Below are 1147722 nucleotides of genomic sequence, written 5' to 3'. Positions count from 1 at the left end.
AGCACTACAGTCAGGGGCGGCTGTAGCTGTTTTGCTGCCCCAAGCACGGAAGTCAGGCTGCCTTCAGCAGCGTGCCTGTGGGAGGTCTCCGGTTCTGTGGCTTCAGCGTACCCACCGCCGAATCTGCAGGACCAGCAGACCTCCCGCAGGCAAGCCGCCAAAGGCAGCCTGACTGCTGCCCTCACAGTGACCGGCAGGGTGCTCCCTGCAGCTTGCCGTCCCAGGCATGAGCTTGCAGCGCTAGAGCCTGGAGCCGCCCCTGACTACAGTCATGCAGCTGTGTTGCAGTAGCATTTTTAAGTGTAGGCATAGTCTGTGGAAAAAGAACATGAAGGTTACAAGTAACAGTGCTCTTTGTTGATGGCTGTCAGAATGGTATGATTGTATTAATGACACAGCTTGGGACTGTTGGCGTAACACAGAGGAAGTGAGCTCTCTTCTGCCCTTTCCCCACCAGCTCTGTAGTAGAACTGAAGAAGTTATTTGTGAATAATTCACTAATTCTGGTTTTGACCATGTTTGGGCCCCTATTTTTGACAACATTCACATGAGCTAAATTCTGCTTCTTTGAATGTTTTTGGGAACACTAATTTCAAACCTGTAGCTGAAACATTTAATTTTGTGATTAAATGATGGACACTAGTAGTTTAGATTATCCAGTCAGGGACTGGAAACAATACTATGTGGTTTAGATAACAAAACATGCAGCTTAAATAATAAATACTCACACTTGCACAAAATGGAGTCAGAAATTCACAGACTGCAGTTTGTTTGCAGAAAAGTTTCCAATAATTACAAAGAGCAAATAAATTCATAAGTCAATGACCTTGTGTATAGGTGGTAAATTGTATAAATTCATTTCCAGTTGTGGATTCAGTTCTAGTCTGTGGATCCTGTTGCACAGTCAAAGGAATATCCCTTGCATACCAGAAAATTCCTATATCAATGGAGATGAAGTGAGTGCAAAGTGATTCTGCTACTTACTACCCACAAGAAAGGGTCTAGTTATATGTGTGAACCTCTCAGTGCAAGCTCTCCTGGCCTGCAGGGCAGGCAGATATTGATCCTGGCAACTGCTTTCCACTCACTGAACAAGAATGGACCCATGTGCCTGGCTATTTTATGCATTTGCAGAGCTCCTATCACTGCAGTAGGTAGGCACCATTCCAGGACTGGAGGCCGAGAGGCTGCTTTTTGTGTAACCGCTGAGTTGTTCAAGCAAAGTAAACAATCACATAGATTACTGGCAATCACGCAACCCATAACTGAGAGTGCAAAAAGGCCCAGGAACAATCTTAGAGCTTGTCTTCACTGCAGAGCTCACTCAGCTCCAGTGAGCGGGCCACATAGCAAAATAACCCTCAAACAGCACAGAGTGTTTGTGTTAGCAGCACAATGTAGCTGTGTCTCCATTGCATTATTAGACCCAGCAGCACTTGAGCTTCTACCCACACCCTCGATGGGCCAGCTAATTTGAGTTTGAAGCACCAGTTAACCTGAGCTAGAGATTTTTTGTACATGTTAGGGGCAACATTCAAATTATCTTGAGCTAATGCTGCAGTGAAGACAAGCCCTTTTGTAGTTCTGCATCTTATTTAATCTCTATAATGTGCCTTGTACTATTTTTCTACAATGTCATTCCACTGTACCAGCTGTACAATGAAAAGCCAGATGGTAACTGATGTTTGTATGTTTTGGTTTTTGAGTGATTGTCAAATGTATAATTAAAATAAATGAGAACTTCTAGCCATTTGTATCTGTCATCTGTCCTTCCTACTTAGACCAAGAAATCTATTCAAGTGCTTAAAGCAGAAGAATGGGGATCAGAAAATCTGTTCAAAGAGTGACTCTAGAACTAACCTTAGAGCTGCTTGGACCGTGTTCTCTCCTTCCCCCTGGAAAATTTTAACTTTTCGTCAAAATGAGAAAAATCAGGGAGTTGGTCAGAATTTTTCAATTTTCAAATGGAAAAATTGAAATTTTTCAAGGAAAGCAGACACTGAGACCCAGATCCCCAAATATTTCCCCATTACTCGTATTGAGGTGCCAAATTCCCAATGAAATCAATACTTTTGAGGACAAGGGCCTTGCTTTTGCTTAAAATGCAATCTCCATCAAGAAATAATTTTGATAGAGAATTACAGGACCTTAATCAAGTCACTTTACAAATCCCTCTGTCTCAGTTTCCCTCACTGTATGTCAAATGAGATAATGATACTTTTCCTCTGGTTGTAAACTGCTTTGAGCTTCTAAGTGACAACAGAGGTAAATAGTACTATGATGTGCTTATTAATTGGGTCTTGTTTTAAAATGAACTCTTTGCTTTTTCCATATGTGAGAGAAGAAGATACTAAATGACTGACTTTTCATTAGAAATACAAAAATACATAGTGTAAGAAGAGGAGAATATAGCTGCTGTTTGCGTACGTGCTCAGTGGGAATGGCTGGTAGGGTATGAAGCAAACACTAGCTAAAGGCTCAGGATCTAATCTCAGCTGGCCTGACCCTCCATTACCCAATCCCACTCCGCACAGGACTTGGGACTATGCACCTCCTGCCCATCCCACTCATCTGACCCTTGTTGTGAAATAGCCAATGTGGAGCCAAGCATGACCTCTGACCCGCTTGCTATCTCTATATTAACTTTGTGTAAGTGCTTGTGTTTCCAGCACACTTCTACCCCTGCCTCTGCCAGTGGGAGAGAGAGTGAGGTAAGAGCAACATTCCATCTGCCGTTTCCAGCTGTGCGAACCTTGTAGCTGATTAGTGTCTATATAGAATGTACGGGAGGGAGTAGAAAGGGGAGGCTGTTTCTATCTAATTTCTTCTTACAGACTGAGGGCTGGATTCACCCAGGTTGGTAGCCCACCACCCCAAGGCAGTAATGCTCCCTGGAATGGGGGTGCATTGGCAAAAACCATCTGCAATCCCTGCTCCCACTAGGGACCTGGAGTCAGCTGGCACATTTCCAAAAGCGGGGTAGGGCCAGTGCAGGAAGAGGTGTGCTGATCCAGTGCTTTTCCCAAGCAGCCTCCACCAGCAGAGCTCCAGGCTTTAAAGAGGAGAGATTCCCTACCCCTTCATGACCACATGGATGCATATTATACCTTTGGTCCATAGAGGTGAATGTGGCTCCAGGATTAACAGAGAGGAAGCTACCTACGCAATAACTGTCACTTTGACAGTTAGTAACCAGCAGCTGTCTGGTTGCCATCTGCAGCATGGTTTCTAATATGGACTAGGAAGGTGCTGTAGAGAGGAACAGCCTTAAGTATGTAGGCTAACGGTGAGAATCCCCTGGTAGCCACCCGGTGTTAGGTTAGCAAAACCCTCAGGCTTGGCAGCCCAGCAGCCTTCCCTGCCATGGGAAGTCCTAGCACTGAAATGATTTGATTTGACTAGAGGTGTTGTACCTTAACTCGAAAGTTAACATGCTTCGATTTAAATTATCTTCCAGCATGTGCCCTTTGAAATCTACTGTGTTTTAAAAGCTTATTTAATTTTACCCCCATGGCTTGGCCTCGTATTAGCTTTTCACTTGACCAAGCAGAAAATAATGTCCAGAGAGAGAAGCTTGGATGAGAACAAAGCAGGATTTGTGCTTAGAGTGTTAACTGCATAAACAATGTTTTTGCTCTTAATTATCCCCAGCATGAACATGCCAAGAGAAACTCTTTTGGACTCCCAGGCAGGTCATTTCTCAACCATAGAAATACAAACAAGAGATCAGTTCAGGCCATCTGGTTCAGTATCCTATGGCCAACAGTAGCCGGAACCAGATGTTTTAGAGAAAGGTGCAAGAATATAGTGTACAATTTAAGAAGCTACCTGCCCAGGGGGGAAGTGTCTTTCTGACCCCTGTGTTAGGTTAGTGCAGGGGTCGGCAACCTCTGGCACGCAGCTCACCAGGGTAAGCACCCTAGCAGGCCAGGCCAGTTTGTTTACCTGCTGCATCTGCAGGTTTGGCCAATCGCGGCTTCCACTGGCCGTGGTTTGCCACTCCAGGCCAATGGGGGCAGCGGGAAGCTGCAGCCAGCACATCCCTTGGCCCACGCTGCTTCCCGCAGCCCCCGTTGGCCTGGAGCAGTGAACCGCAGCCAGCGGGAGCCACAGTCAGCCAAACCTGTGGACACAGCAGGTAAACAAACTGGCCCGGCCCACCAGGGTGCTTACCCTGGCGAGCTGCGTGCCAGAGGTTGCCGACCCCTGGGTTAGTGGTTGGTTTTACCCTGAAGCACGTAAATATAACTCTTATGTAGGATAAAGCATTTTTGCTTTAACATATCTAATGTACGCTTGGATGTTCTTGCTAATTATGCATATTCATGGTACCAGATAGGTGAAATAACACTATTAGCTTTTTGCAGTGAATGTCCTCATCTTTTAAGGAGGTAAAGGATATAATGCAAGAATGATCTTGATGTCTCTCTTTGCCTTGTTGCCTGTTGTTAATTCGGGATATACTGTTCTTCTCTATTCAGTATCAAGGGTTTAATTGTCCCTCCAGCTGGTTTCTGAGGGTATTGCATTGAGCTTGTGCTGCAAACCATGCTTCTGTCCAAGGCTTTGGCGGTGACTCTGATTCTGCTTCTCAGCACCAGTCTCTCTGGTAAGTCTTAAAACCCTTCAGGCTGGTGGGGATATTCCTCAGCTTTATATGCACTTAAACTGCTTTGCACAAGTCTATCCCAGCCATGAACTAGGATTAATGCCTGGTGGTAGAGGGTAGAGTGCATGAATTTTCATTGTGACTGGGAGTGTGAAGCCAGTTACTAGTGCATCCTCCAACACACATGGCTTAGTAGGGAGCATCTTAGCACTGTGTTCTGCTGTCTAATTCCCACTGCATGCCCAGGTATGAGAACGCTGGCTGTGCTGTTCATGTTTCCGCTACATGTAGAGAATGAAGGTTTGTAGCCTAGAACCAGTGTTCTAGAGCAGGCGCGGGCAAACTTTTTGGCCTGAGGGCCGCATCAGGTTTCAGAAATTGTATGGAGGGCTGGTTAAGGGAGGGGGTCCTGGCCCAGCCTCCACCTCCTATCTGCCCCCCTCGGGACTCCTGCCCCATCCAACCCCACCCCATTCCCTGATGGCCCCTCTGGGACCCCTGCCCCATCCAACCACCCCTTCTCCCTGTCCCCTGACTGCCCTCGGAACCGCTGCCCCTGACTGCCTCCTGCTGTCCCATCAACCCCCCCTCCTTCCTGACTGCCCCCCGGGTCCCCTGCCCCATTCAGCCTCCTGTTCCACCCGACCCCTGTTCACACCCCCGCCCCCTGCCCACCACCCTGAACTCCCCTGATCTCTATCCAACCCACCCTGCTCTGTGCCCTCTTACCGTGCTGCCTGGAGCACTGGTGGCTGGTGGCACTACTGCCACGCCACCCAGCTGGGGATGGGCCATGCCACCACCACACATCTCAGAGCACTGAGTCAGGCTGGGCTCTGCAGCTGCGCTGCCCCAGGAGCTCACAGCCCTGCTGCGCAGAGCATTGTGCCTGCGCCAGAGCCAGCAAGTTGAGGCTGCAGGGGAGGGGAAACAGCAGAGGGAAGGGCCAGGGGCTAGCCTCCTGGACCCAAGAGCTCAGGGGCTGGGCAAGACGTAGTTTGTGTACCTCTGTTCTAGTGTGTGGATCCTACACTTGGACACTGGCCTTTGAATTCTGGGGAGACTTTGAGTCCTGTTACAGTCTTCCAGCTGATCTCTTTCCACTGCACTTCATGGGAGAGCTCAGTGCTATTATGGAAAATGGTCATTAAAGATGGTTAATATTCTCTTCCTCCTCCTCCCCAGAAGTGGGTGCTAAGGCAATCTCAAAGAGACATGTCCGTCGTGACTGGCTGATCATACCAGATTCAATTGCATTTTACATATATGAATCTGTGAACAAAGTGTCCCCGAAAGCTGGTCAGTTCTTGGCAGAAGCTGCTCAGACTCCAGTAATCCTTGAGGTCAGGTATGAAAAGGTTTCCTCTATTCCTGAGGTGGCTTGTGAGGGAATGGGGAGGATAAACTACATTTCCATACAGAGAGATCTTTGGGACAACAAAAAGAACCATCCATCATAGAGTAAACATTATGAAACCCGTATACCAAAGCATATTTCTACTCATCCTCCACTCCCCCCTCACCCTGTTGCATATATATGTTTATTGATTGATCAGCTTCATTGGATATGTCTGGATGCAGATGACCTGGTACTGTCTATTTATGATGGTCTGAGAACTGTGATGCTGGAAGGAAATCCCAGAGTGTAAATCAGGCTAGAGATTTTTGCACGTGTGTGGGAGTCAAGTTAGGGGCAACATTCAAATTATCTTGAGCTAATGCTGCTGTGAAGACAAGCCCTTTTGTAGTTCTGCATCTTATTTAATCTCTATAATGTGCCTTGTACTATTTTTCTACAATGTCATTCCACTGTACCAGCTGTACAATGAAAAGCCAGATGGTAACTGATGTTTGTATGTTCTGGTTTTTGAATGATTGTCAAATGTATAAGTAAAATAAATGAGAACTTCTAGCCATTTGTATCTGTGATCTGGCCTTCCTACTTAGACCAAGAAATGTAATCAAGCGCTTAAAGCAGAAGAATGGGAATCAGAAAATCTCTGTTCTAAGAGTGACTCTAGAACTAACCTTAGAGCTGCTTGGACCATGTTCTCTCCTTCCCCCAGCCCCTGAGTTCCTAGCCTGGGAGGCTAGCCCCCGGCCCCTCCCCTACTGTCTCCCCTTCCCCACAGCTTCAGCTCACTCGCTCTGCTGCCAGCGCAATGCTCTGGGCAGCAGGGCGGTGAGCTCCTGGGGCAGCACAGCTACAGAGCCCGGCCTGACCCAGTGCTCTGAGCTGCGTGGTGGTGGCAGTGGCGGCGTGGCACATCTCAAGCTGGGCGGCGTGGCTGTAGTGCCGCCAGCCACCATTGCTCCAGGCAGCGCGGTAAAGGGGCAGGGAGCAGGGGAGGTTGGATAGAGGGCAGGGGAGTTCAGGGTGGTGGTCAGGGGTCAGGAGTGTGGATAGGGGTCAGGGGGGCAGGGGTTCTGGGGGTAGTCATGGGACAGGAAGAAGGGGTGGTTGGATGGGATAAGGGTCCCAGGGGCAGGGGCAGGAATGAGAGGACTAGTTGGATTGGGCAGGGGTCTGGGGGCAGTCAGGGGACAGGGAGTGGGGGTGTGTGGATGGGGCAGGGTCGGGGGGGCATCAGGGAACAGGAGGTGCTGGATGGGGCAGGAGTCCCAGGGGGCAGATAGGAGGTGGGAGCCGGGCATGACCCCCTCCCCTAACCAGCCCTCCATACAATTTCCGAAACCTAATGCAGCCTTCAGGCCAAAAAGTTTGCTTGCCCCTGCTCTAGAACTAACCATATCATTAGAGCTGCTTGGACCACGTTATCTCTCCTGTCAAAATGAGAAGAATCGGGAGGGGGGGGGAGTTGGGCAGAATTTTTCAGTTTTCAAATGAAAAATTTTAAATTTTTTTCAAGGAAAGCAGGGGTGTTTCAGGAGGTAAATATCTGTTCCCTAGGTAACAGTTGATGGCAGGCAGAAACAAGAAGTGTGCCCACCTGGGGGATACACAGTTCCATGTTGCTACTCACAGCCACACACTTAGTTTGCCTCCTGCGTTGAATCCCTACAGGGCAGTTCAAGAGACCCACAGCCATATTAATGGACTAATTTGCCAGGACTAATTTGTCCCACAGGCAAATATGAGAGAGTGGCAGCCCTCTGAATATAGAAAGAGCAGGTACCCCACCCAGACACATACCTTACTGATGTGTTACTGTCTCCTACAGGAACTTCCTAGTGAAGGAGACCTCTAAAATCAGTGTGCTGGCAGAACAGCTGATGGAAAAATTAAGAGGTCTGTGGAAGAAGAAAGAGGAAGCGTCATCCCAGCAGTAGAACTGAGATAAGTCACAAGGCCACTTGACATGAGTAATTAGAATGTGCAGCGTCCCTTCTCCTCATGAAGTGAGATCAGCTACTAACATAGAATTGTCCCTGATGATGTTGCTAGAAGGGGTGAGAATACCAGCTTCAAAGAGCAGAGAACCTGTCTCCCGGGGGGGATGCACTATCAAAGTAGCTGCTGGATGTGAGAAAGGGAATAGAAGGAAGACCGATTCTGCAGTTGAATCTTGAAAGCTAATTTCTCCTTCAACAATTTGTTGACCTTCCACCTCACCCCAATAAAGTTTTGGATGTGTTTATAGTTTAGTTGTTTCCTCCTTTGCATTCAATGTTTAAGTGGATGGTGATTTAATAACATCTTGTTCTGCTGCTGTGAGAGCCGATATGATGTAAGGGAAGTGATAAGACTCAACTGATATCAGTGATACTAAGCATCATCCAGACAAGTGTAACCAAAATCAGACACTTCCCCTCACCACCTTCCTCGTAGGAGGTCACCTGACCTGTGGTGTAGTCTTTTGGGGGCACTTGATAGCAAGCCAGCTGTAACAGTCCAAAGACAGTCCTGTAATGCTTCAAACACTGTCAGATAGGTTCCAGCACCAGAAACTACTCACACACACATCAATGGATAAATACTACACTTTAGCACACTAAAGCTCCTTCTATCTACAAATACCAAATCACTTTGAAAACAGTAATTTATCTCAGCCTCAACACATGCCTTCATGTGGGTGGGGAAGCATATCTTCAATTTACAGGTCAGTAAACTGAGATCAGAGAGGGTAAGTGACTTGTCCAAGGCAGTTTGTGGCAGAAATTGGAATAGAACACAGGTAGTCTGGTTTTTAATTCTCTTATCATTCCAGCAGGCAGGCAGGATGGCCTAGTGGTTAGGAGCTCCTTCCTAAGAAGGACAAAAAGCTTTTATTAAAAATGAGATGTTAACCTTCCAAATATGAAGCAGATGTAAATCAATGGAATGATGTCTTCCCAAGTCCGTTTACAGCACTGATTCTGGGATGTGTTAATGGGGACTGGGGCATTCACTTCATTGGGGTGTTAAATGTAAAGCCCAATGTTACTTTAATGTCAGCATGAACTATGTCATTGTTGATCATTTTAGCAGAAGGAATCGGGAAGGGGATGGAAGCCCATGGGGAGGAATTGGGAGTTGCTACATGGAATGGAGTGAAAAGGGAAGGAAAAAAGGAGATGCAAAGATGGAAAATGGGGAGAAACAGAAAAGAGAATGGAGAAGGAAGAGAAGCAAAGGGCAAAAAATACAGTGGTCCTATAAGTTGAGTGGTTTCCCTTTTGAGGGATGCTAACAGTGATAATGAACAAATGACAACAAGCAAGTTTAGCTACCTACCAACGAACATATTCTACCCTTGATAGCTGTGCAAACCTCCGATTCATGTCAGCATGAGAATTGCTGTGGATCAATGGTAGTACAATAACTCCTTGCTTAATGTTGCATTTTTCAGGAACATTACTACTTTAAGCAAAATGATGTTAAGTGAATCTAATTTCCCTATAAGAATTAATGTAAAGAGGGAGGGTTAGGTTCCAGGGAATTTTTTTCACCAGACAAAAGACCATATTTTATAGTGTGTGTGTATATCTAGATAGATCTAGATATAGATATACACACAAGGTTTTAAACAAACAATTTAATACTGTACACAGCAATGATGATTGTGAAGCTTGGTTGAGAAGTAAGAGGGTGGGATATTTCCCAGGGAATGCCTTACTGCTAAATAATGAACTAGCAATAGGCTGAGCCCTCAAGGGTTAACACGTTGTTAATGTAGCTCTGGTGGATAGAGGCTTTGACCTCACCTTCAGGACTGCTGATGACCCTGGCCTGTCCCTCATAAAATATGGAGAATTTCTGTATGACAATTTGATTATTTTCTCCCCATCTGTAGAAGGTAAGAGATTCTTTTGCATAAAGGAAAAGACTCAGAAATTAAGTTGTGTAATACTCTGAGGCCCTTGGAGAAGAGACACTAGATCTGTAAAGTGCCTTGCAGATATTCGCTAACCTTCATAATACCCCTTTTGAGGGTGGTCTTTTACTATTCCAGTTTTCCAGATGGGGAGGCAAGAGATTTACCCAGGGTGAAACAATGAGAGGTGGCAGAGCTAAGACTTGTCCTGACTCCCAGTCTCCTGCTCAACCATGAGATTGCTTTTCCTAGGTTTGATAAAACTGATCAAAGTATTCTTTGGACTTGCTTCATTTTGACCTTGAGGAGGCTTTTGGGGCCTGTCCCTGGGATGTGGAATTACAGGTGTTATCTTCATTCATCATTGGGCAAACTGTGGCAGGAACTGTATGCATTTTAAGCAGTTAAATAAATGGTCATCAGGCTGCTTCTAAAAAGGAGGGAGGGGGGCAGAAGCCTGTAGAACAAAGAATAAGCACAAAAATTTGGCTGATTGCTTTGGACGTGCAATCACTGTTGGGTATCTATTTTCTGTAAACACCATTTCATTACCATATAGTTACTGTTATGTCTGTTGTTAATTCTCAGATCACTTTATAATCCCGGTGGTGCATCTAGAATTATGGTACTGTGATTCAGTTAAAAAAAAAGTATTGAATATGTGAGAAGTCTGAAGGAATGTCTAATATAGTGAATGCTTACGGGAAGAGGGTAGGTTTAGAAGATAAAATAAAAAAAGAGCAAGTAAAAAATCACTTAGAAAAGTTAGATGCCTGCAAGTCACCAGGGCCTGATGAAATGCATCCTAGAATACTCAAGGAGTTAATAGAGGAGGTATCTGAGCTTCTAGCTATTATCTTGGGGAAATCATGGGAGACGGGGGAGATTCCAGAAGACTGGAAAAGGGCAAATATAGTGCCCATCTATAAAAAGGGAAATAAAAACAACCCAGGAAACTACAGACCAGTTAGTTTAACTTCTGTGCCAGGGAAGATAATGGAGCAAGTAATTAAAGAAATCATCTGCAAACACTTGGAAGGTGGTAAGGTGATAGGGAATAGCCAGCATGGATTTGTAAAGAACAAATCATGTCAAACTAATCTGATAGCATTCTTTGATAGGATAACGAGCCTTGTGGATAAGGGAGAAGCGGTGGATGTGATATACCTAGACTTTAGTAAGGCATTTGATACGGTCTCGCATGATATTCTTACAGATAAACTAGGAAAGTACAATTTAGATGGGGCTACTATAAGGTGGGTGCATAACTGGCTGGATAACCGTACTCAGAGTAGTTATTAATGGCTCCCAATCCTGCTGGAAAGGTATAACAAGTGGGGTTCCGCAGGGGTCTGTTTTGGGACTGGCTCTGTTCAATATCTTCATCAACGATTTAGATGTTGGCATAGAAAGTACGCTTATTAAGTTTGCGGACGATACCAAACTGGGAGGGATTGCAACTGCTTTGGAGGACAGGGTCAAAATTCAAAATGATCTGGACAAATTGGAGAAATGGTCTGAGGTAAACAGGATGAAGTTCAATAAAGATAAATGCAAAGTGCTCCACTTAGGAAGGAACAATCAGTTTCACACATACAGAATGGGAAGAGACTGTCTAGGAAGGAGTATGGCAGAAAGAGATCTAGGGGTCATAGTGGACCACAAGCTTAATATGAGTCAACAGTGTGATACTGTTGCAAAAAAAGCAAACGTGATTCTGGGATGCATTAACAGGTGTGTTGTAAACAAGACACAAGAAGTCATTCTTCTGCTTTACTCTGCGCTGGCTAGGCCTCAACAGGAGTATTGTGTCCAGTTCTGGGCACTGCATTTCAAGAAAGATGTGGAGAAATTGGAGAGGGTCCAGAGAAGAGCAACGAGAATGATTAAAGGTCTTGAGAACATGACCTATGAAGGAAGGCTGAAGGAATTGGGTTTGTTTAGTTTGGAAAAGAGAAGACTGAGAGGGGACATGATAGCAGTTTTCAGGTATCTAAAAGGGTGTCATCAGGAGGAGGGAGAAAACTTGTTCACCTTAGCCTCCAATGATAGAACAAGAAGCAATGGGCTTAAACTGCAGCAAGGGAGATTTAGGTTGGACATTAGGAAAAAGTTCCTAACTGTCAGGGTAGTTAAACACTGGAATAGATTGCCTAGGGAAGTTGTGGAATCTCCATCTCTGGAGATATTTAAGAGTAGGTTAGAGAAATGTCTATTAGGGATGGTCTAGACAGTATTTGGTCCTGCCATGAGGGCAGGGGACTGGACTCGATGACCTCTCGAGGTCCCTTCCAGTCCTAGCGTCTATGAGTCTATGAAGGGAGGGGAGACAGCATGGCAGAGAGAGACAGACACACACCTCCTGTGAGAGATGCACGTTGTCCCTTGAAGGTCGTTGACCCCACTCTAAGTACATTGCCTTTTTAAGTAAATCAGCAAGTTGAGACTGCAGCTGCTGCCAGGAAGCTCCCTCTTTCCTGAGTCTTGTGTGTTTCTACCTCCCCTCCCCCCGTTCTGTGGAGATGGAGTAAAGGAGTGGGGGGCAGGAGTGGGGAGGAAGGAGACACCCTGACATTAGCACCCCTCTTGTCCGCCCCCTTGCACAGCAAGCAGGAGGCTCCTGGGAGCAGCTCCAAGGCAGAGGGCAGGAGCAGCACATGGCACTGGGGGGAGGGACAGCTGAACTGCCCAGCAATTGCTGCCTGCTGGGCAGCTGCCACTCAGGGAACTTAGGGGAGCAGGGAGCTAATGGGGGGCAGCCGGTCCACGCTGGTTCCATGCCCCCACCAGCTCACTCCAACAGGCTGCTCTTTCTGTAAGCAGTGGACAAAGCTGGCTGCTGCCAAACAACATTGTAAGGGAGCATTGCGCATCTTTAAATGAGCATGTTCTCTGATAGATCAACAACAAAACAACATTAAGCGGGATGACTTTGTGAGGAGTTACTCTATATAGTCCTAAAACTTGTAGCCTGACCCATAGACAATAATTAATAATGGTATTTGGCCCGCTCAACAGAATGAGTTTGACACCCTTGATCTATGGTATCTCTATCACCTTAGAAGCATTAAAAAAAAGAAGTGTCCTGTTCTAACATAATGGTACTAACTCTTGATATTCCTCTGTGTATCCAGGAGCCTGAAAGAGTCTGTGATCCTTTTCTCCTCTTTCTTCTTCTTCCCTTTCTCAATGTTGTGTTTAAACACCACAGGCAAGATGGGCTTCCCTGAAACAGTGTCTGATACTTCCAACCCTCCCTCAGTGGCCTCTCACAAAAACTGTGCCCCTGAAAATGGGCTCCCTCCAGCAGCTTTGTTCTCACGGAGCAACTTGGAGGGTTGCAGAGGATATGGTGGGTGCTCTCTGGGGAAATAACACCCCCACCCTGTAATAACCTTAGTCCCAGTTTTGGACCTTAGCGTCCAAAATATGGGGGTTAGCATGAAAACCTCCAAGCTTAGCCACCAGCCTGGACCTGGTACCTGCTGCCACCACCCAAAAAATTAGAGTGTTTTGGGGCACTCTGGTCCCCCTGAAAAACCTTCCCTGGGGACCCCAAGACCCAAATCCCTTGAGTCTCACAACAAAGGGAAATAATCCTTTTTCCCTTCCCCCCTCCAGGTGCTCCTGGAGAGATACACAGACACAAGCTCTGTGAATCCAAACAGAGTGAATCTCCCTCTCTGTTCCCAATCCTGGAAACAAAAAGTACTTTCCTCTTCACCCAGAGGGAATGCAAAATCAGGCTAGCCACTTCAACACACACAGATCTCCCCTGATTTCTTCCTCCCACCAATTCCCTGGTGAGTACAGACTCAATTTCCCTACAGTAAAGAAAAACTCCAACAGGTCTTAAAAGAAAGCTTTATATAAAAAAGAAAGAAAAAATACAAATGTTCTCTCTGTATAAAGATGATACAACACAGGGTCAATTGCTTAAAAGAATATTGAATAAACAGCCTTATTCAAAAAGAATACAAATCAAAGCACTCCAGCACTTATATTCATGCAAATACCAAAGAAAAGAAACCATAGAACTTACTATCTGATCTCTTTGTCCTTACACTTAGAAACAGAAGACTAGAAAGTAGAGCTACTTCTCCAAAGCTCAGAGAAGGCAGGCAGCCAGAAACAAAGACCTCAGACACACAATTCCCTCCACCCAAAGTTGAAAAAATCCGGTTTCCTGATTGGTCCTCTGGTCAGGTGCTCCAGGTGAAAGAGACATTAACCCTTAGCTATCTGTTTATGACACGCCCCCCCAAATTGCAGACAGTGGGGAAGCTCACTGGTGGCGATTTCCTTCTAGAACTTGAAAATAAACAGATTAATACAACACATAGACCTTTACATATACTCCTAAGTATATAACTAACAGACTTCTACATTTTAAGAACACTTTTTAACTACTGAATTCTGGGAAACTCTCACGGGAGAGTGCATCAGCTACTTTGTTAGAAGCTCCTGTGATGTGTTGAATTTCAAAATCAAAATCTTGGAGAGCTAAACTCCAACGAAGAAGTTTCTTGTTGTTCCCCTTGGCAGTATGAAGCCACTTTAGTGCAGCATGGTCAGTTTGTAGTTGGAACCGCCGTCCCCAAACATATGGGCGTAGCTTTTCCAGGGCGTACACAATGGCATAGCATTCCTTTTCACTGACTGACCAGTGACTTTCCCTCTCAGACAGTTTCTTGCTGAGAAACACGACAGGATGGAAGTTGTGATCTGTTGCTTCCTGCATGAGCACTGCTCCTATACCACGCTCAGATGCATCCGTGGTTACTAGGAATGGCTTGTCAAAGTCCGGGGCCCTGAGCACAGGGTCAGACATGAGCATCGCCTTAAGCTGGGTAAAGGCCTTTTGACACTCATCAGTCCACTTAACTGCATTTGGCTGGGTCTTTTTGGTCAGGTCGGTCAGTGGGGCAGCGATTTGGCTGTAGTGTGGTACAAATCGCCTGTAGTATCCGGCCAAGCCTAAGAAGGATTGGACCTGCTTCTTGGACCGTGGGACAGGCCACTTTTGGATAGCATCCACCTTGGCCTGTAGGGGGTTAATGGTTCCTCGACCCACCTGGTGCCCCAGGTAAGTCACTCTGTTTTGGCCTATTTGACACTTTTTGGCCTTAACAGTTAGTCCTGCCTGCCTGATGCGCTCAAAGACCTTTTCCAGGTGTAGTAGGTGTTCGGGCCAGGAGTCTGAAAAAATGGCCACATCATCGAGGTAGGCAACTGCAAATTCTCCCAGTCCAGCTAGTAGACCATCTACCAGCCTCTGGAAGGTGGCGGGTGCATTTCGAAGGCCGAAAGGAAGGACATTGAATTCATACACCCCCGCATGGGTGACGAATGCTGACCTCTCCTTGGCAGGTTCATCTAGTGGTACTTGCCAGTACCCCTTGGTTAAGTCTATTGTAGAGATGAACTGGGCACGTCCCAACTTTTCCAATAGCTCATCGGTACGTGGCATTGGATAGTTGTCCGGACGAGTTACAGCATTTAGCTTACGGTAGTCCACGCAAAAGCGTATTTCCCCATCTGGTTTGGGTACCAGAACCACTGGAGATGCCCATGCACTGGTAGATGAGCGGATTATACCCATCTGTAGCATGTTCTGGATCTCCCGTTCTATAGCAGCTTGGGCATGAGGAAACACTCGGTAGGGTGGGGTTCTGATTGGGTGAGCATTACCTGTATCAATGGAGTGGTATGCCCGTTCAGTCCGTCCTGGGGTGGCTGAGAACAATGGGGCGAAGCTAGTGCACAGCTCCTTGATTTGTTGCCGCTGCAGACGTTCCAGGGTGGTTGAGAGGTTCACCTCTTCCACGCCACCGTCTTTTTTCCCGTCGTAGTAGACACCGTCAGGCCACTCAGCATCCTCTCCCTGGACTGTAAACTGACAAACCTGTAAGTCTCTGGAATAGAAAGGCTTGAGAGAATTAACATGGTACACTTTAGGCTTTAGTGAGGAATTGGGAAATGCTATGAGGTAGTTTACAGCTCCCAGGCGCTCTTGGACCGTGAAGGGCCCTTCCCATGATGCTTCCATCTTATGGGCCTGTTGCGCCTTCAAGACCATAACCTGGTCTCCTACCTTGAAGGACCGATCTCTGGCATGTCTGTCATACCAGGCCTTTTGCTCTTCTTGAGCATCCTTTAGGTTCTCTTTAGCAAGGGCTAAAGAGTGTCGGAGGGTGTTTTGTAGGTTGCTTACAAAGTCCAGCATGTTAGTTCCTGGAGAAGGCGTAAACCCCTCCCATTGCTGCTTCACCAACTGTAATGGCCCCTTAACCTCGTGACCATACACAAGTTCAAATGGTGAAAACCCTAAACTGGGATGTGGTACAGCCCTGTAGGCAAACAGCAACTGCTGCAACACTAGGTCCCAATTATTGGAGAATTTGTTGATGAATTTTCGTATCATGGCCCCCAAAGTTTCATTGAACCTTTCCACCAGGCCATTGGTTTGATGGTGGTATGGGGTGGCAACCAAGTGATTCACCCCATGAGTTTCCCACAGTTTTTCCATGGTCCCTGCCAGGAAATTAGACCCTGAATCTGTAAGGATGTTGGAGGGCCAACCTACCCTGGCAAAGATGTCTGTTAGGGCCAGGCACACAGTGTTAGCCCTGGTGTTGCCTAGAGCTACTGCTTCTGGCCATCGGGTAGCAAAGTCCACTAAAGTCAGTACGTACTGCTTTCCTCTGGGCGTCTTTTTTGGGAAAGGGCCCAGAATATCCACAGCTACTCGCTGAAATGGGACCTCAATTATGGGGAGTGGCTGGAGAGGGGCCTTGACCTGGTCTTGAGGCTTTCCCACTCTTTGGCATACCTCACAAGACCGGACATACTTGGCAACGTCCTTGCCCATCCCCTCCCAGTGGAAGGACTTCCCCAACCGGTCCTTGGTTCTGTTCACCCCAGCATGGCCACTGGGATGATCATGGGCTAAGCTTAAGAGCTTCCCCTGGTACTTAGTTGGAACCACCAACTGTTTTTGCGGCTGCCATTCTTCCCGGTGTCCACCAGAAAGAATTTCCTTGTACAAAAGTCCTTGGTCTATAACAAACCGGGATCGATTAGAAGAGCTGAGAGGCGGTGGGGTGCTCCGTGCCGCTGCCCAAGCTTTCTGAAGGCTGTCATCCGCTTCCTGCTCAGCCTGGAACTGTTCCCTTGAGGCTGGGGTCACCAGTTCTTCCTCAGACTGTGGACTTGGGCTTGGTCCCTCTGGAAGCGATGTAGGTGATGGGGTTGTTTCCGTTGCTGGTGAACCGCTCTCCGCTGGTGCACCTGAGGGTATTTCAGGCTCTGGCTGAGCCTTTTGGGTATGGCTGTCTGTTGCTTCTGCCAGTTTTGGCTCGCTGGCGCCCTCTGGCGTTGAGTTTGAAGATGTAGTTGCACTTGCTGGTGCTGGTTGCTGTTCCAGTTCCGGGCCTGGGACTGGAGATGCTGTGGCTGTTTCAGTGGTAGGCATGGAATCTGGGTCCACTACCTCTGTCTGGGTCTCTGGTAACACAGACGGGGCCTCTGTGGACGGTTCAGGAACAGGAATGGGTCTGGAAGCTTGCCTGGTTTGGCTACGTGTAACCATTCCCACTCTCTTGGCCCGCCTCACCTGGTTGGCCAAGTCTTCCCCCAGTAGCATGGGGATAGGATAATTGTCATAGACTGCAAAAGTCCACATTCCTGACCAGCCTTTGTACTGGACAGGCAGTTGAGCTGTAGGCAAGTCTACAGCTTGTGACATGAAGAGGTAAATTGTAACTTTGGCCTTTGGGTTGATGAATTTGGGGTCAACGAAGGATTGGTGGATAGCTGACACTTGTGCCCCCGTGTCTCTCCACGCAGTAACCTTCTTTCCGCCCACTCTCAAATTTTCCCTTCGCTCCAAGGGTATTTGAGAGGCATCCGGGCCTGGGGATCTTTGGTGTGATGGTGGTGTAATGAATTGCACTCGCATGGTGTTCTTGGGACACTTGGCCTTGATATGTCCCAGTTCATTACACTTAAAGCATCTTCCATCTGATGGGTCACTGGGCCGAGGTGAGTTACTGGAGACTGGTGAGGTTGAAGGGTAGGGTATCTGTGGCTTTACTTGGGTGGTATGTGGGGTCTTTGGCTGTCCTCGGTGGTAGGGTTTATGGTCTGTGTGCCCCCTGGGGTAATCGTTCCCCTTGACAGTAGCTTTTTTGCTTTCTGCCAGTTCCATCCATTTGGCTCCAATCTCCCCCGCCTCAGCGATATTCTTGGGGTTTCCATCTTGTATGTACCGCGTGATGTCTTCAGGAACACCATCCAAGAACTGCTCCATTTGTATGAGGAGGTTCAGTTCTTCCAAGGTTTGAATGTTGTTTCCTGTTAGCCAGGCCTCATAGTTTTTTGCAATGTAGTAGGCGTGTTTGGGAAATGACTCCTCTGGTTTCCACTTTTGGCTTCTGAAACGCCGACGGGCATGATCTGGGGTTATCCCCATCCTGTATCTGGCCTTGGTTTGAAAAAGTTTATAGTCATTCATTTGGTGCTTAGGCATTTCAGCTGCCACCTCTGCTAAAGGTCCACTGAGCTGTGACCTCAATTCTACCATGTACTGGTCTTCGGGAATGCTGTACCCAAGACAGGCTCTTTCAAAATTTTCCAAGAAGGCCTCGGTGTCATCACCTGCCTTGTAGGTGGGAAATTTCCTGTGCTGTGGAGCAATAATGGGCGCCGGGTTGTTAGGGTTGGCTGGCACATGCAGCCCAGCTTTTGCCAACTCCAGTTCATGTTTTCTCTGTTTTTCCTTCTCTTCATTCTCTTTTTGTTGTTTTTCCATTTCTTTTTGTTGTTTTTCCATTTCTTTTTGGTGCTTTTCCATTTCTTTTTGGTGCTTTTCCATTTCTCGGCGGTGGGCCACCTCTTCTTCTTCTAGTTTTCTTTTGTGTGCTGCCTCTTGGGCTGCCTGTTCTCTTTGGAAGGCTGCCTCTTTGATCTGTTCTTCTCTTTCTTTCATCTCCATCTCTTTTTGTTTTATTTCCAGTTGTCGCCTGTGTTCAGCTTCTTTGATTTGCTCTTCGGCGTCAATTTTTGCCTTAGAAGTCATGATTCCTGTTTTCTTGTGTTGGGGTGCCCTCCGGTGTTTATCTTCTGCACTGCAGGTTCTCTGTTGCCTCCTGAAGTCTGCCTAGCAACAGTGCCTTTAGCTAATTTTCCTTTTCTCTCTCTAGCTAATGTTCAATGAAGGGAAACCAGAAAAACCACTTTATTTGCATGCCTATAAGTGCTGGTACTTGACTCCTAATGGGAGGGCTATTGCATGACAAAAGACCCTTAACATGCAAGCCACAAACTGCGAGAGAGAGCAGAAAAAAAAATTCTCTCTGGTTCCCTTTTAAAACCAACTGTTTCTCTCTGCTAAAAAGCCCTTAGCAGAGAAAAGAAAAATATAATATTTCTACTGGCTTCTGGATTCTGTCTATCTCCCACCAGCTGCCACTCATGTAATAACCTTAGTCCCAGTTTTGGACCTTAGCGTCCAAAATATGGGGGTTAGCATGAAAACCTCCAAGCTTAGCCACCAGCCTGGACCTGGTACCTGCTGCCACCACCCAAAAAATTAGAGTGTTTTGGGGCACTCTGGTCCCCCTGAAAAACCTTCCCTGGGGACCCCAAGACCCAAATCCCTTGAGTCTCACAACAAAGGGAAATAATCCTTTTTCCCTTCCCCCCTCCAGGTGCTCCTGGAGAGATACACAGACACAAGCTCTGTGAATCCAAACAGAGTGAATCTCCCTCTCTGTTCCCAATCCTGGAAACAAAAAGTACTTTCCTCTTCACCCAGAGGGAATGCAAAATCAGGCTAGCCACTTCAACACACACAGATCTCCCCTGATTTCTTCCTCCCACCAATTCCCTGGTGAGTACAGACTCAATTTCCCTACAGTAAAGAAAAACTCCAACAGGTCTTAAAAGAAAGCTTTATATAAAAAAGAAAGAAAAAATACAAATGTTCTCTCTGTATAAAGATGATACAACACAGGGTCAATTGCTTAAAAGAATATTGAATAAACAGCCTTATTCAAAAAGAATACAAATCAAAGCACTCCAGCACTTATATTCATGCAAATACCAAAGAAAAGAAACCATAGAACTTACTATCTGATCTCTTTGTCCTTACACTTAGAAACAGAAGACTAGAAAGTAGAGCTACTTCTCCAAAGCTCAGAGAAGGCAGGCAGCCAGAAACAAAGACCTCAGACACACAATTCCCTCCACCCAAAGTTGAAAAAATCCGGTTTCCTGATTGGTCCTCTGGTCAGGTGCTCCAGGTGAAAGAGACATTAACCCTTAGCTATCTGTTTATGACACACCCATTCAGAACTGTAATTTCTGAAGTACCAAAAGGACAACCTACCAAAACTAGCCCCTTATTCAGCTGATCATTTGTCTGGGGTAATAAAACTCACTCCACCTTCCTCAGATTACAGCAGGCTGATAAAGGCTATGGTCAGCAGCTTGAAACCAATTTTGCAGATCCTTAAAGAAGTACCTGTGGATTCATTCTCTCTACAGCACAGCCATAAACTGTGCTGTGCACTTCACTGCCTTAGTTCTGATTTCACTGCTACTCTTTTGAAGACCTTTTTTTGTGGATTTCTTTGTGGCTGTCATTTGGTCAAGCAGGAAAGTGCACAAACACGTACGTATATGAAAATATACTGGTACGTACGGGAAGATGTAACAGCGTTCAGTTTTTACCACAGGGTTCGGTTTTTGTTGGAGTTTACCACATGAAAAAGTCAGAAACTTCATCTATTTTCATTATGAAAACACACACCCTATTTGTGTGTGACACCTCACCCTGTTTCTTCTCCTTCTCCCTCGCTCCGCTTTCACTAGTTTTTATAAATTCAGTAGTCTAAAACCATTCTTGGCCCATTGGGTCTTTAAAGGACCAGGGGATTTCTCTCTGGGTTGTGCTTACCTGTTGTCCTGCATAAAAGAAGAAGTAGCTCTTTCTTCTAGAGCTAGGAATCCAGGGTCTGCAGGAAAGAGCCTGAATCCACCCGTAAAGCTTGGTGTCCAGCAATGCTGGCTGATCTATGTTTCAAATATGTATCTTGTTTGTTTAGCAAATTGTTCAGGAATGAATCCTGATTTCTTTTGAATATATTTTTACATATTTGACAAATGGGTAGACAAACAGTTTTTGGACTAAAAGTTATTCATCCATTTCAGTTAGAGACTATTTGTTGTGTCATGAGATTTAAGATACCTACGCATCATAGTATTATTTTTCCTCTCTTTCACTGGATAAGAACATAAGAACGGCCATACTGGGACAGACCAAAGATCCATCTAGCCCAGTATCCTGTCTTCCAACAGTGGCCAATGCCAGGTGCTCTGAGGGAATGAACAGAGCAGGCAATCATCAAGTGATCCATCTCCTGTCGCCCAATCCCAGCTTCTGGCAAACAGAGGCTAGGGACAGCATCCCTGCCCAGCCTGGCTAATAGCCATTGATGGACCTATCCTCCATGAACTTATCTAGTTCTTTTTTGAACCCTGTTATAGTCTTGGCCTTCACAACATCCTCTGGCAAAGAGTTCCACAGGTTGATTGTGTGTTGTGTGAAGAAACGCTGGATGACTGAAGCAGGCAAATCACATGCTTCCAGTATGAATTTTCAGGTGAATAATCTGTGAAGTTTTTGATGTTCACAAACATCCTTAGTGGCAGCCCTCCAATTCCTCTCAAGTAATAAGTCCCCCCCTTCCCACATACATACACAGAAATCTTACGGCTAGGCCATGTCTACACTAGAGACCTTACAGCAGCACAGCTGTACCGCTGCAGCTGCACTGCTGTAAGGTCTCCTGTGTAGCCATTCTGTTAAACCACCCACAATGACCAGAAGAAGCTATGTTGGTGGGAGAGCATCTCCCCCAGATATAGCACCAGAGTAGACAGCGCTTAGGTTGCTGTAACTTGTGCCACTCGGTAGCTTGCTTTTTCACACCCCTGAATGACATAAGTTATATCAACATAAACGATAGCATAGACCTGCCCACAGTGAGTAAATGTTCATCAGCTATTTCTGCTATTTAACTGATTCAATATATGGGTAAATCTGAATAAGCCCAAAGATCTGTGTGTTTGTATTTGAGTTACCTGGTCATTCTTCCATTTGTGTGCACGTTTGTGTGTGTAAAAAGCAGTGGGTTGCAGCTCCATTAGCCTGCTAATCTTGAATGGTCTGCAAGAAGCAAGGCTGTGGATGCCTCTTGCCTCCATGCTTCTGACCAGCCCCACTTGCTCAGATCATCTGTTGATATAGCTAAAAAGCTGGAGAGATGGATAAGAGAGCAGTCAGTCAGGGACAGGGGAAGGAGAAAATTCTCTTCCCAAGCTGAAACAGTAACTCATGCTCTATTAGTAAAAAACACCGAACCGGAATCCTATATTTTATTTCCACCGACTCATCACACAACTCTGAGCAAGTCACTTGATGTCTTTGTGACTCAATTTCTGTCTGTAAAATGGAGATGAAAACACTTTCCTGACTCAACTACTAATTTCCATTAAAGTTGATGAAGTTCATTGAGATCCTTGGATAGAAAGTGCTGTAAAAACAAAGCATTATTACCTCACATTTAGCAGCTTTGGGAAAGTTTTTGAGGTAGAGTTGGTTCAACAGTATTTGTGAAACTCAAATTTCAACACATTTGCATGGGGGAAACGGAGTGGTGGGTTGGATGGATGAATTGGTCCTGATTTCTGCCAATACACCTTTTATTTCAAAGTATCTACCCAAAATAATGATGAATAATTTTCAGAATAATTTGTTCGTGAACTGTTCATGAGCTGCTGAATTTGAACTATTGATGGCATATGCTTGCTCACAGGGTATACTTCTTGGGCTCTGATTGTATGACTGAAATCTTGGGGAGGATGAAGATTGACTGACTAATAATGAATAAATTTCCAGTCTGCATGAGTTGGGGTTGCTGAGTGTTTTTGTGACTAATGGAAGCTATGCATGTTCACAGATAATGGCTGATACCGTGAATACCAGCACACTGAAAGTAATTTATTTGCAAAAAAGAGATGTCCAAATTATGGAAAAACACTATTGTGAAAAACTGCAACATTTTGAAGTTATTTTTGGTTCATTGTGTTAAAAGCAGACCTGTTTGGCTGAGTTTTTGGTGACATTTTTAATAGAAAATATCAACATTTGTGTTAAAATCATTATCAAAAGTTTTCACTTACTGAAAACCCAGTTTTTGGTAAATGAAAATGGTCTGTAATGATTTCAATACCATTTTAATTAAAAACGTTTACCAAAATAATCGCAGGAAAATTAAAAATGTTTTTGAAAACAAGGCCACTTGTGATCAAAGCTTTTCATATGAAAAATGTCAAGCAGATCTATTTAGAACCACGGCATGCAGCTGTTTTTATTCTTCGGCTAGCTGTAAGTGTCCTGCAGACTGATTTCTAGGAGACGTCTGTGTCCCACTCCTGGGCCCAGCTGGGCGGGGGTGGGGCCCTCTAGCTTTCAGCACCCCCACTGTACAAAATGTTTCAGCGCCACTGTCCTCTCTATCGGCTGCACTGAGATGCCTGCAGTCACTGGATTCCTGCAGCCCCCTCTGCTGCCCCTCAAACACCGACCCAGCGGGAGTTGTAGATTCGCGGTACCTCGCTCACAGGGCCGGTAGAGAGGGGAAATGTTGCAGGTGTTTAGATTTACTTCAAAGCTAGAGATCAAATACCAATGCTCATTCCCACGCGATCTGATTCTTGTCCTGCAGCTTTTAACTCGCTCTCTCTTTTTCTTTTTGCCGTCACGTTTTTTTCCGTTTTCTTTTCATCTCCCTGCCTCGCCCCGGCCTCCCCGTGTGCATTGCTTTTTTTTTCCCCCCTCCCCTCCTTGCACGCTTTTCTTTCATCTCTCTCACGATCCCTCTGCAGCGGTTAGCTGTCTTTCATATTTGCATTTCTCTTTCTTTGCCTTGCTGCTCTCACTTCCCAACTGCTCTGCTGCAGCCTACCTGACCGGCTAGGAATCTGAACTGAAACGGAGAGAGACTCTCCTTTGGTTTCTTCCTGGAGCACAGAACCTTTGCGTGCAAAGGCGCGGGGAGAGAGATCAGTCAGCACCAGTCCTTTCCGTCTCAGATTTCACCGATTCTCTCTCAGGGGGTGAGAATTGACTCAGCTCCAGCACGACAGGCCTTAGGGCTCTTCAAAGTTTGCACGCGATGCTAACCCACTGAGCAGCGAGCCACGGGGGAAACCCATCAATCTTTCCTTTTGTGTGTCCTAAGCAGCAATTTCTCTCCCCCTCACCATCTCAGCCTAACCATAGACTATTTCATTGTGTCATTAAGCACTGCAGGAGATGGCTGTTCTGTACCTTCACCCTTCAGGTAGGATTTGAGACTAGCCAGAGTTTTTGCAATGGGGGGCTGAGGTGTTGGTTGGTTCTCACAGGCACCTTTCCTTGATTGCTTCTCTCCAGGTGGTTGTGTTTCACAGGTGTGGATGCAGGTTGTAACACTTTAAAAAACAACCTCCAGTTCAATTCCTTTATTCATATCTCGGGTCTGAGATGTGTGATTTTGGTTGCTATTTTCAATTCATCCATTTTCTGAAGCTTTCACCTGTGGGGCTGAGATTCTCCAGGCCTGGCCTCTGCTTGGTGTTGTGTTGTGTTCTGGAAAGGTTGAACAAATGGAGGTGGGAGAGACAGGAGTAGCAACTTTTTCTTGTTATTAAAAAAGAAAAAAAGGCTGTGAATTTCTGTTTACGTACCTCCAGCACCAAAACAGCTGTAGATAGTACTAGAGCGGAAGAGACTTTCTACTGAACCCACTCTGCTAGCAGATATTGAAATTCTGCTGGGAGGCCAAGGGGGGTCCCAGCTGACTCAAGTGTGGTTTGTTAATTCTAACCTGGCTATAAGGAGCATGGAAAGGGAAAGCAGAAGTGGCTCTCTGGGTAGAGGAATGTAAGATCTGGTGCAGAGAAGGATCAGAAGTAAAGTTACTCCAAAAAAATAACTCCATGTGTGGACTCTTTTATTCTGAAAGAGGAGTATCTTGTTCCCATTTAGCTTAATCTACTTTGTACATGGATTGAGCTAAATAGGAACAAGGCACTCCTTACAGAAAAAGAAGCATCTTCACATGGAGTTATTTAGGAATAGTTATTCATTAAATTCACACCCTGCTTTAATCCAAACACTTGCACTAGCCACTCCAGCAGAGAAAGGTCGGGCAGGAGGTGGATATGTTCTTACTAGTTTGTTAATAAAGGCAAACCCTAGGACAGGGATACAATTGACCCCATACAGTGAGCACAGAATTTGTTTGTAGCAGAATAGGTAAATTACAGTTGTAATAGTCTACTCCAGGGAGATGTCCCATTCCAGGCTCTGAGGGAAATTGCTTTGGATTTGACTGAGTTATAATAGTTTGAAAATCAGAACTAGTGAATAGTCCTTGAGACCGAAGTTTATTGGTAGCATAAGCAAGAAAAGGTTGCCTTGCACGTATGTAGGTGTCTAACGTAGCTGCACAGTTGCTAAGGTATGGCTTGAATGATGAAGGGTATCCTATAATTTAGGTGCATAGGGAATATGACGGTGCTCTGCAGAACTGAGTGAAGATGCACATTGCAATGAACAGGGCATTCCAGGGATGTCAAGCTGAGTGGCCCCACGTGATGGAATTCTTCTTTCTTCATTCTTCTGGGGGGAGGGAAGATTCCTAGGAAATTCCATTAGAAAAAGTTACCTCAGTAGGATATTAAGCTTTCGCCACTGTAAGCTTCCAAAAGTGAGGGAATGCTGAAGTTTAAGGTTGCATGTGCAAATTTAAACTCATCACCATGAAGGTATGCCTTATACAGTCTTAATTATGTGATCACATACTATTTCCCAGATGACCTAGTATGCAATGTTTCCCATGACATTCGTTATCTATGCATAGCATCTTGTAGTAGAAAGCAATAATCTGGACATCCCTGGCAGAGTGTCCATGAAAATCATTTATACCAAAAGTACCCAGCAAACTGTACTTACACCATCTACTAAAGATTTTAACAATGCAAAGGCACAGGGCAAGTGTGCTACGGGAACCAGATAGCAAGTGTGAAAAATTGGGATGGGGGTGGTGGGTAATAGGTGCCGATATAAGAAAAAGCCCCATGAACTAGGACCATCCCTATAAAATCGGGACATCTGGTCACCGTAAAGTTATAGGTCACCTAAAAAGGCAGAGAAAAAAGTGGGTTGAGACCCTGTTTTAATGGAGTTGCCAAGGCTGTCTTAGATTTGCTGGGGCCTAAGGCCAAAGCCAAAGCTGAAGGACTTGGGTTACAGGCCCCCGGCCTGGGGCTGAAGCTCTTGGGCTTTGGCTTTGGCCCCCAGGCCTGGGGCAGTGGGGCTTTGGCTTTGCCCCTCCCCCCCCGGATAGCGGGGCTTGGGTGGGCTCAGGCTTCGGTCCCCCCTCCTGGGGTCCTGTAGTAATTTTTGGTGTCAGAAGGGGGTCATGGTGCAATGAAGTTTGGGAAGCCCTAAATTAGATTAATAGTTAACTGTTCATTCACAGAGCTGCACCTAAAGAGAGCAGTTGGTTGAAAAGAAAATGCGTAAGACATGGATGTTAAGAAAACTTTTGAAACAAATGTCTGGAGAGCAGAGAAAAGAAATTATCATATTTAAATCAAAACAAAACAAGAAAAAATTCAAGGCTAGGTCATCCTTGGCACTTGTGCAATGTGAGAATTAATCAATTTTCTACTAATGGTGACATATGTTTCCTATTTTAATATTGCATGAACTAGATCTTCCCAAACAACCCAGACCACAGGGACAAGAGTTTGGAATTTTGAGTGGTGTTCCTTCTCTTTTGAAGTTTAAGGCCTTCTGATGATGCCAAGTGCTATGGTATACTTAACATAGGGCATAAGAACAGTCATCCATCTGATCTACCTAGAGCCAGGAATAATCTGTTCTGCATTCAGCATAACTATGAAGAGGGCTGGTGCTGGGGGTAGCAAGCAGGGCAATTGCCAGGGAGCCCCACAAAGCTGTTACATCATATCTACAGAGTCCCTGTGGTAAACGTAATGTGGGTCTTACAGTAATTTAATCTCTAAAAGTGGAAATAAATCACACTAACGCAGAGGTTTTCAAACTGTGGGGTGTGCCCCCCGGGGGGTCTGGAGGAACATTTGGGGGAGTAAGCAGCAACAGCAGGCAGCTCAGGCTTCAGGTTGCTTCATTTCTGCCCTGGGCCCCAGCGAGTCTAACACCAGCCCTGACTCTGAAGATATTCTTAAAAAGCAAAAATCCTTTTAATAATATTGAACCAAATCCTGAGGTTCCTTCTCAATTGTACTCATTCTTTTGTCAGGCAAACTGCCACTGGAGTCACTGAGTACGTTATCTTTCTCAGGCCAGGTCTACACTATGGACTTCTGCTGGCACAACTATGTCAGTCATGAGTGTGAAGAGTTGCGATCTCTGACAGACATAGCTGTGCCAGCAGAAGCCTCTACTATAGATGCAACTATACGGGCAAAGCTGTTTCGTAATTTTTTTAAACCAATATACATTATTTTCCTTAATGGGGTTTTGTTTTACTGTATTAGTACAAAGGGTAGCTTTGCCGCCATAGCTCAGTGTCCACACTAGAAGTGCTCTACTGGTATCGTATGCCTGTATTCCTATACTGCTAGAGTACTCCTTGTGTAGACATGGCCTTAAGGGTAGGTACTGCCACCTATCACCATAGTATCTGAGCAGCTTTTACATAAAACAATAGAAATAGTGAAGTTCTTAGTGGACTTCATGGAGCCTCTGTAGGGTGACCAGACAGCAAATGTGAAAAATTGGGATGGGGGGGGTTAATAGGAGCCTATATAGGAAAAAGATCCCAAAATCGGGACTGTCCCTATAAAATCAGGACATCTGGCCAGCCTAAACCTCCGGCATGTCTTCTTTTTGGGGTCAAAACTCTGTCTGGAGGCAGAGATTTTGGTTTTGATTTTTTTTCTTTTTTAAAAGATTTTATTAATTACCTTTGTTATTGTTGGTAGGGGTTTAGGGTTAGAAGGGGTATCAGAGTTGTGCTAACGAGTAAGGATATTGGTCCAGTAAAAGGCAAAATCTAATTTTACAAGATACAATTAGCAGATCTTCTTGAATGCTGAGATCAATCATTCTATCATCAGGTTATTTTTTTTCAAACTGAAAGAATTTTTAGGATACCACAAAAAGCCAGTGCCCTAATTATCTAGCTAGCTAGCTAGCTAAGCTAATCCAGTATCTAATGCATTTTGCATGAAGAGTTGTTTCTAAACTATATGGTACAGTGACCAACTGTGCCTTCAAACAATTACAAATAGCTTGACTCTTCAACAATTATTATAAGTCTAATGGGACATCAGAATATACTCGTGCTTTGCTTTTAGCTACTGTGCCAGATTTTCTGCTAGGAAAAAGCCAGTGTTGTAAAGAGAATATAAAAGGTCAGCTTCTAACTGTGGGAAGAGATCTGGGTGTCATAGTGAATCACAAGCTAAATAGGAGTCAACAGTGTAACACTATTGCCAAAAAAAAAAAAAAAAGCAATCATCATTCTGGACTCTGTTAGCAGGAGTGTTGTAAGCAAGACACGAGAAGTAATTCTTCTGCTCTACTCCATGCTGATTAGGCCTCAACTGGAGTATTGTGTCCAGTTCTGGGCACCACATTTCAGGAAAGATGTGGACAAATTGGAGAAAGTCCAGAGAAGAACAAAAAAAAATGATTAAAAGGCGATAAAACATGAGCTATGAGGGAAGATTGAAAAAACTGTGTTTGTTTAGTTTGAAGAAGAGAAGTCTTAAGGGGAGACCTGATAACAGTTTTCAAGTACATAAAGGTTGTTACAAGGAGGAGGGAGAAAAAAAATGTTCTCTTTAACCTCTGAGGATAGGGTTTAAATTGCAGAAAAGCCCATTTAGGTTGGACATTAGGAAAAACTTCCTAACCGTCAGGGTGGTTAAGCACTGGAATAAATTGCCTAGGGAGGTTGTGAAATCTCCATCATTGGGGATTTTTAAGAGCTGATTAGACAAACAAACACCTGTCAGGGATGGTCTAGATCAGGGATCAGCAACCTTTGGCACGCGGCCCATTAGGGAAAGCCACTGGCGGGCCAGGACAGTTTGTTTACCTGTAGCATCAACAGGTTCAGCCAATCGCCGTCCCAGGCCAATGGGGGCTGCGGAAAGCAGTGGCCAGCACATCCCTCAGCCCGTGCCACTTACCGCAGCCCCCATTAGCCTGGAGCGGTGAACCGCGGCCAGTGGGAGCTGCGATCAGCTGAACCTGCAGACGCTGGAGGTAAACAAACTGGCCTGGCCCACTAGCGGCTTTCCTTGATGGCCGTGTGCCGAAGGTTGCCAATCCCTGGTCTAGGTAATACTTAGTCCTGCCTTGAGTGCAGGAGACTGGAGTAGAAGACCTCTTGAGGTCCCTTCCAGTCCTACGAGTCTGTGATTCTTTATTCATAAAAAGATCTTCTTTTTCCTGCTTAAATTCTATGTTTTTCTTTTCATGATTTATGGTAAGTGGGCAGATTTAAAATCTTTACTTCAGCCCTCAACTCCTTTAGCACTTCCAGTTAACCATTTATTATTGCTTAAGAGTAAGTTTAGACTACAGGGGGCTTTTCTCCTGCTTTCACTTGTTTATTGATATTGGTATTTACTAACGCCAGCTAATTGGCTGTTGGTTAACTCAAGTTAGCTAACACTCCACAAACACTTATTACAGGACACACACATTTGTGGTTTGGTGGTTGTATGTCCTGGCTCTAGCCCAGCTTTTAGAAACCTCAGCTAATTTGAGTTAATTGACCATGTGTTGCCAATTATCATGATTTTATTGTTATTCTCCCTGTATTTGTTGTTTTCCTTAAAGCCCAGCTCCTGGAGGCAAGCGATTGCATGAGAATCTCATTTTACTTTTTTATTATTTTATTATTATTAAAGTTTCTAGCCTTCATGGTTGCAGAGCAAAGCTTAAAAAAGTGACCCAATCATAACTTAATGGCTCAAAGACCAGAAAGCAAATAAAAAGACCTCCGCACTTTTTTTTAATCTCACGATTATTTGGTGGCTGGCACTATGTTTGAATGATTGGCCCGACAATCTGTGAGTTAAACAGGAACAAATACTCTAGTCTTGATGTAATAAGATGTAAAGGAAAAACATAATAAATGTCATACTTTGTCTCCTTTTACCTTGGACAAGGTTCTGTCAACACTGGTGACTTCCAGTACCTTTAGTTTCAAGCAGCACACCGCACCACCATCGTGTTTACCAGGTGCATTCAGCGAAGTGCATCACCCTCTTATTTTTCTCCTCCACCTTTTCTGCATTTCACACAATAACTGATACTATATTAACCTTGCGAGAGAATCCTTGTTGTCGTGCTCTTAACCATAGCAGCATGGCCACTTCCTGCTATGTTTGAGTCCAGCTCATAACAAATGACATCTGCTTTTAGTTTAGTGATAAGACGGAACGCATCGACTTTAGCATGTGCTCTGTAGAGGAGATCCTGTTTCCATTCTAATCTCCCCTTTTCAGTGCCTCGGAACCAAATCAGAGAACTTGATTTGTGTCTGAGATTTTCAGGCCAGGCTCTTAGCCCAAAGATGGGTTTTTATTTTTGAAAGTCTGAGCAAAATTTGTCTCTTTCAGCTACGTCAACAGGAACAAATAGGTTGTCCCCACTGACAGTTTCTGCCTGATTGTTCTGTGAGGCAGAGGAAGGGAGGGTTGGTCCCTGTTCCCTGTAATTGGTAGGGGCTCCGACCTTCCAAACCTGTGAAATTCCTGTGATTCACAAGGCTGTTTTGCCATGAAGAAGGCCCTGTTCTTTGAGCGTATCAGCCTCAGGGAGAATACCGTGGCATCACGGGCTGCCTTACTGACCAATTACTGTATTTGTTTTTTAAACTGATGATGGGAGGGAATATTAATAGACCCATTAAATCTCCCCTTTCCCCAACTGAGCATGCTCTTCTCAAGAGGAAAAGTTATAGTGCTGCAGGGCATGCCATGCCAGAGGTGGTTGCAGGGCCGGTGCAAGGATGTTTCGTGCCCTAGGCGAAACTTCCACCTTGCGCCCTCCCCCGTCCCGAGCCCCTGCCCCGAGGTGCCCCTCCCACAGCAGCTCCCCCCCTCCGTCCTGAGGCGCCCCCCCGTGGCAGCTCCTCACCTCCCATCCTGAGGCACCCCCCCCACCCCAGCTCACCCTTGCCTCACCTCCTCCCCGAGCACTCCGTCACTGCTTCACTTCTCCCGCCTCCCAGGCTTGTGGAGCCAATCAGCTTAGGCGCCACAAGCCTGGGAGGCGGGAGAAGTGACGCAGCCACGTCGTGCTCAGGGAGGAGGCGGGGTAGGGGTGAGCTGGGGCGAGGAGTTCCCTTGTGTCCCTCCCCCCTTACTTGCTGCAGACGGCCCTCCCTGTGCTCCCCTCCCCCAGCTCCCTCCACCTAGATGCCGGCGGCAACCGCGGCGGCCGAAGATAATGGCACCCCCCAAATCCTAGTGCCCTAGGCAACTGCCTAGGTCGCCTAAATGGTTGCGCCGGTCTTGGGTGGTTGCATTTCAGTGATAGGGGAAGTGATCCAAATTCTGTCCGTTATGCATTTTTGGGGATCTTTTTGAATTAAGGGCAATACCCAAATGTTAGAGTAAGGTGGTTGCTATATTTCCCCTCCTGCTGCAGTCTGCAGCAAGAATCTCTGCTGGAATTTTCAGCCTACTGCTGAGTGTCCTGGTTCGTGGTTCCCTCAGATCCTGAAAATTGATTTCTCATAGATGTTTTCGATACTTTGAGTACAGTATCTGTGGTGTGATGTTCGAATGTGTTGGTGAGTCATTCCTTTACCACGGCAGTATCTTAGTAGAGAGAAAAGAGACTATGAACCAAGCAACCACAAGTCACCAAAAAGAGAACAAATCAGGGACCTGATTCAGCACTTGTCAGGAGAATCCAAAGCTCTCTGAGCGCTCCTGTGAGGATGAAAGGGACTTCCAAAGCAGGCAGGTACCAAGAGAGAACATCAGTAACCTTCAGTCATTACACGAGGTGTTGTGTGTGTTTCCCATGCCCCTCTTTTATGTGAGGGCAGCACTCAGTTAGCTAACAACAGCCAAGTAAACTGTGGGAGCCAAATCCTCAGGTCTGGAGTGTAGGCTGGGATCCACATATTAAGGGGGCCCTCCTAATGTGGATTTCCCCTTGCTGGTGCTGAAGGCACCCCATGGCACAATCTCACCTTCGTAGCAATCATCAGAAGGCACCTTCCCCCCTTCTAGTGAGTGCTGCATGCAGGAAGGGCTCTGCAACAAACTGGAGACTGAGAGAGGAGCTGTCACGCTCCATTCCCACTAATCCCATGGATGTGGGAGTCAATGCTCACTGAGCACTGTGAAGTCCCCTGACTCCTGCCCTACAGTTGCCATTGCCAGCAAGGATCCTGATGCAGTGGAGCCAGGAGCAGTCAGCAGTCCATGTGAACAGCTCCTCTTTTTACAGATAAGGGTGGGGGCATGCAGGTGTGCAAATTTTACGAGGCTCCAATTCCCTCCTCATTGAGAGGAATGGTTAGTAGGAAGCTCTGCATGGGGACTCCATGGACTTTTCCATCTCTTCATGCCTGGCCTATAGGTTTGTCCACCAGAGGGTGAATGATCTGGGGCTTAGATTTTCAGTCCTTACTTCAGCCCAACTGCCATTGATCCTGTTAAAATTAATAGTATAAAACTCCCATTGATTGCAATGGGACCAGGATTTTGCCTGTTGACTTCAATTGGTGTTTTCCAAAGCAAAAACAGGGGTGAGGAGATGGGAGTGTAATTTATCATTCTTACCCTAATTATATGAGTATAGCAGCATGAACAGCATGGTGGCTTTCTACAGCTCCTTTTGTAGGCATCCAGGTATGCTAGAGAAGTCAGGCAGAAACAAAATGGATATGGAGTGCATAGTGACTCAGCAAATGAGGCAGCCACCCTGAGCTAGGTAATTACTCTCACAGAACTGGGCATTAGAAACTATTTTATGGTGAGAGAAAGGTTTTTCTAGGACAGGGGTCGGCAACCTTTGAGAAGTGGTGTGCCATGTCTTCATTAATTGAAGGTTTCATGTGCCAGTAAAAGGTTTCGCATGCCAGACAAGCAGTGCGGGCATCAGACGGAACCCCAGACCAGCAGTGGGCTGAGCCACTCATTTCGCTGCCAGTCTGGGGTTCTATCCGCCAGATCCTGCCAGCCAGGGTCTCGGCTGCCAGCCCCGCTCAGCCTGCTGCCGGCCCGTGTTTCCATTCGCCGGCGCTGCTCAGCCTGCTGCTGGCCTAAGTTCCGTCCATCCAGGCCAGCAGCGGGCTGAGCAGGGCCGGCGGCCGGGACCCCGGCTGGCAAGGGGCTGGTGGCTGGAGCCCCAGGCTGGCAGCAGGATGAGCGGCTCATCCCGCTGCTGGTCTGGAGTTCCGTAATCCAGGCCAGCAGTGGACTGAGCGGGGTTGGCAGCTGAGACCCTGGCTGGCAGCAGCGTGCCATTAAAAATCAGCCCGCATGCCGCCTTTGGCACATGTGCTGCAGATTGCCGACCACTGATCTAGGACACTGCTCATCCCTTACTGGTGTCAAAAGGTTCCAGGCTAGGCCTGTCCATCTCTCTTCTCAGTGGCTGTGCCCTGTTACATCTCACACACACACACACAGTGCCAGTTGAATTCACTGTTAGATGTTATGTGTTAATATTCTGAGTCTGTCTTTCAAAACCTGTTCCACTGTGTGCATGAAAAAGCTGCATCTCCAAAACTCCCTCCTTGTTTTGTTAGCTCGTTTACTTATTATCAATTCTTCTGTCATGATGTTACCTAGGGATTCCAAATTATATAGCACTTAGATTCCAGAGGTAGTGAGAAGCAGTGTTGGCCAGTGGACTGGGAGTCCAGGAAATTTGAGTTTTGTTCTTGGCTTTGCCACTGGTTTGCTATGTGACCTTGGGCAAATCATTCCACCTCGCTGTGCCTTTGTTTCTCCCCTCTCCCTTTGTCTTTCTTTCTGTGAACTCTTTGGGGACAGGAACTGTATCTTATGCTGCATGTGTACAGTACCTAGCATAATGAGGCCATGTGCTAAGATGAACAATATTACGCACAAACAACTATGTTAACCATTATTCAGGTTTCAAAATCAAGCACTCAATCTAGGAAGTGCCAGAGTTAAGGTTACTTGTGCCAATTGCTGTGCTTGGCCAATCAGTCCTCACCTCCACATCAGGGCTCACGGCCCAAGTCCCAGTCTCTCTATCTCCCCACACCAGTCCATTTCCTTGTGTAGCCAGTCCTGGTCTTCTCCATCCTCTCACCTTCTCATCCTATTTCAGTATTCCCCCCCACCCCAAGCCAAGTGACACCCAATGCCCACCCCAGTTTCCCTCACTGGCTCCTAGTCTCCTTGCTCAACCAGTCCCTGTCTTCCCTCTCCCACAGCTCCAAGTCCCAGTCTCCTCTTTCCAACTCCTAATAATAGTTTCTATCCGCTCCCACCCAGTCCCAGTCTCACCAGACTCCTTATTCCAGTCTACTCCTTTCCCTTCCTCCTGGTCCAGCTTTTGTCCCCTCTGCATTCAGATAAGATGGGTTCCTGCTCCACACAGCCAAGCATGGGGGGGGAGGTCACTGGCAGCACAAGCTGCCTGCTCTCCAGTCCACTGTCCACCCCAGTCCAGACCAACCTTTACAAGAAAGGTCCCTCTGAGCCCCTCTGTAGCCCTGGGCTGCAGCATGCTTGGTGGCTGTGTGGGGAAAGCACTTGCATAGTCCTGTCACATGTACGAGCTGTGATGTGATGGAGGCTTTGGAGCAGGCTCAGGGAGGATGGAATCTTCAGAGATTTTGGCTGCTAAATTCTAGCAACTCTTATTGTTATGTGCAAAATGTGATTTTTTTTTCCCAAAAAATTAGAGCTGGTCAAATTTGGGTGGATTTTTACAGGGATGGCAAAAGGTAAATCACTGACACAAAGGCCAACCCCTGGCCATATTTGAAGTCCCTGCCCCAAAGCATGGGGGTGCGAGAGCATATCAAAGAAAAGGTTCTCAGAATTTTGTAACATGGGCAAAACAATATCTTGTTCCTTAGGCGCATTCTAAGAAATGGCTGCACCATTTTGGCTGAAATTTTTTTTAAAAAAATATCAGTCTGAGACAGACACTTGGCAGGGAAAATTTCAGTCCCAGAGGTCAAAGTTTTGCAAAGGTCTAAGCAATTGAAAACAGGGTCTGATGATGGGAAGCGTCGAGCATGCTTAATTTGTCACCCTTAAGTGAGGTCTGTCCTTAATATCCCATTTTCTATAATTGGTTATAATTATGAAGAAAGGTTAGACAAATATGTTTATGCTAGGACTCTGAGTCCTCTGTGCTCTCATCTCCAACCCTCTTTTTTCTCTCATACATTATTTTTGTCCTTACTTCTACCTGCAAAGTTGTCAAACCATATTGCCCAGAGTATACATATATATTTTCCCCATGATTTGAGATTTTTTCTGTGTTTGTAAGGGCGTGGGTAGATGTTTGTGTGGTTCTGTCAGGGAGGGGTGGTGTGGGTGAGAGGAAGTAGGTGTTGATGGATGAGCTTGTGGTTGTTGTGCAGCTGTTTAGTCAGTGCCACGGGGGGTGGGGGAGAGAGATGTGTGTGAGAGGGTCAAGCAGGTGTGTATGCTAATATATAGGGCAAATGTGCGTTGTGTTTATTTGTAGACAGTGTCCTCATTAGAAATATTGCTCTTGCTTTTCACGACCCGCTTTCCAGACCAAATGATCTAGTTTGGGGGCAAACTCAAGGTTTGAACTGAGTTTGAAACCACTGACCGAGTTTCATTCTCTAACTCACAAATGTGCCACACAGGTTCTCCAACTGGTTTTCCTGTGCTTCAGGTAGTGGGTAAAAGAAAGGCCATTCCTTATGTAATCTCAGATCTTATATTGTTAATATGAACGAACTAGCTACCAGGTTTCAAAGATTCAGCAACAAAAGTCTTACATTTTCAAATGTAGTGGTTGCTCAGCACTTTCTTAAAATCAGTCATCTCTAAGGCCTGGTCTGCACTGGGGGCAGAGGGGTGTCGATCTAAGATACGCAACTTCATCTACAAGAGTAGCGCAGCTGAAGTCAATGTATCTTAGATCTAATTAAAATTACTTCACATCCTCGCGGCGCACCGCAGTTCCCCCATCAACTTTGCTTCCGCCTCTCGCCAAGCTGGAGTTCAGCAGTTGACGGGAGAGCGATTGGGGATTGATTTATCGCATCTACACTACATGCGATAAATCGATCCCCGATAGATTGATCTCTACCCACTGATCCGGCAGGTAGTGTAGACGTACCCTAAGGCATCACAAGTTGGGCTCTCAGAAATTGAGGCATCCCAAATCACTAGTCATTTTTGAGTATCTTAGCTTAGGACCCCACATATAAAAGCAGCAATTCCAGTTTTAAATGAGAGAAACGTTCTCCACTAGTTGTTGGCTTGCTTGTCACACAATCCCACATGCTTTAGGAAATGTGTTAACAATAAAAGAACCTTGTCTAATAATTTGTACTATCAAGAGTAGTGATGGGAGCTGTTGATTCAGATTCTTCTCTGTAAGTCAGAGAGAAAGTTTTTGGAATTTGAGGAAGTTGGGGGTAAAATTGTTCTGCGCTATTATGTTACTGTAAGGCCTACAATAATCTGTGTGCTCTTTAAATATATAAGAAGGTGCAGTCACTGCCCTCAGAGCACTTGCAATCAAAGACAAGTGGCATATGAAAGGTGAGGGAGAAGGATAAAACCTACAGTCGATATTTTAAAAATAAATATCAGCTCTCCCCACTGGCTCTCTGCCTGGCCATTGCTAGCTGGCAGTTTCTTGTAGGCATCACAGGAGAAGTAGGATCCTCTTTTAGGTAATTTCCTCTAGCAATCAATACTTCTTGAAGTTCTGGGTTTCTCACACCCCTTGCTTTTTTGTGCGCTTCTACAATCTTATTTCTTGTTCATTTTTATTGTAAATCCCTACTTTATACCTGGGATTTTCAAAGGAGCCTGAGTTTGGTGCCCAAATCCCATTGACTTTCACTGGGAGTTGGACAGCTAATTCCCTTACGGCTGTCTGAAAATTGAGGTGTGCATGCTGATCTGAGCATCTAGCACTGGATTATGGCTGTCCTGTTGAGGTGCCCACTTTTGAAAATTGGACAGTTAGTTGCTGTTGAACCTTAAATGGCAATTATGATGCAGTAACTGGAGACTTGTATGGTAATGATTATATTATTACTGGGGATGATAAAGGATAGCTCCTGTTTTTTTTCAAGTTAGATTCCAGGTAACATGGTAATTACTTTTGAATCCACTAAGGGAAATATCAAGAATTGGCAAAGTTTTTAATTGTGTTTAATATGCATTGTGAATTTAGCCCTTTTTTCTGTTCACAAACCAATCCCAATTTCTTTAAATGGCTGTGTTACTCCTAGGTATTCAGTAAATAGTTTATGTGAATGAATTTCACACTGTAGACAAGCTGTTTATTTGGACTATGTGCTCTGCGATATTTGCAATGTCACGTGGAGTTGTTCCCTGCTGGATGACAGAAACATTTTACATAGGAGAGTAACAAACTCATTTTCCTATAGGAATTTTTGGATGTGTAATAATTTGTGCTTAAATTCCTGTTTAACTTTCAAGATTTGCAAACATTTCAATGGATATCTGCTGGGCTTCTGAATACTCATGAATAACACGATCCTACAAATTATTATTTATTATTTGTATTATGATAGAGCAGGGGTGGGCAAACTTTTTGGCCCATGGGCCACATCTGGGTATGGAAATTGTATGGTGGGCCATGAATGATCACAAAATTGGGGCTGGGGTGTGGGGGCAGGGGGGGGAGGGCTCCGGCTGGGGTGCAGGCTTTGGGGTAGGGCTGGGGATGAAAGGTTGGGGTACAGGAGGGTGCTCCAGGCTAGGACCGAGGGATTCAGATGGCGGGAGGGGGATCAGGGCTAGGGCAGGGGGTTGGGGTGCAGGAGGAGGTCATGGGTGCTGGCTCTCAGCGGCGCTTGCCTCAAGCAGCTCCTAGAAGCAGTGGCATGTCCCTACTACAGCTCCTACGCAGAGGTGCGGCCAGGTGGCTCTACGCGCTACCCTGTCTTCAGGTGCTGCCCCTGCACTCCCATTGGCCATGGTTCCCAGCCAATGGGAGCTGCGGGGGTGGCGCTTGGGGGAGACAGTGTGCGGAGCCCCCTGGCTGCCCCTATGCATAGGAGCATGAGGGGGGGACATGCTGCTGCTTCCAGGAGCCGTGTAGAGCGGGGCAAGCCCCAGACCCTGCTCCCTGACTGGAGTGCTGGAGCAGGGCAAGCTCTGGACCCCACTCCCCAGTAGGAGCTTGAGGACCGGATTAAAACTTCTGGAAGGCTGGATGCGGCCCCCGGGCCGCAGTTTTCCCACCCCTGTGATAGAGCCTACTGGTATTTCTACATTGCAATAAAAAAACTCATGGCTGCACAGACACACTGAGTGGCTTGCTGCCCAGTGAGTTTGTTACAGAGTGGGACTAGAAGCATGGGGTGAGATCCTGACCCTATTAAAGCCAACAGAAGTTTTGCTGTAGACTTCAGTGGAGTCAGTATTTCACCTCCAGTCTCATAAGTGCCAGCCAATATCTTAAACACCAGATCTTCCTTCCTTACTCAAATAATAGCAAACTAACCTCCTCACTTCTGCTTCTGAAAACAATCTTCCGTCACCATTTGTATTTTTCAACCAGTGCTATAATCGGCTGGAAACTTAATTACTATTCAGTTGCTGCATATTTTCCAAAATTAAGTTGCCCTAAAATGAAACAGTAGTCACACAAGATCTTTGGCCATGTAACTGAAAATACTTCCCATTTGTTTTGTTTAGTTTTAATTAAAAAAAAGAAAAAGTTGGGTTTAAAAAAAAATTCCCAGTCTTACCAGGTCCGCTTGCATGGTTTCCTGTTTCTTTATTTCAAAATTATACAAATGAAAAACAAGCAATAAAAATTACTTTTAAAAGTTGTGGCTGGGGCTCACATCGCAATTACATCATTTCCAAACCACCTTGTAATCACTTCTCTCTCATAACAAAGATCAAATACATTACTCGTCATTGCTGGCTAAATGACATTTGAAATCACTATCATTTATACATCACTATAGGTTTACTTGGCTCTATGAAAACTAATAAGAAATCGACAGCTCCCTACCTACAGATCCTTACACTTACGATTAGAAATAACATATAAGCAAAATTGCCATTGCCATGACTTAAGGTAAATATTGTTTTAGTGGAAAAAACATAATCAACTTCACACACTGTCTGAGTGAAATAAGCATGCTCAAAATGTATTGTTATAACATGATGGCTTGTGCCCAATAAAAATACAAGTGTAAAGTGTTTTGTTTTGTTGGACTAGTTTTTTTCCCTTTTCCCTTTTATATTCCTCTAAACTAAGCTTTCACTGTGGCTTTTGTGAAGACCCTGCTCAATTTTTGTAATGTTTTGGGAGCTCATTCAGTTGTGTTAGAGACAAATGCTGCATTCACTGGGGAGACAGCCATGGTAAGATTTTGTAGGTAGACATTTTTTTAAAGCTTTCAAGAGGAAAAAAATAATAACCTAAAGATTAAAACTATTAGAGTCGTTCTTAGTCTAATTTTATTCCAGAGAGATTGCTATGCTTCATGTGGGTAAAGAGGCTAAGGGAAATAATTGGTATTGTAGGGATCTGAGATAAAGAATTACCTGTACTGATATTTTTAAGGCAATCCTCCTTTAAAACATCACCCACACTTCTTGTGGAATATAAATAATGAATAGACTTCCTGGTCTAGAGATTTCATCCCCTCTTTTTTTAAATAACAAATTACATCATTTAATGAGTTGATAAAAGCAGGGGTATTGTTGAGAAATCTGGACTGGTCTGCTGTTTTCATGTTTCTACATTTGTTCCTTGTCTTGGGAGGGTCGTGCAGTGAGGTAGAAGGCTTATTTAGATAAGAGATATGGTGCCCTCAAGGAATTACTGATGTGCCAGGATTAGAATCCGAAGGGAAGCTTTGCCTGATTTCAGCCGTTGTAGGTTTGAAAATAGAGAATAATAGGGTTCATACTCGTTCTGTGTGAGTCTGAAAAAGGGAGGAAGGGGGAAAAAATCAAATGCAAAGAATAGGATGCAAAATGAAGCAATTGTGGGGAGGGGAAGGACACAGAGAAAGGGAGAATGTATGTGGTAGGGAGGTCAGAAAGAGGGGAAGAAGAGAGAGAGAGATTTTAATAGAAAAAGAAGTTAATTCAGTTGTTGATATTTTTCAAAGCTGTCTAGGGGCTTTAGCCACACATCTTTCTCTTAAAATTAATAGAAGATATATGGCTTAATCCCTCAGGCAACTAGAGCACACTTTTGTACTGGCTTAATTTTTGGCATGCTTTTCCATCCCAGTATTTAGCATAAATTTCCCCTTTTAGGGATGAGAAAACTATTTCAAAAAAACCCCAAAAAATAACTGAATGACTGCTACCCCATTAATTACAACCGCTTGCAGCATAGCAGAGGAATAGCATAGAAACTTTTGTTGTTTTTAAACATGTCGTGCGGGTGATTTCCTCCCGTAGCAGAGCTGCATCTCTTCACCTTAAATAGCTACAAATATCTGTAAGATCTCTTTACCTATATTGAAAATCATGAATTGCAACATGTTCATTTTATCATATGGTGATGATTATCAAATGATTTCTGCCCTCTAAACCCTATTGTAGGTTTTGCAATAACTAGTTTTGGATCTAGAAAGGCTAAATGCAAAAGAAAAAAACAGGAATAAAGAAAGATAAAATTGTAAAAACTCAGGAAATTCAAAAGGGAATTTCTAATCTTTCAAATGGCAATCTCTAAACATTGCAAATCCTGGATGCTTTATGGTATAGATTTATTGTTTTTATGACAAGCAATAGTAGATTAAGCTACATGTTTAACAAGTAAAACAGGAGTATGGGACATGTTGCAACACAACTGAGTTAACATTTCTGGTAGAACCTTAGTTCTCAGCGTTTTAACTGTATAAACCTAACATTGGGCTAGCTTTTAGGGGTGAGTATTTACATGACTGGGCTTTTAAAATTGAAAAAGGGGGAGAAAATGAAAAAACATGAGTTGGCTTTACAGAATTTATAGTCCCAATCTGTGGAATTTACATGCTCCTCCAGTTTTGCCCATGGTGATAAAAACCATCCCATTTGCCGTCAGAGCTGGCACTATTTGGACAATTGGTGTGTTTGCTACAGCATATCAAATGTACAGTTCTATGGCATAGGCATTTCTAAAAGATCACTAGTGGTTTAACCACCAGCAAAAATGAGAACCCTGCAATTGCTGCAAACCTGTTTTGTGTGAATATTCTCTCACCTTTTTAACAAACTAACACTTTCCCCCTTTTGTGTTCCCTTCTGTGAACATTCATGTGACTGAATCTTGCTACCATGAATGCTCACAGAAAACAAATTCCAAACTCAAGCATTCAAATACTTGGGGGGGACACACATTTTAATTTTGCTTTCCACAAACATCTGCACCAGAAACCTGACTGCAGGAGCTGCACTCCTCCGATATGGGAACTGTAACAATACCAGGTGACTGAAATTATTAACTGCGGTAAGCAACACAAGCTGAATTTTGGATTTCGAACAATACAGCATTGACAACATGAGTCAAGCCCCAAAATATCATGGTTGTCTTAACAATCAATATTTTATGAAAATAATAAATGTTGGATTCTTTTTATTTGCCATTTAGCTTTGAGCCTCCAAGTTACACTTGGGTCACGTTTTCCAGCTTTTCTCTGCAACTGTGAGGGCTAGAAACTTATTTTAAAGGACATTTAGGATTCTCCCATAATTCCATTTTTCCAGAAACTGAGGCTCTAAGAAAGACATCAAATATTGTGAGAATCATAATAAAACTGTGAGAGCTGACACCACTAGAATGAATAAACAAAATGCACAAAATCAAAAACCTCAACAAATTTTGAGTAACAAATACATGTTGAGAAAATCATGACTGCTTGATGGGTTTTCCACATTCGAAAAAGAAGGTAAACTCAATAAACTCAATAAACTCATTATTCTTTCTGCATTATGTGCTTCACTCTAATGAGAACTTGCGCATTTCCGCTCACAGGCTTCCTGAGTGTGACAGGCTAGTTCTGAATCTGGTGAGTTGCTCTACAGTTTGTAGTTATTTGTGCAGAGCATTGGGATTTTGATTTTAAGCATTTGTGTATATTTCTCTGTAGACTAGTTTTAGATCTGCTCAATGTAATTACACAGTAATCTGCAGAACCCTGTAGTTACCCTATAGTTACAGTGTTATATTCCAATTATAATTATATAATTAAAGGTTTCAGAGTAGAAGCCATGTTAATCTGTATCCGCAAAAAGAACAGGAGTACTTGTGGCACCTTAGAGACTAACACATTTATCTGAGCATAAGCTGTCATGGGCTACAGCCCACTTCTTTGGATAATGCATCCTTATCCGATGAAGTGGGGCTGTAGCCTATGAAAGCTTATGCTCTAATACCTTTGTTAGTCTCTAAGGTGCCACAAATACTCCTGTTCTTTTTATATAATTAAAGGAAATTAACATGATATTTTCCTCTGTAACTAGAAGTGCTACCATATTGCACTCTCTCACTCATTCTCTCTATCCCTTTCACTCTCACGCTCTTTTTCTTTTTTTGCCTTCATGCTTTTTTCGGTGGACCTTTCTTTCCCCATCATCTCTCCATTGGAAGAAATGTCTCCTTCCAAAGTCCCCGCTCCTCTCAGAATGACAGAGAGCGTCTCCGTTTCCTAATTGCATGCTCCCCATGAATAAAAGTGGACAAAGAGTAGCTGATGCGAGTGTCCAAGGTGTCGGAACTGCTCCCAGCTCTCTGGCCCTTCACCCATGGACACAGGCACTGCGAGATGTTCCTGCGGATATAGCCATCGAAGCAGTAGTAGATGAAAGGGTTGGCACAGCTGTTGGCAAATGCAAAGGGGCTGCTCACTTCCATGCCTGCCTGGGCAAGGACATAAGGAAGGCAGAAAGGTGGCTTCAGGTCCTGGAGCCCAGAGATGATAGCCAGAAGCTTGAAAACGTTGTAGGGAATCCAGGAGAAAACAAAGGCAGCCACTACGATGAAGACAATCTTGATAGATTTCCTCAGCTTTTTGTCATGTTTCCCAGATTTCTGGTAATGTATGCAGAGCTTCTTGGTGATGGAGCAGTAGAAGGTCAAGATGCTCAGCAAGGGGAAAAAGAAGGCCAGAATTAACGTTACCAGTGACACAATCCGTTTAGCAGGTGTGAGCGCCACATCTGTGCAGTAAGCCTGGCCGTTATATTGCCTGAGTTCTCTGGACAGAAGGGTGGGAAGCCCTAGGAGGCAGGAGAGAAGCCAGACACAGATGCAAAGTCCATTAGTGTAGAATCTTGTTCTGACTTTCCTGGCTACAGAGGGGTACATGATGGCCAGGTACCGGTCAGCACTCATGCAAGTGAGGAGGAAGATACTGCAATACATGTTGACTGAGATGATGTAGGAACTGCCCTTGCAGAGAAAGGAGCCTGACCTCCAGACCCCCTGCCAGATCTCCTTGTGGACCCAGAGTGGCAATGTGAGGAGGAAAACAAAGTCAGAGGCAGCTAAGTTGAGGATAAAGATGTCAATCAGCCTGCGGACTCCAACTTTGAAGACCAGGGCTCCCATCAAGATGGAATTGCCGACGATTCCCACCAGGAACATAGTGGCATACAGAATAGGACGGAAAATGCCCATATATGGCATGTCCAGAGCTTGGCAGTACTCTTCAGGATTCTCAGTGGGAAAGGAATATTCATAGCTATCGTTATAGCTCAAATTTATCTCAGACATCTTAACGAAAAAAAATGATCAAGCTCCGTCTCTGAACGAGCTGACACCACCCTTACTATTATCATCAGAGATAGCAGGGCTGATCTTTCTTCTTTTTTTCGAAAGATCTTAAGAAACGTCTTTTAAAAAAAAACCACACCCCAACACACTTTGATATTCACAGTTCTGCATCCCTCTCAGCCAATCATATAAAGACAAGCAAAAGGAGGGTCTGATTAGTCAAACCCACTCAAGTCAGATGTTCTGTAGGAGTCGATTGGGTTGAGTTGGATTTTTTTGTCTAACTGATTTTTATCTGCATTTTGCATTTGACCATGATGGCTTTTAAGGTTTGTTGTTGTTGTTTGTTGTTGTTTTTTAAGGTTTTGAACTGTTTGGGTAAGGGTTTTTTTCCTTTCTTTCTCTTTAAGCGGGATATTATTATAGGTGAGAAGGTTTGAGGTGATGGAGAGAAACCAGGAAGTGGTTAATGCAGCATTATGTTCTTTTTTTCCCTCTATCTCTTGACTAAATTGTTGTTAATCTGTTTATATATTTTTCTAAGACTTGGAGGTTTATACCTTGGCTTATTTTGTCAACTGATTTTCTGGTTACAGTGACTATCACCTATATAAATGTGACTAAGGAAAAGCTGTTTAAAATCCTGCCTTCTCCATTCTAACCAGTAGCAGCAAATGCTGCTATTCCAGTCCTTGGATCTGCACACAGAGCTTTGCCGATGCATATCAGCCTTGACTTGCAGCTAGGGCCGGCTCCAGGCCCCAGCGTGCCAAGCGTGTGCTTGGGGCAGCATGCCGCGGGGGGGCGCTCTGCCAGTTGTCAGGAGGACGGCAGGCGGCTCCCATGGACTTACCGCAGGCACGCTTGCGGGAGGTCCACCGGAGCCGCGGGACCGGCGAGCAGCAGAGCGCCCCCTGTGGTGTGCCGCCGTGCTTGGGGCGACGAAATGGCTAGAGCCGGTCCTGCTTGCAGCACTACCTGCTATTCCATTTCTGGATTCCTCTCTGTGTGGCTAAGAGTGAGAAAGGGTCCTTGTTTCCATTTTCTGCTGCAATCTCAAGTCTAAAATTGCTCTTCCTTCCCCATCGCCAGCTCTGCCTAACTACCTCACTCTTGACCTCCAAAATGCCTGTTTATTCCAGTCTTGCCTCCCCTTGGCACTACAAATTCCATGCAGTTCTGGTATGTAGCTTCTATGATATTCTCTCCTGCTGTTGTACTGAAAGCTTTGCTAATTCATTTAATCTCTGATCTGCAACATCTGCTGCTATTCCAATTCCAAGCTACCCCACGCACAGCCCTGTCAGCATTGCTTAGTCTGGATTTAAAAATCTCTGTTTTAAAGTCCTTGATTCCAGTACAGCTTTGCCAATGCCAATATTCCTAAACAGCAACACATCTGATTATTCTATAACTGATCTTCACCCTTTCCAGCCAATAAATCTCAGTTCTGATTTCCAGCCGCTCTCCCCCGTCTTCTTCCAACATTCTCCTCCACTCAGCCCTGCAGCTTTAGATCGGCAAACTCCACAGCTTTTCCAGCCTTACTCCACCACTCAACTCTGCCAATGCACCTCAGGCCTGATGAGCAGCATCCTCAAACCTGCACCAGCCCTATAGATTCTGAAACCGTCTTTCAAGAGAAATGGGCTAAGCCTCATAGCTTAGAACATTTAAAATTATAGTGCACAAACTCCACAAAGTATAGTTACTGTGTAGTGCCTGTCCTTCCCAGGCACAAGGATAGATGATTTATGAATCATCAGTGATCCTGGGAACTTTCCCATTGGTCCACTAAATGAAAGATGTAGAGAGCCAGCTGGTTTGGTGTTTGGTGTTTTTTGGATATGAGATCATCTGTGAAAAGATCCCTGTTATGAAGTGATCATAGAACAGAAAGGTTTGAGACCCCTTGGACTGAACAAGATAAAAGAACTTTCCCATCTCTTATTTCTGTGATTGTGTGGCACAGTGATTAGAGATGACTGAAAAATAAGAATAATTTTTGCAAAACTTTGTCCCCATGTTTCTTTTAAAAATGTTTAAATTCAGAAGTTTTCGACCAGCTCTAATAGTAAGTTGAGAACTGGGCCAATTTCATTCATTTCTATTCAAAGAGACTTTTTCCTTCAAAAATCACTTGCAAAATTGTATACCCAGATGAGATGGTATGGGCATTCCTTTCCCTTCAGTCACTGTGTCAGGAAATATGCTAAATTAAAATTAGCTCCACAGTAATTCCAGCACACTAGCAAATACATATGTGTGTTTAGAACTAGATTCAGGGAATGCTCATAAATGTGTGCAGGGCTCTCTCTGTATCTCTCATCATTAACCATTTAATAGCAATTTCTCCTTAAGATTAACTTTTTCCACAATGCTCACAAGAAGTGAATCAGTCATAAATATTTAAAAAGACCTTAACTGAGTCATCAAGATATGCATGTGCCCAAACTGAAAAACTACATAGTTTATAGTTTCACACTCTATCCCTTCCCTACGGTTTGTTAAGCTCATTTGTTTAGTTAAAAATTATAGTGTACGCTGTTTGCAACAGGGCTCATTTCTATTTGTTCTGTAGAGTATCTAGCATGCTTTCTGGGTGCTGTAGTGAGTTACCATATTACTAACAATTATTTTAGAAATAATTCAGAACGTTTACAAGTCCAACGTGAAGCATTATCATAAATAATTAAAAAGTGATCTATAATTGTCAAAAAGGCAGCAAAAAAAGTATTTTAAATGTATTAGCCTTGCTTTTGTATTGTGTTGATTCAGTAAGGACTCTTATTCATGTAGGGCCAGATTTTCTGGCACCCACAGCTACAACCAGGTTTTCAATAGAACTTAGTTCTCCTTTATGCACCTAAATTAGGACCAGATTTTTCAAATGTTCTCATTACTTCTCAGCCACCATTGTAACCAGATCTGTGGCCAGATTTTCAAAACGCTCAGCTAAGATCGTTTGAAAATGCAGCCACTTGGGAGCTGAAGTCTTCTGAAATCTAGCCCTAAATTCAGTCATTTCTAAGCACTAGTTTGAATGAGCACCGCTCTCCTTTAATGGTTATATTTTTGCGGTGTTCAAAAAGGCATCTTGGGACAATTTTACATACGTTTGTCATGCTTAAAATGTACTAATTGCCTTAGATATAGAATATAAGAACGGCCATACTGGGTCAGAACAAAGGTCCATCTAGTCCAGTATCCTGCCTACCGACAGTGGCCAATGCCAGGTGTCCCAGAGGGAGTGAACCTAACAGGTAATGATCAAGTGATCTGTCTCCTGCCATCCATCTCCACCCTCTGACAAACAGAGGCTAGGGACACCATTCCTTACCCATCCTGGCTAATAGCCATAGATATAGAACTAATATTACCTCAATATTTGCAGTATTCCCAGTCTTCCCTATGGGAAAAACCAAGGAAATTTAAGGCAAATTTACGACGCTCTTAATCATGATGGCTGTAAGTTGAAGTGTAATGTGTTTCCCCTAAATCTGCAGCAGCTTTGCAGAAAATAGCACTCATATCAGATGATTTTCTTGTTCTCGGTGGTAAAAGGCTGTTAGTACCTTTGTGATACTAGCCTTCTGATTCTGTGATAAACTCAGAAATGAGATACGTGGCCACACTATCAGCATAGGAAGTCTAAGGCAATATTGATTTTAATTTCTTGAATGTAAATAACATTTTCTGTAATCTTAGATTCATGATTCAGCATTTCCAGCATCAAGATTTTTAATCGGCTGATAGTCTCTCTTTTTTTATATTTACTTATTAAATGTGCTTTTCTTGTAAATTTACATGTGCCTCAAGCTTTTTGTCCCAGGGTGTTTATATAAAATGAAATAATAAATACATCAAATAAAAAGTGACAGTAATAAACAGTGAGATAATATGAGGGGAACAGAGGTAAATTTGGATATAAAACAGAATGCAATAACTCATAACTGTTAAGAACTCATAAGTTCAGAACCCTGCACTAAGGGGAAAAACAGCAGGATCTGCCCACCCGTTAAAGAGGAAACAATTTATAGTCTTGCCAACACTGACTATGGCAAGTTTGCAGGCACCCAGCTGATACAGATTCCAGCCTGGGATCTCTTTAACACTTGCCATTGTAACAGCAAGAGGCATGCCAGCTGAGAGGGGTCATTTTCTATTTGTTACCAATTTAGGATACCTAAAATGCTGTTTATGCCAGATGTAGGACATGTTGTCCTCCGTAGGGTCTTGCAACGCTGGGAAGCTGTAACACTAGTTGGGGTAAGAACTGCAGGCACTGACTGAGTCAATATATAGGCAAGGGGGTGGGCGGTAGTTTTGTAGATGGAAGGTGGATGGAGGTGCCAACCGAAGCTATTCTTCAGGATGGTTGTGCAGATGTAGGGCACGTTCTTCTCCACTGGGTTTCTCTCCTAGTGGAAATTACAGTTGGCAACTAGGGTTTGGAAAGACAGAATCGATCAGTTGGTTGGCTGGATCCTGGGCCACTGATAAAAAAAAAAAAATGAAGAGGACAGAAGAAACCAACAGTGAGCAGTAAAAACCAAGAGACTATTGAAAAATTCTAATGGAGTCTACTGGTGTTTCTACTGCAGTTTAGGGAGATTTGAAATAATGGTCATTAGAGTGGGTTACAATTTTTTAACCAACATTTTTTAATTAAAAATGCTCTTTTTACATAGATTTTTTTTAAAAAATCTATTTTTGCTATTTTTATAAAACTGTTATATGGAAAGATAATGAAGGCTAATACAAGTATTAACAAATCTTATTCAGAACCTGTATTGAGCTTTAAAAGACCAATTTATGCAAAACTTTTAATCAATATTTATTATTAAAAATATTTTTTTACTATTTTAAAAATAGCAAATTTTCCAAAACAAATTTTTATTTTTAAATACATTTAAAAAAATCTTGCTATGTGGCTAAAATGACGAATTAAATATTATACAGAGAGTAAAGAGGAAAATAAGCAAAAATTAAAAACTGAGAAGAAAAAATTTTTTATCAGCATCCATATAATTTTTATGTCATCTTAATCATATGGTGGGATTTGAAAAAAAGTTTCAAAATTTAAAATAAATCCTTTTTAAAAAAATTCATTTAAAAAATGACCAATGCAAAATGAAAATGTTTGAAAATAATTGTTAAAATATTGAAACAAATGTGTACAAAAACTTTTGTAAAAAATAAAATTCTGCTTCAAATATTATTTTGAAACGAATCTCTCTCTCCCTCTCCCCTTCCCCCCCACCCCCACCAGCTTTCTAGGTCATGTGGACTGTGGAAGGCTTTCCAGCTGGTCAAGAGGTAGACTCTCCTATGAAAAGCACTAGAGATGTGGAGAACCAGAATGAAGGACAGGAAGGACATGCACTTGTTGATTGGGCGGGGGTAAGAATTTAAAGATTCTGGTGATATTCAGTGGGGTTCAGGGCAGGGCCTATAAACCCTGGCAGAAATCCTGGGGCCATCTGACCTCATGTGCCACCCCTCCTCCCTATCGCACACGGCATCTCTGATGGAGCTTCTGTTTTAGTTTTGCACGATTTTGTTGGTCAGCTTTTGGTTTTGTAAAACCACAGCAGGGAGTGGTTAGACTCTAGGTTTCTAACCAAAACACTCTTAACATGAATTCCTTTGCCCATTATAGGACCCTCATTTAACCCCTGCAGGATGTGTGGGAGGCGTGGGGATTTTATTAAATGGATTGGGGAGGTAATTGTTTCTCAAAACTCGTCAATTATTACTGGTCTCACACACTCTGTTGTTTTCCTTGAAGCCCCAATTCATGCAGCCAGGGCAGCGTGTGAGAATCAGCTTCCGTTTGAATGGGACAGGGAACATCTGGGAGATGTGACATCATCTAACAAATGTTAATAATTTTTTAATTATGATTTTAACCATGCGGGCCTCTGACTGGTGAGTTGCAGGTGCCCAGCCACACTCGGCGATTGCAGAGGATTTGCTCTCTTTCCTCAGAGATGAGGAGAAGAGCCAACCAGATGCATGTGAGGAGACCCTAACTCTGCTTTGCCCAGGCACAAATGTAGCTTTTGTGACCCTGGACCCATTGCTTCTCCCTATCCCATCAGCGCCTAGGGGGCGTGCTGCCCAAGCAGTGACTGACTACAACTCCCAGGATGCCGAGCGCCGTGCAGACTACAACTCCCAGGGTGCGTTGCGAACAACCCTCCATGTGAACGACAAGGCCCAGGGTACCCCGCCCCGCGCCCTCCGCGAGCGCCGAGGAGCCAACGGGGAACTACATGTCCCAGGATGCCCGGCGGCAGGGGGACGGGTGAGCGTCTCCGGGCTGATCCCACTCCCCGCGTGGTGCGGGGGTGGGAGACGGAAACGGCGCCGCGGAGTCGGAAGGGGGTATGAGGCTGTGGACGGTGAGTGCGGAGAGGGCCCGGCGAGGGGGTAACGGGGGAGTGCGCTGGGGGGGTACATCGAGGCAGGTGGGGGAGTACAGACGGGGGGCAGGGCACTGAGGTGGGGGCTGACAAAGGGAAAGTACCGAGGGGGGCTGGGAGGGGGGAGAGGAGACAGAGGGAGGTGGGGGCAGGGCACTGCGGGAGGGTAATGGGTTTTTCCCCCTCATCTGAGGATTTTCTGCCTATTGATTTTTATTCCCTTTTATTTATTTATTTTTCACTTTGAGTCACACTCCTCCTCAAATCCCCATAATCTCCTCCTGGTGCCTGTCATGTCCCTTGTCCCCTTCAGGACAATTAAATATAATGAAATACCCTTCAACTGTGTGAAATAAAGGACTCTCTCAGGTTAAAAGTCGTATTCTCTCCTTTCGTTAACTTTCATAACATTCCTTACTAGCATCACTGATTATCTGAGAAATCGTCACAAAGGACAGAATTTGAGGAGCTTAACTATTCACCCGCTCTTTGATGGTTCATGTATCTTGGTCAGTGAAACTGGCCTGGCTCCTTTAACCTCCTGCTTCCTGGGTGTGAGCATAGTGGTGCAATAGTAGGACTACACACAGGAATTTTTGCATTCAAGCAAAGGTTTTCATTGACTTTTTTAAAATTAACAGTTTTGTAAGGGTAGTTATTTAAAATAGAAGTTAAATGGTAAGCTTAAACTACCTCATTTATGTCTCTCTAAATAGATCATCATTTGTGAAATGATGGTGTATAAGAGAAAACTGAATGAATGGAGCCGTTAGGGCAGATGGGAAATTTGCACTTCATTTTTCTGCTTGCTACAAAAAACAAACGAAAGGCTTGGTACCTTCGATAAATAAGTTGCTCCATGGTGAACTCACCACCAGTGATCCCAGAGCAGTTCAGGGGCAGAATTTTAAGTTAGTTTTGAATAACCTCCCTTCCTCTCTGGGTCTTAAAAACAGTGCCCTGTTTTTATCCTTATACAGAGGGAGGATCACCATACTGTAAGACTTCTGAGGAAAGTGAAAAAGGGTAAATAGGGTATTCTGGGATTTTCCGCTTTCATTTCCAAAAAGAAGCACATTTTATGCAATGTGAAAGAGGCATGCTGATTTAAGTGCAATAGAGGAAACGGGAGAAAGTTAATTGGAGGGTAGGGGAGAGGGGTCAATGCTAATTTGAGTTCTTTCATTATCTGCCTTGAGTTAAATTCTCTGAGTTCTTTTTTCCTGGATATTGGTCCCATGAGATTCAGTGCAGTCTGTCTCAAACTCACAGGTCATGTCCACTCTTGGCCTGTACGATCCCTGGAGGGAACCCCCTTCAGTGTGACAGCCCTTCTTGGGGTCCACTCTCTCTCCCATCACCTCATTAAACCACTAACACCCAGGGAAACTGAGTCGCACCCCCTGGGGGAATTCTGCATCAAAAAATTAAAAAATTCACACAATATTTTACAATTCTGCATATTTTATTAAAATAACACAGTATAATCATGCCAGTTTCAGTTATTTTGGTAATTTATTTGTGACTTCCCCCTTTTTTCAGCTCTCTGTGATGACTTTCCCTTTTTTTCCTATATGAAATGTAAGCTGCTGCTTGCTGAAAGCTTTCACTCCGTGCTTTACTTTATCACCTCATCCCCAATTTCATCACTTGCTGCTGTGAAAATAGCTTTTTTTTGCTTGTGTGCGCTTTGTCCTTCACCTACCCCATGCTTTGGGCATTCTCAATCCTCATTGTAATCAATGTACATCAATCTCCCTCCCTTACCTACTTTAATAAAAACACATTAAAAACAAAAAAAAAAATTGACAGAGCATTCATACTTCAGGGTCCGTATGCTGCTGTGTTGTTGTGCTTTGTGTCCATCATCCCTTTTTAGACTCTAAGCTTGCTTATTACTTGTTTGCTGCTACACCAATTGAATAGAACCAAGAACACTGACAGATTCAGTGCTTTTAAATATACCCTCTGAAAAGCAATTTTAGATCCTTGTGGACAAAAGAGAAAAGTGAGAGACATCACTACCAAGCTTTATAAATCTTAATAATTCCCTCCACTCTCACAGTCACTGAGGGTATATCTACACTGCAGTTGTACACCCACAGCTGGCCCGTGCCAGCTCCTTCAGGCTCACAGGGCTTGGACTAAGGGGCTGTTTGATTGCAGTGTAGATATTTGGGCTTGGGCTGCAGCCTTAGCTCTGGGACCCTCCCAGTTCACAGGGTTCTAGAGCCCTGACTCCAGTCCAAGCCTGAACACCACCACAATTACACAGCTCCTTAGCCTGAGTCAGTTGGCATTGGCCAGCTGTGGGTGTCTAATTGCAGTGTAGACATATCCTTAGTCCCTTCCCACCTTTAAATCTCAATTTAAAGCACTTCCTATTGCTTTGGCACATAACTGACAATTTGTAAAGGATTTTATGGTATGACATAAATATTTAAAAGTGTGCATTGTATTACTCCTCATGTTCTTTCCCAAGCAGTTATTTTACTGTCTCTGCTTCTTACTCCTACTGAGGCTTGCCTGGGGCTAGAACAGGGGTAGGCAACCTATGGCACGAAGGCAGCACGCGAGCTGATTTTCAATGGCACTCACACTGCCCGGGTCCTGGCCACCGGTCCAGGGGGCTCTGCATTTTAATTTAATTTTAAATGAAGCTTCTTAAAAATTTTAAAAACCTTATTTACTTTGCATACAACAATAGTTTAGTTATATATTATAGACTTAGAGAGAGAGACCTTCTAAAAATGTTAAAATGTATTACTGGCACGTGAAACCTTTAATTAGAGTGAATAAATGAAGACTCGGCACACCACTTCTGAAAGGTTGCCGACCCCTGGGCTAGAAGCATGACAGTTTCTTTTCTGTAAATGAATACACGTGTGGTAATTGAGCATGAGTGGATGTCTGGTGCAAATGAAGTTGCAGTGGGTGTGTGCACTGTAATGGGCCGGACAGACAAGTGCAGTAGGATTACTGTGGTAGAAGGGACCTTGGTTAATATTTCATCTTAAATGTTCACTGAACACTTGAATCATTTATAATCAACTGAGGGTTCAGGATTTGAACGGAAACATTGCTCCTTCATTGCCACATGTTGAACAAGAAAAGAAAGACTTGTTGTTATGCATCCAGGGAGGGATTGGTCGAGGGATAAAGGGAGCAGTTTATCCCAGCAGGGTCAACCTTGTGCTTGGGCATGGGGGGGTTGCCATTATTATTAATTGAACCTCTTTGTTTCTCACCATTCTCTTCCTCCTCCTCCTTCCCCCGCAGTTGGGACACCATGATGGATAACCGCTTTGCTACAGCTCTAGTAATTGCCTGCGTGCTCTGCCTCATTTCCACCATTTATATGGTAGCCTCAATTGGTACAGATTTCTGGTATGAGTACCATAGCCCAGTCAGAAATGCCAGCGAACTTAGCAGCAGTATTTTGGAGGAATTCATCAGTATGGATGCAGATGAGAAGACTTATACAGATGCACTGTTCCGGTTCAATGGCACAGTTGGATTGTGGCGGAGATGTATCACTGTTCCCCAAAACTCGCACTGGTACAGCCCACCAGGTAAATTAGTTCATCCTCCAAATAGCATTTTCCTCCACCTTCCCTGTTCCTTACTGCCTTGAGCTGCAATTTAAGGGTTGGATATCAAACAGTATTTCCTCAGAATGGATCTATGTCACCTCTTTTTTCCAAAAAGCTTCTCTGGTTATTAAACAGGGCAAATATAACATTTTAAAGATGCAAAAGGAAAGCCTTATGCAGCTGCTAGTGAGTGTTTAGAGAACCAGGATTTGATATGTTAAGGTCTTGTCTACACTTCAGTGCAGCTGAGCCGCTATAGCTGTATGCTACCTGTGCCTACAGGAGAGCTTCTCTCATCAGTGTAGGTATTCCACCTCCCTCAGAGGCAGTAGCTATGTCAATGGGAGAATACCTCCTATCAGCATAGTGCTGTGTACAGCGGGGGATGTGGGTTTTCCTCACTCATGAGTGATGCAGTTATACTAACATAAGTGGTAGTGTAGACCAAGCCTCAGTTTCATCTTAAAGTGAGTCCAGTGTAATTTGTGTTTTTTCTGCACTTTGTTTTCCAACTGAGAGAGATATCATTTATTGTTTTCCCCACTTTTTTAGAGGAAACAGTGTGGTTGAAAAGGTGTGGGCATTTTCTCACAATTCCTAAATGAAAATTTTTGAATATGCTTAAATTCTATGTTCCTGAAATTTTTCATTTAGAGACTGTTTTTCTGAACAATGAAAAATTGTCACAACATTTTCCCATGGAATCATTTTCTGTGAAACCCCATTTTTAATGAAGGATCTTTTTGATGAAAATTTCAACCATCTCAACTCAAAAGCATCTTTTAGAACTTCAAAGTGGCAATGGACAAATTTTCAGTGGGAACAAATACTATGAAATGTTTAAAAACTTGTTTTAAAAATAACAGCAATAGAAGTGTTTAAAAAGTGTACTTGCCTTCCATGAAATGTTTAACAAGGCAGTGAGCTCTTCAAATGGAGCTAAACACAGCTGCTTTTTTTGGATGTCTAATTTAAAGAATGAAGAGCACTGACCATACAATATTTGGGTATCTCGCATCACACTTATTTCAATCTGTTGTATCAATAAGCGCTGGTGTAGACCTCTCTAGATTGCCTGGAGGTGCTGCATATTTTAATTTTATGTCACACATTGAAATAAATGCACAATACATTTATTTTAATGGAATATCAGTATAAAGAAAAAGTTATGGTTGCATAGTTAAGCACTCACTTTAATAATTTGGCAAGCACTCACGCATATTAGGTATTTTACTTTCAACTACCACAACAACCTTCCTGAGGTGTCATGTAAGGGATGAGGCAGCTGGCTGTGAAGCTAGCTTGACACAAAACTTGAGTGACCTATATATGCCAGCACAATTTTTCAATATTCCTCTCTGATGTAATACTTAATCTATAGTAAATGCAGCTTACTATTGTAACTCCTAGTAATGAAACTCATTAAAATGAGTCAGAGTGTGACAGAGTTGTTTATCCCTCTGACAAGAGGACATAGTGCTCTTAAATCAGGAAAGAAATGAGAGTGGTGAACTGTGAAGGAGTTACGGTATTTATTGCTTTGACTGTAAATGTGTGATGTGAATTGATCCAGGAAGCAGTGGGATAAGGGGGAGTGGCTAGTCTCTATAAAGATTAACTATTTTTAGGGTGAGAACAGTTCTCGGAAGTAAAGGGATTTCTCATATAAAAAGAACAGCAGATACTGGATGGGAGCAGGATTGTCAAATGAAAATAAGGAATAAAACTAATGGTGGTTGTTGCATTTCTTCCCCTGTCCTTCCCCCTCCAGAAACTGATATGGTCAGACACTGCGTCAGTTTTTCCCTCTCTGATCAATTTGCGGAGAAGTACGTGGAGCCTGGGAACCACAATAGTGGTAGTGACCTGAACCGGACCTGTAAGTGCCTTTCACCTTTGGCAGGTAGATGTGCGGGATAAAGGAGACTGGGAAGGAAAAGAAATGAAGACATTTTCACTTCCAGATTCAATCATTAGAATTACCTCTCTCCTTATTCTCTCACTATTTTGATCTGCCCACCTCAGCCAACGCTTCATATAATAACCCTGGATATTAGTTATGACTTTAAGGCAAGGGTAGGTAATTTGTTTGTTTGCTGTGGGAAAGGATTAATTCAGAGAACAGTGTTGTGTTAAAACTCAGTAAGTGAACACACTTTCAAGTTCCTCCCTCTCTTTTCACAGCAGGCAGTGGTCCTTCCTAGCTCAGGTTAAAAGTCCCTGATGGCATAGTGTATGGGAATGAACATAGATGGGCAGGGAGAATGTCGGACACTGGCATGTTTTTAACACACCTATGGATGGATGTCTGTCTCTCTCTCTCTCACACATATACACAGATCTTTGGCGTTTGCAGTTCCTCCTGCCTTTCGTCAGCCTAGGGCTAATGTGCTTTGGGGCTTTGATTGGCCTTTGTGCTTGTGCCTGTCGAAGCCTCTACCCTGCCATTGCCATAGGAGTCCTACATTTCCTTGCAGGTGGGTCCTGTTATGTGCTCCAGTCCTCTCCCTCTCCTAGCAGAGTAACTTCCCTGACTGTGTCAGCCAGGGCATCTGTACTGTGAGCTGATTGTCCTTTACTGTTTATTCCCTAGGTCTGTGTACGCTGGGCTCAGTCAGCTGCTACGTAGCTGGGATTGAGTTGCTCCACAAGAAGCTGCACCCACCTGATGATGTGCAGAGTGAATTTGGATGGTCCTTCTGCCTGGCTTGTGTATCTGCTCCTTTACAGTTTATGGCAGCTGCTCTCTTCATCTGGGCAGCCCGCACCAACAGGAAGGAATTCACCCTCTTGAAAACATACCGTGTAGCATAAATAGGACACTTCATTCATGGCCAGTTGCTGCTTCACAGTATTTTGTTTCAATATTATAGGCCTTTTCCCACTTGTACGCCATCCTTCTTTTGGTCAGGTATCTGATCCGTGCACTGCATGCTTCTTGCCAGTTGAGTTTCAGTGGTCTGCAGGTTTTGAAGACAAAGGCCTCTGGGCCAAATTATCAAACTTGAACAGCTTTCTCTTGCCAGAAGTCTGCAGAATTTTAACAGACTTTTATTATATAATTTAAAAAAAACCAACAATTGTTTGTGGAATAGTCTTAAGAGCTCATCCTCCTTTCTAATTATACTACCCTAACTGGACACTCACATCTAAATCTGATCTGAAAAAACAGGCGAGGCATTGTGGAGCAGAGGATGAACAGGGGAAGAAAAGAGGGAGAAGAATGAGAGAACTGCAGAGTGTGAATAATATAGAATTGGGCACTACATGTTATGAGATCCCAGCAGGTGATGCACCCTAAGAGCACCAAGTAGACATGGATGTGCAGAATTGTGTGTAGAAATGTTATAGCTACATCTATGTTGTCACCTAGTTTGTTTCTTTCTCTTACTCTCATTAGTTTTTCCTCTCAGCCTCTTCTGATCAGGCTGATGTAATTGGGGCAGTCAGCTGTAGCTTTTGCGCCTGCTGTAAAATAGGGCCCCTCCCTTCCTGTGTTGAAGAGACAGGCCTAATGCAAGGTTTGGATTTAATTTGGTTAACGTGTTTGTATGTGTGTATATATAAATAAATCTAACTTTTTTTTTTAAAGCTTGCTTATTTATCAATGTAGCATACAACAGGTTTTTTAAAAATGTGCTGCTTGTTTCCCACCTTGCCCCACACCTGTTTAAAATACAGAATTGTTGAGCCTTTATTCTGGTTTAGTTATCAGAGTTGTTGTGAATTTGATTGAAAAAGGAAATGGCCTGAGCCAGATTAATACAGTCTTGTCTGGTCACTGTTGTTCATAGTGCTCAAGTATGGGAGAGAGTTGACCAGTTTTTATACAAAGCCTTTTTCTCTTTGAGGAAAGAGAGTGGAGTTTGGTGGGGGTTTTTTTAAATCACTTAATTTTAAGGGTGCATGTTCATCTTCACATCCTTTGAGTTAGAGGTGGAAAAATCTTAGTTTCCAGTTAGCTCATCCTGTATAGAAATCTGCCCTTCAGCTGCTCAGAGTCTGTCCAGCCTTTATTGTACGGCTTGGGGGAAAACAAACCCAATATTCAGAGAGTAAATAATTCTGTTCCCAGTTGGTTAACAAGTTTTAACTCCCCTTCCTTGCTTGCTGCTGGTTTGATAAAAGAAACATCTGATTGAAAGTGAATTGAGTTGTAATAACTTTCTGAACAAGGGTACCCATCAGGATTGCATTTGCCGACTCAGCGAACCACACCAAACCTGATTCTCCTCTCTCACCTGTGTAAATCTACAGTAATTCCATTTCAGTCGAGTTGCTTTGAATTTACACTGGTGTATCTGATAACAGCAGAATTTAGCTCCTGTCCCTTTGCTGGGCAGACAGAATCTTTCTATTACTCTGATAGCAACTGTCAGAGTATGAAGAGATGACGTTATTTTGTGTTCTTTAGAAGAAAGCACTTCAGCAGAAGAAAGTGTAGTAGTATTTAAACATGCTTACACTGATACATCCTGCTGCTTAAAACTGGCATGTGCTGAGTATCCGTGTGTGTCAGCTAAACATTGCAGTGCCTCTCCACCCTTTTGGAATTAATCATTTGAAAGATTTTACACAGTTGTCTCTACTCAAACCAAATTACTGGGTAAAGGGATAAATTTTTTAAAAATGACAGTTTGAAGGATATGCTGATCATATGCAATACCTTATTATCCTGTGGTGCACCAATATCAAACCAACTGCTAAGGAGTGCCTGTATATAATTGTGTGTACTTCGGCATCTGTACTTCTATCCAGGGATACCATACACCCAGCATCAGTGTTCACCATAGAGTTGAGAAATGGACAGAGCAGACTTTGGAATTCTAAGCTAAGGATAGTATCAATTTCCAAAGCCTTTTGCAGTAATGATGTTAACACATAGTACTCACAGTGCTTCATGGGTGCTAACAGAACAGCCATTATGGGATATTGAACTAAAAATCTGTGATATAGTCACTGTTAGTGAGGTGTTGTAAAGTTGGTGCTCTGATCCTAGTGCCTGTGGGGGTGATTATTTATCATCAGTGCAGGGATCTTTACAAAATGAAAGGAGGTAGATCTGTCTGTGATACCAGAAAGCCACAATCAACCTGAAGCCAATGGCTGAAATGTCAGCTGCTGCATAAAAGAGTTTAGCACTATGTTATTTGGTAGTTCCTTTCCCTCTGTTCCTAAAAGGTCTAGAATGGGGATGCCTCCTTCCTTCCCCAAAATGTCCCAACAGAGCCAATATCTGCTCCAAGAGAGCACTGCATTCTTCTGTGCAGAACTAAGAGTAACCAGAGAGCTTCTAGTTGCTATTTCATGACCTGATCTGTTCCCCCCTGCCCCAACATGTTAGTTCCCTTGGTGGGAACTTTTCTCAGATTGTTTCCTTCCCCTTTCCTCTTAAGAGCTAAAGCATTTGAACCCTCAGTGGGACATTTGTCTGCTTAGGTCGGAAGGAAGGAGGTGCTGCTATTGTCGCCCTTTGAAAAGGCAGAGAAACTGCTGTTGCTTAGATGTCTCTGCCAAGTTCTTTCTATGTTATTACTTAATAAATGGATGGTGCTGTAGCTCTCAGCTTTCCTGCATCAGTTCTGGGGCAGTGCAGTTTACAGGCAAGCTATCTTTTTTGTTTCAGCCAGATGATTGTCAAGGTTCTGGCTCCTTGATCCTTTTCAACCTAAACCATAGGACCTCTCTCTCTCTTTGGAGCCAGATGCCTTTTTCCCCCCCAAAGTGTAAATCTGTAGATGTTTCTCAAATGCTGAAGCACTCTTTTTGGACACTCTAATGGGGGATGTTCACCCTGCATGAGACTTGAATGGGTAAATTAAGCCAATTAACCTATAAGCTGGACCTGGAGGAAAGCCAAGGAGTGCTAAGGCCTAATTGGCTGAGGAAGTCCAGCTGTGGGAGGAGCTGGGCCAGATTTATAAAGCCAGGAATCTGGCAACAGAAAAGCGCTGCAGGGAAGTAGTCTGCAGTCACTCCCTGGGAGAAGGGAGGTGTGGTTGGGGTTACAGAGGCAGGTAACCTGTGGTTACTCCGTGGGAGATAGGAGTTTGGGCTGCAAACCCAGAGGAGTGGGGTTAGCCAGAAGGTATAGAAACAGCTCAGGCAAGGGCAGCAAGGTTCAGGAGGGAACAGATGACTGCTGATTAGAGTGTTCCTGACCTGGAGCCCTGAGGAGAGGGCGGGCCTGGATTCTGCTACCAGCCACTGACGGAGTGGCACCTGGGGCAGTGAATGGTAAGGTTGCCTGAGATTGCTGGCAAGAACAGACTTTAACTCACCCCTGGAAAGGGAAACAACATAGCAACCTGACAGGAGGCCTGAGTTATAAAGAGGAGGCTGCAGTTCCTGGGACTAGAGAGGAGAAGAGGTAGAGTGCCGGATGGGCTGCTGGCCTGGCAGAGCTAATCCCCAGAACCACCACAAGGCAGTGCCATCCACCAATCAGTAGAGCCCTCCGTCACACACTCATTACTAGGGCCCTACCAAATTCACGGACCATTTTGCTCAATTTCAGTCATAGCATTTTAAAAATTGTAAATTTTGTTATTTCAGCTATTTAAATCTGAAATTTCAGTGTTATAATTTTAGGGGTCCTGACCCAAAAAGGTGTTATGGGGGGGTTGCTGCCACCTTTACTTCTGCACTGCCGCTAGTGGTGGCGCTGCCTTCAGAGTTGAGCAGCTGGAGAGTGGCAGCTGCTGGCTGGGAGCCCAGCTCTGAAAGCAGAGCCACCACCACCAGCAGCACAGAAGTAAGGATGGCATGAGATGGTATTGCCACCCTTACTTCTGCGCCGCTACCTGGAAAGCTGGGCCTTCAGTCAGGAGCCGCCACTGTCCAGCCACTGTGAAGATAGCAGCGGAGAATTAAGGGTGGCATGGTATGCTATTGCCACCCTTACTTCTGCACCGCTACTGGCAGGGCACCGCCTTCAGAGCTGGGTGTCAGGCCAACAGCCACCTGTCTCTGGCCGCCCCGCTCTAAAGTCAGTGCAGAAGTAAGAGTGGCAATGCCATGATCCCCCAAAATAACTTTGTGACCCCCTGCCTCCCCTGCAGCTCCTTTTTGGGTCAGGACCCCTAATTTGAGAAACGCTGATCTCCTCTGTGAAATCTATATAGTATAGGGTTAAAAGCACACAAGACCAGATTTCATGGTCCATGATGCGTTTTTCATGGCTGTGAAGTTGGTAGGGCCTGTCATAACATTTTTCCCAGATCTGGACCTTAGCGTCCAAAATATGGGTGTTAGCATGAAAACCTCCAAGCTTAGTTACCAGCTTGGACCTGGTAAAGCTGCCACCAGCTAGGAATCTATACAGTGCCTGGCGCACTGTGGTCTCCCCAAAACCTTCCCTGGGGGACCCACAGACTCAGATTCCTTGAGTCTCACAACGGAATAAACCATTTCCCTTCCCCCCTCCAGGTGTTCCTTCCCTGGGTTCCTGGAGAGATATACAGAAGCAAGCTCCGTGAATCTAAACAGAGGGACTGCACCCTCCCTGTTTCCAGTCCTGGAAAACACAAGTACTTCCCCCCCTCACCCAGAGGGTATGCAAAGTCAGGCTTAGTAAAACTAACACAAAGAGATTTTCCCCCCGACTTTTCCTCCCACCAATTCCCTGGTGAGCTGCAGACTTAATTCCCTGGAGTCCCCACTAAAGAAAAAACTCCAACAAGTCTTAAGAAGAAGGCTTTATATAAAAAAGAAAAGCACATAAAAATGGTCTCTCTGTATTAAGGTGACAAATACAGGGTCATTTGCTTAAAAGAAAAAAATGAATAAACAGCCTTATCCAAAAAGAATACAATTTAACACATTCCAGCAACTACACCCATGTAAATACAAAAGAAAACAATATAAACCTATGGTCTTCCTATCTTTGTATTTACAACTTGGAAACAGAAGATTAGAAAGCCAGGAGACAGAAAGATCACTCTCAGAGCCGAGAGGGTCAGACACAAGACAAAGAACTTACACCCAAAACTTCCCTCCACCCAGATTTGAAAAAGTCTTGTTTCCTGATTGATCCTCTGGTAAGGTGTTTCAGGTTACTCCTTTCCAGGTGAAAGAGACATTAACCCTTAGCTATCTGTTTATGACAGGGCCCTACTCATTACAGTATATAAAAAGAGTCCTAAAACCCTGATTTTTTTATATCCACATAGAACTCGGTGCTTTTTTAAAAAATCAAAAAAACAAAAAACAAACCACCTGAACAATGAAATTAGTAAATCCTGAAAAACAGAAGCTCTAATTCTGTTGCAGGCTCAGAGCCTAAATAAGTAACACACAGACGCTGAAAGGTGAAAAAGAGATTATATAACTGGAGGAAAAGATAATGTGGGTGTGTAAAAAGGCAGGCTCTAAAATATCTCGGGGCCTGATCACATGGGATGTGGAGCATGCTTGATTCCTGTTGACTTCACATTAGCACCTCACATGATAGAACCTAGAGCAGGGGTCAGCAACCTTTCAGAAGTGCTGTGCCAAATCTTCATTTATTCACTCTGATTTAAGGTTTCGCGTGCCAGTAGTACATCTTAGCATTTTTAGAAGGTCTCTTCTATAAGTCTATAATATATAACTAAACTATTATTGTCTGTAAAGTAGATAAGGCTTTTAAAATGTTTAAGAAGATTCATTTAAAATTAAATTAAAATGCAGAGCCCCCCCCCGGACCAATGGCCAGGACCCAGGCAATGTGAGTGCCACTGAAAATCAGCTTGCGTGCTGCCTTTGGCACCTGTGCCATAGGTTGCCTACCCCTGATCTAGAGAGAGGTGAAAAAGATAGAAGCTGTGGAATGGGGGAGAAACTGCTTAATTATATCACTAAAGCACAGGCCAAGAGGAGTGGAATTCTGATGATACTTTAAGATATCTGGAGACATTTAAGCAGCATGAAGGCAAAGGAGAGAAAGTAGCCCTGAGGTATTCAGCTGTATGTTCAGAGACCAAGTGTGTTTGATTACAGGAATCCTAGTGTTTATTTGAGACCAAGCTGACTATGAGTACTCCAACCCTTAGCATAGTGGGTAGCTAACTTACTTATTAAATTCAGTCACAAGTACCTTGCAGAGTTCCATACCCGCAGTGTTTTTCTGTTACAAAATATCTTCTTCTCAATTGCTAACTCTTTGAACACTTGGCTTCTTTTCCTGTCAGCACAGGGAAACCATTAGGAATACAGAATTGCAAGGAGTTAGCAGATACCTGCACAGAGCAGGGAAGTGGTTAAAATAGACAGCAGCATTTAAAAGCAATGTTTCCCTTTCAGTGAAATAAACATAAGGAGGAACACTCAGTGCTGCAGGTGAGAATTAATCTTTATTAATGCAGTCATGCAGAAATTCCCCATCAGTGTTATAGGAGAGTGCCAAAAACACCCAGCACAGAAGAATCTGTAGATCGCAGATCATTCACAAAAATCTAGAGACCAAGAACATAAAAATCTTGAGAACAAACTCTATTCCAGTCTCTGATTCTTCTCTACCATGTCTTCATTATTTATCTTTGGAAATAATGGAGAGAAACCAAATGTATTTATGATTCAGTAAAGAATAGTGGAACTATTCCTTGGGAAAATCTATGGGAATTACCAGCTGAATGTCAGCTTCCAAGCACACGCTTACAGTCTTTTGTTGTCAGTGTAAAGAAATCATTCTTAAAAGGGAAGCTCATCTTCTAATCTACCACTGAAAGTTTTAATCATATGACCAAATTGGAAAAAATAAGGCACTGCACCTTAATTGGTAATATTAGATTAATCAGTGTAGATATGATCATTCATACCCTTTTAAGAAAATAGTATTAGAACAGGGGTAGGCAACCTATGGCACGTGTGCCGAAGGTGGCACGTGAGCTGATTTTCAGTGACACTCACACTGCCCGGGTCTTGACCACCGGTCCGGGGGGCTCTGCATTTTAATTTAATTTTAAATGAAGCTTCTTAAACATTTTACAAACCTTATTTACTTTACATACAACAATAGTTTAATTATATATTATAGACTTAGAAAGATACCTTCTAAAATGTATTACTGGCACGCAAAACCTTAAATTAGAGTGAATAAATGAATAAATGAAGACTCAGCACACCACTTCTGAAAGGTTGCCGACCCCTGTATTAGAATATGGAGGAGCGCTCTGGATCATCAGGTCCCTTATCTCTCCCAAGGTTTCCCACAGATCATTTTCTTGTGTTTTGTACCATCTAAGTGTAGTTGTCCCAGAGGCATTCACCTTTAGCTTTCCATTTCTGAATTTCATCCCATTATCTTTAGATTTTAAAGACGATACAATCTCAGTGTGAGACCAGCAATGGCCATTTCCCTCCTCATCAGTTTTTATATACTATATTTATCTGGCACTTCTAACACCAAGTTATGCATTGACTCACAATCTGTTTTACCATGCTCAGGGCAGGTCTACATTAGAAGTGCTACATCGGCGCAGCAGCACTGCTGAGGCGCATCTGGTGAAGATGCTCTATGCCAACGGAAGAGCGTCTTCCATCGACATAGCACTGGTGTGTACAGTGCTTAGGTCACTAACTTGCATTGCTCAGAGGGTGTCTTTTTCACACCCCCTGAGTGACAAAAATTATATTGAATTAAGTGGTAGTGTAGACCTGCCCTTGGTCAATTCTATGATTTAGAACAATGAGTGTTGAAAACGAGCGTCCTTTAGTATTATGTGAACACATCAGACACCTGTTATTTATCGTGACAATCTGAAATGAACATCTATGATTTATTGTCTTTACATTTCAGATTCTCTATTGCCCTAGATGTGTGTTCCCTGCTAGTGTGATTTGTGGATTTCAGCAGATAAAGATAACGTTCCCTTTCTTTAATCTACTCATTCTTTTCTCTATTGAAATAACTACACCGTAGAGTAACGTTTGCTCTTATTATTATTTGCATTACTGTGGAACCTAGGAGCCCTAGTCATGGACCAGTACTCCATTGTGCTAGGTGCTGTACAAACAGAACAAAAAAGGTGGTCCCTTCCTCAAGGAGCTTACAATAAGACGAGAGCTCTTGAGTTTTTACAGCAAGGCACCCAATAGGGAGTGAGGGAAACTAGGATCAGAAGTTGTTCTATGAGGTAGTGTTACAAAACCCTCCCTTACTGCAAAAATGTTACTTCTTCCTCTATTTTTGAACTGGAGCTTTCAAAACCCCCAACGTACATTTCTGCAGCAGTACTAACCTTGGTGGGAAATCAACTCTGTAATTATATAGCTGTACAGACACCACATATGTGGCAGTGGGAGCCACATGATAAACTGCAGAGCCATGTGATAAATTGTACTTATCAGGGAAATGTTTTTTACCAACTTTCTTTCTTCCTTCCTTCTCTCCTGTTTAAATGTTGTGTTATATTAAATGGATGTAGAATATTGCCTCGTGTATCTTACTGTTTGCAAAAAAGATAAACTCACTGTATTTTGTATCATTTTATTTACGAAGGAAAAAAAACCCTTAATATATTTTCTAACAAACCAATCTCTACAAATCCATGACTTTAAAATGATAAACATATTTTAAAAGTATTTGAAATAGTCACCTAAAGAACAAGATTGATTGTCGTATATTCTTTCAGAATCCTTAAATGGCTGGGAATTGCCACAGCATCTGTGGTGTTGGGTATTGTGCACATCTTCTTGCTGTACAGCGCATTGGAACCAGACACAATAAATCTGAACTCTTGCAAGCACCCAAAGCACTGAGTGACACTGAAAATCACATCAGTCAAGGAGCCTTTCTGTGCCTCTTATCTCCCACAACTGTCTGTATCCTTAATATTTACACTCTTCACTGTTAGCAATATCTTATATATTTGAAATAGAACTTCTTGTTGTGTGATGGGCAGAAAATTCATGATATAGTAACATGAATCCCAGCCTGGGACCATGCACCAGCAGTTATGATTTTACCTTTACCATCTCTGGGCTTAAAGGGTTAAACCACAGAGCTGCTAAACCTTCTCCTTTCTAGAGAGAATCAGAAAGCCCTGGCTTAGGGAAGGAGAGAGTGGATGTCATGCTGGAGGGAGCTTCCTGTGCCTACCCAGCTGCCAGTCCCCTGGAACCTGGTGTCTGAACCTTAGGCTATCTACACTAGCTCAAGCAGGTGTGATTTACCACGAGTGCTGGTGGCAGCTGGTGTCCACGAGGGGATGGATCCCTGTCTCTGATGGAAACAGCCTGGTGTGGACAGACCACAAGGGACTCACTGTATCCACTCCGCGTTGTGCTGACAGTAGGAGCGGTGAGTCTGGGTGAGGCGCTTCCACAGGATGTGGAGCAAAAGGAGAAGGGAAACAATCCAGTAGCCAGGCGGGGGGAACCTCTGTCAGCTTCAGCCACATCTGGGGTAGCACAGGGGGAGGAGTGATGTGTCTCAGCTGCAGCTCAGCAGGGAGCACTTCCCTCCAAACAGCACATGGAGGGGTCTGTGTAGCTACAGACCCCTACTAGCCAGCCAGCACAGAGACAGTTTGCGGAGAGATAGGGGTAATCCATGGCTTGTGTAGCAGAGGAAGCTGTGGGTCAAGGCTGAGATGCCATGACAGAGCTGTGAGGGGAACCAGGCCAGCTTCTCTAGCCTCCAACCCAAGAAGCAGGGTGTTCCCTTCCAAACCTAATGCTCTCCTTGCTGTAATGAGCACCAAAAGGTAAACTAAGACAGTCAAGCAGGGAAACAGTGTAGGCCTGCTACATGCTACAGAATTTCCCCCCCTTTTGAAGCCAGTTGTGAACAGTCACAATAGCTCACCAGTCAATGTAGACTAGGACCAATCACACTGAGCATTACATCAGTTAACCATAATTAAGGCCATATCAAATTGCATTCTTCATCTTGCAGCTGACCATGATTAAACTACAGGTCGAAGCCCAGTTAGCAGATGTTGTGCTGGACACCGTTTTTCTTGTTCCGCACAGATCACATAGTCGTGTTCAGACTAGTGCTAGCTAAGTTGTTTTTTCCCATGCATTTTCAAACACAGTAACATTTAGTAGTGAAGACAAGCCCTGGGAGGGCATTTTCTACATTGACTGGGTACAGGCGGCTGGCCTTACAGGCTTGGAGGAATGTGTAGATGAGTTGCAGTGGGACCTTTCTGTACTGACTGGGTTTCCTTGTTAATCCTCTGAGAGTCATTTCTTGCTCCACGAAGTTTACTTGTACAAATAAAAATGCAAGTTTACACTGATCTTGATTTAGTCATTAATTTAATCTGCAATGTAATTATTGAGAAGACTTTACATTTATTATAGAGACCTGACTGGATGATACTGGGGGGGCTGTCTGGCTGGTAGGAGTGTGGACAGTGAGGCATGAGTTGCTCACCAGTGCTCAGCTGGTGCTGCATATCGGCTGTTTGCTGTTTAGCTTCAGGGAGGCATCATTTCAAGAGGCTGCAGAACCATCTCCTCAGCCCTTGAAATGGTGTTTTTTACCTCTTGGAGCTGAGCACTGCATGGTTCGGGGGCTGTACAGAGAACTCCCTTAAACCTACAGTTCCCTGGTTAATGGACTTCTTCTCTGGCCTGCTGTTGGAATCACTGTCATTTATTACCCAGATTAACTTTAGTGTTGGTGTGGACAATGACTCTACCAGTGAGATGGTTTGGGCTGTGTTTCTATCAGTATCTGGGTAAAACTCAGCTCCATTATCCCAGAACTGGAGGGCAAAGTTTCTGCTTTCCACGTTGTGACGGGTTGGATAACAGAAACCCCTTTAGGACTGCCATCTGATGTGCCCAGACTACCTCTCAGCCTGTTTTCCCTGCCAGGCTGGGACTTCAGTACCTTGCCTTGTTTGAGCCAGACACGCTTGCCTGCTGCCAATACAGATCCAAGTCTGACCCATGTCCTCTACAAGCTGCAGGCTTAATTGAAAACAGGCTCAAGAAGTGTTCCTGTCTCCAGCACTCAGATACCCAGCTCCCAATGGGATCCAAACCCCAAATAAATCCATTTTACTCTGTATAAAGCTTATACAGGGTAAACTCATAAATTATTCGCCCTCTAGAACACTGATAGAGAGGTATGAACAGCTGTTTGCTCCCCCAAGTAGTAATACATACTCTGGGTTAATTAATAAGTAAAAAGTGATTTTATTAAATATAAAAAGTAGGATTTAAGTGGTTCCAAGTGGTAACAGACAGAACAGAGTGAATTACCAAGCAAAATAAAGTAAAACACGCAAGTCTAAGCCTAATACAGTAAGAAAACTGAATACAGATAAAATCTCACCCTCAGAGATGTTTCAATAAGCTTCTATTACAGACTGGACACCTTTCTAGTCTGGGCCCGGTCCTTTCCCTTGGTACAGCCCTTGTTCCAGCTCAGGTGGTAGCTGGGGCATTTCTCATGACTGCAGCCCCCTTTGTTCTGTTCTACCCTGTAACGTTCGTGGCAGGCTACGGCCCTACCCAGAGTGCTCTGCAAGAACGAGGCCCACACACACTGTGAGTTATTGGCTTTAATGAAGGTAAAGTGACACACCCGCAACGGGGACTCCTGGCGTTGCTGTCACGGAGGCGGGGAACCCAGCGCACCGAAGCTTGGGCCTGGTATGGAATCCAAGGGCGGGACCGGGAGCATACAGCTATATGTACACAATACAAAAGCAACTCATACATATGCAAAAAGGGACTTCCCACAGGCTATGTCTGCCCCTTGGCCAAAGGCCAGGGACTTTCTACGGGCGTGTATGCTCTTTGGCTGAAGGCCATGCAAACTGGTTTTAACCAGTTAGGAGTGGTTATAACTGGCGTGCCGTGTCCTACAGTGACTGGCTGCCGAGAAAGCGAAAATACCCTAGCTAGGCCATGACACAGTCTTCCGCAGTCCCCTACACACTCCTTTATATATCTATTGCGTAAGGTGGGAATCCATTGTCCCTCTCTGGGTTCCCACCCCCTCCTAAATGGAAAACACCAGGTTAAAGATGGATTCCAGTTCAGGGTGACATGATCACATGTCACTGTAAGACTTCATTACCCATTTACCAGCACACAGGTGTACAGGAAGATTTACAAGTAAAGAGCCATTTACAACCAATTGTCCTGGTTAGAACATAAGAATATAACATAAGAATATAGGAACGGCCGTTCTGGGTCAGACCAAAGGTCCATCTAGCCCAGTATCCTGTCTACTGACCGTGGCCAATGCCAGGTGCCCCAGAGGGAGTGAACCCAACATGTAATGATCAAGTGATCTCTCTCCTGCCATGCATCTCCACCCTCTGAAAAACAGAGGCTAGGGACACCATTCCTTACCCATCATAGCTAATAGCCGTTAATGGACTTAACCTCCATGAATTTATCCAGTTATCTTTTAAACGCTGTTTTAGTCCTAGCCTTCACAACCTCCTCAGGTAAGGAGTTCCACAAGTTGACTGTGCGTTGTGTGAAGAAGAACTTCCTTTTATTTGTTTTAAACCTGCTGCCTATTAATTTCATTTGGTGACCCCTAGTTCTTGTATTATGGGAATAAGTAAATAACTTTTCCTTATCTACTTTCTCCACATCACTCATAATTTTATATACCTCTATCATATCCCCCTTTAGTCTCCTCTTTTCCAAGCTGAAAAGTACTAGCCTCTTTAATCTCTCCTCATAGGGGACCCTCTCCAAACCCCTAATCATTTTAGTTGCCCTTCTCTGAACCTTTTCTAGTGCCAGTATATCTTTTTTGAGATGAGGCGACCACATCTGAATGCAATATTCAAGATGTGGGCGTACCATCAATTTATATAAGGGCAATAATATATTCTCTGTCTTATTCTCTATCCCCTTTTTAATGATTCCTAACATCCTGTTTGCTTTTTTGACTGCCTCTGCACACTGTGTGGACATCTTCAGAGAACTATCCACGATGACTCCAAGATCTTTTTTCTGATTTGTTGTAGTTAAATTAGCCCCCAGCATATTGCATGTATAGTTGGGGTTATTTTTTCTGATGTGCATTACTTTACATTTATCCACATTATATTTCATTTGCCATTTTGTTGCCCAATCACTTAGTTTTGTCAGATCTTTTTGAAGTTCTTCACAGTCTGCTTTGATTTTAACTATCTTGAACAGTTTAATATCATCTGCAAACTTTGCCACCACACTTTGTACCCCTTTCTCCAGATAATTTATGAATAAGTTGAATAGGATTGGTTCTAGGACTGACCCTTGGGGAACACCACTAGTTATCCCTCTCCATTCTGAGAATTTACCATTAATTCCAACCCTTTGTTCCCTGTCTTTTAACCAGTTCTCAATCCATGAAAGGACCTTCCCTTTTAACCCATGACAACTTAATTTATGTAAGAGCCTTTGGTGAGGGACCTTTTCAAAGGCTTTCTGGAAATCTATGAGCACTATGTCCACCGGATCTCCCTTGTCCACATGTTTGTTGACCCCTTCAAAGAACTCTAATAGATTAGTAAGACACAATTTCCCTTTAGAGAAACCATGTTGACTTTTGCCCAACAATTTATGTTCTTCTACGTGTCTGACAATTTTATTCTTTACTATTGCTTCAACTAATTTGCCCGGTACCGACATTAGACTTATGGGTCTGTAGTTGCTGGGATCACCTCTAGAGCCCTTTTTAAATATTGGTGTTACATTAGCTATCTTCCAGTCATTGGGTACAGAAGCTGATTTAAAGGACAGGTTACAAACCCTAGTTAATAGTTCCGCAATTTCACATTTGAGTTTTTTCAGAACTCTTGGGTGAATGCCATCAGGTCCCGGTGACTTGTTAATGTTGAGTTTATCAATTAATTCCAAAACCTCCTCTAGTGACACTTCAATCTGTGACAGTTCCTTGAATTTGTCACCTACAAAAACCAGCTCAGGTTTGGGAATCTCCCTAACATCCTCAGCCATGAACACTGAAGCAAAGAATTCATTTAGTTTCTCCGCAATGACTTTACTGTCTTTAAGTGCTCCTTTCCTATCTCTGTCATCGAAGGGCCCCACTGGTTGTTTAGCAGGCTTCCTGCTTCTGATGTACTTAAACATTTTTTTATTACCTTTGGAGTTTTTGGCTAGCCGTTCTTCAAACTCCTCTTTGGCTTTTCTTATTACATTTTTACACTTCATTTGGTAGTGTTTATGCTCCTTTCTATTTACCTAGCTAGGATTTGACTTCCACTTTTTAAAGGAAGTCTTTTTATCTCTCACAGCTTCTTTTACATGGTTGTTGAGCCACTGTGGCTCTTTTTTAGTTCTTCTACTGTGTTTCTTAATTTGGGGTATACCTTTAAGTTCGGCCTCTATTGTGGTGTCTTTAAAAAGTGCCCATGCAGCTTGCAGGGATTTCACTTTAGTCACTTTACCTTTCTGTTTAACTAACCCCCTCATTTTTGCATAGTTCCCCTTTTAGAAATTAAATGCCACAGTGTTGAGATGTTCTTCCCACTACAGGGATGTCAAATATTATTATATTATGGTCACTATTTCCAAGTGGTCCTATTATAGTTACCTTTTGGACCAGCTCCTGTGCTCCACTCAGGACTAAATCGAGAGTTGACTCTCCCCTTGTGGGTTCCTGTACCAGCTGCTCCATGAAGCAGTCATTTAAAGCATCGAGAAATTTTGTCTCTGCATTTCGTCCTGAGGTGACGTTCCCAGTCAATATGGGGATAATTGAATTCCCCCACTGTTATTGAGTCGTTAATTTTGATAGCCTCTCTAACTTCCTTTAGCATTTCATCATCACTATCACTGTCCTGGTCAGGTGGTCGATAATAGATCCCTAATGTTATATTCTTATTAGAGCATGAAAGTACTATCCATAGAGATTCTATGGAACATGTGGATTTGCTTAAGATTTTTACTTCATTTGATTCTACATTTTCTTTCACATACAGTGCCCCTCCCCCCCCGCACGACCTATTCTGTCCTTCCGATATATTTTGTACCCCAGAACGATTGTGTCCCATTGATTGTCCTCAGTCCACCAGGTTTCTGTGATGCTTATTATATCAATATCCTCCTTTATCACAAAGCACTCTAGTTCACCCATCTTATTATTTAGACTTCTAGCATTTGTGTACAAGCACTTTAAAAACTTGTCACTGTTTAATTGTCTGCCCTTTTTTGATGTGTCAGATTCCTTTTTATGTGAATATTTCTTGTCTGGTCTGCCCCTTTCATTATCCTCTTCCATCCTCTGTTCCTGACTATAACCTAGAGAATCTCTATCAATAGACTCTCCCCTAAGAGAAGGCTCTGTCCAATTCACATGCTCCTCTGCAGCAGTCGGCTTTCCCCTGTCTCCTAGTTTAAAAACTGTTCTACAACTTTTTTAATGTTAAATACCAGCAGTCTGGTTCCACTCTGATTTAGGTGGAGCCCATCTCTCCTGTATAGGCTCCCCGCCATCCCAGAAGTTTCCCCAGTTCCTAATGAATCTAAACCCTTCTTCTCTACACCATCGTCTCATCCACGCACTGAGACTCTGAAGCTCTGCCTGCCTACCTGGCTCTGCGCGTGGAACTGGGAGCATTTCTGAGAATGCCACCATAGAGGTCCTGGATTTCAGTCTCTTCTCTAGCAGCCTAAATGGTTAATGGGAGCCATCAAGATTCCAAGCCACCTTTAATGGCCCACACTTTGCATAATTACAATAGGCTCTCAGAGTTATATTTCATATTTCTAGTTTCAGATACAAGAATGATACATTTATACAAATAGGATGACCACACTCAGTAGATTATAAGCTTTGTAATGATACCTTACAAGAGAACTTTTGCATGAAGCATATTCCAGTTACATTACATTCACACTCATTAGCATATTTTCATAACATCATATGTAGTGCACCGTCACACATGTATCTTTCCAGGGTTGTGGCACTAGCTTCTTTTTGCAAGCAATGAGCTTAGTTATATTTTGATGTGTTTTTTTTAATCCATATTTATGTGCACGAAAGGGGTTGTGATAGATGCACTGAAAAATAAATTCATCCAATAAATAAGTGTCTGGTTTGTGTAAAGGTTTTCAGTCTCTGAAATGTCACTCACAGGTCCATAAATGATCAGGACATCCCAGATGGAATCAGCTGCAGGATATGACTGGAAGTGTTGACCCAACTATGGGACACTAAGGTATAAATCCAGAGGTTTGGACCAGTGCTGTTCAATATATTAATAAATGATCTGGAAAAAGGGATAAACAGTGAGGTGGCAAAGTTTGCAGACAATACAAAATTACTCAAGATAGTTAAGTCCAAAGCAGACTGCAAAGAGTTACAAAGGGAGTTTACAAAACTGGGTGACTGGGCAACAAAATGGCAGATGAAATTCAGTGTCGCAAAGTAATGCACATTGGAAAACATAATCCCAACTATGCATATATAATAAAGGGGTCTAAATTAGCTGTTACCACTCCAGAAAGATCTTGGAGTCACTATGGATAGTTCTTTGAAAACAACGGCTCAAGGTGCTGTGACAGTCGAAAAAGGCAACAGAATATTAGGAACCATTAAGAAAGGGATAGATAATAAGACCGGAAATATCATAATGCCACTATATAAATCCATGGTATGCAAACACCTTGAATACTATGTGCAGTTCTGGTTGTCTCAGCTCAAAAGAGATATATTAGAATTGGAAAAGGAACAGAGAAGGATAACAAAAATGATTAGGAATATGGAACAGATTCCATATGAAGAGAGATTAAAAGGATTGAGACTGTTCAGCTTGGAGAAGAGATGACGAAGGGGGGATATGGAGGTCTATAAAATCATAAATGGTGTGGAGCAGGTGAATAAGGAAGTGTTATTTACCCCTTCACATAACAGAAGAACTAGGGGTTACCCAATTAAATTAATAGGCAGCAGGTTTAAAACAAACAAAATGAAATTCTGCTTCACACAATGCATAGTCAACCTGTGGAATGCATTGCCAGGGGATGTTGTGAAAGCCAAAAGTACAACTGGGATCAAAAAAGAATTAGATAAGTTCATGGAGGATCGGTCCATCAATGGCTATTAGCCAAGATGGTCAGGGATACAGCCCCATGCGCTGGGTGTCCCTAAGCTTCTGACTGCCAGAAGCTGGGACTGGATGATGGGATGGATCACTTGATAATTGTCCTGTTCTATTCATTCCCTCCGAAGCATCTAGGACTGACCGCAATCAGAAGACAGAATACTGGGTTAGATGGACCATTGGTTAGATCCAGTATGACTGTTTTATTATTCTGGTATTCTTATTCTCCACCTGACTGAGGTATGGAGAGGTGATGACGAGAACACAGACTGAAGCTCGAATAAGGCAATCTCCCAGAAAATGATAGCGGCCACAAAGCATGAACTGAGCTTCCAGCCACAGGCTCTGCCAGAGCAGATGGGACAACCTAAAATAAATGTGGAGGAGCAAGGTGAGGTAGACTCTCGCCCAAGAGAGGAATGGAAGCGAAAAGGAAAAGCCTACTCCCCCCCCTCCTCCCCTCGCACTCCATTCTGGGATACTCAGGGAATTACTGAGATGACAGCATGTCCAGAATGAGCAGCAGCAGCAGGGGAAAATAGCACAGCATCAGTGGCAGACCCAAAGGAGCCCTCCTCAAGCTGTACCAGCATTGGCATCCTCACCTGCCTGGGAAAACTGAAAGCTGTTTACGATAACAACAGAGGGTGATAGTCAGGCCTATCTCACCTCCTTCAAATGAGTGGCTGAAGCCTGCCACTGGCCTAGAGGACAATGGACAGTCCCACTCGTGCCATAAATAAATGGAAAAGCCCAACAGGCCTATAGCAGCCGGGATGACAGGGAGGCAGATTACTATGATAAGGGGAAGGAAGCTAATCCTCCAGTAGTACAGCATCAGCACAGAGACATACTGCTGGCACCATAGGCAATTCTGCTATCAGGAGGTCAAAGGACCCACAGAGGTTTACAGCCGACTCCAGGAACTTTCCCATCGGTGGCTGAAGGCAGAGATCCACACAAAGAAGCAGCTCCTGACCATTCTGCCTGAGCAAATGCAGCTCTGGGTCCAGGAACAACATCCAGGGAACAGCAGCAAGGCGGCAGTCCTGGTGGAAGATTTTCAGCTAGTCCATCAAGAATCCAAGGGACACAGGCAACAGATAAAAAACCATTAACCCTGATCATTCAAATGAGGATGATGAGGAGGATTTGTGAGACAGGATCATACTCTGTGGAAATTGTGGAGAGATGAGGGTACAGTGCCCATTTTTGTGTTGTTATGTTGGTTAACACATACTTCATAAACTGATAGGCTGCCATATTCTGGCCAACTGAACTGTTTCTTCCCCTTGCAATCAGGCAGAGTGCCCTTCCCTTTCTCTGCCTCTCCATTTCCTTTCCTCAGCTGCTTTTCTCTGTCCTCTCCCTTACCCTATGCCCTAAAACCTATCTCTTCCATCTGTTCTCCTGCATTTTTTCTTTCCCTCTCACCCTTAGCTTCCACCTGTAAAACAAACCCACAAGTCTCTGGAAGCACCATGTGCCTTTGGAGCATTGGGAATATTATTCATGTGGCCCAGATACTGCTGTCTCTTTCCCTTGCCTCCCCAGCCTGTAATGAAGTGAGTGGCTCAGCCCTGGAGCAGCAGTTACTAAGTTGGGGATGCTTGTTGTTTCAGGGAGTGCTGACATTCGACAAGGTGGCTGGACATTTCTCAGAGGAAAAGGGGGCTCATTTGGATGAGTGGCCCAGGAACCTCTATGGTGACATCAAGCAAGAGAATTTTGAGAGTCTGGTCTCTGTAGATAAAGATGATCCCCTCATTTTTAGCAGCAGGTGATGGTCTCTGAAATACCTGAGTGTATTCTGTTCAGCGTCCTTCCATTGTCTCCAATAATTCTAAGAAGATCAGCCAGTAGAATTCCCAGAACCTGCATGGGAGGCCATCACCCCCATACATCCTCATACTTGAAAGGAGATTTTCAGCAGAGAGATGGTGGCTGGGGTTTTCAAAAACTCCTAGAGAAGTTATGAAGATTCCTGTGGCACCTTGTGGACTAACAGACGTATTGATTCTTTGTCACTTTTTATAGATCCAGACTAACACAGCTACCCCTCTGATAGAGAAGTTAGACACCCAAACCAAATTCCATTGAAATTGGGTATGAATTGTCCCAACCCAATGCCCAAGTCTTTTTCACATAGGGAGAATGGTTGTGTTTAGGTGTCCATCTTACATGCACGCAGACATGGAATCATTTTCTTCCCACTTTCCCCACCCATGGCCCAGGGTCATTGTCCCTGGCAGTGGCTCTGGTCTCTCTGCATTTTAGAAATGGGTGAGTGACCTGAGCCAAACATTTTTCATACCCATGGAGTTTTAACGAACCTTTCCCCATCCATTTGGATTATACCTCCTCCAGCAAAAAGAAAGACATGAATTTAAAAATACTCCTTGCAGCAAATATTCTGTGAATTATTTAACCCATGATATCACCTACTTTCTTTCCTGTGAGCAGGATTTCTGACTCCTGAAACTAATGTGATCTCCTGGGCAGAGCAAGGGGAAGAATCACATGTTGCTGATCCCCAGGGCCCCAAGGAAAGGAAGCTACTGAGAGGTACCTACAGTGGTGAGGAATAAGTTGAACCAGTTGAGACACCAACCCTGCGGATTTAAGAAGATAGATTTCCAACAAAGCTTAATGTTTTTCCTCAATTGACTATGGAGAGAGGCTAGCCTCTTCACAGCAAAGGGTGTAGTTAGCTTTACATTAGAAGCCTGATTATCTCCCTCAAATCTTCACCAGAAGAAAACCCATCTGTGTAACGTTTCACATACTTCATCTCATGATAGGGTAGAATTTGTCAGGCAAGCCTGTGACAATGTGCTTATGAGATACAAGTGTTAAAAAAGGGGGGGTGGGAGGGGGAAGACCTCAACTTGTGTAAGTCACCGTAGCTCTACTGATGTCAGTGAAGCTGCAACAATTTACACCAGCCAAGTATCTGGCCCAATGTGTGTTTTATTTATGTAGACTTTCCTAATGTTTTTGGTTTATCATATCTCAACAGTTTGAGGTGTTTTGTTGTGTTGGCATCAGTGAGGCCTGGCAACCTTGACTACCTTTGAAATAGGAGTATTCTTGATTAGTTTCTTGGGCCCAGATTCTCAAAGGTATTTATTTAGACTCCACTGAATTTCAATGGGAGTTAGATGCCTAAGTACCTTTGAGGACCCGGGCCTTAGCACTTGCCTGCTCCTACTGAAGTGAATGGCAAAAGTTTCATTGACTTCAACGGGTGTGGAACTAGGTCTTTCATTATTAAAAGTTATCTGTGGGGGAACACAAGGGGAGGGTGTCACGTGGAGAAATGGAGTTGGCCGTCAGGATGAGAAACAGCAGAGATAATCCCTGTGAAATGTAAAAATCCCTGCACAGCTTGCAGACTCCAAAGGGACTCCTGTCACTGATCAATTCATCAACATTTTTTATAAATGGAAGGAAACTCCCAATGTGCTTTAAAGTGGAGTTAAGGTTGAAGATAAGTAACAGTAATTTAAGGAACAGTAGTGAGATTCACATAGCTATGATGTATCCAGGGTTGCATGTAGAATGGATCTCCATCTTGAACGGTCCCTGGCAAGTCTTCTTTCTTCAGCAAGAGTCAGTGTGGGAGGATTTGGGCTTTTTAAATTCCTCAATATTGCATCTTCCAACATCTTTCATGGTCAGCCTCGTGCCTTACTTCCTTCAACCTCAGCGCTATAAATCTTCTGTAAAAGCATACCTTCTCCTGTATGTTGGACGTGACCCCACCACTGCAGCTGTCTTGTTCTCAAGTGGTGCAAGTTGCTGGGATCATCTAAGTATCTCCTTGTTGGTGACACAATCAAACTGACAGGTGTTAAGAATACACCATAACTTCAGACACGGAGTACTGTTTAGTTCCCTCTTCTCAGCTCTTTTTTAACAGCCATGTTTCTGATCCATACAACAGGGTTGTCATCAATACCATACAGAATACTTTTATCTCAGTTATCACACAGACATCTTGCCACCCAAACAGGTCTTTGAAGATGCTGAAATATCACTGATGCAAGACTGATCTGATGTGTGAGTTCTTTGGTTATAGAACCTCCTGCTGCAACTGATTTCCCAGATAGATAAAACTATTGACTCATTCAGTGTGATTGGCACCCACATGCAGCATTGGTCGGTCATTCATTACCATCTATCTTCAGCATCAGCGGGTCATTTGTTCCTGTTTTATAGGAAGCATGCACAGCTTTGGCTTTATCACCATTGATCTTAAATCCCATAGATTCTGCTTTTTTTCCCCACAGTTCTTCCAGTATTAGCTGTAGTTGGTCAGTAGTGTCTCCAGGTAAGGCATATTATACATATACTTGACATCCTCTAAGGCTGAATCTTTAAAGCTCACACCTCCTTCTTTGGCCTCATCAGCTTTGTCGTCCATTTGTCCATTAGAACATTAAATAACATAGATGAGAGAATGTGTCCCTGGTGGACCCCTGATTCTCTTGAAAACCAGTGTGTAATACGACCATTGACCCTCATACAGTTAAATATACCATGGCATGGTTCCTCCACTAGGCACACTAAGTTCTCAGGCACCCCAGACAAGCATCACAGTATCCAAAGTGCTGATTCATGCACTGAGTTAAAAGCAGCTTCAAAGTCTATAAATGCCGTGTTAACTTTCTATTCTCTAGGAGTTTTTCGGTAACATTCCGCAGACCAAATATAGAATGGGTTGCAGAATGAACGGTCTGGAAACCACATTGGTTGTCTCTCATTTTTGGGTTGAGACAGTATTTTAGTTAGTTCAGTAATAAGTATTGTAAACACCTTCCCTGGAACCGACAGCAGCATTATTCACCTATAATTTGAGCAAGTAATACAAGTATGTGTTGGGAGGTGAGTGTGAAAGAGACAGAGTGTGTGTGTGTGAGAGAGAGAGACACACACACACAGTGTGTGTGTGTGTGTGTGTGTGTGTGTGTGTGTGTGTGTGTGTGTGTGTGTGTGTGTGTGTGTGTGTGTGTGTGTGTGTGACATAGAGACAGTGTGTGTGTTGGCTTCTGGGGAAGTTTCTGAGAGACGCTGTGTGCTGTCTCTTTAAGGCACTCACTGAAAGCTCTCCTGCTTTGTCCTGATCCCTGTCTTCCCTGCCCCGGCTTTGCAAAAATGGGGTATGAGGGCAGGGGGAGAGAGAGAGAGTGTGTATGTGTGTGTGTGTGTGTGTGTGTGTGTGTGAGAGAGAGAGAGAGAGAGAGAGTGCGTGACCTGGCTGCTGGGGAAGTCTCAGAGACAGTGCACTGTCTCTTTAAGAAAGGCACTCACTCACTGCCCAGAGGCTGGAGTCTTCAGACCTCAGAGCACAGCAGCTCCAAGTCCTGAGCCAGGCTGTCTCTTCTGCCCTACTCTGCAGAGATGGGGGACAGGGGTGGGGAAAGGGGGACACCCTGACATCATCATACTCCCACATCAGCAGCAGGCTCTGCACAGCCAGCAGGAGGGTCCCAGGAGTAGCTGCAGGAGCAACGTGGCTGCAAAGCAGCCTGGGGAGGGGTACCTGAACACAGGCTGCTGGATGTGCACGCTCTGCTAATCAGCTGCATGGCACTTGAATCTCTTCTGGGTGGCTGCCTAACCGTGCAGCTTACAGGGAACACAGAAGCAGATCTCTGATGGGGTGGACTACATCTGGAGGCCCCCTGCTGGAGGCCTCGTGGCCTTGCCTCACCCTACTCCAAAAAAGAGCAGAGGAGAAGTCCTCCAGGCAGCTCAGAGTGACTGCTGGGGAAGCAGCCAATCAGAGGGGCTGCTGGAGTGGCCAGTCAGGATCAGGAGGGCCATAATAAAAGGAGCAATAGGAACAGAGCAGTCAGTTGCTGCCTGGAGCTGAAAGAGGAAATACCAGGTTCATGGCTGAGTAGAAGAGCATGAGGACTATGGACAGCTCAGTGTGAGCAAGACTAAGTCCAGGGAGGCTGTCAAAGACGGGGGGAGCTAAGAAGAAGCACCTTGCTGGCTGCAGGGATCAAGCAAGAGCCAGAGCCTAGTCAGACCAAATGAAGGTCCTGTGATGGGCCCTGCTGATCTAGTTAAAGACTGAGCCCAGGACGGGCTGCCAAAAGGAACACACCAAATCAGGGTGCCATGGTGGGCCCCTGTTGGACTGTTATAGAAGACACAGTGTCTCCAGGGAGGAAGTCTTGGCAGTACAGCCCCATGCTAGAGCCGTGGGGGACAAAAAGACCATATACCCCAGAAGGTATAGACAGTGTGTGTGACTCAGCCAGAGGACTGAGTCACTGAAGATCTGCCAAAGAAACCATCTGCTAGGGGTGCACTCATGAGAGGTGGGTACCACCCCATTCCAAAGCAGAGATTGTAGACACATCATTGGCCAAAGGGGGGGGCCGCTCATGAGAGGTGAGTGCTCACCCCGTTACAAGATCTTAGAGAAAACATCATTTGTAGGAGGAAGAAAACACTATTTCTCAGAGGTAACATCATCATCATGTGGTAGAGCATTAAACAAGTTGCCAGACAGGAGTTCACTCAACTAGAGAAAAATATCATCAAAGGTGAAAAAAGCATAGTAAAATCTGTTGCCTTCTAAAATATTAGTTAAAACATTAAGTTTTATTAAATGACAAAATAAAAGATTTCAGATCTTTAAAACCAGCTGTGATTGCTCTGTGCTGCAGAGAGTGACATTCCCCAAACACTCAGTGGAAAACATCTCGGCTCATCCACACTTCAGCAGTTGCTTGTTATTGACAAAGAGGGTTAGTGACTGGTGCAGCTGAACCCATGTTAAGCACAGTCAGTATAGATTAGGACAATGTGTTCAGCCCCATTTAGTCACTGTGGTTTGAGGGCGCACATCACGTAGACCTCATCTACATTAGGGCCCTCAATCGATGGTGCTTCATTTGGGCGCATTGCCCAAGCATGGCACTACTGATTGAATGCATCCAAGCTACACACTTTAAATCAGTGCAAGGTTTGCACTTGTGTCCACATAAGGCTACCTTATATTGATGCAGTGATACCTTCTTCAGACACGCTACACATTGCTTAGAGCCCAATTTCTTGTCAGCACCCAGCATTTTAGGGATCCAAACCAAACTGCAGTGGCACAGTCCTACCAAAAACCACAGCAGCTCTAATACACACGACCAATTGGGTTCGATTTGTAGGGTTAAACATTAACTAGGAACTGCTAAAAGTAAGGTAAAAATTTATTTTTAAAATTTTGGGATGGAATTGCTGGGAGAGAAGTTATGGTTCTCCTGACCGACAGATTGCATTTGAGGACAGATGGAGCTTAGACTACAGAAAAGGGCCATTCAGACAATTTTTGGTTCTGCATAAAGGACATGTGCCCCACTGATTACTGCTTTGGAATGAAGTTTCCCAGTGTGTCATAAATGGATAGTTAAGAGTTAATAGAACAGAAGTACTTCATGTCTCTTTTGCCTGTAAAGGGTTAACAAGATCAGTGAGCCTGGCTGTCACCTGACCAGAGGACCAATCAGGGGACAGGATACTTTCAAATCCTAAGGGAGGGAAGTTTTTGTGTGTGCTGTTAGTTTTTGGTTGTTGTTCTCTCTGAGTTCTGAGAGTGACCAGATGTGCAACCAGGTTTCTCTCCAATTTCCCTGATACAGGTTCTTATAGATTCAAAATAGTAAGTACTAGGTGATAAGGCAAGTTAGGCTTATGTTTGTTTTCTTTATTTGCAAATGTGTATTTGGCTGGGAGGAGTTCAAATGTGTATTTGGCTGGAAGGAGTTCAAATTTGTATTTTGCTGAAAGGATTTTAATTTGTACTTGTATACTTAGGCTGGGAGGGTATTCCCAGTGTCTATAGCTGAAAGACCCTGTAATATATTCCATCTTAAATTTACAAAGATAATTTTTACGGTTTTTTCTTTCTTTAATTAAAAGCTTTTCTTGTTTAAGAACCTGATTGTTTTTTTTATTCTGTTGAGACCCCAGGGGACTGGGTCTGGATTCACCAGGGAATTGGTGGGGAGAAAGGAGGGAAGGGGGAGAGAAAGGTTAATTTTCTCTCTGTGTCAGGATCACTTTCTCTCTTAGGGAGAGTCTGAGAGGGGGAGAGAGAAGGAGGGGGGAAGGTGAATTTTCCTCTCTGTTTTAAGATTCAAGGAGTTTGAATCACAGTGATCTTCCAGGGTAACCCAGGGAGGGGAAGCCTGGGAGAGGCAATGGTGAGGGAAAGGGTTTACTTTCCTTGTGTTAAGATCCAGAGGGACTGGGTCTTGGGGGTCCCCGGGCAAGGTTTTGGGGGGACCAGAGTGTACCAGGCACTGGAATTCATGGTTGGTGGCAGCGCTACAAGTACTAAGCTGGTAATTGAGCTTAGAGGAATTCATGCTGGTACCCTATCTTTTGAACGCTAAGGTTCAGAGTGGGGAATTATACCATGACACAGTGGTTACTGTTTTACAGAAAAACATAAGAACAGCCATGCTGGGTCACACCAGTGGTCCATCTAGCCCAATATCCTGTCTTCTGAAAGTGGCTAATACCAGATGCTTTAGAGGGAATGAACAGAAAAAGACAATCATCAAGTGATCCATCACCTGTCGTCCAATCCCACATTCTGGCAGTGAGAGGCTAGGGATACCTACAGCATGGGGTTGCATCCCTGACCATCTTGGCCAATCACCATTGCTTGAGAGAGACAGAGTAGTTACAACATCTTGATTACACACACACACTCTCCCAAGAATGTAGAATTTCAGCTGCCATTAATAAAATCTATTTTAACCAACTCTGTTGGCTGATTGCCTCCATAGCAATAAAAAAGCCTGTTACGTACAGTTCCACACAGACCTACGCAGCAAAAAATATTTATACTTCAGAGCAGCCTGTTCTCAGTTAAAGGCAGCACTCTGATGGCTCAGTGACCTTTGCTTTGACTACAGTTAGCAAGCAAATATTTTGAAACAATCAAACAGGGTGGTACTGGTTTACGTAAGAAACTTTTCTTAGGGTGCTGCTGAAATCTGCCTGCATTATGAAAAGTAAGGACGATTCTAGTTGACCCATGCAGGCGCATGCAAGGAGCCTTCTGATTCTCCCTGCCCTCCAAATGTTTGCACCCCATACTGGGGCTAACCACAATTGTAGTGCCTGCGCTTCACTGCCTGGACCTCCACCTGAAAAGTAGGTGATGATCATACCACAATGGGGAGATGTTTACTATGCCCCTAGTGTCCTTTCAAAAGGCAAAGGTTAGGTCCAGGATGCATCTAGCTGTGTGAGACCACTTGGGATAATCCTCATGGTCACCAGGGTGGACAAGAGATCTTGAGCAAGCACGCTGGAAATGGCCTCCCTGCAGATACTGAAGTCCCCCAAGGCTATGGATGCACGGTATCCACTTACCCAATGTTGTGACAATTGGGCATCTATTTTTTTGCCCACTTGAGAATTAACTGTGAAAAGTAGGTCAAGTTATCTTCAGTAAAGAATGCTGTAAACAGTGCAGGCAACCCAGACAGAGAGAGTGAACTAGTCCCAACGAAAACGCCTAGTGATATAACTCAAGGACTGAGTTAAGATCTTAGTCAACAAGAAGATGTGGATCTGGAACTTCATGGTGGATATGAGGCTTAATTGGTGGACAAAATAATGAAGGAGTGAATTATGCTGCCCACTTTACCTTCCCTTGATTTTTAGGGTTCTTAAGAGAAGACTTTGAAACAGCATCATGGCTTCATTTCCTAGCTTGGCTCATCTCAATCCAGCTCATCTCATCTTCCCAATCCCAAGACTGTAGGCACAGACTAGATACAAGGACTTTCTTCCTGAGAAGCTATGGCTTGTTCTTGTGGATGAAGGGCAAATATGGATAGCACTGAAGAAATAAGCTAACTAGTTAGAGCAGTTTAGAACAAATGGGCTGGGTATATATTTTGCTGCGACATGGCCCAGAATAAACTTAGTTGGTTTATATTTAGACACTTGCCTTTAATGATATTTCAATCAGATTTTATAGTTTTATAATTTTTTTACATGAAAAAATGTCCAATGTTAAACAAAAAGGAATTATCTGCAAGGAAAAGCCCCCCCCCCACACACACACACACCACAGCTATCAAAATCTGAAAGTTCAGGTCACAGCAGCCAGGACTCCGACATCCCCTATGAAGTAGCTAGGAGGTTAATTGAGGTCTGTAGGCAAACAGCTTAGAGAAGGAGCACAAGCTTAGAGAATTGTCTGCAAGAAACTGTGCCAGTCTAATTCCCTTCCAGCAGCCCCTCCCTACAGGAATGATATGCAAACAGAGGCACAGAGCCCTGCTGGCAGAAAAAGGGGAAAGGACCGTGCAGCAGGCTCAGTGCACAGGGCACTTGGGATTCCAGAGGAGAGTGTCTTACTTTGTGTGTGTGTGTGTGTGTGTGTGTGTGTACATAAAACTTTGGAGCAGATATGGGAGCAGCAGCCTAGGAAGAGCGTTATACACATCCATGCCTTGGTTCACCTGGTATACCAGCTGAGAGCAGCTCTGCCGGGAGACCCCAGCCGCTCAGGCTGAGTGTAGGAGAGAGTGTTAGAAAGGGAGAAGCATACTGAGCGCTGACAACCCTCTAACTTCCTAATGGGGCTCTGGCTGCTAGGGCTGCTGGTGCTTCAGGCAGGTGAGTACAAATTCTGTACAGCTGCGGTTGCTGGACTCCTGGGAGCAACTTTATCTCTGCCACCCTCTTGCTTCTCCCACTCTGTGTGTAGGGCAGCTTCCCCCTTCACTTTGGCAGCCCGTGTACTCTGTTAGCCTTGCCTAGTTCTACTTGCCCAAGGCAAATCATTGGCATTTGGACCAGTGACATAGGGTGACCAGATGTCCCGATTTTATAGGGACGGACCTGATTTTTGGGTCTTTTTCTTATCTAGGCTCCTATTACCTCCCACCCCCGTCCCGATTTTTTACATTTGCTGTCTGGTCACCGTACCAGTGAGTTAATTATCATTCATTTTCTCATTATCACAGTAAAGGAAGTCTGAGTATATTTTGTGCCTGGGCTGATTCATTTCCATGGTAATTCTGTAAGACTGTAACTGTAGGAACATGTTTTATTTTCTCTTTTAATTTAGAAAGTTTCCAGTTTTATTCTGAAAAGCCTCGTGTGTTGACTTTCTTCTCTGAAATATTGTTTTCAGTTTCACCCCTTTTCTTTATACCAGTGATTCTTGAGCAAATTGTTTCCAATTCATCTAACATTCAAGAAAAAAAAGGAGTTAAAAATGCAAATCTCTTTATAAAAACACAGTTGTATTCTATAGCCCGTAAACACTGAGGTAGCATTAAGGTTTGTGATCATTAGTGCAGTACAATTCGATTAAGTGCAAAATCCTGTATTAATGCATCATAAAGGCTGACAATTTAAACACTAGAAATAACAAGAAAGTTTAAGTTGTCAGATCCATTTTAACTCAGCCTGATTTCATTAACAAGACAGATGAAAGTGCACAGTTGGTAGTTATTGAAAGTGCTCCATATGCGCCATTTGGCTAAATTCAGATTGCTGTGGGGTTTCTCCAACTTCTTCAAGGATCTTACAGCAGTGTTGACTCATTGACACATAAAGAGTCAATTCAATTACTATTTAGGTAGCTAACTGTGCAACTGAATGTAGAGTGTGCTTGCAAGGCAAGCAAGTTAGAGCTGACTTCAGAATCATAAAAGTTTACTAATGTCAAATTGAAATCTAATCAGTTTTCCAAATAAATAAATAAATAAATAAAAAAGAAATAGTAGCATCAGACACTATACTGGCCCCTGCTTTGTTTTAAACGCAGGGGGAGTGCAGATTCTAAGGCTCATTCAGGCTCAGTTCACTGGGGTTCTTTTTGTCCCCTAGGAATAACTGTGATGTTGTTATAGTTCATAGTTTCTCAGGGATTTTCTTCTGGGACTAGATGCATATTTCTGAGAAAGAAACAGCCTCCCTCCTGTACATCCTGGATATGATCTAGATATAGGTTATCTGGGTGCAAATCCAGAGGAATGTTGCTAATTCCAGTGAAATTACTCTGGATATACCCCAAGGTCACTGAGAGGAGAATCTGTCTCTTACCCCCATTCACCTGGCACTTGTAGCAGGGAAATAGGGTCTTCTCTATGGTTTCTAATAACGGAGCTGTTGTTTGCTTTTACCATTTTAAAAAAAAATGAATACTCAGGGTAGTATTTAGTAAAGGGAAGTTGTTTCTTTTTCAGGAATGTGTATTTAATCCCAGAGGGAATGGCATGAGAAACAATAAGAAGCCTGTGTAAAACACTGTAACATCAGTGTGCAGAATTCCTCCTGAAAAAGGCTGCTACAGTCACCTAAAATGCTGGAGAAGATTCAGTGTGTTGTCTTTTCCTTGATTGTGCTTATGCTGCTCTTTCACTTTTGTCAGAGGGTTCTTGATCATTTTAATGCTTAATATTCTGTTACTTCTGTTTTTTCCTCTGAAGAAATGAACCTCTGACTTTTCATGACTGGGGAAAGAGTCCCATTGACTTCAATGGGTTTTTTGAATCGAGCACTTAGAGAAAGCTATGGCATATGATACACTCAGGGAAGAAGAATTAGAACAGCAGGTTTTAAAAGGAAAGCAATGGTCTTAATAATAGCATCTAGTCCCTATTTCACCTGGATGGTTTAGGGGATTAGCCAATTTTTGCACAGCACTTTGAAGATGTCGATTGTATTCAAACAGCAGGGAACAAGTGGCCAGGCAACTTCAATCTGGGCTTCTTGGTTCTGAAATATGATCTCACTCTTGAGTCAAGAATGTTGAAAAATCCATCAGTTTATGGTTATGAATGTATGGAGAGAGAGAGGTGAAAACTGAAGAACAGAGGAGCTGGGTAGAAAGTATGGGGAGGGGCTAATACTAACTATTAGTCTGATACACTCAGACCAATGAATAGGTGCACTGATGCATCCCAATAAGTGAAAATAGTACTAATTGCTGCTATTGTTATCATCATGTTAGGCACCAAAATCCATATTTAATCATCCAGATAAAAGGCTTGATTTTCAGAGGTGAGTCCTCTGAGCTCTCATTGCAGTCTATGAGAGGAGCAACTTTGAATAGGAGGGATACAAGATAGAAATAAGTGTTTCAAATCAGGGTATTGTTTAAAGGCCTGCAACTGAAAAAAATAGTTTAAGGAGATTGCTTCAAACTATGCAGGCACATTCTCCTTTGCCTTCAGAATAAATCCGAATTTTTTAAGGCCAAAATTATTGAGGTGGCCATAAAATAAGGCTTTATAATGGAAGGTGGATATAACCTTTAATATTACCTTAATAAAGCGGCCACCTCTTCAAAAACGAGAATGGAATGTATTGTATGTACTCAGTGACTGTTAAATGACGCAGGCCTTCCATTGCTGATAAAGGTGTAACTTTACAGTCTATGTGGCTTGTAGATATTACTCTGATACAACAATAACCTAAATATGAGTCAGCAGTGTGATGCTATTGCAAAAAAAGCAAGCGTGATTCTGGGATGCATCAACAGGTGTGTTGTGAGCAAGACACAAGAAGTCATTCTTCTGCTCTACTCTGCGCTGGTCAGGCCTCAGCTGGAGTATTGTGTCAAGTTCTGGGCACCATATTTCAAAAAAGATGTGGAGAAATTGGAGAGGGTCCAGAGCAGAGCAACAAGAATGATTAAAGGTCTAGAGAACATGACCTATGAAGGAAGGCTGAAAGAACTGGGTTTGTTTAATCTGGAAAAGAGAAGACTGAGAGGGGATATGATAGCAGTTTTCAGGTATCTAAAAGGGTGTCATAAGGAGGAGGGAGAAAACTTGTTCATCTTAGCCTCTAAGGATAGAACAAGAGCAATGGGCTTAAACTGCAACAAAGGAGGTTTAGGCTGGACATTAGGAAAAAGTTTCTAACTGTCAGGGTGGTTAAACACTGGAATAAACTGCCTAGGGAGGTTGTGGAATCTCCATCCCTGGAGATATTTAAGAGTAGGTTAGATAAATGTCTATCAGGGATGGTCTAGACAGTATTTGGTCCTGCCATAAGGGCAGGGGACTGGACTCGATGACCTCTTGAGGTCCCTTCCAGTCCTAGAGTCTATGAATCTATGAATAATAAGGAATAATAAGGAAAGTGGCAGTGTGCTTGTGCACTGGGCCCAAATGCACAATAAGGCCTAAAATCTGCAGTGGGAATTTGAAAGAAATCAGCAATGAAAATCCTTAAAGGTGTTGTGCAAACCCTGTGTGAAACAACATCTTCTCTTTGCAGTTTGGAAAGGCGCGCTGGGGAAAACCCATTCTTTGCATACAAGAGGACTCATTGAATTAGCAGGAGCCATATCCTGTGGCACAGGACGCAATGCTTTGGCATATCTAGGTTACGGATGCTACTGTGGTCTGGGAGGACGAGGTTGGCCTAAAGATAAAGTAGACTGGTAAGAACTTAATTTATATGCCCATGTATACTTCTGGTCTCTCCTCTTGCAGATGACAAATTCTTCCCTCAGTTACATCCATGTATAGGGCTGCCAGGTGTCCAGTTTCAACCGGAAAACCTGGTCAAAAAGGGACCCAGGTGGCTCCAATCAGCACTGCTATCTGGGCCATTAAAAGTCTGGTTGGTGGCACAGTGGGGCTGACAGGCTTCCTACCTGGCTCCACGCAGCTCCCAGAAGTGGAAACATGTCTCTCGGCTCCTAGGTGGAGGGACAGCCATGAGGCCTCCTTGCGTTGACGCTACCCCACCCTGAGCTCCAGCTGTGCAGCTCCCATTGGCCAGGAACCACGGCCAATGGGAGCTCAGGGGCGGCACTTGTGGGTGGAGGCAGTGTACAGAGCCACCTGGCCGCACCTCTCCCTAGGGACATGTTGATGCTTGTGGGGAGCTGCCCAGAGCCTGCACCCCAAAATCCCTCCCACACCTTAACCCCCTACCCCAGCCCTGAGCCCCCTCCCTCACCCAAACTGCCTCCCAGATCCCGCATCCCAAATGCAGTCCTGCATCCCAACCCCCTGCCTCGAGCCTGCACCCTGAGCCTCCTCCTGTGCCTCAACCCCATGCTCTAGCTCAGAACCCCCTACTGCACTCTAAACCCTTCAATTACAGCCCCAGCCCAGAGGCCACGCCCCCAGTTTGAACCCTCACCCCCCCTACACCCCAACCCCATTCCCCAGCCCGGATCCCCCTCCCACACCCTGAACCCCTAATTTCTGGCCCCACCCTGGAGCCCGCATCCCCAGACCAGAGCCCATACCCCCTCCCACACTCCAGCCCCCTGCCTCAGCCGGAGTGCCCCACACACACGTTCCAAACCCTTCAGCCCCAGCCCAGAGCTCCCTCCTGCACCCCTAATGCCTCATCCCCAGACAACGCCCTCACCCTCTCCCGCACCCCAACCCCCTGCTCCAGCCCAGTGAAAATGAGAGAGTGAGGGAGGGTGGGGGAGAGCGAGCGACAGAGGGAAGGGGAATGGAGTAAGCAGGGGTGGAGCCTCAGAGAAGGGGAGGAGCCTTAGAGAAGGGGCAGGGCCTCAGGGAAGAGGGGGGAAGGGGCGGGGCAAGGGTGTGTGGTTTTGTGCAATTAGAAAGTTGGCAACCCTATAAAACCCTATTGAACCCTTTGCCAAGTGCAAACCAAGAGAAAATTAGGCCTGGTTTGGGACCAGAAACTTAATTTAAAATGTGGTAACACTGTGGTGTTTAGATATACTTGTAATTATTAAAACTGGGAGCACTGGCTGTTGGGAGTCTGAAAGGACAGGAAACAGGAAGGAGGGTGGAGGAGTTGAGGAGGCTGAGTGAGAGTTACAGAGGGTGCAGCAGCCTGTACAGAGGTTTCCACTGTAAAAATAAAGTCCTGTTGAAGTTGTTAGTAACTTGCCTGGCTGATACAACATTTTGGCGATGAGGATTGATCTTCTGCCTCTGAACCCACCTGCACCCTTTCTGCAAAGCCCAGGTGAGCCTCCAATTGTTTTTACTGCCTGGATCCATATGTTTGAAACTTATCTGCTTGCAATCAGTGCTACAGAGATTTCTGAAGTAAAAAAGCATGCTCTGCTAATCCACTGCCTTGGAGCAGAAGGGCAGTGTATATTTTACACTTTTCCCCTTGCAGATGATAAATATGAGACTGCACTCACTGCATTAAAGAACTTTTTTGTGCCAAAAGTGAATGTAGTAACTAATCGCTACAGATTTTGCCAGCGTGAGCAGAAACCAGGGGAAACTATAATGCAGTATATTGCCTGAGGAGTCTGATTGTAACTTGTGACTTTGGGAATATGGCAGATGAGATGATTAGAGACCAGCTCATTGAGATAACCACCATGCTTTGTCTAAGAGAATGCTTACTTCTAGAACCACAACTTACATTAGAAAAAGCAATAACCATTGCTACTCAGATTGAGTCAGCTACAGCTGAAGCCAAAATAATGAGCTGGGATATAGGAGGCACAGTCCAGGCTGTGACTCCTTTGCAGAAAAGTTCACTGTCGCTGCAAACAATTGCAAGAGGAAAACTAATAAAAAGCCAATGCAAAATACAGTAAAAACATGCTTTCGCTGTGGATCACCACAACATCTTGCAAGCTACACGGGATGTCCAGCAAAGGTAGCTCAGTGCAGTCATTGCAAAAAGATTGGGCATTTTGCTAAAGTATGCTGCAGCAGCCAGTTCAATCAACAGGTGCATGCAGTTACAATACCAGATGTTACTGTGCTGACAAAATCACTACTGCACATATTCCAGAACAGAGAAAGTGCACTGTAAATGTTTCCGCCATACCCTCAGGCAAATCACACTGTATTCAGCTAATGTTGGACACTGGCTCAGCAGTATCTATACTACCTGATTCCATTTATTTGCATTACTTTAAAGATGTGCCTCCTACTGAACCCAAATTTCAGTTGGTGTGCGATTTGAAAAACCATATCCCAGTACATGGCTGCCTGCCAGCAATAGTTACTTTTGGTGATTGCTGTGTAACTGCAGAGTTTCACATTGTCCACAAAGGCACTACCATCCTTGGCAGAGATTTATTGGCTGCTTTAAATCTCAGGTAGTTAATGGACAAATTGATCTTTCTCAGCAAAGCACTCTTGCAGTACACACACCAGTTTCAGCTGGGACCCAACCCAGGTTGAGGAGAAACTCGGCTGTGCTTATGGGTTTCTGCATAAAGTTAAAATGCAGAATAATGTGATGTCTGTATGACAGAAATTACGACGCTTACCATTTTCAGTCAGGGAAGCTGTTTCAGAGGAACTTAGAAAACTTGTTCAAAATGACTGCAGAGTTTCACATTGTCCACAAAGGCACTACCATCCTTGGCAGAGATTTATTGGCTGCTTTAAATCTCAGGTAGTTAATGGACAAATTGATCTTTCTCAGCAAAGCACTCTTGCAGTACACACACCAGTTTCAGCTGGGACCCAACCCAGGTTGAGGAGAAACTCGGCTGTGCTTATGGGTTTCTGCATAAAGTTAAAATGCAGAATAATGTGATGTCTGTATGACAGAAATTACGACGCTTACCATTTTCAGTCAGGGAAGCTGTTTCAGAGGAACTTAGAAAACTTGTTCAAAATGACATTATTGAAGAGATTAACTCCTCGGAATGGATTTCACCTATAGTGGTGACGCAGAAGAGGGTGGAGGCATTTGCCTTTGTGTGGACTTAAGGGAGCCAAATAAAGCTATTGTGATTGACAGCCATCCTCTTCCTCACACAGAAGAAGTATTTGCAGAACTCCATGGAGCAAAGATGTTTTCTACTCTTGATTTGCAGAGCGCATACCATCAGGTTATGTTGCATGAAGACAGCAGAGACCTCACAGCATTTGTGACACATGAGGGACTATTTCATTTTAAACGTGTTCAATATGGTCTCACATCAGCCCCAAGTGCCTTCCAAAAAATGTCATTGATTCTGAAGAATCAACATGGAGTTCAGTGCTATTTGGATGATATTATCGTGTTTGGAAATACTACTGAGGAGCATGACAATAACCTGCAGTTTGTACTAAAAAGCTGTACTCAGAAAGCAGACCTCAAGCTCAATAGGTCCAAATGCAAATTTAGACAAACTGAACTCTCCTTTCTGGGGCATAAAATTTCACAGGCTGGACAAAAACCTGATCCAGATCATATCCTGGCAATTTCAAATGCTCCTCCTCCAACAGATTTGCAAACCTTACGTTCCTTCTTGGGTCTTACCCCCTGGGATGCAAAATTCATTCCCAATTATGCTTCTGTCATTGAACCATTACAAGAATTACTACGGAGAAGTTCAACCTTAGTGTGGACAACGGATGTACAAGCTAGTTTTGAAACAGTGAAAGACTGTCCAGTACTTGCACTATTCAGTCCCACATTGTCAACAATTGTAACTCCTGATGCTTCTGATTATGGACTTTGTGTTGTCCTCATGAAGTTGTGTGAGGACAGCCCCAAGAGGACTGTTGCATTTGCTTCAGGGACACTGAGTAATGCTGAGAGAAAATATTCTACAGTCGAAAAAGAAGCACTTGCTTGTGTCTGGGCTACTGAAAAATGGAGAACTTACCTGTGGGGCCCCATGTTCAAGTTGCGCACAGACCACAGCCCTTTGACGACGTTGCTCACCACGAAAGGACTGGGAAGAGCAGGATATCATATTGCTAGATGGTCTGCAAGGCTACTCTCTTTCAATTATGGCCTGGAATATAAGCCTGGAAACAAAAATGTGGTAGCTGATTGCCTTTCTCACCTGCCTTTGCCTTCACCAGATGGTCCACCAGAGGATGAGGATGTAGTAGTTGCGTTTATTACAAGCACTCTTACTGCAGTTACAAGAGAACAATTTCAAGCTGCTTGCTCAGCATGTCCAATTCAACAAAAACTATGGGAATTTCCGACAAAGAGATGGCCTAGTAACCCTAAAAACCTTGACCCAGTTTTGCTGCCTTATTTTAGAATTTGAGATGAACTTTCTTTGCTCAATGGCTGTGTGCTATGAAGTACACACTGGCTACTTGTGCCAGAAGAGTTACAGTCAAAACTCATACACTTGGCACACGATACTCAACAAGGAATTATCAGAACCAAACAACGACTATGGGATCTGTATTGGTGGCTAGGAATGGACTCTCAGACTGAAACACTCATAAAATCCTGTGTCACTTGCCAAATGCATGATAAGACAGCAGTGACATGTACCTCTCCATTACAGCCTGTTCCTCTTCCTGAATCTGCTTGGGAAAAAGTGGCGACTGACATTGTACGACCCTTTGATACTGTTCCAATTGACTGTCGTTATGCCATCACTTTAATAGACTATTTCAGTAAATGGCCTGAGGTAGCATTTACATCGCAAATCTCTTCTGCTACAGTAATTAAGTTCCTCTCTTCAGTTTTTAGCAGGAAAGGTAACCCCAAAGAACTGGTTTCCGATAATGGTAGTAAATTTACTTCCCTGGAGTTTGAAACCTTTCTAGCAGAGAGGAACATTTTACACAGAAGGTCATCCCTATATTACCCTCAAGCCAATGGGGAAATTGAATGGTTTAACAGAAGTTTGAAAGAGTTTGCAAACAGCTAAACTGGAAGGGCGATTGTGGAAACCGTTCACTACTAATTTCTTGCAAGCATACTGGGCTACACGACATGCCACAATGCAAAGATCACCTGCAGAGTTACTGCATGGGAAACAGATGAATATTAAACTGAACATTGCTGGATTGTCAAAGGCACGACTTGATGCCCCAGACAAGGATGATGTGTTGAATAGAACCAAGCAAAGTATAAGGCTTCCACAGACAAGCGGTGGGGTGCTAAGGAACCAAAGTTTGAGTGTGGTTCCTTCGTTAGAATACGAAAACCTGGAATTTTACACAAAGGGGACCATAAATTCACAGCTCCTCTTAAAATCATAGAGAAGAAGGGACCTTACACCTATCAACTTTCTGATGGGCGAGTATGGAATGCTTATTATCTTGCACCTGCCTATGCACCAAGAGGAGATATGCCAACACCCAGTCTGCATTAGATGACTTCACCATAGAACCAACACAACAAGACATTGCACTGGAACTAGGGCTTGAGAGGTGGCCTGTCAGACCCACACGACCACCTGTCTGGACTAAAGACTGTGTTATGTAGTATCTACAGTGTTTCCAGTGTAATATTTCTGCCAATAGTATAGTGTCTTGTTTCCTATTTGTTCCTGTGGTTAGAACAACAATGTTTGTTTATTTTAATTGGGAGAGTTTCTTAAGAGAGGAGGGAATGTGGTGTTTAGATGTGCTTGTAATTATTAGAACTGGGAGCACTAGCTATTGGGAGTCTGAAAGGACAGGAAACAGGAAGGAGGGTGGAGGAGTTGAGGAGGCTGAATGAGAATTACAGAGGGTGCAGCAGCAGCTTGGTACAGAGGTTTCCACAGTAAAAATAAAGTCCTGTTGAAGTTGTTAGTAACTTGCCTGGCTGATACAACAAACACAGGCACCATTGTAAGTGTATGTCACACAAATATTGACAGCGGTATTGCCCAGCATATTCATGAGGACTTTTAACCTCTGGTGAATGGTGGCAGAGTTCCCTGGAGACAAGGACTCCACTAGGGGACCAGACTGTGGCCACCCAAAACTGGTGCAACTTCACTTACTGGGGTAACTAGTATAGTGGGTGGTGCTGACTGAAAAGGGGTCACACCCAAGGTGAGTGGATGCTTGGCAACACAGGGAAGGGCAGCAGTGGAAACACTACTTTTCCTCTCTAGGAGAGAATCCCATATTGGTGCAGGAGCGATTCAATCTCTTTGCCTTCACCCCACGTCTGTTTATTATATTAAACCAACAGATGATTTTGGCGGAACAGTATATTGTAATGGGGTAATACTCACTCTCTCCCTTCTCTGGCTTTTGTATTTGTTGAGAAGATGTTGAGCTATTTATTTTCAAAACAGGATGCAATGCTCCTATTCCACTGCAATACTTTTACTTCTCTTACACACACTGATTGGCGTATATTTAATTATTTTGTCTGATAGGCTTTGATCCATCTGAATGACTGTGAGCTCTGATCCTTTTGCTATAGAAAACTTTTACCCATGTTGCAGTTTATCGCTGCACCTTCAAGATAAACAAATGGAATTGTGTGGCTATCTAAAATTAATAAGCAGGGTGGCTCTTACACTTAGCATTTCCTTTCTTTAGGAAAGAAGGCAGGTGATATCAGCCCATTTAGTAAATAGCTTACTGTGCTTTACCAACATATCCTGCTGTTGCAGACACTTGCGATTTTTCTATACAGCCTGGCCACGTGGAAATCAATGGGAGTTTTGACATTGACTTCAGTGGGGCCAGAATTTCACCCTAAGTGGCTCAAATCAAGGACCCAACAAGTGGAGGCACCCAAAATTAGTGGCCACTTTTGCAAATTTAAATTTAACCCTGTAACTACAGATATTAATACTCCTTGACTGCTTTGCTTGGTTACAGAAAATTATTTTTAGGCCCCCAGAAATTCTGGGTCAGTTCCTCAGCTGATATAAACCAGCTCCATAGCGCCACTGGATCTGGCCCTAAACATTTTCCTTCTCATATTTGTTGGAGGAATCTTCTGGGTTCCTCTCCCTGATGAAATCAACACATCATGCTGTGTTAGTGACGATGAACACGGCTTTTGCAGTATTTCCCATTGTAAGTATAATGAATACCACGAGTACTATGGTAAATCCAACTTCCTTGAGCAGTAAATGTTTAAAATGACTCATCCTTTAAACATTTCTGCTTTTGCTACTGATACCATTATAAAAGTGTAATTTTCTTTTCCTTATATCAGTCATCTCTGTCTAAATATTAAAGTAGGTCTAAATATAGACTTTTTTATTCTATAAAAAGGCATATCTTGGGGCAACTCATTTAAAAATGTTGGTTTCAAACACTGGCTTTGATGTGGTATTCTAGTCTTTACATTTCCCCCCTCCTCCTTCCATCCTCTCTGTTCTTACAGTGAAATGAACAAATAGTGCTCATCTCCTGTCCCTAAAGGTCAATAGACTTCCTTCCCCTATCCCACTTTGCGGGATGTTTTGTGAATTTCCCAGAACTTCAGATATTGCTGTTTAAGCTCAATGAGCAGACAGAGGACTCAAGTCACAGTCACCTAACTAAGGGCCTGATTCTGTGAGATACTGATTGAAAATCAATGGAAGTTAGGAGCCTAAACCCCTTTGAGGATCTGGGCCTATGTGAGTGAGCCATCTAGCCGTCTGTAAAACACAAAGAATTAAACAAAAAAGACAGAACAGATGATGGTGTCTATTCCCCTAATATTGCAAACAGAACCTATTGCCACAGTGACATTCGCTCATTGCACTGTTCTCCTAATCTCTGGTTGTCCTGGGCAAGGAGTTAGCCAGTCAGAGCTGCTTATCTCCTTAAGTGCAGGTTTTCTAGCACATACTTTATGAATAAGCAGTTTCCAGCTAGTAGAGGTTTGTATTCATCTTTCTTTCCTGTTGCCCAGTGCTCAGCCAGCCTGTAATCTCGCTGGCTGACGCTGATTGCATTTGGTACCATTAAGCATTAACAGGTGGAAAGGAAGGGCATTTCTTGACAGTAAGTGACCAGCTGAAGTTGTTAAGGGGAAGCCTGGGTGCTTATCCTCTTCTCTCCAAGGTGCTACTTCGGGGGCATCTGGAGGTGATTTTGCAAACTCTGAGCCTGAGCCTCCTCTCACTTTACACTGGTGTAAATCAGGAGTAAATTACTTGACTGAAGCTATTGGGGTTATATCAGTGTAAGGCTGGTGTCACTGGAAGCAGAATCAGGCCCAAAAGGTTGCAGCCCTTCTAGAGCGATGCAATCCTTCCATTTTTTACAAAGCCAGTTTAGGAGCAGCCACTCCCCATAGCCAGTTGGTTCTTCTCATTAGCCCTTGCATTGCTGTCTCTGTCTGTTTCTCCAACTCAGCCTACTCTCCTCTTCCCTGTGCTATGCTCCTTCCTCTCCCTCTGTGCCACTGTTCTAGCTCCTTCCTTTTCTCTGGCTCCCCACTACTACTCCTTTTCTCTTGTCCTCTGGCTCCTTACTCCCCCTCCTCCTCCCTTTGCCTGCCTCTCTCCTGTCACTCAGGTCAGGCCCTCCACCAATGGGCTGCTCCTCCTATACTCACTGCTCCTGAATTACCACTCCCCCTTTCACTTCCACCCACATGGCCAGCACCTCTCACCCACCTGCCAGCTGCTGCTAATTCTTCCCTCCTTCTGATCATGGCCTCTGAACTTTCAGAAAGAAAACCAGGAACAAGGTGATCTGAAAGTAGGGAATAATTAACCCATGACTCATCATCACTACTGTAAACCCAATAGAACCTTCTTTCTCTGTGTGTTGCATGATGGGCAGCATAAATTGTTTTGCTTAGTCATTAGAAAGTGCTACAGTATCCAATGGGAAAACGACCTCAGTCTGAACGTTCTGTTACTATTATAATGTAATCGGTGACCGGTTGCATTTTAATGTCCTTTAGGTGTTGGGTTGCTGCTTTTAAATTACGTTTCTAGAATTCTGAATGTAGCGAATAATCTTGTGGTCATCATTGCTGATGTCATACAGGCAAGCTCAGAATAAAACCTGGCATTTATCTGGCAGACAAATCTGTGGGATGACATTGCTGCTTTAGTAAATTGGGAGTGCAGATGGAAGGAAAGCACGCTGGGCTAAATTCAGCCCTTGTATAGTCACAGGAGGTAAACGAAGGTTGAGTTTGACCCAATGGGCCTGATTCTCTTCTTGTTTTCACAAGATTTACCTGAGTCTAGCTCCACTGACTTCACTGACCTTATTCCAGAGTTACGCCGCTGTGGGACCCAAATCAGACATGTTATCTTTGCTTCTGATCACTTATGAACATAGATGTGATGTGTGGCTAGGGCTAGAGGGGGCTCAGCCACCCCAAATCTATCTTGGCCTGCCCAGCTCAGCAGGCAAAGGCCTGTGGCTGGTGGCACCAGGGCCAGGAAGGGGACGAGATGTTGTAGAGGAGGAGCCCTACCTGTCTGGGGACACATGCATCATGTGACGTGGTGAGTGCCTACGAATTCTGCATGTGGCGAGAGCCAACAGATGGGCATGGAGAGCAAGGCCCAGCCCTTTGGGACAGGAGCCACCACTGCAGGGCGAGTGTGGAGTGAGCTTGCCCTCCAACCCACCCTCTAGTCATCCCTTCCACACCAGGCTAGAATAGAGACTAGGATAGAGACTAGAACCTACATACACACCAGAGAGCAGGGCTTGATACACACACACATCCCACCCCCAGAGAGCACAGTAGTTATTAAGTTTTGCTCATCCCTCCAAATAATATTTTTACCAGCTGTCTATGCTTATGGATTATCCCCATGTCAAGAAACCCAGCCTTCTGGGCAATCTCTTTTCAAATGACATGTTAGTACTCATGGCCATAAAGCAGTTTTCGCTATATAAAATATGATTAATTGTTTGTTTACTTGGTAGATACGGAACTAGTTTTGAGAACCAAATAATCAAAGGGAGAGATCTTTTTTCTATCTCCAGAATATAGCTAGGTGTAAGGTCAGAACATGCATAATTTTGTGACTACTTACTGGATCTCGTCCTGGAATTCTGGGCAGGAATTGAACTTCCCATCCCATTGCTCCGAACTGGGATCACAGCAATTCTGAAATCCACCAGAGAAACCATATGAGCGGCAGAAAGGGTAGATTAGATCTAGTCTAGTCTAGAGATTCTTATGCCACTCTCATTACTGTAGTGTCTGAGCACCTTCCAGTACTACATTACGCAAAATGCGACTAACATCTGCCACATGATGTTGTTCTGGCACTCTCTTGCTAGAGGGAAAATTGTGCCTGTGGGGTATTTTGATTTGATTTTTTTTTTAAATGAGAGAGGGAGAGAGATGTTGCTCTGTATTTATGCTACAGAGGGCAGAGTCAAAGAAATCACCTTGCAGTTAGAGCAGAAGGTGGTGAAGTTTGTGATGGCCCTTAATTCTTGGGCGAGTTCATTCCACAGTCTCAGACTGGCCCCTGAGAAAATTCTGTGTCCTGCACAGGCTTTACTCTTATTATACAAGTTCCATTGTACCAGAGGAGTGAAGCTATAAATCATGGTCTTCATCTCAGAGCAATAATTGATCTTTTAGATGCCCTGGGCTCAAGCCATTGAGGACCTTGAAGATAAGGACCAAGACTTGAACTTGACTGAATGTTCTATGGGAAGCCAGTGTACAGAGCGGAAGATAGGTCTGATGTAGTAACCCATGGTGCTGAGTAGATGTGCTGGAGCATTCTGTATTAGCTGGTATTTCCTACGTGCTGAAGGCTTCATGCCCTGATATATTGCACTGATGTAATCTAGCTAAGAAGTGACAAAGGCATGAAGTAGAAAATTTCTACCAAACGTGAAGTGAGTGGAACAAGAGGGTCCTGACCTGTTACACTCTGAAATAGAGAGGTTCATCACAGATGGCTTCCAATTCTTTTTTTTAACCATTTTGTTGTGGGGGAACAACACCCCAGAGATAAAACCAGCATTAGTGATCTCCCCTAGAAGCTGATATCTGTCCCCTAGATGACTCCCCAGTCAACTACAAAGTAAGAAGGTAACAACTCTAGATGAGGAAAGGGGAAGAAGGAGACATGAACCTCTGTCAGATCCCTCACCCGTCTAAGCAGATAAATAATACGTAATACACACATTTTGTGTGAAATCTCTCTTCTGAAATGTCTGGATCTAAAAGTAATTACATGGCAGAGTGAAAAATGGCAGATGCACTCGAAATGTCATATAGAGATCTATACTGTTGCTTGGTGAGTACTTACTGTGACGGGTTGGATCACACAGACCCCCTTGCGACTGCCACATGATGTGCTGAGACTACCTCTGAACCGTTTTCCCTGGCAGCTTGAGACTTCAGTACCTGTCTTGTTGAGCTAGACATGCTAGCGTGCTACAAACACAGACCCAGATCTGAACCACGTCCCTCAAAAGCTGCAGACTTAATTGAAAATGGCTTAAGAAGTGCTCCTGTCACTCTCACCCAGATACCCAGTTCCCAATAGGATCCAAACCTCAAATAAATCCATTTTATTCTGTATAAAGCTTATGCAGGGTAAACTGATAAATTGTTCGCCCTCTATAACACTGATAGAGAGAGATGCACAGCTGTTTGCTCCTCCAGAGATTAATTACTTGTTCTTGGTTAATTAATAAGCAAAAAGTGATTTTATTAAATATAAGTATCAGAGGGGTAGTCGTGTTACTCTGGATCTGTAAAAGCAGCAAAGAGTCCTGTGGCTCCTTATAGACTAACAGACGTATTGGAGCATGAGCTTTCATGGGTAAATGAGATGCATCCAACGAAGTGGGTATTCACCCACGAAAGCTCATGCTCCAATACGTCTGTTAGACTATAAGGTGCCACAGGACTCTTTGTTGCTATTAAATATAAGATATAGGATTTAGGTGGTTCCAAGTAATAACAGACAGTTAAGTTACCAAGCAAAATAAAATAAAACATGCAAGTCTAAGCCTAATAGAGTAAGAAACTAAATGCAAGTAAATCTCACCCTCAGAGATGTTCCAATAAGCTTCTTTCATAAAATAGACTCCTTCCTAGTCTGGGTCCAGCAATCACTCACACGCCCACAGTTACTGTCCTTTGTTCCAATTTCTTTCAGGTGTCTCTTTGCGATGGAGAGGCTATCTTTTAAGCCAGTGGAAGACAAAATGGAGGTGTTTCCAGGGCCTTATATAGTCTTTCTCTGGTGGGTGGAAACCACTTTGTTCTTCAGTGTAAAATTCTCTGAACAAGATGGAGTTTACAGTAACATGGGCAAGTCACATGTCTATGAATGATTCAGCTTTTTGCAGGCCGATGCCATTGTTTACATGTTAGTTTGAACATTCCCAGGAAAGCTCAGGTGTGGATTGGTGTCTCCCAAAGTCCATAGTGAGTTATGTGTTTCTTGACTGGGCACTTACTGAGAATAGCCTTTTCTCAAGAAGTTGACAAAATGCTTCACGGAGGCTACTTAGAATCAAACAAATATATAGCCAATATTCATAACTTCAAATACAAAAATGATACACCCATACAAACAGCATAATCATAACCAGCAAACTTCAACCTTCCCATAGACACCAACTTGGCCTCCTCTGTATAAGACCTGCTGCAACCATAGGACCCTGGTTGCAACAATGATCTGTACGGTCACAGTTTATGTCAATAACGTCACACTTACAGTTGAGTTCTTCTCAGAGTCCTGATCTAGTTCCACATTCTGAGCAGCATTTGACAAAACGAGTGGAGGTAATTTCGTTCCTCTGTAAATATTTGTATTTATGACTCAGCGGCTGACGAAATGAGTGGAGGGAATCTATACCCATACGAGTGGAGTGGCTGACAACAAGTGATTTATCTATCCACAGCCCAAGTATGGCACAATGCAAACAGCTCCACTCTTAATTTTCTTTTCCATTGTTCAGATAAACCTCTCCAGCATTTCCTGGCATTAAATCATTCTTCCCTTTTATTTGTACTGAGTCAGCCATAACACCTCCCTGGACTAGTAAGGACTGCTGTGCTCTAGGTTAGGGCAGCTAACTTGCCCTGAGGAGAAGCCTTGCAATGTTTGTATCACTGATCTCCATTGGGGGTTATGTGAGGGAGGCAGCTGTTAGCTGTTGCATTAGAGAAGGGCTAGTAGAGGCTGTCACGGCCTTGCCTTGGTTACCATAGAATTAGCTCAATTCTATTTAACTCACCCTCCAAATTCACTGCTCTTAGCCCTGCCCCTCCTTCCTAGATCAGTAATACCCGATCCTGCACTTGCAGGTGCAGGAAATCCCGGGGGGGCGGGGGGGAAGGAGGGAGCATTTATTCTGGCTGCATCCAGCTCCTGTGCTCCATGGATCTCTCAACACCGAGGGCTTTCCCCTGTGAATTTGTTGCAGTGACCCTTGGCAGGCCCCTTTGCTTTCCGAGTTGAGCAGTTCTGTGGTAAATAGCCCATTGGCTGGCCCACCCAGCCCCTTCCCCCCTTTATCCCTGTTTTACCCTTACTGGGGAGACCTGGAGCTGAGCTGGGCTGGGCTGTGATCTCACTGGGTCATCACAATGTCTGGGCCTATCCCTGTCCCTCTGACCCTGTATTTTCCCTTTCTCCTTCCCTGCCAGCACCTCAGAGTCTCGTGGACACATTCCCCTCTGCTAAAGCAGCAGCCTCTTGGAGGGGTTCACACAGAGGCCTTCACAGCGCCCCTCGGGAGCTGTTTTAAGGGTTGTGTGTCCCTCATTTCCCCATGATGTCAGCCTACACCAGCTCCACTCATTGATTAAACAATTGCTCCTTTGTGCCATTAGCTTCGCCAGCTCCTTCTGGGTGCAGCCATTGGACTGGCCAGTGCCATTTCATCTCTGGCTGCAGAGGCTGCAGCTCTACTCACTGTAGCAACGTCCCTGTGTCACTGGCAATGAAGACTAAATATTAAAACACCTCACGCTAGAACCCAACAAATTTTATTGCAAATTGTCAGCATAAAATCCCAAACCAAGCCAATTAGCCTGCAAAATGTGGAGTCCTCAGGAGACTAAACTGTCCTTAGCCACAGCCAGAAAACAGGCAGGACCAAGGTGCCACCAGAGCCTGAGACCCTGTCGCGAGAGGAAGCTGGTGTTTGTGCGATAGACCCAGGTGATCCTAGCAGATGAACCCACTCGATGTTGCAGAGGAAGGCGAAAAACCTACAAGGTTTGTGCCAATCTAACCTGGAGGAAAAGTTCTTCAGACCCCAAATCTGGCCATCAGTTTAATGCTGAGCCTGTGAACAAAGATCACACACCTAATCCACATCTGGGCTCAGAAGGATTGTAGTTATTGTCTCAGACCATTGGTCCATTTGGGCTTGTGTCCTGCTTCCAGCTGTGACTAGGATCTGACGCTTCAGAGGAAAGAGGGAAAAAACCCAGATAGTTCATTCAGTCAGTTGTGAATTGGGAGGGGTTGAAATCCTTCCTGACCCCAGCAGAAAATCAACTGAGGCCCTGAAGCATGAAACTAGATTCCCCTAATTATCTTACCAATGTGGATACAAATGTGAACATTGTGTGGAGAAAAATAAGGTGTAGACATGGGGGATAGAGGAAGGAGAGGGATGGGGGAAGATTGTATTGTCTCTGGGGAATGTTTGAGGGTTTGTCCTATTTACTCTGCGTATTCCTAAGGGCAGAGAATTGGGTTATCCATGTTCTGTGAACTGCAATGCTGGTAAAAATACTGTATCTAGTTTTGTAAATATGCATTGTATTTGTACTTTAGAGAACCCAGATAAATCAAGTCCCTGCCACAAAAAACTCACAATACCAAATAGCACAAGATAAACACTCTGACTTCCTGCTCCTCTGTGAGCTGTGGATGCTGGGCAGGCTTTTCAAACTGCTCTGAGAGACTTTGGGACCTTTGCTAATGGTCTTTTGCTGCAGCACTCTGCCTTCCCTCCCCCTCTGTCTCTCTGTAGGTTAGCAACGCTTGCGTGTTGCGAGACCTATGGAGAGAAGTTGCATTATTACTGGAGCCGTGCTATGTTCCGTGTGATTGTGCAACTACAACCTTGACTGTAGAATGTGATTGTGATGTGCTCCCCCTGGTGTGCCACCTGGAACTGGGGGCACCACTAAGCTCTCTGATCTGCCAGCCTGGGCTCCTTCCCATACTGTGCTGCTGCAACAAGCTGCAAAGCCCTCCAAGCTTGTACTTTCACCAGCACAGGTAGGGGGACACCCAGCTGCAGTTACATGCTGGCTCTAACCACCAGCCTAGGACCCCAGAGCAGTACCGCCTTGCCCTGGTCAAATCTGGCCAGTATATGGGTTTAACACCTGGTCCGCGTCTCCCTCACTATGAAGATGACCATGCACACTTGTGGTAACCAAGCTGAGATTTTCCCCAGACATGCTCGCTGGTTTGGATTAAAACATAAAATAAATTTATTAACTACAAAAGGATAGATTAGGTGATTATAAGTGGTAGCAAACAGATCAAAGCAGATTACTTAGTAACTAAACAAAACCGCAAACTGAGCCTAATATACTGGATAGGTAGGATATGAATTAGCAAATTCTCACTCTGAGTGCTAAATAGGCTGGCAGATTCTTAAGGCACAAGCTGCCTTGGCTTTGCATCTTGGGTTTCCCAGGTTTTCGTACACAGGCTAGAAATCCCTCTAGCCTGGGACCATCACTTCCCCCCGTTCAGTCTTTGTTCCTCTGGTGTTTCCAGGTGTGTTGTTACAGGGAAGTGAGGTCCTCCCATGATGTAATTTCCCTGCCTTTTGTATCTTCTTCCCCCTTGCTGGAAAGCTCTTTTGCTATGTCCTGGGTCAAACAGTTCCCATTGTGTAGTACTATCTCTGAAAGGTTTCTATTGTACACACTTCCTAGGGTAATCCTTGTGCTTGTGTGCATTTCCTCAGTGAGCCATTAACTTTGTTTGGCCTTTTTACTGTTGTACCTGCAAGGTTGCTTGTGGGTGTTTTCAACCTCACATGTTTCAGTAACACATGTAGCCAAACTTCATAGACAAATAGCACATACAATCCAATGAGATTTTTCACCTTCCTCTAAAGTGTGGGGCATGGGTCACTTGCTGATGGATTCTCTGCACCTTGAAGTCTTTAAACCACAATTTGAGGACTTCAGTAGCTCAGACATAGGTGAGGAGTTTGATACAGGAGTGGGTGGATGAGATTCTGTGGCCTGCGTTGTGCAGGAAGTCAAGACTACTTGATCATAATGGTCCCTTCTGACCTTAAAGTCTATGATTCTATGATTACTGTCTAGCAGATCAAGACTTTTAGAATGATACCTCACAAGGCATACTTTGTACAAAACATATCCTAATTACATGACAGTTGTGAATATTGGGGTGCCAGGGTGTCACAGTGACATTTTGCCTAAATTTCACCAAGTTCAGTGGTGCTACTGCAGAGGGCCTGTGTCACCTTTGTACAGTAGCCAGGGGTACAACATTGCATTTTCTGTCTGTGCTCTGTAGCTGGCCATTGCTTTCCCCACATGAGAGTTAGTGGGATTATGGTGCTTACTCCCTGCTCTGTTCCAGGGAGCTAGGCAGCAGGAGGTATGGGAGACACAGAGGGAGTCCAACTTGCAGCCAGGGAATGAGGAATGGGGGGTAGGCTGTGGGAGAAGAATGCCTGGACAACAGTCACGCAGCCAAGACAAAGGAACCAGAGAGATGAGCCGCAAAATCCCTCTCCCTTTCTGAGCCAGGTCACTTGGAAACTATAGCAATAGCCAGATCCAGGACAAGTGGAATAGTGCCCCTGGAGAACATGGCAAGAGACAGATGCAGGGATGGGGCTGGGCCCCTGGAGGTCATGGGGACCCTGTTCATTACTGAAGATATTCATGGATGAAGTTTACAACCAGGAGTATTTTTTGACCCTGACGCTGAAAATACTCATGGACCAAAGGTCCCTCAGTGTATATTTCTTGCAGTGATTATTTCTGACACTGGATTTCTTTGCTCTGTTCTCACAGCTGCCAAGTTCCTCTCCCTGACTTCACAGATCTTGTCTGGTGCCTCTCTTGCTGGTTTATTCCAACTATTCTCAATATTAGTACATTCCCCCCATGTCTCAGCTAAGTGTTTGTCTCATTAGCTTCAAGACATTGCTCCTGATTCTGCCATCATGCAAGGCTGTGAGAAATCCCCATTCTCAATTATACGGTTCCCTGGAAGACAATTACAAGCAATGTCGTGTCCCCTCACACCCTTAGGACCCAATCCAAAATGCACCAGAGTCAACAGAAATACTTCCATTGACCTCAGTGAGCTTTGGATCAGACCCTTAGTTCCCAAACCAGTCTCATTTTCTCCCAAGCAGCATCATTTCAGCCAGTATAGGCTGAAGGGGGCCTGGAGCAAATTCCTGGATCTAAAGACCCCCAAGCTCTGTAGAGGTTTGGAATCTGAGCCAGGATCTGGCTTGGAATATCAGAGCTCTTCCTCCTCACAACCCATCCCCTGTAACAGATCAAACCCAAACCTGAGATCCAGACACTGGGGTCTTTGAAATCTAGATCTGAATTTAGCACCTCAGCCCTGTCTCTGTTTATTTTATTACAGATACGTCAGTCAGTGACAGCTCAGGGAGACCTGGGAGCCTCCTCTTTCTGCCTTACACAAACAGGCAGAAGTAGTGAGCACAGAACAGTTAATAGGCAGCAGGTTTAAAACAAATACAAGGAAGTTCTTCTTCACACAGCGCACCGTCAACTTGCGGAACTCCTTACCTAAGGAGGTTGTGAAGGCTAGAACTATAACAGCATTTAAAAGAGAACTGGATAAATTCATGGTGGTTAAATCCATTAATGGCTATTAGCCAGGATGGGTAAGGAATGGTGTCCCTAGCCTGTTTGTCAGAGCATGGAGATGGATGGCAGGAGAGAGTTCACTTGATCATTACCTGTTAGGTTCACTCCCTCTGGGGCACCTGGCATTGGCCACTGTCGGTAGGCAGTTACTGGGCTAGATGGACATTTGGTCTGACCCGGTACGGCTGTTCTTACGTTCTAACAATTGGGAATGGGCAGCCATCCCCATTAACCCATGCTAAGTACCATCCTGAGACTCGTTGCACTTACTTATTGGAAGATCAGGTTCTTTGCTGACAGCCCGAACCACCTTGCTCTGTTGTTATCACTGTATCAACTAGAGATAGGCCTGAACCAAAGTTTGGAACCCAGCACCCCCATTCTTTGGGGTCAAAGTCTTGGTTGGGATCCAAATCTTTTTGCTCAGGCCCATCTCTATCAGTGACAGAACCCGGCTGGGAATGCCCTGGTAGAATTGAGAGAACTGACGCTGAGGGGCAAGGACTGGCTCTGACAGAACATAGTGGAGAGATGAAGTCATCAGCATTGTGACTCCCATAATGATCTCACCCACTCTGATCTGCTGCTGACCAATGAGACCACTGTATTTCAACTGATCTCACAATCAGGATGTAGAGTTGTCAAGATTCCCTCCCCACTCTGAACTTTAGGGTACAGATGTGGGGACCTGCATGAAAGACCTCCTAAGCTTATTTACCAGCTGAGGTTAACAGTAGGCTGCCACCACCAGGCATGTTCCAAATCTTAGGGGAGAGCCACTTGGAACTCTGCCTTTCCCCAAATATTTCCCAAGTCTCTAAACCCCACTTTCCTGGGCTGATTTGAGACTAATTTCTCTCCCCCTAAATCCTTACACCCTTTTCCTGGGTAGACTTGAGAGTATACCCTCACCAATTAGTCCTTGTGAACACAGATCCAAAACCTTGGATCTTAAAACAATGAAAAATCAATCAGGTTCTTAAAAGAAGAATTTTAATTAAGGAAAAAGGTGAAAGGAATACCTCTGCGAGATTAGAATGCAAGATAATCTCACAGACAAACAGATTCAAAACACGGAGGGTTTCCCTCTGGGCAAAATTTCAAAGTTATACAAAGAGCCCAATTTCATCCTCCCTCTATTTTGCAACAGAAATCACAAATAGAAAATAAAAGTAATCTAATACATTCCTTCTCTAAATACTCACTACCCTAGAGGAGTGGGATGGCTCCTTCTTTCTCTGTGTCCTGCAAAAAGCACACACCCCGCACAGACAAAAGACTTTTTTCTCCTTCCAGATTTTAAAGTATCTTGTCCCCTTATTGGTCCTTCTGGTCAGGTGTCAGCTAGATTATGTGAGCAATTAACCCTTAACGGTATGTTTATGACAAGAGTAGTAGGAGGAAATGAAGCAGTTCCCTTCCCTTCTTCTCCACTCCCTCTCCCTCTCCCAGGCTTGAGAGGCCCAGCTCCTCCTCATTGTCAAGTGGTGAAGTGAGAAATCACCAGGCAGGGACATGGGAAGAGGGAGCAGCAGGAGGAGCTGGTGTCTGGCTAGGGAGACCTTGGGGCTCCCAGCGTTTTCTGCCAGTGGGTGGAACAGGAACAGCGGCAGATGGGGTAGAAGAGATGCCCAGCTGGGAGTCCTATTACCTCCTCTCCTCACTCAGCTGGCTCCCCAAACGCTATTGGGAAGAGGGGGAAAGGGACAGACTCCTGACTGCCTTCCCTGCCCTGCAGGGGAGAGGGGATGAAGTAGAGCAGATCAATAATCTGTGACTGATAGAGACTCTGCTGAAATGTCCTGGTCTAAAATACAAGCACTGTAATGGAAGGTGTCACATTTCACCTGGTAGTATTCTGGCCCTGACTAATGTCCTGCTTGGCCATTGCAGTAAGATAGAGCAGCTCTTGGGCTGAGAATACTTGGTGCCTATAGTGCTCTGGCCCTACTCTGCTTTCCCATTTCCTGCAATATGCCTCCTAAACCAGGAATGCAAAGGAGTCTGGCCTAGGGTGATTCCGCCAGCTCCATACCGACTAGGAAAGCTTCTTACACTGGAGATGTTCCCCAAGCAGGGACAGCTCTAGTTTTTTTGCGACCCCAAGTTCGACAGTCAGGCAGCCTTTGGAGGCTTGCTTGCAGGAGGTCTGCCGGTCCCCTTCCGCAGGCAAGCCGCCAGATCGGTGGACCTCCTGCATGCAAGCCGCTGAAGGCTGCCTGACTGGCACCCTCACAGGGACCAGCAGGGTGCCCCCCGCAGCTTACTGCCCCAGGCACGCGCTTGGAGCGCTGGTGCCTGGAGCCACCGCTGCCCCCAAGGTGGGAGTGTCATAAACAGATAGTTAAGGGTTAATGTCTCTTTTTTACCTGTAAAGGGTTACAAGCAGTGAACCTGGACCACCTGACCAGAGGACCAATCAGAAGACAAGATACTTTCAAATCTCGGTGGAAGGAAGTCTTTGTTTTGTGTTGTTTGTTTGTCTGTTGTTCTCTCTGGGTTCTGAGAGTAACCGGACATACCTACAGGCTCTCTAATTTTCTATTCAAATAGTAAGTACCAGGAGAAGGCGGTTTAGTCTTTTTGATTGTTTTCTTTATTTGCAAATGTGTATTTTGCTGGAATGACTTTAATGTGTATTTGTGCTGGGGGGAAGGCTCCTCTCTAGTGTCTATAAGCTGAAAGACCCTGTAACATTTACCATCTAAATTACAGAGACAACTTTTACTTTTTTTCTTTCTTTTATTAAAAGTTTTTTCTTTTTAAGACCTGATTGATTTTTTCCCCTTGTTGAGGCTCAAGGGAATTGAGTCTGTACTCACCAGGGAATTGGTGGGAGACAGGGAGAGAGAAGGGAGGGGGGGAAGGTGGAATCCCTCTGTTTTAGATTCACGGAGCTTGAATCTGTATTACCTCTTGGGGAGGGGAAAGGAGGAAGGGTAAAGGTGCATTCCTCTCTGTTTTAAGATTCAAGGAGTTTGAATCACAGTGATCTTCCAGGGTAACCCAGGGAGGGAAAGCCTGGGAGAGGCAATGGTGGGGGAAAGGGTTTACTTTCCTTGTGTAAACCAAGGGGTCTGGGTCTTGGGGTCCTCTGAGAAGGTTTTGGGGGGACCAGAGTGTACCAGGCACTGCAAGTCCTGGTTGGTGGCAGCACTACAAGATCTAAGCTGGTAATTAAGCTTAGGGGGATTCATGCTGGTACCCCATCTTTTGGACGCTAAGGTTCAGAGTGGGGGTTATACCATGACATGGTGGCAGCAGCGTGTGGGATAGATAGAATCCAAAAGCCAGTAGGATTATTATTTTTTCTTCTTTTTCTTCTTTTCTTTTCTTCTTTTTCTTTTCTCTCCGCTAGCTGTTTATAAGCAAGAGAAGAGGGGTTTTTAAAAAAGCAAGTCTGCAGGGTTTTTTTCCTCTCTTCCTTCTGAGTACTCTGAAGGCAGACATTAAGTTTAACGAGGGTCTTTTGTTAAACAAAGCAGGCTTAAGCTGTGAACAGCAGAGACCAGCAAAACATATTTGCAAATCAGAGTTTCTTTTTTTTTACTCTATCAGGAAAGGCTAGTTCAAAAGTGTTAAAAAAGACACTGTTGCTAAGCAACCCTAGGAAGGCAACAAAGAAGCAGCATTTCAGGCAGTAAACACCAGAGGGCGCCCCAACACAAGAAACCAGGAACCATGGCTACCAAGGACACTGAAACAGGAACGGGAAAGATTAGATGCAGAGGAACAAATTAAAGATGCAGACCACAAGCGAGACATGGAAAAGAAACTACAAGAACTAGAAATAAAACAAAAAGAGATGGAACTGAGAAAAAAAGAAATGGAGCTGAGAGAAAGAGAGAGGCTGCCCTCAGGAGAGAGCTGGAGATAAAAGAAAGAGAGAGGGAAGAGAGAGAAAAAGACAGAGGCAGCCCACAGAAGACAGATAGAACTCCAGAGGGAGGCCCACCAGCAGACCCTGGAATTAGAACAGGCTAAGCAGAAAAACACAGCCGATCCTAGCAACCCTTCGCCAGTTATTGTTCTGCATCCCAAGAAATTTCCCACCTACAAGGCAGGTGATGAAACTGAGGCCTTCCTAGAAAATTTTGAAAGGACCTGCCATGGGTACAGCATCCCTGAAGACCAGTACGTGATAGAACTGAGGCCACAGCTCAGTGGACCCTTAGCAGAGGTGGCAGCTGACATGCCTAAGGAAAACATGAACAATTATAAACTTTTTCAAACCAAGGCCAGACTCAGAATGGGGCTAACACCTGAGCATGCCCGTCGGCGGTTCAGAGCCCTAAGATGGAAACCAGATGTGTCATTCCCCCAACATGTCTACCACGTTGGAAAGAATTATGAAGCCTGGATATCAGGAACCAAGGTTAACAATGTGGACAAGCTGCACCTCCTAATACAAATGGAGCAGTTCTTAGAGGGTGTCCCTGAGGAAATAGAAAGGTACATCCTAGATGGGAAACCCAAAACTGCAACCGAGGCAGGGGAGATTGGAGCCAAATGGGTGGAAGTAACAGAAAAGAAAAAAGCTACTGTCAAGGGGAGCGAATACCACAGGGGGCACACTGACAATAAACCCTACAACCGAGGACAACCCAAGACCCCACCTACAACCCAAGGAAAGCCACAGACTCCCTATTCTCCCACCTCACCAGTCTCCAGTAACCCACCTTGGCCCAGTGACCAGGCAGCTGGGCGATGCTTTAAGTGTAATGAACTAGGACATATAAAGGCCAACTGCCCCAAGAACCCCAACCGAGTGCAGTTCATTACACCGCCATCACACCAAAGATCCCCAGGCCCAGATGCCTCTCAAATACCCTTGGAGCGAAGGGAAATTTTGAGAGTGGGCGGAAAGAAAGTTATCGCATGGAGAGACATGGGGGCACAAGTGTCAGCTATCCACCAGTCCTTGGTGGACCCCAAATTCATCAATCCAAAGGCCCAAGTGACAATTTACCCCTTCATGTCACAAGCTGTAGACTTGCCTGCAGCTGAATTGCCTGTCCAGTACAAAGACTGGTCAGGAATGTGGACTTTTGCAGTCCATGACAATTATTCCATCCCCATGCTACTGGAGGAAGATTTGGCCAACCAGGTAAAGCAGGCCAAGAGGGTGGGAATGGTTACCCGCAGCCAAGCCAGGCAAGCTTCCAGACCCATCCCTGTTCCTGAGCCGTCCATAGGGGCCCCGTCTGTGTTGCCAGAGACCCAGACAGAGGTATTGGACCCGGATCCCCTACCAACGACTGAAACAGCCACAGTGCCTCCAGTCCCAAACCAGGAACTGGAAAAGCAACCAGCACCAGAACTATTGCCAGCACTGACGCCAGCGCTTGCAAACCCATCTTCGACCCCAACACCAGAGGGTGCCAGCGAGCTTGAACTGGCAGAAACAGCAAACAACCATACCCAAGAGGCTCAGCCAGAGCCTGAAATACCACCTGGTGCACCAGCGGAGAGCGGTTCACCAGCAACTAAAACAACCCCATCACCTACATCGCTTCCAGAGGGACCAAGCCCAAGTCCACAGTCTAAGGAAGAACTGGTGTCTCCAGCCTCAAGGGAACAGTTCCAGACTGAGCAGGAAGCAGATGACAGCCTTCAGAAAGCTTGGGCGGTGGCACGGAGCACCCCACCGCCTCTGAGCTCTTCTAACTGATCCCTGTTTGTTGTAGAAGAAGGACTTTTATACAAGGAGACTCTTTCTGGTGGACACCAGGAAGACTAGCATCCGCAAAAACAGTTGGTGGTTCCAACTAAGTACCGGGAAAAGCTCTTAAGCTTAGCCCATGATCATCCCAGTGGCCATGCTGGGGTGAACAGAACCAAAGACCGGTTGGGGAAGTCCTTCCACTGGGAGGGGATGGGCAAGGACGTTGCCAAGTATGTCCGGTCTTGTGAGGTGTGCCAAAGAGTGGGAAAGCCCCAAGACCAGGTCAAGGCCCCTCTCCAGCCACTCCCCATAATTGAGGTCCCATTTCAGCGAGTAGCTGTGGATATTCTGGGTCCTTTCCCAAAAAAGACCCCCAGAGGAAAGCAGTACATACTGACTTTCGTGGACTTTGCTACCCGATGGCCGAAAGCAGTAGCTCTAGGCAACACCAGGGCTAAAGCTGTGTGCCAGGCCCTAACAGACATTTTTGCCAGAGTAGGTTGGCCCTCCGACATCCTTACAGATTCAGGATCTAATTTCCTGGCAGGGACCATGAAAGAACTGTGGGAAACTCATGGGGTGAATCACTTGGTTGCCACCCCGTACCACCATCAAACCAATGGCCTGGTGGAGAGGTTAATGGAACTTTGGGGGCCATGATACGTAAATTCGTCAATGAACACTCCAGTGACTGGGACCTAGTGTTGCAGCAGTTGCTTTTTGCCTACAGGGCTGTACCACATCCCAGTTTAGGGTTTTCACCATTTGAACTTGTGTATGGCCACAAGGTTAAGGGGCCATTACAGTTGGTGAAGCAGCAATGGGAGGGGTTTACGCCTTCTCCAGGAACTAACATTCTAGACTTTGTAAGCAACCTACAAAACACCCTCCAACACTCTTTAGCCCTTGCTAAAGAAAACCTAAAGGATGCTCAGGAAGAGCAAAAGGCCTGGTATGATAGATATACCAGGGAGCATTCCTTCAAGGTAGGAGACCAGGTTATGGTCTTGAAGGCGCAACAGGCCCATAAGATGGAATCATCATGGGAAGGGCCATTCACGGTCCAGGAGTGCCTGGGAGCTGTTAACTACCTCATAGCATTTCCCAATTCCTCCCTAAAGCCCAGAGTGTACCATGTTAATTCTCTCAAGCCCTTTTATTCCAGAGACTTACAGGTTTGTCAGTTTACAGCCCAGGGAGGAGATGATGCTGAGTGGCCTGAAGGTGTCTACTATGAAGGAAGAAGTGATGAGGGCGTGGAAGAGGTGAACCTCTCCACAGCCCTGGAACGTCTGCAGAGACAACAGATCAAGGAGCTGTGCACTAGCTTTGCCCCATTGTTCTCAGCCACCCCAGGACGGACTAAACGGGCATAACACTCCATTGACACAGGTAATGCTCACCCAATTAGAACCCCACCCTACAGGGTGTCTCCTCATGCCCAAGCTGCTATAGAATGGGAGATCCAAAACATGCTACAGATTGGTATAATCCGCTCATCTACCAGTGCATGAGCATCTCCAGTGGTTCTGGTACCCAAACCAGATGGGGAAATACGCTTTTGCGTGGACTACCGTAAGCTAAATGCAGTAACTCATCCAGACAACTATCCAATGCCACGCCCCGATGAGCTATTGGAGAAGTTGGGACGTGCCCAATTCATATCTACAATAGACTTAACCAAGGGGTACTGACAAGTACCGCTAGATGAACCTGCCAAGGAGAGGTCAGCATTCATCACCCATGCGGGGGTGTATGAATTTAATGTGCTTCCTTTTGGGCTGCGAAATGCACCCGCCACCTTCCAAAGGCTGGTAGATGGTCTCCCAGCAGGATTGGGAGAATATGCAGTTGCCTACCTCGATGATGTGGCCATTTTTTTAGATTCATGGCCCGAAAACCTAGAATACCTGGAAAAAGTCTTTGAGTGCATCAGGCAGGCAGGACTAACTGTTAAGGCCAAAAAGTGTCAAATAGGCCAAAACAGAGTGACTTACCTGGGACAGCAGGTGGGTCGAGGAACCATAAGACCCCTAACAGGCCAAGGTGGATGCTATCCGAAAGTGACCTGTCCCAAAGTCAAAGAAACAGGTCCAATCCTTCTTAGGCTTGGCCGGGTATTACAGGCGATTTGTACCACACTACAGCCAAATTGCTGCCCCACTGACCGACCTGACCAAAAAGACCCAGCCGAATGCAGTTAAGTGGACTGATGAGTGTCAGAAGGCCTTTACCCAGCTTAAGGCGATGCTCATGTCTGACCCTGTGCTAAGGGCTCCCGGACTTTGACAAACCATTCCTAGTAACCACAGATGCATCTGAGCGTGGTGTAGGAGCAGTTCTCATGCAGGAAGGACCGGATCACAACTTCCATCCTGTCCTGTTTCTCAGCAAGAAACTGTCTGAGAGGGAAAGCCACTTGTCAATCGGTGAAAAGGAATGCTACGCCATTGTGTACGCCCTGGAAAAGATACGCCCATACGTTTGGGGACGGCAGTTCCAGCTACAAACCGACCATACTGCGCTAAAGTGGCTTCATACTGCCAAGGGAAACAACAAAAAACTGCTTCGACGGAGTTTAGCTCTCCAAGATTTTGATTTTAAAATTCAACACATTTCAGGAGCTTCTAACAAAGTGGCTAATGCACTCTCTCATGAAAGCTTCCCAGAATCCACTGGTTAAAAATTGTCCTTAAAATGTAGAAAGTCTTGTAGTTTACATACTTAGTAGTATATATAAAGGTGCATGTGTTGTATTAATCTGTTTATTCTAAAGTTCTAGGAAGAAATCACTGCCAGTGAGGTTCCCCACTGTCTGCAATTTGGGGGGCATGTCATAAACATATAGTTAAGGGTTAATGTCTCTTTTACCTGTAAATGGTTACAAGCAGTGAACCTGGACCATCTGACCAGAGGACCAATCAGAAGACAAGATACTTTCAAATCTCGGTGGAAGGAAGTCTTTGTTTTATGTTGTTTGTTTGTCTGTTGTTCTCTCTGGGTTCTGAGAGTAACCGGACATACCTACAGGCTCTCTAATTTTCTATTCAAATAGTAAGTACCAGGAGAAGGCGGTTTAGTCTTTTTGATTGTTTTCTTTATTTGCAAATGTGTATTTTGCTGGAATGATTTTAATGTGTATTTGTGCTGGGGGGAAGGCTCCTCTCTAGTGTCTATAAGCTGAAAGACCCTGTAACATTTACCATCTAAATTACAGAGACAACTTTTACTTTTTTTCTTTCTTTTATTAAAAGTTTTTTCTTTTTAAGACCTGATTGATTTTTTCCCCTTGTTGAGGCTCAAGGGAATTGAGTCTGTACTCACCAGGGAATTGGTGGGAGACAGGGAGAGAGAAGGGAGGGGGGGAAGGTGGAATCCCTCTGTTTTAGATTCACGGAGCTTGAATCTGTATTACCTCTTGGGGAGGGGAAAAGAGGAAGGGTAAAGGTGCATTCCTCTCTGTTTTAAGATTCAAGGAGTTTGAATCACAGTGATCTTCCAGGGTAACCCAGGGAGGGGAAGCCTGGGAGAGGCAATGGTGGGGGAAAGGGTTTACTTTCCTTGTGCAAGATCCAGGGGGTCTGGGTCTTGGGATCCTCAGAGAAGGTTTTGGGGGGACCAGAGTGTACCAGGCACTGCAAGTCCTGACTGATGGCAGCACTACAAGATCTAAGCTGGTAATTAAGCTTAGAAGGATTCATGCTGGTACCCCATCTTTTGGACGCTAAGGTTCAGAATGGGAGTTATACCATGACAGGGAGATCCACTGCCCTTGAGCAAAAGAGAATCAGGCCTACGTCCTGGACTAAGCAGTCGCAGAAAGAAGTCTTGATGACACACGTTCATAAGCACCTGCTGTAAGTGTACACCAGAAAGGGTAGCACAGCCTAGTGTCACTCCTGTTTGCTCCATTAGATCTGCAGAATATTAATAACAAACTCTGAAGCGTTGTTGTTTTTCACTGAAATGATCAAACACTTGTCTGAACAATAGAGAATTTCCCCTCCAGCCTAGGGAAATATCCGTACGAATAGTCATAAATAGTTTTGTGTGGCCACATGGTTCCACATGCTGCATACTGGGAAATACCCTGAGAAAAGCCCACAGAAAGTAACAGACAAAACTAGTACTCCTGTTCTTTTTGCGGATACAGACTATAAATATCTCCTGTCTGTGTGTTCCATTCTATGTATCCGAAGAAGTGAGCTGTAGCTCATGAAAGCTCACGCTGAAATAAATTTGTTAGTCTCTAAGGTGCCACAAGTACTCCTGTTCTTTTTGCGGATACAGACTAACATGACTGCTACTCTGAAACCAGACAAAACTCAATCTCTTTGTTGTGGAAAGGTGCTGCCACAAGCATGACTGCTGCTATGACAAGGCAGAACGGGAAGGCTGCAACCCCAAGATGCTGAGATACGAATGGACTTGTGAACACAGTGCTGTGGTGTGCGGTAAGGAAATGATTCCACTTTCCTTGTGTGTTTTAGATTTATTCCATTCCCTTTACTTTAGGGGCCACTTCTATTTAAATTTGTTTTGCTTGGGCCCTGCAAATGGAGCAGGAACATTTAAAAAATATCATGATTCTCTCTCCGTGACCTCGACTCCTTCCAAACTCCTTTAATCCCTTCCCTCCAGATCTTCACCTATGGAGGGACTATCTTGATGTAGCTAGTCAAGTTCAACCCCAAATGTAGGGGGTGGGGGTAGTAGCTACATCCATGCAGATAAAACTACCTGTGCCTTGTCTCAACTTTGATTTGACTTTGAGTTATCTATCTTAGTGTAAAAACACACCTATTTTTTGCTATGAAAGAATAGCCATAGTGTGGCTGTGAGGCACAGCCGGAAGTGCACTAAACACAGGTATGAATGTTGTGTGAGGATGCACTGATTCATGGTCCCTACAGTCACACCACAAACATGAGTTACATAGAACTGAGCTAACTCTATGGTAAACCAAGACAAGGCTGTGACAGCCTCCGCTAGCCCTTCTCTAATGCAGCAGCTAACAGCTGCCTCCCTCACATAACCTCCAATGGAGATTAGTGATGCAAACACTGCATGGCTTCTCCTTAGGGCAAGTCAGCTGCCCTAACCTAGAGCACAGCAGTCCTTACTAGTCCAGGGAGGTGTTATGGCTGACTCAATACAAATAAAAGGGAAGAATGATTTAATGCCAGGAAATGCTGGAGAGATTTAGCTGAATGCTGGAAATGGAAATTGAGAGAGAGAGAGAGAGAGAGTGCCAAGCCAAACTGCTCTAAGCACAATAAACTGAAGATGCTGGGCATGCTACAGAGAGAACTTGGGAGGGGAGGGCAAGGCAAAAATAGAAAATTCTGAGGTGGGGCTCCCTCAGTCACTTCTTTTGGTGTGGCACTCTGGATAACTGAGTCATTGGAACCCAAGAATGAGAGAACCCAAGCATGAGAACAACTCTGTAGCCTGGTGGGCTAAGCATTCACCCAGGATGCAGGAAACCTAGGCTTCCTATTCCAAGTACTCATTAAGTATTTATCTACAGTGGAAAAGTTTCAGCAGCAGAGACTGAGGGAACACCCACCTCTAACACAATAGTGCAGTAGTTAGAGCATTCATGTGAGAAGTTTCAAATCCCTTCGCCTCATCAGATGGAAGGGGGACATAAACTGAGGGTCTCCCACATCTCAGGTGGGTGCCCTAACCAGAGGGCTAAAAGCTATGAGGAAGCTGCTCCCCATCCCCACTTCTTGCAAAAAATGCCTTGTGTGTCCACCTCCAAAGAGGGTTCACAGCTGAGAGCGGCTGGCAGAGATAGATGTCGATCTACACGAGATGGGCTTAGACAGCTTGTGGATCACATTTTAGGGCACCTATTTCTCTACATCCGTTGTATTGGGAGCCTGGGTGCCTAACTCAGGCTTTGGAGATTGCAATGTGTTCCTGTGATTTTCTAGGTGCCTAAAAGTTTGGTGATATGAACTGGGTGTCACAGCACCTGCATACCTTTGTGATTCTAGGCCTAAGTTTTTACTGAGTTATATTCTGTACTCTGCAAAGCCAGGAGAGTCTGGAAGAGGAAGCAGGGTTCCACTCCTCCTTGAGCACCAACAGTGGAATTGCTTACTAAGTTCCAATCAGTTATGCCCATGCAAACCTGTCAAAAATAAAGGGCCTGTACAGGGGGCCACTGAAAGTCTAATTTGGCCTGCAGATCCTTTATGACCGGTGGGCTGCATCTGGCCCTTCAGACATTTTAATCTGGCCCTCAAGCTCCCGCCAGGGAGCGGGGTTGAGGGCTTACCCCACTCCATGTATGCTGTGGCTCTGTGCAGCTCCCGGAAGCAGCGGCATGTCCCCCCTCCAGCTCCTATGCATAGGGGCAGCCATGGGTGTCCAATGCTGCCCCCGCCCCAAGCGCCATGCCTGCAGCTCGCATTGGACAGGAACTGTGGCCAGTGGGAGCTGTAGGAGTGACACCTGCAGGTGGGGCAGCTCACAGAGCCGCCTGGCTGCGCCATCGCATAGGAGCAGATGGGGGACATGCTGCTGCTTCTGGGAGCTGCTTGAGGAAAGCACTGCCAGAAGCCTGCACCTCTGACCCCCTCCCATGCCCCAACCCCCTGCCCCAGCCCTGATCCCCCTCCTGCACCCCCAGCTCCTCACTTCCAGCCCCATCCCAAAGCCCACACCCCCATCCGGAGCCCTCACCCTCCATACACCAACCTCCAGCCCAGAGCCCACTCCTGTACCCTGAACTCCTGATTTCTGGCCCCATTCCACAGCCTGCACCCCAGCCCCCAATTTCATGAGCATTTATGGTCCGCCACACAATTTCCATACCCAGATGTGACCATTGGGCCAAAAAGTTTGCCCACCCCTGCTTTATAAATATCAGTTATGGTGTTTCTGAGAAGGAAAGAACTCAACTTGATTCTCAAATGCATGTTGAATTTCCAGGGCTGAGAGCTGAGAAGAGCACCTTCTTGTAAACGGAGTCACCTTTCAGAACAGAAGCAAAGTTTAATATATGCAGCTTTTTGAGAAGTGGTGGAAGAGGAGTAACCACATTACAGATGCTTATAATAAGTACAAAGTGAAAGGCTGGTTAAAAAAAGATTTAGGTGCACATTTTCAAAAAGAGTCACTGAATTTGGGTGAAAACTGAGGCACTCAACCATCATGACCACTTAGGAAGATGAGTGGAACATGTATTCAGTGGGTATCATATGGCGGGCACGGTTTTCTAGACACTGCCAATTTGCCGCTAGCTATTACTGTCTGATGCTCTTGGTCCAAATTGAACTGTTCATCCTCTGTTGTCATTTTCTTTTTCAGATACACTGACAGATAGATGCCAAAAAATGGTGTGCGAATGCGACCAAGAAGCAGCCAAATGTTGGGGCACAGCCTCTTATAACCCACAGTACGTCCTCTGGCCAGATTTTTTATGTGGACAGACTACTCCCACGTGTCATGTTAGTTAGATATTGGGGGACAAGACTAATCTTCTGGGGCCATTTTCCTAATTTCTAACATACTGTAATAAAATTGTTTATCTTTGATCAAAACTGATAGTGGTGCTAGAGAATTTCTGGCAGCCTGGGGATGGTGAGGAGGAGAAAAGAATTGGTTAGGCACCTCCTCGATCTTTGGAATTAAGGATCAACCGCTCCATACACCTCCTTAGTTGAAGAGGGTCAAAGACATCTAATAGCGCACCACAGCAACTCCACACTGCAGTTATAGATAGAAAGAAAAGGTGTCAACAGCAGCCACTGGCATGCTGTCCTTTCACATTGCCTTACATTGAGCACCCATACGTTTTGGAAAGCATGGGGCCAGGGGTGCTCTATTTGGCTGTCTTTAATTAATTCCCACTGATGGCTACGCTGTCTATCAAAGCCCCAAAATAGCCCATTCTGGAAGTGCAGAAGTCATACTTTATGTATGGGGGCTCCTGGAGATGGGTAGACAGGCATCCTCATTTTCTCTATCATGGAGGACAAGCTGCCAAAGGGCATGGTCACTTCTCTTTGTAAAGGAACCTGGACTTCTGGCAGGAGCCATGGTCAGGGCAAGAACTGAACATTTATCAGATTTTTGTCTCTCTAAAAGTCCTGACCAACAGTCTCTTTTTTTTTTTGTCATCTCACTTCACACAGCTGGGAACACCTCTGAGAAGAACCTCAGAGGTGGGAAGAGAGTCACGTTTTTCTTTTTCTGTTGTAGGGGCAGTAACCATTCATGTTTTCTACCCATAGGCTCATCAAATCCTGGACACATCTGAGTGTATAGCTCCACTGCTTCACTTTTTAGGCCCTGATCTGCTTCTGTCCTGTACAGATCTTAGCTTGTCCCACTTTCTCTGCTGTATATGATTGCCTTCAGAAATATTAAATCATGCAGCTGAGGTTATAGACAGCATTATTCATGTTAAAGCAATAAATTCCACCTCATGTAAAAGTTTCTCATTCTACTCTTAGTTGTATCCTTTATATTTTGGGTCTCTATCCCACTTTTGAGTCCTAGAATCAGAGGATGGACATGATGTCAGCTTAATCTCATCATCCAACATGAGGCTGGGTGGAACTGCAATGTGGTAGGTGGCTAGTCATGAAGGTTTTAGCACAGTGTGATAGCCTGCATACCACAAGAGAGACCCAGTTGTGTCACTGGAGCCTGCCCAGAGATGAGGGCCTGGGAATTTGTGCCTGAGGTGAAAATGTGGTCTCTTTATATGAGAGACCTCTAGGAGCATCAGGGTGCAGTGCATGTATAAAGGGTGAGACTTTCAAAAGTGCTCCACATGGGCCTAACTCTGCTTCCACTGAAGTCAATGATGAAATGCCCATTGACTTCAATAGGAGTGAAGTTAGGCCAATGTCCAGTGCTGTTTCCACACAGAATCCCTACTGTGCTCCAGGGAACTCACTTGACCTCAGAGGACCGACCTTAACATGGGAGATCTCCTGGAGCCTCTGAAAAGCCCTTGGCTGAATTACTCCCAGGCTTTGTTGAAGGTTCAAACTCTATCTGGAATGTTTCTGGATCACTGTAAGAGTGTTAATGTTGCTTTTAATTATTTTAGTTTGTTAGAGGCTTGAAATCCCTTTGTTTTCTGCCTAATAAATCCTCTGGATGTGTAAAATCAACCCTCGAGTACTTCAATTCCTTTGGCCAGGGTATTGCAAAATGGCTCTTCCTCTACCTCTACATTCCTTCATTACAAGAGCTCACCATGACAACCAAGTCAACAGAACAAGGTAAACTATACTGGGTGCTGCTGCTAGGTTAAAACATTGACTTTCCTTGATCCCCCAGAAGGAATGCATTCGGGACAAATAATATGAGGGTAGCAGTTAGCAATTGGTGAGATTAAGTATTTCGCTCATCCATCAGTCTCTATTGAAACAGGTGCCAGGTTTTGTGCAAGAATTTTGTAGCTGAAAATGCTAGGGCACTACCTTTTAAAACAAGAAACAATGCAAGGAAAGATCCAGGGTGACGTATAAGAAATACACCTATCCTTCCAAGATACATTGTCCAGTTAACCAGGACTGTAGCTAATAATAAGGTTAACCTCTTATAAAAGGCTGTTTTGGTCTATACCAGTGGTTCTCAACCAGGGCCCCGGGGCCCCCTGGGGGGCTGTGAGCAGGTTTCAGGGGGTCTGCCAAGCAGGGCAGCATTAGACTTGCTGGGGCCTAGGGCAGAAAGCTGAAGTCCCACTACAGGGGCTGAAGCCTGGGGCCCTGAGCCCTGCCACTTGGGACTGAAGCTGAAGCCTGAGCAATGTAGCTTTGTGGGGGCCCCTGTGGCATGGGGTCCCAGCCAATTGTCCTGCTTGCTACCCCCTAATGCCAGTCCTGGCTTTTATATGCAGAAAAACAGTTGCTGTGACACAGGTGGGCTGTGGAGTTGTTATAGCATGTTGGGGGAGGAAAAAGGTTGAGAACCCCTGGTGCATGCTGTATGAGGAAGCTGACCATACTACTGTGTATGTAAAGGCAACAGTAAAGAGTCAGCATGTCCTGAAAGCAGGCATTGTACTGAAACAAACATTTTTATTTCAGCTATAGACAGCACACATGGATAGCTCAAAAAACTGCCCCTTTTGGTTCACAGAATGTGACAAGTTACAACACACATGGAAGAAACTGTTTAGTCTTCTGGTATTTTCTGTAACCATGCCGCTCAAGTTATGCTGTGCAGGAAGGAAGAAAGAACAAGTGAGTGATGCGGATATAATACAACACAGCCAAGTATCCTACAACCACTAAACTGTCATAGGCCTCATAGAAACAAATGGGTTAGTGAAGTCTACCCATTCATGCAGTTTGGAATGCAAAATCTTGACGCAAAAGGGGCTACCACTTGGGGAGCTATTCCTAGAATCAGACAGAGGACTTAGGCCAGGGGTGGCCAACCTGTGGCTCTGGACCCACATGCGGCTCTTTAGAAGTTAATATGCAGTTCCTTCCATAGGCACCAACTCCGGGGCTGGAGCTACAGGCACCAACTTTCTAATGTGACGGAAGTGGGGGAGGGAGGGAAGCTCACTGCTCAACCTCTGGCTCTGCCACCAGCTTATCCCACTTTCTCACTGCTCAACCTCTGGCTCTGCCACCACCCCTGCCCCCACTCCACCCCTTCCCACCCCCTCCCCTCACCCTGCACTGCCCTTGCTCCTCTATCCCCCACCCCCAGCCTCCTGCATGCCAGGAAACAGCTGACCTGGAGGTGCCGTGAGGAGGGGGAGGTGCTGTTCCGTGGGGCTGCCGGTGGGCAAGAGGTGCTGGGAGCGGTGGGGTAGCTGATGGGGGGCTGCTGACGTATTACTGTGGCTCTTTGGCAATGTACGTTGGTAAATTCTGGCTCTTTCTCGGGCTCAGGTTGGCCACCCCTGACTTGGGCAGTCAAGGTGGTAATTAATATTCAACAGAGTGGAATGAAACAGAGCAGTGTGCTGACTGCGAGCCCTTTCTAGGACTGACCATAAGGTGGCAGCACCGCTTTAGAGGAAGAGGTGTGTATGTGTGTGCGCGGTTAGAGGAAGAGGTGTACAAGTGTGTGTGGGTGCACATCGCTTTGGGGGAAGAGGTGTGTGTGTGTGTGTGTGTGAGAGAGAGAGAGAGAGAGCATTGCTTTGAAGGCAAGTGTGTGTGAGTAGCCATGGCCAGATTTCTGAAGTGCTCAGAATCAACAATTGGCCAGATTTTCAAAAGAGCTCAGCTCCCATTTGGCCAAATAAATAAGGTTTTCAGAGGTGGTCAGCTCCTATTATGATACTTAGCTAAGCACTTTTGAAAAATCTGGCAACTTCTTTTGTCGCTTAAGCAGGAGTGAGCAGCTTTGAAAATTTGGCCCTCTGTACTGCTGTGATCTTTTGCAGTCACTGGGAGAAAATCCATGTAAGGTCTAGGGTGAGGGTAAGAACGGTAGTTCAGACTGAAGGGAGCAGGAGAAGGGATTGAAGACAACTCAGTATTTCTGAACATTCTGTGTCTATTCAACATGTACCTTTGTGTGGGAGTTTGTGGGCAAGCCAATCCTTCCAAGTTTTTTGTAGGTGAATGATGGTGCTGTGTCCACACAGACTGTTACATCCAGCGTAGGTTTGTCTGAAAACCAGACACAGACTTAGGGTATGGCTACACTTGAAATTTCAAAGCGCTGCGGCGGCAGTGCTGCAGGAGCGCTGCCGCGGCAGCGCTTTGAAGTGTGAGTATGGTCGGAGCGCCAGCGCTGGGAGCGAGCTCTCCCAGCGCTGCACGTAAACCACATCCCTTACAGGTGTAGCTTGCAGTGCTGGGAGCCGCGCTCCCAGCACTGCGGCACTGATTACACTGAGGCTTTACAGCGCTGTATCTTGCAGCGCTCAGGGGGGTGTTTTTTCACACCCCTGTCATAAACAGATAGCTAAGGGTTAATGTCTCTTTCACCTGAAGCACCTGACCAGAGGACCAATCAGGAAACCGGATTTTTTCAACTTTGGGTGGAGGGAAGGTTGTGTCTGAGTCTTTGTTGTCTGTCTGCCTGCTTTCTCTAAGCTTTGGAGAAGTAGTTTCTGCTTTCTAACCTTCTGTTTCTAAATGTAAGGACAAAGAAATCAGATAGTAAGTTATATGGTTTCTTTTCTTTGGTATTTGCATGAATATAAGTGCTGGAGTGCTTTGATTTGTATTCTTTTTGAATAAGGCTGTTTATTCATATTTCTTTTAAGCAATTAACCCTGTATTTTGTCACCTTAATACAGAGAGACCATTTGTATGTATTTTTCTTTCTTTTTTATATAAAGCTTTCTTTTTAAAACCTGTTAAAGTTTTCTTTACTGGGAAATTTCAGGGAAATTGAGTCTGTACTCACCAGGGAATTGGTGGGAGGAAGAAATCAGGGGGAGATCTGTGTGTGTTGGATTTGCTAGCCTGATTTTGCATTCCCTCTGTGTGAAGAGGAAAGTGCTTTTGTTTCCAGGACTGGGAAGGGAGAGGGGGAGTCACTCTGTTTGGATTCCCAGAGCTTGTATCTGTGTATCTCTCCAGGAGCACCTGGAGGGGGGAAGGGAAAAACGATTATTTCCCTTTGTTGTGAGACTCAAGGGATTTGGGTCTTGGGGTCCCCAGGGAAGGTTTTTCAGGGGGACCAGAGTGCCCCAAAACACTCTAATTTTTTGGGTGGTGGCAGCAAGTACCAGGTCCAAGCTGGTAACTAAGCTTGGAGGTTTTCATGCTAACCCCCATATTTTGGACGCTAAGGTCCAAATCTGGGACTAAAGGTATGATAACCCCTGAGCGCGAAAGTTGCAGCGCTGTAAAGTGCTCGTGTAGCCAAGGCCATATATCTGTCTTTGTCACTGGATTTCACCAGAACCGTCCAGCTATCCTGTTCCTTGCATGATCCCTGCCCAGTCTGTGACTGCTAAGTGGCTAAACCTGCAGGAGTTCTAAAGGTACTTTGGACACATGTAACATGTTATCTGTGTTTTATGAGAAGCTCATATTTTTATAGTAACTGATCCGAGAATTCACTGTCTCCTCCATACCTTGGTGAGGTGCTTGTTTTATGCACAGGAGACACTTCCTCAACCGAGGAGTCACAACTATAATCAGAACCACCAAACCTCCTATACCGACTGCCACAACCCCAATGATTGTTCCAATGGATTCTTCTATGCCAAACAACCCTGGGGAAAGAGGCACAGTGACACAAGACATATTACACGGAGCTATATGCCCATGTAGGATAGTACACAGGCGAAGTTCCTGATTTCTACAGTATCTTGCTGAGGATGTTGCCTAGTGTGATACAGATTATATGGATTTCTTGTTGGGAAAGAAACTGCAGGTCTCTACAGGAGAGAGAGAGAGTATAGTCCACTGCAGATCATGTGGATTTATTTCAGCATAGGCAGGAAGCAGCAATACACTATGGGGACTGGAGACAGTATATTGCACACTGATTTCTTTCAGTGCAGGGCTGTAGGCTGTACTATGCTGTGAGGTGATAGTGAATTATGAATCAGGCTGCATTTATAGGGATCTCCCCTGTATTCTCCATGTACTCTTAAGGTATGAGCAAACAGTAAAGAATACCTTGCCATATTCTGAGTATTGTAACTTTTCTGCAACTTTCCAAAGGAGATAGCACCAAAGAGGGGTAAGATCTGAAGACATTTGTTTCTCACTGGGACCTGGGGGCAATCACCACCACTTGACTGGTAGGTAGAGATGTGACAGTTCCACATTCTTTGGGATCATTACATCTTGAGGTTCTGGTTCAGAATTCACTGGAACTGAGTATTGTTTGGGGACATAGAAGATCTCTGATCTGGGGAGGGTGGGAGAATGGAGAAACAGCAAGAGGAAGTGTGTCTTTAGGAAGACCCACTCATCTGTTTAAAATTAAGCATCCTTTGCAGAATAGTGATAGGGTTGCTCACCATGCTTTAAGATAAGCATCTGTTTGAATGCTTTGCTGAATCAGGGCCTACATGCAGAGGAGGCAGCTTATCAGCAGTGTCACTAGTTTAAAGGCCTTTGCAATGGACCTCTTTTACAACCATGTAAAACGGGACAGAAGGAAAGCAAAGTGCTGGAAGAATTTGTCTGAAAGGACAGTCAGAAGGGAATGGAGTAGAGGGAAAGGAATTGCTTAAGAGAGATACAAGAATAAAGGAATTAAAGCGAGTTAAGGCAAACATTAGGCAGAGCTTCAGGAAAAATGTCTTAACATGAAATCTATTACAATGTACAAAAACCTCCCATGAAAGATGAGGAAATGCGAAAACTATTGTGGGCATAGCCAAGAGAATATATTATGGGGAACCACCCTGTAGTTTGATACACAGTTTGTCCAAGAGGTGGACTAGTCAACCTAATAGATCTTTTCCATCTCTAAAGCTCTGATTTATTTAGATCAGTTTTAAGAGGAAGAAGTTTTGTGGTAAATTATGTCCATTGTGAGTTAGATTTCTCTCAGGGTATGTCTATGTTTCGCAGTGGATCGATGGGCAGCGATCAGTCCAGCGGGGGGTTGATTTATTGCATCTAGTCTAGATGCAATAAATCAATCGCTGAGCACTCTCCTGTCGACTTCGGTCCACCGGAGCGAGACACGTAGGCGGAGTTGACGGGTGAGGGTCAGCCATTGACTTACCACAGTGAAGACACTGCGGTAAGTAGGTCTAAGTACTTCAACTTCAGCTACATTATTCACAAAACTGAAGTTGCGTAACTTAGATCGATTCCCTCCCCTGCAGTGTAGACCAGGCCTCATTTTCTGGTCCCTTTCATTCAAGCATATTGCTAAACTGATGCATTCCACTGCCCCAGAAAGATGAAAAGGCAGCTACATTGGTCATAAAGCACATGTTGTGGGGATGATGTGTTAATGAAGCTATCAAAACAAACAATGTGAGATTTCACCAGACAAAGGCCAATATCTTGTGAGAGGCATACTCTATACTGTCACAGTTATTTTACCTATTAGTATCAGCTCCAGGCCTCCTCTTCCATCTACTAGTGCACAAACCAACTTCAAGGGGTGAAAAAAAAGAACTGAAATGAACACAAAACATTACCCAATGCTCTTCTGATCCTGAGCTTTGTACCACTCCCCATCACAACCTTCCCACTGGACAGTGTCACCTGGCAGAAATAAATGCCGTGATCGCTGGCTGTCACATTGAGGATAGTCAGGGAGGCATCTCCTTGGGATAAGTTCCCATGTATGAAAACCCTGGAGTAGTTTGTCAAGACAGTCACATTGTTCTCCAGTAGGTCCCTCTGCCCCTTTTCATCCACTTTGTACCACTTCACTGTCAGCTTGCTCAGGGATGGGCCCCAGGGACTGTGAAATTGGCAATTCAGGGCCACAGTTTCACCCTCTTTGGCTTTCTCCTTGGCTGGAATCTGAGCCACAAATGGATGCCACGGCTCAGGGGTGGTCACCACTAGGGGCAGCACCGCTGTGTGAGCCGTAGCAGGAGAGTTGAGGGTGATGGTTGCATTCTCTTTTTCTGCATCTTCTGCACAAATGAAGACAACTGCACAGAGAGAAAGATGAACAGTTTTGAGGTTAATAGTAGGGTTGCCAGGAACGCCCAGTCAAAAAGGGACCCTGGCATCTCTGGTCCAGTCGCAATGCAGTGGGGCTAAGGCAGGCTCCCTCCCTGCCCTGGCTCTGTGTGGCTCCTGGAAGCGGCCGACATGTCCCTATAGCCCCTAGCTGCAGGGACAGCCAGGGAGGGTCCGCATGCTGCCCCCGCCCCGAGTGCCAGCTCTACAGCTCCCATTGGCTGGGAACCGCAGCCAATGGGAGCTGCAGGGGTGACCCCTGCAGTGCAGGCAGCGCGCACCATGCAGAGGCACCTGCCTGCCCCTGTGCCTAGGATCCAGACATGTCAGCTGTTTCCGGGAGCCGTGCAGAGCCAGGGCAGGCAGGGAGCCTGCCTTAGCCCCACTCTGCTGCCAACCGGGAGCCGCCTGAGGTAAGCACCACCCAGCTGGAGCCCACACCCCAAAAACCCTGCCCCAGGTTGGAATTCTCTCCTCCACACTAACTCCCTCCCAGAGCCCACACCCCAACCCCCTACCCCAGCCCTGAGCCCCCTCCTGGAACCCACACCCCTCACCCCAACCCCCTCTCCCAGCCTGAGCCCCTCCCACATCCAAACTCTCTCCCAGAGCTTGCACTCCCTCTTGCACCCCAACCCTCTGCCCCAGCCCTGAGCCTGCTCCCGCACTGCGAACCCCTTGGCTCCAGCTCAGAGTCCCCTTCTGCACCCTGAACCCCTCATTTCTGGCCACACCCTGGAACCTGCACCCCAAGCTGAATCCTTCACCCCCTCCCACACCCCAACCCCCTGCCCAAGCCTGGAGCCTCTTCCCGCACCCTGAACTCCTCATTTCTGGCCCCACCCTGGACCCCGGACCCCCAGCTGGAGCCCTCATCCCCTCCTGTACCCCAACCCCCTGCCCTAGCCCAGTGAAAGTGATTGAGGGTGAGGGAGAAGTGAGCAAAAGAGGGGGAGGGGACTCAGGGAAGGGGCAAGGTAGAGGGCAGGGCAAGGGTGTTCGGTTTTGTGAGAGTAGGAAGTTGGCAACCCTAGTTAATAGTGGAGCAGTGGGAGCTGCTAGGTACTTAGCACAGCTGAAAAGCAGGTCACTTGCTTAGGTGCCTAGATATGGACTTAGGAGCCTAAGTTTAGGCAACCATTTTTTAAAATCTTGGCCCAATTGTGTGTGAACTGATGGAACCTCCAGCCCAAGTGTCTGTTCAAATGAGTTTAAGGGTGAATGTGAATATTTCCCACAACTCTCATATTTCCCTCTCATTAACTTTTAAATACATCATCTGCCCAATTTCTACCTGGGAGAACCTGCTTTTTATCCACACTGCCCTCAACTCTAAGTGCACCAGGCAAAGTAGAGGACTGGTCAGAGGTGAGAGGTGACAAAATGACTGAAGAGGAGAAATTAAAAGGGAGGGAAGAAGAGAGTTCAACCAGCCAAGAGAGCCTAACAAGGAAGGCTACCGAGCTAAATAATATTAGATAGCTCCTTTATGAGTCATGGCAGGAAGGACAAGGATGGGACCTGCTTTGATATTTGCTCAACAGAAAGGTGATTGATAATCAGCCCATTCACGGTCGCCTTCCTTCAACGGCATGAAGGTTGGAAGCCGACAGTGTCTGAGTGTCCCACACTGTTTTGACAGCTGGCATCTTGAAAGACAGAAGAGGTACTCAAGAACACTGCCAACAGACTTTTATCTGTTTATTAGCAAGTCTGTTGACAGTACCCAGGGTTATGTTCAAAACCAGAGAAGAGGCAGCACTATCCTGCTGCTATTTATATGTATAAATAGTAGAGATGCTATGCAGGGATTTCAAACCGCATTTCCCCGGGCTGCTGCTAATCATAGTATCAATCAGCCAGGAGCTCTGGGACAGCTGAGTGTGCCTCATTTCTGCAAACAAACCTCAGCGCACAAAACAAGAAGAATCTTTTCCCTCTGAAATGCCTAACTGGAACAACTGGATGGAGTGCCAAGCACGAAAACAAAACTGCAATAGAGGGTTTAGAATCCATATTTAAAATATTTTTTATTTTCTTAAAAAGACAGTTCCCATTCCCCCAAGAACCACCTACAGAATGTCATGGAATACAAGACATTACGTGGCGAGGGGCTGATTTTCCATTGCCTTGAAACTGTTGTTGCCATTTACAGAGTGCAGAGTTTGTTAAGAGGATGTCAAATGCTATCATTCTCCTTTGGCAGTATTTGATCCTCACGCTGCCCTCACTGGGCACAGCTGAACATGATGACCCAAGGTGCAAGGCAGAGTAGAATCAAATTTCTAGTCTCCAGGTTACGAGAGATCAATCAGAGGGCTTCTCCATACACACACACACACACACACACGCAAAATCTCTTTTGTGTTTATGTGATGCTGTATGATTGGATATGACCATGACTATTTATAAGAACATAAGAACATAAGAATGGCCGTACCGGGTCAGACCAAAGGTCCATCTAGCCCAGTATCTGTCTACCGACAGTGGCCATGCCAGGTGCCCCAGAGGGAGTGAACGTAACAGGCAATGATCAAGTGATCATTGATATTACCACTTTATACAGATGCAACGAATCTTGGAAAAAGTATGTCATGTAAGGTGTCAATGCAAAAGTTATGATTTGCTAAGTATGATTACCCTGTTTATATGCGTGTATTATCTTTGCATCTGAAGTTATGAATATGAGCTATGCACTGGTAGCTTACACATATGTTGTATTCATGGGTAACACCCACCAGATAAGATTTACATCAAGGCCAGACAGCTATGTGTTGATGGCCGACTAAGGACACTTCACTCTAACAATGGGCCATAGAAGAAACTCATCCCACCCAGTAAGCCTGCCTGTGGATTCCTCAGCAAGAATATAGGCAGTAGCTGCCACTGTGAGTAGCCAAGCATGCAAGGACATGTGATATGCTCATGTGGCCCTGGACTCCATCTTGAGCCAGTAACTTTCCACAAACTGGGCTGTGAGCTTTTTGGGTTTTTTATGAGACAGTAAATTTCCAGGTACCAGGCACGGGATATAAAAGTCCCCTGAGATATCTCCATTTTTCCTCTTTCCTGTCCTGATTCTCTGGATTTACAACTAAAAGGAGTATTTTGAACTATGTACCGAGGACCTTCCAATCTTTTGGAAGTTACCAGAGACTTTACAAGCTAGCAGTGTATATCATCATTGCTACAAACCTGATATAAGAACTTTGCAATTATTTGTATGTATATGATCTAGTAACTGTTACTAACTCTCTTCTTCTTTTATTACTAAACTTTTAGTTTTTAGTTACTAAAGGATTGGCATCGGTGTAGTTATTGGGTAAGATCTGAGTTATATATTGACCTGGCTAAGTGGCTGGTCTCTTAGGATTAGACGAACCCTATGTTTGAGTAAATTGGCTTTCAATAACCACTCATCATAGAGTCCAGCATCTGGGTGGTGAGACTAGGGCTGGAATGCCTAAGGAAACTGCATTTTTGACTTCCTGTTAACCAGTGTGGTGAGACAGACGTTTACTTTTGTTACTGGCTTGGTATAAACTAATGAGAGAACCACCACCAGTTTGGGCTGAGTCTGCCCAATTTCTCAGCAGTTTGTCCTGAATCTGGCATTCTCAGCTGTGACCCACTGAGGCACAATGACAGTTTCTAATTAGAAATATTAATATTAGAAATTAGAAATAATTATTTGTGTTATGATAGTGACTAGTGGGCCCAGTCATAGGCCCCCATTATGGCAGGTGCTATACAACAGAGAACAAAAAGACGATCCATGCCCTGCACCAAAAACCTTACAGCCTGTGTGTGAGGCAACAGATGGATACAAAGATGGGGAGAGTACAAAGTAGTTGTTTGTAAAAGATCCTAATTGGCTACAAAACCAATGTTAAACAATGTTAAACAGTTACATGGTGCTTACATTCTGAAATGCTTTACAAAAGCCAAAACAGTTGCCTGTGAGGTAGCAGTCCACATACTAGAGAACAGCATGGTAGTAGCACAGCATAGAATCATAGGGACCTCAGGAGGTCATCCAGTCCAACCCCCTGCTCAAAGCAGGACTAATCCCTAGATTTTTAGCCCAGTTCCCCAAATGGCCCCCTCAAGGATTGAACTCACAACCCTGGGTTTAGCAGGCCAATGCTCAAACCACTGAGAGTGTACCTATTTCCTAGAACTAGAAGGGACCCTGAAGGGTCATTGAGGCCAGCTCCTTACTTTCATTAGCAGGACCAAGTACTGATTTTGCCCCAGCTCCCTTAGTGGCCCCCCTCAAGGACTGAGCTCACAACCGTGGGTTTAGTAGGCCAATGCTTAAACCACTGAACTAGTGTCCCCTTGTGATATAGAAGAGGCAGGACTCAGTTGTAATGAATATAAAAGTGATTTTTTTTTTATTGAGGCAACGAGATATATACAGTAGCTGTGATTCTCTCAGGTTCTCTTGCTCCAGATTGGCTAACACAGTCTGTGCTGCCTCATGTCACCATGCAAGATGCCTGCTGTGTCACACCCCAGAGGTGGCTGCATTTCTGTAGTGAGTGAGTAATCACTGTACATGCAGTCTATAAAGCTCTTTAGAATGAAAGCGATTTCCGTTAGTAACAATATTCTTTACTTCCTATTCCTAACAGTGAGAGTTCTCTGTCAGACAGCTGCCCCATTCCACTCCAGAGCTCCATGTCAGTGCTGAGTTAGGCCATATTTTAAGGATTCCTATAAAGCACTTTGGAATTAAGAGGCATTTCAATGGGAAAGATATTCTCCTTCACTTCCTGCCCCAAACTGTTCTGTAATGTTGTTGTGTGTTGTTAAACAGCTGCCACATTCCACCCCAGAGGTGGCTGCATTTCAGTGGTGGATGAAAAAGATTAATATATAGTTAGGTAGGAAAGTTTGTAAAATGCTTAGCAATCTGAAAGGTGTTATGGAAACATAGAACAATGATTATAAATGCAAGTTATCTTCATAGTTTCTGCACATTTTCTGACCCTTGATATACATTTGCTCTGTCAGTATCATAACATCGTGAGGGATAGCAATGCCACATGCCAGTGAGTCAGCCACCTTTCCTTGCTTGTAAAAAGCTGCCTTGGGCCATAATCAGAATGCATTGTAATAGGAGGAGTGCCCTAAAATCTCTCAAAATGGTTGCATGTGGTTAAAGTCTGCTGTACCAAGAGTTTATCTCCCAGGATTTCAGAACTATAAATACAGGCATCATCATAGTTATACGTAGGGTCCCATTGTATCCCCACTTCTAGAAGGGGGAAGGAGGTGAAATATATGGTTATAGCTTGGGAAGGCACAGGGAACAGGGGCAAGATACAGCGCTGTAGCTTACACCCCACTTCCTCTCCATAAGCATTCCTCTGGGATCCAGCACCAAGTGTAGGGAGGGGAGCAGAAAAGGTTGGGAGGGATCAGGACAGGAAGCTGGTCATTCCACCCAGTATGCTCCTCCCTACCCATCTAGGGGCAGGGGGGGTCAACAGGAGCAAGTTACCACCCGCCAGGACTGGTTCAAGGGGCCCGTTATTGGGAGCGGGGATGACTGAATGGTGCTATTTAAAAATCAAACCACCTTCCAGGGCTAATTAGATCTGTGGAATATATTGGATTTTAAGATATTTTAAAAGTAAAATGTGTCTGTATTTTGCTGTGATTTATAATATAGATAAAGGATGAAGACTCTCCAATCGGCTGCAGTTCCACTGCTTAATATTGAATATCTTTGTGTATATTTTGGTCTTTCTGACAATAATTTGGGGCTCCTTGAAGATTGTGGTGGGGGGTACAAATATCCCCGTTGCCTCCCCAGTAGCACCAGGCCTGCTGCAAACAGAGTCTGCAGTAACCTGTGCAAGGGACTTGTGTATGAAGGTGGCTTGGGATTGTGAAGTTGGAGAGGGGACAGCTACAGTCTGGGAAGTGCTGAAGAGCAGGAGTTCCTGGAGCTCTCTCTACTATCTCGCTCTACTATCCCTGCCTGCCCACTTCCCCCGAAAAAACATATGATTGAGAGGGAACTCCCTAGGGGAGAAAGCAGCAGGTAGCCCAGCTGGTGAAAAGATACCCTTCAGTAGCTGAGGGGTCAGAGAGAAATGTAAAGAGCCTTGTACAATTAGGTCCTTCAGGGTGGGTCTACACTGCATCTAGATGTGAGCCTTCCAGTCCCACTCCACAGACTTTTTGTCCTATGACTACAGAGGTGTTAATTGACCCCTTCACCTTGAATGGTCCTTTAGAACATGTGCTAACTACATATGCTAAACTATCTGCTCCACCTTGTCCTTAGCTGTGACACTCTGGGTACCTTTCCCAGACCTGAGGAAGAGCTCTGGCCTTGGCTACACTGGCGCTTTACAGCGCTGCAACTTTCTTGCTCAGAGGTGTGAAAAAACACCCCCCTGAGCGCAGCAAGTTACAGCGCTGTAAAGCACCAGTGTAAACAGTGCCCCAGCTCTGGGAGCGCGGCTCCCAGCGCTGTAAGCTAATCCCCTCGGGGAGATGGAGTACCTGCAGAGCTGGGAGAGCTCTCTCTCAGTGCTGGTGCCACAACCACACTTGCACGTTGGAGTTTCGAGTGTAGCCAAGCCCTCTGTATAAACACAAAAGCTTGTCTCTCTCACCAAAAGAAGTTGGCCCAGTAAAAGATATAACTGCATCCGCCTTGTCTCACTAATGAACTGTTGCTTTAAGAGTGGTGAGCACTTCTGCATGCCGGCTTTCAGGAGACATCCGAATTGTTTTGTCATTAAATAGCCATTCTTTCTTCCTATCTATTTGGAGTATCCTACTCTTAGGCCACGTCCAGACTAGGAATTAAAATCGATTTTAGATACGCAACTTCAGCTACGTGAATAACGTAGCTGAAGTCGAATTTCTAAAATCGAGGTACTCACCAGTCTGGACGGCGCGGCATCGATGTCCGCGGCTCTCCGCGTCGATTCCGGAACTCCGTTCGGATTGATGGAGTTCCGGAATCGATGTAAGCGCGCTCGGGGATCGATACACCGCGTCCAGACTAGACGCGATATATCGATCCCCGAGCAATCGATTTTAACCCGCCGATGCCGCGGGTTAGTCTGGACGAGGGCTTAGGGCAAATCTACACATAAACCGATGCAGCTGCACCACTGTAGCACTTTGATGAGGATGCTCTAAGCCAACAGGAGAGCTCTCCCAAGAGGTGGCAGCTATGTCAGTAGGAGAAGCTCTCCCACTGAAATAGCGCTGTCTACACAGGGGGCTAGGTCAATATAATTATGTCGCTCAGGAGTGTGGATTTTTCACACCCCTGAGTGACATTGTTATACTGATATGGGTCTCAAGTGCAGACCAGACCTTATTTCATATGTCCATCTGCAGTATGATTACTGTCTATTTTCCATTTACGGAGTAAGAAGGTACTATTTTTACATTGGCACTTTTCTGATCATAACTGCACATTAATTGTGTTTTCTAACATCATCCCTGTTCACCATGACTTTTACTTCCACCTTGATATAACTGACCTTGTCATCTGTTGTGATCCTATATCTTTGTCTCAATATATATCACTGAGATTGCAATTAATCACTAAGAATCAGAACCCAAGAGAGTGGTCTGTGTCTTCTAGTGCCAGCTGTGTTTTGGATCGTCACTGTGAAGGTCACAGCACAGACTTTTTTTTTTCCATGTTGCGCAACTGGGAAGTGACTAGTTCATTGATATTTAAATAGACAATGCCCTTATGTTGGCATCCAGGAATATTTCTTGCCAAATGCTTTGTTGACTCTGCCACTAAGCTTTTTTTTGTTCCATTCTTTTCATTAGTATAGAGATGAGTATCTCCACCTGTCATGTGGAAGTCAGGTCTGATTCCCCGATGGGGACAAGCTCTGTGGTTTTTTGCTTTTAAGATACTTAAAATTAGGCTGACCAATGCACTGGGAAATATAGTGCAGGGGACAATCCTCTCGGGCCAGGAGTAATGCATTAGGGAACCTATAAGTAATTTTAATATAAAGCTGAGATTTTCGTATCTAGGGACGGGTCCTGAGGAGCACACAAGGCAGGTTAAAGGGGGTGGGGTGGCTCAAAGATGAAATAAAGTTTACTTTTGCGCTACCCCAAACTCTACTCCCTGGAGCAGTGGTCCCCAACCTTTTTGTGGCCAGTAGCACATTCATGTTTTCAGAAGAGTGTGGCGGGCACCAACAATGTTTCAAGGCTTATTTTGTATTTGTACATTAAATAATACGAAAAACATCATATTTAATATTCTGCCCATTCTGGGTTGAAATAATAGGGACGTCGTCTCTTATTTGAACCACTCATTTTGGGGCAAAATGTTAAAAAAATAATAAATTGCAAAGCACAAGAAAACAGCAGTATCAGTGCAGGAAGAATACTCACATACAGGGCTGGTTCCAGGCACCAGTGGGGCAAGCAGATGCCTGTGTCAGCACATGCTACAGGGCAGCATTCAGTCCATTCTGCAGAGGCAGAGCATTTTTGTTTGTTTGTTTGTTCTTTTTTGGCAGCAGTTCTGGGCAGTGCAGGGAGAAGCCTGAGAGAAGCTGCGCAGCCTGCAACCATGGAGTACTCTGTCCCTGGAAGGCAGGGGGCCCTGGCATCTCTCCTCTGCTGGGCACTAGGCGGGCCCCGCACCTGCCGGGGACAGAGAAAACCAGCACCTGCAGCCCTGGAGTTCTCTGTGCCTGGCAGGCGCGGGGCTGCGGCTTCTCTGCAGCCTCAGAGTTCTCTGTGCCCGGCAGGCGTGGGGCTGCGGCTTCTCTTCTTGAAGCTGGAAAGAAGCTGTAACCCCACGCCTGCCGAGGACAGAGAACACCGGCGCCCGCAGCCCTGGAGTTCTCTGTCCCCGGCAACCACAGGGCCATGGCTTCTTTCCTCTGCTGAGCACTAAGTAGGTGCACCTAAATGCTCTGGCGGGCGCCATCGTGCCCGCGGGCACCATGTTGGGGACCACTGCCCTGGAATAAATCCGAGCAGCCTATGGACGTCTTTAACTTACGCCAGATGCAAACAACCTCAAGGAACTAAAATGGTAGCTGGAGATTGGCACAGGGTATAGGTGTCCTGGTCATGTCCCCATTCCTTTGGCCATACCTACTAAGTGGACATTTGGGAGGGGAGTGGCAAAAACTCATTATGCCAGGTCTCCACCATCAGAGAATTCCCCTACACTACAGCAACTGGTTATGCTGACTTTACAGCTGGGATCTGCCAGCAATCCAGTGCAATACGGTCGCATCACATTCCAGGAACTGACCTCTAAATTCTATAATTAAGTGATAAATGACTGTATATATCTCTGCTTAATTTATGAGAATTTTTAGCTGAGGTTGGCTTTGGAAAATTAATATTCATGACTGTTCTGCGAACACACTGGATAGCTAATATGTCAGAAAAACAAACAAGTCATAAAGCTTATACTAATGAAGGTACATAGTCAGCCTTCTTGAGAACTAATGGAAATGGAAAGATACATTTCCTCTTTGGGATTAAACGCAAAAAAATGCCTATGAGGTAAATAGGAGTGGATCTATAAACAAGAATGTGTTTTTTTCAATGCAAAATCCAGTACTGAATTTGACCCCAAAGTTCCTTCTGTATCCTGAGAAGTCCTTAGGGGAGAATGGCTTAAAAAAAAAAAAAGCCTCACAAACCAAATTTCAGAAATAAGCCAAACTCATCCAGATTAAGGAAGATGTTTAAGCAGATCAGCACTTACCCATCCACAAGGAGAACAGGAGAAGAGGCACTGTGTAGACATAGAATTTCCCAGCTTGCTGTTTCATAGCTGTTGAAGTATATAGTCAATTTGCCCTAGCCTGTGTCTCAGATCGTATGGGCAAAAAAATATCTCTGCTGTTGCAACAGGAGTTCGCATTCTGACCAGTGAAAGTCACACTTTCTAAAGTTACCACAGCTTCAAGTTTGCAGCATGCTACCTGGATGACTGCCACATTTTAACTTGTTATAGTGGCTTCCATGCTGTCGAAATATGGGGGTGGGAGACACAACTATTATTCTCTTTATTGCTTTGGACTTGTGTACACCAGCACCGGAACCTGGAGCTGATGAGTGCTTATTCAGTAGAGAGTTTCTTATCTGTTGAGCCCCTAATGGATTTCTTGGCAGCTAGGCCTCCATAATTCCTATCGATTTTATTGGGAGTTGTGACTACTCAGTGCCTCTGAAAATCTGGCCATATGTGCTGCGCCTGTGATGAAAATATATCCCCCCAAAGTATTTATTTTCAGTGTAGTAGAAATCCTGATTAACCAAAGGTTGGTTAGTGTTAACTGTTGGTTAACTGAAGCTTGGTTATGGGTTATATCCCCTGAGAATGGGGAGGGGGGTTGAAAATAGCAGACCTGTCTGCAAAGCTGACTAGGGTACTGTCTTGTTGTTTGTGGAAAGTAAAGCCAGGCTTTCACACAGGAACTGGTCCAACACTATTTTATGGGAAGAACTCCAGTTAGGGTGACCAGATGTCCCGATTTTAAAGGGACAGTCCCGATTTCTGGGTCTTTTTCTTATATAGGCTCCTATTACCCCCCACCCCGTCCCGATTTTTCAAACTTGCTGTCTGGTCACCCTATCTCCAATAGCCAGCTCCACATTCTGCAACAGCTCACTCAGTACTCACTGATCCTGCTGGCAGTGTTACAGCTGCACGGTGGACACACCATGCCAGCTGCCTGGCTGGCATCTCTTCCCTGAGCTCTTGGATTGCGGACCCAGTGAGGCTTTCTTGAAGCCCACTGGCTATTTTTCCTATTTCTGCAATGATAGCTGAAGATTTTGGCTATTCCTCAATGTCCTTCACATGAATGGGAACGTACTGTTATGGCCTGGTGAAGATTCTGTTCCACATCCATTTAAAAGTTTCCAGTAAGGGAGCCTGAGTATTTTTTTTGTAGTAGAGGGGTGCAAAAAGATTGAGGAAGAAAGCTGTAGTGCTATTGAATTGTATTGCTATTATTATAGGCCTGTTTCTTAAACACTCCTGTTGACTATTCTAGTGGTATCATTTTTAAGACAATGACACCCAAACTCTCACATACTCATTCCCCTAACTCCACATCATATCCTAGTTCCTGGCTTCCCAAATCTGGTGACCCGATACTATGTAGGAGGTTACAGGTTTAAGAGTGATTGCTTACTTGCTTTAATTTTGGGCTGTGCTCATAGGTGCTGGAAGCAGGGGTGCTGGGGGTGCTACTGCACCCCCAGGTTTGAAGTGGTTCCCCTCATATACAGGGTGTAAAGTTTGGTTCAATGGCTCTTCCCTGCAAGTGTTTTCAAAGAGCTGAAAAAGGCAACATTTTCTTTCAGGATTTAAGCTTCTAAACATAATTGTGAAATCTTCATTTTGCAGCTTTGTTGTCAGTGCAGGGTCCATCCGGATATGTTCTTTTATCTCAGTGTTTCTCTGGGGAAACCCAAGAGCCCTGAGGAGGAATTACAGCACTGGATTGTCTAGTGTCCTAGAACTAGAGAGGACTGCAACTCTATAACACTGCCTATTGCTGTACAAGGGGGCCCTTAGGTTTCCAAGCACTGGTGCAGCACAGAAGAGTTGTCCCTTTTGACAAATAATCATTTGGAACTGGAAGGAGTGGAAGTCCACACTGACGTTTTAAAACTGGAGGCCTGTATTTCTGCAATGGGGCTCTGCATGATGCTGTATGATGAGCAAAAGGAAATATTGTCAGGGATCCTAGAAATGCATTTGCCACAGAAAAATGTGGAATTTACCTTTTACAGAGACGCTTTAATTTTTACATTTTGTGAAAAAATAAAAACGTATACAATAGAACCCCCATTTATCCAAGCCTCCAATATCCAGCTCTCCATATTAACTGAACCACCAGCCGCCTAGGACTGATAGCAGCAAGGGCTCGGATGGTCAGCCCCCACACGGTGAAGGCTTGGGCGGTCAGCTGGAGCCCAGCTGCTGTCAGACCTTGACAGTTGGTTGTTCGGTTAATATGTATAATGAAGGCTTGGAAAAATGTGGTTCTAATGTATATCAATAAAACTTTGTGTTCAACTGATACCTATATATATTGTGGTCAGGGAAACTAAAGTTCAGCATTTAATTTTAATCACAAAAAAACATGGATTTCTATGGTTTTTTATCAGAGATTTTTTTTTTTTTCCCACAGAAAACTAGGAATCCTGATGATCATATACAGGAGTTAAACGCCAAATTTGAGGAAGTGGTACTGAGACATAAAAACCTTGTGTGTGCCCTGAAGGAGTAGTCCATGCTGAATCATTATTGCACTGTTGTTGTTTATGCTTACCTTATCCTGTATTCATATTTTGTTTGTGCATCTCCCAATAAATTTGTTACTCCTGAGAAAAAAGATGTACCAGCAATTTCTAAACCTGAGAACAAGGAATTGATCAGCTGTTGCTAAATCTCATGATTTTATTGTGAGTCTTGTGATATTTGGTGTTTTTTTTTCTTAAAGCACCAGTGCCTGGAGTCATGGGATTAAGATATTTCAGCTTTCACGTAAAACATTTTTTTTCAGCCTGCTTGTTTGTGGAGAAAAGCTTGAAAACGTGAATGCTAGAGACTCAAAAGAATCCAGATTTTATTATTTTTAAACCAATCTCATGATTTTTGAACGCTTGATATTAGCAATACTGGCATTGGCTTGTCTGCTCCAGCAGTTGGGTGGGGACGCCAGTCACAGAGATCATTATCACCTTGAGTAATGTGACACTGGGTGACTGCCAGAGCACTGTAGTTTATGGCCCATAATGCTTCCCACAGCAAAGGCCTCAAATGGCCTCCCTGAAAAATAGCAAGAGAAGCAGATTTCTCTGGCTGGAACATATGTAGGCTTCACTGTCATAGGACAGGCAGCGCTGCCAGGTTGGGGAAGGAAAACGATGAAGAAACACAAGTTTGGGGGAGGAGGGCTCTGCTGGAAGAGGGGTTCCCAGGCTATGGGAGTGGGATCTGGTGGGGATCCTAGGGGGAGGGTGTCATAAACAGATAGCTAAGGGTTAATGTCTCTTTCACCTGAAGCACCTGACCAGAGGACCAATCAGGAAACCGGATTTTTTCAACTTTGGGTGGAGGGAATTTAGTGTCTGAGTCTTTTGTCTGTCTGCCTGCTTTCTCTGAGCTTTGGAGAAGTAGTTTCTACTTTCTAGTCTTCTGTTTCTAAGTGTAAGGACAAAGAAATCAGAGAGTAAGTTATATGGTTTCTTTTCTTTGGTATTTGCATGAATATAAGTGCTGAAGTGCTTTGATTTGTATTCTTTTTGAATAAGGCTGTTTATTCAATATTCTTTTAAGCAATCGACCCTGTATTGTATCATCTTAATACAGAGAGACCATTTGTATGTATTTTTCTTTCTTTTTATATAAAGCTTTCTTTTAAGACCTGTTGAAGTTTTTCTTTACTTCAGGGAAATTGAGTCTGTACTCACCAGGGAATTGGTGGGAGGAAGAAATCAGGGGAGATCTGTGTGTTGGATTTGCTAGCCTGATTTTGCATTCCCTCTGGGGGAATAGGAAAGTACTATTTGTTTCCAGGATTGGAAACAGAGAGGGGGAGTCCCTCTGTGTAGTTTCACAGAGCTTGTGTCTGTGTATCTCTTCAGGAGCACCTGGAGGGGGGAAGGGAAAAAGGATTATTTCCCTTTGTTGTGAGACTCAAGGGATTTGGGTCTTGGGGTCCCAGGGAAGGTTTTTCAGGGGGACCAGAGTGCCCCAAAACACTCTAATTTTTTGGGTGGTGGCAGCAGGTACCAGGTCCAAGCTGGTAACTAAGCTTGGAGGTTTTTCATGCTAACCCCCATATTTTGGACGCTAAGGTCCAAATCTGGGACTAAGGTTATGATATGGTGTAGCAGTGGTGGGATATAGACAGAATCCAGAAGCCAGTAGGAATACTATATTTTTCTTTTCTCTGCTAATGGCTTTTTAGCAGAGAGAAACAGTTGGTTTTAAAAGGGAACCAGAGAGAATTTTTTTTTTCTGCTCTCTCTGGCAGTTTGTGGCTTGCATGTTAAGCGAGAAGCCATTAAGAGACTGTTGAGGGTCTTTTGTCACACAATAGCACTCCCATTGAGAGTCATTACCAGCACTATATGAATGCAAATAAAGTGGTTTTTCAGGTTTACTTAACATTGAAAATTAGCTAAAGGCACTGTTGCTAGGCAGACTTCAGGAGGCAACAGAGAACCTGCAGTTCAGAAGATAAACACCGGAGGGCACCCCAACACAAGAAAACAGGAACCATGACTTCTAAGGCAAAAATTGAGGCCGAAGAACAAATCAAAGAAGCTGAACACAGGCGAGAGATGGAAAAACACAAACAGGAACTGGAAATAAAACAAAAAAAGATGGAGATGAAAGAAAAGGAAGAAAGCATGAAACTGGCAGCCTTCCAAAGAGAACAGGCAGCCCAAGAGGCAGCACACAAAAGAAAACTAGAAGAAGAAGAGGTAGCCTACCAAAGGAAACAAGCAGAAGAAGAGTTGGCCCACAGAAGGAAGCAAGAAGAAGAGGAGGCGGCCCACCACCGAGAAATGGAAAAACAACAAAAAGAGAATGAAGAGAAGGAAAAACAGAGAAAACATGAACTGGACTTGGCAAAAGCTGGGCTGCATGTGCCAGCCAACCCTAACAACCCGGCGCCCATTATTGCTCCACAGCACAGGAAATTTCCCACCTACAAGGCAGGTGATGACACCGAGGCCTTCTTGGAAAATTTTGAAAGAGCCTGTCTTGGGTACAACATCCCCGAAGACCAGTACATGGTAGAATTGAGGTCACAGCTCAGTGGCCCTTTAGCAGAGGTGGCAGCTGAAATGCCTAAGCTGCAAATGAATGACTATAAACTTTTTCAAACCAAGGCCAGATACAGAATGGGGATAACCCCAGATCATGCCCGTCGGCGCTTCAGAACCCAAAAGTGGAAACCAGAGGTGTCATTTCCCAAACACGCCTACTACATTGCAAAAAACTATGAGGCCTGGATAACAGGAAACAACGTTCAAACCTTGGAAGAACTGCACCTCCTCATACAAATGGAGCAGTTCTTGGATGGAGTTCCTGAAGACATCACACGGTACATACAAGATGGAAATCCCAAAGATATCGCTGAGGCGGGGGAAATTGGAGCCAAATGGATGAAACTGGCAGAAAGCAAGAAAGCTACTGTCAAGGGGAACGATTACCCCAGGGTGCACACAGACCATAAACCCTACAACCGAGGACAGCCAAAGACCCCACATACCACCCAAGTAAAGCCACAGATACCCTACCCTTCAACCTCACCAGTCTCCAGTAACTCACCTCGGCCCAGTGACCCATCAGATGGAAGATGCTTTAAGTGTAATGAACTGGGACATATCAAGGCCAACTGTCCCAAGAACACCATGCGAGTGCAATTCATTACACCACCATCACCCCAAAGATCCCCAGGCCCGGATGCCTCTCAAATACCCTTGGAGCGAAGGGAAAATTTGAGAGTGGGCGGAAAGAAGGTTACTGCGTGGAGAGACACGGGGGCACAAGTGTCAGCTATCCACCAATCCTTCGTTGACCCCAAATTCATCAACCCAAAGGCCAAAGTTACAATTTACCCCTTCATGTCACAAGCTGTAGACTTGCCTACAGCTCAACTGCCTGTCCAGTACAAAGGCTGGTCAGGAATGTGGACTTTTGCAGTCTATGACAATTATCCTATCCCCATGCTACTGGGGGAAGACTTGGCCAACCAGGTGAGGCGGGCCAAGAGAGTGGGAATGGTTACACGTAGCCAAACCAGGCAAGCTTCCAGACCCATTCCTGTTCCTGAACCGTCCACAGACGCCCCGTCTGGGTTACCAGAGACCCAGACAGAGGTAGTGGACCCGGATTCCATGCCAACCACTGAAACAGCCACAGCACCTCCAGTCCCAGGCCCGGAACTGGAACAGCAACCAGCACCAGCAAGTGCAACCCCATCTTCAAACTCAACGCCAGAGGGCGCCAGCGAGCCACAACTGGCAGAAGCAACAAACAGCCATACCCAAAAGGCTCAGCCAGAGCCTGAAATACCCTCAGGTGCACCAGCGGAGAGCGGTTCACCAGCAACGGAAACAACCCCATCACCTACATCGCTTCCAGAGGGACCAAGCCCAAGTCCACAGTCTGAGGAAGAACTGGTGACCCCAGCCTCAAGGGAACAGTTCCAGACTGAGCAGGAAGCAGATGACAGCCTTCAGAAAGCGTGGGCGGCGGCACGGAGCACCCCACCGCCTCTCAGCTCTTCTAATCGATCCCGGTTTGTTATAGACCAAGGACTTTTATACAAGGAAATTCTTTCTGGTGGACACCGGGAAGAATGGCAGCCGCAAAAACAGTTGGTGGTTCCAACTAAGTACCGGGGGAAGCTCTTAAGCTTAGCCCATGATCATCCCAGTGGCCATGCTGGGGTGAACAGAACCAAAGACCGGTTGGGGAAGTCCTTCCACTGGGAGGGGATGGGCAAGGACGTTGCCAAGTATGTCCGGTCTTGTGAGGTATGCCAAAGAGTGGGAAAGCCTCAAGACCAGGTCAAGGCCCCTCTCCAGCCACTCCCCATAATTGAGGTCCCATTTCAGCGAGTAGCTGTGGATATTCTGGGTCCTTTCCCAAAAAAGACGCCCAGAGGAAAGCAGTACGTACTGACTTTAGTGGACTTTGCTACCCGATGGCCAGAAGCAGTCGCTCTAGGCAACACCAGGGCTAACACTGTGTGCCTGGCCCTAACAGACATCTTTGCCAGGGTAGGTTGGCCCTCTGACATCCTTACAGATTCAGGGTCTAATTTCCTGGCAGGGACCATGGAAAAACTGTGGGAAACTCATGGGGTGAATCACTTGGTTGCCACCCCATACCACCATCAAACCAATGGCCTGGTGGAAAGGTTCAATGGAACTTTGGGGGCCATGATACGAAAATTCATCAACGAATTCTCCAATAATTGGGACCTAGTGTTGCAGCAGTTGCTGTTTGCCTACAGGGCTGTACCACATCCCAGTTTAGGGTTTTCACCATTTGAACTTGTGTATGGTCACGAGGTTAAGGGGCCATTACAGTTGGTGAAGCAGCAATGGGAGGGGTTTACGCCTTCTCCAGGAACTAACATTCTGGACTTTGTAAGCAACCTACAAAGCACCCTCCGACACTCTTTAGCCCTTGCTAGAGAGAACCTAAAGGATGCTCAAGAAGAGCAAAAGGCCTGGTATGACAGATATGCCAGAGAACGTTCCTTCAAGGTAGGAGACCAGGTTATGGTCTTGAAGGCGCAACAGGCCCATAAGATGTAAGCATCATGGGAAGGGCCCTTCACGGTCCAAGAGCGCCTGGGAGCTGTAAACTACCTCATAGCATTTCCCAGTTCCTCACTAAAGCCTAAAGTGTACCATGTTAATTCTCTCAAGCCTTTCTATTCCAGAGACTTACAGGTTTGTCAGTTTACAGTCCAGGGAGATGATGCTGAGTGGCCTGACGGTGTCTACTACGACGGGAAAAAAGACGGTGGCGTGGAAGAGGTGAACCTCTCAACCACCCTGGAACGTCTGCAGCGGCAACAAATCAAGGAGCTGTGCACTAGCTTCGCCCCATTGTTCTCAGCCACCCCAGGACGGACTGAACGGGCATACCACTCCATTGATACAGGTAATGCTCACCCAATCAGAACCCCACCCTACCGAGTGTCTCCTCATGCCCAAGCTGCTATAGAACGGGAGATCCAGAACATGCTACAGATGGGTATAATCCGCTCATCTACCAGTGCATGGGCATCTCCAGTGGTTCTGGTACCCAAATCAGATGGGGAAATACGCTTTTGCGTGGACTACCGTAAGCTAAATGCTGTAACTCGTCCGGACAACTATCCAATGCCACGTACCGATGAGCTATTGGAAAAGTTGGGACGTGCCCAGTTCATCTCTACAATAGACTTAACCAAGGGGTACTGGCAAGTACCGCTAGATGAACCTGCCAAGGAGAGGTCAGCATTCGTCACCCATGCGGGGGTGTATGAATTCAATGTCCTTCCTTTCGGCCTTCGAAATGCACCCGCCACCTTCCAGAGGCTGGTAGATGGTCTACTAGCTGGACTGGGAGAATTTGCAGTTGCCTACCTCGATGATGTGGCCATTTTTTCAGACTCCTGGCCCGAACACCTACTACACCTGGAAAAGGTCTTTGAGCGCATCAGGCAGGCAGGACTAACTGTTAAGGCCAAAAAGTGTCAAATAGGCCAAAACAGAGTGACTTACCTGGGGCACCAGGTGGGTCGAGGAACCATAAACCCCCTACAGGCCAAGGTGGATGCTATCCAAAAGTGGCCTGTCCCACGGTCCAAGAAGCAGGTCCAATCCTTCTTAGGCTTGGCCGGATACTACAGGCGATTTGTACCACATTACAGCCAAATCGCTGCCCCATTGACCGACCTGACCAAAAAGACCCAGCCAAATGCCGTTAAGTGGACTGATGAGTGTCAAAAGGCCTTTACCCAACTTAAGGCAACGCTCATGTCTCACCCTGTGCTCAGGGCCCCGGATTTTGACAAACCATTCCTGGTAACCACAGATGCATCTCAGCGTGGTATAGGAGCAGTGCTCATGCAGGAAGCAACACATCACAACTTCCATCCTGTTGTGTTTCTCAGCAAGAAACTGTCTGAGAGGGAAAGTCACTGGTCAGTCAGTAAAAAGGAATGCTATGCCATTGTGTACGCCCTGGAAAAGCTACGCCCATATGTTTGGGGACGGCGGTTCCAACTACAAACTGACCATGCTGCACTAAAGTGGCTTCATACTGCCAAGGGGAACAACAAGAAACTTCTTCGTTGGAGTTTAGCTCTCCAAGATTTTGATTTTCAAATTCAACACATCACAGGAGCTTCTAACAAAGTTGCTGATGCTCTCTCCCGTGACAGTTTCCCATAATTCAGTAGTTAAAAAGTGTTCTTAAAATGTAGAAGTCTGTTAGTTATATACTTAGTGGTATATGTAAAGGTGCATGTGTTGTATTAATCTGTTTATTTTCAAGTTCTAGAAGGAAATCGCCGCCAGTGAGCTTCCCCACTGTCTGCAATTTGGGGGGCGTGTCATAAACAGATAGCTAAGGGTTAATGTCTCTTTCACCTGAAGCACCTGACCAGAGGACCAATCAGGAAACCGGATTTTTTCAACTTTGGGTGGAGGGAATTTAGTGTCTGAGTCTTTTGTCTGTCTGCCTGCTTTCTCTGAGCTTTGGAGAAGTAGTTTCTACTTTCTAGTCTTCTGTTTCTAAGTGTAAGGACAAAGAAATCAGAGAGTAAGTTATATGGTTTCTTTTCTTTGGTATTTGCATGAATATAAGTGCTGAAGTGCTTTGATTTGTATTCTTTTTGAATAAGGCTGTTTATTCAATATTCTTTTAAGCAATCGACCCTGTATTGTATCATCTTAATACAGAGAGACCATTTGTATGTATTTTTCTTTCTTTTTATATAAAGCTTTCTTTTAAGACCTGTTGAAGTTTTTCTTTACTTCAGGGAAATTGAGTCTGTACTCACCAGGGAATTGGTGGGAGGAAGAAATCAGGGGAGATCTGTGTGTTGGATTTGCTAGCCTGATTTTGCATTCCCTCTGGGGGAATAGGAAAGTACTATTTGTTTCCAGGATTGGAAACAGAGAGGGGGAGTCCCTCTGTGTAGTTTCACAGAGCTTGTGTCTGTGTATCTCTTCAGGAGCACCTGGAGGGGGGAAGGGAAAAAGGATTATTTCCCTTTGTTGTGAGACTCAAGGGATTTGGGTCTTGGGGTCCCAGGGAAGGTTTTTCAGGGGGACCAGAGTGCCCCAAAACACTCTAATTTTTTGGGTGGTGGCAGCAGGTACCAGGTCCAAGCTGGTAACTAAGCTTGGAGGTTTTTCATGCTAACCCCCATATTTTGGACGCTAAGGTCCAAATCTGGGACTAAGGTTATGACAGAGGGAACAGAAAGGGTCAGGTTGTATCAGGAGAGGAGGTTCCTCGGACAGGGGCAAGAGGCTATATTGGATGGCTGCACCCCTCCTGGGCTGTGCCTTGGGGGTTGGGTGGGGAGAGGGGCTGTATTGGAAGGGTAAAGTCTGAGGGGGTTGTGCCCTGTGGGGGTGGGGTTAATTAAAGCGAGGCAAGCGCAAAGTACATGTGTAGCCCTTTTGCCACTACTTGCTTACACAAATAATCAAGGAAACAAAATGGCTGCCGAGCTTGGCTGGGCAGGGGAGGGCGGAACACGGAGTGGCTGCTAACGGCTGCTAGAGGGAACCACGCAGGTGCACCAGGTGTTTGTGGGGAGTTGGCAGGAGCAGCCCTGCTCATTGCCGAGAGACGGCACCTGCGTACAGGCTGTAGGTGGGAGACTTGTGTTCTGGCAGGACAGGCCTTTGGGCCCAAGATTGAAGCTAGAGGGAATGGAACCTGCCAAGACTCCTCTGAGCCCCCAACAGGTAACAGGGCTATTGCCTTCCATAGGCCAGGATGGGGGTTGTGGACCCTGGGGCAGAGAAGTCACAGAGGAGAAGACCCACAGTACTCGCCATGCATCTCCCTATCAAATCCCAGTCTCCCATACCCATTGTATCCCATTCTGCCCATAACCACACACCGGCCTCACCCTATGACCCACCGTATCCCACACCTCCCTCACCCACGGCATCTCAGTTCTTGACCACTGGCCACTGCAACTGGACATGCCTCTGACCTGAAACACCCAGGCCCCCTGCATGGTCTGCTGTGTTTCAAGCCCCCCTGATTCACCAGGTCCTGAATGACTACATGTCTGATACATTGCTCTCCATTGCCCACAATTTGAGGCATCTCTGCCCCCTGCAACTTCTCATTGACCCATTGGTCACTGAGGTGGAATTTTTCCTCTCTGCCACGCTGCTCAATTTGTGTTTATAATGTAGGGATTTAAAAGGCATGTATTTTCAAATGTGCCCATTAATGTTGGGTCCCTCTGTTTGTGGGCATCCAACTTGAACCTCTGCTGGCCTGATTTTCAGAGATGCTGAGCACTCCACGGTTCCAACAGAAATCAGTTGGAATTGTCTCCAGAGGGATCCCCAAAACTGACCGCCTGAAATTATGGAAATTTTGGGCTTTATTGATAAGAATACTGATTAGACACACCTATATTAAGAATATGCCTTACCTGAGTTAATACTAACACATTCAGCTGGAACTGAAAGTACTAAAAATCTAACCTACTTTTCATTATGCTGTTTGCGTTCTTTGTTTATTTTACTGACCTCAGATAGTGAAAAGAAGCTGGTTTTCTTTTTTTGCTATGTATTTACATATTTTATTACTTAACAATGAGTGAAGCGAACAATTAACTACAGTTTGTACAGCACCTAGCACAGTGGGGTCTCGGCCCCATGACAGGGGCTCCTAAGTGCTACTGCAATACACATAATATATAAAGACAATAATCAAGAGAAACAGCCACCTGATTCTAGAGGATATCTTCATGCATAAAGGAGAGAGAAGTGAGAGTGTTTCTCTACTTTCATAGTTAAAGTACATACATGTCAAATGTGTCTACTTGGGAGACACATCAAGTATGATAGTTGTGAATGGCTTTTTAAAGACATTTAAACAAGTCCATGCTGCTAAGGAATTTGCAACTTACAAGGCATAATTCTGCTCCCATTGAAGTCAGTAGCAAAATAATAATAATAATTAAAAACACCTAGCTCTTACATTGCATTTTTCATCAGTACATCTCGAAGTAGGTCAATATTATTATCCCTGTTTTACAGATGGGGAAGCTGAGGCACAGAGCGGCAAAGTGACTTGCTCAAGATGATCCAGTGGCCAAGCTAGGAATAGAAACCAGGTGCCCTGAGTCCCAGTCCAATACTCTTTCCGCTTGCCCATATCCCCTCCCAAAAGTTGACGTGATCACAACCTGCGGTGGCACAATGCCAAAACTCCCATTGCTTTCAGTGGGAGCAGGGTTTGGCCCTAAATTAGACCATGGTAAGAGATGACAGACAAAGGCTGGGGGACATGAGAAGGATGAGGGTTATAAAACAGTAAAACAGTATGAGATATGCTTTGTTATGCACAAGTCTTGGTTGCTTTACTGTTTCATTTATTTATTTTGGATATGCTATTAATATACTTAAAGCCTGAAGGAGTAAAATCTACCAGTCAGGCAGGAGTGGTGGAGAGAAATTACTCCTGGCCCAGCATCATTCAACCAATGAGCCCATGGCTTCAGGAGGCATTTAAAGAAGAATGTGATTGCATGGGGCCAGCTTTTCAAGTGAGCTCCGTAGCCATAGCCATTTTTTTCAAAAGAACTCAGCAGGTTGGGAGCAAGGCACATCCTGAGCTCTTTTGAAAATCTAACTGCAAGCATCACTCTGTGAGCTGCTGGGTGCTGAGCATGTCTGAACATTTGGCCCCATTTGTGAGCTTGTAATTCTGTTGAAAATCTCACCCAAAATGCCTAGGATCAAGAGGAATATTCCAGGAATAAAGGGCTGTGTGAGAAAGGACAGAGAGTTAGCCATGAGAGAAAGAGACCAGGGGAAGAATATGCATTAATCTGGCAGAGTGTAGGGTGCAACCAAAATCTGTCATAGATGTAACCAAAAGCTGGAGAGCATGAATGGTATATCAAAACACTTACCGAATAAAATAATTCATGATGATTGCTCCCTCAGAGAACACATCTTCAGCAAGCTCTTGTGTGTGCTTGAATCTAAAAACCATTAAGTCCAGCCATTACCCTTGTTTTTTATTTACTCTCATCCCCATCATAGGCGCCGACTCTGTGGCTGCTCCAGGGCTGGAACACCGACGGGGAAAAATTGGTGGGTGCTCTACACCCACCCGCAGCTCCCTGCCCCGCCCCCCCAGCTCACCTCCGCCTCCTCCCCTGAGCGCACCGCTGAATCCTGCATCTCCCCACTTCCTCCCAGCGCTTGTGCCGCGAAACAGTTGTTTGGCATGGCAAGTGGTGGGAGGGCGGGGGAGGAAGAGGAATGTGGCACGCTTGGGGAAGAGGTGGGGCTGGGGCAGGGATTTGGGAAGGGGTCCAATAGGGGCAGCGAGGGGGCGGAGTCGGGGCTGGACCGGGAGGGCGCAAGCACCCACCGGCGCCAAGGAAAGTTAGCGCCTGTGATCCCCACATACTAGATTATTTCACCTTCTTGTTCCCCTGCATTAGCAAAATTCTGTTTCTAACATACCAGGGCAACATTTAAATCCAGTTATGTTTTCACAGATTTTTGTTAATTTCATGAACATATTTCCATTTCTATTAGGTTTTATATCCCTTGTTTTTCTCCTAGAAACATGTTGGGGCTAGAATATTTTGAAACATTGTTCAGTTATATATGAAGTTTACGTTCTTCTCCTTGAAGGCAGGTTTTCACTCTTTCCCCTATAGGTGGCTCTGTGTAATTCATTTTACATTTAAACTAGGGGTAATCCATTTGTGTAATAGACCTGCAGGATCAATCGACGCTACACACGGCTCATACGGCACCTCATGGTCTCAGACACTATCCGATGGTCCAGGGACCACTACACCGAACACATCACCAGCCACCGACAATACCAGGAGGCGTGCGCCGGAGCGACATCATGCATCGACTACGAGAAAGGGACCGAGAGACTTTTTCCGTTGGACCATATGAACCAGAACCATTAGCTCACTGAACATTAAATCTCAGCAAATGAGGGTCAATCCATCCTCATCATCGTATCCGCTCATTATACTCCACACCCGAACATAGCCATTATATGAATAACATACCCTCATATCTCAATGTCTGTACTTTGACCTTTTACCCATAATCAGGGATATTGCAGATTATGTATTCCTTACGCCATCCGATCTTAAACCAAACTTTGCACCCTTTGATAATCCGTGTGTTATTCCCTTTTAACCGGAAACTCTTACGCTTAAACTCTGTACCGTTAACTTTTTTTTTTTTTTTTTTTTTTGGTAAACCTCATCCTAATAAATTTTTTAAATCAGATTCATGGACTACACGACATAAAATGCCTACTATCACTCCATATTTATACAGGACCTTTCATTCAGAAGAAGGTGCTTTTTAAATGGCTAGGGATCAGTTCATCACATACCACTAAAACAACACTAATAATAAAATAAAATAAATAATAACAACACCTAGCTCTTAATCACTACAGAAGTTGGATTTCTGAATTATTTTTATTAATTTTACTTTATTCAGGTTTAAATCTAATTACAGAGTTAACAGTGAAAGAAAACAGAAATGAAGGTGTGCTGGTAGAGCTACAGTCCAGAACACATTCTTCCTGTGAAACTATTTGTGGGGCTGGGGAGTGGGAAAAACCCAGTGAGGGTCCCCTCATGGAGATTTTCTTGGGTCATCCTTTTGGGGGCAAGGGCTGTGGTAATAGAGTCCCCTCCAGATTCCCAGGAGAGTAGGGCCTTCTGTGCTGGAAGCTTTGTGACCCTGCACCAGCTCTGGGATACCAAGTCTCCCTTCTGAAACTTTTGGAGACAGACTGTCATTGTCCAAGGGACACACTGCAGAGAGGGTAACAGAAGAGTTAAGGCTGTATTAGTGCTCTTCTTGCATCTCTTTGGGACTGGTGAGACATGCATCCCTCATGGTTCCCCCTCACAATACTTTCTTCCAGCTGCAGATCCCTCTCTCTGCAGAGTGGGCTTTGTGGAGTTAGAGGGGATGAGATGGGAAGAGTGCCAGGGAGGCAACCAACATCTTCCCTTTGTCGAGGAAGTGGGGACCATGCAAAGGAGCTATTCCACCAAACCACTCACTCATAGGATACAGGAGTCTGTAGGCAAAATGTGATTTATTTTTCAGGCTGTGAACAAAAATTTAGATGTTCCTGCATGCAATATTAAACATGCTAAGGAAGGTGCTAGCTGTAAGGGGAGCTCTATACCAGGCCCTGACCCTCAGGTGGCTAGCTTCATATGTCTTTTCATTAGCCAGCTTGTTCTCCATAGCACTTAGATATCAGCTAACTCTCTTAGTGTCAGGTTTACTCCTTTTATATATAGAAGCCTTTCTCCACACAGTCTTCTTATTGCCGCTGGCCCTTTAAATTGCAGATAAGGCAGCAGCTGCAGCCCTATAGTGCTCATTTTAGAGGCAATCAGCTTGCAGGTTGCATCTCTTTCTCCTCTCTATGGTAAGCATTTGATTCTTCTTTCTTAATGTTTGCTTCGTAGCTTTGCTAAGGGCCTGCTCCTTTTGGAGGTGGTTTTTAAGCCACTTGGCTTTTTAACCAGAGCTTTAATAGTCTCCTCAAACTCTGTGTATGTGAGACCAACGGCTCAACCAGTTTGTTTGCTTCATCTGAGTCCTGTAATGCCAGCTGCTGGGCTATTGTTCCCTTGCAAGCTAGCTACCCAATAACAGCTGCTAAAGCAACAAGCTGCCTAGATAGGGCCTATAACAGGGGTGGCCAAACTGTGGCTTATAAGCCACATGTGGCTTTTTTACTGTTAAAGTGTGGCTCGCAAGCCCCCCATGTGCCCCCCATTCTCTGCCTACTAGACTGGGTGGAGGAAGCTCAGGACAGGACCTCTGGGTGGGGTAAGAGCTTCTGTCTAGCAGGGAACGGGTTCTAGGGGCTTCAGCCCTGTGGGGTGTACCTGCCAGGGCTTGGAGTTTCAGCAGGAGTGGGGCTGAAGCCCTGAGCCCCGGCTCTCAAACTTCTGAAGATCATCGTGTGTGGCTCAGAGTGCCCGTAAGTTTGGCCACCCCTGGCCTACTGTGACTAAGAGGAGTGGTGTTGCTCGCAGCCCCTCATCTCTGCTATATGTGAGAGTTGATTGGCCTGGGGCTGTCCATCTTCACTCTGGGCTCTGCAGGGAAGGACTCCTTTGCTTGCTCCCTCATCATTCCTGTATTTATGAATGGGGACTGGGGATGAGGGGTTAGTAAGTCAGCTTGCTTTCTGCACTTCATCTCACAGATACAGCCAGTGTCTTCAGGGGAATGGGCTGCCTGCTTGTCCCACTCTTTGGCAGTAACACAAAACTTGAATTTGCCCTGTAGGGTGGGGACTCGCTCCCACAGCACTGTTCTGTTGGGATCCCTGGATCCTGGCAGTTATGATGTCTTTGCTTAAGCCTGTTAGCTGCTGTTTTCCTGAGGGTAGATTTTGTACAAATTTAGGACAGGAAATGGATGATGAATTCAAAATGAATATTCCACATCCCTTTTGCAGATTTCTGTACAATATGTGTGTTTAAAGTATTTTTAATGATACCTTTCACCAGCACAGCTATCTGAGGGAATGAAGCCTTGGAAGCTGTAATAAGCTATCTACAGAGCATACAGCACAGGCAATGGTGATGCCTGCTTCCCCACACTAATCTGATGCTTGGCCTCTGTTCTGCAGGGACTGTTTTAGGAGATGGCTGTCCTGCCTTTGCTGAGTCTGCCAGTTTTATGGTTTTCCGCCTGCCTACTAGAAACTGGCTGGCAACCTGCCTTCTCCTTTCTTATAGCCACCGAGCAGCCATCAGATGGTAACCACTTTTGGACACTAATGATATGGGCTGGGTTCTAAACCACAGCCTAGTGTTGATCTATCCTATGGCCTTTCTAAACTTCAGACTTCCCAAAATGAGATTATTTTAGCTAACAGTGTTGCAAGCTGTACTCTGAAAGACCCCACTATAATGAACACACACAAGGGAGCTGAGTTAAGATTGCTGTGGCGACCTCTTAATTATAATTGTACAAATGGTCAGGAAATTCAGGCTCCTCGTGTTGCACTAACAAGTTTTTGGGGGTGATATGTAGACAATAGCCATGGTGAATCCCAGCTGTTTAGAATTAAGGTTGCATGATGGGACATTTTGAGAAAACACACTTGTCTTCTCACCCACAGGTGCCTCTCATTATATCCCATCAGGGAGGTGAGAGCATCTCATCTTTCTCTCTCCTGTGGTGGAGAAGGTTGGCATCTATTGCTCTGTGACAGGTGTTCCTGTTACTGGAGAGCACACAGTAGCTGCCCTGGTGGCTGAGTGTTCCCCCATTCTGTCTCATTGCAAAGGGAGAGCTCCTGTGATTGTCACTTGGCCCTCTCTGCTAGAGCTCACAGCACTGAACATGAACAAAGCAGGCAGAGTAAGGAGTGCTCCTGTGATTGGTGCCATGCTCATCCTTGGGCAATCCCAGCAGAGAGAGTAGTATGGTGCTGATCAGTGGACTTACCCCACCCTCGCCCCCCGAGTGAGCTGATGAGCCGATCAAGGTGCCTTACTCATGGTGGCTCCGTTTGTTAAAAATGGTATAGTGCAGGGGTGACTATGATGTGGCTCTTTTACAGTTAAAGTGCAGATAATGGACCTTCCCTCCCATTCTCCACCTACCACACTTGTGTGGTGGGAAAACTGTGGGAGGGTAGTGGAGCTAGGGGCTTCTGTCAGAAACAACTGGTGCCTGCTGGGGATGGGGCACAATTTAAAGATTCGCCCCCTCCCAACAGCTTGAGACACGCCTCCTTAGGCATGCCCCCCTCTTACCCTCAGAGGCCCCTCCCTGCAGCTCCCAGGTATTAGTTCTGTGTGGACAGGCAGCAGCAAACAGCCAGGAGGTGCAGGGAGGGGCCGCTGCTTTAGCTCTGCAAGGAAAGGCAGCAACAAAAGCAGTTGTTGCTCCCTGCAGCTCCCAGCTGTTTGCCGCTGCCTCTCCCAGTGGCCGTAGCTCCCAGCTTGCTGGATCCAGCAGCTACCGCACAGGGCGGGGGCCCGGCAGCACCATGTGACCGAGTGGGGCCAACAAACCCTGGCTAAAATCTGGGAGGGTATGTGGCCCCCTCGGGTCGCCTCTGGCTTCTGCCCACTGGGGAGGAGGTTTTCTGGGCTTTAGCCCCACGGAGCAAGCCTGCCGGGGCTCTGGGCTTGGGCAGGAGCAAGGCTGAAGCCCTGAGCCTGTCAGGCATGCCCCACGGGGCTCTCAAATTTCTGAAGACTGTCATGTGCAGTTTGGAGGGTCAGTAAGTTTGGCCACCCTGTCATGGTGTCTTTTTTTTACAGGCATTATTGGATATTACAGGCAGTGTGGTTAAGTGGTTAGGGGCCTGGACTGGGACTCAAGAGACTTGTGTTTTATTCCTGGCTTTGCCACTGGTCTGCTGGGCAAGTGACTTTGCCTCTTTGTCTCAGTTTTCCCATCTGCGAATAGTGCTAATGCTATGGATCACCTTTGTAAAATACTGTGAGATCTACTGATGAAAAGCTCTATATATGAGTAAAGTAGTAATAATAATACAGTTTGACATTTCTGAAGTGCTGTGTTTATGTACATGTGTATGGGCAGTGAGTAATTAAGATTGGAATCAGTAAAACAAGATCTTCTCTCTCTCTCTCTCTCTCTCTCTCTCTCTCTCTCTCTGTTAAAAGGATTCCTTTGTAGTTTTTTTTTTAAATAATTTTCTTTGAGATTGTCAGGTTAATGGTGGGTAAAACAACATTTATGACTGCCTTTTGATTGTTTGCAAAACACTGATGTCCGGGTTGAGGGACATTTGGAAATAAACCCTTAATGTTTATAATATAATTGACATTGAAAAATGTCTGTCTTTAGTTAAGAATCAATAAGTGGGAAATATTTCCCCATCATGTATCCTGTTAAATGTATCCCTTTAAGGTTTTATTTATAAAGCCTGCAAACTGATTAACCACATTTTATTCCAACGCCTTTCCTCTCTATTATCAAACTACATGCTTTGCTTGCTTGCTTGGTTCACAGGAAATCCATGAAGTGGATCATGGTCTTATCCGCCAGTTGCTTGCAGATTCAGAGGAGACTCTTGGTGCATGTACTGAGAAAATGCAGGCCCCCGCTCCATATAACTGGAGTGCTGACTGGAGCTTTTGGGTAACTCATTTGTTTTTTCTCTTAATTCATTGTTTAAAATTCTAAGGCCAGAAGGGACTATTGTGATCATCTAGTCTGACCTCCTGTATAACGCACGCCATAAAACTTCCCCAAAGTAATTCCTAGAGCAGATCTTTTAGAAAAATATCCAGTCTAAAAATGGTCAGTGATGGAGAATCCACCAAGACCCTTGGTAAATTGTTCCAGTGGTGAATTCCCGTCACTGTTAAACATTTATGCCTTGTTTATATATAAACTTATTCATAGCCTTTAATTAATAAAGCGTCCCAACCCATTCTGGGAGGCAGGTAACTTATCATTATCACTTTACTGAAGGGTAAATGGAGACACAAGGAGGTGAGATTATTTAACCTATGCCGTGTATCAAGTCAGTGGCAGATCTGGATATAGAACCCAGGAGTCCTGACTCCCAGTTCGTTGATTGGGTCATTAGACAATATCTCCTGCCTGTTTTTTCCTTGTAGAAATTTATTGCTGCTACCTATTCCTCTGTAAAGGCAGAATTTCAATCGCTATGAGAATGTAGCATGATCTATTAATACTTTTATATTTCACCACAAAATGAATGTTATGCGCCTCCTTTTTGGAAAATGTGTCCAGGCTTGGTATGCTTCTGCATAAGAGAAAGAGCTACTGCAGACTCAGACTGTGTGTAGGCATCTATTTTGCCGTGCCTTTACAGATGACTTAACACTGAAAGGAGTGAAGGGCCATTGGTTCTAGAGTTTAAGCTCAGAAGGGATCACTGGACCATCTAGTCTGACCTCTTGTATATCACAGGCCACCAACACCACCCAGCCCATGCACACAAAACCCAACAACTGAAATAAGACTAATGTATTACAGCACATACGAGACTAGACTAGTATGTGCCACAGGCAAAGAATAGGAGGGACCAAGGTGCACCAGTGCCCAAGGCCCCACAGTGGCAGGCAAATGATTAAGAGAGAGTGCTTGGTGGGGGATTCCTGTTAACACACCAAGGAGTGGGGAACATGCACTGTGCCCATCCAGAGCTAGATTATGAGGAAAATATCTTGACCAAGGGGCTAAGGTTCTCACTCCAGAACTCAGTCATTGCAAAGTAACTCATGCTCCACCCCATGTGGCATTGGAGCCTGAGTGGTAAATAATCACAATACTGCAGCTATAGATTTGGGAGCATTAACAGTAACAGCTCTGGGGGCAGTCATGTGCGGTGAGTAAAGAGTATTAATCACATTTTTCAGATGAGAAGACTGAGTCAGAGAAGTTAAATAACTTACCTAAAGTCACACAGTGACTCAGTGAATCAGTGGAATAACCAGGAATGCAAGTCAGGAGTATGATTCCCAGTCCCGTGCTCATACCTCTAGCATATATCTTTCTTTTCCCACTCCCCACCTCTCTCTCCTCAAGGTGGAATGGGATGTTTTAAATAATCAAAGCATTGACTTAGAAATAAAAACCTCCTGGAAACTTAAACCTATTAGGGTTGACTCCGCCCTTCCATCTGCTGAAACAAACGGAACGTTATGGTTTGTACTGTGTATCTGATGAAACCTTGCAAAGTCACACTGCATCATAGAGTTCCATGTTTATCCTATCTATTACTCCAGATCAAATTTGTTCAGTTTAAAAGTAAACCTGTTTTTCTGCCAGCCCTGCAAACATACACTAGGATCTGAGATTGACATTTATTTATTTTCTTTTCACATATTCTCACCCATGTTAAAGATCCTGTAGGTAAATATTCTGCCTGCTCAGCTACATCTGTGTACCTGAATTAAGGGCTCATTGAGTTACGCAGATATAGTAGCTATCAGCTACATTTTGTTTAAGGGGCTAAATGAAGTTGCACATGTGCCATTGTGTAATTCAGCCTACACAACTACTGTTGTTGCTAATTCACAGAAACAAAAGAACCCAGTTTGACTCTCAGATCTCAGGGGCTGTTTGACAGTCTGGCACTTAGGAAAAAGACACCTGAGTTTTACTTGTAAGCTTGGCAAATCTGAGCTGAAGTCATTGAGTTACAAGTTTGTACAGCACCTAACACAATGGGATCCTGGCCCTTGACTTCCAGGTGCCATGGTAATACAATTAAAAATAAATACAGCGCCTCACCATGCCACTATCACAATCGCCTCTTCAGGCAGAATTGCACTTTTAGGATCCTGTGGCATTTTGCCTAAAGGTAGAAGCTAGGCCCAAATTTTCCCTGCTGCCCATTTTTGTCCAGCGTGTCATTCATCCATGGAGTGCTGCAGTCTGCCTCAGAAATGGTTACATTTCAGTGGTGCTGTCTGTGTGTAGTTTGTCATGTGTTTGGGATTTTTTGCTGTGATGAAGGATGCCGTATAGGTATTCTAATATATTATGTATCTCTGTATTATCCAGTGAACTAACATAACACTTTTTTGTGATTGCTATTTCCTGAACTCCTGGATGGATTTCAGCCTGTAATTCACATTTGCCTGTTTTATATAAGTATCTTCCTGTATTTAAAACAAGGGACTTGTAGACTAGTTTCATATACTTGGCCATTGAAAGGCACCGCTGTGCTCTGTAAAGCAATACTTATGCTGCGGAAGCCAGATGCTGTCATAGATTATCTCAAAAAAGCCTCCCAGTTATTTGCTGAAAGAAAAGAAAAACCCATAATTTAAAAATGGGAAGTAAATCGTTCACCTGCTCATTAGGGGCTGTGGTAATGAGACGTTTATTTTCCAAGTTTAAAGGTGACAGCATAATTAGTGGGGATGGAAGGAAGAAGCAGCAGGAGGCATGAAGAATGATGTCATCAGCCACGTCAGACAACAGCATTCCAGTACTAAAATGAAGTCATTAGACTCCCCTGCCATTAAAATAGTGTTATGTCATTTTCTGCCTCTCTCCCAGGGAATGCAAATCACGTGTTTCACTAATGTCTTGCCTGGTTGACTATCAGCTGTTGGATATAAACTGGTTCTTATAGCTCCCGGAAGCTATAATAGATGTGTAGGTGATAACATAGCAAACGATGTGTGCCATTACATAAAGCATCTGTCAGTAACATTCAGTCAAGGATGATAGCTTTCTATGGCAGGTATAGACTTTTAGTAGGGTCCTTCCCGCTCTTTTAGCCAATAGAAAAGCTGGGAAATTGCAACAAACACGGGGCTACTCCATAAATATTAACATGCACAAGACTGCACAGATGTCAGCTCTGCTAACTGGAATATTTGCTGAACAAACCTGTACTTTGCTGACTAGCCACTGACTTGTTCCAACGACTTTTCTACTTTTCTTCTCCAGGTAAGTACCAGGATTTCCTTGAAGATGAAAAACAGGCACTTCTCTGTAAAATTCTGATTGGTCTGATTTTCAAATCTGCAACTTCGATTGACTTGGGTTGGGGATACTCAGCACCTCTGAAAGTCAGGCCAGATGTGACTGCCATTTTTCAGAGACACAGTGATCTAGTGGAGTAAGCACAGGATTGGGAGTCAGGAACTCCTGGGTTCTGCTCCTTGCTCTGACACTGAGTGTTTCTGGGAAGGTCACTTCATGCCTCTGTACTGATTTCCCCCACTCCTCCCCTAGCCTCTGAAATGAGGATAAATGTTTACCAGCCCTACTTCACAGGGGTATGGGTGAGAATTAATTGTTTAGGGCCTGATCACCTTAGTAATGTAAAAAAAACAAGAGTACTTGTGGCACCTTAGGCCTGGTCCACACTACGCTGTTAAACCGATTTTAACAGCGTTAAATCGATTTAACGCAGTACCCGTCCACACTACAATGCACTTCAAATTGATTTCAAGGGCTCTTAAACTCGATTTCTGTGCTCCTCTCCAACAAGAGGAGTAACGCTAAAATCGATATTAACATATCGATTTAGGGTTAGTGTGGCCGCAAATCAAAGTTATTGGCCGGATATTTATAGTGATAGCTACCCACAGTGCAATGCTCCGGAAATCGATGCTAGCCTCGGACCATGGACGCACACCGCCGAATTAATGTGCCTAGTGTGGACGTGCGCAATCGACTTTATAATATGTTTAATAAAACCGGTTTAAGTTAATTCGAAATTATCCTGTAGTGTAGACGTACCCTTAGAGACTAACACATTTATTTCAGCATAAGCATAAGCTTTTGTGGGCTACAGCTCACTTCTTCGGATGCATCCGAAGAAGTGAGCTGTAGCCCACGAAAACTTATGCTGAAATAAATGTGTTAGTTTCTAAGGTGCCACAAGTACTCCTGTTCTTTTTGCGGATATAGACTAACATGGCTGCTACTCTGAAACCTGCTACTAATATAAGTCGTTCTCATGCACGTAGAGTTCTCACATATATAAAGGTTTTCAGGACTGAGTCCTTAATGTCTGTACTGCTCTTTGTGTAAATCATTTCTTAAATGCCTTTTATTATTTTATTGCTACAGAATTTTAATAGCAGCTTTTCAATTTACTCAAATGTGTTTTTACTAAAGATGGGGAAAAAGCAGGGGTGCTTTAGATTTGGAGATTGTAGAGTACCATTTTTATCAGAATTTCTAAAGCAGGGGTTGGCAACCTTTCAGACGTCGTGTACCGAGTCTTCGTTTTATTCACTCTAATTTAAGGTTTCACGTGCCAGGAATACATTTTAATGTTTTTAGAAGGTCTCTTTCTATAAGTCTATAATATGTAACTAAACTATTGTTGTATGTAAAATAAATAAGGTTTTTAAAATGTTCAAGAAGCTTCATTTAAAATTAAATTAAAATGCAGAGCCCCCCGGACTGGTGGCCAGGACCCAGGCAGTGTGAGTGCAACTGGGGGTTGAGACCCCTCAGGGGATCGCAAGGTTATTAGGTGGGGGGTCGTGAGCTGTCAGCCCCCACCCCAAACCCCATTTTGCCTCCAGCATTTATAATGGAGTTATACATTAAAAACAATAGGAGTACTTGTGGCACTTTAGAGACTAACAAATTTATTGTAGCATAAGCTTTCGTGGGCTACATCTTATGCTACAATAAATTTGTTAGTCTCTAAGGTGCCACAAGTATTCCTATTCTTTTTGCAGATACAGACTAACATGGCTACTACTCTAAAACCTACATTAAAAACACTTTTTTATATATTTAAGGAGGGTCACACTCAAAGGCTTGCTGTGTGAAAGGGGTCACCAGTATGAAAGCTTGAGACACTGTGCTATGGCAAGTAACATGTACATTGGAAATGAGGCGCGCTAAGAGCGAATTTGAAGAGCCAGTAGCCAAAGCCATTAAAACAATAATAAAAAAAAAACGCAAAATGTCAAGTATACAAATAGTTTAAAGAAGAGATAAGAAGGGACAGAACAGAGATATACAGAATAATGAATGGCACAGTGAATGTAAATTGTGTGCTTCTATTTACCCTTTCTCATGATATAAAAACAAGGGGATGGTCAGTGAAATCAAAGGGAATACATTTAAAGTTGATATATTTATCCAATGGAACTTATTGCCACAAGATATTAAGTAGACCAAGAGGAGAGCAGAATTAAAGGATTTGATATTTATATGGATAATGGGAGCACCCATAGTAACATTAGACAGGATTAATTTATTGAAGGGATATAGAATGTTATGCTTTGGGGCATGAGCCAACCATTAATTGACAGGGGTTAGGAAAAAACTTCCCCAGGAGCAGATTATTCTATAGTTGTCTTCTGTGGTGTTTCTTGCACCTTCCTGATACTGTTCACTGAGAGACTGCACTCAGTCTGATCTGGTATGGCAATCCCCATACAGGGAGCATGTAGCGTTATAGCCTGTTAACAGTTGCTTCCTCTTGCATGTTATTTACCCAGTATTTTATATTTTCCTAAGCATTTGCGGAGAGTTGAAAGGTAGAGATTTGCTTGGATTGTGTTCAGGTACCTCCATTAGTGTACTGATGGTTGGTTGTCATATTACAGCAAGTTATTTTAGCCTGAATTTTTTATTTTTAATTGTTTGTATGATATAATGTTTAAAAAAGGAAGTGGGGTGGGGTAGAGGACCACATGGATGGTATATGGATCCAGAGAGGTCAAATAAATATTGGCTGTGGTTCTTAATAAATAAATATGTATTATTTCCATGGGCATATTTTGTAACATAAAACCTCAGTATATGCTCTTGTTGCTTGTAGCGTGTATTGTAATTACAATTATTTGGAAGCAGTGTTTAGTTATCTTGGAAATAAGAATAATAGTGCTTTAACTACTGATACCTCAAGGAGCTCTCTGGTAGCAGGAACTGAAAAAGTAGAAATTGATTATTCCTTAGTTGGCCTAGAACATTCACCAAATGGGCTGTCTCTATGAGGGCCGGCTCCAGGCACCAGCTTAGCAAGCAAGTGCTTGGGGCTGCCACTTCAGAGAGGGGCAGCGTGTCCAGCTATTCCGTGGCAATTCGGCGAAGGGTTCCTCACTCCCGGTCGGAGCGAAGGACCTCCCGCTGAATTGCCGCAGATCGTGATCAAGGCTTTTTATTTATTTATTTATTTATTTGGCTGCTTGGGGCAGCAAAACCCCTGGAGCCGGCCCTGGTTTCTACATTACACTTTTCTGGGAAATCTGTCTGTTGTATTGCCGTGATGGTGCAGCTAGAATAGGTGTGGCTCTGGCATATGTACTTCGTTGTTGAACTCTGTTCAGAACAGGCTGAAACAGGACTGAGATAAAAATTTTGGTGCCCCATCTATCGCTATTATACTGTGCCAGTGGTAATGCAGCAGTAGGAGATTTTTAAAAATAAATCTAATGTAGACAAGGCTCTTGCGAGTGAGCCTTGAATCAGTTATCTGGTTTTGGTTGGTAGGAAATTTTTTCTTTAATTTTACGTTCAGAGCTTTGTTTTTCCTTTTCAGGTGTTGCCATAAGGAATAAAATTTCATTAAAAATACTTGAGTTATTGTGTAAGACCAACAGGAAGTTGTTTGTTTGAGCGTATTTATACCTAAGGCCAGATGTACACTACAAATGTCTGCTGGTATAGCTATGTCAATCAGGGATTTGATGGGATATGATCCCTGACACACACAGTTGTGCTGACAAAAACATTTAGTATAGATGCAGCTATACTGGGGGAAAATGCACTTTGTTTAGTGTATCTTATTTCGCTGAGGGGGTATAAGCTGCGTCCACACTACGAGCTCTTTGCAGGTAAGAACAGATTTAAAATTTTTATTAAGATGTAGGTCTTTTTTTAAAAAAGAGTGAACGGTACAGAGTTGAAGCGTAGAAGTTTCTGGTTATCAAGGAATAACATACAGATTATCAAGGGGTGCCAAGTTCGGTTTAAGATCGGATGGCGTAAGAAATACATAATCTGCAATATCCCTGATTGGGGGTAAAAGGTTAATGGGTCAAAGTACAGACATTGAGATAGGAGGGTATGTTGTTCATCATATAATGGCTATGTTCAGGTGTGGAGTATGAATGGATTCAATGATGAGGATGGATTGACCCTCATTTGCTGAGTTTTAATGTTCAGTGAACTTATGGTTCCGGTTCATATGGTCCAATGGAAAAAGTCTCTTGGTCCCTTTCTCATAGTCGATGCATGATGTCGCTCCGGCTCACGCCTCCTGGTACTGTCGGTGGCCAGTGATGTGTTCAGTGTAAATGTCTGTGGACCATCGGATGGTATCTGAGACCATGAGGAGCTGCATGAGCCATGCGTAGCATCGACCAATCCCATACTATACCAGCATAGCTATACTGGAAAAGCCTTCCAAGTGTAGACTTGGCCTTGGAGATAGGGGTCTCCAGAATGCACTTGAACTAGAACTTTAAAAGAAGACTTTCATTTTTTTCCTCTGATAGCTTTTTACATTTGTGGCTTGATTGCAACTTAAAGGTTAGTACTGTAAAGAAGCATCTGCAACATAGCTTCCCATGTTTTTCTTTAAAAAAATAAAATAGTCTGTTCCAGGTGAGTTGCTTATGTCCTTTTGGGAAAGCAGAGAACTGCAGCAGATGTATTTGTTTAGAGTCACTTCTCATATTATTGATCAGTCATTAGAAACGAGTGGGAGCAGAAAATCCTAAAATAGGTTAAAAAAAGTATTCAGGATTTTCTTGACCTGTATCTGTAGAAGATTTGGGGCATTTACATACTTTCTGATACAGTAAGAGTTTTCTGGAGAGACAGATAAATGACTGGGGCTTTTTTTGTAACTTGTTTTACCTTGGCCGGAACTGTTTAGGATATTCTTATATTCTCTGTGTAGCTTTAGTACATGATGATTTGCTTTGTCAAGATGTAAAATATTATGGATATTACTAAAAATTTCATTGGCAATAAGTTAAGTAAATCCAGGAATCCCAGTAATAAACCAAGTGCTTTTTTTTCTTATTGCAGTCAGACTCGCTGAGCTAGTGCAGTTCAAGACACGTAGGAACATTCCCCCAAAACTAAAAACTTAGGGCATGTCCTCTTGACAAAATTACATCAACCTAAGTTACAGCCACTGCAGTAAATCATCGAATTGCTTTTGTGTGTCCACAGTATGCTGCTTGTGTTGGCAGTGCGCGTCCTCACCTGGAGAGCTTGTAGTGATGGTACTGTCAGTGTGGGGCATTGCGGGATAGCTTCTGAAAGCCAGTAACGGTCAATATAAGCAACACCTTGTCTACTCTGACATTGCATCAACTGAACTTCATCAGCATTGACTCTACATTTTGTGGAGGTGGAGTTAAGTCAGGGTAACAGAGCAGTTATGTTGGCAGTACCAAAATTTTAGTGTAGACGCTTCTGTAGTTAGGTCAATGTAAAATGCCTTGAGTCGACATAACTCTGTAGTGTAGACCAGGCCTTAAAGTTAAGATTGCTAGACTGCCACATATCCCACCAATGCAAATCCTAAAAAAAGAGAGCGAGAAAATAAATTAGTAGTTAAGTCATTCAACGCCTAATTTACACTATCAATTTCCCATCTCATCCTCGGCTTCTTCCTGCATCCATTCCCCACAGCCCACATATCTCCACACTCATTCTGAACACAGACAGCCGACTTGGAACTCAGCCATGTTGTAGTTTTGCTTTGATGATTGATATCAGGTTTTTCATTGGTGTGTGTAAGTAGAGTGGAAAACACCAACACGGATTGTGCATTCACATTTTTTCTATGTTGACAGTAAGTTCTAAATTTAGCAGCAATTTTTATGTAGAAACTACAGAGCAAAAATTTGAAACATGGAGAAATGTCCAGTGAGAGATAATATATTTAGAGATGATATTAGGAAATAAAACGGATGAAGGTCCTGTTTCAGCAAGGTATATAAACACATGACTAACTTTAAACATGAGTTATCTCATTGATTTCTGTGGGACTACTTGTGTGTGTAAGTACCTTGCAGAACTGGAGCCTAAGTGAAAAGCATGGGAGATTATGGTTGATATAAATACAAAACCTTATTTAGCAACATTCTTAAAGGAAAACTTCATTGGTCCATTATGCCACCTGGGATTGCTAAATAAGAAAATCACAAATTTATATTTGTAAAATTTTAATTTTCAGCATGTCTCCATTTTCAAAGTATCTTTGTAACTGTGAATGTTCCTGGTGTCCCTCTCTAAGCCAGTATTTCACTGACATTTCCCAGCAGCCACTGGGGATTGGTGCTGAGTTCAAGCCACAGGGTGGGAGACTACCTGGTCCAATCCTGTGGTCAAGCTACAGATGGGAGTGTTGGGGACTCTAGTACTCATAGAATATCAGGGTTGGAAGGGACCTCAGGAGATCATCTAGTCCAACCCCCTGCTCAAGGCAGGACCAATCCTCAGACAGATTTTTGTCCCAGATCCCTAAATGGCCCCCTCAATGATTGAACTCACAACCCTGGGTTTAGGAGGCCAATGCTCCAACCACTGAGCTATCCCCACCCCCAGCTCATCTTAATTTTATTTGTTTGCCCTTGTATCTATACATGTATTATGTTTAAAACAAAATCCAAGATAATTTTGAGGGTCACAGCAGATGAAGAAAATTCAGGGGGGAAAGTGCAGTTTAAACAGTTTTTCTTATTTACACAGCCTAAGTGGAAGAGCTGGTGAAGGGAAATTAATCTGAATGGGACAGATGAATGTACAGATAATATTACCTAATATTTGCACACGTGTGGGATAGGAAGAAACATGAGTCAGCCAAAACAGATACTCAGAAAGGAATGTAGTTTTGTTCTGAAGTAAATTATCATCTTGGGCTGATCTGGAACATGAGGCAATGTCAAGTCAGTAGATTTTAGACTGCCGAAGCTTGAGAGTTATATCTACAGGGCTTACAGTTAAACTGCAGATACAGACACCTTGAGATATGTCAGATGGACTGAGCCAGCATCAAGAAGCAGACATCTTGGGCTTTGAGGACAAAAAAGGTTCTTTTCTGCTATGCAATGTAGGTAATGGTTCAATAATAATGGCATTCATCTATTCAAGTTAGTTTAGACTTTTGTTTCATGTTGTCGCTTTGTTCTAGGTTTCTGTGTAATTGCCAATAAAAGGTTATCTTAACTGGGCCTTGGTGCTGTTAGTTCAGGCATTTACTGATTTCCCCAAGACACAAAATGCGATCTGATCTTGGTGGAAACGGTAGTAGGTAACAGCTTGAATACATGGTCGCAGGCACAGCAGGGAATAGTGGTGAATAGTGCCACAGACAAGCTGGAGAAGGCCAGTGAAGACACAGGTAGAGCTGAATGACTTGAAAGGTGAGAAGTATATCATTTGTTTTGTTTAATATAGTCACATAATAAATTTACATATTCTTTTTTATGAGAGTTTCTGTTAAATGTGTTTGGAACAGTTATGTAATTCACATAGGACTAGAGCTAGTCAAAACTTAGAATTTCCAGTTTGCTGGAAATTTCAACAATTTGAAATTTCTTCGTTCACAAATATTTTTGAAATTTCCTGTGAATCAGAAATTTGGGCAAATGTTGTTTCAGGTTTCCACATTTTTGTTTTGGAATTGTGTAATTTCAAAATTTATTCCAGATTATTGTTTTGTACCCATGTTGGTCCCAAGGTATGAGCTGCAAGGTAGGTGAGCTAATATCTTTTATTGGGCCAACTTTTGCAGTTGTTACACTACATAGAGGAAGATGACAGAAATTGGTCCAGTGAAAGATATTAGCTCACTTAGCTTGTTTCTCACTTTATTGTATGATTTTTCATTTTTATATTTTATTGTGTGTCAGTAGTAACATAATACACAGTGCTTTGTGTCAGTATCAAATTTTCCTTAAAACAGAAATAGATGACAATTTGATTTAGAAGATAAGATTTTTAAATCAGTATTAAGTAGAAGCTGCCCTTAATGATTTAAAAATAGATAAAAACCAGGTTGTTTCAACTATTCTGTCATATTATGACATGAGTAGTAGTACATATTATGCAGTACTACTACTGATACCATGAAATAATGTATAGTAATAAATGTAATACAAAAATGAACAAACATAAAGTATAATGCAAAACAAAACTAAAGTTTTCTGAAACTGAACCTTTTTTGTTTCAAACATTTTTTTCTCATGGGCATTTTGATCAAAGTTGACACGTTTTTCAAAAAGCTTCAATTTGAACAGAAATGGGATTTTCTATCAAGAATGTTTTGATGAAAACTTTCTGACCGGCTCTACATAGAACTTGATAGTTCTGATGTTCTTAATAAGACAATCGAGCATTTACCCTCTCCCTCAGTGATGTATATTTGATCCAGGATACCGCTGAGGGATAGTTGTTGCTCCGTAATGGTTGGACAGTGGCCTCAGTCAGATTCCTGTGAGGCACTCAGATACCGCTGTGATGGATGCAGTAAAGACTCTGAATAGAGCTGTAAATACATGCCTGCAGAACCAGTCAGTTTTCTCTTTGTTCTCTGTGAATGAAAATCTTGGAATCTCTTCTCTGTCACTTCTCAATGATTCCCTTAATTCTTGTGACTTTCTAGGAGGATGTATTTCGGAAGACCTTAACATACAGTTTTCTGTGGTTCAGGAGAAGTCTTCCCCCATTGTTTTTTGAATATACTAGATCTGCACCAACCTATAATTTTACTAGCCAGAATTTCAATTTTACTAGCCAGGCTTTCAGGCTTAGCTAGAGCTTATTGCCATAGGGCCTGGAGACTGTTAACAACTTTAATAGTCTTTGTGTGTGTGTGTGTGTGCACGCGCGTGTGCATGGGGGAGGGTGGGGGTGTGGAAATCATGCATAGAAATGATCTCATATCCATTTATATGGAGCTCATCTCTGAAGAAACTGAACAGATTTTACATGGCTTGAATATGATCATTGTTCCAAAGAATAGCTGAAGAGGTAGTTTGCTTCCCTATGGCAAGGGGTTGGCAGCCTTTCAGAAGTGATGTGCCAAGTCTTCATTTATTCATTCTAATTTAAGGTTTCGCATGCCAGTAATACATTTTAACATTGTAGAAGGTCTCTTTCTATAAGTCTATAATATATAACTAAACTATTGTTGTATGTAAAGTAAATAAGATTTTTTTAAATGTTTAAGAAGCTTCATTTAAAATTAAATTAAAATGCAGAGCCCCCCCCAGACCGGTGGCCAGGACCTGGGCAGTCTGAGTGCCACTGAAAATCAGCTTGTGTGCCACCTTCGGCACGCGTGCCATAGGTTGCCTACCCCTGGCCTACATCTTTAAGGCCAAAGATGGAGAGGGACCTTGTCAATCAGTTAAGAGCTTAGGATTTCACAGTTCGGTTATTTGAAACCTAGGTAAAGAGATGCATCTCACAGTTCTTAATACGTATGGTCAGGCTTATGCTTGAATATATTTCCATCAGTGAATTCCAGAGGAGCAGACCTGGAGTTGAGAACGCCCTCTACCTCTCTCAAGCTTCACTCTTCTCCAGTATTCTCAACTAGCAGAGGTCAGATGGTATATAGGAGATGGCCTTTAAGGAAATCTGGGCCTAGGCCATTTACAAGCACTTGGAATTTCAACCAAAAATCATTTGGCAGTTAGCGTGGAGAGCTGAGCACAGGCGTAACATACCCTTGTTGGCCCACCCTGGTCAGAAGACAGGAGGCTATAATATGCTCTAACCAGGTTGGTTTCCATAGTTAGACAGAGATGTCATAGGGCAGAGGTCCCCAATATTTGGGGCATGCCCCCGTAGGGGTTGTGGAGGAACATTTTGAGAGGCACGGCTGGGGCCCTAGTCAGCCCCCATGGGGCGAGAGCATGTAGGGAGCACCACCCAGCTCCGCTCCTGGCCCTGGCCCTGGCTGCTGGCCCCGGCTGCCAGCCCTGTGCCCTGAGCCTCACTACCCATCCTGCACCCAGGGCCCTGGCTGCCAGCCTTAGCCTCCGACTGAGACTCAGCTCCCACCCCTAGCTATGGCCCTAACCTCAGCCACCTACCCCCCGACCCCCCAGAGCCACAGCCCTGCTCCTGGCTGGAGAGAGTGTGGCAGGCAGGCAGGCGTAAGGGGGGAACATGAGGTAAAAAGTTTGGGGACCACTGTCACATGGCATGGAGCCTGCACCCCTAACTTCCTTGTAAGTGATCTCTATACTATAAGTCAAGGTTGTGACAGGTTGACAAAGCAGGATGAGGAAGCATGTACCACTGCTGTCTGGGTAGAAACTGACTTCAGTGCTTTCAGTCAGGCATGTTTACCGAGTACCAAACCATCTGTAAAAGCAAAGACCGGTATCTTGGTACACTTGACTAGTGGTGGCTTTGTGTTAGCAAGAGTGAATAATTGTTCCTATAAATTCCAGAGAGGAGGAGTAAATGCTATTAACATATATTAATAGCACATGGTGCGAACAGGAAGTATTAGTTGGTTTTTATTATTGCACTTACCTCTGTCCTTTTTCCATGTTAGGGTGACCAGATGTCCCGATTTTATAGGGACAGTCCTGATTTTTGGGTCTTTTTCTTATGTAGGCTCCTATTACCTCCCACCCCTGTCCCAATTTTTCACACTTGCTGTCTGATCACTGTTATATCCTTGGGGGCAGCCGGTTTAGGAAGAAATCACTTGAGGTACAGAGCAGACAGCTAACAAAACTACCATTTATTTACAGACACAGAGCTCACCTAATCGGCCGAAACTGTCTGGGCTATCCCCTAATAATCTAACTCAGTTGCCATAAGAACAAAAACCATGACAACCAAATACGCAACAGTCACCCTATTCCATTTGTACAGTTTGTTCTGGAATTTGTAGCTCTGGGCTGTCAGTGTCTTGTCCAGTGTCTGTACTGGAGTGTATTCTGTGGGCAATATGCTTGTTAACCATCTCTGCTGTAGCTGGAAGACTGGATTAGTCTGTAAATGAACTTCTTATGATATCACCAAGAAATAATAGTGGGATAGCACAGCATCGTATGCAGCACTAATTTTAATTTGTTTAATAGTATACGAACACAGAATAAGACACATTCACTGTCCCAGAGAGTTTCCAGTCTAAGAGGCCTAATTCTTTATTATCTTAGTAATTAATGCTGGGGGAAAAAAAAAGTTTGGATGAAACTTTTCACCAAAAAATGCAGATTTGGGTTGACCAAACAGTTTGCAAATTCATGTTGATCTCAATAAATTGGTTTGGCTGAAATGAAAATAAAAAAGGAAATATCAAGACAAAACATCTCAAATTTGGGGGGCTAGATTCAAAGAGGTATTTTGTCATCAGGAAAAGGTGGAGGTGGTTCTCCCTCCCCCTTATACTTCATAGTATAGTGGTTGGGTCACTCACCTGGGATGTGAGAGTTGCAGGTCTGAATCTCCACTCTGCAGGAGGGACTGGAACCAAGAGTCTCTCTCCCGCTCCCAGGTGAATGCCCTAACCACCTGGCTACTCTAGGGTAAGAGTCTCAATCTCTTCCCTTGAAACTGTTCCACTTTGTATAAATAAGTTGTCTTTAGAGCAGGGACTGGAACCCAAGTGTCCCCCCTCCCAGGCGAGTGCCCTAACTACTGGGATATAGAGTCAGTCTCACTCTTTCTCTGGTCCAGTGACTATTCAAGTATGCTATACAAGGTGATTTATGTGGGGGTCACGAGCCCAGCCCTGTGCAGGCACTGTCAGCCCTGAGCTTCTGTTAAATTAAAATTACCCCCCCCCATTTTTAATTTACAAGAGGGGGTCACACTCAGAGACTTGCTGTGAGAAAGAGATTGCCAATACAAAAAGTTTTAGAACCACTGCAGTATAGCCTAGTGGTTTGGGCATTCCTTGGGACGGGGGATACCTTGGCTCCAGTCTCTGCTCCAGATTGGGGATATGAACCCGGGTCTTCCACATACCAGGTGAGTGCCATGATAACTGGGCTATGATTGGGGACATGGGTACCCTCTCCTCCATGGTTTTTGTTAATCTAGTCCTTCGTTTCCTGTGCTTTTACTAAAAATAGCCAAAGTGTTTCCGTTGAGCCAAAATTTTTTCCAACTTTTTTTGTTTTGCTGAAAATTTTTAAAAATGTTGGTTTTTGTTTGAGCCAAACCAAGTTTTTAATTTTATCAAAGCTGCCAGCAAACTGAAAAAATCAATAATTCGCACAGCTCTAATACCCAGGGTAATACTAATTTTCAACAGTAATCCTGCTATTTTCAATCCAACTACTTGCTGTAGTTAGCACTACCTTTGATAGGTCCCAAAACCAGCCTTCAGGTAAGAGTAAAAGTACGGCAAATGCCAGTATTTACTAGATATTGGTAAGCATGTGGTGACTTTATGGTTACTGATCAGCCAATGAGAGCTGATTTGATGACCCAACTCTGTTTGTCTCTTGTGCCTGAGCAGTTCTTCAGTATCCTGTTGGTGCAGAGCTGTGGTGTTGATGTTTCTTTGAATTGCCCCCACATTCATTAATGTTATTACTCCAAGCAATTCAAACTTCCTCAGACATTTCCATTTCTGCACTCCTCCTTGCCTTTAAAGTAACAGAAATTGGCAGGGTTTCTAGTTCCTTATTAAAAGAGCCTGTGTAAAGAAGATTTGGGGTTAGCTGGGAATCCCAAAGGAATCTGGGATATCATATCCTGTCTAACTGCCTGGGCATCCTTTCAAGAAGTGAGGGTATGCAGGGTAATACAGAAGTGCGTTTGCCTCAATCAACAAAGCACTGTATAGTTACTGATTCAGAGCTATGGAGATTCTTTTTCTTCCAGCAGTTTTGCAGCCCATTTGGGTCTTTTCATTTTTGTTCTTTCATTTAAAATTTGAATATGAATCTAAAATGTTCGTATACTAACTTGAGGCTGCTTCCTGGTAACTCTGTTGTTAACCAGCTTCTGGGCTAATAAATCCTCAGACTTTTTTTTGCCTTGGAGTTAATTCACTTTGAACATTTGAGTCTGGGAATTCAGCCAGCCCAGGAGGAGGAGGAGATGATGATGATCTCATGAACAGGAAGCACCCTCAAGTTGCAATTATAATACCTGTGCTCTTGGTATGTAGCCTAGAGTCTCGTGGTGTACCTGAGTCGTGCAGGCATCTTGGTATTGCCAGTTCTGTTCGCTGAGATCATTTTCACGTGCCTGATGTCTTCCTAAAAGGAAGACACAACCAGTGAATATTCACTGTAGTGTTATTGCAGGTCTCCGTCTCCCTGTATGCTAGTATACTAACCCTGTATGCTAATAACACCCTATGACTCCATGTTATGTATGCACGCTATGTATTCCAGGCAGGAAATGGTTACCTTGTTTATCTGGAAGAACGAGTTCCTGGGACTTATTTAGGTATTTGACACACACATATTGGCCAACTATATTGTCTCTACCCAGTTATATGTAAATAGGCATTTGGATAACAGTAAAATTAAATTATGGTCAATTGTCTGTAACTGTGGCCCCTTTTTATACAACATATCTGCTCCTTTCACACATTCAGAGTCACATCGATTGACTTCAGTGATTAAAATAAAATTTTCATACTATTCCTCTTTGTTAACCCTCCAGAACTATACAGCTCTGGGAGAGGGAGCTGTGTTCTTTTCTGCCTTGTGTCTTATTACAAATATTTTAGGGTAAGTTCCAGAAAAGGGCTTGATCACCACCCTTGTGTGCCCAAATGCCCAGGTGAATGAAGTGGATGTAACATGCAGAGCTTAAAAATTCTGCATGCTTCTCCTCATGGCAATTAAAACCTTTATATGTATGTATGCATTTATTTGCTTATATATGTTGTGGTAGCCTAGAGGCCATACTAATGAATCGGGGCCCAATTGTGCTAGTCAGCATACAAATGCATGAAAAAACAGGCCCTGTTCTGAAGAGCTTATAATCTAAATGTAAGAGAAGAGAATGGATGAGAGGGAGCATGAGACAACAATGAAGACAATATTTAAGATCTGCAGATGAGATCTGCTGGGGCTGGAACCTCCACATACTGTATTGGTGAGTGGGGGAGGAGCATGCATTTTCTCTTTACCTGACTGGGAACTGACCTCTCCAGGCAAGACAAATGTCTCCCTGGTGGTGGTGGATCCCTTCTCCTACCTGGGATTGGACATCCCGGTTTGGATGGACTTGATTATAAACTAGCCCACTCTGCCACTAAAAATGGACTTGGTTTGGCTCCCAAAATCAACTGATACAGGAGTGTTTTGTATGAGGATGGGGAGGAAGCATGGCACATACAAGTATATACCCTCCTTAGACTGCACATTGAAAGAGAGGTGTGTGTGCTCCCACCTGCACTGAAGCCTGAAGAGTACACCATCTTTGAAAACAGGCAAAAACTGGGATTGGCAGAATACTGCAAGGTCTGTTGGGTCTCATCAGAGCATACAGAGGGGAATTGTAGGGACCACTTTTCATGGAGCAGGGATTTCCAAAGTGGTCAGGATTTGCCAGGGATCTGTGTGGATAACAGCACAGGTCTGCAAGAAAAGTAACGCGGAGGGCATGTTCATTGTGCGGTTTTCACTGGCTTCTAAACTTGTGTGTTAACCAATTGTTTTTTAACTGAACAAAGTGTTCCTGAGTTCAAAGTACTTTCCAAGTTTGAAGTTCTATGTCCAAATTAGTTTTGAGTATTCAAAGCACAACAGTATCTGAATTTTTTTTTTTAATGCCAGACAACATTTTTCTGGAACTTTTTTTTTTTTAAATGAACTTACACTTCTGAGCTGAGAATAATAGTTTGCAGGGTGAGAGAGAGAATTACTCCTAAATCCAGGTTTGCATGAATGCCATCTCAGCTGTAACTGAAGCATCACTACCATGTTTCCAGCAGGGATAAGTACTTTTATGGTTATAAAGTGCATTTCCTCCTACATCTGGAGGACGAGGTACTTAATCAGGGTCTCTCCTGTATAAATAGGAAGGAGCTGAGGGAAGGCAATTAAATCCTGAACTACCATTCGTGTTAATGAATATAATTGTGTGCATAAATCTCACTTGCACTGAGTGGAGAATAAAACCCATTGTGGTTTACTGTACAGCTGGTCGGAGATACTTCGATGAAACCTTATTCCATGAGACTATGCAGTTACATCAAAATTAAAACACTTTGTGAAATTGGGTTGATTTTGTTGGAATTTTGTTTAGGTAGAAAATGGCAGGGGGGAGTTCAGACAATTTTGAAGTGTCCCACTTCTGCGTTTTTGGAATGGAACATTGAGATTTTTCATTTTGAAACAACTTTTTTGTTTCTAAGTTTTAAAATTATAATACAAAATAAAAGGTTAAAATCAAAACGAAATGTTTTGATTTTGTGAAAATGAAATGTATTAAATGACCTGAAAATATAAATAAATAAATAAATAAATATATATATATATATATATATATATATATATATATATATATATATATATATATATATATATATATATATATATAAAAATAATTTTTTGAATTTTTCTTTATGGAGAATTTTGAAATTTTTGGTTTTAATTTGGAACAAGCCAAATTTCAAAATCCTCTGCAAATCAGAGGATCCGCCACATAGCTCTAGTAAAATAGCTTGTTTTACTCCTGTGGGAATTCTGCATCAAAAAATTTAAAGTGCTGCACACAGTGTTTTAAAATTCTGGATATTTTATTTGTCAAAAGAACACAATATAATCATGACACTTTCAATCATTTGGCAATTTATTTCAAAATACCTGTCAGTAAAGTATGTCTGTAACAATACAGAAAACAAAAAAAAATTCAGGAAATGTTTTTAACAAAGAGATTCCTTAATAGGCATATTAATTCATTTAAACTTTGAGTAATAATTCATTTAAACGACAATGCAGAAACATATTTCCTGCACCTGTCAGAAGCAGGGCAGAGGCTTGTGGGGGGTGAGAGGGTCAGGGGTAACAGAGGAATTGAGGTAAAGGGAAGTAAATTGCTTGGAAGGAGCCTTGGCACGAACCTGGAGAGTTGTTGGGTGTGGGTGGGAGAAGTATGAAATGGGATTTTTGGGGGGAGGGAGGAGGGATTATTAGGGAGTTGGGGAGCCTTCCCCATGCAGACCCTGGCTGACTCCAGCCTCTCCCTTCAGTCAGGCACATCTGCCCCCATCCCCATGTGTCCCTGTATCCCTCACTTGGACACCACCATCCCCCTCTGCTCCTGCCCCAATCTGTCCCCCCTCTAGCCCGTCTGAATGCCAGTCTTTGTGACTTCCCTAGCAGCCCCATGTGCCCAGCTCTCTCTGCCCCCCACCCCCTTATATCCCGTGCCTCATCAACTGGCCCTGCAGACAGGGCGCTGTGAGGAACACAGCCTCTCCTCCTCCTTGCTGGCTGCTATGGATAGTGAGCTGGAGGCCCTCTGTTCTGGTGCCACATCAGCCTCTGGTGGGCAAAAGGTGCAACTGCAGCACCTCTGACATATTTTCTGTGGAGAAAAAAAATCTGCAGGAGACATGAATTCTGTGCATGTGCAGTGGTGCAGAATTCCTGCAGGACTAACATTGTTTTTAAACAACATGTACCTAGTCTTTTAAGCAACAGAATTATATTACTCTGGTAATCTGCACTATAAATGTGACTGTTCAAGAAATGTGCTTCAGTATGATAGTGCCCTGACCTGGTTATAACATAGTTTGATCTTGCCTATGTTGTTGCAACCATATTAAGAAACTGTGGTCTAGGCTCTAGTGAAGAACAGGGAGTTGATGAGATCTGTGTGGTGGGAGAAGCTGAGTGTGTGCAAAGAATTTACTTCTAAAGATAAGAGTGTCAATCCAATGGAGTCAGAAGATTAAATAAGTTTGGTGATGTGCTGTGCCTGTTTGTGAACTATTTGACTACAATATTCCAGTACCACCTTCAGCTTCTTTTCGGAAAAGTGTAATATGCTGCAGGTCAGGACTGAGGTGCCTTGGTCAAGGCCCAGGACTGAGATAGTTTGGGTTACTGTTGGTCAGGAAGGAGGCATATCAGCATAGAGCAGCATGTGGGGAATCCAGGACTGGGCTTTGTCATAAACAGATAGTAGGAGTTAATAGAACAGAAGTACTTTATATCTCTTTTGCCTGTAAAGGGTTAACAAAATCAGTGAGCCTGGCTGTCACCTGACCAGAGGACCAATCAGGAGACAGGATACTTTCAAATCTTGAGGGAGGGAAGTTTGTGTGTGTGCTGTTAGAATTTGGTTGTTGTTCACTCTGGGGGCTCAGAGGGATCAGATGTGCAACCAGGTTTCTCTCCAATACAGGCTCTTATAAGTTCAGAATAGCGAGTACTAGATAGATAAAGCGAGTTAGGCTTATGTTTGTTTTCTTTATTTGCAAATGTGTATTTGGCTGGGAGAAGTTGAAATGTGTATTTTGCTGAAAGGATTTTAATTTGTACTTGTATACTTAGGCTGGGAGGGTGTTCCCAGTGCTTATAGCTAAAAGATCCTGTACCTATTCCATTTTAAATTTACAAAGATAATTTTTACTGTTTTTCTCTTTTTATTAAAAGTTTCTTGTTTAAGAACTTGATTGTTTTTTTTTATTCTGGTGTGAGACCCCAGGGGAGAGGGTCTGGATTCACCAGGGAATTGGTGGGGAGAAAGGAGGGAAGGGGGAGAGAAAGTAATCCTAACACAGAGAGAAAATTAACCTTTCTCTCTCAGGGAGAGTCTAGGAGGGGGAAAGGTGGATTTTCCTCTCTGTTTTAAGATTCAAGGAGTTTGAATCACAGTGATCTTCCAGGGTAACCCAGGGAGGGGAAGCCTGGGAGAGGCAACAGTGAGGGAAAGGGTTTACTTTCCTTGTGTTAAGATCCAGAGGGTCTGGGTCTTGGGGGTCCCCGGGCAAGGTTTTGGGGGGACCAGAGTGTACCAGGCACTGGAATTCCTGGTTGGTGGCAGCGCTACAAGTACTAAGCTGGTAATTGAGCTTAGAGGAATTCATGCTGGTACCCCATCTCTTGGACGCTAAGGTTCAGAGTGGGGGTTTATACCATGACAGGCTACTATAAGAGTGCTATGCTCAACATGGAAGTGAGTTGGCAGGGCAGTGTAAGGGGCAGCTTGCATAGCATCTGATTGTACTACGCCTGGCTTTTAAAACTAGGGTGACCACATGTCTCGATTTTATAGGGACGGTTCCGATTTTGGGGGGGATTTTTCTTATATAGGCTTCTATTACCTCCACCCCCATCCCGATTTTTTACACTTGCTATCTGGTCACCCTATTTAAAACTAATGTTAGAGGGACAATGTGTGGGTAAGGTAATATCCTCTATTGGACTAACATCTATTGGGGAGAGAGAGAAGTTCTTCCTGAAGAAGAGCTCTGTGTAGCTCCAAAGCTTGTCTCTTTCACCAATAGAATTTGGTCCAATAGAAGATATTACATCACCCACCTTGTCTCTCTAATATCCTGGCTACAACTACACTTCAAAAAAAAAAACAAATGTCAGTGTCTCTTGAATGCCAAATCCACTCAATTTCATTGTGTTGGTTGTTTTTTTGTTTTTTAAATTATAAATGGACATCCAGTAGCTGAGAAGTGGTGCCAGAATATTTGATCTGAGAAAGTAATTTTATAAATGGACATTCACTTTTCAGACATGGTTTGGATTTATATGGGTATGTGTTGGGCTGTGTTGCCTCCAACGTGTGCGCCTGCACGGCTGCACAGAAGCCCATCAAGGGCTGCTCACTTAATTAGCAGAGCCATGCAGGCATGCACACTGCACAGAGAGGTGCAGCCACAAGTGGACCTGGAAGATAGCAGTGGGGTGAGGTGCAGGGTGGTGATGGAGAAGCTTGGGGCGTGCAGAGCTACAGCAGGGAGAGATGCAGCAGTCCCAGATCTGGGGGTGTCCCTTCAAATTCCCAAACCTATCGCTGCCAAACCCCTGGCTTCAGGATTTGTGAGGACCCTGTAGAGGTCAATGTATTTTAAGCATAAAGAAAGTGTATCAATTATTTTATTTCATGTATCAATAATAATGATAAAATATTTTGTTTCCTATGTCAAGAAAATGGATAATTTCCTTTTATGCCTCAAAGGAATAGATGCTTGTAAGATTTGAGAAAACTACTGAAAATTTTGCAGTGTTATTTTCTTTTTATTTGAGTTCATATTAAAGCAACATCTTAAGCAATGCACCTTGTTAGTTATCCCTTGTTTCAATATTCTTTCTTCTTCTATACCAATAATTTTAAAAATATATATATTATATGTAGGTTTTTTGTTTCTACTGGTGGTGCACATCCACACATTACCTCCATATTGGTGCTGCTCGTAACAAAATTCATTCTGTCCATGGATAGAAAAAAATAGAGGGAACATTGGTAGTGTTTCTTCACAAAATCTTCTCTACAGACATTTGCTATTTGGATTACTGTACTTATAGCATCTGTGGTAGCCACTAGTGCTTACACTTTCATTTAATGGTTTGGGACTCTTGGGGTATGTCTACACTACATACTTATGACAGCATGTGGAGTACATGTACCTAATGCCCCCTAGCATCGGTATAAATAGCAGTGATGTGGTGAGGCACTGCTCAGGTGAGTAATATGCCAGAACCTTAGGGTATGAACCCTATATGGCTCTCTGTACACCCAGGCAATGCATCCCCCATCTACACTATTGTTTTTAGCAGTGTAGTGTTATGCTGTCTCCCCTCTACCAGAGCTTTTTCCCGCTGCAGGGAAAGACTCCATTGGGGAAATGCTCTGCTCTGACACCTTTCTACAGCAGAGAGAGGCTCCAGCAGCAGCTAAGCAGTGAGACCTCATCTCTGTATTTCAGCTGGAATATTTAGTGCATGAGCATTCATCTTGTGTTTTGTATTTTAATGTCCCTTCTCTAGAGATTTTCTGTGTTGTGCTCCTAAAGCAGAAATGATGTTGCTGGAATGAAACCTTTTGTAATCCTACTGGAGAACATCTCACCTGACCCCAGGTCTGACTGAAGGAGTAAACTATTCCTCTTTCCATTCTGTCAGCACAGATAATCTGAAAACATTTTAAAATCTGTTTCTCCTTCAGCCTCTACAAATAGGAGGGGGGGCTGGGCCAGAGAAGGGGACATAATGACACTAGAACACAGACCTGTGCCTGCCAGTGGCCAGCTGGAAGAGTGTCCAGTGCTTAGGAGACTCTCCTCACCAGAGCAGCTCAGGGTGAATGAAAAGGATCTGAAAATGAATGTAAGTAAGACCGAGTCCTGACTCTTTAAACTTTTTCCTACAGTAGCTATGAATATGCTTCCATTGCCTTCATTGCCTGCAAATTTCTGGTAAACAGACTTCTACAGATCCTACAGCAACTGGGATGCCTCTTCCAGCATTATATTTATTTTCCCTCTTCTTATTGGTTAAGAAGTGCCTCGTGACCTGTTAAATGAAGCATAGTTGTTTGGAATATCTAGTAATAGGTGACTACAGATGCTCAGATGGCACCTTATTTTCAAAAAACAAAATGGTTGACAGCATGCACACACACCCTGTCCAGGAGGGTTTAAACCACCCACTATACATGCTAGAGAAAAAGAACAGTCTGGTGCATGGTTTGGAACAGGACAAAATTAATCTACAAGTTACCTGTATGAACATGTAGCCCATTTTGACAGTGATTGAAAGTTGTTACCATCATGCAGCTTTTTGGCTTATGTGAAACAAGCCTGTGGCCTCCATCTACCTCCTCTTGGTTAAACATTTACCAAAGTTAGACATTTTTAAATTGGCAGGGCCAAATAAACTCACATCCACAAGTTTTAAAAGAGATGGCCGAGGAGCTGTCTGAATAGTTAATATTGATTTTTAATACTACTTGGAAAATTAAAGAAGTTCCAGAGGGCTGGAAGAAAGTTAATGTTCCACCAATATTTTTCAAAGGGTAAACGGGATGACCCAAATAATTTTAGGCCTGTCAGTTTGACTTCAGTCCCAGGCAAAATAATGGAATGGCTGATCTGGAACTGGGTTACTAAAGAATTAAAGGGAGGTGATGTAATTAATGCCGATCAACATGGGTTTATGAAAAATAATCAATTCAGTTTAACAAAATCTATTTTTCAATGAAATTACAAATGGATTGATAAAGGCAATGTTGATGTGATATACTTGGGTATACTTCTGTAAAGCCTTGTACAGCATGACATGTTAAGGAATTAGAACAATACCAAATCAACAAGGCACACGTTAAATGGATTAAAAATTACTAAATGATAGATCTCAAAACGTAATTGTAAATGGGGAAACATCAGTGAGTGGGTGTGTTTCTAGTGGGATCCTGCGAGGATCAGTTCTTCGCATTACTTTGTTTAGCTTTTTTTTTAATATGTCTCTTGGAAGAAAACATAAAATAATTGCTAATAAAATGTGTGGATGACACAGAATAGGGAAGTGGTAAATAATGAAGAGTACAGATCACTGGTATGGAGCGATCTGGATCATTTGTTAAACTCGGCGCAAACAAGTAATATGTTCCAATATAACCAAATGAAAGGTCATACATATAGGAATCAAGAATGTAGGACATACTTACAGGATGAGGGGACTTTATCCTAGGAAGCTATGACTCTGGAAAAGACTTAGAGATAGATGTCTGATCCTAAAGAGGCTGAAGTAAGAGAAGTTCGAACAGGAAGAAATTCATTACTGAAATCCATGCTGATTCTAGCTAAGTTAGCTAAGTTTCAATATATATATTTGACAGAGCTAGTGTTGCTTTTGGAACCTTGATTCTGAATTTCCTGATTGATGCAGTTTTAAATAGGACAATCTGGAAAGCCTGTGGGTTGGCTGGGTGCTTCCTAAAGATACCATGTACTGAAGTAACTGTCTCTTCTGTAATACTTTAGTTCAGTGAATGCTGGATAGGCTTTGCTTAACTCCGCTGATATTTTTTCACAAATTGCATGGCATACATAAGTCCACTCTTAATTTTAGCCCTAGGAATGGGAACCAGTTGCCATACAAAGCAAGGAAAGGACAAGGTTAAGAAAGTTCAATGTCTAAATTCCTTCCAGTGGAACTGGACTGATTAGATAAGAATTCAGAGCAGGTTTTTCCTAGCTGTCTGAAAAGCTTACTGTGAAAATAAGCAGGATAATTTCTTCTTGTCCTCTGTTCAAATGATTGGAAATACAGACATGATTTCATATGCCAACAAAGGGCTCTCAGGTAAGGAACACAGAGATAACAGGTGTAATGCCCTAGAGATTCAGGTTACTTAATGTTTAGATTCTGGAGACTCTCTCTAGAGTTTTGATTCTCAGTGCTGTTGCCTGGGTTGTGTCAAGCATTAGGTTTCTACAGACACATTCACACGTTCTCCACTGCCTGATCCCCTTTTCTTAATATCTAGGTTTTGCAAAGCTCTTTTCTCTCACACACATTTTTTGGAGACATTACATCTCCTTCTCCTTGGAGAGATCGTTCCTTAAATTGGTGCTGAAGCCAGCATGAGAGAGCTTGTATATGATTATCTGCATCACATTTACTGTACTGGACTGTAAATACATTTGTTTGTGTGTACACTAATGCTCCATGATTACAAGCACAAATTGCAGTCATTAAGCATCAAGTTTGAAATCCCTGGACTCCCCAATACCACAGGAATCTCAGCAGGCTTGACTCAGCCCTCCAGGATTCGTAGGTAGACAAATTGAGTTCCTTGAAGTTTACTCTGAATCTTTTGGATAAGACCTTAAAAGGGCACTTTTCACAATGTAGCCTGTTTCAAACAGTGAGTTAAAAGCATGTGTGCTGTGGTACATGTGCCAAATTCTCAGGCAACAACCCCTGCACATTGTAACAGTGTTAATATTTACAATTTCCATGACATACCCAAATTATAAAGCCATTGACTTGTAGAACACGCTGGCCCTGATTAAATGTAGTTGCCTGCCAATTCCTTTCCAAATGCTATCCAGCCTTTGAATTCTCCTGCCAATTTTTTCATTTTTAAAAATGTTTTTTTCTCCCCTGTTGCTGTATGAAAGCCACTCATCAACCGGGGGTGCTGGCTATACCTAAAGTTCTGTTTCAGTAAAACAAACTGAAAAAATAAAGGTTTCAGAGTAGCAGCTGTGTTAGTCTGTATCCGCAAAAAGAACAGGAGTACTTGTGGCACCGTAGAGACTAACGAATTTATTTCAGCATGAGCTTTCGTGAGCTACAGAACACTTCTTTGGATGTGAGCTATAGCTCACGAAAGCTCATGCTGAAATAAATTTGTTAGTCTCTAAGGTGCCACAAGTACTTCTGTTCTTTTTGAAAAAATAAAAGAAAAATATTTTTAATCCCTTTTTATTTGGAGTCACCTTAAGTGGTATTTGTAACATTGCTGACTTTTTAAAAAAAAATACAGTTCAGTAAATGAAAAAAAGAGCGCTTGCTAATTTATGAGGACTATTCATTTCAACCCATTACCTCATAGTACCTATTTCCTTGTCATCCTGACTAAAGAACTTGAGTCTTGAGCATAGGCAGACAACCAGTGTTTGATTTACACAGGGTCATCAGTTCTGGCAGTATGGAGCAGAAGTCCCAGATGGGAATGTTAAAATCATAGAACTGAGGCTACACGAGGCTTCCTTCACTTCGGAAGGAAAAATCAAACTGCACAACTACAAAATGGGGAATAACTGGCTAGGCAGTAGTACTGCTGAAAAGGATCCTAAGGGATATAGTGAATCACAAATTGAATATTAGTCAGCAAAGTGGAGAGAGTCCAGAAAGCAACAAAAATGATAAAAGGCTTAGAAAACCTGACCTATAAGGAATTGTTAAAAAAACTGGGCATATTTAGTCTTGAGAAAAGAAGACTGAGGTGGGACCTGATAACTGTGTGTTCAAATAATGTGAAAGACTTCTATAAAGAGGATAGTGATTGATTGTTCTCCATGTCCTTTGAAAGTAGGACAAGAAGTACTGGGCTTAATTTGCAGCAAGGGATATTTAGGTTAGATATTGGGGAAAAAAATTGTGATTATAAGGGTAGTTAAGCTCTGGAACAGGCTTTCAGGGGAGGTTGTGGAATCCCCGTCACTGGAGTTTTTTTAAGAACAGGTTGGACAAACACCTGTCAGGGATGGCCCAGGTTTACCTGGCCCTGCCTCAGCAAAGGGGGCTGGACTTGAAGACCTCTTGAGGACCCATCCAGCCCTACATTTCTATGATTCTATGCCTAGAGCTAATGCATTTGGGCCATCACTATAATTCCTTTACTAAAAATAACTCCTAACTAAAGACTAATTTACTCTGGGGTGGAATTACTTTGAAAACTTAAAATTTACAGCTACAACTGGCTGTTAACTGATACAGTGCACATCATAATAGTGCATGGAAAATGGAGTAAGGGTTTATAAAGGAGTCTGGTCAAATGGCCCAAAGTGATTCATTTTATTTTCACTGAACTGCTTGATGTGATGGTACAGAAATGTGTATGTACAGGACATGTCAAACATCTGTTGACACCTTTATTATTCAGAAAGAGCAATGCCAATTGTTGCCTACATCTCTTAGTAAAAGTTTCTCACACACTAGATCTAATGAGGCTTTTATGCTATGTTTATATCTCATTGTTAGGACACTAGGGGGTGAGTTCTTCCTCTTTCAGTTGTAATGTTGCTAAAATGTGATGATTTGTACAGTAGCAATTTAGTTTATTGTAAATCACCTTACTATTGACAGGGAATAGATTAGAATTTCTTTTAACAATACCATTTTATACTGAAGGTATTTCAAAATTCTTGAAGTTTAGATCCACATTGCAAAAACAACCACCATGGTTAGTACCAATTGGCCCCTTTGGTGGCAGCCTCAGCAGAGAGGCTAAGGCAGGGGTCGGCAACCTTTCAGAAGTGCTCTGCCGAATCGTCATTTATTCACTCTGATTTAAGGTTTCGTGTGCCAGTAATACATTTTAAAGTTTTTAGAAGGTCTCTTTCTATAATGCTATAATATATAACTAAACTATTGTTGTATGTAAAGTAAATAAGGTTTTTAAAACGTTTAAGATTAAATTGAATTAAAATGCAGAGCCCCCCAGACCGGTGGGCAGGACCTGGGCAGTGTGAGTGCTACTGAAAATCAGCTCGCGTGCTGTCTTCTCCCATCAGCATAGCTAACGTCTTTGGGGGGTGGATTAACTCTTCCAATGGGAGAAGCTCTCCCTTCACTGTAGGTAGTGCCTTCATTAAGCACTGCAGTAGTACACACTGCAGTGCTGTAAGTGTAGACAAGCCCATAGTCTTAAAGGGGCCCTGGAGACCAAACTACCCTGTTACCCCTAAACGTGGTCTCTTTTTATTAAGGGGTGAATCATATAGGTAGAGCAGGATCAGGAATCTTGTGGTGCTGTGTCAAATATAAAGGGAAGGGTAACAACCTTTCTGTATACAGTACTATAAAATCCCTCCTGGCCAGAGGCACAAAATCCTTTTACCTGTAAAGGGCTAAGAAGCTCAGGTAACATAGCTGGCACCTGACCAATAATGGGACAAGATACTTTCAAATCTGTCGGGAGCTGGAAGGCTTTGTCTGTCTGTCCTGTGTGCTTGTCAGAGACTGATCAAGCAAGCAAGTGATCCAACTCCATTAGGATTAGTAAGTACTAGCAAGGGAATGCGTTAGCTTACTTTTATTTTGGCTTGGGATTTTCTCTGTGCTGAGAGGGAGGTGTATTCCTGCTTTTCTTTGGGCAAAACTTTACAGTTACAAAGAGGGAAATCCTATGTTTTGAATCTGACTGCCGTGTGAGATTATCTTCCATTCTAATTTTACAGAGGTGCTTCTTTTAACTTTTTTCTTTCTAATAAAGTTCTGTTTTTAGTTAGTTTTTTTTTTTTTAAATCTGATTGGGGGTTTTTTTAGTGGTCTAAAAAAACCCAAGGTTGGTTTGTGCTCATCTTGTTTATTCTCAAGCCTTCCCAGGAAAGGGGGTGTAAGGCTTGGGGGAATATTCGAGGAAAGTAGAAACTCCAAGTGGTCCTTTCCCTGAGTTTTGTCTTATCACTTGGTGGTGGCAGTGTTACCTAATCCAAGGTACAGGGGGGAATTTATGCCTTGGGGAGTCTTTAACCTAAGCTGGTAGAAATAAGCTTAGGGGGTCTTTCATGTGGGTCCCCACGTCTGTGCCCTAGAGTTCAGAGTGGGGAGGGAACCCTGACATGCTGGTACCTGCCTTGCACCTGTTGTATGGACTTCGATCTTTAGTGTCACCAGTCTACCAGTTTAATTACTGAAAGTGGCAAAAATCCTGTTGTGCAGCTGCATTTCTGAGACAATGCTGTATACAACAGATCTGATATTTCAATTTGGGATTGTAGTTTATAGCGGCATAGCATTGTATAACAGAGCATAATGACCGTGGTAAATACATTTAGATATTGTCTATTCTTTTCCAGTCTTCTGGTGTTTTTCTTTGCACTATATCCCTAGTTTCCTGCTAGTATGAAGATAGTCGGTAGCTGAAAATAAAGCTGTTTACTTTAACCTTTCACCTTTCATTGTTGCAGATCTCAAGTTCAACTTATAAATATAGGAGTGAGGAGTTTAAGAGACAGTTTTCACATCTGCCAGATTTGGAGAGGCTCATAGTAGGTAAGATGCGAACAAACCAACAAAACTCTATTATTGTTGATAATGCCAAAGTTGCAGCAGCTGGTGTTCGTAAGACAGACAACTTTAGCGATAGCACGGGAACCTGTTTCACTCATCCCTCCTACGTGGAGTAGCAGCAAACTGCTTTTCAAAGAAGAGTTTCCCAGCTCTTCTCCCTGTAACCCTGACCTTCTTAAAAAGTAGACTCCTATGCTGGAGGAATGCCTCCAACCCCTCTGGATGGTGGTCATGGGGTGTCTCTCAAGGTAACTTCTCCTACCCTTCCCATAGGTGGCAAAACACCTATTGGCCATGGTACTTATGTAAGTACCACCTGTCACAGGCAATCATGAGGGGAAAAGAGAGGCCAGGTCATCTTGAGAAGGATGTGCTGGGACAGCATTTTGAATAGATAGGCTCAGAAATGTTTGGATTATGACTGGCCTGGAGAGTGTGGGAAAAGAGCAGAGTTAGAATTATATCCTAGACATTTTTATTTGTGAACTGGACTCTTTTCTGGCATGGGCTATACATTTGGTGCATCTTCACATATTGCTGTTTCAGACACTTAACAGATGTTGAGTGAGAGGGAAGTGGGGGGGCAGTTTTTTAAAATGGTAACTAACAAAAGTTAACTAGGTTTAACAAAGGAGAGGGGGTTAATACAGAATCTAAACTCAAAGCTCTCTTGAAATGAGTCTCAACAAATGAAGCCTAAAAAAATAAAATAAATCATGTTTCTCATTAACGTGACATTGAGTTTAAGCGAAGTATCTTTAAAAATGTGTCCAAGTGCAACCATTTCTCAGGCTGTCAGGGAGCTGAGCACTGTGTTAGTGATGCCTATCAGTTCATCTGTCTGGCTTCTGCAGGAGATAACATCCCAGAAAGCATTGCTCATTGTTGTCATTGCATGAGTCCTGTTTCTGGCACTGCCAGTAGAGATTTTGCCACCCATGAAAAAGCAGCAGTGGCATAGAGGATAGTCGATGTTACCTTGACAGACAGACAAGCACACGTCCAGAGGGACTCCTGAAAGCTTTCTCCTTGCATAGGAGCCTGTTTTTAAGAAGAAGGTCAGGGTTGCAGGGAGAAGAATTGGTATGCTCTTCTTTCTGAAGCAATAGACAGCAGAGGGAGGACTGAAACGGACTTGCAGCACAGAACTGTCATTTCTTCCTGGTATGCTATTTCAAAGGACTGTATAAGGCAGAAGTCTAATATGAAGGCATTTTTTCTCGAAGGTGATATACCGTGGCACCTATGTCAGGTGTCTTATCAGGCAAATGGTTTGTGAAAAATTGATTTGTCAGGGGCGGCTCCTATGTCTCAATGGTGGCGTTTTTGTGGTGGTTGGGGAGAGGGAGTAAAGGGAAAACACCCTCTCCCCAAAGTCATGGCCTCTGAATTGTATTGCTAAACTCACCTTGCTTTGAGGCAAGGTAGTGAATGGGAAAGAACTATACCATCAGGTTTAGCAAAGACTATAGAAGAAATGAAGCACAGCAAGCAGTGTCTTTCTGAGGGATTAATGTGCCTCCTAAGGGGCATTCTCAGGTAAAAATCTTACCTATTTCTTGGGGTCCTGTGATGCTAGCCTAGTGCTAAGCAGAAAAGGGAAAAGATGCATATTTTAAATTCACCATGATACAGGCAGATAAGTTTGGATCTTTTTGGTAATCATGTCAGAATATTTTTGGGTATTAGACAGGTAGCAAGTATTTCTGAGGTGTCTTGAATAGCTATGTAAGTTACACTTACCATGAGCTCTGTCCCTGCTCCTTAATAATCAGCTCAGAACCTTAATGAGAGAGCAAGAACCTCACTAATAAGTGATCAGCAGAATTTAGGACCATTCCATGGAGTCTTTTCTTCAATCTAAAAAGAACTTTGGGTTTGTTGGGCTCAGAGAGAAAATACAATGATATTAGCTACCTCCAGCCCATTTGCCTCAATACTTATAAGAAATGCGTAGTGAAAATCACTCCAGATCTCACCGTAGTTATGGAAGGGAATTGGAAAATATGTAAACAACTCTACAATCTTAACTGGATGACTACTGCTAAAAAGGATAAAGCTTGCTGATCACCAGGGTGAACTGGAACCATGTATACTATCAAGAGGACATCAGTGGGACTGCAAGGACAGGATTACAGATCTGGAGAAAAAGAATGGTTTGATGAGAAGAAAAACAAGAAGTTAGTGAGAAAAGAACATCAACTGAAACACCTATTTTGAGCCCTGCCTTTCCGTTCTGCCAGTTGTTACCAAAATGGAGAACTTAAAACCCAGCAGACCCGCTATCTTCTTGCCTCTGTATCTGATGCTGATGGCATACCTCACCACTTAATAGGTCACTCAGCAGGCAAGCCTGACTGTACCACTGGAGACCCACTTAACAAATACATCAGAGATAAGTATTCTGATTCCAAAATAACATCATGGTTTTTCAGGGTTTATCTCTTGCAATAAAAAGGCAGCCTTTAATCCAGCAAGAAAGTCTTGCTAGATGCTTGGTGTTGTGGCTACAGCACTGTCTACCCAGAAACAGCAAAGTGCTTTTATAGAAGAGAAATTAGAACCTTCACCCACCTGGAAGCAAATTCTATTTAGCATATTTGCCATGAACAGACTACCTGGGATTTGAAGAATATACTTGCTGATGGAGTAATCCCAGCAATATAGCACCTCCTCAGTCAGAAGCAAACAAAGTCATTATTTTATGTAATTACTCTTTTACCCCAGGGGAGCAGCATTCATTTAAAAGGACCTTTTCTGACCTCTAGTCTTAAAACCATTCGTTTGCTTTGTATAGTGGATTTTTAACCCAAGCTGTATTAGTTATTATTCATCTACAAATATTTAACATAGTTATCACCTACTCACTGTTGTTAACAGAAATGTAACTACTGCTGTTCTTTATAATGTTTTTCTTTTTTTGTAGTTACTCTTGTACATTCTTATAATTATGAGAATTAGAGATAAAGATTATACAAAAATGACCCTGATTCCATACCTATCGTATAAACTAAGTGCCTTAGATTTTCGTAGTGTAAACACTTAAAAAAAATCTGATTGGAAGAGCACCAGTTCATTAAAAAGTTAATTTTTATCTTTAACATTTTATATCTGTTTTTACAATTCGGCTCGTAGGTTACTAGCACTGGGATTAACATTTAGTCTCAATTTTCGGTTTGCCTATTTTGTGCATTTTTGACATCCCATTGTGTATAGTCAGTTCCACTGTTTTGTTGCTGATCACTTGCATCACGCTCATGCTCTACTCTGGGGGGATCCCATGTGCATATTCTTCCCTGAGCTCTGCAAGGAAGCATGTTTACCAGTAGCAGCAAAGCTGACACCAAAGAGACAGCTGGTTGGTAGGTGTACAGAGAAGGGAGATAGGGTGGAGAAATGGCCCCAGTGTGTTTTGGTGGTGACGTTCTTATACCTGCCCAAAAGACCCTTATAAACACAGAAGGGCATAAAAAAATAAGAGTTAAGATGAAATTCTTTTAAAAGTTAGGACACAGTATTTAAAAGTTTCTCTATCAGAAGATTGATTTGGACAGTGTCTCTGTCAAGGTTTTTTCCCCCGCTTTGAACTTTAGAGTACAAATGTGGGGACCTGCATGAACACTTCTAAGCTTAATTACTAGCTTAGATCTGGTAACACGGCCACTACCCAGAAATTTCAGTGTCTGGGGCACTACTTGTCCCCCCAAAACTTTCCCCTCCCTGGGCTGCTTTGAGGGACTTCACCAATTCCCTGGGGAACACAGATCCAAACCCCTTGGATCTTAAAACAAGGAGAAATTAACCATTCCCCCTCCTTTCCTCCCACCAATTCCTGAGGAGTCCAGACCCAATGCCCTTGGGTCTTAAAACAAGGAAAAATCAATCAGGCTCTTAAAAAGAGAGCTTTTAATTAGACTCATAGACTCATAGGTCAGAAGGGACCAATATGATCATCCAGTCCGACCTCCTGCACAAGGCAGGCCACAGAACCCCACCCATCCAATTTTATAACAACCCCTAACCCAGGACTGAGTTATTGAAATCCTCAAAATTGGTTTGAAGACCTCAAGCTGCAGAGAATCCACCAGCAAGCGACCCGTGCCCCACGCTACAGGGGAAGGCGAAAAACCTCCAGGGCCCCTGCCAATCCGCCCTGGAGGACAATTCCTTCCCGACCCCAAATATGGCGATCAGCTAAACCCTGAGCATGTGGGCAAGACTCACCAGCCAGCACCCAAGAAGGAATTCTCTGCAGTAACTCAGTTCCCATCCCATCCAACATCTCCCCGCAGACCACTGAGCAGATCTATCTGGTGGTAATCCAAGATCAATTGCCCAAATTAACGATCCTATCATAACATCCCCTCCATATACTTATCAAGCTTTGTCTTAAAGCCAGAAAAGTCTTTTGCCCCTACTACTTCCCTCGGAAGGCTGTTCCAGAACTTCACTCCCCTAATGGTTAGAAACCTTCGTCTAATTTCAAGTCTAAACTTCCTAATATCCAGTTTATACCCATTCGTCCTCGTGCCTACATTAGTACTAAACTTAAATAATTCCTCTCCCTCCCTAACGTTAACCCCCCTGATATATTTATATAGAGCAAGCATATCCCCCCGCAGCCTTCTTTTGGCCAGGCTAAACAAGCCAAGCTCTTTGAGTCTCCTTTCATAAGGCAGTTTTTCCATTCCTCGGATCATCCTAGTAGCCCGTCTCTGAACCTGTTCCAGTTTGAATTCATCCTTCTTGAACATGGGACACCAGAACTGCACACAGTATTCCAGATGGGGTCTCACCAATGCCTTATATAACGGTACTAACACCTCCTTATCCTTGCTGGAAATACCCCGCCTGATGCATCCCAAAATCGCATTTGCTTTTTTAACAGCCGTATCACATTGGCGACTCATAGTCATCCTGCTATCAACCAGTACCCCAAGGTCCTTCTCCTCCTCCGTCGCTTCCAACTGATGCGCCCCCAACGTATATCTAAATTTCTTATTATTAATTCCTAAGTGCATGACCTTGCACTTTTCACTATTGTATTTCATCCTATTTCTATTACTCCAGTTTACAAGGTGGTTCAGATCTTCCTGAATAGTATTCCTGTCCTTCTCCGTGTTAGCAATACCCCCCAGCTTTGTGTCATCCGCAAACTTTATTAGCACATTCTCGCTCTTTGTGCCAAGGTCAGTAATAAAAAGGTTAAATAAGATCGGTCCCAAAACCGATCCTTGAGGGACTCCATTAGTGACCTCCTTCCAGCCTGACAGTTCACCTTTCAATACGACCCGCTGGAGTCTCCCCTTTAACCAGTTCCTTATCCACCTTATAACTTTCATATTCATCCCCATCTTTTACAATTTAACTAACAGTTCCCCATGCGGAACCGTGTCAAACGCCTTACTGAAATCTAGGTAAATTATATCTACCGCATTTCCTTTATCTAAGTAATCCGTCACCTTCTCAAAGAAGGAGATCAGATTGGTTTGACACGATCTACCTTTAGTAAATCCGTGTTGCAATTCGTCCCAATTACCATTGACCTCTATGTCCTTAACTACTTTCTCCCTTAAAATTTTTTCCAAGACCTTACATACTACAGACGGCCTATAATTACCCGGATCACTTTTATTCCCTTTCTTAAAAATAGGAACTACATTAGCAATCCTCCAGTCATACGGCACAACCCGTAGAAAGAAAGGTAAAAATTATCTCTGTAAAATCAGGATGGAGAATGCTTTACAGGGTACTCAGATTCATATAGCCCAGAGGAAACCCTCTCTAGTCTTAGGTTCAAAGTTACAGCAAACAGAGGTGAAAATCTTTCCAGCAAAAAGAAACATAAGACTAACACGCCTTGCCTGGCTAAATTACTTACAAGTTTGAAACATGAGAGACTGATTCAGAAAGATTTGGAGAGCCTGGATTGATGTCCCGTCCCTCTCAATCCTGAGAGTGAACAACGAAAAACACGAAAAGCACAAACAAAGACTTCCCTCCACCAAGATTTGAAAGTATCTTGTCCCTCTATTGGTCCTCTGGTCAGGTGTCAGCCAGGTTTACTGAGCTTCTTAACCCTTTACAGGTAAAAGAGACATTCACCTTTAACCATCTGTTTATGACAGTGTCTCTTAATTTTTGCTATGCTGCCTGTTAACTTGAATTTTTTTCAGCCTGTTCTAATTTGTTTCTTGTCAGTTCCACTTTCAGTTTCTCAGATATTGGGGTTGCAAATATTGCCGGGTAATTTAAATTTGTTAAAAACACTGTTTCCATTTGTATTTAGGGGGGAAAATTCAAGGAAATTTTTATTGGTCCTCAGTTTGTAAAAATTGATGTGTACTAAAGCTAAATTTTGGACCAAGTTTCACCTGACAATGTCCCCGTAACAGTCATGGTGGTTTCAGCCTCGTGCATGTAATACCTCAAATGTGTAAAACAGATCAACGTAGTATTTATATAGAATGTATATTCTTAGGGTGGGATTATCAAAAGGACTTAATGTTGTCCTAATGTTGCTTTCAGTGTAGTTAATAGGAGTCTTACCCTTTACTTCAGTGGGAGTAATGAAGCCAGTACTAGGCATTTACGAAAATCCTACACTTACTGCTTCAATGGTGAATCTTTCTGCTCTTTAAATCACAGTGACACCAGTATCGAGATGAATTAGCTCCTTGCTGTTGTTAATAGAGATCCATTTATGCAGGGGTTCTCAAACTGGGGGTCAGGACCCCTCAGGGGGTTGCAAGGTTGTTACGTGGTGGGTCACACGCTGTCAGCCTCCACCCCAAACCTTGCTTTGCATCCAGTATTTATTATAATGTTAAATATATTTAAAAGTGTTTTTAATTTATAAGTTGGGGGGGGTCACGCTCAAAGGCTTGCAGTGTGAAAGAGGTCACCAGTGCAAAAGTTTGAGAACCACTGCATTAATGGGGTGTTCAAGATACAGTCAGTTCCCAGCAGTGATATTTCAGCCAGAGGCCATTTCATATAGGTAATAAAAGTAAAAAGAAACCTTGACTGAAAAAGGCCTCTGACTGAAGTGTCCTGGCCAGAATGTGGATATCTACTGAGTATTGATTTTTTTAGCTCTTTGTGAGTTGTGATATGATAAGGAGTGTAAAATGATTCACCTTAGAAATGTACAATACATTATGTTGTGGTATATGTGACTGGTTGACTATGTATTCTGAATTAGTAGACAAAATATTGCCTTTGTATTCTGCTACTTCATTCAAGTGGCCTGGAGCTTAGCTTGTAGAGTGCAATTTCTATATTGTGCTTGGTTTTCTTTGCAAAACAGAAGTTCATTGACTGCCATGCCTTGCTGGATACTTGAAACCACAGGGTAATACACAATGGCCAGAGTTCTGCGTTCCCTGCTCACACAAATAATTCCATTGACTTTGGGGATGTACGGCATCAACAGGGTTCCTTGTCGTAAATAAAGTAAACTGGATTTAGCCTAATATGAGTTTAATTTTTATGGAGTTTTCCTTTGAGTAATGAAAGTTATTCCCCTAATTTTGAGTTCTAAATCAAAGAGAGTTGGATTTACGAAAAAAAATAAGGTTGGTCCTATTGGACTGTAATGAGTGAATAAGTTCATCTTGGTCTTTATGTATAGATTATGCCTGTGCCCTCCAGAAGGATATTCTGCTGCAGGGACGCCTGTACCTCTCTGAAAACTGGCTCTGTTTCCACAGCAACATCTTCCGATGGGAGACCACAGTAAGTTATTTTGTGTATTTGATTATTGGTTTGCTTAAAGGAAATCCCTTTTCCCTTTTTGTTTTGGGGGATCATATCTGAAGCTTTCTGGTTGAGGGATCCTTCTTGGTGATGGTAATCATGGAGGGCATCCCATTGGTGCTGGTCCTGCAAAAGGCAGCCGGCCGTCATGGCTGAAGTTACAAATCTGTATTATACAGTAAAATCAAAGAGCAGCCTAGAAGTCAGTGGAACACTAAGATCAGTCTGTTCAAAATTGTCTCTATCCCTATATTGGATAACTTGATCTGATATAATTTTTTGCAGGTTTTCCCCCTACATGTACTTGAGGTGCCCTTTCACTCTTTAACTTTTTTAATCCTCTGCCAAAAACAAAGATTCTTCATGAAGACACTTTGCCTTTTATGAAAGTATGGGTGTATTATATTATGTGTACTCAGATGGATCTCCGTGCCCTGATAGCTGGTCTCATCTGGTTTGTTTTGGCATTCCCTGTGTTGCATACTTGCAATTTGGTTTAGCTGCTGGTGTGGGCTTGCCTACACAAACATTTAATTCGCGGTAAGCGGGGATGTGAATGTACCCTGCACTAGCCCACCGTGGATTAACTGTCCATGTGGATTCCACTGACACAAATTAACAGTTTTAGAAATAAGACTAGTTTGGACCTACATCAGAACTGCCGCAGAATACAGATTCCCTGTAAGAGAAATGTTTTCTGTGAAATATCTTAGCTAAAGGTTCTGAAATTATGGTCAGTGTCTTTCCAGTGGTCTGAAGAAAGCTGGATGTCCACGTGGTGCTGGCTCCTTCTTATTTTCAGCTCCTAAAGTGCATTAAAAAGCAGCTAAAATTGTATTACTTTTTCATAAGAGCACTTGCTGTAGTTGCCACAGGGATGTTATGCAGTTGAGAATAGGGAAGGGAAGGGTAGTCTGCCCAATTGCTAGTGGAAGGGGATGGCAGCATTAACAATTTCTGAATTAAAATGTAGTCCACACTGTGAAAAAGTTTGAGATCTTTTGGATTAGACAGTACCAGTGCTTTTTGAAGAATGCAGGACAGGTGATAAATAGCCTGTTTATACATAAAATATAGAAAATCTGTTGAAATGTTTTATTCAAAATAATGGTCTAGATGGTCTATACCAAGAAGTCAAATTCATCCGCGGGGTTACTCCATTGACCTCAATGCTGGAGTTACACTGGGGATGGATGTGAGGTGAAGTGTTTAAAAGGAAATGCCAAAAGACCATGATGGGATTTTTCTATTTGGATCTTCAGCCTTGTGTGTATGAGCTATGCAAAGATGGCTTCCAGCCAGGGCTGGCTCTAGCCATTTCACCACCCCAAGCACGGCGGCACGCCGCAGGGAGCGCTCTGCCGCTCGCCAGTCCCGCAGCTCTGGTGGACCTCCCGCAGGCGTCCCTGCGGAGGGTCCGCTGGTCCCGCAGCTCCGGTGGACCTTCTGCAGGCATGCCTGCAGATGCTCCACCGGAGCCGTGGGACCAGCGGACCCTCCGCAGGGATGCCTGCGGGAGGTCCACTGGAGCCGCCTGCCGCCCTTCCGGCAACCGGCAGAGCACCCCCAGCGGCATGCCGCCCCAAGCACACGCTTGGCGCACTGGGGCCTGGAGCTGGTCCTGCTTCCAGCTGAAACAAGCATGCTATAACTCTTACTGACTGACCAGATGGAAGCTCTTTTTTGGATCACCTTGGGGAGCTGTTTATTAACATTCTAGATGGTTGCAGTTTAAGTGTCACCCGTACTAATGTGCAGAGCACATGCCTGCACCCCACATGTCATCTGGGAAGACCCCACAGCAGTGTTTATAGACTCATAGACTTTAAGGCCAGAAGGGATCATCATGATCATCTAGTCTGACTTCCTGCATATTGCAGGCCATGGAACCTCACCCACTCCAGTAATATACCCCTAACCTCTGCTGAGTTACTGAAGTCCTCAAATCATGGTTGAAAGACACCAAGATACGGAGACTCCACCATTTACACTAGTTTAAACCTGCAAGTGACCCATGCCCTCGGCTGCGCACCACTTGGCAAATGTACCTGCATGCACATCTGTCAGGCTGCTAGCAGAAATGAGACCTTACAGTAGAAAAAGGGAGTACAAATGTCTTCTCCAGTGTAGCAGCCAGGATTGACATTCAGATTTGTGGGGCTCAGCTTGCTGTCAGGATACGGTTTGTCTCATGAATCTTCTAGTCTTGCTGTGGGAATGGTAAGGGTGCAGTGAGTTGTGTGTTCATTATTTGGTCCTGGTGCACTTGGCTGGGCTGGGCAGGGCTGTGAATTACATAGCTTTGGTATGCTTGTGCTTAAGGCTGGTCCTAGTGTCCTGCACGCTACGTCTACTATGTTTTATTCAAGTAGCTTGGGTTAGTTTGATGTTGAGTTCCTCTTGCGTGTCTTGTGCCCTGTGGATTTCTGGGATTTAATAACTTTTCTATGTGTGTTTTTGTATCTATTTCTGTTCAGATTTCTATTGCCTTGAAGGATATAACCTTCATGACAAAGGAGAAGACTGCGCGGCTCATCCCAAATGCCATCCAAATTGTAACAGAAGGGGAGAAGGTGAAAAGCTAGTATTTCCTTTTTTTCATAATAATTCCTGGGGTGGAGCATTTGTTGATTCCTGTTGGTTAAGGCAGCTGTCCCAGTTGTATATTTAAACTGTAGTTATGATCAGAGAAGTGACTGTTTCTTTTAAAAAAAAAAATCTTACTCCACACATCTGCTCCCTGTGTGTGTCACAATCAGATCTGATAACTTTGACTACAACAAGTGTTTACTACTCTTTACTTGAGTTAGCACTGCAGTGTCAGCACAGCTGTGGGAGAGGATGTCAAAGTCTATTCTGTAATATCAACAGAATTGTCAGCTAAGTTTGAGTTGCAAAATCTTTATTGCTAGTGATGATGCCTGGGCCAGAAAGAACCCAGTGAGTCAGAGCTAGTAATGTAATATCATCTTTTTACTTGTTTGAGCACAGTTGCTGTGGAATCAGTGAACACAATAAACAGAGGGCCCCATGATGCCATTTTTAGGGATTTCCTTTTCAGAGTGGGTTTGCATTGGAATTTGATGATTTGCAACCTCTATAAATAAAACACATTCTGAAAGACAGTTGCTATATGCTAATAGGGCTGTTTTGTAATGGGTTTTGGTATAATTAGGAGCTTTTCCCTGCCTCCTGGGTGCTGTATTCTGCACTAGCTGTAGCTTCTGGGTGAATTTCAAAGGGATTCCAAAGAGCAGGTTGCAATAGGTTAGCCTGCCCAATCTGGATTGGGATGGGAGTTGGCCCATCACCAGTTTTTCAGTAACCTTTCCTCCCAGAAAAACAAAACTGTTAGGCCGGAAAAAGGGTGACAGGTGCCTAGTATGCGTCTGTTGATGTTTTTGAGGAAGGGTCTGGTCGGCTGCTTATTCAGTATAGCTGACACCGAAGGGAGACCCTTGCAGTTCCATAATGGGTCCCATGAGTCTTACTAGTTTTTACCTGCTGCGAAGGACGTGATTCTATCCCTGTGCTTAAGAAGTTACAAACTTTAAAAAAATAGAATGAATAACAGTGAATGACAAGGCAAAACACAAGAGAGCAGATTAGGTAAAGCAGAGATTCTCAAACTTTTGTATTGGTGACCCGTTTCACACAGCAAGCTTCCGAGTGCGACACCGCCTTATAAATTAAAAACACAGTTGTTTATATTAAACACTATTATACATGCTGGAGGTGAAGCGAGGCTTGAGGGTAGAAGCTGACAGCCTGTGACCACCATGTAATAACTTTGTGACCCCTCTAAGGGCTCACAAGCCCCAGTTTGAGCATCCCTGAGGTAAAGGATGATGTGCCAGGCCTTGGTGAGAAGATTAGCAAGAAAAAAATCATGCGAACAGTGGGTGTGAAGAAGGAGGGTGAGGGTACTGATAAGTGGAGACTGTTGCAAGCATAGAGGGATATATGAAGGTGCGAGTGGGAGAAAGGTTAAGGGAACAAATAAATGATATAGAGGACATTTTTTATACTGGAGTAAGTGCTTGCAAGTAGATGGCATAAAAAGCAACAAAAATGTTTTATATAATGTATAGACAGTGGGAATCTAGCCCTTGTACAGGCTTCAGTAACTGTCCTCAATAGCTGCATATCACACTGACTGCCTGGTTGTAGGTATTAATCCATTTTCCTGGGGCCATGATTTTGAGGGAATTCAATAAAGCAAGCTATCATCTTACCTTCCGTACAGCTTTTCTTCACATCCTTCAGTGCTAGAGATAGAAGCTACCTCAGTATCTTCCGCTTATGGCAGAATGCACTGCTGGACAAGGTAAGGGTTTTTGTTTTTTGGGGGGAAAGGGGAGTAATGTAGCTGATCAATACTAGTTTAAAAAAACCCCAAAAACTAAGGATTACTTTCTGTGGTGAGCACTAGACCTGCACTGGAGGTTAAATGATTTCAGAAACAGAGGTTTGGTTCTTCAAGTATTCCAATCAATAGTCGAAGTTGGAGTGGGGCAGAAGAAAGTATTAGTACTCTCCTAGGCTCCACTCACTTCAGATTCCAGAAAGAGACTCCAATCAAAGAAGATCTTCATAATATGATGATTCTTCTCTTTTCTTGCATTTACATTTAAAATGTCATTATCTGCAAAGTTAATACCTCCGTTGGGATGGCAGAGCAGCTCAGACCTCTTTTGGAGCTATTGTTTCAGGCTATCTGTAAACTCAGGCAGATATTGCTGGATTGATGAATATTTGGTTCACATTTTTAAGGTCATCTTTGTGACCATAAGAGAGAGAGACTTTTTTTTTTTTTTTTTTTATGATAAGCTTAGATTCTGGAAAACAAATTGGCATCATCTCAAGAAAAGTAAACTAGGTTGAACCCTCTGCCAACCAGCTCAATATGACCTCTGAGCTGAAAAGATACAACAAAGATGAAGGCTGAACTACATACAGGTGTGTTTTGGCAACTTCTGCTAGGTAGCTTGATTCATATGGCAACTTGTGTACACGTAATCTGATGCTTCTTCCTGAAAAATGCAATGACATGTTTGTTGCAAAGAGTCAATTCAAATAACATGCTTCTGTGGATCTCTTTCCTATAACTCACAGTTCTCATTGTTTTAATATTTCAAAACAGAGGCAGCTAAGCACCAAGATACATAAATATAACATTGAAGGAGAATCTCCCCCAGAGACTTAAATCTGATGCACTGTTTATATACATATCCTGCACATAATCTTAGCTAATTTAGAGTTAAGGTGGCTCAAATGTGTTTTAAAAGAAATACAAACACTAAAATTCAAGGAAAACACCATTTAAGGTAACATTTAACATCCCTTACAAACCGAACACACTGTCACACTCATAACTCCATGTCAAACTCTTTTTCAATTCCAGCATCCAGTATAGACAACTACAATGTATCCACCCAGTTCCTCGCTATCTCCTGTTCAAGTGTGCAACCTTCATTCCAACCCCATATTTTTCTTGTACTGTACACATTTTCTTGTAAATGTTACCACTATAGGAATGGGTGTGGTTACTGTATCTTAATCCAGCTCATTGTGGATTAAAAATTGATGTTAGTAATAATAAAAGGAGGCAGGGGCATGTGCAGGAATTTAAATTTCACTGTTTTTGGAGGGGCACATTCTGGGCCCCGCTCTGGGGCTGAAGGAGCTGTCAGCTCCCGCCCCGGGGCTGGAGGAGCTCTGTGCCCCAGCCAATTACTGGGGAGCCTGTGTCCCTCCTTGTCTCCTCTTGTGAATGCCCTGGGAGAGAGAAAAGTAATTTTCACTTTGTCATGGTGGCTAGGGGAGCTGAATGAGGGGGAACCCTATGGCATTAGAGAGCTATTGTGGCAATATTTAAAAAAATTATCTCCGTCATTAGTCCAAAAGGGAGAAAATTTCCTCATCAAGTTAGTCAATATTTTAAAAAGTGTATGCTGTCTTAATGTAGAGTCACTATTGACCTGTCCGTAATATTATACATTTCACAGACACTGAAATGTATATTAGTAGCTTCATCGGCACATAACTTTGTGTCCTATAATCCCTCGGTGTCATAAATGTCCATCTGCATTTTGTTGAGGGAGAATCAGCAAAGCAAAATCTAATTAGGCATGTCATTAAAACCCTGAACAAACATAACAAAAGTGCTCCTGATTTCTAAGGCCTTGGCTACACTGGCACTTTACAGCGCTGCAACTTTCTCGCTCAGGGGTGTGAAGAAAAACTCCCCTGAGCGCAGCAAGTTACAGCGCTGTAAAGCGCTAGTGTAAACAGTGCCCCAGCGCTGGGAATGTGGCTCCCAGCGCTGTAAGCTAATCCTCTCGGGGAGGTGGAGTACCTGCAGCGCTGGAAGGGCTCTCTCCCAGCGCTGGCACACACTCACACTTCAGAGCGCTGCCGCAGGAGCACTCCCAAGGCAGTGCTTTGGAGTTTCAAGCGTAGCCAAGCCCTAAGAGAACAAGTATAACTCGTAATCAGGTTTCAATTTCAACTCCTGCAAGTTTTCTTCGTAGCAGTTTTGGATTTATTTTCCACTCTGAATTTTAATTTAGTCAATTAACTATTTTGAGCTTTCATAGAATCACAGGGTTGGTGGAAGGGACCTCAGGAGGTCATCTAGTCCAACTCGCTGCTCAAAGCAGGGCCAATCCCCAGACAGATTTTTACCCCAGTTCCCTAAATGGCCCCCTCAAGGAGGGAACTCACAATCCTGGGGTTAGCAGGCCAACGCTCCAACCACTGAGCTATCCCTCCCCCTTTGCTGGGTACAGAAGTGCTCCTGGGTGCAAGTACATTGCAGGAGGCAGGAGAGAGCTTTGGGGTGTGGGATCAAGTAGCTAGAATTCCTCTTGATATTTCTGAGGCATACATACCAGAGCAATAGCTCTGCCACCCTTGCAGCCAGCCAACTGTCAGTGCTGATAGGAGTATGTGGGGGAGTCTTTTCTCCACTCCCTTTTGAGCAGCTAGTGCTGTTGCAGTCCCTGCTCCCAATTAGCTCTCTACATCCTTCCAGACTAATTCTAGCCATCTCTGTGCAGGGGCACAAGGGAGTATGGGAGGGAGGGGGAATTTGTTGTGCTTCTCCCTCCCTACTCCCCTGCACAACTGGCCAGAATCTATTAACTTTTATCTTGAAAGTCTGCAGAGATGCACAGAAAGAACTTCTGTTTAGCATCTCATCCAAACCCCTGTAATTGTGACAAATGCATTCCATGCTCACTCTGAAGTATTGTAGGGCAGTATCAAGAACTGCATGCTAGTGTTGGATTGTAACATGTGACTTCCTGGTCCCGAAGGAAGAACTATATTGTTTGAGCCATTCTTAAACATGTATTGTGTGAATATGATAGAGTCACGAGCAAATTGCATGCATTTGTGTTCTCTTGACCCTTCCACCTGTACTTTGCCCACTAGTTCATCTATACTTGAGATAACATCTAATGTTTCTGAGCTGCTTCAAACAGATCCTAAAAAACCACAAAGCTGCCTGCCCCAAAGATAATTTTCTCCTTCCCAAAACTGCACTATCCTGAATCCTAGGACAGGCAGGATTTGATATTGGACAAGTGACAGATTTAACATCCGTTATGAATTATCCAAGCTAGAAACAGAAGAGTTAAGAATTTCTTCTTTCCAGTGGTGTAAGACTTCTGTTTCTAGATTTAGTAGATTTTGCAATATCAGCCCTTTAATACTGCAATGTTATGAATACAAAAACTATTTTATGGAGACTTTTTAAAATGCATTAGATATTTTCTTCTCCCCCACCATGTGCAGTGGGACTTGTACTAAGTCTGATTTGTGAGGTAGAGGGATATGAAGAATAGTATGATTCATCTTTTAAACTGTCTAACATATTTGCAAGTTGGTCTTTTAGTAAATTGTCATAAAATAAATGATGATGTGGTATGATGTAAATATTTTATTAGCAGCAGAACTGGTTTCATCCCAGCTTTGAAATCTGTGGAAGAAAAATCCTGTATAGGATCAACATCTATATATATAAAATGCAAGATGGTATTGTTACTATATAAAGCACAAAAACTTGCCTGCTATTAAACTGTAATAGGCAAGTTAAGTAATTCAGCACTGAAAAGCTAAAGGTAGTAAGGACACTTTTTCTTTCAGTGTGGTTGGGCATAGTATGTCCTGCTTTTCCATTTAAAACTAATGCTGTGGCACATGCATGTACTGACAGCAGTGAAAAGGTTAAATGAAGAGGCCTGATAAGAGAGCTGTGCTAGAAATGCAGGAATGTCATTAAAAAAGAAGGTTCTCTCATTGCAGTAAACAGTGGCTTAACCTGCTTTAAATGGAGCTGTGATTAATAAAAGCTGCAGCTTCTGAAGCCACTCCCTTGAGAAGCAGTGTGTTCGATTCAAGGCATTCTCCAATGTCTTTAGCTATTTAAAATACTGATTGAATGGGCATTGTAAAACTCAAAATGAGTTTAAATAAGTCCGTCTCCAGCTGTCTCTTGCTGTAATGGAACTTTTAATTGCAGTTTAATGTGTCTGGAAGAGGAAAGGAAAACCAGACTGTGTCTTTAACAGACCCTGTTTACCTATGCTTCCTTAGTGGGAGCGGCCTAGGAACTTGTCCGGAATCTAGCACAACTTCCAGTTCTGCAGGCAGACCAACCCCCTTGTGAACAGGTCTGATACTGCCAAGCAGGAAGTTACAGAGAAACGGGTTTGAAAGAGCAGCACAGTCCATCTTCAGACAAGGCAAAGATGCAGCTTTATAAACAACAATGCAAGCAGCCTGCTTACCCCAGGAGTTTTGCTACTGTGTAGTGGAGTCGTCTTCGTGTTGACAGCTCAAGGCTCATTGGGTCTTGATTAGAGTCAAACTAGCGTGGCTGGGAATTGTTGTTCTGAGTTTTTGGACTTGCCTGTTAGCCATGCGGCCCACTGGGTTCATCTGCTTCACAGAAAACTCAGCCCTTTGGGGTGAAATTACGTGCTTCTGAATGCAGGAGAGTTCTACAGCCCCAGAAGCACAGGTTGCTGTCTTTTGGTGCGGTCCTGTTTCCTGAGCATCAGTATGAAGTTGGCTAAGTAGGTGAGGAGATTGAGAATTGAAAATGTAAAGTTCTCCCCACTTTCTGTTGAAAGGGACACAGAGCAAATGTGATTTAAGAACCATGCTTTCATAATCAGCAATCTGCAAGTAATCTTAATAAAGCAATAGTTGTTGAAGCCGAACATTTTAAATATAACTTCCAAATACATTCTGCATTTGTGGAAGCCTTAAGATATAATAGTAATATAAGAAAAATCAAGTGTGTGTGTGTATGTATGTATATATGGATAGCTATATATTTGTGCTTGTGTGTTTACCTTTTTTGTACCTTTAAATTGCTGTCACTCTTGCAAACCCCTGCAATTTGCGTAAGCAAGACAACGGTGTCTCTTTAAAATGTCTTTAATGCACAGATATTTAATGATGTTTCTTGTAAATTGTTCTTTATGTTGTTGTTGTTACTTCATTTCATAATGTTTGATTCCATTGATCCATATGGATCATGGCTGATACAGTTTCCAGCTTCTTTAGAGACCATTAATGACACTCTTCTTTCACATCCATGAACTCCTTATGCCTTCTTTCCCACTTTTTTTGAGTTCTTTTCAGCAAGGAAAATGGACTTTGAGACTGGTTGTTTATTTTATGGATATGGGTTTAAGTGTCAAGATCCTTTCTCTTTTTCTTACCCCTCTTGAGAATACCTGAGAGCACTTGAATAGGTCAAAGTGTGAATTTTATTGGTGGATGAGGAAATCTGGCTCAATTTCTCAACAATGAAATGAAAAACCTAGCACTGAACTTCTATAAAGGAGGTATCTGAGCACATTTCTGCGATTCCCCTCACCCTTCCTGAGAGTAATAGCTTTGTGTATTCATAAGAATAACCATACTGTCTCATATCAGTGGTCCGCCTAATCCAGTATCTTGTCTCTGGCAGCAGTCAGTACAAGATAATAGTAATTTACGATCTAGGTAGTTCTGTCCATCTGTAAAACTCAGTGTTTTACAAGTGTGCGTAAGCTTCATGGGGAAACTGAGGCACATCTTTTACACGACTTACCCAAGGTCATGAGAGAGTCACTGGCACAGCTGTGGAAAGAACCCAGATCTCCTAAGTTTTAGTCTAGTGCCCTATCCTTTAGATCTTGAGAGGGAAGCAGACATTTCTTCTGTTCTAAGAATGTCCAAGAAAACATTCATGGCAAGTGAAGAAACACTGAAGTGTGGCCATTACATTACATACATTAGCTGCATTTTAAACTGTTTAAATTATTTTTCAAAACGTTATGTGCATATGATTTATTTGTAGCTGAGGGCTAACGGTATATGGGGTCTTTACAGAGCATGGGGCAGACGGTACAATGTTTAAAAGTGCCTAAGTCACTTAAACCTAAATCAGACAATGATACTTCAGCTCCTAAATCCCTTTTTGACAAATGTGATGAGGATTTTGACTATACAGGCACACTGAGGAAAATTAGTCTGAGTTAACTGGAGGTGTGAATTAACGTGGATTAATTCAATTACATTAAACCTCTGTTCAGACACTTTTATTCAGAATTAGTGACCTTCATTGAGTTCAGTTTAAGTCACTTTGGAAATGAATGAAGCTACACCGAATTAAGATCATGGTAATTCTGAATGTCACTTAAGCATTTTTGAAAAAAAATTACCCAAGGTGCCCTTCTTGACCTGTGTTTGTATTGCAGTGTCACCTAGAGACCCACATCAGGCTCAGAGCCCTGTGGTGCTAGGTGCTGTACGAACATATTAAAGGGACAGTTCCTGCCCTAAAGAGCTTGTGATTAAATACAGTGTGATTGTTATCAATAGTTTGCACAAGTATTACTTTATCTGTGACTGATTACCAGCACTAGATGATGGGGCTCAGTACCCAGTGAATTGTGGATGCTACCAGAAATAAATACTTATAAACGATAGAGACTGAGAATGTACAGTAAATTGGCTATGAGGAGCTATTTGAAAGAGGAGGGATGTGTTTTATTGCACTGGGATAAGGAAGCATTTCAGCCATTTGAGGGCAACATGTTAGGAAGGCACAGGGATGAGTGAGAGTAAGGAAGTGGCTAGAGAGAGCCTTGGTCAGGGCCGGTGCAACAATATAGGCAACTTAGGCAGTCGCCTAGGGCACTGGCATTTGGGGGGTGCCATTTTCTTTGACAGCGACTGCGGTGGCCAGATCTTTGGCCTCCCCGGTTGCTGCCAGCATTTAGGCGGAGGGAGCTGGGGCAGGGGAGCACGGGGAGGGCTGCCTGCAGCAAGTAAGGATGGGGGGCGACACGCAGGGGAACTCCCCGCCCCAGTTCACCCCTGCCCCGCCTCCTCCCTAAGCACACAATGGCCGCTTCACTTCTCTCGCCTCCCAGGCTTGCAGCACCAATCAGCTTAGGAGAAATGAAGCGGCTACGGCGTGTTCTGGGTGCTCGTGGGCAGAGCAGGGGTGAGCGGGGGCATGCCTCAGGGTGGAGGGTGGGGGGTGCAGAGCTGTCGCAAGAGGGACACCTCAGGGTGGAGGGGGGGAGCTGCCGTGGGGGGAGGCGCCTCAGGGCAGGGGTGCGAGGAGGGGGAGGGCGCAATGTGGAAGTTTCGCCTGGGGCGCGAAACATCCTTGCACTGGCCCTGGCCTTGATATTTATGGTCAGACTTATTAAACCATTTTCTGCCACCACCTTTGTGTTTACAGTGATCACACCTCTATGCCCAGATGCAGTTGGGGATTTTCAAACCACTCCTTCAAACAAGCTTTTGGCTGTGCATCCTCAAACCTATTACTAGAAAGAAATAGCAGTAGTATTATTTAGTGCAGTGATAGTGTGCTGATCCAGCAAAGAGTCCAGTGGCACCTTATAGACTAACAGACGTATTGGAGCATGAGCTTTCGTGGGTGAATACCCACTTCGTCGGATGCGTATGTGACATGCTCCAATACATCTGTTAGTCCGTAAGGTGCCACAGGATTCTCTGCTGCTTTTACAGATCCAGACTAATACGGCTACCCTTCTGATACTTGTGCTGATCCATTGGATCTGCTACCCTAACATGTGCTAGTCTTTCATAAAGTGACACTTGCCTGATTTTGTTGTTGGCAATTTCTATTAGATTAGACTGTAAACTCTTTGAAGGGACTGTCTCCTATGCTGTGTTTCCACAGTGCCCCATAAAAGAAGGCTTAGATCCTGATTGGGATCCTGAGTACTTCCTAGAATGTAAGCAAATTAGGGAAGGCAGCTTGACTGCTTTATGTTCTTTAGAGTGTCCAGTTCGACATAGGTGGTCTAATAGAACTAATACAACTCTCTGTGTGTGTGTGTGTGTCCAAATAAGCTGTATGGTTTGTGTACCATGGTAAATTCTAGTGTATCATACACATTGACTGCTTACTCCTCGCATCTCCCCTGTGAGGTTGGTAAGTGTGATCATCCTCATTTTGCAGATGGGGAAATTGAGGCCTAGGGACAAGTGACTTGATAAAGGCCCCCAAGATAGTCTGTTTAGAGCTGGGATTTCAATGTAGAAGTCCCTTCTCCTTAATCACTGACTAGAACTAGACAATTCCACCTTTCAAGCTGCTGAACTGTCTTTTCTTGTGACTAAAGATCACACTGGTTATTCAGCAAAGAAGCCAGCTGAGCTGCAGGCAATTTGGCTTGGAGGGAATTTGAGATACCCCACTGTCATCAGTGGCAGCCTGAATGATGAGGCTCGAGTCAAGGGACTGTGACTTTATAGTTTTCACGAGCCCCAAAGGCCAGCTCTGGGCAGCTGTTTGGGGGATGGGGTGGAGGGGTGGAATGGAAATAACTCCTGTGATATTGAGTTAAAACTAGTCGCGAGTTTTCAGCTCTAGTGATCAGTTTATATTGGGTTATGTTATCAAACCTGTTTTGGCTAGAAGATTAGCTATTTTTAAATGGAAGCTGCGGGTCTCCTTTATATTTCTAAGGAGGGCTACCAAGTGCAGTGGGATCTAAAATGTGTGCTGTTTGTTAGGCAAGAAGACTTATTAGAAAATAACAGGGAGGGATCCAGATATATCTGGGGTCAAATAATCTGTTTGCGAACAGGTAGAAGAAGTAGCTCTTCACTGCATTTTTTTGACCAACAATGTGCTTTGTCTTTGCAGAGACTGACCAAACAGGAGTTCTGGCAACTGGTACAACAGAGCTATGGCTCTGAGCTGGGCCTGAACAGTGAGGAGATGGAGAGCTTTTACTCCTCCTCTGAAGACAATGGACAATCTAGGTAAGAAGATACTACATATACTTAACTTTTATGGAAATAGAAAACTGTTTCCGCAACTGTCTTAAAATCCTCCTTCAAAATTGCCTCCCTTCCTGGCACTAATCTGTACACATTTTAGCAGCCTTTAGCAAAGGGGCTAAAGTACTGACTAGGCATAGAGACTCGATTGCCTTCACTCTGTTGTAGGTTGAGCAGAACTGAGACCCCTTAGTGTGGAGAAGTATGAGGAAGCTCGTGTTTCCATAGCTTTTCCTGGTTCTGTTCAGGTAAAGGAATCTAGGAATTGTGTGTCATATTTTTAAAAAAGTCCCATACTTGTATTACTAATGCCACTTTTAGATTGGAGATTCTCAGTCTTTCCCCATGCTAGAATCTAGTCAAGCCCATCATCCTAGTAAGCAGTATGGATACTGCTGAGGGTTTATGACCCTTTGCTATCTTTTCATGAACCCCAGGTTGAGACCCTCTGTCTTAGATTATTAAAATTGAAACACTTAAAACTGCTTTATTTTTCACCATTTTACAGTTAATTATTATTGTTATTTTATTTTTGGCCTATGAAAGTGGATTTATCAGTATCTCTTTGTGATTCTGATACAATTTCTTTCACTCCTTCAAATGACCTTGAGTAAAATTATTAATTTTCAGCTTTACTCTTTAAACAATGTGGTTTTAATTTTCTACATGCCCTTAGATGGACAGGTCTTATAAAAATGAACAAAAATTAATGAATGCACTAACAGTTTTGAACACAAATGCTGAAGAAATGTGTATATCCCAAGAAAAGCCTCTGACTGTTTTTTTTAATATTTCATAGTATAATCTTCAAAATATTTTGACATAGGATGCTAGAGGGATGGGTGTAAGAAGAATGCCTATTGTAATAATAATTAAAAGGACAAAACTTTTCAATTTGAGGCCTAAGATACTTTTATCTCCCTGCCATCCACAACATTAACTTTCTCCCTTGGTTCACCATAATCTTGATTTATTAACTTTCCAGACACATTGCCAAGCCAGGGTTTTCTCACAGGCACTTGGGGACAGGGTAGTTTGATGGGTTAATGAAGTGGATGTGGGATGACTGAGCTGGCAGTCTTATGTGGCAATTCAATTAATGGTTTGTAGTGCATGTTTTAAATTCAATAAATCTCCAAAAGTATGAGTTTGGTGCCATAAATGCTAAGAAATTAAATTAACGCCATCTTTATTATCTTTTTGCTTTGGACAGATCCAGCATTTGTGATGATTCTGGAGACAGAGATGAAAAATTACCCAAAGCAATCCATGAAATTCATGAACCCATCATTCAGATAGTAGAGGCAGAGCAAGTCCATGGAAACACACTGCCAGGAGTAAGTATTTAGAAAGCCTCTCTTACTGTACTTAAATACAAATGTGTAAATCATACATCCTTAAGTGTGTGTGTGTGTGTGTATGTGTGTGAGAGAGGGAGAGAGGGGATACTCCTTCTCCTAACTATGAAGGATGTGAAGATGAGAACAGTTTAGAAGATTTTAGCATCTGGAGGTGAATGGGTTAAGGTCAGTTATTCGTCTTTCAGTGTTTTAAGACTTTTGCCCTGCTGGCTGCTAGCATTCACATGAAATGGATGGTTTGTAGTTCTGATCACTTTTGAATTTTTTACTTAAATAATACATTATTATTATTGGCAGTGTGATCAAGTGGATAGGGAACTGGGTCAGGAGTGAGGAGCTCCTGGCTTCCCGTTCCCTGTTCAGCCATTGACTCACCATGTGACTTCAGACAAGTCACTGCAACTCTTTGTGACTCCATTTCTCTAGCGGTATGAAGAGGATAATTATAGTTATCCATTTTTATAGAGCACTTTAAGATCTACAAATGAAAAGTGCTCCCTAAAACCTATTGTCTTTTTTCCATTTCTATGTTCAGACCCACTCACCTGATATTTTTGTTCCAGATTAGAATCTCCTCACGCTTCCCTATAATTGTTCTAGGTGTAAGGATTTGTTAAAAGAACTGAGCTTAGAGGGAGGATGGGACTGCTGGGGGAACAGGCTGACCTAGAGATTGGAGTGTGTGGGATAAGGTGGACCTACTTAGGTTTTAGGTAAGACTAGGTGTGTGTATAGGCTTTGTAGTTTTAGCCCTTTTCTCAGAATGCTGTTCCTATGGATAAGTAATACTTTGAAAGAAACTATTCTGAGTCACTGCATTGTACTGGTCACAGCTCACAAAGGGAAGTCTCTTACACTGCTAAATGCATTTGGGCCTGCTGAGGAATCATGTATGGTGAACAGGTGCTGTAGCCTAGGGTGGGAGAACCATGGAATTCTACCCTGAGAGAAGTGGAGGTGCAAGGCCTGTCATTTGAAAGCGTGTGCTCAATGGAGACCTAACAAGGGGGAAGTTATAGCTAACCCTGTAACAATGAAAGTGCCTTTGAAAATCTCAACCAGTAGAGCCATTTTGATGAATAGAGGCTCCAATCCTATGCACAGGCTCAGTTTGTTGAAGTATATTTCTTAGCATCCGAGCTCATGGAAGTTTTGAGAGAGATGAATCTGGAGTATTTGATTATTGCATAACTTACAAAGTGTATGACAGTTACATTTAGGTATACATTTTGTGTGGTATTTGCTAGAGTAGTTGAGTGACAGAATGCAGATGTTTCAGGATTACAGAAGGAATAGAGAGTTTCAGTAGCTATTAAAGTATTGCTGCCATAAATTGTCTGAGTAAATCCATGAAAACTCATTATGTAGTTTAGAGGTGACCTGCAAAAGGGGAAAAACTGACTCATTCCCTTTTTGCCGCTTTTTAATGTATAAAGGAGGACTGAACCTTTTTCCCAAAAGAAAATTAAAAAAATAAAGGGCTGAAGAATTCTTCTTGTTTTTCATATGAGAAATTCAGCTCTTGTCTGCTCCTGAAGAACCTATGGAGAGCTAGTAGGGTTTTGACATCATAGGAACTAATGTGATATGATATATGTATGGTGTGTATTTTAGCTCCTGTTACACATTTGAGTCATCCATGGAGATCTCAGAAAGCGGAGACACTGACAATCATGGTTGTTTTCATAGATGTTAAGAATAGAAGGGTCCTCTGTGATCATCAAGTCTGGCCTATAGCATAACCCAGACTGAAGAATTTCTCCCAGTTACCCCTGCACTGAGCCCAGTAACTTCCGGGAGGAGGAAAAATATTTCATACCTTATTTATTCTTTCTAAAGAAGAAAAACAAGGGAAAAGCACAGCTTTGCAGGCCACCTTTAATGCTGCCAGCCCTCCCTCCCCCCTTTGCAGGCCACCTTTAATGCTGTTTAAATACAGCAAATATTTGCCAGGTTGTGCTTTTGAATAGAGTGGTTTTGCTCCCATTATTCTTCAAAGTGGTATTTCCAGTTACGTTATTAAATCCATCCAGTGCATGTCTTCTGAACCTACATGCATCGTGCAGACAAGTCACAATGATGTGAGTTTACTCAGTAATAAATATTTCAGTAGCCATAAGGAAATAGGCCATCAGCATACAGCATGACGGCTCCTTGATCCTGACAGTGAGAGTGGTGTGGAAAGTATAGCCTGGTTCTAGTAAGCCCTGTGGCAAAAGATTCAAGGAAGAATGAAGAGTATTGCAACTTCATCACCATTTATGACAAATCCCACTTGAGTTTTTGGGGGGAGGGAGGGCGGGCAGTGTCAGACCCCTGCAAACAGGACTTGCCAGGGTCTTGAACAGCCATCTCTGCATTCAAGTCTGTCTTCAGTTTTACTATGATTAACCTTTAGTGATGCATTTTAACACTTTCATAGTTGATGTAATGTAATCTCAAGAACATTTCAAGGGCTTTTGTATCCCACAGTTAAAGTTTGTTTCTGCTTGACAAACTAGGAATTTGTTTTTATTAATTCTCTAATTTTTTAAAAAGAAAGTGTGCAGCTTTTGTGTGCACCATCAGTCATAGTTTTTATTTTAAAGCACAGTGCATCTAACAATATACACCAGTCTGTTGCCTAATTTTCCCTGCCGCCAGAAATTGGTGCACAGCCATCAAGACACATGGTGCTATTCTCCTTGACAAAAATTGCATGCGTTGATCCCCATTATTAGACTCTACTAGGCACTAGTAGCACCAAGAAAGTCTTAGGAAAAGGTTTGCCAAGCTTGGTGCCAAATTTGGGATTTCAGAGAGATGTATGACACCACCTCCCGTCACTGTACATTTTCAGCTCCTCTTGAGGACGCATGGAACCACTAGACTGTGTGAGCCTCCTACTGCTTTTTGATTTTAGTAGCAGGTTTTTTGGTGTTTTTTTTTTTTTTTTTTTTAGTTTAATATTTCTCTTTAGCCCTTGTCTTAGATGTGTTATGGCTGAAAGGTAAAAGAAATCTGGGTTTATAATGCCTATGTCATGCATGCATTAAAAAAATCTCTGATGGGCCAGTATGTCTTGGGAAGGGCTTTCTTCTCAGAATTGTCATGCTTACCCAATACTACTGCTTAGTTAGTTATTTCCCATCGTGTAGCTGTGTATTTTATTCCCCCTCCCCTTTCTAAGTGTAGTACCTTGCATTTTTCTTTATTGAATTTCATTAGGTGTGCAGTTGCTTGCCTGAATTTCTAGAATAGTCTGGCCCCACAAGTGTCATAGTTAGGGTTCAGACTTAAGTCATTATAAGTCAGTCCGTCAATAGGATTGATGGGGATAATTCACACCTCTGAGTGTCTCAAATGGTGCTGCATCGTTTCATTCTTGAAAGGTTACCTTCACAGCAGTAGTGGCTAGGAACTGATTTCAGCTGAAAGCTTCCCTTTGGCAGAATCTGCCTTGGAGCTATATCAATAGATGAGGGAGGCTGGATCCAGGGAAGGAATTTCACAGTCCAGTGTTAGAGGCACTACTTGCGCCAGGTAAGTGGTAAATAGAATTTGGACAGCTAGCTTGTTTACACTTGTCAATTGTAACTTTTTTTTTTAACTAAGGTTGTATATAAAGTGTTTATGAAGGTTATTACAGTCAATTATACCATTTGCTGATGGCTCTTCCGATAGGAGTCTGAGCAGGAGGAATCCCAAAATGAGAAGCAGAGCAAGAGGAGCCCTCTGTTGCCTTCAGAAAATAAACCAGTTAAGCTAGAGAGATGCAGGCTCCTAGCACAGTCCCTGGAGCCAATCGAGAATGAGAATCTTCTGGAGAAGAGCAGTGCCTCAGATACCGAGGAAGAAGGTAAATAGCTGCTCATTTAGAAATCCAACTGAGAGCTGTAACATGACTGTAATCTGGATCTCAAAGTACGCTACAGCCCCCCGGGAGACCATTACAGGTCAGAGCTGCTTGAACATTTTCTGTCAAAACTTGGTTTAATCAGAAAATGTAGCGTTTGACAAAACCGTATCTTTTTACAGCAATTCATCTTCCAAAATGTTTTACAAATGACAAATGGGGGGTGAGGGAGAGAGAACCACATAATTTTGAACGTTTTAAAGTTTTGAAATTGTGGGGATTTCCCCACTTTTTGGCTTTTCCCAACAAGAAAGTGTGTGGGAGGGAAAGCGTTTCCTCACATTTTTGAAACTTTTCCAGTGGGAATATTTTCACAAAGGGAGTTTTCTCTCCATTATTTTCACAGAGAACAATGCCTGTTTTCCATCCAATTCTAGTAATTATCCCAATTGTACGGATGGGGGCTGGGAAGGAGGCGGGGGAATTGAGTCAGAGAGTAGGGAGAGATTTGTCCACAATCACACAATGCATCTGTGACAGTGTCAGAAACGTAACCCAGATCACCCGAGTCCTAGTCCATTATTTTTACTATTAGACTATGTTTCCTCTGGAAGGCTTTTCATCTTCAAAGCACATAACAAGTATTTAAAAAAGAGATGGGAAAAAAGAGGAAAAACTTTACAAAATGTTTGACTGGGCTTTCTGTTTCAGAATAACAGATGAATGTTAAGTTTCAGAGTAGCAGTCATGTTTGTCTGTATCCACAAAAAGAACAGGAGTACTTGTGGCACCTTAGAGACTAACAAATTTATTTCAGCATCACTCCCCAAAAGATCATGTGCAGCACTATGAATTTACATTTGCATTACACATGAACAAATCTAACATGGTGCTGTGTAATAGCTTACCCCCTTTATAGTTTGTGTGCTGTATAAATAATTTACATGCATTTCTCCATCACAAATATATTTGCCTATAGCAGTGGAAAGTTGCAGGCTCTATCATTTTAGAGTTCTTCTGCAGTTTTCCTGTTTTGTCCTAGAGCCTTAGCTTTTTATAGTATCTCCTTTTTTTTTTTTTTTCCCATTTTGAAAACCTTTATAATGTAATCAATTGACCCTTTGTCCTATTCACCCAGCTGGACAGAAAATTTACCCAACATTAAAAGAGCAGCAACAAAGATAGGCTGTATCTTAATGGTAACTTTAAAGACTAGTTGAGACTATTTGACTTCTTCTAATGTTAAGCAAATAAAATCTGATAAACTCAAGTAGATTCAAGACCTTTTGTTCAAGAAAGAAAAACTCCTATTCATGCTTCTTGTTGTCCTGTTTTTCTAGGGTGAGCTCTTTGTTTGTTCTTGAAAGCAGGACTTTCTGGTCCCACTGCATAAACTAGAAAGAGATTAAGCTTTACTCTATTCATGCTTGGAATTTTTCCTCTGTTTCCCAGTCTGTCATCTAGCACAGTGTTTCCCAAACTTTTGAAAGCTGAGCCCTCCTCAGAAACCAATTGCAAACGCCCTTCAACGCCACCGTTTTAGGCTTACCCATTTTGATTTAGACCTCATCTATACCCTCTGGCTAGTCCTTTTTGCCCACTCATTCTGCGTGAGTTGTGCTTCACCCTTTGGGAAATGCAGTTCTAATAGGTGCAGTGGGGAATGATCACATGTCTGTCCTCCTCCAGCAGCTTCTGAATTGTACTTGTTACCACAGCATCAACTAAACCTGAGCTGCCAGGGTCTTACCCACACTAGGGGTCCGTTTGTTTAGTATACAAATGTCAAATGCTTATAGCTTGGAAGTTTTAAAAACTGTTTTAGTTATATAAAATTTTTAAAAATTGAAGCTTATTATTAGTGAGAAAACGAGGTTTTCCTTTCAATGTTGGCTCAGAAATCTCTCACACAATTTTAAATTAATATCACTTTTGAGATTAGATCAATCATGTGAGTTATCATCCCAACCATGACTAATATAACTGGTGCAATCCTAAAATGTGGCATGTCTGGCCTGCATAATTGTGCTCATTCCTTCTGTCACACTCCTGTCTGTGAAGAGGTTTCCATTATTTTGAATCCAGTTGTTCCAAGGGCTCTGTTCTCTCTGCCCAACGGTGGTGATATTTTTCCAGTGGAGTGGAAATCTGTTTGGTTCCTTATCTTTACCCCAGCTGTTTCTGGTTGCCAGGGCTCTCTATATACGGTATGGCTGATAAGTTTTTTCCATTGGACTGGAAATCAATTTCTCATTTGTTTGATATGCCCTGTTCTTGTCAGTTTGGCTTCTTCAGAGTTCATTGATTTGGCGTGTATTATTTTGAGTTTCTTGTTCTGCTGTTAGGAGTTAATGGGATTTGAGCTGAGGCATTGTTTGATGGGAGAGCAATTAGATTTTGAATGTCTTCCCAATTGTCTAGCTTGTAGATGAGGGATTAGGGTTTTTATTCTTTTTTTTTTAATTTATTTAATTTTGTGCAGCAAACCTTAAAGGAAACCTTATAGTGTAACGCGTCTGATTCCGCATTGTCCAGCACAGTCTGTTGTCATTTCCATTGGTGCAAAATGTTGCAAATGCTACCAAGTCCAAGTGGTAGCATTTTATATTCACTTTGCACTGGTGTGAATGACCACATAAAGTACAGGGTACCAGAGAATCAGGCATGCTGTCTCCAGCGTGAACCAGGACATTTGAGGTGATGGGATTACGCTAGGTTTTGGTTATACAATAACTTTTTCATGTAATCTGTTCAGGCCAAAATATGCATGTAATTGCACTCCACATACTTGCCTTACAGGCTTAAAAACTGAGGAGCTAGAATGAGGCATTAGGCTGGCAAACTAACTTTTCACTTGTAGAATCTTTATTTCCAAACCTGATCCAGGATGTTAGTAAAATGAGTTTGGTGTCCACATAGGGGGCATGTGCCTATGACATATTATCACTACATGATCCAGCACAGGACATGCCCAGGACTGGAAGAACAGGGACTTCTACAAGTGAATATGGGCAGAACTGCCTGGAGGATGTTTGCACGCATCTGCTTCCACTGTGACTAACTTGTAGCAGTTCTAACAGTAGCTGCTTTTCACAGGCATCCACTCCATATGAGCATTAACAAAAAATAAAGCTGTGGCAAAAAACGGCTGTAGCTGAGTTGAAGAGAAATGTGGTTTGAATCCTAACACAGAAAGTGACAGCTGCTTCATGTTCTATCAAGCCCTCAAATTAATAATGACACTTAATTTTTCAACACAGTAGCATTACTTGTAACACCAAGTGTTCCAAAGAGCACAGAGAGACTGTAAGTAAAAATATTTCTCTCCGTTTTTATAGCTGTTTACTTTGTGTCTTCATCAGTTTCACGTTTCCCTATACAGTCAATAAGTCTTCCAGGGTTTGTATAGGTCTATTCACACAGCAGTGGGGGAGAAACACTTGTACATGTGATTATACAAACCCAGTAAGTTAATCAGAGATTTGGGGGCAGAAACAGTACCTACAACTACATCTTACTCTTTATATACATTTATTAAAGGGACACTGTCAATGTAAAATGCTGGTTAGCGGTGATTAATTAAGGATGATATAGACCATTTGAGGATGAGGATTCCTAACCAGCATAAGTAATATGAGTTTTTATGCACCAACAAATTTTAGGTAGGGTTTTTTTTTTTCTTCTGGGAGATGTTAAAATAAAGTATCTGACTCCCTGTAGTGTCTGGCACCCGGTTGTTCAAAATGGGTGTTTATACCAAACTGTGTAAAGCTTGCTCTCTCTCTGTGAGGACGGTAAATCGGCAGTACAAAAGGCTCAAAGCGGGTTAGGGTTAGATGTTAAAGCTGTCAGAGCTAACATGATAAATGTAAAGCTCACCCAGAACCTGGGCTCTGATGGCATTTACGTGGAACTCTACCCAGAGTAAACATTGAAAATGTCACTGCGTAGGCTGTAAGCACTCCCCGACGTCCTGACTCCTTGTAATGTATTCCAGTGCAGAAAAATTCTTACCATACTGAGTAATCACTTTACAGAATTGGTTGGCTAAATAGGCATCTCTGTGAACATGGTCTTGATCATCTGGTCCACCCTGTAATTACAACTGGAAAAGCATATTTTGTAATCAGAACATATCACAGGAAGAGAAGTGCATATGTTTATGTAAACCTTATTTTAGTCTCCTGGTTGGGTGTAACTAGGGCATTCAACTTTGAATTCGAGACTCCAGAAGTGCAAATGGGATGGTATCACAAAGGTGATTTTTTTTTTGGGTCACTTGTCTGCGTATCACAACTGGAAGTTTTGAATGGGACAGATACAAGATGAGACTACTAGCTGGCTGAAAGCATTCTCAGGGGGAGGGCATGGGGAAGGGGAGGTAGAGAATAGATTATGAGCTGCCAAGGGCACCAGCCTCCTTTAAAAAGAACAACCCCCCTCCCCTGCTATCACATCTGAAACCTCAAAAGCTCATTCCTGCCTGGTAGCAGAGAGGATATACCTATCTCCTAGAACCGGAACGGACCTTGAAAGGTCATTGAGTCTACCCTCTGCCTTCACTAGCAGGACCAAGTACTGATTTTTGCCCCAAATTGCTAAGTAGCCCTCTCAAGAATTGCTAAACCCGGGGTTGTGAGTTCAAGCCAATGTGCAAACCACTGAGCTAGCAGAGGGTGAAGGCAAAAGGAAGTAGCCCAGCAGCTAAAGAATGAAACTCTGCAGTGAAGCAGCACTGGGGCTCCATAGAGACAACAGGACAGTGGATCCGGGATCAGGAGAAAGCATCTCCTCACAGCTCTGTGTTAATGGGGGATGAGGGTAGGGCAGGTACCAGTGCCCGACCCAGGATTACAGGGTGGGAGCATATCCCCTTCATACAGAGACACATGGTAGGCAAGGAAGGTATTTTTTGTTAGGGGCAATATATTTTTTTTCAAATTAAAAAAAAGCCAGTGAAATATGTTTTTACAAGTAGTCTCCTGCAGCCCTTACACAGCAAACATTGTAGCATCCTGCAAGAGTATGGCCAGCTGAGAACCATCTGGACTAGAAAACCACCCTGACTACATTGTCCAGATTGAGTGATGTATACAATGCAAACAGCTGGCCTAGAGTAAATAGTGACAAGTAAAGCAATAACATAGTATTCCTTCTATTCTAATCCCCTCAAGTGGGTCTTGGAGGGCTGGTAATGCATTTAAGAAAGACTTTTAACCTGACAGGGACCATGTTATTGAAGGAGTAAGTGATGCTATTGAAAGGGGCTGATTGTCATCAAATGAGGCTTTCTACCAAGAAAAGTACTGGTGAAAGTACAGTGGATGGGACTGGTTGAAAGACCAGCTCTGGGCTGTCTCATAATGGTAAATACTGTGCTGTTAGGTTTGTGGGAGTGGAAGAGAAGTGTGGATTAATATTTGGTTATTGGTTAAACCACAACAGAGGATCAAACACTAAAATGTCTTTTTTTTTTTTTTTTTTTTTTTTTTTTTTTTTTTTTTTTTTACTGTGGGCAGATGATGGGGCCCATCCATTTCCTTAACCAGTTCCTCTCCATTTCTTTATCAGCCAAGGAGACTGTCCCTGAGAATGACCTGCATGGGAGACTCTTTATTAACAGAGTTTTCAATATCAGCGCAGATAAGATGTTTGAAATGCTTTTCACCAATTCCCATTTCATGCAGAGATTTCTCAACGCCAGGAATATAGTAGGTAATATAGTTTCCTCTTTCAGTTCATGTAAAGATTTATGCTAGAAAAAATTACATTCTCGATCTTGGTGAGAGAAGTGTTAATGTAGTCAGAGATGAATAACCAAAACTCAACAGATTCTGCCCACAAAGGGGAAATTAAACCTGCTTTTGAAGATAAGGTTCTGCTTTGAAAATGACTACGTAAACCTGGCCCTTTCCTTCTCCCTGTGTGTGTTAAGACTCAAAGCTCTGACTGAGGTAATAAGTGTTTACACTTTTACTTTCTTTTTGCCAAGTCCAACTCTAGGACAATGAGCTGGAGTCTCTTCTGCCTAGTACATCAGCATCAGAATTGCTAGCTATGTCCCAGTGACAGGACTAATCAGTTACATCTACACTGCCTCACTGAGGACAACAGCTAGCACAAGTGGAACGGAGGGAGGAATGTGAAGGTAATAGGGTTGGCAGGAGTAATAATGGCAGGATCTTTTTTACAAAATCTTTCTTATTCAAAATGAAAAGAAATGTAACTGAACTACCAAGGTGCGTACAAGATTAGATTGATTAACCTCATGGATTTTATCGCTGTAACCTGTGTCTGTCCTCATCCCACACCCTCTTTATTGTTTTAACCCCACTCATTATGTCCTAGATAATATCAAATCTTAATTTCTTCAGAGCAAGGACCATATCTTTTTATCTGTGCTGCACTTTGTCTAGCGCATTTTGGTGCTGTAAAATAATAATGCTTTTACAAGAGTCTGAAAGAAATGAGCTTGACCTTTAGATATGAGGGTGAGTGTGCAGGACTGTCAGAAAAACAATTTTTATTTATAAAATGAGTTTACTTGTTCTGGTGTTATTGAGACAATGAACACAGAAACAATACCCTCTTTACGTTCACTTTTCAGAGTAGAACCTTCACAGTACACATTAATGTTACAACATTAAATAATTTAATATGTGATTGATTTTAAAGTCTCTGCTTTATTGATTAGGGTATTGGCTCAATAGTTTTTTTGTTTTGTTTTTTGGGTTTTTTTTAAATCATGTTATATTCAAGTAATAGTAAAGTCCATACAATTTGCACATAGAATAAATCATTGCACCCTCCTAAATAACACTCACAGGCTTTAATTTTCTGGGCAAGTAAATTTTATTTATTGAGATCACAGAAACAGAAGATAAAGTCAAAAGAGAGTAATATTTGTTCAGTGTCAGATTTTAAGGCAAATCAGCAAGACCTGTCTCTTTCACTAATGCTAATGAACCTTATAACTTCCATCCTAGGCAGATGGAACACAGTGTAGCTTATCATTTAAAGCCTTTCTTTATTTTTTTTCCCCTCGTCTGTTCTGCTCTTCTAGAATCTAGCAGACCTAAGAGTCCAATACTGGCCAGTGCTTCTCTCACTTTTTGCTATTCTTGTAAATTACCAACCATCTGGATTGGTTCCAGGCTGGCCTTTCCAGGGGAAAACTCCTATGTCCAAAAGCAAGAAGGGAGTTGCAAGGGGAAAGTGACAAGGCCGTGTATGTGGAGGTATTCCCTCCTCCTCCTCCAACACATTTCTGAATTCTGGCCTCTAAACACTCAGGCCCCGTTCTCCATTTCCTTATCTCTGTGTCCTTGTTTACACCTATTCAGAGTTGGTGTGAAATGGTCTCTAATCAGAGTGATGGTGTTTTGCAGTCACTGACATTTCACAGCTGTGAATGTTGACACAAGGTGTGCAAGGCAAGGGAGAATCAGGCTCTCTAGCATCCCTCAGTGAGTAACATGAACTGATTCTACAGTGTGTTAAATAGTAAACATACAGGAACTCATGAAGGAGAGGAGCAGACCTTTCACCTGTTCACTGTGAAACCACTTTCAACCAAGTTAAGGATTGAGACTGCTCCCTGTAAATTGTTGGACATTAATAATTATACATTTTGTGACTAGATGCTGTATCGACCCCTTGGAATATGGACGGCAGTGGCAATCAGTTGAGGACCCTCACCTACACTATAATGATTAACAATCCGCTCGTTGGGAAGTACACAACTGCAACAGAAAAGCAGGTACTGTGTGCATTCACAATGTGTGCCAAAATTCACAATGTGTAAACACTTATGTAGTGCCTTTCATCTTCACAGAGGTTCGTAAACCTCACTTCTTCCCCACAGTCCTTGTGGGAGTAAGCGTGAGCCTTATTTTATAGACAAGGAGACTAAGACACAGTAAAGTGAAATGACTATTCATAGGTCACACAGTGAGTTAGAGGCAGAGCCAGGACTAGAACTCAGGAGTTCCTGGTCCCTAGTCCCATGCTGAGAGTTCTAGACCAGTGGTTCTCCTCCTCTTTCATACCAAAACCATTCTGTCCTGCTGGGAGCTAACTAGGAGCCTTCTCCCATTTGGCAATGTGGGAAGGACAGTGGTTGCCAACCCCTGACTCCTATCTGTGACCACCATGAGTTCTCTACCTGTCTCATTTTCTCAGACTATTTCAGATTCTTTTCCTACTACCAGTAGCTTTTAGGTGGTAGTTTTGCTGGCATGATGAACCCAAAGACTGAAGGAAAGAGAACTGAGACTGTGTATTTAAAATGTCTTCCCCCCCCTTTTTTTTTATGGGTAGATCCTGAATAAACTGAGCCAGAAAGGTCAGTCATATCGGGTAGATGCAGAGGTGCTGACACATGATGTCCCATACCATGATTACTTCTACACTGTGAACAGATACTCCATCACCCGCACATCCAATCAGAAATGCAGATTACGGTGAGACAGAGTGGTGTGCAGCAGGTGGGGCGGGAGAGCCATGTTGTATGCACTGAGGTATGTTTACTAAAAGAGGTGCCTACAGCATGGGAAATTTGAATTTCTTTGCACAAATTTCTTCTCTTGAAGTGTGGTTCCATTGTGCAAAAGATGTAAAAATGGCCCCTTCTTATTCATTGTATGTGTTTCCTGCAAGTATTAGTCAGCTCTGGTGGCTTTTAACGACAAAAACAAGGTTTTACTCTTGTGCCCTGCACAGCCAACATAGCTTCAAGAGAATGAGCTGGGTTGTACTCCTCCTTGGGAATTCTACATAAAATTGTTTACCAAGTACCAACAAATTACACCTGTGCATGCTCCTGCACAGTTGTCATTGCCAAAGGCATAACTTGAAGCTATTAAATTGCCCAGGTGTAAGTGAAAGTGGAATTTGGCCTGTACCACCTCTACTAGTGGTGCTGGTGCTCAAGAGAAAGAGAACCCAGCTTGAATCTCAGATGCCAAGCTGACTTTGCAGACTAGGGAGTCATGAAAATCATCTTGTAAACTGAGCACATTTGATGATGAACATGAACCCCCCTAATACCATTTTTACAGTCACTTTTTGGAGCTGAAGCACACTGTGTAAGAGAATAGGTCTAGTAGCAGTTAATGCTCAACACTACTGTGTGGGAAACCTTGGGTTGATTTTAGGCTGGGATCTCTGGCACTGGGAGTACGAAGGGAAAGGGGTGAACTCTGTGCCTGGGGGAAACCAAATGCCTTGAGCAATCCTTCTAGCTGATGTAAGGGCTTGTCATCATGTACAGCGCTACAGCAGCTCAACTGCACCACTTTAGTGAAGACACTAATACACCAACAGGAGAGCTTCATCTGTTAGCCTAGTTAATTCACCACCCTGAGAGGCCGTAGCTATGTCTGGGAGAAGCTCGCCCATCAACATATGCTGTCTATACAAGGAGTTAGATATAACTACATCACTCAAGGGAGTGGATTTTTCCCACTCCTGAGCAATACAATTATATTGATATAGGTCTGTAGTGTAAACCTGGCCTGTGAAGCAGCATTGACTGGCTGTGAAGGGAGACTCCCTTGGTCCTTTTTATACAGATATATGGTGATCATAACATCTCAAGGGAGAGGGATATACAAGCAATGCATGTAGAGTATATGTGTTGGATGATAGCAAATACAGCATGTAATACCATTTATAACACTGAGCTATAATTAGAGCTGGTAGAAAAATTTCTGATAAAGTTTCTTCTGTTGGAAAATTCTGTTTCATCAAACCAGAAACTTCCCAAGGGAAAATGTTAATTTCAACAAAAGTCTGTTTAAAACAATTGGGAGAGAAAAAAGCATTTTGATAAGGTCAAAACCATTCCATTTTGACATTTTCAGAAAGGAACATTTTAACTTTTTTTTGTTTTGAAATTTATTTTAAATTATATATAAAAAAGTCAAAGTTGAAATGAAACATTACAAATTACCTAAAGAATTTTGTTTCAAAATTTGTATTGTGGGATATAGACATTCTTTTTCATTCCGATTGGGAACTAAAGCAAATTTTGAAATTGTGGAATGTCCTGTGAAATGGAAATTCCCACAGAGCTCTAGATGCAAGGCAGTTTATAATTTTTCTTTACCCATGTCTAATCCCTACTTTTTCAATGTGAGTGCTGCCAGCTGACAATGTCTTGCCTATTTATAATAGTGATTGTTTTGGATTATGGACAGCCACTAATTTTATCATTTATCACTCACTTTACCATTCCATTCTGTGTTGTTGCAGGCTTTCCACAGATGTGAAATACAAAAAGCAGCCATGGGGCCTCATCAAGTCTCTAATTGAGAAGAACACCTGGAGTGGGATAGAGGAGAATTTCAAACAACTAGGTGAGGATTTGCTTTTTGTAGTAACAGGGTGAAATCTTTTTTTGTGGATGGATCTGGTAAATTTTAGTGGTCATGAAACTGAATCTACTAGAAATAAATGTACAAAGTGTGAGATTCTCTTTGTGTCTCCTTCAAGCCAGAGGACCCCCTAGGTCCATATACTGCTTACTCTGGGGTGCCACTGTATTGTGCTTTCAGTATGTTATCAAAGGACTCCTACAAAAAATTTCCTCTTAGCAATCAATAGTCTTGTGTCCAGGGGATGGGGGTCAGCTCCCAAGAAGGAGATGTGAAGATAAAAAAAAAAAACCCATTAATTTGATTTCCCATTTAAATCAAGGTGCTTCCTTGGTTGTAGCTATGAGAGAAAGCAACAGTGCTCAGCAAATACATTAAGCTGTACTGTGCTGGAAAAGTATATATTTCATACCTGTAAAGTATCGAGTGTAATGTTAGTACAAGTCAATGGTACAGTTTAAGGAATCTCTTATGTATCATATATATTTTCTAGAAGAGAACAGCCTCTATTGATTTGTATGCCTTGCCCAGTATTGTCTATCATAGCAAGATAATGTGAACTTTCCATTTGAAAGCAAAGGGAAAAATAAATACTTATTTTCAACTGTAGAATCAGACCTGCTAATGGAAGAATATGCAATAAACCAGCCTATAGAAGATCCTGGGAAACTTATTGCCCTAAGAAGAAGACGACGGAATTTACACCGGAATGTGGCAGAGCTGCTTCCTAAGCGTTCTTCACAGCACTCTTCTGGGGATATTGGATTAGAGTCCCAGGGCAACATAGTTGGTGGGTATAGCAGCATCTTTTCTATTTCAGCTTCTTGTCCAAACGTGTGTTGGAGAGGGTGTTTGATTAGTAAAACGGAACAAATGTGATGCCACTATGTGTATTTGTTAGACCTAGTTGGGTAAAGAGAGCTGGATTAATAGTTAAGGTTTATTTTATATTACTAAAGCTTGGATATACAGGATCTGGAGCATGTCTGATCCTCTTTGCAGTGATAAGCATCTGCTGAACTCAAGTGCAATCTATAATCTATTCTGCTCCAAAGTAACTGTAAACCCAGCACAAAGCTTGCACAGGAAAAGCAATGCAACCTGATTTTAAGAACTTGCACAAAATCCCAAAGCATTTAATTTTTGGACTTTAACTACACAGGTAACTGAATGCAGTCCTTGAAACGGTTACTATTTTACAGTTGCACCCTGGACTCATCTTCCTAAATCTTCTTGTTGTTTTGTATTTTTAATTAAACTGACGTCTTTTTCAATCTCCTGGCTGCTTCAGTCGTTTCTGGGGCACCAAAGCTGATCTAGCACTGTTGCCCCTTCCTGCCACTAGGCGTGACAGATTGACTTGTAATCAGTCATGGCGTACAGTAACTACTTTTGAAAGAGAAGAGGAACATTTGTGCACTAATAAGTGCCAGAGAACTCTGACTTATATGAAACAACTTAAATTGTAACCACTGAACTGAGAACACAGACTTCAAACCAGGAAAAAAGTCCTTGAGAATACCAGAGTAATATGTAACCGTGTTAATTCCCACATTCCTAATCTACCACCACTGCTCCAGCTTTCCAGGCGAGTGCTTTTGTCTCTGTGCATGTTGCAGCCTTAATGTATGTCCCTTTATCAGGCCAGGAAATCTCAATGTTAGGAACTATCGTAGAAGATCAGATAATTTACACAATTCTAGGATAACCAATCGGTGGTGCTGGGTTACATATTTTCAGTTTGAGAGGAAATGTACACTTCATCCTGCACTATGCCAATATCCAGGGCTGGCTCCAAGTTTTTTGCTGCCCCAAGCAAAAAAAAATTTTCCCGTGCCCTGGCCCTGCCCCGACTCCACCCCTTCCCCAAATTCCTGGCCTCGCCTCCTCCCCTGGGTGCACCGCATTTCCCCTCCTACCCTTCCCTCCCTGCCAGGCAAGCCTGGGAGGGAGCGGGGAGAAGCGGAGCAGCAGCGCGCTCAGGGGAGCAGGCGGCAGCGGAGCAGAGCTGAGCTGGGGTGGAGCGGTTCCTCTGCCCCCAGGGTTACTTCCTGTGGCCCTCCCCGCGCCCCCCACCATCGCTCACCTCTGCTCAGGGCTGGCTCCCGGCTTTTTGCACCCTAAGCCAAAAAAAAAAAAAAAAAAAGAGTCGGAGTGCTGGTGCCTAGAGCTGGCCCTGCCAATATCAGATTCCCAAAGGTGTCCAACGGGAAGCAGTTTTGCACTCAGTTGAATTTAAAGTGTTTTCTGCGGGATGATAATTACTGAAACCAGGTTGATTTTTGGAGCGATAGACAAGAAAAGAAACTGGAATGGTTAATGGTATGCAGCACTGGCAATGTGATCAGGTAGGCATGTGGATGTGATAGGGTGACCAGACAGCAGGTGTGAAAAATCGGGAGGGGGGTGAGAGGTAATAGGAGCCTATATAAGAAAAAGACCCAAAAATCGGGACTGTCCCTGTAAAATCGAGACATCTGGTCACCCTAGGAAGTGTGTACCCACTGAGAGCTGCTTTGTCTAAGGCTATGGTACGTCTAGACTATGGGAAGCGATCGATTTCTCGGGGATCGATATATCACGTCTCATCTAGACGTGATATATCGATCTCTGAACGCGCTCCCGTTGACACCGGAACTCCAGCAGCGCAAACGGCGGTAGCGGAGTCGACAGGGGGAGCTGTGGATGTCGATCCTGCGCTGTGAGGACGAGAGGTAAATTGATCTAAGATACTTCGACCTCAGCTACGTTATTCGCGTATCTGAAGTTGCGTATCTTAGATGGATTTCTTCTCACACACCCCAGTGTAGACCAGCCCTGTGTCTACACAGCAGAGCTGCAGCTGTCCTGCTGTACAGTAGACATTTACTACAGCTACAGAAGGGGTTTTTCTGTCATTCTAGTCAATCCACCAACTCAAGAGGTAGTAACTAGGTCGATGGAAAAATTCTTGTGCCCACCTAGCTGTGTCTGCACCAAGGTTTAGTGTAGCTTAACTATGTTTCTGAGGTGCATGAATTTTTCACACTCCTGAACAACATAGCTAGGTCAATCTACGTTTTAAGTGTAGAACAGGCCTAACTCAGGAACATACTTCACAGCACTGCTTTGCATTAGCATAAGAGATGGACATGTAAACTTGGTACTCTGGCTGATTCCTCCATTGGGATGGATAGAGAAATAGTTTCTGTTATGTGCATAAATGGGCATCCCAAACTGCACACAGCTGGTGTGTCTGTCCATTGGGGCTGCCATCTAATCCACCACTTACTGTGCATTGTAGACTCCTATTTAGGAGAATTAATGTTGAGCATTTCTAACCTGATCTTTTCCATGCCCAGCAGGAAGGAAAAGGGATGTTGCAAGGAAGACCACAGCCATCATTGTGGTAATGAGCATCTTGTAAGTACTCACTGCTGTTAAACCACAATTTGACTACTGTCTGAGAGCTAATCTGATTTACACCTATGTGGAAGCAGGAAAAGACTATTCATGCAGTCCAGTGCTTCTCAAGCATGTGGTATATGGGCCACTAGTGGAGTCGTCTTTAGTGGTCTTCAGAGTAAAACCCTTTGTTGCTCATCATTCTTAGATTGTAAGGGGACTCTCTCCAGGGCCGCCCAAAGGATTCAGGGGGCCTGGGGCAAAGCAGGGGAGCTGCAGTGCTTGTACTCACCCAGTGGTGGTCGGGTCTTTGGCAGCATTTTGGCGCAGGGGGCCCTTCAGTGCTGCTGAAGACACGGAGTGACTGAAGGGCTCCTCTGCCATCAAAATGCCGCCAAAGACCCGAACTACTGCTGGGCTAGGGCTCGCGGGGCCCCAGGCCTGGGGCAAATTGCCTCTTCCTCCCCTGCCTCCCACCCAGCGGCTCTTACTCTCTCTTTCTTTGTGTTTACATGGGCTGAACTAGTCTGCTGCTGCTGCTATTCATGATTGTTCGTACGCTGCATTTTCTAGTATTCATCCACTCTAGTTTTAAAAATGTCAAAGGATGAGACTTCCACCACTTCCTTTGAAAGACTATTTCACAGCCTAATAGATCCCACTCAGATGCTCTTGTTACCTTAAATTCCTGCATGTTGCTTTCTCAGGTCCTTTCCTGAGGGTTTGTTCAGAGAGGATAGAATATTATTCCTTCTGGCCAGCATGGCCCTAGTAATGCTGCAGAAGCAAAATGATAGCAATGATTAAATCAGTCTGATTTTCTTTATACAGTTTGCTGCTCTTGGTTTTGCTGAATGTGACTCTCTTCCTTAAACTATCAAAGATAGAGCGTGCAGCTCAGTCATTTTACCGGGTCCACCTTCAGGATGAGAAGTCCTTAAAGTGAGTGAATTTCTGACTGAATTCTTCCTCGTCTTCATCCAGATATAAGAACCTGATAACTTGGACTGTACTCATAACCAGCAAATTTCAGGAGGCAAATCTTTAAATACTTTTGTGACCTGTAGCCATTGACACTGCTGTCCAGCAAATGGCTTCACATTGCACCACTGGCTTTCTCCCTCTCCAAGACATTTTAGGATTAGCCTGCCCCGTTCTGCACAGTCTACTCTGCTGTATTTCTCCATCTTGTCTCATGGAGATCTACAGAGAATTACAGCCTCCTCCTTTCTGCTGATCCCTGCAAAGTACAAATGTCTCAAGGTTCATGTCCTGCTCACTTTTTAAAAGGATGAAGTGCCCAGTTTTGGAGTGTGATGTAATCGAACACTTAGCAGTTCTGCTGTGCTTTACATCTTCAAACACTGTTCACATGTTATCCAATTAAATGCATTACAATGTTTGCAAACGGACTTGATATTCTCAAGAACCAGGTTTGTGGATCTGACTTGGAGGAGACAATTTGGGAACTGGTATCTCTGTATTTAAAGGATGTTATTGGGAGGGCTGGTATGTTCATAACTTTATGATGCCTTTGGCTACCCCTCTTCCATTTGTTTAATGCAGACCGTGACACCTGTCTTGCTTCACCTCTGTTGGACATAGCATTGAAAGACAGTTTCAAAATCTAACTTAATCTTTAGCAGGGACAGAGAATGACAATCCTTCTAAATTTGTGCTAGGACAGACCTTTGCAGTATAAGATTGGCAGAAGAACTAGATCACTTCAGCTTTCCTTCAGATGGAGGAATTTACTCCTGTTTAGAAGCCTGAGGAATTCAGTTTAATTACATGTATGTTCCCTCTTAGTGTCCAGTGTATACAAATGCACTAAGGCAACATCTCTAAGAAAGTGGTAACATAGTTTCAAATGTAACTGTACACAGTCTTAATGCGGTCCTGGCTTGGAAAGTGCTAATGAGTGCAGGTAGAGATCAGTGCTTGCTGGGTATGGATGTACAGAAACTTATTCCATGGTATTGATGTTTCTCATCATGTTCCCTTTTCAGCTTAGCCCCTGACATGGTGTCCAGAGAGGATATCCCTCAGCATGACAATGAACAGGTTCAGCAGGTGAAGGGAGTGCTGCAAGACTCCATTGCAATGCTTGAACAGGTAGGCTTCCTCCCCACACACGCTTTTGTTGCTTCTGAGGTAGCAGTGAGGAAACAAAACATAGAGGTCATTTTTCAAAAGTTTTAAAATCCCCTTTAAAAAGTGTCTTGCTCTGTGAAATAAATGAGCGGGTCTGTGGCCGCCTGCCTTCGGGAAGAATAAAGCTGCAGCAGGGTGTGTAAAGAAAGTGGCAACGTTTTCAGACCTTGCCCCTTTTCTTTTACCGGGCTTCATTTGTCTTTCTATACAAATTGCCTGTTTCCTGAGCACTCTGTATTTCTGTTTGGCTAGAGCACTGGCCAACCAGAAGAAGAAACAGGAAAAAAAAATTGATTTGATATATTCATTGCACTGTGAAGAATCATAAAAATTAGAAGCAGAGCACACTTATTAAATAATTTAGTCCCTCTTCCTGCCAGTGCTGGATTCTTCCCTAGAGAACGTGTCCCATTGGTTTGCTAAGTTCAGCTTCCTATGACTGGGCTTCAACACTATTCTTAGGAGACTGTTCCACAGCCTGGTAGATCTAACAAATGGCAAATTTTCATTGTCTAAATTTTCCTTACAATTTTTTTCCTCCCATAATGTATAGCTCTGCTCCCTTGGATCACCCTGTGCTAAGGCAGAAATCATATCTGCCAGCATACATAACTCCAGGAGTCCAGGAGCTTCAGGCATATCATACTGAAATGCTTAAAAAGGGAACGTAGGCTGGTAGATTTGAATTTGCTTCTATCCTAGTATGGCCTAGCGATAAAGTCGTGGCAGGAAGCATCATACAGCCACTGGATTTCAAGTTGTTTCCAAATGAAAGCTGTTTGTAAGAAGAGTGGACTTGGATACACAGTGGAAAATTTCATGTTGTGAGGGGTCATCTGCTTACCTCAAGATAATTGTATTCAGATTGTATTGGCTGCCTTTCCGAGAGCAATCAATGCAGGAATGGAGACAAACAAGAAGTCTTCTCAGGCTGAAACTCAGCCTGTTTTGGTCAGTGAAGCAGGGCCACCCAGAGGATTCAGGGGGCCTGGGGCAAAGCGGGGTAGCTGCAGTGCTTGTACTCACCCAGCAGTGGTCCGGGTCTTTGATGGCATTTCGGCGGCGGGGGGCTGTTCAGTCACTCCGTGTCTTCGGCAGCACTGAAGGGCCCCCTGCCGCCAACGACCGCCACCGGGCCAGGGCTCATGGGGCCCCTGTGGAACCCAGGACCTGGGGCAAATTGCCTCACTTGTCCCCCCCTCTGGGCAGCCCTGCAGTGAAGTTCTAGGATGCCCTGGGGCCTTTGAACTGCAAATCCTAGTGGAAGAATATTTGGTCCATTTGTTGGTGGGAGACCATCAGGCAGGAAAGGCACCAGCATCTTACAAACTGGTGATTTAGGCCGACACTTAAGAACCCTCCTCTTGATATCAATGACATCTGTGTTTCTAACTTTGCTCCCTTGTTTTGGTGAAAGTTGTGATGAGGCAGGTCTGGTGTTATCTGGAGACCACAGACTTCCTTCACTGTTGTCAGTTTCATTTTAAGATTGAATATAGTACAGAGACTGCATTGGTCTTGCTGGTAGATTATCATAAACAAGGCCGTTCGTTGTGAGTTTGTTTGGGAATGGTTTCAAACACGGTTACAAGCCACAGTGTGGACAGGACCTCAGATACAGTTGTGAAAAAGGCTACTATAAATCTGAGGTGTAGAAATAGGAGTTGTGTGTAAGACACAGGAGATAATTGTTCTGCTCTACTCAGCGCTGGTGAGGCCTCAGCTGGAGTACTGTGTCCAATTCTGGGTGCCACACTTTAAGAAAGATGTGGACAAATTGGAAAGAGTCTAGAGGAGAGCAACAAAAATGATAAAAAGTTTAGAACACGTGATCTACTAGGAAAAGTTAAATATGCTTAGTTTTTTAGTTGTAGTTTTTGTTTTTGATCTTGAAAAAAGAAACCCAAAGAGGGGACCTTATAACAGTCTTCAAATATGCTATGGGCTGTTATACAGAGGACAGGAATCAATTGTTCTCCATATCCACTGAAGGTTGAGCAAGAAGTAATGCAGCAAGGGAAATTTTGGTTAGATGTTGGGGCAAGCTTTCAAACTATAAAGGGTAGTTAAGCTCTATAGTAGGCTTCCAAGGGAAGTTATGGAATCCCCATCATTAGAGGTTTTAAGAATAGGTTGGACAAATACCTGTCAGTGATGGTCTAGGTTTACCTGGTCCTACCTCAGAGCAGAGGGATAGACTTGATGACTTCTCAAGGTCTCTTCCAGTCCTATGTTTCTACGACTCTGTGATCTCTCCTTTGCGATGGACAAAGATCAAGTGTTCGTGCTGATCCTTTATCTATCAAATACTTTTGATGTTGGTTATGAAGTGGCTTTGGTGCATTTGCGAACCCAGGAAAATTAAGATAGGATTGCTTTTGTATGGCTCCATTCTCTTATTTTTGAGAGCACCGGGCAATTGCTCAATTTATCTGAGGATTTTTTTTGTGCAGGGTGCCACAGGCTTTTACTTGGTCATCCCTCTTGCTCTATGTGTATGTAACAGGTGAAGATGAACTGGCTTCACCTGAAGTGGCATCAGTGTGCAGATATTTGGCTGTCTCCATTTCAATATTTATATTAAAAACTCCACATTTTTAAAATATCTGTTAGAGGGTGATTGAGGGAGAGCAGATATATTGTGGGATCATTCCTTTAGTCTTTCCTCCTTTCCAGGCTCCTCCAGTTGCTTAACGCTGTGGTTTTCAAACTTTTCCATACCATGACCCTATATTATAACAGGAAAAAGTTTGGGGACCTGCCCCACTTCCATCTAGCCATAAAAACAAGGAGGGTGCAGACCGCTGGATTGAGAAGCCATGGCTTAGCAAATGAAAGATTGCAAAATTGACTGATTTTATTTTTTTTTTTTACTTTTTAGCCTATTAACCTTTTAAACTTAATTATTTATAAATCATAGAAATAGGATAGAAGAGTTTGTTTGGGTAGAGAAACTGTGGAGGAGCTCCAAGCTACTCCTGCCTGTCAGCTGCTTAATCAACCTTGCCCCATGCTCCCAAGGAAAATCACAAGACAATGGTAGTTTTTGGTTTTCCTTGTTCACGGGTATACCCTGCCCATAAATTGCTGTTGATCTGATATTAACCACTTTTCGCACAGTTACAAAAGTATCTCTATCAATGAGTGATGGAAGTCTCAGAAAGTAGAAGCGGATTCCCCATATTTTTTTCCTTATCTTTCTGACTCTGATTCTCCTCTTTCCCAGCTTCCTACCATACTGACAGTAGTAAAGTCCAAATAGCTAAAATGGTATTTTTAAACATAGAAAATTAAATATTGAAATATATTGAGTGAGAATTTAACCACATTTCCTATCTTAAAAAAAATAATCACCTGCCACTTTTTCTCCTGTGCAAGTCGTGGTGCACTTTAAATTGCTATAATATTGTGCTCTTTCTGCATGCTGGCAGTTTTCTGCCTTCACCCTTGTGCCTCAAAACACACCGAAGGCGGCATGCCTCTATTACAGGGCACATCTTGTTGTGGTGTTCCTTTCAGTATTTGCCATGTGCAGCAACTATGTTAAAAATGACAATGTGATAGTTTCTTTCTTGCAATGTAGCCAATGCTACTGCAGCATCGTCTAACAGGGTAACAGAACTTAGGACAGCTCTGTAAGTACATAGACATGACAGTTTATACTGAGTATTGTGCTTGCCTAGCAGCTGTAATATAAATGATTTAGTGCAAACTACTGTTAATATGAAAGGGTGGGAGGGAATTATTCTGAATATAAAAAATAAAACATTTCTATCTTATCCTTGCAGCAGTGTAATTTATATTCTTTTGTGGGACTGGGGGTTATATCTCCACAGCTGAAGAGCTCCCTTTCTATGCTTCAGAGAAGCTTTGATCACCTGAACAAGAGCAAGAGTGATGAGACTGAGAGTTAACATTACCAACGCCCACAACTCAAGGTGTCATGAGAATGAAGATGCTGCATGTCTGTTTGGGGCTGGGAGTTTTGATATTCTGTTGTCTCAGGACTTTTTACTATTTTTTGCTCAGTAGCTGCTGGTGCAGCTAATAAAGACCTCTGGATAAAACAGGGCAGGTTCTGAGGTCCTGTAACTCTGAGAATCTCTCCCCACCACTCCCATACATGTGGTTTTTTTATGAACAAGCCAGAGGTGTAAATGAGCGAGAACATTGTACTGTACTCTGTAACTGTGATGTGCAAATTATGGAGAAGAGCAACCTCAGCACAGCAATGATTGTATCTAATGAAATCTGAACTCTTTTATATTGATTTGAAGAATCATTGGCACTAAACTACAGCAGGGGCAGGACGGGGGACATTCTGTGAAGAAATAACAGCAGGTAGTGGTTTTACATAGCAAGGGTATTCATATGCTCTTTCATAGATACACATACTCTGTAAAACAAGTCAGCAGTTTGAAATACCCATATTTATTTTTTTAAGACTATTTTTTGTTTCACAGTGAAAGAGCTCCATGTTTAATCTCTTATTAAATTGTTCTGCATACTGATGGGCTGTGGTAATTTCTCCCACCCTACCCCACCACATCTGTTCAGCTTGCCTAATGAAATTTCAGCACTCCAGAAGAAATTGTTCCTTCAGTCCTTGGTGTGATGCCCAGCAGTGAGGAAGCTATCTTGTCTCTGCTATCTCTAGCCTTTTCAAATGGTCTGACATAGTACACATTGGGAAAGGACTAGATTAGACATAAAAATTGAAGAGGCCCTTATATTGGTTGGGAAAGCTGTTAGCAACTTCCAGGGGCTGCTCTAGGCATTCTGCCGTCCCGAGCATGGCAGGCAGGCTGCCTTCGGCAGCTTGCCTGCGGAGGGTCCGCTGGTCCCGTGGCTTTGGCAGACTTCCCGCAGACCAGCGGACCCTCCGCAGGCATGCCGCTGAAGGCAGCCTGCCTGCCGCCCTCGCGGCGACTGGCAGAATGCCCCTCGCGGCTTGCCACCCCAAGCACACGCTTGGCGGTGCTGGTGCCTAGAGCCGCCCCTAGCAACTTCCTAAAAAACCTAAACCAGGGTTAACCTTGGCTGCTGCTACAACATTGCCAACTCTACACTACAGAAACTGGCATGTTTAATCATGCTTGAAAAACATGCTTGTACTCCAGCTTTATTATGATTTTCATGTCTTTGTGGACAGCAAAACAACACATTAAATATTTATTTTAACCCTCAAAGGTGGTTTCCTGATGTGACTGTGTCATGGGTTTTGTTTTATGTTCACACAAGCAAGACGAAACTATATTATAACATGGCTGGGTTACAAGTATGTGAAAGATGGCTGTTTTGTAGTGGAGGAAGGACCACGAATTCCCTGACCAGTGTATGCAGGTGTCACTGTGCTATAAACCCATTTATTGAGCAATATATATTGTATTTTGGAGTTCCTTTAAAACAGGACTATATCCTGTAGTGTAAACAGGACACTAGTTTTTACAACTATGAACTGTGTCAGGGACCTGGTTATAATTGTCCCTGACCCAGTCTATTTTCCAGTATAGATGGGATGCTGAATATTTTCTAAGCAGTCTAATATAGTTATGGTCTTGTCTGTGTTGCAAACTAGAGCTGTTCCAAAGGACCACAGTTGTTACCAGGTCCCCAATGCAGTTGTAGTGTGGATGGTGCTGCAGATCTATAGCACCATGTGGGAATGGAAGTGTGAGTTCAGTGCTTTGCTCTGTATCTACTCGCTGGAGACAATTATAGGGCATTATTTGCCCAGTCTTATGTATTGGCTGGGGGCCAGCTTGCCTTTCCTTGTGTAAGCATGGGGGTAAAGGCAACTAGTTATTAGCGGTTAGGATACAAGACTAGTGCTTGTCTACTACTGATTGAAATACTTTGGTTTGAGGTTGGGGTCAAAGGCTTTCCCCACCCCGACTACGCTGTCACTGTAAACGTCTAATGAAACCCAGAACTTCCCAGGACTGGGTATCGAGCAGGCAGGAGAGTTGTAGTTGCTCCCCCTGTTGCAGCTGCCGGTGAGCTGGATTCTCCGCTTGCCTTTGTCTACACGCTTCTGCTGAACACGTTTGAGGCTGCACGCTACCCTGGCAAGACGGTACCAGCAGGGACGTGCTCCGTCTTGCTTATCAGCTGCTGTTTTGTTAGGCAGCTCATTCCCCTTTGCGCCTTTCAAAAGTCACCAGCGGGCCGAGGACACAGCGACGTTAAACCGGGGCAAGCGTGCCTGGCGCCGACCCACCCTCGGAGTTGCACCGGGGGCCCGTACGCTGCTCAGTTACACCGATGCAACGTCTGGGGCGGGTTCTCGGGGCTGGGGGAGGGTGCAGGGCGCTGGCTCGCAGAGGAGTTCGCGGCTCCTCCCGCGGGACCCGGGCTCCCTGGGCGGCAGCGGAGCGCCCCAGCCTGGCCGCGCAAAGCTACAGCGGCGCGTGCGGCGCTGTCTGGATACGGGCAGGGAGCGCGCGCGCGCGCGCGCCCGGCTCTGTGACGTAGCGTCTGCACAGCGTTCTGTGCCAGGCTGCGACCCCCACCTGTCGCCACCCTCTCGTCCTTTAAGCAGGCGGACCTCTGCCGTGACGTCATGGCTGGCTCCGCCCCGCCCGTGTCGGGATTGGGCCGTCCGGCTGACGTACATGGGAGGCGAGGCTGTGCGGAAGCGGTAGGGCCCAGGGTGCTGCTGGCTGGCGGGAGGGGCAGCCGCGCGCCCTGCTCACGTGAGGTGAGTGACGGAGGTGAGAGCTTGCGGGGGGCGTAGCCAATCACAGCCGCTCTCCGGAGGGGGGGGAGCTGGGGTGTGCGGAGCGAGTGGCGGGCGGGGCCGGGGCAGGACGGGCTGAGCAGCTGGGACCCCACGTTCTCCCTCCGACGGGCTGGCCCGAGCCAGAGCAGCGGGGCCCCCGGGCTGCTGGGCTAAGCCGGGGGGCAGATGAGTTGCCCCTGAAGCCTCTTTTCAACTCGCATCTTGCTTCAGTGTCAGAACTAGCCGGCTGCTGACTTCGGCCGGACCCCAGCAAGCAGCGCTGGGCTAGCGGGGTCCCTGGGCCCTTCCCCGCTACAGTCACCGTCTCATGCTGGCCAGAGCAAGCGGGAGCCACGGTTGCCCGAGCAATCAGCAGCAGGAAACGTGGGAAAAGGAGGCAGAAGGTCGAAGGGTCTGAGATGGAGGAGCCGCTCTGCTGCTGCGAGTACATTGACCGGACGGGGGAAAAGAACCATCTAGTGGCCTGTTGCTGTGACTGCGAGGACCTCGATGAGGGCTGTGAAAGGTAAAGAGCCGGGCCTTTCATCTGCCTTCACATAGGGGGGCTCATACCATGCTCGTGACCATGGTATCTTGAGTGTCTTCCCCCCTTTAGCCAACTTCTTTAGAATGGGGCACTGTGTGGTCAGGCTCAGCTTTGGAAACCCAGTCTACACATAGCTGCTCCATTTGGCACTTTTAAACATCTCCCTGTCAGATAGGAGTGGTTGTCTGTGCCAGTTGACAAGTGTCTGGCCATATAGGAAATGTCAAAAGCCTTCTGCCCAGTTAGGATAAAGGCTGGGGCAATAGTGCTAGCTGGGAATTTTGCAGCAAAACGTGATTTCATCAGAAAATTCTCATTTGTCAAACCCAAAATGTTTTGTGGAAACATTCTGGGTTCAAAGAACTTTCACTGAACCACAGGCAGGGTTGCTGCCTGCCTGGTTTCCTGCCAGCTCGCATGCAGGGCTGCTAGAGACCCAGGACTTCCAGGGTCTGCAACATTAGAGTAAGTCCCACAGTGTGGGCTGCCCCAGAGCCAGAGAGCTGTGAACTCCCAGACCTGATTCTTGTCAGTTTCACAGCTGCTGTTCAGCTGGTTTCTGAATCAGGGATAGATTTTGTTGAAGTGGGTAGATGGAATCACAGAAATTAGAGAGCAAAAAGGCCTAATATTATTAATAGAATAACCTTGCATGGGTCTTTAGAGATTTCTTTAAAAAGGCACAGCTCCTGTCCCAGAAAGATTACAGGCTATATCACCTGGGCATAGACCAGGAAGAGGCTAAAGAAATGGGAGTGAGAGTCAATGTGATTGATGTGAAGTGATTGATTGTAAGGAGAGAATGAACGAAGAGGGGAGCAGACAGCACAGAAGTGTCTCATGTATGAGAGCAAAATCTGTGTTTTTCCCTAACAGGTGGCTGACGTTCAGATCTTTGCCCCCAGGGACTTTAGAGAGAATTGCAGACACCATCTTGGATCGCTTCCGCATCCCTTGGCTTAAGGGGGCCATAAAGATCAATATCACCCTGCTCCCGCCACTCATCCTGCTGCCAGTCTTCCTCCACGTAGCAGCTCTGCACTTCCTTTTGGCACTTGTTATCCTGACATCCCTTCCTGTGGTGGTGCTGTGGTACTACTACCTCACACACAGGCGGAAGGGACGGACTCTCTTCTTTTTGAGCCTGGGGCTGTTCTCTCTGGGGTACATGTATTATGTGTTCCTCCAGGAAGTGGTTCCGCGAGGCCATGTGGGGTACACTCAGGTGGTTATTCTCACCTGTGGGCTAATTCTCATGCTTGTGGCCCTCTCTCAAGCCAAGAGAGACCCTGGCTACCTTGCCAGGCAAATGAGCAATGACAAATCACCATGCCAAGGCAGCAATGGCTTGCCATACAGGAAAGTCCTGGGGAGCTCCAACGGGCTTCACGGAGCGGCTATGTCTGGCATTGCCAGCTGTCATGCTAAGAACGATGATGCCAAGGGCTATTCCAGGATGTTGGCTGAGGGACTAGACAGAGCAAAGGAGGACTGGTGCACCAAATGTCAGCTGATTAGGCCACCTCGGGCTGGACATTGCCGGTTGTGTGGCATATGTGTAAGGAGACTGGACCATCACTGTGTCTGGTAGGTGCCACAGACTTCTGAGGTTGTTGTTTAAGGTTAAAGAAGTTGCTTTTTGATCCAGATGCTACCAGTCAAATAGGGCTGCCACTTGGCTTTGGTGCCTTTCCTCTTGGTACAGAGAGCTGTCGCTTGTCCTAAGTAGGGTGACCTGATAACTAGAGCTATTTTTCAAGACCAGTTTTTGGTCTCTGGGCCCCTAGTCTGTCTGCAATGACAGTTTTAGGGAAATTTCCCACTGTGATTCTAGAATCAGTACAGTTCCACTGAGGGGAGTGCTAGTGATGTAAGAAAGGGCTCAGGTTTTTACCACCATGATGTTTAAACGTGCTCTAAGCAGGTATAAATGTTGTGATATGCTAGCACCCCTGCAATTGCTTCCACCACTGGAGCTGCACTGGTGCTACAGCAGCAGAGGGAGTCTCCCTAAAATTGCCAGTGTAAATGCAGCCCAAGATCCCAGGGATGGTGGTGTGCAGCCATGTCAAGCAAGGAGACATCAACTTTCTTAGGCTTTTAGGAAAGACCAAGAGCCTTCCAGCAGACAATCGACAGGATGTGGGAGGCTCTCCCAGAGCCATATTAATACTGGCAGCATCTGAATATGCTGTTTTTACATTTCCTTCATTATTGACCTAAACTACTAGCCTGTGCCCTTGAGTGGATTTTTGTGCACTCTGATAAGTGTATTATACAGACACACCTTGGAGCCAAATTCTCTGCCAGTCAAGGGAGAGATACTACTTTTTTTTTTTAAGTAAAGAAAAACGTTTTATAAAATGTTCTTTCCTTTGGAGGATTAACAGCTGCGTAGGGGAGCGGAACCACCGAGCCTTTATCCTTGCGCTGTCACTCTTCCTGCTTACCTCCGTTTATGGAATTACACTGACCCTGGACACCATCTGTAGGGGCCAAAATATGTTCATAGCGCTGTTCTACTGCCCAGGGACCTATGCAGACTACAGGTGAGAACTCTTCTCAGGGACAGGGCAAGGGGTGGGGACATGGGTCCTTCCTCAGAGGTTAGATCATGTAGCTCAGTTCGGACCTGTTACTTGCTTCCAGTTCCAGAGGCCCCAGTCCATCTCCTGTGGCCTGCGTCATGCCTGACAAACAATGAATTTATTTTCACAACTCCTGGGGGACTGAGAAGTGCTGTCCCCATTCTACAGCAAGGGATGCTGAGGCACAGAGTTAGTTTCTCAAGGTCCTAGTCAGTGGCAGAGTCAGAACTGGAACCTAGTTCTCCTAAGTCCCAGTCCTGTGCCTTAAACACAAGACTGTCCTACCCCTCAGTGTGTGTCCCTCCTCCTCTGTCCTTTCACCTCATCCTCAGTGTATGAGTCTTCCAAACTGTTGCTTCTTCATTTGACTCCCTCCACCAATCCCTGCTGTCTGAGTCCTCAGACTTCCCTTCTGACTCTTTGGCTTCCTCCAAAACCCCTCACCTGCTCCCTTCCGCTGCCTCTCCGGTGCTCAGGAGCCCTCATGTTGCCTGGCTGCATCCCACCACCCCTTCACCAGCTCCACAGACCCTCCTTCCATCCAGCTGCCTCTGTATTGTTCTATAGTTCCAATGTTTGTTTGTTTATTTATCCAGTAGCACCTAGAAACCCTCATTGGTATGGGGTCCCCTTTGGACTAGATCCTGTACGGCTTACACAGTAGCTGACAGCTATTGCTTTGAAGAGGTTACAGTCTAAATCAAGGGTGGGCAAACTATGGCCTATGGGTCGAATCCGGCCCATGGAATTGCCACCCCCATGGCACCGCGCGGCTAAGGCAGGCTCCCTGCCTGCCCTGGCCCCACACCTCCCCCAGAAGCAGCTGGCACCACGTCCCTGCAGCCCCTGGGAGAGTGTGGGGCAGAGGGCTCCATGCGCTGCCCTTGCCTGCAGGCACTGCCCCCCACAGCTCCCATTGGCCGGAAGTACCCGCAGGTGAGGGTAGTGCATGGAGCCCTCTGCACCCCTGCCCCGCCACCCCCCAGGCCGCAGGGATATGGTGCCGGCCGCTTCCGGGAGCAGTGCAGGGCCAGTGCAGGCAGGGAGTTTGCTTTAGCCCTGCTGCGCGCTGCTGCCACCCTGGAGCCACTCAAGGTAAGCTGGGCCAGAGCCCAAACCCCTCCTGCACTCCTGCCCTGAGCTCCCTGCTGCACTCCTCCTGTACCCCAGCCCCCTGCCTTGAGCCCCCTTGTACACCTCACACCTCTCCTGCACCCCAGCTCATTGCCCTGAGCTCCTTCCTGCACACCGCACCCCCTCCCACACCCTGTACTCCCTCATGGACCCCAACCCCCTGCCCTACATTCATGGCCCTGCATGCAATTTCCCCACCCAGATGTGGCCCTCGGACCAGAAAGTTTGCCCACCCCTGATCTAAATAGACAAGATCAGGGGTGGGCAGAAGAAATTCAGTATATAAGAAAGTGGTCAGGGAGGTTGGGAGATGAAATGCCAGGTCCAAGAGTTTGGGGGGGGGGGGCGAGTACTGGGGGGGCGTCGCTGGGAAGTGGCAGTGATGTAGGGAAGGAAAGAGGTTGAGTTGTAGGAAAGGAGGTGGGAGGGCAATGGAGAAGTTAGGTTTGTGACTGCAGCAGAGACCTAACCAGTCCAAGTTATGTGTCAGGACATCAAGTGGTTGCCGCCATGCGGAGGTTGGCCTTCGTAGTCTAGCGCTTTTTATAAGCTGCCCTGAAAGCTCACCCCCTTCTGCTCCCATGCAACTGGTGTGGGAGAGTGGAGGCTGTTAGTGTCTAGAGCATTTGAGTGGCCAGATCAGTGAACAGACAGGGAATGAGGGCTGGTGGGTCCCCGACTGCAGCTGCTATCTCCTGTGACTATAAGTTGAGCTCCCCTTAGAGTTTGATTGTAAACAGCGTGATCTAGTGGTTAGGGCAGAAGAATGTGAGTCAGGCCTCCTGGGTCCTTTATCCAGTGTCACAAAAGATTTGCTGGTGTGACTCTGAGCATGTCACTTCACATTTCTGTGCATGAGTTTGTCCAGCTATAAAAAGGTCTTAGTGATCGCCTCTCTCCCAGGCACAGTGACAAAAACATTAATGTTTATACAGTACTGACCTAGAGGCTAGAACACTGGACTGAGACTCAGGAGGCCTGGGTTCAAATCCTGGCTCTGGTGGTGACCTCAGTTTCCCCACCTGTACAATGGGGACATTGATACTGCCCTCCTGTGTAAAGCACTTTGGGATCTACTGATGAAAAGCACTAGATAAGAGCTTAGTTTTATTATGATGTTTATTAATCTCCAATCTGGGACTCATTTTCCCCAACTGTAAAAGGAGGATGATACTGACTTTTGTAAAACAGATGGCATTCTACTGGTGAAAAGCACTGTATAAGAGCTGGGTGGTATTATTACTGGAAATGCATATGGCTGTGTAAGTGCTAAGCATCATTATTAGGGATGTTGTGGGGCTTTAATGTCTGTAAAACCCTTTGGGATCATCTGATGAAAGGGGCTGTTGTAGCAGATGTGGAAAGGGACAGAAGGGAGATCTGTTAGCAGGGGAAATCTCTCTCTGAAGCTACAGATTAAAGCAGCCGTGCCTACATTAAATGGCTTCCTTCCCATCTCTTTCCCCACTGCCAGCTCTGCTCTGTCATTCACGTGTGTGTGGTACTGTGCGATTATAACGGCCGGGATGGGCTACATCCTCCTCATCCAGCTATTGAACATCAGCTATAACGTGACTGAGAGGGAAGCTCGGCTGGCTCTGCGAGAGGACACCGGGCGCAGGCTTCTGGGCGGGACTGTGGTAGACACGGGCAAGTATAACCGGGGCTTCCTGTATAACTGGGGCCAGTTCTTGACCCTGGGGTCACCCACTCCTCAGCGCTCTGCTGAAGACATTGTGTGAATCCCTTTTCCCACTGATCGCAGTGATGTTCTGTGGAAGTGAATGGCTCCTTCCACAGGGATCCCACTGCCATTCCTTACTGACTTGGAGGCTGGGCCCATCTCATCATTGGTGTCTTAAGAGGCATTAAAGTAGAGAGCTCTCGTACACCAGAGGTCAAAAGTAGGGTGCAGAATGAATTAAGCCATATGCACCAACCTGGAGAGACAAAGTCACACTCCTCCCCCACCTGCCTCCACACAGAGAAATTATGTATAATTCAGCAAGATTAACAACAGCACAAGACTTTGAGAATGTGGGTACTCCATGTCTGGATTTCAAAGCCAAGATAATCAAATGCCAGGCTTCAGGCCTCAGCTGGACGCTGCAGGGGTCAGGACAGACTCCCCTCTCTTACCCACATGCGGCATTTCACAAATGATGTGATGCCTTGTGCTGATGAGGCAAACTATGTGTACCAAGAGCAGGCCATTCCAAGAGACAGGATCGCAATCATAATGGACCAAGGGGAAGATATTTAAAAGGGACTTTGTCTCTGTGGTAGCTTCAAGAACCAACTAAGACCTCTCTTCTGTCTTGTGGGCATATTTTTCAATCTTTCATTCCATCCCATCCATAAAGCTGCCTCAGCTGTTAGTGCTTCTCTTAAGTGCCTTTGTGAGCAGTACATCTATAGGGCTGTTTGAGGTCCTGTCCTTGCTTAGCCCCCCCATCCCCCACCCAAAGGGACTATTCCATCTATGTGTGAGAGGGGAGGACTGGTCCCTCCTCTGTGTGCCAGTGATTTCTTCCCTTTGCTTCTCTGAGTTGATCCAAGGGCTTGACTCCCTTGAATATTTTTGTTCCATTAGCAATTGCTAGCACCACACAGCTGGTAAACATTTTCCAAGTAAGACAGATGTAAGTTCCCAAGTAGCTGTTACTCATTCTGGGGCAGTGGTCCAGGTGGGATGTAAATAGACCCTTGTCTGAGGCTGCTACTGGCTTGTGATTCCCCCTCCTTGTGATGAGAGAGGAATAATAATACTCCTGGGAGATGGCTCACAGCTGAAGTACAGCTGCCAGGATCCCCTTTCCCCCAGTCACTGAGAATGTGCTCTACCCCCAGTAGACATGTTTCTCAAAGGAACTGGAAAGGCAAGATTCAACTCAGAGGCCTGGGGATGAGGGGAAGGTTTGTAGGCCTCACAGAAGACTGCTGAATGAAAATGTTGGTTGCAGTGTTGTATAGTCAGGATATTAGAGACAAGGTGAGTTAGGTAATATCTTGTATTGGATCATCTCTTTGGTGAGAGAGACAAGCTTTCAAGCTCATGTGACCTGAAGAAGAGCTCTGTGTAAACTCAAAAAACCCACGTCTTTCACCAACAGAAGTTGATCCAATGAAAAATATTACCTCCCCTACTGCGTCTAGCTAATGAAACTGTTGGCGAGGGTTACAGTAGGGTTGCTAGAGGCCCGTGAGGACTGAGTGCACCTGCCTCTCAACCGCACGTATGTGGGCTCCACTTTTAGCTGAAATCACAAGTGATGTCATTTGGCAGATCGTATCCCAAGCCCTGGTTGTAAACACCACTGTAATTTAATATGCCTGGCTAGATAAGCCCTGGGCTCGGAGAGTGCTGGAGTATTGTAGATCCAGACTGAGATGCACAGGCAGAGCTGGGAGGAATCTCACTCTAATTATTATGTGTCCACTCCACAGAAACAACAGTCAGGGAGTAGCCCCTTTGGTGGCAGACAGACCAAGGACTGATTGGAGACTTGAACTCCCCTCTCCTTACTTAGAGGTCATCTCTTTGGGGCAGGCTTAATAAAGGGTGTGGGGGAGGAGAGCTAGCAGCAGGGCAAGCTTGCCCTCCCCATCTCTCTCTCTACATTCAGCCCCCAGTCTGCTGGTCTGGCATCTTTCACCATCACCATACCACTCATGATACAGTGCCCAAGTTCACGTTGATATGCCCCTCTTTGCACTGTTCTGTTGCTTGCTAAAGTGGTATATGCAACTTCTGTGCCCCAGAGCATAATTAATGAGCCTTAGGAAAGGCTGTGCTTGGAGCCTAGTAACATGGAAAGAGCTGGTGACTTGTGCAGTCCCCTCTTTGTGATCACTTTAAAAGGGAGAAACCTCTGTCTCCAGTCAGAGGGAAGGAAAGAAGAAAATCAAGAGATGTGGAGACCTCTGGCCCTTTATTATCCCCATTTCAATGAGAAAGCAGTCACATGGATCACAATAATCATGCCAGTGGACGAGCTTGATGATCTGAATTCTGTTGGGACTGGAGTTATGCTCATGTCAAGAGCTTGCTCAATGCTACTTAACTGCAGATGTGTCTGTAGCAGAAATACATTTAGAGGGGCTGTGGGAGCCTAGACAGAGGAGTTCTGCATCATGCAGTGAGCTCTCACAAACCTGTCCTGTTGGGAACTTGGAAAGGTTGAGATAATGTTGCCTTCTGGGCAGAAAAAAGCCACCAGAGGTGTAGAGCCCAGAACTAGGAACCAGGACCTTGGGCAAGTCACCTAACCTCTCCATGCTTCAGTTAACCACTCTGTGAAGTGGGAATAAAACTCAGAGAGAGAGAGAGAGTGTGTGTACGTGTGTACCAGTGCCATCTAGTGGGTGGAATTGGAGCTGCTCAACTGCAGGTTGGGCCCGACCAGAGCTTCAAGTGGTTAGAGGCTTGTGTTTTTGCAGCAGGAGGATCTGAATTCTAGTCCTACTGCATGGGAAGTTCTAAGTGGCTACAGAATGCACTCTGGTGGCAAATGCACTGTCTGAAATGGCCACCTTCTTGTTTACAGTCCTAGTCTTCCTCAGAGAGGATTACCTCATGAATGTCTTTGGAGAAGGAAAGCACAATGTTCACTTTTTGCTCTGTTTGTACAGTGCCTAGCACAATGGGGTTCTGGTCTAGGACTGGGGCTCCTAGACACTATAGTAATATAAATACTAATAGCGGGAAGTATTACCGTGAAAAGGACAGAACAGCATGAGCTTCAGATTTACTCTGATTTGGAGTTTCCTTTGAGTACCCACAGCGCAGCAGAAAGTCCAAGGGCAATGCCGCCTTTTTCATTTCTATTGAGCATGGATTCTCTCTCATTCTTTGCTTTAACCTGTCTCACTGAACTAGGGGTGGGCATTATTGCAGCAAAATGTTAAAATCCACCACAGTAGTGGACATGAAGAGAGTGTCTTGGGGCTGTGAAAAAGGGATAGAGATGCAGTTTGTGCAATAAAGCAAGGCAGGCTGGTGAGGGATTGTCATGTGAGTAATATGATAGATAGGGGAGCATGCTGCATTTGACTGATGAGCTGCACAGTGGGCACCCAGCTAGGTCCAACAGATGCTTAAATGTAAGCTCTTTGGGGCAGGGAGCAGTCACTTACTTGTCTGTAAATTGTCATGCATACACATAACAATGAAGAAATCATTACCATTCTGACCCTTTAAAGGCTCTCGTGAGCTGCAGAGGAGGAGTGTCTAGAGCTGGTAAAAGACTGGGGACTCTAGCAATTTTTTAAATTGTTTTTCTTGGGTTTCTGCCTCAACATTTTGAAATGTAAAAAGATGTATCCTGCTCTGGTAGCATCCTTCTTAGAGACTTTCAGTGCGATTCACTTTACAGACCAGGAAGAATTTTAAAGGGGTAGGACTGTCCTAATACAACTAGAATTGCACAGATACCAGTGTGCTCTTTGGTGAATTTAGTGAAGGCTGTTGCACAGTTAGATGCATGGTATGAGTGATAACTTGGCGCTCTGCCATAACTGCCTCTTCTCAATTTTGCATTCGTGCTCTGGTAGACAAGTGACTTTGTAAAGACCATTTCCTGTCTCTCACCTTTACCCAAATGACTCAAGTCACTGCTGCCCAAGAAATGCCAGAGATTCCAATGACATTTCAGACTCCATGTTGTAATGGTGCTTTTCCCTTCAAAATAGACTGCTTTCAAGTGTCTTAAAAAAGAATCATGTGCTCTAAAGTTTCTTCTCTAGCCAAGTGAATTCTGCCTACTGTCTTAATAATCACATGCTCTATGACCTCCTTCTCTTTATAAATGCATATTGCCTCATGGGGGGGGGAGTGTGTGTGTGTGTGAAAGAGAGAGTGAGAGAGAGATTATGGATGTATTTTCCCTATCTCTACTATGTTTTCAATGGAGGCATCTGCTCCCTAGGACTTTCTTCCACTGCAAGGATGTCTGTCAAGTGAAAACCCTGCAAGGGACAAGGTGAGATCCTTCCTGAAATCAGGAATCTGACTTCCCAAGAATTTACATCATTAGGGAAATGGTTTTAATAGTAAAATGAAAAATACAGGGTCTGAAAGAAGAATTGTTTCTAACTTGGATGGGTTTTTCCTACACGACAGGAGGAACCCTAAATAAATATGAAATGCTGTAGGTGTGAGCTTTATTAAAAGGATTGTGTTGAGTGGCCACTTTGTAACATGCCCAGTGTTTGCAGAGGGATGTAGTTATGAGTTCAAATAAAAACTATCTATAGAGTGGTCTTGGTTAATTTATACTATGTTACAGTGGAGATGAACTGAATGCTTCCAGCCAACTGTACTGGGTTTCAGAGACTGGCATTTCTATTCAAATCCAGCCAGTTAAAGCTACCACCAGTGGCTGGTGGGGTGGGGAGTCAGCCCACTTCCCAGTGAGTATGTAGCCATAGCACGACACCATCATCACATCTGGTATTGCCTGGTCCTATCACTCCTAGTCTCAGAGGGAAAAGGACTGAACTTCCCCAAGTGTTTCCTCATAATCTCAAGGACAAAGGTTTCTACCATTAAATTTTGCATCAATTCAAGCTTTAAAGCAGGAAGCAGACTTGAAAACAGTCACTAGCTGAGGCTGAATCTATTTTCTCATGCCAAATCTCCTACACTTCACCCCTTTGGCAGGAAGTGTTTGATGGGATAAAGCTTAAATTTGGAAAACCTTAACATCCACTCATAGTGTTTTACAGGTGTCCTGTACAACCTGCCAGTAGCCTTATCAGAAAGATCCTGGGCTCTGGCTGCTCTGTGAGATTATTTCAGCTAACTGTCTAAAATCAGCAGAGGGCAAGGTCTGATTCAGAAGAAAACTAGTGTTATGGTAAAGTTTCATCCCTGTGGACTTTAGTCCTGAGAGCTGCATTTCTAACCCATTTGCTAGCACTAAATTCATGAGAAACTGCACCTATTTACACTGTTAAATCCTGACTGTAAGGGACATAACTGCAGTAGTCCAGGCCTTCACAGGCATCTGAAAAAAAGCTAAGCAAATCCCAGTGACATGGTCTGTGGTGGAATCCTCCAAGGAAGTCTGCCAGACTATGGGTGGGTCTGCTAAACTAGTGGGAAGAAAAGGGAGGATGAGGATGCTCAGGAGTGCCTAGGGCCCATCTATCAGGCATGGCCACAGGTCTGAGGTGCCTCATGTTTTGTGTGCTATACCAAAGACGTGCTGAACACTAACTGAAGTTAGTAAGAGCTGTGTGCGCCCAGTTCAAACCCAAGGTATCACAAATCTAAGCATCCAAAAATTGAACCTACCTGTTTCAAGCCATAAGAGGGGTTGGTTCAGGAGAACCTTCCCCCAGGGACAGGTTACTCCAGAATCTTCCTTTGCCAGTGCCAGAGACAGGGTATGGGTGGATGATGGCCTGCTCCAGTATGGCAATTCCTGTGTTCCCACAACTGTCCCTAGAAAAGCCCTGAAGTGTCCTGGTGCCAACTGCCTGCAGCTCTATCTTGATGAGAAACCCAGTGTGACCCTGCCTTTGTCATCTCACTAACTGCACTTTTACCTATACCAAGAGCCCAGCCTTAGAGGGGGGAGTAGGCGAACATACCGTTCCCACATGGCAACTTCCTGACTGGTGCATGAATACAGCCGGATGACAGAGGATTAAAATGTTCTCTCTATAAAGAGGCCAGTAACCTAAGAACGGAAGGGCCAGCTCCAATGCATCCTAGTATGTAGAGACTGTACTGGCAAGATTTCAGTGAGGCCGGTATGCACCAACAGGCAGACACTGCTGCTACTGTTCTATCATCACACATTAGTGAGGAACGCACCAATGAGTGGAGGGGAGTCTGTAAATTGCATTGAGGAATTGAAGCTGGCTAGACTGGTCTTCTGCTCTTCCCCTCTACCCATGTCCCCTATCTGCTGAGCTTTCTTCTAAGGAGATCTTATCTGTTCTGCACTGCCCACCCTCTTCTCCCCTACGCAAGCCAAGCAATGCCCCAACCCCCTTCCAGCTGCTCTCTCACCACACAATCTGACTTTACAGCTGATCTCACACCACAGTCACCTATCCTCCATCCACACACTTTCAATTCCTTTCCACTGCTAGAGAAGTGCCCACATGACTTGACAGCAGTCAGGTCTGGAACCAAGATTTGGGCAACAGGCTTTTCTTGCATTCCTTAGCATTTGGGAAGTAGGCTGTGGGAGGAAAAATTAGGGAATGCTAGTCTTAACTTGTTAGGATAGAACTGAGAACCTGTCAGCCTGTCATGGTACAGGGTCTACTTTGTAACACACCCTGCTCTCCATCCAGTCCTTGCACCCAAGCAGGCAAAAGCCTGAGAAGAGAGGAGCCCTTGTTTCCAGCTCCACTAGTGAGAGGGAAGCAAATTCCAGTCTCCCAACTGCCTGTCTCCATTGCTCAGGTGTTCAGAGCCGAGGACTGTTAGCAAGAATGCCCCAGCAGATCTCAGCAGGCACAGCAATCAACTATCTAATATAGACAGGAGATTTTTTCTAAACAACTGTACTAACCAAATCCCCATGTGTAGGCTAGAGCAGTGTTTTTCAAACTTTGGGTTGTGACCCAGTACTAGGTCGCTCTGGTCAGCACTACTGACTGGGTTGTTAAAAGGCCTGTGCGTGGTGCTGCCCAGCTAAGGCAGGCTCGTGCCTACCTGCTCCAACACAGCGCTTTGCCCCGGAAGTGGCCAGCAGTGGGTCTGGCTTCTAGGCAGGGGCGCCACGGGGCTCTGTGTGCTGCCCCTGTCCCAAGCACCAGCTCTGCCCTCCCATTGGCCGAGAACCAGCTGACTGAAACGGGGGGGGGGTGCGGGGGGTGGCGGTGCCTGCAGGCGGGAGTCACGTGAAGCCGCTTTTGTGCCTCTGCCTAGAAGCCGGACCAGGCGGGAAGCCTGCTTTAGCACCCCTGCTGCGCCGGTGACTAGAGGTTGCCTGAGGTAAGCCCATGTCCAAACCCCACACCCCAATCCCCAGCCCTGAGCCCCCCCCACAAACCCAGAGCCTTTCCTGTGCCCTAAACCCCTCTTCTCTGGCCCCACCCCAGAGCCTGTACCCAGAGCCCTGACTCTCTCCCACACCCCAACCCCCTGCCCCAGCTCTGAGCCCCCTCAAAACTGGAGTCCCTCCTGCACCCCAAACCCCTCATTCCCTACCCGCCCCCAGAACCTGCACCCCCAGCCCAGAGCCCTGACTCCCTCCCACACCCCAACCCCAGCCCTGAGCTCCCTCAAACCCAGGGCCCTGCCTGCACCCCCAGCCCAGAGCCCTGACTCCCTCTCAAACCTCAACTTCCTGGCCCAGACCAGAGCCCCCTACCACACCCTGAACCCCTCATTCCGGGCCCTACCCCGCAGCCTTCAACCCCAAACCCCAACCCTCTGCCCCAGCCCTGAGCCCCTCCCACACCCCAAACCCCTCATGCCCAACTCCATTGGGTTGTAGGCATCAACAATTTTCTTCAACTGGGTCCTCAGAAAAAAAAGTTTGAAAACCACTGGGCTACAGCACTGTTTCTTAACTCAGCTGCAATACTGTAACATGTTAATGCCTAATCTTGACTAGGATATAAAGGGGTGATGGTAGCTCATGTTAGCTAGTGTCTAGCAAACACTTTCTAAACCTCTAATCAAGACAAGGGAAGTTGTACTTCAGCACGTGCTAAACTGGTAGAATTAAATTAACCTTCGGGGAGCCCAGGCTTCAACACCACCAGTTTAGCTTATGCTAAAGTTCAATTTGCCTTGTTCTGGACTAGAGTTTTAGAAGTTATCTGATCATGGTAACTAGCTTGATCTAACTAACAATACATCTTTAAATCCTAGTCTAGGCAAGGCCTATGTGTGAATACAAACAAAGGATCTGGCGGCACTAGGAACAGATTAGGAAAAATGGGGCTTTTTAAAAAATGGACCTAGTTGCCATGATTTGAAACACCACTCAGCACCACGCGTAGACAGTTTCATGCCTATACAGTTGAGTTAGCTGGTTGTGCTATAATTTAGACATGCTGCTAGGGTCAATCCTCAACCAACTAAAGGTTTTAACGGTGTTCAGGTGTCTACACAAAGTGCTATGTTTGTGTTTCAAATCCTGTTAGCTAACTCAATGGCAAAACACCTGCTTCTAAAGTTTAGCCTACCTTTCCTCCCCCCAATACAATGGTTTAGTAACAGTTCCTCATGTGGGCAAGGCTTTGTGTAATGCTCAGCAGGACATGAGTTGTTCAACGATGCAGCTCTTTTTGAGGGTAAAAGGACTCCATGTATTTGCAGATACAGCCACATTGTGTCAAACCACAAGAGGAGAGTACTGACAACAGAAAGGCATCCAGGGCTCTGCTCCAGCACAGAAAGGCACGTTTCAGTTCTGCGCTTCCTGTCCCTTAAGGGGGAAGTTCAGTGTCTCAATTCGACAGCCCTATGCTAAAGGCAGCAAAAATCCCTGGGGAGGTTTGGAAGCAAAGTTTGCATCTGGCCTGGAATTTATCCTGCCTTGATTCTCGTGCTCTAGCCCCACTCACTGCCCGTTGACAGGGTGTTGCCCTGGCATGTTCCCACTGTGGAAAAGCAGCCTGGTGGCTACAGCGTGACTCTAACAGTCCAGTTTTCACTGTCATCCTCAGGTTAGACTGAATGTTAGAAGTGGCACTTGAAACACAAGTGGCCATGGGCCCTAGAACACCCCCTTTGCCCCCACTGCACCAAACCAGGAAGAGTTCCTGTCATTCACAGGGGTGAGCTCACATCACTAGCTGAATCCTTCCACTTAGGTCCACTCTGCTCATCCAGGAGGGAGCGTTGCCCAGAGTCCTTCCTGTCATATTCGGAAGTCAGGGAGAATTTCAGCTACTCTCTTGCGTAGCTGCTCTCTCCTTGCCTCTTTCTCTCTTTCCTCCTTCATCAGTGCTGGGTACTGCCTCCAGGCCCTGAACATGGTCAGTGTTATTCTCCTTTAAAAAAGGGAGAGGGAAAGAGATGAATGGACAGTGCCATCACACACGGCCATTAAAAACCTCCGCTCTATTCTAGAGCAGCCAAAGACCCCCCAGGATTCACCCCCTCTATTGCTACAGTCAGGGCAGTGACAGGTTAAAAGTCTCCAGTGCAAGCAGTTTAATTACAGATGTCAGTCAACCCAGAATACTAACACTTTGCCCTTCTCTCTTGCCTTCCCTCCAGATTTCACTTCTCTCACTGGCAGGATTCATTAGTCAGTGTTTGCTGAGCACTCTGAAGAGAAAGGTGTTATATAAAGGCTAACGAGGGTCCTTGAGAAAGAGGAGGTGAAAGTGGCTTCTTCATGGGAGGCTCCCTCATGGAACGAGTGAGAGAGAAGAGCAGCCTCATTCAGTGCAATTCAGTTGCTTGCAGGCCCAGTCACTTCACTTCTAGTTTCTCCAGATTCTCCTCAAGTTCACTGTGCCTGTCACTGATAACCAGGTACATCTCAATCTTAGCCCTGTCAATCAGGTTCAGCATTAAACTATGAAGGAGTGTGAGCCAAACTTGCAAACTAAAACCAAAACCATGTTGATTTCATTGACTCTTCCCATGAGCCAGTGATGGAGCTTGTCTGAACCGATCCCACCTTTATTACACAGCTGAAATGCCATTATAGTCAGATGGGGGAATGGGATTTGACATCTCTGCTTCCTGCAGTGACTTTGAAACTTAACTCTTCATTGTACTGACTAGAACAAATGTCCTGTTAAACCTGCACTACAGCACAGCTATGGGAGAGTAAACTGGAATCTATTCAGCTTCATTCATCATCCACAAAACTGTCAGCTGAGTTCCCACTGCAGAATCGGGTAAGAGGTAGGAAGAACAACTGGGATTCTCAGATCCCAAGTGGCGTTTGCAGCTAATCAGTTTTGGATTCATAAACTGAGCCCATTCAATCTGCAAGGTCACCAAGAAGAACAGCTCTGAAAACCCTGCAGTGTTATTCCCATACGCTCACTTGACTCACTATCACTGTACTTAAAAGTTTTTTCTAAACTGGCTTTTTAACAGAAGCTGTGTGGCCAGGTCCACTGACTGACTCTGGAAGTCTTAGCCGTTCATCAGCTTCTCCCTGCCCCTCCTCCAGGGAATTCAGAATTGCTGAAAAGATTAAGAACCAAAAACTTCCTTTTCCAATCTGCATGGAGCCATCTTATCTCAGATGTTCTGCACCCACTGTCAGCCCCGTGCATATCATGAGACCAGAACATCACAAGCAAGAGCTGCCTTACACCTATAAGTGACAGCAGGGTTTTGTCTAAATATAGTGGGTTGAAGGGGAAAGGCCAGACACTCAAAAATGTCCCACAGGGTAGGTACATGCCAAGCAAGAACAACTCCCACTAGGGGAATATGTTTACCTATCACTGTGCTCAGCTGCAATCTTCTGCTTTTCCCATAATGCACTCTTCTCCTCGCTGAGCAGGTCAAACCATGCCCACAACAACTTCTTCTTGAGGGAGGCTGCATAAAGCCTGCTAGCTCTCTCTTCCAGAGCAGAGAGATAATCCTTGTACTGGAGAATGGACAGAGGGAAAGAGGTAAGCATGTTCTCCTGGCCTCCCCACTAAACTACCACAGAAGAGTATCAAGAAAACCTCTAGTGAAGGTAATGGGCATGGGAATGAGAAAGGCAGGCAGGGAAGAGCAACAGACTGTGGAGTAAAGGGGTAATGACTGAGGGGAGCAAGAGGACACTGTGATTGAAAGGGTGAGGAGATGAGCAACAGGAAGGGGGAGTGATAAGGGGAGGAAAGGAGCAGAGCAGAGTAAGGGGTGATGCGGACAGGAGAGAAGGGAGAAAGGGGGCTGAGGAGGCAAGTGACATATGTGAAAGGGAGTTCAGTGTAACATAGCAGGCAGCATGCAATGTCCATGTGATGCAAGGCTCACCTGGAGCCCGTGGGTACATGTGGTAGGCCCTGAAGTTGGGTTTGGAGTGTGAGAGCAGTTGGTCAAGTTAGTAACATCCCCTCCCCTTTCGTCTGGGCTCACCTTTAACCAGCTCCTGAAGCCCCTTCTGAGTAACATGCGGGAAGAGAATTCCTCAGCCCGAGCCATCTTCTCGGTGAGGCTCTCCTGGACGTGCCAGAGCCAGGCCAGCAAGTACTTTCTTTGCAATCCCGAGCAGTGGTGCTTTTGTGCCACCTGAGCAGAGTTAGGAGGGAGAGAAGTTACCTAAATAAATATGTTGTAGGGCCACAGCCATGGAAACCCCACTGCAAAACTACTTCAGCTTTAATGTAAAAGGTCCCATGACGCACCATGCCCAACTGTGCCACACTTTACACTGGCTTGACTATGTGACCAAGTGGCTGATCAGTTTATGGCCTGACGAGTGAGGACTGAAAGCCCCTCATGACTGAGAGTCATTTTTGTCTTTGTATAACTGCAGATGCCCACCTTACTCAGAATGTCACACTGATTCTTACCACACTATCAGCCTCAAATCACAGGAGCATCGCAGGTAACTGCATGCTAACCAGAAATTATTATTTGCTTTCATCAGCTTTGAATTTGCTCTTTATTTCACTGTGTGCCATTTTGCCTTGTACGCAGGGACATGGGAGTACCGAGCTGAGGTTTTGTTTGTCCTTCTTAATTTCATATACAACTACCATGTCTCCTCTTGCTTTTCTCCTTTCAAATTAAATAGTCCTAGAGTCAAATTTTCCACAGCACTAAGGCCCAGACCCTCACAGGTATTTAGGTACTTGAAATTAATTGGTGTTAGATACCTAAATACCTTTGAGGATCCACTGCTGTGTGAATTGAATATTGGAAACATCTTCTGTTAAGGAAGGGTGCAGTGCCCTGCTCTTGCAGGAGGAGGGACTCAGTCAGTCAATAGTTTTTTCCATCTCCTTCTGACTTCAGAGTCCATTACCCATTTCTCCCCCACAACCCATTTGGCTGCTGCTTCCTCCCTTTCTCTTCCCCACTCAAGAACCCACTTCCTCAATTTTGTCCTCTGTAAGTATTTTACCACCATGTTTTCCTTGGCTTGCTCCCTCAGCCTCTTCCAGGGCTCCAGCCCCCACTTTCTCAGCAGGACCTTCTTGTAATGGTCTCTGGCTTTTGCCAGCAGCTGGTGCTCATTCTCCAGCCTTCTCTGCTTCTCCAGTTCTTTCTGCAATTCAAAGAGCAGCAGCTTAACTAATCCGGGGTAAAATGGACAGTAAGGCACATAACCACAGACAGTAAGTAGATGGGAATCCTGACCTGGCCAGAAATAGGAATCTGCAGCTTGTCTAGCTACTACCACAGGGTGGCCAAACATCTCTGACACATACAAATGCATCTGCTGCCACTGGAATGAGCCAACCATGGCTGTGTGGAGCAAGGGGAACAGTCTCCCTCAAGAAATCATGAAGGTTTAAAACCATTATCGAAGAATGACCACAGTATTAGAGAAGGTCACCCCCAACTTGTATGCCAAAGGAATGGAGAATCTAGCACATGTATACATTGGTATGGCTCTGTCTCTCAGGGGTGTGGAAAAATTCACGCCCCTGAGAAATCCATCTATACCGACCAAACCCCCTGTGTAGCTAGTGCTATGTCAACAAAATAATTCTTCCATTGACTTAGCTACAGCCTCTCAGGGAGGTTAATTATCTACACTCTCGTTGGCGTAGGCAGTGCTACTGAAGTGCTACAGCAAGGTTTAGGTCACTGAATGGGAGAGTGAAAGCATATCTCTGGGATTTAAAAGCATCTTGCTACTTGGGCTATTGTCACAGCTCATGCCCAAGCACCAGCCTTAAGATGGCAGTTCCTGCCTGGCAGAAACTGCTGGTGTACCAGAGGAGATATTCCCATTCTTTAGGGGGAAGCTGCCACACTATAGAACTCTTTCTAGGGCTTATTTAGTTTAGGCTACATATTTGTTACTGGTGCAGCAGGGTATAGGGACATGAATGAAAGGAGCAACGCAGAACGAGGGGTGGATACAGCATAGCCAGCCACAGTGCAGGCTTCCCCGACACAGCCTCACTGATGCACCTCAAACCTGACAAAGCATCTGCAGGGACCAACAACTGGACAGTGAGTGCAGCGTCCACGGCCCATTCAATCCTCAGCCTGTGTTGAAACTGCCAGTATGGGAGCATCCAATAGTGATAGTGGGTTTTATTCTGTGGACACCAGTACACTACTGAGATCCCAACTCTTTTCATTCTGGCCACTGAACAGTTGCCAGAGGTAACGGCTTTTGCTCTCTACCATCGTGGTTGTGGGGCAGAGGCATGCAGTGTTCTGCGCACCAATTTCTGCTGTCTCCTCTCCTCCCGCCTCTTCTCCAGCTGGGCCTCTTTTTCAGCAGCCTCCTTCCTCTGACGCTCTTCCTCTTCAGCCTTCAGCTGCACCTTGGAAAGAAGGACATGGCTGGGATAAAACCATATTCATCACATTTGAATGTTCACAGGAACAAAGGATATTCAGACCAAAGACCAGCAAGGTGAGTGTCCTGCCTCTAGCGGTGACCAGCAACTGTTGTGCAATGATGTACATTAGGGTGGGGAAGAACATTGCTTCCTGCAAGTGATCGCTGTTCAGCCTGAAGCATTGCATTTGACAACCCTTCTCTGTGCCTGAATAACTTAACACATTACTGAAGGTTATCCAGCCCCCATTTCTCACTCAGCCCTGAGTGCCACAGGCTGCCTCTATGATCTGGGATGTTCTACTTTTACTCCCACACAAAACCATCATGAAGTTAGTGTTATGGTGGCTCAACTTGTATTTCCCTGATGTGCCACAAACACTAAAAATCATGCAAGTTGTTTCACTGAGGCAATATTCACACCCAGCCCAGCACCATTCTCCAAGCATTCGCCCTCTCCTGTCACAAACTTCCCACCTACCAACACCTTCTGTAGCACAATCACTTTCAATTCAACAACGTTGTCACCTTGAGCACACACATCAAAAGAACCAAAAACCACACTGCCTAACCCCTCGAGGCGTGTCAATCACAGATGGGCAAACCTATTTGGATACAAAGTGAAACAATCTGGCTCTTGGCCTGCCCACCAATTAACGTAACCAAACTCTATGGTTTGGTTAAGCCTCTTCTACCCACTTCCCTCCCACAGGAGGCAAAATATAATTTTCTGGGGGATCCTTATTCTGAACTTCCTGATTTCAGTGCAGATAACATCACAACCTCAGCATTACAGTAACGGTTGGTTGAATTTAAGAGGGTCCCTCTGTCAAAGGAACATCTATGACAGTTTCCAGCAGAGACTATAACCCACGAGAGCATCTGTGATAGAAGAACCATGGAGACTGGCTTGGCCTCCTTCCATTCCACCTGACTCAGGTCCTTGGTGAGATGCTGCTTCGTCTGAAAGCAGCTGGGCTCAGGATTTCAGGTGGATTACCTGATCTTCTGACTTTCAGGATTTATTTCCCTATAATAAGATAATTCACATCTAAACAACTCCCTTCCTGCCTCTAACCTTCCAGGCATTTGTTTGAAACTGCTGCCTGAGGATATACAGGTTGGAGATCCTGGAAAATACTTTCCATAGGGTAGAGTGGGGCTAGCCACATTAATTACACAGACACACACCTACATGGTAAATCATCCTTATTTGCTGGCAGACATTTGCTACTAAATAAAGAACTATAGGATTTGTTGTATTGGATCAGATCAAAGGTCCATCAAGCTCTGTGTCCTCCTGATGTTACAGAGGAAGGTAGAAAAAAAACCACATACTTGGCTGGATGTGCAATGGGTGGAGCAGTGGAAAAAAAAACCATCTGAGCCCTGTCTACGATAACAAAAAGCAGAAGTCCAACCATTTTCCTTACGTTTGAGGACCTTGTGGAGGAAGAGACGGATTGGCAGGTGAAGAGATGGTGACACTTAGGATGAGCCCAGGATTTTCAGGGACTCTCCCTGGATGCATAAGAGATTTCTTATTTCTAGGAGTGCTGAAGATGCAGCATGTTCATCCCAGCAGCAAGAGAAGCAGAGAGTCTAGTATTTCACATCACTCAATGGTGACCCATGTGGACCACTCAGTAATGGAACTGATGGGCTCTGAAGACAATCCCACCCCATCCTCCTTGGCTGGAAGATTAGTAGGCATGATGGAGGGGCTTGGAAGAGGGGCAGAAGTGGGGAAAAATTAGTGCCTTCAGCGCTCCAGCAGGGAGGTCAATCACTCACCAAGTTGTGTGGGTGGGGATGTCCTGCTGTGATAGGGTTTTTTATCCATTTTTGGGGTGTCTATCAGATACTTACCATTGGGCTCAAGTTCATCATGTAAATAAAGGAGGTGCTTTTCCCAGCATCTGACTGTGAGGGGCTTCCTTTAACAGCCACTCTCTCAGATGAGATGTCTGTTTAGCTCTCGGCTTTACTTACCAGTTTCTCCTCCTCTCTTTTTCTCTTGGACTCTTCCAGTTCCCTCCTCCGTTCTGCTCGGTGAATTGCTCTCTCTTCCATGGCTAGAGAATTAGGACCAAGGGGACATGAGGATTAGTATATGCGAGCTACAAGGCCACGGTAGCAGTTTGGGAACAGGATGAATGTGCAGTTCTGTCTCCAAACTCACACTCAACCTTGGCTTGGCACGGTCAGTGTTGAGGAGCTCGGGTCCTGCCAGCTCTTCAGTCTGGCAGTGCAGTGGAGGACTTGTGGGAAGAGTTGGGAGTGCCTGACTTTGGTTATGACTGATCCCCTGTGGCCACCTCTCAGAGCAACATTGATGGGCTCTGGTAGGAGCCATGTCCAGAGTTTCTGTAACACAGAACCTTTAAGAGAAGGAGGTAAATGCAGAGAATCTGTTCCTTTCCTCTTTCCATCCCTATGAGACACATGGTGGCCTCAGTAAGAAGCTATATATGTGGTCAGGGTATGCTAAGGCAGAGGATCTCTAACTGTGGTCCAAGCTCCATTCAGATGGTCCGCGGATAGTTCCCTATAAGGTGTACACCTGGGTGGCCGCACACAAGAAAATGAAAGGCCACCCACCACTGTAGGTGTGGCTCCACCAATTAGGTGCCTGGATGCTGGAGAAGATGCACATGTAAGGTGAGGTTGTGGCCTTGGGGGGAATAGTGGGTAGGTGGGAAGGGACAGTGGGGTGAGAAGAGGGGGTGGGGGGAATTTGGGACGTGCAGGGCTGCAGTGGCCAGAGAAAGAGGCAACTTTCTCCAGCTCCAGGACTGCGGCTGCTGGAGAGAGACCCCCCACCTCCTTCCCAGCATCAGCTCGGGGGTTGCCGCGATGGAGGAGAGAGGGCACATCCATCGCATTAGAAAGGTAAGACTATGGATATTAAAATATGAATTGTGTGCTTTTATTTGTAGAACAAAAAATCATTAATTATTATTAAGATTTTTTTTATAGAGCGCTTTTATCCAAAGCGTTTTACAATACTTAGCTAACGGTACAAACAACATTTGAAAAGATCATTAAGTGGTCCGCCAAGACCCTCAGCAATTTTCAAGTGGTCTGCGGGAAAAAAGTTTGAGAACCACTGTGCTAAGGATATTGAACAGATAGTACAAAGGTTTAATATAATGGTACAGGACATTCTACAAGCAGCCCTTCTCCCCCCCCTAGAAATGGCCAGTTTAGGTGTAGCAGAGTGTTCACACTGATTTTGCTTGAGAAGATAAGCAATGCTTCCTTGCAGTGCGTGGGGAATCATTCAGTGTGGTTATAAATTATTCCAGCACGCACAACAGTCTCATGTAGCTAGTCAGCAAAAATGACCCACACCTGGGGTAAGTAATACAAAAGGAGACTCAAACCCGCAGAAGGCCTCATGTCTTTGCAATTTTGTTTTTACTGAATGCACGTGCCTGTCCATTGAAGCCTCTGCCAGCAGAGAAGATATCTCACATTGGAAATGAACCATGCCTAGGTGGTCAGCTTCCACCCATCAGATCCAGGAGCACAAAAAGCCCTGGGGATTCACGTATTTGAGTGAACAACGGATTTGAGACCAGAGGTTAGTCCATGGCAGAGTGATTGGGCTGACTTTTGACCTCTACTTTTCAAAGTCACAGCTTATCACATAGTACTAGAGTTAAAACACCGAGAACTAAGAAAGAGGGCATAAGCTAAAAAGGCCTCGCAGCAAATGTATCATAGCAAAAGTCCTACCCAAGGCTATAAGATGGGCCTCTCATTGAGTGGAGAAAGCTGGGTTATGGGCATGATAGGAGAGGCCTTTGCTCTACACTCCTCAAAAGTGATGAGTTTTGTCCTAAGTACAAAAAGACAAAGTGTCCAAGGATGGGACTGAATAGATTCACTCTCCCTGTGGTAACTGAAAACGGACTTACAAGGCAGGGAGCAGAGATAGAGAGAGTTGCCAGCATGACAATGAAGAGACAATCGGGCATGGTCTCTAGGTTTTACTCTTCTATTTTCAGGCCATCCACATATAACATTCTTGTCATAGCGTGGCTGGCACTTTAAAAGGAGATGGGTCTCAGGCAGTGCTTAATTTGTGCCAGGTCTAGCCAGGGCTGAGCCCCAGCACCTCTAGGCTTCCCAGTTCATAGCCCCAGCACCTCAGGGCTTGCTGCATCAGTTATAAATGTAAAAAAATTGCTTGAGCCCCAGTACTTCTTTCATTATAAATTAAGCACTGGTCTCAGCCCTGTGACATGGCCAACTGCACTCCCCAGATGGGGACATGTGATTCAATCAAGGCCTCGGATAAATGAGGGAGAGGCCTGGATAGAGAGGTGACCCAGAGATAGCCAGGGAGAGAAACTTCATCAGTGGTCCAGCTGCTGAGAGCAGCTAGGCTCTTGCAGGGACCCTGAGAAACCAGGAAAGCAGCAGCGGAGGGGTTTGCCTGATGACCTCTTGGAGCCAGAGAATTGGACAAGGCTGGCAGAGGCTTGGGTAGGAAAAGCCTGGGAGTGGCTGCTTCAATTATTTTTGAGACCTTAAGGATGGTTTGAATTATTCTGAACTTTATGTTAATAAACCAGACCCCAAGACAGGCTGTTTTTATTGGACATGTGACAAGACTCCAGGAGTGGAAACTGGGGCACAGTGCCACAGAGCTGCCACAAGGGGATGCTTAGGAAGCAGCTCTTGTTGCAACCTTCAGGAGCCAGCCTCTCCATCCTACAATGGCTGGGGCCGTTACCTCCCTTACCAATAAAACTTGCATTACTCAGCAGTCAGACTTTGAGAACAGTCCCATGGAGAATTTTTTCTTTCCTGATCCTTCTGTTTGGGCGCAGAGGTGCAATGTAGCTGATTGAAGGGGAGTTGCAATGGGATCTGTCCAAGAGACCTGGACAGATTGACTGGTGAGAGAGTAAAAATCCCAAGGGTTCAGTCCTGGACATGTTACTCATGCAAGCAGCTTCCTTGGCTTACTCACAAGGACTTCAGGATGGAGCTCTTCATGTTATTCTGACTCTTGAGGTATGTGTACAGTTACTGAGATGCCACTGCTTCTCACGCGGCTTCTGTGAGATCAGTTGAAATGCAGCACTCTCATTGGTCAGCAGAGAGGGTGAAATCATCATCAAGGTGTCATAGTGCTCATGACCTCATCTCTCCTGTATGTTCTGTCAGAGCTAGTCTTTGTCCCTCAGTGTCAGAGTGAGGTAATGACAGGTGCAGTCAATAACCAAAGGCAGTTCAGTCTTTTTATCACAGTAAAGAAATTGCTTCCCCAATTCTGCCAGGGCTTTCCAAGCTAGGCTGTTTTGCTGTTAGAAATGGGCCCAAGTCAAATGGATCTGGATTTTGATCCCCTCCTTCAAAAACTTGAGAGGGGAGTGGGGGGTGCTGGGATCTAGGGTTTTGGTTCAGCCGCATCTCTAGTTGCAGAGCAAGGCAGTGGGAACCATCAGCAAAGCATCTCATCTTCCAATAGGTAAGTGCAATGAGTCACTGAACTGTACTTAGCAGGAGTTAGTAGGGATGGCAGCCCACTCCCCAGCTGTCCAGCGTTCACTCCCTCTGTGGGAGTGAGGAAGAGAAAGAAAAGGCTCACAGGTCTCCCTGAGATCTCACTAACTGATGTATCCATAATAAACACTAGAGATGGGACTGAGGTGCTAAATTCAGATCCAGATTTCAATCACCGCAGTGCCTGAATTCTGGGTTTGATTGGATTCATTATAAGGATTGGGGGATGAGGGTGAACAGCTCTGAAATTCTGGTCCAGATCCTGGTTCAGATTCCAAACCTCCCCAGAGTGTGGGAGTCCTTTGATCTGTGAATTTGGTTCAGGCCCCTCCCCAGTTAGTACAGCCTGATACTGGCTGAAATAAGGCAGCTTCAGAGAAAGTAAGAGATATGGGTAATGACCGAGGTGTTAAATCTATGCAACATAACAAAAAAAGGACCCTTGGGCTAAGGGGACTTGATGAGTGTCGATACATTTCTGCCAGGGAACAGCATGAAGAGTGAACAGGAACTATTCACGGCTTCACAAGGTAGTAGGAACAGTAGCGATGGCCAAAGCCAAAGAGGGGAAAACAGAGCTGAGACACTAGGGAAATATATTAATAGTGAGAGGGGCAGTTCCACCAGTGCAGAGATTCATGAACAGCTGAGGGTATGTCTACATCTACAGTTTTGCAGCGCTGGTTGTTACAGCTGTATTAGTACAGCTGTATAGGGCCAGCGCTGCAGAGTGGCCACACTTACAGCAACCAGCGCTGCAAGTGGTGTTAGATGTGGCCACACTGCAGCGCTGTTGGGTGGTTTGCAGGGGGGTTCGGGGAACGCGAGAGCAAACCGCGGGGAAGGAGACCTGCTTGCAGGAGGGTTTGGGGAACGCGAGAGCAAACCGCGGGGAAGCAGGTCTCCTTCCCCGCGGTGTGCTCTCGCATTCCCCGAACCCCCCTGCAAGCAGGTCTCCTTCCCCGCGGTTTGCAGGGAGGTTCGGGGAACGCGAGAGCAAACCGCGGGGAAGGAGACCTGCTTGCGGGGGGGTTCGGGGAACGCGAGAGCACACCGCGGGGAAGGAGACCTGCTTGCGGGGGGGTTCGGGGAACGCGAGAGCACACCGTGGGGAAGGAGACCTGCTTGATTACCAGAGAGGGTTCCTCAGGTATGCTGGGATACCTGCTTATTCCACAGAGGTCAAGAAAAACGCTGGTGAGTGTCTACACCTGATGACCAGCGCTGGATCACCAGCGCTGGATCCTCTACACCCGAGGTTCGACCGGGTGTACGGCCAGTGCTGCAAACAGGGAGTTGCAGCGCTGGTAATGCCCTGCAGGTGTGTACACCTCCTAAGTTGCAGCGCTGTAACCCCCTCACCAGCGCTGCAACTTTGTGGTGTAGACAAGGCCTGAGAAAAGGCTTTAGCACAAATGGCATTTGGGTGGGATTTTTAATAGTACCTAAGTGATGTAGGAGCATAATCAAAATCAATGGGACTTGTATCCCGGGGCACTTTTGCAGATCCCACCCATAGTCATTAAGCAGGCTTCAGACACGATGACCTGTTGTCCATAACTCTTTATCAATGTTTTTCTCAAGTATAGTTTTCTCTTTTTCATACAGTTCCTTTTCTATCTGTCTCTCCCTTCATGCCTGTCTTGAACTTTCTGGCTTAGTGGATCTTCTATTCTATATCCATTTGCCTCTTTTTAATAATTGCAAAGCATCTTGGTTAAGATTGATTTTTTTGGGGGGTAAATATTCAAGTACTGGCCTGAGGGTGTTTCCTGGCCCTACTATGCATGATCCTATGGACTCCGTTGCCTTGAATGGAACCAGAAAACTAGTTCTAAAAGGAAGAACAAGGATTCAGTTCTGGTGGAAGTTGGGTGGTTGAAATAGTGGACTGGGAGATAGAACAGTCAAAATGCAGCAACCCCATAGGGGAGCTGCAATTCCAAAGGGCTCTGTCAATGGGGATGTCACATTTCTATCACTGTCTTTCATGTCCCAGGCCCTTGGGGTCAGGCTGGGGGATAGGGAGGCAGAGCCAATGCCAAAGCTCAATTATACCATTTTGCAATACTAATTAAACTTCTCTGCACAGGTCTCACAGTGACAAGCATCTCCAACCTACAAAGACGGAGAAGCACAAAGTGCTGCAGCAAGAGACTGAGGCCCATAAGCAAAGCTGCCCAAGGGCAGCATCAGCACCCACACTTCAGAGAGAAGCCAGCATTCAACGGTGCGGGTACATTTGTCTTGTGCTTTTAGCCTGTGACTTCGGGACCTGCCTTATCTGGGTTCTGTAAAGCACAGTGCACATTGACTGAGCTATAAACGGCGCTTACCAGCACTTCACTTACAGAACATGGATAAGACCTATCCCTGTCCTGAATAGCTCACCGAGTAAATAGGACAAACACACAAAGGTCCCACATTTCTCCCTTCCATGCCATGGAGAGATGACAGCCTCTTCCCTTCCTGCATCCCCCACACCCACACCTCTGCTTTGTCCTCACTATGTTCACGCTGGTATCCATGTTGGTGAGATAATTAGAGGAATCTAGTCTCATGCTTCAGGTCTTCAGCTGATTTTCCGCTGAGGTCAGAAAGGACTCCCCCTTGCGCCCCCACACACACACTTCACAACTGGCTGAATCAATTATGTGGGTTTTTTCCTTCCTTTGAAGTATCTGATCCTAGTCGCAGCTGAAGGCAGGACACTGGCCCAGAGGGCCAATGGTCTGAGGCAGTAACAACAAATCCCATGAGGCCAGATGAGCATTAGCTGCGTGAGCCTTGCTTACACGCTCAGGTTAAACTGATCATGAGATTTGGGGTTAGGAAGGAATTTTCCTCCAGGTCAGATTGGCATAGGCCTTGGAGTTTTTTTGCCTTCCTCTGGAGCATCGAGTGGGTTCATCTGCTAGGATCACCTGGGCCTATCGCACAAACACCAGTCTCCTGCCATTGCAGGGGGCTTGCTTGTTGGGGCACCTTGGCCCTGCCTGTTTTCTGGCTACGGCTATGGACACTTCAGTTTCCTAGAGCCTCCACATTTTGCAGGATAATTGGCCCTGATTTGGGGTTTATACTGACTCAATACAATTTCACTTGGAGTGACTGTATCATGAGGGGTTTCTGTTACATAATTACCATTTCTGGAGAGCCATAGACTCGGCAGCCAGAGATGAAATGGTACCGGCCAATTCAGTTGTTGCCCCTGGAAGGTGCTGGTGAATCTAAAGGCCAATAGGGAATCATTTAATAAAGAGGTGGAGTTAGTGCAGGCTGCCACTGTGGGGAAATGAAGGATACAAAAGCCTTAAAGCAGCTCCCAAGGGACATTGTGAAGGCTTCTGTGTGAATCCCTTCAAGAGGCTGCCGTGCCAACAGAGGGGAACATGTCCACTGTACATAAGACCCTGAAGTGCTGGCAGGGAAGGAGGAGGGAGAATATATGGTCAGAGGGACAGGCCCAGACGCAGTGATGACTCAGTGAGGCCACAGTCCAGCCCAACTCCAGGTCACCTTGTAAGGGTAAAACAGAGATAAAGGGGGAAGGTGCTGGTAGGCTAGTCAATGGGCTATTTACCATAGAATTGCCCAACTCAGAGAGCAAACGGGCCAGCCAGGCCCAAGACGGGCTAGTGTCTCAAATGCACAGGGGAAAGCCCTTAAACCACTCCCCACAAAGAACCATCTCCCACTGATGCATGTTAAAGGGAATCAGGTGCCAGGACACTGGAAAATGGCTGCTGAGAGATCTATGGAGCATAGGAGCTGGATCTAGCCAAAACAAATGCTGCCTCTCCCCTAAGGGGATTTCCTGCATATACAAATGCAGGTTCAGGTATTACTCAGCTGGGAAGGAGGGGCAAGGCTGAGAGCAGGGGTCTGGAGGGTAACTTCCCATCTGGGGTGATCTTAGGGGATGGTCTGAGGAACAAACTAAGACGGCCTGTATTGTTAGAGATGGAATAACATTAGTCCCAAGTAGCCTAGAACAGCCTTGGAGCTCCTCAGGGCTAAACAGATGGCACCGGCTGATCCTTATTTGTGACCTTCGCAATGGATAGCATGTGGAACGAGATTTGGAGTCTGAGGAGAATCCAGCTGTAAGTACCCACCAAAATCTGTGGTTACTTCCTTTGTCCTATGGTGGTACTGCAATGGGGTGTCCACCTCACACAAGGCAGAGCAGATTATTAGGACAGTTAACCTGACAGGCTGCACCCAGGGGACAGCCAGGACTGAAAGACTAATTGATGATGAAGCCCAGGTGGGCAGGGGCAAGCTGAGTTTGTATACAGCCAGCAAGCTGAGACCAGTAGGGGGGGCTGCAGGGAAACAGTCTGCAGTTGTTCTCTGGGAGAAAGGTAAGTGTGTTTGGAGCTACCGAGTCTGGTGAGAAGTCAGAGGAGGAAATAGCCTCTAGTTACTCCCTGCAAGGAAGGAATAAGGGCTGGTAAACCAGAGAAGGGCAGGGGGGCAGAGTCTAGAGCAGGGAAGTAGGAAGGAGTCTAGGAAAATAGCAGCAGTGTCTGGGAGCAAGTAGACTGTAGTTGCTAGACACGAGGTCCCTGGACTAGAACCTGGAGTAGTGGGTGGGCCTGGGTTCCCCACCACCTGCTGGAAGAGTAGCACAGTACCTGCCCCTGGACTGGAAGACTGTCTAGAGCAGCATGAGAACAGCTGATCCAGTGATATTTTGATACTGTAGAAGGGGAGGACTGTACAGTGGCCTGGCCGGAAGGCTCAGCCATGAAGAGGAAGAGGGAGTTCTGGGAAGTGAGGAGGAGCGGGGTGTGAGCAACTGTGGGAAGTGGAGGCATCAGACCGGAATAGAGCTAATCCCCAGACATGGCCACCAGATATCCCCGTGGTGAGCAGCGAACCCTGTGACAGGTATCAAGTATCAGAGGGGTAGCCCTGTTAGTCTGGAGCTGTAAAAAGCGACAGAGTCCTGTGGCACCTTAGAGACTAATAGACATATTGGAGCATACGTCTGACGAAGTGGGTATTCACCCACAAAAGCTCATGCTCCGATAACGTCTGTTAGTCTATAAGATGCCACCGGACTCTATTGCTTGTGACAAGTATAGATTGCTCTATGTTGTCTGAAGAACATCTGCTATTTTACACTCTGCAATGGAAGAGGTCTGAGCAGCACCTGATCCTGCACTGTGTTCTCTTTATTATAATTTAGTCACTGGGATGTCTGTAGAGAAACACCCATTAATGCAGAAGTGCTTACCCGCCTAGAGCAGCCGAGAGTCTGAGTGACGCAAAGTGTGGGATATCTAGGCTCATGCACTAAAGATGCTGAAGACACGCTTGGACACTGAAAAGGTTGCAGCCAGGCAGGCACCACAGCCAAAAAACCATGTTACTGAATTTTTGTTATTCCTAGGTCTGTTTAAAATATTACTGTGGCCACACTTTGGGAAACCTTTCAAGCAGGCTAAGGCCTTACATAAGTTTATACAACGCTACAGGCCCTGGGAATGGTTAAAAAAACCTGATATTGCTTTAATAAATGCAACCTCCTCATCTCTGATGACATTTACACATCGCTCGATATAGACTGCAGGGGGGAAGGGTGTGAAATCATATGCGATGGCAAATGGGAAGGGAAGCCAGATAGCTTTTGTCTCTACAGCGTTAGCCTGCAGTGAAAGGGATAAAGCGTGAAGTGAACAAGATGCCAGCTCTATAATTTCTTGCGGAAAAATCGAGCATGGTCTTTGGGGACAACAACTCACTTTGATTTATTGACCACAAACCACAGAACTTGCAAGGACCCATATGTTCCAGATGCCTGACTTGGATATTAAAGGGCCAGACTCTGTAACAAGCTGCCAGTGCATGCTTAAGTAACCCATCCTGTTGTTGTTTAGTAGTGTTGATCCTGCTGGGAGGGGATTGAGTGGGTTTTGCTCATGCACTGTTGAACACCCATATGGAGGAGGGATGTGGACAGGAAAGAGATGCTATTCTCTGGGAAGAGGGCAGGAATGGCCTTTATTACCAAGCAGAACGATACCTTTCAGTATGGGATGAGCTGAGGTCAGTAGATTTGAGCTCCTCCTGCTTTGGGTCACTGTCTTTGTGCTCTCTGGCCCCAAAGGCACAGGTGAACTGTGAAGTGAAAGAGAAAAGAAACTAGTATCATCACCTTCCATAGCAAAGAGGCCTTGTGTATAAAAATCAAGGGTGAGAGTCGGGATTCATGGCTTCTATTCTCAGTTTTGCTGCAGTCTCATTGCGTGACCTTGGGGAAATCACTCAGCCTCTCTTGGTCCCAGTTTCCCCATCTGTAAAACAGGGTTAATAACATATTCCTACATCACAAGAGGGTTGTGAGACTCAAGTAATTAGCGCCTGTGAAGTGTTTTAAGATCCTTGGCTGAAGGATGTTACAGAAGCACAAAGTACTGATAGTGTTGTTGTACTAAATAAATCCACTTTGCTCCTATCTTTAACAATAGAGCATTTTGCATCCCAAGGTGCCTTACAAGTTTAACATGCCTTCGGGGCAATGCAAAGCAGTCAGAGCAGTATCAAGGATCTGGCCCAGCTAACACCAGGCTTGGCACTGGCTCAAAAGGAAGAGAGCAACGTCTAGTGCACCATTAACACCTCTGTGCAGCTGAGAGTGGTATTATGTGGAGGTCTACTATGCAAGTGCTGACCCAAATGACCTTATTCGGTTTGTGAGCAGGAGTAAGGTGCTCTGGATAGTACAGTCCACCCACACTATGGCTCAGTAAGGTGGCTGTACCTTAAAGATGACACACTCTTGCAGCTTGACGGATCCCGTCTCTTAAGCATTTTTTCCTTAGTTTTTGGGACTGGACTGTTGAGTTCCATGGTGACAGCTGTGGCTTGCTCTGCCTCTTGCTTAGCCCTCCTCAGCTGTTGGTTTCCCTGCAGTTCGAGGATCACCTCCCGCTGTTCTTGAAGCTGCCTCCTCTGCTCCTCAATCAGCTGCTGCTGGAAGGCATGGCGGTGCTCAAAGTGAACACTGAAGGCAGGGGCCACTTTTTTGCCAGGTGCCCCAAACCATTGTATGGGACTAACTGTTCGATTACTGAATTCGGCGTGATCCTGTGAATTCACAGCAGCATGTTGTAGGGTAACCTGCCAGGCATACTTGGGCTTCTTGCATGAACGAAGACTAGGGGTCTGACCAGCATCCCGACAACAGGGTTCTACAGGATTGATGGGCTCCTCCTGAAGAAGGGCCGTTTCAGTCACCTGCAAGGGAAGAATTCTGCACTGACTGAAGTCAAGACCTCTGCTGCCCTGGAAGAGCTAGGAGCATTTTTCTGAATGGAGCAACAGTGAAATCAGTCTGAGAGGCAGGGTAACCTCAGGTGTGTATTCTCGATACAATTCTTACCAATTGTAGTGCTGTCCTAGGGAGAGAGGAGGTACAGGAGCTACAAGGTTGCTCTACACCATCCAAGACTCCTGAACTGGCCAAGTCCATCTGGTTTATGGCTGGTATGTACCCGTGGGGCATCAGACAGGATTCTTATGGGGAGGCCCTGTGGCTCAGAATTTTTGTAATGCAGTTGATGACACGGGGGATATTAATTTAGTGAGTGGGTCTAAATCCAAACAACGTTAATGCAATCTTATTTGGACTGAAGTGTTCTGATTAGCCATTAAGGCTAAGATTAAAAGAAATGCAGCTGCAACAAGGTGGTCTACGTTTTCCTTAATTAGCCAGATTGGTCCTGTAAACGGGACTGATACTCCTGAAACTATGATACTCCTCTAGCTTTACACCACAAAGCTGCACTGAAATTAAAGTAGTTACACGGTCATAAAACTAGAGCATGGTGACAAACCAGGCCCAAACTTTAAGACATGTGGCCTCCCCTCTTAGGATTGTATGATTAGTGAATACTTGAGTCTCAGATCTACTTCTTAGGCCAAATTCTGCCCTCAATTACAAATATGACGCTCCCATTAGAATGGTGTATCTCAGTGAAGAAACTGTCCCACGGGGGTTGCAAGATGGAACTGGGGAATTTTGCTTTCACTTATCCCCATGCAACCCCACTGAGCTCAGAAGTTACACTGGTATAAGTGAAGGAAAAGTTTGGCCTGACGCGAGTATATATTTGTCTATATTATGGTAGCACCTAGAGGCCCCAATCAAGTATCAGGGCCCTATTATGCTAGGAACGATACACGCCTAAGGAAAATGGTCCTGCCTGACAGCTTACAATCCAATTGTGCACATACTTATTCTTTTCTTTGATGTGCATTACCTGGATACTTCCTGGGCCAAATTCAGCTCTCTCATTCTTTAAAGTCGAGAGGGTTGCACTCTGTTTAACCAAGGGCAGAATTTAGCACTTTATTCTAATACTCTGGTTTTAGTCAACATATATGGTTCTTTCGCATACTGAGTCATTTAAAAAAGAGAAAGTGACTTTAATCTCCCTTCAAAAGAGATCCTGAGGGTGCACGCCTCAATTTGGTAGACACTATATGGTGGGATTACACTTTGAAAGCACTAGAGGCAGATTTATTTTTGTAAAGTCTACTACCTTCCCATCCACCTCTGATCTTTAAAGACTTGTTTCTGGAGTGCCTGAACTACTGCTGAAATGTGCACGTGACATCGCAGGTACACGAAGCTGCACTAGGAGAGTGCCCATCCCTGTGTCATAAAACACCACAGAGGTTAACTTTTAGAGCTATGATTAATCACTGTGGGAGGGACTGGGATGAGGAAACATATGGGAAAGAACTTTACCCTCTCTTGCCTGACAGGTTGATCCGGGGTCACCTGTCTCATCCTGGTCCTGCCGACATCCCATGATCCGTCTGTGCCAAGTTTCCCCACTGATGCTGCCTCCAGCAGCTGCGCCATCTTCTTCCTAGTTTCCTCCTGTCTCAGTTGTAGCTCTCTCTTTTCAGCCTCGGCTCGGCTCCAGAGCTGCCACTCTATGAAGCAGCACCGTAAAACCTGTTTCCGGTTATGCTCAATAGCCAACTGTTTTTTCCTGGAAAATAAAGCACTTCCATTAACAACAGACATTGAACAGGCCTCTCTCCTAGCCTGCTTAAAATTAATATACCCCACTCTTATCTAGCACTTCTCATCAGTGGATCTCCAAGGGCTTTACAAAAAAACAATGTCATTATCCCCATTTTAAAGACGGGGAAATGGAGACACCAAGATCTGAAGTGACTTGCCCAAGGACACGCAGCAGGCTAGTGGCAGAGCTGGGCCTAAAACCCAAGTCTCCTAAGTCCCATCCCAGTGCTCTATCCATTAGGCCACACTGTCTCTCCAGGTGATGGCATTTACCAAATGGGTGGAACAATCCAGAAGACGTCATAAGATTTCATATTTTTCTGAGTTCTGCTTGATATCACTTGATTCTGGAAGACTCTGAAAACCATCTACTATTTAAATATAGTTCTTTAAATATATTTTCCTGCTTGTTTTACAGTCCCCAACCATTCTTATCTTTGTGCTATAAGAGTAAAAGGGATACACTGTTCCCCTCTCATCCATTCTTATCTTTGTGCTATAAGAGTAAAAGGGATACACTGTTCCCCTCTCCAGCTGTCTGGAGGTGAGGGATAGTCCCACTTGCAGAATATGTTGCTGTCTATGGAGAGTCCAACCAACAAGCTCCTTCTTGAAGGCATGAGGCCTAACTAATCGCTGATGTAATGACTGGATTAATCAGGGATGAATTTGGCTCTTCACGTGATTGGGGCCTGGAGGAAAGAGTGAGCCAATGAGGGAGGTTCCATGAAGGACACCCAAACAGAGAAATTGGAGGTTGTTGGAAAGAGGTGTTCAAGTCCCTGCTCAGATCCAGCTTCATTTCAGTCTATGCCATGGTGTCTCCAACTGCAGGTGACATGTAGATTTACTAGAAACAAGACTTTCCACACACACATAACAGACCATACCTCTACACAACCCTCCGCTTAGCACTAGACTCTGTTTGAAGGCTGCTAGCTTCTCTGTGAGAAGGAAGCATTCCATAGGCTAAGGGCCACTACCTGTTTTGATCCCTGAGATGAGTTTCCAACTGCTCAGTCTCTTGCTCCAACTTCTGGACCCATGTATAGTCCCTCCAGGCTCGCAGGGCCTTCAGCTGGCACTTCCAGTCAGCAAGGGCCCTGGCTTTCCCCATTTTAATCCTATGATCCAGAATGAATTTGTACCAAGCGGAGAAATGCTGCTGTAGGCACTGCAGTGAAAAGGTATATAGAGCCAGTGAGCAAGAACATTTCATCACACAAGTGCTGATCCTCACAATCCTTCCCTTGGCCTTTCCTTTTGAACAACCGTATATCTTCAAATCCCCAGCAAACACTTCTGGGGGGCAGAGAACTAATGTGAAGAGCACGATGCTTACTGTGCAGTTCTACTGTGAAAACTGACTGTAAAAATAGCATCACGGGACTCCATGTTTATTGTTTCACGGTGACTCCAAAGCAAAATGTGCTCAGTTTACAAGTAAAAAGGAATAAACCATGAGAGTGAAATATAAATTCTAGAATCAGGATTGTCCCTAAATCTAGAAAGCCTAAGATTATAGAGAAGATTGCCCTCTATGTAGAACTTTTTCAAACTGCTCCATAAACTATAAGCTGCTCTTTAAAGACCAAGCACAAACAAGACAATTCCCAGTGCTAAAATTTACAATGTGACCTAAACTCACCCTCCTTTCACTGGGAAAGTAAAGTTTTCTCCCAAGGAGTAATCATACTGGCTACCTCTAGCAGTGACTTATCTTGGACAGAAGAGCAATTTGCTATCTAATCTACCTCTTAATTCTAGCCCTGTCACCGGAGATGCTGTTCATTTTGATCCTCCAAGTGGGTCAGCTCATAACAATTCCTTAGCTGTTCCTCTTCTGTCATAATGTACTGTATTAATTGCATCAACATTCTCAGACATGGAAATCCAAACAGAGAATTATGAAGAGGACACAATGTCAACACACTAGCTACTTAAGTTAATAATGAAGGATTCATTATTGCTTATCTCTGCTCAGCTGCAGCTTCTGCCCTTGAAAATGTACAGCTCACATTATACCAGTCATATAGTCATATGAAACCCCTATAGTTTCATTTGGACTCTGCACCCTGTCTTAAATTGTAGTGTAGTGTTGCTGTGCACATTCCCTCCAGCAGCAGTGGCATTTGAGTTATAGACAAAGTGATCCTTCAGGATAGCTGGCTTCTCAATTTGAGTGCTATGGGTTTCTTCTGTTTTAAATGTGCTACAAGTATATATGATGTAAGTGATGATTACTTATATATTAATTAAAAATATATTATGGTGTCATTCATGCTGCCAACCAAGGAACCTTATTCCTTATAATGAGCTTACTCACTCTATAGGGTGTTCAGTACAAAAGGGTCTTTTCATTTCCAGATGTTTAATAAACCAAAATTTTTAGCACAGACTTTGTCTTGCTGTTTGAGACTTTCCCTGCCATTCTGCAAACTCTGTCTTGGACAATTAGCAGAAACGGCAAGGGAAATGTCTGGGGAAACATATAGAAGTTTCTGTGCCTACATCTGTGTTTCATGAGACAAACTGTAGCTGGTCACGGCATGCAAGTCTGTAACAGACTGTTTCCTATCGGCTGTTTTAACCAAGTTGCATCACCTAAAACTGTAACTTGACATTAAGAAGCGAGGAGACAGGTTTATGATGTGCCATTGCAGGAAACCTGCAACTTTGTGGCCAGTCAACATTTCTTTCCTGGGCTATTTTTCTGAATTATGAGGGGTGGGAGAAAGTACTCAGGGCATATGTCCAACAGCGAAAGTACTCAGGGCATATGTCCACGGCCACTGGGAGCTGCGGGGGACCGTAGCTGCAGATGGTCAACGTCAGCAAAATGTCTCATGGCCCGCAATCAGATTACCCGGATGGGCCACATGTGGCTCACGTGCTGCAGGTTGCCCACCACTGCTCTTGGGGCTTTCCCAAGGGGCCACAGTGCTTCATGGAATCTGCACAGCCCCACATGCTGTGGCCCCACCCCCTGGCCTGCTTTAGCCTACTCCCTCCCTTTCCTATGCCAAGGAATGAGGGAGTCCTCAAAGGGCAGCCTTATTCTGGCTCCACAGTGCTTATAGCAGAAGTGGGTCTTTTAAGGCCTCTTTATACCACTCCAGACCTTTTACTTGGTGCTGAAGGGCTGGACTTGGGGTGAGGATCTCATCATGAGTTTTTCAAGGCACCCTCTGTGTGTCTGCTTGATCTATCACACTGGGCTGCTCTCTGCCCACAACTGCTCCAAAAGCGAAGTTTTACCCATAACTCCCTTTCTCCCCACTGGAGAAACTGAGGCACAGAGACATTAAGTGACTTGCCCGTGGACACCCAGCAACAGAATAAGGATTAGGATTCAGGAGTCCCTTGCTCCCAGTTCCCTGTTCTAACCATTAGGAAACAGTTTCCCAAGCCATTCTCTACTTTCTCTCTCAATGGATCGTTTATCTTACTCTCCCTACACAGGACACTCAGGAGGAGGCAGAAGGCCTGGCAACCAGGCTTTTGACTTCAGTGAGAGTTGCGTAAGCACATAGCTGAGGGCAGACTTTGGCTCAGAGTGCTAAATACAGGAGGAGGATGCTCACTCTCTGGTTTTCACTGTAAATCTTGCTCAGCAGCTCTTGCAATCTCCTTTGTTTCTCCTCTTTTTCCTGCTTCAGGGGCTTTGGTGTAGTGTGAGACAGGCCCACCGCTGTCAGTTTCTGAGCTTGTTCTAATTCTTGCCTCTTCCTCTCTCTGAAAATAAGACAAACACCAAGAACCAAAGGTAGAGAGTTGTCATAAACAGATAAGTAAGAGTTAATAGAACAGAAGTACTTCATATCTCTTTTGCCTGTAAAGGGTTAACAAAATCAGTGAGCCTGGCTGTCACCTGACCAGAGGACCAATCAGGGGACAGGATACTTTCAAATCTTGAGGGAAGGAAGTTTTTGTGTTGTGCTGTTAGTGTTTGGTTGTTGTTCTCTCTGGGTTCTGAGAGTGACCAGACGTGCAACCAGGTTTATCTCCAATCTCCCTGATACAGGTTCTTATAGATTCAAAATAGTAAGTACTTAGGTGATAAGGCAAGTTAGGCTTATGTTTGTTTTCTTTATTTGCAAATGTGTATTTGGCTGGAAGGAGTTCAAATTTGTATTTTGCTGAAAGGATTTTAATTTGTACTTGCATACTTAGGCTGGGAGGGTATTCCCAGTGTCTATAGCTGAAAGACCCTGTAACATATTCCATCTTAAATTTACAAAGATAATTTTTACTGTTTTTCTTTCTTTAATTAAAAAATTTACTTGTTTAAGAACCTGATTGTTTTTTTATTCTGGTGAGACCCCAGGGGACTGGGTCTGGATCCACCAGGGAACTGGTGGGGAGAAAGGAGGGAAGGGGGAGAGAAAGGTAAATTTTCTCTCTGTGTTAGGATTACTTTCTCTCTCAGGGAGAGTCTGGGAGGGGGGGAGAGAAGGAGGGGGAAAGGTGAATTTTCCTCTCTGTTTAAGATTCAAGGAGTTTGAATCACAGTGATCTTCCAGGGTAACCCAGGGAGGGGAAGCCTGGGAGAGGCAACGGTGAGGGAAAGGGTTTACTTTCCTTGTGTTAAGATCCAGAGGGACTGGGTCTTGGGGGTCCCTGGGCAAGGTTTTGGGAGGGGACCAGAGTGTAACAGGCACTGGAATTCGTGGTTGGTGGCAGCGCTACAAGTACTAAGCTGGTAATTAAGCTTAGAGGAATTCATGCTGGTACTCCATCTTTTGGACGCTAAGGTTTAGAGTGGGGAATTATACCATGACAAGAGTAAATAAAGGGAATACTGCGGTATGGGTCTCACCTCTTTCTGAACCACTCCTGTGAGAATGACCTCTGTAGCTTTGACAGATGATAGCTACAGAAGCCCAGCCTTTATAGAGAACAGGGGTAGCTTTGGAATTTGGACGCCTGGTGCCCATGAGCTACACAAATTCAACACAGTCAGGAAGGGGTTCCAGTACACAGCAGTAAGAAGGAATTGGGATGTCAAGAAGGCACATATGGAGAACTAGGATCTCATAGATGCCTATGGAGATAAGTGGCCATCACAGGGCCTCGTGGGGGCCACAGCACTGTGGAAGGTATGAGCCCTATGGAGCTCCTAAGCTCAGCAGAAGCAAAGACTCTGCCTCTGCAGAGCTTTGAGCTCCATTGGACAGGCACGTTCTTTCCCCTCTCTAAAGAGAGGATGTCTCCAATTTTAAATGCCAGAGTTTTGATGGAGTACAAGTTGATAGAGGTCAGCATTTGATTCCTTCTTTCAATCTGTCAGCTTCTATGATGTAACTAGAGACAGTAATGATGCTGCCTCCAGGATTAGTCATTTAAAATATATATACATTATGAGAGGTCAGGGCCCCAGAAGGCAGTTTTCCTTTGAGACTACCATGTCTTCTATTTTTAGAGAGCTCACTGCAGCCAGAAGCAGATGACTGAAGAAATTCCCTATCATTTGGAGTTTATAGGCCCTGTAGCTCAAATGACTAGATGGAGCTTGAGTTCCACTCTCCCTCCCCACTCCATCTTACATTCTTCGTGCTTCTCCCAGGATGTGCCTCTTCTCTGCCATCTTCTTTCGCAGCTTCACCATCTCCCGCTGGATCTCCTCCTCCTCCTTCCTGGCCTTCAAAGCCTGTCTTTTGTTCTCCTCCTGCACTCGCTGCTTGGCCTCAGCCAGGGCTAGTTTTTTCAGGATCTTTTCTCGTCTCCGGAGCTCTACCTCCTTCTGCCGCCTTAAACAGTTTTCTTTAACCTGGGAAGGAAGAGCACAGCAATGAGTCAAGGCAGCGGTAGTGACAAGAGTTATATCATCTGAAGAAAGGCTTCTGGGAGTCTCTTTGAACTGACAGGGTGGATTTCAATCAGGTTGCCAATACACAGATGGCCACACCACACAAAATCTCATTCTTTCCTTGTACTCCCCCACTGATCTGTCTGTCTCCACCTGTTGTCTCTTGTCCTACACTTAGACTGTAAGGTCTGTGGGGCACAGACTGTCTTTTTGTTCATGTTTGTACAGTACCTAGCACATTGGGGTCCTGGTCCCTGGCTGCGGTTTCTGGGTGCGATGATGATAATAATTAATAAGAAGCTATCATCTCTATATTTGGCATTAACTGGATATGATTGTGTTCTTAGGCACACCAGTGGGGGGGTGGGATGGGGTATGTGAACCCCACACTGGCCAGGAAGGGGTTAACACAGAGGCGGGCAAACTTTTTGGCCTGAGGGCTGCATTGGGTTTCATAAATTGTATGGAGGGCCGGTTAGGGGCAGGGGTTGTGGCCCAGCCCCGACCTCCTATCTGCCCCCACCCCGACTCCTGCCCCATCCAACCTCCCCATTCCCCGACAGCCCCTCTGGGACTCCTGCCCCATCCACACACCCCTGCTCCCTGTCCTGACTGCCCCCAGACCTCTGCTGCCCCATCCAATCCCCCTCCGTTCCTGACTGCCCCCTGGAACCTCTGCCTCCATTCAACCCATTTCCCCCCGGACCACCATCGACACCCCTGACCACCACCCCGAACTCCCCTGCCCTCTATTCAACTTCCCCCTGCCCCCTTACCACACTGCCTGAAGCACAGTGGCTGGCAGTGCTACAGTTGCGCCACCTGCTGGAGCTGGGCCACGCTGCTGCCACTGCCGCCACTATGCAGCTGAGAGCACCAGGCCAGGCTGGGCTCTGCAGCTGCGCTGCCCCACGAGCTCACAGCCTCACGCCCAGAGCATTGTGCCAGTGGCGGAGCGAGCGAGCTGAGACTGCGGAGGAGGGGGATTACTCTCCCGGGCCTGGAGCTCGGGGACTGGGCAGGACGGCCCCACGGGCCGGATGTGGTCCACAAGCCATAGTTTGCCCACCCCTGGGTTAACAAGCTGCAGTGTCTGCAATGAACCCTGCCCTGCTATACTTGTTCTTGAGTCAGGCCTGGAAAGAGGAGTTAAAGAGGCAAGCAGAATGGCAGCTTCTGTATTGTGTGAGAAGCCTGGTTATATCCAGAAGCTGACTGGAGGCTATGGTCTGTTAGAGCTTCCCTGTGGGAAGGCAGGCCTGATGCTGACTGTGGTTTAATTTGTTACCAGGTACCCACTGGGGGGCATTAAAGCAAGCTGCTGCAGCTGGGGTCAGCCTGAAAGCAATGGGCGCTGATCTGCTTGATGCTTCATGCAGGGGAAATTTAAGCCATAAAACTGAGATCTCTAGTCCTAATCTGGTTTACCCTGAATATGAACATTAGACTATAACATGGGCTAATTCTGAAATAATTCTTTGCAACTACAAAGCTCACCATCTCTGCTATGAATCTGATCTCAGAACTGTACTCATGCTGTATGTATATTGATCTTTTAACCAATACTCTCTTCTTTTTTAATAAATTTTAGTTTAGTTAATAAGAATTGGCTGTAGTGTGTATTTGGGTAAAATCTGGAATATTCATTAACCTGGGAGGTAATACGTCCGACCTTTTGAGATTGGTAGAACCTTCTTATATGATGAATAAGATTTTCATTAATCCTCATCATATCTGACTTGGGTGTCTGGATGGAGGCCTGAGACTGGGTTGCTTTAAGGGAATGGAGTTGCTTGCTTCTGGGTAACCAGTAAGGTATTATAGAAGCCATTTTGTGCTGGTTTGGTAAATCTAAGTACACCCCTAACCGGATATAACGCTGTCCTCGAGAGCCAAAAAAATCTTACTGCGTTATAGGTGAAACCACGTTATATTGAACTTGCTTTGATCCACGGAGTACGCACCCCCACCCCCCGGAGCGCTGCTTTACCGCATTATATCTGAATTCGTGTTATATTGTGTCGCATTATATTGGAGTAGAGGTGTATTGGAATATCCACCCGCTTTGGGGATTGTCTGTCCCATTCTTTGCAGTTCATCCTAATTGAGTGACCTCAGCATGGCTCCCCTGGGATTCCACACACACTTGGTTCTTTAATATGGCCAATTTCAGAAAGCTGAAAACAATTATGAAACAAGTCAGCTGGGTGGAAGAATCTAAACAGAAAACAGTGAATAACAGGAACTGCCTAAGAGCACTCTACTAGATGCCCAAAAGCCTCATTTAAGAGGAGGCTATGCTTGTTTTAAAAAACAGCCTGTCCTTTGAGGGAAAGTGAAAGCAGAAATAAAAAGATACTACATGCAACAAATGGAAAAAAGAAGTTAACAGTAATGAATATAATACATTAGAGGCTAAGAACTGTAGAAAATTGGTAAGAGAAACAAAAGTACACACAGCTAAATCTATGGAAAGTTAACAGTTAAGGATAGTAAAGAACATTTTTTAAGTATATCAGAAACATAAGGAATCCTACCAATGGTATTGGTCCATTATTAGATGGAAATGGTAGAATTGTCAATAATAATGAAGAAAAAGCAGAAGCATTCAATAAATATTTCTGTTCTGTACTTGGGAAAATCCAGATGTGTTCATATCATATGAAGATGAAATATGTTCTATTCCAATGGTAACTAAGGAGGATGTTAAACAGCAGTTTTTAAAGTTACACATTTTTAAAGCAACAAGTTGAGATAACTTGCATCCAAGTTTGAGGAACTTTCTGGATCATTAATGTTGATTTTTAATAAGTCTTAGAAATCTGGAGTAGTTTAAGAGAACTGGAAGAAAGCTAATGTTGTGCCAACATTTAAAAAGGGTAAACAGAATGACCCGAGTAATTATAGGCCTGTCAACCAGACATCTATCGCAGGCAAAGTAGTGGAATGGTTGATATGGGATTCAATTAATAAAGTGTTAACAGAGTAATATCGTTCATGCCAATCAACATGGGTTTATGCAAAACAGATCTTGTCAAATTTACTTGATCACCCTGGAGGGTTACAAGTTTGGTTGATAAAGGTAGTAGTGTTGACAGGCAGAGTTTGTGGGGCCATACACTCAACTTGCTTGAGAGACACAAGGTGGGTGAGGTAATATTTTATTGAACCAACTTCTGTTGGTGAGAGAGGCAAGCTTTCGTGCTTACACAGAGCCAAGACCTGAAGAAGAGCTCTGTGTAAGCTCAAAAGCTTGTCTCTCTCACCAATAGAAGTTGGTCCAATAAATGATATTACCTCATCCACTGTGTCTCTAATATTCCAACACAGCCACAACACTGCACTCAACATAGTGACATTTCTGTGTGTGGGTATATGTAATGCAATAATGATCAATTCCAAAATTTATGCAAGTGTTCTAGGCATCAAAGGGCAGAACCCTACTGCTTCTGAGGAAAATCAGGAAAACCAAAAAGGGGAAAATGGAAGACATATGGAGCCCCTACCATCTCTTTAGCACAGCCACAGCTTCAAGCACTGCAACTGTTTACAGATCAAACAACAGCTACTCACATAATACCACCCCACCCCAACCCTGCCTGTCCTCCCAATAGAATTTAACATGCTGACATCTTGAGGAGAAATAATTGTTTATTATACTCGTTCATAAGCTGAATTTTTTTAGTAAAAAAGGGAAGCACCAGAGAAGGGGGTCGGCTTATGAACAGGTGTAGAGAGGGAGAGGTGCGACACAGTCCCTCCCCGCAACAGAGGGAGCAAGGAGAGGCAGCAAAGCCAGAAGGGAAGAGGTGGGGCCAGAGTCTCTCCACTTCTGGCCAGTTGCTCTCTCCCGCACCCCCGCCTCCGCAGCAGCAGCAGCTCCAGGGCTGGCAGGCTGCAGCTGTGCCGCTCAGCCCCACCCCCCAGAGCAGGCTGTGGCCATGCTGGAACATGCTGCAGCTGTGCCGTCTGGTCTGGCCTGCCAGAGCAGGCTGCAGCCGTGCTGCCCAGCCTGCCGGAGCAGCTCCAGCCAAGCCAGAGACATCCTCCCCGGCCCTCCCCAGATAAGGTGGGATGAGATGGGGGGAGTGAGGGGATCCCTGGCTAGGGGTGGGGTCATGTGGGGGGTGGTCACAGGGGTTACTCCCCTGACTCCCAGCTTTTCCCCTTCCCCCCCAAAAAAAATTTCCCCACCAGTTGCTGTCCCAGCCTGTCAGGATAAGCAGCTGGCATGCCGGGACACTTTGTTTACTGTGCCTGAGGATGCTCGAGGTAAACAAACCATCTCAGACCACCAGCGGCTTATCCTGATGGCCCGGGAGCCAAAGTTTGCTGATCCCTTATAAAAATTTTCCATTTTTACTTATCCATCGTGAGGGGGGTGTCACTTTATAAATGAACCGGCTTATGATGGAGTATATACGGTAGTCTCCCTGCTGAGAGCTATGGAATAGCTTTGGGATGGATGCTCAGCCTGAGGGAGAGGAAAGAAAAGGAGACTTCCTTCCGGCCTCCTCAAAGCCTGCTCCATGGTGTGGGGAAGACACCAGCTGTGCACCCATCCCTTCCATTCCGGGAGGAAGAAAGGTACTCTGGGGAGGAAAAAAAGGAGAGACATGGGGTATATTTTCACTGCAATTAGACATCCGGGGCTGGCCTGTGCCAGCTGACTTGGGCTCACAGGATGACTCAGGTTAAGGAGCTGTTTAATTGCAGTACAGATGTTCCAGCTAGGGCTGTAGCCCAGCATGTGGGACCCTGTGAGGGTGGGTGATGGATACTGTAGTATAGTGGATACTGTAGCTATCTGTGAATCTCTTGTACTAAGCCTACAGGACAACTGTATAAGTTCCATATGATCTCTAGGACCCTGACCCTACATCAGTGCTCCACAGTGCAAATGGAGGGCTAGATTAGAGGTAGGGTGATGTGAAAGCAGCATCCCATATGTAGAACAGAGCTGCATTCTATGCAGGCCTCTGTATGCATTGGCACAAAAGGGCCTGGTAAATGGCAGCACAGAGGGACACTTCAGCAAATAAGCTAAAATTGCCTCAGTAGAACAGCTACATAGCCATTTTGCAGCCTGGGTGAAGGATTCCTTCCTCCACCCATTTGCCCAGATATGTGAGATGAGTACTAACAGAATTATTAGACTTTAATGCTTAAGAGGTTGGTTAAAACATCTCCCTATTCAGTTAGCACTCTGCTTACTCCTGACTTGAGCAGGGAATCTAGCAAAGAACAGTCACTTGCTGCCGCTTCCTGGAGTGCACAGATCCATGTTGGAGATGGATATTACAGCCCTGAGCTAGTGCAAATACTATCCTCATTCACAGAAATGCCTAATCCTTTTGAGAACTATCCTAATCTATTTGCGTCAATTATATCATGTGGCATTGAGTTCCATGGGTTAATACATGTTACATAAAGAGTGTTTCCTCATATCAGTTTCAATGTACTGCCTTTTTCTCACCTGCTTGTGTCTTAGCTCCATAGTAATTCGTGGGTCCCTTGTTTTTTTCTTTTCCTTGATTTCTTCAATCCTGAGGTCTTCCAATATCCCACTATCTACCACTTCATTTTGCAGAAGATTCTGCAGAAAATCTTGAACTGTGGAACTTTCCATTTCTTGTTCCAGATAACCACACAAATCTGTAACAGAAAATCCAGATCACCTCACACTAGTTTGTAATTGACAAACCTCAGAGCCTAAAGCCATCAAGCATAAAGTGATTAAACAGAGAATTGCCCAGTTTGTGAATGTAATCCTGATGAAAGAAGCCATATTGATTGCACTCCATTTAGCCTCAAGAATCTAAAGCAGTCTCAAATTCAGTATGTTTAGATGATGATAATACTTTCCCAATCTTTACTGCCCTGCATCTGAGGATCTCAAACTGTTACACAAATCTTACAAACCTTATAGCCCTTCTCAGTTAGGGAAATATTATCTCCATGAAGCACAAAGAGTTTTAGGCTTATTTCTGCAGTGTCATACAGCAAATTAATGTCCGAGCTGGAAAAAACCAAAAGCTCTGCTGACCCTGGTTGTTCCTATGGAGACTATCATCTTGGTATGTACATGACTCCTGGCTTTCAAGCCTACAAACTAACCACTGTTATCCCCTTATCTTTAAAAATAAGTTAAGAAATATTTTGTTGTGCTCTCACCATCAAACTTCTCGTACTTCAGAAAGCCAGCAGGGGTCTCTTCAGCAGGAGTAGAATCAGCAGCAGCATCTCCAGCATTCTCTTCTTGGTCACTTTCTAGCTCCAGTCTCAGTTTGGAATTCATCCAATCATTGAGCAGCTCCTGGGCTATGGTGAGAAAGGGATCAAGGGTTTTACTAGGATTAGAAATATCATAGTAAGTGTAAGATGGCAAAACTCTGTCCTCTTAGGATTGTTACACAATGTGCTATGCAGTTTGTTTAAAAATGACTGAAGGGTGATCTGTAAAGGAAAAACTAATTGGGTTGGTGTTTCCACACCTCTCTATTCTTGATATGTGAATAAGCTTGAAAGTTGGAGGGTTTTTTATTTCTCTTTGTGTTATATGCATTAGAAATTGTCTAGTCTGTTTTTCCTGCAAGACTCTCTGGACAACAAGAGAACTGTAGTAAGAGGAGGCCCTGAGATATAAACCTTGGTATCAGAGGTCTGGTATGAGGCCTAAGGCCTGAATTAAAGTAATGGTCAAGATTTTGCTAACATAAAGCAAAGTGGAGCTGTGAGCCAGAGGCAGGCCCTGCTCACAGAAGCTAGCAAGGAAAGGGCTGATGCTGCAAGAAGATACGTACCTAAAAGGTACTGAACACTAGAGATCAGGACATTCACATACTTGCACATTCCACACAGATAACAAGGAACAGACTGACCTATCCCAATGACGGGGCAAAAGGGTAATATGATGGATAGAGTTGTTTTGTTCAGACCAACATGTACAAGGTGAGAGGCGGCACCTTACTATGTAGAGGGGTTGCACCTCAATACGTCAGGAGTGATGTGTAACTTGTTTGTACCTGTGTAGAAGAATGCATCCTTGGGGCGGTGTCTTTGTCCGGCCGAGGTGGAAAGTCCCACCACTGACTGAGCCGGGTCCATTGCCAAGAGGCACTTTCTCGTAGTATGCCCTGAATTAGGCTAAGAAACCTACAGGGAACTGCCATTGTGTCCGAGATCGCAATAAACCTAGCAGACGTGACTTTGCACCTTACTAGAGTCTGTGGTCATTGGGGGTTCTCGTCGGGTCTGCTGCATCAGTTATTTGCAGAGCTGGGGCAGCACACGGGGCGAGCACACGCATGCAGCCGAGTGATATCAACAAGGAGACAGCAGAGCACCACACCGGTAGCATCTGACAACACCTCTGACAACAAGAACTATTAAGATCATGACATCATAGAAACCTGAGTGATAGATCAAGTGATTTTTTTTTTAACTGACTCCTTAAAACGTTTGGTTTTTCATTCAGACCCCAATCCTGCAAATGCGTACAAATATCCTCAACAGGACTACATATGGGCATAAAATTAAAACCATATGTAAGTCTGTTTGTAGGAATGAGACAATTTTTGTTTGTTTGTGTTTTGTTTTGTTTTTTTGGCTAATACTTAGTTAACTCAAATGCCTGACAGCTGGAAGAAAAGCTTTTTAAAAAAAAATACAAAACCCTACTCCTTTAATTCAGAACTAAGAAAGCACTCACTCCAAGTCTCTCTGGTACTGCAACTAAGTTATACAATAAAAATGATGGAGGATATAATTTAGCATTGCAGATATTTCTAAGGAAAAATATAAGCAACCTTTTAAAAAAACAAAGACCACCACCACCAAAAATTTCCTTTTCAGGCTTCTTTAAAGAAGTGGTCTGGGATGGGATGTTAGATGGGATGGGATCTGAGTTACTACAGAGAATTCTTTCCTGGGTGCTGGCTGGTGAGTCTTGCCCACATGCTCAGGGTTTAACTGAACGCCATATTTGGGGTCGGGAAGGAATTTTCCTCCAGGGCAGATTAGCAGAGGCCCTGGAGGTTTTTCTCCTTCCTCTGCAGCATGGGGCACGGGTCACTTGCTAGAGAATTCTCTGCAGCTTGAGGTCTTCAAACCACAATCTGAGAACTTCAATAACTCAGACATAGGTTAGGGGGTTGTTATTGAAGTGGATGGGTGAGATTCTGTGGGCTGCATTGTGCAGGAGGTCAGACTAGATGATCATAATAGTCCCTTCTGACCTTAAAGTCTATGAGTCTATTCTAAAAAAGTTCAAAAAATCCCAAACAGACACATACTGAAGCTTTTTAATCCCGTTCAAGTCCTTGTATCCCAACTTTCAGTCTACAATTAGCCCAATTTAACAACGTTTATTCAATGAGAAAAACAGAAGTCAGTTTGTCCTGTAGAGGCTGTGTCATTCTTGGACAAGAGAGTGCAGACTCCTCATATTTGGAGTAAATGAGCTTTAACACTTTCTTTATCAATATGTCTCTTAACATGGTGGTGTGACTGCAGATAATCAATATTCTTATGTATTATAATTGTGGTGCAAAGACAAAAGGCTTATAGGCAGTTCTGGAACACTCAAACAGATTACTATATGTAAAAAGGAAAAAAAAACACACACAAAGACAGGGGAGGAAAAAAGAAGGCATCTTCCATATTTCAGACACTTGCAGAGAATTAGCTCCATCTGTGAGAGACATCTGACATTATATATAGAAATCAGAGAGTGTACCCAGATTTATTCATCCGTGCTATTAATAGTGCCTCATATTATTGCAAGTGAAAGAACTGACTCTGAATTTGTTAGAATGAGAACTCAGAGACCTTGTCTTTCTACTTGTTCTGTACTGTGCTTAGCATGTTTTTAGATGCTGCAAAATAAATATTTATAAAAATCCAATTTGCTTCCAGCTCTTTTTACTGTCAGTTTAGCTTTTGCATTTCCTTCGCTTTGGACAGCAGAAATAATTGAAGTTACTTTCCCTTTTGCTTATAGACATTTAAGTTTCAGATTTGTAGTTCTGCAGGGTTTGGGCTGCAACATTGCACAAGAAACATTTATTTATCTGGGGAGGGAAAAGCATCCATGGAAATGAAAAAGATCAAATACAATTATTCATAGATTTTAAGAGACCATTTAGGTCATCTAGTCCCACCTCCTGCATAACACAAAATTTCAATCTGTCACTCATATATGGATCTCAATAGCACGTGTTTGACTAAAGCATATCTTCCAAAAAGGCATCTGGTCTTGATTTGAAGACTTCAGGGAGAATCCACCACTTCCCTTGGTAGTTTGTTTCAATGGTTAATCAGCCTCACTGTCAAAAATGTGTATTTCTAATCTGAAATTGTCTGACTTCAGCTTCCAGCCATTGATTTTCATTAGGACTTCCTGCTCGAGATTAACAAGATCAAATCTAACCCATATTATGAAATATTTCTATTTGGTCTCAGGTGTTGAAAAAGATTGGCGATACACAAATCTACCTACTGGCCCAGTTGGATTTCATAGGGTCCCTTTAAGCAGCTCTGGACCGGTGCTATTCAAACTCACCTTCTGCATAAGCCTCATCATGATCCTGCAGCTGCTCTACTGTTTCCAGATCCATCGCAGGACCACGTGGCCTTTGACGATAAGCTGACTTTTTAAGGGAAAAAGCTTCAGAAACAGCAAACCTGGAGGCTTGTTCCACTCGCTTTAAAATAAATAAGAGAAGAAATATAATTCTTGTAACTTGCACATACTCAGTTTCAGATGCTACAGATTCCAGGTCCTGATCCTGTAAGATACTCTGGAGGAGTGTACTCCTGCATGTGTGCAGAGCATCATTGACTTCAGAGGGATCTGCATGAAATAAGGTTCATCCATATATATAGGACTGGGGCCCAAAGCATGGCTCATCTCATGGGCATGATGCTATTGATAAGGCTGAGATAGTGCTTATGTGATCAGATCCTGTCCTTAGGTGCTTATAACGTTCCAAAAAATGTTACCTCATGGAGTGGAAATTTCTGAGGTTTGTTTTCAGACCAGAGGCTGTGGTGGATTTGTTTGGGACAGAGGATAGATTTAGGCACATCCCATTTGGTTGTTTTTAAGATAAATAATGGGGGGGAAAAAGGATTACATAAAATCTTCTGATGCTTCTTTGTGTGTGCTCAGAGCACTGAAAATGAATAGTCAATCTTGAATCAGTATAGCACCTTTCACTCTGAAAAAGGATAAAGGGCTTTACAGATTGTATCTAAGGAACATTTCACTCTCTAGGGTTTGAGCTGGCCAGAGGCCCCCACTGACCCCAGCCTGCAGTCCCTTCTGTGTTAGAAGAGCTAAAACTGTAGCAGAAAAATTCAGCTTTTTTAACAAAAAATTGCATTTCTAGACCTCATGAAGATAGCACTGAAAATATAAATCAATCAATAGGATTGAGGAAACAAGCACAATGGGGTTTCACTTCTATAGCAGAAGGACCTAAACACACACACACATGCTTTTTATAACAAAGCATGTCCTAAGCAATCATGAAATCCCTCCCCCAAATTCTCAGGCTGACTGTTAGCATAGCAAGGTGATTAACAGGGAACAGAGATGCGTTATAAGTAGGGCTGGGGCAGACAGATCTCTGTTTCATAAGCCCATGCCAAAATGTTAAGGGGAGCTCTTATCATGCAACTGCTGTCACCTGCATGGAATGCGGCAGCTGTTTGACAGCCCACATTGATACTTCACAACAGTGCAGGATAGGATGTACAGAATACTGTAAGCAGGCTTAACTGCTGAGAAAATACAAGGAGGCAGAATGTAATTACCAAACTGGAATTTGGCCAGGATACTTGAGTTTAACATCCAGTCTTGCAAACGGTTTCACAGGATTTTTTAACAATCACTAGTAGTCTGGACCTCAAATTTACATTTCACACAAAAGAAGGAACCACCAGTAGCATAGAGACCTTGTGCATCTTGCCAGGCATTGGTATAGTATGGACTCTAAATGAACAGTACCATCTACTGAATCATGAAAACCACATCCTGCAGTTAGCTAATTTTTCCTGGAGGTATCTTATCCAAGTACTCACTGGTTCAACCAAGTACTAATAGGATCACAACAAAAGGGACTGCCACAAAAATTTGCTTTCTTTTGAAACTTCACATTCCTCATGGACTTATTACATTTGACACATCTGAAGATACTTGATTCATACATAACTAAGTTAGTCATTGGTATGTTCATGATTACCAGCTGTGGTGGTGGACAGCATATTGTAGACATAGGGAAACCATATACCCATCAATTTACTCCATAGAATCCATCAAGCAATTATCAGATGGTACCAACTTTTTGTCAGTCAACCTGAACTGGATGCAAACATAAGACTAAAAGGCTTTCTGTCCTACTTCCATCCCACTGAGCCTGCATGTTCCCTGACTCAATTACTTGTTTCACAAGTTCTTTTGCAAATAACCTTACCTTGATCCAGTGTTCCACATTATCAGAGTCAAAATTTGGCTGGAAACAAGATGCAAAATGTTAACTTCAAAATGCTTTTTTGCTCACTTTTAACTCTCATTTTAATGTTTCCAGGCCTAGAGCCAGTCACTTGAGTACCATGAAAAAGCCTGTGCTCTTTCGCCAGAAACATTACGCCCATCCTCAAATTTCCCACGTTTCTCATTCATTTCTGAGCAGCACTGACGGGGGTGGGGGGGGGAGCCCCCTGATTGGCCAGCGCTGGCCAGGGCGCCCCGCATGGGGCTGGCAGTGACCCAGGGAGCCCCCTGATTGGGCGCCGGTGACCCCGGGGTGGAACACGATTGGGCGCTGGTGACCGGGGGCGCCCCATGGGTTTGCTGGTGACCCCCGGGCAGCGGCGAGCCCCGGGCAGGCTCCGGGATTGGGCGCTGGGGACATGGAGCGGGGCGATACCGCCCCCTCCGTTACCTTGGGCCTGGCCGCGGTGGTGAGGCGCTGCCAGCGATAGAGCTGGGACCCGGGCGCTGGGAAGGCCATTGCCAAGGCTCGGACAGAAGCAGCATCCCCACCCCCACCCCGCCTCAGCCACACGAGGGGAGAGGAGCCTTGTGGGAAACGGAGTTCCCCATTGGACGGCGCGCACGGAAACTTGGACGAGAGCGAACTACAAGACCCAGAATGCAGCGCGCCAGGAGTGTCGCTTCTCTATGGCAACGGCGCAGCCGTCTTTACCCCCTACCACGCGACAAGGGTCTCCTACGTCTCTCGGTGATGACGTGTCGGATGCTGATTGGACCCAGGAAGAGACGCTTGTGCGACACAGGCGGCTGGCGCGAGCCAGGTAAAGGGGGGAGGGAACGGCTGGGTTGGTTCTTCCTGTTGGGGTCTCGGTGCCGCTCGCGCGCACTTGGCCCGGCCGCCCTCGGTCACCACGACGGGGCTGTCGAGGCCAGTTAACCCGAGCGGGGCTGTGACCCCGCCCCCTCCAGGTCCCAGCGCCCCAGGTCCCAGCGCTCCGCAACTCCCCCCGGCCCCGTCCAGTGCAGGGCCCGAGACCTGCCCGGCTCCTTCCCACCCCCGGGGTGAAATGAAGTAACGGGAAAGTGGGGAAAGGCCGCGAGGCCTCAGATCCTGGCGAGCGAGGCAGGGCCTGCTGGAAACTCCTTTCTCGAGGGCTAGAAAGAGACTTCTTAAAATGAACGTGTGAAGGGGGGAGGGATCTCTCAGTGGTTTGAGCACTGGCCTGCTAAACCCAGGCTTGTGAGTTCAAAGCTTTTGATACTGTCTCCCACAGTATTCTTGCCAGCAAGTTAAAGAAGTATGGGCTGGATGAATGGACTATAAGGTGGATAGAAAGCTGGCTAGATCGTCATCGGGCTCAACGGGTAGTGATCAACAGCTCCATATCTAGTTGGCAGCTGGTATCAAGTGGAGTTCCCCAGGGGTTGGTCCTGGGGCTGGTTTTGTTCAGTATCTTCATTAATGATCTGGAGGATGGCGTGGACTGCACTCTCAGCAAGTTTGCAGATGACACTAAACTAGGAGGATTGGTAGATATGCTGGAGGGTAGGAGTAGGATACAGAGGGATCTAGACAAATTAGAGGATTGGGCCAAAAGAAATCTGATGAGATTCAACAAGGACAAGTGCAGAGTCCTGCACTTAGGGCAAAAGAATTGCATGCACTGCTACAGACTAGAGACTGAGTGGCTAGGCAGCAGTTCTGCAGAAAAGGACCTAGGGGTTACAGTGGACAAGAAGCTGGATATGAGTCAACAGTGTGCCCTTGTTGCCAAAAAGGCTAACAGCATTTTGGGTTGTATAAGTAGGAGCACTGCCTGCAGATTGAGGGATGTGATCGTTCCCCTCTATTTGGCATTGTTGAGGCCTCATCTGGAGTCCTGTGTCCAGTTTTGGGCCCCGCACTACAAGAAGGATGTGGAAAAATTGGAAAGAGTCCAGCGGAGGGCAACAAAAATAATTAGGGGCCTGGAGCACATGACTTTTGATGAGAAGTTGAAGGAACTGGAATTGTTTAGTCTGCAGAAGAGATTTGATAGCTGCTTTCAACTACATGAAAGGGGATTCCAAAGATGATGGATCTAGACTGTTCTCAGTGGTACCAGATGATGGAACAAGCAGTAATGGTCTCAAGTTGCAGTGGAGAGATTTAGGTTGAATATTAGGAAAAACTTTTTCAGTAGGAGGGTGATGAAATACTGGAATGGGTTACCTAGGGAAGTGGTGGAATCTCCTTCCTTAGACATTTTTAAGGCCCAGCTTGACAAAGCCATGGCTGGGATGATTTAGTTGGTGTTGGCCATGCTTTGAGCAGGGGGTTGAACTAGATGACCTCCTGAGGTCCCTTCTAACCCTGATATTCTATGATTCAATCTTTGAGGGGGCCATTTAGGGAGCTGGTGTAAAAATCTGTCTGGGGATTGGTCCTACTTTGAGCAGGGGGTTGGACTAGATGACCTCCTGAGGTCCCTTCCAACCCTGATATTCTGTGAAAGTTGAGATTCTAAGAGTTTGCATAACTCCAGCTTTTTTTTATGATCAATATTGAATACTGGGGTACACATCAAATTGTGACACCTAAATATCACAAGTCAGCAACTCTGCCCGAGTTATCCTATTCCTTTATCGGTCAGTTTATTTGCCTTTTTAAACCACAGCTATGCATTGAACAGAGGTTTTTCTTGAACTGCCCAGATCTTTTATCCTGGTTGTTTACAGTTAATTTAGAATCTTCCCCTCCCTGCCACGATGTTTGTGAATAGTTCAGATTATTACTCCCAATGTACATAACCTTGCATTTATGGACACTAAATTTTATCTGCCATTGTACTATCTTGATTTAAGTTCCTCATAATCTTCCTTAGTCTTGACTAATCTAAGTATTAATAATAATTATTTGTATTGGCATCCAGAGGCCCTTGTAAAAACATGGGTCTCATTGCACTAACTGCTGTACAAATACACTGAGGGACAGTTCTTGTCCAGAAGAGTTTACCATCTATATAGACAAGACAGGCAAAGGGTGGGAGAAAAGATGGCACCCCTGGGAAATGAAGTGACTTACCCAAGGTCATACAGCGACAGAACTAGAAACAGATCAAGGTCTCCTGCAGGGTGGATTTGATTTAAATCATGATTTAAATCATTAGTCAGGAAGACTCGATTTAATCATGGATTTCTACATAAAAGTGCATTCTTGTTGGTTGTTATAACCTTAATACATATTCTTCACAACTCAGAGATAGATGAGACCCAAACTGGGTCTCTTTTATGGCCTGCTGCCATCATTGGTTTTCTCTTCTAGTGAGAGAATGGTATGATAGATCTCAAACGAATGAAGGCTACCCTCAGAAAGACCTCCAGACTTCTGGAATATGCTGCTCAAACAGTTTTGCTTTTGTTTCTACTGCCTGTCCCTCCCTTCTCACATTTATCTTCAGACTTCTTCTCCTTATGCAGATCTGTTCTGCCTCCAACAATCTTCTATTTATTGAACTTTTTGAAACTTTGCACCTTTTAGAGAGAGGTAAGGAATTGCCTCTGTATACGCAGATTTGCAGAGGGACGATAGGGTTAAGGTCTGTTATTTCTCACCTCACTTTATTTATTTATTTAAAACAGTTTTGCTGTTAACAAGCATGTTATCTCGAGAGACACATCCACAGTTTGAGAATTGCAAAACTAAGCGTCTCTGATGGTATCTTCTAGACTTAGCACTGAGTCCCATTAGGTAGATAGCAAGATTAATCTAAATAATCTGTACAGAAGCCCTTGGAACACAATAAAATTGGGTCCCTAATCCATGAACTATTGGCACTCATTTACAACACTTTTCTTAAACATTACATGACTATATTGTCTCATGCTATAAAATTAGAATTCATAATCCCTATTCGATGATGAGGTATCTTTGAGTTATAATATCTTTATCTTTAGATAGGTTTTTTCCTCAAAAATAATTTTATAAAAAAAATCTGATTTAAAAAAAAATCATTTTATCCACCCTTGTCTCCTGAGTGAAAGTTCATACCATAATAACTCTCATGTGAGCTACCTCTCCCCCCACTGCTACTAATGGATCTATTGCAGGTGTATTGGAATGCCAGGTAGCCTTAGAAATAAACAATTTACTTTTCCATTTCTGTCAATTACTAAGCTTTTACAGATACAAATATTAACCCAAAATCTTGATGGAGAAAGACCTACCTAAATAATCTATTTCTTTAAAGGACGCTGCCTACCAGTTAACCAGGATGAAGCTGAGTCTCTCCAGAGTGGTCAGTGGTTGTCGTCTTGGGACACTGACAAACCTTGGCAAGAATGGGGTTCAAACCATGGAGCTTCCAGGCTGCCTACTGTATACCAAAACAGGATCCCCACCACACCTCGCCCATGACACACTGCAGGCAGTTGAAGGGGTTCCCGCTGTTGTACAGCTCACACTTTCAACTCTGTGAGTATCAAGCCTAGCTGGGACACCGCTTTTGTGTTACCAGTTTCCCCATTGGAAACAAGAAACATACTTCCTTGCTTCGCCAGAATGGTTTGAGACTTACCTCCTTAAAGTTCATCAGGACAATGAGATTATAGAGAAACAGCTATTCCACCTCAGACCACATGATGTGAGACTGTTACTGCCCCAGATAGAGAGTATTGGCATTTTAGCTCAAGATATAGCCACTCATGATTTTTATCAGTGTAAGTCCCTGATTCAGTCCCTTTGGTGTTGGCCAAGATGTTGACCATCACGCTCTTTTCCTTATGGTTGGATTTCTTGGGAATGGATGGTTTGCTGCTGATTTGTTGTAGGTGAGAGCTAAGAGCAGATATATGTAAGGGGAAGCCTTTTTTGAAAAGTGAACAGGATGATGTAAATGGCCTTTCCCTGTTTCTTTATGACTTTTTGTAAAACTCTCTAATGAGAAACCTCTGATCACCCTAATCTAATTTCTAAAAGTTGTATTCTTAGGCTGCATGTACCTTGACAAAAATGGGAACTGTAACAACTTCTTTGTGCAGATCCGCTGTGGTACTAATGGTGGAAGTTGTAGCGTAGACAGGGTTTAGGTTTCTTTTCCATTATCTAGTCTAATCCAAATTTGGACAACACTTTAGTGAAGAAGCCTGAGTCTTATCTATATGACAGCTCCATCTTGCTGGTACAGGGGTAACAAGATCTTGTGAGATTTGGTGTAGTGACTGTGTCATTCCTCTATCTCCATTCTGACTCCATTCTGTTGCTGAAACTTCAAGGCTCTTTTTGCAAAGATTGGAGTGTGTCTTCTAACATACTGAGGAATTAGCTCATCCACAGTTCTCTCTGCAGGCTCATTCTCATTTTTTTTCTAATATGTATTCTTTTATGTTTGGACACAGGGTAGAACTTCACGAGGTCTTGGAGGAATATAAAGAAGGAATTGGGAAATTTATAGGTAAAATTGTGTATTTGTCTGTGTGTGTGTGTGTGTGTTTAGGTGCAGTCTGATCCCATCTAATGCATCCCCTACATTTCCATGTTGCTTGGTGCAATGAATTAGGGGACAAGCTGTCCATCCCTAGAAACTTGAGTGCAAATCTGTTGTAGATCCCAAGTGAGTTGTGTGAGAAGCTCCTTTTTTTTTCTATTCAAAGTGGATTTAATGGCAGTTGTAAACTGTTACACTCACTACAATAACTGAAGTTCTTATTCACAGTTACAGCTTCCCCTACAACACCCCAGCAATGGGCTTCAGCACTCACTTGGAGGGACCCAAGTCTGGGTTAAGAAGGGAGTTGAGTATCCCTGGACTTTTCAGTCCTTGACCTCTGTGCTGTTAGTGTTAATAAGTGCCATTTGTGATGATTTTTTTGGCGATGTGAACGCCTCTCCCACTAGAAACAATACAAAGAACAACTTTCTTCATGCAGTCCCCAGAAGGTAATAGCTTTCAGGTCCTTGCTGATCTGGGTTAGATTATTTCCCCCACAAAACAAAATCAGTTTAGTTTGATACAAAGCCCTCATTCAACCTCAGCAGTGCAGAGCAGCACAGATCAGTCAGTCTGACTTAGAAAAGTGGTGGGATCTCCTGACAGATATTCCTTCCCCTAGAGCAGATCTGTTAACTGGAGGAACTGTTTTGGGTGGCTACCTGGGGAAGGAACCATGTTACAGGCCCTCAGAAATCCCTGAAGGGCAAGCTTAAGGATGTGGACAAACTTATCTTGCCATCCTTTCAGACCAGTGGAGAGCTCACGTTTAGCTATCCCACCAAACTTCTCCTTGCTTTGCTCTCTTTGTTTTCGTCTTTTTTTGCTTTGCTCCGTGGTGGCTGTCTGGCTACAGGAATGCTCCTTTTGTTTCAGGAAGAAACATGCACTGGAGTTAAGACCAGTTATGCCCTTCACCCCCCAGTTAGCCAGGGAAAGAGAAGTAAGGGCTCCAGGGCCTTTCACCAAGGCACCACTTGTCTCTCTTAGACAAACAGACACTTCCTGTCTTCCTCTTTCCCCATTGCATCACAGTCATCTAGCAGCGCTGAACCAGTGTCATCCTCTGTGGTCCCCAGGACTCCTTAAAGGCATTGTTTGCACATGAAACCTTAATTGTGGCATTTCCTTGTTCTAGAATTCTTAATATTGCAACCTTGAGTTCTCCTGATGTAGTTTTTTTTATGGTATATACACAAATTTGTCATGTGCCCTGTGTTTGATTAGGGATATATTTATGTGAGTAAAGACCTGACTCTGCATTCCTTATGCACCCAAAACGCCTACTGGAGGGAGTTCTGAGTGCAGAGAATGTCCAGTTAGAAGATTTAGACAATTTTAATTAATTGTAGTGGAAGTTATGGTTGGAATTTTCAAAGGAGTTTAAGGACATTAGGTGAAATTCACTTCCCAGTGAATTTCATTGGCATTAGGGTACCTAACTCCTTGGGCTCCTTTGGAAGTCTCAGTCTTTGCATCAAATCCCCTAGATAAGGGGTTCTCAACCTTTTTCTTTCTGAGGCCCCCACAACATGCTATAAAAACTCCATGGCCCATCTGCGGCACAATAACTGGTTTTCCGCATATAAAAGTCAGGGGAAGCAAGGAGGGCAACTGCTTGGGACCCCATGCCCGCCTCCCCCCTTGACCCCTGGTTGAGAACTACTGCCCTAGATGGCTTTGACAAATCTCTACTTGTATCTATAAAACAGAGACCTTTATTGCATTCAATGCATCTAGCTTGTTCTGTTTCTTGTGAAATGATCATAAATCTCTCATTGCTACAGCTCATTCTACTGTCTTGGTGTATATATTGCCCTTCCTTTAAACTCCAGGTCTGAGACTGTTTATGTCACCCAGCCTAGATGATGTCAAGTGTCAGATGTCCCCAGAGCATTCATTCAGTGGACAAGTGAGTCAGCTGTCGTTGCGTCTGGTTTACTTTTGGCAATAGTAGCATTAATCAAGTAAACAGTCCAAAGGCTACACATAGTTTGTGGCATTAAATAATGCTACTCTTGTGGTTTACTTTGCCCCTCCTTGTAACTAGTAGAGTGTGGACAGAGCTGTCCAACTGAATGTGGTGTTGCTATGGAGATCAAACAAGCCATGTCTGTCTCTGAGAAAGATGTCAGGTGTATGTCAGGTCCTGGGTTACCCTTTTTGTAAATTAATAGCCATCTCTTAGCAAGTTGCCAGCATAGCTGTAATGGTCTACAAGATTACAGCTGACATTTATTTTTCTGTTGTGCCTCCAGGTATGCCAGAGTCAGTGCTGTACTGCTCTCTCCATGATCCCGGTACCCCCTGCCCACCTGGCTACAACAACAACAAGGTACGGTGAGTGTAAGAACTTATGAAACCTCACAAAACATTTGTCTCCTAGATGCCATTGTGTGTGCCCTGCTTAGCAGCTACAGAATGCCCTCTTTGGGGTTATAGGAAAGTGAACCAGTGTATACTAGGATACAATGTCCAGATTTTTCCCACCATCTTCCGTTGGGGTTTAAAGTGGAGGTATGGTCAGATAGAGGAACTTTTTTTATGCACCAGGCCTGATCCTGGGTGCTCTTGTCCTGTCTGCTGACTTTGTAGGCCCACACAAATATAGATGAGCAGACTGGATTCATGTGCAGTTTATTATATGTCAGTTAAAAAAATTGTGGCTTATAAGTTGAGCAAATTTTCTCCAGTGTCATTGGCAATAAACATGGAGCCCTAGGAGACCATGTAATATTTTGAGTCTCACTTGTACAGCCACACGTTCAGGAGGGCCACATGAAGGGAAACTTAGTGCTGGTGGAAGGTGCTGACATGAGTGCCCAAGCGTAGGAAGTCTTGTGTATATTCACAGATTATGTACAGAAGCAGTTCAGGCTCCTTGCACACACTTTGCTCTGCCCTTACGGTTTACTGTTGTGCCACAACCATAGGGAAGCCACCTCTGAGGGGCTGCGGGAAGGAGTTTAATTTTCATGAACCATTCAGTCTTGGAAGTATCTGGTGAAGGTGTCAACAAAAGGGAATAATTATTTTTTGTTTTTGTGGTGGTGGTTTTTGTGAAGAGGACGCCTGCGAACTGGGCTGAATCCCACCCTACTCATTTCACACAGGCTACAGTGCTGTCAAATGGCAACAACTTTTTGTCGCTACTCACATAAGGTTTTATCCTGCTGTCATTGAAGTCAGTGGCAGTTTTAACTTCAAAGGGAATAAGATCAGACCGTTAGGGCCTGATACTGTAACTGGATCTGCTCTGGCAGGTGCCCATCCTGGTATGAAGTTTCTTTAAAGTTACTGCGACTGTAGTCATAAAGATCTGCTTTGCAGAATCAGTGTCCCGGATTGGATTTGAACCTCTGGTGTGAGGCTCCATAGTCTTTCACCAGTCATCTGGGCCATCTCTTTCCCCATGGTTTGGTTTTATTAAATAAAATAGCCATTCTGGTAAAAAATCAAAACCGTGTTTACATTTTGCACATCAGCTTGAGAGGTGAAACAAATCTGATTAGTTTCACTTTATGGGTCTTGTGCACTAACACAGTGCTGATTATTATGGGTTTCCAATGCAGCAGAAGAGTGAATTTTATATTTAAATACAGAAAAGCTGTTCAGTGAACCAAAAAAGTAATAAAAAATAATGAAAACACGTATTCATGTTAGCTTTTGTAAAATCCTCTTTTTTTTAAATGTACGGGCCTACATTACTTGGATGTCTATTAAAAACCTAAGATCACAAGTGTAGCAAGAACAATAACAACACAGTTGGAGCAATTACCAGGCAGCCCACACAATGTAATTACATTATCCACAGATAGAGATGAAACACATTATGCCCATGGTGATGATGGCTTCAGTAGCTCTTCCTGAATTCTCGTTCAGGCCCGTGCATGACACTGAAGAAGGCTGGCACTTGAAGAGCAACGTCTTTGTTTGCTCAGAAGCTTGCATTCAAGAATGACAGTGTTGGGCCAGTGCTTTATATAATATAAAAAACGTATGTGACAGAAACCCCCCTGGGAGCGGCCAACTGGTGTGCCAAGGCTACCTCTGCTCCTGTTTTCCCTGCCAGCTTAGGACTTTAGCACCCTATCTTGCTGAGCCAGACACTCCAGTCTGCTCCAACAAAGACCAAGGGTCTGAATTACTTGCCCCAAAGCTGCAGGTTTACCTGAAAACAGCTCACAGAAGTGTGCTTGTCTTTAGCACTCAGATGCGCAACTCCCAATGGAGTCTAAACCCAAATAAATCCGTTTTACCCTGTATAAAGCTTATGCAAGGTAAACTCATAAATTTTTCACCCTCTATAACACTGATAGAGAGAGATGCACAGTTGTTTGCTCCCCCAGGTATTAATACATACTCTTGAGTTAATTAATAAGTAAAAAGTGATTTTATGAAATACAGAAAATAGGATTTAAGTGGTTCCAAGTAGTAACAGACAGAATAAAGTCACCAAGCAAAATAAAATAAAATGCGCAAATCTATGTCTGTTCAAACTGAATACAGATAAAATCCTCACCAGTTCCAGGATGCTCCCTTTTACAGACTAATTTCCTTTTAGTCTGAGTCCAACAATCACTCACACCCCTTTGTTCCCGTTTTTTTTCAAATATCCTGGGGGGTGGAGAGGCTCCCTCTTTAGCCAGCTGAAGACCAAATGAAGATGTCTCCCAGGAGTTTACATAGACTTTCTCTTGTGGGTGGAGACCCCTTCCTCTTTCCTATGCAAAGTTCAGCTCCAAGATGGAGGTCTGGAGTCACCTAGGCAAGTCACATGTCCACACATGACTCAGTCTTTACAGGCAGAAGCCGTTGTCCACATGGTGTCTTGTATGTCTTCAGGAAGACTTCTTTTGTGGTTTGGAGCATTTCAAAATGCCTTGTTCCCCAAGCGCTTCCTGATCGGGTACTTAACCTTGCGAATTTCTTCCTAAAGCTAACCAAATGCCTTACAAGCAAATACAGGCAATATTTTTAACCTCAAGTACAAAATGATATATGTATACAAATAGGATGAATAGATATAGTAGACCATAATTTTTACCAAGATATGTTACATGGCACAGGTAGTACAAAGCATATTTTAGTTATGTCCTATTCCCATAAAGCATTATGGGGTACAGCGTCACAGCCTACATGGGATAATATGAGAATAATAAAAATGGAAGATGAAGGCCTACACACACAGAAATACTAGGAAGAATGGGAAAACATGTGAGAGAACTTAATTTCAGGCCTCACATCTGACCACTTGGGAAATGATGGAATTACCCTCAGGAGTGTATATATGTATAAGTTCACTGTTGTGTAGGCACTGCAAAATCACCTGCGATTCCTTTTGTCATAGTTGGCAACTATTCATGGAGTAGAGCACAGGCTGGGAGTCAGGAGATCTAGGTGTTTTCTTGCTCTGCTACTGATTTGTTGGATGGCGATGGGGAAGTCACTTCAGCTCTCAAGCCTGTTTCCCAGCATCTCTGGGAGGTAGGTTAGTGTTGTCATCCCCATTGTAAAGATGGGGAATTGAGGCATTAGATGATGTGACTTGCCAAAGGTCTCACAGGGAGTTAATGTTAGAATCAGGAAGAAAACCCAGCACTCCTGACTCCCAGTCTCCTGCTCAAACCACTGGACCTTCATGCCTGATGTTAGAGGCAGTTGGTTTTCTGAGCTGTCCCCCTTTGAGAGCTTGTCCAGGGAATGTTATTGCAGTGGCAGGCATTTTACCAGGACCAATTGCTGGATGATGAGTCTTGCCCACATGCTCAGGGTTTAACTGATCGCCATATTTGGGGTCGGGAAGGAGTTTTCCTCCAAGGCAGATTAGCAGAGGCCCTGGAGGTTTTTTGCCTTCCTCTGCAGCGTGGGGCATGGATCACTTGCTGGAGGATTCTCTGCACCTTGAGGTCTTTAAACCACGATTTGAGAACTTCAATAACTCAGGCATAGGTTAGGGGTTTGTTACAGGAGTGGGTGGGTGAGATTCTGTGGCCTGCGTTGTGCAGGAGGTCAGACTAGATGATTATAATGGTCCCTTCTGACCTTAAAGTCTTTGAGTTCCCCTGAAAGTTCTCTTAACCTCTTCAATTAACATCCATTCCTGTGTTCCTTTTGTTTGCGTTTGACAGACAGTGTCCATATGGGGCTACGGAGGGCGAATGGAAATGACAGCTTCCAAGTTCATGAGCATGCAGCGTGCTCTCCAACCAGATTGGCTTCAGTGCCTCTCTGATGGAGACACTATTTCTGGTGAAACCTCCAGAAAGCGGGCCAAGAAGTCTGTGGACCGGTCGCTTTCCTTCCTTGACAAGTGCCTTCAGCTGCAGGAGAAATCGCCGGTAAGGTCCAAATGTATCGGGGGCAGCAGCACTGCAGCTGCTTTTCTGTGTGTGTTGAGCCTTGTGAAGGTCCCAGCGTGTGAGCAAAAGAACACCTAGTGCACACGGTGAGGTTAGACCTGAGTGATTTTAGGGCTGGAGTGGAAATGGAAGTCTTTAGGCTATCCACAGATCAGGCATAACAAGGGCAGCAGCCCAGCAAACTTCCCTCGTGCTGCCCTTGTGCTTCACCCTTGACCCAGATGGTCTAACCTCTGGGAGTGAGAAGGAGTTCAGCCTCCATGGCTTTTAATTCCTCTGTTTTCACAGAACAGTGGTCTCTTATCCTTTAGAGTCACTTTGTATTCCTGGGTAGAGCAAAGGGGTAGCATTTTCTCCTTGTTCAGAAATCAGAGAACCCACCTACCCTGCCTTTCATTTTATTTTTTTCCAACTTTAACCCTGTCAAGCCCTGTGTTGCAAGCACAGTCCGCCTAGCTGTGGGGAACTGAATAGGACTCGTCAGTATTACTCTTTAGCCCTTCCAGTGGGTTTGAGAGACTTCCCCTGTTCCTAGTGTTGAGGGGCATGCCTGGACCTGACTAGCGAGGAGACCAAGGGCCCAGTATGGGGCTGCCAGGAATTGATGCTAGAAATCCCTTGAAAGGCCACAAGATGTGTAGTGGTGGGTGAAAGCCATGGTAGCAGCAAGGCATGGGGGCAGGATTTCCCTAATGTATTCTGCATTGATACATGGCATTTCTGTAGTGCCTTTGCCTAAGAAACACAAGGCAGGTTGCCAAGGTGAGTCAGTCTTCTTATCTCTTTATGGGAGATGGGGCTAATGAGACCCAGAGATGAAACGAGTTGCTGGCAGAGTCAGAAACAGAACCTTCATATTCCCCTGTTCTAAACTCTAGACTACACTGCATCCTAATTGATACATCTGAGGAAGGTTCAACTACCACTGAACCCAACGGTGCCCAGGAAGCAAATGTAGAGTGCCAAGCATCCAGATTCTGTGCCAATGCACCAACTCTTGGGGGGTGGTGGGCTTTGCTGGAACAACTTTGTTTGGGGAAGTGCACTTCTCTTACATTTGCAACTTTCACCTGGGCCAGGAGCTGCAGGGCAGTGTGATGGTTGGAGTGATAGAAGGCGGGGACGTGTTGGAGGAGAGACTCAGATCGGCTAGAGAGACTGCCAAGCGACCTGTGAGTGGTTTTCTGCTGGATGGTTTTCAGGGACAAGCCATGGCCAAGGAGACCAAGCTGAAACTGATGGCCTCTGTCACAGCGGAGCTGCCGGAGGATAAACCAAGGTCAGATTTAAGGGGAGGATAGACCAAAATCCACTTGTTCTACTGTAGGTAGTTACCACAGGCCGCTTCCTGCCAGTGTCCAGGAAACCCATTTATTCTCTCAAAGATTCTTGTCTGAGCCAAATGCTGCGTCCTTTGCTATTGAAATGCTGACTTTGATGGCCCCAATTTTACTTTTAAGGCATAGTTGGCACAGGGCGAGAGATATGGAACAGCCCACAGTATGGCTGTGATCTCTTCCTTTGGGGAGGATTCAGGGTTTGGGTTCAAACCTATTTCTAGACAGAATCATGGGTGGGATTGGTATGAGCCCTTCACCTTTGGCCTCCATGGATCATGACTAACTTGGAACATAGCTAAAAACAATTTTCAGTCATTGCAATCTGGAGTGAATGGTTATCCACCTAGCAAAAACTCCTACCCAGTTTGTTGCAGCTGTCTCCTCTCAGAAGACTGGAATATCAGGGGGGCTGTAGGTCAGGAGTGAGGGGCATTGGGAGATGAGAGTGGGGAATGCTTGTACGTTGCCTACATGAACTGTGCCTGGATCCAGCCATTTGCAACAATATCCTAAATCTTATAAATGGTAGACACTCATTCACGATTCCCAGAAATGTTTATAAATATGCCAGAGGCTCCAGAAAACACAATTCAGTGCGTAAGAGTGCCAATATGGTACAGTTGGAGTCTTTTGGGAGGAAGGGGTAAAAACAGATGCCTCATTTATACCCTTCTGAGGCTCTTATGGAAATCATGTATCAACTCAATGAATGCTGTCTTTTCTAGCGTTTCATGAGGAGAATGATTGACGCTCTGCTACCTCCTGTAACTGAGCTTCCCTCTCAGGACCCCCTTGTCCTGGCCACCTTCTGAGACTTGAACCCTCAGTTTATGATGATCAAAGGGAAAGGAAATTCAGGTGCATGATTCTAGCCTTGCAGTTATCTCTTGCTCAGAGGTACCTGGTATCAGAGGGGTAGCTGTGTTAGTCTGGATCTGTAAAAGCAGCAAAGAATCCTGTGGCACCTTATAGACTAACAAATGTTTTGGAGCATGAGCTTTAGCGGGTGAATACCCACATCGTCGGATGCATGTAGTAGAAATTTCCAGGGGCAGGTATACATATGCAGGCCAGCTAGAGATAACAAGGTTAGTTCAGTCAGGGAGGATGAGGCCCTGTTCTAGCAGTTGAGGTGTGAAAACCAAGGGAGGAGAAACTGGTTTTGTAGTTGGCAAGCCATTCACAGTCTTTGTTTAATCCTGAGCTGATGGTGTCAAATTTGCAGATGAACTGAAGCTCAGCAGTTTCTCTTTGAAGTCTGGTCCTGAAGTTTTTTTGCTGCAGGATGGCCACCTTAAGATCTGCTATAGTGTGGCCAGGGAGGTTGAAGTGTTCTCCTGCAAGTTTTTGTATATTGCCATTCCTAATATCTGGTTTGTGTCCATTTATCCTTTTCCGTAGAGAAAATGCCCTTCTGCTATGTACATCGGCCAAACTGGACAGTCTCCACGGAAAAGGATAAATCGATACAAATCAGACATTAGGAATGGCAATATACAAAAACCTGCAGGAGAACACTTTAACCTCCTTGGCCACACTATAGCAGATCTTAAGGTGGCCATCCTGCAGCAAAAAAAAACTTTAGGACCAGACTTCAAGGAGAAACTGCTGAGCTTCAGTTCATCTGCAAATTTGACACCATCAGCTCAGGATTAAACAAAGACTGTGAATGGCTTGCCAACTACAAAACCAGTTTCTCCTCCCTTTGTTTTCACACCTCAACTGCTAGAACAGGGCCTCATCCTCCCTGACTGAACTTAACCTTGTTATCTCTAGCTGGCTTGCATATATATACCTGCCCTTGGAAATTTCTACTACATGCATCCGACGAAGTGGGTATTCACCCGCTAAAGCTCATGCTCCAAAACGTCTGTTACTCTATAAGGTGCCACAAGATTCTTTGCTGCTTTTCAGAGGTACCTGGAGTTTGGAGCTCTCGATAAGCTCATATTGCTGCCATCCAAGCTACCTTATATAAGTTCCCCAATGAGCTGTAGAGTCTTGTCAGTCCAGCTAACTTGAGTGACTGTACAAGTGCATCCACCTCATCTATCAAATAGTTTACTTCTCTCTTTCAGTCAAGTGATGATGACTGCTCTTTATAGCCCTGAGGGTCCTGTTTGAATTTCACTCAGTATTTAACATCCCACTTTCTTACATTTAGTTGTAGAAGCTATTTTACACACACACACATGCACATACGCATTACCCTATTAAAACTGTGTTGTGTAGTTGAAGAACAGCTGTTGTGTCCCACTCCAAAGATGGCTGTTTTTCTATGGTGAAGGAGTATATCCTATCTACATAGTCTCTAAAGCCCTTTGGGATCTTTTAGGATAAAAGATGCTGCCTAAACATATTGCTTAGAAGGTTTTGTCTTCTCATTTTAACCAGAGCATTCTTAGAAATCTCAGCATCTGCAAGAAAGGTTGTACCCTTGCCCTCTGTAAGAAACATTTCAGTCAGTCGGTCACATGTATAATAAGTACTGATTGTTTAATTCTTAAATAGCATTTTCTTCCTATCTGGAGCAGGGAATGTAACAAAATCATCTTGTAAGCTTTTCCCATCCATATTCTGTGCTCACACAGGGTCTTATGTAATTATGGTCAGAAAAATGACTAAAAATGGCACCTTATTACTGCACTTCTCAGTCTCTGTGTACTTTCCTAGTGATCTTGCTGCACATTAGCTTTTACTGTTGTCAGCACAGCCAGTGCACCTGGGGGAAAGCACGACTATTATACTCTCTTCTGCCTCACCCATCCTCGACAAAGCTGCCAGCTAAATTAGGACAGGAGCAGTATCTGTGTTACCACTGATGGCGTAAGAGGCAAGAAGAGCCCAGCTGGATTGCCAAGCCCTGTGGGAGTTGATAGTGCTGGCTGATGGGGGGGAAATTGCCTCTTAGGAAAATCAGCTAAAAGGAAATCCCCTTGTGTGAACTCGGCACATTTGAGCTGGACATGGGGAGGAGAGGAATGGGGAGGAAAACTGAGCCCTCCCACAGTGACTTGTCACATTAGTGCCTTTTCATGCAGACAGATCCCAAACACTTTATAAAGTAGATATGTGCTTTCCAAAAGGGGAATGCCTCCCCACTGCTGAGATGTATCATCCCCTAATACCCTTTGCACCTGTTGGAATCTACTCCCATGGCCTTCCAAATACCTTCTACTGAGGATCAGCTGTCGATTATCTCCCATGCACCATGATGGGACAGTAGGGTGAAATAAGTATGAATTCCTTTCTTTGCTCTGAGGACCCAATTCTGTAAACACAAGTAACATTATTTGCATGAATAGTCCCACTGTCTTAAGGAAGACTACACACAAGTCAAGTCACTCACATTACCTATGTGTTTGTGGGTTCCGGTTTTGGGAATCCAACTCCACCCACCATCTTGGGGGTGGATTTGTGACTTTGTTGCTGGATTTCAAAAGGACCCTCTAACACATGGAATGGTGCTTTGCTGGTTAGGAGTCCCATGTAGTAAATAAATCCCCAACCGATAATCATTTGCTACCCAGGGCATAGAATGTGCAACAAAGTATCTGATCCAGAATGTAAGATGTGAGATGGATCGTGAGATAGAATCATTGTACATGGGTGTTGAGGGAGCCAAATCACTTTGAACGCAATTTATAGTGTTTTGACATTATTCTTGAGTTAATGTGTGACTGGTGTAACCTTCTAAACAAAGGCAGAACAGTCGGCACTGGGAGGTAAGGGGAATTCAACTGCGCTGCTGTATACCAGACAGATGGGATGTGGGAGAAGCATGGTTTCATGACTGGTGATAGACCATGTGTCAACTTTCACCCTGTTTAATAACTGCAGGGCTCACATGTTACTGTTTTCATTGGCTAAAACACATTCCAGTGTATTCCACTCTTGGGGTTTCTTATACCTTTCCTGTAGCATCCGGTGCTGGTCACCGTGAGAGACAGGATGCTGGACTGGTTGGCTCTCAGGTCTAATCTGTTAAGTCAATTCCTGTGTACCTGTAGCCTTTCCTTGGAGAGAGACCACAGTGACCCAGTAAGTTCCATTCCGTACACTTTAGACCTATATTGTTTTATCTCTCTTAGACTCATTCATGGCATTGGCAAGCCGGACGAGGTACTCGAATGCATTGAAAGAGGAGTGGACGTGTTTGAGAGCTTTTTTCCCTACCAGGTGACAGAGCGGGGCTGTGCCCTATCCTTCCGCTACAATTACAATCCTGACCCTGAAGCTGCAGGTAGATTTTCATGATAACCTTGCCGTTGTGGTCGTAAGATGATGTAACAGTAGTATCATGCCCAACATAGTTCATGCTCCACAGTCATCTTCCATGTACCTCATTTGTCACGGGAAAAAGTATTGTAACCACTGACATCAGAGAAAAGCGGCTGAGTTCTGCTCGTTCCAGGGGAGAAATTACTTGGGATGAAGTTAAGCAAAGAGAACCTGAGACCTTAATTTAGGACCTGGGTTATCCAAATCCAGTTAACCAAAACATGGTTATACATCCTCTGAGGTTCATTGAACAGAAGCCTTTGTATGCCTGATCCTGTCGTGTGCTGAGTCCCTGGTTCTCCCTTTGGTCCTGCGCCCACTGGAGTCTATGGCAGAATTGCCCTTACCTTCAGCAGGACAGGATTGGGCCTATACATTTCAATGGGATTTGAATGCACCTGCCAGTGTCAAATTCAGTGTGTAATGTAGCTCTTCTCTCCCTCTCCAGCTGGGCAGTGGTGGGGAAGCCATTCTTCTTGGGCAGTTCTTTTTCCCTGCCTTCACCCAGTTTGCTCCTTTGATTAATATAAATGCTGCCAAAATAATGCAGGTTAGTCAAATCCCCATGACACAAGGTATCTGCTTAAATGAGTAAGTAAAGGCTTGGTATTACAACATGGTCTCACCAAATGTCTGAGCAATTGAGAGACTGTCATCCTTCTTATACACAAGTGTTTTAATACAAGTATCTAACAGTTCTCTTAATGGCTGGAATCTAGTTTTGTTTTTCATGCCTGGGTAGTTCAAACCAGTTGAATAGACTTTCAACACATTTGTTGTCTCATTGTTTCCTTGTGCTCCCTCCTCCAGCCATCTGCATCCTTGTGTCTTATACTTGGATTGTAAGTTCTTTGGGTGCAAGGACAACCTCTTTTCTGTGTTTGTTTAGTGCCTAGCACAGTGGGGTCTTGGTCCATGACACGGCCTCGTTGGCACTATCCCAATACAAATAATACATCATAGTAATAATTTCCCAGAAACATCCCCTCTGACTTGAGAGCAGGCCTGAGAAATTTCAGATGCCAAGGTAATGATTTGTGAAAGTTATGTGCTGCTGAAAATCCAGGTGCGGAACCTTCACCCATAACTGCATTATCGCTGCCACAACAGTCAAGACTTTCTGACTTAAATTGGCAAAAAAAAAAAGAAAAAAGCAAACTCAGCTACTGCGAAAACGTGGTTTGGATGCACATGAATCCATTGTCAACTCCAGCAGAATCTAAATCTAAACTGTGGTATGTAAATGTTTAAATCAGCCTCTGTAGCAGAAGACTGGTGGATAGCTAATGTAATGCTGATTTTTAAAAAAGGCTCCAGAGGTGATCTTGGCAATTAAGCCTAACTTCAGTTCCAGGCAAATTGCTTGAAACTATAGTGGACTATGGTAAAGAACAGAGTTATCATGCTCATCTGTATGTCTGATATGTTGGGGAAGAATCAACGCTGCATTTGTAAAGGGAAATCATGCCTCACCAATCTATTAGAATTCTTTGAGGGGGTGTGGACAAAGGTGATCTAGTTATATAGTATACTTGGACATTCTGAAAGTCTTTCACAAGGTTCTTCCCCAAAATTTCCTAAGCAAAGTAAGCTGTCATGGGGTAAGAAGGAAGGCGTCTTGTGGATCAATAATTTGGTTAAAAAACAAGAAACAGAGGGCAGGAATAAATTGGCAACTTTCACAATGGAGAGAGATAAATAGCAGGGTCTCCCAAGAATCTGTACTGGGACCAATGCTGTTCAACATATTAATAAATTATCTGGAAAAGGGGGTAAATTTGCAGACGATACAAAATTGCTCAAGATAGTTTAGTCAGAAGTGGACTGCAAAGACTACAAAGTGATCTCACAAAACTGGGTGACTGGGCAGCAAAATGGCAGGTGAAATTAATTGTTAAGTGCAAAGTGTAATATATGTAGGAAAACATAGTCCTAACTATACATACAAAATTATGGGGTCTAAATTAGCTGTTTCAATTCAAGGAAGAGATCTTTGAGTCATTGTGGATAGTTCTCTGAAAATATCAATTCAGTGTGCAGCGGCAGTCCAAAAAGCTAACCAAATTTTAGGAACCATTAGGAAAGGGACAGAAAAGATCATAATGCTGCTAAATAAATCCATTGTACACCCGCACCTTGAATATTGTGTTGTGTTCTGGTCATCCCATCTCAAAGAAGATATGTTAGAATTGTAGAAAGCACAGAAAAGGGCAGCAAAATTGATGAGGGGTATGTAACAGCTTCCATATGAGGAGAAATTAAAAATTCTGGTACTGTTCAGCTTAGAAGAGAGACAACTGAGGGGGATATGATAGAGATCTATCAAGTCATAAATGGTGTGAAAAAGTGAATAAGGAAGTGTTATTTGCCACTTCACATAACACAATAACCAAGAGTCACAATAACCAAGAGAAATTAATAGGCATCAGGTTTAAAACAAGAAAAAGGAAGTACTTCTTGATACTACACACAGTCAATCTGTGAAACTCATCACAATAGAATGTTGTGAAGGCTGAAAGTATAACTGGGTTCAAAAAAGAATTAAATAATTACCTGGCAGATGGGTCCATCAATGACTATTAGCCAAGATGGTCAGGGACACAACCTTACGTTCTGTAAACCTCTGACTGCCAAAAGCAGGGACTGGACAATGGGAGGGATCACTCAATAAATTGCCCTATTCTGTTCATTCCCTCTGAAGCATTTGGCACCAGCCACTGTCGGAAGACAGGATACTGGGCTAGACTGGCCATTGGTCTGACCCAGTGTGGCTGTTCTTATGTTCTTATTTTATGTTAAATAGATCCAGTAATCCAGGTGATCACACACTGTACAAAATGCAATTTAAACTGCAAGGATTTTTAATGACTTTAATAAAAGGAATTAAACTCGGATCAGCAAAAAACTGTGCAGCTATTTCAGTTCTGAATTTTTATCAGAATAGTTGAGTCCCTCCCACCTCACTCTTACAATTTATGTGGCTTACCTGTTGTTTGATAATTAAAGGAAGATAAAGGAGATGGAAGTTCAATCTGTAACAAGGGGCAGCTGAGATGCCTCGTCAGAATATTTTTCACCTTTACTTGTCTGCGTCTGCCTATTGATGAAGTGATATTGTTTTGTTACAGTCCTTGAACAAAATGGGATCCAGGATGCAGGGAAAAATGGCACTGAAAAAGACATAAATGAAACCTCAAAAGCTGACCCAGAAATAACTTCGTTCGAGATATTTTTGAAAGATAAAAGGTAAGTGGGTTTGTGTGTGGTGGCTTTTAAATAGTGTCTGTAGCCTTCACACTTTGAGCTGTGATTTCATCCTCCATCCAGGGTCACACCTGGACAGTCAATGGACAGGGAATGTCCACTGAACAGTTAGAGTGCTGCAGGAAATGTTGGTCACTAAATGAGTGGCCTTCTTCCCTCTGAGTTGGTATTGGACAAATGCCTCAGATTGATACTGGGGAGCAATGCACTGCTGAATCTGTCATCTTTCAAATGACTTATAACCAAGGTTCTGGCTATTTAGTTACTGTGAAAATTGCCATAGGATTTTTAGTATGTTTTGTCCAACTTGAGACTCATTGGAGGGTGCTGATTTTCAGCTGGTGCTGAGCCCCCTCCCATTGAAAATCAGGACCTCTAATGTGTCTCAGGTGAGACACCAAAATGGAGGCACCTACACTTCTGAACATATTGGCCTATACTCCTTCTCTCCCTCCCTCTACCCACCATAATATCAGCTATGTTACCACTACACAAATGGTGAACGTAGCGATGATCTAATCTACCATCCCAGAGAATCCTGCATTTCAGAGGTGGATGTAAAGGTCCCCCATGTGGAAAATTATTAAAATATCACTGGTGTGGCACCCTCAGAACACAGTTGCAACCGCTATTCTGTTCAGCTAGCGCAGGGGTTCTCAAACTGGGGGTCGGGACCCCTCGGGATCGTGAGGTTATTACGGGGGAGGGGGATCACAAGCTGTCAGCCTCCACCCCAAACCCCACTTTGCCTCCAGCATTTATAATGGTGTTAAATATATAAACAAATGTTTTTAATTTATAAGGGGTGTCGTACTCAGAGGCTTGCTATGTGAAAGGGGTCACTAGTACAAAAGTTTGAGAACCACTGAGCTAGGGCCTGAATCAAAAGCCATTGAAGTCAATGGAAAGACTCCCACTGATGTCAGTGGGCTTTGGGTCAGGCCCTTAATGTTTGCTCTCGCATTATATCCATGAATGAAACTGTATTTATTTCCCTTGTTCCCCCAGTCTGTTGGTTCATTTTAGTGTGTTGTGATGCAGTGGGGGTGTGACTTTAAAAGCATTAATTTGTTGATTTGTTAATACCATATAGTAATGCAGGCAAAGCTGTTATGACTTATTTCATGTGTGGCTATAAAATCACCGCTCATATAGCCTGTCAACTGGCATTAAAACAATGCTTTACTGCACTCAGTTCATGAACCTGCATGTAGTGCTCTTTGCAATGCTGTTAGTGTCAGAGGGGACCACATCAGACTCCACACCCCAAAGAGCTGGACTGAAACCCACAAACCTTTTGACTCAGGCCACCAAACAGCTGCTACGTGGTAACTATGGGTGCTCCCTACTACTTGCGATTAATTTTTTTTCCCATTGCCCTTTTACCCCCTCTACCTTCTTAGGTACCGGGATGATTTTGGTCCCTTGGTGCACGGATGCACCTGTTACTGCTGTCAGAACCATAGTCGAGCCTACGTCCATCACCTCCTGGTGACCAATGAGCTGTTGGCTGGTGTCCTGCTCATGATGCATAACTTTCAGCACTACTTCAGCTTCTTCCATTCCATCCGAGATGCACTGAGAGATGACAGGCTGGATCAGCTGAAGGAGCTCATCTTCAGGCAGGCACTCTGAGACCCAGGAAATGCATAGCCAGGCCAGTGAGTGTGGGGGGAAGAGGTGAGAGAGAACTAGTGAAGGGGGGAAGGCTCCAGGTTTTGTCACTTCCCAAGGAGATCATATTATCTGGAGTGCCTGCAGTGTATTCTGGATTTGTGAGGCTAGACAACAGGAAAGGAAGATTTTTCCCCTCACACCGGTTAAGTGGAGGAATTGGAAGGGAGACTAGCTGGAAAAGACCTTCTAGAGGCTTGCAGGACCAGTGCAACTACCTTTGTATTCAGTGATCAAACAGCATTTCTGGGGGTAACAGAACTCTCAGGCTTGGGGTGGGGAGAAAAGGAGACAGATGCATTATGGGAGACTCCCAGCTGCCATTTTGGGCTGTTGCTTCAACCTCAGTGAATGAAGCAGATGAATGTCAGTCTAATTAGGATTTGTATCTCTTTAAAGAAATCCTTGTGGGGGACAAAGGAAGGGATAGTCTTCACGTATTTGCTTGGAATGAGGTTCAGCCTCATCCTAACATCTCTCTTCTCAAGGCCACAGCCAACATTCCTCCTACTGATGTTGACTGCATGGGAGGCTTTCAAAGCTGTTCAATGCCAGCCCCTCTTCCTCCTCTCCTCCATGATGCCTTACAGTTCCAGTCCAGGGAGAGAAGGATAGTGTATAGCTTATAGCTATCTCCCATGTCGCAATTCAGAGCACTTGCCAATAAGCCAACACACCAATCCCCCTTGGTAGCTTGGGACCCTCCAAACTAGGTCTGGCCTTGCATGGTACTGCAGAGCATCAGCCACAGGGCTGGTCCCCATCCATGGCTCTTTGGGCATTTGATCTATAGCCTTTCTGGCTATATATTCTGCTACAGGGTCTTTTGAGTCTGCCATTCTGCCTTCATGAGCTAGAATCTCACTCCCAGACTGGCATGTGGATGGCACTGAACATGCTACAGTCACGTTGGCTGTATTTGGCTGCTGAGATCCTAGTGGATTACACAAACACTGATGTGAGATCAAGCCACATAAATGATTGAGACCCCACAGGACGAGGCATTGTTTTAAAACCATATGATTCCTTTTTTAATATTATTTTTCTCTGTTATAGTCCTCTTACTAGGTTTTTTATGTCCCTTATACTGGAATCATTGATGTATTTATCTCATTTTATGAAAACATCAATAAAACTATTTTTCACACTCTGAATTGCTTCCTAGTCTGACCAATCGACTATAGGCCATATGGTTTCCCTGTATTAATTCCTACTTCATTCTTACGGCCTTCAAATCTACATGGAAGTTGCAGCTGCACCTGTTTCTCCTTAAGAAAAGCTGCTCAGTATCACAGGGAAGTTTTCAAGTCTGTCTTCTGTCAACCCCACAAATACTACTACCTTCCCATGTCCTGACTTTATTAGGGCATGATGGATTTACATTCTTTTATACACCATGTTATGTGCCAGTCATTAATTTCCTGACTCTTTTGAGCTGTTGGCACATGCCATCATAGTGACAGGTTGTTTAGTTGCAGTTTTTTGATTTGGCAGTAGAGATGGATTCATTGATTATTTTTCTTTTTCACCAATTGGGAACTAGGATCAAAACCAAAGCTAACATGAATGTTTACATATGTCAGTTTAGGGCTAGATTCTGATTGCCCCTGCATGGATTTGCAAAGTGGAAGAAAGGTCACATGCTCCACACCTTGTGACCCAGAATTCTGGTGGTTGTGCTCCTTGAATACAATGTGCAGGTCAAAACAAACCCCAAGGGGGGTTGTGTGAGGTGGGGGCTACAGCACTGACTCTTCATGCCCCTGGTGCTCCCAGAAAAGGGTTGTGCATGCAGCATCTCAAAAAACATGTGAGAATTGCACCGCCCACACCCATCAAAGGCATTCTCCTGCGTGAAAATTCCCTAAGCCGAATGCTTGTGGGAACCTCTTCTGCTGTGGAGTACCTCCGCATCCATCCCCAATACCTGGCCTTAGATGTCTCGATTTGGTATGAATTGTCATACTGGAACAGAGCAATGGTCTAGCTTACATCCTGTAACAATGGCCAATCTCAAATGCCTCTGAGAAAACCCAGACCATAGACCAGGTTGTGCTATACATGGGGTGGGTTGAGGGTGTTCATTGACTCTGAAAAGAGTAAGCAGCTCTTTTCTTGATAACCTACGAACTTCTCAGATCTGCTTCCAACCAGATACCTAGTTTCATTTGTGGCCTATAATACCCTTCTCACTATAAGGCAATTTCCCCTCCCTATCTGTTTAGTTACTGAGATGCAAAAACTAGAAGGGATGGGAGTGGAGTGCTACCCTGTACAAAATGCCATCTCTGGAAGCTTTCTTGGTGGCTAACTCCCCAAAATTACTGGAGGCAAGGGGTAGAAGTGAGTGGGTAAGGCACAGAAGTGTAATGTTCTGCAATATCATTATCTCAGCTGCCCTGTTTAGCCCTGAGCAGCAGCTGTGGAATGTTGTTCTATTTACCACATGTGGTGATAGTTCACAGGGCCCTGTGATAAATCATATTTACCACGCTTCTCTGACTACTGTCCCTGCATTCTGCTCACTATTTCATTGCTCTCAGGGCTGCTTTAGCATTCCATCCTCTCAGCAGTTTCAAAGATCTGTTTATTTTTATAAATTCATATCAGTTTGTCAAAAAATATTTCCTCCTTTTCCCCCAGATGTGTGATTTCTCTTTCCCCTCCGATAAATTATCCAATCCTAATAGCCATCACAGGCCATGTTCACTCCTGCACCAGTGGCAGGTTTAAGGGCAGATATCATGTGACCCTGCAGGATAACAGAAGTTGTATCCCACTAGAAATGGGGGGTTTCCAGCTTTCCAACTGAATGGACAGTTTTCTTCTAAACCTGGCTGGTCCAGAGAGCTTTAAAATCATGACACTCTTCTGGATAGAAAATCAATGTTTGGTAAATTCTAGAGGTGCTTTAAATAGTAGCTATTGTCTTCTTTTTTTTTTTTTTTTTTTTAACTGAATCCTGCTCATTTTCAGTCATGACCTGGCCTTGCAGGCAGAGGGCTATAAAAACCATCTCCAATAAAAAATTTAACCCCCCTCTAAGTTGCGTCTGAAATAGTTTTCCTGTGGCTTTGTCTACACTACACAGCTTTTAGCAACATGGCTGTGTTGTCACAGCCATGCTGCTAAAAGTCACACACTGTACCTGCTGTTTGTTGGCTCTCCTGTTGACAAAAAAACTTCCACCCCCAACAAGTGGCATTTGCATTATCGGCAGGAGCACTCCTGCCGACAACACGCTGTTCACACTGGCGCTTGTCACGGCAAAACATTTGTCTTTTGGGTGGAGAGTAACCACTCTGAAAGACAAAAGTTTTGTTGTTCAATTGCCAGTGTGGACCGCCTAAGACATGGACAAGATGCATAGAATTGATAGTGCAGAGCAGTCCAAAGGATTAATTGGTGCTGCTTTGAGGTGACTCGCATAATTCACTAGTAGATTCGTCTCTCATCAGTAATGCAGCTAACCTGTGCACACACTGGAGAAGACTTTAGAGTGCATGTGCCATCCAGTCTGTACCTGTCGTAGGCATGGTAACAGCAATCCGACAAAGAGGGAGTGAAGTTAAAACCCTCTGATAACTTGGTTATAGACAGACCTGGCTCTGGAATAAAAGGGGAAAAAGAAGAGTTAACATCTACCATAGCAAAAGGCTTCTGCTCTTTCTGCTTTGGAGCTACAACTGTATAAAGGGCAGAGGGTACAAGATCATCTACCTCCATCTTCCCATTAGGGCATATCAGATGGGACATGCAGTGACTTCTGTGCTGTGAGGTGAGAGATGAAAGCTGGCTGCCCTGTTATTTCTACATCCATTCAGTCTAATTAAACAGATAAGGAATGAGAGCTGTGAAGGCAAGAGACAGACTGACACTGTCTAAGGCTTCTGTCAATTTCAATAGGTCTCTGTCTCACTACCTCTATCTCATTAAAAGTGCAGCAAAAAAAACCCTCCCCTCTTCCTTTGCTCATACCCCCACCCCTGCAGTTTTTTTATGCCTGTATGCATATGAATACTCCACAGAGCACTTTGTGACTGTAGTTTAGATGGAGGGGGCTCGCTGTGTTGTTGACCTGGCTTATTTAAACTTCAAGGCTGAGATTTCCAAAGCTGCTTCTGAATGACTTGGATGCTCAGTTAGTTCACACTAGGATTTGAGCATCTAGATCCATTAGACAGCTTTGAACATCTCAGTCTTAATATTTTCCACCATGCATAACGCATTCTAGCCAAAGGGATGGCATAGGAGTCTGAGTATCAAGTTTGAAGCATCCAAACGCTCTAATAGAACCTCAGATATGAAAGTCATCAGTTTTATCTTAGCCCATCAGCCTTCAAAGGTAGATACACAGCAGTTTTCATCACGTGGGTCCTTTAGAAAACAACTTAAATCCCAAGGTCCTATCTGCTGTGCTTAGACATTAGATCTCACTGATGTTTCATGTGGGAGGGGTTTGCTCCTAGATCCTTGGCCAGACTTTTCCCTGCTCCCTCTGTTCTGCTGTGCATCCGCTGACTGCTACCTTCCAACTCAGTGATGGCTGCATTTCAGTGGGGCTGTGTGTTGTGAAGCACTCCCTTGGGCTGAAGGTTGCTGTGTAATAATGCTTTGTACTTACGTGGACTTGCAATGCCCCCACAGGATAGAGCTCAGACTTATTCCTATTTTACAAGTGGGGAAAAAGGCATGGAAAAGTGAAGCGACTTCTCCAAGGTGTCTCAACAAGTCAGTGGCAGAGCTGAAATTCTTGATTCTTAACCATGTGCCTTAATATTGCCCTTTCTAGTTGTACTGCACTCTGCTGCACTGTGCTGTACTTGACATTTTGCAATGTGTAAGAACACTTTTGTGTGCTATATGTAAAAGGGGTGTCTTCAGGGCCGGTGCTACGATTTAGGCAGCCTAGGCAATCGCCTAGGGCGCCAGAATAATTGGTGGGCAGCATTTTGCCGGAGGAGGCGGCAGGCAGCTCCGGTGGAGCTGCCGCAGTGGTGCCTGCGGAGGGTCTGCTGGTCCGCGGCTCCGGTGGAGCTGCCACGGTGGTGCCTGCAGACGGTCGGCTCCTCGCGCGGCTCCGGTCAACCGCCCGCAGGCATGACTGCGGCAGCTCCACTGGAGCCACGGAGCACCGGACCCTCCGTAGGCACCACTGCGGCAGCTCCACCGGAGCCACTGGACCAGCGCACGGGGCAGCGAAATTGCCGTCTGCCTAGGGCCCTCAAACCCCTAGCGCCGGTCCTGGGTGTCTTCCTTATGTCTTAAGAAAGTTAGATGCTAAAATAGAGGAGGAGCAGGTGGGTTGGAACAGAATAGGGATTGGGATGGAGTAGGTGTCATGGAAGAGTTACAGATGGCTTTCACAGAGTGAATGAGGGAATGGAGATGAGGTGGGGAGATGGAGCAGAAGTTGAGATGGTTTGGACTTGGCAAGGCTTGCACAGAATGGAGTGGGAGCTGTTCCGAGTGCCCACAACAGGCATTGCCAAGACTGAAGTAAAGGTGTTACTGGGAACGAAGTTTCTAATTTCTTTTGTCTAGTTTCTCTTTTTTTTAAATAGTGGGAAGGAACTCTTTTGGTGTTGAGAAAATTCTAAATTAGGACTGTCAAGCGATATAAAGACATGAATTGCAATTAATCATGCTGTTCAACATAATAAATACCATTTATTTAAATATTTTTGGATGTTTTCTACATTTTCAAATATATTGATTTCAATTATAACACAAAATACAAAAAGAACAGGAGTACTTGTGGCACCTTAGAGACTAACAAATTTATTTTAGCATAAGCTTTCGTGAGCTACAGCCCACTTCATCGGATGCATAGAATGGAACACACAGACAGGAGATATTTATACATTGTGACAGACCCAAACCAGTGGGGTACAGGAGTCTAGTAGAGGGCAAATATACTGGTCCCTGGATGAGTAGTTTTCTGTTCCCTGAGTGACCAGGGCAGGGGCTGCACTAGAGTAATCAGGAACCTGCTAGAACCAATTAAGGCAGACAGGCTGATTAGATCACCTGCAGCCAATCAAGGCAGGCTAATCAGGGCACCTGGGTTTAAAAAGGAGCTCACTCCAGTCAGGTGGTGGGGGAGCCAGAGGAGAGGAAGTGTGTGTGAGGAGCTGGGAGCAAGAGGCACAAGGAGCTGAGAGTGAGAGGGTGTGCTGCTGGAGGACTAAGGAGTACAAGCATTATCAGACACCAGGAGGAAGATCCTGTGGTGAGGATAAAGAAGGTGTTTGGAGGAGGCCATGGGGAAGTAGCCCAGGGAGTTGTAGCTGTCATGCAGCTGTTACAGGAGGTACTATAGACAGCTGCAATCCACAGGGCCCTGGGCTGGAACCTGCAGTAGAGGGGGTGCCCGGGTTCCCCCCAAACCTCCCAACTCCTGATCAGATACAGGAGGAGTTGACCCAGACTGTGGTGAAGATCACTGGGGTGAGCAAATCTGCCAATAAGCACAGGACCCACCAAGGTAGAGGAGGAACTTTGTCACTACTGGTGTCAGGGATGGGATCTGGTGTGCACAGCACGGCTGAAGAAGGAGGTTGATTTTAAAAAAAAAAAGGTAGAGGGCTTATTGGTTTTTTTTTTCACCACAATAGATGACTTAGTACGGGCATTGATACAAGCTACAGTGGCCCAGCAGGAGGCTACCCGTGTCCAGGCAGCTGCCCAGCAGGAGGCAGTGTGACTGCAACAAGAGACTAATCGCCTGCTTATGGACCAGGCTTCTCAAGACCGGGCTATGTTGCAGGAACTGGTAAACCAGGTAAAGACTCTTACAGAGCTGAACCGCAGCCATGATGGGATGCAGATCATATGGGCCAGCCATTGGCTGCAGAAAATGACGCGGGAGGATGATGTAGAGGCATACCTTCTGGCCTTTGAGAGGACAGTCCTACGAGAGGCCTGGGCTCGAGATCAGTGGTCTGGCATCCTTGCCCCATTCCTGTGTGGGGAGGCCTAGAAGGCCTACTAAGATCTGCCTAAAGAGGCTGCAGCAGACTACCCCCAGCTGAAAGCAGAAATCCTGGCCAGATCTGGGGTAACGACCGCAGTGTGGGCCCAGCGGTATCATGAGTGGAGGTACCAGGAATACAAAACCCCGCTGTCCCAATTGTATGACCTCATCCATCTCGCACTAAAGTGGTTGCAAACGGAGTCCCGGAGTCCAGAAGAGATACTAGAGGTTCTGTTCATCGACCAATACATGAGGGAACTACCGTCAGACCTTCGTGCCTGGGTAAGCCAGAACGAACCCTCCACCTATGATGAGGTTGTTGCACTGGTAGAAAGGCGAAGGACGGCGAGGGAGCTGACCTGACCAGTTAAGGAAGAGGCATCCCGGGTTAAACTAGCAGCACCAAGCCCTAGAGCTCGGGTGACTGGGCCACCAGCAGGGCCAAGGTGGAAAAAGAGAGGGGCTGAAGACTCACCAGAAGCCACAAAGAGTGGGAGCACTGAGGGAGAAGAGGATCATGATGTTAGATTGCCCAAACCAAGAGACCAGGGAATGCCTAGGGCTCCATACAGATGTTATGCCTCTGGGGACATATAGCTGCACAGTGTCCCAATGCTGAGGAGCCGATGCAGTGTAACCTGGGGAACTGGGCAGACCCATGCTCCCTAATCCACCTTGTGGGGGGTCTCACTAACCCCACATATGTACACCAGACCAGTAAAGCTAAATGAGGTAGAGGCCACAGCACTTGTTGATTCAGGGAGTGCTATCACGCTTGTCTCGGGGAAGCTTGTGAAGTGTAGTCAGCTGCTGTGGGCTAAGCGTACAGGGATAACATGCGTCCATGGGACAGTTGGTTATTAACCCACCATCCCAGTAAAAATTGAGATTCAGGGGAACACTACTGAGGTAGCAGCAGGTGTAGTCCCTAAACTCCCATACCCGGTGCTCATAGGGAGGGACTTCCCAGGGTTTGGAGACTTACTCCCAGTAGGAGGATTGGAGGAAAAGGGGAACCCTGAAGTTAGTGAGGCATCCACAGTAGACTGTCAACCCCCAGTCTTCTTTGAAATATCCCCAGATTTATTTTCCATTCCCAGACAGAGTAGAAAGTTGAAAAGGGAAAAGAGGGCAGCTAAGGCCTTGGGAACCCGAACACTGACTCAAAGCCAGAGGGTCGCTCTTGTAGGTAGACGGACCCGAGCAGCTGAAAAGGAGACCACCCAGGAGGGAAAAGCACCCGAGTATGACCCCCACCCTAACGCTTCTGAACCAGTAGAGGCAACAGAGATGGCCCCTAGATCTTGGGCAGATTAGTCCCGGGACAGGAAATTTTGGATGGGACCAGGCCAAAGACCCAAGGTACGACAACATTAGGAAGGAGGTGACTGAAATAGATGGGGTTGCCGTGGAAGGGAAAACCCAGGGGCCAGGGCCCTACTTCATAATGAAGAAGAATCTCTTATACTGGGTTGTACCAGTACAGGGGCAGAAGGTACAGCAGATCCTAGTACCTCAAAAACACCAAAACGCTGTATTAAGTCTTGCTCATAGTCATCTTTTGGGGGGGCATTTGGGAGTAGAGACGACCCTGGCAAGAGTCCTACGACGGTTCTTGGCCCGGAGTACGCGAAGAAATGTGGAGGTCCTGCCTGGAGTGCCAGGTGCACAGTCCCCATCCCCACCTGAGGGTACCTTTAGTACCCCTTCCCATCATAGAGGTCCCCTCTGAGTGAATAGCCATGGACCTAGTGGGACCTCTGGAGAAGACGGCTCAGGGCCACCAATATATACTTGTTGTTTTGGACTATGCTACTCGCTACCCAGAAGCCATCCCCCTGTGGAACACAGCCTCTAAAACGATAGCCAAAGAGCTGGTGGGGATCTTTGCCCGAGTGGGGCTACCAGAGGAGATATTAACAGACCAAGGAACCCCATTTATGTCAAAGCTAATGAAGGACCCCTGTACGCTGTTACATGTGCATGCCCTGAGAACTTCAGTCTACCATCCGCAGACTGATGGGTTGGTAGAAAGGTTTAACTGAACCCTCAAGGCTATGATAAGGAAGGTGGTAAGTCAGGACGGGAAGGATTGGGACACCCTACTACCCTATCTTATGTTCGCTATCTGGGAGGTACCTCAGGCCTCAACTGGGTTTTCCCCCTTCGAGTTATTATATGGGCGTCACCCCCATGACATACTAGACATCGCCAAAGAGATCCGGGAAGAGGACCCAAAGAGGGGAGAAATATAATAGACCATGTAATACAGATGCGAGACCGGATAGCCAGTGTCACCTCTATTGTATGGGAACATTTGGAAAAGGCCCAGGAGGGCCAGAGAACCTATTACAATTGCCAGGCAAAAGTCCGACAGTTCCAACCAAGGGATCGGGTAATGTGTTGGTACCCACAGCAGAAAACAAGCCTTCCAAACAGGTGAGAGTGTCTCCCGATTTAACACCAGACCAGAAGAATGAGGTGTCTGAGATGATCTTCCGGAACCAAGATGTGTTCCTAACAAAACTCGGTCGAACAACCGAGACATATCACCATGTCGTCATGAACCCTGGGGCAGAATAACAATAAGGCCCTATCGGGTGCCAGCGGCCAAAAGGGAGGAAATAAAAGCAGAAGTTAAAAAAAATGCCGGAGTTGGGGATCATCGAAGAATCCCATAGTCGGTGGTCCAGCCCAATCGTGCTGGTGCCCAAACCTGATGGCACCACAAGGTTTTGCAACGAACTTCCGACGACTTAACGAAGTATCCCAGTTCGACGCGTACCCCATACCTCGCATAGATGAGCTAGTGGACCGTCTGAGTAATGCCCGGTATTTGACTACTCTAGACTTGACAAAGGGCTACTGGCAGATTTCCCTTGCGGAAGACGCAAAGGAAAAGACTGCATTCTCTACACCAGAGGGTCTTTTTCAATATACTGTCCTCCCTTTTGGACTACACAGGGCCCCAGCTACTTTCCAGGGCCTCATGGACAAGGTATTACACCCGCATAACAGCTATGCTGCTGCCTACTTGGATGATGTGGTCATTCATACCCTTGACTGGGAAACCCACCTAGAGAAGGTGGAGGCAGTCCTTGATACCTTCAGGCAAGCTGGCCTTACAGCAAACCCTGCCAAGTGCGCTGTAGGGTTTACAGAGGCCAAATATCTTGGCTACATTATGGGAAAAGGTCTGGTAAAACCCCAAGTGAACAAATTGTCCCTGACCACATCACAAGAAACAAGTCCGGGCATTCCTAGGTGTAGTGGGGTATTACCGACGATTTATGCCCCACTTTGCCACAAGGGCAAACCCCCTGACAGACCTAGTAAAAGCCTGTGGACCTGATCTGGTGAGATGGTCTGACATAGCAGAGGAGGCATTCACAGACCTAAGGACTGCCTTCTGCAGTAACCCTGTACTGATAGCCCCTGATTTCACCAAGGAATTTATCCTGCAGACAGATGAATCGGAATTAGGGTTGGGGGCCGTTCTATCCCAGATGGTCGGGGAGGAAGAACACCCAATTCTCTACCACAGTAGGAAACTCCTTCCGAGAGAACAAAAATATGCAGTGGTAGAGAGAGAGTGCCTCGCCATAAAATGGGCCATGGAAGCATTGCACTACTACCTGCTCGGGCGCAGATTTGTCCTCGTGACCGACGATGCCCCTTTTCATTGGATGCAGCGGAACAAGGAGAAGAAAACAAGGGTGACCAGGTGGTTCTTATCCCTCCAACCTTTCCAGTTCCATGTGCAACACAGAGCAGGGAGCCATCACAGCAATGCTGATGGCTTGTCACGTGTGCAGTGTCTGGCATATCACGTTGCCCAACCCCTTGGTGTTGAGCAGGGGGGAGAGATATGTGACAGACCCAAGCCAGTGGGGTACAGGAGTCTGGTAGAGGGCAAATATACTGGTCCCTGGATGAGTAGTTGTCTGTTCCCTGAGTGACCAGAGCAGGGGCTGCATTAGAGTAATCAGGAACCTGCTAGAACCAATTAAGGCAGACAGGCTGATCAGAACACCTACAGCCAATAAAGGCAGGCTAATCAGGGCACCTGGGTTTAAAAAGAAGCTCACTCCAGTCAGGCAAAGGAGAGCAAGTGCGTGTGAGGAGCTGGGAGTAAGAGACACAAGGAGCTGAGACTGAGAGGGTGTGCTGCTGGAGGACTAAGGAGTACAAGCGTTATCAGACACCAGGAGGAAGGTCCTGTGGTAAGGATAAAGAAGGTGTTTGGAGGAGGCCATGGGGAAGTAGCCCAGGGAAGTGTAGCTGTCATGCAGCTGTTACAGGAGGTACTATAGACAGCTGCAATCCACAGGGCCCTGGGCTGGAACCTGCAGTAGAGGGGGTGCCCGGGTTCCCCCCAAACCTCCCAACTCCTGATCAGATACAGGAGGAGTTGACCCAGACTGTGGTGAAGCTCACTGGGGTGAGCAAATCTGCCAATAAGCGCAGGACTCACCAAGATAGAGGAGGAACTTTGTCACAACATGCATATATCTCCTGTCTGTGTGTTCCATTCTAAGCATCCAGTGAAGTGGGCTGTAGCTCATGAAAGCTTATACTAAAATAAAATTGTTAGTCTCTAAGGTGCCACAAGTACTCCTGTTCTTTTTGCAGATACAGACTAACATGACTGCTACTCTGAAACCGGACAGAATACAAAGTCTACAGTGCTCACTTCATATTTATTTTTGATTACAAATATTTGTACTGTAAAAAACAGAGTATTTTTCAATTCACCTAATACAAGTACTGTAGTGCAATCTCTTTATCATGAAAGTTAAATTTACAAATGTAGAATTATGTAAAAACAACCACCCTGCATTCAAAAATAGAATAATGTAAAAGTTTAGAGCCTTCAAGCCATTCAGTCCTACTTCTTGTTTAGCCAGTCGCTCAGACAAACAAGTTTGTTTACATTTGCAGAAGTTAATGTTGCCTGCTTCTTGTTCAAAATATCACCTGAAAGTGAGAACAGGTGTTTACATGGCACTGTTGTAGCAAGATATTTACATGCCAGATGCGTTAAAGATTCATATGTCCCTTGATGCTTCAACCACCATTCTAGAAGCTAGGCGTCCATGCTGATGACAGGTTCTGCTTGATAACGATTCAAAGCAGTGTGGACTGGTGCATGTTCATTTTCGTCATCTGAGTCAGATGCCACCAGCAGAAAGTTGATTTTCTTTTTTGGTGGTTTGTGTTCTGTAGTTTCTTCAGCAGCATCAGAATGTTGCTCTTTTAAGACTTCTGAAAGCATGCTCCTCATGTCATCCCTCTCAGATTTTGGAAGGCACTTCAGATTCTTAAACATTGGGTCGAATGCTGTAGCTGTCTTTAGAAATTTCACGTTGGTGCCTTCTTTGCATTTTGTCAAATTTGCAGTGAAAGTGTTCTTAAAATGAACATGTGCTGGGTCATCATCCGAGACTGGTGTAACACGAAATATATGAAAGAAGGCAGGTAAAACAGAGCAGGAGACATACAATTCTCCCCTAAAGAGTTCAGTCACAAATTTAAGTAACACATTATTTTTTTAATGAACATCGTCAGCATGGAAGCATGTTCTCTGGAACAATGGCCAAAGCATGAAAAGGCATATGAATCTTTAGCGCATCTGGCATGTAAATATCTTGTGACTCCAGCTACGAAAGTGCCATGCAAATATCTGTTCTCACTTTGAGGTGACATTGTAATTAAGTGGGCAGCATTATCTCACATAAATACAAACAAAGTTGTTTCTCTTAGCAATTGGCTGAACAAGAAGTAGGACTGAGTGGACTTGTAGGCTCTGAAGTTTTACTTTGTTTTGGTTTTGGGTGCAGTTATGTAACAAAAAAACTACATTTGTAAGTTGCACTTTCAGGATAAAGAGATTGCACTACAGTATTTGTATGAAATGATTTGTTTACAAATATTTGTACTGTAGAAATGATAAAAATATAAAGTGATCACTGTACACTTTGTATTCTGTGTTGTAATTGAAATTGATATATTTGAAAATGTAGAAAAATATCCCAAAATATTTAATAAATTTCAATTGGTATTGTTTAACAGTGTGATTAATTGCAATTAATTTTTTTAATCGAGATTAATCACGTGAGCTAACTGCGATTAATGGACAACCCTATTCTAAACCAATGCTGCATGTCTGACTAGAAGGACAAAGGGCTAAAATGGAACTGATGAGCTTCAAGCCTGTGCTTCCAGAGAAGCTAGAAGCTGGATGCTCTTGCTTCACACCTGATACTCAGGCCCATTGTGCCATCCCCTCCCAACCCACAGACATCTACAAGACAATCAGCCACCCGCATTTACCCAGCTGGTTCACACACCACGGTTGGATAGAAAGGCTGTCATGTGACAGCCGATACAATGTGCCCGGTCACCCGAATCCACTTCCTCGTCATGTCCAGGCTCCTTCTTGCGGACACAGGCAGTGATGAGTTGCTGAGAAAACTGCAGGGTGAAATGGTGAGCTGTTCCTGCCTGATTGGAAATAGCCTTTGCTGTACTGTTCAGTTAGTCTCATTTGTGGCTATGGGATAAAGCTTATTAAAACTGACAATGATCCCTGGAGCAGGGAGCCAGAAAGGTCAGCCCCACTTGCTGATCAGACAGCAGCCTGGTTTTGCCTTTTAATGATATTTAAGTAATTATGCTGATATTAATTTTTAATTACATTAATTCTTTTGTTGCTTGTGAGGTTTTTTCCCCTGCCTCATATTCCTGGGGGGTCGGGAAGGTGAGAGATACAGCTTCTGCCTGGTGCTTGGCAGCAAGAAGATACTTAACTATATGTGACCAAATTCATAAGACAGTCTCTCATTGGCCTTCCTCACTCGCCCCCAGCACTGTCATGTGGTTAAAGCAGGGAGTGGAACTAGGAGTCAGAAATTGTAAGTTCTATTTGTGGCAGTCGGAGAGTTGCTGGGCCAAGGAAGGGCTGATATGGATGATGGCCAGGGAAGCACAGGCTGGAAGGGCTTTTGCCCTGCAGGGGGCTGGGAATGGCTAGTTTGGGAGTAACAGAGCTGGACTGAGTCAGTAGCATCTGACCGTGCAAGGACTCATTGAACAAAAGCTAGAAGATACCATGCTTAGGATTTGTCCAACCTCAGCCAGCCAGCGTGCAATTCTGTGTGATTGAATACGATCATTTATTTAATTGATATTACCATTTTATACAGTTGCAACAAATCTTGAACAAAGTATGTCATGTAAGGTGTCAATGGAAAAGTTATGATTTGCTAAGTATGATTATTCTGTTTATATGTATGTACTATCTTTGCATCTGAAGTTATGAATATTGACTATGCACTGGTAGCTTACACATGTGCTATATTCCTGGATAACACTCACCAGGTAAAATTTACATCAACGCCATATAGCTATGTGTTGATGGCCCACTAAGAACTCCTCACTCTAACAGTGGGACATAGAAGAAACTCATCTCACCCAGTAAGCCTGCCTGTGGCTGCCTCAGTAAGAATATGGGCAATGGCTGCTGCTGTGAGTATCAAAGCATGTAAGGACATGTGATATGCTCATGTGACCCTGGACTCCATCTAGAGCCAGTAACTTTCCACAAACTGGGTGGTGAGCTTTGTTGTGAAACAGTAAATTTCCAAGCAGATGGCAGAGGATGTAAAAGTCCCCTGAGATATCTCCATTTTGCCTCTTTCCTGCCCTGATTCTCTGGACTGTGGATTTACAACTAAAAGGAACATTTTGAACTATGGACTGAGGACCTACCAACCTCTTGGAAATTACCAGAGACTTTACAAGCTAGCAGTTTGTAACGTCACTGCTACAAACCTGACATAAGGACTTACAGTTGTTTGTATGTATATTATCTAGTAACCATAATTAACTCTCTTCTTCTATTTTTAAACCTTTAGCTCTTAGTTACTAAAGGATTGGCATCAGTGTGATTATTGGGTAAAATCTGAGCTACATATTGACTTGGCTAAGTGGCTCTTCTCTTGGGATTAGAAGAACCTTATGTTTGACATTGGTTTTCAGCAACCACTCATCATAGAGTCTAGTATCTGAGTGGTGAGACTAGGGCTGGAATGCCTAAGGAAACTGCATTTTTGACTTCCTGTTAACCAGTGTGGTGAGACAGAAATTTACTTTTGTTACTGGCTTGGTATAATCTAATGAGAGAATAACCACCAGTTTGGGCTGAGTCTGCCCAATTTCTCAGCAGTTTGTCCTCAATTTGGCATCCTCAGCTGTGACTCACTGAGGCACGATGACATAGAGACATGCAGTTACTGTATGGGAGTATCAGAACGAGCTGCTGGTAAGTGTCGAAACCCAACTACTTGCAATCATTTGGAACTATGATATTTTATCTTTCTTTGGTATAAAGGCAGAAGATCAGATGGGAAGCAATCAAAGAATGGCTAACTGCTCCCAAACTTATTCACTGTTACTCTTGAGAAGTAAAATGCTCAGTTAAAATGTTCACCCAGAGGGCAGTGTAGTTATTTAGACTGAGTGCCTGGATGATGTGTAAGATAAAACTGACATGACAGTTTTGTCTGAGAGATAAAGTTACTCACAGTGTCAGCATTTGCAACTCCCCTGGGGAAAAGAGCAGAGCTGAGCTGGGGGTGTTGTTATACTAGCATGTTAATAGCTGCTATCAAGGGATTCTTTGCTCTATAAACAATTATAGAGGTGATTGAAGCCACTTGGTCTGCTAACCAGATGCCAGGGACTCCATGCATCGCTCCTTTTCTCCTTCTGGTTTTCACCAACATCAACTGGATTCTGCTCATTGATGCATAGAACATTCCCTGAAGTTTTGGAAGTGATCAGATGCTGTGTTCCAAAGTTATCACATCACATGAGATACAAACAGATAATTGAGTGTTGGGCCTCACTTTGCTTGGCTAATGATCAATAAATACTCTGATTTGTGTTTAAGGCTGGTCCCAACTGGAAGAGCTGATTGGAGCTCATAACCCCTTGGCCCTGCATCCACACTAAATTGCAAGCAGAGAATGAGTTCCACTAGGCAAGATGGCAACTGTTCTTCCCTGAGCCTGTCCCAGGTAGGTTGTATATTCTTGTGGAGCTGCCTGTATGTAGTGATTGTCTAGCTGCAATTGTCTGAAGGGGCATTGCACACACCGAGTCTTATAACAGCATTCTACTGAATTCAATCTGTTAGATCAGCTGATCAAAACCATAAGGATTTTTGAGGAGGGAATTGACTGCCTAGTATGGTATCTTTGTTTTGTGTCTTTTTTTTTATGCTCCTGCTCCGTATTCCAGCAAGTTGCTTCGTTTTAAGTCTGGATGCAACAGGGTTTGGTAAATACACAGAGCTGCATAATCACGTCAAACCGAAGATGTAATTGAGTCAATCAGCCAAACAGATTCAGCAGCAGAATGACAGGGCCTAGACTTGTTGAAGAAACATGTCTCCTGCTCTATTTCCGTACCCTGGCTGCAGGCAGCTTCCCCTTCCTAAAGCTTGTTTTACCTTCTTCACAATTAGGTTTAGTTCTTTTCCACCTAAAGAGACATCACAGCCTAGACGATGTGGTTCCTTCCTGCAAGCGTAACCCCCAGGTGTGAGTCTGTGTTATAGGTTCCCTTCTGTGTCTGATCTGCAGACAATATGTCTGCAGCAAAGACCATTGCCATTACAGGGTCAGGGCTGTCCTTAGCCTTTGGCAGAATAGGCAATCGCCTAGGGCACCACTAGGTCTGGGGGCACCGCTCTGCTGGGAGCCCAAACAGACGGGAAGCAGTGGAGCATGAAAGAACAGGGCTGCTGGGTCCTAGAGAGAGCCGAATGCAGCACAGTCTGAGGGAGGAGATTGGCTACTGGGGTCTCTGGGAGGGCGTGGGGGATGGAAACTCACCTGTAGGGTGACCAGATGTCCCACTTTTATAGGGACAGTCCCAATTTTGGGGTCTTTTTCTTATATAGGCTTCTATTCCCCCCCACCCACTCCCTATTCTGATTTTTCACACTTGCTGTCTGGTCACCCTAGGTGGGTGTAATTGGTACCTATATAAGACAAAGCCCCAAATATCGGGACTGGCCCTATAAAATCAGGACATCTGGATCTGGTCACCCTAGCTGGGTGGCAGCGATCCATCTCTCCCCTGGGCTGGCAGCGATCCATCTCATCCAGGGGGAGCTGCACAGGGCATGATGAGCTGCTGTGGCTCCGTGGGTGCCCCATCCCTGAGATCAGATGCTATGCCAACTTCACCATGCTCTGTTGGGCTGGCGGTGGTGCCCATTGGCGTGTGATCGGACCTGAGGATTTTCTGCTGCTGTTGCCACTCTGCACCCAAAGAGGTGGATTTTGGGGTCCTGCAGTTTTCCACCTATCTCCTTCTCTACTGCAGCTGTTGGACCAGCAGGCTGGGTGGGTGAGCCAAGCATGAAAGCAGTACTGTGTTGCCATTTAGATTTGTCATTTAACAAATTTGTTCGCCAAAAATGCTTGCTAACAATCCTGAATTCAACTTCGATATTTTTTTAAAAAAATCAATATCTTGGCCAAAAACAGAAAATTAAGTTGTTGACAATTATTTGTGACAAGTTTGGTATGGGGAAGGGAGTGGGCCATTTTCATCAGAGAAACAAAAAAATGTTGACTGACTTTCCTATAACCCTGTTACTGCTAAATAGAGCCCTCCAACAGCTGCTGCCTCATTGCCACCCGGGGTCCCGGCCGCCGGCCCCACTCAGCACCCACTGCTGGCGTGGGGATCCCTAAGGAACCCCAGGCTGGCAGTGGGCTGAGCAGGCCGGCGGCTGATACCCTGGCTGATACCCGGCGGCTGATACCCACTCAATCCACTGTTTGCCTGGGGTTCCATTCACTCAGCTGGTAGGTGGGCTAAGCGGAACTAAATTCAACGAAATAGGAAAACAAGAGCAACTAATGACAAAGTGCAAGAACCTAGCAGTGGTCCCCAACCTTTTTCATCTGATGGGTGCCAGACGAAGGTCCATGGCGGTGGACAAGCATCTGCCAAAATGCTGCTGAAATTCGGTGGCATTTCAGCGGCAACGCCTCTGGATGACATAGCTTGTTGGCGGCAAGCGGCGTCATCCAGAGGTGTCGCCGCTAAAATGCCACCGAATTTCTGTGGCATTTCGGAGGATGCTCGTACGCAGGTGCACTGAGAGGCCCCTGCGGGCGCCATGGCACCTGCGGCCACCATGTTGGGGACCCCTGACCTAGAGAGCCTCCTGAAGCCTGGCAATCATTTTGATTTAAATGGACTTGAAATGTATGAAGAGTTGAGTACACTGTCATTAATGTTGCCACATGCAAAATTGATGATGGACATTGTACAGTTTATTCATACCAGCAAACTTGTTGACATATATCCTAATGTGTACATTGCCACTCATATTCTACTGACAATTCCTGTAACAGTAGCATCAGGAGAATGGAGTTTCTCAAAACTAAAGCTCATTTAAAAACTATCTCCACTCTACAAGGAGTCAGGAACACTTGACTGGTCTTGCTAGTCTTGCGATCAAACAAGACATCACTTTGTCTTTGTCATATGATGACATTATTACTGATTTTGCAGCCAAAAAACGCCAGAAAGATTGCTTTTAAATAAAAACAAATCCTTGTTTCAATACCTCGTCATATAAATTTCCAATAAAATGTTGACAAATTAAAAAAAATCATATTATTTGCATCATTCTGTCAAATCAGAATTTTTTCTATAGTGCTACTTCTTTAGTGCTAGTCCATCAGCATTACAGTGTGCTTAATTAAGTTAAACTGGTTTTAATAACATGCATGTGGCAAGTTTTCCAATAATGTAAGCTTATGTTTGTGTTGCTAAGAGCAAGACAGGCACAGGGGCACCAGTTTAATAATCCCACCTAGGGCACCATAAATCCTAAGGACGGCCCTGTACAGGGTCCCCTTGTTGGCAGAGGCCAAAGACTGAATGGCTCTGACCGTTGAAACTGAACTTCCCTCTCATCCCTAGAGACTGTCCTCCCAAGTCAGAGATGAGATACATGTGCTTGCATCTGATTTATGCAGCACAGGCAGATGGAGAGAGGATGTCAGTCTCCAGGACTGTCAAAATGGTGCATGGTGCATCTCCTGCCACAACATACACCTAAGGAAGGGCCAGTCTTTTCCTGATTTGGTGGGCTCCACCCACCGCCCCAGTTATCAAATAGACTGGTATCTCTCAACAGCCATAAAGGAGCCATCTGCTGGTGCTTGGTGCAGCTGGTGCTTATGCACACTAGCCAGCCTAGCTAAGGCACTCTTGCTGCCTGGCAGGTAAGCGGTGAAGGGGAAAGTACTATTACAACCCAGGCACACGCTACATAAACCTTCCCTGTTCCCTGCCATTTGTCCAGCCTCAATGGCAACATAGGTTCTTCCTCATCCCTGGCACTGGGAGCTGCATCACAGCACCCGGAGGCTGACCCCCATCCCTCCTGGCCTCCATGAGTGTATTTGTATACTCTATCTCCCCTAATGTGATTATCGGCATCTTACTGAAAAATCAATAGAACAGCCAAGGTGCAAAATGAGACAACTCAGGCTGGTTGGTGTCCATGAGCAGAGAACACAAAGTCATTGCTCATCTCTCGCCTCCTGTTATTTGATGTTAGAAAAAAACAAACCAAATAAACAGCAAGGACAAAAATAATGGGAACTGGAAGTTAAAATAGAAAACGTTTCAATTAAGAAACAATGGAAGGAATACAGTCCACTAGTCAGAGCAAAGGATCATGAAGCAGGGCTCGTGGGTTCTCACCCCAGCTTGACCACTGATGTGCTGAATGACCTTGGAACTCACTTTTCTGTGTCTCAGTTTCCCCACCATTCCTTTGAGGAATCATAGCATTACCATCCCCATTGTAAAACAAGGGCACAGCCCAGTGAAGTGACTCACCCAACGATGCAGTCTGGCAGAGCTGGTCAAAAGGGTATTTGCTTGTAAAGTGAGCTGTCTGAAATACTCTGCTGGAAAGGCACTAACTGTAGAGATGCAAAGCATTAGTTGGAGCCAAACTCTGCCTGTGTGACGGACTGGACCAGGGTGATTGGAATGCCTAAAAAAATCTTTACTTGTTAGGTAGGTAGCTTGTATTTGGAGAGATCAATGATTGTTTTAAGATCTGATATCCCCTAGCTCATTAACAACCAGGGACATAAACTAATACTAAACAGTACGCCAGTGGACAGCTAACAACCGCACAAAGTAAGATCTTTCCTACCCCTGGTGGTTCCCAAGAAATCTGACCTTAAAATCACATCATTCTGATTACAGCTTGGGCTTTTATTACTGCCCTCCGCATGCCTCCCTCAATTCTGAAATGACCTTAGAGGTTAGAGAACAGTTCGATCTTGAACCAATGGGGCACACGCCATCTGAGGGACTGTGTTCTCACTTTCTGGGGATATAGTTGCTGTTATTTGTATCACAGTATAGGAGCCCATTATGAACTAGGACCCCATTGTGTTAAGCGGTCTATGAACACAGAACAATTGAGGTTGGTGCCTCTAGGCACTATCGTAATGCAAATAATAAATAGTGGTTTCAGAGGGGCATCAAACTTCTTGGCTCAGAGCATTAGCAGCAAGACAAGGTAGAGCAGGGGTGGGCAAACTTTTTGGCCTGAGGGCCACATCTGGGTATGGAAATTGTATGATGGGCCATGAATGCTCACAAAATTGGGGGTTGGGGTGCAGGAGGGCTCTGGCTAGGGGCTCAGGTGGGGCTAGGAATGAGGGGTTGAGGGTGCAGGAGAGTGCTCTGGGCTGGGCTGGAGGGGTTCAGAGGGCAGAAGGAGGATCAGGCCTGGGGCAGAGGTTTGGGGCACAGGAGGGAGTCAGGGTGGCAGGCTCCAGGTGGCGCTTACCTCAAGCAGCTTCAAAGCAGCATGTTCCCCCTCTGGCTCCTATGTGGAGGCACAGCCAGGCGGCTCTGCGCAGTGCCTTGTTTGCAGGCGCTGCCCCCGCAGCTCCTGTTGACTGTGGTTCCCAGCCAATAGGAGCTGTGGGAGCGGCGCTTGGGGTGGGGGCAGCGTGCAGAGCCCCCTGGCTGCCTCTATGCATAGGAGCCAGAGAGAGTACATGCTGCTGCTTTCAGGAGCTGTGCGGAGAGGAGCAAGACCCCAACCTCAGCTGGAGCACTGGAGCGGGCAAGCCCCAGACCCCACTTCCCAGCAGGAGGTCAAGGGCTTGATTAAAACATCTGGAGAGCGATGTGGCCCCAGGGCCATAGTTTGCCCACCTCTGAGCTAGAGGCTAAATTCCTGCCCCACCCCCTAATGTTCCACTTATTGAAAACACTGTGTATGACAGTTTGTGTTGCCCTGAGACACAAGCCAGGTGAAAGGATGACACCATGGGCTTGTCTTGGCACAGATCAAAAACACGTCTGCCACATTTTTCAAAGTACAAATATTACTGTATGGTGTTTAGAGCACAGACTGATTTCCAGCTATGTCACTGTTCTACTGTGACACTGGGCAAATCTCTTCTTCTCTGTGCCTCATGTTCCCACTTTGTAAAAAGGGGGTAACAAAGCCAGTCTCACAGGGTGTTGGGAGGCCAGTCATCACTTACTATTTGTAAAGCATTTTGGGTACGGTGGATGAAGGGTGTTATAGAAGTGCCAGTACTATACCAAGCCACAACCAGTGGCTGCAAACTTGCTTTGCATCATTCTATTTGATTGATACCGTTTCCAGGGCACCTTCCCAAGCAAACAGTCCCAAGGACGCCAATTACTAGAATCCAAAAGGATATTAATAGATCTCAGCTATATAGAAGCTAAGGAGAATGTTTAGCCTTTAAACAAAGGAGCTGTGGCATAGGCAAGGGCGTGAACAGATCGACAGCTTCAGATGACAAGTGTGTGGGTAACAACACATTGAAGTCTGAGCTCAGGAGCAAGACAAGAGACTGAACTGTAGCCACTGATGTATCAGGCTTAATATTGTACAGTGAGAGAATCTGAAAGAAATGTCGTGAGATCAGCTGGGGAAGGGCTTCTTGTGAAAGGAGACAAGCTTTAGATGCCTTGGCTCTTGAGATGGGGCCCATGCCACACAGGACTGGTGTGATCAACCTATTCAGGAATTACAAGGGATGAATATCCGCCAATAAGGGATGGGATCATAAAGGGACAGTAGTTAGCAACTCATTCCATGATTGCGGACTCCAGGCCAGGACTTAGGGAGACCCTGTGTGGTGACACAAGGCAGCACAGGCCGTGTCAGTCGGGGAGTGAGAGAATCACAGAGTCCGCATGCATCCAGCAGCCTCAGTAAAAGAATCCTTACATAAGAACATAAGAACGGCCATACTGGATCAGACCAAAGGTCCATCTAGCCCAGTATCCTGTCTACTGACAGTGGGCAATGCGAGGTGCCCCAGAGGGAGTGAAACTAACAGGTAATGATCAAGTGATCTCTCTCCTGCCATCCATCTCCACCCTCTGACAAACAGAGGCTAGGGACATTATTCCTTACCCATCCTGGCTAATGGCCATTAATGGACTTAACCTCCATGAATTTATCCAGTTCTCTTTTAAACTCTGTTATAGTCTCAGCCTTCACAGCCTCTTCAGGCAAGGAGTTCCACCAGTTGACTGCGCTGTGTGAAGAAGAACGTCCTTTTATTTGTTTTAAACCTGCTGCCTATTAATTGCATTTGGTGGCCCCTAGTTCTTGTATTATGAGAATAAGTAAATAACTTTTCCTTATCTACTTTCTCCACATCACTCATGATTTTATATCTCTATCATATCCCCCCTTAGTCTCCTCTTTTCCAAGGTGAAAAGTCCTAGTCTTTAATCTCTCGTCATATGGGACCCATTCCAAACCCTAATCATTTTAGTTGCCCTTCTCTTAACCTTTCCTAGTGCCGGTATGTCTTTTTTTGAGATGAGGAGACCACATCTGAACGCAGTATTCAAGATGTGGGCATACCATGGATTTAGATAAGGGCAATAATATATTCTCAGTCTTGTTCTCTGTCCCCTTTTTAATGATTCCTAACATCTTGTTTGCTTTTTTGACTGTCTCTGCACACTGCGTGGACGTCTTCAGAGAACTATCCATGATGACTCCAAGATTTTTTTCCTGATTTGTTGTAGCTAAATTAGCCCCCATCCTATTGTATGTATAGTTGGGGTTATTTTTTCCAATGTGCATTACTTTACATTTATCCACATTAAATTTCATTTGCCATTTTGTTGCCCAATCACTTAGTTTTGTGATATCTTTTTGAAGTTCTTCACAGTCTGCTTTAGTCTTAACTATCTTGAGCAGTTTAGTATCATCTGCAAACTTTGTCACCTCACTTTTTACCACTTTCTCCAGGTCATTTATGAATAAGTTGAATAGGATTGATCCTGACCCTTGGGGAACACCTCTAGTTACCCCTCTCCATTCTGAGAATTTGCCATTTATTGCTACCCCTTTTTCTCTGTCTTTTAACCAGTTCTCAGTCCATGAAAGGACCTTCCTTTTTATCCCATGACAACTTAATTTACGTAAGAGCCTTTGGTGAGGGACCTTGTCAAAGGCTTTCTGGAAATCTAATTATACTATGTCCACATTTGTTGACCCCTTCAAAGAACTGTAATAGATTAGTAAGACACGATTTCCCTTTACAGAAACCATGTTGACTTTTGCTCAACAATATATGTTCTTCTATGTGTCTGACAATTTTATTCTTTATTATTGTTTCAACTAATTTGCCCGGTACTGACGTTAGACTTACCGGTCTGTAATTGCTGGGATCACCTCTAGAGCCCTTTTTAAATATTGGTGTTACATTAGCTGTATTCCAGTCATTGGGTACAGAAGCCGATTTAAAGGACAGGTTACAAACCATAGTTAATAGTTCCGCAACTTCACATTTGAGTTCTTTCAGAACTCTTGGGAGAATGCCATCTGGTCTCGGTGACTTGTTAATGTTAAGTTTATCAATTAATTCCAAAACCTCCTCTAGTGACACTTCCACCTGTGACAGTTCCTCAGATTTGTCACCTACAAAAGCTGGCTTAGGTTTGGGAATCTCGCTAACATCCTCAGCCATGAAGACTGAAGCAAAGAATCCATTTAATTTCTCCACAATGACTTGATCGTCTTTAAGCGCTCCTTTTGTATCTCGATCATCCAGGGACCCCACTGGTTGTTTAGGAGGCTTCCTGCTTCTAATGTACTTAAAAAAATTTTTAATACCTTCTGAGTTCTTGGCTAGCCGTTCTTCAAACTCCTCTTTGGCTTTTCTTATTACATTTTTACACTTAATTTGGCAATGTTTATGCTCCTTTCTATTTGCCTCACTAGGATTTGACTTCCACTTGTTAAAAGATGCCTTTTTATCTCCTACTGCTTCTTTTACATGGTTGTTAAGCCACGGTGGCTCTTTTTTAGTTCTTTTACTGTGTTTCTTAATTTGGGGTATACATTTAAGTTCAGCCTCTATTATGGTGTCTTTAAAAAAGCATCCATGCAGCTTGTAGGGATTTCACTTTAGTCACTATACCTTTTAATTTCTGTTTAACCCCCTAATTTTTGCATAGTTCTCCTTTTTAAAATTAAATGCCACAGTGTTGGTCTGTTGAGATGTTCTTCCCACCAGAGGGATGTTAAATAATATTATATTATGGTCACTGTTTCCAAGCGGTCCTGTTATAGTTACCTCTTGGACCAGCTCCGGCACTCCACTCAGGACTAAATCGAGAGTTGCCTCTCCCCTTGTGGGTTCCTTCTATTCTAGTCTTTACAATTGAGTCCCCGCTCTTCCCTACCACGAGGGACACTATGGGGCAATTGCCATAGCTGTGTGTACTTGAATATTATAACATCAGTAAAAACAAAGCTAAGCCCTTACTCAAGCTGTGTTCTTGTGAGGGACAGCAATGTGAATAGAGCAGTCAAATGGGTCAGGGACTAGTAGGATAAACTCTTCAGCAGTAGTCACCTCCCTCCACCTATGTCTCTTTCTAGCTATTGGTTCCTGTATACTAGCTAGGCAGCAAGAAGACCACTCATGGCAGAAGACAGAAATATGTGGCTGTCACCCATATTATAGTGGAATCCAAACCGATATCTCTTGTTTAATGGCCCTAAGAGATGACAGCATATACAGTAGATCATTAGTTGCCAATTTATTGCTGATCCTTGGAAGGCAACATTATACATATGGCAACCTGGTGAGCTGCTGCTGACACAATCTAATTTACTAATACAAATCTCACCAAGGGAACAATAACCCCTCCTGCATTATCAACACAACACAACAGACTCTGTATACAAGCTAGACTATGCTGGCATCATCAAAACTGATTCTAAAATTACTTAATTTTAGGCACAGTCTCATGAGTTTATATATAACAAACAACAAAAAGGTACCAGTAGCAAAGAGGCTGTGTGAAGTGAATGAGATCGCTGCTAGGAGTGAAAACAACGTAAGCTTTGAAACCTACAGGCAGATCTTAGGACCAGATCCTCAGCTGATGTAGATGGGCATAGTGCTAGTGACTTCAGTGGAGCTATGCTGATTTACACCAGCAGAGAGTCTGGCCCCTGAGCTGGTTTAATGGCTTATCCTATCCACTCTATCTAGGTTTTCATACTACACTGCTCTGTAATGTCTGAGTGCTTGCATTGTGGTCTTTTAACTACTAAAACTGAACTGATTGTAGAGGTCAACCCTTCGATGGAGACAACAGGGAAACACTGGTTCCTCTGTACATTATTTACTAGCTCACTTACTTAGTCTCATCAGTAGATTTGTGGGGAGCAATTTCTCTCTTGTTCTTATACACCCCAGTGGGCACATCCCTGACATCTCATCAAGAAGACAGTACAAACACACCCACTGTTAGCAATGTGCTCTCCACAGTGAGAGAAACCAGCAATGAAAGGATGAGTAAGTTCTTAACGCATATGCACAGAAGCTAAGGGTATGTCTACACTGCAGTCAGAGGTGTGAGTGCAGCACATGTAGACAGACCCAAATAAGCTTTAATCTAGTGTGATAGACCTAGGCCAGTTGGGAACAGCAGAGTAGCAGAAGGGAGATATACTGGCCACTGGATAAGCAGTTTTCTGTTCCCTGAGTGACCAGAGCAGGGGCTGCTCCAGGCTAATGAGAACACCTGGCTCCAATTTAACCTGAGGCTGTTAAGCACCTGACTCTAATTAAGGCCCCTCTGATGCTAATAAAGGGCTCACTCCAGTCAGGCCAAAGGGAGCCAGGGGAGAGGAGGTGCATGTGAGGAACTGGGAGCAAGAGGCATGCAAGAAGCTGAGGGTAAGTAGGCACTGCTGGAGGACTGAGAAGTACAAGTGTTATCAGACATCAGGAGGAAGGTCCTGTGGTGAGGATAAAGAAGGTGTTTGGAGGAGGCCATGGGGAAGTAGCCCAGGAAGTTGTAGCTATCGTGCAGCTGTTCCAGGAGGCACTCTAGACAGCTGCAGTCCACAGGGCCTTGGGCTGGAACCCAGAGTAGAGGTTGAGCCTGGGTTCCCCTCCAAACCTGGACTGTGACCCCTATCAGAGGGGAAGGTCTCTGGGCTGTTTCCTGACCCACAGGGTGAATCTGTGAGGTGAGCAAATCTGCCAATAAGAGCAGGACCCACCAAGGTAGGGGAGGAACTTTGTCACGCTAGCTAGCATCATACTAGCCACAGTAAGACCAGCTTCAGTGCAGGTTGTACAAGCCCACCCAGGACCCTGGGTATTTATTTGTGCAGCCAGTGCATACTTAGGTTCATATTGCCACAACTTCACTGCTATTGGTACTCATGTTAGCTAGGGGATCATCAACACAAACATTTTGTTCATGGCAAGCTGGGCTGTGAATCTACCTTGCGCTAGCCTGCTATGGACAAACCAACTGTGTGGGTCCTGCTGACATGCATTAATAGTTCAATAATATGCTTTGATCTAGTCCCGGCTCATCAGCAGGGTCCCCCTGTATAGTTAACCCATGGCAGGCTTGTGTGGGATAGTTGCACCCCAGCTATCTGCAAATGAGTGTGTGTGTGTGTGTGTAGATAAGCCCTAGATTAAAGCTAATTTGGGTATGTTTACACGTGCTGGAATCACACCTCCCATCACAGTGTAGACAGACCCTAAAGACTCCCATGTGGCTGCTATATTCCTAAAGGCTAGAGATGCCTGAGAACTCTTAATGAGGCTACACAGCTGCAATTAATGTTCCGGTGTGTGCTCGTGTTTGAATTAGAGAGCCACTGAGGTGTGTGCTGCTGCTTTGGCTCTCCACCTCCCCAGAACCTTTAGCTTGCTTTTGCGGAAACCTTAAGCATTTAAGGGAATCCAAGTGGGAGCTTTGTGATTCAGTGAATGAAGCCAGCCAAACTTGGCCCACTCCCATTTGTTTTGCACTAGGCAGTGTATGTGCTCTGCACTCCAGAGACTAGAGCGCCTGACCTGCTGAAGTGTGTGCTCTCATGCCAGGCTGCTCTCTAGTGGCTACAGCTTGCAGGGGATAGAAACCCTGATACAGCAACAGCCAGTGGAGATTCTTCTTTAGCTGAAGCGTTTGGGACTTGTGGGACAGAAGATCCCAAGCTTTCTCTCCGTTGATTGCTGAGAGTATCTATCCATGTGGCCTCTCACTATGGCACTGTCCCAGTAGGCTCCTGCCTGGCACACCCTCCTGGGTTTACTATTAAATCAAGCCTTTGTCCTTCCAGGCCCGCTGTCAGCAGCACAAGATCTTGAGGAAAGCTTTGCGGAACTCAGTGTTAAAGGTTGTGTAGATGATGGGGTTGAGAGCGCTGTTTACATAACCAAGCCATGTGGTGGCACTGTAGAGCTCCGGGGTTATGTGACAAGCCTGGCAGTGGGTGTTCAGGATATGGGTCATGAAGAATGGCAGCCAGCAGACTATGAATGTCCCTAGAGTTTAAAGGAGAGATGAGAGAACACACTGATTTTGGATTAATGCTGTTGCTCAGGGCTAAACTCTGCCCCCACTTATACCCATGCCAGACTGGCTTCTTCTGCCAGATGTGTGCCTAGGCAAGTCACTTCACCTCTCCATGTCTCATTTTCCCCTTTTGTAAAGTGAGGTTCACAACACCCACCACAGTTATGTTCCCTGTATGCACATGTTCACCAACGCAGGCTGGTTCCTGTTCTTTAAGACACATGTAACTCACTAAACTACAGAAACCAATAGAGAGGTGTGGTCTTATTTACAGAGAGAGAGAGGCAGGAACCACGGCCAATGGGAGGTGCAAGGGAGGTGCCTGCAGGTGGGGGCAGCGTGCGGAGACCCTCTGGCCTCCCTGCCTAGTAACCACTGCCAGAGGGATATGCCAGTAGCTTTCAGAAGCCACCCAAGATAAGTGCTGCCTAGCCGGAGCCTGCCCCCGATCCTTCTCCCCAGCCCTGAGCCCCCTCCCGCTCCCAAACTCCCTCCCAGAGCCCGCACCCCAGCCCTGAGTCCACACCCAAACTCCCTCCCAGAAACTGCACCCCAGCCTCGAGCCTGCACCCAAACTCCCTCCCAGAGCCCACACCTCACCCTTCCTGCACCTCCTCCTGCATTGCTGCACCCCCTCCTGCACCCAACCCCCCTGCTCCAGCCTGGTAAAAGTGAGTAAGGGTGTGGGAGAACAAGTTACTGGGGTGGGGGGAGATGGAGTGAGCAGGGTGTGGGGCCTGGAAGAAGGGGCAGGGCCGTGGCCTTGGGAAAGGGGTGGGGCAGGGAAAGAGTGTTTGGGTTTGTGTGATTAGACTGTTGGCAACCCTACCCAGTACTCCAGCTCTCTGAGAAGAGTAAGGAACATCAACCAGAGTGTCTGCCGTCAACTCAGCACAGTGTAGACACTGCAGTAAGTTAACCTAAGTTACGTTGACTTCAGCTATGTTATTCACATAGCTGGAGTAGCGTAACTTAGGTCGACTTACCCCGAGTGAAGACAAGCCCGAAGGGACTTTTCTTATTGACCTACACCGGGGGTGGTGGTGGTCAAAAATAAGTGATAAATCAAAACATTCACTGTCCAGAGAGACACCCAAAAGTTGAGATGATTATCAGAAATTTTAAGTCTCTCTTCCTTGTCCCTTAATGTTTCCTTCTGCGGAAGAAGAGATCTTTCTGAATTCAGTGGCACTGTAACAATTCACACCAGCTGGGGCCCTGAGTTACAAAAGTCCCTTATTACTTTATGCTGGTAATTTGCATTTCAGTTGCATCTTCCATGTGGAGATCTCAAAGCACTTTCCAAACACTTAGCCTCACAGAACCCTGCCCTGTGAGATGGTTAAGCAGAATGCTTCTCACTCACCCAGAACGATAGCCAGCATCTGTGTGGCCTTCCTCTCTCTCAGCTGTACTGTCCGGGGCTGCTGGTGCACTAGCTTCAAAGAGGTCAAGATTTTGCCATTGCTGAGTGTATGCACCTCCAAGCCCTGTTCCCTGCTTCTCCTCTTCTCTTTTAGCTCATTTTCATTGGTTCTGGCCCTGGGGAAGGAAGCTTGGTGGCAGAAGCTGCAGTACTGCTGCAGGTCACAGGGGGTCAGCAGCTTCTTTTCAGGGGAGAGCTCTTGGATTGGGGATTTTAGCTGCAGATGGGATGAGAGGGGGTCTTGGTGCCCATGGTGCAAAGTTTTCCTCTCTTTGTGCTCCTGAAATGGAGGAATCCACAGAAATGTCAGGAACTATGGGTGAACAATGCAGTTTGCCAGGCCATATGTAAAGTGGGACTCAGGGGAGCTCTTGTTCCCTTTTGGCAGCAAAGAGTAGGCCTGAATCAGTGCCCATGATGCAAATTCACCCAAACTTTGGGGAAGTTCCAGATCCATTCTTGGAGCTGGAGCTGAACTTTGCACCCTGTCTTACAGTGGGATGACCTAGACCTGTATCTCTACTTTGCACCGAGGCCCAGATCGTCAAAGGTGATCAGGCTCCTAACTGGTACTAATATCAATGGAAGTTAGGAGCCTAAATTAGGACCTGTGCCCTAGCTCTATCTTTAATTGGGTGAACAAGAGCCCTGGATTCCCAGCCACCCGACTTTGGAGTATATTTGTGCTTAGTGGTACTCCCTGCTCCCCTTATGCATATTTTCCAGTGTAGCATTATTGTGAGGAAACCTCACGCGTTAATGCAATATTGTGGCGCCACATATGGAGCAGAGCAAGCAGAATTCTGTAGCTGTTTGACCCTTTGAGTCTGCTAGGTGAGGAGAGCTTTAACAGTTTGCAATTCCTGATGTTCTGATAATTAAAATATCCATAAAAATGGGGGGGGGGGGGAGTGAGAATGCTGCAGGGTCATTCTGTCACAGCTCTGAAGAAACACCTATTTAGGCCTTGCCTTTCTCTGCTGTGATGGTCTTAGAGAGTGGAGATATGGATACAAGCTCCAGAACAGTATCCTCTTGTGTGAGGACTTGTCAAGGCTTTGGTTGGAGCCCCTATTCTAGGGGTGTTTCTGCTGAGCAACAGGAGGTATTTTTCTTCCTTCACGCCTAACACTGAATGCCTTGACTCCCAACCCCTCCCAGATTGGTCAGCAAGAGTCAAACCCGCGTTTCCTATGTAGTGATGGAAAGGACTAAGCAATAGGCTCCCCAGGCTCAGTTTAAAGGATGGGGATGGAGGCAGAGAATGCTCTGACATCTGGTGAGTTCAGACTGCTTTCATTTGGGTCTTACTTTCTGTGTGTAACAGGGTTTGATGCTGATGCTATGGTTGGCCTGCCTGGAGAGGCTTCGTTTCCTCTGTCTCTGCCTCAGCACAAAATAAATCCGGACATAAAGCAGCAAGGTGACCACGAAGGGAAGGTAGAAGGATACCACTGAGGAATAGATGACAAAATCAGGGTTGGATATGGAACAGACACTAGGGTCCCCTGGAGAGAGAGAGAGAGAGAGAGAGAGAGAGAGCGGGGAGTGGTTAGGCTGCTATGGACTTCAGGAACTACAAGGATGTTTTTGTGCACATCAAGGTGAACCACACTTTGGTTCATGTGGCCTGTGTTTAATGCAGCCTAAGGACTATGCCACAGAGGTGCATCTCGGCCTGTCTGTCTGTGTGAATGCCTCCACTTTCTGGGTAGAGTCTAGGCTGAGCTAATCAGGCACAGACCAATGCACTGAATGGCAGCAGGTGCCACAGTCCAATGTCAGACTGGAGAGTGCCCTAAAATATAGGGTCTCTTTGTGAATTGGACCCCTTCCCCTCTTTAGATGCAGGATTTGTAGTTCTCAGCAGCTGCCTCTGACGGTCAGACTTTGTAGGCCACATTTGGCCTTTGGGCCAACTTTGGGGACCCGCATTTCTAATCCTGCTCAGGCACTCCTACTCTGGAAATTGCTGTTACCTGTGGTATTGAAGCCAAACAGGAGGGGGCAGGAAACAGCAAACGCCAACATCCAGACCATCACGATCATAATGGAAACCCTCCTGCAGGAGTTCTTCCCTGTGCCATACTGATACTGAACTGGCATCACCACTGCTGTGTACCTGCAAAGGAACCAGCCCCAAAGAGAGAGGGAGGAGGAGGAAGAAAGGCGTGGAAAGGAGACAATGATCAAAATGAGAGAGAGAGAGAGAGAGAAAGGGCAACAGTTTGACAGGGAGGAGTGAAGGCAGCGTGAGAATGGGAGACAAGGAGTATGGTAGTGAAAGTAGTGGATATAAGAGAGAGCGAGAGAACCAGGAAATTGAATAATCAAAGCAAGGATTTACAATGGTGGCAAGCTGTCATAGCATTCTTTCTCAAATCTGAACCTTAAGAGTCCAGGAATGAGATACTAGCATGAGTTTCCCTAAGCTTAATTACCAGCTTAGGTCTGATATGCTGCCACCAATCAGGAATTTTCCAGGGCCTGATACCCTCTGGTCCCCTCCAAAACCTGCCCTGGGGACCCCAAGAACCCAGATCCCTTGGGTTCTTAAAACAAGGAGAAATAAGCCATTCCCCCACCTCTCCCCCTCCCAGAATTTCCCTCCCTGGGCTATTCTGAGAGATACTGATCCAACCTCTTAAATCACCATACAGAGAAGCACCTCCCTTCCGTCTCACAAAGAGGCAAACAGATTCAAGGCAAACAGAGAGAGATTCTATCTCTCCCTCCTCCCATCTCCCCCACCAGTCCTGGTGAGTTATCCCAATCCCCTGGGATAAAACAAGGGAAACAAGAAAAAAATCAATCAGGTTCTCTAAAAAAAATCTTTTAATAAAAGAAAGAAAAAGTAAAGAATTATCTCTGTAACTTCAAGATATAAATATACAGGGTCCTATAGCTTACAGATACCAGAGAGAGACTTTCCCCCCAGTACCAATACAAATCAAAATATTCCCAGCAACTACACATATAAAAGTTAACCAGCCAGATCCACAATTGAAAATAGAGTAAAACAATTAAAAAGCCTAAACTGCCTGGTTTTTATCTTCTATTTGAAAAGAAACTTAGAGAGCCTGTAGTAATGTCTGGTCTCTCTCAGACCCCCCGAGAGAAGAACAAAGAACTCACACCCAAACTTCCCTCCACCCGAATTTAAAAGTATCTTGTCTTCTGATTGGTCTTCTGGTCAGGTGTCCAGTTTCCTGCTTGTAACCCTTTACAGGTATAAGAGACACTAACCCTTAACACTCTGTTTATGACACAAGCAGAGTGGGAAAGGAAGCAAGAGAAACAACAGAGAAGCAGACGGTCACTTATCCCTAGGGTTTTAAGATTTTGATGAACAGCTGATATTGCCCCAGTGGTGAGGCAGAAGGCTAGAATGGAGGCTACCAGCTCTGGATGCCATGAGGTCTGGGGAAGATGACAGATAAGGCTGGAAACTCGGGGAATGAGCCAATTTATTGATCCTGTCATTGAAATCAGTGGAAAGGCTCCCACTAACTTCAGTTGGCTTTGGACCAGGCCCTCTGCAAGGTTTGCTTTGCACAGTTTCCTCTGAATCATGGCAGAAGGAGAATGGCAGGATGTGTTTTCCCAACTCCCAGGGACTTCAGCCCCCTAAAGCTGTGCCTCCTGAGGTCTGTGCTGAGTTTTGTGGCCAAATCTATCACCACCACCCACAGACATTCACTGGAAATTGATTTAAATACTAATCCCTTCAGTCCCACAATGTTACCAGTCATCTGCTCCACTTCAGGGTGTGTTAAAACTGTGGCAAGGCTGGAGAGCACACACAGATAGTTTTTCTCTCTTTTAAACTGTTTATTAAAACCTTACAGGCGAGACTTGCAAAGGCAAAGGGCAAATGGGAGTTAGATGCCTAATTCACTTTTGTACTTTTGAAAATCTTCCCCTCTATTATTGAGACATGGAAAACCACCCCATGAACACTTTCCTTGTATGATGTGCTTCTTTTCCCCCCAGTCTGTTTCCCTGCCTTTTTATAGCATAAGCTCTTTCCATCAGGAACTGTCATCTTCCATGTTTGTACAGCACCTAGCACATGGGAGGCACAACTGTAGCAACAACAATACTAGTCATAATGATGATGGTGGCCGGAGACTTTCAAGAAAGACTGGGTTCTCACAGATATCTGCTTTACCTTTGGCATTTAGACTAGGTATTTGTACCCAACCATTGTGCAAGCAGGCCCAGCCTGCTGTCCCTTCCATCCCCAGTCCCAAGACCTACTCCTAGCTTCATGCTAATCTCCTTGGCTCCTACCTGTCAATGCTGATAGCACAGAGGTTTAAAATGCTGGCTGTGCACATCATCACGTCCATAGTGACAAAGATGTCGCAGCAGACACGGCTGAAATTCCAGACTCCTCCAGTCACCTGAACATCAATTTCAAAATATTAGCCTTGCTTCATACTGGATACTAATGCATTGCACTTCTATTGGTCCTTCCATCTGAGGCTATCAAAAGGTCTGTATGAACATTAATGATGCATTATTATGCCTTTTTTACAGGGGGGAAACTGAGGCATGTAGTGTTTAAGCAATTTGCCCAAAGTCTCTCAGTGGTCGGTCAAGAATAGAACCCAGGAGTCCTGATTCCCATTCCACTGCTTTGTGTGTGCTGCAAGGGGATGAAAGTGAGAAAATTAGGAGAAAACGGCCCTACCCCAGTGTTTTAGCATGAAGACTGCCACAGAAATTGAATTACAGCTAATGTAATACACAGTTTCTCTGTTTTAAGAAAAATCACAGACAAAACAAACAAAAAATGAGTGGCTAAGAATGTTTCCCAGCTTGGCTTCTGGAATTATTCCAGAGCCAATGAACTGGGAAAGTGACTCTCTTGCCCAGGGATTTTGCATGTTCACATGACACACAGATCCTTCTCCAGAATTTTGTCTGAAATCTTATTTCACTTGTTCTAAAGGAGGGCCTGAGCAGCCAACCATGAATATTAGATCTGGATCCAAACTCTTCCAAAATTCACAGGGTCATGAAATTTGGGGGTTTGGTTTGCGCCCATTTCTAGTTTCCTTTATTTTACATTTAAAATATAACGTAAAATATATGGAATAATGTCATGGAGGTGGCCAGTGACAGATAAATCACATGCTCAGCCCAACTGTCAGATTTTAGTGAGGACTTTCAAATTCTGCATACGCTCGGATCAACACTGTGGCATGTAAATGCCCATGTTACCTAGCTAAGCACCGGTGTGGAGGCCCAGTTGCAGGATTGTAATGTCCTCATAAGTGCTAATGTTGGGAAGTTGAATCTACAGGAGATGCTTTGGGAATTCTGAACACACCAAGGTCAGATGTGAACACCTCCTAGATTATTAGTTACTGAAGAACCAGCCACAGCTCCTTGGACCGTTCATTTACCCTAGATTTCTAATGAAGATTCATGGTGCTGACTCACCTCTAATACAGATGCCAGGCTTGAATTCCACTGGCTAGGTTGTAAAGCACCAAGGATCATTAAGCTGTTCAGAGCCCTTGATGAACTGTCCATTACAGGACCTCTAATAAATCTGTTGCTAGTGCTGGTGAAAAGTATTCAAGTGACAACCACGGAGACGGAATGCTTGTTTTTTAATCCACAGAAAATCAAGGGCAGCAGAAAGGAAGGCTGCCCCCAATCTTTCCACCCCACAGAAACAGTGGAAGAAAAAGCTGCTTCGAATGAGGGAATTTGCCCTACTTTTTTACTCAGGATCACAGTTCATGGTTTCGATAGGCTCCTCACCTGCTTCAATGCAGTGGCATCAGAAATGACCAAGAGCACTTGGTCAGGCTGTTGCAACCTTTCCTTTCAGGTGTGGGTCTCACCACAGTGATCCCTGCCTTTGTTCCCTCCAGACAGGATCTTTCCAACGTGCTCTACACCTGAAAACCATTCGGACAGGTCAGCTAAGTGCAGAATATGGCCGCCAGCTTGTTGAATTGGGGCTTCTCGTAGAGACCGTATTACCCATGTGATCTGCCCTGGCTCCCAGTTCATTTCTGGGAGCAATTTGATGTGTTGGCTTTAAACACTTAATCCCTAAACGGGATGGGTGCAGGTTATTGCAGCAGCTGTCTCCCTTCCTGGGTGATACCACGGCAGCTGTGATCAGCAAAGGTGCTCAGACTTACTGTCCCCTCATTGACAAGGAAGGTGGGTGGTGGGGGGGGGGGAAGAGTGTTTCACTTCAGAAGTAATTTTCTGTGTTGTTCCACAGGAGCCTGAAATTGTTGACTTTCAGGTTATGGTGCAAAGCCCATCCAGTCTTCCAGGCTTTTCCTAGAGTGCAGAGCTGAGTGGGTGGTGGAGAATCTAAGTCTAGGTGTGATCAGGAGGCAGGGGCAGCTCCAGGTCCCAGCACGCCAAGCACCTGCTTGGGGCGGCAAGCTCCGGGGGGCACTCTGCTGGCACCGCGAGGGTGGCAGGCAGGCTGCCTTCAGCGGCTTGCCTGTGGAGGGTCCATTGGTCGAAGCCACGGGACCAGCAGACCCTCCGCAGGCAAGCCACCGAAGGCAGCCTGCCTGCCATGCTTGGGGCAGCAAAATGCCTAGAGCTGCCCTTGTCAGGAGGGTGTTAGATCTGGACATGTGGTTATATTTTTGTACCAATACCATTTTTAGATGATTGGAAAACAAATGAGTTTTGACCCTGGAGGGGCCAACTCCAGGGCTGAAAAGGTTGTTCAGTCTCCATTCAGTCCTTGGCCTGTGTGCTGAAACAGCCAGCAAGGAGGGGTTACTGTGATGTGGACACCAGGCCACTAAAAATCATACTGAATATAAATTGGATTTTTAAAGTCATTTGGACACTATTGACCGATTAATGACTTTTCTGATGTGTCTATCATTGTAGTAGTTATCTATTTGTCATTTGAACCAGCAACCTGGCACTTAAAGTCTCTGTAGCTACCAGGGTTGCCAACTTTCTAATTGCACAAAACTGAACATCTCTGCCCTGCTCCTTCCCTGTGGCCCAGCCCACACTTATTTCATCCTCTCTCCCTCCGTTGCTGTCTCTCCCACCCTCACTCACATTCACCGGGCTGGGGCAGAGGGTTGGGGTGTGAGAGGGGGAGGGGGTGAAGGGTTTGGGGTGTGGGAGAGGAGTCTAGGCTGGAGCAAGGAGTTGGGGTTCAGGGGGGTGAGGGCTCTGGCTGTGGGTATGGGCTCTGGGGTGGGGGGTGAAGGGTTTGGGGTGCAGGAGGGGGCTCCAGGCTCAGGCAGGAGGTTGGGGCAGGGGGCATGAGGGCTCTGGCTGGAGGTGTGAGCTCTGGGGTGGGGCTGGGGATGAGGAGTTTGGGGTGCAGGAAGGGGTAGGGTTAGATGGGTGTGGTGCAAGGTGGAAGTTTTGCCTAGGGCGCGAAACTTCCTTGCACCGGCCCTGAGGCTAGTGCTAGGAGACTGGTTTTCGACTGGAATACCCAGTGAACAAGGGACCCTGGTGGATCCGGTCAGCAGCACAGTGGGGGCCCAGGGCTAAGGGGTGTTGGGAGTGTGTGGGGTGCTGGCTCCCAGTTTGGGTGCAGGAGGGGACTCCAGATTGGGGCAGGGGGTTGGGATGCAAGAGAAGGTTTAGGGTGTGGGGTCCTGGCAGTGCTTACCGCCGCTCCCAGAAGCAGCTGCCAGGTGCCTGAAGCCCCTAGGCTCAGGGTGGCCATGGCAGTTCTGTGTGCTGCCCTTGCACCCTCAGGCACCACCCCCACATCTCCCATTGGTCGCAGTTACCGGCCAATGGGAGCTGGTAGTAGGTGCAGGGGCAGCGCGTGGAGCATCCCTGGCCACCCATGTGTCTAGGGGCTTCAGGGACCTAGTGGCTGCTTCCGGAAGTCACGTGGAGCTAGGGTAAGCAGGGAGCCTGCCTTAGCCCCGGGCCCCCACTGCGCTGCTGACCGGAGCCACCAGGGTCCCTTGTTCACCGGGTATTCCAGTCGAAAACCAGACTCCCTTCCCCCTCCCCCGGCAGCTAACCCTGCCTGGGGAGACCTCCTGCGGAAACTAAGCCTGCCTGAGTAGCCTGCCCCAGCTCACTTCGGCTCCATCTCCTCCACTGAGCACATCAGTGCTGCTCTAATTCTCCTCCCCGACCAGGCTTGCGGCGCTGATTGGAGGAGACTTGGAGCTGGGCTGTATGCTCAGCAAAAAAGGCAGAGCGGAGGTGAGCTGGGGCAGGGAGCGGTTCCCCTGTGTGCCCCCCCTCGTTATTGTGGGCAACCCTCTCTCCATGCTCCCCACCCAGCTCACCTCCACCTCCTTGCCTGAGGGGGTTTTTAGGCACCTCCAACCACTAGGCGCTCTAGGCGGCCGCTTAGTTTGCCTAAATGGTTGCACCAGCCCTGACTAGCCTCCCTGTTCTGGATATCAGGCTCAGAGGGGCAGGATCTCGCTCTCCCCTCCTCCCCCCAGTCTGCTAATTAATCTGGTCTCCTGAATGGTTGAAGACTCCAGCAGGCACTTTCTTAACACCTGTAGCAGGGCTGGGTCTCTGGCTGCTCAATACAGGTACATGGTTGTAGCTGTGTTTCTGGTCTTGATCGTGCCTATTCCTTGCTCTTCGTAGTTGGTTCCTGCTCCAGCCCTGGCTGTTACTCTAGTTCTGACTCTTGCCCCCTGCTTCCTGGCTCTGGCTTTTTCCCTGAACTTGGTAACTTGGCTCCTGGTCACTAGGCCTGATCACCCCTGTTCAGCCATTAGGCCAGCCTCCTGTCCTGGCCATTAGATAAGGTTGCCCACAGCGTGCTTCTTAACACACATGCCTCTCTCCATGCTGGCAAAGGGAGGGGAACTTTCAAAAAATAAAACCAAATTCATTTTTTGAAATGAAAATGTTACCTCTGGGAGCATGTTATATCTGTAACAAACACCTCTGTTTCCCAGCTATTGGGATGGCATGAGGTCTTGCTCCCAGCTCCTGCTGCCATAGTGATGTGTTTAGGAGGAGAGAAACCAGAAAGAAACCTCCCTTCTATCAACTAAGCATAATCAAAGGTGCAGAGTGAGTTAATGCCAGGGCCTAATTTTATCCTCCAGAGGGAAAACCTGTGGGGGGGGGGGAGTAAGGAGGAATCCAAATTTGTATTTCAGGAGGTTGGATTTGCCCTTCTTTTGCAGAAGAACTGGGGATTCAGCTTCCAAACTCTGCAGATATTTCTGGGATCCAAGTGGATCCTGGATATCAATGAGACATTTGCACTGGCTTCTTGCCAACCTATGCCAGTTTCCTGAGAGCATGGCTTCAAGGGCTCCTCAATAGACAGCTGCTTCCCCATAAGAGGATGCATCACAGCAGAGAGGCTCTGCAGGAAAACTAATGCAGTATGTGAATGTAATAATTTTCCTCCTCATTTCCTGTGGGGTAAGTGTGGAATGATGCACTCCCCCCTCTTATCCCCAATCTGCATCCAGCCTTCCTGGACCTACAGAAAGTGATGCACGACATCTGGAGCAAAGGATGATGGTGTCATGAAAGTGGCTTCCTACCACACCATGGGCAATCAAAGGTGTACAATTCCTCACCTCAGGAACACTCATGCAAGGTCAGTCAGTAAGTGGCACCATTATTAATATCAGCTTCTAAGGCAACAGGCAGTGTGGAAAGTGCAGAAAGCAAATGAGGAGGCAGCTCTCTGAAAAGAGACCACTCTGCTGCTTACGGATAGTTTTCAGTAATTAAAAACATGTGTTTGAGTGAATGAAGCATTCGGCATCTGTTCAGCTCCCCTTTATGGTCCTACTGCCCAGTATTTGAAATGCTCGTTGTTGTTCATTAGTTACTGTTTGTTTCATGCCGGCATTCACAGAGATGTGTAAGAAGGTTAGAAGCAGAGCTGTGCAAAATATGGTGATGTATTGTGCTATCTGGTGCTTTTCTTGACAGCTAAGATTCTCACCTAATCACGTGTCTCCTGGAGACACGTGATTAGGTGAGAATCTTACTTTTTTTTTTCTTTTTAATGAAATCTAGGTTTCTAGCCCTCATGGCTGTGGAGAAAAGCTTGAAAACCTGAACCATAAAGGCTATGACACTAGAAAACAAAGACCTTACAAGTTATTTTTATAAATCTAAATTTGTAAGTCCATGTCATGATATTTTGAGACTAAAGTCATGATTTTTTGGATGTGTGAAGTTGACAATACTGGAAACATTTGCAATAGAATCACTAAAAGGGGATCTGGCTTCATAGTTTGATGCAAACGCAAAACTCATTACAAGTTCGTCATAAGTTCTGTGGAGGTTCAAGAACCTTTCACCAGAAGTTGGAGTCAGGAGTTTGCATCAAAGCCAGGTGCACCTGACACAGCTCATATATGTCAAATGTGGTAGCTTCCAAAGTTCTGGGCTCATTAGCCCATTTAACTCTGGGAATATGAACCACTGGAAGTGAAACAGAAGAAAATCTTGGCAGAAAATGCTCTGAAGTGAAATCTCTCAGGGTTACACATTCAGACTAGACTGACTACATACTGAGTTTTAGCGTATAGAAAAGGGATGTTTGTCAGATCAAAATGATGGGTTGAAATCTGTTCTCATTTGCCCCAGTCAGCACTTCTAAATGTGGAGTAACTCCATTGAAGTCAGTGGAATTACTTAATATTTGTCCAGGGGTAGCTGAGATCAGAATTTGACGTAGATTATTACAGCTGAAAATTTGTATAGACCTAATTTGCTTTTTGCTATTTTTGATCTTTCTTTTCTTCTTCTATTCCACTTAGCTTTGTTAACTAAACTAGGACTTGCCAGTTTGCCTTTCTGGTTCTCATATTCTAGTGAGATACTTATGTGACCTTCCAAGTGCCTTTCATCTGAGGATCTCAAAGCATTTCATAACTATTAACTAAATTAATCCTCACAACCACCCTTGTGAATTAAGTGGATTTTAACTTGATTTCACACATGGTGAACCTGAGACACAGACAGATGAGGTGACAGGCTTCTGAGATCACAATGAGTCAGTGACATTGCTGGGAATACAGCCCATGGGTGAAATCCTGGCAAAACTCCTATTGACTTCAGATTTCTTGACTGCTAGTCCTGTGCTTTATCCACAAGACCAACATTATGTTTAGCTTTTCCAACACTGTTGGAAATGTTGCCAGTGAAAGGTATTCAACTGAGAGCCATGGAGACTCAAAAAAGGTAGAAATGATAAATGAAAAAAACATTAAAATGTGAATATCTCAAACACATCTTGAATAACGGGATTATATAGTCTTCATTCCAGTGAGCCCCTTTTAAAAATATACAAAACCAAATATGGCCATCTGCAGATTGTAAACGTCATATCTGGGCACTGATGCCATACCTAGGAGTCCAGGAGCAATGATGAACCATGTTAAAACATGAGGTTTAGAATCACTTTGATATTAGGGGGCAAACATGCTCCCTTAATTGAAAGCTATTGTTGACTTGACAGTCTACTTTATTGTGCTGCTAATTGTCCATCAGCATTGTCTCTCATTCAAATTTGGCTTCTGCCATCTGGTTTCCATTCAGATTTCAAACTCTGCCAGACACTGGTGATGGCTACCTTCTAGGTCTGAAGAATAGGTGCTGGGTATCATTCGCCTTCTGATGTTGTTGTAACCATGTTCTGCATTGGCTTTACAGAGATGTAAGGAAAGGAAGAACTAACTGCCATAGGACTCCACAACAGAGAGGCCACCAGGGGGACAAGCAGTTGTCCACCTCCCTCCTCTGAGATGTCAGACAATTCCATCCACCCCTGTGGAGATGGAATTTGCATCCACTCATGTCAACAGCAGCTCATGATCAATGGTATCAAAGATTTTTTTTTTGAAAGGTCCATGGTAGCAGTAGCCATAAAGGGGACTGGGCTTCACTTGCTTCCCTCAGCAAATCATCAATCTGTGTGATGAATGGGTGTCTTTATGCCAAGAAACCTGACTGGTTGGGCTCCATGAGTTTGAAGCTATCCGATGATGCTATGGTTGGCCTACTAGCACCATCTCAATGTTTCTCAGAAAGGGATGGCTATTGGCTGAATGACATTTGGCAAGGAAATTAGGGTCCAGAGTTCATTTCTTGGACAGGGTCCAGGCCAGACTGTAAAAATTTTGATAGGCAACCTTCACACAAAGTGCTTTGGGATAGCAAATGACTTGTAAATGTAAAACCTTCAATCACGTTTGCTCATACCATAAATTATGAGATGGATGGCAGCAGGCTTCAGATGTGTCTTGGCAAAAATGGACCCTGGAAATAACTATTTAACGTGATTTTTGATATTGGAGTGGATTTATTCCATCTTCCCTGGGAACGGTTGGTCACTGCACTATTAGACGAAACACAACAGACTCGCCATCATACTAAATAACGATGCTCACAGGTAAGAGACTGCAACCAATAGGTGGGATCACCTATTCTACAAACAATGGTAAAAATCCACCTTCTGTACTCTGAGTTTCTCACCTTTGTATTACTAGATGCATAGGAAGTGCTGTGTAATGGTCAGAGTAATGGGCTGGGAGTCAGGACTCCTGGGTTCTCTTCCTGGCTGTTCTTCTGATTCTCGGTCTTCCTTTGGATAAGGCACTTCACTTCTCCGTGTTTCAGGGGTGAAAAGGTTTTTGCTGCTACAAAGTGGACCACCTTCCTATTCTTAAGCTGTGGCCTCAAAGCTGCGTGGAGATGGAATTTGCACCACAGTGTGCCTCAGTTTTCTGGTCCATAAAATGTGGATAATAAGAGGATTGATGAACTCATTAATGCTTACAGAGCACTTTTCATCCTAGGATCTCAAGATACTGTAGATGCAAAGTGTTGTTGGTTTGAAATAAGGATAGTTTTCTAACAGCATTTCTCTTCCACTATTAAAATTTCATTCACTCCAGTCTCTCCTTTCTGAGTGTTTTTTATTTTCTTTATTCCTTGCCTTTTCTCATTGTGCCCCTCATTTTTTTTGCCTCATTTCCATCTTTGTTTGCTTTCTCTTCCTTGAGGTCATAGATCTAACACCTTAGTACTAGATATTCCTTACATTAGCTGTGGGATAGTTCTATATAGATTTTTCTGTATTTTGCTACTGACTTAATTAGGAATGTGATGTGGCATGCAATATGGTATTCTTTCATTTCTGATTGACTAAGATGTCATAAATAATCATCAGTGTCACTATTCATACCACCTGTGAATAGAGCAGGTCTTTCATTTCTCTTCAGAGTGATTCTGCAATGGATGTCAGCTGAGGAGAATGACCCAGACAACATAAAGGAAACATTAATGGAATAACAGTCCCCAAAGCCTTTGTAGGTTTAACCAGGCTTAATGACTATAATCAATGCACATTAGCTACAGTTGTTACATATCTCGGTGGGTTTCTCTGAACTTGTGCAAAAATAACTTTAAAAAGCCTCATGTAATAAACCTTCATTGATTTCCATCAATAAAAATGACTGAGTCAGGAGTGGCCCTACAGTTAGTGTTCTACATTGCTGTGTGGGGAAACTTGAATTTAGTGTCATATTCTCCATTACTCTGTACCACCTGTAGTCATTTACACCAGTGCAAAGTCAAAAGGTACAATTTTCTCCCAACTTAGCACTGGTGTATTTGACTGCATTGGATGCAGGGCAATGGAGAGTCAGGCTCCCTGTCCTTCTCTCTGCCTATGTCAACAGGCCTTGGAAATTATTGCTCAGGGCCGGCCTAACACTATCAGTGCTTTGGTACACTTTGTACTCCTGGGGGAATTCTGCACCAGAAATTTAAACATTCTGCACACAATATTTTTAAATTCTGCATATTTTGTTTGTCAAAATAACACTATATAATCACACCAGTTTCAATTATTTTGGTAATTTATTTCAAAATACCTATCAGCAACTATGTCTGTAACAGTACAGACACAAAAAAATTCCTCCAGGAGTAGAGAGTAAAGAAAACCCCTACAACAACCCAGTTCCTATTTCTCTGCCCTCTGCCCCCATAGCCTAGTGAGTGGGGCGGAGTGTCAGACACTTGCACTCCCTTCCCCACAGATCCCAGCTGCAGTGTTCCCCAGCCCAGACAGTTGCACCCCCTCCCCTCCAGAGCCCAGGGATCCAGAGGGAGAAACAGCCTGATGCTGGTCCCAGGGTTATGTGGAGTTTCCTGCATGCTGCCTCCTTCCTTCAGGGCAGCTGCAGTTCTCAGCATGCCAGGAAGCCTCTGCTCCCTTCCCCTCTTCCCAGCAGTGTCTTCTGCTTGCAAACTGTGCTCTGCTGGGTCCAGCAGCCCCTAGTGGCAGCCAACAGCTCTGCAGCCCATTTCTGTGGAGGAAAAGAATATTTTTTGCACAGAATTTCAACTTCTTCGCAAAGTCTGCATGTGGAGAGGTGCAGAATTCCCCCAGAAATAACTTTTTTAGGAGGCCTGGATTCAACTTCTTTCTCCTGGCCTTCTGCGTCTTAGACCAGCAGAAGGAGACACCAGTCTGGGCAGTAGGCTCAGCTTGTGGAAGTATAGCAATGGGGAATGCTCAACAGTGACACTGCTGGCTGATTCAGGAGTGGCCTTCATGTGCTCTGAATGAGTCTCATTCATGTATAAATGCCACAAGGCACTGTTGCTATTTAAACATGGCCTAAGATGTACTTACCTCCAAGTATACCACCCATGGCATCACCAGTGTGGCCACCAGCAAGTCTGCCACGGCCAGACTCACCACCAGGTAATTCGTTGTGGTTTGCAAGGTGCGTTCTCTTAGTACTGCTAGGCAGACCAGCACGTTCCCAAAGACGATGGCCAAAATCAGGGTGCAGTAGCAGAGGGCGTAGTAGGCATGGGAGTGTGTCAGTCCAGGCTCTGTTGAATTCTCTTGCCCATGTGTGACGGAGCTAGTAGTGTTGAAATAGCTGTTGACTCTAGTGAAGAGTGCCATTGAGAGGCAGGTGGAGAGCTGAAAATAGACATAGAGCAACTCTAGTAACCAATTTCTTCAGCTATGAACTACATCTTTTATCCAAATTATTGCACCACTCTCTACGGGTCATGAGCGAGATCCTGAAGCCTTTACTTAGGCAGAGTTCTTAAAGCTAATGGGAGTTTTGCCTGAGTACAAAGAGAATAAAGGATTCAGGACTTTAATCTATTTGTTTATCTAATGCACATTTTCTCTGCCAATGAAATGCAGCCATGTGGAGTTGAGCAGCTGTTTAGTAATGTACAACAACATTGCACAACTGTGTAAGAGAGTTAGTAGAAAACACCATCCAACTGAGAGAGCAGAGGAAATCCACGAGGGCAGAATTGTAGTTACCTGAACTAGAATTTGGGCAGAACCCTGAGACTAGCCTCTCTTCTTTTGCAAAAACTGCTATGGACTCCTTAATAACTGCATGTGATCAGGATTTTGGTTGTATAGTTTGGCCGAACAATGGCACTTCCAATATCAGGAGCACCATACAGTCATATTTGGCCTTAAGTTCAGTACTAACTCAGAAGGCAAGCTGAGAATTCAGCCCTCAACTCTGTTTCAGGTCTCAGTCTCTGAGCACTATGAGTTTCTATGATTCTGTTGAGTACAAATTATGCCTGCTGTAGTGAGTCACGATTACTGAATTGCCATTACCATTTTCTGCAGCACTTCTTTGCTGAAGAAGGTATCCCATCCAACTACTGATCAGGTCCAATTGCATTTGAGCTTGTAGGCTTATTACTTTTTATTGTGGCACTGATACTGTGCTTTGCCCTTTCTAAATGCAATAGAAGGCGCAGTCCTTGCACTAAAGAGCTCAGCTGATAGACTTATCACTCCAGATAGTAGGGTAGGAGCCAAATTCAAGGGGCTTCAAATTGCTCTCTTACAAGGCAGCTGCAATCATCCTCAAGAAACATACTTTTCTCCATTTACTTAGATGACTTATTTTAACTTTTTTTTTTTCAGATGTATTAAGGCTGCTGTCCCAGTGTCTCATTCTGTGACATTTAACATTTGCTTACTTTAATTATTTTGCTAATGCCCCCATCAGTGAAGCACCTGGGCACATGTTTATTAAAAGCAGGTATAGAACACTGCACAGGACTGTCCAGAAGGTGGTGCAAATATTAGCCCTGTTCCACCCAACCTGTCTAAATGAAACCTCACCTGTAATAATTGAGACTTGTGCAAATGCTTGACCAGAAACTCTGCCATGAACAATAAGTATAGTGGACAGATGGCCAGATTATGTGGATTTCTGTCCACTGGCAATTAAAACCAGCATTAACTGCCCCCCTTCTTGACAATCTCATCAGAGAGGCCAAGGGCTAGATGGGCCATGAAAGCTAGAGTCTTCTCTCTTCCTTAAATGTGGGTCCCCCAGGCAAGGGATGAGACCTATTAGCTATGGGGTGTGAAGGAAGCTTAGCCTGCTGCTGTCTTTGCTGCACCACCCTGTGGGGACGCATAGAGGTGCTCAGATACTTTAGTGTGGGCCCTGGAATAAGAATCATTATGGAATAGAATCCAGTTTCCAGTGCTGATGAGTCAGCATTTTCCACCAGCAAGAAATTGATATATTTTTAAAAAACAAAGCAATAAAAGTTAATGGAGCTTTTCCACATCTTGCACATGGTTGTGTGTGAGTTTATGCTGGTCCCGATTTAAAGCAGACCAGCTAGAGCTATGCCCAGCCACGATCCATTCTGTGATATCTCTTATGGCAGAGCACTTCTCGTACTATAAATGCTGTGCTGAACTCATATCAATCAATCAGCTTTTATTCTCTTAAGCCAGTGTTTCTCAAACTGGGGTCACTGCTTGTGTAGGGAAAGCTCCTGGCAGGCCAGGCTGGTTTGTTTACCTGCCGTGTCTGTAGGTCTGTCTGGTCGCAGCTCCCACTGGCTGTGGTTCACTGCTGCAGGCCAATGGGAGCTGCTGGAAGCGGCATGGGCCGAGGGACTTACTGGCCACCGCTTCCAGCAGCTCCCATTGGCCTGCAGCAGCAAACCAGGGCCAGTGGGAGCTATGATCGGCTGGACCTGCGGACAGGGCAGGTAAACAAACCAGCCCGGCCCGCCAGGGGCTTTCCCTACGCGAGCGGTGACCCTAGTTTGAGAAACACTGGCTTAAGCTATGTAATACTAACTCTTTCACCTAAAGAAGTGGCTGTGCTAAGGATTTGCACCTCTGATAAGCAAGCTCCATGTCTTAACTACATGGTTGGTGAACAAGCCAAAGGACTAACACAATTTTAATGAAAAGCTAAACAAAACTGTATTGGAAACCTGTTTTTCTCCTAGAGCTAAATTGCTATTCTAGTCTTGCTCCTTCCGGGTTTGCATGGCAATCCCAACTTGCTACCTCTGCCTGATATTTCAGTCCCAGGCCCCAGACAGCTTTGCCAGTGACCCTCAATCCTGTCCTGGAATCCCCCTGCCCCCACACTGCCCTGCTATTCCTGGACTTCCCATGCACAGCTCTAGCAATGCACCTCAGTCCTGACCTGTAGCACCCCTATGCTATTCTAGTCTTCGGCTCCTCATGCTGCTCTGATAGCACTCCTCACTCCTGATCTGCAGCTTTCCCTGTTATTCCAGTCCTGTGCCCTCCCCCCAGCTCTACTAAATGGATCTCCATCCTGACCTGCACCACTGCTTACTATTCCATCTCAGAGTTCATCTTGAGCACAGACTCCCTACTACAAATCATGCCAAATTACAGTATAGTTTGTAGCGCATAATATGGACAAATATCAACTAAGGACTCATTCTAGAGGATTAGTCTTTTTCTCCATGCACATGCATACAACTGCTCTGTATGCTAATGGAAGCTCACAAAGTGTGCATGCAAAAAGGACAGCTGTGCTATCTCCTGAAGGGAGATAGCACAGGTGGAGAGTGAACAGACCTCTCATGTCCAAGATCCAAAGCTACAAGAATGTGCAGAGAATTACATCAAATCAAGAAAGCAGCAAACCGTCTCCCAGAAACGGAGCTCCTATGTACACAGGAAATAAGGGCAAGCTGAGAATTCAGCCCTCAATTTTGTTTTAGCTGTTGCAGGTCTCAGCCTCTGAGCACTGTGTGTTTCTCTCATTCTGTTGAGTACAGATCATGCCTGCTGTAGTGAGAGTCTGGTTAAAGGGACAACTGATCAGAGCAGAGTTGATCCATTGCTAGTTTTGATCCTGTCCATTCTGTTCCCCATTGTGATCTTTTGGGATATTTCAGTCTGGAAGAGCAGCAACAACTTTGTCAATCTCTTTCCCTATAAGCTCCCCCTTTATCCCCATCTCTCTCCTTGCTCTCAGACCAGGTAGGCATTCCCCATGCACATTCAAGGACAAAAACACCAAGATGACCTGGAAGTGGCAGACTTTAGAAGCAGAGTCATAAAAATCCATAGCCCATCACAGACACTGGTAATATCAGACTCCATGTGCTGCAGGTACTGCTGGTGTGTGTGTGTGTGTGTGTGTGTGTGTTTTTAAATCAAATGCACACAGTGGAAGTAAAGCCTAACTGCTGTGAAAATTATGGTACTAAATAAAGTCAATATCCCACCTCATACATGTTTTTTAAAATAACATCAAAAAAGACAATGCATAAAATTCCCATTTAGATTAGCATTTCTTTGCTGGAGAATAATCTTTCCTGTATGGAAACCTGTCTCCTTTGAAATATATGGTGCTGTAAAAAGGAAAGTCTTTCTCTCTCAGAGATTTCTAAGTTGGCTCACTGCAGCATTAAAACGAAGGAATCTAAAGTAAAAGAGCCTCAAAATTACAGGAACCTAGGAGGGGAAAAAACATGAACTTACTTCTGATTCCAAGCTTCCTTTTTTCCAGTCCCTTTTTAATGCCTTGTCAGTGTGAAAGAGGTGAGTGAACCTCACAAAATCCAAGTGAATTTATTTGGGAAAAGAAAAATAGGAAGAAAAGGTCAGTGCCCCCCAAACACTCAGACACAAAGGAAAGGATTTTTTGCAAACAAGATTGTAGATTGAGAGCAATGTTTTTGGTACATTAATTCATTTTTCTTTTGGACTGAGTGTACTCTTAGAGCCTCGCAGAAACTGTAAGCCAGATCTTCACAGACACAATTAAGGAACAACAGAGAGAAATAATGACTTACCCTCACAATTTGATTGTGTTGCTGAAGAATGTTAAGCTGAACACCTAATCCCCTGTAACTGCTTGGAGCTGACAAGACATGCCCGAGGAAGGCAAACGTTGCCCTTCTCAGGGCACAGAAACAGAGCAAACAAAGGGAGAAACAAATTGCCCGTGTTCAACTCCAATGTGAAGTCTGTGCTGTGAATGTTCTTCAGGTGCCCCATCACATATTACTTTGTGCCTTGGAGCTGATTTTAGAGCCATATGTTCCCTTGATGATTATGGGAGGGTCTCTGAGGGCTAACAAGGACCAGCTGCTCCAAGTCTTCATCCTTGATGCTGACAAGATAAAATGTGGAAGGTTTGCTCTGTTCTTCTGTCCTCTTTTCCCTTCTCCCACTGTCTCTTCCCTTCAGTATAGACAGTTTCACAATTTTTCTGTCACACACATCTAATTCTACATCATCTCATTGGCTCTTTAATTTGATTTTATCATTTCTCTCTCTCTCTTTCACTCACACTCTCCCCTCCCTTCCTCTCTCTCTGGTATTGCTATGGCAGCTGGTCCATCTTTGTTGTCTTCTCCCCTTTTGTTGGGATGAGTTTTTGCAGTGCAAGTTGAGATGTGAGACAGATAAGGCTTTCTAGAAAAAAAAGCAGTTAAAAGGAGAGGACTTTAATAGACTAAGCCTCAGCTCAGACAGCTTGGAAACATAGGTTAAAATTCTAGGCTCAGGCTCAAATCCGGTCAGGCTTAATGTTGAGCAGGACCATATCCGCTCTTCATCCTTTTGAGTGTCAGTCAGTTTACTTTGTGTGACTTTTCCCACTGAGAACTCTCAAACTGAGGTCCTCTGCAGAAACTTTAAGGCCAACACTTTCAACCCCCCTGGGGGCTTAAAGCCAAGTTCCTAAATCCCTGTTCAAACACCTACATAGACGTGGCCTAATTTTCAGAGGCGCTGAGCAAGTCTGGCTTCTGCCGAAGTCAAGTGGAGCATCAGGATATCATCTAATGCAAATCAGGCCACTTCCATGTAGGTGCCTGAAACAGGGATTTAGGAGATTAACTTTAGATTGCCACATTTGAACTAGGGTTGCCAGGTGTCTGGTTTTTTACTGGAATGCCCGGTCGAGAAGGGACCCTGGCGGCTCCGTCAGTAGTGCTGACGGGGCCATTAAAAGTCTGGTTGGCGGTGCAGCAGGGCTAAGGCAGGCTCCCTGCCTGCCATGGCTCCACGTGGCTCCTGGAAGCAGCGGTATGATTCTTCTCTAGCTCCTAGGCATAGGGGCAGCCAGGAGGCTCCGCATTCTGCCCCAAGCACCAGCTCTTCATCTCCCATGGCTGAGAGAGCTGCAGGGGTGGCACCTGCAGACAGGGCAGTGCTCAGAGCTGCCTGGTTGTGCCTCCACATAGGAGTCGGAGGGAGGACATACCGTGGCTTCTGGGAGCTGCCTGAGGTAAGCACCACCCGAAGCCTGTACCCCTGCCCTCCTCCCATGCCCCAGCCCTGATTCCCCTCCTGCCTGCTGAACCCCTTGATCCCAGCCCAGAGCACCCTCCTGCACCCCTAACCCATCATCCCCAGTCCCCACAGAACCTGGACCCCCAGCCAGAGCATCACCCCCTCCACACCCCTGCCTCCTGCCTTCTGAGCCCCTCAGCCCCAGTGTGGAGCCCCCTCCTGCACCCCAAATCCCTCATTGATGGCCTCACACCAGAGCCCCCACCCCCAGCCAGAGCCTTTACTCACCCCTGCACCCAACCCCCCTGCCCCAGCTCAGAGCTGCCTCCTGCACCCTGAACCCCTCATTTCTGGTCCCACCACAGAACCCGCACCCCCAGCCCAGAGCCCATACCCCCTCCCACACCCTAACCCTCTGCCTCAGCCAGAGCCCCCTCCCATACCCATGAGAAGGCTTCACAGTGCGTTTGGGATTTGATCCCCTTTACCCAGGTGCCATTACTGTCTAGTACTGATTCTGTGGGGGGTCCTGTGTACTGTGATGCTATCTTAGCTGGCTCTCTTATTTTTGGCAGAGTTAGGCACATTTGCTTCTCCCATTTTCAGCTCCAGTGTGCCTAAATGTCATGTAACATGTTTCCATGCAGGTGAATAGAGTTTAAACTCATCCTTGATTTCTGCCTTACTCAAGGTATGTTTATTGACACAAACTCATGGGAAATTCAAGCCCTTGACTGACCAAAATGGAAAAGGATCTTGTGGCAGGGATCCTGGTATTTTGAGATCCAACAGGAAACAGAGAAACAGGAAAGGTGGAAAGAACATGCTGCAGCCTGATTCAACAATCCAGATCCATCCCTTCCATTGGGAAATGTGTGCCCCAATTGTGACAAGATCTGTGGATCCGAGATCGGTCTCATTAGCCACCTTTGGATCCACCAGTAATACCTGGCTATCGTTTTATGGAAGACAATCATCCTCAAACTCCGGGGGATCAACGACGACTCAAGGTGGGAGTGCTGCAGCAGGTGTCTGGTGGAACCAGCTTTCAGGAAGAAAGTGGTGTTCCCCCAACATACGAAAGTTAGTGACCTCAGGCCAGCTGACAGATAAAAGAGAAGGAGAGGAAATGTAATAGGTCATTTAGCTTACAAATGGCCTGTCTTGGCCAGGATACCTTGGGACTTTCACTGGCTGGGTTATGAAGCCACATTGGTAATGCCTAAGAGACCCTTGTCCTAGGAGAAAATGGGGCAGAGTTGCAGATATGAATCAAATGTATGTGAGAAGTTGGCGAATGCTTACATTGGACTGCTTGGCAGGAAAAGAGGAGGGGGGACAAAGTAAAGCAATTATGGAGGACTGGATGTTTGTGGAACAGAGCAATGAGTGCCTAAGTGAGGCACTCAAATCCAGCCCAGCTTGGGAGTGACACTTGTTACCATCTGAAGGCTAGTCAATGGCCTGTAATAGATGAACTTGGTGGGTCTCCATCCAGTTCTTAATAGACAGCTGTTCACATCCCGTAAACTGATGCCCTAATTGGCTCCTTGTTGGTGGACCCAGCAGACAGGCCAAAGTCTGAATGGTCCATGGAGACACAGCTAGCCTCTTACCCCCAGCGCTGCTCCTTCACTGTTGTGGCGCATCAGTGGGTTGAGACACAGAGTAACAGACGTTTTATTGCCTATGCTGTAATTGTTCTGTTGATTAACAGAGAACCAGAGCTGTCAGTCCTATCTTGCTCACCCACAGGGAATTCACTTTGAAACGATAGACGCAGTACTGGAAAAATATCTGAACAGAGGCACTTTAATACCTAACAGCAAATACACTGAGCTGGGAAACAGCCCAGTACACCTACATCTGGGTGCCAAAATCAAGGGGAGAAATAATTATCATTTCCACATATTCCTTCTGGGAGCAGATTCCAGGAGCACAGGAAAAATATTCCCAATCACCACTCAAATCAGTGATGTTTACCAAGGAGAAGTGCCACCTCATGAGCAGTGGGAAGCAGAGGGCTGGAGTTTTCAGGCAGACTGTTGTGGAGATGGATGTGAAATGCTGGAGGCCTTTCACTGGTTATTTGAAGAAAGGATGGCCCCTGCCAACAGCAAATTTTTACTTGACAGAACAAGTTCACCGCTTACTGTACCAGCGAGGTCAAGGCTAGAAAGTCAGGAAGGATGGTCCTATGGTTAAGGCAATGAACTGGGACTCAGGATACTGCCAGTCAGTTCCCAGCTCTGGAATGGATTTCTTTGGATAAGTCACTGAATCTCTCTGTACCTCAGTTACCCATCTGTAAATTGAGGGAAATTTCATCTCCACCCTTCATCTGTTTTGCCTATTACTGGCAGGGCTGTCTATAATTAAGGTTGCCTAATCTTTTCCATGATAAGACCTTGGTTCCAGTTGCTTATAACTTTGACAAACTTTAACCACTTAAGTTGAAATTTTCCATGCTGGGTGTCTGGTTTAAGTTGGTTTTGTTTTTTTTTATTTCAGCAAAAATCATTCAGCCATTTCCCAAAACAAGATAAGGGAAAATATTTTGTTTTTTTCCCATGGTTAAAAAATTCTTACAACTGTTTTGTAGAGAAGCTCTTGTGCCTTCAGACTTTGGAGCAGGGACATGAAATTTGGTGGGGGATCAGAGCAACTGGCCATCCTCCATTCCTTCACAGCTCCTTGTGCTGTGCTGGCCGGACTGCCCATGAACTATCTTCACCCAGCAACTGAGCACGCTCCATTCAGCCCAGGGCTTCAGGAGCTGAGCAGGACTTTCCCTGCATTTACTCCTTCTATCTGCTGGGAGGATGCCAGATGCAGGAACTGAGAATAGGGAGTCTCTCCTGTGCTCTCAGTGCTGCCCCTGCTGGCACCCAGGCAGCATGGAGGGGAAGGAGGAAGCAAATGACTGTAATGCGGAATGGTGAGGAGCTGGGTCTGGGGGCAGGTGACCAGTGGGGAGACTGGGATAAGGAGCTCAGGGTAAGGGACTGGGATGTGGCTCTGAGGATGAGGGGGAAACTGAGATGAACCAAAGGGAGGAGTCACTGGAAGGCAGAGCTGTGGAGAGTGGGACTGGGATGAGGTCCCAGGGAGGTGGAAGTGAACAACTGAGATATGGAGTTGAGTTGGGGATCTGGGACTGGGACTGGGATGTATTGCTGAGAGGCGATGGGGCTGGGACAAAGGCTGGGGGGTCCAAGACAAAGGTGCAGAGGTGGAGAGACTGGGACAAGGAGCCAGGGGTGTGTGTGAACTGGGATGAGGAGCTCACAAGGATCTGTAGGCAAGGAGCTGAGGGGGATCAGATAGGGAGATGGACAAGGAGCCAAGGTGCACTGAATGAGACAGGTTCTGGGGGATAAAATAATATGTGGTCATGTAATTAAGGACTGTATCATAATGGATATGCATAATTTGCACAGGCAACCTGAATAATGGCATTTCCTAGTTTTTGAGTGCTTGGCTTTGGCTTAATAATAATAGTTTAGATGCAATGCGTGTGTTGGTGACAAGGACTGTTTTCTAGCTTGTTGAAGCCTCTAGGAGGTGCCACTGTAGTATTTCTACTAATAATCCTATATATCTGGTATAGTGGAAAAGGGGGAATCAGTAGAAAGATGCAACGAGGAAGGTGACATGGACTGAGCTGAGGACAGAAAGGTTGTGATTTGCCAAATCTACTGCTTTAACCATAAGACCATCCTTCCTCTGGTTCAGGTCTGTATCCTTCAGATGCTTCACAATTGAAATCTTCCCTATTTATTTGCTTTTGTATGTTGTTATATCACTTCCCTCATCCCCTCCTCTCTACCAGAAATGCCAATCTCCATCATTTCTCTGCTTCTGTTAGAAGCCTTTTTACTTTATTCCCTTGTGCATGGAGCACCCTTCTTCTTCGAGTGCTTGCTCATGTCCATTCCACATTAGGTATGTGTGTTCACCACATGCACCAGTGCTGGAAGTTTTTCCCTCAGCAGTATCTGTAGGAGACTGGCTCTGGCGCCCCTTGGAGTGGCACCGACATGGCACAGTATAAGGGGTGCTGCCACCAGTGACTGTGCTGGAACTTCTGCTGCTTCAGCTAGCATTGTTTCGTTCTCAGTTCTTGCGAACTTTGAAAACCTATAATATAGTTGTATATAGTTAGAATTTCTTAGTTACCCTTAGTAGTAGTTCTCAACTCTTTGTTGGTCGTGAACGGGACTCAGCCAGGGGATGGTGCACGCCCCAGTTACCAGGCTTTAAGCCCTGCGATCACTGCAAGCAGCCTGTGCCAGTCAGCGATCCACATACCAGCTGCCTAAGGTGCTTAGGTGAAGGTCACATAAGTGACAAGTGCTGAATGTGCAAGTCCTTCACATCCATGATGAAGAAGGAGCGTGATATCCATCTGAAAGCGCTCCTGATGGAGTTGGCATTCACTCCAGGTGTGGAGCAGTGGCCCACCTCTGCACTGAGCCCTGTGGCCTCAGTGTGCAGTGCACCATCCTCGAGCCAACACCAATCCCACTCCACGGCTCTGGTGAAGAAGCTGAAAAGACTGAGGGGAAAGGAGAGGGTGGAGGGTGAGCCATGACGCGTGCTGGACAGCTCAATGCACCCACTGGGAACTCAGGTTGAGCAATCCAGCCCATCCCATACTTCACCTGTGACCCTAGATTGCGGTGCAGGCCCCAGCCAGCTTCAGGAGCTGTCGATGCACAAAGCCCTTCACCTTCAGGTAGCACAGGAGATCCTGACCCTCCTGATGCCGCCCACACCGGCTCCAGTCATACCCCAGTCTTGGGGAAAACCCAGGTTGGGACCTATACGTGTGTCCCCCACTCAGCGACACCATTCCCCATTGAGAGGGATGTCCTGCCATCGCTCGCCCACCCGAAGCTGTCATGCCTCAGGACTAGAGAGGCAGGATCAGCTGAGCCCTCTTTGGTCCCTGCCCCAGGGGCACTGACTGGGGACTCAAGATGTACCTTGCCGGTGGATTGGCACAGACCCTCTGGGGCATATGCCACCTGGCAAGAACTCCAGGACTGGCCCCAACTGTCTCCAAGGGCCTGGGACTGATCCCGGGGCCAGTCAGACACCAGAGACCGCCAATTGCCGGGACGTCATCGCCCATCTCCAAGAAGTAGATCGCCCTACTCAGGATGATCCTCCCAGCAACTGGCCTGTAATATCTCCTGGTCCCATTTGACGTCCCTGTACCGGTTGAGTAGCGTGAGGCGTGGATTGCTGGGTATCTGATGCAGCTCCGCCAAACGCATCAGTCCCCAAGAGCCTGACCAAGACAATCTCACTCGGACAGGTCAGCTTCGGGATGCAGCGACTGGCACCGGTTAAACAAGAGCCACTGCTCAGCCCAATCCTGGTTGCCACCGGTTTTGTTCTCGATAGGGTCTGAGCAAGGACTCCATCTCCAATGCCTTCGTCCTGTCATGGTCAGGAAACCTGATGTACGTGTTCCTTCCAATTCCACTCGTCAGCAGGGTCCTGCCAAAGATCAAGAGAGACTAGGTGCAGGTTATCATGATTGCCCTGACGTGGCCTTGCCAGGAGTGGTTCAGCACGCTCATGAGCCTGTCAGCAGCCCCTCCCTAGCCCCTGCCCAACCGACCGGACCTGCTGCCACAGGACCATGGTCAGCTCTTACACCCCAACCTTGTGTCCCTCTACCTCCTGGTATGGCTGCTGCATGACTGAACCTGGAGGAGCAGACCTGTTTGAAAGGAGTCCAACAGATCCTCCTGGGAAGTAGCCAGACTGACTTACCTGGCCAAGTGGGCGAGGTTTTCCTGCTGGGCATCTGACCGTGGCATCTCTCCCTCGTGTTCCTCCATACAGGCTGTCCTGGACTACTTGCTCCATTTGAGGAGTCAGGACCTGATATACTCTTCCATTAGAATACATCTTGCGGCCATCTCTGCACTTCACCCGCTGATCCAAGGACAGACAGTGTTCTCCCTTGACATGACAGTCAGATTCTTGAGAGGGCTGGAGAGACTCTTTTTTTCGCAGGTGCGGGTTCCCGTCCTGCAGTGGAATCTTAATTTGGTCCACTCTAGGCTTACTGGCCCGCCCTTTGAACTTCTGGGTTCCTGCTTCCTTTCCCGCCTGTCATGTTAGGCTGTGTTCCTGGTGGCAGTGACATCAGCGAGACAGGTCTCGGAAATTAAAGCCTCGACCCCAGAATTGCCGTACACTGTCTTCTACAAAGATAAGATTTGGTTGCAGCCCCACCTGGCCTTCCTGCCACAGATGGTCTCCACCTTCCATATGAACCAGGACATCTTCCTCATGGTGGTCTGTCCCAAACCGCACAAGACCAGTGAAGAGAGGCGTCTTCACGGCATGGACATCCGGAGGGCCTTGGCTTTTTACTTAGAATGTACCAAGACTTTCCGTAAATCGATTCAGCTTTTCATTGCTACAGTGGATAGGATGAAAGGTCAGTTTAAATGACAGTATAGGCCCTATGGGCCTTAACTCCAGTTCCATACAGCCCTGAAATTTGTGTTCTTTTTAACTTCCATCCCTTCTGGATTTACCCTAGTTGATTGCCTGTGTCACTGACATATAAACACTGGACAGCACTGGATTTTTCAGTGCTGTTTATGCTGCTGTGATTCATTTGGGCTATATATCATGTAGCTTCTTGCAACATAAAGGATTTTCTTGCATGTTCATTTTCAGTAATTATGCAAGTGACTTTAATTACAAATCTCGTGACATCCTATTCTCCCACTCAAGCCTGGCAACTTGGCACCCACAGGTTCTCAGCTCAAATTTCATTTTCTGCCATCTCTGTTCTACTCTCAGTTAAAATGTTTATTTTTATCACACTCCTATCAAAAGACTTAAATTATCTAGTTCCTCTCTTGCATGAGATAACGGTGTGTGTGTTTTCAGGTCTCCTGTGTCAAGGCGTGTTTGGGGCCCTTTCTCCTGTTTGCGGTTAACTTGGGTTGAATGAGCTGAGCAACTAGCTGGAGATGAGAGGCTATGGATCCTGATGAAAGCTGACTGTGAAAACCATCACTTTGGGTGAAATGCTGTTGCAACCTCTACATTTTTTACTAGGTAGCTAATTTGTGCGTGTGTAGTGCAGCTTTCTCTCCCTTAGAAGGTTGAGAAGTAGTTCTTGAAGAATCAGTTTTTAGGAAGTATGACTTTTCAGAAGCTTTACTTTCAAATCAAATTTTCTCAAATCTTCCAAAGCACTTCTTATATCTCCCTTCTAAATTTCAACTTTCTAGTCCCAGCCATACTGACTGTACTGCTGTGCAAAGAAAATGTCATTAGATACATTTTTATAAAGAGGAAAATTATATTTTCTCCCAATCTCCTCATTCTTCAAAGTGCCCTAACCATTTTTGCTCATACTCTCTTTGATCATTGGGCTGATGGGAGAACTGTGGAATTACAGCCCCGAAGGTGACAGTGCCAGAAAATTATGAGGAAATGAAGAAAGGGAGGTTGGAAAGGAAATGCTCTGGTAACGTTAACTATAGCTTTCAGTGGAGCTTCAACTATAACACACACACACAAAGCACATAATAAAATAATCTCAAGTGAAAATTGCTTCTGTGAACCTAAGGTGTATGCACTAGACAGGTTGCTCCCTGGGTGTGAACTTGAAATCTGTCTGTGTGCCCTCATTTTTCCAACCAAGGCACCTCTGATTCCTTTCCAACTCACATCTCAGTGACTGACTTGCTGACTCAAGCCCTCCCCGTGACTTTTCTAGCAAGCTCAGCACAATCTGCCTTGCTGCCTGTCTTAAAAATCTTTTAATACAAACTTTTGCCACGTTCTCTGTGGTTGGTGGGGGAAAAAAATAAGACATATAGCTGCCTCTCTGTGTCCCTACTTTGTACAGTCCCTGAAGTGCATCTAGAAGAGAACAACAAACAGTTTAACTCTCTCTGCTTATCTGCATTTGCCTTTTTAGTTGCCATTTACACGCTGCTCAGGTTTTAAAATCTTGGTTTAAGAGCTGTTCCCAAGGGACCTAATAGCAGCTTAATCAGAATCCATCTGCACAGCATTTGCATTTGTGAAATCTTAATACAGCTGGGGATTAATTAATTTATTTCCATAAAACCAGAGCTCTGTGAAAAGAACTGACTGGGATTCTGGGATATTAATGTACAGCCCTGCAATGATAATAGAGTTTGCTGGAGTTTTCTTTTAGCAATGTATAGATTAGTCAGAGCAGAGTGTATGAGAAGGAATGAGAACAATGGGGATGTCATGCTGTGAAGCTTTAATGGAGAAAGATACACTTGATAAGTTCTATAGCAGATCAAACTATTCAGAATTATTGTGACTGATGAAGTTAAGGGGGAGGAGGGGCTTTTAAGAGCACTGGAACAAAAACATATCCAAGACTCTGTCAAGGACAGTGTTGCCAGCCCCAAAGATCACGGGATTGGCTTAAATATCAGGAGAATTTTAAAAAAAATACTACATGTTGTTTTTTATTTGCCTTCTGGTTCCCTGGCTTTAGGGTTTGTGTTTTCAAAGTTTTCTCAGTAACCACAAAGGCTAGAAACTTTTTTCTTTTAAATGAAACCTGAAACTTCTCCCATAATCACGTTTCCAGGAGTTGAGGCTTTAAGAAAAACGCAAAATACGGTGAAACTCAAGAACGTTAGAACGGCCATACTGGGTCAGACCAACGGTGCATCCAGCACAGTATCCTGTCTACTGACAGTGGCCAATGCCAGGTACCCCAGAGGGAGTGAACCTAACAGGTAATGATCAAGTGATCTCTCTCCTGCCATCCATCTCCACCCTCTGACAAACAGAGGCTAGGGACACCATTTCTTACCCATCCTGGCTAATAGCCATTAATGGACTTAACCTCCATGAATTTATCCAGTTCTCTTTTAAACCCTGTTATAGTCCTAGCTTTCACAACCTCCTCAGGCAAGGAGTTCCACAGGTTGACTGTGCGCTGTGTGAAGAAGAACTTCCTTTTATTTGTTTTAAATCTGCTGCCCATTAATTTCAGTTGGTGACCCCTACTTCTTATATTATGGGAACAAGTACATAACTTTTCCTTATTCACTGTCTCCACATCACTCATGATTTTATATACCTCTATCATATCCCCCCTTAGTCTCGTCTTTTCCAAGCTGAAAAGTCCTAGCCTCTTTAATCTCTCCTCATTTGGGACCCGTTCCAAACCCCTAATCATTTTAGTTGCCCTTCTCTGAACCTTTTCTAGTGCCAATATGTCTTTTTTTGAGGTGAGGAGACCACATCTGTACACAGTATTGGAGATGTGGGTGTACCATGGATTTATATAAGGGCAATAATATATTCTCAGTCTCATTCTCTATCCTCTTTTTAATGATTCCTAACATCCTGTTTGCTTTCTTGACTGCCTCTGCACACTGTGTGGACATCTTCAGAGAACTATCCACGAAGACTCCAAGTTCTTTTTCCTGACTTCTTGTAGCTAAATTAGCCCCCATCATATTGTGTGTATAGTTGCCGTTATTTTTTCCAATGTGCATTACTTTACATTTATCCATATTAAATTTAATTTGCTATTTTGTTACCCACAAAGGACAGCTCAGGTTTGGGAATCTCCCTAACATCCTCAGGCATGAAGACTGAAGCAAAGAATTCATTTAGTTTCTCTGCAATGACTTTATCGTTTTTAAGTGCTCCTTTTGTATCTCGATCGTCTAGGGGCCCCACTGGTTGTTTAGCAGGCTTCCTGCTTCTGATGTACTTAAAAGAAATTTTGTTATTACCTTCTGAGGTTTTGGCTAGCTGTTCTTCAAACTCCTTTTTGGCTTTTCTTATTACATTTTTACACTTAATTTGGCAGTGTTTGTGCTCCTTTCTATTTACTTCACTAGGATTTGACTTCCACTTTTTAAAAGATGCTTTTTTATCGCTCACTGCTTCTTTTACATGGTTGTTAAGCCACAGTGGCTCTTTTTTAGTCCTTTTACTGTGTTTCTTAATTTGGGGTATACATTTAAGTTGGGCCTCTATTATGGTGTCTTTAAAAAGCGCCCATGCAGCTTGCAGGGATTTCACTCTCATCGCTGTACCTTTTAATTTCTGTTTAACTAACCTTCTCAGTTTTGCATAGTTCCCCTTTTTGAAATTAAATGCCACAGTGTTGGGCTGTTGAGGTGTTCTTCCCACTAGACGCATGTTAAATGTTGTTATATTATGGTCACTATTTCCAAGCGGTCCTGTTATTATTACCTCTTGGACCCGCTCCGGCGCTCCACTCAGGACTAAATTGAGAGTTGACTCTCCCCTTGTGGGTTCCTGCACCAGCTGCTCCAAGAAGCAGTCATTTAAAGTATCGAGAAATTTTGTCTCTGCATTTTGTCCTGAGGTGACATGTTCCCAGTCAATATGGGGATAATTGAAATCCCCCACTATTAATGAGTTCTTAATTTTGATAGCCTCTCTAATTTCCCTTAGCCATTTCATCATCACTATCACTGTCCTGGTCAGGTGGTCGATAATAGATCCCTACTCTTATTAGAGCGTTTAATTACTATCCATAAAGATTCTATGAAATATGTGGATTCATTTAAGATTTTTACTTCATTTGATTCTACATTTTCTTTCACATATAGTGTCACTTCCCCCTCCCCGCACAACCTGTTCTGTCCTCCCAATATATTTTGTACCCCAAAATGATTGTGTCCCATTGATTGTCCCCACTCCACCAAGTTTCTTTGATACCTATTATATCAATATCCTCCTTTAACACGAGGCACTCTAGTTCACTCATCTTATTATTTAGGCTTCTAGCATTTGTATACAAACAATTTAAAAACTTGTCACTGTTTATTTGTCTGCCCTTTTCTGATGTGTCAGATTCTTTCTTTATGTGAATGTTTCTCTTCTGATCTGGCCCATACTTTATCCTCTTCCATTCTCTCCTCCTGACTAGAACCTAGAGAATCTCTATCAATAGACTCTCCTCTAAGAGAAGTCTCTGTTCGATGCACATGCTCCACTGCAGCAATCAGCTTTCCCCCATCTCTTAGTTTAAAAACTGCTCTGTGACCTTTTTAATGTTTAGTGCCAGCAGTCTGGATCCACTTTGGTTTAGGTGGAGCCCATCCTTCCTGTATAGGTTCTCCCTATCCCAAAAGTTTCCCCAGTTCCTAATAAATCTAAACCCCTCCTCTGTACACCATTGTCTCATCCACGCATTGAGACTCTGAAGCTCTGCCTGCGTACCTAGCCCTGCGTGTGGAACTGGAAGCATTTCTGAGAATGCCACCATAGAGGTCCTGGATTCCAGTCTCTTTCCTAGCAGCCTAAATTAGGCATCCAGAATGCTTCTCTTACCCTTTCCTCTGTCATTGGTACTTACATGTACCACGACCACTGGCTCCTCCCCAGCACCACACATAAGTCTGTCTAGATGCCTTGAGAGATCCACAACCTTCACACCAGGCAGGAAAGTCACCCTACGATTCTCCCCGTCATCACAAACCCAACTATCTACGTTTCTAATGATCGAATCTCCCATTACTAACACCTGCCTTTTCCTAGCAACTGGAGTTCCCTCCCCCAGAGAGTCAACCTCAGTGCGAGAGGCAACGCCAGCACTATCTGGAAGGAAGGTCCCAACTATGGGAAGGTTTTCCTCTGCTCCCATTGACTGCTCTGCTTCCCTGGGCCTTTCATTCTCCTCAACAGCGCTGGGGCTGTCTGACCGGAGGTGGGACAAATCTACAGTGTCCCGGGAAGTGTCCTCATCAACATACCTTTCTGCCTCCCTTAGCTCCTCCAGTTCCACCATCCTGTCCTCCAAATCCCATACGCAGTCTCTGAGGGCCAGGAGCTCCTTGCACCAAATGCACACACATGCCACCCACCCACAGGGCAGGTAATCATACATGCTGCACTCGGCACAATAAACTGGATAGCCCCCACTCTGCTGATGAGGCTATCATGAGAGTTGGCAAGACTGAGATGATTCCCTGGTTCCTTCCTTTCTTCTTTCTTTCTCTGAATGCTAAAATTTAAGATGTAAGGCGTGGAGAAGTCATCACTTCAGTGACTGGCAAGATGTAAACTTGGGGGCAAATTTTCCACATGCTGATGATTGGCTTCCCTTTTTCACGGGAGAGACTCTGATCAATTGTACCTCCTAATTGTTTGATTTGCACCTGCAAAAGGGAGGGCCACCCTTTTGAACATACGGCCAGTCAGCCTTGGTGACAGATATCTAATTGACAACTCTGGAGACTGACGTTCCCTGCTTATTCCACAGAACAGATAGTGGCACAAGCTTGCCCAAAACCTCGGGCCAGCATGCTTCCCACCCTGACCAAGGGGGCCCACTCTAGCAGTGAAAAAGAGAGTTCAGTCTCTGCCTGTCATTCACTCCTTCACCTCTGTGCTGAGAATGGGGCCAATTGTGGCAATGTTTGTGGTGTGATTGCTTGATTGCTGAGCACTTGACTCAGAAAAGAAAAATCACAGACTACTGAACAGCCATCAGCTGGTAACAGCTTTAAGTTGCTACTAATGTGGGCTGGACATGAATCAGTGACCTATTAGTGAAAGGCACTATACGCCAGTACCAGTCACCAGTGCCATCCATTCCCTAAACTGGGGACTCTGTTATTCCCTCCAGGTTGTTTTGACTGAACACTGTACTCAGATGGAATGAAGGGTCTCCATCAACAAATGTACTGACTGATAAGTGCAAAAACACACCACTCCAGTGGGGCACATAATGAGTGAAGAACACACATTTTGGGTACTTGTATGGTTTCTTTACTCTGGGCAGAATCCCTCTGAGAGTAGGAAGGAGTGGTTATATTAAAAAAAGGTTTTACTAGAAGCAGAGGTAGTGAGGGTAGTAAATTGGCAGTTGTTTCAATATTATAGATAAGTAAGACACTTGTGCATCTGATTTCTATAATTCATTAAATAGATTGATAGCTCCTAGGTGCAGGGACTATGTCTCCTTCAAAATTCTATGCACTATGAAATACACTGATGTTAAGCAAACTAGAATATTGGATTTGTCATATTGGATTAGACCAACAGCCCATCTACTTCAGTATCTGACAGTACCTTTATTATAGGCAGTGCAGGTAATGTTGCTTTTAGTTACTTTCCATTATAAGACCTTGTTAGTTGCTTATAACTATGCCAAACTTTGCCCATTTGGGCTGAGATTTTCTATGCTAGATGCCTGCCTCAAGGTGATTTTTTTTTTTTTAAAGTTTCAGCTAAAACAGTTAAGCTCTTTCCAAGCACAAGTTTAGGGAAAAATACATTGTTTTGCCCTTGTTAACAAAGCTTTGGCAATCGTTTTGCTGAGGAATGCTAGCTCTAGTGTCCAGGATGTGCATTTTCCTGGTCCTGTGAAAATTTGCAAAAATTTGGCTAAGGTATGACCTTCTGAAAAATCTGTTTGCACATGCTCAGTGGAGACTTGTTACGAGATTGCAGCCAACTTCTCTGAAGATTCCATTTGCACTGGGCATGCTCCAGCCCCACACAGGCCTTATGAGCCAACAGGACTGTGTATGCACCATCTCCACAGAGTGACTGAGCATGCTGGGGAAAAAATATGTGATCATATAATTAAAGACTGTATCATAATGCGTACATAGGGGGGAGGATGGGGCAAATCAAGGTTGTACAGGCAATCTTAATTCTGAAATTCCCAACTTTTGAGTGCTTGACTTTGCATTCTTCATGTCTTTTTAAGGTAGTTTTTTTTTTCAGGTGTAATTATCTATATTAAAGCAACCCTTCCAAAGCCCCAACTGAGATCATGATCCCATTGTGCTAGGTACTGTACATATAGTAAGAGACGGTCCTTTCTCCAAAGACCTTAAACAGACAAGACATACTTCCTTTCAGATAATCTTTGTATTATCCTTCCAGTTTTATGAATGGTGGTAGAGCAATTAAGTGACATGTCCAAGGTTGCATAGAAAGTCTAGGGGGAAAATTGAACGCCATTCTCCTGAGTCCCAGTCAGTACCTTAACCACAAGGCTATACTTCCTCTGAATTGGGCCCACAGAGTGAAGCTGGGGCTATAGCAAGGGTGGCCAAACTTAGTGAGCCTGCAAGCCACATAAGACAATTTAAAGAAGTTCAAGAGCCAGGGTGCCCCTCCTGGGGCTCGGGGCTTCTGCCCCATGGGAGGTACCTGCTGGTGCTTTAGAGGAAGGAGTACAGCTGCTGTGATGGACAATTATGCAAGAACATTCCAATGTGGGATGTTTCTTCTGAATGTAGGCCAGTCAGTTTGGCTTGTGCCCTGAAGCATAAATCTTGATATCAATTATAAATGTTTATCCTAACTAGGATAACTGGGGATGGTGCACTTGTTCTGCCAATAAATATCTAATTCTTGCTTGAATCCTACTAAGCAGTTTGTCTGAAAAAATATCTGGAGGCTGTGAGTTCCACATATCAATTACATGTTTGTAAGCAAAGTTTCACTTTGTTAAAATTGTTGCCTTTTGGTTTCATTGAGTGTTGTCTTGTTCTTGTAAGATTATAATATCAGTAATGAAAACAATAGATTCGTACCCGGTGGGGAAGTGGGGCTGTTGATGGAATGAAGAGAAATCAAGCAGTTCAAGTTGCATTCACTGACAGGAGAGTTTTGCTAGGCCCACAATGTACTTATAACCCAAAGGTAAGTGAGAGAGAGAGAGAGAGTGTGTGTGTGTGTGTGTGTGTCTTCTTTTTTACAGGTCCCAATCTAGGTCTGACCTGCAGAGGATATGTGTATATTACAGTTGGCTCTTTAGTTGTAGCAACTCATGTTTTTGTCTCTTGAGGTCCCTGGTTGAATCCTCAGTGTGGAACCATAGGGTATTGAAAAATCTATAATCCTTAGCAGATCAGAATTTTATCCAAAGATGCAACAGAGAAAAAATGCAGAGAAGAGTGAAACAGGAGAGGTAGGTGAGGCTATTGTGTTGGTGAGAGGTGGCAGAGGGGCTATGGAAGAAGCTGCATGGGGCAGTGAGTCAGGTGGCACAGTGAAGTTGAGTGAGGCCGTATCAGGGCAGAGAAAGAATGAATTAACGTAAGTGTCAGGCAGAGAGAGTGGCAATAAAACATATTCTTAGTCTGAGTCGATCTAAGAGTTACCTGGAAGCTTTGTTGGTAATTGATGGGCCTCAAACAATAAGTTGAACCAGTTTGTTGGAAGTGAGAAGTCAGAGCCTCCTGGATAAGTGACTGTTGTCTGGAGTGAGAATGGGTGTAATTGGGCCTGGACATGTATTAGAAAGTGAGTTCTCACTTAATAAATTCATCATGGTATTTGACATTCCCTTGCTCCTCCTTCTCTCCTCTTAGTCTCATAGGTTTATTATTGCAGTGACAAATGCTGGAACTATCTCTGATAGTGGCTAAGGACATTTTAAAGATAAATTCTTGCTTTTTTGATGAGCTGCTTTCCTTTGAACAGCTTCTACCCACTGCTCCCTTGCACAGTGACACTGGGGACACCATGTGGCCATGGAGAGAACTGCAAAATGTGAAGTTCAGGTGCAGACAGATAAATAGAAGCATGATATGGACATTCACGTATGCAGATGCGCACGCACACACAGAGAGGCCAGTCTGTTGCTCCCCTAATCCATTTCACTCCCAGGCCGATTTACCACATGGTATGGTCATTAACAACCAAGCTCTACATCTGCCACTACCCACAGTAGAAGGAACTACATTGAAGTCACTATAGAAGTGCTTGCTAACACCAGGGATGAATTGGGCCCATAGAGTGAAGCTGGGGCTATAGCAAGGGTGACTAAACTTAGTGAGCCTGCAAGCCACATAAAACAATTTAAAGAAGTTCAAGAGCCAGGGTGCCTCTCCTGGGGCTCGGGGCTTCTGTCCCATGGGAGGTACCTGCTGGAGCTCGGGGCTTCAGCCTCGCTCCTGCTTGAAACCCTGAACCCCAGCAGGTGTGCCCCATGGGGCTGAAGCCTCAAGATCCTCCTCCCTGCTGGGCAGAAGCCCTCACCCTGCTACAAGGCAGAGATCCCAAGCTCCGCCCACCAAGTCTGGTAAGTGAAGAATGGAGCGGGGGTGGGCTCTGTGAGCTGCAGTTTAACTGTAAAAGAGCCGCATGTGACTCCGAGCCACAGTTTGGCCAAACCTGGCCTATAGAGTCACAGGCTTAGCCTCTCTTCCCATCCCAGTCCCAGAGCTCAGCTCTCTCAATGCAGAGAAGATGAGCTGCGTGTTGAGCTTGGTGAGAAACAAAAAATAGTGTTGCTCCAGGAATGTATTTAAATTCTACACAATAGCTCCCTGGAGTGAATTCCTGAGGAGGACAAGAAATACCTTAGGGTATGGCTACACTTGCAGCCGTACAGCGATGCCGCGGGAGCGCTCCCGCGGCAGCGCTTTGACGTACGAGTGTGGTCGCAGCACCAGCGCTGGGAGAGAGCTCTCCCAGCGCTGCAGGTACTCCACCTCCCTGTGGGGATTAGCTTGCAGCTCTGGGAGCCGTGCTTCCAGCGCCTGGGCACTGTTTACACTGTCGCTTTGCAGCACTATAACTTTCTGTGCTCAGGGGTGTGTTTTTTCACACCCTTGAGCGAGAAAGTTGCAGCGCTGTAAAGCGCCAGTGTAGCCAAGGCCTTAGTCTGTGTTCCTCCTATGAGACAATACTGCATCCGAGGACTTAAAAGCAGCTTGGTTAATGCTGGTGAAAATTGCTTCCCATTGCAAAACAATGAAACCTGGAGAACAGCACAGTTAAGGGCTGAAGCTGGCTAACAGGTTTCAGCATTTTACCGTGTGTGTTTATTTTTATGTGGCACGTTCACTTTGAACTTTCACTTTATTTAATAATTGAAACACTGTCTTAAGGCTTTTTCTCATTAATAGTTGATGGTACCTCTACTCAGCATTTAACTCCAGGTTAATGAAGGTTTTTTTGCCTGGTAATCTAGCACGAAGTTGGCTGCCTATGCTCAGCAGCAGACAAGGACTGGAGTGTACAAGGGTATGTCTACACTACGAAATTAGGTCGATTTTATAGAAGTCGATTTTTAGAAATCAATTTTATACAATCGACTGCGTATGTCCACACTAAGTCGGTGGAGTGCAACCTCACTACCGTGGCTAGCATCGACTGACGGAGCGGTGCACTGTGTGTAGCTATCCCACAGTTCCCGCAGTCTCCGCTGTCCATTATAATTCTGAGTTAAGCTCCCAGTGCCTGACGGGGCAAAAACATTGTCGCAGGTGGTTTTGAGTACATGTCGTCAGTCGCCCCTCTATCTGTGAAAGCAATGGCAGATAATCATTTTGCGCCTTTTTTCTGCGCAGACACCATACCACAGCAAGTGTGCAGTCCACTCAGCTCAGCTCACCAACACCGCCGCTGTTGTGTCCTGGGTGCTGCTGGCAGCAGACGGTGCAATAGTACTGCTGACCGTCGTCATACACTGCTTCCACTGCAACTCTGCTCTGCTGATATTGCCTTGACAGTGAATTTCTCCATGTTGTCTGTCATGGGCTTCCGGGTACTCGGGAAATGTGTGCCGTGCTAATCGTTGTCCTCCACCGCTTCCGCTGCAACTCTGGTCTCCTGGTGCCATGAATCCACCTCGCAGGTCCTCTCATCGTCTGGTATAAATATCTTTTCTCGTGGCATCTGTCATCATCCACCAATTCCGCTGCAGCTCTGATTTCCTGCTCTCCTTAAGACACCATACAACAGAAAGCATGGAGCCCACTAAGCTCACTGCTGCTGTTGTGAGCATTGTAAACACCTTGCGCATTATCCTGAAGTATGTGCAGAACCAGAACTTGCAAAAGCAGGCGAGGAGGCAACGGCAGCGCAGTCACGATAGTGATGAAGACATGGACATAGACTTCTCTCAAAGCACGGGCCCTGGCAATTTGGACATCATGGTGGTAATGGGGCAGGTTCATGCCGTGGAACGCCGATTCTGGGCCCAGGAAACAAGCACAGACTGGTGGGACCGCATAGTGTTTCAGGTCTGAGATGATTCCCTGTGGCTGCCAAACTTTCGCATGCGTAAGGGCACTTTCATGGAATTTTGTGACTTGCTTTCCCCTGCCCTGAAGTGCAAGAATACCAAGATGAGAGCAGCCCTCACAGTTGACAAGCGAGTGGCAATAGCCCTCTGGAAGCTTGCAATGCCAGACAGCTACCAGTCAGTCGATAATCAGTTTGAGGTGGGTAAATCTACTGTGGGGGCTGCTGTGATCCAAGTAGCCAATGCAATCGCTGAGCTGCTGCTATTAAGGGTAGTGACTCTGGGAAATGTGCAGCTCATAGTGGATGGCTTTGCTGCAATGGGATTCCCTAACTGTGATGAGGCAATAGACGGAACCCATATCCCTATCTTGGGACTGCAGCACCTTGGTAGCCAGTACATAAACCATAAGGGGTACTTTTCAATGGTGTTGCAAGCACCGGTGGATCACAAGGGACGTTTCACCAACATCAATGTGGGATGGCCAGGAAAGGTACATGATGCTCGCGTCTTCAGGAACTCTGGTCTGTTTGAACAGCTGCAGGAAGGGACTTACTTTCCAGACCAGAAAATAACTGTGGGGGATGTTGAAATGCCTATAGTTATCCTTGGGGACCCAGCCTACCCCTTAATGCCATGGCTCATGAAGCCATACACAGGTACCCTGGACAGCAGTAAGGCGCTGTTCAACTGAGCAAGTGCAGAATGGTGGTAGAATGTGCATTTGGATGTTTAAAAGCTCCCTGGTGCAGTTTACTGACTTGGATAGATCTCAGCGAAACCAATATTCCAATTGTTGTTATTGCCACTTGCTGCTCCACAATAGTAGGTGCATCTAAGTTGAGTGTGCTGTCCAGAGCAGTCACAATGGAGCACTCTGGGATAGCTCCCGGAGGCCAGTACTGTTGAACTGCATTCACACTACCCCAAATTCGACACAGCAATGTCGATTTCAGCGCTAATCTCCTCGTCGGGGAGGAGTACAGAAATCTATTTTAAGAGCTGTTTAAGTCGACAAAAATGGCTTCATCGTGTGGACGGGTGCAGGGTTAAATTGATCTAATGCTGCTAAATTTGACCTAAACTCGCAGTGTAGACCAGGGCCAAGAGCAAGAATAAGATGCATTCACATTGCTATGTATGGCCCTGCACTAGCATTGCAGAGGATACTGCAAGTCAGGCTTTATGGTTCACTGGCAGAGCTATGTGGGAGCTCAGGATTGCAAAAGCACGAAGTGTTGTAGGTCAGAATGAAGGTTCATTGACAAATCTGTGGGGAGCTCAGGACTGGAACACCTAGGTGTTCTGCAGGGCAGGAGAGAGGAGCATTGGCAGAGCTGTGTGGGGAGCCCAGGGCTGGAATAGCTCCTTTTGTATAATAGAGGGCCTGATCTTCAAGTAGATGCAACCATGTGTTCCATATGGGTGTGTGTGCACACCGGAGCCAGTACCTGTCGGGGCAGCGCTCACGCCATGCAGCCATAGCCCCTCCCCTGGTTGTATAAGGGTGGCACTGCTTTGACCCCTCTCATTTCCTTTTCATCACCTGTGGCTAGAGTCAGAGCTCGGTGTATTGTCTTCACCTCATGTTTTCACTCTCAGATTTTTGAGACCTCTTCTTGTATATACTAATAGTAGTACCTTAGGTGAGGCTTAAGTCTTAGTTTAGTGTTAGTAGAGTAGTTGGCTGCCCTTTGTGATGCCCTCACTGGGGTTCAAGTACTGCCCATCATGTAGGGGGGACCACCCCAACAGCGACCCCCACGTGAGGTGCTTGTCATGTCTTGGTGAGGGACACATTAAAGAGAGGTGCTCCATCTGCAAGTCATTCATCAAGAGGACTCAGGTGATGAGAGACTTGCAGCTGAAGTAGCACCTTCCGCAGAAGACAACCATAACGTTGCTCTGCAAGGACTCCCTTGCAAGTCCTGGTGTAGGGGCATGCTGGGGATGGGGCCACGGCGTACAGCATTGCAGAGATTGTAGGCCGTGCTGTGGCCCATAGGACAGCCTTAGGAAGGCTGCTGTGACTTGGATGGGCCCCGAGCCAATATCCCCTCTCCCTGGGCTGCAAATTCTCTGTTCTGATGTTTTGTCTAGTCCATTCTGAAGGCAAGCAATGTGTTCTTAAGAAGTATGCATATGACCCTCAAGGCATACATCTCATTCATAAATCCACCGTAGCCTGTGCTTGTATAGCATCCGAGCCTATGACCCAATCAATCATCACTTTGTCTGCATGTGGTGTGGAGCCCCAGGAAAAGCAATGTCCTGTGAATTTCCTCATAAACCCAGGCGAAAGGCCAACACTGATCATGTTTTTTGTTAATTTGGCAGAGCCAACTAATGCAGAAGCTAACAAAAATAGGTTGCTTGGTTCAGCTACAAGTGGAAACATGTTTTTCAGAAGTTACTACTTACAGTCTAAGTGGTCACCACAGGAAACCAGAACCCTGTTTAGATCACTTTGGTGGTTAGGTGATAAACCTATCTTTAAAGCTCTCGTGACAACGTGCAGAGACAGAAAATGAAAATTGAAGGTCACCAAATTCCTGAGCGTATTTAGAAGTTGCAGTGTCTGCTTCTTCCCTCTGAATGCTTCTGAGAAGCATTCAGGACATCCAGTGATGGAAACTGATAACAATGTGTTTACACACTGAAAAGGTCCGGCACTATTGAGCTCAGACAAGTTTTTCACTCCAGATAGGTGAGACCATTTCAGAAAAACTGTTTGGATCACACTAGTGGTCCAACTAGTCCACTATTGTGTGTTTTGACCAAAAAAACAAAATGTAGTAATGCCTATGTTCATAAAAACTACCCTGCTAAAACAAAACACTGCACTGCACACACAATTCTCCTCCTGAGGGAAGAGAACAAATCACATGTAACAGATATTAGTCATGTCACTTAATGCACTTCTGGACGGTGCTCATGTACTATGGTGAGCTACAGAGAATAGGCCTGTGCCTGTGCCAGAGAGGCTTCAGGAGAAAGCGCAAGAAACTTTGTATTGCAGAATTGTAGAATAATTTGCCCTTAGAGGAAGCTTCTTTCTAACCTGAGACAGTTAGTAGCTAGCTGGTGTCCTGATGCATGAGAATTTTTAATATCCCTTATACATAGTTTTTCCAGACTAATGTAACCATGTATGTTCTCATTATCCATATAAATGTCTAATCTTTTTTAGCTCCTGGCTGCAATGATACCTGGTGCCAGTGAGTTACACAGGATAATTACGTTTTATGTAAAAGAATGTTTGTTCCCTTTTTTTCAGTGTTAACTTGGTCACTTTTTGTCATCAAATCTCTATTAGAGAGAGGAGAAATAGGAGCGCACAACTTCTCTACACCAGTCATTATTTTGTATACTTCTTATTTATCTCCTGTGTTAGCTATGGGACCTGTACTTGCACCAATTAAAAGCAGTATTTGGCCAAATAGTGAGAGGTATTTTTCTGCCTCCTTAATGGATACCTCTGCATTGTGTGTATAGTTGTAAAAATGAGTTTGTATAGCTTTAAACCTTTTTGTTGTTGTTGTTGTACTAAGGACCACAGATCTGCTACAATGGGTACTTGAGCCTGCTTCCAGCTTGAGGGCAGAACCAGACCTGTCAATCACTGGAAACAGGGGAAGCCTAGCCCTGAAGGTCCCTCCAGTTTTCTCTGACTCCCCAGTGGTTGGTGGCTCAGCCAGGCCTCATAGACTTTAAAGTCAGAAGGGACCATCATGATTGTCTAGTCTGACCTCCTGTACATTGCAGGCCATAGAACTTCACCCCCCACTCCTTTAATAGACCCCTAACTTCTGGCTGAGTTACTGAAGTCCTCAAATCATGGTTTAAAGACTTCAAGTTACAGAGAATCCACCATTTACACTAGTTTAAACCTGCAAGTGACCCATGTCCCATGCTGCAGAAGAAGGCAAAAAAAACCCAGGGTCTCTGCTAATCTGACCCCGGGGGAAAATGCCTTCCTGACCACAAATATGGTAATCAATTAGACCCTGAGTATGTGAGTAAAACCCACTAGCCTGATACCCTTGCTCAGAGCTTTTTCTGAGGGAAATTCTAAACTTTTTTCAACTTTCTGACTATCAATTTGGTTCAATGATGTGTAAATCTAATTCTGAGCCATGCTCCAGGGCTTTCTTTGCCTGTCCCATCAGCTCTGCTTCCCCTCTGAGGCATCTGCAGTAGCTAGTGCCCCTCCAAGCTTCAGGGAGTGAGTTGGGCCAAGAAAAGGGAGAGCCAAAAGGGAGAGTCTTTGTCTCCTGCTGCCCCCGATCCAGTATTTCCAGCAATCCCCTTTGCATCTCGCCATCTTATCCCTTGGCAGAGACCTAGGTCCGATTGTATATTCTCTGCTCCCTTAGCTGGAGAATGTAGAAGATCAGATTTTTTTTGAAGGGAACTTCCCCATTCAGTTGAGGGAATGCATACCAGAAAGAAAGAGGACAGCATGTACCAGCTGGGGTACAGTGATTGGTTGAGGTCACAGAGCACTGTGCCATCCAAGAATCACCAATCTGTTCTGATGGTAACAATCAACACATCTGATGGGGTTTTCATAACTCACTAGGAAGAACATGATTGGCCCCACCCCATAAACAAATTTTCCTATCCGAGGCAGAGCAAAGTTTCCTATTGCTCTCTCTATTGCCCGCCAACGGGGTGATAAACACCAAGGCCAACGTGGCAATTTTGGATTAGCAGAGTGGCTCGGACATCCAGAAATCTCTCACTGATTGTAAATTCATTTGGTGGGACGTGAGGTAGTGAATGACCTCTTGCAGATCTGCGGAAAGTCCCTGCTATGTGTCTTCCTCCCTTTTCCGCTGCTCCCCAGACAATACAAGAGGTAGGAACAAGAGCCTCTGCATTTTAATTTAATTTTAAATGAAGCTTCTTAAACATTTTAAAAATCTTATTTACTTTACATACAACAATAGTTTAGTTATATATTATAGTCTTCTAGAAAGAGACCTTCTAAAAATGTTAAAATGTATTACTGGCACGCGAAACCTTAAATCAGAGTGAATAAATGAAGACTCGGCACACCACTTGTGTTGTAGTTCATGATTTATATTACAGTAGTTCCCAAGGCCCCAACAGGGAGCAGGTCCCCTTTGTGCTAGGCACTGTACAAACACAAAGTTGAAAAATAATCACTGCCTCCAAGAGCTTACAGTCTAAATAAGCAAGTCAAAGGATGGGAGGGGAAGGAAAGACAAAATGTGACTGGCCTAATGTCACAGATCAGTTCAGTGGTGGAACGGGGAATAAGATTACTGCTCGATGGCTTGCTGCTTCTCCTTTGGAGTCACACCCCAAAGTCACACCCACAAAAATTGGAGACTTTTTTTTTACTTAAAAAAAGATGTTAAAATTCAGGCCCTAAATGAGTTCTACTGAATCTTAAAGCCCTTAGCGGTGTTGGTTGAGGTCATAAGTAGAGACCTCTTCAAGGGTGAGTGTTTTACTATTGGCAACAGGCAACACTCCAGAAGTGGGATATGTTCTCATTCAGTTTGTCAGATCCTGTGTTTTTAGAGATTTATGTGCTGTAACATAGGAAAAGGAAGTTGTTTTAATCTTTGGAAGTCCCTGGCCAGTTTGTGCTGTCTTAGACTGTCAGGATTAAAATGCAGAGTCTGAGCTGTGCTAAGAGCTGGCTAGATCTGAGCTAGCAGCAGCGCTGCTTGTCAGCACTGAGGTGCATTGACAACATTTTGTTAGTGGCCGAGAACTGGAAGAGGAGGAGTGCTGTTGCTCATGTTGTGCAGGGAGCCCAAGATTGGAATGGCAGGGTGTGTGCTCTTGGTGAAGACTGAGGTGCATTGGCAGGGCTGCGTTTTATATGGTACTTTAGATTATAGACCCAGATTTCCTCTTGCAGTCTGGTCCTTGTACTCTGCTCTGGCAGCAAAAGAGGCTGGAAATTGGCCCCATCTTCCCAGCTGATATTCCCCCCAGTGTGGAGGAATCCTTAGCTTGCATGAAAGCAAGCCTGGTTGGCGCTTACACTCCACCACTCCTAGGCACAGTGTGGGGCTAAGAGCAAGAGGAGGTAAGGCCAATGCTGGTGCCTTCCAGCTATTCTCAGATAAACCCTTGTGGTCTGTTGCCAGCACTGGCCTGGGGTTAGCTTGAAGCTGACCTGAGAATCAGGAAGATGTAACTGGATCCTTGGAGGCCCTTCTTTCCCCTGTGCATTTCACAGAAAGTGGGCACAGAAGAGAGACAGGCACATAGTCTCTGCATACAAATGATCAGGCCCACTGAATCAATATGGAAGACTTCACTTTGTGAGAAACCACCTCTCCCATAGATTTTGTTGGTGGCCCATTTGCTCAATCCTCTATGTGGCTCTAATGGCTACTGGAAATCCAGGTGCTAGCAAGGAGACTACATGGCTGTTCCTAAGGATGGCCCACCAACAGCCAGCCCTCCAAGCCCTGCACGGTCTTCTAAACTGAGTCTAGCTCCTGAAAACCAGGTAAGCCAGCCAAATTGCTCCACACTCGATGGCTGCAGAAGCAAGTGTAGGAAGAGCAGCAGCACGATGATGAAATATAAAGAAGGGCTCATCATAGTGTGGTTGGAACATTTTCGATGTCAACAGCACATGCTTGTGTTGTCCTCTGAAATACAAAGAACATTCTGCTTCTACAGAATGATCAGCACACATGCTGCAAGAATATAAGTGTAGAGGGTTGTGGTTATGATACTAAATTTGAAACGATCTTTCCAGTATACCCTCCAATTTTCAATTGCGTGCAACTTCGCCACCCACGTCAAATTACTTTTTGGGCTAAAATTTCTCTCACACAATCTCAATTCGTAGGGGAACCTTTGTGTGGAGAAGTTTCATATGTTAGTTCATCTCTTTTTGAGTTTTCCAAATATGTGGAGGCGGGTGGAGGCTGATGGAGCAGGAATTGTGGAATTCAGGAAGGTATCCAATGATGTAGTTATCAAATGACAGTTTTTCCTTACTGAGAAAGAATTGTTTTTGGCTAGAAATTTAACCAGAAGTCTCTGCCTCTAAGAACAGCCGGGCTGCCTGTCTGCTGAACTAAGGGAGAAGCTGGTTTTCCCTGTCAGCCGTAGCTCTATTTGAGGTCTGTAAGCAAAAATGTGATTTGATGTCTGACCAGCTCCTTTTCCTTGGGAGGATGATCAGTGCTTGGTACATTCCAGGTCCTTTGCTTTGCTGTGTGTCCATTCTGGGCCTCTCCAGCCACCTGGCAGCATTGGGGGAGGGAGGCCACAGCCTCCACTGTGCCGCTAACCTTTTGTTGCCTACTTATCACCTACTCCTGGTGCTGCTGCCTCCAGGGTAAGCGTCTCTCTCAAAGATGCCAGCCAATAGATGTCTTCACTAATAGCCCCATTCAGGTAATTTTAAATAAAAAGAGGTTTTATTGGCAACTGTACAGAAATGGAGTCGGGGGGGGGGAAGATAGGGAGCTAGATTATCTGCTTCCTTTGTGCTGTTATGGGATAAAGCTGTGGTAATACAGTGATGAATCAGGTCTAGGATTGCCAACTGTCTAATCACACAAACCCAAACATCCTTGCCCCAAGGCCCCGCCCCTTCCCTGAGGCCCTGCCTCCACTCACTCCATCCTCCCACCCTCACTCACTTTCCCCGGGTTGGGGTAGGGGGTTGGGGTGGAGAGGTTCAGATTGTGGGAGGAGGCTCTGGGCTGAGCCTGGGGCAGAGGGTTGGGCTGCAGGAGGGGTTGTGGCTCTGTGAGGGGGCTCAGGTGCAGGAAGAGGCTCAGGGCTGGGTCACGGGCTTGGGGTTCAGGGTCCGGCCAGATGGTGCTGCCAGACTTTTAGCAGCCTAAATTCTCCTGGATTTGCTTAAATAGCTCCCGGGAGATTGAGCCTGATTCCAGAAGACTCCCAGCTAATCTGGGAGGGTGGCAAGCTTCATCAGGTCCTAAATCTCAAGGCATCGAAGCTGGTGTGATCTCCATGTCGAGGTGAGTCAGGTGTAAGGAGGTGTCAGTTACACCATCTTAAAGAAGATGTAAATTACACCAATTTAAATTCCCTCTGATTTCTTAGTTCACCACTGAATTCAGCCTGTTAAGCATGCTTTTATGAGCATGAAACCAGAGATGAGAATGGTTCTCCCCCAGCAGTGAAGAGACTCACCTTCCTTTCTTTTCAGTCTGTGAATACAGAAAGCAGCAAAATGAGAGAAGAGTGGGAAAATCTTCAGTTAAGGCCTGTGGCCTGAAAGCTTTCAGGACAGAACAACAAATCAGTCCTGCCACTGTCCTCTACCCTGAGAAGTGCTGGAGACGGGGAAGATCTAGAACTACCTGAGACACTGTGGGAGCTGACTTGTACTATCTCTCTCTCTGAAGCAGTCATAATTAACTGGCAAAGACATGAGGTGCTTGAATGGCAAAAGCACATCTAGACAAGCTGCCTGCATGGCCATGTCATTCAGCCATTCTGCACTACAGTAGAATACAGGCGAATGACATGGGCACGCAGACAGCAGACTACAGTTGAAACTCCTTGGCTGTTTTGTTGGTATCTAGAGTTGGAATATAATGGTGATAAACTTCAGAGAATGATGATCTGTCAGACTCAGGAGCCTTTATTCTACCAAGACTTCTAGCAGCTAGAAAATTGGGTCTGCAGATTATTTTATTTCTTAAAAAGTGGCCTGCATGGTGCCGAGGTGGAGTTGTCTTCCTCATTGCCACTGCTAAATTTGGCACTAAAATAGATCCCAAATAAAACTAACCAGGCACAGGTCAGCCACATGCTCTTTACAGTTATTTTAGAAAGAGACATGGCTGCTGCTATTCCATCTTGTTTGTTTGTTTGTTTGTTTTGTGGTGAGCCCTTCAAGGTGGACTATTCAGTCTTTTATGCAGGGGTTCTCAACTTTTTTTTTTTCGGAGGCCCCCCCCAACATGCTAGAAAGAGTCCATGGCCCATCTGTGTCACAACAACTATTTTTCTGCATATAAAAGCCAGGGCTGGCATTAGGGCTTAGCAAGCAGGGCAGTTGCCTAGGGCTCCATGCCACATGGGTCCCCACAAAGCTACATTGCTCAGACTTCAACTTCAGTCTCAGATGACTGAACTCAGAGCCCTGGGCTTCAACGCCATGTGATGAGGCTTCAGCTTTCTGCCCTGGGCCCCTGCTTTCCTGCTTGGCGGACCCCCTGAAACCCGCTTATGGCCCCTTAAGTGGCCCCAAGATCCCTGACTGAGAACCACTGTTCTGTGCAAAGCCCCAGTCAGATACCGGTACTTAACTGTACTGATAGCAATGCTATTGCTTGTAGGAGCAAGGATAGCCTTACAGAGTGTGTGGCCTCAAGCAGAGAAGATGTCAGATGGCCACCTCAAAACTCTAAGCCTCCATTCCCACTGTGCTATTTTCAGGGGGACATTGGATTGAGAGTTGCCTCCCCCTTCAGCCCAGCTGCAGCAGGGAAGAGGAAGAGGCTACATCTTCCTGAGTCTATGGGAGATGTTCCTGAAGGGCAGGGCAGTGACTTGCTGGCTTCAGTTTAAGATCAACCTTTCATGTGATAGGAATAACTGGAGCGAGGCAATAGCAATACAAATGATCTGTGTTAGCACTCAGTGCCTGAAGGAACTCATTGATTCCTTGTAAAGTGGAAACTTCTTGCTTGGTAGGTTAAGTTCCTGGTGACGTGGAACTTCATGGTGATCTTTCAAAAATAATTATTCATACAAGGGGATGAGGAAGGGGCTGTTGCTCAACTCAGTTATCACAGGATTCCCATAAGCCACTTATCAGAATTTGAGGTCAGGAAGCCTAAATAAGGGCACTTTTGTTAATGAGTAAAGTGGTGTTTGAGTCACCTGCAGTTACAAGTAACCACTGCCTGTTGTTGCTGTAAAGCATTCTCTGTGCTGTCTTTTCTGAAACACGCTCTCCATGGCTCTGTGGTTTGTGTTGCGTCAAGAATGAGTTGGCTCAGCCCACCTGCCCCAAAGCTCTTTCCCTTTCCCCCCAACTCGAGCTGCGGTGTTTTCACAGCTGCAGTTCTGCAGCCCTGCCAGTCTCCAGAGGAAGCAGATGCTTTTTTCGGGACTCTCCGGTAGCATGGGTTATCCTCTCCTTCTGGGACAGCTGCTGTGGCATATGGCTCCTCTCCTGTATGTTGCAGGTATAGTTCTAGGAGTTTGCTAGCTTATTATGATTTCTTATAAGTTACTGCAGAGACTTGTGAGTCAGGGATCCTGGGTTCTATTCTACCTTGCATTTGCTGCATGACATTGGGCAAGTGAATTTTGACCTCTCTGTGCTTCATTGGATGCTGGTGGCATCTGAAATTGAGTAAGGAAGACAGAATTAATCAGGAATAGCTATTCTGAAATAACTCCCATGTAGATAAACCTTGATTCACGTAGGTGCTTTGGAAAATTTTATCCACACTCCATAGAGCTGCGTTATCTGCAGTTTTGTTGGCAGTCGTACCATTTTCTTGGATTTGGGTCCCTCTTCTTTTTTTCCATCGTCAGCTTTCTTTTTAGTCTTGCTGATTATCGGAATCACATTAAAACTGTACAGCTACCTTGCTAGCTCTGTCCCAGCCATCTGGTAGTATAATTAATGGTATTCAACACAGGCTTATGGAAAATAGATCTTGTCAAACGAACTTGATATCTTTTTCTGATGAGATTACAAATGTGGTTGATAAAGCTAATAGTATTGATGTAATATACTTAAGACTGCTATAAGGCATTTGATTTGATACTGCATGACACTTTGGTTAAAAAACTAGAATGATGCAAAATCAACATGGCATACACTAAATGGATTAGAAACTGGGTAATGGAGAGACGTTAAGATGTAATTTTAGAAGGTGTGTGTTTGTTGTTTTTTTGTGGGGTCCTGCAGATATAGGTTCTTTGCTCTCTGCTATTTAACATTTTTATCAAAGATCTAAAATAAACATAAAATCATTACTGGTAAAGTTTGCAGATGACAGAGACTAGGGGAGTGGATTTAATGAAGAGGACAGGTCATTGATACAGAGCAATCTAGATTGTTTGGTAAACTGAACTCAAGCAAACAATATGCATTTCAGTAGAGCTGAATGCAGGTCATGCTTAACTTTTCTGTTGTTTATCAATAGTACCTTTCACCCAAAGATCTTAGAGCTGGATGATGAAAATTTTCATGCAAAACTCTTTTTTTGGGGGGGAGGGAGAGGATGTACGTTTAGGCTGACCAATACAATTGATGAATTCAGGTCAGTTTTGGACGATTATGTTGGTTTTAAAAAAATCAGGAATGCTTAAATGGTTCATTTTGGTATTTCCAAAACAAAATATCTTTCCAAAAGAAAAAGTCAAAATGTTTTTATTTTGGAATTTTGGAACACTTTTGTTTTGGGTTGACCCAAAGAGAATTTTTGTTTTTCAGACCTGCCCTTGAATTGAATATTTGTTGTACCAATTATATTAGACCAGTAAAAACGAGCAGGATCTTATTAAAGGGGACAAGACAAAGATGCCACATTTATTATAACAATTTATGACTAATAACTAATATCTTAATTCTTATACACACACATTATACCTATTACCTATACACACACACACACACACACACACACACACATTCACATTATACCTAATACCTATATACACACACATACACACATTCACACACACACACCTACATTCATCAGGTGTTCTGCAGCTGCTGCATAGTTACCAGTCCTGAAGATAGCTTAAGTTCATGGCTTGATTTTGCAGCTTGGGTTCGTAGCTTGTGGCAGCTAACTGGCCAGGAAAGCTGGGCACAAGGCTGAGCTGGATCTCTGTTGGGCGGGCACCGATGTTCTTCCATGTTGGCAGCAGAATGTTACCCAGAGTTTCTCATCTCACCCTTCTTTTTTATAGGCTTTTAGTTTGGATTCAAAGTCTATAGGTCTTGCTGTGTCACGCTGCCTCTGGGTTTAGATTGATCACCCATCAATTGCAGGCATGACTTTCAGCCTTGGACCTGGCTTTGATCTTCCTTCTGTTGTTCTGTTGTCCTTTTCTTTTTAGAGTGGATGCTTCTTACTTTGTTTAGGGCTGTTGTCTAGGTCTTCAGCCATTGGTATTTGAACTTTATCTCATCAGGACAGGCTGGGGCTGGAGGTTGATTCCATCATTCATACATACCTCATTCACACATCTAAACTAAACTAATAAGATTACAGCAGGGTTTGCAAAAATTAAGGTTGGAGGAAGCTTTTACAAAATTGAGTGAGTGTTTTAAAATGGGGTTTGAATTACACTATGGAACAGAAGTTACAGTATAGGCAAGTGTAGTGAATGGTGAACAGAAGTTACATTAATAAAGTGAACAATTGAAAACAATTTCATTTATCAGTTCTACATATTCAGTTATTTGGACATCTCTAGTGTCAAAGCACTTTACACACTGATGATCTAAACCTTGCAGTAACTCAGTTAGAGATGTATTACTATCCTTGGTTTACATATGGGGAAACTGAGGCATGAGGCAATGAAGTGATTTACCTGAAGCCAGACAGGGAGTCAGTAGTAGAGCTAGTAACGGAGTCCAGGAGCAATCACTTGGTTCTTTTGTTCTGGCCACAATACCTGCACCAATCTAAATGAATGAGTGACTGCACAACTAAATTTTGCATCTGTTTCCAGTTTTTAAGTCCAGTGAAATTGTGAAGACAGGAAGGGATTTTGGCCATGGGCGGGGTGGGGAGAGGAAGAGAGTTAGTACTGGGAACATAAACTAGTGGTATGAATGAACTGTTTTCTTATTTTTTAAAATCAAACTTACCTGTACACTCAAGAGACTTTCATCCCATAGAAGTTTCCGTAGCAGATCAAACTATGTGTCATCTAAGTCAGTATCATTTTCACCAGCAGGATTCTGTACATAGTGCTTCAAAGATAAGAGTAAACTGGCCACAATTTCCCCCCCAAAAAACAAAACAAAACAAAAAACAAAAAAACCTAGTCAACCTAATAAATAAACAAAAACCCAATTCTCCAAAAAACTTGTTGATATTTCCAAACCTGCTGAAACCAAATAATATTTCAAATCTGGCTTTTCCCAAATTCCAGGCCAAAGGAGGTTTGATAATTTAAATGAGTTTGAGATAAGTACCTGGACATTTGAGTGCTAATCTGAAATTTTTGGGATGCTTGTTTATGGCAGTTGCATACTGCTATATAAGCGTATCTCCATCTTCCCTGAGTGGAAGAAAATCCTTCCTCAGCAATTTGGTCTTCTATTATCACTCAATCCTGGGCTACCATACATTGCTCCACCAACAGATCTGAGCCCTCCTCTTCTGGGACCATCTTCCCTTAGGATAAGAGAAGAATGTGACGTTGCACTCCATACGTTTTATGGAAATATGCTTATGAGTGTAAATATGATGTAACTGGAATATGCTTTATGCAAAAGGTCTCTTGTAAGATATCATAACAAAGGTTATAAACTACTGAACATATTCCTCCTATTTGTATGCATGTATCATTCTCGTATCTGAAGCTAGAAATACGAAGTATAACTCTGAGGTCTATTGTAATTACGCAAAGTGTGGGCCATTAATGGTGGTTTAAAATCTTGACGGCTCCCATTGACTAGGACCAGGGGTAGGCAACCTATGGCATGGGTGCCGAAGGCGGCACGCGAGCTGATTTTCAGTGGCACTCTCAATGCCCGGGTCCTTGCCACTGGTCCAGGGGCCCCTGCATTTTAGTTTAATTTTAAATTAAGCTTCTTAAACATTTTAAAAACCTTATTTACTTTACATACAACAATAGTTTAGTTATATATTATAGACTTATAGAAAGAGACCTTCTAAAAACATTAAAATGTATTACTGGCACACAGAACCTTAAATTAGAGTGAATAAATGAAGACTCGGCACATCACTTCTGAAAGGTTGCTGACCCCTGGACTAGGACAATTGGTTGTAAATGGTTTATTTACTTGCAAGCCTTCTTGTGTGGGCCAACCAAGGAAGAATGGAGACTAGGGGTCTTACAGTGACATGACCATGTCACATGACACTGGAATCCATCTTAATCCTTGTACTTTTCCATTGATGAGGTGGGGGTGGGGACAAGCACAGACACAAGATTCCCGCCTTGTGCCAAAGCTATAAAAGGGGATGGCACAGGACAAAAAGGGCTGCCAGTCATGAGAAAACCCCTGCTTACCACCTGAGATGTCTGCTGGAACTAACAAGGACTGTACAGGGGAAAGGATTGGGCCCAGACTAGGAAGGCGTCTAGTCTGTGAAAGAAGTTTATTGGAACATCTCTGAGGGTGAGATTACCTGTAATCAGTTTCTTAATGTATTAGGCTTAGACTTGTGCGTTTTTGCTTTATTTTGTTTTGTGACTTACTTTGTTCTGGCTGTTATTACTTTAAACTACTTAAATCCTACTTTTATACTTAATAAAATCACTTTTGTTTGTTAATAAACCGAGAGTAAGTGATTAAAACCTGGGGGAAGCAAACAGCTGTGCATATCTCTCTATCAGTGATATAGAGGGCAAACAATTTATGAAGTTACCCTGTATAAGCTTTATACAGAGTAAAATTGATTTATTTGGGGTTCGGATCCCATCGGAAGTTGGGGGTCTGGGTGCTGGAGACAGGTAACCTGCTGAGCTGTTTTTAGTTAAAGTCTGCAGCTTTGGGGACGTGAGCCAGACCCTGGGTCTGTGTTGCAGCAAGCTAGCATGTCTGGCTCAACAAGCCAGAGTTCTGGAGTCCCAAGCTGGCAGGGAAAATGGGCTCAGAGGTAACTTCAGCATATCAGGTGACAATCCCAAGGGGATCTCTGTGACCGAACCCATCACAAAGAATTCCCTTCCTTCTCAGATATAGTTCTTTCCTGTTTGGTTATTGCTTGTTTTATCTGATTTCAATGACTGCAGTGGAGTGGGAATTTAGATAGTCAAACAAACTTTCTCTCTCACAAGCTGTGGGGGAACCCTACACTGCATCACTCTCATGACTACGCTTTGGTTTCCTGTCTTCCAGGGAACACAACTGAGAAAATTCTAACAGCTGGGAATGTTTCTGCAGTTGAAAACAGCAACATCACCCTGCGGTGTTCTCTCTCTTTGACCAATGCCATTGTGTCGCAGGTGAACTGGAACAGGTGTAACAAGGTCATGCTTGCAGTTTACCTAAGCAAAGATAAAGCCATGGTCCAGCCAGCATTCACTGAGAAGGTATCGCTGGCAGCAGAGTATGGGATAACAATCCACTTCTTAGGAGTCAATGACACGGGGAATTATTGCTGTGAATTTCACACCTTCCCTTTTGGGATATTTGAAGGGAGAACGTTCCTGGAACTGACAGGTGAGCCAACAAAACTACAGATAACTCAGATCTATGGAGTGCAGGTAAAATTTTCCAAAGCATCTAAGTGACTCAGGGTTTCTCTACATGGGAATTATTTCAGAATAGCTATTCCTGATTAACTTCATGTTAATCAAAGGGAATAAGGCACTTTTTGGAAGCGGATTAAGCTAATTCATAATAAAATACCCTTATTCCAGAATAAGGGCTACACTGGCAATGTTAAAGCACTGCCGCGGCAACGCTTTAACATGGCTTGTGTCGTCGTGGCACACCGCTGGGAGAGAGATCTCCCAGTGCTCTAAAAAACCATGAGGGGCGTAGCTCCCATGGCTGGGAGCGTGGCTCCCAGCGCTGTAGCACTGTCTACACTGGCACTTTGCAGCACTGAAACTTGCAGCACTCAGGGGTGTTTTTTCACACCCCTGAGTGAGAAAGTTGCAGCAGTGTAAAGTGCTAGTGTAGACAAGCCCTAATAGTTACACACATGGAGTTAATCAGGAATAGCAAAACTGCTTTAAATTCACACCCTATCTTATTCTGGATTAAATTTGTGTGTGTAGACAAGCCTGTAGGAAAAGAGCTGCATGAATAGCTGCTTTTTTCAGTTTGTGGGCTGTACTGAACTGCCCCCACCCTTCCCCCCCCCAAAAAAAATTTGATGAACCAAAAATTTGAAAATTAATTCATTTCAGGTTGAATGAAGCTTTTTGTTTGACTGAAAATGATTGTAAGGTTTGTTAACTTTTAAAAAAAAAATGAATAAAAAATTGAAACATTTTGGCTTGACATTTCAAAATGAATTTTTTTGATTGATACAATTTTTTAACTTGACTTCTTGAAATGTTTCAGTTGACTCAAATCTACATTTTTTGGTGAAAAAAAGTTCTAGCTGAAAAATGTCACCCTTTTCTATTTAGGAGCCTAAGAGTGGTGTTTTAGGCACTTTTGAAATTTACCCCTTTAGGCACCTTTGACAAGTTTATTTTTCAATTGAAGAATTAGCACCATCCAGAGCACCCTCTTCCTTTCCCTAGAGTAGATTCATTTTGTGGGTGACATGGCCAAAATTATTATTTTTAACATTTACCTTTTGCCTTTGTTACTAGTAAATTATATTATTAAAGCTGAAAGGTTTTAAGCGCTCATTTACTTTTCATCCCTTCTGTGGATTATGTACTGTTTGTTTACTTTTTGCACTTCTCACTTAGCTTGGACAATAAAGCTAGATTGGTCAATGTCACTTTCTGTTTATGGTCAATTTCACTTGCCATTTCTCCTTCCACTAGCCCAGTGCTCTGCCAGATCTGTTTACTTGAATTACAAAAGTAAGGATCATCTAGTAGTTGGTAGAGATGACTGCATTTAGAGGGGCAGAGAGAGGAAGTTTTCTGCCCTTGATTTGGTTTGGGGATTTGTCTCTAATAATACTCGCCTACCATACAGGAAGTGTGAAGGCTAATTGGAGCCAAATTCTGCCCTTAATACAAGGGTACAATTCTATCTGTAGGGGTCTGGTGCTGCTGGGGAGAAAGGAGAAAGCATACAGTAGCTGGTGGGGGTGTTACACAAGGTTTTCAGAACCCCCAGCAGTGGCAACATAACTATTTCACTCTAAGTGGGTCAGGAATAAATCAGTAGGAACAGAGCCATAGGTGCTGACTCGTGGGTGCTTGGGGGCTGGAGCACCCATGGAAAAATTTGGTGGGTGCTCAGCACCCACCGGCAGCTCCCCATGGCCCTGCCCCCTGCACTTGCCTCCGCCTCCTCCGCGAGCCCGCCACCGTGTCCTGCTTCTCCCCCCTCCTCTCTTTGTTGTATTATGCATGAAATAATTAAACAGGGTGGTCTCCATCGGGCAAATATCGTCACTAGGTTTTACCCCCAGCATTGTTTAAGATGAAACCAGTTGGCGGAAGATCCAGATTGTCCTGAGGAAGGAGGAGATAGAGTGCCCTCTCATCAGGGTTTCTTTGTCAAACCTGGACACGTGGGGCCTGATTCTGATTTCATTAAAACAACTGTAACTGAGAGGTAACTCTTCTGAAATCAATGGTGTTACACTAGTGTAAAATAAGTGTGAGATTAGCGTCAGGCCTGAGGATCACAGCTGTAGCCTTGTACCCCTTTCTGCATGCCTTTGGTGAATGTGTCCAAGTGTGATTTTAATGCCAAACTCACATTTCTCTTCACTTAATTTCAGGAACATCAGAGGAGACGACCCTTTGGAAGAACCTTCCATACATAATCATCAGCCTGATATTGGGAGTTCTGCTCCTAGTGTGTTTCGTACTCTGGATCCTCAGGAGAAAGGTAACTGGAAGTTAGTCCCGGTAAGGTCACCAGCTCCCCTTCCACTCATCCCGTTACTTTTCTTAGCTATTGAATCTTTAATTCATTGATTGGATTAAACATAAAGATGCAGAGTAACTTTGATGGGAAACATGGTGTCTAAGTGGACAGATCTCTGCTGTCCCCAACTCCAGCATTCACTTAGTTGCTCTCTGTGCTTCCTAGTGTATTGACCTCTGCTGCCCACAGCCTCAGGAACTCACTTGATTTGGCTGAATTTTGAGCATCTGCTGAAAAATCCCCACAGCATGGCCAAGAAATCATCTCAAGATTCTGTGCCTTAGTAACTCAGCACCCAGCTCAGAGTGAGGGCTTTGCTATGGCCCCTAATTCCCTCCCCAGTGAGCTCTGCTGACCACCCTAATACATCTGGGCTGAGTGTGAGGGAATTGCTCATATCACCCATCCTGTGGCTGACTATGATGGAATATCTGGGGTCCCTCCTCATTCCCCTAGCTGAGAGTGAAGGCACAGTTCATGTTTCCCCATCTGGGCTGAATGCATCTCAGCATCCCCACTTAGATGAGTGTGAGAGACCTTTTCAGAGTCAGCAGAGAACGGGGTATATATTTGGGCCCTCTTTCTTTCAGACTGCTTGCTGAGAGCATATTTCAGGTTCTCCTGAAGTGTGACGGTGTGTCTCAGTAATCGCCCTGCTTTCCTTTCACTAGCTACTATGTGGGTACCTCTCAACTCCTGCAGGAATGGTCTGAGTGTGAGGGGCCATTTCAGGCCCATGCCTATCCCACTGGCTAAGATTGGGGTCCCCAGCTAGGTGTGAGGACATGTCAGATAGGGGCCCTAATCTGTCAGCTGTCAAATGTGTGGGCACATCTCATGGGCCTGTACGTGCTTCACTAGACAAGGGGGCTGGTCGATGATGGGAGGCATTTTATTCCATATTGGCTGAGGGCTGGATTAATGGAGGACTCTACTCCACACCAGTCAAGGGTGAAGTTGCTTCTCCAGGGGGCCTCCACCAGTGTAAGGGCACATCTCAGGCCCCCTTCATACCCAACCTCCTCAACCCCTCCATAACCCACTCCTCTCTCTCTCCCCTCTTAAGAAAGAAGTGGAAGGATGGTGGGAATCTGAGCAGCTGTTTAAACGTAAGGATGAGCCTGATCTCAACCTGTAGACAGAAATCCTGTCCAGACTCTGGGAAAGTATGGATCTGAAGAATGGCCGTTGGGGCCATCTCTGGTTTAAAATGATTGGAGGAAAAAAACCTTGTGGCTTTGTTTTGTAGAAACAAACTCAGAAGATCCATGTGCCGCCCCATGTCCTGCAGAAGGCACCTTCCAGCAGCAGTGGGGAGGACTGCAGCTCACCAAACCCCATCACAGGCAGCTCAGCAGAGGCCAGCGTGGCATCTGCCAGCAGTGTGGGAGCTCAGGAGGAGTCCGATGATGGTCACGACTATTTCAACGTCTTGCAATACAAAAGTCACAGCAGCAGGAGCACTGTGGTACGAATGGGGTAGTTGGGTGGGGAGGAGGGAGTTTTGGCTGTGGGGAAGCATAGCGATCCTGCATCAGATCTTTTGTTGAAACCTTTTTGCTTCCTCCATCAAGTCTCGTAAAACGGTCTGGAGGTTGACTGGTCAAGAGAAAGGATATGTGTGGTGGTGATGGGAGGGAGAGGTGCACAGCATTGTTGTAGACAGGCTCAGGGTGTTTGCACTGGATGAATCAAGAGACTGGAAAGGGCCTTTACCTTCTGGGTTTTGTTCAAAATCCCATCCAGGCTGGTAGCGACAAGACGTTGTTACTAACTGAAGGGCTGCGTGGAGGTCTCAGGCCAGTTTCTTAGGGGTACCAGTGACCACGTCACAACTTGGGGAAGAAAACTGGTTCAGGAGAGAAGCAAGGTAATGACTGAGCCATGGACATTGCCTTCTCCTCTCATCTCTGGGGATGGTCTCTCAAGAGCAGGGCTGAGGAACACTAAGTGGGGGGCTATGTGTGGGAATGGTGCCAACCCACCTGTGGCTGCCTGGACTGTACCTGATCTGATGGATAGTGTCATAAACAGATAGTTAAGGGTTAATGCCTCTTTTACCTGTAAAGGGTTAAGAAGTTCACCTAGCCTAGCTGACACCTGATCAGAGGAACCAATGGGGGAACAAGATGCTTCAAACAGAAGGAGGGAAGTTTTCTTTGTTTAGAGTCGGTTTCAGTTTCAGCCGGAGTGGAAAAGATCAAGGAACCAGCCTCTTATCAGAGTAGTAAGTTTTAAAAGGAATAAATGGGTTTATGTTTATTTTCTTTTGTAACTTGTCTTTGTGCAATTAGGGAAATAATCAAATTTGGGTATTCTTGTGTGTACTAAGGTTTTTGCCCAGGGGGAACATCCTGTGTTTTAAATTTGTTGTCTGTGAGATCAGCTTGTATGCTGTCTGCCAGAGGTTTTTTTTCTTTTACCTTTCTTTTCTTTAATTAAAAGCCTTCTTTTTAAGAACCTAATTGATTTTTCCCCGTTTTTTAAATCCAAGGGAATTGGATCTGGACTCACCAGGGAATTGGTGGAAGAGTCTCTCAAGGGAGGAGAAGGTTTTGGGGGGAAGACTGAGTTTCCCAGATGACTCAGGTATCTGGATGGTGGCAGCAAAACCAGATCTAAGCTGGTAATTAAGCTTAGAAGTGTTCATCCGGGTCCCCACATCTGTACCCTAAAGTTCAGAGTGGGGGTGAAACCTATGACAGATGGATAGAGGACTTTAGTCTCCAGAGCTGCCAGTACAGCAACATTCACAAAATTTAGGCATGAAAATGGCTATAGGGCAGCCAATTGCCACTGACTTTGCATATGGGACCTGCTGAATAATGGGAAGCAACCTTTTGATCCCACAGGACCCTGCTGGTTAACAACATGCCTTGGGGTTGCAATCCTCAGGCTGAGAACTACTGGAATATGGCCTTGGATTGTTAATATGGCCTTGGGGGTGCAGATTTGGTGAGTTTACCTTGTTTTGAGAAGAGTGCCTCCTAGGATGAGAAAAACATTCTAGATTCCTCTTAAAATGCTCTTTCAACCCCTGCTATGGAAATGATTATCCAACGTGTTTCTATGTCCCTCATCTTTTAGCAATGATGTTGCTTTGCCAGGACTGTGGGGACGATTCTTATGCATCCCATTGGAGGAGGATCTCATTTTCAGGCTTATGACAAATGGAAGATATCTTGTCTTGAACTTTTAATCTTTTAGGGCAAAACCAACAGACTTGAGGAAGGAGGGTGGGGGTGTGTTTCCTAACTTTCAGAAGAGGACACCTAAAATAGGATACCTTGTTTATGCATTTGGACTCAATCCAAGGGCAGAACTGGGTGCCCTAAATTAAGCCTCCACATTTGAAAAGTGTGCTCCAGAGGTGAAACTGTGGTTCCATTGAGTCACTGGGCGTTTTGTTGTTAGTTTCAGTGGGACCAGGATTTGGCCCAGGATGTGAAAGAAAAATCAAAACTAGTAATTGAGTTTGGGGTGGAGGGGTGGGTTAGGATACGTAGGGCATCTACTCTCTCAACTCTTGCTTGGCCTTCCAGTGGCATCTCCAGCCTGGCAAGTCTTGTGCTCTGGCTTGAAATCCTGTAACTTCCAGTACCCATTGCTGCCTTTTTACCAATGGAGTCTTGGATTCAAGCTTGACTTAGGTCACCAATGAGAGAGTTTGGTGACCTTTGCCTTATCTTAAGAGTAGGTTTATGCAAATCACTGAACCAAGATATTGCACCTCAGGACTGAAATAGAGAAGCTGAATTGTACAGGGGATGTCTGTAGTAAAGATATTGCAGGTTAAGACTGAGCTGCACTAGCTGACCTGTAAGGGGTCCCAGGACAGGACTAGCAGGGAAACTGCAGATCAGGATGGAGAGGCACTGGCACAGCTGTGTGTGAGGAGCCAAGGACTGGAATAGCAAGGGAGAGATGCATGGCAGGTTACTTACAGTCTGCTGTTGTCATGGATTTTTAAAATATTATTTGACCAAAAAGTTTCTATTTGTAAGAAGTCTCCTTTTTGCCATATTTTCTGATATTATGCTTCCATTCAGTGAGTTCTCTGTGTTACAGGGTCCTTGGAGAAGTTTAGCCCCAGAGTCAAATGTTGCAATATAGTCATACAGTGAGTGCGCCAGTGTGGTTCTGTCCTGTCAACTGCAGGATTGTGTCTTTACATGCAACCTTGTATATTCTATGAGGAAAATGAACCCACAAAGACACCTACCAAGTTTTTTACTTTTTTTTTTTAATTATTCCTTCATATTCAAACTTCACAAACAGTGTGAACTTGTACAATACCTCAGAAAGTGAAACTTACAAAAAAAGTGCTGGTAACATTAAAAAAACCAAAAAACAAACAAACAAAAACAAAAACAAAAAAACAAACATCATTCTTAGCAACATCAATTACTCTTCCACACAAAACAGAAACCTTGTAAAATTTATTTCCGTATTTTTTAAGGCGTAATACTTCCGTATAAAGTATATGCAAGAGATAAAACTTCACAGTATTCCAAAATGTCACAATAATAATAATAATATAGTATAATGAAGCGCTAGTTAATTTTCTTTTTTTTTCTTTTTTTTTTTCTGTTTTAAATAACAAATACAAGTCACAGGTAAATATACGTGAGAAAAATACGAGGCTAATATTAAATGGCAGGTAAGGATACTCTCACTGTAAGAAAAAACTGGCAGGATGTGTGTATTTATTCTATATTTTAAAGCACTTGATAGAAAAGGCGTATGCAAGGGTTCTTTAAAACAATTTTCTGTTTGCTTGTTTAATAACTGACATACCATTTACAGAGTATAATAAAATAAACAAAAGGAACTCATAACCCCTCTAAACTTTTGACCTGCTCTTCATATCTTCACAAACTGTATCTCTAGAGATATCTGTGTAGCGGTATGTGTGAGTGTATAAAAACACACACAGCCACAACAATGCACATTGGTAGAGGCAAAGACCTGTCTCCTGAGAAGCAGCTTTGCCTGCTGGGGACCAAATCATGAAGTCTTTATTCTGGCATAACTGCCACTGAAAGCAGTGGGCGGGGAGACTGCCTGCCCAAAGACTGCAGGATTTAGGCCTGAATGCAGTTTCCCATTCACTCAGCTTTGAATGATTGTTGGGAATTTCTTTGTTCTCAATAAGGAAATGTCCCCTCCCTCAGCCATTTATGAATTTTTAACTTTGTCCGTCAAAAAGGGCAGAGACAGGTTAAGAAATTTCCCTCTAAATTCAAACCAATCCAACGAGGAACGGGAACATAGATGGAGCGTCTCTCACACACACACACAAAGATATCACGGCGGGGTGTGCGTGCATGTGGGTGCACATGTAGCATTTCACAGAAAGGCCTGTGTGCACTAGGTGCACACACAGAGCCATCCCTTCGCCTCTGCATACGTGTGTACATGTTAACAGCCAGCCATTCAGCCAACAGGTAACAAAAAGACAGCAGATAGCATAACACATCAATAAGGTGCTCAAAGAAAAAAAGGTGGCTACCACTCCTGGAATGGGAAGCCACATTAAGGTGCTTCAAAAAGTTTTTTTTTTCTATTTTTGTTTTGTTTCAGACATTAAAAAAGTACTGATTTTGCATGTGCTGATTGAGAGCAAGGCCAAAAGTTTGAGATCTGACATCTTCCATAAAAAGGGCTTTTTCAGGACAGGGTTTGTTTTTGTGGGAAGATCATCTGTTTTTGCAGATTTATGGTTTTAGTTAAAAAACAAAAAAAACCCAAACAACTAAGCTGAGAATTGGTGTAGCACTTTAATTGCACTATTGGACCGAGTGGGTTTTTGTCCAGTCATTCAGTTGCCTTCAGTTAGCACCGTTCCTTTTTATTCTGGTTACAACCCACAGCTACTGTAGTTATTGAACATACAGAAAGAACCAAAGTCACTTGGCAAATAGCTGTTTTCATTTTTTGTGATGTGTTTCAAGAGCCCAACCGTAATTCCTCTGCTGCCTTTGTGTTTGTGTAGCATCCGGTTTTGTGAGCTTAACTATAGACAGACTCTCTACTTAAGCTTTGTGTGTCTTGGGGTGTGTATATGGATATATGTGTGTGTGTGTGTGTGTGTGTATACATAAATGTCTATACATACACACACCACAGAGTATATTTTAACTGGAGATAAAGTGAACTGGGTTCAGACACTCATGCACTATCTTCCTCCTATGTATTTGAAACAGTCTGGAGCATTGATTTTTTTTTTAAAGTGCATTTAAAGCAAAATAAATGGCATTCACGTACCCCATGGAAAACACTTACAGTAGTTGAAAAAGCCTGACTCGTCTAAACCTCCTTGGATTTGACAATGCCAACAAATGGGGCCCTGCATGACAGGCCTCTGGTTGGGCAGCTATTCTTGGGCAAACTGGACTCCTGGCAGTATAGCAGCACCATTGGCGGGGAGCGGGGAGGAGAGGTGGAAGAAATATTGCTCAAATTTGGAATGTTTGAAATTGTCCAGATTTCAAGGTGATTGTATCAGTCCCACCACGGCTTCAGTTATTTTTGCGAATGACCTCTACCCTTCCTGTGTGTGACTCTGAGGTACACTTTGACTCTTCCCTCAGTCTGTGTTGTTTCTGAGGCTGAACTTGTGTGTGTATGGGAGAGGGGTTGTGTTTGAGTGCCAGCATCTATTAGGAATAAGGCACTGTAGAAGTCACAACTTTACAAAAGCTGGGGAGGGAGGGGAGACTACCCAGCCAGCCAACCAATGCATTTCCCACAATACTCTCCTCCCCTCAGCAAAATATTGCATGTGATACAGGTTATTCTTGTGTACATTAACTGTGTTAAATCCAGGTCTTGGAAAAGAGTTTTAACCCAGTCAGCACCAAAGACCTCTAGGAATGCACCCTTTGTCTCCCCACCCACCCACCCAATACATGCAATAATGTGGGGAATAAATTCCATCCCCCCAGAGCTTAACATTCAAGTAGAAATTTCAAGTCCTTGTCCAAGGTTAGCAACTATTTATATATATGATGTTCCAAATCATTTCATGATGAGAAATTTTTTGTATCTTTCTTTGTGTTATTTGCTATTGATTAGAACCTTGTGGGAAATTTGGGTTTAAAATCCCTCCCCTTTCTTGCCAAATTCACATTCCAGGTGCAAACTTGGTTGTTAGAGGTTTGCTAGAGGAAGGGGATTCTAGCAGTCATTCTTAAAAAAATCTCCTTACAATGCATCCGGCCCACTCCTCCCCCACTAAAAATGACCCTGCCTATATGCAACAAGATAATAGGTGTGGGAAAGTAGGTCAGCGTTTGGGGCTACTGCCTGACAGTTCCCTTTAAACAGTCTTTCTCTGAACAGTAGCAGTTATCTGGTTGTAGCTCAGTTTTAATTAAGCCAAAGAGCCATTTTACTTTTCATCTTTGGCCTGGGGACCGCACAGGTGTACTACAATGATTTGATGGGGTTTGTTGACCTAGGAATACTGCAGTCAGCCCATCAGAAGTTTCATTTGCTCTTATGCCCCTCTACCTCTAAAAGATCCAGAACTATATGAACTCCAAATCAGCCACCACGAACCTCCCATTGGGTCATCATAATACTCAAGTTGACTAGTAAAGCAGAGAATGCAGTGGAAAGGATGTGAGTAAAGCAAGCAGACAGCAGGGCTCTGGACTGGACTGACTTACAGTAAGGGAAGCATAAAACTAGAACGTCCAAATTTAATTGCTAGTCAGCCAGCTTAGCCTCCCATCATTATCATCACCCTCAGGAGGGACTGAGAGAAAAGGCCCTAAAGGCTGATTAAAAATGGGCACAAATGGGTTGGCCATTTTCAGGGTTAAATCATGGGTTAAAAATCATTTCCATAAGGCCACAAACCTTTTTTCTTCTTGTAACTAACTTTTTAAGGGGCGTGAACTCTGATCAAGAGAGAAATTGTTTCACTGTGCTAGGATGGGAACAGGAGTGAACTCTCCCCCCTCACCCAATTCCCATTAAGATTGGATTGTGGATAAGATGGGTGTGTGGGAAGGAGAGGAAGATGTTGCCCTGGGAAAATCTGTGTAAGTGTGTGAAGAGAAAAGATTTAATAAAATATTCCCCCTCATATTGTTTTGCTGGATGCCAGCAGACAAGAAGCACTTTTGACGGCTTCCTCTGTCTCTTATGTGTGTGAGCTGTGAGGAGGGGAGAAGGTGGCTGAATTACAAAAGGGGGAAAAGAAGGCACATGATTTTTAGTCAATCTTGACCGAACCCCATGTTTTGAAAGCAAGGGCTGTTTAGGTGGAGGGTGAAAAGTGCTTACTGGAACAGATGCCCACAAAGCAGTAGTTTCAGGGGAAAGCGGCAGAGAGGGGAGACTAAAAGGCAGGAGAACTGAAGGCCACTGTTCAGCTTTCTGTCTGTTTGACAATCTCAAGATTTGGCTCTTATTGTCCAGAACAGAAAAGATTCTGGTTGGCCTAGAATGCAGCCCAGTTACATATCTCCAGTTGTTTATTACAGCTGTTGGTGTCTCCTCTTTCCCTTCCCTCCAAACTAATGAGTTTTTAGATCTCAGCTTTACTCTTACTTTAGCCCTCTTCTTTCTTTTCTTCAAACACGGAGAAGCTATGTGGCAACCTACTGCCTTTATCCCTCCAATTTCATAGCTAGCCAGGGCTCCTCCTGATGGAAGGCAGGAACGCCAAGGAAGATGGACTTGGTGGCCGAAACTACAACCCATCTCAGAGCTCTAGTTTACAGAAAGCAATTGGAAACAAAGGTACAGAGCCCAGAGGTCTCAGCTGGGTTGGTTGGTCACAAAGATGCAGGTGCTCTTTCTTGGCGAGCTTGATGGGGCTTACAAGAGCAGGGGCATGGTTAGTGAGAAGCTGAGGTGTCATTTACAGACAGGGATATGAGCACCGCCATTCTCACTCAGACCCTTGTAAGCCTCTCTCCTCAGGCTGCTACAAGGAGGAGAAGTGAAGCTGGCTGATCACATCGTAGGCACGGTTCCACAATAAAATTTTGCCTTTGCTTTTTTCAGCCTCTGTGTTGAAGACTCATTTGTTTCTGCCTCCCGCCCCCATCAGGCTCTACCTTGTTAAGCCTCTGCCCCTGAAATTCACCTCATTCAGCAAGTCATAAGGCAGAGGAAGGGAAAATAGGGTCACCAACAGCTCTGTGAAGACACAAGGTGGTAAAATGCTTCCACACAAACTCACCATCCAGTGTTTGTGACATTTCATAAATAACTTTCTTAAAAAAAAATAAGAACAATCCCTTTACTTACTCATCTGAAACAATATTTAACAGCAGTGGATATAAACTTCTTCTTGTAACAATTACAAAAAAACCCAACAATACAATCCCCCAACTTTAACACGTCATGATTTTTTTAAAACCTCAGAACTGCAGCATATCCTTAAGGGCAAACTTTTCAATTCATTTTTTCTTTCTTTTCTTTTTTTTAAATAATGTCTTCACAAGAAAAAAAATCCACAAAAGTCTTGTACCAAGAAAATGCATTCAAAAATAGAAAATATTACACAACAAAAATATGTACCCCTCCTTTCCAAATAAATCTTCAAAAAAAATGTAGAGAAAACAAATCTGACATCTTTTTTTCCCTTTCCTAAACATTTATCTTTCAGCCTAGGGCACAATTATTTATTGATTTATAATGTATGTTTTTGCATAAAACATGGAAGATACAAACCAACTATTAGGACTGTGAAGTGACAAACAATGGATCCTGCCTTCTTCCCACCCACCTACCCTCCTTTTGAAAACAAACCAGAAGCAAGCAAACATTTTAACACGTGATTTCAAGCCAACATGCTAGGAAATATTGTGAGCTGATGGAGGGAAATCCAAAGACTATGGCATGAGGGGAAATCATCTGCCTTTTAAAATGTTGCATCTTTGTAGTTTATTTCAACAAGGATATCAGCTCTCTTGTATTCAAGTGACAGGAATCATGCTGAAGGGATATTGTTCAGGGCTGAATGAGCTATTCAGAGACCAGGATCGTGAGAGGTTGTTCTACTTATTTTACTTGCAAAGGAACTTTGAAGCCATTTTGAAAGACAGAGAGGACTTTCCCGTATGCCCTGAAAGTGCAAGCGAGTGGGGGACTGTTTTTGGATCAGACTATGGAAAAGTTTTACTGTTTTGAGTACTCGAAGTCAATTTTCCTGCAAGGGCAGGATCTCAGCACCAGTGTCTGATTGTATCAGTTATTACCAGTGGGGTGGATTACATTGGAAGGTTGACAGGCAAAACTTATGCAGAAATGGTGCACACTGAACCCATTTACTCAATAGGGAATGGGTTTTGCCTACTCCGAGCAACCTCCACTGGCTAGTATGCTATTAGGACACATCACCAAAAGACCATTCTGCCATCAATTAAAAAAATGGCTGTAGGGACTAGGGGGCCACAGGGAAGTCTTGCTGGAGATTGAACAAATATAGTCAAATCCATCCCTGGTGTACCTCACTTGACTTCACTGCAGTTAGAGCTGCTTACAGCTGGGATGAATTTGGCTCACGTGGGGCTGGATTTTATAACTGTTGCCCCATCCTGAAAACCTTCTGTGCCAAATACTCCCAGTTGCATTGCTGGGATCAACACCGCTGCTCTGGGCTGTTTGTTTGGGTTTGGTCTTTTTAGATTCTATGTACAGGGATCTTTTTTTAGAGGACACCCCTGAACTATGGGGGGGTGCGGGGGGAGGCTGGATTTTTCTTAGCCTGTTCCGTTAGGTGGGTGTGTGAATTCCTTTTAAGCAGCCAAATGTTTTCAATTTTACTTCCAGTGCATTTTTTTCTCAAAAATTCAAAATAAAAATGATTTTTTTTCCTGTCCTTCAAAAAGAAACCAACAGACTGATAAAAAAAATACAATACAATAAAAACCAGGCATTGTAAAAGACAACATTGTGTGCATCTGCAATAACAAACAAAAGGAATATATATATATATATATAGAGAGAGATGATACAAGCATGAATGAGCAGAGAAACCTATCTGGCCCCACTACTGCGTAACTAGTGAGCATTGGTTAAGAAATAGGTAAGGCTACACTTAGATTTCTAACTTAACACGATTAACCATTGCTTCTCGCTCACCTTCTCTTTTGAATTGTCACCTTTCACTCACTGGTCTTATATGTCTAGAAACTGATTTTTCTTTTCATTTTTTTTGGTCTGCAGAAGACTGACACATTAATAACAGCAAAATAAAAACCAACTTATCTTGAGAGGTTGGTAACACAGCCACGGCGCAGAAGAGAGAAGACACAATGGTTGGATTCCATTTTTAAAACATGGGTGCCAGCAGGGACTGAGCAAAACAATCTTGGCGAGGCAAGCAGCAGAGGCTATAGGCTTATATAACCTCCCAGCAAACTGAGCCTGGCCTCTAGATTTTGCTGCAGTCCTCAAGGACTTCAGCAAGCCAATCCCAACTCAGCATAGTAGCTTGTCATTTGGACCAAAAATTTATCTGTCATCCACTCATCACTAATCACACTGCTGCTTTGGTGGAAAAACCAAAAAGGGGGGGGGGGAGACGATACCAAGACATGTAGGCGGGGCCAAGTGTTTTGGTCTTCTTGATAGCCTTTAAAACCCATCAGGCCAGTGCAGCACTTGGACTGTCTAACGAGAATAAGGTTGGCCATAGAGGGAGAGACTGAAGTTCTGAATCCAAAGTAAGACTGCACCAGACAGTCTGAACATCTGAGATTTCTCAGCCTTCTCCTGAAAGTGGATGATTAATCTGAGGAAATGTGCACAGTCACCCTATGAACATAATCTGTCATTTTTGCAGAGACAGGGATGCATAACCTTTCTGCTGTTTTGAAAACAGCCTTTATGTAGTCAAGCATGACCAGCCACCAGAAACATGTTCCCTATAAGCTTAGCTATAGCGCTGTTATTATGGCTCTGTAATATTTTCTGAGTCTTTTCTGTTCTTCTGATACTTCTGAAAAGTGTCAGTTTCATTCCCCCCCCATCCCTCGCCACAGTTACAGTGTCATATTGCTGCTCACAGAGTTATAGTGCAAACACCATCAGCATCTTATTGACCCCTAGCTATGCCGCACAGTTCTGAAAAGCGTGCATCCATAGTGTTTCTCAATGACTAAGAGAAGATATATAAACAAGACGATGATTAATTAGTAAGGCGCAGTTCTGTTTTGGATCTAACCAACTGACCAATGCCATCTGGGCTTAAGAGGAAAGATGCATGCTGAAAAGTGGAGGATTGTGGAAAAATAGTGTTTCCCCAGCTGGAGCTAACACGGAACATTAAATTATGTGGCATCGCTAGTTGACAGTACTTGTTTTGGATTCTTAATATAAAACTCAAGTTAGCCTTAGTTTCTCACTCAAGCATTGTCGAGAGTGAGCTTTGGAACCATGCTGGAAAATTTTGTTTTGTATTTAATCTCAGGTCTAGTTAAACTGTGGCTTGGCTTAACATGTAGCTGGGAACAACCTATTTTAAAAACATTACAAATAAACAATCATGCTTAAGCCCACGGTGGGACCCGATGGAGCGGTGGCACTGTGAAAGAACCTAGGCTTGAATGTGGCTTTCGAAAGCAGTTTTAAACCAACCTGATCCTCATTTACAAGCACTAGCCAAATTTCGGGTGAAACTGGGTTGGCTGGAATCAAGTTTAACCTGAATTCAAACCTACTTTTTTGAGCATGGTTCAAAGGCCAGTGGGGACAGGGCCTTTAAGTCTCCAGTTTGCATTATTTGTTAGAATCTAGTGCAAAATGTCATCTTATCACAGCAGTGCAGGCACACAATGTTCTACCCCCTGCCAAAAGATGGCCAACATCCAGTCAAATCTCATGGAAGGAGTTTGCAGCAATCAGCCAGAAAAGCTCACATTAAAGAAGTTTGTTATTGTACCACAGCAAAAAAGGCACTCTGGACACAGCAGGCTCAGTCAACCCTCAACTTCAGTTTAGCCATGGGACTGCCACTGGCAACACATGCAGTTGGCTTCACTGCAGCAGAAGACATCCCTCATTATTCTCTCCCAACCTTTACTAGAAGGGGTGGGTTAAAGCTAACCAGTCATTGGCACTTTAGGGCCCCCTAAAGAGACACTTCCTTCAATCCAAACACTCCTCCCCAACTAGAGTTGTTTCTTCCTAGCTTCTGCGACAGATCTCCCCAACACTCCTAAGTCTGAGATCTTTTTCTCGACTGAGCAGCAACAATTAGCTGTGCACTCTGACATACCCTTCTAAATAAGGGGTGACCCCCTTCTCAGTGTAGGGTTCTGCTCCAATCCTTCCTTAATTCACAGCACGGTGCCTGTGAAGCCAGACGTTATTTCTCAGCCTAAAATCTGCTGTGAAATTTGTTGGCTTGTAGAGAACCATGGGAAGAATTTCAAGGGCACAGATGGACAGTTAGGCACAAAACTGGGTGCTCAACTCCCATTGTTCAGCTTTTGAAATCTTCATTCCCTGACCATTTTGTGCCAAGAGTTGACTCCTGCACTGCAGAACTGGAGCAGATGTGCTCATGTGCTTGCTCTCCTCCGTGAAGCGCAGAGTTTCCATACCTGGAGTAATCTAATTAATCTGTACCCTTTTGGCAGAAGTTATGTCCATGCTTTAATTTTATGACATTTGATCGATTCAACACAATCTTTTGTGAGGTTGTGGCCCACTGCAGTTACAGCAGGGGTGAATCTGGCTCCATATTACTAACCGTTCTTTTGTATTACGCTTGTTAAAATCAAGGTATAGACCAACCTACACCATGAGTACAAAGGTTCTGTTCAGCTCAAGGTTCTGTTTGGTTCCAGCCAGAAGACCCCATTAAGGTTGGCTATTCACCTGAGGGCCCCAAGAAAGAATCTTAGAACACTGATCCCTTCAGCAATCTCAACAGGAACTTATAAATGCCATTGAGGATGTTCTGTATAAGCAAGAATATTCTAATCTGGGGCAGTTTCATTCCATCTCTCCCCGGCCCCACCTCTCCCCCCAAAGGGTTGACCAGCACTTCTTAAAACATGTGTTCATAACGCTTGTTTATTGCACTGTTCCCTTAACAGCCCTCTAAAAGAAGTGCTTTTTCAATGACCTTCCACCCTTTGGTAGCCTTTTTCACCTTTTGGGCTGAGAGTTCATGCTTAGACTGAAGGAATACAAACTAGGGATACAGAGCAAAGAAGTGCTTTGCTAGGAGTTTATCTGACATTTGATGCTGTACTATAGATTAGAGACTTTGTGCTGAAGCCTAGAACAGGGATTTCAATTTCATATTGAACAGTTTTCCCAGATCTCCCTCAGTCTACATACAAATCTTGTTTTTCAGCTGAGGTTTCGAACACCTCGAAACCACTTGTCCTAGGAGGCCTGGTTGATTTCATTGGCAGCTCTATCTCTTTCTCCCATAACTGATGGACAGAAGACATTCAGTAGAGCTGTCTCAGTGTCTGATTAGTTGCCTGGAGTAAAGATAGCGCCAGCGTTATCCTGCCAGGTGAAGGTGGATCTGAAAAGATGTAGTGTTTTGCTGCTCCCTGTGCTCTGTCCCTCCCCCGTCTCTTCTCCCTCACTGGGCCCTTGCGTACCCTTCCAATCCCACCACATGGAAATACATTTCAGTAGTGCAATGCAGTGCAGTCATACTTAGTGCAAAAATAAAAAGTCTTATCCAGACCAAAAGCTCAAACCTCCCCCACGCCCAAATCAACTCTCATTAAAGTATACACATGCCCCCAAACAAAGTGGGATTTGCAGTCTCCCAACCATACTTTCACATGCCTCGTCTTCTCTCCGCCCGCTCAATGCAGAGTTGTCCTTAGCAGATGTAACCTTTGTTACTTGAAACAAAAAGGAACAATAAAAGTCGAATGGCTGAAAAGCAGAGGAGGCAGGTCATTGTGAAGGGGCAATACAAGGAAGAGAGAATTGAATTGAATGGATACAGCAAAAGGTCAGTAGTGGTTTTTACACAAAGATGATCAGATGGCTCCACCGTAAAGGTCCTGTGTAAGTGTAGAAAAGATATAAAGCTTCCCTGTTCCCAAAACACAGTCCTTACTTTAACAGTGCCCAGCTGAAGGTTCTGTAGTGCAATCAACTCTTTGAAGTGGCCTCTCTCAGCAGCCACCCTAAAACAGACAGACAAATCCTTTCCCTCTCACACGGACACACACACACACACACACAGATATTTTCTTAGGGCCTTTTTTTTGAGGGGGGGTAGAGGTGGAAATTATCAGCACAGATATGAACTGCTCAGTATTTAAAAACAAAAATGCCCAAGGAAAACAAAATAAAGCACATTTTGACCATGGACATGTGGGTTACTGAATCCAATCAGTGCTCACCTTCCCTTGTTGTTTTTATTAAAACAATAACCACCCAGGGCTTGCCACTTAGTTAATGGTCATTAGAAGATTATCTTGGAAAGCACAGGAAGGACCTGGGAGTACTCAATAGTTTGAAGATTATTTACACATCTGAGGGTCTTCAAGAGTCCCCCTTTAAACCTCACACAATCAGAAAGGAGTGTGAGGAAGCCGTTGAGAGTATGGAAACAGAACCGGCCCCATCGCAGAGCAATCAGCTAAAACATAAACACATGCAAAGCACTATACGGGAGGATGATTTTTCCACTGCTATTCAGCAGGACACAGAGTCCAGACAAACACCCCACCCTGAATCCTTGACCGATAGTGGAGGGGGAAAAGGAAAAAGACCTACTTTCTCTCCCTTAGCCTCCTCAGGAAGACAGGAGCACTCATCACACACTGTTCCACTTCAGCGCAGGAAAGATTTAACATGGTTTAAAATAATCAGAAGGAAGAAAGGAAGGAATCAGAGATTGCAAGGCCAGAAGGGATCACTGTGATCAGTGGTGGCCACCCCTAGAACTTCCCCAAAATAATTCCTAGAGCAGATCTTTCAGAAAACTATCCAATCTTGATTTAAAAAATGCTAGTGATGGAGAATCCACTACCCTCCCCCCACGGGGAAATTGTTCCAATGGTTAATTACCCTCACTGCTAAAAATGTACACCTTATTTCCACTCTGAATTTGTCTCACTTCAACTTCCAGCCACTGGATCATGTTACACCTTTCTCTGCTGGACTAAACAGCCCATTGTTAAAAACTTGTTCTTCATGAAGGTATATATAGACTGTAACAATCTCTTTGTTAAACTAACTAGACTGAGCTCCTTGAGTCTATCACTATAAGGCATGTTTTTCTTTAATCATTCTTGTGGCTCTTCTCTGAACTCTCTCCAATTTACCAACAACCTTCCAGAATTGTGGACACCAATGCCAACTACAGAGATAAAATAACCTCTTGGCTCCTACTTGAGATTCCATTATTTATGCACAGGATCGGATTAGCTCTTTTGGCCATAAGCGTCACACTGGGAGCTCATGTTTGCCGTAACCCCCAAAGCTTTTTCAGAGTCACTGCTTCCCGGGATAGAGTCCTCCATCCTGTAAGCATGGCCTGCATTCTTTGTTCCTAGATGTATCTAAGCAGGCAGAGTCCAAATAGGGATGTGGAGATCCTGGAAGTACATCGCAAATCTACCCTGTATACCTCAACTGCAGAAAAATGACAGTTGTAAGAACTAGTTTTGTTGCTTATTATCTATTTGAGAGCCCACTGTGAAAAGAGCTATATGGAATCAGAGTTGACAGAGATGGGAAAAGACATAATCATTCTTTGAAATCCTTCCCCAGAGCCTCCCCATGTCAGAGAATCTATAAACTATCAAACTGATACAACACTCACTAGCTCTTATGTAAAATATGTAACACCAGCCTACCCAATACAAAATATCATCAACAAAAGTCCTAGATACTCATCTGGCTGCACTTCAGGGCCATAATCTCTATTTGCTGAAATGTTGAGCTCATGCCACTTGGTAGTCACTCACATCCATTCTCCTTCACAAAACAGTGTGGTATCTTATGAAGAGAGGTTGCCTACAGACAACCTTGCATAGTGCAGTGTGATTCTAAACTTCAAAGATATTGGGGTGGTACTGGGGTGGCAGGTCTATTCTATTGCACAGAAGCAGGGTTGTCTCACCCACCTTGTTTTCATGAGATCAGTGATACGTAAATAGTTCTGCCTAAAGTAGCCTAATGGCTAAAATCAATTGACTCCAAGTAATACCTCTGGAAATTCACAGGGCCTGCTGCTCAGTTACACTAGGACCTCCTTTGCCCCACTCTGGCACTATAAAGGTGTCTCACGGTTGGTAGAGAGTAAAGGGATCTTCATGTAAATGATTGTGTCCATACTTTGGGCTCTCTTTTTCATTATTTTCTAGTTACGATAAAATTAAAGTACATGTTTAAAGGCCAACCAAAAATATGAACTTGTGGGAGGAAGAAAAGGTCCAGGCTAGTAACGAGGCTGACACAAACATCTTGTGCCTTGTTCTAAACAAAGCAGCTTCATCTCCATTCAGTTCTTTCAAATAGGAGAAGCATCAGCCTAGCAAAGTGGTAGGAAACTTTTAATCATCAAACCCTTGAATGAGGTGAAAGCTGCCTGGTGGGGGAAATCCAAACATTGAGTCAGGTTCACCTCTGGGCAGAAACAGGCCATGTTCAGGCAAGTCCTGTGACATGCTAAAGGGAGTAGGTGAAATTGATATTTAGGGTTTTATCATTCCATATGGCTTGGCTTGCATTGCCTTCCTGATGTGAGTGGGTGCATGGAAGCCCAGGAGAATGCTCACGTGAATAAGGCTTACAGGATGAGGCCCACTAAAGTAGTGCTCAGAGCAGCTTACAGTAGGAAGTAATGATCCCACTGAATCTGACTACGAATGCCCATCCTTTCTGTGCTGACTAGCTCCTACTGCCCAGTTTTCTAGGCTGAGTTATGGTTACATATGGAGTTACTGGGAAATTCAGTCCTTTCCCAAATTTTTATTTGAGACTTTGAACCTGAAGTTCTGAGCAAAACTTAAGGGGTGTGCACCCACACCACATCTGAAATCAGGAATAAACCAACAGGTTTGCAGATAATTAATTAAAAAGGAGATGAGGCAAACTTCAAGGCAGGGAAACGTGTTTAGGGCACTTATGAACAAGTGTAGCCCTGACTCAAGTGACTGCACCCCCACCATAAAACAGCATTCTGAGCTTTAAAAAAAAAATCCTTTTTAAAGGGGAACAGAAGCAGCAGCTGAAGCTTTACTCTTTTCCTGTACTGGGCATGAGTGAAGAGAAGTCCCTTGTGTGGAGTGTGCAAACCCTCCTTTTTCCTGGGAAGTCTCCCTTTCTTTGGTGCAATACCTCTCATTTTGGTACAAGGGCTCCAAAGGAGAAACTTTCCCTCCTTTATTATCTAACCTTACAGTGAAGAGCCTTAAAGAAAATCCCTTTCTAGCCATGTATAAGTAGCACAAACTATGTTCTGTTAGTATAAGTGCTCCCTCTAGTGGTGACAATGTTACTTAACCTGTTGTATTACTCACTGCTGTGTAAGAAGAAGAAGAAAAGGAACTTGAGATGGGTGCCTGCTGAATACAAGTGCTACACTCTATAGAAACATGAGATTGCAGCTTGCATTAGTCTACAAGGTCTAGTTAACCAGTTAAGGACTAGAAAGAGAAAGTTATAATGAATGATATACTGGAATAATAGCTTTCCTTGATGTCTATGTCAAGGTAGGTATCAAATCCAGGAGTCTATACGTTTTCAAAACCTGCTCAGTAAGAGAATGACAAAGCATGCTAGTTCAAAAATGGGTCCGTAGAACATCACAATCCTTCTGGTTTACATTTCTACAGAGAATACAAAAGAAAAGATAAGAATTCAAAATGCTGCCCAAATGCAAGATTTCTGGATAACAAATGACTGTCTTGATATGTTAAAGTAGTTTTCACCAGCTGGTTATTTTGTTAGTTTCACTTTCATTTAGGCGATTGTATCCTATACACACTACATTCTAAAAGTACAATCTCTAGTGTGGATAAACTACAGGTCTGTTACCATCCTGTTTGTCAGACCACTTTTAGCCTAAAAATACATACTGTAAACTGCATAGTTGTAAAATGAACCGAGGTTTTGCAAAAAAAAAAAAAAAAAAAAAGCATTGGGAAAAATAAAAGCAACAGGAAAGATAAATCAAGAGACACGATGGTAACTAATAATTTATCCTAAGTGAGTTACTGAAACTTACAAAGGATTAGCAGAGGAAAGTGTGGAATGGCTATGTAGTTGCTTAAATGATCAGGCATTCACACCAGGGAGAAAAGGCTCATTAGGAAAATAAACATATTTAGAAACTAACTGGAGGACAAGAAAAGGGCTGTGATGAGAAATCATGGACCTTTGGATCAGTGCTCTCTGTATCATGAGCTAAATGGAATTAACTTTATGAATATAGCAAGTAGTAATTTCTTGGACTAACTGGCCCAGAAGGTGCCTGTCGGGGGGGAAAAAAAAAGCCTCCCCTATCTCACAAAATGATACTATTTGTTACCTGTGCAATCGCTTTAGAGAGGCTGCTCCCTTCCCCCTCCTGTCTCAAAGAGTCAAAACAGTACACAGAGAACAAAGAAAGGTTGGATGTTGACCGCTGCTGGAAGACTGCCATGTTTACATGGCAAGTGCAAATGGGGAAAGGAAAGAAATGGGAAATTGTAGTAATCTGGTTTCCACTGAAGTGCATAGTTTAGATGATCGGACTAGAGTATGTAAAGAACGTCAATACTCGCTGATCTCCAAGTTGAAGTCCCTACTTCGTTATTGTACAAACAGAGTAAGAGCTAGTCTACACTTAACATGCTGCAGCTGTGCTGTCATGGTGGTTCAGTGAGGACGCTGCCTATGCCAATGGGAGTGCTTCTCCTGTTACCGTAGGTAATCCACCTCCCTGAGAAGTGGTAGCTATGGTGAGGTCCTGTTGACATAGCACTGTCTATTCTGGGAGTTAGGTTAGTATAACTGTGTGGCTCAGGGGTGTGGAAAATCCCCTGCATGACGTAGTTATACAAACATAATTTGCAAGTGTAGACCGAGCCTGAGGATAACATTTTCCCTCCAACACCAGTTCTAAGTAAACTGATTTATGGTGACACAGCTCTTCTCGTATCTGGAGAAGTACGGCTTCTATATGGACTATCGCTCATTCCCAGCAGCTCTGTACAGAGAATGAAGAAATTAGGTACAATAGATACTTTATCCCCATCCACTTAGCTTTAGCCATATTCAGTTAGAAGAGAAAGATAAATCTTACCCAAAGAGAGATGGGCCTGAAAGAGAATAACAGATCTAAATTCCCCCAAACTTGTATGTAGTTTAGATATGGGCTTGCAGCTTGGGCCCATCTGGTGTATCAATACTGATTCTCTCATGAAAAAATAAAGGGAAAGAAAAGTCACTCTGTAATTTCAATCAAGGGAGGCATGGCTGTTGCATTGACTCTAGAGATGGGTCTGCGCCATGAAGTTTGGTTCCGGGTCAAATCTTCCCTACAGTTCAGGAGCATTTGGATATAGGGTTTGGTTAAGCCTTTCTCCAGTTAAATCTTTTTAACAACTCTTTGGGGATAAGATAAATCTGTTCGGATAAAATAAGATCTGGCCCAGACTTCAAACCAACTAGGTATTTCTGGAGTGTTGCACAAAAATTAGAAAAGACAACATCCAATATGGAAACTAAAGCACGAAACCTCCTGAGCTGACACTCGTATCTACTGGAGGTTGATGAGATCTGAAAATGGGGAAAAGCAACAGAGTCCTGTGGCACCTTTAACAGACGTCTGTTAGTCTGTAAGGTGCCACAGGACTCTTTGTTGCTTTTTACAGATCCAGACTAACACGGCTACCCCTTTGAAAATGGGTAAGGCAAAGATGACACTTAAGGTGTGATCAGACATGTTTATGCCAACAGGTACAGATAATTCTTCTTCTGACTCATATCAAACTCCACTGGTCATATTCAAGATAGCAGCAGAGAATTTTGTTTCCATTACTGTAACATTAACTTGGTGGGGAATCTAAGGAACCTATAATCTCTCCTTTGAAAACTTTTGGAGAAACAGAATAGAGAAGAGTGAAGGGATCAAGATACTTCATGGCACCATTCTTCTCGGCCAGTAATGGAAGAAGGAAACCTGCCATGTGCTTTTCCAAAATGAAACGATGAAACTGAATATCCTTGAAGAGAGCTCACAGATGCCTTCATGTTTTTTGATTGCTTTTTCTTCTGATATAAAAGGGATACCAGGACACAATGGTAAAGTTTTTGTAGAGCCTAATACTGTTTTATGTTGGGATTGTTTACATTCACCTTCCTACATTTTGCTAAACAGATCGATTAAAAAAAATCTAGAAAAGAAAACTGGTTAAGACAATACACAAGCCAATAATATAAAAAGCAAACTAGATTTGTAATAATGATCATTAAATGCTTCAAAATAGCTGCAGCAGGTTGGTGGTGAATGATAAATGTAAGCGATCATTTTTCTATGATCATAGGCAGATGCAAAATTTAAAATGAATATATTATGTATATATAGAGATATAAAGTTGTTATATATATTGTGTACTGTATGTTCTAGTTTTCAGAAATACTGCATTGTAGTGTATTGTATTTAACTAAGCAGAACTAAATAGCAACTTCTCTTCTTCCACAAAGTCACTACTACTGTTAATAAAAATAACATATTTTTCCAATAAAAGAAATACCTTCAGTGACAATCACAGACATTTTAACTATAGAAAAATAATGAACATTTAACAAAACCAAAGAAAAGAAAAGAAAAAAGAAATTGTTGTCTAACTTAGAGGAGGAAGGAAAATGCCACCAATAATTGAAGATACACGAAGAGAAATAACATTTACTCAACTCTGTATGAGCAAAACTATATATATATATGTCACAACAGCAAAACTCCAATCTGGCAAATGAACTCCGGAGTGAAGAACTTGGTTATTATTATTTCAGGGCTATCATGCTTCCATTGTAGGTGACCAAAGCCAAACTTGCTCACTTAGCCCACTAAATAAACTAGCGTGACATGATTTTTGGCAGTCTGATGTATGCACGAACTACACCTAGAATACTCTTATAGCTCACTGAAATTTTCTTCCTCCTGATAGTCGATTGGTCTGCTAGACACAGTAAAAACACATACTCCTGGAAAGACTTTGGCAGAGGCCACCTTGGTTTCAGGAGACAGTTCATGAATTATTGTTAGTTGCTGCACAAGCAGACTGGATTAGTTATATGTGTACATGTATGCACAGGCCTATGCATAATATAGTACACGAGCTGCAGAAGGGGCCATTTGATATGGGGCTTTAGAGATTCGGGACCTTGAAAGTCCCAAGGCTAGTCCTCATTCTCATTAATGCAGCGTGCTGCTGACTTTTTGATGATTTGCTAATTCAGTTCCTATCCTTTTTTTAGGGCAATGGAGGTGTCAAACTACTCCATTACTGCTGCCGTGCTCAAGTCCCATAACTTATTTTTGTTCTTTTTAGCTCAAAGACATGACCACAGCAAATGGAAATAAGCAAGTGACCATGGGAGCAGAGAGTCTTCATGTGTGAACATTTCCGTTTCAGTGAGGAATGCAATGCTGGGCTATCTCGATAGCGCTGTAAGGCCACATGAGGTGCTGTGAGGCACACTTGGCCATCCCTGCAGTACTGGTATGTGTACACATGAAAATATGTTGGGCAAAATCCTGAGTCAATACTCAGTTTTTAACCAAGATCCTGTTTGGGCAAAGACTCACTTAATAGCATTTGGCCCACAGAGATGGGTGTTTTTCTAAAGCAGAGAGACATGCGTATATGCTGTATACATACATGTATGTCCATAATGTATTACAGAGTCATGCTAATGGCTCCATAGTTAAAGTTGCAAACACTCTTTCTTTCTAAGCTCTTTTTCTGATCATCTCTCTTTGTCCAACCCTCCCCACTCCAAAACAAAACACAGCCCGATATACAGAGAGCCAAACCTGGAGTCTTTAATCGGTTCTTATTCTATCAAAGATCTCATTGATGTCAATGAGAGTTTAGACTAAATGAAAACTGCCTAAGGACTTCACTGAAAGATCACAGGAAAAAGCTGCAATGGATTTTAGTTAAATTTACATTTGTGTGATTATGTCATAATTCCTCATGAACATGATATTCTTTTTCTATCTAATATTACATAGTCAGTATTTGGGTGATTTTTGAGACAACACAAGCATCAACGAATATTGATAGCATCAGTGCTGCAAACAAGAGGTGAGAACAGAAGCAAACCTAAATGGACAAGGCACCTAGTTAAAACTAGGAATCACAGCATATACCTGACTGTTACTAAGGAACATGGAGCTGCAGAACTGTGAAGCCCCAGTTTGGGGTCCACATTTAGTGAATGTCTAACCAAGTTATGAACACCTCTTGAGAGCACTTTTGAATACTGAGTAAGGTAGAAATCGCCAATAAGTCAACTGCATGAGATGTACACAATGCATATTGCTGCAATTCTTCTTTTAAGAGCATGTCAACACTAGGAAATTTCTTACTGCAGTTGCACTAGTGCTGCCAGTAGCATAAGGTCTAGAGGAGACGATGCACAGATGTTTTTGCCACAATGTCACCTGAGTCTGGCCAACCCTAGAGCTGATATCATTGGTAGCAGTGGTGCAGCTGCACCATTGCTGAAAAACAGGTATGGAACTTCTTAGTGTAAGCAAGGTTTCGCTGATAATGAAATTGCATTGCACCAGGAGAGAAAACACAAGCCTGTAGTTCATGGGATTAATCTGACAGAAGTGTCATGCATGTTGGGACCTCAGGGATACATCCACCGTAGTAGAAAGATTATGGGAGGACACTACGTTTTTCCTAGCAGAAGTCATCACTGAACACTACAAAGGGCCAATGTCTGCTGTCAATGACACCCTTACAATCCTGACAGCAAGGGGTTGCATTGGCGTAAACCAGTGTTTCTCAAACTGGGGCTGCAGCTTGTGTAGGGAAAGCCTCTAGTGGGCCAGGTCGGTTTGTTTACCTGCCCTGTCCACAGGTCTGGCCGATCACGGCTCTCACTGGCTGCGGTTCACTGCTCCAGGCCAATGGGGGCTGCTGGAAGCAGCGTGAGCCGAGGAATGTACTGGCCACCATTTCCCGCAGCCCCCATTGGCCTGCAGAGGCGAATTGCGGCCAGTAGGAGCCGCAATCGGCTGGACCTGCAGACGGGGCAGGTAAACAAACTGGACCAGCCCACCAGGGGCTTTCCCTACACAAGTGGCAGCCCCAGTTTCAGAAACACTGGCGTAAACTAGCAGAATTTAACATAAAGACTTGTAGGAAAGAAAGAGAAAGAAAGAAAATCTTCATTAAAGTAGGGACGTAACTTTTCAGTGGAGTCTCTCTCTCTCATCAGCTGTTGGGATTGGTGACTTTGAGTGAGTAGGCCAAATCTCAAAGCCTGTACTCAAGTTATTAACATCAAGGGAGTTCTGCCTGAGATCAAGACTTGTCCTGTAGTGGTTTATGAAGAGACAATGTGAAGAGCAAGAAAATGACAAGAGGACTATTTTAGATCCCAAACCTGCAGCCATCACTGAAATTAACAGACAGCTGAGAATGCAGTACAAATAGATTCCAGATACTTCTTAATTAGTGCTCATACTTTCCCACTGGTGGAGTTGTCACAGCTTGTCTCTCCCCTCCCATCCCAAGTGCTGCCACACATCTTGAAGAGGAAAACAAAATACTGCATTTCACACAAATAAATGTTTTAAAACAGATCTATTTATATAGCGAGACAAAAAATAATGACACTGCACCCTCGCCAGCGGGATTTCTGTTTTAAGGCAGCAATTCTACGTAAGGTTGCAATACATTTGCTTCCCCAAGAAACATTCCACTTGATCCTACTTTCTCTAGGTTTTGAATCAGAGTGCTAGGGTGGGTTTTATTTTATTTTATTTTTAGCACAAACATGTAATGCTGAGGGTTACAATCTAAATTAACAGTGTGCTTTGGAAGACATTCCTTCCTGACCCCACTCACACCGATTTCATACTCTCATTTCTCTCTGGCAGTTCTTATTCATGAGGAGACTGGATCCTTGTGTTCACTGCATGGCTGTATCTTGCTATGCACAGTCCAGTCCAAGACAAAGGGCTGTTCAGGGGCTATTGATAATCAGATCTCTGCTATGCTAAATTTGCATTAAAGAAACATTAGGTGCTTTCCTAGTATATGTCTTGTGCATACAAGCTCATTTCACTGAGTGCAGGGAAGGGAATGGCAATAGGGAACTAGATTTAATCTTAGGCTGTAGACATGGGATTGTATTTTTAACTTCAGAAACCATGAAGATGGATTCTCATGGTAATTGCACTCATTACATTATCAAAAGCCTCTGAAACGATGCAAGTTTGTCTCCTTTGTTGTTATTTTGGAGAGTTTTGGTAAAGGGAGAGTATTGTGAGATTAAAAACTACTGGCCAACTCCATCCCTGGTGTGACAACTAACTTCACTGCAGTTACGGTAGGGATGAGTTTGGCCCTCTCCTATTTTTAAAAAAACCCACACAAATATCCATACTTGAGTTACTAACATCTTAAGTTATTAGCCTGCAGGAATGTTACAATTCCAATTTACTTTTCCTCATTCTCTACTTAGTTTCACCTCATTCATGGCGGGGCAGTGACACCTGTCAGTCCCACCTTCTGCTTCTCATGCACTAGCACAGAGCTGTGATATGTGGAGAACAAACATTGCTGGAGACTGTTTAAATGCAACCAAAAAAATACTGTTTGACTCTGTTAAACAATAGCACGAGAACATTTCTATTTCTATTAGGTTTGTAAAACATTCTTTTGTTTTCTATTAAACTAGAGAACCTACGTTTTGGACCAAAAGTACTTGACAGTGTGGTCTTTAATAACTAGAAATATTAGTTTAGAGTTGGTAAGTTTTCATATATAAAATATTGGGTCTGATTCTCCTTTCAGTCACACCAGTTTCACATTGGTGTAGCTCCTTTGATGTCAGTTGAGTTACTGCTGATTTACACTGGTGAGAGGTCAGACTTAGTCCAATTGATTTACTAAAACTTCCTCCTCTTTGTAGAGACAGTATTCTGCTTGAACAGATATCAACATCAGGGCTAACCAGATTACAAAGCCCGGCCTCTTTCTCTCCCCCCGTCATCAGTTCCAGCCCCAGAACTCTCGGTTTCTGATGGTCTTATACTATTTAAATATTTCCCTCCACTGTCAATGCAAGCACAACGAAACAAACAGCCTTTTACTTTTAAAATAATATACGAGAGTGAGGCTGCCTCATTTTTAGACAGGTGCTTCTTAGCCTGGGTGAGTGTCATGGTGACGGAATATACCTGACAGTTCTATGCTAAAAGGAGTTTATGCTTTCCTTTGGCTTTTGCTCTGGGCTGAGCGAATCCATATGAATAAAATGCATCTTTCCTTCTTCAGCCCACATGGTTTTTCTTTGTTTTTACACTTTATTTCCACTCCACCTATGATGAAGTAAGTAGGGGGTGGGAAGGGAAGAAAGCTGCGATTGTTTTTGGCTGGATTAGAAACTGCTTCAGTTTGGCCCCCTGCTGAATTCACTTATATTGGGTTTATTTCAAGGGTTCACAGGAGCTGAAGACGGGGATAAGCTGATTAGATAATCAAGGATCTAGTTTCCCTTGATAGAGGACGTATCAGGTACTAAATTCTTAGAGAAAGAAATTGTTCCTAGACATCCTTTTGTTTAGGAATGTGGAGAGAGAGAATAGGTGATGGGCACTCTTGGAGTAAGTCAGCACACACATCTGTGTTGCTGTGGAAGGGTGAGAGTGGGCAAATTTGATTACGAGGCAGAAAAAACCAGCAGGATTTAGGCACTGCGGAGAAGCAAAGCAGGCGAGAAGGAGATCTGTTCCATCGCAGTGGCAATCCCTGCTGTTTAAGAAGCAGAAGGGACACGGTGAATAGGGACGCTCCCTGCTAACAGCTAAGATGGACAATGCTGCGATGTAGCCAGCGATGGGGAGAAGGAAGGGTTGGACAACTTACTGCTGGGCTGGTGGTGTGCCCTGCTGAGCAGGAGTCATTTTCAGCAGTGAGCGGGCAGATTGCATTAGGATGACAACAGACCTACGGCCTTGGACACTGAGGGTATGTTAATACAGCATTTGGGATCAAGTGAGGCTCACAGACTTGGGCTAACAGCACTCTAAAAATAGGCCACCTCCCTCCCCAGGCTTCAGATCCAGAGCTCCAGCCCAAGCCACAACTTCTAAGTGCTGTCTATACACTAGAATGCTAGTGAAGCCCAAGTCTATCACTGTGGGTCAGGAGGCTCAATCCTGCTCAGTACAAAATGCTGGGTAGACATTCCCTGAGGGGCTGTCCATGTCTGAAATGGTTTGGATGTTTCACAGTTCAGACTGGATTCAAGTATCTTGAAATGAGTCTCTTTTGTGTCTCATCCTTCACCGTTTTTGGTTTCGCCCATAAGAGAAGCAAGTCCCAGTGGAAAACACCCACTGAACACAAGAGGTTTGTTTCCTAAGCTTGCTGCTTGCAAAGTGAATGATCCAGCATTAAGTGGGCGTCTCAAACTCCACTGGAAGTTTGGGTATGCAAGAAATGAGGGACTGGGCTCATAGTGGTTATACTCGTGTCTCTGTTTTGGAATTAAAAAAAATGCAAACAACAAACAAAGAAAAATGGACTTTGCTTGGACACTGATCTTGGTGCAAATCTAATTCTCTGAGGGCGTCCATGGCAGCCTTAAGTGCTATTGTTGCCTTTCCAAAAACATCTCTCCTTCCAGTAGAAATTCATCACAAATTTGGGGTGAATCTGAGTGCAGCTAAAAGCATTGGCTAGAAGCAGGCATAATGGAGACAGCTGCTGTGCAAGCTATTTCAAGGCATCTCATGCAAAATATCCACATCTATTCCACTCCTCTACCTCCCCTTATAAGAGACTAGTAATTGTGCCAAACTGTGAGAGTTCTGTGACAGGGACAAACATTAGGACCTTGTGTGAAACTAATCCTATTCAAGTCTCCAGAAGTCCAGAGGCATAAAGCTGGTGTGTTCAGCCACTGTACTACCTGCTAGATAGTTCCCATGAACTACAAGTTGTGCCATCACCTCCTTGGCAAGAGAGAATTACAGTATGACCTCACTAATTCGACCCCCCCCCCGCAGAATTCACACCTACATACAAAACAGTTGTTCACTCCTTACTTCTCAACAAAGATATATGGCTTGGTTCTGCATTCCTTGAACATTCAAATCTCCCAGTGAGGCAGACTTCAACTGAATGGCAGAGAGCAGGTAAATCTGCTCCTCCTATTTACCCTTGCATATAATACAAGAATAAAGGGACAATGGCAATATATTTAATACTGGAAAGGAAATATTTTTTATGCAAATAACCACCTCTGGAACTCACAGCCACAATATATTATTGATGCCAAGTGCTTAGCAGGATTAAAAAAGAAAAGAACTAGATATTTATAGGAGAATGAGAATGTCGGCAGTTATATTAGCTAGAGTACAAAATTAAGGGACATGAACTATCAAGATTCAGGGCATAAACAGATATGTGACTAACAGGTACCTCCCTTACAGGCAAGTTAGTCCATTATTGTCTGTTACAGAGATTCTTGCTCTTTCCTCTGAAGGTGCTGGTACGGGCCACTGTCAGAGACAGGATACTGGGCTAGGGGTCTGACTGGTCAGATCTAAAATGATACAGTAATTCCTATTTGCTCAGCTGACTTCATTTGGTCTCCATGGGAGTTCTGGGTGCACAGGGGCCTAATTCTCATTTATCCAAAGCAGGGGCGGCTCCAGGCACCAGCACGCAAAGGGCGTGCCTGGGGCGGCATGCCACGGGGGTGCTTTGCCGGTCGCCGCAAGGGCGGCAGGCAGGTTGCCTTCAGCAGCCTGCCTGCGGAGGGTCCGCTGGTCCCGCAGCTTCGGCGGACCTCCCACAGGCTGCCGCCGAATCCGCGGGACTGGGGACCTCCCGTAGGCAAGCCGCTGAAGGCAGCCTGCCTACCGTGCTTGGGGCGGCAAAATACCAAGAGCCGCCCCTGATCCAAAGGCCAATTTTACAGCATTCTGACATTGTAAAAGGGCCTTACAGTGGGTGTAAATTACATTAAAAGGCGCCTCAGGGTAAATGAGAATCAGGCCCAAGGGATGCAGAATAAGGCCCTTTGTACTGATACATGCCAAGAACAGCAGACATTCTGGTAATTTCAGAACAGCGTGGGCCAGCCTGCTTCTCCACTGGCATGACCTTGCACACATGATGAAATAAATAAAACACAAGGCCTATATTTTCAAAGATGAGTGCCTAAAAGATAGGCTCCTGACTCCACAATGAGGCATTGAAATAAGTGGCCTGATTTTCAAATGCTGAGCATTTATCAGCTGCTACTAAAGCCAAGCAGCAGGGTGCTCAGTGCTTTAGAAAAACCAGGCCACTTATTACTGAACCTAACAACGTACTACAATCAGTTAAAATTTAAGGCAACCATTTTTGAAAATCATGGCCTGAACTGCTGGTCAAATCAGTTAAAGTTCATTTGGGGATGCATTACCCTTACCTCTTAATTATTTAAAATCTGTTTCCTTATTTATTCTCTAATTAGCACAGTTTAATCATTCATAATGGGTCTTTAATGCACTTGTGAGACTTGATGAGGTCCTGCTATAAATCTGTACTTTGAAGATGATGCTTGTTTGATTTAGGGAAGGCTGAAAATTGAAGCTGTCTAATCTGAACAGAATTGTTCTGTCTAAATTCAACATTCTGAGGATGTAAATCCTGATCTCATGCGCTCTGGTGTATCTCCTTTGACATCAGACTCACACTGCAACTATCCAATGTCTTTGCTTCTTCACAAAATGTCTCAATGGCAACTTAAACAGCTTTTCTCCAGGCCTCAGCTGCTGAATGGGCAGGCTACAACTATAAAGGTGTGGGAAATCTTTCATGAGACAAAGCTGTGTCTGATCATTTCATTTCATTTCACTTCCAAGGGACACCGTCAAATACTTTTGTATAATTTCCTCCCCTCATTGTTGTTGGAACATTTTTTCCTGTACAGATGTAGTGGGTTCTTTATTTGGCAGACATTAACTTTTGCTCTTTGTACCCTAGTCTGTCTCTCTTTCACGTCCTGGTTCATCATGACAGCATCAATATTATCAATATAGATGTGAGAATAATATTTGCTAATTAACTTGCAGTCCTTTCGTAGCCAAGTCAAAATATTGGAGAATGATACAAATATGTCACTTTTAAAAACAACTGGTAACAGAAGAATGTAAATTAAAAAAAATAGGGCCTGGTTCTTATTTACATTTAAGCCTGCTCTGAAGTCCCTTTACAGAATCTTATTGTAATTAAGAATCATGCCTTTCACATTTAGGATCTTGAGGGTATGTTATACAAAAATGCGAGCCTAAAGATTCTGACAGTATCCCCTTAAGTCAGTAATCGTATACATTTGACCCACAGCAACTAAGTCACCTGTGCTAAATTACAGACATCTGAAATAGAAGTTATAGGCTTAAGAAATACTCAGCATTTAGTGAGAAAACCTACTGATTCAATTTTTAGAAAGTTGTCTGGAAAGAATGACTTGGAAATTTTCAGGTTTTACAAGCAACGTTTTGTAAACCTAAGAAAGTTTAATTTAAATACAGACCCATTTAAGATCTAAAGAAATTTTCTTTCTTTCTTTTTCTTTCTTTCTTTCTTTGCATATTATTGTTAGGTGCTTCTTCTCTGCCTAAAATATAAAGTCCAGACTGCAGCAGGTGCTAATCCTAGATAAGGATTTCAAACAATACAAAGATAGTGTCAGACACTGTTCCAGCTGAATTAAAAACCCAAGTACTTTGAGAGTTTGCCTTGGGGGAATTCTCACAAAGGTCTTCATGGAGGGAGGTAAGGGAGAACGCCAGCTGAGAGACAACAGAACAAAATAAAGATACTGACATACATGCTGATCAGGAATCTTAAATGCTGATCCTGCATTCCTTGCACAGTTTTGGTTGCACAAAGAATGCAAGACACGTCCTTTGATTTGACATTGATTTGAGGGAAGGGCAGATTATTAGAAATTGTATGGAAAGAAAGTTATTTTGGCATCAATACAAATTAATGGGAGATCAGTTTTCCACACAGCTATGGAAGATCGGTAGTGAGCAAGATGGAAGTGTGACAGCAATACAGCAGATTAACTCTTCTCCAGTGACCACAAGGAAGGGAAATCCTAACCTCCGGATCTTACATACTTTTTGACTATAAATTCTATCATTCCAGAGGCAAAATGAACATTGCAAGAAAACCTGCTTCTCACAATGAACCTCCCTTCAACAGGAACAAAATCCAAGATGGAATACCAAAAAATAAACAAAAGGACCTTGATAAGAGCCAAAAGAGAACCAAATATCCAAACAAAGTAGCAGTTCAAATGCCAGACTATAGTAGATGACCTCACAGTGCCCTCACAGACCCAGGTAATTCTCAAAACAATAACCAACAAAGGAAAAAGACAATAATACTAGAATCGAAAATGAAGAAACATCCTTCCTCTTTTTAAAACAAATATCAGGATCACTCCCCCCACCCTCCCTCTATCTGGAAGCAGGTTAGTTAACCTTAACAGTCTCAATTTAAAAGTTTATATATATACACATATATATATACACACACACACACACATATATATATGTGTATATATATAATAAGAGAGAAGATATTAGTGGCAGTGTACGCAAAACGAAAAAGAAAACAAAGAAAAATTACTTTTAACAATCTCACTTTTTTTGTTTGTTTTTTTTTACACAAATACTGTTGTAAATATATTTAAAAAAATCAGCATTCTATCTGGTAAACGTCACTTTTGCCCCTCTATAAAATTTTCAATTAAAAAAGTCCCAAGAACTCTTATTTTTTTAATTAGCCCCTCCCACCCACCCTCTATTCCTCTTTCTTCCACAAGAATAAATCCTGATGTAACTTTTTTTTTTTTTTTTGCAAAGATTGTGGGAACGAATCCTTCTCTTGTACCTTGATTCGCAGGTTGCAAACCTCTATGTTTGTTTTTCCTCTGTGTTTCTGTTTGCCTTCCGTGAAAGTCCCTCTTGATTGTGCTGAGGCTCTGGGCTCAGCGAAGACACTGAATAAATTACAAAAGAAAGCCACCGTTGCTTGTTGTCTGAATCTTCCTGGTGTCTGCCGAAAGGTGGTGTTTGTGGTGAGGGGAAAGCGGGACGAGTGGGTGAGCTTAAGAGCATGGGATGGAGCAGAATCCAGGAGGAGAAAGTGTGATTCTTATTCCTGATCCTGAAGGGGCACCGCACCATCCAACCCAAACTCCCTTGCCCTCTCCTCAGCCCTTTTAGAGTGAGTGAGTGAGTGAGTGAGAGAGAGTGTGTGTGTGTGTGTGTGTGTGTGTGTGTGTGTGTGTGTGTGTGAGAGAGAGAGAGAGAGAAAGATAAAGCAGACAAATGGTGGAAACCAGCAGGGCCTTGTTTCGTCTGGTTGCTGTTCAACCAGTAGTGATATATTCCACAGTTCTAACTGGATACTGTGAAGTCCGAGAGCGGTCGGAATTGTGAATTACGTCCATTGAAACACTGCAAGCGGTGTACGTAAAACGACAGTAGGCCTTGTAGATTTCGTAATATACTCTTGTTTTGTTTTTTTGTAGTGCTCTTCACAAGTGAGAAAAAAAAATGATTTTTTTTTGTTATTTTTTTGTTTGTTTTTTTTTGTAGTAAAGAAGGGTTGTATTTAGAGGCCAGTAGCTAGAGATCCAACCAGTGGAGCTCCTGAAGCACTACCTGGCCTTAAGGCCACCATCCAAAGGAGGTCGGGAAAACTATTATTCACCCAGCCTCCGGAAATGTAATGTACCAGCAGGCAAAAAACAGTTCTTCATGTAGTACAAAAACAACAAAACTAAAAGTAAAGAAAAAAAGGAAGAAAGAAAAAGGTAAAAAGGAAACAAAAACATTTCTTAAATTCTAGTGCCATAGCTTTTTTGTTGTTGTTTCTATTTTTTTTTTGTTCATAACAAAGAGACAGAGATTCTACTTATCCGTCTGACACATGCATCCTCATGTGGTCGTTGAAATGCTCGATTTGGTCAAACTTAGCTGGACAGACAGAGCAGACGTATGTGGTCCCCTCCGTGCAGGCCACCACCCCGGCAGGGACAGGCCTGGTGCCGGTGCCTGCTGCGCCGGTGGTGCCGTTGGTGGCACTATGCAGAGCCACATGCCTCTCCAGAAGGGTCTTGTGGGAGAACTTCTTCTTGCAGATGTAGCACTCGTAGGACTTCTCCCCACGGTGGAGGCGCATGTGCACGTTGAGGGAGCTCTTCTGGGTGAAGCGCTTGTTGCAGATGCTGCACTGGTAGGCCCTCACGCCGGTGTGCGTCACCATGTGTTTGATTAGGTAATCCTTTAAGGAGAAGGAGCGCCAACAGATGCTGCATTGGTGGGGCTTCTCACCTGCCCAGTACCAGAGAGAGAGAGAAACATAAACAAATAAACAGACAATTTTTTTTTTTTTAACAAATTAAGCTCAGTTCAGTGAGGCTCTCTGGAATAGGCTAGTTCCAGGTCTGTCTGGAATCTCTGGAGACATGATCTGGGGGAGGAAGAATGGTTTTGTTAATAATAATACAAAACTTGGGACATAAACAATACTTTTCATCCATAGATCTCAAAATGCTTTACAAAGGGGATGATCATTATCCCCAATTAAACAGAGGGCGAAAGAGATTCAGCCCAGATTTTTAAAGGTATTTACGCACTGCTGTGCTCAACATTCCAAACTCTAACTGACTCAGAAGACTATATCTCATGTTCTGAAGTGAGTTAGGAATGTAGGCATCTAAATTCCATCAACTGTCAATGGGATTTTGGCTCCTAAGTGAGCCTAACTCCCTTTTGAAATGACATGCAGGCTCTTAAATCTGTTTGGCGTTGCATCACTGAGCACAGCAATGCCTAAATAACTTTTAAAATCTGGACCTTAATGACTTGTCCAAGGTCACACAGCAAGTCGCTGGAAGAGTCAGGAAGAGAACCCAACTCTCCCTTGCTCCCAGACACATGTTCTAACCACTCAGCTACAGTTGCTCTCTGAGCACAGGGCTGGGAACTAGAAAATGTGTTTCATTCTTGTTTTCTAGCACTCACCTCCTGGCTGGCCTTGGTCAAATCACTTCATCTCTCCGGGTCTCGGTCTCTCCACCTGGGGATAATGATACTGACCCACACCTCACATGGGAGCTGTGACCCTTAATACATTCAGGTTTGTAAAGTGCTTTGAGATTCTCAGATGGAAGGTGCTAGACAAGGGCCAAGGATTATTATTTCGTAAGAGAGGTTTAAATGTGTTTCTCCTTGTTCTGGTTAAACATGGCAGCTGAACAATTTGCAAGAATAACTACAAAGGCAATTTGAACACACAAAAATTTATGAGCCAGCTACACAAAGCAAAAGCTCATACAATGGCTACATCTCCCGCATGACAGACATGAGAATTAAACGGTGTGACTGCCATTTCAATCGAACACCAACAATCGTGGGAATTAGGGATGCGGCCCTCTATCCCAGTGTATTCTCCACCCCTGGCCAATCTAAGATCGTTCTCTACAGCGGGTCTAATCCTGCCCTCAGTTTGATCCAGGCAACCCAGTGACCAGAAGGGTGCAACTGAAGGCATCATTTAGTCCAGTATATGTGATAGATTTGTCCAGATTAGCTCCAATTGTCCCACAGGATGTTCCACTCCTTACTTTGGGAGACAATTCCCAGCCTTATACACTGTACTGTCAGGCAATGTTTTCATGATATTCACTCCACATTTTAGCATTCATCTAAATCCATAAATGCCACACCAAAACCCGTAACTCCTTAACTTTATTTCTTAAATCATATTCGGGGCATTCAAGTGTTTTAATTCATCATCCCAAGAACTTACTGCCACTCAGAAGGATTCTAACATTTAATTTAAAAAGATTGTAATGGCACTTTTTTTAATTTGCCCATTGGTCACTCCAATTTCCTAGCCCCTGGAGATGCTTCACTTTTTTGAAGAGACATTTCCACTTTCTCTTAAAGTATATGTGCTGGCTACTTTAAACTGTAATACGGCCTAGTCTCATATCAATGTGCAGAGACAAGAACATGTCATTGGCAACATTTAATTGCTTTGTTGTGCTGTGAGATTACAGTATATGGCTCAAACTCTATGTCAGAAGAGATAATTTAATTCTGACTGGGTGGGGAAGGGCTTATACTTTTATTATGAGCCTTTATTCCTCTCCAGCTACTTTGCAGTTGAATAGACAGGGACTGCATGGGGCCAAATCAGTGGCTAGCGTAAGTGGGTGCAACTCCATTGTCTTCAGGCATTGCATTTCCTTAAACCAGTGGTGAATCTGTCCCACAGCTTGTAAAATTATTGGCAAAAGCACTTCCTCTCTCCCCGTGTACGCCAATGTGGTACAAATTTACACCACTTGTTCTCATCTCTGCCTCTCCGAATAACAAATTCTTTCATCTAGGATTTAAGCAAAAGGTTTAACAACCCTTGCCAGTCATCAGGGTCGCAGGTTTTCAATAATCTGCATAGATAAACGCAGCTGAAGGGAGAGCTTCCTTCCCATCTAGTATCGTAAACAACTAGGGTTTTGATCCCTGAGGTCTTTGATGAGATTGGTCGAAAGAGAACTGCTGGGTGCGATGGCCACATTCCCCATTTTACTACCTCTTCAATGCAAGTGCATTAGTCTGGATGGTACAAATATACAAAACTAAGGACCTCTTCTCCACTATTGGTTTTTACTGAGGTTTTAAAAAGGTAATAGCAGGTAGTGTGACTGATTCAATGCAAAACACGGTAAACACGATTCCTAAACATGTAGGTTTCTAGCACATCTGTAACACAACTGTCAGGCTGTAATGGGGCTTTAGCATGGTGAGTTTGTTGCATAGATGGGATTATCTAACTGTGCCTGTAACTAGATTAATCAGATCGTCTGACCTATACCTCCTTAGAATGAGTCTTGCTCCCACTGAAGCAAATAAGTGTTTTGCCTATTGATATCAATGGGAGCAGAAGTCAACCCAGTACAATGCGTACTCCACACATTCAATAGTTTATCTTTGTCAACCAGGAAATTCCCCATTTCATATCCTTCTGAACTCCTGTTCCCTGGCTTCAGATGGTGAGTATTTTGCTAGCCAGGAAAATGTATCCTCCTGCCCTCCCTCCATATTTGCTACTGTTTGCATGATTATATCCTCATATATATATTGTGATACGGTATTTACCCCATCATTTGCTTCAAAATCTTTGTGTGGGGTCTTCTCTTCTAGGAATCTCACAAATAAATCAATATTTTTTCAGATGCAAATTTATTTCCTTACCAAACAATCCTTCTGTCACCTTTTCCTACTGAGAATTATTTGCATCAAAACAAGCAGAACCATGAAAAAATGGTTACTAACCTTTCTATAACTCTTGTTCTTTGAAATGTGTTGCACATGTCCATTCCAGTGTAGGTGTGTGCATGCCCCAAGCACAGTTGCTAGAATTCTTCCCCCTAGTGGTGTCCATTGGGTCAGCTCTGGTGCCCCCTGGTGCTGCATGCATATAGTGCCAGTACGTTGACCCTGTGCCCCCTCAATTCTTTCTTTAACAGCTGACTCTGACTAAAGAGGAATGCGGGCATGTCTTGGAATGGACATGTGCAACACATCTTGAAGAACAACAGTTACAGAAAGGTTAGCAAGCGCTTTTTCTTCTGCAAGTGCTTGCACATGTCCATTACAATGTAGGTGACTCCCAAGCAGTTGCATAAGAGGTGGATTCAGAGTTCATTAACATGCTGACTGCAATACTGCTCGGGCAAAGCTGGCATTGTCTCTGGCCTGCTGGGTGATGGCACAGTGAGTTGAGAATCCTCTACTACTATGAATAGCTGAGCAGATCTACGGAATGGCTTGGTCCTTTGTATACAGAATGTCAGGGCCAGTCTAACATATAAAGTGTAGAGGTTGCTCCTGCCTATTTGAATGCGGTTTTGTGAAGAACACAGAAGGAAGATTGCTTGACTGCAGTGAAATTGCAAAACCACTTTGGGAGGAAAGCTGGGTGTGGATGCATCTGCACCTTATTCTTAAAGAAAATCATATACTGGGGCTCTGACATGAGGACACGAATCTCTGAAATCCATCTGGCTGAGATGATGGCCACTAAAAGGGCTACTTTCCAGGAGAGGTGAACTAATGAGCACATTGCCAGTGGCTCAAATGGGGGACCTGTAAGCCTTGATAAGACAAGGTTTAGGTCGCAGGAAGAAATGGGATCCCTAACCTGGGGTACAACCTCTCTAGGCCTTCAAGGAAAAGAATAACCATCTCATGCAAGAAGACAGACTTCTTGTTGCCTGGGGGATGGAAGGCCGAAATCACTGTGAGGTGGACCTTAACTGAAGAAATAGCCACATTTTGTTATTTCAGATGTAATAGGTACACCAAAATAAGCTGCAAAGAGGAACACAAGGGCAGAACTCCGTGTTGGGAAGACCAGATGGAGAATTGCAAAGTAAGTGGTCCTGGTGGAGGGTTTCCTACTGCCCAGCAGGACCTCACAGACCTGCTCCAAGCATGCCTGCTCCTCTGGATTCAGCCATAGAACTTCCAAGCCATCAGATGGAGGGAGCTGAGGTTTGAATAGAGTAGCCGATTGTGGTTTTGGGAGAGCAGATCCAGATACAAAGGAAGCAGGAGAGGGGCCTCTACCGAGAGGCCTAACAAGGTGGCAACCCAATGTTTCCTTGGCCATGCTGGGGCTATGAGAATGACCTTCATCAAATCTCATGCACTAGTGGGATAAGATGAAAGGTGTAACACAGGTGATCTGTCCACGGTAGCAGGAAACTATCCATGAGAGACCCCAGGCTGTGACCTTGCAGTGAGCAGAAGTGGTTGTCATGGTATAATTCCCCAATCTGAACCTTAGAGTCCAAAAGATGGGGTACCAGCATGAATTCCTCTAAGCTTAATTACCAGCTTAGATCTGATAGGCTGCCACCACCCAAAAATATAGTGTTTGGGGCACTCTGGTCCCCCCAAAAAACTCCCCTCGGGACCTCAAGACCCAAATTCCTTGAGTCTCACAACAAAGGGGAATAAACCATTTCCCTTCCCCCTCCTTTCTTCCTCCCAGATCTTTCCCGCCCTGGGTACACTAGGAGATCACCGTGATTCAAACTCCTTGAATCACAACACAGAGAAATCAGGATTTTTCTCTCCCTTCTCTCCCCCTCCCAGGCTTTCCCTCCCTGGGCTATCCTGGAGAGATAGACAGATTCAAGCTCCGTGAATCTAAAACACAGAGGAAATTCACCTTTCCTCCCCCACTCCTCCTTCCCTTCTCCCACCAATTCCTGGTGAGTACAGACTTAGTTCCTTTGAGCACTAACAAGGGGAAAATCAATCAGGTCTTTTAAAAAGAAAACTTTTAATAAAAGAAAGAAAGAGTAAAGATCATCTGTGTAAATTCAAGATGGTATATTACAGGGCCTTTCAGCTTATAGACACCAGAGAGAAGCCTCCCCCTAGCAAAAATACAATTTAAAATACTTCCAGCAAAATACACATTTGCAAATGCAGAAAACAATCAAAAGACTAAACTCACCTTTTTCCTGGTACTTACTAAAATTAGAACAGAAGAGATTTTTTCAGAAAGATTGGAGGAATCTGCTTACATGTCTGGTCCCTCTCAGAACCCAGACAGAACACGGACAAAGAAAGAACACACAAACAAAGACTTCCCTCCACCGAGATTTGAAAGTAACTTGTCTCCCGATTGGTCCTCTGGTCAGGTGTTCCAGGTTTACTGTTTGTTAACCCTTTACAGGTGAAAGAGACATTAACCCTTAACTATCTGTTTATGACACTGGTGATATTTCCTGTTGATCTGGGTAGGTCTAATGGGGGAATTCCCCACAGCTGGAAAATGATCCTTGCAATGTCCGGCCAAAGGGACCGTTCATGGTGAGCAGAGAAGGACCTGCTGAGGCAATTCACCAGCTGGTTCTGTGCTCCCAGGAGGTGAGAAGCCTTGAGATGGATTGAAAGTGCTATGCAGAACTCCCTCAGATGAATTGCTTCCTGACACAGAGGGGAAGAGCATGCTCCACCTTGCCTGTTGAGGTAGAACATAGCTATCATGTTGTTTGTGAGAACCAAAATGACCTTGTTTACAATGTGAGGTAGGAATGCCTGGCAGGGTAGGCGGACCACCCTGAGCTCTCTGACGTTGAAATGGACAGAGATCTTTTCTGAGGACCAGAGTCCCTGAGTCCTGAGGGACTCCAAATGGGCTCCCCATCCCAATGATGATGCATTCGAGAGCAAAGACATCAAAAGTTGGCCCGCAAAAAGGGTACACCCATACAGACCATGCAGTGGTCCAGCCTCCGCTCCAGGGAGATGAGGACTTAAGAAGGTATGATGAGAACTGAGTCCAGATGCTGATGGGCAGGTGAATAAACCATGGCCAGCCACACTTAAAGAGAACTGAGACACAGCCTTGTGTGTTGCATGATATGTGATGACGTGGCCCAGAAGACTCAGACAGCTCTGTGTTGTCATAATCAAGTGGGCCTTGAGGGACCTTCTCAGGGTCACGAGCTCCCAAAACTGGTCTCCTGGGAGCAAGGCTTTGGCCTGAATGGAATCGAGAACTGCACCGATGAACTCTATCCTCAAATCAGGAAGAGAGTGGACTTTTGTGTGTTTATTAGCAGGTCTAGGGCCTGGAAGTATGACTGGATGATGAGGATATTGGATTCCATCTGAGTCCTGGACTGGCCTTTGACAACCCAGTCATTGAGATATGGGAAGATGTGTACTTTGCATTTGGTGAAGACTCACGGAGTAGCTGACAGGCTGAATGGATGCAAAGCGAACTGGTAACATACCTGGTTTATGATGAATCTCAGGAACCTTCTATGGCCTTGGAAAATTGATATGTGAAAGCATTCATCTTTTAAATCAAGGGTGGCATACCAATCCCCTAGATTCAGAGAGGGAATGATGGAAGCCAGGGAGACCGGGCAGAACTTTAAGTTCTTGAGGTAGCGGCAGAGGCGGCACAGGTCTAGAATAGGTCTGAGACCACCTTTGGCTTTCAGAATCAGGAAATAATGTGAGTAGGATCCCTTTCCTCTCAAGTTTTGTGGAACATTTTCTATGGCTTCCACCCAAAGGAGAGACTGGACTTCTTGTATTAATAGTTGCTTGTGAGAATGGTTCCTGAACAGAGATAGGGAGGGAGGGAGGGAAGGTGACGTATACAGAAACTGGAGGGTGTATCCCATTTTTGAGTTCAATACCCAGCGGTCCAAAGTGATGCAGGCCCAGGCACTGAAGAAATGGGAGACGCAGTCCAAAAACAGAGGGGTAACTGGATCCAGTATCACAGGGACTGGGATGTCAATCTCGAGCATCCTGACAAAAGGAGTGCTTTGAGTTTCCTGAGTGGCTGGGGGCAACTTGCATTGGACCTGAGGTGAAAGCTGGCAGAGGAGGCCTGTGCCTAACCCCCCTGTTCTTTCTTCTCTGTGGGTCCTCCCGGGCTGATGGGGCAAAGTATTGGCCAGCCTGCTGGGGCCTGTAATGTTTCCTAGAAGCCGCTGGGGTATACAATCCCAGGGATGTCAAGGTTGCCCTGGAATCCGTAGGAATTTAGCATCAAGTTTGCTCTGAGAAAAGCGAGATTCTTCAAAGGGGAGATGCTGAACCTTCTGAGGAAACCCAGATGACTGCAACCATGAGCTCCTATACATGGTTACAGGTAAGGCCATGGATCTGGCTGCAAAGTCAGAGCGTCCACGGCTGCCTGTAAGGAGGCCCTTGCTACTGTTTTTCCTTCATTGACCAGTGAAGAGAACTCCTTTCTGGCTTCTTGAGGCAGCCAGTCTTTAAACTTTTGCATGGCATCGCACATATTAAAGTCATAGCAGCCCAGTACTATCTGCTGCTTTGCTATGCGAAGTTGCAGCCCTCCCGTAGGATACACCTTTCTGTCAAACAAGTCTAGTTTTTTGAGGTCCTTCACTTTACGCATTGCTCCCGACTGCCCTTGGCAATCTCTTTCACTAGCAGTTGACATTACCAGGGATCCTGGAGGGGGGTGTGAGTGTAAGAACTCGTAACCCTCCTCTGGCATGAAATAATGCCGCTTCGTACACGTTGCCACATACACGGGAGGAAGGGATGTGGGGGTCTATCACAACACCTTAACTGGGTTCATGATGGCTTCATTGAGTGGCCCACAGCCATGTGCCTGGACGCTCAGATTTGAGGCCACTCGCTTTGAGGCCACCTGGGGAGCTTTGTGATTATCCTGGGGAGGAGACACACCAGCTGTCACCACAGCCTCATCCAGGGAGGAGTAGGCGGAAGCCAGCACCGACTGGGGAGCCTCCACCCCTCCCTCCATTTTTCCCCGGACCCATGGGGCCTCCTCTTGAAGTTCGGTACCAGGCTCAGTACCGGAGTTCAGATCAGGAGCCTCCTGGAAAGGCACTAGTGGTGCTCAGCTCTCAGAGCATCTTGAGAGAGAGCCCTGGGCTGGGGGGAACTCCCATGGATTCCGGAAGGGCCACTGCATGGGCACTGGCCCCCATGGATTTCAGAAGGGCAATGCACTTGGTGGCACCCCTGAATTTGGGGCCATAGAGGAGTACGAGTGCCTCAGGGAGTAGTGTGGGAGGCGGTAAGAGCAAAAAGAGTATGACCTCATTTCCAACTATGATGACGAGGAGTCTCAGTGATGCGACCAGGGCAGTGTGGACCCCGTTGGTGCCGGAGGTCAGTGCTGCAGCAGTGAAGCCAGTGATGAGGCTTCAAGGAGGGTTTTCCCCTGGAAAATAGTCCTGGTACCTAGGAGAAGACGGCTCTCTGCTGCTCAATGGCACTCGTAACGCTGACTCCTGCACTGCCAAAGATGGAGGCACTAGCAATGAAAGGAGGTCCTTAGCTGCTGCAAATGCTTCAGGAGTTGATGGCACCATAAACATGCTGGAGCCACGTTGCCTGCCTAAGGTTGGTTCCTCCAGAACCAGAGTCAGTGGAGATTGTGTAGGTGCTGGAACCAGGTGTTGAGGTAGAAGAGTAGCTTGGCATGGATCTCATTCTGTACTGGTCTCCATGTCTGGCCAGTTTTGGTGCTGGGGATTCATAGAATATCAGGGTTGGAAGGGACCTCAGGAGGTCATCTAGTCCAACCCCCTGCTCAAAGCAGGACCAATCCCCAGATTTTTGCCCCAAATCCCTAAATGGCCCCCTCAAGGATTGAACTCACAACCTTGGGTTTAGCAGGCCAATGCTCAAACCACTGAGCTTTCCCTCCCCAAGTTCTCTCCAGTTGCTTCTTCTTTTTTCTTAGGCACTGGAGCTGGGTACTGGTATCGAGACTTTCGCTTGGTGAGAGGAGCGCTCCGCACTGACGCTGAGTTACTCGGTATTGAGTCCAAGGAATTTAGCTCTGAAGCAGGTCTCAGAACGTCCTCCCCGAGAAGGACCTTCAATCTCGCTTCCTGGTGCTTTTTTGTGCAAGGTTTGAAGTTCTTACAGATCTGGCAGCAGTCCTTCCTATGAGTCTCTCCTAAGAACTTGAGAAAGCTTCAGTGCGGGTTGCTCAATAGCATCAACTTGCCACAGGAAGCATAAGGCTTGAAGCTCCGTGGCCGAGGCATGCCACCAGGGGACGGACGAACTTTGCTAACTGATCGGGGAAGGGTCCAACACTAATATAACTAAAAACTGACTAACTACAAGCAACTGATTAACTATTTACACTAGAAAGACAGTGAAAAACCACTGGGAAGTTTGCTGAAGCAACCAGAGGAGACCCAGCAACCGTCATGGGCGGAAAGAAGGAACTGAGAGGGTGCAAGGTCAGCAGGGCTCTTTATTCTGGTGCTATGAGTGCGCAGCACCAGGAGGCACCAGAGCTGACCTGATGGATATCACATTAGGGGAAAAAATTCCAGCAACTGTGTTTGGGGCAGGCGAATACTTGCATCGGAATGGAAATGTACAAGCACTCGAAGAAGAAACTAAGGTTACAGGAAACATTACTTTTCAGGACATGAACCCCATATCCATTTTAGCCATGTGCACTTCTAAAATGCATGCGTTCCTCATTTTGGGTCTTTCTCCCATATTTGAATCTCACTAAGGAGAGTGGCATGAAATACTGACCAAAAATGATCAAACCACGACATGAAGGAAAAGGAAGTGAGGCTTTAAAATGTGTAAGGAAGGTTTTCTAGAGCTTTAATTTCATAATACTGCACATCTTAGTTAAATAATTGCACAGTTGGATAGCTTAATGCCCGTCTACATGAGACAGAGTATTGATCCTGTGTGTGTGTGTGTGTGTGTGTGTGTGTGTGTACTACACCACCTATGTTGTATGCAAACCCCACCAACATTTAGTTTTTGGAAGCATGGAAGCTGGGCAGATATTTTATAGACTCCAGGTCTTTGAATTCTCATTTGGGCTCAAAGTCTCCTAAGGGTCTTGGGACTGCATTTCATACAGCAAGTCTAATCCACAGCCTGTGCATTTCATGGTTTCCCCACTTGTTCCCTGCTGCTCTGATGCCTTTCTAGAGCTTCTTCTCTGGGATTCTTTTCAGAGGCCTGAGCACTCTGACAATGAAGCCACTCCTCCAGCTGTCCAAGCAGTGGACACAGTTGGTATTCTATTCCCCTGGCTTCTGCTGTTTGGCCAAGGACTTAGTCAACTTTGCACAGTAAAGATTCCTTTCAGGTGTGCCTGGAATCTTCTCACCCATGTACTGGTTTTCAAGAGTATCCCAGAAGTCAGTTAGCTCCCAAATGGAAATGCAAGTCACTTGGGAAATATGTTAAGAGTTCCCCTTTGCCTCTTCGCCCACTGAAACACTTGTCACTGAAAGTATATGAATTTTGAATTCTCCAGTCCACAAAAGAGAATCTTTACTGACTCAGGACTGAGAACATCAAGAGTCAGTGGCAGCTCTAGGTCAAATATTTAGGCAGGGCCCTGTATGTTTCCTTAACTACTCCACATGTGCTATCCTTCTGCTGGCTTGAAGCTCCTATTACAACCTGCAGGACATATTCTTAGCTACTGGAACAGCTAACCCAAATGGATCTTTCATGGAAGAACCATTCTAGCTCTGAGAATTGGGATGAAACTCTGTGACTTGATTTTCTATTTTTTTTGAGTGAGGCAATGCCACCAATGCAGAGGCTTTAGCTACATATCCATGACTGAAAAGAGGGAGCTGAGATACGACCACACAAGGTACTCTTTGGACTCAGGACTGCTTCACCATTGATTTGCTTTATATTTGGCCTAAAAGTGAGAGGAAGTGAGATGTATATGGAAATGCTCCACTTGGGCCAAGCAAAGTGAATGTCATGTTGAATTGGTTCACCTGGGTGCATTTCTATGGTTGATCCTGGCTATTTCTCAACCACGAGACTAATGTTTTGCTAATTTACTGTAGGTATCAGCTCGTGATGGCAAGATATCCTGAGACACAAGTGTTGCATGTAGAGAAGGTTGGCAAGGGGCTGCTATGCCAGTTTTGCTGTGTCAACCCTGAACGCCACAATACTTTTATACATAACAGCCCCCTGCAGCCCAGTCCAACCTTGGGTGATCCTTAAAGTGATTCTACAGTGTGTATGAGTGGATCAAGGAAAGGGCTCTAATTCAGCCTGATGATTTTTAAGACTGCTTTCTATGCAAAGATTTCCTCAATGCTGATCATGTGATTTACCCAACGCAGCCTGCATAACTATCTCCTATAAGGTTTTACAAGGCAGAAGTCCTTATTGCTTCTGTAACAATTGCTGTTTATATAGCAAGAGTATATATCAATGCCACAGGACTTTTATATATGGTTTATAAAGCAATATAATATATAACCAATAATGTATATCTTACGTGTTTTAGAGCATGCTTCACAATAGCATCTAAGTGCTATTCATACATAAATATAAATAAAAATATGTACACACTATTTTATATATACATATATGCCAGGTGTGTGGAAGTGATATCTATGTGAGAAATTGGAGAGGCACGAGAGACATTTCTCTCTCTCTTGTGACTACCTCTCCTGCACTTTGCCCATTTCCCACCCCATCCATATTATTCTAACATTTCAGTGCTCACGCAGCTAGGTAAATATTTCTTCCTTCTCCTTCCAAATGTGAAATTTCCTCCCAGAATTATAAGTGCCTGACAGCCGGGATTCAGCCCTGAACCAAGGACAGCTTTTCCAAACAAGAAATGTCATTGCTTCAAAGTCTCAAGACTCTCCAAGGCTAGAAAAGGGAGCTTTATCCCAATGGGAAGTATAGATTCTCAGTTTCCCAGTGGGACACAAATCTTTTGCTTCTAACCCTAGAAGGTCCCAAGACACCAGCCTTTAATGCAGATACATTTTGAATGTATAGGAAAGCTGTTGTAGGTCATTTTTACAAGGTTGTCTTGGCACTTATTTAGGCTGACCTGCATAACTCAGACTTGGCTTCATCACTCATGAGTAATGCAATCAACTGAACCTCACACCACCACCAAGTATTCCATGCACACAGACGCACATAGCAGTGAATGACCCAATATTAATGACCCCTCCTCCAACAGACAAATTCTTTAATGGCTCTCAGTTAAAGATTCCTCATGTTGTTTCCAATAACATTTAGTTTCACCTTTAATCAAAGATCAACTTGTGCTAGGCAACATGTGTTAATTATTTCCTTGGATAGTCACTTAAGACACATTTCATTGTATAAAGGAAGAGTTACCTTTCCTGTATCCTTGACACCCTTAGATCCCTAAAGGGACCATCTATAGACTTAACCAGGAGCCTGTCCTGAGGCCCTTACTCATTCACTGACTTCAATAGGACTCCTCATGTGTGTAAAGGCTGATGGATCAGGCACCCAGTGTTTTCCCTTCCCATGTTGTGGTGAACTATATATTCTCATCACGGCAGTAACAGTGCCCAGAGATAACTGGAAGCCAGTAAGTATCTGAAGGCTGTCTCACGTCTGTGTTAGGGACTGGCACACCGGGAAATGGAATACCTGTTAAAATCAACTGCGTATTTATACAGGCTTGTCCTTGGGCTCACATATAAGCCAAGTGGCCATGCACTCACCTGTGTGTACAAACATGTGCTTGACGTAGTTCTGTTTGGCGGTGAAAGTCTTGTTGCAGAGAGTGCACTCATAAGGCTTTTTTTCACCCTGTCCACCTGCTGTGCTGTGGCCCGCAGATGGGGCCAAGGGCTGTGGGGCTGGCAGCTGGGCAGTAAAGGTTGACAGGCCAGGCTGGGTCACTGTCACAAACTGTGTCTGTTGGCCAGCTAAGGGCTGGGGCAGGCTGAAAAGGAAAGGTTTAGGTCCACTGCCAGCAGACTGTGTGGTAAAGAGGGCGGGCAGGTAGGTGTTGCCAGCTGTGCCAATGACCTGTGTGTTGCTGGTCAGGGTCAGCGGCATCCTCAGATTGCTGGTGAGGGTTTCTGTCTGGCGTAAGTAAAGCTGGGTGCTTGGCAATGGTTGGGCAACTGTTGTGTTGACAGAAGGCTGCAAGGCCCCCTTTTCGCTGTTGTTACTGACAGTGAGCACTTTGCTGTCCATTTCAATGTCATTGCTTCTGTCTGGCGAGGAAGTGTTGGCATCTAGGTGTTGCGGCTGGGTCTGTGTGCCTTCAGCAGGGACTTCATTTTGCTCTGCCTGGGAAGGTTCCTGCTGACCCTCTCGGCCCAAGTTAGCCATGAAGTGCTGCTCCATGGAATCTGGCTCAGTCCCAATGGAGGAACTGACTCCAGAGTCAAAACTCTCCCCCTTGGGCTCACTCTCAGTGCCTTCTGCTTGGTCAGTGTCCTCAGTGCATTCCTCAGACTCATTACGCTCCAGGATCTGCACCCTCTGCTGGCCATAGTAGTCATAGTCATCCTCCATCTCCTGTTTGATGTGGATGTTGCCCACCAGGGTCTGGATCCGGACTGGGCGTGGTTGCTTGCGGCAGTGTGTGGTCTCTGGAGTGGTGGAGAGGTACCGCTCCATCTGTTGTGAGCGCTCGTGGATCCGTGTAATCCAGCTGGGGTCTTCCATGTGATGGTCTCTGGGGAGCCCCAGGGCCGTTTCATGGTGGCTGACCACGGCTCCGCTGTAGAAGGAGCGCTCCCCACTGCCATTCTGCATGGAACAGGCATAAAGAGCTGAGTAGATCCTGTCCACGCTGTGCTGCGAGTGGCTCTGCAGGTAGCCAGACTCTGTGTCGCTGCTCTGCCCTGAGGTGCCCGATTCGGGGGTCCCCCTGGGCGTCTCCTGCCCAGAGTCCTGAATCACTGGGTAGACCTCCCCTACATTCTGCGAGACGATCCTTGTGCATTCATCAATCACAGTCTTGATCTGCAGGATGCTGGCAGCTGTGAGGATCTGCAGGGCCTCTGACTGTGAGACCCGCAGCACCCCACTGTACATGAAGTCAATGAGCTTTTGCACAGACTGGACTGACACCACTGAGGGGATCTCGATGTCGCTGTACCCCAGCAGCAGCTTGTCCTGGAAGAAGGGGCTGCCAGCTGCCAGCACGCAGCGGTGGGCGCGTAGCATGCTCCCGTGGATGCGGACCGTCACGTCACAGAAGTGGCCACGGTTGCGCTGCTCGTTGAGGGTCTCGAGCACAGAATTGCTGAAGTTGTGAAGGTTGATGCTGTGAATGCGCTCTGTCATCCCCTTGCAACTGATGTTACCTGTAGCAAAGGATGAGACAAAACAGAGGGACAGATCAGGGCTTGTCCTCTGCATGTCCACAGCTGAGATGCTGGCTAAAACACTTGCCCACTGCATATACGCCAGAGGGAACATCTTAGAGGTACCATAAAAGGGCACTGAGCACAAAGCATCACTTCTACGCATGGAGATTATCAACTTCCCAGAGAAAAGATTTAGCAGGATTTCTATGGGATGGATGAGCAGAGACCCACGCCTTGAATCTTCAAGCAAAACTAGACAAGACACTAATGGTCAGATTCTCACTTACAGTAAAGATTTTTACACCACATTGGTAATATGATGAGTCTGTAGTTTATAAATTTCTGGCCCTCTATCTAGATCTGGATTTTGAAATCCCCAAAGTTAGGGCATAGTTAGATCCTGGGTATTGTATGTAGTTCAGCCCTTAAAAAAGGTGGCAGCCATTTGCAAAATCCAAATCTGGACCATGGTTTGGATTTGAAACCTTTCCAAAATTCCAACTGTATGTGTGTCCAGGGTTTTGGTTTATGTCATTCATTACTAAAAAGTGAACTAACCCAGGGTCAAGAATCAAAGAAGATCCATTAACTTTCTCCCCTATTTTCACTGCACCTTGAGGTTTTTGACACTACACCGGCTAGGACTAGAACTGCTGCAATACCAAGACAAACGCTGTCTGAGGGTATTTATTGCCTGACTAGAAGTGGGAAGTAAAAGATACCTGGACAAAATGCCTGTTCTCAGGAGAACTTCATCAACTTGGTTTAACCAAGAAGTCTGGATAGTTTGGACAAGACCCGAATGTTGAGGTACAGATCTAACTGGTCCTCTTATTTACCTCTCACTGCTTCTACAGCTGGCTAAAAATAACTATCTTTTTAATCTTTCAGTCCACTTCTCTCTCTCGATTTAATATTGCTGCTTCTCTTCTCCCGCTCTTGTCCCGTTAGATCAGTTGTTCTCAACCAGGGGTACGTGTTACATTTGGGGGGTACACAGAGTTCTTCCGGGGGTACATCAACTCATCTAGATATTTGCCTAGTTTTACAACAGGCTACGTAAAGCACACTAGCAAAGTCAGTACAAACTCAAACTTCATACAGATCATGACTTGTTTATATTTCTCTATAAACTATACACTGAAATGTAAGCACAATATTTATATTCCAATTAGGGTGACCAGACAGCAAGTGTGAAAAATTGAGACAGCTGACGGGGCGGTAATAGGAGCCTATATAAGAAAAAGACCCAAAAATTGGGACTGTCTCTATAAAATTGGGACATCTGGTCACCCTAATTCCAATTGATTTATAATTATATGGTAAAAATGAGAAAATAAGTAATTTCTCAGTAACAGTGTGCTGTAACACTTTTGTATTTTTATGCCTGATTTTGCAAGCAAGTAATTTTTAAGTGAGATGAAACTTGGGGGTACGCAAGCCAAATCAGACACCTGAAAGGGGTACAGCAGTCTGGAAAGGTTGAGAGCCCCTGGTTTAGATAATAAGAAATTGGAGGCAAGTGTGTCTTCATATGTGCCTGTGAAGAACTTACCACACTCTGAAGGCTAAATAAATAATAGCCTTATTAATTTATCTGAGTGCTAAGATGTCACTGTTAGCATGTCTGTGAACATTCCATCAGAAACTTTCCCATCCCATGTCTGCAACCCACACTCACTGCAGTCATGCGCTAGTGCATGAGAAACTGAAAGTGAAACTGACTCTATAAAATCAGTACATCAACTAGCTTATTTTTATGGTTTAAGAAAAAACAAAGCAAATAAACAGCATCTAAGGCAATATTAATAACAAAGGTAAGAATGTTTACATTTCTGAATATATGATTTTTAGCTTGCCAGTGTTCTTCTAAGTCCAACATAAAGAACATTTGGTCATTACTATTATTCTCATCTTAGAGACAGGCAGCAAAACGCTACCAACTGCAATTTGCTGAACAATGCAGTCCCCTCTCACTCACGTCCTTTCCTCCTCATTTATCCATTCCTGCTATCTCAAGCACCCTCTCTTCTGGTGCTTCAAAGAGAAACCACATGGGACACAAGTGGTTATTTAAATTCTCTGATGATAAAAGGGGACCAAAAAGGTCAGGAGCTAGAAATTCTGATGGGGACAAGCTGCCTAAGGAGCCTGATGCCTGCAGAAGGAAACAGGCCAGTATTAGGGATTGCACTAATTTCTATATGGAAGTGGTCTCCTGGGTGATGCTCATATGGCAGCAATGCTTGGGAAATCACTAGTGGAATCATGGAGACTGTGAATTATATCTGTTCTGTTCACAAGCCTTGCCAGGACACATGACTGACGAGGGCACTGGAAAGGCCACTCCTAGATACTGCAGGTACCTCACAGGCGTTCACTCATAGATATTGCAGGTATCACACCAAGTAATGTGAGTGGGCCTTTTCGTCCTCCTACACCAAGACAACCACCTCCCAGAATCCTCCTGGCCAGCCATGGACACTTCCTTATGTGTCAGATCACAGGAGAATTCAAGATGAACTCAAGATAAAACACAAGGAATCTCCCTCCGAAAGACAGACAACTTGGAGGCACTATGGGGTTGGGGCCCCTGCAGAAGCAGGAGTGTGCTGTGGCTGACCGGTGAAGGGATGGCACCTCCTTTCTTCAAGGCCATCCCTGGACAAGGGCATGACGACGTCTAATTGAGCGGATACACACGACATGCTCTTTTTCCCAAGTTCTGTCAGATCAAAACATACCTATTGCAATCTGCTTTGATCATGAGGTACCCTTTTCATTCAAACTGATCTTTAAAACCAGTTCTCCCTGTAATTTTAATCCATTTTATAAAAATTTTTTTATTAAATAATAGCAAGACGTACAACAGCCTAGCTTACCAAATCAAAATGGTTACCGCTCACATCCAAAGAACACCGGAGGGAATACCCCAGAAGCAGCAGGCTGATTCTATAAACGTATGGTTTGATTTTCAGAGGTGCTGTGAGTCCCTTCTCCTTTCGATGAACCAGTTCAGCCCCCATTAATTTGGAAGTTGTACTTTTGCAAAAATGTTCATAGGAGAAGATACTTCAGTTCAACTTTATCTATTTCACTAGAATTTAGCTCTGGTGAAAGTTGCTGGACTGACAAGATTAAAGTCTACTGTTTATTCACAGGACAGGTACAACTTGAGCAGCATCAGGGCAAGCTTTGTTCATACATCCCTCTAGTATTCCCAAGCCCTAACCTGAAGAGAAAGGGGAATTCTGTATCTATGCTCCATTCAGTCCTTGGAATAGAAGGGTATAGCTCGTTCAGGAAGGATAGGCAGGACAAAAAGACAGAAGGTGTTGCACTACACATCAAAAATATATACACTTGTTCTGAGATCCAGAAGGAGGTCAGAAGCAGACTAGATGAAAGTTTCAGAGTACAGATAAAATGGGTAAAAAATAAGGATGATGTCATGGTAGAGGTCTACTACAGACGACCAAATCAGGAAGAGGAGGTGGATGAGGCATTTCTAGAACAAGCAATATAAATACACAAAACACAAGACTTGTTTGTAATGCGGGACATTAATGACCCAGACATCTGTTTGAAATGTAATACAGCAAAACACAACATTTCCCATAAGTTCTTGGAATGTATTGGGAACAACTTTTGTTTTAGAACGAGGAGGAAGTAAACAGGGAGGCAACCATTTTAAACTTGATTCTGCCAACAGGGTGGAACTGACAGAGAATCTGAAGGTCTAAGGCAATTTGGGTGATGTGATTTTGAAATGATGGATTTCATGATTGTAAGGAAAGAAAGTCATGAGAAAAGCAGAGTAAGGACAATGGACTTTAAAACAGCAGATTTCATCAAACCCAGAGAACTAGCAGGTAAGGTCCCATGGGAAGAAAACCTAAGGGAAAAAAGAAGTTCAGGAGATCTGGCCTAAAGGCACAACTGCAGACTATCCCAATGCAAATGAAAGATAGGAAGAACTGTAAGAGGCCAGTATGGCTCCATCACAAGCTCTTTAATGACCTGAAAATCAAAAAGGAATCATATAAAATCTGGAAACTGGAGCAAATTGCAAAGGAGGAATACAGAAGAATAGCACAAGTATGTAGGGACAAAACCAGAAAGGTGAGGGCACAAAATGAGTTATACTTAGCCAGGGACATAAAGGCAATAAGAAGTGGTTTTAAAAATACATTAGGAACAAGAGAAAGATAAAAAGGTCCTCTACTTAGTGGGGAATGAGGGTTAATAACTGAAGACCATCAAGAAAGCTGAGGTGTTTAATGTCTATTTTATTTCATTCTTCACTAAAAAGGTTAATGGTGATCAGATACTCAAAACAACAAGGGGGAAGGAACACAAGCCAAAACAGGAAAAGAAAAAGTTAAAGAATATTTAGATAAATTAGATGTATGAAAGTCAGCAGGGCTTGATGCAATTCATCCTTGGGTACTTAAGGAACTAGCTGAAGCAATCTCAGAACCATTAGCAATTACCTTGGAGAACGGCAAACATAGTACCTATCTTTAAAAAGTGGAAGAAAGAGGACCTGAGGAATTACAGTCCCATCATCCTAACTTCAATACCTAGAAAGATACTCAAACAAATCATTAAAGGCCTAGTGGTTAGAAGGAAGCAGTAGAGGCAATATATCTTGATTCAGATCCAGTTCCATATGACATTCTCATAAGCATACTAGGGAAAAGGGGTATAGATGAAATTACTGTAAAGTGGATGCATAACTGGTTGAAAGACCGTACTCAAAAAGTAGTTATCAGTGGTTCGCTGTCACACTGAAAGGGTGTATCTAGTGGGGTTCCACAGGGGTCAGTCCTGGCTCTGGTACTATTCAATATTTTCATTAATGCCTTGGATAATGGAGTGAAGAGTATCTGGGAGATGTTGCAAGCACTTTGGAGGACTGGATTAGAATTCAAAACCTCCTTGACAAATTGGGGAATTCGTCTGAAATCAAAAAGATGAAATTCAATAAAGGTAAGTACAAAGTATTTTACTCGGGAAGGAAAAAATCAAATGCAAAACTACAAAATGAGGAATAACTGGCGAGGTGGTAGTACAGCTGAATAAGATCTGGGGGGTTACAGTAGATCACAACTTGAATGTGATTGTGAAAAAGGCTAATGTCATTCTGGGGTGTAACAGGAGGTAACTGCCAGGCTCTGCTCGGCACTAGTCAGGCTTCAGCTGGAGTGCTGTGTCAGTTCTGGGTGCCACACTAAGAAAGATGTGGATGAATTGGAGAGAGTCCAGAAAGCAACAAAGATGATAAAAGGTTTAGAAAACCTGACCTCTGAGGAAAGGTTAAACAAACTGGGCATGTTTAGTCTTGAGAAAAGAAGACTGAGGGGGGACCTGATAACAGTCTTCAAAGATGTTAAGGGCTGCTATAAAAAGGACAGGGATCAATTGTTTGCCATGTCCACAGAAGGTAGGACAAGAAGTAATAGGCTTAACCTGCAGCCAGGGAGATTTAGGTTAGACATTAGGAAAAACTTTTTGACTATAAGGGTAGTTAAACTGTGGAACAGGCTTCAAATGAGGTTGTGGAATCCCCCTCACTGGAAGTTTTTAAGAACAGGTTGGACAAATATCAGTTAGGGATGGTTTAGGTTTACTTGGTCCTGCCTCAGCACAGAGGGCTGGACTTAATGACTTTATTTCTATGAATCTCTGCTGAAATGGCCAACCAGGGACCAGTCAGTACTGATTATGAGGGAATTTTTGATGTGATGTGGACAGTTGGGGCTAGATCCACAAAGGGAACTTAGACTTAGCGTTGCAGTGCCCTGTTGCCTAATGGAATCCATACCCCTGAGTTAGGACCCCAGGCTCCCTACAGAATGCATAGGGAACAGTAGGCTCCTAAGGCTGGGATTCACTGAAGCCAGCAAACTGAGTGAGGAACTGCCTCAGCTAGCCCACAGGAAATACTGAGGAGAGGCATGCAGGCTAAGCCCCACTCCTCAAAGAAATGTAGGTGCCTAATTCTGATCCTGAGGAAGGTGGTGTTGGTGCCCTTTTCCTTTCACACTAGAGCCCAGTGTTTAGAGCACTCACCCATGCTATGAGACACTCAGGTTCAATTGCCACTTTGCCTGAGATGAGCAGGGACCTGAACCCAGGTCTCTCACCTCCCAGGAGAGTGCGCTAATCACTGGGCTCTAGGAATTTTTTTTGGAGGGGAAGGGGAATGAACTCTCTCAGTCTCTCCTGTTGAAGGTTTTTCATTTTGTATAAACACTTAAAAATGCCTGCCCCACAACTAGCAGAGAGGGGATTGAACCTGGGTTGCCCACTTCCTTGGGTGAACAGGTAACACCCCCACTTTGTTTTGGATTGGGCCTAATCCAGTAGCACACTTATTGGATCAGGCCCAACAGGTGAGGTAAGTGGGGAAATGCTTAGTTTGAGAATCCTATTGGGGTGTAGGCATGTACTAGGCACCAGGCATCAGGATTTAGGCAGCTGGGTGCATGCCTATTGGCAGAAATTTAGGCACCTGTGGAATTAAGTGCCTACTGGGTTAGCTGGCAGCTGAGAAGGGGCTTTTGAGCCTCTAAATTTTGGATTTAGGACCTAAAGTGGCTGTGAAGTGCATAAATCCCTCAGTGAATCTAGCCTCTGTCCTTTAGGAACTGGACTGACACCCACTAGAGTTATTTCACATACAAGCAGACAGACAGTAATGGCTTTTGGTTACTAGCATCATGGCAAACTTTTTGCTTGAAAAATCCCTTGTTTAGTGACTTACTACAAAAGTTTCATTTATCGAATTCCTTCCTTCCTTCCTTCCTTCCTTCCTTCCTTCCAATCACCATACCCAGGTTCCAAGTCTACACACCTATTACAAATGTCAAAAGGAGCCCTGCCCCACTGTGTGAGAGTGAGGAGACCTGCAGCTGAAGTGCCCATACCTATGAGAGCCTCAGCTAGAGTACAAATAACTAGGACAAACAAGAAAGTCTTGGGGTGCGTAGGAGAAAGAGGGAGAGAGTGGGGGCAGAAAAGCATGGAAAGAATATGATGAAGTCCTTTCCGGGTCTCTGTCTGCCAGTTGTCACTAGATATAGCTGTAGCTATCCAAAATCAAGACAACCTCAGAAAGCTTGAAAACAGATTATTTGCCACATTGTCAAACATGCTAATACACGAAATCTAGTAGTACAAACATGCAGTAATGCCACTCAGGCAAGCACATAAACGATAAGGAATGGCCTGAATCAAGGCTCCAGGTCCAACAGCACCTCCTACACTCTAAGGAAGACTGAATTTAGACCCAACCTTTGTGTCTCTCCCTTACCTATACAATGTGCCAAACCAAAAGTCCAAAGTCAGACCCCCCCATAAAATGTGAGCTTTGCAGGTTGGGTCTGAATCTAAAATAGACATTACTTAGTTATATAGCATACAGAGAAGGGGAAACACTATATGGCAAGCAAGAATGTGTGTCAATATCTTGAAAGCCCAAGATATCAGAATGAAGTGTAATGAAAATATGCTTACGCCACGCCCCCAACAGTCACTGCACAGAATGTCTAGCAAAGGGGAAATGACTGTGGTCTTGGTCTAGTCCCAGGCCTTCCACTCTTTTTAGAGTTAAGACAGTGGGAAACCTTTCTGTGAAATTTCAAGCAGCCTTTGTTAAGTGCTCCCTTTCTTTTCACCCGGTGAACAGCAACATATAGATCTTGACGGACTCATTCTGAGAAGCTACTGTAGGAGGGTTTTGTCCCTGTTCTGTGAAAGCAACTTCTGATTGGAGGAGTATTCAGAAACTGGATAAGAAAGAAAGAGTGTGAAAATGCAAAAGCCATTAGATTGGCAATGAATAGGCATTTGGCTCATTAAGAAAGAAAGAAAGAAAGAAAGAAAGAAAGAAAGAAAGAAAGAAAGAAAGAAAGAAAGAAAGAAAGAAAAAGAAAATTCTTTTGCATAGATTATGCACATTGCAGGTCTCCTGGGATTGGGATATGAAGCTGCCATGGTATAATGGTGAAATGTATTACTGTGCATGTCAGAAAAATAATCAGTTTCCCCATTAGCAAATGTATTGACTAAACTGTCTGATTATTCACAGAAATATGAATGGAATTCATCCTGCACTTGTATAAAGGAGCACAACATGGATGGAAAAGGGGAAAGACATCTGTTGCATAACAAATGACCAAATGTTTAGTTTACTGCTTTCCTGAATCCAGCACTTCCTGCTGACCTTTTTGCTGCAGGTGTCCAAAAAGAAGTAGGGTTTTAACATTAGAATAAAAATGAGAAAGAGACATTGATGCACAGTACTGCATGGGAAAGGGGTGGCAGAAGGAAACAGCACGCAGCCTGCTAGATGTTACGGAAAATGTAGATGGTAGTGATGAGACGCTGAATTATGGAGCAGTTTTGAATGTGGATTTCTATGTGCAAAAATATTGCAGAGAGAGCTGCGCAAAGTTTGGCAGTTCTGGCCAATAAAGGTGACCATATGTTTAACATAAATGCAGAAAATGATCCCTGGAATCCTTCAGTAACAGTTCAGTTAGCAGGGGATCTAAGTGGTAGGGAAGACCGCTAAAGCTATCCATTAGTGTTAAGTACTTTAAAGCTTATTTACTGTAGTAAGTTTCTACTGTGCGGCCACAAGGTGTCCTCAACTGCAAAGTAAACACTAGATTCTTCAATGCTGACAGCTGACAAAAATCATAGAATTTGATTTCCTACAGTGTTCATCATAGTATCTCAAAGCTTATTACAATGTAATGACTATTGCATTGGTAGAGGTGCAGTGACTGGGCAACCACAGAAGCCATTATTGCGCAGCAGTATCTCTACAGACAGCCTTGTACTTTAAACCTCTTTGACTCAGAAAGGGAATGGTGGGCAGGACACCAGCATTCTCTCTCTCTCTCTCTCTCTCTCTTTTTTTTTTTTTTGGAAACATACGAAGGGATCTTTAATGTGGATAACCAGCAGAGCGGAGCAGAAGGGCCCTCTCCTTCACTTTCTCACCTGAAGGGCAAAAAGAAAGATGAGCCTATATCCTGGAAGCATTTTCTCTGCTGAAGTCAGGCTTTGCCTAAATTTTCCCCAGATGCAATGGAGAATTGTTTGGAAATCTGTCAAACTGATATTTATACAGTATTAACTAGACCTGGTTGATCATCACTAATAACCTTATACTCCTGAAAGACAGATGGGCCAAACCCAAAACCCTGCATCCAAACACCCTCAAACTTTGGCAGAGTCTGAAATCTGATTTTGGACTTAGATTCAAATTTTGTAAATGGGCACTTATTTTTAAATGGGCTTTTCTGGCTCCAAATATCCTTCAATTTGAGTTGCTCTAAATCAGGGGTAGGCAACCTATGGCACATGTGCCGAAGGCGGCACACAAGCTGATTTTCAGTGGCACTCACACTGCCCAGGTCCTGACCACCAGTCCAGGGGGCTCTGCATTTTAATTTAATTTTAAATGAAGCTTCTTAAATATTTAAAAAACCTTATTTACTTTACATACAACAATAGTTTAGTTATTCATTATAGACTTATAGAAAGAGACCTTCTAAAAACATTAAAATGCATTACCAGCAAGCGAAACCTTAAATCAGAGTGAATAAATGAAGACTCAGCACACCACTTCTGAAAGGCTGCCGAACCCTGCTCTAAATCAAGATCTGGAGGGTCAACGCTGCGTGCAAGAGCTGAGAGAGGCTGGGGAAGAATCCCCCCTATTCACTAGGGATATAGGGCCGATATAAATCCAGAACCTGGAGGATGCAAAGGTGGCATAAAGTCCTCCATGCCCCTGGGCTGTGTCTTCTTTGCTGTACCACTCAGTAGATGTAGCATAGAAGCTAGCCCTGGACTTTTGACTTGGATTCCTCTCTTTTCTGCAGAAATCAACTGTGAGCTTCTTCGCATGCATACCAAACGCTTGATCCTGATTGGTGCTGAGCAGCACCTGAATCGTGCGGAGGATCCTGAACTCCCACTGAAGTCATGATAGGATCCCAAGAGGAGTTTCCCACTTTACCCTTGGGATACATTCTAATATGCCTGTCACAATGCATGTCAGTGCTTCTCCTGAAATGTCACACTGGATAAACCTGGTTTTTCTGCTAATTTCTTTGAAAAAGCATATTTAACTCTCACACTCCTGTCAGTGCCCATCCATCATCAAAATGCCACTTCCTACTCAGAAGGGTGCAGAATCTGATTGGTAGGGCAGGAACCTGGGAGTTTGGAATCCTGGGTTCTCTTCTTGGTTCTGCCACTTACTCACTGTATGTCAGTGGCCCAGAGACTAGCTCCTATATGCCCCATCGCAGCAAACTAATATGACCTTCTTCTGCTACTGCAGCTCAGCTGGGTCTCAGCATACCCATTTGCTCCTCCTAGCCCACTATTGTTGCAACCCTCTGCTTCCCTACAAGCATCGTTGGAAACCTGTAATTTCTGGTTCTATAAAACTGCTCCACAAATGCTGGAGCTACACAATCTTCTGACTCTTCAAAGCAATTGTGGGAGGCCACTAATCCTGATTTCTGATTTACAGAGGGATGATTGTGCATCTGCTATTGCTGCTGCAGTTATTTCAAGCACTTTCTCTTTGCTGATTCAACAAGTCATCACTGTGCTTCTTCGGTGTTGCATTTAGAGCAGACAGGGGTGCAGCAGGTTGAGTACCACTTAGGACGCTTTGCTTGATTCATTTCAGCACTCCTGCTTTCACTCAGAAGACAGTGGCACATTATACCTGCAGTCCTGATGTTCTAAAATCTAGACTGAAATACACTGGAGATTTAGTGAATGTTTCCTATCATTTTTCCCCAAATTAACCTTCTGAGATGGGAACCACATTCTCACTAGGACTGCGCGAAATAGCCATAGAAATCCTCAAGATCTGAAGATTTCTTCATTTTATATTAAAAAAATTGTCTAATGCTGCCCCCCCCCCTGGAAATTTTATAGGTTTTCATTAAAAAGCAAACCCACTTCTGAATGAAAAGGAACTTTATTTTGTAGTAAAAACTTCAAGATTTGCATAAATTTGACATTTGGTTCAGCTGAAGTTCAGCATTCACATGAAAACACACGAACATGTTGGTAAGTCCTAGGGTGATCAGATGTCCCGATTTTATAGGGACAATCCCAATATTTGGGGCTTTTTCTTATATAGGTGCCTATTACTCCCCACCCTATCCCAATTTTTCACACTTGCTGCCCGGTCACCTTAGTAAGTCCTATGTTTTGAGGACGAGCCAGTCAATTTCCTAAATATTTTGAATTTCCTGAGCTGGAAAGGACCTAGAATGGAATGCTAATATATTTTCATAAAATTTCACCAAAAGGTTTGTAGTCAACCCCTAGATTCTGGCTGAGAATATATGACAAACCCACATGATAAAGAACAGGTCAAAGAGAAAAGGGAACTACTTTTCCTTTCCATTTAACAGGTTGTGGGCCTGATTCACCACTGTTTTACCTTCCATTGATTTCAATGGAATTATACCAAAATACGACTGGAATAATGCAGTTCAGTGCTTTTATATTCCTGGCCTATAGCAGGATCCTACCTCCTGAAGCCAGGACTAGTGGGCGAACTTTCTGTAGCTCAAGGGAATGATCTGTTTTCAAATCAAAATGCTCAGAAGTCTATCCTGCTCAGGTTGGTCCTTATGACCGTGTGGCCTCCTTGAAAGGGGACTTTAAGGGGAAATGCTGGTAGGGAGATGTGGGAGGATGGAGGAACATTTGCAAACTCTGCAGGAGAGCTGACCAAGAACACCCCGGCTTTCTGTTGCTTTAAAGGTTTACTGGAGTTTTCGCCTTATCATCTGCTTGAACATCTTGAAAATCAGTATCTCTTTGTATAGTATCTGTCTAAAACAAACACCAGATGACACTACACAAATTGCCTTTAATCCTACCAGATTGTTGCTAGAATCAGAATATGTAGCAGTCTACATCTAACAGGAAGTACTGTATTTTTACTAGCATAACAACCATTAACATGTCAGTAATGTACTCTGTGTAAGAAAGGACTGTGTGCTAAAATCCACCAAACATTTTTGGATTTTCTAGCCCAATAACTAAATCTATCTGAGAGGAAGAAAACAACATGGAATAAAAAATGTAGAACCTCTCCAGGTGTCTGGCAAATGAGCAAGAATTTGCACTTCCCATTGATTTCCTATCTCTGTCTTGAAATCTCAGTTGAAAAGATTTTTATTTTTAATTTATGCAACACACATTCTTCTCCTTTCCTGCGTAAACTGTCCTGCACAATTCCCTGCTCGTTTGCCCAATTATAAGGAATCCATTTGGCATCTAAACAAAGACTAAATACAGATCTTCCTCAAATAAAACTGAGTGGTGCCCAGGATTTGAATGTCCTACCTACAGCAAGCACAAACACCCATGCTGGAGATGGCAGCCTCTGTATCACCCCCTGGGCTGGAGGAGCAGCCACCATGGTTCTACCCCATGCTCTGCCTGCAGGATGGGAGGAGGATTCTGCTTGCCCACTGCTTGTTTACTCCAGCTTTGAGAAATGTTGTGGTGTGTGTCTTTCACTCTCTTGTGCCTCAGTTTCCTCATCTGTAAAATGGGGATAATACTACTGGCCCTAACCTACAGAAGAGATGCAAGCATTACAAATTGTTTGGAATTCCTTGGATGAAAGGCATCAGAAACAGGCCAGGTATTAGCTCCTCTGATTCCTTTAGAGTTTTGTTCTCCAGGCTTGAAGTCACTGAGTTTTCTTCCTATACTTTTTCAATGCCTTGATCCCCACCCATGTCTCCTGACACTCAGCAGCCTACTTATAATTGCAATGCACTGGTTATAAGTAGCAGTTTCCTTTCACAGTATCTTGGTGACCATAGGTTTCTAACTGCCAATGACATGCCCAACTATTTTTAAGTTAAAAGATTTATTCCTGTTACAAGAAATAGGATTTAGCTCTCACATTTTCTCTTCAGACATGTACTTTTGGAACATAGGGAGAGTAGAAGAGATGAAAGGTTCATCTAACACAGCATCCTGCCTGCAAGCAGCATCCTGAACCTTTACAGTTCCTTGCAATTTAGAGGAATGCTTTAAAAACACATGCAATGTACCTAACCTCTCCTCCCATCTACCACTGAAAGTTGCCTCTGCCTTGGGTGTATACCTTGGAACATGGTTCCTGATTCCTTCCTGCATCCTTCCACAGTGGAACTGGATTAGCACTACTATGGTTAGGGCCCTTCATATCAACAAGGAGGCACAGAGCAGAAGGCATTATTCCTATAGTCATTTGTATCCTTTCAATTTTTTATAAACTAAGGTAATCTGTTTTCTGGTTTTAAATCACACACCACGCACACACTTACTTCCCTTCTCTCAGTCCTGTGCAGGGTTTGCTGATTTTTGTCTCCAAGACTGATAGCAAACTGGACAGAAAACAGCAGGGAATCAGATGATAAATCAAAAAAATCCCAAGGCCAGACCCTTAGCTGGTAAAAATCATTTACTTCACTGGGGTTACGTGGATTTACACTACCCTCCAACCCCAGCGTATTAAAAAAAAAAAAAAAAGTAGAAGAAAACAGTTTATAAAAGTGCCCTCCCTTAACTGGAAACAAACAAAACAAAATGGCCACACGATGGCACCATTTCCTCAGATGAGAAATCAAGCTACTACTACCGCTACTGTCTTTATTACTTGAACTTTTTAATGTCTCAGTGAAAACTGTTTCTGCTGTGCTCACATGTTCCCAAAGATACAGGAGTGAGACTGCTTACACCAAATCCAAATTTGGCCCAGATTTCATTTATCTGCTATGGGTTTAAGGCTGTTTGACTAAAATCTGGGTGTTCTCTATTGCTAGTATTTTCCTCACAGAGCCAATTTGTATTACTCATAGGATATGCTGTACTTGTTACAGTGTATCATCTACTGAACAAATGAGATGGAGCCAACAATGCCCATGAAGTTACTGTGTCTTTGAGGGTTTTTCCTTCAAGTTTAAAATGGAGGGATGTTTACTGGAGAAGGGAGGAATTTGCTTCCAGGAAAATGTGGGCTTCACTGGTGATGTATCTTTCTTCTTTAAGGTCCTTATTCAAAGCCCGATGAAGTCACTGGGAATGTTTTCATTAGCTTCAATGGACTTTGACCAAACCTTCAAAGTGCCCCTGAGATTGAAGCCCCATAAGAAAGATGAGTGTTGGCTCTTCTTGCTCTTTTCTCTGCATTTGACTGCAGGGATTTACACCGCCAATGGAAACAGTCCTTAGGAGGGGAGTGAATGTAATAATTGGCACTGCTGCACTGATGACTGTCTCCCCAAAATGGTAACTGTTACCCTTAAGCGTCTCTGGATTTGCCCCTGTATCAATTACCTTTTCCCAAGACTGGGAGGAAGTGTATCAGTTTGAGCGTGGTTAAATACAGTAAAGCTAAAAGCCTGTGGGCTTTGGTTAAAAGGAAAATATAGATTAAAACCCCTTAAGATAATTATGTTTAGAAGGTTTTTGCTCAGCCCAGAAACCCTCTATAGGGAGTATTTTTAGCAGTCTGTGAAGGAAAGGGAGCCTTTATAGGGAAGTAGTGTGTGGAATTTGTTTTATCTACAGACACAGCGTCTGATTGCAATAACTTGGAGTGGGGAAGCAGCTTGTGAAAACCTGAGCCAGAAGTGGGAAAGGAGTTTCTGTCTGGACAGAATAGGGTGACTGGATGTCCCAATTTTATAGGGACAGTTCCGATTTTTGGGTCTTTTTCTTATATAGGCTCCTATTACCCTCCACCCCATCCCAATTTTTCATACTTGCTATCTGGTCATCCTAGGACAGAAGCTACCATCAGACCTCAGGTGACAGAGAAGTAACTGAGGGTGGCTGGACCACACAGCGCTATATATACGTCCCGCACACAGCACAAGAGAGGCGAGTTGCGCATGTGTGGTCCGACGGGCACGGCTATTGAAGATCTCTGGCTCCAGACACAAAGGCATTGCTGCACCTACAGTGGAGCACCCAGAGAGATATCACTTGAAGAATAATGCCTGGTTTTGTTTGGTTAGTCTTTTGAGGTGTCTCCTTGATCTGTTAACTAGTTTTTAACTAGTAAGACTGACTGCTGCAGTAAATTTTCCAACCCTAGAAATAACGTAAGAGAGAGAGAGAGAGAGCTCTTAAGAGTTGGACTGTGGCTTTTTTATGTTGAGTTTTCAGGGAAAGGAGGGAGTTGTCTCCCGCACAAGGAACATCAGAGAGCAGGAGTGCACAGCCAGCTATTGTGAAAGGTCTTTGTTCAGCCCCATGCAGGAAGAATCTCTGTGCATCCTTCCATCTCTGGATGGCTGTTCAGCAGCTGCTTATGATCTAGCCCATATGAGCAGAGTGATAGTGGCACATACTCAGCATAAGACATGATTTTGTTTCTGGACATTACAGCCTACTAAAACAATTTCTGTCCACAGCTACACCTGTACAACCATAAGCAAAGGTATATCTCCAACATCACCTCGTTTAATTTTGGTGTGATGTAAGTAATAAAAACAGATTCAGCCCTAGGCTACACTTAGGGTTATTTGATGTTATTAGATTGAACTGTGGCAATAAGCAGATATTGCAGTTTTTAATATTCCAATAAAACATTTGAAATTGTTTTTAAAAATTGGTGTGATACATACACTGAGACTAACAGGGGATACTAATATAGTTGATAAGTTATCACCTGTGGGTCAAATTCTGCCCTCAGTTACATCCCATACCCTTCTCAGTCAAGAACATCACCTTAAGCAGGGGTTTTCTCTCATTCATGTACTGTCCTGGCCCTACCTTTTCCAGAATGACTGAATGGAATCACAGCACAAGGTACACCTATTAAACTCAATGTGGTTGCATAAGGTATCCATGAATCTGAGTGGAGAAGTCACCCTTTTTGTTTTTATTTCCTCTAGCACACTCCTCCCCTTCCCCCCATCCCGGCCAAAAAAATATCTACATGTTACCACCCCTCTCTTCTAAGTATAAAGAACTTTTCAAGATTTTTAATAGATGTACAATATTGCCATACTTACATTGTCACTGGTTAAAACTCAAAAATAACTTTTAGGAGACTACTTTTAACTCACACTACTTCTCTCCTGGGGGCTTTCACGGAGCAGCATTACCCCACACGTCACTAACTAGTACAGAGTATGCTGTGTATCCTACCTATGCAGAGATCTTTTCAGTGTTTAACATAGCCAGGCATAGTGCACAAACTAGGGATGCATGAGGGTTCTAGTATTTGTTTTTACATGTTTCATGGGCTTTGAGAATACCTCAAGGAACCTTTCATAGTGATGAATTAACAAGAGATCTAGACTTCTCACTGTTTATTTCAGTTCCTGAATGGTGGAAATGTAAGACTAGATCTCATGTTATTTTGTCCTCATAAATGACTCCATGAAACAACAAAAACATTCACAGCAAACATAAATACTGAGAGAGCACTGAACACACTGTTGGTGCCAATATAAACAGTAATATCTGAATTACTATGGAACCCAAATGCACAATGCTTCCATAAACAGATAGTTGTGTTCACTCATCACACAGCAGGCTGGTAAGACACGGTCAGAAGTTTGGGTGGCATCCTTCAGTCACAAATACCTTATTTTTGCTTCCATAATAGTTCAAAGCATATTGTATGTACTGTAATACTACGATCTGCTCTAGTGCCTTCCACTAGAGAATGAGAAAATGCTTTGCAAACATTTATGGGCTGTGATGACTAGGATCTCAATTTTATGTTTTAGTATCTCCAGCAGCACAATCCATGTGAAAGCCCTACTCAGTCAAGAATATCTCTTCAAGTGGCACCTGGGTTTTTCCTCTCCTTCAGGTGCTGACCAGCAGGGACGACTCTAGGCACCAGCAAAGCAAGCAGATGCTTGGGGCAGCCCATTTGCAGGGGCAGCAGCCCACAGGGATCCAGCCTGGGAGCTGAGAACCAACAGGGGGTCTTGGGAGCTGTAGTTCTTTGGTTAGTTCCCTGCATACAGAGGCAGCCTTGGAGCAGGGAAAGAACTACATTTCCCAGCATTCCCTTGGCCTTTATCAACAGGAAAGGGAGGGGGAGGGAGTACAGTAGCTGAAATCTCATGCTGCAGCTTGCTGTGAATAGAGAGCTCACTGCTAGAGCGGGGTGGCGCTGTGAATGGGGAACAAGTGTGCCCAAGGAGTAGAAGGCTTTGGCCTAGATATCCCCTTCAGAAGAAATCCCCAGACTGGATTAGGGATACTGGTGTGACCTCACCCTGCAGCCCTCAAAGAAGGAACTGGGTGGACTAAATGGACAGTGCCCCTCTCTATCTGAAGCCTAGCAAGGGAGATATGTGGATCCCACTAGAATTTAAAATGAAAAGTAAGGGAGCTGGGGCGGCAGGGGATGCAGGTGGAGGGGTAGAGCCCAGGGCTGGGGCAGCAGTGGTGTGTGTGTGGGGGGGGAGCCCAGGCCGGGGGTGGGGGCAGCCAACATTTTTTTTGCTTGGGGCGGCAAAAACCTAGAGCCGGCCCTGATGACCAGGCCCTACCCTATTTGGAATGACTGAATGAGATCATGGTACAAGGTACTAAGGCTGCTTTCAGGAGAGAAAGCAAGAGAAATGCAGAGCGAGTCTGGAATGCCAAATGAGGTTTGCAAAAAGTTCCTAAGTTGGAGTGATGAGAGAACAGAATGGCAACAAAATCTACCCTACCAATAATTGTAATCTTTGGTTACCCAAAGTAGTTGGGTAACTGGACATGGTCTGGTTAATAATTCCTCGATCCCTTAAATCAATGTTTCCTAAAGTGTGGCTTGCACATCCTGAAGGAGTGCAAATGACTAGCCAGGAGGGGCATGGAGGATGTGTACCTTCAGATGAGTAGGCCTTTAACAACATGTGACAGCGCTGAAAGGGGTGTGATTACTTTTCATTTTCTTGATGGGAGACTCACCTTTCAAAAGTGTGGGAATTGCTGACATATAATTGTTGTATGCGATAACTCATTCTGGAGCATACGAGGAAGGAGCTACTCTTAACTAAAAGTCTTCACACACCTGAGTAGGTGGCGGCTCAGGAAATATATGTAGTTAAGACATCAAATTGCTGCGACCAGAATATTATTAAGTTTGATGCCCTTGCAGGAGGATCATATCACAAGGTAGGCTCTGACATGCAACTTCAAGGAGGAGGATTGTTAAGAAAATTGAAGAAATTAGTTTGAAAGAGCCTGAACGGAAAAGATAAGAAATTAAAATCCATAAAATCAGCAGGGAGGTGGCCTTAAAAATCCTTTATTAGGATCAATATGCATATCCCAGGACAACAGCAACAACTGAAAAAGGAAGTGGAATAACACCAGGATGGTTAAGTAAAAAGGCACAAGAGTTTATTAAGGCTGAAAAAGTTTCCTTCCAAACATGGAAATCATGCCTAAGTGATGCTAATAGAACAGAGCATAAACTGTACATGACAAGATGTAACACAGAGATTAAAGAAGTGAAGAGGAAATTTTAAGAAAAATAGCTGAAGGTATAAAGAAAGTACTGTAATAACAAATTCTTTAAATACATCAGAAAGAAGGTCACAAGGCAATGACTGATGCCTAAGAAATACCTTAGATAGCACGGACAGACGAATTAAATAGAGAAAAGACTTAGTGGGTTAGGTAGGCCACCGGTGCGTAAAAAAGGTAGGGTGATCAAAGAGGATACAACAATTTCACAATCTATGTTATTTTTTAGCATTGGTTTTCAGCATGGAGAATGATGGGGCAAGGAAAATGATCTCAGGGTAGGAAGGTGATGGCACTGTCCAGGAGAACATTATAAAATAAAGAAACAAACAAGCAAAGAAATAAGTAAGTAAATAAATACATAAATAAAGGAGGGGGTAATAGAATATCTTAAGAAATTAAACTGTAATGGATGGCATTCATCAAGGAACTATGAATAAAATTGCTGAGCTACTAATACAAGTATGTAATTGAGGGATTACAGGGTGACTCACACCTTTGAAGAGTGATACTAATGGGTGACCTTGAGAATTAGAGAGACCAGCACATTTCACTTGAGAGTCAGGAAAATAGTTGGGAAATATTAGTGTATAGCTATAATGTATCTAGGGGAGTGTAATGTGATTCACAGACAAAAGCATCACAGTACTGCCAACCCCAAGTGTCCAAAAATCATGGGAGTAATAAATAAATGAATGCAATCCTGGCCCTTTTTCGTTGCCTTCTGGCTTCTGAACCTTTAGGATACACTGGGGACACTTTTCAAGCTTTTCTCTGCAACCACGAGGGCTATAAACTCTTTTTTTTCTTTTGAAAAAGGAAAGCTGAGATTCCCATGTAATCATTTCACTCCAGGAGCTGGGGCTTTAAGAAAAGCACCAAATATTATGAGACCTGATAACACTTCATCAACTTAACATTAATGTCTCTTAAAAAGGGAATTAGCAATTAAGGTCATTACATAAAGTTTTCAAATGCACCTAAATGACTTACGATCCTAAATGCCATTGACTTAAACACCAATGGAACTTAGGAGCCCAAGTCACTTACGGGCTTTTGAAAATTTACCCATTGACTATGTAACTGAAATACCATTCCATATCACATGCAGTTTAACAAAAATATAGATGAGATAACTCTTAATGTGAACACGCTGTCTGACCCTGCACCCAAGGAAGTCAACAGGAGTTTTCCCCTGGAGTTCAATGGGAACAGGACAGGGGCCCTCCTGAGGTGCATTCTAACAATGTGTCCCAGCATCTCCCCTGTGCTGTGCTGAGCTGTAAGGTCCCAGTGCAGTCCATAAGAGAGTTCAGCAGTGAAGGCCAGGAGAAGGGGCCAGGAGGATACACATCCATCTTGTTCCTACTACAGAACCCCAGAGGAGGGACATATAAAAATTAAAACATAAAAACTGGAAAGGACAACATTCCACTAACCTGCAACTTCACAGAACCCAACATAGCACTAGGCAAAACAGCCCCACTGAGTCACACGGAAGGTATATAGACTTGTATTGATTGCTCAGGAAAAATACCATCCTGTGTTTCCTTCCCCACTACCTCAGTGCTCTGTAGAGTTTAGGAATCCTGAAGGATATTTGCCTCTCTCTCTCTCTTCCTTTCTCTTAAAGGCCCTATGGTGTTTAAAAGGCAAACAGCCATCAAAATAAAAAAGTCAGATTTTACTAAGAGAAAAATGCAAATAGAATCTGGTTCAGTGTTTCTGTCCTGGACTGCAATGCTGTGAAGCCCACATCTGGATCTGGACAGGCATGAAATGTGGGGATATACGGACAGAGTGTTGTGGTTCGGGTCCATCGCCAGAGATTAAAAAGTGCATTCCTTTCTATATGCAAGAACTGTCTTGGCTCCCAATTAAAAATAAATGACCTCTGCATCCCTTCATCCCCTCCACCTACTACTGCTGTTCCATGTTTCGTCTTTATCTTGTCTTACTTTCCTGCTTGGACTTACACTCACTGCGACAATTTACCTTCAGGCCAGCCCCGTTTTCTGTGTCCTCTTAAATCATAAACCCCATACCACCCATTTTTTTCAATAATCATCCAACCTGCTCCTCAGTCCCATGGAAACTCTTTGCTAAGGTGTTGTCTTTCCCTTATCTGTAACAAATTCCTTCATAGATGGGCCGTCTTTGCCCTTCCAATGTCTAAGAATAACGCTTTTAACTATCAATAGACACAAAGAGATTCAGCTGCACCATTCCTGTGGGATTCCTGTGAGTTTCGACACATCTGCTAAGATATATCTATATCTAGCAGAGTCTGAATGAAGCTTTATTTTTATTATATCCTTAGGCATTTGTTGAAATTTTCTGCCGGAATGTTCTTATCTTTTGGCACTCCCAAAACATAGGTCTACATAGTCACTGATGTTTGAACAGCTCCAGTGTTATCTACACTTTTGAAAACCTAACCTATTCACATGAGGCCATGTTCTGAAGTCCTTATTCACTCTGCACACATCACAGCCAAGGGGAGTTTTGTCCGAGTAGAAAGTGGAGTATGGCCTTAGGTTTTGGCCCCTACAAACCATTACCATTTGCTCTTTTGGTGATTAGGAAAGTGTGTGGAATCTGTGCAGCATCTGACAATAGCCTCATTGCTTCCTTGTAAGTATTTATGAACATATAGGGCCAGATTTTCAATGGAGGATCTTAGCCTGTGTCTGCAATTTACACCCAAACTCTTCACACTTCACAACTCTTCACTCTGCACACCAGAATCTGCATGAACACCATGAGGTATTTAGAACTCTAACGTCTGGTATAACTCCAAGGGAATTCAAGGTACTGGCTGCTATCTGCAAAGCCCTACATGAACTAGGACTCAGCTATCTCAGAAACCACCTCTCCTTCTGAACCGCCATTCCACCTGCATTTGCCTGGAATGCTTAAACTAATCTCTCCCAGCAGGGAAAGCGATGGGAGCTTGAAGCAATGCATTCTAGATTGAGAGTCCTTGCTTCAGGAATTTCCTCTCACTGGTAATATGTCTAAGCCCAAGAATAGGAACATTTAAGACCCAATTCTACACGGGGCAGAGTCAATGTGACTTCAGTGGGGGCTGATGGCACACAGCACCACACAGGATGGAGCCCTTAAGAGAGCATTGTATAATACATCTCTTTGCCCAGACTTTTTGTTAACTGCTTGCCTCAGCACCCTTGGCATTCAAACTACTGCCTAAACTTTCTTCGTCTTTGTCTTTTAAAGATGAGGTGCAGCTGGCTGTCGTGGTATATTTGCTACCTGTATTCAGGAAACTGCTCTTAAGCTGAGCCATGTAGAGAGGTTCCAGATACTCTGAGGAACATCGCCTTGTAAATGTTTATTGTTTTTTCATGAACAAGTAATTGCACATGTAAAGTGGTGAGTGCATGTTCCAAATCTGATTTTGAAAATATTGTCCATAACATTCAAAGCTCTTTTCCAAATACATGTAAAATAAATAAGGACTCATGTAACCTGCTGTAATAGATTCAGATACCCTGGTACACTGATCTAATGCTTCAACCACCTTACAAAACAAACCCAAATCCCAGTCTTATCCAGTGACAGGCATCTCAAATTTGAAGAGAATTTTCTTTTGCACCAAAATGAATGGTGCTTCCTTTTCCATTGTCTCATGCCTCTTTCTCTTTACCAGGTCACTGGGTCGGCTTTAGGGAAACCTCCAGATGCTGTTTATTGGTTCTATTCAAATTGAGATCTCAAGAAGAAGCTCATAATGAATAAAGTCAGAAGGTGGCAGGAATGAATTGCCGCTGAAGTGATTTGGATAGCAATTATCCCAATAACTTGGTTGCTTCCAAGACTGGCCTTCAGGCAGGTTGTTTAAATTAAAAAAAGAAAATTATATCTTATTTTTTATTTGGTATTTTTACTGCCATGCCCAGATTTTCTTTGTATTGACCTTCACAAAGTTTATCTGGTTTCTGAGTTCTTGGAAGCTGGCTTCCTCATCTTACTTTTTTTCCGCCCTTGCTCATTTTACAATATCTTAAAAACACTCCAAAAGAGGTAAACTACATCCCTTAAAAAATGATGAATGTGAGGGCTGACATAACCCAGTGAAGGGATGGTTGTAAAATTTCAATATATTGAAGATCTGCTGTGTATTTCTGCCTTTTCAAAATCGAGTTCCAATTGCTCATTTCCTTGTTTTGAGGTTTTTTGGGGTTTTAAAATTTTTTTTGGTGTCCTGGATGAAATGGAAAAGAACATTTTAAAAAGGCCGGGAAATCTGTGCTGACTCATCTTTGAGTTAATACACTGAAAACATATCAACAGCAAAGGTGTCTGGCCTATCTGGTTGCATTGGACCTTGAGTCCTCCAGGTCCCCAACGTGCTAAACCCAGTCCATCTCACAGAGCATTCTTTGCCTGAAGCCCTGTTGCATCCCGGGGTCTGCTAGAGATTTGCATTCCCTAATTGCTCTCCTCCATTGTGGCCGGGGTTGGGGTTGGGGTTGCAGTCAGAAAACAAGTGGGGATGAGGAGAAACACAGCTACATGAAGATGAGGAACCTCAGTCCTAGGTAGGGAGGGAGCTGATGGGGAGCTATGCGGGCCAGTCCTGCATACCTGATCTGTGCAACTCTCTCAGCTTTCTTAGGCTGACTGAATAATCACGACCTTATCACAGAAAACTTCCTGGAAAATATTCTGAAGATAAGTGAAACAAAAAAAGGGAGGAGGGAAAGGCTGATGAGGCCTTGCTGATGACATTATGGAAACAACACGCATCAGGCTGGGAAAGCCGGTCCACGGTGTGGAATGGTATTTCACTAGCTCCCAGCAACTCGACAGTACATTGGTGTACTCACAATCAGATGACCCTGTGTGTGCGGGCAGGTTTGTTGGTGACTGTGATGAGTGGGTGAGGGCTGGGCTCAGAGGCGGAACAGCTTCAAGGTTCAGGCAGGGAAGGCCTGGCTTGGCGCTGCTTGCACCCGTCTGAGTAATCTCATTCTCCTCAGACGCCTTCTGGTTTTCAGCTGTCTTGGGTTTCTTCCTGAAAATAAACAAAGAAACCTTTGAAGGGACTAACTGCGTATTTGGGAGAAGGCATTTTTAGAATCTGTTAAAGATAACTTGCTTTTTTTTCTTCTTAAAAGGAGGTAGGAGGGAGGACTCCATGTCTCTTGTTTGGAAACAAGCTGCTCCTTGTTTTCACTCTGATGCAATGGCCCTGAGACCACATTAAAGCATATAGACCAAGTCAGAAGCTCCCCATTCTGCCCCAACTGACAACATATAAATTAAAACCTGTCTGAGTGCTTTACACAGTCTGAGCTCCATGTGACAAATATTAATCAAGGCTGCATCACTCTGAATTGAAAGTTATACAGAAATATATAGCAAATGGATCTGGAAAACAAACCAACACTGATGTTTCCAGTTCAAGAAGCGTGAAAGTATAAGCTGGCGCTTTGTGAAGAAGATTATGGGTGCAGAGGGCAAGGATGATGAAAGGGGGTAATTGAGAGAGGCAGAGGTCATTTATACAGGTGAAGCAATAAGATTTAGAGCCTTACACATCCAGCAATAGCCACACTACATGCTGGCTTCCTCTACCTCCCTTAAAATTACTAAGTCTAATATTTATACTTCTGTAGTGCACTCCATCCAGGACCTCAAAGCACTTTGGAAACATCCAGAATGAAGTCTCAGAAATCCCACGTGAGGTGAGTAAGCATTATTATCCTCATTTTACAGGTGGGAAAACTGAGGCGTGAAGAGGGAAAGTGATTTGCCCAAGGGCATACAGCAAGTCTGTCACAGAAAGGAAGAAAGCCCAGAGCTCTGTGCTTTAAATCCTAGAAAATGCTACCGTCCTCTTTATAGAAGTAAGTTACAGCTGGAGCTCTAATTGCAGTGTTTAGTTTGCAAAATCATTGTCCTGGAGAAGCAATGACTTATAACTTTTGGGCAGCAGACATATAACTGTATATCTGGATCCAGCCAGGTGCAGTGCTCATGGAAGTGAGCAGAAAGTTACGAGGGGTAAACGTAAAAATTCAGGTACTACCTGCCATGATGGCAGGATGTGTCACTTACTGCTGTTCATAGGTACAAACTAATGAAGCCTGATTTCAAAAGCTCTTCTTAGGCCTAGAATGATGCCCACTTAAAACACAAATAACTGTTGAAGAATGGAACCTTCTTAAAATGTTTTCTCTACAACAATGGCTCTGCATTATTTTTCACCCAGGGAGCCCTCCATTTGTGTTACAGAAGCTCGGAGGGTTCTCCTGTTGTTTTATCCAGCTTCCCCACATCACAGCAACCATTCTACAAACAGTAGACTATCCATCAGCGTATTTCCTTAAATGGCTGGAATGACTGCTATGTCAGCAGCCCCTTCTGAAGTGCCTATTGCCCTGGTAAATGCAAATAAACAACACAACCAGATTTCTCCTATATCTCCACCACCAAAATCCTCACTCAACGTGTCCTGCAAAGATACAGGCTCATTAAGACAGCAAAATCATATCTTTGAGAAATAGTCCTGCCTCTTGCCTATCTTTTTATTTTTTTTTCAGATTTTACCAAACCTGTTCTAGGGTCCAAGCACCAGAAAGGGGTGGAGGGGAGGAAGAGAAAGAGATACACATAAGAAAGAAAGAGCATCTATCACGCAACAGAGAGCAAAGCCACTTTGCCATTAATTGAGAACATTGTCTCCGGTTATATAAAAGAATTATATAAGCCTGGCATATCTGAGGGCATAGCATGTGGAAGCTCTTGTCAAACCTTGGTGGCTGCCAGTTCTAGCTGGTCACCTTCAGAGGGCAGCAGAGCACCACCTGGCTCCAGGCTACATTGCAGTGAGACAAAACCTCCCTAGAATCTTCCTCCTGGTCACCATGCCAGAGGTTAAGTCTGCCAAGCTCCTTTTTTTTTTTTTTTTTTTTTAAATTCTTTGCCGTAAGTGTTAACATTACACACTCCAGTGAAGTGTCTCCTCAGCCGGAAAATGAAAGCTGAAGTGAAAAAAGTTAAACCGGCCTGCCCTCAGCCCACCCCACCCCAATAAAACCCAGCCGAGCACCCAAACCCAAAGTAAAACAATAGAAAAAAGGAAAGAAAACGTGAAAAAGAAAAAGAAATAAAGAAAAGGCAGACACTGCATGAAGAAACACAAAGCAAAACTGCGTGCGCGCACACACACACGCACACACACACACAGAGGCATGGAGAATCCAGGCCAACCACCCCAGGTTTCCTAATGCCCGAGTGACCGGGTTCAGTGGTTAAAACTACATGGCTGCAGGTACCTGTCTTGTGCTGGTCAGTTCTGCTTGGACCTCCCAAATTGGATGAAAAGCACAAAAACATTTTGGTCGTCCCACTGCTCATGTTTCTGTTTCCAAAGAAGCTGGTCCAGGGTTTTAGACGGGAGTTTTAGGTGAATTGAGTTAGTTAGATTTGTTGTTAACCCCAGAGGTGCTGGCAGCTTTAGTGTATTTTATGTTGGGGGAGCCGCCCTCCCCAAAATCAGAGGCTTAGGTGCAGTGGAGAATACTCCGTCCCGTACACTGTATGGTAGGGAACAACATATATTACAAATATGTTGAAAATATAATGGGCCAAATTCTGATCTTACTTACACCAGAGTAAGTCTGAAGTAACTCTATTAGCTTCAGTTAAGTTACTCTAAATTTGTATTAGAATAACTGAGGCTAGAACTGCATCACTGGAAACGGCATGAAAATCAGACAGTTTTGAAATATTGTAAGTATGCTTCACACAGAGAAAGGTCTGAAAGATAAATTGAGCATCTCAGCCCCACCCCCCCAATTCCAGCATGCTTGAAATCTGGATGCCAATTCTGACGCTAAAATCTACCTCTAGCCACACAATCTATTGCCACACGGCAATGTATTTTAGAAACTTGAGTAAGGAAAGTATACCTTTTGTCCACGAGAGCACTTCAAACATTATCACAGGCTAACTCTTGTCATATTTCCTAGGGCTTGTAGAGAAATATCTCCCCTCTTCCGCTCATTCCCAGTACCTTTCTCCCTCTGCACATGTACACATACACACACACATCTCTTTCACAGCACTGTTGTGAAGCTTTCAGGCAATGCCAGCTCTTGTTCAGCCAGCAGTGGATCTGGGGGTCCGGGGTGGTTGGAGTGGCTGAACATCCCCATCCTTGGTAACAGATTTATAACATCTAAGGGTTTGTCTTTACTGCAGTTAACCCGAGCTACAACTCAAGTGTTGCACCTAACGCATGTCCCATCCTCACACACAAACCCCGTACTCGAGTGTGTTGATGGTTTTAACTTGAGTTGGCTGACGTGTCATGGAGTACAGGCAACAGCTCATATTAGTACAATTCGTCAGCTGCTAACACGAGCACTCTGAGCTGCTAATTCAACCACTCTGTGCAGCTCAAGCATTAGTTTGCAGTGTGGCTGCTCTCACTCAGACTAGGCTAACCTGAGAGGAGTTAACTCAAGTGTAGATAACTTGAGTTAATTCTGCAGTAAAGAAATAGCTTGAGTGCCATATTGCTAAATAATTTCTACTTCTCTTGCATCACGAGCACTCAGAATCAAGAACAGAGGCAGGTTAGAAAATGTTTCAACTATAAGCTAAAAAACAACGAGGAGTCAGGTGGTACCTTAAAGACTAACAGATATATTTGGGCATAAGCTTTCCTGGGTAAAAACCTCACTTCTTCAGATGCATGGAGTGAAAATTACAGATACAGGCATAAATATATATTGGCACATGAAGAGAAGGGAGTTACCTTACAACTGAAGAACTAATGTTGAAGGCCAATTTAGTCAGCATGGATGTAGTCCACTATAGGCTGTGGCCCCAGTGACATTATGGATAGCATCCTCTTCCCCCACCTCTAATCTCTTTCCTCTCTGAATGGGTTTATTTGTTACCGTAGCTCTCAAGGGAGATAGTATAATACCAGGAGGCCCTCACAACAGAAACCATTCCAAATCAGAATGCTGTGGCCCTACTACATGTATTCAGTGGAAAGGGAAAGGAGGCAATGATGCTGTTTGGCAACAGGGAAATAAGTGTTCACAGCATTACTCCTCTTCTTTCTTACTGATCAGAGAGCTTTCCCTGTATCTGAGTAACTGAAACACATGAGAAGGAACCAGCAGGAGGAGGGAAGCTCAAGTAAGGGAAACATCAAAGCTAACTTAGAATTTAGAGAAAACTTATTAGAAAAAAGGCTTGGCGCTCACTTTGATCAGAAACTACCTATGTAGGAGCGCAGGTACTGAGACCTTATGAACAGTCCTCTCCTCATTTCTTCAATCCCCAAGCTTAGACTCCTATAAGTCAGTGCTATGGACAGGCAGCAAATCCTGAACTGTTCATTACACAATATGTTCTTATCTCCTTATTCCAGGAGGTAAATTGGAGCACTGTCTCATCTCAGTCAGTAGCTTCAGAATGTGACCGCTGGTTGGCTGAGTCAAAAGGAATGGAACAGCTGGATTTGGCAGATGCATAAACAATGGGAGAAGGAGACAACAATGGCTGTGGTTTGGGTTTGGTGGCAGGGGCAGCTTCTCTTAGTGACTGTAGAATATTCTGACGTCATTACAGTTTGCACATCTTCCCATATTCTTCCTCTGAGCTGGCTACAGTGCTTGGCAGTAGCACATCATAATTTCTCCTATGGGTTTCAGTGTAATGCACTACTTCAGTACATGTGATCATGTTTCCTTCTAGTAACAGCCTATTTAGTCCCAGCTAACAGAGTTACTCAGTTTCATGAGACTATGAATCAAGCCCCAGGTGCGGATGGTACCAGGTTTGATCCCCAGGGAGAACCATGCTCTTTCTCTGTATGTGGTTGTGGTTTATTGTATTAGCTCTTCCAATCATTGAAGCTGAGTCTGAAAACACTCAAGGCACCATCATCATCATCATCTTTACCCTCAATATAAAGGAAAACAGGGACAAGACACTGGGGGAAAAGGACACTATGGTAGATAGCCCTGATGTATAGAAGCCTAGAAGTTAGACATGGCAAAAACTTATTTATCTTACTCAACTAGTCAATGCAGGGTTGTTCCTTAGAGTTCATTTTGTATGGTTTCATCCAGTCTACTTTTAAATGGCCCTTGTAATGAGGCTTCTACCCAATTCCTTTGGAAGACTCTTCCACAGCCAGATACATCTCTTGGGAAGTAAAAGCAGCAAAGAATTCTGCGGCACCTTATAGACTAACAGACGTTTTGGAGCATGAGCTTTTGTGGGTGAATACCCACTTCGTCGGATGCATCTGAAGAAGTGGGTATTTACCCACGAAAGCTCATGCTCCAAAACGTCTGTTAGTCTATAAGGTGCCACAGGATTCTTTGCTGCTTTTACAGATCCGGACTAACACAGCTACCCCTCTGACTCTTGGGAAGTGTTTCATGATATTCATCACTTAAAATATTTCCCCTTCTTTCTTGGCTACATACTCTTCAAATATCCACAGACTGTTATCAAGTCCCTCCAGCCTCTTATCCCTCCGAAGTGCCAATATCTTTTTGGTAACGAAGTATCCCCCCTTTTATGTATATAAGCACTGCAGTATTCTGTCATAAAGGTCTAGAAACTTGACATCTCACAATAACGCAGCTTCAACATGATTTTAGGCACTGAATGTAGAGTAGCACAGATTTTTTTGTCTGTCTGTTTTAAAGGCAGAATGGATCAGAACTGATTGGGTGTGGTAGACTCAGAGCTATACAGGTAGGGAGGCCAATCTCCTTGCTTCAGGATGCCAATCAAACCCAAAATTGTACTTATTTTTCTTGCTACCATATTGCATTGCAAACTCACATGCAATTTGCTGTCCAGCAATCCTCCTCAGTCTCTTTCAAACATTATGTCTCCCCAAGTTTCTCCCTCACAACAATTATCTGTGTTTGGGATTAATTTCCCCCAGATGTATTAACAAGTCACAACAAGCAAACCTCTCATTCTCGTCTCCCTCACAGACAGGCAATTTAGTTTGCTCAGCTGCCAGCATTTCCCACATGTCAGCTAGCGAACATTTGAGGCCCTTTGAAACAGACATCGGCCCGAATCCCAGTTCTGGAAATGGACCCAAATGCTCTGTGTCTGAGGTTCTCCACTTTTAGAAGCGTGTCAAGCCCATTTCAACTGATGTAGGTTATTAAAAGGATTCAATTTCTCCTGGTTTCTCTTCACTCCGGCATGATCTGGGATTAGTATATGAGACATGGCAGCTGAGTGGTTTTTTTAATGAGTTTCTACTAGTTACTTCCTTAAGCCCCATCACAGAGCACAGCACACTATCAAATGACTAAATGAGCAAGGTATGGGGTGAGCCCAAAGGTAACCAAGATGCCTAGGGCCCTTCAGATCGGCATCTGTTAGCACGGGGAGGCAGTGAGCTGGTAAAGGTGGAGGCTGAACTCTCCAGCCTCTAGAGAAGGGACTTATTTGCGGGCAGAGCTGGGGTGCTATGGCAGCAGAGAAAACACAGAGCAAGTGCCTGCCACATTCTGTAGAGCAAAGCTTTTCAGTGAGAAATACAAAGCTGAATTATTATTTAATGGTCAAATTATGATTGCTCCTGTGTGAATGCACTGGGAATGGGAGGTGACAAAAAGGTTAGAATGAGCCCTGCCTTGCCTAGTACATCTGTAAAGGAGGCAATTATAATAAGACCATTTGCACTCCCGAAGCACAAGGGGTCAAGCAGAGATGCCACATAACTGTTGATAGTTGAGGGGGGCACAATTTAAAGGTTTTGATGGTATGCAGCGGGGTTCAAGGCAGAGCAAATAAACCCTAGCAGAAATCTGAGGTGGGGGGCACGTGGCTCCAGGTGACCGTCCGCATAGTCAAGGATAGGTTAGCACTGCTAGCAGCCCTAAGGAGTGTGTCTGGATGGACTGGGTCATGGTCAAGCCCTGCTCCCTGGAATACCAGCTAGTGCTTGGAGGACAATGCCAGGGGATTGCTAATGACGTAACAAAGACTGCTACTGACTGAATTTCCGTCCTCCACATTCCAAGTATTACGCCTAACAGAGGCATAATGTCTCCCTCCAGCCACTGTCCCTTGAGAGCAGCATCTGTAGTACCCAAGCAAGCATTCCACCGGCTTTTTGAGTCAGAATTTGGCTTTAATATAATTAGTGCACACAGTATATATATATAAATCGAGGCATCTGTTTTAAAAATGTAAGAGAGAGCAAGCTATTCTTCAGAATTTTTAAGCAATATTTTTTGAGTGTTTTACTACACATTCATCTCCCGCCTGCATGTATGATACTCATGCCGCTCCTGATCTCAGTGCTTCTCACTGTGAGTCCTGACCCTCTTTCAGATGTGACATTGACAATATGCGATGTTTGGTTAGAAACTGACTATGCAAGACAGAGATACGAGTACGTTCAGTTAGAAACCAACCAACCAACCCACCCTGAGAGAAGCACAGAAGTCTGACCAGATACCTGACCACAAAACTAAGATGGAAAGATACACAGAATTCTGACAGCAGCACCATAAAAAGTTACAAGAGACAGAGAAATCTGAACAGAACACAAAACTGGAATGGGAGGGAGGGAGGCTTGATCAAAATGGCATTGGGATCCAACCCGAGCAGGATAAAACTATGTGAGGCACAAAAACCTGTGCATTGAAGCAGGAAGCTACAAGTGAGAATCAAGTCAATTTCACTAGAACAGCAAAAAAAATCCAACAACCAAACAAACAAAAAAACCCCAACAACTATATTAAGAGGAACAGAGATCTGGTTTCCATTACAGTTTAAAACTATAAGATTATGCCCTCTAGGGCAGCAGGTAAGAGATCATTTCAGAACACTGTGAAACTACAAGAGGCAGAAAACCCAGTGAGAACATCAGGAGGCTTCACTGAGAAGCAGAGAGTCCAATCAAGCTTCTGCAAAACTACAGTGATACACAGAGACCCAACCTGAATTACACAGAACTACGAGAACCATTGAGACTTGACAAGAGCAGCTCAAAACTTTAATGAGCTGCAGGGAAACCAAACTGCATTGCACGGAACTGCAACAAGAAATAATATGCACTGATCGCATCGGACTAGTAACTCTACAAAAGACAAAGAAATCTAATAAAAAACATGGCAAAACTCCACGGAGAGACATGAAGACACTACATTAATAGGCAGGGGGTCCTACCAGAGCAGTGCACAGCTAGAAGATGCACAGAGGTCAAAACACTGCTGAACTACAACATGAGGCCAATACTTATCAACTTTTTTAATGGTGTGTTTTTTACCACTTACTTCCCAGGTAAATGTTTAATGTAAAATTCAGCTCATGTTCACCAGCAATGGCCAGGTGTTGGAGGTTTTCGGGTGTTTTTTGTTTTTGTTTTTTGTTTCCTTTTTGCTGAAACAAGAAGTCTTTTGTAGGACATAAAATGTACTTACAGTGGTTTCCAAATGGTGTCACTCTTCAGGTAAATCACTCCAAGCCTTGGCCCTAGTGCAGACATTCATTGGGGCAGGGGACAGAGAGAGGCTGTGTCTGTACTGGAAAGAAACAAAAGGAAAGAAGACAGGGGAATTGTTAATAATTTATCAAGAGTGAGAGAATTTGCTACAAGGTTAATCAGTATTCTCCACATCTATATGGCAGAGTGAGGCAACCCCAGCTATAAATGAGGATAGATTCCGGTCCCTAGTCTCCATGGCCTAACCATCCAAACTATTTTGCGTAGGTAAGATAGGGAGAATCAAGCAGCAAACTGCCACACAATAGAATTCCCTCCTGGTCTTGCAGGTTGCCTACTATGACTGTAGCTGCACTGAGCACCAGCAGGCGCTGTAGTGCAGAAAAGGCACCAGAATTTTCCCCATTGTGTTATCTAACTCTGCTCAGAGAAGAAGACAGAAAGAGCTGCCTCTAAGCTAAAATACAGGTGAAGGAAGGAAAAGGACCTGTCTTCCTCCTCCTGCTTTCTTTGTATCACAGAAACAGTGGCTAAAATAGAAGTGTATCAGTCCAAAGGCAGAAACTCCACCTACTTCCTCATTTGGACACCAGTGGGTGCTACTTTAGTGACAAAAACCAACCAGGGAGATAATTTATTCTCAAAGAATCCTGTGGCACCTTATAGACTAACAGACGTTTTGGAGCATACAAATGAGCATAGTCTATAAGGTGCCACAGGATTCTTTGCTGCTTTTACAGATCCAGACTAACACGGCTACCCCTCTGATAATTTATTCTCAGTCTTTCAGCTAACATCAAACCTTAGTAACAGTTTTATGTCTGAAATGTCTTCTCTGGAGGCCATATCCTGCCCAGAGGAAGGAGTAAACTCAGTGGTCTAATACAGAACGGGCCCCATAAAAACCCTTCAGAACCAAGCATCCTTGATATTTGGTAGAAGGGGGAATTCAGCATCCAGACCTGACTTTTGCAATAGTTCCTGCTTTTATAACTGGCTAAACCAAATCTCTGGATCAGAACTCTACAAAATATTGGGATTTTTTAAACATTTTGCGATTGAATCCATCACTAGACTAATAGGACTTCTCTTTCTCCAGCTATTACAATCCTTTGGTAGTTAGTGGTGAAGGATGGAAGTGCATCTTAAACCAACATGCAGATGACAAGCTAAATCCTGCTCACTTTACTCATGCAAGTAGCTCCATGGAGATCAGTGTCTCCAATCCTGCCCACACTGAAGCCAATGGTGCTACTCGCCTGAATACAGGATTTTCAGTAGGATCAGTGAAGAAAAATGAATATTTGCTTAATCAACAAAATCAAACAAACCCACAGGTAAACAAAAACGATACAAAGTGTCACTGTTATTTCACAGGTAATTAACATTACTGAGCAGGTCAGAATGTACGCTAGGAAACTCATCACAGTAATATTCAAAACCACTAATCAATATAGCAGACACACTGGAATGAGTGCCTACCAACACAATTAAGTATTCTCTCAGTGCATTTTAGATGACACTGTAATACTGCATTTCGCAAAGTATACTTTCAGGATCAGTTTAATGTGCACCTTTTGTAATAATGATGGCTAATGGCAAGCTGGATCTGTATAAACAGACACACGATGCACCACTTGGCAGTTACACTTCGCAGGGGCTGAAGCACACATTTTCTCTGAGGTTCCAGTTTTTGTAGACACACAGCCCTCCATAAAGTTTGTTTTGAATTTCGTATTTAAACAAATTTGAAAGATCAGTACAAAACTTATTCAGAACCACCGAGTTTCACTATATTTGGAGTGGAGCAGTAAGTCAGCTCCTGATTCGCTTGAAGAGTTCACAAACCAGAGTGACAAACATCAAGGGTTGAATTTCAAGGGTGTAATGATGCCCAATATGTGCACAGTTTTAGATTTCATTGCTAACATTTAGCATAAGATTTCCTTTCAATCCTTCTCCCTGCTTACCTTGTTTTCCATACACCCTTTATCTCCCCTTCTATTAATTTTGACCTTGCTTCCTATGTACATTTCATCCATGTCATTCTGTCCTTTATTCTGCCCCTCTCCCCACCTTTCTATAGTCTAAATCCTGAAGTCCTTACAGAGGATCCAATCCTACAGTTTATCTGCATGCTTAACTTCCACAGTAGATTTTCAGGCAGAAAGACCAAAGGATCAGGCCCCCAGTCCTTCTTCAGTCAGACAAAAGGTCTATTGACTACAAGTTTCACACAAGTCAAGACTAAGGAAGGACAGAGTTAGCCATATGTATTTTGTTACACCTCTTCTTTCTACAGATACAGACTAACATGGCTGCTACTCTGAAACCTCTTTCTTTCTGTGTCATTTGTTGTGCCTCTGGTGTTTGGGACTCTAATCTAATTGATCCTTCATTCTATTGGTGTGGCCAACACTCACTCTGTGGTTCATAACCAAATGTGGCAGGAAGAAAGGATGTTGGGGATGGGCTGTTCACAGTCACATATGGGAATCAAGTATTGAACCCCCATCGAAAGTCAACTGGATTTAAGAGCCTTACTCCCTTAGGTACTTTTGAAAAAACCCACTCTGGGTGAAGAGCATGAAGAAGATTGTAAGTCCCAGAACACTTAGCCAGTTTCATTGTTCCTTTCTTCAGAGCGTCTTGTATGGCATGAATATCTTGGCTGTTTTCATTTAATATTAAAAACATACTGGAGTGGGATACATGACACAGATGATTTCATTTAAAATATAAAATCAATGAAAATGAAGGTTGATCAGACCAGGAGAGTGGAGTGGGGGGTGGGGGCAGAACATGGTGGGGAAAGCAACATCCAGAAACACTCTAGGAAAGGGGTCTTGAGCCAGATGGGAAGGCTAACAGATAACATGGATTTTGGAGCATGAGAACATTAGGCAAAAAATAAAACATCTTTCACAAATAACAGTAAGGAAGCAGGGGACTGGATATCAGGATTCCTAGGTTCTCTATGCGATTCTGCCACTGACTCACTGTGTGAGTTTTGGAAAGTCACATAGCCCCTCTGCACCTTGGTTCCTTCTCCTGTAAAACAAGAATATTAACATCTACTCCACAGGGTTGCTGCGAGGCTTAATTAAGATTTTGAAGACACTGAGTTTCTTCCATGAATGCACTATGGAAGTACAAAGTATTAGTTAAAAACTTTCCATTAATGTTACTAACTTGGGTATTTTATACATATTTCTATATATATTTACATGTATTCCAACCCACCCAAGTCTTATTTAGTATTTTAGAGGGAGGAAGACACATTAATCATTTCATTATTTGTATTAAAGAAGGTTCATTTATGATAGCAGTGAGGTACTTCAGATTGTGATTTAAGAGGTGCACTTTAGGTCAATTTCTGTGTTGGCTTCAGTAGAGTTGCAAGGGGCATAAAGCCAGCACAAAATGTGGTCCTTTATAACAGTGCTGATGATTAATGGGCTCCCTTACCATAACTCCATATCCTGATGCTCTGATCCTCCTCTTTCCCCTTTTGTAATTTGTGTCTTCACCCTTCTTTATTTGTTTGCTACCTGACGTGAGTTGTTCATTAATCAGCACCATTGATCAGAAATGATCTGTCAAAGCCTATTATTTAAATTTCACATAAGCAGTGATGTTCCTACTTTGCTCCTAACACAGTACATACAAACAAAATAATCTAGATGTATCCACTTTCCTGTGGCTTCCTTTCTTGTTAACTTAAATAGCAGCAAACATAAGCTTCCTGCCTGCTCTTGGACCTGAACCTGGCTGCTTCCAGGGGTTGTTTCCTGAAGGACCCTTCTTTCTTCGTCCCTAACTCTAGTTCCTTTTGCCTCAGACACCCCCCCCCCCCCAATTCCTTTTCTACTTCCTGTTTGGAGCTAATAAAACTCACATGATCTAGATGCCATGGTCAGTCAGCAAAATAGCTCTGCATTTTTGTGCAGGGATTCAGCACCTGATGTCCAGATCTGGAGTTATTCTCTCTCAGTGATACATGGTCAAATGGGCTCAATTTTGTAGTGAAAAACTGATTTTTTAGATTGCCAGTGCTGCAAACCTGCACTGGGATCTGTAAATCTTTGTTTCTTTCTGCCTCGTATATCACCCCCCGCAAACTGGTTTGTTGATGATGTGTGAGGCAGCAAATAATCCCACTTGCTGTCCTCATGTGGTATTGGTTCTGCAGGACTAAATGGCAGTAAGAACTTGTTTATGTCATTAAAAGGAGCAGATCGGATTCTGAACACACATAGGGTAGATCTCTTGAATAAGAAGGGACAATTTTAACAGCCACTTTCTTCATCAGAGAGATATTTTAAATCTGGGTTATCTATGCCAAGTATAGTTTTGGTCTTTGTCATTATTACTTTTTGGAACTGGAGACACCCAGAAACATATTTGGGTGAAATTCTTCAAGCATCTGCAAAGAGATGGTGCCATCCAGAATATCAGGTTCAAGAGCTGTCTAGTGGCACAAATGAATGATTCTAGGTGCACTTTACTAATCCTTTGTAACGGGATGATATGCACCCTGACTACTATGCACCCTGACTTTAGACATCAGTGTAGAAGCTGGGCCTTCTTCCTAGCAGTCAGTAGATAACCAGCTGTGCTGCTTTATACCCAGAATGGAGAGGAAGACAGAATTCTGTCTCTGTGTGTATACATAAGAACATAAGAATGGCCATACTGGGTCAGACCAAAGGTCCATCTAGCCCAGTATCCTGTCTGCCAACAGTGGCCAGTGCCAAGTGCCCCAGAGGGAGTTAACCTAACAGGTAATGGTCAAGTGATCTGTCTCCTTCCATCCATCTCCACCCACTGACAAACAGAGGCTAGGGACACCATTTCTTACCCATCCTGGCTAATAGCCTTTAATGGACTTAACCTCCAGAATTTATCCAGTTCTCTTTTGAACCCTGTTATAGTTCTTGCCTTCACAACCTGCTCAGGCAAGGAGTTCCACAAGTTGACTGTGCGCTGTGCAAAGAAGAACTTCCTTTTATTTGTTTTAAACCTGCTGCCTAATTTCATTTGGTGACCCCTAGTTTTTATATTATGGGAACAAGTAAATAACTTTTCCTTATTCACTTTCTCTACATCACTCATGATTTTATATAACTCTATTATATCCCCCCTTAGTCTCCTCTTTTCCAAGCTGAAGAGTCCTAGCCTCTTTAATCATTCCTCATATGGGACCTGTTCCAAACCTTTAATCATTTTAGTTGCTCTTCTCTGAACCTTTTCTAGTGCCAGTATATCTTTTTTTGAGATGAGAAGGCCACATCTGAACGCAGTATTCAAGATGTGGGCGTACCATGAATTTATATAAGGGCAATAAGATATTCTCCATCTTATTCTCTATCCCTTTTTGAATGATTCCTAACTTCCTGTTTGCTTTTTTGACCGTCTCTGCACACTGCGTGGACGTCTTCAGAGAACTATCCACGATGACTCCAAGATTTTTTTCCTGATTTGTTGTAGCTAAATTAGCCCCCATCCTATTGTATGTATAGTTGGGGTTATTTTTTCCAATGTGCATTACTTTACATTTATCCATATCATATTTCATTTGCTATTTTGTTGTCCAATCACTTAGTTTTGTGAGATCTTTTTGAAGTTCTTCACAGTCTGCTTTGGTCTTAACTATCTTGAGCAGTTTAGTGTCATCTGCAAACTTTGCCACCTCACTGTTTACCCCTTTCTCCAGATCATTTATGAATAAGTTGAATACGATTGGTCCTAGGACTGACCCTTGGGGAACATCACTAGTTACCCCTCTCCAGTCTGAAAATTTACCATTTATTCCTACCCTTTGTTCCCTGTCTTTGAACCAGTTCTCAGTCCATGAAAGGATCTTCCCTCTTATCCCATCATAACTTAATTTACATAAGAGCCTTTGGTGAGGGACCTTGTCAAAGGCTTTCTGGAAATCTAAGTACACTATGTCCACTTGACCCTCTTGTCCACATGTTTGTTGATCCCTTCAGAGAACTCTAATAGATCAGTAAGACATAATTTCCCTTTACAGAACCATGTTGACTTTTGCCCAACAAGTTATGTTCTTCTATGTGTCTGACAATTTTATTCTTTACTATTGTTTCACCTAATTTGCCCAGTACTGACGTTAGACTTACCGGTCTGTAATTGCCTGGATCACCTCTAGAGCCCTTTTTAAATACTAGCATTATATTAGCTATCTTCCAGTCATTGGGTACAGAAGCCGATTTAAAGGACAGGTTACAAACCATAGTTAATAGCTCTGCAATTTCACATTTGAGTTCTTTCAGAACTCTTGGGTGAATGCCATCTGGTCCCGGTGACTTGTTACTGTTAAATTTATCAATTAATTCCAAAACCTCCTCTAATGACGCTTCAATCTGTGACAGTTCCTCAGATTTGTGACCTACAAAGGACGGCTCAGGTTTGGGAATCTCCCTAACATCCTCAGCCATGAAGACTGAAGCAAAGAATTCATTTAGCGTCTCTGCAATGACTTTATCATCTTTAAGTGCTCCTTTTGTATCACGATTGTCCAGTAGCCCCACTGGTTGTTTAGCAGGCTTCCTGCTTCTGATGTACTTAAAAAACATTTTGTTATTACTTTTTGAGTTTCTGGCTAGCCGTTCTTCAAACTCCTTTTTACATTCTTATTACATTTTTACACTTAATTTGGCAGTGTTTATGCTCCTTTCTATTTACTTCACTAGGATTTGACTTCCACTTTTTAAAAGATGCCTTTTTATCTCTCACTGCTTCTTTTACATGGTTGTTAAGCCACAGTGGCTCTTTTTAAAAACTACTGCACACAGTGCACCTGTACAACAGAGGCACAATTTGCACCTCAGAAAAGATGAAATCTCAGGAGCACAGGGCACCCTGTAAGAAGATCAAAGTGTGGTTTGGAGGGCTTTGGAGCTGTGCTCCGGCTCCGCTCCAGCTCCAGGCAAAAACCTGCAGCTCCACTGCTCCAGAGCAGTTCCGCGCTCCAGCTCTGGGCTCTGCTCCAAAGCCCTGGTGGTTTGTTCATAGCAGATAGAGCTTTAATAAATACCACCACTGAAGGGAAACTTGCTTTTCCCCTGCCCTGCTAGGAGTATTGTGTATCCATTTCAGACATGTGGTCCTGAAACTCAGACAATCATTCCTCTATGGATTGGATATTTGTAGATAAACCATTTAAATGAGATGCACTGGGATGCTGCTCTAGTCTGGTAAAGGCTAGTTTCTCATAAATACATCTTTGTAAAAAGTACTGGAGAGAAATACTTTCCCTCGAATCCCAAGGGTTCCTATCGAAATCTGGAACAGCTATTCATGTTTAGAGTAAAGGCTGCATCATGTTCCCAGTATTTGTCATACAAAATCTTTACTACTTATCTGTATCTATTTCTCTCTTTCCCTAGCCACCCCCCTTCTTTTTTATCTGACAGTGTAACATTTCACCATGCGTAAGCCCCAATTCTTTGCTTAAGCTGGAATTTGGCATTTAAAAAAAAAAGTCCAGACCCCATCATAATACACTGAATTGTCAGTTCCTGGAGAACTAGCAGGCTGGAGAGGAGGATTTATCAAGGGGCTCTTGTGAATTTTTGTGCTCCTTTGTCACTGATTGGATTGACTCTTAAATAGTGTTCACGGTCAGTATCTGATATTCCTTTCCCTTTTTGCAATGAGAGTTTCCAGTTCAAAGTCTCCCCTGTCTCAGAGCAGGGGTCTAAAGAACAAGCCCCTTCCTGCCAAAATCCCACGGAGTATAAGTGATCCCTTCTGCCACAATGTGCTGTTCTTCATTGTGTCAGCGCAAACACCACTGGCCCAGCACTGTGCTAGCAGGTACTGGAGAGGTTGGCTTTCATTTAAGATATAAAACAGAAGACCTGGCTATTTGCTGTTAAGAAAGATCTCATCAAGTCCAGATTTATGCACAGGTATAGGTAAGAAAAACACTCTCACAGTCACACAAACATGGTATGGTTAATATATAATGTATATATTTTCCTTTACTACATTTTTGAAATATCTTATCCAAATTTTGAAAATACATTATATTACATCCAATTCTGCCTGTCTACATTCTTGTAAAGTGTCCATCATTATTGTATTTGAGTGCCTCACAAAATTACAGTGTGGAAACATTTCTTATCACCCTATAGAAGTCAGACATGAGTAAGTGAGACAAATATTTGAGGCCTGATTCTGGTTTCACTTGCGCAGATGGAAATAAGGAAGAACTCTCCCATGGTGAATTGAGTTACACCTGTGTTCAGCCTCTGGGGTAGGGACTGTTTCATACCTGTATTAGTACAGCACTCATCACAGTGGAGCCCCAATCCTGACTAGGGACTCTGGGTGCTGTCCTAAGATATAGATGTACTACTTCTAAGACTAAAACCAGCGTGAGCTCGGAAACAGACCATACATTCATGTGCCGAGAGTACAACACTAAGACACAGCCTTGTACTTATTACAGGTTACAATGAATCAGATGTTTGAGTTAGTAGTTAAAAAAAGGAGAACGAGGTCATAGATAGAGGAAGAATTAAAGAAGAGAACAAGCTGCCATTCAGAAGTTTTTTGAAGCCACAAGCAGCAGCAGTCATCGAAGATGGCCAATGCAGCATGAGGGCAGCTGCTTAGTCACCAAGAAAAACATTTGGACAGAATTACATTGTCGTGCAATTTCAGTCAACAAAGAATAAAGGTGAGTCCATTCCCAGAAAACATTATCATAACCAATGCCCCTGCCACTGAAATGAGTTGTCATCACTGCACCCACTAAGGACCAAGAAAATGACTAGGAATTAACATTGTAACAGTAATGTATCCATCCCCTCCACTGCTTTGGCTAGTTATGACAGATGAGCTTCATGAACATTTCATTGCTAAGGAACCCTGTCAAAATATTGGTGATTTCTCCAAATCTGTTCAACATCATGGAGATGTCAAACGAAGTCTGAAAGGACATTATTTCTGAGGCAGAACAAAAACAATGCAAGCATCAGAGAGAATGGCTGGTCTATTCTTCACAAACTGGTTCAGTTTATTGCTGTGTTTGCAAACTTTTCAGCACCTCTCCAAAACAACAAGCTTTTAGTTCCGCAGGTGTCAATAAATGGAAGAATTCCTCAAAGAGGAAAAGATCTCCATTTCCCATAGATAAGAAGTTGCAAACTGACAATCAATTCTCACCTGTCTATGCACATTGACTGTATCATGTAACAATAAATAATGCATCTCCTGGCAACTATCCTGGAGAGAATGGTCAGAAGTGTACAACACTTAATGTAGTACGGTTTGGTCTTTTTGGTGGCCATAATATCCTTGGTTCTCACTCTTTCATGGTTATTTGCAACCATCAGCCTGGATTCATCCCTTCCTGGCTAATGAAAAGAAACTGGCTGCTAACTGATTCATTCCTGTGGTTCACCTTACAGTAAAGATGCTGTAAGTATGTGCAGTAACTATGCAATACAAGTCACAATCATCCTCGGTGTAGTTCCACTGATGTGAATGGAGTTATACCAGGTATGAATCAACTTGTCACAGATATGCAGAGAACAAAAAGAAGCAAAAGAAAATCTGGATTCATCATGTATTTTCATCTATTCATCCATTTCTAACACACTAATCACCAAAATGTATTAAAATTGACAAATGGAAGAATTAAAAATATCTCAGCATCATCTTGGTAGAATTATTTTCCTCTCTCAGCAAGATTTTAGCAGATGACTTTATTTGGAGAGAAATGTCTTTTAGGAAGAAGAAAACTTGCTAGCTAATATGAAAATGTAATGGTCTGCCCTATTACAGTCATCAATTTTACAAGACTGTGATAAATTTTGTACAAAGCATGCCTTGTGATGTATCATTTGAAAATTCATAATCTGCTGGCCAGAAGTTGTTGTTTATACAGAAAAGCAGTGTAAAAGGCACCCCAGGCTAAAGAATTGAGGGGACACAACTATTCAACAGTCCAGATTGTACCCTGGGGAATGTCACAGCAGGCCCATTTGAAAATGTGTGTGTTGCATTGTGCTCTAAGAGAGGCAAGACATAAGCTCTCCCTGACTTTGTAGGGTAAGGAGTTCATAACCAAACATCCTTCACTGAGAATGTCTCATCCCCAGCTCCTGAGATTCTCACCATGCTAAAAACGCTAAGTTTCACATGATGTTATCAGCAACAGCATCCCAATTTTCTTGCAAAGTCAACAGTTATAGAATCAGTAACCAACCCAGTGAAAAGACTAGGTAAAAAGAACCAGCAACATACTTTTCCAGATGTTTATATGGCTCTTCCTGTATACTTAATGATTCCAGACTCAAATTACACAACTGAATGCTCTTTTAATTTATGTCGAAAAGGATTAAAGAAAAATACACGGGATCCATGGTGAGAGAGGGAAACTCGGAGCTTTGGTTCCATTATCCATTGAGTGATAACTGACTGTGGTCTTGGAGTTTGAAGATTTGATCAAAGAGATTGCTTCCTGGAAAACAAGGAGAATGCCACCGTAGACTTCCTATTTCACACTTCGGTGACAAAACACTAAGCTAAAAAGTTTTAGATGAACCCATGAATTTATTCCAAACCATTGTTTGACCAAACTGATGGTTATGCACATTTGTGAAATATATCATTTAAAATGTCAAGTCATTGAATGAAATAGGTCCTGAGGTGTAATGTATATTTGTTATAATTATTTAATATTTTAAATAAGTTAACGTATTAACTGTTTCAACACAGGATTTCTTAAGTATGTCTAAAATGTAAAGATGACAGCTTAAGCTGCCATGTTAGGATCTGGCTTTCAAAAACTCTGTACATCTGGTAGGAAAGGTTGGATTCAGAATTTGAGTGCAGGCTCATTTGTAATGAATTGTATGTGCTACTTTTCACTTCTCTCCTGAAAGTGTGTATAGTGTGGCTCAGACAGAATGACTGCTGAATACCAGTAGCAGGTAAAGTGATCCCTGTTGCATATGGCATAGTGCATTACTAAGAATTAAATAATCGTAAATATTATTTTAATTGTTCTTATTCCAGTATTTGCCAGTCTCAATCACTTGGGGTTTATTGGAGTTCAGTATTTAGCTCTCTCCTGGGCATATTAAGGGATATTTGTCCAGTTATTTCAAAAGGCTTTGAGAAAAACTGAAGGCAGTTGCCTCTCCTGTTAGATAAGTGCTGCTAATGTAGGAGTTCTGTTTTCTGACTACTAAAAACACCATTTCCAACTCCTTAGTTTCTTCTCCTTTGACAGCAGAAGTTACTACGTAGAATGGTTTAGATACGTTTTTGCTGAAATTTACAGCAGTCTTCCAGGTACTGCAGAGAATGGCGCAGGAACACTGGCTTTGGGTGAGTAACAGCTACTGCAATCCTTTGCCTTTCCAGGAAGGTGGCATTGTAGGAAACGGTGTAAGTGTGTTGGTTTTGTGGGGCTCACAAATACTCCATTCTCATATCAGCAAAAAGCTCTGAGGGGAATGGTGCTGGATCGGCTGTTAGGGAAGCTCATACCTTCCCTGTGCCAGCAGAAATCACTGCAGAGAATGATGTCAGTGAGTGGGGCTGTGATGGAGCACTCAGCTACTTTGATCCCTGCCTCTCCCAGCAGGAGGCACTATAGAGAATGATGCGGAAGTGCTGACTGTAGGAGGCTCACAGCTATTTTAGTTCCAATCAAACTTCACAATTTGCTCTAATGAAGAGTGTTGGCAGAAGTTCAAAGCTACTCCAGGTCTTAACTCTCCTGGCACGTGACTCTAAAAATGATGTAGAAGTGTTAACTACGGAGAAGCCAAAAGTTGTCTTGGTTCCAGTCTTTCCCAGCAGAAGAAACTGAGAAATAGAGTAGGAGTGCTAATTGTGTTCACAGCTACTTCGGTCTCACACAGCATAGTGGAGACAGTGTGGGGAATGGTGTAAGGAGTGCTGACTAGGGTCCACTGTCAAAGCTCCTGCAGACTCAGCCTCTCCAGGCCAATGCCACTGACACAGATGCATCAACTCAGTGAATCTGGGAGACTTCAAGAGACCCAGAATTAGCAGCAATCTCCACTCCTGATAACCCAAGTGCTCTGTTTGAGAGGCGGAAGAGAGCAGGAGAATGGCTGTACTCAGCCAGCATTGATTTCTCCAGCCTTTTGTCTGTGTCTGCTTTCTGTCTCGTTTGGAGGTGGTTACTGTTACTACAAGTGGCATGAATCATGTCTCTGTTAAAAAACAGAGCTTCACTTGTCTTACATAATCCCTGGTAACTGAATGTCTAATAATAGCAAACCATTTCCAGGTAGGGAATCTGTCTACCTACCAGACACACACACACACTCCCAGTGCTCTCACTACAGGGAGGGAGTAAAGGTGATTTTTTAAAATTCTGAATTACAGGAGCTGGTGATTATTGTTTTAAAATGCAGCACATATATTAAACACCTCAGGAATGTGCAACACTTCCTGCAAAAACAGAGCACCCAGACGGAGCAACGAGAAACCCAGCCAATGCCTCTGAGCTTGAGACGAGTTTGAGCTGCAAAGTTCATTTGGATCCTGATCTGAAAGCCTGACTGTCTCTGCATCTGTGGTCCTTCTTTACTCTACCCCGGAAGGCACCTTCTGAAATAATTCATTACTGTATCATTCCGGGGGAGGTGAATTAAAATGGCAATTATATCACTTTGAAACAATATTAATAGCATGTTTCAGGGGTATTTCAAAAAACCAAATGCTAGAAACTCAGGATATTCACAAGTCTTCAACACCAATCTTATTTCTGAACTACCCCAAACCCTCCACACACCCACATAAAATAGCAAAATAGGAGAACCTCACCAAGAGCCTGATCCAAAGCCCACTGAAGTCACTGAGAGTCGTTCCACAGACTTATATATTGAGTTTTGGATCTAGCTCCAAATGACATAAGAAACTTAAATCTGCCCTTTGAAAGTATGGGTTCAACTGTATGAAATGCCACCTCTCCCCCACCCTCCTTTCAGCCTACATCAGGTACACAGGGATCCCTGCTGTGTGTCAGGACAGATTTAGGGTAGATCCTTGTACCTTGGGATTTTAATGAAACGTGAATTTCATTAGCTTGAGAATTAAGAGATCTGCAATCTAAACTTACAACTAGGTAGGATAGGCTTTTCGTTAAAGCCCATCATTTGCGATTTGGCACATCTGTTCTTTCCCAGCTTCTGATACATGGTTAAGTTGCTTAGTCGCTCTGTGCCTCAGTTTCCCCACATGTAAAATTGGGGTATTAAGACAAACCCCATTCCTAGAGTATTCTGAGACTAAATTAATTAATGTTTGTTCAGCACCTTTAGATCTTCAGAGTAAGGGGTTGATAGACATTCAAAGTATTATTGTACCTCAAAAGTAGCTATCAGAAAGGCAGTGGACAATTATCTAGTGTGAATGAGATCTCACAGAAATTATAAACATTCAGACTAAAACTAAAAAATCCCTATTGCCATTTTTTGTTTTGCAGGATATTGTACCATCTGTACTTTTCCTTAATGGGACAAAACTTAGCATCTGATCTGCCATAATGGAGCACACAATGGGGTCCATCAAATTCAATATCCAGCCTCTGGTAGTGATAAATACTTGATATTTCAAAGGGAGCCATAAATGCAGCCATAATACACTGCACTTAGATTGTAAGCTCATTGAGGCAGGGTCTGTCTTTCTATTCTGTGTTTGTTCAGCACCTAGCACCCTGAGTCTTGGTCTGTGACTAGGGCTCCTAGGCACTGTAGTAATACAGATAATACACAGTAATAACAACAATAATGGCTTATTAATAACAGCCCAGACTTTGAATACTGTGTGCAGTTCTGGTCATCCCACCTCAAAAAAGACACATTAGAATTGGGAAAAGTACAGAAAACGGCAACACAAATGATTAGGAGCATGAAATAGATTCCATACAAGGAGAGATTAAAAAGACTGGGACTGTTCAGCTTAGAAAAGAGATGACTGAGGAGAAATATAATAGAGGTTGATAAAATCATAAATCATGTAAACAAAATGCATAAAGAAGTGTTATTTACTCCTTTGTATAACACAAGAACCAGGGGTCACTCAATAAAATTAATAGGCAGCAGGTTTAAAACAAACAAAGGAAGTACTTCACACAATGCACAGTCAGCCTGTGGATGTCATTGCCAGGGGATGTTGTAAAAGCCAACACTATAACTGGATTAAAAAAAGTAGTAAATACATTCATGGAGGTTAGGTCCATTAATGACCACAAGCCAAGATGGTCAGGGATGCAGCCACATGCTCTGGGTGTCCCTAGGCCTCTAGCTGCCTGCTGCTGTAGCGGGCAATAGGGGATGGATCACTTGATGATTGGCCTGTTATGTTCATTCCCTTTGTAGCATCTGGCACTTGCCACTGTCAGAAGACTGGATACTGGCCTAGATGGACCATTGGGCTGACCTGATATGGCCATTCTTATGTTCTTATTGCATAATGATGCTCACAGAGAACAAATTCCTCCTGACCTCTGCAGTTATCAGTTTTCACCCTGACATGGGACATTAGTTTATTCTGCATTTCCAAAATAAAGTCAGATCCTGATCATCCCAAACTGCTATATTGTAACAAATTTAAGATGCGTTTGAGCAACTAATTTTGGAAGTGGAGTTGGATCTGGACTTTCCTAAAGTTCACGGCTGTTCAGATCTGGGCATTCAGTTTATCCTTATTCCTGCTGTGTATAGGGTTGCCAATTCTCCAGGATTGGCCTGAAGTCTCCCGGAATTGGCATCCGTCTCCTGGTGACTAATGAAAGCAATCCAGGAGATTTTAACAGGCTATTTTAAGAAAATGACATTATATCATGCTGAAAAAAAAAATCTCCTGGAACAGCTTCAGTCAGAGTTGACAGCCCTAGCTGCGTACTGTGGGCATACAGTAAGTGGTCAACTTGATTGAGGGCCTAGTGGAAAATGGTCGATTACAACTGTTATTTCTCATCTTAACGTTTTCCTTAGCCATGACTATGTTTCCACATCAGGGGATTTTGGTTCTATTCCAAGTTATGACCGTGGCTCACTGTATGACTATGGGAAAAGCACTTCTTCTCTCTGGAGGTAATGCTACCTACCTGCTTTGGGACCTATGGATTATGTATGGTATAGCAAGTATTATTATTATGAAAACAAAGTGGTTCTAACTGATCAAAAGCATCTTAAATTAGAGATGAGCCTGAACCCAAACTTACGTTGAGATGTCTGAAATTTAGATATAGTTCAAGAAATTCCACTGGACCAGTATCTCTTAGAAATATTTTATGCAACAAATACTTTTATTTTTCACTTGGTGACAAAAAGAAGACCAAATGTATTGTGTATCCAAAGATCCTTGCTGGTCTGAAACAAGAAATTTCAGACTAAAGGGTTTTAACAAAGGTCTGAAGGCACATGAAAAAAGCTGCTTAGAATTGCAGGCAAAACCATCACACTAGCATTGTCAGGCAATGCTACAATATCTAGCAGTGCCACTGAGTTCAGTGTTTACTCAAGCACATTAGCACCAGGGGAGATGAAGGAAAGAGGAGCAGGCTTTTCTCTTTCAGTCTTTGGCTGTGCACTGGTTCTGCAGAGTCAGCCTGTCATAAACAGATAGCTAAGGGTTAATGTCTCTTTCACCTATAAAGGGTTAACAAACAGTGACCTGCAAACACCTGACCAGAGGACCAATCAGGAGACAAAATACTTTCAAATCTCGTGGAGGGAAGCCTTTGTTTGTGGGTTTTGGGTTTGGCTTTGTTCTCTCTGGGTCCTGGACGGGACTAGAGGTGCAACCAGATTTCTGCCAATCTCCCTGCTACAGTCTCTTATCTATTCAGAATTGTAAGAAAGAAAAGGCGGTCATAGTCTTTTAATTTGTTTTTTTTCCATTTGCATACGTGTACTTGCTGGAAGTAGCTTAAATTGTGTTTCTGCTGGAGAAAGTTTCTTTCTATTGTTTATAGTTGAAAGACCCTGTAACTTTTTACCATCTCAAGTGCAGAGATAAACCTTTTACTTTTTTCTTTCTTTTTAATTAAAAGTTTTGCTTTTAAGACCTGTTCGATTTTTTTCTCCTAGTTAAGGTTTAAGGGAATTGGTGGGGAGAAGGGAAGGATAAATTTTCTCTTTGTGTTAGATTCACGCAGCTTGAATCTGTACAGCCTCTGGGTGAGGGGGAAGGTAACACTCCTCTCGGTGTGGTGATTCAAGAAGCTGAATCAGGCGATCTCCTAGTGTTCCCAGGGCGGGAAGGAGCTGGGAGGAAGAAGGGAGGGGGAAGGGAATGGTTTATTTCCCTTTGTTGTGAGACTCAAGGAATGGGTCTTGGAACCCCCAGGGAAGGTTTTTGGGGACCAGAGTCTATCAGGCGCTCTACTCTAAGTCCTGATTGGTGGCAGCCTATCAGATCTAAGCTGGTAATTAAGCTTAGGGGAATTCATGCAAGTACCCATATTTTGGACACTAAGGTCCAGAATTGGGAATTATACTTGACACAGCCAAAACCAGGCTAGTTGCTCTGTGCACGTGTGTGTGTGTACCTGCACAACCTTTAGAGCCCACTGCATGTTTTCGGTAGCACTGATGCATACTACAGCTACTAAAGGAATGAACTCACTGTTCCCAGGGACGACTAAATCCTTCCTCCCTGTACAAAGCTGAAGTAAATGTACAAGTTTCTCTACTAAAGTTGTGGGAAGGTGGGGGGGGGGGTGCAGAGGGATGGAATCTTCTCTCTTAGGCTGCTACTTCAGCCCTTGGTCTGCAGTAGCTTCTACAGCTATTTCCCCTTCTCCCTAACCCACAGCCCCCCCTCACACCTTTGTTTAACCATGGATCTTCCTGCCATGCCCTTGCCCCTGTCCTCATTCCTTCATGCTACCATGGATGGTAGACCAGCAGAAGGCAGCCCTGCAGTATGCAAGCAGTTCAGAGACATTTCCTGTGAAAACTTTTTGAAGCCTGTTCTCCTCTTCTCTAAGCTGCAGATCCATTTCCAAACTAGATCTCTACTACTGCCTATTACATGTCCTATATGCTAGTGAAAAGAAGCCAGGATTTGGGCCTAGCAAAACACCACTAAAGTGGCTCGCTAAACTTTGTAGTCCAGGAATGGTGTGGACAGTGTCAGCTCCTGGACAGATATGGATCTGTGAGGAGCATTCAGGATGGAACCCAGTGCTAGTTCAGGATTCACTCAGAAAAGAAAGGTGGTTTATTTCACCTCTTAAAAAACTACAGAGCAGCCTTCCCTTAAAAGGTGGAGATGTGGTGAGGACTGATGGAAGCTAATCAGCAATGACAGACTCACTTTCAGGTAGAAATGGCCAACCAGATTCTGCCCTCAGCTACAACCATGCAACCTTGTTAATAGGCTTAGATGGGTGTAATTGAGATAAAAATTTGGGCCAGTACCTTCATTTGTAGTAAAAAATAAAATGAATACAAATAGTGCCTTGCTGCACCAGGCTTCACTGTAAAAACTCCAAGGAGCCAAGCAAGTAAAAATTCTCCCAAATCATGCTGGGCTGTAACTGCAAATGACTTGTATTATGCAGATATCATCACAGGACTGTGTTAGTGCCCTGAGGCAAGGAGTGTGGCTTTTCTACAGGGACTGAAAGTAACTTTCCTTCACTGGCTAGTGACCCCAAGTCAGGCAGTAACACATTCAGGTCTTGGTCACTGTGCTACTGTGTGAAAGTTAGAGAGAAAGATGCAGGAAAGAATCTTATAGAAGCCAGAACTTGGACATGAATTTCTGACTCTATAACACTAATTTAGGAATAACAGAGTTCATCTCTTAATTGCTGATCATAGCATGATGTCCAGGTCATATTCTCCTCCTAGATAGCTTGGCACACAGTTTCTAGTGCATCTTGACAATTTTTCTTTGGATTGAAGTTAGTGCGGAAAATTGTCACGAGCAGCATAGTGAAGGGTTAAACAAAAGTTAGACTCAAGTTTACAAATCCATCTGAACTGGCTTCAAGTAGACATGAAACACCAATGCATCTGGAAAATGGAACTAGCCATAGACGGTTCTTTACCATCTGGTCTCAAGAACATTTTTCGCTTGGGAGTTGCATAAGCAATGAAAAAAAGCACATAAACAACTTCCCATACCATGTTTTTGGTCACTTGTAATGACGCATTACAAAGTAAACCAGCTAAATATGCGCAACTGTGCCTCACGCCAGATGACAACATGTATTATATAACAGCAATCCCTGACAGAGAGCGATTTAATGTAAAAGATTAGGACACAGCGCATACCCAGGAGTAAATACTCTCTGTGTGTGAGGCTTGGCGGCAAGCTTTGTTTCCTTCTCAAAAACCCCACATCCATTCTATAAGCCAGAATAGCGAGGGGTCTCACTTTGTTGTTGTTGCAAATTAAAACAATATGACTTGTTGCATCCAGTGCTTTGAAGGGGAGTTTAACTGAAATGGATGTCAGCTTTGGGTTGTTTGTTTTTTTTAAAAAGCTAATTTAACACATTTTAGTTTAAAAATGGATTTTAAGCAAAAAACAACTCCTTCAAAGATATATCACTTGCTTGGGCTGGCTCTATCTTCTGAGAGACTGTGGGCCAGGTTTGCCCCTTGCAGGGTATACATCAAGAGCAAACCCACAGAAATGAGCTGTCATAAATCAGAGCAATATTGTCCGTCTATCTAAGGTAGTATAAGACTATGTCTACACTGCCGCTGCAGCCATGCTGCTGTAAGGTATACAGCAGGGATTGCCTACCCCAGTACACAGTTTAGCCGCTCTACTGCTAACAAAATAAAACCACCCCCAACGAAGGGTGGTAGCTTTGTCGGTGGGAGAGCGTCTCCTGCCGACAAAGCACTATCCACACTGGTGCTTTTTGTTGTTAAAACGTCTGTTGGTAAGGCTGTGTTTATTTCACCCCCTCGAGTGACAAAAGTTTTAACAAGAAAAGCGCAGTGTAGACATAGCTGAAGTGTTAGAGGAATCACGCCATGTGTGCGTCCCTCTCCAGTTCTTTCAAGTAACTGAACTAATGAAATCAAACTGAGAAGCATGGAGAACACCCATTACCAGTGTAAGCACAGCGAAGCATTGTAGGTGAAGGCAGATAGAAGGCTAGAATGAAGCAGAACATGCTACTGAAGGAAAGGAGTCTGCATCTTCTCTGGGGCAACTTTTGAGGTTAAAATTAGTGAGACTTTCCCCACTTTTTGCACTGATGCTGGTACATTGGTGTAACTACATAGGTACAAAAAGCACCGGCGAAGCCACACCCTTAGGCATAAGGAACTTATGAGGATCCGAGGAAACTGATTCTCCAATCCAATGTCTGTAACTGTCAGAAGTCCAGTTGAACTTGGACCTCCAGATTTTCTAGGATAAGCGACTCCCTGGTTTGGTAATACTGGGTTTTCCTAGACGATGACCCTGCTTGCTAGAAACTGCAGCACTGAGTTACTTCTAAAGAAATGGCTCATCTTACAGCAGCAAGGGCTCAGGTTTGTGTAAACTGTTTTGAGATTTCACCTGAAATCAACTAGGTATGCAACTCATGTAGATCACCTCTGTAGGAGGGGAATATTAATATAGCTTCTGAACTTGCCACTTCATTTACAACAAAGTCCGGACTGCATCCACCCTTCGCATCTGCCTTCTCTGGTGGCCCTAGAGCACAAACACCCTTTCCCCCGACCCTAATATTTAACCACCACTCATCAGAAAGATTCTAGGCTAAACTCTCCTCCCACTTACAAGGGTACATCTCCTGTTGATTTCAGTGGCAGTTGCATCCATGTAAATACAAACAGAATTTGGCCCTCTGTTTTTTTCCCAAGGAAGACTAATGATCAAATAATTTTCTCACATCTCTGTTTGCACTTTCACAGTCTGGTTACATTGATTTGTGTCTCATAAGTAGACGTTTCCTTTGTTGGTTACAAATCAATGTTATAGACCAAGGTTGCCTGCACATTTCCCCCTCTCCCCTTTTTGTTTGTGTGAAAAAACAAAGTGTGGTTTCAGTTCTGTTTGCTTTATACATGTGAACTTTCTTAATCAATGATACATTTAAAAAAAACAACTGAAATTCCAGCTCTCCCTTCAAAAACAGGAAATGTCTTTCCTTACACTTTTAATTACTGGGATGCTTTATGTATGATAAACACCTTTATCAGTCCGGCTTTGTTAACCTAGTTATAATCCTCTCCTTCAGACATCACAATATTTCCCATAGTAGCCCACTGTGATATCACAGACAGCTATGACTTCATGGTATGAGTAACGAAAAAGTAGGCAAAGGTTATAGTCTGCAGCAGGATTGAGCTGCCACACAAATCTCCCGAGAGGAAAAAAAGAAAAAGGATTTTCAGTTGGCTATAGAGCGGCAATGAGATTTCTGACTAGTGTATAAAAATACAACACTGAAGATAGCTGGGTATTTTATTACAAGTGGATAAGCATAAAAAAGAAAAGGATAAACAAGAAAACAGACTCATCAATCGGAATGTACTAAGCAAAGGAAGTTACAGGTGAAAATGCAGAGCAGCACAGTTTGATTCGCTTACATTAAAAGAGCTATGCACAACATCCTTTTTTCCACCTCAAAAAGACCCAATCAATTTTAATTTACCTACTGTGAAATAGTTTAGGTATGTCTTAAAGTTCTACTGGTTTGATAGAAAATACATGGCTGCCAGTAAATAGCAGCTAGGAAGGAGAACTGGAAGAAGAAAAGGTTTAAAGAACAGAAGATCAAAAAGAAATAATCAAAAATCCGTTTTTAAAATAAAAAATGAGCCTTACATTGTTTTCATCATCATCCAATAGAATGTTCATCAATCAAAAGGAACTATGATCTAGTGGTTAAAGTACAGGACAGGGAGTCAGGAGATGTGCATTCTGTACCCAGCTCTGCCGCTCAGGCATTGCATGGCCCTTGTCCTTCTCCTCAGTTTTCCCATCTGGAAAATCAGGATAATACTATAGTGACATTCATTAATGTCGATAAAATTTCCTAAGCTGCTTGTGTGGAAGGAATTGTAGAGAGAAGTGAGAGAAGGACGGAGGAGATGAGGGAGATGCTAAACACCCCCTCACCCCCAAATCCACCACAAATCAGAATCCATAATACTAATTGCCTCTTGGGAAATAGGTAAGGAAATCAGACCACCTCCTGACTGGATGTCATCTTTTTGGAAGATTCTCATATTACAGTGATGGGTGTGGTACAAAAACCTAGACAGCGTAAATACATAAAATAGGTTAGAGAGACAGAGATAAATAGAGATATGGAGAGAGACAGGGATTTCCCACCCCACCTTGCACAGGTCTAAATAACAACAGAAGATGTAAGGCAGATAACAATCAAGCCCACAGAAACTAATCTATCAATCAAGTATTTCTATAGAGCCTGTCAGTGTAGTAACTAACTGCTGAACAGGCACATTGGATTTGCATGGTGGTGGCCGTCGTGAACTTTATAAAGGTTCTGCTCTTCATGCTTCATGTTTTGAGAAGTTTTGCTTGTGTTATCTGTTGGCTTGTTTTAAACCAATTTCAATTATGATAGCAGGGGCTAAAGCAAAACTGGTATCTGAACAGGGTTGCTAGGCGTCTGGTTTTTGAATGCCCGGTGGAAAAGGGACCCTGGCAGCTCCAGTCAGCACTAAAAGTCCGGTCGATGGTGCAGCAGGACTAAGACAGGCTCCCTGCCTGCCCTGACTGTGTATGGCTCTCGGAGGTGGCCGATATGTCTGGCTCCTAGGCGCAGGGGCTGCCCAGCTCCGCAGCTCCCATTGGTTGGGAACCGTGGCCAATGGGAGCTGCGGGGGTGGTGCTTGCAAGCGTAGCCAGCACACAGAGCCCCCTGGCTGCTCCGCCTAGGAGCTGGACATGCCATCTGCTTCTGGGAGCTGCCTGAGGTAAGCACCACCCTTCCGGAGCCCACACCCTAAATCCCCTCTCACACCCCAGCCCCTGCCCCAGGCTGGAACCTCCTCCTGCATCATAATTCCCTCCCACAGCCCTCACCCTATCCCCTGACCCAGCCCGGAGCCCCCTCCTGCACTCCAAACCCCTCATCCCCAGCCCCACCCCGGAGCCCACACATCCCCCTGCACCACAATCCCCTGCCCCAGCCCTTAGCTCCCCCCTGCACTCCAAACCCCTCGGACCCAGCCTGGAGCCCCTCCTGCACCCCAAAGCCATCATCCCCAGCCCCACCCCATAGGCCATGTCCCCAGCTAAAACCTTCACCCCCTCCCGCACCCCAAGCCCCTGCCCCAGCCCAGAGCCCCCTCCTTCACCCTGAACCCCTCATTTCTGGCCCCATCTGGAGCCTGGAGCCATCACCCATTCCCACACTCCAACACCCTGCCCCAGCCCGGTGAAAGTGAGGGAGGGTGGTGGAGAGTGAGAGAGGGAGGGAGGAGGCATGGAGTGAGCAGGGGTGGGAACTCAGATGGGTCAGGGCAGGGGTGGGGCCTCGGGTAAGGGGTGGGGTACGAGGTGTTCAGTTCTGTGCAATTAGAAATGTGGCCACCTTATATCCGAATCCAAACATCTTCAAAGTTCAGATATATATGGATATGGGGTTTTGATTCCATCCATTGTTTATATAGGTAGAGGTCAGCCATCTGGGTTCACCTCCTCTAGAAGTTCAGGATGGGGAAGAAATCTGGAGCTCACATTTTGCTACAGATCCCATGTCATTTTAAAGTTACTCTCCTGAGGGGCCCCTACCCTGGATGTGCGAGATAGCACACTTATCCTTACATTACAAACAGTTACACTTGCTTGACTTCACTGGGAGTGTATGGCTAGCTGAATGCAAGTTTTTGATATACATGGGGAAACATGGTGTAAAACCCAGTCCATGGAAGTTGGTTCAGGACATAAGTGTATCTGAGCCATTAACTAACAGTGACCATAACAACAGCCACACCGGGGGAGGGGGCTGTCATATCAAAAGTTCAGTGAGAAACGTAAGGAAGTGGAATTTAAACAAGAGAGTTTCAGTCAGAAGTGGCCTGAAGGAAAAATTAAGTTCAGATCCATAGAAACAGCATGGAGGTTGCCAAAGAATCTTTTATAAGCACCCCAGATGGTGGCCATAGTCCAAACCAAACATAGAGAGGAAAAAGTCAAGAAAAATTTGCACCATTAAAAAATTGAGCAATCACATCACAAAGGCAGTGAAGTACAGTAATACAGTCTCTATATGACTCAGAGGTGACATCACCTGGAATGCTACATTCATTTCTGGGCACATCCTCATCAGAGTGATTGGAGAGTTCAGAGAAAAGCCACATAAATGATCCAGGTGCTGGAAGGACTGACTTATTAGCTAACATTAACAGCTCAATCTGTATAGACTGGCTAAGTGACGATGATTAAGAGAGGGGAGAGACACGATAACAGATAACAGTATGCAGCTGAAAGGTGTAAAAATACCAAAAAAGGAGAAGAGTTACATAGAACAGTACAAAAGGTATAGACATAAGATTAAGAGTTGGAAAATTTAGGCTGACAGCAAAATATATTAGGCTGTGGAATAGCCTCTTAAGGAAAGAGACAGAAGCCCCCCTTGCCTGAAACTTTAAAACTAGACTGGAAAAAGCACTAAAGATGTGATGCAGAGAACAATCCTGCACTGGATCCTGGGAGATGTGCTAGGAAGGCTTTGATATTGACAGTTTTTCCAGTTCCATGATTCTAAGGTACAGGAGTTTTTTCTGGCTCAAAAAAACACACACAAAAAAACCTCTTCTGTTTTAAAAATATGGAAACTTGTGAAACAAACTTCAGCAGACAAAATGATGAATAGTTAGAAGGAGACTAAATTAATGCCCAGTGGATACTCCATTAAATTAGTCCCAGATGGCACTGTAAAGAGACAGCTGAAATGGCCTTTTTAAACTCAGGTGATACAGTGAGGAGAGACTGATTAGTCGAGCAGGGTAATGGCTGAGGTGAATGGAGAGATACACCTATGGAACAAGGATCAGATATAATAACTATGAGTGGGGGTAAGTGACTCCACAGGGGGCAAATGACCTTCTGAATCGGAGCTAGGTGGCCCACAGAGGGGATAACTTGTGATATTACAATCAGCAGAGATTTATAACTGCAAACCTGGCCCTGCAAAGAAAGGGCTAGATCTTGCTCCATTGAAGTCAAAACTCCCAGTGACATCAATAGGAGCAGGAGCAGGCTGTCACAATAGAGGGGCTCAATCTACATCAGTAATGCTTCTCTAGCTCTGAACATTATATTTAGGCTTGTGAAGGGAAAAAGCAACTCTTTCCCTAACTGAGCACTAAAATGCCATGCAGTGCTATACACACATACAGAGAGAAAAATCATAATGCCGTTCAGGTGGGGGAGTGGAGGGGGGGCAGACATATGAAAGTGATTAGATGAAATGCTACTGTCAATTCCCATTCATAAGCACTCTAGAATCAGGGAATGGAGGCTGGATAACCACCAGCAAAACCTGAGATGTACAAGTTACTGCACAAAGATAAACCAAACCAGATCCTGTGTGATTTCAACCTGCAGTGCAACTAGCTCTGAACTCCCCTACCTAACTGGACAGTAAGGAATTCAGGTGGGGTGGAGGAAGGGAAATAAACTTTTCTTTACTGAAAGTTTGAAATCACAGGCTCAGCAAGACATTGGCTTTTCACTGCATTTGGCCCTATCATCAGATGGAAAAATAGGAGTATCAGCATGTTATCTGAATGACATTTGCTTTTCTTTTTATATTTCTTTTAATTAATTTTTAGGGTAAAAACTCCTCTCTGGGCAAGAGAATGAAGTGATGAACCCAGGAACTGAAGCCTCTTTTTTTGGCCTACAAAGGAAGTGCTCCACAGAATGCTCAGTTTACTTCTGCAGATTCCAATACCTTATTATTTTAGTGGAGGAGGAGAGAATCTGGGAAATGTTAGCTCTCATGAAAGTGAAAGGCTAAAAACGCTGGCTAATGCTAGGCATGTTAAGCTCAACCACTTTGTAAGGGTCTCTCACAGAACTCTGCCAATGCACCTGCCACTGGCCTGCTATTACAGCCCTGTGCTCTCCACCCAGTACTTCCACTATAGGTCAGCAACCTGCAGTTTCCCTGTCTACTTCTGTTCTGGCCCTCCTCCACAGCTCTGCCAGTGCACTTCCTTCCTATCCCTTAGCGTTCTCTGCAGTTCCAGTCCCAGACCTCTTGAGCAGGCCTGCCAACCATGGGATGGTTTTATGATGTGAACAGAAACCCCAACAGGGATTAGGCTGAGATACTACCAAACTCAATTTTAACTGTGACCTAAACTAGTGGAGATCTCTTTTTTTGGGGGGGCTCATATACTAGCTCCAGAGGGTTCCTTCCCTCAACTCCACCTATAGGATTATGGTCCAGCATATAATACATCATTAGAGAATTAAAGTGATGTGCAGTAGTACTGACATGTGATGCTAGACCTGTGTGCAAGAATGCTCCCTTGTGGTCCATGCTTTGTAGCTTTCTGCTGTCCCCTGCCAACTAACCCCATGTACCTGTTCAGATAAACAGTAGGGACATTTGTAGCTCTCATTAAAAGAATTGGAGGGAATCCCTGCTGAGCCTGAGAAAATACTAGGAAAGACATGCAGGCACATGATACTGTGAGGTATTACAACAAAGTGGGCTTGATTCTGTGTCAAACAAGGCTGATTGCCTCTGCATGTGCTTTCCAACTGATTATGCATGTTGGTACCTTGATTTTCATATTTAGAAGCTACATGCGATACTTCACTGCTTACCATATCTTCTGCAGGCACTGTGCTCAAAAACCTAAGCAACACCATAAAAAACCTTCTGCATAGTCAACAGATGAGGCATTTCTGGCAGTATTCTAGCTAAGATACTATTTAAGTAGGTATTTGAGAAATGCAATGTTTAATCACAGCCCTCTCTCCACATGTGCAAACTAATTAAAAAAGTTAAATCCACAAGTCTCTCTCTCTCTCTATATATATATATATGGGGATATTTTTCTTACACCAGGGTTCTGTTCAGCCTGCCCATCCCTGCAATCCTTGCCCTAGGGCACTGCTCTTGTGACTGAGAGCTGAGAGCTTTTCTAAACACTCAAGCAGAGAATTACAAAACTCACTAGTGACTGTAACTGTTTGGAAATAATGTAATTTTTATCACTTTGACAGTATTTACAACTCCCTAAACCATAAAATGTTTTTCAATGTTATTTGTTAAAGTTTATAAAAATGAGCCTACTCAAAAACACTAGGCACATATATAAATTAAACCTAAAACAAATGCATATACAAAGAAGGCTCTGAATCTGCCCACTATTGCCATTAAAATGTTCCCAGGCCACAGAAACCAAATCCCTCTCTCCCTCTATTCACTCATCCTCCCCTCAATTCAGCCTCTCCGAAAAAGCCTGGGAAAATAGATAGGTCTTTCTATTGAAAGTCAACAAACTTTTGCTCTTCCAGACCAAGAGAGGAAAATTAATGTCAGAGCTGATCATCCACCAGTGAGACACTGAACACTGCAAGAGAATGACAGGCCAAGCATCCCAGTCATTTGTTAAGTAAAAGCAAAAGGAGAGAAGCCATTGCTAAATGGGTAGGACCCAAGCCATAAAGGCCTTTACTAGGTCAAAAAGCAAGATCAAGAATTACACCCGGGAATGACGTGGAAGCCAGTGCAACCTCCGGAGCACTAGCATGACATGCTTCATATTGGAAACATTATTATGTAAGAAAAGAAGTAAGCTGGGCTGTGCACCAGGTGAAGTTTTCAAGTGTCCTTCAGGTGTAGTTCCATGAAGAGCAGATTGGAATAATCCCATCTGATGGTGAGGATGGCACAGATAACCCATGGCAAGGCCCACATGCAGAAAGATCCAGTTGTAACCTCCTTGCCAAATACAGATGGAAAAAGGCACACTTATATGCAGAAGGAATCAAGTTTGCACAAGAACTCCAAGTTCTTGCAAACCTAAGTAATAAAGGGCAGTCAGACTCATGTAGGTCCTAATTTTCAAATATGGTTATCCAACTGGACATCCAAACCTTGTATTTGGGCTCTCTATTAAGGACTTAGTCCCACAATATAGGTATTAACACACCTAACCTCCAATCTGATGTCTGATCCAACACCTCCTGAAGTAAAAATTGGGATCTTGAAGATCCTACTCCTGGGGGAATTCCGCATCACTGTGTGTGCTCAGAATTCATGTCCCCACAGATTTCTTTGCTTCCCTGCAGAAAATGATGGAGAAGCAAAGGCAAGCTGCAAGAGTGGTCATGCACCCATTCCCAGCAGTGCGGTGGCATGGCTTTGGGTGACCAGAGCAGCTGATGGAGAGGTAAATCACCATGGGGAGCAGGGCTCATGCAGGTAGTGAGGAGCAGGGCTAGGGATGCCCCGGCTGGTGGATCCTATCCCGTGCTGGGCTCAGCTGTTAGTCCTGGCTTGGCTGGGGTAGGATGGGACTTGTTCTTCTCCTGCAAGGAGCAGCCAGGGCCAAGGCCAAGGCCACCACCAAAAACCTCGCCAACTGTAGGAAGCTGCACTCCAGCCCCCTGCTTCCTGCCCCCATTGCTCCTCAGCCACAGGGGGAGGAGTCACCGTAAAGGGAGCTGCTCCCCTGTCTGCCAAAGCCCCGTGCCTCCAGACCAGCCCTAGACCCAGACCCCCTGTCAAATCTCACCCCACTTTACCCAGAACACAACCACCAATCCTCTGCACCCAACCCCTCCACCCCGCTGAACCTTATCCACTGCATCCAGAGCCCCCTTGCACCCAACCTCCTGCACTGAGCCCTACTCCCCTACCCTCCCACCAAGCCCCTCCTGCCTGCTTCCGGATCCCCAACCCCTGCACCCAGACCACCCTCTGCTGAGCCCCCCCCCACTCAAATCCCCACCAGAAATACCCTGATGAGTCCCCTGCACCAAGACCCCCAACCCATGGAGCCCCAACCAGCTGTACCCAGACCCCTACTCCACCAAGCCCCACTCTCCCAGCACCTGGACCCCCCTGCTGAGGCCCTCCACCCGTAGATCCTCCTTGACAAGCCCCAACCATTTTCACCTTGACCTTCCCACAGAGTTCCATTCCCCCTGCACCTGGAACCCCGCCCCCCCAGCGAGCCCTTGTGCATCCAGAGCCCTCCTCTCCCCAAACCCACTGAGCTGCCTGCACCCAGATTGCCCCACACAGAACCCACACCTGGATCCTCCCGCATTAAATCTCTCCACACTTGGATCCTTAGCCTGCTTGCCCCACATCTGGATCAAGGGCCAGGGCTGGGGGTGCGTGCGAGACTCTACTCCTCTTGCTTACTATCTTAGTGAACCTGGCACAGGGGGCAGGGCCATAGAGTGTTTCTGGGGCAGGCCTGGCCCTTGCGCTTTGTCAGGGTTGGGTGCAGCCTCGTTGCCGAGTCCGTGTTCCAAGGAGGTGCTGCACAATGAACTCCCACCTCCTTGTAGCCAGTAACCTGTGCTCCCCACTGCCATGCTGGAACCTCCACATTTATGTATTGACAAAATATGCAGAATTTTTTTTGGCACATAATTTTTAATTTTTTGGCACAGAATTCCCTCAGGAGTAATCAGATCCAAATGCAAAGTTAGGACATTTTATTATGACACCCATGATACTATCAGACTTGGTTGACAATCTTACACAAAGAAGCCTCATTAGACAGAAACAATGCAATACAAGCTTATCCTACAACAACTGTGGGGCAGCTACAAAAATAACTCCAGCAAAGATCTGCACCATCTCTTCCCTGCATTTGACCTCCAGTGCACCAGCAATTTGCATGCATCTACTGCTAGTAGCAACAGATGCTAGAGCAGGAAAACCCAGCTACCAGAGTGGATTAATGGTGCATTAACATGAAAGCCCCAGTTGTGGCTATTTAAATGCTAACAGCCTTAAGCAAGTTATCCAACACACAAACTTATAGTGTGAGCCACTAGAACTTAATTATGAAACATCTGGGGCCAAATTCTGCCCTTTGGATTTGCACAGTGATCCTACTGAAGCTAATGGGAGCCCCATGCACCATATGAAAGGCGGTGCCTGGGTCCGGAAAAGGACTATTTTATGTTGAAGTAATGGGTTAATTTTTACCAAAGACTTTTTTAAAATATGCCAAACATCTTTTTTTTTTCATTTTTAAATTAATCATCACCTAAACTCCTGGGTTGGTCAGGCATGCCCTGATTTACATTCGTCTCTAATATCCTTGAAAAACTAGCTAAAGAAAAGCACAGTTTTAAAGCCTGGCACGTTGAATTCAAGTCCCATTAAATCTGGCAGATTTTGCCCATGGTTTTCTATTGACCCTGCTGGCAAGTCTCCTTTTGACACTCTTCTGATGCACCTTTTCCCATCCAAAGGGCTTTTCATGGTCCAAAGACATTTTCTGACCAGGCAGAGCATATTTTCACCTCCTTCTCACCTCCCAGAACAATATTCCAGGGCGGATCAGGAGGTATGCTATTAAGCCCAAAGCATGACACAGCAACTCTTGCATTGCTGCTAACAGATCTGTTTGATTTCAAATCTTCTGGGCAGCAGTAGGTAAACACAGATTTTGTTTTAGCAGCTCAGTGACAGTTAAGTGAGCATCTCACCAGGTTGTACACAATAAACCTCCTATAATAGTCATTAAGTTTTGCTTTGGTTTAAATTTTGGCAGACGTGGCCTTAGTCCCAGTGAGATTTTGGTTTCCAGAAAATTTAGAAAACATACTGATTTTCCACTGCCTTGCTCCTTTACACCCGCGCAAAATAAGTGGAAAATATTCCCATCAGTGTTGGTGAACACTGATTTCTGATTTGGTAGCATCATACACCCACTTTGCACTAGTGATAGTAACTACACAAGGTGCAAGGCAGTTAAGAATCAGGCCCATTATGTTCTTTGCTACTTTTTTAGAGATAGGCCCACAAATTGTCAGTGGAGCACGAGGGGTCAGGCACTGAGAGCACAGGAGAAACAGACTCTTTCTGCTCTCAGTTCTGGTACCCAAATCCAGATCCAGCAGTCTGCAGCTGCCCAGAACTGCGACTGCAGGGAAAATCCTGCTCAACTCCCATCTGCAGCATGCTCAGTGTGGACAGAATCTTCAGAGATCGAGGCTAACATATCTCTATGGAGCATAGGCAACAGTGATTTTTCAGAGGCTTATAACTTGGCCAAACTTGTACAGATTTTCATCAGGATGCAAAAAGGAAGGCCATCCCACTACCAAATTTCAAGTCCCTACTTCAAAGCATGGGGGTGGTACAGCTTCTCAAAGAAAAAGTCACCAGAATATTTTAACATGGCAAAACACCTTATTTTTTTCCTAGCCTCATTTCTGGACATGGCTCCACAACTTTGGCTGAAATTTTCCAGAACAAAGTTGGTCTGAATCAAATATGCAGTATAGAAAATTTCAACCCAAATGTTTAAAATTTGACAAAATAATAAGCAACTGAAAATGCGGTCTTATGATGGGCAATCTTAACAGTTGGCACTGTTACTAGCTGCACCCATAACCCAGAAAAATACTACCCTTCAGACACACACATTGTACAATATATGCATTCACATTTAATGAAGTGCCAGGGGTCTATTTTAACCTTGATTTGTAGGCTTTTAGTAAGGCAACACTCATTAGCGTTAATGTCTGCTGTTAAGAATATAGGGTGGGATTTTCAAAAGCAGTTAGGAGCACCAGTCCCATTTAATTTCAATGAGATTTGTGCACCTATTTCACATAGGCAGTTTTGAAAATCACCCTCATATCCTTTAGTGTACGTATTCTTATGAATGGATGCATTATAAATTGTACCTGGCTGCTTCATCTCATTTTCCCTTTTCCTTTTCTTTCCTTTTGGCTATCCCTTATTTATCTTTTGTCCTTCTTTAACATTCCACTTATGTTCTGTACTCAGATTTACTTACTTTATGATAATATCCTCTCATCTAAATTTATTTTCTTGCTTTTCTGTCCATGTCTCCCAGGTTTGTCAATGTCATCCATCAGGGTAGCATCTAAGTGCTGTGTCATGATTTTTTTGTTTACCTTTAGCTTGCATTTATTATGACAAACTCTCTCAGCCTTGCTCCCACACTCTTACTTAACTCTTATTTCCTAATCTCCTCAGTTCACACCAAGCACAGGGGGGAATTAAGTATTTGTAGAGGCAACGATTGACAGCAAACACAGCATCTGCATGTGCCAAGATGCTACAGTTTGTACAGTGAGGTGAGACCTCTGTGCCCAATACGCCTTCCTTGATTGCACAGACATTTTAAGTGTGACTGCCGAACATTGTTAGCCCAATGACTCCCTGCATCCTCTTCACTTCCTTTTCCCAGGCTAGCAGCCTGGTACACTGAAGAGAAATCACAGGTTTTCTAATTAGGTTTGTGCCTGCACAGTGGAGAAACCTAAATACAGGCCAGATATGCAAATGATCAGGAAGAGTGTGCTACCCAGATTCCACTGGTACGGACTATCAGACTTTTGCCCATCTGATTAACTTTCCAACTGTTCCCTAATTACTATGATAAACACATAAGGACTGTGGCCTCTCTTGAAAGAAAGAAAGAAAGAAAGAAAGAAATTTATCAGCAAAAACTCACAAAAAACTCTGAAGTCATACAATATTTTATCTTCTGTGGTTCAAATATTTCATATATAGCAAATCCTCTAGAGGGCACATGAGACCCAGATGGTCCTGTAACCAGCTTGGCAGAGGGAATCCATGCCCACTTCCAAGATGTCAGACTGGAGACTACTGTTGGGGCTATGTGGCTTCTTGACTGCTACCTGCATGGATGTTTGGGAGGCATCATGCAACCCACTCCAATGCTATTTCCTCATTGAATCTGTGTCTACCTCTGGCAAAGGGAAGGCATGTCCAGCAACATGAACGCTATGTGGCCTGCCCCAAAGGGGTTTTTCTATGCTTAAGATGAGTAGCTGGGGAATCCATCCAGGATGTGCAGCTGCAACAGGCTGTGAATACGACCCTATAGATGTAACCTTTCCTCAGGTTTAACTACGATCAGGGGCGTGCCAAGTGCGTGCCTGGGGCGGCAAGCCGCGGGGGGCGGCCTGCTGGTTGCTGTGAGGGCTGCAGGCAGGCAGCTCTTGGCGGCACGCCTGTGGGAGGTCCACCAGTCCTGCAGTTTAAGCGGCAATTCGGCAGCAGGTACGCTGAATCCGCATTACTGGCAGACTTCCCGCAGGCGCACTGCTGAAAGCCGCCTGCCTGCCATGCATGGGGCGGCAAAATACATAGACCCACCCCGGCTATGATAGGGTGGTCCTTTGGCAGGTCACTTTTCTGCAAAGTGGAGGATAAAAGTTATCTAAGTCTTAGACTGCACTAAAGCTCTTGGGAACTATGGTGTCTCAAGTGTTCTGATAGAAGGCAGAAAAACATAGACAGTGAATCTCCTTAGTTTATGAGTGGTTTTATGAGTAGCCTTGGCTTACATAGCTCAGTAGCTTATGACTACTGCAATAACAAAGAGTTACTTTTTTTGCTATATTTTTGCAAGGTCTCATGGGAAGCTTATTTTGCATACACTGAGAGAGTGTTTGCCTGATAAACTGCACGTACTGTATGTCTGTCTGGCACAAATGAGAGAAATTTGTCCTCTCATTTACAAGAGTCTATTTATAGTGGTACTTACACGATTGACCCACGGACTCATGGTCTTCCTGTTCCCCCCACAAACACTGAAACAGAAGCTTTCACACTCACCCAAAGCCCATGACAATTATGCCTCTTTAAGTCCTGCTTCCAATGAGGGTGATCACAGGGACCACAGATGCCTAGGGAAGGCTCTGATGAAATAGATCAGTAATAGCATCTGGCAAGGTGCATGGTCACAGCAGAAATCTACATACCTCATGTTGCTGTGAGGCACCAAAGGTGAAGATCAAGTGTCTTTGAACACATAAGGAATGTGATGTTTGTTGTTACTATTTCCTCCTGAAATATAAAAATTCATGCCCTGCTCAGCAACTCTCAGGATTTGCCTCACAATATTTCGCAAAAGTAGCTTAATAAGCTCTCAACCACTTTGATGAAATCTCAACAGCATAAATCTTTGTCATCTAGTCAGATTCATTCTTTATGTCCATTTTACAAAAAAACATATACCATATATCTAGAACAGATATCCTTGTGTTAGATTGCATAGGTATGTGCTAAATAAATTTACCATAGGCCTGCATAGTCAACATAGTACAAATCCTAGGGTTTATTCTAATATTTGGAAACACTGTTCATCTTCAAACAGCCACCATTTAAAAAGCTTCAACAAGCTAGAGCAACATTTCCTATTTCTCCTCACAGATACACAATTCCTCCTTAAAAATCACACCTGCCCAAGGCATGGGGGTTCAATCCTGCCCCAGTGACAGGTTTTCTATCTATACAAATTTCACTACTTTAACATCTGATATTTTGTACTGGAAGAAAGGAGAGTTTTGTCCCACTGCGAAGGAGAGGTTCCCAACTTCCTAACTGGATATGCAGCCCTCACTTCTAGCCCTGATCATGCCCAAGAGATCAAAATTAATGTCGTGTCATTCACAGGCTATTTTAGGTCATTTATAGGGTTTTGATATTTATTAGTTTGAATATTTTTCTCCCACTGTGCCCTACACTGTAGGATTCATGAACCTAGGGGACCTGGGTTTGCAGATGACGACAGGTGACAAACTGTTCCAATACGTTAAAAAAACACAACTCAATTTTTCCTCAAATATTTTTTCTGTAACATGTATGGCATCTACAGACTATATAAAGGTGTATATATAAAGATAGAACTGGGTTTGTAGTATTCATTGTGAATACATAAATAAACTCAGGGTATGTCTACACAACAAAAGCAGTGCACAGGCTAGCCTACACCAAATTTGATTGAATCCAGCTAGCGTTAAGTAACAATAACAGAGAAGCCAGCATGGGCTTTAGAGCGACCTAATGAACAAAGTACATAGTACCCAGGGTCTGTGCCAGGCTTGTGTTACCCAATCTGAAGCCTGTGCTACTCTGTCTCTATTGCTACTGTTACCTCTGCTAGTTGGATTCAAGATAGCTTGGGCAGGTTAGCCAATACACAGCCTTTGCTGTGCAAAGATACCCTCATTTACCCTTTTTTTTCTGCTTGGGAAGCATTTGTGAGCCAAGTTAAATTTTGCAAACATATTTGCTATTCCTAAGTATTTGCTGACTGACCTGGATGAATGTTTTTCACCCTATCGAATGTTTGTGAATGGTTCACTTTTACCATTCGTTATTCATACTGGTTTATTCAAAGGTTAACTAAGTCACATGGAATTATTTCTGCTTCCTGATTTGTTAACCAGGCGGGATAGAAATTGATGATTTTTTAAAAAATTGATTTTTAAAATTTAAATTCAAATATTTAAATAAAGGTTTATTTTATAAATTTTTTTATAAAATAAACCTATTTTAAAAAAAATAAATAAACCTATTTAAAATTAAATTTGAAATTATGACAGTTTATGTTAAGGCCTAATCTTACTATATTCTATGAGTCAAACCACTGAGCTGGTTGAAGTCACTGGCTAAGCACTAGAAGCAGAGTTTTCTGAAGTGCTAAACCAGCTTTTGTCATTAGTAGCCTTTTCTGCAGGTGCAGCCAGAATATTTTATTAATTTCAGTTTATTCAGCTTGTTCAGTTCAATGGCTAGTTCATTCAAGGTTAAGAAACCAATCAGAGTTGAGAAAGCGGAAAAATATTGTTTTCCTCTTCCAATATTTGACTAAAAACTAGGTGTAAGAGGATGAATTCTATTAGTTCTAAAATCTTGAAGGACATGGTAACTAGAGACCATCAGCTTAACTCAATAACTACAGGTAATACTTCCTTTGTTTAATAAATAAATTAAGTTTTAAATGTAAAACATGTTTTGATAAACTTTCTGATGATTTTTTTTCTTATGTATCCAGCTCATTTAAGGAAAAAAATTGCTGGTTTTGTGCATTTTTAATTTAATTAGAATTTCTGTCCAAATAGAGCTTGACACAAATCACAAGTAAAAAATTAATCATCGCCTAGTAAATAAGAAATGAAACATTCACCATTTTCTAACATAATAAAATGGTAAACATCAAGAATAATTACTTGCATATATGTAGACGGTCTACAGATACAGTGTATCTGCCCAGTTAGCAAAGAAAAAAAAGGCATCACCAAATATAATGCAAAGGCTATATTTCGTTGCAAATCATCATGTTTTCAGTAATTCCCAAGCTATTAGAAGCAACCTTTCTTTAGGAAAATAACTAAAAAGTACAAATGCAAAATGAGATTAAAATAGATGGTTTAAATCAAGATTTTCCAATTGCTGGTTTAAATCATGATTAAAGCCAGTGATTTAAATCAATCCAGCCAGATGCTAAGTGAAGATTTTTCACCTGAATATTTGTGAAATGCCAGTAAAAAGAGGCACAAATATAGTCAAATCAAATAGACATTAAAAATGTGAACAAATTTTCACTGACAACTTTTCCGCAGTGTCCTGCCAGCTCTAGTACTAAGGTACGTTTAAAGGTGGAGGGATAAGACAACTCATACAAACAACATAAACGCTCACATTTGTAAGCAGTTTTGCTGTAATATATAAAAACCATATACGAATTACATGAGGGGGTGAGATGGAATAAAGGATTTACCAGAGCTCATGTTAGAATTTCTGCATGACTTACCTACTGGTGGCTTCTCTACTTTTGAGCAATGTGGCCATCCCAAACTCATGCCTTTAAAGACTTTATGCTGCACAGCATTGTTATGTACACTTTATCCACACTACATCAATACAAACTGCAATCTACACATTAATTATGTGATTTAGCCTGGCAGTGCATTGTGCTATTACATGGGGATTCAAGTTTGGGTCCACTGACTCCCCTGACCAAGAGAGGCTGGGAGAGATATGGAGGCAGCTGACTTAGCTGCTGGGAGAAATGAACATTGATGTAATTTTCTAGTGAGCCTTCTGGGGATGGTAGAGAGCACCATTCCACTCTCATCTGTCAAAGAAAGGATTGTTATGATGTATGGAGTCTGAAGGTGGTGGCAATGGGGAATACATTGTGGGGAGTACAGGGAATTTACAGGGTTCTTCCTCACCCCACTGAAAAAAGTCAATAGATTAATATATGCAATAGCCTATCACCATCTCAAAAGCAAGACCGTTAACTGGCTGCTTTCCTGCAAGCTATGCTTTCACCTTAACTAAATGTATTGAGAAGTGAAATAGTAGTGTATTAGTGGACTAGGTTGCATAGCAATGAAAATGGAAGAGAAGACATTTGCTTGTTAGCACCACGGACAGAGCAGTCAGCAAAAGGGAATCCCTTTTTGTCTGGGAGAACAAAAACAAAATCAATGTCAAATTTAAATGTGCTTCTTATCAGTCTTATACATTACAACCAGATTCATATTTTACACTTACTAAAGAGGGGAAGGGAGGAGAAAAAGTCTAGAAGATAAAATCCTAAAGCTGTCAGCAAGGATTTCTTCTGATCATGAGAGGTACTGAGCTCCTGCACCACTGACATCAATGGGAGTTGCAGGTGGCTCAGCATCTCTCAGAGTCAGACACTTAGCTATGTGATTAATTCACTTTGATACGAGTTATAAAACTAAACCCTCTGTGAAATACTTTGAAAATTACACCTAAGAAGCGGAAGAGAGCAGGACCTTAACATACCTCTCCCTTTCCCTTCGATGAGAACAAAAATACTTCATAGGACCAAACCTACATTTCACTGTTCACACATTACATTTCAGACCAGTGGTTCCCAGCATTTCTATCTGTCTATCGTAGGTATTTATACAGTTCCCACTACTACAGTATCTGAGCACCTTGCAATCTATACTATATTTATCGTTGCAACCCCTGGTGAAGTAGGAAAGCACTACTTATTCCTGTTTTACAGGTTGGGAACTAAGGCACAGATAGGTTAAGGCAAAAAAGAGTTACGTGTTATGATGCTGAGAATCACAGCACACAGCTTTTAGGTGCGTAGAAAATCACTGCAATTCACAAAGCCTGAGTTTGAATGCAGGGAGATATACAATGAATTCAGGGAGATACACATCTTAGACAGTGGTTCACAAAAGACAGCACACTAGGCAGGGAGCTGCTTAAACTAGCCAATGGGAGTGGCCGACCAGAGTGTATGCTATGCCCTGCTCCTCTGATGGAGATAGGCTCCTAAATCCAGGCTGCAGGAAGGCACCTAGATCTGCTAGCAATTCACAGCTGGGAACCCTCTATGCTGTTTTTGCAAGAAACAAGGGGTTGAGTGGAGGGAAAAGAGGACCTCCCTCACAACTTTTAACCCAGTGGTTGGGGTACTCTCCTGGGATATGGAAGACCCTCAGTTCAAGTCCTCCCATCCACCTGAGTGGGAGAAGAGATTTGAACAGGGGTCTTCCACCTCTCAAGTGAGTGCTCTAACTATTAGGCTGTGGGATAGTATGATGTACCAAATAACTAAAAAGTCACTGGAACAGGGGAACTGGATCCCACTTCCTGGGTGAATGCTCTAACCACCAGGTTATAGAGGCATTCTTATGCTTGTTCTCACTCTCTCTCTTTGGCCCCAATGACTCTTTCATTATTTGTCCAAAGTGAAACAACTTCAATAGGAGAGACTGAGGGAGACCTGAACCAGAATATCCCACAGCTTTGCAGTTATGGTACTTACCTGAGAGATGACAGAACTGTATTCAAATCCCTTCTCCCCGTCACGTGGAGGAGGACCTGAATCAGGGATCTCTACTATCCAGGTAAGTGCTCTAACCACTGGGCTAAAAGGCATTAGAAAGGTCCTCCTTCTTCTCCTCTTCCCCTGGCTATTTTGGGTGAATTCATGTGAGAGGTGTGGTCTGGCAGGTATGCTCAGAGGGAGCCTACCGGATTGGGGCCTGCACATGAGTTAGGCTGCCATGCCTATTTTTCCCTGGTTCATGAATTGCTCTGAGGCTTAGGCAGGAGATAGGTGCCCAGGTGCCTAGAGGGAGGCAGCATGGTGCATGGTCACAGGCAGAAACATAGACACCTAGAGAACTTTTACTGAAAAAACGTAGGCGCTGATCACCTTTAGGTACCTACAGGGTTCATGGGGAATTGAATTGCAGTGGAGCCTAAAATTGGGACTTAGGCACCTAACTATTTTTGTGACTCTAGGCCCAAGTGACTTGCCCAAGATCACACAGGAAATCTTTGGTTCAGCAGGGATCTGAGCTCTGTTTTTTCAAGTATCAGCTCAGTGCTCTAACCACTAGATCGACCTTCCTTTTCCATTTTGGTGTTGGAAGTGCCCTCAGTCTGTGCTGGAAACATACCTGTCCTTTCTATGTGTCCTTATGCCATGCCCTGGTCACTTCTTCCAAAGGTTTTTGGCCATTTTCTTTTCTCATCTCTGCTGACCTCTTCTGTCTCCACTTTTCCCCCTTCTTGCCTCTTTCTCCCCCAGCTCTCAGCCATTCGTTCTCAGATTCTTCCCCCTCCGTCTCATCTAGTCCTCTTTCTGGCTTTTCTCTCACCCTTTTCTCATCTTCCTTGGTGCTACCTCATTTCTAAGCCCTGCCCCTCCACTACACTTATTAGAAGGATTCATCATGCTGAAAGCAGGGGAGGAGCCCGTGGAGACAGGTGCTCTTCTGGAAGCAAAAACCAAGCACCTTGGGTGCTCCGCTGCTCGAGCAGAGCAGAAAGAATGACCTGCCACTCTCTGCTTTCATTTCAGGTACATTTCACCAATGTGCTGGGATATGCACGCACAGTTTCTGGATTTATAGCATTGGTATTAATCTATAAAGCTAAAAGGTTTGGGACCAACCTACTCAAAAGACAGCTTGTCCTTCTGTGTCCTACTGCTGAGAGCAGCAGAGGCAGCTGAGCTGGAGGCCCTGCAGAGGAGAGGTTGCTGCTGACAGAGCAACCTTCATTCAGGGTCTCTGACCTTGGACCTTACTTTCTGTCTGTGTTCCATCAAATCTGGTAACCTCTGGGCATTTTGCAAAGTCATTTCTTTTCCCCTAGGCTTAGGGGCTGGGCTATTCCAGGGGTTGCATGAGTTTGGGTTTATTTTATTATACTCATTATATCTGTTGCTGAGTATTGTGTATTTTAATTTGAGTATCGTATTGTGTATTTTAATTTCTGTATTGGGTGCTCGGAGCATAGCATGGGCAGCTATAGATGCATTTATAAATCTAAATAAACCCATCATTATATACATGGGAATAGCTTCTGCAGCCCAGTTAGGAGGCATGGCAGATCCCCGCCCCTGTTTCTCCCCTCTTTCCTTTCTTTGCCAGCACCTCCTGCTGCTCCAATCTGTCGCATGGTGGTCAGTGAAAGATAGGCAAAGGGACAACCCTTGTTGCTTAGAGGCTTCCTTTGTTTATTTTTGCCACCACTGCTGACTCAGGCCAAATGGCACTGGCAGTCACATACAGCAGGGACCACTGCAACTCTGCCCTGAAGAGGTCTTGGGCATATCTGGGAGCCAGAGCTGTAGACTGAAAAATGAAATGTGCATTTAACAGTGTAAAGTTCAAACTACAAACTAAAAGAAACTGTCAATTATAAACATTTATGTGCATGGTAGGGGCCTGACATGAAACAATGTCCTCTTGGGGCAGAAGCCCTGTCTTTTTATATGGCAGTACAGCACAATACATGAGACTGACAAATAAGACGTGAGAAAATGGAAGTTGATGGTAGTTCCATGAGAGGCACAAATGGTTAAGTCCTACATGCTTCTGTTCCATGTCCCAGCATTCCTTGGCACTAGGGCACATCCTTAAGCATGGATTTCTTGGCTTTTATTGGCTTTGCATTCTACCCTTAAAGCTCTGTCAGTATAATATTAATGCTTGAATTTATTATACAGTTTACTGCACAAAAAGTTCCCAATCATATTAGAAACAAGTCTCCAGTCCTGGATTTTGGGTTGGGTATTTTCTGCTTAGATTTTGAATCCATTGCTGTTGTTAAATAGTGTTTCCCCATCTTTTATTCTTGTTCCTGTCTGTAAATAATGCTAAGGTGGGTCAGCACCTGGAGCTTTGTTGGTTTTCCAGAACCCAGACTAAAGCAACGACTTCTCTTAAACCGCAGCGAGAGAAGAAACGCTTTTTCTGCCTGGCAGCATTTCAGAGGCATTAAGTGTAAGAGGGAAGGTAAGTAATTCGCCATGCTTTCCCATTTCTGTAATGGGGGAGGACATCTTGATACATTTACAATACTCCTCTGGGGATATTTCATCAGTTATACCTAACTCTAATGGACAATAATTGATTCGAACTTTCTACTTAGCACAGGGCTGTAAACAGTTTCACTCCAGGCTGCAGCAATGAACTGGCATTTTGTAAAATGAGAGAAATTTAGAAAACTTTTGCAAGTATCAAGAGAAGAAACAGCTTGTCCTCTTGTTTTTAATAACAGAGCTAATTGTTACAAACTCCAATTATATATATTCCATTATAATACCCCCAATATTCTTTCATCAGGGCTTTATACTTCAGCCACATAAATTCACTTACAGCTGAGATTTGCCCTACCCCAGGATACAGTGTGTGAATGTATTTTTATCAGCAACATATTAAATAAGTCAGGTGTTTTTTTCTTTTGTAGAATCCAAAAGGACAGATTCCCCATATTCTGCTCCTGGACAACACTTCCTAACTGCTAGAGCCCATTCACAAAGTAGGCTCTAACGTTGGTGGACTGATGCCTCTACTTCCCTGGCATCTTTTTTCAGGGCCATGCCTGATGTTGTTTCACTGCTGGGCATAAGAGCAAAATTCCATCATTTTAGATTTTCCAAAAATTGGCAAATATAACGTTATATCCTTGCCAAGGTTTGCAAAGTGAAAATAATGAGTTTCTTCTAGCTTTGCCCTGTTGCATTACAGATTTACGCTAAAGGTTGCAATTGAACCAAATGATCACATCAGTAATCCACTTTTTAAAAGAACTCCCTACATATATATCTGCACCATGATAAGCATGATGGTGAGCTCTGAAAACAGTTTCATAAGGGGTTCACTTTCCTTTACAAATAATATCATCTCTCACAGAAGATGAGCAAAAAAACTATTTTCTGTTAACAAGGTTAACACTGGAATACAAATAGACAAATTCAAAGTTAAGATCAGCTCAGCTTGTTGTTTCTCAGAATAGCAAGCATCACGCTGTATGACTGGTTTCTTGCACTCTTTTTGTTGTGTGAGGGACAGAGGGAATCTTGTTTTCTGCGTCATCATCTAGAACTGGTGCTGGGAACAATTTACTGACCCTCAAAGCTTTTTTACTGGGCCACAAAAGTGTTTCTAACACTGGCAGGTCACTAGGGGTTTGTCTACACTGCAATTAAAAACCTATAACTCACCTGTGCTAGCTGACTTGGGCTCACGGGGCTCAGGCTAAGGGGTATTTAATTGCAGTGTAGACATTCGGGCTTGGGCTGGAGCCTGGGCTCTAGGACCCTGTAAGGTGGAAGGGTGCCAAAGCTTGGGCTCCAGCCCAAGCCTGAATGTCTACAATGCAATTAAATACCCCTTAGCCTGAGCCCCACAAGCCCAAGTCAGCTGTCCCAGGCTAATTGGCCTAGGCCAGCCACAGGTGTCGAAATGCAGCGTAGACACTACGTGTCATACTTTAAAACCACACAGTTCTGGCTGCTCTTATGGTCTTGCTATTTGAAAGCTGGAATCTCAACCTACTTTCAGATGATATCAAATAGTGAGACTTGATCTTCAGGCTTTTCTCATGTGAGTAGTCTCATTGTCTCACATGAGTAAGGCCTGAGAAGATCAGACTCTTGATTTCCAGTTCTACTAGTTCTCAAGATGATACCCATTAAAATCATGTCAGAATTGAAGTGAGTAAAAAGGCAAGATCACCAGAATGATGTGGCTTTAAGATTTCATACATCATGAACTGTCATGATGAGTAATGAAAAGCATTTGAAAATCGAGAACCACAGCTTTCCATGGTATATGGCATCCATTTTTAGGCCTGGTGATTTATGATATATTGGCTATTAACTACTGGTCGCCTGATTTGACAGTGCTTTTGGCACTCATCCAGGACTGACATATACAGTTAATAGTAAGCGTAAATTTCATTCGTTGGTGTGTGTGTGGAAGTACTACATATGAAGGACCCTCCCTCCCACCCCGTGGTCACAAGGAAACTGTACAGCCATTGTTTCCTGGCTCCATTCTCTTTCGGATATTGTAATTATCTCTACAGCAGTCCTACTCTTGATGAAACTTCAAATCTGCCTGGTGGAGCATGGTATGGGGGCAAGGACAAGAATATTGTGCCTGAATGTTTAATGCAAGCATCTCTCTGTTTATTTCTTTGGGGTGTTTTTTTATAATGAAGTTTGTTGATTTTACTTTACAACAATGGGCATAGCCATATTCTAAGTGTCCTAGTATGATCTACTTATTCAGGATGAGACAATACCTTATTCAGGATGAGACAAATTTGCAATTTGGGAATGGCAGAAGATGAATATGAAGAATATTAAGAAAAGCTTGCATTGACACAAAGCACAATGGATTTTGGCTGAGTATTTCACAACTCCAGCACATCTCAGAGGGAAACTGACAAAGGGAATTGAGATGTCTAATATGGCCTTTTACAAAAGTAAGGCCATGTACGCAGAATGGGCTGAAATCATTAGACTTCAATAGAATTACACCAGCAACACATTTGGTCCAATCTCTTTCCCCACATCTACATGCAAAGATATTGATTCTGAAATAAATGGTCCTGTTTATTTTGCCCATTAGTTGCCTTCTTTCATATACCTTAAAAACAGCAACTTTAGATGTTTACGTCCAAATTGGTGATCCAATTGATTGCTTCAGGTGTCATGGAGTGGATGGCAGAGATACCACCAGGATATGATCAATTAGGACAGTGGCTGACAAGATGTTCCACAGTGTGAAGTCCATTTCTGCAGTCACAGATAGGATTGTGTCTTAGTCCCCGTTAATGGAAGAGGTATGTGCATCTGTCATGTGATGTGCAGATGCAGTTCAATATCTTTCTTGGGAGGGAAAAACCATTGGTTCTTCAGCTGGATCCTCGATGAGACATTTGTTTAGGATGTTGAAATCCTTCCACCTTGCTCACCATTGATCTTTGGGGGGAAACCCTGAGTCTTTGAGCACTTGCACTGAAAGCCAAAAAGGTTTTCTAGATTTGATTTTTAATCTCAGTATTTTATTTAAGTCTTCATGTATTGGGATATCCTTGTTCCCTGGAATACAATGGGACTTCCAAAGAATTCTCATATCACAATGATTTTGGGGTGGGTGATTGTGTGCTAGTATGGGAAGCCACAGATGTGGTGTTGATTTTACTGTTCTGGTAATGATCTGTATGGCAGTGTTAAGTTGGGAGTTGATGAGTGATGTGTGGGAGCTGTTTTTAAGAATGGTGAGGAATATTCGGCGGTAGAGTAAACAAGGGCCGGTGAATGGGTCCATAGAGTTTTTGCATTGGCTCCCCAAGTTGTTTCTGCCAGTTTCTGGATAGAATTTACACACATTTTTATTTTGTCATGCCAATTACTGCTTACTTCACACAACATAGAGGTTAGCAGATGCCAAGAAGTGGCACAAGATCTGACTCTCAATGTTTTGAAATTTCCTCTTCTGTTGCAACAATACATAAGAATACAGGAATTGCCATACTGGATCAGAACAGTAATCCATCTAGTCCAGTGGGTTGGACTAGATGACCTCCTGAGGTCTCTTCCAATCTTAATCTATGATTATATGACTTCTGTTGGGTTGGATTTTCATCTTCTGAAGGATATCTGTTTGGCATGAATAATCTCTTATACCTTTGCCATTTAACCATACTGGGTTTTATCCTTGTCTTCCTGCTTCCTTTCTTGCTTTTTGGCATGCATTCCTTCTGTGACACCGTTATAGCATGATTAAGTAAACTTTATGCTAATTTCAATTTCTTCATCTGGACATTAGGATCTTTTTTGACTAGTTTCCTCATTTCAATTAAAAAAAAATCAATCCCCAGCCCCAAAAACAACACAAACAAAAAAATGTTAAAGTTGAGTTGGATGGATGGTGTTAGTTTTTGGAACTTATTAATAAAAGCATTAAACCTGAAGCAATTCCTTAACATCTTGTAGCATACTCCAGTTCCTAAAAGACATGTTTTAATTCGGAACACCATGCTATGCAATGGATACCATCCCAAGCATATGATTTAGTCCCTATCCCTTTTATCTTAATAAGTGTAATTATGATGTTATTAATTTACTTTACAAGGAAATACAGATGCAGCATCTGGCTTCCAGTGATATGCTGATATTTACGCTATTGTATAGCTGGTCTGGATGAATCCTAGAGAGATAAAATTACCCTCCTGAAGATACATACTGAGAGAGTGCTCAGTTCCGACAAGATGACAGAACCCTTCTAACTCACACCCTTTACTATCCATTAACACTGTTCCCCCATACAAGAAATGAACTGACTTCTATATTCATAGTCACAAGAGGCTTCTGGCAAAATTTTTAAGTCTTTGGGAACCATGCTAGATAGTCAGGGGCACAGAAAAAGTTTAAGAACAAGTAATTTCTTGTGTATGTCAAAACTCCATATGTACAATTTTTAATGTGGATTCCCTATAGAGTGTTGTTAAAAAGGGTGCTATTTTCCTTGCTGACCCTACCAGATGGGATCAAAGCTTATATAAAATGGGAGCTAGCATATGTGATTTCCAAAGTTTTTTCATCCATGTCACTGAGTACAGCCAACAGATGGCTGAAAGAAGAAAATACTGCCGGACACCCCTTTCATGGTATAAGTTGGGTAAAGGTTCAAAATAAATTACGCCAATCCTTTATCCATGCAGTTTAGGATGGTTTCAGATGGAAGAAAGATATTAGAACATCATTCCCATCACCTATTAAGGGTAAAATATAGTACCCAAATAAAGATGGTACCATATGATTGTGGTCAAAAGGCCAAGAAGCAGCTTCTCTCACCCTAAAATGCTCAGGTCAGCCCCTGACTGACTGATTACAGACCCTGAAGAACTGATTAAACTTAAAGAGGCCTGTAGCACAGAGAGAGAAAATGGGCATATTCAGAAAGGAATGAAGACACCCCGCCCACTCTGTGGTTGCACAAACTAGTAAACAGGATTCCTCCATGCATGCATCCATCTATCCCAAACTACAGTACAATTGCACTCCCCTAAATTAGAGCTTCAAAACCAGTAACTGTGGTCCTCTATCTAGCACTCTTTAAAAAAAATTGACAAACTTGCATTTCTTCTACCAACCAAAATATTTAGTCAATTAATTATAACAATTTTTAATCAGAATGTTGGTAGTATCTGGAAGAGGTGGAACTAGAAAGGCCAGTGCTCTAATGGATAAAACCAAGAACTGACTAAACTAGAAGATTGGGAAGGGAAAAGCCTATAGTGCCAATGCCGTTCTAGCAGAGGGAAGGGCATAATTTTGATTACAGAGTGCTAGGTAACAGGAAAGAACCCAAAGCCTTTGGTGACACCTAAAGGCAGCTGGAATAATGGAGACTTTCTAGGGACGTTCATTAAAAGAACATGTTAAAATAAGGATGAAGGAAGAGTACAGGAAAGGCATAACTTGGTTTTTTTCAGTTTATTAAAGGAAGTAATATACACCCTCCCAACCCCTTATTGGAGGCAGACAGATTAGCCACACTCATATATTTAGTCAGTATATTAATAAAACTGTTCTCAAACTCAGTTTCACAAGGGAGACGTACCAGCATCTGTGGTTCCAACACAGTGCACAGATATAGAGGCATGGAAAATCTCACCCTCCATGGTGGCCTGAGTGAGGCAATCTCATTAACATCTGTCTGCCAAATGAATCAACAACAGATTCAATAAGAATACAGGAAGAACAAAAATAGATCTTTTGACCAAATAGAAGACTCTTAATGAGATCAGAGTGAATTTAATGGGAACCTCTCTTGTGCTGGATAGACAAGATCCCAGACATCTTTCTCCTGAGTCTCAGTAGTTAAGCCAATAGATTTCTAGTTGCATCATTAGGTTCAAAATCAAATGGACTGTGATTGAAATAAAAGTCTTATTTCTGACTTGCTGATCTAAACAGGTCAAATGAGCCCAGGGGCATGACTTTCATCAGGACCTCAATGCAGTCTATAATTTTCCATGCACGTATAATTGCACCTGCAATTAATCATGGGCACAACTGATAGCATTTAGGTATTTGATTATCTGTTCGGCAGGTGCAAAAGATAGGACATTTAGAGGTGCCAAATGCACCTTCAATTCATGGTGGACACCATTCTTTATAGACACAAAATTGCATCTGTGGACATAGATGCCACTGTTGAAAATCAGGCTGCAAGTTTTTTACTATTACTTCCATGTGCGTGCCTGCTGCTGTATTATAGTCACTTCTTTTTTTAAAATAAGTTATTTACTGTAAGCGTGGTTCTGCGAGATGGGATGCAGACATATATTTCATTTAAGTGTGTGCATGTCCAGTGCACTGGAGCCAGAGAATTTTGCCTTACAGAACTCATAGAAGGCAGTATTTGTGCCTCATGGCCATAGCCCCTCCCCTGGCTATATGAGGCAGCACCCCCAGGTCTTTCATACCAAATGCGGAGACTAGACTCTGACAGAGAGTTGACAGAGGGTGGTTCATGGAATACACATTTGCATTACATCTCAAAGAACCATAGTTACAGTAAGTAACTGTATCTTCTTCTTTGAGTAGATGCAGCTGTGTACTCCACTTAGATGACTCCCAAGCAGCACTCATAGGAGTGAGGCTTGGAGACTACTTAAACAAGGACTGCAGGACCGCCTTTCCAAAGTTTGCATCTGCTCTGGATGCCACGATGACGACATAATGATCCGTAAACGTATGTATGGACAACCAAATGGCAGCCCTGTAAATGTCCAATATCGAGAAATCACTTAATACCATTGATGTGACTTGCATGCTTGTGGAATGAGATTGCATTAACTGAAGAGGTGTAGTTGAAGCTATTTTGTATGCCGCATTGATATAGGAAGTTTTCCACTTAGATATCGTATGTGAAGAGACTGTCGATCCTTTCAGACAGTCTCCATACAACACAAACAGATGAGGCAAAGCAGAAAAGGGTTTAGTTCTGCCCAGGTAGAAGGCTCAGCATTGTCTGATGTATATGTAGGCACTTCTCCTCAGAGGATGAATGTGGCTTAGGAAAAAACACAGGTAAATACACTGCCTGGTTCAAATGAAACCGAGAGAACACTTTTGTGTGTGGCCACAGCCAGGGTCGGCTCCAGGCGCCAGCATTCCAAGTTGGTGCCTGGGGTGGCAATTTGTAAGGAGCGGCAGTCCCTGTTGTTTTGCCCCCAAGCAGCGCATCAAAATTGCCACCGCAGACGGCGGGGACAGTTCGTTTGCCCTTAGGGCGGCACGTGCGTTTCCACAGTGGCGGTAATTTGGCAGCAGCTTCTGTGTTTAGCTGTCTGCGGTGACTTCAGCTAAACACAGAAGCTGCTGCCGAATTGCTGCTGCCACAGAAATGCGCCTGCCGCCCTAATGACACAGGACTGCCCCCGCCGTCCACGGCGGCAATTTGGTGTGCTGCTTGGGGTGGCGAAAACTGTAGAGCTGACCCTGGCCATAGCGTCACTTTGTCTTTGGAGAATTGTGTATAAGGAGGTTCTGCCATTAAAGCCTGCAATTCACACTCACCAGAAATGCAGTTTTTTTGACACAAGAGAGGAAAGGGACAAGATGCTGAAGGCTCATACAGAGGTCGCATCAGAGCTGCTAAGACCATGTTAAAGTCCCATAAAGGAACTGGTTCCCACACCGGAAGATGAAGACAAACAATTCCTTTTAAGAATCTTATTACCATGGCAATGGAAAATACTGATCTTCCATGAATGGGTGGATGAAATGCTGAGATGACCAACGGTGCATCTTCAATGAGCTAAGCATAAGGCCCATGTCCTGAATACACCCCAGTGATCTATTGAGTAGGACCTGTCAAATAGCTACCAGACACTGCTCTTTCTCCTCATTCAACCACAGAGCAGCCATGCCATGAGATTCAGGGAGCTGAGCCCAAGACACAAAGTGTGATTGTGATCGTGTGAGCAGGACAGGATGGAGAAGAAAGGATATGGGAGGCTGAATCGACAATGCGAGAAGTCTGGAAAACTAACGCTGCTTTGGCTATACCAGGGCAATGAGGATGAGCTTGACCGGATCTGTTTTCAGTTTGAGGATGACCTGTGGAATGACTGATATTGGAGAAAAAGCAAAAAAGGAGAGCTGCTTGCCAGCTGAGGTAGAAAGTAACAGACAGGGAACCTGGACTGAGCTCCCTCAAGAATAGAACAGATGGTATTTCCTGTTGTCCCTTGTAGCAAACAGGTCAGTTGTTGGTATGCCCCAAGGTGCAAGGATGACTCGCAGAACACTGGGCTTCAGAGACCACTCGTGACTCAAGGAAAAACTCCTGCTGTGATGGTCCGTGAGATGATTCTAGATCCTAGGCAAGTGGTCAGCTATCAGAGTGATGCTCTCCTCGATGCAGAACTGCCATAGCTTGATTACCTCTTGGAAGAGCACCTTGGAGTGTGCTCCCTCTTGCCTGGTCACAGAATACATCTGTCATAAACAGATAGCTAAGGGTTAATGTCTCTTTCAGCTGAAGCACCTGACCAGAGGACCAATCAGGAAACCAGATTTTTTCAACTTTGGGTGGAGGGAATTGTGTGTCTAAAGTCTTTGTTTTCTGTCTGCCTGCTTTCTTTGAGCTTTGGAGAAGTAGTTTCTACTTTCTAGTCTTCTGTTTTTAAGTGTAAGGACAAAGAGATCAGATAGTAAGTTATATGGTTTCTTTTCTTTGGTATTTGCATGAATATAAGTGCTGGAGTGCTTTGATTTGTATTCTTTTTGAATAAGGCTGTTTATTCAATATTTTTTTAAGCAATTAACCCTGTATTTTGTAAGGTTATGATAACATCACAGTGGTATTGTCAGTAAGTAAGTGAACCACTTTACCCCTGATGCAGTCCAGAAAAGAGTGATAGGTATTGTAGATGTCCCAAAGCTCCGGCTTGTTGACATGGAATGAAGCTTCATGCGCTGACCACAGACCCTGAACTTTCAGCAACCCCTGCTGTGCTCCCCAATCCATCAAGGAGGCATCAATGACAACAGTCCTGGTTGGTAGGACTGGACAAAGGGAACATCCTGACATATATTCTCCTGAACTATCCACCACTGCAAGGAGTCCAGGATGAATGGAGGGAGGTGGACCAACCTGTCCATGGAGTGAAGAGTTGCATGGTAAGCTGTCCTGAGCCACAGTGGAAGAGGATGAAGAAACAACCTGGCATATTGAACCACATGTGTGCATGCGAACATGTGGCCCAAGAGCCTCGGCCACACCTGAACTGTTGTGGAAGATAGAGACTGCGGACTGAGACAAAGGCAATGAACTATCTGAAAATGGTTGGCAAAAACTTGTAGAGTCTGTTAGGGCCCTAGTGAACTTAATTTTCTGAGTGGACAAATGCTGACTTCTCAATATTTAGGATGAGACCCAGATGTTCGAGTAAGCACAGTGTAACGTGTACGTGAGAAAGAACTTCTCTGGTCCCACTCCTTAGTAGTCAGTCTTCTAGATACAAGAAGACAAATTCCCTTCTTTCTGAAGTACACCATCACCACAACCATAGGGGGCTGAAGGAAGTACTAGGAATAGAAGCCTTGACCCTGACGCTTCGAAGGAAACTCCCACACCACTCCTAAAGCCAGTAAAGACTGAAGCAGTTTGAGCATCAGTATCTCATGAGAGGGGTCCCTGAAGAGCAACAGGGATGGAGGGTGAGAAGGAAGAATGGAAAGGAACTGGATAGCATATCCTGATCTGATGATGCTGTTGGTAATTGAGCCCCAAACACTGTGAAAGCAAGCTAACCTGTCCTCAAACCAAGGCTGGGCTAATGGACACACAAGTCAAAAACGGCTCTTGGTGGATGCCAAGGGAGGATGTGTTGATTGGCCAAAGACATGACCCAAATGTTTCTGCCTCTGGGAACTATGCCCCTTTCAGGCGTAGTCTCGCTGTCTTGACAGAGGGAAATACTGCCCTAAGTGATGTTGCACGCGTACTGTTGCAGCTGCTGTTGTTCACCATCATAATGGTGCCTTTGCACTGCTGGTGTATACACCACCAAGGAATGCAGGGTAGCCCTAGAATCCTTGAAGGAGTGCAGTTTTGTCTGAAAAGAGCACACACACCTCAAAGGGCAAGTCCTCTATAGCTTGCTGCACACTGGGACCAATGCAAACAGGTTTCCCTTCTACTGGTCACTGCCAGCTAAGGCAAATACTCTGGCTGAAGTGTCTGTGACATCTAACGCGGACTGTAGTGACATCTTGGCCATAAAGCAGCCTTCAGTGATGAATGCCCAAAATTCCTCCCTGGAGGTTTCAGATAGCTGGTCTGTAAATTTACAAATAGCTATCCAATTCACAAAGCCATATTTGGACAGCAATGCCTGCTGGTTTGGCAATCTGTGTTTTCAGGGAAGAGGCGGTATAGATCTTTCTACCCATTAAGTCCATCCTATTACAGTCCTTGTTGTTAGGAGTGGACTTAAATCTGTCCTGCTGAGCTCTGTTGTTCACTGTGGTTACAACCAGTGAATTAGGGGCTAGGCAGGAGTAAAAGCCCTCAAAACCCTGTTGGTACAAAGCAGTGTTTCTCTAAATACTTTGCAGCAGGCAGTACCAAAGCTGGCATGCTTCAAAGAACCTATGCAGGCTCCAGGATCACATCATTAATGGGATGGGCCACTCTCCCTGGGGCTGATGGCTGCAGAATGTTCAGCAACTTATGGGTATTCTCCTGAAGAAACTCTGCCTGAATGCCCAGGGAAGCAGCCACACACCACAAAATGATCTGGTTGGCCTTGAAGTCCTCAGGCACTGAAAGGAAGGAAGAGCCAGGCACCACTGAATCATCCAGGGATGATAAGAGACAGTAAACTGGGCCAAGGTGGATCCCGCTCCTGAACTCGTGGACCTGAATGGGACAACTCCAGAGGTTCCGCAAGGGGAAGATTACCTGGGACCTGAACATGCAGTGGGTTGACAGCCCCAACCACTGACATGCCTGGTGATCTTCCCTTGGAATGGTGAAGAGCAGTGCAACCTCTGTGACAGAGGAGCAACCGCACAGATTCCATGGAAGCTATTGAGCATAAGGGTAGGGCATTAGTGGCCAGTAAGCCCCAAGCCAAGGACCCTTGTCCTGACTGAGAGATGAGTGCCAATCTCGGTACCCAGGCTGGTCCATGAACAGCCCTCGATGTGGGTCAGGTGATGGAGAGTGGGAGGAGGATCCCGACCTGTATGCTGAGGCAACTCGGGTGTCTGGGGATAAGGGTGGAGCCAGCACGGAGGGCAGGAGCAACCAGTCCAACCAATCTGTTGCTCAGAACAAGGCAGGAACTGGTGCTGATGGTGGAAACAGCACTGAGTACACCTCCACTGTCTCTGGTGCTGGGTGTGCTGTCAGTATTGAAGTCAGAGGTAGTGTCAATGCAGCTGACAGTGTGAAAGTGGAGGGTGGAAAGTGCAGCAGTGCTGAGCAATCTCACGGAGCCAAGCAGGTCCCTTAGGCCGAGCCCAGCACTGGCCTCATTTCTGTAGTCTAGGCATGGAAATATTGGGATATGGTGCCAATGGACCCAAAGATTCATCAGCCTGTCCAGACAGCAGGGTTGTAAACATCATAGTCCTCGTGAAGTCCTAGAGCCATGGAGAACTCAGGATGGAAAGGCAGAGGAAGTCCACTGCCACCTGATATGCCACCAGTGAGGAAACAGCTGGTGCTGGCATCACCCTCATTAGTACCGGACTGAATGGATGCTCCAGGGCTGGAACCGGAGTCGACCGTATGAGGTCTCTCACCTCCCTATGCCTACCAGGGAGAACTTGGAAGGACTTGCTCCATCCCACATGCCTACAGTAATGCTATGCCATACTGTTCCTGCAGGAGGAAGAAAAGTCTCCATGAGACTTGGAATGGTCTTAATTGGTCTTATGAGTCCTTTTCCTTGGTGCAATTGAGGGAAAACAACTTCTCCACATCTTCAGAAATGCACCGACTCCAGAGCATGAAATAGTAACACTCTCTGAACCCAAGGGCAACCTGCGATCTGATGTAGGCCTCAGTGTCAAAGCAGGCTGCATGACCTGTTTGAGAAGGTGCTGCTTTATGTAAAGGTCCTTAGCCACCTGAGTCCATATTGTGAACAATTAACAAATCAAACACCATTCTTTGGTATGGGTCTCACCTAAGCAAAGCAAGTGGGGGGGATCATTGTTGGGGATCACTCCCCCAGATGATGGACAGTGTTTGAACCCTGATGAAGGCATCACTACAAAAAACGTAATTAAATCTAACTAACACTAAGGGTACTAACTAACTACATACAACAAGAGTACGTCACTAAAACGATAGAGGAATTGTGAGGTTAAGCACCATATAGAGCTCTGGCTCCAGTCACAGGCAGTAAGACGGAACAAAGGAAGGGTCAGGGTGGCACCATATCATATAGTCAGGGGAGGAGCTATGACCACGAGACACAAATGCCACCCCTACAGATACTGCTAGGCAATGTTCTCCAGCTCCAGTGCACTGGGTGTGTGCATACCTAAGTGGAATACATGGACATGGCTGCATCTACTCAAAGAAAAATAACGGGTGTCAAAAACATGCTCTTTCCTTGCTCAGGAAGATAATAAAGTGGCCTCTTACAGTAAAAGCTCTGTTATCCTGCACTTTACCAACCGGAAAGCTCTATAAACCAGCATTTCTGATCTTCATTGAAAGTCTGGTTTATAGTCTGGTTGGCGTGGGGCCAGCAGATGCCCTACCTGGCTTTGTGTGGCTCCTCAGAAGTGGCGACATGTCCCAGCTGCTCCTAGGCAGAGGAACGGCCACGAGGGATTCAGAGTGCAGGAGCGGGTGAGGGGCTGGGGTGCACGAGGGAGCTCAGGGCAAGAGGTTGGGGCACAGGAGGGGTTTTGAGGTGCTGGATCTGGGCAGCACTCACCTCAGGAAGCTCCCCGCAAGCAGTGACATGTCTCAACTGCTCTTAGGCAGAGGCAAGGCTAGGCAGCTCTGCACGCTGCCCGTGCCCTGAGCACTGGCTCTGCAGCTCTCATTGGTTGGGAACCAATGGCAGGGGCGGTGCCTGCAGGTAGAGACAGCGCACAGAGTCACCTGGCCACGCCTCTGGCTAGGAGCAGGTGGGACATGTCACCACTTGCGGGAAGCCACCTGAGGTGAGCCTCACCCAGATCCAGCACTCTGCACCTCCTCCTCTGCCCCAACCCCCAGCCCTGACCCCCCCAACCCAAATTCCCTCCCAGAACCCATGTCCTACACCCTCTCCTGTGCCCCAACCCCCAAGCCTGCACCCCTCCTCCCCGCACCCAAATTCTCTCCCTCTTAGTTAACCGGAATTTTTCACTTACTGGCACCCCCTATTTCTCCAACATGTCAGATAAAAAAGTTTTTACTGTATTATGACCTTAAATGTGTCCAATAAGCATGGTCCATCGATGTACCCAGCCCCTCATGCATCCAATCCTCTCACTTCAGTAGAAATTACACATGATAGAGCAGGAAGGCCAAAACATTTATGGGCTGGCATCCAGACTTCAAATCAGCAGAAAGCCAGTGATCCTAAATGGTAACTTGTAGCCAAAAGCACACTAGCTGGATCCACAGGAGGCATGTGGTGGTGATGAACTGAGAGAAATGACAAATCTCACTCTCATGGATGAAGGGCCAACCAGCCATCTATCCAATTTATCCCACAGATTAATAAGTAATACAGACATATTATCATCCATTTTCCCTGTGTCCTGAAGCTTGGCCTCTAACCCAGTGTCCCGCACACAACCAGAAATGCTGTTCACTACAAAAAACAAACCCTGCAGGATGCTTTAGTACTGAAAGCTGCTTCTTCGTTCCATTTGCTCTCTGTATAGGAGAGTATCCACATCATAATGAATTAAGACACACGGGAGTAAATTTCAATGTGTTGCACAGGGATTTAGCCACATGATTCCCATTGCTGTTAATGGGAAAGGAGTGTCTAAATCCCCATGTAATAGGTTGAAATTTTATCCTAAGGAGCCTACCCATGGAGGAGCTCATCAATGCCTCTTGTTAAAAATACAGTGAACACATCGATCCTGCCCTACTTGATCTGTCTTCGCTGGTGCCCGGTCCAGCTGGTCTCTTAAAAAGGGCCCCCTGAAATTAACTCTATTTCAGCATTTAAAACCATTGGCCTACAAATTGCTTGACTGTTGAGTAATGTACCTGATACACAGGCTAAGGGCATGACAGAAGCTAACCTTGTGCTAGTCATGTCACTTTGATGGGCTGACATTCCAATGGAACACAGAAATAAAGGCAGGACTGAATGGGTTCAGATCCACAACAAATGGCTCAGTATCTAGCGATAAGGACATCCTGCTCTAAAATACACCATGAGGAGCTTCTAACCCCAGCCAATATCAGTAGGTTGTAAGGAATTCAAGAAAGATACAAGTCCCTTAGCTTTATTCCTGCCTTAAGGAGGATGGAGATAAACATCAGATTAAAGTAAGGAAATCTCTGTTTTCCAATTATATAGATATAGTCACCTGCAAGACAGCACATTTCTAAGGTCCAAAATCTACCACCAGATCTTTTCTATGGATCTCAGATAAGACGTTTAACTAGAGTATATGGGTCTGATTTTTTCTCACTTATATTGTTACTTTTGAGTTACACCAGCGTAAATTAGAAAAGAACCAGGCCTTTTTCCTATCTGAATTGTGAGGTGATGTGCCAAGGGTTCCTCCCATTTTCCAAATAATGTTTTTTGTTATAGTCATATCACTTCTACATTGGTGGTAATGGATCCCCCCCTGCACCTCCCAAAAGGGGTGGGGGGGAGAGGTAGAGGAATTGGTTTGGCCAAAAAGAACTGTTTTAACATAGCACACCATTAAATTGGATTTTACTGTCCTAGTACTGGCTTAAATGAAGTCTGGTTCAAGCAGATTAATTGAAAAACAGCAGCCTCCTTATAAATGCACAGCTAGCAAAAAAGCTTGATGTATACTTGTATTTTTGCACATATATTTGCTAATGTTAAAGTCTCAGTGCAAATGTTAGAATTCAATAATATTATGTGGATTTGAGAAATACCTTGAAGATTTTGATTACAGTAAATATAAACAGCTTTTGTGTGTTGCATGAAAGTTAAAGGGAAGGACATTCATTTTGCTCCAGCCATTGCATTGCAATATCAAAAGATAAGCCACACTTCTCAGAATATATCCGCTCTGAAATACTGTAGATGTGAAAATTAATCTGGCATCATCTTTTGAAACTGCAGGCTTCTGGGATGAGCAAATGGGTACAGTTTTCTTATAACTGTTTTTGAACACCATGTGTTGAGAGAAAACAACAGAACGGAAATTGCTCATCCAAAATGCTAACTTGTGGCATGGCACAGCCAAAAAGCAGGTGTGTGGCATGCCGTTCACTTCATTGACATGCCTACCACATGTCACTCAGTTCTGTCACCCCCATAATTTTCTTTTGGAATTCATTCTTTTGCAGACGGTAAGATGTGGTTTGACAGAGAGTGTCTAGCACAGATATGACATGACCTTTTAGTGAGCAGATATTTTGGGAAAACATTCACTGGGATAATCCATCATAGAATAATCCTTTGGATTATCTGTTGTGACCCTAGTCTTCCAGCACAAATATAAATGTGCTTCAGATAATGTTATTTCCATTAGCATAATATTTTGTATATATTGTCAGAATAGAGAATACAATCTTGCTAATTCACACTAATGACTGAGAGAGTGACCCATCGCAAGTGAGCAAATTTTGGAAATTAGCAAAAACGTGAACAGACAATACCAAATAAAAATAAATATCAAGGATAATGCATCAGAGAACATACTTTGCTCATTTATTTTGACAACTGCTTAGTTTTAATTTCTGAAAATACTTTACAATATATCAGTAAATGTGCTATAGTAAACTTTGTAAAAATAATGAAGTCTTCATATTCTGCATGTGGCTGTCTATCCGTGCATTTCTATTGCACTAATCATGATGGTGACTGGGAACCAATAATACAACAGCTCACTATATGGCACTTGGCTAATTTGCCTATGGGAGAAAATGGGAGAGAGAAAACAGCATTATTGGTTGGTTCTCCTTCCTCACAGTTCTCTTTGCAGTTGGATAACCCAGGGTCCACTGACTCATAGGCAGCTAGTTTCACTCTGTCTGTATGTCCTCTGAGCAAGCTATCCCACTGCTGAAACATTATAAAATAACTGCCCAGATTTTCTCAGAATGCACATTGCAGAACGTGGCTAAGCAAAGTTTGACATGTGTGTGTTGGGAAAAAAGTTGCTGTGTAATTACAACTCAACTGGATCAAATGGAAGTGTCATGACCAGGTCACCAAAGCACACCTATACTTGTAGTGTGAATGGGCGCTATGGGTCAAATTTTCAAAAGGTCCTAAAACTGACGTAAAATTGCAAGTGTCTTCTCCCAACCACGATTTAGATAACTAACTTATTTGACATGATGTAGCTTGTGTGTACTGAGCAGAGTTTCATCTGCTCAAAAACCCTTGCATTTGCAAAATCACACTGAGGGAGGTATGGGAATTAGAGAAGTTACTTTTGGAACTATAACCCTACATTGTATAAAACATTAATCCATCCAGCCTTGGGAATTTTCTTGATTTTAAAGATGCAAGTGAAAATGTTACCTTTTCTAAGGAGGAAATGCAAAATGCTTTTTGGGAGTGGTACTCTTCTAAGAACTGTGTTATGGTCTACAACATCTAATAAAAGAAGAGAGTATCTCATCCATATAGTTTAAGAGTTGACCAAACCAGTGCCACGTGGAGTGTTAATCTCGGAGATTATCTCTCACTCTGCCTTTGCGAAGCACCAAGCTAGCCGTTCACCAGTGTTCTTATTCTATTTGTTCAGTCTGGCTCTGAAATGTTACAGACATTGTTCCACAACTCTTTTATTGAAGAGTGCATGGAATTCTTGATAAACTTTTGTAGAGGAATCAAGGCTGTTTGGATCCCCACTCAGGGAATGTAATTTTTTCCTAACTTTTCCCGTGATGCAAAAGTATTTCCATTCGGGAATAAAGTTCCTTTTCCCAGAAAGAGATGCAGTGCAATGTCCACCTGCAATGAGAATATTTCAAAGCTTCAAAAAATGTAGACAAAGTAAAGCAGAATGAAATGTTCCTATCAAATCCAGATAATGCAGGAGAAAGTTATCAGGCTGTATGAAATGTGTTAGCATTGAGTCACGTGATTTCTCAATGGTTGATTTAGTGGACAGATTGAACAGCACTGGTCAATTGGCGGTACTGTGTGGTTTTGCAGAATTTAAGTTTTCATTTAAAAAACAACAAAAAAGATTCTACCCCTTCAAGTGGCTAAAAGAATCTGCCACGTCTGAGCAGATGCAGGGCTGTCTATCTGAGGCTGCAGAAAAAGAGCTTAAAGCAATAGTTTTAAGGAAGGTGTTACCTGCTCCATTCATCTCAACTGGGTGTTAACTCTGATACCTAAAGATGAAAGTGGTTGTGTTAATTTATTCTCTTCACCCATTAAATGGAAACTGAAGGGGGAAAAAAGCTGGGGACAAGGTGTTGAGAGTGAGATGGACTGAATCAATGATGCAATCCCTTGCAAGGAACTTATATAAACTTGAATGAGATGGGAATTAGAGGTGTATTGCATGCTGATGGCACATTTATTTACTGCAATATAGGCCTGATCATGCAGTTCCTTACTCAAGTGAAACTTTCATTGTCTGGACTGGACTTAAAAAGGCTATAGGATTGGGCCCAATGTTTGCATAAGGGTTAACTCAGTAAAATGCAATGCTGTAGTGGCTACCATTAACGTATTTATCACACAGTTATTGTGTAGTTTACCACTTAGTTGTCTTGAACTGTCACACAGTATTTCCAGATGAATAAGGGACAGCCCCTGCCTCCCTGCTATTTGTCAGTGTGGACAACACTGATGGAATTGAAAGGCTTACAGTTTCCCATCACCAAAAACGTAAGTAACTCAAACAATCTCATGCAGTTTCAAAATACAGGATGGAAATGAGAGAACCAGGTAATAGCTCTGCAGAAATGCAGTTGCTCCACCGGCAGCTTTCCCCTCCTCCTCAGGATGGAATGTATTATCATAGCTCAGAACTACGACTTCGTTCTTGGTGGCTGCATTTGTGTCCAAATTTCTCTTTGCTAGCTACTTAGGCTGGGTGGGAGGAGTATCACTCTGGAGGATCATGCTGTTAGAGGACAAGAGACAGCTCAAAACATTGTTTTTTTAAGCCCCGTCTCATTATCATTCTGCAGTGGTACATACGTAATGCAGATAAGCAGTGAAAAGAGGAGATGAAATGTCCATGATGAAATATAGAGGCATTAAAGTAAGGGAAAACGGCCTCTCTTACTATGGGTTTGAAGTTAGCAGACCTGCAAAAAATTACACAGTGGAAAAATGAAAATGTTTTCAAAAAAGGTGACTTGATCCTTTCTTCAGATTGCTCACAGATTGCACAGCAGAGGAGAACATAGGTCCATGAGAACTGTTGTTCTGCCAGTGCACTGCAACTTCTTTCTATTAAGCAATATACCCAAGGGACCATGTTGACACCCTCTGTTCTGTTACAGTAACTGAAACTGTCAATTTAGTCATTACTGACCAGTCCATCCCTAAACATAATCCAATGGGGAGGGCAGGATCTTCTCTGTCAAAGGCCTGAACCTTGAAGGTTTTTTTCTCGTATGGTTGCCAAATCACGTGTGGCATCCTTCAGGGCAGGGCTTAAGCTTCTTTTGTTCCCTTCTGCTGTTAAACGGGGGGCAGAGGAGGGGGCAGCATCAGTAATGTATGTTTAGGAGAAGTGCTGCAGAATGTTGTTGGGAACTTTCGAGGATCTCTTTTGGTTGTGTCAGCTTATTCAGGATAAATCATGTTTTTATTTATTGTAACAAACCAGTAAGTCACAAGTCAACCACAGGTTTATTTCACTTGTGATTAAGTGGGACAGAACCAGATACTCCTCTAAAAGCAAACGACCTTAGCTCGTGAGCTAAAAGAGACTTAATTGTTTGTAGAACAGAGCCTATGACACAGTTTACTAGCTGAAGGCAATGATTAATACATTGGCTAGTTCATTAAATTATTCTTTGTTAAAAAGCCCAAAGACCTCTGTGCAGGAGTTCCTTAAAATTATCTTTTTAAATATAAAACATTATAACACTCACAATCAAAAGGATGAGAGCACAATGACTCTCTAAGCCATCCATCATTCTGATGATGCCATACTAAGCTCTGACTTCACGTATTACACATCGGAAGGACTTCAGCAGCTCTTTACAAGGAAAGACAAAAATCAGGAGCAGCAATAAAGTCACTACTGCTTAGATCTAAACTCTCCTGCAACAATTTTCCTGGCCTGTCACATCACAAGAGAGAGTCTCAATAAACTTTGCAGAGTGAGATTTGCAGTCCCTGTCATTGCATATGTAATATCCTGTCAAAACATTGACTTGCTGACATCCTATCAGGTACGGAGGCTGCTGTTGTCACTCAGTCATGTACAGCATGGTGTTGGGGATGAAACAAGGTGGAAACAAGAATAGATCCAGAGTGCTGCACCAGGATGCTTACTGCAATGTGCTGGTTTGCTCTTTTAAATCAGACACAACAAATATCCCAACTCAGGAGGAGCAGGGCCAACCCTCCTCTTACATACAGTGGTGTCAAATTAAAAATAACTCTTCTGACTTCAACAGAACTATTCACATGTTCAGGTTTAGGCACATGTTTAAGTATCTTGCTGAACTGGAGCCTTGATGCTCTGATCATGTCACTCCTCTCCCTTGAGTCTCTGGCACTGGCTTCCAGTCTCCTTTTGCATCACATTCATACACCTCATCCTCAGTTTCAAAGCTCCTCACAGCTCTGGCACTGTCTACATCTTGTCTCTCCTCCCCTACTAATGCCCTCCTTGAAGCCTGCCCTTGTCCCAACTCACTGTGTCTCCTTCTCCATCAAATGATTTTGCACCTTTTTTCATGCCATGACACGCTCTGAACCTATACCTTTCGTTTCCTATTAGTGTACTTTGTTCCTTCAAGCTATTAATGTATTAACATATTCAAAGCAAGGAAAATATATAGATACATATCTTTAAGGAAGCCAATTCACAGAAGAACCTCTCATGATCTTTAATTATTGTAGCCCTCATCCTTCTCTTCCTCCTCAAGTTTATTACTCACTGTGCTATGGTACCATTTAGTCTAACGTATGGCCAATTCCTGAGGGATGCTGAGTGCCTACCACTCCTATGGAAGTCAATGCACCTCTCTGGACTTGGAACTTAGACTGTAAGGCCCCTGATTTCAATGGGAGTTAGGCACCTAAATAGCTTTGAGGATCTAGGCCTAAGTTCCTTGGGGCATGGAGCTCTTGTTTTTATGTTGTCTGTTAAGTATTATGCACATCAATAACTTTCCAGAAATAATAAATAATACGAAAAACAGTGGACAAAATCAACATATTGCTCCATCAAGTCAACAGCCTATTCTCTTATGGTATGTCTACACTGCAATTAGGCCCCCACAGCTGGCCCACCTCAAACGGTCCTAGAGCTCAGGCTCCCGCCCAAAACTCGCTGTCTACCCCACAATTAAATAGCAGTTTAGCCTGAGCCTATGAGCCTGAGTCAGCTGGCATGGGCCAGCCATGGATGCCTAATTGCAGTGTAGACATATCCTTGGGGTCTCACCTTGCTGAGTTTGGAATTCATGACAAGTCTCCCATTGATTTCAATAGTGTAGGAACATGGCCTTATGGAAGACTCTAGACATGACTGATTGCGCATTGCCTTCTAAGACCACAACTAGTGGTGAAAAAAGACAGGCAGGATGGGATAAAGTCCTGCTTCCCTCTCCTCACATAACTCACCTGATAAGTAAGCCTGGAGTGAGGACTTGCAAACTGCCTGCATATGACAATTGGGAGCTCTGATCTAGGTCTAAGTTAACCTTAATTGCAGAGACAAAGGTTTAAAGAAAATATATGAACGAATAGAGAGTTAAAACTACTAGAGAACGCTCCCTGGGATTATCTGTACTATCAAGACAGGAAAACTTTGCAGATGCTACTGTCTCTCTAGAGGAATAAATGCTTGCATTTTAATATTCTCAGCAGCTGGTTCCTGTTGAATGCCATCAGGATGATTCAGCCACCCACCAGGAACACCAGTAGCAGCAAATGCGCGCACACACAGAAATCTGCAAAACTTTCTGCTCTCAGTGCCAGGGCTGTTATTCAGGCAGTCTGATCTTCATTAACGATTCATCATTACCTCCAGCAACAAGTTTAGCCTCATGCCAAGGTGGTGAAATAGAAGAACTAGTCCACAGTCTCACAAAGATCCCCATAACCATCCCATCTGCCTCGTGTCTATAGTGCATCCTACAATCCACATTCTCAGCAATTTACTCTGTGGTTATTTCATTCACCTTCAGCTTGGCCACAGACATCACATCCCTCCTATCCGCTTGTTTCATCAGAGCAGTGGTTCGCGCTGTCTGGTAGCAGTCCCCTGCTTCAGTGGTCAACACCTATTACTTCCATTGTAGGTGACAGTCCCCAATGATGTACATAGCCAATTACTCAGTTCTACGTGGTCTTCCTGAGCCTACTGATGACCAGTAGTATAAAGGTGGCTATCTGTTCCAATTTTCTTAACCTGAGTGTCTTTCCAACTGCGGTCTGTGGAGCATTTGCAGGTGGTTTATAGAGCTGCTTTAGTAAGCAACGATGAAGCACTGCCACTGCTGAAGCAGTGATGCTTCCTGATAGCTGTAGACTAGGCCAGATCATGCAGGGATTTGGGGAGCGGGGGTGTTAATCCCTGGAAAACTCAAAAACAAAACACACCTTTCTGCCCCTTCTGTGGCAGATTAGCATCTCTCTTTCATTAGGTGTTTCTTTGGTGTAAATTCAGCTATGATCAACTCTGCAGATACTCCTAGTGGAGAGGGCAGAAATCACACAGAGGGCAGAAACAAGCCCCATGCTGGCCTGGTGAGAGTAGGTAGTGGGGGCTACACGAAGCAGGGAAAGCTTAATTTGGCCTAACAGCCAGGGAATGGAAATAAATAGCCCAGATACAAAACAGGGAGAGGTAATAAAGCAAAACAAAGAATGTCAATTTTAATGTTACTTCTTTAATGGCATTCCTTTCCTGGGGTGCCTTTGATGAGGCGGCAGACTTGTGTGTTCCATGACCCTATAAGCCATGCGAGTGGGAGGTTTAGCTTCTGGTAGGGCCACCCAAGCGGGACACTTCAAAGACTAGGGAGCAGACAAAAAGCAGTCTACTGCTCCTCTTGGTTGGGGGCTCGAGTAAAAGTCTAATAACAATCCCTCATAAAAATATTAAGTTATAGAAACACAACAAGGTAGCCACTTTGGCAAACAGCATGACAGACAGAAATGGCAGAGTGTTGTTCATGCCCTGAGCAATGTCCAGCAGTGGGGGAAGGACTCAGATTCAGATTCAGAATGGTATTGTCTTTTCACGCAGCTCCACACTACAGCTGCGGCAAGAAAAGGTGAGGAGTTAGGAGGGGAGGTGTCCACGAAAGGTTCTCTATCTTAGAACACATTAAAAAACCCAACAAGCAAACGATCCATCTAGTGTACTGCAAATACTATTGCTATTCGTATAGGATGAAATTTTCAAAGGGGCCTTTCAACTGAAATTAGGCGCTAATTCCTTTAAGCACTTTTGAAAATGACAGCTCTATATGCCTGCTGCTGTCCTGAATCTTGCTAAAGTGTTTGCTTCAGAAATATCCTCTGGCAGCAAGTTCCACAGATTGATTATACACTGTATAGAAAAATCATTGCTTACATCTATTTAAAAATGACTGCATTTAATGTCACTATGACTGAGAATCATAGTTTCATTGTTTCTCTTCAACATTTGGACCTAAACTATACCTTTAATACAACAATTACCATTAATTCAGTACCAAACCATCAACCCAGCTGCACTGTTCTTGTTGCTAGAATTATAACCAATGAACTTTGATGTCACTCGGCTAGAGGTGTCAGCTTGCCTTTCGTTTTTGAGAAACAGGTTGACTCCCTCCGTAGACTTGTCCGGTAAACACATTTCAGCCATAACTTCAGCTTATGTTCATAACTTTACGTATAATGTTACTACACATATTTCACCATCTTATTGATCAATGAGTTAGTTTTCAAATGATACCTCACAAGTCATATTTTGTACAAAGATTACTACAATAGTGTGTAGGCTGTGAATATAGGGTGCATTCGGTAACAGGGAGGCATCACGCACTTTATGATTACCTCAAGGAACTGAGAGTCAGGGTACCTAGGTTCGGCACTCGACTCTGTCACTGACTCAGTGTGTGACCCTTAGCCTCAGTTTCTGTATTTGGGAATCCCAGTAGGGTTAATGATCCCAAATCTGGTAAAGTTGTTCGAGATCCTTATACAAAAGAGACTATATAAGTGTAAAGCATTGATATGGTCATTAGCCTGAGAATTTGGTCAGCCTCTTGATGAGATCACATGGTAAAGATTTTACCTTGATCCATGTGTAGTTTGTTAAGTTTTAGGCTTGGTCTACACTACACAGTTCAGTTGATGTAAGGCAGCTTACGTCTACCTAATTATGTCAGTGTACACACTACAGCCTTGCTCCTGCTAATCTAAGTGCCCTACTACACTGACATACTGCCTCCACGAGAGGCGCTGGGCTTAAGTAAGTGTATTTAGGGTGATGCAGTATCTGTGTAGATACTGTGTTACTTATATCAACTATTAGTGCTGGAGTCATAAAATTGACAAGAAAACTAGAGCCCAGCTGATCCCTGCTCCCCTGGAGAGCTGGGCGGCTGAACCTCACTCCCAACAGAGAGCCGTAAGAGAAGCCTGGGTGGCTGGACACCGCTCCTGGCTAGGAGCCAGGGCAAGAAGCCTGGACGGCTGGACCCTACTCCTCAGAGGCGAGAAGCCCTGGTGGCTTGACCCCACTCCCAGAGGGGAACAGGGAAGCAAGACGTTCCGGGCGGCTTCCCCTCACTCCCAGCGGGGAACAAGGAGGCAAGAAGACGCTGGGCAGCTTCCCCCAGACCCAGTGGGGAAAGGGGAGCTGAGCGGGACAGCCTGCAAGGAGACTGTGGGGTAGCCTGGCTCCAGGTAGCTGCCAGTGGAGCTCAAAGACCAGGCTCTCATCTTCCCACATTGCCCTGCTTAGGTTGGTGAAAGCGCTCCAGGTGAGGATGCGCACCACTAGTAACCTTAGTTACTAGTAAGTGTTTTATCTTTATTTCTTTTGTAATCATGACTTATATTTTTACTCACTTAAAATCTCTCTCTTTGTAATTAAATAAACTTGTTTTATTCTCTAATCAAAACTAATCCAATGTTGTGTTTAAATTGAATTGTTTCATTTAGTTGGGGATGGTCCTTCTTTGAGCAGGGTGTTGGACTAGATGACCTCCTGAGGTCTCTATCAGTCTATGCTTCTATGTTTAGTAACTCCAATCATAGTAGCAAACTGTTGTACATTGATCCCTTACGGGGCAATGGACCTATAATATCTGAACTGTCCAGGAGAGGGCTGGATAAGGGCAGAACACACATTTTTGGGGAAAATCCAGGACTGGGAGTGTGTTGGGGCCACTCTGCAAGAGATTACCAAGGCTGCTGGAAGCCAGAGTGTGGCTGGTATGTTGCTGCTGGGCTGCTGGGTTAGAGTTGCTGGACCCCAGGGCTGCAGCTATTCACAGTTGCTCAGAGTGTGACCTGCATGTCGTTTGGCTTTTGTGAGCAGCCCAGGTGGGAGCTACAGCAGCAAAGCATTGTGAGGCACCCAAGGTTGCAACTTGTCACTGGTCTGGATTGCACCTCAGAATGAGATACTCCCCTTCACCATGGTATTCAGCAGCACAGGAAGTGATGCTATCACATTCCTTACACTCTTCACTATGAATGACCCTCACAAGCAGTGTCATTTTCCTAATCTTAACCCAAACCAACCTTACATCAACAAGGTTAAAGTGACCACTGCCACCAACTCTTCTTGACATCAAGCTTACTCTGTCAGGTGCACTATTTGTTAGTTATTCATGGTAAGTGACCATTCATAAGGACTGGTCAAAATTAATGCTTGACTTTATTTATAAAAATGAATTTTCCCAAACAATTTTTAATGGAAATTTTCATTTAGTCAAAATTAAAAAGCAACTAATTTTCACATAAAATATTAACAGAAACAACATAAAACCAAAACCTGACACAAATTTGGTTTTTAGTTAAACAAAAAAATGTTCAGTGTTTTTTTTCTTGCCAAGAAAAGGAATAATTTCTCCTAATATTTAGATCATTTTCATTTCTTTCAAAAAATTTTGAGGCAAATATTGACCATTCACCCTCCCCGCACCAGCTCTTCCAGTTAGCTATCTCACTGGACAGTACGTGGAAACATTGGAGCAGTACTCTGTGCAGGTAAAAGTTGGGTTTCAGCACTGGGAATGGATTAAATTGTTCCATCCTTGTTAGTTTAGGCCCCAAGTATATTGATCATTCCTTTTTTTAAACTGCCTTAAGCAGAATGTAAATCCTCACCATGTTAGTGACAGGCAGTAATGGTTTTAGAAATGATTTTCATGTATCTATCAGTTATACTTTTTGCTCCTTCTGAGTCTTTTTTGGCTCACACAAATTCACTGGGATAGCATTGTTTGAAAAATGTCAGAGTACACCACTCAGTGATTAATTAATCGACAAGAAAACCCATATATGAGTTTCTAGCAAGGAATAAGTATCGTGGAGTTTAGTTCCATGGACTTCATTCAAATCAGACAAGTCAGCCATACAAAGACAGCTTGAAGGGTTGCTTTTTATCCCTTTAAGTGTACTACAAAAGCACATATCTTCTTAAAAGTCAGACTGATTGGTCCAGATTAGCAGTGTCAGTGTTTAGCCTATAGTACAGTGGTGGGCAACCTTAGGCCTGTCAGAGTAATTTGCTGATAGGCCGCCAGACAGCACATCCCTGCGGCCTGCGACACTTCTTGCAGCTCCCATTGGCCGGGAAGTGTGGGCAGCTGTGCAAATGTAAACACACTGTCTGGCAACCCGCCAGTGGATTACCCTGACGGGTCGCGTGTGGCCCGTGGGTCCGCAGGTTGCCCACCACTGCTATAGTAGCTGCTTAGAAATTATTTGGTCTCAACCTCTTTATTTTCCTGGTCTGGTTAGGACTCAGGCCTGTGATTTCAAGAGGAAATCTAAGTCCTTCTAAAAGAAACGCTATTTTTTTCTTAATAGAAGCCAACCCTAGTTCTATCTTGGCCAAATGATCTTATCAAGATTTAAGAAGAGAAGAGTGGTAATACATTACTTTCAATGTGTGGAATTTATTACCTTCACACACAGTACTCTTATAACATTACTGACAGGCGTTATCAAACTAATTTTACAAGTTAATAAAAATACAAGATAGACATGCCTGGGAATCTGAGAGGCAAAGATCTAAGTATTCCAATTTCTCTATATTTAACTGCATGAGAATCAAAGATTAATAACACTTTGCCCTTCTATAGCACCTTGCATCTAATGATCTCAAAACATTGTACAAGCCTTGCTGAAGTAAGCATCATAACCCCCTGTGAGGTAGAGAACTATTAGTCCCATTTTATAGTTAAATAAACGCAGACAAAGACGTGAAATGACTTGCACAAGGTTGCACGCTGAGTCTGTAGCAGAGCCAGATCAATGACTGAATCCTGTAGCCTAACCACCAGAACATGCTCTCTAGAGGAAAGCCAATATACCACTTCAGTACTACAGCAAGGTATTCAAACCAGAACAAACTTGAAAATCAAAATAACATTTACACATAGACAGATTTACTTGGAGAACTCACTTCTTTGGTCCCTTTGCTCTTAATGAAAATAGCTGTGTCTTAAGAAATGCTTTCTCCCTTCCAAGCAGCTTCTCTTTTATTAGATCCTGAAGGCTAGGACATTAATCCTGAGCAGTGATGGGCCCAAGTCACAAAGCTGAGATCCAAAATTTCCGCATATTGGCATTTGTGTTCAGGCCATGGGTTGAAAAAAGTACGAGTTCTCTACTAATCTGAGCACTAAAGACACCATTTTCAAAAGCATCTAAGTCACTTAGGAGCCTAAGGGCTGTACTTTTTAAGGTGTATATATACACACACCTTTAAAAATATGGCCCTAAGTCCCTATTAGCCAGGCTGAAATATACATGTAAAGCCACGTTACCTTCATTTTAAAACAACACTGCCATTTATTGTTCACTGTACCCAATTATAATATTGTTAATCATCTTGCTATATTTTTAACATACGTTACTCTGTCTCTCATGCATTTGTGTTGTACCTTCTGACCACTACAGGCTCATTTCACTCCCACCCCCTCTTTTTTTTGCCTGTAATAGCTCATCATGTATCTCTTCTAACATTGTTTTCTCTATCTCTTTCCAATGCTTCTCTCTCCCTCCAACCCCTTATATCTCTTTCCCTTTCCTTCTCTCCAGTGGGACTTCCACCTTTTTAACAAATTTTCTCTTTTCCACCTTGCTCACATAGGGAAAAAAGATCTCTTTCAAAGTATGCTGCTTCTCTTTTCTATCCCATCAGTCACCTTCCCCTTCTACACCCTTACACCTTCCTCCCCATCCACAACCTAACTCTACCAACATACTCACCCCCAACCTTTCAACTGCACATCTGGCTTCAAAAGGTCAGCAGACATCTAACAGTCAGAGAACCAAGATAAGGACTATGAATACCTACATAGGGAACCAATTTCTGACAGCAGAGGGCTCTTTAATCCAGCAGACAAAAGCATAACAAGATTCAGTGTTTGGAAGCTGAAAGTAGACACAATCAGACTAGAAAAAAAAGGAGTAAATATTTAACAGGGAGGATAACTAACCATTGGAACATATGATCTAGGGGTGTGGTGAAGTCTCTATTACTTGAAGTTTATATATCAAGATTACATGTCTTTCTAAGGGATATGCTGTAGCTCAGCCAGAAGATATGGGTCTGAAGCAGGCATCACTGGGTTATGTTCTATGGCCTATGTCTGCAGGTTAGGGTAGATTGTCATTATGCTTCCTTCTAGCCTTAATATCTATGAATATATTTCAACCAATGCCCCGGGGAGAAGCCAAGACACTGCCCAACTTGCTGTCTCTGGATTCTGTTTGGTAGTCTTATCTTTTGAAGCCTCCAGCTAGTCAGTGTTTGATAAATAACGCCCCCCCCATCTCCCTTTAACTAATAGGAGAATTCTCCTACTTCTTGGCTATCCTTTCCCACCCCAGAGCCTGCCAGATGCTGAAAGAGTGGCAGTGATGGGCATCTCCATTAATATACTCCCCTCCACAACCTCCACTTTTGGATGGTCCTCCCTTGTGCACAATTCCTATGCCTGCCATGGCTGCTTCCGCTCAGAACTTTTCCCAAAGAGCCTCATATTGAAACTGACCTGATTCCTGTCAGCTTCACAAGGGTTCCCACCTGCAGCTACAAAAACTGTCAAGACCAGTCAGTTTTTACCCCTCTGCAGCTTGGAAAAGCTTTCAGCAGCAACTCAGCTGTAAGACTGAAGACTTATGAAATCAACAGGACCTTGACTTAAACTGAATTTCCATTTGGAAGATTATCTTCATAACCATAAGGGCTAGATTTTTTTTTAAAACAAAAAAGTTTAAGAACTCAAGATTTGACAATCACCCCGGTATGTTTTCTACTGGCCTAAGCTGAATGGAATTTTTCAAGCCCTGCTTAGACTCATTCCAAATTTTGGATTTATAGCATTGCTGTAACTTACTACAACATTTATACAGTGCTTTGAGCTTACAAAGTATTAATACTATTGCCAAGATCTCAGCATCATGACTCCATTGCAGGGATTGGCAACCTTCAGCTCGCGGCCCCTGGAGGGCTGGGCCAGTTTGTTTACCTGCATCGTCCACAGATTCGGCCGATCGCGGCTCCCACTGGCCGTGGTTCGCCGCTCCAGGCCAATAGGGGCTACAGGAAGTGGCACAGGCCGAGGGACGTGCTGGCCGTGGCTTCTCGCAGCCCCCATTGGCCTGGTACAGTGAACCGCGACCAGTGGGAGCTGCGATCGGCCAAACCTGCGGACCCGGCAGGTAAACAAACCAGCCCAGCCCGCCAGGGGGCTTACCCTGGCAGGCCGCATGCCAGAGGTTGCCGATTCCTGCTCCATTGCATGGTTATATAAAGACAGAGATGTGAGTGTGCAAATCACTATTTAAAACACAAATAGCTTTGAAAACTATATGTAAATGTAGCAATATAATAAATGACAGTTCACGTGAAAGAGAAACTATATGTTAATAACAACTTACATTTGGAGAGGCAGCGTGGCCTAGTGGTTAGAGCATGGGCCTGAGATCCAGGATTTCCACGTTATCTTCCCGGCTCTGCCAATGATTTGCTGCGTGAATTTGGACAAGTTACTCAAAACTCGCTGTGCCTCAGTTTCCTCATCTGTAAAATGAGTGATAATACTGACAATCATCATCTGGGTGTTACGAAACTTAAATCATTAACGTCTATAAAGCATTTTGTCGTCTTTAATTCAATTATGCTATAGAAGTGCAGTGTGTTAGTGCTAATATTACTGTTTACATTTCATCCTGACTGGATTCCCAAATATTTTGTTTTACTCATCACTGAAATGCAACAATCTCCGGATAGGAGATAACATAAGAACAGTCATACTGGATCAGAACAATGGTTCACCTAGTTGCTAATGCCAGGCGGTTCAGAGGGAATGAACAGAACAGGTAATCATCAAGTGGTCCATGCCGTCGCTCATGGTTTTGAATCTGGCGCATCCTGGCTAGTAGCCATCGATGGACCTATCTTCCATGAACATGGCTAGTTCTTTTATGAACCCTGTTATAGTCGTGGCCTTCACAACATCATCTGGCAAGGAGTTCCACAGATTAACTGTGCACTGTGTGAAGAAATACTTCCTTTTAGTTGTTTTAAACCTGCTGCCTATTAATTTCATTTGGTGACCCCTAGTTCTTGTGTTATGAGAAGGAGTAAATAACATTTCCTTATTTATGTTCTCCACACCAGCCACGTTTTTATAAACCTCTACCATATCCCCCCGGCAACTGTTTAACAATACCCAGCAATGCTTTTCCAGCAGTTCATGTCAGAAAGTATCCAACTGAAACTTCAGGGGGAATTTAAGGAGGCAGAATGCAGTGACCACAACTGATATTTAGTCAGGACACAAATGCCAACCACCTGCCTCAGCAAGGTTGGAATCTGATGGGGACGGTGGCAAAGGTGGGCAGTCCTAATAGTGAGGGAGAGGACACTTTCTGAGGGACACCTGGTAGCTTCCCTCCTCCGAGACTCTCTGACACCCTTGGCCAAATGAGGGGGAAGGGTGTTCCAATGGAGTGAAAGAGATTATGCATGGTCCCTACTCCAGGTTGAATCCTAGGAGCTGAGGAATGCTGGCCAATCAGTACCAGAGATTCCTGGGGATGGGAGGAATTACCTGGTCTCCCTCAGCAAATGTCCCCTCTCTTGCTGCTGGGACTGTCCCCCCTTCACTGCCACCCCCATCAATTTCCCGCACTCACTGAGGCTTTTGAGACAGGACCCAAATGGCCTAGATCTCTATTTTACATTCCATCCAAAAGACAGCACTACCAGCTCCACAGATCACCCCACACCATCACACTGGGGCATTAGTTCAATACTGATCAGATACAACAGTGTCCCTATCTCAGTCACTGACTCCACTTTCTGCAGCGCATGTGTATGTCATGAAGGTCCTCCAGCCCAAATACGGGCCAAGTCTGATCCTGGCTGAAAGGAACAAAATACAAAGTAGTATGGATGCAAAATGCAGGCTTACGTTTCACATTATGTGTTATATTTTCTCTTTATGAATATCTCCTTAAGAAAAAGACAGATAAATAGACTGGACCTCCAACTGTGTTAGCAGGAGAGGCCATGTGATCAATGAGCACCCATTTCAACCATGCCTTCAGGACACAGATCTCCCACTAACTTTAGTGGGAATTCCATGCATAGAGTGATTGCAAGATTGGACCCTGAGGTGAAAAGTTATTAGTTACAGAGGGAAAAATTCCATGTACTGTACACCCTTGGGGCCCTGCAGCACACAGGCAGGAACAGTACGTAAAATGCAAAGCAGCCTGCTGGCTCATTTCATTAGTGGGGAAGCCTGCAGCTGATCAGCTCTGTTTTCCTCTCTCCAGCTGTACAGTGTTGTTGTGGCACTGGGAATTTGCTGTGGCTTCTGAAGATTATGGGGAAATGCTTCAGCAAGCCAAAAAAAAATGTGACAAACAAAATTAAAAAAAAAAAAGTAAAGAAAAAGACAAGAACAGCTGATCTCCTCACCGGAGAAGACTTGGCACCTTCCTACATATGCACACACAATTTTCTTTGGTATTTCCCGGTTTTCTGGCCAGAAAAATCATCACACAACTTTTTTATGGGGGAAGGAATAAAAATTGTTTCTCATACTAGTTCTTTAAACTTTATGGGATATGTAGTTGAGATTAACAGGTGAAAGAGTTTCATGATCCATGCTATTCAAGAGAATGCACACAAAATATTCTAGGTAACTAATTTCTTCACTGTTCTCCAGACAGTCAAAACTGTAAATGCCATCTGACATAAAATACATTTTTGGAAAATGCTATGAGAAATCTTACCCAAAAGATCCAGTTCCATTCCCATTGACTCCAGTGGGAACAGGATCAGAAACACACTTCGATTTATTATCTTAAATGCAATGCCATGATTGCAAACGTAACTGCACAAAAATCTGAAAATTAAATGTTATCTTCTTCAACAGAGATGGGCTCAAACCACAAAATATGGATCTGGATTCCTTATAATTTCAAATGTTCAGGAGTGTTTGGATCTGAGTTTTTCTGGGCACCTGTTAGAAGCCTAAGTATTTTCCCAGGCTTAGGAAAAGGAGGATATGAGAGGTGTTAAGAGGAGAGTGGCATCTGCAATGTCGCAGAGTTACAGTGGTTACAGAAACCATTGCATGGATTTTTTTGATTTTTTGAGATTAAAAATTGTAAATTTAATTACTTTAAGGAAATTAGTTGCTTATAACTTATGTTTGTATTAAACACTAAAAATTAAAATAGAAATAGAAAAAATTAATGTAAGTAATCAGAAGTGTCTTTGATTGCCCAGTCCTAAAAAAAGAAAACAACTATTTTTTCTTCATATCTTCCAAAATAATATTCACCTCTGAGCTGAGAACAAATATTAGAAACTTCAACTCTGATTTATTTATTGTGAAAGTGGTAAACTGTTGAAAATTGGTGCTTAGGATGAAAATATGATCTCACCCATATCAATAATAAACTCATCTAATAAATAAATGCAAAATAAACCTGACAAAAATAAACCAAAATTGCAAAGCCTGCACGGATGTGGCAAATACAGAACAGAGGAATTCCATGTTCTGCAAAATGTTAAATGAGCTTATCCTTACTTGTCAGCACTCATTTTCAGCAAGGAATTTAACTGGAAATCTCTGGTATTTGAAGGCAGCAGGGTAACCTATCATGCTAAAGAAGAATCTGTGTCCATTGTCAGTAGTTATCTTAAGAGGCCCAAAAGCAACACTCTGGTGCACTATAGATACATGTGTTACATAAAGTGACTTCTCATTGGCAATTACTCACCCAAATAACGATCAGGCCCAATTCTGCTTGGCTTTTAAAAATCAGATGGGAGCAGTCACATCAAATCATGCATAATACTGGTTTAATTCCAATGGCTTCAAGTTATACTAATGGAGTTACACTAGTTATGAATTTAGCCTAAGACCACTGCAGCCCTGCACTTGCAAACACCCAGCTACTGTCACTTCCGTTTTAATTTTATGTGACTCCACAATCTCATGATGCACCTGTACATCCACATTATCATTATTTGGATTTACATGAGTATTACAATTTAATAATCAACTCTGCAGGTAACCAAGTTAAAAAGTTTCAGGGGGTGGTAGTTCTAGGATAAAGAGTTTGAGCAGAGCTCACCCTGATCATATGGTCAAAGCTTGCAAGAGAGTTTAGAAGTCTTCTACATTATACCTAGAAAGGTCTCCAGCTATAATTTGACCCCTCTACTTATTGTCAAGTTATCTAGATTCATGGGTGGCTACGAAAATGATCTTGCAAATAAATATTTGCAGCTATGACTATTCAGAACATTGGTACGTGCTTAAAGCAACAAGGAACATAATGTACCATGCAGGAACGGTACATAATTTTTAAATGTTCATAACATTTATTTCAAAACCAAATTTCTTCCAAGACGAACCCCAGCTACTCATTCAGGATCATGTATGTGCCTAAATACAAAATGTTAAAAGAAAGAAAGAGAGAGAGAAACCTTTAAAACGTCTTAAATGGTTAAAGATTCTTTTTCATTCATGCTTAGATGACTGCAAAAAAGGGAAACATGTTGGCTTCAAACTGTTGAGACAGATCATGAAATATTTCTCAGAAAATTACCATTGAGGCTGAAAGTGAGGAGATAAAAAATAAGGTTTAAAAATGGAAGGGCCATCTCAATCACAGCTACAGCATCTCTACTGCAAAGACTGTGTGCTACATATTATACATCAATGTTATTCTGTGTGATATTATGCATACAGTCATTATTCTTCTGTTTCCATTTATAAGAAATGGGCCTAATCCTTAAATCCCAACTCTGTTTTCACGTAGCCCTTACTTGGGTAAACTCTCACTGAGTCCAACAGTGTCAGATTTGGATAAAAAATGAGCAGGGACCTCTGCATTTGGTTCTACATATGTAGGGTAAAACTGAAATGCAGTTACCTCTAGGTCTGTAACAAAGTCTGTATTAGTGGCATATGTCTGACATATGGGCTTTACAGTGCTCATCTGCTGATTCAAATATAAACTAATAATAAAGTGGCCCATTTTTTACATCACAGTCTATGCACACATGTACCATCTATCCAAAATATAGCATGCTAACTGTATATACAAAATACAAACGTTCCTTCCACTTGAAGATGGCAACCAGCCAGTGCACAGGAGATTGTAGAGCGGTTTGGGGAGGAGAAATTTTGGCCCTTGGAAACCAAGGCTAAATGTCCACTTCTTATAAAGAATGCCACGGGTTCTTTAATGACTCTCTACAGCAGACAGTACCTGGTGTTTGAAGTTTCCACAAGTAAAGGCATATGTACATCGAGTTTCAGAAAAAAAGTAACAATAAACTCCATATGAGTGATTTATTGTTAAAATCAGCACAAGTGGGGAACACAGTCATCTCACTTAGCTAAAAGGTAGGTCCCTAAAACAAATGCTGTTTCCATAAGGATTGTTCATATGGTCATACACCTCTGACTCCCAGTTGCTTTCTTCCCCTCCCCCTCAGTTATTAGCCATCAATGCTCTGTTACAGGCAACGTCCATTGTAACATACACACCCCAGGTCTGATTTGTATCCTGTTCTTTATTCTGTATTTCCTATGCAAGATATTTTCGTTTCCTAACAGCCTCCTTCTGAACTTCCACTGTTGCTCATAAAGACGCACAAAAGCTCAGTCTACAGTTCATGATCTATGAAGCCTTCAGATTCAATAAATAAATGATGTCAAACAAAATAAATAAATAAATGTTTACTGAAGTGAAACTAGCAGCATAGATTTGAATCAGCTACCAGTGGCCCAGTGTTTCTCCTCTCCCTTACACTGACAGGTGCTTCCTAACTTATCCCACTAAAGTAGAAAAGAAAAAGGTGTATATAGATATATATATATAAATGAGTGCACACGTCTGAGGAATAGTAACGGAGATATAAGGGATAAATGGTAGAAATAAAACCAAAAGAGGTATTTAAAAAAAAATAATCTACAGTGAAGTTCAATTTTGGCAGAGGATTATAATCAGCGTTTGGAAATAATTAAAGCTTTGTCTTTAAATAAAGCATCAGAACAAAAACCTGAGAAAATGAAAGGAAAACATACACATAGACACACAAAAATGGGGGGGGGGGAATAAGGGAGAAGGAAATGAAAGAAAAAGAAAACAAACAGAATCCTAACAGGCCCCTTCTACGAAAGGGAGTCCAAATAAGGAGTCATATGATATCTGATAGTGCAGGACACGTCGCCAGGAGCAGATTGCCTGCAGGAAGAAAGAGCCAGTGTGTTCCTGCTCAAAGAGCTTTTCTTCCCTTGTTTTCTATTTTTCCCCCCTCTCTCTTTTCACAATTCTACTGTGAATGTGTTACTCTCAGGTCAGGTCCACGAAGAATCCCAGGAAGACAGCTATCGTCATTCACTGTACTTCTGGAAACAGAGCTAGCCGGTGGAAGATGCCTTCGAGTTGAGACTGAGGGGGGACTTATGCAGATTACAGTACTGCATGCGCTGCTCCTTCTGTCACCACCTTTGGGGTTGCAAACACAAAATGCTCATGTAGCATGTTATAGAAAAAGAAAAGAAAAAAATATTGAGGGGGGGGGAAATGAGATCTCTCTTCTATGGAAAACTTCAACAGCCGAGTTCCTTCTCAGCATGTTTGTGTTTACTTTTCTAGGTAATTTTTTTATTTTTACTGGGGGAGGGGGAGAGAGACAAAAATAACAGAAAACATTAAAACAATGAAAAGTCAGAAGGTGAGAAAAGTCTCCAGAATACTGAAGGAAATGAGGACTTAAAAAACACCACCATCACAAAAAGGAAGGGAATTTTTGACATTTCTAATTGTCTGTCAACAGGCCACTGAACTTCTTGCAGTGTCCACCACTTTCTCCCAACTTCTCATTATTCTGGCATTTCACACACAACTATGGAGTCCATGAGGCACTTCAGACAAGGCTCTATCCTCAGTTACACCAGTGTAAATCCAGAGTAACTCCACTGCAAAGAAGTCACTCTGTACTTAGAGAAGAATTTGTCCCTTTCATCTTCTGTAAACACATTCATTCTGAATATGCACCTATTAAATGCACAGGGTTGCCAAAAAACAATGTTGTATAAATGTATGCAGTACATATGTAGCTATAAAGGATCACTTCTTGGGAGAGAGGCATGCAGAACGAATAAAAGAAAAAAATAATACTAATGATATTTTGTATCCAAAAACAATTGTTAGAACTGCCTTTGATCTAGTTCTATACATTGTGTATTTATGATTTTTTGGGTGTGTATGTCGTTTTGGGGTCTGAAATTTGACAAAGCAAGGAAAATATAAATCAATAAAAGAAGGAAGAAAGAGTTTAGCTTAAAAAGCATTTCCTTGAGCTTGCAAATTTGCAGCGGTCTGTGTACTCAAACATCTGAACAAATGTACAAGAGGCACTGTGGATGGCATTTAGTGTATTTTGTATACTATGCACACATACATTTCATATACAAGCATCTCCTTCACCACAATATACTATTAGCTTGTATATTACATGTGTGATAGCCTATGTATATTACATGTACAAGTGCACATAAGAATATGCACATTACACAAAATGCACATACATAAACACAAACCTATAACGCACATAGATCCATTGTGCAATCATTATCTGTGGCTCCATTAGAGAACTAAGCACAGTTTGTAGATGAAACGTAGCCCCTCTGGAGATGGTCCCATCTAGCAGGAGGAACAAAACAAAACAAAACAAAACAAAAAAACCCGAGTCTCACTAAACATCTGAGGCTGCCAATGAGAGGTTTCTTTTAGAAAGATGGCAAGGAAAAAGCTGTAGCCATTGATGCATGCCATAGTGCCCCATCTGTATTTTAGGAACCCAGCTTCCACAAGCCATTACTAACTTTTTTCCTAAGCGAAAGAAAGTGAAAGATTCCTGCCTCCACTCATTTATTTTCCATTGCACCCTCCCTCATTTCCTCCCTCCTTTCCCCAGTGAGAAACTCGTTGTTTGTTATTTTCTTTTGTTTTTTTAAAAAGTAAACAAGCTGCTCACAGCATAACTTTTATGGTGGAAAAAAAAAAGCCAGGTAAAGTCAGCAAAGCAGCGGCTGGTTTTAGAGAGAGATTGGAAAAAAATGGAGAAAAGACCAACATATTAAACTCACTTGATCCCATTCCCCCCTCCAGCTCTCCTTCAATTTATTCTAAAATATAAATCGAGGGTAAGGGAACTGAATCTCCTTTCAATGTATTTTGTTGCTGTCACATATTCTGTGGTCTGCTTCTGTCACTTTCCTTTAAGGAGGAAAAAAACACCCTAATAAAAATAGAAAAACATATCTCAGGCGTTAAGCTTGCTCTCCCCCTATCCTTTGTAAAGAACTCTTTGTTCTCTAGTGAAAATGCTGAAAAAATCCCTGGGCAGCGACTCCCTGAAACAAGTGCAAAACACTTAGAGGCTTTTGGGCTGGCTGAGAGCCAGAAACCCTCCCGCTGTCTGGTTAGGAAGGGGGGGGGAGAGGGAGAGAGAGAGAGAGAGAGAGAAGGAAAAAATTGGAGCTTCCTTTAATAGATATAGGAAGCTTTTTTTTTTTTTTTCAAAACTGGCGGTCAAGCGTTAAGTAACTCCCCGTCTAAATCCACCTGCTGGAAATGAACTTGGGTAACCCCCCCCAGGAGTGCACAAAGAGAGGAGACACAGTAACATACTCCATACTCTTCTCCCCACCCCCCTCTTTTGCCCTGCTTCCATTCTTCCTGCTCCCATCACATGAATGCCCACAGATTCTCTCCCCCTCCATCCAACAACAAACATACCAAAATAAATGCTCGCTCCATCTCCAAAAAAAAAAAAAAAAAGCTTTCCATCTTGCTTGCGACACAGTGATAAGGGGTAGGGAACATCTCATACCTGGTGTGAATGCTAATCAGCCAGGAGTTCTCCTTTTTTCCCAAGACAGGGAACTGTTTCCTTCCAAATTTATTAGAACCTCCTCCACTGCCTCTTTGAAAAACCTTCTTTGTCACCCTCTTCCCAAGTCCTGATACTTCTTTAAAAAAAAAAAATGGCTTCGGAGCTCCTTCTATTCTTGATATTGATTCTCTCTCTCTCTCCCCCCCCCACCCCTCCTCCTTTCTCCTGTCTCTGTCTCTTCTGAGTGGTCTATTGATAAGTCCCTAGAGGCACTGGGTCAGCCTGCCCGTAGGAAACCAGACACAATGCACAAATCTCCGAGTGCCATTCTGCCATCAGCAAGCAGACGACGTTTAGGAGAAAGAGGAAAAAAAAAACAGTAGAGCAAAAGACAGAGAGAGAGAGAGAGTGAGAAAAAGACTGATTGGAACAGGAGGGAGGGAGAGAGAGAGAGAAAGCAAGCGAGAGAGTGAGAGAGAGGGAGAGGGAGAGGAGAGAGAGAGAGCGACGCTGCCAGTCAGGTTAATCATCCCTACTTTAATTAGCTGTTCGGCTTAGACATAAAACAATTGAATTTGAATGATCTGTCAGTGGGCTCGGCTGAACCAAAGGGGAAATGCGAATATTACAGAAAAGACTGTTGGTGTATTCTGATAAGCTAGACTGGAAAATCCTCAAAGGGTAACTATTAAAACTTACCACAGAACAAAAAGTACAAATACAAATGACATTATACAGAGGCCCTCCCTAAAAAGCTAGAAGATTCCTTCTCTCTTTTTTATTAACATGCTATGGAAGGTTCTATTGCTGGACACAAACACACACAATTCTGTAGCCTTCAAATTCTACCTGTCCTGCAGGATGGTTGATTTTGTTATTAGAGGTATTGTTTTTGTTTTCAAAACCAGAGCTTAATGTTATTCAGAGGAATTTTCCTGATGGATCAGATGGACTTTTAAGGTGCAGAGACTATATGCTCTATCTGGGTATATCTTTGGTATCAACAGCTAGGTAGGGTAGACAGATGCCACTGACAGACACAGACACCAATTGTAGATGGATGGATGCTGTAGATAGAAAGGCAATCCCAGATATTATGGATCGATAAGTCCTAAGCATAGCACAGGGTATTCTTAAAGGCAAAATTTCTAACTACAAATAGGTGCAAAACAATCTATTCATTCTGCCCTGGGTTGCAATCTGAGTTGCAGCTAAAATGGATTAACTGTAGTGATAAACAGTGCAGTGAAAGTACTGCATGGCAGGCACGGGGAGGTAATTATGACACTTCTGAAAACTCTGCTTTTAACAGGTATGGAATAGCCACCCTTTCTGCCTGAAAAAAGGGAAGCAGGTAACATCATTGCTGCTACTAGAAGATGTTTAACCCTCAGGACACTATGCGCACAGGACATCCATTTATCAAAATGGTGGGAATTCCCCCCCCGCTTCCCTACCCCCAACACACACATTGAAAATGTATTACGTGCAGGAGGTATGGTATGTTCTAGATATTCCAAATGGGGTAGGGCTGGAGAACTAAATCCATAAATTCCACTTTATGAATATCTCCTGTAGATCACCACTTGCACAGATACAGTTATGCCACACAGGTTCATTTCTAAAGTGTGGGAACAGGATAGAGAGAAAAAGGGATCATCCTTTACACTTAAGACTCTGAGGAGATGATTGTCTATCTGGAAGACTAGCTGTAGGCATCTCCTCTCATACTGTATATTATATTAATTATATTATATTATATTATTATATTATATTATAATGCTTAAAAAGAAGCATGCTCTATAAATTAATTCAGAGTTATCTTTTCTACATGTGACAAACCTATCAGCAGGTTTAGTGCTAGCTGTATGTATATGCCATACTGCAGGTGGAAAGTTGACAGCTGGCAACAGCATTGTACCCACTGCCCTGTGCTCCAGGAAGAGGGTGGGTTGGCCATTTGTCACTTAGAGTCACCTAGAGCACCGGATTATATCCTACCTACCCCTAAATCCAGCTCTGCCCATCAGCTGCTGTCCACCGACTAAGGACAGATTATCAAAAGAACTAATCCAGTTCAAAGGGAGACAGATCCACTAAAGAAGCAAACAGGTCACCTGGCATAAAACAGACTGATAAACATACAAGTCCGCCTCCCTCACACAAAGAACGTTGACCATAGAGAAGTGAACAATGTCCGTTAGCTGTGTTACAGAAATGAAGTCACTTCGGAGGAGCGCAAAAGAAAATCTCAGTGAAATACAGTGCAGTCAAGAGCTCGCAAAGATCCTTCATTTAAAAAAAGGAGCTTCTAGAAGTGGCCATGAAACAAACTAGCGTTCTTTTCTCTGCTAACTACTGAACTAATAATCCAATGAGGTACTAACTGGCTCTGTGCGGACGGAAGTGCTACGTTTCTGATGAGATACAGTGAGGTCCTGATCACTTGAGTCAGGGGTCCAGTGGAACAAACAGTATGTACTCATGTAATCAAAGACAATCACATAATATCATTATGGCACTAGGCAATATTATAATGGCACAAGGGGGCCAAATGAAGGTTGCACAGACAACATTATTACTGGCATTTCATAACTTTTGAGTTCTTGACTTTGCAACATTAATCTTATTTTAATGAATTTTTTAAATATAATTTCCTAGTTTTGTAAAAAAAAGCACACTGAACAATCACATTCCATCATGTGGGACCATACTGACCCTGACATGACTGGAAGATTTAGAGTTACAGCACAAAACTCTAGCACTTGAACTGACACAGTAACTGGTAGCAGTTGTATGCTGTTATCTTCAAAGTGCACCAGCCACCACAGAGGGATGAGAAAGATATTTTGCTAGTGGGTTTCACAGCTATCTGCTGCGACTCAGGAATCCTGGGTTCAATTCCAGGTTCTGAAGGGAGGGAGCTCTAATGCTTACAGACCCTCTTGCCTCCATCCCCAGCTTGCCCCCTACTGCTCTTGTGCCCAACCACATACCCCACAGCCTGGGCCCTTCGGATCCCCATATTCCCTGCTCCTATCCCCTTCAGCTCCTGTCCACCAACCAAGTCCATCCCATTCCCCCGTCCTTTTGCCTCCCTCAGTCTGTCCCCTTCCCCACTGCTCCTGTCCCCCTGCACCAGCCTGTCCCCATTCCCTGTCCTACTATCCCCCCACCTGTCCAACCTATCTCCATCCTTGCCCCTCCCTATTCAAATCAGTCTGATTTTTACTTCTCATCCGTGCTCCCTGGGAAGTGGGCACCAGCAGATTGAGTACTGAGAGCACATGACAGGCAGTTTCCTTGCATTCACTTCTGGTGTCCAATGCCCTTGGCTTGACCATGTCCATCACTCTCAATGGGGGTCATCATGCTCAGTGTGCTTAGTACAGAGCTCTGTGGGGATGGAGGATGCTCCATTCAAACGGAATATTCGGATAATCCAGCTGTCAGCCTCTAATAAACCTCTAGTGAACAAGCACACATAGCTGATTTCAGAGATTTATAATTTGGTCATATTCAGAAGGATTTTCATGGGGAAAACGAAAGGAACATCCCTGACTATAGGACACCCTCTCTCTTCCAGCCAAATGCAAGTCACTGCTCCAAAGCATGAAGGCACCAAAGCTTCTAAAAGAAATGTTTGTAAGAATTTTAACATTGATAGATCATCATATTTTTCTCTAAAGTCACTCTCAGAAGTGGCTGAAGATTTTTTCCAAAAGATTCATCAGAAGAACCTGATTAATTGACTTCTCAGTTCACTTTCTTGGTACTAGATACTATGCTTGAAATCCCAAGCCTCTTGAAGTCTATGGGAATTTTGCCATAGATTTCAGTGGGTCCAGGATTTCACCCTAGGTGAATTTCTCCTATAGGACATGTATTTCATTAGCAGACAATAAGCTCCTGATGAACTGGTTCCTGAATCTCCTATAGTTCCTAGTGCAGAAAGCAGCCCTAAGGGCTCTGCTATCAGTGGGTCTGATTCTACCCTGAGTTACATCGGTCACACAGCCACTGATTTCAATCAGAATTTCACTTGTATAACTGAGGGCAGAAATGAAGCATCAATACAAGAGGCCAAGAACGAGTCTAGAATTGAACACCACCTTCATCTCAGGAGATTTTATCACAGTTATTAATTCAGCTACACCCTTATGGCCTCTTTCTTTGTTTCCGTCTCTCAGTATCACTATCATTCTTCCTTCATATAAATCATTGAGGGTGCCTTGGAGTTTTAGCCAAAGAACTGAAATGAAAGCCCAGTGTATCAGCCTGAGGAGTATTTGCTGTTTCTATCCTAATGGAAACAGGTAAGCTACAGGGGAAGAAGTTGGAAAGCCCTGATGCACGATATGCATTCTATAGGTATAGAATGAGTATATAACACAGGAAAGACATTCACATATGAACACTGCCAGTAGGTTTCCTGTTAGCAAAGGGCAGGATTTACACAAGGAAAAGCCGCTATTAGCACAGTTCTAAACCTGCCAACTCCCTAATGTGTTACAAAGATGACCCCAAAGGAGGGACTCAATAAAAATAGAAGGGTAGGAGGGAGCTGGAAATGACAACGTTCATTTATTTAATAAATATAACTTTTGCTATAAGCCCACTGATGACATTTAGCATTTCACATGTCAGTTCACATTAACGGGAAATCACCAGGTCTGTGTGGTATAGAGGAAAATTTAGTTCTAAAAAGCGTGAAGTGCTTTGTAATGAAGGACAGTTAAGAAATAAGATGAGCAGGTTAAGAAATCTGTCTACCTGACAAAAGTGGTGTAACTATATTCTCTCAGGACAATTTGTTTAAATTTATTCCTTCAGACTTCATTGACTGTTTCAGATCTAAAGAGCTCTAAGTCTATGCAATGTGATTTTTATTCAGAGCAGAGGTCTAACTTTGCACAGCCTGTTGGAGAGGGTGTGGATGGAGATAAACTTCTAAACAACAGGAACCTTTTGGACAGGAAGACATGAAGGTCTGTCTACTGTAAACTCAGTCCCCTGCCTACAGACAGGCATTACCAAAAAAGTTATGAGACTCCATGTAGATACCTTGCCTATCCATTCAGGATCACTACTAGCTCATGCTATTATGTTCGACACATATCCACGTGTCAATAAGGTGAAAAATGCCATACTTGCTATCCAACCTAAATCTCTCGTCTTAACTTTAGTCTCTGATTACAAGGAATTTACCCTTGTGCACAATGAACAGGTTCATTCCTACATTTTTACCCTATGTATAGACTTCCCAAGCTTACTCCCTTGTGTATCATAATTGGATCTGCTTTCTAGCACCTGTTTTTGAAGCATCTGGTACTGGTTGTGTTCAACTCCCAAAGCATTTCCTCATAGGAATTTCCCTTCATTCCTTAAAATAGCCATGGTAGCCTTTTACTGCATCTTCTCCAATCTTATGGACGGCTTCTATGCTGAAAAGTGACTCAATTAAAATGGCATAATCAGTGCTCCACGTTCATTGTCTCTTAGTGACTCCAAATCAAATGTGCTTATTTTTACTGGTAAATTAAGCTTTTTCCAACTGCCAGCACTGCAAACTCACTCAGGGATCTAGGAATCAAGTCTTTTTTCCCTTCTTGCAAATGATCAGCAATAATAAAATCCTGAAGACCAAATTATGTCCTCAGCAACATCTCTGCAGTCCTATTGCTTCAATTGCTTTCCAACAATTCAGCCTATAGAGACTTCATAAACAATCTAGCTGATGAGACACAAGATGAAATAGATTCCTGCTCCCTCTTAGATGTATAGGGTCAAAAAGCAGTAAAAACGTATTTACATCATTAAAAATAACCAGATCGGACTCCAACACACACAGGGAAGATTAGGTAAGTTTCCATTTATACAGTCACTATTCAGGGTAAAATTAGAAAAAGATACCTAACACTGCACTCTGTGCCTCAAATAAGGCATGGGAAGATGTTTAGACAGTGAAATCATTAGCTTCCTTCCTTACCCATCTCCTCCCCATAATCCACTTTTTAAATGTTGTTTGAAAATACATTTACAATTACCAGTACAACAGACTGTATTTCTGATCAAAAATTAAAATGGTTAAACAGCACAGCATGTTATATTAACTCTATTTTTCTTAAGAGACTCTATGAACAAGTAAGTACAAGGTATTCAGTGACTGAGGAGGCTTAATTTGCACTCACACTTTCCTTGTTAGGTGATTAGAGTGTTGCTCCAAGAAACTTTAAAGGAAAGGCCTGTCCCAGATTCTTCTAAAAGCCCAAGTGAAATGTGTTCTAGATGTCTCCTGCAACTCATTCCCCTGCTAACACATTCACAAACCTTATATACTGGTCTTGTGAGTTTTCTGCATTGTGTCCTCACCTTTCCTTAGCTCTCCCAGCTCTAGTCCACTGAATATAGGTTGTAGTTATTTTAATAATCTTTAGTTAGGACAGACACATAAGAAGAAGGTTGGAACTTTCAGCAAGTTTGGGGGTACCACACACTACCCTCCACCCCTTATAAGCTTGCTCCTAGCTGTCTTGCAAAATATTTTAATCTAATAAAACGGGGAGAGATAGCATGTCTAGTGGTCTCAGCACTGCAGGGGACTTTGAGGCAGGCACTTCTGGGATCTTATTTTTCTCTCATAGTGACTTGTTATTTATCCTTGGGCAAGTCACTTAATTTCTCTCTCTCTCTGTTTCTCTGATTTTCAGTTAATTTATACTTTTGGCAAGAACAGAGGTAAGAAAGGAGAGTTAAGGGGGCATTATACCACTTTAAGACATCTTGGCTTTCCTTGGGTGAAATCCTGGCCACAGTGAAATAAGTAGTAAAACTCCCACTGTCTTCATTGGGGCCAGGATTTCACCTGTTGTATTTTGGGACCACACGTGGTCCTGCATAGCCCCTAGTTTAAACTAAACACATTGAAGGCTGCTCTGTTTTACACTTTGCTTCCAATAGCTCCTTAGGGTCACAGAGAAGTAGAGAATAGCCTTGGTGCAGTGCATTCTGATCATGCCTTAACATGTCCACAACCCATCCCTTACACTGGGGGCTGGGAGCAGGATATAGAGACCTTAAATATGTTATGCACTGGAGAGGCATAAAGGGGCCTTCATGTAATTAAGAATTAGGCTCAGTGCTGAGTCCATCTGTGCATAGTCAATTATAGGACGGGGCCATAATTATAGCAGCTAAGGTAGAACTTTTTACAATTCTATTATATAAGGACCAGATTCTGATTTACACTTAGGCCCCTTTAAATCACTCTGGCAATGTAAAGTGGTCTTAAAGAGGAAATAAAGAGCAACGTAAAGAGGCCTTAGTGTACATGAGAATCTGGCCCAACATATTTAGGGGAATTTCCAGAGCAGTTACATTAATTCTGGCATAGCACATTTGATCATAAAGAATTTCTCCCCACAAATGATGGCACTGAAAAGATTATTATAATAAAGTTAAACTTCAGAAAGATAACTAATTTAAAAATGATATATGTGAGAATGCATGTACCTATATAGATATATAAATACACACACATACACACAGATGTAATTTACTCTGTAAATAATTGGATATACACATATTGTACATTAGAGCTGTACAAAATTAAGACAATTTTTCTGAGAAATTTCTCTGAAAAATGTTTGCTGCTTTAGATGATTTCATGCCTCTTCCTTTTTAAATTTTCTGTGGAATTTTATGGAACAACTATATTTGTAAAGAAAACATGAACCTCCACATTATGAATTTCAAAGACAGCTTTAGGTTGAATGGATTTATCTTCATTCTGAGATAAACTTTTAAAGTTTTCAATAAACAAATTTAACCCAGTGCTTTAAAATCTGGTTAAAAGTAGATTCACAAGAATTATTTATATTACTGTCTACATTTCCCTATGTTTCCTTCTTATAACTTTTTAACACTCCCTCCCCTCCAATTAAAGGATAATCTGTGGGCAAAACACCCCACTTCCTAAACCGTTAATGAGTCTAGCATTAGTGGGATTGGAGAAAGTACCATCAGTGCTGGGGTATTACATAAGACCATGCTAGTAATAGAATAGGGAGTCTAGTCTTTTAAGATGTGTGTTAGCTGACCTCTTTGCAAAGTTCAGGAAGAAGAGCCATATGTCAATATATTCATTTTCTTGCTGTGTTTAACATGTCAATTTTTCCAAGGGGCCCATTCTGAGTGAAAAATGTGTGAAATGCAGCTCAATACTTTGGCAAACGCAGCTCATTTTCAAGTTTGTGATGAAATGTGAAAAACAAAATCAAAAGTCAAGCAGATTTGCTCTTTGTTGTAAATAATACACACAAACACACGGTCCTGAGCCTGTAAAAAACAAACAAACAAAAAAGAATCACTTGTAGTATTACTACCACAAGTAGTCAAATCCCTTTACAATCAATGGGTCACATGATCAGCTGGGGAAAATCAGCATAGCTCTATTGAAATCAATGGAGCTATGTCAGTTAAATCAGCCGAGGATCTGGCTCCAAAGGAAGCACTATGCCAGATAACAAGTATTTGCAGGATTGGGCTCTATATGCTTGAAGCAAGAGAACAGTAAGTAGACATAGGCCATGCTTTCTTGGGGATGGACGTGGGAAATAATTAACTGAAAATAAGGAAAATTGTAAAGCACCACATTGCAGACTTCATGTGTGCTCAATTCTGGTCAAAGAGGTGATGTGAGGTTTCCCTTTGAGTCAAGGCAGTGCAGCAGATAAAAAGGACCTGTATAGCCAGGGGGATTTCCTGAGGCCATTGCAGACCAGCTCATATGCTTTTAAGAGGGTCATATTCATGAGAGTTTTGGTTGCATTTGTAACTTTTTTTCCAGATCCCCTAGAGCTTTAAGTGCAACATCACAGTGCTTCAAGCAGGGTACTAAATGCATGGCACAGGATTAAGCATCTTCCCTTTCTACTCTGGATTTCCAGGAGTCAGATGGTGGGTTTCAGTCTCTTTGTCTTGCTTTGATTTGTGATGGAGATTTTTTCTTCATGCAGGCTGAAGAAAATGTTACTGGTTTATATATATTGTTTTGTGTTGGGTTGTGTTGGAGGGGAGAAGGTTACGTTTTTTCAAACAGGTTCATTATTTTTTCTAAACTGGAAGGCTTGAAACCTGCCATCAGCAAAGCATATCAGCCTGATCCTGCTCTCACTTATATTAGAGTGAATCAGGAGCAATTCTGCTTAGGTTAATGGAATTACTTTGGGATATAAATCGTGTAACCGAATGCAGAATCAGGTCCGTTGAGCCAAATGCATTAGTAAGGTCAGTAATGGTGCAAGTTAAATGTCAGGTCACAAAGTGGAGGTACAGTAGAACCTTGGAGTTATGAATACCAGAGTTACAAACTGATCAGTCAACCACACATCCCATTTGGAACCAGAAGTACACCATCAGGCAGCAGCAGAGACAAACAATGAAAGAAGCAAATACAGTACAATATCATGTTAAACAAACTACTAAAAAAATAAAGAGAAAGCAGCATTTTTCTTTTGCATAGTAAAGTTTCAAAGCTGTATGAAGTGAATGCTCAGTTGTAAACTTTTGAAAGGACAACCATAATGTTTTGTTCAGTTACGAACATTTCAGAGTTATGAATAACCTCCATTCCCAAGGTGTACAGAACCCTGAGGTTCTACTACAGGTGGCAAAGCAGGGTAAACTTGCTCAAATTTGCCACTGAACGTTCTCGTAAAACAAGTGGGACTTGCATGCTGGGGCAAAAAGCCCATGTAGCAGAAAATGAAGCTGACAGGAAAGTATATGATGATGAAGTCAGAGGTAGGAGAAAATAAGTGTAAGTCACACTATTTTGCCACTTACATCTACTTTTCTACTCACTTATGTCCAGCTTGCGACTCACTCTATCATTTAGATCACTGCGGAATTTAGCCCTATGGGTTTAAACTTTAAACTATTAATTATTTCTTGTGATATAACTATTTCATTTAAAAAACTGGTTTGATCGTTAGATTAGTTCTAGATTAAGTGATTTAACTACAGATGGGTAGGTGTTTGCTCTATATTAGGCTAGTGTATTGCTGAGCAGGTACAAATTTTTACATTAGAATGTCTTTAATTATTAATAATTTTAAAGTATGAATTGGCAGAGCAACTGTCTCCGTGAAACAGTGTGTTCAATGTCTCCAAATTCTATCCAATATCCAAAGATTCTGGTTAAATCTTCTAGGGATCAGTTATGGGGCATGAGCAAGTAATGTTACCTCAAAAGAGAATGAAAAGAAGGAAGTTTAATTCCATGGGCAGCACCTTTCAGAACTTATTCCAAAACCCTGGGCAAATAATGTGTCTTAGTTTCCCCATCTCTGAAGTAGGAATATTATTACCCTATGGTGTTGTAAGGCTCATTTAGTTAATTTATGCACCAAGTTCCCGTTTCAGCAGATCACTTAAATTCAAGTTTCAATCTATTCCTACTCAGCAAAGCACTTAAGCACATGCTTGATTTTAAGCATCTGCTTCAGTCCCATTTGAGTTAACAGGACTGAAGCACATGCTTAAAAGAAGCGTGTGCTTAAATATTTTGCTGACTAGGGGTCCAAGTCATTCTGTGCCTCAGTTTTTTCAGCTGTAAAATGGGAAAAATAATACCTGCCTACCCAACACAGGGTCTATAAGGCTGAATTCATTAATATCTGTGAAGCACTTTGAGGTTTGCAGATGGAAGACATAAGAGAAGAGCAAAGTAATATTAGTTACAATTACGAACTGCAGCAGAAGAAAACCTGGGCTCTGAACTCATTTCTTGGAAAGTTATAAACCTTTTGAATACATCTTTCCCCTGTGAAGAGTACTAAAAGGATCGGATCTTGTTTTTTTGTTTCCAGACCAGCAGAGGCTGGGAACATAGCTCTTGCGGGGTGGGAGAAGGGCTCTGTAATGCTTTCTCTAATGACATTTTCCATTCAGTTGAAGGAGCTATATCCTCTCCCTACTTTACTGAACAGAGTGTCACCATGAGGCTGTTTGACCTTTGAAAGAATTGAAAGGGGTAAGAATAAGAGGAAGTCAAGAAGGGGTAGGTGGGGTGGGGGAGATTTTCAGAAGGGAAGAATCCATCAAAGGCAAAATTTAGAAAGTCTGGACCATTTTAAAGTTTCTTCTTTTTCCTGTATGCCACTTTTCCTGGTGAGGGTCATGGCGGCAGCATGGAGAGTAGGGAGGATGAGACCTCCTTTAGCTCCACAACAAGTTCAAGCGCCTCCTGGAGGATTCCCTAGCTGGGTGGTATAATCCCTCCAGTGTGTCCTGGGTCAGCCTCGGGGCTTCCGCCGTGTGGAACATGCCCAGTATAGTTCCAACAGAAGCCTCCCAGAGGGCATCCTTATCAGGAGCCCAAACCACCTCAACTGGCTCCTCTCAATCTGGAGGAGTAGCGGCTCTTCTCCAAGGCCCTCCTGAATAGTCGAGCTCCTCATCCTATCTTGAAAAGCAAGCCCAGCCACGCTCTGGAGAAACCTAATTTCCACCACTTGTATCCGTGATCTCATCCTTTCGGTCATTACCCAAAGTTCATGACCATAGGTGAGTATGGGGACATAGAGCGACCTGTAAACTGAGAGTTTCATCTGAGAACTCAGCTCTTGTTTCACCACCATGGATTGGTACAGCGCCTGCATTACTGTCACCACCAAAACAATCTGCCAATTGATCTCATGCTCCCGCTTGCCATCACTCATGAACAAGACCTCTAGATACTTGAACTTGTCCACTAAGGGCAGCTGCTCCCCACCTCACCTGGAGAGAGCAAGTAATGCTTTCTTCCGGGAGAGGACCATGACCTCTGATCTGGAGGCGCTGATTCTTACCCCAGCTGCTTCACATCAGCAGTGAAATGTTTGAGTATGTGTCAGAGATCACAGTCTGAAGAAGCAAGAAGGACATCATCATCTGCAAACAGCTCAGATGCCACCCCTGAGTCCCCATACTGGATGCACTCCACAGTTCAGCTGCACACTGATATCCTGTTCTTGAACATCGGGAATGGTAGTGAGGACAAGACACATCCCCTTGGTGAAGTCCAACGCTCACCTTGAACAAACCTGACTTAATGCCAAGAATACGAACATAACTCTCACTCCGAGAATAGAGGGACCGGATAGCATGCAAAAACAGCACCGGCACCTCATACTTGCGCACCACTTCCCATAAGACATCTTGGGTAACGCAGTCAAATGCCTCCTCCAGGTCTACAAAACAAAGGTAGACTGGATTAGCAAACTCCCATGACCTCTTGAGTATCTATGAGAGAGAGCAAAGAGCTGGTCCCTTGTTCCATGGTGAGGAACGAATCCGCACTGTTCCTCTTGAATCTGGGGTTCAACTAATGGGCATAACCTCCTCTCCAGCACCCTGGCATAGGCTTTGCTGGGGAGGCTGTGGAGTGTGATCCCCCTATAGTTAGAACACACCGCCTGGTCTTCTTTCCAAAAGATCGGGACCACTACCCTGGTTTGCCAGTCCAGAGATATTGTACCTGCCTTCCACGCAACAGGCGATGTGGACCCATCTGGTGGGTTCGCCACCCATGAGGTGAAGGGTGAAAGTCAGGTGTGATGCTAGAATGGTAGCAGGAGGGACGGACCACAACGGACTGGCCTTCCGCAATGGAAACTGGCTAATTTTATGGAAAATAGTATTATTGTAGTTATGTAAACTAAGATGAGTTACTCAAATGTCATGCTGCAGAGGCTCCACCTTAGGGCTCAGGAAGGACTTTTAGGGTAGAGCATTGTGCAATTGGTCAGGTGCATTAAACATGGTTTTCACATTTGTTTGAACGTCAGGTGCTGGACAGGGTAGACCAAACTCAAGGGACCAATGGTCTGATCTGGTATATGGTAGCAAGTCCTATGCTTCTAAGAAATATTGTTAGGTGCTTTGAAATGATACCCACACAGGGCTGAGCAGTGGATGAGAAGTAATGTACATTATGAAAATGAACTGGAAGTTTAGTTAAAGGTTAATAAGTCTCCTTCCCTCCACATGCCATCGAAATGAATGACGCTCATTCTTGCTTTGGCAGAGGGAAGAACTAGATGAGCTAATAGCTCTTTTCCATCTCTAAATTCTCTGAATTGATGACTAACAACTACAGCATTTCATTGCAAAAATATTAGGCTGTTTTCTAGTTAGAGAAGCACAAATAGAATCCACAGCAAGTCAGTTTCAGAGTCAGGGGGTTGTTCTGACATTTAGGAAATACTAAACCAGATTTTGGTCTTTAAATTTGTAAAACGAAAGTCTTTCCTGACCTCAGATCTAATTTGCCAAGTTTAGCTTTCCACAGACTTTTCTAGCTAAGCTAGAATTGTCAGAAAAACAGCATTGTTGTGGCCTCTGGATTTTTAAGATGGAAAAATTATAGACTCTTAACTATGGCATGGTTTCTGACTCACACTTTGTTACTAACAGGTACACCTCTCACAGTCACTAACTTAAGAGGCAACCCCATTATTGTTACCTACTGCTGGATGATACATTGCCAAGTATTGGGAAACCCAGCAGCTTGAGATGGCTGTTTCAGTTGTATTTTTGTTGCTTTATTCACAACAAATTAATGAAAATAGAAACATTAGAGCAGATCTACTCTGAAATTCTAATGAGCTCATTTTAGCACACAGGAACTCAGGTATTTCCTCTTGTTTTTGATCAGTGTTTGTACTCCTCGCATTGCCCTCTGCTCCAAGTACAAATGGAAATAATTTTAACACTGTATCTGATGAATAGGTAGGCAATTGCAGAGCTCAGATAAAACACATTGTAAGGTGCATACGGTCTGAGACAAGGACTCCTAAATAACCTGTAAGGTCAAGTGGGCTACATGCATGTATGGAGCATACCCTTTCTTCACAGGCTTTAGTGAAACAAAATATATGTCAATGCTCAAGTATCTAATTTTCAAATGGTCATTGACTAACTGTCAAAGCAACAACAATTTCCCCAGAAACAAAGCCATGCATTACTCCTCACTGTAGGCTATTTCCATGCCATATTTTCCTCTTTCACAACCTTTGCCCTTTTCATGGCTCAAGCTATTCAAAAAGGTTGCAAGGTCACTGGGCTTTTTTAAAAAATGGGACAGGAGTAATTCTCTCCCTCACCTCCCACCACACACACTCTCCACTCACTAAGAACAGCCGGATCAGTTTTGCTCAAGCTTTCGAACAATAAAAACATTTTAAACAAATATAAAATATCACCTTTGAACAGAGGCCAAGTCTGTAAAATTTCAGCTCAAAAGGTGATGGTTTTAGGAAGTTATTAATGACTGAAAACAAGGAGGATAGAATGACAACCATCTGGAAATCTTCTTTATAGTGGCCACTGCTGCTCCTGACACAAGAAATCAATGTTCTTATATAAAAGGTTGCCCTGCTAAGGAAACTATACACAGTGAAAACTCCTTGGAATGAAGAAGCAGCAGCAAAGAGGTTGCTGCAATGGTTCTGTCTCAAGCAGACTGCATTTATGCATCTGTATTATTAAAAATGTGCCAGCTCTAGCAAGCTCACAGTATGGCACAAAGTGCTACAGTTACAGGTAAGATGCGTCTTTTAAGCTGCTTCACTTACTAGATTTTGGCTTGTTCCTCCTTCAGGGGTGGGGTGCGGGGAATGCACTAGGTTGGATTTATTAATTTTGGAGGCAGATGTTTTGTAAGTTCTAGTTGGATTTTAGTGAACAGGAAAGCAGGGAATTTGCCAGCCTATTACTCAGTCACGCAAACTATGGTCTTTCTAGGACATAGAAAATGCTTACAGATCCTTCAGAGTAGGTCTTAAAAGATGCACCTCATAGACTCAAGGTCAGAAGGGACCATTATGATCATCTAGTCTGACCACCTGCACAATGCAGGCCACAGAATCTCATCCACCCACTCCTGTAACAAACCCCTAACCTATGTCTGAGTTACTGAAGTCCTCAAATCGTGGTTTAAAGATCTCAAGGTTCAGAGAATCCTCTAGCAAGTGACCCATGCCCCACGCTGCAGAGGAAGGTGAAAAACCTCTAGGGCTCTGCCAATCTTCCCTGGAGGAAAATTCCTTCCCGACCCCAAATATGGCGATCAGCTAAATCCTGAACATGTGGCCAAGACTCACCAGCCAGACACTCAGGAAAGAATTCTCTGTAGTAACTCAGATCCCACCCCATCGGGCATATTTACCTGCTAATAATCAAAGATCACTTAATTGCCAAAATTAGGCTATCCCATCATACCATCCCCTCCATAAACTTATCCCAGGAGGGATTTATCTCCATCAGATTAGCAAATGCCATTATTTTGACTTTTACTCTCTTCCTCTTGTTTTCTCCATCCATTCATCTCAATATATCTCCTCTGGTTGACCAATACCCAAAATCACATGATCTAAAACTTTCCAAGATGTCTCATTGCACCTCAGCCTGACACCTCTTGGTATGTGAGATATATATGTACTGTACAGTCATAATACAGTATAATGCAATAACAACATTCAGCATTTAAAGTACCGGGTACTTTCAACACATGGATCTCAAAGCAATTAAATGTTATGGACCAGAATTATGATCAGAAGTTTGTTTGCAAAGATGCACAAGTGAAGTTGTTGAAAAAGTGCAAAAGCATCCTATCCCTCCATCCCTGAGCAGGAACTGGCCCTAACTGCAATCTTTGTGCTCCACTGAGGACATAGATTGCTTTTGGTGAGAAATGTTAGCAGCATTAGCTGCTACAAAAGGGGAGAAGAGAAAGAGAGCCATGGCCCATCCCTTCACAATGGTTGGCGGAGCAGGCTGGCCACAGTGCGGAGAACACACCATAGGCTCTGAAGGGGTTGTGTGGCCTTGCTCCCCCTAGGTGCCTGAGACCGCTTGGAGGCATGTGCCTCCCTGAGACGCACTGCCTCCCTGAACCCTCATTCTGATAGTGTGCAATTTCACATCATCCCTGATGTGGGGCTGTGTCATAAACAGATAGCTAAGGGTTAATGTCTCTTTCACCTGAAGCACCTGACCAGAGGACCAATCAGGAAACCGGATTTTTTCAACTCTGGGTGGAGGGAAGTTTGTGTCTGAGTCTTTTGTCTTCTGCCTGCTTTCTCTGAGCTTTGGAGAAGTAGTTACTACTTTCTAGTCTTCTGTTTCTAAGTGTAAGGACAAAGAGATCAGATAGTAAGTTATATGGTTTCTTTTCTTTGGTATTTGCATGAATATAAGTGCTGGAGTGCTTTGATTTGTATTCTTTTTGAATAAGGCTGTTTATTGAATATTCTTTTAAGCAATTGACCCTGTATTTTATCACCTTAATACAGAGAGACCATTTGTATGTATTTTTCTTTCTTTTTTATATAAAGCTTGGAGGTTTTCATGCTAACTTTACAACTCTGGGTGGAGGGAAGTTTGTGTCTGAGTCTTTTGTCTTCTGCCTGCTTTCTCTGAGCTTTGGAGAAGTAGTTACTACTTTCTAGTCTTCTGTTTCTAAGTGTAAGGACAAAGAGATCAGATAGTAAGTTATATGGTTTCTTTTCTTTGGTATTTGCATGAATATAAGTGCTGGAGTGCTTTGATTTGTATTCTTTTTGAATAAGGCTGTTTATTCAATATTCTTTTAAGCAATCGACCCTGTATTTTATCACCTTAATACAGAGAGACCATTTGTATGTATTTTTCTTTCTTTTTTATATAAAGCTTGGAGGTTTTCATGCTAACCCCCATATTTTGGATGCTAAGGTCCAAATCTGGGACTAAGGTTATGACATGAACTTCCCTCCACCCAGAGTTGAAAAAATCCGGTTTCCTGATTGGTCCTCTGGTCAGGTGCTTCAGGTGAAAGAGACATTAACCCTTAGCTATCTGTTTATGACAGGCTGGGGCTTAAATTAATAAAGTAGCTGTAACTGATTAAAGTTTGGGTCTAGTATATGACTGTAAAAATGGCATTGTGGGGATCACATTTACTGTATCTCAGTGACTCCAGATCAAATGGTCTCAAAATATACATTAAGAGATGTTTTCTTCCCCCTAAATATCATGCTGCATACTCATCCTGAGAGTCCAGATTCTGAAATCAAAACATAGGTAACAATTCTTTCGATCATACATAAGGCAGGATGGCATTCTGTACCTGCTCCCAGAGTCATTGGTTTTCCAGAGCTAACAAGAGTAAAGAATGGTGCAGTCTTATCAGTAAAGCAGGATGTCTGTGGAGTAAGAAGGTACTGGTTTTGTCAAGACACTTTTCTGAACTTTAAGCCTCATATTCTTGTGAGCAAAGTAATGATTATCACTATCTTACAGATGAGGAGAATGAGGCATGGAGTTGCAAGGTGAAGAGATTGGTTTAACATCAAAGAGGGACTTACTCTGTAAACTCTGTTTTCTGAACAGGTGAGAGGACTGACTGTTCCCCATTGATCAGCAATCCCAGTATAGCAAAGGTGGATTGGATCTTGGATATCACCGAGCTCTTGGATTGTCCTCTCACCAACAAGTCGTTCATGTATGGAAACACCTGAACTCCTGATTTGCTTAGGAATGAAGCCACCACTGCCATTAATTTTGTAAGAACACCATGGGGGCCGTAGATAGTCCAAATGGCAGGACTGCAAATTGCTAGTGGGATTGGTTGACCATAAATCTGAGGAATTTCCTGTGGCATTGATATATTGTTATATGAAAATGTGTCCTTTAAGTCAAGGGCACCAGGATCTGGGGATGGGGGTGGGTAATGGATTCCAGAGTGACCATGCAAAAACTTTATGTATTTGTTCAGCTCTCGAAGGTCCAGTATGGAATTAAGAAATAATAAGAATAAAATCCCTTTCCTCTGTGCAGAGGAGGAACTTCCTCTGTGGCTCCCAACAGGAGGAGAGATTGTACCTCTTGAAGGAGAACTTTCTCATGAGAGCGGTCCCTGACAAGGGATGGGGAAGGGGGACAAGATAGGGGTAGAAATAAACTGAAGCCTGTATCCTGTTTCCACCATGCTTAAGACCCATTGGTCTGTAGAGACATGGGTTCAAGCACTTAGGAAACGGGATAGCCTGTCAGAAAAAAACAGGGGTAGGGAGAGGCTGGCAAACTGCAATCTGGAAAGATTCCCTTGACAAGAACCTAAAACTAATTCCTTCGTTTTCCCAGTCTGAATGAGCATGCGGTAGATGAAAAAGGAGGCGATGGTAGTCTCCTTCTGTGACCTTCCCCTTTCCTCTTAGATTGGTCCTGGTGGGAAGGTGAAAAGGAAGCATAATGGCAGGACAGTTGTGGATGGAGCTGATTCTTCTTTGTGAAAGGAGTGTAAATAACCAAAGACTTGAGTGTAGCACTAGAGTCTTTAAGACTATGAAGCTTGTCATCAGTCTGCTGTGAAAAAGGAATCGATCTCTCAAAAGAGAGATCCTGAATGGTTTGTTGGACCTCCTGAGGAAGACCTGATAACTGTAGTGACAAACATCTAGGCATTGTAATGGCCAATACCATGGCTTTGGCACCAGAATCTGCACCATTCAACGCAGCCTGAAGCAAGGTCCTAGCCACCATCTTTCTCTTGTCCACTACTATGATAAATTCTTGTCTTGCCTCCTCTAGCAACTTCTTGGTAAATTTTACAACATTGTCCCAGAGATTACCTAGTAACAAGGCGGTGTGGTTCCAGTGAACAGCTTTGGTCACTACAAAATTAAATCTGCAAAAATGGAAAAGTCAATCTCCACCAAATATTGATGTCTCGATCAGTGATATGGCTGACCTTGCAGCTAATGAATGGCTGGCATTCTGCAGAAAGGAATTGCCCTAAAAATTCATAGCAATTTGGACTGACTTTTTAGAGGTCTATGATTAAAGGAGATCCTGAAGACAGCGATATTGCTTCTCCTCCCCTCTCTTTATCCTAACCCTCTCTAGTTCCTTTATGTATTACGATGAATCTGGTATTTTGGTATATTTGTTGTATTTGGAAAAATTATAAAAAATTATAAATAATAAAACATTGTGTCCCAGAAGGAGAAATCATAATGTCCTAGCAATGCTTGCTGATTAGAATTCCAGAGTTGTAGTCCAGCTGTCAAAAATGTTTTTCTGTCAAAAAAACCCTCAAGCTTCTTTCCATCTTTTGATTTCGGGCAGATGCCTGCTGACCCTAGCATTCTCTTTTGCGTGTAATAATGTTCAGACCCCAGTGAGGGGATCTCTGCTCAGTCCTTTTAGCTGTAGGAGGCAGGGAAGATAGTGTTTGCCACAATACTTTTGTGGGCTCTGATCCCGAGTAGCCTCATTTATGAGGAGTGGCACTTGAGAAGGCCCACAGATCCCAATATATCAACCAATCTGTGTGAGTTCTTCTGAACTACTTCCACCTGTATATCTAGGAAGGACGCCACCCTCTTTAAGATATCCTACTGAGCTTTGTAACCATTCAGGTGAGGAAAGGAAACACCAGACATTGCCTTCTCAAATGATGAGAAGGAGGAACCAAAGGCTGGCTGAGGTGGAGCTTCCCTCAATTTCTCCAAAGGGAGATTCACTGAGGCAGAATACCTATGACTGGTATCAAACTCAGTACTGGGAGCAACTTCTTGAAGCTCTTGCAATGCAGCTTCATGATGTCTAGTGGAGGATGTAGAAGGAGAGGATAGGATCAGGATCTGGAGACTGGAGGAAACCCTCATAAGTTCCAGTACAGCCATCGATATGGCACAAGTGACCAATTTCTTTCTGATCATGGCTTCCTACTAGCTGTCCAATGCAGAAGCTCTACTGAATACCAGGGGTGAAAGCCCTGTGGAAGAGAGTGATGGCTAACATGATATGGCTTTTACACATAAGACTGAACGTCCAACTGAGACGACAAACTTGAGTCATCCAACCAGGAAGATGCAATGCTTTTTGGTGCTGGGAGTCTGGAGAAGATGATTTCAGGGAAATCATTGCCAACTTGCCTCTCAGTGTTATCATAGAAGGCGATACTATAGTGTCCAGAGGTGCCCAGGGTAGCGGGATGCAATCCCATGTTTTGAGTGCCCCTAGCCTCTGTTTGCCAGAAGCTGGGAAAGGACGACAGGGGATGGATCACTTGACTATTGTCTATTTTGTTCATTCCCTCTGAAGCACCTGGCATTGGCCACTGTTGGAAGATCTCTGGTAGCCAGCAAATCGATGAAAACATCTGTCAGTACCAGGCAAGATAAGAACAGAAGTACGGCCATACTGGGTCAGACCAATGGTCCATCTAACCCAGTATCCTGTCTTCCAACAGTGGCCAATGCCAGGTGCTACAGAGAGAATGAACAGAACAGTCAATCATCAAGTGATCCATCCCTTGTCTGCTCATTCCCATCTTCTGGCAAACAGAGGCTAGGGACACTCAAGGCATGGAGATGTATCTCAGCCCATCCTGGCTAGTAGCCCACTGATGGACCTATCCTCCATGAACTTGCCCAGTTCTTTTTTGAACCCTGCTATGGTCTTGGCCTTCACAACATTTCTTGGCAGAGTGTCCGACAGGCTGAAAGTGCATTGTGTGAAGAAGTCCTTCCTCGTGTTTGTTTTAAACCTGCTGCCTATTAATTTCATTGGGTGACTCCCAGTTCTTGTATTATGTGAAGGAGTAAATAACACCTTCCTATTCACTATTGGCACATTATCTCTCTTTTCCAAGCTGAAAAGTCCCAGTATTTTTAATCTCTCCTTGAACCTCATGGGCGAAGCCAGCACTGAGAGACTCAGCAGATCGCACGCCATAGCATATGCCTCAGGTGTTGAAGGCACAGGGAGAATCTTTGCAGCAGCTGTTTCTGAATCAAAGATGATGGCATTGCTGAACAGGATAGTGCATCCTTAGAGATCCATCTCATTGGTACTGGTCATTGAAGTCAATGACCCTGCCTAAGGTGCTATCTGTACCAGGGACTGCTTCAGCAAGATTACACTCTACATTCCTCCCAGCTTTTTTCCTGGACTTTGGTGCTGGAGAACTCAATCTTCTGGATGATAGGTCCCTCAATGCAGTCTTCAGGTGCTTCTTCTTCGGTACTGGAGAAGAAGATTGGAGACAGGACTCTACCATGACAGGAGTAGCACTTGTAATAGAAGTAGAGGTGCTTGGTGCCCTCCCCAAACCGGAATGCTCTGAGGGTGGGAGCAGAGCAGCCTCCATAAGAAGGTGCTTTAGTGTGATCTCCCTATCTTTTTTAGTTTGGGGCTTAAAGTCCCTACAAATTTGGCACCTGTCCATGATGTGAGTTTCTCCTAGGCACTTTACAAACCTGGAATGAGGGCACTGACCAGCACCTTGCATCCAATGTAGTTTGAAGCTTGGGGACTGAAGTATGCAACAGCACTGGATGTCAATATCCCAAACCAGCGGGAACAGAAGTGTACAGTAAGTACACTAATAAAACAAGAACCCTACTAGCAGAAAACTACAGTAAGACTACAAACTATCAACTGTTAATGCATGCCAACTATACCATCGCACAGCGGCATGAGGCAGCAGAGGGCACATGTGCCACTTGACAGGTACCTCCTAAGGGAAAATCTCCAACACTAGTGCACTGGGCATGAACACACCTGAAGTGGAATGGACATGTACAATCATTCAAAGAAGAACAGCTCTTTACTTTCAAACTGAACATATATGATTAGGAAGGGATTCTCAAACTGGGGGTCGCGACACTTCAGGAGGGTCACAAGGTTATTACACGGAGGGGGTCATGAGCTGTCAGCCTCCAGCATTTATAATAGTGTTAAATATATAAAAACAGTGTTTTTAATTTATAAGGGGGGAATCACACTCAGAAGCTTGCAATGTGAAAGGGGTCACCAGTACAAAAGTTTGAGAACCACGATGATAAGGAAATCAGTGAGAGACAATAAATACAGACCTTCACTATGTCATATTTAGAAAGTTGTGTTTTAGAAAAGAATTGTACTTTGAAGCATAAGAAAAGGAGACATAAGATGTGGGTTCTAATCCTGGATCTGCTACTACCTTCCTATATGACCTTTAGCAAATCCCTTACATCTCTGCACCTCAGTTTTCCTGTTTGTAAGATGTGAATAACAACACTTCAAGCCACAAGGATGTGACAAAGCTTAATTCATTACATTTTTGTGAAGAGCTTCGAGATTCACAGAATGATGCTGTTATGCATGTGCAAATTATCATTTTATTACAGTATCATATTAACAATGCTATAGTTGCAGCAAAGAATCCTGTGGCACCTTATAGACTAACAGACGTTTTGGAGCATGAGCTTTCGTGGGTGAATACCCACTTGGTCAGATGCATGTAGTGGAAATTTCCAGGGGCAGGTATATATATGCAGGCAAGCTAGAGATAATGAGGTAGTTCAATCAGGGAGGATGAGGCCCTGTTCTAGCAGTTGAGGTGTGAAAACCAAGGGAGGAGAAACTAGTTTTGTAGTTGGCAAGCCATTCACAGTCTTTGTTTAGTCCTGAGCTGATGGTGTCAAATATGCAGATGAACTGAAGCTCAGCAGTTTCTCTTTGAAGTCTGGTCCTGAAGTTTTTTTGCTGCGGGATGGCCACCTTAAGGTCTGTTATAGTGTGGCCAGGGAGGTTGAAGTGTTCTCCTACAGGTTTTTGTATATTGCCATTCCTAATATCTGATTTATGTCCGTTTATCCTTAGCCATTCCTAATATCTGATTTGTGTCCGTTTATCCTTTTCTGTAGCGACTGTCCAGTTTGGCCGATGTACATAGCAGAGGGGCATTGCTGGCATATGATGGCATACATTACATTGGTGGACGTGCAGGTGAATGAACCGGTGATGGTGTGGCTGATCTGGTTAGGTCCTGTGATGTTGTCGCTGGTGTAGATGTGTGGGCAGAGTTGGCATCGAGGTTTGTTGCATGGATTGGTTCCTGAGCTAGAGTTACTATGGTGCGGTGTGCAGTTGCTGGTGAGAATATGTTTCAGGTTGGCAGGTTGCCTGTGGGCGAGGACTGGCCTGCCACCAAGGCCTGTGAAAGTGTGGGATCATTGTCCAGGATGGGTTGTAGATCTCTGATGATGCGTTGGAGGGGTTTTAGCTGGGGACTGTATGTGATGGCCAATGGAGTCCTGTTGGTTTCTTTCTTGGGTTTGTCTTGCAGTAGGAGGCTTCTGGGTACATGTCTGGCTCTGTTGATCTGTTTTCTTATTTCCTCTTGCGGGTATTGTAGTTTTGAGAATGCTTAGTGGAGATTTTGTAGGTGTTGGTCTCTGTCTGAGGGGTTAGACCAGATGTTAATTGTACCTCAGTGCTTGGCTGTAGACAATGGATCGTGTGATGTGCCTGGGATGGAAGCTGGAGGCATGAAGGTAGGCATAGCGGTTGGTAGGTTTTCGGTATAGGGTGGTGTTAATGTGACCATCGCTTATTTGCGCCATGGTGTCTAGGAAGTGGACCTCCCATGTAGATTGGTCCAGGCTGAGGTTGATGGTGGGGTGGAAGCTGTTGAAATCGTGGTGGAATTGTTCCAGAGCCCGCTTCCCATGGGTTCAGATGATTAAGATGTCATCAATGTAGCATAGGTAGAGAAGGGGCATGAGTGGACGAGAGCCGAGGAAGCGTTGTTCCAGGTCGGCCATAAAATATTGGCATATTGTGGGGTCATGTGGGTGCCCATAGCGGTGCCACTGGTCTGGAGATATATATTGTCGTCAAATTTGAAATAGTTGTGTGTGAGGATAAAGGCACAGAGCTCAGCAGCCAGTTGTGCTGTGTCATCATCAGGGATACTGTTCCTGACAGCTTGTATTCCATCTGTGTGTGGGATGTTCGTGTAGAGAGCCTCTACATCCATGGTGGCTAGGATGGTGTTTTCTGGAAGGTCACCGATGCATTGTAGTTTCCTCAGGAAATCAGTGGTGTCACGGAGATAGCTGGGAGTGCTGATGGCATAGGGTCTGAGTAGAGAGTCCACATATCCAGACAAGTCCTTCAGTGAGAGTGCCAATGCCCGAGATGATGGGGCGTCCAGGATTTCTGGGTTTGTGGATCTTGGGTAGTAGATAGAATAACCCTGGTTGGGGCTCTAATGGTATGTTGATTTGTTCCGGTGTTAGTGTAGGAAGTGTCTTGAGTAGATGTTGCAGTTTCTTAGTGTATTCCTCAGTGGGATCTGAGGGAAGTGGCCTGTAGAATTTGGTGTTGGAGAGTTGTCTGGCGGCCTCCTTTTGGTAGTCAGACCTGTTCATGATGACAACAGCACCTCCTTTATCAGCCTCTTTGATGATAATGTCAGGGTGGTTTCTGAGGCTGTGGATGGCATTGCGTTCTGCACGACTTAGGTTATGAGGGTCGAAATGACAGTCTGGACCTATACATTGAATGCTTCCGCCAACGTGCACAGGCAGAAATTGTGGAAAAACAACATCGCTTGCCTCATAACCTAAGTCGTGAAGAACGCAATGCCATCTACACCAGCGACACCATCACAGGACCTAACCAGATCAGCCATACCATCACCGGTTCATTCACCTGCACGTCCACCAATGTAATATATGCCATCATATGCCAGCAATGCCCCTCTGCTATGTACATCGGCCAAACTGAACAGTCGCTACGGAGGAATGGCAATATACAAAAACCTGTAGGAGAACACTTCAACCTCCCTGGCCACACTATAGCAGACCTTAAGGTGGCCATCCCGCAGCAAAAAAACTTCAGGCATACATTACATTGCTTCAAACTTCAAAGAGAAACTGCTGAGCTTCAGTTCATCTGCAAATTTGACAACACCAGCTCAGGACTAAACAGACTGTGAATGGCTTGCCAACTACAAAACTAGTTTCTCCTCCCTTGGTTTTCACACCTCAACTGCTAGAGCAGGGCCTCATCCTCCTGGATTGAACTAACCTCATTATCTCTAGCTTGCCTGCATATATATACCTGCCCCTGGAAATTTCCACTACATGCATCTGACCAAGTGGGTATTCACCCACGAAAGCTCATGCTCCAAAACGTCTGTTAGTCTATAAGGTGCCACAGGATTCTTTGCTGCTTTTACAGATCCAGAGTAACATGGCTACCCCTCTGATACTGAATGCTATAGTTGAAGTTGAGATGAGACTGTTGTGCTAAATCCCTTCCATTATTTGCTTGTGCCACTCCAAAACAGTTACCTTTTGGTCAGACACTTGTCATGTCTTGCCTCTATCCAAAAGTGACACTTTTAGGAAAGTTTCACAAAAATCCAGTTAGCCATTTTTTAGTTATCCTATTGTGTAAAAAATAGTTTCCTGCTGTTAATTTTTCCATAAGCTTTCCGCCTTTAAACATGCTTGTATAATTAAAATATGGCTTTGTTTTAAAACATCAAACTTGACATATACATAGTCCTGAAAGAGAAGTAGCAACTTTGCCATGTTTGAAATCATTTGGTTTTGAAATAACAAAGTTATTACCATTTTAGAATAGCTAAGTGAGCATTTACTGCCTTAAAGATTCCAATGTGCTCTTTGTTATGATTTTCAGATTGTAGCCATTAGTGAATCTACTGAATTGTGTGAAGGATAAGGGTAGAGGTGTGAAATTAGACTTGCAGGCTATTTACTCCAGAGGGAATTCTGTGTCACTGTGCAAGTGCAGAATCAACGTCCCCGCAGATCCCTCCCCCAGAATATACTGACGGGGAGGTGAAGGCAAGCTGCAATTACACCTTTCACTCACCAGAGGCTGATGTGGCGCCAGAAGACATGGCAGGTGTCTCACAGGCCAGAGCAGGCAGCAGCGGGGAGGGAGGGAGCAGAAGCTGTCTTCCTCACAGTGCCCTGCCCACGAGGCCAGGTGAGGAGGCATGAGATACGGGGGGATGGAAAGAGTGGGCACACGGGGCTGCTGCTGGGGGGGGGTCACACAGACTGGGGTTCAAAATGGATAATGGAGTGGACAGACTGCGATGAAGGCACAGGAGCTAGAGGGTGACAACACTGAGCCAAGAGCTGAATGGGAGAGGGGGTTCAAGGCCACGTAGGACAGGGGGAGGCCGAGTGGGGGTTCTGTATTCATATGCCTAAGAAGGAACCTATTTGTAAAAAAAACCAACATTTCCGGAATCTTTTTTGTTGTCGGTATTGTTACAGATATACTTGCTCACCAGTATTTTGAAATAAACTACCAAAATAATTGAATATATTGTGTTACTTTGACACATAAAATATGCAGAATTTTTCACAATTTTAAAATATGGTGTGCAGAATTTTTAATTTTTTGGCACAAAATTCCCCCAGGAAATTGAATGATCATACGAAAACCTTATATTGCCTTTAAACGGGGGCGGCTCTAGACATTTCGCTGCCCCAAGCAGGGCGGCATGCCGCGGGGGGCACTCTGCCGGTTGCCGGGAGGCGGCTCTGGTGGACCTCCTGCAGGCATACCTGCAGAGTGTCTGCTGGTCCCGCGGTCCGCTGGTCCCACGGCTTTGGTGGACCTCCCGCAGGCACGCCTCCGGCGACCGACAGAGCGCCCCCTGCGGCATGCTGCCCCAAGCACGCGCTTGGTGTGCTGGGGCCTGGAGCCGCCCTGCCTCTAAAGACCTTGGAACTGTTACTTAGGTGAGCAATCAATAGCACCACCCTTTCTCCTGAAACAAAACCCCTCTAAAATTTTTCAGTGTGTCATCTCTGAAAAAGTTTATAACATTTTAAAACTAGCAGATAAAAATCCAATAATGATAAGTACATTCTTTGAGTGCATGCTGGGATGCATACATTATTGACATAAGTTGCAACTAAAAGGCCAGTGGCTCAGGGCATGAAAAGAAATGGCCTAGTGATCTGGATAACCCTGATGTTGTCTGAAAACTGAGCAGGCTTATTATTTGGCTGGAGATGATCTGAAAATATCAGGTATTCTAGGTTTCATACTATTCTGTGATTGTAATGGCATCTCTTGAAGATTTTGAGACTCAGTTTCCATTGTCATTTACATCTTTGCATGGTGGGTGTAAAACAGTGCCAGATCAGAATGGTGGCATTTTGCATTTACTTTATACAGTCATGCATGACAAAGCGAAGTGCCAGGCAGGTGAGAATCAGCCCTTTAATAACACTGGTCTACAATTTTTGAGAAGTCATCTGCTTCAGAGATAAAATGTGATATTTATTATGTATTTTGATGTGCTGAATTCAAATATGACAATTAAAACAACTGATTGGCTACTGTTTCTAAGATATTTAAGTTTTTACATTTTATGTCTATGTATATTGTGTAGATAGTAGAGTTTTAATCATAAATTGTAAACCTAGGTCTTTTCATGTGTTTATGGTTGCTTTACATGATAATATTTTACCTGTCCTGTTTATGTAACACTTTAAAAATCAGCAAAAGGGTTCTATAAATAAAATGTATTATGAAACAAAAGGCAAAAAACTTTTATGTACATAGTTTAGTCCTATTCAATTCAGTGTCTACTCGACACTTCTTGGCTTGTCTCTTGTATTCATTAAATGGAGCATCTCTTGTCACTGTCCAGCAATAGTCTGCAAGCATTGATGGGCTCCATTTGCCCTGATAGCCTGCCAGGAGATTCCACTACTGTAGTCTGGAGCCCAACAGCTCTGCCCTACGCTTGGGTAGTTCCAAATCCTTGACAAGGTCATTCAGTTCACCTTGTGTTATGAAGTGTGGTTCAGAGGAGGAGGAGGATGGGAGAAAATGTGGGTCCTGTGATGTTGATGGTTCAGGACCAGAACTTTCATCCTCTTCCTCGTCTGACTCAAGTGAGAATGATTCTGGTGCATCAGGAACCTGCAGTCCTTCTCCATGGGGTACAGGACATATAGCTAATGGAATGTTTGGATAATGCACAGTCCACTTTTTCTTCTTTGACAAACCTTTCCCAACTGGAGGCACCATGCGGAAGTAACAATTGCTAGTATGATCTGTTGGCTCTCTCCAAATCATTGGCACTGCAAAAGGCATAGATTTCCTTTTCCTGTTCAACCACTGGCCAAGATTTGTTGCACAAGTGTTGCAGCATATGTATGGGGTCCACCTCTTGTCCTGATCTCCAATTTTGCAGCCAAAATAAAGGTGACAGGCTTTCTTAACCATAGTGGTTATACTGCGCTTTTGTGATGCAAAAGTCACTTCACCACAAACATAGCAGAAGTTATCTGCACTGTTCACACAAGTACGAGGCATCTCTGCTCACTTTGGCTAAACAGAAATGTGTCCCTTTGTAAAATCAAACTCTGACAAATAAGAGAGCATGACACTGTATGATTTCTAGAGCTGATATAGGGCAATTTGTTCAGCAGAGTGATGTAAGCTTCGTTATGATTGCATCATCCATGACTTCTAGGAATAACATGAGGCAATTCATATCATGTATGATGCAATACCAGCTTCAGATTGCATCATTCATTGTTTTGCCTAAAAAGCAAGTACTGTCCAAACCCAGTCATAGATTTATTCATAGACCCAGTCAAAGATGTATTTTAGTCATTTCTGTTTTAAATTGAGATCCCTTCCCTTTATAACTCACTTATCCTCCGCCATTCCCAAGTCAAGGGTCGTATATACTGACCCAATGACATATCTTGAAAACTAGAGCCAATCAACAATTTTAAGCATCATTTTCGTTCTCAGTGACCCAGAATTAGTAAAGTTGGACTACATTTATTTCAGAAGCATTTTGGCTGTAGAGCAGTGTAATTAATTTAATGTGAAATGTTTTAGATTTTGATTTCTTACCTCATGGACTAACTTGTGGTTATGGTGTGGTACCACTGTGATGGTATATTAGTAATACCTAAAACAGATTAGACTGGATTTGATAGATGAAGTGGGTTTGATTCCTGATCCTGTTTTCTCACTCCTACAATATAAGGGCACATGTATGATACATAATGTGGGAAAAATTGCGGCTTTTCAGCCACTGAACAATCTGAGGGTCTCAGATGGAATTCCTCCTTCAGGCGGAGGTAACTCTTTCAAGGGTGAATGGCAGCTGCAACACTTGTGCAAGAATGCAACACGTGCTGCTCTCTGGCCTTATCTACACTACCGCAGTAAATCGATCTAAATTACACTACTTCAGTTACATGAATAACGTAACTGAAATCAATGAAACTAGATCCACCATGCTGTGTCGACAGGAGACACTCTCCCGCTGACTAACTTTACTCTTCTCAGGGAACTGGAGTCAACGGGAGAGCGCTTTGCCATTGATTTAGCAGGTTTTCACCAGACCTGCTAAATCGACACAGCTGCATCAATTGCACTAGTGCTGCTCTAGCTGTAAGTAGAGACAAGCCCTAGGTGTGGGGTTCAGCTCTACTAATCTGTGCATACAGCTGCTCCCTACCCACCTCAAGGAGAGTAGTGGCATTGGTGACGCTAGACCCTTACAGTCCTTGTCCTTTCTGAGCCTGATTCTTCTTTTGTTTAAGTGAAAATCATGAGAAATCGCTGATGTCAATGGAATTACAAAAGGTGTATGAGACGAGAATCTGGCCCATCTGGGCAAAAGGTGTGCAGTTATGCCTGGCTGTTGCATAGGGGCAAATATATGTGTGTAAGAGAGAGAGTAAGAGAGACTCTTGATGCCCTCTCTCCCATTTGTGCTGTCACACAGGGTTGGCACAATCTGTCCCTGTACGTACATCAGTGTTTTGGCTTTATATATTCATTAGATTACGAAGTTTTGTATGTGTGTTCTGAACAGCGCTAAACACATTATTGGTGCATAGCAAAGAAATAATCTCCACAATATGATTACAGATAAAACAACAATTCCTTCCCACCTTACCGTCTTTTCTAAAAGTAGTATGTCACATTGCCCAGCACACAGCATGTGATGAGGTAGTGAAAGACCTCATGGAAATGAACACAGTTTACAGGGGCAGAGGTAAGGTTGCTGTGGGAACCTTAACTCTGAATTTCCTGAATTTAGTGAGATTAAAATCTCAATCTCCACATTATATCAGCATTATTTTTGTGTGTGCACATATCACGTGGTCTAAGCCAGTGCATTGTTTCTAAATGCAAAGGTACATTTGTGTTTGTGAAAGGACATCTTTTCACATTTTGGCAACTATGAGCCACTTAAATTAATTCTGATTGACAGTGTCAGATTTTTAGCCCCACCAACATAATAAAATCAAGTTTAAAAAACACTGAGAAAACAAACCAACCATCCAACCCTATCGTACATTATGTGCTCTGCAGTTCTGAGCCTCAGTAACAAGACAAAAGGAGACTGAGACTTTGTCTTTCTCTAGCTGTTAATAATCAAGAGAAGATCTGCAGACAAGCTCTTTGAGGGCTCTGTCTGTCTCGGCCAGGTAGATGCTGCAATACACAAAGGACTTCACACAGGGAGAAAGAAAGAGTGTTCATGGACAATGATGCAGCTTTCTTAATTAAGATTTTCATTACTGATACATACATTAAGGGTTTGCAGATGCAAGTGCCCAAGCACACTCATGTTCAGGTAGATGTCTCCGATTCTATCGTAAGGCACTAGGCGCACTTTTGCAAAATCATCAGGAACATTCACCAGCTAAGGCTCAAAATCTGCTCACCTGCCCTTTGCCACGAAGACAATGAAAAATAACAAATGATATTTCACTTGCCTATCAAAGCAAAATTAACCCTCCCTAGGTGAGCGAACAAATGGAATTTTGCAAGACTGGATATTGAAACGGATTCTGATCTCACTTACACCTGTTTTATGTTGGAATAACATCAGGGGCTTCAGTAGAATTATTCCTGATTTACACTGGAGCAATGTCAGTAAGATCTGAAACCATGACTGATAAATGTACTCTCTTGTAAATACTGAAGTGTGTGAAAAGTACCAGATATCCTACTGCTAGCGACACACAAGTTCCATAAAAGCGAGATGTTGTGATCCATCCTTATACAAAAGCAAAAGAAGAAATCTTATAGTGCAGCTACAGTCCCTACATTATACCAGATATCTGAAAGCTGATCGTGCTCTTGCAGTAGTTTGCTTTGTAGTTACATTAATCATCTTGTTTTGTGTGTAGACAGGGGAGGTGTATAAAGAGGTGCAGTTGGAATTTGAACCCAGATCCATATTCAAATTTTACAAATGGCCTCCAACTTTACAAGTGACTGAAAGAGAACTATGGACATGAACTGTATGGTGTTTGAAATCTGTATCTGACTTCTATTTTGTGGGTTTGGCCTACTCTAGCATGGGAGGTTTTGCTCAAAGAATCAAGCTGTCTATCATCTGCTTAACAAGTCAAAAATTGAAAAATAGGAATCACAGGGCTGACATTGTTGATGCCATAAGAGATAGGAATCAGCTTGTTGAGATGGGTCAAAACCAGACATGCATGTGTCCTGTGGGTACCACCAGAAAAAATTGCCATTGGGTTGTACTCAGAAAATTTGGTGTTGCTTGGTGGGCACTCTAATGATTTGAAAAGTATTCCCTGAGTATGAACTAAGTGCACACATGAGGGAGAAAAAAAGAGAAAGAGAAGAAAGTGGAAGTGAATAGGAAACTGCGGAGAAGAAAACATTGTTTCTTCATATGCTGTGGATCTTTCATCTCTAAGATTCCTATTCCCAGCTCTAAATAAAGCAACTGTCACGAAGCATGGTTTGCAAATGGATCATCAGTGACACCCATACAGATGTGTGCATCTGTTTGATTGTATATAGGCAGCCGGAAGGCAGATGGATTTTTCTTTTTAAAGCAAGAGGGGTAGAGAGGAAAAGGAAATTGCCGAAACACTCTTAAGAAGTAATTTTTAAACACAGTACCTTATGTAGGACACCCAGAATAAATTTGGAGGCTCTGTCTGGCACTTAGGTCTTTGAGTGGGTATGTGTACAAGTGCCAGGTTGAACACCCAGATGTGAGATCTGAAGCTCTGGTAAAGGCAGTTATATCTGCAAATTGAGATTTTCATGGTAACTAGAACTCAATGTTATTTGTCTTTACTGTTTTGCATCATGTCTACAGTATAAATTATACAGAGACAGGTATACAGTATGAAATTAGTCAGCACTGAGTGCACTAAGCAGGGGTTTTTGGTCTGTAAAGATGTAACAGCAGCACTACCAATGTACTCAAGAGGGTAGTGTGGAATCTACTTGTGTGACGGTTGACAATATAGGTAGAGAACAACGACAGCCATGCCAGATCTAAGATAATTTCCCACTACAGTGAAAGCACTACCCTGAAAACTACAACATGGCCTGCAGTCAAACCACCTGGCGTTATGATCCCATCAAGCTCTAACAAACGAGGCTTAATATTTGGATGGAAAATCTCTAGGTTGCTGCAAGCAGCGCTGCCAGTGATTCAGCAAGTGGCCTTCTTCCGTCTGAGTCTAGAAAAGAATGCACTGGTGTGGTATAAAGGAGGACTGAGAAATCAGATTTTTTCTCTCTCTCTTCTCCCTCCCTCTCTCTCTTTCTTTGCTTCCTTCCTTGGTTCCTTCCTAAATTTAAAATCTTTACTCACCCTGAATTTTCCAGATTCAGATCCAGATTTTGCAGCTGTAGCCTGTTATGTTTCTGTGCACCCTATAATCCAAATACCTTTAATAAATTCAATTACATTACTTGGATGAGAGAAAACATACAACATCATCTATGGAGCACCATCGGAGGGCTCCTTATCTTAAGTTGCTGTCCAGTCCACTCCTTAGGTTCAGTCTCGTTCAAGTTGAACAGATCTAGTTTTGGGCTCCACAACCTGGGGTTTCAGAGGAACAGTGATAGTCATCACAGTCTATAAAACTACATACACTGAAGAGTCTGTCTCTACTTTTCAGCCTTACATTAACTTCTAGTTTGCATTTGCCATTATCAATCATTAAACAGTTTGAAAATTCACACTTGAACTAACTATATAGCCAAAACCCGAGAGCATACATTGGTTCCCTCTTTTGAGTGGATTTCTATAAGGACTTCCTGGATAGATTATCAGAATCTAGTTTTACTAAGTTGCAATAGGTAGAAAATCAAGAGGTTCATCTTATTTTTTTCACAACACTCAGTTTTCTCATGTAATCCTGTTGCTTAAGTGCCTTCAGTGGTTACATCTTATGGTGGAGAATTCAATTTAAGGTCATGACTCTTGTGTTTATGGCCCTTCATTTCTGGAGTGCCTTCTTAGTCATATGATGTGATTTCTGTACACACACCAGTATAAAACCTCTACTCCGTTTCTAATTTGTTGCTTGTCTCACCATTTCTTCTCTTTGCAAATGCCAAGTTAAGAAAGTCTGCCCATGTGCTCCCTTTTCAGAGCATTATTTTTCAGAAGATATTCAGTAACTGGGAAAGGTACTCCTCATTTTCTATCCCAAAATGTTGTGTAGTATTACCATCCACCTTAAGCAGATGCTCCACTTCCCCTCCAAAGAGCTGAATTGCAGAGGTGGATGGAGTGATTCTCATGGATAGTTTGTATATCAGTTTATTAAGCAACCTGGGATACTTCAGAAAGAAAATTGCTAGATACTGTAAGATTTATTATACTATAGCCCTTTTGTCATGCAAATACTCTTTCACTGATTAACAGTCAAGGAGAGTTGGCCTAGATGGTCATATCCTCCTGTCAGATGCTGGGAAAAGTGCTTGTGTATTTAAATGCTCAACAACTCTGATAAACAGAAAGATGCTTTCCAGCAGTTTTTTAATGTTGTGACCATTGCTACAGTTTTTGTTGGCTGTTACTGGTGCATTTGGTCTGCCTCATATTTCCTGAATTTGCTGAAAGTTAGTCTGTCACTAAATACACTGATTCTTAACCTGTAAATCACCCTATTCAGGAATTCTATGCATTAAACTATATCTAATAATCCTTGGCACTTCCATGTTCACAGGACTCCAGATATTCTGATGATTGTTACAGCAGATGTTTCCTGTTAGGAAATCAATAGGGAAGAATGCTTATGGGAGAAAAAAGATCCACTGAAAGATATTATCTTGAAGAATGTCAGTCCTCTCAGCCATAAATAATTATGCCTTTACACATAAATCAGGCCTCAAATGAAATTAATAAGCAGCAGGTTTAAAACAAACAAAAGGAAGTATTTCTTCATATAACACAGTCAACCTGTGGAAGTCTTTGCCAGAGGATTGTTGTGAAGGCCAAGGTTATAACAGGGTTCAAAAAAGAACTAGATAAATTCATGGAGGATATGTCCAGCAATGGCTATTAGCCAGGAGGGGCAGGGATGGTGTCCCCAGTCTCTATTTGCCAGAAGCCGGGAATGAGCGACAGGGAATGGATCACTTGATGATTGCCTGTTCACTTCCTCTGGGTCACCTGGCATTGGCCACTTTGGTCTGACCCAGTATGGCCATTCTTATGTTCTTAAACTAAGAATTCACAGATATTAAAGGAAATTCTATCGGAATATAAGAAATGACATCAGAACATATGGTTCTGGCAAGGGATTTCTGGCAAAGAAGGATCTCTTTGTCTAAAAACCCTATATAATGACAGAAGTTGTGGAATTTAGTTGGAGAATGAAACTGCGCATCTTACCAGTCGCAGTGAGGAAGAGACACAGAGCCAGTTCTTTATCTTACATCACGGGTGGTAATGTATCTATTCTTTCTGTATTCTGTATAGTGCCAAATTAATTTCTGATTGATAATCTTTGATTAAATAATTCACACTGATCCTGTTTTTTCACAATCTCGAATAATCATTAACTCCAGACATGCAACAGTGAGGACTTCTGTTCTCATGTCAAGAAAGATTGGGTGACCCTTGTGAGAGGCAATGTGGACTAGGAACCAGTAACTCCTGATTTTTAGTGCTGTCTCTATCATTGAGTTTCTGTGTTGCACCGAGCAAGTCACTTATGCTACGCCTCAGTTTCCTCACCTGTAAAATGGGGATAATGATACTAACAAACTTCACAGGAGTGTTGAGAGTAATAGTTAGTTGACATTTGTACAACACTCTATGCTACAGCATGCTGACTATAGGATTATTAATTGATGAGCAAGTTCCAGCAGCATGGAACACACATATGGATATCAGAGACTATTTTAGTATCATCTGTCTGATATAATGAATAGTCATGCTTAGACACTGACAACTAGCAGTCTGGAACACTGCCAATTGTGCTTTGACACACATATCATTGACCATCTGACTGATGATTCTCATATCTATGATGAGGTCAACAGATTGCCCCTCAGCTTCCTTTAGGTCATCCTTCCTCTACTAGAGAGGACTTCATGAAGCTGTGGAACAAATGGCTTTTTCAGAGCAGGACATGCAAAAAGATATATAGGCCATTAACACCTTTCAGCATAACAACACCCCATCTCAGCTCTGCCCATTGTCCCAACAGAACTGAAATGTCTACACCCTGAATAATTTAGCTTCAATAAAGAAAGAAAGAAAGAAAGAAAAAGAAAGAAAGAATTTAACAAATTAAAAATTATACAGGCTTACAAACTTATATATGTCCCTGAAATAAAGAGAGATGAGAGGGTGTTACGGGGAGGGGAATGAAAGGAACCTCAGTGTGTGCAACAAACTCCGCTTACAGACACAACAAAGTGTGCGACTCCAGTGTTGCAGATTAGGAAACTGAGGCTGAGAGAGGAGAAATGACTTGCTTACCATCACTTGGTAAGTCATTGACAGAGTGGGATTTGAAGCACAGAGCTAGTTTATATAACAGAACTATAACAATTATGAAATGGTGAACTACAATAAATGCTGATGCCATGTAGTCCCAAGTTGGTTTCCATGAATGGCTGCTGATGCAGAAAGGATTAACATAAATGTTCACATGTGAAGCCTTTGGGCATCATTCATACCTTCTATCGATACTCTGAAGTTCTGCAGTGAGAATAACAGGATTTGTTAGGGGCCATTATGAACCAGCCCTGTTGGACAAATACATGATGGCAAAGGGCTGGTGGGACTTTCATCAATTTCCTTACTCGGTCAAATAAATGTCACATTAGACGCAAGCCAAACTTCATTTTTTAAGGCCTCTGCACCCCTTGATGTACAAGCCTGGCACTGCCACTAATATAAAGAGGAGCTCTACCCATATGCATAGACTCCTACCTATATGTAGCAAATACATCAGAGTGAAAGTGGAGCAGGACATTTTTGTAATTTATGAGTATGGGACACCTTATAAGGAAAGAGAAAGAGGAAAGGAAAGAAATAAGCATGATAGGCAAATTCATCTGCATAGGAGTTGGCACTGTTATACCACTTTGTGCAATAATCATATCATCTCTCAGGCTATAATTTTTCCTTCAGCAACATGGCAAATGTTGTGAGTCAACTTTAAATCTTAAAGTCACATGTTGTAATGTTTGATACCAACCAAACAACACTCCGTAGGGTGCGAGAATGTTTCAGCACACACCTGAAGAAATTAAGAATTTCCACTCCCTTTTTAGCTCTACTCTGAAAAATATTCCCAGAAACAAACAAAAAAAAAATAACTTGTGTATAAACTTGCAGATGTAAATGCTTTCAGCAAATTAAAAAAGAGCTGCTTATTACATTGTTTTTCTTCCAAAACAGTTCTTTAACAATCAATTGTTTTTCCACTGAACAAGTATTGGAAATGGGTTTAGGCTGCAAAAGTAGAACACATCTTAAAACCTCCACTGTTTGGATCTGGAGTTTTAGGCCTAAATGTTCAACACCCAGTAATTTTTCATTCCCATTTAAGATACCTAAAGGCCCATTTTCAGAGGTGTCGACTTCAGTTGAAGTCAATGGGAACTGCAGATTCTCAATGCCTCTGCAAACCAGGTTCAAGGGGTCTCAAGTCTGGCACTCATAAACTGAGGCGCAAAAAGTTAGCGGAGACTTTTGAAAATTTTGTCCTTAGTTCTGGCCTATCTCTAATTACCTGTTACAGTTATGACCAGGGGCGGCTCCAGGCACCAGCACGCCAAGCGCATGCCTGGAGCGGCAAGCCACGGGGGGCGCTCTGCCGGGTGCCGTGAGGGCGGCAGACAGGTTGCCTTTGGCGGCATGCCTGCGGAGGGTCCACTGGTCCCGTGGCTTCGGCAGACCTCCCACAGGCGTGCCACTGAATCCGTGGGACCGGAGACCTGCCGCAGGCAAGCTGCCGAAGCCAGCCTGCCTGCCGTGCTTGGGGCGACAAAATACCTAGAGCCGCCCCTGATTATGACTGCTTGGCAATGCTAAGGTTCCTTATATATTGTATTAAGTCATCTTACTGTTTTCCAGAATCACTCGATTTCACAATGCCAATGTATTATGAAATATTAGGAAAATGTAAACTTGTTTGTTTAAAAAAACACCATATCCTAGAACTTGGCAACATTTGTAAAAAGCAAACCTCAAACCATGAGAGAATTTTACATTTTTGCTGCCCCAGATCTCAAAAAACAACTCCCTAAATTAAAGCAATATTTTTTTCAACAACAACAAAAAAAATCATTGAGCTGACAACTTACATACCAATGATCAAGCCCAAGTGAAAAGCCATGCATAACATAGGTTTGCAAAGGAAACCACTGATAGATTTTTTTTAACTCTAACATTGTTGGGCAGAAATGACGACAACTGTTGATAGTGGGGGCCCCCCACAATTTAAAGCAGCAGTTTTTCAAATTTTTGGAGCAGAGTCACCCCTTTGAGTTACAATTTTTGTTTGCACCCCTCAAAGCCAGAAAATAAAGGTGAATCGGAGTAGAGGTGGCGTTCCCTCCCCAGTCCTGCTGGGCTGAAGCCCAAGCTGTCTGGCATCGTCACTCCTCCCCCCCACCCCGAAAGTTCCTCCACACCCTGTAGGGGGTGTGCCCCAAAGTTTGAAACCTCTGATTTAAAGGTTCTGGTGGTATGCGGCAGGGCATATGAACCCTGGCAGAAATCTGGAGGAGCACGTGACCCCATGTGTGCCACCACGTCGCCTCTGTTGTTGGGGCATGCTAAAGAAACTATATTACATACCCTAAGACTTAGGGAAAACTATGCTGATGGTCAGTCATACACATTGGTGTCAATATAAGCAGTGAGGGTTCACATACTGCTGCCAACTTTGCATTTGCAGGAGTTCCAGGTCATGAAGTTGTATCCCAGCAAGCACAGGTTGAAATGCTAATGAAATATTTTCTGCACCTGTTCCAGTCCTGGATGATGTGGAATACAAGCTGCTTTGTGCTGAATGAGAGCTCTGGGATGGGATAATACCCATTAGGAAATCATGGCAGGCTTTCCCCATACCTAACAGGAAACCTCCATCCCTTGCCTCCCTAATTCAATTTAGAAATGTACAAACCACTTCTGCACATGCTCCCTATTCTCCCCATCACACAGTGGAAAAAGACGGTTACTCACCTTTGTAACTGTTGTTCTTCGAGATGTGTTGCTCATATCCATTCCAGTCAGGTGTGCGCGCGCCGCGTGCACGTTCATTGGAAGACTTTTTACCCTAGCAACACTTGGCGGGTCGGCTGGGCGCCCCCTGGAGTGGCGTCGCTATGGCACCAGATATGTACCCCTGCCGACCCAGCCACCCCTCAGTTCCTTCTTGCCGGCTACTCCGACAGTGGGGAAGGAGGGTGGGTTTGGAATGGATGTGAGCAACACATCTCGAAGAACAACAGTTACAAAGGTGAGTAACTGTCTTTTCTTCTTCGAGTGATTGCTCATATCCATTCCAGTTAGGTGATTCCCAAGCCTTACCTAGGTGGTGGGGTCGGAGTGAGATGTGGCAGAGTGCAGAACTGCTGAACCAAAGGCTGCATCATCTCTAGACTGTTGGACCAAAGCATAATGAGAAGCAAAGGTGTGGATCGAGGACCAGGTAGCTGCGCGACATATTTCCTGGATTGGTGCATGAGCCAGGAAGGCAGCAGATGAAGCCTGAGCCCTGGTAGAATGTGCGGTGAGGTGGCCCAAGGGAGCATGAGCCAAGTCATAGCACATGCAGATGCACGCTGTCACCCACAAGGAGATCCTCTGGGAGGAGACAGGTAGGCCCTTCATGGGGTCAGCCACTGCAACGAAGAGTTGGGGCAATTTACAGAAGGGCTTTGTCCGATCGATATAAAATGCGAGCGCCCTAAGGACATCTAGGGAATGTAATTGTTGTTCCCGTCGAGATGAATGCGGCTTCGGGAAGAAGACCAGGAGAAAGATGACCTGACTGGTATGGAAGGCTGATACCACTTTAGGGAGGAACGCTGGATGTGGTCGCAACTGTACCTTATCCTTGTGAAAGACAGTATACGGTGGGTCCATTGTGAGAGCCCGAAGCTTGGAGACTCGTCTGGCCGATGTAATGGCTACGAGGAAAACTGTCTTCCAGACAGGTATAGCAGTGAGCAAGTTGCCAACGGCTCGAATGGTGGAAGCATAGGTCTGTTTAGGACTAGGTTGAGGTCCCAGGTAGGGGCGGGGCGGCATACTTGGGGGTATAGGCGCTCAAGACCCTTGAGAAATCTAGTAACTGTGGGGTGCGAGAACACGGAGCGGCCATTCTCTCCTGGGTGGAATGTGGAGATGGCTGCCAAGTGCACCCTCAAAGAAGATACCGCCAGGCTCTGCTGCTTAAGAGACCAAAGGTAGTCCAGGATGGTAGGGATCGAGACCTCAGAGGGAGTAACATTCTGTGTTGCGCACCAGCAGGAGAAACGTTTCCACGTGGCCAGATAAGTTGACCAAGTGGAAGGCTTCATGCTACCCAGGAGTATTTCTTGTACCGGAGCAGAGCAGTGCAACTCTGACTGGTTCAGCCACGCAGCAGCCATGCCGTGAGGTGAAGGGCCTGCAGGTCTGGGTGGCGAAGACTGCTCTGATCCTGGGTTACGAGGTCTGGGTGGAGTGGCAGGGTAATTGGGCTGGTTATTGACAGGTCAAGCAGTGTGGTGTACCAGTGTTGTCTGGGCCACGCTGGCGCAATCATGATTAAGTGCGCTCTGTCCCTGCGGAGTTTTAGCAGGACTTTGTAAACCAGCGGGAACGGTGGGAAGGCATAAAGCAACCAGTGCTTCCATGACATTAGGAATGCGTCCAAGATCGACCCCGGTGAAAGACCCTGGAAGGAGCAGAACATCTGGCATTTCCTGTTCACCCGGGAGGCAAACAGATCTATGTGGGGAAATCCCCACTTTTGGAAAACCGAATGAATAACGTCCGACCGTATCGACCATTCGTGACACAGGAAGATCTGCTCAGTCGATCCGCCAGAGTGTTCTGAACCCCTGGGAGAAAGGACGGTGCCAGGTCTATCAAGTGGGCTATGCGGAAGTCCCAGAGTTGGATGGTCTCCTGACAAAGGGGGGAAGATCGAGTCCCTCCCTGCTTGTTTATGTAATACATGGCCGTTGTGTTGTCTGTGAACACTGAGACACAATGGCCGTGTAAATGTTGCTGAAACTCCTGACATGCCAGGCGGACCGCTCTCAGCTCTTGGACATTTATGTGAAGCACCAGCTCCTGCGATGACCAGAGGCCTTGGGTACGAAGGCGTCCGAGGTGAGCCCCGCAGCCAAGAGATGACGCGTCTGTTGTCAGGGATAGCGAGGGTTGGGGAGGGGTGGGTGGAATGGTAGCCCCGAACACACCAGGGAGGGGGTCAGCCACCAGTCTAGGGAGGTTAGAATGCTCAGGGGAATGGTGACTATTGTGTCTATTGGGTCTCTGCCCGGATGGTATGTCAAGTTGAGCCAAGTTTGGAGAGGACGGAGGCGGAGCCTGGCATATTTGGTCACGAATGTGCAGGCATCCATGTGACCTAGGAGACCGAGACAAGTGCGAACCGAGGTCATCGGGAAGTTCTGTAGACCTCGGATGATTGTTGTCATTGCCTGGAACCGCGTAAACACCCTTGGGGCCATGGAAAGGCCAAAGGGGAGGACCGTAAACTGGAAGTGCTGACGGTTGGCTACGAAGCGAAGATATCTCCTGTGTGGAGGAAAAATGGCGATGTGAAAGTACGCGTCCTTCATATCAAGGGCAGCATACCAGTCTCCAGGATCCAAGGATGGGATAATGGTCCCCAAGGAAATCATGCGGAACTTCAACTTTATCATAAACCTGTTGAGTCCTCGCAGGTCTAGGATAGGCCTGAGGCCGCCCTTTGACTTGGGGATCAGGAAATAATGGGAGTAAAACCCCTTGCTCTTTCCGTCTTTTGGCACCTCCTCTATTGCTCCCATGGCGAGGAGCTTCCTCACCTCTTGCAGGAGGAATTGCTCGTGAGAGGGGTCCCTGAAGAGGGACTGGGCTGGAAGGTGGGAAGGTGGGGTTGAAACAAATTGGAGGTGGTATCCGTGTTTCACCATGCGTAGGACCCAGAGGTCTGAGGTTATCTGGGACCACACCGAGAGGAAGTAGGAAAGATGGTTGGAGAAGCGGAGGGATGGATCCTGGCCTGATACTGGTATGCCGTCCTCAGGCATACCTTCAAAAGGCAGACTTAGGTTCCGCTGGTGGTTTAGAGGGACCTTGGTTTTGGCCCCCTTGGGGTCCTGACTGGTGTCTACACCCACCCCGCCCACGCCGTCTGCCAAAATCTTGTCTATTTCGGGGCATAAAGTACAGGCAGTGAGTCTGGGGACGGAAAGGCCTGCGTTGGATCACGGGTGTATGCATGCCTAAAGAACGCATGATGACTCAATTGTCCTTCAGGCTCTGCAGTCTAGGGTCGGTCTTTTCTGAGAAGAGACCTTTACCATCGAAGGGTAAATCTTGGATGGTATACTGCAGCTCCAGTGGGAGGTTGGAAACCTGTAGCCAGGAGACGCGTCTCATGTTGACACCCGAGGCCAGGGTCCTGGTTGCTGAGTCGGCCGCATCTAGTGAAGCCTGGAGGGAAGTTCTGGCTACCTTTTTCCCTTCCTCCAAGAACGCAGCGAATTCCTGGCGAGAGGTTTGGGGAAGTAGCTCTGTGAACCTACCCACCTCCGCCCAGGTGTTATAATTATAGTGACTCAGCAGGGCTTGCTGATTCGCCACCCGGAGCTGTAGGGCGCCTGCTGAATAAACTTTGCGGCCAAGTAGGTCCATTCGCCTAGCCTCTTTTGACTTCGGGGCTGGCACCTGTTGGCCATGGCGCTCCCTCTCATTGACGGATTGAACAACTAGTCAGCAGGGAGGAGGGTGGACGTACAGATACTCGTGCCCTCTAGAGGGTACCATATATTTACGCGCGACTCCCTTTGCTGCAGGAGGGATGGAGGCTAGGGATTGCCATAAGGTGTTGGCATTGGCTTGGATGGTCCTGATAAAGGGTAGGGCCACTCTGGTGGGGGTATCTGCCAACAGAATGCTCACTACAGAGTCCTCGACCTCCGGGACCTCTTCCACCTGGAGGTTCATGTTGAGTGCTACCCTCCTGGGGAGGTCCTGATGGGCTCTGAGGTCGATTGGATGAGGACCCGAGGAGGATGTTCCTGCCACCGCCTCATCCGGAGAGGAAGAGGAGGAAATGCCGGGGACGAGCGGGTCCTGTGTGGCCTCCTGGTCTTGGGCCGTCTCCTGCTCCAGCGGTACTGGGGAGACCAATGGGTGAACTAGTGCTTCCTGCATTCCGTCCGGAGGAGGACGGGTAGCTGTAGCCTCTGGTGCCCGGTGCTCTGATGGAGCCGAGAGGAACGGGACTATTGGAGTGCCTTGGGCCTGGTGGTATGCCCAAGGTGTCCATAAGGACCACTGATGTGGGCCTTGGTCCTGGGTCTGGGCTTCTTGAAAAACTCCGGCGGGCACATCTGAATCGCGGTCTTGAGCATAGTAGCTGTCCGCGTGGGACAACACCGAAGTGCGTCTAGATGGCCATGGAGGAGCGGAGAAGCCCCGGGCAGAGGTTCCAGTGGACCTTATTCCACTGTGTATCAGAGACCGGTGCCAGGAAGCATATCGGTACCAGGAGTGAGATCGGGACCTGCGACCAGAGCGGTGCCGGGAGGTCGACCGAGATCTCGAAGCTCGGGATCATGATTGGCTACGGGAGACACGGTGCCTGGAGCGGTGCCGAAAGCTGGAAGGGTGCCGGAAGTAGCAGGCCGGCGAATGGGATGCCGACCTGTGCCGCAAGTTCAACCGGTACCGAGGAGGGGAACGGTGCCGGGACTGTGAGCGGCGTCGGGAGCGGGAGTGCCGTCTGGACCTGGAACGTCTGCGGGACCGTGATCGTGAGTGGTGCTGGTCCGCTGTGCCGACGGAGGATGGTCTTATCAAGGTTGGTTTGCCTATTGATTGTATTACCCACCCTGGCGGTGCCGGGGGTGGAGGCAGTGTCGAGTCTGTCAAGGCAATGAGGTCCCTCGCCACTGAGAACGTCTCCGGAGTGAATGGTATAGTCAGCTCTACCGCGGTCCGTGCCGGGGAGCTCACTGGCGCCAGACTCAACGGCCTTGTGGGACCGGAATCGACGGTGCCGACGTTGTTGGTGCCGCGGCAGGTGTCGGTGCTGGGCGATCCAACTTAGACACGCTCTCTGGCTGCGGTGCGGGCGGCACAGAGGTAGCAGGAGTCTTAGCCTTTCTGAACCTCGGTGAAAGGGAGCGGCGTGGAGCTGACTTCAGTGCCGGCGACGGCTGGTGCCGAGAGGCTTTGACAGTACCGGCACGGTCCGGTGCCGAGGAGGCGCTTCTGCTAGTCGACTGGCCAGCACTCGGTGCCTAGGGTGGAGGGGAGAGAGCCGCCTCCATGAGGAGCTGTTTAAGTCTGATGTCCCGCTCCTTTTTTGTTCATGGCTTGAAAGTCTTGCAGATGGGGCACTTAGCTGTTAGGTGCGATTCTCCGAGGCACTTCAGACAGGAGTCGTGTGGATCTCCTGTTGGCATCGGCTTGTGACAGGCCGAGCACGGTTTGAAACCCGGTGAGCCAGGCACGGGCCCCGGCACCGGGAAGCGGTTAACCCCCGAACCCCTCTAACTATAGTGGACTAACTATGCTATAAACAAATACGCTAATTGTAACTATATAAAAAGGATTATAACTATATACACGATAAAGGATCAGAAAACTATGAGTAGCTAGGGAAGTGGAGGTCAGCTAAGCCGTGCTCCACTGTTTCGACAACCGACACGGGCGGTAAGAAGGAACTGAGGGGTGGCTGGGTTGGCAGAGGTATATATCCGGTGCCATAGCGGTGCCACTCCAGGGGGCACCCAGCCGACCCGCCGAGTGTTGCTAGGGTAAAAAGTCTTCTGACGAACGTGCACGCGGCGTGCGCACACCTAATTGGAATGGATATGAGCAATCACTCAAAGAAGAATGAACCATTCTGAGTCTCACAGACTGATTCTGTACAGAAGTTTGGGACAATTGGGTAGAACATGTATACACACTGAATACTGAGCCTTGCAGCCAGAGAGACCTAGAAAATACTTCACAGGGGCTTCAGATTTGCTTGAATGGGCCATGAATAAAACACATGACTCTTGTCACTGAAAGGTACAAAATGCTGAGTACTTACATGCGACACAGAAAAGGTTCCTTCAGGAGAAGAGCACAAACTGATCGCCAAGGATCTGAGGGGAAAATAGGAAAAACAGCATGAAGAAATAAAGCAGGTATAAATAAGCTAAATGACACCAAAATAAAAAGGAGACCCAGGAGCTGCAGGGATTCTTGCAATTCCTGCAGAAAAAATAAAATTTTCACTTCATGGATCACATAAACTTTGAAAACTCAGAAATTATCAGAACCAGGGGACTGGATAGCTCAGGGGATTGGTAACAGGCTAGGGAACCTTTCATCCCTAGGATGCTAGTCTGAATCCATTCCAAGTCAGCAGAGATTAAGTGATGTTACCATCTGGTGGCTATTCAGTTGCTTGTGTGAAATAAGATGGTGGTCCCTGTGGACAGGTGTTCTCTTCACAAAGCCCACTACCATAATTGGCACTAATTGGCCTCCTTGTCAGTAGTCTCAGGAGAGAGGTTAAGGATTAAATTGGCCACAGAGAGTGAACTCCTCTTCTTGGCCCTAGATACAGTTCCTGCAGGTCAGAGATGAGGCACTTTATGGGGGCAGAGTGGTGAGGAAGCTTACACTACAGCTGCTTGTTTTGTGGATAAGTAGTGGCATGTCAGTCTCTTCTGTCTTTGGCCTAAAATTGATGTGTTACCTACAGCCTTAGTAGAAAAGAGATCTCTGCTTCAAGAGAGGATGTTTGGGAGAACTATTGCCTTCTGGTAGTCTAAGTACTTAGCATAACACAGAGTCTCATAGACTCATAGACTTTAAGGTCAGAAGGGACCATTATGATCATCTAGTCTGACCTCCTGCAAAATGCAGGCCACAAAATCTCACCCATCCACTTCTATAACAAACTGCTAACCTATGTCTGAGTTACTGAAGTCTTCAAATTGTAGTTTGAAGACCTCAAGCTGCAGAGAATCCTCCAGCAAGTGACCCGTGCCCCATGCTCCAGAGGAAGGCGAAAAACCTCCAGGGCCTCTGCCAGTCTTCCCTGGAGGAAAATTCCTTCCCGACCCCAAATACGGCAATCAGTTAAACCCTGAGCATGTGGGCAAGACTCACCATCCAGCACCCAGGAAAGAATTCTGTGTAGTAACTCAGATCCCATCCCATCTAACATCCCATCACAGACCACTGGGCATACTTACCTGCTGATAATCAAAGACCAATTGCCAAATTAATTGTCAGAATTAGGCTATCCCATCATACCATCCCTTCCATAAACTTATTAAGCTTAGTCTTAAAGCCAGATATGTCTTTTGCCCCCACTACTCCCCTTGGAAGGCTGTTCCAGAACGTCACTCCTCTGGATTTACCTATGTATGTTATGGATTATCTGAGCTATACTGTAAACCTATTGTCCAGGACATATTAACATGGAATGAATTAATGAACAAGATGAGTCAAACCCTGCTACTCTGAATTGTTCCAAATGGATGATCTGTTCCTATTTGAGATTGAAAGCAAAGGTTTATACAAAAGATTGATGTTTTGAAGTATCATTTCATGGAAGTGGAGGTGTGGGATCTGGGATGGAGTTAGGGTGCGGGAGGGGGTTCTGGCCTAGGGCAGTGAGTTCAGGGTGCAGGCTCCATCTGGGCAGTGCTTACCTCAGGCAGCTCCCAGCTGGCGGTACAGCGTGGCTAAGCAGGCTTCCTGCCTACCCTGGCTTCACACTGCTCCTGGAAGTGGCTGGCATGTCTGGCACTTGGCAGAGGGGCCAGACAGCTCTGTGTGATCCCTGCGCCCACAGGCCCTACACCCACATTCCCATTAGCCACTGTTCCCAGCCAATGGGAGCTTCAGAGCTGATGCTGGGGCAGCATGCAGAAGCTTCCCTGATCGCCCCTGCACCTAGGGGCTACAGGGACATGCTAGCCGCTTCCAGGGAACTGTGCAGAGCCAGGGTAGGCAGGGAGCCTGCCTTAGCCCCACTGCACCACTGACTGGACTTTTAATGGCCTGGTTAGCAGTGCTGACTGGAACCACCAGGGTCCTTTTTCCATCAGGCATTCCGGTCGAAAACCGGACGCCTGGCAACCCTATGTGTAAGGAGGAGTGGGGCAGCAGATTCCGGGCCAGGGAGAAGAGTTGTGGTGGTGGTGGAGGGTGATGGGGGACAATAAAGCAGGTAGGCAAGCAGTCTTTGCCCACATGCTCAGGGTTTAATTGATCGCCATATTTGGGGTTGGGAAGGAATTTTCCTCCAGGGCAGATTGGCAGAGGCCCTGGGGGGTTTTCGCCTTCCTCTGCAGCATGGGGTACCGGTCACTTGCTGGAGGATTCTCTGCACCTTGAGGTCTTTAAACCACGATTTGAGGACTTCAATAACTCAGACATGGGTTAGGGGTTTTTTACAGGAGTGGGTGGGTGAGATTCTGTGGCCTGCATTGTGCAGGAGGTCAGTCTAGATGATCATTATGGTCCCTTCTGACCTTAAAGTCTATGAGTCTAAGTGGGAAGGAATAGCTAGAGAGAATTACAGGGTAGAGAAGAATCACTGGAACTGTAGGCCAGCTAGCAAGATGCATACAGCTTCAGTTGGGGTGGCCATCCCGGGAACGGCAACATACTGGCTGGCATAGGCATCAAGAACAAAGTGACCTCAGAAGCATGAGTTTTGTTACCGACAAAGGGTTGCAATTCAAGCTATAACTCGCAGACACTGATTTTTGTTCCCATGGGAAATTCCAAAACCATTTCAGGTTTGGGTTTTTTTAATTGAAATTTCCTGCAAAAATGTTTTATTTTGTTTTTCAATGAAAGAAACTGAAAACCAAAACATATTTGGTTTTCTAAAACTGTTTTTGACATGAAAATTTGTGCTTTTGGTAAACCTATTTTCAAAACCAAATTTTTTTTAAATTGAAAGCCGATTAATTTTTTTAGTAAAAATTTTCATTTTTGAGAGAAAAACCCCACTTTTTATTTCAATTACTGTTTGATGAAAAAATGTTGACAGCTCTAGTTATACTGTTCGATGAAAAAATGTTGACAGCTCTAGTTTTGATGCAATCCTTTCATCAAACATATTGGTATGATAATAGGGGAGTTTAAAAGGGTCAAGCGGTAACTCCTAGCAGCAGAATGGAATGCTGGGAAATGGACACAGTAGAAACTTATTTGCAGCTACATCTTGTAAGAGCAACTGCCACTTGCAAGGAACACTTTCCCTATCATGAGTTGTCCACCTGGTAATAGCAACATAGCCGCCGCATAAGAGCAATATTTGTGACATTGTGACATCACATTCGAAGGTGGATATTGGGGGCATATAGTGGCATTGCCCCCCTCCAAACTGTGTCTTCCCACTCCCCTCCTAACCCTGGCCCTTCAGTGCAGGTCCAGGGCATGCAGCCCCGTCCATTTGCCCTACCTGACAGAGCCTGCCTGTGTGGACCGCATGTGCAGAGGGGAAGGTCTGGAAGAGAGGGTTTTTGCCGTGCGGGAGGGAGGAGCTAGGATCAGGGAAGCAGCAGTGGCGCAGCTGGAAAGTTTCGTACTCCTGTGCTCAGCATCTGGCTTGCAAGCAGTGGGGCGGAGGCGGGGTGTTGCTATTTTGCAGTGGGGAGTATCAGGGACACTGAACTATCCCCTCCATCGCAGTTGCTAGCGGCGGGGTGTGGATGTGCTGTTTTGTAGTGGGGGCTTGGGAGACCCCCCTCACAGCGCACTGACCTGTCCCTTCCCCCTCTCCCGTCTCCACCATCTGTGATTGGAGCCGCTACTCCCTGTCCATTCCTCCTCCTTCTCCTTGCAGACTGGGCATCAACATAGAGAGAATTGAGACCACAGGAGATACAGTCTCCCTGCTTTCCATTTCTGTGTCCAGTACCGCAATAGCCCCAGTACCTGGGAGCAGTAATTCGACCTAAAGTCCTGCCCAGCCCCTGCAGCCATCTTCAGTTTAGATAGAATCTTTGGAGCATTCGGTTCACAAACTCTAAAAAGACCTCACTGAATAGATGTGAACTGAAAGTGTCATAACTTGGTTAAAGTTAGATAGATTTTCACAGGAGTGGCAACAGGCACATACCTACTTACATTTCAAGTCTCTGATCCAAGCTTAGAGGCGCTCCTGTTTCTCAATGAAACCATTGTAAGAATCTTTTAACATGGCAATTTTTTAATGCATTTTTCCCTAATCTTTTTTCTGAGAAATGGCTGAACTGTTTCTGCTGAAACTTTCAGGAGGGGGGAAAAATCAGCTGGAGGCAGACCCAGCGTAAAAAATATCAGCCCAAATTCTTAAAGTTTGGCAGTTACAAGGAACTGAAAACAGGGTGTTATAATGGGAAGTACCAGCCAATCTTAAAAATAGGTGTCGCTACTTGCATCATTTACAGTAACAACTTTAATGCCAAACAATGCCAAATTATAGGACTGAGCCCTTAGTTTATAAAGTTAAGTACTGAACATTGACTTAATTGCGAAGCGAGGGCTCTCACCATTTTGCAGAACATATTCATCGGCTTTTGCAGAATTAGGCCACAGAGAGCATATACAAAAATCACGTTAACTATTGAAAGGCAGTCAGTTCTGGGGTGGCACTCAACAACGGGTTAACAGTGCATAGCAACACTACAGAAATGTTCAGTGGAAGAAGTGAGGAAGAGCACTCTATCCAATGAAAACTGTGGGGAAATTTTAGATGAGTAATTACACTAGGCCTAAATTGGAATTTGGCAAGTCACCAGGGCTAACATTCTGCCAAAAGTGCCATAAAATCTTTAATGATCACAAGTGGTCCAGGCGCTGATTTTAAGTCATGTGCAAAATATAAAAATAAAATTTTCCATGTGAAGTATTGAAAAAACAGGATGTATCTGAGGAAACTGTGATTCACTCAATGTTAGATAAATATAGAAAACATATGAGATGTGGGCCAAACTCTACTCTCTTACCCCTTTGCAACCTCATTGACTTCACTGAAACTAAGAGCAGAATTTAACCCATTAAAATGATAGAGTGTAACTTTTTATTATACGGCACTTTGAGACACACTTTGTCACTAGAGACATACAACCTAATTACATTGCATTCGCACAGATTTCCTCCAGGACACACTATTATATAACATGTAAAAAAATAAAATCTATGAAAATTGACCATTTACTTTCCAGTACTCCATGTTATAAGTGGAATAATCCTCTGAATCATATGCCACTGTTATCCTTCTCTTTCTAATGTCATGTGTTTTCAACCCAAAATTAATATATGTGGTGGGTGTGTACAAGATGACCAACTAATCTTCTCCTTCTCCAGTTCCTAAGACTATTTAACAGTTCCCAAGGAAAAGCCACTACTACTAACCGTAGCAGAATTTCACTTTTTATCACCCTCATCCTCACTGAAGCTTATGTAAGAGGATTTTCCATAAGGGCCCACAGCGATGGTGGTGGTCGAGGGGATAAAATCCAATTCCTAACTCACCAGCAAGATGTGGGTCATGCCACTAAAGCCTCTATGGCCACTACTTCGAGGCAGTGTTGTCCAGTAAATAGTCTGGGAGTCTGGACACCATGTTCTAGTCTTAGCTGTGCCATTAACTCCCAGTGGCCAGATTCTGCCACCTTTACTCACACTGAGTAGTACTTTCCTCTAATGTTGTTTCTTGACTAGTCCTATTTAAATCATGGGACTACTGGTGGTCTGAGTTACTACTCCATAGGAGTAAGGATGGTAGAATCTGGCCCAAAGAGTAAAATTGTCAAAAGCACTTAAGTGATCTAGGTGTCCAAGTCCCATTTTCAAAAATGGCTCGGGAATCTAGGAACTTACTTATAACTGAAAATCAACACGACTTTGGGCTTGTTTCCACAGCAGGGTAATTTGCCCTATACAGGTGTGATTTCTAAAATGCAATAATATGCTGGAAATTAATTGGTCGGTGTAGACTGGTTGGTGCTGATGCACACTAAAGTTTCCCAAGTGTGCTTTAACTTAGAAGCATGCTAGGCAACTTTTAGTGTGCATCAGCAGGGTCTACACAGACCAATCAATGTGTAACACATTAGTGTGTTTTAGAAATCACAACCCCACAGTGCACATTGCTGCTTCATGCAGACAAGCCCACAGGATCCTAAGTGCACAAGTCACTTCTGCAAATGGGATGCAGGCTCCTAAGTCACTGAATGAGCTTTTGAAAATGTTTATCATATGTGGCTTGGATAGAGGCATTTCACCTTTCTGTACCTGTTTCCCAATCTGTCAAACAGAAATAATGCTGATTATCTTTGCAAAGTGCTTTGAGATCTTAACAAATAAAATGTACTATAGAGGTGCTGATTATTATTAGTCCAAAGCCTGGACTGGAACAGAGGGTGCAACTCCTGAACACCCGTTACATAGGGAAGACGGGCACTGGATTTATGTAATCATGAACTAACTGGACATGCTCCTACCTCCGACTGCCCTCTCCAAGGGCCTATGTGGAGCTGGCATGGAGCACAGCTCTACCATATGCAGTCTGTGCTGTATACCAACTCCACTGAAGGTTCTGTTGCACTGTAAGCTTTCCATGGCTTTTACACCACTGGATGTTTTTTACCCTTATAGTATCTGATATAGAACTTAGTGCCAAAGGAGGATGGGGCAAACAAGACAATAGAGAAATCCTAATGATATTACATTCTCAATACAAATAGGGCCCAAATTAATCCAAGCCCATGTCTGGAAAAAAACAGCAACACATCAAACCCTTCTGAGCTGAAATTCAATAGAGCCCTGTGAATGATCTGAATCTGAGGTGGAGAGAAAGTTCATTGCGTGTCTGACACAGGCAGAGACAGATTACAGCAAAATTAAATTGAGGATTTTAGTGGATATAGTTGTTGTTTTTATATATTAATGAACAACAATAATACGTGATCCTGAATTGAATATCAGGGCTGACATTTAATCTGAGCCCTCATGCTATTCATAAATGTTCATAAACGTCACAAGACCTCTACCCCTTGATTGAATTACGACCTAGTATGCAATTTGGGAAACATGGATTAATCTACATAGATTCATATTTCTACAGGTTACATTGTTATTTTGTTGATTTATGTCCCTTTTCACTAAATGTCCTTTTCATCCAGAATCCAAGATAGAGCACGCAAATAGCTGACATGAGAGTGAAGGGATCAGCTCAAAAACCAGTAGCTAGCAGCAGATGGAAAACTGGTATAGTGAAACCTGTACTAATTACCTTTTGCTATTTGCAATCACCTCTGTTAATGGCCAGCAAAATCTCAGTCCCTGTGAGATCTCCTATCTCCTTTACATTAACTCACACTGTAGCAGGTGGCCACCTAAAATGCTTCTGGCAATGTGCTGACCTGCCCACCTGTGTAACAAACTATATTACAATCAGTTTGTGAAGGAGGCCAGAGGTGGAACCTTCTTTAATATCAGGGTTCACGCCAAGAACATAATTTTTAACCTCCTATCAATGTGAGAGTGCATTGGCAAAAGGCGTTGCATTAAATTGAGAGGTGGGCATCAGGAAAAGTGCCTTGGCAAAGCACAAGGAAAACTGATCAAAAAGGACTTATTTTTATTGTTACGCTGTTTTAAATGGCTACTTATTAACAGTTAAAATATCTGCAGTCCTCTTATTGCCTGTTATTAACAGATGCCACGGTACAATGATATTTGCTTGTGGATTGATTATTATTATTTACTATTTGTATTACCATAGTGCCTAAGACTGTAGTCATGGACCTGGACCTCAGTGCTGTGCAGCTACTCAACCAGAGCGTGTTACAGCATGGAAACAAACGGAGCAGGCAGTCAAATAGTGGTCCTCCCACAAATTCAGTTTTCAAGGGCCCAATCAGGCTCCCTTTGAGGTCCATTGAGTTTTCTCATTGGGTACACCCATATTGGAGTTGGAGGTATAGTTTCCTGCTTGGGTAGATGTATGTGCTCTAGCTTTGATCAAGCTAGCACGCTGAAAGTAGCAATGTAGCTGAGGTGGTAAAAGTGGTGGGACAGGCTAGCCACCTGACTACAATCCTGTCTAAGACCCTAGGTACTCATTTGGGCAGCTTGCCCATCCTGCTGCCCATGCTGCCATGGCCACACTGCTGTTTTCAGCATGCTAGCTCAATCAAAGCTTATGCACATACATTTACCCAAGCTGGAAATTATACTTCCAACTCTGGTGCAGACATACTGGTAGATTTCAGTGACAGGATCAGAAGCAGATACCAAAGGAGTAAATGGCCAGCTTTTCAGTCTTCTTTCATATTTCTTCTTCTGTTTGTTCCTATTAGCAGACAGTCAGCTTCTCAGTCTAATACATTCTAGTTGAGCAGTATATCCCTTCTTGAGATGTAGTAAAGGAATGACTTGATGCTCTGGGGCTATCAAACAAGACAGGAGATGAAAGTCACCCCAATGGACTAATGCTAAGGAAGCCAAGACTCAAAAAGAACCTAGAAGATAGTCTCATGATTGTCAGCCTCTATCCAATCAAGGCAAACTATTAGCAGGGGATGCTGCAAGTCAAGCTTAAGCAGCAATGGCAGAGCTGTGTATGGAATCTCACATCTGGAGTAGCACAGAGTTGCACAAATAACAAACGATATTTACACTTAAAGTTAAGACATGTTTTGATATACAGTGAAATGTATTTTATATGCATGCATTGATTATGTTTTATAATGAAACCAAAAAAATGAATTTGAAGATAGAAAGTTATGATACAGTGTGAAAAAAGCAACCAAATTACTGGTTCTATAAGTTTTGCATAATAGGATGTGATAAAGACTTAACAATTTTGATTTACTGATGAAACACAGGTTACCCATTCTTCAAGGACAAAGCTTATAAAACATCTCCAGAAGAGACATCTCCAATAATAGGAGAAATAACCAGATTTCCCTTTTCTCGACTTAAAGACAAGAAAGTTGCAGTTTTCTTAATTAGACATTTTAAAATGTACATAATGCAACAAGATAACTATACATTGTCCTTCCTTTACCTACTATATAAGTTAGTTTGTTTTGAAATATGATTGCATTTTGAACTTGTATTGGAACAAAAAGAGCTCCCCCCCTCCTTTTGTTGGTAATTAAAAACAGATGAAAGAAACAGCCTGGATTGCAGCTGTTTGCTCTTTTCGTAAGATGTAACATAGATGTTAGATTAAGGAACACTAACTTTATAAGGCTTTATATTATATTATATATATACATACACACATATTTATATCTCTCTCTTTCTCTGTACACACACACACACTACATAGAATCTATTAATAAATCAAGGAGTTTATACAGCTTTCACTTAAAGATAAAAAAGGAACAACCTGGGGAAACAGACTTTTGAATAAATGTTGCCTGACAATAAGATTGGGTGATACAGTTTTTTACATAAGACACAGGAAGCTAATCAAAATCAAAATCTTAACTCTAATTGTATATGACCTACATTCCTTAGATAGCTCCACCGAAAAGAAGTCTTAACCGCAGTTCTCATAGAAACCAATGAAAGACACATACAGTAAAAGAGGACTCTCTGGTATCTGAAAACTGAACTTCAATTAACATCCATCAGGAGTCTCTTGCTGCCTAAGGAGAATCTTCAGTCTCTACACACAAAGCACCTTTGAAGAAAGCACGTTCAAAGAAAGGGCTGGAGAGCTCTCCAGAAGATACATCATAGCTTCAGCAGCTGAGCTGCTGAGGCTAGTTTGTGGATGAGAATAAGTTTTCATAAAGCGCCACAAAGAGTTAATATTATGTTATCCATAAGCCAGCCACCTATATCTAGAGCATATATTTTGACTTAAAGATGACAAGAAATAGTATTAATTATAATTTGTAATAGCTTTAGTCACAAACCAATTCCTTGAGGGAATTCAACAGGGACAACTTACAATCAGTTGATTCTGAGTCAACTGATTTAAAAAATTTCCTCTGTTGGCCATTTCTGAAAAGAGGGCTTAATTGCAATACTTGGACTCAGCTTTAAGACCTTGATGAAGAACTGCACTTAAGCACGTACCTAAATTCATTCATGTGCTAAGTGTTATCCCGAATAAAGATGCCTTTCTGAATCACAGCCTAAGAAAACAGAGTGAACGTCAAAGAGATTACAAAGACCCAGAACACCTTGGAAAATTCCTGTGTCACCTGGAAGAAGTCAAAGCCTTTATGAATATGGTGTTCCAAGACACACAAAGTCAAATTAAAATGAATACCGAAGTATTAAGCAAACTGAATATGAATAACTCAAACACTAAATATTGAAATGTTAAGTTGAAAAATGTTGTACTAGTGAGGACATGCATTGGTAGTTAATAAAAGCAATTATTGAAGTCTGGCTTATTGTCTAGTGTTAATAATTAGATAATTACTTTAAAAGTCCAATGGCTCATATAAATAGGTTACTGATGTGAGGAAGAGACCCTGGGAAATGAGTACAGTTATTGATTGATGGTTTTTATTAATAATTATTACTTTCTTGCTTGGTACTAAAGACTTCCAAGGGTGATCAAAAAATCTAGTGTGTTCTGATAATTTGCTTATATGGTGGCTTTTGAATTGCACTTGCAACTCAAGAGCCAAGGCACTCCAACGAGCGCTATGTAATTCCTTTCCAAAGTCAGGCATGCCAATTCTCCCCCAAATCTCCTTTTTCTCCAAGACATAATTAACACTTTCAATCTGGAGCATCGGGTTCAGAAATGCTCTTCCCTCAAGGACGCTGCAGGTCAGCAGTGAGGGGCTTGAGCAGAGCTGTGAGGAGAGCCCAGGAACGGAATAGCAGGGAGGGATGTAGGACAGAACTAAGGTGCACTGGCAGAGTTGTGTGTGAAGACCCATGGGGTGGAATAGCAGGAGACGATTGAGGTTTATTTGCAGAGCTCTGTGAAGACCCAAGAATAAAAATAGGCATTAGAAATCAGATTTATGGTATATTGGGAGAGCTGTGCAGCCCGTGTTGTGGTTTAGGACTGGAACATTAGGGCGCATTATAAGTCAGGGATGAAGTGTCTAAGCAGTCATGATGAAAAAGCCGGAATATATTCAGCCTAGATCTACAGAACAAAATTCAATACAAAATTTTAAAGAAAAGAGACTGAAAGTTTCTTCTCCATCAGTATACCCAATAAAACAATCACACCATGAGACTATGCAGACATACAGGAACATGCTGAATTGTCAGACATCATATACAACAGAAGCAAATCTTGGGGATCTTAACCTTAGTGACATTCATTTTGTTCTGTAGTTTTTACAATTTGTACTGCCTGTAACAAACTGTGCTCTCATGGTAGCATGCACTATTTGGACCTAGACGAAAAGCATTACAGGAAAAATTGTGCTCTCTTTTACGCCCCTCCAATCCCACAGAGGTCAATGGGGTTATGCAGCTGCATAAGTGCAGAATTAAGCTCACAGTAAATAGAGAATGGCTATACATCAGTAGTCTCTAGCCTTTTCAGCCAGATGGCCAAACACATAATTTCAAAAAGGCTAAGGGGTCACAATCAATATTTTGGAGATGATTCTCCTACTTGTTCTGTTCCCTTTTATGCTTCTCAGGAGCTAAAAACAAAAATTCCCTCAGTTTGGGGAAACCCTACTGGGCATACAAATGGGCTAGCTGGCTCCTATGCCTCCATTCACACAGTCCTTGTCTGTTGACGGTGTGTTGAGTATTAAGAGGGGTGTTTTGGGGAGAAGACTGGAACAAGCCATGCTCCGGCTGGAACAGTAGATGATCCTTCGGGAATACAGTCAGCCAGTGCACCCAAGAGCATCTCTCAGGCTCTAACCTACACTTGGGCAAAGAATCAGGATCCATAACTGGTTGCTGGTTCTCAACTTCTCCCCACCTCTCCTGGGATGCTTTGGGTGGCTGTGGCAGTGTGAGAGGGGGAGACATTCTTTGCTTGCAGCACCAAATAGGCAGTGAGTGGAAATCAGGCTTTTCCCATGTTCCAGTTTCCCAGTTGTCATCAAATTCAATAGGTCTCTTCTTCTCATAGATGCCCAGACCGTTCCCTGATTTTTTGGAACTGATCAGATGTGGTCTTCAAATCGTAGCATAACATAGTCAGACAAACAGAGAAATGCCATCAAATTGAATGTTAGGCCTCACTTCTTTTGGCCAATTATCACTATCTCCATTTTTCAGAGGAAGAAACCAAAAAGCAGCAAGATAAAGTGACCTGTCCAAAGTCACACAGCAAATCAACAGCAGAATTAGGAAATGAACCCATATCTCCTGATGCCCAGTTTTCGAACAGTATCAAATGACACTAGAAATTTTTAAAGAAGATCTATCTGAAAATTCCTTTTGCTGAAGAAAACCTCACACCTTTGATGGCAGAAGCCAAACCAAATAGCAGAGACAGAGATTTTACAAGTCACTGAGTGGTGAGTTATGGGTTTTGTTATCTATTTATTAGCTTTCCTATAAAGCATAGGTGTCTATTCACAATGACAGCAACAACAACAAAAGAGGGAAGACAACAAAGAAGCAAACAAATCCGTAAGTTTATCCAAACTCAGTTTATATAGCTCATCATATTAATTTCCTGAATGAAAAAAAATCTTAATATGAGTTGGATTTGAATATAAACATTAAACCATTTGCCCAGCACCTGTAAACAATGCAAGAAGTTACACCAACCAAGGCCAAGTCAGCATAAAGATCAGCACAGTAAATAAAAAGTGGCACCACTTTATAAGAGCATGCCATTTCTGTAGATGGGCTCTGGCTATTACAGCCTCTTGCAGGATTATATTCAACATTAGTAATGGGTGGGGGGAATCAGTCCCAATGTCTCTTGTTAAGATTTTGTACAGCACAAGAGAAATGCTGGCCTTATTTTGCAACTCATTATCTCCATAAGAACATGAATCAAGAGATAAACTATGCCAATTTCTTCATTGCTGACTTGTTACAGGATATTGTTTGAGTCTTCGCTAATGACTCCTTGAGGTTGGTTATTACTGTGATCAGGAGTTGGGAGGATAGAGGTCTGAGACCTTTCAAATGAAACATTTTCCTTCAGTACCACTACAGAAAATAAAGCCAGCATTAAGGTAACTTTAACAACTCAACTAGGATAATGGTCTGTGCATGCAGCCAGTGCTTCTGCTGTTTTAAATGAGGGGAATAAACTGTGCATAAGCTGGGAAGCTGAGCTAGCCAGCTATTCAGTCTTGGGGAAGAGGAAGCTGTTAATTTGAGCAGTGTGAGAATACGTGGCAACAAGCAGGGATTTAAGGCAGAAGAAAGGAAACATGGTGCAGTAGTTGAGTGCTACCTTGGGACTTTGCTTCCTTTTTCCACCATGTACTTTCTACATAACTGTGGACAAGTTAGTCTGTAGGTGCCTGAGTTCCCCATCTGTAAAATGATGGATAACAGCACTTCCCTACCTCAAAGGTGCATTTTAAGACTAAATACATTAAAGATTTTGAGGGGCTTAGATACTACAGTAATAGGAACCATATTAATACCTTAGATAGATTTTCCTTCCCTTGGAACACACACAAAGGGTTGTTCCGCTTTGAGGGTCACCTCATAAATACTGATTGTCATACCCTTCCTTTGATTTCAACCAGAGGGATGCCAGGAGGTAGCTTTGTAATGAGGCTCATTTGTTCCAAGCCTTGCATGGCAGATAGAAAGTATTTCTTGGAACTCAAGCAGTGGTTTTGTGGTCTAGCTTCCCCCTAGACTCCATATGTGTCTCTGCGGAGTCAAGCCTGAGTTTTCTGCCTATGTAAAATGGAGAGAATAATAATTCACCTCCTCACAGAGGTGTTGAGAGGTTAATATTTGAAAAAAAATGTTAAGCATCATTATTCCTTGTCCTCAAATTATCAGCTCTAGTAAACATGCTTCTGATTTTCCAGTTTATATGTGTGCTGTTTCTTCAACATTTATCAGTGCCAGCAGCAAAATGCAGCACACAGCCCTTTGGCGCCTTAGGAGGTGGAAAGGTGCCTTTAGTGACTGACTACCATCCTGTAACAGAAAGTCAGTAGAGGACACTTGCCTGCTCAGATGTTTGAGTGCAACTAGGAAATCTTCATTTGTCAAAATTCTTGGTGGTTTCCATTTCAAGGCAAGTGAGACATTGATAAATACCAAGTAAAGAAACCTGATCTGTGTCCAGAGCATTTTAAATAATAAGAGTTTAACAAACCACTAGTGGTGATCTATCAAATGAGATCATGTCTAAGTCCTAAGAAAGGGCTCAAGGAGAAGTTATGGAGCAGTCCAGCAAGTAGACACTACATTACCCCCGGGGCATTTTGCACCAAAAAAATTAAAAATTCTGCATACAATATTTTAAATTTTTTGCAAAATTCTGCAAATTTTATTTGTCAACATAACACTACATAACCTGCCAGTTTCAATTATTTTGGTAATTTATTTCAAAATACCTGTCAGCAAATATGTCTGTAACAGTACAGACACACACAAAAATTCCCCCTGGAGTATTAAAGAAACCCCAGGACAACCCAGTTCCTGTTTCTCTGCCCTCCCCCAAGCCCGGCTAGGGGACCAGACACCCATGGCCCCCTCCCCTTAGCTCAGCCACGCAGCCACTGCAGCCAATATATCCCAAACCCCTCCCCCCAGAGCCCAGCCACAGAGACCCCCCAACCCGGATACCCACACTTCCTTCCCCTCATAGTTCAGTCATGGGGCCCCCAGCCCAGAGAATCATACTCTCCCCCAACAAAGCCCATCCATACCCCCTCAGCCCAGACACACACACTTCTCTCCCACAGAGTGCAGGGATCCAGAGGGAGAAACAGCCTGATGCTCAGTCCCAAGCTTGCATGGAGTTTCCTGTGCGCTGCCCTCACCTTCCCTCAAGGCATGCTGGGAACTGCAGCTGCCAGGAACCCTCTAGCTCAGTGGTTTTCAAACTGTGGGTCGTGACCCAATACTGGGTCATGGAATGGAAGGCATTGGGTCACGGCAGCTCTGGTCAGCACTGCCGATCGGGCCATTAAAAGTCCCATCAGCGGTGCTGCCCAACTAAGGCAGGCTAGTCCTTACCTGTTCTGACACTGCGCTGCGCCCCAGAAGCGACCTAGACACGGGGCTCCGCACGCTGCCACCACCCCAAGCACTGGCTCTGCACTCCCATTGACTGGCAACTGACCAGTGGGGGCTGGGAACCGACCAGCAGGGGCTGAGGGCAGCGGTGCTTGCGCGCGTCCGCCTAGGAGACGGACCAGGAGCTGGCTGCCTCCGGGGCACAGCGTGGTCCACGGTGCCAGGACAGGCAGGAAATCTGCCTTAGCACCCCCACTGCGTTGCTGACCAGGAGCTGCTCGTGGTAAGCCCTGAACCAACCTCATGCCCCAATCCACGGCCCCAGCCCTGAGCCCTCCCAAACCCAGAGCCCTTCTTGCACCCCAAACTGCTCATCCCCAGCCCTACCCCAGAGCCTGCACCCCCAGCCCAGACCCCCTCCCACACCTCAACCCCTTGCCTCAGCCCAGAGTCCCCTCCCACATCCTGAACCTCTCATTCCTGGACCCAGCCCACAGCCCTCACCCCTGCACCGCAACCCTCTGCCCCAACCCTGAGCCCCTCCCACACCCCAACCCCCTCATGCCCAACTCCATTGGATCACAGGCATCAACAATTTTCTTCAACTGGGTCACCAGAAAAAGTTTGAAAACCAATGCTCTAGCTCCCTCTCCCTCCCCCCAGCACTGTCTGCTATGTGCGAGCTAGGCTCTACCGGGTCTAGTGGCCCCTAGTGGAGGCTAGTAGCATTGCAGCCCATTTCTGTGGGGGAAAGGAAATTCTGCATGCACAATGTTAATTTCTGCAAAATTCTGCATTGTGCAGAATTCCCCCAGGAGTAACTACATGTACATCAGCAATTGCTCTGTTGAAAATGCTGATGTTTCTCCAAAATGTGATTGGGGAGGGGGGGAAGAAGCCACCTTGTAATCCCACAAATTATCACAGTTTCCTAATGTCGGAAAAGAAAAAAAATACATGAAAATTGTGGATGATTTAATGGAATCAGCTTGTCAAAATGATGAAGCTGAAAAAGCTTTTACAGAATACACCCAAGACAAAAACTTTAACATTATGTATCTAGTGGAGAGTGGGTTTTGTCATGGCAAAAACAAAAGAATATCATTAATTTAGATGCGAAGTGTAAGATTCTGCTGAATATCTTCATGGGATTTAGCAGAGAAATATAGCCTTGCTTGGCCAGACAAATGCAGCCTGGCAAGTCCCAGTTCTTGTTAGAGGCTATCGAAAAAGCCACTGGGGTTTTAAATTCTGTCATCTCTGTCAGATATGATAAGAAAAGGACTGGGTTGCTTTCTTCAGATCTACCAGCATCTGGCTCCAGTCTTATTGAGGGATATACATGATTGGAATGGAAAATGAGCAGTTTTAAAACTACTTTTTAAAGGGACCCTATTCAAACACAATACTTTCTCCCCAAATCCTTTATGGGAAAGCAGCTCATTATGGGCACTGAGACACAGTCACAGCACAGGCAAAATGCTGTACAATCTCCCACCCGTCCACTAGCTCAATCTAATTTGCAGCACCTCCTGCTATCCTAGTTCTGGGCTCCCCACACAGCTCTGACTCGCTGACCCACCCCGGTTTCCCTTCAGCACATGCTGCCATTTAAGCCTAATAGCAAGATAGAGCAACTTCATTATGAAACCCTGAATGGTAAAATCTTTGTTCCCTCTCTTTCAGCATGCCCTATTAAAACAAATAAAACAACCTGGAAGGCCCACAGGTGGTAGAGGTGTCCCTCAATTCCAGAAATAAAATTTCAATTCCATGTTAGTTTACTTTTTGTTATAAAAAAGTTTCTGACTGCAGCCCTTTAAAATTCCATCCCTAGCTGATTTATGGATCTGTCCCTGCTATTTGCATCCATCTCTGTATTAGCATTAGGGGAAGAAGAAGCTAATAATGAGAGCAGAGAGAATAATTTTCAAGGAATAATTTACTTGACTAATTTAGCTCCCTTTCTCTGCTCATAGATGATCCATTAGCAGATTGCAATTACCTTCAATGTAACTGGCATTGTTGTTGCTGTTGCTTGTTGTGGGGCAATGCTATGGACTGATCATGAACAGTTTGCTCCAAATATTTGATATTTGATACTCTGTGTTGGTTAGTTTGGATCAACCAACACAGCTGGTTGCTTTGGTTCATGAGTCACATGGTATTGGTTCTGCTTCCTGACTGGATTAGTGCAAAACTCCCATAGGTCCTAAATCAACAGAACACTTTAGCATGTGCTTACCTTTAAGCACTTGATTATGTTCCACTGACTTCAATGGGACTCAAATGTGATTAAAATTAAATGTTTTGCTTAATAGGAATGAATTTAAGCACATGCTAAAATTAAGCATATGTTTAAATGCTTTGCTTGGCAGAGATGGATTCAATCATGTCTTAAGTGCTTTGCTGAACTGAGGGCATAATCAGGAGGAAGTCTTGAAGAAGCCACTGGAATTTTGATATTCTCAAGGCAGGGAGCAGTTTAGTGAGAGGAAACAAATAGTTTTAGGGAATTTTAGTAACTTTCTAAGCTACATAATCCTTCCTGATGCATGACTTCCAAAAACACTAATATTGTCCAATTGATTAGATAGGGACAGAGTTTAATTTTCTCGCATCCCATTCACACAAAATACTTGTATTTGCAGGCACAATGCTAGCTGTGGAAGGCGAGGTCAGACTCCTGTCTGATCCATTTGTCTCTCTCTGCCAGCATTCTCCCCAGGACCTTGGGGAGCCCTGGACAGAGCAGAATCCCATCCTACATAAAATATCCCTCTTACAGAGCAAATAAATGAGTTGATAGTTCCCTATCTAAAAGTACAGGAGCATGTGATTTTAAAGAGTACTTTTTGCAGGTATGCATGAGAGTAAATGCTTGAATGTTTGCACAAAGCAAATACAAAAGGGGTATGAGTACGGCCAAAGCAATTTTTAATAATTTTTTTTGCAATGTCCACACAACTCTACTTCTATTAGGCATATACAGTCCCTCTGGCTCACATCAAGAAAGGACACATTATTATTCAGCCTCAGTGAATATTCATACACAGCAGCCTACCTGATCTGTCAATATGCCCTATGTATGAGGAGAAATGGGTTGGACAGAATCAAAAAGTCAACGCTGGTTTGAGAGTAGAACCAACCTCAAAGGAGCCATTCCATTGCCTCCATAAAATATAAGCCATTTTAAAAGTCTTTTTCCCTCAAGGAAATCAGGAATAGCCTGACATGAATAGCTGCAGAACAAAATAAGGTCACAGAGGAAAATCTATTATTAGATTGTGTCTATGGTCAGTGATTCCAAAGGGTTTAATGTTCATGAGACCTCTTCAGACTATTGTAGTATCTTCCCTGTTCTCATTTCCCACTTCCCTGAGAATGCTTCAGAACCCCTGAGGCAGAGTACATGCCATTAGCTGGCATGACATGCCCATGTGTCCCTGCCTTACAGAGTGTATCATATTCCCACTGGAATGATGCAACATACAACTTCCACATTCCCTAATAAAGGAAAAGATTATAAGGCTCTTAGAATATGAGACACGGCCCCAGTAGCCCCTCAGTTACCTCAATTCCCCTCTCCCTAGCCACATTACATAGCCTCTAAACTAATTTATCTTAGGTAAACAGCATTGAGCATATTATAAACAGCATCAAGTCCTCTTCAACTGGTTATACTTTTTTCTCCACATTCTTTATAAACAGAAGTGGAAAAAATGTATGTATGTAACAGCAAATGTTCTCTCGCTATTTTTTGTTCTGTTTTTTTAACTGTTTTTATCTTATATAAACAGTGGTGATGGAATTATAAACACCATTATTCCACCTCCATGTTAATACTTTTATTATCTTGCAGAAACAGAAGTGAATGAACATGTACATGACTCCAATCAATCCTTTTTTAAAAAAAAGCAGTTTTTATCTTTTATAAACAGCGAACGAAGAACTTAATGAATTCAAAATGTAGTTTTCCTGTTTATATTTTTCATGATATGAAAGTAGAAACCAAATGGATGTATATGCAATGTTGTACATGCTGTCAGTTACGAAATACTTTCTGTGAACTTTCAAAGTAAATTCAGTGTTAATGGAAGGTGCTGGATTGAGAGCTCTGGAAACTGATGGCCTGAGTTTATCCACTGAACAGGTACAGTACAGACAGGGTAGGGCAGGCTACCACAGCACTGCCCCTGCTAATGTGCTTCCGCCTTTTCATAGAGGGATCGCTCATAGGAGAGATTGGGTAATTCAGTCCATGAGTCTAACATTCCATACTTGGTCATTTTGCTGAGATTGTCACAAAAGGCAGGGACACTTAGTACAAATGGATTATGCGTGATGTGGATACCTGTCCGCTAGAAATTGGGCTCAAATCCCCAACTCATTTCCCAGAGGCCATCCAACAGCTATCTTACAATAATGACTTCTGGGCATTACTAACCTGGGTCAAATATGAATGTGTGACTTTAAACTGATGGGCTCCATATGCCATTACTAATCCTCTGGTAGCACCCAGTCCTGAATCTCCAGTACAGCTGATTGTATTGGTTGGTCAAGAGGCCAATCTTAAATTTCTTTTGAAAGCATGCACATTCTGTACCATGGGATGCTAACCTGAACTCAACAAACTTATAAATGTAGTTTTAACTTACACCCTGTTTTCCCTTCCACTGCACAGCTAGGGCCACTATTTGTCAAGGAGGATCACTTAAAAACAAGGACTTACCTAGGCTGCATGGGAATGGCAAAGCACGAATGTGAGGATCACACACAGTCTGAGTAGGACTGAAAGAGAAGAGTGAGTACGCTCCATTTGAGGGCAATTTTGCGTCACTGTAACCTCAGCATGAAGAATAGAAATTTACCCCTAAATAGAGCTTCTTAGCCAAACAGGCTATTTAGAACAGGGTTATGGGGCTAGCTCCACACCTATTTTTATATTTGAGCTACCTCCAAATACTGGCTGCCACACTAACACAGCCCCACGACCTATTGCACCATTTGGCATGACCCATTACCCAGTGCCCCGCTAGCCTGAGACATCTGCTTAATAACAGAGATGGACCTCAGATGCAAAGTCCAGGTCTGAAGGATCTGGATCTGAATTTTCCCCAAGTGCGTGGGTGTTCAGATCTAGCACAAGGCCCCTGTCTATTTAAAAGCATCCTTGACAGCAAAATATACACACAAGAGAGAACTAAGGCCTCTTAGAGGAGGCTAGCCAAATATAGAAGGAAAAACACATTTCACCATTTGTTTTGAAAACACCAAAAATGATTAAAACATATTATAAACTAAAAAAAATTCTTACCATATGAACTAATCTCTTGCCAAGTTTAAATTTTAAATCAAAACAATTTTTAGGCTCATATGTTGAAAAAGAGTGTCTGAAACTAACAAACTTAGCTAATACATTTTAAAAAGCCAGTCATTTAATTTAAATCAAAACTGTCAGATTTGTAAAGACCTACTGAGGGAGGAACCTGCAGTGGTTTGGGTTTAATCTACATAAACCCATCCAAAACTGTGACTCTCCTTTGGAAGCTTATACAAACCATCAAGAAGCAGACAGAAGTGAGCCTCACACAGCCTGATTTCACACCCATTCACTATAGGCTCCAAAATTTAGTGCAAGTGTTACTGAGTTTCATTCCACTCAGGAAAGACTGTGAATTTAGAAGCAGACAAGGCGAGACAAACAAATATGTGCAGAGAAACTTATGAATTAAGAAGCAATGGGTGCGTGCAGGGCTTCTGGGTGGATTGAAAAAGATACAACACAGCAAGGAGTAGGGTCAGAGTGCTAATCAAATACAGAGAGATAGTTAAATATTGAGGAGACAGAAAAAAAGTGAATGGAAATTAAATACCACGTCCATCTGCCCTGCGTTTTGGAGGTTCTTCTAGAATATACAGCAGAGGTTTCCCTTTACCTAGGATAATACTTTTAAATTGTAATCAATCTTGAAGAAAAACCATGAGTTTCAATTGTAGGGGGAAAGGACTGAAAGCTCAAACTAGCTTTGTGAAAAATTCACAGACAATTGGTGGTGTTCCAGAATTCTAGACCTCCTTATTTGTAAGGGTCCCTGTTACACTTACTCTCCATACAATGAGAACAAGGAGTCTGGTGGCACCTTAAAGACTAACAGATTTATTTGGGCATAAGCTTTCGTGCGTAAAAAACCTACTTCTTCAGATGCATGGCGTGGATTTTTTACCTATGAAAGTTTAGGCCCGAATAAATCTGTTAGTCTTTAAGGTGCCACCGTCATTGATTTTGTGGATACAGACTAGTACGGCTACCCCCAATACTTGTCTCCCTACAATGCTTCTTCCTTCCCTCCATCCCCACATAGCCCTAGTCCCCAAACCTTTTATTGTGTTCTCTGAATGTAGGCCAAGCACCTTGCTATCCTCCTTCCCCCTTGATATGTTCAAAGGGCAAACCAGCATACCAATTCCCTCTGACATATTCAGGAGGACCTAGTCAAATTCTGATAATCTTCTCTAGGATTGCCCAGCAGATCTTCCAAAGCCTTCTTAAGGGACAGTCATGCTCCCTCAGTTGACTTCTGTAGAGGTCAGTTTGCAGCCTTCTGCTCTGCCCCCCCTCCCCCTGCCCTTCCCCACTGAAGTTTGTCTCTTTAGGACTTTTGTCATTTAACAATAACAAAATTAAGTCTGCATCTGGTGACTGCACAGACTTGCTTTCCTGGAGAGTTTCAGTGTTAACTTCCTGGTGTCCAGATGACAATGTGTCTGGATCCAGATCTAAACAACCCTTAGAGTGCAGGCACTGAATGGGTAGGTCAGATCCAACGTTCTGATTCAGGCTTATTTCTATGCTTACCTGACAAGAGTGCTGTGAACATCAAAGGGTAAAGTTGTATAATTACTTGGTACAATTATTATAGAAGGGCAAAGTAGTTGTTTTTTTTTATTAACAGAATGTGCTGGTTTAAGAACATTTCCCTCCTCAAATTTATGTAGTGAAATAATTAATCCTAGTTTAAAACTATGAACTTAATTTGAAAAAGTAAGAAACAGCTGCAAGCCAGGCCCCAGGATTAAGTAGATAGAGACAAAAATAAAATCCAACCTAATACAATAAAAGCTACAATATGGCTGCAGCGTGCTCCCCTAATATTGAGAGCCAAATTATCCCCTCGGTTACACTTGTGCAATCCCATTGTCTTCAGATTTTCCCCATAGCGACACCTGTGCAACCCACTGTCTAAAATTTATGCCATCAGCCATACCAATGCAAACACAGTCTGACACAAGCTACACCTGTGCAAGGTGACTGCCTGTAATTTATGCCATTAGCTACACGTGTGTAACTCCACTGTTTGAAAAATATGCATTCTGTGAGCCCTGTGCAACCCCACTGTTTTCAGTGAGGAGGTATGATGTAACAAAGGATAAAAGTTGACTATGTGTTTGGTTTTTTAAAAAAAGCACTTTTTGAGTATCTCCTCATTACAGCCTAATTGGTAGCATATTAAGACAGGATCTTACAGCACAAAATCCAGATCCCATGCATAGAAAAGGTTTCTGAATTTTAGAACACAGAGGACTGGACTCCAAGGAGCTGCCACATTTCAGCATAGGATCGGTGTCTTGCAGTGCAGATCCATCTGCCACAGTGTTTATCAGTGGTTCCATCCTTAGTCCCATCTCTCTGAGAGCAGAGATGGGATGAATACTCTGTTAGAAGTTACCATTTTTTAGGTAGCCTAACATTTAGATTCAGAAAGGCCCTATTACAGTCTTAACTCACCTACTTTGCTCACAGCCTCAGTATAGGAATCACTGGGATGGTGGGATTTCACCATCCCTGGTTGCAGGGTTCTGCCAGGCACATAACGGTGACAGCAATGAGTATATGCCAGCTTCCAGATAAGAGTGAAATTTTTACATCTGAGTCACAATTCCCAGAAAAATGAAGATAAAACAGATATGCTGATGCTAAATTAACCCCTTACAAGGGACTACTGTGTCAGCATTCCTTCACTAAGACATCTATGCTATGACAAATGGTTACCTACTTAAGTCATTCATAACTTGTTCTTCTATAAACATGCTGTATCAGATCAAACACCCAGGTAGTTTGTGTAATATGGAAAGACAACCAGACTATTAAAGCTGCAGTACACAAGTGATTACAATACTAAAAGCAATACAAGGAGGCTAAATTCTGCCTTCATTTACAACTACATAAACCCTTTGTGACTGGGTACCTAAAGGCTGAATTTGGCTCCCAAGGTTTTAATCCATGCAAAACCAAGGTCCAGAGCCTGTGAGGTGCTGAGAGCTCTCAATTCCTACTGATTTCAGTGGGAGCTGAGAGCCCTCAGCACCTTGTGGGGGAGGGGGAACTCTGCAGGACACAGCTTTTAGTTTCTGAGTTTCAAACATCATCAACTTTTTCCCAACAGAAATGTGTGAAAGCATCCTCACCTTGGCAAAGGCACCATAAAATCGCCCGGTTTTGTACGTGTATTAGTGTCATCTTGTGTGGAAAAGCTGGATTTGCTGGGCAAATTTATAGCTGGAGTAAATGTATGACAAAAATCACAATTTAATCAAGAAGGTGACAGCTTACCATTTTTTCCATTCTCAAATTGGCATTTGCTCTCAGAAATGGCAAAGCTGTGACTCAAATCCAAAAATGCTTGTGAAAATATGACTGTTGGCAAGTGAATGCTCACCAAGTACTTAAGTCACACACAGCTCTCTAAACAGAAGTAGAGAAGGAAGCATGGTATAGGGGCTAGGGAAGCTTTGCAAAACTGTCATGAAAATCTACCAGCCCCAAGGCTGCAGTAGCTTCTGCAGAGAGGCTTTCTTGCCATGTCACAGCCTGGGATGAAGGCTCCCTGGCACAAAATCTACTCGTTTGCCCTTTAGTACAGTAATGAACAGCAGCAACAACAACACAGATATATTTAAGTCCTGTGTTTAAAACCCCCCAAACACCTGCTGTACAGTTAGAATTATTTTAATACTGGTTTCCAGAACAGGACTGTGCTGCAAGAAGTCATGAGTTCTAATTTCCTTTTCTCCTGGTGACTCTCTGAGGCAAGTAACTGTATGTGAGAACTTCTAACTGGCAAGAGGAGCACACTGTTTCCCACCGGGATCTAAAGAGTATGAGAAAGTACAGTAGGAGACTATTAAAATGAATCACCACATTATAGTAACAGTATGTTCTTTCAACAGGTCCAGTCCTTAAACAGATGTTTGTGCAGTGGCTGCATTGTGCTGTAGCTGGAGCCCACAAAAAATATACAATTAGATTGTTCAGTTTCTGGTAAATACTGCACGGTCTTACGTATGTGGGATATAAATGTAAGATCTACCTGATCCCAACCCCGTGAAATGACTAATACCCTACAACAAGAGGCAATGCCGACCATTGTCTTAAGGTCTCTTTACAGTTCATGTGGATATCAATACCACTCTGCTGTGCTAGAGACAGAAAGCCGGTGACAGAGAGCCAGAGACCCTGAGCCTTGATGTCCCACCCCACTCACCTCATCCTGTTGCTGCCCCCTGTGCCAAGCTACACCACTGCACACTTGGTATTAGCCCAGAGCTCAGGGGTTGGGGGCAGAGTTGACGGTATGAGGTTTGGACTGCAATGGTGTGGGGGATCAGAGAAAATACAAACAGGTCTGATCTTTCACCCAGAATTCAAACTGAGGGAATGATTCCAGAACTGCAACAGCTCTGAGAAGACCAACAAAATCAACAGGAAGTCCATGCAGAAAGCTACTGCATATTTGCGCCGTGAACCTTATCTGAAGTTTGAAAATTGTGATTGACTTTCCCCATACTGTCAATTAATTGTTCCTTTTTGCATCTACATTTCAAGGTTCTAATTAGGCCTGGAAATGTAAGCGCCAATAAACTTCGCACAAGACAGTTCTCAGGAGCTTCTCTACATAGCTCTGCAGATTCAAAAGCTTCACATTGATTTTCGACCCTTTTGGGTGCTCATCCGAACAGACCCTCCCAACTCTTTGGCCATCATTACTAGAGGTTATGTGGACAGGGCACAAGAAAGAGTCGGAAAAGCTGCGGTGAAATCTGGTTCCCACTGAAGTCACTGAGTCTTTTGCCTTTGATTTCAAGGATCCAGGATTTCACCCCTGGATTCTATCTCAACTTTGTCACTCACTCACTTTCTCTATGATGTTTGGCAAATCACTTCATCTATCTGTTCCTCAGTTTCTCCCTTTGCCAAAAGGATATCTTCAGTTGTAAAATAAAGTGCTTTTTAAAGAAAAGAGAACACTGCAGAATCAAAAGGACAAGATAGGCACCTAAGAAACTGCAGAACAACTCTGCAGTCCCATCAGCCCGGAATCACTCAGTATCTCAGCAAGAAACAGAAACTTAGCATAAAGGTTGTGCCTGTCTTGAACATACTCAAATCCTCTTTTCCTATTTCTAAGAATTGGGAATCCTTTGAAAAAGAGCAACTGGATTGATATAGAAAGCAAGGTCTCGGAAAAGAGTTCAAAGTAGCCTTGCTCACTTCCATTCCTTATGTAGCCTCTGGAAACAGAATGTTCACAATTTTAAAAGGTTAAGCTGTAAAAATGTCTGCTCTGTGGATCTCTTTCAGAGCCATTGTCTTTTGTGTGTCTCATAGTTAAGTGGATATACTGTAGTAGGCTCAAAATATCAGATTTTCACCTGCTTTGATCAGTATTCTTGTCGAGCAGAAGGAAGATAGACTATGAGAGGAAGTATGATCTTGAAGCTAAAGTACTAAAGCAGTGGCACTGGAAGTCACGAGATGGGGATTGTCTGCTTGGGTAAGTCACTTCCCTTCTCTGTGTTTGAGATACAACACTGAAGTCATGCAAAATCTAGTACAGCTAAGGAAACTTTGGCTGCTTTGGTGGAGTTTCACCCTGAGATTTCAAATTAATTCTCTCTCTCTCTTATGTACTTATATGATCCCCATCGCCACAGTATCTGAACACAATCACAATCTTTAATGTATTTATCTCCATGACACGTCTATGAGGTAAGGAAGTGCTACTATTCCCATTTTACAGATGGGGACCTAAGGCACAGAGCGACTAGTGTCACACAGAAAGAATATAATAGAGCAGGGCACTGAACCCTATGTCCAAGGCTAACACCTTAACTACTGGACAATCTTTTCTCTCCCATATAAACCCCAAACACAAATCAATATTTGCAGGGGTGGGAAAGGTAAAGACTGGTGTGTTTCACACGAATCTTCCACAAACAGCTTATTCACCTTAACCACATTCCCTTTGTCTCCTTGGCTTCTCTACCATGCTATATTGGGCTCATGTGCTCTTATAATCAAACGGACTTCCTTATCTATTATTTCACCCGTATAGCACAACATCAGTTATCTGAAAATCATGCCAAAAGCATGTATTGTTCCTGCTAGTTGATATTTCAGATAACAAAGGAAATTTTCATTGGCACAAGTAGCCATCCTGGGGCATGACTCTTTTATATAATTTACAGCTGATCAAAATTATTCTATATTCTAAATTATATTTGTAAAAAATCCAAGGATCATTTTATCTCATTATGTAGTTTCTACCACACAATCATCCACATTTCTTTGCTAATTTTGTCTTCTTTGTAAGTCTCCATATTCTCCATCAGTCACAGGTGGAAATGGACATTACTGAACTTTCCTTTCTTTAGATCTACTATACAGAGATTTTTTTTTCCACCATAAAGTAGAGTTTCCCCCAAATACTCATCCTAGTAGCTCTTAGGCCTTGTCTACACAAGAACACTTGGGAAAATTAATCCAAATTAACTAAAGGTGTGAATTTAAAGTGCATTAGTTATCTGCACCATGCCCTGGTGCGGACGCTTTCATTCAGAATGAAAATGACCTCAATTTGGTGTACCTTAATTCACGTTCAAACTGAATAAACCTAAACTAAACTAATCTGTAGTTAATTCAGATTAATTTTCCTGAGTATTCCTATGTAGACAAGCCCTTAGTTTAACATTTGGTTCAGTTCATTTTTCCTTCTAATATTGATTTGTAAAAGTCAGGTGCTTGAGAAAACACTGGCTGATGGTGATACAAAACCCCTTGACTCTGATCTTATGGGATTCCAGTTCATTTTCAAGTGGAAGTCCAGGCCTCAATTCTTTTTTTGCTGCAGCAACTCCTCCCCCATTCCTTTTTACTTTTTGTGCTAAACACGGTATAATAGGGCATATACTGACAACCCCTTTTCCCATCAGTGTTCCATATATAGGGCCAGCCTTAGGGGTGGGCGATCAAGGCATATGCCCTGGGCACCGACTTTTGAGGGCACCAAATTGCTCAGCCTCTTGGCCATTTTTTTTGATCCACTATTCGGAGGAGAGTGGGCACACTGGGTAGAAAAACACCGAGGGCTGGCCCTGAACACACATCATTTACATAAAAAATGCCGATTTATCAAAAGTGAAATATTTTAGAGGGAGGCATGTAGATTTTAATAAAATTTTGTTTAAAAAAGAAACCAGAGCAAAGAGTTCCAATTAGGTCACAACAAAACATTTACAGTTTCCATTTTGAAATGACATTTTGTTTCGATTTATAAAATGATATAGTCTATAATATAAAATAAATAAGCGCAAATCTGAACAAAACATTCAATTTCATCTACACAAAATGTTTTGATTGACTCAAAATATTTTCCCTCCAGAATTTCCTTTCCTGAGAAGTTTCATCATTTTTGTTTGTGTTCATTCAGAACATTTTTTCCCCAAAAATGGTAGAATTTTCCATGAAATGGAAAATCCAGTTGCCACCCAGCTCTACACAGAGTTAAAGTCTGTGAAACTGGAGTTTTGCTGTGCATATGAGAGTGGCAGAGTGTGGAAAATCTATGTGGCACATAGCTTTTCCTGCACAGAGCTGCACTGTCCCATGTGTCTGGATCTGCAGTGGAGTGGGAGTTAGAGGAAGGCTAGGTGAGAGGCTGCAGCATGGCTAGGGCAGCTGTGATTATATAGATCCACTGACCATAGAGGATGGATCAGCACTGGTGGGCACTACTTCAGCCCTAAATTTGAAATAGCTTCTGCACCAGCTTCAGCCAGTCCACAGGCTTCATCAGTAGGATCCCAGTAGGACAGATGTGGGCTGTAATTAGCATAAAGGGAATTCTTTACTGAGGTGGCTGGACACAGAGTGACTCCGTAGCTTTCTCTAATTCTTGCCCAACAGTTCAACACAAGATCTACCTAAATGCTGGCCTGGATGAAGCAGTCGTGGAAGGGACTAGTGAATACACTGAATTATGTAAAGCACTGTTACAGAACGTACCTATACCAAGCTCAATTATTTGCACATGGGCCAGGATATTAACTCAACACAAAGAAATGAAGGCTATATCATATAGAAATACAGCCCATGGTTAATTTCCATAAGAGTAACTCTCAAAGATCATTCATGTATGTAATGCTGAATCTCAAGCTACATATTTTTTAAGCATTCTTGTTACTACACAGACAATGGTACTTTTGCTTTATGTCTGTGAGGGAATAACCACCATTTCCTAGCAAACTAAAAGGGAAAGACACATGAGGACAGAGTTCAAACATGAGAAAATCTTAACCCAACAGCTGATGACTATAGTACCATAATGGGATATAGAAGAAAGGATTCCAAAGAACATTAGCACAGGACATTAGCAGATTAATATTAATCTCGAGTTTCAGACTGATTTCCTATGCATGTTAATGTTCTCTTGATTACAACAGAAAACAATGATTCAAAAAATTGTTCAATTACAAACAGTAGTGGAGACTTAAAATATTAACAACTTTTAGAGCTTTTAACCCAATATCTATAATTAAATGAAAAAAGCGAGGTTAATGCAATGTTAAAGTTGAGGTTTTAATAATGCAAAAGTCAAGAAATTCAGAGTCAAAGTTCACACATTGTCTTAATCCTGCTGCACTAGGCCATATTCTGCTCTGAGTTACATTGATGTAACTATGTAGTATTCCCACAGAATTCACTGGAATTACTCTAGAATTATACTGGGGTAAACAAAAGCAAAACTGGACCCCTTGTTTGTACGTGGCTAATAGAACTTCAATCACATTGACACTATGTACACAGTACACAGCAAAACAGACATAAAGCACATACATCTGTGCACAAAAGAGCGTATCTGAGTTATAAAACATGCACAGGGTAAGCATCTGGAAGATCAGTACAGAAAAAGTGTAATACCTTTCAATTACATTATGTTGTATTATTTGCCAAATAGTGTCTCAGATTGCCCAGTGCACATATCATGAAAGATATATAACCCACACTTGCAAAGGAGTGGAATTATATTGAGTGTCCTTTTGTTGAAGTAAAATCTTAATATTGATACTCAAGTAACATATTTTTACAACTAGAGCCTTGTTTTCCAAGCATAGCTTCCATTCTAGCTTCCATTCAAATCTTGAGTGCGCCATCACATTTGCAGACAGACCATCTAGATGAACTATCACTTGCATTCACAAAGGACAAAATTTTCATGCGCAAAACCTCATGTTGAACACAAAGGGGTTTTGCACCTGTAAATTTTTGTGCACAAGGAACATAGGGCAAATTACTTGTGCACACAACGTTACATGCAAAAATCCACTACAAGATGTCCTTGTTCTTTTTTAAAAGGAAAAATAATTTAAAATGGGGAAATAAATAATAATAATAATAATATACTTTGTTGGAATAAGTGGGTCATCAAAAATAAATGCACCTACGTTTATCAGAACATCTTGTCCTCATAAATGGCTTAATGGATTTTTAAAAAAAACTTTCTGCAACAATATTCATCTCTGAGCTTAGAATAAGCTTGAACAATTTCAGCCAAAATGATAATTGTTTCAGAAAGTTATAAACCACTGAAGATAGGGGGCTTACAATGAAAGCGCTGTCTCAACCATTACTACAATAAACACAGCTAATGAATAAATGCAGTTTGGCAAGAATAAAAAACATTTGCAAAGTCTGATGTGCACTGCACAGACTACAGGAAGGTAACCAAGTGAGTAAATATCAAATGAAGGATTATCCTTTTTTCAGAGGAATTCATTCCAGCACAAAATTCAACAGAGGACCTCTGCATCCAAAAGCAGTAGGGTTACTTTTTAAGCTAGAAGAAAATTTCTTTTTCCTATCCGTGTCAGTCTTATCTGAAGCCTGTTAGCAACACTGCATCAAAGATACATACGTTATTATACAAACTGTTAATTCTTCATCCAAACAATGACAAGACTTTCTCCTGCTTACCTTCCAGTATCTGTTGTGCCCAAACCAGTACCGGTGCTACACTTTCAGATATCTAACTACCAATTCTTCAGTGGCAATGCTTTGTGACTCACAGCTTAGTTATCTCAGGAAGTATTTACATCTCCTCAGTATTATCATTTGACTTTGTTATATCAATGAGCTTTAGAAATGTCTAGGTAACAAACACTGCATTGTACAGATGACAAACTGGAAAGCTTAGGACAGTTATAACTGCTTTGTCTCAGGTACTCTTAGAAGATATATGTTTGCTGTAAGACATTCAGAAATATCTCCAGGTCCTAAAGACTGCCAGGTTCAAATCATCCTGTCACTGAGTTCAGGGTGCAATCCAGACCAGTGGGAAGCTGTGCTACCACTTGTCCTGCAACCCGGGGTGCCCTACAATATCTTGCTGATGTAGCTCCCGCCTAGGACACTCACAACCAGCCTACAAGCACATGGGTGACAACCTGAGTGTCTGTGTGCTAGACAGCTCTGGTTCAACAGCTCTAACCTCAACAGTCTGTCAAAAGCCCCAAAGCCCTAGACCCTTATCCTACACTAGAATTGATGATATGCTGGATAGTGTAAGCAAAGCTAAATATCTCAGCTCTTTTGAGTTAGTGAAGGAATACTGGCAAATTCCTTTAGATAATGATGCACATTAATTAACTTAAATGGTAACATTTTGAATTAATTAATGCAGGAGCCACTTTTCAGAGGTTGGTCAACAAAGCATTACATGGATTACAGGACTTCACCAAGGGCCTACGTCCATGATATAATGGTGTTTAGCAACATTTGATCACAAGAAACACTTGGGGATTGTGTTGTCAAAGATCAATTGGAAGAGCCAGAGTTCCTTATTTGGGACATTTGGGTAGGTAGTGGTCAAGTCACACCTGATCTGTTAAAGGTTGAAGCTATTGATAATTGGCCTGTGCCTCAAACCCAAAAGCAGGTCCAATCTTTCATAGGTCTTGTAAACTATTACCGAGAGTTTGGGTGTGGGTTCAGTGACACTGCAGCTACAATTACAGACTTATGGAAAAGACAAAGCCGAACAAAATAGTATGGTCAAATATATGTCAAGAGGTAAAGAAAATCTTTCTGAAAAGCCAGTTCTGGCTAGTCTACACTTTAACCAAATATTTGAGCTATGCACAGACATGTCAGACATCAAATTAGGTGTTGTACTAATGCAGTCATGGGAGAGGTACAAGAAACACCTCATTGCTTTCTTAAGCAAGAAAATGACACCAGCTGAACAGAATTATTCTGTTATAGAAAGAGAATGCTATGCCATAGTGTCTGCAATTACACAGCTCAGGCTCTACCTCTTTAACAAGAAATTCAGGGTCCTAACTCATCGCTATCTACAAATGTGGCTGCATAAAACTAAAGGCTCCAATTCCAAAGTACTACAATGGAGCATGATGCCCCAAGAATATGAAATGGAAACTGTATATATAAAAGGGGGGTGGGGGAGGGGGAACAGGGTGGCAGATGCCCTGTCCAGGGAAAAGGGCTCTAACCTGCTGCCTCTGGATCAACCAGTGGCTAATGATTTTGCACCATTGTAACAGAGGGAGGTGTGATATGAAGCACCCTCAATTCACATTCTACACATTATTGTAATAATCTTTGTACAAAATATGCCTGGTGAGGTATTATTTGAAAACTGAGAATTTGCTTGTCAACAACATAATGGTAAAATGTATGTACCAATATTATACATAAGGTTATGAACTCCCCTTGTAGGATGTCACTCACATATGTACAAGACGAGATGCCCTAGCCTAGACAACGCTGTTAAATGGGTCTAACCCAGATAAAGGAATGTAGTTTTCGCACCTGGGAGTTACTTCCAAAATATTTTGAAAGACAATGAAAATATATTCACATATCTTGTAAACAGACCCATCAATCTAACAAGGGGTGGAGGCATCCTCACACTATCATGGCAAGGGAAAGAGATTGACAATGACATATCTAATGTTCATTCAGTTGCACTGGAGGGGGCAGAAACTAAATATTTTGCATTTTAGCAGACAACTCCAGAGGGGAAAGAAGCAGTAGGACACTTCCAACAAGGCAAACTCCATGTTGCCCACCTCACAGCTGGAAATAAACTTTTGTCTGGAGGTATCTTTCAGAAGAATCCATTTAAAAGGCTCATTGGACTATAAAAGAGAGAGGCAAGGAAACCTCATGTTATCTATCTTTCACCTAAGACAACAAAAGTACCAGCCCTTTGACTTTGAGGGACAGATCCTGACCCAGAGGTTTGGTCAGCCATCTTCACAAAAACACGTGGTGAGAATTTTAACTTGAACCAAGTCTAGCTTGTTAAGTTTTAGTTACCAGAAAACATTATATCTTTATTTCTGTTGTAACCATTTCTGATTTTAAGCCTTATCGCTACACTCCATTAAAATCCATTTCTTTGGAATGAAATCAACTTGCTTTATTTTTAATCTAAACCAATCCAGTGTGGTGTTTGAATTGAACTGTTTGATTACTCCAGTTAAAGTAACAAACTGATGGAGCAGTTAAAGGAGCAACAAACTTTAACATGCCTCCGATCGTTCCAGAACAGGGCTGAACATTTCAAAACATGTTTCTGGGAGTGTGTGGAGTCACCTTGCCAGTCATTAGCCAAAGCTGGTGGAGGCCAGTGAAAGGCTGTGGTATTGCAGGAATGTGCCAGTATCCAATGTGTTGCATCAGGGCTATCCAGTACACAGATATAGAGGGCATGCTTGTGGCTAACAGTGGGCATCCCAGGCAGAGCCACAGTGGCAAGGCATTGTGAGGCACTCGGGTTATAGAGTAAGAGGGGACACAACTCTTTACTGGTCTGCATTGCACCTCACAATAGAACAATCCCTCACTAGGTTAAACAGGATGCTACTTTTAAACAACTTTAACTCTTTTATTTCAGACTCAACCTTCACCGACCATAAGCCAGGCACAAGTCCTTATTTTGTCCATCTACATGCAATGGCACAACCCCTTTGAATTTCAGGGATAGGAAGGAAAGAGGGTGGATTATTTTCAAATTGGATTAAATTTCTCCATTTCAAAGCTGCAACCACAGTTTTGGCTGAGTTGTACAGAAAGCCAGATGGGGCTTGTTCCTGGTTCCAGTCCAAATGCAGCCAAAATCAAGCCATTAATGGGCAGTTGTGGCACAATATAGCAGAAATCTTAGGAGACAGCCGGTCTTGCATAATTTCCATTCCAGATGGCAACATTTTCACAAAAAGAGCTCACGAGGTATCAGTGCTGTTGAATTCAAATTTGAACCCAAACTCTAGCCTTGATTCTATCTTGAACTCAGGCTCCAAATCTCAATTACACTTAATCCATATCTGAACATGGCCTCCTCAGCCCCTCTTTAGTATGTTATACTATAATTATAACATAGAGCTATCTGTGTCACAAAGACGTGTCTGAGAAATCAATAAATGCTTTTTCCCCTCCTGCAGTTAACTCAAAAGCAACTGAATGGATTTTTATAAAACTTTTCTCATCAAAAAGCCACCGCACCCACACCTCTGAGAAATTAAACCCAAAAGGTAACTGTGCGGAAACTGGTAAGTGAATGGAATGAAGAGCCCAGACCTGCAGTTGTCACTTATGCATTACTCTCACTGAAGTCAAGGGGAGATTTGTGCATAGGAAGCCTGGAGAATCAGATCTCCAAAATCAATGTGCCATCTCATAATTACAAAGCTGCTGTTAAAGAACACAAGGCCATAATTTCTTGCCATGTTCTGCTGAACTCAGTACATTGCACAAAAGGAAAAGAACTACATGATAAATAATCCACAATCCCCTTAATGCATTTTGCAATTGTGAACAGAGTGATACCACAATCATTTGAACATTAAACCAATAAAGCCCTCAGTTGAAGCAAGGTCCTCTTCAAATCATGCTTTCAAAGAGTCTTCTGCCAGTGGTTTGTTAACTTGTTCCAAAAGTCATTCTGCCCCCTGAATGTCTCTCCTCACAGTCTCTTTAACCTTCATTGGGAACAGAACATTAACCTCAAGTTTTTCCTTGGAAAATGTTTTCTTTAGAGCATTCAGGGATTTCTGATTGGACTAACTGGATGGACCAAGTCCAGGAAAAAACAAAAATGAATTCTTAAGCAATGGGAAGAATTTTCAAGCTTGAGCATGTAGACTGGGCAACTAAATTATTTTCTCAGTATTTACTGGGCATTCAGGCATGTAGGCCCAGCTCCTCAAAGCTATTCAGGCACCCAACTCCCACTGAAATCAATGGCAATTAGGCACCTAAGTATCTTTGAGGATCTAGGCCCTGCGCCCTGATTCAGAGCCCACTGAAGTCAATGGTAATTTATTGCCTGCCCTGAGCTTTGAATCAGATCCATACAGTGAGTGCTATTTTAAAAATTGGACATTTATGCAACCATGGTATTTTTTTTACTACAGTTTTTGTGTATTTCCCATACCATGGTATTTACAATATTCCCTAAACCATGGTCAAGCCTGCTTGTTGTTAGTAGTGTAAATATGGAATGTTGCTGTTTGGCGCAGTTGCTTTGCCAGACAAACCCTGTATTTTTGTTTCCTTCACTAGGAGGCCCAGGAACTCATAGATTCAAGCACAAAAGAAATACAGATTATTTCGTTTTCCTTTCCTTCAAGCATTTTATGATTCAGGAGAGCAACAGAAAGAGGACTGTACTTTGGAGAGAAATTTCTTCTTGGCTAAGATTTTTAAAAATGGGAGCCCAAAGTTAGGCTAAAAAATGCCAGCGAAAATAATCTCCCAGGCTCGGTATGTTTGAACATCAGGCCACTTATTTAGTGCCTAAGTATGGACAATGGATCAGATACTCAGGTAGTGTAAATCACCACAGCTCCATTGAGATTGACGGAACTACGATGATTTACATCACCCAAGGATGAGGCCAGTCGTTTCTTTCTGTCACTCAAGATGTGTTTTGAATTGATATTTCGGTAGCTGTGGTTCCTTCTTGCTTGAGAGCTTGAACCACCTTTTAAGAAGTGGAAGTCAAATCCTAGTGAGGTAAATAAAAAGAAGCATAAACACTGCCAAATTAAGTGTAAAATGTAATAAGAAAAGCCAAAAAGGAGTCTGAAGAACGGTTCGCCGAAAACTCCAAAGGTAATAACAAAATGTTTTTTTAGAACATAAGAATCCTGCTAAACACCCAGTGGGGCCCCTGGATGATTGAGAGATAAAAGGAGCGCTTAAAGACTATTAAGTCATTGCGGAGAAACTAAACGAATTCTTTGCTTCATTCTTCATGGCTGAGGATGTTAGGGAGATTCCCAATCCAGAGCCAGCTTTTGTAGGTGATAAATCTGAGGAACTGTCACAGATTGAAGTGTCACTAGAGATGGTTTTGGAATTAATTGATAAACTTAACATTAACAAGTCACCGGGACCAGATGGCATTCACCCAAGAGTTCTGAAAGAACTCAAATGTGAAGTTGTGGAACTATTAACTAGGGTTTGTAACCTGTCCTTTAAATCAGCTTCTGTATCCAAAGACTGGAGGATAGTTAATGTAATGCCAATATTTAAAAATGGCTCCAGAGGTGATCCCGGCAATAACAGACTGGTAAGTCTAATGTCAGTACCGGGCAAATTAGTTGAAACAATAGTAAATAATAAAATTGTCAGACACACAGAAGAACATAAATTGTTGGGCAAAAGTCAACATGGTTTCTGTAAACGGAAATCATGTCTTACTAATCTATTAGAGTTCTTTGGAGGGGTCAACAAACATGTGGACAAGGGGGATCCAGTAGACATAGTGTACTTAGATTTCCAGAAAGCCTTTGACAAGGTCCCTCACCAAAGGCTCTTTCATAAATTAAGTTGTCATAGGCTAAATGAGAAGGTCCTTTCATGGATTGAGAACTGGTTAAAAGACAGGGAACAAAGGGTAGGAATTAATGGTAAATTCTCAGAATGGAGAGCAGTAACTAGTGGTGTTCCCCAAGGGTCTGTCCTAGGATCAATCCTATTCAACTTATTCATAAATGATCTGGAGAAAGGGGTCAAAAGTGAGATGGCAAAGTTTACAGATGATACTAAACTGCTCAAGATAGTTAAGACCAAGGCAGACTGTGAAGAACTTCAAAAAGATCTCACAAACCTAAGTGATTGGGTAACAAAATGGCAAATAATGAAATTTAATGTGGATAAATGTAAAGTAATGCACATTGGAAAAAATAACCCCAACTATACATGATGGGGGCTAATTTAGCTATAACGAATCAGGAAAAAGATTGTGGAGTCATCGTGGATAGTTCTCTGAAGACGTCCATGTAGTGTGCAGAGACGGTTAAAAAAGCAAACAGGATGCTAGGAATCATTAAAAGGGGGATAGAAAATAAGACAGAGCATATATTATTGCCCTTATATAAATCGATGGTACATCCAAATCTCAAATACTGCGTACAGGTGTGATCTCTTCGTCTCAAAAAAGATATACTGGCACTAGAAAAGGTTCAGAGAAGGGAAACTAAAATGATGAGGAGTTTGGAATGGGTTCCATATGAGGAGAGATTAAAGAGGCTAGGACTCTGCAGCTTGGAAAAGAGGAGACTAAGGGGGGATATGATAGAGTAATGTAAAATCATGAGTAGTGTGGAGAAAGTACACAAGAAAAAGTTATTTACTTATTCCCATAATACATGAACTAGGGGCCACCAAATGAAATTAATGGGCAGCAGATTTAAAACAAATAAAAGGAAGTTCTTCTTCACACAGTGCACAGTTAACTTGTGGAACTCCTTGCCTGAGGAGGTTGTGAAGGCTAGGACTATAACAGCGTTTAAAAGAGAACTGGATAAATTCATGGAGGTTAAGTCCATTAGTGGCTATTAGCCAGGATAGGTAAGGAATTGTGTCCCTAGCCTCTGTTTGTCAGAGGGTGGAGATGGATCACTTGATCATTACCTGTTAGGTTCACTCCCTCTGGGGCACCTGGGATTGGCCACTGTCGGTAGACAGGATACTGGGCTGGATGGATCAATGGTCTGACCCGTACGGCCGTTCTTATGTTCTTATTTTCTCCCCCAGTGTCATTGAATGCCTTATCTACCAGTCTATGATAGTGAAAACAATACAGTGGACAGTGATTGTTATAGGCTCTCTCTATAACTGGACTATGTGGAATATGGTCTATTGCTGAGTATTTGTTTATCAAGCCACGCCATGCTCACTATTGGCTGGTTGAAGTCCAGATTGCAGTTGATCTGTCTGTACAGTATTCTAGTGTAAATATGACACCCAACAAGACTACCATTCTTCAGATCAGTCTCCTCCCTCCTGAGGGAGCACAACATGAGGACAATAAGGATGTTGTTCTTGCTTTCTGTGCAGTGCTGACTGTACACATTTTTCTCCATCCGTTAGGAAGTCAATAGTAATTTCATATTTTCTAGCTTCCCTTTTATTCCTCTTTCTCCTTCTAGTACTTGTTCAGCTTCTTCCTTGGTGGCTTTTGGGTCAATTCCTCATTGTTCAAGGCTCCTTTACCACTTGAGTAATGGTTTGAAGCCCCTTCCAGCGCTACAGCCTACTTCCCCCTGCTCAAAGCAGAGCTGCTGAAGAAGGTTTTGCTGTAGTTTGAAAGCAGCAGACTGAAGTTTATATAGGACCAGACTGGAAGGTACTGAGAATTCTACCAGTGACTGTTTCTGTGACATTAGTTGGTGTGGTAACCCAGGGTCAGATTTTCAAAGGTATTTAAGTGCCTGAAGAAGCAGATAGCCACCTCCTGAGATCTTCAAAAATACCTAAGTATGTTAGGATCCTACCTCCCAGTAATTTCAAATGGGAGTTAGCTGCCTAACCCGCTTAGATGCTATTACAAATTTCACTAGACACTTACCTGCATCTTTAGGCTAAGCAACTCAGAAAATTTGGCCTGCAATACCTAAGCTCCTCAGAGCAGAGGATGCTCTGTATGTGAAAAAAACCAGGCAGTCATAGGAAGACCTCTGGCCAAATGGAACCTACAATATGCTACAATGTGGCCAACAGCCATCCCTCCTTTGGACTATGATACCATAGATACTACACAACCTCATATGCCATGATTCTCTATTTTGGTCTAAACACTCTGTAGTTCTGAATGCTACACTCCATTCTCATGATAATTGACAATCATTTTCCAATTCAAACTGATCCTGATTCTTCTAGTCACTTTGTAATTAATTGAAGACGGTGTGAATGAGATGTTTATTGGCTGGCAGGTAATGAGTTTCATTGTAAATAATAGTGATGGATGGAAAATCTTTCCTCCTGACAAGGGAGGCAACTCAGCATGGGCAAATGGCACTCATTCACAGCTTCATGTGAGCTCAGAGCTGACGCAATGTATAAAGACTATAAAGAACACTCCCTTGTTAATGTCAATGTGTAACTACCCTTGAGTTTTTCCAGCTAATACTTAAGTAGCATGGAATTGATCCAGATTTTCCATGAAGATAGGATGATTCGATTTGTGACCTAAGGTTTACTGTTCTGTAAAAAGAAATCTGATCTGTTTAAACACCTAGACATGCCTCTTCCCAGGTACTCCCATTCATCACAGCTGTCAATGCTTCTCTGAAAGAGAAATGAGCCTCAGGCATGGGATAAAGCACTACAGAAGACCTAAGAATGCTATTGCCAAGGGAATACATTGATCCTGTTTCACTGGGGTGGTACATGCATTATGAAAGACCTGCAGCTACTGAATTATAAGTTACTGCTCACACCCCTTATAAAGGAGATCATTTTTGAGAATCACATACCATGCTGACATTAATGATCCCAGATATGGGAGTAATAGATTTGGACTTGTTCACTCATCCAGCTGGATGGATTTAAACAACTGGTGCTGAATATCAGATTGGAGTCAATCAGAATACATGAAAAGATAATAGAAGAGTCAGAGGTCCAAATTCTTCTCTCATTTTCACATGTGCAGTCTCACTGACTTCTCATGCCTTTATTTTTGTTTTTAACAAAAAGCAAAAACAACCTTTTCATCCAAACATCCTGTGAATGCCATTTGCCTCACCACAATAATCATCTTATGAGGAAAACAAGGAAACTGTACACTTTCTAGTATTTTTTAAAAGTAGGTCATCATGGATGTTCTGTCCATACTCTACCACATTCCACAGCTAGACAAGTTTGGCCTTTTCATGCTCTGAAATGAATATCCTCTTTCTCTTTCCCTAGAGCGATCCAATCATTTTTATCATACCTCGGCTTCAAAACTTGGTAAACAATCCCAACGCTATGAAAGGTTCATCCAAAACACATCTCTTCCTAGATTTACTCCAGATATCCTTTCTAGCTTAAACAGACTGAAATGATAATCTGCTTTGACCCTTTCTCCTTCAGCTCTATTGGGAGCACTGTATCTTCAGCGCTTGTAGCTTATTAAAAAAAAGACAACTATATTTTTGATATGCCTTTAAGGTTATTTTCCAAAGTATCTTTGATTTTTAAATTCTGTTCAACTCTTTCACCATTAACCTTGATTTCATTTAGGAGTTAAAGTAACTACAGTTTTCTTGGAAAGCTAATTTAGAAATCTTGTCTTTTCTTGCACTATTTTTTTCTCTTTAGTTGGAGACCTAAGTGAGAAGTTACAAGAAAGTGGTCAGTGTTTAAAATTAATTTTCAGCATCAAACTATTGGTAGGCCAATTCTTTTCCACGTTAACATTTTCCATCTAACTTCACAACTTGCTTGTTAAAACATTAAGCTGCTGGCAGATGGGATGGCTCTAGAGATTAGTAATGAACCACAGAGACCTTCACTAGTATATCAGTAGTTCAGATCCTGTCCAGGTTTGATGTGGCTTAAGTTGTTACTAGAAGATGACTATTTGGTGGCCTCAGTCCAGCTCCTAGTAAATAAATCTTCACCTCACAAGAGAAACAACTGCACTTTCCCCCCAGTCTCAGCAGAAAAGTGCCAAGGGTGGATTGGGCCATTTTTTGTCAGCCACTTTATATGTAGATAGTATAGCAGCTGGAGTTTGCCACACCATACATGCCAGGGTCAAAAAAAAATCATTGATGGACAAGGCAATTTTGTTGTGAGGAGATGTATGAAGGATGTCCAACAGCGAATGTTGGGATCACTGTATCTTTACCAATAGAATTAATAAATCAGTGTAAGATGGTGAAAGAGGCACGACAGCCTCATCTGATGATGAGGAGGAGGAGGATTTGTGGGAAGATGCTGTTTCTTCTTTCTGAGCTGGCTCTTGCTCCTTTATAAAATTCTTCTATGGAGCAGGACCCAAGAGCTGAGGTTGTTCCTGATGTGCCCTTACAAGATGGGACGCCGTAGAACTGGTCACCATAAGGGGCCCCTGGTTTCCAATAAGCCCACTGTGGTGGGGCATAAGGGAAGGAGGCAGGGCCCCAAAGTTGTCCTTACCAGGATAACCAGGTAAGAGTTTCTCCTGCTGAGAGTTTTGTCCTCAGGGTGTACTTCAAGGGATGGAGGCTGGAAGGACAAAGAACCTTGTACAGACACCTTGAATTGGATGAGGTATCGTCACCCATGTCTATTCGAGGGGCAAGTGGTGCCTCTGCAGATGGTTGAGTTGGTACCTGGGTCTGGAGAGGGTCCTGTAATTGCGCCAATATCTGGAGGTCAATAGTTGGTTGGCTGGTGATACAGCACAGGAGGATGTAGTGTTGCTACCAGCTGGAAATGTCTCTCTGTAACCTCAAAGACTGTGTGGGGCTCATGACTGTGTTGGTTCTGGAGGATGAGTCACCACTGAAGTAGGATCAGAGGATAAACAGGCTTCAGAAGGTGAGTTGGTACCAGTTGAGAGTGTCTCTCAATAACCCTGCAGTAACAGTGATTCAGGCTGTTATAAGAGTCAAAGGTCCTCATGGAATAGCAGCCTGAAAGGTACCAGGGACTCTGGATAGGGTCTGGAGTTCTTGTGTTTTGAAGGCACTGAAAACAGTGTTGGTACTCCTCCAAGTTGTTTACCTGATGATTCTCAGTATATGGCATGGTCTTCTTAGCTTGTGCCATGGTCTCGATACCAGAGGTGATGGAAGCCTCAGCAGTAACTGTGTGATATGTGAGATCTCCTGAGACCCACTGTGTGTGTGTGTGGGGGGGGTATGTGTGTGACATTGCCCTTGTCTTATCCAATTCTGGAGAATTGGATCTTTTATTCTTTGAGGGTCTGGATGGTTCTGAAGGGCCCTCGGGGTAGACACTGTTGCCAGGGCTCTCTGGTCAATTGGATCCAAGGTACAAGGGGGTGAATTGGACCCTGGGGGTCTCCGAAAGAGCTCCATTAGCAGGAATTTTAGTCTGTCCTCCCTCAATTTCTTAGGTCTGCATTTAAAACCTGAGCAGATCTTATGTTTGGAGGGCATGAGAGTCTTTCCCAGACAGCAGAGGCAGCTTGAATGTCCTTCGCTGTAGGGAAAGACCTATGGCAAGTCTGGCAGGATTTGAAGCCTGGGGTCTTGGGCACAACCTATACATGAGGCCATGGATCAAGACGTGTGGGGAAAAAACCCCAAAGGCCCAGAATGAGCAAATGAAGAAGGAAGAGGAACACCCTCCACACACACACACACACACTGCCTAAAAGCACAATCAGTGTTAAACAACAGAAAATAAAGAAAATACCAAAGAACAGATAAAGCAAGAGAGGTAACAAACTGCATAGGAAGCTAATGGACACTGTGATGCTCCAACTCAAGCTGCAGGCATTTCAGAAGAACTAGAGTGGCAGCAGGTCTGCCTCTTCCCTATATACCCTTTCACCATTAAGGTGTCAGAGGTACAGGTGCAGACCCATATACACTGACAATCTCTGCTCAAGAGTACAAGGGCATGCAAACATCATGACGTGAGGCACCCAAGTGACACTACTCAAAGAACAACTGAAGACTCTGTCTATTCATCTTATACACAACCCAATTACTTCTGCTCTCCTTGGGCTGACATCAGTTAAAGTTTCAAAGCAGGAGCCATTTCCCCTTAGACAGTAGTGGAAAACCCATGACTTGGGAAATCTGAAATTAGACTCCACAGAACAGTAAAAATGTACTTACTATAGGAAAGAAACACACATTGGCTGTCAAGTATCACCAATAGGTATTTTCCATCTCTAAATTCTAAGATTCTCTGAGACTTGTTCCTTATCCTCTTGACTAAAACATCTCAAAGATGCATTCAGCAACAACTGAATGTGACAGAAAATTCACTTCAAGTGGTAAGAAGGGACAGATTAAGGCTGATTATGGTCAGCATCACAAATATTCAAAGAACCAAAGAGCTCAAAAATCCTAAAACTTCTTTATACATTCTTCCCACAAGCAGGTGGCACTCACATAAACTTCAGCTTCTTGAAAAAATCTCCCATACACAGAACTTGTATCCAAATGGGTCTCCCTTTTATTTGCCATTATCCTGTCTTCTTCCTATTTCATTCCTATTTTCCCTTTCAAATCTTTCCTGATTTTCACTTCTCACCCTTTGATGGAAGAGCTTAGAAGGCCTTATCCTGAACTCGTTACTCAGGTGAAACTCCCACTGTGGAATAACAATGTACTTGTGAACTTGGAGTAATGGAAATGAATATGTCAATCATTTTCAGCCTCTGCATGGACTCATCACCTCAGCCTGTTGCCTTGGCTAAAGATCACTGGTAGAATCTAATGCTTCCTTCCCAAGAGCATTTATCATGCTACCACAATTATCTTTATGGGATATCACTCTAACACCTAAGCCATGGGACTCTATGAGCTTCTGCCAAGATGTCATGAGGGAATTCAAACTCAGATCATCAGATATGTGCCCTTTGCACAGTTCTTTCCCACCACTCATCACATAATCTATGTGAAGTATCTCTGACAGAACAGCACATGCAGGGTGCTACACGACCTATTTACAGCACTTCTCATCCTCCATCATTTAAGTGTGTGGTCTTAATATCACAATTCCAAAGCCCCACTCTCCAAACAGCCCTGCGATCAAGCATGGTTCCCAACTTGTTCCTTTAAAATTTCATCTTGGGCTCAATATAGGAGAATAACATCTTGGTCCTGCTGGAAAGTGATCAGCATCAAGAGGACCCGTCTTTATGCTAATAACACTAAAATATAAAATAATGCCAACAGCTGGTGCTACAAATGGCTTTTAAAAACGATGTTCATTCACTAAAATTCCTCTTGCTACTTTTGACATGAAACACGCAGTCTCTAATTATTCTGATCAAGACGGTGAAATACAAAAACAAACTTTAATTGTGTTTAACAGATATTTAATCAGGACTCACTGAACTACAGATTAAAGCTGAAATTCATAAACCATAATTACCCGATTGTCGCAATCTTTTTGGTCCACATTTTGCTTCCGTCTGGGCGTCTGGCACTTTGCCCCGAATTTCTTTTAGTGTCTTCTTAGCTTCATTGCTGTTCATGTTTTCCAGCAGAGATTCAGCACAGATTATAAAATATCTGTTCTTGGCAACTTTATTAGCTGTTTTTTCTTGCAAAGAGTTTACTTCCCCTACCCTGACCCAAAATTGCTCTATTAGGCATATGCTGAGGGTACTGATGACACGAACTAGAAGCAGAGATCTTCCCTCTGGGATTTGTTTGTGAAATGTCTCCATCTCCCCCGGCTGAGATACAAGATGGTCACCTCTGCAGCACTTTGCGTCCACCTCTTAACCCAAGCAGATGCCGTTCCAGTGTTGCTTTGCAGAGATGGAGCACTGTGGACTTCAAAGATTGGGGCAGAGGAGAAACGGGGCTGATGCCGCTCTCTAGGACACTGCCCATGCAGAGCCCAAGAATTTCAATGTGTACATGCAGTCAGGGGGTAACACAATTGGGAGTTATATTACCTCCCTCAGGATTCCCACCAACTGTACAGCATTAAGGGTGGGTGCCCACACAAAGGCAGTGCTGCTATTGCTTGAACTATGCTCCCAGAGCCAGTGGAGCTGCAGTTGCCCATGTAGGATGGCTCTTGTCTCCACGTGAAAGTGGTCTCCCTCCCAAAGGGCCTCAAAATCCATGATGCTTCAAACTCCTCCCATCAGATGGGCTAGCTCCTGGAAAACTCCACAAAGGTCTTCTCACAAGTCCCCTCCTTTGGATTTTTCCATCAGAGATGATAATCTGGCCTTTAATGATCAGGAACAGTAGCTCAAGTAACCGCAGATCAGATACTAGTCCACACTTAAAGTCACTTTGCACCACCAGAGTGTTGAGGCAGAATCCTCACCTGCCACCAAATCAGCCCAGCAAGCTTACTCAACAGTGGGGAAGATGCTAGAAAAGCTATGCTGACAGGGTCAGAACTGCTTCACCTCAGAAACCCTTGCAGGGTTGTGGGATGGTGATACTGTGGCAGCAACTGTCTTCACCTCTTTCCTAATCGCACAGGCTAATCACTAAAGTGAAGTGCCTTCTCGGGGAAAATATGATGTGAAATTGGCATTGCCCCTCATGCACATCTGCAGCTTTTTGCTCCTTCGAGGTTCAGCACACTTCAGTTTCTCTGCCTGACAAAGCTGAGAATCTGGGTGGAGACGTCCAGAATCCATGCTTGAACTTCCTCTGCTGTGTGCTGTCCCAGATCCCTAGCCCTCTTAGTCAGTTATTAGGTCCTGTCAGTTGCAAGGTGCAGCTGGATTTTGTTACCTTGTTGTGACTCCTGGGAACACAAGTTAAACCTCTGTCCTTTTCCTTGAATCTGTTCTGAACCAATATAGAATGACTTGAGTAATGGGACCTGCTCTTGCAATATCTCAGTTTTGTAAAAAAAAATGTCTAAGATGCTATTTAATAAATCTATTTCCACCAGAATCATTTGATCCTAGCCCACTTCCTCTATTCCTCTTTACACAGACCGGGCAAACAGTCCCTCTCCCACTGCCCGGAGAATAGTTATACATTCTTTTCCCAAGCCTGGGTGGAACACCTCATGAACACATCACACCAGCAGTAACTGAAGCATGTAAGTCAAAGCATCACCTGTCTTCTAGACACTTTCTTAGGATCCTTCATCACAGAGCCACAGTAATTGGCTCTACTGGTGCTTGTAATCCAAATTTCATAGCACTGCAATAAAACCACAGGCCCAGACAGGAAGAGAATGAGACAAGGAGACATTGGTAATTTCTTCTTTCTTAGAAAGCAAAGAGCTCTGTGAAGCAAGGGCTGTAGCTTTTATTTCTTTAGCTGAACTGGACAACTTGAAGTCCAGCCTCACTGAGATCTTTACTTCTCACAGACCAATTTGAGGAGAGAGTATGTGTTATTTGGTGGCTCACAGTGCAAGGCAAATATGATTTTTTACTAACAAGTTGCTTTCCAGCTTGGAACCATCATTGTTAATCCAAGGGTTTCACTTCCACATTTAAACAGAGATAAAGAAATTGCTATACAGTGTTAGTGTCGTTCTTCATTCAGATTGTTCCTCTGAAAACAGCCTACAGCCTTTGAGATGCAAAATGTATCACTTTAATGTAATCGCGGTCCCCACTCCCTGAATTGCTAAATCTATTTAGCAGATTCTTCTTAGAATAATCTGTCCCTAAACCTGAAGAAGCTCAGTGATTTTAAGCGTTTTAAGCTAACGATAATGGTTAGTACCAAGAACAGATGTACCTGGCTGTGGTGTGATCTATTCTCTTAGGCTGTTATGAGCTGTGTATTCATACTGACTTGGCATTTTATATCTATTTTCAAGGTGTAATGGCTGGATGGGGTGTAGTCTGTGTTTCTCCCTGATGTGTGATGTGTCATCACATGTGTATTTTTGCAAACAGTGGTGGCTGTGCCAACAGTTGTGTGTGTGTGTGTGTGTGTGTGTGTGTGTGTGTGTGTGTGTGTGTGTCTGAATTTTCCCATGTTGATGGCTGTACCAGGTATTGTCCATTCGTACTTCCCCAACACATGATGATTGTATTCAGGGGGTACTGTGTGGGTATGTGTAAACATGCATATTTGTATATATTTCCCAGCATGAGGCTTGTGTTACACTGATAGACCCCCGTCGTCAGCAGGCAGAATTGAATCTGGGGCCTCTGGAGCTTAGTGCATGAGCCTCTACTGCATGAGCTAAAAGCCAACTGGTTCTTAGCTAAGAGTATAGAACAAACTCATTTAACTCTCTCTAAGTGGCCTCAGTGACACTAGATGGGACAGAGCACCACACCCAGAAGGTATGTGGGTTACACTTGCACAGCTGGGCTATAATGTGTGAGGGGGGGTGATGAAGTGGGAATGTTCTTAAGGTTTTCTCTGAGTGCTGTGTGGATGCCTCAGTTTTCTCAATGCATTTCTCTAGTGTCTAGGGGTGTGCGATTGTTACAGAGCCCTAGGGGGCGAGTGTGATGCTGTCTGCACAGAGAATGGCTGACACCCTGTCTCCTGGCAATTGATGGCCTGGGCCCCTCCCCTGCAAAGGTGCCAACTGAAGATGTTGGAGAACAAAGAGATCAGGTGACCTCCTGGCTCAGGAAAGAGACAAAGGCAGAGGAGGGACTGAGGAGGTTGCAATTTGGAGCTGGCTGGGGAAATAGAGGGGGGCCAGATAGGCCCCCCTGGCCCCAAGATGGACCTGACTTAGGGGGTCCTGTTATCTGTACCTGCAAGACCTGTCTTGAACTGTGTTCCTGTCATCTAAATAAACCTTCCGTTTTACTCGCTGGTTGAGAGTCTTGGTGAATTGCAGGAAGCTGGGGGTGCAGGGCCTTGTCTCCCTCAAACTCCGTGACAGGCGGCATATGTTCCATAGTGTAAAGGGACTGCATCAAGTACTCTGTGAGTGTACTTTCTCCAGTGGGGAGGCTGCTTGAGACATTGTGTATGTGTGATGGTTACACTGGTTGTGCTGCCAGTGAAAGACATTTCACTATAGTGTACTACTTTTAAATAAAGTGCACTGGAATAAAACTTTTTGGTCATATATAGAAATGGTGCTTCATGTGCCATGGACAGAATTAGGTGAAATTTCCAGTGAGAATGCCTTCTGATCACACCACAGACTAGGTGCTGTTATTCCTAAACACCTGCTCCTGTCAGTCTCTGAAGAGGATATATTATTTGGGGTATGTTGCACAGGAGGTCTTACAGTTTGAGGTCTCCATCCTGCAATACATGAGAAATCTGCCCCTACTTACATGAGCTGAACCACTGTCTTCAAATGGGACTACTAGTGAAAGTAAGATTTGCAGGACTGCTCTCTCACAAAGTAAACAGAACTGTGATTGGTCCATGCTATCATACTGCAATATTAGTTATGTTGATTGAATACGAATACTCAATCTTTAAACAACTCCCAAAAGCACAATTGCTACCTGGCAAGAATCCTAAAGGCAGATGCTCAATGCATACCACACAGGGCCTCATCAGAGCCTGTATCCATCCTAATTAAATGAATGGAACTTATACAAGGAAGATCCAACAAAGTTAAAGCCCAAGACTATTTAGACAACTAAAATATGGCCAAGCTGCGAGGCATCGGAAATCAAGACAAGACACTAGGTACCTAACAGAGACAAGTACATTACTATCTTGATCTGAGAAGAGTAACTGAAAGTGTCAGTGCAGTTCAGATCAAAACACTGTGGGCCGCCACCACCACATAGGTCCAAATATCATGCCTGATTTTGGGCTAAGAACCAGTGCTGACATCACAGGGCAGTTCCAGGATGCACTGCAGTACTAGAAGCACCATTGGTTAGATAAGAGGTTAACTCAAGATGCCTTCATTTCTCTGATGGTTTGCCCACATTGGCTCTGGGAGGGCCATATTAAAGCAGAGACTCTATAGGTCTGTGCCTAGGGCCCTATCTCCTGTAGTCATATCATTGCATCTACAGCAGAATCTTAGCTTTCCTTGAAAAACAACACAAGTTTCTAGCCCACACAACTGTAAAGAAAACCCTGAAAATGTGACTCAAGTGTAGCGACCTCTGCATGAGGATGCAGCAATGTGTTTCTAGGGCCCTGGATTGCCATGGTCCTTTTCAGAACAGAAAGAGCGAAACCTAGAATCCTGGACAACACTCCCATCTCTCAATAAAACAAGTTCTGATCACCAAGTCTCTTTGGGAGGAGTCACATCTGCCTGCAAATTCACTGCAGCATCAGTATCTAGCACTTTGCTTTATATAGTTCTTTCTGATCATTTTAATCTGAAAAGTGCTATATAAAGGTGTATTCTATTCTATTCCTGACTTACAAGGCTCTTCATGGCTCTACCAACACCTTCATCTCTGTTCTCATATCCTACTACTCCCTCTCCACATCCTATATTAGATTATACGCTCACTGGAGTAAAGACCTAATATTGCTTCATATCTGGAGAGCACCATGTGCCCATGATGTTATTTAAACAAACAACAATTATTACTACTTGGAAACTATGGAACTGACTGCCACAACATATTATTTAGGCCAAAAATTAACTAAGATTAAAAACAGGTTTACATATTTATATGGAGACTGAGAACATCCACAGTTATAATATATGCCATAATAATAAATCATAGTAATAAAACAAAATAATAATCAAGATTGTGTTCCATGGCATAAACCAACTACTAGCTATTTGGGTTAGGAAGATGTTTTCCCTACAGGTGGGTTATTCTATCATTGGGTTACTTGCACCTTGCTGTAAGGTATGTATCATTGGCTACTGTCAGGGACAGGACACCAGATGAGATGAGGTTCATAGATGAAAGGCATTATAGAAGCATGCACATTATTATTTAGTACCTATATTACAGCAGTGCCCAGAGGCTCCAGAGAGAACCGGGACCCCATTGTGCTACATATTGTACAAACACATATGAAGGCATGGTCCCTGCAATTATACTATAAAAAGACAAGTTACGTGTGATGAGTAGAGAGGCAAAGGACACACCAAAACATAGACACACACATTCCCCCTCTTTTTATTCTTATATATAGATAAAATAAGTGCCAACTACCTCCATTTGTCCCTAAATCCACTTATTATTAATTGGCCGTTTTTTGGTTTTTTTTAAATAATTGTCACAAAAGAGGTAGGTCTTAGAAGAGATGTGAAGAAGGAGAGGAAGCTGCCCTTTGTCAGTTCAGGGACAGTGTTCCATGCGTAAGAGGCAGCATGGGAGAAGGCACTGAGATGTTTGTGTAAGAAGCTGAGAAATGGGTGGCCATCACTGGAAGAACCGGGACAGCAGCACAGTAATACAAAAGCAGTCAGATGGGGAGGGGTAGAGTTGTGAATGGCCTTGAGGCACAGTCGAAAACCCTAACATTCCAGAGATCCCTACACAAAGCTGGAACATAAGACTGGCCACAATGGGTCAGACCAATGGTCCATATAGCCCCGTATCTTGTCTTCCTACAGTGGTGGGTGCTCGATGTTTCAGGGAGAATAAACAGATAAGGGTAATTATCAAGTGACCCGTTCCCTATCATCCAGTCCCAGCTTCTGATACTTAGAGGTTTACGGAAACTCTGAGCATTGGGTTGCATCCCTGACTATCTTGGCTAATAACCATTGATGGAGCTGTCCTCCATGAACTTATCTAATTTTTTATTGAATTCATTTATACTTTTGGCCTTCACAACATCCCCTGGCAAGGAGTTCCACAGGCTGACTGTGCACTATGTGAAGAAGTATTTCCTTATGCTTGTTTTAAACCTGCTATTAATTTCATTGGCTGATCCTGGTTCTTGTGTTATGTGAAGGGGTAAATAACATTTCCCTATTCACCTCCTCACCATACATGATTTTATAGACCATCATATCCCCCCTTAATCATCTCTTTTCTAAACTGAACAGTCCCAGTATACTCTTTCCTCATATGGAAGCTGTTCCATACCCTTAATCATTTTAGCTGCCCTTCTCTGTACCTTTTCCAATTTTAATATATCCTTTTTGCAATGAGGCAACCAGAATTGCATACAGTATTCAAGGTGTAGGCATATCATAGATTTATACAGTAGCATTATGACCTTTTCTGGCCTATTATCTATCTCCTTCCAAATGGTTCCTAACATTCTGTTAGTTTTTTTGACTGCTATTGCATGTTGAGCAGATGTTTCCAGAGAACTATCCACAGTGAGGTAACAGCTAATTTAGACCCCCACATTTTGTATGTCTAGTTGGAATTATGTTTTCCAATGTGCATTATTTTGCACTTATCAACATTGAATTTCATCTGCCATTTTTTTGCCCAGCCACTCAGTTTTGTGAGATCCCTTTGTAACATTTTTCAGTCAGCTATGGAATTAACCATCTTGAGTAATTTTGTATCATCTGTAAACTTTGGTGAAGGACCTTGTTAAAGGCCTTCTGAAAGTCCAAGTACATTATATCACCTGGATCACCCTTGTTCACATGCTTGTTGACCCCCTGAAAAAATTCTAATAGAGAGGTGAAGCTGATTTCCCTTTACAAAAGCCATGTTGACTCTTCTCCAACATATTGTGTTCCTCTATGCGTCTGATAATTCTGTTCTTTACTAAAGTTTCAACCAATTTGCCTGGTACTGAAGTTAGGCTTACCGGCCTGTAATTGCCAGGATCACCTCTGGAGCCTTTTTTAAAAATCAGCATTAAATTGGCTATCCTCCAGTCATCTGGTACAGAGGCTGACTGAAGCGATAGGTTACACACCACATCTAGTAGTTCTGCAGTTTCATATTTGAGTTCCTTCAGTTCCTCCCCAGCACTGCACGTAAGTCTATCTACACGTGTTGAGAGGTACACAACCTTTGCACCCAGCAGACAATTTACCAAGCGTTCTCCCAGTCATCACAAACCCAACTATCTATGTTTCTAATAATCAAATCCTCCATTACTATTACTTTTCTCTTCCAAATAACTTGGGTCCCCTACCCGTGAGGGGTATCCTCAGTGTGAGAGGATACCATGATGTCATCTGGAAGAAAGATCCCAACTATGGGATTGTTTCACTTCACTTCAGCTTGAGGTTCTCCATCCTCAAAACATTCTTCCTCCTCAACAGCACAGAGGCTGTCAGACTGCGGTGGGTCCCCTTTACTATGTCCCTGAAAGTCTCCTCTGTGTACCTCTCTGTCTTCCCTAGTTCCTTCGGTTCAGCCATTCTGGTCTCAAGAGCCTGTACTCGGTCTCTGAGGGCCATGAGTTGCTTGTACTGAAAAGCACACGTCATCTGCCCACAAAGCAAGTAATCGTACATGCTGCATTGAGTGCAATAAACTGTATAGACCCCACTCTGCTGCTGGACTTCTGCTGTATTCTTTTTACTATTGAGGGTTTTTTTGTTTGTTTTGTTTTTCTGGAGGGTGATGGGGTGTTTATTGGCATAAGTTTAGCAAATGCTTGCTAGGCATATCTGGCTCTCACGCTCCCTCAGAAAACTCCCATTTGCTGCTCCTGTTCGTTAATACATCTGGTCACTTAGGAGCTGTCTTTTTAAACCCTGCTCTCCCTGAGTTAGCCCCACCCCCTTTGTCAAGGAATCCTAAAAGGATTAGGGATCAAATGATAGCAGACTAGAGCCTAGTTAGACTGCTCTTGGCTTACCTCGCAGGCTATCACAATAGCAGATTCTTCACCATAATGAAATATGCAAAACTAGAGCAGACACTTACCAAATCAGCGACCACAATCTAGAGGTGAAAACTTAGAGGTACAAACCACAGTCTGAAATCAGAGATGAGAGACTGTTCAGTTACTGAGACAAAGGAGAGATGGACAGAAAGGGTGACTTTCTACTCCAAAGTCCCTAATAGGAGGAAGTGTGAGAAAGATATTTCCTCCAATTATCAGGAATCATAAAAGATAAGTTCTCATCAGAAAGCAATGAGGCAAAACAGTGCCCAAGCCTGGGAGACAGGAGAGAGATGGAAAAGGTGGCATTATGCTCCCAGATCACTAATGATAAAGGTACACAAGGAATCAAACCCCAAGCACGGTGTGTTACCCTGGGTCATACTATCCTCCACAGATATATGGGGGTGGGTGGGTGACTGACTTTCTTTTACTTTGGTAGCACCTGTATAGCTTGTCATGCCAACGAATCCTCCTGGAATGGAAATGAATTGAACTGAAATAGAGGGAGGCAGAGGGGGAATTAAAAAAAAAAAAAGTGATGTAGCCAGAGTGAGGGACAGGGAAGATGATCTTATTCCTTTACACAAACAATAATTGCCTCTGTAATCAGAAAGGAAATGAGAAGAAGACAAAAACCTATTTTTACTTGATGCTGTGATGAAAATATTAATTACCTTCTAGTAACAAATTTTCCTTTCGTAGCAATCTTTTTAAACTGGCCACACATATTAATTATAATTTGCCTGTCAAACCTACACTTCTGAAATACTTTGTACAGTATTATGAAAAAAGCATTAAAAATAACCTCAGCCTGTGCCTTCGGGTCTAATACATGAGAAGTCTGATTGAAGGCAGCAGGCCTGCTCATGGAAAGGCTATGGGATCAGGTCCCCTATTAGCAGTAAAAGCTGCTCTTCTTTCTTCAGTCTTATTATTGCTAAAAGATATAAAATCCCAACAATCTCATATTTTCATTATAAAATTTGGCAACTTTTTCATATTTATTTAGACTGCAAGATATAATTTGAATGTGGGGTCTGTTCCTCCCTCCCTCTCTAGGAAAAAGAATAAGTTATTTGTACTCTGAATAAGTATTTGTTATTAGTGGATCAGACATGGATAAGGTATATTATTACAACCATGTTTGTTAGATATGATTTATATTGTTTGAATGCATATGATCTTATGCTGTCTTTAATTTTATTATACTTTGGGGGGGTTGTTTGGTTTTATGCATTTAGTCATAGTGGTTTGTGTTTTGAACTTTGACAAAAATTAATACAAAGGAAATTAAAAAAAGAAAGAAAATATTTTCAAAATGATGTGGAAATCAAATCTATCCCTCAGTAATTTGATCTGTAGGAAATGGAAAGCAAAGCATTACAAACAGAATGCCTTGAAGTGCATCATAATTACTTACATGTGCAAATACATTGTCTAGGTTTAAGCACATAGTTAATAACAATAGCAATAATAATTCTATGCCCTTATACCATTTCATCCAAGGATCTCACGGCTCTATGCAAACATTCATTAATTAAGCCTCACCATTACATGATGACCTACTTGTAAGCATTATCCTCCTTTGCCAGATGGAGAAACTGAGGTGCACCACGCCAAAGGTCAGGGACATACTAAGAGTTAGTGTGTCAGAACAGGGAATGGAAGTCAGAGGTTTGGGGGAATTCCAAGTCCAAATGTGCCAGAACTGTAGAAAGCTGGAGCTGAATCTGACCTTCCCAGCATTTGGGGTCACTGCAGTGATAGGCCAAGCTGAGCAGTTTTGATCTGTGCTTTCCCAAAGTTTGGGAGTTGAGATGGGACTTAATTCAGAACCATGGCTAGTCCTAAGTAGAACTAGACCAATTTTTTGCTTCAAAACTCAAAGGCTGGTGAAACATGCCTAGTTCAGGATTTCATTATCAATGGGAATATTTCTTAGATCAGGTTTATACAGGATCACAAACCTTACAAGCAAATCTGGCTCCAGTGTCAAATGAATATGGCAAAAAGTTATAGATTTGCATCAAAACTAGTGAAATTCAGTGGCTTCAACTTGAAAAAAAAAAAGAAAAGAAAACTTTGGTGGTTTCAATTGAGTTTTACTTTGGGCTTTTAGGTTTGTCTGAACCTGAAACTCACAGCAAACCCAAGGAGGTGTGAATAAAAACCAAGGAGGTTGTGCACAATTCCCTCTAGCATGAAAATGCTGAGATTTACACAGCTCCACTGCTGACTTCCTGTCCCTTGCTTTGACTGCTAAGCTATATTCCCTCCCTTCCAGAGCCAAGAGTTGAACCCCAAAGTCTTGGCTTCTTGACTCTTTGCTACCCACTAGCTGACACTCCCCTCTCTAACTATCTTTAATACATACTTACCTGCTTCACTAGATGACCATGATCCAAGGCTGCCAAGTTATCTTTGCTCTCTCATTTAGCCTGCAATAAAGTTTATGCTCTTAAGTGCTGCCTACTGAAGTGATAATAAGTGTACTAGTAAAATTACCTGCCCAATTTGACAGTTCTCGGTTCATAGAACTCGGTGCGTGTCATATTTAAAATTTAGCCCAAAGATTTTTGAACCATGTGGTTGAAGTAAAAACATTTCTCTGTGTATTTTGCTTACCTGTTATGCTTTATATGAATGGAAACACTGGATATTATTTACTGGCCTGGCAGACAGAAAAAGCTATGCTTCAAACATCACTCCAAGGTGTCACATATATCAACACACTAATTATGTTTCAGGACTCCCTAAAGTAATCTCTAACTGTGCTTATGGGCTCTGCGGTCACCCTGACAAACTGAGACAATATTGTCAATCTCAGGATAGGTGTTCAGTATCAGTCCTACTCAGGAGGAAATGCTATCACGCTACGAGTACAATTAATGCTGCAATTCTGGGACCACACACAATCAAGAGATTTCAAGAAACAACATCACTGTCTACATAAGGCCATCACAGTCAGAGCCTGTCCGATGTACAATTCTACACCATGGAATTACTGGGCCACAATCATCCCTGGTGTAACTTCATTGCAATCAATGGATTTTACTCAATAGATGATTTTGTCCCATTTACTTTTTTTTTTCATTTCAAATCTCTAAAGCTCTTCTTCCCCACCATCCCAAAGGAAGTACAAACTGCACTCAGAAATGACTCCAGAGACAGATGGGCAGTTGTTTCTCGAAATCATGACCACATTCTTATAGTGCAAAGATCAACAATCTGCTCCATTCATTTCCCTTAGTGAACTGAGAAACAATATAGATGTTAGGTCAAGCTTGACAGCTGCTGGCATGTCCTCTGTCTTTCCACAGGCCTTCAAATACTAGCAGGCAGTAGCTGCAGTCCATGGAATATCTTGAACTATGGACTCTACCAAAGAAGGGAAAGAGAAATTGTGATAACTCAGAAACTGCTTTAAAGTTTTGTCAAGAACATCAGAAACGTTCACTAATTTTAAAATTTAACTTAGGATGGTGGAGGGGCAAGTGAAGAGCAAAAGGTTCTGACATTCAATCTTGAAAAAATAAAATAACCCATCATCTCAAAATAGAAACAAATATTTGCGTAGGGCCTAAAAAAAATACATTTATCTTGTCTTCTGATTCAATAGTAGAAAAAGAAAAGAAAGAAAGAGTCTTAATAAGGAAGCTTTTTTAAAAAATGTCATAGAATCATAGAAGATTAGGATTGGAAGAGACCTCAGGAGGTCATCTAGTCATCATGCGACTGCTAAGCACCATTAGAAAATGTGAGATCAGGGAGCAATCAGTCTTTACCACATTTAAAAGGGTGATGTGATGAGGCTGAGAAACTTCACACCAGCACAAAAAGGGTTAAAGAGCATCCATGGGCCCAGGTAGCCCTGCCCCACTATACCTGCAGCCAATGTTGGGCCTGGAGGGGGAAGAAAGCCAGAGAACCTGGCTCACTTCAGGGCTGACTGGTGAAGAGACAGGAGACAGCTCTAGGAGGCTGACAGGAGCTCTAGGAGCATCACTAGGAGGCTGCCAGCCAGGCCAGCCACCAGGGAGAAGCACCAAGTCCCTGACTGAGGGAGACTGCAGAGGAGACCAAGGAACACGCAGCAGTGAGTGAACTGTGTGACTGAACCACAGAGACATTATAGAGTTAAGACCCTGCAATATTATATCTGCTCCCACCAAGAGGGAGGGCTGGGGCTGGATGCCACAAAAAGTCCACCGGGGGTGTCACTTGAGTCGAGCCACTACAGACTGTTTGGACTACAGAGGCCATACCCCAAACTGAGGAAACAGAGGTAGGAAGTAGCCCAGGGCAGCGGACTTAGATTCTCTGCTGGGAGGATCCTGCCAGTGTTGCTTCACACAGGGCCCTGGGCTCGGACCTGGAGAAGGAGGAGGGCCTGGGTTCCCCTACTATTCCTCTTTAAGGAGTGATGCACTTCTGCCAGGGAAACAAGCTGCCAGATGTCAGGTGTGCCAATCACTAGGCCACCCAGCCTTTCGAGCACCCTATTACAGGCCACAAACTTACTAGTGAAAGTCATTTCATTTTGAGCTTTCTTAGGGGTCTCTATAAACAATAGAGATTAAGAAAAAAAGAAACAAAAATGTCGGTACTTTTCATTGTCTATTTCTTTATGAAAATCAGTAAAAAAATTAACCACACATAGAACGGAAAACTACTAGACATCATCCTGTCCTGTCAGTTATGTTCCGTGCACAAGGTCCCAATGGCTATCACTCTCCAGAGCATGTTTTGCAAACCATCTAACTAGTATATGACTGCCGAGGCATTTTCCAGGACTTCTTCTGAGGATGTATATTACAGTCCGTGGTAACTAAATCAGGCCTGCTTGCTGACCTCTGCCCAGCTCCATGATATGGAACATCACAGAGGCCCCAATATGGCACATCGCTTACGCATGTGTTTAACTTTAAGCGTGTGCTCAGGTGATTTCCTGAATCAGAACCAGGATTGGCTTTACTGTTATCTTCCAACGTATCTTTGCATTTTAAGTTTTGTTCAACACTTTTACCATTAGCCTTCCTTTCATTTAGGAATTAAATTTCCTTACTTGTGTTACATAGACTACTGTAGATATTTCAAAGTGAAGGAGTGCTACAGACCTAATTTACTTTTTCCCTATTTAAGCTGTTTATTTTCTGCCCTTCATTCACCTTGGAAAGAGGAACTAGATTAGCCAGTTTCTCTTTCCAGGCCTCACGCACAAGCACCATGTGGCATTTATATTTATGTGTGTTTTGTAAATCCCTTTGTCCTTAAAAGAAATCCCACACAAAACATGCATTTTGGCCCTAAACTGCACGACATTTGCTCCAATTCTGACCCCATTCATATCAAAGGCAAAACTTCAAATGACTTCAGTAGGAACAGAAGCAGATCCAGTGTCCCTTTAATCCTTCAGAAGTTGGAGTGGGGCTTACGGAGAAATTTTAAAATGTGACTCTCAGTTTCATCCATGTAACCTCATTAAAGTCAGTGAAATTGCACAGGTATAAGAGGGGAGAATTTGGCTCAAAACACATTACCACACAATTGCTGCTGGAAAAAGGCTGTGAAGATTCACTGGCTTGACAGAGTTAAACAATACCACTAATAGGAGCCCTGTAAGTGGGACAGTTTTGAATGGGGCAAATGAAATGATTGCAGCTCATGTTGGCACTGGCTTAGTTAAGGTTATGTCAGCATTTCCCCTAATAAACTCTCTTCTGGGGGGTTAATAATCATCCTTTCATGTTGCACCAAGCTGAAAACTGGCAAGTAGGCTGAGAATGGCGATACGATTTCATTATTTTTCTACAAAAATATATTTCCACTGGATCAGCCATAAGAAACCAACCAAAAATGTAGAGCAAGTGCAATTTCAGAGGCTTTTTGTGCCAGCAATTCTGAATTACAGTAATATTTCGCTCTTTGTATTTATAAATTTACATATTTTTATGTTGGCAATAAAGACATTATGCAATCAAAATTATCTGAAAAATAAAGAAAACAGATGACCGCTGATAGATCACAGTTTATAAAGGAAAAGAACAGAGGAGCACATTAAATTTACCATAAATGAGGGGCTTCATACCACGACAGCAACTGCTAATATAATTCATTTGTCATATAAACTATGTCCATGGGGATGTCCCATAAAATTAATTAGGGCAGAGACAGAGGAAAAACAAATCAAAAACTTCTAAGAACTCCAGCAAATAAGAGGTTTTAGAACCAGCAGCATCCACAAGATCAGTCAAAAGTTCCTCCTCCTTGTCTTGTTCCCATGAGGCTAACATTGAGAAATATCTCAGGCTCATCAACATGACATAAATTATACTGGTTGTCAGGAAGGTACACAGCAATTTTGAAATTTCAAATTTTGCAAGCAGCACAGTCTTTCAAGTGGATTACATTATAAACTGAAAGGAAGAATTTCAGAAATGCAATTCATTAATACACTAGGTGTTAATTTTGTGGAAGTGGTTGGTATGAGCAAAGAGACATCAGCAAAATAAAGCACAACATGGAACAAAAAAACCCCTAAAACCCAACAATTTAAAAAATTAATCAATGGTGTAATTCCACTGAAGTCAAAACCACTGAATTTTGCCTATCCACAGACTTTAATGGAGTTAAAACATGACTGAGTTTCCCCATGTATGTATCCCATACCACACTGGCTTATTTTAGTGACAAAACATGTTCTATTTTTTACTCCTGTCAACACAGCAAGCATAGTCAGCAGTTGCCACATGACACACCCACAGAAGTTAACCGATAGGCCAAATGTTAGTCTGAACAGCACGGCACAGGTTTTTGAAAGGAAGGTGCTTAGGAGAAAAATGGTGAAAGAATTGTTTGGGAATTGATTTGCTCAGAGACTCCCTGACATTAATAAGAGTTGTGCAGTTAAAACTTGACTTGGCACTTAAGAGAACTGAGAGGTTAGTTTTTAGAAATGTGACCATCAAAAACCCTAGTTCTGGACATCCCCGAACTTCAGTGGGCCTTATCACTCCTACCAGATCTAATCCTACCCACCCATCTGTGAACTTCTGTGAAATCTGGATCTGAAGTATGTGGGATAGCCCATGTTAGAGTGCAGGCTATGAAGTCCTTCTGTCATAAAATATTTGTGATGGCAAACTTCATAAATGAATAGTGCACTTTTCAGTGCATTTGAGTGTCCTGCCTCAACCATAGGGAGGCTTTGGAAGACAATAACCATATTAACTTGATTTTTCGGTCTGGAAAGCTCAGGATAGCCCAATCACTGTGCAGCTTCACTCTCATTGCCACATTGTTTCGCAATAGATTAGATATTCCACCAAGGATACATATGGGATGGCTGCACAACACTGGACAATGCTTCAAACTCACAGGAAATACTCATCTCTCAAGCACAAAGCAATATGGATAAATATAAACACTATGGGCCAAATACTGCCCTTTCTCATGTCCTCCATAAACCTCAGCAGAGCTGTATAGCATGTAAGCAAGCACACAATTTGGTTCTATATATCAAGTTACCCATAATTTCTAGCACTATTGCTCTTTGGGGGACTCACATATAGGAACATATATAGTAAAAGGTGTAAGCACAAAAAAGGCCAAGTTAGCAATCTCTTAACTCAGAATTTGATTAGTTTTTGTAGTTTTAGCTCAGAGCTTTAATGTAATTTAAATGCACTGTAGTTGTCTGCATTACATACATACCACACTGGGTAACTGGGTGTGTGCATGATGGTCTAAGAACAGGATTTTGTTTTAATTTAATTTTGAATTGATATGGTGAATTCTAGTGCACCAGAAACTGAAGCACGAGTTGGAACTGGGCATTGTGCAAGGCTGACACTATGCAAGATTCCATCACTCGCTCTGCCAATGCACCTCAGTCCTGACCTGTAGCCTCCTCTGCTATTCAGTCCTCGGCTATTCACACAGTTCATAGAACCACAGAATATCAGGGTTGGAAGGGACCTCAGGAGGTCATCTAGTGCAACCCCCTGCTCAAAGCAGGACCAATCCCCAGACAGATTTTTCCCCCCGATCCCTAAATGGCCCCCTCAAGGACTGAACTCACAACCCTGGGTTTAGCAGGCCAATGCTCAAACCACTGAGCTAATGCATCTAATCAATCCTGTTCTGCAGCACCCTTTGCTATTTCAGTCCTGTACTTGCCACACAGGTCTGTCAACAAAACTCAGTTTGTTCTACAACTCCCCATGCTATTTCAGAAATGGGCTTTCACTGAGACATGACTGACAATCATGCCAAATTGCGTGCACTGGTGATGTGAAGCAGACATACAATAGACTAGTCAAAGGACTAGACTCAGACCAGAAAACCCTATTTCCTTCTGCCTTAACCTAAATATGAACCCAGGTTTTTTCAGGCAAAAGGCTACTGAATTAGCCTGTGTACCTGATGTATAGGTACAGACAGATACTATAGGTACACAGATGTCAGGCATTCAACCATTCCAACTGGATACCATTAGGAATGTATTGCCAACAGCTTTTCTGGTGTGAATCAACAGGTGGCTTGGCACCAAGATAACTATTTCCTTGTGGTTTTCAACTCTGGTTTCAGGACAGAAAATGAGATGATACCTTTTCAATGCTGCATTTCAAGCCAGCTATATGGAAAGCAATTCCAGCCAATTCTCTCTCTCTCGCAACGTAGAGGAAAAGTGCCAGCCACTGCTGCTCTTGCCATCAATCCACAATGCAGGTGTTGGGAAAATCCAAAGAAAAGTGTGGGGAAAAGAAGAAACAATAAAATACACAAATTGAGTTTTGCATACATTACAATCAGAACATATAATTACCCCTTCTACAGAAAATACCATAAAAAGGTAAAAGCACCAGAAAGAAAACAAAAATAAAAAAGTTGCTAGTCTGACAATCAAAGGTTTTCCTGAAACTGACAATTAGAGGGATAATTTCAAAACAATTTATGCACGAACAACAAAAACAACAACAAAAAAAAGAACCCAGACTTTATTTAATATGATAGGATACTTTTTTAAAAACACAATATCTTGCGATATTAAAAGAATACACCTATTACAAGAATAGATTTTGCAGTCACCAAACCAAAGTATACACAGAAACATTAAACCCCACCCCCGCAAGTGTGTGTGTGTGTGTGTGTGTGTGTGTGCGTGCGTGCGCGCGCGCATGTATGTGTGTGTTTTCTCAGAAAAAAAAAATTAAAGTAGTTGAAAACAGGCTGGTACAAAAAGTTAACCTGTTCTGAAGGCCATGAATTAAACCCTTCAATCTGAAGCTTCTTGAAATTTTGGAAGAATTTGGATTCCGATCTAAACTTTAACAGACTGAACTATATAGAATTCCAGCTCCAACCTGCCTTTGTTTTTTGGAGAAGTCTGGATCTGAACTTTATAGCTTGCTCTCTGTCTCTGCCACCCATCTTTGTGCATGTCTTGTTTTCATAAGCCAAACACTAGTGACATCGATCTACCTCTTCTATGACATGGATGAGACTTTTAAAAAGTTCTCAGCATTACTCTGCTTCAACTGAAGCCTGTGGTAAAACTCCCATTGACTTTAATGGGAACAGAATTTGGCTAATGCGGAGTCCTTTTTAAAATGTCACCCCACACATCTATTTGATTACAACAATCTCCCAGGAACTGGTGTCTGTTACAGAGTGATACATGTAATGCAAAGCTAAGTTGCAAAATGAGCTTTTTGGAACCAAGGGAAAATATTTTATTTCAGAGATATTTTGGAAGAGATGATTGCCAGAGTGCAGCATACTCCAAAAAAGAAATCAGGACTAGAAAAAGACTAATCTAAAATGTTTCCTCTGGTAGATTTGAATGTCCATTTATATCACAGAATTCTGTAGTTGGACCCTTTTGAGCAATGATTAGGAAAGAAAAGTCAGCTAAACCATGCCTTTCAGATCAAGGCTTTGAAAAGGAAGCATGTCTCTCCTCTGTGGTGACAAAATGTAGTAGTAACGTGTACAAAATCAATATGGCCACCAGCCAACATAATGGGCCCATATTCTTTAGTCCACAAAGTGGGATCATAAAGAGCAGTGAGAAACTTTCCTTGACTGGCAATTATGGAAAATATGATCCTTTAGGAAGCTCCATACACTAGTGTACCTATAGAACATAGCCCTGCATGATTAGGTCATACCAAAGCATCTGCACTAATAGTGATCGAGGAGCCAAGTCACGGAAGTAGAATGGACTGGCTGGCAGGTTCTATTCCTGGCTCTGACACTGACCTGCAGCTTGCCCTGGGGCAAAGTCATTTCACCCCCTCTGTGCCTCTATTTCCCAGCCTGCCCTCTTGTTTATTTAGACTGTAAGTTCTCCAGGGCGGCGACTGTCTCTCACTATGTGTTTGTACACTGCCTAACACACTGTGGCCCTGATCTTGGCTGGGGCCTTTAGGCATTACAATAATATAAGTAATAACAGTAACAGTATCTTTTCTCAGACAGCAGCCAATACCTGATGGTGAGAGGAAGGGAAAATACAACTCAGTTGTGACAACATATTGTCAGTTGAATAGTATTATCCATAGGTTAAAAATACCTTCCCGCCATAAAATTAACCATCCCTTTTAAAAATCCAGCCACAGTATTTGATACCAACAGCTCCTGCATAAGCAAAATCCACTACATGCTGAGTGGTCAGTAAGGGTGGCCTCATGATTTGTGTTCCAAGCCAAGAGAAGTTAGAGATCAGAAGTGGGGGATCCCATGGTTCCACTGTTAGAGGGGAAGACATGGCCGGCCCACGAGTTGCTGAGGCTGCAAAGGAAAAGCAGGTCTTTGACTTACTTATGCTTAAAGCCAGTGTTGTTGAAAATATAGTTCCTTTAACTGTTTCTAAATAATTCATGCTATTAATTTAATATTGTGACTCCTTCTTAGTACTTGGCTCTGTGTATATACTGAAAAGTAACTGGAGATTCTACAGTGTACTGAATGCCTCATACTTGGATTGCATCAAGAGCTGATATCCATATCCATGTGCCCACGTCTGAGGCACACAAACACAGCGTGTATGGAGGATGTCAAGGAGGACTTTTGTACACAGCTCCATATCTAGTGGAGTGCCAAAGGGGTTGGTCCTGGTGCCGGTTTTGTTCAACATCTTCATTAATGATCTGGATGATGGGATGGATTGCATCCTCAGCAAGTTCGCGGATGACATTAAGTTTGGTGGAGAGATAGATATGCCGGATGGTAGGGAAAGGGTCCAGAGTGACCTAGACAAATTGGAGGATTGGGCCAAAAGAAATCTGATGAGGTTCAACAAGAACAAGTGCAGAGTTCTGCACTTAGGACGGAAGAATCCCATGCACTACTACAGGCTGGGGACCGACTGGCTATGTGGCAGTTCTTTAGAAAAGGACCTGGGGATTACAGTGGACGAGAAGCTGGATACGAGTTAACAGTGTGCCCTTGTTGCCAAGAAGGCTAACAGCATATTGGGCTGCATTAGTAGGAGCATTGCCGGCAGATTGAGGGAAGTGATTATTCCCCTGTAATTGGCACTGGTGAGGCCACACCTGGAGTATTGCATCCAGTTCCCTCCCCTCTTCCCCCACATACAGAAGGGATGTGACAAATTAGAGAGGGTCCTGCAGAGGGCAATGAAAATCATCAGGGGGCTGGGCACATGATTTACGAGGAGACGCTGAGGGAACTGAGCTTGTTTAGTCTGCAGAAGGGAAGAGTGAGGGGGGATTTAATAGCAGCCTTCAACTACTTGAAGGCGGGTTTCAAAGAGGATGGAGCTAAGCTGTTCTCAAGTGGTGGCAGATGACAGAACAAGATGCAATGGTCTCAATTTGCAGTGAGGGAGGTCTAGGTTGGATATTAGGAAAAACTATTTCACTAGGAGGGTGGGGAAGCACTGGAATGGGTTACCTAGGGAGGTGATAGAATCTCCATCTTTAGAGGTTTTTAAGGCCCAGCTTGACAAACCCCTGGCTGGATGATTTAGTTGGGGTTAGTCCTGCTTTGAGAAGGGGATTGGACTAGATGACTTCCTGAGGTCTCTTCCAACCCTAATCTTCTATGACATACTAATCTATCTACGGCACATAGACATTAGATGTTTGGAACATCTTTAAGAGCAGTAAAAGGAATGCAGAGTTCTCTTCCCACTCATACCAACATTATCCTGCCACTGCTGCTACTCCTAATGTTTTTTGGCAAACTCCCAATTTTCAGTCTTACTGTTTGCTTGAGAGAAGCACTCAGAGGAGACTGTGGTTGTCTTGCTCTTGGAGCAAAAACACACCAACTTGTATCTCAAGATAATGGTTCAGGGGTAAACGGAGATCGAAGGAACAGGAATGATGGCTGTATGCCTACACTGCAATTAGACTGACTCGGGGTCATGGGGCTCGAGCTAAGGGGCTATTTTAGTGATGTAGATGTTCAGGCCTGGGCTGCAGCCCAAGCTCTGGGACCCTTACACCTCACAGGGTCCTAGAGCCCAGGCTTCACACTGAGCCCAAATGTCTATACCACAATTAACAGCCCCTTGCCCCAAGCCCTGCAAACCTAAGTCAGCTGGCATGGGCCACTCATGGGTTTTTAACTGCAGCACAGATGTACCCAAGGGGTATGAGAGCTCCCCGCTGACTAATCCACACAGGTCATTGCTGTTGGCATAAGAGGAAGATGAGTACTATATCCAAGGCCAGCAGAAGGAAATGGATTAGGGTGTAATAGGTAATCCCAGAACTACATGATTCAGGTTCTAATTTAGGCCAACCTTTTGTTGGGGCCAGCTGCAGGGAGTGCAAACACACATTCAGGTGCCCTAGGAATGGGGGCAACCACCATCAATAAACAGCAGTTCCATGCAGTTCTCCAGCACAGTGAGTATAATGACAGCATTTTCTTAAGTATGTCATTGGCTGTGAGAGCACAAGACCCTGTTTTACTGATCCTCTACCACTGCAGTGGCACTTCTTGCCTCAGAGATGTCAAGAGGTTTTATGAGAAATCACATAGCGTTATGGTTAAATAGGCCTATTTTCAATCACATGCCTGAAAGGCCTTTAGACATTCCTTCCACCGATTTGTTTACTTTAAAAAATAGTGAGTGCCGAGAGCATAGGATCCTGTTCTACAAAGAGATGGGCATGAGCTGCTAAGTTTGAATCCAGAACCAAATCTGAATTTCCCTAGAGCCTGGGATTGTTCCGATCCATAGTTTTGAACTGACCAGGCACAGAGATACAGGACAACAGAGAAATTCGGTACAAGATCTGAATCTCCTCAATATTCAGGGTGCTTGGTACAGCTGAGTGCATAATCCGCAATAAATTAAATATTTGAGAAATTTTACATTTTGTTTCTACTTCACAGAATGGTTAGCAAGAAGATGGTGAAATTGTCTCTCTGTTATACTAAATTATTTGGGATTTTCTTCAGTGAAAGAAGTCTGCAGATTGTTCAAATTGTGAACTGCAACTTGTGCTGCTTTGGCGTGTCATGTGGTATTGGTTTGAGTCTCTAATTGAGTGATTTACAAAACCAACCAACCAATCTCCCAAAAAAGCTAATTGAGAATTGCATAATGTATTGTTAAAATTAACAGCACACGCTAACTGACAGAGAATGAACTGCAAACATATAATTCAAAATTCATTTTTGGTGAATAGCTGGGCATTTGAATGAAAAATGTTTTAACTACAAAAGCTTGAGCATGCAATTCTTCATGGAAAGTGAACAAAATCATATTAAAATTCCTTTTCAGATGTGAATGAATATCAACTAACTTCCTCCCTTCACACTACGGTGTCAGTTCAAGTGTTTGGATCTGGGTTTTGCTTCAGAACTCTAATTCTACCATTATCTGGGACCTAGCAAATAGTGCTGTGCAGGCAGGACAGAAGAAACAGTGAGTAACAAGATAAGGTGAACGCCTCCATCCACAGATTTATCACAAGGGGGTTGGGGTGAGTAAGATAGAAGGAAAGGAGGGAGGAAGCCGAAGGTTCAGAGCGGACTATTGCTTTGGCCAGAAATGTCAGAGTACTCCAGAGGTAATGATAGGACAGAGAGAAACTTTCATAGAAGAGGAAATGGTTTGTAAACTTGTAACTGTCCACTATGCAGAAAGCTAGTCTTACTACATCAGAGAGGAATCGAGAGGGTTGGAGAGAATGGGGATGAGCCTCGTCTCCTTCATTTTATTCATTGCTCCCTGCTTGACGGTCCATCTGCCTCTGGTCTACTGGGTCAAGGTTTGGCATTAGTGCTTTTTAAAATTATGATTTTAAAAACTGAACTGAGGGAAATGAATGCTGAAGAATTCTGCATATGCTAGAGAGTCTGTTTCTAATCTTCAAAGTCCTTAATCGGTTAACAGACTGACTATCCTAGAGGCTGCCCTCTCCATCTCCAATTCACCAAGACAGCTAAGCTCAAAGGGAGAAATTATTCTCATTACTGAAAAACCACACAAGGCCCAATCCACCTGGGCTTGAGTTGAGCCAAGGAATCGTGCAGGCACTGAACACTGGAGCGAATTTCTCCCAAAAGGAGCACTGTGGCTGACGAATCCCTGGATGAAGCTCTTGGTAGTGAGTGTCAATGCAATTCAGGTAACAGTTTCTTCTCCTTTGCAGAAAGCATCAGAATGTGTACTAGACGGAGCACATTCAGCGCCTGATGCAAACCTCATCTTTTTGCACAAGTCTTCCCCAACAATGAAGGCTTAAGAATGTCCTGGTTTCATTTCTCATGGACAAATGTCGATGGGAAAAAATTAAGCAACAGTGACTGAAGCAAGGAGTACAGAATAATTTACAGATAAATTTAAGATGACACTTAATTTTGTACATACCATGGTGATACTGACAGTATCAAAACATACTGCACATAGATAAGCTAGAGAAAGATACTATGGTGATGGGTGCATTAGAAATATCTAAGATAGAGAGATGGTTCATCACCCCCTTGATAATGTCAGCAATACACAGCTAACTAGTCACTGTGATTTTGAACTGGAACTAGGGGAAATCTCAGTCAGGGTGGGACTGATCATGCAGGAAACACTAAATCATCATTTTTGATGTGGAGCACGGGAAATGCCACCACCAGAGAGAAAGAGGAATTTGAGCATCAGCAGTTCAGTCTCCTGGGAGAAACCTGTATTTGTTCACTTGCCTGCCTATTTTTTGGGAGGGGGACAGAGCGGTAGGAGAGGAGGAAGACATCTTTCCTGTGGCAGCAAGGAACACTGGAAGTGTCTGCATTTCAAACTTTGCTAAGAATGTCTCTTTTGTTCCTTCTCCTGCTTTGTTTCCCTTTAATGATAGCTTTGCTGTAAATCCCATTTGTGAGTAGCTCTGATAAATGCAAATTTTAACTTGTAAGCAATACTTTTCAAAATACTACTACATTTGAAAATGAAAATATAAGAGCCTGCGGCATAAGATCTTCCCCACTCTACTCAACTCTCCAGTGTACAGTACTGCATGCTATTATTATTGTTGAATAGCATGTCGGGTTCTTGGCACTGTACACACCTACTGTACAGGGATATACAGCCTGTGCCCCAAGGAACTACCATACGAGGTGGGACAGAGCAAAGGGTATCGCACCAGCAATAGCTGCTGGAGGCAATTTGTCTGTGAAGCTCAGGACAGCAGAATGGCTCCTGGAACACTAGGGAAGTCCACAGAGGTGTTGAAGAAGGATGATGTCATAGCTGAGCCCTTAATGCACCAACCATAATCTCTCTTTATCACTTTGTGCTCAGGCATTTCAAGTACTAAAATTCTGGTAGTGTTTCACACAGAAAGGTTTCCTGTATTCTTTTCCACACACCTGCACCCCACACAGTCCGAGTTTGGCTGTATAATTAATATAGGCATGCAACAGCATTCTATCACATACCAGGGTGTGTAACCATCAAAGCAGTATGGCCTAATGGCTAGGGCACTGGTCTGGCAGTCAGGAGGCCTCAGTTTTGTTCCTGGCTCTGCTGTGTGCCCATGGGCAACACACTTCATCTCTCTGTGCCTCTATTTGCCCTCCCATCCGGTGTCTGTCCTATCTTCTTAGACTGTAAGCTCTTCAGGACAGGGTCTTCCTATGTGTCTGTACAGTGCCTACCCTAACAGGACCATGATCTCAGCTGAAGCCTCTAGTGTCTACTGCAATACAAATAATAATCAATGGTTGTTCAATCTTAAAGTAGGGGCAATAGGTTGGTTTTCCCATGATTGTCAAAGATACAAAACTAATGGTCTCATTAATTTATTACAATAAAACTAAAATGTAAACTTCTTGTTTCTACCTCTTCAAGCCCAGTTTTAAAAGGTAAAAAACAAGTGGCCAGCATGGTCTTGTACAGTGGCAAGGCAGATCCCAAGATACTCAGCACTATTGGGCCCCTGCTTCCAAGGACCAACCCCATTTGCCCTCCCAGCAAGAGAGAAGTACCTGAATTAAAAGAAGAAGAACTCCTTAACAGAATGCTAACAGGTGTATTCCCAATTCTCTGCACAGGGCAGAAGCCAGGAAACCCTCATTAGTGTTAATGGGAAGCACATGGCTAAATTGCAGCCCATTCAGTTACCAATATGAGCCTAAGGCATGTCTCTAAAGCACTACAGAAAGTCTGTGTGATTGAAGAGACCTCTTTGTACTTGTTTTGCAGTCCCCATGGATCTCAGAATCCCTACTGGTTTCATGGAAAGAAAAAAAAAAAAGTCCTTAGAACTGGATAGAAAATAAACAATACAAGAATAGAAAATGAAGCAACACCACAAACTCTTCACCTGCAACACATAGCACTGAGGCCTGGGCCAAGGGAATTTTCAGAGCATAAATGCCTGTCACCGGCAGTAAGTTTAGTCATGTTTTTAACAGTGCTGAAAATGTGCCCCATTACATGTTGAGATGAAGCTCCCTGGGTACAAAAGGATTGTTATTCTAAGCTCCTGTGTTATTTCTCAGAGACAATAAGGCAGAACAAAGCATAGACAGAGAGAACAGTACAGACAATTCCTCTAACAACCCATATGCTGGACACTTCTACTGGCATAGGCCTGATCCTGCATACTTCACTCATCTAAAACTTTCACTGAAGTTTTAAACCCACCCTGCTTGTATTTTCCTCTGGCTGCTACTCCATAATTGGCAAATGCATATTACTGCTGCTCAATAATAGGAGACACAACTCACCCTTCTGAATCTCCATTCCCCAGAGGCTGAGTCTCACCCCCAACCACCTGCTAGTGGACTGTTACAAGTTTACAAACCACGCTGATCACTGGCAATGTGATCATATCACATCCAGGGTTTTCATTCACAGTGAACAAACCCCTTAAGACAAGAGTTCCCCCACCCATCCAACCCTCCCATGCTTAAGCTAAAAGAGCAATTATTATAATTCAAAATAAAGCTTTTTTCTGCTAGCTGCCTATACTTATAGGCCATTGCTGCTGCCTTGCCAGTAGCACCACCAGTGTCCACAGAGCTCCTAAGCCTCTTTATTTCCCCTCTGCTGCTTGCCTGCCTGAAGCAGTGTTATCAGGTGGCTAATTACCTCTGCAGACCTATTCAAAAGCCTTCTAGGGTGTATCAGGATTGTTTTAGGCAAGTGAAAAAAAAATAAACAGGTTCAGGTGTTCTGGGGATAAAACAGAAAGTTGGGCTTCCATGAAATTCTGGCTGGAGGAAGAAAATAGTACATGGGTGAGTGTCTTAGGAACAATGCTGAGATGATGGGAGTAACATTTGGAAGTGGGTTGTTAGTTACTCCTGGTGCTGGCTCACTCTCACAAGCTCATCACAGCAGAGTGACAGATTGTCATGTAGAGTCTTTCATAGTGTAACTGGAGGAGGATTGGAAGTTCAATGAAGGGTGTTTTGGGATGTTACTTGAGGGGTTGCAGAGGTTATGGATTCTAGTCATCACTGGAAGGAGTGACGTGATTTCAGGTTAGGGAGTGCTGGCTGCTCTTACTGGAGGATGAACTAGGGGTTATTAGAGGTGATTTGGGGGTACGAAAAGGAGGTGAGTTCCAGGTGGAATGACTCATTCCCCTCCTACTCACCATCCGACCTTGAAGGGAAAACTGCAGCGAGACGCCAAAGACACTCCAGCAGGTAGGGGCTGACACAGCAAAGCAGAGGCATATGGTCAGGTAGAGAACTTGTAGAATGTTGACTGGACTTTCTCTGAATTGTCCTGATTGGTTGTTTGCTCTAATCCCTCTCCACAGTCTCTTCACTCCACACCTGCTCCCTTACTATCTTGCCCCCCACCCCATTCCCTTCACTCATCCACCTTCCCTTTTTTCTCATTTAGCTCATCTCCTTTGAAGTACCCACTTCCAAAAACAACAACTGTGGCACTAAGGTGAAGTTTGCAGCATCATATAGTTCACTCTGCTTGTGTGTTATACCTCATCCCCCCCCACCCCATCCCCGGCGTCTGTCTGGTCTACTTAGATTGTAAACTCTGATGCAAGGATTATCTCCTAGTGGTTTTGTACAATGCTCAGCAAAATGGGGTTTCACTTTTGGTTGACCCTTAGGGTCATGTAAGAAACATGATTAACAATAACAGCCATTGAAGGGTCTTTGCCTGCTCATAGTGCACCAGCAAAGCAAAGGGCGGGGAATGGAGAATACATGCAATAGAATAGATGTTTATGAATCAGAGTGAATTTGTTGTATTTCTCACCCATGCCAAAAATACATTTAAAAATAATGGACCATATTCTGCTCCCCTGGTGCTTCTCCACTATGTCAATAGAGTTACACAGGTAACTGGGAGCATACAGCTTGAGCTTCAAATCTGTTTTATGAAGTGTGGGGGAGGCAAGGAGAGAGGAGGGGAAGGTGTGGATTCTGAACCTGCTCCTATGGGTTTGATTTTGAGGGTGATTCAAACTCAGAAATGGCCCATTTTCCAGTTCCGGTTTGGAGCTGGCTGAAATCTTGCCACAGCAGCAGTTCTCATGAGTTTTTTGTCCAAGATTTTCACTATTTTGAGCTGAACTCCCACAAGATTTTTGGCACCATGAAATCTAAATCCAAACTATTTCCAATTCATCCAGCGCAGATTCCACTGTAAGCCTAATTTTGTTCTGAATCCAAACAGTTTTGACTAGAGCTAGGTGTATATTTTCTGGAGCAGCTTTTTTTTTTTTTTGAAAATGCATTTGTTGAAACAAACTTTTTCATGGAAACATACAGGTTTGAGGAAACTGTTTCTGAGACAGGGTGCTCAAGTCCAGGATTGAATTTCTGGTTGAAAGCAGAGAACGAGAGATGGAGAGGACCCTGGCCCTGCTCTGCCTAACTGGGAGCAAGGACAACTCAGGATGTGAGTTTCTCACATTGCAGATGAGGGCCCTGATTACTTGACTAGACAGTTACTCTCTCTCATGTGGGAGTGGGTCCTCTTTACGCCTATAATTAAATATTCACTGAGGAAACAGCAAGAGGATGACCGGATAATCCGGTGGTTAGGGCACTCACCTGGGATGCAGGAGACTAGGGTCTAAATCCCTGCTCTGTCTGATTCACTGAATATGGAATGAAAACAAATTCCAAAAACTCAAAATTTCTCTCAAAACAGAATTCTTGTTTTTGAGCCAGCCCTAGCCTCAACCCATTTCCACTGTTACACACAGCGTGCCATAACACCACCTTTGACCTCCAGTTTTACAATAGCTTCTTTGCAGGATACATATTTGTGTGTAAATATATGAGCTACATCAGACAAAGAAAGAGGAGAAGCCCGAAAGGAGGGGAGTGGGGAGGTAAGATACCTACCAAGTGGTTTGTCTCTAAAGTGTTGCCAGTCGTGAAAGGACTTGATGTGCTAATATCCGTTCATTCAGACTCTTACAGACATGCTAAGAGCGTGACGGCTGGCAGGCGCTGCATTTAAGTGCTGTTACTGAGGCCCCCAAATATTGACAGAGTGCCAGATTCTAAGAAACTATTGATGTATGCAGCCGGCCGCTGCTCCAGACACCTCTCAGACAGAGTCTTTAAATGTCACAGATTAATGAATTTTCATGAAATGGAAAGTGAGAAAAAGAATTTTAAAAAAAATCTCACAGCAACCACATTAAAGCAACTTTTATCCCAATACAAAACTCTTTTCCAAAGGGTAGAAATCACTATTAGATGGTAAAGGATCATTATAGTTAGAGAGGGTGTAGGAAGGAAAAACCCACAGATCTATTAGATTGGTGTTTCTAACCTTTCTGATACCAGCGACCAGCTTTACTGCCTTCCTAAACTATGTGAGGAAGATTGCAGGGTCCAGCACTGGTCCACGGACCAATTGTTGAGAAACACTGTATTAGATCATTCCATACATCCTTAATGCAAAGGCAGGATTTGAGGTGATGATGGTTTTGCAAAACCAAAACCAGGGATCACACAGATCTGGGTCTCCCTTTATCGAAACCCACTAAGGAGTAGGTTCAGTTAAACAGTTCCCATTTTGGGTGCAAAAGGGCTTAAACTGCAAAATCTGCATCTGGATTTCAGACAGCCCTAAATTCAGGGCATTGTTAGAGAAAGTTTTGGTTGAAGCCCCTGTTTACTATAGGTACTATGCTAGATCTTAACGGAGAAGCTGTATAAAGTTATCTGACAATATGAAATGTCATGTGATAACAAATATGGTGATTATTTTTGTTTCTGCATTTATACCTGTGAAGTTGAATACGAATGAAATAATTTCAAACACCATTAAAATGTAATAATGCAAAATGCAGTCAGCACATAAATCACAACTCTATGTACAAGACATCATTTTAAAGAAGGGGAAAGTGAGAGGATAATACACACAAAGGTAAAAATGGGCCATTTATAAGCAAACTACACTAAAAATACTGATTTAAGGAGCCCTTCTATGCATAGTATGTTGGAGTCACGGATCCAGATGCTACTTGTTCCATTGTTTACAGAAGCACAGATGTTAATTCCTATCAGGCTGAATTGCCCTCACGTCCCCCCCTACAAAGCTTTCCTTGCAGATTTCTATTGAACGTGGTGACACCTAGTGGGGTATGGGAAGAGATGTTCAGCTATGGGCTAGCTTCTTCCCTCCCTCAACCCATTTGCAGGGTCACTTGATAAGACTTGCAAAAGAAATGAGGTGCTGCCCAGGCCAGAATCACCAGGATTTAAACTGAGGTCCTGAGAAGCTGAGAGTGTATTTCCAAAGCAACTGAAGCTCTGTATTAAAAGTCACCCATCTGTGAAGGGCAGTCTTCCATCACCCTGATGTGCTGTGTCACTAAAAGTAACTATATCATACACACTGGGGGTGGGGATAGGGTAGGCTTAGTCACACATGCAACAAGCTGGGTAGCTGGGTATGATTTACACCCAGGCCCAGAAAGTGGACAGTATCCTAGACTGGAGATTAGTCCCTTCTGTGAGGAGAGAGAGTAAGCAAGCAAGCTAGCAAGTAGCAATACATAAGCTTCATTAACACAACAAGACCCGATAGTTCCCCAGTTCCATTTTCAACTATGGGAAAAGATAACTCTCTGCCAACATCCTCTCTCTCTTGGCCACCTACAAGTTCATTTTAAGAAGAGGAAAATATGCAAATGAGATTCTGTTGTCATATCATCTTGTCAGTCAGGTTATTTGTGACTTACTTTCCCCCGCACATACACACACTATACTGGGCACTAACATGAAAAGACTGGCACATCCTGTTGCCAAAGCAAAATACGCCTCTACCTCGATATAATGCGACCTGATATAACACGAATTCAGATATAAGGTGTTAAAGCAGTGCTCTGTGAGGGCGGGGCTTTGCACTCTGGTGGATCAAAGCAAGTTTGATATAATGTGGTTTCACCTATAATGCAGTAAGATTTTTTGGCTCCCGAGGACAGCGTTATATTGAGGTAGAGGTGTATTTTATTTTTAAACCACAAAGCTCTTTTGATAAGTCAGATGGAAATTGGTTTATGATCTTTCTCATATTGAACTCTATGACTACTGGCATCAAAGCCTCACTTGTAAGTAGCACGGTGGCCCTTGGAAGTCCTTCCGCACTTAAGAACAGTTTGTTTGCAGCCTTAACACCTCAGTTCTGCAGCCTGCACTCCTAAGTACCTCTCAGCTACTGTTGTACTGATTCAAGTAAATTTCCTTGGAATGGTGTCCAACTCTTTACCACAGTCCGGGCATCCATTCTCATCATCCATTCCAAAAGGAGGCATTTAAACCACTTACTGCCATCTACTGAAGCTGGTTAGATTTTAAACAGGAACTGGTGAAGTTGCACATGGAGATTTCAAAATTGTGGGGTGGGGAGGCTGCAGCACCTTACAGCAGCCACATACCAATGTACTGACCTCCTCCCCAATACTAGCAGTCAGCAGGGTTTAAACCAGGATCTTCTGCAGTGCTTCACAAACTTCAGCTGCTTGAGCTAAAGACTAAATCCAGGAGCTGGGATGAGTAACAGGCAGTCATGGAGAGGCAATGTGTCCAGGTGTTCCTCTTTAAATACTTCATTATTCATTAAAGACAAATTTAATACAGATTTTTCACAAGGGATCCATTTAACACATGGTTGGAAATTGAGCCCTGATAGAATATACTTCAATATTCTTTCATTAGGACTTTTGAGTGGTTGGTTGAACGTGTGTGTGTGTGCGCGTGCGTGCGTGTCTCTCTCTCTCTCTCTCTCTCTCCCACAGGAACTGCTGTACTGGATCAGACCAGTGGTCCACCAGACCAGTATCCTGTCTCCAGCAGCGGCCAGCAACAGATGCTTCAGAGGAAGGTGCAAGAGACCTCGTAGTAGGCAGATATGCCCCTATGACGGTTTCATCCTACTCCCTAACAGAGACTGGCTTCCAGTCTGAAGCAGGAAGTTTAATATACCCTCTAGAATTTGGTAGCATTAACTATTGTAACTCTAGGTATTCTTGTTATTCAAAGAGATGTTTAATTCCTTTCTGACTCTTGCTCGCTCACTCACTCTCAATCAGTTGCACTGAAATGTATTTTCCCTGAACTCTGCTCCGTCTGAGGCTGCGTAACAGACAGCACAGCACACTTCATTCCCAAGCCTGTGCTGCGAAATGACAGGCCTATCACAAAGCCCAGTCTGTGATGATCTCTGTCATCACCAAAACGCTGAATGTACCACTGGGCAATGCAAGCTTTGTACAGGTTTGGGTTTCAGATAGAGCTGTTTGTAACAAACATCCATGGGAAGTTTGTCTGCATCGTCAGGGGAACATCATAAAGTGGGGTTAAAGGGATTTTAAGAAGGAAAAGAACTGGAGGTGAAGATGTCAGAAGAGGGTGATTGGTGCAACTTCTTAACTCACTTCAGAAACAGTGTATGGTTTTTCAATGAGTTTTTGGCATTTTGATCAATTTAGGGCTGGAATAAGTCTTGTGACTTATCCAAGCTCGTGCAAAGAATCAGTGGCATATCCTCGTATTGATCCCAATATCATGCCAGGTCCCAGTATTTTCTTACAAACCCCTAGATGAGTTCTTGTTAAATGTTGTTGCTGTTTTCTCTGAATAACAGTGCTAAAATCAGTCCTCTCTTCTCCATCTCTACTGCTAAAATGCTGCATCAGCAGAATTGCGTCAGGGTCCTAGGACAGGGATAGCAGAGCCTGCTGCTTGTCAGGATTGAGATGCATTGGTGGAGCTGTGTGGAGCCAAAGTGTAGTATGGGGTGCAGCTCGTCAGGCTATGCACATAAAACAATCAGTGCAGGAAGCGGCAGGAAAGAGGATTACCGAATCATTGAATGTAATGACCACTGAGGTCTCTAATTTTTAACCCCTTCACCTAGTTTAGGATTATCCCATGAGCTATTCCTGCCTAGCTAGCTATCTCTTTTGTTGTCTCTGTATCTCTCCCATCAATGAATTCATTCCCTGTAATCAGCTCTGATTAGAGTTATTTAATATCAATCTTTTTTCTTTTCCTCCCCCCTGCTTTTTTTTTTTTTTTGCTATAGAAAGATCTCAATCAACCCCTGCTTGTTAAAAGTTGCACTTCTCCTGCTGACTTACCGCTCTCTTAATCAAAAGGGCAGGAAGAAGCAGTTGGGATTCATTCTTCTTCTTTTTTTTTAACCACACAAATGTCAACTTCCTAAAAGGATGTTTGGCATAGCCGAGTTCAGTCATGTAATGTACAAAGTCGGCATGATCAAAAGGTTGCAGGGCTGCCCACTGCTAAAGAAGAGGGAAAAAAAGGAACCTGGGATCTCTTCTGAAGTGTTAGAGAACACATGAGCCAACTGTCATCACTAGAAACACTGTTTCTAGTAACAGTAGAGACAGGCCTGAGACAAACAATGTAGGTCCAGATCCCAATAACAGCTAAATCTGGGGGTGTTCTAATCTAGCTTTTCCAGACTGAATAAAAAGGGGGCTCTAGGTAGCTATGGTACTGTCGGGGGTTGTTTTTGTTTTCTCTGTATTGTACCTTTACAGTTATAAGAACTCTGCCTGTGTGGAGAGAGAGCAGTTGTTCTGTTCTCAGCGTTGTTGCAGCTTTCTCTCTCAGACACACACACACCCACCGACCCCTATCAATGGGTTTTATATTGCCACTCATCATTGCACTGCTTTTGTTTCTCCTTGTTATTGTTTTCCTTTATCTAACAGTCATTTTGAACTGAGAGTTTATCAATGTCTTACTTTCTGGTGATGGAATCATAAAAGAAGTAGACTGGATGTCGAGGTATTTTTCTTCAGATATTTCGTTTTATCATTTTTCTCCCCACAGTTCTTTTAAAATGATTCCTTGGAAGCTTTAAGTGAAAATAGTTTCCCTATTGAAATTTTTAATTGATATATTTTAAACAATAGCAGTGTTAATTTTGTGCTGGCGAAAGGCATTGGACTGACAGCCTTAGAGAATGAAGCTTTTATAGTCACAAGTTACACACAGTGCCAGTGCAAACTTCCTTGTGCTGCTTTGTCACTGGGCACAGCTACATAGACCATATCTTGGGAAGATGGCATAGATCAGCCTCCTTGGCCCTTCAATCCTTGATTTCTTTGCTGAGAATGCCCATGAGTTTGTGTCAACTGTGGCGTGGACACCTGTTGACTGGGAAGTAGATTGAGACCTACCAAACTCATTTCACAAGGCCACCAAACAGGAACAACTTTTTTGGTCACTGCCAGGGTGGTAGTGCTGGTTATGAACATCTCTGAAAATGGAAGAAGTCTGTTTCCCATGACAGATCTCCTGAACTTTTCTTTCAAGTGCCATCTCATGTGCAAACTGGTTTGTTATTGTAGGGTTGCTCACAAGAGCTGGGCTGCAGGCATTCATTTATATCTCCTCCTTTCTGATGCAATGTTCCTGCTGTTTCACCCACACCATTTTTGCTCCATTTTGCTCTGCTTCTTATGAAAATTTTCACACCTTTCTGCAGAAGTTCAGCAGTAGAGACCACTTCAACTGTCCCATGGGCTTCAACCAGATTCTGAGCTCTCAGTGGCCTTCTAGAAACACTGGTGGTCAGAATAGTTTGTGTTAACCCATCAGTGAGCCTGGATTCAGTTTACCAGCTAGAAGAATAATCAGACAGTAGACAGGAGCTCTCTGTCAATCTCCATTTAGTATAAAAATCTTAATTATAGATAGATTTCAGTCCCAGAACAGTAGCCAGGAGCCTGTGATTAATTCCCCCAATAGCAAAGTGTGTGAATAATAATCAGAATTTGGAATCCGTTCCCAAAGGTAAGAGTCTCTGAACTGTATGTTACAGGGATTTGGGATACGTTCCCAGAGGAGAAAATATCTGCTGGGGAACTGGTAGAATGGGATTGATGTCCGGATAATAGAATATTTGAACAGCAATACTCAAACCTCTAATGAAGAGAGGATGGACACTACCATTTATATTGTTTAGAAGTCTCTCTGTTTCAGCAGATGGATGACGAGAAAGCATGAAAAGCTATGCTAGCCATAAACAAGTCACTTTGGGAAAGGCAGTGTTGCTTAATGGATAGAGCCGTAGACTGGGAAACAGGAGAGTGAGGTTCTATTCCTGCCTCTAACACTGGCCTGCTGAGTGACCATGGCTAAATCATTTCAATTCTCCATGCTTCAGTTTCCCCATCTCTTATTAAAAAGGATGATGATACTTATCTCTTTTGTCAAGTGTGGTGAGACCCACAGATGAAAAATTCTATGTAAGAGCTATACGTTGTTATACATTTGCTTATTTTACATGGGAGAAAATATTAATCTGAAATAGTACTTTGTTTAATAATTAAATGGTGTGCAAAGCAAAAGTGATTCTTGTTCTCAAGGAAATGCCAAAATGGCAGTGGGAGGGGCAAACAACACGACCCTGAACATATCCTCGGGAGAAAAACATCTTTTGTAAAGTTCCTCACAATGTATTGAAATGACTAATTATTTGCCGAGAACAAAGACAACAAGGGGACTCTGCAAATTTCCTTTTTCTTTTAGTTTCTGTAATATACGGTTTTCTGTTTTCTTCACAAGTTGGTGACTAATTTTAATGACCATGAGTCACACCTGAAGCTACACCTGATAAGACAAATCTACCTTTGCATTTTACGGTATATCATATCCTATAGCAAGCTTCAGGCTGCAGCTGATCACTGCAAGGGTCAGATAGGAATTAGTGTACATGCCAGAGTTTCAGTATTGGACAACTGGCTCCCTGCACTACTGAAGAGAGAACACCTTCCCCTGAAATGCCTAGTATTGGTTGCTTCAGAGGTAGAATCCAGATTAGAAAGACTGACCGTCTGCTCCAGTAGGGTAAATACTGTGTTCCTAATGGAACTGTTAAGCCTTCAAAAATATTTCAAAACATGTTTTAAACTTCCCAACTTGCAGACGACCCCTTTAACTTAAAAAATGTTTGATGCAGTGAAAGCACACAAGCCACCTGGGGTTTCCTACTAGTCTGCACCCCCGCCCCCACGTCACTCTGATCCATAACTGTCCCAGGATCAATTCCTAATTCTCCAAAAAATATAAAATCTGTTTCCTCTGCCAGAAGCCATTAACCATAAACTGCTATTGTTTTCAATTTACTAGCAAGTCCATCTTCTTGTTCAAATCTCTAATTTTCCACAGTGACAGAGCAGTTCTCTATACATCACTCAGCTCCACTGGCTTCCTAGATATGCTCAGAATTAAAAAATACAGTCAAGCCCATTCAGCCTGTTGCTCACTAAAACGTGTCTCTTCTACTGATTTTAGAAGACCTGAATTTGCCTTTTCCCCTGTCAAAGGTGCATCTCCTTCTCCACTAAGAAAACAGATCAAAATGTAACCAGTCATTCAGCTTTCTCTTGCACCCATATATTGCCCCTACAGAAGAGGGTAGATGTTACGGAATAACAAGGTATCACTGAACAGAATAAAAATACTAATCTTAATACAGTGAAAACAGCAATAGCATTGCCCAACCCAACAAGCATTTCAGAATGGAGACTCCAATAAGGATGGAAAGGAAATGTTCACACTACTTATTCTCAGGCTTGGTCTACACTACGCGTTTATACCGATTTTAGCAGCATTAAACCGATTTAACATTGCACCTGTCCACACAACGAAGCCCTTTATATCGATATAAAGGGCTCTTTAAAACGGTTTCTGTACTCCTCCTCAATGAGAGAAGTAGCGCTGAAATGGGTATTACCATATCAGATTAGGGTTAGTGTGGCCGCAAATCGACGGTATTGGCCTCCAGGTGGTATCCCATAGTGCACCATATTGACAGCTCTGGAAAGCAATCTGAACTAGGATGCACTAGCCAGGTAGACAAGAAGAGCCCCGTGAACTTTTGAATTGCATTTCCTGTTTGCCTAACGTGGAGCTCTGACCAGCACGGGTGGCGATGCAGTCCCAAATCCAAAAAGAGAACCAGCATGGACCGTACGGGAGATATTGGATCTGATCGCTGTATGAGGAGACAAATCTGTTCTATCAGAGCTCCGTTACAGAAGACGAAACGCCAAAGCATTTGAAAAAAATCTCCAGGCTATGATACAGATTCCACAGCACGGTGCTGTGTGACAAGCGTAACGGAAAGCTAAAGAATCAAATGGACGCTCATGGAGGAAGGGAGTGGGGACTGAGGACTCCAGCTATCTCACAGTCCACAGCAGTCTCCGAAAAGCATTTGCATTCTTGGCTGAGCTCCCAATGCCTGTAGGGTCAAACACATTGTGCGAGGTGGTTCAGGGTATATCTCACCAATTTACTCCCCCTCCCTCCCCATGAAAGAAAAGGGAAACAAATCGTTTCTTGACTTTTTTCAATGTCACCGTATGTCTACTGCATGCTGGTAGCCGTCCTCGTCATCAGCCCGTGAGTGCTCCTGGCTGGCCTCAGGTGAGGTCGGCCGGGGGCGCCTGGGTAAAAATAGGAATGACTCCTGGTTATTACCAGCAGATGGTACAGAACGGCTGGTAACCGTCCTCATCATAGCAACTGGGGGCTGAACTCCATCAGCACCCCCCCTTTCATATCTATAGAAAAGATTCTGTACTGCCTGGACTATCATAGCAGAGGGATGCTGCGCTCCTCTCCCCTCCACCGTTTAATGTCCTGCCTGGACTATCATAGCAGCTGAAGGTTGCCTCCCTCACATTTTATCTCACTAAAAAGTCAGTGTTTCTTATTCCTGCATTCTTTATTACTTCATCACACAAATGGGGGGACCCTGCAACGGTAGCCCAGAAGGGCTGGGGGAAGAGGGAAGCAACAGGTGGGGTTGTTGCAGGGACACCCCCTAGAATGGCATGCAGCTCATCATTTCTGTGGGATCTGACACGGAGCGGCTGTGCTCTCTGGTTCTCTGATACACTGGTTCTCTAGTACACTTACCCCATATTCTAGGCAGGATTGACTCTATTTTTAGATACAACATAAAGGAGGGAATGACCCAGGGAGTCATTCCCATTTTTGTCTTTGCGCTCCCGGCCGACCTCAGCGAAGGTCAGCCAGGAGCACCCACGACAGCAGCAGACGGTACAGAACGACTGATAACTGTCATCTCATCGCCAATTTACAATGGCACAGCAGACTGTACAGAACGACTGGTAACCGTCTCTGCTACCTTGCAAAGGCAAATGAATGCTGCTGTGTAGCACTGCAGTACCGCCTCTGTCAGCGGCATCCAGTACACATACAGTGACAGTGACAAAAGGCAAAATGGGCTCCATGGTTGCCATGCTATGGCGTCTGCCAGTGCAATCCAGGGAAAAAGGGCGCGAAATGATTGTCTGCCGTTGCTTTCACGGAGGAAGGAACGAGTGACGACATTTACCCAGAATCACCCACGACACTGTTTTTGCACCATCATGCATTGGGATCTCAACCCAGAATTCCAAGGGGGAGGGCGACTGCAGGAACTACAGGATAGCTACGGGATAGCTACCCACAGTGCAACGCTCCAGAAATTGACGCTAGCCTCGGTACATGGACGCACACCACCGAATTATTGTGCTTCGTGTGGCCGTGTGCACTCGACTTTATACAAGCTGTTTTACAAAACTGGTTTATGTAAAATCGGAATAATCCTGTAGTGTAGACGTACCCTCACAGGCAAGCTGGAAGTCTCACACTGAAGTCACAAAATGATACTGATGAGCTTGTATACATTAAAGACAACCCATCACAGCTCATTTTAAATTACTAAAAAAAGAAACAGAAATCCTAAACATTGAAAGTCAGAATGATCATCTGTGATTCTGTCTGCTATCAAAACCATAGTTGTGTGGCCTAATGGTTAAGCAGGGGACTGATGGGTAGGACTCTCTGGTTCCATTCCTGATTGTGTGCTGCGCTCACAGTATAATTTTAAGAAAGTAATCACCAATCTCTGCCTCAGTTTCCCCATCTTTAAAACAAGCATCAGAATCCTTCACAAACATTAATTAATTAAGCCTCACAATCTCCCAGGGGAGTAGGTCACTATCATAACCTTCTTTGGAAAATGGAGGAAATTGAGGCACCAAAAGGTGAAGTGACTCACCCATTGTCACACAAGTTAGTGGCTAAACATGTTGCAGAGCCCAGAAAAAAAGATGATGGGCCTATTAGCAATGCAATACATTAGACAGGCAGAATGATACTTTAATTTTTTAAAAGCCATTGTTTTATCTATTATATTTTCACCAGATTTTAGAGGAAATACCCTTTGCCTCACATCATTTCCCGATGAAGTAAGTTACAGCCTCTACAGCCTCTTTACATCCAGAATCTGGAAGGTTATCCCATTGTGATATTTTCAATGAGAAGTTGTGTGTGTGGTATGTACATGCATCTGGTGTTTATAAATTGTTTTTTAACTTAAGATATTTTATTCATTTTTCCACATGGCACAAGTAGAACACACATCTTTGTTGGATACACACCAATACAGTAACATAACTTTACATCTCAGGCACTCAAATTCTGCATAAGCAAGGCTTCACTCAAGGAGCTGGAGTGCTGGATAGAGAATATGTATCTTCAGGGACTCAGCACCTCACAGAAGGTGCTCAGCACTACACCGATTCAGTTGCCTATTTTGCACAAAATTTAAAAAATTGTGGCCACTTTCATCATTATTAAAGGTAGAGATGTAGCCCATGGAAACTACAGATCCCAGCATGCACTGCATTATCTTGATCCCACTGTGTGCGGGGGGCCTGCTGTCTCCATGGGCTGCACCTCCACATTAAATATGAGACCAGCCACAGAGCATATTTGGCTCAAGTGCATCAATTTTCCTCCATCTGATTTATATTTACAACCTAGTCTTTGACAACAGCAGTGACCAGAACCAGACACCAATAATGAGGTGAAAGAAAGGAACAGCAGCAGCTGCCTGGTTCTTCTCAAAATGAAAGGGTTAAGAAGCTGGCCCAGTAATATTTGGATCTATAGCACCCGCCCACTGACAGGCAGATCAGCTTGCTCTAATGGATTCCCTAAGAATACCTAACAGCAGAGGTGAAAGTAAGCCGGTACGCCCTGGTACAGTGTACTGGCAAGAGCTGTGCATCGTACCGGGGTGGATCAGCTTCCCCTGGTGGCAATTTAAAGGGCCTGGGGCTCCCAGCAGCGGCTGGAGCCCTGGCCCCTTTACATTGCTGCCAGAGCCCTGCTCCCGGAGCCCTGGGGAACTGGCAGCGGGGCCTGGGCAGCAATTTAAAGGGCCTGGGGCACCTGCCGCAGCTATCACCCTGGGCCCTTTAAATCACCTCCCAAGCCACCAGCTGCCGCTGCTACCCCGGGGCTCCGGTAGCTTGGCTTGGGTGGTGATTTAAAGGGCTCAAAGTTCCCACTGTTGCTACCCTCCAGGGCCATTTAAATAGCCACCTGAGCTGCACTGCCGGAGCCCGGAGGTAGTGGCGGTGGGGATCTTGCGATGATTTTAAATGCCAGGGGCTCTGGCTGCCGCTACTGCAGCGGAGCCCCAGACCCTTTAAAGCTCTGCCAGAGGCTGGGGTCCACTCTGATGGTGATTTAAAGTGCCCGGGGATTTAAAAGCCCTGCCTTTTCCAGTAGAGGCCACGCCCCCTCCTAAGGACTCCAGAGTACAGGTAAATCCTTTAAATTACTTTCACCCCTGCCTAACAGACAGCACTGGGATAATATGTTTACATACACTACTAGGTATAAGCCTTTCTTATGTAAATGGAAGCATGAAGAGCTTAAACCCAGCCCAGAGAGAAGTCTGTCCTTTCAATGCAGACCGTTATGCCTCATGTTTATAAATATTGCTTATTTAATTTCTACACTGCTCTTCATTTAAACTGTGCCACTGTCTCAGGTGTCACTTTAAGAAGCAGAGACATCAGTTTAATTGATTTTCCAGGCCAATGGATGCCATAGATAGCACCAGAAGGAAAATTAAAAAATATTTTTAAATGATGGAAGTGTTACTAACTTAACTGAGTGTTTTTTACATAAAGTTTTACATGACTAGCTGTCATTCTGTTTAATTTAAATTTAAGAATGGAGAAATTGGTCCATGTAAAATAAATAAATATGACTTGTATTCCTACTGGTAACAATTAGCACCTACTTTTCACCCAGAGATCTCAAGGAAACTTACAAACGGTGTAATTATCCCTGTCCTAGCACTTGAGGAAACTGAGGTGAAGAGAAGCTAAGGCCTCAATTTTCATGTGTACACCAATTTTGGGTGCCTTAATTTTTGTATGCCCAATCTGAGACACCAAAATTAGGCTCCTGAACACTGAGGCACACAAAATTAATAGGCACTTGTGAAAATTTTGGCCCACGTGACTTGCCCAGGGTCACATAGTCATTGTTCAAGCAAGAATTCTCAGTCAGGCTTCCTGACTTATGTGATAACCAATGGCCCACTTCACCTCCTTGAAAAAAAATAACAAATATCTTTCAGCCTTCACTTACCCCTTGAAATAGCCCCAAACATGAATTTTAATACTTGTGCAATGTGTCAGGCTGACAGACCAGGAAATTAGGAAGTCTTCTGTTTCTTACAAAAACAGCGATTCAGGAGCAATACACATTTCCTCACCACTCCCACCACCCCCAGTCCCTAAGGGTGAGATACATTTTGTTTTAAATGGGCCATTCAATTTTTGGAATTTTTGTTGAGTCTCCCAGTGAGAGAGAGCCCATTAACAGTGGTGGAGGGGGATTTCAGCTGTGGATAGCTGTCCAGTAGGAGACAGACTGAAACCAATAAAATCAATTCAAAGAGGCCATTGAACAGCCTTTATTTTGGTTAGTGTCACCTGTGCAGCGGAAAGGGAAAACAGACAGATGATAGCCTGGTCATTGCCCCATCCATCTCTTTTTGAGAAGATTTGAGGAATCTTTGCTCTCAGAGTATGCAAGGATTGACATTGTGAGGCAGGGGATGAATAGAGAAGAAATCTTAGGTTAAAACGTCCTAACATCCATCAGTTTGACTTTGGCCCTATGCATTATTTCACTTGAAAAAATTGTTTAATTCCTTCCTCTCTGGTGGGAGGAGGTGCAGGTCACACTCCTGCAAAGGTATGGTTTCATGGATTAGATACAACAAATCCTGCATCTTGGCAGGAGGTTAGACTAGATGACACTTGTGGTCCCTTCTAACCCTATAGGTCTATAATTCTATGAGAGCTGGGTTTAGTTATGAATCTTTTTCTCATATTTTCTCTCTCACACTCTATTTCCTCTATTGCCTCTTTCCCCAGCAGCATGTCACTCGTGGGACTCCAGGGAATGACTTTGGTGAGGTATGGTGTAAATAGGAAATGCGCTGTGCTGAGGTGGATCACAGGATGGCACAGTACATTTAGCTTCACATGTGCAAGGATGTACATCTGTAAATTACAAGTGGGAAAGGTCAGATATGTCAGCTATGACAGCTTCACTAGTGAGCACAGGTATGTTCTTCCTTTGCTGCTCCCAATGTGCTTCAGCTTCCTGAGCCACACTGCAGAAAAGAGAGTTCCCTCCACTGGAGCATTAGGTATACCTGTGCATGAAGCCTTGCCTTGTATCTTGGCATTCTCACCTCTTTTATCCTTCTCCCCCACACTCTGGAAGTTGCGCTGGCTCTTCCAACCACTAAGCTAGTACCAATTGCAAGGGCAGCAGATAACTGTCATTTTACGGAACTGCTCACTATACAAGCCTCTGAAGAGATTTATTATTTATAGGCACATAGATGAAAACATTAAGTACATACATATGGGCATGCATACCCTGGGGGGGAGGGGCAATTACTGCTAGGCAGTAATTTCAGCCTGAAGTTCCTATGACTTAAATAGCCACTTGAGCTCTGCTCTTGCAGTTTACGATGTCAATAGAACCCCTAAATGAAATTACAGCCTTCTGATACGCAGCAGGGTAGCTTTTCTTTGCTGTGTAATATACGCGGCCAGAAGAAATTGCTGTATGTATAGAGCTTCACTAAAGCAGAGTTTATCATAAGAATATTCCCACTAAAATATGATTAGGCTTCTTGTTTGCTGGATAACACATCTAATGACTCGGGGTGCACTTGACAGCCATGTTTCTGTGAACTCAGACATATGCCCTGAGGTGAACTGGGCAATCCACTGCTTCAAAGCACCAGGCTATTTCAGTTCCACCATAATTTGCACCTGCTTTGTTTTGTCAGCAGTCTAAACTCATGCTAGCTCTGGAACTGACATGTATTATAGGAACTTGAAACATACACAGAGGAAAAAGAAACAATCCCGCAATGGGGGTGTCTTATTTGCTGTATTGACAGGCTTTTCTATAACACTAATCATTGTAGTATCTGAGCCTCTCACAGACAGTAAGGAATGAATCCTCACTACACCCCTGTGAAGTCAGGAAGCATTATCTCCAATTTACAGATTGCAAACTGAGGGACAGGATGGAATTAAGTGACTTCCCCAAAGTCACCCAGAGAGAGAGGAGCTAGGATTAGAACTCAGAGTTCTTGAATTGCAGCTTCCTCTTGAATTGAAACAACAAACACCCCTATTACAAGAAAAGGCCTCCTTTGTGCTTCCTCTCATGCATGTGGCCATTTTTTTATGTCTCACTTGGAGGCATGACTAGAGGGAAAGTCTACATGTCAAAACTTAGTAGATACAATTTTAGACCTTAATGTGACTAGTAACTTCAAGGGTGCCTCGGTTTTTGGGTGTCCAATTTCAGACAATTTAAAGGCCCCTTTAAGTCATCTTCAGTTGGACACCCAAAATCACTAGTCACTTTTGGCCTGTGTTTTGAGAGAAAAATGATTATGCTTAGCCAGCAAAGCTCAAAGACTGTAGTGTCCCTGCTCCTGTGGACCTTAGTATGTGTGCAGAATTGGAGAAGACCACTTTCCTACTGTACTCCTATAGCAGATAGGAGAAGACCTCCATTACTTTGCACACAAAGGGTATTTCTACAATAGAAAAATGGGTCAAAGTTAGGTTGAAGTCTTTTAACTAACCACAACCTTTTTCCATGTATGGATGCAGTACAATGCCCTTTACCTCAATTTTTAATGTTTTATCTAAAGATAATGCTGCAGTTTCATATTTTTAATCCGGTTACATTACTTAAGTAACCTTAATTTAAAGTTAATGCTTTTTGTGGTATTTCCTAGGGCTCTGTCCTATTTGGATTGAACTATATCATTATAATAATTAAATAGTTACAATGAAACCTTGCTGTTTTACTTCAGTAATTTTTTCCTGTCATATTATGTGTATTGTATGAAATCTAGTTTCACTTTTTGTTTTTGATTTACAAGAAGGAATTTGGTGGTGTTGCCATTACAGTATGGATTACTCTGCAAATCTGACAAGAATGGATGTCAAGGCTATCGTTACATTTTCAAAAGAGGCAGGCTGAAGATACAAAACTTAGATCTAGATTTAGGACACCTTCAAAATTCCAAGGTGCTTTAACTGAGGCATTTGATTTGGACCATTAAACAAATGTGGGGCATTTGCAAAACCAGACTCTGGAACCAGCATGGGGTTAGCTCAGTGGTTTGAGCACTGATCTGCTAGGCTCAGGGCTGTCAGTTCAACCCTTGAGGGGGGCCATTTAAGGATCTGGGGCAAAAATCTGTTGGATGATTTAACTGGGGATTGGTCCTGCTTTGAGCAGGGGGTGGGACTAGATGATCTCCTGAGGTCCCTTCCAACCCTGGTATTCCATGATTTTGTACTTCTGATGTTTATCATGAGGAATATTAGTTATTTTAAATCCGTGTCTGTGTCATGTTCATGACTGACGTGGAGTTAACAGCTACAGACCAGGAAACATTTAATTCTAAAGCACTGTGAAGATGCTGATGATGGCTTTCATTCTGCAACACATATCTATGCAAAAGGAAGTACAGACTAGTGGTTAAAACACAGGTCCAGCAGTCAGCATATCCAGGTTTGAGTCCCAGTACTGCCATACTCTCACCCGTTGCCCTTGTAATTGTACCTTTCTGTGCCTCAATTTCACTGAGTAAAATAGGGAGATTTAATTCATAACTGTTTACAAAGCACTTTGAAATCCTCAACTGGAAGATGCTATACAACTGTAGTGCTAACTACCTTATGCAAATCCCTGCATTTATACAAAAGTCCGCATATACATTCTATATGTCATTGTGCTGACTGTGAAAGCAGTTGTGATAAAATATTACAGAGCTGACAAAGGAAATAATTTACTATCTGACTTTTCTGTAGTGCATAGGCAATCGCTGAAGGAGATGGTTCAGTAGTCTAAGCAGGAGTTAAAATACTTCCAATTCCTTGAAATCACAGATTTTAATCCCATATATTTCAACCCCCAGGTAGTCCTCTTCCACTAGAATCCTGAGCTGTAGTCTATACAGTTGAAGCTGTAGTGAGAAAAATTATGGAAGTTCTCCACAGTACTGTATATAAGTATGAGGAAAGACAACAACATCATTTTCTCTCGTTACTTCCAAGGCTTGCAAAATAAATACATTAATTCAATAATTTAAACTCCAAGAGGTTTAGAACAACACAAATGTTCTTAAAAAACTAAACCAAAGGCTGGTTTAAGCCCTGTTTTCTCATCCGCAGACTGCTGGAGAAAGCTACCAGTGACAGCCCTTGCCTTTGAAGTCTTCTGCGTACCCAAAAAACAAGAACTACGTGGGCAACAGAAGTTTCAGACAGAAGCACTGAGCTTTGAGCAACTTTCCATTTCAGAAGTATTGACTGATCTACTCGATCTGGAGGGAGCGAGTACATAAAGGACAAGCTTCCAAAGGTCAGATCTTAATCTAAACTCTCCTAAAGTATATGGGTGTCCAGAACAGCCCATTATCCAGACAAAGAACAGCCTTTATGTTTGGATCTGGATCTAAACTTCCTCAAAGTTGGGGGATGTTCTGAGCAGTTGATTTGTTATGGCCCATTAGAGAGCTGGGGGACCAGCAGGCAAGTTTAGGTCCTAATCTTGGCCGCCTCAAAGTTTAGGACTATTTGGATTTGGGCCCATCCCCAGAAAATTTTACTTATATGTACAACTTCATTACCAGCAGAACCAGGCAAAATGAGAGCAACCACACCACAAAATTCATCTGGTTGTGGATTTTGTTAAGAGCTGGACACTTGGTTCAGATTCATAGGAAGGTTCCCCTGATGTCGGTGAACGTTAAGAGCAAACCTAAGCCCAGTTTTGAGAAATCCTAGGGCCAATTTATGGTATTATATAAAAAACATGAGACGTCACTGTTCTTTTTGGTTCTGATGCAAAGCCAGATGAAACTCAGCGTTCCACTTGGAGTTTTCAGGTTCAGTCAAACTTAAAGCTTAAATTGAAACTCTGGAAGGGATTGAGAACCCCACAAGGGTCAAAACTACAGAAAATATTTGCAGAAGCAGCCACAGAGTGAAATCACCAAATCTTACTTATTGGTTATAAAGAAATATCCAGTCCAACCCTAAATTAAAATACATGCTTCCACACTGGGCTCAATTCCGATTCATCTGAAGTCAATGGCAAAACTTTTAGTAATTTCAGCTGGAGAAGAGTCAGGCCCAAAGTCTCTATAAGTGCTCTACACAGTCTAAGAACCCTGGCAGGAAGTGGCTGACTTTCTCTATGAAGTTCACTAATATGCACTTATGGGTCAATGGCAACGGCTCGAGGAGTTAAGTCTCCATGGAAGTAGGGGACACATATGTGTTGATACACCCGCTGAAAGCATCCAATTCAAAACCAGGAGGGTGGGAGAGGATAGCACTCCACAATTAGTATCCCATGTGAGTTATGTTGGCACCATTAAAGATTTTGTTCTTCTGCCAAGGACAACATGTTTCAGAGAACAGAATAATACCTAAAAATGCAAATATTTTGACTCCTACCCTGTGTTTTTTCCCTATTCCTACTTTATTAACTGTAGAAAATATGCCTCTTCCTTGAAATCAGATAAAATGGGAGATGATAAAGGAGGATCAGAAAAACCCACCCACCGCCCTGCCCTGGCAAAACAATCATGAGATTAGGAAAAGTGAAATCTATTTAACATGGGATGGGGAAAGAGACTGGGTGTAGTTTGGGACTAGAAGTGAGAAGCTATGGGTTCTACTTCTTGCTCTGTCACTGGTTCTCCCTTGACCTTGAACAAATCACTTCAGCTTGCTTTGCCTCACTTTCCCTAACTGTAAAATGGGCATAATTCCACCTAAGTCCCTCACAAGGTGTTGTAATATTTAAGTCATTAATGTTTGTAAAGCGCTTGGATAGAAATCTCATCAAAGGAATTAGTATTTTCCCCAATGCCTTGATATGCCACTTCCCTATATGGTCTCAAAGAGAAAACAAGGCAAGGAAGAGAGGTAGAAGAAACATACAAACAAACAAAAACTCCAAACAAAAAACTAAAAATCATGGACTTGCAGTCTATAAACCAACTAGTTCTTCCTATTCCCAGAGGTGGCCTTCACAGAACGACTTTCTTTTCCTATGGATCCACCGTAGAGTTTCTTTTCTGTTTGGCTGGGCAATCAGGTATTCAGAGCATAATGTAAATGCTCAGAACACAGAGACATGAAAAGTTGCCAGACAGAAACTCCAAGTGAAGGATTAACATTTTTCTCTCCCCCACAAACCCTCCCCCTTACCAGCTCATCCAGTCCTCTTGTCTCCTACAAGCCTTGTTAGCTGCTGCTAAGTCTGACACCCACTGGTGGCAGCAGGAAAGCCTACCAATACAGGCTAAGTCATCCTAAACACAGGATCTATTTCGTCTGTCACTGCCTAGTGAGTACAAAGTGCAGTTTCCTCGGCTCTGCAAAAACTGTTTAAAGCCCCATCTTCCAGCATGATTGTTGTTACTTAAAAAAATAATAATAAAAAAGCTTTATTTCCTGCTTCGCTTCAAAGGCACCAAGAATAGAATCCTTGACACATCACATTCTGGAACCTCACCACTCACCAAAGCTGTAGTTCTGATCCAAGCAGTGACGAAAGAGAATCACCTCACAGTCTCTTGAGAGTGGTAAGGCTTGGCTGCTAAACTCCCCCTGCCCTGATGGGCTTTTTGAGTTCACTGTGTTCCAGAGCGAGTGCCGAGGCAGAGAAAGTAGGGAGGGGAGAGGTGGGAAGGAAAATCACTGGAGCCTCTTACGATCAAACTTCCACTAACCAAGAGGAAATGTCTTATAAATAAACAACAGCAAGAGAAACACAAAAATCCATCCCATCCTGCCAGAGGAATGTACATTATTGTCTCTCAACGGAAAACTTTACACTACATCAGAAAGCAAGAAAGCGGCCATGTCTCCTGAAGCTACCTCCCTTGAAAAAAAAAAAGCACAACATGAACTTTAAAAAAAAACAAAAAAACAAAAAAAAACCTGTTGGGAGGTTCATGCAATTTCCCAGTAGACAAACAAAACTATCCAAATTCAACAGATGTCACTGTTCCAGGATTTCTTGAGGCAGCCTATTAACGAAGTTTCTTTAGCTCTGATCATCACTGCGCCATTAGCACAGTTTCAGAAGGGAAGTTCAAGGCAAGGGGAAGAAGGAGGAAGGTCAAATAAAATATATAGAGGCATTGATAGGCCATAAGCATTGCAAGGGAGGTACTATTGCTCTCCCTTTCCACCCCTCCCCACCCCCTTGCTCTGAAAAGATTTATGGGCTAGTAAGCTAATGTCATGATTCTCATCCCAAAAGACTAGAATCTGTATTTACTTATAGATAGGTTTTATCTTATCATAGATCACAAGTGAAGTGAGCATGGTGATCTCAATACAGTCCCAAGACTCTTGTCTAAAACCAAAACAACTGCACAGCTTGGCACAATGCAATGTGAGTCACAATTCTCTGCCCACGAGAGGCCAAAGATTGCAACAGTAGAGGCACTGAAGGCTAGATATCAGAGCTATGTTGGGGGAGGGTCCAGGACTACAAGAACAGGGTGATGCTACAGGTAGACTGGTAAAGCTGTGTGTGGGCCCAGGGCTAGAACAGAATAGGCTGCTGGTCAGAATGAGGTGCACTGAAAAGTTGGGTGTTGGGCCAGGACAGGAACAGCAGGGGGTGCTGCAAGTTAAACGTCAGTTGTGGGTGGGGCGGGGTGGGGGGATAGGACACAGGATGGGAAGGGTTGTTGGAGTGAGTCCACTGGCATAACTGTGAGAATGTGGCCACTACTAAAACAGTAGGAGCTCTGTCATTTCAGACTGAGTTTCAGTGGAAGAGTTGCACAACTCATCCACACTGCTTTCCTGAGCACCAATGTATTCATCAGATACAAATTAAAAATGCATATTTTAATATGGTGCCTTGCTAGTGAAGTGGTGCTCTCTCTTTCTGGGCTCCCTTGCATGATAGGTGCTTTACCAATGCAGACAGATTAGACAGACAGAGGCATGTTTAGATAGGAGGTAAGATCAAAAATAAAAGCTGAGTGAATTGAAGATGAAAGTTACGGATAAATACTGCTCTTTCAGTCTCAGGCCTCTTTGGGAAGCTATTATTGTTAGAGCATTTTGAAGTATATAACTCCAAGCAGGCCATAAAAAAAACAAAACAAGAATTTTAAAAGGCCCCTCCAAAGGCAGAATAGTCAGAGTGACATCAGCAACACATCACATGACGAGGTGTGGGAAACAGAAAACTTACTCTAATCGATCATGCCAGTCTAATTGATTAATTGTAGATCTGACCACCTGGCTGATGCATGGTGATACCAAGAATTATTAATGTGTAATCCAAATCCAAATGCACATCCTCTCCAGCACCATCCACAGTAAATGGCCACCCTGAACCCAAGGTAAATTTATCAACCTGCTAATCTGACTCTCTGGGATAAAAATGGTCACATTTCAGTTTCTTCCCTTACACAGCCAAACTCCTCCAAGCCCCCTTCCTGGTATGGATTTTTTCCCATTAAAATCCATCTACAGTTTCAGTACACCCAGATTTTTCTAATTGTGGGTGGTGATGGAAGTTCTTCAAGCCCACTGTAAAAACACGTGATAGTTTCTGCAGAGCCTTCAAACAAAGGGTGTCAAAATGATTAAAAAACATTAATGTGTTAGCCTCCCAAAACCTATGTGAGGTATTGCAGACCAGTATTACTGCCCCCATTTTACAGATGGTGAAACTGAGGCATAGAGAGGCCCAATGTCAAAGAGTGAGTCAGGAGAAAGCCAAAAATAGAACACAGAACTCAGCACACTGTCTAATCTGCTCCTCAGAACCTATTCTCATCTGTTTGGTCATCTATTGGATTATCCTTGCATTCATTCCTCACTTAATAAGACATTTTCTGCTTGGGTTTTGAGGAGATAGTTCTTATATCAACACTGAGCCAAATTATACCCTCACTTCAGTGAAGCCCCACTGAAATCAATGAAAAGTCAGAAATAGTAGGTGCTCAGGTAACATGGTGGTGGGTGTGGTACAAGAACCTGAACAGAAGTTGAGAAAATAATTCCTGACCAAGCCTCATAAAACATCCAACACTTCCATGCAGAAGATAAGATCTGCAAGCTGATCAACTCACCTTGGGTTCCCAATGATTTGCTGAATTCAAAGAATTTGCATAGATGAAAGTGAGGGCATTACTTGGCCCTCTGTGATTAATAAATTAGAGATCGGTAGTAGGCATTAAATTAAGCACATTGGCATTTGGATTATTTAGTGTCATGGAGCATTAGGGAAGCCTACAATATGAACAGGGAAAAGAAGGCCGAATTAAACCTTCCATTAAAAAAGCCTATGAGGTTTCTCCAATTTAGGACTAAACAAACTTATGAAGCAGACGCATTATGAAGATCATGATCCAAATCTCAGCAAATTCCACTGGTTACCAGTCAATGCAGATTCTTTCCATTACAGATTTTAGGAGTAACTCTGAATCATGCCATTCTTATTTCACCTCCGTTACCAGCAGCCACAGCCTCAGCATCACAAAATAATAAGAGTCAGGAGGACAATCATTTTCCTCCAATTCTTTATTTTGACATTTCCCATTTGTGCCCTTTTTCAAAGTTTTAATTTGGTAAAGGCACTTTGCAGCCTGTCTTTTAACAGGTCACTAATAACCTGGGATGCAAGAGCTCATATTTCATTTTTTTGCTGCTGCCGCCACTAAATATTTCATTTACCTTCAATGCGGTAGGCCGCTTTGGAAGACTTTATTTTTATTTTTTTTCTTGACTGACATTGTTTACACACTGGTTCTAGGGATTTGTTCTTCACTATTAAACTCATTTGCTCATACCTAATTAAGCAAAAATAATCAGTTGGCCACAGAAACATCTCCACTGTGTGTACTATATGTTCTAGTGAGGTCTCTTCAGAGATTCCTTCTTGAGACATTTTTTCTTTCTTTTTTTTTAATATATATACTATCATCACTGAAGCTTTACCGATGCAGCCTGTCTTGCCTGTTATCTCTGGGACTAGAGTCTGGCAGACTGGCACATCAGGCTGTGATTCTACAGGTGCACTCAAAATACACAACTTCCCAGTATTACTGAACTATGTCCATTTAGAAACACAAGAGCAACTCAGGGGCTTATCTGGCTGTCTGATGTATGATGCAAAATATATAGGTCTTAAGGAGCCTGATACTCTCATGACGCCATATGCAAGTCAAAGGAGATAAAAAAACATTAGAAGTAGGAGGGAGTGTAGGAGAGTGATGCAGACGCGGTTGCATATTCTACTCCTCTTCATGCAGTTAGGATTCTGTGGGTCTGGAGGATGCATGCTGGAGACAACACTGGGGATCAGCTGCAGATATCCACATGCATGTTAATTCAACTCTTATCTCCATTAACCTCTGTTCCACCTCTGTAACCCCAGTGGGGAGGAAAGGTCTTGAGATGACAGAGCACAGGCCACAGGCTAGGCAGCGCTACAGAAAGGCTGACACACAATGGGGCTGGCGCTACCTCCCTCAAAGGATCCTTGGGATCCACTGGATTTAGACACTATTTTCCTGGTTTCTCATCAGGTTGAGAACACTTCTCTACAAATTCTACAAAGCTTGTGAACATCCCAGTACCCTTGTCCCCTTTTGTACGTTTCTCCACATTTGAGGGTGTGTGTTGAAAGTTGTAGTGTGCCCAAAATAAACAAAGCTTCGAGAATGTAATGACTTGTTCCCTTTGCAGAGCCTTTCTTCTCAAGATCTCATAGTGCTTTACAAACACCCCAGTCAACCACTGCACGTAGTATTACTTCATTAATTTACCATTTGGCACACACAAATTAAGAGTCACAGACGTAATCAGTAGCAGACTCAAGATCAGAACCCAGGATTCTGGACTGCCCGTACTCATATTCTGCTCTGACCACTATAGCACATTCCATCAAACAGCACCACCCCCAGGGAAATAATCTATTCTAGTATATTTTCACCTCAGTAACATAATACTCCTTTCACTCATCAAACAACATCTCTGCGTTTGTCACTAAGCTTGGACCTTGTATATGCTGCAGCTCACAAATACTACTAGACTATGACGTGGATATTGACAATGCTGTTATTTTAAAGAAACAGGGAGCATGTGCTCAGAGCACTGAATTAGGCTCAGGAGACAGGTTCACTTCCACACAGACTCAAAGTCTGATTTCTCTCTCTTTCCTTCACCACCTTACCTGTAATATGGAACTAATAAGATTTTCCTTTGACACTGGGGCATTGCAAGGGTAAATTAATTAATCTATATGATACTATGGCGATTGAGGCCATATAGATACCTAGATAGATAGTTATTCCTGCCCTTTGGATGTTGCGGAACATTAGGGAGACTACTGTAACTCTCTTTTTTCAATTTCTGAATCCTACGAAGCCTGCATTTGCATGGAAAGCTGCCTCCAGAAATGTCCATGGTACGTACTAGATGTGTCCCATTCAATTAGGTCAGATTAGATGATGATAATGGTCCCTTTTGGCCTTAAAATGAATGTATTTATGAATGAGGTGTGTGCACTGCTTACTTAACCCACTCTTCAAAATTCTGCTGCATGGTCCAGCCTTACACACCTGTCCACATTTACGAATGGTCACATGGAAGTTTAATCTGGTCCACCAGACGGACTGCTTATCTTCTGAGTGAGAGACATATTTGGGATCACAGCACATTATTCCTCTATGCTCTGCAATGGTTCACCATCCAATTCTGGATTCACAATAAGATCTTGGTCTCCATCTTTAGAGCCTTTACTGGAATAGGACATGCCTGCCTCACAGACCACTTCTCTCCCCTACACTGCAGAGAGAATACTGTGGGAGAATATTCACCTAGATGCTTTTAAAATCAACTAGGTACCTTTCTACCTCTGAAGGCACCTAAATACATTGGAAATATGGCCCTAAGTGACAACCAAAGTCATACAGGAAAACTGTTGTAGAGCTAGGAACAGAACTCAGATCTCTCAAGTCAGCATCCGAACCCCTCTTATACTTAATTCTTGTAATCTGATGCCTACATATTGTGGTTATGGATGCAGTAGTGCTACATTAGATTAGATCAGATAAACTGACTTTCTAATAGTTTCCTCCCAAGGCAGTATCTAGATGTATAAATATAGATATTCTGCTAGTCTTCTCCTGACGCAAACACAGGTTTGTTTGTGGCTTTTTTTTGTTTTTGTTTTACAGAAACTATTAAAATGTTAACAACTCCCAAAATATTCCTGTGTTTAAAAAAACCAGATCATGGATGCAGAACAGTCACACATGATTTGGAGTGGGCAAGCAAATAATTTTCATTTGACTGTGCCCTCATATTTGCAACTAGCTTTTCTGCTGTGACCCACTAGACCTACCTACTCTACTGCTCTAACCAACAACATGCCTTTTTAATCTGCCTTCCTAGGGTCTGCATTTGATTACAGCATTCATGTTCTATTTAGATTCTTTTGTATCATGCCCTGTGGTGCAAACACGAAAGGTGTTATTTATAAAATGAAATTCTGTTGTATTGCAGCTTGGATTCAAAGAGGACAAGTGATATTAAATACTTACTTTGTTTAATAATATCTTGGATTTATTAACTCAATTTCCTTACAAGACTAGACATGGGAGGGCAGAAGGGCTTATTAACTAATGAACAAGCTTCAGGCAATACCCCATCCCAATATATATACATTATTTCAATCATTTCTATTTAGAAGGCCAGGATGTGCACCTCCAGCTTAGCATAGTGGCTTTGTGTACAAAAGGCATTGCATATAACCATTGTTGGAAACAGTGTATGGGGAAAAGTGTACTACGCCTTTAAGGGACAACTGGGCAATAATGTAGGAGGCCTCATCCTGCCCTTGGGCTGAGCTATTTAAACACAGGAATAGGAAATCGAGACGTGACAGGGGAGGGAGGAATAGAGAGTAGAAGCCAGGGAGACTGCAGTGGGTGATGATTTCTCTCTCAGGCGCCAGGAGACAAACCTAACATGACTCACAGATTTGGTTTTGTGGATTTTGTTTGGAAGCTCTGCACCAGGGTCCTGACAAGCTGTTTGTTGTAATGATTCCTGTCCTGAAACCTTATTAAAAAGGCACATGACATTTGGTTAATGTGTGTTGGCTTCTCATAGGTCCTGTTGCCATACTCCTTTCTCACCTCCTCTTTCCACAGTTCGACTATATCATGAGCCACTTGTCTAGGAGGCCGGCATGCACCGGGGAAAGGAGCGAACTCTTCCAACACTAACACCTCTATAGATATGTATATAAACCATCAGTAGATGCTTATGAAGCATCCAGCCTTCATCTTAACTCAGGTGAGTTCTACCAGCCTGGGGAGAAGGTGTGGCAAGCTTCCAAACTTGTGTCCCTCATGTACAAGCATGCTGTGCCTCTATGATCTGACATTTAGCCTTTCAAGATATCTATAGTCCATCTTTAACAATCATGTATTCATAATAACAGTATGTTTAACCTGAGAACCTTCACCCTACAATAAATGCAGTACATTTTCTACCAACAAAATCTAGAGATGGGCCCAAGCTGCAAACCTCAGACCTATGTTCAAAACTCCCAAAAGCCCTAGAGTGGTGCATGTATAAACTTTTGGTTCAGGCCCATTTCTAAACAAAAACTAAAACCCTCAAGCCCTTGTTCCTAAAAAAGCTTTTACAAAACAGACACAGTTCACAGAACTTGAAATCTGTCCAGTCCAAAGGTAAGACCTGAGTCTGACATCGGAAAGTGAAATAGTGTCAATGTCACAAATGCTACTGGCAGAAAATTCCCACTCCAAGGTGCATGACAGGTAAAAACTTTCACCCCAGGATCTCTTGCACAGTTAGAGGTGAGTCACCAACATCCAGATTCATTAGACCCAAAGGTGCCACTCAAATAAGACAAGCTATTGCTAGAACAAGAGAGATTAGACTTTTAAAGTAACTGATAGATTAAAAGGAAATTGTCAGGATATGTTAAATGGATATTCAAGTACTTTAGGCCCCAATTTTCACCTACTTAAAGATCTTAAAGCTGGATGTGAGACAAAGATCAAAAATAAGGGGTGACAACTTTTTTTTACTTACATGGCATCATTGTCAACAAGGACGCAGTGCAATGTAAAATTCACTGCATGAAGATTATCAGCAGCTAAGAACAGATAAGGAATAAAAGATATTCAGAACCAGGATTTGAGTTAAAGACCATCTCTAGACTCCGGTGAAAAAACCTTCAACATGGATCATCAGGGAGAATGTTCCCAATAGAAAAGAGAGATTGATGAAGCAGAGGTTAAATTTGGGTCAAAAGTGAAGAGTGACTGAGAAGCAGACTTATGGTGAATGTTTCAAAAGTAGACATAATACCTGCAACCACAAAGGACACTCATCCATTGCACCAATAAAAATACATTCTTGTACCCTATATAGGCAATATTGCTTCTGTCTACCACTGCCTCCCTCCTGCTGCTCCAAGACATCTTTCATTTGAATTTTATTCCATGAATATTCCATAATGAAAAACTCTGCTCCCCTTTTCAGGAAAGCCGGTGAAAATATATTAGCTAATAAATGGAAGCTTATGGATTTCCTGACAATCACAAGTTGGTGACCATGAGCATGAAAAGTGGTCTCAGTGGAAAAGTTACAGAAGTACAATTATCCAACTCTGTACATATTATGAATGTGCAAAATGTCACACTTTGGAACCACTGAACAAAATTTGGCTCATTACTTAGATCTCAGTGAGATCTACAAAACAAGCCAAGTTTGAACAACATTGGTTTTGAGTTTATTTTAAATTATGCAGACACAAACTTTTGTTACTGAAACATGCTGGAGAGAGCATAATCTAATTTCTCTCTCTCTCTCTCTCTCACACACACACACGCACAAACACTCTTCAAGAACTATATTTTTCAGAAAAATTCACCTCTGAGTTAAGCATGGAAAATTTCAGCCCCAAATTAGTTTGAGAAAGTTGTAAGCACATGAAAGTATGGAATAAAAATGGAAACTGCATTTTAGCACTGTCTATAGAGTATGTTATTACGTCTGAATTAATTATTATGGTCAGCATGCAATGAATAAGTTAGGAATGAAAGTATTCTGTGATCCGAGAACACAGATTATGAATAGCTTTCTTGATGTGCTGCTTTCCAGACCCACTCACCTTCTATTCTTCCATACCTGCTCACTGAAGGTTTTCACATCCCCTCCATCTGAGCATCTCAAAGCAAGCAGAACAGGGCAGAAAATCTGGCCCATTATTTTCAAGCTATTATGAAGAGATTCAGTCCAGAAATGCTTCAAAATCTGGACTCACTTCTGAGGGTGTTTGGCTTTGTGGTTTTGGTTTGGGTTCATTTCTAATTAAGCTAATTGAGAATTAGGCAAGAATAAGAAAAGAGAAAGTACAGAAAAGTAGTTGAGAGATACATTAAAAACCCAGTACAACTCCCATCAAAATCAAGGTGCACAATCCACTAGCTTCAGTGGAGGTAGGCTGAGACCTAAGAGAATGAACTTCAGCTGTATGGTGGGACTGACTGAGTAGCCAATACAAAAATGGGAGAATGAGAGATAAACAGTTCAGAATGACCTGGAGTTAGGGAGAACCTTGCTGGATGCATTCTGCATGACTCATGATCTGTGATCACGGCAACTGTGATCACCATAGATCTGTCAGAGATTCTACTAGGACGTGACATACAGCACACACTGTACCACACTTCTAAAGTGCTATCTGAATGCATTTTGACTCATACTTTTCAACCCTGAATCTGTCCCCACTTCCCTTCTGCACACTCTTTATGGCTCCACCTGAATATCAAAAGCAGATCTCCCTTTTCCCCCAGTGCAATCTTTTAAAATATCAGATTGGGACAGACACATCTCCAGCCAAACAGGAATCAAATCATACCATAGTGCACCCTGGGAGAACTCTACCCCGTCTCTGAATGCACTCCCTTTGTGAGATCATATCAGGGGAGTCAACCTTTGAAACCTATACACAATGTGGTGCAATAGCCCCGTAATCCTTTCTCTCTGTAAAACTAATGCTTTCAGCTCACTATGAAATTTTGAGATAGTCTACGCTGTAAAAATTACTGTGTCAAGGGACCCAGTTACAACACAATTACAACTGAAACACCATTTGGTTTTGCAGTCCTTAGTGGAAGCAAACCATGTTCTAACTCTACACCCAAAGTATGCTACGGCCTTGGGCTTTACAAGATGGCATCAAAACTGGGCACCTAGATAAAATATAGTTGGATCTAGTCTATAGTTAAAAACTGAGCAGTGCTATAACCATGTTGGGGGATAACTTCATTGTAAATGAGTCACCTGACATGTCCTCTTTCATAGCAGAGATGAACTATTTAAACACAAGTTACAAAGGGAGTGGAGGCTTGGGTGTCAGAACTCCTGAGCTCTACTCCCAGCTCTATCCCTGACTCATTATCTGATTTTGGGTAAGTAATTTTAACCTCTCCATGCCTCAGTTTCCACAACCATAAAACTGGTTGTGGAAACTGAGTCAAAAAATTCTTAGGTACTTCACCGAAGGAGGGAGAGGTTGTGAGGCATAGCTCATTAATTTCCATTAAGTGCTTTCCGATCCTCAGATGAAAGGAGCTATAGAAAGGCAAAGTATTACTATGATGTTCATCGACTTTTTTCCTCACACTGACTTTGCTGTAGCACTCCATGGCTGTTGAAAGCAGACAGCAGGTAAAGCTGATGTATGTGAGATCTCATGAAAGATCACCCATATCTATTTTCTTTAGGGTAAGTTCATTTTCTATGCCTGTTCTGTGGGCCCTTGGAGATTAAATACAGCTGAACACTATTAAACACTTAGCCTCGGTGCATGAAGAATATATTCTTTTAGCAGTTTTATTTCTTTATCAATTACTACTTTAAGACGCTTGCACTGTATTATTTTATATTGGCCAGTTGTAAAGATAATTTACTCCCTGAGCAGTTTTATTCCTTTAACATTTCAAACTTTTGTTCGATGTTTATCACGTGATGGTTTGTGGCAGATTCTGAGAGGAATTATTTACTAAAGGAGATGATACACTGACAGACTTTTGTGCATTTTTACCATGCTTCAGAAAAGAAATCTGGATAAGGATTCTGGTGAAGTTCCATACTTAGCTGTTAAGCAAAGTGAAGTGCTTTCTCTCCCTTTATCAGGGACAAGGCCTTTACCAGAGCCTTGCTCCCAGCTACAGCCATATAAGTATTCACACAACAAAATATAATATCCTGAGTTTGTTACAAACTTGAAACTCAGCCCAAGGGTCATTGCTCTGTAAATCTATCAAGTGAACCTGGAGCCAATTTGTGTCTTCATGGAGTTCATGCTCAAGCCAAGAGAATTTGGCAGGGTCAGGTGACACTGCCACACAACATGATTAAACCCAGTAATTTATTTGACCCCAAACCACAGTAAATGTCAGGTAACTTAATGTGAAGGCCTCTCAGTCAGAGAGCCCGCCCTCATGTCAGTACTGAAGAGCAGAGTATGGTGGCAAGATGCCAGAACATGCTCAGTAGCATCCTACAAGGTCACAAAACAAGGCTGCATTGCCATGTAGGCCATACATAATACAACAATGAAAGAAGGATCCAAGTATTGTCATCAAGGGAATAACTGGTGGCTGAATGGGGCGTGCATCAGAGTAAAGATGGCATTTCAGGGCTGTATGATCAGAATTTAGCTTTTGGGGTGACAGTATTACATAGATCAACACAGCCTTCACAGCTCAGCAGAAGACTCTGATTTAATTGCAAAGCAATAATTCAGAACAGACGATGAAAGATTTGCTGCAGTTCACAAACCCTTTAAGTGAATCCAGACCCAGTTTTGAGTGACGCTGGGACCGTTGCCTTAATACCAGGCAAGATTTGAAGTTCTGTGTAATTTCCACATGAACCTTTGAAACTCTGGAAGCTCACCTGAGTTTTGCTTTGAACATAGAAGTCAAATTGAAGCTTTGTGAGGAAGAGGTGCAGACCCTGGCAGATCAAACCTACTAATACCTAGCTCTTATAAAGTGCTTTTCATCAGTAGCCCTCAAAGGGCTTTACAAGGAGGTCAGATGGGGAAACTGAAGCACAAGGAGGAGAAGTGACTTGCCTAAGGTCATCCAGCTGTGAGGCCACAATGCCTCATAAGAGTGCTTGAAAAGGGCCAGTACAGAGTTGTATTCAGCTCTGCTCAGCAGTCCCAGACAGGCCAATTCCCTAAACACATCCCTTAAATTGTATACTTGAGTTCACTTACTAGCTCTGGATGAAAAGAAGTGCCTTACCGTCTAGAAAGACTGGTGTCAATCTTTATCCCTCCAAAAAGCTGGCTAATTTTAAGTTTTCCGTGTTCAAATACAGTTATAAACTATTAAAGGATTCTCCCTGGTGCATGGAAAACATAGCGTTTGAACAATCTTAGTCCTTTATGAAGGACTGATTCCTAAGAGTTGCACTGTTTCCTTTAGCAGTACAGCATGCTTCCTTGTTGCATAGAATGTTTATTTTTGTAACCATCTTTTCCTTCTTTCCACAGTTATTTACTGGAGGTGTTTTTACACGCACACGCACACGCACACGCACCCTTTTGGATGTGACTGTAGGCTGCCAGTCAGGATAGAGCACATAAAAGTAAGGTATCCTTGGGATTGATTACAAGCCTTTCACAGTTTGTGCATCCAACCAAATTAGACTGGGGGAAGAGGCAGAACCTGCTTGTTGTGTAGTTTTCATTTGTTACATGTTCAGTTAATGCATTAAAATGACAAGGAATAAATCTGCGGAGACAACAGTCACAGACCAAAACCTACGTATAGATCCAGAAGAGATTCCCACACTGTACAGGCATCCAACTCTCTACTAGCACAGAACTTCCAGTGTTGTCCCAAAGTCCCCAAAACAAAGTTATGACTATCCTGAATTTTAGCTGTTTTCCCCAGTGGCATCTTCTGTGTCCAGACTGGAACCACGAGAATCACTCATTTTCTCCCAGCTCTAAATCTAGCTTCAACCACTGAAGTCCTAAGTCCCAGGTACCAATACTGGAGAGAACTCTGTTCAGACCTTGCCAGTGCCATTCCTTCACTGGTCAGATGGATTGCTGTTATATGATATGACATATGAGGCAGTTCCTCCCCTGGTGGCACTGTGCACACTAACTGCATTGCTCCAAACTTATGCCTGCTTGTGAAGAAAAAGGAACAGGCATTTATCTCCGGTCTCTTGCATGACAGTGCAGATCTCCAGATAGAAAATTATCTTAAACTTGAATTGCTTTATACTAGAAGGTGGAAGAGAGAGGAGTACATGAGGTCATGTCAGCCTGTAACATCACTGGTAGCTGAGGACATATTTGTCCTTGGCCATCATTTGTGGACAGGGATGCAACAACAGGTGCTCGCCAAATCCCATCAGATGTTAGAGATAAAAGGATAGGAGGCATCTCTCTCACCAGCAGAGCTTGGATCCATTATCACCTCTGAGCTGACTGATGCATGGCTTTCTGTATTGCCCATTCAGCTATGAGGAGGAGCAGGGCTGGCCCCACATCAGCCCTAGTAGATATGAAAAATGAGCAAAGAGAATTTTGTCCATAATGAAAGAAAAAGATTGAGAACCTTTAAAGTTGTTGGGGAGATTCAGAACTACATGTGGTAAGGAACATATTGGAGTTACAGTCTATGTAACTGACAGCCCCAGTGCAGGGCACCAGCTTTCAGTACCCCACAAGGCCCCACTTCAGTCAGTAGAAGCGCCCCTGCTGACAGAAGGAGCATAGTGTGGACGTGAACCATCATTTTAATTAATGTTGTGACTGTATGTCAACTTAACTTAATTGGGCCTGGTCTACACTGGTAAGGGGGGGGAATCGATCTAAATTACGTAACTTCAGCTACATGAATAATGTACCTGAAGTCAACGTACTTAGACCTACTCACCATGGTGTCTTCACTGTGGTGAGTCAACTGCTGCCGCTCTCCCATCGACTCTGCCTGCACTTCTCGCAGCGGTGAGTACAGGAGTTGATGGGAGAGCGCCCAGGGGTCTATTTATTGCATCTAGACTAGATGCGATAAATCAACCCCCGCTGGATCAATCGCTACCCTTTGACTTGATTTTGTAATGCAGACAAGCCCTAAGTCTGGAATAGGAGTAAACTGTGCAGATCCAGTGAATGGAGAGCTCTGATGGCAAGAAATAGCAGGACTAGAAATAGAGCTGGAAAGGTGCAGTAATTCTGAAAGAGAAAAGCCTGGGAACATTTTATAAGCTGGATACCAGGTGATGTACCTGGAAGAGGGAAGAGAAAAAAGCAGAACAGTCACACTTTTGGATTCAAGCATCTCTTTTTTCCTTGCATGCCTCTTCCCCTCCACCCCCTTTCTACTCAGATATTTTTCACGTGGATGACTTGGATTGGTTTGGGAATTTGTACTCATACAGTTTGGGCAGAGTGACATTTAAATTCCTAGTTTGGCTAAACAAATCTAAAATATTGCATGTACAAATGTCTGGTTGCAAAACCTGCACATGTGGTTTTAAAATCAAGATGGATAGTCCATTGAAAGTTGACCCACAGTATCAAAAAATAAATATTTACAGATACTAAGGCCAGAAGAGGCCATTGTGGTAATCTAATCTGACCTCCTGCATAAAACAGGCCACATAATTTCATCCAATAATTTTAGCATAAAGTCTATAAGATAAGAGATATCTTAAACTTGTGGGAGAAGGGAAAAATCTGAGAGAGTAGAAATATAAGAAACAAGTGAGCTAGAACAGGCACCAAGAAAGATCTACGAGTCAAGTAGATGCAATGAAGGGAGTAGAGGTGCAAATAGCTGCCTATCTACTGTATTTAGGTATTTATGAAGGACCTGGTAAATCCGTAATGGAGGCACAGAAAAAAGACAGGAAGGAATAAGAGTGAGATATAATACTGGAAAAGATAAAGGTGTACCAAGAAATGATCAAACAAACTAATTGTAATACATACTTGTTAGCTGAAATTATCTGAACTGTGATGCTTGAATTGTGGCCTCCTGCTCCATGCTAAATTATTGGTCAAAGAACGAGCAAGAGAGAGAAAATGGAGGGGGAAAGCTCTCAGTTCTCAGAAGGGATTTTGAGAAGAAATACTACTTGCTGCATTTGTCTATACAGTTTCCTGCCACTCCTGCAGAAACAGTGTGATAGATTTAATTACCTAGAGTGCAATTAGATGAGAGCCCAAGTGCAAAAAACCTCAAACACAAGACTCATCATTCCTCTAACAAACTGAAACTCCAAGTTTCTCCATTATCCTTGTTCTCTCCAGAAACAGCCCTCAAACATCTGAAACATTCTTGGAATTAACAAATATGTACTGATTTCACCTTGCTTCCTGATATCTCTCTGGCTGGCACTGATTTACAAAGCATGGCATTGTGCTGTGGGAATATATTTTGTCTTTTTTATTTCTTCTTAAATTTCCCAGTAACCGCAAGAGGGAGGTTGAGTCATTGAGTAATAATATGACTCCTTAAATCAAAGGATGAGTAAGTGTATGCAAGCTTTTGTTATGGACAATTTCTTATAGGCTGTAGTCCACTAAATCAATGTTAATGTTAGTTAATTTGGCTTCTAAAAGGTCATTTCAACAGAAACTTTTTCATGGAACTCAGGTACTCATTACTTTGGTATTGAAAACCAGGACAGGGACCTGAGTGGCAATGTGTTTCTTCTAAACTGCGGTAAAAATGATTTTTTCCATGCTCTGTAGCAAGAGTGAATTTAAGACCCATAGGATACAAAGCGTATAATTTGGTAGAAAAAGACAAAAATGAAAACAAAGATGACAAACGTTTGTCAATTTCCAAATCAGTAAAGGTGCAGTGTTCCGAATTTGCTCCATGCAATATAAATGAACTGTAGGACATGATGCACAAGATAACTAGAAGAGAAAAAATCTAATGCTCCCTACTTTAGTGCTTTGGTCACATAGCAAAGCTCAGAAAAAGATAATTTAGCTTGGAGGCTGCCAGTTGAAACTAAGCATCCCCTGTATTTCAAACATTTCTTTAATTAATAAGGAATAAAAAAGTAAATAAATGTGCATTCCCTGGATTACTTACAAATACAGTCCCAAATTTCAGGTAAAGTTCACCTGAATTTCCTTGAAAATCATCAAGGCCGTGTAAGAGGGTTTAATCTCCTGCTCCCCCATGCATTTATGAAGCAAATTTTCATGTCAAATAGTTCTTGCAAACATTATCTAGTTCTCACAACAGCTCTTTGAGATAGGTAAGTATCATCTTTGCTATTTTACACATGAGGAAACTGAAACAAAGTGGTAAAGTGACTTTACCAAGACCAGAGAGGGAGACGCTTGCTAGAGCCTGGATTATTTGGAAGTAGGCCCACCTGATCGCTATTCCTGTGCCTAAATCACTGTCTCTCAGTAATGAACAAATAACTGCACTGGCCTCTCGATTAACTCTACTTCCCTTCTTCCAACCCCACTGTCTTAGGAGAGAGGACTAAGTTTTTATTTGATTTAAGAATTGGCAACCCTAATCACAAAGACCCTAAAGGCCACATTACCCTTTTCCGGTCTGAGGGCACAGAAGACCAGGGAAGGCAAGGCAGTTTCCAAGCAGTTTGTTCAATTTACACTATCAACTCCCACACTGATTATTTTGGGATCCCTTCCTAGAAAGCTGTCTCTCCCAATTTTCTGAGGCAAGTGAGGTCCTGACCTTACTGTTCAGATGTGGTTGGGGAAAAAAATTTCTCCAAGGAGAGCACGTACCATTTCTACTTGCTTTACACAGAAGAAAGGAGTGCTATGGGAAATTAAAATCAGTTCTAACAGCCTTAAGTCCCAGATCACTGGGACTGGAGCTGCTATATCCAGTGCATCCCTAGAGGATATAGTTATATTTTTATATACATATATACACACAAGAAATAACAATATGAAACTGGTTGGCATGGTGGCAGCACAACACACCTGGGACTTGGGCCAGAAGTGGCCTCAACTCACGTTCTCCCAGGCTTAGCAAAGAGTGATTGTAAAGCATGAAGGTGTCACTCTTGCTATCTTGAAGGGAACAGTAACAGCTGCATAACCTCATCTTGCAATTCTTTCCAGAGAAGTCCATACAGCTGCTTAGCACAAGGTCCTGAGAAAACTGAGCTTTCTAGTCTCCCTACTAGACAGTGAAAGGAAAATTACAGTTGCCTTTAATAAAGCGAGATCAGAGATGTGTCCCTCTAGTTAAGAAACAGAAATGTCATTGGTTCTAGTCTCAGCTCTGCTATATGATCTTGGCCATGTCATAACACATCTCTGTACCTCAGTTTCCCCATCTGTAAAATGAAGATAACAATATTGACCTACCTCTGGGAGACTGTGAGATTTAATTTATTAATATGTATAAAGAGCTCTGAGTCCCTTCAGTAAAAAGTGGTACAATATATAAATGTAAAATATTCATTAGTTTGGGGAAATAAAAAGGCAAGTGGGGTGGGTTTGCATTTACGCTCATTACAGCTGGCAGGAGACTAAAACCCAATCTGCAAATCTAACAGCAAAACAAAACAAAACAAAAAATCAACAACACATAAACATGACTGTAGAGCAGGGGTTGGCAACCTTCGGCGTGTGGCCCATCAGGGAAACCTGGTGGCGAGCCACGAGACATTTTGTTTACGTTGACCGTCCACAGGCACAGCCCCCCGCAGCTCCCAGTGGCCGTGGTTCGCCGTTCTCAGCCACTGGGAGCCACGGGGGGCCATGCCTGCAGATGGTCAACGTAAACAAAATGTCTCGTGGCCCACCAGCAGATTTCTCTGATGCGCCACATGCTGAAGGTTGCCACCCCTGCTGTAGAGCTACTGAATTACTATGAGAGACCACTCTGCCAGCTATTGAAAACTAAACAGCATGGCTATTCTATCTAAGAAACATTTTTTTTACGTTAGATATTATTAAGCAGTGTATTTGTGCAACTAGACAGTCAACATCTTCTTGGTTCAGCAGACAATCTATAGTGATTTGACCTCTGAAATCTGTACAAAACTTCATTCCCTAATTCTCAATTTTCAACACTTAAGCCATTCAGTGGCTACTGGAATAAAAAAGCCATTTTCTGATGTACAAACAGCAAGCTACAGGCCCACCCAGAGCTCACAGTGCAGTGATACACAGTAATAACAATACTGTTCTCCAGCACTTCCATCAGATGATCTCCATGCATCTTACAAACATCAGTAAATAAAGCCTCACATACATCCCAGGTAGTATCATTAACCTTATTATACAGATGGGAAAACTGAATCACAAAGCAGTGAAGTGACTTGCACAAGGCCACACAGCAACTCTGTGGCAGACCTAAGAAAAGAACCTGAGGCTGCCTACTTCCAGTTCTGAGCCTTAACACAAAGATCTCCTTACTACCATCACAAAAAAGACCCAGAGATTTTGATCCCAATTTTTTAACTTCAGTGTCTAAATTCCACAATGATGTGGTAAAACTTGACACATGGTACCTAAATGGGACATTTTACAGATTTTATTAGGGTATGTTCCCTTTTTTGTTTAAGTACATGCTTTATGAGACACCTAAAGGCCTTTGGGAATGTCGCACAATAAAAAATTACCATAATCATTTATCTTGGAAAGATGGAGGGCTGAGTTAACCCTACTGGGTCTCAAAACTGTGGCTGCATGAAGTCTAAGTACCCGCAAGTCAGAACTGATGCTTAGGCCAATAACACTCTTCCCTGTAGGATACAAGGTCCATTTAATCAATTTACACACAGGCTCATGGAACAAGCAATAGTAGGGCTCAAAAGAAGAAACAAAGCAAACCTACAGTCATTTATCTGAACACAGTGAACTTGGATGTCTGGATAAACTGAGAGCTGGACATGAACTACCCTCAGTTTTGCTATTCCAAAACTAATCCTAATTCTGTCCCTCTCTGCTCATAAAGTACCAATGGGCCTGAACCAGAACATTGGATCCTAATTCTCTCAAGCTTTGGGGAAGTTTAAATCCAGAACCAAACTTCACAGCTCAGACTTATTTCTGCTCAAATATATTTGATTCTATTTCGCTGCAGGGAAAAAATAAAACTTTTCCTCTAAATAATTTTTCTTTGTAAAGTGGCATATTTCTCATCTTTTCCAACTGAGACTATTCCAAATGCACAGCTGGGAGGATAAAATCTTTGGGATCCCTTCTTCCCTAGAAGTAAAAGGGATTTACATGCATGAATTTCATTAGTATTAGTAGGAGTGCTATGAGGAAATCATCCATGCATTGAGATGAGACTATGACCCAGAGTTTAAACAGACTCAAAGTTCAGACATCTGGGGCCCCCCGCATGAAGGAAAACAAAGAAGTAGAGAATGTAGCAGAGCTCAGTTTCACAGTAAAAGGACATCTAGCCTGGCAAATCCAAGTCTCCTTGATCCAGCAGCAGAAATAATTTCAAGCTAAACTTTTAGGAGGATTTGCTTTTCCTTATGAATTATTTAAACATTCAGAAAACAAAGCTATGTAAACTGAGTAGATGTACTTGGAAGAGCAATAACAACCAATTTTTACCCATTTTATTTTAAACATAGCAGAAATAGTACAATTATCTCCAATTAGCTGACACACATCACTATGTTACAGTGCAGTCAAATCAGCCTACACTGGACTCAGAAGTACTAGTTCAGGTCACACTGAAGGGGAAGGATTCTAGGCATGTATACGCCACAATAATTTATTACCCCATTAGATTATTAAAATGTTCAAGTCAATGGTAAGTTCCCTTGACTAGTTTATTAGAGGTATTTGGAATTTTTCTCACTTCATTTATTAGAGGGACCGCATACAAGCACAGACAGTTTGTGGTGTGTCCAAATGGTGATGCATCTCTGGGATTCAGTGGTGCACTGTATGCCCAAAGGGAAACTCTACGCAGTGCTAAATTATGTCGCTATCATCTTGATTCCTGACTGACTAATCAAGCAGCTTAAATGCTAAATCAAAGAGCAGGGTAAGAAAAGACTAACTTTACCACATATTGCACCTGTTTTAGCTTCACATAATTGGGAAGTTTACAGTATTTAGTAGGCTACTTACAGGGAGGCCAGCTCCATGCTTTATAAACCCCAAACCTAAATGCTATTCAAATACCAAATGACATGCCACTCAACCCTGTCAAATGCCTTGTATGCACTCATGGATTGAAGAAGTCTGTGTTTCATTAGATTGTCACTAGAGCCCACTAAGAAATCTGCAGCATCTTTTATATGAGACAAAAATATGAGATGCTTAGAATTTATGGAGGAATTTAGTGTCCCAGCCAAATTCCAACTTGGGTAAATATATTTTGTTTATGTATATCCACTCTAATTTCAACTGGGTATAAGATTCTTTGCTTTCGGTCTTAATATATTGTGTAGTCAAACCACTGCTGTATTTTACCCCAGAAATGGCCATATTTTTATGGTGGATGATAAGATACTTGCATAGTTTGTGTAGAAATTTAAGGCTCATATCATGAAATACTTATGCATAAGTTTAACTTTAACCACACGAGCAATACCACTGAATGTCGTTCAGTACAATGGGGCTACTCACGTGCTTAAAGTGCATGCATAGGTATTTGCAGGATCTGGGTCTAAGTTTGTAAAGTGCCTTGGAAACATTTGAGGTCAAAGTAGATATATAAATGCAAAATATTCTAACAATGAATATGTTTGAAAAGCTTAATTATTTTGATTATTTAAAAATGTATCCAGTCAGTGCTCTGGACCCATTATAATATTTATAAATACAATCCACAAATTGAACCTCATGTCTCAAAAACAAATGAACCCTCCCAACCAGATCCCTTAAAACAAAGCTCTCCTTCCCTGGTTACTAATGTATTACAAAAGGTAGTGTCCATTACAAAACCTTTTAAATTCTAGTCAATACCTATCCCAATTATCTTTCACAGAAAATTTCTAATTATACTGCCCTCATCAATGTATTGTGTGACCTGCACTGCAAAATGTTGAGAAGTCCTTATTTTCTCAAGACACAGGTTACATTCTACTTTTGTAATTACATTTTTCTGAAAGTCCATAATAGACAGACAAGGCAAATTTAAAACTGCAGCAGAAGGCTCAGGCCTTTCCTTAAAGATGAATGAACTTTTCTAAACAAACCTTTGCACATTCCAACAAGTTCTAATTGCAGTAACTCTCAGAAGCACTGCATGAGGTCAGGTATTCACAGTGTCACAAAATTTTGGTGACATGTCTAAGTATGTTTAATTTGTTATTATAGAAAGAGTAGAGAGCTCATGCAGATGGTTTGATGGTTCCTCCAGTATCTTTTAATAGATTAGTTATAAAAACTGTGATAAAGTGATTATGTTTCCAAAAATAACATGTGAAATGAACAACTAACTGAATGAGTTTTGAGTCAGCTGGTCTGGGAGGAGAGGTTTAAAAGAATATATAAAACAAAGTTATATGACTTGGTGTATATGCTGTCCCAGAATACTGTATGGAGAAAAAGAAAGAAAGAAAGAAAGAAAGAAAGAAAGAAAGAAAGAAAGAAAGAAAGAAAGAAAGAAAGAAAGAAAGAAAGGTTAATGTGGTTATAGATTTCAGGACATCAAGTACAATATGCCACTGCCTCCTATGTGAGAGCATGAGCACTGAAAAGCATCATGCAAAGCCTGCTCAGCAATACTCAATCCGCTGCATCTCAAGCTGTCCTAATACAATACAGAAGAAGAACTTGTATAATCTGCAAAGACAAAGGGCTGTTGTAGTAACCACAGCAGAGTTCTAGACATGGTCCCATTTCTATAAACCAGAACTAGATGTAAAAGACTCCAGCAAGGAATTTCTGGGAACAGAGAGCCACTAGGCTTTGGTGAAGTCTCTCTAAAATCCGGTAATAGGTTTTGCACTATTTGTCTCTTTGTAACCCTCCTGAATCCAGCTGAATACAAATAACCCAGGAGTTGAGATCTATACTGCCTTTAGAGAGTTGCTGCATAGCAAAGAACAAAATATATTTTGCTTAGCATGGTGGCCAGGCATCCGAATGGCGATTCTTAAATCTACTTCACAACAGTCTGTAATTCTTCATTTATTTTTTTCCTTGGTCTTGCAAAACACTTAGAAATCATGAGCTAATCAGGAAATTCAGAAGGCTGGGTATTGAAAACAAAGCAGTGAAAAAACAAACAAACAAACAACTAACCCCCTGCATTAATAATGAGCTGATGGTACCACTTCTGTGTATCCCCACTTATACACAGTACGAATACTAGTACTTTCAAGAGCTATATTGGTTATCGTCCTAGGACCCTGAAGCTCCTAAAGAACATTCATGAATTAAGCATCACCAAACACATGTGAGGTAGGCATTATTATTCCCCTTTACAGATGTGGGAACTGAGACACAGAATGGTACTCCCAAATACCATGATGCTAATAAATACAAATAATAAATAAATAATAAACAGAGTTACTTGTCCAAGATCTCCCAACAGGTCCAGGGGACAGGCAGAAATGGAACCCTTTTCTTCTGACTCGTAACACAGTGCTTTAACCACTAGAACATGCTTCCTTGTATGCCTAGTTTAAGAGTACCATCTTTCATTTTCTGAATGAACACAGGACCTAAGCAATGACAATGCTGACAAAGAATGTTGCCTCGTGCAAGTTACCAGCATCGATCCCACAAGGATCCTAAATATCAAAACTTTCTTGGCCAGCTTCATTTTTAGGGTGATTTTCAAAACAGTCTCCATTTGTGCATGTGCCACTTCATCCATTCAATCACTTGTACACACAGTGATGAAATATACACGCTCAAAACCATTTGCACAACCATTAGTGACAGTGTGCAAAAAATTGTGTCTGAAGGTGATGTGTGTGTACAAATGCCATGTTTTGGAAATGTGGTTCTTAATGGCTTTGTATACACTCCACAAGGTTGTATTTCTCCAACAGACTACCACATGGTCCTTTCCTGATTGGGAAGCCCTTTAACTCGATTTTCAGCAAGAGACTGAAAAAAAGTTTCTATTTTCATCTCCCATACAATGAGAGTATGAGAGTCATCAAAGAGTGTTTATTTGTCCCTCAGCTGAACAAATTCTCCAGTTTACATTTGTCTGCAAGTCAAGACCCTTAAACTCATTTCATTTGTGACCCACAGCAGATGTGAATTTGATTATGCATTATATTAGTTCTCTGGTCACATTAAAGCCTCCATACCTCCTCCCTGCCCCCTCCCGCCTTTAATCTCTGACTGCAGTTATGTGGAAGATGCCAAATTTAGAGCAGATAGTTCTGAAAAGAAGGCAATTAAAAAAACATAGTACTTTAGAAATTTAAACAACAGGCCTGTGATCAAAATAATTCATAAAGGGAAGGATTTCATGAAGTAATTTCACGAGCACACAATGCTTTTTCTTTTGCTTTGTTTTTTAAATAAATCCGTCAGTACACATGCCAAGGCAAGACATCTGAATACAATATCAATGGACACACCCTGAAACGCTGCAAGTAGGCTGCTCCAGAGCTGCAGCAAAAACTAAAAACTGTCCTTTCCTCCTTCTCTCTTAAAATGATTATTTTACTTCTTTTAGTTTTGGAATATAAGATCAAACATTTCTTTTCCTCTTTTATTAGTGCTTCCTTTCTCCTCCCCTCACAAAACACACAATCCAAAAAATGGATTTTTTCTCCTACTGACGGTTAAGTGTGTCTGTTTAAAAAAAAAAAAACATAAAGAGATCTAACTTATAATGAATCCCTCTGGCATAAGGAAGCCTGTTCTAATCTCCCTTTATTGGGCTTGAATGATAGTTTTGCTCAACCAGTATTGACAGGGCTGTCTTGTTTCTCAGGCTTTCGTTTTCCCTGAGTTGGAAAAAGGATACAGTGCATTTTCACATTCTCCAAGTCTGCAGTTGTTTTTATATAAGAAGTAATTTGCTTAGGTCACATCAGGTCAAATGGGAAGCCTGCCCAGCTCTTGGTTTTAAAGGAAAAACATACAGAAAGACACAAAAACACAGCAGTTTCCTTCATTAAATTCCACTCTACCTGCCATGGGCTTTCAGCCACAATGGAATTTCCCACCCTGGCTGAGCACAACTCAACTTTTATTTTTAGGTGTGTGTTTTTTTTTAAATAAAAAAACCTTATTTCAAGTGAACTTTGAGGTAAGGGTTATTATAGTCCAGTGTAACTGTCCTTTTAAAGAAATAAATAAAATAAAAAAGAACTACAGATGTGGGGCCAAATCTTTAAGTCCTATTGCAGGGTCAGATTCTGGTCTCCTTTCCATTGGTGTAAATCAGGACAAATATCACTGAAGTAATGAGAGTTACACCTGGGTAAAAGGTAATGTGAGATCAGAATTATGCCCTAAGTTTTTAACTCAGTCCTCACTCAGGGAAAACTTCAACTGACTTCAGTGAGAGTTTTGCTCAAGTAAGGACTGCCTCTGAGCATTAAAGACTCATTTCTGCACTGTGCTGAATGCTTTATTGAGCTCTCATAACTCACAATGACTTGAATGGAAGTAGAGAGGGCTCAGCACCTTATGGGAATGTTCAGCAAGGATCATTCAGCATCTTAAGAGCTGAGGACTATATACCCAAAGAACTGCCCAAGTTATTACTTAATAATGGCCAGTGATTACCAACCTTAGGTAACATTTGTTCACAAAAAAATGGAAGATATCCACATTTCTCCTTCTTACGCCCAAAAACACTCACAAAGAAACCAGAGGCAACATTCTAACCTGATTTAGCACCAGGCAAGGTTGCTGGGCTTATAAGAACAATAGGTTAGGAATGGATGCTTGATTGTTTTCAATTCTGAATGGTAGTTTAGTCTGAATAAGGACTAAGAACTGTTGGGTCTGGCCTTTAAACAGTCTTTTGGACTTCTATAGAGACGTTCATCCAGAGAGCTCAAAGCATTATTTGCTCCTCTGGACAGCAGTTTGAAGCAGCTTGAGCAATATGATAGTGGAGAAGATTCTCACCTGCACTGCCCTTCCTCATCAAGCTGGAGAAGAAGTTGGTTTTTTTAAAAACTTCAGATCTCCCTTTTCAAACCAAAGCGTGGCTAGTGGGAGCCTATTAGGTTTTCCTACCCCTTTTCTCTCCATGGTCACGTAGTCCATCTCCTCTATTTTCCTCCTTCACCCCAAATCCTGTGTCCTTCTACCTGATCCTTCTATTGTCCTCCTTAAGACAAATTTCCTTACCCAGCATGTCATTTTTCTCGGGGCATTATTGCTCTTCCATCGTTAATACTTCTCCTAAGCAACTCCCCTTACCCCAGTGCCTCTTTAAAGTTGTTTGTTGCAGCATTTGTTCCTTCAGCATTGCAAAACATTCATAAACTGGAGATTAGTTCGCTTTGTCTGGCTTCCAAAGCCATTTGCTGCTTGAGACCATTTCATGAGCTTGTCTACTCATGGGAATAAACAAAAAATCTCAGCTATAATGTGAATTAGGAAGAGGAAACAGCAGTTGCATAGACCAAATACCAGTGAGGGTGAAATTAGTGACAGTTACAGGTTTTATTGGTGTTGCCCCTGCCTGCGCTATTCTATACAGGCTCATCTTTAGATAGCACAATATTTCTTCCCAACAGAACTGAGTGACCTACCCTAACATTTTGCTTGCGATTTTAGTGCTTCTGCTAACTCCATGCTAAATATCCCCTAGAGTCACAACCTTGTGTCCAGATGATTAAGCTCAACATTTTGGAAGCTCCGCAGAGCAGCACATTATACCCCACAAAAGATTGAAAAACCTAGGATTTTGCACTACGGTCTGGTTTACAGATGTACTTATTCCACAGCGGTAACACATCTTCCTTTAAACCAAGGGCCAGTACTGCTTGAATTCATACTTCAGACAGAATATGCCTGTGCCCTGAATTAGGGAACTAGGAACTGGCTGATGAGACATATCAGATATTATAGATACAACATCAGAATTCAGAATGTAATACGAGACTCCATATGTCCTAAGGTCACCACACTCACCTGCTCACTCTATTTCTTACAGACTTCATGGTCCAATATCATGCTGATTGTAAAATATATGAAACTTGGGTTTCCTTCATCCAAGTAGTGAGCATCTGTGTATTCAGATAATTGACTTGCAGATGTCTGATGCCTACTAAGGCAGCAGCAATTACCGCTATTTATTATCTGCAGAGTTAAGAAGCATAACATCTATTTACTGTTTTTGACAAACTAAGCAAGGATGAAAAGGTTATAAGTGACCCAGTTCAGTAACTGTTGCCATCAGTGTCCAAAGGAAACACTTTGGTCCTGGGAGCCGATGGTAGATTTCTAAATCATGACTACGTTGATTGTTTGCAGCTTAAAAAGATGGCCGGAGATTGGCAAGGAAGGTTTCTATTGCTTTAAAGGGAGAAACAATGGTTGGAGCCGGAAACAGCGTAATTGGCTAAATTCAGCAGCATAAGGCCTGCAAGATGGCTTGCTTTCCCCATAAGACATTCCAGCCAAGAGTAATTTATGTCAGAGGGTTCTCAGAGTACCTTATAAAATCTGAGCCACTCTCACACACCCTAGAAGGCTCTCTAAAACCCTTTACATAGATGGCTAAATACGCAAAACATTGTGCTCTGTTTCTGTAGTTTAAATGCCATGGGTCTGAGTCTCCTTTCATGTAAGTTTACAACGGTGCAACTCTATAGACTTCAGACTCCTGACTCACACCAGTGTGAGTGAGAGGAGACTAAGTAGCTGCAAACGTAAGTGTACTTTGAAGATGAAGTGCAAAGAATTAAAGCACAGTGCATTTTCAAATATGCTGAAAATCCACGCATGCAGTGAGTTGTGACTTGTTCAGCACTGACTGATGATAAGTGAAAAGAGGACAGAGTTAGACAACCAGGTGTGTCAGTGAATTCTTCCAGAAACTTGCGTATATACAACTTCTTTTCCAGTCAAGAAACTTTAGCAGACTTGAACCCCAACACTGAATAAAAATAAATGTCTTCTAATTTCATAAATGACAGCAGGAATGCCTGTCATTACACATATTAGCAGACAAAATGCCTCTAAGGGATTGGATTATAAGGGGGATCCTTACAAAGCAAAACAGGAAACAGGCTCATTGAACACGTCAGCAGCACAGAGTTAATCTAAGAAGAAGCCTTCTCTATATTCATTTTCTATGCTAGGCTTGATTGTCATAAGACAAATTACATTCTACCAGTTCTAGGAGCTATAGCTTGAACACCTGTAGAAAACTGGTTTACAATGATAATCATATTAAGATATCATGCCCATTTTTTTCTCTTGAAGATGTGGCTGGCAATATTCCTAGAAGAAAGTATTTAAAATAAACAACTTTATTATCTGTGTTACTTAGGGGTTTATCTGAAGGCAGAGCAGCAAGTGTCTCAAATATATTACAAGTACTTCTCTTTCAAATTGTCAAGACGCTGCTCTCAAACTCAGGCCCAGTAGGTTTTTGGAAAGCAGCATTGGATCAGGGAATTCACAGTCTTCGGTGGGCCAGCTTCCAGGGTTCTGCGACACGCCTCCTGATTTGCGACAGGGTCTTGGCCCTCACTGGCTGATGACTATACTGCTTCCCTTTTGGATCTTGTCTGAGCAATCAGCCATTGTCCACAGGTACTATTCTGACCCACCTGACCCTGCATTGCTGCCTCGCCCGATCCTGCCAGCCAATTCGCTGTATCTTTCCCTTAGATTGGATCTCCCAGTGATCAGGTCTCTTGAGCAAACTCTTACTGCTGATCAGGACTGCCCGTTAACCAGCCTGATTCCCAGGCGTGATAGTTTGCTCAAACCAATTTTTCGATTTCCTGGTTTCGCCTCTGCTCCAAGGAAAGTGGCATGGAACCCGCAGGGGTACCATCACTGAGCTGCCCAGCCTCAATCAGGGGGCCAAACCCGGGTAACAAGGAAAACTTCACTGGCCAAGTCCTTCCAGGTATCTGCCCCACCCCCCTAAGATCATCCCCTCACTTACAGCTCCAATTCTCACATCAGAATTCCAGACAAGCTGTTCCTCTTAGGCAGGCTTTTACTGACTCTGGGGCAAGGGATAGTTTCACAGATACCACTGTAGCACAATTCCTTGGTCTCCCCAGGCACGCCCAGGCTACCCCAACCTGGATGAGACAGCTGACAGCTCACTGCTCACCTCTTGTCCTGTCAGTCAGGAAACACAGGTCTGGAAACAGTAATTGGGGAACATCATGAACTCAATTGATTCAGCTTAATCTGGTCCCCACACTTCCCTGTGATACTTGGAATCCCCTGGCTGGCCAAGCAATACCCAAGTATCTTCTGGAGGTACCATATTGCGACTTTTAGCTCAGAGTACTGCTGAACCAACTGCCTTTCAGCCCCAGATCCAGGTATCCAGAATCCCCAGCCAGATACCCCACCCATCCTTCAGGTCTGGTGGTGGAGGGTGCACTGTCTCAAGCAGCACAAAGAGTTTTGTTATTTCTAGGGTCAACAGTTTCTCCCCCCATAAAATATCATGCAGATGTGATCCTGGAGCTGCTAGACCTAGTAAGGACAGCCCAGATATTCATCAAGCTGGATCTCCCGAGAGCCTACAATCTAGTCAGGATCCGGCCAGGGAACGACCAGCTTACAAAGATGGCACACTTCATTCCCTACGCACAACTCCCCACCACTGAGGACACTGCCTGTCTCTTCATCTCCCATGTTTTCTGCATCCATGGCCTCCCAGACACATTACTTCAGACCAGGGACCCCAGTTTATGTCACGGTTTTGGAGAGTGGTATTTCACTTACTAGTAGTGCGTCTCCCTACCCCAATCTCCTATCATCTGTAAAAGACAGTCAATCAGAAAGAGTAAATGAGGTACTGGAATAGTCCCTACAATGTTTCACAAATTTCCACCAACATTTGTTCTTCACTGGTTCTGTATATAGAATTTGCATAGAATAACACGGACCATGTTTTGACCTGTATTAGCCTGGTTCTTTTTTGCTAACTACTGTTTTCATTCCCATTTCATCCTGCTCTTCTCATGGTGCCTGCTGTCCCTGCAGCCTTAGATCGATACACCACATCCAACAAATCCAAGAGAAGCTAACGCAACATCTTGATGTAGCTAAGAAGGCGTGCATCACTTACAGAAAGGTTTCATTTTCACTCAGACCCACCTGACTGCCTTGCTGCCTCGCCAGACTCCGTCAGCTGCCTTGCCATACCTTTCCCTTGGATTGGCTCTCCCAGAAATTGGGCTTCTTGTGCAAACTCTAACTACTGATTGAGACAGTATTTTGACTTGCCTGACTTCCGGGCATCACAAAAATGCTCATGTCATACACGTTTTGAATATCATTTATTGTTTATTGTTTTTACAGTGCCCAAGAATCTGACAAGCAGTTAAAGCAACGTAAGAAATGCTACTAGTAGATCCTTGCCCCTAAGGGCTTATAATTTGGATTTTTAGGATCAAATCCCGACTCCACTGAAGTCAATGAGAATTTTTCCATTGACTTAAACAGGGCCAAGACTTCATCCCTACAGTCTATTCATATTATAAATAATTTAATTTCCACAGTATCTCAGTACCAGAGAACTGGGCTAAATACTGTGGAAAGGGACAACACAGTGATAAGTTACATTGCATATATTGGCCAAATACTGCTTCATTTATTCACTTAATTAGTTCCAGTGATGTCAATGGGACTTACTTGCTTCAACAGAGCAAGCAGGATTTGGCCCTATAATAGGAGCAGGGCGGATGCTCAGCTAAGAGACTGACACAAATATTTGGAGGTTCTGTGAAAAACTAAATATGTAGCAAGAGGCTGATTTAGTATAACCTGAAACTTGTAATTTAGGTGGGCAGTAGAGACAGGCTTTCAAACATTATTTCATCACAGTCACCACTTTTGAAAATAATGCATTTATTTTCAGAAGCACTTAGCTGCATTTCCAATATATGTATGACTTGGCCAAAATGACTGCAAATATCTTCAATTCCTGCATCAAAAGAGGGTGATTTAAGGAGCTAGTCAGATACAGTACTAGAGATACCATGGTGAGATAGGTGTCTTTAGAAATATCCATAATAGAATGAAAAGATTCAATGAGATTTTCCTTGCTTTAATCGGTTTGAGCTAGACCTTTAGCATTCTCTTATAAATAATAGAAGCTACACAGCACTTTTATAACATCTTTCATCTGAAGATCTCATAACTTAATTAAGAGGGACACTGTCAAGTTAAAAATAATATATTTTTTATTAAGTAATTTCCTTACCTGTGTTACTAATAACACTTGGGGCTATTAAGCTGAAACTAATTTAATGTTCTATTATTATTATGTTTTGAGGTTGGTTTATTTTTTACATGCTGCTTATCCTGGGAAATGAAAATTGGTTTCTCAGCTTTACTTTTGTTTCTAGTAAGTTTCAGTTGGAGATTCTCCTATGCTAGAACAATGTATTTCCTTTGGGTTTGTAAAAACATTGTAGGGAAATGTTTAAATCCAAAACCAAAACAACCCTCCCGCCCATTTCTATGTGCATTTAAAAAAAATTAAACCAAACGTTTCTATTAATTTGAGATTTCTAAGGCATTTAACAAAAATAAAGCTTAGATTGTGGTGCAAAGCTACCTAACAATGTGGCCCTGTTAGCCTCAACACCCCCATGAAAAAGGTCAGAATTATTAATCTTGTAAAGGTTAGTTACAAGCATACAGAAATTTGACTTGTCAGGAGAGAAGTCACATTTAAGAAATGCACTTGGTTCAGTCAAAGTCTGCTCAGAGCTCTAGAAATATCTAGTTAGCTCATAATAAGCATGCACGGAGACATCACAATTATTAATTACCATTATATACAGTATATACTAATATTATCTTTCTCAACAGTCACTCCCATACTAGTCACATAATTAGTTAGACTGTACGTTATGTGGGACAGGAACTGTGTTTTCCTTGGGTATGCGCAGAGGCTAGAACATTGTTGGCACTAACAGAACACAAGCAATTAAAATAGCAACAGCAACCATTACAGTACCTATCTTTACCACCTCTACTTACCACATGGGTAAACTGAGACACAGAGAAGTTAAATAATAAGTCACAGAGCAGGTCAATGGTAGAACCAAGAACAGAATCCTAACTCCTACTCCACTGACTACTGACTAGATTGCTCTGCATCTCCCTTCCATTTCAGTGTATTTTATATCAAGAACAGGAAAGTATTCTTCCCCTAACGCTCCAGGCAGCTGATACAGCAAAAACCAGTTTTTGTACTTCAAGCAGCTCTCTTTGCTCAGCCATGAGGTTTCCTCTTTCTCTCCCATTCCCTAGGTTCAACAATCAGCAAAGCAGTGATTTACATATGTGACTATAGAGCTCCTGTCTCACAAGCAAGGAGGAGTTTTACCTTTTGGTTTGCTTTTTACTGGTCCACTGCTCAGACGATCCCAGGGGATATAATGTCAGCTACTAAACTTTTTAAACAGGTGGCTGTTGAAATGGGAAGCAGGTCATGGAGTCAACAGCAGTGAGTCAGCTCAGCCTGCTGTTTAAAAAGAAAATTGTAATAAGACCGGAAATAATAAATAAAAATCATAAAACATACAGCCAAAAAGAGTCTCAGGAGCTAGTCAGGAGCAATACAAGTGCACTAATGGCAACTTTGAAGCATGATGATGCAGCCTGATATTGAAAATAGAATCCGACACAGTTGTGCAGATGAATCCTTCATATGAGAAATGTTAGTTTTCCACAGGCTTCAAATGAAATTCTCTTGGTACTCAACTGCAAACATTTTCTTGCTGTTTATCAGGGATGAAGAACCCCACAGTTTAGTAGCCCAAGACAACATGAAGTCAGGCCAAGGACAACCTTCTCATAAGAGTCAAAAGATCTGCAGGACATGAAGGACCGGAATCAAGCAAACATGTTATTACTCTGTCTGAAAATGTGCTTTCTTTAATAAACATGTGGGCTATCAAAAGTAACCTTTGGTTGGCTGACTGGATTTGTATGCTATCAACATATGTGATCATTTATTTGTTTGGTCATTTCTAGCTTACTGTAAACTCACTAAAATAGATCTAAAAGTCTGAAATCAATCTTTTATTATTACATATTACATCATCATAGGGGAGTGTCAGTTTCCCACATCTATAAACTTTTTCACATTTTGTACCTGTTCAAGAACCAGAACATAATATGTAAAATCCTACGTCTACATCCAACTCTGACACAAACTGACTGTGTGTCACTGGTCAAGTCTTTCAACCTCTTTGTACCCCAGTTTCTTCACTTGTAAAGCACTGGAATACCTGTTCAGACAGTGCTTGAGTAGTGCAAAGTCTTATTACTTTTAAGCATATTTATCTTGACTGATCTAGTCAAAGAACTCCTGATAGTTATGGATAAAATGAGCCATTTAAAAAATCCTAAGAAATATATAGATTAATTCAATCTGGAATCCAGTGACAATCATTTGGTGACCTAAAGCATCTGATTGCTTGGATCACAGTATGTATAATTATTTATAACTGTTTTCATTGCTCCTCAAATGGATCCTTTCAATGATCAGTTGTACGTACTGTAACCAGAGAATATAACCTAAAGGATGAAATAGTACTTTGCAAGTATATTGTAACATAATTTTTAAATGCTATTCTGAGGAAGTCAGAGGATCTTTTGCCTTTTTCATGGACCACTACTGAAAGCAGAATACTGGATTTAGAGAAACATTAGTTCAATTTAGGATAGTCAATCCTACGGGCCATATTCTGCTCCTAGCTATTGATGTATGCTGCCTGGCCACTTAAAGGGAATCCTGCATGAGGATCCACATGGCAGTTTAGAACCTATGTTCCTATATGCTTCTTGCGGACAGAGGCCATCCTTTTGTTCTGTTTGTATAGTGCCCAACACAATGGAGTCCTGGTCCATGACTAGGGCTCTTAGTCGCTACTATGATGTAAATAAATAAATAAATAAATAAATAAATCAACAACAATAATAATAATTAAAGGGGGTGTTATTTTTAAATTTAAAAAGCAAATTCTATGCCAACTCAAAAATGCCACTGACACGAGCACAGAAAAAGGCACTAAGAGCTGATATAACTTACAGGTAACAATCAAGCAGTAACATTTTTGCTCCAATTACTGAGGAAAAAATTCAAAGCTACATGCACCTGTTTACAAAAGTGTTTTACACAGACTCTGAAGTCTGATATCCTTATCTCAGGGATAGCCTTAACACACAGTGGAGATGCTCATTACGTAGTACCTTATATTGCCACAAAGATTAGCCACAACACAGTTTTTACCCAATGTCCTGATTCCTTTTAATATGAAGGCCAGGATTTTCAAGATGACTATTACCCTGAAATAATCCTGTTAGGCTACTGCACGGTGACATTTATTATGTGTGTCCAGTTTAAACAGATGGAGCAAAATATAAGTAGATGATTTTACTTTGTAGAGTTGAAAGCTCATAATGCTTCAAGAAAATACACAGTTCCACAGGTCACACTAAAAAATATAGTAAACAAAATGGTACTCTATGGGCTGGTTACCGATAGAATAGAGGAATGGTTTCTGTTCCACGTCACTCTCTCCCTTGCCCATTCTTTCTCATGCTTGTTCATTCTCTAATTCACCCACACGTTGGCTCACTTACTCTTTCCTGTATGCTCTCAATCACTCTTACATTCATTCATTCTCTCCTTCCATCACCCAGGCACCCATTCATTTGTTGTAACACATTCATTCTCTCTCTCTCACCCAACCACACTCCCTTCACCCAAACAAATATGGGCAGGCCTCACTCATTCTCTTCCATCAGTCAACTTTCCTGTGGGCTCAGAGAAGGGGGTAATCACAGGAACTCACTGCAGGCACTAGTGAAAGCTGGGGATCAGAATATCAGAAAGAGCTGCTTCTTGAGCAGATCAGAGGGTAAAGGGGAAGAGACAGGGCCCTGCTCTTGTAGGGGTTGACTAGCAGAGGAGAGAGCACGCTCCAGAGTGAAAGGGCCTCTCCTGTGTGGGAGAGAGAGAGAGAGCAAAAGGAGCACAGAACTGGTTCCAGCTCCCCAGGAGGAGTACTCCTGTGGCATCTGGGGATGAGGAAGTCCAGGGAGTGCATCAGGTTCTTTGCACCAGAGAATCAGGAACTGGGAGCAGTACTTGTGGGACAGCCAGAGAGCATGTTACTACACATCAGGTCAGCACAGTTGTGTCCTAGGGAAGGGGGAACAAGTACTCTGGCTATGTAGAACAACACAGATCAGACCTACTGACAGGGGAGCACACTACCACCCTGGTAAGTGTCACTCTCCTGCCCAGAACTGGAACAAATACTTATGCTGTCCAATTCTGGCAGGAACCCTGATCTGGATTCTGTTTCTGGCTCTACCCTTAACTATCCATGTGACCTTGGGCAAGTCACTTCACCTCTCCATGCCCCAGTTTCGCCCTCTGTAAAGGGGGATTACACTAGTTTAGTACCTCCTGTGTGGAAGGCTTCATTCATTAAATGCTATAAAGTGCTTTGACAGCCTCCAAAGCCTGGTGTTATGTAAGTGCAAATTATTATTCTAGTTTTCAGTATGTCCAAAGCTATTTCAGGTATTACCAAAAGGCTCCACCGTAACACATTAAATTGCCATCATACTGAAAAATAATTAACAACCTACATTTTGGGGGTCCATTATTTGAACTATTTGACTGATTAGTGAATTACCCAGAATCTTTAAGCTGTCAAGGGAGAAAGTAGAAAACATTACAAAGCAGTACCTAGAAAGGACTGTCTGAAAAAACAGACTAAGAAAGAGAATGGGGACCATTTATGCAGTTCATTACAGCAAAACAGCAGGTAAGAGCCAAAGTCATCAGATGTACTGGACAAAAGATGTTGCTAGAGATACTGTATAAAGATGATCAAAAGGGATTGTAACTTGTAATCAATGGACTGATCCAAAACAACCAACAAAGTAAAAGGCTATTAAGAACGGTATACACCATCCCCAAGAGAAGGCATAACACACTGTGGCTGTACGAATTTTTATTTCAAACATCACCAGACAAAACAAGATCTGATGTATGTGAGAGAAACAGCCTGAAGTGGTCTGAGCCCAGGGCTGGGAGGCAGGGAATTCCAGTCCTGTCACCAATGCTGCCTGACTGTGGCTTTAGACAAATCACTTTCTGTCTCTGTATCTCTGGGGATAACAATGTTTATTAGTACCAGGCCCAAATGACAACACGGCTTATGAACATCCTTAAATCTTGGAGAAATTTGGATCCAGATCCAAATTGTTGGCTGACCCCATGATGGACTGGACTGAAACGCTGTATCCAAATAAACCTCATGTTAGAGTGCACAATTGTGTATAAACGTTGTGGACCACTTACTTTCCTATCAGGGAGCTTTAGATAGTTAATATCTGTAAAGTACTTTGAAGATGAAAAAAAACTCTGTAAAAAGTCCCAATTATTATGCACGGAAGAAACATCCAGCACACACATTTAAACTATAAAGGAAGTGAGCTGTGCTGGTTAAGGAATTCGGAGCCAGATCAACAGCTCTAGTGAAATCAGTTCAGCTATGCCAATTTACACAGCTGAGGGTCTGGCCCTCAAAGTGCAACTGGAAATATTTGAGGAGCACAAGCTGTATTCTTTGTGCACATCTATGGGAGTGGGGTGTCATTGAAAGAATCTCTCCTGGCTCTGCCAGTAGCAATTCCTTACAATCCCAAAGCTGCAGAACCTTGTCCTCTTTTCCACATTTTGTTCCTGACTGCCAGCTCTCAGGGACAAACCCATATCCAATACAGTAGGCTTCCAGACACTGAGGAATTTCTTGCCCTGGCATCACATGCCCAGCTGTACTCATCAAAGAGGAAAAACCGACAGCATTGTCTGCAAGACACAGCTTGGGATAATTGCTCATTGTAGCTCCCCTGTCAATGAATATTATCATATTCTTTTCGCAGATAAGGTTACTGCACCTTTTCATATTCCTTCATGCTCAGCCATGTAGTAGATTTCTCTTTCTTTGCTGAAGTGGTTCAAATGTAGCATAATGTGAGGGCCTGGTTTTAAAATCCTGAGGATCTCCATATACACAACTACGTTCATTGCTGTTTTACACAGTCTAGTTGTGATGAGGTGGGGCAATGGAAACAACACACAAACACACACACACACACACACACACACGTATTTACATGCACATGTACATAAATGGCTTGGAATGGATGTTTATCATTATTATGTTACAATTATCATGATTTTATAAATCTAATAAGATCAATCTTATAATACATATTATCTAAGTATCATAAATACTATATTCTAGATTTTAAATGCTTTAATGGATAAAACCAACATATAATCCAACACATGGTCTAACAACTGAGCCAACAGGCCTTTGGCCATGAAAATTACATATGGAAAGTTACAAGGAAAAGTTGTGTAGTAACTTGGGGTCAACAGAAACAATAATTAGTGCATATTCAACAGACCCCAAGAGGAGGGAAGAAGTATTTTTTCTAGCATGGGTCCACGTTTCTATCTTGTACTCATGCACTTGACTCATCATATTGAGTCCCTATGCCTATTTTAAGAAATAATATGGGCCCCAAAACTGTACTGTCTGAGCAGCTCACAGTACCCTCACAATGATCCTGTGAGGTAGAGAAGTGCTATCATCCCCGTTTTCCAGTTAGGGAACTGAATCCAGAACTGAAGTCTCAGGTGAGTGCCCTAACTACTGGCCCTTCCTTCCTTTCTCTCAGGTATGCTATCCCTATTCTTTCCAAGCTTTGCAGTTGAAATCCAGGTTCTGTTGAGGTCAATTACAAAACTCCCACTGACTTCAGTAGCGCCTGGATTTTACCCCTGATAATTATCTCTAACATGGTTTGTTGTTTCCATTCTACATTTCCCTCCAGAGACAATAGAATTGAAAGTGGCATGTGGGGTTTGTTTTTTGGAAATTATCATTTTCTTTACAAGGCTAGCTAAGCTACACAACACTGGCCAGTAGGAAAGAATGCAAAGAAAAAGAATTCGATGCGGTTACCTACCACAGTATTGCGCTGAAAATAGTTAAATCTAAAGACAAAACTGAAAGCATTTTGTTTCCATTTCTTACTGCTATGGGATAAGTCGTTATTGTTATTCTGATGTGAGGAAACAACATTTTGCACAGTTGGACTTTCATGGTGGTCTCTCTCTGAACCATACTCCACCCTCAGAATTGTACATGCTGCTCCCAATATCTGTGGGATCAGTCTGCGTTGATCTCTTGCCTTTATATTTTAATGGAAACTTATATTAATAAAAATAAATTAACCTATGAATTTTAATGTCAACTCAGGGTTGGCTCCACACCAGTCCTGGTTTTGTCCTTCTTACTTTGAAACAGAGATGGGTTAAAAGCAGACCCAATTAACCGATCTGATAGACTGTGACTGTGATGTCAGATAGGTGCCTCTAACAGTGTTGAAAATCTAAATAAATAATGGAATACTTAGGTGCTACCAGCAATAAAGTTGGTAATTCAGTAGGTGTCACTCTTCTTCTGAGTCAGTAAAGAACCAACACCCATAGTCCACTGCTCTAATCACTAGTCCAAACAGGCTTCTCCCATCTCACTGTTTAGACATAGGTGGTTGCATATAGATCCATAGATACAGATTAGATGTACATAAATACACCTGTACCCCGATATAACATGACCCGATATAACACGAATTTGGATATAACGCGGTAAAGCAGTGCTCCTGCCGGGGGGGGAGTGGGGGGAGAGGGGGCTGCACACTCCGGTGCATCAAAGCAAGTTCAATATAACACGGTTTCACCTATAATGCAGTAAGATTTTTTTGGCTCCCGAGGACAGCATTGTATCAAGATAGAGGTGTAGATATAGACATATTGGTCTAAATTTTCAAAAGTAACTAGCTATTTCAGGTGACCAAGATACACCTTAAAGGGACCTAACTGTGTCTTTAGTTGGGAACTCAAAAACTGAGACAAAAAATCACTAGCCACCTTTGGAAATGTAAACTAATATATATACAAAGGACTCACATATACATTACATATATTTAGTATAACAGTTACCTTTTTCCTATCCATTTTGTATATTGTGAATTGAAACCATTAAAAATGAGAAATAAAAATACATGCACACATACAGAAAATGACGAGGCCCTTTCTAGAATGAAAAGAAAATTAAGAGTTGCATAAACAACAACTCAGGATGTGACGGGGCAGCTGGAGAACCACGCTGGGGGACAGAACTTCTAAGTGAATCCATACACAGTAAACTGTCTCCCCTGACAATCTGTGTTCTTCAAAGAGAATAATGATTCTAGAGATGAGTTTGCATTTGTCTTTGGATGTCACAGTAAATGCTAAGAAAGCAACTGAGAATTACTATTTCCTCTGCACAGGGAGGATTTAGCTAGAATCTTTACATTCTTGGGATCTGGGCCCAGCAATCTCAGGGGTGAATATGGACCAGTAGCAAGTTAATGAGACCCTGTATCTATCCAGGGATTCAGAGGGATTCAGGGGTCTGGGGAAGGAAGATCAAGGAATCCAGGGCTGCAAGGGCCCAGTTATACCCTTGAGACACAGGGACATTACGACTGGAGAAAGTAAGTGGATGGCTTGAAAACTGGTGGCAGGAGGCATTTGGCTTGCCAAGACAAAGAGTACATATAGTGCCTCCATGGGCACAGTGCAGAATGTACTCAATGGAGGTCCTTGCTACATCTTTGAAAAAGCTCTGAGCTGGATTGTAGCTGGCCTGGACCATATCCAAGTGTACACCCCATCTAGATGTTCTCTGCCCTGGAGGACTCATCATGGCAGGCAGCATTAGTCATCCTCATGTGCTCAAGAGCACCAACTGCCATATTATGGGCAAAACATACCCTCTCTCCCCCCCACAAAAGCATTCATGCAGGGGTGAACATAATCTGGGCCTCAATCTAAAATCCAAGCCAATCTCTGAGAAAGTAGATGCTTTTCCAACAATCACTTGTATGAGTATTTGGATTTGGTGATGTCTTTCACAGTCTGGGCTGCAGTTTGTCCTCTCGCTCCCTGTTGGTTTGCAGTCATTGCTTAGTCTCTGGTGTTCAGCGTTGCAAGAGATGACAAGAGATTAATTTCATTTTATCATCTGTCTGGCCTTGCTGTTTGACTTTGTTTATGATGGTAAGATAATGTGTTACAGACAGAATTGGAGTATGTCTTTGTACTTGCCATAGAGGGGGCACAGTCCAGAACAGATCACTTCAGATATGTAGGAGGAGGTATGCACTCTCCCTTCCAGTGGACATTGATACTGTTTGAAAGAAGACAAGTGGGACTGACACTTAGGATAGAAGAATCCCATGCACTGCGACAGACTAGGGACCGAATGGCCAGACAGCAGTTCTGCAGAAAAGGACCTAGGGGTTACAGTGGACAAGAAGATGGATATGAGTCAACAGTGTGCCCTTGTGCCAAGAAGGCTACCAGCATTTTGGGCTGTGTAAGTAAGGGCATTGCCAGTAGATCGAGGGACGTGATCATTCCCCTCTATTCAGCATTAGTGAGCCCTCAGCTGGAGTACTGTGTCCAGTTTGGGGCCTCACCCTACAAGAAGGACGTGGAAAAATTGGAAAGAGTGCAACAAACATGATTAGGGGGCTGGAGCACATGACTTTTGAGGAGATGCTGAGGGAACTGGGATTGTTTAGTCTGCGGAAAAGAAAAATGAGGGGGGATTTGATAGCTGCTTTCAACTACCTGAAAGGGGGTTCCAAAGAGGATGGATCTAGACTGTCCTCAGTGGTACCAGATGCAGAACAAGGACTAATGGTCTCAAGTTGCAGTGGGGGAGGTTTAGGTTGGATATTAGGAAAACATTTTTCACTAGGAGGATGGTGAAGCACTGGAATGGGTTACCTAGGGAGGTGGTGGAATCTTCATCCTTAGAGGTTTTTAAGATCAGGCTCGAAAAAGCCCTAGCTGGGATGATTTAGTTGGGGATTGGTCCTGCTTTGAACAGGGGGCTGGACTAGATGACGTCTTGAGGTCCCTTCCAACCCTGATATTCTATGATTCTATGACACATAAAGGTGTTAAAACGAGTACACAGCAGCTGGCATGGCAAAGATCACACCCAATCTCACACACAACAGGATAGGCAGGGCCCATCCCACCTCCCTTGAGGAGCCTTGACTGCTGCTTTGGAACACTAGATTCACATTTCTATTCCGCCCTTTGTTTGTGTTTTTTTACTTGCTTAGCTTTATGGCATGTTTGAATGTCTCTGGGTAGCCACACAAGGTCTGGAAGAGACCTGGGATTATGTGGTGAAAGCATCATAGTATTAAAAAGAAAGTACCCAGAAAAAAACACACAGGAAGATGCGATGAAGTAGAATCTCCTGAGCTCATGATCCTGTTGTACAACAAGGAGCAGAAACTGTCTCAGTTCGGGGGGGTGGGGGGGGAGTAATTATTAAAAACTCTAACATTCAGAACTGGTCCCTCTTAGTGTTTTCCTCCCAAGAGCAAGATGGCACAGGAATTCAGTCTTGGCAGGACACTGATTTCTGATGTTGTCAAATTAAAAAATTCTAATGGCATTTTGAATGGAAAAATCTCAGAGTGTTTTCTTTATTGAAACACCCAGTTCCAAGTCCTGAATTATTAGGTTAAGCTCCGTCAGCAACGAGACCAATATAAATGCTTTTCATACCATCTGTCTTGACAATCAATCAATCAATCAATCAATCAATAAATAAATAAATAAATAAAGGAAAAGGAAAAAGAGAAAATGGTTGAGTCCCAAACTCCCCAATTTCAACCAGTTTCCCCTTGGTACAAAGCTGAGAATTCAGGCCCTAAGAACATAAAATTATAAATTTGATTTTTTTTTCTTTTGTATCTTTTCTCAAAACCTTACAGAACATTCACATCACCCAGTGTTCCAGGATCTGAATTTTTTATATTTTAAAATGGGGGAAAGCAGCTTAAAATAAGTAAATCAGCAGCCAAATAAGTTTCTCCCTCTCATGCACTGAGAAGTGCTTGTAACAGTATATGCACTTTATATTTGCTGCTTATGAGGCTTAACGTAGTTAACCAGGGCTCTCATTTTCTACCAAAAAACAAATGAGGGTGGTGCACAGGAGTTTGGGGTACTAAAGAGGCAGCACACCCAGTCTGTGGTGGAGGAGGGAGGACAGTGGATCATGGAGGTCATCACTAACCCCTTGGGACAATTAAGGAGTGGCTCTGAGAGAACCCAAAGGCATTCCTTTCTCATGGTGGGGTCAGGGAAGGTTGGTGGGAAAAAATAAAGGGGACTCCTAGAGAAGGACACGGAGAAGCTTTCCTCACCACCATAACAGAAGGGAAGGTAACCAAAAGCACCTAGAGTTATACCAGTAAAGAAGAGAGATGGGCCTTAACCAAAAATATTTGGCAACCAAATACTCCTTAAGTTTGTGGTGTTTTAAATGAGGTTCTGGATCAGGATTTTATGGCTTGAGCTATCCCCAATAATGAATGCCACAAAGCCCTGTGCTCTGTGTGCTGTCTTCCCATTCTAAACACGCTTGGGAGCCTTGAGATTTCTGACTATGTTCTTCCTCTTTCCTGGCTGTGACTGAGAGGATCTTCCATCTCAGATCACAGACGTGGAATCTAAGAGGTCCGGGAGGGTGTGCAGATTCATAAGATTGTACTGTAACTTTAAAAAAAACAACTAGTTTTGAACTTTTTTTGCACCCTCAATTGTTTGTAACATAATCTCAGACGCTGAAAATAGCATTTCTTCCTGAACAGATTTGTCCTTTTCTGTATGGTAGACATCTTTTCCTCCCCTATGCCCAGGGAGCTGAAATTAACATGCCTCTCTCTGTTCATAAATCAGTCACCTTTGTCTGCTTCCCCACCACTTCCCTGCTCCCCACTGCAACACTGACGAAGGGAGAAAGAGTTAAACAACATAAATGTTGTTTGATCCTGCCTTCTGGGGATACCCCCTTCTATGCACATCACCCTCCCCACCCACTGGCTACGTTGAACTCCCTCTGGATGGATCCACATGTCTACCCTTCAAACCTAAAGTGACACGGAGTGATTTTCCTTAAGAAAAAATGCAGTATAAAAAGTGTGGGTGGGAAATATGCAGTGTAATGGAACTGAAATCCCATAAGGGAAATCAACACAGGCAGCCGCTGATACACTATTTACTTGGATAAACCATTCATTTTTCTCCTGGGCATGACGACATGAGGTATCACCTACCCAGGATGGCAAGTGCAAATATAAATAAATAATAAATAAATAAATCTATCCGAGCAAGATTTCTAGCTGTACTGGTTTTTTGTACAGGACTAAGTTTCAGTTAAACTTAATCCTTACTGTCTTCTGTCTCTCCAACAGCAGAAACATCTGGTCGGTTTTAGATTCCCCTTGGATTCCCAACTTCAAAGGGAGTTATAAAGAATAACAAATACATGTACTGGCATTGAAAAAAAATCAGAGCAGCAGGAGAGAATGGTAAAATTGTCCTTATTTGACTGCTAGTGACAGGCGCCACAGGCAGAATTGTGAGAAAAAGTCTTAGAGGCTAAGGCAAATCAGCAGTTCTTTGGTGACTGGTTCTCTTTAGTAATGGCTCACAAAATCCATGGGATCTCCATCCAGGGCGAGGCATGCATTTTCAAAGGAAGATGCATGCAGAGGCAGGTACAGAGCACAGGCTTCATGTAAGACGTGGTCTAAATACTAGACTAGGAGCCAGGAACTCCTGCATTCTATTTTCAGCTCTTCAACTGTTCTGTGTGCATCACTGGACAAGTTATTAAGGGCCGCATTTTGGCTCTCAAAGGCAGGGGGGCACTGGGGAGAGTGACTGTGCCCTCTTCCCCCACTCCATTCATGCAGGACCAGCCATAATTTGTTCCTTACCCTAATCTGAATCTGTAACATTCCCTCCGCTACCTCCATTCACAATGAATCCACAGAATCCACATTTGAGAGATGTTCATCAAATAAAGTCATGTGATTACTGAGTTTAGAGAGACTGATCAACTTGGGATACTGCTGGTGCAGATTAAAAAAAAAGGCTACATATACCACCAAATCATTTGTTGCAAATTATTTGCCCAGCTCGACCTATAGTTGCCACCATTATGTTTTTTATGACATTATTTCACCTTGTTACGTCACAAAGTCAACAACCTCCTATTGTTTCAGCGACAAAGGTATTTCGGGATCTTGTTTTAGGTTTTCTATGACAATGTGGCCAAAATCAGGATTCTTCTAAGAAAAATTATGATCTTACATTTATAGAAAACCTTTCAACCTAAAAAATCCTAAATACATTTGCAAACTAAAGGTCCAGTCTGGTAAGTGACTCTGCATTGGAGGCTGCCTGTTTCCCTGCAGATCCCCATTTAATTTAATGGGACTCTGTGCAAGAGCAGAGACCTGCCTGCTTGTGCACAAATGGCAGGATCAGGGCCTTACACTAACATACAAAACTACTGAATACAAGGTAGCTATCTCTGAAATGCAGTCACTTATGGGGTGGAAGGCAGCAGCTTTTTAACCTCAACACTACAAAACGGCAACACTACAATGTAGTTTAGGACATGAAGTAAAGAAGGATCCGAGATCAACCTGAAACTACCGGGAAAGCAGAAATGAGCCAAATCTATCACTGATGTAGCCCCAACAGGAGATCCAACAGGATGAGTGTGGCCCATTATAATTACCTGGATTTCGTCCAGGGCACTGTTTCTAAGACCCACACTCTTTTGAAAAGTGCAATGGGAAATTTAGTGACAATGGTCACAAATGGTCAGGCTCTTGCTTTTACATCTCCTGTGAAAGATGATGCCTTAGGCAACACTGTGACCCTTAGCATACTGATCCAACATTGACTCAGAGGGAAGAGTGCTGCCTAATGATTGACTTCTTACTGGTTCTGTTGTTAACAGCCACCAACTAAGAGCTGAATGTAGGTTACCTCTGGCACAACACTTAACAACCTCAACTGCCCAGCAGTGTGTCCTACCTGGTAGTTTGAGAAGAGTAAGAAAGGATGCAAAATAAGACGGAGGAATCCTCAGCACTCCAACAAGGGCATGGAGAACTCCACACCAGGGAGGAATTTCCCAAAGCAACACATGATGTTGTGATAACATCAGAAGGGCCATATCTTTATTAGCAGCCAGAGCAGCACAAACTAAGGAGACTATGGGTTGAGACAGTGGGCAGCACAAGCTGTAGAAGTCAGTCTGGGAGCTAGAGAGCCAGAGGGTACCATAGGGTCTGTCTGTCTCCAGCAGCCTAAATGCACAATCTCCATTACAGACTTGATCCAAAGCCCACTGAAGTCAAGGGGTGAAATTGCTCTATATCCATTGCAGCCTACTTGTCTCTTTTCTACTACAAGACACACAGCATATGGCAAAAGACATTTAATTAAAGATCATATGAAGTCACATTACATGAATATATCCACTGGAACACTCACCCCTCCAGACTGCAGAGATGGCCTTTGCTTTCTGCAGAAAGATTGATAATAGAGCCTGGGGTTGAGGCCCAGAGACATGTGATAGCATTCATTTATTACAAATATAACAGGGGAAAAGAAAGAAACAGAGAGAAAGAGATGTCTCACTGTTTATACCAGACAGCCAGGGAAGATCTACAGATGCTTTTTGTTTGCTTGGGATATTTTATTGCTTATATCATTACCTTTTTCATGTGCACTGCTTTACCAGCATGCAGAAACATTTTTGACCATGTCCACACTGTAAACTATTATTTTACTTTTACAGCTTTGAAGTGGGGGAGCTTTTATTTTATTTTTTTAAGGTTTAAATACATAACTATTCCAGTATTCACTTTGGAGGCCGATGGAAAATCTATTCTTCAGATTAAATCAACCTTCTTAAAAATAAATTCACTTTATACTGATACAGCATGTTATATGCTTAGTCACATACCAAATTTCTTATGAAAACAGGAGATACCTGTTGGACAGAGCATCTATTCTGACTATATTGTCACAGGTCTGAAACTCTAAAGCACTGAAACTGCTCAGCATCATTTCTAGAGCATCTATTTGATTAACAAAGGTTTTTCGTTCCCTATTTAACAAAGTAAGAAGTAAGGTCTGAAAAACAGAACCATAAAGCAAGTAGTTTAATGAAGGCAAAACCCTCTCCTTTTGGATTTGCATTTTTATGAGAGATGGGCCCAAATTACCAAGTAAGTCTGCAGACATAAATTTCCCCTAAATTGGGGGCAGGGGGTGCTAAGATCTGGAGTTCTGGATCATTCCCATCTGTAATTTATGTAGCCCTAGATTCTGACACTTTTATTCTTATTAAGAAGGACCTTATTGTACCAGCTGAATGTAGGAAAATTGAACATGACTAACCAAATTGAAATCTGTGCATGACATCATGGTTATTGCTCCAGTTCTTGCAAAAAGTGTCCTCAAAACATAGACTGTGATGTGGTTATGAATCTTATGTCTTATCTGAAATGGCACCTATAGTATAGCACTCCCCAGTAATCTGCTCTGGCTCTGAGTTAGGAAGAAAAGCATCCCTAATAGTCACGGATACCACTCCTTAATTCACCTGGGCTTTCCATGGAGGTCTTTCATTCAATTACTGGTCCAGTCCCAATCCTGGTTAACCTGGGTTTTGACAAGATTACTGCCTGATGTAGTATAGCTGTAGCCGTAACATTGTCTCAGGTCGGACTCACAGAGTTGTGAGAAGGGCTTTACTACTCAGACACATCAGGCTTGTACAAGCAAACAGAAAAAAAGATATGCAGTATACTGAGGAGAAAAGATGTGAGGTTCTGGGTCCTGGATACAGTTAGGAGATGCTGACTACAACAAGCAGGGAGTCCTCCATTAAGGGTCTCTTTTATCAACAGCTCAGACTATGACAAACTCAAGTGTATGCACAACACTCTATTCGGCTTGCTTACACTCATTTTCATAATACAGGTATGGCTCAACATCTTTAATACTGAAGATATTTGGATTCAGCTCTGGGTACAAACTTTGCAGATTTTGTCCATGTCTAACCCATTGCACAAGAAGGAAGCCAGAGCCCCTGAAATGCTCAAACAGATCTGCCCAATTCACTGGCTAGATGACTGAACAACAGAGAATCCAAGACAAATTCTCAGTAAGTGTAATGGAGATGGTAAGTCCTGTTAAAAGAAGATCTTAAATTACCTCAATAAGTCACATCCATCATTTTATATACATACACAGAAAGTGAGGTCAACAGTATCATTCCTTTGAAAGATATGAATACATTTGGGGTTTATGAATGTGAATAAAAACAGCTCAATATGCAGTACACTCATATACAGTCTAAGGGTTCTCCACACCCTACCTAAGCTTTATCAGTGTGTCTTAATTCAGACTGGCTGCAATATATCCTGCTATCATACTCCTGGATCCCCAGATACCTCTGACCATGTTCTTCAATCCAACTTCACAGCATCCTTAATATTCCAATTCTGGGCCCCCAAACAGCTCTTCCAAAGTCCCATCCAGAAGTGTTCAGGAACCAGAATTTCCATTTCTCTGAAACCTTCACTGTTTCTAAACTGTTTTTTGTTCCAAATCAGAATGAAATATCAAATTTGAAAATTTCCCACAAAATAAATATTTAAAAAAATTGTTGTGAGTCAATCAAAATGTTTTGTTTTGTAAAAATCATTTCATCGTTACTTATAATTAAATATATTTTGAAACAAAAAGTTGTCTGAAACAAAAAAAATTATAAAAATGTTAAAATACTTGGTTTCAGGGTTTTTTTCAGACTGAAATGTAATCATAATCAACATGTTCCCATAGTATTGCGATTTTGACAAAACTTCATTTTCTAGCTGAAAAATATTTTGTAGGGATTTTTTCAACCAGCTCTCATCCTGATCTTCAGTATCTCTTGCTATCCTACCCTGGTTCCTCACATACAATAGCTTTACCATTCTGCTACCGCACCAGTGACAATTGGTGGGGTGCTCTGTAATAATTATCAAAAGTGCATCTGGATCTCTGACTAGTGTAGTATGTCTAGACCAATGGCTCACAACCTTTCCATACTACTGTAGACCTTTCAGGAGTCTGATTTGGCTTGCGTACCCCCAAGCTTCACCTCACTTCAAAACTACTTGCTTACAAAGTCAGACATAAAAATACAAAGTGGCCCAGCACATTATTACTAAAAAATTGCCGACTTTCTTATTTTTACCATATAATTATAAAATAAATCAATTGGAATATTGTACTTACATTTCTATGTACAGTATATAGAACTGTATGAACAAGTCATTGTCTGTATGAAATTTTAGTTTGTACTGACTTCGCTAGAGCTTTTTATGTAGTTTGTTGCAAAAGTAGGCAAATATCTAGATGAGTTGATGTACCCCCTGGAAGACCACTGCGTACCTCCAGGGGTACACATATACCTGGTTGAGAACCCTTCTAGACCATACGGGGGTTGATAGTAAAGCCTACCCACCTAGGAAAAGAGGGAGGAGGCCCTCCCCTCACATCTTACATAACAGTTAGGAGGCATTGCCAGACAAGTACTCTTAGCGGCTCTAGCCATTTTGAGGAGCACTCAAAACAAGTCTGAACAGAAGAGAGAACCAGTCTGGGAACCACACAGGAGGATGTGTGCTGGTCAGGGGAATGTATATCTTTGTTCTTGCAACTTAAGAAGAAAGTCTATCTAACTTAGCTGGTAGTGAAGCACAAGATTAAATATGCGTATAGACTGGTGTTTTAAAATTCCTTTTTCTCCAATGCTCTGTTCCAACTAAGTAAAAATACTTTGTTTTAAGATAGCTGTTGGTCACTGATCACAGGTTTCCAAAAGGATAATATTAGTAGAGTCATAGATTCCAAGGCCAGAAAGGACCACTGTCATCATCCAGTCTTTTCTTCCCCAACCAACTGGGGATGAAGTAGAAGAAGGGGACCAGTGTAAAGGCAGCCTCCTCCCCCATAGCAGGTCAGACACCAGGAGAGATCAGCAGTGAAAGGTGGCCTGCTGAGGACCCCCAGGGGAGCAACCAGACTTTTCCTAAGGAGGAGGCCCAGAGCTCTCATTACACCCAGCCTCAAGCTCTCTCCCCTGCATTCTCCCTCTGCACCCAGCTCTACATATACTCACCTCTTACTGCCTCATGCCTAGCCCTGCATGCTTCCCCCCACACTGACCTGCACCCAGCCCTGCAGTGTCATAGATATTAGGATTGGAAGGGACCTCAGAAGATCATCTAGTCCAACCCCCTACTCAAAGCAGGACCAATCTCCACTTCCCTAAATGACCACCTCAAGGATTGAACTCACAACCCTGGGTTTAGCAGGTCAGTGCTCAAACCACTGAGCTATCCCTCCCCCCATCCTCACAGGGGCCAGGCAGTTCTGGGAAACCCAGTCCCATCCTCCTTTTGCATCTCCACTTCCCCAGGAAGCACCTAAATCCCAGTTCCAATCCTCCCATGTCCTGGGGATTTTCAGTGCTACCTGCTCTGCTCTTCCTCAGAGGTTAGGGGTGCCCAGTGCCCATGGGCATCTGAAAGACTGGAAGTATGGGGGGAGGGGAAGGGTGCATGTGACCAGGCACACAGGCTCAGAGTGCCACTCAAATTTGGCCCAGCCACCCCTCTGTCATGATGGAAGGGCAGCTCGGCCAAATTTCCACCCCCAGCCAGGGGCCAAGAGGGATCAAGTTGTGGAGACACCTGTTTAAAGAGAGAATGAGGGACTAATTGATACAGCCCAGTTCCAAAGATATCTGGGGCCCTCTGCTTAAGGAAGGACTGAAAAGGAACAATCCGGAGAAGGACCTGGGATGGGTTCCAGAAAAAGAGGCTGTTTCCTGATGGGGAGCCAGAGACTGCCAGTTGGATTGAGCCCAAGACAAGGAATGCCCCTCCGTGTATCTAAGGTCCTATTTATACTTATGTCTGTTGTTAATAAATGAGACCCTTGGAAGGGGGTGTTCCTTGATAAAAAAGATCTCTTTGGGACTTGTTTATAACCTGGGTGAAGGGAACTTGAGGAAGGGCTCATCTGCAATACCATGCGTGATTGAAAGAGGGCACGCCAGGGTCACCTCCACCTCACCACATCTACTCAGAGACAAGTAAGGGCACGAGACCTAACAACTGAGGGGGTGCATTCAGAGAGACCAAAAAGCAGGCTGAAATGCAGCTAGCCTATAACTATGACAGCATCTCAATCTCCATCACTGGCTCCTCCATCAGTCCAGTCTTCAGACTCTCATGAGAAGTGGTTGCTTCCTGTGTCACTCTGTGAAGAGCTTTTTATAACATGGATAAAATCTCATTAGACACCAAATTAATTTTACTTCTGACCGAAGTGAGTTTATGAATCCAACCCCTTTGGAGTGAACATCTAAGGTATGAAACAACTGTGCCGATTAGTTCTCCGTGAGAACACTATTACTAACTTGCACTTGGACCTACTGATATGTAGGATGCCACCCTCTGTGTAACAGAGACTGTGAACTTCTAATGGAGAACTGTAGTGAAAAGAAATATCATCATTGTGTTTATGTAAAAGTGTTAGAGCTGTGCAGGGAAGGTTGGGGGTGTGTTTGACAGACGGACAGTGGAGTTTGACCAAAAAAAATGTATGGCGTGTCTTTACAAACAAATTATCACCACATGAAAGAAACTCACAGACTTATTCAAAAGATTCAGCTACAATTTATTGCCAGAATTAAATGTCTGATAACTGGTGGTTTCAATCCAGGTCCCATTAGACTAGCATGTCCATTTAAGAAAAACCACCACCACAATGGGCATTAATTGGCTCCTTTCCAGCAGAGACGCTAAGGATTGACTGATTCATGGAAACTGAACACTCCTCTCACATCTATGGCTTGTCTTCACTGCAGTGTTAGCTTTAGGTATAACTCAAATACGCCCTTCACCCAGCTCACATGCACTCACAAAAATCTAGAGCTCAAGTTAAGAGGTGCTTTAAACTCAAATTACCTGGTCGGTTAGGGTGTGTGGGTAGAAGTTGCAGCATGCAGTGATGACCCAGCTACTCTGTGATGCTAATACAAAAACTGTGCCTCTTGAGGGTTACACATTGCAGAGCAACCATTCTCACTTGAGTGGTTGCTGACTTGCAAGGAGCTAACTTGAGTGTAGATGACTCAAGTTAACACTGCAGTGAAGACAAGCCTGAGATGTCTCCGTTGGTTGCTCTACAAGGGTCCCTGCTATAGCTGTACGTATGCAGTCTCCAGGGCTACAACAGCAGCATCTTTAACAAGTAGTAAATGTACCCACAGGTAAATCCTGCCTCCTCCTCCTTCAGCATGAATGGCCCTTTCCCCATGACTAATGCAACCTATTCCATGAAACATGAAGAGGCAGAATTTGGAGAGGCTATGTAGGAACACACATCTTACATACCACAGATCTCAACTCCGTGGAAGTACTGTGCTCACTGAGGTTCAAAGAGGGATTTGGCAGAAGGGCAAGTAGATCTTTGGTTACAGTGATCCATCACTCATTTCCCCCTAAGTCAGACTAAAGAGGCATAGACAGACACCTCAGAAGCTTATTCAGCAATGAATGCTAAATGGTGGACTCCTCTCCTCCTCAGTTTCTGAAAAGCTGCCCAGGCCAGCTGCTGGGTTGTCCTTTGTAGCCAGGGTTTGAGCTAAAGCATGTGATAACATGGCAAACATCAGCACAGCCCTGTCATAAACAGATAGCTAAGGGTTAATGTCTCTTTCACCTATAAAAGGGTTAACAAACAGTAACCTGAAACACCTGACCAGAGGACCAATCAGGAAACAAGACTTTTTCAAATCTGGGTGGAGGGAAGTTTTGGGTGTGAGTTCTTTGTTCTTTGTCTTGTGTCTGTGCCTTCTCGGCTCTGAGAGTGATTTTTCTATCTCCAGGCTTTCTAATCTTCTGTTTCCAAGTTGTAAGTACAAGGATAGTAAAACAATAGGTTTATATTGTTTTTTTTTTGTATTTACATGTGTGTAGTTGCTGGAATGTTTTAAATTGTATTCTTTTTGGATAAGGCTGTTTATTCATTTTTTTCCTTTAAGCAATTGACCCTGTATATTGTCACCTTAATACAGAGCCTATTTTTAATGTCTTTTCCTTTCTTTTTTATATAAAGCTTTCTTTTTAAGACCTGTTGGAGTTTTTCTTTAGTTGGGACTCCAGGGAATTGAGTCTGCAGCTCACCAGGGAATTGGTGGGAGGAAGAAGTCAGGGGGAAAATCTATTTGTGTTAGATTTACTAAGCCTGACTTTGCATACCCTCTGGGTAAGGGGGAAGAGAGATTAGATCTCTCAGTACTTGTGTTTCAAGGACTGGAAGCAGGGAATCTCCTAGGGTCGTCCAGGGAGGGGAACCTGGGAGGAAGTAACAAGGAAACAAGGGGAGGGGGTTATTTCCCTTTCTTGTAAGACTCAAGGCATCTGAGTCTGGGGGTCCCCCAGGGAAGGTTTTGGGGAGACCACAGTGAGCTAGGCACTGTATAATTCCTGGCTGGTGGCAGCAATTACCAGGTCCAAGCTGGTAACTAAGCTTGGAGGTTTTCATGCTAACACTCATATTTTGGACGCTAAGGTCCAGATCTGGAAAGAAATGTTATGACAAGCCCAAATACAGATTCACCGCTCTAGCGCTAACAGAAAACTGTAGCTTTGGCCATCATGTAACTATAAGTGGATGCGTCATTATAAAACTGCAAGTGCAGCAAGGTTTTAATTACTTGTTTCTCTAGCTGTTCAAGGGTTTTTCTTGCTTGGCTGTAACCAGTCGTAACCAGTTGTTAATAAGTCGTTATCCCTCTGTGCAACTCTCAGGAACTAAAAGAAACCAGCACAGTTATGCAAGTTTTTTTAAAAAAAATGTTTTATGGTTAATTATCCATGGTCTATTTACAAAATAAATCAACCCATTGTGCACCACCAGGATTTGTAGCCCCATCTGAACTTTAATTTTCATTAATCACTTTATAAATAAAAGCTAACTAGATTTTTTTTTGGTTTTGTTTACTACCTGTGTTCTGGGTATAAATTGTAGCAATGGTGAGAGAACAAACTATGGATTATTTACCCTCAGTTTCATGTCTGCCAAGATACTGGGCTTGTCTTTTTTCCATGAGCTTAAATACATGCACAATACAAAAATTCCAGCCTCCTGAGCAGATGCAATCAAAAGAGGATGAAATGTTTTAAAAACTAAAACTTTGTTTTATGCTAAGAAGGGGGTACGGTGGGGAGGGGGAGAGACAGTTAAAGAAGAGAAAAAAGCTTCCTTTTGAAAAAAGAAAATCACAATTTAAGGACCCAGTCCAGCAAATATGCACATATGGTTAAATTTATACATCTGAGAGGGACTTCTAATGTACGTAAATGTATTTGTGTGTAAATGTTTGTGAGATCCGGGTGTAAATATGTTCAGTTTAAAGTAGTGCTTAAAAGTTACCTGCATATGGGGAGGGGGGAGACAACCCAGGTATTTGCTTTTTTTCTGTTATTTAAAAAGGAGATCTGAAATTTTTTTATCCAAAGAACTAGTGAAGTTCTGATATCATAAGAGAGAAGTGTTTGAAAGCTGAACACTTCAAAAAGAAAGGGTTTTTTAGTCAATCTGTTTAAAATGCATTTTATTGACATGTATTTAACTCCAATGTATAAGAAATGCTTGGGACAAAAGATCACTTTGCAAAAGACACAACATGCCCCTAGTATTTCAATTAAGAAAGCTTGAAATATGTATTTGAGACCACCAATGAACCCTCAAACAAAACCAGAAAGCGGGACAAAAACTTTGAGGCCTTTCTTATTCAACATAAAGTTGCCAAACAATAGAGTTACCATACGTCCAGGTTTTCCTGGACATTTCCTCTTTTTTGAGGCTCCGTCCTCTCTCTGGGTAGATTTTTCAAACAACAGGATATATCCAGGATTTTTGCAGAGCAGACATTGCAGCTCAGAAAAAGCCCAGAATGGTCCATTTACAATTGGTCCCTCCCCTGCATCCACAACTGATTGGTCCATTCCCCTGCAGCCATAACTGCTGAATCCCACCCACTCAGGACATGGTTCCCAGCCCTGGCACGAGGTCTTGAAGGAAGGTGCTGACTGACAGCTGTCACTGCACCCTGGGCTTGTTCCTGTGACAGAGAGTGACACTGCCCCCCACCTCCAGTGAGTACCCCTACCTCAACTATTCAACTGGTTGAACAAAAGCAACAAGGAAACTTTTAAAAACTTGGGGTCCAGATTTAGACCTAAGACACTAGATTTATAATAATAAATATTAGTAATCATAGGTGCCAAGGGAGCTATTTTTGCTTGCATGTTGGTGCTGTTTGAGAATCACCGACATCTGAATGTCAAAGAAACCTGCTGCCTCCTTCTTTGCTTTGCAGATGGCTGGGATGCTTTAAACTTCATTTGCAAAAATAAACTAGTTCCTACTTAAGTGAAAGTAAAATTTAAAACAGCCTACACCTGCCTGCAAAGCAAAACAGCCAGGATGGAGGAGGAATGGGTGGGCCTCAAGAGAAAACAAAAGCAGTTTTAAAGCACTCCTGATGTGAATGTCTGCCCTTGCAGCAGTGCACTGTGGCACTGCAGCCGCTTTCCATTATAAATGCTAAATTGGGAAATGTTTAACATTCCTTGTTTAATTTTTGCAGTACAAAGCAAGAGCAGCTGACATTTAGAAGCAGAGATGGGCCTGAACCAACATCATGGATCTGTACATCACCAAGCAGATCAAGTTTCAAGCTATGGGATTGACACTCCTTTATCAAAAATCCATACTCAAATGCATCCCAGAACTTGGGGGAGAGGGGAATGGGTTGGATTGGATCCCAGCTTCGCACTCCTCTCTTGTCAGGGGAAGGGGCATAGCAAATCCAGGGAACATAATGAAAACCTTTTCAGAAAGAATAATTTAAAAATAACTGTAGTCAAAATCATGAACCAGAGTGTTTTCAGCTACTTCCTTACCCTATTCTGCAAATAATTTCCATCTGTGGAAAGATATTGCTATTATTTATTTGTTTTTATTTGCATACATAGGAACGGTCATACTGAGTCAGACCAAAGGTCCATCTAGCCCAGTATCCTGTCTTCTGGCAGTGGCCAATGCCAGGTGCTTGAGAGGGAATTAATAGAATAGGTAATCATCAACTGATCCATCCTCTGGTGCCCATTCCCAGCTTCTGGCAAACAGAGGATAGGGACACAATCTCTGCCCATCCTGGCTAAAGGCCATCAATAAACCTATCCTTCATATATTTATTTAGTTTATATTTCAGCCCTGTTATGGTTTGGCCTTCACAACATCCTCTGGCAAACAGTTCCACAGGTTGACTGTGTGTTGTGTGAAGAAATACTTCCTTTTGTCCTGCCTATTAATTTCATTTGGTGACCTCTATTTCTTGTGCTATGAGAAGGAGTAAATACAAAAAAGCATCTACTGAAAACTCTAGGTGCCTTTGACACTTATTCAGAGCACAGTCATGAAATGATGAGATCAGCATCTCTTGCAACCTTAATAATCAGAAATTACCAACAGAATACTCAATGACAAACACCTTGCCCACAACTGCCAGCTCATGGTGTATCCCTGCCTCCTCCAGAGTATAGCTAAAGAGACGAGTTTTGCAGTTTGCCCTGAAAGTCAACAGATACAGGCTTCTTTGGACAAAAGTGGGGGACAAACTAAAACAGAATGCCCAGCTCTCAGCTCTTTTCTTTCATTGGAGAAAGCTTCACCTTGAGTGTCTCTGCTGATCTAAAATGTAGAGGTATCACATGAGGAGAATGGTGGCCTCTCAGCTAGGTCCCAAAATATTTAGCGTTTTATAGATCAAACCCAACACAAATAAACTCCATCTGGAAACTCCAGCAGGCAATTAATTCAGTTTATGCAGTACTGGTAATAATGTGCCTGTGGTTGGACACACAGCATAGCAAAAGTCTGAGTTTCCAAATCGATTCAAGTAGTGCCATGCAGCAAGGTCCAAATCCCAAAGAAATGTTGCAATCTCCTAATCAAATGGAGATAAGGAGAAAAAAAACAGCCATCCTTTCTTGCTCACCAGTCATACCTTAGTGATGGTGAAAGACAAAAAATTGTTCTAAAAGTGCACCCAAATCATCAGTCAGTAGAAAAAATATTCTCCTTCATATTTATGTCAATAAAAATAAATCCTGTCACCTCACTCCTGTGTAATGAATGTCTTTTCTGATCAATTCAACCATATTGGATAAAGCAAAAGCATGTGCACTGGCTATTTCTACAGTATTGCCTTGCCAACTCCAAGAATGAGTCAGGCCACAAAAATCTGGAGAATGGCTTTAAAATCACAATATTTAAAAAACCAGAATCCATTTGAGTTTCCTTTTATCTTCCATCTGTTTTTTGAGACTCTAGAGTGTTATACTTCAAGATTTTCTCCTCAACATCAAGATCCAGAAGCTTACCTTTTAAACGAATGAATGTTCAAAGTCTCATATACTCATATGACTTGAGGAACTGAGACTTTCAGCAAAATAGCAAATATTGAGAGACTCGAAGAAATCACAAGATACGTCAACAATGAGAACTTCTTTAAATAAAGCTCTAGCTAATAAGGATGCAAAGTGAATTGGCAGTCATTATAATTCAGTATTACAACACTGTTGGTACCCCACTCTCTTTGCCTCTGAGTTCAGGAAGACAGCACTGCATAAGGTCAAATTCCCAGGCATTTATTTGCAAACATAATGGCCAAAAACATGCTTAAAAATTGAAATGAGAACTTGAATTCTGCAGAAAACATGAAATTTGGTGGCCACCGAAATGTGTATTGCAGCCAGATTCTCTGCAGTATGTATTTCCAGGGGTCCTACTTCTTGCTTAATGAGTAATTGCAAAGAAAATAATTATAGGTATGTGTGACAGGGTACAATGGCTAATTCCCTGCTTAGACCTCACACGAGTGTACACTGTGGAATAACAAGGCAAGGCTTGGTAGTGAAGGCCCAATCAGGCCCCGGGGCACAACATCCTGTAAAGCAGCAACTTTGTGGTTTGGAAAGAAGGAAAAGGTCTTTGAGAAGGAAAAACTGCATGCCAATATTACAGACACTCTGCTTCTGAAAACCCATTGTGACTGTGTATCTCTTGTTCTGATTAGTACAGTCTAGAACACTTACGAATAAAACCCCAAGGAGATTTGTTGAAAGACATTTCATTTTGAGATATCTGAGCCACTCCAACAGCTAACACTATATTAACTGGAATGCTAATAATCATACTTAGCACTTGCATAAAGCTCTGCCTCTTCAAAGCAGTTAACCAGCTATTAATGAATATGATTTTAGCACCTTTCACATGTGGACCTCAAAGCGCTTTATAAACCTTAATGAAGTGGCCTTATAATTTCCCTGTGATTTACAATAGGGTAGACATCTCATAGACTTCAAGGTCAGAAGGGACCATGTGATCATCTAGTCTGACCTCCTCCACAAAGCAGGCCACAGAACCCTACCCATCCACTTCTATAACAAACCCCTAACCTACATCCGAGGTATTGAGGTCCTCAGATTGTGGTTTGAAGACCTTAAGCTGCAGAGAATCCACTAGCAAGTGACCCATGCCCCACGCTGCAGGGGAAGGCAAAAAGCCTCTGCCAATCTGCCCTGGAGGAAAATTCCTTCCCGACCTCAAATATGGCGATCAGCTAAACCCTGAGCATGTGGGCAAGACTCACCAGCCAGCAGGAAAGAATTCTCTGCAGTAACAAATTTAAATACAATGGGTCAGACCCTCAGCTGGATTAAATCAGTGAAGATCCAACGACTTCAATAAATGTAGAAACATTTTTGCTCCTAAAATACAATCAGTCAAGGAACATCAACATTTTTCACTACAGCCCCTTCCATTTCCCAAACCCCTAGAACCCATTACCTTAATTTCTCTTAGTGAGGATATCTATTTCAGTTTATCCATATGTACAAAGCATCCCTTTATACGTCTGTCTGTCAGGCAGAAATTCATTAAAAACCAGAAAATAAAACAACTCTTATCAAAAGAATTTCTGGATCTCTGTGGACATCAATCAGTTAACTGAAATGAAATATTATACAGGAAAAAACCAAATACCATAAGTCCAATCCACTGTAAAATTGTACTATGTGTCTGCACTTGCCACTATCATGTGGAGAGTGACCTAACACTAGGGGTTAGGTTGAGCGGGGAGGGGGAGAAAGCTTCCATTGTATACATCCAAAGTTTAAAGAGAAAGAGAGAGAGAGAGATACACACACTGTGCAGAAGTCATGGATGTTCCAGGGAACACTGCAACAGGAAAATGCTCAATGAGAAGTGCACAAGCCAAAAAGAGATCTTAAATAGATCCATTGTCTTCCAGTCTGAAGCCTTTAAAAAGGCTAGAAATTAAAGTCTGTGCTGTGGGCACCCAGGCATTCTGCCCCTTCCTCAGGATATGCATGTTTGAATATAGTTTGTTGTGAGAAAAAACATTAAAGCTATATAGTCCGTTGAGGTAACAAAAGCAAGAGGCAGACAAAGGTTACATAACTGGCCTTTTACATAAATATTACATCAAGAGATCGTTTGTTTTCAAAGAAGGGAAAAAAGCAACAACCCACACACACACAAGAAATCAATCCAGCCTCCTCTAACTCTCACCCTCTTTCCCATTTTAAAATTCGAGTACTTTAAGTGTTTTTTCTTCTCTTTCCATTAAAACATTATATATATATATATATATATATATATATATATATATATATATATATATATATAAAAAACCAAAGCAGCCTTACACATTTCACAATAGTTTTTCTTATATTACCTGGAAAGTGCACCACATCATGGAGGGTCAAGAAAGTCTTATTTCAACGCAAGTTAAGGCACTAGTAATTCTGGCTTGTTTAGTTGCAGCCCAGGGCAATTAGAAATGGTCATGGATGTTAAACTAACTCCCCTCTCAACAGTCTGAGAAGAGGGAAAAAAAACTGTAAGTCTCCCCATCTGTTATTTCCCTTTTTTTTTTTTTTGGCTGTAGAAAAGTAAAATTATGCAAGAGCTCTTGAATGTAAAGGCTGTGTGTGCTTTTTCCCTTTTTGTCTCTGTGTACACGGTATGTGATATTGCGTAACTGAGTACAGAGTGGGCGGTTAGCGTTTACTATTGATTTACACTACTCCATATAATGAATTCAGAGCACAAAAGAGAGAGAGACACACAAGGAAAGACAGAGGGGGCAAGAGAGGGGTAGGGGGTTCAAGAGAGGGCAGGGAAAGGAACCATTTGAAGGAAGAATTCCACCTGCCTGGAACAACAATGTTCATTTTCCAACATTTCTGTTCTATTGCTCTTTGTTTAGGTCTTTGGGAGAATGGATGTGTGGCACAGCCCTGACACAATGACCATAAACCTGTGCCTACAATGTGTCTAATGTGAGCACCCCAAGCCATCCCCCATTATGCATGACTGGAAATATTGTTATTAATTAATTATTATTAATTATTATTATTATTTTGTATTGCAGTCGCACCCAGAGGCCACAGTCAAGAGTAGTGCCAGCTGTGGTAGGCATACAAACATAGAGGAAGACCCAGGTTCTGCCACAGAGCTTACAATCAGTCATGAAGATGAAACCAAGGCATTACATATTGCATAATACATCAACTGTAGATTTATTCCAGTGGTTCTCAACCTATTTACCATTGTGGGCCCCATCCAATACCAGCTGTATGGCCCTGAGGGTGTCACATGGGCCGCGGCTCTCTGCTGATTGGGCCGCAAGCAGCCTATGGGCCACAGGTTCACTTATACCCATTACAAGAAGGGCTGCAAGGATATTAAAGTCACCAGTTATACACCTGTACACTGCTCCATGCATATTTTTTTTTTTATTGGGGATGGTGGAGAACTTGATATTCTGATTACCCTCTCCCCACACACCTACTCCCTCTTTCACTTGCTGGGATCTTTCCACTCTCATACTCCCTCTTCTGAAAGATGCACTTGGGTACCCAGACCTCTATAGCCCTATAATGACATGCATGATGAGTCAAGTCCTTCTAACAGCAGGTGAAATCCTCCCTTCCCCTATCCTCCCTACTGTTCAGTGCTCTCCTTTCCTGAGATGTGTGACAGGCGTTATCGCAGTCCTGGGGACTCAAATGCCCTACCTGACATAAGAGCTATAAAACAGAGTCATCTGCTCTATAGGAGAAACACACAAAACTGACCATCTGGCCATTCATTGATTTATTTCCTGGGGGTTTATGGACTATGCCAAAAAAGCCAGTCTCTTTCTTTGGCACTTCAATATCACTGCTAAATCCTTACAGTGAAGATACATACAGAATTATACTCAGAAGGGGACTGGATGGCTCAATGGGTTATAAAGCTTCTGACTAAGTCACCAGCTGAGACCCAGTCCTAGTTGGTAGTGACTGTAAGCTACTCTGAGCTGATTGCTATTTGAGGTCCTATGTGAAATAAGTTGGGTCCTCAGTCCAGTTCCTAGTGAACAAGTGAACACATCACAAAAATTGTCAATAGCACTAATTGGCTCCCTTGTTAACATGGTCTCAATAGAGACACAGAGCACGCAAACTGGAAAGAGAATGAACTATGAGCATTTTTTGAGCTTATCCAGGCCCCTCACAGGGCAGTGCTGGAGAAGAATGCATTGCCATTGCGTATTCTGGTAATGGATAAAGCACTTTAGTCTCCAGGTCTCACAATCAGGCTTGCAAAATTCAAGAAACAAACAAACCCCTATCATCACCGACTTGGTTAACCTGTTGTGATGCCACAGCTGGTGCCCAGTTATGCACACAACAACATTTCTGACACCAGTTAATGAGCTATATTTGCACGTGTTTTCTCCAGGGATATTTCTGTGACACGGTGTGAGGCATGAGTAGGGGCATTCTCTGTAAGGCTCTAGTACTATTCTTCATGGTCTATGCACATGAATATTCTTCTCCTATGGCATACCTACCAAGGGCAGGGATTTATTCTCTTAGATACTCTGGAAGTCAGTGAAAGGGGAAATCACTATGGGCAATCCAAATTGCTTAAGCTGAGATACAAGTTACCTGATACAGAACACTTCTGTAAAGAAATGAGAGATAATATCAAGCTACTTTTTATCATTGTTAACCTGATCCTTCAAGCCATTCATGTGTGATCTGCCATTCACTTCCTTGTTCAAGTTCCCTATGGTCTGCTCCAGCTCCCATTGAACTGAGTGGCAACACTCCCCTTGACTTCAACAGGAGCACAATAGAGTAAGCCACATTCTTCTGCCCAAAAGATCTTACAGCCTTAGCACATATAGAGTCTTTTTCCTGTTTAAAGAACATTAATTAATCCTTCCCACAAAAAAGATTGGGGGAGTTTGAATACAGGGTGTATGTTCAGGTCCATCAAGACTAATACTAACTACCCACTACTGTCCATCCTGGATTTCTCTCTGTCAGTACATTAGATAGATTAGATAGGGATGGAGAGAAAGATAGCACATTTCTCCCACCCGCACTCACACATGCTCATTCATTTTGTTGTCTGATGGGGAGGGCAAAATGCACTGAAATTCCTCTGGAAGAGGTCTGCTCAAAAAGTCACAAGCTTCCTCTTTAACTCTCTGAATTGTTTTAAAATGAAACTGATCCTTACAGAACTAAAGAGAAAGTTATTTGTAAGGGAGTAATAAGGCATGCAATTTGCATTAGGCACACAGATTAAAATAAAGTGAGCTGATAAAAAAGATGTATTAAGGTGCATTTCCTTTTTTTGAACAGGAGAATGCTAATGAAAGGAATGACCTATGGAAGACATAAACACTACTTCATAGTCAATGGGTCACTGGCAAAAGTTTTGACAAACAAGTTCTCAGTGATGCCTTGTAGGATGACTGTTTCTGGCAGGTTGAACTAGAGTAGTACAGACTTAGCAAACAGCGTAACAGCTTCACCATCCCATACTGGCCATGTGTGTCCAGGTTTAGGCCAAACACTTCAGTATGATTTCGATACTTACAAGTTTGGACGCAGCACCTAATCTTATGAGATGTTGCCGTCTCATGTCCAGGAGAGATGTAGTGGGAGGAATGAAGAACACATACACTGAGACAAATTCAGCTCTGGACTCAACAAGGGCAATTCCAAGGGAGTGGTATTATGCTTGTGAACTTGGCCCAGAGTGTGTATGTGTATTACATATAGAGATGCAGCAAAGAGTCCTGCGGCACCTTATAGACTAACAGATGTATTGGAGCATGAGCTTTCGTGGGTGAATACCCACTTCCTAGAGATGAGTACCGAGTTGTAAATTTGAGATACAGATCAGGATCTAAACTTGTCAACAATGTGGGGGTTCATACCCTATATGGTTCAGATCCATCTCTAATATAGTTTATGGGTAGAGACCTATTGATCCAGCTATGGCAAAGCTAGACAAGAAGTTTCCAATATGACCAACTTGTTTTCAGTTATTCCTAACTTTTTGAAAGTTTTGCCTCCTGGATTGGAATTTTCTAGATCTGCTCTCTGCCTAAATGTAAAATTTTGAGGAAGGCTTGAACAAAGTTCATTTATTTTTGCATATAAAAAGAGTGAAAAAATTAGCATTACCCATTATACAGTACTTTACTGCAAACTTGTTTTAAACATCTGTAGTACTAATGTGGGTGGGATCAGGGGGTAGAAAGATGAACTTTGGCAGGAGCCCTGCCTCACTGAGTGTGCATTGGCTCATACAGTTGAGAATGTTATAGACCAAGGGCAAACCGTTTTCCACAACTATGAAAACTTTCAGTAGGATGTTCAATAGTGCTTGGAGTTGGCATACTCACTCTACTCCTAGTGAAGTCAATGGGAGTAGGATCAGGCCTTAAATGAATCAAGGGCTCCTGTCTCACTGAGAAGCTATGAAATGAGTGAAGCAGCTAAACGCAGAAATCCTTGTCTCACAAAATGCATTCCTTGTGTGCATATGACATTCTAGGATGGAAGGAGGTGGGCTTAGGTAAATAATAATTCCAGATTCCAGAAATCTCATTAAAAAAAAACACACACATTAACAGTTGCATGGCTAAGTACTCAGAAGTCATGAAATCCAAAAGTTAAGTTTGCACATTCAAACTTAAACTACCCTCTTGTGCATATGCATTATGGTACAGCATTTAATTTCTCCGGTAATAGACCATTTTTTCTACAACCTTAGATACATATGAATAACATAATTTCCACTAATGTTTTTTGTCTGTTTGTTTGTTTTTGTAGCTGTTTGTTTGGATTTGGTATACTTAAGAGTAATATGTGAATAGAATCTGAGTGTATCTAAGGATGCAGAAAAGAAGTATGATATTTTATTATTAGCCAAGAAATAATATGTAGTCCTGTACTTAAAAGACTGAATCATTAGGTATATGTACTAGGGACAGAGTTAAGTTTATAAGCAACTTTAACTCTGGCATTTCCTGACTTTGAGGGCTTACCTGCAGAATCTTAACATTCTCTTAATACAGGGTTTGTCTTTTAATGGAACAGAAGTCCAGGGATTCTCAAACTTCATTGCACCACGACCCCCTTCTGACAACAAAAATTATGAGAGGATCCCAGGAAGAGGGACTGAAGCCTGAGCTGGAGCCCCACAGCCCTAGGTGGGGAGGGGCAATGGCCAAGCCCAAGGGCCTGTAAGCCGAGCCCTGCTGCCTGAAGCCTAAGCCTGAGTTCCATTCCCCAGGGCTGAAGCCTTTGGGCTTTGGCCCCAAGTGGTGCAGCTTGGCATTGGCCCCAGGCAGCAGGGCTCAGGCTTTGCCCTGGGCCTCAGCAAGTCTAAATACCAGCCTCGGTGATCCCATTAAAACAGGGTCATGACCCACTTTGGGGTCCCAACCCAGAGTTTGAGAACCGCTGGATAAACAGAAGGGCCAAGTGTAGTGCTAAGCTGCTGTGGGCAGACAGTGACAAAATGAATAGTACAAAACAGAAATAATGGCAACAGAAAAATAACTATGGTGATATACAGCAACTGTTTCTGCTACTGAGAGTTACTAGAACCTTTTGCACACAAATGTTAAAAATGTTTTCATTACAGTGATGTAGCTGGCAATAAATATGCTGTACTTTGCTATTTACCTTTATTTTCCTCCCACGGGTTTCTCTGATTCATATGAACTTCCCAGGCTCCACCATTTTGGAAACTACCGTGACACAGCAGAAGCTATTAAAAAAATCACACCATGTGTAATGGTATGGTTTATAATGGCTGAAACACACTGGCACATTTCCAAGATGGTTATAGCCAAAACAAACTGCAGTGGAATTGGCAGAGACTCAGAAAAGAAGGTCCAAAGATACTAGCAGAGACCTTAGAGTCAGGAAAGCATCTCTGGATACTATGGCGAACCCTGCCAGAATCACTATAATTGAAGCTGTGTCAGTGTTTCCATTATAAACCTCACTGTTTAAGACTTCATAACTCAGCTGTAATGATCTGATTTGTAATGAGCTGAAACACAACATGCACATGGTCTCAGACCAGGGGCAAGGCTTTTTTAAATTTCTCTTTGCAAATATAGAAAACAGTACAATTGAATCCCTTTATAAGGGTTTTTTTGAGTGCTGGGGAAGGAAGGGAAGAGGGAAGTAGCAAATAACATTTGGAAACCAAGATAAATGCACTTGGTACTTTGTTAGGATAACCTCCACGGCAGACTTTGAAACTGTACTGTGAGTGACCTGTAACTAAGAGCCCAACGCAACTCCTGTCCCAGTCAATGGAAAGACATTCATATGACTTCACTCAGACTTGGATTGGTTCCTATGGGAGGAGTTCTATTTTGAAAACCAATATACCTGTTGAAAATAACTGGATAACACTGTAGTAAGTAGTTACAGATTAACTGGTAAATAGCAGAGATGGCCCCAAAATTAAGGGATGTTTGGACCAGCGTTCTGGTGCTTTCCCATCTGTAGTATATATTGTGGGCCACATCCTCAGCTGGTGAAAATCAGCATTGCTCCATTGATTTCCTCAGAGCTGTGCTCACTTATACCAGCTCAAAATCTGGCCATATGAGTTTTAAACATTTTATGGATCTGTAGTTTTACAACTGCAAAAAAGAGACTAGGAGGACTTGTAAGAACTTTCTGGGTCATTAATAGTTGTTAGGAGTCTCTAAAACACTACCTCTTACCATGTCAATTTGTTACATTTCTTGTATCCCTTTAATGCTACTCCTAAAATAGACAATGAAAACTGTGTAATACAGTCCCACTAACTCAAAATGCAGGCAGAAAACATGTCCTATACCCTTTCTGCTAGCTTGAGGAAGTGCTATAGTATCATACTTTGCACTGGTCCTAACAGTTGGACCATGCTGCCAATATCCAGTCCTGACTTCTCCACAGTGACTGTCCATATTCAGACTTTTCATAGAATCATAGAATATCAGGGTTGGAAGGGACCTCAGGAGGTCATCTGGTCCAACCCCATGCTCAAAGCAGGACCAATCCCCAACTAAATCATCCCCGCCAGGGCTTTGTCAAGTCTGACCTTAAAAACCTATAAGGAAGGAGATTCCACCACCTCCCTAGGTAATCCATTCCAGTGCTTCAGTACCCTCATAGTGAAAAAGTTTTTCCTAATATCCAACCTAAACCTCCCCCACTGCAACTTGAGATCATCAGTCCTTGTTCTGTCATCTGGTACCACTGAGAACAGTCTAGATCCATCCTCTTTGGAACCCCCTTTCAGGTAATTGAAAGCAGCTATCAAATCCCCCCTCATTCTTCTCTTCTGCAGATTAAACAATCCCAATTCCCTCAGCCTCTCCTCGTAAGTCATGTGCTCCAGCCCCTTAATCATTTTTGTTGCCCTCTGCTGGCAACAAAAATTCCAGTTTTTCCACATCCTTATAGTGTGGGGCCCAAAACTGGACACAGTACTCCAGATAAGGCCTCACCAATGTTGAATAGAGGGGAATGATCATGTCCCTCAATCTGCTGGCAGTGCCCCTACTTATACAGCCCAAAATGCCGTTAGCCTTCTTGGCATCAAGGGCACACTATTGATGCAAACCTTCTCTGCTTTCCATTCAAGTAATCAAAAGTTATGTACAAACATCAATTAAGCCTCACAACTAACCTCTGAGATATGCATTGTAATACTCACTGAACAGAGACATAACCTTAGTCCCAGATTTGGACCTTAGCGTCCAAGATATGGGGGTTAGCATGAAAACCTCCAAGCTTAGTTACCAGCTTGGACCTGGTACTTGCTGCCACCACCCAAAAAATTAGAGTGTTTTGGGGCACTCTGGTCCCCCTGAAAAACCTTCCCTGGGGACCCCAAGACCCAAATCCCTTGAGTCTCACAACAAAGGGAAATAATCCTTTTTCCCTTCCCCCCTCCAGGTGCTCCTGGAGAGATACACAGACACAAGCTCTGTGAACCCAAACAGAGTGAAACTCCCTCTCTGTTCCCAATCCTGGAAACAAAAAGTACTTTCCTATTCCCCCCAGAGGGAATGCAAAAATCAGGCTAGCAATCCAACACACAGATCTCCCCGATTCCTTCCTCCCACCAATTCCCTGGTGAGTACAGACTCAATTTCCCTGAAGTAAAGAAAAACTCCAACAGGTCCTAAAAAGAAAGCTTTATATAAAAAGAAAGAAAAATAAGTACAAATGTTCTCTCTGTATTAAATGATACAACACAGGGTCAATTGCTTAAAAGAATATTGAATAAACAGCCTTATTCAAAAAGAATACAAATCAAAGCACTCCAGCACTTATATTCATGCAAATACCAAAGAAAAGAAACCATAGAACTTACTATCTGATCTCTTTGTCCTTACACTTGGGAACAGAAGACTAGAAAAAAGAAACTACTTCTCCAAAGCTCAGAGAAAGCAGGCAGGCAGAAAACAAAGACTCAGACACACACTTCCCTCCACCCAGAGTTGAAAAAATCCGGTTTCCTGATTGGTCCTCTGGTCAGGTGCTTCAGGTGAACGAGACATTAACCCTTAGCTATCTGTTTATGACACGCCCCCCAAATTGCAGACAGTGGGGAAGCTCACTGGCGGCGATTTCCTTCTAGAACTTGAAAATAAACAGATTAATACAACACATAGGCCTTTACATATACTCCTAAGTATATAACTAACAGACTTCTACATTTTAAGAACACTTTTTAACTACTGAATTCTGGGAAACTCTCACGGGAGAGTGCATCAGCTACTTTGTTAGAAGCTCCTGTGATGTGTTGAATTTCAAAATCAAAATCTTGGAGAGCTAAACTCCAACGAAGAAGTTTCTTGTTGTTCCCCTTGGCAGTATGAAGCCACTTTAGTGCAGCATGGTCAGTTTGTAGTTGGAACCGCCGTCCCCAAACATATGGGCGTAGCTTTTCCAGGGCGTACACAATGGCATAGCATTCCTTTTCACTGACTGACCAGTGACTTTCCCTCTCAGACAGTTTCTTGCTGAGAAACACGACAGGATGGAAGTTGTGATCTGTTGCTTCCTGCATGAGCACTGCTCCTATACCACGCTCAGATGCATCTGTGGTTACTAGGAATGGCTTGTCAAAATCCGGGGCCCTGAGCACAGGGTCCGACATGAGCGTTGCCTTAAGTTGGGTAAAGGCCTTTTGACACTCATCAGTCCACTTAACTGCATTTGGCTGGGTCTTTTTGGTCAGGTCGGTCAGTGGGGCAGCGATTTGGCTGTAGTGTGGTACAAATCGCCTGTAGTATCCGGCCAAGCCTAAGAAGGATTGGACCTGCTTCTTGGACCGTGGGACAGGCCACTTTTGGATAGCATCTACCTTGGCCTGTAGGGGGTTTATGGTTCCTCGACCCACCTGGTGCCCCAGGTAAGTCACTCTGTTTTGGCCTATTTGACACTTTTTGGCCTTAACAGTTAGTCCTGCCTGCCTGATGCGCTCAAAGACCTTTTCCAGGTGTAGAAGGTGTTCGGGCCAGGAGTCTGAAAAAATGGCCACATCATCGAGGTAGGCAACTGCAAATTCTCCCAGTCCAGCTAGTAGACCATCTACCAGCCTCTGGAAGGTGGCGGGTGCATTTCGAAGGCCGAAAGGAAGGACATTGAATTCATACACCCCCGCATGGGTGACGAATGCTGACCTCTCCTTGGCAGGTTCATCTAGCGGTACTTGCCAGTACCCCTTGGTTAAGTCTATTGTAGAGATGAACTGGGCACGTCCCAACTTTTCCAATAGCTCATCGGTGCGTGGCATTGGATAGTTGTCCGGACGAGTTACCGCATTTAGCTTACGGTAGTCCACGCAAAAGCGTATTTCCCCATCTGGTTTGGGTACCAGAACCACTGGAGATGCCCATGCACTGGTAGATGGGCGGATTATACCCATCTGTAGCATGTTCTGGATCTCCCGTTCTATAGCAGCTTGGGCATGAGGAGACACTCGGTAGGGTGGGGTTCTGATTGGGTGAGCATTACCTGTATCAATGGAGTGGTATGCCCGTTCAGTCCGTCCTGGGGTGGCTGAGAACAATGGGGCGAAGCTAGTGCACAGCTCCTTGATTTGCTGCCGCTGCAGACGTTCCAGAGTGGTTGAGAGGTTCACCTCTTCCACGCCACCGTCTTTTTTCCCGTCGTAGTAGACACCGTCAGGCCACTCAGCATCCTCTCCCTGGACTGTAAACTGACAAACCTGTAAGTCTCTGGAATAGAAAGGCTTGAGAGAATTAACATGGTACACTTTAGGCTTTAGTGAGGAATTGGGAAATGCTATGAGGTAGTTTACAGCTCCCAGGCGCTCTTGGACCGTGAATGGCCCTTCCCATGATGCTTCCATCTTATGGGCCTGTTGCGCCTTCAAGACCATAACCTGGTCTCCTACCTTGAAGGAACGTTCTCTGGCATGTCTGTCATACCAGGCCTTTTGCTCTTCTTGAGCATCCTTTAGGTTCTCTCTAGCAAGGGCTAAAGAGTGTCGGAGGGTGCTTTGTAGGTTGCTTACAAAGTCCAGAATGTTAGTTCCTGGAGAAGGCGTAAACCCCTCCCATTGCTGCTTCACCAACTGTAATGGCCCCTTAACCTCGTGACCATACACAAGTTCAAATGGTGAAAACCCTAAACTGGGATGTGGTACAGCCCTGTAGGCAAACAGCAACTGCTGCAACACTAGGTCCCAATTATTGGAGAATTCGTTGATGAATTTTCGTATCATGGCCCCCAAAGTTCCATTGAACCTTTCCACCAGGCCATTGGTTTGATGGTGGTATGGGGTGGCAACCAAGTGATTCACCCCATGAGTTTCCCACAGTTTTTCCATGGTCCCTGCCAGGAAATTAGACCCTGAATCTGTAAGGATGTCGCAGGGCCAACCTACCCTGGCAAAGATGTCTGTTAGGGCCAGGCACACAGTGTTAGCCCTGGTGTTGCCTAGAGCGACTGCTTCTGGCCATCGGGTAGCAAAGTCCACTAAAGTCAGTACGTACTGCTTTCCTCTGGGCGTCTTTTTTGGGAAAGGGCCCAGAATATCCACAGCTACTCGCTGAAATGGGACCTCAATTATGGGGAGTGGCTGGAGAGGGGCCTTGACCTGGTCTTGAGGCTTACCCACTCTTTGGCATACCTCACAAGACCGGACATACTTGGCAACGTCCTTGCCCATCCCCTCCCAGTGGAAGGACTTCCCCAACCGGTCCTTGGTTCGGTTCACCCCAGCATGGCCACTGGGATGATCATGGGCTAAGCTTAAGAGCTTCCCCCGGTACTTAGTTGGAACCACCAACTGTTTTTGCGGCTGCCATTCTTCCCGGTGTCCACCAGAAAGAATTTCCTTGTATAAAAGTCCTTGGTCTATAACAAACCGGGATCGATTAGAAGAGCTGAGAGGCGGTGGGGTGCTCCGTGCCGCCGCCCAAGCTTTCTGAAGGCTGTCATCCACTTCCTGCTCAGTCTGGAACTGTTCCCTTGAGTCTGGGGTCACCAGTTCTTCCTCAGACTGTGGACTTGGGCTTGGTCCCTCTGGAAGCGATGTAGGTGATGGGGTTGTTTCCGTTGCTGGTGAACCGCTCTCCGCTGGTGCACCTGAGGGTATTTCAGGCTCTGGCTGAGCCTTTTGGGTATGGCTGTCTGTTGCTTCTGCCAGTTTTGGCTCACTGGCGCCCTCTGGCGTTGAGTTTGAAGATGTAGTTGCACTTGCTGGTGCTGGTTGCTGTTCCAGTTCCGGGCCTGGGACTGGAGATGCTGTGGCTGTTTCAGTGGTAGGCATGGAATCCGGGTCCACTACCTCTGTCTGGGTCTCTGGTAACCCAGACGGGGCCTCTGTGGACGGTTCAGGAACAGGAATGGGTCTGGAAGCTTGCCTGGTTTGGCTACGTGTAACCATTCCCACTCTCTTGGCCCGCCTCACCTGGTTGGCCAAGTCTTCCCCCAGTAGCATGGGGATAGGATAATTGTCATAGACTGCAAAAGTCCACATTCCTGACCAGCCTATCCCACCGCTGCCACCATGACATAAACTTAGTCCCAGATTTGGACCTTAGCGTCCAAGATATGGGGGTTAGCATGAAAACCTCCAAGCTTAGTTACCAGCTTGGACCTGGTACTTGCTGCCACCACCCAAAAAATTAGAGTGTTTTGGGGCACTCTGGTCCCCCTGAAAAACCTTCCCTGGGGACCCCAAGACCCAAATCCCTTGAGTCTCACAACAAAGGGAAATAATCCTTTTTCCCTTCCCCCCTCCAGGTGCTCCTGGAGAGATACACAGACACAAGCTCTATGAACCCAAACAGAGTGAATCTCCCTCTCTGTTCCCAATCCTGGAAACAAAAAGTACTTTCCTATTCCCCCCAGAGGGAATGCAAAAATCAGGCTAGCAATCCAACACACAGATCTCCCCGATTCCTTCCTCCCACCAATTCCCTGGTGAGTACAGACTCAATTTCCCTGAAGTAAAGAAAAACTCCAACAGGTCCTAAAAAGAAAGCTTTATATAAAAAGAAAGAAAAATAAGTACAAATGTTCTCTCTGTATTAAATGATACAACACAGGGTCAATTGCTTAAAAGAATATTGAATAAACAGCCTTATTCAAAAAGAATACAAATCAAAGCACTCCAGCACTTATATTCATGCAAATACCAAAGAAAAGAAACCATAGAACTTACTATCTGATCTCTTTGTCCTTACACTTGGGAACAGAAGACTAGAAAAAAGAAACTACTTCTCCAAAGCTCAGAGAAAGCAGGCAGGCAGAAAACAAAGACTCAGACACACACTTCCCTCCACCCAGAGTTGAAAAAATCCGGTTTCCTGATTGGTCCTCTGGTCAGGTGCTTCAGGTGAACGAGACATTAACCCTTAGCTATCTGTTTATGACAGAGGGAAACGGCTATTTTCAGACTTGGCTACCTAAAGTTAGGCACACAAATCCATACTTACTCACTAAGGACAAAATTTTCAAAAGCATCTATGTGACCTAGGAGCCTAAATCCCATTGAAAGTTAGGCTCTTAAGTCACGTAGGACATTTTCAAAGGTACTTAGGCACCGAAAGATGCAGATATGCGCCTAAGCACTTTTTAAAATCCCACTAGGCACCAAAATACCTTTGAAAGTACAGACCTTGGACACTTTTGAAAATCTGACCCTAAATCAGCATTAACATTAGATGCCTAATATGGGTATGTAAGTGTCAAAATACACATCTGGATACTTAACTATTGTCACACAAGTTTGAAAACTGTGACTTACACAAGGCCAGATAGCAATTCAGCAGTAGAATCAAGAACAGAACCCAGGAGTCCTGAGTTCTTCCAGGCTTTTACTTTTACTACTAAACACTCTCCTTAGATTAGATTCCACAAATATACACTGGCCTTCAAAATGCAACGTTAAGGGGAGCTGAGTGTGTCCTTAAGAAGGGACGAATAGGCCCCAGGTGGTGGTGTGACATATTATACCATAGATGTGTCAATGTCTACACACAAGGGGTCGAATGTTATTAAGGGATTGCCAGCCTTGTTTGAATTTCCTGGGTTTTCTTCTTACACCCTTAATGTTGCTTATACTCTGAGTGTGTGTGTATGTTGGTGTTTATTTCTATTCTGCTTCATTATTCAGTTAGTCCAACTAGAGAAAACTGAAGATACTCATCAGCTAATAGGGTCTATATGAAAACAATTAAAAAGTTACAAATAGATGGGCTGCTTGCGTATAGTATATAACAAGTGTAAGCAACCTATGGCAAGCGTGCCAAAGGCGGCACGCGAGCTGATTTTCAGTGGCACTCACACTGCCTGGGTCCTGGCCACCGGTCTGGGGGGCTCAGCATTTTAATTTAATTTTAAATGAAGCTTCTTAAACATTTTAAAAACCTTATTTACTTTATATACAACAATGGCTTAGTTATATATTATAGACTTATAGAAAGAGATCTTCTAAAATGTTAAAATGTATTACACGCAGGCAAAACCTTAAATTAGAGCGAATAAATGAAGACTCGGAACACCACTTCTGAAAGGTTGCCAACCCCTGGTATATAATAATGATTAATCATTTGCATTTTTGTATCTTTTGCTCCTCAAGGATCTCAAAGCACTTTGAAAACATTAAGAGCCACATTCTAACTTATCTACTCACCATAGGAAGTACCTGACTCCATCAATAGTCCCAATGAGCTCAACATGACTACTTACAGAGTAAGACATTATTCAGCTGCATTCCTGTGAGAAAACTATTACCAATTCTATTTTATAAATGGGGAAACAGGCACAGAGAAGTCAAGTGATGTGGCCACGGTCAGTGTTGGAAGCAGAACTCAGGAGACTTGGCTGCCAGTCCCTTTCTCAAGGCATGTTACACTGCCTCTTTGACTATCATATTTACAGTCAAAAAGAAAAACAAAGCATGCTATTGACAATATTCTGGAAATCCCCAGCAATTCCAAGCTCTCCCAGTGTCTTCATAGAAACACCAAGGAAGACAAATTTTCTGCCTTTTCAGATCAACTTGAATATAGGCATTGAGAAATTTTTCAATTTAATAAGATTAGGACCCTCTTGTGTGAGGCAGAACCCGCAAGCAAACCAGGGCTGCTTGGTCAGCTGCACTAACTTACCCTTCAGGCATGTAGCAGCAGCCTATTGCTGAGGAGAGCCTGAGTCAGACGATTCCCAGGCTCAGGTACTTTCCCAGCCCCGCCAGAGCTGGGGATCAGTTTGTGCAAGAGCACTACTTGGCCAGGAACCCTCCTGCTGCCTCACAATGTACCAGCCTCTCCGGACTCCCAGCCTGATCCAGTTCCTGCCCCAGTCTTGCCTGAACCACTGTTCCAGTTTTGTCGTTGCCCTACTTTGAGCTTGCTCCAACCATGTTACTGACATGCTCCTTTCGCCTGTATCTGGACTCTGGCTACAGTACTGATTTGGCTTATTCACTGACTTTTACCACCCAGCATTGACCCTTGGCTTGCATCTGGACTCCGGCTATTGTACTGATACTGGCTCATCTACAGACTCTGATCTCAGTTCTTACTAGGGTTGCCAGGTGTTTGGTTTACAACCGGAATACCTGGCCAAAAAGGGACCCTGGCAGCTCCAGTCACCACCACTGACTGGCCTGTTAAAGGTCTGGACAGTGAAACAACGGGGCTACGGCAGGCTCCCTGCCTGCCATGGCTCCGCATGGTTTCCAGAAGCAGCAGTATGTTCCCCCTCCGACTTCTACACCTAGGGGCAGTCAGGGGGCTCCTCACGCTGTCCCGCCCCAATTCTTGGCTCCACAGCTCCTATTGGCCAGGAACCACAGCCAATGGGAGCTGCAGGGGCAGCGCCTGCAGATGGGGCAGTGCGCAGAGCCGCCTGGCTGCGCCTCCTTGTAGGAGCTGGAAGTGGTGTCATGTCGCTGCTTCCGGGAGCTGCTTCAGGTAAGCACCGCCTGGAGCTTGCACTCCTGACCTCCTCCTGTGTCCCAACCCCTTGCCCCAGCCCTGATCCCCCTCCCACCCTCTGAACTCCTAAGTCCCATCCCAGAGCACCCTCCTGCACCTCAAATCCGTCATCCCTGGCCCCACACGAGAGCCCATACCCCCAGCCGGAGCCCTCACTCCCTCCCGCATCCCAACCCAATGCCTCAGCTTGGAACCTCCTCCCACACCATGAACTCCTCTTTTCTGGCCCCACCCTGGAGCCTGCACCCTCAGTTGGAGCCCTCACCCCCTCCCATACTCCATCCCACTGAGCCAGCCTGGAGAATATGAGTGAGTGAGTGAGTGTGGTGACAGCAAGCAACAGAGAGTGGGGGGATGGAGTGAGTGAAGGCGGGGCCTCAGAGAAGGGGCAGGGTTTGGTTTTGTGCACCCTGAGTTTGAGTAGAAAGTTGGCAACCCTAGTTCTGACCCTGGCCTGTCCCTGGATCTCAATTCCACCGCTACCCTCAGCCCAGTCCCCACCCTACTAGGCCTAACTATTGGGAGACAGCACCTGACATCTTGTTTCTAAATATATACACCTCTACCCCGATATAACACTGTCCTCAGGAGCCAAAATATCTTACTGTGTTATAGGTGAAACCGCGTTATATCGAACTTGCTTTGATCCACCAGAGTGCGCAGCCCCACCCCCCTGGAGCACTGCTTTACCATGTTATATTTGAATTTGTGTTATATCAGGTCGCGTTATACCGGAGTAGAGGTGTATATCACTATAACCACAGAATAGACTAGTCAAAACTAGATGGTCTGACAGGGCTAAATGGACTAAAAAAAACCCAAAACTATTTTCACCAGTAAAAGCAGACACAATGTGATTAACAAATGGGGAACAAAGATGTGCATGCTCGCTCTCTCTCTCTCTCTCTCTCTCTCTCTCTCTCACACACACACACACACACACACACACACACTTACACACCAGTAGCCATGATTAATTTTTTCCCTTGTACTTTAAAATCTTTCCTCATTCATTGCCATCCAAGCTCACTTGCAGAGACAGGCAGAAATGAAGCAAAGCAGACCTGGCCAGCACCAGAAGAAACAAAGTTGAAAATCATGCATGTGGCTCACTATAGAAATAGATGTTGTGTGTGGTAGATGGGATGGTTCCCCTTCCACTAAATCTGGGTCAAGATTTTTACATTATTTACTTATTTTAGGGGGAATTTACATATTTGTATCTTGCTTCCGCCTTCTTTCCTCACCCCCAAAAAGATCATGCAAAAACTTTTATCAAGAAAATAATTAAAGGTAATAAATCTTCCTGCTTAAATGCTCTTGATAGTGGAGAGAGAGAGGTTATTTTCTTACCTTACACTGTGCCTTCTGAAATCTGATAGTGTCACCCAGGCAGTCATTTCAATGTCAGCTACTCTTTTATTATATGGAATACAAGTAATAATGAAACTGTGCTGATGTGCTTGCTTTCACTCTATATAGTGTCTATATTTATACACTTATGCTTCTATTTGAATCTATATTTATCTGCTCTATCTGCCTACAGTGCATCTGTTTCGCTACACACATACATAATATATATATATACACACACAAAATTATGTGTGTGTGTGTGTATATATATATATAAACACATGCTGATACACCCAAGAATATGCATGAATGTACTGTATTCTCATGAATTTCCATCAGCAACAGCACAGGCATATAAATATAAACATGTGAAAAATATATATAACACATGCATTATAGAAATGTATATAAACACACAGAGTGATACACAGCTGAATACTAGGGGTCTGAATAAGTCTTCATGGTAGCTGGCCTTTGGAAGCTTTGTTAGCTACTGGGCTACAGAGTCAAAGGCCTTGTCTGCATTGAGTTTTCCTTACATTTCTCCACTGTTGTAGCTCTGCTGGTGGTAGCAGTGCTGGGAACATCCTTGTATAGCAAGCATTTGCACCCACCAGTGTTTTTACTGCCATGTCACACAGACTTGCCCTGAGGATGCCTGGGTGACACAGCAGTTAAAAAGTTGAGTCTACACTAGCACCTCCACCATTGCTACCACTAGTGAAACTGTCCCCATGCTACAGCAGAAAATTTTGTGAAGAAGATCAGTAGAAAGCTGCCACTGAGATTGATTCTGAGTCCAAGAGGGTGGTACCCCATGATGAGAGACCAAGGGATGACTCCAGACCCAGGCTGATGAGGCATTTGGAAGGGATATTATGTCAATAGCACATTTCCCTTAGACCCGAACCACAAAGTGACTTTTTCCCTTGCCAACTCACCTTCTGTTAGACAACGTGTTAGAAAGGGGTCTCACTCAAGCAGGAACAAAAGAACCTTCATGAGAGGGTATCTCCTCCAGGACTTCAATGATAACAGGGCCTATCAGCCCCAAAACAACAATAGAAAGGAATCACGGCTGCATGCTATGATGCTTCCCTGGGCTACACAGGGTTGTGAGGCACCTCACCATTACCTTCCCTTAGTGGGAAGCAGTCTTGTCCATGCCTACTATTTATTAGCTCCCTGAAACCACCAGCTTCTGGCAACACAAACACTGCCTTCCAGGCCTCCGCAGGCCTTGCTCTCTCAGTACAGATTAGCAATAAGCACACACCACCTGCCCAAGTCTTCAAAGCATTCCCTGTAGCATCAGCCCCTGATCCATGGAACGATCATAGAATTACCAGGCCTGCTGTTCCCAGAGGAACAGTACAACGCAGCTTACCTGTTATACCTCACAAAACCACTCTGCTGAACACACTGCATGTAGATATATATATATAGTGGAAACAAGAATAAGTGTATTATCAAAGAACAGAGATTCGAGTGATAGTAAGAATATTGGAAACAAATGCTTATATATAAAACAAAATTGTAACATGCCTCCTAGACACTAAACTTAACTCACGTTATCCTCCAGCCTAAAGAAGCTAATCTGACCCAAAGTTCTCTCCAGCGTTTTCAACCAAGGCCAGCAGAAATCCTGTTTTTCATTACACAAACTCACTTCCTTCATGAAGGATGCCAGGGTATTTCTTTCCACCCATAAATATACCAGCACGGATCTTTGATGTGCACTTCAAGTTAGGGTCCACCTCTTCTCCCCTGGGTGTACTACTTCCAGATAATTTCCTCACTTTGAAGATTTCACAATCCTTCATTAGCATTCCATGCAGACCGGTGAGTGGAGGCCCACTGTGAACCATACACTATTTACTATATATGTGAACAGGCAGATAAATAAACATTTATTGCCAGAAAGAAAACTTGTTTTTCCTATTTGCTGGTCACCAGTCCCTAGACAGAGACCTTAGGGACATGATTTTCAGTGTACATACATAACTCCTTACACAATAGCCATACATGCATTTTGCATCGATACTGATGACCAGTGTGACACTAGCTTTTATTAGAGATCTCACATGACCCCTTCTGGTGAACCAGAATATAAATACCAGGTCCAAGAGACCCCTGTTACCCTTATGTACCCTTATGCCCGCTGCCAGTGGGCATCAAGAGTTCTCTGGGTCACACACAGAACTCTCCATGATTTTGTGAGAGGGAGGTGGGTAAGAGCACCTGTATGTAGCCCTGTTGCACTCAAGATATGGAAGAATTTCAAGGAGCTGCACAGCCTCAACCTGTGAAGATTTCCATTTCAAGAGCTACTTCTTGGCTTCCCAACTACTTAAAAGTAATTGAAAACAGAGGTCACAGACTCAATATGTAACTCCTGGCTTTTCCAGGAGTGGATAACCCTAATCCAATGATTTTTTTCCCTCTGAGTAGATCCTCAGAATACTCGATTTACAGGTAAAAGGGAATAAGATAGAAATGGCCAGATCCTACTGGGCACCAAGGACAGCTGCAAGACTCTGCCTTCACCTCAATCTGTACTTATCAGTCTACTTAACTTTAAAATCAGACAATATAGAGATTTTATCAAGATGTTTCTTCCCTTTTATGGCAGCAAAGAACTGCTTTCAATCCAGCAAGGACTGTAGTCAGAATCCACGGTATTAGGTATATTAGTTTACACCGAGTGACTCTGAAGATTTTTCAGAAAATACAAACTTTTATAGCATGTTTAAAAACCCCAAACAAGATCTGAAATTTGCAGAGTTAAGAAAAAATAAAAATTAAGAAATAAAAACAAATGAACATAACTTAAAAAGATCTTAAATATTTTTGGTGTAAATTACACAGGATAATGTGTAACTAAGATGGCAATACTATTTGTTAAATAAAAGATATTTAAATAATTGTTTTTTAGGTCTATGGTCCATGCTTAGCTGCAATGTTCTATGTTAATTATTGGAAAACATTTCCTATAATAATTTTATAACAAACTAGTCTTCGACGGTCCTGTCTGAAAGCAGGCTTTTCCCACATCATCTATATTCTATCTAAAGGTGCATATAAGAAATACCTTTTTATATCCTTTTCATGTATATAGAACCCCTACAGTCTTTCATCATTCTTTTCTTTCTTTACAATCTTCACAGTCCCAATTCTTGATCCTCATATTTGACTAAGACTGCTAAATAGGGGTAAACTAAAGTCATTCGCACACTCAAGGATACATCTTAACTCACTGATTAATTACTGATACAGCCAGTTTAAGAGGTTTGGATGGCATACTTTACATTTTGCCATGGTTAAGTTTATTAATATTAACCAAAATAAACAAATTTCATAGTGCTTGAAAAACTCTCTGTCCTAGAAAAATAATAAGAGTTTAAAAGGAGGGAGAAGAGATGACGTTAGTTAGCATGCTACGTTATTTCAGCACTATCAGCTAGGCACCACTATGAGAATACTAACAGTTAGCTAATAATACTACATCTCTACCCCGATATAACACGACCCGATATAACATGAATTTGGATATAATGTGGTAAAGCAGCACTCCGGAGGGGCGGGGCTGTGCGCTCCGGTGGATCAAAGCATGTTCGATTTAATGCGGTTTCACCTGTAACGTAGTAAGATTTTTTGGCTACCGAGGACGGCGTTATATCAAGGTAGAGGTGTAGTTGTGTAATGACTGTAATGGCTGGACATTTGTACTATTTTTAGCTGTGGTCATATAATAACCAGTTTATTCATTTTGCCCCCAGCAGGTTGTTGTTTATAGATTTAGTGCATTTAAGAACACTGTTAAATTGAGAAATTTTATTTAATTATTCATTTTGCAACAGATGGATTACTAGGATTGGCAACCCTGACCAGTTTCGCTGGGACTCTTGTGGAATCAGGCTCTATCTCCCAGAGGCAACTGAAGCCAAACTGGGAGATTTCAGGCCGCTAAAAGTGAGGAGGCGCAGCAGGGCTAAGGCAGGCTCCCTGCCTGCCCTGACTCTGCGCCGCTCCCAGAAGCATCCGGCATGTCCCTGCAGCCCATGTTCCGCACTCAAACTCCCTTCCAGAGCCTGCACCCCACATCTCCTCCTGCACCCCAATGCCCTGCCCCAGGCTCACACTCTGAGCCCCTCAGCCCACAGACTGCACCCCTTCCTGCACTTCAGCCACCTACCCCAGCTGGCAAAAGTGAGTGAGGATGGGGGAGAGCAAGCGACGGAGGGAGGGGAGATGGAGTGAGCGTGGTGGGGCCTCGGGAAGGGGTGGGGTAGGAGTGGGGCCTCAGGGCAGGGGGTGGGACAAGGGTGTTTGAGTTTGTGTGATTAAACAGTTGGCAACCCTATTGATTACCCAATAATCTACCTTTGGAGGGTGTCCTACAAAGCAACATTTATACACAGAGGAGACTTTTTAGACTAGTGCAACCTCCCACCTCATTTATCCTGCTTTGAAAAAAATTCTATACAGAGAACATTACAAGTATCTACTACCTGCTAAAATGTAAGAAAGTTCTATCCTTTTTTATGAAATGAAGGTGAATGCATCCTACATTGCTTGAAAGGGAGTAGCTATATAATGTTAATACATGAACAAATACCTCTTTCTGCTTGGCACATTGTCTGGAAATATATCTTAATGTCTGGTCCATGTAAGTACCTCATGAAATTTCTCTCTCAGATTTACAAACCAATCAATACAGTCTTACCCTCAGGTCTCCAGTATTGAAGCCAGGCCTGCTGGGTCCCCAGATGGCATCCCTAGCCTCAATGCTATTGCAATAATTCTGAACCAATGCCTCTAACCAGTGGCTTTCATGCTGAAGATCTAGAGCTCCACAGCAGCCACAGCACAAGTCCCTGATTGGCTGGACAGACAGTATTCCCATTGGATATCTGGACTATATAATGAACAGGAAGAGGAAGCTGTCTGAGAAACATGTCATTGCTTGCTGGTTGCTGCCTTTTAGAGCACCTTGACACCCTGCTGTTGTGTCTAACCCAGTCATACTGCCCTGCTCCCTTGTCTGATACTGCTGCTGCCTTACCTGACCCTGCCTTGCCACCTCGGCTGACCTTGCCTCCCTCTCCTGCCAACCCGGCCTCCTTGGATTAGATCTCCCAGCTACCAATCCTTGTGAGAATTCTGACCTTGCCCAAGACTGTGTCTAATACTGATCGAACCTCTGGCTTCCAGCTTACCCACACACCACTTGATGGGAATTACACTAACAAATAATAAATTATTACTTGGAGAAGATTTTAATGCTCTGGTAGAACCCCTCTATTCCAGTTGAACTGAACTCTAAAACGTTCAGTACTATCCTTGACTAAACACAAAAGTTGGACCACTTTGTACAGACATAGCTTACTCCCATAATGGAAAAGGAATATGCTAGATGGGTATAACACATCTTTATACCAATATAAGTGTGTCCACAGTAGGCGGTGTGCTGGCATAAATCTTTTGGCAAAAATATCACACCCCAATCCAAAATAGTTATACTGGTATAAAAGCTATGTGTAGATCAAGCTGCTAAACTCAAGTGGTAAAGATTTTCTTTCCAACTTCCATGACTCCTGATCTAGAGGAGCTGTTATTTCAGTAAGGCTGAAACAGCCCTAAAAGATATAACTTCTAAGATAAGTGTGATATTTATGTCAGATCATGCACCAGCATACACATTGCTAGAAGCACAGGATGTCAAAGACCTGTATGATATTCAGGGATTACTCAGTGCTCAAGGCATTTGCCAGAACTTTGATTTATTCTGTGTTTGGTTCCAACTGACTGGGCATAATGAGACCTTCACTGTACTCCTCCTAGGGTCTCTGTCTGGGAAGCTCAGCTCTTAAATGCACAGTGCTCAAGACCGCAACCAGATATCTAGATGGAGATTCCCCTCTTATATGCTAAAAATGAAAGTATTTATCTAAGTTATCAATGAACAAACAATGGTATTTTGGAATAAAAGACAAAAAGGTTATTCTTTTCATAGTTTTGTGGGAGACATTTAAAGCATTCATTAGAGGAATGACCGTGACACATACTTGCTACAAACCAAAGGAGCCATTTCGGATCATCTTAGAAAAGAAGCTCAAATCTCGTCAACAACTAATCATTGGCGCTTCCCAAAAAACAAAGCTTAAGCTGTAGATATGCATGTGCAACTTGGCAACATTATCACATCTCTAGGCAATAGCAGCTCTCTCATATGCCCAACAACGGTTTTTTTGAATTTGGAAAAAGAGCCAGCCGTATGCTTTCAAAAATATGCCATTCCACCAATGCCCCAACCATTATACCTCCAACTGTAACAGATGAAAAACTTAATAACTGTTTCTGTTGTTGCTTTCTTATCAAGTTGTACCAACCTGCCCCCTTGCCCACTTTGAACACTCTCAGGAACCCCTTCTATAGCATAATTTTTTTGAAGAACCCCAAATCCTGTGGATTATTTAAGTACAAAATGTAATATTTGAAGCAGAGATATTGACAGATGAAGTTCAAAATGGTATATGGGACCTTCCAAATGGCAAATCTCCAGGGCTTTAACAGTGAGTTCGATCAGTCTTTCCAGGAGCTTCTAGTGTTTTGTATAATTCAAATGTTCTGTCACTCCCGTGAACTGGGAAAATAGCCCTCTTCCTGTTTGGAAGCCAGTATAACCACATAAAAATCCTGAAGGTGGTAGATCATTTAAACCAATATATTTTATTAGCTCTGAAAATAAAATATGACTAACAATCTTAGCAAACCACTTATATCTAGTCCTACTATTACTAATTCAAACTGTCCAATCTGGCTTTATTTCAAGGAGAGATATAAACCATAATATTCAGTAAACATTAAGTGTCATTCATCACAATAAACAAACCAAAACAAGTACCTTTTTTCTAGCATTAAGTGTGGAGAAGCTAGGGTTCTTGAGAATTATCTTTTTGAAGCAATAGGGAATTTTAATTTCAGACATCAATTTACAACATCCATCTAACTGTTAAAAACATAAGAACGGCCATACTGGGTCATACAAATGGCCCATCTAGCCTGGAATCCTGTCTTCTGACAGTAGCCAGTGTCAGATGCTTCAGAGGGAAATGAACAGAACAGACCAATCACTGAGTGATCCATCCCCTGTTGTCTAGTCTCAGCTTCTGGCAGTCAGAGGTTCAGGAACTCTCAGAGCATGGGGTTGCGTCTCTGACTATGCTGGCTAATAGCCACTGACTGACCTATCCTCCATGAACTTATCTAATATTTTCATCTGTATTGCTTTATTTGATAGATTCCTGATCAGAGCCTTAGGGCCTAAGCCAAAGCCCACTGAAATCAATAGAAAGACTCCCATTGACTTCAGGAGGCTTTAAAGAGCCAAGGCATGGATGTCTTTTGTCAACTTCTCTGTTCGCTTTGGCCACTGAATTGCTGTAATAGCTAATGCAGATTCTCCAGAAATTTGGGACATCACAATCCATAATAAATAATATAAGATTGCTCTTTTCATCTTGCTTTATCTCAGTGAAATGTGAGTCTTCATTAAATGCTTCAAAGAAGTCTAAGATGTCTACAGCTCAATATCTGTTTTTTATGTAAATATGACTAATCAGAGGCAGTGATCTTAGGCACCCATCCAACAAGAGATTCTTTAGCTTTCTAGGCCAATGGCCACTTCAGAGATTCAAAGACCTGCGGGTATAGATTTCATCCAGTATAATTAGATAATTAATACTAAATCTGCAACCCCTTTTACATACCCAAAGTAAAACTTCTAAGATGATACCATGTACCACTATTTACAACTGAATGAGTAAGCTTGATAAAAGTGAACGATCTTCCTTAAGTCATGCACTTCCACTTTTGATGTATAAAAAAAGAACTCCATAGAATATTCAGAAATTGTATATAGGATGAACAGAGACCAAGAGTCAGATTGCTGAGGCTCCAGAGATAGAAAGGAAAATGAGGCAATGATCTCCCCAAGTGGAAATTCCAGAAGTGGTCAGCTGTCATTTGATATGTTTGGAACTGGCTATATTGAACAGAAACTCAAGGCAGCCCCAGCATAGCAAAGCCATTGAAGACGCATTCTGCTCTCCTTTTTATTCTTTACAATCTCATTCATGGCAAAGCTATTTTGCTCCCTGAGATCAGACAACATCAAATCCTGTGAATCCTGCTGGAAATATGGGAATAGACACTAACAGCTACCTTGGTACAGAACCAAAATCCTTCTTAACTGTCCTGATATGCAGGCTACCAGGTTTTCTTCCAGTAGAGAAAGATGCTAACTTTAAAAGATGGGAAGTCAACGGACTGTCAATCACTGGAGACTTTTTTCCAAGGCATAGCACTACTGAATTCTGAATAGCTCAGAATGGAATTGAATTTATCTTCTTGGAATTTCTATATGCTACAAGGTAAATACCTTCTAGACATAGTTACTAAAGCAAAAACTCCAGAACAACAGATTAAAAGATACATTGAGACAGTGGCCCAAATCAAAGAAGTTCCTATCTCTACTTTACAGTTTCTTTATTGAGAAAAACGTGACATGTTTCATTTTGAAAATATTGAAACAATTTCTCCCCTTCATCCTCAAAATGAACAATGCAGCTAAATTAATACAAATGTTCTAAACAATTAGAGCTTTTGCAAATCTGCATTTTTCACCAAAAAGAGTTTCAGCTAGAAAATTTCACCCAGCTCTACTCCTATTGGCCATTCATGACAGAGTCTGATTCTGATCCCAGTTACACCATTGTAAACCTGACAGTGGACCTCAAACATACATTGGGGGAACTGAGATCAGAATCGGGCCCTTGATGCAGTGCCGTGTTGGTTCCTCCTTTGTGCAGTAAGAAGATCATCCACACTGATGCTTGGACAGAGATAGAGTTTCAAGGCCGACATTAGCCTATAGTGTTACAAGTCACAGATCCAAGACACCTGTTAAAAAGCGAGACATCTTTTCTGCACAGACCAAATCTTTTCCTGTTCAATACATTCTGAAATAGTCATTCATTCTGTGGCAATGACTGCATTGGGCTCTGATTCTGTTATAGGGGCCAGATGGAGGGGTTTTTGTTTGTTTGTTTATTTTTTAAACCAGTATTATCTCAAGCATATAGAACAATGATTGATTTTTTCACATTTTAAAATACGGTACAGCCTCAATTATCCAAACCTCAGTGAACCCACACAAGGTTATATTCCCTGTCATTTATTAATTAAATGGCAAATTGAATCTACTACTAACTATTTCCACAAAGCCATAGGCATGCAGGGCATTTTGGTTATTGGTAAATTTTATTATTAAAACTTATTCAGTTTCCTTCCCATGTTATTCAGACTCTGATGTACACTCAAAATTATTTGTTAAAAAAAACATTTACAGTATGTCACTGGGTGGGCTTTTGAGTTCTGTAAGTCCTCTGGGGTAGAAGCATCCCCACAACTTAGGGAGGAAAGAATCCTGTGGCACCTTATAGACTAACAGACATTTTGGAGCATGAGCTTTCGTGGGTGAATACCCACTTCCTCAGATGCATGTAGTGGAAATTTCCAGGGGCAATTATATATATGCTAGCAAGCAAGCTAGAGATAACGAGGTCAGTTCAATCAGGTAGGATGAGGCCCTGTTCTAGCAGTTGAGGTGTGAAAACCAAGAGAGGAGAAACTGGTTCTGTAGTTGGCAAGCCATTCACAGTCTTTGTTCAATCCTGAGTTGATGGTGTCAAATTTGCAGATGAACTGAAGCTCAGCAGTTTCCCTTTGAAGTCTGGTCCTGAAGTTTTTTTGCTGCAGGATGGCCACCTTAAGGTCTGCTAGAGTGTGGCCAAGGAGGTTGAAGTGCTCTCCTACAGGTTTTTGTATATTGCCATTCCTAATGTCTGATTTGTGTCCATTTATCCTTTTCCGTAGAGACTGTCCAGTTTGGCCGATGTACATAGCAGAGGGGCATTGCTGGCATATGATGGCGTATATATTATGGTGCAGTGTGCAGTTACTGGTGAGAATATGTTTCAGGTTGGCAGGTTGCCTGTGGGCGAGGACTGGCCTGCCACCCAAGGCCTGTGAAAGTGCGGGATCATTGTCCAGGATGGGTTGTAGATCCCTGATGATGCATTGGTGGATGTGCAGGTGAATGAACCAGTGATGGTGTGGCTGATCTGATTAGGTCCTGTGATGGTGTCGCTGGTGTAGATATGTGGGCAGAGTTGGCATCGAGGTTTGTTGCATGGATTGGTTCCTGAGCTAGAGTTATTATGGTGCGGTGTGCAGTTACTGGTGAGAATATGTTTCAGGTTGGCAGGTTGTCTGTGGGCAAGGACTGGCCTGCCACCCAAGGCCTGTGAAAGTGTGGGATCATTGTCTAGGATGGGTTGTAGATCCTTGATGATGCGTTGGAGGGGTTTTAGCTGGGGGCTGTATGTGATGGCCAGTGGAGTCCTGTTGGTTTCTTTCTTGGTCTGCGCTCCCCTCCATCTGTACAGAGTCAAAACTCAGTGAGCAGCGTTGTGACTATGCAGCCAAAGCAACACTGGACTGCTCCAGAAGCAGCTGTACTGATTTAGTATGGGTCTGCTGCTTTGCAGCTCCACTATCAATGGAACTTTGAGCAAGTGCAAAAACCATGGGGAAGAGGCAAATGCCCCCCCCCCCCCCCCCGCAACTGGCATCAGAGCCAGAGCTGCTCTAGACCAAAGGGCACCCCAGGCAACGAGCATATTTGGCACACACCCCCCATTTGTTAAACTTTTGAATACCTAATTTTTTATTGCATTTGTAGCCTATTTCACGACTTTGATGCACAATTTGCCTGTATGATTTATCCCAGTCATATAAGACGATAAATTTGCATGCTAGGATCTGTAAATCTGCATTTATTCATGCCATATAAGCAAATAAAAAATTCATTTCCTCTCAGCTTATAGAATTTTTTTAATTTTAAGAATAACTGAAATGTACTAACATCAAGAGACTGAACTGTGCACCAACACTAGGTGGACCAGTATTAAATAGAGTTACAGTAGCTTTAGAATGTTAACCATAGTCTTTTAGTTCAAAAGCTCACTTTTCTCACCTTTGCCCTCACAGCATCAGAGAGATTCAAAGACTGACCAATGGCACTTTCAAGTGATAAAATAGGAAGTGATGTCAGTCTCTCATTGAACATCATCGACTGAAGATAAGTTTTCACTAGCCTGAACTTCATAAAGCTGCGTTCCCCACTCACGACTGTGACCAGCAACGCAAGCAGAAACCTCAAAGCTATCCACACATTAGGAAAAGTGTTCCTCTACTCTGCATCATGAATGACCTGGACAGCTTGCTCTCTGATCTCTATTTGGTGGCATTCAAAACCTGTTTTCCAGCTAGCATTCTACAGCAAATATAACCTGAAGAGTTCCCATTGCCATTCCCTTGCAGACTATTTAAAACAAATGAAGCAGAGAATTAGCTACCACAGCCATAAGACTGGTTCAGACCAATCTAGCCCAATATTCTGTCTTTCTACAGTGGCCAGTGCCAGATGCTTCACAGGGAGTGAACAGAACAAGGCAATTATCGAGTTATCCATCCTCTGTTATCCAGTCCCAGCTTCTGGAAGATGGAGGCTTAGGGATACCTGGAGCATGGGGTTGCATCCCTGATGGACCTATTTTCCATGAATTTATTTAACCCAGTTATACTTTTGACCTTCACAATATCCCATGGCAACAAATCTACAGGTTAACTATCTGTTGTGTGAAAAAGTACTTGTATATGTTTGTTTTTAACTTGCTGCCTATTCATTTCATTAGGTGATCCCTAATTCCTGCGTTATGTGAAGGGGTAAATAACACTATTCACTTTTTCCAAATGATTCATGATTGTATAGACCTCTATCACATTCCTACCTCAGTCATCTCTTTTCTAAGATGAACAAAACCAGTCTTTCTAATCTTGCCTTGTATGGTAACTGTTCCATATCCTTAATCATTTGTGTTGCCCTTCTCTGTACCTTTTCCAATTCTAATATAATTTTTTAGAGATGGAGCAACCTGAACTGCATGCAGTATTCAAGCTGTGAGCATACCAGGGAATTATTGCATGAAAACTACATGAGCAGAACTCTAAGCATGCAAATTATAGAAGTAAGAAAGTCTCATCCAACGAGTCTGAGCCCATCAACTTATTTCAGGAAACTACTGCTGTTTACATAGCACCATTGTTTCACCCGCACTGCTCAAAGAAACAGAAGCAGCTCTCAACTAGTCAGGGAAAAATGAAAATTCCAGTGGTCAGCAGATATCAGGCAAAGCCTTCACTCATTAGCGCTTAACCAGAAATTTGTCCTCGTCTCTGTTCATTTCCAGTATCATTGGGCCAAATCCGTTCCTTCTGAGTTAATGAAGGTACACAAGGGATGAATTTAATCCAATATGCGTAAATCCAACTGGACAGGACTGTTTTATTTTCTCCAAACTACCTGACTGGAACTTAGGTCATACTAATAAACCCAGATAAACCCAGATGCAAAGTTCTTACCAAGAACCATATCTAACCTTGTACAAAGTTTTGTGGGAGAGGATGGATCCAGGCATTTTCTCTCCCCCTTTAGAGAGGCAGGTGCCAGATAATAAATAACAACAGTAGCTGATATTTATACAGCACATTACATCTGTAGGTCTCAAAGTGCTTTACAAAGGGTTCCCATTTTGCAAATGGGGAAACTAAGATAAAGAGAGCAAATGACTTGATTAATGGGAGTCAATGCCAGAGACGAGATTAGAACAATTAGCCACTGAAGCATGCTGAATTTCCCCATAATTTAGGGGTGGTCAATCTGAGGCTTTTTAGTTCGGGTCCATCTTGATTAATATATGCAGAAGAAAAAAATCTCTGCTTTTCCATTCCTTCTTGCTCCTGAGAGTCACAGCTTCCTGTTCCTTTTTCTTCCTTTTATAGTCGTCTCTCACCAAGTATTTCAGAAAAAAATGCTAAATAAAGATCACAGCCTGTTCCATTATGTCCCCTTCTTCTTCTCCTCCTCCTCCTTTCTGCATTTTGTGCAATGTTGTGGCACCTATTAACTACCAATGTTTTCAGAATGACATTATACAAGGTGCAGGCTGTACCACTGTGCCCTAAAAATATCAACAACTGCATTAGTCTCACAATAATTAATGGCAGGCATTATGCAAATGACAACTTTTTCACTGCAAAATAATGACATTTCTTCATTTTGAGCAGAGTTATGCAAAACAATGAATTGGGGATGATAAATCACACAGGAGAATTAAGAAAGCCATAACGTTCCTGCCCAAGCAGGCAGAAAGACAGACAGACCGACAATTTAGAACACACAGTTTGTTCTCATACCACTGTTAAATAATAAATAAAAGCATAGCCAGTTGGCTATTAGAATATATGTGCAGTTTGTTTTCCCCCCTATAGGCAACTATGCATAAGGGGATGTTAAATTCTAGCAACTAGATCATTATAAGTCACAAGCAAATTTTTCTTTATTAACCTTAATAAGTCATTCACTCAGAGACTATACTCGTCAGGCACATAAAAAGTATCACATGTCATTCTCCTACACATGAACTAATTTCTTATGTAAACACTACAATGTATAGCAATTTCTGCTGCTCAGAAAAACAAAGTTGTTTTCAATTTATTTTATTGCTTTTGGACTTGGCTATTTCCCAGAGCACTTTATTGTCTTTCCCTACAGCAGCTTTAGGTGCAATCAAAAAGAAATACACCAGCTAGGAGCTGTTTCCATGGCACATTCTGGCATCTAGTTTTCCTTACAGTGACTCCTTCAGGTAGAGAGTGGGATAGATGGGATCCTCATGTACCAGCATCTACAAAGCTCACCTGGAATAGCTGTAAACTCCCCTATATCCAGCCCTCCTGCACTACTCTCTACATTGCCTCCTGCTGGGACTGAGAGAGCTAGGATTGAAGTATCTGTGCGCTCCTTAATAGGTAGTACCCCTGGGACTCTTCTTTATAGTGACAACTGATGGGGAGAGACTGATGCATCAAAGAATCATAAAGATTAAAGTTGGAAAGACCCACTGTATTAAATCATCTCCTCCTCCTTCCACACCCAAGCAGGGGTATTCCTTACAATGTTTTTCTCGTGTTTTGTTTAATCTTATTTTAAATGTGCCATGTAACAGTGCTTTCATCTTGTCCTTTGGGGGAAAATTCCACAGCCTAATCAATTACAAAGTGAGAAAGTTTTCCAGATAATCAGCATTTTTATTTATTTCATTTCATTAAACAGATGTGTTTAATAATCCTGTAACATTTGTTACTGTGTCTCCTGCTGGTAGACTCTGGGACTGAATTAGCTGTGAACTCCCTTAAAGCAATAGCTCCAGAATTATACCCGGCTGTACTTCCCACCGCAAGGTCTTCTCACAGTCACTGAAAGAGACTGGAACTAGAGCAGCTGTGACAATGCTCTTACACTACTTTACAGTGACTTCTCTTGAGAGATTAGTAGAAATATGTAATCCAGCCAGCAATTTTATAACATTTTCTTATAAAATCACCTCCCTTCCACCTGGACCAACCGCTTCCGCCTCTCCCCCAAAATCTAGTCTGGCTGCAGTTACAAATACTCAGCACGCAGTCTGTCAGCAAGGGGCACATATACCACATGATGTGTGGTGATTAAACGGCATGGCCTCCCATTAAGGTTAATGGGGAATGGGAGACCAACCACTCATGCATCACAGTGAACAGTCACCTCTAATTGTACCCGAGTCAATAGGAAGAACAATCATCACATTTTCTATCTCCAAAATGTTAAGTGCCATTCCTGTCCCTTTACCTTCACCTAGAGACGACTCCGTACATCACTACCGAAGCCATTCAGCAGGCAAAGGGCTGAAGAAAGGTAAATAGCTGGATTGAAAATAACCTGTGCCCTAGTAAGGGCAGTGGAAGTGATTACCTCTTCCCTTGCTCTTCTTACAACCCATGTTACTATTTTTGAGATACAGTATTTCTCACCATCCTCCCTCCTGAAAATATTTGGAAAAAATCCTCCTCTCACCCCGAAGTTAATAACATTTTGCAGCTCTCCTTAAATAAAATTCAGCCCATGTTGGATCAATAAGAATGATGCCTATTTCCCTAATGGCAGCCGATTGCCATTTGCTATTCAAATCAGACTAGATAAATTACAGTACATGCCAAGGAACAGGCCAGTGAATTAAGACAGGCCTCCTGAGGACCAGCGATATTATTAATCTTTTAAGACACTATCATATTTCTTCTTGACAGTGTGCGTAGACTCATAGGCACGCTGCACCCAGATTGAAATATCAGCTGCTGCAAAAAATCAATAGCATTAGAAACACAATCATTTTCGGTCTGCAGGGCCCTAGAAAGCAACACTTGTGTCCCTCCTTCCTTTAGCATCCCTGCCAAAAATGCCAAATATCAGTTGCTGAGGGGCAGTCACCATCACTGTCACCTTTTGCCACTGGGGCCATACTTTGATTTGGTAAGGAAGTGGTTCTTCGAGGCAGGGTGAGATAGGCAGTGTTCTTCTGTAGAGCCCTGCAAATCTGTGGATATCCGCAGACCACGTTTGCAGATCATGGATCGAATGCAGATACACATTTTGTATCCACCCAGGGCTCTATTCATCTGCTCACCTTGTACACCTTAAACCACCAGTGCTGGCTCTATCTCTCTGCAGGGATTACAAAGTCAGACACTGCTAGTGTATCTGCTATTCCCAGGAAAAATAAAAACAAGGACCTTGGACCTGAACTCACAAAGGGACTGTACGAGACAAGAAAGCCAAAGATTTAAGGGATTTCAATAGATGCGAAGATAGCCAAGTAAACTGTCCCCCTAGTTTCTCCACTGCACTGTGTGGGGAAGAAGGGATCCTTCAGCTGACAATCCAGGAGCAAACCTTTCAAGATTCAGGGGACTAGATAGCTCAAACCATTTGAAACAAGTATGGAGAGCCTGATTCCCCCTTGCCTTGCCCCTGTGTAGTTATTTACTCCTGTGAAAAATGAGAGTAAAACACTACCCTCTCTCCTCACTTCTGATGGTGAGATCATTTTATATCCACTCTGACTAGGGGCAAATTACTACACAAGGGGCAAGGCAGCGGAGATTCAGGCCCAGGAACTTTTAATCGTAGCTTGCTAACTTGAATCCAGCCCAAGTTAGCAGTGACCCAAAAGTGTCTGATGGGCTGGCAAGCATCTTGTGTGACATGAACTGATGGCCCAACTCCAGTTACATAGTGATTGCCACTAACTGCCCCTGTCTCCTCCACACATTGTTGGCAGTATCACTAAAGGGGCCAGAGACAAATCAACTCTTCTCTTTCACTAGAGATAGTCCCGTCTGGTCACCTCAGGGCTCAATAGCAGGTGTGTAAGGGGGAAACTTGCATTGTTGCTCAAGCTCTCTCTGTTTTATGGCTAAATGGAGAACGTAAGGCCCCAAGGTTCTCAGTCCAGGATCTTTTCCCACTGCCCAAACACTTACAACAGAATGAGGTGTAGAACAAGGAGCCTTCAAATTGACACAGGGCTGATGGGGAGGGATAATATTAATTGCAGCTGGCCGGAAGATGACAATTCAGAATGTATTTATGTTCTGCACTGAATTGAAAACAACACTTTTCAAAAGCTTTCATGGAAAAGAACTGAGCCAAAATGGCTGGGTTTGGATCAAAGATCTCTCTCTCATGCTCTAGTCAGAAGTGACCACAGAGCCCCAGACCTCAAAACTCTCTCATCAAAAACTCTGTCAAAATCAATATATCTCCGCAAACCACTTTAGTTTTGAGGAAACAGCCCATTTAATCAAAAATATTTTGGCCGGCTCTTAATATTAAGATGATAAAATCAATGATACAATCCTCGATTTAAAAAAAAAATTGCTCTGTCCTAGTTATTCACACATCCTGAGGCAGGGCTTGAAAGCCCCTGAAGTACAACTTTGGTACTTGATTCCCTGCCAGTTTTACCAGCTCCCTTGACTTCACTGGAGTTGTTCCTGATTTGTGCCCGTTTCAGTGAGGGGAGAATCACACCCTTTATTTCTACCAGCAAATTTCACTAATTCCATTTTGGGGCATGAGAAGAGGTTAACAGAAACCCTTGGGTTAATCATTTCATTTACTTCTTTTTTTATGTGCTGTCCCCTTAAATTAACCTCTAATCTTATTAATCCAGGAAAAACAATATCCTGATTATCTATCACATTTGTAAACAGCTGTCTGCCCAGTTGTACATTAACCCGGGAAATAAAAAACAAAGATGAGATGGGCAGAAGCACTTGCTGCTGCTGTCATTGCTTGAGGGCCAGATCCTGTAGCCTTGACTCACATGTAGTCCAACTAAAGCCAATGGGGCTCACAAAGGAAACGGCTACAGGATCTGGCTTTTAAGCTATAAAGAGAATGATAGAGGTGGTAACACAAGGCAAAAAGTAAATATGCAAAGGGGGCCAATCCAGGTTGCACTGGTGCCTGAGGAAGAACGGGATTTGATGTCTCCTCAAATCACTCCCTTATTTGTTGTTCCCCCATGTCTATTGGTCCCCTGTGTGTGCCATTTCCTCTGACTAAAGAGCATCCTTGCATGTCCTTGATCCCTTGGAGTGGGAACCACTAGTTCTGAAGATACCACAGAATCTGTTGCACCAGGCACAGCAGGGCTTCTATGGATGTCTCACAGTAATCATCCCAACGGATGGTGCAGTTCACCTAAGACCTGCTGACACCAGTTGCACACTCTATAGAAACAATGACAACTTTCTGGGGAGGAAGTCGGAGGCAGAAACTGCGTAGCCAGAGATAAGCAGTTTGGTTCCGTCTATTGGCAAGCAACTATGGCTGTCCCAATACTACGCTGCTACTCTGGAGGTCACTCAGCCTATACCGAACTCCACAACTGTACAAAAAGCCACAAGGGATATCATGGGCCACTGTTTTCAGTGGAAATTCCATCCTAGACACAAGGCTACAGACATCAAAGTGTTTATCAGACAATACATTAAAGATAAGAATTACCCTGGGTGAACATTTATAAATGCCCTGATCACTTGGAGACCAATTCAGGGCTTCTAGAATACTGGATAATGAAGGTTCCTTCATAAACCCACAGCTTTGCATTGAGCAATGCAGGGCAGGCTCACCCACACTGTGTATGCAATTACTGAGCCACATGCTGAGTCTGCAGGGACCACTGTCTCATTGGAAAGGGGCATAATTCACTTGGATCTGTCTGCACAAATTTTATTTTTTTTAAAAAAGGTACTGTTATGGACTTCTCCTGCCCTCCATTACACTCTACATGGTGCTTTGGTGGATGTGATCTTTTCTGTATTAACTGCCCATCCACCCCCTTCAGGCCTCAGAGATATCAAATATTTTTCTCCTGAGAAGCAAGATCATGACAGCAGCGGGATGGTACAAGGAAGGCCATATCACTAGATGAACTCCGTCATGCTGAAAAATACTCTCTCGGGATTTAAATGGGGCTCTGCACATTTTATTTCTGACATTTCTGTTTTAAACCGAGGGCAAAAGGAACGTTCAAGTAAAGCATTAGGGCCATTGCTGCTGCTCAAAGATTGGTCAGGGAAGATTCCTAGGCAGTCCCTCTGGGTGCATGCTGCAGAGTTTGCACACTATAATGTTTAAATACCATTGCGAAGTTTAAACACTAGTGACAAACCCAGTTAGGTTAAAAGCAAGATTTCCATTGCAAAACAGCCCTACATGCCATCCCTGTTGACAGGCAATGCTTGGCATTGCTGTCAGCTACAGGCTACAAAAGGAAAAGGAGGAAAGTAAATGTATAGCAAGCTTAAGACACACACAGAAACACACACACACACTGAGCTGTCCGATATTTCTCCACACTCCCATGTCTCAGTCAAAAGATATTGCTCTGGTTTTATAGGGCAGGGAAGGGAAGGTTACTGCACTGAAATCTTCCCATGGCATGTAATCCAGCACGCCTGAGTCCACTTCTCAAGACTGACAAAAGTGCCAAGCAAGTCAATCCTGTGATGTGGAATCAGCATGGGAAGAGTGATCAAACTATGGGTAGGGATCCACTGTGTCCACTCTGAAAACAGAGGGACAGAGATGGAAATTGTAGGCGTTATCAGGTGAAGTGAATGGGCAGGGGAGAGCCAGTAGAGGAACCAGAGAGAAGGTTAGGTGGCATAAAACAGAGAGTGAGGGGGGCAAATTGCAAGGTGTGGGATGAAGGGAACATAATGTTAGGGAAGGAGGAACCTAATGAGGATCTGGATGGGAAAAGCAGAGAGAAGAGTCAGAAAGCAAGGTCGGAAGGAAGGGGTGAAGGCACAGAGGGGGAGCTGGAGCAGAGAACAGACAATGGGAAGATGATGAGGTGCAAGACAATCAGTGGAGGGGAGGAGAGGGAAAGAAAAGGGATGAAAGAACAGATGTGGTAGGGAAAGGAAGGAGAGAAGAGAGCCCAGGTGTTCAAGATATGCCATCAAGGAGGAGAACCTCCCTATGCAGCTAAACAGCATTTGGGTGGGAGGGTGCGCTCTGCCTTAGGAGGTGTGGACAGTTTAGTAGGAGATAGGGGTAGGGCTTGATTTGTTTTTTGCCTAGCAGTGAGCACATCTGGCAACTCTCTATTGGAGTAAACTATTTTCCAGGGGTGAGATAGGCATGCTTGAATCTCTTAACACTTTCAGCAGCTGCTTTGGAATGGATAGAAAAATACCCAAATAAAATTCGTACTAGGATATTTGAAGCCTTTCACCTCTTGGTCACTGGTCCAAATTAAGCCATGTTCACTAGTGACCAAAAGTTGTTGCTCTTTGGTGACTGTTCAGTGACCTCTGTAAAATGAGTGTGGGGTTGCAGTACTCTTCCCAGAGTACAAGTGTCCATGGCACATTAAAAAGAAGGCCCAGCTGACACTGATTGGTGCTCCTGTTGGCACTCTCAGCAAACAGGCCACAGAGATTGGGGAACTAATCCTGAGATATGTTGAGCACCTGTTATTCCTGTTCGTTACCCTAGAACTGGAGAGCACTTAGCCTCTTGCACAAAGCAATCAGCAGTTCACCGCACCAAGCAATGAGCTCTCCCCAGCCCAAAGAAATGGTCCCTCCAAGTCAGCGATGAGTCTTGTTAATAGGCCAGTGAGACAAAACCAACCATGCTGTAACTCTTGTGTGGGTAAAGAGCTGATTTCACACTCTGGGGCTATCAGTCACAAGCAGTGAATTCACACATGCACGCACAACCTCTCCCCTCCCCCAAAACATCAGCTGAAGCCATGAGTGTTCATCTAATTCAGTCACTAGATTTTAATTGCAAGGAGACACAGCAGATGGTTGACTCTGCTTGAACCTGTAGGAGTCACTGAAGTCAATGGGAAATGTATTAGAAAAAGCCCCAATTTAATTAGCCACAATATTTTATACGGATTACTTTCTGAAGGCAAGCCCTCCCACACCTTTCTCAGTACCCATCAGGTTGCTGTCTTTTTCCATCACTATCTCTCCCTGTCTCTTAGTGTCTTAAGAAACCAATGGCAATAACAACAGACAGACAGATGCAAACAAGGTTTTGGTAATTACAACACTGAAACTGGTGGTTGTTTGAATATCATTTTATTCCTTCCAAGCAAACAGGTCCTTGGACTCCACAACCCTAGAGCTTCAGACAGGGGCAGTGGTGATTATATTATGACATTACAGTGCAGACTGGCAGATCAGACAAAGTGGATTTCACTCAGTAATTAAACTGCAGTATCTTTCGTCTAAAGTCCAGGGCAGGATTAATCGAAAGGCAGCTCTTTATCATTGCGATTAGTGCTGGGATTTGAAGAGCAAGTCCGCAGATTCACGATTTGATAGCTAGTCCTGAGCACCAGCTGACGGGGCCTGCACAGCTGTCTAACTTGCAGAAAATAACATCAGATCAAGAAGCATTTGTGAGGTTATACCCTTCCCTTTATTTTATTTGTAGCTGAAGTAAATGCAGATTGATTACATTTAAACAACCTGTTAATACAAAATCCCCCCCCCCCAGTCCCACATTATACAGTACCTGCAGGATATACTCATCACTTTCTCTGTTGCCTGAATTTTAATCTGCAGGGTTTGAAAAACCCACTTGTCTGTGACAGATAGGCAGCTTTCCTGGGCAAGTGCCATTGGTTTCTAAAGTACCTACATTTTCATGTAAAAAATGAAAGGGTAATATTCCCGGATAGTGGAAATCGGCATTACTTCTTTGTAGCCAATAGAGCTATGCTGATTTACATCAGCTGAGGATCTCGCCCTAAATTTCTAGTTTTTATGGTTGTACAATATACCTGTCCAATCATGAACTAAGTGAAAACTGATGCTGTCTTTCTGAGTCTGCAGAGAGACAGCTCCAGCACCTCTGGTTCTGCCCATAGCTTTACCCAGCTGCACCAAAGTGAAAACAAACCAATATTGCCATTTATCATTTTCCAGGCAGCTGTGAAACTGATAGGAAGCAGGTCAATTTCACTCTGCTGCTACCTGAGAAAACAACAGTAGAGGCAGACACTGAGGATATTCACTGGGGAGGATAACCCCAAAATGGAAGCGGAATGGGGGGCAGTGATGGAAATTTCTGCTTTCCCCCTCCTCACAGCAGTCAGGAGACTCTGGAATGGGAGGCTATGGGGTGGGGATGGGGAGAGAGACATAACATGAAAAACACCCTTATTCACATAAAATCACATTAAAACTATTTTAAAATGTTGTAAAATTACAATATATGCATAAAAATATATGAATAAAATAATGAAAAAACATGTCTTAAGTGAACATTAAACATGGATCACTAAAGTAGCATCATCACCAAGTTCACTCAAAATATTGTTTACACACCAAGTTAACTGAAAAGTGTCCAGGTTACAAGTTAGTTCATCAAAGGTGTAAACAGCCTGGACACAGCCCATGTGTAGAACAGCCCAAGCACATCACACCACTCCACCCTGGCCTCTCTGTTCTGATGAGATTTCAAAAAAGGCTAGGTTTGCTTGACCCAGTAAAAATTTAGCCAGGCAGGAAACCAGACAAATGTGAGCATTGTATCTCACTCCGAAAACAAACAGAAGCTTTGAGAAAACCAGACCCAAACCACTGAAAAGCAGCTTAAAAAAAGAAAAAGAAAAAGAAAAAAAGGATGAATCAAACAGAGGCAAGGTAGGAAAAAATGAAATGCTGTGTCTGAAATCGAACAGAAGGGGCACTGTGCAGACACCTCAGAGGTAATATGGTGCCCAAAACAATTGGTTGCTATGATGCTATGCAGGGACCTTCCATTGCAAGTCACTGGATACTCAGGAAAAGGTTTGTACAACACATTCCAAGCCGAAAACAGAGTTACTCAGGACAGAGGCATCCTCCAGGCTGTATCTGGGAGATCAAAAAGGGTGGCAGCATAACCTTGCACTTTGACACACATACCACAAAGCTGTTTCTTGGTCACACTTGCTAAAGCAACATTCACCAAACCCTTGCAGGACAACAATCTGCCTGACTGCACAAGGATCTCATCCACAGAAGGGGAGTGAGGGGAATACAGGATTCCCCCCTGAGGGAATAATCCCTGAAAAAAAAAACATTCTGCAAATATTGAGCAGCCTGCTGAGGTAGCGCTGCCTGGAGTTCAGAAAGGACCTTATCCAAAAAATACAGAGACTAGATTCTGGCCTAAACAATAAGAGGTATTGCCAACTTCCAGTTTGACAAGCTAGGCACCATCAGATGAGACAGTTTGGTTAACCCAGCCTGAGGAAAGGCAGAAAACAGGTTCCTGAAGGAAACTGGAGGAACAGTGGCTCTTCCAAGAGCCATAAACTGGAAAAGGCCTGGTCCAGATGCACACTTCACAGCAGACGCCAGGCATTAAAAAAGGGCACTATAGAATGGAAGCAAATATAGACTCTGTAATCAACCAGGTGCCAAAAAAATTGGTGAGTAAAAGCCCATCCCACTAGCATGATGGAGGAGAAAGAAGGCAAGGGACTTCCAGATCAGTGGGGAGTCAGTCAGAGTACAGCAACCACTGAACAGGCCAGAAATGAAAGGCCGCAACGACTGCTTAATTTGTAATGAAAGAGGTGCTGGAGATCAAGAAATTAGGTGCCAGGTCTCCAGAAATTTTTTTACATTCATAGCTGATGTGGCAGGCCCAGAGGTGCCGGGGCTATGAATTGCCAAGCCTAGAGGTGCCGGGCCTCATCCCAGGCAAGCCCTGGAACAAATTACAAATTAAGTACTGGCTGCAATCCTGACTAAATCAGTGAGCCCCTGACCCCTTTCATCTAATGGCAGGAACAGCAAAGGAGGGCACAACCAGTGGTAACGATTCCAAAAGAAATGGTAAATATGCCTCTGAATCCAGTCCTAAAAGCCCAGGAAGGGTCCAGACACACATGGAGGTCATAAGGCTGCTGGCAATCAAAACCCACCCCCGCAAAAGAAAGTCTAAGAAGGAGGTGGTAGTATTTCTGCAAGCGCTCCGAACTGTCTCCTCAGCCCCTTCTCAGTTCCTTAACATATATTGTTACTGTTGATCTGAAAAAGACCCTCAATACCTTAATCCGAGAGTTGCCCCATGGCAATTGTTGAGACAACAAAGGGCTGCACTGCCAGGAGCCCAGTAAAATCGAATTGCTCTTAGCCCAATTAGTGTGGGCAGAAGATGCCTGTTCATACACTTGTAAACAAGCACAAAGTGCCTGCACGTCACTGTCAGATGTGATAAAAAACGGAGATATCATCAGCACTGGCAGACGGATGAACCAGAGAGGCATCCGGCACCATAGCACAGAAAGGCCAGTAAGACAGCTTCGCGGGGGAGGTGGTGCAGGAATGGCTCCAAACTCAAAGCACGCAGCATCCCAGACAGAGGATACCTCTGACGAATGCCTCTGCAAATTGGGAAGCAGTGGCTAAGAGCTGCATTTATTTTTAGGACAATACAAATGTTATAGTACAGTAAAGAAATATATGAAGAGAACACTGCTCAATCCTCAAAGCTTCTAATGTTTTTAAAAGATAACTATGGTTAACTCTATCAAAGGCCTTCCTCTGGTCCATTGAAACAAGCCCCACATCAGATTACGAAGTTTGCTAACAGTAAAAACATCACAAATTAAAAACAAATAACTCAAAATACAGCCATTAGGAATACAATATATTTGACCAGGGTGTGTAAAGAGCCCAGACAGTCCTTCAGTCAATTGGCTAGGTTCCGGATAAAATCTGATAATCAGATAAGAGAAGGGAAATAGGTCTCCAGTTCTGTAAGTCACAGAAGTCCTCTTTTTGTGCAGCAGGGTGATCACTGTCCTGCAGCAACTGAGGGGCAGTTCTTTCTCCTGGATTTGCTCCAGCACCAGCAGAAAAAGAGTAAGGACTGATAATATGACAGAAATACAAGTAAATTTCATATAGCAGACCATCAATACCTAGGGCACCTAGCGTTCTCTGCAGAGAACTGGTGGACTGAAACAGAGAGCTCTTGCAGCAACAGCGGGGTGTCCAGACACCGCTGTTCCTCACCAGTCAGATGGGATAACTCTTGGTGCAGCTCCTCCATTGCCAGCACACCACAGAGTACCATAAAAACAACCTGCTGTGTTATGGATCTCAGCAGTGTCAGCCATCAGATGACCATCTGACAGTCATAGGGGAAAAAAATCTGCTGAAGGCCCATAGACTTTTTTTCCAACCCGAAAAAGAACGTGGTGGAAGTGCCAATAGCATGCAACAGAGTATAATGGACCTGAATCAGGGCTCCTTGCCCATCTCTTCCATCAAACATCTCAGGAGCTGGTACTTCTCAGTTAAGGTTTGGTGACTCTGCACTGGGTTTTCCAAATCAAGGTTGCCATGAAGGTCCAAGATGTCTCATTCCAGGACACTCATGGCCAAATGCAAGGACTGCGTGGCAGCCGGGTACAGTTAAGGAAGAACAGTTGGATCTGGATCTTTCTGACATCTCACTACTGTCTAATACACTTTCCCACCAGTGTTTCATACAGAGGCTTATGCTGCCGCCAATGTTCCCAAAACACAGCAAACATCTCAGTGAAATTCAAGTCTTATAATTTGGTATTAAAGCATTCAGCCACCATTGTAACATTCTCATAATTCATGAGGGAGAAAGTTTCACTGCGAGCAGATAGCATATCTTTAGTCTCAAGAGGGGAAGGCAGTGGGTTGGGACTCAGCATCATCCCTGCAGCATACAGGATCAGGGCTTGAGGACTCACCATGCCAGAGGAGGACAGTATCCCACTGGCAATGCCGGGCATGGAGCTATCACCCCACACAACATTATTCTCCTTCTCAGGGCACACAGCTCCATCCTCAGCCACTGCCAGCAGCTCAGGCGACACCAAAGTTTTAGTCTTTTTAGAAATAGTGCTGCATAAATCTGTCTCATTGGTCTGTTCTTCACCTATATCTCTAGTACCTCTCTCTGCTTTCTCTGCAGAGAGGTGCAGCTCAAACTCCAGGACTCGCTTCTGTCCAGGTATAAGTGATGGAGTCACGACAGAGGGCACCTGGGGGGGTGCTTTTCCCTGGACAATGGCAGACCATGTATGGCAGTGGTGGGAGGAGACAGAATCTGGCAGTGCAGATGCAGGCTCTGTCTCCTGCTGGCCCCTTGGATGTCCCAACACCCCTGCTCCCCACTATACAGTGGTCCCACATTCTTATCAGGGACCCCCAAGCCAGTAGTGCATATGCAGAATCAGGGTCACCACAAAGAAAACATTTCATATTTTCCAAGGTAGCAAATACAGTAAAATCTGCCTCATCTATGTGGTACTTTAAAACCAAGTTCAAGGGCTGTTCAGGGGTATTCAGAGCCGCATAAACCTGGCACCAGAATGACATAACATGCCCCACATTTGGGTTCTTGCAGACGAATGGAATCATCCTAATAGCAGGAACTACCTTCCCCTAATGGGAGAGATCACACACTGGTGTCTCATTGTGAAAGAAGGGGGGACATTTGTACTTTAGTAGCAGGTGTAAACAAGAATAAAACTTGAACAAAAGCCACCTTGACCGAGTCCTTCCTGTGCTGAACGATTCACAAACTACTCTTGGGCAGGAAAATCACTACAGATCTGCTCATTCAAGAGGCAGATTTTATATTAATACAACCAATAACATTACCTACACTCAGCAACACATCCTTCAGTGCAGGAGACAGCAGGCACACAGCGAACCCCATGCTTGTGGATCAAATTGCTAAACCTCTCTGAAGTGGATCCCAGGGGGAAAACCCCTACAGATCCACAAGGAAAAGGATGGAGGCGGGGGAGACCAACAACATTCTTAAAGCAAAGAAACAGCAAGTGATAAAAAACAAAACCAGGTATCTTCATCCTGGCTAGTGGGTTCAGTCCTTGGGTTTGCAGATGTTGCCTTGGGTTTGCAGATGTTGCCTTGGGTTTGCAGATGTTGGGTGTATTTTTCAAGCCATACCAAACACAAAAGATGTGAATCAAGGACCAACCTTTTTTCATTTGTTTCCCAACTAGGGCTGTTCAAAACTGTATTTTTCAACAGAAAATTGGGATTTTTTCCCCAGAAGTGTCTATTTTCCTTGAAAATTGTATCATTTCGGTCAGGAAATTCTCAGTTGAAAATTCAGAAGTTTTCAAACAACCACCAAGAAGTTTTCATCTGAATATTCATGGAATATGTGCAGGCGTGTGTTTCCAATAAAAAAATCAAAGCTTTTCACAGGGAATTTTTTTCCAATCAGCTCTGTATCTAACTTATACGAGTACGAAGACTCAAAATGGCAGGGTGAAGATGGGGCAAGCAGTGTGTATGCAGTTAGGATTGAAATGGTTTCATTTTATGTTAGAAATGAGCACAAACCAAACCCCTGGGGTTCTGAGTGTGAGGAATTGGTTTCTGAATCTGGATTAGAACTTCATTGCTTGGCCCCATCTCTGTAATTTGACCAACTCAAAATCTCAGACACATCCTTTGACATTTTTGTTTATACAGTGTCTATCACTGTCTGCCTTATTTATTTAAACCGTAAACTCTTTAGGGCAGGGATGGGCTCCTACTCAGTATTTGCATACCACTTACTGCAGTGGGACCCTGATCTTGTCTGGGGATTCCAGATGCTATTGCAATACAAATAATTTATAAACTAAAATAATAATAAACTAAACAAATGATCAGGAAAACAAGTTATTGTAGTTGTGAAACTTTTTTGTAGCTATTTTTAAAATTGATTCTATAGAAAAAAGAATTAATAGACAGCTGTAAAAAGATTCACATATGTTAAAGCCAGAATGGATCTTTATTATCACCTAGTTTGACCTCCTGCATAACACAGGGCATAAGAATTCACTCAGTGATACTTGCATGGAGCCCACTAACTTGTGGCTGAACTAGGGCATAGCTTTTAGAAAGACATCCAATCTCAATTCAGAGTTCAAGTGACAGAAAAACCACCACATCCCCTGGTAAGTTGTTCCAGTGGTTACTCTCACTTCCCAAACTCACTATTAGCAGGACTATCGATCAATTTAAAAAAAATCTTAATTAGGGATGGATCCAAGCTCTAAAATCCAGGTATTTATCAGATGAATCTGGCTTGTGAATGCCCAAATGTTCAGGGGTGTTTGGATGTAACAGTTGAGTCATTATAAAGAAAAGAATCAACTGCAATGTTTGGACCTGGATTCATACATTGAACATAGCTTTTGCTCTTGGTGGGAGAGATGGCTAGCAGTGAAAGTTTTTAGCTAGACAGGACCACCAGGGATGAAATTGGGGCCAGGATTTCACCTCAGATTCTCACAAGATTGAAGATCAAAAGGTTTCTTCCTGAATCATCTAGCAAGCAAAAGCCTATTACACCCTACATCAGACAGCATTTTTAGCTAAAGTTTACATGCCCACAGAGATTAACTGTTTCCTCAGATCAGACAAGTGGTCAGTGGGCAGTGAGTCTCTGGAACTAGGGCATAAAGCTTGGCTTTTAGTTCATCAATATTCACTAAGAATTAATGTGCATGCTTGTTGCCGTGAAATGACATGAAGAATTGGAGACAAAAATGAAGAAACAGAGCCCAAGAGAAGACAGGAAAAGAACAGCTGAAGCAAAAAGCCTGGGTGCAGTGGTTATTTTTTATTCTATTTTACAGTCTGCTCTTAGATAGCCCTTTCTCATCATAGTATTGTGAAAACTATATGGAGTTAGTTTGAAGAGTTTCTGATAGCCCTGCTGACAAAACATAGACCAGTTCAAGGCCCTGAATACTGTTACAGACAAAAGATTAAGTCCCCAGCTCCCCTAATCCACCTCTAACCATAGTATGTGAACAAAATCTCACTTTAAAGACCTACTGTTATGTATATAAAGATTCTCAATCACATTTCTAATGAAATGCAAGGAAATATTCCATCAGCCCACAACCCCGGTGAAGCCACCTCTGGAGCCAGCTAGACAGACAAATTGTACAAAACATGCTGCACTGAAGTGGGGAAAGAAGGAGGAAATTTTTCCCAAGGACATTGAGCTAAACCTCTAGCAAACAGACAGACAAATAGAGAAATGCCATCAAGTTGCCTGTTAGACCTCACTTTGCTCAGCCAGTCCTTAGTAACAAAGATCAATTATTTATCTATATGTGCATATGCATGTAGATAGATACACAGAAAAAGCACATTTTTAATCTGTGTCCCTCCAATATTCACATAGGGTAACATTCATGCTGGTTCAGAGAGCCAGCACAATGCCTAACAAAGTCCCACTGCTTTACTAGCGCTCTGCAGAGAGGTAAATTTCACCCACAAAAGCAGTGAGGGCCACAGTTTTAGGACCTCAGCTGAAATACAAACATCTAGTATACTACCAGGCAGTTAATTTATATACCTCAAAAGGATAAAGGACTAAGTTGCTGCTGTGGAGATTTGAACTTCATTTGCTGAAATGGCAAAGGACTGCAAACCTGGTGCTCAGATCACTAATCCACCCCAGGGCCAAAATGAAAATATAATGTAAGTGCAACATAGCCAACTCCAAGTGTTGAATGAATCAGGCCACCAAAATCCTGAGACTGACTAAAAATCATTAGATTAAAACAAAATCGGTGTTGGGTTCTTTTTTCCTGCCTTCTAGTTTCTGAGCCTTTAGGTTACCTTGGGGTCACACATTCAAGGTTTCCTCCACAACTTTTTTTTTTTTTAAAAAGCTGAGATTCTCACCTAATCACCTAACTCTAAGAGCTGAGGCTTTAAGAAAAACAACAGAAATTGCAATACTCACAATAAAATTGTGACAGTTGGCAACACTGTAAACAATGCACACACATCCTCTCTGTCTAGGACAGAGTCATAGGTTTACACAACATATACAAGCACTGAGATTACACATTAAGGGCCCAATGCCACATGACTCTGAGCAGCTCTGTGGATGCGTTGAGCACCCTAGGCAGGCAGTGACTTCACTATGCATGCTAAACCCTTCATAGCAATACTCTATACCTTGTAGTACGGAGCCCTAAAATTCCAAATCCTGATGAACTCAGTGGCAAAACTCCCATAAACTTCAATGTAATAAGACTAGCATGAGTATTACATTTATTGGGAATAGTTGAAAATCTAAGTGATCAGAGATACTTAGGAACCACCATACTCCTTTCCATTCCACCTACCACTTAGAAGAAAAAAACCTACCAACATGCCTTTCAGAATGATTTTGCTTTTTGAAATTTAAGTCACAGATGAATGCTTGGACAAGACCATGAAAGAGAAGAAGAGAACACCCAGACACCTATGCCAAAAGTAATTGCATATGTTCCCCAGACTCAGAAGATGCTCTTAGTTCTTAGCCCATATGTTAGTCAGATGAACTAAGTTAAGTCATAAGTCTACAGGAAGACATCCTGGGGACTGTAACTGTGATGCACTGATTAAGAATCTGTTCTTCCCAATTAAAGACATATCCATAATTATTTCCACTTGAGTCACCTGCACTTTCTGTAACATATATACCCTCAAAAGAGATGTAATATATTATGTTAAGTGTGTTAAATATAACATCAATTAATAATACTTTATGTCGGTGGTGCCTTTTATCCAAACCAGAGCAGTTTACAAGCATTAATAAATCAATACCCCTGCATTAACAACCCGATTTATGAGATAGGGAAACTGAGGCACAGAGTGGTGACATGCACCAGGGTCACATAGCAACACCTGGCAAATCTGGGAATGCTTCTGATTCCCAGACCGGGCTTTAACCACAAGTCCATTCTTCAATTTTAAAACTGTTTTTGTGTTTTACAAAAGCATCAATGGCTTTCCACAATCCAGTTAACACTGTGCATGGTTATAAATAGTCAAGGTAACCTGTCTTTATCTAATCTATTAACATGTAAGAAATACAGATTTCAAAACAAAAAACAGGCTTTGCTAGCATAACGCAGTGCCTCATTCCCACTGCATCAACATCAGGAAGGATTTACAATATCTCTGTCCCACGTGGTGTTTATAAGGAAACAGTATGACTGTCCAGCACACAAGATTACTAAATTAGAGGGGCAGAGGAGGGGGAGAAATTATCCTCTGTTCTTTCAAGCTTGATTCCAGGTGAGGTATCTTGAAATTAAATCTTTCAGCTTTGATTGCTGACAAAACAAAATGTTTCCACTGAAGGTATGTACAGAATGCTTTAGGAAAAGGTCACAACAGGATTTGCAATATTCAAAAGCTCTTCAGATTTTGCAATTGAAGCAATCTGCCCCTTCATCTCTCCTTCAGCTGAATGCACCAAACCCTGTAATACTTTACTAACTTTTTACTTGTTCCTTGCTTGGGTAAAATACCTAATGAAGTCAATGGGAGCTTTGAGTGAATAAGGATTGAGAAGAAAATTTGTAAAGGACTTCAGATTTTGTCTGGTTATTATCAAGATAAGCAAAAGGGTCCAGAAGACCATCAATGAAGAAAATGGAAAGAAATGTTTCATGCATTCCTAGTTACTTTTAATTGCCCACCACACAAGTAATACATACCACTAGGAGACCTGACACTTGTAGGTAAAGATCCTGGGCCAGATCCTCAGCTCATGTAAATCAGTGCAGGACTTCAGTGAAGCTGAGTCAATTTATACCAACTGAGGATCTGAGCCTTTGCCTGTAAATAGATCATTCTATATAATTTTAATGGATAGCTAAAAGGTACCTCTAATGGCTACTAGGAGAGCATAGTCTCATAAACTATCATATGATTCGAGTGTAGACAATAAATTATGCACCAGTCATGGTAATTCTGCATGTTAAGTTACATTTTTATGCTCTCAGTGTCCAGATTGTTAGTGCCTGCGTGTTTTTGTAGTTGTACCTTTCCACATCCTCATCGATTTCAGAGTTGTTATTCTCGGTCCATAGCAATTGCAAGAAAATCAAATTCCATCTGTTTCTGGCAAAACAAGAAAGCGGTATGAAGAAATCAACAGAAAACTCTGCTTCCTAAACCCCACTATGCACCATCCATGTCTTGGCTATGAACACTCATGCCCAGGCGATCTGTGCAAAATAAACTAGCTGCAGCTAGTAAGAAAGTCCCATGATCTATTGGATGTGCCAGATGGTCACCAGCTGACTGACTTGAAAAAACAAAGCAATTGTGGGCATCTACACACTATGAGCTAGCTTTCCATTAGTATATGGCTTATCCATACCAGTTCATTAGGGAACATTTTCAATGAACAGCTCAATGGATATGAACTTTTTTATTAAGATATCTGTGTATATCCAGATCTCTTCTATACTGTAGCAGAGGATTATCACTCAATTGAAGGCTTCCAGTTTGAGAAAGTGAGCCTTCTATGTATCTGTTTTGCAGCCTAACCAAACCAGACCTAGGTCTTTGGTCCTGCTAAATAAAACAGCTGCAGATCTATTCACCTCCTTTTTGAATGAGCTGGGGAGAATTATGAGCCAATTTTGTAATAAATACAGCATCAAAAATGGCATTTATCTTTATAAGATTTACTCTGCATGTAAAAGAAAAATACCTCCCTGCACTGGCAAACTATGCCTAATCAACAAACTCAGGGACTCACAATATTCCTTTATAAATATTACAGAAAATAAGCTTCTGAGTATCCTCCAAGTGAAAAATGAATATTAACTCCCAGACTCAGAACTCAGGCTGCAGCATAGATTCTGATGGCTCCATAGATTTCCTTGTATTTTATCCATGCTTTCTGTGCTTCATTGGTAGTGCTGCTTTTTAAGTGGATATATTTCCCCCCCATCTGTACATTAAATACAAGACATTTGGTTTACAGCACTGAAAGGCTTAGTAGTGCAATGTGCACTCACAGAGGAGACATGGGTTTGGACTGGAAGCAACCTTGGGGACATTGGTCAGTGGAGTACAGACATATTATAACCACAAATTAATTGAAAAAGGAGTCTCCTTGTGCAATGAAAAACTACTATGTTTTCCAGCATTTTTCTTGCCTTCAGAGCCGTGCAACTCTTCAAGAGACAGTGTGACTAGGAGCTCAGCAGGAAACTAAGTCAGAATTCCTGGAGTCTATTCCCAGCTCTGCTACTTACTCGCTCCATGACCTCAGGCAAATCATTTAAAATAAATATGCATCCATTTACTGACCTGTAATACTGCATATGGATGTAGCAAGCCTGACTTAAAGTGCTTTGAGTTCCTTTGATGAAAAGTGCTATTGGAGTAGTATTATTGTGGCTTCTTCTGAATTTTTAAAGCCCCCTATCTGAAGTTACCTTCAGCGTCCTTCCTGAATTTTCAAGCCTATTCTTCCTCTAAGAGTTTCCCTTTCAGACGGCAATGTTGTTAATGGTTAGCATGGGCTTCTTTTAGAGGTATATGAGATGTTGACCTAAGGTCATTTGCAGTGCCAGCAGAATACAAAGAGTTATGAATTGATTGTCTTCAAGTCTTGATTGCAAAGGAAGAAGAGAATGGGATATTCTGCTGGCATCTCTCTGCATAGCTCTATTTGACTTTTGTTTACAGTTCTGCTTGTATGGATGGATGGAATTCTGTGTCCTTTTCATTCATTCCATTCCTGTAGAGTCTCTCAAAATTTCTCTTGGTAGGGAGCCATTCTCTTGAAAGTGTGTGTTCACTGTGTTCCATGTTGTTGGGTGTTTTTGTTAAGCAAATATATAGAGTATGTACCATTACCAAATCAGTCAGATAGCTTAGGAGATTTGGACATTCAAAGCACAAATCACTGCTAATCAAAATGCTGAGGGTCAGGTGCACTAGGTTAAAATACTGAAGGGAATTCGGTTACATTAATTAATATTTAGGAAAGTCCAATAATCTCAAGCAAAGCCAAATTCAGCCTTTGATGTATGTTATTTCCATTAAACTCAACAGGGGTATCCACTTAGTCCCTGGCTAAGCTTGACTGACAATGTACAGTAACTGCTCACTTAACGCTGCAGTTATGTTCCTGAAAAAAATGCAATTTTAAGTGAAACGATGTTAAACGAATCCAATTTTCCCATAAGAGTTAATGTAAATGCAGGGGGTTAGGTTCCAAGCAAATTTTTTAGGGGCAGACAAAAGGCATTATATACTGTACAGTACTGTACTGTGGTGGGGAGGTGCCCCTGGCTTACCCCTGGGGCTCAGGGCTGGGGATGCAGGGTCTGGGAGCGAGTTAGGGTGCGGTAGGGCGCTCAGGGTGCGGGTGCAGGGTCTGGGAGGGAGTTAGGGTGTGGGAAGGTGCTCAGGGCTGGGGAAGGCAGGAGGTGCAGGGCACGTACTTGGGGCAGCTCCTGTTTGGTGCAGGGAGTGTGCAGGTGGCTCTGCGTAGCGCGGTACTGCCCAAATGGCCGCGATTCTTGGAGCTGCCCTCCTCCAGCCTGCAGGGCCACTCGGAATGCAGGTGCTTTAGGGGCTGCAGGGCCCTGGGCTAAGGGGGCCCCGGGGCCCTGGTCTGCAGCTCTAAAGCCCCTTTCAGAATGCAGCCCTGCGAGCATGGGCTGGAGGACTCAGGAGGCGCAGGGGCGGCCACACAGCCAGCAACCGGAGAGAAGCGGCGCTTTGAAGGGGAAAGCGCCACTTCTTTTCTATGTGTGCACAGAACTTGAAATTAGAAAATGTGGCAGTGTTTGTCCAGCGTCTTCCACCACTGTGCCTGTCTATTACCAGTGCCGTTGATTAGTTTCTCAACTGTCTTATACTCAGGTTGTAAGCTCTTTGAGGCAGTGACTGTCTTTTTGTCTGGTGTTTGTATAGCACCAAGCCCCATGGGGTCCTGGTCCATGATTTGGGCTCTTTGGCCCCACAGTAGTAATAACAATAATAAAACTCTCATTTGCACTGAACGCACACAAAAATGTAAAACAAAGGCCATAAATAAAGCAGGCATTGACAACAATCAGAGCATGATGGGATCTGATGTACTTCAAATTGGGTCCATTTCATCCTGTGCAATGCCTAGATGCTGTGGGAAGGGCACATTAGAAAGGCCATAGATTAGGTAAACTAGATCAGATAGACAGAATGACAGAATGACTCTTTATTCTGGTGCCTACATAAGCATTCTTCCCCTCACACTACCACTATAAACTTCTTTGACCCAAGTCACGAAAGAAAGGGCCACAGAGGAGTTGGATAAAAGGGCTTTTTTTGTTGTCCTTTCTTTCCCCTTCACCAGGTGACTTTTTAGGGACTTTCCTGCGTCTTAGGCATCTTTTTGCATTGTTTAATATTATCATTAATAATTCATATTTTTGTCTTTCTCCTCTCACTCTGACAACTTTTATTTTTAATCAATGGGCACATGTCAAATTGCTTTGTTATTTATTTATAATGTAAACTGACAAGGGGATGGAATATGTGGTATAAGATTGAGAGACAGTTTCTTTCATAGGGCAGATTTTTCTTAGCAATAGAGATATATCACACTCTCCCTATTGGCTTGAGAGGGCAGGTGACACCAATAACCAATGTTGCCACAAACACCAAGGGACATTTTTATTGAGATGATTACTTTGTGGTTAGTAACACAGAATTACTATGCTCCTCTGGAGTTGGATGACTCCAGGTTTGAAATTTTGCTTTATTCCCAGACCCGTGTATTTTCCCTGGAAGGGAGAAGCGGTGGAGTCCACAGAAAAAGTCATGCATAATATTAATAATGACAGGCCAAAATCTCATTCATGCAAATCTCCAATTGAAATTAATGTGATTTGGTCCACTTATATAGCAATGATCTTCACAACCTCCCTGTGATACAGGTATTGGCATCGTTAGTTTACAGATTGAAAATAAAAGAGGTTCAATAACTTCGCCAAAAGCCAGGCAGCAAGTCAGTAATACAGTCCATACTCAAACTATAAGACCATACTGCATCAGTACATATATTAACTAATTAAACAATTAATGTGTGAAAAGAGAGCTGTCATTGACAACTGGCTTCAACCGTATATTCTTGGCATTTTTCTTTTATGCATATCGGATACACATATATTTTATCCTGACTCTGATTTGAGAACTCCTCTAGTTATTCACTGGGATTATTTCATATAGTGAAAGCATCCCATAGTTCCGACTGAGTAGAATTTGACATAATGACTGCTTTAGTGTGTTTTGAGGGAGGAGACAGCTCTGTCTGGACTGTGGGAATGGCTTGGTGGAGCTTTGGATTGTACTTGGCAGTAATGTTTGCACGCTGGACAGGATGTTGTCATACAGTGTGTAGTCACTGAAAAATACAACAGAAAGCTAAGAAAAAAAAGATCAGACATACGTTTTTAGGATGTGAAGAATATTTTGGCATGCAAGTGCTAAATCAAAGGAGGGGATGGACTGAGATTGTCTCCCAAGACTCCTTCCGCCTGAAGAGGTCTTGCTTCCCAAATTCCTATGGTTACCACCACTCAGCTTGTTAAAATCTCAGTGGGGACTCTGTTTCAACTTTTTATTTCAAAACACAGTGAGAGGCTTGGTGGAAAAAGTAACATCCCCCTCTCATTGCCAGGCCAGGCAGAGTGCAATGGCAGTGGATACAAATGCTAGCCAAGTAATCTGCTATGGACCTGTGAGCCAAGCAAGTGAGCTAGTGCAGTAAAAATCCCAAACTAGCCATGTGACTTGGCCAGTAAGTTTGAGAAGAAGTGTAGAGGAAATGGAAGCGGGGGCTTGTCAACATGGGAAGTTTTTCAGATTAACTCTTTTACTTTTTCTCAGATAAACTGCCTTGAGTTCACACTCTGAAGTTCTTTTTTCAAATAATCTGGTGTCTCATTCTGCATTAATTAGTCCGGAAAAGAGAACACAAAGACGTTTTCTTTAATGTTATCCCAGTCTTAATGCAACCTTTGAATGCCTTCATCACCATGCCAATCATATTGAGAATAAGCACGGCATTCATGCTGCACCCTCCCTCATGATTTACACTTTGGGGATATACGGAATATAAAATCTCCAGATAGTTCCAGTGAGCATACAGCATTTAATAACCATATGTTCTCTGTCCTAAGGCTGCTATTGATTCCCAGTTGTTACTGGATCCAGACTCCAACTTGACCACATTGTGAGAGAACAGATTGTGAATTCACACTACCAGAATTATTAGAAAAAGGATCAAATCCTGTTCCCCACTTCCATGAAGTAGGGCCCACTGGGGCACCAAGTCTCACTGAGGCTCCACAGCCACAAAGTGCAACGAGAATCGTAAAGTAACCAGAGTTCCCTCTTACTCCCAAGTGGCTGAGTAGCCTCTATGCATCCAACCCAACCCCATTTCATAGGAACAAGACTCTTCCTAGCCATGCACAGCAGCTAGGCCCCTGGTGGGATGTCTGAGTTGCAGAGCTTTCCATAGGAAAAACCAGGGAGACTGACTGGGATGCACAGTACATAGACAGATTTTTCGACGGACAAATCCAGAACAGAGCTGTCAGGCTAAGAGGCATAACAGGGGGTGATTAGATCCAAGAAACTCATCACCACCCCCACGACCCTATGATTAGCCAGTAGATCTCCCCTTGCTGACCTCTTCCCATGGCCCTTCAAAACCAAAACACACTGAGTGACCACAAATCATTTCTGCCTTCCTCCCCCAGAAGATGCACAGGGTCTTTTATTGCTATCAAGGGCTGGAGCAGCCTTTGCAGCCAGAATGTGGGGAAGAAACAGAACCAGGATTGATGTAGGGCTACTCGGCGGAGGAGAGAGCTCATTTGCATTAGGTCCTGACTTTCATGGGTAGCCTTGTGCACATAGCAGAGATGAATCCCTTCCATCCTTTTTATACATAGACTAAACCATCTTTAGGACCTACCTGGTGCTAAATCAGATTACATGCCAGCCTTGGGCTAATGCTGCTATATAAACTGAGCCTGGGGTTTGGCCTGATGACAAAACTTTGCATGTATATCTAGCAACTTTTATCCAGGGTTTCAAAGCACTTTACCAACAACATTTATTAATTATTAATTATTATTATTATAGTAACATTATTACACCTTTTTGCAGATAAAGAAATAGACACAGAAAGCGGTTAACTGACTTGCATAAGGTTACACTATAAATCAGTGGAAGAGCTGGGAAATTAACCCTACAATCCACACTGTCATTCTGCAGCTCTAAGTACTACACAGTGTTTCCCCCACATGAAGAACCTTATATAGTTAATAATCTCCTGTTATTTATACTGCATGATACTCATGTATGGTGCTTCACGGACAAGCTCAAGTAGAAAAGTCCTTGGCTCAGAGATTTGACAACTTCATGGAGTTAATATGAGCACAGGCCTAGCCTTTTGGCTGTACTGATGAATGGCTTCCTATAGCTCAGCAGAGTTAACTGAGTAGGCAGTAATTTGGAAATCAAGAAAATGAGGTGGGATGCCACAGCTCTCTCTCTGTATGTGAAGTAGGCCATAGCCCTCCACTTATCTGTGCCTCTAAAAAAAAAATGCAGGGGATGAGGTGGGTTTATTTAGTTCTCATATGGGCCAACCTTATCCTATTTAAGGATGGGATTTTCAAAAGTCCTCAGCATTGGCCTAACTCTTATCCCATTGAAATCAATGGCAAAACTGCCATTTATTTCCATGGGAGCAAAATTAGGCCAGTGTTGAGAGCTTTAGAAAAGCTCACCTTAAAGATACTGCAGAAATCAAATATTAATATTTTGTGCCAATATACACCTGCCACACAGGTCCTCTCTCCTCACTTTGCTCTCCTCCAAGTATTTTCATTTCACCTCAGCTGAAGTCTCTCTTTCTTTCTTCTTCCATAATATACCTGATTTAATTGCAAAGTCACTTAGATACTGTACCTATATCAATATGCATGAGTAAAGAAATCTCAAGGGGGAAGGGATTCCCATACATATTACAGTTAAATATTCAATGTATATTGGTATATAGAGATCTATATAATTACAGTCTGCCAATAACAGGAGTTAAACACAGTTTAAAAGATATTATTTGCTATGTGTTCAGACTATAAACTGCCACAGAATTAAAAAGGCAGAGCTGCCTAGGGAGCCAGTGTTTATGTACAGAATCAATGATTGGAAGATTGGATCTTGCAACAATGATAGTGTTAAGAGCACTGGGCCAGTGGAGGAGAAGCATAGTCTGCACAAGCTGAAATCAACCTGAATTGATGTGCACACTACTGATGCTATTGATCTTCTGCTTAAAGCACAGGACTAGGGGTCAGGGCTTATGGATACTATTCCTACATCTGCCATTGACTTGCTGTGTGGAATTAAGCAAGTCATTTCATTTCTCTGTGCCCCATTTTCTCCACCTGTAAACTGGAGATAATTATCCATAACACAGAAGCATTAAGAGATGTTGTAATACATTATTGTTTACAGAGCACTTAGAGATCTCCATATGAAAGGTGACAATATTATTTTTGATGTGAAAGCAAAGAGAATTTATCCTTCCATTTAATCACTTTATTTGACACATCAGACGACAGTACCAGGCTGCTGTATACACTATATCTAATCCAAAATTAATTATAATAGGATATGAGCCTTGTAATTCAACACATTGAAACAAATTTTATCTTGACTTATGCCCTGGGCAACCACATTGACTGTCCAGAGATGTAAATGAGGGCAGAATTTAGCCCAGTATCTTCCTCTCATCTCACAACCACAGTTTGCCATTCCATGCCGGTTTCCTACTATGACCATAGTATACTCCCATTCACAGGATTGGATACCGCCTTGCAAGTTTTTGAATATTATTTAAAAACAGATAAAAAGAATAATGTACGTCAAGAGGTTCTTAGTTAAAGCTGTGCAAAATATCTACAACAATATTCAGAATTCTTATCGCAAATTTGAAATTGCTCAGACTTTTACAAAAGTTTTGCAACATTTTAATTCACTTTTAAGCAAAATAATTTCCCCCATTTTTGAATGTCTGGGAAACCACGATAACATTTTCACAAAACATAAGCATCTCAGGGGCATGAAAACGGAAGTAAGAAATTTGCAGAACATTTTTTCTGCAAGCAATGTTTCAGCAGGGTGCAAGGGCATGAACCTGAGGAATGTGATATCAGTATTTTTACTACCTGCCCTACTAGCCCCTTACTAGAGAATTTGATTAGTGATCCTTTCAGGGAGATACTTAAGCATATGCCAAACTTTAAACACACAACTCGTTGCATTTAAATCCATTTGCATGCTTCAAATTAGGTATGCACTTAAATACCTAACTGAACTGGGAGCCTGGGTTTCCTGAATTCTAGAAATAAGACTATATCGATAGGAGTGCCCTAGGAAAACAGATACCTATAAAAAGACAACTGAAGCCCTCATCAATGCAGTGTTCTTACTGGTCCTTAGACTCAAAGGGGTTATAGTCAGACACCAGTCTGATGTCAGGGTAAGGGGATGGCCAGCTCCCTTCCCACATAGCCCCTCCTCCCCAAGTTCTTGGTTTCTGGTACCCAATTGACATTTAAGTGCTAAATCTTTCTTTCCTGTTCTACTCCATTTTACTATTAATTATTTACAGACATACCCATCTGGACACTGTGCAAAGACAGGGACTGTTCAGCTTAGAAAAGATACAGCTAAGAGGGGATATGATAAAGGTCTATAAAAACATGAATGGTGAGGAGAAAGTGAATAGGGAAGTGTTATTTACCCCTTCACAAGAACAACAGGTCACCCAATGAAATTAATAGTCATCAGAGTTAAAAACAAACATAAACAAGAACTTTTTTATACAACATACAGTTAACCTGTGGAATTTGTTGCCATAGGATATTGTGAAGGTCAAAAGTATAACAGGGTTCAAAAAAGAATTAGGTAAGTTCATGAAGGATAGGTCCATCAATGTCTATTAGACAAGATGGCCAGGGACACAATCCCATGCTCCAGGCTTCCCTAAATCTCCATCTCCCAAAAGCTGGGACTAGGTGACAGGGAATCGGTAACTCAAAGATTGCCTTCTTCTGTTCATTCCCTCTGAAACTTCTAGCACTGACCCCTGTAGGAAGACAGAATACTGGGCTAGATGGGCCTTTGGTCTGAACCAGTCTAGCTGTTCTTATGTTCTAGTCTGAGCTGGCCGATTTTTCAACACCTCTGGCTGGAATGCGATAATATGCTCAGAATGAAGGAATTGATCTTTTCAGGTTTCCCCTATGATAGCCAGAGTTCTTTGCCTTTTTTGATTCTCCTAGTCTCTCCCAGCTGCCTGCCATTTCTTCATCTCCACAAACTAGGCAAAGCCTCCAGCCAGGGCAGGTTATTAGTGACAGTACCGCTGGTAAAGATGCAAGCATTAAGGGCCAGATTTTGTAAAGTGCTCTAGACACCTTCAGATTTTCAAAAACAACTCACCATGTTTGACTGTAAGTGCCACAATGGGATACAATGGGTGCTGTTGGATGCTGAGCTCTTTTAAAAAGCTCTAAATAAATTAATATCTGTCACAACAATGATCTAAAGCACAGATAGGTAAGAAAGAACCATTTATTTAAGCTTCTTGACCCTCTTGAATTTTGGGATTTAGTCAAAAGGTACTAAAAACCACGTCCAAATTCCCATAATGCTGCCCATCTCTGTTATAATACTTTGCTTTGCCCTGTGTATTAACTGCTAAAATAAAAAGTATTCACATAATATCTCTGCACATCCATTTCACCATCTGCACAGGGGATGATAACATTTCCTCATCTCACATTGGTACTGTGACACTTCATCAATTGTTTATGAAGTACTTTGAAATTCCCAGATAAAAGGTACAACCTGCAAATCTAAGAACAACAGAGTGCTTCACACTTAATGAAGTCTCCCAACAGCCCTGTGAAATAGGGATTTCTTGTTATCCCCTTTCACAGATGGAGAAACTGAGGCCCAAAGACACTAACTGGTTTGCCCAAGGTCACACACAGTCTAGAGCAGAGCCAAGAAGAGGATCCATGTGCTTTATTGCCAGTTCCTATCTCTAACAATTAGACAACACTTCCTCCCTACAGTACTTCATGGGCATGATGGCACTGTAATTCAAAAGTGAGGCATTACTTGATTTCAGTAACTCATAGGTCTGAGACACCAACATAGCTCTGTCACCTTCACCCACTTATCAGAAGTCATGTGTTTGTCATCACCAGCCGCTGCAATTCACAAGTGTGAACTGCACTGTTTAGTGCTGTAGAAGTACAGAGCCATTTATACTAGATGGGAACTACCTGCTGGCAGCAGCTCACTTAGTGCTAATTCTAGGTGGCAGTTGCTTTTAACTTTTATTTTTTATTTAAAAAGCTTAATTAGGAGGAATGAAAACTCATCAGGAACGAAAGATTTCTAAATGTGAAAAAAAAATGGAGGGGATGGAAAGCTGAGGCAAACAGACATGCATGCTTATAAAACACAGGGCTGGAATTTAAAATGTAGCAATATGGATGACGGCTGCTCCTTTCCGGATTTTTACTGAGCCTTTCCAAGGGATGCCTTCAATTTTTTTTTAAACATTTGAAAAGGAGCAATATACCAACACCAGGTTAACATCAAAAAGAAAAATTAACAGTGAGTGCTGTGGGCGCGTACTGTGAAACTTCTCTGCTGGTAGGGAGCTGGGAGATTGAAAAACAGCAATAAGGTTGGGGAGGCCTCAGAAGCAGGGGAGGTAAGGAAAGTGCCAAGAAAGAAGCCATGAGGAGAAGTACTTTTGGAGCACATGAGGTCGGAGTCAAAGCCTCAAGAAGTAGAGGTCCTGTGGAAGGGGGAGGGAAAGGAGACTGATCCTCTGTTTACTGAGGTTCTTGAATGAATGCACTAATAGTTTGCATTAAAGTAACTAGCTATCAGCTCCATTGAAAACATCCACATTACGGGTCTATGAAGAAGTGACTAGATTCATAGATTTTAAGGCCAGAAAGAACTATTATCATTATCTAGTCAGACTTCACGCATAAGACAGTCCTGCCCCAACATACAGCAGGCAGGGTGTTATATAAAACAGGATTTTTGTGGTGGAGTCTCCTTCATTTGTTCCAAAGTTCTGATCAAGAATTTGGATAGGGTTTTCCTATGGTATTACAGACAGTACCAGGAGTAGAAATTCTGCAGGTGGGAAGCAGTAGGAGCTGGAATTAGGACTGGAATGACTAGCGCAAAGCCTCCCGGCCAATATTTTTTCATCACACCACAACAGAACAATATTTCCTCCCAACGAGGCCCCTCGGGAACACTTTATTCCCCCGGGAACCAGCACCTTAATCTTCCTCTCAAGTAAAACCCATCCTCCTTCTTTGCTGCCTTCCTTAGAGGAGGAAGGAAAATGCCAAGACCAGTGGCATGGGTGGTGGGATTCAAAGCATCGGGCATAAAACAGCAGAAAATAAGGTTGCAGAAAAGATGCATTATACAAAATAAACTGGGAAAACATGAAGAAGAAAATAACCAAAACTCCAGTTACCTGGGCTAAATTCTCCTCCACTTAAGTCAGAGAGTGTGCAAGTTAGGCCAAAATAAAGGCCATCAGAGTCTAGAGGTTTAGGGCACTAACAGAAAAGGGCTGAATCAATTTCTTTGCACTTCATTTCACCACCACCTATCATTTATGTATATACAACAAATACTAGGTCCATAAGAAGCTCTCCTACTGCCAACACTAAAATCAAAGGTAAGTCTGCCATACAGTACCTCCCTGACATCACAGCAGCTCATGAAGCTAATTCCCTTTTCCTCCATTTTGTGGCGAGTATCTTTTCTTGAGGGCTGACAAGCTGCCATGGTCTTTAGGGTAATTTGGCCCCGTTGGTAATACCTATTTTGTCCCACATGCTTTCTATTCTTCTTTGCATTTCTGTGCGATCACATCAGATCAGGGACAAGTGAGACTACGTGAACAGGTGTGGTGAAAAAACAACCATACTAAAGCAGCATGGTAGGGGCAAATCACTTCATAAAAGGACACTGTATCACAGGCTAAAGTCTAAGTACTTTTCACATATCATCTTAAAGGGCTGTCAAAACTGGAGACTCACCTGACAGTAGTTCCCATTCTGTCACAGAGAGGAGGCAATCAAGAAAAGTTCTTGAAATTTTTGCAAGTTTCTCAGTTCAGTTTTTACTGTATTTTGTTAATAAAACTAACTGAACAGTTCCTTTGCTTCCACTAGTGTTGCTCACTGCTGCTTCCATTGAAACCTCCTTTACATTCCATGCCAAAGGGTCTCCCTGGGTCATTTTGTACACACTGCTGCTTTAGGGACATTGTCTGTGCAAACAGAGGATTGACAACAGCCCAGGTAGGAGAACGGTCATTAGCTTTAATCTAACATGGGTAACAACAGCAGTGAAGCCATGGGGGCACAGGCTTCTGCACGGCTAGCAGCCCAAGTACAAGCCTGCCAGGGGCCCTGGGTATGTGCTCAGATTGCTAGCTGAATCCCATGCTGCTCCATCTATACCATTATAGTTACCGGTGCTAGCTGCCTACCCATGCTAAATCGTACCTCACTTGCAGCGTAGACATGCTTGTAGAGGTGAATTCATTCTGCAGTTATCTGAGCAGTGTTTGAAATAGGCAGGACAGCTGTGATACAGTTATAGTGACATGCATCCGACGAAGTGGGTATTCACTCACGAAAGCTCATGCTCCAATACGTCTGTTAGTCTATAAGGTGCCACAGGACTCTTTGCTGCTTGAACTGGAGTTGTTCATATGAATGAATGAGTGACGTTGCTCACTAGTTGCGGGGCCAGTGAGAGATTAAGGGTCCTACTACAGTTTACAGCTAAGGGAGATCTCCTCTAACTCAATATGCAGAGGACACGGGAACTGAAGGGCCAGGATTTGTGTCCCACTCCACAGGTGCAGGAGTAGGAGAAGGATGTTTGTATATCAGTGGCTTCTGTTGCATTTGGCTAGAGGACTCTCCTCACAATATTACTCTCCATCAAGATTGCTCTGTGATCAAACCCTCATCTCACCCACTCTCTTTTTTACAAACATCTCCTGATCTTTCACTCTCCACCCCTCTAGCAGTCTCAGACTTTTCAACTCAATCTTCTTTCTTATTTAAACTTCTTCCAATGGTTTTGTAGTCTTTTCAACTCCCCCGCCACAATTTTTATAAATTTTGTGCCAGTCCTAGAACTAGGGGATTGTCTTTTACAGAGCAATTGCATGTATATGATGTTCCAGGCACTTGCATGTGTATTTCAGACACTGTGGCTTTCCCCTAGGAAAACTGTCTGCATAAAATTTATGATCTACAGTGAACTGTGCCCACTCCTGTTTTATTTCTTGATGATGGTTATTAAGAGTTTGTTTCCTGGTAGGGTTTAATGGATTGTACTTTCCTAGTAACCTAAACTTTACCAACTGATATTAACGCTTGAAAAGTCTGAGGAGACGGCCTGGAACCTTGTTCATTATTTGTCCATCTCTCTAACTTCTCACTACTAGCCAAGGATTCTGAGAGGTATTGGGTTCTCTGGTTCTTGAACCTCTCTTTTGCACTGAAATAAGGGATACAGGCTTTTAGTACTCAGAGTAGAAGATTAAAAGCCAGGATACCTGGGTTCTATTTTTAGCCATGCCATTGAGTCACTGCGTGGCCTTGCATAAGTCACTCCATCTCTGTGGATTTCACTTTTCCATCTATAAAATGGGGGTAATAATACCTACACATCTTTCTGAAGTGCTTTGACATCCTCAGATAAAAGCTGTTATAAACAGGCCCACTGAAGAGCTCTCAGCACTGTATGGAATTATCTGAGCAAGCACGTGCCATTGATTTTGACGGGACTACTCATGCTTATGTAAGCAGAGTCAGGATAAGCTCTACCCTGACATCTGGTGGAAAGAATGTGAGAGAGTGTATTTGCATAGGCACGCCCACCCTATCCCAGACTGCCAAGCTGTGGGACTGCTTGGTGACAAATTGCTCACCCTCAGTTGGGTGGTACTGGCTAGACATGGGACATGGGTTCCAAAACCCAGAGAACTGAGGGAGGCTGGGGACAGGTATTTGTGCCTGGTGGTGCAGTCTCCTTGTGGAGCCAGAAGCACCAGTTGCACCCCCTCCTCTCCCCACTGTGGAATGTCAGAGTTGTTTTTTTATTCCCTTAAGAATTTAATTACAGGTTACTGAGCTGAAATCACTTTGGGCTAATGGTGCACTAGCACTGGGGCTCCCCTACTATGAGCTGGAATCACTAAGAGCTGAAAATCACTAAAGAGCTAAAATCACTGAGCTGAGAGCACTGAGTACTGTGCTAACTAGTGGGGAGCCCAAAGCTATACTGTGGAACAGAGCTGCTGGCGGAGTGGAGCAGTTTGTGGGGACGGCTGGAGCGGATCACGGGACAGCTGGTGGCAGCGGAGCGACTGGCAGAGCGGAGTAGCTGTGAGCAGCCTGCAGAGCTGAGCAGTTTGCAGGGACAACTGGAGCAGCTCACAGGACAGCTGGTGGAGCAGAGCAGCTGGCGGAGCGGAGCAGTTTCTGAGAACGGCTGGAGGAGCAGAGTGGAGCGGCTGGTAAAGCGGAGCAGTTCGTGGAGAAGGCGGGAGCAGAATCCACGGAGAGGCAGGGCAGTTGGCCCCGGACCACGTAAGGTGCCCCTTTCTACCAGGCTGGGGGGGGAGACCTGCAGATAGACTCTCGAACTTTGGGCTGCACTGACCCAGGACAGAGACTTTTGGGACTGTGGGTGATTTGGGGGTTGCTGGACTTAAGAGCCCAAGAAAGAGGACACAGCCCAATTTCCTGGGGTGGGTCTTTGCTCACGGTTTGGTCTATGAACTCTAGTAGAGGTGTTTTTCCCAAATTAGTGTTTGTTGTTTATCTCATGTATTAAATCTTTTCTGCTACACCGAGACTCTGTGCTTGCGAGAGGGGAAGCATTGCCTCTTTGAGGCGCCTAGGGGTGTGTGTAAGATTTTCCCAGGTCACTGGGTGGGGGCTCGAGCTGGTTTGGCATTGGGTTATTGAAACGGAACCTCTGGATACTGAACCCGGCCCTTGTTGCTGCCAACTTAGAGGGGCAGAAGGGTTACATTTAAAGTAAGGTATGTGCTTAAGTACCTTGCTGAATCAGGGCCTAGATCAGGCCTATTAGCATATGGTAGTTGTATTCTCCAAGCATTTTCTGTCTCAGCTTGGGTTTTATGGCTGCATGAATGTGGATCAAAGCTCTATGCGTAAATCATCAATAGATTACAGGAAGCAAGTGTGATGAAGACTGGACAAGTGGGATAAGTTAATATGTCTGTAGACAACAGTAACTGTGTTCCTTAAAGGCCAGAATGTGAGCAACCAAGTTAGACAGCCCCGTATCAAAACTGAGAAAAGGTAGGCAAGGGTAGAGAACTCGCTTTCCTCCGTGGTCCAGGTGCCCCATAGCCTAGATGCAGTAAACTTCTAGACATGCTCTTAGAGCCACCTGTCTCCCCAAATATTTCCTAGTGTGCACCGAGGAAGGTGAATTACGGAAGGTGAAATTGGAGTGACAGAGGATATTGGGGAAGCTGGGCTGGACAGTGATGCTTGGACTGGAAATAGGTACAGATAGTATTAGATTTTTCCTTCCTCCTTAAAGGTCTAGATGTGTTGTTTTGCTTGAGAACGTGTTTAGTTATTAAAAAGTGTATTTTACAAATTTTTGGAATGTACTTAGAGTTGCAGTAAACACAGAGAATAAGCATAAACACATAAAAAGGCAGATACTGTTTTTTAATAACAACACACTTTTCTCTTCTCTATCACCTGCAATCCAAAGTTCACACAGTAGTGAAGCAGCATTAATTAGTTACTCCTCAGCTATTATCCTGCTTTTGCAAATGGGGAAACAAGCACAAAGGTGAAATGCCTTGCCCAAGATTACACAGCAAGTCAATGACAGAGCCAGTATTCAAACCAGATGTCCTGCCCCAGTGCTGTTCTTTAGCCACATACTCATCTTCCCTCTTAGCAGTGGTTACTTTCTAATATGTAAATGCCCTTTCTGCATAATCTAACATAAATGTAACTTTGAAAACCTAGCCCTTTGTTTGGACTGTAAGTCTACTTCATCACTAAATCTTCTCTTGGGAAACAGCATTTCTTTGGGTTGTAGAATCTAAAATGGAAGCAGCGCCTATTAGTTCAGTGGTACTTCAGGGCTTTCTATTCAGTCATTTCCTTTTCAACATGTGTTTGCTCCCTTTGGGGTAAGTAAGAAGGCAGTAAGTATGCTTTATCACCTTACCACTGAAGGTGATCATTTACACTGTAGTTCAAAAACACCAGGACAGCCTCTGCATTTTTGACTAGGGGGAGGAGGGAAGGAAATAATGGGGGTGAAACTCAATTACCTCCAGCAAAACTCAACATGCAATTGCACTACATGAAAACAAGATACCTTCTTATTGATGCTGCTCTTCTTGATCAGTATATTGTAAACAAGTATAGATAAAAAATCTGCCACTCTGGACTGAAAGAAAATTGGTCCAGACATTTTAATGTGATTGTTAGTCTTGAATTAATGCCTACAATTCATATCATTCAAGTATCATAGTGCCACCCTAGGAATATTCTCAAACTTCGCCTGTTTTTTTCCAGGAAGGGTAGACCAATTACTGATTCATACTTTCACTATATCACAACTGTGCTTTTGTTTGGCATCCTCACGTCTGTTGCAAGTCACTTGCAGATGGTCCAGAAGCCACAGGACACGCTATACTTTGTTCTCATCCCAGACACCACCATTTTATGCAATCTTTCTAGTCTACCATGAGGTACAGCTATGTTTTCTACTGGATCTTACTTTTGACATTCAAGCCTTTTCCAGGGCTTGCTCTATTTTAACGTTGTGGACAGCACAATAAAAATTGCTCCATGTGCAGTGGCAATTGAAAAATAAAACAATATTAGGATTTATAAGGAAGAGGATGAAAATAGTTGTGGGAATATTGTAATGCCATTATATAACTCAATGTTCTGGCATCACCTGGGATACTTTGTCACCCAATCTCAGAAAGGATACAGCAGAAATAAAAGAGGTTTAGAGACAGATGATAATAATGATTAGAGGACTGAAGACACGTCCACCCGAAGAGAAGCTGAAAAGATTGGGAACTCATTGTCACAAGGTATAAGAAAGGCCAAGAATTTACTAAGAGTAAAAAATGGAGCAGTCTGCTCCATGCTGACTATTTGCTCCAACTCTCCCACTTTCCCTCCTAGTCCTCCTTCCTCACAGTCTCTTCACCTAAGTTTCATTCCACACCTACTCCTCTTACCCTCTTCTCCCTTTCTCTGCCCCCCTTATCCACCATTCCCTTTTCTATTTAGTTGACCCCTTTCTATAAGTAAATATCACCCTCGCCCTCTCCAAAAAATCATGGAATTAACATGACATTTGCTGCCATCACATAGGTCACTCTGCTTACGTGTTCTACCCCTTCTCCTGCCCTATGTCTTAGCTATTTAGATGGCAAGATCTTCAGGGCAGAAACTGTCTGCTTCTCTGTGTTTGTTCAGTGCTGAGCACAATGGGGCCTCAAATGTTGTTGGCCCTTATGCACTGTGGTAATAAACATGTTAAATAATAGAATAAGAAATACAAAAATAATTACAGATATTCATATGGATAAACAGAACATCCACAATCGCATTACAATACAGTATACATGTAAGGACTGTACACCCTCATGACTTCAGGGCAGAAGCCAATCTCTAACTGATAGCTGTTGAGCAGAAACTTCCCCTATGGGCAGGTTATTCTATAACTGTTCATTATGGGAGATTCTAGCACTTTTTTCTGAAGCATGTGATGCTGTCTACTGTGGTGCTCACCAGGAAGCTTCAAGGGAGCCGGTATGCTACCATTATGTGACAAATCTGTGGGTAGGCCATAAGGTGCACATGTGCTCACTAGCCTGCCAGCCAGCTGTCAGTTTGCTCAGCTCAGTGCCCAGTGATCCCTTCAGGTGGCCAGTCTGCTGGAATTTACAAAAAAAGAGCACAAAAGCCTGCTTCCTGTAAAACCAACAGGGACATGGGGGCATTCCAGCATATTCAGGGATACATGGCACCTCTATTTACGCATTCAAAATCAGATTGTTTTGATCATTCACATTAATGCAGAGTATGGTGTGCGCATAGGAAGAGTCACTAAAGGGTTTGTTTGTTTTTTGGTGGCAAAATATTTCACAGGCTTGGCAAAAATTGCTAAACATTGTTCTGTCCACATAGACATGAATATACGTATGCGCTCGTATACAAAATATCTAGTGTGGACATTATGATGCCAATCTTAGGCACAGATACTGTTAACACTATTTTTCTCTACATATATCATGTATATGATGTCCAAGACAAGACTGATGACTATATGTTAAGGCTGAGTTACTTTTAACCACATTAGAACTTCTTGGCCTGGAGTGCCTTATCGCTATTCTGAAATGGAATTTATATATCAAAGAAACAAAAAAAGAAGAAAAAAAGAAGGTCAGACCCAGACATGTCCTGGTTACTGCTGAAGTGGGAATTTCTCAGAGCCATTCAAAAAGATCTATACATGGGAAAAGCACTATAGGCTCAGTAGAAGCTCAGAGATACAAAACACCTCAGTAATAGGTATCGGGGTAGCCATGTTAGTCTGGATCTGTAAAAGCAGCAAAGAGTCCTGTGACACCTTATAGACTAACAGAGGTATTGGAGCATGAGCTTTCGTGGGTGAATACCCACTTCATCAGATGCTGCCCCTTGAAATTTCCACTACATGTATCCAACAAAGTAGGTATTCACCCTCGAAAGCTCATGCTCCAATATGTCTCTCAGTAATAGGGTTATCAGTTTTGGTTGAATGTATTCCTGGAGGTTCCATTACATGACATAATCTTTCATTAAACATTAATCTTTATTTCCTGGAGACTCTAGGACAATCCTGGAGGGTTGGCAACCCTACTCAGGAATGGAGGTTGTTTGTAACTCTGAACAAAATGTTATGGTTGTTCTTTCAAAAGTTTACAACTGAACACTGACTTAGTACAGTTTTGAAACTTTACTATGCAGAAGAAAAATGTTGCTTTTAACCATCTTAATTTAAATGAAACAAGCACAGAAACAGTTTCCTTACCTTGTCAATATTTTTAAACTTTCCCTTTATTTGTTTAGTAGTGTATGTTTAACACAGTACTCTACTGTATTTGCTTTTTTTTTTTTTTTTTTTTTGGTCTCTCCCGTCTGCAAACTTCTGCTTCCAAATGAGGCGTGTGGTTGACTAGTCAGTTCGTAACTGTGGTATTTGTAACTCTGAGATTCTACTGTATTTTCCAAATAAAATTAGATAGCCTTAGATGTAGGCAAATAGGGGCTGATGATTCTTCCCCGTTTTATTCCCAATGAAGGCAGTTTAGTTATTTACAGGCATTTCTTAAAGAAAATGTGTTCATTTAACTAAGAGTAGAATTAGGCCCATTCAGTTTATACTGACGTATTTTTTTTTTAAACATAGACATATTGGTGCAGATACAAAGCACGCACAACAGCCTTCGATGACCCTTCTGCTTCCTCAAAGTTTGCAACAAACATAGCATTGAAACCAAATTTCCAATTTCCTTCGCAACAGTACAGTATTCCAGTAAACAACAGCACAATCTAAATCTTGAGAAACATACACATTAATACACACACTCATACCTGCATGAGCCTGTAACATCAGCCTTTGTATGTTTTTTTTTTAAATGTACTTTGTAATGATGCATTTTTTCTTTTTCTAGTGCTTGGGAATGCCAAGAATTTAGGAAGAGAGCCATAGCTGAACAGCGCAATTATCTGCCAGTAAATACTCCATTTGCTTGTTCTGTGATTTTTCTTCTCCTAACTCGCACATTCAATAATCCGTCCCTTGCTGTGTCACAAGGACAAAAAGTCTTTTCTCCAAAGCAAAACACATTCACCAATCATTCTCCAGCTATGCCAAGTCTCAGTTAGCAAAAAGCTATTTTGTAGCTTTAATTAAGAACTTTCCCCTACTGATCGTTTTTTTTTAACCTTACACCTCCAGCCCAAGAAACTAGAAGGCAGTGACTCTGTCTGTGGGGATCCCATGCCATTTATAAACATTTTCAACCACATTCATCTGGTTTACAAGATTCAGGACAAGTCAGCTGAACTACTGCTTTGAGTCCAGATTGTATTCAGGTGGGGCACATATGTTCCTCCATGCACTACAGAACAGCTCATTTGCACCAAGACACCAAGAACATCTTCTCTGTGAGCCTCTATTTTAACCAGACTGCAAAAATGTACTCCAGCATTGTTAAAAAATTAAAGTTAATTCTCAAAATAAGGAGCAATTACTTTTGGTTCAAAGCAGCTTTTATGGCCTATTACAACAGTAATCCGATTACTAAAGAACCCCTTTGAAAAAAAAAAGGAAATACCCCCACAAAAACTGTTGTAGTAACTGTAAGGGCTAAATATTCATATGCACCCATGCTTTGAAAAACTAAGCATTTGGGTACACTTTGAGCCTTTGTCAACGATTTAGGCACACAACTAATTTTTAAGAGGGTGTAAATCTGTGCAAGCAGCATCACACAACTAGATTAGCACCATGTAATAATGGATCAAGAGAGTATAGTAAGAAATCTAGATGTGCACATTGTATTTCCATAGAAATTTCATATAGCCAAGTGTCATTCTGCTCAGTTAAGAGGAGGGTGAGAAATAGTATATTTGGGAAAAATAAATAAAATACCACAAGAGTGACGTGAATTACCAATATTAATTGCTAAATGCAGATCTAGAGTCTGGAGTCAGAAGCAGGAATACCCTTAAAGGTTCAAGGAACAACATTTCAATGTGACTCACAGCACACTGATACTGTAGGTATTCCATCTGGTCCTTGCAAAGTAACATATCTAGACAGGTGTAGGACAAAGAACCCAGTTTCGATCACTCAGATTGTTTCTTAGGGCAAAACATGGCCCTGTTTTCAAAGTCACTTTGGGACTGGTTCTTACTCAGATGAGTAAGAGCAACTTGTGTGACCAAAGTTGCCAATTAAAGCCTTATATTTCTTGCTCTTTTGATACAAGCTGTATGTGGAAGTTCTGTACATGTTAACTATGATATGGTCAGATTCTAGGAACTATGGTATTAACCTATTTTGATATCACTCAACCTCAAGATGATAAAATATGCCAGGTTATGACAATAATTCCTTATGAATAAATATAGAATTTAAAGCATTATGCTTTCGATGTATGAACTGTATCCAAGTTACTAATCTTCCCTTATGCAATGTATTGATTTCATGTTTTGCATTATATATATCAGCTGCTTAAAAGCAGACAAGATATTAGGAATTCTTTAACTTGCATCAATACACCAAGCAGCCAATGTGAAATATAGCAAAAAAGGACTAGCTGGATCCTTGAACCTTGTAAGGGTTTTGGGCATCTTCTGCACATACAATGCCTTCTATGTAAGAAATATTAGACAATGAACTTAGAGAAAGTGTAGCATATCTCAATGGCAAGAGTAAACATCAGGCTATAAATAAATTTGTTAGTCTCTAAGGTGCCACAAGTACTCCTGTTCTTTTTGCGGATACAGACTAACACGGCTGCTACTCTGAAACCCATCAGGCTATATGATCATAATTAGGCTATAAGAAAGTTGTTATATTTTGAGTGAAAAGTTGCGGCTAGTTTGTGAAAGTTGGGGCTCAAGGCATGCAGCCTACCTTCCAAAGCAGGGCAGCAGTGCAGAAGAGATACCGTGTGTCCCATCTGGCTCTAAAAGGCAAACATGAAAAAGGGGTGGCCAAGCCAAATTTGAGAGAATGGCATTGTGATCTGGTGCACAGGGTCACAAAACCTCTACAAATTTTGACAACTACAAAAAGTTGTGGCTTGTGTTCAAAGCTGCAGTTTCTTTAACAAAATTGCTACCTGTGATTTTCTCACAGCCTTAATTATAATGGTCTCATCTGGACTTCAAATCTGCAACTTAGAAAATTCCTCTGAAATTGGTTCATAGGAAATGCCTCGTTAATAGATTAACCAGCTATGCAAGTGTCTGCAGAAGAAGATAGATAGATTTTCAGCATTCGCTTAGGTTCATTCATGCTCTCATTGAAGACAACAACAAAACTCTTACTGATGTCAAAGATGAGGGCCCTTTATGAGGGCAAAACCTTTGAAAAATAGAGCCATTTTTGGCTAAGAACATTTTGGTATATAAATTGCATATTAAACAGTCATAAATTTTCCTCAAGGGTCTCAAACATGCAGTGAAATTGAGGATTAAATCTGACTTTGAGGTCGAGTGTACAAGATCTATAAATTAAGGGCCAGTAGATCAGCCTTAAGGGATGCTCTCAGGTCAAATTTTCTTCACTATTTCAGTTGAAATAGACTTCTATAACATTTAAAATCAATAAAAATGTTTCAATCATTTCATAAAATTTCTCCAAAACAAATAAACCTATTATCATTCACTGAGTGTAACACAAACAGTCCCTAGTTGTGCTAGCAGTGCTGGTGCTTAGATAGATACCATAGTGGCAAGTGTTTCCAAAGTGTAACATTACAGAAAGTCAAACGGTGCTATTGAAGATGGTCACCTTAGTGCTATTCACCGAAATATGTATTATCAGCTGTGATGCAGATTTCTTTAAACAAAAGCATATCATCACTACAGTCCATTCTGCCTGAATCTTTCTGAATAAGAACAATTAAGTGTAGTTGTTGTCAACAGTTTATTTCCACACAAGGAAACAAAAATGTTACATGATGTCAAAATATCACAAGTAAGTACCATGATCATCTGGACCTATCCGAGCTTTAGCTTCCCTTATTGTACAATTATAATAATTTAACCTTCCTTTGTAAATGTATTTGAGCTCTACAGATTAAAAGTGCTGTGTAACTGCTAAGTACTATTAATATGAAGGATATATGAGAATCTGAAAGTGAAACTTTCAACTATAAACAAAAATGAAACTGACAAGTCTGTTTCCATGGTCCAAATTTAGAAGAGAAATAAACAGTACAAATAATGAAAAGTAAAGTAGGTTTTTTTAAATTTACTTTACATAATCAAAGCAAACTGTCAGAAAAGAAATTTGTTTCTGAAAAAAACATTTTCAACATAATAATGTTCCTTTAATGTAAGAGTTTCTTAAGTTTTTTGACTTAAACTTTTAAAATTAATGTACTTGTTTTTCTTTTCGCAAGACAGCTTGGGAAAAAAGAGTTGACACACTTAATAGGGACAACTGTTTAAAAGGGGATTTACTGGATCAAGTCAACACATAACAAATTCTTACTTATCCAATGCAACTCACGTAAAATTACATTCTTCTCAATGGAGACTGCACAGCAAAAATGGATATTTGGTTTGCTTAAAAGATGTCCCCATTAACTGTTTTTTTAACACTGTAAGCAATCAGCCAGTGGAGCCAGACACTGTCCTCAGGTAACCTTGTGCAGCTCCCGTTAGTGCAAAACACTGTCGTTTCTCAGACTTCATACACTCTGATCTGCTTAGTTCTCTCACATTCATCTCCTGAGGGATGACAGCAAAGTGCGCAAGTCCCCTCTTCCTTGATGGACTGGGGAACAAGTGTTGACATGGCAGGATGTCTGATCAGCAGTGATGAACTTGGCATGCTTAAACATACACGTTTTGGGAGGGTTCCCTTCCAAATTTGTCCAAAATAAAAGGGGCACCTGGTCCCTGTTATGTCCCTTCTACATTTTGCTTGTATTTTTTCCCATTAGAAGCTCTTATCACACATATTTGTTTTCAGTTTGAAATTTATACTTATTTTCAGAAGTTGGAGAGACAGTCTGAAGTCATGTCTGGTAAGAAAATGGATCTCTCTCAATGTCTCAATGCTTTTTTTTATGTACCACACAATCTTGCTCTTCCCCACTGAATTAGCTATTAGCATCTATCTATCTAAGCTATAATAGCATAGTTATCGCCCTGCTATCAACCACATCTGAGCATCCATAACCACAACAAGTAAGCTGCACTCAGAATACAGAGCAATTAAACTTTAGTAAAATGTAAGAAGTGGAGGGAAAGGTGTAATTACATAGACATTGCAGTTCAAATTTATCCCTGGTGTAACTTGACTAATATCACTGGAGTTAAATGAGGGATGAATATGGCCCAGGTGGCCAAAATCAGTTGGTAAATCCTGAGGTCCTTATCCAGGCACATTCCTATTGAAGTCAATGAGCCAGTTTCTGTCTGTTACATTATAAAACTGGGGGAACTTCATGAAAATCAATAGAGTTTACTCCATATACAGTATATGCTGGTGTGACTGAGATCAAATTCTGGTCCACTGGGAGTTTTGCCTGGATGAGGATGATGATAAAAAAAGTAAGGCAGTTAGGATTTCATACAGAGAACTTGAAAGTAGAAGCCATCTGAAAACAACTTGGCCTCCACTCCTGCAACCTGTTCTGGAAGTCAGTGGGACTCTGCCTGAGCACAGAGTTCTACTCAAGCAGAACAAGTTGCAGGTCTCAGCCCTAGAGAACAAAGTTGAACACTATCAGTACTAAACATGGGCATGAAACAAAACCCAGTTCAAATGCTGATGTTTTCCAAAATCTGGATCTAACTTCTGCAGCCCAAACTCAACTCTAATCATCAATGAAGAAGAAAGCAAATATTAGCATCCATTCAGACACGGGTAATTGGAAGAATGCACAAAGTTAGCAACCCTGGGTTTGTATTCTCTTGGGTTACAGATGCCATAATTTACCAATTGTAGAGAAATGTCTTGCGTAATGTTGCTTAAATTGTACAGAACAAAGGAATGGCGGGGGGTGAGGTACCAGGACAGACAAGGACAAGAAGTAGAGCATCAGGGAGGAAACTGTGCTTCCCTATCTCAGGATGGGACCTAACTGGAACATAGTCTTTTTGCTAGCTCTCTTCACAGAGCTAAATTTCTTCCTTAAAAAAACACAAACAAAAAAACAAACACATACTATTTTTTCTGTACATATGCAACAATACGTTATTCAGAATGTGTCAATAGGGTATTGCTTGGATCAGGTGGGGAGGTGTAACATGCAAAAGGTGTTAGAAAATGAAAAAGGAAGATATGGCATGAATGATTAGCAGCTGCATCCTGTAATTGTATATGCACAGACTTTCACTGTTATGAGGGTTTGGTTTTTTTTCAAAGACAGAAGAATTATTCTATGGAAATTATAATACATTTTCTGGATGTTAAGTAGGCTCCAGCAATACACATTGTCAATCACCACTACTTCCTAACTGAGTTTTTAATTTATTAATAAATATAGATCTTCAGTTGCTCTTCATGCAGGATATCATCCTTGCAAAGCAGGCATGAAAATCTAATACTATAGGCAAAAATGTGATAGCCTGTCCCAGTATTAATAAAACATATAGTTTGCTTGCCCATCAGACAGAATTGCTTGCCCTGGGTGAATGGGAAATATAATTTTCAAGGTTTCAGTGCATATGCACAAATACAGCTCTGTCCCTCTGCTGTGCCCAGGGCATATATGATAAGCTTCTTTAGCACCAATAAACCAGTGAATAATCAATAACAGGCAGATCACTACTGACACATGACACATGGTAGATCACAGCTTTGGAGCCACTGCTTTTTGCAGTGGAAGGGAATGAAGGAGTGAGAAATCTGCTTTATTGTCCAAACTACTGGCCAGATTGCAAGACCACTTGCTGCAGCATCATCCCTCTTCAGACATGTGGGGATCATGCTGACCCCATCTTATGCTGTCAAACTTCACTGCCCAGGAAGTGGGGAAAAGGAGAAGCTTGTCTCAAGCAAATGCTGGCAAGGAGATGGATGTTCTCAGAAAACAGTATGGAGCTCCTATCTGCATTCCCCAAATGATACCAGATCTCCTAATAAACCTCAAGACATCTGTGTGCTGGGAGGGAAACCCCTCACTATTCACTGTGAACAGTGGAAAATCCACCAATACATGTATTAGTTACTGGTGTCATTACCAGTGTCTGAGAACCTCACAAATATTCATAGATTTAGTTTCAGGACACCTGTGAAGTAGGGAAGTATTATCATTTCCATTTTACAAACGGGGAGTGAAGGCAGAGAAGGCTTGCCCAGGGTCATGCAGACAGAGACACAAAAAGAACCCAGATCTCCCAAGTCACATTTGTGCGCCCTAAGTACGAAACTATCCTCCCTCTTTGCTTCAAGGCCATGAAGTTTTCTGTTCAGTATTTTTACAGAAGAGCATAATCTGGGCCTCAGTGACCAGGTACACAGCAAAAAATTAATACCATTTCATCTTCATGAGAAGCTCTAATCCTGAAGTAATTTTGAAGTAACAACAAGAAAGAAAAACATTTTTGTTACTTGTGACTTCAGCAGACATGGCTTGAAGATCAGAGAAAAAAAGACTTCCGTAGGATGGAAACTTTTGATTTTACATGGTACTTTCATCAGAGAAAGGAGAGGTTTCAAAACATCTCTGTAACATTGGATATGTTAAGTTGGTTTATTGTGTTTTGTTTTTAAACAGATTAAAAACTCTCCCTGGCTTAATTGCTCTTAACATTTTATTCATCCCATTATTAACTTAATCAGAGCAAAGAAAAAATCAGCTTGACTTTTTTGACAGCAAAGTCAAGCCAACTGGAAAATTCAACTCCTACAAGAAACGTGGAAAGGGAAAACTCTGGTTTACAACAGTGTGTAGAGAAATGTTTTCAAATGCAGCCCCAGCTTCATGGAAGTAGAATCTCTGTTCTGCCTGCCCTACCACCTCACACACACACACACACATCAGGTATCCTTTGTTATACTTTAGAGACTGCACACATCTGCAACAAGGTGAGTGGGTGATACTAGGTTAGGGGCCTGATTGTTATTCTTTTAAGATTATTTTGCCCTCTGTAGTACCTTTTGACAGAGGCTCTCACAGTATTCAGCAAAGATGGATATTATTTTACCCATTTTATAGATAGGGACAACTGAATAACAGAGAGGCTAGCCCAGGATTACAAATCAACAGCTGGGAATAGAATTAAGACTCCCAGTTTCCTGCTCCCTGTTGTCCCAGTCCACTTGACTCCCAGTCTCCCATTCCCTGTCATCCTAAGCCCTCTCCTGCCTCTGAGTCCCCCATACAATCACCCAGTCCTCTCCAGACTCACAGTCCCTAATTCCCTGGCATCTCAGCCCTCTACTGCCTCCTAGTCCTCCACTCCCTGTTGTCCTGGCCCTCTCTGGACTCCCAGTTCTCTGTTGTAACCACCAGGCAATACTTCTTTTATATTTTAATTAAAAGCTGGAATTCAAAGAGGTGAAATCTGCTCTCTGAGGACATGCATTCCTAGTGCAAGCTAACAGCTGACTGCCCCAAATATGTTCATTTCCTTTAAAGGGTACCTGAGAATGAACTTCCTTCCTCCTTTCACCGTGTTTCATTCACAATGCTTGGCCCTGCAGTTTGAGGAATGTAGTGGTACATCCCTTTACAGATGGGTTTGAGGGAATTTGGCCAAAGGCATAGCCTCAGACACTACCATATAGACAAATAAGAGAAAATAAATGGAAACAGATGATCTTGCATAACAAGCTTCCATTTTAGTTTTGGATTGACTTAGTCAGGTTTTTCACTGGCTGTCTGGATTCTCTCTGGTCCATTGGACGATGGGTTTCATGGAGTCTTGCATACAAAACTTTTGTTCTCCAAATTCATTGCCAGTATCCTAGGCATCCACCACTGGGTCTTGCTAATTGCTGTTCTAACTCAGGAGGAATGGCAGATAAATGTCACTCTTCCCCTTATGTTTTCTTAAGGCCAAATCTGAGTCCCAGTGACATCAATTTGAGCGCGGCCATTTATTTCAAAGGGACTAAGATTTGGCCCTTATCTTATTTAGTCATCATTACTTCCCTTCTCTGAAAATTAAGTTAGTTCTCCTACAGACAGAAGAAGGGTCAGATGAAGGAGCAACAGAGTGGAAACAATCTTTAGAAAAGCCAATGTGTTTGTGTTGGTATAAGTCTAAATGGGATGCAAGGAGAGGCAGAAGCTTGCATTTGATTGTGCTGAAGACAAACAGTAAAAATAGAGAACATTTACCTGATATTTAGAGGAGGAATCTCCCCACCCCTGAGTCAGACCCAGAGAAATATGTATTAAAGGGAAGGTGTAGTTGTAATAGCCAAATTTATAAAAGAGAGATCGGATTGTCAAAAGCACTCAGCGTTGGCCTAACTTTGCTCCACTGAAGTAATGGTAAAACTCCTATTGACTTCAATCGGAGCAGAGCTAGACCAACGCTGAATGTTTGTAAAAATTCCGCCGGTGGTGATTTCTTTAGAGCAGTGCCCCCCTTCTTGCTCCCTCAGCTTTTATTTATTTTTATTGTTGTTGTTGTTTCTTTTGTTTTTTGTTACTAGAAATGTATGGATGATTTGAGGAAAACATTATGGAAATATAAACATCTTCTGGAGTAGCTCATAGCTACCAAAGGAAAGAAAGGCCAATGAAGAATGATGCTTTTATGCCCTACCTTCTCAAGTTCGTGCTTTGGAAAGGCTTTAATATGCCAATATATATTGTTTGGCTCTATGTTACTGGACAGAGCTAGAAGACAGGTGATGAATGTACATGGTGCCAAGAACCAAGTCCTTGAATTCTCTGATTTTAAAAGCATTATGGGCACTCAGCCTCTGTTAGAACCACACTCTGTCCTGCTATGAACGACAGAGAACAACTCAGGAACCTCACCACGCTCCAACTTCTGAAGGCTGACTGCACTGCTTTCAAGGCACATCGAAAGACCTGGGATTTGCCTAGCTACTCTTAACCTCTCCCTTCCTAGTGCACAACACAGTCCCATGCTGTCAAATGCTTGGCCTGTTATTGACCTTGTATTTCATAATACACCATGCCAACAAATCACTTGCGAATGAGATCAACACAAACATGTAAGCTGTGCTGCCTACAATACACTCAGAAAGGAGTCGGTGAGGGAAGCAGATGAGTAAATGCCATTATTGTACATTTAATGGGAGCTATATGGTAAATAACCCATATTAGATTGTAAACTTAAAACAACATATTATACTTAAACAGGACCTTTCATTCTGGAACAGCCCAAAGTGCTATACATACACCCAGAACTACCAGAAATGCAACCACCCCTGTGGTAAAACATCAAGCTGAGAGATGAATGAAACACAGCATACTGCACAACAGTAAGGAAGGAGAAAGTTGTGGCTGCATACACCAAAGCAGACTCCTCCTCTTCCCAAACTGTCCCAGTCTCTTTTATATGATGACCCTGACCTAACAGGAGCTCAGTTTTAAGGACTCACCTGGAAAACCATTAAAGTAAATTGCATGAACTTCAATTTACCTTTCACAGAGGTATAAAGAGATGAATGGCTGTTGGAATTTGGCCTTGGACTACACAGAATCAAGAAGTTTCAATCTTGAAGCTTACACAACTAAACAATCCTTCAGCAAACCTTTCTGATGTAGTTTTTCTTTATGCTAAGGGATAAATTAGCCATTTTACAATACAATTTAGCCATTGTATTGATGCATTGAAAATGTACCATAATTTTCTAGCTACCATAATTTACAACAATGAAGGGTGTATCATACATAAGACATTTTCTAGCTAACATTCAAATCTGTCTCTGCAGTACACTCTCCTCTGGAGTTGGGCCACGGAATGAAATGCTATGGAAAAACAAAATAAACTAAAACCCTGCTGTGGAAACAGGACAAATCTAGTTTCACATCCCCTGCAGAGAGAGAAACAAGACGGAAGTAAAAGGCACCAAATGGAGCTCACAAAGTTTCAGTATGATCTCAGCCTCCACATTCTGGCAGAGACCACAACCTAAGATATCTGCTTTGCTTCAAGTAAGAACAGTTCTCTCATTCTATTATGGGTACAAAACTGTAGCGTCTATGAGCAAAATCCTCTTACCCTGAGCAAGTCCCGATTAAAGGGAAATTGGGGAGGGAGACCAAGAGGGAGATGATGACATTCTCTCTCTAAGGCCTCTTAGCACCCACACATCAACTCTATCCTCACTACTGCAGCACAGGGACTGTAGAAGTCTCCACATAACTCACCTTCTAAAGGCGCTATATCCTGCCTGAGTGTGCGGTGGAATTATTCCACCTATCAGATCCTACATGTCCTTGGAGGCAGGTTTTAGATCTATATCTAAACCAGATTGTAATCATGCTGGGTTCATTTCCTCTTGAGCAACATCTCCAGTAGTCTTATTATATCTCCTCAATTGCTCCTGCATTACACTCAGTTGAGCTAGGTTTCTTGGTGATGGCTATTAAGTAGGCAAGAGCCCAGCTTGACACCTGCAGATGCCAAGGCGAGTTGTTGGCGCTGGCAGTTAGACAGAGCATCTTTATACATATAAAGTGAGCACATTTGTTTGGGAGTCACTGAGAGACAAACAATGCCAAAGCTCAGTTTCTGAGTAGACGGCACTTTAACCAGGACTTTTGTCTGCAAATTTCAAAAAGAATGAGCAGATCCAGGACATACAAGCAAATCAGCAATGCAAAAAGCCAGGTGTGCTATGTATTTATTGTTAGATTTATGCCCTCAAAATGGGGTGGATTCTGCATGTGTTGAAACTAAGGGAAATGTGCAGATGGAAAAGATATACCCTGGGCACCTGGCATCCATACTCTGCATCCTGGTCACTGCCACTTGACCTTTAGTTACACCCACAATGGAGATGTACCTAGTTATATGGAAAATGATTCCTGTGCACACAGGTATTTATATATATGCAGAGTATGAGGGGTGGATGAACTGCTTAAGGAGACCCATCGCTGGCCATTCAAATGCTTTTGCCTCTATGGACAAAACTGGGGTGAATATAATGAGCAAACATCACTGTTCTGCAGAGAACTTTGCAGGATGCACATGGATTAGTCCCCTTTGCAAAAGACTGTCCAATACCTGATAGGCCACTCAAAGCCCTTCTGCATCCCACACAAGCTGAGGGAGGATCTGCTCCCATGTTTGGATCCTTATTTGTATTTGGTTTCTGGCAGCCTGTCTATGTACCTTAAGTTTCTACATGCCATATCACAGGATCCCCTCCTGTTAGTCTTTACTCCTTTATTTAATACAAAAAGACACAATGTTCTGCAGCGATTTTTTGTTGTTAATTAATTCATTTGAGACAATTCCTTAACATTTCATTTTAACAATTTTTGTGTGGGTGCATTAATTACTTTAAAAGATGCTCACAACTGACACTTATTAAAAGCCTTTGTACACACACACACAGAAACAACCTTCCAGCTTCGTTCCCCCCTCCTCCCTTCTGAGCAGGTACCTGCTATCAACTGCTGGAGTGTGCTCACTCTGCACCTAGAGCTATAATTATTTTGCTTTAATTTTACAAAACCTTTTGTTCCATTCCCACGAGCCCACCTGATCCTTATATTACACTCGCTCTATTAAAACACTCATGCAGAACAAAGCACAGTTGTACTGATTCATAAGTAACTACCCCCCCTCCTTTCCTTTCATAGTAGAAACACACCACTGGCTGAGTTTTCATGACACTGTCCCTGGTTTCAGTGCTTGGTCCCAGTTTTGTTTCTTTGCTGTTGTTTTTACATGTTTAGTGCCTGATCGCACAGTGGCATTGCTGTTGTTTTGAAGAACCATTCTCAGACATTTTACATTCTGCTCTGTGACACTACAAGAGGTTCAGTGCAGAGAGTGCTGGGGAATTTATCTGAATTATAATCAGACTCCAGGATTTTTTTTTTTTTTTTAGTTGTATAGTACACTCACCAGGGCTAGCCCTACATTTCTGTGTGCTAAGTAGAAGACTGTACTTAGGCAGACTTCTATCATCCACATGGCATGTGTGGTATGGCAGTACATAGCAGCAGTATAGGGTCAGGGTGCTCACCATTATCTGGACTTGCAGTGTATCACCCTCCGGCTTTTATACAAGGACAAGCACACTGAAATCTCTTAGGCTGGGATTTTTAGAAAGACCTAACGGACTGAGGAGGCCAAATCCCTTTTGAAAACCTCCCCCTAAATAAATAAAAAATGACTATGAAAAAGATGCTTGTAAATTCTAGGAAGAAAAATAGGGAGAAGAGAGCTCATTACTGGAGGTGGGAGCATCATAAGTGTTTCCTCATCCATCTGCCTTGTAGAACACAAACTTCTTTGGACTGAGACAGACTGTACTTTGCGTCTTATACCGCATCAAACACATTGTCAGCACCAAGTAATGAACAAATAATAGTCAGATAGAAGGGCAAGGGGTGCATGTGGACAGGGAAAGTTTTGGCAACTGGAACAAAGGGTTGGCTTCCTGCAGTTCAGCTTTTCAAAATGGGGGTAGAAAGTGTCACAATGGCCTACTGAGTAAGGGATGTACGAGGTATGCGTTGGGAGGTGGTGCTGGCAATGTGGAGCCAGCCGAAAAGAAGTAAGCATGGTAACACAATGTGGAGTGCAGAGAATGTAACAGAAAAGGATCACAGTGAAGCACATGCAAGAGGGAAAAATGCCAAAGCACAGGACAGTGATGGCTGCAGAGTATGCAAGGAAATGTTGCAATTTGCCAAAGAATAACCATTCTGCATATTTTATGAAGCATGTCAAATCTATTAGATTTTCTCTTATGAAATCATCATACTATAGCAACAATCATTCTCTCAATCCTCCATGCTCTTACCTGAGTAGTGAGAGGTGTGGGGGAGGGGAACTTTCATCTAGATTTGGGGTTTTTTATAATCTGATTTTGAATGATGGATTCACTGAATAAAAATTCAAGTTTTAAAATATATACACACATACATGTGCACATAAACATATGCTGGCTCTGAAAATTGGCAATAGAATAGTAACAGATCCATTCACCTCTTGGTGGTTGGTTCAAATCCAGCCCAGGTGAGGTTTTACTTTCTGATGGCCATTCTGTGGCTTGTTTGAGATGACTTTTATGACTCAGTCCAGTTCCTGCTGGCCAAGAGCCTGCATCACTGAAATCATCACCGCCATAGTGATCATTACTGGCTTCTTTGTACCAAGGAGTGAATCAGCAATGGAGACTGAACTCTCTTCACACCCTGGTAATTGACCGTTCCAGGACAGAGAGTGGCATATGCCTGTTTGTGTTCACACATGGAAGTTTAAAGGTAGGGAAAAAACAACAAATCAGCTGTGTTCACATCACCAGGAATTGTAGCATATACTAGAAATTTGGCTTAATCCTCGTAAGTACAAACCACTCCTGGCCTCCACTGAAGTCAATGGGTGCTACAGGCACGCTGCATTTCTCAAGATCAGTCATTTTGTGATTAAAGAGCCGAGAAAGAGAGCGAGAATGCATAATAAACCACAGATTTCCCATTTTAATTACTGAGGAAGAGCTCCTTGGCTTTCTGTCTTTTTGCCGCTTAAAATCAAAGAACAGCAGGCAGAATGCTTCAGACTTTGGCCACTCTTTGGGACATTGTGCTGCCAGATGAGAGCAACAAATGAGACATTCCATCCTGTAGTGAATGTAAACTTCAGGATAGCTATGTTGCACATTGGGAGGATTTTTACTGTATCAAGCATGTGATTGATTATCTGATGATTTAGTTGGTGTTGGTCCTGCTTTGAGCAGGGGATTGGACTGATGACCTCCTGAGGTCTCTTCCAACCCTAATATTCTATGATTCTATGATTATCAAATCTACTGCACTGAACAAACATCTCAGTGCATCCAAGAACACAGTGAAACTCAGGCAGTTTTCCCAGGGCTCCTGGTCTTTAGGGAGTACGAATCATTAGATTCTCTGAAGAATTAGACTCTCTAGTTTCATTCTTTATGATACGTTTACTAACCTGAGGGGACTAAAGGTCTCAAGACCTGAGAGTAGTTTTAAGTTTTTCACCATCTGTCTGAAGTGCAGCCAATGCAAATTCCACCTTCAGATCTGCACTCCTGTGCCACCCTGTTATGTTTCATTTCACACGTATTGTTTCTGTTCCTTAGAAACAGGAAAAATACGCATCTGATCAGCTTGCTGAAGCCATGTACATCATGTAACCTGAACATGTTCCTTCAGTAGGCGCTGCTTGGACATCTACTTAGGTCTTCAAAATGAGCAAAAATGGAGCTTGTTCAAAAATGGTAAGCATGTTTTATGATTTTTTTAAAAAAAAAAACACTGTTTTATTGAAAATTTGTGAATATTTTCAAATTTTTTATTAAAAAAATGAAAACTTTTGTTCAGTTTTTCCACCTTGCTTTATCTAGTTTTTTTTCCCTCTCCTTCCCTTCCTCCCTGTCATCCCATTTTGTGACTAAAAAAAGGGAATGGTAAAAAAGAAAATAAAAACTTTAAAAAAATTGGTTATTGTCATTTTCTTTTTAAAAAATCATAAAATTTCAATACCAGGAAAATTTCTGCCAAAAATGCATCTATTTTTTAAAAAGGCCATTTTTTGACCCAAAAAAGTTTCAAATGAAATACTGTGGCGAGTTCTAATGGGAAAGGGATAGAGCATGTTAGATGCACTTCCGCATAGGTGAGGTCTGACAGTAGAAGATATTTTGCTACTGTGATCCTTATGGGTATCACTGGACTGAAGCTCTGGATAATAAACAATCAGCAGAAAGTATGGATGTGCCCAAATCCAAATGCTGGATCTGAATTTCTTCCTTTTCCCTGGAAATACAGGGGGTCCTAATCTGGATTCAAATTGCAGTTGAAACTCATCTCTACCATCAAGTCAAGAGCACTATACTAGGGCTCAGCTTAATTCAAAGCTTCCATCATTTAAGTATTGTGAAAAGTTGGGAATTCCATCCCCAAAATGTTAACAGAATCCCAGTAAAATGTATGAAATTCTGGACACAATAAGACAACTTTTCCAAAGAAACTAGATGAACATAATTCCATCTGGTGAGCTGACAGAAATAAAGAAACAATGTCCCATAGAACTCCTCAGACCTGGAAACAACATTATTTCCAACAAGGTAAGGCGATTTAGCTCAAGGGCCAAAAAGTTGGTGCCCTTTGCTCAATTACCGAGGATCAGAAATCCATAGAATCTCTTCTTAGTTTGAGGAGCTACAGGAATGAGGCACCAACTATTAAAAGGAATGTGCATCTTTACGGTAGCAAATGTCTAACATCCAATATCTGAAGATGTCTTGGCCCAGCACAGATAGGCGCTGCCATTATAGTGTCCCTCCTTGTAGAGAAGGGACTGGCTGTAATGAAAATAAGAGGCATTCCTTACTGAAGCAGCTCAACCGGCAGACTTTGCAGTTCTCTTTAGCTGTCTAAATCCTGACTTGCATTAAACAGTTAAGCAAGAGACTGCTGACTACAGTTACAAAGTTTGGATCTGCATTTTCACAAACTTTGTGTGAGAGAGGCTGAACTGAGGCAGGATCTACTGGGTGAGGGCCCACCACCGCAGTATATTGGGATCTGCCATGGACATTGGGAGCAGAAGCCAGGAACATCACAAACAAATATGACTTGTGTGGAGGGCCTTTGATAGAAGTGAATCTAGATCCCATTTTGTCTTAATCCATCTCTGCATGGGGGTACGATCCAGGTTTTGATTTTAATTCCTACTACAAAGACCTGAAGAAGAGTCTGCGTAAGCTCAAAAGCTTGTCTCTCTCATCAACAGAAGTTGGTCCAATAATAGTACCTTATCACCTTATCTCTCTAATATCCTGAGATCAACATGGCTACAACAAGCCCGCATACTATAAAGCTATTGTAAAGGTTGCTTACAAACGTGAAATCTCCTTTATCACCCAAAAATAATCCGGGATCAGGTCATCATCATGTAGGTAAAATGAGTAACAGCTGCTCCATAGATCATGCTGAGATTCCATTTGCCAAGTCAGAAAATGCTCCTACTTGCTGTGAACTGTCAGGACTTCTCCAAGATGAGTTGCTTAATGATGAGAATGACAATAAAGCAATGAAGAATTAGGGGCATGGAGCCAGTACCTTTTGTATAGTGTCTCAGATGAAAACAGAGCATGTCCAAAATAAAGACAGCTTCATCCAACTTCCCTATATTTGGGGGTGGTTTGGAATCTGAACCCAAACCAAGAACTGAATTTTACAGTTGGCTGAAAATGTCATAATTATCTTCCTGGTCTCCCCAGGAAGTGGTAGAAGCCCACTTTAACAGTTAAAATTATACTGGACTTAGCTGTGAAAAGTATACTGTAGGGAACAACTATGTTGTGGTCAACAAACATGTGCACAACGGGGATCCAGTGGACACAGTGTACTTAGATTTCCAGAAAACCTTTGACAAGGTCCCTCACCAAAGGCTCTTACGTAAATTAAGTTGTCATGGGATAAAAAGGAAGGTCCTTTCGTGGATTGAGAACTGGTTAAAACAGAGGGAACAAAGGGTAGGAATAAATGGTAAATTCTTAGAGTGGAGAGGGGTAACTAGTGGTGTTCCCCAACGGTCAGTCCTAGGACCAATCCTATTCAACTTATTCATAAATGATCTGGAGAAAGGGGTAAACAGTGAGGTGGCAAAGTTTGCAGATGATACTAAATTGTTCAAGATAGTTAAGACCAAAGCAGACTGTGAAGAACTTCAAAAAGATCTCACAAAACTAAGTGATTGGGCAACAAAATGGCAAATGAAATGCAATGTGGATAAATGTAAAGTAATGCACATTGAAAAAAATAACCTCAACTATACATACAATATAATGGAGGATCATTTAGCTACAACGAATCAGGAAAAAGATCTTGGAGTCATCATGGATAGTTCTCTGAAGACATCCACACAATGTGCAGAGGCAGTCAAAAAAGCAAATAGGATGTTAGGAATCATTAAAAAGGGGATAGAGAATAAGATGGAGAATGTATTATTGCCCTTACATAAATCCATGGTACGCCCACACCTTGAATACTGCATACAGATGTGGTCTCCTCCTCTCAGAAAAGATATACTGGCACGAGAAAAGGTTCAGAGAAGGGCAACTAAAATGATTAGGGGTTTGGAATGGGTCCCATATGAGGAGAGATTAAAGAGGCGAGGACTTTTCAGCTTGGAAAAGAGGAGACTAAGGGGAGATATGATCGAGGTATATAAAATCATGAGTGGTGTGGAGAAAGTAGATAAGGAAAAGTTATTTGCTTATTCCCATAATACATGAACTAAGAGCCACCAAACGAAATTAATGGGCAGCAGGTTTAAAACAAATAAAAGGAAGTTCTTCACACAGCATACAGTCAACTCGTGGAACTCCTCACCTGAGGAGGTTTTGAAGGCTAGGATTATAACAGCACTTAAAAGAGAACTGGATAAATTCTGGAGGTTAAGTCCATTAATGGCTATTAGCCAGGATGGGTAAGGAATGGTGTCCCTAGCCTCTGTTTGTTGGAGGGTGGAGATGGATGGCAGGAGACAGATCACTTGATCATTACCTGTTAGGTTCACTCCCTCTGGGGCAACTGGCATTGGCCCCTGTTGGTAGACAGGATACTGGGCTAGATGGACCTTTGGTCTGACCCAGTACGGCCGTTCTTATGTTCTTATATTTATTTACTAGTCTCGAGAGTACCCAATGAGACAATACCTAACAGTGTTTATCGCAATGAAATACCTATGTCCAGTAATAACTGTCCACAACATAGACAGTTCTCTGCGATTTCCCTCCCCCAGCCCCAATCACTCAGAGAAAAAACTCAGTTTGCTATTGGACCATACCAGGTCACAAAAAGCCAGGTGACCACCGAAATATTTCCACTTTAGTCCCAGAGGAGGGGTAGTGAGAATTAGATGTGACCTTTATGTATATACAGGGCACCTAGATACAAAAATGACAGATACATCAGAAATTGAAACAGAGCTGTATCTTGCATTGTTTTGTAAAGAGCATAAGATTTGGCTGTTGCAGGACCAGCAAAAGGAGCAAATTCCAAAGCTGAAGATCCTCCACCCTTTCTGTCTCCAGGAGTTTAAATCTGGGGCAACCCATCAGTCCTACTAGATGACCTAATAGGTTCCTTCTCCCTCTGTCTGCTCTGATCCACTGTGTACATAGATTTTCCATGCACTTCTACTTACACATTTTGCTGGCTCATCACTCAAGTTGATTCTATTTTAACAGAGAATTAAGATGAGCCAAACCAAAAGGTCTTTACTTATTTTTGGTCCTGCAGCAAGAGCTACATTCAACAGTTACTGTGTCTATGTCTATACATATCTATTTCCCATAAATGCCTCCCCCTCCTATCTTGACAATGTCACTGGGTTTGTGGGTATGATGTATGATGCAGAAATAAAGAAAAACAATTTATTTTCCTCTGTACCAGTACAGATCTACAGTGCAGAGAGGCGCAAAATCTTGTTTGGACTGGTAAATTGAACAAACATAACACAGGACCCACAGAGGAAGCAATTATATGCAACACCAATTCCTGTAATTTTTATTAAGTTAGGTCTGGGTTAGAATTTTTGTTTTGTTTTCTTTTTCCTGTTTCTGCCCCTTCCAGCCAATCAAAACCATATTATAATCTAGAGCTGCTAACAAAAGGTTTCTGAGAATGATTTGTGGATTAATCTTATACCTCATATTGGCAATGAATTAGAAAGAAATGTTTCAGATTTATAAGTGTGGGAAGAAATGAGGATCCAAACCTTCAAGTATACAGGCAGGTAAAATTCCCACTGTAGTTAGTGGGGGCTTTACTCAGATGTCTCCTTAACACATCTCCCATTTAGCCCACCAAATTGGTGGTAAAATTTAGCTTTTAAATACACACACCAGTTGAGCTGACATTAGTCTAGTAAACTGAGATTTTGAATTGTGCGGAATGTGCTTTATTTCACTAAACTTAACCAAATACAGACCAAGGGCCCAATCCTCAAGCCTTCAACATCCGAAAACCTCAGTGCATGAAGAGGGCTTGCAGTAGGGTGACCAGACAGCAAATGTGAAAAATCGGGACCGGGGTGGAGGGTAATAGGAGCCTACGTAAGAAAAAGACTCAAAAATCGGGACTGTCCCTATAAAATCGGGACATCCAGTCATCCTAGCTTGCAGACCTACCCTGCATGGAAGTACAGTACCAGAGCACAGCTGATCTGGGAACTGGACTGCATCAACTATAGAAAGAGAAAAGTGTGTTTAAAATGCAGATAGAATTGACTAGTGCCTCTTCAGTTCCCAAGAAGAGAGGATTGTTTTGCTGGAAAGATTAAATCAGGCAAGGGAACAAAGGAGTCTTATAAAGTGGAAAGACATAGTCTTATGAACCCTAAAAAGCAAAAATTAGGTGACAGGGTCACAGAGCTTAGGCCAGGAGGGACCACTAAATCATCTAGTCTGACCTGTATATCCCAGGCCTCCGACACTACTCAGCACCTGCACACTAAATCCAATAACCGAAATGAGACCAAAGTACTACAGCCCACAGGAGACTAGACTATTATATTTCACAGGCCACGAATAGGAGGGAGTGAGGTGAACCACTGCTTAAGACCTCTGCAATGGCAGGAAAATGATAAAGTGAGATATACCCAGATAATCCTGGCAAGGGACTTGCCCTCACATGCTGCAGAGAAAGGCAACCCCTCCATCTCAAGGTCATGGCAAGTCTGAGCTAGGGGAAAATTCCTCCTCAACCCCACATATGGTGATGTGACCAAGCAGGCCATGGGCAGTCAGGCCTAGTGACTGAAAAAAGAATTAATCATATGACTTAGGGTACAAGGGGCAGAGTTCAGGAACAAGTTCAGGGTCAGTACTGGAGGGACAGAAGCTGAATGCCAGAGGGTAACCCATAGTCATAAGCTAAAAGCGGAGGAGAGGATTGAAAGCCAGAAGTCAGAAGCCCTAGGAGAACAGGGGCTGGAGCTGGAGCAGGCAGCAAGTGGAACAGGAGCAGGTTTGGAATCAAGGCCAGAGCAGGCTGGACATAGAGCAGTAGCAGGAACTGGAAGCATGTTGGATGAGGGCAGGAGCAGAAACTGGAAGCAAGAGCAGGGCAAGTGCAGCTATGTGCATGGTACGCATTGAGCAGCTGCCGATCTGCTCTTGGTGCCAGGCTTATAAGAGGGGCTACTAAACCAGCAGCCAATCATGTGCTGTAACTACTCTGTCAATGTGCCTCTGGGCTCACTGGTTGCCTAGCAGTGAAGTTAGTCAGGGAGCAGGCCAGCAGCTGGTCCTAGCTGGACTGGCCCCTGACATCATTCACCTGTTTGAAGCTGTCATGGTATAATTCCCCACTCTGAACCTTAGCGTCCAAAAGATGGGGTACCAGCATGAATTCCTCTAAGCTCAATTACCAGCTGAGAACCTGTAGCGCTGCCACCAACCAGGAATTCCAGTGCCTGCTACACTCTGGTCCCCACAAAACCTTGCCCGGGGACCCCCAAGACCCAGACCCTCTGGATCTTAACACAAGGAAAGTAAACTCTTTCCCTCACCGTTGCCTCTCCCAGGCTTCCCCTCCCTGGGTTACCCTGGAAGATCACTGTGATTCAAACTCCTTGAATCTTAAAACAGAGAGGAAAATTCACCTTCCCCCCTCCTTCTCTTTCCCCCTCCCAGACTCTCCCCGAGAGAGAAAGTAATCCTAACATAGAGAGAAATTAACCTTTCTCCCCACCAATTCCCTGGTGGATCCAGACCCAGTCCCCTGGGGTCTCACCAGAATAAAAAAAATCAATCAGGTTCTTAAACAAGAAACTTTTAATTAAAGAGAAAAACAGTAAAAATTATCTTGGTGAATTTAAAATGGAATAGGTACAGGGTCTTTCAGCTATAGACACTGGGAATACCCTCCCAGCCTAAGTATACAAGTACAAATTAAAATCCTTTCAGCCAAATACACATTTGAACTCCTTCTAGCCAAATACACATTTGAACTCCTTCCAACCAAATACACATTTGCAAATAATGAAAACAACCATAAGCCTAACTCGCTTTATCTACCTAGTACTCACTATTCTGAACTTATAAGAGCCTGTATCGGAGAGATTGGAGAGAAACCTGGTTGCACGTCTGATCCTTCTGCGCCCCCAGAGTGAACAACAACCAAATTCTAACAGCACACACAAAAACTTCCCTCCCTCAAGATTTGAAAGTATCCTGTCTCCTGATTGGTCCTCTGGTCAGGTGACAGCCAGGCTCACAGATCTTGTTAACCCTTTACAGGCAAAAGAGATATGAAGTACTCCTGTTCTATTAACTCTTAACTATCTGTTTATGACAAGCTATCTCTGAAGAGACATTGGACCAGGTTTCTCAGGGAGGCCCAGCGGAAGGTCTGCAGGAGGTCTGGGGCATGGATGGTTCCCACGACTAGATCCTCTTGTAACTGGCATCTAGGTTCCTGATGTACTTGGTGAATGTGCATGGCAAGACAATGGTGAAAGAAAGAATGCTCGGTGCCACCCCATGCAGAGTCCCATCTTCAGCCATGGCTGTCCCTGATCCTTCAGAGGAAGGAGATAAAAACCTCCCAGAAAATGATGGGGAAAAATATCCCTGCTTGATCCCTGCCAGTAGCCAGCTGAAACCCTTAAGCATGAAATGTAGAGACATAAGACATAAACCACAAGTGAGCCCCAGCATTGTTAAAGCCTGCTCCCTACCATCACAAGCAATCCCATTATACAATCACAGTCATACATTTTTCCATCTCTCTCTTAAAACTAATTAAATTTTATGCCTCCACAACTCCTATACGGAGCCTGTTCCAGAACCACACCCCTCTGATGGTTAGAAACCTCCTTCTAATATTCAGCCTGAATTTGTTCACGGCCAGTTTATATCCATTTGTTCTTCTGCCAGCATTGTCCTTTAGCTTAAATAGCTCTTCATCCTCCCTGGTATTTACCCCCCTAATGTATTTATAGAGAGCAAGCATATCTCCTCTCAGCCTTCTTTTGGAGAGACTAAATGAGCAAAGCTCTTCCAATCTTCTCTCATAAGATAGCCTCTCCATTTCCTTGATCACCCTAAGAGCTCTTCTCTCTTCTCCTGGGCAAAAACACACTTACAGTGATCTATACATAACTGTTTTATAGTTAAAGGGCAAATGTAATTGTGCCCAAAAGTGTTTCTTTTGAAATCTATAAAAGGACATCAAATATTTATCTTCACCCTGTAGATTCCTTTCCTCTACGTCAGCTCAGGAAATGCCTGCATTTCCTCCTTTACCTTGAGGTTGACAGCACAAGAGAAAGCACAGTCAGTACCCTAGATCCAGTGGCATTGGAGTTGTGTTCAAGAAGTGAGAATACCATGGAGAATTTGCTCAGTTACACCAGTTGCTACAGCTGCTGTGAACTCCCTCAACACTGCTCTCATGCTGCTAGCTAGTGCATGTGGAAAGAAGTGGGGAAGGCAACAGTCACTGCCATATCCCAAGCCCATCCAGATATGCTCCAAAAATTAAAATGTGTCTGAAATATAATTAAATATAATAATCATATAGAGAGCTGTGGCCATGAGAATCTGACAAAACAGGGCCATAAGAAATATGTCTCACCAATGGCATACTTAGGAAATCTGAGACTGCCTGAGTTGCTGAAAGATAAATTCTAGAGGGGAATTTAAAAAGTATTTTAGCTGCTGTTATATTAACAAAAAGTATAATTTACCATACAGCGTTGAAATTCTCCCAGATGCTACTGACTGCAATGGTAAGAATGTGTTTTCTCTGTCTTAATCTATTTATTAGCAAGAAACCCTGTCCAAAGAAATATCTGTAGAGCGACAGCTCCCACTGAGAGACACCAGCATAAAATTTAATTAATGGAAATATTGAAAGAGTGATAAGTGGTTCTAAACATGACTTTGAGATGAGAGTAAGCCAAACAATACTGATCCGGATCTTGGTTTCAAACCTTCCTGTTCCCCACCAATTTTCCTATTTGTGGTTTTGGTTTGGCCCATTATAGAAATAAGAGTCAATTATGAAATTTGGATCCAGGTTCAGATTCTGAAATCTCCTGAAGTTCAGGGAGTGGCTCGATGCAAGGCTTTGGTTCAGGACCACTCATAACATACAGACTAGATGATCACAATGGTCTCTTCTAGCCTTTGAATCTATAAATCAACTATATTGTTGCATGTCTAAGTTAATTACAACTCAAGACTGTCAAATAGGTTCAACTGGAAATATTTAATCAAAGATTATCAATCAGAAATTAGTATAGCACTATATAGAATATAGAAAGAACATTATCATCCTTTGATGTGATGATGACTAATGATGATGTCTCTCCTTCACTGTACCTGGAGGGATGCAGCAGATTCGTTCCCCAACTAAGTTCCCAAACCAGGGTCATTATATAGGGTTTCCAAACAAAGAAAACCTCTTTGCAAAAAAAATCATATTTTGATATAATTTCTATACATTCTCAGTTTATGTGATTTAACTGTGAAGGCATGATTATTTACAGCTAAAACGACTAGCAAGATAACATATTTCAGTGGGTCTTTCTTCTCCCATAACTATTTTTCCCAATCTGCTGCGACAATTATCCCTTATTGGTTTCCCAGGTTTATATATGCTTATGTAATCATTATATATATGAAGGGAATGGTTTCCCAGATTATCTGGAGTTCTGTGGACATAGAATGCCCAGGATTATAATATGTAGTCTAACACATAGAATTCCTGAATAGAATTAGCAGCAAAGAGTCTTGTGGCACCTTATAGACTAACAGACGTTTTGGAGCATGACCTTTTATGGGAAAATACCCACTTCGTTGGATGCATGCCACAGGACTCTTTGCTGCTTTTACAAATCCAGACTAACATGGCTACCCCTCTGATACTTGAATAGAATTACTTATCATTCAAGAACCGGTGTGCTGGGCCTTAGAATTCAACATACTCTCTGTTAATACCCTAAAGATTCTAAAGAACAGTTAATATATAAATGAATCAAATCTACAGAATGACAAGGACAAAAAGGGTTAATATTTACTACCAGATAAATACCACATTGGTTATATCTTATAGTCATACATAGTAGTCATTGTCACTTTATTGCAGAAAGAATTATTCTAAGTTCCTCCAAAGAGGTATACACTCGAGAGAGGGCAGCAAAACATTCAGGTGACATGACAAGTATCTTAGGAAACTAAATATTTACTAGATATCTAAAGTATTATTAATCACTGAAGTTTTCCTTTAAAGCATTCCCAGACCTTGTGTCAGCACACACACTTGTGGGGCTCGTAACATGACAAAGACACTACTAGAGTGAAGGGGAGTTTACCACATCACTTACAAATGTCTCATGACACGATGAACGCAACAGGTCCCAAGGCTAGATTTAACTGCACAGGATGTTTTAGAAACCATGGGAAAAACAGGCAGGAGAAACATCTAAGCTTTACACTAATTTGTGATGTCGGAAGAAAAAGTCAACAGTCCCTGGGCCTTAAAATTCCATGTGCCATGAAGAGTCTCAGGGTAAATTCCTGTCCAACCCTCATCCCCTAAACAAAACAAAAAAACACTTCCTTCCTGCAGGACAGATCAAGTGATAAGAATTTATAACTTTATATGCACGTAGCACAAGCGACAGCCATGGTGGATACATCTGAAAATAGTATAGTCTATTGGCTCCTGGATCTTCATTGCCCCTATTCCATGCCCTGACAGTCCTCTCACTGTCTGAGTCTTCTGCTCCAGTTCCTGCCATTGCTACCAGGCTGGAAGAACAAGGAGGGAAGGACAAGAGCATAGGGGCAGGGCCTCTCTCTGGGCAGGAGGTCATAGGCTGTTCCTGCTCGCTCACCTCTCCACAGGCTGATGCACATGTACCTTGGGAGGTAGTTCCTCCCTGTCCTCACAAGCTCTGGGGCTACTTCCAGGTTAGAGGAGCTCAAGAGAAGCCTGTGAGATCTTAAGGGCAGGGACACGAGGAGAAGAGGGAGCAGCCCAGCTGTCTGTGTTCTGCTGGGGACACTCACCTGGAGCATGTCCCTGGCAGGGGATGCTCAGGGGCTGGAGAGCAGTGGGACATATCAGCCAGGATGAGCTCCTAGATGCAAGGCAACACTGAAATATTGTTTTTTAGAAAGATGGAGGCATGCATGGAATACAAATTTCCAAAGAGGTGCACAGCAAAAAAGAAAGAAAGAAAGAAAGAAAGAAAGAAAGAAAGAAAGAAAGAAAGAAAGAAAGAAAGAAAGAAGTAGGAGCAGGAGTTGTTTGGGAACCTTTGCACCACTCTACTCTCTAGGCAGGATTGGTCTAATTCCAAACAGGGTCCAGATTCTCCCAGACATCGGCTCTCTGCCAAAAACACTTCAGACAATCACTCTTCCCAGCTCATTTCCCTCCTGTAAACCTAGGTTGAACTCTTTTTCTTCCTCCCATGCACAAGTCTTTGACTCTTCCTAGAGCCCACTCCAGCAGGCAGCTGTTTGTCTTCAAACAACTGTGCCATGTACTGCCCCCTGATATTCTATATCATTTTTCACTTAGATCCTCTGAGAAGTTGGGTCCTAGAACCCAAGGATCCAAGGCTCACTTCCTAATCTGCCCCTGGCAGGGGTTCGGGGATGGCACAACCTGAGCAGTGACCATTCAAATGAAAACAAGCCCATTCCACAGACATCCTCCAGCCTCAACTCCCACATGGAAGTAGCAGGAGGAGAAATTTCTCAATGGGGGTAACTACTAGCATTTTTTAGAGAAAGAATGTGAGTAAAAACATAAGATTGTATTCTTGGTAAACAAGATTTCCCCTCCTCCCTAGCCACCAGAAGCTCTACTAAGCAGATAACAAAACAGGGAGTGCACGCTGGAGCTACTAGGAAAATGGATCAAATGGGAAACTGATCTTCTTCCATTTCTATCTTTCCCAAGGCCACATGGAAGCTGCATGCCACAGGCGAATGTTATGAAAATGATACTGGCAATTCTTCCATTCGGGGCTTGCTCCTGCAGACTTTATTCTCATTAATGATTCCAATGAAGCCTACGCAAATAAGCCAGGATCATGACCTAAGAGGGCTCATTTTCAGCAAGGGTCTGCAGTAATTTGGCACACAATTCCCATCATTGCTGCTGGGAAATGCATGCCTAATTCCCTGAAAATGTGCTGCTGCTAAGTCACAGGACTCCTGATTACTTCTTACCAGTCTTAAAGAGATTAGATAAGCTACTTCCATCTTATAAAAGGCTTTCATTATCCAAAATTTCCATGAGAACAGTATGTGGAACTGGAATGAAATGCTTAACAATACGTTATAGGCCTCTTTAAAAAAAAAAAAAAAAAAAGGCTACCACGGATACCAATTGGTTCAAAAGATTTGTTAATACAGTTTCTGATTCAGGGATGCCATCAATATTACTGACATTGAAAACATCTTGCAAAGCCAGACCCTGTTCCAAAGGCCTTTAACAGCACAGAGCATCTGCCAAGTGTTTTCCATTTCCATTTGTGCTTCCCCGCTGCCACCTCCAGCAGGCTCAGTGACAGGCAGAGCTGCAGAAGCAACAGGTTGGGAGGAAGAAGTTGCTCCATTTAAACGGAGGATATGGGGAGCTCTGGGATGAGCACAACGTATTCTGGAAGCAGACTTCTTCTGTCATTAGAAAATATAGCACTTCTTAAAGACGTGTTCAATGAGAACATTTCCTGTCAGACCTCACAAGACTAGGCAGAGTTTGTGTTAGCACCAGAACTGCTAATATGTCCACAGTTGAACTCCTCAGAGTAGTTTTAGGAAAAGGGAGAGGGCAACATTCTAATCCTCACTGCACCAATGCAAATTACTGAGATTGATGGATTGACAATGGTGTCACTGAGATAAAAATCTGTCCCAGAGGTGATATCATCTAAGGATGGGTGGTGGTGATGGAAGAAATACAGACACAGACAGGGCGACCAGATGTCCTGATTTTACAGGGACAGTCCTGATTTTTGGGTCTTTTTCTTATATAGGCTCCTATTACCCCCCACCCTTGTCCCAATTATTGACACTTGCTGTCTGGTCACCCTAGACACTGAGGACCAGATCATGTACTGGGGTGAATCAGACCTACATCAGTGGAGGATCCTGCCTAGAAGGTTCATGTATCTCATATATCTGAGGCTTTGACATTTCCAGGGATGTATTTAACTATCTCCAGCCTATTCTGACAAATGCTGGCAACAATGTAAATCCAGAATAACCATACTGCTTCCAGTGGTTTCACTCCTGATTTACACTAGTCTAGCAGCAGAATTTGGCTTTGTGTGTTGAGGAGAAGAAATATGTTTATAACAAGGGCTGGCAAAAGCCAGCATATTTGTGTCAACTCTTTTCTTTTTGTAATTTCTTATCTAATGACATCTCTGGCTATAGATTAACTTTCCTTGCTCAATATTCTTTAGTCTTTCATCTCCCTTCAAGTGAGACCAGCAAATGCTTTGATAAGTGGAGTGAAAGATTGTCTCGTTTCACTGTAGCCTCTTTAAGTGTTGAAATGCTACAGTATTTTATAACTTATTAAAGCAATACTGCTCAGGGAATCAACAGTGAAATCCCTGCACCTTCTAAAATGAATGACTCACGACCAATATCCCTACGCCTAATAGACCAACTGTACACTAGAGAGCTATTTTCCTCTCTCTACCTAATGTAGCAAACACACCACTAAAACAAAAGCTGTATGGTACAATATACTTTCTACACCGTGAGTGCTTCAGCCTGCACTTAAAGTACAACCTTAGAAAGGAACACCAGATATCTAAAACAAAAAATGCACAATGGACATAAATAACATTCAGTCCTAACTGCTATCAGCTGACTTGCAGATGGTCTGATTAAAGCCAACCTAAGAGCAAACAAAAATATCTACTGGGTTATCAGCGTTCCAAGACTATTGTACCCAAAATGGTCTCACTATTGTTCTTTTGAGGATGTTTAGTTGCAGATTCAAAGACAACAAAGAGTCAATCGTGAAGTTGCATGATCTCCTGAGAAATTTGCTTTTTGCAGAAAAGGATTATCATAAGCCCCGCCGCATATTTATTCTTTTGATCATCCGCTGTATTTGCACCTTTAAAGTGTGATCATGTCCCATGTCAAAAGACCTAAAATAAGGTGAATTTTTAAGGAACAAACAAGTACTTTGGATTTTCTCATTTCATCTGATGTTTAAGGACCAGATATTCCAGTGGCATAAATCAGTGTTACTCCATTTACTTCAGTGAAATTGTGAAGATTATCATCATTTACAAATCTGGACCCAGATGTCTATATTAACACCCTCCCCATCTTTGTCTCAAAAACAGGGTTAAGAAGTTGTCAGCACCCCACAGAGTACCGACTCGTTACCTTCAAGGGGCCTTGCTGACGATATAAACAACCAAGGATAAAATTTTCAAAAGTGCGTAAGTGAGTAAGCCTGAGTCCCATTTTCCAAAGAGACATATACATAGGAGCCTAAATTGAAATTCAATGGCACTTGGACTCTTAAGTCACTTACACACTTTTGAAACTTGTACCCCAAGTCAGATGATGCAGCGAAACGGACTTCTGCCTTCTCAGCCAATCCAATGCTGGAGGCAAATTCTGCCTTGACTTACATCTGTACCACCGCATTAACTTTGATGGGGTTGCATGAGTAAAAATCAGGGTAGAATTTATCCCCAGGAGTTTCTGGATTGATGCCTCATTGTAGGAGAAAGAGAAGGCAAAATTCATTCCCTCTGTTAGTGCTAATACAATTCTTCGCTGACAGCCCCAAGACATTGAGTTCTATTTAGGGCAGGCAGAATCCCAAACAATTTTTTTTATACAAATGTCTTCTCCAGCAGACCTCTTTCTACCACAATATTTTTTGGCAAAAAGAGCTTAGCTTGCCATCATCCTGTGAGCAGTGTTGGAGCTGATAGGAGGAATAGGAGTTAGAGAACTGCTGGGGAAAACAAAACATGTCTCAGGCATGCAACTCTGGTTAAAACAGTAAGTTGAAATATTGGTAAGCAGATGCCTATGTCCCCCAAGCACTATGATGTTCAAGACACTGTAAAGGAGAACCTGAAGGATATGTTAGAGGGATTGATTGTTGCTTCAAAATATTTCCTTCTTTTAAAAGCACTCCTCTGATGGAAGAGGCCCTTCTTAGCCCTGACATCCTGACGCTACGCATGCCGCATGCACTCCGGGATGCCTGCATTCCATGTCACATTGGCTTGGGTTCTGCCAGTTCGTTTCCTTATGCCTGCAAGCTCAATTGAACTTATGAAAATTCAAACTGTCTTCTGTCTGTTTCATATATCATCAGCAAACATAATTAGTAGACAAAATGAATTTGTTCTTTGTAATTTGGAGGCTATGCAAATATCTCTGCTGTACAGTCCAGAGAAGGGTATAAAGTTTGGTAAGCAAGGTTAATTCAGCATGGAGGAAAGTATGGAGACAGACAAACAAAGAAAGAACGTTTGCAATAAATATACTCAACAGTGAGGAGAGTGATATATATGGGAAGTATTTTTGTAAGTTACAATTGGCCTTGATACCTTTGAGTGATGGCACAAAACAAAGGCACAAGTGAGTTGTGAAAGACCATCCCAGTGAGTGACTATATCTCCATCCCAGATGTTTTGTGCACACAAGGTGTTTGTTTATAATAACAATGCTTAGCACTTTCAAGAGCTTCACAAACACTAAGTAAATAATGTTCACATAGGTATGTCAGTATTATCCATACTTTAAAATAGATATGAATGGTGAGGTCTAGAGAGGTTAAGTGACTTGCTCAATGCCATGCATGTCTGAATCAGGATAAGAATCAGGATCTCTTGGCTATTAATCCTGTACTCAGACCACTAGGCCACATATGAGCTGAAATTTTTCAAGGCAGCATATACATTAAAAATTTATCTACTATATGCAATTCTTATAAATCTTAGATAAGGGAAACATGGTTAAATCCCTAGACACTGCTCTGAAAATTTATCCCACACCCATACATGTTTTGGACAATTTTAGCTTATATGTACAGTATCTTTCCTTTGTGCAGATATCTGACTCCCATTATTGTTCATGCTAAAGGAAAACAAATATTCACCTGGAGCAGAGATTACTCCTCATAAAGGGCTTGATCCTGCTAGGTGCTAGCCCTGATACACTAAAGCAGTTAAACACATGCTTAAAATTAAGTATGTGAGTAATCCCTCTGACTTCAGTGAATAAATGTACAACGGTAAGTATACATTTAGATACAGTGCTTGATTGGACCCAGAGTGCTCAGCACATTACAGGTTCAATCACACAGTCATTTCCTCTGAACATTATGTCGCACTATCTTTAGAAAAAAACTTTTTTCAGGTGACTGTCAGGCAGATTCTCAGCAGCATAAATGGGCATAAACTGCAAGGAAGTCAACAGCGTATATGATTTGCACCTGCTGAACAATCAGATGATGTAGGGACATCACAGCCTGGGAATGATCTCTTCAGACTCCAAATTTTTTTTTTTTAAAAATAGGTAGTTCTCTATGTACAGGAAAGCCATATACTGGGATTAATCTCATCCCAGATCTCAGAAATTAGCAGCCACTGTTCACAGTGAACCTCAGTAAGAAACAACACAAAACTTCAAAGCATCTTTTCTTCTATGCCTAATCACCATGCATTATAATTATTACAATCATCAGGGCCATATACTGCTACACAGGACTTTACCTCACTGCTCCATCAAGGACCCAGTGACCATCTGTATCCCAAAGATCCAAAGAACCAGCCTTAATTCACTTCTAGATCTATTAAATTTTGGTAAGAAAATGTCTAATGCATTCCAAGCAAAATTCTCCTGATTATTATTTTATAATATACAGGGAATTACAAAAGCGCTTTTAGATTCAGTGGTCATACATTTCAAAATCTTTCCCCCCAACCCATCCTCTCTGCCCCCTCCCATCCCCCAAATGTTATGTCATTGGTACCACTAAATCTACTAGTACCTTTAACCTAGGTCATAGGCTCAGAGTTATAGTGATGACCATGGTGGCGAGGGATACTGCTTGTGGTAGGAAGTTAAGAACTATGAGCAGAACATTTTAAACCCAATTCACTGGCCACAGTCTGTAGTTAATGCATAGTATTTAACAACACAATGGCATGCCCCTGCCAGTAATGTAAAAACGCAATGGATTGGTGCCAGAATGGCACAATCTGCCTCACTGACTCATGCCTGGCATTCCATTCCTGGAAGGGGTATTATGTACCAGCAGTATGCTGTACCCTTCAGCTAGTCTCCAAAGTAAATTCATTAGAGTTGAAAGGGGGTGAAAACAGTTAAACTGTGAAACACTTTGTGCTATAAAACAAAGATATCACTTAGGAAGAATTCATAAGCTTCTGGATTTCATTACCAAACTTACATTTTCATCTTAAATGAGAAAACAGATTGACTTTGCTTTGTAGTATTTCACAACCTTTTATTGCCCAACTGAAATCCCTTTCCCCCTATCACGTTTAAGATTTTGTTTCGTTTCTTTTTTCTTTTTAAACTCGGGGCATCTGAATATTTTACACTGTCTGATCATTCACTTGCCTGTTATTCATGCATTGAAATCCCAAGTATTAATTGTTCTCTCGAATACATTGACAAAACAGCTTCTAAATAAGGATAGACCAGACTGATGTAGACTCTGACATGCATTTATGGACTAATGGGGCTCTTAGAGACAGCCTCATCTCTCGTTCAGAAACATAAGATATGCTATTTTGACTGTTTCCTAGCACAATAGGGAACACACATACACACACGCACAGAAGAATTATCCATTTCTGATCCCATCCAATGTCCTCAGGCAGATGACTTCTGTTGTGATGTCACCAGAAACTTTCTTTTTCTTTCGATTTTTCTTATAACAAAGGACAAAAATGTCCTATGACATCACAAAGGAGAATGAATTCTATTTCTGATGCCATCAATAATCTCTATTTTCCAATATCCCTGTATTAAAGTGCAGGAATCCTTGATGACAGGAAATGTATGTCAATTGGGACAAAGCTACACATCATTCCTAATAAAATTCGAAACAGCTAGCAGAAAGAATTAGCAATTTGGGGTCTGACATAAAACCTGGTAAAGATCTAGCACAACTTCCTTTAAAAAAATTAATGAATGTCAGTTAAACTTGTAAATCCCATTCAAGGGCACTCTGACCTTTATCCATGTCCAGTTACTGTGCTAACACTTAATTGTGTGCACTGTATTCAGAGAAATACTGACAAAAGGTACCGGAAAAGCTTTTACTTACAGGAATGCAGTGCAGCTTAATCTTTTTGTTTCTAAGGTGCAGTGATTTCAGCATCTAAAATTTAACTTCAGGCAGTCTGAAAAGAAACAGGTTAAAATCTCTTTCAGTTATAATTGGTATTTCAGATTTAATTAAAAATTAAACTTTCATAATGTTTCACCATCCAAAGCAATGCATTATCAGTCAAGCGTGGCTTTTTTTTTTTTTTTTTTTTTTTTTTGGTTAAAAAAAGCTCTTCCCAGAGTAGTCTGTAATGAAGAAAGAGGGGGAAAAAAGCAATTCACAAAAGCAAAATCTGCCTCTACATTAAAGGATCTTAGATTAACATGGAAAGAAACCTCCTGCCCCTTAATTTCAACAATCTACCTTCTAAAAGAAAAATCAGGCATAACAATTAAAAATGACGGAAAGACAACATCACATACCGATGAGTGCGGGAAAAAATGTTAATTTCAGCCAAATAAGGAAACTGTTAGGATCAGAATGTACAAACTGAAAGAGAAAATATGATTTTAAATAATGCTAGCCAAAAATATTTTTAAAATCCATTCTACAACACAAAGTACTTTTACACAATTGCACAGAGGGGAAAAGAAAGACAGGCAAATTTAGAAAGAGGAAATGTGTTGTGCAAGGTGTGAAAAGTACAGGGCCTATATATCCTTTTGCTAAAGGATACAAAATAGCTGATCTGGTTGTTAAGCTTTTATCTTGCAAAATCAATGCCCTTTTACTTTGCAAAACAGTAGATTACGAAGTGATAGCTATAGACATTCATATCACTTGAACAGATGCAAAATGAAAAACAATTTTTATTTTTCAAATACTAGTTGGAATGGCATTAAAAACTCCAAGGGTTACACCATAAGTTTGAGTATAAATGTTATAGCAGCATTTAAAATCAATGGTTTTAATTCTATCCAAATGTAAAATCTCTGAAAATAGGAAAAAAAGGGAAAACCCAGAAGTCCAAATGAGAAAAATTATTAATACATTACAACAATTTGACATTAAGTTGCCAGGGTTTTGGACTCATGGTAACAAAACTCATATTTTTATATATGTAATGATTTAGTAAGAGGAAATAAAAACAAACAAGTATATATCTTGGTTAAAATATTTTATTTTGAAAATATGGCAGTGAAACTTTTAGACTGTACAAATTCACAGTCAAAACTGTCCCCTTCATTAGCAGAATACAAAGAAAGACCCAAGCTACACACTTTGGATCTGAATCCAGATTCATATTTTAAACACCCCCAGAGTTTTGGGGTTATTCAAATGTGGAGTTTTAGTTCAGGCCTATCTTTAATAGAAAGTATGGATTTCTAGACACCATTAACAACTGCTTTTTAGAGCAGCTAGTCCTGGCACCCACAAGGGGAGAGGCAATACTTGATTTAATCCAAAGTGGAGCCCAGGATCTGGTCCAAGAGGGGAATATAGCTGAATGGCTAAGTAATAGCAACCATAATGTAATTTAATTTAATATCCTTGTGGGGCGAGGGGAGATAGATACCTTCAACTACACAGAAGAGGGGACGCTAGTTAAATGGAAATTAAAGGGAACAGTCACAAGAGTGAAATACTGCAAGGTATGTGGAAACCATTTAGAAACACCATAGTAGAGGCTCAAGCTAAATGTATATACCAAATTTTAAAAAAACAGTCAGAAGACCAAAAAAATGCCACCATGGATAAACAACAAAGTAAAAGAGGCAGATAGAAGCAAAAAGACATCATTTGAAAATTGGAAGTCAAATCCTACTAATGAAAACAGAAAGGAGCACAAACTCTGAAAAGTCAAGTATAATTAGGGAGGCCACAAAAGAATTTGAAAAGCAAGTAGCAAAGGACTCAAAAAATAACAGCAAAATTGTTTTAAGTACATCAGAAGCAGGAACCTGCCAAACAGTCAACGGTGCACTGGCCAATCAAGGTGCTAAAGGGTGCACTCAAGGAAGACAAGGCTATTGCGGAAAAACTAAATGAATTCTTTGCACCAGTCTTTACTGCAGAGGATGTGAGGGAGAATATTGTTAGGTGGCAATAAGAAGTCACCAGGACCAGACGGTATTCACCCAAGAGTTCTGAAGGAACTCAAATATGAAATAGCAGAAATACTAATTGTGGTATGTAACCTATCGCTTAAATCAGCCTCTGTGAAGCATAACTAATGTAATGGCAAAGTTTGCAGAACTTCTGGAAAAGAGATGACTAAGGGAGGTGTGACAGACCCAGACCAGTGGGGTACAGGAGTCTGGTAGAGGGCAAATATACTAGTCACTGGATGAGTAGTTTTTTGTTTCCTGAGTGACCAGAGCAGGGGCTGCACTGGAGTAACCAGGAACCAGCTAGAACCAATTAAGGATTATACTATAGTCATGAATGGGGTAGAGAAAGGGAAAAGGGAAGTGTTATTTATCCCTTCACATAACACAAGAGCCAGGGGTCACCCAATGAAATTAATAGGCAACAGGTTTAAAACAAACATTAGGAAGTACTTCTTTACCTAACGTACAGTCAACCTGTGGAACTCATTGCCAGATGATGTTGTGAAGGCCAGAAATAAAACTGAGTTTATGTGCTCTATGCACTAGCCAGGTTTCTGTTAGGCTGTGTATGGTTTGGTTTTGTTACTTGCTGTTTCTTTACTTTAGGGGTGTTATTGGTCCCCATCTCCTTTTCCTTGCAGGAGTTGGTGGGGTTCTCCACCTCAGAGGGTTTTAGCAATTTAATCCACAAGCATGGGATTCAGTGTGTACCTCCTGTCTCCTACACTGTGCAGGATGTGTTGCTGAGTGTAGATAAGATTACTGCCTGTGCTAATACAAAATCTGCCTCTCGAATGAGCAAATTTATAGTGATTTTCCTCATGCAAGAGTAGTTTGTGAATCGTTTGGTACAGGAGGGACTCTGGGTCAAGGAGGCTTTTGTTCAAGTTTTCCCCTTGTTTTCTCCTGCTACTAAAGTACCAGTGTCCCCCCTTCCTTCACAATGAGACACCAGTGTCTGGTCTCTCTCGATGGGAAGGTATTTCCTGCTCTTAAGATGATTCTATTAGTCTGCAAGAACCCAAATGTAGGGCATATTATGTCATTCCCAAGCATCAGACTGGCCCCAGAGCTGGGCCAGCCCCATGAGCGCTGGAACCCCTGGCCGAGCTGCCGGCCCAGTGCCCAGCTGAGCCTCCTCCCTCCCCCGCCTGTCACTGACTCTCTGCGTCACTCCTCACTTCCCCATCACTGAGGAAGAGGGATGCTGTGAGCAGTGGGGACCTCTGGAGGGGAGGTGGAGTGGAGGAGACATGGCCAGCAGGCAGCAGCAGCAGGCGGTGGGGGCCTTGGAGAAGAGGCAGGGCCACCGCAGCCCAGGTGTCCAGTGGCGGGTGGGCAGCAGCGCCAGGGAAGACTAAACCTTCCTTGACCTATTATACCCACCACCCATGGCGCTTTAATTTGGAGCAGTTTCTGCACCTCCCCACAAGCCGTCTGACTGGCTTTTCTGTGCCAGCAGTGCCGGATCCTTTCCCCACTTGTCTGTCGGCCTGGTGATATCTCAGTTTTTATCATATCTCACAGTGACATGCAGGCACTTTGCGCTTGTCTACAAGTGCATGATGTGGCAAATGGCCAATGTTACTTTGGGGGGTCCCATGCTTTTCCTTGATGCGGTGGGTCAGGGTGCTCTCCCTGCCCATATTCTTGGGCTTCGCAAGTGACCTAGAGGGGGAGAGAAAGGGAGCGGGGAAGGGACCCAGGTTCACCCTCTACTCCGGTCCCAGCTCTTTCAGCTTCACAGGCTTCTTACCCTCTTTCCCCCTCGGCAGGGTTTCTCTCGGTCCTCTGTGCTGGGGGAGTCCCTCTGCCCTGCTTGGGCAGGGTCTCCCTTCCGTTGATACTCCAATCCTCTGGTCAACACCAGCAGACCTCCAAACTACAGTTAGCTCTCCTTCCCTCTCCCCATCTGACTGAAGCAGGGGTTTTTATTAAGTCTTGGGTGGGGCATTAATTGGCTTTAGTTGCTCTAATTAACCTTTAGTAACCTCTCCTTAGTCTACAGGGAATAATTCTCTGACCATCCTGGGGCTTATATCATAGGCGCCGACTGCGTGGATGTTCCTGGGCTGGAGCACCCATGGGGAAAAATTAGCAAGTGTTCCTCACCTACTGGCAGCCAAGCTCCCCTCGCCTCTTCCCCACCTCCTCCCTTGAGCGTGCCGCATTCCTGCTCCTCTTCCTCCCTCCCAGAAATTCTGCCTGCTGCCAAACAGCTGTTTGGTGGTGCTCCAGGAGAGAGAGAGGGAAGAGCGAGGACCCAGAGCGCTCAAGGGAGGAGGCAGGGAAGAGGCGGGATGGGGACCTGGGGAAGGGGGTGGAATGGGGGGTGGGGTGAAGGTGGAGCAGGGGCAGGAAGAGGCAGGGCAGAGGTGGAGACTTGGGGGCAGGGGTGGAGTGGGGGCGGGGCCGGGCGCAAAGGAGGATCGAGCACACACCAGCGGGAACAGAAGTCGGTGCCTATGGCTTATATACCTCACATCGATCACTCTCTTGCTGCCTTCTAGCCCTGCTGTATCACAATGAATAGGCATCTGCTTGCATGAACTGGGCTAAAAGCAATTCAATCTTACTGGGCTCTTGGCAGTGCAACAGTCCCCCTTTGTTGCCCTAACAATTGCATATGGGCAGCTCTGGGATTTAGGTGTTGGGGGACCTTTTTGCATCTGAACAATATAGATTAAGCAACCGGGCGGGGGCTGAAAAGATGGTGCCAGGGCACCTGAGAAAGGGCACTGGCTTCTTCCTAGGCTCTCTATTTGGGGACAGGTTTTGATTGCCAATAACCATGTGTCCTCAATGATGTGGCACCAGCTAGTATGTCTGGACTCTCCTCCTGGACCAAATTCAGAGGCATATTATATTTTGGGGGAATACGTACCCCCAAATTAGATGAATGGGGTCAGGACTCACTGATTTAGTCAGCAGGGTTGTAGCCTTTCACCTCTGGTCCGTTTAGCTTAGTGGTTGCTGTACTCTGACTCCCGCTGTCATAACTTTCCTACTCAGATCTGAACCGTAGAGTTCAGAACATGAGAAGCTAGCATGAAACCTCCAAACTTAATTACCAGCTTGGATCTGATATTGCTGCCACCAGCCAGAAAATTCCAGTGTCTGGCTCACTCTGGTCTCCTCAAAACCTTCCCTGGGGGACCCCCAGACTCAGATGCCCTGAGTCTCACTACCAAGGGAAATAACCCACTTCCCTTCCCCCTCTTTATCTCCTCCCAGATTTCCCCGCCCTGGGTACTCTGGGATATTCCCTGCTTCAAGTCCTTGAAACATAAGTACCGAGAGATCAAATCTCTCCCCCCCCTCATCCAGAGAGTATGCAAAGTCAGGCTTAGTAAATCTAACACAAAGAGATTTTCCCACTCCCTTTGTTTCTTAGCCTTAACCAGTGAAAAAACTCAAACAGGTCTTAAAAAGAAAGCTTTATATAAAAAGAAAGAAAAAGACATAAAAATGGTCTCTGTATCAAGGTGACAATATACAGAGTCAATTGCTTAAAAGAAAAAATGAATAAACAACCTTATCCAAAAAGAATACAATTTAAAACATACCAGCAACTACACACATGTAAATACAAAAAACCAATATAAACCTATTGTCTTACTATCCTTGTACTTACAACTTGGAAACAGAAGATTAGAAAACTTGGAGATAGAGAGATCACTCTCAGAGCTCAGAGGGCCACCGAACCAAGACAAAGAACTCACACCCAAACTTCCCTCCACCCAGTTTTGAAAATATTTTGTCTCCTGACTGGTCCTCTGGTCAGGTGTTTCAGGTCACTGTTTGTTAACCCTTTTATAGGTGAAAGAGACATTAACCCTTAGCTATCTGTTTATGACACCCCCCCAGCCTAGAAATCCATTGCCTCTCTTCTCCATCGTGCTGGTTGGATGTGCTTTAATTCTCACCTATTTTTGTTGGCAACTGATCAATTACAGAATCTATATTTGTTTCTATTCTATAATGATCTTTTTAATGCCTGGCAACTGTGGTGAAATCTGTGTTTTTCATATTACGGCTCTTGGAAGAGCCACTGTTTTTTAGCCCATTTTTTTCCAATGAGGCTCCTCCAGGAGCCTGTTTTCTGCCTTTATTCAGGCTGGGTTGACCAAGCTGTCCCACTGGTTTGTTCCCAGTTGGTCAAGCTAGAAGTTGGCAATAGCATTTGCTCTTCAGAGCAAAATCTTGCCTGTGCATTTTTTGGATAAGATCCTCTCTGAATTCCAGGTGGAACTCCCTCAGAGGGCTGCTCAGTATTTGCAGAATGTTTTTTCAGAGATGGTTCTTCCAGGGGAGAATCCCGTGTTCCTCTCATTAGCTGTCTGCCATTCTGTGGATGAGATCCTTGTGCAGCCAGGCAGACTGTTGTCCTGCAAGGGTTTGGTGAATGTTCCTTTTGCAAACATGACCAACAAGCAGGTCTGTGGTATGTGTGTCAAAGTGTGAGGTCATGCTACCACCCTCTCTGATCTCCCTAATACAGTCTTGGAGGATGCCTCTGTCCCTGGATGACTCTGGGTCTTTGGCTTGGAGGATGTTGTACAAACCTCTTCCTACGTGTCCTGGTGACTTGCAGCGGAAGGTCCCGTGTAGGACTGTAGCAACTAATCGTTTGGTGCACCATATTGCCTCTGAGATGCCTGCATAGTGCCCCTTCTGTTTGGTGTCAGACATGATGTTTCATTTTTTCCTATCTTGTCTCTGTTTAATTCCTCTTTTTGGTTTTTTTGCAGCAACTTTTCAGTGGTTTGGGACTGGTTTTCTCCAAGCCCTTGTTTGTTTTCAGAGCAAGATACAATGCTCGCACTAGGCCATTTTCCTGCCTGACTAAGTTTTTGCTGTGTCAGGCAAAACTAGCCATTTTGAAATCTCACCAGAACAAAGAGGTCGGGGTGAAGTGGTGTGATGCGGTAGGGCTGTTCTGCACACTGCCAGACTGAAGACTGATTACACCTTTGATAAATGGACTTGTAATCTGGACACTTTCCAGTTGATTTGGTGTGTAAACAATATTTTGAGTTAACTTGATGATGATGCTACTTTAGTGAGTCATGTTTATTGTTCATTTAAGATGTGTTTTGCTGTATTTTATTCATTTCTTTTTGTGCATATATTGTAATTTTATAACATTTTAAAGTAGTTTTAATGTCATTTTATGTGAATAAAGGTGTTTTCCATGTCAAGTCTCTTTACCTACCTACCTACCTATCTACGATTCTGTTGAGGCACCTATCAGTGTGCTAATATTACACAAGAAGACATTTGTGTATTCTTTTGTATCCATCGTATCCATATACTTTACAAACTCATCCCACCACATGCTCCTGCATGCACATATACAAAGTGCACGTGTGAATGGGATCAGCAATTTATTCTAAGGAGTTAAAGTATTATTTCAACTCAGTAAACAACAGATCAGTTGACAGAAGACCAAAAAATATGATGTATTAGGCAGAAACAATTAAATGAAAGGAAAAGGAATCCACTTATTCGTGTAATATGTCATAAGATAAACTTACTAAAGTAACCCAGGATCAGACACAGTTGCCAACTTTCATGCAGTAAATAAGCACCCCGACTTTCCCAATAAGTAAAAAATCAAGCTAATCCCATTTCAAAACAGGCCAAAACAAGCCAATCTCTAAGAACCCCAACACTCTGTGACTAGATCCCTCTGTCGTGCAGTCTGGGACTGACTGGGCCCGCTGTGCACCCCTGACTCCCTCCCTTGCCTCTGCTTGCCAGGAGACAATTAAAAAGAAAAAAAAAAGGAACAACAAGCCAAAAAGTAGCCAACAAGCAACTCACAAGCCAATTAAGCCAAAAACAAGCCCAATTTCTGCGGATTTTTTCCACAAGTTTAGCATGTCTGGGATCAGAAAGTAACAAATGTGTCACATATCAGTACTAACTGTAATACTTCGCATTGCCATCTGAAGATCTCAAAGTGCTTTGTAAGCTTTAATAATTAAGCCTCAGAATGTCATATCCCAATTCTACAGACGTAAAAACAAGGGCTGCCCAGAGGATTGAGGGAGCCTGAGGCAAAGCAATTTCAAGGGCCACTTCCAAAAAAAAAAGTTGCAATACTATAGAACACCCTATTCTTGTGGGGGCCCCTGTGGGGCCCAAGGCCTGGGGCAAATTGCCCCACTTTACCCCCCCTCTGGGCAGCCCTGGTAAAAAATGAAGGTTAAGTGACTTGCCCCCGGAATCAAAGGCAGAGCTGGAAATAGAATTTTTGACTCCTTTTGTGCTGTCTTTTGAGTACAAGACTATCCTTTCCTCTCCGGACTGGCATATACACAGCACTAGTGAAGAAAACCAGACAAATAAGGTGAGTCTATCAGAACTAGCTAATGGTGCAGCTGTCAGGTGAGAGATAAAGTTTCCTGATCTGAACTTCTAGTTCTTTCTTTTTTCTCCCCGTGTAACATCTCAAAGATCACATTCTGGCTTTCTGGCAGAGAAGAGAATGGGGCAGTTGTAGCCAAAAGCTATTCCTTTTGATATATGCAACTGAAAATTGATCTCAACTGAGAAAACAACAGATATTCACTGAGTGTGAAATGTATCCCTGTGCACAGAGCCAGCAAAAAGTACACACACACACAAACACCTCGAAACCCTATTTTGACAGTTTATGTGGGACTTATGTGGTGCATAGGCTTTCTGTTGGCCCTCTTCACCACAGTGATTTTCACCCAATATTTGTTTCTTCTATAAGGGTTCTCCCTTTTCCCAAGCATAGGTTTATCTGCCTTAACATCCCTAAAGGCTGGTCTCAGGGATACTCAAATCTTGTTCTATGGTATCTTCCTAGTGTCAGTTTCCAATCTGAAGTCCTCACCTGTGCCACACTCACCTTTCTAGTAGGAGAGGGGGCAAGAAAATGTAATGTCCAATGGCATTCTGCAAATCAATCAGCAGGGTCTACTCTTGTTGGTGAAAAGGACTCCCTCTCCCCAACGCATTCCAAGTCCTTGATCTCTGTCATGTGCTTAGGATCCACCAACTCAAGAAACAGGAGCCTCAGCAAGGTTGCATGACAGCCTATTTTATTCATAGCATTTTCATTACCATCATGAAGAATTTGAGGAAAATAACCATAGTTAACATAGGAATGTTGACATACAATAAGTGCAGCTTACAAATCCTGATGCATTATTCTAGCTACATGTTGGTAGTGAAACTGAATCAAAATATAAAGAAAACATGGCAAGAGTGGGAATATCATCTTGTACCACTTTCCATCCAAAAATGTCCACTAACTTTACAAATACAGACTTTCATACTTTATGCCATAAGTATTATCATCTTAATTGTGCAGATGGGGAAACCAAGGAATAGAAAGGAGAAATGATCTGCACAAGATCAGTCTGTGTCAGATCTGGAAATAGAACCCAGATTCTGTGTTTAACCACAAGGCCACTATTCCTGTTCTCCAGGCAACATGCTCAGCACTTTTGAGGAAAGGCAGAGTTGTCTTAGGGTACATCTATACTGAATACCATTTGCAGCAGCATGTACAGTATTTGTACAGTAAAAAGCAGGTGTGTTCACACTGCACTGTGTATTTACAAATATCAGTGAAAAGCTCTGGCTGGGGGAGGCAGTGGGGAAAGGCTTCAGCAACGCAGAGCTGCCAGAGCCTTTCCCTGCTGCCAGAGTCTTTCTCTGCGGTGAGGAAAGGCTCTGGCTGTTCCCTGAGGTGAAGAATCTCTCCAACACCTTTAAAAATAGCAATGTAGAGATGGGGTAGCCATTATTGGGCATGTAGAGAGCTGCATAGGGTACATGCCCATAGCATTCAGGTATGTCTTTACTTACCTAAGCAGTGCCTCCCTGTCTACACTGCTATTTATACCTGGGCTAGGAGGTTCTGTAGTATATGTACTCTACATGCCACCTAAAGGAGTGTGCAGTGTAGATGTACCTTTAGATCTGTGGTGCACATCAAGTCCACATCGAACCCTAGGTAATTCCTCAGGTGACTAGCCTGCACATCAAGGAACGGCACTCAGAAAACAGCTAGTGAGCTTCTGCTCAAGAAAATCCCAGGACTTGCTAGGTGCATTAGTAGATGTTTTAACTTTCAGTTAAATGTTTTAAACACAAATCTCAGAGGTAAGCATATTTTTCCTACTGTTTGGTCACTCCTAAGCCCTAGGAAGACTGTATGTCGACGGGGACAGGTGAGCAAAGCCCACAGGTAAGTGGGGAACAAGACCTGGGAGATGGGTTGGAAACAGGAGGGAGCACGGGCTATAATGGCAGAGAGGAAGGAGGGTCAGGGCAAAGCTGGGAGGCAAGATCAAACCAGTATCTTAGATGCCTATATACAAATGCAAGAAGTATGGGTAATAAGCAGGAAGAACTGGAAGTGCTAATAAATAAATATAACTATGACATTATTGGCATTACTGAAACTTGGTGGGATAATACACACGACTGGAATGTTGGTGTGGATGGGTATAGTTTGCTCAGGAAGGATAGACAGGGGAAAAAGGGAGGAGGTGTTGCCTTATATATTAAAAATGTACACACTTGGACTGAGGTGGAGATGGACATAGGAGACGGAAGTGTGGAGAGTCTCTGGGTTAGGCTAAAAGGGGTAAAAAACACAGGTGATGTCGTGCTGGGAGTCTACTACAGGCCACCTAATCAGGTGGAAGAGGTGGATGAGGCTTTTTTCAAACAACTAACAAAATCATCCAAAGCCCAAGATTTGGTGGTGATGGGGGACTTCAACTATCCAGATATATGTTGGGAAAATAACACCGCGGGGCACAGACTATCCAATAAGTTCCTGGACTGCATTGCAGACAACTTTTTGTTTCAGCAAGTAGAAAAAGCTACTAGGGGGGAAGCTGTTCTAGACTTGATTTTAACAAAAAGGGAGGAACTTGTTGAGAATTTGAAAGTAGAAGGAAGCTTGGGTGAAAGTGATCATGAAATCATAGAATTTGCAATTCTAAGGAAGGGTAGAAGGGAGTACAGCAGAATAGAGACAATGGATTTCAGGAAGGCGGATTTTGGTAAGCTCAGAGAGCTGATAGGTAAGGTCCCATGTGAATTAAGACTGAGGGGAAAAACAACTGAGGAAAGTTGGCAGTTTTTCAAAGGGACGCTATTAAGGGCCCAAAAGCAAGTTATTCCGATGGTTAGGAAAGATAGAAAATGTGGCAAAAGACCACCTTGGCTTACCCTTGAGATCTTGCGTGACCTACAAAATAAAAAGGCGTCATATAAAAAATGGAAACTAGGTCAGATCACGAAGGATGAATATAGGCAAATAACACAGGAATGCAGAGGCAGGATTAGAAAAGCAAAGGCACAAAATAAACTCAAACTAGGTATGGGAATAAAGGGAAACAAGAAGACATTTTATCAATACATTAGAAGCAAGAGGAAGACTAAGGACAGGGTAGGCCCACTGCTCAATGAGGAGGGGGAAACAGTAACGAGAGACTTGGAAATGGCAGAGATGCTTAATGACTTCTTTGTTTCAGTCTTCACTGAGAAGTCTGAAGGAATGTCTAGTATAGTGAATGCTTACGGGAAGAGGGTAGGTTTAGAAGAGAAAATAAGGAAAGAGCAAGTAAAAAATCACTTAGAAAAGTTAGATGCCTGCAAGTCACCAGGGCCTGATGAAATGCATCCTAGAATACTCAAGGAGTTAATAGAAGAGGTATCTGAGCCTCTAGCTATTATCTTTGGGAAATCATGGGAGACGGGGGAGATTCCAGAAGACTGGAAGGGGGCAAATATAGTGCCCATCTATAAAAAGGGAAATAAAAACAACCCAGGAAACTACAGACCAGTTAGTTTAACTTCTGTGCCAGGGAAGATAATGGAGCAGGTAATCAAAGAAATCATCTGCAAACACTTGGAAGGTGGTAAGGTGATAGGGAATAGCCAGCATGGATTTGTAAAGAACAAATCGTGTCAAACTAATCTGATAGCGTTCTTTGATAGGATAACGAGCCTTGTGGATAAGGGAGAAGCGGTGGATGTGATATACCTAGACTTTAGTAAGGCATTTGATACGGTCTCGCATGATATTCTTATAGATAAACTAGGAAAGTACAATTTAGATGGGGCTACTATAAGGTGGGTGCATAACTGGCTGGATAACCGTACTCAGAGAGTAGTTGTTAATGGCTCCCAATCCTGCTGGAAAGGTATAACAAGTGGGGTTCCGCAGGGGTCTGTTTTGGGACCGGTTCTGTTCAATATCTTCATCAACGATTTAGATGTTGGCACAGAAAGTACGCTTATTAAGTTTGCGGACGATACCAAACTGGGAGGGATTGCAACTGCTTTGGAGGACAGGGTCAAAATTCAAAATGATCTGGACAAATTGGAGAAATGGCCTGAGGTAAATAGGATGAAGCTCAATAAAGATAAATGCAAAGTGCTCCACCTAGGAAGGAACAATCAGTTTCACACATACAGAATGGGAAGAAACTGTCTAGGAAGGAGTATGGCAGAAAGAGATCTAGGGGTCATAGTAGACCACAAGCTTAATATGAGTCAACAGTGTGATACTGTTGCAAAAAAAGCAAACGTGATTCTGGGATGCATTAACAGGTGTGTTGTAAACAAGACACGAGAAGTCATTCTTCCGCTTTACTCTGCGGTGGTTAGGCCTCAACTGGAGTATTGTGTTCAGTTCTGGGCACGCATTTCAAGAAAGATGTGGAGAAATTGGAGAGGGTCCAGAGAAGAGCAACAAGAATGATTAAAGGTCTTGAGAACATGACCTATGAAGGAAGGCTGAAGGAATTGGGTTTGTTTAGTTTGGAAAAGAGAAGACTGAGAGGGGACATGATAGCAGTTTTCAGGTATCTAAAAGGGTGTCATCAGGAGGAGGGAGAAAACTTGTTCACCTTAGCCTCCAATGATAGAACAAGAAGCAATGGGCTTAAACTGCAGCAAGGGAGATTTAGGTTGGACATTAGGAAAAAGTTCCTAACTGTCAGGGTAGTTAAACACTGGAATAGATTGCCTAGGGAAGTTGTGGAATCTCCATCTCTGGAGATATTTAAGAGTAGGTTAGATAAATGTCTATTAGGGATGGTCTAGACAGTATTTGGTCCTGCCATGAGGGCAGGGGACTGGACTCGATGACCTCTCGAGGTCCCTTCCAGTCCTAGAGTCTATGAGTCTATAAGCCCCAGGACTGGGAGAGCAGAGCTGTTATAGAATGATTTAGGTTTACTGGCATACTTGAATGGTAGAAGCCTAAACAGCACCTGTCTCTGCTATGTCTGGCTCAAATCAGTACTCTAAGTCTTCTACCTTCATGAGAACTAAATTTATTCACAAAAGAAAAAAGAAAATCATTCCCTATCAAAGAGCACATTCCCTTCTGCAGACTGTTCCTCAGCTGTAAGTATCACACATACTCATGGTGTGAGTCTGAAAGTGTTTGATTTTCCTTGAGCATCTGAATTTAGATGTAGTCAATTAATCAGGATTATTTATATTCCTTGATCAATGATTTCTTAAAATATTTTTTGAATAGCAATCAGAGATTGATTTAATTTCCCAATCAAAATAGTATATCACCTATGATAGCTTTGGGATTCACATATGGACAATTTACATCATCAGTCAATCATTTTCAATCCCCTTATTATTATCAATTCTATTGTTACTAGCAAAGGTACTTGATCCTGTGGATCTTTCAAGACAGGATCCCTACAACAGCTGTTCATACTGTGTAATGGATAACCACAGTAGGCCAAATACTTACTCCTTACTCAGGTAAAATGCCAGTGATTTTACTGAAAGAGCTCTGTCCAGGAACCGAGTAAAAAACCAAGACCATTGATTTCAGTGGGGCTTCACACATGTACAACATTCCACCCACACTGATCTCATTGCAGGACTGGGGCCTAAATAAGGACCACAGGATATGGCCCAAAATGATTCCCCTCGCATTTTGGTTTTGAAGGCATGACCAGAAAACAGGGTAGGGCTGTGCATTTCATGAGTAATCTTGGGCAGTCACTAAGGGTATGTCTACACTCCAGTCACAGGCTGTTATTGAAGATCATGTAGCTATACTTGAGCACGCTTTAATCAACCTAGTCCATGTACTATAGTAGTGCAGCCATGACAGCACAGGCTCCAGGGCAGGCTAGCCACCTGAGTAATTACCCTGCGCTTCACGAAGGCTTGTACAGTCTGCACTGAAGCCTGCACTACCGCAGCTGAATTGCTCTGGCACCCGAGCTAGCAAGATGAAAGCTCGCTCAGGTATGGCTACACAGGCTGCAATCACACCCCATGATTACAGTGTACATACCCCTAGCCCCTCTGTGCCTCAGTCCCTATTCTGTAAAATGGAGACATAGATGCTGGAACTAGGTGCACTGGGGGTGCTGGCTTGAAGTGGTTTCCACCATATACAGGGTTTACAGTTTGGTTCAATGGCTCTCAGCACCCCCCCACACCGCACAATACAAATTGTTCCAGCATCACTGTGGGGATGATACTCTACCTCACCAGGGTGTTGTGAGAAAATATACACTAAAGATAGTGCAGAGCTCAGATACTATGATTATAGGAGCCACGTAAGTAAAGTAGGTAGATAGATACAGACAAAGTAAAGAAAATAAATCTTAGCTGAGGAAGCTCAGCCAGTTTGGCTCAACACTCGACAGTTTGGCTACCAGCTCAACACTCAGTTTGGTGAATACTTGCAAGATTTCAAGGGGACTTTAACATGTGCCTAAAGTTATGTATGTGCTTAATTGCTTTCCTGAATTGAGACTGCTGTGAACACTACAAAATACAGAAGAGCTTTCCCCCCCAGCACCAGTTTTGCCTTCCAATTCACTGTCATTTAGATAACATGCTCTAGCTGTGTACGCGTGTGCACCACATCCTTCTGTTGGTGCACACCTAGTGAGTTTAATGAATAAAGTCTATCATACTTGGAGTGTGATTTTTTTTAAGCTCATAACTCAGTCAAATCAAAACCATTTTTCTGCAGAACAAGGTCATATCCTCCTCCTCCTCAGTGAAAACTATCTTCTTGCCAAATTTCAACTTTCAAATCATAGCTGTTTCAGCTGAAAAGGTTTTCAAACAGACACACCTCTACTTTCTAATCCTGGGAAAGGTTTATTTTTTCCTACTTTCCTTGTTTTACAAATTTGCTGAACTGTTTTTACTCAAACTTTAAGGGGGGAAAAGTCACTTTTGGACAGAAACTAATCATGGAAAATGTTGGGCTGAGAAATGAAAGTTTCAGAAAGTGGGGAAACAGAGGGCTAGCATGGAAACTGTTATGTACACATAATCATAATGGTCACTGCCAAGTCAAAACTAGATCCCCAGTTCCCAGTATTCACTTAGGCCACCTGCATCACAGTCCACTCATCTGAGTTATTCAAGGAATGAGAAAGCAGCTCTTCAGAAGCCCAGCTGCTAAAGCATAGTAGTAGCTGAAATTCTCACTCTGCTGGAGTAAGTCTCTTTATAACTCTATGCAAGACCTGGCCTGGCATCCTGAAATGCACTATAGTATTATTTGTGCTGCAGCTGAGGTGGGACCCAGCATCCTCTTAATACCTCTTGAATCTTTCCTCCTATGTGGGGGTGATGCTGATAATCAAGCTGGCTGCTGAAAACCATGATTTTCCCTATTCCAACTGTTTTCTTGCACAAGCTGTCCCTAGATCCTGTTTATGTTCCCAAGGAACAGGAATAGTGACAGCATGCAGCTTCTGCGAGGCCTTGCCCAAACAATTCTTTCTATAAAGATACAATTCTCTGTGAAGGCAGCTCTGATGCTGATATTCTCTGAGTATCATTCAGAACACAGCTTGAGGACTTTGCTTATACTTTTTACAAGTCATTGTAGTATATAAGCCTCTCCCAGTTCTTTTCAAGGTTCATAATGCTCTGATCTTCACAGCCCCACTGCTCTTGTTGAATGATATCATCTCCCATGGCTCAAATTATCTTTAGTGCATAAAATGATAATACCTGTTAAGAAGCAGGTTCTATCAAATAATCACAGCAGCACCTTCACATTTGCTCTGGTTTAACACAGAAACTTACATCAATAAACGTTTCATTGTGACGGGTGTTTCAGTGCAGTGACAAACTGGGTGGATAAAGGAAATGTGGCGGATATAATTTGTTTGGATTTTAGCAAGGCCTTTGACACTGTACCACACAAGAAGCTCATAGAGAGACTACAGAATTATGGTCTGGATAATAATACAATAAGGTGGGTAAAAACTGTCTGACAGAAAGGAAGCAATGAGTTATTAATCAGTGATGTTAGATGAGCATAGAGGGAGGAATCTACTCAGATGCTACAGTGATAGGTGCCAGGACCATTATTATTAAACAGATTTGTTAAAGACCAAGAAAGGGATTTAAAATTTCAGTAGTGATCAGATTGGTAGATGACTCAAAGATAGGACATACACCAAATACAGACACAGAACACAGATCAAAACTACACTGAGTTCAGCATCACTGAGATGTGGCTGGGTCAGAATTAAATCATATTTAATGTAAATCAAAAGCAAAAAACTGTATTAAATATAGATGCTGTAGAAGTCTCGAAATTTAGAATCTAGGATTCCACAACAAACAAACTCTGCTCCTTTGTGAATGAACATTACAAGAATGTTTATCAAATGACTTCCGACCAGGGTCCTGACCACTAGTGGGCATTCAAGATACCCTGGCATTTTTCCTAACAGTAGGACGTTAGCTCTGGTGTCATGGTCAAATTTCAACTCAAGTAATTCCATTCCACTTCCTTAAATTCTCTGGCAGTTTCATTTGGACACAGTATGATTTTCTACTTCCTTTGTTAAGCTGTTGTGTAGTAAGGCTGGGTACTGTTAGTTGCTGTTTCATGCCACAGGAGGTTCCTTTTCTATTTCTTATTTACATCAAAGGGGTATTGTGAAGCTTAATCAATTAGTGCTGTTGCAGTGGCCTCTTACATGGGTATGCTAGAGAGAAGGATGAGGTTACAGGGAGCCCCATGTAGGAAACAGATATAAACTGGCTGCAAGTACTCTGGACAGTACGGAAGGGGGCAGTAGAGCTGCCAGAAGTGCTTGCTACTCCAGAGTTAGCATGTATAGGTGGAGCTAGGCATGCCCACAGCCTTACGCCCTGTGCGTCAGCTAGTGCTGAAGGTAGTGCTTGCTACGCTTTTCTACAGATGTATCAAATGTTGCTGCTCAATGAATTTTCCCCAGTGTCCTAGAGACATTGTATCTTAAACAGATGTAATACCCCCAACCATCACTACACAGAGAGTATTCCTCCTTCTTCCATCCCCACTACAGTTCTGCCTCCAAGAGGCACAATCTGTCCCTTAATGTCTGTGAACCGTTTGAGATCTTAGAAGAAAGGTGACTTAGAAACGTTATAATTGTGTAATGAAAGGCCCTATTGCAATGCATACATAGATAGGGTCAAAACAAGAATCTTGGGAATCATTCCCATTTTTGTCCTAGCACCCTCGACCGACCTCACCGAGGCCAGCCAGGAGCACTCATGACAGCAGCAGATGGTACAGTATGACTGGTAACCATCTTTGTCAACTTGCAAAGCAGAAGACGGTACAGTAGGGCTGGTAACCCTCTTTGCTAACTTTCAAAAAGCAAAGGGATGCTGCTGTGTAGCACTGCAGTCCTACGTCTGTCAGCAGCATCCAGTAGACATACGGTGACAGTGAAAAAAGGCTGAACGGGCTCCATGGTTGCCGTGCTTTGACGTCTGCTTGGACAATCCAGGAAAAAGGGCATGAAATGATTGTCTGCCGTTGCTTTCACAGAGGGAGGATTGACTGACGACATTTACCCATAACCACCCACGAAAAACTTTTGGCCCCATCAGGCATTGGGATCGCAACTCAGAATTCCAACGGGCGGGGGAGACTGCGGGGAACTATGGGATAGCTACCCACAGTGCAACGCTCTGGAAGTCGACGCTAGCCTCAGTACATGGACACACACCGCCGAATAAATGTGCTTAGTGTGGCCGCATGCACTCGACTTTATACAATCTGTTTCCAAAAATCAATTTCTGTAAAATCAGAATAATCCTGTAGTGTAGATGTACCCTTAGCGTCTGGGAGCAGTTCATGATTGAGATTCAGCCCAAATTTTCTCATCCTTAATTTAATCCTAGTTGTATCCCCTAGAACATATGCACCAACATTTTTTATTTATTTGCATTTAATTTCCTTTGTTTTTTAATTATCTTCAAAAATAGCTGAGTTGATTTTCTTCAGACTTTTTTTAAAAAACTATCTCTGGGCTGAAAACAAGCATGAGACAGTGTCAACTCAAACATAAGTGTGAGAAAAGACGCTTAGGGAATAATAATACACAGACCAGATATAAACTAAGGGGTTGTTATCTGGAAAATAGTTATGATGAAGGAGGAACCTTGGGAGTAACTACTGATAAACTGAACAAGAATTCTTAGTGCAACACCACTAGAAAAAAATCCATTCTGGGATTATACAGGGGTTAGAGAGTGTGTGGTTATATTACAATTTCATATTGTTTTGGTAAGATCACAGATGAAATACCGTTAGAGTGCTGATCACCAGACTTCCAAAATTATATTGACTAAAGAGAGAAGATTCAAAGGTAATTTAAAATTATATGACATCTTAAAAGTATAACAAGAACAAACTGATATAAACTGGACACTAGTTTAGACTTGAAATTAGACAAAGGTTTCTAACCATTAGAGGAATGAAGTTTTAGAACAGCCTTCCAAGGGGACTAGTGGGGGCAAAAGACATATCTGGCTTCAAGACTAAGCTTGATAAATTTATGGAGGGTATGGTATGATGGGATAGCGTAATTTTGGCAATTAATTGATCTTTGACTATTAGCAGGTAAATATGCCCAATGGTCTGTGATGGGATGTTAGATGGGATGGGATCTGAGTTGCTACAGAAAATTCTTTCCTGGGTGCTGGCTGGTGAGTCTTGCCCACATGCTCAGGGTTTAACTGATCACCATATTTGGGGTCAGGAAGGAATTTTCCTCCAGGGAAGATTGGCAGAGGCCCTGGAGGTTTTTCACCTTCCTCTGCAGCATAGAGCACAGGTCACTTGCTGGAGGATTCTCTGTACCTTGAGGTCCTTAAACCACGATTTGAGGACTTCAGTAACTCAGACATAGGTTAGGGGTTTGTTACAGGAGTGGGTGGGTGAGATTCTGTGGCCTGCGTTGTGCAGGAGGTCAGACTAGATTACCATAATGGTCCCTTCTGATCTTAAGTCTATGAATCTATAACAGTCATTGCAGGAACTAAATTTGGCTAATTTACAAAGACATACAGGAACATAAGAACGGCCATACTGGGTCGGACCAAAGGTCTATCTAGCTTAGTATCAACAGTGGCCAGTGCCAGGTGCCCCAGAGGGAATGAACAGAATAGGTAATCATCAAGTGATCCATTCCCTGTTGCCCATTCCCAGCTTCTGGCAAACAGAGGCTAGGGACACCATTCCTGACCATCCTGGCTAATAGCCATTGATGGACATTTTGACATATGGGTCAAATCCTAAAGATCTTAGTCTGCACTTAGGCCCAACTCCCACTGAAATCATTGAGGAGCTGATCCAAAGCTTGCTTAAGTCAATGAGAGTATCTCCACTGACTTCAGTGTTCTTTGGATCAGGCCCTGAGTCAGAAACTCAGTTTTGCCCTGTAAGATGGGACACGATAACTTAAAAAAAGATATTGTCAGTTTGGAAGAACTGGCTGAGCAGGGCACCATATTGATTCCCAACTGGTCAATGATGAGAGCTCTGTCCTTTTCTAATGCTAAAGCAGTGCTATGACCTGCTACACTTGGCATTACACAGCGCTAAGACACTTGCTAACATATCATTTTAGCCCAGGACTGCCAGAGACCTCAAAACTACTGGCAACTTTAGAAATGCTTAAACTCCCCATGCCCATGTCCATTATGTATGCTTTATTAATGAAGAGGAAGTCCACTAGTCTGGAGCTTTTGTGAAAGAGTCTGAAGCAGATTTAACACAGCCCACAAAGAATATCAGTGGCAGAGCATACCACATACGGTTAAAGATGCCTCTGTGGATCTCCAGCTACGCATAATACAACAAAAGATTTTATTCAAAATGCACTTGATGCCACGGAGGTTGCACAAGATAAAGGCCTTATCCTCTGATATTTGTTGGTGCTGTAATAAAGCAAGAGGAATGCTGATGCACATGCTATGAGACTGTCTAACAGTCAGCCCGCTGTGGAAAGAGGTAGACATCAGAGTTAAAACAATGCTTGCCTTCAACAGCCAAACTTATGCAGAAAGTTATATCATCCTAGAATATTTATCCGATACGCTCAGTTTAACTCCACCAAAAAGACTGGGTTTTGAGGGCTTCAATGATCACCAAGCACATGCTTTTACAGAAATGGAAAAGGAGGCTTATGCCCAGAATAGAGCAGTGGTATTCAGACTTGTCTGAGCAATCATTTAAAGGATACCTTATCACTGCAGAGATCAGTTATATGAGTTAGAAGATATTTGGCCTCTGTTTATAGATACATTTAGATAAAAAACTTTGAGACTGCTCAAAGAATACCAGGCCTCCATTCCTTTCCCTCTCCCCATGACCCCTTCTAATCCTCTCCCTATTCATGCACATCTTCTCCTAGTTTATTACTGTAACCCCTACAACTATGGAGTGTTGTATGGCCTTGTATTGTTTAGTCTAGTGGCTCTCAACCTTTCCAGACTACTGTACCCCCTTCAGGAGTCTCATTTTGCTTGCGTACCCCCAACCTTCACCTCACTTAAAAATTATTTGCTTACAAAATCAGACATAAAAATACAAAAGTGGCACAGCACAATATTACGCAGAAATTGCTTACTTCCTCATTTTTACCATGTAATTATAAAATAAATCATTTGGAATATAAATATTGTACTTACATTTCAGTGTGTGGTATATAGAGCAGTATAAACAAGTCATTGTATGTATGAAATTTTAGGTTATACTGACTTCACTAGTGCTTTTTACGTAGCCTGTTGTAAAACTAGGCAAATATCTAGATGAGTTGATGTATCCCCTGGAAGACCTTCGAGTACTTCCAGGGATACGCGTACCCCTGGTTGAGAACCACTGGTTTAGTCTTGCAGCTTTGACAAGCTGTAAAATGGCATAATTCTTTTGGAGCATCCATGAAGCATGCAATGTTCAGAAGCATACCCAAGCTGTAAATCCCTTTTGTACCTCTAATTTATGAAAATAAGTAAAAAATAAAATCACACAAAAATTATTTTGGTAAATCAAGATTTGCGCCAAATGCAGAATTCATACCAGGGACAGACAGGTGCCACTCCGCCGGAGACAGTGTACATGTTCTCAGTTACACATGGGCTGCATTTTGGTCTTAGTACGGGCAGAAAAACAAATCAGATATACGCTTTATCTTGGGCACATCACATATTCTTTTGCCACTAGGCCATTAAATCTAAAGTCTGAGGCCAGCTTCATCCTGCACAATACAAAGAGCCATGCCCAGAGATTTAGCATTGTTCCAGTTTATATAACTGCAGTATTAGAGTTCGAGGCCTGGGGAACAATATCTTATTGTATTAGGAGACTGAGACTCAATCTTACAGTGACATTGTCAGCATAAAAACACTTTCATACGTCTCACAGATCTTTGGTTGAGCTTTTCAAAGAAATTAATGGGAATTAGGCTTCCAAATGCTCTACAGAGTCTGGAAAATCTGATCTTTAATCGTTAAATGTAACCCACCAACATGAGCCCCCTCATATTTTCCAGCACACTTCACACACAGGGACGCAATCACCCACAAATGGTGAAATTCAGACCCACTTTTGAACTTCCCAGAAGTTTGGGGAAATTTAGCTCTTGTGCTTTGGCTTGGGCCCAGGTCTATTATACATTTCTCAGGGGAAACAAAACAGAAAAGAGAAAATACCAGTAATCATTCATATTGGTCACCAGTGTTAAAACAGAATAATAGGCTGAAGTTGGGGCCATGGTCATTTGAGTTCAGATATTAGTATAAACATACAAACAAACAAAAACTCTTTTAATTGACAATCATTCCCTGAAACAGTTAACCACTTCAGTTAAGCAACAATATAATCACTAGATTTAAGGACCAATTAACAGGTTTATGGAAAGAGTAAAATAGGGCCATTCTTACTGGAGGCAGAGAGGATGGAATAATTAAGAGCTTTGCAGGACTGAGACCAGAGTGCTCTGCATCTTGCTGGACTGACCCCACTGAGATGATTCCTGCATATATTCCAGGAACCACAGTCCTGATTCTCCACTGTCCTGCATCTTGTGCAATCGCTTACCCTATGCAACTTTTATCCACTTTGAACATGTGGGATAACTATAGAGCCAGCCTGCACAACATACGGCCCATGGACCGCATGCGGCCCGCGGAGGCTCACTGTGCGGTCCGCAGCCGGGAATCAAAGGGCTCTGGGCTGCCCGCAGTGGTGGGGAGCCCAGAACCCTTTAAATCCCTGCCGCGGCCAGGATTCAAAAGGCTCTGGGCTACCCGCAGCCACGGGGAGCCTAGAGCCCTTTAAATCACAGCTGCGGCCGGGATTCAAAGGCTCTGAGCTGCCCGCAGCAGCAGGGAGCCCAGAGCCCTTTAAATCCCAGCCGTGGCCGGGATTCAAAAGGCTCTAGGCTGCCCGCAGCTGCGGGGAGCCCAAAGCCCTTTAAATCCCAGCTGCCAGGGCCAGCTTTAGGCCAATTCAACCAATTCCCCTGAATCAGGCCCCGCATCTAAGAGGGCCCCACGCCCAAGTCCCAGTACGGTGTACCGGCAAAAGCCAGTGCGCTGTACTGGGGTGGCCTAGCTTCCCCAGGGGGCAATTTAAAAGGCCTGGGGCTCTCAGCAGGGGCTGGAGCCCCAGGCCCTTTAAACTGCCACCAGAGCACCACTGCTGGAGCCCTGGAGTAGGGCTGTGGGGCTCTGTTGGCCGTCGCTTCTACCGCCCTGGCCCTTTAAATAGCCACCGGAGCCACACCGCTTCCCCAGGGTTCCCGTGGCTATTTAAAGGGCTGGGGCGGTAGAAGAAGGGGAGCCCTGGTCCAGGGGGCTCCGGAAGCTATTTAAAGGGCCGGGGCTCCAGCTGCCTCTGCCGCCCTGGTCCTTTAAATAGCCGCTGAAGCCACCGCTTCCCCAGGGCTCCCTCAGTTATTTAAAGGGCTGGGGCGGTAGAAGCAGGGGAGGCCTGGGGGGGGGGGGGCTCCAGCTGCCTCTGCTGCCCTGTTCCTTTAAATAGCCCCCGGAGCCTTGCCACATCCCCAGGGCTCCCGTAGCTATTTACAGGGCTGGGGCAGTGGAAGCAGGGGAGCCCCGGGCCCTTTAAATAGCCCCTGTGCCCCAGGCTACTGCTGCTACCCTGGAGGAGGAGGGGGCACTCACCATACAGGATGGGCTGTACCCCCTGTACCTGCACCAGCTGCCCGCAGTCAACCCCTGCTGTACCCCCTGCCCGCACCAGCCCTGCACCCTCTGCCCTGCCTGCACCAGTTCCTGTCTGCAGCCAGCCCTGCACCCGCTGTCCGCAGCCAGCCCGTCTCCAACCAGACCCGCACCTCCTGCCTGGCCCGCACTAGCCCCTGTCTGCAGCCAGCCCCGCACCCCGTGCCTTGCCTCCAGCCCTGCACCAGCCCCTGTCTCCAGGCAGCCCCTGCCACACCGCCTGCCCTGCCCGCACCAGCCCTGCACCCCCTGCCCTGTCTCCAGGCAACCCCTGCCGCACTCCCCTGCCTGAAGCCAGCCAGTCCCGCATTCCTTTGTCTCCAGCCCTGCCAACCCATGCCGCACCCCCCCTGTGGCCCTGCCTGAAGCAAGCCAGCCTGCCCCACACCCCGTCTCCAACGTGCCCCACACCCCTTGCCCAGCCTGCAGCCAGACCCTACCTCTAGCCCCCTACCCCCCACAACTCCAGCCAGCCCCATGTCCACTGGTGCCCTGCAGCTCCCAGGGAAGTAACCCTGCACACCTGTTTCAATGAGGTGGGCAGGGAGCAGCTGGGACCCACACATGCGCACCCTAGCACACCCTCAGGGTGTGGCGGAGCTCATTTCTAGTTCAGGCCCATCTTTTTAAAAAAGAACTTTAGGTAGGGTTAACATACTTCTGTATTTTCCAAGACATGTCAGGCTTTTTGGTTCTTAAATCACCATCCGGGAGGAAAATATGGACATATGGTAACCCTATTGGTACAAAAGATACATACTGTGGCAGAACTTTTTATAGGGAACCGGTTGCTAAGAAATGAAAAGCTTTTTTTACATGTTTTTTTTTTCAGTCATCCCTGCTGGGACCCTGCCGAAAATGTTCGAATTGGGCCCCACACTTCCTGAAGCTGGCCCTGCCAGCTGAGGTCGGGATTCAAAGGCTCTGGACTGCCCACAGAGATTCCCGACTGCGGCTGAGATTTAAAGGGCTCAGGGCTCCCTGTGGCTGCAGGCAGCCCAGAGCCCTTTGAATCCCGGCCGCGGCTCCAGTGGATAGGCTGGGGCTGGGATTTAAAGGGCTCAGGCTCCCCTCAGCAGCAGGAACTCTGGGCCCTTTAAATCCCTGCCCCAGCCCCGCAAAGCTCCAGGTTCCCCCAGCTGCCAGAGCCCCAGGCCCTTTAATTTGCCCCTGAGGGCTCCAAGCCACCTCTTCAGCTGGGAGCCCCTGGTTGATTTAAAATCAAGTATCACCTCCCTACCCCGAACCTTCCTTTTTGGCCCACAGCTGTTTTGGTGGGGCGGCGCTGGGCAAAGAGGGTTTGTCTCTGCAGGGCTGGGCGGTGCTGGGGCGGGGTGTTTCCACGGGGCCGGGAAGTCCTGGGGTGGGGGGTGTTTCCGCAGGGCTGGGGGGTTTCAGCCCTCAGCTGTTTTCTTTGGAGTAATGTGGCCCTTGCTGCTTTAAGAGTTGTGCAGACCTGCTATAGAGACTGTAAGGAAGGTAAGAAATTGACCCAGTAAGTCTGCTGTCCCTGACTGATTGATCAATACGAAGAATAGCTGAAATTGAACATCACTCTGGATCCACTTGCACCTCAAAAAGAACCACACTTAAAATATAAGAGACGATATCAGAGAGTTAAGGTTGTCTAAATATAAAGTATAGAACAGGTAAGGTTGGATAAAGTAGGGCTGTCAATTAATCGCAGTTAATTCACGCAATTAACTCAAAAAATTAACTTTTTTTGCGATTAATCATACTGTTAAACAATAGAATACCAACTGAATTTTACTAAATATTTTGGGACATTTTTCTATATTTTCAAATATATTGATTACAGCACAGACTACAAAGTGTCTAGTGCTCACTTTATATTATTATTTTTGATTACAAATATTTGCACTGTAAAAATGACAAACAAAAGAAACAGTATTTTTCAATTCACCTCATACGAGTACTGTAAGTGCAACTTCTTTGTAGTGAAAGTGTAACTTACAAACGTAGATCTTTTTTTGTCACCTAACTGCACTCAAAAACAAAACAATGTAAAAGTTTACAGCCTACAAATCTATTCAGTCCAGCTTCTTGTTCAGCCAATCGCTAAGAGAAACAAGTTTGTCTACATTTACAGGAGATACTGCTGAATTCTTCTTATTTACAAAGTCACTTGAAAGTGAGAACAGACGTTGACATGGCACTTTTGTAGCCGGCGTTGCAAGGTATTTATGTGTCAGATACGCTAAACATTCATATGCCCCTTCATGCTTCGGACACCACTCCAAAGGACATGCTTCCATGCTGATGTTGCTCGATAAAGCGTTAATTAAATTTGTGACTGAACTCCTTGGGGGAGAATTATATGTCTAATGTTCTGTTTTACCTGCATTCTGACATATATTTCATGTTATAGCAGTCTCGGATGATGACCCAGCACAAGTTCGTTTTAAGAACACTTTCACAGCAGATTTGACAAAATGCGAAGAAGGTACCAACGTGAAATTTCTCAAGACAGCTACAACACTCAACCCAAGGTTTAAGAATCTGAAGTGCCTTCCAAAATCTGTGAGGGACGAAGTGTGGAGAATGGTTTCACATATCTTAAAAGAGCAACACTCTGATGTGGAAACTACAGAACCCAAACCACTAAAAAAGGAAATCAACCTTCTGCTGGTGGCATCTGACTCAGATGATGAAAATGAACATGTGTCGGTCCGCTCTGCTTTGAATCGTTACTGAGCAGAACCCGTCATCAGCACGGACGCATGTCTTCTGGAATTGTGGTTGAAGCATGAAGGGACATATGAATCTTTAGAGCATCTGGCACATAAATATCTTGCGATGCCAGCCACAACAGTGCCATGCGAAAGCGTGTTCTCACTTTCAGGTGACATTGTAAACAAGACATGAGCAGCATTATCTCCTGCAAATTGTGACCAAACTTGTTTGTCTGAGTGATTGGCTGAAGTAAGACTGAGTGGACTTTTAGGTTCTAAAGTTTTACATTGTTTTATTTTTGAATGCAGTTATTTTTTGTACATAATTCTACATTTGTAAGTTCAACTTTCATGATAAAGAGATTGCACTACAGTACTTGTATTAGGTGAATTGAAATATATTATTCATTTTGCTTTTTACAGTGCAACTATTTGTAATAAAAATAAATATAAAGTGAGCACTGTACACTTTGTATTGTGCTGTAATTGAAATCAATATATTTTAAAGTAGAAAACATCCAAAAATATTTAAATAAATGGTATTCTATTATTGTTTAACATTGTGATTAATCGCACGATTAATCACAATTAATTTTTAATCGCGTGATCAATCACAATTAATTTTTTTAATTGCCTGACAGCCCTATTTTAAAGAAAACAGAAATAATCAAATTCATCCCTGGTGATCAATGAAACCACAGAGATAGAACCAGCCTAGCCTTTTTAAATAATACTAAAGTTGTGACAAGCAAAAACTATGAAAAGCAAGAAAATGCAAAGGTAAGATTTGTCATATTAGTGCGAATGCCGGGGCAGAGACAACAAAGCCATATGCTAAAAATCTGTCTGAATTTTATCATAGCAGGGCGAGAAAAATTAAGGTCTATGCATGGTGGTTAGATTTCTAAATAAAATAATAACTCTGTCATTTTCAAGCCTTTTCCAAAATACCAGAAGTGATTAGAACACATTATGGACCAGTCACTTGCCAAGTTTCATGTTTGAAATCAAAGCTGTTTTTGAATTTCATGAGCAACAAAAAAGCATTTTAAAACCGGTAACCTTCAGTTGTGTGGGTATAAAGAAACAGCAGCCAATTTGATTTTTTTGAATGCTGCTGACCTAAAACTTCTGTACTAACACTAAGCAGAGGGCAAAGATTTAAGAGCAAGGTGGAAATGCAATGAGGGTGCTATTCACTAATAAAATGTAAGAAAGTACTTATTGCAGAACCAGACTTTTTATTCCATTGAGGATTCTGTAGGTATAATATCATCAGTGATATTTCAGAGGTTTGTGATGCCACCAGAACCCTGAGTTAAAACTATAGCCATGTGACATGTTTTGATGTGTTTATCATTTTTATACAGATACCTAAAAAGCTAAACTAGAAAGAATTTAATCCAAAGATATAGCCAACGAGCTAAAATGACTACTTTTAAGGGTGGACAAGGATGGTAAGGGCTCAAGGTGACTGCCCTTCACTCCCAGTTGCAGTCTTTGTGCTCACCATAAAGATGAGATTGGCCAGAGCTTGCTAGCCATGGACAGAAGCTCACTTTTCCCACCCACAAGCTCAGGAACGCCACAATGTTCCCTAGAGTTCCCTCTGGTGTGATTCAGGTCCACCTTACACCACCACCAGTATAGAGTAGTGCCCATGAGACAGTGTCTGGACCTACATCTTCCACTGTGGATGCACTTGCAAAAGAGGAGGAGCTTGCCAGGATATAAACATCTTACATTAACGGCTTGAATTTGCTACTCCTCCCATCCAAAGTGTCTCTCTAATGACTGTTGTATTGCTATTCTGATCTATCAAGGAAAAAATATCTACACCAGCGACACCATCCACATATCTACACCAGCAACACCATCACAGGACCTAACCAGATCAGCCACACCATCACTGGTTCATTCACCTGCACATCCACCAATGTAATATACGCCATCATATGCCAGCAATGCCCCTCTGCTATGTACATCGGCCAAACTGGACAGTCTCTACGGAAAAGGATAAATGGACACAAACCAGACATTAGGAATGGCAATATACAAAAACCTGTAGGAGAACACTTCAACCTCCCTGGCCACACTATAGCAGACCTTAAGGTGGCCATCCTGCAGCAAAAAAACTTCAGGACCAGACTTCAAAGAGAAACTGCTGAGCTTCAATTCATCTGCAAATTTGACACCATAAGCTCAGGATTAAACAAAGACTGTGAATGGCTTGCCAACTACAGAACCAGTTTCTCCTCTCTTGGTTTTCACACCTTAACTGCTAGAACAGGGCCTCATCCTACCTGATTAAACTGACCTCGTTATCTCTAGCTTGCTTGCTAGCATATATATACCTGCCCCTGGAAATTTCCACTACATGCATCTGAGGAAGTGGGTATTCACCCACGAAAGCTCATGCTCCAAAATGTCTGTTAGTCTATAAGGTGCCACAGGATTCTTTGCTGCTTTTACAGATCCAGACTAACACGGCTACCCCTCTGATACAAGGAAAAAATGTAATTTTAGGATGTCAGATACCATAGGTAAGTTTTGGGATGACAGTTTAAAAGAAGTCAAATACCAGCATGCATATATTATATACATCTATATTGTTACCTGCTCAATTTAGGGCACCCCACCTATACCCTACCAAGGGCTCAAGGCGTGACCAAATCAATTTAGGCACCCCCACCCTTTCTCTTCCAAAGGTTCAGGGCATAAAGCACCTATGCTTACCCCCGGGGCTCAGGAAGAAACCTTCTCCCAGTGAAAGAGCCTTACACAGTTGTGCTGTAAACATCTATTTATTAGCAACATACACAGAATACATATACCAAGAAAATCTCTTATGCTCACCACTCCCAACAGACAGATAAATTTCACCCGATGGCCAGTCAGGATTCATCCATCTGAGGGTTCCCAGTAATGCCTATGCACCTCATGCAGAGGGTTCATAGTTCCAGCAGTTTGATGTTTAACTGCAGTCCGGAAATGGTTCCCAAAGAGTCTTGCTTTTCATTTACATTATATAGATAAAATTAGCTCCCTTCTTCAAATTTACTAAACCTATCACATTATCCTACACTCCTAAATAACAAAAATGTTAACCAATTAAGCACTGGCATCTACGTGTCCTTCTTCCTGCCTAAGTTCTTTACAATATTCTTTCATTATGCATATGTATTTAAATTAACAAAAATAAGTCAAAAGAATATTACTATCTAAAATAATACTATAAAATACTTTACAATTTCTGGACCACAATTTGCCCTAATTTACACACCATCTAGCCCCACTAAAATCAACTGGGCACAATAACATGGAACAAATTGGCCAGCTATAACCAAAGTCTTTCCTCCAGCATTCCCAGAGCGCTTTATAATTGCATTCCCTTTTTTACAGATGGGTAAAATGATGCATTGAATGATTAAATGACTTCCCCAGCATTACCCAGTCAGTCAGTAGGAGACACAGGAACAGAACCAAGAAGTTTCAACTCCTAGTTCTCTAATTTAACCATTCAACCACACTATCTCCCATTTTCTTGTCTTCCTCTTTTGACATAGCCTTTTGAGCTTTACTGCAGCCCTATAAACATTATTACCTTATATTTTCAAATCACGACTGAGCCCCCTGCTTGGGCAATGCAACAACTTTCCCTCTTCTGAAACATAGCTCCAATCTAATTCAGGATTGTAACTCACTCACATAGTCTAAGCTCTGTCCTGTTTGACTGGAAGCCCTCGTTACAGATAAACAACAAGGGCTGCTGGGTCCCTGACCTTCACCGGGACAAATATAGATCTTTCCAAATAATGTATTTAAAAATGCTTCTTTCATTGGTGAACTACAGGAGGAAAGTTGTTTCTTTTTGCTCTAAACCACAGACAGCCCAGGAGGAGGAGGAAGCCCCACACAGTAAATGTGTACAGAACAGTTTCCTACCTCTGTGTGATGAAGAAATTCCCACTGTGTTAAGTAGAGTTCTACCAACGCCACTTAAACACATTAGCCTATTATACCCTGCATTTCTTCATTATTCTCCAAAGGCTAATGAAATGTTCCAGTGCAGTGTTTATGCTGGAGTACTTCTGGAAGGCAATACACTACCTATATTTCTCTTAAAGCAGTGGCTCTCAAACTGTGGTCCCAACACCATTGGTAGGGCACTTGCCGGTGGCCTGCAGAGAGCTGGTTGGTCACGTGGCATTGGCTCACCTTATTTCCAGCTGCCAAACTGCATCAAAAAGGCAGCTAAAATACATTTAATACTTTACTTTTCCTTGAGAGCAACTGTGGTAGCTCTTGCAGAGAAGGCTATGCAACTGCAAACTGGAGAGGAGGGGAGCCATATGATTGCAAAGCAGAGGCGAGGTGATCATGAGACAAATGCCCTCCCTTTGCATTGGAATGCTAAACTGTATTATACTGCTCAGTCAGTAGGAGGTGGTGTGAATAAAATACCTTATTTAAACAAATCTCAGCCATACCTGGCAGAGCATTACAGGATTTTAGGATGAACACTTCTAGTACGTAAAAGCAAGTTCTGAAGCCAGTCCATATCTGGTACAGGGACATGACACGGTGTCAGGAGTAAACTAAGAACAGAGACAGAAGGAACACCAACAAAAGTTGCAGACAGAAGTAACAAAGCAACAAAGGATGAGATCTTGCAACAACATGCCATTCTTCAATGCCCCAGAGAACTTCAGCTTTGATAAACTTTTACAATGGACAGACTGGAAGTACTACTTTGCAAGATTTCAAATTGCCAACAAACTCCACAAAGAAACTGGAGATATACAGGTATCTTCTTTAATTTGTGCTCAGGGGAAGGGCAGAGCATATCTTTAAATCCTTTGACTTTACTGAAGACCGTCACAAAGATGACTTTGAAATAGGTTTAGTTATGTATGATGCATACTTTATACCTCAAAGAAGTGTGCTTTATGACAGTGCATGTTTCTACCAGAGGATTCAAAATGAGGGGGAAATGTTGAATGTTTTAGAAGAGCTCTGCATATATTGGCTAAAAAAATTTGATTTGGGGAATGTAAAACATGGAAATATCAGAAACAGGCTGCTTATTGGGTTACTAGATAAAAACCTTTCATAGCAGCTACAACTAAAAAGAAATTTAACTCTAGTCATGGCTATTCAAAAGGCAAAGCAGTCTGAGCTTATGAGACTGAAAAAACAATAGCAACTTGCCAAACCTGAAATACAAGAAACTGGCTTAGAAGCTCTTAACAGATGCAATCTGAGTGCTAAAAGTCATTACTCATAAGACCCCTGAGGCAAGGAGAGAGAATGCCCAGGATAAGAGGGACAAATTCCAGCCTACATGCACAAAATGTGGAAAAAAAAATCATCTCTCAAGACATGGTGCTTGTCCAGCCAGAGGCACGTGGTGTAATAAATGCATGAAATATGGACATTTTGCAGCTGTTTGCCACATCAAAGCAGTCAAAGAATTGACTCATATTACAGACAATCAAGATACATTTTTTCTGGGACCTATCACTTGTGATGTCATAGAGTCTGCCATGAGAGTAAAACAGAATATACACGACAAGACTACTGACTTTAAAATTGGCTGAGGAGCTGATGTCACCATAATATCAGAAGGGACTTAAAGTCATCTTCAATCCTTCTCAGAGCTGAAGTCAGACAAAGATCTAACTAGCCCTGGAGGTATTCTGAACTCTATGGTCCAGTTTACCACAGAAACAACTTACAAAGACAAAAGTCATGCATTCATAGCTTATGGCTCAAAGGGCCACAGAACAATAGCCTTGTGAGCCACAGCACGACAGTGAGAAAGGTGGAAGAACTCAATGGAATATCTGGTGATACTGGACTTTTTAAAGGATATTGAGTACAAATAGCCTTAAGAGATAATGCTGAACTATCTAGTGTGCCACTCCTCACAGGATTCCTATCCCATTACTTCATAAAGTGGAAAATGAGTTAAAGAGAATGGAACAGTTTGGCATAATGGAGAAAATCTCTAAGTTAACAGCATAGTGTTCCCCTATGGTACTAGTTATAAAGAAAAATGGAAAATATAAATCTGTGTGGATCTTGAAAGACTTAATAAAACAGTTGTGAGAAAAAATATATCCTTCCAATACTGAATGACTTCCTTTTCAATGTGAAAGGAGTGACAGCATTCTCCAAATTGGATGCCTGGAGCGAATTCTGGCAAATTCCTTTAGCCAAAGAAAAGTGCTAAACAGACTATATTTATCACACTGTTAGGGAGATTTTCCTTGCATAGATTACCTTTTGGAATTAATAGTTGTGACACTCTATACTATTATGGTTACCACTTTTACAAGACTATGATACATTTTATATAAAGTATGCCTTGTGAGCTATCACTTGAAAAGTCCTAATTTGCTGAATATCATTATCCTGTTAAAATATATGTAGTGACACAATATGCGGTTATAAGATTCTACTGTATGACTGTTACTGAAATATGTTGTAATTCTGGGTGACATCCACAAACCAGTTTTTCGGAGACAAAGACTCACTAGCACCACAGACAGGTGTTAAAGGGTCATCACCTACGTAAGTGGCCATTCTCCAGCATGAGAGAAGGTATGAACAAAACATTGACATCACAAGGACAATTCAAACCTCACATCAACAATGGACTGCAAGACACCATGACTCAGCAAGGAAGTTTCTAGCATAAAAATTGAAGTATAAAGAAGCAGGAAAACAATTGACTTCACAATTGACTGAAAGGAGACCCAGCCTGTGAAATTTACAACAGCGTATGGTCAGATAAAACTTTTGCTTTTAAATTCACTTAGCTTGATAAGTTAGGTATTAGCTTGCATATGACTCTTATTTTCTTTTGTAACCAGTCTTCACTCTTATGCATCACTACTTGTAATCACGTAAAATCTATCTTTCTGTAGTTAATAAACTTATCTTATTATTTTATCTTAACAAGTATGTTTGGATTAAGGTGTGTGGGAAACTCCATTTGGGATAAGAAAATTGGTACATGTATCATTTTCTTTTGATGAAATGACAGACAGATATTCTATGAGCTTGCACTGTTCAGTAGTGTGCTGGACAGTACAAGAGGCACATTTCTGGGAGATAAGGCTGGGACTAAGAATTTGTGGGTGTTGCTTTGCAGTTTAATTAATGAGTGATTGGTCAGAGAGCTCATATTTAGCTGGGAGTGAATCTGCATGCTGAAGGCTGTGTGAGCAGGCCAGGACTGGATGTTCTGAAAGGAAAATAATGTAAAAGGCACCCCAGGCTAGCGAATTAAGGGTACATATCTGTTCAACAGTCCAGACTGTACCCTCATAGATTTAAGGTCAGAAGGGACCATTATGATCATCTAGTCTGACCTCCTGCACAATGCAGGCCACAGAATCTCACCCACCCACTCCTGTAACAAACCCCTAACCTATGTCTGAGTTCCTGAAGTCCTCAAATCGTGGTTTAAAGACCTCAAGGTGCAGGGAATCCTTCAGCAAGTGACCCATGCCCCATGCTGCAGAGGAAGGTGAAAAGCCTCCAGGGCCTCTGCCAATCTGCCCTGGAGGAAAATTCCTTCTCGACACTAAATATGGTGACCAGTTAAGCCCTGAGCATGTGGGCAAGACTCACCAGCCAGCACCCAGGAAAGAATTCTCTGTAGCAACTCAGATCCGACCCCATCTAACATCCCACCACAGATCATTGGGCATATTTACCTGTTAATAGTCAAAGATCAATTAATTGCCAAAATTACGCTATCCCATCATACCATCCCCTCCATAAACTTGTCAAGCTTAGTCTTGAAGCCAGATATGTTTTTTGCCCCCACAGCTCCCCTTGGAAGGCTGTTCCAGAACTTCACTCCTCTTATGGTTAGAAACCTTCGTCTAATTTCAATTCTAAACTTCTTAGTGTCCAGTTTATATCCATTTGTTCTTTGAGTCTCCTTTCATAAGATTTTCCATTCCTCTGTTCATCCTAGTAGCCCTTCTCTGTACCTGTTCCAGCTTGAATTCATCCTTCTTAAACATGGGAGACCAGAACTGCACACAGAACTGGGTAATGTCACATCAGTGTACCTCAAATTTTCCAAAGACATAAGGCAGAATTGTTAAGCAACACAAATGGAGCTGTTATTTTCATGGATAATATTCTGGTATATTATCTTTGATGGAAGAACACAACAAAACCCTTAATGAAATCCTAAACCTAATCACAAAGTCTGGACTAATGGTAAACAAGGAAAAATGCATTTTCTGCCTACACCAAATCAAGCTTTTGGGACAGACAATACACAAAGATGAAATCAATCCTAGGCCTGAGAAAATAAAAGCTTTTTGAGAATTGAAGGTACCAACTAATGTACCAGAACTGACGTGTAATGGTGATGGTAAATTACCTTGGTTGATACCTACAAGATTTTTTACAGTGACAAAAGCAGTACATGAATTGTTAAAGTCCAATACATTGTTGTTCTGGAGGCCAAATCAAGAAATTGTCTTCAAAAAGGTAAAATAAATTATCTCAACAGCTCCAGTTCTCAAGTACTATGACATGAACAATCCCATAATGCTCAGTGTGGATGCAAGCAGACATGGCCTAAGTGGTGTATTGTTACAACACCATGGACCTGAGTGGAAGCCAGTTGCATTTTGCTCTCAGACACTCACAGAAGCAGAAAAATGATATGCATAGACTGAAAAGGAGTGCCTGGCAAGTGGATGCACATGTATGAATTTTTAGAGATATCTGTGTGGACCGTATTAATTTACACTGATAACAGACCATAAACCACTTCTAACCGTCATCAATGGAAAAGTCTTGGAGCAAGCACAGATGAGATGCCAATGTCTATTGCTACGGCTAACGAGATTTAACACAATTGCTAAATATGTTCCTGGGAAAAAATCTGGTAGTAGTAGACCCTCTATTACAGAGCCAAGCATCACACTCAATTACCCATGAGCTCAAAGATGATGTAAAAAGGTATATGTGGATGCTGTGCACATATACAAACCAGTATCAGAAAAGAGACAACTCCACCTACAAAACACAAACTCAAAAGACATGCAACTTCAGGAAGTTCTAAGCTACATTAGGGGTGGCTGACCCATGCATTTAAAGGACACTAAGGAAGTGACAAGAGACTGTGTTGTGGTGCGCAGACAATTAAGCAAGTGGGCTCATGATTAAAGGCAGTTGCATTGTAATTCCAAATTAAATGAGAACAGAAATCCTAATCTCACCTATGAAGGACATCAAAGATTAACTAAATCGCGTGAGTGGACCAACAAGTCTGTTTGGCAGCCAGGCATCAGCAAGGACATAAAGAATAAAATATCTGCATGTGAACTTTGCAGAACAAACAGACTAACACAACACAAAGAACCTTTAATAACAACACCACTACTAGCCAGATCTTGGAAGGGACTAGCTGGGGATTTTTGCAAATTCAGAGGACAACATTACCTCATTGATGTGGACTGTTTTTCCAGATATATAGAAATAATATACTTGGGAGGCATAAAATGCCATAGTGTTACCAAGAGACTGAAGTGCACTTTTCCTCACTTCGGTATTCCAGAACAACTAGGGAGGAACAATGGACCACAATTCACTGTTGCAGAATTTAAGTAATTCCAAAATGAAATATGAGTTTGATCATATTACTAGCAGCTCACATTACTCACAGGCAAAAGGAGAGGCTGAGAGAGCTATATAGACAGCCAAGAAAATCCTACCACAGGAAGATCCATTCCTTGCTCTTCTGAGTTACAGATTAATATCAACAGTGGCTACTGGATATAGTCCGGCACAACTCCTCAGAAGACAACTCAGAATTACTGTTCCTATTTTGGGAAATAACCTATTTCAAAAATGGTCAGACACGAAGAGAACAGCAAATTGGATACAAAGGCTAAAAGAGATTATGACCACTTTTACAACAGATATCACTCAATTAGAGAACTGCCAGGTCTAGAACCTGGTGACTGTGTTCATATCAAATTGGATGGAGAAAAAGGATAGACAACTCCAGCTGTTGTAAAGAAAAATAATTTAGTGCCCAGATAATACGTGATCGAAACCAACAGTGAGGAGTTCAACAGAAACCATCAACATCTACAGGTTTTTCCTCAGAAACAGCAATCAACAGAGGTGATTCTACAGATGGCAGACACAGAACAAAACAATGACATCTCTAGGATTCCAAACCAACACAGCCAGTCGTTGCAACTAACAGATAGCCAAACGACCACATTTTTATGCATTCAGGTTGTGTAATTAGAAAACCAGTATGATTCAGAGACACTTAACAGACTAATACATACTGAACTTCAAAGACAGCGTTATAGGGTAAATATGGTAAATTGTAATGTAGAACTTAAAGGGGGAGATGTAATGAATGCTAAACTGTATTATACTGTTCAGCCACTAAGTGGAGCTGTATGTAAAACACCTTATTTAAACAACCCTCACCTATACCTGGTAGAGCATCTGGTGTATATAAGCAAGTTCTGTAGCCAGTCCACATCTGGTACAGGGGCATGACATCTATTACAATGTGGTTGACAACACGGAAAAATTTGAGGATTCCTATCTCAAAGCTCCATAAATGTAATCCACTCCAAAAAGTTCTCAAGGGTGTCTCTGGGTCATCATCACGTCCTCACACTGAATGTTTAGCTAAAAATAGGTAGGTTCCTGAAACACATCACCCTCAAAAGTCATTCCATAGGTATTCTGCAAATGTTTCCCTCTCATTATAAAATGGCAACAGCTTGAATGCTAGAAGTAGAAAAACTAGACTGGTGTGAGGTCAGTCTAACGAGATAATTCAATTAACAGCAGGATACCAAGGGAGGAAAAATAACTTTTCTAGTGGTAATGAGAGTGGCCCATTTCAAACAGTTAACAAGCAGGTGTGAGTAACAGTAGAGGGAAATTTGTATGGGGGAAATTAGGTTTAGGTTTTGTAATGACCCAACAACTCCCAGTCTTTATTCAGGCCTAATTTGATGGTGTCCAATCTGCAAATTAATTCCAGTTAATTGAATTGTCTCGTTAGACTGACCTCACACTTGGTAAGGCAACTCCCATCATTTCATGTATTCATACCTGCTTCTGTATTTTCCACTCCATATATCTGATGAAGTGGGTTCTAGCCCACGAAAGCTTATGCCCAAATAAATTTGTTAGTCTCTAAAGTGCCACAAGAAACCCAGCCTGGAGAACCCTGACAAGCCTTACATAGTAACTACTGCAGCCCAAGGTCTGCAGAGGCATCCACTGCCTCCTGCACTGAGACTACATGAGTTATAGCCACGGGATCCATGTACTTGTGGACTTATCTACTATATCCCCCTCACCGTAAGCTTGCTGAGCAAGCAGCCTTGTAACCATGCTCCACAACATGTAGGGGTTGTGCAGTCCTGTACTCCACACCCTGCCTGTTCCTATAAACAGGGACACCAATGGTCTCTGCTGCATTTCAACTTCTCAGAGCCATTCCATGACTGGGAAGATTTGGACTTCTATAAATAAATGATGGTATAAACAAAGCAAGGGCTTGACTCAATAAACTGGTTTACATTTCATTTGGCTTGCCTAGTCATAGATAACTTTCACCTGGGGACCCTAAAGGTATCTTAAATTGTGCCTGTCGATACTTACTGAGTGCTCCCCACAGAATACCAAAAATAGCCTGTGTCTTGATAGTAGAAAAGCCCACACATGACTGCAGTAGCTATGGAAAGAGTAGCAGCATCTCAACTTCTGAGTGATACTATGGAGCAACAAAAGCAAACTACGACAAAGTATTATAATTGATCCTAAAAGGGACAATGTTACCCTTACATGAGGAGGGAAAACAAAATTCATGGAATATTCAATTGCTCAGCTTCAGCACCAATAGGCAGCTCAGTCTCACCCTGAGCTAAGCAATCAAAATCCAAGAAAGATGAGACAAGCTGCATCTCAGTTAATCAGAATGTGCTTATGGGGTGGAACATTTGGGGAGCCATGGGGTATGGAGTTGTAAGAGGGAAAGTCAGGAAGATCTCTGCTCCTCAGGTGGGAGACAGACCTTCCAGGAAACCAATGAGGAAAGGCAGACCTGGGATACACATTGTCATAAAGCCATCTTTCCTCTGAGAATAGGGCAGAGGGATTCCATAAGAAGAGGTTGCTGCAGGAAAATTTCTTGGGAGCCAGTTAAGGGACAGAAACAGTCAAAGAGCTTGGTCACAGAAAGGGCAGGTGAGGCTACGGAGGGAAGTGCTAAGCAAAACCTTAACTACTATTCTCAACACCCTCCCTGCTAACCTATGACCTTCCAAAATGAGGAGATTGGATCTTCCACCTGGCGAACAGGGAGGGATGCCAGAAACTTTTTGAAATGGGTTGACCCGAGAAGTGACCCCTCTCCCTGGGAAGGCAGTGGCACAGCAGGATAGGCTACTGAAACCACATGACAAGGTGGGACCATGTTAGGGAAGGAGGAGCTGGAGAGCTAATGAAGGAAAACTGATCCTGGCTGAGAAATCTGCAATGTATTGACTTCTTCCTAATCAAGGAATGAGTCAGCATTTGCCTCTGAGTTATGCAACAGAAAATTCAGCTCAGGAACTGCAGCTAGGAGAAATTGGAGCGGCATGGAAATGTCTGTGAGAGCAGGACCAATTTAGGGTTATCCTAGTTGTATGTGAGTTTAATTAGATCAGGTAAAAACCAGAAGAAGCAAAGTTCCCAGTGCAGAGACATGAAGTAGTTGAAGTGGTGTGAAAGTAAGTATGCAGGTACAGACATATGTACCTTTTGCCTGGTCTACACCTACAACTTAGGCAGACCTAGCCATACTGCTTAGGGCTGTGAAAAATTTTGTGTCCTGATCACCAAAGTTAGGTTAAACTAACCTCAGCGTAGACACAGTTAAGTTGATGGAAGGATTCTTCCATCAACCTAGCTACTGGCTCCCAGAGAGGTGGATTACCTACATCAACAGAAAATCCTCTTCCATCAATGTAGGAAGCATCTATGCTATGGTGCTATAGTGGCACAGCTGCAGCACCGTAACTGTGCTAACTTTTGTGGCTGTAGAGCTGATATGGCCTTAGTGCAGTGGTCCCCAACCTTTTTCACGGGGTGGACGCCAGACGACTAGCTGCGGAGGACTGTGGCTGCCAGACGAGCAACCGCCGAAATGCTGCCATGAAGTGGCAACGTCAAGAGGTGTTGCTGCAGAAATGCCACCGAAATTTGGCGGGATTTTGGCAGTAGCGCTTCTTGACATTGCCACTTCTCAGCAGCATTTCGGCGGCGGCTTGTCCGGCAGCCAGTAGACAGGCACACATGGATGCCCTGGCAGACACCATGGCGCCCGCGGGCACCACATTGGGGACTCCTGCCTTAGTGTGTAATGCTACTTAGTGCAACTTTTGTAGCCACATTACCTTCTAGTCAACACATCTTTACTTCCTTTTTTTATGGACCACCCAGTCATTCCTGGGTGAACCAAACAAAGTGTTTGATGCCCATGTAGCACTATTGGATGGAGTGCCACCAGCATGTGCCTTCAGAGTTTGTGCTGCAGCTTGCACACATATCAACACTACCAAATGTCTTGCAGCACTGCTCACACTGGATCAGGCCTATCAAAAACTATATGTAGGTCAGATTACAGCATAAACTACAGACAAGAAATGAGAACAAGCCTCGTTGTTTTGACTAGTTACAGCCAGACTGGTGTAGAAAAACAAGGAGAAAAGAAATTATTGTGTATCATATTTATATAATACATCGCCTTTGAGCAACTGCCTTTTCCAGCCAGCTCTAAAAGAAAGAGTGTGCACTGAATAGAGTGAAAAATTCACCTCTTACTGGGATCTGTCTTTATTTTAAAAAGAAAACAACAACAACCTAACAGAGTTCAGCTTAAACTTTCTCCCAAAATTTGGTTGTTCCTAGGATTCATCCCTCCAAATTGCTCAGCCCATACCCAACACCCTTTCTCTACAGAGCCATTTTGACCTGCTTTTGTGAACCAGCAGAACCCACTTAAAACTTTCAACAGAGTCACTATCTACAAACAGGGTGGAGACACTGCCAGCCTGTTACAGACTCCTCCCCTTTATCACTTGAGATATCAAGGGCCTTACATACCATCATGAATTTCCTATCTCCATGAGATAGGAAAGTATCATTAGTCCCATATTAGTGTTGGGGAAGTGATTTGCCAAAGATCACATATCAGCCTGGAGCAGAACCCAGAACCCAGAATATCAGGGGTTTTTTCCTTTTAATCCACTGAAAGTCTTTCCTTCTACTCCACTTTCCTTCACCAGTCCTGATGAATAGGATTCTGGAAGTGTCTCCTTCAACTAAAGCCTTCCTATTAAGTTATACCTGAATGGAGCTCAGCTGGTATTGTTATGTCTACTCTATAATGTTTGGTAACTTCTACACCAACTGACAGGGCAGAAAGGATAGTCTTGTGCTGGGTAAAGAACAGGAGGGGGAGTCAGAAGTCCTAAATTGTATTCCCAGCTCTGGCATAGATTTGCTGTGTGATTGGGGGCAAGTCTGTGTCTCAGTTTAATGTCACCTGTGAAATGGGGGAGAACTCTCACACACTGATGTTTAAACCTATGTTTAAAAAGCACACTGAGGTTCTCAAGAGAAACATGCTAAGTGTAAAGATTTGTTATAAGAGGAAACTCTGGTGTTAGTAGAAGAGTCAGTATCCTGAACCTTGATGATGCTGAGTAAGAGGTAAAATTGATTTCCAAATCACTTCAGTTCTGTGAACTAGCACTTGTAAGCTGCCAGTTCCAGAACCCTAATCACAAGACAAACAGTATGTCACTCAAAATGAAGCACTGTGAGGTGACTATCAAGCCTCCTGCTCCCCGATAAAAACACAGAAATGATCTGAAATTATTAAACATTCTATAGTTTGAAATGAGGGTGTTTGCCATGTACTGTAAAAGGAAGAAAACTGACACTGAGGTAGGAGCCAGTGGAGAAAAGAGTATATAGTTTAGCAGTGCCCTCTGGGAATAAAAATATTAGCCCTGTTCACAATAATGGGAGCTTTGTGCCTCTCTTTATTTGAAATATACCTTACAAAAAGGTTTGCAGGGAGATCTGGTCCGGCTTCTTTCATTTCACTCCTCTTAGACTTAATGAACTGATTGAAGTGTTATCACAATACACATTTTTTTTAAAATAAATGTCACTTCACGGACAAATGGTAGGCCTGCTTCATTAGCCAATACCACTGTTTTCTACAGCAGTTGTCAGTAAAATATCAATTGATACATTCAGTAAGAAATAACCACAGTATCTCAGATATCACGTTGTGATAGCTGTAGGAAAATGCTGACTACTGCATATACTGGATGTGATTCTCCTCTCCTATCATTTTTATACTCAAGTAGCGCCATGAACTTCAGCTGAGTAAGTAACCCCTAATTTATCCCTCAACTTACCCCTTTATCAGGCCTGTGCAGTGCTGGGCACTGTATGAAGAGCTGTTAAATAAAGAGTAGCGTCTATTCGCTTAATCATCTTTTACCTTTCCCTTCTGTGCTGTGAAAGGGTTGTGGCTGGGCATGCCTAATTTCTGAGGCATGCACACCCAAACCTGCATTACCTTCTATTTAGTGAGGACAGAGACACTAGCACATAATCATGCTGCACTGCAAATGTATTAGTTATAAACAAGCTCTCAAATACTGTAAGAAGGAGTGAATTGGCAGCACTCCCATGAATCCTATACGTACAGAAGAGCTAATGTAGGCTCTAATTACTGAAACTGCAGAAGCAAGTGAATAGCTCCAACTTCAGTGAAGAATACATGCCCTCCTGAACAAAGGCTTGGTAAGCTAGGTATTTCTTTCGGCCCTTCTGAGTCATTGTCAATATTATCACATTCATTGTCTAAATTCTTGATACTAACCCCTCCCACTTGTGAGGAAGAACTTCTGGGGAGAAAGTCATAGCGCTGTAAGCCTCACCTGGCTAGCAATGCAGCATCACTCCAGGTAATACCTTCTACTCACGATCACGGTATTTCTTAGGGTTATACCTTCTATGACAGGTTGACTTGCACGGATGAATAGATGGAGATGAGGGTATATTAGCTAAGGGCACTAGTGGAAGAGGGGAGAATTTAAGAGACGTTCATCTCCAATCTAGCTCTGGGACCAAACCAAAAAAATTGGATCCAAATACTCCTGCATATTGGGAAAGTTTGGAAACTTATCGGGGCCTGAACTTGGCAGCTTAGGCCCAACTCTGCTCTTATATTACCTTATGCTCTACTTTATATCCCAACCCTAATCATGTATGCAGCACACACTGATGGTTTCCAAACTACAGCTCGTATTCAGACCCCATTTCCATCTGCCCAGGGAAGACCTGCACCTATTCCACAAACAGAAAGAATTCAAATGCTTTCCCCTACTCTCCTGCTTAGGATTTCATTATTAATTATATCTGAAGGTTATTCAGTTAAAATACTAACTTTTTTTATTTAAACATTTATATTAAGCTGCTGAGATTTCTAGCAGCTTAACAGCATTACTTCTGTGTAAGAGAATAAGCCTCTTAGATTCTGCACACAGGCCTCTCATCTAAAATGAACGATGTAAGAAATGCATTGAAAGGTAACACCGAGTTAATGATGCTTTTTAAACTGAGGACTCAAAGGCTGATCATGCAGAGATCCACTAGTTATTCAGCCCACTGAACTCAGTCTCTCTCTTGTGTTCTGTTACCATTAAAACTGAGCTGGTGTAGGAGCAGCACCACCACCACTTGTAGTTATTGTAGTTCAAAACAGATCCATCTGAGCCACAATATACTATTTCTTTGTAGTGGCGAAGTCCCCTTTTGGGTATTGGCTACCGTCCGGAATTATTTCCAGGTTGTTACAATTGGATGCAAAGTGAAACCAAAAGCCTGGATCTGAACACCCCAAAGTTTGGCAAATGGTTGGCTCCAACCCATTGCTAGTCACAATCCATTACTTTGAGCTTCTTCTTCCACTGAGTAATTAATCCAAACATCTGGAAGTAATTCCCAGAAAATGGCATATAACTAATTTATACTATCACCACTGGAGATAATCTGGGTTAGATATGATACCTATCGATCACGGATGATATTTTTCAGGATAATGAAATTGTTTCAACCATGGATGCTGGGTGACAGACCAGATGACTCCTGTTCAAAAGAGATTTCTTCAATCCAAATTCTGGGCTTCTGTGTGACGAGCAATTCTCTCTTACTTTACTAGAGAGCTAGTCAAATTCTGTTCTCAGATAGACCAGTGTAAATCCAGAACACCAGCATTATAAATGTCCATGGACTTACTCCTGATTTATAATAGCATAAAGAAGATTAATTTGGCCCCCTGGGCCAGATTCATTACGGTATAATTACATTAACATCAACTGATTTATACCAGGAATTAGTATGATCCAAAGGATCACATTTTCAAAAACTACATACTAGTTTGTGTCCACAAAACTATGCAAGGCAAATTGCACAAGACAAACAGGTAAGTCTCCTTACCCAGGATGACTTTTTTGCATATTTTGGGTGCACAATCAGGTGCTGAGCTATGTGTGAGAAAGTTTGTTTTACAGCAGACTGCCTGTATCTTCAGCATATTTTGGGTGCTTTTGGACCCTTTTTTTTGCCCCCCACCCTACTAGTTGAACTTTGCATGAACTCTCTGTCCTCTATGCATCTGACACTGACATATAGAAAGATTCATTTTTCAAGCCAACTTTCAATTTCTTAGCTGAACCAATCCAACTGTTCAACTGACCGGAGAGACAAACAATTTACACAGTTGAAAGAGTGCCCAGGTTTGTCTGCAGGACACACACACCTTTGCACCAGCAACAGGAGCACTAAACAATTCTGAGGACAGCTTAAACCCTCACTGTGACCACGTGTAACATCAAGAATAGTTTCCTGCCATATTTTCAAAAGAACAGCCCAAAAAGGCATCTCATGTTTAAGAGAGAGATGACCCTTCAATAAATGTATTGACCCCTCTTCTTTGATTTATTAAAGCAAGGAAACTCAATACACAGTGTTCTTCAATGTAACTACAGAATGCCTTACATTGGCTTAGATGGGATCAGGGCAAAGGTTGCATAATTGTAAACACCCAATCAGTATGATGGCCTTGAGTTACACCCACTGGAGAGTATTATTGCTGTTATGAAATAATAATATACTTAGCACATCCTTAAAGCTCTGTACAAATATTAACTAATGAATGGGAGCTAATTAAATGGAAACATTAACTAAATGGGTTTTATGCCTTAAAATGGGGGGAAACAACAGAATCACATGGGCCTTGATTCTGACCTCACCCTGATGCGAATCAGGAGGGAAGCTTTTTAAGCCATTGGAATTTTACTTGGGTAAAACCAATGAAAGTTAGATCAGTAGTTTATACATAAAAACTTTCATAAGGATGCCGCCTGGCATGTGGGTAGATCTGTTAAGAAAGTCAGCATCTCTAAAGCCATATTTACCGAGAGGCATAATGCTGCTCTCATCTGCCTACTGAACAGGGTGACCAGACAGCAAGAGTAAAAAATCGGGATGGGGTATAAGAAAAAGCCCCCAAAATTGGGATTGTCCCTATAAAATCAGGACATCTGGTCACCCTACTACTGAAAGAAGCTGCTCACACACCTATACTACATTTTAATGTCAGGAAGTTAAAGCAGGATAGCCAGTTTCACCACTACTTGCTGAGATCTCATCTCATGTGCCAAGTTTCAGCCAGGAGTGAATTTTTAACAGCAGAGTTATAAACCTGTGAAAATAGGGGCTTACAATGGAACTGCTGACAGACCCTTAACTATAGTTGTGCACCAGGTGCCAATAATAGACAAAACTGCCCCATTTTATAGCACACAGAGAGGCTGGAATTCAGCTGTTATAAGGGATAATAATAAACTTCTGCTGGTGACTCAGGCTCTCAGTCTTGGATTTACATTCCCACTGTCACTGAGAATTTTTAAGTTAAACAATTTTATATAAAAATGCAATAAACAACATTTATATTGCCAACAGTATTTGTTCCCACTGCTTTTGCCCTAAACACTGCACAGTTCTCCTCCTGTGCTCCTCCTTCTCCTCCTCCCTTTTCCCCTCCTCTCTCACCCACCCAGCCTGAACCACCAGAACTGCAAACTGCCTGAATACTTGGACTCTCACGCATCTGAGATTAAACCCAGACGTGCCGATGGCACAGGGCCCATCCACAGCCCAGTGCCAACGGCCGGACTGCTGTGATACAAAGTTATAAACACATAGCACTGCAAGCCTCAATTCCCCCTGCACCATAGTGAAAGCTGTGTGGCAGTTCTCAGCTTAATTACTCCAGATAGAGAGAAAAAAAGAGGTCTACAGTATTCCTATTATTTTTTCTTCCACATGGTTTTCACAACACTCTTTAAATCATATCAAGAAAAAAAATGCTGTGGTTCAACATTTATATCTGCACTCCTTAGAGATTTGACCTAATTACGAGTCACAGTCAGAAATGGAGAAAGTAAGCACCAATAAGGTTGCCTTTTATGTAACACATATTGGAGGAAATATCTGGAATACTGGAGGTGAAAGGTCTTGTAGTAGTGCTACCTGAAATTCTAAAAATCATTTGTCTCCCCCACGCTGAAGATACAGGCAGTCTGCTGTAAAACAAACTTTTTCACACATAGCTCAGCCATCTTTGAGGTTTTCTCTTGCCCCGATAAATCACCCTTTAAGAATGAGAATTGCATTGATGCATTTAAATTTATCTGCCCATGTATTTATTTATTTATTTATTCAGTCTCTTCAGAACAGCTTTTAACACATTTGGATTTTTTTGGTCATAAAATATTCTATTTATTTCCCAGCAGCTGGTGTCAAAAAAGTTGTTGTTTTCTTTAAATATTACTCTTAAATAAATAAAATCTGTTTTCATATCATGTAAAATTAATTTTGCCTGCTGTGAGTTTGTGGCATTATGAAGAGATCATTTTTTCCATTAATTATTTAAAGTGAGAAGATTATATATATATATATATATAAAGACTGAACAATACACCATGCCATTTAATTTGTATAAATGCAACATTCGTGCAAATTGGTTGCCACACACAGCTCCGTTACTATACACCTCCTTTGGAGTTAGCGGCTACAGACGATGACCTGCTGTTTCACAGAAGGTGAATTCTTCTTTGCTTCCAGGTGTCCATTGTGAATTTTTCAGTGGGACAAAAAATAAAATACAAATACAAATAAACTTCTTTAGCTGGCAGCAATACTGATGTTTTAAACAACTCTGTCCTGGTTGTTCATACTGGGTATTGCTTTTAAACTGGCCCTGGATGGCATTTAACTCAGTTTATTTATTCTTTGTTTAAATCTCTAGTTTGACAGTCTCTCTCTCTTTCATGAAAAACTATTGGTATTGTTAGCAATTCCTCAGGAGTCTTGAGATTACCCTGTCTTTCAGCACTAATATAACTGCGTAGCTGTAATTATTCTCACTTTTTATTCTGACTGTCGGTTTTGGAAGGGGGCGAGAGGTGGAGATTTAATGAATCACTCAAGCTCCCCAAGGCACAGTAAGGTACCATGCTAGATCTACTATGAGCTTTTAAGGTGGAGGGCTTTAATGAATTAATAGCTAAACTGCTAATGAACAAAATATAGTTAATCAAAATGATAAACCAGAGGGTGAAAAATAAGGCAGGAACTAAAGATTTGTTTTCAACTTGTTTTATTACATATTTTAATATATGTATGGTAGAATGGAAGGGAAGGGAAACTCCTTTACCAAAATGGAATATTTTGTATCTTAGTTCAGGGTATACTACTTACTGAGACAGCATAGTCTAGTGTAAGAGAATGGGTTTGGGAGTCAGGAATCTTACATCTGCCAAAGGCTCAGGACAACACTGACAAATCTCCATACCTCAGTTTCTCCCACCCATACATTATCATCATTCAAATATTTATATCACAATAACGCCCAGAGTATGAAAAATGGGAGTCTTTGTGCTAGGCACTATACAAACACATACAAAGAAATGGTGTTTGTCCCCAGCAAACTTAATGGGTATCATAATATTTACCTACCTCACAAGAGCGCTTTGGAAGACTGGTCCTTGGTCTGTACGGGGTTTTGGAGAAGAAAAGGGCTATATAAATGTTTATTAAGCTCATGGTTATTTTTAAGTAAGGGTAAACTGGGCTGACGGTGAAGCAAAAGAGACTTTTTAAAAAGTTCTTGTTAGTCAATCTCCCCGAGAAGGAAGAAGAGATGACTCCCTACCAAAATCCTGGACCTGAATGCCCCTTTATTTTTTAAAGTAGACAACTCCTCTGTACTACAATTCTTTTTCCTCCCCATCATTGCCAGCCCAATTTTCACTAACTTCTCTCACCCTAAAGTCAGACACATATGCATGCATACTTTTTTAGTAAACTTAAAAATTAAAAATATAAACTCAGGGCCACATCATGCCCTCCCACATAAAATCCTGTAGAAAACTCTACACAATCCTGCTTGCAGAGATTCCAATATGCTTCCCTAATAGGAGATGAGGGCTATAACAAACATTTAATGGTCAACAGAGAGGGCAGGAAGTCTGAGGCTCCAAATGTCCCAAGAACTCTTGGAAAATCATACAGATTTGAAGCTATGTGAGTGGAGAGTTGGGGTATTTACATTAGTCCTCAGCCTCCCTCCCTACAGCAACAAAGCTGCTTTATGACACATTTGCATCGGTCACCTTACCCATGCCTATGACCCTGAAACTCCTTGAGGAATTTCCCTGTAGATTCCTGATCAGGACTTTGAACAACAAAAGAAGAGCCTGGCCTCCAGAGAACACATCCATAGTTTTACACTGAGCAAAGTGTATGATGAGAAAGAACTTTGGGAGTTTAGATGGTGTTCTATGGACAGCCATGTAGCGTATACATGATCAGTAATGATCACAGTTGTGTTCTTAGTATCAAATGCACAATGACTGGGGACACACCACCGACCAAGACACAGGGAAAGTTTCAGACCCAGCATTAACCTTCATGAGAAATTCTATAGGCACGCTGATGAATTAGAAGGGCAAAGATGCTTTCGAGGACCCTCCTTACTCTCTACTCAATGGACAATATCAGCTGGGTCTTTCATGCACACCTAAGAGTAGAAGGTATGAATTGACTCTCAGGGCCCTGACATTAACTAAAATACTTTACTTGTGGCATTTATAAAAAATGGAAACAGACCAAAAAACTTCAAGCACGCTTCAAAAATATTGTAATTAAGCAAGATGCTAAATGCACAATTCTACTGACATCAGTGAAGTTGCACCCACATATGCCAAGGCTGAATTTATTGATAAAGAATCAAAGGATAGGAATATAATTAATGCCAGTCAACATGATTTTATGGAAAATAGGTCTTGTCAAACAAACCTGATTTCTTTCTTTCATGAGATTACAAGTTTGGTTGATAACGGTAACTGTGAAGATGTAATATACTTAGACTTTTGTGAGGCGTTTGACTTAGCACCGCATGACATTCTAAGTAAAAAATTAGCATTACACAGTATCAATAAAGCGCATGTTAAGTAGATTAAGAACTGGCTAACTGACAGATCTCAGAAAGTAGTTGACAATGGGGAACTATCAAATGGGTGTGTTACTAGTATGTTTCAGGGATCGATATTAGTTCCAATTCTGTTCAACATTTTCATTAATGATTTGGATATAAATATAAAATCATTGCTTATAAAATTTGCAGATGACACAAAGATTGGTGGAATGATAAATGGTAATGAGGATAGGGCAGTCATACAGAGCAACCTGGATTGCTTGGTAAACATTCAAACAAAATTTGTTTTTATATAGTCAAATGCAAAGTTATACATCTAGGAACAAGAAATGCAGGCTATACCTACAAAACGGAATACTGTATCCTAGAAAGCAGTGACTCTGAAAAGGACTTAGGGGTCATAGTGGACAAGCAACTGAACATGAGCTTCCACTGCAGCAGTGTGGCAAAAAATGGGACTGGATCCTGGGATGTATAACAGGGGAGTAGTGAGAAGGAGTAGGGAGGTGATATGGTACTGGTGAGATCCAAACTGGAATACCGTGTTGAGTTCTAGTACCCATGTTATTAAAAAAACTGAAAAATTGGAGAGTGAGCAGAAAAGAACCACAAAAAATTATTTGAGGGCTCAAGAAAACACCTTACAGTGAGAGATTTAAAAAGCTCAATATTTTTAGGTATGAGAGGTGACTTGATTACAGTGTGTACTTTCAAAGGCAGAAAATACCAGGTTCTAATGGACTCTTTAATGTACAGGAGAAAGGCATAACAAGAAACAATGCCTGGAAGCTGAAACCATAAAAAATTAAATTAAATTAGAAACTAGGCACACATTTTTAACAGTCATGGTGATTAACCACTGGAACAAAAAACAAGGTTAAATTTAACGGCCTGTGGTAAGACAGAAGATCAGACTAGACCAGGGGTTCGCCATGCCCAGCCAATGGGAGCTGCGGGAAGCCGTGCGGGCCAGGCCACCGCTTCTCACAGCTCCCATTGGCTGGGAACGGCGAACTGCAGCCTCTGGAAGCTGCAAGCGGTCATGCCTGCGGACGCTCAGGTAAAGAAAGCATCTTACGGCCCACCAGCGGCTTACTCTGATCAAGCCGCGAACCATGTCTGGGAACCCCTGGACTAGATCTAGGTCTAACGTGCCCTTCAGGCCTTAAACTCTGTGAAAGTATGAATTCGTGAATCCCTCATTAATTAAAATTGTAAGGTCATGTTTTATGTGACCTAGTGTGTTTAAACTACAGGATATTCTTGTTCTGAGTGACCATAAAAAATGATGTTCACACAAAAGATGCAGTTGTATGAAGGAGAATCTATGGTAACCCTTGACCATGGATTATCTAGAGGGCAATGTATTGTAAGTTTTACCTGGAAAAGGGTTGCTTTGGTTAAGTGACTGTAGTTCATTTTTAATATTGTTCAGTTAGATGGCTTCTCTATCAAAACCTCAGATCCAAATGATCCTGAACTTTGGAGTGCTTAAAAATCAGACTCAAATCTGAATTTTGTTATTTGGACCCTGTGACAGCCCTAGCTCAGGGTTGGTTGGTACAGGAGCATCGCCTAGTTGTTAGGGCTTAGGCAGGTGGCATGCAGCGGGGTTGTTGGTGGGGGAGCCCAGGCCCTCTCACTCCACCAGGCTCCAACCCAGGGCCCCTTGAGGGCTATCAGTACTCTGACAGCCAGAGATGCTTAAGGCAGCCCTCCCTGGGCCACTTCCTATCTCCCCCCTACGATTGTAACAAGGTCGCCATATAGGGTAAGGCAGCATGAGGGCTGCCAGCTCATCACAAGGTGCCTTCTGGTGGTGACGGCATAGCCACTATTTCCTCCTGTAGTATGGCCCAGCCTCCTGGGCCAGCTCAGTCCAAGGGCTTTCCCCTGCTAGGGCAGTCCAAACAAGAACAGGGGAATCAATCAAGACCAGAGTTCATATCAGAGGGAAATGCTTCAATCTCAGGCTGTCCCTGCAGCAGGCCTTCTGTTCTTTCATGGAGGGGCCTTTGGGCACTAGTTTTGGGAGAGATTCTGCCTTCCCTTAGCTGATCTCCCCTGGAACTGCCAGTAGCAAATCTGCTCTCTTCCCTGGTCTGCCCACAAATGAGCTGCTCTCCTGCTCTTTAAGTCCTCCTCCAACTAGTGCATTTGCTACAGGTGTTACAGGGCAGGGCTAGCTAAACTCAGAGAAGTTCTTAACCCCTTGTTGCTCACTGTGGGGTTTATAAACCCCATCACAGACCCATTTCTAGATTCAGTCTTAATCTGGATTGTGAAACTACCTGAAAGGTACCCTACAGTAAACAGTCTACATACTATAACTGGGACATACAAAATCTGGCAATTTCCCTTCACAGTGGCTTGTGCTGTGTTTAACCTTCTTTGGTTTTGGTTCATGGGGATTAAAAACCCTTAAATTTTTCTTTGAGTTTTAGGTTTGAATACACACATTAAATTGTGAAACCACGGCGTGTAAGCCCCAAACCAAAAATCAGTTCAGATGCAGACCTCTGTCAAAAAGTAGTAATGGGATCTTAAATGGCCACAAGCTGTAAGGACCTCAGATTTTAGGCCTTGACTGGAAGACAGAACCAGCACAAGCACAGTGTATTTAACACCATGTTGGCCCTTGTTTCAGAATTGTGGTTGAAAGAAAAGCACCACCTACAGAATCACCGCCATACCCACCCTGTAGCATATGTATCTTCATGGCTGCTCTCTTGTCCAAGTACGGACCAGACAAAACTCAACTTAAGTTAGGAAAACTAACAAGATCACAACCCAGTGTGGTAGGGCTACTGGCATGCAAAAGATCTGAAATGTTCCTTAGCATTTAGTTTGAAATTTCCCTCCTGCCCTCTCTATATAGTTCAGATTATAAATATAATAGATTTGTGTTATAGCTATAGATTGGCAGATGTCACTCATCTACCTATTCTGCCCACTGCCTGAAAACAATATGATTCAAGGAGTAGGTCAGTAGTAAGAAAGGATTCAATAGATTAAAATGTGCATTTTAAGAAAGGAAACACTCATAGAAAGCTGAGCAAGTTTTATGTTTCTGTAGCTTATTTTTCTGCTTAATGAAATACGGTTTTCAGCTTCTAAAACAGCAGTTACAAAGACACTTCATTAATCTCCTGTGTGTACCGCCTCTCCCTAATACCTGTAGCTGCCCTATTCTAGCCCCCTGGAAGTTATCTGCTGGCATTGCATCAATATCCCAGCACAAGAAAAAAACCAAGGACTGACTTAAAGCTATTCAAAGTCTGCTGTTTTGTAGAGAAGGGATCCAAACCAAAAATTCCAAGCCCTGACACCTATGAAATGTGGGAATCTTCAACAAGGAGATAGGAACACTGCAGCTCAGGCTTGTCTATATGAGAAATAAATAAAAAGAGAACCTCTGCATTTAGTAGTTATTACTTCGGTACATAGAAAGTCAGTGGACAGCAAGTGGAAAAAGGCATCTCCTCAGTCTCAATTTATACAGGGTCAAACAATGCAGTCCTTATTCGACCAAACTTCCAATTTTTCCAGGGGTAAAGACGATGGGCGGAATTTTCAAAAGTGCCTAGGTGACTTAAGAGCCCAAATATCACTGAAAGTCAATAGTACTTGTGCTTGTGCTCCGAAAGGCACTTCGACATTTTTGAAAATACTATTCCACATGACTTGGCCCAAAGATTATAGACTGTTTTTTTTCCTGCCTTCCTCTGGAGTATTCAGCTGGAATCAGCTGTTGAGAACAGATGATGATGTATCACACAATCTGTTTCTAGGGACAACAGCAGTGGTAAACCTCAGTCTTTTCCATCTCCTGTTTCTTAGTGTAAATATTATATACTAAGATGCAATGGCCTAAAAGACTTCTCAGGTTGTACTGCATGTGAAACCCTGGAAAGACTTAATTTGTAGAGGGATGTTTCATTTAGAAGGAGTTAGCTACAGTGTCATGCCTTCAGGGTATGAACATTAATCACTTTTAACTCTGATGTTGCAATGTGTGTCACTTGACATGATATGGTGCTGGTGAGCATAGGTGGAGTTTCTAGTAGAGTTGGTCGGAAATTTTCAGATGGAACTTTATTTTTTCCCCAGAAAAATGCGAATTTGCCAAAAGTAAAACAGCTCATGGAAACGTCAATTTCAGCGCAATTTAATTTTGAAGGAAAAATGGGGAAAAAAACTTTTTGATAAGGTTGAAAAGTTTCATTTTCAGCTTTTCAGGATTAAGTGTTTTGATATTCCATTTTGAATCAATCTTTCTTTTCAATTTTGTTACATATTATATTTTGTATTTGTGTTATTTTATAATATATAACACAAAAAATGAAAAAATGCAGTTGGAACAAAAAATATTGATTGCATCGAAATAAAGTCTTTCAATCCAAAACTTTTTTTTTATGTAATTTTTTCGGAAAGTTCTATTTTTGTTTTGTTTTGTTTTGTTTTGTTTTGTTCTGTTTTACAACTAAAAAAATTTTAAAATATACATTTCCCCCCACAAAAAAATCCAGTTTCCGCCCTGCTCTGGTTTCTAGGAAACCAGATAGAACAGGAATTCGCTTACTGTCCAGCCTGCTCTTGCAGTTTCAATTTAACTCTGTCAGAATAATCTCTTCCTCTTCATAAAACCATGTGGATGTTTTTTCTTAACTTGCTTTCAGACTCTTGAGTTTCATTCCAGGCAAAAAAAGCCCCAGGACACACAACCTTCCACATCTGTGAGATACATGCATGGCAATAGTGCCAGGAGAAATAAAATGAAATAAATGAAGACTACAGAGATGTCTCCAGAACAGAGGGATGAATTGTTGAATACATATATTTTTTTTCTGGTAGTGAAGTGATCTTTTCAACAGAGGTCTTTAATTTACTGAACATTTGATTTTCATTCAACTGACCGTTTCCATTGTAAACTACACAGGGCAGGCATCATGTGTGATCTGTACAGAACACATGGTCGATCCTTGATAGAAACTGCTTTCATGGTAGTTATTTGTTATATGGGCCCTGAGGAACAAATACCTATCACTTTTCACTCTCCCCAATTTCCCTACCCTAAATACAACCATCATCTGCCCAGACATTTGCTGCCCATAGAGCAACAGCACAGCTAGCCAGGGTAATGTCTGCTAATTTGATAAAACAGCATGTATCATTCCACCAATGGGAGAACAAGCAGGTTAAACCTTCGTTGTTTTGTTTTTTGTCTTTTGTTTTTGTTTTTTTAACTAAAAGAGAAAACAGAAGCAAAAGTAGAGCCGATTAGGAAACAATTCACCAAAGAAAAACAAAACAAGGGGGAAAAAAACCAAAGAAGAAGGGGAAAATGAACAGAGGAAAAACAATTATCCCAAGCGCTAGGCAAACGTCTGTAATATTATCTAGAATGACAGCACAGCCATTGTTAGTGCTGCCAAGGCACTGCATGTTTGCTATATCACCCGAGGTCCTAGGAGAATAATAAACTAAGCAGATTAGACTTAGACTGATGCCTCTGTGCCACTTTTACCTTCACACAACACACACACTGTTCTGTGTTTCTGAACACACACAGGCAGGTAAACCCAGAAAATGGGTACTCCATGTTGTCAGGAGGGGAGAGAGACTGCCAACAACCAGGGCCTGTTTATTATTTAACAGTTGGTATTGCTAGAGGCCTGGCACTGCAATAGGGCAATCTCTGTTTCAGCACAAGTAAGCCTGATTACGAGAGTGTGTGAGCCAAATCATGTTTACCATAGTCTGTGAGAACCGCGGTGCCCCCAACAGACATGGAAATTCTTACAACAGCTCTCGTCCAAATGGACAGGAGGATTCCTGCAGCCAACGTAAAGAGCTGATTTTGCTTCCTGTAAAAGCCAGGCAAGGATGAAGGTCCACAGGGAAAACCACAAAAATTGTAGTCCGCTATCTCAATGCCAGTGACCAACCCAACCTCTGTTCCCTAATTTTCATGGACTGATGCACTGCTTTACACTCCCTTTCCTTTTCTACTTCTAGCAGCTACCTAAAATCACCAGCACCCAAACCTAAAATCAACCCCCAGCCTGGGCTGTGAGGCAAAGGGTGCTTTTAATGAAGGGTGATTACCATCCCCCCAGTCACGCCATTCTGCTGGCAGAGAACGAATGTATCAATTAGCCCAGTGAGGTGCTATGACTACAAGAAGGGGATTTCACTGACAAAGAACTTCACTTAAAAAGCAAACCCATCATTCCATCCCAGTAGAGCTGATAGAAACATCCAGTATCTATGAAAAAAAGCTAAGAGCAAGGCCCATTTCAGCTAATCCAATATTTTAAACTTGTTTAAAGGAGTACTGTCCTAGATTCAGACAGTCTATAAAATGGATGTCATGGAGTATGGAATCTGTTTAGCTAATAAAAGTACTATCCTGAGATCCAACACAACTGGGCCAGACCTTAATGCTGAAAGGACTGATGGCTTTCAGGTTTAGCTTGCTGATTTAAATACTGTCCCATATTGGTTATGACCAAAAGGAGATAGCATCTGATGACTATTCAGATGCGTCTCAGTTCACTTCTGATATCAACTTTTACCTATCTCACAAATGTGTGTGAGGCTTAATTCAGGGAAGTAGTATGATACAGGATGCAGTCCTGGAAGTTAGGAGAGCTGGGTTCTATTTCCAGCTCTGACATATATGTGATCTTGGGCAAGACACTTCCCTCTGCTTCCCATCTGCAAAATGCGGATAGTGAAAAAAATATGTATAAGAGCTAACTATTAATTACTTAATATTGATGAAGAGTTTAGTGGCCATGAATTGCAGGGCACAATAGAAATATAATATAGCTTTGTATTATATTATCAGAAATCATGCAATCACAACTTGCACTACCCGGCATGCTAAGCAGAGAGCTGAAGAACTCAGTGGCTCACAGGCACATGAACTACAGTCTCACTTTAAGTGGTGACCCTCCAGGTCAGGATTGAGGTAGGAAAGGGGTGGCTTAAGACAGGATCAAGGGGTCCATTGATCCAGGTTTCAAACTGGAGTGGACCCATAAACTTACAGCGTTGGAATCTGAGGATCCACAAGGAGTTCTACTGCCCAAAGAAAGCTGTAGTGTGCCATGGGGACTGGGGAACACAAGAGAGTATTTCTAGGACAGGGTGGCTAGAACACCACTGCACATGTGGTCCCAGACCAACCCCCTCCTCTCACAACTACTTCCTCCCACTGACAATGGCCCCAACGGCTCTCAGCTGGCCAAGAGCAGCTGCACTGAGAGGCTGAATGCTAGCTGCATACGGGTAGTAGGCAGAGAGGAAGCAACTGCACTCTCACTCCCTACCCACCAGAGCCTTCTATGGCCAATCATGCCAGAAGAGGATGACCTGACCTGAGCCCACACTTGATGCCCCCAACTGATTTATGTTCCACTGAAGAGTTCTCTCTGTGTTGTGACTCTGCTGAATTGAGTGAGGAAAGGATGCAGCAAGTAACCACCATTCCAGTCTTGTCTATCAGTTCTGACAAAAATGGGACCCAGAATGCTCCACCAGCATAGGCACCAACTCCGTGGGTGCTCTGGGGCTGGAGGACCCATGAGGAAAAATTAGTGGGTGCTCTGCGCACACTGTCAGCCAAGCTCCCCTCAACCCCCACCCCCACCTCCTCCTCCTCCTCTCCTGAGTGCACCCGGCCACCGCCAAACAGCTGGGGGGAGGGAGGAGCAGGAACGTGGTGTGCTCAGGGGAGGAGGTGGGAAAGAGGCGGGGCTGCAGCAGGGATTTGGGGAAGAAGTTGGAATAGAGGCAGGAAAGAGGCAGAGTTGGGGTGGGGACTTTTGGGAAAGGGTTGGAATGGGGGTGGGGCCTCATGGAAGGGGTGGAGTGGGGACAGGGCTGGGCGCAGAGAGGGGGTCAAGTACCAATGGGAAAGTGGGGAAGTCAGCACCTATGTCCACCAGTGGTAAAAATGGTGGAAGCTGTAGTGTAGCTAGGGCTCAGGCAGTGGGGAAGTTTGTGGAGAGCTTGCTCAGCTGCTTTTCTTGCTGTATCTGTTCCATGAATACACAGAAGGATTTCAGTCTCCCTGGCTGTCAATTCACCTTTCACCAGCATGGAATTCACAATAATAATGTTTAAAGAATCCAACAAAAATATTTTAAAGACAGTAATTAGACAATTTACAAAGTGCAGTTGTATTAGACATACAGTCCAGTCATTTTTCAAATGGAGAAAGGCCCATGACTAAGGAATCCACACCTTGACAGGCACCAGAGGTAAGCAGGTATATAGATTTCATTGCACTCCTTGTGAGTTAGTGTTTACATATAAGAAATGCATGCTGAGCTAGCACGCCTCCTTCCTCAAATAATAACTAAGTTTCATACTGTGCTTGAAGTGCTCTTTATATAGTTCACAGAAAATAGATTGTGTAAAGATTAAATCTGTGTAAATTGTTCACAACAAAACTCAAAAGCTGGTGTAAATTCGGCTAGGATTGGATTTCATTACGAACTCAAAACTCAGCCCAGCTTTACTTTACTGAAACCATGAGAAGCTTGGTACCAATGAAGACAGAGAGAGAGAGAGAAGTGTAAAGTGTCATGGAAGAGGCAGGTCAAAGAGGGAGGCAGAAGAAAAACAAGGCAAGTTTAGTCAGTTCCCTCGTACCTTAAGTCACTGCCAATTTCCAGGTGGGAGAGGGGAGGCCATGGCCCATTGAGCATTTATGTCTTTTCCCTGTTTGCAATATTGTTGTAGCCATGTTGGTCACAGGATATGGCAGAGACAAACTAGGAAAAGTAGTATCTTTTATTGACCCAACTTCTGTTGGTGGAAGGAATAAGCTTTCGGGCTGGAAAGAGCTCTGAAGAAGAGAAGCTAGTCCAATAAAAGATATTACCTTACCTGTCTTGTTTCTTTCTTTCCCCTGATTGACAGTGAATATATCTTGCTGCATTGCAACCATACTACAATGTGTGGTTGTAGAATGTGACATCTGGATTCTGTAGTGGGGAAATGCGCCTTTCACTGTGTGTGTGGCTACAGTATGCCTGGACTCTATACTGTGATACTGCTCTACCACTGTGTAATGTGTGTGGTTATAGGATGATTAGATTCTATACAGAATCTATGTTCCCCTCCACTCTCTGGTGAATGGTTGTGGAATGCCTGGATCCCATAATGGAGCAATATTTTCTCACTGTGTAGGGTGGGGGAGGATGGGATGCCTGGATTCGGTACTGGGGCAAGGGTCTCCCACTGTGTGTATATGGGATGCCTAGATTCTGTACTAGGATAATGTTCCCCCATTGTGTGGTGTGTTCCCATCTGATGTTGTCTTTTCCACATTAAAAAAAAACTAATAAAAAAGAAAATTAAAAAAGATACAATAATTGTTACTGCACACTCTAATGAATTATTGTGTTCAAGGTTCCTACAAAAAAAAGTAATATTATACTCGGCTTATGTTTTAATTGATTTATTAATATTTTATCACAGGAATGTAATTTAAGCTCCTCATGATTTAGATCTCATAAACCTTTAGCATTTTGCAAATTCAAATTCCAATTTAAAGCCAGGGCGAGCAATTAACTTTTCTATCATCTTGTCAGGGGAGAAGGTTCGTGTTTAATTTGAGACAAAGTGACAGAAATATATATACACTATATGTATTACTCCAATTTAATTTATGAGTCAGCACCATCCACCTTCCAAATGTAGATTTAATAGATGGGGAAGGGGGTGGGAGAAAGGCCCTGCTTTCATGGCACTTGCTGTGATATCTGTCCCAAATTTGCTATGAAAAAATGTCCCTGGTTTATTGAGATACCAGACTAGACTGATTACAGGTATATTTTCAATCCCTTTGTTTTAATTTCCATTCACTCATCACTTTCTCATATACAGCATATTCTTTCAAATATCACCTAGCAGCTCCCAGCCAGTGTTGGACGGTGCTGTCACTGCAGTCTCACCCTAACCCTTGAAGTACAAGACAATACAAAGAAAATTGCCCACGGAGTTTATGAGCTAATGCCTATGGCGCCAAATCTGGCAGTCCTTACACAGGGAAAGCTCCCATTAAAATCAATGTGAGTTTAATCGGATTAAGGAGAGGACTGAAAAGAATGACAATAATAAAAACAAATGTCCAAGTAATTCCCCTTCAAGTTAACACTTCACTCTCACTTATATGTAATGGAAGAACCCTGGCATCTAAATTTGCATGGGCAAAAAAGCCTCCAAATTTGCATGAACAAAGTGGGTAGTTAGATGGCCGACTACTTGATTTGCACATGCAAATGTTGTTTTAGGACAGGCAGAGAAGGGCTGAGCCATGGCCACATGGTCAGTGATCGTGCAGATCCAGTAGCCACAATGCCCTGTGTGGAATGTCGCTAGGATTCAGCTCACAGACTAACCAGCTGCTGAGGAAATGCCCCACATCTTGCCCACTGGACTCCACTATCTGCTTAAATCCCCATACAAAGCAAATTTTACTCCAGCTCTCCACAGGGAGTGTGTCTGTGTATGGGGACTGCGAATGTGTGTGTATTTACTGAATTTCACCCTAATACAGATACCATGTGAAACTTTATTGTGGCAGAGCTGTTTGAAAAGGAATCAGGGCCCAAAATCCTGCTCTAATTCCATTAGTTGTATATAATGGGTGGAACCAATACCCCACTTCTGAACACACACAAAATGTGGATTCTCCAGATTTAAATCCAGATGTTCCCAAATTCTGAGATGTTCAGATTTCATTGTTCATTAGAAAGCTAATGCTCAAGTTGCAAACTGAGAACCAAATCTGCATTCAGATCTGGTTAAACATGACTGTAGCTAGCAGGACTTAATCAGAGTGCCAGTTATGCCAGCCAATTTATAGCTGAAACTTGTTTAGCTGGAACCACAGTCAGATTTGGGTTTCAGATATGGTTCAAGGTCTAGGATACATTCAGCCCATACTGAAATAGTAGGTTATAAAGGACTCTGCAGCCTATGTTGGAAACCTTGTTTCATGCCTTATTTACTTGTGAAGCTTCACTCCAACTCAAAGCCTTACCACTTTGAAAACTCAGGTAAAACAGCCTTTGCTGTCATGCATATTTTTAGACAAATTACAGCAGAGTGTCTTGCAATTTCCATTACTTTGTGGTGTCTGCATTGCTGATAGACAGCAGCCCACACTGGCATCGCTGCCGAGGTGTCCTAATACATGTCTGAAAAATACTATTAACTGCACATCACGGGCATTTGAAGTGCATAAGAAAACCATAAACTTAATTACTTTGGAGGACTAGTGTGATCTCACATGAAATTTGAGCTACTGTTATTAAAAGTAGAGAAACTGCATTTACTTAATGCTTCTTACAGTAAACCAGTCAATTTTAAACTTTCAAGGTTGTATGGTGAGACAAAACAATATTGGGGGAAAAATAAACTGTCTGGAACTTAACAGCAGAAGCATTTCACACATCAAACAACATAATTTTGGAATATTCCTTTTAGTAGAATCAACTAAAATTATTATTACATATTTGGGATAGAATTACTACTCTTAGGCTGCAGAACATAAAGGGTTAGAAAAAAATAATCTGTAGGAAGTGTTAGCTGATGCAAAGGGCTCTTTTTTCCAATAATTTGTGGATAACAGCCAGCTTTTAAATTCTTTCAAAACATTCTCAGACCTATCTCCAGTGTTGTGCAGACATTGTGCCCTGTGATCATACCCATAGCATAGGTAACCTTTCCCACAGGATATCCACTCTTGGGGAAGGAAGCAGCACTTTTGCAGTCACTGTATCTAGCATTTTCTTGTCTGATCTAGGAAGTTTATCTGAAGGGGAAGGAAGGAGGCTTTCAATTTCAAAAGCTGCAGCTGTGGGAGACATGGATTATGGCTAAATAAATAATAATAATAAAAACCGTCCAACAACCCTGTGACACATTTTAAATGTTTGAATCAAGCCTTAAGCTAGAAAATTGCAGCTTCTTAGAATTGGTCACAACCAGAAACACTTAGCACACCATCTCTCTCAGTTAGCTATCCTGTAAATAGTTCAAATGGGGCAAATCCTTCCTAAAGGGCCTCACTTGAATTGTCAGGCTGTATGAGGAGGGGGAGGAGAGGGACTGCAGGGACTGGCATGGAAAGAATCCACCATCCCTCCCTGTCCTGGCTTCAGTGTGGCACCAGACCCACATTGCAGCTACTATTATTCTATCCTTTTGCTAGAAGCACAGCCTTCCCCCCAGGACTCAGGTTGGGGCCAGCGTCCACAAAGCAAGTGGCTGGCCAGTCAAAAAAGGAATGCACATTAATCCAAGAAGTTGACAAAAACTAAGCCATGCTCCCACAAAAGACCAACGTATAAGTTAAATGTACTCAGACCCAGGGGCAGCTCTAGGAATTCTGCCGCCCCAAGCACGGCAGGCAGACTGTGCGGACCCCCTGCAGGCAAGCCACAGAAGGTAGCCTGCCTGCCGCCCCCGCGGCTTGCCGTCCCAAGCACACACTTGGCGTGCTGGGGCCTGGAGCCACTCCTGCTCAGACTAAGGGCATGTCCTGGGTCTAATCCAGTGAGATTCTGAACACCAGAAACCTCACCAAAAATAGTGGGAGTTGCAGATGTCCAATACCTCTCAGAACGTGGCACTTTATTTCTGAACATTACAACTTACACTGATTATTTGAAAGCAGTTGTTTTTTTTTAAGCCTGCAAACATTTCAGCCTCACAAATACATCTTCATGTCAGACTAGCGGTTGCAGCTGGAGCCATGTAAAGCTTACAGCCTGTGATTTCAGGGACTTTGTGCAGAAATTCTTCCCATTTCAATTCACACAATTTCAGTCCCTTAAAACTGATTAAAAAAAACAACAACCCATAAACTTTTGACAAATAGCTATTTCCACACAGAAACAAGCTCACTGCCATTCTATTATCTGGAAATGGTTAGCTTTCCTTTTTGTTTTTCATGGTGTACCCAGAAGTGAACGTAAACTGGTACGGTCTAGTACAGTGTACCAGCAAGAGCCCGTACACCGTACCAGAAGGACTTTCCCAGGCCGGTAATTTAAAGAGCCTGGGGCTCCCGGCACTGGCCGCAGCCCCAGGCTCTTCAAATTGTGGCCAGAGTCCCGCTGCCAGAGCCCCAGGTAGTGGAAGCAGCCGGGAGCCCTGGGTTTGGGGTGGCAATTTAAAGGGCTCAGGACTCTCAGCCGTTACTAATGCAGATGGAGCCCCAGGCCCATTAAATCTTGATTTAAAGGGCTCAGGGATTTAAAGACCCTGCCTCTTCTGGTTGAGGCCCCGCCTCCTGCTCAGGACTCCGGCATACCGGTAAATCCTTTAAGTTACTTTTACCCCTGGGTGTACCTGAAGGACACCTTTTGAGGAAATTATCTGCATCTGAGATGGTAACAAAACTTGAACCATGTGCATCTTAGTATTTTGTTATAAATAGTACTCCTGAGAGCATTCTACACCAAAACATTAAAATTCTACGCACAATATTTTTAAATTCTCCAAAATTCTGCAAATTTTATATGTCAAATAAATGTGGAGGCTTCAGCACGGCACTGGGGAGCACAGGCCACTGGCTGCACAGAGGTGGGAGATCACTGTGCAGCGTTCCTCTCCTCCAAACTCAGTGGTGAGGCTGTACCCAACCCTGACACAGTGTAGGAACAGGCCCTACCCCAGAAACACCCCAGGACCCTGCCCCTCTGTGCCAGGTGCACCAGGTAGGCTCAACAAGGCAGGATCCAAGTGCTGAGGGGCTTACTGTGGGGGTGATCCAGGTGTGGGTTGAGAGGGTTCTGTGTGGAGCAACTTGGGCTCAGTGGGGGATCCGGGTGCAGAGGAGATCTGGATGCATAGGGGTTTGTTGGGGGTTTCTGGGTGCAATGGTAATACGGCTCTGCAGGGGGGTCCAGGTGAAGGTGGTTGTGGCTCAGCGGGAGGTCTGGGTGTGGGGGGGGGGGTCCAGATTCTGGGGGAGTGGGGCTTAGTGCGGTGAGGATCCAGGTGCATCTGGCTGGGGCTTGGCAGGGTGGGGACCTTTTTGTGGGTGGCTCGTTGATGTGGCCCAAGTGCAGAGGGAGTGGGGCTCATCGTAGGGGGGTTCTGAATGCAGGGAGGGGTGATGCTTGGCAGGAGGGTCTGGGTATGAGGGGGTCTGGATGCACAGGGTTTGGGCGGATGGAGGAGTAGCTCCCTGTACAGGGATCCTTCCTCCTGCAGCTGAGGAGCAATGGGTGCAGAAAGTGGGGGTGGATGAGTGGGTTTGCAGAGCTTCCTACAGCCAGGGGAGAAATCTGAGGGTGGGTCTGACCCAGCCCCAGATGCTGTGCAGGGGAAGAGGAAGTCCTGTTCTCCCCAGCCCAGCCCGTACAAGCAGCTGACCCCAGCCCATGGTAGGAGCCACCAGCCAGGTCCTCCCCAGTTCCACCTCCTGCCCAACAGTGATTTACCTCTCTGCTGGCTGCCCTGGGCACATACTGCTGCTCTTGTGGCTTCCCTTTGCTTCCCCATGAGAAAGCCATTTTTCTGTGGGGAAGCAAAGAAATCTGCGGAACACATAAATTCTGCACACATACAGTGGTGCAGAATTCCCCCAGAAGTAAAATATCTCGCATAACTCTAGCTACAGCTCCTCTTCTAGTGAGTGACATGCAAGGAGTTGCACCAAAGCAAAGCAAAGGAGAGCAACTCCTGCTCTTGCTACCTCTTTTCTTCAGCTGAACTTGCTATTAAACTCATAGGCATGAAAGCAACAAAGAAGAGAAATAGTGGTTGAAGTAACACTAGGCAGGGAGTCTTTGGAGCCTCATTCTTTTGCTAACTATGTTAAGAAATACTGTACTCTTTTTGGTACCTATCCTACAAAGCACTTAAGTATGTACATTATTTTGCTCACATGAGTAGGTGCACGTGAGGATGTGCATGCTTAAATGCTTTGCAGGATCGAGACCTAAGAGTTAGACTAAAATAAGAAAACTAACAACCACGTTTTGGTTAAGTGAGAAATTCAACAGACCTTAAATTAAATTGCACAGGCAGGAAAGTTAGACTATGAAATACCATAATTTGGTCTTGCCTACCTGGATGGGATCAAACCACATTACAACACAGTGTTCCGATTAGGTACATTTTATAGATGTTGTCAGGCCCTAAGGGAATATTTATACCATGGCTTGTAGGAAAACAAATCCTTGTTCACAGTAGTCAAGGAAATCATGCTAAAAAGAGATGGCATTTAGCATGCTAACCTGTTGGTGTGGTTTCAACAATAGTGTTGATAAGGATCAAGATTACAAACAGTAGTTTAACCTCGTGAGAAAGGACAGGGCAAAGGCACCCTAAAAATATGCCTGTTATGTCCCTGGTTAGTGGGAGCTCCTTAGAATCAAGAAACTGAAACTTGATAGTGGGGTACATAACTGTTGGCCAGATCTTCACCTTCTCCCCCATTACACCATAAAGGCCAGCAGAGCCCTTTCCATCCTTGTATACACTGGGGAAAAGATTTATTTCTAGCATATTAGTTGTGGCAGGAAGAGGAAACAGCAGAGATTCGCTGTGTTCGGGGGCTTCTTCCCCCTGATGGAAGGATGAGGGATCTCCACAAGAGAATGGGCACAAAGATTTTCTCCAAAAAGTCCATTCTGGCAACTTTTAATACAGAACACACAATGTGACTGTAAGACTTTTTAACCCTTTACAGGTAAAGCAAGTAGAGAACAGCTACCAAGAAGGATTTTACAGTAATTGGATGGCTGGGTGTCCATCCAAGAGAGCTAGTTCCCCCCTTCATTTATTACAGTGATCCTGTGTGATTTACTAATCACATGTGCACTACTGAATTATCCCAGACAATACCTGTTGAATTCCCAAAAGTCCTGTCTTAGCCCACACCACACTCATTTTAAAATCTGAGATGGATTCTCTCAGGGAAATCTCTTCTTTGCTTCCTCCAAAGTCCATATGAAGTAAGGTTGACTCCATATCATTACAAAGACTATATCATGAAATCAACTTTTTTTTTTGGCTCATAAACTAGCAGGTGAAGAGATAATTTATTTTTCAATTTGGCAATAAAATGAATTAAGATATAAGAGATGCAAGACAATGATAGAGGCAGAGCCACTTGTACGAGAAAGTACTGGACAGTCCTCAAAAAATATTTTCAGATGCATACCCACAAATTTCACACACTGCTTTACTTAACATTCCTTTTCATGGTTCTACAGGTTTATGTCAAGGATACAGCAGTCCAGAGCATTTCTATCATAAACCTTCCAGTCCATGGTAAAAGACGGTTACTCACCTTTGTAACTGTTGTTCTTCGAGATGTGTTGATCATACCCATTCCAATTAGGTGTGCACGCGCCACATGCACGTTCGCCGGAAGATTTTTACCTTAGCAACACTCGGTGGGTTGGCTAGGTCGCCCCCTGAAGCACCGATATGGCGGTGAATATATACTCCTGCCGACCCAACGGCCCTTCAGTTCCTTCTTGCCGGCTACACCGACAGAGGGGAAGGAGGGCAGGTTTGGAATGGATATGAGCAACACATCTCGAAGAACAACAGTTACAAAGGTGAGTAACTGTCTTTTCTTCTTCGAGGGCTTATTCATATCGATTCCAATTAGGCGACTCTCAAACCTTACCTAGGCAGTGGGGTCAGAGTGAGATATCACAGAATGTAGAACTGTTGAGCCAAATGCCGCATCATCTCTGGACTGTTGTACCAATGCGTAATGTGACGCAAAGGTGTGGACCGAGGACCAGGTAGCTGCACGACATATCTCCTGGATGGGTACATGAGCCAGGAAGGCGGCAGATGAAGCGTGAGCCCTAGTAGAATGTGCGGTGAGGTGGCTCATTGGAACATGAGCCAAGTCATAGCAGGTGCGGATGCACGACATTACCCAAGATGAAATCCTCTGGGAGGAGACAGGTAGGCCCTTCATTCGATCTGCTACCGCGAAAAAGAGTTGGGGTGTTTTATGAAAGGGCTTTGTTCGCTTGATATAAAATGCGAGAGCCTTACGGACGTCTAGGGAGCGCAGTTGCTGCTCTCGGCATGATGAGTGTGGCTTCGGGAAGAAGACCAGAAGGAAGTTATCTTGATTGATATGGAAGGCCGGATGTGGTCGCAGCTTGTACCTTGTCCTTGTGAAACATTGTATACGGGGGGGTCAACTGTGAGAGCCCAAAGTTTGGAGACTCGTCTTGCCGATGTAATGGCTACGAGGAATGCTGTCTTCCAGGACAGGTACAGCAGCGAGCAGGTTGCCAGCAGTTCAAAGGGAGGAGCCATAAGTTTGGCTAGAACTAGGTTGAGGTCCCAGGTTGGGGTGGGGCGGCGGACCTGTGGGTATAAACGTTCCAAGCCTTTGAGGAACCTCGAAACCATGGGGTGAGAGAAGACCGAGCGGTCATTCTCCCGAGTGGAAGACAGAGATGGCCGCCAAGTACACCTTTATTGATGAAACCGCTAGGCCGCGTTGTTTTAGGGACCAGAGGTAGTCCGAGATGGTAGGAACCAGTGCCTTGGTAGGAACAGTGTTACACTGCTCGCACCAGCAGGAGAAACGCCTCCACTTGGCCAGATATGTTAACCTAGCGGAGGGTTTCCTACTACCCAGGAGTACATGTTGTACCGAGGCAGAGCAGCGTAACTCAGACTGGCTTAACCATGCAGCAACCATGCTGTAAGGTGGAGAGACTGCAGGTCTGGGTGGTGAAGTCTGCTGTGGTCCTGAGAGTTATGAGATCCGACCAAAGAGGTTGGCCAGGGAGAGGTCGAGCAACATGGTGTACCAGTGTTGCCGCGGCCACGCTGCAGCGATCAGGATCAGGTGGGCTCTGTCTCTGCAGAGCTTGAGCAGGACCCTGTGGACCAGCAGGAATGGTGGAAAGACATAAAGGAGATGGCTCATCCATGGTATCAGGAATGTGTCTGATAGGGAGCCTGGGGAGTGAGCCTGGAAGGAGCAGAACACATGGCATTTCCTGTTCTCGTGGGAGGCAAAGAGGTCTATGCGGGGAGAACCCCACTTCCAGAAAACAGAATGGATAACGTCCGGACGAATCGACCACTTGTGAGACAGGAAGGATCTGCTGAGGTGATCCGCCAGAGTGTTCTGAACCCCTGGGAGAAAAGGCGCTATCAGGTTGATCGAGTGCGCTATGAAAAAGTCCCAGAGCTGGACGGCTTCCTGACAAAGGGGGGAGGAATGTGCGCCACCCTGCTTGTTTATGTAAAACATGGCCGTTGTGTTGTCTGTGAACACTGAGTCACAACGGCCTTGTACATGCTCTTGAATGCCCGGCATGCGAGGCAGACTGCCCTCAGCTCCCGTACATTGATGTGCAAGGTCAGTTCTTGAGCTGACCAAAGGCCTTGAGCACGGAGATCCTCGAGGTAGGCTCTGCAACCCAGAGATGACGCGTCCATGGTCAGGGCCATTGAAGGTTGAGGCGGGTGGAAAGGCATCCCTGAGCAGACCAGAGCAGGCAACAGCCACCAGTTCAGGGAGTTTACGATGCTGGGGGGTATCGTAAGGATCATGTCTATGCTGTCTCTGCCCGGGTGGTATACCGAGTTGAGCCAAGTTTGAAGGGGACGGAGGTGTAGTCTGGCGTGTTTGGTCTTGAACGTGCAGGACGCCATGTGACCTAGGAGGCCGAGACAAGTGCGAGCCGAAGTTGTCGGGAAGTTTTGCAGGCCTTGGATTATTGATACCATCGCCTGAAACCAGGGCTGTGGTGAGCAGGCTCTGGCTAGAGTGGAGTCCAGGATGGCCCCAATGAAGTCTATTCTCTTAGAGGGAACCAGAGTGGATTTTTCTATATTGATCATCAGGTCTAGTTGCCTGAATAGGTCCTTGATGATGCCCACATGAAGGGTGACTTGTGTCTCGGAGGTCTGTCGAATGAGCCAATCGTCAAGATACGGGAAGACATGTACTTGACGATGACAGAGGGAGGCAACGACTACAGCCATGCATTTTGTGAATACTTGTGGGGCCACAGAAAGGCCAAACGGAAGGACCGTAAATTGAAAATGTTGATAGTTGACCAAAAAACGGAGGTACCGTCTGTGCGGAGGGTAAATAGCGATGTGAAAATACTCGTCCTTCATATCGAGGATGGCATACCAGTCTCCGGGATCCAAGGACGGGATGATGGTCTCCAGGGATACCATGCGGAACTTCAAATTTATCATGAATTTGTTGAGTCCTCGCAGGTCTAAGATAGGTCTCAGACCTCCCTTTGCTTTGGGGATTAGGAAATAGCGGGAATAAAACCCCTTGCCCCTCGAGTCTTTCGGTACCTCCTCTATAGCTCCCATGGTTAGGAGCATCCCTACCTCTTGCAAGAGGAATTGCTCGTGAGAGGGGTCCCTGAAGAGCGACGAGGATGGGGGGTGGGGCGAAATAAATTGGAGGTGGTATTCCAATTCTACCGTGTGTAGGACCCAACGATCCGATGTGAGTTGGGCCCACGCAGGGAAGCAATGGGAGAGGCGGTTGTAAAAAGGCGGAAAAGGATCCTGGGAAAGAACTGGTACGCCGTCCTCGGGCGTCCCTTCAAAAGTTCGGTTTCGGTCCCGTGGGTGGTTTGGGGGGGCCCTGATTTTGACCCCCTTGGGGCCCAGACTGCCTTCTGCAATTCCCCCGACCACGTCTTCTCCCAAAGTCCTGTCGCAGCCTAGGCGGGTGGTAAGAGCGCTGAGGCTGAGGATGGAAGGACCTGCGCTGAGTCACCGGGGTGTGCATTCCCAGAGAGTGCATGATCACCCTGTTGTCCTTTAGGCTCTGCAGCCTAGGGTCAGTCTTTTCAGAAAATAGGGCTTGGCCCTCAAAGGGCAAGTCTTGTATAGTCTGTTGTAACTCAGGTGGGAGGCCTGACACCTGAAGCCATGATATTCTCCTCATGGCCACTCCTGAGGCCAGAGTTCTGGCTGCTGAGTCAACCACGTCCAGTGAGGCTTGGAGAGAAGTTCTTGCCACCTTCTTTCCTTCCTCCAAGAGGGTTGCAAACTCCTGGCGGGAGTCTTGGGGAACTAGCTTCGTGAATTTGCCCACCGCCGTCCAGGTGTTGTAGTTGTATCAGCTAAGTAAGGCTTGCTGGTTCGCCACCCTTTGTTGGAGGCCTCCAGCAGAGTATACCTTGTGGCCCAATAAGTCCATGCGCCTAGCCTCCTTGGCTTTTGGAGCAGGAGTTTGCTGGCCATGGCGCTCCCTCTTGTTAACCGATTGCACAACCAGGGAGCAGGGAGGAGGATGCACATACAGATACTTGACCCTTTCAAGGGTACCATGTACTTCCGCTCAACTCCCCTGGCCGTGGGTGGAATAGAGGCTGGAGATTGCCAGATGGTATCGGCGTTTGCCTGAATAATACGAATAAAGGGCAAGGCTACTCTTGTGGGGGTGTCAGCTGATAAAATATCCACCATAGGGTCTTCTATCTCCGGGATCTCCTCCACCTGAAGATTCATATTCTGGGCCACCCCAGATCCTGATGGGCCCACAGGTCAACTGGGGGAGGGCCGGAGGAGGATGTCCCTGCCACCGCCTCATCTGGCGAGGAGGAAGAGGAGAGGCCAGGTACAAGAGGGTCCTGCGTGGGTTCTTGTTCTTGGGCAGTGTCAGGCTCAGGTGGGACCTGAGAGTCTGTCGGCAGAACGGACGCTTCATCTGTACCTGCAGGAGGGGGGTGGCTTACAGTCGCCTCTGGCACCCAGTGTTCAGATGGCACGGAGCGTGGTGCTTCTGGGTGCGCACCTTGGGCTTGGTGATACGCCCAAGGTGTCCAGAACGACCACTGATGAGGCCCTTGTTCTTGACCTTGGGTCTCCTGGAAGACTCGGCTGGGCACATCTGAGTCACGGTCCTGTGCATAGGAAGCACTGTCCGCGTGAGATGACACTGAGGTGTGTCCAGACGGCCAATGAGGAGCTGAGAAACCCTGAGAAGGGGCCACATCTCCAGATGATCTCTCTCGGTGTGGCACCAGGGAGCGGTACCGGGTGCCATAACGGTACCGTGAACAAGACCGGGACATGTGACCGCAACGGTGCCAGGAGGTCGACGGGGATCTCGAGGCTCGTCGCCTGGAGCGGCTGCGAGAGCCGCGGTGCCGGGAATGGTGCCGAGAGCTGGATCAGTACTGGGAGTGCCAGGCCAGCGAACGGGACGCTGAGCGGTGCCGCGAGTGCGACCAGTACCGTGATGGAGAGCGGTGCCAGGACTGCGAACGGCATCAGGACCGGGATCTGCGATGGGATCGAGAACACCAGTGGGACCGAGATCTTGATCAGTGCCTCTCAGCAATGCCGACGGAGGGTGGCCTCAGCAGGGCAGGCTTGCCAATAGACTAAATGACCCGCACCAGCAGTGTCAGGGGTTGAGGCAGTGCAGACTCCATCACTGCAATCAAATCCCTCGCCGTGGAAAAGGTCTCAGGCATGGACGGGAGAGTGAGCTCGATCACAGCATGCGCCAGGGAGCTTTCAGGCACCAGACTCGATGGTCCTTGCGGGATCTGAATCGATGATGCCGAAGCTGGCGGTGCTGCGGCAGGTGTTGGTGCCGGGCGGTCCAACTTAGGCGGGTGCTCTGACTGTGATGCAGGTGGCACTGAAGCAGCAGGAGTCTTATGCTGCTTCTTGACCCGCGGTGACAGGGAACGGTGCCAAGCTGACATTGGTGCCGGCGACGGTCGGTGCCGAGGGGACTTAGCGGTACCAGGGCAATCCGGAGCTGAAAGAGCGCTTCTCCCTGATACAGATTGTTCAGTGCTCGGTGCTGAGGGCGTTGGACTAAGAGCTACCTCCATCAGGAGCTGTTTGAGGCAAAAATCCCGCTCTTTCTTCGTCCTCAGCTTAAAGGCCTTACAGATCTGGCACTTATCTGAGAGATGGGATTTCCCAAGGCACTTAAGGCAGGAGTTGTGGGGATCTCCCGTTGGCATCGGCTTATGGCAGGCCGAGCGCGGTTTGAAGCCTGGTGACCCGGGCATGAGCCCCGGTACCGAGTGGGGGGAAGGGGCTAATCCCCGATCCCCAGGCAACTATATACACTAAATATATTATAGAAATGACTAAATCTAACTACAACTATAGAGACTATAACTATATACACAACTATTAATAAGGAACTACGAGTAGTTAGGGAAGTGGAGATCAGCTAAGCCGCGCTCCACTGTTCCAACGACCAATACGGGCAGTAAGAAGGAACTGAAGGGCCGTTGGGTTGGCAGGGGTATATAGTCACCGCCATAGCAGCACCACTCCAGGGGGCGACCCAGCCGACCCACAGAGTTTTGCTAGGGTAAAAATCTTCCGGCAAACGTGCACGCAGCATGCACACACCTAATTGGAATCGATATGAGCAAGCACTCGAAGAAGAATTTTCTCTTTCAAATTCAATCCAGTAAAACGAAAAGACGTAAAATAAAACAATCGTCGTACATCAGTTCACTTGGCATTTCTCAGACCTTATTGTGCTCTCTCTCATCAGGTCTCATTTACTCAGACAAGGCAGAAAGTGTTCACAGATCCTATTACATTTTCCCACCCTATTTCCCATTTTGTTTGTTATTTTTTTCCCTTCAGATAATGCTTATTGTGTCAACTGAAAAAAAAAAGAAAGAAACAAATACTCTTTGTATTTTGATGAAAATAAGTGACTCTTAAGCCTGGTTTCTCTTCAAAGCAATGCAATATGGAAGAGAAAAATCACTAGAAAACAGCTTAAATTCCATTGCTTAGAAAATGAAGAGGCCTGGCGAAAGGGAGACAAATTCTACTCTCACATTTGCAGCTCCTAGTGAAGTGTCAAGAGGAGTTTTGTGCTTGTCTGTCAGGGCAGAATTCATATCATAGTGACCTTACCACCAAGTGAAAGCAGTGAGGTCAACATTCTGATATCTGCTAATTTGTGCAGGGGAAAGAGATTTGTTCAGAAGGAAAGGGTTGTTTGCTGAGAAAGTAGTACAGGAAATATACTGGTAGAAGGGCTAGGGGGTTCTGCATAGAGAGGGTAGAATGGGGTATTGTTACAGGTATTACATTTTCTAGGAAAGGGAATACAAAGGGCTAAAGAGATTCAAATATGAATGTAGGAAAAGGTTAAAATTGTACTGGCAACCTTAATTTTGGCATTTCCTAACTTTTGGGTGCTTGACTTCATAATTTTAATAATATTTTTAACATAAGTTTTATTTATTTGTCATTTGCTCCATTTAAAAAAAAAAGCAAACTCATAAAAAACCAGAAAGTCCATCACTTGGCATCATATTGACAAGCACAAGGATCACCCGCAGGATAAGAACCTTTAGATTCCTGTGCACAGATCTCTGGTCCTTCAGCTAACAGAGTAATTGACAGCAATACTAGGTTACCATCCCCTAGACCAGCACCAGACACATACTTCACTAGTATGTTTCAGAGATATTTGATGACAGCAGAGGAATGGTGAGACTCAGGAATCTTGGGTTCCATTTCAGACTCCGGAGAGGAGTGTGCTCTAGCAGTGGTTCTCAATCTGTGGTTCCCAGACCCACTCTAAGGGGTCCACGAAAGACATACTGAGAACTCACTGAACACTAGATTTCCAAATGGCTCCACATGGCAAATGAAAAAAGGTTGAGAACCACTGCTCTAGGGGACACAGACACTTCTCTCCATTCCATTCCCTCTGGCCCAAAGCTTGACCACTTCCACCCCATAACTTTCCAAAGTGTCCCTGTCCCAGTCTTGTATCTTCCCCATTCCTGGCTCCATGTCCCAATCTCTCTCATTGCCTACCAAATCTCAATCTCCACTCCTCAGGCTTCTCATCTCGTTATCATCAACAGTTCCCCTGTTCTTTTCTCAACTCCTTGACTTTAGTCTCCTTGCATACACAATCCCAGTCTCCCTGCCCCCAGCTCGTTGTCCAATCTGCCTCTCTCTTCCCCAAATCCCTCACTGCCTTCTAGTCCTCCCTCCCCAGGCTGCTCATCCAGTCTCCGTCTCACTCTCACCCTCTTCTTTGCTACAGTTTTTGCTTAGTTAGACCCTCTCCTCTTATGCCAGCTCCTTTTCAGAACTGTCTCCCCTCCTCTCAGCCCCTATTTCTTCCCCACACTGGTTTCTAGTCCCAATCTCCTTATCCAGCCAGTACCAGTCTTCCCCCTCCCTCCAGGTCCTCATCTGATCTCAGTGTTTTTCTCAGTCAAGGAGGTTCCCAATCCTGCCTCCTCTTTTCACCACTGGCTCCCAGTCACCATTCCCCAATCCTGGCTCTCACTCCCAGTCTCCTTGCCCAGCTAGTATGAGTCCCAGTTTTGATCGCACCCTAGGGTGACCAGATGTCCCGATTTTATAGGGACAGTCCCAATTTTTGGGTCTTCTTCTTATATGGGATCCTATTACCCCCAACCCCCGACCCGATTTTTCACACTTGCTGTCTGGTCACCCTATCTCACTCTTAAGCAATGAGGATGAAATCTTCAGAGAATTTAGCTGTTAAACTCTAAGAAGTCTCTACTGAACATATGCAAACCATGATTCTTCAAAGGCTTACAATTTGGTCAAATTTGGGTGGATTTTCATGAGGTCATAAAAAACACATCCCTGACTCAGAGGCCACCTCCTTCCAAATTCCAAGTGTGGCATTACACCCCATATTCTTCATAGTAATATGATGATATGATTATGGCAAAACTATGACGTATTTTATACAAGATACGTCATGTACAATATCATTGAAAAGGTTATGATTCACTGAATATGATTATCCTATTTGTATGGATCTATCGTTTTGGTATCTGAAACTAGGAATATTGTCTATGCATCTACTACAAATCTGTTTACACCTGGGGAAGGCCCACTAGACAGAATGTAATCAGTCTAAATGGCTGGCTGGGAACAAGTCAATGGACCATTAGGGAGAACAACAGATCTTGGAAGAAGCTAATCTCTCACTGGGGAGCCTTCCTGGAGAGTTTTCCTGAGGACGCTACAAACGGCCTCTGACTCATGGCTGCTATGACACTATGGGTTCATCTGACCAAGTTACCTGGTACTGGACTCCAGCTTGGAATACCAATGTTTTTCCACTGACCGGGTGTGGGAACCAAGAGGGAAGACAAATGGTTCCTACTATATGCAAAAGCTATTTAAGGCAGAGGGGTGACATCATCATGGTTCTTCACTGACTCCCTGCCTAAAAAGGCTCCTGGAAAGACCTGAGGAACAAGGAGTGGACTGGGGGAGGAGAGCTGAAAGGAATACTTGGGTTTTAAGCTGCAAGCAAGTGCAGCTTGTCCTCAAGAATTTCTGCAAACTGTCTAAATCAACAATTAGGGTGAGAATTTGCTACTCACATCCAATCTCCTTAGTATATTATGCTTATATTGCGTTTTTGTTTATTTGCTAGGTAATCTGCTTTGATCTGTTTGCTATCCCTTATAATCACTTAAAATCTATCTTTTGTAGTTAATAAACTTGTTTTGTTTTGTCTAAAATGGTCCAGAACAATTCACCTTGACAGAGACATCTATCTAACATGGAAAACTTCAGATCAAATGGTTAACATTTGGCAACGTTCTAAGCAACTGAAAACAGGGTTTTTGTAAAGGGAGTTTTGGGCAATCTGAAAAATAGGCACCCCTTACTGGCCACCCTTCTAACTATAATGTGCATGTGTGCACGCATGCATGCATATATTATGCCAACAGCAATTTGGGTCACTATATAATAAATAATGCTAACTCACACTAACAATGCACTAACATGATAAAGACACAGTTAAAGGGAAAGGTTCAAGGAACAGTCACTAGAGGAATGTCAGCTGATTGATTAGGCTAGATTCTTCCTTGGTGTAATTCCATAGTCTGTGGGGTTACACCAGTCCTTCTCTGTGGACCAAGAGGTGCCCACATCAGCTCCAGCGCTTTCTCTTCATTTACCATCATAGAGACCAAGATGCTGGCAGTAGCAACATATGAAGAAAGAGAGTATTTGAGAGAAAACTGTTAAACCACCACCACAGGAGAGTGGAAAGGGGGGGTCTCTGTCCCCATGAATTTTGGTGTGCGTAATGACTTCAGTCATTTTACTTCAAGGGGAAACATATGTCATCCTCATCACCACTGAATAACCTGAGAGCCCAACAGACCCTTTTCCTAATTAGACAAAAGGCTAAACTAACTTGATTCCTACCAGATAAATCCTATGTGGCTTTTCTTGCATATCCACCTGCATTAATTTGAGCAGGGCACAGCATGTCCTGCTTGACTAAAATGCCTGCTACAGCAGCCCTTCTGTTCCTCCACAAACACAAAGACTAATTCACTGCACTGGAGGGAGAAAAAACCTGTTCATCTGGTCATGTTCATAAGAAAGTCTTACTCTGAGCATACAGCCAAAACTGCACCACTGCTGCTAATGTATATATGACAAACATATACAGGTCTGGGATTTACAGTCAACAAATAGCAATACAAACAACACCAGGGAATGTATAAACACTCGGAGGAACATAAATGCTCAGCCTGGCTGCACCACACACAGGGTGTTTATTTATCTCAGTTGCATTCAATCAATGGGAGAAGACATTCAAAACAACTTTTTAAACAAAGTGTCACTTTGTGTTAGTTTATGCCAGTGGGGCTTCTTCCAACTATTTGTGTCATAATAAGATGTGTATGTGTTAAGATATTTTTCTTCTTCTTTTACTCTTGTCATGGCAACTGGGTATGAGAGAACAGAAAAGGAAAAAGGCTGCTAGTGTAATCCAGTTACTGATCTAACATTCACAATCTCCCCAGCCCAAAAGGAAGTGTACATTCTTACCCTGAATGCATGTTAGTAATTTACAATTGCCAGTCTGATCACCTACAGTTTTTTCTTCATTAATCCCCTATTGCGGCCCAATCTCATGTGGGCCACTGAGCACACACAGCTCCTGCTAAGGTGAATGGCAATTGAGGGTGCTTTGTACCTCTCAATAAATACACTCTCAAGGAAATCCAAAAGCACTTTGACAATGCTGACATTCTGCTACTGAGACTTAAAAGATCCCAGCTCAGACCAGAACCCACTTCTCAAACCACAGGAGGCCTAGGATTCTTTGTTTATGCTTCCTTAATTATTTCTAACCCTTTAGGCCAGTACCAAGCTAACTGAGTTTTATTCCTCTTAAATTTTTTGGAAGAATTTACCTAATCTGTTTGTGTGTTTTTATTGTGAATTTACTATAATTTCCTTCAGAATTGCAGTAATGTCACTTAACACTTATAACTGCCTACAATACATTGCACTTATATACTTCATTTCATCCAAGGATATCAAAGTGCCTGAGAAACAACAAGGTAAGCCTCTTCGATCCCCATTCCCTCCTCCCTTCCCATGAAGTCAGTCAGAATCACTATCCCTATTCTACAGATGGGGAAACTGAGGAAAAGAGAGAGGACGAGACTTGTCCAAGATCACAGAAAGGGAATCAAACACACGTCTCCTGGCTTCTAGTCCCCTACCTGAGTCAGAGAGCTACTTTCTGAACTAGTGGAATGCAACAGATGTCATGATCGTGTCTCAGGAGGGTTTAGATTTTAGAATGTAATGTGCAGACATGGCAGTATATGGATTATATTAATGGTGTCAAAGTACACAGCAAATCTTAGGTGAGAGGTGGTGAAGACCACTCACAAAATAACAAAACCTTTAACTATTTTCTTTATAAGAATCAAAGACGAATTTGTAAAGATCTGAGTGAAAACTAAGGATACAGCTAAAATATAACCTTAACTTTCAAACTCCCTCCCTTCCCATACAGCATATATAGCCAATTACCAATGGAAAGGTAAACAGATAATTCAGTATACATGGCCACCATTCTTCCTAAAGTACAGCACCCAAGTGAGCATCTGTCTCCTCTGAAGCTGCATGATGCCAATGGCTTCACAAGACCAAATCAGGATCTTTTTTCTGTTGTGGTTGACTACACACACTCTCCATTGTGTCTCATCAAAGAGCTGACGAGGGAGGAGTAGAGTGCATATAGTCTCCAACGCTTGGGAAAATCCAGCAGCCTGTAAATCTAAGTGAAGGTTAAACCTTTCTGACATGCTAAATACGGGATTCAAAGACAGCAGTGAACCGAGATGGCTATTTCCTTACCAGTTCAACTTTACTTGAAGAGCCTCCAGCACTTACTATATCTATCCCAGGCCTCTAGTTATCACATCAGCATTAGATTTTTCTATTCGCCAGTGATTGGAATATGTTTAATTGCTGTAGAAACCCAATGTCACTAGATTAAGCATTTGCTAAATACCATGGGAAAATCCATCCAGAATTAGGAGGTCGTTTTTTTGGCAGAGGAGAGTTTTGCTCATAAGTAGATATTGAAATCCAAATTTGAAGGGCCACTGTTTCACAGACGAAGTGTCTCAGTTTAATCATTCATAAAGATGCAAGCTAATTCCTTATCTAACTTCTATGCTAGGCTGGCTGCTTTGTCTCATGCAAACAGTGTGTACACAATTCCGTTAATGTCATTACCAATATTTATGCTTGGCGGCTATAATATTGCTGTTTTCTGTGTATCAATATGCTTAATATACAATTCCCACTAGGGGTTATGTAATCTCTAAAAAGCACAGTAATATAAATACTATTGAAAAGAAAGTCATTGTGTGAAGTTGCTATAATTGCTCGTTTAATGCAGATAATACAAAAACCACCTGAAGCAAGAGGCGAACCAGAAACCCAAACAAGCATTCTGGTGACCATGATATGAAGTCAATTCTGATAGCTTCTTGGACTAGGAAAAAAGTTTGTTTCCATATTTGAAAAACATTTGCTACCTGCACAGGATGCTGAGTGCACCTATCTAGCTCTGGACAACTAGCAGGCCTCCTGGGGCAACAATTAGTATCACATCAGATCACAGTAACCATGCATCTATAGCATGCTGACAAGTTCAGTGGATTCATTTCATATCCACCAAATATAGCTTTGCTTGCACAGATGAGTTATGCAGGATGGAAGTAAACATTCCTGGTTACTAGAATGCTCCCACCAGTTGTAGTCTATTTTGGGTTGGCTAGTAAAAGTAATTGTATTTTGGTTGGTTTGCTTTGCAGCAGTCTTTTCCAGGACCACTTTACAATTTAAACATTAGAATAGTGGGGAAATATTTTAATTCACTTAGTGCCAACCGACTTATATAGCTGAAGGATGCCCGAGTACATGGTTCTTAGGGAGTGGAGGGGAGAGGGGGAGTGTTAAGGGATATCACTCAGCAAAACTCAAAAGTGACATAGGATGTGCAAGCAAGTACCAAAGCTACTGCTAACAAATAAAACAATGGCAGAATACATGTACTCAGCCTGTGGAATTCACTTCCTCAAACTCACACGGCCAAAATCAGGCATGGTGCAAGTATTGACTCCACTGCAGCAGCACCTAGATATTACAGTGACCAGTGTTCGAAAAGGGACTGAGCTAAGTCCCACTAAAGTCCATGAGTCTCTTTCCATTATCTTCAGTGGGCCCTGAATACTTAAAACAATGGAATAATGAAAGTTTATGCTTCAGGCCATTTGTTCATTGCTACTGGGGTCAGGAAGGAATTCTTCCCTTCATCTACAGTATTTGCACAAGTGGGTGAGTGCAGTAAGGGCTTTTTCACTTTCTTCTGTAACATCAAGCATAGGCCTCTTTTGGAGTCAGGATACAAGACCTGATGTAACATTGGTCTAAAATGTTATATTGATTCTTATGCTCCTAAGGTTAGAGGAAATGCACATGTGAGCAAGAAAGAAATAGAATGCATACATGTAAACGTAAGCACAGCCACTGGTCAGCAGACCCTTCTCTCTTCATGTGAAGATTGTTTCCTTAAGATGGTAATAGTTCCATTGAGTGATGTTCACTAGCTATCAAGAAGGCAACACACGTTCTTTTTCAAATATTAGTTTCAGCTACAAATTACTGATGTTACTTCCTGTCCTGAATGTACTTGATAATTTGGCACTACTCCTAATAAGCAGCCATTTAAAATAGTTAATTTCAAGCATAACTTCCTGTGTATTACTGCCTACTAAATTCAAGTACTGAATTTATTACAATCTAGTCAATTTTTGTTTTAATGATTCCAGAACATCTTCAAGGCATTTCCCAAAATATGACAGAAGCAAGTACTCTCCACTCTGGGTGTGCCATTTCTTAGACAAACAGTGAAAAATAATTCATATTCCCCACATGCCGGCAGTAAAATATATTCAGATAAAAGATACTGAAGAAATTAGCTAATCATCAACCACCACAAAATGGACAAGTTGGACCAACAATAAATTGTGAGAACCAGCGAAGAGCTTACTGGTTCATAAAAAATTCTACTTTACCCAAAATGTGTAACTAGCATGAGATTGCAGACTAAGAAGGGCAGCGTGGACTAAGATCCCTTGTTAAGACTTGCCTGAAGAATGTCTACTTGTGGATCGGTTACTTAATGAAATTCATTGTGAGCGCTCATCTAATAATCTCCTAACACAAACTTATCTTTGTTGATCATATATTATGTTCCCTCTACCTTCCAAGACTCATTATCTGCATTCCGAGTGCGAGCGCTCCAAAGATGGTTCTCTTTGTTAGATTAGGGCAGACTTCCTTAATATTTTCAGCCTTCTTGATTACACACCCCTCCCCATCAAGTGGCAGCCACTTGGACTCCAACCCTCCAACGCAAATTTGCCTGACAAGATTGCCTCACATGTGACACCTGCTACAATACCTCTCTCAAGCCATGACTGAACAAAAAAAACTTCAGAAACAGACTTCGAAGAGAAACTGCAGAACTAAAATTCATTTGCAAATTTAACACTGTTAATTTGGGCTTGAATAGGGACTGGGAATGGCTGGCTCACTACAAAAGCAATGTTGCCTTTCCTGGAATTGACACCTCCTCATCAATTATTGGGAGTGGACTACATCCACCCTGATCGAATTGGCCCTGTCAACAATGGTTCTCCACTTGTGAGGTAACTCCCTTCTCTTCATGTGTCAGTATAATAATGCCTGCATCTGTAATTTTCACTCCAATAATCTGAAGAAGTGAGGTTTCTTACCCATGAAAGTTTATGCCCAAATAAATCTGTTAGTCTTTAAGGTGCCAGCGGACTCCTTGTTTTTCTCTCTACTGTGTTTGTCCAAGTCACTTCACTCAAAGTCTAACAACAAATGTCCAACACCAGGCAGTATGACAAATAAAAAATCTGCCTTGCTGTGAGAGAAGACATTACCTTTCCAGAATCACCATCATCAGGGCTCTTTCCTGCCTTCTTTATTTTTTAATGGAGGTGAAACCCCCTTGTCATCTCACCTACTCCTCTCATAATAAGGAATGACTGCCGTGACTACCCCCATCTAGGAGCGCCATTCACCACCAGCACCTCTGCTCTCCTCATGTGCTTAGAGAACAACTGATTAGCTCTTTGCATAATTAACCTGATTAGCACTGTGCATAATCAAACTGATTAGCACTTTGCATAATTAAAAAGAAATAATAATAATAATAATAACAATAATAAGCACTAGGTAATATCAAAAGCTGTTAGCCCCACAGCCTGTTTGTTAGTGCCAGAATTAGTTTAGTGCAGCATATTTTATTCGATAGATAGATAGACAGATAGATAGATAGATAGATACTGGTTATGCCTCTGATCATATCCATTGTTGAAGGATACTTGAATAGATGAACCATTGATCTGATTCAGTATAGCATTTCTATTACATGCCTATGTTATCAAGTCTGTATATCTAGCTTTCTATCTTAGGTAGTTATATGGTCTCCATTATCATAGTATCTGAGTACCTCACAATCTTTACTGTTTTTGCCCTCACAACATTGCTGCGAGGTAGGAAAGTGCTATTATCCCATTTCTGTACATGAGGAACTGTGGCACAGAGTGGCTAAATGACTTACCCAAGGTCACACAGGAAGTCTGTGGTGGAGCCGGGTCTTCCAAGTCCCAAGCCAGTACCCTAACCACTGGACAATCCTTCTTCTCCCATTGGACCATTTTTATTTCCTGCATGGACTGGTTACCTAAGCAATTGCCTCCCACAAACATGTTTTGGGAAGAAAGGAAAGCATGGCCCTGAGTGCAGTCATGTGAAATAGCTTCTGTTTCTGTTCCAATTCAAATCCTCTGATTTTCATTTTGGGTTTCAGATTTGCACAAACCCTCAAAACGCTATAGAATCTGTTAAATTTTGACTGGTTTGGTTCAAAAACTGTGTGAAACCATGTACTTTTCCATGGTTTCTGCCTAAATCTTAAACAGGCCCAAATCCCCCGGGATACACAATGCAAGATGCCCTAAAACATTTACAAAAGTATCCCCACAGTTCTAATACTTGGACTTTTCCTCAGGAAATAAAGGGAAAGCTATGGGAGAAAGGAGCAATAAAAGGGAACCTTACAGTAATTAAATAAAAATATATTTCCCAGCCATGGAGGCCTTTCTATTACCATAAGAAAAGGAACCCAAATTAACAGTGAGTGGTCTCCAGAGCAAGTCACCCATTTCTAAAGTTGTTTAGTTTCAGAAGAAAAGTGTTGTTCAGAGATTATTCAAGTCCAAATGTTTCTGGGGAAGGTAGTTCCAGTAATTCTGGGAAGGAGGCCAATCCCTTTGGCTTTATATGTAAATATTTGAAAAACATTTTTATATACATATATTTTATACACATATACATATATGTCTTTACACTTCCAGCCTTGCAAAACTGCTATGAAAAAATGTACCACTTCAAGCACAAATATCTACTAACCAGAACCATGATAAATGACAAAAAAAAAAAAAAAAAATGCTCTCCCACCTGTTAAGTTAGGTGCCTTAGACACAAAGGCTCCAACTCTAAAAGCTGTTCTGCTCCTTGGGTTTCAATGATACACAGGTCAGAGGAAGCTACAGAAACCTCTAAAACCGATAAGAAATAGCCTTTCTATTCCTAATAAAGGCATGAACGTAAGGTCCATTACTTCAGAACTTTCTAGGTCTAAACAAAATTTCTGTGTTCTATCCACAAAATGGTAATCTCCCACTTTCAATGGTATAAAGCGCCCACTTCCTAGGATTTTAGGACACTGAGATTCCAGACTTAAAAACTGATTTCTGTATTAACAGAAAAATCACTGGCCCAAGATTGAATCTTGTGCATCCTACAAGCAGTGGTAATTTAGTGGGAAATTCTACATTTGAGGGAGAGAAGAGAAACATTTCTATGGGAGGCTGATTTTAATTAATTAATTAAATGGTGGATGCTTGATGCTGCTTGGGAATTGGGACACTGGAAAAAATCCTTGGGAGATAGACAGACTAGTGGGGAGCGTGCAGGAGAGGCAGTCAAAAGCGGATGATAAATAAATTAATCCATGCCTCTGGAACTTATCACATGGCTATCACCTGCACATATGTGGCATACAGAAACATACACTAATAATTATATCCCCTTCTCCTCCTCCGGACATACATACACACTTAAATCATTTCATAAATATATACATAGAGAGCTTGATGAAATTCTTGGACAAATAGTTTATTAGAAGAAAAATGCAGTTTCAGTCTAACTAAAACTATACATGCATTTGAGATTAATATTTTTGACCATTCACAAAATGGCCAGAAGAGAAGGAAGTGGCATCACTGCCCACCTGCCGTTATAAGTTTTAGCTCAGTGTTTTGGTCACTCATCTGGGATGTGGGAGATGCAGGTTCAAATCACAGCAGTGGAAATGAGCTGAAACAGACTTTCTAAATTCACCAAAAATTCCAACAAATTTCAGATTCTGTTTGACCTGAACCAATTATTTTTTTCAGAACTGCCACTGATCTGAAACATCAATTATTAACCCAGCTCTATATATACCCACATATATATATATATATATATATATATATATATACACACACACACACACACACACACACACACACACAAATACATATATTTTAATCTGTACCCACATATCTATAGATATATCTATCTATCTATATATCTCCTACGTGGAGGTACTATAAATATTTCACAAATATATTACATATAATGCTATTTCTGTTAAATATTTATATCACTGCCACATGTAGGGGTATTTATATGTTTTAACATATACACATAAAATGTGCAAGTTTGTACATATGTGTAATCTTGGTCTCTCTCTCTCTCTCTCTCTCTCTCTCACACACACACACACACACACTCACAAATGGAAAGACCAAGAGCAGACCAGACCTTTTATAAAATATTTTAATAGTTTTTTTAGAAATCTTCACCCAAAGTTTGAGGGGTTTCTTTTCTTTTCTTGCTATCTTACATTTTCTGCTACAAAATACACCTGCTTTCTTTTCTTTTCTTCCCCCCCAAACTAAATATTTCTTCCATCTAATGACTCTCTTTATTAGACAGCATCTAATTTGCATACATTTACATACAATTTAACTGCTAGCTTGTGAGAACAAAGAAATGGCTCTGTATTATACTGAAGGACAATACTCAGAAAAGGAAGGTATAAAAAACAGCTAGCTCAGTGGCTGTGTATTCCCTTTGTTTCAGAAATACCAGGATTTTTAAACACACCACTTAAAGGGTGAAAAAGATTATTTCATCAAACAATGAAAAAAGATACAGTGCAGCTCCCTTTTAACACATTTTCTCTCTGGCCTGGTAATGGGATTTAAGGGTCCAAGATTTCTTTGCTTTCCACTGTTTCCTTTATAGAATCTGATGGATTTATTTCTGTCACACATTTTAGTTCATATGTTATTCTTATAACAATCTCCATTGAAGCTCAGCTCCAATGCTAATTCAGTACCACTTTTTCCTTAGAGTCAGACTGGGATATGACCAAATGATCTTTGATTGGCATCAAGTACTCTGCCCTCAATGCCCAGCACTAATAGATTTTATAGAAAGGCTGCCAGGACTTTACCCTATGGCAACAAGTATAGAGATAATGGAAACTTACCATGTAGCTGACTGGGAATCAACAGGATGGGAAGCAGGGCTGAGCTCCACTTGTGAGAACAGGGAGGGACTGTGGTCAGAGTAAATGCAGGAGGTAAAGGAGAAGTCAAGCCCTCTAGTTCCCTAGAAGAAGAGGAGGAAAGAATTTTAAGACCTCTTACAAGAGAAGTCTTTAGAGAAAAAAGATGGAGATTCCTGTCCATATCCCACCCAAACAAAATATACACCATCCAAGGCATTCCCTCCAAATCTTCACACTGGAAAGTCTAAGTACATTGATTGATTCAATTCCAATCCACATGTAAATGTCACTAAAGAACCTCATTAAAGGAGGGGGGAAAGTACATGGCTAGGTGTGTACTGATCACCCCAATGTCCCCTCAGGTGTGTTCAACCCCTTGAGAAGCCCAGGTAAGGAATCTGTCCTGCAGTTTGTTACTGCATTATGTCATAGTTGTTGGTTTTATTTCCTAAATCACTCCGGCCTCTCCTGCCTTTGACCTCTTCTCTTTGCTCAACGGTGAAATTCTAGAATTTTACATTTTAAAAAGAGCATGGCATGTGGTCACTGACTAGGAAAAAAATTCTCTAGTCATTTTGGGGCAAGTGAATGATCACAAAGGCTTGATCCTACAGAAATGTGTAGCACTTTCTAGTGTGAGTAGATCCATTAAAGTCAATGGGACGGGACTACTCATGCTAAGGAACATTATGGCCAGTAATAATTGTTTCCAAATCAGGCCCAAGATTTGAAATCCTCATTGATCATTTGGGCTGCTCAGTTTCTCCTAGCCATATGTGACAGAGTACAGAAGCTTTACGTCATTAACATGACGAAAGAGGATCACTCCCTGGTCAGACCTTGCAGAGGTGTATGGTGCAGGTACTAATAACAAGGCAGGTCTGAGGACTGAAGACCCAAATCAGGATCTCAGAGACCATACAGGAATTCTTTTTGTTCTGACTATCCCTTGCTCTGCCTCACTGGAGCTCTAGGCACATTACAAAATATTTACAAAAATAAACCTTTAAATAATGCTCATTGCAATTTTTCAACATTTTGAAAAATCTGATTTTTAAAAGAATTCAAATAGGGGGAATCCCCCCCATAGCTATTTTTAAATATATTTTCCAATCAGCTCTGCTTTAAATATAGATATATCTCAACCAAACCTAATCTGCCTTCCTCCCCCCCCAGAAAAAACACCCTTAAAAAGCAGTCTTTGCATCCTTTCCCCTCTCCTGCTTGAGAAAACATGCGAGTCTTGCAGTGTGTCCTGAAGTTTACCAAAAGCTGAAGTTTGCCAGACGCTGGGAATGGGCAACAAGGAATAGATCACTTGATGATTATCTGTTCTGTTCATTCCCCCTGGGGCACCTGGCATTGACCACTGTCAGAAGACAGGATACTACGCTAGACGGACGTTTGGTCTGACCCAGTGTGGCCGTTCTTATTTCTTAAAACCTGGTTGTGGCATAGCAAGGGAAGAAGGAAGTTCCAAAGCTACGGATCCCTTATAGATCATACCATATCTGCAGCCCCCTATTGTTAAAGCCTTTGGGTTATTAGTCTGAGTGTCTTGGAGGGTTGTGGCTGCCATGGTATCACCCAGGAAGAAAGGATCCTATGAGATAGTTGGGATCCAAGTTATTTAGGGTTTTACAGGTCAAAGACAACTCCTTAAACTTCAACTGAAAATCAGATGACAGGCTTTACAGCTCATGCAGAAGAAATGCAATATGCTTTGGATGAGACATTCCAGTTAACAGGCGCACTACCACAATTGCCACATAACACGTTGAATTAGACTCAAATAACGTGCAATACAATAATCCTATCTTGAGCAGATAAAACACAAAGTCCCAAAATGAAAGGATGCAACCCTCTTGCCAAGAGCAAATGACAAAAATCATGATTAGCAACCACTATTGCCTGAACATCCGGAATCACCTGAAAACCAGCCCAACCCTCGGGAAATGCACTTTAAAAACAAACAGCAGGAAAATGTCAAATATTATGCAGTTATAATACTGAGTACTTGCTTTGGCTATTTCCCCAACACTATACACACTACCTCTTGCTTGGAGCGAGTGTCAGCTAGCTAGCCCTCTTACAAGCCACCATCTCTGTTGAACACTGAGCAAGTCACCCCACAATGCTGGTAAAAGTGAAAGGGATGGGAAAACAACATTGGATATCAACTGCATCCAAAAAACAATCCAACCCAAACCTCCTCACTAATCCATTTTTTTTTGCCCCATATATATGTAAAACAATAGAGATGACAAAATAAAACCCCACAAACCTTCTATGAGAATGCCCTCAGGGAAAATAAGCAATCATCCAACACTACTCCGTGGGATTTCTCAGAAAAAAAATAACAGAGTCTCTCTTGAGCTACCCCACCAACACAGCGGCCACAGATGAATCACCATCAGTGGTACAGAAGGCAGCTGACAAAGCTAAAAGAGTCAATACAGACACCTCATCTTCAGCCATTTTCAGCAGAAGATCAACAACCAACATGACCAAAGTCATTGCTATACTACTTTCACAGCTAAATTAGTTCTAACGGGGTCAAAAATACCAGAGAACTCTAGATACTTCACAGTACCACAAAAGTTGTTTCACCATAATTTCCTAAATAATCTCCCTTCAAGGGACTGGAGTAGATGACCAATTAAGGTCCCTTCCAGTCCTACATTTCTATAATTTTTGTGATGCAAAGGTAATTTGGATACCTTGTTTGGGAAGTGCAACATTAACTGCATTTCTTAGGTTACTAGCACTCGAAGGGGTCTTTTTTGTTTTATGCTCTGACATTTTTGGCAGGCAATATGCCTTAAAACCAATGACATGAGCCTGAAACTTTAACTGCACTTTAACAATGATTTTTGCATGGTAGATAAAGGTTAAAATCATGTTTGGTTAATTAGAATTATTTTGATGTATTTTTCCTGTATACACAAAGGTCTGATTCTCCTCCTTTACTGTTATAAATCCAGAGTAATACCCTGAAATCAACTGTGCAACTGGTGTAATCAAGTGCAAAATGTTTTTGCTTCTTACATAATGTGTACATAAATTAACACTTTATAAACCTCTAGGTTTGGTGTTTTGTTTTTGTTTTTTTCTACACAACTGTTTTATTACATTTTAGATTAGATTTTACAAGTGGAATTATCAAAAGCAGCAGTGGCCTTACTCTCATTCTACCTAAGACCATGTTAAAATTCCACTTGACTTAAGTAGAAAGAGAGTTAAGTCAACTTTCAAAATTAATAGGCACTAGGTTTAAAAGAAACCAAAGACGTATTCTTCACACCACACGCAGTCAATCTGTGGAACTCTTTGCTAGGGGATGCTGTGAAGGCCAAAAGCATAACAGGGTTCAAAAAAGCATTAGATAAATTCATGGAGGATAGGTTCATCAACACCTATTAGCCAAGATGGTCGAGCACCACCATGCTCTGGATGTTCCTAAACCTCTGACTTCCAGAAGCTGGGACTGGATGACGGGATGGATCACTTGATAAATTGCCCTATTCTGTTCATCCCCTCTGAAGCATCTGGCACCAACCACTGTCAGAAGACAGGATACTGGGCTAGATGGATCATTGGTCTGACCCAGTCTGGCCGTTCTTATGTTCTTAGGTATTTTTAAAACTCCCTACTCACACATCCAGTAAATTTCCATCATTTTGGGTCTGCTTGTTGTAGCTATAGTGATAGCATTTATAGCTTTGTCCATTTTAAGAAGTATTGAGAGTTTCCTTTTAAATATGGGGAATATTTCTCAAACAGGTAGAATCTTTCAGCATGGAAGAAAATTTTAAAGTGTGGCCACTGTGATGAGTTACGTTGATGAGGCAGAACCCTTTTCTACCCACCAAGGTTCACCTCAAACAGCTAACCTGTATTAAAGTACCATTTGCCATGTTCACAATGTTAACATGTTAGTTAAAACATCCAGACACCAACTATGCTATTCCAGACAAGGTCTATCTGAAGAATAGTAGTGAGTGGAGAAGGCTAGAAGTCTAACCAGACCTTCCTCAAAACATGTTTCCGTAACATCTGAGAGGAATCAAGGTAACTACCCTTAACCCTGAGTATTAGATAGAAAGAAAACTGTGTCATTTGGTGGTAGCACAAGAAGTTTAAAATTTGCCCACTGAAAACAAAAGACCAAATTTCCATAGTTAGTTGCATTTTAGGCCTGTTTGAGCTGATACTGGGATTAGATTTCATACCAAGTGATATTTTGTTCAAATTACAGGATAATCCTTTTAACTGGGACACCCTAATTGGGATGGCCTATTGTCTTGATTAATATGTGGTCTCAATTAAAAGAAGCAGTCATTTGAAAATAATCTTTTCAAAAATATTTGAAATATAGTAAAATGTTGTACCATATAAAAATGGTTTATGCTGTATTTAATCTTTACTTCTTCTCTTAACCTTTATTTGGCAACTGCTATATTAAAAGATTAGAATTTAGAATTTCACACCCGTAAAACACCTGGTTAAACACCACTTAACCCACTAGCACTAGCCAAATGTGTCCCCATTAAGCAGAAATATTGGCAACGCTGTCCCGATTAAGCAGCATCCATTACCATTCACTGTCATTAGGCTAAATCGTTTCCCTGCGACACAACCTAATTTAACAGATTTCTTGATTAAGAGCATCCTGATTAAGTGGAGAATACTGAATCAGTAAATTTTCATGCAACGTGTGAAGGCTTCCGGCCACTGAAATCCTATCCCATCTGTCTGTTTTGCAGGCCAAGCTTAGAATCCTGGGTGTGATGTCCTGTACCTAAGGAATTGTCCAGGAGAGTTGCACATTCTAACAGGGCTGGGGGACTTTTCTAGGAAGCAATTGGGCCAACTAACAGAGTGCAGAACTGATGGAGTTGGACTGAGATTCTTTCTTGGAAATGCTCTTGTGAGACTAAAAACTGTTTCCCTTATGGCTTTGTATAACTGTAGGAAATCAGCCCTGTTTGACTGGCATAGAGCGTTTAATTTATTGGTTACACATATAGCACAGTGTCTTTTATAATCTCTGCAGTATTAAGTTGTTAATTGTTTGTTTAATTTTGTGTGTGTGTGAATTCAGTGATGGATTGACAAGCCCAGTGAATAAAGTTCTCCATCCATACATCAGGTATGGCACAGATAGCGGCAATGCAAGCTTCCCAAATACGCTTCCCAATGTTCTTTAAGGCTGTTCTGTAGGAATCATCGGCATGGGTGAAAGAGGAGTCTTGTCTCTATGACCCATTGAACCCCATGGCCTTCACTGAGACTGCAGATAAGGGTATCAATAAGTGCAAGGTCTGGTGGTAATTTATGTTATGTGGGAATTTTCCAGGGGGAAACAGACTCAGCAACTCATTTCCAAGTAAGGTCACCAAAATCTCACCTAATAGTGATTGCTTTCCATTGCTACTAACCTCTTAGGTTGGACCTACCCACACCTGGAAGGCTCAATCTCCCATGCCCAGTCCTGTGTGGTTCCACTTCAGTGTCTGCTTATTAATGGCGCTCAGTCACCCTCACCTGGTACTGGTGATGGATTAGATCTGCTTATTGAAAGTATGTTACTCCAGGAGCAAAATGTTGACATAATATACATATACTTGGATGATTAACTGAATCAAAGAAAAGGGGTTATGCTGGGGGCTGAAGGGCCACAGATTCCCCTTCTGCCCCCATCTGACTCTCCTATTCCCCTTGCAGGTGTCTCCTCCCAGCAGCCTAGCCCTCCTGGCCCATGAATCCCTAAACCTATCCCTTCCAATTTGAGTGAGTGGCATTGTCACTCAGGTTTGGCCCGGACACAGACAAAAAGTGGTCAAGCCATGGCCCTTGCCAACTCTGTGGTCTATGTTATAAGACTCCTAAAACTGATACTTTAAAATTAAACATATATATTTTAAAAATTAATAGCTCAACACTACACTCTGCAGTGCATCAGTGACTTTATATGCTCTACAATTACTGACCCAAAACTATGGTTATTTCCCAGAGAACCATCTACTCTGCAGATCCTTTTTTGGTTTTGGTTGGCCTACTAGTGATACGTAGGTAATCAGAAGGCAAATGTCTGCAACCTTGGTTATTTCTCAATAACTACTAAGGTAGCTTACAAAAGATTGCTTTCTAATATGCTATTGCTCTCTGTTTATATACTCATGTGACACTTATCACTATCTCTCTGAAGAGTCCTGTGGCACCTTATAGACTAACAGACGTTTTGGAGCATGAGCTTTCGTGGGTGAATACCCACTTCCTCAGATGCATGTAGTGGAAATTTCCAGGGGCAGGGATATATATGCAAGCAAGAAGCAGCCTAGAGAGATAACAAGGTTAGTTCAGTGAGGAAGAATGAGGCCCTCTTCTAGCAGCTGATATTAGATATTAGGAATTGCAATATACAAAAACCTGTAGGAGAACACTTCAACCTCCCTGGCCACACAATAGCAGATCTTAAGGTGGCCATCCTGCAGCAAAAAAACTTCAGGACCAGACTTCAAAGAGAAACTGCTGAGCTTCAGTTCATCTGCAAATTTGACTCCATCAGCTCAGGATTAAACTAAGACTGTGAATGGCTTGCCAACTACAAAACCAGTTTCTCCTCCCTTGGTTTTCCATGTCAGCTGCTAGAAGAGGGCCTCACCTTCCCTGATTGAAGTAACCTCGTTATCTCTAGCCTGCTTCTTGCTCATGCTCCAAAACGTCTGTTAGTCTATAAGGTGCCACAGGACTCTTTGCTGCTTTTACAGATCCAGACTAACATGGCTACCCCTCTGATACTATCTCTCTGAAGCTACTGATTGTCAGAAAGAGTGTGCATGCACAATTCCTACTAAAGTCAATGAGAGCTGAGGGCATTCAATACCTCTGAATATCAGGCCCCGATCCACTAAGGGCTTAGGACTCTGAGGTGCCTCAAAAAAATCACTGGAACAACACGAGATCCACCAAGCCTTAGTTAGGCACCTAGGCTCCCTATATGGTGAATGGGAACCTTAGCACAGAATCTGCAAAAGCCAGCATTCTAGGCAGGGAGCTGCCTAAGCTAACCACTGAGAGATGCCAAAAGACACGGGTGTGTCCTAAACCCTGTCCCTCTCAGGGAGTGAGGCACCTATTTCTGCTAGTGATCCACCATAAAGAACCCCTCTCCTGGAGTCAGGTAGCTTAGGCAACTAAGTCATTTTCTGTGAGAATTAGTCAGGCACCTACCTGACTTCACACAAAACAGGAAGGAAGGGGAGAAAAAGGAAGAGGTGGAGATGGCCTGTCTTTAGGGTGACCAAATAGCAAGTATGAAAAATCAGGACAAACTGTGGGGGGTAATAGGTGCCTATATAAGAAAAATCCCCAAATATTGGGACTGTCCCTATAAAATCTGGCCCTCTTTTTTTCAGAGCAATAAGTGGTCACATTCATAGTTGTATGCCCTGTCATTACAAAACACAAGTCAATGCAATAGGATATTATGGTGATTTTTACTATGGAGAAGGCTAATATAAACAGATGTAAATGGAGGAGGAGAATACAATTATACTAAAATCAGGGAATGAAGTGTTTTCACAGCACCTAGATACTACAATGATGGGGCACCCTAAAAAGACATGGATAGATTAGATAAGTGATTTGAGGAAAAAGGAACAGCATAGAAGAAGAAAAGAGTGGGCAGGTGTGAGATGTGGAGAGTGTGAAAGAAGGCTGGGAGAAATAGCAGGAGAAGAGGCAGATGTGGACTTGAGCTATGTTGTGCAAAGACTTAAAAAACAGGACAAGGACTTGATGCATAAACTTTATACCGAAAGTGAAGGGAATCCACTGGAGGTATATATTAAGAAATTAATGTTTCAATATGCCATTTTGTAATCTCACATCCAAAACCCACACCAGGGTGTGTTGATACTGTATTTGACCAAGTGCACCAGTGTGTTTAATCTGAATGTAAGATTATGATAGATCACACAATACAGGAAGGAAACCAAGAGACTCGCATTCCCTTTTCAAATCTTAGCATAATAAAGTTTAGATTGTGGCAGCAATACAATAAGTAAAATCTACCAGTCTCGCCACCAGAGAACAGGAATATTGTACAGAACACCCCAGAACCGCCTGGCCATTTGTTAGACATTAACAAACCCCGATTGTGCCATCAAGACTGTTAGAGCAACAAATAAATTTGGTGCATGTGTTTTAATTTGATACAGCAAGGCACAGTCTTCCCAATTTTCTAAGGAGGGCAGAGGGACCCAGAGCACCTGATCACTATTAAGCCATCTTTTATTGCTTATGAAGAGAAGAGCCTGTATTGGCAGCGCACTGGTTTAAGGGGGGAGGGAAGCAGTTGCAGGAGGAGAAGCATAAACCTGTTCCTGCTCACCACCAACAACCTTAATTCAGGCACCAGTAATGAGGTGGCTAGGCTGGAAGGGGAATGGGACACACGATCTGGAGTGCTTTATCCACTCCAAGACCAATGCTGGTTTTGGCACTACTTTCGCTCTAGTGAGAGTTAGAGAAAAACAAGCAGGTGCTAGCAATCTGAGAGATCACATGCCAGCTACAGCTGCTTCAAACTGATTCAATTACATCTGCCTGAATAGTCCCAGGACATTGAACTGGTTGAAGAGCCCCACAGCTTGAAGGGAGACTAAGTCCATTCTGATTTTAGTGCCCTGTTAAAATGAAGTGTAAGTCTCCCTTGGAGGGAAAAAGAAAAATCCAAATACATCTGGAAGCAGGTGATCATTTCCAACCCCAGGGATAAGAGGGAAGCTCGGGGGTAGCATGTTTGCACTAATGCTACAATATACTGAGAAAGCCCTTTGGAGCTCAGGCCTTAAAAATACTCTGAAACAGTCTGACAGTGTTCCCAAAACACTGGGTGCAGCGTATTTGCTAAACATGCTCTTGGGATTGGGACTTCACTCCAAACCTTGTTTGCACAAAAAGGGGCCAAGCAGCTGGGAAATTCTGGAGTACAGTGTGTCCTCATTAGTCCCCATCTGCCATCAGAACTTAGCTTGTGGCAAGTCTGGCTAAGTCCTGGTGTTCTCAGGTCCAAATCTGGGTCATTTTTAATTACACTATACAGAATTCAGAGTGCAGTTTTTAAATCCTTATTATACAGCGCAGAAGAACGGGCAGCTCTCCAACTAATCAATTTTTTAAAAGTACATATATGAAAATTTTAAACCAGGCTAGACAGACAGTGAGTGGAAGAGGAAAAAAAAACGTATGAGTGAGTACAGGGGTTAGTTAAGAGAACTGTTAGCAAAACTAGGTCACCAGCAAGTTCTGCTTGAAAACTTCAAAGGAAGGAGAAAAAAACCTCTCTTCATTTATAAGACAGAGAAACTGATATATTAAATTCACATTGCTCTTAATGTCAGCATGAGTTACCCACAACAATGCCACAGTAAGTTTACAGTAAAGGCAGGAAGGATGGTTTTGTGGACCTGGGTTCTATTCCTGGCTCTGTTACAGTCTCCTTATGTGGCTTGGCAGAGTTACTTTCCTCATTCAGTAAAACCAGGATTATACTCCTTACCACACACAGACGTAGTCCCAAAAGGGGTTATGAGGTTTACCAGTTGAAAAGTATGGTGGGATGTTTGGGTAGAAGGTGATAAAGAATTGCAGGATGATAATATAAATGCCTACAAAGATCATGCATTTTGGATTGTACAAGAAAGACTTTGGGTACGTCTACACTACCTGCCGGATCAGCTGGTAGTGATCAATCTATCAGGGATTGATTTATCGCGTCTTGTCTGGACGCGATAAATTGATCCGTGAATCGACGCCCGTACTCCAGCTTGGCAGGAGGAGTAAGCAGAGTCGACGGCAGAGCTGCGGCAGTCGACTCGCCACCCTGAGGACAGTCAGGTAAGTCGAATTAAGATAGTTCAACTTCACCTACGTGAATAGCGTACCTGAAGTTGCGTATCTTAGTTCGAACCCCTGCCCCCCCCCCACTAGTGTAGCCCAGGCCTTAGTCTCTCCCATCCTATGCCCCTTCAATATCCATTGGTCAGGGTTTCAAAAGAACACAAGGTCGCCAGAAAAAATCACCACCACCACCACCAGAGGAAAAAAGTACTTCATGTTGCTAACTGAAGAGAAATTTGAGATTAAGATTTGGCTCAGTGTCCTATCTGTATAAATCAGGCCAACAACTACTCATAAAGAAGATGTCCAGAGCCTACCATGCTGAGAATCGTCATCAGATTCAAGGAAGCCAGAGCAAATCTTCATTGACAGGTGCTGATATAAAGCTAGTTCAGGAATGGAGGATGATCAATGAGCAGAGTAAATACAGATGAATTGACACACGCTTGTCTGGAAAGGTATACTATTCTGCTACCTTCTACTCCAAGCGTTTCCTTGCTTGTATTTCTAGTTTTGTAGCAATAAATCATATGCATTAACAAACCTCTCTTAAAGAAGGTTTTAAATCCCTTGCTGTTGATCTTACTGTCTCACTATAGTCTTCACCTTGGACTTGACAAATTACAGAAGTTGTTAAAAAGACAGTGATGTGATACTTGATAGCCTTTTTTAACTGCTTCCTTGGCAAGTGCTGTATGCCATGCATCCTCCAAATCCTTTGTTGCTAGATGTACCTACATGGCACGTAGCACACTGTGGCCCATCACAGTGCTCTGTTGAGTAGTTCAAAAGTAACTACCAGAGACAAGACTAAGCAGTCAGGACAGCTCTGCACTGGTGGCAGATGATGGCTCCTGCTGGGCATCCAACAGCTTAGACCTTTGAGAGTTCCTCACATGTTTGCAAACAGGCATGCGGATTGAGGAGCTGAAATTCATTAGGATGGGGATTTTTGGAAAAGTAGCATTATTTTAATCAAAGTCTAGCCATCTTTATTAAAGACAACATAGGGCAAAACACACACACTCTAATACAAACAGCCTAGTCATAACCCTCCTTTCCCTATCTTATGCTAATAAGAAGCAGTTTGTGAATGAGGGGGCATATGAGAATGTTAATACACAGGAATGTACTACTCACTAAAAAGAGCTTGTGACGAAGTAGGATTAATAAAATCTTATAGAAAATTCACATGTATGTCTCAGTTTCTTCTGTATTTTGCATGGCTACCCAGTGGGAGAAAAGGGACTAAGATTGCTCTCAGGGCAGGCTGGGAGACATAAGTGCATGTGTCACCTTGCTGTCTGAGTACGAGTGGGTCATTAAAAAGGACTGGCCAAGGCTGACCCCATATCAATGGAAAATCCAAGAAGACAATGCAACAGGACATTGGCACCAAGCAACCAACAACCCAGAGGGAGATGGATTTCCCTGCCTCTCAGCAGGGAAGCTGAGACCCCAGCTCGAGACCAAAGGAGTCAAGGTGGGAGGATAGAGTGTTGACTTCTGGAGGAAGTGAGGCTCCTGGACTCTCACCAGGAAACTGATCAAGGAGATCAGACTGAGAAAGACACAGAGCCTGAACATGGGGTTCACCTACAGCTTGGCTGGGGCTCTGAGCTAATCAGAATGGACGAAGCTTTAACCTTCATTTCTCTGTGCTAACCTAAGGACTTGCTATCCTGTGTCCCAGCTGATTTATAATCCCTATTGTTTTGACAACACTGCCTAAGTGTCACTGTAAATACTTGGTGACTTGCATTAATTCCTGAAGAGTGTACAAGGAGTCTATAACTGTTGGACTCGTTGAACAGAGCTCACATTACGAAGCAGGAGTGCTGAAGCAAAGGTTCAGTCTTAGGAGGCAGTGAGGCCGCATGGCCTATCCTGGAGGAAGAGGTCTGGCACACTGAACGGGTTCCTCCTAGAGACTGTTCCAAAGCTAGGGGTGTAGCACGAATCCGGTAGATCCATGACAAAGCTATGTACTAACATCCACCCACTGCAAATAAAGTTTATTGAACTTCTTAACTACATAGGAATGTGCCAGTCCTGCATATGCACTTCAATGTTTCCAAGAGGCTGGGTCTCCTTACAGAGCCTTTCACTGTACAGACTCCATCTGAACACCTGCAGTGAGAACAGTAACAGAGCCTGGCCTGTTATACACGGCTCACTTCAGCCTTGTATTAAAAAAAGCCACTCTATGAGATCAGTTCCACTGCTCCAAACTCCTTAACACCATGCGTGTTCAACTGTTCTGTTTGGGTGTTGGGCTGATTTAAGGCAGTGCTATTGATTTGTCTCAGGATATAACAATACATAATGCACATTCAAAGAGACATTACAGGTGCCACACAACTATAGGCCATGAAGAGTGAAGTAACATTAGCTCTCTGATATTGTTTGCATTGCAGCAGTTAAGAATTTCCAGCAATGAAAAAAAAAAGACTGCAAACTTGCCTCATTGGAGGCTGGGACTGGAGGCCTGTATGCTTCATAAGAAAGGTTCACCCTCGTTAAAAAGACCCAAGCAATCTGTGTTTGCACATGAATTAATTTTATGAGTTTCAAAAGAAAATCATGCTCCATGTTTTTATTTGATTGTTTTCCAGAACCTTTTCTCCCCCACCTATGATTTTGTTTAAATTTGCTTTTCACTTTCATCTGCCATCTGCCGGCCAAAGTGAAGTGTCTAATACTGCTCCAACAGCACCACGGAAAGTATCACTCTCTGTCAATCCCACTGGCTGAATTATAGAGAAGAATGAACATGGGCCTCTGAAGAAACTTTGCATTCCACCTTCCAGACCTGTGCAGGTTTTACAGTGGAAGTCAGACAGTTCTTGTGTTACATCATCCTTATGTAAAAGGAATCAGTATATGAAAATGCAACACATATCATCATGTGTTTAGTAAACACACAACTCATGACTTCCATGTACAGTGCAGCACAGCTATTATTACTGGCTTACAACATGTCCTAACCTAACAGAAGAGGTCTTACAAATATTTGTCTTTTGACACTTTAAAAACAGTGGTATAGGATCAAAATGAATTTGCTAACTTCTATGCTTCCAGTATGTACAGTAGGCTGGTATGCATGGAGCACTCACGAATGCACCAATGTGAGTGCTCAACAAGGTCAAAGGCTATTGAACTACAGAACTAAAAGGTATCGCATATATTGTCTTGGAAACTGATATTACACGTTTTACTGTTCCAAAATTAAACACTGCAGATAAAAACCTGGCCTCACTGAAATCAATGGGGAGTTTTGCCATTGATTTCAATGGGGCCAGAATTTCACCCTGCATGGGCAGATAAAAGACCCAAAACCACAGATCTCAGAAGATTATCAGGCACTCCACACTGATTTACTTTCCCTCACTGACCAATCACAAAAGCAGTGGCTTATAAACTCTGAAGAGCCTCTATCCTGAAGAAGAAATGTTGTTATACCAATTATACCAATTATATTAGACCAGTAAAAACCAGCAGGATCTTATTAAAGGGGACAAGGCAAAGATGCCACATTTATTATGATAACAATTTATGACTAATAACTAATATCTTAATTCTTATACACACACATTATACCTATTACCTATACACACACACACACATTCACATTATATCTAATACCTATACACACACACGCACACACATATTCACACACACACACATCCACATTCATCAGGTGTTCTGCAGCTGCTACATAGTTACCAGTCCTGAAGATAGCTTAAGTTCATGGCTTGATTTTGCAGCTTGGGTTCGTAGCTTGTGGCAGCTAACTGGCCAGGAAAGCTGGGCACAAGGCTGAGCTGGATCTCTGTTGGGCAGGCACCGATGTTCTTCCATGTTGGCAGCAGAATGTTACCCATCTCACCCTTCTTTTTTATAGGCTTTTAGTTTGGATTCAAAGTCTATAGGTCTTGCTCTGTCACGCTGCCTCTGGGTTTAGATTGATCACCCATCAATTGCAGGAGTGACTTTCAGGCTTGAACCTGGCTTTGATCTTCCTTCTGTTGTTCTGTTGTCCTTTTCTTTTTAGGGTGGATGCTTCTTACTTTGTTTAGGGCTGTTGTCTAGGTCTTCAGCCATTGGTATTTGAACTTTATCTCATCAGGACAGGCTGGGGCTGGAGGTTGATTCCGTCATCATTCACACATCTAAACTAAACTAATAAGATTACAGCAAGGTTTGCAAAAATGAAGGTTGGAGGAAGCTTTTACAAAATGGAGTGAGTGTTTTAAAATGGGGTTTGAATTACAATATGGAACAGAAGTTACAGTGTAGGCAAGTGTAGTGAATGGTGAACAGAAGTTACATTAATAAAGTGAACAATTAAAAACAATTTCATTTATCAGTTCTACATTGTGACTTGAGTTTTTAAGATGATAAAAGGTATGAGAGTAGACACACTCTTTGAATTTATGCAAACGCCACAGGACTTAAAGACACAATTAAAAAGAGTTTACAATAATATTTTTTATTTCTATACTACTTCCTATCCAAGAATTTCAACATTCCTGACATTCAAGAATTAAGCCTGTGAGGGAGCCAACCACCATTACCCCCATTTTCAAGATGCGGAAATCAATGCACAGGGAAGTTGAGCGACATGGCTCGGACCATACAGCAAGTCACAATGGTGTTGGGATGAGAACACAGGATTCCTTGGCGCCTTGTGTTCTGTCCATTACACCACACTGACTCTTATTGTTTAATAGCCATATTTCTATTGTGTTTAATTAAGAAATTCAACAGTGATATCAAGTAAAGGTCCTTGCCAACACTTGCCCATCTAGTAGTCAGATACTCTTCCACTCTTTCTTAATCTTGGCTAATAAAGTGGTTGTAACACCTTGTACTGTCATCAGCTCCACTGTGTGTCTAAAGGAGATTTTTTGGAAGTTTCAGAAAAGAAGACACTGATACAAGCTTAAGTAGAAACAGGCTATTGTGCATCCAGTCCTTCTGGGCTGAACCAGTATGAGAATAAATAGGGTTTAAAGCAATCTCAAAGAAATGCCAGGCTTGCCATTATGAGGATGGGGATGTCAATAGTTCATAATATTTTGAGATTTGGACAATTTGCTCAAATCTACTGATAAAATACTGACTTCCTTTGAGTAGGGCAGAATAGGGATGTTTATACTAGATAATGTAGAGCGGATACAAAGATGAAGTGGTCTGAATTTGCCAATCATGGAAGTGCTGTGTGACTGAATCAGCTGCTAAGATGATGCTGAGGGCAGACCCAGACCGGGCATGCAGCAAAGACTGATGTGATTGTTAGCCCCAGTAGACAAATGACAGACGTGCCAACCTCAAGAGATCAGAACCAACAATAAAAAAAAATATATATGAGAGATTTCCAACCTAAACTGTACACTCGCCCACCAAACAAACCAAAACAAAAAGCATACTGTTCCCAGGCAATGAGCCCTTGTGCTCCACATGGCATCACTGCAAAAAGATCCTGAAAAGAACACAAAATGTAGAGAAAAATACCTTGTGGTGAGGAATGTCTGTGCTTCTCTCCTCATTTGCCAGTCAAGAAAGCACCGAGTCACAATTAATCCCTGCCTCACTTCCCTGCCCCTCACCAATGACAAACTCACCTTAGAGCTCTCTAATTCTTTTCTTGGCTAAGTATGCAACTCCAAGCAACCCAGCCTTAATCATAGGTAAAAATGAAGAAAAATCAGCCAAGAGTTTGCCATGATCAGTGCCTGTCATATAACACAAGCAACCTGCTAAGGAGCTGCTGTGTGCTCTCTCAAATTCACAGCTGCCAGTAACAATTGAGCAAGTGCAGCCTAGCTTTTCACAGGATTCCTGCCTGTTGCCCAGGAACCACACAAAGCCCTGGAGATTTTAAACAGGTGCAAAGAGTGCTCTTCTCCCATGCCTTGTCCTCTAGTGCATCAGACTACACAGCATCAGTAATGGCTACACAAGATGAACTAAACAGTAGAAAATTAAGTTTTAAAATTGGATCAGAGCCCATATTGATAAGCTACACTTTTATAGCAGTAAGAACAATGGACTGGACTAAAGTGGTGTGCACATGATGCTAAACCAAGGCTTGCCATTGTGAAGATTTTGTATGCACTGTTGTAGCCGTGTTGGTCTCAAGATATTAGAGAGACAAGGTGGGTGAGGTAATATCTTTGACTGGACCAACTTCTGTTGGTAACAGAGAAAAGCTTTCAAGCTCACACAAAGCTCTTCTTCAGGTCTGCAAAGACTTGGTTTTTTTTCAGGAATTCATGACTATATTACAATTTCTACTGGACTGAATAATTCTTCTAAATTTGTCTACATTTTTATCCAAGAAGTTATTTTTTAAATTTGAAAAGACACCACTCTGGAACATTGTATGACCACTAAAATAAATGAGAACTTTATATTTTTAAGCAGAATTTTTAAAAATTAGTATGTGTAGGAATTTTGTTTTTATTTTATATATGTGTGTATAATGTTAAACTGTAAGTGTACAGCATGCATAGTGTGTATAATTTATATATATATATATAAACACATAATTATATACACACACTATACATACTGTATATGTGCAGACACCTGTTTAACATAGTAATCTTTTAAATATACAGTTCCTGTGCATGGGTGGTACGCAGGAGACCGAAAAATTATTTCAGGACTGAAAATCCATGAGGCAAATATTTTTAAATATTTTGTCAGGAGAGACTGTAATGGCTCCAGAATGGTTTATTTTGTCAATATCATCCACATCACATTAAGGTCATCTGAGTGTATTCTGAGCCACACTCTGATGTCATTACTTAGGCAAATTCCTGTGGATTTGAGCAGGAGTCTTGTCTGAGTAAGTATCGAGGAGAAACTGATTAGGAACTTCATGACTGGCTCTGTTACATTATGATTAACTGAGGGCTACTGTCCATTTGGGATGCTTTGTAAGCCTACTCACCCCAGTAAGTAAAGTCAAGCCTGGAGCAAGACACTCAATGTTTCTCCAAGATTGCTATCATACTGACATAAACATCAAGTCTGCTGATTAAAATGGAACTACTCTGTTAGATTTTGCTTTCTCGAATTCTGCTTTCCAGTTGGATGGAAGGCTGCAAGGGCTGAAGGGTTCTCTTGTACAGAAGCCAACAAAAACAAAGGTAAACTTAGAATTTTCATTAACTGTAAATTACAAGAGCAAACAGAAATAAGGATTGATGTGAGCAAGAGGGAATGCTAAAGCCTTACCAAATGTAATGCATAATGCCTCAACCCAAACATATTTTGGGATGACTGCCAGGAAGATGGGTATAAATGTGGGAGGCTTAGCAGAGCACAGTTTGAGCTAAAATGTGTAAAGTTTTCATTTATTCTAAGGAAACATTCATCTCTATGTAAAAACAGGGCCCTATTAAAAACCAAATTCTACAACTAAACTAAATCTTCCTGGGCAAAGCAACTGTTCCTAAATTAACCATATACATAATTTTCAAGATTGTTTATGGTGGCATCTAAGTTTCTTATTGTGTGTGACATGGCCATAGCTCAGTTTGGCAGCTGAACACTGCAACTCTCTTGTCCCCTGGAAAAGCAGCTCATCTATATATGGTTTAATGCTCTAATGATGGTGATAGTTCTAGTCACATAACGATGAAAATAGGGTTAGTTATTCAAAGGTTTCTCAACCAGTCGTTCAGTCAATCCAACCGCAATTGTATTCCTCCAGTGGGTACAAATTGGTCTGGTCCACAAGCTAGCATCCCCACAGTCAATTTTGGCAATATATTGAGACCCAAACATCTGCATGTGCAGTCTCCTCTCTGTGACCCTCACTTTCATGTACCACTTCAGTTTACATTTGTTGTTTGTCAGCATACCACCTTGCTTATCATCAAAGCTCTTAAGCAGAAACTCCTAAAAGTAGAGGATGCAGCAACCTGAACTGCCAGACAGGTTCTATAATGGAAAGTATCCTCCAAAAGGGCAATCAATTATGGGATTTATGTAAGAAATCTAAGTATCCTGTGTGGTAGAAGAGGTGGGGTGGAAGAGGCATCATGAACAACTCCCACAACCCTCTTTTCCAGCAGCAACAGAGACTGGAGTAGCTGTCTAGATCTTCTCAGAATGCACTGATACTACATTGGTTAGGCAGTATGACAGGCATCGAGCCATGGCTGTGATTGTAAATAAACTGCAGTGGGAGTGTATGAGATAAGAGTGTCATGGCCTGATTAACCAAAAGATTTTTACATCAAAAGTAGTGCATAACCTGTGACCACAGTTCATCTTCCATCAGATAAATGAAAGGCAACTCCTGGAGAAACCAAAAAGCTAAAGAAAAAAAATGTAGGTGGCACCGTTTGCAATAAAATCACTATGAGCTTCCAATGCAGGCTCATTCTTTGCCTTCTGCTTCCAAGCTGCTCTCCTCATTAGAGAGTCATCCCCTTCTCTAGGCAAGGAAGGCATCTGCACCACAATTTATTCTCTTCCAGGGAATATGCATAGTAATAAGGTCCTCAAAAGCAGTTTTACTACAGACCACTTCAACTTTTGTGATCTGGTTATTTCAAAGAGGCAATATCATGGATTAACAAGTGACACTTCCCATTGGGCTTCTGCAACTCAAGATTTGTCTGGGGACTTTGATTTTCCCTAATCTGTATTCAACTTTTTTTAAAAGGGCAAACTCTCAAAACCCGTTGTCTCTGAAGACAGGAAAGTTCATAGGGCATCCCAATGAAAGCCTGAGATTCAGGAATCCTATAGAAAAGTTTCACAGAAGGATTTGCAATCCCTCATTTGGCAGGTTACCAGGACCCTCCAGTACTTCTCTCCTCCTCCTAAGAGATTATGACAACAAAGATGTCTCCTCCTGTGCTGGGGAGGGCAAATCTGAAAGAATTCTGGGGCTGTGCAATATTTGGTTCAGCCCAGTTAGTAGAGATTAAAACTACCAAAGTAATCCTGACAATACACATACACAGTGCTACTAGTCATCAGAAGGAGATCTTAGTCTCCAGCCCTAGTATAGACTTGATAGTCTCTTCCTGTATTAAAATTTGTCTTCATTTTCTCTGGAGAATGTCTCCTTTAATGCTATCACTGGCAAGAGAACTGAAAGAACAGTTCCAGTTATGTGTTAATGCAGGACAGCTGGAAGTGATTATTCATTCTTTGAATCTAAGGTTGCCACTGACTGAATGGCAGACAAAGACACTTCTTAAGTTATTCAAGGAAAACAGATAGAAGTTCACCCACTGTGTGATAGCATTTAATGGCATCAACAATTCCAGGGGCTCTCTCTGAACACTCAATAAGCATCCATAGGCAGCATGGTATCAGCCAAATACCAGTAGTTTGGCTACAACTCTGGAGGCACCTTTTCCTCTCTAAAATGAGATGGTCAGCTGTAATTTAGGGAGGAGAGAGCCTCAACGTGGCTCAGACAGAAGTCAAGTGAAAGCTATTGTTTTCCCCAATAGTTTCTCAAATCATAGTAGATCTGGTGCCAGACCACAGAGGGTCCCATTGACATGCCACTCCACAGTAAAAGCTACCATACTTTTTAAAAGAGCATCAATTATCTATTCAGCCCCAGCAGGGCTATAACCCAATTTTAGATCTGTTATAGACTGTCCCTTCTTACTCAAGCTATGGTTACTTAAGACATTATCCCATAAAGAAAATCAAAATATATTCTAGATATTAAAAAACCTATAGGGTACTCTATCCAGATCTAAGCAAACACGGAGACTACTTTTGAAGAGCATCTATGGTACCATGTGAGCCATCACTCTTCTGTTTTGGGATTAATACATGTTCACTCTATAGCAACGCCAAGCTGTTCCTTCAAGTGCATTGTATTGCTTTATCCTTACACATAATTATTTATAATCCAAGGTATTTATCTCCTACTAACCTTCTGTTCTGGTCCAATATACAGAAAATGTTACTTGAAAAATTAAGATACCTTTATGAGCAAACTCCACCCAATTAGTGCCAGCCTCAAGATTGAGCAACCATAGTGGTCACCTTGGGCACCAACTTCTAAGGGTGCTAAATCAATAGCCATGGTGTGGGTGCCATGTTGCATGGCCACCTGGCCTTTTTTTTTTTAATACACTGCTCAGGGTGCAGAAACATTTTGTGCTCTGAGAAGCAGAACACCTAGAACCACCTTTGAGCACAATATTTTAGAAGACAAATTCTGCCCTCTGTTTTTTGCATACAACCGCAATGAAGTCAAGAGACTTATAATTACAGTTCAAACCATTTTTGTTCAAACTGGGTCACAGATGTACTTTACTGTCTTTTATGTAGAAAATCAGTGGACCAGTGAATAGACCCTGAACTTGGGATCGGTAGACATGAATGATATTCCTCATTTAGGGTATGTCTACAACACAAAATTAGGTCGATTTTATAGAAGTCAATTTTTAGAAATCGATTTTTTACAGTCAATTGCATATGTCCACACTAAGCACATTAAATCCGCAGAGTGCGTCCTCACTACCATGCCTAGCATCGACTTACGGAGCGGTGCACTGTGAGCAGCTATCCCACAGTTCCCGCATTCTCTGCCACCCACTGGAATTCTAGGTTAAGCTCCCAATGCCTGATAGGACAAAAAACATTGTCGCAGGTGGTTTGGGGTACATTTCGTCAGTCGCCTCTCCCTCCATGAAAGCAATGGCAGACAATCGTTTTGCGCCAGACACCATGGCAATTGGAAGAGCACAGCAAGGCACGCTGCCCATCAAAGAGGCTGTGAAAACCAGTTTCATGACTGGCCAGGCTTCGGTGTGACAATTGTGTGTGTTTCTCCTTGATGCAAACCCGTCCCCTTTGTTGATTTTAATTCCCTGTAAGCCAACCACCCTCCCCCCTTCGAAATAAAGTAACTATTATTTTGAAACCATGCATTCTTTCTTTATTAATTAAAAAAAATAGATAACAGACAAGGTAGCCCAGGTGGGGTGGGGGAGGAGGGAAGGACAAGGCCACATTGCTTATTGTAGCCACACTAAAAATCAAAGTGTTTGACTGACAGCCTTCTGTTGCTTTGGCCATCCTCTGCAGTGGAGTGGCTGGATGCTCGGAGCATGTCCCCTCATCACCTCCCCGGCATTCTTGGGCATCTGGGTTAGGAGGCTATAGAACATGGGGATGAGGGTAGGCGGTTTATACAGTGGATGCAGCAGAAGTCTGTGCTCTTGTTGGCTTTCCTGAAGCTCCAACAGATGCTTCATCATCATGTCCGTTTGCTCCCCCAACAGACGCTTCATCATGTCCTTTCCTGGCCTATGCCACTGAATGCCTCCATGCATTAAGCTGTGCCCTATAAATGCGGGAAGACTGCATGAGCTCGGAAAACATGTCATTGCGAGTGTGGTTTTTTCACCTTCTAATCTGCGATAACCTCAGGGCCAGAGATGATAGGGGGAGCGTAGAAACATTCTACACTCTACGGGTCTGGGGGGACTGTATGGTCACTTGTGCTGCTGAGTTTGTCACACTGACCAAATAGGAAATGAAATTCAAAAGTTCCAGGAGCTCTTCCTGTGTACCTGGCTAGGTATACAAATTCAAAGTGCTGTCCAGAGTGGTCACAATGGAGCACTCTGGGATAGCTCCTGGAGGACAACACCGTCGATTTACATCCTCATTACCCCAAATTCGACCCAGCAAAGTCAATTTTAGCGCTACTTCTCTCGCCAGGGAGGAGTACAGAAGTCGATTTTAAGAGTCCTTTAGGTCAACGGAACAGGGTTGGTTGTGCGAACACATTCATTTTTAAAATCAACCTAACGCGGCTAAATTTGACCTTACCCCGTAGTGTAGACCAGGTCTCAGTGACTAAATTATTGTATAACCCTAAGTCACTTATATGCTCTGTGCCTCAGTTTCCCCAACCATACAATGAAGATACTGATCCTTTGTAAAGCACTTTGAGACTCAAGATTAAAAAACTGAAATAAGTATTAATTATTATTATGCTGAAACTTCTAAAACACACTGGGGTACTTATGAGAGAAGATGTAGATTATATTGTGCATGATTAAATTTTGCTAGAAAAGTTTCTAACTATAGTGTTCTTAATGGAATTTACACCTTTCTTATAACTATGCTGAAATTGTCTGTATATATTATGCGTATTTTTAACCAAATTAATTATTTATGGTTATTATAGCTATGATATGAGGATATGATGACATTGTACGATGTTAATATTGGATTTTAAATTTTGTGAGAATTTTGGGCTTGATCCAATTCATATTTAAATAAATAGGAATCTTCCCATTGACTTCAATGGAACTTGGATTGGGCCCTACCTTATTTTCTCACAGGCAATGATTCTTCAGCTAAGGTATCATTTAATTTTATGAAGCGTGCGATCATTAGGGAACTAAAACAATAGCAGAACATTGTGTTCTGCTTCCCCCACCCTCTTCTCACCATTATTTGAAAATTATGGCATTTGATACTGAGAACAAAGAGTCACTACAGTATATAAATTCCTGTGAGATACAGGAAAGTTTATAGTGATAAAGACTGACTGTCAGTCAACGCATCCTTTGGTACTTCTTAAAAACCTGAGCTTATATTTTATATCTGGAGATGGTTTAAAGGTTAATTTATCTATATGTACCTTTCAGAGCACAAATGATCACATTTTGATGCTTTATTAGAAGTTTAAAGCAGACACAGTTTGTATCCACTGCAACCTGTAAGGCATCTGAGTAGCTTTTGAATTGTTCTTTGAGTATTTATCCCATTTAGATATACACTTTCTAGATATACATGGACATATTCCAGAATGGGCACTACGTACACACCGCAGTTCAAAGTCCAGCCATTTATGAGTTATCTATGTAAGACAAAGCATGTAATTTTTTTATTATAGAAAAAGGATATTTTCCCCAGCCTTGTATAAAAAGAACAGCTCAAGAAATTTTCCCCAACCAATTTACATTTCAGATGTCACCAAGCATGGAAAATTTCAGCCCCTCCAAAATTAATTTTTATGGAAATCAAGAGCAACCGAAAGCAAGGGGTCAGAACTTCTGGAGCTGTTTCACAAACTTAGTGATAGCTTTTGCTATGTAGCTAATGCTAAAATAATCACACTGATGGAAAAATCATTATAAAGGCAGACACTTTTTCCACTAAGTTTCTTAATTTTGGTTACAGTTGATAGGAATTTACAAGTGTTAACTAAGCTACAGGAGAGCTCCTCTTCAGGTTAAAAATTAGCTACATATTTTAATACAAAGGCAACAATGTACAAAACAAAGTTAGATACCCAGTTCTTATCAAGATTTATGTACATGCAAATTTTCATACAAATTAGACGTACCTTACTGGGAGTTATGTTTTAAGAACCAAAAGCAAAATTTCCCAACATATTAGTCATCATTCACTCATACATAAGGCTTATAGGTGGCATTTGAACAAATATGTCTGTAGTTAAAAAAAATAGAAGGATAAAGTTGCAATGTTTATTTTGAAGTGACATCCTGGATTTTCCATCAAAATCATCATTAAGATAGGCTCCAATTCAGCAAGGTACTGAATGGCATGAGAGTAACTTTGGAGAAAGGAAATAAGTATTCCCACTGAAGTCACATGCTTAAAATTATGCACATGTAATCATCTTGCTGAATTACAGCCATAATGGCAGAACTTTTATTCCTCAAGTCATTACTCCAATTCTCAGTACATTTGCTGCCATATTGGATTTTGTAGCAGTATGTTCCTTTTTCTGTTGATCCTGGGCCAGATGTTCAGCTGGTATAATCTAACATAAACTCTGTTTAATTTAATGAAGCTATGCCAATTTATGCCTCTGAGGAACTGACCTTGCCTTTGTGCTGCAGTGTAAAAAAAAAAATACTACAGTAATGGTTACTACTTTCATCATGTTCCCCGAGTCTCACAGCACCACTTCAAGGGCCACTAATGTCTTCTATCAATACACAATAATCCCAATATGTCAATAAGAGTTGCAAGCCATTTTGAGGGCTACATATAGCCTTAAATATTTATTAAAATACATTACTCGCATGGATAGCAATGAGTGATCAACACAACAGATTTCACTCCTCAGGTCCATTCTACCTGGCTTAAAAACACAACAGTCATTAAACAAAGTACATGCAGTAACTGTGCTATTTTCTTAAGCCACTGTATCACAATCACAATGTACTGGTAAATGTTATGTTTTTAATGGCAGGCACTCTACCAAAGGATAATTGCATGAAGCAACTGCACACTAACCAGTCTCTGAGGTTCCAGTTGAGGGTCTTAGTACTGAAGTGTCAAGACATAAAAATACCTAGCACCAACTATATATTGAGCTTTTACAAAGATGTATAAGTTTACAAAGATGTATAAGTAGAATCATTATTCCCACTTTCACAGATGGGGAAACTTGGATATTGTAAGGAGAGGTGACTATTCCAAAGACAGTGATACAGTGATAGAACCAGTACCAGTACCCAGGTTCTTTTATTTTCAGTTCCCTGCTCTTTCCACTGGACCTCATTGTCTGGAGCGTCATGCATTACATTTTAGTAGAATCCCAACAGCCAGCAGAATTAAATGCATGTGATTTATGATGCCATCCATATTGCAAATCCCATCTCGAAGGCAGATACTCCTCAATGAAGGGATTTGCTGGCATCTAATGTGTAGGCTGAATGTTTTCAGTTCACTGAAGACAGGAATCAGGGGTGCAGGGCCTATTATTGACAGTTGCGCACTAATTCATGCTGTTCTTCACTGAAAATAGACTCCCATGCACAGGCATAGGCTGCTCAAGTCAAAAATATATATTCAATTTCCATGCAGAAAATAAAACCAAAAGATAAATGTTAGCAGTAAAATACATTGCTTATTGATATAATATTTTATATCAACAAAATATTAAGTGCAGTAAAATGTTCATTAATTTACAAGTGGGTTACTGCAGACTGGTGGGGGCATCCATTTGCCAGTTTATCTAGGGCAGCCCTGTGGGAGACGGGAAGAGAATGGTGGAGTTCTTTGGGGCATTAAGATTATCTCGGCCCTCATCCATTTGAACTCCCTACATTTCCCATCTTCCCTCCCGCATCTAATTATCTCTTCAACATGTAGGTTATTTTGTTTTAAACACCTCGTACCCTCAGGACTCTTAACTTTGAGAGCTTGCTGAATGTTAAACAAGCATATTGAAATCTCTGTCTTTAAATGAGTAAAACAAAACTTCTAACATTTCACACAGAAAATACTTATTCTCCACCTATTCATTAGAATTTGCATGTTATAGCATCATGCATATTCCTAATCAGCTTCCAAATGGAGATCCAAAAGGAAACAGACTAATTCTAGAAGTAAATGAACAACCAAAGCCTTTATGTTGCCTTAAATGTATGGCCCAAAATGCATATAGTTTGCTATGGGTAAAATTTAACACCTGGTAAGAACCGAAGGCAAAACACAGGGAGTTAAAATCTGGCTCCATTGATTTTAATAGGAGGTTTGCTGGAGTAAAAACTTCAGGATTTGGCCACAAATGATCAGGGTCACCAACGGAGAAATGAAGGAGGAACAACAATGAGAGAAAAAAAAACAATCTATTTAGTTTAGTAAATAAAAGGTTAAGGGGATATCTTGATTATAGTCTATCTATAGCTACATGGGGAACAAATATTTAAGAGTGGACTCTTAAATCTAGCAGAGAAAGGTATAATTAGGAACCAATGGCTGAAAGTTGAACCTAGAAAAAATTTAAACTGGAAATGAAGCATGAAATTTTGAATGGTGAGAGTAATTAACCATTGGAACAATTTACCAAAGGTTGTGGTGGATTCTCCATCACTGGAAATTTTTAAATCAAGACTGGATTTTTTTCTAAAAGAGCTGTTCTAGTAATTATTTTATGAGGTTCTATGGCCTGTGTTACACAGGAGGACAGACTAGAAGAGAGTAGAAAAGCATGGAATAAGGTCCCTTCTGGCCTTCAAATCTCTGAATCTATGAGAAGGATGCATTAGAACAGATGACGTGGGGGAAAGGATAAGAGTAAACAGGAAAATGTAGAGGTATGGATAGGAATGACAACATTCCATGGAGCTATATTGGTTTCTTTAATCTTTATTTATTAAAATGCTCTGACTCCAGGTGAAATTTCTTTGCTCAATATTTAATAGTCTTTCATTTGTCATGAAACTAGGACCTTCAAACAGATAAATGGAGTGAAGAACTCTAGTTTGATGGTAGCTTTTGTAAGTGCATCTGGGCAATCTGGCTGAAATGGTATTTTATAACTTCTTACAATGCTACTCGGCTGGCATTCACAGCTGGTATCCAGCCCTACATTTCTCACTGCATCAGCTCACTGGTGGAGTGAGAGCTGTTTTTCTTCTTTTGCCAGCAATGGAAACACAATGGCATCTCTCTAAGACCCTGATTCAGGAAGGTGCTTAAGCAGGTGATTTTAACTGTACAAATAGTCCCACTGAAGTCAATGGGAGTGCTCACATGCTTGAAGTTAGACACATGCTGAAGTTCCTTCTTGAATCAGAGCCTAACACACAAAATCAGGATGCTGGTTATATCAACAGTATTTACGATAGGTTCTGCACTTAACATGCATACATAAATATTGGTAGGAGTAACAAACTGAAGGAGAAAGGGAAGAAAAAGGAACAAATACAGAAACTTGGGAGGAAAAGATTGAGAAGTTAGTTTGAAAGTGAACAAACAACTTCAGCCTTCCAAATTTTACCTGATAGCCTCACATGGAGGCCTATAATTTTTCCTGCCCTGCTATGTTGGTGTCCCAGTATATGGGCTTTTGCCCCAGGCAGCGACTGCTGGAGAGGCGGAGGGGCATTTTCTAGAAGTCGAAACACCTGGCAAACTGTTTTCTCTCTCTCTCAGTCTCTCCCTCTCTCTCTCTCTCACACCAGGGGATGGAAATCCTGTAGAGGCCCAAGGCTAACTAAGAGGAGTTCTTTATGCTAAGAAGACCATTCCACATAGACTGATCATTCTGGAGAAGAAAATAAGAAGAATGAGAGACAAACTTGCTTTTTCAGACCTATGATAGGATTAGTGATCCACACATCCAGAACGTCACGCTGGTGTTTTATAATATTTAATGCTGACTGTAATAATAAAGAAAAAAGATAATAGCAAAAAAGTTGCAAAATTACTGAATGGCTATTGTAAAGTGATTTTTTTCCTGTACAAGTTTATTTTCCTCAGTGATCTGACATCTATCAACCAGGGAATCTACTCCTGGGATATTCCTAGAAAACAAAAATGATAGAAATAACTCCACAAAAATGTTCTGTGAAATCATTCCTCCTTAATTCCTCCTTCAACCTGGACAGCCACTGCTATGCGGTATCAAGCAACAGCTGCAAGAAATCTCAGGGGAGGTACAAAACAGAGAAAAAAAAGACCACACAGAATAAGATTTCAGAACTACAACCTATGGAACTGCACAGCAAAATACCATATATATCTTCTATAGGAGAGAGCTTCCCCCTTGCAGTGATTTAGGGAAGAATATATGGAAGCCTATATGACTGCGCACCAAAATTTCTGATGCAAGTAGCCATATGGCTGATGAAGTTACCATGAAGCTGGATGTTTATTTATCAAGAGGAAGCCAAAGTGATGGTGGAGTGTGTCCAATTTATTAGCCTCTGATATTGTATCCCAAGGGAAGTACTGGAAGCCCCATTACTTGGAACATTTAAAATTCAATGGGGCAGCATATGAGAAAATGTTTCCTAAAGAACAATTCTGGACTGGAAAAGTGTTGACTAAATCTTCAGATGACAGATGTGATCCATATTATCAAAAAACATGTGAGAACCTTTCACATATTTAATGGAAAGTGCAAGAGGAATTCAGGGACGCAGAACTTAACGAACCCAAGTCTTATGTAACCAGCTCGTTGGGGGTTTATGCCCTTAACTCTTGTGAAAAGTGCCATATATCTTTAATGGCCAAGACTTTGATTTCACATCTCATCCAGAGGGCATCTCTCTCTCTTCATTCTCACAGAGCTATAATCATTTTTCAAAAGCCAACTTAGTTTCAAAACCAAGTTCTTTTCATATTACTAACAAAGACTGAGGGAAAAGGAAATTTAGATCCAGAAATGTGTGACTGACTCATCCAGAGTGGGAAGGGCTGGGTACAACTGGCAGAAACATTGCATCTTCTGAGGTTATTTAGTCAGGAAATTTAACAGACAACCAAGAAATCTCATTGATCAAATTAGATTTGTCCTTATTTTTTAAGTACACTTCCTAATTAAAAAAATAAGCATTACTTATTTTTATTTTAATGGATTATCTTTACCTAAATTTCAGAACAATGCATGAATGTGTATAGCCATCCTTATTGCAGACGACTAGTGCAGTTTGTACAAATAAAATCGAATCACTTCAAGATAAAGTATATGGCAATGGAGGCACCAAGCTGGGAGAGGGAGGAGATCACATATCTTTAAGATGCAAATTGGAAATGAAGCATTGCAGAAATGGAGTTCCGCTGATTTTGCTGAGAAGGTGCAAACCATTCTTTACGTTTTCAGACCTCCTCAGGCTTGTTACTTTGTTTCATAATTTGTTTAACATGAATGCTCTCAGAAGCAATTAACAGGCAGCTATTGAGCGGTGATGTGGTCTGGAGGACTGAACAAACCATTGGGAGTCAGGAAAGCCCTGAGCTCTAATCTCAGCTCTTTTGCTGATTTGCTATGTGGCGTTGGGCACACCTCTTTGTGGCTCAGTTTCACTATCTGTAAAATGGGGATAACACCTAGCTCACAGTGAATTGTTGGATTACTTAAATGTTTGTTCAGTGCTTTGAACATGTAGGTGCTAAGCGTAATTTCTAAAAGAAGCTAAGGTTATTTGCTTTTGGAAGTACACTTATGATGGAAATTTTTATTATACCTGCTACACAGAATTATGATACATCTATAAATACCTGACAAATCCATTCCTATGTCATTGTACTTGAAGAAGTTAAGCTTTTCTTTTAAAAAGTCTCTACCCCTTACAGATGTCAAGAACACATTTCAAACAGAAACCAAGTGTGACTCAATGCAGTATTCCTTTCCTTATTCTGTAGGCCAATGGCTCCAGTGACTCTGCTACTGCTCAGAGCTTTGCAAAGCAGCAATAACATGACATTAACAAGATTCTGGGTAATTTTCACTGCTGCTAATCAAAGCCCTGTGGGCAATAATGAGAATGTCAGGTTCACAGTGTCATGCTGCTGCTTAGGAAAGTGGAGGCAAACATTGGCATTATTAACAAAGAGGACCTCAAGACTTATTCACAAAGGAGGACTTCAAGGCTGAGTGAGGAGCCAAGTCACACAGACCCATCCAGGTCATAGCAGCCAGGAGGCACTGGAAGGGGAGAAGAGAAAGTAAGCTCCTTCTTTCTTCCATCAGCTAGAAAGGGGATAAAGCTCAAATATTGTCAGCCACGGGCTGTTGTGGAAGATGAAGTTCTTGAGCATTTTGGTAGACATCCCAGCACCCTCCAGCTTCCCTCAAACTGGCAGCAACAGCATGTTGCCCTGAGACCTTGCTAATGGTATCACTCATCTTTTCATATCTACCTTGGGCTGTCAGATTTAGTGTTCCAGACACTAGGTGTCTGGTACATTTTATAAATATATTGCTGAAGATTTAATATCGGTTACCCAGTTGCTTGTTGGATGGGTGATTTGGAGTTGGATACTGTGACAGTGTGCTATCAGCAGCACCCTGATCACGAACATTGCTGCAGCCTGGAGAAGGCTGCAGGCCCATCTGAGCAAAATTATATACTTTCGGGTGGGAGATTATGAGCACCTGGGTGACAATCACTGTGTTAACAAGGTAATTGGGAAGAATACAAGGAAAGGAAACAGGAAGCAAGGGGAATGCAAGAGGAGCTCAGAAGGAAGCTCAGAGAGTGAATGAGGACTGCAGGAAAGCCTGTTGTTGCTATAAACCTGTGTTGCATGTTACTGATATGTAATAGAGAAAAAATGCACACCTTTGTTAAAGATAAAGAGCCTGGTGTGCATTTGTGACTGAAGAACCATCTGAACAGGCGGGGCAGTGAGGTCCACCAGGTCGTGATGGAGCCGCCCTGTGACAGATACACATCTTCAGCAATGTGTGGACTGAACGAAAATCAAACTTCTTAGACCAGGCCATTCTCATTATAAAGGAAATAAAAGTTCAATTGTTGCTGGTCGTCCTAAAAGTTCTACATTATGGATGTAGGGTGGAAGAAGACTAACTGAAACAGAAAAGGGCTACTTGTTCATAGTGCTTGAAACAATATCCCTCTTTTGGAAACCTGAGCTGAAAACTGGACAGTGGATTTGACAAATGAAAGATACAGGCAGTCCTCGGACTTATGACACAATTGGTTCCTGAAAATTGCGTCGGAAGTCGGAACCGCAATCCACTCCATTGCAGGATCGAGCATTGTAAAGTCAAAACCAATTGTCTTAAGTCAAATCAGGGTGTCAATTCAGAAACGTTCTAAGTGCTGATCGTTATAAATTGAATGCTGTAAAGTCAAAGACTGCCTGTATTGCTGTCTGAGAGAGATTGCTAACCTTTACGGAAAATGTTAAGACCATGACCTACAATGGACATTATTAGAGGATCTGTTTTAAGGCCTGTGATGGGGTGTTCACCTCACACCAGCCCCAAAGAGGTGAAGGAAGCTGAGAAAGGGGCCAGTTCATGAGATAAGCCACACATGAGGAGTTTAGGAGGGAGAAGCAATCCCTGTTTGGAAGATGGAGTTCAGCTGAGCAGAGACTGGGCTGGTATAAAGCCAGAATGCGGGCAAAAGAAATGGCTTCAGTGAGGTTGTCTGCAGCCACCCTCTGTGCATGAGAGCAGGAAGGACCCTGGGACACTGGCCCCCAGGGAAGGGCATATCCAGAAGAGTGGAGAAGAATGCCTGTGGGAGGTGAGTAGGAAATAGCCCAGAGAGAGAGCAGCAAGGTTCGGAACTGAGCAGCTGTTGGCTGTGTGTTGTAGGGTCCCTGGGCTGGAATTCAGAGTACTGGGCAGGCCAGGTTCCTCTACCAGACACGGACAAAGTGGACAGCAGATCCAGTGAGATTCTATACCCCAGAAGGGGAAACCACATAGAGACCTGTCTGGAGGGCCAATCCACAAAAAGGAAGCTGCAGTCTCTGGAGTGAGGGAGGGGCCACAAAGTGAGGGAGAACATCAAGGGCTGAGAGACTGTAAGGATCTGTTTCTGTTTTAAAAAATGCACAATGTCTGCAGAAGTGTAACTAATGATAACCTTCTCCCTCACCCTCCTTTGGAGGAAATCCTATAATAAGAGCTTCCCAAAATGTCAAATAAAACTTGTCCAATAACAGGTCTTCTTTGTTCATTTACCATGTCTCCTTTGATATGCACAGATAATAAAAGTCAATGAACAACTAAAAGGTAATATATACTAGAAGTCAACACTAATTTTGCACAAATATGTCTGGATTAATAAAATGTCATAATGTCACAGCTGTTAAAACAACAGAGTACTCATACTTCCATTCCTGACCTGGCTCTGTCAACTAACCAGTTGGGATATGAATGATGAGTTTATACCCCCAATTATTCCCTGATGAGTTAGCTCAGAATAGTGTTTATACTGACATGACTGAACCTGAAGGAGGTCTAGACAGAGATATATGGAAAACTAAGTGCTTCCATAAACCAACATCAATGTGCACATATGTTTTTGGGTACAAAATACTCAACGGTATTAAATAGTAACAATAGTGACACAGTAAAATCTAATAAGGCTTAATCCTGCAGGACATAATTACCTGAGTAATCCTTAATAACGTGAGTCGTCCCAAGTGAAGACCTTACTAAATAACGGTTGTGAAGGGCAGACAATTATGAAATTTTTATCATCTCCATTCAACAGATGGGGAAACTCAGGCACATAAAGGTGACTGACTTAACCAAAGTAATACACAATGCACAGATGAAAGATTCAGAAATAAAACCCCATGAATCTTGGCTTCTTTTCTCATCCTTTGGACACAAGAACATCCTTCCTTTGACAATATATTTTCATAGGTAAATGCAAACTCATCATATGAAGATTTGTTATATTTTTATCATTATCTCAACATACTATTTCTTGATTGTATTGAAGAAGATGCTTATTAAACCATACAACAAGACTATCTTTGGAATCTTTAGGTTTGTCAGTTGCACAAAAAACCAACGCTTTTTCAGAACAAGAGATCAGCTAGTACATCTACAATGGTCACAATTCATTCCCAGAAGAAAAATGTGGTGATAACTTCTAAGAAAAAAAAGAAAACACTTGTACACTCTTCAGGTTGTGCTCCAGCAACAACCCCAAAAGTGGTGTTCATTTAAATCACACAGAGGCAGCTATGCATTAGAGACTGGGCTCTGCAGGCTCTATCAGTGAGAAGTCAAGGATTTATCATACTTGCCCTGCTAATTAGCCAGAGTGCCATTGTGCTTCCACTAGCATCACTCAACTTTCTTTTTAAATTTGGTCTATTTTTCTGCAATTAATTTACATATTTCTCAGTCTCTCATCCCCTACCATGTTTTATTTATGATACAGACCTTCCTGATGGTAACTTTAATATGAAGGAGGTAGTAATTAGTGTCCATATCTGCTAGGTTAATCCCTTTCCCCACACTATTTGCAGAGAAGTTTAAGGTAAGTAACAGTTTACAGTCTATATTAGGCTTAATTATGCTTAATGAGAGTTACCATCTCTCCTTACTAACTACACCTCAGTTTGTAGCTGTAGCTAGATAAGTTTGCTTCCCAACCTCATTCTGAAATGCTAATAGTGCCACTGTGCACTATATGTACAGTGCTTTAGTCCATAAAACTACTTCAGGAGAGCCAAGCAAGTGAGGTACCTGTTTCAACACAGATGCCCAGGAACCAATGCAGGTTTAATATACTCTCAGCTTTCTGTGAGGAGCAAGTTTTATTATCCAGCTCTTTCATGTATGCAACACATTGAAAAAAAGAAAAAAATTACCCCCTAAAAGCTTCTCCTCCCAGTCTGTATAGCTGGTTCCCAGGAATGTCTCCTGTATAAGTTATTACCTCCTTTCAGTTCATCTAAATTCTAGTTCAATAAAAATGTGCTAACACTTAACATCTCTAAGGGAAATTAAAAAAAAATGTTTAAGACTAACTCTACTGTTCATCCACCATGGGTAGGCATTGTGTGTAACTAAAATAGCTTTAGAGACAGGTTATAACTGCACCAAGATGCCTTAAGATCTTTTCAGATTAGAAATGGTCTCTAGCAAAATCAGATCCACACACACTCAAGTTTTGGATGTTAATAACTAGGGTCTGCATCACAATACTGTGGTTTGAGCCTGTGTTCCCTTAAGAGAAAAGTATGGATTTGGGGGTTGTTCCTTTATACTCTGCAATTTCACATTTTATCTTTCCTTCATGGTTTCATCTGTTATCCCTTTGGGGAAGTTTCTGTGATATTGCTTATTTACATATTTCTAATAACCTATGAAAATGTAGGCCCTTTGACTCTCTGGGGTGCTTGAATGTCCCTTATGGATATTGACTTTACAAAGGAAATGTCTGAAAACAAAAGTGCTCTTCTTTGCCATGAGAGATGGGGCCAGGATGATAACAAAACTGTTCTGAAGCCAGAGAAGCTCATCCTTTTGATTTGTCCAGAACATTCCAGAAAGTGAGCTCTGTATGTAGTTCACGTCAAATAAGTGTGAAGTTTGCTCAGGTTTAGCTCAGGAATTTTTTCTGCCTGGTGAGAATTCTGCATTGGGTCCATGGGTTATTTCCTTACTTTTCCTGCTGACAAAAATTCATGAACAGAAAAATCTCTCTTTAGAAAACTCTGTGTTTAAAAACAAACAAGCAAACGGCTCATTCAAATCTCATGTATAATCAAATCGTTCACTGTACTATTTAAATACTCACCTGTTATTTGTAGCTACTGTAAATGTATTGCCATGGCTAAACGTATTGTCTGATCTGTATGTGAAACCTTGTAATTCCATTAAAGGTGGCCTGCATCAGTATCCTGAACTTTTTGGTGGGGAGTCAAAATCCAAACCCAAATGTCACAATTAGGGCCTCACAGGTATTTCTCTAATAGACCAAAATGGAATCCAAAACACAAACACGCCTGTATTTTGAGGGAGGTTTGAAATGCGTTCTCCTACTGCGACCCCGATTTTGCAACTCAGTCTCACTCTGATTTCTATATTTGAAAAGAGCAAAACTTGAACATGCAGGACCACATTCAGCTGTGATGCCACACTGCTGCTGTGTTAGTGGCACTCACAGGGTACATCTATAATCCACCTGGGAACATGCTTCCAAGTGCAGGTAGACAGACACGCGCTAGCTCTGCTGGAGTAGTAGTGTAGCTGGAGGTAGCACAGACAGCAATGCAAGCTAGCTGCCTGAATACAAAGCTGCCCAGACCCTCTGGATACATAATTAGGGAGCTAACTCCAACCACTACCCATGTTACCATAGCTAACTGCTATTTTTAGTGTTCTAGCTCAACCAGAGCTAGCACATCTGTCTGCCTGTGCTGGGAAGTACACTTTCGGTTGCAGCGTAGACGTATGCATAGTGACAATGTGAAAACAACTGTCTGTGCAGTGACAATATGTGATTCTTCTTGCTCACGAATGCTAATATCCAGATGTCATAAACAGATAGCTAAGGGTTAATGTCTCTTTCACCTGAAGCACCTGACCAGAGGACCAATCAGGAAACCGGATTTTTTCAATTTTGGGTGGAGGGAATTGTGTGTCTGAGTCTTTGTTTTTCTGGCTGCCTGCTTTCTCTGAGCTTTGGAGAAGTAGTTCTACTTTCTAATCTTCTGTTTCTAAGTGTAAGGACAAAGAGATCAGATAGTAAGTTATATGGTTTCTTTTCTTTGGTATTTGCATGAATATAAGTGCTGGAGTGCTTTGATTTGTATTCTTTTTGAATAAGGCTGTTTATTCAATATTCTTTTAAGCAATTGACCCTGTGTTGTATCATCTAATACAGAGAGAACATTTGTATGTATTTTTCTTTCTTTTTATATAAAGCTTTCTTTTAAGACCTGTTGAAGTTTTCTTTACTTCAGGGAAATTGAGTCTGTACTCACCAGGGAATTGGTGGGAGGAAGAAATCGGGGAGATCTGTGTGTTGGATTGCTAGCCTAATTTTGCATTCCCTCTGGGGGAATAGGAAAGTACTTTTTGTTTCCAGGATTGGGAACAGAGAGGGGGGAGTCTCTGTGTAGTTTCACAGAGCTTGTGTCTGTGTATCTCTCCAGGAGCACCTGGAGGGGGGAAGGGGAAAAGGATTATTTCCCTTTGTTGTGAGACTCAAGGGATTTGGGTCTTGGGGTCCCCAGGGAAGGTTTTTCAGGGGGACCAGAGTGCCCCAAAACACTCTAATTTTTTGGGTGGTGGCAGCAGGTACCAGGTCCAAGCTGGTAACTAAGCTTGGAGGTTTTCATACTAACCCCCATATTTTGGACGCTAAGGTCCAAATCTGGGACTAAGGTTATGTCATGAGTGGCAGCTGGTGGGATATAGACAGAATCCAGAAGCCAGTAGGAATATTATATTTTTCTTTTCTCTGCTAAGGGCTTTTTAGCAGAGAGAAACAGTTGGTTTTAAAAGGGAACTAGAGAGAATTTTTTTTTTCTGCTCTCTCTGGCAGTTTGTGGCTTGCATGTTAAGCGAGAAGCCATTAAGGAACTGTTGAGGGTCTTTTGTCATGCAATAGCCCTCCCATTAGGAGGCAAGTACCAGCACTTATATGCATGCAAATAAAGTGGTTTTTCTGGTTTCCCTTCATTGAACATTAGCTAGAGAGAGAAAAGGAAAAAAGCACTGTTGCTAGGCAGACTTCAGGAGGCAACAGAACCTGCAGTTCAGAAGATAAACACCGGAGGGCACCCCAACACAAGAAAACAGGAATCATGACTTCTAAGGCAAAAATTGAGGCCGAAGAACAAATCAAAGAAGCTGAACACAGGCGACAGATGGAGATGAAAGAAAAGGAAGAAAGCATGAAACTGGCAGCCTTCCAAAGAGAACAGGCAGCCCAAGAGGCAGCACACAAAAGAAAACTAGAAGAAGAAGAGTTGGCCTACCGAAGGAAACAAGCAGAAGAAGAGGCGGCCCACCGCCGAGACATGGAAAAACACCAAAAAGAAATGGAAAAACACCAAAAAGAAATGGAAAAACAACAAAAAGAAATGGAAAAACAACAAAAAGAGAATGAAGAGAAGGAAAAACAGAGAAAACATGAACTGGAGATGGCAAAAGCTGGGCTGCATGTGCCAGCCAACCCTAACAACCCGGCGCCCATTATTGCTCCACAGCACAGGAAATTTCCCACCTACAAGGCAGGTGATGACACCGAGGCCTTCTTGGAAAATTTTGAAAGAGCCTGTCTTGGGTACAACATCCCCGAAGACCAGTACATGGTAGAATTGAGGTCACAGCTCAGTGGACCTTTAGCAGAGGTGGCAGCTGAAATGCCTAAGCTGCAAATGAATGACTATAAACTTTTTCAAACCAAGGCCAGATACCGAATGGGGATAACCCCAGATCATGCCCGTCGGCGCTTCAGAACCCAAAAGTGGAAACCAGAGGTGTCATTTCCCAAACACGCCTACTACATTGCAAAAAACTATGAGGCCTGGATAACAGGAAACAACATTCAAACCTTGGAAGAACTGAACCTCCTCATACAAATGGAGCAGTTCTTGGATGGTGTTCCTGAAGACATCACACGGTACATACAAGATGGAAATCCCAAAGATATCGCTGAGGCGGGGGAGATTGGAGCCAAATGGATGGAACTGGCAGAAAACAAGAAAGCTACTGTCAAGGGGAACGATTACCCTAGGGGGCACACAGACCATAAACCCTACAACCGAGGACAGCCAAAGACCCCACATACCACCCAAGTAAAGCCACAGATACCCTACCCTTCAACCTCACCAGTCTCCAGTAACTCACCTCGGCCCAGTGACCCATCAGATGGAAGATGCTTTAAGTGTAATGAACTGGGACATATCAAGGCCAACTGTCCCAAGAACACCATGCGAGTGCAATTCATTACACCACCATCACACCAAAGATCCCCAGGCCCGGATGCCTCTCAAATACCCTTGGAGCGAAGGGAAAATTTGAGAGTGGGCGGAAAGAAGGTTACTGCGTGGAGAGACACTGGGGCACAAGTGTCAGCTATCCACCAATCCTTCGTTGACCCCAAATTCATCAACCCAAAGGCCAAAGTTACAATTTACCCCTTCATGTCACAAGCTGTAGACTTGCCTACAGCTCAACTGCCTGTCCAGTACAAAGGCTGGTCAGGAATGTGGACTTTTGCAGTCTATGACAATTATCCTATCCCCATGCTACTGGGGGAAGACTTGGCCAACCAGGTGAGGCGGGCCAAGAGAGTGGGAATGGTTACACGTAGCCAAACCAGGCAAGCTTCCAGACCCATTCCTGTTCCTGAGCCGTCCACAGAGGCCCCGTCTGTGTTACCAGAGACCCAGACAGAGGTAGTGGACCTGGATTCCATGCCTACCACTGAAACAGCCACAGCATCTCCAGTCCCAGGCCCGGAACTGGAACAGCAACCAGCACCAGCAAGTGCAACCACATCTTCAAACTCAACGCCAGAGGGCGCCAGCGAGCCACAACTGGCAGAAGCAAAAGACAGCCATACCCAAAAGGCTCAGCCAGAGCCTGAAATACCCTCAGGTGCACCAGCGGAGAGCGGTTCACCAGCAACGGAAACAACCCCATCACCTACATCGCTTCCAGAGGGACCAAGCCCAAGTCCACAGTCTGAGGAAGAACTGGTGACCCTAGCCTCAAGGGAACAGTTCCAGACTGAGCAGGAAGCAGATGACAGCCTTCAGAAAGCTTGGGCGGCGGCACGGAGCACCCCACCGCCTCTCAGCTCTTCTAATCGATCCCGGTTTGTTATAGACCAAGGACTTTTATACAAGGAAATTCTTTCTGGTGGACACCGGGAAGAATGGCAGCCGCAAAAACAGTTGGTGGTTCCAACTAAGTACCGGGGGAAGCTCTTAAGCTTAGCCCATGATCATCCCAGTGGCCATGCTGGGGTGAACAGAACCAAGGACCGGTTGGGGAAGTCCTTCCACTGGGAGGGGATGGGCAAGGACGTTGCCAAGTATGTCCGGTCTTGTGAGGTATGCCAAAGAGTGGGAAAGCCTCAAGACCAGGTCAAGGCCCCTCTCCAGCCACTCCCCATAATTGAGGTCCCATTTCAGCGAGTAGCTGTGGATATTCTGGGCCCTTTCCCAAAAAAGACGCCCAGAGGAAAGCAGTACGTACTGACTTTAGTGGACTTTGCTACCCGATGGCCGGAAGCAGTAGCTCTAGGCAACACCAGGGCTAACACTGTGTGCCTGGCCTTAACAGACATCTTTGCCAGGGTAGGTTGGCCCTCCGACATCCTTACAGATTCAGGGTCTAATTTCCTGGCAGGGACCATGGAAAAACTGTGGGAAACTCATGGGGTGAATCACTTGGTTGCCACCCCGTACCACCATCAAACCAATGGCCTGGTGGAAAGGTTCAATGGAACTTTGGGGGCCATGATACGAAAATTCATCAACGAATTCTCCAATAATTGGGACCTAGTGTTGCAGCAGTTGCTGTTTGCCTACAGGGCTGTACCACATCCCAGTTTAGGGTTTTCACCGTTTGAACTTGTGTATGGTCACGAGGTTAAGGGGCCATTACAGTTGGTGAAGCAGCAATGGGAGGGGTTTACGCCTTCTCCAGGAACTAACATTCTGGACTTTGTAAGCAACCTACAAAGCACCCTCCGACACTCTTTAGCCCTTGCTAGAGAGAACCTAAAGGATGCTCAAGAAGAGCAAAAGGCCTGGTATGACAGACATGCCAGAGAACGTTCCTTCAAGGTAGGAGACCAGGTTATGGTCTTGAAGGCGCAACAGGCCCATAAAATGGAAGCATCATGGGAAGGGCCATTCACGGTCCAAGAGCGCCTGGGAGCTGTAAACTACCTCATAGCATTTCCCAATTCCTCACTAAAGCCTAAAGTGTACCATGTTAATTCTCTCAAGCCTTTCTATTCCAGAGACTTACAGGTTTGTCAGTTTACAGTCCAGGGAGAGGATGCTGAGTGGCCTGACGGTGTCTACTACGACGGGAAAAAAGAGGGTGGCGTGGAAGAGGTGAACCTCTCAACCACCCTGGAACGTCTGCAGCGGCAACAAATCAAGGAGCTGTGCACTAGCTTCGCCCCATTGTTCTCAGCCACCCCAGGACGGACTGAACGGGCATACCACTCCATTGATACAGGTAATGCTCACCCAATCAGAACCCCACCCTACCGAGTGTCTCCTCATGCCCAAGCTGCTATAGAACGGGAGATCCAGAACATGCTACAGATGGGTATAATCCGCCCATCTACCAGTGCATGGGCATCTCCAGTGGTTCTGGTACCCAAACCAGATGGGAAAATACGCTTTTGCGTGGACTACCGTAAGCTAAATGCGGTAACTCGTCCGGACAACTATCCAATGCCACGCACCGATGAGCTATTGGAGAAGTTGGGACGTGCCCAGTTCATCTCTACAATAGACTTAACCAAGGGGTACTGGCAAGTACCGCTAGATGAACCTGCCAAGGAGAGGTCAGCATTCGTCACCCATGCGGGGGTGTATGAATTCAATGTCCTTCCTTTCGGCCTTCGAAATGCACCCGCCACCTTCCAGAGGCTGGTAGATGGTCTACTAGCTGGACTGGGAGAATTTGCAGTTGCCTACCTCGATGATGTGGCCATTTTTTCAGACTCCTGGCCCAAACACCTACTACACCTGGAAAAGGTCTTTGAGCGCATCAGGCAGGCCGGACTAACTGTTAAGGCCAAAAAGTGTCAAATAGGCCAAAACAGAGTGACTTACCTGGGGCACCAGGTGGGTCGAGGAACCATAAACCCCCTACAGGCCAAGGTGGATGCTATCCAAAAGTGGCCTGTCCCAAAGTCAAAGAAGCAGGTCCAATCCTTCTTAGGCTTGGCCGGATACTACAGGCGATTTGTACCACACTACAGCCAAATCGCTGCCCCATTGACTGACCTGACCAAAAAGACCCAGCCAAATGCCGTTAAGTGGACTGATGAGTGTCAAAAGGCCTTTACCCAGTTTAAGGCGATGCTCATGTCTGACCCTGTGCTCAGGGCCCCGGACTTTGACAAGCCATTCCTAGTAACCACAGATGCATCTGAACGTGGTATAGGAGCAGTGCTCATGCAGGAAGCAACAGATCACAACTTCCATCCTGTCGTGTTTCTCAGCAAGAAACTGTCTGAGAGGGAAAGTCACTGGTCAGTCAGTGAAAAGGAATGCTATGCCATTGTGTACGCCCTGGAAAAGCTACGCCCATATGTTTGGGGACGGCGGTTCCAACTACAAACTGACCATGCTGCACTAAAGTGGCTTCATACTGCCAAGGGGAACAACAAGAAACTTCTTCGTTGGAGTTTAGCTCTCCAAGATTTTGATTTTGAAATTCAACACATCACAGGAGCTTCTAACAAAGTAGCTGATGCACTCTCCCGTGAGAGTTTCCCAGAATTCAGTAGTTAAAAAGTGTTCTTAAAATGTTGAAGTCTGTTAGTTATATACTTAGTAGTATATGTAAAGGTGCATGTGTTGTAGTAATCTGTTTATTTTAAAGTTCTAGAAGGAAATCGCCGCCAGTGAGCTTCCCCACTGTCTGCAATTTGGGGGGCGTGTCATAAACAGATAGCTAAGGGTTAATGTCTCTTTCACCTGAAGCACCTGACCAGAGGACCAATCAGGAAACCGGATTTTTTCAATTTTGGGTGGAGGGAATTGTGTGTCTGAGTCTTTGTTTTTCTGGCTGCCTGCTTTCTCTGAGCTTTGGAGAAGTAGTTCTACTTTCTAATCTTCTGTTTCTAAGTGTAAGGACAAAGAGATCAGATAGTAAGTTATATGGTTTCTTTTCTTTGGTATTTGCATGAATATAAGTGCTGGAGTGCTTTGATTTGTATTCTTTTTGAATAAGGCTGTTTATTCAATATTCTTTTAAGCAATTGACCCTGTGTTGTATCATCTAATACAGAGAGAACATTTGTATGTATTTTTCTTTCTTTTTATATAAAGCTTTCTTTTAAGACCTGTTGAAGTTTTCTTTACTTCAGGGAAATTGAGTCTGTACTCACCAGGGAATTGGTGGGAGGAAGAAATCGGGGAGATCTGTGTGTTGGATTGCTAGCCTAATTTTGCATTCCCTCTGGGGGAATAGGAAAGTACTTTTTGTTTCCAGGATTGGGAACAGAGAGGGGGGAGTCTCTGTGTAGTTTCACAGAGCTTGTGTCTGTGTATCTCTCCAGGAGCACCTGGAGGGGGGAAGGGGAAAAGGATTATTTCCCTTTGTTGTGAGACTCAAGGGATTTGGGTCTTGGGGTCCCCAGGGAAGGTTTTTCAGGGGGACCAGAGTGCCCCAAAACACTCTAATTTTTTGGGTGGTGGCAGCAGGTACCAGGTCCAAGCTGGTAACTAAGCTTGGAGGTTTTCATACTAACCCCCATATTTTGGACGCTAAGGTCCAAATCTGGGACTAAGGTTATGTCACCAGATAAACACAGAATCTATTTTGTGAGATAGATAGATAGATAGATAGATAGATAGATAGATAGATAGATAGATAGATAGATAGATAGATAGATAGATAGATAGGATGTACACTGAAGTAGACAACAGATGTAGAGAGGGTCATTTTATTGGCTGAGATCAAAATCGAGCAGCCAGCTTAGTGTAATGACTTGTAATGCTACAGAATGACTATGCAGATCTGGAAACATGAACATCTCGCAATTCCAAGACAGCAGAATGAATGATCTGACTGGAGAATGAAAACATGCAGCACAACTGTTTAATGCTAGTTAAGGGAAAGTGCAAAATACTCCTTACCTGCTGCTGCCTTTCAGTTACTGGCTCTGAACCATAAACAAAACCCAGGAAACTGAACATTGACCCCCTGTACTATAGCAAGGATCTAAAGAAACTAAAGTTACTTGCCAGCATCTGGAATTCTCTTTATATATTTTCTCCTTAGAATTCCATGTGTGAAGCTCAGAACCATCGAAAGCAAATCATTCTAGGAGAGAACCACTTCACATATGCAGTTGGTCACTAACATTAAAAACACATGTAGGGCTTTTCTCTCTCTCAGAGAACTGAGGCTCTGAGGAGCAATGAAGCTAATTAGTTTCCCCCTTGCAATGTTGCCTCCATAGATCTAGATAAATTCATGGAGGATAGGTCCATCAATGGCTATTAGCCAGGATGGCCAGGGATCTTGTTCCAAGCCTCTGTTGCCAAAAACTGGGAATGAGTGACAGGGAATGGATCACTTGATGATTACCGGTTCACGCCCTCTGGGGCACCTGTCACTGGCCACTGTTGGAAGACAGGATACTGGGCTAGATGGACCTCTGCTCTGACCCAGTATGGCCACTCTCATGTTCTTATTTCTATCCTCAAAGATTAGCTAGCTGTAACAATACACCCTGGGAAGAAGAATACTTAAAGATGAAACACATAGCAGCCCAATTAGGGGCATCTCCCAGACTTCCACAGTGGGCATGGGTGACGATTCTATTTTTTGTAGATTCAAGAGTCCCAACAAGACTAATCCTCCCAACATATATCCAGGAGACTCTACCTGCTGGTATGCTGAAACCACTACCTATCATGCTAACAAATACTGTCCAGTTGTTTCCTTATGGTACACCTCAGTCTGTTTCTTGTCTGTATCCATCCATGGTCTATTGTCTTATATTTAAATTGTGAACTCTTCAGGGCAGGGACTATCTTTTTGTTCTGTGTTTGTACAGCACCTAGCACAATGGGATCTTTGTTCATAACTAGGTCTTCTAGCAGTTACAATAATGCAATAACATAATAATAATAACAACAATAATAATCTGCTTAATTAGACTCTTCAGTACAAGATTCAAAGACCTCCTTTGATCACCAGCGTGGTAAGGACTAGATGCATCTAGTGTTGATTGAGGAGCTCATCCGGGAAAGTTACCATTTTCTGCTCTGTGGAATTCCAAGGAGGCTTATGTCATGTATTGGAACTCTATGCTATATGCACAAACAAGGTAAAATTCACCCTCAAGATGCCTATTATGTGTTTGCATATTAGCAAAGAGTTTAGGGCTGAGGTGCCATATTTTATTACAGAGTAACTGGACTGCAGGAATTCCTCTCTCTTTATACCGTTGGTGAGAGGAACTTATAAGGGATGGCTGTCAGAGTGGGGCTTTGAGTCTTTGGGACATAAGGCCTAAAGAAGCTGAGCAGTTCCAACTCTCAAAGAACACAGCAAGCACCATTAGGAGATCATTTTGATGTGCCCATATCTAGCTCTACAAAGATACTTTAATGCAGATAAAAGAAAAGAAAAGTACTTTTCATGCTCAAGGACCCAAGTTCTCTCCCTGTTGGTGGCCTGGGGTCATTACTTCAGGATTTTTTTTTTTATTTTTTTTAACCCATCCTCTGGACTGACTACCAAGGTTACTGTTGTTGGTCTCTTGCCAGCAAAAATTAAACTAGTGTTCAGCTGCCTGTTTTCCCCCAGGAGTTTCTGACCACTTCCCAGAGTCTTCTCTGCCACCTTTAAAGGACCTCTTCTCCTCTTCATACAAAAGGACATATGCACTGAAGACCCATTAACATTAATGAGAATTATGCAGATAAGACTCCAAGCACTTGGAAGGGAAAAGATAATATAGACTTTACCTATTCTAAGTCTGAAAGCCCAAATGCAGCTCTGAGAAAACATCTTCCACTTAACCCTGTAACATGAGGCTGCCATTTCAGTGGCCCAGCCCACACACATGTTGGATTCTTGATGTCTCCAACTCCACCATCTGCCATTTTATTTGCTTTTCTTTCTTTCTTTTTTAACCCCGTTGTTGGTAGCACTACTGTAATTACTGCATAACTTGAATTAGCCTTGACTGAAAGTCTTACAAATTAACTTTGCACCTGAAGGATACACTGGATAACATTATAACACTGCCACATAGGTCCTTGAATCAATTCCAAGAAGAAAATAACTGTCTGATTAAAAAGAGAGAAAGGAAAAAAAGAACCCATAACTCATCCAGCCAGCAAAAGATACGGCTACTGAAGTTTGTGGGATGCAGCAACATGCTGAAAGCAAAAATCCCAGACCTCCTGCAGGAGATGTTTGCCCCTGCCTTTTACAGCAGCTCTCTCTGTCAAATCAAGTTCTTATATTGGTAGCCACAACTGCAGTGTTTGAATGCCTGGTGGTTCTATGGATGCTCCATCAATAGCACTTGCTCAATGAATGGCAAAAAAGCCACTTGCCTGAGCTAAGCAAGTTGTTTACTGATTGAAGCTAGTTTGCTCCATGCAGACACCACATCAGCTAAAGGGCAACATTTTAAACTATTCTTACACCTGGGCACAGGCATCTTAGTAACAAAATGACTGCTTGTTACTGAATGATTTCTCATCCTTGCTGTTGCAGTACATGGAATCACAGAAAGAGATGACTGAAAGGAATCAAGTGCACCAAAGTTTATTCACCCTGCACAAATGCAAATAGTCACGTAGGCCACACCCACCTGACACTAAGAGACAGTCTATGGACCAGAGGAAGATGAAAAAACAAAGTGCTGTGAAGGAATATTCCTTCCTGACTTATAACCTGGCAATTAGTTCAACCACGTGCATGTGAGCAAGGTTCACTGTGGTTAACTATCTAATTCCCAATAAAACCCAAGTTTCCATTGATATCTAGTCATAGTCCACAGTTTTCCTGAATCCCAGTGGTTTGAGTTCTGGTAGATTAGGACAGAAGTGTTGTCCTGTTCACTGCACAAGTGCCAGCTCACAATCCTCAAAAATCAACACAGCTCAGGGGCAACTAATCCTAAAATGTTCTCTAAGTCAGCCAAAACCTTAGCATCCTGTGATTCCATTCTTCCACTAAAGTTGGCTGAGGAGCAACATTACAGCAGAGTTTTGCATAAAGAGACCAAACATTTTTGCATGTTGTTTGAGAAGTGGCAAGGAGAGGGGTAACCCTTTTTTCCCCAAAAAGACAGACAGGTTGACAGAGACTGGCCCAGAACTATTAGCTTTACCGGAACATATGCTGAAGAATGCTGCGTATATAAATATGTGTAAACAGAAATACACACACACACACACAATGCTGAACTTTGTGTCAGCGGCCCGACTGCGGTTGCCCATGTTCCCTAGGCAGTGATCAGTTATGAGGGAACAGGAAAAAGTTACAATGTAATGATTAACTAGCGCACTGGGCTATTATTCATGGCAGGTATAACAGCAGCAGCCACCGCAGCAAAGCTGGTCACCTCTCCCCATCAGGCAGTCCTGCCACTCTTGGCTGGATGCTTCGAACCAACCAAGGTAGGAAAAACAGCAAACTCCAGTGCCAGCAAAAGTAAGAAGCCGATTTCTCCATCTCGCATATGAGGAACAAATCTGCAGGGATGACAACTTTCCCTTTAGATTGCCATACCTGATGTTTACAGGATGTGACAAATACCGACATCACTATTTACCAGCTATACACAGCAACATTATTGATACTACCTATCTAGAATTAACCCCTACACTGCTGCAGGTGAATGACTTTAACGGTAGCTGGCAAGTATCAATGTTGATAGGCGTGGCTACGGTGGCAGGGCTTGAACAGATGGTTAAAGTGTGTCTATTTAACTGAGGGGATAGTCTGTGGATGCCTCTAAATAACCCTCGTCAGCCAAAACCAAACGTATCACAGCCACTCTTCTTCACTTTGTTTTTTTACCTGCAGCTCACAGCCAACTATGGAACAAAAGGAAGACAAGTGAAGAAAGCCAAATCAGGGAATTCATAACCCTTAGTGCAACCTCTCCACCAAGGGCTTTTTAAGAATTATAAAGCAGTACATTAAGGGGAATCCCACCACAAAAACAGCTGTACTTGTCCCAGGGTTATCTCAGAGCACAAACACCCAGCACTAATGTCTCATCTCCAGTATTAGGAAGGTGGAGTCAATCTATCCTATTCTAGCTTTGTCAGTGATTTCACTTTCCAAAGCTATGTAGAATTACACAGACAAACTTCTAAGTTACAACTTTATTTTTTATTTTCCAACAGAAGCTTTGGCTGTTTATTTAACAAGACCGTGAAAGAAACTATTTACCAAAAAGCAAAGTCTTCCTTCAACAAACTCTCTCCCTCTGAAAGGCTTTGCTCTGTGTGTGGATTATTCATTTACTTTAATGATTTTAAAGAGGCAGTGTTAAGATGGGGAGGAGTGAAGAATACACAAGACAGAAGTACTTTCTAGAACCAGTTATTATAACAAAATGTTCTGTTGTATATGCTCTGTCTCAAATATGCTCAAGGAAAAAAATAGGATTTTTAGAAGCCATTTTTTCAAAAGAAGCATTGTTGGAGAATCTGGAAGCTGCTATGCCCATGCTATCTCTTGAAGAGTACTGTATGATGGGGTTTGTCCTACATGGCCAGGTCATCTCATTCTGATCACAAACAGAGCAATAAATAATCCCTTTCTCTTGCCTTCGGAGAACCCTAAAATGTTGTTCCTGCCCACGCCACCTAAATACAGGAAATAAAAACCCACCCATAGGAGAACGGTAACAACAGCAGCAAATTTTCATCTTTCATTGTCATAGAGCAGGGGTCGGCAACCTTTCAGAAGTGGTGTGCTGAGTCATCATTTATTCACTCTGATTTAAGGTTTCGCATGCCAGTTATACATTTTAACATTTTTAGAAGGTCTCTTTCTATAAGTCTATAATGTATAAACTATTGTTGTATGTAAAGTAAATAAGGTTTTTTAAATGTTTAAGAAGCTTCATTTAAAATTAAATTAAAATGCAGAACCCCCCCCAACTGGTGGCCAGGACCCAGGCAGTGTGAGTGCCACTGAAAATCAGTTCACGTGCCACCTTTGGCACGTGTGCCATAGGTTGCCTACCCCTGCCATAGAGCTTAAGGTGACAAGGACCACCAGATCACCTAGTCTATCTGATTTCCTGTATATCAAAGGCTGCCACCCCTATAGCAAGCCCAACAACCACAAATAGACCAAAGGATTACAGCCCTCAAGATACTAAACTATTGTATGCCACAGGCAGAGAACAGGAGGGACCCAGGTGCATCAATGCCTGAGGTGCATGCAATGGCAGGGAAATGATTATGTGAGATTCCATGTCTATTGTACATATGGATGTATTGGACACAGTGACCAAGTTACGGGGGAGAATTCAGAGGGCCACAATGAAATACACAACTGAGGCTGAAAATCAGAATGGAAATAGAAGCCTTTTATAAAAATCGTCTGAACAGTCAAATCTCTCTTTCTGTCTCTCTCACACATGCCCACACACAATTTTGTGCTTCCCCTCACTAACTGTTGTCTTTGGCCCATCTAGCCAATTGGCTAATGGATGCACATGTCATAAGGTCATCCCTTAGGAGACATAAGAGCGTGGGTGGTTGGACATTGTTATCTGCAGACATTTGCAGAGGGAGGGAGCAGAAGGGAAGAGGTATTGAGCGTGGAGACTTGTGCAGAATTTTCTTACCTTGAAATGTTATCACATGTTTAAATTTGACAGAGGACACCAGAGCAGAACACCCCAAAGGTTTGAATTCTAATTTGTACTTCACAGGCCCCTCCCCCCCCATGCACCTCTGTATATAAAGCTAAAACAAAAGCCCTGGATCCAAACATCCCTAAACTTTGAAAATGTTCTGTTCCGGATCTCAAGCAAAAAACTTGTCACCCAATCATAGGCAGTATTCATTAAGGTTTCTGTAATCAGCTGTGTAGCAAATTAAACCACTTTCCATATATCCCCAAAAAATAAAACATAGGGAAACAGGTGAATTAGGAGTTCACATCACCCACCCCTGCAGCATACTGGGGTCTTAAAAATCAAGAGGAAAATTGATTAGATGCATCTGGAAAACAAGAAAACATCTTCCCTGGGCAGCTTCAAATGCCATAAATCTCCCAGTTTTCAACAAGTATTCCTGCTCTTTGATCATACTTCCATATAGATTTATAGCTCATCTGCACTGCAGCCATGCTCCTTGTAATTAGAGAGATAAAAGCAGGGAGAATTAAAGGGGTGGGAAAACAATTCTGCACTACGTTGGCCACTGTTGGAGCCCAGATCTTTGGGCTGCTTGCTTTAAAATACAAGTTGTTGCTGAGGTTTGATTTCAGAATCTTGTCAGTTTTGACATTCAGGTGAAAGAACTGCTGCTGGCTCCTGAACAATCTGCATATCGTATTACTAAATAAAATGTCTGAGGTGTGCCCAAGTGTGAAGAAATTATAAGTGAGAGTTCATGCACTCCTACCACACTTATGTATATACTCCATACTACACACACACATATCTGTTGGATCTCCTGTCTCCCTTCTTCCTGCAATGTAATCTGCAGTTTACTTCTCCGTAATAAATTATATGACCCATCCTTTTCTAGCTGGAAGGTTTAACCGTGCTTGTAAAGAGAAAAATGATAACAGTCCATTCTTCTTCATGCCTTACAGTTAAGGACCTACCAAAACTGTAGATTTTTTGTGGATAAATAGACATAAGAATTGTGCTTCTCTCAAACTGCCAGATGATTGGGGAAGATCACATAAACCTAACACATTTTAACAAATATTTTCCCACACTTTCAGCAAAAAAGAAATTAAAAACTATGTCTCCAATCCTGCAAACACGTAAATGCTTGCTTAACTTTAAGCACTGTGATTAGTCTTACTGAGTACAACAGGACAACTCACTGTGTCTAACAAGAAGCCATGTGTAAGATTTTGCAACAAACTTTGTTAGCCGCATTTAAATACATAGGACTAGAATGAGTCTTTAGGAACAGTCTTGCACAAGTGGTGAGGAGCAGATGCAACCACCCCATGGGGAGCTCAAGAAAAGAATTGTCTTTCAAAGTCTAAATTCCCTGCCTTGTCCCTGGGGAAAGTAATTCACTACAGCAATTTAACAGATTATCAGCTTCTTCCATGGACCAGCCACCAAAGGTGGGAGAAGAAATGTAGGGTCCCCCCATTTCCCATTCTGATCCTTTCTGGACAAAACACACCAACCACACAGACTTGGCTCTCCCTCTCTATACCCATCTGCAGCCAAGATATACAAGAGTCAGGGTTAGGGTTGCCAACTTTCTAACTGCACAAAACTGAACATCCTTGTTCTGCCTCCTGCCCCAAGGCCCTGCCTCTGCTCCAACCCTTTTCTGATGCCCCACCCCCCACTCACTCCAGCTCCCCTCCCTCAGTCGCTCACTCTCCCCCATCCTCACTCACTTTCTTTAATGGGCTGGGGCAGGATGGATGGGATGATGTGGGCGCGGGTGAGGGCTCCAGATGGGGGTGCAGGCTCCAGGGTGGGGCTAGAAATGACTGGTTCTGGGTGCGGAAGGGGGCTCTGGGCTGGGGCAAGGGATTGGGATGCAGGAGGGGGTGTGGGCTCCAGGAGCGGGCTCAGGACTGGCAGAGGGTTGGAGTGCAGGAGGGGATGTGGGGTGCAGTCTCCGGGTGGGAGTTTGGGTGCAGGAGGGGGTTTCAGGTTGGGTCAGGGCATTGGAGTGTGGAAGGGGGTGCAGATTCCAGGAGGGAGTGTGGGTGCAGGAGAGGGCTCAAGGCTGGGGCAGGGGGTTGGGATGCAGGAGGGGGTGTGGGCTCTGGGATGGAATTTGGGTGTGGGAAGGGGTTCCAACCTGGGGTATGGGGTTGGGGTGCAGGTGGGGGTGCAGGATCTGGGAAGAAGTTAGGTTGTGGGAGGGGACCCAGGGCATGGGGTTCAGGGTGTGGGCTCCAGCCAGGGCTTGCTTACCTCAGGCAGCTCCCAGTTAGTGGTGCCACGGGGCTAAGGCAGGCTCCCTGCCTGTCTTGGCTCTGCACTGCTCCTGGAAACAGTCACCGTGTCCGGACCCTAGATGGAGGAGTGGCCAGGCAGCTCTGCACAGTGCATGCTGCCTGCCCCTACAAGTACTGACCTCGCAGCTCCCATTGGCTGCAGAGGCAGCACTCAGGGTGGGGGCAGGGCATGGAGCTTCCTTGATCTCACCTGCACCTAGGGGCAGCAGGGACATGCTCGTCGCTCCTGGGAGTGGTGCTGACCGGAGCTGCCAGGGCCCCTTTTTGACTGGGCATTACGGTCAAAAATTGGATGCTTGTCAACCCTAGTTGGGGGGGAGGGGAAGAAGTGGGTCTTCCCCCTATTTATGACCCTGTGCAACAATCCAGTACCAGGCCACAGTCTCGCCCTTACTTCTAAAACAGTAGAAATATATGCTGCAAATGCTAATTACAACAGGGCAAATGACTGATAATTTAAGAGAGATAAGGTAGGTGAAGTAATATATTTTATTGGACCAACTTCTGTTGGTGGAAGTGACAAGCCTTCAAGCTTCACAGAGCATTTCTTCAGGTCTGGGAAAGGTAACCAGAGTGTCACAGCTAGCAGTATAGTTAACCAATTATACTTTTTAATATGTTCTTGAATTATCTATGCATTATTCTCTTAAATTTGTTATTGAATATTATTTGAATAATTTTTAGTCTGTATCTCACTGGTGAGCAGGTCGTTACGAACACTTACATTCGAAAGACAAGATGTTTTTTACTGGACACATAAATCATGCTGTTTTCAGACAGGATGAGTAGCTCTCAGCATCTTGTTTCAAGTCCAAATACTTACGAATAATAATTCAAAAGTTGCTTTCTGTGAATATTCTCTAATATTTTCTTAAAATATGCTGTTTTCACAGACAGAGCTGCTTATAAATTAGCTCACTCGAATATTTGTTAAAAGGGACAGGAACACTACAAAATTACATTGTGTTTATGAAGTTCACGTTTTAATAAGTAGGAAGATTATCAATTTTTAATATTGCCAGTGCTTTGTTATACACAGTAGTAAAATGACTGAATATTTTAATTAGTCAGTTAGGCAAAACTCTTATTGAAGGATTCTTGACTGAAAAAGGAGATGCAGCATTTGTCTCACACTGAATTAATACAACTTAAATATATACATATATATTATTATTGCACCATGACCAATCCTTAATACTTCTGAAAATCCCATTGAATTCCTAATATTTGTGAACTCCTATTGTGTAAATTATATATATTAATGTTTATGGTGGGTTTTAATTTGTAATCTGTTCTTGCATAATTTTTGCCAAAATTTGCAAAAGTTTCCAAAAAGTTGTTGTAATTTTTTTATTCTCTTTCGCCTGCCCCAGCATCCCTCCTGTTCTTCAAAGTTCTCATTTTTGAGCTCTCTAAAAACATCAGCCTGAGTGTGCTAGGTAAATAGCATTTTCAGGTAGATACAATGTGTACCTGTCATAAACAGATAGCTAAGGGTTAATGTCTCTTTCACCTGTAAAGGGTTAACAAACAGTGACCTGCAACACCTGACCAGAGGACCAATCAGGAGACAAGATACTTTCAAATCTGGGTGGAGGGAAGTTTGGGTGTGGGTCCTTTGTTCTCGGGCTGTTCTCTCTCTGGGCTCTGAGAGTGACCACATGAATCTCCAGGCTCTCTAATCTTTTGTTTCCAATTTGTAAGTACAACGGTAGAAAGACAATAAAGGCTTTTACATTGTTTTTCTGTATTTGCAAATGTGTAGTTTGCTGGAAATAGTTTAAATTGTATTTTTTCTGGATAAGGCTGTTTATCCATTTTCTATAAGCTAAAAGACCCTGTAACTTTTTACCATCCAAATTGCAGAGATAAACCTTTTACTTTTTTCTTTCTTTTTATTAAAAGTTTTGCTTTGAAGAAAGACCTGTCTAATTTTTTTTCTCCTAGTTAAGGCTCAAAGGAACTGAGTCTGTATATACCAGGGAATTGGTAGGGAGAAGAGAACAAGAGCAGAGAGGGAAAGGTAAATTTCCTCTTTGTTTTAAATTCACGGAGCTTGAATCTGGATTCCCTCTGGGGGAAAGGTATCATTCCTCTCTATGTGGTGATTCAAGGAATTGAATCACGGTGATCTCCTAGTGTACCCAGGGCGGGAAAGATCTGGGAGGAGGTAAAGAGGGGGGAAGGAATGGTTTATTTCCCTTTGTTGTGAGACTCAAGGAATTTGGGTCTTGGGGTCCCCAGGGAAGGTTTGGGGAGACCAGAGTCTATCAGGCACTCTACCTTAGTCCTGACTGGTGGCAGCCTATCAGATCTAAGATGGTAATTAAGCTTAGGAAAATTCATGCTAGTACCCATATTTTAGACGCTAAGGTTCAGATTTGGGAATTATACTATGACAGTACCTTTAAATATCCAGAAAATGTTGCTCAAAGTTACCTTTTCTCTTCCGACTCCAAAGGGTTAAGAGCAGCTCCTAACACTTCTCTTTTATGCTGCTGTAAAGAAAAGAAATGCTTATATTTAGGGATTTACTCAGCCAATACCTTGAGTTTTCATAACGTTCAAATGACTCAGTGTTCAGTTGGAGAAGTAGGTGGCTCACTGTGTATATATCAACATATATCCATCTGTTGGAATAAGACAAAACAAAGTCCTACACATTCACGTTCAGTATGCAGGTGAAGAACAGTAAATAAGAAGCACTAGTAATGAAAACATCACACCACACATGTACTTTACAGGGAAAAAGTTGCACAAGAATACCATATTATGTAGACATTCACAGAGACTCCAAGGCTACAAATCTTTTCACTTTTTTCTTTAAAGTGGGGTTTTATCATCATTAGGGACAAAACAAATGCTTGTCATAACCAAAATTATACCACTTATTCTTGCCTTTCAGAAGCATTTTTGGGAAAAGTTACAAGTAAATACTTTTAATAGTTCAGGAGTTAAAAAACATCACACATTTTCAAAATTGAAGAACTGGAGTCTAATGTTTTATAATTATACATATATAATTTATAAAAGACTTTGTTTTAACCTTGAAATTTTAAGATATCTAGATAGCATCAAAGTTGTTAGTTCTACTTATCATAATGGCCAAAATTTTCAAAGCTGACTGCCAAAAACTAGGAGTAGATTTTCAAAGGCACAAATGAGAATTACACACACAACTCCCAAGGACTTGCAATGGGAGTCAGGTCCGTAACTGCCCTTTGTGCCTTTGAAAATTTTCCCCAAGTTCCTAAATCCATATTGAGGTATCTAAATAAAAGTGGCTCAATTTTCACATGTGCTCAGAACTCATCACTCCAAAAAGGTAATAATTTTCCATTGCACAAAAACCTGAGACTCTTCAGAGGAGTCCAATGGGGCTGCGTAGCCTAGTATTACAGCCCTGCCATTTAGAAGGTACTACATGCAAGTTCTGAGAATTTTATTTTTCTTAAATTTTGTTAGTAATAATTCTCCCAAAATGTTATGTCAGCAAAAATTCACACAGCACTGGAAAGAACCTTCAGTATGATAGAGCTATAGCCTTAGCACAAAGCTGAGTACCCCATTATGATTCACTGAAGATTCTCATATAGTTTTTGGAGGCAAAAATCAGGGAAGGGTTGGCAAGTCCACCACATCCACAACAACCTGATTACAGCACTAGAGTTTTTCATCATGGTAGGAAGGCATGGGAACACACAACTGATTCCCAACTAGTATAGAACAGTTATATTCATGGCCAGCTTACAAACAACATTAACCCTGCAACTGCACATGCAAAATGTATGAAAAGTCATATTGGACATTCCAACTACAATCTTAATTCTGGCTGGATCCTAACTGCTCAAACTTTGCAAAGGTTTGGATCTAGATCTGGATCTCAACTATTCTTTCCTGTTCCATCTGCAGCTAAAACGTCTTATAACTACAAAAGTGATGTGTTAGGTTTGTGGACAGAGTTAAGGCTGGTATTAGACTGTGCTGTAGAGTTTTCTCATAAACAGATGAGAGTATTAACAGTCTTTACTTACACCATATCTTAACTGATCAATGCTTATATTTTATTAATGGTAAAACATTCTTGCTATATAGTTTTTGTAATTGTTATTTTAATTGACAATCAAAGTTTACATTAACAAAACTTTATGTTTGTGATGAACACCGAGTATTTAAGATGCTGAGACACAAAGCCCTACTGAAATTGCAAGGACTTCAAAGCCACAAGCCATCGGCTAGATTTTCAGTGCGAGCCCTAACTTCTGTTATTTTTTTTTTACCCACAATTAATTTTTCCCATATTCCTGTGCCCACAGTTAATTGCTGGTACAAATCTTGCCGTCTGGATACCTCAGTATCTAACAGCACCCACAAAATGCAAAAAGGTGACTGATATTTAGGAGGTCAGTTGAGTCTCCTTTCAAAATCACGTCCCATATAGTAATCAAAAGTTAATTTTCAGTAGATTTTGCAATGCTGTCTCATGTTTGACTTACTACCTCCGGGTTGCACGGCATTAATGATCCGCATATAGGTACCAAGTAGGCAAACACACAGTCTTTGTAATTTGCTGGAAATGAATGTATTTACAAGAACAAAATCAATAAACTGAACGCACTGATTTCTAAAAAAATTAACATATTGGAGTGAGATATACCCAAACATAGGAGGCACACAGGGACCCAAGCACATGCCTAAACAGTCAATGTTCTATAACAAAACAGAGATCAATTAATCTAAGTAAATTACATGTTCATATAGTCCATACAGACAACAGTAACATACTGTGTTAAACTGAATTTTTCACCCACAAGCAGTAATGAACTATATGTTTGTTATATTTTATTCCTTCCTTTTCATACTAATACCAAAATAAGTGAGTGGCATAATTGACATCAGCCATAAATGGTAAATGCTTGTGACCTTTACTTACAGTACTGATAAAAAGTTTATTCAATGAAATGCAATCTGACCGAGACCAAGATAAATTTAACCTTTCCGTTCAAGAACATCTGTGTTATTTATGTTTGCCCTAGAGTTTACTGAGATTTCAGCATCACTGAAATGGGGAAGAACCCTAGAGCATGATAACTGGGGATTCTTCTCTCCCTTTAAGATTCTGTATCAGTAGAATATACAATTTCCGCTCATATTTGTATCACTTCAGTACAATTCTTCACCTAGCAAACACACAGTCATCACACATGCAAACCATTTTATTCAGTGTTTTTGGGGGAATCACTATTGATCCTGGAAAGAACACAGGAACCAAAAGGATTTCAGCCAATGATTCACTGTGTCACCACAAGCAAGTTACTTGTCTCTTCTCACACTTCAGTCAACCCAACATGAATATTAGGTAAAAGCAAGACTTCGCCAAAATGGAGAATGCATCAGAGTTAAGACCTTTCTTTTCAAAAAGATGTTTGTGTGAATTTAGTACTCATGCAGCTTTGGAGCTGAAATCCTGTAGCCTGAGAACAGATATAGTATATATTTCATAACACAGGCTCACCATTATGCTTCAACCTTTCACTGGGGAGGCCACTTCCAGTGGTTAGACTGTGGACTAGTTAAGTGTCAATGGCTGATACAGCCTCTTTTATAAGGCTACAAACTATAGGCCAATTACTACCAACCATGGTAATAATTTTTTTGGTACAGACACTTGTCCACTGAGAAATAGACTGAGATCTATGTAATTCATTTCAGGAGTTAAGCTTTTCTGACTGAATAAAATTTAAAATAGACTATCAAATGGCTAGTGCGAATCTACCATGTTCAATGGTAGTGGCTGGAGGATTTCAACAAGTAGACTGCCAAACGTAGACTTGACCTGCTGATTATAAGACAACTAATTATTGAATCTGAATCGGCTCAGTTGCAAAAGAGGAAGTTTGGTATGCTTACATAAGATGTTTAAAGGAACAATTCTCAGCGTTACAAGTCTGTTCTCAGTGTACAAAAAAATTCTTGGAAAACAGGCCATTCAGTTCCCTGTGCCAGTCTAAATTCCAAATGAAAAAGCCTATTTATTCATATTCTTTGTGAGGAAAGCCTTATGTCAATTGTCCAGCCAGATGACCAAAAAAACCCCAAACTTGTTAAAACACCGGCCCCATGATGGCAGAAGAGAATCAGAGAATACTTGCAGTGTCCACCACACTACCCAGCCATTACCTTTACATACTGAATCTTTAATTAAATTTAAAAGGAAAAACAGAGTCTGGAATATGAGACCTGAAATGTGTTTGTTACATTAGCAAGGTAGGAAGGAAGCCCTGGAAAGAGGCACCAGTTACAATATACGTTTCTTTAGAGGAAAGTACCAGTGCAGATAGGCAAATACTGTAAATCATATCATACTATGATAACATATGAAGATCTCAATGGTCAAGAAAATAAGACTGTTAATTCTCACAGTTTTTTAAATCTTTGATGTTTTATTTACAGTTCAAAGATCTCTCTCACAATTCAGCAGCTTTGTCTTTTAAGGCCAATTACTACAAATGGCTTTTCTCACAACAGAGTGCTTTCTCTCAGCTTTGGGAAAGGTGAGTGAAAACTACCAAGTGATGTCTTCCTCTGCCAAGACCAAATGAACAGTTTGAAAGATTCAATTGATTGATTTACTTTCGCACATCAGGGATTAATGGTGGGGTGGACGGCTGCCCAGCAGGGGGAAACAAACAACATATAAAACAAATCTCTTTGTCAGGATTAAGAAGAAGGGTACCAAATGTCTCACAGGTTTAGTAGCGGGCTAAAGGAGTTTCCCCCTCTAAGTTACAGTCTAAAATCTAGCCTATGTAATAAAATGTTGTGCATAAAATTATTTGAATGTTGATCTCAGTCTGTTTCTCAGTAGTCAAGTATTCACCTTCTAATAACAAATCAGCACTATTTGGCCTGATCATTTCTAATGACAGCAAAGATGTCAAGCATTGAATGGGCCATGTGGAAGGAGCTATCTTCCACTAAAGAACCTGGCACCTCATGGGGCAGTATCAAGTATGTTGGTAAGGGAAGCATATCTTTCCACTGGCCTGTTGTACTGACAAGGAGAATTTTAGACTTCATAGATGGCAACCTAGCACCTTACACGAAGATGTAATTCTGACAAGAAGACAGGACACCAAATACTTCTGTTACCACAAACTTGTATCCCATCTCCAATATTGGATAAGATTAAATCTTCTCAGTCATTTTCTTTGCTTGAGCTAAACCTGCCTCCACTCAAAAAAGAGTCTCCCTGTTAATAAAAACCTAATTAAAATTTTACCTCATAACAAAGAAAGCTTCCTTTATCCTTAGTCACTATCACTGAATATCCTGAGTCAAAGCTAGTGCTTATTCCTTGAAATCTTTATATGAACCATAAGAAAATTTCTCTCAGAACACCATGTGCAGTTGGGGCTGCTCTAGTGAAAGGAGAGAGCAGGGGTTGTTGTTCAAACTAACCTCTCCCCATTCTCTCCAACTAACATGTTTCCCCACACACATTGGTTTATTCTGTGGCTTTGTGTATCCCCTCTTCTCTATCTCCCTCTTGGCAGAAGCGTCTTTAACTTAAAAATCAGCCCACATGAACCAAATAAAATAAATAAAAAAATAAAAACTCAGTGTCTATAAGAAATACACAGTCTAACCTGCTTAATTATTAACAGGTAAACACAACACATCCTGAATTATTTACTTAATCTTTTTCAACTACAAACCTCAGACTTTTAGAGCATGAAATACGTGCTTTCTTTAAGGACAAAAACAGTTTCTTTATACAGCATTTTTAGAAGGATTATAGGCCTCCTGTTAACCCCTTGCTGCCACACTCCAACTAGTACTTCGCTAGAGTATTAAAGCATGGGACTAAAAATCAATTTGTATACCAGAGTTTGCAAGTGAATCAGCTCTTTGGTCCTGCCCAGTAAGTCTGAGTGAAATCATGATTCCTGTGTGGTTTATATGCACTGTTTCTTTAAATCTGCAGCAAGAAGCACCGCAGGAGGGGGAGCCAGTGAAGGTGACAGAAGTTCTACAGATGAAGCAGAGAAAGACATAGTAGCTTTAGGGAGAACCCTGTTTTCTTTATTCTAGTAAAGTTTCTTGTTTAATGTTAGAAGAAAGTAGCTCTTTCTGCCATATGGCATTGCTTACTGATCTTACTACTACAAATGAATGAGTTGTAGATGAACCAAGATAAAGTTAGATACATCTTCTACAGCTTGGTCATTCTTGTTCTTAAGCCTACCGCAAGAAACTTCTTGCTGGTGCCTTAAGCAAAAAGGTCAACATCATATATCCCTCAGGATCTGGTCAAGCAATCTCCTAGGACTGACCTCCTGCCATGAGGTTCTTCCTGCTTCATTATTCTGCCTAGCACAGGACTTATTGGTAGGTCTTCCAGTCCCTGATCTGATGGAATACAGTCTACTGATATGTTGTGAGAGCATATGGGAAATTAGGTAGGTAACAACATCATCACTGAAAACGTGACAGAGCATTGATTGCTGAGGATAGAGTGTGCCCTTCGAGCTCTTCTGTGTTCAAATCTCAAAGCAATTTTTTCTCGTCTCTAGCAGACCATGCCATCACACATCTGGTTACCTTTACAGATGGGCCCAGGTCATAGTAAAGAGATAAATCATTATAACTCAACAAACGTGCTTCTGACTGGCAGGAGGCCTTTCCCAGTTACCCTTTCAATGGAAGAGATGGCATGACACCTCCTCCTTGCCTTAGTCCAACAAAACACATACACATACAAACTGAAGTTACACAGTAAATCATGCAAAAGGCAAGTAATGCCAAAATTTGCCCCCAAACCTTAACTCTGCCTCTCCTTGTGGATAAACTTTATGATATCCCTTTAATAATATGATCACATGCTACTTCTTAAAAAACATTTTTACCAAATTTAGACACACATGGTATTTTGTAATATTTTATTCTTTTCTACATATTTGTTATAATGATCCAGCATGATTTTATTGTTTCACACTTGTTATATGATGGTTTCTTCTCTGAATTTTAATAATTTTGTCAATACTTGTGCACTATACATTTTCATTCCAACCACAGCCTTCCTTGGGTGCAATTCAGGGGATGAGTCAGTTCATTACAGAGCTAACTTAGCTGCTGTTTTAGGTGGCCTATATATGCTAGCAAAATTTTATTGTCACTTTATGCTGTATGTGTAATATTTAGTGCGTTGTATAAGAATAGTTTACTGTATACTTCTCATATAAATTAAATTCTGTTTGATACTCACAGAGTAATACCATTTGCTACACATATATCTAAGATTGCAGAAAATAATGATAGGATATATTGCAGATACTTGAGAAATGCTATGTAATTATTTAGTTAGGGACCATGTTATATTTCATAGGCCCAAGTGGGCAGAGTTAAGATTATACAAGTAATTTTAACAGTAGCTTTTTTTCTTTTTAAACTTTCAGCCACAAACCCTCTCCTCCGAACCTTTCATACTGTCTAGCTGAGAAAGGGACGAAGTATATTTCCTAGTTGTAGAGATCTTAAGATACAAACGAACTTCATTCTTTGCACCTAACAAAGCACATAGCGGATGTCCCCTAACCTTTTTGCATCTCACCAGACTGAGAGGAATGGAGGCCCTTGACTGAGCCATAAGCGCTCTCAGTGCACTTTTTCACAAGGCACTTAAGGTAGCCACAGGCTTATGTGTAATACAACCTTTCTTAATGTAAACAAGGAAGCTTAGCTGGGACAAAAAACAGTAAAAAATATCCTGTGCATGAGGAGCGTGTAATTTCAAAAGAGTCAGAACTCAGCCAAATCAAAACCAAACTTCCCCAGAATATTAAAAAAGCACTTGAGTGAGAACTATTTTCTTGCCAAATTCCAACTACTTATCCTCAGATATTTTGGGTGTAAAGCTGTTCAAAAATGACTCCAAAATATTTTTTTCTTTATTATGAGAAAATATATTATTTTCCACTCTCCTTGTACTTAAAAAAAGTCTGAATTAGGTACAAACTGACAGGCAACTCTGAGGTCCCCAGGGACCAGGACATTCGTGGGGAGGGATAGCTCAGTGGTTTGAGCATGGCCTACCAAACCCAGGGTTATGAGCTAAATCCTTGAGGGGACCATTTAGGGATCTGGGGCAAAAATCTGTCTGGGGGATTTGTTCCTGCTTTGAGCAGGGGGTTGGACTAGATGACATCTTGAGATCCCTTTCAGCCCTGATATTCTATGCTTCTGTCTCACTAAGGACTGAACTCAGTAGGACAAAATCATCCATGATGTGATTCCTCTGATTGATGGAATTACACCAGGGACATATTTGGCCAAATATCTGCATTACAATCTTTTTTGTCTGTGAAATGACTGAGACATTATGGGTTGAAGAGATGGCACCTTCTACCACCCATATTGATTTGAAAAGGGTACACTAAGGGTACGTCTTCACTACCCGCCGTATCAGCGGGTAGCAATCGATTGCTCGGGGATCGATATATCGCGTCTCATCTAGACGCGATATATCGATCCCCGAACGCGCTTATATCGATTCCGTAACTCCACCAACCCGAACGGAGTTGCGGAATTGACAGGGAGAGCCGCAAACATCGATTCCGCGCCGTGAGGACGGTAAGTAATTCGATCTTAGACACTTCGACTTCAGCTACATTATTTACGTAGCTGAAGTTGCGTATCTAAGATCGATTTTCCCCCGTAGTGTAGATCAGCCCTCAGTGACTGTTTCTCTGAAGCCAGAAAAAAGGCAGATAACCCTTGATCTCTAGCAAGTGCCTCACTCACATTTCTCTATAAACACTTGTTTTTCTGAGACTCTCTTGATGCAGGTAAATATTCACTGTGAGGGAGAGACAGTCTCAGTAAAATTCTGGGTTGAGTTGCATCCTGTCCTGGTTCTGAAACCCAAGGAATCACAGTTAAGAAAGTTGATGTCATCCAGAAAGAAGGTCTTGCTAGCACTCACAATGTTTGCATTTTTATATTTCGAAAGCCATAACTTTTCAACACATTTATAAATCCTTTTACAATGAGTTGTGCAGCTGAGCTAGGGGTTCAAGCTTTAGCAAACAGCAGACTTGTCTTCCTGCAAAACTGGGTGACCACAGCAACAGCAATGTCTTTTTTTCATGGTAAGGTATTTGTGTACCATTTTAAAAAAGGAATTCGATTGTTTGTTACAATCCCTGACAAATCTCAGTTCCAAAGCTTTTCTCTATTACTGCAGTGGATGCTTGTCAAGTGACATGCAAACCATTTTTTTAATTAAAAGAGAGGGCAGAGGGGGAGAGAGAGAAAGACAACTTCGCGTTCTTTTTCTTCCTCAAGTACTTTTCTGACTTTTTCAAAAGTATTCCAACGTGCACACACATATAACACCTAAATGGCATACACTAAAATTACAATAAAGGATTTCTGTTAACATTTCCTCTAGGAAAAAAATCTACAAAACCTCTCTGAAAATGCATCTTTTCCCACTTACATTCAGAGGGCACTATTAAAAATTCAATGTTTGCCACTCTGCAGTGACTGAACCACCACAATGGGTTTCTCTTAAAGTAAGTATAGGAAAATACCATAGTTTAATGCAGGTCCCTGGAACAGTGAATTTTGAATATTCAGTGGCACCCAGCATAGAAATAAATGTTGGCATGATTTGAGCTGCTTCTCTTTCTTTTATTCCTTGTAACAATACACTTCACTTATTTTTGATAATCATGAAAGGGTACAAATCAGTACACACAAACCAAGTAACAAGAATGAGCACAAACCCAATGCAATATATTAAAATAATGAACGCCCGTATAAAAATAGCAATTATGTTAATCAACATTAATTCCTGGACAATCAAGTCAGTAGGATATTTTACAATTTTAACATTCATTTAACATTTCATCCAGTTTTAAGGATGTTGAGATGACTGGTTTATTAACACCATCATTCAGTTCAAAGACATGGACGAAGTGTGCCCAGAGAGTGAAATATTGCTTATTTTTATTATGTTACAAGCTAGTAAATTGCTCCATGGCAAGAATGTCCCATATTTTTTGAACCAATATCACAAAGTGTATAGAGATTCAAGTTATGAAGAAAAAACCCAAGAGAATTTGCTTTTTCAGGTTAGGATTCCTTGTCAGCACTCAGCAGAGCCATGGGTATTTTATTGGGTCAAAGTTGTCTTTACAGGATAACACTACAGAAGTCAATGAATTTACATCAGGGATGAATTTAGCCCATTCTAGTGAATGTTATAACAAATTATTTTTAATTAACAACTTGTTAGTGTAAATATTTTCTTACATAAAGTAGTCTGTTTTCTTAGGGAATAGCCACAAAACCATGAACTTGGGATCTCCTGGGTTTTTTTATTGTTGATTTAATTCTATATACATTTGTGCTCCAAAATGTTTATATTTTCCTGCAAAAAATATATATATATAAAATGACTGTCACTGATTTATATTTAAAAAAGTTTAATGGATTAACTTGCTTTATTTCCTCTTAGACTAACCAGAGGCAGATAAGGTTTCTGAACTGTATCATGTTGTACTATATTTTCAGAATATACATTATTATAATTATTAATGATTTGTATTGCAGTAGTATGTAAGGGCCCCAAGTGAGCTCTGGACTCCAGTGTGCTAGGCACTGCATAAATACATAGTGGGAGACAGTCCCTCAAGAGCGTACAGCCTAAATAGTCTGGAGAGACAGCTAGTGAGAGAAAAGGAGTTCCATTAACACTTCTAGAGGGGAAACCGAGGCAAAGAGATTATGTTGCTTGCCCAAGGTCAAACAGGAACTCTGGGGCAGAGTTGAAATTTGAAATTACGCCAGGTCTACACTAGAGATCTATATTGGTACAACTATGTCACTTAGGAGAGTGAAAAATCCACCGCCCTGAGTGATGTAGTTATATTGACCTAACGCTCCGCAGGTAGACAGCTCTATGTTCACGGGAATGCTTCTCCCATCAACATAATCGACCTTCCTTAAAGGTGGTCGCTAACTACACCAAAGGAAGACACTCTCCCTTCTTCACTTAAGCGCTACAATAGCACAGCTGCTGTATACAGCATTTGAAGTGAAGACCTGCCTTTAGATTTCCTAAGTACCAGTTCAGCTCCTTAACAAGGCCATCCTTCTTTCTCATTAATTAATACAAACAGGCTGCACAGGAATTCCCATGATAAATCTCTGTCCCAATCAGTTTTCTTTCTAAACACAACATTTCACATTTATATAAAGACTTTCATCAAGGATCTCAAAGCACCTGGTAAGTTTGAATGAAACCTCACAAGATGCCTATGGAAGTGGGCATGTACTATCCCCTTTTTATAAATTATGAAACAAGCATAGAGACATTAAGATACTTGCCTTGGGTAACAGCACCACAGCAAGCAATGGGGAGACCATGAGCCTCAACCTCCATCAGACACCTCGTGCTACTTCACCTTATCCCAATGTACAAAGCTCTAATGCCGACTGTGGCAAAATATATCTTTAACTTCAGCCCCCAAATAGTCGTTCAAACTGTAAGCACTTTGGAGGCAGTGTCATAAACAGATAGTTAAGGGTTAATGTCTCTTTCACCTGTAAAGGGTTAACAAACAGTGAACCTGGAACACCTGACCAGAGGACCAATCAGGAGACAAAATACTTTCAAATCTCGGTGGAGGGAAGCTTTTGTTTGTTTTTTGGGGGTTTTGCTTTGTTTCTCTGGGTTCTGAGAGTGACCAGACGTGCAACCAGGTTTCTTTCCAATCTCTCTGATACAGTCTCTTATATGTTCAGAATAGTAAGTACTAGGTAGATAAGGTGGTTTTAGTCTTTTGATTGTTTTCTTTGTTTGCAAATGTGTATTTGGCTGGAAGGATTTTAATTTGTATTTGTGCTGGGGGAGGCTTCTCTCTAGTGTCTATAAGCTGAAAGACCCTGTAACATTTTCCAACTTGATTTTACAGAGACAATTTTTATTTTTTCTTTCTTTTATTAAAAGCTTTTCTTTTTTAAAAAAAGACCTGATTGATTTTTCCCCTTGTTAAGGCTCAAGGGAATTGAGTCTGTACTCACCAGGGAATTGGTGGGAGAAAGGAGGGAAGGGAGGGGGGAAGGTGGAATTCCTCTGTGTTTTAGATTCACGGAGCTTGAATCTGTATTACCTCTTGGTGAGGGGAAAAGAGGAGGGGGGAAGGTGACATTCCTCTCTATTTTTAGATTCAAGGAGTTTGAATCACAGTGATCTCCTAGTGTACCCAGGGAGGGGAGGATCTGGGAGGAAGAAAGGAAGGGAGGGGGAATGGTTTATTTCCCTTTGTTATGAGACCCAAGGAGTTTAGTCCCCAGAGAAGGTTTTGGGGGGACCAGAGTGTACCAGGCACTGCAAGTCCTGGTTGGTGGCAGCACTGCAAGTTCTAAGCTGGTAATTAAGCTTAGAGGAATTCATGCTGGTACCCCATCTTTTGGACGCTAAGGTTCAGAGTGGCAGTTATACCATGGCAGGCACTCTAGATTTGTACAATACTTAGCACAAGGAGGCCTCAATATGTTTGAGTCCATGAGGTTCAACCCCAATATAAAATGATAAATGCAAAAACCAATTCATAGCAAATCCTAAAGAAAATTGATAAAAATCAGCTACCTGGCATTGCTCTCAAATTTTACTATTCAACAAAGGAAATTCCTCGACGTCCTAGTACAAATAAACCTGGCTGGGGCTGTGTGACGAAGTGGGGGATTTTCTTGTTTTTTCCTTGGTTTTCCGATGGTCTGCATACAGAGGGGGTGGGACTCAGTGTCCCTGGCAGTTACTGGCTTAACGAGGGGAGAGGAGAGGGAGTTTGTTGTTACAGAGGACTGGAAAGGGAACTTGGGACCACAGCTGATGGTCTGGAGAATGGACACCCCAGTGACTGGTGACCTGATGACCCGGAGACTCAGCACAGGAGTTGCAGCCGGTTCTGGCCAGAGGGAGGGCAATGGGCTGTAAAGAGAGGACACCATGACCTAACCAGCTGGTTCCAGCCAGATAGGGCCAGAGGACAGTAGAGGAGAGGAGGCCCAGTGACCTTGTTTACGACCCTGTTTAACTGGAGAGAAGACAATGGACAGAGGCAGGACTTGGGGCCGGTGATCTCAGATGCCCAGCTGGGAAGCAGGGGAGCTCTTGGCTGGGGAGGGGGAGCAGGCAGAGCCCACCTGGATGCAGGGAAGACGTAGATGTGCTGGGCTGAGGGAGGCCAGGTCTGAGGGTCACAGAGTTTCCCGTGCTGTATTCAATGCTGAATAAACCCTCCTATTTTATGCTGGCTGAGAGTCACTCCAGTCTAGAGAACAGGGTTGCATCAACCCTTTCAGGGGGTGGAGGCCTCGAGGGTCCAGAGCGAGTGGACTCCCTGAGATGGCCCACGGCAAGATACAGATGTCCTAAGGCTCAGAGAGGTGCAGCTCCAGGAGGTAGAGGGGCTTAACCCTGAGAGAGAGTGGACCCCTGGGAAGGAGAGTGGACTCACTGAAAGGGGTTCCGCTCATGGACCGCACAGGGCCAAGAGTGGGCACGATCTGTGAGTCCGTGACAGGCTGAAATGTCTTTTCAGAATAATGGGAAATGTTTGGATCATTGTCTGTTGGAACACAAAGATCAGGCATCTGTAGTGTTCAGAAAATGTTTGACTCTCACATAGACTTTCAAGACGTGAAAATTACAGTATTAAACTGCATACCAGGGATTGAGAGTGCTGAACTCGTGAAAGTAATATTTCAAACTGCCCCTCCAAAGAGAAGATTAACACAAAACTAAAAAGATACACTCATCTTACTAAAACAGGACAACATGCATGAAAGATACCAGCGTGTACAACAAGAGAATGAGCTGCTCCTGAAGATTTCATTTTAAGTATATAATACTATATAAATACATCTTTGTGCTGTTGCCACATACAGTACGTCATGAGAAAGATTTCCCTGAAAAACACGGGTTACTGATGAAGTCACATGATGGGATACTGGAGCTTTCACTCACAGTTAGTCACTTTCTCAGTCCTAAAAGAGATTAATGTCTCCCTCCAGACATGAGCAAATGATCATTCCTGAAGTGCTAAATATTGAGTGCAAGTGCAATCTTCTTCGCTCAGTTACTGGCAAAAAGCAACAGTTAAATACATGCAGAAAGAATTCAGGTCCTGATTTAGAATGCAGCAGTGAAGTGTACCGCATTAAGCTGAAGCTTATATACTCTTCATAACCCTAGCAATTAGTGTTGAGCCAGCTGCTAGAAACACCACTCTTCGACTAACATGATTATCTTTTATATCATGTCTCTCTGTTTATGGTCAAATTCATATGCCCGCGGTTCCCAAGCCATGGTTTACAGCATTGTTCATGTCACAGTGGAGAAGCATCAGAGTCTCGGGCAGTAGTTAAAGACATTCTCCATCTCTGATCCCTGGCTTATGGTGGGAGGAGTTTAACCACACTCCTCCGGCACAATTAGGGAGACCAGGTGTCCGTTTTAAAACTGTAACACCCGGTCGAAAAGGGACCCTGTCAGCTCCAGTCAGCACTGCCAACAGGACCATTAAAGGTCCAGTTGGCAGTGCTGTGGCGTTAAGGCAGGCCAGTCCCTACCTGTCCTGGCTCCACACTGCACCCCAGAAGCAGCCAGCAGGTCAGGCTGGGGTGGGGGGCACGGGGCTCCACGTGCTGCCCCATGCCCAGAGAGCACTGGGATGGTGGTGCCTGTGGGCGAGAGCCGCACGCGCGGAGCCTCCTATTCCTCCCACCCCCCGCCTACTAGCGGTGGACCTGCTGACTGCTTCCGGCACACGCGCAATGCAGTGTCAGGACTGGCAGGTGCACTGCTGACTGGGACCCGCCTGAGCTAAACCTGAGCCCTAAACCCCTGCCCCAGCCCCCCAAACCTGGAGCCCTCTTCTGCATCCCAAAGCACTCATCCTCGGCCCCAGCTCAGAGCCTGTACCCCCTCTCTCACCCCAAACCCCTGCCTCAACCCACAGCCCCCTCCCACATTCCGAATCCCTCAGCCCCACCCCCCAGCCTGGAGTCACCTCCTGCACCCCAAACCCCTCATCCCCAGCCCCACTCCAGAGCTCACACCCCCAGCCAGGGCCCTCACCCCTACACATACCCCATGCCCCTGCCCCAGCCTAGTGAAAGTGAGTGAGGGTAGGGGAGAGTAAGCCACTGAGGGAGGGGGAATGTAGTGGGGGAGTAGGGCCTTGGGGAAGGGGCGGGGCTAGGGTATTCGGTTTTGTGTGATTAGAAAGATAACAACCCTAGGCACAATGGAACTCTCTAAAATAAGGGTGAAGCTTGTCTGTGGAGGAGACAGAATGTTCCCTGGGGCCAATCCGAGACTATGGATTTAACTCCCCCAAGAACGAAATACCATCACAAACCTCACCACCTTCTGCTCTAAGTGCAAGGCACATTTGTTTGACCTTGCCCTGTTTAACATAAATACAGAGTAACAACTATTTAAAAAAACTAAATAGATAACCCTACCAAAACTTCACTCCACAGCACATCCTTCTCCCACTGGGGAGATGATGAGAGAACAAACAACATGTGACAGATATTAGTCACATTGCTTAATGTACTACTGGAAGGCACTCAGTTATTAATGTGATAAGTGCAGTAAATGAACCTACAGGGCTGATGGGGAAGGGAGGGATGACAATTGTACTGGGGGCTCAAGCTCAGGGGATCCCCCAAAACGGCTTTATAAATGCTCCCAGAAATAAAGAGGTTGGAACCCCAGCAAACATGATGTACCAGGGCCCGAAAATAATTACATTTCTCTCAATGGGCCTGCAAACCTATATACAGTAGAACAGAATTTCCCTCCCACTCTCCCTTGTGCGCAACTCATTAACTCAGGCTGAGATCATGGGATGAGAATTTGCCATGAAGTGCATGAGGTGCTCTAGTATAACACAGGGACTCTCTCATATGTTGACCTTCTAATAATTCCCACTTCAGTTGACAACTGGTAATTTTCTATAGTGCCCAAAATACTATCAAGATAAGGAGTTCTGGCTAGCTGACAACTGCCATAGATCCTCAAAATCATCTTTTCCCACCACTCCTTTACCTAGCTCACATCATGTTAGTTACAAGCAATGACGAAAAACAGAAGTTGAGCAGGTCACATTCTAATAGTTCCGTCCAAGTGATGTCTGCATCGAGCCCCATAACACAGGAAACTTTCCAATTCAGGCATGCACGGAGAAGCAAGACCTACACCATAAGCACGAATTCTCCTTATTTGTTAACTGTCTATTTTTAAGTGTTTAAGGGAAGGAAGAGAACTTCTTAAACTCTGAACTTTCTACTTTTGCTAATAATTGCCAAGATATTTATATATTAACTTTATTTAATTATTAATTTATACAACATTAAATTTATTTACAATGCATTTTTTCCTTTGGTTCTTGATTTCAGATTGGGCAGAGTGAGAGAGTAAGGCATTCAAATAAAATAAAACACTACTCGATAGAAGGCTATAGACTATGATGTATTTATCTGAGAATAACAACATCTATTTTTTAGTTTGGAGCAAAGGTTAAACAGTGTTTTTCAAATGGCAGATTTTTTAGAAGTACAGCATGCCCCAGTACACCCAAACAGCTCTATTTTTAAAAGGGGAATCTGTATTAGGCAATTTTTAAAATGTGAATTACAGTATGTAGCAGAGATAATTGCTTGACTGTTTACTTATCAGTTATAGAATTAGATTCTTCTACCAATAGACAAAGTAGAATTTGAGAGACAGAGAGAGAGACGTTTTACATTACATTTCAATTTTAACACAGAATAGGTTTTTTAGGTCTGGACACCTGATATATAACGGGCTATCAACAGAAGACAGTTAACAATGATAACATAACAAGAATACATAACATAACACCACCACCTTCCATCACAGAATCTCAAAGCACTTTCATTAAGGCTGGCATTATTCTTACTTTACAAATGGGGAAAATCAGGCAGAGGGGTGAAAGGAGACAGCGAAAGAATGAGGAACTGATATTAGGCATCCTAACTCCCAGTCTGTGCTTAGACCACTATATTGCTCTTCTTGACTGAATGGCATTTCGGGCCAATTTTTGACAATACAAATTCTTGTATTTTTAAAGACCCTCTTGCACACACAACTGCACACCCACATTTTTGTGAGCAATAGCATGACTTCAATCATACATCCCAGTATTTATGCATATAGACCAGGGCCGCCCAGAGGATTCAGCGGGCCGGAGGCCTTTGGCAGCGGGAGCCTCCCGCTTTGGCGGTAATTCAGCGGGGGTGGGGGGGGAGTCCTTCCACTCCGGGACTCGCCGCCAAAATGCCCCGAAGACCCACGGCGGGGGCCTCCCGCTGCCGAAGACCCAGAGTGGAAGAAGCTCTGGGGGCCCAGGCCCCGTGAGAGTTTTCCAGGGCCCCTGGAGCGAGCGAAGGACCCCGCTTCAGGGCCCCCGAAAAAAATTCTTGTGGGGGCCCCTGCGGGTCCCAGGGCAAATTGCCCCACTTGCCCCCACTCTGGGCGGCCCTGATATAGACGATCATGAAGACCCTGAAAACACCATTTGTATGCATAATTTCAACAATTTGGGGGTTTGCTGTATAATGCATTAAATGTTTCGGATCCTGCTATTCAGGAGACTCCCTCCAAACCCATACATACCCCTCAATGTGATACCACAGCATTTCCAGGTCAGTTGGAGCCCCGTCCTATTAAATGAGCAGGAGATGATGGCAGGATGCTCACTGGAAAGGGTTCTCAACTCTTGAACTCTCACTGACAAAGTCCAGATTTATTAACTTTCCAGATATCCTGCAAAATCCATCTTTTCTCTTGGGATTTCAATGGGAGCGGAGTTAAGGAAGGGTTTAGTTTATGTGCCTTTGTCCAACAATGGATTATTATTCTTGACTGTGATTATTTTAATTATTATGGGATTATTATCCTACTGTATGATCCTATGTAGCCATTTCCTCTATTTGTAATCTAATTCACAACTGTTGTATTTTAAATTACTGTAGAGCACCTAGCACTTCAGACAGGTGCACTATAAATTAGGAATAAAAATCAATACAAAACAACATGTGCAAATCTTATTTGAATACACTTTTATTCATGGATTTGGCTTCTATCCCCTGAGAAACAGTCAAAATCAGATATCAGCAGAGAAAGATATTTAGAGAAATGATATTTAATATATAATTTGCAATTTGTGTATTCCAGATACACTTTATAATGACCATGGTCAAACACTGAGCACCAAGAGAGGAACAAACCTTTTGTGTTGATGCAAAATTTGAGTGGCAGGGAAAAACACAACAGAAGACAAGGGTTCCCTTTCACAATGCAATGTAAATTAAAAAAAACCATGGATACAAAAGAACAGAAAAAAGAAAGGTAATATACAAAACCTACACTGAACCCTCTGTCATTGCCAGGATCAAAACAGGGGCACTTATCTTTACTACAGCCAACTGATCATTATAAGAATAAATTGCAATGGCCTCTAGAAAAAAAAAAAACACAACAATATCAGTGGCTTACTTATATGCCAAATAATAAAATTCTCCATAGTTTGGGAAGCAGTGTAGAGGAGTGGCAAGCTGTCTTGCAGTACACATAGGGCCTGATCCTTCTTCCAGAAATATGGACTGCCTTTCACTTCAAGGGGAACATCAGTGGGTTCATAGATTTGCCACAGTAAATCAGATTTCTGTTTAAGGCTCAAATCTTAATTGTGCTGTAACAGCAAAGCCAAAGAACAGACCAAAATTTAATGTGGTGGAAAAGCTTCTGCTTGGATTTGATGCTGTAACTGCATCTATACATCTGCCCCTCACAAGCCTGATACTTAGATGTCTATAGATACTTACGCGGATTATTAAATGGCCTGCCACATTTGAACTCTGTATATTGAATTGGACTCTGACATTTCATTTGGATACTTTAAGCATTAGTGTTATTGAATCCTGTAGACCTATATTAACAAGTTTGATTTAACAGATGGAAGCATTTAAAAAATATATAAACAGCTGATCTGAGAGCCAGCGTACCAGAGACATTTATATAGACAGACATTGCAATGAAGTATAGCAACTTTACTGTGTGTTCCATCAAACACAAACACTTTATATAGTGAAGGATTATAGTGAACTTAAAAGGCATATGATATCTCCAGATTTTCTTGTTTCCATCATTACTTTCAAATAGGACTGTTTCATTTGGCCAATTATATCCCTCAGTGACACTTTTTTAGTGCTTTCGGTTACTATGCAACTCTCTGCAGCTTTATATGACCATCAAACTGACTCCGGCTGTCTTCTTGGATACATGGACATTAACTGGGCAGACTCTTCATTCTGTTGCTTTAAATGATACTTGAACAACTCTCCACCTGCACTTGGTAGATCTTCAGACTTTAACTCACATTCTTTCAAATTCCCTTTTTGCCCCAGTCCAGTGTTTTTGGTAATATAACGTTTATATAAAACAAATGTTTCAGCACACACAGAAGACTAAAGAAAATAGGGTGGATATTAGCTGTCCTCTATTTTACATGTGTTTAATCTTATCTCTGAGAACTCTATCCTAATCTACAAAAAAAAAATTTTGGGAGGGGGAGGGGGAATTGTACATAAGCCTGGATGTTCACTGTTTTTAAAAATGAAATGTAGCTTGTGGCACACACTGTATGCTAAGAAGCACCACTTGCTCGATAAAGGACAGTGTTCACTGACACTCAACCACGTCTACTTTCTTTAAAGACAACAATTCAGGGGCATTTGGACTCACAATTTTGGTTTAGCCCATTATAGACAGGAGCCCTCTATCAAACTGTGATCCAGGTTCAGATTTCCAATCCCTATCCCAGTTGTGAGGAGTGGGATGTTTGAGCTGGAAGTTTTGATTTGGATCATTATATAGATTTGAGCTGTGAACTCATAGATCTAAGGTCTGAAGGGGTGCTATGATCATTTAGTTTGACCTCCTGCATAAAAGAGGCCATAGAATTTCAATCCATAATTACAGTTACATTCAGGTCCAGATCTCACTATGAAAGTGACCCAATCTTCATAGGCTCTTTTCCCATTACTAAATGCAAAACAATCCAGCTTTGTTAGTATTTCAACAAGTTGTGTGTATTCAATATGAACCTGCATGAGGAAACTTTATTCCATCATGGACAAAAACAATTTTTCTACTTTTGTCTGAACAGACTAGAACAATGCAAGGATTAGTGGGGGAAAATTGCCTTTTTGGCAGTGCTCATTGAACTTGAGTCAGGGTAGGTGGAGTCCGGCTGGTTTTCACCAATTTCTCAGGTCCCCAGAATATTTCGTTGACCTCAGCTACTTACCGTTGGTCAACAGCTCAGAATATGGTGCAGAAAAATACATTTTAAAAAATATTTACATGACACAAAACTGGTGAGCACACTTCCAAAGCAGATCAATTGCCTTTACAATTTTCTAAGAACAAAATGTTCCACCAGCAGATTTTAAAAGAAGAGCCAAAAAAAATGGAAAACATTCGCTACCAATTTACTGCAGTCACCCATAAACTATTACAAGAACATTATGTATTGGGGTTCAAGCCAGAAAGCTATTAAAGCGGACCGCATGGTATCTTCACTGTAATGCTACTGAAGCATTAATAAGTCCTCAGGGAATTGTATTTATGGTGAAAGAATCATATAATCAAATTTAAAAAAAAAAAAGAAGCATCTCTTTAGATGGGCTCTGTGCCTTTTCTTTCTCCCCCTCATTGGCCAGTGTCTCACCACCTCCACAAATACCATATTCATTTCATGTTTCTGTCTGGCCCAAACCTTGACGTACATCCTGTGTGTTCCAATTTGGACATATTTCAAGATAAGTGGTGCTAATTGAGAGTGTTAATGGGTACGGGATGTACCACATCCTTGCCCGTTGCCTTTATATGCGAGTGTTTCTCTCTCAATGCACAAAGAATGACTAAGAGGAGGAAAAGAGTTAAAAGATAATGCTTAAAAAGGGAATCTGGTTTGTTTTGGTTTTTTGCTTGGATACATAAATAATAAATATCCAATAGCTTTCTATGGGATTATGTGTATAATCCCACTTGTAGGAAAATCTCTAATAAATCAAAAAAGCCTTCTTTCTAATTTAAGAGATAACAATGCTACCCAACAAGATGATTAACCCAATGATCTAATGCTTTTACCTCAACTATCATTATTTTCCCTTGGCTGGTGAAGAAAGTCCTTGTAGCCACACTATCTTTTCAGCCCCTTCCCCTAATGGCATGGTACACAGGTGTAAAACATATATATGATGAGGCCCAGCAGAACTATGGCAGGTGCCTGTCTTGTTGGGAGATCTTACAATAGGAAGTTCTGACTCTTGGCACTGAAGAGTTAAAATGAATCCCAAACCTACTCACCCCAAAAGGGTTTAGGATTCCATTTGGATTACATCACATGTGAAGTAGTATAGTGGGCACTTAATCACATTACAATAAATAAATAATTAGTTAATATTTATAAAGAGCTAAGTGCTAAGTATTATTATTTATTAGATTACCCCTACACACGCATACCCCAGCACAGTTTATCAGGAGTGGAATAGCAGGCATGGGAAAGACAAGCTCACTAACAGAGCACCTTTCCTGATTTTTCACTTCATTCCATGAAAATACCTACTATGAGCGAAACCACTAGGAAAGCATTCATGGTTGCAGACTAACCCATGTTTCCTCAATGGATGGAACAATTGACTTCTCTCTGTAACCAGGCAGAATCTTCAGCAATGAAGTATCACCTTAACAGCAGTACCTGTCACTACACACTTTCAAATATTTATGATGTTTTGAACAAATTTAACTAATCTGATACAATAGTACTAATACAACTGTTTCAAACGGCCTAATCTGGGGAAATGCTGAGTACCTGTAGCTCTCACTGTAGTCAATGGTAATTGCAGGTGCTTTGCAAGTCTCTGAATCAAGCCCTTAATTTATGAAGAAAAACATAGTGGGTCAAATGTATCCCTAATGTACCTCTACTCAAATCCACTGTGTATTTTATCTCTTGATTTATGGCTGCAGGATGCATAACTTTCTCAAATACCATGCTTATGTGGGCGTTTTTTGTTTTTTTTACTTTGTTGTGTAATTAGTTACATTCCAATCAAACATACATTAAAAATAATAAGCAGTAATTTCTACCTGCGCTGGTGCACAGGACACCTGGGAGCGATTTTGCAGCAGCTAAGCAAGCCAAATCTACAACTAAATCTCTCTCTATGGTTTTCGTGTTCACAGCAGGGCTCCAGGCTTTGCTGTCATCGGGACCGCCAATGAGGTTTTCAGCTCCCTGAGTCCCTTTTGACACTTGCAAGAAGACAATAATATGTGCTGGCATGACAGCATGTCAGGAACTTGTTTTAGAAAGACCCTTAGCTCAATGCTGAAACCATCTCCACTCCCAAGAAGCAGAATGCAAATACTCAAGCAGAAAATCTACACTCCAGATGAGCTTAGGTAGGTTTTAGATCTCAAGAGGAGCGTTTAGCGCGCGTGCGCACTTGCACACACACACACACACACACACACATTATCCCCTGCTTCATTTAAAGGTTTACATTACGACAGAAGTTTGATGCCCGAGAGAAATGTCCTAGATGTTTCCTATCCAGAACAGGAAAGTTGTGCCTAAAATGGTTTTGCTGTAAAGGGCAACAGAAGTATGGTATTAATAAAAAATAGACTGTGTTAACTTATGTTAAATCTTTCTCTTCTATCCAAAAATCACAACTGAAAAAAAAAATCCTACTCCACCACTATTAGGGCATGAGCAAGTCATCTCCATCTGCCAAATATCTAGGTCATTTCAACGAGTGACAGAGACAAAGAGGCCTGATTTTAATTCATGAAATATTCCTGCTAATAGCAAAGTTATTGAGACATCTGTTAAAAGCCTGACCTGTTATAATAGGGGAAAATCTAAAATAATTTAAATAGAAATTCCAGTCAATGTTACAGTGTTTTATTGGGCATTTTAAATAGGTATTGCCATTAACAAAACATTATATAAATTAAAAGCAGGCAAGCAATAATCCTCCAGATAAAATCTAGTGCTGTGTTATAATGCTATGGTATGAGCTTTGAGAGAGAGAGAGAGAGAGAGTGTGTGTACACCTCAGTTTAACAGACAGACAAAAATCCTAGAGTTATAGCAGCCCAGTTTAAAGTTTGGCATGAAACAGTTGGAAGAGTATATGAAAAAAAAAAAGGAAATATGTCTCATGGCCTGTATATAATTGAACATTCTTCAAATTCCTCAAATGGAAATGTCAATACCATGGAAATCCTTGAAATGTGGACAGATAAATGTGACTGATCAAAGCCAAACACCTCCACCCAGAATGCGTAATAGGCCTTCACAGAACTACCCCTCAACAATCCTATCAAAGATATTGCAGCATGCGGGGAGTGGGGCCAACATAAAGAAAGCAGGCAGGATGACTGCTCTGTGAGGGAGAAATTAACAATGCCTCCTCTATTTTATCACTTGAACAATGAACATACAAAGGACATACTGGGTCAGACCAATTGTCCATCTAGCCCAGTATCCTGTCTTCTCACACGGGTCAGTGCCAGACACTTCTGACGGTGTGATGTTGCAGTCTATATGGTTTTATAAAAATATGCTAATAAGTGAATATAATGTAACTGGAATATGCTTCATGCAAAAGGTCTCTTGTAAGGTATCATTACAAAACTTTTAATCTACTGAGTGTGATCATCCTATTTGTATAAATTTAACACTCTTGTACCTGAAACTAGAAATGTGAATTATAACTCTGAGGGCCTACTGTAATTATGCAAAGTGTGGGCCATTAATGGTGGTTTGGAATCTTGATGACTCCCATTAACCAGGACAATTGTCTGCAGATGGCTGTTTTACCTGTAAGTCTTCCTGTATAGGTGTGTGCTGGCAAGTGGGCAATGAAGCCTTGCAGTGACATGTGAGCTTGTCACCTGAACTGGAATCCATCTTTAACCTGGTGTCTTTCCATTGAGAAGGAGGGAGAGGAACCCAGAGAGGGACAAAGGATTCCTGCCTTATGCAAAAGATAAATAAAGGAGTGGAAAAGAACATAAGGGAGGAGCCATCATGGAGAATCAGGGCCCTCCTTAGCCATAGGCAGAACAGGCAGCCGCCTAGGGCACCACTAGGTTTGAGGGCACAGCTCTGCCGGGAGCCTGGACAGATGGGAAGCAATGGAGAATGTAAGAGCAAGGCTGCTGGGTCCTAGAGAGAGCCGAATGCAGCACAATCTGAGGGAGGGGATTGGCTGCTGGGGTCTCTGGGAAGGGGTGGGAGAAGAAACTCACCAGTGAGTGTCTCTTTTGCCCGGCGTGATGTGAGGCAGGGTTGGCGGCTCTGGCAGTATCCTTTGTTGTCCCCCATAATATCCATTCTTCTCTCCCTTGCCCCACAGAGCACCCCCCCTTTTCTCCCTCCCCCACCACAGAGCACCCCTCTCTCCCCCTTTCCCTCCATCAGGGCTGGGTTGGGTGGGAGGGGAGGCTGGCTGCCTGCCTGCTGAGGAAAGACTGAAAGTAACTCACTTCCTCACAGGCAGCTAGGATTGGAATGGTCACACACGGCTGGGCTGGGGATAGCCAATGTGAAAAATCAGGACGGGGGTTGGGGTAGGGTGAGCAGATGTCCCACTTTTACAGGGACAGTCCCAATTTTTGGGTCTTTTTCTTATATAGGCTCCTATTCCCACCCACCTCCCGTCCTGATTTTCACACTTGCTGTCTGGTCACCCTAGGTGGGGGTAATTGGTGCCTATATAAGACAAAGCCCCAAATATCGGTGCCTATATAAGACAAAGCCCCAAATATCGGGACTGGCCCTATAAAATCAGGACATCTGGATCTAGTCACTCTAGCTGGGGAGCGCGTCTCTCCCCTGGGCTTCCAGTGATCCATCTCATCCGGGGGAAGCTGCACAGGGCAAGATGAGGTGCTGTGGCTCCATGGGTGCCCCGTCCCTGAGATCAGACGCTGTGCTAACTTCACCATGGTCTGTTGGGCTGGCGGTGGTGCCCACTGGCGTGTGATCAGACCTGAGGGTTTGCTGCTGCTGTTGCCACTCTGCACCCCAAGAGGTGGATTTTGGGGTCCTGTAGTTTTTCACCTATCTCCTCCTCTACTGCAGCTGTTGGACCAGCAGGATGAGGGTTGAGCCAAGCAAGAAAGCAGTACCGTATTGCCATTTAGATTATCATTTAACAAATTTGTTCACAAAAAATGCTTGCTAACAATCCTGAATTCAATTTCAATATTTTTTTAATCAATATCTTAGTCAAAAACAGAAAATTAAGTTGTTGACAATTATTTGTGACAAGTTTGGTATGGGGAAGGGAGTGGGCCAGTTTTCATCAGAGAAACAAAAAATGTTGACTGACTTTCCTATAGCCCTGTTACTGCTAAATAGAGCCCTCCAATAACTGTAATATGCTCATCTCCTTACTAGTGTATAGAGCAGGGGTCAGCAACCTACGACACACGTGCCAAAGGTGGCACGCGAGCTGATTTTTGATGGTACGCAGTGGCGGGCTGAGCGGCTCAGTCTCCTGCTGCTCTGGGGTTCCAGCTGCTGCCCCGTTGCCACCCAAGGTCCCGGCCACCGGCCTCACTCAGCACCCATTGCTGGCCTGGGGACCCCCAAGGAACCTCAGGCTGGCAGCGGGCTGAGCAGGCCGGCGATTGATACCCTGACTGAGCCACTCAACCCGCTGTCAGCCTGAGGTTCCATTCACTCAGCTGGTAGCGGGCTGAGCAGGACTAAATTCAACGAAATAGGAAAACAAGAGCAACTAATGACAAAGTGCAAGAACCTAGAGCAGTGGTTCCCAACCTTACCGTGGCAGCGGACGAGCATCTGCCGAAATGCCGCCGAAATTCGGTGGCATTTCGGCGGTGACACCTCTGGATGACACTGCTTGTCAGCGGCAAGCGGTGTCATCCAGAGGCGTTGCTGCTGAAATGCTGCCAAATTTCAGCAGCATTTTGGCGGATGCTCGTCCGCCGACCAATACGCAGGCGTACTGAGAGGCCACTGCGGGCACCATGGCACCCACAGGCACCACGTTGGGGACCCCTGACCTAGAGAGCCTCCTGAAGCATGGCAATCGTTTTGATTTAAATGGACCTGAACTGTACAAAGAATTGAGTACACTGTCATCAATGTTGCCACATGCAAAATCGATGATGGACACTGTACAGTTTATTCATACCAGCAAACTTCTTAATATATATATATCCTAATGTGTACATTACCACTCGTATTCTACTGACAATTCCGGTAACAGTAGCACCAGGAGAATGGAGTTTCTCAAAACTAAAGGTCATTAAAAACTATCTCCGCTTTACAAGGAGTCAGGAACACTTGACTGGTCTTGCTATTCTTGCAATCAAACAAGACATCACTTTGTCTTTGTCATACGATGACATTATTACGGATTTTGCAGCCCAAAAAGCCAGAAAGATTGCTTTTAATTAAAAATAAATCCTTGTTTCAATACCTCTTCATATAAATTTCCAATACAATGTTGACAAATTAAAAAAATTATGTTATTTGGATCATTCTGTCAAATCAGAATTTTTTCTATAGTGCTACTTTAGTGCTAGTCCATCAGCATTACAGTGTGCTTCATTAAGTTAAACTAGTTTTAATAACATGCATGTGGCAAGTTTTCCAATAGTGTAAGCGTATGTTTGTGTTGCTAAGAGCAAGACAGGCACAGGGGCACCAGTTTAATCATCCCACCTAGGGCACCATAAATCCTAAGGACGGCCCTGTGAAGAATCTCCTAGCTACCACCTGAACTGGAACAAGAGCTGTACCAGGGGAAAGAATTGTGCCCAGGCCTGGAAGGTGTCCAGTCTGAGGAAAAAAAAAAACTTACTGAGCATCTCTGAGGGGAGATTATCTGTATTCAATTTGATTAGACATAGATTTGCAAATTTTATTTTATTCTGCTTGGTGACTTACTTTGTTCTATCTGTTATTACTTGGAATCACTTAAATCCTACTTTCTATATTTAATAAAATCACTTTTTACTTATTAATTGACCCAGAGTATGTATTAATGCCTGGGGGAGCAAACAGCCATGCATCTCAGAGAGTAGTTATTAATGGTTCCCAATCCTGCTGGAAAGGTATCATGAGTGAGGTTCCACAGGGGTCTGTTTTGGGACCGGCTCTATTCAATATCTTCACTATCTTCATCAACGACTTAGATATTGGCATAAAAAGTACGCTTCTTAAGTTTGCAGATGATACCAAACTGGGAGGAATTGCAACTGCTTTGGAGGACACGGTCATAATTCAAAATGATCTGAACAAATTGGAGAAATGGTCTGAGGCAAACAGGATGAAGTTTAATAAAGACAAATGCAAAGTGCTCCACTTAGGAAGGAACAATCAGTTTCACACATACAGAATGGGAAGAGACTGTCTAGGAAGGAGTATGGCAGAAAGGGATCTAGGGGTTACAGTGGACCACAAGCTAAATATGAGTCAACAGTGTGATGCTGTTGCAAAAAAAAGCAAACGTGATTTTTGGATGCATTAACAGGTGTGTTGTGAGCAAGACACAAGAAGTCATTCTTCCGCTCTACTCTGCGCTTGTCAGGCCTCAGCTGGAGTATTGCGTCCAGTTCTGGGCACCGCATTTCAAGAAAGATGTGGAGAAATTGGAGAGGGTCCAGAGAAGAGCAACAAGAATGATTAAAGGTCTAGAGAACATGACCTATGAAGGAAGGCTGAAAGAACTGGGTTTGTTTAGTTTGGAAAAGAGAAGACTGAAAAGGGACATGATAGCAGTTTTCGGATATCTAAAAGGGTGTCATAAGGAGGTGGGAGAAAACGTCTTCATCTTAGCCTCTAAGGATAGAACAAGAAGCAATGGGCTTAAACTGCAGCAAGGGAAGTTTAGGTTGGACATTAGGAAAAAGTTCCTAACTGTCAGGGTGGTTAAATATTGGAATAAACTGCCTAGGGAGGTTGTGGAATCTCCATCTCTGGAGCTATTGGGTAAGAGTAAGTTAGATAAAGGTCTATCAGGGATGGTCTAGACAGTATCTGGTCCTGCCATGAGGGCAAGGGACTGGACTCGATGACCTCTCGAGGTCCGTTCCAGTCCTAGAGTCTATGAATCTCTCTCTATCAGTGTTATAGAGGGCGAACAATTTATGAGTTTACCCTTCATAAGCTTTATACAGGGTAAAACAGATTTATTTGGGGTTTGGACCTCATTGGGAATTGGGTATCTGAGTGTTAAAGACAGGAACACCTCTGTTAGCTGCTTTCAGGTAAATCTGCAGCTTTGGGGCAAGTAATTTAGACCCTGTGTCTTTGTTGGAGCAGTTGGGAGTGTTCGGCTCAGCAAGACAGGGTGCTGGGTCCCTGAGCTGGCAGGGAAGGCAAGAGTAGAAGTAGTCTTGGCACATCGGGTGGCAGCTCCCAAGGGGGGTTCTGTCATCTAACCCATCACAGAGGGATTGAACAGAACAGGGCAATTTATCTAGTGATCCATCCCCTGTCGTCCAGTCCCAGCTTCTGGCAGTCAGAAGTTTAGGGAAATCCAGAGCATAGGCTTGGATTCTTGACCATCTTGGCTAACAGCCATTGATTAACCTATCTAATTATTTTTTGAATCCAAGTATTCCTGGTCAATGAGTTCCACAGGTTAATGTCCACTGTGTGAAGAAGTACTTCCTTTTTTTGTTTTAAATGTGCCTATTAATTTCATCGGGTGACCCCTGGTTCTTGTGTTATGTGAAGGGGTAAATAATACTTCCCTATGCATTTTCTCCACACCATTCATTTTATAGACCTTTATCATATTCTCCCCCTCCCCCCATTTTCTTTTTTCTAAATTGAACAGTCCCAGTCTTTTCAATCTCTACTCATATGGAAGCTGTTCCATACCCTAGCCATTTTTGTTTCTCTTCTCTGTACCTTTTCCAATTCTAATGTATCTTTTTTGAGATGGAACAACCAGAACTCCACTCAGTATTCAAGGTGTGGGTATACCTTAGATTTATATACTGACATTATGATATTTTCTGTTTTATTATCAAGCCTTTTCCTAATGGTTCCTAACATTCTGTTAGCTTTTTTGAACGCTGCTGCACACTGAGCAGACGTTTTCAGAGAACTAGCCACAGTGACTCCAAGATCTCTTGAGTGGTAACAGCTCATTTAGACCCCATAATTTTGTATGTATAGTTGGGAGTATGTTTTCCAATGTGCATTACTTTGCATTTATGAGTATTTAATTTCATCAGCCCATTTGTTACCCAATCACCCAGTTTTGTGAGATCCATCTGTAACTCTTCTCAGTCTGCTTTGGACCTAACTATCTTGAATAATTTTGTATTGTCTGCAAATTTTGCAACTTCACTGTTTACCCCTTTTCCCAGAACATATATGAATATGTGGAACAGCACTGGTTCCAGCACACATCCTCAGGAGACCCCTCTATTTACCTCTCTCCACTGTGAAAACTGACCATTTATTCCTACCCTTTGTTTCCTATCATATAACCAGTTACTGATCCATGAGAGGACCTTCCACCCTATCCCATGACTCCTTATTTTGCTTATGAACCTTTGGTGAGGGACCTTGTCAAACGCTTTTGGAAAGTCCATGTACACTATATCCCTTGTCCACCTAATTTTTAAAAGGTTTTTCTCTCCAGTGTTGCTATGTGAAAGACCCACACAAATAATAAGGGAAACTGAATATACAAGAGAAACAAATTTACTGTACAGAAAGACCTATCAAATTCACAAAGTAAACAACTGAAATAACAAAGAAAGCGTTTGGGGTTCCCTCCCCATCACCTATTTCAGTTATTCTGATCTAAGGTGCTATCTGTAACAATATTAAGTATAATTTTGTTTTGAGAGAAGTGTGAATTTTAAGTTGGCTGTATCCCTTTGAAGTAGAATACCCAACCTTAACTTTTGAAGTTTGTAAATTATGAGTGCCTAACAGTACAACTTTTGACATTCTCTTGATTTTGGGTTTTTTAAAATATAAAATACATACTATATGCATACATATTAATAAAGCCCAAAGAAACAAGAGGCAACACATACCTGGGTAATAATATTCCAGACAGGGTGCAATCAGGAGACAATTTGTTTAATGGTATTTCAGCCCTCTCCCCAAATTTATATCTCTTGGAGACCAACTTCAGCTAGGGCAGGTAATAGACTGGTGGCATCAGATCAGAGCCACGCAAAAAGTTCAACAATGTCTTCAAGCTGCCTACTAGTGGCCATTCTGAAAATATTATAAAGGGGGAAAGGAATAAGGGTCAGATCATCTTCTGATATAATTCAATGCACTACACTAGTTTACACCAACTGAAGAGCTGGACCTGGAGATTTTCCAGGTGCTATTTATATGGACAGGACCCTGCTGGTAGATTTGACACAGCCATTCAGAAGAGTCCAATTTACACCCATTGTCCTAGCGTTCACAACAGTTACTCTCTTTAAAAAAAAAAATAATAATTTTCAGTGGCACTAGAGACTGAGTAATAATACTTAACCTCGATAGAAGGCAGTAGAGAGTGTCACTCAAAGCACTGCGCAAACTCCAATGAATTACCTATCCCCCACTCTCTTTTTTTTTTTTTTTGGTAGATGGAAAAGCAGAGGCAGAAAGGTGCTCTTACTTGCCCAGTTCACACAGGATGTCTGTTACTACAGTTCCAGCATTCCCAATTCCTAGTGCTGTCCTTTAAGCAGGACACTATGCTTCCATTCCATGGGACAGTTTAGTTAATATTTCAGGTTCTAGATTTTGGAGCCCTAGTCCAGCCTGACGGATACTGAGACCAATCCACTAGTCAAACACATTCAACTAACAATCTCTTGCTCTCACTTTTCATTCAGAAACTTACTTCATAGCAAAAGAAGAAAATCCATCCCACCCTAACTTCAGGCTGGAAGGGAGAGATAGTGGATCTGAACATTAGAAACTGAACTAGAAAGTAAAACTTTCCTTTCAGAGAATTGCACTGCCTTCTTTTCAGACCAATGGCTGCTTATAAGCATGTTAATACTTAGGAAGCAGATTATTAATATGAATAAGGAACTCTTATATAAAGAGACTCCTTGCACTTGAAAAAATCACATTTGTCTAAAAATGTTTTGTACTACTACAGTTAAAAGTAACAGCTAAGGATTACTAGAACTAGAAAAATGTACTTTCCAGTGTATGTGTGCTTAACAGCCCTTTATATACATTCAGTTTCACTATTCCCCTGTATAGTTAGTTACGTCCCAATCCTGTGTGCACAGACCCTGGGGCCATGAACACACCTCCACATGGATACAGAGATTCAACCATGAAGAGCTTTTTTGCAGGACTGGGGCCTTAGTTAAGTCTCTCCTTTGCTATATAGCCCCTTATAATCATATATGGGGGAGAAGAAAGTCTTTAAAACTATTAAAGGGTTATTGTTTTTATTTCTTGAGGTGATATTCAGAGGGTGCTCTATCAAAAACTGGGACTTTAAAAAGAAATTTAGTTAAAGAACTAGGTTTTTTGTTTTTGTTTTTTATTGAAATTGACTGTGTTGCTTTGACCTCTTCACTAATTTTAAAGCAATAAATACTGTAGAAGTTGTTGAGAACTCTCTAAAATGCCCGTGTAAGGATTGCAGCCAAATGCAATATCCACTGATGTCAATTTTGCAGTGTCTGGTGAATATGTACATATGGACTCCCACTGGAAGCTTTGCACATGGCTATTGCTAAAAGAGCTCCTTTTTCTGGCCACCAAGTTGTGGTGGAGTATTGAGAAACTACAAGCCAGCTACTTGGATATCCTTAACAAAATGCTTAATTTTGTTTAACACAGAAAAGAGATTCCAAAGAAGGATGTAAGAGATCCAGCAGCTCTCAAACTTCACCGTAGAAGCAGTCATATTTGATTAGACAAGATGTAAACCCAGTAGGTGCACATCAGTTGCAACAACCTTTAAACTGTTCTAGGCAGTTCAACAGGATTACATAACCTCACATTGGGCCTACTCCAGCTCCAATTAGTGGGAGTTGGATCAGTTCCCTGGGACTGGAGTCACAAAAGGACTCAGACACCTAAAACTGACACTTCAGGAGCTGAAATCCCAGAATCAGGCTCCATTAGAATTCATAAACCCCCATTCATTGGTCCCTGACACCTGTAGGCACCTACACTCACTTGGCGCCTATGTTTCTACCTCCGAGCATGTGTGGTACAACACCATGTCAAGCATCTGGATGCCTAAGTCACAGAGCAACCCACAAACTGGGAGAAAATAGGCGTCCCTCCACGTAACTCAGTAGGCACATTCAGTAGGTGTGCTCAGATCTCATCTGCCAGACTGGACTCCTATAGATGAGTTTAAATAAAATGGAGCAGAGTGGTTAGAGTATTAATCTGGAATGTGGAATACTCCCAGTTCAAGTCCCCCTTTACCTGAGAAGGAAAAAGGGATCTGACCTGAAATTTGCCACCTCTCAGGTCAGTGCCCTAATTACTGGCCTATAGCATATTCTGACATGGAAGCTCCCTCAGGCTCTCCTGTTGAAGCTATTCCACTGTGGCTAAATAATTAAACAAAAAAACACTGGAGCAAGGGGCCTGGATTGTGGTTTTCCTGCTTCCCATGTGAGTATGCTAACCATCAGGCTAAAGAGTCTGGCCCACTTTTTTAAAATTAGTTATCCAGAGTGCAACAGCTTCAGCAAGAAAGACTGAGTGAGGCCTACATTAGAAAATCTCTTGAGTCCAATGGTTAGGGCACTTACCTGTCAAGTGGAAGATCTCTGTTGAAATCCCTTCCTTCCCTTACCAAGGTAGAGGAGGGACTTGAAGTGGGAGTCTCCCACAATCCCAGGTGAGTACTCTAAGCACTGGGATAAAAGTTGTGAGGGAGAGCCACCTTCTCCCAGCTTTTGCAAAAATGATGTAGGTGCCCAATGGCAAGAGAAGGTTTGCATCTGAGAATCCCAAGCTGAGGGAGGCACCCCGCCGCAGAATGGACTTTATACCTGTCTCCAAGAGAGATGCGGGGCTTAGAATACACCCTTTGGCTTGGCACTTCCCATTGGCTACCTTAGGAGGAGAGTCGCCTAGCGAGTTGGCTTTTGTGAATCCCATTCTAAGATACCTATCTCTCCCCATTCATTGTATAGGGAATGAGGTGATGTTCAGCATCACAGTACCTAAGTTTCTTTGTGAAGCTAGCCATAGTGCCTGCCCACAAAAATCAGTGAGTGTCTTTCCATTAACTCAATGAGTTCTGGATCAGGCCTACAGAATCCAGCTTAGTCATGTGTGTACATTTTAGAACTAATTGGTTTACTGGACTAAAAAGTAACGTGGTGCAGACCACATATCTAACATGGACAATGGCCTAATTATGATGCCTTTTGCACCGTAGAGTTCCCTAATGTGGACTACAGACAACGTGGCTGTTGATCTGCATTGAAAACTCTAACCCCTTAAACAGCATAAATCGCAACATGTTTCACTTATATAATAACTTTCATCAACTTACAGCACTTTATAAACATTAATGATTACCTTAGAGACCTTCACTCCCCTATATTTGGTAGGTAAGCGTTATCTCCAATTTATAGATGGGGAAACTAAGTAAGGTAGAAGGCAGCCTAGTAGGTATATATCCTCTAATCATTTATTTCAAGATTAGGCTCCTTTCTCCTCGGAGCCTGAACCTGATTCTCAATAGATGATGTGGCTTCCCGTGAGCCTATGGAATCTGAAACATGCACTCTGCCCCCCACCCCTCCATATTTCTAGTACTTTTTGTTTTAGCCGAAGGAGTAGGAGAAATTGCTTCAATTCCTTGTTCCTCCTCATCTTTTACAAAGATAAGGTGGTTTTAAGGACTCTACCTAGCCTTCTGCCTAAAATGCCCTCCAGATGTCACCTAGGTCAGGAAATATCCATTCCTAATCTCCATCTTTTCCTCTTACAGACAACAAATGCATTTCGCACTTGCTAGATGTGCTTCATGTCCTTGGGCAAGCCATTTCATCAAGAATTCACAGGCCCTGACGAAGATCCTTAGCTTTTCCAGAATAAAGAAAATTCTCTGTATCTTTCTGGTAAACACCATCTGCATAACTTTACCAAAGAATGTTTCCCCGGGTGGGAAGAGGTAAGGAAAGATTCTATGAAACTACAAACGGTACCTGGAAAGTTCACATCCAGATCCAAGCTTTTCAAAGTTCCACTCCAAACTTACATTTATAGCAGTCATGTCTTATTACACCTAAAGTTCATTATACAATGGCACTCCAGAAAAGACCTGAACTCTCAGACAATACGGATGAGCTTCTCTTAAAAAGGGAGTGTATAACGAACTGCCTCAGTGTCTGCACTCTCTCTCCCTGCAGTGGCTTGCAACATAAAGGATAAGAACCTTCTATTTATAAACCTTTGAGCAGACACAGAAGATGGTTCACTGGTTAAGGTGCTAACCTGGGACTTGAGTTAAATTTCCTACTCTGCCACAAATGCCCTGTGTCACCTTGGGCAAATCACATAGACTCTTTGTGCTTCAATTCTCCATCTGTAAAATGGAAATAGCACGTCCCTACCTCACTGCATTGTAAAGATAAATACATTAAAAAGTGTGTGGTACTCAGATACTATGGAAATGTGAGGCACAGAAGTTGTGTCTTAAGGTCACACTTCTGGTGCTAAAGGTCATGGGTTCTAGCCACGGTGGATTTTTTTTTGCAAGTTCCTAGCTAGGGCTTTGATTAAGGTTCCTCTCTATGTAAAATAAAATACAGTTATCTGTTCCGTAACTGGTATTCTTCGAGATGTGTTGCTCATGTCCATTCCACATTAGGTGTGTGTGCTTGCCACATGCTCCAGTGCTGGAAGTTTTTCTCTCAGCAGTATCTGTAGGGGTGTAGATAAATCTCTGATAATTTTCATATGACTTTACATTGTGTCTCTTCAGATAACCTTGTAGTGGATCTACCCACCTGTGACCTCTGTTTTCATGAAACTTTGTATCAAAGCTTCATATTAGAAACCTTGTACTGATGAGCCTTGGTATATGGAAACCTGATATCATAGCCTCATGTAGAAACTTTGCATTGAACCTTGGTATAATGTTATATCCCCTTAGGATAGAAGACAGAAGATAGAATAAGATAGAAGAAGAATGTCTCTTTGCTAAGGATAGAGTAAGATTTCCCACCCACCGCCAATCAATTGCCTTGTTGAATGAATGAGGTGTGAATGAACAAGGCTTGGAAGGCAGCACCTCCAGACCGCTGCAACAGTTGGAGAGTGGATGGAAGCTAGACACAAGGACAAGAAAACTTGTCAAGTGGGCTCACTAAAGAAGAGCAGACATATCGACAGCCTTGGAGGTTAGAAGGAAGCACTTTCTTTTGAAAACACCCTTTGAACAGCATTGGGACAACACCCAGAGAAAAGCAGCACAAAGAACCAATGCACACAGACACAAATTTTGAATCTGGTACAGATCTGCCTGAGAAGGAAGCAGCTATAAATGTGAAGTGTCTTGTAGAGGACCGTGGGTCTCGTCCTGTCAACATGGGAGCAACAATCCGGATTGGCAGAAGCCTGGCTCCACCTCCTCCCCCATCTAACTCACCTGGCCAGTGAAGTTAAGGGGAGCAACTAATTGGTAACAAGACTGAGTGTGCTTGTGTGTGTATTTAAGTGCATGAGTGTATATATTATATATATATATATATATATATATATATAATATCATATGATACAGTGTGGATTGATACATGTATTACCAATAAATGTGGCGCTTTGCCTTATTCCCCCTGAAAAGATCCTGGGCAGTACTTTAAGCAAAACCGGGGAGCAGCTCTAGCATCCTCTGAAGTGGCACCCTCTGAAGGGGCACTGCTGGCTCCCACCACCCTCCATTCCTTCTTGCCAGAAACTCAGACAGTTGGGAAGGAGGGCGGGTCATGGAATGGACATGAGCAACACATCTCGAAGAACACCAGTTACAGAATAGGTAACTGTCTTTTCTTCTTTCAGTGCTTACTCATGTCCATTCCACATTAAGTGACTCCAAGAAGTTCCCATGCAGGCAGGTAGGAGTTCACAGCTGCGCAGACTGTAATACAGCTTTGCCGAACCCAGTGTTGTCTTTGGCCTGCTGAGTGATGGCATAACGAGACGTGACTGTGTCTACCAAGGAGCATGTCATGGCTCTACAGATGTCCTGGATTGGGATGTGTGCCAGGAAGGCCGCTGACGACGCCTGTGCTCTAATCGAATGGGCCCTAATGATTGGTGGACCTTTGTTAGCTTGTAGCAGGTCTTTATGCAAGAGGTGATCCAGTTGGAAATCCTCTGTGAAGAAACTGGAAGGTCCTTCATCTTACCCGCTGCAGCGATGGAAAGCTGGGTCGATTACGGAAAGGCTTGGAATGCTCCAAATAAAAAGCCAAGGCCCTCCGGACGTCCAGAGCATTCAGACACCTCTCCACGGCAGTCTTGTGTGGGCTGGGACAGAACACTGGCAGGAATACATCCTGGCTCACGTGGAAAGAAGATACCACCTTCAGCAGGAAGGCTGGGTGGGGCAGCAGCTGGATCTCGTCCTTATAAAACACTGTGTAAGGCAGTTCCGAGGTCAAGGCCTTAATTTCTGAGACTCGTCTCACTGATGTCACTGCCACCAGGAAAGCAACCTTTGGGTAAGGCCTCTTGAGGCCCCTCAGGAACCTGACAATCATGTCATGAGAAAAGACAGTCTGACCTTGGATCGGCTAATGGAACACAGAGATGGCCGTTAGATGCACTCTGATGGAAGAATGTGCCAGCCCCTAGTTCCTGAGCTGCAGTAAGTAGCCCGAGATGGACTGCACTGAAGAACGCGAGGGAGAAATGCCATGTTCCGACGCCCAGTGGGAAAACCTCGTCCACTTGGCCAGATAAGTTAGTCTTGTGGATAGCTTCCTACTTCCCAGGAGGACCTCCTGCTCTGCCTCCAAGCAGGTATGCTCCTCTGGGTTCAACCATGGAGCAGCCATGCTAAGAGGTGTAAAAACTCGAGGTTGGGCTGTAGGAGCCGACTATGATCCTGCAACAGCAGGTTCAGATGGTAGCGAAGGGGCCAGGGAGAGGCCACCACCTGTTCATGAACGTGCTGAACCAGTGCTGGTGAAGCCATGCAGGAGCGATCATGATAACCTGTGCTTTGTCCCTCTTGATCTTTACTAGGACCCAGCTGACCAGAGGGATTGAAGGGAACGCGTTCATCAGACCTTCAGCCCATGACAGGAGGAAGGCATCAGAGAGGGAGGCCTTGCTCAGGCCCTGCCGGGAGCAAAACCAATGGCACTTTCAGTTTCTCTTGGTGGCAAACAGATCTACCTGGGGAGTTTTCCACCTCTGGAAGATCATGCAGGTCACCTCCTAGTGGAGTGACCACTCATGGTGAGAGGAGAAGTCCCTTCTGAGGTGATCTGCTAAGGCATTCCTGATGCCAGGGAGCTGACCAGCTTCCAGATGGATGCCATGGCTGATGCAGAAGTCCCAGAGACAGGGGTCCTCTTGGCAGAAAGCTAACAAGCACGCTCCTCCTTGCCTGTTGATGCAGAATATCTTCGTCAGGAATCTCACCACTTTTCCCAACAGGTGAGACAGGAAGACTCCACAGGCCAGTCAGCCAGACCACTCTGAGCAACTTGACATTTATGTGTAATTCTGCTTCCTCCAGAGTCCACACTCCCTGGCTCTGGAGATGTCCAAGGTGCACCCCCCAACCAAGGTCCAAAGCGTCTGACATTAGCTCAACAGATGGAGCGAGAGACTGTCGAACAGGACTCTTTCCAAGACCTTCTCGCAATCAGTCCCTCACTGTAGCAAGGTGAGAACTACCAGGGGAATGGTGAAAATCTTCTCCAGGTGGTCCCTGGATTGGGAAGAGGTCAATGCCAGCCATTGCTGCGAGGGCTGCATGCGGAGCCTGGCATGGTGGATCACATATGTGCAAGCTGCCATGTGGCTTAGCAGGTGCAGGCACACCCTGGCCTTTATCAGGGGAAATGCAGAGACTTCCTCAATGAGGTCAGTCAGGTTCTGAAACATGGCTAATGGCAGGAACACTTTCCCCTGAGTCAAGTACAGCCCCGATGAATTCTATCCTTTGAATCGGAACTAATGTGGACTTTTTGTGGTTGACCAGTAGTCCTAAGGAGAGGCATGTGGCTTGTAGCACAAGGACGCTGCACTGGACCTGAGCATTGGAACTGCCTTTTACCACCCAGTCTTCGAGGTATGCATAAATCTGGATACCCTGATGCCTGAGGTAGGCCACGACTACCGCCATGCACTTGGTAAACATCCTTGGTGCTGCAGCCAGGCCAAACAAAAGGATTGCAAACTGGTAGTGGGCTGAACCCACCGTAAAACGGAGAAATCATCTGTGTCCTGGGAAGATTGCTATGTGAAAGTATGCGTCTCTCAGGTCAAGGGCAGTATACCAGTCTCCCGGATCTGGGAGGGGATAATGGAGGCAAGGGAGACCATGTGAAACTTTAGCTTCTTTAGGTATCTGTTGAGGTCTCGCAGGCCCAGGATGGGACTCAGACCACCCTTTGGTATCAGAAAATACTAGGAATAGAAACCCTTGTTCTGGTAAGGAGGCAGGACCTCCTCCACCACTAGCAGCTGTAAGAGCCCCTGAACCTCCTGCTCAAGAAGATGCTCATGAGAAGGGACTTTTTAGCTCCTTGCTTGGAGCAAGTCGAGCCTGACTGGGCAGAGGGTGGGGGCAGGTGGCTTGTGCACTGTCTACAGCCCTTGAGCTTTTTGTGCCGCAGGTCCCGCCGGGGCTGGCTCCCTTGCTCCTGGGGTAGTTGCGGTTTGAACTGGTTACATGCCGGGCCCAGAACATAGAACCTCAGGGTTTTTAGAGTGGTTTGGGAGTCCTTCAGCCCATGTAATTTGTTGTCCATCTTCTCCGCAAACAGGGCTTGGCCATCGAGGTCCTGAATTGACTGCTGAGTCTCGCAGGACAACCCAAAGAGGAGCAGCCAGGACACTCACCACATGGAGATGACGGATGCTATGGTGTGGGCGGCGGAATCTGCTATGTCAGATACCACTTGAAGGGCCATCCTGGCAGTGGGCATGTTCTCGTCAAGGACCACCCTGAATTCCTTATGGCATGCCCCGTCCCCCAGCTAAGTCCCTGACGGGACTAACAAAACTCTAACTACTGCTAAGAGCTAACTAACTCAACTACTAACTATGTACAATAACTTTACAAGAACTCTAGTTCATACAAACGAAGCCTAAGCAATGTTGTAAGGGCAGTGCACATCCTGTGCACCGTCACTGGTGGCAAGAAGGAACTGAGGGTGGGGGAGCCACCAGCGCCCCTTATATTGCACCATGCAGGCACCACTTCAGAGGGCGCCAGAGCCACTTCCCTGTGGATACTGCTGAGCGAAAAACTTCCAGCACCAGTACATATGACGAGCACATGCACCTAATGTGGAACGGACATGAGCAGGGCCAACTCCAGGCACCAGCTTATCAAGCAGGTGCTTGAGGTGGCAACTCGTGAGTGGGGTGGCACGTTCAGGGATTCGGCAGCAATTCAGCGGAGGGTCCCTCACTCCCGCTCAGAGCGAAGGACCTCCCACTGAATTGCCGCAGATCGCGATCGCGGCTTTTTTTTTGTTATTATTTTGGCTGCTTGGGGCGGCAAAACCCCTGGAGCCGGCCCTGGACATGAGCAAGCACTTGAAGAACAATTATTTCTTCTTTATGGGGGAAAAAAAATCCTTGACCGCAACCTTTAGTTTAAAGGTATCTTCATTATAAACTCCAATTTTCAGAAGGTTGAGGGGAGAGAAAATAGCTCAGATAATTTAAAGTGCACTGGGATGGAATCTTCATGCACGCTGCCAATTCAAGTGCACATTTTTCAAATGCTTTTTTAAATTTAAAGCAAGCATTTCATTTTAAAATGAAATCTATGGTATTTTGAACAAACAGCTACTGGATATAGACTCAGAAGCTACTTTTAACACCTTTTTCCATCTTCCAGTGTTTTAAGGGAGTATTATGGTGGGATAAGCCATCAGTCTCAGTGTGGTGCCAGCCCGTAAAGTTGGAGCACTTTGAATATTACACTTACCATCATAAAATAAACATTTCAACATTTTCTTAGACCAGAGAAGGCTTTTAGGGAAGGAGATGAAAGGTGAAGGCATGAGGACTGGGGAGTCAGCCTTTAGGGAAGAACCACAATTTAAAGCTGTTTCCTGCAATATTTCTGCACTTTACTTTCCAATTTGCCTTTAGGAGCCCCAATTTTCAGAGTTAAATCTCCCAGCAGTTTCAAATGGTGTTGATCTAGAGACTTTGGCATACAATCCTACCTGTCTAGATTCAACCTTTTGTCCCCTCTTTCTTCAACATCACTACCACCCAATAAAAACATGCAACTAATCCATCAAGCTGTTTCTGATTTACAGAGGCAAAATGTTTATATAGTTCTCTGAGTATTAGGTTTTCTTTCCAAACTCTAGACCAAAAATAAGAAGTTAGGCTTTAATGTGGGCTAAGTACTACTGACTGGTTTAGTTGAAGTCAACAAGAATGACATTAAAGAAGACCAAAAAGAAGTGACATGACAGAAACCACAGCGGGTTTGGTCTATGGTTTTTTAAGAAATTATTTTAAATATTTATTTTAAATTTTTAAATAAAAATAATTTTACTATTGCTCTCTTTCCAAAGAATGGGGGGAAACTCATTAATTAACATTCTATGTAATCAGGAGATAGAAATGTGAAGAAAAGGGAAACTAGCTACAAAACACAGCCATAACCAAATTCCCTTTCTCCCCTTTAGTTAGGAAAAAGAGATGCTCAGATGTACAGAATCAAAAGTAATGGCCCAGCCCTATAATGGCCTTATGTTATCATTGTGTATTACTCTGCATGAGACCGAGTTCTCATTTTGTCCTGTTGGGCCAGATTCTTAGCTGACGTAAATTATTGTAGCTCCACAACAATTTCTGGCTTCAGTGGAGCTCTGTGATTTATGACAGTTGAGGATCTGGCCATCTATCTTGTCCTCACCAGCAATGGTTTCATTAAGAATGTTTCAACCAAAGAATCTGTGGCAGGCAAGACAACTTTCCCCTATCTATCAATTCTCTAGCATGTTATAACTTCATAGCAACTGGGAAGGTCTTTAAAAAACAAATATTTAATTTCATCATAGAGTCCTGGAACCATGGCAGAGTGTCCGAACTACCAAAGTGTAGTGTTCTCTGACATCTCCCAAGATCAGCAAAATCTGCTCTTCTTGCGTGCTTCATGAAAGAGCACATCCACAAACAGTGAACAAAGAAGGCAATACTTGACCTGCATGTTTGGCACAGAGGGGAGCTAAATACTATCTCCAGTTAAACAGAACCTTCATTGTCATCAACACAGTCTATCTTCAAACTGCCCCATGCCAAACTGAAATTACTAATGACCTTGGGACTCTCTCACCAGATTCCAATCACCATACACCTTGGTCTCACAGTAACCTTGCTAATACTAGTAAATAGAAAACACAACAGGTGTACTGCAGCTCTCCCACATAACACATGCAGTAAAGCCTTGCCTCAAATATACTGTCTATCTGGAAAGTGGTTACTTGATTTGAGCAAGAACATAAGAACATATGCCCCATATCTAGTATGTCTAATCTCCCATTTAGACCTTGAAATGTTCAACAAGTAGGAAGTTCAAACAGACAGTAGGACTCTGGTGTTAAGATGGAAGCATGGGCCAGCAAGAAGGAAGAATACAAGGCAGCTTTCTGATGGGATCAAGGTGTTAGCTTCCTCTGGGTTTTATTTTCTGAGTTTTCAGGGTGTTGATTACAACCTCAGGTTTTAAAAAAATGGCTTTACAAAAAACTCAAATCCTCCTTCCCCCCAGTTTGTGACACAACCAAACCCTGTAATCACAAAGGGTGAAGCTCTATCTTCTCAGAATCCTTCACTAAATTCTCACTACACAGTAGCAATTATAACGTTTCTTCAGTTCCCTCTGACTGTTCCCTGTCTCATTATTAGACTTGTATAACTATCTGGGGTCTAAGCAGGGAGTTAACTCCCTACTTGATCCAAAACTCCTTTATAACTAAGTGGTGGCTAAATGATGAGCCAGGTCTCACTACCATTTCTGCATTCCCCTCACCCCTCCAAAAAATCAGATTCCCATAGACTTTCCCTCCCATTACTCTTCAGCCCCTCCAATTCTTTGATCTTCTTCCTCCATATCACTCAAATGGATTCTTCCTTCCTGCTCCTCCAGCCCCATAAGGAGACACTTTCTTTTTCGATTACTCTGATGTCTCAGGGACCCTGAGACAACCGGTTCCTCGTCACAAAGGTTATTTTTTTCAAAAGTGTCTAAGGGTACATCTACATCACAAAAAAAAAAAAAAAAAAAAAAAAAAAAAGATCAGCAACAGTGAGATGCAGCACGTGGGACAACTGATTCAGACTTCTGGGGCTCATGCTACGGGGTTAACAATTGGACATTCAGGCTCAGGCTGAAGTCTGGGCTCTGAAACCCGGCAAGAGGGGAGGGTCTCAGAGCCCCTAAACATCTACACTGTGATTTCTAACCCTGTAGTGCGAACCCTGCAAGACCAAGTTAGTTGACTCGGGCTCTGAGACTTACTACTATGGGTCCTTTTTTGTGGTGTAGACATACCCTAAGTGACTTGGGAACCTAAGTCCCATTTTCAAAATGATTTATGTCATTAGAAGCCTCAGTCCCATTGACTTTCAATGAGACATAGGCACCTAATTATGCGTCACTTTTGAAAAATAGGTGGTTTTGAAAATGTTACCCAAAGTTCCTGTGGTAGCTGATTCAGTACCGAAACTCAGGATCCTCCCCTGGAAAAGTTAATTAGACACAATTTACTTGTGTACGATGACACTAAATCAAAAATCAAGTCACAGAGGCAGAGCAAATTCAGGTTATTTCAGTTACAACTACTGGAAAGTGGAAAATAAGAACTTTATAATGCTTCATTAAAAAACCAGTGAAACAAGGACACACAACTGACTCAATTTCACATATAAAAACTTATTTGGGGAGCAAATTTTGCTACCAGTGAAGTCAGTAGCAAAATTTTCACCGAATGCAAGTGACACCAGCATTTAGCCTTTCATCTCCACCATCTCATATCTGGGCATATGAAAGCCAAATTTCCAACAAGGCTGCCTGAGACTTCCTACAAAGCCATGCTAACAGGCACAACTATCTCTGGGAATCTTGTGGTGGTGGCAAACTGATTAAGGTGGACAATGCTAGGTCCCTACCTATTGTCACTGGCCAAATAAGTGTGTTTCTAGCATGCAAAATGATGCTGGTTGATACTCAATACATATATTATACTGAGATGCCAAAGTTCAACCTTTGTCCCTCAAAATGACTATGTAGAAGTCAGTTAATATTTTTTCTAGGACAAGTTTACGGGGTAATTGGATTTGGAGTCTTTAGTTTGGATCCAGTATTAATCAGAACTGTGCTAAAGCTTTATTATTTTTTTATTATTTCCTCGTGTCCTTTTTTTCCCTTCCAAAATTTAACATTTTATAGCTCTGGAAAATGATGGAAAAAGTAAACACTTTGGATATGGTCCTCTGGCACTCTCCCGCCTGCCCACTAATCCCAAATCTGCCAAGAAACACTAGGATGCACACATGACAAAGCCAAACACCAAAATGCTTTCTATAATGACAAGGAATCAAGTGCAATGTATGGCTGTGTTGACTGGTTTGGATTAGCTCCTTTAGTTGGCTGACAGAAAGATATAAGAATCTTTCCAAAAAGTTAAAACCTGCAGCTCATGAAAGAACCAGCAATACAAAGAATTGGGCTCTTTTCTCTTTAAATTACAACCCATGGAGGCACTATAGTAAACCCCTTAATCTCTTTTTAAGCAGCTATTTTATCCCAACTTCCTCTGTGGTATACACCCACAAAGCACCCCCACCACAATACAAGAACTGCCTAAGTGATGAGATGCAAGTCACTCAGCTTCAATAAATTAAATAAATAAATAATAAATATTCACCCAGACTGGACTGCCTCATCTCTTAACCCTTTGCTTGTGCAAGGCCATGCCTGTTAGACACACATTCACCATTTTTAAACCCGGTCATCAAATAGGGATATGCTGAAGGTGGTGTAAGCCCTGCCATACATGCACAGGCATGCAAACAACTTGTATGCTTTTCATGAGCACATTTCAGATCTTGCAACTTTCAGAATGCTTCTGAAGATCTTAAAGAATTATTACCATTTTACAGATGGGGAAAATTAGGCACAGAGTTTAAGGTCCTGATGCTCCATTGAGAACTGCATCCATCCCCATTGACTAGAGCAGGGTTTTGGACAGGTGTGGAGAGGGATGGGAGGCATTACTGTATGGTTTTAAATGCAGGAATTTGGTGCAAGTGACTTGTGCCAGGTCACACAGCAAGTCAGAGATAAAGTGGGCAATAAAACCCAGGTCTCTTATCCCCTAGTCCTTTGTTCTAACCTAGAATAACGCTGCCTCAGCCTAAGAAAAACCTTATGAACATGTTTTAAAATGAAAGTCTAAATAATTAACTTTAAATGGTGACTAATTTCACATGCAGGGTAATGTTCTATTTTCAGATACTAGGACAGGTTTTCTCCAATCACAGTCCATCTTATACAAAAAAAAAAGGAGAGTTTCTTACTTTGGGACATCATGTTCTTTGAACAAAGACAATTCCACAATGTCATAAATGTATGCCTGTGTTTTCACTGAGCTAAAAGAAAGAGGTGTTGGATTTTGAAGATGAAAGTGTTTGATTACATATTTGTCTTCCATTTGATGAGAACATCAAATGATAACACTTAGCCCTTTTACAGCACTTTCCATCTTCAAAGCACTTTGCAAACATTAACTAACCCTCACAATATCCGTTATGTAGCAAGTATCATTACATTCATATTACAGATGGGGATTCTCTGGCAAAAAGATTAAGTAATTTACCCTGGACCACAGATATAGTCAGTATCAGAGCCAGGAAAAGAACTCAATAGCTCCTGGCTCCCAGTTCTGTTCTCATATCATGCCCCTCAATATTAAAGGCAATACCATTTTTTAAAATTAAAATATCAATTTTAAGTTTTCTTGAGGAAGAAATTAGTCCACCAAAATGAAAACTAATGACACGTTTACATCTTGGGGTCTAGCTAGGCTTGCTATCTCCAGAGGAGACATTTTGACTTTTTAGGTTCTAAACTAACAAGAAAGATCACTAGTATCAAAGAGAACATACCACAGAGACAAAGGGTTATGTAGCCAGGAAATGAGTACAATATAAATTAATTCCACATTCTACATTCTCCTTCGCTGTTTAGACATAGGCATTGTGACTATTTACTAAACTTCGCTCACATCTTTACATTTCATCATTTGCATCAGCTCTGAAATATTTGTTTTTGCTTAAACAAAATAAAGTTATCTTTTCTGGAACAGATACCTTCGCACCTGGGGCTCCCATTTAAAGTCATAACACAGATAAAGAACCACTCGTGAACTGGGAAAAGGATGCTTGGTAGCTGAATTATGGGTTCCCATAATGTTTCATTCATTTTGTTGATGCATTTCTTTGAACTTTCCTGTCCTAAGTGTGCAGGATATATGGTTACATCAACACTTTCATGACAGCCCAAATCACCCACTCTCCATAGCAATGGATTGATGTGTCATAGAGAGTGTGATTAGGAGGTCATCAGAGGTACGCGAAGCACCAGATTAAAGCTCAGGACTGAGACATATTTGTTCCTTTGGTTATTAAAAAAAGGAAGATGAGAGGAGAAAAAAAATTGTTGTAATGGAAAAAAGAATATGAGACTTTTAATATATTGTTAAAATATTTTTGTGCTAGGCATCACTTAAAATAAAGGCCAAAAGTATTTTATTTTTGATAGAGAAACATGCAAGTCAATGCATAGTTTTATAGTGGAAATTTTTTTTTACTGTAATCTGGCCTGTACACAGCCTGACATTTTCTGGCATGCCAGCAGTATTAGTCTCGGCACTTTTGCACAACACGGAACAAAAAGCACCCTTTTGTGCCAAAAGAGTGAAATTCTAAAAACTGGCCACTTGAATGGTCCCTTAGAATATGTGCGAACGATATATGCTAAACTCTCTCTTCCATCTTGTATTTAGCTGTGATATCTTAAGTACCTTTCCCAGACCTACGGAAGAGCTCTGTGTAGCTCAAAAGCTTGTCTCTCTCTCACCAACAGAATTTGGTCCTTTAAAAAATACTACCTCACCCACCATCTCTCTCAAATATCCAGGGACCACTTGGCTACAACACTGCAAACAAATTCTAAAAAGGCACTCTTCCAGCTTTTGGGCCCATCCAGGATTCTTTCTGAAAACACCAGTGTGCCTTTGCTGACTACAATACTATATCAGTCATTAATTCTTTGGATCTATCTCTCTCTCTCTCTCTCTCTCTCTCTCTCTCTTATCTACCCCCCAATGCAAAATTCACCCATTATTTTTATTATACTGGGATTCAGATCTGCCACTCCTCTCACTCTTCCTGAGAAAGCCCATCAGAAAGAAGGGAAGCAAGGCAAACTACCACAATATACTACCAAAGTCTAGGAAATGCTACCCTAGCAACTGTAACAACAGGGTAACTCTTCGAAGTATCAGCAATGAAATTTACATTCCCCAGGCTAACTCCACACTATCAGTGAAAACCTGTATGAAAGCCATAATCAATTTAAATTAAAAAAGTGCTTTTGACAAAATCTACCATCTACACACCACTCTGCACCACACAAAAAAGAGTCTGATGAAAGACTTCAAGAAGAAAGTTCTCTGTAGCACCACATCTGCCTCTGTGTTTTCTTGGTGACAGTCTTCAAGAAGAAATTCTTCCCCCACATCCTTGGTGAAAATTTTTAAGAATTTGCCTCTCTCCTGAGAAGTGGAAACCTTCAAAGCCCCTTGTCTCCTTGAAGAAGGTAAAAGGATATCGGCTAAACTCTTTGGTTTACAAACTTTTTTTGGTTTTACTTATTTTAAAAAAAAAAAACTTTTAAAAGGTACTTCATATTTGAGAAATAAATGCTATTTTTCTCCTCTTTTTAGTATATTGTTTGGCAAGTCATGTTTTTGATTATTTAAATATAATCTTCGTTCTAAACTGCATCTGACTCACATAATCTCCATACTTCAGAAAACCACAACAAAAGTGCCTTAATATTAGCTATAGATGAATAGGCAATGAGTCAGTGAATAGTTAAGGACGTTCCATGGAAATGCATGAGCTACATTGAGTAGAATTTTGTTATTTTATAATTAGTTTAAGAATAACAACATAGATTACTTGGAAGGAAGGATATTTTTGGAAGTTGTGTGTTTTGTTTTTCACAGAGGAACTTTACATTATGTACAAAAGGATCAAAAACTGAGTAGCAAAAACATTGGTGTTCTCATTAGAAACCAGTAGTCATTATTTGTACATACTGAAGTTATATTCTTTCTCTGTGAAGAACTTTAACCTTTTAACTGTGGCCATCACACTCTACAACCTTACTGGGACACCTTGCCACAATGGCAATACCTGCTTAAAAGAATGGCTTTAGAGCAGTCACATGCTCCTCTACAGCTGTTGAGTGCAACTTAGTCAATATTTACTCCTGATCTACTCTGTGCTTAGGCTCAATGGAAAGGGCGGGAGGGCGGGGGGGGGGAATCCAGTCACCTCCTACGTACTGGTGTTCATTTTCTCAGCACTAAGAGCAACACACATTGCTATGTGATTGAAATACAGAAAAAATGCTTACTGGTAACTGGTGTTCTCCAAATATCATTACCATCACAGCGCCACATTTGCGAGTCATGCCCTTTACTGCATGCTTCCCAGAACAAGTAAGTGAGGTGTAAATAACTACATATAGATCCTAACTAGAGGCCACAAGACTGAAACACAAATTCCTACAGCACCAATATCATGTCTATAAAAAGAGGCACAATAGCCCCCATTCTATCACTTCCTGAACAATTATCTGAAATATAGCAGCTCTGAAGAGCAAAATGTAATGGGTAACAGTATCAAAGGCTGATGACAAAGGTAAACTAATCTGCATGGATGAACTCAGAGGATTGGTCCTCCACCCCAAGAGGACCAAAGGTGAGCCCCAACTTTAAACCAGAGGAAGTGATCATTGGATCAAGGTTAAGGCGTAATCAATCTTGTATCTCAGTCTAAACCTAGACTGGAGTGTCCCCACACATGAATGTGGTGGAAGAAGCCACCTATCAGAGGACTGCATCATTCATTGAAGCCATCAAATCTCTAGAAGAGCCACTGTCTACATAGATGACTGTTAGCACCAGGCCAGAAAAAATAGAAGGGTCACCTGGGATAGGAATTGCACAATATAAGAGGATGGTTTATGCACCACAGCAGTGGGAAGGCAACACCCTCTGCCAGTGCTTCTCTGGACTCAAGCTGCACAATATACTTGTATGGAGAAAGCTGAATAAATCAAGTCCCAGCAGAATCATTCAGCCAGATTTTGGTAATTCAACAAAAATCAGGGACTTAAAAAAAATCACCAATGACAATTATAGATAACCCTTATTAGTCAACTAGTATGGACCACATTAGCCAACATCCTGGATTCATGAGATGATCCCACAGACTTGATCAGTGGGACACACGTAGTAAGTGCCATATCACAAGTTTGTCCCTGCCTGCCACCACCATCCAAGGAAAGCTCAGCCCACCAGAAACCATTCACCCACTTCTATTCCCTCAGCTCAGGGCAGCATTGAGCAACCCTCTCTGTTAAAATACATTTAATGACAGCAACTCTCACAGCTGAGTACCTAAATAAAGAACTCCTGGGTGGACTACAAAAACAAACAAACTCAACAGGTGTTCCACACTCGCAATAAAAGAAGGGCATCCCCAGATGAGATGGGAGTGGGAGGGAAATCCTAATTCCTTTCTCATATAATCCCTGTACATATCTATAGCCAAAATAATGGCCCACTCACACAACCAGTGCAGGCTAACCTCACCCCTGTTTGGATGGGAGACTTACACTCCCCTTGGTACCTCTGCCAATGAGGCTGGAAGGAGGAGTGAAACCTAATGAGATATAAAAATATAACTGGATTCCTTGTTGTATCATTTGCTCTTTTTATTTTTGGACTGTTTATCCACCAAGGTGACATGATCTATAGCAACACAGCACAGAGGGACTAGTCCTAAAACCTTGTATCTCTCTCTGCAACACTTGCTCTGGTGCATCCAGGCTGCCTTTTGAAACTAACAATGCCTGAAGTTACAGAAGAGGATCATCCAAACTTAGAAAATTGAATGCAGCAGACAAAGGGATAAAAGAATTCTTATTCTACAGGGTTTAGCCTGCAGCTGGCCATGCATGCCAGAGGGCTGTGCCAGCAACGATGGGAAAGACACTCCCTGAGAGAATAACTGGGGCAGAGCCCAACATTTTCAACCAGTGAGAGATTTATTCTTTTGGGATGGAGGCAATAGCTAGCTGTCTTCTAAAATGCAACTTTAGAAGAGTATTGTTTAGGGTGGGTAGAGACTGGCTGTGTCATGGGCCAGGATTCTATATGCTCTATGCACACATCACAGCAGACATGTATTTTCCCGTGCAAACTTGACCACATTTCAAATCTAGCCCAAATCAGAACTTTCCCCAGTGGCCTCCACACCACTAAATAGCCTGCGTTTTAGCCCAACCATGTCCATTTACAAGACAGACCCAGATGCTGTCAGCATACCAAGCCCTTTGGATCAGTGGCCCATGGTATATATTTGGATCATCAAGGTGTGATTTCCTGCTCTGCTTCCAGTGGCTTAAAGGAAAGAAAGGGTTATTGATGTTATTGACTACTATAGAGAATTGTTTTGTTTCCTTTCTTCTGCAGATGTCAATGCAGTAGAATCTTCTTAAATTAAGTGCTTCAGCTTTAAGATTCTTCTGCCCCCAAGATGTGTGCTTACGGGGCTATCACCCAGATGTAGGTGTTCCAGGCTGCCCAATGGATTATTCAATCCCATTAAAAAGAATCCCTCATACATGGGATTAACAGTGCTATCATTGCCCAAGTTGCAGCAGAGCCTATTTTGATACTAGAAAAACCTGTGGAATTAAGTGAACGCAGAATCTGCACAGGGATAGGGCCTGAACCAGCCCTATGCCAGTGGTAGCAATGCTGGCAACACAGTCCTGCATCTTTAGTTGACATGTATACAACAATTTAATAAGAAGAAAACGGGGATGGGGAAAAATCTTACTGTTTCTGCCTGTATCACACTAATGAAAGGTTAAAAGTTTCTGTGAACAAGGAAAGGGGTCCCCATTAAGCAGAGTCATCATTCCTATTAAGCAGCAGTCTAACTGTGGGCTGTAACCCTTTGGGTTAGCAGGCTATGTACACCTTTACAGAGTATATTTCCTTATGGTCATTTTTCTCCACGTGATTTTACCAACTATATCTATCAGTGGAGAGTCACTGAAATTCAAGACGGAAAAAAAAATCTACCATAATCTTGCCCATCCCATATATTACTTTTTATGGTGCATTCTTTAATGCTTTGTAAATTCTAGTTTTGTTCTTCAGAGCTGTTGTGTTCCAGACAGCTGCCCAGGAATTGATGGGGTGGAAGTCATGGTGCCTTCTTTTCTAAACATGAGCTGGGTGCTGTAAGAAATTATAAAAGTTTCCACCATATATTTTGAAAGCCATTCCACATATCTAGTACATCTCATTACTAGGAAGATTTTCTGATATTCACTCAAATTTTCCTATACTCAATTTTATCTCATTACTTTTACCCTGTTGGAGCATCTTAAATAATTCCTTTTTTGTCTTAATGCTTTACACCCTTCAAATACATGTAGCTGGTTATTATGTACCTTAGTCATCATTTAGCCCAAACTGTACATATTACATTCTTGTAATCTTTGTTCGTATTTCAGTATTTCCAGTCTCTTAACTTCTGTTGCTCTTCTATGAATTCTGACAACTAATTGCTGACAACTTTTTGGCTACTAAGTGGCCAGAATGGTACAGGGCTGTGGTCTCCTTAGTGCTGTACCGAGAGAAAGAATCATTTTCTGGGTTCATGATGTGATGCAGAATATTGCGAAGTGCAGAAATAGCACTGGTCATTCTCCTATACCCAACAACATAAATGACTATCTAATTTGTTGTCCAGGATCATCTATCTTCGGCAGATATCTGCATCAACTGTTGCTCCAAAACTGTGTGCAAAATAATTTTTTTTTAAAATCACATAAATCACAATATTTAACACATACAAAGAATCTAACATCTTCAAAGCAGTGTTGTCATAGTATCTTTCCCCAATCTGAACCTTAGAGTCCAAAAGTTGGGGTACTAGCATGAATTCCTCTAAGCTTAATTACCTGCTTAGATCTGATAATCTGCCACCAATCAGGAATTCCAGTGCCTGATACACTCTGGTCCCCCCAAAAACCTTCCCTGGGGACCCCAAAACCCAAATTCCTTGAGTCTCACAACAAAGGGGAATAAACCATTTCCCTTCCCCCTCCTTCCTCCCTCCCAGCTCTTTCCTGCCCTGGGTACACCAGGAGATCACCATGATTCAAACTCCTTGAATCACCACACAGAGAGGAATGTTACCTTCCCCCTCCCTCCCTCCTCTTTTCCCTTCACCCAGAGGCAATACAGATTCAAACTCCGTGAATCTAAAACAAAGAGGAAATTCACCTTTCCCTTCTCCGCACCAATTCCCTGGTGAGTACAGACTCAATTCCCCTGAGCCTCAACAAGGGGAAAAATCAGACAGGTCTTAAAAGCAAAACTTTTAATAACTTTTACCTTTTTTCTTTCTTTTTCTTTCTGCAATTTAGATGGTAAAAGTTACAGGGTCTGTCAGCTTATAGAAACTGGAGAAAAAGCCTCCTCCAGCAGAAATACAATTTAAAATACTTTCAGCCAAATACACATTAGAACTCTACCAGCCAGATACACATTTGCAGATAAAGAAAAACAATCAAAAAGACTAAACTGCCTTTCTACCTTTTGTACTTACTAAATTTGAACAGAAAATTAGAGAGCCTGTAGGTACGTGTGGTTACTCTCAGAACCCAGAGAGAACAAAGCCAAACCCAAAAAACATAAACAAAGGCTTCCCTCCACCGAGATTTGAAAGTATCTTGTCTCCTGATTGGTCCCCTGGTCAGGTGTTTGGTTCCCTGTTAACCCATTACAGGTAAAAGAGACATTAACCCTTAACTATCTGTTTATGACAAGTGTGCAAATGTTAACTAATTAATCCTCACTGCACTCTGGGAGGCAGTCAATGTGAAATAGTATTTACCTACAATTCTGTTTATTGGACAATATCACACAGAAAGGATTTTCCCTCTATGAGAGCAAGTAGCTTAAAGTAGGTCTCAAAAGAAAGTGAACCAATGGCATAACACCATACACTAAAAGCCAGCCATGCCCATCAAATAATATGAAGGTTTCTCCATCACAACCCCAATAATGGAGAGAGTTCTTACCAAAAAATTAACAGGACATTGCAGGAACTCAAGGATGCTTTCTCAAAACAAACCAAAAAACAAAATCAAAACAAAAACCCCCACACTTTTCCAAGATTGGGCTACTTGAATACAAGGCACTCCCCTGAGGAAGAAAAAACAAACAAAAAAAAACCATTAAGGAGCAAACAAGTTTGGATCTCCTTTTTTGAAAGCAAGTTCTGCAGGACTGAAAGACAAAAGCTGGGTTTTCCCCTTAAAACCAAACACTAGCAATAATACTTTGTAAACTGTATGTAGGAAAATGCATATGGCTGTGTGCCTACTTTGTGTATGTGAATAATGGAAATATCCTTCGGATGATTGTAGCAGGAACATCAGATATGTAGGGAGGGCCAGAGTTACCAGGCAGGATGAAGTGTGTTTATATGCTAAAGCTTTGCATTACTAACCCAAGAAGGGATCTTCCTCCACTGTGTTTGAATCCCAGCATGGCATGTTCTTTGTAAATGTAGCTCAAGATAAACAAGGGCACGTCTACACTGCAGCTAGGAGTCAGGCTCAAAGCCTGGGGAGACAGACTCACATCAGCGGGGCTTGTGCTAGTGCACTAAACATAGCCATGTGACTATAATGGCTCTGGTGAATTCCTGAGTTGGCAACCCAAGCTCAAGCCCACCGCACCCCCTGGGTCTGAGCTCAGGTGGCTAATTTGAGCCTCCACCAATAATGCAATGGCTGCAAAGCTATTTTCAGCACACTAACATGAGCCCCACTACTGCAAGTCTGTCTACCTGGGCTGGGAGGCTCACTCTGAGCTGCAGTGTGGACATACTCCAAGGTTTTAGGGCTCTTCTCTTATGACCCTCCAAAATAGCCCCATTACACTGGATTGTCAAATACCTACTTAAATTGTGAGTATGCACCAGATGCTTTAAAACAAGCAAATCACTTCAGGAGAAAAAACAGTGGATCTTTCGGATATGGGCCCAGTATCTGGTGACCCCTTCCATCTTGAACACCAAGCCATTTCTAGCAGGAAGTCACAGCAAGTAGTAGTAGTCAAAAAACATCATACATGATTACTGCTTGTGAGCCTTCCGCTATTAGAATAAAATTAGGACTCATAAAAAGATGGTGTTTCCCCTCCCATGATGAATCTCAAATCCTTCAGTCAGACCAGATTATGAACCAATGCAAGAAAGAAGGAGAGGGCTGAAGCCATGGTCAGAGAGGAGAAAAAGATCTGGCCAGTCTTTCTGGCCCATTAGGACAGAATGCACAAGCACTAGTCTGTCCAGGGTAGTTGGATGGGATTCGACTGCTAAGTGTGGGGGGAAGGCAGAAAAGTCTGTTGTGGGCCTTAGCCTCAGTTAGCCTTTATTCACAGCTCGATTTTTCACTAATATCTATAAGATGCTCAGATGATACTGTAGCAAGTATCACAGAAAAGACTATAAAGAAATCAGTCATTTTCTAAGCCAGCATTTAGTAACATGCCCCTCTCCATAATGCCTCCCCTCCAAGGATCTTCAAAGAGCTTCCCATTAATTAAACTGTGAGAGAGGGGAGTATCAATCCCATTTGATAGATAGGTGAACTGAGGTAGGAAATGTGAAGTGACTTGCCCAAGGAAACACCAAAGCTGAGCTGGGACTAGAACCCAGCTCTGACAATTCCCTTGTCGGTGCTTTAGCTATATGGCCATTCTTCTCTTCTGTCCTCACTAGCCACAAAAACATATGTAAAAAGGCCTGATACTGCTCTTATTAAAGTCAGTGGCAAAACCTTTTACTTCAGTGGGGAACCAAAGCAGGTCTTAAATGCTGCAGAATTTTTTCAACAGATGATTATCATAGCATTTATTTTCCCTATCACATCAAATTTAATTGAGTATTAAACAATACTCTTCTTATACAGACTGATTGCTTTCCAGCTGTGCTACCTATAGGCATAGGCAAGTCTTACATCACCTATAGCATACAGATCATATATTGTGTATTTAATGGATTTTTCATGATGAATACTGGCAATCTTGTTTACAATGGAATTCTGCTAATGGCAGTGTACACAAGTCTACCAGATACTGGAGCTGGGAACCCAGGGACTATATCTACAGAGTGGTGAATTACATATCTGAATCCTATCAAGACAGTTCTATCAAGGGTTGGGGTCTGTGCATTCATGTACTACTTTGAACACTCACCTCAAACTTTCAAGCATCTGCCCCAGTCTCCAAACATAAACATTTGGAAAAATTGGTCCTTGTCTTTTGTATGTGGAATTTATCTGTGGAACTCACTATCACTGCCCCAAAATATTAAGGAGAGCTTACCAGAATCTTAAAAAAGATTAAACACTTGATGGATAATAAGAACATGTGCAATTACATTAGATAGAATCCTAATTATGTAAGAGATATACAGGCAAGTCTCATCTTACACGAATTTAACATGCACGAATTCAGCTTTGCGAGGTCGGCAAAAACAGAAAAGAAAAAAACAACAATTTAAACACTGTACCTGTAGTGCGGGCAATTCCACCCGCCATTACACTCAATGTCATTTTGACTATATGCGATTTTTGCTTTACGCGCTGACAGTGGAATGTAACCCCAGCATAAGATGAGACTCGCCTGTACACTTTGATTGTTCAGCAAAAAAAGCCATCTACTCTCTGATAGGGGGTAGGAAGCAATTTCCCCCACAGGCAGGTTACTTCATAATTGTCCATTACAGGGATTCTTGTATCTTCTTTTGAAGCATCTGATTCTGGTCATGGTTGGAGGCAGGATACTAAACTAGAGGGACTTTCTGCCTTATTTAGTTCACCAATTCCTGTCTTCCTACAGTTATCCATGCTGTAACTCCTAGATAAGATTAGTACAAAGCACTATACACAGAGGCTGTTCCTGAAGATCATGCAAAAGCTCCAGCTACCGCAGAATGTGGCTGCCTACTTACTTAATGGTGTTTCTTTCAGGAAGTATCTGACACCTGCGTTCTGAAGCCTGCACTGGCTTTTAGTTAGTTACCAGATACAGTGCAGTACGTTGTTTTTTACCTAACACTTTATGACTACGATTTTCAAAATGGGTTCCTAAAGTTAGGCTTCTAAGTCCATATTTAGGCTCCTGATGTTCAAAGGTTCTGAATACCTAGCAGCTCTTATTGACTTCATGGGACATTTTAAAAATTGGGCCACTTATTTAGGCTTTTAAATTCATATTTAGGTTCCTAATTCTAGCTACCCATTCTTAAGAATCTTGGCTTATATAGTCTTGGTCTAAGACAGCCTTTCTCTTCATGTTGGACCAAAGAAATTGAGATCAGCCAAGCCACTAAAACTAACATCTCCGATTCTAAATGTCTTTAGGGCTAATGGGTAACTATTTCCAGTTATGGGCCTTCAGCACTACCACTTACTTCATCCACTAGTCTGACAGAACTAGAGAATGTTGACCTTCCAGGCATGCTCCAGGCCAGTGGTGGACAACCTGCGGCCCATGGGCCGCACACAGCCCCATCAGGGTAATCCGCTGGTGGGCCACCAGTCTGTTTACATTTGCACAGTCGCCCACAGCTCCCAGTGGCCGCGGTTCACCGTTCCCGGCCAATGGGAGCTGCAGGAAGCAGGGGCCAGCATGTCCCTGAGGCCCGCGCCACTTCAATTGGCCAGGAACGGTGAACCACAGCCATTGGGAGCTACAGGTGGCCGTGCAAACGTAAACAAACTGTCTGACAGCCCACCAGAGGATTATCCTGACAGGCCATGTGCTGCTCACGGGCTGCAGATTGCCGATCACTGCTCCAGACCCATCTATTTGCAGATGGTTTTGCCCAAGAGGGTGCTCTAAATGAGATTTGCATTCTTCAGAGGAGAGATTTCATTGACTGCTTAAATCACAGTCAATTATCAATTTTAAACTTTAATTAATGAATGCACTTTTAATTTTATATGTATACTTAGAGATAAACTCATCTTTAATAAATGTAAAACAACCGAGACAGCAAAACACAGTGACAATACATATCTGCACTCTATAGGTCACAACCTGAACAATCATCAGATTCCCTTTTCACAAGAAGTTTGGGTCCCTTTAAGAGAAAATGTGTTTCACTCAGGTTGGCCTGTCACTGTCAATGGTCCCACTATACTGAAGTAAACAATCACTTCTCTCTCCATCCTTCAGACACACCTTACCACAACATTTGCCAGTGTTGCACCCAAGAGGCCCAAAAGGAACAATTCAACCCATGAGATGCATTTCCATTCATCTTCTTTTTAAAGCCACCAAATTTTGAATTTATGAAAATATTTACATTTCTTTAAAAGATTCTGACCTGTTACATGTTACAGCATCTTTCTCTATGGCACCTTTTATCCCCAAGCACTTCAGACTACATATGCAATTAGTATCAGTGAAACGAAGCCATCTCTGGGGCAAACACCCAACAGCTGCTCAGTAAAATGATAGTGTCTAAGGACAGCAGGGAAAATTCTAACAAGAGTGCAGTAGGATCTTTAATTTCCCTTCAATAGTAGGGAGACGCTTGAGTTTTACTGTCTTGTTCAAAGTCCTCACATACAAGGAACTGTATGAAAGTGTTTATTTGCTTCTTAGAAGGACGATGAGCTGAGATGATTCAGACAGGTTTTGAACCAGTGGTTCAAGGGAGCTCAGATCTTTCAACCCTGAAGCTTTAAAGGGATCCCTAAATACAAGTTAATTAAAAAAAAAGAAATTAAAAAGAAGGTCCCTGTATTATTTAGCCACTTCATGCACCGAGATCAATAGCTAGCTTTGTTGGAATTTGCCATTACTTTGTTCCCGCTCTCAATCTCTGATATCCTTTAAACCAGTCTTGGGAAATGGCAGAATCAGTGTACAGGAAATAAGTGGAAATAGGCAATGCCAAAAAGCAAGAGATGAAACAAGCTGGAGAATAATATTTTTTCAATTTTTCAAAGCCGCTAATAAAATTATCTAGATTTGTAACTAAGATCTGTGGTTTTAAAGGAAGGGGGTTTCCCTCTAATCAGTGTCCAGAAGATTACAGCGAACAATTGAATAGTATTTTATTCATGTAAGTCTAGGTGATTAACAAAATTACAACATTCTCTTGCCCTGCCCTAGAGTCCTTAGTGGCATAGACTAGGTTTCTACTTCTTCAGCTATTTGGTAGGTGTGTGTTGGTGTGTGTGTGTACAAGCACACAAGATGAAAGTTTCTATATTTGTGTGTGTGTGTGTGTGTGTGTGTGTACACGTGTACGCACACGCAGGATGGAAGTTTCTATACTATTATTTTTATTGGCTAAGAAGTCTGAACCTCATTCCCCATAATAAACTGGAGGTAATTTCCCTAGTAGCAGTTGGCTGGAAGGCATTTAGAAGGATATTAGGGGTTATACAGAATGCCTGGTGTTTTCTATCCCCAGAATAAATTCATTCATTATAAATAAAGGCTGCGTCAGTTCATCTTCTTTTGAGATTGCAAGTCATGTCAAAGCTACATCTAGCTCTTCTGTGCTTGATTCATCAGGGGCTGGAAACTGTCATGACATTATTATGGTTCTATTCTTATGTAAGCAGAGTCAGGATGAGCTCTACCCTGACATCTGGTGGAAAGAATTTCAGAGAGTGTATTTGCATAGGCACACCTACCCCATCCCAGGTTGCCAAGCTGTGGGACTGCTTTGTGACAGAAATGACTCGACCTCAGTTGGGTGGTACTTGCTAGACAAGGGACATGGGTTCCAAAACCCAGTGAATTGAGAGAGGCTGGGGACAGGTATCTGTCCCTGGTGGTGCAGTCTCCTTGTGGAGCCAGAAGCACCAGTTCCACCCCCTCCTCTCTCCACTGTGGAATGTCAGAGTTGATTTTTTATTCCCTTAAGAATCTAGATACAAGTGACTGAGCTGAACTCACTTTGGGCTAATGGTGCACTAGCACTGGGGCTCCCCTACTATGAGCTGAGATCACTAAGAGTTGAAATCACTAAAGAGCTGAAATTACTGAGGTGAGAGCACTGAGTACTGTGCTAACTAGTGGGGGAGCCTGAAGCTATAATGCGGAACAGAGCAGCTGGCGGAGTGGAGCAGTTTGTGGGGATGGCTGGAGTGGATCACGGGACAGCTGGTGCAGCAGAGCGACTGGCAGAGTGGAGTAGCTGTGGGACGGGTGGAGTGGCCCACACAGCGAGCGGAGCCGAGCAGTTTGCAGGGAGAACTGGAGCAGCTCATGGAGCAGAGCAGCTGGTAGAGCGGAGCAGTTTGTGAGGATGGCTGGAGGAGCAGAGTGGAGCGGCTGGTAAAGCGGAGCAGTTCGTGGAGAAGGCGGAAGCAGAACCCACGGAGAGGCAGGGCAGTTGGCCCCGGACCACGTAAGGTGCCCCTTTCTACCCAGGCTGGGGGGAGGGACCTCTACAGATAAACTCTCGAACTCTGGGGTGGCATTGACCAGAGACTTTTGGGTTGTTGGACTTTGAGGTGATTGGACTTAAAACCCTAAGGGGAAAAGGGACATTGCCAAACATACTTGGAGGTGGGTTTTTGTTTATGGTTTGTGTTATAACCCTGTTTGTGGTGTTTCTCCAATGGGATGCCGCATTGATACCTTCCTTTATTAAAAAGATTTTGCTATACTCAGACTCCGTGTTTGTGAGAGGGGAAGTATTGCCTCCTACAGCCGCCCAGGGGGGTGTGGTATGTGAGTGTCCCAGGTCACTGGGTGGGGGCTCGAGCCGGTTATGCATTGTGTTACTGAAATGGAACCCCTGGATACTGAACCCGGCCCTTGTTGCTGCCAACTCAGAGGGGCAGAAGGGTTACACTTATACTATGCCTACCATCATGGTATCTGAACATCTTCTGGAAGTGAAACTTAGTTTCCTGAATTCAGAGATACACCTAATACCCCACCACAACACAAATCTTGTTTAAGCAGCTTGCCAAATGTCACAGACAGAAGTGGGTGCTATTGCAAATGAAATGCACTGTAAACTAGCTAGACTTTTACTTGTGTTTTTAATTAAACAGATCCTTTCAAAAATAAACTTAAAGTTATTTAATTTTTAAATTTAGCAATATTACACAAATCATTTTTGGGGTTTTGGGTAATACTACAGAGCAAAACTCTTCGATATTTTATCACAGGTTATTACTAAAAATAAATAACAACACTAATCATAATGCAAATGGAAGTCAAACCTGGTAGACCACATTTTCACATGATTTGCTGGAGAGAAGGACCCCTAGTGTCCATCTGGATTTTAGCCAGACTGGAGTGTGTGAATGGTGACTGTACAGCATTTGAGTCCATGATGAGACAGCAGCTTACCTTGTGATATATTCCTGCAAATAGTCTCCAACCTCTTACATTTGGAAGGAAAAAATAACAGATTTTTAATTTTATTTTTTAGGAAAATAATTATTTGAAAACACCTTATCAAGCTACCTTGTCATCATTTGGACTCTTAGGAGTCGCCATTACTGATGAACAGGAACGTGCCTTGGCAAAATACTTTTAGTGGTTGATTATGCATCCCAGAATCATATAGGTAACATCTACATTTGTAAAAATGAGCACTGTCTCTGGAAGCAGTTTCCGATGGGGCTTTAAAGGCAGCAACAACGACTAAAATGTAATGCTGAAAGGATGAGGGAGCCCAGCCCAGCAGTACACTAGCATAGCTTTGTAAAGAAAAAAAAATCTGCACCATTCCTAATGATCAAGGTTTTACCAATTTATTTGGCTAATCATTCAAATGGCTAAACAGACCTCTAATTTGTAAATAAAAACCGACAGATGCAATCACAAACAAGTTCTGAAATTGAGGTTTATAAAAAAAAGAAATAGGAAATCTTGTTCTAAGCCAAAACACACACAGTTACCTTTTTCTAATCAGAGCATTCATTTCTTCTCATTATGATCTCACAAGCACATTAAAATCTTATTAACATTAATTACTTCTGAGCATCTATGCATGAGCAGCGACAGGCTTGCGTGCGTGCGTGTGTGTATGTGTGTGTGTGTCTGGATCATATCTACATTTATATACCTTGCTGCACTTTGCTTATAAAACATGTGAAAATATTGCTGCTAACACCAATTAGCTAATTTCACACACACACACAGATAGTAAACTGCTGTCTCGCTGCACAGCTTATAATCGACTGGCAGACAGATGGACAGACAAACAGACGCAAAAAGCATCACGACTCCTCCTAAATTCAAGAGCTAGAACGCCTAACACCCCTAGGAGTGTGAGTTTTATCCTCCTAAGTCTGAGGTATGAAACAACACAAATATAAAAAAAAAATACAAGACAGCCAAATTTCCTATTTTCTACATAGATGGGTTCAATGATAAAGTGATAGAGACAAAGAAAAAACTGGCAAGCAGACAAGCAGCAGGCACACAGAGAGATAGACGTAGACAGATAAAAAAAGCAACAGAGAGAAAGATGAAAGTCTATTAAAATATGTATATCTGAATTTGGGCTAAGCAATATAAACTCTATCCCACCAGTAAAATGAGGGGGAAAAATGGCAGAGTGAAAAGTCACAAAGGGTCCAACCTCACAAGAAAAATAAAATCCTGACTCCCTACGAAACTATTTATGGATTCTGTTTATACTGAGAACATGACATACAGCTATTCAGCCCCGCCACAGAAACTCAAGAATAAATGCAAGCATCTGGACAGTAAAATCTGCAGAACTACAGCATCCTCTTATCTCCCAATTTCATGTTCTTCTTCACTCTTTGCATCCATCTACTTTATTATTCACCCATGTTATCCCAACAAATCACTTCTTCCTGAATCCACCCTCTATCCTTTGTAGGTAAAATATAAATCACATACATCCTCTTGTATAGCCAAAACCATGTTCTTCTACCACCTGGAGGTTATCCTTTCTTCTACAGACCCTTTAATCACGCAGAGATTCCAAATGGACACTCACTTCTTGTCCCTACAACTGTATACCCTGGCTCAACACCAGTGTCATCCCAACCACTTCTCCTATGCTGTTCAGAAGGACCAAGCTCTCACCCTCCTTCTGGAGAGCAGAACTCCCATTGACTTCAGTGGGAGCTCCATGCTTGGAACAAGCATGTACCTTAGCATCTAAATATTCTGTGTCACTGCCACTCACCTTACCTGCCTTTTTTGAATGATCTCACTATGCACAGCACCAGAAGAAGGAAATTATTAAAGCTCTAAAAGAGAACATTGTGCAGAAATTTAGAGATGGTATGGACTGGCTTGTTGAAGAAATTCAGAAATCAAACATAGCTTTGAGAGATAAAGCAATGAAAGTGGTATTAATAATTTTTCTTGTAAGTTATAAGAAGTTGAATGTGGCCATAATGCTGCCCCTCTCTAGTGCCTTCCATCCAAGAAACTCAGAGCACTTTACACGTATTAATTAAGCTTCAACACACCTGTGAGGTTATCATAACCCCCCCCCCCCCATTTTGTAGCTGGAAGCCTAAGCACACAGAGGTGAAGTGACTTGCCCAAGATCAATCAGGAAATCTGGGACAGAGCCCAGGAACAGAACACAGATTTTCTGATGCATAGTTCTGCACTTCTTCCTCAAAACAATCCTTCCTCGCCTATCATTTCACTCTCTAAGTTCAATATGAAGAAGAATAGATCTCAGAACTCCCAGCTGTGTGCTTTAAATCACCAGATACTGCTTCCTTCTTTAGGATTTGATCCACAAGGGGACTTGGCACCTAAAAATTAGGCATTGCTTGCCTAGGCTGCCTATACAATGCATGGGGAGAGTTAGGTCCTATGAATGAGATAACACCAAAACCAATACACTGTGTGGGGAGCTGCCTAAGTTAGCCAAAAGGAAATGCCAAGAAGTAGACCCTAAGTCCCACCCTTCAAAGGGATTGATAGATGTAACTCTGGGCTAGAGGGAGGCACCTCCCTCTGCATAAGATTCACAGGCATGAACTCCCTTCAGAATCTAAGCCCTTTTGTGCAAAAAGCTAAGGAGGAAGAGAAAGCTCTTGTTAGGGCACTCACTGGGGAGGTGGGAGGCCCAGGTTCCATCCTCCTTGATCCAGTGAATATTTACTTATACAAAGTGAAACAGCTCCAACAGCAGAGCCTTAGAAAAACAAACCTTGCAGCCCAGAAGGTAGGGCACTCTCTTGAGATGCTCAAGTTAAATTATTTGCCAGCAGAAGGGAGAGCTGAGCCTGGGTCTTCCATAACCTGGGTGAGTGCCTTACTCACTGGGCTAAAGGTTACATGGGCACTGGTACCATCACTGTTTGGGGGTGGGGAATCCAATAACTGGCCTCTGAAAATGCCTACTGGATTGGGCTCTGCAGGCAAGATAGGTAAGGAATGCCAAACATCCCATACACCCCATTACACAGAGCAATACAGAGGAACCTCTGTAATAAATCTGCTACACAAATTCAGAAGAGTGTTTATGTAAGTAATACTTTGAAGACCAAATTGAGATGTTTATCTAGTAAAAAGTTGCCAACTTTATAAAAGTTGATAATTTTATTACAGTAACACCCAGAGACACCTATGTGATACAGACGCCGTGGTGCTAACTGCTGCACAAACACAAGACAGTCCCTGCTTCTAAGAGTTTACAACTTAACATTGGATAATAATCTTAAAAGTCCTAAAGACCAGAAGGATATGATTGCAATTTTCTATAGAAACATATCTCATGGGATCACCATTGCCCGAATGACCCCATCAACAGGACCAACTGGATTTCAGAGCTCATTTGAGCCATCTACAAACAGATCACTAGGCATAAATGAGAAAGAAACTGGGAAAAATTCCCTACGGGAGAAAGCAAATATATATTTACTAGCTCTACAATGTAGAGAGACTGATTTTACTTCTATATTCTGTCAAGTCAGAATTCTTCCCAGCAAGTCCAGATCCTTACTCTGTTGTAGCCATGTTATCGGACTGTGCCAGTCTAAAGTTATATTATAGCAGCACACAGAAACAACAGGCCCAGAAAAAATGAAAATGCAGAAGAGGTGTGCACATGGCATCTGGACCAGCCCTGAGATTCACAGACTTTTGTGTCCTTTTGGAGGCTAAAAACATGAGGTTTTACTGATTCCCTCCAGGCTTTTATGAGCTTCTTATGGATTACTAAAATTGGAGAGTACATATGAGAAAGCTGGTTCATCAATTTCCTAGAAAAGACATTTATCCAGATTGCCCTCCTATCCTGGAAATGTTAGACACGGCTGAGGAGTGTTCTTTGCTATAGTGTCTCACAAATATATCCAGTGATGGTGAGTCCCATATGTCTCTGATAAATGAAACCCCTCTTTGAGCATTCTAATCTTTGCCTGTATAAACACACCACACTAGCTGAATTTGGCGCTCAAGAAAAAAAGTATTACTTATGCTGGCCAATGAAAAATCCTGTTGTTTGTCTTCAGCCTTGGACTTGTCCTACGCATCAACTGACAGAGTCAGATTGGTTTCGAGTAGTGGACAGATATTAATTAGAAACTAAGACAGAAGCATCAAACTTATTTGCAAGCTTGAAAGAGTTGAGATTTGAACCCAAATCTCAACTAACAGAAAGGTACGTGCAACAATCTATTGTACAGTCTTAGCACTTACAAGTTCCAGTTTTCAGGTTGAATGTATGAGCAATTCAGTTTACCATAATGTTTATTCTCAATGACAGATTTATCAGTAGAAATGCATCCCTGCACAGTCAAGCACTTGTGTGCCCTCTAGTATTACTTGCACATGCTTAGACTTCACTGATGATTTAAACAAACAACTAACAATCTTCTCTAAATATCCCTGTCCAGAAAACCCTTAGGGTTTATTTTTTCCCTATATGCTTGTAACTCTCATTGAGGTTAATGGCAGTTATATCTACCTAACTTGGAGAATTGTCCAAAAGTTTAATATACCACTTACCTCACACATAGGAGCCTTTGTGTTCCTTTGGTGACTTCTTTCATTTCACTGAAGCAGGGAACAGCACTAACAACCCCAGCCAGTCACACTTTCCCTCTGTGGATACCACTGCACAAGAAACAGGTACCAGAATGGTCCAGCTGTCTAACATCTCCTTCTTGACTGAACTGAGTTAGTACTATCTCTGGAGCTCAGAGGGGCATCTACAAGTGTGGAAAAGCCAACTGGATAATTTTTTACAAGTCTCTGAAGTTATGCTAACTAGAGCCAGGACAGCACTTAAAAAATAATAAAACAAGCAAACAAAGAAACCCTAAGAATCATTCTGTTTTTTATTCTGCTAGTAGAAGAGAGAATTTGTTGACATGTTAGCAAATCTTTAGACACATTTGGCTGAATTTTCAGTTACACTAGAGCCCTTTTATCTCACATTGGCAACGTAAAGGGGCCCTAAAGTGGATACAAGTGTAATTTACAGTTGCTGGGACCACCCCCCACTTTACATTGTTAGAGTAGTGTAAAGAGGCCTTAGTGTAAATGAGAATTAGGCTAATCTGAGCTTCTCTTGTGCAGGGAAGATGGATTTTGCCTTTCCAAGCCTTATCTTTTATTTCAATACGTTGGGAAGGAAATGAGGAAGAATGATCTTGTGGCTAAGTCAGGGGCTCTGAGTCAGATCATTAAGCTTCTATCCCAGGATCTGCCACTGACTCGCTATGTAATAGTGGATGATTCAAGTGCTCTCTCTTTGCCTGAGTTTCCCCATTTGCAAAATGGGGATAACAATATTGTCTTATCTCCTCAGGATGATACGAGGCTAAATTCATGAATTTTGTAAAGTGCTGTGCAAGATATTTGGACAAAAGTTTCTACAGAAATGGAAAGTACAATTGTTGTTATCATTAGCTGCCTCTGGTTAAACTGCCCAGATATTCTCCATGGTCATTCCCTTCTCTGGCTGTACTCCATTGATAATTGCTCTCCATTCTGAAGTGCCTGTGTTGCTCCTTTAACTAAAGAGCTCAGGAGAAACTTAGGTGGAGTTGATGTGATCCTTTGGTAAGAACAAGCAAAAGAATCATATTAGGATCATGGTCTTATTCTGATGCTACAAAATGAAGACTGACTATTGTACAACTCGAATCAACGGTGTTGGAATATTTTTTACAGTAGGGGCGCTGAAAGCAATTGAACAAAACTGCAAACCCGGTATATGATGGACACCACTTCAAGCTAGCGTGTGCACCGCAGCCCCAGCAGCTCTACTTCCAGCATCACTGACTGGAACCTATATGGATTGATACATACAAGCTCTCTCTTGTGGACTTTAATACTTTTGCAAGTTTCCCCAGTGTGTAACGTGGATGAGAATGGACGTTTCTTCTCTGACTGTCGAGTAAGAAGCCGGAAGCAAGCCCCCTCAAAACTCTGCCTCGAAGTTCTCAGGAAACCCTAAGCACAGATCTCTTTGAAAGGGTGTCCTCATTAGGTAAGATTTCAAAGAAAGATCTGGTAAGAATCTTGATATTACACCTACATGTGCTTCCATTAGAGAAACGATGTCTAGTGAAGGTGTCATACTCAGCAGCACCATCCTAAAGGAAACTGGCTGCTGGATAGGAATCACTTATAAAATCTCATGTGTGTTTTTTTCTGCTTGAAGTGAATCCAAACTTCAGCTTCTAGCACAGAAACATAGGACCATATTCTGATTTCAGTTAGCACAGTGTAACCCCATTGACTTCCACAGAATCACTCCAGTTTTATACTGATGTGACGCAGGGCAAAACAGACCCCATATCAGTGGGCGTTAAGTGCCTAAATAGCTTTGAGGATTTGGGCCACAGTCCTCTGAATTTGTAAGAATATGATTCCAGTTCACTACCCATGCAAGAGAAGGAAAAAGTTATGCCCACATCCCTCCTCACGCCACTCCTGTTTATATTAAATGCTGCTAGTAGAATTATCTCAGTTACCTGCCACTGTGACCAAGTTATCCCCCTCTTTCTGCATTAAGTTCAGGCTTTTTGTCCTCATCTTCTTTACACAGCTCTTCCCCGCTGCATGCATGTCAGCTTTTAGTCCTTCTTAGTGCTCACATTCTTCCTAAACCTCTCTCCTATCCTGCCGCATGTTGAAGCCAGTGTTCTCTGGCAACATTACCAAATCGGATTTTAATAACTTTTTAGATCACACTTCTATCAACTAAATGTTAGTCCTGAGCACTAACTCTGACAGGGAACTCCTATAAAGTTAGTTTTAGCTCTTTTTTTCCTAAGAAGTGGGAAAGAAAAGTTAGAAGAATTTTGCAACTGTGTCTCATGCCTTTATTTTTAGGGTGTCGTATCTGAGGAAACTTGCATCCAATTCACTGCAAATCTCCCTGAAAAATTCCAGTTGGACCCCATAACTAGACTAGAAATTTTTAGACTGATCTGACTGTCTTTGTGGATTGGAGGGGAAATCAGTTGCAACTTAATTATGGAGCAAACGCTGCCCTGTGATGCTAGCAAGGAATGCTTGCCGGAGGTTTTCCCCCAGATCCACAAATGGAGAAAGCCTGACTAAGCTTTCATTTTCTATCTTCTATATATTCTCTGCCTGAAAACTCTTTAAATAGAAACTATCAAGCTGGAGTTTGAAGCAGTCTAACCAGAACCACAGCCTACCATAGACATGATATGATATAGCCTACATCCAGACCTAATCTATCACATAGGTTTGTAAACCATTTTATAAACACTACTAAGGCCCAGGTGACACTGGGATTTGGAATGTTATGAGAGCCTTTCTAGCACGAATCATATTTTATGTGTGGGGGGGGTCTGCCGAACATAGTTAAAACTCAAGGTTACATAGGGCCTTTGTCTAATAAAGTAAAAATAAACAATTTAAACTATTAATAAAAAGAAAACACAGCTTCTTCTACTGGAGGCAGCTATAGACAGAGACCAAATGAGATCTCTGGTGCCAGCCCTTGTCTGAAATCACATAAGAAAAGCCTAAGTGCTCAATAACTACATCAAGAGACCAAAGCAAACCCACTGAAGTAAGGAAGGAAAGGTTGCTATGCACCTTTGGGGAGGTGTTGTGAGGCCCAAGTCTGATGGTGAAAAGTGCTTATCATAATAAAATTATACCCAATGCTTCTCCAGTGGTCTCAAAGCACCCTCTCAAAGGTTGGTAAACACTCTTATCCCCATTTCACAGATGAGTAAATGAGGTACAGAGGGGAAATGACTTGCTCAAAATTACACAGGGAATTAGTGACAAAACTAGGAATAAAAACCAAGCCTCCTGACTCCACATGCCATGGGTGTCTTTATTAGGCAATCCACAAAGACAGTCAGATCAGTCTCAAAATTTCTAGTTTAGTTATGGGGTCCAACTAGAATTTTTCAGGGAGACGTGCAGTGAATTGGATGCAAGGTTCCTCAGATATGACACCCTAAAAATAAAGGCATTATTTAATGGTTACTTACCCATACACCCCAGCTGCAGCATTATAATCTCATTACAGCTTTGCACTCTGAACTGTGGTTTTGCACTGATAAAAAACAAAAAAACTCTTAATTTTTCTCTGCATGCAAGTAAAGAAAATTGTCTAGAAAATGCTGAGCAAAGTTTTATTTTAGAGGCTCTGTGCCATAAAGAGGAGGCCAATGACACAGGTACACAACCCTCTGTGAGGGGGAAGTCTTAATTTCTGGAGATATTTAGAAAAACCCTACAATAAGGGAAAGATGTGATTTTTCTCTTTGATTGTTTTTTTTCTTCAATATTTAGTGCAGTTTAGCTGACCATACTGTGAAAACACTTGAACCATTTAGGAGCAGTTGCTTCCACAGCAATGAAATGTTTCAGGCCGTGCTGGACTGGCTTGGTGGACAAATGGTTTGAAGTCTGTCTGTACAGCTCAGAGAGAACCAACATGTTTAGAAAATGTCAGTATCTTTTAAATCCCCTCCAAGTGGAGCAAGTTTGAAGCTTTCAAAACTTGGCAGTCATTGGGAGAAGGAAAAAAAAAAAACAGCTTTTTTATGAAATGCTGGAAATTACGAAACAAACTTCTTGGAATTCAAACAGTTTGTCCGTGAGTCAGTGACAACTGAGCCTTCGTACTTGTTAGTTTAGTGCTAGTGAAAGAGGCCATACTGATGTCCCTCGGCACTGAATTCTCTGTTTAACCCCAAAGCAGGTCCAGCAGTAACGCAACCTACCGCCCCACCGTTCCCTGCTACTGTGCCTCATGTCTGACCTGGAGGGACTCAGGGGTCAGAGAGTAGCTTCAGTTCTCAATGACCCATTCACTTCATGATGTCTCTGCTGAGACTGCCCACAAGGAGGTCAATTTCTTACATCTTTGGCCAAATGGGTGGGTGACTATGAAGTGGGGCCTGGGAAGCAGAAATAAAAGAGGATGATGCTGGAGGCCTCCCCAAAAAGGCAGGAAACCCACAAGGAGAAGGAAAATAAATCAGTGAGCTTTTTCTTTTTATTTTCTGACCCTTCGAAAATGGATGGGGTCTAGGAAGTGGACTCTGGCCACAAAGATTCAAATTATTCTGTTACAATCAGATTTTTATGTGGGTTGGGTCACTCCAACCAATGAGCAACCAAGCAGTCACCCGGAAGGGACGCATGAGACTTGCACCAACAAAAGCTTCCATAAGTCTGGACTGACAATTTGGGCCCAGTCCTGAAGCAGCTCTACACAGTTAACTCCCACTAAAGTCAGTGGCTGTGAGAAAAGGCTCTTTATCATGATACTTTGCTTAGGTGGGAAAGGCAGCAGGATCTCGTATGACCTCATCACCTCTTCAGAAGTCTTCAATACATTCCAGATTTTCCAGGGGAATCTAAAATCATTCCTGGGTTTTATCCAGGATTCAGTCATCTCTAACATTCAGAAAACTTTGATACTATGAAGTTGGGAAGTGATGGATGTGAAAAACATATGAAGTGGGAAGCAAAATGTCCAGATTAAGGAGGGAGTTCATTAAGCAAACAAGTCTATATCTTAAAAAACAAAGTAAGAGGCATCACAATGAGCAAAGAGGCTAAATAGAATCCTGAAGAACAGAAGCTTTCCAGGCCATGGAACAGGATGAGACGAGCAGAGCTATACTCAGCAGAGGAGCAGATTTAACTGATGCAGCTGTAAAAATACTGAGATCTGCCAAAGCCTTATCTACCCTAAGGTTTCCACCACTACTCCCACTAGCTCAGCTAAAACTAATGGTTGGACCAGTAAGAATATTTTTCTTTGGAGCCCTCATGTAGGAAATATCTTAGTGACAGCAGCAACAATGAGGAGAAATTCTGACTTTGGGAAATGACACAGAGAAAGACTCCTCTGCCACAGAAGCATGACAAAGGAAGGGTAGATGGAAGAATCACAGGTTAGGATGATTCAAATGTTAAAAGAACAATGCTGTAAAGTATTTTTTCTAGGATCCACTGCTTTTCATATTCTTCATATGAAGCCTTTTTTCTCCACCAATGTTGTCCATTTCAAAACTGCTTGAAATCAACTTTTTTAACATCCTATTTTGTACTGCACCCTCACAGAGGGCATGGGCATGACTCTAGGGATAGGATTTGTTAGTTCTACAGAGAACCAGCAGAGGGAGCACAAGAGCAATTAAACATTTGTTCTGGTATCTAAACAATAGTTTGTTTGTTTTCAAATTCTCAGTATTCTATCCACCGCCAATTCCTGTAATTCAGTTATCTACCAAATTGCTCGGAGTTTAGGGGCCAACACAGTGGAGAGTAACAGGTCCTGTAGCCCCTCCCCCTGCTAGAAAATGGAGCCAGAGACTCTAAGGGTTACAGAGAGGGGGAGATGGGTACCCCAGCAACTGTAAACAACCCAATTTCCAAGCAGGGATCTGTTGGTTTTATGTCACCTTGATCTGTGGGCAGAAGGGATAATTTGCTGCTTGAATAGTATTTTTGAAAGAGAAAATTAAAACAAAGAACAAAAAAAAGCTGGGGCTAAGTTACAGTTTCAAACAAAAAAGACCTTTACTCTGTCAAATATTAACCCCTCCACACACACACACAAAGCATGCCTATGGATATGTTTTCAATCCCAACCTCACTTCCTATCTGGAGTCTGTATCCCTGTTGGAGTCTCAAAGATTCCCCCCTAACCATTATCCTCAAATTCCTACATCATGGCCGCCATCTATCCAGCTAAGGAAAATGGCATAGGACTCCCTGGGGAGCACATCAATAATTAACTTTCTTTCAGTCAATTGGACGGATCACTGTGAGGTCCCACAAAGCACTTTTCTCACCCCATATTCATATTTCCAAGGGACTGATTACATTCCTAGCCACTAATCACCTTGAACCAAGTGACTAGAAAGCAACTACTTTACTTTAAAAGTATTCTAGTAGAGTGCAGGTAATTTCCCAAGATGAATTGCCCCAGAACCAAAAGGGCAGGCCACTCTTGCCTACATTATTAGCAGTGCCACAGTTCCAAAGTAAATTTATTATGTGAGCATTACATTTTCAGATGATCTTTATGTAATTTATGGAATGGTAATATTTCAATATTCCAAAAGTTTCTATAGGAACTATTCAGTGTGTTGCATGCAGATTCAAAACCTACCATTCAGGTTTTCTTTCCTCTTCCCCACTGAGTTTACCAAACTCACTACTTTTAAAATACAAAATTAGATAACCACTAATTTAAATTCTGGCTGGGACATAGAGGAAGGGACAAAATGAACATGCATTGCCACTTCCTGGGACCTTGCACTGTCACTTATACTTGTGCAAATTGGGCATAAAATGCTACCAAAGCATAATTTTCTTCTCACTCACTCACACCAGTGGTAATAGTCTGCACTCGTTTTGCACAGGTGTAAATAATGACACAAGGTACAAGACACTAGAGAATCAAGCCCTAGATGTTGTGCCAGTGTTTGAATTAGGCAGGTCTGTTCTTAATACACTTCTACCCCGATATAATGCGACCCAATATAACACAAATTCGGATATAACGCAGTAAAGCAGTGCTCTGGGGCGGGGGAAGGGCTATGCACTCCAGTGGATCAAAGCAAGTCGATATAATGCAGTTTCACCTATAACACAATAAGATTTTTTGGCTCCCCAGGACAGCGTTATATTGAGGTAGAGGTGTATATCTATCTACCTATTGTGATAAAGATGCTTCTCTACCTTGGTGGGTCCTGCACTTATTGGCAGATTTTACTAGCCTCTGAGATCTTCCTGTGTTGGATCAGGGGTTGGGAGGTTTTGGGGGGAACCCAGGCCTGCCCTCTACCCCGGATTCCAGCTCAGGGCCCTGTGGATGGACTCCAGCTGTCTAGAATGCCTTCTGGAACAGCTGCACAACAGCTACAATTCCCTGGGCTACTTCCCCATGGCCTCCTCCCAACACCTTCTTTGTTCTCACCACAGGACCTTCCTCCGGATGTCTGTTAATGCTTGTAATCCTCAGTCCTCCAGCAGCATGTCCTCTCACTCCCAGCTCCTTACGCACACCTCACTAACTGGAGTGAGAGCCTTTTTATACCAGGTGTCCTGATTAGCCTTAATTAATTCTAGTAACTTCCTAATTGGCTACAGGTGTCCTAATTAGCCTGCTTGCCTTAATTAGTTCTGGAAAGTTCGTGAGTGTTCTGGAATAGTTCCTGTTATCTTATCCAGGGAAAAGGGACCTGCTGAACCTGGAGCTAATGTATCTATCTTCAACCACTCTCTTGTAGCCATCTGGCCTGACCCTGTCACACTATGTATCTATCTGTCTACACACACACACACACACACACACACACACACACACACACACACACACACACACACACACACACACACACACACACACACACACACACACACACACACACACACACAGTTGCTGAATAATGCCAGATTGACAGTCACAGGACAGGCAGCAGAAATAACATCTTCTTCACATTATGCTGTTGACATGGCTTATTCTTGACGGTGAGGGAACCACTTCTCATGAGACTTCTTTGTGCCCATTCAGTCCTTGCCCTTTCTTTTCACACTGCCACCTAGTGCCAATAGCTCTGGTGAATGGATTTTGTAATACGGACATCTGCCCATTAGGAACTGGATTGAGCGCCCCATGTTCATTTCACATAATACATACAAAGGGCTGTCAGAGAGTAACTATTTTCTTTTTCAGCATGGTCTTCTGCCATTATCCCATTTTTCCACCTAGGCCTCTCAAATGCTCCAAGTCAGATAGCCTTCCCCAGTGAAAGCTGGATGTACCTCCCATTCCTACCCCCGCTATCTAACAACACTGATCCCACACAGGCCATAGAAGAGGTATGTGACAAACTGACTGCATAATACTTTCAGCCCCTGCTGGCCCACTGACCATGGGACAAGAACATACCCATATCCCTGCTAGCCACAAATGTTTCAGTTATTTCTTATAAGCCCATTCTTTCAAACCCTATACAAATAGAACATCCATTGAAGTGGCTGCAGTGTATACAGTGTACATGGGAAGACTGTACTATTGGGTCCAGTACACGCAGAAAACCAAACATGTATAATTAGTCATCATTATGAAGTGCCAGATTTCTACTAAAGAGAATTTGATAATTACTATAGGACTAAGCATTAAGATTAAAATTAGATAAATAATGAACAGGAATACAAGGGATAGTGTTGACTTAAAAACCAAATTGGGGCAAATCCTTAGCTCTTTACTCAAATTTTATTCACTCCTTACTCAAACCTTGATAAATCAACGAGAGCATGCCTGAGCTAAAATTGAGTAAACATTTCATAAGAGCCTCAAGATTTAGATCTTAGTTAAAAAGTATCACTAAAACCCTGGACTATTAGAGACAAAAGAATATTAAAAATCCAATTTTATACTGTTGATGCTGTTTGTTTATTTTCTGAATTTTCTTGGCCCAGACAAGCAAAATCAATGAAGTCAGTTTCACTTTTGTTTACCATCAGCTTCTCAGTGCTGCAAGATTTGAGTTGCAAACCCTGCAGAGGGAACAACTGGTTGTTTTGAAAACAACTGTTCCAATTGGAATGTTTATAAGAACTTTGAAACACTTCTATGGGTCTTAGGTTTTTGTCAAAGTTTTTTTCCCCCTAATACCTAAATAACTTGAAGCTAGATTTGAGTTATTAATTTCCCTCTCACATTTGTAAACGCCTCACAATAGTAGCCATCTTCCCCAACACATCATTGTGGAAAAAAACTTATAAAATTATATAGGAATGAAACTAATTGGATTAAATAGGGACACATGCCATCAGTTTATAATCAAAACCCCTGTTTGGTATATTTCTGTTTAAAAACTAATGGCACAATATGGGCTGTAGAAATTAAGCAGGAGTCTCCTGAAAAGACTTAAAACCTATAAAATCTAACAGAGTATGAGTTCCTGTCTATGGGATTTTTAAACCATCCTACAGAATTCTATAGCAGGGATCTCATTCTCCATTTAAATCTCAGTTTTATATAAATGATAATACATGTTTAAAAATGTTCTGCAGCTGTTCCCTTATGAGTAAGCTGGGCCTATGGAGAAAATGTGGAAATGGGAAAACTGTGAGTAATATTTACTACTACGATATAGCCAACTCAGGAAATTACAACTGTGTATATTAAAATAAAAAAAGATTGATATTTATCTCTCCTCCTAAAAAAATTACTAAAAATAATTTGACTTAGTATTTATTTGGCATTTGGGTTTAACTATCTGGTATCCCCATATTTTGGCCCTGTTAAAAAATCCAGCACTCACTTTGATCTCACAGGAGTTAAAGAGACATATACACACGCCATTCAGTCCAAAATTGCATTAGCTACAGGGCATGGCAAAGCATGAAATAACTGCTCCAGAGTACTTCCTCATGTGGGTGTGTTAGATAACTGTCTGCTCCAACACTAAAATAAAGCATACTGCGACCCACTCAATACTGTGGGGTTCTACTCTGTTAGACTGAAAGGGTTGGTAGGACTGGAACATATAGAACCCACAATATGAAGTTGGCTAATTCAGGTCTTCCAACTCTGTTATACACCCCTGTGCCAAAAGACTTTTGGCTTTTGGAGTTCCAACTACAGCATCATATGCTGGCTTTAAGTTTACTTAGGCACACTCTCCCCTTTGCTTTTGTATACACATTGCAAACAGACTTTGTGACATAGACAGAGCTGAGTCTTTTGATAGAAAATACTTTGGTTTCACAGAGAATTAAATCATTTTAATGGAAAGCATTTTTTAAAAAAAATTTTAATTTTTCTTCTTCCTGCTGAATGATAATAAATGTTTCTTGCATCCTGCTTTTCCCACTAGGCAATTCTTCTTTCCTGGGGTTTCCATACAATTAATTGATATTTTGTAATCTTTTTTAAAGTTATTTGGAAGAGTTGGGATAGGACCATGACTTCTGTTAATCATATATTAAAGAGTCCCAACACCCGTTTCACAAAAACTCACACAGATAGAAACCTGTGCTGTAAGAGCTCATACACACCTGTAGTGGTTCAAAAGAAAGTGATGGGTGACTATAAATGCACACACATACATCATGTGGGGGAAATGGGAGAAGGGAATGCTAATATTCCAGCTCCATCCCTCCAGGCTAACCCCCAACATAATGGCACCAAATGTTTCCCCATTTGAAACCCCTTAATTTTTGGAAATACTTCAGCTCCCCATATGCTCAAATCAGAGTTTCAAGGTTTGAGATTAGAGGGAGGGGACAGTATCTTACTACAGTGACATGTAATTTGTAGCAATAAAAACAGTTAAAGTTTGTTGACCAAATGTTAATTAGCAGCCTGAGTTGAAAAGAGGCAGGAAAGGGAGTGGAAAACACTAAATTTCATTCCTGAGCTAACAGATGGACCACTGATTCTTGACAAAATGCTACAGAAAGCCACTGAAAAGTTCCGCTTGGGCCCTGGAAAAAAAACGAATAAGATGGAGTGAATGGGTTCTGTATCTACAGAGCCAGTGGGTTATTTGCTGTTTTGGGTTTAAACTGATTTGGTTTGTCCAGAGAGGAGTCGCTTTTGTTGAGATGAGAGAGTTATAAGATTCAGGATGTAAAAATACAAAAGATAAACATGTTAGAACCAAAAGTTGTCTACTGCTCTAAAACAATGGATTTTTAATAAACATTTCACAAGATGTGAACCCTGATAATGTGTTGAAGAATCTCTTGTACAATCCCAGCTGGGCTAGGAATATTGCTTTATGGACATGTGTTATCGGAAAGGCCTAATGGATTTTTTTAAATAGTCTGCCTCTTACTATTAAATAATTTGCTATTTTAAAAGGTCACTGTTATTGTCAAGAGATCTCCACTGATCAGCGTCCATTTTCTATAATTACTCATGGATTCTCCAGAATGTTTTATATAACTCACTTCCACTCACTATCTGTCTTAATTTTTTAACAACAGAGTAGCAGTTTTACTCTCCGACAGCACTGACAAGAGCTCAGATAAAAAGCCCATTTTGGATGGATCTCTTTAACCAGCCTTTAGAACCCATGATAAGGCTAGCTTGAAAAACTCAACATTGTTAAATGGGCTATGAAACGCAACACAACCCCAGAAAAATAATAATAATTAATCCACAGGCACATTGTATGTTTCAAATAACAAATACAAAGGTTATTTATGGAATGAAAATATGGTAAATAAATAGTTACTGTTTCTAGACAAAAATGGCTCAAAAGATTTCATAAATTGTTTCCACTGTAAAAGGATATCTACCTCCCCCTCCAAATACACATACTGAAACACAAGCACAACCATGTATAAAGAGGGGAGGGCAATCAAAGATACAAACTCCCTCTTAGAAAGTTTGAATTCATATTAACCCAGTCATGCCTCTATGATGTTATATTCTAACTTTTATGTTGCTGATTTAATGTATCTCCCACACCCTCTTAAGTAAAATAAAGAGTTAAAAAAATTAAAATAAATGCTTTAAAAATCCAACAGGGAAAAGTACATGTACGCTAATTAAAATCACCTCCTCTTCTCCCTCCCCCCCAAAATTTTTAAAATAAAACTCCTGGCAGACAGAGTGGAACCTGCTTTCTGTTTTTATTTAATGTACAATAAACATGGACTTTAAACTTACAGTAGATATAAAACAAAGAACAAGAGTCACAGTTAAACCTGGTCACCGGCAATACAGCTAAAACTCATTGGCAAATACTAACAAAAACCCATTTAACAGTAAATAAGGAGAACATGATATATGGACGGACAGATGGAACTGCATAAACAGAAAAGAAAAAGCAGAGACCCACAGACATACGGAGAGGGCTGTTTTAAAAGAGAGAAAGATATTGATTTACTTGGAACTAGTGTTGGAAAACAAACATATTTGTTTCCTTCATTGATGTTAAAAAAAAAAGTAATTAAAGTGAATCATAAGAGGGCACACCCTGAAATAAGTAGAAAAGGAAAAAACATTTGTAAAGGCTAAGGCCTTCTATAGATGTTCAAAATTTTAAGCTAGCAAATGGGTTTGACAAACTTACATCTCTATATTAAAAATCGAGAGGGTGGGGGTGAAAGAATAAATAAGTGTCATGGGGCAAGGGGGGGAACAGGAAATTTTTTTTTTTTATAAAAGTTGACTGGCCTACCTTGTTCCCCAGTCCTCAGTTTGTCTCTTCATAGTCGCTGTCTCCCTGGAAGTACAGTGTGAGTGGTAATGACTGCCTGCCTCCCTAATGAGTCCATTTTCCTGCTCTTGATGTTGTGTATATATACACACTGCAACCTACCTTACAAACCACAGAGACGGGAAAGGGAGTGAGAGAGAGAGAGAGAGAGCAAGCGAGAGTGTGAGAGGGAGAGAGAGAGAAAGGCACACACAGACAAAGCCCTCCTACCAGACAGCAGACAACCCTTCTTCCCCTATCTAGCAAAATACAACTCGGCTAATGCAGCAACAGGTTCAATACTGCCAGACTGAGACAGTGTAAAAAAGGTATATAGTGCAGATCAGGATTGCTGGCAAATAAACTGTTTACAGCCAGCTGGCTCCACCTTTCATATTTATGTTACAGAATGTTGGAATGCATTGTTTCAGACAGTCCATGTAATTATCATAAATACATTTTGTGCATATTAGCATGAAGCACTGAAATGTATCAGCCATTCTGCTCCGTAACCTTATAGCTTTAACACATGCAGGGAAGGTGTAAACATATCTCTTTTGACAGGCAGGCTACACAAAGCCCACTGATGATTTTAAAGTCATGAGATCTTTCAAGAACGAAGCTCCCAAAGACAGGTTTCCCCAGACAATAGGGGAGCAGGGAAAACTGATCTGGAGGAGGAGGAAGTCTCTACAAGAGGTTGCTCAGTAAGCAAACTAAAAGAGAGGGCCATTCTCCCTAATATTCTCTCCCCCCAATATATACGTATTAGTAAGCTTCTGCCCCTACGGCTATAATAATGAACTGTGCTTATGTCTGAACAGGTGCAATGCATATAGTACATAGTGTTGCAAGGACAGAAATAAATCCCTCAAGTAAAGAAATCTTTTTCCAATGGCAACCCGGCCAAGGTTATTTAAAATAAAGGTCTGGGCTGAAAACTACTCCCCCACCCCCATTTTTCTCTCGGGGAGGGGAGAAAGGGGAGAAAAGCAATAGACTGCTTATGTCTACAGAAAATTCAAATATGACAAAAATATCTGCCGCATCTAGAGAAAATGTATGGTTTACATCAGTTCTACACGCTGCCCCTAAAATGTTGTAACAGCCCTCCTTCTGACCACACAAACTTGATGTCATCATGCGCACAAAATTTCCGTTGACTTAAATGAGAAGTAAGGCTGGAGGATCCGGAGATTAATGATACTTTGTACTTAACACACATATCCCCTTGCAGCCAAGGATCTCAAAGCATTTTTCAAAGGTAGATACAATTATTATTGCCCCAATTTTAGATGGGGAAGCTGAGGCACAGAGAGGTGAAGTGATCTGCCCAAGGCCCTGCTGTAAATCAGTGACATAGCTGAGATTAAAATCTAGCTCTCCTGGAGCCTAGTCTAATACTTTAATTACAAGGCAATACTACATCCCATGCTAAGTGTTTATTCTCCCACCAATATGTCTAAATCGTATTGCTCCTGAGTGGATGGCATAGTGGTTTAAATAGCAGGTCTTGAAACATCTAGACTCTCTAGATCCACAAATTTGAATCCTAGCAGCTGACTAGCTCTTCATGCTTCATACTGAGCCTACATAATTTTAACTAGTCTGTAGCTGGTGATTTTCACCTCCTTATGGTGACCGGTATATCCTTTTCTACTTAAATAGCAAGTGCTCCCTTTACAGAGTGATATACAGTAAATAGAGAGAGATTAAGCATGTTTTTCAGAGAGTTAATTTTTCAGAAACAACCTTCCCCACAAATCAACAAATGCTGTTCATATTTTAGTGGTGAGTGGCAGGGAAATATATACAATCGGAGAACTTAAAGATGGAAAAGATTCATTAGGGTCACCAATCCATCTCCTTAAGTAATACTGGGGCAAATTCACTGCTGGTATCAGTGAGGGAAACACTACTGAAGTCAATGAAATTACTCCACATTTATACAGGTGTCTCTGACATCAGAATTTGGCCCTAATAGGGGACTGGGCGTGAAGAGGCCTCTAATTATGGTTCTGCTGGCTATGGATGTGTCACTTCATCTCTGCCTCAGTTTCCCCATCTGTAAAATGCATCTAAGTAATAACTACTCTCCTCACAAAAGAGCTGTGAGGATCAATTTATTAACATTTGTAAATGGCTTTGGCCTTCAGAGGAAGATAGAAGGACAAAGTATCATTATCATTATGAGGAAGAATATAGAAGCTAAGTTCAGGAGATTTACTGATAAGCATGAGTTGACCTGTGTGAAACTCAGCATCTGAAATTCACTGGGATTTGTACACACCTTTACATTTCATATCACCTTGGTAGTCGCTGAGATTCAGATCCAAAAATACAGATAGAGATCCAATTCAGGACCTCAGAGATAAACAGCCCTTAATATTTGGGGGCAACTGGAATTGGATCCAGATCTGAGCTTCTTGGTTCACTCTCATCTAAGTACAGTGGATTCAAATCAGAAAAAAGATCTTAACCCCAATCATATTTTGGAGAAATTCAGACTTGGATCTGAACCAGAGAATCAGATCTGAGCCCTTCAACCTTAAGGAAGCTTAGATCCAAATTAAGGCCCTAGAATTGAAACTGAACCTCTTAAGCTTTGGGAAAGTTCAGATATGGCTCTGAACCAGAGAACTGGATCCAAACCCTCTCAGGTTGATGGAAGTTTAGATCTTAATCAGAACTAGATCAGAACTTACTGCATCTTTTTAGAATTTCAGATCTGTATCCAAATTGGAAAAACAGATCCAAGTTCCCTCAAGCACTCGGGAAGCTTGGATCTGGATAAGAACTGAAGAGCTGGATTTGATTCCCATCTAGCTTTGGGGATGTTCAGATCCTGGTCTGAAAAGGAGCCCCAGAAACAAACCAGGAAAATTTGAATGACGTTTGGATTTAGTTCTGAACCATAGTACCTGATCTGGACTCCCTCAAACTGTCAGGGAGTTTGGAGTCACATATAAGCCAGAGAGCCGGGTCCAAACTGTCTCAAGATATGAAAGAGACTGCATCTTGAGCTGAACTGGAACTGATCTTCCTAAACCTTTGCAAAATTCAGCTCTGCATCTGAGCCCCCTCAAACTGTAGGGAAGCTGAGATCCGGATTTCAACTTCCTAGCCTGGGATCCAAACTACCCCATCTTTCCAATCTGACACCTGCTGGGAATCTGGAAAAGTTCAGTTCTCGATCCAAACTCTGCAACACAGGCCCATCTCTACCAAATCTTAAAGCAAAAATCCACTAAAACTGTCCAGAGAAACCAGAGGAAGAATCAAGAAGAATCTGTTAGTTACCTTCCCCATGCACAGGCAATCTGGAAGCTTTCCCTGCAGGCAGAGGCAGCTAAGAGTATGTCTGAAATGGTGTCCCCGGGGGTGTAGGCAGTTGTGTGCCTCATGGTAATGGTGGTGGGTTGAAAGCAGAGACAGTTGGCAGATGTGGTGTGTCTCTCTCCCCTTTAGTAGAAATAGTTAGGAGATGTGGGGGGCCCTGTAAGCAGTGGCAACCGAGGAGACAAAGATTCAGACTTTGCAAAGCCCTGGGGCTAAAATCTGCTGCTATCACAACACCACACAGCCCTGTAAATTCTGTCCCCTCCAGCAAACCTAACATGAAGAAGGAGCAAGCTACCTTGATTCACTAGTGTTAATATCACAGTCATGATTCACATGCATCTGAGAACAGGCAAGGTCTCCCTCCCTGACCACTGAGATCTCAGCCTGACTGAGGTACAACATAGAAACCATGGGCCTGATTTTCCACTATCTTGTAACTCATGCAGCTGGCTATTTAAACCTATCCAGATGAGGTTGTAAAACACTACCAGAGGCATATGTGAATGGAGGATTTTGATTGGTGGTGTTTTGCATATGTATAAATGGTAGCACAAGATGCAAGGCTCTGGGAATCAGGCCCCATGACTCTGATATTAAGCTGATAGAGTGATAACTAGAAGACAGTAACAATCCTTTATGCTTGTGTGGTGGCTTCCATCAGAGGATCTCAAGATACTTTACAGACATTGCTTGATTTAGCCTTACAACCCTCCTGGGATATAGTGAAGTACTATTATTTCCATTTTAGAAAGGACAGAGAGTCAGATTCATCCTTGATGTAACATCATATGGTTTATGGAGGTTGAGACAAAAATATATTACATTCCACTTATAACATTAGGCATCTAAATCCATATTTCGGTACCTAAATAAAAAGAGGTTGATTTTCAGAGGTGCTGAGAACCAACGACTTCAAATGAAGAAAAGTGGGAGCTGCAGGTGCTGAGCACTTCTGAAAATCAGGCCATTTATTTTAGCTGTCCAACTTTAAGCCTAAAAGTTTGAAAATGCTGACCTAAGTCACCTAAAAAATCAGTGGCAAAGCTGTGAAAATAATCTGGAAGTCCTGACTTCCAGGCTGGTGCTCTAACCAGTACATAATGCTCTATCCTTCTCTCCTCCTTAATCTCTGTTGTCTTTCCCATCCAGGGCTGGGTTTTTGGGGGAATTGCAAACTAAGCAGCTGCAGGAGGATGGCATCTCCAATAAAGCCTTAAAATTAATGAAATAATGACAGTCTCCTAAAGGTGGGTAAGGAATCACAGTGATGCGCACAGCAGGGGCCCCACCTACAGTTCTTCGAAGGAGCTGCAGAAGTCCTAAGAACATGCTGATCTTTGTTAGTAAGGGAAGATTGGGCGAACCACCAGAACTGACATTGCTGTGAAAGCTTCTTTGCCTGCAAGGGACAACGTTCTGCATGGCAGGCAGTTGGTGATGGAAAGAACATACTTTGGTGCCAAAGAATATGTTCTATGGTATGTTCCTCAGTTCTCTCTTTTTAAATCCCTTTTCTATTTCATACTCCCATGCTCACTGTCATGGTATGTTCGGACACCTCTTCTAAGCAGCAACAGTTGGAACATGCTAGAACTATGTCTAAAGGTATAATCCTGCTCCCATTTAAATCAATAGGAGTTTACCAGTTATTTTAACTGAAGCAGGATTGAACTCCAAGTGAGGACACTGATGCAGAGATATCAGCTCCATGAACTGTCTGGTTGTCTTGCTCATCCTTGTGATAGGTCAGAACACTTCTTTTTAATACGTCACACTGACAAACTGCAACGTCACCAGTGCATCCTGGTACTTCTCTGAAGCACTTTTTACCAGAATGCCCAGCATTGCTGCTGGGAATAGGAGCTTTTGGGCAATTTCCAAATGCAACTGACCCAGGGCATCCACAACACTTGGGATCTCATTTTGGCTGCTGTAGGCTACACTGCTTCAGCTGGTCCTGAGTGAAAGACCTCGTCCCAGGCATTGCAACCAACTAGTACAATTGCTTCTATGAGTTGACACAAGATGCTATACAAGGTGTTACAAGTTTGTTTGTTGCGGCACTCTTTCATTTAATACAGGCAAACCCTAGAAGCACTAAGAACAATATGTCTAAACCCTATTACTTCTAGTTAGCTCCTGCCACAGCATACCCAGGTCTCCTGGACTCCCAGGGTGCATCACACCATCCTGCTACCATACAGTCAGAACTGGTGATTCAATTGTCTCTATCGATGTCCTGCAGTGTGTGTGCAACTTTGTTCAAATGTAATGAGGAAGATGCCAATTAAAAAACCACAAGAGCCCTGCAGTTCAGTAGCCTGATTCAAATTAGATACCTGTATGAAGTGATTAAAAAATAGGTTTTCTAAACTTAAGGATAACAAGAGGACAGTGTGCTTAATTTATATCAGCAGGGGTCAACAAAAATGTAAAAGGACTATGCAAATACTTCTTATCCCTGCAGAACTGCTGTTGAAGATGCACTGAAGAGAGAAGGAGAGAATTACAATGTGCTTTTGGTGTGCTGCACAATGCACAGCATCTCAATAGCTCTCCCATCTCAGCAGTCATTACTGAAAGCCAGACCCACGTCAACAAAATAATACTTACTACTAATATAGCAGCTTTCATCCACAGATCTCACAATACATTACAGACACAAATGAATCTAACCTTTCTACTCCCTCAGTTAGGAGGGCTGTTATTATTCCCATTTTACAGACAGCAAAATGGAGGCAAAAAGAGCAAATTGCTCACTGAGAACAGAACTCAGATGTTGGACTCCCAGTCTCCGGGTCGGCTCTGGCATTTTTTGCCGCCCCAAGCAAAAAAAAAAAAAGAAACCCAATAACAAACCTGCGGGGCGACAGGAGCACGAAAGCAAAAAAAAAAAAAAGCAAACCATGAGCAAAGAAACAAACCGTGCAGGGCGGCCGGAGCATGAGTGCAGGGGGACTCCCGGTGCTGCAGATGGGCCCTGGGCAGCAGGGCGGAGGGTTGACGGAGCGGTGGGGGGGGAGCAAGAAGGGAGGCAGCCAGGGCTTCTACAGACCTGGCACCAGCTGGGGCAGACGGAGGACGCAGCCTGCTCCCAGCAGGACATTCCCTCCTCTGCGCCGCCGCCGCCCCCTACAGGGCGACTGGACCAGTGAACCAAAAAGAAAAAAACCTGTGAAGCAAAAAAAATAAAGGATTTGCGGGAATGCCACCCCTTAGAATCTGCTGCCCCAAGCACAAGCTTGCTCAGCTGGTGCCTGGAGCTGGCCCTGCCCAGTCCCATACTCAAACCATTAGAGTACACACCCTCTTTGTATCAGGAACAGGATCTCAATTAACCCAGTCCATTGACAAGAGCAGAGTCACAGCCTCTAAACTGTAGCTGACTTCTCCCAATATTATTTAATCAAGCGTCCTGACAAATATTATGGGCCAGATCCTAAACTGGGGAAAACTGACATCGTTCCGTTAACTTCAATAGTGCTATGCCAGTTGACACCAACCGAGGATCTGGATCCAAGTCATAATGTAGTATCACTGCATCATAACCCACATCCTATATGATGATCCTTTGCTATCATGTGACCTCACTGCATGATGACGGCATCCAAATGTCAGGATGATGTGTACATTTGCATCACCACTCTGAGGTGACATTGCTTCCCTAAAAAAAGATACTGTGTACTGTTATGACAGCGAGTTGTGACACAAAATCACTGAAAGCTAGTTTACATTAGGGAGTTTTGCACCTGTGTAGCTCTACCAATGCAAATCCCCACTGTTTCAACGGATGCCATGCATCTATGCTGGGGGTCTGCACCAGTAAACCTTACATCAGTGCAGAAAGCCCTAAGGTAGACAAACCCGGAGACATGACAAGTGGAGATGCAACTTCACAACAAAATGACACTTTACTACACTACCAGATCAGAGAACAATAAAATGAATAAGCTCTATTCCCTGCTCCTCAGCACTAAACACACACACATACATCTGGGGTCCTCAATTCTTTAATTTTTTTTTAAATAAATAAACCTCCTCAGTCCCTTTATTGTGCTACAATTATTGGCACCTAGTAAAGCCCATAGCTCCACTATCTAACTATGCATCTGTTTTTTCTGCCCATCCACTAACTTCATGGGGTGCTGGACATTACCTTTATTTGCACCAGTGGACAATTCATGACCGATTTAGCTGTTCGGCTACTGTATAAGACCCACTCCCACGCAGTACAGTTACAACGCAATAGGATCCTGTTACATAGCCTAGTCCATTGTGCAAGGCACCCTCAGTTATATAATTATATGGTTCCCAAAGGTTACCTATAATTGAATTATAGGGTGCCTCGTGGCATGTTCAGGCAACATTTAAAGATATGAAATTTGAGCAGTCCTCTTGCCATCTGGAACAAGAACGAGACACCCCATGATTCAATTATAAATACCCTCTGGGAGGCACAGAATTAGACTATGAAGTGGTTTTACAAACTAAAAATATTCTATTTTTTAAAAGGAAAAACATTGTAATGAACTGGTCAGTACGTGCATTGACCACTGTCTTCTACTAGCTAGAACTGGAATTGCTTAACTTTGCGTCAGAGGTTCTATACTACTATGAGAGATTCTCCTTGGCTCAAGCAGTCGGGCCTGTGCAGCCTGTCCTTACTGTCACTAAGAGGTTTCAGGTGGCCATTGCATAGAACATAGTGAAAAACATGGACTCCTAATAGGTATAGAGTTATCATATTCTTACTGTATTCACATCAAATTATAATGAACACTACTCTCTATGGCAACTGCCTAATGAGTATGGGCCAACTCCTTCAGTGGAGCTGCACTAATTTGTAGCAGCTGAGGAACTGACTCTAAGTGTGCAAAAAAACAAGAGAGACACATCACTAGCAAAGGCTTTGAAGGCTAGGATTTTGATCCCCCTGGTGTAAGTGAGGGAGTTTTTTCTCACTAGTCTATGAGCCTACAACCAAGTCACATGAAAAACAGTTGGGCCAACATTTTCAAAAGTGGTCATTCTTTTGAGATATCAATTTCGAGACAACTAGGATCTGATTTTCAAAGGTGCTGAGCACCCACAATTCCAGCTGAAATCAATGAGAGCTGTGGGCGCTTACTATGTCAGAAAATCAGGCCCAGATATGTAGGTACCCAAAATTATGGGCTTCTTTTGAAAAAAACGACTCTGATGTGGGTCAGAACAAGGAAAGAAAAATAAATACATTCACTTTTTTTTTTTTAACCATTTCACAGAGTACATACAAAAATATCTATGCAGAAAGGAGAACTTGGCAACAAAAGGCAGTACTGCCAACTCCAAGCATTCAAAATCCATGAGTCAGGCCCCCAAATCATGAGACTAAAAATTATTGGACTTCTGGGTTTTGAAACTTGGGTCAAGTTTTCATACTTTAGTATAGAACTAGGAGGACTAGAAAGTTACCTTTTACTAAAGTGAGTGCTCACATGTTCACTTGATCCCAGGAGCTAGGGCTTTAAGAAAAACATCAAATATCTGGGAATGGCTGAGCCATTACACACATTGAATCTATTTTCCCCACCTTAAGTATCTTGTCAAACTGTCTTAAATGGGCTATCTTGATTATCGCTACAAAAGTTTTTCTCCTGCTGACAACAGTTCATCTTAATTAATTAGCCTCTTAGAGTTGGTTGGGCAACTCCCACCTTTTCATGTTCTCTGTATGCATATATATCTCCTCACTATATGTTCCATTTTATGCATCCGATGAAGTGGTCTGTAGCCCACAAAAGCTTATGCTCAAATAAATTTGTTAGTCTCTAAGGTGCCACAAGTATTCCTGTTCTTTTTGTGGATACAGACTAACATGGCTCCTACTCTGAAACCTATCAAATATCATGAGACTTGAGATAAATCAGGAGAGTTGATGACAATAGTGAAAAGGAGCAATATTGGGCCCCACTACGATGCTGATTGCTGCCCCATATAAATCCCTGAGCTGTCCAGGAAATAATTTTCCCAAGCACAGGCACTGTGTAAGCCTGCCATATGAAACGTAGCCCTGATGATTGGGCAGGCCTGCAGCATGCAGCCATAAGGTAACCTGTAATCAGGAAGTCACAAACATGGCATAGTCACCTTTTTCCTCACCTCTAGGAGGTACAGCACAAAATTACATCCAAGCTGCACAAAAATATCCAGAGCTCTGCTTCTGCTGTTCCTTGGCAGATCAAACACTGCAAAGGGTGCTGTGGCCAGTAACAGTGCAGAGCACAGAAAGTTAACTAATAAAACTATCAAAAAAGCTTTTGTATTATTATTCTGAGGAATCCACTCCAGCAATTGAATTAGAGACCTCTGTATCCAAAAGCACTGAACCAGCTTATGAAGAATTCACTGTTTCACTAGTAAGGCAACAAATTAAGGGCCAAATCTTAATCATCTGTTTCATACTTCATGGGACTTTGTGTGTGTAGGTGAGCAGGATTTAGCCCTGATGATCCTTAAAGCGTCTAGTCACAAGAACACACTAGTGAAGAAGCAACAGATAAATGCATTAAAGCAAAGGGTTGTCCTTGATTGAATATTCTTTGATTTTATATAAACATAAGATCTCATGCCTGATCTCAACGAAAAACGCAGCAAGACTGGTTCCAATTAGAATGTAGTTCTTTGCCTGGAGGTGAATATTTTTGGATGGTTTGAACACAGTTTGTTCAGCTGTTTTACAGTATGCATTTGGAGGTGCGTTTTTAAAAAAACTAAATATTAATTGAAATTCTCTTTGGTGGAGAGAGAGAGGAAGTGTGGTTTTTATTATTAAAAGCCATGCAAATTAAAAGCAAAAGACTATGTTAATTCAGATTTCAACTACACAAGAGTCAGAGTTAAAAGGGCCAATTCTGTAAAAATCAGAGGAAGCTCCACTGAAGTCAGTAGAGTTATATCACTGTAAACCTGGCCTAAGTGAGATTACAACCAAGGTTCCTAGAGAAAACTCTTCCCCTTTGCATACATTTATTACTACAAGGTCTTTCATACAGGAGCATACAACACAGGTTAAGGTGTCATAGTGTTTGCAAAATGACACGATGGAAAAGAACTACACTATGTTTTATACTGCTCTTCCAGTCAGGCTTTGCAAATACACTCAGTTGTAAACATACTGGTGTGTACAACAGCATTTTTTATAACTGCATAAATGATCTATGATCATGTAATAAGAGACCCCCATTGTAATGCCTATGGAATTAAGCACAATTAAGGTTGCAATTGCTGGGGGAACTTTAACTTAATTTCTTGACTTTCGTCATTTAAAATATCAACTATAACGTTGCATTCTTTTTTTTCGCTTTTAATTTGTTTAATTTCCAGATTTCTCCTGCTTTGAGGGCACGCTGGAAGCATTTGATAGATCGATTTCCTTCAATAATAGATCGATAAAAGGCGTTTTATATTAACTGCTACATTGCCAGCCTCCTATTCCACCTGCTGAGTTTTACTGCAGTTTACAGTGAAGTCAATACAACATCAGGATATAACTCATATATCTGACATCAGTGTGCAATAACTACATATACCTGCTACATTAGGTAGCAGAATGTAGGTTAAGGACATAACTCAAAATAATTTGTATAGTTGCCTGAGAATTAATGGACATCACCTCTACCACACTATCCTAGCCTCACAGATTTGAGGATCATAAATAGAATAGACCTCAGGACTTTCAGTTTAAAAAACAACAGTGCTCCCACTTGAGCTAAAGGAAAGTCTCCATTAGCTGCACAAGTATTAAGGCTTATATCCTCCGTGTGCAGCCAAGAGATGGAGACAAAAATCTCACCCATTTCTTCAGGTCTGATATTCTCTCGAATAAAGGATACAAGTACCACACATATATTCCAACCTATACAACACATAGCCACAAGTTAGGGAAAACTCATGCCAAACTCTGGGATTCCCCAGTCTTCAAATAAACAAATAAATAATGCACACCAATGAAACACAAGTTGTAACACACAAAGACATGAGAAAGTGTTGCTTATCTATCTGAAATACCATAAACTCTCACTGCAAATAAGTGTATCAATAAGAATTTTTCATGTTATCCATTCACTATTTAAAACAGACACAGGAAAGGGGAGTCCAGGGGTCACTGGACAAAATTAAGGGGTGATACATTCTGAAACTCCACTCTTAATCCAAGCTGCAACCAGTCATGATGCGAAAATGTGATCACACTTGTAAAAATCTTCATAAATATAATCATCCCTTTTCTTTCTTGTGTTCTTTGATTAACAGTGAAATAGTCAGTAATTATGACATTTATATGATCACCATTAGACTTCAGAGTTAATGGCCCAGTTCACACCTCCCAGACCTATAATTTCAAGCTGTCTGCAGACAGCACAGCAACAGTTCACATCCAGTTCATGCTTTAAAGTTTATATTTGTGGCCATAAGGGCTAGAGGCTTACTATTTTCTAAATCACAGCTTTAATTTTAGAGCACAAAATGGCAGCCCCCAAGCAAAAGCACTAGCTCACCAAGCTGCCAAGAGTCAGCCCCGTCTGTCCTCTGCCATAAAAAAGCAAGGAAAAGACTTACAAGCTCTCAGTGCTATTTGCAAGGCTCAAGCTCACCCATCTTCACCTACAACAGGTGTTCCCTTCAGTTCAACAAGGCTCATTGATTAAAACAGCTCAAGACTTACAAATTTTCAAATCCATTTTCTTCCATTAACTTTAATGGAAGATAGCTGTCTAAATCCCAGAGATGGCTTTGCAAATCTCTGCTATTGTGCTTAAAGAAACATATGAGATGCAAATATTTTGTACATCACAGGAGAAGGAAGCAGAAAACATTCCTATGAAAATTGATGGGTTAGATCAAAGAATGAAATCTATCAAAGAAACAGATGGACAGAATGGGAAGTAAAATAAGGAAGAAGAGCATAAGCTAAGTAGCTCTCCTCAAGAAGCATGAAATAACTTCCCTTAAGGGTGTATAAGAATACGTTTCCAGTCTTTCTAACTGAAGCTAACAGGAGTCTGGATTAAAAATGTGACATTACTGAGAACAGAAGGCGTACTAAGGGTCCCAGAAAACAGTCTGTAAAAATTGGTGAGCAAATTATTATTGCCTTAACTACCCAATATCATGTGTCTGTGGCCACAAATGACTTCACCACTGCCATTACATCTCCACTGCAGGACTTCATAGCTGTACAGGGGACAGAACTCAGGATCCTTTGACTCCAAAAAGTATAGCCCACACTACTTGAACAAAGGTGCCACATGCACACTATCTTATTATCAATGAAAGAGAGCCAAGAAGAGTAATAGGCAACTGGAAGAATTTACAGGAACTGATGGCAGATGAGAATGGAAGTAGTCAAACACTAAAGGCAGCAAGATTGGTGCAAATTTGGATAACATAAAACATTTCTCTTTCTAAGATGGAACCCTCTGATGCACAGTAGGTATAAGAAGATGCAATTTAAAAAATCCCTAATAAAAGACGGGATTGATGAGATGGTGCAATGCCAGGCAAAACTGCAATACATTTATTCTGTTATATCAGATTTGCACCTAACCTGCTAACAAGAATGCAAACTGCCTAGAAGTATTGCAAGTCTAGACAACACAATTATTCCAGAATGCTTCTCTACAATCTGATGGTCCAAAAGGGATGTAACTGTAACTGTAAAAGTAGTGATAAATTATTGCATTTTTGTTGCTGTTATTTGTAGCCAGTTCAGCAAGGAATGTGACATACATTTTATTTAAGATATATTTTCATATATAACAACAACCCAAATGGGATTATTGCAAATTTTCTTTTTTTAATGCTTGTCACTCTGAAGCATTGATAGGAATATAACATATATTGAAAAGCATTTTGATACTAGAAATATTTGACTCCAATTTTAATCTGAGTGAAAAAAAAATAACCATTCTAAAAAGTTAATAGAGAAATGATGAGAACATCAAGATATCTGTTCCTTTTAGGAAACAGTAAGAAATGTATCAAATTGCATAGCAGCCTATCTGGGAAAGAATGGTGTCACTGATGATTGGAGAGAGGGATATGGATAGTGAACAGAACCATTTGTCACTGGATGTTGTGGATAGTCTAATTGGTGTCGATGTGAACAGGTATGACTGCTTGGTTTTCAAAGATCTAGAAACTTCTGGCTCATGACAAGGTGTCATAAACAGATAGTTAAGGGTTAATAGAACAGGAGTACTTCATGTCTCTTTTGACTGTAAAGGGTTAACAAGATCAGTGAGCCTGGCTGCCACCTGACCAGAGGACCAGTCAGGGGACAGGATACGTTCAAATCTTGAAGGAGGGAAGTTTTTGTGTGCACTGTTAGTGTTTGGTTGTTGTTCTCTCTGGGTTCTGAGAGTGACCAGACGTGCAACCAGGTTTATCTCCAATCTCCCTGATACAGGTTCTTATAGATTCAAAATAGTAAGTACTAGGTGATAAGGCGAGTTAGGCTTATGTTTGTTTTCTTTATTTGCAAATGTGTATTTGGCTGGAAGGAGTTCAAATGTGTATTTGGCTGGAAGGATTTTAATTTGTACTTGTATACTTAGGCTGGGAGAGTATTCCCAGTGTCTATAGCTGAAAGACCCTGTACCTATTCCATTTTAAATTTACAAAGATAATTTTTACTGTTTTTTCTTTCTTTAATTAAAAGCTTTTCTTGTTTAAGAACCTGATTGTTTTTTTTTCTGGTGTGAGACCCCAGGGGACGGGGTCTGAATTCACCAAGGAATTGGTGGGAAGAAAGGAGGGAAGGGGGAGAGAAAGGTTAATTTCTCTCTGTGTTAGGATTACTTTCTCTCTCAGGGAGAGTCTGGGAGGGGGATTGAGAAGGAGGGGGGAAGGTGAATTTTCCTCTCTGTTTAAGATTCAAGAAGTTTGAATCACAGTGATCTTCCAGGGTAACCCAGGGAGGGGAAGCCTGGGAGAGGCAATGGTGGGGGAAAGGGTTTACTTTCCTTGTGTTAAGATCCAGAGGGTCTGAGTCTTGGGGGTCCCCGGGCAAGGTTTTGGGGGAACCAGAGTGTACCAGGCACTGGAATTAATGGTTGGTGGCAGCGCTACAGGTTCTAAGCTGGTAATTAAGCTTAGAGGAATTCATGCTGGTACCCCATCTTTTGGACGCTAATGTTCAGAGTGCGGAATTATACCATGACACAAGGGCATTTGATAGTGAGGTTGTATAGAAAGCTGGCTAGCTCATCTCACCCTTCATTCTTTACAGCACTGAATTCACTATATAGTTGTTTCTCGTTCTAACTGTAGTCAATAAGAAAGATTCTGATCAATGCTACAAACTGCGTTCAGGGATTAAAGATTACCAAACGTCAGTGTACGGAACTGACTCATCATGTTTAAAGTTGAATGAAGTGAGAGGAAACAAGTTTCTGAATGGATTGACATAACGAAAAGAGATAATTCTTGTAAAGTAACATGTAAACATTGTCAAGCAGTGTTAATAAGCAAGATAGGACAGATTTATGCCCATCTCAAAAAGTACAGAAAATTTTGCTTCTTCAGATCCTCGAAGATCGGATGTACCTTTGATGAGTTTGATGATCCCGAAAGTGATTTTCAGTGCCATCGTCATCATTGAAATGTAGCTGCAATGTCAATTTAAGTCCAATGCTCCTACTAACTTTTCAACATCAGCTATCTTAGTTTGCCTTCAACACCCCAAAAACTGCAAAGATCAGTAAGTGATTATGCTATAAAAACAATTGGAACTTGAAAAGAAAGATGCAATCTTCTTTTATATGAACATTGTCTTCAATGGAGCAATCTAAAAAACTGACTGAAACACTCCATTCAGACAGCATTCAACTTGGAGGTCCACTACTAGATGCCCCAAGTGCAACAATTAGGGGGTGGGGAGGGGAAATGAATGGAAGAACTAAAAGAACCAACAGTGACATTAATGCAAGATGGCTAGATGAACAAAAGAAATTACCTAATAATGGCTAAAGCATCCACACAGGAAAATGTCTTATTTCATAACACTGAATTCTACGTCAAAAATTAAAAGCACAAATATTGTTATGAAGTTGCTAAAGACACGATCCAAGAACGCAGAGAAAAGCATGACAAGGAGATCCTTGCTATTTGCTCAGACAACAGAAATAAGATGAAAAAGAAGAGAGAATTTCTCAAGTGCAATCTTCTAGACTTTTGATGTTCCCCACTGTATTTCAACATCATTGAGAGAGAAAAAACTCTTGAGTCATAAATTACATTGTGGAAGTTCAAAAATTCTTCAGAAACCACCATCTACTTAACTGACTGAGCAAAAAGAGGAGACTGATGCCCACATTCCCCAGTAACAACTCTCAGGAAGATGTGCCTCTACGTTTGCATCAAGTTACAAGTACAAGAAATTTTGCACTGACAACAAGGAGGATTTTGATCAAAACTTAGCCTGCATGATATACAGCAAGAAACTTTAAATAGAGGCACTACATTTACAAAAGACTTAAATTACAGGCCAATGACACCATGGTTGGAACCTTAGTGGAAGTGTGGTTTGATCTAATTAACAAAGAACTAAAACCACAGAAGGACAAAATAAAAAGTTATTCAGTGGCCCCTTGGAATCTTTGGAATCTTTCAATTTCTTAGCTGACATGACTGATCCCAACCAGAAAGGTAAGGGGTAAAACCCGGAAAAAGATGAAGATATTGATCAAACATATTCCTTACTTTTCTTGTACCCTGAAAAACTAAATCTACCCTAAATCTCTGTTTACCAAGTAGGTTATGTCACAGTGTATTTAATCAAAATGGTGGGAGAATATGGACGTTAAATCACAGAAGACAGGACAACTGAATTCAGAATCGTTGGTTTTTAAATCACCTGCACTTCTGTTCAACCAACTCAGCATCACTTTTACATATTTTTAGTCTGTTCAGATTGACTTGACTAGGTGGTAAAAGCAAATAAGTCACCAAAAGTGCACTAGTGCGTAAAGCTAGATACAAAAGAGTGACAGGCCTAGTTAGTAGGCTGAGGATTTCATTAGTCCGTTCTTGTGTCTTACTTACAGAATTGCAAACTTTTCATTTTGGACAATATAGTCCTTTTTGTGTTTCATGAGTAAATATACTTATGAAATGAATGGATAGTGTTTCATTTCATTAAATCTTTATGGTTTTTTGAGGGGTTTTTCAATTTTAAGTAGTTTTTTTCCCCCCCAGGCTGAGAAAAAGATCAGAACCCCCTTTTGCTCTCCTCCCAGTGGAGGACAGGTATTTCACCTAAACAACTGTGAAAATGTGTTAGCCAGTCCAATGTCTTGTGGAAGTAGCAAGACCCAAATCCTCAAAGGTATTTAGGTGCCTAACTCCCATTGATTTCAATGGCAGTTAGGAGCCTAAACACCTTTGGGGATCTGGGCCTAAAAAACTTTCATTTATTTAGTAGTAAAAGCTGGGCTTAAAATTACTTTTTTAATTGAGAAAAATATATAACAGAGAGTTTGTAATTTCTGTAGAATTTCAAATCAAACCCAGGATTATATACATCTTTGGTAAGTTGTGTATCATTGCTAATTTTGCAATGTAAAAAATAAAATAAATGAAAAAAGAAAGTGATGTAGATTGATTTGTATATCTATTAATATTATATATGAAAAGAAAAAGAAGAAAAGGACAATAAACACTATGTAATCCAGTTTTGATGAAGGCTGGACAATTTGGAGACCAATAAAGTGAGTCACAGGGACTGACTCAGCATGACAACATGAGCTCATTCTTGCATTTTGACTGAAGGAAACAAACAGTCAATGGGCTTCATTCTTTCTTTAAAAAATAAAAAAAATCACTGAAATATTTCCACCATATTATTCTCCTTTCTCATGTCTCCCCTTGGGTCCTGTTGTGTCTCCAGTGCATACTGAATTTACTAACTGCCACACAATTCAGCTAGCATTAGATCCAACACACACTCAACCTTGGGATGTGACATACTATAAAATTAACTCAAAGAAGTGGAATCTCATTCCACTTTTAAGTCTCTCCATATTTATATTTCACATGTAGTGTTTGCTAGGCCACTCACAGATGGACTGCAAGACATCTCAGCACATGGGGGACTTTTGAAAAGTCTACTATGTCTTTGCCTGCACCTAGTCTCCCCAACATGGGAGATTTTGTACTCCAAGTATTAACAATATGATATATTTGCTGCCTCTTAAATCCACAGTATTGCCTACTCATGGATTTGGCAATTGTATGATGGCTGAATTTATCTAAAAAGCTAGAATTATAGCTAGAATTCTTCTGTCCTAGTTTGTTTCTAGGAGCTTGAATCTACAAGATGCTGGGCACCTCCCTGAGAGGGACTGAATTGTCTCAACTCCCAGTGAAATCAGTGGCAGCAGAAGGGGCACAGCTCCTCAGGCAGTGCTCAGGACCTTTCAAAACGAGGCACCAAGGTTATTTAGGCTAGTGTAACTAATACATGCCCGAGTTCTCTGATGGATGGGATCACATGAGAATTTTGTCTGAATATTGTATTCTCTCCAACACGTATGCATGGCATCTGCAGAGCAACATTCTGCAGATGCATTTGTAGGTCCATAAGCCATTTCAAAGCCCCCTCTGTGACATTCTGGATATCATCCAATTCACCTTTGAATATATATCTGGGGCACTGCTTTATGATGTATTCTATGTTTGGATGTTCTCATTGCAGTCACACAAAGGGATCTTTGATTTTCTATTTGTTCATCACATAGCTGAAAATTCCATGGCTCAATGCGGTCCAAAGTCTTTGTGGCAGGTCGAAACCTGCGGGGTAAAGGGGGGTGGTTTGTTGTGTCAGTAATAGTGTGCTTGTTTGGAACAGTAGATGAAGTCCAGACACTTTGCCATTCCCTGGCTGGATCCAGAGACATGAGGCAGTCACATGTGGTCCATTGTAGTTTTTGAGATTTCAGGTGTTGTTGGAGTATGTTATCCATAACCTTCCACATGGGAAGTTCTCGGTAGTCATCAGCACTTTTAAGTTCTCGTATTGTGGATATATCTCACTAGATAGCTGGATATTCGATGTTTGCTAATACAGAAAGCCATGGTAGAGGTATTGATTTTAAAGTTCCTGTGACATTTGCATGGTTTGATTCAGCTGTCTAGCCACAAGTTGGGTATGGCAGCTTCTTGTCCACTCCAGTTTATGTGACTGTACAATGAGTATACAGGGCCAAGAACGATGTTCACAGCATCCCTGGCTTGTCCCCGCTAGCTTCTGAATTATGTTGATTCAAGACTTTGCTTTGGAGGCTTTCTTGAAATGGTCATGAAAGGTCAGTCTGTGGTCAAGGATGACATCAAGATATGTTGGCTTTGGGTCATAATGCACCCTTTCACCACAAAAATCGACAGAGTGATATGTGCAATTCTGTTGTCAAGGTGGAAAACAGAGACTACTCGTTTGCTTGGATTTGGTCTCAGCTCACACTTTTGGAAGTACTCCTCCATGATTTTAGGGTCAGACATAAGAGTTACTTCAAGTTCTTTAAAGCTACAGGCCTGAGTTGTGAGTGTCAAATCATCAGCATACACAAACTTCTGTGCTATCATTTCAGGTATATTGCTCATGTATACGTTGAAGAGTGTTGGAGTAAGTACAGAGCCCTGTGTTACTCCACTATTCAAAGTCTACAGCTTGCTGGTTTTACCTCCAATGTATATGTGCATCCTTAAAGCTGCCAAGCATACAGAAGATCACTTTGGCCAGTTTCAGTAGCAGACCATCCTTCCAGACTGTGTCACATGCCGCTGAGAGATTGATGAAAGTGGTACCGGTTTTGAGTTTTCACTGGAATCCAGCCTCAGTGTTTGTAGTAAGGGTGAGGACCAGGCTGCAGCAACTTCTGTGCAGTCAAAAACCAATTTGCTCGCAGGGTATGCTTGCGTCCTCAGTGAGCCCATTATTATTATTAAAATGTAGAACTGTCTCAGGGGGAAGCTTATCTGTTGCAGAAATATTATAAAATGCACAATACTACAAATTGCAAAACTTGTTTGTGGTTGTTTTCCTCCAACATTGCCAACTCTCACAATTTTATTATAGAATATTCAGTGTTTTTTTCTTAAAGCCCCGTCTCCTGAAGCCCTGCAGATATGTGACAATCTCAGCTTTCTTTTCAAAACAAATTCTGATACTCTTTAACATTTTACTGGATACAAATTGTAATGTGCTACAATACTGAAAACAGTTTTTTTTAAATGAACTCAAAAGTAACATGAAAGGTTCATATTTGTTTAGGCAGCTAAAACATCGCCTGTTACTATAACCTTTGTAAAAGTATCTTTTGCCAAATGCAACTACCCACATCAAAAATTATCATGCAAGGAGGGAGAAGGCCCTAGTAGTTAGAATACAAGACAGGGAATCAGGAGATCTGTGTTTTATTCCTGACATTAACTTAACTGTGTGACCTTGGGCAATTCACATAACCTCTTTAAATCTCAGTTTATCTAACAGTACAAGGGGGCTATTTCCCTATTTCACAGAGATGCTGTATGACTTCATTAATTAATGCTCATAAAGCACTCAGATCTCCATATGAAAGGTGCCAGAGAAGATCAAAGCACTATTAATCTCAGGTGCTAAAATATGACCCCGCTCTTGTGTGAAACAAGCACTAAAATACCTGCAATTTCCATGACAGTCAATATTCCCAGTACAGTTCCCAAATGATGAGAGCTAGCCAAAGAAAATAAATGTCTGGTCATCAGACTAAAAAGAGACACAGTTTTACTAGTCCCAATCTAAATGGTAGAGATAATCAAAAAGAGAATATCAGTGTCCACAATGAAGAGAGTTATGAAAGAAATTAATAATTATTATGGTATTCGCTGTAGGAATGCAATTGCATGGGCCAATTCTACATGACTCTTATGATGCCTGAGGTCAAATATGTTAAGTTTGAAATAAACTTTAATCTGCTCTAACCTAACATTGTATAAAAAGTTTCACATAAGTTCCATAATTCTGCCCAAAATAACAACCCACTCCTCCGTACTAAGTGTGTGTGGTCTGATACGCCAGGCTGAAAATAGATTTTGATGCCTTTCTTTTTTTAACTGGTGTTATAGAAAAATTTTATACACAGCTTAAAAGATAAAATTTGATATTGTAGATAACCAATATATTTTTAAGATTACTTGGTGCAACTTTTTCAAAGTAATCACTCTTCCAAATAAACCCAGCAATGTTTATGGAAATAAAGAAACAAATAACAATTTTAGGTAGCATACCACAGTCAAATAAATTGTGTTTTCTAATAAAACAAACTGACAGAAACACTAATAGAACTTAACCCATGGTTAGGAAGAACAAAAGGCTCAGAACTTTCACTTCCAAAGTCACAGAGTTCTGCTACTTGAGCTAAAGAATTATCTTCATTAGTCAACTTTACTATTAACCAACCAATCAAATAGTCCCTTTAGAAAGTAAATTCCCTAGGACCAGAGACTATGGGTTGAATTCTTAAAAATGCTCAGCACTGGCCTAAATCCATTCCCAAAGGAGTAAAATTCCCATTGGTTTCAACAGGAGCAGAACTGGACCAACGTTAAGCCCTTTCGAAAATCCCACCCTTTGCAGTTATTTATTTCTATGAAATACTTAACAATGTTTTGGGTACTCAAAAATAAATAGTAGCATAAAGATGTAAGAAATGTTCCAGATTGTACCTGAAATCTTTCAATGAAGGGGACCTTACTCAGTGGCCACTGATGCATCCCCAGAATACCAGACATTCCAGTACTTCCAGGAACAGCATGGGCTCACCCCACCTGCATGACCACGCCTCCATGAGCATGACCTTACATGCATGGTGGGTGACAAGTTATGCTGCTGGAGGCAGGGCTGCACACTCTTCAAAATGGTGTCCCCCATCCAATACCAAACAAACCTTAGAATAGCAGGACTGTCCTTCTTAATACCAAATTAATGGCCTATCTAGACCCTGCTCACTTGGCTCTCCCATTCCCACACAGAAGGGAGGAGTCAGCCACCTCCACAGCACCATTCCCTCAGAAATGTGTGGGGTCCAAGATCCATGCAGAGGAAAGAGGAGAGTGAGAGGGCTAGGTGAGGAATGGGTAGGCCAGAGACAGAGCTGGGATTAGGAGGGCACACACAGCCCCCTCTCTGGCTTTATGGCGATTCCCCACAAAATATCATACAACCCCAGTTATTAGTTTTTCTATGAAGCCTCCCCTGGGATGTCTGAGGAGAGCCACAATGAGGGGGCCTGCAGGTAGTAGAGGAAAGAGGAAAGGATTTGCACCAGTGTGGAAGTACAGAGCTTCCACATATTCATGGGTCTAGCCTCCTACAAAACCCCCTAGATCCTCTATGTTTGGGAGCAGGTCCCACAGTCTTTTCTTTGGGTCAGGAGGGACAACAGGACACTGGGGAGATCTCAGTAAGGGGATTCTCTGGAGATTTTCTCCCTCTGTTCCCCCATTGGGCTGGGGGGACGGGACATGACCTGGACCAATAACAGGATTAGAGTTTATATATGTTGTGGGATGCAGCCACTAGAGAATGACATACTCACAAACATTTAAGCAGATGTGAAATTCTCTCCAGTAATGAGAGGGAATTGCAGTGCTCCCAAAGGCTCAAAAATTAGGAGATTGCCCCCAAAATCATCAGATTACTTTTAAGGGTTGTATTGTGTTTTTTGTCTGTCTTTTAATTATTGAGCTCCTCCTGCCACTCCTAATACGTATGTGTGACCATTACAGTTGCCAGCTCTTCCAGCTGTACAGAGTGAGGCGATTCTGGCCCTGCTGCAGGAGCTCTCGCAGCTGCTTGATGGAGCAGAGCTGCCAGCTTCTCCCCAAACCCCAACAGTCTAACTACTTGATTTTGTTCCCTTTGCTTGCAGTCTAGTATTACAGGGAGAGAGGGGGGAGGGGCAGAGGCCAGGCTGACCCATTTTTCACAAGAGGGGAGGAAGTAGAACTGCCCTGAGCTCCTGAGTTCTATCTACTCTCTCCTCTCCCGTCCCTATCCTGTGTGAATCATGGCACTGCTCCCTCTCCCTTTCCCAAAATCTCTTCTAAATTTCTGAGAAATTTGGGGAGAGCTGTGCTTACCTCCCACAGCAGCCCTGATTTGCTGCTCTTCCCCATGTGGACAACCGGGGAAGGCAGCCAATCAAAGAGAGCAGAGCTGGAAATTGTGTCAGGGCTGGAGCTTCTCATATCATGGCAAGACTAGTTGTAGCAGGGAGAAAAACTGCATTACTCAATGAATTCACGAGGAGTATCAACACTGGGATTGTATATATTGTGGGCCAAATTTTTACATATAATCTCTGAGTTTGCCTAACCAGTTTCTGTTGTAGGCCATTTCTGTATGTTCCAAAATTCTTATGTGCATGAGCATACAGCATTAATTTGAGTGAAAAAATATAAATCATGTGCACAAATCCTGAAATTTTGATCATGTTAAAAATACATAAATAAATAGGACACTCAAAATGGTATTCACAAAAACTTGGCAGTGCAATCTGAGTCATGCAAAATAAAGGCCGGGTCAAAACTATATGGAAAAACTTGACCCTCATTGCCTAAAGAGTGACGCAAATCTCAAGAGAAAAAGAGAGTAAGAAAATGTTGGTTTAAATCTGCTTATCTTTACATGGATCTTTAGGTTTTCTCCAACACCCAAAGGAAGTGTGAAGCCCCAGTGTATTTTTATGTTATATCCTCACATGTTTAAAGCTATTTTATGCAATTCCAACTAACTGTTTAACCCAATCCTATTTTTCTTACACAGGTGAAGCTCCTATTGAGGTCCATGGAATTTTTGCCAATGGTATCAGGGGTTACACGCTGAACCTATTTTTGCCTTGCCCCTCCCTTTACCCCCCTTCTAATCTTGGGAAATTTACCCAGATTCTATAGGGGTGACAAACGTAGCTCTTCAACCCTTGAACTGTGGCTCAGAAAGTCTCTCTTCTAAAACTGTTCACACAGAGTTTTCTGCAATTCTGCAGTAGAAAAGCATCACAGACTTAAGGCTTACAGCCATATGTACCACTTGTTGTCATAGGTTAATGAATAAAAAAAGATAGGACTCAGGTTTGGTAGAAACTGGAAACACTGGGGCCTTATTATTTTAGGGCCTGATCCAGCAATCTTCTTACTAAAAGCAAAACTCTCCACACTGACATCAGTCAATAAGTAAGGACTGAATAAGGACTGAATCTCTGAGTAAGCACTGAATAAGGATGGCCCTAATTATTTTAACCAAAAATTGTGCATGACAAAGGACTATAATACACATGCCAATAAAATGATCTAAGACAGCAAGATGGACCTGGTCTTCTTGTCACTGAAGATAATGGAAATGTTATTGTTGAGTTTAATGTGAGCAGTATTAGGGCCAATGTATTAGCAGTCCTGCACCCGAAGCCTAACTTTGTGATCAATGTGAAACAACTAAGTCAGAAAGTTTGGCTGTCGTTAAGCTAAGTAAATGAAGAGATTCAGAAAAAGCAGTATTATTTTTCCCTTTGCAAACTGATTGACTACTGGTTTTGGAATCTATTCTGCCTTCAATACTTGCATGAAAATCCCATTACCATCAGTGACAATTATGTTTGCAGAGGGAAAAATGACCCCCTAAAATGTTACAAGGGCAGAAAAAAAAACTAAGATCATCCAAGAAAAGTTTAAAGTGCAGATTTCTATTAACTCAATTTATTAATGCTATGGGATTTTTTTTTCTGTCCTACAACTATGTTCACTGCTTACTAAAATTCTCTTGGCAACCACATACTTCCTCGCTTCTGATCTCATCACACACACACAGATGGCTCCTGCTAGTAAAATATTATTAGGGGAGGTGCTGGAGTGGCCTGAGCACACGTCACTCCAGAGATGTAATCTGACTCTGACAGCTTCTATGACCTCAGAAAACCTCTATATCGGCTTCTGTTTCCTTAACTGTAAAATGGAAAGAATAATGCCCACCTCCCAGGGGAGCCATGAGGATTAGTTAACATTTGTACAGATTTTTGAAGAGGAAAAGTGCTAAGTGTTGTTACTATTTGGGGAGACAGAAATGGGAACTTCATGAGCATAAATTTTATTCTCTTCCCAAAAACAAACGCAACCCAGTTATAAATAGTGTTTGCAGAAATACAAGGGGAGAAGTTGGTACTATAACAATTTTTAGTTTTGCATTTAAAGTCTGTTTAAAAGAGAGATTTAAATATTCAAACAGATCATTTTTTACTTCTACAGTTCTGCAATGTACCAACATTTTACAAGGTGGATTTTTGTTCAGTAGTGTAATAAGATGACAGTATTTACAGACCAATTCTTGTTTCCATAACAAGATTATGATTTTCTTTATTGTGATCACTGGTTAATTTATTTCTGCAGTCCATCATTTTGCTTTTGCTTAGGAGGCCCTGCTAAAAGTAAACTCTTTACAGACACTGTTCAAACTGTTTTTATCAGTTGAAAAGTATTTAAAGTAGAGGAAGAATGGTCTTGTGGGGATTCAAGGAGATCAGGATTCAATTTTTGGCTCTGCAGCTGAATCTCTGGGGAGACTTTCAAAGGTACAAATGGCAGTTATAGTGAATGTGGGAGTTAGACACCTAATGGGAGATAGGTGCTTTTGAAAATCTCCTTTCCCCCTCCCCCACATGATCCTGAGAAAGTCACTGAATCTCACTGTGCCTCTGTTCCCTATTTATACCATGAGGATAATAATACTTACTTCTTTTTCCCATCGTTTTTGCCTGTCTTGACTATTTAGACTCTATAAACTCTTTGGGTGCATGGACTGTCTCTTACTAACATATGTACAGCACCTACTGCAATGAGGCCCTGGTCTCAGTTGAGACCTCAAGGTGCTACTGTAATACAAATAATAAATAATGTTAATGCTAGTATAGGGGTCTGGATAGCATTGATTAAAACTGATTTCTTAAAGCCCTGGTTATAATGCCCGTAGGGTGACCAGACAGCAAATGTGAAAAATTGGGACGGAGGTGGGGGGTAATAGGAGTCTATATAAGATAAAGACCCAATAATCGGGACTGTCCTTATAAAATTGGGACATCTGGTCACCCTAGCTGCCCGTAATTTGATGCTGCTAAAAATTGCCAGATTAACAGACCTATATACCAAAATATTTTATTCATTCAGAAGGCAGATTCAGCACAGGCATCACCAGAGTAAACTTCGCTCACATGGCACCCCAAATGAGACACTACCCTACTGACCCCTGACCCAATCACTCTAATTTCTAAATGCATTAATTTTGGCCGTGTTGTTCCTTTCATATCTGCATTTTGTGAACATTCAAGAGATTGAGTTTTACTGGAGCAAATGTTCACAGAATGTGAATTTCAGAGTCATATGCCTGGGCATTTACAAAAAATAAATGATAAGTCTGCAGATGTATTTGCTCTACGAGTAGTAATGCACAAAACCATTCAGGGAACAGGAACAATACCATGCTACATATCTGAGCAATCACAACTAAGCACAAATTTATTTTCAAATAACATAGTGTCAAATTCTCACAGGTGAATTGTGTGTGATCCATCCATGAAGTCAAAGAGAAAATACATTGAACAATTGTGCATAATGAATAAATTCAAGGAAATCACAATTTGCTCTCATTTAGTCTGCAAATGGAATGACAGACAGAATTATTGGAATGCAGTTATTCACTGCACACTATTCTCTCAACTCTACTGAATCCAAATCTGGAGGGACCATGCCTAGTGATAAAAGACAATTCAAGTTCCATGCCCACTCACTAATTACCCTTTAGCCTAGTACCAGTAACCAATTACAGCCAATTATGATGAGAGAGATGGAGCTTTGAATGTGGACTTAAGGAACTGGATTACTAACCAGCTATCGAATGATGATGGCTTTTGGTCACTTACTACCAAGTTAGGCCAAGTGTCTATCGATGCCATAGAAGTGAAAGTCTCGATAATGGTTAATAATCATGAGCAATTCACTTTCCCCAGCGAGATCTTTCAAGAATATAACCAGGAGCCTGAGCTCCGTGGGCCAGTTTTGTCCCTGATATAATTCCACTGAAACCAGTGGAGTTATACCAGGTATTTATTTCATCCAGTCCATATAACAGGCTAATTCATATCTCTATCTACTAGGCAGATCCACTATTTCCTTCTTCTTCACTCATTTTGTAATCTCTACACAATCAGCCAAGTATGCAACAAATGACCAGAATTCCTGCACGTTATATAAATAATTCAGGAAAGTTCTTAATTCCTTGGGGAGACTTACTCACATATCACCCGATCATGGGGTTTAAAGAGATGTCAAAGAAATTCTGTGGTTGTTATAGTCCAATGATAGAAATTTCATTAATTCATGAAAAAATGTTAGTATTCTCTTTGAGTAGAACTATAAAATTATTTTAATTCTAGATAAATTAGCAGAAGCTGAGTTGATACCAAGGTGGATTGGTCTGAATTTGCCAGTCGAGGAATGTTGTACAACTGCATCTGCCACTGAGAAGCTGCTATAGTTGGATTCAGAACCAATGACGCAGCATAGTTTCACGTGGCTCTGATAACACATAGGTAAACGGCTGGATTGCCAAATCCCAGAGGTCAAAAAAACATTGATAAAGCAAATTAAACGCATGAGATTTCCAACATGATGTGAACAAAAAAACCCAGACAAATCCAATTACCAATGCTCATGTCCCTGTGCCCCAAATGGCACTATTACAAGTAATTCCTGGAAAGAGCAGGAATCTTATAGGAATATATCCTGCAGTGAGGATGGTCCGTGTTGAATCTGCCAGTTGTTGCACTGATTCAGACTTCACCATATCTCTGCGCTTTTGCACTAGTAAACAACCAGGGCCGGATTTCGGGGCAGGCGACTCAAGCTGTGGTGCCGGGCTTGGGGGGCACCAGGCTCAGGTGCTGTTTTTGCTGCTAGTGACAAAAGGGAAAATAGAATATTTGAAGTAACATGTTTCAGGTATTCTGTATGTGGATTCATTTTTCATTAACCTTCTGGACCTTTGTAGAATCTCATGAAACCTTTTAGACTTTCTGAGTACTACTTTTTCCTCAAACCTCCTAAAACTTTGTCAGACATGCCCTCGCAGGCATATACGGGGTGGGACATCGTCAATCAGTCAGTGAGATATAAGAATGAACTGAAGTGAAGTGAGAGCCCAGCTGCAATATTGTGAACCTTATTTTATTGTATAATTGTGAAAGCTTACTTCTGTTTTAAGACTTGAAGAGTATAAGCAGCGACTAATAAAGGACATATTTAATGAGATGCCAGAGATATCAATCAAACCTCTACCTACACAACAGTATAAAAGACATACTGTTACTTCTTTTACCATGCTTAACACATAATGTTTGATGACTTCCTAAGTCTGCGGAACATAGACTTTTACTCTCCCGAATACTGTCTGTTTTCCCCTGTAAAAAATAAAAGATGTCCCTGAAAAAGCCTTCAGAAGTTCAGTCTAGGAAGCAAAAAGATCAACTGCAATCTAGTTTGCATCCAGGAGCAAATCTAATGGGAAATAAATGGAGTGGGAAGGGGAAGCCAAAGATGCTCCTCGTTTGGGGCGCCATTTAGTTTAGGGCTGGCCCTGATCAATCCTCCCTCAAAGCACTCAGACTGTAAGCTAGGTCTGCAATCTCAGGTGACACAGCTCCAAACCTTTCCTGTCAGGCAACCTTTATACTTTACTCAGAAAGCAGAAGAAGTGATACATTCCATTCATGTCCAAAGGCCACTAGATTTCCATCTTCTTTGCTGCACAGACCACATATATCTAGGGCAACTGAAAGGTTATTTAAGACTGCAAAAGGGAAATTAATACTCAGTGCATTTCCAAAGTAGAAATTGCGAGTTGCTGGAATCACTTATTTAAAACTTTTTCTCAAGTACAGCAAGACGAAAGTGAAGTAAAATCATCTAGAGTGGGTTGGAAACACTCTCTCCTGAAGCCCTAAACATCACTTCTAGAGACATTAACTTGAGCTACATGTCCCACCGGAGAGTAAGTGTCAGCAAAGTAAATGCATTAGTTAAAGCTTAATAGTAGTTTAGTGTTCAATATCTTGAAATATTAAATATGTTTTTTCCCAAAGTAAACTGCTATTCAGTTTTAATGAAGACATTAACCTGCTTGATTTGTAAGCTCCTGTGGGAAGCCAGTCTAAAATACTGTCACAAGAGGTGGGCAGAAGTAACAAGAGCTATGACAGAAAAATCAAGCACATTTTAAATGTTAAAAAAGCAGCCAGAAAATGAGTCTCAATATGCTCTTGTTTTCTTTTAATTTTGTTTATTTTTTGGTAATGTGATTTGTGCCCTTTAAAAGATGCCGATTAGGGCTGGTTATAATGTTCATGGCAACAGTGGGTGTTGAAATCTTGGTGAGTTTTCATTAATGAGTTAGTCAACATGAAAATGGGAAAATTCAGATTAAAAGTTATTTGGGTCAGAATCAGAGCTTTGAATTCAAAGCTTTGAGTTTCTGGCATAGGTGGTTTGGCTGCTTTCAAACAGAATCCACTCCCGTGGCTTTGATCCCAGTTTGAATTTTCTGGATTGACTTTGGATGCAGGATAAATCTCATGGGAACAAATAATCTTATGAATTTTCAACTAGAAATGCTAGAGATCTAGTGAGATCAGCTGAAATGATGAGTCTCTGAGCAATTAAACTGGGTGTATATTTTCCCTGAAGTGTATATTGGTGAACTAACAATGGAGAGGAGCTGGCTGCTTTTTTCACTGTGGCTGTGTTTATTTCATGCTGTCAGGCATGGATTCTGACACTTAACAGTATTAATATTGCTATTTCTATTGATATAATTAGCACTGCTATAAATAATAGCTACGGCTGCCATAGCTAAGTATATCGTTGCAATCAGCAATATCAGGGCCTCCTTTATTACACAGCAGCCTGACAGATCTAAACAAGAAGACAGTCACTGAATGATACCAGTGATTCTAATGGCCCAGTTAAAAGGGCTATTGCTGCATGTGAGACTCTTCTAAACAAACTAATTTATATGTGAGAGACTAAAGTTTCTCACTAGTCTCACACTTGCTAACATTTGAATGCTATAAATAGGCAATCCTGCTTTCCAGACATACAATATGAATAACTTGTATGGATTTCAATGGAAGTTATTCATATGCTATGATGGTAGAAGAGGGGCCAGATATGATTAGGACAGAATTAGGAATGTACCTTTAAATTGAACTGAATACATTAGTTTAGGAGAGCTTTTTGGCAAGATAGAGTGGGAAATCATTTGCTAACTAAACAAAACAAGAAGAAGCTGATCTTCTTAAATAGGGATGCTATTTCAATCTCACACTACACCTTATTATACTTAAGAATATTTAAGTGACAACCTGACCTAGTGGTCCAAATAATTGACTGGGAACCAAGAACTTTAAAGGCTCTCCCAGTGTATTTCAATGGGCTCTGCTACTGTCTCACTATGATCAAAAAGTGTCCACTAGCTTTGGGGGCATCTATTTTTGTGTCCAACATAAAACAGCTTGGGCTGATTTTAGAGGTGCTGAATACTCACAATTTCAAGTGACTTCAAATGGACAAGTACATGCTCAGTACCTGTAAAAATCAGCTTCAAAGTGTCTCAAGGTGTGTACCCAGAAACAGAAGCATCCTAAATTAACGGCAACTTTTGAAATGTTAGGGCTTTCCTGATTGATCTTCTTTTAATTCTTTGTAAAAGGAGGATAACACTACAGTATGTACCTCCCAGGGAGTTTGTGAAGATTAATATTTGAACACTGTACATGTAAACTGGAACCCTGTGTTTTTATTTTTTCATACAGCTCTGAGTGTGGTTTGCCACGCAAGCTTTGAGTGTTCAACCTTTTTAAGCCAAAAGCACTAGCTGTCCAAAACTCAGAATGGGTGGGGAAGAGGTTGTGTGGGAGTTTAAGTCATTTGTTTAATTACCAGTGGATGTGAGACGTGCATTTTCAAGTACTACAAGACAGCAAAACCAAACCATTTTGTATTCCTTTTACATTAGGACAGGGCCATGTTGATACCCTTATCTAGCCCTTGGATAGACTGCTCAAGAGGAAGAGTTGCTCACTTCAGTACACATAAACTTACAATAGTAAATTGTGTAGCAGTACAATTCAAGGAAAACTTTGGACTATTTTACTAAGACTATGGCTACACTTCAGAGCTTACAGTGGCGCAGCTGCACTGCTGTAGTGCTGCTACTGCAGATGCTCCAAGGCAATGGGAGAGCTCTCCCATTGACTTAATTACTTCACCTCCCAGGAGTGGCAGTAGTTATGCCAGCAAGAGAAGCTCTCTCGCTGATATAGCGCTATCCACACCAGCGCTTAGGTCGATGTAACTTACATCACTCGAAGGGTGACTTAATCATACCCGACTGACATAATTTATACTGATCTAAGATGTAGTGTGTACACGGCCAAAATTTTGTTGGTCTAGCTCACTTGGTATGTGGTCAAAGTTCTCACACAGCATAGTATCTCTTGTAAAAATCCTAAAACCAAATGTATCGCTTGTATAACTCCACTAATGTCATTTAAATTACTCCAGAGAGTAATTTAATCTTTAGGGCCACATTCTGCTCTCTGGTGTAATGTGGACTAACTCCACTAAAATCAACAGGGTTACAACCAGAATTTGGCCTCTAGTGTCAAGTCAGAAGATCCATTAAATGCCTTCTATCTAAGGTACATATACAATCCCCATACTATCTGAGCACCTCACAGTCTTAAATATATTTATCCTTAAACACCTATGTAAAGTAAGAAGATACCATTATATCCATTTTACAGATGGGGAATAGAGAGACTAAGTGATGTGTCCAAAGACACCGAAGAAGCCTGTGACAGATCCAGAAACTGAACTCAGGTCTCCCAAATCCCAAGGCAGCAACCTAACCCTGATCCGTGAACCCTTTATAAATATATTTATCATGGAACACGGAGTATTGATGATATGTACTAAGGCACTTCTATTTTAAAACAAAGCAGGGAGGACATACGGAATTGTTCCTCTTGTATCTAGATATAAAGTCAGACTTGGGTCATGTCTGTTTCTCTGAAAAAACATATTGCAAAGGGTAATATTCTCTCTCCCATCTTTCCTGACTGGTCTCATCTCTCAGTCATCTGTAGTTCCAAGTGAAGTAAGAGTACAGTACAAGACTACTAATGTACCTCCCTCAGGAGTCCACATTCAGAACTGCATAAATCAGGTTTCATTCATGCAACAGACCATACAAAGTGGAATTTTCAAATGTGCCATAAGTATTCACAAGTCATTTGGGTGCTTTTGAAAATCCCACCTCTACTAACCAATTTTTAGTTTGGGTTGAAAACTCCCAATGTTTAGCCCCAGCATGTTTTCTTCATGAAAATTACAAGGAGCTAATTTTGTTTTGATGGTGCTTCACTGCTCCTCTGCGTCAAGGGTCTTCATGATTACAGTAAGGTAAACAGTCCAGACTTGTTGAAGTCACCCATGTCAGCCTTACTATCGATCCTGTAATGATATGTACACTCTTTCTATAACAGCTGACTATTTCAACAGACATTTAATTCAGGTGCAATCATTCAAGCCATCCACAGCCTAGGGCAATAATAAGGTTAGAAAAAACGTATTTTACAAAGTATGTAGTTACATCTGAATCTGGATTAGTTAATATCTGTTGAGTGCTTTGAAGACATTAAAATAACACTTCTCTTTTACATCTTCCATATCAAGATTCCTAAGTATTTACAAACAATAATGAATTAGGCCTCACAAACCCCATCCCCATACTAGCAGGTGGGTAAAGTATTATCCCCATTTTACAAATGGGATAACTTGGACACAAAAGAGGTCACACCTACAGCTTTAAAATTCTACCTGTATTGAGATTTCCTGCCCCTATTCAAGCAGTCCGACTGAAATCAAGTAAGCTTGTAGAAAAGCTAGGAAAATAACCCAGAACTACTGAATACAAGGGCTGTGGTTTAACAACTGGAGAATACTATAAAAATGCTGTATTTATATGATGGGTGCTATGGGTTATTATTAATTCTTAATCTCAACCAGATAACTCCGTACAGAAGACCTGACACCCCACTTTTCATTAAAAGATTTAATAGCAAAGGCAGTGGTATACTGAGGTCTCATAAGACTTTCTTATACAAAATACACAACAGAGTATTTCCTAAATTAAATTATTACAGATAATGAAAATAACACCATTATTTTAAACAAGTGAACAAAGCAGATTGTATGATAGAGTATACTTGATTTTTTTATCTGTTTCTTCATTAAATTATTAATTTGCAAAATAAGTAATTCCACAAATGGCTCTCCGAGTTATTAGTTTGAATTATTACATTTCTGCTGTATATCCAAATCAAGACCAGACTGAGGTTTATGCTGAGTTGAGTTGGGATGGAGGGAACACCCAAAACAATGAAGCCAAGAGGTAGAGCTGTGGTCTTGGATGCAGCGATTTTGTCCCCAGCTCCTCCACTGATTTGCTGTGTAACTCTGGCCAAGCATCTTCACCTAATTTAGGATCTTCTATAGCACCCATCACTTTAATATTTAAGTCCCTCCAAGGAAAATTAGATGAGTCCCAATGGACTTTAGGAAGTCCTCTGCTCTTTTCCTTTAATCAATTACAGTGGCTCATCTGGATTATATGGGGGGAGCGGGGAGAGAGGGTCTTTTTCTTGTCCCTGTGACGTCTCCATCTGTAATACAGAAATAATTTCCACCTTTGCAAGGTGACTTTTTGCATGTACAGATGACAAATGTATGTAAAAGTAAAATAGTATAATGAATTTGAATGTAGGTACATATGTCACTGCCCTTTGCTGGATTGATTCTGAATAGTTCAACTCTGTGTCACAGGCCCTCTACTGCTAACAGCCAAAAGATTCTCTTTTAGCTTAAGTGGCAGAGACCTGTGATTTTAGAGCAGGAGGCCCTTGTGTCACAAGTAACCATGAAATTCCAGCTGGCCACTTAATTTTACTGTATTATTAGGAACTCGGGTTGGGACTCATTTGAGGGCCATGCACAAATTTTTGGAAAGGTGTGAAATATCCAAAACTTTGGCAACTGTCTAGATATTAAATCACAAATTCTCTCATACATGCCATCAGAAAGTTTTCTTCTGAAAGAAATCCGGGATTTTTACACCTACAGATTAATGATTAGATTTAAAATAATGCTCAAATCTTCTGTAATGTTCTTCCCACATTACAAATGGACTATTAAATCAGTGGAATGCCAATCAAATGCTTTTGTACTTTGAAAGAAAGGTTTAAATAACAAAAGCTGTTTTTCAGGCTTCTCTCTCTCTTTCTCACACTTAAGTCAGTGTTCTATGTACATTAATTACAATGTATTTACTATCTTTTCTAGTAAGACCACAATTCAAAAGATTTTGAGAACGTGAATTTTTAGAAAAGTTACAATCAGGGAGTCTCATGAATTCTGGATCTCATTACTCAAACTTGTCAAGGAAGAATATAATGTTCTGTACTAAACTTCAAGATATGTTTATATGCAGAAAAAAGAGTTTGTGGTATAATTGTTCTAAAGATTTGGGAGCTGAGAGCTCTGGGTTCAAATCCCAGCTCTGCAACTCACTCGCTGTATGACTTTGGGCAAGTTACTAATGAGTTACGGTTAGATTTTCAAAAGATTAAGCTCAGTGGAGCTATATTAATTTGCACTATCTGAGGCTCTGATTCTCAGTATTCAAAGATACTGAGTAAAGCTGGCAGGAAAACAGAATTTCTGTCCCACATGGAAAATTTCAAAGTTCACAAAAATTTCATCCCAAATTGGGGCAAAAAGTAAAAACCTTAAAAAATTTCATCAGAACTGAAACAGAATTTTTCCTCGAAGGCTCTCGTCAATTTCACATTCTCTCTGAAGGCAGAAAGCATAAGTGACAAGAGCCCTCCAGGCAGCCAGCCATGATTTTCCCCATAGAAAACTGAAGTATTCTGGCAAAACTGACTTTTTCCCACAGAAAAATTCAATTTAGCAAAAAGGGCATTTTCTATCAGAAAATATATTCCAATAGAAAATTCCCAACCAGCTCTTGTACTGAGCATCCATAGTTATTATTAAAGACATTCAAGCCATTAACCTCCTCATGCCTCAGTTTCCCTATTCGTAAGAAGGGGATAATACTACTTTCTTACCACACAGACCCAGTTTTTGGCTTAATTTATTAATGCTTGCAAAGCACACTGAGCTCCACAGATGTAAGATGCTGTAGAAGAGCAGTATTATTATTATCCTCTTAATTTCAAAGATATAATTTGTATATAAAAGTGCATTCCAGAAAGACCCACTGAAATGTGCAAATTTCAGGATTGTCTGCTGTATAATCATAAATAATCACATTTCTAGAATATAAAGACGTTTTTCTCCTATAATAATTACTTAGATCTCAGAACTTGGCTTCAAGCAGGTTTGGTTCATTTTACCAGATTGAGATTCCTTTATTTGTTTTATTGCAGTTATTATTGTTATGTAGGGGCCAACTTAATTTTATAAGATTGTGCATATCCTCAAGATTCTGAACTTATTTACAGAATGGGATGGGATTCTAGAATCTAACCTATTGTAGATCTCACGAAAAGTATTTCCTGGAGACAAGTCTGTTTTAATATTTTCTTGATACCTTATTCAAACTCACTCTGACAGAAAAAGCTGGTGTGAGTGATTATGTCGGAGGGGAGGTAGGGTAGGGGAGAAACACATCCTTCTTTCTGACCAACCAATTATAGTTAGGGATGTCATTGACATTTGTCAACAAGCAGTCCCAGCCTCTAAATCATGTAATTGATATCTCCTTATCACCAGCTGAGAACAAAATTAACATTACACTATTTCTCCTTTGTTAGCTTTGGAACTTTAAAATAATTTCAATAATTTAGAAAACACTGGAATAACCATTTATAATGTTTTCAAAAAAACAATCCAATCTCAAAGTGAAAATATATTTCAGTCGTGATGCTGTATTTATCCAAACAGCCAAAAGTGGATTTTCTCCCTACCAGTATCTCAACAGGGATTGCCTATCCACAGGGCATCATCATTTCAATCTTTTCTCTTTGACAACTACAGTTACATCACTTTTCTTTTTTTAGCGGTGGAGAAGTAAATGGCAGTAGCCCTTTCATTTAACTTATGATTCTATTGAGGGAACTGCAGGAATCTGGGATAGGAGGCCCTGTGAACTTTGCATCTGCAGGTGCTTGGCTCTGGAATTGCAAATGACTGACTTTCTTGAAAACTAACGTCAAAACTGCTCCATGAACTGTCCTAAGGGCTGTCCCCCTGCCATAGGATCAAAGTGCACATTTTCTCCACTAGTCTTAAGGGTGAAATCCAAAACAGATATCATTTGTGTTATAGAGATGCATACTTCCACCTTACCTCTCCTGAGCAGCCAAGCTGCTCTTTTTTTCATTTAATTTATAATAAATTTACCACCCTTTTATAAAACATGGTACCTAACTGCTATGCAACAAAGCAAAAAGGGAAATTATTTGGTAGAGCAGGAGATAGAGGTGTTATTTTGTCAGGCACAAAAAAGTTCCAAGCACCTGATGACATGAGTGGGACAAGCTCAGACTTGGCAATATAAAGATACCTGCACTAAGACATTTTTCAGAGTCAAGGTAGTATCTTAAATTCAGCACTTGAGTTTCACCTGGACAACTCAAACCCCACATGCCTTCTCTTCACATGAACCATCCCCCCCCCCTTCTACAGTTATTTTCTGTCCTATTTATAATTATTTGATATTGGCTGGTGGTCAGCACCGGGGGGAGCCGCAGGACAGTGTAGGCAGGGAGCACGGCAGGCTGGAGGCCGGCGCGGGGCAGGGACTGAGCGGATGGAGCGGGCTGACTGCGGCGGCTGTTGCTCACCGGCGCGGTGCGATGCTCTGTCCCCCCAGGGCAGGGTGCGCAGGGCGCGGCGGGTTCCTCACCCCAGCCCCTGGGGGTTAAAAGCGCGGAACGCACGAGCGGTGCCGGCTGCGTCCACACCGCCACTTCCAGCGCTACAACTTTAGTGCTTCGGGGGAGCGAAACAGAACCCGGCGAGCGACAGAAGTTTTAGCGCTGAAAAGCGCCCGTAGCGACGGCGCGTTCCCGCCGGGACGGGAGCGCTCCCCTGCCGCGCCCGGCCAGGGACACCGCGCCAGAGCTGCAATCGCCGGGGGGGGGGGATAAGTGGGGCACTTAGCGGAGGTTTAACGCTTTCCAGCGGGATTTGAACCCCGGGACGGGACCCGCGCTCCGGACGCGCCTCCGGCAGAACTTTTCTTCTGCTCAAACTTCGCTCCTCCAGCGCGGCGGGCGCCCCACTCTGCCCCCCCTCACGCGCGGCGGGGGAAGTCGCGAGACCCTCCGCGGCACCTCAGCAACGGCTCGAGTGAGCGCGCGCAGCTCAGCAAGCTCGGGGAGCCGCCTGCCCCCCCGAACCCCTCCCCTTTCCCTCAGTCCCCACGCCACAGGTACCCCAATGGGCGGGGCGAGGAACCTGCCGGCCCCGCCCCCTAACCCTCGGCTGACCCCGGAAGCGCGGTACCTCTCTCATCTTCTCTCTTCCCTCCGCAGCAGCTCCACACTTTCACATGCAGCCGCCGCCGCCTAGCCAGCCCCCTCATTGGCCTGTTGCCCCGGATACCCATGTGCCGATTGGCTCAGAGCCACGCTACTCCCTAACGGTCCCCGCCCACAAGCACGCTCTCTTTTCCTTCCCACCCGCCTCTGGATGTTGGTTCTTTATTGGTATATCGGTGCTTTCATGTCCGCTATGCGCCCAGTCGATTGGTCCAGCCACTTGTTCATCAAGTGAAGTTCGTCTGTCATTGGCAGAGATCCGAAAGATAAAGTCCACTTTTGCGATGGCAGGTTGTTGATTGGATTAGTTTTGTTGTCTGTTTCCCCGGCGCTTGGGTGGTGATTGGCTACCCAAGACACCCCGCCCAACACAGCATGTTAGGTTGCGAATCCTCCCCTTTCTACGCATTTCTATTTCCCATTTTATTTATTTATTTATTTTCTTCATAAACTTAAATGACCCCGAAGGGGGGGGCAGGGCGGAGCCTCGCGAAGACGACTACCAATGGGAGAGGGAGAAAAGCTGTGGCAGACAACCGTGCTGGCCAATAAGGAGAGCCGCCGCCGCTTAGGTCTTGGCATGCGGCCGGCCCTATCATCCCTTCCCCCCTTTCCTTAACCCTCTGCCTGGCACCGGCGGCAGTTAATCACTGTCTGTGCCAGGGAGGGATGTGGATTGCACCATTCCCAGCTGAGGGGGAGTGGAGAGACAGCCTGTACGATCGCCAAAACTAGTGGGGGGGGGATTTGGAACAGGTCCAGCCTGCAAGGGAGGGAAGGTCAGGGCTGCACCAGGGCTGAGCGGGGAGCAAGAGAAATGCCGGGGGGGGACGTGCAGGGGGGCGGGCAATAATGCCCCGAGCCTGGGGGGAGAGGGAACAATAGTGACCCTTGCCGAGGCGGGGAGAGTAGGGCAGATGGAGGGAGAGAGGGGTCATAGTACCCCTAGCATAGGGGAGAATAGGGCAGTAGTGCCCCTGGCAGGGGCGGTGACAGGGTATATGAGACCTCAGACCACATTGTTCCACGTTGCATGGAAAGAGCGGTCCACTGTGTGTATTGAACCATGTTCGACCTGTGTGTAACTGAAGTGAGCTAGAGGACAGTCAGGCCCAATGTCCCTACATAAAAAGTGAGAGGAAAAGATTATCCCCACTGTTAATCAGTGGGCAAGAGGGATGGCTTGGGGGGAGTGCAAGCAGTCAGGCCCGTGGGCGTGGGAGGGAGGGACCCGCAACTGTTTCCTTCCTAAAGACGGGATAAGTGACATGCAAGGGCTGAAGCTATTTTATTTTATTACATTTTCTGTTGTGCAACCAAGGAACCAAGTGTGAAGGAAACTTTACAGAAGTTGGTTTGCAAACCTGCACTCATTTTATAATATTACTATCCATGTAGCCTTTCACAAATGCTTATTAAACCTCATGCCAACTTGTGTGTCAGGAAAATCATTCTCTCAATTTTTCAACTGGGGAAACTGAGGCATACAGTGGTGAAGTCAATAGTCCAAGGGCACAGAGCATTCCAGTGACATCACTAGGGGAAGAATTTAGGAGATTCTCAGCTCTAGCCCCCTTGTTTCTCTCTCAGGGACTTCAGCTTTCTGAGAAGATCAGAAGTGATTTCCATCATATACAAGGTTTACAGTTTGGTCTGAGTGTCGGGTTAGGCTATGCCTGCTATCATAATGAAAGTAGAGGGTACTATCTGTGGCTCATCAAACCCACTGCCTTGTGAGTAGCCCGGGAGGGTGTAGGACTAAGGGAGCAACCCCTGACAAAAAAGCCTCACTGGCTAATGGATGGATTTGGGAGAATGTAAGCATATGAGAGTAAACTCAGACATAAAATCTGAGGCGGTCAAGTACTAATCTTTTTGTCAACTCCTGCAGTGGATTGGGTACCAGATGTGTTGGTTCTTCCTCTCCACTGGATTTTACTGGTGATTCTGAGAGGCAGGTGCTGATGCATGGGTAACTCAGGGACAGTGCTGTAACAAGGGCGAGGCAAGTGAGGCACTTGCCTCAGGTGCACAAAGCCGAGGGGCGCAGAAAGTGGTGGAGAGAAAAAAAAAAGCCGCAGGCACAGAGATATTTATAACCTGGGCGATACCCCTCAGCCCCACCTGCTGCCCCCTGTGCTCCCCCGAGTGTCCCCCAACCCTGACTTGCTCCCCCCCAGACTGTCTCTGAGCCTGCCCTTCCACCTCAAGCTCTTCCCTTTTCCGGCAGGACCCTCCACCAGCACAGACCCCTCCTCCTTGCCCCATGTTGGGCAACGAGGCTGCCCCATGTTGGGCAAGGAGGCTGCCCCATCCCTCACCCCCCAGTGAGGCTACAGTCAGGGGCAACAGCAGGGGAGTAGGCGCATGCAGCGCTCCCTGGCACCCACCACGGGGGAGGCGAGGGAGATTCCTGGACCTGAGAGGGGTCCTAGGAGCACATGCAGTGATGGTGGGGGTGAGTGTGCTGCTGGGGGTGGGGCAGGAAAGGGGGCTCTTCCCCCAGAGCTTGTTGCTGCTGGCAGGGAAAGGGCTGGGGGGAGTCCTCCTCTCTGGCCCCTGTCCCGGAGCAGCCTGCCTGCACCCCATACTCATCCCCAGCCCTGCCTCACCCCAGAGCCCACACCCTCAGTCAGAGCTTTCACCCCCCCACCACACACTCAACCTTCAGCCCAATCCCTGAGCCCCTCCAGCACCCCAAACACCTTATCCCCAGACCCAGCCAGAGCCCTCATCCCCCGCACATCCCGACCCTCTGCCCCAGCCCTGAGCCTCTCCCACACCCCATACACCTTATCCCCAATCCCAGCCAGAGCCCTCACGCGCCACACCCCAAACTTCTGCCCCAGCCCTGAGCCCCTCCCACATCCCAAACCTCCCATTCGCAGCCCCAGCCAGAGCCCTCACCCCTACTCTCGCCCTGAGCCCCTCCCACACTCCAAACCCCTCATCTGCAGCCACAACCCTCACCCCTGCACCCCATCCCTCCGAACCCCTCCCATCCCCAAACTCCCTCCCAGAGCCTGCAACCCAATCCCCTGCCCCAGCCTAGTGCCTACACCCCAGACCTCCTCCCTCACCCAAACTCTCTCCCAGAGCCTTGGGCGGGTGCGGGGGTGGAGTTTGGGTGGGGTCAGGTTCTTGGCAACACCAAAATTTCTATAAAACTGCCACCCCTGATCCTGCCCTGCAGACCTGAACTCCCAGCATTCTCAGGACACATGCTGATCCCTAGTACCACTACTGTTACCCAGCACCTCCCTCCTCTCTTAACCTGTGAGTCCCTCCCTGGATTGGAACTGGGCTGGAACCAAGGATCATCTTGGAAGCAACATTACCAGCCCAAGCAGGCAAAAATAATGAGTTAGACCCCCTAAAATCACAGGTTCTACCGCCGCCGCTTCATTCATTATTCGGCAGCAATTTGGCGGCAGGCCTTTCCCTACAAGAGGGACTGAGGGACCCGCCGTCGAATTACCGCCACCGAGCTGGCCCTGGGGGAGGGCGCAATTTTATATTCTTGCCTTGGGCTCAAAAATACCTAGTTACGGTTCTGCTCAGGGCCTCCGTATCATCTGCTCAGGCTTGCGCCCTGAAGAGGTACTTCAGCTTTGCCTCGAGCATCAACACAACACGGGAAGCAGCAGTTACTGGTTGTAAGCTCTTTACTCAATTGGTGCAGAGTTGAACCCCGATGGTGGAAGAGATCATTGTATCTCACTGGACAACCACTGCCCTCCATAAAACTGGATAGCCACCAGACAATAGTATGTTGTCCCGCCACAGTCTGCTTGCTTCTATGGGTGCTTGGAGCTTAGAGTTTTATAACTTGACAAGTGGACTGTAACCAATGCACCAGGCAAACCAGATAAAAGAAAGAAAATACCCTTAAAGACAGGGTGATGGAATGTTCGCACCATGACAATTGGAGTATCTGAGGACTTTCAACAGATCAACGATGCACGTAAGACTGCCATGATCAATGATGAGCTGAAATGATTCAATGTGGATATCGCATCCCTCCAAGAAACACAGCTACCATCAAGCGGATCTCTCAGAGAAAAAGACTACACATTTTTTCTGGCAGGGGAAAAACACTGAAGAAACACGAGAGCACAGAGTGGGATTTTCCATCAAGAACTCATTTCTGGGGATGACTGAGCCACCTACAAATGGATCAGAAAGCATTTTGGCACTATATTTTTTCACATCTGTGGCAAATTGCCGGTACTGTTATGCTGGGTCTCACGCTTTCTCTTCTTTGGGGAAGGTTTCAGGGCACCATTGCTTGCCTCTGAACCGGTATTTTAATTACCCCACTAGTGTCCTTGAGGAGGGGAGTGGAGAGGGAGGGACCTGGCCCCGCCCTCTTCTCCAGGTCCCAATCCAGGGGCCCTGAGGTTTGTGGTGAACCACTTGAACTAGCAGTTCCCTCCCCTGGGCTACTTCCCTCTCCTGCCCTTCAGCTTGGGAAGGGGCTTCTTGCCCTCCTTTTACACAAGCCAGGTGCCCCTTACCTAAGGTTTCTTTTGGATTTCTCAGCCCACCGCAGCACTTCTCCAAACTTTCCTTTTGTCTCTCTTCAATACTGTTCTCTTCTTGAACTCCTTCAAACTGCTCTCTACTCCAACCAAATGTTCCTGCTCCAACTCCCACACTGTCTGACTGAAGCAGGGGTTTTTATCACATGACTGACTGCTGGTGCTCTAATTGGCTTCAGGTGCTCTAATTGGCTTCAGGTGCTCTAGTTAATCTATAACAAACCTTCCTCCACTTGCAGGGAATAAGGCTTCCTGCTAACACTCTCCTGCTGCCCTCTGGCCATGCTGTATTACACATCTGAGGGCCTAGTTAATCTTGTATATCCCATCTCCTCATCTTCTGGCATCAACGACCAGTTCTACAACCAGTTGAACATCACCATCAGCAAGATTCCAAAGCACAAATATGTTTTCCTGCTAAGGGACTTTAATGCAAGGGGGGAGTATGGACCAACTGTCTTGGTCAACACGAAACTGATAAGATTAATGGAAATGGTCAGAGACTTCTAGATTTTATTCCTATTACAACCTCTGTGTAACAAACTCATTCTTCCGGACAAAGTTGCAACACAAAGTGTCTTGGAAACCTCCCAGATCTGGCCACTGGCACCAACTGGATCTTATCATAAAGTATACCGACCTTAACACCATACTCATTACCCACAGTTTTCAAAGTACTGTTTGCAACACAGACCACACTCTGGTATGCAACAAGCTCAGGATGTGTCTACACTACGGGATTATTCCGATTTTACATAAACTGGTTTTGTAAAACAGATTGTATAAAGTCGAGTGCACGCAGCCACACTAAGCACATTAATTTGACGGTGTGCATCCATGTACCGAGGCTAGCATCGATTTCCGGAGCGTTGCACTGTGGGTAGCTATCCCGTAGCTATCCCATAGTTCCCGCAGTCTCCCCCGACCCTTGGAATTCTGGGTTGAGATCCCAGTGCCTGATGGGGCAAAAAACATTGTCGCGGGTGGTTCTGGGTGCAGCATCACCCCTCCCTCCATGAAAGCATGCAATCGTGGACGTTGTAAACACCTCGCGCATTTTCATGCAGTCTGTGCTGAACCAGGACCTGCAAAGCCAGGTGAGGAGGAGGCGGCTACAGCAGAGCGGCGACGAGAGTGATTACGACATGGACACAGAATTCTCTCAAACCGCGGGCCCCTGCGCTTTGGAGATGCTGCTGGTAGTGGGGCAGGTTCTAGCTATTGAACGCCGATTTTGGGCCCAGGAAACAAGCACAGACTGGTGGGACTGCATAGTTTTTCAGGTTTGGGACGATTCCATGCATAAGGGCACATTCATGGAACTTTGTGACTTGCTTTCCCCTGCCCTGAAATGCCATAATACCAAGATGAGAGCCACCCTCACAGTTGAGAAGCAAGTGGCAATAGCCGTCTGGAAGCTTGCAATGCCAGACATCTAACGGTCAGTCGGGAATCAATTTGGAGTGGGAAAATCTACTGTGGGGGCTGCTGTGATGCAAGTAGCCGAAGCAATCATGAAGCTGCTGCTACGAAAGGTTGTGACTCTGGGAAATGTGCAGGTCATGGTGGATGGCTTTGCTGCAATGGGATTCCCTAACTGTGGTGAGGCAATAGAGGGAACCCATATCCCTATCTTGGCACCGGAGCACCAGGGCAGCCAGTACATAAATTGCAAGGGGTACTTTTCCATGGTGCTGCAAGCACTGGTGGATGACAAGGGACGTTTCACCAACATCCACGTGAGATGGCCAGGAAGGGTTCATGATGCTCGCTTCTTCAGGAACACTACTCTGTTTAAACGGCTGCAGCAAGGGAATTACTTCCCAGACCAGAAAATAACAGTTGAGGATATTGAAATGCCTGTAGTTATCCTGGGTGACCCAGCCTACCCCTTGATGCCATGGCTCATGAAGCCATACACAGGCAGCCTGGACAGTAGTCAGGAGCTGTTCAACTACAGGCTGAGCAAGTGCAGTATGGTGGTAGAATATGCATTTAGCCGTTTAAAGGCGTGCTGGTGCACATTACTGACTCACTCAGACCTCAACCAAACCAATGTCCCCATTGTTATTGCTGCTTGCTGTGTGCTCCACAATCTCTGTGAGAGTAAGGGGGAGACCTTTATGGCAGGGTGGGAGGCTGAGGCAAATCGCCTGGCCACTGATTACGCACAGCCAGACACCAGGGCGATTAGAAGAGCACACCACGAAGCGGTGCGCATCAGAGAAGCTTTAAAAACAAGTTTCATCACAGGCCAGGGTACGGTGTAACTGTTGTATATGTTTCCCCTTGATGAACACCTCCCCCTTGATTGACTCATTCCCTGTAAGCAACCTACCCTCCCCCTTCGATTACAGCTTGCTTAAGGAAATAAAGTCATTATCGTTTAAAAATCATGTATTCTTTATTAAAAAGTCATTATAAAAAGAGGGAGAGAACTGACAAGGCATCCCGGGTGTGGTTTGGGAGGAGGATAGGAGGGAAGGAAAAGGTCACTAAAAAAATTTCAAAGTAATGACAGCCTTTTGGTTGGGCTGTCCACGGGGGTGGAGTGGGCGGGTGCACAAAGCCTTCCCCCATGCGTTCTTAACGTCTGGGTGAGGAAGATGTGGAACATGGTGAGGGGTGAAGGTGGTTACACAGGGGCTGCAGTGGCACTCTGTGACCCTGCTGCTGTTCCTGAAGCTCCACCAGACGTCAGAGGATGTCAGTTTGATCACACAGCAGCCCCAGCGTTGCATCCCGCCACCACTGATCTTCCTGCCGCCACCTCTCATCTCGAGCATCCATCCTCTCCTCACGTTCGTCCCTCCTATCCTCACTTTGGTCCCTCCTGTCCTCACGTTCACTAGAATCTTTCCTGTAATTTGCTACCACGTCCTTCCACTCATTCAGACGAGCTCTTTCATTGCGGGTCACTTCTATGATTTCCGAGAACATTTCGTCTCGAGTCTTTTTTTTCCGCTGCCTTATCTGAGATAGCCTTTGGGAGGGAATAGGGAGACTTGAAAAATTTGCAGTTGCATGAGGGAGGGAAAAAAGGGAGAGAAGCATTTTAAAAGATACATTTTACAGGACAATGCTTACACTCTTTCACAGTGAACAACGCTATTCCCCTTACATAGCACATGTGATTTCACTACAATGTCGCATTTTGCATCTTAATATTGAGTGCCTGCGGCTCTGGTGTTAGAGATCTCACAGACGCAGGTCTGGGCAGCAGAATTCAGCTTGCATGCGGCCATAGTAAGCCATTGTCTTTCGGCTTCTGCAGCCTTCATATACATAGTGCCCTCCTTTCCCAAATATCAAGCAAATCCTGTTCAGTGCTGTTTCTTTCCTGTTAACAAGCAGCAGCAGAAACCACCCCCGCCCATCCAATTCTCTGGGATGATCGCTTTTCCCCTCCCCCCACTGCGTGGCTGGTATCATGGAAGATCACTGCTAATCATCCCCCTTCCCCCCGACCCCACCGCATGGCTGGTAGCAGGGAAGATCCCTGCTAGCCAAACGTGAAAAAGCTCAGCGCCATTCCCCCCCTCCCCTCCCCCCGCTTGGCTACCAGCAAGGAAGGATTTCTTTTAAGCAACAGGAAAACAGCCCAGTAGGAATGGCCATCTCTGTCCCCTTAATTAAATTCCTGAATTTCAACCAGGTTACCATGAACGATATCACTCTCCTGAGGATAACACAGCGAGATAAAGAAAGGATGTTGCTTGAATGCCAGCAATCACCGGGACCATACACAGCTATGCTTTGTCATGCAATGATACCAGACTACTTGCTACATGCATGGCGTGGTCAAGTGTCCTACCATGGTGGACGGAATAAGTCTGCCTTGCCCAGAAACCTTCTGCAAAGGCTTTTGGAGTACCTCCAGGAGAGCTTCATGGAGATGTCCCTGGAGGATTTCCACTCCATCCCCAGACATGTTAACAAACTTGTCCAATAACTGTACTGGCTGCGAATGCATCCCAAGTCCTCAGGGCAAATCAATCATTAAAAAACGCTTGCTTTTAAACCATGTTTTATATTTACAAAGGTACACTCACCAGAGGTTGCTTCCATGGCTTCATTGTCTGGGCTAGTGGCTTGGGAGGGCTGGGAAGGTAATTCCATCTGTGTGAGAAAAAGCTCCCGACTGTTGGGAAGAATGGAGTGCTGTGTGCTCTCTGCAAACTCGTCCTCCTCTTCCTCCTCCTCATCTTGCCCGTCTGCAGAATCCTCAGCCATGGCTGAGATTACCACCCCCACCTCGGAATCCATGGACAGGGGTGGGGTAATGGTGGCGGACCCCCCTAGAATTGCATGCAGCTCAGCACAGAAGTGGCATGTTTTCAGCCCTGCCCCGGACCTTCCGTTTGCTTCTTTGGTTTTCTAGTAGGCTTGTCTGAGCTCCTTAACTTTCACTCTGCACTGCACTGAGTCCCTGGTGTGGCCTTTCTCCATCATGGCCTTGGAAATTTTTTCAAAAGTTTTTTTATTTCGTCTTTTGGAACGGAGTTCTGTTAGCACAGAATCCTCTCCGCATATAGCGATCAGATCTAGTACCTCCCATGCGGTCCATGCTGGAGCTCTTTTTCGATTCTCAGGAGACTGCATTGTTACTGTGCTGATGAGCTCTGCCTGGTCACCTGTGCTGGTGAGCTCTCCACGCTAGGCAAACAGGAAATGAAATTCAAAAGTTCGCGGGGCTTTTCCTGTCTACCTGGCCAGTACATCCGAGTTCAGATTGCTGTCCAGAGAGGTCACAGTGGTGCACTGTGGGATACCACCCGGAGGCCAATACTGTTGATTTGCGGCCACACTAACCCTAATCCAATATGGTAATACCGATTTCAGTGCTACTCCTCTCGTTGGGGAGGATTACAGAAACCAATTTAAAGAGACCTTTATAGCAATATAAAGGGCCTCGTTGTGTGGACGGGTGCAGCGTTAAATCGGTTTAACGCTGCTAAAATCGGTATAAACGTGTAGGGTAGACCAGGCCTCAGACTTACACCAAAGAAAATACACAGATTTAAAGGATATCCTTATATTAACCTCAGTGCCATAATGGACCAAGAAAAGTCACAGCAGTACAAGAACATACTACAACAAGCCCTTGAACCCAGTGATTGTGCCAAGAACAACTGAAGAATACAATCTACGATGCAGTTCTGGCAGTCTTTGAGAAGAAGGAAAACAAGACCAACTGGTTTGACACATATTCCAGTTATAGAGGCCAAATGCACAGCCCAAACCAACCACAAGAGAGACTCAAATGAAAAAAACTTTACAAGCATTGAGAGTGGCAAGAACCAAGGTACAACAAACTGCTCGATGCTGTGCCAATGACTATTGGCTGCACTTATGTGAAAGCATCCAACTAGCAGCTGATACAGGCAATGTCAGAAACATGTATGATGGGATCAAGAAAGCCTTGGGACCAACTTCAAAGATAGCCCCATTGAAATCAACAGGGGAAACAATGAAAGATCAAGCAGAATGATCACTGGTTAGAACACTACTCTGAGCTTTACTCTCATGAAAATATTGTTATGGTCACAGTCATCAACAGCTGCCTGTTATAAACAGAATCAATGATAAACTGACTGTTGAGGAGCTTAGCCTTGCCATTGGTGGCCTCCCCAATGGAAAGGCCCCCTGGAAAAGACTGCATACCATCCAAGGTCAGAAAATGCGGAAAACCTACTGCAACATCTTCCTGGGTTGCCCTGCCTATGCTGAAAAGAAGGTGAAGTACCACAAGAAATAAGAGAAGCCAACATCATCACTCTATAAAAACAAGGGTGACAGGAGCGACTGTAACAACTATCGTGGCATTTCCCTTCTAAGTATTACGGGAAAGCCTTTACCCAAGTTGTCCTGAACAGACTTCAGACCCTTGCAGACAGAGTCTATCCTGAATCATAGTGTGGCTTCAGAGCTGAAAGGTGTACTATAGACACGATCTTCTCACTGAGATAACTACAAGAGAAATGCAGAGAACAAAAAAAGCCCCTCTACATACCCTTCATCAATCTCAGAAAGCTTTTTGACTTTATCAGTAGAATTGGGCTATCTGCGCTTCTAGAAAAGATTGGATGTCCCCCCAAGCTCTTACACATGATTCGATCCTTCCATGAAAACATGTATGGCACCGTCCCATATGACAGCTCAGTGTCTGAGGCTTTCCAGATTCGTAGTGGAATTAAGCAAGGTTGTATACTTGCCCCAACTCTGTTTGGGATCTTCTTCTCCCTGCTACTGAAACAAGCTTTTGGTCCCTCAACTGAGGGAATCTACTTGCACACAAGATCTGATGGAATCTATTCAATCTTGTAAGACTCAGATCTCAAACCAAGACTAGGGAGGCCCTTATCCAACATCTCCTCTTTGCTGATGATGCAACAGTGACAACCCACACAGAAGCTCATTTTCAAAGTGTAATGGACAGTTTTTCCAAAGCTTGCCAAGACTTCAGGCTTACCATAAGCCTAAAAAAGACTAACATAATATGCCAAGGAGTTGAGAAAGCACCCTCCAGCAAGATCAAAAACTATGAACTTGAAGTGGTGAACGAGTTCATATACCTGGTGTCCACTATCAAAGTCAACCTCTCACTTGAAACAGAACTCAACATCTGCACTGGAAAAGCCTCTGAAGAAGATGGTATGGCAAAACAATAATCTGACAGAACACACAAAGATCTGTGTGTATCGTGCATGTGTTATCACTACACTTTTGTATGGAAGCAAGACATGGACCTTATTTTCTCAACAGGAGAAGAGGCTCAACAGTTTTCATATATGTTGCCTCTGTCGAATATTTGGAATCTCCTGGAGGGACAGAGTCACCAACACTGAGCTGCTCAAGCTGGCCAGCTTACCCAGCATGCAAACACTCTCAAACAGAAATACCTGCACTGGTGTGGGCATGTATCTGAATGAATGATGGGCACATGCCAAAGGACATCCTCTAAGGCGAACAGGCATCTAGAAAAAGACCCAAATGATACCCAAAGTTGCGTTTCAAGGATGGGTGCAAGTGAGACTTCAAAGAAATGGACATGGATGTGGACAACTAGGAAGATCACACTCAAGACTGCAGCCTTTGGAAACGAGTTAAACAAAGGTTTCCAGAGTTACGAGAGGAAGCAGTCCAGGTTACTAGAGGAGAAAAGAGCTCACAGAAGGCAGAGTCCAAAGTGTTAAAACATTACCTTTAAATGTGGCAGATGTGGCAGAGATTGTCTCTCTCAAGTGGATTCTTCAGCCATGTTCGCGGCTGCCATAAAACCAACTGAGTAAATTCTATACCCTTCAGGGGCACAAATCCATGGTCTCTAGAGACTGAAGGATGCCAACTACTACAGTTTGGTTCAATGACTCTGAGCCCTTCCACTATACAAATTGTTCCAGCATCTCTGCAGAGAAGCAGCCATTAATGCTTGCTATGGAGTGTTGAATATGGTGGTCTGAGTCCACATCACAAAATCGACCATCACTATAGGAGCCAACTGCTCCCCTTTTTCACAGGCTCAATGGGAATAAAATTCCCCTCATATTCCTTATTCTGGTTCCTTCAATTCAGGGGGAAAAAGCATTTTAGGGAATGTTTATGCTGTCCGCTCTGTACCTGTTATGTGGTGATTAAATACAGGACTCTAGTCTACAGGACTGACAAGTACAATGGTATCTTTCACCAACATGAAAACCACACACAAAGACTGAGCCAATTCACCATTGCCATTGCATGTTGTGTAGCTATTTACATCAGTGTGAAGTGACTCCCAAAAGTGTGTAAAAAATCTATAATTCTGATTTTTGAGGGTATTGTGGACTCATACTGCACGGGTGTAAATGACTGCACAAGGTGGAGGGCAATGGTGAATTGGATTCTATTCATGTTGAAAACAGGGCACATCCATTGTGCATTACACTCCTCCCTTCTATTTACAAAATACTGTAGGAGGACATAGCAAAACAATTCCCATTAGTATTGAAGAAAGTATCCCCCGAAGGCCTTGATTCAGCAAGGCATTTAAGCACATGCCTAACTTTAAGCACATAATTAGTTTGACCACTGACATGCTGAAATATAAGCATGTGCTGAAGTTCTTTACTGAACTGGAGCCTTCATTTTAATTTCATTTTCTGGGGCCCGTTCGGCATCTTTAAGCTGAGAAAGACTGTGGAGTAAAATGCTTTTAGGAATATATCATCTCTCAGGTATATTCTGTTTAATGGCAGCATACCTGTAATTTCAGCTGGGCTGTCAAAACAGTGGCACACTACAGAAAAACTGAACACACTTTATACAGAAATATTTCAGATTGAAACTGTCTGAAATCAGTTTGGGGATAGTGTTAAAACACTCTTCTATCAATGAGGTGTTTTACTGAATGAGGAATCATGTGACTGATAGATATGTACCTGGTGGTGTTTCTAGACTGAGAATAAATACACTTGATAATGGACTCATGGACCCTTGAATAAAGGAAGAAGAATGTTAAAGAAGTGTTAGGGGAGGAATTCTCCCCTCAGTGGATGATGCTTGTTGCCTGCATCTGACCACAAATATGTTCTGTATTTAAGGTGGGAGTATTAGATGAAGCAAAGATACACAGCAAGTATGGTAAGAAAAGTGTTCTGATAAAAGGCCATCTTATTATTCAATATATCTGCTTCTTCTGACCAAATTCAGCTATGGTGCAACTTCATTCAAGTTAATGGGAGCTGCAGGTATGTCCCTATTTACAGTCTTTTCAGAGGATAACATTTTAAAGATCTGTTATCTAATCACCTGGTGGAAAGTTTTGGAAGCTGGGATGTTGTAAAAAATCTGTAAAATTACACAAGTGATAGAACCAACTGAGGCCCCAATCCTGCAGTTACACACTTTATGCGAGTATCCATGACTACGTCTATGCTTAAATATTTGAAGGACTGTGGATTAAATTTGCTAATTAAATTGGCAAAGATGGAGGGTTGATGACACACCATACAGCAGCAGTAGTAGTATAAAGAGTCTTATTTATTTATTTCCTTAAATAGCACTTGCTTTTGAGTAGTTTGTGACAATTTGACTGAATATTGGTCTGAGACAATTGTGTTGATCTATTGTATTCACATGATTGTAACTGTAATTTACTTTCTCCTTAATATTTAAGATAGCAATAATATCAAAAGCCTTATTGCTTCTAGGAAGAGATTAAAAGGGTATAATTGTTAGGGTTTTTATGCCCACAATTTGGCCTACTTTAAAAATATTGTTGCATCACAGTTATGATCTTCAGGAATCTAAATACCAGTATCTGGTTTGTTCTGTGGAAGTTTAATTCAATCATTGCTATTGCTGATCAGAAATCATTATTTCTCTCTCATGGGAAATTCAGATATTTCAAGCTTATGTTCATCCCAAAATATCAAATGATTGCATTTTTCAGTGAACTTTAAAAAAAATTCAATTCCAAAATGTCAAAACATTTCATTATCGGTTGAAAGGAAACATTTCGTTTTCGTCTGTTGAATTCAGTGAAACATTTCATTTTGGTTTGGTTCAGCATCAGTCTATGTCCATGCCAGCAGCCATGAGGCCTTCTGGTACCTTATGAAGAGGTAATTCAGGTGGCTTATGGCACCATTCTCTTCTATAGCTCAGACAGACTACATATCCCATGATGCACTATGGTGGTTCAACCAGATAGGAGACTCTGTTGTGTTGTAGGAGATGTATTCCAGCTGGGGAAGTCAGCCCATAGAGGAGAATAGGGTCATGAAGCACCTGAACTACCACTCCATGAGGCACCACAATAGCTCAGGTGAATATGAATTAAAGTTAAACTCTCTGAAATTAAACATTTCAATTCAAGTTGACCTGGCTAAAAATTAAATATTTCATTTTTATTCCCAGTGGAAAAATGGCAAAATCAGCTTTTCTGCAGAAAATTTTGATATTGCAAAAACTTCATTTTCTATTGAAAAAAAACATTTTAATGGAAAATTCCCAACCAGTGCTAGTCACTACTCACAATTTAAGTTGTTTCACCACTGTTGAGGACTTAAGAGGGAATTAACCTAAGGAGAAGGTTGAGCAGGAATGGGATACTGGCTTAGGCGCATAGCCAACTCTGATAGGGTTTGCATCCCCTCCGACACACACTGAATGGGACTAGAACAAAGCTGTAAAAAGCCATTGTGAGCACGATAGCTAACCCAACCCAAGAGGTGTCAGGCTTGGTTACACTGTAGATCCAGGGAGAAAACAAAACACTGTTCTTCATCAGTTGGCTAAGAAACTCTTTTCTTGGAGCTCTTTTAATATCTTCAAGACCTATAGTAATATCACCTTGTATCTGGATCTTATCCCATCTCAAGCAAGTAGTGTTGGTCTGTGTAATGCCATGGCTGCCACCACTCCCTTATGGCCAGGGCAGCCTCTGCAGTGCCCTCCCCTGTTTTCTCCTTCAGGGCTCCTTAAACAAAGCTACACACAATTTTTAAAATTAAATTAACGTTACCAAAAGCAAACACAAAGGAAATCTTCTATCCAGCCTTGAACTCAGTACAGTGCCTCCTGCCTGAGGCACTATCCCTTCCTCAGGGACCACCACAGGAGATGCTCCTTTGCTACAGTTCCCTCACAGAAACATACATGTGCCCTCTACAACTTCCTGCTGCTCTTTATATTTGAATCACCTGACTCCTCGCAGATGGGGCTCATCTTGTAATCAGGGCTGGCTTAGCCCCAGGTTCTCCAGCCCATAGGCAAACTACCCTGTTACAGTCTGCCTCAGTGCTATGATATGAGACCTCAGTGGAAAGCCTCAGGAACTTCAAGAAGTGGTGTGGGGACTTCAGTGGTGTTGGGGACTGTCGTTCTGTCTGTGAATTAGCATCATAACAATGGTGCAGCTCAATGCTAACAGATCCTGTGCTACTAGAGATGCTATCTTTTATGTGAGATGTAAATGAAGACCTCACATATAAAAGATCTCTTCCTTCCTAAACACCCCTGGCCTTCTCACCTGGATACTTCACACCCTGTCCTGTACTGCTGCACAGTATTGCATTCACAGCTCCTGCACTCCTATCTGTCCCTCCCCAAGAAAAATGTTTAAAACCCAGAAGACGTGAAACTAATCAACAAATCAACCCTCAAACTAACAAACAAAAAAACCTTATTCCAAGCAGAATTATTTTACCCTGAAAAGGGAGAAAAGCCACAGACTCCAGGAAGTCCACTAGGGACTTGGCTACTTCTAATCAATTTTACATGGAAAGTGCTCAGATATTACGGTGATGGGTAGCAGTACAAAAACTTAAGCTATCAGATAGGTGAGAGCTATTAAATAACTGCTATATTTCAGTTCATGGGTGGATAAAGTAATCTTTGTGTGTAGTTTTTCACTATGCCCTGTGAGATGAAAGGTGCTATATAAATGTAAGAAACATCATTTTTTTCAGTAATTCTGCTGTGCAACTAAATATAATTTGCCAGGCCCTATAGAAAGCACCATTAAATAAAAATTACGCTCCACTGAAAGCATCCACAAAATGGCCAGTATTACTGGAAGTGTGCCGTGGTAAATACTTTTGAATATTTGCTTTCCATTGTAGCTATAAATCACTTTTCATACCCAGATCATTGTGAAATCTTACTGATCATGGTGCTTTATATTAATATGTAGTTGAAAGTAATATGAAAAAAATGATGGATTGCAGTTAGAGCAGAAGACTGGGAATGAAGACACCTGGGTTAAGATTCCTAGCTCTGCCTGACTTGTGCCAGAACTTTGGATAAAGTAATTAGGCCTTGTCTACACACAAAAGTTATTCTGCTTTAACTATACTGGGATAGCTTATTTCCACAGCAGAAACAAGTAAGATATATCACTATAAGACACCCCTATACTGGCACAACTGTCTTCACTATAGGGTTTGTACCAGTATAACTATGTTGGAAGAAAATCACACTCATAGCTGAAATTGTTATTCCAGTCCAAAAACTATGTGTAGTCTCTGCCTCCTATTCCCAAACTGCTAAATGCATTTAATTCTTACTTTACAGGACTGTTAGGAGGCTTAATTAGTTTAAGTCTCTTTATTTAACCAGTTACAGTTTTGTATAGTTCCAAAAAATGGTTGCAGGAGGCAGCCGTGCCCCAAAACCTGATGTAGTGGAATTCAATTAGGTTTTCTTCCTTTCTGATTTTAAATTAAAATTATATTTGACTCTTAGCCCTTTCTGACAGCTATTCCATGATATATCGACTGTGAAGTTATCCTAGTTATTTCATGTTTTGATGTGAAATCCATTCTTGTATTTCTCTGGGCTCCAGAGATTGGCCTTTTTCCCCTATTGTCTTTATTCTGAGAAGTGAGCTTTAAATCACGGGGTGGGAATCCAGCTTGTTTAGAGAGTAAAAATAAACTGGAGGAGCTGCTCAGGCTGCCTTTTACTTAAAATCTGTGAGAAGAAACTAGTTCAGACGCTGCCACCTCTTGGTGGATAGATGGAAGAGCAAGTAAACAGCATCACAAATGCTTACAGCACATGACAAAGTTGAGCAATACAGTTATGCTAATTGTTGGTGTAACTGAGATCAGCATTTGGCCCAAGATCAGTAGCTTCTCCCGGAATAATTTAATTATTACAAATATTAAAAATACATGTAGTTAGACATTAACCAGACCAAATGTTTAGATAGCACAAAAAAGTCATTTGGTTGTACTTTATGGACTGAAACTCAAACAAAGAGCCTTATTTAGTAATAATATTTGGGATGCAGTTTCTACTCAATAGAAAGGAGTGTTCAGCAGTGGCTTACTCATGTTTTACATCCGTCTGGAAGTTAAAGAACTATCACTTTGAACAAGAATATGAATTTGTTCAAGTCAAAATTGACATGTGGATTGTAATTCTATTCTGATCAGTTCTTTTCCCAAACCCACTCATTTTCAGTGCCAGGGCCACTAAGTGTTTTTCCAGGACCAAAATTATTTGAGAAACCCACAGGAAGGGCTGGATGTTCCCACCATTAACTGGCTCAGAGGGAAGTGAAGGATTAACAATCAGCCCAGGGAAAAGAGGAGAGGGAACCGGTGGGTCATACTTCCCTTTTTTTCAAGCAGAGGCAATCCTCCTACCTGGCAGGTTTTTGGAGGCAGAGCCATGGAGTAGCGCAGTTTGCAGCTGCATCTTCTGTGTCTTGCAAATTCCCACTCAGAAAGCCACATGGGAGTTCATGCTGATGAACCCATTAATTCTATCAGAGACCTTCTGCAGCATCTACTGCTCAGCCACAGTGTATGGATGGGGTGAATCCAATGCCAACACACATTCTAAGGAGCCATGGTACCAGAAGAACACAAAGAGCAGTACAATCAGCAAGGCCTATATAGAAGTCCTGGAACCAAAGTTCCCTGCAGATTGCCAGGCACAGAAGGTTCAGACTTTAACTCGTCAGAAATTTTCCAGCAGAACAGTTTTCCTTTGGAAAATGCCAACTCATTGAAAGCAAAACATTTTGCAGAAATATGTCACTTTTGATTAATCTTCTGTCAGGTTATTGTTGAAAGCTGCCTGGTTTCCTGCAAGTTCACCTGCATGGTTTATTGGAATCCTGGCTGAAGGACTGCTTTGGATTCAGGAATCCTAGGCTTCTGGTGTCCATGGCTCTAGGGGAGCCCAGCCATACAAACTGCCCCAAGGCCAGGGACGCTTGGACTTTCAGACTCCTGAGCCAGTTGGCTCCCCCAGCTGCCTGACTCCTGCAGCCCAGGGATCAAACTTGCCTGACAGCACTAGCTTGGACTCTCAGGGCTTTCGGGTTCTCAGCCATGTAGCTGGAAGCCCTGCATGCGCTACAACCCAGGCTCCTAACTCAGCTGTGGCTCCCAGGGCTTCTAGGCTCCTTACCACAAAGCCAGACATCCCTAGAGGCCCCCACTCCAGCCAAGTGTCTTGAGGTCTAGGCTCTTGCCTCTGCAGCAGGCAGCCTGAAGCCCTGGGAGTCTGTCAGACCTCTCGGGGCTGCAAGGCTCCCTGCTGCAGAGTCAAGCGTCTGGAAGTCCTCGGATAGACTTCCAGGATCCACAGCTCCAGGGCAGCCCCACCCCTGACACCAGGGACTCCATGACTTCCAGACTCCTGGGCTGGCCGGCTCCCTCAGCTGCCTGATTCCCACAGTCTGGTGAGCCCACTGCTCTGAGAGTTGGGCATCCCAGTGAGCCAGTGGCCCAAGAGTTTGAAAGCCTTGGGATCCCCAATTCTGAAAAAGTCAGTATGGTGGGATTGCCATGGAGCCATGAACCCTGTAAGGCCTGGGAGAGACTGGCTTAAGTTGACATGTTTCTTGCCCATTTCACTGCAGCAAATCTGTGGTGGGTCGAATAATGTAAATTTTAATTACAGCAAAACTCCCTTCATCTGCAGAGGAGGTGCCCGATGCAACCTTGAGATCCCAGCCGTCCTTGTTATCAACAGCCGAAAGACTACAAAGAATCAGGAAGAGTACATGAAGAACCAAAAAGGACCTGCTGCATGAAATCATGCAGTAATCCCTTACTGAAAATCAAAAAATACAGGAGTGGCGGCAGACTGAAAGGAGGCTCCACCAGCAAAATGTGGATCACCGGCACCAAAGCACAGAGTGGCTCATAAGCATTATGGAGCACCAAGAGGACCATGATTTGAGGACTTCAATGGCTCAGACACAGGTTTGATACAGGAGTGGGTGGGTAAGATTCTGTGGCCTGCGTTGTGCAGGAGGTCAGACTAGATGATCATAATGGGCCCTTCTGACCTTAAAGTCTATGATTCTATGATCTAATTGAGACTTGACTCCAGATCGGATAATCAAAAATTCAAGATAATCCAGAGACTGGGAAAGTGTGAGGCTGCATCGCCATCTAGTGATTACAGAAGAGATCGCCTGCGTGTGGACCTGTGCACACTGGTTGTTTGGTTAATATGGAAAGCCGGATAACAGAGGGTCAGATAAAGTACAGTAGAACCCTGTTTGTTTCGCAGTGTTTCAGTTTCTGAAATGAAATTCTGGAATTTCCATTTCATTGGAAATTAAGATTATTCATTTTGTCCAGAATCAGAACAAAAACAAATTGCAGAACTTCCCACGAAACACAAATATCAAGTTTTGCCCAGCTCCGGTTTAGGCAGCTTCATCTCATTCCCTCCAAACATCAGAGGGAAGCATTATCAGAAACTCCATGCCACTGATATAAAAATCCCCCAGCTGTTCTCCCTTCCAAAAGGTAGAAGCATCTGGGCTGTGAACATAGTATGTGGTGAAACCATTCCCACTTCTGAGTGATACTATGGATCCAGCATATGTTAAGCTGTAGGAAAATGAAACCCCAGAAAGGCCCACTGGATGCCAGATATTGGAGTCCTCCTGTCAACCCTGCTTTCCAAGTCACGGTGAACAGTGTGGAACTACATTCCGAACCCACTAGCTGGTGGAGGGGGGCACATCTGGTTTGAGTTTAGCATTTGCTAATTACTAACACTCCATAAAAACTATTTAATTTGTGGGGGGGGGGGAGGGAGGCTGATGCCCCTTTATTGTTACCTTTACCTTCACCTGTTTTGTCTTTTCATAATCCTAAACTGTGAGCTTTCAGGGGCAGGAACTGTCTTTGTATTATTTGTATGTACAGTGTCTAGTGCAAAGAGTCCTTGATCCCTGAATGGGGTCTGTAGGCACCATCACACAACAGAGCTATTGAAATATCAACATTAATGGCCCAGAGAGCACTCCAGCAATTCTTTTAGAACTCTTAGTTGCAAATTCTCTGGACTTGCTGATTAAAAATGTTCTAATTTGAGTAACTGCTATTTAGCATCCTTCTGAGATACTAGTGAAATGGAAAGACTTATAACCATCATAGGATATGGCTACATCATCTGTTTTTTCCCCAGATACATGACAGATATTTACTAAACTCTTCTGCCTTTTCTGTGTCATTGTTGATATTTCTACCATTTCTACCTAATAAAAGAACATAGTTAGGATTCTGTTTGTTCTTAATATACTTAAACTCCTTATTATTCTCAACTCTGCTGGCCATAGATTTCTCCTCGGGTGGTTTTGCTGCCCTTATCAATTTACTACAATTCCTAGCTTCTGATTTATATTATTGACTATCAACTTTCCCTTCTTACACTTACTATATTTATAGCATATATAGGATATATAAATTTTTATAGCTACCTTCACTTCCCTTCTAAACCAGTTTTTTTTTAAAAAGCATTCTTCCTCAGTTGTGGCTTTTTGAGCATCTAGTAAAGTGTTCTGAAAAATTCCCAATGATCTGATTAAATTCTTCCTCTCAGCTGATTTGGCTCATATTTGTTTTCAGCTTTGTGAAATTATACAACTGCTCTGGACTGTATTAAGTTTTTGCATTATAAATGTGATCAAGTCACTATCGCTTGTACCTAAGCTATCAATTTTTAGTCCCATGATCAGTTCTTCAGCTTCTGTCAAGACAAGATCTAATATAGAATTCTCCTATCTTTTTGAGTTAGGAAATTGTCATCTATAATATTTAGAAATTTCAAAGATATTTTAGTACTGACTATCATATGTCAGTCAAATTCAAGTCTCCCATCATCACTCACACATCCCCCCACACATTATAAATAGGTACTAAAGAAACTGGTCACCCTGTTCCCTAATGTGATTTGGTTGTCTGTAGCAGACACCAGCAAATAACTCATCTTGTGTTCTGGCTGTTAGGACATTGATCCACAAGCATTCAAGATAATTTGCTTCCCAATTATCAGTGACTCAGAAACAGGTAATGCCTGTTAACACAAATGTCACTTTTCCTCCCCTTTTGCTGACTCGATCCTTCCTATATCTGTTATAACCATTGATATTAACATTCCAATCATACGACTCTCCCATCAGGTTTCAATAATACCAAATAGGCTGAATATTTTGTTAATAAATGAACAATTCCAATTCCTTTTGTTTGTTATCCAGGCTCCCAGCATTGGTGGATAGGCAATTCAAAAATTCCTTCTCTTTGTGTTCTTTTGTTCATTGATTAATTTTGTTCTAGACATCTCAGTTTTGTGCTGAGTGCTCATATCTTCTCTCTTTTTACTCTCTCTTTTTGTTATTAGTTTAACAACCCTTTTGACTAGTGTAACCAGCCTGTCCTCCAAGAGATTGATTACGCTTCTACTGAAATGAAGGCAATCTAAACTATACAGCCTCCTCTCCCTATAGAGTGAGGACCAATGTTCCACAAAACCCAAACCCTACACCACTTACCTAACCAGCAGTTCACTTCCAGAATCTTCTGCCTCACTTTAGTCATGGGGCAGGTAGGATCTCAGAGAAGATTGCTTGGACACTCTTCTTCTTCAGCACATTTTTGAATTCCCTGGATCACATCCATCCCTCTCAGGATGGAGAGATGAATATAAATAGATCACTAAAGTCTCAATGCATTATCACAATATTTTTTTATAAAAATAAATTTTAAATGAATAAAAAAATATTTTAAAGTCACAGAAAAACTCCTTCCAAAGGGCAGTGGTTAAAGTAGACCAAAAGAAGAGCATGACACAATCTATCAGGCCTTCTCTGCCCCTTTGTTGGAGGCCCTGACCACCCTCCCTGCTCAGGCCAAGCTATCAGCATGACAGTCCTAAGAGGTCTAGAAAGACCAGGAGGAGACACTGACTTAATGGGGAACCACCAAGTCAGGTAAGAAAGCCTCTCTGAATCTTCCTGGAGGGAGTGCTGGGTGCTCCCTCTTCCTGACTTGGCCCTCTGGCCAGGTTACTATATATTCCCCAACTTCTGGGATTACAAAATCCCACCAGGGAAGCTGTCTATATGTGGTCTCAGGCAGTCTTCTGTTCCAAGTCTAAGTCCAGTACCATTTTTCCAGTGGCTGGTAAGGGAAGTTGTGCCTACCCGCTACTCAGAGTTCCAGCCTCTGAGTGGTAACCTACAGCTGTTCAGTGTCAGACCCTGTTTCTGTTTCCCTGGGCTCCTTCATATCCCACCTCTCTATTTCCTTGCCTATTTCTGGGTTTATTACTGGACCATTCTCTGTCCCCCATGGCTATTTCACATCTCTCAGCCTTTTGTCAATTTCTATAATGCAGGGTAGGACTCAAGGCTTACGCTCCCCCAGAATGCCTCCTTGAACCTGGTGAACTTCCTTTCCCTCTAGATAGTGACTGCAAACCTCCCCCGTGCTCTCACCTCCTGGCTTTACACACCTAGCCCTGCTCCTCCCCCAGATGGGCTTCATTTTCATTTAGTACTTATCATGCACTGGCTTCCCCCCGGTGCAACTTATAAGGCTAATTATAACCACATCTAGCCCATATTAACTGGCTCAAGGCCTGTATGGAGTGGATACCCCATCACAGGGTCCAATAATTTGGCAAATAGTTTCAGTGGGGGGAAAATTTGGTTTAAAAAAATCAAAACATTTCATTTAGACTTTCCAACTGGAAACAGCTTTTTCACTTTAAATTTGGCCAGTATAAAAAAACCCCACGCCCACATAAAAGGGAGAAAATCACCCAAAATGACTGAATCAAAATGAAAAACTTAGAAAAAAATTGTTTTGAGTCAACTGAAAAGTTTTAGTGACTTTAAATGAAGCAAAAATTTCATTTCTGGAGTTTTTTGATTTGACAAAAACATTTGTTTTGGTTTGAATCAAACTGGATATTTTCCCCCAGATGTTTTGGTTTGAGCCCTCAGCTCTTTTCTGGGTTTCTTACATGTTTTTGCAAAAAATTTCAAAAGGTCAGTTTCATTCCACCTGGAAATGAAAACAAATTTTGAAACACAGAATTGTTGTTTTCCAGCCAGCTCTAATCTATAGCCACAAACAGGCAAATAGCTAGTCAAGTGTGTGTGTGTGTGTCTGCAAGCACATGCCTAGATAGTGTGGCGCTGTGAAGGACAATGTTTACATTCCCAACCACCTCCCTGCTAATTTCCTCTCACACATATTACTCATTCTAGGAGGACAGAGGGAACTCACAGATCCATTATGTTTCCCTTGGATTCTGGCTAGGGAAGGGGAAGCTGGCTGTAGGGTCCCTCTTTTCTCTTGTCGGGGAGGAAGAACTGGAGGGAGCAGGCTCTGCCTCTTTCCTTCTCCATCCCTCTGGAGAGGAGGCAGAAGCAGTAAGGGGACAGATATACCTGTAGGGACAGCTAGGGGACATTCAGCTTGGACAATTCTTCTTCCATCAGGTGCCAGTGCTGCTCTTCACAATGTCAGGAAGGCCTAGAAATCTATATACTGTCCAAGCCAGGCACCAGCCCCTCCTGTCACTCCCCCTGCAGATTCTCTTGCCTGATGCATCCTCATTTCACTTGCAAATGAAGGGCCAGGAGGGGGCGGGCAGCTCAGCTTGAAGCCTAGGAGAAGGAGTCAAGTGGGAACTGTCCCATTTAGAAGAGGTAGGTGAGCTGTGCTTCCAACACAACTCCTTTTAACCCTCACCAAGGGATGCTTTCTAAGAAGATAAGTGGTAACATTTTCAAAAGTCTATGTAACTTAGGAGCCCAAGACCCATTTTCATGTAACTTAGATGCCTAAATACCTTTACAATCGGACCCTAAGCACCTGAGGGTTTGCCTACACTGAAAAGTAAGACTGGGCTCAGACCCAGGTGCCGGACCAAATTCCCTTTTGTCCGCAAGCAAATCTGTCGGTCTCAGGCCTGGCGTCCAGAACCACACCAGGGGAGTGGGTTCGAGCCCAAGTCTTGCCGGGACCCAGGGCTCAAGCCCTATTGTTTTGCAATGTGGATGCAGCCTCCCCAGACTCAGGCCCTGAGAGTCTGTCAACATTATCCCACAATCCCATGAGCCAGTGTTCTTTGTCCTCTCTATCCCACAAGTCACCAGTTGACTCCCAGGAAACAGAAGAAGCCCCCTTTGTTCAAGTACAGCTCCTCGGCATTTAAGCCTTCCATTTTGTTCTTTCTGCTGAGCTGCAAACAACAGCTGCATTTGTAATGGCCACTGAGCACAAGAATTCCTTTGCCAAGCACACTCCGTCCTAGAGTGCAGCCAGGTTTTGGTGAATCTCTGGTGCGAGGCAAGCAAAACATTTGATTTTAGCCAGATTTGAGCTAACGAGTATGTGTACCAGCAAATAGCGAAAAAGCTGTCAGTACTGGGAATTTACCTGACCATTGGACAGTTCAGGGAGCAAATTAAGTGGCTCAGACTGACTACTGGAAAGCCAGGGACCAGATCCACACCTCTGAGAACTTGCCATCATTGTGCCCATTTTACGAGGCGTTTGAGAGGTGCTGGGTACTGTGCTGAGCACAGAGCAAACAGTGGTGCACCAGCTGGGATGGCGACCTGCTGACCCCAGACTCTAGCATGGGAATGGATGGTAGCCAGCAGCAGGTACCAGATGAGGCCATTGAAGTGACTCTGGTGCTGGAACTAGTCCCCAAAGAGACATTGTCGCAGAGCGGCTGCAGCACATCCTGTGGCGCCGCTTGGAGGAGATTTTTCATGCCCCTCTGGAGGAGTGGCCGTCCATGGAACTAGCAGCAAAAATGGAAGAGGCAGTAGTTGCCCCAGAATCAGGTACATTTCTGACTCCATTTTGGGGTTTATTAATGTAGCTATGGGAGGGATTTCCATTTTATGAACAAATGCAAACATTACTACAAGCCCCGGGTAGCAGCAGGTATCCACTGGAGAGACTACCTGTGCCTGCTGATAGTGGGAGGGAGTAGAGTAAGGGCAGCTGGCTTCAGCAGTGTTACTGAGCATGCTCAGTCCATGTGAGCATGCTCAACATAAGCCAAGCAGCAAATATGGGAAGACACATAACCCCACGTAGCCCGCCCCCACATGTTGACTCTGCCTAATGGTGGACTGCATGCCAATGTCTTGGCATTGCTGGCTCCACTACCCGTGATGTGAAATTCAAAATGGAGACTGGGAAGTACAAACAGTTAAACAAGCATCTGAAAGTGACTTACTAGAAAACAGCACAATTGTGGTAGGACATGCTGGTTTGTTAAAAAATAAGAACTTTATATTTCCTTCTCTGTAAACACGTTGCTCTGTACTGACCCAGCAGTGTACTGAGCTATCTGCAAAAAGTGAACTGTAGGGGTGGGAAGGTTGAAATGTAGTCTGTTTCAGTTAAATGTAGTCCGTATACTCCATGAGTGATAAATACATTTGTCTGACCTATGGCTGGATGTTTGAATGCAGTCCAGAAATGTTACGAGAGGGACGGGGATGGCAGAGGAGTTCGGTGTATTTGTGTGCAATCACAAAAGCCTGTATTGGAGCTGTGGGGTGGTACCAAGCCATGTAGCTGCTAACACAGCATCCTATGGATTCCCTCATGAATTCTAACACAGTCCTGGGTGCTGATAGCTGCAAACTTTTTCCCATAGCAGGAACTTCAGATAGGTAATCACATTTAGGGAAGAGATGGCCAGCCAACTCCACTCATAGATAGGCTGTTCAGTCACCATACGACTGAATACTTCAGTAGCATGCACAGCTGGCTTGCCATTTGGGATCCAGAAGATCTGTTACATGCTCCAAATGGTGGAATGCCTGAAATGGTAGAGAGGGTTATTTAGCACGCCATGGTCACTGCCCTTGCCTAAAAGCGGTCTGCAGTTTTTAGGAAAAAAAAACCAGTTGTGATTTCTAAGTTAGCCTTCTCTGCGCACTTTTTCATTGTGATTAACCAGGCTATTTCCAGGGAGCTTCTGTGGTCTGAAGCATTCCTCTAACAACCTATTGAAGTGAAGTTTTGCAAAGTACCATTTTATGTCCTTTAAATTCTGTGCTCATGCCCCTCAACCCCTACAGGCTGCAGTACCGTGGCCATTCGCCCCCACTCTAGTAGAAGCCTTGGACACTACGCCATTGTGGACCAGTCCAAGAGGAAGTGTTTCCATGATGAACTTGTGGTTGACATTCCAGACAGCCCCACGAAGCAGATCCAATACCAAAAAGAGAAGGACTTAAAGGCTAGAGGAAAGGCACAGGTTGGCAGCAGAAATTGAGGACAGGGTTGTAGCGAATGAGCAGACCTTGGGTAAGACAGGTAGAGCACAGCAGAAAGAACTTTTTGTGCAGCTGCTTTTACTAATGGATACAAGAGTGCAGGCGCCTGCTGCATCCACATCACAGCTTAACTCCCCTCCATGGTACTACAGTAGAACTTCAGAGTTACGAACACCAGAGTTATGAACTGACCATTCAGCCATACACTTCATTTGGAACCGGAAGTACACCATCAGGCAGCAACAGAGACCAAAAAAGAAAAAAGAAAGAAAAGAAAAGAAACAAATACAATACAGTTCTGTGTTAAATGTGAACTATTAAAAAAGAAAGGGAAAGTTTAATTTTTTTTTTGACAAGGTAAGAAAATTGTTCCTGTGCTTGTTTATTTAAATTAAGATGGTTAAAAACAGCATTTTTCTTCTGCATAGTAAAGTTTCAAAGCTGTATTAAGTAAATGTTCAGCTGTAATCTTTTGAAAGAGCCACCATAATGTTTTGTTCAGAGTTGCGAACATTTCAGACTTACTAACAACCTCTGTTCCCGAGGGGTGCATAACTCTGAGGTTCTCCTGTACGTGCTGCACACCAGGAATAGTTCAGATAATTCTATAGCCAGGAGACCCATGCAAGCAGGCCTCAGCAGCAACTGGGCAGGGCATGCAGTCCTCCAGGTTGAACCCCTCTGCCCCACCTGGCCTGGCACCAAGTGCATGGTAAACATGGAAGAAAGGGAAAGGAGAACAGGAGGCCAAGGGACATGCCATAGAAGGAGGTTTCTGTCATGAAAATGGTTTCATTGCTTGTACTGTTCATGCACTTTGTTTTTCATTGTTACTAGTGTTCTGGTTTGCTAATGGCAGCTGACCTGCCTGGCAATGGTATAATATTGTGCTTTTCCAAAAAATGCTCAAAACATTTTAAATTTTTTAAAGAAATTGTATTGCTACCACTGCGTCACATCATATAATGTGTATTTCAAACGATAAAGGTAAACCCATGATAAGGAACAACTGGGAAGTTGTATGCAAACACTATTTATCAGTACTGTTATCTACATCAAACCATACTGTAAATGCACAGTTTTTGCCCCCCCCATTTCATAAGTGGTCATGTCATTCAGAGGTACAATGACAATCAACCCACCTCCCCACATTTCATAAGCGGCCATGTCATTCATAAGTATACTGCATGGCAAACAATCCCTCCTGTTTCATTGCGGGGTGCAACAGTACCTAATGTGCTGTAAACACATTCATAAAAGTACTATTCTCCCTCTTCCACTGACCAATGCAACTCCATTATGTGGGAGCTCAAAGCATCTCTGATTTCTTTTACCTGGGTGCATCCAGCCCCAGCTGCGGTCAGTGCACTCTCTGGCTAAGTGCACTGATTCAGCAGCCCCTCATTGTCATAGGTCCATTCAGGGGGAAAGGGCTTGCCTTTGGACAGCATTGATAACACTGACATCCAAATGGGTCTGGAGAGAATGCCAGATGGCTGCAGTTCACCTTCTCAGGCCAATGGGGGCAGTGGGAAGTGCTGCAGGCCGAGGGATGTGATGGCCGCAGCTTCCTGCCACCCTCATTGGCCTGGGACGGTGAACCGCGGCCAGTGGGAGCCGCGGTCCGCCGAACCTGCCAACATGGCAGGTAAACAAACTGGCCTGGCCCACCAAGGTGCTTACACTGGCGAGCCACGTGCCAGAGATTGCTGACCCCTGGCCTAGGGTCAGCAATCAGTGTAGATGCTCAAGCCCTGGGTTCTCAAACCCAGAATCCAGGGACTTGAGTTCCATTAACCTTGGGTTTACATTGCAGTATGGACACAGGTAAAGCCATAGACCTGTCAAAAGGTCTGTCTAGTGCAGAATGTGTTACCCGGGATTCCTTCAACCCAAAGCACTTGGTAACTTTTACTCTGTGTGAGAAGATGTCAGGAAATAAATCAGGGGAGACATGGCTGTCCAACCGATAGATGGCTGGCACACACAGGACAACACAAGAGTGCTTTCACTTAAAGCTAAACTTTACTAGTCTCAAGCACTTACACACATCCGCAACAAGTTAGTAAAACACCCCAACCCTTGATAATTACCAAAGCTGAGTGTGGCTCTTGAGCAGAGCCAGTGCAACCATTTAGGCGACCTAAGCAGTCTCCTAGGGCACTGGGATTTGGGGGGCACCATTTTCTTCAGCAGCGATCGCGGTGGCAGGATCTTCAGCCACCCTGGTTACCACTGGCATTTAGACGGAGGGAGCTGGGGCAAGGGAGCGCAGTGAGGGCTGCCTGCAGCAAGTAAGGGTGGCGGGGGTAGCACCAGGAGAACTCCCTGCCCCAGCTCACTCCTGCCCTGCCTCCTCCCCGAGCATGCCGTGGCTGCTTCACTTCTCCCACCTCCAGGCTTGCGGTGCCTAAGCTGATTGGTGCCCCAAGCCTGGGAGGTGGGAGTAATGAAGCAGTGACGGTGTGCTCGGGGAAGAAGCGGGGAAGGGGTGAGCTGCTTCACTTGTCCCGCCTCCCAGGCTTGTGGGGCCAATCAGCGTGCTTGGGGTGCTCATGTACGGAGCAGGGGTGAGCTGGGGCAGGGAGGGCGCCTCAGGGCGGAGGGGGGAAAGCTGCTGCGGGGTGGAGGGTGCCTCAGGGAAGGGGCACAGGGTGGTGGGGCGGCGCAAGGTGGAAGTTTTGCCTAGAGAGCGAAACATCCTTGCACCGACCCTGCTCTCGACTGACACAGAGGCAGCCCGTCTGTCACTGGGGAACAGAAGATGCTTCCAGAGGGCGAGGCCAGTCCCCAAACAAGTCCCACCTATTTCAAGCTTTTTCCTCTTATTTATACATTAGTAATTAAAGAAACCTTGTTAAGTAAGCAGTTTCAAGCAAGAGGTTCCTTCTAATTATTGATTACCCAGGTGTGGGTTTTTCCAGAACTTGCAGTCTTGAGACCTCAATAGACATTCCTGGGGCATATCCTACTCTTTGAAAATGCATGTATCAGCAATTTTTACACAATTCTTATCAGGAAGGACGCGGGGTCAAGCTGCCCTTTCGGTGGCACCCTAAATCCCCCTCCCCTCCTGCCTTGGTCAAGCTGAGACTTGCTTTTAACAGCTTGCTGACTAGGCTGTCTTTAACAATAAGCCATAGTGGTTTCAGGCACTTTACTGGTTTGCCGAAGTCTCCCCGTACAAATGGATGCATTAACATGGCTGTGGAATCTGGGTCCTGCAACTGTAAGCCCAGGTGTACAGTGCAGTGTGGATGCTGAAGCACAGGCTTGGAACCAGCAAGCACACAAGCCCAGGGTCCCACAGACCTGGGTTTACAATGCAGTGTAGATAGTCGTGCTGCGCTCAGGGCATAATTCATAGATTCTAGGGTCAGAAGGAACCAATGTGATCATCTAGTCCGACCCCCTGCACAAAGCAGGCCACAGAACCCTACCCATCCACTTCTATAACAAACCCCTAACCTATGTCTGAGTTACTGAACTCTTCAAATTGTGGTTTGAAGACCTCAAGCTGCAGAGAATCCACCAGCTGTCTGTGCCCATGCCCCACGCTGCATGGGAAGGTGAAAAACCTCCAGGGCCTCTGCCAATCTGCCCTGGACGAAAATTCCTTCCCGACCCCAAATATGGCGATCAGCTAAACCCTGAGCATTCCTGTGAATTGCCTTGTGGCTGTAAGCTGACTCATTTAGAAATGCCCTAGAATGTCCCAATATCTTTGAGTTGCCTACAAATATATATATTTTTAAGAAGGAAACAAATCACTGTGCTATGAAGTGTTGAAATGCCCCAAACAAACAGATAATGGGCCTGATTCTGTTTATTTTGAAGTGAATGACAAAAACTCCCATAGGCATCAGTGATATGAAGTCTGAGCTCTGGGTGGGATTTTAGTTCCTTTTTAAAGTCACAGTGAAGTGGTTGTTAGGGAATGGATGGACCAAGGAGTGGGCTAGAAGAGACTTTCTCCTCTATGCTATTGGCTTGAATCTAGCCCAAGCCTAAAGTTGTTAGAATCAGAGTGTCTTTGTGAAGTGAGTTGGATAGGTCTCTGTCCCATTCCCAGTGGATAAGGGTCCACATCACAAAAGCACCATCACTGTGAGGATGAGCACAGAATGATCTAGGAACAAAGTGGCACAGAAATAGGACTCCAGTGCTCTTCAAAGCCTAGATGTGGTCCCTGCAGATCAGATGTGAGGCATGCTGTCAGGGCAGGGTGTGGGGGATGATTGTGCCATATCTGTTCTCTATGTTAATCCAAGGCGTCCCATAAAAGGTTGTTGATTCAGGATTAAATTGACTAAAAACATTATTGAAAGTAGCTTTAGAGGATTTTTTTTCCCCTTCCACATATTTTCAGGTCACCTGTAAGTTAAACCATTTTTTTGTACCTAATATAAAATAGTTGAGCCGATCCTCCCATCTGGTACATCTGAGATATTAGCTGCCACAGGTTTGGGACAGGAAATATCCCAAGAAAAGCCAAGCTGCTCCATAAAGTTTTGCTGGAATTACACTAGATGGCAGTCTTCCATGTGAATCGTTGCTGAACCAAAGCCCTACCATGATGTTCAGAAGTACTGTGATGCTGACTGACTTTCAAATGAAACATAAACTGAGGCCCTGACCTCATGTGGACATTACAGATCCCATGTCCACTTTTCAAAATGAGGGTTGCTAATGTTGGTTGGTGGTGTGCTGATTTGTGATATTCAGTTTTGCCACCCTAAATCCTCTTCACTGTCTCTCTTGTGAACTTCTTCCTCACTTCCTATTCTTAATTGTTGTCTGATGTTGCTAGACTCTAGCCTGTAGTGTTGCAACCTGGAGTTGGCAGCATTTCAAAAGTAGGGGAAGTGATTCCTACATGGCCAAACCTTGTTCCCATTGACGTTTGTAGCAAAACTCCCATTGATTTAAATGGTGCAGGCTTGATCCTGAAGCTTGGATAGTGCTTTGGGATTCTTTGGAATAAAAGATGCTACGCTGACATGTGCTTGATGCATTAGCAAATGACATATTCAGTTCTCAAATGTGGATTTGGGGATACTTTCTGTTCCAGAGGCATGGGGAGTTTGCGCATAGCTTCTTGCCTTGATATGAGAATACATGTCATGACAGCATTGTATCTAGTGTCAATGGAGTTGAGCAGTAATGAGTGAATGCAATGCATACACAAGAACACTAGAGGGGGCCCAGGGGAAGGAGTCAGCTGGGAAAGAGAAGAGAAGAGAATCCTATTTGTGAGTTTGCTTGAATAAAAGAATCTGGTTTAATCCACCTGGCAGCTTGCTGATAGTGATGGAAACACAGCACTGGGATTTGCATGGCAGCACAGTAGAATCACCCTGGGGATTCAATATCAACAGGAGCCCCTGCTCAGGAGAGACCTCTGTATAAAGTGACATAGTAGAGGTCAAGTCTGTGCGTGGCTCAGTGTTAGTCAGTATGAAAAGTCATCCCACTGAACACCCAATCTACAAACCAGTCTTTAAAGAAAAAGGCCATGTTGCTTGTAGAACTGTACCTAAACTCCACAGCCCTCACTCCCAGACTTTGGGAAGGATAAGTTACTGTAATCATAACCCAATTCTGGAGTTGAATTTCACAGCTAGCTCCTATCTCTGTCATGGGACATAGCAAAACCTGGAGCCCAAACAGTTCTGGAGAAGGGGGCAGGGTGGGGGTGGTTTGTCAGAATCCAAACCACATTTTAACAATGGTCCCCACTTTTCCCCTCAGTGGCCCCATTGGTAACTCCAGGTCCAAGTACACAAAACTTTGTGGGGTTTCAGAAGCTGCTGATTCTGTTATCTTTATAACAAGCCAAACCAATGCCTGAGAATCATAGAACATTAGGATTGGAAGGGACCTCAAGAGATCATCTAGTCCAACCACCTGCTCAAAGCAGGACCAGTCCCTAAATGGCCCCTTCAAGGGCTGAACTCACAAGCTTGGGTTTAGCAGGCCAATGCTCAAACCACTGAGCTATCCCTCTTCCCTCCAAGTACTCTTGATTTTTGCAGCAGTTGAACTCTGCATGCAATTATTGTGTCTTAGCCATGTCTCAAATAGCCAGCCCCTTTGGTTTGGTTTTATTGTTTCATTTTGACTGGCAGGAATTCTATTCTTTGTGGACCTAGTTTGGTGGAATTGCAGTTCTTCTCCTTGGACGAGAGGGGGCAGCATACTCCCTCAGCTGAAAAGAAAGGCGCTGTCTGGTCACACACTCCTTTCTTTCTAGGAAAAGGAATGCTCTATCAGCTGGCATTTTAGAACAGACATTCATTTTAAGCCCCTTTTTTATGTGTCTGTTTATAGCGATAGCGATTGATTTACACCTTTGAGTTGCTGGGGACAATTTATCACACACCTATAAATAAAGTCAAAGTGAATTCTTTCTATGCCACCTCATGGTTCTTCCTCCCTGCCTTTGTCCCAGCCACTAGGCGTGGCAGTCTCCTCTTCAGACAGCTCCATAGTGGTGGCTGAGAGGAACAAAGGCACCAGCTCCTTGGACAAGAGGGGGCAGCAATATATTTAGGTTTATTGTGGGGTGGGGGAAGGAAAAAGAAGTGAAGGAGAGTAGTTTACCTCTTCAATACCTATGCACAAATATAAAAAATGTGGGCTGCAGGAGAATCAGTGAGAAAATGGAAATAGAGGTCAAACTCTGGCTTGTAATATAGAGCCACACTTGGTAGGTGAGCTACCGTCTCCATTGGGGTTTCTGATACAAATAACACTTTGCCTTCTCCACTAATCTCTGCCCTGAGAAGCCCAGAATGGGACACATAGAGAAATAGTGCCCCTGAGTGGCTAGAGCACTAGACTAGCTCTCATAAGATCTGGGTTCTATTCCTGGCTCTGCCACTGGCCTGTTAAGTGACCTTAGCCAAACATATCACCTCCTGGGCCTCAATTTTCCCATCTGTAAAATGGAGATAATGATCCTGACCTCCTTTATCCCTAGAACAGTGGTTCTCAAACTTTTGTACTGGTGACCCCTTTCACACAGCAAGCCTCCAATTGTGACCCCATTTATAAATTAAAAACACTTGTTTATATATTTAACACCATTATAAATGCTGTAAGCAAAGTGAGGTTTGGGGTGGAGGCTGGCAGCTCACAACCCCCCCTCATGTAATAACCTCACAACCTCCCGAGGGGTCCGAATCCCTAATCTAGAAGCTAGGTATTAATTAAAACAGCCATGGAAAGGTGGGAGCTTTCATTCATTGAGTATTATTTATGAGACTGAACCTAAGCCTGGAGCTCTATGTACACTTCAAGGCTTAAGTCTTCATACAAAAAAGTCAGGTTGATCCCTTATCAATACTCCCAACCCTACCAAGCCTTTTAAACCCTCCACACTCAACCCAGTTACCCCTCTACTCAGTCTGTGCCTTCAAAAAGCCTGGGGAAATAGTTACGCTGTGCAATGCATAATAAAGGTCAATGTGTTTGGTCTAGATCAGACTAAGGAAGAGAGAAAATTTCATAGTCTACGGACCTCCACTAAAAATGCCAAGCTCCCTGACAAACAGATCTTGGGACAGTGAGCTGGAATATCCCATTGGATATCAACTGCTAGTTTAAAACATGAGGAGAGAGGTAGGTCTCTGTGATACACAGGACTTAAACCATAGGGGCCATTAGAGTGCAAAGCCAACCCCAGAACTACCCACAGAGACAAACTGGAAACCATGAAGAAGTAGTTTAGGGACAGCCTGGTTTGATCTGTTGGCTAGATGTACACAAGCAGCAGCTGCTGATTAAAAGGCAGCCAGAAGGCAATTAGAGCCCAATCCTGTGAGATGCAGAACACCTGCTGCAAGATACCGTTTGTGCACCCTCTACTGCACTTCAGTGGAGCTGAGAATACTCAGCACTGTGCAGGAACAGACCCTCATTCATCTGCTTGTCTTCACCTAAAGCCTTGATCCTAACTGATTTTAGCAGGAAGATGGAGGACACTTGGCACGCCCAATAATTAACGTTTCCAAAGATCATGGCAAAGGTCAGAACAAGGGTCATCTGATTTCTTTCAAATGCTTGTCTCCCATGGAAAATTAGGGGATTTGCATTTCTATGACTGGTTGTAATTGGAAGTGAAGACACTTGGTGTGCTACAAGCAAATGAGGTCAGTGTTTTTTCTTGTATGCACTAAAGGGACTGAGAGCACTGGAACCATAGGAAAACATTAATATCTGATGAGCTTCTGGGAGAATGCAAAATGAACCCCAGGAACAATTTTGTCAAAACATTCAAAATGCACAGGCATAGACATTAGGCACTGGGTAACTGCCAACCCTGTGGGGCATGTGGTCTAGTCATCAAAGGACAGACCTGGTATTGGGACTCCTGGGACTGTATTTCTGCTTTTGACTTCTTGTGTAATTAGTGAATACCTGGAGATGAAAAGTAATAGATAGAGTTTCCTGTTTAAAGACATTTGGTGTTTGCAAGGAAAAGTTATTCTGTGAAACAATGCTACCAGCATCTAAGAGATCAAATCTGAAAAGCCTACTTAAGTAACCTTGTTGCTTATGTATCTTGTTTCCTCTTTTACTCTCCTCTCCCTAAATATATTTGCATGAAAATAGGATCATTGCTTTATAGTAGTTCAACTGTTGCTATTCATAATTCCCTAGCTACTCTTCTGTAGATAGTAAATAATATTGTAATTCATAGAGTGACTTTCTTCTCAAAGCTTTTCACACACTTTTATATACAGGAATCATGTTATTTACCACTGAAATGCAGCAATTTCTGGTGTAGAATGAAGCTATTTAATGATGCTTAATCTACAGTACACAACATTTGTAGACAGAAAGTGAAAAAGAACTCTGAAATTGGAGAAGAAATTTAGCTAGACAAAATATACTAAGTTCCATTAAAACTGGTCTAGGTTATTGGAAGTATGATGTCTCTACTCTTGTAAAAAAGGCTATGGGAACAGATTCATGAAGGAACTTAGATGCTGCAATGCTAAGCATTGCTAGAAAATTACAGGAACAACACTGTGATCCACAAAACCTGAGTCAGGCTTTTATACCATGAATGGTGAAAGACAGGAGCCTTAGACTTCAATCCACAAAGCCAGTGCACCAGGTGGGGAAGCTGCCTAAACTTGCCAATGGGAGACATCAACCAGAGGGTGTGCTAAGCCCTGCTCCTCTCACGGAGACATATTTCTAAGTCCAGGCTGCATGGCTCTGATTGTGATCCATGAACAAAGGAAAGATAGGCAGCTGAATGCCTAAGTCACAGGTAGTGCCTGAAACAGGATAGAATGGGGGAGAGGAGTCTTCTCTTATAACCTTAGGCCAGTGGTTAGGATACCCAAGCAGTGTCTGGGAGACCCCCTGTCCCTGCGGGGGGGGGGGGGGGGGGGGAGGAGGAGAAGGGATTTGAACAAGGCTCAGCCAGCTCTCAGGGGAATGCTGTAACCACTGGGCCATGGGATAGTCTCACGGGAGGTGGGGGAGGGCTCAGGGCTCCCTCAGTCTCTCCTGTTGAAGTTATTTCACTTCAGTTAAATAGCTGTGTCATAAACAGATAGCTAAGGGTTAATGTCTCTTTCACCTGAAGCACCTGACCAGAGGACCAATCAGGAAACCGGATTTTTTCAACTTTGGGTGGAGGGAATTTTGTGTCTAAGGTCTTTGTTTTTCTGTCTGCCTGCTTTCTCTGAGCTTTGGAGAAGTAGTTTCTACTTTCTAGTCTTCTGTTTCTAAGTGTAAGGACAAAGAGATCAGATAGTAAGTTATATGGTTTCTTTTCTTTGGTATTTGCATGAATATAAATGCTGGAGTGCTTTAATTTGTATTCTTTTTGAATAAGGCTGTTTATTCAATATTCTTTTAAGCAATTGACCCTGTATTTTGTCACCTTAATACAGAGAGACCATTTGTATGTATTTTTTCTTTCTTTTTTATATAAAGCTTTCTTTTAAGACCTGTTGGAGTTTTCTTTTTTGGGAAATTTCAGGGAAATTGAGTCTGTACTCACCAGGGAATTGGTGGGAGGAAGAAATCAGGGGGAAATCTGTGTGTGTTGAATTTGCTAGCCTGATTTTGCATTCCCTCTGGGTGAAGAGGAAAGTGCTTTTTGTTTCCAGGACTGGGAACGGAGAGGGGGAGTCACTCTGTTTGGATTCACAGAGCTTGTGTCTGTGTATCTCTCCAGGAGCACCTGGAGGGGGGAAGGGAAAAAGGATTATTTCCCTTTGTTGTGAGACTCAAGGGATTTGGGTCTTGGGGTCCCCAGGGAAGGTTTTTCAGGGGGACCAGAGTGCCCCAAAACACTCTAATTTTTTGGGTGGTGGCAGCAAGTACCAGGTCCAAGCTGGTAACTAAGCTTGGAGGTTTTCATGCTAACCCCCATATTTTGGACGCTAAGGTCCAAATCTGGGACTAAGGTTTGACATGGTGTGCAGTGGTGGGATAGAATCCAGAAGCCAGTAAGAATATTATATTTTTCTTTTCTCTGCTAGGGACTTTTTAGCAGAGAGAGTTTGGTTTTAAAAGGGAACCAGAGAGAATTTTTTTTTCTGCTCTCTCTGGCAGTTTGTGGCTTGCATCTTAAGCAAGAAACCATTAAGGTGCTATTAAGAGTCTTTTGTCACACAATAGCACTCCCATTGAGTGTCAAACCTTAGTCCCAGATTTGGACCTTAGCGTCCAAAATATGGGGGTTAGCATGAAAACCTCCAAGCTTAGTTACCAGCTTGGACCTGGTACTTGCTGCCACCACCCAAAAAATTAGAGTGTTTTGGGGCACTCTGGTCCCCCTGAAAAACCTTCCCTGGGGACCCCAAGACCCAAATCCCTTGAGTCTCACAACAAAGGGAAATAATCCTTTTTCCCTTCCCCCCTCCAGGTGCTCCTGGAGAGATACACAGACACAAGCTCTGTGAATCCAAACAGAGTGACTCCCCCTCTCCGTTCCCAGTCCTGGAAACAAAAAGCACTTTCCTCTTCACCCAGAGGGAATGCAAAATCAGGCTAGCAAATTCAACACACACAGATTTCCCCCTGATTTCTTCCTCCCACCAATTCCCTGGTGAGTACAGACTCAATTTCCCTGAAATTTCCCAAAAAAGAAAACTCCAACAGGTCTTAAAAGAAAGCTTTATATAAAAAAGAAAGAAAAAATACATACAAATGGTCTCTCTGTATTAAGGTGACAAAATACAGGGTCAATTGCTTAAAAGAATATTGAATAAACAGCCTTATTCAAAAAGAATACAAATTAAAGCACTCCAGCATTTATATTCATGCAAATACCAAAGAAAAGAAACCATATAACTTACTATCTGATCTCTTTGTCCTTACACTTAGAAACAGAAGACTAGAAAGTAGAAACTACTTCTCCAAAGCTCAGAGAAAGCAGGCAGACAGAAAAACAAAGACCTTAGACACAAAATTCCCTCCACCCAAAGTTGAAAAAATCCGGTTTCCTGATTGGTCCTCTGGTCAGGTGCTTCAGGTGAAAGAGACATTAACCCTTAGCTATCTGTTTATGACAAGCTGAATAATTAAATGTGAGTTGGGCTGGTGAAAGAGTTAGAATGATTCTATAGTTTTGTGATTAGAGTACTCACTTGAGAGGGGGGCAGATCTCTATTCAAATCCCCCCTCAGGATGAGGGGAGATATGAAATAGGGTCTCCCACATCCTAGGTGAGTGCCCTATCCACTCAACTAAAGCTTATTAGGGAAGTCCTTCTCCCTCTGGCTATTTTCTGTGAACTCACCGGAGGCCCCAATCTAGCCGCCAGCTCTGTCCCATCCCCGCACCCACACATGGTGGCTCCTTCCAGGTCAGGCTGCCCTTGCCTGAAGGCTCCACCTTCCACAGCAAGGATGGTGGTTTCCTATTTACAGGAGAGAAAGGAGAGGGTGTGAACACACTCTCTCCCTACCTACTCTCACACACCATGGGTCTACTTTTTCAAGTGCTAAATGCAGAACTGCATATGAAAAAAAAAATACAAAAAGCATCTGTGAATGATCTCAATTGCAATTATGATGATCAAGTATGCAAACTGATTATCTGAACATACAACTGCCATAATTGTGAGTGGGCCTTTTTTTGCACACACAACTGTGTTGAAAATTGTGTGTGTGTAATGTACTATTCTGCCTCTACGTGTGAATGATCCCTTTCTCCCTCTGTCAGGCCCCGTCCTCCTTCCTGCTTCCATTTTAAGGCTAGTCCCAGCCCAGTGTTCACTACCCGGCTGATAGAATGGCAGCAGTCTAGGCGTTAAGAATTCCCCTCTGTGGGGTTCTGTTTTTCACTTCAATATTGGGGTGAGGGGTCTGCAAGTGCCTTCTCGCAGACAGGCTGCAGGGTGCGCTCAGGGCCAGGCCAGTGGCTCCAGGTGCCTCCAGTGCGCTGCGTTAGGCTGCTAGGCCCCTCTCCATGGCGACAGCTGTGGTGCAAGGATGAAACCATGCAGTCGATGGGCTCCGTTCACAGAGCTCGGTCTGGGAGAGTCTGGGCAGGGAGCAGCTTCTGGGCCTTAGAACAGTCCAACCCCTCCCTGGCCCCTTGCTCCACGGACCGGCCCCCACTGTGCCCCGATTGCCTTTGTCCTGGCCCCTTGCTCCGGGGACTGACCTCTCTGCTCCAGGGACTGTGCCCTGATTGGGCAAGCGGGCAGCTTCCGTATCAGCTCCTTCCAGCCTGGCTCTGCAGGCAGTAGGTGAGTCCCAGGAGAGGGAAGAGCGAGCAGGCAGGGGAGTGGAGAGGATTGAGCAGGGGCAGGGCCTTGGGGAAGAGGCAGGGCAGCGGGTGAGACGAGTGTTCAGTTTTCAGCAATTAGAAAGTTGGCAACCCTAGGCCCAATCTGGTAGGCAGTCTCTGAGCACACCGACTGAATCAGGTCCCCGCATGCAATTTAGGCAGCCAAACATTTCACTTCCCCCGGTTTGTGACTCGCTCTGGGTCTGAGGCAGGAGATGTGTTCCCAGATGCCTGGAGTAAGGTTGCAGTGTGCATGCTCAGAGGCAGAAATGTAGGCATTTACAGGGTTCAGCAGCAGCCAAGTGCGAGTTTTGTGGATTGTAGTGGTGCCTAAAAGTGAGAGTTAGGCACCTAAGTACCTTTGTGGATCACACCCTTACTGATTATTAATACTCAGAACCTCCATTTTAGGTCTCAGGCAAAAGATGTCATGTCTAGTAGCACCAGTTAGTTTAGAACCAAATTGGTATGGGTGTTTGTTTGTAAAAAGGGGCGTTATAAAAGTTAATACTTCTAAAGATTGTATATTTATGATTTTAAATCTAATTTCAGTGAAAAGAGGTTATTTTTGTTTTTAACTTAAAAAATTCTCTGTTACTGTTGCCAACCCTCCAGGATTGTCCTGGAGTCTCCAGAAATTAAAGATTGTCATGCAATGAAACCTCCAAAATTGGCCACCCTATTCTGCATACATTTCTTTGCAACTACAATGGCATTTTGCAAGTGTGTAGGAACTGGGAAATGAAACTGACCAGAAAAAGGATAGCAAAACTTACCAACCTACTTTTGTTGTTCATCCTAAGTTTTGTATGTAGACAGACAAGAGGTTAACCGTGGAGAATTTGGGCCTTTATAGGTCGCATCAATGTGAATCTCATTTTTGCAGCTAGCAAAACGGTGGTAAAGCTCATAGGCAGAGAGATTTGAGCTAAAGATTTCTGTTCTAATATTCAGTTCTAAGTATAGGCAAGAAAAAATATTTTTAATCTTGACAGGAACGCAGGAAAGTCTATTTATATGTGTTGTAAACGCCATAAATATTTAGTGTGCTAGACAAGTAATAATTGAAACGCACTCAAGCAGGTCATTTTTACCTGTAACATTTTCTAGAAGCAGCATTTTGATCCTGAGGGTGATACAGACAACGATTTCAGGGAACAACAAAAACAGTACAGGAATTGTGGTCTAATATGTGCATCTGAGATTCATTTTTTTTTAAAAATGCAAACTTCAGTCTTATTCTTTCCTTAAATAACCCACTAGTCTTTGTTTAACTATTCAAACACACGCACACCCAACTCTCTCTTAAGAATTCTGGGAAGTGACATCTGATGGGCAATTTTCTATACCATACTAAGGAGTAAGATAGCTAGAATTACCGGAAGAGGATGCTCAACGCACTATGTACCCATATTTCTGCCTTTCTGGAATCAGCCCTCGAAGTTACATCAAACACATGTGCCACCAAGTTGGTGTTACACTGAATTAACATATTGCATTTTGAACAAGATGCTAACAGGAAGAGTGAAACACAGCGTGTCAGATTCATCCCTGGTATTACTCTACTGGTGTTAGAGATGGGCAGCACCATAGTGTCTTAGGCACAGCCGAACACAGGAATTCCTTCCCTCATTGAAACCAGGGTGTCATTGGAAAAGAGCATCAAACGCAACTTTAAAATCAGAAGTAGCTTTCAGGGGGTTGAGGGAAGCCAGTTCTCCACTGTTCTGTTTCATCTGTATTCATGTTTAAGAAAATCTGTGACAATCCTTATTTGCTCATCAGCCTGGCTTGTCCAAGTCAGCTGCAAGTGCAAGAGCAAAAATCCAAGTGGTGTTGTCAGAATTGTGATAAGAATTCACCTCACACAGTGCCTGAAAATGAGAAGCAGGAGGGAATGATGAAGAGCACAGATGCACAATGCAACCCTTGGGAAGACTGTACTTAACTACAAGACAGGGCCGAATGAACAGCACGCTGATGCCCTCTGTGGCAACTAGGCTATGTCCTTCTAGCCACACCTGTGGGGTTGCCTTATTGAGTTTGCACATATTCTCTTTCTGGGGAAGGTGACGTTCTGAGGAAAGGTGCCAGTTTGACAGACCTGTGGATTAGAATTAGGCCTCATTTTATCCAGAGTAGGAACAGCACAGGTAGCTGCAAAGCAGACTTCTCCACACAGCTGAGCTGGAGGAACTACTTTTGTGGATGGAAGGGTGGATGAGGGCCCTGCAGAATCTAGAGTCCCATGCTTTTGTTCAGCCTCTGTGAGTGGAGAGGAGTTGACCCCTTCTGATCTGGCTCAGGAGGCACAGAAGAAGGTGTAGGGAGAGCCATCTTTGTGTCATGATTCCCTGAACCCCCCACAAGCCCCTTTGAAGTGACTTTGTGATGATCCTGATATGTGCGTGGAGGGGGACCAAGGAAGTCATCTGCTCCCTGGTGGATTGTTTCATCCTCAAGCCTGTGATGGAGCACATCAGTGGAATTTACTGCAGAGTCTATATTAACTTACCCCGCTTCCTTCTTGTGAATACCCTTTTTTTTTTTTCCCACCCCTGCAAAGGCTCCTATGAGAGCCAAGCTGTTGTGGGGTTTCAGAGAGTCATGGGGAGCCAGGTGGAAGTCCAGAGGCAAGGCACATGAGTGGATTCTCCAAGAACCACGGAAATCAAAGGGCGGAGGGCTCCCTGGGTATAGAATACTGCAACCCAGCATCTCTCACCATGGTGCAAACTCCTTCCCAATGGAAGAATGAAGAAATTCTGCATGGACATTTCACTCCCCTATTCTAGAACAACCCATATAGGGGACCAGGGTAACACTGGGTCCTTACTGTGTTGGGGCACCATACTATAACATAACTGTGCCCTAGCTGTATCATAACATAAAATCGTAGGACTGGAAGGGACCTTGTGATGTCATCTGCCATGAGTGCAGGGGACTGGACTAGAACTAAGTATTAGACCATTCCTGACAGGTGTTTGTCTAATCTGATCTTAAAAATCTCCAATGATGGAGATTCCACAATCTCCCTAGGCAATTTATTCCAGTGCTTAACCACCCTGACAGAAAGTTTTTCTTAATGTCCAACCTAAACCTCCCTTGCTGCAATTTAAGCCCACTGCTTCGTATCCTATCCTCAGAGGTTAAGAAGAACAATTATTTTCTCTCCTTGTAACAACCGTTTATGTACTTGAAAACTTATGTTCCCTCTTTCTTTTTTTTTTACAGACTAAACAAACCCAATTTTTTCAATCTTCCCTCTTAGTTCATGTTTTTTAGACCTTTAATCATTTTTGTTGCTCTTCTCTGACTCTCTCCAATTTGGGCACTACATTTCAGGAAAGATGCGGACATAACTGGACACAATACTCCAGCTGAGTCCTAATCAGTATGGAGTAGAGCAGAAGAATTACTTCTCATGTCTTGCTTATAATACTCTTGCTAATACATCCCAGAATGATGTTAGCTTTTTTTTACAAGTATTACACTGTTGAATCCTATTTAGCTTGTGGTCCACTATGATCCCCAGATCCCTTTCCTCTGTACTCCTTCCTAGGCAGTCATTTCCCATTTTGTATGTGTGCAACTCATTGTTCCTTCCTAAGTGGAGTACTTTGCATGTGTCCTTATTGAATTTCATCCTATTTACTTCAGACCATTTCTCCAGTTTGTCCAGATCATTTTGAATTTTAATCCAAAAATGGTTAGGTCCTGCTTGGGTAGATGTAACAAATTGTGTTATAAACATCTTATAGCCTTGCAAAGACCTAGCTCCCTATCCCCATTAGCAGTAGATTTACAAAGCCCTTAATACGTTTTGCTCAGAGTTTGCCTCTCCTTCTGAGACCCACAATGGTAGCTGTGCTAATCCAGCGCATTGTGATAGCCTGAGGGAAATCTTTTTCAAGAGCAAGTCCAAGACTCTGCAACAACAATTATACATACAAAACGATGGGGTCTAATTTAGTTTTTACCACTCAGGAAAAAGATCTTGGAGTCATCATGGATAGTTCTCTGAAAACATCTGCTCAATATGCAGTGGCAGTTGAAAAAGCTAATAGACTATTAGGAACCATTAGGAAAGGGATAGATAATAAGACAGAAAATATCATGTCACCCCCACCTTGAATACTGCATGCAGTTCTGATTGCCCCATCTCAAAAAAAGATATTTTAGAATGTGAAGAGGTACAGAGAAGGGCAACAAAAATTAAGGATATGGAAGAGCTTAATTGCTCAGGGGAGGAACAGCTCAGTGGTTTGAGTATTGGCCTGCTAAACCTTGGGTTGTGAGTTCAATCCTTGAGGGGGCTACTCAGGGATCTGGGGCAAAAATCTGTCTAGGGATTGGCCCTGCTTTGAGCAGGGGGTTGGACTAGATGACCTCCTGAGGTCCCTTCTAACCCTGTATTCTATCTCTCCATATGAGGAGAGATTATAAAGAGTAGGGCTGTTCAGCTTTGAAAAGTGATGACTAAGGGGGGATATAATAGAGGTCTATAAAATCATGAATGGTGTGGGGAAAGTAAATAGGGAAGTGTTATTTACCCCTTCACATAGCACAAGAAAGGGCTTACCCAATGAAATTAATAGGCAGCAGTCTTAAAACAAACATAAGGAAGTACTTCTTTACATAATGCACAGTTATTCTGTGGAATTTGTTGCTAGGGGATGTTTAATAATTGGAGATATACCTATCTCCTTGAACTGGAAGGGACCTTGAAAGGTCATCAAGTCCAGCCCCCTGCCTTCACTAGCAGGACCAACTTTTGCCCCAGATCCCTAAGTGGCCCCCTCAAGGATTGAACTCACAACCCTGGGTTTAGCAGGCCAATGCTCAAACCACCGAGATATCCCTCCCCGTGTTGTGAAGGCCAAACGTATAACTGGGCTAAAAAAAGAATGAGATAGATAGCCATTGATGGACCTGTCCTCCATTAATCTACTAGCCAAGATGGTCAGGATGCAGCCCTATGCTCCAGGTGTCCCTTAGCCTCTGACTGCCAGAAGCTTGGACTAGACAACAAGGGATTGATCACTTGATAATTGCCCTGTTCTGTTAATTCCTTTTGAAGTATCTGACACTGGCCAGACAAGATACTGGGTTAGATGGGCCATTGGTCTGACCCACTATGGCTGTTTTTATGTTCTTAATGTAACATCCTCCGATAGGAAAACAATAAGAATCCAATCCTTTCTGTTCTCAGATGGTGCTGCAAGATTTGCCTCTTCAAAGCATTTAGAGAAGAAGTGAAATCCCACCCAGCATCTTGGAAAATCAAGTAAATTAAGAATACTAATGCATATAAAGTATACAACAAAATAGTATGGTATCAGCGTTTGGTCCTTATTATTGATCCTGGGATGGATTTGAACCAGTAACTGAGAGATGGAAGGATCCTGCCACCAGTGTCCTGAAACAACATCCCCTCCCTATTGTCACCAAGCAGGACTTGACATGAAGGATGTCAAAATTGTCCAAGATAATTTCACCTGCGTATTTCCTTCTCCTATTCTTCGGTCACTGTCATCGTTAATAGAGTTCCTAGACGTGCATGGCACTTCACAGTCATTTGAGATGGCAAGATCTTTGCCCTGAGGAGCTTGCAACCTATCAAGCTTTGGGCTGTGTTCTAACTGGTGACACAGTATATCAAGCATGAACTTTCAACAGCAACCTGACTCAGTCCCACTAGTTAGATTCTGATGTGCAACTGCCTGCCATTCATTTCCCAAAGCTATGTAAGTGATTACCATCACTCTCTGCTAATGTCCACTCTGCTAATGCTTATTTCATGCATGCTAATAAGAGGGCCAGTGAGAGGAGATTGATACTTGGTAGCTTGGAGGTAAAATGCGTGAAAATGCCAATGCAAATCCTGAGTAGAAAGGATTTGAAAACCAACACCCCTTACTGTCACAGAGCACAGTTTAATCCTCTTCAAGGCCTATTAGGAGACATTCTCCGTGAGACTTTGACGTCAGCCCACCTGCCTTTTTCTGTCGCATTTCAGACACTTTCAACTTTTTGACTGAAACAAAAATAAATTGCAGGGAGCGAGAGTATGTGAGAGGGGGAGGCAGAAACACCATACAGCTTTGTAGGTGACATTGGTTTTTATTCCAAGGCTTGCGTGCCATGAAAGAGGTTAAGGAAACTAGGATAAAAATAGCATCCTATAGATCTCTGAAGTGGTTTTGCTGTCTTAAAAACTAAACACCTCATGATTTTCTCTTTCCTTCAGTCAAGGAGTTGAAAGTGGCTTAAAATGCTCCTGAAAAATGCAGCTAGATGGATGTTAGCTCTTCCCTGAGGACAACTCCCAGCTGGCCATACAATAGGGAGGGGTGTGTGTGTATATCTTGAACTCATGATGAAGAGTTTTAGATGCAGGATTCAGGTTAGCATGAATGATGGCAGTGTGGCTGAAGTTGTGCACTTCGAGGATCTCTGCATTTTGCTCAATCAAAGCCCATGCGTGCAACTTCCCCGGAGGCTGAGGATGATCCCTAATATACCTTAAATAGAGCAAATTCCAGTCCATTGGATTGAATAGGTGCCTAAAGATGTACTTTAAAAAATGAAGAAAATTGAGTGTGGTCCACAAGCCCTGGCATGTAGTGCTCCATCTTGAGCCAAGCGATCCCTGCTTGAACTAAGATGGAGTACATCAGGCTGGGATCTGCAGTCTCTGAGTGGGTGGCACCCTCACATTATAAATGACATTGGCTGTGGACCACTTCATGGAGCTCTTTGGGCTGTGTTTTGGCCACCTGTGCCCTTCTGAATTTGCTTTAGGCAAAGCACCTGTTGTAGTCACTCCACTCCTACCTTCCAGGAAAGGAAGAGATTTGTGGTAACTGACCATCATACCCCCTTTCGAACAGATGACCGGCGCGAGCCCTACTGGTGGCAAAGGAGAGGAATTGAAATTACATGAAGGGTAGCCCAGTTCTTCCTTCTCATTGGAAGTCTTCTACAAGCAGGCTTGTTGACTGTGTGAATGTAACCAATATATTGTGGACACTGAAAAGCAAGTGTTAGGTAATAACTCTTAGCAGATTACTTAAAATTTATAAGTGGTTATAAATAATGAATGGGTGCACTTCAGTTTGAAGCCAGCGTATACTCTGTAATTTAAAGCTTCCATCCGGCTATGGTGTTTTAAGTTTCAGAAAGCTTCATTCATTCTCTTATTTTAAAATATAACCTATTAAAAATTGAGAGACCCTTTTAGGAGCTATTAGGGGCCCTAAAGTAAATAAAACCCCAACTGCCTAACATTACACCCATTTGTTGTGGCTGTATGTCACTCCCAATGACATTGCAATGTAATCCTGCCTGACTGGAGAATACAAGGATGTGGAGGCATGTATGCCTGTCATGGTTGCCCTGTGGTCATTAATGCCATGAATATGGGTGGCCTCAGCTGCTTGTACTCTCAATCTTATTCAGATGTGAGTGAGATGGCCTTGGCAGATTCACCTGCAAAGCAAAATAAAATTGGGAGTTGTGGACTGAGAGCCCTGTAAGGTGCTGAGTATCTACTGGAGGTGCTGAGCACTAATGTCATCAATGAGAGTTGAGGGCACCAAGATCCACCAGGAATTAGCACTTTACAGAACAGAACTCTTAGGTCCTGATCCAAAGCCAATGGAAAGACTCCTAAGCCCAGATCCTTAAAGGTATTTAGGTGCCTAGCTCCCATTGTTAAGGATCTGGGACCCACTGACTTTAATGGGCTTCATATTAGTCCCTTAGAAAGGAACCTGGAAGGATACTGAAACAGGAGCCTCATACAGAACTCTATGACTGGGTCAGCCTGTAATTAATGTGGTCTCTGCTATCTACTATTGTGTGCATTGGTTGAGGAAGACAGGATGGCTGTGCCCCTTTTACTTGACTGTGTGTGTTGCCCAGATACTATAGTGAGTGTTTCTGTAGCAGTCACCACTGCTTGCAGATATGAAGCTAATAATACCGAATTCTGGAACAAATTGAGTCTGTATCATCTTTCTCTAGGATTGACAATGGTTTCTAAACACAGCCCGCATTGTAGTTAATTAATAACCGGAAATCACCACCCACACAGTGAAAAGGAAAAGGGGTGTGTTTATATACTGTTAACTTGTTTTGAAGTAAATATTGATTCACACCCCAAGTTACTAATTGAACAATTAGTTCATTTTGTGGCACCTTTTTTTTTTTCCAGAGGAGGGAAATTTCAGTAATTTCTAGTTTGTAAATAATTACTGAAGTCAAAATGAGTTAATTGATTTAGTAATTCTTTAGTGCCTTTAATCTCCCATTTCCAGCTGTGGCCGATTTCTAATGCTGCACAATAAAGGCAGTGTGAAGTGGGCAAGAATGTTGTTACACCTATAAATAATGCTGTTACATAACCTTGTCCTCACTTCCTTCTCCACGTATATTTTTATACGGGAGTATCTGAGCACATTGGGATAGAGTCTGTTTTATATAGCACCGTGCATATTTACACTGCTAACACAAGAAATGCTGCTGAACCACTTAGTTTGGATCAGCAGCTGAACAAGTTCAAGACCTCCATTTCTGGGGGTTTAATTTGGGCCCATCTCTAAATACTACATGATTCCTATGAAAATGTGGCTAGCTCACTGTTTTGCATGGCCTATGTAAGATGTTTCCTGAGACACAGGGCCTCTGAATTCCTCAGTTTCCCATGATTTTAATATATTTGGGTGATACTTAATAATTTTACATAAGAACTGCCATGCTGTGTCAGATCAATGATCCATTTAGCCCGGTATCCTATCTTCTAACAATGGAAGGTACTAGATACTTCAGAGGGAATGAGCATAACAGGGCAATTATCACATGATCCATCCCTGTCATCCAGCTCCCAAATTTACTTAAGAGTTGCTCTTCTCTTATGGGGGAGTTCTTATATGTGGGTTTTGAAACTGGAGTTAGGGTATTATGGGTGGAGTAGACAGCTCTTTTGATAGGGGAGATTATGGGAAGGTTCAGCAACTGGGACATGGAGAAGGACTAATTTGTCACCCGTTGCTTTCAGTGCCCCAGACAGAGTTTCATGTGTTTTATCTTCCGATTTATTTGAGTGAACGTAGTGCTGGTGAATTTATTGGCAGCCCCCGAGACTGGAAACTGAAGCCAAGAATAATAAAAGCTTACAACACAGGCTTCCCCCTCACTGACCCATCAATGTGCATCAGGCTTACTATGAAAAGGTCACCAAGTAACTCCTCCATATTTATACAGTTCTTGGCCCCTCTGCTCAGTTTGGCTATGAGTTATAATTGTGTGGGTAGGGTGATGTAGACATCTGTCCATAAGGAACTGGGCTGAGGCCTACCAAACTCATTTCATGTGCCACCAAGCAGGTATTGTAGGGTAGCAACTTTGTGTCACCATGGACTTAGAAAAGATTCAAACCAGAACCTGGGAGGTAAGTCACTGTAGGTCATTGCCAATTCCCAGAGCCATCCAAATGCCAATACTATGTTCAGATTGGCAAATAAAACAGAGAGAGAGAAAAATGTCCATGGCTGCTTTCAAAAGGTGGGAGTTCCTCTGGGAACTCCTCACAAGAGAGAGGCTGTATTTTTCTTGTCATTTAGTGTTTATCAGTATAAAAGCAACATTCAAAGTCACAGAAGCTATCCTATCCACAAAAGACTCAAAGGATCGAATTATGTCCTTCACACTAGTCCGTGGGAATTGCTGCGGCCCCTGCACAGCCAGAGAGGATCCCCTACTGTTTTGAAAAAATGTGGGTTGCAGTAGAGAGCACCAGTAGTTCTCATAGGAAACAGTCTAAAGCATATTCTGTGTAACAGCTGGGGGGGAACATCAGCTGAGAAGAATTAAAGGGGCAATGGCATTCTGTATTTGGAATTTTCTTGGATAGTGAGAGTACAGGAATGGGAGTTAGGATTCCTGGATTCTTGCAACAGGGTGTCTTGGTCCATGGGCTGGAGAGCTTGGGGCTAAGCCAGCCCTGATTACAGGATGAGCCCCACCTGAGGGGAATCCTGTGATTTCAACATAAAAGCAGCAGGAAGCTGCAGTGAAGGGGAAATCTTAGGAAGCTGTGTTAGAATCTGCAGTGTGAGGAAAACATGCCAGACACAAAGGCCTGGGAGGAGGAAGAGAAACCTTGGGTTGTATGGACTTATTTTGGGATATTGAGTTTTAGTCACAGCTCATTTTATATTAATAAAACCAGTCCCCAAGGGACTGACTAATAAAAAGCGTGAAATGAAGTTTATTTGAACAGTCCAAGAGGGGACTCCGAGGCAGGTTGCCTCACTGTGATTCCTATGCCATGAGAGGTGCATAGAAGGCTGCTGGACTGACTACAGTTCTCTTCCTAGCTCTGCTACTGAGTCACTTGGTAACGTTGGGCAAATCATTTCAGGTCTCTGTGCCTGTTTGCCTATCTGCAAAACTGGAATAATGTCTGGCTCTAGGGGTTTTGCTGCCATAAGCTAGTGAGAAAAAGGATTTCCTCTTTCAGCATGTAGTCACCCGTACAGAGTTACTGAAATAGTTTTGAAGCTCTAAGCTACACCTTGTTCTCTGTGTATGACAAAACCAGTCCCACTGCCCACCCTGGACTTTATGGGGCTTGATTAATGTTGGTGAAGTGCTTTGAGATCTCTGGGATGAAAGGTGTTGGCCCAAGTATATTATTATTATTATTAGGCTAAATTCTGAGTGGCACGATACTACTACAGCTGCCACTGAAGTCAATTGGAATTGCTGGTGTTTAGCACCTTTTAGGGATTTTATTATTATTATTATTATTTCTACTGTGCTAAAAAAAAACCCCAAAATCTGTCAGCACCATGGGTGCATGTAGCATTTTATAAATAAATGGAAGACATGGTGCCTGCCCTGTGCACCTTAAAAATCTAGATTATTGTGTATTATGTCTAGGAGTATTACATGCAACTGTTTCCTTTCAAATCTATTTAAATTGTTTTACTGAATTGCACTAAAGAAAGGGGAGAATGAGGTGACCCCTTGATTTTGGAGGATTTCCAGCAACAACTTTGAGAGCCCCGTTGTCTGCTGACTAGGAGGATCTTAACTCACAGCACAGAGCCTCAAGAATGAGGTACAGAATAATTTGCTTTATTGATCATATCTGCACTGCATGAGGATCCATGCAGTGCTCATTAAACTCCCCAAAACTCCAGTATGCACTTGGCTTGATGTAAAGCGCAGAATGGATTCTCTGGGGCCAGTCTCTTCTCTGGTTGTTCCAAAATACTGGTCTGGCCCCTACAAGCCACTCAGATGGAGTCTGATACGAGCAGAGGTTTTGTAGTAAATTATA

General features: G+C 43.1%; 12 protein-coding genes and 2 long non-coding RNA genes across 56 annotated transcripts; 9 read left to right on the top strand and 5 right to left on the bottom strand.

Moving 5' to 3' along the window:
• Window positions 1–4529: 4529 nt before the first annotated feature.
• Window positions 4530–8096, top strand: LOC127055540 (apovitellenin-1-like). The gene is made up of 3 exons (XM_050962657.1): window positions 4530–4609; window positions 5795–5957; window positions 7792–8096. Exons 1-3 carry the CDS (start codon window positions 4549–4551, stop codon window positions 7898–7900), a joined length of 333 nt encoding a protein of 110 aa, XP_050818614.1. The 5' UTR covers window positions 4530–4548; the 3' UTR covers window positions 7901–8096.
• Window positions 8097–40563: 32467 nt separating this feature from the next.
• On the bottom strand, window positions 40564–43881 carry GPR15 (G protein-coupled receptor 15). The gene has a single exon (XM_050960904.1). The coding sequence runs from the start codon at window positions 43820–43822 to the stop codon at window positions 42815–42817; it is 1008 nt and encodes a 335-aa protein (XP_050816861.1). The 5' UTR covers window positions 43823–43881; the 3' UTR covers window positions 40564–42814.
• Window positions 43882–50112: 6231 nt separating this feature from the next.
• On the top strand, window positions 50113–57521 carry CLDND1 (claudin domain containing 1). 3 transcript variants are annotated; one of them, XM_050961687.1, is made up of 5 exons: window positions 50115–50316; window positions 53617–53909; window positions 55702–55809; window positions 56270–56407; window positions 56524–57521. In XM_050961687.1, exons 2-5 carry the CDS (start codon window positions 53627–53629, stop codon window positions 56742–56744), a joined length of 750 nt encoding a protein of 249 aa, XP_050817644.1. In that variant the 5' UTR covers window positions 50115–50316; window positions 53617–53626; the 3' UTR covers window positions 56745–57521. The 3 variants fall into 3 exon arrangements, with proteins under 3 accessions (XP_050817652.1, XP_050817644.1, XP_050817634.1); XM_050961677.1 differs by having other exon boundaries at window positions 50116–50288; XM_050961695.1 differs by lacking the exon at window positions 56270–56407 and having other exon boundaries at window positions 50113–50288.
• Window positions 57522–84297: 26776 nt separating this feature from the next.
• LOC127055419 (phospholipase A2-like) lies at window positions 84298–121180 on the top strand. The gene is made up of 4 exons (XM_050962363.1): window positions 84298–84601; window positions 88223–88388; window positions 116388–116494; window positions 119364–121180. The coding sequence occupies exons 1-4, from the start codon at window positions 84562–84564 to the stop codon at window positions 119510–119512; spliced, it is 462 nt and encodes a 153-aa protein (XP_050818320.1). The 5' UTR covers window positions 84298–84561; the 3' UTR covers window positions 119513–121180.
• A 924-nt stretch (window positions 121181–122104) lies between these two features.
• Window positions 122105–137450, bottom strand: LOC127055158 (uncharacterized). 3 transcript variants are annotated; one of them, XR_007775419.1, is made up of 4 exons: window positions 137346–137450; window positions 136007–136086; window positions 127108–127572; window positions 122105–122232 (listed from the first exon to the last, which is right to left on the bottom strand). XR_007775419.1 is itself a non-coding variant. In XM_050961839.1 (4 exons), exons 1-4 carry the CDS (start codon window positions 137410–137412, stop codon window positions 122228–122230), a joined length of 678 nt encoding a protein of 225 aa, XP_050817796.1. In that variant the 5' UTR covers window positions 137413–137450; the 3' UTR covers window positions 122105–122227. The 3 variants fall into 3 exon arrangements, 1 of the variants encoding a protein (XP_050817796.1); XM_050961839.1 differs by lacking the exon at window positions 136007–136086 and adding an exon at window positions 125071–125211; XR_007775418.1 differs by lacking the exon at window positions 136007–136086 and having other exon boundaries at window positions 127010–127572.
• Window positions 127946–139945, top strand: LOC127055785 (uncharacterized). The gene is made up of 3 exons (XR_007775620.1): window positions 127946–128016; window positions 132060–132143; window positions 139789–139945. It is a non-coding gene; the product is annotated as an uncharacterized LOC127055785 (long non-coding RNA).
• A 12842-nt stretch (window positions 139946–152787) lies between these two features.
• Window positions 152788–233245, top strand: GRAMD1C (GRAM domain containing 1C). Of its 7 annotated transcripts, none has more exons than XM_050958525.1 (18): window positions 152788–152828; window positions 156410–156538; window positions 186432–186516; window positions 194168–194271; window positions 196770–196865; window positions 198539–198619; window positions 207488–207606; window positions 208838–208961; window positions 212649–212823; window positions 218392–218535; window positions 220461–220579; window positions 221140–221282; window positions 223075–223178; window positions 223807–223986; window positions 226541–226598; window positions 227412–227522; window positions 228590–228695; window positions 232571–233245. In XM_050958525.1, exons 1-18 carry the CDS (start codon window positions 152826–152828, stop codon window positions 232646–232648), a joined length of 1959 nt encoding a protein of 652 aa, XP_050814482.1. In that variant the 5' UTR covers window positions 152788–152825; the 3' UTR covers window positions 232649–233245. The 7 variants fall into 7 exon arrangements, with proteins under 7 accessions (XP_050814482.1, XP_050814472.1, XP_050814500.1 ...); XM_050958515.1 differs by having other exon boundaries at window positions 226538–226598; XM_050958506.1 differs by lacking the exons at window positions 152788–152828; window positions 156410–156538 and adding exons at window positions 166878–166934; window positions 179954–180114.
• A 2288-nt stretch (window positions 233246–235533) lies between these two features.
• Window positions 235534–244242, top strand: ZDHHC23 (zinc finger DHHC-type palmitoyltransferase 23). The gene is made up of 4 exons (XM_050959905.1): window positions 235534–235981; window positions 236879–237589; window positions 238384–238551; window positions 241199–244242. The coding sequence occupies exons 1-4, from the start codon at window positions 235875–235877 to the stop codon at window positions 241464–241466; spliced, it is 1254 nt and encodes a 417-aa protein (XP_050815862.1). The 5' UTR covers window positions 235534–235874; the 3' UTR covers window positions 241467–244242.
• Window positions 244243–249978: 5736 nt separating this feature from the next.
• Window positions 249979–287556, bottom strand: CCDC191 (coiled-coil domain containing 191). Of its 6 annotated transcripts, none has more exons than XM_050957409.1 (17): window positions 287458–287556; window positions 286987–287025; window positions 285072–285213; window positions 281684–281830; window positions 280986–281164; window positions 275247–275470; window positions 273285–273435; window positions 270684–270874; window positions 269416–269665; window positions 267424–267899; window positions 266686–266780; window positions 257124–257206; window positions 255013–255114; window positions 253734–253877; window positions 252743–252895; window positions 252109–252263; window positions 249979–250692 (listed from the first exon to the last, which is right to left on the bottom strand). In XM_050957409.1, exons 1-17 carry the CDS (start codon window positions 287524–287526, stop codon window positions 250560–250562), a joined length of 2733 nt encoding a protein of 910 aa, XP_050813366.1. In that variant the 5' UTR covers window positions 287527–287556; the 3' UTR covers window positions 249979–250559. The 6 variants fall into 6 exon arrangements, 4 of the variants coding, with proteins under 4 accessions (XP_050813366.1, XP_050813376.1, XP_050813387.1 ...); XM_050957419.1 differs by having other exon boundaries at window positions 253737–253877; XM_050957430.1 differs by lacking the exon at window positions 253734–253877.
• On the top strand, window positions 257215–267582 carry LOC127055736 (uncharacterized). Its single transcript, XR_007775595.1, has 5 exons — window positions 257215–258023; window positions 258582–258717; window positions 259973–260159; window positions 262744–262881; window positions 267485–267582. It is a non-coding gene; the product is annotated as an uncharacterized LOC127055736 (long non-coding RNA).
• A 231-nt stretch (window positions 287557–287787) lies between the features above and the next one.
• Window positions 287788–310236, top strand: QTRT2 (queuine tRNA-ribosyltransferase accessory subunit 2). 7 transcript variants are annotated; one of them, XM_050959150.1, is made up of 11 exons: window positions 287788–287830; window positions 291239–291462; window positions 292386–292441; window positions 294313–294389; window positions 294736–294812; window positions 295543–295639; window positions 298609–298818; window positions 299919–300118; window positions 304271–304422; window positions 307589–307706; window positions 309128–310236. In XM_050959150.1, the coding sequence occupies exons 2-11, from the start codon at window positions 291263–291265 to the stop codon at window positions 309357–309359; spliced, it is 1419 nt and encodes a 472-aa protein (XP_050815107.1). In that variant the 5' UTR covers window positions 287788–287830; window positions 291239–291262; the 3' UTR covers window positions 309360–310236. The 7 variants fall into 7 exon arrangements, with proteins under 7 accessions (XP_050815107.1, XP_050815114.1, XP_050815120.1 ...); XM_050959157.1 differs by lacking the exons at window positions 287788–287830; window positions 294313–294389 and having other exon boundaries at window positions 294736–294817; XM_050959163.1 differs by lacking the exons at window positions 287788–287830; window positions 294313–294389; window positions 295543–295639.
• A 26880-nt stretch (window positions 310237–337116) lies between these two features.
• Window positions 337117–353681, bottom strand: DRD3 (dopamine receptor D3). Its single transcript, XM_050960180.1, has 6 exons — window positions 353400–353681; window positions 343064–343176; window positions 340750–340892; window positions 340082–340278; window positions 338711–339050; window positions 337117–337313 (listed from the first exon to the last, which is right to left on the bottom strand). Exons 1-6 carry the CDS (start codon window positions 353679–353681, stop codon window positions 337117–337119), a joined length of 1272 nt encoding a protein of 423 aa, XP_050816137.1.
• A 33728-nt stretch (window positions 353682–387409) lies between these two features.
• On the top strand, window positions 387410–396568 carry TIGIT (T cell immunoreceptor with Ig and ITIM domains). The gene is made up of 4 exons (XM_050961661.1): window positions 387410–387500; window positions 392378–392701; window positions 394905–395014; window positions 396303–396568. The coding sequence occupies exons 1-4, from the start codon at window positions 387410–387412 to the stop codon at window positions 396534–396536; spliced, it is 759 nt and encodes a 252-aa protein (XP_050817618.1). The 3' UTR covers window positions 396537–396568.
• A 30495-nt stretch (window positions 396569–427063) lies between these two features.
• Window positions 427064–1097116, bottom strand: ZBTB20 (zinc finger and BTB domain containing 20). Of its 22 annotated transcripts, XM_050957859.1 has the most exons (13): window positions 1059904–1060194; window positions 982945–983003; window positions 930468–930589; window positions 846477–846552; window positions 658259–658351; window positions 649688–649739; window positions 605886–606040; window positions 597679–597733; window positions 544756–544897; window positions 474955–475056; window positions 466345–466532; window positions 441344–442945; window positions 427064–428597 (listed from the first exon to the last, which is right to left on the bottom strand). In XM_050957859.1, the coding sequence occupies exons 10-13, from the start codon at window positions 475017–475019 to the stop codon at window positions 428179–428181; spliced, it is 2274 nt and encodes a 757-aa protein (XP_050813816.1). In that variant the 5' UTR covers window positions 475020–475056; window positions 544756–544897; window positions 597679–597733; window positions 605886–606040; window positions 649688–649739; window positions 658259–658351; window positions 846477–846552; window positions 930468–930589; window positions 982945–983003; window positions 1059904–1060194; the 3' UTR covers window positions 427064–428178. The 22 variants fall into 22 exon arrangements, with proteins under 22 accessions (XP_050813816.1, XP_050813871.1, XP_050813790.1 ...); XM_050957914.1 differs by lacking the exons at window positions 605886–606040; window positions 649688–649739 and adding an exon at window positions 960464–960559; XM_050957833.1 differs by lacking the exons at window positions 605886–606040; window positions 649688–649739 and adding an exon at window positions 719587–719724.
• Between the last annotated feature and the right edge of the window lie 50606 nt (window positions 1097117–1147722).

This window comes from Gopherus flavomarginatus, chromosome 1, assembly GCF_025201925.1.
Source record: "Gopherus flavomarginatus isolate rGopFla2 chromosome 1, rGopFla2.mat.asm, whole genome shotgun sequence".
Lineage (NCBI taxonomy): Eukaryota > Metazoa > Chordata > Testudines > Testudinidae > Gopherus > Gopherus flavomarginatus.
The sequence above is the reverse complement of the archived record's forward strand: the minus strand, read 5'-3'. Positions and strand labels throughout refer to the sequence as shown.

What these genes read in the sequence shown, in the direction of transcription:
- LOC127055540 (XM_050962657.1), top strand. Translation starts at nt 4,549, where the DNA reads ATGCTTCTGTCCAAGGCTTTGGCGGTGACTCTGATTCTGCTTCTCAGC. An exon ending in TCTCAGCACCAGTCTCTCTG is followed by an intron (nt 4,610 to 5,794) that starts GTAAGTCTTAAA and finishes CCTCCTCCCCAG; the next exon opens with AAGTGGGTGCTAAGGCAATC. An exon ending in CCAGTAATCCTTGAGGTCAG is followed by an intron (nt 5,958 to 7,791) that starts GTATGAAAAGGT and finishes TGTCTCCTACAG; the next exon opens with GAACTTCCTAGTGAAGGAGA.
- GPR15 (XM_050960904.1), bottom strand. Translation starts at nt 43,822, where the DNA reads ATGCCATATATGGGCATTTTCCGTCCTATTCTGTATGCCACTATGTTC.
- CLDND1 (XM_050961687.1), top strand. Translation starts at nt 53,627, where the DNA reads ATGATGGATAACCGCTTTGCTACAGCTCTAGTAATTGCCTGCGTGCTC. An exon ending in TAGTGACCTGAACCGGACCT is followed by an intron (nt 55,810 to 56,269) that starts GTAAGTGCCTTT and finishes ACATATACACAG; the next exon opens with ATCTTTGGCGTTTGCAGTTC. An exon ending in AGTCCTACATTTCCTTGCAG is followed by an intron (nt 56,408 to 56,523) that starts GTGGGTCCTGTT and finishes TTTATTCCCTAG; the next exon opens with GTCTGTGTACGCTGGGCTCA.
- LOC127055419 (XM_050962363.1), top strand. Translation starts at nt 84,562, where the DNA reads ATGGGGCTCTGGCTGCTAGGGCTGCTGGTGCTTCAGGCAG. An exon ending in CCTAAAGATAAAGTAGACTG is followed by an intron (nt 88,389 to 116,387) that starts GTAAGAACTTAA and finishes TGTTGTGGAAAG; the next exon opens with GTGCTGCCACAAGCATGACT. An exon ending in ACACAGTGCTGTGGTGTGCG is followed by an intron (nt 116,495 to 119,363) that starts GTAAGGAAATGA and finishes TTTCTTTTTCAG; the next exon opens with ATACACTGACAGATAGATGC.
- LOC127055158 (XM_050961839.1), bottom strand. Translation starts at nt 137,412, where the DNA reads ATGAAACAGCAAGCTGGGAAATTCTATGTCTACACAGTGCCTCTTCTC. An exon ending in CCTGTTCTCCTTGTGGATGG is followed by an intron (nt 127,573 to 137,345) that starts GTAAGTGCTGAT and finishes CTCTCTGTGCAG; the next exon opens with TTGTCTTCATTTGTGCAGAA. An exon ending in CAGGATCAGAAGAGCATTGG is followed by an intron (nt 125,212 to 127,107) that starts GTAATGTTTTGT and finishes CTCTTTCCCCAG; the next exon opens with GGTTGTTTGGCATAGAAGAA.
- GRAMD1C (XM_050958497.1), top strand. An exon ending in CAACTGCAACAGAAAAGCAG is followed by an intron (nt 220,580 to 221,139) that starts GTACTGTGTGCA and finishes TTTTATGGGTAG; the next exon opens with ATCCTGAATAAACTGAGCCA. An exon ending in CCATTGCAATGCTTGAACAG is followed by an intron (nt 228,696 to 232,570) that starts GTAGGCTTCCTC and finishes ATATCTCCACAG; the next exon opens with CTGAAGAGCTCCCTTTCTAT.
- ZDHHC23 (XM_050959905.1), top strand. Translation starts at nt 235,875, where the DNA reads ATGGAGGAGCCGCTCTGCTGCTGCGAGTACATTGACCGGACGGGGGAA. An exon ending in CTCGATGAGGGCTGTGAAAG is followed by an intron (nt 235,982 to 236,878) that starts GTAAAGAGCCGG and finishes TTTCCCTAACAG; the next exon opens with GTGGCTGACGTTCAGATCTT. An exon ending in CTGGACCATCACTGTGTCTG is followed by an intron (nt 237,590 to 238,383) that starts GTAGGTGCCACA and finishes TTTCCTTTGGAG; the next exon opens with GATTAACAGCTGCGTAGGGG.
- CCDC191 (XM_050957409.1), bottom strand. Translation starts at nt 287,526, where the DNA reads ATGGCCTTCCCAGCGCCCGGGTCCCAGCTCTATCGCTGGCAGCGCCTC. An exon ending in GAAGTACGAGAAGTTTGATG is followed by an intron (nt 281,165 to 281,683) that starts GTGAGAGCACAA and finishes TTTCTGTTACAG; the next exon opens with ATTTGTGTGGTTATCTGGAA. An exon ending in AACCTGTCAGGCAAGAGAGG is followed by an intron (nt 267,900 to 269,415) that starts GTAAAGTTCTTT and finishes CTTCCCTTGCAG; the next exon opens with GTGACTGAAACGGCCCTTCT.
- QTRT2 (XM_050959150.1), top strand. Translation starts at nt 291,263, where the DNA reads ATGAAGCTGAGTCTCTCCAGAGTGGTCAGTGGTTGTCGTCTTGGGACA. An exon ending in CAGCTCACACTTTCAACTCT is followed by an intron (nt 291,463 to 292,385) that starts GTGAGTATCAAG and finishes GTTTGGACACAG; the next exon opens with GGTAGAACTTCACGAGGTCT. An exon ending in CTGCCGGAGGATAAACCAAG is followed by an intron (nt 300,119 to 304,270) that starts GTCAGATTTAAG and finishes TATCTCTCTTAG; the next exon opens with ACTCATTCATGGCATTGGCA.
- DRD3 (XM_050960180.1), bottom strand. Translation starts at nt 353,681, where the DNA reads ATGGCACTCTTCACTAGAGTCAACAGCTATTTCAACACTACTAGCTCC. An exon ending in CATGGGTGGTATACTTGGAG is followed by an intron (nt 343,177 to 353,399) that starts GTAAGTACATCT and finishes ATTGATGTTCAG; the next exon opens with GTGACTGGAGGAGTCTGGAA. An exon ending in GTTTGGCTTCAATACCACAG is followed by an intron (nt 340,279 to 340,749) that starts GTAACAGCAATT and finishes CTCTCTCTCCAG; the next exon opens with GGGACCCTAGTGTCTGTTCC.
- TIGIT (XM_050961661.1), top strand. Translation starts at nt 387,410, where the DNA reads ATGCTTTTTTCGGGACTCTCCGGTAGCATGGGTTATCCTCTCCTTCTG. An exon ending in TCCTCTCCTGTATGTTGCAG is followed by an intron (nt 387,501 to 392,377) that starts GTATAGTTCTAG and finishes CCTGTCTTCCAG; the next exon opens with GGAACACAACTGAGAAAATT. An exon ending in TCTGGATCCTCAGGAGAAAG is followed by an intron (nt 395,015 to 396,302) that starts GTAACTGGAAGT and finishes TTTGTTTTGTAG; the next exon opens with AAACAAACTCAGAAGATCCA.
- ZBTB20 (XM_050957922.1), bottom strand. Translation starts at nt 475,019, where the DNA reads ATGTCTGCACTAGGGCCAAGGCTTGGAGTGATTTACCTGAAGAGTGAC. An exon ending in GACACCATTTGGAAACCACT is followed by an intron (nt 466,533 to 474,954) that starts GTAAGTACATTT and finishes GTTTATTTTCAG; the next exon opens with GAAGAAACCCAAGACAGCTG. An exon ending in GCACATGTTTGTACACACAG is followed by an intron (nt 428,598 to 441,343) that starts GTGAGTGCATGG and finishes GGTACTGGGCAG; the next exon opens with GTGAGAAGCCCCACCAATGC.